This window comes from Callospermophilus lateralis, chromosome 15, assembly GCF_048772815.1.
Source record: "Callospermophilus lateralis isolate mCalLat2 chromosome 15, mCalLat2.hap1, whole genome shotgun sequence".
Taxonomy (NCBI): Eukaryota; Metazoa; Chordata; class Mammalia; order Rodentia; family Sciuridae; genus Callospermophilus; species Callospermophilus lateralis.
In genome coordinates, this window is record NC_135319.1 from 45684686 (window position 1) to 46838118 (window position 1153433).

At 37.2% G+C, this 1153433-nt stretch overlaps 10 protein-coding genes, 1 long non-coding RNA gene, 8 other non-coding genes and 4 pseudogenes across 35 annotated transcripts; 7 read left to right on the top strand and 16 right to left on the bottom strand.

Moving 5' to 3' along the window:
* Positions 1–52874: 52874 nt before the first annotated feature.
* Vcl (vinculin) lies at positions 52875–164140 on the top strand. 4 transcript variants are annotated; one of them, XM_076835287.1, is made up of 22 exons: positions 52875–53140; positions 93872–93942; positions 115277–115427; positions 115588–115696; positions 118262–118384; positions 120548–120708; positions 128668–128758; positions 129576–129723; positions 133744–133897; positions 134834–135009; positions 138444–138634; positions 140262–140461; positions 142089–142217; positions 146160–146309; positions 148564–148672; positions 149762–150064; positions 151201–151325; positions 152764–152949; positions 155777–155980; positions 157945–158148; positions 158522–158626; positions 161982–164140. In XM_076835287.1, exons 1-22 carry the CDS (start codon positions 52973–52975, stop codon positions 162126–162128), a joined length of 3405 nt encoding a protein of 1134 aa, XP_076691402.1. In that variant the 5' UTR covers positions 52875–52972; the 3' UTR covers positions 162129–164140. The 4 variants fall into 4 exon arrangements, with proteins under 4 accessions (XP_076691402.1, XP_076691401.1, XP_076691404.1 ...); XM_076835286.1 differs by having other exon boundaries at positions 120548–120706; positions 128663–128758; XM_076835289.1 differs by lacking the exon at positions 155777–155980.
* On the bottom strand, positions 91840–92111 carry LOC143381362 (non-histone chromosomal protein HMG-17 pseudogene; annotated as a pseudogene).
* A 1724-nt stretch (positions 164141–165864) lies between the features above and the next one.
* Positions 165865–193069, bottom strand: Ap3m1 (adaptor related protein complex 3 subunit mu 1). 5 transcript variants are annotated; one of them, XM_076834662.1, is made up of 10 exons: positions 192777–192997; positions 181129–181225; positions 180519–180794; positions 179543–179714; positions 175898–176035; positions 173519–173604; positions 172538–172671; positions 170035–170242; positions 168449–168593; positions 165865–167977 (listed from the first exon to the last, which is right to left on the bottom strand). In XM_076834662.1, exons 3-10 carry the CDS (start codon positions 180789–180791, stop codon positions 167877–167879), a joined length of 1257 nt encoding a protein of 418 aa, XP_076690777.1. In that variant the 5' UTR covers positions 180792–180794; positions 181129–181225; positions 192777–192997; the 3' UTR covers positions 165865–167876. The 5 variants fall into 5 exon arrangements, with proteins under 5 accessions (XP_076690777.1, XP_076690778.1, XP_076690776.1 ...); XM_076834663.1 differs by lacking the exon at positions 192777–192997 and adding an exon at positions 192343–192482; XM_076834661.1 differs by lacking the exon at positions 181129–181225 and having other exon boundaries at positions 192777–193069.
* Positions 193070–193257: 188 nt separating this feature from the next.
* Adk (adenosine kinase) lies at positions 193258–672942 on the top strand. Of its 2 annotated transcripts, none has more exons than XM_076834150.1 (11): positions 193258–193359; positions 237522–237596; positions 258502–258555; positions 343348–343426; positions 398268–398440; positions 401378–401486; positions 502329–502499; positions 571457–571492; positions 582353–582467; positions 637974–638060; positions 672643–672942. In XM_076834150.1, exons 1-11 carry the CDS (start codon positions 193295–193297, stop codon positions 672765–672767), a joined length of 1089 nt encoding a protein of 362 aa, XP_076690265.1. In that variant the 5' UTR covers positions 193258–193294; the 3' UTR covers positions 672768–672942. The 2 variants fall into 2 exon arrangements, with proteins under 2 accessions (XP_076690265.1, XP_076690267.1); XM_076834152.1 differs by lacking the exon at positions 193258–193359 and adding an exon at positions 218578–218665.
* LOC143381675 (U5 spliceosomal RNA) lies at positions 242960–243074 on the bottom strand. Its single transcript, XR_013088849.1, has one exon. It is a non-coding gene; the product is annotated as a U5 spliceosomal RNA (small nuclear RNA).
* LOC143381283 (S-phase kinase-associated protein 1 pseudogene) lies at positions 589227–589890 on the bottom strand (annotated as a pseudogene).
* On the bottom strand, positions 649885–649991 carry LOC143381681 (U6 spliceosomal RNA). The gene has a single exon (XR_013088854.1). It is a non-coding gene; the product is annotated as a U6 spliceosomal RNA (small nuclear RNA).
* A 58304-nt stretch (positions 672943–731246) lies between the features above and the next one.
* LOC143381679 (U6 spliceosomal RNA) lies at positions 731247–731353 on the bottom strand. Its single transcript, XR_013088852.1, has one exon. It is a non-coding gene; the product is annotated as a U6 spliceosomal RNA (small nuclear RNA).
* Positions 731354–734300: 2947 nt separating this feature from the next.
* On the top strand, positions 734301–922520 carry Kat6b (lysine acetyltransferase 6B). 4 transcript variants are annotated; one of them, XM_076835259.1, is made up of 18 exons: positions 734301–734379; positions 747589–747658; positions 751073–751944; positions 854357–854465; positions 864682–864797; positions 865073–865154; positions 867563–867695; positions 870390–871321; positions 872325–872446; positions 874128–874243; positions 877438–877579; positions 880945–881106; positions 884509–884602; positions 911300–911531; positions 912003–912162; positions 912754–913098; positions 915229–915520; positions 918713–922520. In XM_076835259.1, the coding sequence occupies exons 3-18, from the start codon at positions 751324–751326 to the stop codon at positions 921265–921267; spliced, it is 6213 nt and encodes a 2070-aa protein (XP_076691374.1). In that variant the 5' UTR covers positions 734301–734379; positions 747589–747658; positions 751073–751323; the 3' UTR covers positions 921268–922520. The 4 variants fall into 4 exon arrangements, with proteins under 4 accessions (XP_076691374.1, XP_076691373.1, XP_076691375.1 ...); XM_076835258.1 differs by lacking the exon at positions 734301–734379 and adding an exon at positions 735307–735499; XM_076835260.1 differs by lacking the exon at positions 734301–734379 and adding an exon at positions 735307–735499 and having other exon boundaries at positions 870390–870772.
* LOC143381691 (U6 spliceosomal RNA) lies at positions 743081–743172 on the bottom strand (annotated as a pseudogene).
* Positions 745031–745153, bottom strand: LOC143381673 (small Cajal body-specific RNA 21). Its single transcript, XR_013088847.1, has one exon.
* LOC143381701 (U6 spliceosomal RNA) lies at positions 747030–747136 on the top strand. Its single transcript, XR_013088871.1, has one exon. It is a non-coding gene; the product is annotated as a U6 spliceosomal RNA (small nuclear RNA).
* LOC143381704 (U6 spliceosomal RNA) lies at positions 758365–758469 on the bottom strand. The gene has a single exon (XR_013088874.1). It is a non-coding gene; the product is annotated as a U6 spliceosomal RNA (small nuclear RNA).
* A 4564-nt stretch (positions 922521–927084) lies between the features above and the next one.
* On the bottom strand, positions 927085–965027 carry Dusp29 (dual specificity phosphatase 29). Its single transcript, XM_076834490.1, has 4 exons — positions 964967–965027; positions 952421–952654; positions 937620–937840; positions 927085–927989 (listed from the first exon to the last, which is right to left on the bottom strand). The coding sequence occupies exons 2-4, from the start codon at positions 952618–952620 to the stop codon at positions 927760–927762; spliced, it is 651 nt and encodes a 216-aa protein (XP_076690605.1). The 5' UTR covers positions 952621–952654; positions 964967–965027; the 3' UTR covers positions 927085–927759.
* Positions 965028–987227: 22200 nt separating this feature from the next.
* Dusp13b (dual specificity phosphatase 13B) lies at positions 987228–996242 on the bottom strand. 2 transcript variants are annotated; one of them, XM_076834562.1, is made up of 5 exons: positions 996053–996242; positions 994941–995035; positions 991591–991764; positions 988353–988573; positions 987228–987682 (listed from the first exon to the last, which is right to left on the bottom strand). In XM_076834562.1, exons 1-5 carry the CDS (start codon positions 996152–996154, stop codon positions 987474–987476), a joined length of 801 nt encoding a protein of 266 aa, XP_076690677.1. In that variant the 5' UTR covers positions 996155–996242; the 3' UTR covers positions 987228–987473. The 2 variants fall into 2 exon arrangements, with proteins under 2 accessions (XP_076690677.1, XP_076690678.1); XM_076834563.1 differs by having other exon boundaries at positions 994937–995035; positions 996053–996220.
* On the bottom strand, positions 996171–999895 carry Dusp13a (dual specificity phosphatase 13A). The gene is made up of 4 exons (XM_076834564.1): positions 999717–999895; positions 998734–998951; positions 997214–997421; positions 996171–996256 (listed from the first exon to the last, which is right to left on the bottom strand). Exons 1-3 carry the CDS (start codon positions 999863–999865, stop codon positions 997222–997224), a joined length of 567 nt encoding a protein of 188 aa, XP_076690679.1. The 5' UTR covers positions 999866–999895; the 3' UTR covers positions 996171–996256; positions 997214–997221.
* Positions 999896–1002681: 2786 nt separating this feature from the next.
* Positions 1002682–1060807, top strand: Samd8 (sterile alpha motif domain containing 8). 3 transcript variants are annotated; one of them, XM_076834699.1, is made up of 6 exons: positions 1002682–1002880; positions 1032429–1033021; positions 1042588–1042683; positions 1044712–1044829; positions 1057386–1057536; positions 1057709–1060807. In XM_076834699.1, the coding sequence occupies exons 1-6, from the start codon at positions 1002707–1002709 to the stop codon at positions 1058011–1058013; spliced, it is 1437 nt and encodes a 478-aa protein (XP_076690814.1). In that variant the 5' UTR covers positions 1002682–1002706; the 3' UTR covers positions 1058014–1060807. The 3 variants fall into 3 exon arrangements, with proteins under 3 accessions (XP_076690814.1, XP_076690815.1, XP_076690816.1); XM_076834701.1 differs by having other exon boundaries at positions 1002803–1002936; XM_076834700.1 differs by lacking the exon at positions 1057386–1057536.
* LOC143381716 (U6 spliceosomal RNA) lies at positions 1019427–1019529 on the bottom strand. The gene has a single exon (XR_013088882.1). It is a non-coding gene; the product is annotated as a U6 spliceosomal RNA (small nuclear RNA).
* On the bottom strand, positions 1054742–1055143 carry LOC143381376 (large ribosomal subunit protein eL27 pseudogene; annotated as a pseudogene).
* Positions 1060808–1091991: 31184 nt separating the features above from the next.
* On the top strand, positions 1091992–1106162 carry Vdac2 (voltage dependent anion channel 2). The gene is made up of 10 exons (XM_076834799.1): positions 1091992–1092143; positions 1092341–1092395; positions 1093461–1093529; positions 1094693–1094742; positions 1098365–1098517; positions 1098613–1098665; positions 1099105–1099332; positions 1100870–1101020; positions 1103793–1103850; positions 1105781–1106162. The coding sequence occupies exons 2-10, from the start codon at positions 1092365–1092367 to the stop codon at positions 1105870–1105872; spliced, it is 885 nt and encodes a 294-aa protein (XP_076690914.1). The 5' UTR covers positions 1091992–1092143; positions 1092341–1092364; the 3' UTR covers positions 1105873–1106162.
* Comtd1 (catechol-O-methyltransferase domain containing 1) lies at positions 1102817–1111167 on the bottom strand. 3 transcript variants are annotated; one of them, XM_076834802.1, is made up of 8 exons: positions 1110977–1111167; positions 1110664–1110791; positions 1110344–1110449; positions 1110136–1110254; positions 1110004–1110058; positions 1109604–1109737; positions 1108784–1108880; positions 1102817–1103094 (listed from the first exon to the last, which is right to left on the bottom strand). In XM_076834802.1, the coding sequence occupies exons 1-7, from the start codon at positions 1111068–1111070 to the stop codon at positions 1108815–1108817; spliced, it is 702 nt and encodes a 233-aa protein (XP_076690917.1). In that variant the 5' UTR covers positions 1111071–1111167; the 3' UTR covers positions 1102817–1103094; positions 1108784–1108814. The 3 variants fall into 3 exon arrangements, with proteins under 3 accessions (XP_076690917.1, XP_076690916.1, XP_076690915.1); XM_076834801.1 differs by lacking the exon at positions 1102817–1103094 and having other exon boundaries at positions 1105152–1108880; XM_076834800.1 differs by lacking the exons at positions 1102817–1103094; positions 1108784–1108880 and adding an exon at positions 1109124–1109365.
* A 918-nt stretch (positions 1111168–1112085) lies between these two features.
* Positions 1112086–1116083, top strand: LOC143381298 (uncharacterized). Its single transcript, XR_013088802.1, has 3 exons — positions 1112086–1112810; positions 1113360–1113510; positions 1115302–1116083. It is a non-coding gene; the product is annotated as an uncharacterized LOC143381298 (long non-coding RNA).
* A 12176-nt stretch (positions 1116084–1128259) lies between these two features.
* Positions 1128260–1128331, bottom strand: Trnaa-agc (transfer RNA alanine (anticodon AGC)). Its single transcript has one exon. It is a non-coding gene; the product is annotated as a tRNA-Ala (tRNA).
* Between the last annotated feature and the right edge of the window lie 25102 nt (positions 1128332–1153433).

Consider the following 1153433-nt stretch of genomic DNA (forward strand, 5'->3'; position numbering starts at 1 on the left):
GAGGAGGGTATTCCAGAGAGAGAACACCTTGTATAAAAACACCTTTTGAGGGCTGGGATTGTGGCTCAGCAGTAGAGTGCTCGCCTAGCACTTGCAAGGCCCTGGGTTCGATCCTCAGCACCACATAAAAATAAATAAATAAGGATATTATGTCCAATTAAAAAAAAATATTAAAAAAACCTCTCTTTGTACAACACGGAGGAGTGAAAGATTAAATAGATCAGTGTGGTGCAAGCGTAGGGAAAGGGAGAAGATGAGCTAGAGAACGATATCCTAGAATCATTATGAAGCCTGTGAGGAACATTGTATGAGACAGAGTACATGCATTCTTGCTCCCATTTAATAGTTGAGGAAACTGAGTGAGGTTCAGTGACTTGCCCAAGATCACGTTAGGGGAGGGGCCCGGCTAGAACATAGTTTTAGGGTTTTTGTGGCCTCCTGTGCCAGGCCTCATCTTTGACACCCTCTGAGTACTGGCTTGAACCACTGCAAGCTGTTAGGAAAGAGCATGACAGGCCCCATAGTAGGCTCTGACCACACTAGCCACACACTTGGCATACCCTTGTCCCAGAAACCACAAGAGAGCTTTTTCCAAAAGAGCTTTTCCTAGAAAATGTCATGTACACACCCAGTCACGAAATTGATGGGTGCCCCTCAGAAATGATGGAGGAGGCAAATTTCATGGCACCTAGCCATTCTGGGGAACCACTTTCCATTCTTGCTGCCAGGATTAAGTGACTTTGATATTTTATTGCTACCTAAAATAAAGAGCCATGGATATAGCAGGAGCTCCAATCCAGTGTTTCAAGATGCCTCAAAAGGTTTGGAATCAGAAAGACCCAATTCTCATACTCACTTTAATGACTAAAATGAAAACACTGACAGTTCCATGTGTTGACAAGAATGTGGTGCAACTAGAAATCCACACTGGGGATATAAAATGGCCCAATCGCTTTGGGAATAGTTTGACAATAAGGTGTTTAGTAAAGTTTAACATATTTCTACCTAAGAGGAATTTATGGCAGTGTTATTCAAATACCCTAAAACTGTCAAAAAATCCAAATATTCATCAACAGGAGAATGAATAAATAAATTGGATGGTATGTTCATAAAATAGAATACTACTCAGCAATAAAAAAGGAACAAACTGCTGATATATGGACAAATCCAGACACATTAATAAAATAAAATAAGTGAGATAAAAGAATATGATTCCATTCATGTGAAGTTCAAGAATATTTAAAACTAATCTACGAGAATAAAAGTCAGGATATTGGTTTCTTTGGGGTTAGGGGGAATGCATAGTTGCTGAAAAGGGGAATGAAAGAACCTCAGGGAGTGATGGAAATAATTTTTTTTTTTGTACCAGAGATTGAACCTAGGTGTGCTTAACCACTGAGCAACATTCCCAACCCTTTTTATTTTGAGACAATATCTTGCTAAGTTGCTAGGGCCTTGCTAAGTTGCTTAGACCCTCACTAAATTGCTGCAGATGGCCTCAAACTTGTGATCCTCCTGCCCCAGCCTCTCCAGTTGCTGGGATTACAGGCACAAGCCATGGCAGAAATATTCTTGATTTGTATAGTAGCAACATGGCTGTATACATGTTAAACATATGCAAGTTATAGGCCAATAAAATATTGTGAGAGGAGAAAGAGGGAGCAGAGATAGGGAAAGAAAGGAAGGAATGAAGGAAGGGAGGGATGGATGGAGGGAGGGAGGGAGGAGGAAAAAGCAAGTCCCCATTCTAGTTCCTAGTTCTACCACTATGACTATTGGGCAATTAACAATCTTTTCTATTTGTTTTTGATACTGGGAATTGAACCCAAAGCACTCAACCATTGAGCCACATTCCCAACCCTTTTGTATCTTATTTAGAGACAGGGTCTTGTTGAGTTGCTCAAAGCCTCGCTAAATTGCTGAGGCTGGCTTTGAATTCAGGATCCTCCTGCCTCAGTCTCCTGAGCCACTGGGATTATAGGCATGCTCCACCATGCCCGGTCTTTATCAATCTTTCTTTTCTTTTCCTTTCCTTTCTTTCCTTTTCCCTTTCCCTTTCTCTTTCCTTCTTTATATCCTTCTTTTGACAGGGTCTTACTGGACTCAAACCCCAGGGCCCATGTGATACTCCCATCTCAGTCTCCCGAGTACAAGCTCACTGTGCCCAACTCAATTTACTTGTCATTTCTGAGCCTCTTTCCTCATCTATAAAATGGGGATAATAATAGTACCTTTCTCATAGAGTGGTTATAAGACACAAGTGAAATAAATGCACAAAAATCTCTTAGCTCAAGAGTCTGAAAAATACTGAAAGTTTAGTAAAAGCAATTCTTGCTGTTGGTCCTTTCCCTACCATCTTCTCCACCAGAAATTAGCCTCTGAAGCCTTACCCTGAAAGAACAGTTCCCACCTTCACATTATGTCAGATCCCCAGGCAGAAACCCCAAGCTCCAATGCTATCATGCTCACAGGATCTGTGAGGCTCCAATGACTAGAAAGAAGTTTCATCGAATTCCGAACAGGAAGCAGCAGTGGCAGTTGATAATCTGTGACCTGAATATAGCTATCCATTATCTCACTGTGGTTTCTTGTTTCTCTGACAGAGGAAACGCCCACGACTTTCTTGAAGTTATTCTAAACACTCAGTTCCTTGTTTGGCTCTGGCAGGATAATGTTACCCCTGGGTGCTCCTGTGCTTTGAGCTGTGGCCTCCCTGCCAGCCTGGGGCTCCAGCTCAAAACTAACCTGTGAAGCAACCGACCCCTCTACACAGGGGGCAATGACAGGAGCAGATCAGGAAAGGGGTCACCAGCATCTGCAGCCGTTGGAAGAGGAAAGAAAATAAAGCGATATACCTCAAACGCAACATCCACTTTTTGTTCCTCTTCAAGAAACCAGCCAGGCAGAACTGACATGCTGCGAGGGAGTTTATCACCAGCTTTTATCATGTCATAAGTTTCTAAATTACAGTCCATTCCTGTTGTCCCTCACTGGTTCTGTTTTCTGGGAAGCAAGTCTGCCCTCCTAATATATTCCCTCCTCCAAGTGAAGAGAAGAGCCCAGGCCAGGACTCAGGTTTGAGCAGAAAAGCCCTGTTAACTGTTGTTCTTGTAAAACTCAAGTCTTTACAGCTGGGTGCAATGGCATATGTCTGTAATTCCAGTGACTTGGGAGGCTGGGGCAGGAATATCACAAGTTCGAGGCTAGCCTGGGTAATTTAGCAAGACCCTGTGTCAAAACTGGGAATGTGGCTCAGTAGTAAAGTAACTCTGGGTTCAATACCCAATACTGCAAAAAAACAGACAAAAACAAAATGAAAACAAAACACCCTTCAGTGTCCAGGAGGTGAGCCAAATTGAAGAGTAGGCAAAGTGTGTCTTTATTTGTTCTTCCCACTGGCCATTCCCTGCCTCTATTCTCTGCCACAGCTTTATGACACATATCACTTGCCACTGTATCTGGGGAATCATTCTTTCTGAAGAATTAAGGAATTCATAAGCTCTTTCTGTCAGAGGGAGTTATATTTTAAAAAGAGAAAGCTTAAGATAGTAATGCTGAAATCAAGGACTATAACATCTCTGGTGTCTGGGGAGGAATGTTTGGTGGAGAGGGGGAGGGCCTTGAGCTCGCTCTGGCCCTCTGGTGGCCACCACTTTTCAGTTAGTGCTCCGGATGTAGATGACACAGCATGTGTCTAGTTTAAATTTTTTTTTTTTTTTTTCTCTTCTCTGAAGAGGAACAGGAAGGTGAAACTCCTGCAATTTGGTTAGAATAAAATAGGGAAGTTGTACAGCAGGTGCTGTAAAGCCCAGGAAAACTTGTGTAGAAGAGCTGTTTTCACAAGCCCCAGGACTCAAGTAAGAAGGCCTTCCAGGAAGGACAGAGGAGTGAAGGGGCCGCTCAGGGATTCTGGGGTACAGTGGAAGCAACACTCAATTAGCAGGGATGAAACCAGCTTTCTGGAGGTCTAGCTCTGCCACCAACTAGTTAGGTCCTGAGCAGTCACTTAACCTGTCTGAGGCTCATGCTCTTCAATTAAAGTATTTCAGGCAGAAAGAATACATGTTAAGATGCTGATAGTAAACCGGGTGCGGTCGCCTGTAATCCCAGTGGTTCGGGAGGCTAAGGCAAGAGAATTGCGAGTTCAAAGCCAGACTCAGCAACTTTGTGAGGCCCTCAGCAACTCAGGGAGACCCTATCTCTAAATAAAATATTAAAAAGGGCTGGGGATGTGGTTCACTGGTTAATTGCCCCTGAGTTCAATCCTCAGTATCAAAAAAAAAAAAAAAAAAAAAAAAATGATGTTGATAGGATAGTAGTCCTCAGTGGTTGTGGGATTATAAGTGAATTTTTTTTTTTTTTCTCCTTCCCCTCCTTCAGGAACCCTGGCATGGTCCTCGCTAGGCAAGCACTCTGCCACTGAGTTACATCTCTAATCCCTGGTTTTCTTCTTAATGGCCTGTTATCAGTCAGGGTTATCAGAGAAGCAGAACTACTAGGAAAGGCACAGAAGTTTCATTCTAGAAATTTGATGTCATTGCAGGAGCTGGTTAAACAGTTTGTGTAGAACTTTTGCTTCTGCTTTTAAGTGTTGGGCTTGAAGTCAAGAAGAACACATAGTCAGGAAGTGTGGAGAGCAAGAACCTGAAAGAACAAGGAGATACTCACATGGATGAACTAGAACCTGCAGCAGTCTCCTACTGCCTCTAAAACCTCTTATTTTGATGATGTGGATGAGCATCAATAGTTGCTTGTTCCTTTGTTACAGAGCTAAACACATAGTTGGCTCTGGAACTGAAAAAGCTAAAGGGGAAATATGGTGGGAGCCGAAGGAGCCATAGACCTTTGGTGACATGATAGCCAGCCAGCTGATCTGAGACACTGTGAATGAGTTGCAACATGCCTGACCTACATCACTTCCGCCCTCCAAATCTTGTGCAGATATTCCTCTGGCCAAACCTAGCCCAGACACATATAGGGAAAGAACTTCTGAAAAACAATTAGCACGTATTACTTTTTTTTTTTTTTTTTAAGGTGGTCTATGTTGCATGGGCTGGTCTTGAACCCCGGCTCAAATGATTCTACTGTCGTGGCCTTCCAAGGAGCTGGGACTACAGGTATGCATCACTGCACCTGGTTTAATCCATAGCACTACCTCAAACATTAAAAAAAAAAAATTAAAATTTCTAGAATATCCAAATGATTAATAACTATACAAAAGGGTCCTCAATTCACCAGTCAGCAAGAAAATGCAAATTAAATTCACAATAATATATCCTGTACACCCATCAGAGAGTCTATATGAAAAAGACAGATAACATTATTAACTGTTGTTGAGAATGTGGCGCAAGGGGCATTCTCACACATTACTAACAGGAATATAAACTGGCACAACCAGTTTGAAAAACTGGCAATATCCATTAAAGCTGAATATATACATTCAATATGATAAGCAATTACATTTATAGAAATATGTATATTCATGTACATAAAGACATATGTAAGAATGTTTATAATAACAACACTGTTTTAATGCTAAAAGCTAGAAATAATTAAAATACATACAAGCAACAGCATGGATAAATGAATCATGGAGAATTCACATAATGAAGTAATATACGGCATTGAGAATAAGTCATTTATAATTACACACAACATTGATGAATATCATAAACATAATCCTAATTGGAAGAAGGCATAGAAAAGAGTACCTACTCAAGGTTCCATTTATGTTGAAGTCAAAAATTAGTCTATTCTGTTCATCTCTGGATAGGGATTACCCTTGAGAGATAAGTGATCAGAAGCAGTCAAAAGGGGGCTTTTGGGGATGTTTTTGACTTTCAGAGTATTTTGCTTCTTCATTTAGGTGTTACTTACATGGAAGTGCTTGCCTTCTGAAAATTTATAAATATTTTTGCGATTTATAATTAATGCATTTTCTTATATATATTGTTATGCTTCAACAAAAAGTTGGCAAAAAGAAAAAATAGTAATCTGTTTTAGAAAACTAATAATAATTACTCATTATAAATAAGTTGAAGGGATTGAATACAATAATATATATTGTAGTGTTTGGGGAAAAAACTGAGGAATATATATATTTAAGAATAGAGATAGAGACGGAGCAGTGGTGAACTCCTGCAAACCAAGCCTCAATAACTTAGTGAGGCCCTAAGCAACTCAGCAAGACCCTGTCTCTAAAAAATATTTAAAAAGGGCTGGGGATGTGGCTCAATGGTTAAGCCCTTCTAGGTTCAATTCCTGGTACCTAAAAAAAAAAAAAAAAAAAAAAAGAGTAGGAATAGAGAATATTTAACCAGATTTGGGATCTTTTCAGAAAATTGTAGTTAAATATACATAATAAAATTTATCATTTTGCAATATCTTTTTTCTTTTAAAGAGGAAGTGTGGGGGCCAAGGGTGTAGCTCAGTGGTAGGGCACTTGCCTAACATACAAAAAGCCCTGGGTTTATCCCCAGCACCACACACACACACACACACACTCTCACACACAAAGGAAGTGTGTGGTCAGAGGGTGGGGCACATGGTAGGTGTTGGTTAGAGGGAAGTGGGAAGGAAGCACAGGTTTCGCCAATCCCTGATGAGCTATTGTCATGTCCTGCCTTGATGTGACAATTATTTACTGCTTGCTCAGAAATGTCACTGCTTTTGAAATCAATCCCTTAATTGACTGTAGGTGATTCTCCAGTCCCCTGAAGCCAGGCTGCTCCAGATGACAGGAACTTTTGTGAACTCCAGAAGTGCCAATGAATTACTTGAGGTGGTATGCAGTAACTCCACTCCTCCAGCTCACACACATAAATCCCCCAGAACTCACTTATACCACCTGGCCTGTAACTATCTGTCCCCAAAGTTTCTCTCATCAGCAGCCATGAGAAAGACAAATACAAATGTAGTAAGGACTTTAAATGTCAGTTCTGGGCCAGCAATAGTAGTATCAATTTTGCCCTCCAGAGTGATGACAAGCCATGACTGCATTTTCTAGGCTCACCAAGGCAGATAGTTCTTTATTTGGCTCCAACACAGAAAGAGCACCATTTGGAGAGGGGAAAGAGCCTATACCTCTTAAATATCTACATGGGAGCAGAGGCTATGGATAATGGAACCTGTCCCTGCAACATCAATGGAGATAATTTACTGTGTATGTACTATACGTTTGGCATGACATGTCCAGCAAGACACCTGGGCATCTGGGTATCAGGAGAGTGCCAAGACTCAACCAAGTGCAGGTTTCCTGAGTTAGAGCCTTTTAAGGAGAAATCTGGATACATTACATTAAGTGACTTGTTCCCTGTTCCCCCACAAGCCCAACCAACCCTAGATTTTATTCTGCTATTCTTCATACACATATCACACATGTGTATGAAGAGAGGTCTGGAAGCACATAATAATAGTAGTTATCTTTCTTTATTATTATTATTTTTTGTACTTGGATTGAAACTAGGGATGTTCTACATCTTTTTTTTTTTTTTTTTTTTTTTTTTTGAGCTACATCTCCAGTTGAAAAACCAGCCTCTATCTCAGAGCAAAGCCTGTCCAAGGAAGGGACATGACCTTAGTCCTTGGAAAGACCCACAGAGCACTCCTAAGCACATTTTCACCCTGCTGAGTTGTTTATCTACAAATAACAGGAGAGATCTGCTGCGCCAGGTGTCCCTGACTCAGTCAGGCTAGGTGGGGATCCATAGCAGCCCCCTAGCAGCCACCAATCAGCATGAGACAGGGAAATACCTGGGATGCCAGATGACCCTCCCAGCAGTTTATGGTGGTTGATAACAAGTTGGGAAACCATGTAGTTCAGCATGAACACCCCTCTTGGCTTTAACCAATCAGTTCAAATGAATACCCCTTTTGTACTGACCAATCACCCCTACCCAACTTGTTCCCGCCAGTGAATGTGCTAATCATGTTTTAGAGTTGTTATTTGATTTTCCTGCAGTGTGTGATGATTTGCTATGATGTATGTGAAGTCCCTGCCCTCTCCAAAAAATGTATAAAACTGTTGCAAACCCTGGGCTCAGGGCCTCTCAGCGTCACCAGTTGCTGTGTGTGTGCGCGGAGGACCAAGCTAGCTCGCAATAAACACCTCTTTGCTGCTTACATCGATCTTGGGTCTCTGGTGGTCTTTGGGGGTCCTGAATTCAAGCATAACACAGTCCTTTTTATTTTTTATTTTCAGACAGGGTCTCACTAAGTTGCTGAGGCTGGCCTCAAACTCACAATCCTTCTGCTTCAGCCTCCCAAATTGCTGGGATTATAGGTATGCACCACTATGCCCTGAAATAGTGGTTATCTTTGAGTCCTGGATTGAGGTTGATATTTCTCTCTTGTGCTTTTTCAGGAAGCATCTGTAAGGCTGACCACTTGGGTTTAAATCTCAGTTTCACCATGTACTAACTAGGTGACTTTGGGCAAGTTACTTTGCCTGTATGAACTTTATTTATGAATTTATTTTTGAGATAAGTTCTCAGTAAGATATTGAAGTTCTCCTCCAACTCACAATCCTCCCGCCTCAGCCTCCTGAGAAGCTGATTTTACATGTTTGTGCCACCATGTCTAGCTTACATGTATGAGCTTTAATTTTCTTACCTTAATTAGCTTACCTGTATGAATTTTAATTTCTTGGAGATGGATAGTAACATACCTACCTTCACAAGGATATTAACAAGTTTGAATAAACTAATGTACATTAAGTGCTTTAGTACAGAGTCTTACTTAAAGAAAATTGAACAAATTGGAGGTATTATTATTATGTTTGTATATTGTTTATTTTTCAATGAAAAGATATTATTTTAAAATAAAAACAATGTTTTTTTTTTAAAGAAGAAGCCTAAGTCATGCATGGTGGCACATGCCTGTTGTCCTAGTGACTTGGGAGGTTGATGCAGGAGGATCACAAGTTCAAGGTCAGCCTCAGCAACTTAGGGAGACTTGTCTCAAAATAAAAAATTAAAAGGGCTGGGGATGTAGTTCAGTGGTAAAGTGCCCCTAGGTTCAATCTTCACTAAAAACAAAAAATACAAGGACAGTAATGAAAGAAAGTTAATAAGAGGGTATGTGGAGTTTATGGAGTTCGGCCAGAAAGAGCAGGTTTGAAGTGGTACATGAGCAAGGACCCATCTCCTGCTCTGGGACACTAACCATTCCACTTGCCTCATAGACACAAGAGCAATTACCTTAATTTTTCTCTCCTGGGGACAGTTCTGTTTTTCAGCGAATCCTGGGACACACTGGCTACCGAAGAGTTTCTCACTATGACCTGGGATCAGGGTGACCCAACCCACTCAGCACAAGGCTCATATCCTTTTCTCTCCTGTTCCATCATGCTTTGAGGGCCTGCTCTAAGAGTCTCTGAAATGTTGGCCTCTCTTTGGTCCCTAATGCTGGGGATGCAGTTTATTTTCAGTAAGACAATCACTTCCACAAATCATCAAGATAACTCTAGAAAAGGGACACAGTCCATAGAGAGTATTAGCCTCTGTCCTCTTTTTTGTGTTTGTTCCTTCTCCTTTAAGTGGCTGCTGGCCCTGGGCCTCCCTGCCTGGCACTCAGCATGTACTGTGGGTTTTGCCTTTTGTCACACTGAGCATGCCTCCTGCAACTGTGGCTGGGGCACACATTCTCCCATATTTGGGAGTAAGCGGGAGACTCAGCAGCATGTGGGTTTCTGTTTAAAATTCCAGAGCCAGCGGGGCGTATATTATCCATTTCCTCAAATCCAACATGCTGTAAAGCATGAGTCAGAGTCGGATAAGCTTCTTCCCAAGGGAAGTTGTGTCAGTTGGTTAGTGAATGTAATTAAACAAGGATAATGTTCACAGGCATTAGCGGCAGATTAATGCTGAGGAAAACAAAATCTCCATCTTGATTGTACAACATTCCTGCCAAGATAACACAACTTCCCTTGGTCTCCCTGATCAGAGAAGGCAGCTCAACCTTTGTGCAATTTGAGGGGCATCAGACACCCATTCAATCAACACCATCCTTTCACATAAATGAAGAATACAGACATTAGGACCTTTGAATGGGAAGTATGCTTATTCTGATTATTTTTAAAGTGTTTATGTGAAGATGTTTACATGTTAGCAAATACCATGAGGGTTATTTTATCTGATTTAATCTATCACCACCCAGGGGTAGGTGATTGAGGCAAGACTCAGGGGGAATGAAACATGGTTCAGGTAAGATTTGATAAGCACACCGGAAGGTATTTGACTTTATAAAAAGCTTTGTGTACTAATGTGATCTTTAGGAAGTCACTCCAGGAAGTCAGGAAGTAACACTAAGACCTGGGCTCCAAAGGGTTGCAGGACTGGGGTGAACCAAGAGGGAAGTTAGGAAATGGGGGGTGAACCTAGAGGGCACTGGAAATCCATGACCTCTATTGAAGGCATTAATCTAGACCAGCCCTTTATAAAATCATGGAAATAGAATGCCAATTCTGGAAAGGCCTGTGGACATTGTTTAGTCAACCCCATCCACAAGGAGTAAACTAATCAGGCAAAATATTGCACTGTAATTCCAGCAACTTGGGAGACTGAGGCAGGGGGTTGCAAATTCAAGGCCAGCCTCAGCGACTTAGAGAGATCTTGTCTCAAAAAAAAAAAAAAAAAAAGAGGGGGGAGGGGCTGGGAATGTAGCTCAGTGGTAAAATGGCTCTGGGTTCAATCCCCAGTACAAAAAGAAAAGAAAACACTGAGTCCCAGAGAGGTTAAGATATTTGCTCAAATAACCCAGTAAGTTAGTGGTAGAGTTGAGACTTGACTTAAGTCTCCTCTTTTCATCTTTTTACCAATATGTTCCTGGACATAGTTTCCAGCAGTGACAGGAGCAGACACTCAGGTTGACTACAGTACTTTCTTCATTCTATCTTATCAAAAACAGGTACAACTTCTGCTCAGGATATTAGAAGCAATACTAAATTATATCTAAGAATGTATATTGTGGGCTGGGGATGTGGCTCAAGCGGTAGTGCGCTTGCCCAGGTTTGATCCTCAGCACCACATACAGACAAAGATGTTGTGTCTGCTGAAAACTAAAAAAAATAAATAAATATTAAAACTCTCTCTCTTAAAAAAAAAAAAAAAAGAATGTATATTGTCCTTACACTGAGGTCTCTCTCAGCTTTGATGAAAAAAACACTTTAAAAATGTTTCTTAACTTCAGCAAAAAGTTGCTAAATTTCACATAACTGAGATTCAGAACTTTTTTGTTCACTAAAACAGCTTCTGGGGTTCAAGAAAACTGGATTCACGAATGCTCTTCAACTCTCTGATGAAACATTCCTCCACCTCCTTCCTTTTTGAAGTAAAAAAGTTAGAAATATACATGATCTTTTTGGCATTTCTCAGTGTTTTTGTGTTTTTAAGTCCCCCTTCCGATGTAGGTCAAGGCATTTTGTTTTTCTAAAATGTGAGATTGTAGTCTTTCTGCCCAAATAGGATGGAAAAGACTTGTCCAAATAAGGAAGTTTTACTGGGATGTGTGTGGCCCAGGCAGCAGCAGTTGCTGGAGTCCTAACTTAGTCAAATACAGTAGCTCCTCTAAGCCAGGAAACATTTAGGGACTCATTAGCACTTCTTCACTGCTGAACTACAGGGGGGCCGGGGTGCTGCCAGTAAGTGGTTGTGACAACCAAGAAAATGAAAAAAAAAAGTAAAGAAGTCAAAATCAAAGCTCTAACACACACCCCTACTACTCTATATTTCATCCTTCCTAGTCACAGAGTCTCACTAATATCTGCCTTCTGTTCAGAACAGGAAAAAAAAAAATGCTCATTCTATGGAATCAAATAGTTTGGGTTAAAATCCCAGCCCTCTACATACAATGTGTTAAATGACCTTCAGTAAGTTTCTTAACTTTTTGAACCTTTTTCCTTTCTTTTAAAGTAAAAATAATAGTGCCTATCTCATGGTGTTGCTATGAAACTAAATGACCTAATAAATGTAATGAATGTAGTGTGTTCTAAATCACCCTTCTAGGACTCCCTGTCTATCCTTTTTTAGTATCTTCTCTACTTTCAGGACACCTTTGTTTGAGCTAACTATATATACTTTATTAAGGGATAGAAGGGAAGCATGTTTATTATTTTGTGCTAATATGTGAACGACTATAACAAAATTTATTCTAACTGCTATAACAAAGGATGTTGTTGTAAGTGAAATGAAGAGTTTCCTTGTGACATGAAGGTATCTCGGATTGAATGCTTGTACCTGGAAAGTTCTAACCCCCAATGTGACTGTATTTGGAACTGGAGCCTTTGGATAGTAACTGGGTTTAGATGAGATTATGAAGGTGGGGCTCTCATGATGGAAGTAGTGTCCTTAAAAGAAGAAGAGAAACTAGAGCTTGCTGTTCAACACTTCTGCCCCACTTGAGGCATTAGAGAAGGCAGCCATATGCAAGCCAGAAAGAGATCTGAGGAAACAAATGTTGGTCTTCTCAGCCTTTAGAACTATGAAAATGCATTCCTGTGTTTAAGTCACCCAGTATATGGTATTTTGCTATGGCAATCCAAGTTGGTGAAAAAAGGGGGACATCTTGCAATACAACTTCAATTTATACAACTATGCCTTCCTCTATCTACCCCAAGGTCTATCCAGACTCAGGGTAAGAAAAGCTGGTCCTCCATAAGAACCCATAGAATTTTGGAAATTTGCTAAACGAACCAATTTCTTTCTTTTTGGACAGAAGAATTCTAACCATTTTATTTTAAAAACTTGAAGCTGGGCTCAGTGGTGCATGTCTGTAATCTTAGCAGCTCACCAGACTGAGGCAGGAGGATTGCGAATTCAAAGCCAGCCTCTGCAATTTAGCGAGGCCCTGTCTCTAAATAAAATACAAAAAAAAAAAAAAAAAAAAAAAAAAATTAAAAGGGCTGGGGATGTGGCTCAGTGGTTAAGTGCCCTTGGGTTCAATCCCAGGTACAAAAAAAAGAGCTGGGCCTGGTAGTGCACACCTGTAATCCAGCAACTTGGGAGGCAAAAGGATCAACAGTTTGAGGTCAGCCTCCACAATTTAGCAAGATCCTGTCTCAAAATAAAAAAAATTAAAAAAGGGCTGGTGATTAACTTGGTAATAGAATACCCTTGACTTCCATCCTCAGTACCTCAAAAACAAAACAAAACCTTGTGAAACACAGACTATTTTGTTATGCTCGAATTCGGGACCCCCAAAGACCACCAGAGACCCAAGATCGATGTAAGCAGCAAAGAGGTGTTTATTGCGAGCTAGCTCGGTCCTCCGCGCAACACAACAGCAACTGGTGATGCTGAGAGGCCCCAAACCAGGGTTTGCAGCACTTTTATACATTCTTTGGAGAGGGCAGGGACTTCACATACATCATAGCCTCTTTTAGCAAATCATCATACACCACGGGAAAATCAAATAACAACTCTAAAACATGATTAGCACATTCACTGGTGGGAACAAGTTGTCTAGGGGTGATTGGTCAGTACAAAGCGGGTATTCGTTTGAACTGATTGGTTAAAGCCAAGAGGGGTGTTCATGCTGAACTACATGGTTTCCCAACACCATAAACTGCTGGGAGGGTCATCTGGCATCCCAGGTATTTCCCTGTCTCATGCTGATTGGTGGCTGCTAGGGGGCTGCTATGGATCCCCTCCTAGCCTGACTGAGTCAGGGACACCTGGCACAGCAGATCTCTCCTGTAGATAAACAACTTAGCAGGGTGGGAATGTGCCTAGGAGTGCTCTATGGGTTTTTCCAAGGACAAAGGTCATGTCCCTTCCTTGGACAGGCTTTGCTCTGAGATAGAGGCTGGTTTTTCAATTTGAGATTGCCAAATTCAGAGCATAATATGGAAAGAACATTTGACAGAAGTTTCTTAGCTGAATAGTGAAAGCCTGTTCCTAATATCTAACCAAATAAAATATCAATTAACCCCAGATAAAGTAGATCTTTAAAATACTCTTGGTATAAAATGGTACAAACACTTTGGAAAACAGTCTGCACTTCCTCAAAACATTAAATATGCTGGGGCTGGGGACTATGGCTCACTGCTAGAGAGCTTGCCAACTATGCACAAGACCCTGGATTCTATCCCACACTGCCACCCTCTTCCCCTCAAAAAAGTTACTATGTAACTCAGTAATTCCAGTTCTAGGTATATACCCATGAGAACTGAAAACATGTCCACATGGCAACTTTCACGTGGAAGTTCTTTTCAGCATTATTCACAATAGCCCAAACTGAAATGGCCAAATGTTCACCAACTGATAAACAGATAAATAAATGTGATACACTCATAGGATGGAGCATTATTCAGCTATAAAAAGGAATGAAGTATTGGTTACATGCTACGATATGAATGAATGATGAAAATGTATGCTAAGTGAAAGAAGCTTGTCACAAAAGGTAACATATCTTATGATGCCATTTATAGAAGTGTTCAGAATAGGCAAATTCATACTGACAGAAAATAGATTAGTGGTTGTCAGGTGTTGGGGAGAAAAAGGGAGTGATGCTAACAGAAATGGGGTTTCTTCTTAGGGTGCTGAAAATATTTTAAAATTGTGGTGATGGTTGAACAACTTTGTGAATATACTATAAACCATTGAATTGTAGTCTTTTTTTTTTTTTTTTTTTTTTGGTGTTGGGGATTGAATCCAGGGTTTCATATATCCTAGACAAACACTAAACTGCATCCCCAGCCCTTTTTATTTTGAAACAGGGTCTCGCTAAGTTACCCAGGTTGTCCTGAAACTTGTGATGATTCCCTGCCTCAGAGTAGCTGGGATTTCATTGCATTACCATATTCAGAGAACTATGTACTTTAAATGGGTGAATTGTGTAGTATACAAACTATAATTCATTAAGTCTATTAAGCACTCACTCATGTACACACACACACACATACACACACACACACACACACACGCAAGGATTGCCTTGAGCACAGTACTTATTATTTACAGATGACTATATGTCTCCTGAGGTCTGAAAAATTGTCGTGGTATCCTATTTGGAGCTTCTCATTGGCCATTTGAGTCTAGAAATGAGTGGGAGGGGCCAGGGCAAGGGCATCACAAGCTTAGCATTCTGTCTACCTCCTGCTTCTCTGACCAGAAATACGAATACAGAAAGAGAACACAGACCAGAAAATGGCTTCTAGAATGAGTAAATTTTAACAATTCTAGTATTTCCACTGTTTCTTCTTAAAAATCTAATTTATCTTTAAGTCCTATAAATAGAATAAGTTATTAGAAGGATATCATTATTTAAGATTCGAGTCACTAGAGAAATCATAATTACTAATTCCACAGGCAATGAATTAAAATGGAATGCCAAATCAGCTATAGGGAGGTGGGACAAGATCTTTGGCAATATGCTGGATTATTAACAGTTTTTTTTTTTTCTTCCCACTAAAACAAAAACACTTAGAGGCCCCAAGGAAATTTAGTTAGAATTTCTTTGTTTCAAAGGTCCAAACTTTCAATGGAAAAATAAAGTAACTTTTTGTAGCTGGGTATGGTGGCATACACCTATAATCCTAGCTACTTGGGAGGCAGAGGCAGGAAGAATGCAAATTACAGGCCAACTTGGGCAATTTAGCAAGACCCTGTATTAAAATAAAATTAATAAGTGTCAGGGGCTAGAAGGAAATTCTCCTTCAAAGAATAGCCTGACAGCCCCCTGGGAGACATCCTGCAGCTACCTATCTCCCTGGAACATCCTAGGGTTATCAGGATCATCAGACATCTTGCAGCTGGCAGTTTTACCACCCACATCCAGCAATTGCTGATTAGAGAGCTTCCCCATCCCCAACATATAAATACCCCTGTGTGAACAATAAAAGTTTGCAGCTTGATCAGAACTCCTATCTTACTGTCATCTCTCGTGTCTCTTGTCTCTTCATTCCTCCCCACCTAGGTTCACTGCCCACATTGATGTGTCCTGCCGGACGGGACAAATAAGGGTTGGTGATGTAGCTCATTGTTAAAGTACTTCTGAGTCGAATCTCCAATACCAAAAAAAGTAACTTTTTGTAGACTACAAAACTCAGTAGTACAGAGTTCCTTGATGTACCATGGTGTTACAGTCTGACAAAGTCATAGTAAATTGAAAATATTGTAAGTCAAAAATGCATTTGAGGGGCTGGGGTTGTGGCTCAGTGGTAGAGCATTTGCCTAGCACGTGCAAGGCACTGAGTTCGATCCTCAGCACAACATAAAAATAAATTAAAAAAATAAAGGTATTATGTCTAACTTACAACTAAAAAAAATGCATTTAATACACTTAACCTATTGAACATAATAGCTTAGCAGCAAAATACACTGTAGAGTATTAGCTGTTTTTTCTCATGATTGAGTGATGAATGGGAGTTGTGGCTCACTGCTACTAGTCCAGCAACACAAAAGAGCATCATACTGAAAATATTTAGCCCAGGAAAAGATTCGGATTCAGAGTATAGTTTCTACTGAACATGTATCACTGTTATACCATTGTAAAGTCAAAAACTTGTAAATCAAACATCATAAACAAGGTAACATCTGCATTTGCCTCAGAATCAATTGTTAGAAATGGTACAACTACTTCAAGAATTTTTTGGCTTAGGAAATTCTCTCTCCTGATTTGTAAAAGGGAAACTTACAGTTCAGACCTTAAATCAGCAATCTCCAATTCCTCAGTTAATCTAAAACACAGACAGCAAGGAAGCAGTGTAAAGCATGGCTTGATAATGTAAGAATGCATTTTCATGTGGTGGCTCATGCCTGCAATTCCAGTTACTAGGGAGGCTGAGGCTGGAGGAATGAAAGTTTTTATTTTTTGGGGTACTGGGGATTGAACTCAGGGGGACTCAATCACTGAGCCACATCCCCAGCCCTATTTTGTATTTTATTTATTTATTTTTTAAAATATTTTAATATTTATTTTTTAGCTTTTGGCGGACACAACATCTTTGTTTGTATGTGGTGCTGAGCATCGAACCCGGGCCGCACGCATGCCAGGAGAGTGCTCTACCGCTTGTGCCACATCCCCAGCCCCCCTATTTCGTATTTTATTTCAAGACAGGGTCTCACTGAGTTGCTCAGTACCTTGCTGATGCTGGCTTTGAACTTGTGATCCTCCTGCCTCAGCTTCCCAAACTGCTGGGATTATAGGCATGCACTACCAGGGCTGTTTGAGCCCAGTCTGAGCAACACAGTGAGTCCCCATTTAAAAAAAAAAAACAAAACAAGATGTAAAGAATGCATTTACAGGGCTGGGGGTGTGGCTCAGTGGTAGAGTGCTTGCCTAGCATGTGTGAGACACTGGGTTTGATTCTGAGCATCACATGTAAATAAATAAAAATAATAGTAAAAAGGTACATCAATAACTAAAAAAATTTTTTTAAAGAATACATTTACATTAGTAAAAATGCAAAATTAAGGGTGACTCCACACATTTTAAACTTGTTTTAAAATGGCAAAACAATGCATGAATATTATAAAAATGCAGAAATATGTAAATTACTACTAATAATTATTGACTGTGAGCACTTACAATGTACTCAACAGAGTTTAGAGTTATCTGATTCAATCCTTACAAAAATTTAATGATTTTATTTTTCTACATTTTATAGACAAGGAAACTGAACCTTAGTGAGTTAAATAAATTACCATAAGTGATAGAATCATTATTTTAAACCAAACAATTACACTTCCAAGCCTAAGCTCTTAAATTCCTTTACACTTTGAGTGTAATCTCCACTAACCTCGCTAACTCCCTTTCAGCAAATTAGTATTTACAGTTCACTAGATATCAGAAAGATAAAGTTTACCAATTGGAAAATAATAATTGACTTTTTTCCTAAAAACATCAATTCAGCATGTATATATTCATAGCAACATTATTCTTACTAGTTAAAATGTAGAAACTATTCAAATGTCCATGAACAGATGACTGATATACACAATATGATATATTCATATAAAGGAATATTATTGACCACAATAATATTCCAAGGGTATTATTGTAAAGTACAAAAGTACAGACATAGGCAAAAACATGGATAAACCTTGAAAACATCTGGAAAATGAAAGAAACTGGTCACAAATAACCATGTTATATACCTCCATTGATAAGAATTGTCCAGAATAAGCAAATATATACAAAAAGAAAATAGAATAATTAAACCTATGGAGAAAAAAAAAGAAAGATTATTAGGTGGTGTCTAAGACTGGGTGTGGTGGTGGAAGAATGAGAAGTGACTGCAAATGCGTAGGAGTTCTTTTTGGAGTGATGAAAGTATTCCAGAATTGAGTGTGATACTGGGTGGGATGGTGCATGACTATAATCCCAGTGGCTTGGGAGGCTGAGGCAGGAGTATTGCAAGTTCAGGGACAGCCTCAACAACTTAGTGAGGTCCTTAGCAAGACCCTGTCTCAAAATAAAAATTAAAAATGGGTGGGGATGTGGCTCAGCAGTAAATAACACCTGGATTAAATCTCCAATACCCCTCCCCACCAAAAAAAGAGTGTAGTGATAGTTGCAAAACTTGTAAACATAACAAAAACTACTCAACAGTATATATATATATATATATATATATATATATATATATATATATATATATATTTTTTTTTTTTTTTTTTTTTTTATTTTTTTTAGTTGTAGGTGGGCACAATACTTTTGTTTTATTTATGTGGTGCTGAGGATCGAACCCAGGGCCCCACACGTGAGGCGAGCACTCTACTGATGAGCCACATCCCCAGCCCCTCAACAGTATACTTTAAATGTATGAATTTTATAGAATATAAATTATATCTCAATGGATATATTAAAATTCCAATTCATAATATGAAAGAATATGATCAAAATCCATTTGATTATTTCAATCAATCCTTCAAGACTAAAAAATTAAAAATGTATAATCAAAATCACCTTCATAGATCAGGGTAGGTAGTTTGTCAATCATATATTACAAGGTTATAATGAGGAGAGAAAGCAGATTTTTAAAAAAACCACAAGAAACAGCTACAAAGTTATAGTACTGGTTAGAAAGATGGAAGGAGAGAGAATGTATAGAATGACTCTTGAAAAAGAAAAAAAAATTCATTTATTTATTTTGCTTTTGCCCATGTTTGTTTTAATTTTTCTTTCTTTTTTTTGGGGGGGGAGGGGTTGGGGGCTGTGTTGGGGAATGAGCTCAGGGCCTTGTACGTGCTAAGTAAGTATTCTACCACTGAGTTATTATTATATTCCAGCCCCAAACTGATTAGATTTAGAATGTTATACAAAAATGTGAAGTTAGATAATAGGTACCTGAGAGCTTGTATATTTCATTTTTAAAGACTGCTTATTTAAAATATAACTTATAGATGGATATGGGGCACACTCCTGTAATTCCAGCTACTTAGGATGCTGAGGTTAAAGAGTCCCCAGTAAGAACAGCCTTGGCAATTTAATAAGAGCTTGTCTCAAAATGCAAAAAAATAAAAGGTCTGCCAGTGACTTAGAAGGCTGAGGCAGAAGGAGCTATAAGTTCAAGGCCAGCTTCAGCAACTTAGTGAAGCCTTAAGGAACTTAGTGAGACCCTTTCTTAAAATAAAAACATAAAAAGGGCTGGGGAATGTGGCTCAGTGGTAAAACAGCCCTGGATTCAATCCCCAGTACCAAAATTAAAAAGGGCTGGGTGTTAAACCAGGATGCAAAGAAAAACCACTGACTCCAATTTTGAATCAAATTAAAGCAAGCTTGTAATTCAGACTAGCCGGGACTGTCCCTCTTCCGAAATCCGTGGGATAGAAGACAGTACTCTAGCTCTCTAGGAGCACAGCTTTATTGCACAGAAAGTTGCAAAGAGGGAGTGGGGTGTCTTGAGAACTTACAGATAACAGAATTTTGACAAGCATAATACAAAGGCAGGTAGTAGGTTAATGGTCTAAACGGTTCAGTACTTAGGGAGTAAATTTAGATCCCAACATCAGAATTTATGAGGCACCACTAAGGTTTCAGAGAGGGTTTTTATCTGGTCAGAGAAAACCAGGCATGGGTGAATGCAAGGCATGGGCAGGCATTCCAAGTAAGTTTAAAATATCAAAATACGGGCTGGGGATGTAGCTCAAGCAGTAGCGTGCTCACCTGGCATGCGTGTGGCCTGGGTTCGATCCTCAGCACCACATACAAAGATGTTGTGTCCGCTGAAAAATAAAAAATAAATATTTAAAAAAATTCTCTCTCTCTCTTAAAAAAAAATCAAAATATGGCCAGGCCAAATAGAAGTCCTGATATTTTACAGAACACAGAAATGAATCTTTTATAACTTTTGACAAGATGGCTCCTGATCTTAAGGGGGAATTAGGCTGGGTTTATCACTGGACTGGGGATATAAACATAGAACTAGAATGCTGAGTTGAATCCACTCCCATGCAGGCGATGGCAATAGGGTACCCCTCAGTGGAATAGGCTGATCAAGAAATAAAAGCTAAGAAAAATAGAATGACAAAAAAATCCACAGGACACAGAAAGTAGTTTCAAAAGTGGGGGCAGGAAAGGAAGCCGATCAGACAGATTGAGCTTCTATGCTCTGGCAAAATGGAACCCGTGTTTGCTTTATTTATATTAGGGGACATCAAAGGAAGGGATAAAGTTTCAAGGGGGGAGTCTTGCTTTGTGGTATCTTGTTGTCTGCAAGTTGATTGACATTTTGGCAGGTCACACCCACTCAGGTGTTGTGTGGGCTCTCTGGCAGAGCTTAAGGGGAAAGTTCACCTGCATCAGGAGATCAGTCCCTGTGGGGGTGCCATGGGAGGTTCCCAATGCCAAACTTAGCCCCTCGTTATCCTACTGTGTGCAACATAGTCCACACACAGTCCACGGATGGCTTGTATATACACACTATATTATACACACACATACATATATAGACATAAATACACACACCTATATATATATATATGTGTGTATATATATTACCTGTCTCATCAGAAATATAAGTATATATAGGTATATATACACACGTACATACATGTATACATATATAGACACACACATGTAGATATATACACAAAAATAGACACACATATACATATATGTATATATATTTGTATATATGTATATATATACATATATATTTATATTTCTTTTTAAAAAATTTTTTTTAAAAGAGAGAGTGAGAGAGAGAGGGAGAGAGAAAGAGAGAGAATTTTTAATATTTATTTTTTAGTTTTCAGCGGACACAACATCTTTGTTTGTATGTGGTGCTGAGGATCGAACCTGGGCCGAACGCATGCCAGGCGAGCGCGCTACCGCTTGAGCCACATCCCCAGCCCCATAGATTTATATTTCTGATCAGACAGATAAATTAGCTGTAATGGTGTGGTAGCTAATCTTCAAAAATGGCCCCAAAAGTTGATGTACCTCCTGTTATTCACACTTTTGTCTAATGCCCTCCCATATAAGATTCTGAATTGATCCTGTGACTTTTTAAAAATTATTATTATTATTATTATTATATTATTAGTGCTGGGAATGAAACTCAGGCTCTAGTGTGTTCTAGGCAAGTTCCCTTTCCCTACTGCTGAGTTACACTCTAGCCCCAGATAACTAATAATCCTAATTAGGTTTAAAATGTCATACAAAAATTTAAAGCTAGATGATAAATACGTGAGAGCTTGTATAGTTGAGTATGTTTGAATGTTTTCATATGCTTTTGTTTTATTTTAACCAATAGAATATAGTGAAAGTGAAATTGTATAGGTTCTAGACCTCAACTTTATGACTACCTGACAATATTGACTTTTGTACTTTTAAATTGAACTGCCATGTAAGAAGTCTGACTATTGTGGTGGAGAGATCACATGAAGTCACTTAGAGAAGCCATAGAACAAGAGAGGATGGAGACTGCATGGAGAAAGGGGCCCAGTCATGCCAACAGCCAGAGCTGAGCCCTGCCTTCCAGCCATGCTCACTAGATTACCATCCATGTGAACATGCCACCTGGCATTTACTCCAATGACTGCGGCCCCATCTGATATCAAGTTGGAGCAGAAGAACTGCCCAGCAGAGCCCAATCAATCTACAGAATCATGAGACAAAATACAATAGTGTTGTTTTAAGCCACTGGATTTTGGAATGGTTTGTTATACAGTCATAAATAACTGAAATCAGGGGCTGGGGATGTGGCTCAAGCCGTGGTGCGCTCGCCTGGCATGCGTTTGGCCTGGGTTCGATCCTCAGCACCACATACAAACAAAGATGTTGTGTCCGCCAAGAACTGAAGAATAAATATTAAAAAAAAAATTCTCTCTCTCTCTCTCTCTTTAAAAAAAAATAACTGAAATCAGGCTGGAGTTTTGGCTCAGTGGTAGAGCGCTTGCCTAGCATTTGCGAGGCCCTGGGTTTGATCCTCAGCATCACATAAACATAAATAAATAATTTTAAAAATAACTGAAATCAATATTTTTGTTTTATTTTCTCTAAACCTCCTAATATCCCACAGATGTTTGTAAAGTTTGCTATTCTTAGAGCTTTCCAGGGAAGGTTCTGTTATAGTTTTTTTTTTTTTGTTTGTTTGTTTGTTTGTTTATACACCACAATAAAACTTTTATGAATTTAAAAAATGATTATGAAATGGGTATGGCTTTTTAAATTTTATTTTTTATTCAAATTTGTTATATATGATAGCAGAATACATTACAATTCATATTACACATAAACAGCACATTGTTTCATATCTCTGGTTGTATACAAATGGTGTACATTCACACCACTCATGTCTTCATATATATATACTTAGGGAAATGATGTCCATCTCATTCCAACATCTATTTTACACCTCTTGCCCCCTCCCACTCCCTCCCTCCCCTTTGCCCTATCTAGAATTCATCTAATCTTCACAGGTTTCCCCTCCCAACCCCACTATGAATCAGCCTCCTTATATCAGAGAAAACATTCAGCATTTGGTGTTTTGGGGATTGGCTAATTTCACTTAGCATTATGTTCTCCAACTCCATCCATTTATCTGCAAATGTCATGATTTTATTCTCTTTTATTGCTGAGTAATATTCCATTGTGTATAAATACCACATTTTCTTTATCCATTCATCTGCTGATGGGCATCTAGGTTGGTTCCACAGTTTAGCTATTGTGAACTGTGCTGCTATAAATATTGATGTGACTGTGTCCCTATAGTAAGCTGTTTTTAAGTCCTTTGGGAATAGACCAAGGAGTGGATAGCTGGGTCAAATGGTGGTTCCATTCTAAGTGTTCCAAGGAATCTCCATACTACTTTCCATATTGGCTGAACCATTTGCAGTTCCACCAGCAATGTATGAGTGTACCTTTTCCCCCACATCCTTGTCAACACTTATTGTTGTTTGTATTCTTTTTTTTTTTTCACTTTACTTCAAATTTATTTCCCTTGATTACAGTGTTAATTCCATTTTTGCTTGTCTTTTGTGATGGATGTTTACATATAACTATTTTTTAATTGATTTTAAAAAATAAATGATAGCAGAATGCATTACAATTTTATTTGTATTCTTCTTTTTTTTTAATATATTTTTTTTTAGTTTTCTGTGGACACAACATCTTTGTTTATATGTGGTGCTGAGGATCGAACCCAGGCCGCATGCATGCCAGGCGAGCGCGCTACCGCTTGAGCCACATCCCCAGCCCCTTATTTGTATTCTTAATAGCTGCCATTCTGACTGGAGAGAGATGAAATCTTAAGAGTAGTTTTGATTTGCACTTATCTAATAGCTAGAGATGTTGAATATTTTTTCATACATTTGTCGATTGATTGTATATAACCTCCTGAGAAGTGTCTGTTCAGTTCCTTGGCCCATTTATTGATTGGGTTGTTATTTTGATGTTTAGCTTTTTGAGTTCTTCATATACCCCAGAGATTAGTGCTGTATCTGATGTGCAAGTGGAAAAAATTTGCTCCCAAGCTGCAGGTTCTCTAGAAGATAGCCTCTTGAACAAATGGTGCTGGGAGAACTGAAAATCCATATGCAATAAAATGAAATTAAACCCCTATCTCTCACCATGCACAAAATTCAACTCAAAGTGGATCAAGGACCTAGGAATTAAACCAGAGACCCTGCAACTAATAGAAGAAAAAGTAGGTCCTAATCTCCATCATATCGAATTAGGCCCTTACTTCCTTAATAAGACTCCTATAGTGCAAGAATTAAAATCAAGAATTAATAAATGGGGGGCTGGGGATGTGGCTCAAGCGGTAGCGAGCTCACCTGGCATGCGTGCGGCCCGGGTTCGATCCTCAGCACCACATACAGACAAAGATGTTGTGTCCGCCAAATACTAAAAAATAAATATTAAAAATTCTCTTTCTCTCTCCCAATCTCTCACTCTCTCTCACTCTTTAAAAAAAAAAAAGAATTAATAAATGGGATGGGTTGTTTATTTATTTTTATGTGGTGCTGAGGATTGAATCCAGTGCCTCACACATGGGAGGCAAGTGCTCTACTGCTGAGCCACAACTCTAGCCCGGGCCATAGTTTTTTATTCTCAAAATTTTTGTTTGGAAATAATTTCAAACTTACCAAAAAAGTTGCAAAACAGAACAGAAAACTTCCATATGTTCCTTTATCTTGGACACTCCATTTATGTTATCTTGCACATGCCAGACCCTGGATTTGGTCCTCAGTACCACATAAAAATAAATAAGTGAAATAAAGGTATTGTGTCCAATTACAACTAAAAAATAAATATAAAAAAAATTAAAAAAATGGGACATTAACATTGATCCAATAATATCATTTTATTTACAGACTCAATTCAAATCTTAGCTTTGTCCCAATTTTATCCCCCTTAAAAGGTCCAGGATCCAATCTGGGATCACATGTGGCATGTAGTTGTTATGTCTCTTTAGTCTTCTTCAATCTGGAACAGTTTCTTAGTTATTTTTCATGAACTTCACAGTTTTGAAGAGCCCAGACCAATTAATTTGAAGAATGTCCCTCAGTTGGTTGAGGAGTATCTTATGTTCATAATTTATGTATGTTGGCAGAAATATCACAGAAATGATGCTGTGCTAGTCTTAGAGCAGCATATGAGGAGTTATGTCAATCTGTTCCATTGGTGGTGATGTTAATTTTTATCATTTAGTTAAGATGGTGTTTGCCATATTGTCCATTCTAAAGTAATTAAAAATTATTTTGTGGCAATAATCTGAGTGAAGTCATGTAAATATCTTGTTTCTCGTCAAACATTCACCAGTTTGACCATTCATTAGAGATTTTTTTTTCAGAGTAGAAATTAGAAGTTTATTAAAGGACAGCAGAAAGACTTCTCCCAGAGGAAGAAGGGGACCCAAGAGGTGGAATCCGTGGAAGTGTGGTTGTCTCCCCTTTTTATAGTTTTGGTGATGGAATGTAGGTTGAAAGGCCCGAGGGGTGGGACACAGGCAATCTGGGCAGGAAGGACTTCATTATCACCTCTTGGGATGGGCTATCTCCAAATCTGTTGGGGGCTGTTTCCTGGGTTCCATTAACATTTCTTTGGGGTGGACTTTGGCCTAGGGCCTTTTCGGGACTTCATTAACATTCCATGAGTTGTCCTGCATTTTCCGGAATCATTCTCAGCACGGCCTCCATTTTAGATTTCACTGATGTTAGACCCGATTTACCTAACTACACTGACTACCTAACTTTAAATCTGGCTTCATTCCCCCCTCTAATTTGGGGAACTCCTTACTGCTGTAAGAAAAGGGGGCAAAGATCCTTCTGGCTTCTTCAGGCTGAAAAGGGACAGTGTGGGGCAAGCAGTTTGGAGTCCCCTTTAAAAATCGGGTCTATCGAGTGGTCCATGATAGAAGTCCGATTGAGAAGTAATAGGTTGGAGGGCCATTTGAGTGATGGGTGGTCTCGGTGTAGGTGTAGAATCTCGGTCTGGGACCTCCAATATGTTGCCGCTGTTGACCGGTGACGAGTCCTTGCTTCCCCAATGTTGAAGAATAACACCAGAGAGCACGTGGAGGCAAGTTCAGAGTAGAAATTAGAAGTTTATTAAAGGACAGCAGAAAAGACTTCTCCCGGTGGAAGAAGGGGACCCAAGAGGTGGAATCCCCATTAGAGATTTTTAACCTGAATAAATTAATCATCTGATGATTACCAAGTGAAACTTTTCTATTGTATCATTCCTTCTAAATTTATTAGGGGGGGATAGAATAGAGTTTTTTCTCCTATTAATTAATATCAGTATGGACTCAGAATTCTTCTTTAACCTACAGGGTTACAATTTGTTATTATTATTTATCTTGCTACTCAAATTGTCCCAGATTTGGCCAGTGGAAGATTTTTGAGATGGTTATTGTGTCTCACAGATATGTTCGTATCATTGTTCAAGCACTTCTTTGCTTTCTGGTGTCATAAAACACATCCAAACACATCTTCCTCACTCCAGTTCCAAATCAGTCATTTATTTGAGAAACCCTGGTTCCTTTTAGTGGAAAATGGTATTTAGAAACCAAGATTTTAAATATGTTGTATTATCAGAATGCCCATCAATTCTAGGCTCTTTCATTGGACAAAGCTAGAAAACTATATACACACCTCCTATTGTAAGGGTAAAATTTCCAAGCTGCTTCTAAGCTGCAAAGCCTGAATTAAAGTATAAAAGATTGGGCATTATATTGTTAAGTTCCTCTGCTACACCCAGAACCTGAAATTCCTGAGGCAGTTAAGACAAGGCCCTACTGGCCATTAAGCTGATTAATAGCCTAGGGCCCTGTGCAGCTTGTCACGTAAGCATTTAGGCCCTAAAATCAATCAGTTTGAATGTGTACCCCGCTTAGGAGTGACCAATCACCCCTGCCCAATCTGTTCCCGCCAATGAATGCACTAATCATGTCTCAGAGTTGTTGTTCAATTTTCCCACGCCTCATGCTGAATTGTTCTGATGTATGCAAAGCCCCCCCCCCCAAAGAAGTGTACTTAAGCATTGCTTGACCTCTGCTCTGGGCTCTTGGCTGCTCGCCCTTCTTGAGTGGGCCGGGAGCCCCAGTGCATTGGAATGGATCCCCAATAAACCCCCTTCTGCAATTGTATGAGTCAGTCTCTTGGTGGTCTCTTCCTCCGACGTTTCACCGCCGGACCCTATTTGTTGATCTAATATTGACGCCTCCAATTCCTGTGCAACACTACAGGATATATCCTAGAATTCCCAGTTTCCATATTTGTAACTCTTTCTCAGACAGTTAGAGGCTTGCATTTATTTATTTATTAACCCCATATACGATGACCTCTGAAGCCAGATTTAAAGTTAGGTAGTCAGAGTGTAGTTAGGTAAATCGGGTCTAATACGGAGTGAAATCTAAAATGGAGGCCATGCTGAGAATGATTCCAGGAAACGTAGGACAACTCATGGAATGTTAATGAAGTCCTGAAAAGACCCTAGGCCAAAGTCCATCCCAAAGAAGTGTTAATGAAGTCCTTCCTGCTCAGGCTACTTCTTTGGCCCACCTATGTCCCACCCCTGGGGCCTTCCCACCTACAGTCCATCACTGAAAGAAACTATAAAATGGAGAGACAACCGCACTTCCACGGATTCTACCTTTTGGGTCCCCTTCTTCCTCCGGGAGAAATCTATTCTGCTGTCCTTTAATAAACTTCTAATTTCTACTCTGACCTTGCCTCGGAGTGCTTCTTTGGTGTTATTCTTCAACATTGGGGAAGCAAGGACTCGTCACCGGTCAACAGCGGTAACACCTCCCCCATCCCCAATTGCAACAATGGAAAGTTCAGGCCTTTGAATGAAGGGGAAAGGAAGAAGAAAGGCTTTTTCTGTTTTTCTTTTTTTGCAATGTGTCACAAACTTAATATATGTTGGCAAACATTCATGTATATTCAAGTGTGTCACAGACCAAAATCCCTTTGTCCCCCACTGAATCTAGGACCTCAATCATGCCAGGAAAGTACTCTTCTACACCTCCAGCCCTATTCATTTTTTTCTTGGTTGTAGAAGGACACAATATCTTTAGTTTTTTTTTTTTCTTTTTTGAGAGAGAGAGAGAATTTTTTAATATTTATTTTTAGTTTTTGGTGGACACAACATCTTTATTTTATTTTTATGTGGTGCTGAGGATCGAACCCAGTGCCCCGCGCATGCCAGGCAAGTGCGCTACCGCTTGAGCCACATCCCTAGCTCCAATATCTTTAGTTTTTATGTGGTGCTGAGAATTGAACTTAGTGCCTTACATGTGGTAGGCAAGCACGCTACCACTGAGCCACAACCCATTCATTCACAGCTCTCTTTCATTCTTAAGTAACAAAAAAGTACAAGCAAGTTTGCTTAAATGCTCCATATATTATCATTAACTAAAATCTTAGCAAACTAGATTTGCAACAGCATTTCTAAAAGCAGTGGAAAGATGAGATTGTGAGCGTTATAGTTTGAATATGAGGTGTCCCCCAAACACTCTGGTGTTAATGCAGGAATATTCAGAAGTGAAATGATTGAATCCTGAAAGCTGTAACCTAATTGGTACATCCTGGTTTGAATGGACTATAGAGTGGTAACTATAGGCAAGTGGGGCATGCCCTGGAAGGGTTCATCTTCCCTGTGGCCCCTTTACCTGGTGCGTTCTCTCTCTCTCTCTCTCTTTCTGTGTGTGTGTGTGTGTGTGTGTGTGTGCCACCATGAGCAAAGCAGCAGTCCTCTATTACCGCCTTCTCCCATGATACTCTGCCTCACCTTGGGCCTACAGCAATGGGTTCAGCCAACTATATACTGAACCTCTGAAATCATGAGCAAAAAAAAGTAAAACTTTAAAAAGTAAACTTATCCTTTAAGTTGTTCTTATCATGTATTTTGATCACAGTGATGAAAAACTGATTAAAAGTGAACTAGAATGAGTTTGGGTTTAATTTCTTTGTTTTAAAGTTAGTGAAGCAACTTTCTGTAAATTTCCCTCAAGTGCAGTTTCTCCTATATAAAATGGGGACTACTAAAAGACATTATTATTTTTAGGATTAAGTGACACAATGTCTAAGTAATGGATTGTTTTGATAGAGACTGGACCTTGAGATTTTTAAAGTGGAATACACCCCTGTATTGCTACTTAAAAGTTACAAGCAGTTCCTGACTGTTAAGAAGTAAACTTTTGGAGAAAAACTGGGGTTGACTGCCTCTAAGATGGGAGAGCCATTGCTTTTGTCTAAATCATGCAAACTTATAGGACATATTCATTCATTGCTCTTGGGAGAAAAATTAAATATAGTAAACTAGCTCAAATATAGGTGGATATTTTTTATTGTTGTTGGTACTTGGAATTGAACCAAGAGGCCCTCTACCACTAAGTTGATCCCCAGGCCCTTTTTAAAGTTTTATTTTGAGATAGGGTCTCACTAATTACCAAAGCTAGCCTTATTCGTGTGATCCTCCTGACTGAACTTCCCAAGTTTCTGGGTTTATAAGCATGTGCCATTGCACCTGGCCCACATGGTACATTTTAAGACTGAATTATCCAAAATGTATTGATGTTGGTTATGTTCGTTGGTGTTCCCTGGAAAGCAGAATCAAGATGGTATTAAATGTATTATTAGGGAGCATGCCTGTGTGAGAAAATGAAGAGGGAACCAAGGGAGGCTGGGATAATTATTTTCCAGGGTATGGATGAAAAAGCAAAGAAAACCAGATTACAGAGGGAAAAGAATGGTGCAGGTGCCCACAAGACTAAGAGGCCCCAGAAGAAGATACAGAAATAGAAGGTGTCTGCCTTAGTATTGACCACTTCCTAATTCTTTTTATTCTCTCTTTTGTAAGACTGGGCTACAACTCCTATCCCTGAGACATTCTCTGTGAAATACATAATTTTTTGTTCAGATTAATTTAATTTCTAAGACTGCCACACATGGGATAGAATAGCTAAGGGAAGAGCAACACATTCCTTGACACTAGAGTACAGGTAACATTGGAAAGAACAGGGGAGATGACATTGTCCTCTGCATTAGTGATCTTATGAGTGTCCTTGAGAGAGTTTACAAAATGAAGAGATTGAAACAGAAGTTTCCTTACTATTTCTGAACGGTGAATAGACAGTCCTTTCCAGTCAGGTCACATGGAAAGGTGATTTTTGGCAATCAGAGGAATGAATGTTAAGTATCTGCTTTAGTGTTAGTGAAAATATGGCTGAAATTTCTAGTGCTAGGCTCACAAGGTCCAGGTATTTGAGTTACCCAGGTAAAATGGTCACTTCACAACAGGCCTACAGTTATATTAATTCTCATCTTCTTCCAAGATTTTCTATCATTCTATAAAATACCCTGCCCCAGGTTCACTTATAAGTCCACTCTAATTTCTGAAGCAATCACTCTTGAGTACACTACCGAGTATGTAAAGATTAAAAATCCCCCTTGCTTAGAAAAATAAATTTTATTTTAGGAATTTTGCTATGTGGCTTACATTCTTTCATCAACTTCCATAAGAATCACTAGGTCAGGAATTCTAAAATACTCAAATCATAGTATCTCTAGAAAATGTAATAAAAAATTTAAAAACATCTCTTTTTTTTAAAGCAGGGTTTGTTTAAATAGATCACATACTGAAGGGAAAATGAGAACTCCCTTGAAAAATATAGTATATAATTATCCATAATACCCCAAATTATAGTACTATGCTATTCTTAAAAATGGGTCCCTAAATAAAAATTCTAGATACGGATTGGGGGCAAAGCTCAGCAGCAGAGTGATTGCCCTGCATGTATGAAGCAATGGGTTTAATCTCCAGCACTATCACAAAACAAACAAAACTGGATGTGTACCTAATGCTGGAGGGTGTATGTTGGGGACTGTGAATAAAACCATGCAGTGCTCCTCTTCTTTGGGTGATTTTAATACCTTTATCTTCTTCTTAATCGGGTACAAACCATTTCATATACTCTGTATTTCCTTTTCTAAGGCTAGGAACATAGAAAAGACTGGGAATAGCAGTCTCCATTAACCTGAGATCTTTCAACTGCAGATGAGAAAATACTAATTTAATTTGGCTAAATCCAAAGGGAATTTATTGGTTCCTGTATTTGAGTGGCTTAGGAAGACTATGGCTTTAAGCATACCTGAATTATAGTCTCAATAAATCAAATATTTCTTTCTTTCTTTCCATGTCTCTGCACCTTCCTTTTCTCAGTGGTTTGGCCTCATTTTTCTATGCCAGATAGACTTCTCTAACTCTAATTTTACATCTTTCAAGCATAGTACCTCCAAGAGAGAATTAATCTCTATCAATACCCACATATTAATTTTAGGGAAGGATTTTTATTGGCTTTGTGAAGATTATATGTCTAATATTTAATGACTGACCGTATCAGGGAAGCAGGATACAGTGATTGGCTAGTTCTGGGTCATATTCATTCCACTTTGGTAAAGGAGAGGGGAGATGATTAGAGAAAAGAGATCAGTATAATGAAAAGCTCCACAACGTCATATCATGGTTAGTATTAAGTGATAACTGGAGGGTAAGACAGAGCTCAATCTAAAATTTTCTACCTTTGATTTTCTCCATGTTTTAGTTTCCTGTAACAACTATAATTTGCTTAAGCTGATATTTTTTGTTAGCACAAATCACATTACATCTTCTTTCTTTTTTCTTCTCACACCATTTGAACTCAGTGCTCTCTTTCTGAACCCCTTTTGCTTAATAATATTTAAAGAAATATTATATTTATATATACAACTCACTGGTACCTGAATAGAAACATTTTGAGATGAGGCCTCTCATTTTGTGTTACTATAACAAAATATTTGAGGCTGGGTACTTTATAAAGACGTAGCCTAGTGCACTGGTACATGCCTATGATTCCAGTTACTAAGGAGGGTGAGGCAGCACAATTGCAAGTTTGAGGACAATCTCTGCCAATTTAGTGAGACCCTATTTTAAAAAACAAACAAATGAATAAATAAATAAAAATGAGCTGAGATGTAGCTCAGTGATAGAGTACTAGCATGGAAGCATGCACAAGGCCCTGGGTTCAATCTCTAGTACCTTAGGGGAAACAATAAATGGTTTGTTTGTCTCACAGTTTTGGGGACTGAAAATCCAAGATTGAATGGCTCTGTCTCCTTAGTTTCTTATGAGGTCCTTTGGGCTACATCATAATGTGGTGGATAGCATCCCATGGTGGGAGTGCATGGGAGAGAGACCACAATTCAAGAGAGGAGCCAGAGAGCATGTATACGTATCCTTGTATAAGAAACCCACTCTCACAGGAACAAATCCACTCCTATGAGACCAAACCTATTCCTCAAGACTAGCATTAATCCCTTCATGAGGGAGGTCAGGACCCAATCACCTCCTAGTAGGTCCCACCTCTTAAATGTCACTTTTTAATGCCATTACAGGCTTCAACATAAATTTTGTTGGAGAGAAATCACATCAAAATATAGCAGCTTCTCTGAGGCAACAATTACGAAGATAAAAAACCCAGTTTGAATCTAAAATGCATTTTTTAAACCAAGAGCTTGAGGCTTGCACTAAGGGACCCCATCTCTATCAGGGGCATCCCCTTAACATGGTAAAGAGAATGCTGGCTGAAGATGAGTATTTCTTTTTTTTGGGTGGTGGTGGTGGTAGTACCAGGGATTGAACTCAGGGGCACTTGACCACTGAGCCACATCCCCATCTCTATTTTGTATTTTATTTAGCAACTCAGTGAGGGTCTCACTTTTTGCTGAGGCTGGTTTTGAACTTGCAATTCTCCTGCATCAGCCTCCTGAGCCACTGGGATTACAGGCATGTACCACTGTGCCAGGTGAAGATGAGTATTTCTGATTTAAAAAAAAAAAAAAAATCTCAGGGCTGGGGTTATGGCTCAGTGGTAGAGTGCTTGCCTTGCACATGCAAGACCCTGGGTTCAATCCTCAGCACCACATAAAAATAAATAAAATAAAATAAAAATCTCAAGCCTGGGATTGTGGCTTAGCGGTAGAACACTTGCTAGCATGTGTGAGGCCCTGGGTTCGATCCTAAGCACCACATATAAATAAAGGTATTGTGTCCACCTACAACTAAAAAAACAAAAATAAAATGTTTTAAAAAATTCAATTTGGGGGAGCCTGCAAGGTAGGCAGACCTGCGACTAACCAGCAGATCAGGCCCAGCGACCCGCAGAGAGGCAGAGCCACCCCCCATGCCTGCAAGGTAGGCGCACCTGACACCCACCAGCAGGTCAGGCCCAGCAACCTGCGGAGGGGCACAGCTGCCCCACGCGCCTGCTAGGTAGGCGGAATCGTGACCACCAACAGAACAGGCCCAGTGGCCGGCCAGGCACATCGCCCAGGTTGGGGGAGGGGCAGAGCCGCCGGGCGCCTGCAAGGTTGGCGGACCCGCGACCCACCAGCAGAACAGGCACAGCAATCCGCAGAGCAGCAGAGCCACCCCCGCGCCTGCAAGGTAGGTGCACTTGCCACCCACCGGCAGGTCAGGCCCAGCAACTCTCGGAGGGACACAGCTGCTCCATGCGCGTGCAAGGTAGGCGGAACCGTGACCAAAAACAAAACATGCCCAGTGGCCCGCCAGACACCTCGCCCCGGTTGGGGGAGAGGCAGAGCCGCTGGGCACCTGCAAGGTAGGCAGACCCGCGACCCACCAGCAGAACAGGCACAGCAATCCGCAGAGCGGCAGAGCCACCCCCAAGCCTGCAAGGTAGGCAGATTTGCGACCCACCGGCAGGTCAGGCCCAGAAACCTGCGGAGGGGCACAGCTGCCCCACGCGCCTGCAAGGTAGGCGGAACCGTGACCACTGACAAAACAGGCCCAGTAGCCCGCCAGACAAATCGCCCTGGTTGGGGGAGGGGCAGAGCCACCACCAGAGCCTGCTAGGTAGACAGACCTGCAACCGACAGACAGAACAGGCCTAGCGGCCAGCGGAGGGGCAGAGCCGCTGCTCACGCCTGCAAGGTAGGCGGACCTGTGACCACCGAAAGAACAGGCCCACCGAAAGTACAGGCCCAGCGGCCTGCCGGCGTGGTAGGCACATTGCCCCAATTGGAGGAGGGGCAGTACCACCGCCAAAGCTTGCGAGGGAGACTTTGCAACTATACAAGAGCAATATAAATATATAGGGGGAAAAATAAATAACACAACAGTTTCACCAAGCAGAAAGAAACGCGATCAGTATGAAAAGACAAGGAAAGAAAGGACCACAAGCAATGCAGGTCAACTCAACTTTAGAAGAGGCAATATCTGCAGCAGATGGAATGTCAGATAAAGAATTCAGGATATACATGCTTCAGATGATCTGGAGTCTCAAGGAAGACATTAGACAGCAAAATAAGACAATGAAAGACCACTTCAACCACTTCGACAATGAATTACATAAACAAATCCAAGAAGCAAAAGATCAATTATACAGGGAGATAGAGGTTATAAAAAACAAACAAACAGAAATCCTGGAAATGCAGGAAGCAATAAACCAACTTAAAAACTCAATTGAGAATACTACCAGCAGAGTAGAACACTTAGAAGATAGAACATCAGACAATGAAGACAAAGTATTTCAACTGGAGAAGAACATAGACAGCTCAGCAAAGCTGTTAAGAAACCATGAGCAGAACATTCAAGAAATATGGGATAACATAAAGAGATCAAACTTAAGAGTCATTGGGATACAGGAAGGTATAGAGGTCCAAACCAAAGGAATGAGCAATCTATTCAATGAAATAATACGAGAAAACTTCCCAGACTTGAAGAATGAGACAGAATCCCAAATCCTAGAAGCCTACAGGACGCCGAATGTGCAAAATCATAAGAGATCCACACCTAGACACATTATAATGAAGATGCCCAACATACAGAATAAGGAGAGAATTTTAAAAGCTACAAGAGAAAGGAAGCAGATTACATTTAGGGGTAAACCAATCAGGATAACAGCTGATCTTTCAACACAGACTCTGAAAGCTAGAAGATCCTGGAATAACATATTTCAAACACTGAAAGAAAATGGGTTCCAACCAAGAATTGTGTATCCAGCAAAAATAAGCTTCAGGATGGAAGATGAAATTAAAACCTTCCATGATAAACAAAAGTTAAAAGAATTTGCAGCTAGAAAACCATCTCTTCAAAACATCCTCGGCAAAATATTACAGGAAGAGGAAATGGAAAATATCAATGAAAACCAACAGCGGGAGGTAGTACAGTAAAGGGGGGGGGGAAGAATCAAAGAGGAAAACAAACCATGTTTAGTAACATAAATAAACAAATATGGCTGGAAGAACAACCCATATCTCAATAATAACCCTAAATGTTAATGGCTTAAACTCACCAATTAAGAGACACAGGCTAGTAGAATGGATCACAAAACAAGACCCAACAATATGCTGCCTTCAGGAGACGCATTTGATAGGAAAAGACATACATAGACTGAAGGTGAAAGGTTGGGAAAAATCATATCACTCATATGGACTTCGGAAACAAGCAGGAGTGTCCATACTCATATCAAATAAAATAGATTTCAAGCCAAAGTTAATCAAAAGGGATAAAGAGGGACACTACATACTGCTCAAGGGAACCATACACCAACAAGACATAACAATCATAAATATATATGCCCCAAACAATGGTGCAGCTATGTTCATCAAACAAACTCTTCTCAAGTTCAAAAGTCTAATAGACCACCATACAATAATCATGGGAGACTTCAACACACCTCTCTCACCACTGGACAGATCTTCCAAACAAAAGTTGAATAAGGAAACTATAGAACTCAATAACATAATTAATAACCTAGATTTAATTGACATATATAGAATATACCACCCAAGATCAAGCAGTTACACTTTTTTCTCAGCAGCACATGGATCCTTCTCAAAAATAGATCATATATTATGTCACAGGGCAACTCTTAGACAATATAAAGGAGTAGAGATAATACCATGCATCTTATCTGATCATAATGGAATGAAATTGAAAATCAACGATAAAAGAAGTAAGGAAAAATCATGCATCACTTGGAGAATGAACAATAGGTTACTGAATGATCGATGGGTTATAGAAGACATCAAGGAGAAAATTAAAAAATTCTTAGAGATAAATGAAAACACAGACACAACATATCGGAATCTATGGGACACATTGAAAGCAGTTCTAAGAGGAAAATTTATTGCTTGGAGTTCATTCCTTAAAAAAAGAAAAAACAAAAAAATAAATGATCTAATACTTCAACTCAAAATCCTAGAAAAAGAAGAGCAAAACAACAGCAAAAGAAGTAGAAGACAAGAAATAATTAAAATCAGAGCTGAAATTAATGAAATCGAAACAAAAGAAACAATTGAAAAAATTGACAAAACTAAAAGTTGGTTCTTTGAAAAAATAAATAAAATCGACAGACCCTTAGCCACGCTAACGAAGAGAAGAAGAGAGAGAACTCAAATTACTAGCATACGAGATGAAAAAGGCAATATCACAACAGACACTTCAGAAATACAGAAGATTATCAGAAATTATTTTGAATCCTTATACTCCAATAAAATAGAAGATAGTGAAGGCATCGATAAATTTCTTAAGTCATATGATCTGCCCAGATTGAGTCAGGAGGATATTGACAACCTAAACAGACCAATATCAATTGAGGAAATAGAAGAAACCCTCAAAAGACTACCAACTAAGAAAAGCCCAGGACCGGATGGGTATACAGCAGAGTTTTACAAAACCTTTAAAGAGGAACTAATACCAATACTTTTCAAGCTATTTCAGGAAATAGAAAAAGAGGGAGAACTTCCAAATTCATTCTATGAGGCCAACATCACCCTGATTCCTAAACCAGACAAAGACACTTCAAAGAAAGAAAACTACAGACCAATATCTCTAATAAACCTAGATGCAAAAATCCTCAATAAACTTCTGGCGAACCGGATACAAAAACATATCAAAAAATTGTGCACCATGATCAGGTAGGATTTATCCCTGGGATGCAAGGTTGGTTCAATATATGGAAATCAATAAATGTTATTCACCACATCAATAGGCTTAAAAATAAGAACCATATGATCATCTCGATAGATGCGGAAAAAGCATTCGACAAAGTACAGCATCCCTTTATGTTCAAAACTCTAGAAAAACTAGGGATAACAGGAACATACCTCATTATTGTAAAAGCAATCTATGCTAAGCCTCAGGCTAGCATCATTCTGAATGGAGAAAAACTGAAGGCATTCCCTCTAAAATCTGGAACAAGACAAGGATGCCCTCTCTCACCACTTCTGTTCAACATAGTTCTCGAATCACTGGCCAGAGCAATTAGACAGAGGAAAGAAATTAAAGGCATAAAAATAGGAAAAGAAGAACTCAAATTATTACTATTTGCAGATGACATGATTCTATACCTAGCAGACCCAAAAGGGTCTACAAAGAAACTATTAGAGCTAATAAATAAATTCAGCAAAGTGACAGGATATAAAATCAACACGCATAAATCAAAGGCATTCCTGTATATCAGCGACAAATCCTCTGAAATGGAAATGAGGACAACCACCCCATTCACAATATCCTCAAAAAAAATAAAATACTTGGGAATCAACCTAACAAAAGAGGTGAAAGATTTATACAATGAAAACTACAGAACCCTAAAGAGAGAAATAGAAGAAGATCTTAGAAGATGGAAAAACATACCCTGTTCATGGATAGGTAGAACTAACATCATCAAAATGGCGATATTACCAAAAGTTCTCTATAGGTTTAATGCAATGCCAATCAAAATCCCAACGGCATTTCTTGTAGAAATAGAGAAAGCAATCATGAAATTCATATGGAAAAATAAAAGACCCAGAATAGCAAAAACAAAGCTAAGCAGGAAGTGTGAATCAGGCGGTATAGGTATACCAGACTTCAAACTATATTACAGAGCAATAGTAACAAAAACAGCATGGTACTGGTACCAAAACAGGCAGGTGGACCAATGGTACAGAATAGAGGACACAGAAACCAATCCACAAAATTACAACTATCTTATATCTGATAAAGGGGCTAAAAGCATGCAATGGAGGAAGGATAGCATCTTCAACAAATGGTGTTGGGAAACCTGGAAATCCATATGCAACAAAATGAAACTGAATCCCTTTCTCTCGCCATGCACAAAAGTTAACTCAAAGTGGATCAAGGAACTTGATATCAAATCAGAGACATGGCATCTGATAGAAGAAAAAGTTGGCTATGATCTACATACTGTGGGGTCGGGCTCCAAATTCCTCAATAGGACACCCATAGCACAAGTGTTAATAACTAGAATCAACAAATGGGACTTACTCAAACTAAAAAGTTTTTTCTCAGCAAAAGAAACAATAAGAGAGGTAAATAGGGAGCCTACGTCCTGGGAACAAATCTTTACTCCTCACACTTCAGACAGAGCCCTAATATCCAGAGTATACAAAGAACTCAAAAAATTAGACAATAAGATAACAAATAACCCAATCAACAAATGGGCCAAGGACCTGAACAGACATTTCTCAGAGGAGGACATACAATCAATCAACAAGTACATGAAAAAATGCTCACCATCTCTAGCAGTCAGAGAAATGCAAATCAAAACCACCCTAAGATACCATCTCACTCCAGTAAGATTGGCAGCCATTATGAAGTCGAACAATAACAAGTGCTGGCGAGGATGTGGGGAAAAGGGTACTCTTGTACATTGCTAGTGGGACTGCAAATTGGTGCGGCCAATTTGGAAAGCAGTATGGAGATTTCTTGGAAAGCTCGGAATGGAACCACCATTTGATCCAGCTATTCCCCTACTCGGTCTATTCCCTAAAGACCTAAAAAGAGCACACTATAGGGACACTGCTACATCCATGTTCATAGCAGCACAATTCACAATAGCAAGACTGTGGAACCAACCTAGATGCCCTTCAATAGACGAATGGATAAAAAAAATGTGGCATTTATACACAATGGAGTATTACTCTGCATTAAAAAATGACAAAATCATAGAATTTGGAGGGAAATGGATGGCATTAGAGCAGATTATGCTAAGTGAAGCTAGCCAATCCCTTAAAAACAAATGCCAAATGTCTTCTTTGATATAAGGAGAGTAACTAAGAACAGAGTAGGGAGGAAGAGCATGAGAAGAAGATGAACATTAAACAGGGATGAGAGGTGGGAGGGAAAGGGAGAGAGAAGGGAAATTGCATGGAAATGGAAGGAGACCCTCAGGGGTATACAAAATTACATACAAGAGGAAGTGAGGGGAAAGGGGGAAAAATATAAGGGGGAGAAATGAATTACAGTAGAGGGGGTAGAGAGAGAAGAGGGGAGGGGAGGGGGGAGGGAGGATAGTAGACGATAGGAAAGGCAGCAGAATACAACAGACACCAGAATGGCAATATGTAAATCAATGGTTGTGCAACTGATGTGATTCTGCAATCTGTATACGGGGTAAAATGGGAGTTCATATCCCACTTGAATCAAAGTGTGAAATATGATATATCAAGAACTATGTAATGTTTTGAACAACCAACAATAAAAATTAATTAAAAAAAAAACTCAATTTGGCAGAGTTAAGAATAAAAATATAATCTTTGAAGACTGATCAACTGAATTAAAGTTACCTACTGTTAATTTCAACCTTTTGATTCTGTAAGGAAAATAAGTACTTATCTGTTCATACTTCTTCACATATTTACCATTTATGGTATTCTTCATTTCTCTGTCTGAAAGAATAATTCTTATGATACAGGTGTACTAGTGGCAAAGTTTTTCAAGTTTCTTTCTTTTTTTAAAAAAATACCTTTATTTAATTTATTTATTTTTATGTGGTACTGAGGATGGAACCCAATGCCTCACATGTGCTAGGCAAGTGCTCTACCACTGAGCACAACCACAGCCCAGTTTTTTTAACTTTCTGTTGTAAAGAAAATTTTATTTTGCTTTCATTTAAAAAGTGTTTTCCCTAGGCATAGAATTCTAAGTTGACAGTTTTTTCTCCCCTTTCAGTATATTAAAGATTTACTCCACTGACTTCTGTCTTTCATTCTTTCTAAGGAGAATTCTGCTGTTATTCCTATCTTCTCAGCTTCTGTAATCATATCAGCCAATTTCCAAAATATCTTCCTCTCTCTGTGTCTCTCTCCATATCTATATAGTTATGATATGTAATATAGAATTATAGGATATATCACATGCAATGTGTATAATATACATAATATATTATTATATATCATATAAGGTATATGTAATATATAATATATTACATATGTAATATACATTATACACATTACATATGATATACCTCATGTGATAATACATAAATATATATGACAATATCTTATATATTTTAATATAATATATAACATGCATTATAGCATATAGCATATAATTATATATTTCATATGAGTATTTCATAAATATACATATATAAATATAAATATGTACATATCCCATTGGTTCTGTTTCTCTGGAGAACTCTAATACAAGTACACATTTCCATTCTGGCCCATCTGATTTTTATGAGATCAAAGGTGAGCTGAATTGTTCCACCTTACCTTTCAGATGGGTACCCTTCAGCCTTGGGTATTTTTCTCAAATGCATGTTCTGAACAGTAGTCAAAGACCTAAAGGTAATCCTCTGAAAATCTTCAGAGTACTCTTCCCAGGCAGATCTCTTTTCTGGTATTTTTTTTTTTTTTTTTGGTACAGAGATTGAACTCAGGGGCACTTAGCCACTGAGCCACATCCCCACTCCTATTTTGTATTTTATTTACAGACTGAGTTGCTTAGTGCCTGGCTTTGAACTAATGAGCCTCCTGCCTCAGCCTGCAGAGCTGCTGTGATTACGGCATCCGCCATTATGCCTGGCTCTTTTCTGGTATTTTTATTGCAGATTATAGCCTTATTGATCTCCTAGTAATTCCAGTAACACCTCAACTCAGGGAGTCTGTGGACTCTTTGAGTTCTTCCTCCCTGCAAAGGCAGTAAGAACAAATTTTAAACTCATTTCACTTTTAGGGATCACTGTCAAGTGCTACTGCTATGAACTGCTACTGTGGTCCAATGTTTGAACATAACTGTTTCATATAGTTGCTTGTTTTATTATAATTGTTGTTGTTTTTTCATTGTTGGTGATCGAACCAAAGACAAACACTCTATCACCCCAGATCCTGGTTTTTTAAAGTTTTAGGCAAGAGAGTTGTTATGGTTTGAATATGAGGTGTCTCTCCAATAGCTCCTATGCTAATAGAAGAATATTCAGAGGTGAAATTATTGGACTGTGAGAGCTATAACCTAATTAGTTAATCATGGTTTTAAATGGACTAATTGGGTGTTAACTGTAGGCAGGTGGGGCATGGCTGGAAGAGGTGGGTCACGAGGGCATGTCCTAGAGGGATTTATCTTCCCTATGGCTTCTTTTTTTCTTTTTATTTTTTTTGCAGTTGTAAATGGACAGAATACCTTTATTTATTTTTATGTGATTTTGAGGATCGAACCCAGTGCCTCACACATGCTAGGCAAGCATTCTGCCACTGAACTACAGCCCCAACTCTTTCTTGTGCCTTCTTAACCTGGCATGTGCTCCCTCTCCCTCGCTCTCCCTTTCTCCCCTATCTCTCCCTCCTTCCTGGCCACCATGAGTGGAGTGGTACTCCCACACCATGCCCTTCCACCATAATGTTCTGCCTTACCTTGGGCTCAGAGCAATGGACCATGCACTAAACTTCTGAAACTGTGAGCCAAAATAAACTTTCCATCCTTTAAGTTGTTCTTGTCAGGTATTTTGTCAGTGATGAAAATCTGACTACAACAAGGGTAAAGCTAGTCTCTGTTTTCTGACCTTCTTCAACAAAATTGGAAGTCAAATTCCCATTTGTTTATCCCATTCTTAGTTAGGTTTTCTGTCACTCACAGCTAAAAGCATTCTTAAAGGATGTATGCTGTCTTTAATAATTTAGGTGACTCATATTTATTTTGGCTAAAACATAATCTTTACTGTTGATCAAAACAAAGAATAAGGGCTGGGGCTGGGGCTCAGTGTCAGAGCGCTTGCCTTGCACATGTGAGGCACTGGGTTCAATCCTCAGCACCACATAAAGATACACAAAATAAAAAAATATTTTAAAAAAACTAAGTATAAAATGGCAACATTACTAAAATCATCATTATAAAAGGAGATTATTATCATTAGTATATTGGACATACTGAAGAATGTAGCTACTGCAATAAGAAAACAACACATGGGGATAAATATTGGAAATAAAGAGGCAAAAAAGTCTTATTTTTTTCAAATGATGTAATTGCATAATAAGAAAACTCAAGAGATTCTACCAAAAGTAAACCTTATTTATAATTAATAAGAGGCTTTATATTATGATAACAATAAAAATAGCTTTTCTTTAAATAAGAAATAAGTTCCTGGAAAAAAAGTCATTTCAGTTATCAACAAACTACAGATTCCTAGAAATAAGAGAGAGCTATTTCTAATGGAAAAATAATACATTTGACTGACAGAGCGCACACACAAAAAATCTTTGTAATCATTATATATAAGATCCATATTTGGGGGCTGGAGTTGTGGCCCAGCAGTAGAGCGCTCGCCTCGCACGTACAAGACTCTGGGTTCGATCCTCAGCACCACATAAAAATAAATGAATAAAATAAAGGTTAAAAAAAGATACATATTTAGGAACCCCATTTCCAAATATTTCTGAAGGAGACATCTTGAAGATTTTCTCTCAAAATCCACCCAACCACCTGGTGCAATGGTACGCGCCTGTAATTTCTGCAGGTTGGGAGGCTAAGGCAGGAGGATCGTGAGTTCAAAGCTCAGCCTCAGCAAAAGTGAGGTGCTAAGCAACTCTGTCTCTAAATAAAATACAAAATAGGGCTGGGGATGTGGCTCAGTGGTCGAATGCCCCTGAGTTCAATCTCTGGTAACAAAAGAAAAAAAATCCACCCAACTACAAAATTGATCAGCTAAAGCCCGACAGTAATCAATTAATTAAAAAGTTGTGACTGGGTTTCCTGTGTTTTTCTTTGGTTCTCAGCATAGTGGGGTTCAATTTGATGTTCTCACCAGTAGCTATTAGCACATTTGAATGAAGTCTATTGCAGTTGGCAAAATGCTGAGTTACCAGATGCTGTGTAGAGTCACATCATGTGACCCAGACAATTAACAATTTAGTTGGCAAAGCTGTGGACAAGAATAAAGTTAAAGATGATTATCTAGGATCTCCTGAATAATATAGGCTGAAATGGGACAAGAGGTAAGTGGGTGGTGGGCCTTATGGGACTGTTTTGCTAAATTTAATTATTTATGTATTTCTTTTGAGTGAATTTCTGAAAGTACTGGCATTCCTATTTCAGCCAACCAAGTTTTCTGTATAGAGACCCAGAAATTCACACTGTAGCAAAAAACTGTTCTTATGGATGGAATTGGCAACCTGCTAGGTTAGTGTTTACTGAAAGCCAATTCTTGAATTAACTGCATTAGAATCAACAAGGAGGGGCTGGGATTATGGCTCAGCATATTGTGTACAACTACAACTAAAAAATAAATACTTATTAAAAAAGAATCACCAAGGAAACTTACTAATTAATACAAATTCTTTGGCCCTACCATAGACTTTCTGAATCAGATCATCCTGAGAAGTACCTAGATATTTGTATTTTAAAAGCACTCCCTTAACTGATTTTAACGTGCAGTCAGGTTTTAGAACTATTGATTTAGATGTCTGGAAGATTCTATACTCTTAAATGTTTTTCCTGTTCTCTTGCAACAATACCTGAAATTTTATATTACTCTTAGTATTGAAGGTTATGGTTGATGTTCTAATGTTAGTGATGTGTAGTAATCTAGCCTCCTTCAATAGAGAGTGACAGGAACCCAATTTAAGAAAACTAGCTAACCTAACTGAGAAAAGGGAGGCAAGATTTTTCAGTTATAAGTCTTCCTATTTTTTTTTTTCTTTTCTTTTCCTTTTTGTAGTACTGGGGATCAAATCCAGAGCCTTACACATGTTAGGCAAGCATCTACCATTGAGTTATATCCCCATCCCTGAGTCTTTCCTTTACTTAGAAGGTCACTCTTTGTTTATGTATTTATCTCTCTATATACCTATTGGATATCTATATCTATCTATATAGAGTTATAAATATATATTTATATATAGACACATCTATATATAGTGTCTATAAATATATAAATATGGATTTTATATATATATATATATACACACACACACACACACACACACATACATACATAGATATGGACATCAGTTGGCATACACACACACACACATACACACATCACTCATTGGTTCTGTTTCTCTTGAGAACTCTAATATATTCAGAAACTGAAAAATTCTAAGATCAGTCTGGCCTCTGTCTGTCTCCTGGTCCCTTTCTCCCTCCATAGTATTGCCTTCCAGTTGAAGCTCCTTATGGTGTTTCACAGAGCTCTAGGCATTCCATCATGAAATCTAAGTGACCGTGGATACTCCCCATTGTCACATATGTGGGAAAAGAAAGCATGACTTTGGTAACTTTCATATTAGGGAGTCACTCTTTCTTGCACTGACTCAAACTGGTCATTCCTGAACCAATCACTGTGACTTGGTGAACAAACATTATTGTTTGGCTCATGCTTTTCTAGGACCACCCCAGAAGCTATATTCCTGTGTCAGAAAGGTACAAGCCCTTATATCAGGAAATTAGGAAAGGAAAAGTTTTCTTTGATCTCTTAGCTTAGTTGTTTTTTTTTTTTTTTTTTTTTTTTTACCAAGGATTGAGCCCAGGGGCTACATCCCCAGCCCTTTTTAAAAAATATTTTACTGAGAGACAGGGTTTTGCTGAGTTGCTCAGGGCTTTGCTAAGTTGCTGAGGTTGGCTCTGAACTTGCAATCCTTCTGCCTCAGCCTCCTGAGTTGCTGAGTTGCTGACTACACGTTAAAATCAGTTAGGGGAGTGCTTTTAAAAATACAAGTGCACCACTATGCCCAGCTTTAGCTTAGTTCTTTGGGCAGAATTTGTCACTTGGCTACCATACTTTCAAGGGAGGCTGGGTAGTTTAGTTATTTAACCAGGTTCTGATAGGAGGAAGGAGATATAAATTTGGGGTGGAAAACTAGTTAGACAAATTATTCCTTAGGGTTTGGTAGGGGCCTACCTTGTCTAGCATATTTGCCTCCTGTGGCAGATTGTGTTTTCCAAATATTCTCTTTATGATATGACACTGATACTTCTCCATCAAGGAGTGGGGTCTATGTTTCCTCCTCAGAATCTCAGTTAAATCTATGTACAACTAGGCAGAAGTGATCTGTGACTTGCAAGTCTTTGATAGAAAAAGGTAAAGCAGCTTCTACCTAGCTCTTGATTTTTTGGAAGATGTACCTTCAAAATTCTGAGCCCCACCATATAAAATCCAGCTACCAAGAAGCTACCATGCTTGGGACACCACGTAGAGGACCACATAGAAATAAAGATTCTTACACCAGGTACAGTGGCGCATGCCTATAATTCTAGTGGCTCAGGAGGCTGAGGCAGGAGTATTGAGAGTTCAAAGGGAAGCCCTAAGCAACTTAGTTAGGCCCTGTCTCTAAATAAAATGTATAAAAGGGCTGGCGATGTTGCTCAGTGGTTAAGCACCCCTGGGTTCAAAAAGCATTCCTAGGACCAAAAAGAAAGAAAGAAATAGAGATTCTTGAAAGGCTCCATCTGTTCAAGACTCCCAGCTTTTCAACTCATCCCTGTCCAGGTATCAGACATGTGAGTAAAAAATCACTGGAGATGTCTCCAGCTGTAGATATCATCTCACTACAACCTCATGAGAGGACATACTAGCTAAGTATGGAACATACTAGCTAAATCACTTCCAAATTCCTGAGCTACAGAAAACTTGAAAACTATAAAAGATTATTATTTTGGAGTGATATATATGTAGCAACAGATAACTAATACAACTCTATACACTACTGGATAGGGTAAAGAAGAAAATGAATACTGGGTAGGTAACCAATGGTGTTTGCAGTTCTCATAATAATAAATGTTTTAAAACAACAATTTGATGTCTATATCAAAGATATCTTTGAATTTTTTTGAGTTTTTATACTTATAGGCATTGAATATATATTTTAATTTATATATGTGTGTGTACATATGTATCTATACATACATACATATACACACACGTGTGTGTGTGTGTTTGCGCGTGCACATGTACTGAGGATTAAATCCAGCTGTATCCACAGTCCCTTCTTATTTTTTATTCTGAGATATGGTCTCTCTAAGTTGTTGAGGGTCTTGCTAAATTGCTGAGGCTGGCCTTAAATTTATGATTCTCCTACCTCAGCCTCGTCAGTTGCTGGAATTACAGGTGTGTGCCATTGTGCTTGTAGTAAATCTCAAAGACATTTTAAAGAATTACTTACACTAATAAAAGATTAGATACACCTAAATGTCAAATAATAGGGAGATAAGTCAAACAAATTATGGTCTTGTACAGTTTGAATGTTATAAATCTACATATATTTTGGTACTGGGGATTGAACCCCCCAACACTTTATCACTGAGATATGGTCCCAGCCCTTTTTAATGTTTCATTTTGAGGCAGGGTTTTGCTAAGTTGCTGAGGCTGGCTTCAAATTTGTGATTCTGCTGTCTCAGCCTCCTGACTGCAGGCATACACTACCATATCTGGAAAGAAAAATCAAATTTTTGAAGAATATTCAATGTCAAAGACATATTCTTTTTTAAAAAAAATATTTTTAGTTGTAGGTGGATACAATACCTTTATTTATTTATTTTTATGTGGTACTAAGGATTGAACCCGGTGCTCACCTGTGTGAGGCAAGTACTCCACCACTGATCTATAACCCTAGCCCAAGGATATATGTTCTTTTTTTTTTTTTTTTTTTTTAAATATTTATTTTTTTTAGTTATTGGCGGACACAACATCTTTGTTTGTATGTGGTGCTGAGGATCGAACCCGGGCCGCATGCAATCCAGGCAAGCGCGCTACCGCTTGAGCCACATCCCCAGCCCCAATATGTTCTTAATATAATAATGGTAAGGCGAAAATAGCAGGAATAAAAATTGAACATTTATAAAAGGGGTGAGTTTTATGGTATATAAATGATCTCAGTAAAAATTTTGTATGAGAAAAAAATCAAACACACACATAAAAATATATATGAATAGAGTAAGGCTAAAAGAATATATTAAAATGTTAATAACAGTTATCTTTAACAACTGGAATTTTTCATAATTTAATATCCTTCTTTGTAGTTTTCTCACACAATATCGAAGAATGAAGTACAATTAAAAAATGTGAAAATTGGAAAATATGCAAAATTGAAAATGCCATCAATCCACATTGAATTTTTAAAAATTGGTCAAGAAAAGAAAATAATGACAGTATGCTAAGTGATGGGGGAGTGGTTGTGGTTTGGGGTGGGGTGGAAGTGGGGTGTGGTGTACGTGTCAGCATTTGCAGAAGGGAAGGAAGAGTCACTAACTAAGCCACTATGTGGTTCTCATGTGGGGATGTGTGGGGAAGGGGCTGGTGAGGTGGTCTAGAGAGAAAAGATACATTTGAGGTAAGCTGGGGAATGCAGTGTGTATGTGTGTTTGTGTGTGTGTGTGTAAGTTGTATGTGTGTGTTTTTCTATGTGTAAGTTGTAAGTTCACTCACGTGGACACAAACTGAATTGGAGTATATTGGGAAGAGCTATCTATACCGAGCTATACTCAGTATAGCTCTGTAAATCCTTAGATACATAACTGATACACAGAAGTCCAAAAGTTAATCAGGAGAAATGCACAAAAACCTGGAGATAAAATGAGCATCCCAATTAAATATAGAAGACTCAGGGTTTATATTCTACTCTATTCTTGACTTAGATTTCCACAAATTGTACTCACAACTGGCAGTTACTATGTCTCAATTTCCCAGTCTCTATACAAAGAGAGCTATACTTATTTCCAACTACCTCAGAATTCCTATGAACCTCAAAGAATCAGAAGTTTCCATACCATAGAATAGTGTGTAATATAATTGCCACCATCAAAAATCCTTCCATGGGCTGGTGCTGTACCTCAATGGCAGAGCACTTTCATCCAGTGTGTAAGGCACTGGATGGAATCCTTAATACCACATAAAAATGAACAAATAAAATAAAGGCATTCTGTCCATCTTCAACTACAAATTTTTTTTAAATCCTTCCATAATTATTTATAACAGAATGCTAAATTTTTATGTATTTAAAATGTTCCTTATTACTACTAGTCTTCAAACTAATTATATGGCCAAGAGTAACGTTTAGCTAGTCACAACAAGAGTAAATGCCACATAGTCCTTAACCACTATAGTTCTTTTTTTGCACATTATTTATTTATTTATTTTTTAATGTGGTGCTGAGGATCAAACCCAGGGCCTTGAACGTGCTAGGGAAATGCTCTACCACTGAGCCACTACCCAAGCCCCCTGCCCTCCATAGGTTTTAATCTTGTGGAAATTTACTTTTTCATCTTTATCTTTGAGTTGCATGAACATTCACTTCAGTCTGGCCAGTTTATTCCATCGAACTGGAATATGCACCCACCTCCAGGCTTGCTCATTCTGGAATGTCTGCCCTCTTGCCTGCCTAACCAAACATTATTCTTCCTTTGAGGGCAGATTTAGTTCCACTGCCCTGTAGACTCTTTCTTATCCTCAGGCCCATGGTGATCTCCTCCTGCTTGGAATTTGAGCACTACACAATCTTTGGGTGATCTTCTCAAGCTAGGAATTTGAACAGTGCATACTCTCTGTAACCAGCTAGAGAGAACTCTGTTTTAAAAGGCTCACGTGAGGGACTGGACTTGTAGCTCAGTGGTAGAGCACTTGCCTACCACATGTAAGGCACTGGGTTTGATCCTTAGCACCACATTAATTAAAAAAAAAAAAAAAAAAAAAGGCTCATGTGATTAGGTCAAGCCTATCTGGGTAATTTTCCTATTTTAAGGCCAACTGTGCTACTAATCACAGTAGTAAAATGTATTATATTCATAGTGTATATACACCAGGGCTGAGAAATCTTCAAGGACATCTTAGAATTTTTACTAACCACAATGGGTAAAACTTCTAGAAGCTTAGAAAGCTGTCTGGGTAAGAAAGGACAAAAACTCAAAAGTGAAACTTCACCAGGGGCTTTTGGAGACTGTGAATATGTCATTTGTGATTGTGTCAATAACAACAATGGCTCCTTTTACTGAAGGTCTCCTGAGTGCTTTACATAAATTCATTCACTGATCCTTAAGATCATCTCTATTATGGACTGGGGTGGGTAGAGCTCAGTTGTCTAATGTTTGCCTAGAATGTGCAAGGCCTTGGGTTCAATCTCCAGCACCACTAAACAAACAAAGAAAACAAAAACAAAACAAAAAAAGGTGGTATTATCCTACTTTTACAAAGAAAGAAATTTAATTAGAGTGAAGAAAAGCTACTTGCCAGATTTAAATCTCAATCTAATTATAAAGCTGGGATTACAGTTTGAATACTGGCTGACTCTGAGTTTGTGCACATTATGTTGTTTAACTCACCTATCTGTGGGTCTGGGTGGTGAAGCAGAATGTAATAAGGTTGGTCTGGGCCCAGATTGTGGAGGGCATTTGCATTAACATGTGTTAACAGGTATCAAGAAAGATTTTAGAGTGTGTGTGAATGTGGGGGAAAGAGAGAAATAGAAATGGATATAGATGGAGAAGAGCACAAGAGGATTGTGAAGAATGGTATCTTTGGTAGGTTAATATGGCCAGTAATGAGCAGCCTGGATTACAGGACTGGAGTCAAGGATGATACAGTTAAAAGACTAGTACTAGTACTGAATCTTGCTGACAATTTTTAGGAAATACATCAGATGGAAGAACATGCTTAAAAGCTCACAACCATACGACTAACAAAGTGGGAACAGAGTGGAAATTACAGAAAAACAATCACACATGGTTCTATCACCAAGATATTACTATTAGCAATACAAAACAATGGGCAGATAAAATAGCTTTGCTAGCTATGGTAGGGACTAAACAAAAGTTTTATTAGTTTTCATAAGAATTTCCATAGGGAAAGGAAGTTCAAAAAGAGCTGTTTATTTAAAGTCAGTCATGATCAGACCTAGGTTACCAGCATAGCCTGGCTCATGGGCATGCAATCAGTGTTGATGGAAGGGCTCTTCACTCAGAAGGACTTCACATTGTGGTTGCTGTCCTAATTCTAATTAATTTTATTTTTCAGTTTGCATTATAGGAAGAAAGTCTAATGGGACAATGGAGCATACCCTGGGACTTGAAGCCTCAGTTTATGCATGGACCTACTTTCTGTCACCTGCTTTGGATGGGATTTCAGATGCTTGCTCCCACATCCTCTGTCCATCTGACCCTGCCCAACCTCCCTCTCCCTATTCTTACCCAGTGATTACAGTTTCCTGCTCCACCTTGGTCAGGGTTCAATGTGTGCTCCCTACAGTGTCTAGAGATGAGATACTATGGTAGCCATTCTCAATTGGAGCTACAATGCAACAGCATTCCGATGGCTGACTCAGTGGGAGAAAATTATTCAGTCTCGGGAAAGGCTATAATATCAGCCTTTCTGCTATAGTTGGAGATGCAGGTCTATGGGAAGGGAAGATGCCTGGTTTGGCTTCCTTTCCCCTAACTGGGGAAGAGAGAATCAGTCCATCAGTTAGCAAGAGGAAGATCCTGGGACCCAGTGGGCTGCATAGGCCCAAGTTCCTGTGAGGGTCTCTACTTATCCCAAAGGTTTCCCTTGCCCAGGGAGTGCAACATTAAATAGCACATAAAAAATAGAAGTATAAGTTGAGAAACCACCAAAGGAAGGAAAAAGCTTTCACACTGCAGTATCCCACATTTTCATTTTGTAATGGGCCCCACAAATTTAGTAGCTGTCCCTATGTGTAATGCAAGACAAATTCCAAAACTTTTTTCTCATCTATAAAATGGGGGAATAAAATGATAAATGCTGCATACATCTGAATTTAAGTAAGGACTTATGCCCACTTTGAATGTACCAAATAATTATTATCTTAAAATTGATACAGAAGTTCACTGACTATAAAGATTGGGAAACAGTAATAACAATGTGAAGATATCAGCAGGGTGTGGTGGTGCACACCTGTAATCTCAGCCACTTGGGAGGCTGAGGCAGAAGGATTGTAAATTCAAGGTCAGCCTGGGCAATTTAGCCAGACCCTGTCTCAAATTAAAACAAAAATGGCTGGGGATATAGCTTAGTAGTAAAGTGCTTTCTTAGGGTGCCCAAGACTCTAAATTCAATTCCCAGCGCAGTCCCCACCTTCCCTCAAAAAAACATATAAGAAGGAAGAGTTTAGGCTAGGTGTGGTGGACATACCTGTAGTCCCAGCCACTAGGGAGGCTGACTCAAGAGGATTCCAAGTTTAAGGTCAGCATCAGCAACTTAGTGAGGTCAGAAGCAACTTAATAGGACCCTGTCTCAAAAATAATAAAAAAAAAAAAAGGTGGTGGGGGAGGAGGTTGCCGCTGGAGATGTAGCTCTGTGGTAAAGCACCCCAGGGTTTTACCTCCAGTAAATACCCACCTCCAAAAAGAAACTGTTCAGGATTTGACAATAAGCACATTAGAAACAGAGAGCATTATACTACTAGACAAAAATAGCTTTAAAAATTGGGTAGGACAAGGTATAGTTCAGCCTCTTGTGAAATGTGGTCCCTTGAGAAACTATTTTCATTTGATTTGAGCCTCTTTTATGTGGAGGTTTTTATGAAAGCGTTTCCCCTCAGAATGGGGAAGCTTGGGCAAAGGAGAATTTGAAGTTAGGAAGACACACAAAAGATGTCATAAACAAAACAGGCTGTGAGGGGATTGGGTAATGTGTTCTTACCTATCAACAAGTAAAATGTACACTCTTTTGTATTTTCCCTTTACTTTGAAGGCATCTGTCCTCAATAAGTACACAGGTGAACAATACAGAGGCAAAGCACAATGACGTTCAAACAGATCATTTTTCAACTGGTTCTCTCACCTCGGCCTCACATGTGCTGGGACCGTAGGTGCGTGCCACCACTCCTGGTCTCAGGTTTGTTTTTTAACGGTGAAAACTAGAACCTGAGTCCATCACTAGGAAATTTGTTACATAAATCGTTTTATTTTATACAACGGAAAGCAGTCCTTCAAAAGAATGAGGTAGACTTCTAATAACTGTAAAAGATAACCCGGGAATTTTAATTAAGGCGGGAAAAATAGCTCGTTCTATGAAACTGTTTAATCTCGTGTACTTAGAAAATACAGACACGCGCGTAAATGCACAGACAAAGGTGTCGAAGGTTACACACCAAATTGTTAACAGGGAATTTCTCGAGGCCAGTGGGTGGAGTGTGTATAAATCAACGGGACACTCACGTTTCTCGGTGCATTTTCTGTTGTTTGAATCTTTTACGTTTCTGTGTATTACTGAGAGGGAATAGAGGCTATTCTGACGGTCTCTGGTTAAAAGTTGAGGAGGGGGCGGGGAGACCTACGGCCCCGAGTTCAATCAGACTCTAGCGCCGCCCGAGGTGAGAAGACCCCGCCCCGCTGAGGTGATTCTGCAGAGGGGCGGAGCTCTGCAGATCCGAGGCGGGAGGCGTCCCGGGAGGGCGGGACCATCAGACTCCAGCCGCACGCTCCGCTCCCACCATGCCCTTATAAGGAGCGCCCCGCGTTAGGGCTCGGGAATCCGGTCGCAGTCCCTGAAGCGCAGCCCCATTCCCAGGCCCCTCCCTTGGGAATGGGGGCGGGGCGGGAGTTTGGCGGCGCGGTGGTGAGGGTGGAGTATCTTGAAGAGGGGCCAATAGGACTAATGGCCTGGGCCCGAGCTGCTCAGCTATTGGGTGCGGCGACGTGAGGGGGCGGGGCGCCCGTGAGGCTGGTTACGCCAAGGGAAGCCCGGACTCCAGTCGCTGCTCCTACTCAGTCTCTCCGCCGGCTCCCGGCCCCGCTGATCCCAGTTCCCTGTGGCCCGCGGTTCGCCGCCCCGCAAGCCGCCACGATGCCGGTGTTTCATACACGCACGATTGAGAGCATTCTGGAGCCCGTGGCGCAGCAGATCTCGCACCTGGTGATTATGCACGAGGAGGGCGAGGTGGACGGCAAAGCCATCCCTGACCTCACCGCGCCCGTGGCCGCCGTGCAAGCGGCCGTCAGCAACCTCGTCCGGGTGAGCTTGCTGGGCCAGGGACGGGAGTCGGGGCGGGAGATGTCCCTGGAGTCCTGGTCCGCTTCGCGGCTTCGTTTCTCGGGTGGGCTGCCTGTGGCTTTGCGCGTGGACTCTTATGCCAGATACCGTGGGTTCTAATGCTGATTTCCCCACTCTGTGACCTTGAGCAAGCTCCTGAGCCTCCGGGGCCTCAGTTTCCTCATCCATAAAATGGGGACAGTCACAATAAAGCTTGTCTTGCGGGTATGGTAAGATTCAACGAGGTATTATTTGTAAAGTGCCTAGAGTGGCATATGTCAATAGTAAATGATAGTTGTGAGTCTATCTGGTGGCCACTTCCCTTGTACAGGCGGTCGTTCCTCACGTTGACTACCTTGCTCCCAGTTCCTTTTTAGGCCTCCCCAATCTGGCTTGTGGGTGGTGGTGGGGGGCGGGTTCTCTTACTGATTCCCTGCCTTTCCTTCCAGGGATTCATATTTGAGCCACACTGCTCTCCTTTCTAACGAATTTTTCCGCCGCTCACTCTGAGACTTGCTTCAGTCACCCACCCCTCAACAGGGCTCCCTGTATCTGACCCTGTTTTCCACTCGTCTAAACTGACCCTTCATCTTCCTGCGGTGGCCTCCTTCACCCCGGGGCTTTGTACTTCTCACACCTCAGGCATTCTAACACAGTAATTATGCAGTAATTCATGACCAGGAGCCCATTTTGCCTCTTCCTCACCCCTGCAGCCTTTTATTTTGTTCCCGCCTGTGGAGATGTCCACCTGGCTTTACCTGCTGTCAAACGGCTTCCTCCCGATGGGGCCTTTCCAGACTCTTGGGCCCTCCTCCTCGGCCCCTCCTTCTGCCAGGAAGCAAGATGGAGCTGCTGGGTGAGGCCTGTGGAATCCGGCATCCGCGGGCCCCTACCCCGGAGAAGGCTGGGGCATCCCTTCCCAGGTCAACACTTTTCTCGAGGCTAGTGGCTCAGCAGACCCCTGTAACCTACAGAGTCTAATAACAGGTGATTGATAACAGAGGTGATTCCTGGAGGAGATGAAGTTTGCTTCTGAAATGGGACAAAAGGTCCTGAGCCCAGAATCTTAACACTCCCCTGACTAATGTCACACTTTGTGCCCCACTCTGGTTGGGTGACTCAGACTGCTCCCGTCTGTGAGGAATAACTCTGGAAAAAGTTTTTACTGCTCCCTCACTGAGCTGGTAAATAGCGAGTGTCAGGGTAGACTGAAGGTTGGGAGGTAACTGTGTCTGGGTGGGGCTTGGGTTATCTGATTAGCTACTTTACTGCACTTAAAGGCATTCTAGCAGCTGAAAGTTTTCCTCCATCTTCAGTGGCCTTGGACTGCCTCCAGCAGTTCAGAAGACTGGTAGCTAGGAAGACAGGGACATATCATAGACCAAAATTCTGATCTTTTGTCTATAAAGATTTATTAAGGTGGGAGTAGGGGGGGTTGTGGCTCCCTGCTAGAGAGGTGGCCTCCCATGTGTGAAGTCCTGAGTTCTAACCTCAGCACCACATATAAATAAATAAAATGAAGGTATTGTGTCTACCTACAACTAAAAAACAAATTCAAAAAAATTTAGTAAGAATCTTTTAAAGAAGAATACTGTATTTATTCAAAATGTCTAGTTCTACATTGTTCTCTTTGTAACTAATTTTAATCTATGGCTCCAGAGTGCATTCTTATGTAGTGTTGTCTAATATGGCTGCATTCCAGACCTCCATTTTTCAACAAATGGGAAACAATGTAAAGAGACAAGGTAATAGTGTCCTTCCATGTAGTACTTCAGGAAATGAAATCTTAAAACCACATGTTGCACTTGGAACAGAGTTAGTGTAGTCAAGGGGTTGATATCTGGTTAGGCTATTTAGAGAAAAGTTATTTATGAGCTTCCATGCCATGAATTAATAAGCATTAATGCCTGTAGTATAAAGAGCATTGTAATAAATCAGTGGTTCTCAGCTTAGAGTATGCATGAGAATCACCACTGGGGCTTTTTAGATGTAAAGATGTTCAGTTTCCATCCCAGACTTGCTGAAGAATTCTCCAGGGGGAGGGTCAAGGGCTTTGTCTTTTTAAGAAGTTCCATAGATGACTGTGATATACAACCTTTGGTTAGGAAAGATTGTAAATAAGCACTGAGAATGCAAAGAAATAAGCTTCGTCATAAGATGAAAAAAAATTATATAAAGTTACATACTTCCCACACATACAAAAGAAGCAATTTGAGATTGGTGTATAGGCAGAGAGAAAGTAGAAAGGATTGTGCTGATAAATAATCATGAACAAACATACTTGTGAGTAAGTTGCTTCCAGATTTCAGTAAGTAGACTGTCTTGATTGCAGCTCAGGAGGCAAATTGGAGAGAAATTGGAGATGAAGTCAGTGCATGACATATGGTCAGTTTAACAGAAGGCCTTATCCAACAAAATGAACAAACAGAGTAGGAGGGGGAGGATGAGAATGGTGTGTGCAGAAGACTGTATGGGTTGTGTTCTGGGGAGTCCATAGGACCTACCTATTGTTTTAAAAATCACAGTGCCAATTATGGCTCTTAAATATATGAATCCTCTACATGCTTCAAGTTCCCAAGTAGATTGTGTATAGAGAATTGGTCTTAGTTAATATATATTTTTTTATGCTTCCCAGGTCCTTTTCTCAACATTGGCACACAGATGGCTCAGTAAATATTGCTGAAGGAAAAGGAACTATGGGGAGGGAGATAAATTAGAAGCCTTTAAAAATTGTTTGATCATGAAAAAAATGAAGGTTTAAACCTTGGATGTTGCAAGGAAAATGAAAAAGGAATTAAGTAGAAATATATTAGAAGAAGAAATAACAGAACTTAATAATAGAACCTTGAGTTTGAAAGAACCATACGGTATAATAAAAATAACAAAACTGATTTTTGAGTGAATATTCTGGAATTTATATAATCTGAGTGAGTGTTTCTTAGGAGTTACTTGGGAGGTTTTATCCTTATTCTGATATTCCTCTTTGGGAATTTCTTTCAGATATTTATATCTGTATGCTAAATTAGTCTTATTTTGGTCAATAAAATATACATTTTGACTGAAGTAAGCATTCCTGAGCCCACTACTTTATTTATCATTCTTGGTCTAAATGAAATTTAGATACTTCCAAAATTAAAGTTTACTAGATGAAGATGAAATTTTTGATTGTTGAAATAGGTATTTATTTATTTGGTGCTGAGAATCAAACCCAGGGCTTCAGGCATGGCTAGACAAATGCTCTACCATTAAGCTATATGCCCTACCTCTAAAGGAGGTATTTATTGAGATCCCTTTGAATGTCAAAGCAGTAAGTATGGTACTGGGCAGAATAAGTGTGATACTAGATTGAAAAGTTCCAAGTGTCACTGAGGAATTAAAGTACTTTGGAAGTTCAGAGAAAGATGAGATGACTTTTTTTTTTTTTTTTCCTTTTGGTGGCAGAGGGCAGGGAGGCTTTGTAGAGAATATAACATTTGAGCTGGGCATATAAGGCACATGGGACTTGAACAGTTAAAAAAGAAGGCCTCACAAGTGGAAGAAACTTTATCCAGGCAAAGGTGCAGGATTTTCAAGAATCTGAGGAGCAGGTTTTGAATTGGAACATCATTAAGATAACTGCTTTTTTTTTTTTAACATTTATTTTTTAGTTATAGTTGGACACAATACTTTTATTATTTTTTTTATGTGGTGCTGAGGGTCGAACCCAGGGCCTCATGCATGCTAGGTGAGCGCTAGCATGTGTGAGGCCCTAGGTTGGATCCTCAGCACCATATAAAAATAAACAAATAAAGGCATTGTGTCCAACTACAACTAAAAAAATAAATATTAAAAAAAAAATCTTATATCATCTCATCTATGTATATCTATATATTACAACTAAGTCATCACTTTTACTTCATACTTGTGCAGGGTAAAATGGGAATATTTATTTTCATGTCTTTTTTTCCTACTCAGAATCCTGAATGAGACCATTTTTGGACCAGTTTTATTGAAATAAAATTCACATACCATATAATTAGCCTAATTAAAATATACAATATAATTCAATGGTTTTTGGTAAATTTAGTGTTGTGCAACCATCACTGCAACCTAATTTTCTTTTCTTTTTTTATATATTTAAAATTCTAATTTGTTATTACAGTAGAATGTGTTTTGACACATCATATATAAATAGAGTATAATTTCTTATTTGTCTGGTTATACATGATGTAGAGTTACCCAGGTTATGTAATCATATATGCACATAGGGTAATAATTCATTCCATCATTATTCCTATCCTCATGCCCCCTCCTCTCCCTTCACTCCCCTCTGTCTAGTCCAAAATACCTCTGTTCTTCCCTGTCCTCCTTATTGTGAATTTGCAATCTAATTTTAGAACATTTTTGGCCACTCAAAAAGAAACCCCACATTCCTTAGCCATTACTCAATATCTCCCCAATACCTTCACCTCCCTTGTCCCTAGTAACCACCAATCTTCCTTCTCTCTCTCTGTGGATCTGCCTGTTTTGGACATTTCTTATAAGTTATATAACATGTTGCCTTTGTGTTTGATTTCTTTCATGTAACCTAATGTTTTCAAGGTTCAACAAGGTTTATTTAATGTGGTATAGCATGTATGAAAACTTCATTCCTTTTTATTGTTGCATAATTGTTCATTGTATTGAATAAGACCCTTCTAAACACAACAAGTTCAATGCAATACTAAAGCAAGAGTGAGGTAGGAAAGGGAAGTGTAAAAAAACAAAGTAGAAGAGAGAAGTTCTAAGAAGGGTGGGATTCAGTAAGCAGTGTGAGAAAGTAAGTCTTAGACTGCCCATATTATACCATGCTTTATAATTTTTTTTCTGTCCCATTAAAGTGACCTATAGAAAACTGTCAGTCTTTCATGTGCAGATTATAGTCAAGTCAGTTTTATTAATGGGGCTTCAGATACTTTGCTTTCCTCATTGCATCTGAGGGCATGGGTTGTAACTATTCCTTGGGCTCATGAAATACTTATTTTGGGAGTTTTTGTGGCCTTGACTTTTATGGGTTTTACCCATATATCATATGCTATTGGGACTAGTTTTGGTACAAATAGTAACATTGTTTTTGCTTTAAACTGATAGATGGGAAAGGTTGTGTGATTTCCCCCCAACCCACCAATCTTGGAAGCCTAGGCTTCGTACATGCTAGGCAAGTGCTGGATCACTGAGCTATATACCCATCGCTTTTTATTTTTTGAGACAGTTCTTGCTCAGTTGCCCAGGCTGACTTCAGCCTCCGAATTAGCTGGGATTATGGGCATGGGCCACATGTTCTGCTCTTAAAAAGAGATCAACAATTAATTATGTCACTTTTATTTTTTTTTTATTTTATTATTTTTTTTAATATTTTATTTTTTAGTTTTCAGCGGACACAACATCTTTGTTTGTATGTGGTGCTGAGGATCGAACCCGGGCCGCACGCATGCCAGGCGAGCGCGCTACCGCATGAACCACATCCCCATCCCCTAATTATGTCATTTTTAATTATCAATATTAACATCTGAAATTATTTTACTTTTTTTTTTGGTTGGGGGTCAAACTTATTTCAGTTAAAATAAGTAATAATCTTTGAGTGATAGGCCTGTGGGTAATTTTTTTCTTATTAATATTTTTCTGTATTTCCAAACTTTTAAAATGTACATATACTTACTATATTAAGCAAAAATTAATAAAGCATTTGTTTAACGCTTTAGAATTCATGAAATATCTTCTTATTGACAATCTCATTGCAATCTTGTGGGTAGATATTGTGTGCTCACCATTTTATAGATGAGGGAACTGTAGTTCAGAGAAATGAAGTAGTCTGCCCATAGCTGGTCAGCCTAGACTCAAGCTCTGACTCTTATTCCAGGTCCTCTGCTTTTTTTACTCCACCATTCTGTATCCACTTGGAGCAAAATTCTTTCGGTTGAGGTTTTCCACCTAAAATCAGAAGCAACAAGAATGCTATTAGTCATAGAGTTTCCATTTGTCCTGGGCCTGACAACTGTCTTGCCTGCTTGAAGGGTCTACATGAGAATGATGTGAAGATAGACTTCTGTTTCATCATAGCCTCACTCAATTTCAAAGTTTTTTTTTTTTTCTTCTTTTTTTTTTTAGAAATAAGAATCCATATGCTGGGTGCAATGGTGCATGCTTAGCCCAGCCACTTGGGAGGCTGAGACAGGAGGGATTGCAGGTTCCAGCCCAGACTGGGTGATTTAGGGGGACCCTGTCTCAAAAATAAAATTAAATAGAAGAACTGGAGATGTAGTTAATGGAATAGAGTGCTTACCTAATTTGTCCAAGGGCCTGAGTATCATACCTTTCAAAAAAAAAAAAGCGAGAATGGAATACATAGACATTATATTTCAAAACAATAAGAGAGGTAAATAGGGAGCCTACATCATGGGAACAAATTTTTACTCCTCACACTTCATATAGAGCCCTAATATCCAGAGTATACAAAGAACTCAAAAAATTAAACAATAAGAAAACAAATAACCCAATCAACAAATGGGCCAAAGACCTGAACAGACACTTCTCAGAGGAGGACATACAATCAATCAACAAGTACATGAAAAAATGCTCACCATCTCTAGCAGTCAGAGAAATGCAAATCAAAACCACCCTAAGATACCATCTCACTCCAGTAAGATTGGCAGCCATTATGAAGTCAAACAATAACAAGTGCTGGCGAGGATGTGGGGAAAAGGGTACTCTTGTACATTGCTGGTGGGACTGCAAATTGGTGAGGCCAATATGGAAAGCAGTATGGAGATTCCTGGGAAAGCTGGGAATGGAACCACCATTTGACCCAGCTATTGCCCTTCTCGGACTATTCCCTGAAGACCTCAAAAGAGCGTACTACAGGGATACTGCCACATCGATGTTCATAGCAGCACAATTCACAATAGCTAGACTGTGGAACCAGCCCCGATGCCCCTCAATAGATGAATGGATAAAAAAAATGTGGCATTTATACACAATGGAGTACTACACAGCACTAAGAAATGACAAAACAATTTAATATTTACTCTTGTAAGAGAACAAAAGATTTTTGGAAATTGTGTATGTTCCTTTCTTTCTCTTTTGCTGTACCAGGGATTGAACCCAGGGCCTTGTGCATGATAGGTGAGTACTCCACCACTGAGCTATATCGCCATCCTGAAAATTGTGTCATTTTCTACAACTATGTATATAATTTTAATAGAGCTCCAATTTGTTTGTTTATATCCATACAATGGAAATTTAGTCTTTTCTAAAGTTGTTTTTTAAATATTCATATAACTTTAAAATTTTATTTATTTATTTATTGGTATTGGGGCTTGAACCCAGGGGTATTTAACCACTAAACCACATCCCCATCCCCTTTTTAATATTTTATTTTGAGACAGGGTCTTACTGAGTTTCTTTGGGCCTCACTAGGTTGCTAAGGCTGTTTTTGAACTCATATTCCTCCTGCCTCAGCTTCCCAAGCTACTGGGAGTACAGGTGTGCACCACTATCCCTGACTTCCTTGGTATAATTTTAAATGGGCAAAATAGGAATCAACAACAGTATCTTAGATTTGATGCCTCAGTTATAGTCATAGAGTAAGGAGAGCATTAGGGAAACTATTTGGAGCCAGGACTCATTTGGGTTTTAATATTTATTATATATTTGTTTAAAAACAAAGTATTCTGATCATTTAGCATACTTATTTAATAACTAATCACTTATATCATTATAAAATGTTTACTTCTTTTTATATCAGAACTGAGGGTTATCATTTTAGAAGTCTTCTGGCAACCTTCTAGTCTTTCAGTGCTGCCCAGGAAAGGGGTAGATGAGAATATTCTCATTATCCACAGCCTGTACTCCAGTAGAGCATGTGTGTGCTTCAGTGTGATGCTCATTATGCTGTTCAGTGTTTGTCTTCTCCTGTAGGTTGTTGGTTCCTTGGTGATAGAGACCAGATCTGTTCTGGTCATAGATGTGCAATATAAATTTTAAACTTAAATGAACATATGAATAGCATTTTTGCTATTATTGTGCAACCAATAGGAATTATTGTGCAACCAATATTTCCCATCCCCAAATTTTGAAGCCAAATTTGGAGAGTACCATCAAATTTATAAGGTTTTGACTGAAAAAGTAGAATATATACTAAGAAAGAGGAATGAATAGCCAACTGCCCATTGTTTGAGATAACAAAAGTGTTCAGGTTATTTTGGGTTGTGGTTTCTCTGTTTCAGAGTCATTTCAACTATGCAGGCCACTTACTAAATTCATAATGTGCAGCTATATTGCCTCCTCTTTGGAAGTGGCATTTGGATTTTGCATTCTGTCTCTGGGAGTGCCTTTTTAAAATTTAATGATTTAGACCAGGTGTTGATATATTATTTGGAACCTGCTGGTTATGCAGCCTCATACTATGAGTCATAAATTCCTCATTATTTCCTTGAACCATATGGCAAGAGACAAGGATATCATAAAGTTGTTCTGCTGGATTTTTGCTTTTTGGCTGATTTGGACCCAGCCTTTTTATTAAACCTTATGCAATGGTCTTGAAAGTGGCATATATTTTTTACTTAATAAACCAGAGTTAGGGAAATCTTAAAAGAAGCAGCAATCCTTTAATGAACAACTATCAGAGATTAGCTGGTTTCTTTTTGTGCACATGTGTACTGAAGATTGAACCCACTGGGCTACATCCCTAGTCCTTGTTTTATTTTTTATTTTTGAGATAGGGTCTCACTGAGTTTCCAAGGCTGGCCTCCAACTTGCAGTTCCTCCTGCTTCAGCCTCCCATGTAACTGGGATTACAGGTGTATACCATCTCTCTCAGCTGGTTTCTGTCTAGAGATTTTCTAGAATAATGGTCTGTGCTCAGGTTCAGTCAGGTCATCTAGCTTTCAGGCAGGTCTGACCTTAAACCATTCTGTATGAATGGGACTAAAAAGACCACAAACTTCTGCCTTAGCTTTTTTTTTTTTTTTTAAGCTTCAGCAACCTTTAGTACTATAGAGCATAAATTCTTCAGAGTGAGCTTTTAGGAGGAAAGTCTAAGCCTGGGATACCAAGGAAGATGTTGATACATTAGAGGAAGGACTTCATATTAGAGGCTTTAACTTGTGTTTCTATTCCTTGTACAATGGACTTAGAGAATTTCTGCAATGTGTTTGAATCTCTTGGAGCACATTAATTCAGATAAGATGAATTTTGAGTTCTCTACTGGCTGATTCTTTATTTTTTCAATCATTTTTAATACTAACTTGGTTTCCATTTGGGAATCTGGAAAGAAAGATGTCTCTTGCCTTTTCCTTCTCAAGAAGTTACAAAAAGGGTCTGGGACTATAGCTTAGTGGTAGATTGCCTAGCATATGTGAGGCACTGGGTTTGATCTTTTGCACCACATTAAGATAAATAAAGAAATAAAATAAAGGCAGTGCTGTTCAGCTGTGTAGCCTATTTATTGAGTGGGTTTTTTGTTTTTCTGGTGTTAAGTTTTTTGAGTTCTTTATATATCCTGGAGATTAGTGCTCTATCTGACGTGTGTGTGGCAAAAATTTGCTCCCAAAATGTAGGCTCTCTGTTCACCTCATTGATTGTTTCTTTTGCTGAGAAGCAGCTTTTTAGTTTGAGTCCATTCCACTTATTAATTCTTGATTTTATTTCTTGTGCTTAAGGAATTTTGTTAAGGAAGTTGGAGCCTAATTTGATGTGATGAAGATTTGGGCCTACTTTTTCTTCTATTAGGTGCAGAGTCTCTGGACTAATTCCTATGTCCTTGATCCACTTTGAGTTAAGTTTTGTGCATGGTGAGAGATAGGGGCTTATTTTCATTTTGCTACATATGGATTTTCAGTTCTCCATTTGTTGAAGAGGTTATCTTTTCTCCAATGTATGTTTTTGGTGCCTTTGTCTAGAATGGGATAGCTGTATTTATGTGGGTTTGTCTCTGTGTCTTCTATTCTGTACCATTGGTCTACATGTCTATTTTGGTGCCAATATCCAGGATATATAAAGAACTCAAAAAACTTAACACAAAAAAGACAAATAACCCAGTCAATAAATGGGCTAAGGAGCTGAAGAGACAGACTTCTCAGAAGAAGATAAAACATTTGATCAACAAATATATGAAAAAATCTTCAACATCTCTAGTAATTAGAGAAATGCAAATCAAAACTACTCTTTAGATTTCACCTCACACCAGTCAGAGTGGCAGCTATCCGAATACAAACAATAGGTGTTATCGAGGATGTGGGGGGGAAAGGCCCACTGATACATTGCTGGTGAGACTGCAAATTGGTGCAACCACTCTGGAAAGCAGTATGGAGATTTCTTAGAAAATCTGGAATGGAACCACCATTTGACCCAGCTATCCCACTCCTCAGTCTATACCTAAAGGACTTAACATCAGCATGCTACATTAGCACAGCCACATCAATGTTTATAGCAGCTCAATTCACAATAGCTAAACTGTGGAAGCAACCTAGATGCCCTTTAATAGATGAATGGATAAAGAAACTGTGGCATATATACACAATGGAATATTACTCAGCATTAAAAGATAATAAAATTATTGCATTTGCAGGTAAATGGATGAAGTTGGAGAATATCATGCTAAGCGAATTAAGCCAATTCCAAAAAACCAAAGGCCGAATGTTCTCTCTGATAAGTGGATGCTAATTCATAACGGGAGTGGCATGTGAAAAATGGAGGAATTTTGATTGGGCAAAGGGGAGGGAGGGTTGGGGAGGGTGCATGGGGGCAGGAAAGATGGTGGAATAAGATGGACATCATTACCCTAGGTACATGTATGACTGCACACATGGTGCAACACTACATTGTGTAAAAACCAGAGAAATGAAAAGTTGTGCTGAAGTTGTGTACAATGAATCAAAATGCATTCGGCTGTCACATAATACCTAATTAAAATGAATAAATTAATAAAAAATTTAAAAAGGCATGCTGTCCATCTACAACTACAAAAATAAAAATAAAAAGAAGTTACAAAAAGATTTGTTAGTGCCTGTAATCCCAGTGGCTTGAGAGGCAGAGGCAGGAGGATCACAAGTTCAAAGCCAGCCTCAGCAACTTAACAAGACCCTGTCTTAAAATAAAAGATACAAAGGGTTGGGAATGTGGCTCAGTGGTTAAGCAAGGTTTAGATTAATATATATGGGAATTTTGTTCATTTGTAGTATACTATTAGTAACAAGTTTTTTATCATGCTTAGTCTTTAGATAGTCTTTGAAAAATAACATTTTTTTCTTGTTAAAATTAATTTTTCGGGGGTTGGGGTTGTGGTTCAGTGGTAGAGCGCTTGCCTGGCACGTGCAAGGTCCTGGGTTTGATCCTCAGCACCAAATACAAATAATAAATAAATAAATAATAAAGTTAATTTTTTTAAAATTAATTTTTCATTGTTGAAATAGAATTTTATTAAGACACAGACTCAAGTAACCATTGGTTAAATTTGTTAAATTTGTTGCATTTTTGTTGGCACTATGTGTAGAGGTATAGTATGATAGAGTATTGAATAAAAGATGACTTTTATAATTAAACAGGAAATTGGGGGTTTGTTGTTTTTTTCCCTTGGCAAAAACTTTGTAGATTTTGTATACTCATATGCTGGATCATCAGTCCTTGGATGATTGATTTACGTGCAATGTTTCTTTTCCCTTCCTCCCCAGACTCCTAGAGTATCTCCCTTTAGATTGTTGGTTTCTTTTTTTGGGGAGGGGGGCGTGTACCTGGGATTGAACTCAGTACTCAACCACTGAGCCACATCCCTAACCCTATTTTGTATTTTATTTAGAGATAGAGTCTCACAGAGTTAGTGCCTCACTTTTGCTGAGATTAGCTTTGAACTTTCGATCCTCCTGCCTCAGCCTCCCAAGCCACTGGGATTACAGGCGAACGCCACTGTGCCTTCCAATTCTATCATTTTTATTAGTAGTCAGCTCATTGGATTGGTGTGAATGTGGGTGGAGTGTAGGTGTATGCTAGAAGAGAGAATTGGTGAATCTTAGAACTAAAAATGTTTCACAGATGATGTTAAGTTGCAGAAAATGGAGTCTTTGGCCCTTAGAGAATTTCCCACTGATAAAATTTCCACTTGAATTACTTTTCAGGGGAAAGTGGCTGAATTTCATTGCAATTCTTACCACAGTGGGCCAAAATCCAAGTTAAAGTCATTCTTTCTTTTGAAAAAAATCTTTGGTTATTCCCATGAGTAAGCTTTTTGTGAAGAAAGAGAAATGGCACATTTGTTCTTAAAGTTGAAAGTTGAGGGACCTCTATTATCTAATTTCCCAATGTTTCTAGTTTTCTCTCCATCTTCACCACATCTCTGGGGAACTGGCTCATTTTTTATAATCTATCAGGTAAACAACATGTTTTTATTCATGCAGTTAAAAATAGATGAAGATACATGAAACTTTACATAGAAAAATATATCAGTAACACTTAAATTTCTCGTCCTATTCTTCATCCCAAATAGTAAAATTATTTATTGGACTCTAGCTATGTATATTGTTCAGTGTCATGAATGATCCTAGACTTTATAAGATATGATTTCTAGCTTCAATTTGCTTAAAATATAGATGAGATTAAAATTTTATAAAGGGCCGAGAGTGGTTGCACATGCCTGTAATCCCAGTGGCTTGGGAGGCTGAGGTAGGAAGATCGCAGGTTCAAGGTCAGCCTCAGTAATTTAGTAAAGCTGTAGGCGACCTAGTGAGATCCTGTCTCAAAATAAAAAATAAAAAGGGTGGGGATAGTAGAGGATAGGAAAGGTAGCAGAATACAATAGTCACTATTATGGCAAAATGTAAAAACGTGGATGTGTAACCAATATGATTCTGCAATCTGTATACGGGGTAAAAATGGGAGTTCATAACCCACTGAATCAAATGTATGAAATATGATATGTCAAGAGCTTTGTAATGTTTTGAACAACCAATAATAAAAATAAAATAAAATAAAAAGGGCTGGGGATGTGGCTCAGTGGTTAAGCTCCCTTGGGTTCAATCCCTGGTGTGTGTGTGTGTGTGTGTGTGTGTGTGTGTGTGTGTGTGTGTGTATAACTTATAAAGGATTTTCTTACTTATTCTCCACTAATGAAATTGTTGGATTTAAGTTATTCTTCTCAAAGGGTTATGTGTTAGTACTATGAATACAGTAGTTTTTATTCTTTGGAATCATGGAGAAAATGTGAAGTGGGCCAGCAGCAAATGGAAAGAAGTGAACAGTTGGTGGGCCCCATAGTTAGGAAAAGATCTTTTAAGTACTGGGCTCAACTACTCTCTGCCTATGATACCCCTGGCTCATTGAATTTTTATTTCTTCCAAAGCATAGTGCTTCTTGTGGACTTTTTATGTGGGCTGTTCCTTCTGCCTAAACGTCTTTGGATAATTTCTACCAATCCTCCAATTCTGTATTGAATGTCTATTTTTTAGGGGTGCATTCTTGGACTACCTCTAATCTAGATCAGGCCCTTCTATATCATATGCTTTCTATATTTTTCCTTATTATACTTATTACAATTATAATTAATTATATGATTTTTTACTTGTTTAACATCTTTCTCCCTACCAGAGCTCTGCTTTTTGCCTCTGAATTTTTAGCACCCATCCTGGTGCCTGGCTCATAGTAGGGTCTTGAGTAATATTTGTTAAGTGAAAAATGGGAGGATAAGCCATACTGTAATCTCAGCTATTGTGAGGCTAAGGAGGATTCCAAGTTTGAGGCTAATCTGGGCAATTTAGCAAGACCCTGTGTCAAAATAAAAAATAAATCAGATGTGGTAGCGCATCATACCTGTAATCCCAGCAATTTGGGAGGCTAAGTCAGGAGGATTGCAAGTTTGAGGACAGTCTCAGCAACTTAGTGAAGCTGTCTTAGAATAAAAAAATAAAATGGACTGGGGATTTAGCTCAGTGGTAAAGCACCTCTGGGTTCAATCCCTGGTATCCAAATAAATAAATAAATAAGTAAAATGGGGATGTAGCCCAGTGGTAGAACACTTGCCCAGCATGAGGCACTGGGTTTGATTCCCAACACACACACATAAACCCCAAAAACAAAGAAACATTTTCTGGAGAAATACAGTGTATATCATTGCTATCAGTGAATTTTGAAGAAATTTAACTGCCAATTAGGAAAGTAGGTGCAAATCATTGCATGCAATAAGACCATTCAACTCATGATGAATAAATTCTAGGCACAGCCCTCAGGTGCATATGAAGATGATTCTGCTCAGCCCAACACAAGATTATGGGGGATATGTAAGAAGATAAAAACAAAAAGTGGATTTGAAATTCACTGTTAGTTTTGATCCTTTGCAAATGAACAGAATAACCCACTTTGGCAAAATGCATCTAGTATGAGTTAGCACATATCAAAAAGTCATACTTTTTAGACAGATCAGGTAAATCAGTATAGAAACATAACAAGAATTTGGGGAAGTATTAGAGTTTAACAATTAATAGTTTAACTCCTTACATTCAAATCTCACTATTGACACCTTTGAGAAAGATGCCATTGGAAAAATTATTTAATCCCTAATTCTTATGGTCCTCCTCTGTAAAATAGTAAAACTGAACTAAAGATAGTACATGACTCATGATGTTATTGTATTGAATGAGTTCATTAAAATGTTTAGAACTATTTCTGTCACATAGTTAAGAGCGCAGTGTTAGATATTATCACTAATATTCTTTCCCATGATTTTAAAGTCATATTTTAAATGTTAATCTAATGAAAAGGCAGAGTTTTTTTTTCTTTTTTCTTTTTTAATGTCTAAGCATAGATTCTAACTTATACTCAACAAGGCAAAGTGCCAATGAAAGCTTTCAGTAGAATTCCATATGTTGTGGAATACACAGTTCTACCAACTGTGGGGAAAATATCACTCACAGTTTTAGATTCATGAACCTTTGATTGCCAGTTTCCCATGATTAAGGACAACTATCTGATTTTTTTTCTCTGCTGAGGATGGAACCCGGAGTCTCAGGCATGCTGGACAAATATTCAGCCACTGAGCTATAATTCCCAGCCCAACCATCTAATTTTCCTTTGTATATGGGTTCTTGATACATTACCAAGGTTGGCCTTGAACTCCTGGACTCAAACATTTCTTCTGCCTCAGCTTCCCAGATATCTGGGACTATAGACATGCACTAGTTTAATTTTTTGTGTGTATGTGTGCTACTGGGGATTGAGTGCAGTGGCATTCCACCATTGAGCTACATCCACAGCCCTTTTTATTTTTTATTTTGAGACAGGATCTTACTAAATTGATGAGGTTGGCTTTGAACTTACAATTCTCCTGCCTCAGCTTCCCAAATCCCTAGGGCAATTTTACCATTGTAAAGCATATAGTTCTGTGGCATCAAGTACTTCTACAATCATTACTACCACATATTTCCAGAAATCTTTTTTTATTTTTTCTCAACTGAAACTATGCATTTCTCCTTCTCCCCATGCCCTGACAACCACCATTACTTTTTGTCTCTATGAATTTGACTATTCTATGTCACTTTGGAATTATACAGTATTTGCCCTTGACTGCTTGGCTTATTTCACTTAGTCTAATGTCTTAAGTTTCGTCCATTTTGTAGCATATTTCAAAATGTCCTTTGTTTTGAAGATTGAATTATATATGTGTGTACCACATGTTACTTATCCAGCATCTGTTTTTGGGTTTCTTCTACCTTTTGGCTATTGTGAATAATGCTGCAGTTTCATTGTACTTTTAATGCCTGAGGCCTGGACTCTGTCCCTGAGAACATAAGCTTCTGATGTGGTTGGGCCAGGACGATGTACCCAGCCTCTGATGCTAGGAAGAAACATATAATCAAATCAGGCTTAAGGCCCCTTTTCAGGATATGGTGGGAAGACAAGAAGGGACATTCATTCTTTCTTAGAGGGGCAGCGTTTGAAGCATGAGAAAGTTTTCTAGCCAAAGAAAATGGAAAGACTTTTTATACAGAGTGAATAGAAATATAAAAGGGTTAAAATGTGCAGTTAGGGAATGGGAGCTTTAGTAACAAGGTAGGTTGTGTGCCTGCTTATGAAGGTACTTACTTGCCATATAAATCAGTTTTTTGTTGTTGTTGTGGGGGCTGGGGTGGGGTGGGGAGGCACTTAAGCCACATCCCCAGCCCTTTTTGTGTTCTATTTTGAGACAGGGTCTCATTGAGTTGCTTAGGGCCTCACCAAGTTGCTGAGGCTGTCTTTGAACTTATAATCTTCTTGCCGAAGCCTCCTGAGCCACTGGGATTCCAGGCGTGTGCTACTGTGCCAGGCTATAAATCAGTTTTGAAAAAGAAAACACTAATTTTAATGTTTGAATATGTTAAAAAAAAATCATAGTTTAAAATGTAAAAGGTAAAAATAAATAAATAAAATGTAAAAGGTAAGAGGTATACAGGGAAAAGTGTCCTTTTCTCTTTTGAATTCGAGCTAACTGGTTTTCCTTTTCATTGGAAAACAGTGACATAAGAAACTCAATGTCTTGGGGCTAGGGTTATGTGGCTCAGTGGTAAAGTGCTTGCCTAACAAATGTGAGGCACTGGGTTCAATCCTCAGCACCACATAGAAAACATAAATAAATAAATAAGATAAAGGTATTGTGTCTATTTACAACTTAAAAAAAGAAAGAAGGAAAAAGAAACCCAATGTCTTAGGTATGCTTCTAGAGATAGTTTATACATATCTAGGCAATATATATTCATTCCCTTTTTAAACAAATGGTAACTTCTTGTTCTGTCCTATTCCTGATCCCCACCCCCATATGTTTTGGTGAATATTTCTTATCAGTACATACAGAGCTTTCTCTTCTTTAAATAGTTAAATAATACAATAGTCCCCCTCCGTCCCCATCCATGAGAGACATGGAGATATGTTCTAAGACCCATAGTGGATGCCTGAAATCACAGAAAGTAATGAACTGTGCATGTACTATGTTTTCCTATAAAACACATACACATCTGTCATAAAGTTTGATTTATAAATTAGGTACAGAAAGAGATTAACAATAATAAAATAGAATAATAACAATGTACTATAATAAAAGTTATATAATTATGATCTTTCTCTTAAAATATCTTATTGTACTATATTCACTCTCTTGGGATAAGTGGTTCATGAATTAGAGTGAGTTAACCACAGGTAACAGAAACCTCAGAAAGTGAAACTGTGGATAGGGAGGAGTACTTGACATCCCTTGATGATTATAACATATTTTATTGAACTAGATTTAATAGAGTAATTGTAGGCTATTTGTGATCTTTTGTTGTTTCAGACAGTATGGTAAAGACTAATGCAGATGTCGTTTTATGCATGTAAGCAATTGTATTTATTTATAGGATGTTTCCTAGAAGTGGAGCATGCTGAGCGCTGGATATTCTGCAATAGATTTTTAAACTGAGGTATAAGGTTTTGAGAAGGTAAGCCTGGTAGTGGTGAAGAAGAATGATTGTAGCATTGGTAAGACAGTGGAATTGGAACAGCCATCCATCTAAGCAAGAGATAGGATAATAAAGGTTGCCTTCAAACAGTGAAAGGAGTACAAAAAGAGGGGACAAATTTTAAAGACAGCCTCTTCCTAACTTAACTTACATATAAATATATAGTATTCTCAATTTAAAAAATGAATCAGCTGGGCACAGTGGTGCATACCTGTAATCCTCAGGAGGCTGAGGCAGAAGGATCTTGAGTTCAAAGCCAGCCTCAGCAAAAGTGAGACACTAAGCAACTCAATGAGATCCTATCTTGAAATAAAATGCAAAATAGGGACTGTGGCTCAGCTGTAGAGTGCCTGCCTAGCACGTTCGAGGCCCTGAGTTCGATCCTCAGCACCATATAAAAATAAACAAATAAAACTATTGTGTCCAGCTAAAAAATAAATATTAAAAAAATACAAAATAGGGCTGGGTATGTGGCTTAGTGATTAAGTGCTCCTGAGTTCAATCCCTGGTTACCCCCACCCCTCCAAAAAAGAATCAAATGAGGTTTTTTTTTTTTTTTTTAAGTTGTAGATGAATACAATCTTTATTTATTTATTTATTTTTAATGTGGTGCTGAGGATCGAACCAGGGCCTCATATGTGTGAGGCAGGCATTCTACCACTGAGTTACAACCCCAGCTCCTCAAATGATTTTTAAAATTAGTAATTTATTTATCCTAAGGACAATACTGTGTAGTTATTATCCCCATTTTATGGTGAGGAAACAAAGACTCATAGCATTTGAGTAATTCATCCACAGTCCAGAGCTAGTAAGTGGCAGTGCCTAAGTTTAAGAATTTTAATTGTATAAATGAGCTTACTTAGAAATGCAAGGCAGAAAACCAGGAATCCTTATCAAATATAAAAGATCTCAACAATGATTTTTTGAAATTGTATATGAAATAAGTCATGCTCATACCTTTTTGATCACATGTGAAAGACAGAAAAACTGAGTACAGTTGTAACGTAGATCCATTTATAGAGATGCTGGAAAAAACACAGAAAAGATCAAGTTGAAGCAAGAATTCAAAGGAAGGTCAATAAGGGAATAGCTACTTGACCTTGAACTGAAGTATGCCGCGATTTTTGATCAATCACTCTAGTATGTATTTCAAGCAAGTATGGACAGATATCTTTGCTGGTAAGATTTTTTTTGTTGTTTTACAGTGCTATAGATGGAGCCCAGGGCCTTATATGTGCTAGTATGATGTTAAGGAAGCAGAGGGTGGTGGCGCATGCCTGTAATCCCAACGGCTCTGGAGGCTGAGGCAGGAGGACTTCGATTCAAAGCCAGCCTCAGCAATTTATCGAGACTCTGGCTCTAAGTAAAATATAAAAAAATGACTAGGGATGTGGCCCTGGGTTCAACCCCCAGTACAAAAAAAAAAAAAAAAAAAAAACATTAAGCAAAAACAGTAGGGTGATATGTTTAGAATAGTCTGATTTTATATTATAAGAAAGGTAAACCTATAATTTTCCCCATCTTTTTGTTATTACTGTTTTTACTTTTCCCACTGTGTAGAATTACCTTTCCTCTCTTATTAGAGTGGGTCCAGTGCAGTTGCCATTTCCTGTGAAGCTCTTAGGCTGCTTAGTTGAAATTACCTTTTCCCTTTGCTATATTCATTTAAGACTTGACTGTGGTTCTTATCAAACCATTTATTTATTTATTTAGAAAAAAATTTTTAGGTTGTAGATGGATATAATAATACCTTTATTCTATCTATTTATCTATTTATTTATTTTTATGTGGTGCTGAGGATTAAAGCCAGTGCCTCACACATACTAGGCAAGCACTCTACCACTGAGCTACAACCACAGCCCCTCAAACCATTTATGAATTATAACTACCTGTGTTCATGTCTGTTTCCACTCCTCTTTTTTTGATCCCCATCGAGCTTCCAAATTTGAGTTTTAGAAGGCAGCTAGTATTCCCTTGCAGGGGGATTACTTGCACAATACTTACTTTAATGTTGAACTGGTTGCATTTGTAGTATTGCAGGTTTTTTTTTTTTATTTCCTGTCAGAATTAAAAAAAAGAGATAAAAATTCTGAGTCATAGTCAGAAGAGTGATTTTTAAAATTTTTGGGCAATGATACAGCTTTGTATACCAGATAAATATTCTTTCCTAATTTGGGACATCTCTAGAGTGAAAGGAGCTATAAATAAGTAAGCATCATCTCTAAAACTGCCATATCTATCTCATCTCTAAAACCAAAACTTGAATGTTACATTTTCCCTGATATATACTAGAAGATTCTTTGAACTGGAAGCTCCAACTCAGACTATTCGAAAGCTTCTATGAAAGGCAGATTCCTCAGTTCATCTACTACAGTCAGGCTATTCTGATGACACTGGGGAATGAAAATTCAAAATCTCCTCTCCACCACTTTTTGTCTTGAAATTGATTTTTTCTATGTATGATTAAGAGGTAAATAAACCTGTTCCTCTTTTTTTCAAAGTCATGTTCTATTGATTTTTCCTTCCATAAATAACTTTTTTCTTCTTTTCCTTCCTCAAAGCTACCAGACTCTATTAGGCTGATTATATTCTAATCCTTCCCTCTCATCCGTTACTGCCAAGTAAATCTTCCTTTAGTACAGCTCTGTTCTTAACACCTTCTTGCTCAGAAACCTTCTAAGCCTCCTCTACTTTGTCTTCTAGATTAATATTATTATAGCTCTCAAGGGCTATCATACTCCTAACTCCTTCTGATCTTATTTCTCTGTGGAGAGCAGGATTCAGCAAAATTTTGGCTTCTGTGGCAAATTTTTCTTGCCCAGGGGCTAAGAATAGTGTTTACATTTTTTAATGTTTGGGAATAAAATCAAAGGAATTACTTCATGACACATGAAATTATGCAAAATTAAAATTCCATTGTCTGTAAATAAAGTTTTTTTATTGGAACACAGATGTGTTCATTCCTTCATGTATTGTGTGTGTCTGTTTTCACACTTGCAATGACAGAGTTGAGAAGTTTAATATGCCACAGTCCAGCTGGGCAAAATAACCGGGAGGTGACAGGCAACTTCAAGTTTGAAGCGGGAACTGCTTTATTGTGGGGAAACTCAGCAGGAACTGAGCGGGAACTCAAGGTAGCGGGCACCCAAGGTAGCAGGAGCCGCTTTATTGCGGGATAGCAGAGGTATATATACCTAACTGATTACACACAGCTTGATTCAATTAACATCATCTAGATACAGCAGTCAGCCAATAAGGAATCCTCACTATCTTAATGGATCAGATGGATTGGTGGCGTTGCCTAACAAACCACTCCTCCTGGCAAACTGCCAGGCGCCATCTTGACTTGTTTTGCGGTCCCCAACAGTAATAGAAACCATATTGTCCCAAATATTACTCAAATATTAAAGTCTAAAATTTATAGGAAAAAATTGCCAAAAAAACCCCAAAGAAATTGCCAGCTGCAACCTTGAGTCATGGGTTTGGAAATAGAGTTGGAAATAGAGACCTCAGAGATATTCTGATCATGCTCATTTAAAAAATAAGAAAACATATTCCCAGACATAACCAACCAGACATAACCAATGTATCTAAAGAACATTCTTTGGGCACTGGAGAAGCCAAAATCAGAATCCAGTGGTAATCCTGCCCCACCATATGCCCCTACCATGAAATTTGGACTAGCTCATTGAGACTGCTGGGGTTTTATTAATAAACTCCTGTATTCTTCTTTGTACACTTTACACTTTCTTGCATCTAAGATGCCTTTGTTCTTTTCCAGAAATTATACCAGTGTAAGGCTCAGTTTAAACAATGACTCTTCTTAACCCAATACCTGTATAAATTCTCTAACCACTGACTCTAGTAGTGCTGAGTTATACCTCTCTTTTGTATTTACAAACTATAGACATTGACATAGTCCTATTATTAGTAGTAGTTGTAAATGGACGGAATGCCTTTATTTGGTCATTTTTATGTGTGCTGTGGATCGAACCCAGTGCCTCACACTTGCTAGGGAAGCACTCTGCCACTGAGCTACAGCCCCAAAACTTATTGTATTTTTTATATCTTTATTTGATTTATTTTTATGTGGTGCTGAGGTTCGAACCTAGTGCCTCACAAATGCTAGGCAAGTGCTCTACCACTGAGCTACTACTGTAGTCCCTGACTTGTTCTTGATGTACAGAGGTTCTGTTGTTATATATCTTTTTAACCTCAGTTTGAGATGGTTCTGTTTATGAACCAAATATAGACTTAATGTTGTTCTTTGATGAACAATTAGGAATGAATTTGATATTTTATAAAGACTGAAGATACATTGTAGTTTAATGCATAATGTATAGGTGCTTTGCCAGCACTATCTAACACTTTTCTTAAAACCACAAACTAGCTGGGTCTGGTGGTGCACGTTTGTAATGCCATCATCTTGGGAGGATAAAGCAGGAGGATTGCAAGTGAATTCAAATTCAGCCTCAGCAATTTAGGGAGGCCCTAAGCAACTCAGTGAGACCCCCCACAAAAAAAAAGGGCTGGGGATATGGCTCAGTGGTAAAGCGCCCCTGGGTTCAGTCCCTGGTATGAAAACAAAAGCAAAAACAAAAATCTAAAACCAAAAAAACCTAACAACACCAATAAAAACAACAAATTAGCTGGGTGTAGTGGTGTGTGCCTGTAATCCCAGCAGCTCAGGAGATGGAGGCAGGAGGAAGACAGGTTAAAAGCCAGCCTAAGAAATTTAGCAAGGCTGTTAAGCAACCTGGTGGGACCCTGTCTCAAAATAAAATATAAAAAGGGCTGGGACTGTGGTTTAGTGGTTAAACTCCCTTGGGTTCAATCCCTGGTACCAAACAAACAAACAAACAAAACAACAAAAACCAAAACTAAATAGATTAATGGACTCTCATTACAGTGTAATTCTCTCAGTTCTGATTAATTCTGTCCTTTTTATTTGCCCAGCCTGGAATATGTTACCTGAAATGGTAGGGCTGATATTTCCTAACGAGTCTGTGACACCTATTCAACATCTAGGCTGTAGTATTGGTAAGCAAGTGAAACAAAAGGAAATTTAGTATTACTATAAAATCTTTCTCTTGTTTTAGACCAGGGCTCTATATAATCTATTAATGTAACATGAAGAACAGTGATGAAATAACATCTGCAAAAGGCACAAACACAAATAGTATTACTGGAGATGGTTTACAGCTTATTTCTATCAGTGCATCTTGGCCAGAGTGTCCTGAAGTGCAGCAGCTATTCTCTTATTTCACTTTTGGGCAAGTTTAGAATTGAGTCTGTGCACAGCCCATATGTAGTCATAGCGAATTGTGTTTGCAGGTTGTCAAAAAGAAAAGATAAAAATCTCTAGAAGAAAAGCTGAAAGGTACACCTCTGGAAGTATATTTAGTAGAGGCATCATAAAAGTTTTTTTTCTATGAACATTTTAATCAGTAGCTTTGCCGTTTGACACATGGGTATTATAGAACAGAATTTCCAGTTCTGGCTGCCTGTGAGAAGTTGTAGTTTGAATGCTGCATTTTTTTTTTTTTTTTTTTTTTTTAAACAGAGAAATAGTGCAGTGTTGCTTGTGGCTCTAATTTAATGGGTCAGGGTGTTTATGATGGCCTGGAGCCAAATTCAATTATTATATTGTAAAAGAGGCTCTGAATAATCTCCAATTAGCAAGCAGGATGGCTCCCAACATTAATAAAGACATTTAAAGACTATTGCCACCGGGTTAGTATTTCAAATTTTGACAATGCCTGTAATTAAAAATTTTTAAAAATAAAAAATGAAGGCTACATTGTTAGTTAATCCTGGTTTAATTTTAAGAGCTTGTTGATACCAGGAGGATTCAGTTATTCTTTCCTAAGGGAATAATGATTAAGAATGATTAAGAAAACTGATTTGTGGAAACTCTGGGAGTGAAAACCAGGACAGTTGTTTATCTGTTGGTCAGGCTGCATTCTGATTCTGCATCCTTTTTGTCCAATGAGAACTTGAAGTTTTCTTGTCCTTCTTGCCATCTGATAGCTTTGTAGTATTACAGGATAATGCAAAATAACAGCAAAAAACATTAGACGGGTTGGGGTTGCGGCTCAGTGGTAGAGCGCTTGCCCAGCATGTGTAAGACACTGGATTCGATTCTCAACACTGCATATAAATAAATGAATAAAATAAAGATCCATCAACAACTAAAAATATATTTATTTATATAATTTTTTTTAATATATATATTTTTAACACAGAGCCTTTATTTTTAAGTGGTGCTGAGGATCGAACCCGGGTCCTACCTGTGCTAGGCCAGCACTCTACTGCTGAGCCACAATCCCAGCCCCTAAAAAATATATTAAAAAAATTAGACATCAGGGGCTGGGATTGTGGTTCAGTGGTAGCATCCTTGCCTCGAATGTGTGAGGCACAGGGTTCGATTCTCAGCACTGCATATAAACAAATAAATAAATAAAGGTCCGTCAATATCTAATAAAATATATTTTTTTAAAAATTAGACATCGTTGAATCTCATTCCCTTGTTTAAAAAGATAGTTTAGTGAAAAGGTTTAATTTACTGGGGCTTCTCTCAGTTTAGGATTAAACATGGGTTTGCTGTGGCAAACCTCTGAGTGATTTTTAAGCAAATTAGTTAACTTCCTGTGCCTGGTCTGTAAAATGGAATAGCAAATGGTAGCTGTCTCCTCAAGTTGTTATAAGAATTGAATGAGATAATAAAGAGTACCTGACTTGTAGCATGTACTCAATTAAAATTAAAAAAAAAATTTAAGGAGAAAACTGAATGAAATCAAATGACTACTGCAAAGGCAGAAGAAAGAAAAAGGGACTTATGTTTATTTGGCACCTGTCATCCACCAGGCTCTGTTCCAGGCAATTTACATGTGTATTACATCCTTTAGCCCTAAGCAATATAACTTTTTCCACTTTACTGGTAAGGAGACTGAGGCTCAAAGAGATTGTTGCTTAGCTAAGGACATAGAGCCTAGTAATAACAGGGTGAGGTGAGATTGAGACTGCCTTATTCCAAAGCCTCAATTGTTTTTCCATTACTGTTACCTTCCAGAATGGGGAAAAGGAGTTTTCCTAAAATGAAAATGGGTTGCTATTCAAAAGTTCATTTACAAATTAGTTGTTTGGAGTTATTTTCCCATAGAAACAATGTTATAAATGGTGGGTACATGTCTGGATTTATCTATAAAAGCTACAATGTAATTGCATTTTTGACATTTGGGAACTAAAACTTTTTTAAAAACATTTTTGCGATCTATCTATTAAAACGAGAAAAAAACCACAAAAAATCAATTACATTTAACATTTTTATGGAATAATACTTTGAAAAAAACAGATTTGCTTTGAGGGCAGTGAAAAAGGTTTATACTGTTTTGGTTCTGGTGGGATTTCCAGGATACTTTACTGGTCTAGGCCTTTGTAGCATATTCACAGCTATTATTTCCTTTTATTTATAATCACACATGAGATAGGGCCAGTGGTAGGGTCATTGTGATTGCTCTCAGCAATATTTAGCTTTCCTTTTTTGTTGTTGTTTTCATCAATTTTTTTAATGACATATGGGAGTCTAGCTGGTCATCTTAATATAGTCATGAGAGTAGTATTAGAATTCGTAGGTATATTGAAAATATAATGAAAATAAAATAATGATGGTTTTCCTGAGTTAATTGTTCAGCAATTAGAAGGAATGGAGAAGTTAAAGAAAGTGTGTGGGCAGATATGTAGTTAAATGTTAACTTACTTTGCTACTTGTCTATATCATTTTTCTTATTTCAGTGGGCACTTATTTTCTGAGCATTTGTTATGTATAGAAATCCATCTGTTTTGCCTCAGATCCATACTGCTAGATGGGAAAACATATGAACAACATGAAAAAACAAGGGAATAAAGTACCCCAAACAAATCAAGATGCTCCAATAACCGAATCCACTGAAAACACAGTAGAAGTAATGTCAGAGAAGGAGTTTAGAATGTGTGTAAACTGATCTGTGAAGTAAAGGATAGTGTAAGGAATAAGATCAAAGAGAAAACACAGGAAGTGAAAGATCACTTCAATAAAGAGTTAGAGATTGTGAAAAACAAAAACAACAACAAAAAAAAACAATCTGGAATTTCATATTGATGGATCACTAAACCAGATGATGGTGTTAATTTGAACTTAAAAATTATTTTCAAACTGAATGTTTTCTAAACATTAACAATTTGAAGCATTTACTAAGATTATATTCAGCTCATCCAATGATCTTTTTCTCCTTACCAGTATTTATAAATATGCAATGGTTATTTAGTTATAACTAGTGAGAATAATACTGAATTCTCATTTAAGTAATTATTCCAATAACTAAATAAGTTGGAAATAACTAAAGGAGATTGGGAATGAAAAACACTACTTTTATGTTCCCATGAAAACTGCTTAATTTCCTATCAGTAAAAGCGGGAGTAAAGGGTGGCAGTTGAGGAATATTTATGTTATGTAGCATTTGCTTAAGTGTGTTTGAAACTGAAATGGAAATTGGTTTAAGTTTAAGTCACTTTAAATAGGATTCGATACATTACTCTTAAGTATGGGAATGTTAGTCACTTAAATATCATGCTTGCAAGTTAGTAGTGTGCTTGAAGCACAGGAAATGTAACCAAGGAGCCCAGATTCAAATTCAAATTCTGTAACTCTTAGAGAAATAATATCTCTAAGTTTCATTTCTAAAATGAAGACTTTGGAGTGGATTGCCACATTCTTTTTCATTCAATAGTTTTCAGTCTGAAATGGAAGGAACTCATCTTGTGTTTCTTTGAGGGAATTTGGGAGAAAGTGAGTAGTGAGGGGACATTCTCTGTGCTGAGGACCTGCTTTCCTGTTATTTGTTGGTTCTCCAGAAGACAATTGTAAAGTGGTTGTAAAGTCTACAGAAAAATCTTGAGTTGAGGAAGAGAGTATTTGTAGCACTGGAAGCCTTTCACGGTACCTTCCTAAATAGGGATCTGGTAAGCAAGACTGCTCTGCTAACATTTATCTAGCCATAATTGATACACTCAATCTCAGAGGTCAGTTAGAACAAACAGCTGCTGCAAAGTCAGCTCAACTTTAGTTCTAGGGAAATGATGTGGCATCAAATCCAAATCAGCTTGTTGACATTAGAACTTGTCACCAACATGGTTCATTTGTTGAACCCATGTGATTTTGTTCTCATTGATGTACACAGAGATTAATTTTTTGGAATTGGTCAAAATTTGAATCTTCAGGCACTGGTGGTTTCTCATCGCCTTATAAATTGTTATTTACCAAAAATATTATTGATACATTTTAGAATCTTTCCTGTATTTTTCTGATTATGAAGGCAATGTATACTTATTTTTTTTTTTAATTTGGAAAGTACATAGAAGGATTAAAAAGAAGACAAAAATTATATGCATGATTTTTTCCCATGTTTCAGTCATTGTTTTTTGTGAATGTATATTTGGAGAATACTAGGATATTTTGTCATTAGTGAAATAACTGAGGGTTAAGTAAAATTTCAATTAACATTTATGATATTGGGGAGCTTGGCTAATGCACTGTGTTAATTAAGATTGAATCTTGTTGGGCTGGGATATTGCTCAGTGGTAGACAGCTTGCTTAACATGTGAGATGTGAGACCTGGGTTTAATCCCCAGTAAAACACACACACACACACACACACAAATAAATAAATAAACAAACAAATAAACAAGTAAATCTTTTTTATTCAGAAGGTTGAGGCAGGAGGAGGATGGTGAATTTGAGGCCAGCTCTGGCAACTTAGTGAGATCCTCTCTCAAAGTTGGAGGGAAAAAAAAAACAAGGTGGGGGTGGGGGTGCTGCTGGGGATGCAGCTCTGTGGTAGAGTGCCCCTGAGTTCAGTCTCTGGTACCTGTTGCAGAGGGGTGAAAAGAGAAAGATTGAATTTTTAAATTTTTAAAAATTTTTTTTTTAGTTGTAGATGGATAGAATGCCTTTATTTTATTTGTTTATTTTTATGTGGTGCTTTTTTGTAGTTGTAGATGGACAGAATGCCTTTATTTTATTTGTTTATTTTTATGTGGTGCTAAGAATCAAACCCAGTGCCTCACATGCGCTAGGCAAGTGCTCTACCACTGAACCACAGCCCCGCCCCAGCCCCAGAAAGATTGAATTTTGCTTGTTGAATCAGAGGGCACAAACTTGGATGCCTGCAGGAGCCAAATAGGCAATGAGTGAATTAAGACTCTGGGAAGACTGTGGTAAGTTAAAACTGAGGCTTTAGCTGGAAAAGTTACTATTTCTAGCTAATTGCTTTCATTTGGAGATACTTGAGCCTAATGTTATCAGATCTTCCTAATTTTTAAGGAAGTCCAGTAATTTTGATTTCCTTTTAAATACGAAACTTCTCATTTAAGAAAATACTACAGGTCAAACAAAATAGGTCTGGGTGTTACACTTGGCCTTTGTACTCCATTTTGTCACTCCTGACATAAATACTTCTCAGTTTCTCATAGAAACTTTTATTAAATAAAATATTTTAGAGAAGAGTTGGAGAAGGAGTTTCTGAACTGAACATTTTCACTCTGTAGAGACACTGAGAGAGTTGCTTAGTATGGAAATGGTAAACCCAGATAAAGGGATCAGATGATGAGATAGCTGAGTGAAATGGGCTGGATGTTAAGAGAGTGAGTCATACAGGAATTATATTCCCCATAAGGAATATTTAAATTCCAACGATTATTTTTTCCTGCTGCAATGCAGATCCAGTGTGGCCTGATCTTCTGATATTTCAAGAAATATCAGGAATTCGGGCTGGGGATGTGGCTCAAGCGGTAGCGTGCTCCCCTGGCACACGTGCGGCCCGGGTTTGATCCTCAGCACCACATACAAACAAAGATGTTGTGTCCGCAGAAAAAACTTAAAAAAAAAAATAAATATTTAAAAAATTCTCTATCTATCTTTAAAAAAAAAAAAAAAGAAATATCAGGAATTTGGATCCGTGTGAAACAGCTTGGTTTTAAAAAACAGTCTGGATCAAACAAAAATCACCCCTGTCCCATTCTATTCAATGGACATATAATTTGCAGCTTTTGGCCTTGATTACTGTTTCCTAAGTAAGCCCTACAAATTCTAATTTCATTATAAATTAATATGTAATAATAAAGAATTTGGAAATGGTAGATTAAACAAAATGAAGCAGATTTCCTGACTAATGTTTATCTTAGATCCTTAAATATGCTAATGTGCCCTATAAATTCCGCAGTAGATATGGCCATCACCCAGAGTTATATTTCTGTCTCCACTCATTTCTCCCATTACCTCTTTTACTTTGAGGTGGAGGTGAACTTCTTCCTGTGAAGGTTAGTCTCTTCAGATTTTGTTCCTATCTCTCCATGGTCCTTGCTTCAGAACCAATTTCTGGTTTCTTGCTTCTTTTCCTTTAGTCTATCAACATGCTTGGTTTTGTCCTAATAAAGTAAACACGCTTTACTTTAATGCTTGGTTTTCTCTATTAAAGTAAATATAATTTCTTATGCCAGACATAAAAATTAACCCCACATGGAACATAGATCTAAATGTAAGAGCTAAAACAAGAAACTTCTTAGAATCAAACCTAGGTGTAAGTCTTTATGACTTTGGGTCAGGCAAAACCTTCTTAGATCCTACACCAAAAACATAAGCAACAAAATAAAAAAAAACACAGAATTTGACTTCATAAAAATTAAGAACTTTGGTGCTACAGAGGCCATCATCAAGAAAACATAATGTATATCTGAAAATAACAACTAAAAAATTAAAAAAAAAAAAGGAAAAGAAAATGTAAAGACAACTTACAACTTGGGAAAATTTTTGCAGAAACAGATAAATCATTTAAAATGTAGGAAAAGAATTCAATTAGACATTTTCCCAAAGAAGATGTACAATTGATCAATAAGCACATATAACAATGCCCAATACTGTTAGCCATCAGGAATATGTAAATAAAGAAAATAGTGAGACACCATCCACTAGATGGCTATAATAAAAAAGACAGATAATAACAAGTGTTGCTGACTATGTAGAAAAATTAGAACCCGCATACATTTACTGGTGGGAATGTTAAATAGTGCAGCCTTTTTGGAAAATAGTCTAGCATTTCTTTGTTAAACATAGAACTATCACATCCATATGCATTAGTTTTTTGTTGCTATAATGAAATATGTGAGGCAGATTATTTATGAAGAAAAAGAGGCTTATTTAGTTAACAGTTTTAGAGACTCAGTCCAAGATTGGAAGGTCTCATTTGTTCAGGTTCTGGTGAGGTGAGGCAGAACAAGGTGAGCATGTCAGGGAGCAAAAGATCCCATTTCAGTATGGAAAGGCAGGGAGAGAGAGACCTTAGTCAGGCTCAGGTTTTTATAACATGCTCTGGAGAGAACTCGTGCTTAGACTAATCTCTTCTGAGGGCAGTGCCTCCAATGATCCAAGAATCTTCCAGGAGGTCCCACCTCTTATACACCACTGAGGCTGGGGGTGTAGCTGAGTGATAGAGTCCCTGCTCAGTATGCTTAAAGCCTTAGGTTCAATCACCAGCACCAAAAACCAGATTCTGTGCCATCTTTCATAATCATAATGGGGAGCAAGCTTTGAACACATGAAACCTACCGGGGCAAACCACATCCAAACAATAGCATCATATGACCCACCAATTCAATACCTGGGTATATTGACCAAGGCAAATGGAAACATGTCTATACAAAATCTTGTACACTAATAGCAGCATATTCATAAGAGCCAATACATGAAAACACTTTAGATGTCTATGAACTGATGACTGGATAGACAAAATATGGTATAACCTTACAATGGCATGTTATTTGGCAATAAAAATAAATGAAATACTGATAGATGCTACAGCATGAAAGAAGCCTGTCACTAAAGAGCAGATATTGTGTGATTCCATTTATATCAAGTGTCCAGAATAGGCAAATCTATAGTGACAGTGGATTAATGATTGCCTTATATTGGGTGGAGGTGGAGAAAGGTTTAGGTTGAGGGGCAGTAATGATGACGGTTACTGGGTTTCTCTGGGGGTGGTGAAAATGTTCAAAATTGATTGTGGTGATGGTTGCATAACTGGGCATATGCATATACTAAAACCCGTTAACCTCTCTCTAGCAGTTAATATTATTGACTGTTCTTGAAACTCTATTCCTTGGCTTCGCCCCCCACCCCCCATCAGGGATTGAACTCAGGGGCACTTAACCACTGAGCCATATCCTCAGCCTATTGCTTAGTGCCTTACTTTTACTGAGGCTGGCTTTGAACTCAAAATCCTCCTGCCTCTACCTCCCAAGCCGCTGGGATTACAGGCATATGCCACTGCACCTGGCCTATTCCTTGGCTTTTGTGACAACTCCACTATTCCTTCCTCCTACCCCCATCTCAGACATTTCCTTCTTGACTCTTATCACCAGCTTTTTTTTTTTTTTTTTCTTTTCCCTAAAACTGGGAATTGAACCCTGAACCCAGTACTCTTCCACTGAGCTGTCCTCCGAGCATTTTTTTTTTTTTTTTTTTTTTTTTGAGACAGACTCTTGCTGAGTTGTCTGGATAGCCTTTGATTTAACAATACTCCTGCTTTAGGCTTCTGAGTGGCCAGCATTACAAGGGTGCTGCCACCATGCCTGGCTACCAGCTGGTTCTTTAACCAGTTACTCATCTATTTTTTTTCTTTGTTTGTTGGTTGGTTTTGCTTTTTTGTTGTTGTTGGGTTTTGACCTCATTTATTGTCCATGGATTTTAGAACCATCTGATTTTTACTTTCAAATCCATTTTTCCAGTCAGGAGTGAACTGAGGAACCATCAACTTAGTTATTTATTGAACATCTTCATTGGAACATCTTGGTGTTAATTCCTTTCCTCCCTTGTATGACCTACTGACCAAATCACTTGAGTCAGGAGCCAGGGAGTCAACCTAGATTTCTCTTTACCCTCCATATGGTGTGCGTATCATGTAGATGCATCTCTTTCTCTGTCCTCTTAATCTCCATCCACATTGCTGCTGCTTAGTTCATCTTTATCTTTCATTAAGACTCCAAACTCCATGAGATCAGGGGCCATATGTGTTTTATTCATCACTGACTATAATTATTATGTTATATAAATTCTTTGTTGGTTGAGTAAATAAACTAGATTAACTTGTGTTTCTAGTTTTCTTCACTCTGGTCTATTTTTTTTTTCAACATTTTTTTATGCCTTTATTTTTTACATGGATCGAGGATCGAACCCAGTGCCTCTCAAGTGGTAGGCAAGGCTCTACCAATGAGCGACAACCACAGCCCCTGATCCTTTCTTGCTTTTGCATTTTTCTGTTTGAAATTCAAACTTAATAGTGTCTTTTGCTGATACACATTAAATAATTTCTCATTGCTTAGCAGATAAAGTCTAAGCCCATTGCATTGTATGAAAAGCTCTCTATGATGTGACCCCTTTCTGCTTGTCCAACTTCATTTTCTCTCTATACCTCCTCTCTCTGTGTTCTTACCATGTGGATCTATGTTCCTTAAACTGGTCATGCTTTCACATATGCTGTTGCATTAATTAGAAAGCCCTCCTTTTAACCTCAAATCCCTTTTCTCCTGGAGAATTCTCATTCAGCTTTATTGGAGTTTCTTCTGTGAAACCTCCTGTACCTCATTGATAAATGTTTGAAACTTGGGAATAACTCGTTTTGAGTATACATTACAATTATTTTTTAAACATTGTCAACAAAGGGCAAGAACAGTATCATTCACTTTTTATGTGTATCCCATAGTGAAGATACAATGCCTACCATATAGGAAAGTACTCAGCAAATACTTGATTAAATGAATAAGTTGGAAATCAGAGTGGATTAGAGTCCCAGATTTTCTTGATATTTGGCCTCTTAAACACTTGACTCTGGCTGGCCATTTGCAAATCATATAAAAAGGATATCAGCAAAGGAGCAGATGAATTATAAATCTATTATTCCTGTAGGAAAACAATTTGATGGTAGGACTTACCCACTATTATCTTTGAATGGCTTGTGCCTAGTAATGGACACATCTGTGTGTGAAAATGACCTTTAGTGTAATGGATTGATCAGCCTAAGACTAATGCCATAAGATGATGATTTGAACCCAAAGTAAATACAGGCATATAGGTACACATTTCCATGTCTGATCACAACCAACTGGTCATAATTAATAGGCCTTGTAGATTGTCACATTGTAAAGGCTTACATTTTTATTACATGTATTCTCTTACTTAAATTTGCTAATAACCTTTTGTTTAAATACATTATGAAATTGCCCTGCTGCCTTTTAATGTAATTTCTAATAGTTACCACTTATACTGTACAGAATAGTAACAGAAGTCCTCCTTGCTGTGTTTTGTCTTAATGTTTTCTTAAATTTAGTCTAGCTGAGAAAGACATCTACATTAACATATTTTTAGTCCAGGTAGTAACTTGAGCTGGAGTGGTGCTATTCTTTTTTTTCCTGGAAAGAAACCAAATTTCTGTACATTTCTGAATCAAACTGAGCAGATTGTGATGAAAGGAGTAAAAATAAAAACAGCAGAAGACAAAAGCCCTTCTACTTAAGAGTTTTGAACTGAAGTCACACATTGAACAAAAGATATTTAAATTAACTGTTGAACAAAGTAAGAACTCTTCAAAAGTAACAGGGTTCCCTGCCAAGTCCTCTGAAAATGCCCCTAGGCCTCTTTCTCATTCTCTACTATTATTTCAGTTTATGTGTCTAAGATATTTTATTTCTTATCTCATTTTCTTCCTACCACCTAGTGGGCACATAGTTGGCACTTAGTACTGTTATTGGATTGAATGGAATTGGGTCTCTGGAGTTAGTTTATTCTCTGAAGAAGAAACTAAAAGAGAAATAATTTTGTCCAGGAATAGAAACAACAAATCTGAATTCTCTGCAGTGGAATGAGATTTAAAAGTAATTAGATTATTCTGAAAGGATTAGTTTTAAATGGAAAACTTGGTCAGAACTTAGATTATAACTCAGACTTATTTGTTGTTTCTCTGCATTTTTTTTAACCCTTTACCATATAGGTCTTTTTCAGAGGGATAAGATTTAAGGATAAAAAATTCAAGCATTAACTTTAGTGGAATCCATAATGAAAAATATAATATAAAACATAAGAATCAAGAACTTTCAAATTTTATATTTATTAATTTTTTAAAAATTTTGTGGTGCAGGGGATCAGAACCCAGGACCTTTTCATGCTATGCAAGTATTCTACCACTAGTCCCCGCATTAATCATTTTTTACATTGCTTGTTCTAAAAAGAACTTGAGGTAGTAAATGGGAACTTAAAGTAGAGGAGACAAGTTTAAAGGTATATTTCCTTTACCACAGAGCTAAAGGGTGGTTTGGTCAACCCATTATAGGTAAGTAAGGAGACACCTAGCGAGATCACATAGTAGTAGGAGAAATATTTGAGTAATTACGTGACTTATTTGAGATCACATGGTTATTTATTAGCTAAACTAGAATAAGAAACCAAAATACCAAATTCTGGCATGTATGAACATTTGGCTTAATAGGCCAGGTATTTTTGCTACACAGGTTTGAGACAGATTAGTTAAGATTATTACTGATCTGTTTGCAAAGTTGTAGCCTTTATTAGGAATCATACTTCACCATACTAAGTTGACCTGCAGGAATAATGTTTTCCCAGTTAGCAGAGCATTTTGTGAATTAACCCTTTATTAATCTGTTCTACTCTATTTTTATTTGGAAAATATGGGTGCTATAGAAACTTTCTGTTTTGAGGATGTGAGGAGAGAGGTGGAAAATGTATTTCCTGTCATCTCCTGATTGATGGCTTTGAAACTGGAAGCTTTGCCTGGTTTTCCTAGGCAGGCTTTGCTACTTGTTCAGAAATTAGGAGACATATTTCTTGTATATCTTTAGAAGCTTTTTTTTTTTGTGTGTGTGTGTGTGTGTTGGGGGGGGGTGCTGGGGATTGAACCCAGGGCCTTGTGCATGCAAGGACTTTAGAAGCTCTTGATGTGATATTTCAGTGATAGAACACTGAATTGGCAAGATCAAGAACAGAATATGACAATCCTTCAATAAATGGGTAGGTCAATCAAATATAATTCTTAGTATACATTCACTTCGTATACAGAGCCTTTCCCAGGCACACTGGACTTTTCTTTCTAACCTCATTTCCTTTGCTGAAGCTACTCCAGCCTGTTCAGTAAACCATGTACTCAAACACATCTGACTTAACCCTTGCCATTTTTTTCTGATAGGAGGTAGTCCTGTGATGAGACCATAAGAAAAGCATAATAGAAAGTTGATAAAGCAACTGTGAAGAATGAATTAGAATAACGAAGATTGTGGAGACAAGAATACTAATTTTGGAGATAGTGAAGTTTCCATGGATCGGAGTTGTCCAATATAATAGTTACATGTATCAGTTTGGATAAAATTGAAAATTCAGTTCATTGTTTGCACTAGCCACATATGGCTAATGGCCATTGTGTTGGGCAATAGAGATTAAATAGAACCATTTCCATCCTAACAGAAAGTTCTATTGAACATTACTGCCAAAAATCAACTCCCTAAGTGAAAATCACATTCGTTCTTCATAGTTATATTTTATGTGTTATACCTTAAAAACTGGGCCGCTTGTCATACCTAACCCAATTCTAGGCTGGGTGTTTTCAGAGTTAGATTGTGGATACTATCACTACAAGTATAAATGCAGCTTAGAATAACAAAGTAAAATTTAGTGTCCATCACTTAAATACTTAAGAGTAGCTTCTAAATAAGTAACACTTGAGCATACTGTTATTATTCTCTTCTCTTTCCCCACCTACTCCTCTCCTTGCAAAAGAGGCACAAACTAATTAAATATAGTTCCTTTCTACTTACTTCTACTGGGGGCAGAGTATTTTCTATTTGCAAAATTGTTTTAATGATTTTGCCTGGTGTGATCATGATTGTTTTATCTTATGATAAATCTTTCCTATATATCAACCTTCCAGTATTGCTGCTATTTTTTTTTTTTTTGTACCAGAGATTGAACCCAGGGGCGCTTAACCACTGAGCCCCATCCCCAACCCTCTTTTATATTTTATTTAGAGACAGGGTCTTGCTAAGTTCCTTAGGGCCTCACTAAGTTGCTGAGGCTGGTATTGAACTTGCAATCCTCCTACCTCAGCCTCCCCAGCCACTGGGATTACAAGTGTGCACTAACACACTTAGCTCAGTTTTGCTGCTTTTAAAAACATTTCATTTAATTGACCTAGAAGTCATTTCTAATTTTTTTTCATCTTAGTCTACTCCATAGTCTACTCCATATCCTCCATCCTACCCAGTCCAAGAACAAGTTCTAATAATGGTTCTTTCCCCCAAAAGATATAATAATTCTGTTCTTTTTTTTCCATTTCCATTTTCACGTCTTGTTTTAAGTTACTCTTTCTCTCCTAGATGATTGCAGTAGCCTGTTAATTGCCCCCTAAGTTCTCCACATAAAAGGCAAAGCCATCTTTTACAAACAAAATCACATCATACCAATTTCTTGTTTAGGACTTCTCTTGCTGTTGTCCTTAAAAAGGATTCCAACACCTCATCCTGGCCTGAAAGGCTCCTTGTGACCTGGCCCTGGCCTCCTTACCTGATCTCATCACCACATGGCGCTTCCCTTTTTTCCTAAGCTTCTTTGGCCTCCTTTAGATTTTCTAAGTACACCCCATCTTTCCTGCCTCAGGGCCTTTTTCTTGCTACTTCCTCTGAACTGCTCTTGCCCAGCTCTTGCATGAATGCTTTCTTCTTAGCTTCAAAGTCTCAACTCTGAGGTTATTTCTTGAGGAAAGATTGCTTTGTCTATTCTTCTAAAGTAGACTCCCACTACTTCCACCCCTTACTCTATAGCATCACTCTGATCATTATCTGGAGTTCTATCATTTGTTTAGAGAACACCTTAATATTACTCTTAAAATTAAAAAATTATATTGCTACAATTTTCTTCCTCCCCAGGTATTCTGACTACCCCTACTAGAATATAAGCTCCATGAGGGCAGGAAACCTTTTTTTATTTTCTGCTCTATTCCCAGTATCTAGAACAGTGCCTGGCACTTGTAGTTTTCTCAATAAAAGTTTCATAATACTGAAAAACTAACAACTTTCCAACTAACAACTTTCCCCTCCTTGTTCTCTGTATCTCTGTCTCCCTGCCTGCACATGAAAGGAAGCTCCATGTGTCTTACATGTGAACATCCTTCTAGGCTGTTCATACTTAATATGAACCAGTGACTTCTAGACTGAACATCATCTTTTTACTTCATGAAGTTGTGATCCACAGTTTTTTTTTGAATGGTTAGTTTCATCTGGAAAACATAGTGAACAATACATCTGGAAATATTCTGTCATGCTTGATCTGAGAAACTGTAGAGAACCAGCTGCTGATTTGAAAGGCTTTTATTACGATACAGATAGTCTATTGTCTACAGAAATATTGGCTATTGCACAGTACTGTGTGTGTGTCTTTTTCTTAGCTATTAGCTTGAGAGAAAAAACTTGTATTCACTAATTTATGCATGACTTGTATTCTCTAAGAATGGTTTATTGTGCTGTTCTATTTAGCTGATTTACTGTGCATTTAGGAATTTTTCTTACTCCATTTTTTTCTTCTTTGGACTCAAAAATTAAGTGGCAAATAGGATTGAGATACTTTCCAATCTTCATTTAAAATATTTCACAGGAGTAACCAATTTTCCTCCTCTACGGGTTTCTGCACTCAAATGTTGTTTAAATTTATAACTCAGTATTTCTAGGTAGCTGTATATTCATAAAAATTGGTAAATTTCATCATTTACTATGTTAAAGTTTACTTTTTATAGAGTACTTTATAATCATGATAGAATGGGAGAGAGATTGGTATCTAAGCCCTACACAGGAGGTGAAGAAAGTGAGGAGGCGTTTCATTTGTGGTATAATGCATTCACATATATAATTTGATTAGTGTGACTTTTAATATTTTGACAATTTTTAACTTCATGTTTCTGGTGCTGAGTGTGAATATTTAAAAATTTTTTTTACTATTACTATTTAGAAGATTTATGTAAAATGACAGATAATTTCTTAACTTTCAAGTAGGAAATAATTACACCTAAATAGCTTAGAGAACACCTTAATATTACTCTTAAAATTAAAAAATTATATTGCTACATTTTTAAAAATTTAGAAACAAACAGTGCAAATCCAAATTTACTCAAAACTTCCTAAGCATTAATACAACTACTGTTAACATTTTATTTTCTATTCTTTCAGTGTTGTATATATATGAATTTTGTTGTTTTTGTAATGATAGTATATTCGTTTTTATATGTCTTCTTTTATTTTTTTCAAACTGTATCCAACTTTATTAAAGATACTTTTCGTAAACAATCATGGTATTTCAGGCAGGACATGGGCAGACAATCGTTAATAGTATACAACAACTTTCAAACTCCCTTCTTGAATGGACTACCAAAATCAGAAAGTCATTATAAAACCCAATGAAGTCTTCATTTGATGCTCTGAATAGGGAAAATTTAGAGTGAGGGTTGACATTTCACATTTAGCATGTTGTTTAACAACTTTTCACAAGCCGACCCTGACTTTCAGGAAATGAAAGGAAAATGGCAAAAATTATTAATTTGAAGATCCACAATCTAGAAAAGGAACTGCTGCTCTTCTGAGGGACACTATTCTCAATGATGTCACTGGAAAGTCCAGATTGCCCCACACACTGGTAAAACCAATTGTTGGGAATCAGGTCCCAACAGGTCTGAGTTTAGGGGAGATAAGTCTATGCCAATGGCAGAGAGGGACAGGAGGACATACAGATGAGTTTGAGTTTTTCCATTCCACAAGGCATTTGTGCCAACGTGGCTATGTGTGCCAACATCAGGGAGTCCCTTCCTCTTGGGAACAAAGAGGAAGTCTCTCAAAATTAGAAGGGAAAGGTGTTTTCCCCCCACAGCAATCCAGCTTTGGAGACATTCTACTAGTGACATATGCTCCTTCCCCTCCCCAAACAACAATGAAGTGTTCTGTGTGCTAACAACATAGCTTAAAAAAAAAAAAAAAAAAAGTAAAACAAAATTCTGCATTTATATAAAACTTGATAAAAAATAGTATTTCAAACTGTACAGTTACCAGAAGTACACAGTTATCAAAAACGCACACACTTCACTTGGCATCTCCAGTACCTTCAGCTTTCTGTGCCTGGTCTGTTTTGGCATCTCCATTTTCTGCAGGGTTATTCCCATCCTTGCCAGTGTCAGCTTTTCCCTTTTTCCCTTGGGTACCTTCTCTCCCTTCTTTGCAGGGGCCTTTTTAGGCTTGGGCTCTGACTTTAGAGGAGCAGGTTTGGCAGACAACCTTGCAGATCTTCTCTGTGGTTCGTCTTTCACCTTCGCTTTATCTCCTTTAGCATCCCCTTCAGCCTTTCTCTTGGGCATGGTGGCAACGGCGCTGGACGGCGCTGGACGCGGGGATGCGGCTGCGCGCTTTGGTCGGTGGGGGGTCGTTCTCGCCTCTTCTTCTTCCTGTATGTCTTCTTTTGAATGAAATATGTCATAAAGATTTTTCTCATAGAGCTGAGTCTTTGACCATTGCTTTAATGGTCCCCATGATACTCAATCGGAAATTGTATCTTAATTTTTTAACTTTTCCTTTTTGTTGGATAGGTTATTAAAAAACTGTTTTAGCTATTATAATTAATATCATTGTGAATACTTTTGTGAATATTGTTATTACCACATTTTTTATATTCTTGCTTATAGGGTATATTCTCATAAGTGGAATTCCTAAATGTGACTTTTTTTTTGCCTTTTCTAATATACACTAGCAAATAATTTTCTAAAGAGAATATATTAGTTGATATTGCCCCTCACAGGGTTTAAAACTACTTGTTCTGTTGTTGCATTCAGATTATGTATTTTACTTTTTAAGTTGACCTATAGTTAGGGAACAACATTTTAATTTCACTTTTTAAAATTACTGTGAAGGGGGCTAGGGTTGTCACTCAGTGGTAGAGCACTTGCCTAGCATGTGTGAGGCACTGGGTTTGATTCTCAGCACCACATAAAAAAATAAATAAATAAAATAAAGGTATTGTGTTCAACTTTAACTAAAAAAAAAATTAGTATGAAGGTGCATATTTTTATGTTTGATTTCTAATGTCAGAGTCATTTTAAATATTTTTTCCTCAGTTCCAATAACTTCTATTTTTTTTTCTGTATAGGCACTTTAAACTACCACACTTTAATTTATATATTTCCTGTAATCTTTTAGAGATATAGCATTTTTCCAATTAAACATATGTATAAATCAGGCCATGGTGGTATATATCCTAGTAACCTGGGAGACTGAGGCAGGAGGATTGCAAGTTTGAGATCAGCGTCAGCAATATAGCAAGACCCTGTCTCAAAATAAAAAATAAAAACATGTTGGGATGAACCCAAGTACCATGTATAGTCATAAAGCTCTAATTTAAAAAACAATAAAAAATAAATATAAAAATGGCTGGGGATGTGGCTTAGTAGTAGAGTGATACTGGGTTCAGTCTCAAGCATGAGGGGATGACAAAAACATATACATATATATTCTTATTTTTTTAAGTTGTAGATGAACATAATACCTTTATCTATCTATCTATCGGTCTATATTTATTTTTATGTGGTGCTGAGGATCAAACCCAGTGCCTTACACGTGCCAGGAAAGTGCTCTACCACACAGCCCCAGACCCTGTATATATATATATATACTTTTTTTTTTTTTAAATTTTTTGAGAGAGAGAGAGAATTTTTTAATATTTATTTTTTAGTTTTTGGTGGACACACATCTTTGTTTGTACGTGGTGCTGGAGATCGAACCCGGGCCGCATGCATGCCAGGCGAGCGCGCTACCGCATGAGCCACATCCCCAGCCCCATATATATTCTTGATGATGAATTTCTCTTTTATTCTCACTATGCTCAGTGGTGTCTTCAAATTAGTTACTCTGTAGAAGGAATAATTCCATTTATGTTATCTAAGTATGTTGTGGAAGCATATTATGGGAGCAATCTTAATAATTCAAAAAACACGGAAATTGTCTTTGGATTCAGAAATTTCAATGATTGATTATGTCTTAAAATATAAGTTTCAAATATATTTAAATAATAGTTTGTAAAAGTTTGAAAATTTGTATTTGAATTATGAATCATTCTTTCTTGTAGGTTGGAAAAGAGACTGTTCAAACTACAGAAGATCAGATATTGAAGAGAGATATGCCACCCGCATTTATTAAGTGAGTAATTAAAATATTTTGTTGCTTGACAGAAAAATCTTGTTAAGAAAAGTAACTGATTACAGGAATAACTTTTTTTAAAAAAAAATATAAAACTTATGTTTACAATTGAAATGTCAAGTTTTTTCCACCCTTCTTTTCCTACTATGTTGATTTTAGTCATTGGTGTCAGGCACTTTAGTCAAGTCCTAAGTAAAAGTGAAGACTGATGAAAGAGACACTTCCCCTATCCCCTAAAAAGAGTAGAACTTCTTGAAGACAAGACTATTAAACAAAATTAATAAAGCAATGCACCCCCCATGATTAGAAAAAACACTTAAAAAGAGAGTAAATTCAAATGGCCCAAAACATAAAAAGGTTATCCATCTAAGTAGCTATTGAGGAAGTGCAAATTATTTAAATCCCTGAGTTAGAAAGTCTGATAACATCAGTTATTGATAAGGTTGTGGAACAGTCAACTGGATCTCTGTTGGTTGGAAATATAAATTGGTATGGAAACTTTGGAAAACAGTTTGGTGTTAGTAAAGTAGAAGACAGGCAGCTTGAAAGTGTGTTCTCTGGAGATACTTAGGCATATATGCACAATAGAATTCACATAAAAATATTTATGTCATTTGTCAAGATGACCTCAGTGATCTGTCTAAAGGAGAATGGATTAAAACAATCATGGTATTGTCATAAATTGGAATATTAATGGTATTAACAATAAGGAATGAGAATTTTTTACTTTAAAATATCTAAAGAATTAAAATGTTTTGTTTTTAAAGAGCAGTGAATGAATCTTAAAATTTTTTGAAGGACATTCTATTGTCATATATAACTAATTAGAACAAATAAAAAGTTTTAAAAAAATTTTGAAGGAGGTTAGTGATAGACAAATAGTTCATTTATTTAAAGTTTAAAAACATGCAGGAAAAAAAAAAACTGCTGTTAGGGAATGCCTATTTATATGGTCAAAAAACAAAGGTGAGTAAGGAATTAATTGTCAATAAAGTCAGGGTAGTGGTACCTCTGAGGGATGAAGAGGTTTATATTTAGGGAGAGGCATACAGAAGCTTCTAAAGTGGTAATAATATTCTATTTCTTGACTTAAGTGATGCGCTTACAATGATAGTTGTTTTATAATTATTTGTCATTATAGTTTTATGTAATTTTCTGTATTTAGGTTATATATCACAATTTTGAGTAAAAATAAGATGTTTCTATTTTTAATCTTCCTTGTGTTTTATTATTTTCATTGAATAGATGCAAAAGTTTTAATCATTGATGTCTTATTTCTAACTTGAGTGGGTGTTTCTATGGAACTATATTTCTTCCAATTCACGTGTCAGGGAATAAGGTACTGGCAGCATCTATTTTTTGTAAATTTTATTCTGTGCATCTTTTTCTTCCTTCATTGGACTTGATGATCTCCAGTGTTTCTTCCAGCTATACCCTGTATGAGCCTACTTTGTTTATCTGCCATTCCATCACCATGATAATATTAAGATGAATAGTATGCTGTTAAACATATAATTAAACTTGCATTTGCCTTACATTAAAAATAACTGTAGCTTATACCAAGTTGCTATTAACCCACTGGAAGATAAAGAACGTTGTTGAGAGCCACAGACAAGTCAAGATGGCGGCTGGCACTTTGCCAAGAGGAGTGGTTTGAGAAGTAACGCCAGCGAGCCATTAAGATGATAGAGATTCCTTAATGATTGGCTGCTGTGTCTAGATTATGTCAATTAAGTTAAGCTGTGTGTAATCATTAAGATGATGAGGATTCCTTATTGGTTGACTGCTGTCTGTAGTTTATGTTAATTAAGAACAAGCTGTGTATTCAGTTATGTATATATACACCTACTGTCCTACAATAAAGGGGCTCCCACTGTATCAACCTTCACAAGTTGCTTTTCACTCTCCCCCCCCCCCCCCCCCCGCCCCCGGCTATTTTGCCCAGCCAGACTGCGGCAGAGCCTGAGACTCTGAACAGAGTTTCAATATCAAGTAGGTGGTTGCATTAGATAACCTTCCAAAAGTTTCTTTTAATAAGACACCTACCTGTTATTAAAAAGATTTTGGATGCTGGAAGAAAAAAACTTACTGTTTTCCCCTTTTTGTGGTATTGGGAATTGAGTTCAGGGGCACTTTATCACTGAGCTACATCCCTGGCCCTTAATTTTTATTTTGAGATAGAATCTTGATAAATGCTCAGGCTGGCTCGAACTTGCAATCCTCCTTCCTCAGACTTCCTAGTAGCTGGAATTACAGATGCAGGCTACTATGCCTGGTCTTACTTTGCTATTACAAAGATTTCAGATGCTGCAAGAAAAAAAAAAAAAAGGAAAAAATCTTACTCTTTCATTAATATTGACATCCAAGTTTATAAATATAATTTGGCAGATGGATTTTTGTCAGGAAACTCATTTCTGCTCATTCTCAAAGATATATCCTTGAAATATGCTATGTATTCTCATAGGTTTCCTTTGGAGACTTAGAAAAATTAAAGAAGTATGCTGTAGTTGTGATAAAATCTTCAAAGGAATAGGTAGCTATAAAACAAAATTTTCTTAGATCACCCTTGGTGGCAACTGGGACACCAACCCCTTTCTCTGTTAATTGGTAATTTAAAGAAAAGAATTATGCATTTATTCTCCCTTTCCTATATAAACTTTATTTCAGAGTAGCCCAATAGCCCTAGTTGATGAGGAGAATTCCATTCAATAAATATGGAAGGAAGTCAGGATTAGAAAGTCATCATTGTATAACTTTTCTTGATAGAGTTGGTTTAGGTAGAGATATTTAGTGGATAAAACCATTCAGAGGTTTGAACCTCTGTTGTGCCATGGGGGAAAATCTTTGGCCCCATGGGCAATCTGGGAAAAATAGGGTATTATAAACAACTAAAAAATTTACTAGGCTGTTTACTTAAAAAAATATATAACTTAATATGCCACATTCTGAAATGTTACTTGAAAAATAGCCTAGAGTACAAACAATATAGTTGTGGTAATCAAACAGACTTAGAGGCAAATAAACATTGTACAGTTTAAAACGTGATGGTTCTTTATGTTTTTCTTGCTTTTCTTAGAATGCAAATGAAGCAGAGCACAGTAGATGACTAGACTTGCAGTGGGGAGGGGACATAGAGGGAAACAGATGGAAACAATTAATGACATCTTTGGAACTGTTGAGTAGGACATTCTTTTGGACTGTTTGCTTGATGTTTAGATGTTTCCAGGGCAGAGCTGACCTAAGCTTCCTCTGTAGTTTTTTTTTTTTTTTTACAAGGATTTCTAAATAGTGACTGCTTAAGGCAGCAGTAACAAAGAAAATGTTTTACAAATTTATTGTTTTAAATCAGTCTTTTCCTAGAATATTAGGATGTCAGGGTTAGTGAAAACAGAAGATTCTTGGCCTGTAGATAGATTTATACCTAAACCAACTGATACATATTTAAAGATTTTTCAGAAAGGATATGAAATTTTCAAGAATAAGGTTTTCAAAATCAAAGAACAGTCATATTTGTATGACTGGCAATTAAGGGCGTTTTGGAAAATGTGTTAATATCAGTTAAAAATGATTGAGCATCCCTAATCCACAAATCCAAAATCTAAAGCACTCTGAAATGTGAAGCATATCTGATCCTGAACATTTTGGGGTATAGGATATTCAACCTGTATTTGAATGGTAATTTTCCGTGAGGGACTTATAATGCTCAAAAGATGCCTTATTGTAAAAGAGAACCATTTTAATATAGAACAAGATTTACACTGTCACCGGAAAGCTTTTTCTTGGGTGGAGCAGAAGTTATTTTATCTCTGACTTCACAGGCAGATAAAATACACAGTTTACTAACTTTACCAAGATTGCCATGATAGCTACAGTGCTGCACAAGAGGTATACTGTTGCATGATGATTGCCATAGAAACTTCTGTGATGGTCATAAACTTCAGGAGTGCAATAGCCATGCTGTACTATTAAAATATTAGTTAGTCTCATCCCATGAGAAGTCATTTGTTCCCTTAGAGACTGTCAGCAGGAGAGTTAGCCCCTGTACTCCATGTTTGCACCTGAATCATCATTGTCAGTTGTCAGTGTCATCATCATCATCAACTACAGCATTAATTAATATTTATATATATTGATTGATCAATGGGCTAGACACACTTATTGTTTAATTTTTATTGATTGTTTTCTATTTGTCTAGCTTGGTAAATGCTATGTAGAATAGCAGTTCTTACCTATATATAATGAATGATCACTTATGAGATCTATACAAGTAATTTATTAACAGTAATAAAGAACCAAAGTTTACTAGTGCTTCATTTTAAAAAGTAAATTGAGCATGTTCAAAAGTCACATGTTTACTAATATCCCTCTCATTCCTACCTACTTTTTTTTTCTTTTAAAACTCTCATTGAAGTATAATATATTCTCTTGCTTTTTATTATGCTTTCTTTAGTGGGAGAGAAATTAGTGAAATTACACTTACTATGGCTGGGAATTATACACAGTTCCAGATACATACATGGGAGTATATGGGTCATGTCATACATATGAATTTTATTTTTCTATGTATTATGGAGAAATAAAGGTGGAAATTGTGGCTGCAGAGGAATTTTTTTAAAAGAAATACTTTTAAGTTTCAAATCAAAAACTGTAATACAGACTGACTTTGTAATAGGAATACAGAGAAAAAGACCAACATTAGAGGTAGGAATAATAGAAAAAGTCTCATGTAGGAAATGGGATTCAGGAGGACAGAGAAGGTAGAAAGGATGGCATGAGCAAGTCATGGGGGCCTGTGAATCGAGAACTAGTCATGATGGGGTGCTAGGAAATAAGCTTTGAAGGTAGGTTGGGCCAACTGATGAAGGTCCTTGAAAGCTTGGTAAAGCTCTTTAGAATTGAGCAGCAGAGAAGCTTTGTAGATTGTGAGCTGTTGAATGACAACATGTAAGTGATTTTTCAGGAAGATTCATAGCCAAATACAGAATGAATAATTGGTGCTAGTGCTGTAATGAAGGAAAATAAGTTATATGTCAAACCTACCAGAATCATTTCTGTCAAAGTGGATTTGCTTTTAATTGATTCTGTGGGAAATATTTATGGCAATTTTATTTGTCTTTGAAAAATTGCCTACGCTGTCTTCAATGAATTTCATCCTTATTTCTGCAATAGAGCAGGAATGAATAAAGAAGGCAATTCTTGGATCCTGGCCAAGATTATTCAGTATCTAAACATATCAAAGGACGGTGGTCTTGTGATAAAAACTCCTTGAAAAGGGCATAGTATGTGTTGTCTGTTGGCAGGCAAATGACAGTTTTATTTAGAACTCTAAAGTGTTGTCACATTCTGCCTCAGTGCTGTTTTGAACAGTCTGCTTGAAATCATCAAAACTTGGATTGATTCACTAGCTTGGATTATTTTAAAAACATATTGAAATGTCTAGGCCTAGTGAATAAAATAATGTTCCAAAAATAGTATATGAAAAGGTACACTATTGCTACATGATTGCCTTTAATCATGTTTCCTGCATAATTACCTTATTTTAATCCTTAAACTTTAGTTAAGCACAATAATAGTATATGCTTGTAAAATTTTACAATGATTTATATTATTGTACAAAGAAAAAAACCTTTAAGATGATCAAAATATGCTTATACTTAATTTTGATTTCTTAGACCTGAAGTAATATTGTCATATTTTTAGATCACCAGCACTTACATTTAGCTTTTTCTTTGGTTTTGATCTTGAGCACTCAAACTAATTGTGATGTAATTCTATTTTTAAACACTTGTAGGTGGAAGTGCCCAGAATATCTTTATTTTGAATTGATTTTTTGATCATATCATTCATTGGTTTCTGTTTATCAGGGGCTAATGCATGCTTCTAATGTTTTGGTTAACTTGAGTTTTTTGTGATCCTTTCCATTGTCATTATACAAGAAGATTTTTGTCTATCAATGTGGATGACCAAGTGTCTGCGAGGTAATCATTCACATCTGCCAGTTGTCTTGCTGCATTTTTGACCTAGGGCAAGCACTCAAACTTTAAATAGTTCACCTTTGGACTTGCCACAATTAAGTGTAGTTGGGTACTACTGTTTTGCACAGACTTTCTCAAACAAAATGATTTGTGAAGTTTTGAATCTTTTTAAAAAGAACCAAGTCGTTTTATAAGTTTGTAGGCAAGTTTTGAATAGCTTGACAGAGATTGAATCTTTGGTTTACTTTGTATACTATTCATGATTAAGAAATAAGCATATAACAGGCTGGAGTTGTAGCTCAGTGGTAGAGAGCTTGCCTAGCATGTGCGAGGCTCTGGGTTTGAGTCTCAGCACTGTATATAAATAGATAGATAGATAAAAAAAATAAAGATCCATCAAAAACTAAAAATATATTTAAAAATTTTTTAAAAGAAATAAGCATATAAAACTATAAACATGTAATACTTCAATTTCCATTTTCTGCAGAGTAAACAAAATCATATGAGTGAAAAGAACTCAAGGTGCCAAGGGAACTCATATTTATTGTACTATAGAGCAAGGTAGATATGTTTGTATTTTCTTATGTAATTCTAAGAATACCAGTTTCAAGATAATAATAAACTCCTTTTCCAGATAAGAAGACTGAAGTTCGACAAACTTATTTAACCTATTCATTAGTCAACTACATAATGGCAAGACAAGTGTCTTTATTGGTAGTCTCATGGCTTCCAAGTTTATATTCTTTCTGCCATCTAATCTTCAGAGAATTGTATAGTCCATCCCTAGCCATCCAGGCAGAACTTTGTATCAGTTTTAGATGAGATAACAATTTACACTTTCACTCACTATTTCCAAAGAAGGAGTAGTACAAATAAAATTTGCCATGTATCACATTGTTTTACAAACTAGAAAGAGGTTGAAGTAATAAAATTTTAAAGATTTAAAGAATCGTGGAGATTATTTAACCAATTGCTTTATTTTTAGATGAACTGAGCATCAGCTATACCTTATAGACGGACTTATTTTTGCCATGATTGCTTATTTTTGTTAAATGCCCTTTCTGTATCTATTGATAAATGCAATTTTTATCCTTTTTTTCTGTTAAGATGGTCTGTGGTCTTATACATAAGTGGATTTTCTGATAGTGGATTATTCTTGTATTTCTAGTGTAACCCTATGTGGTTTTGATTTTTTAAAAACTACAGTGCTGAATTAATTTTGCTTACATTTTAAAAGGATTTTTGCTTCTTTGTCCATGAGAGACCCTGATCTATAATTTCCTTTTCTTGTATTTTTTGTGTTTAGTTTTGCTACCAAGGTTATTTTAGCTTCATAAAATAAGGCCTTTTCCTGGTCTCTGAAACAGTTTATTTATATACAATAAAGATTATCTGCTCTCAAAAGTTTGGCATGACTTGTACTTAAAACTCCATGAGTCTTTTTCCAACCTTGCACATGACTGAGTCACACTCCCCGGCTGGGTGCTGAGGTGCTCAGTCACAGAAATGTGGCAGAGCTTTCCCCACCCTTCTTGGGTTCAAGGATAGGTGTTTCCTGCATGGGTGTGTCTTGCTATAGTCCCATGGGGGAAGCTATGCTCACCTGTTCCTTTGTAATATAACCCCTTGCCCTGTTTAGGATAGAATCTTCCATGGAAGTGCCTTGTGTGTATCCCGTTCTCTTACTGTGCCCTTGGGTGTGGCCTACCCAGGTGTCAGTCAATCTGCTGACAGTGGACATCATGAAGATAGACTCAGCCCCCTGAAACCTGACCCCGTGCCTCATTTGAATAGCTTCTCCTTAATAAAAGGGGTCAGTGTGGCATACTCTTGTTCTCTCTCTTCCTGCGGAACCTTAAGGTCAGAGGAGCCTTCACAGTGAACCCAAAGAAAAAGGTTAAAAAAAAAAACTCCATGAGTCTTTTGGAAGGAGAGACTTGATTCTTCATTCAGTTTCTTTTTATTATCTAATTCAGATTTTAAGAGTGTTATAAGTTACTTTTAATAATATGATACTTTTCTAAGAAATTATCCATTTCATCTAAACCCCCAAATTTATTAGTAAAACATTCATAGTTATCTGTTATTATCATTTTCATCTCTCTTTATCTCTAGTTTTTTTAAAAAAAATTTAGTTGTAGATGGACACAATATCTTTATTTTATTTATTTTATGTGGTGCTGAGAATTGAACCCAGGCCTCACATATGCTAGGCAAGTGCTCTATGGTTAGCCCCAAATCTCTAGTTTTATCACATTTTTTTAAATCTTTTATTTAATTTATTTATTTTTATGCAGTGCTGAAGATCTTACCTAGGGCCTCACAGGTGCTAGACGAGCGCTCTACCACTGAGCCACAACCCCAACCCCTGTCTACCTTTGTTTTAAAGTGATGTTGGGAATTGAACCAAAGGACTTGTACTTTCCAAAGTTTCTTATTTTAATAGTTTGTCAATACTTTAGTCTTTGTTTAATCTTTCATATACATGTGATTTATAATGTATATGTATATATATTATTTTTTATTTTTGTGTTACCAGGGGTTGAACCTAGTGGTCCTATACCACTGAGCTACATTCCCAGCCCTTTTTATTTTTTATTTTGAGACAAGCGTCTCACTAAGTTGCCCAGGCTGACCTCAAATGTGGGATTACATGCATGTGCCACCATATCTAGCTCTTTTTAAATGAACATATTTAAGTTTTTTTTAAATTTTGCTTAAGTACTGCTACAAGTTAGGCTATAGCTGCAGATACTTAAGTATTTTGTAATTTTAATTATGAATTGCTCTTTAACCAGGAGTGCATTTTAAGGTTTCAAAACTCTTTTCACTATCTTTTTGTTATATTTCAAATTCAATTGCACATGCCTACAAGATAGGGTTGGTAGGATATCGATTATTGGAAATTCTTTTTTTTTAAATGACACAATATCTTTATTTATTTTATTTATTTTTTATGTGGTGCTGAGGATAGAACCCAGTACCTCACAAGAGTGAGGCAAGCGCTCTACCACTGAACTATAACCCCAGCCCCCAATTATTGGAAATTCTTTTGTGACATGATTAATGGTCAGTTTTGGTAAGTGTACTATGAACTCTTCAAAAGAAAGTATATTCTCTTTTTGGGTATGGGGTCCTATTTATATTGATTAGGTCAATATATCAATATTACTGGTCACAATTTTTATAGGCTTAACACTTGTCAATGAACTATCAGTTTATGATTAAGATATGTTGTGGGCTGGGGTTGTAGCAGTGGTAGAGCACTTGCTTGGCGTGTGTGAGGCACTGGGTTCTATTCTCAGCACTGCATAAAAATAAATAAATAAATAAACAAATAAATAAATAAATAAATGTTCACCGACAACTAAAAAATATTTTAAAAAATAAGATGTTAAGGACTGGGATTATGGCTCAATTGCAGAGTATTTGTCTAGCACACAGCAAGCACTGGATTCAATCCTCAGCACCACATACAAAAATAAATAAAATAAAGTTATTATAAAAAATAAGATGTTAAAATTTCCTATGCTAATTTTAGATTTGTTAATTTTTCTCTTAATTGTTGATGTTAGCTTCATAATTTAAAGTAATGTTATTAGCTAGTTATAAATTGGTAATTCTCCTGGGTTTCAAATTCTCTTAATGATTTGTTTATTACCCTTTGGTTTTTAAGAACAACTATTGATTGTTGTTACCCTGTTGTTGGCTTGCATGTCCAGACTTTGTTCTTTTTTTTTTTTAAATCCACAGGCTCGTTTTTGGCAATTTCCTTCATAAGTGAAAATATGCTCTTGTTTCTATTCCATTTCATTTTGTATTTAGATATCCAAATCTCTAATTCACTGATTACATTCTGCTATAGAATAGTGATTTTTTTCAGCATAAGGGCCTTTGATAATAGCAGATAGATTTTTTTTTTTTTAAAGAGAGAGTGAGAGAGAGGGAGAAAGAAAGAGAATTTTAATATATATTTTTTTAGTTTCTGGCGGACACAACATCTTTGTTTGTATGTGGTGCTGAGGATCGAACCCGGGCCACACGCATGCCAGGCAAGCGTGCTACCGCTTGAGCCACATCCCCAGCCCTAGCAGATAGATTTTTAATTATTAGTTGAGAACAGGAAGATAACATGAGTTTAGTAATATTTAAAATTTTAAATTTACAATAGCATCAATAACATCAACATATGTTTGAAAACTACTAGTATCTGTACAACACATTGGCTCTGTGCTTGATCTGTTTCTTCCATAACCCTGGCATTATATGGAGAAGAACCACAAGAGCCCACAGACCTGTAAGCAGCAGTCTCATCAGAATCTCTTCTCCTTGACCTGATGCCAGATTTGAAAAAGCAGGTGAAGAAAGGAGGGAGAAAGAACAGGAGTAGTATTTCAAGACTTTAAGGATTCTAAGGTTATGACTCATATTCTTGTCTTTCAAATTATCTGCTTACCAAAACTGGACGTGCATTCAACTTGAGCTTCTGGAACACTTGAAACACTCCAACTCCAACATACTGCTTCAATTTAGTTATCTTTTTTTGGGGAGTGAGGGTATGGAGGCACTGGGAATTGAACCCAGGGGTGATTAACCATAGAGACATATCCTCAGCCCTATTTATTTTTTATTTTGAAACAGAGTCTCCCTAAGTTGCTTAGGGCCTTACCAAGTTGCTGAGGCTGGCTTTGAACCTAATGATCCTTATCTCTTGACTTGGGCAGAATCCTGTTATGTTTGAAGATGAAGTCAAAACTGACTTCAAGCCCTCTTAATCTCATCTGAAATAAGTTAGTGAGCCTGTGTGAGTGTGTGTGTGTGTGTGTGTGTGTGTGTGTATTTGTGTTTTAGTTTTGTTATCTCAATATAAATGCTCTAGCAAAGTAGGGTTTGGTGTTGCCCTTTAAGAGTTTTGATTATTTTCAGTGGGTCACTGTGGTTTTTAAAAAATTTATTTTCCTCTCAGCTTTACTGAGGTACAGTTGACAAATGAAAACTGTATATATTTAAGGCATATTATTGTTTTTCTAATTTTCATTTTAAGTATATACACATGCAGTGTCTGTAATATGACTGTTTGATAAGAATGAGAAGGCCACTTTGCACTGTGTTGTAATTTAAGAGAGTAGGGACAGGGAAAGGAATACTTTGTGGATAAGGTCTGTGGGATCTTAAAGTCTAGGAGCACAAGGTTGGAACAGCTTGTTTTGGTATATCATGCAGTGGGTGAGTTGGTCCTGTGCACTTGCTACTTGAACTAGATTAAAATATGTCATTGTACTCTGTGTTCCCGACTGCCTCCTAAAAACTATGCCTGTGGCCTTCACTCAGGTTTCTAGATGACTAATGGCTGAGGATCCTTGACCTTTCTCAAAATATCAATGCCATGAGCAAAGCATATTAGCTATTACTGTGATGTCACAGAACAAGTCTATATCTGCTGTTTTATAGTTAAATTTGTGCCAAATGGCCAGTATGTAACATAAAACTTTTATTTTTATGCATTTCTCGGAGTCTTTTGAAATCTTCAGTATTTTTTAAAATCATGTGCATATACACAAAAAGGTTTGAGGAGTGAGTGAATTGATTATAAAGGCAGAACTTTCTATTTAAGGGATACTAGAATGGCCAAACCAATTTATGATGCCTGAAATCTCACTGGAGCTCATTCCTCAGATTACCAAGTAAATCTTAAATACCTAGTGAAGGGAGAATTCCTTCAGCCTTAACAGTTATTTTTTCTTATCTGATAGGTAGGAAAGCAGAGGGAGTGTGAGTGCCTGCCCTGCTTCTCCCAAGCCTGCCTCAGTTCTCGCTCAATCCTTATACTATGAAGGATTTTAATATTATCTTCAATTGAGGCCATGTATGTAATCACAGAGAAAAAAAAAGGAATCTTAAAAGGTTACCATGCATAATAAGATTGTTTATCATGTAATAAAAATTGTTAAATGTAAGAATTAAATATTCCACCACTTTTATGACTCTCTCAGCATTTCTTCACTCTTAAATATGATGGGTTACTCAAACTTAGAAATGATCAGGGCCTTTTGTAATCTCTGACTAGATGGAAAGAGAAGGAAAGTTTCAAAAGGGTTCACAAGAGAGCAAGAATAATAGTCAGTTTTGCTGGCTGAATAATTATGCAAGGGCCTGACTGGTTGGAAATGGCAGCAAGGGAGGTGCTGGGTGTGGTAGCCACAGTGGAGAAGACCTTACTTATCAGCTGATTGCATTTCCAACTTCCTTCTACCTGTTTCCTTCTCCTCTCCTTGGTGCTGTTAGTGCTTTGTATGTCAAACGTTTGTGGTCTTTGAGTACTTTGATGTCCATGAAATCACATTTTCAGGGCCTGCTCCATAGCACTTCAGTCTTTAGCGACCAATACATTTTTTTGTGACAATATTTATAACCTAAGTATCTGTACTGTCTAAGGTCAGTTTGTGTTTTTATTAAAACAGTGAATTTGATACAGGATGAGTTGCATCTATCCTTCCCTGGAATGTTTTGTTTTTCTGGAGGAGTAGGTGGAAAGCTTAACTTGTTGAATGCTTTAGAGAGCCTTTTAGTTTTAAATTATGGACCAGTATATGTCTAAATAGACCTATTATACTATCTCCTTTATGTTATTTTCTCTAATGCTTTCTCTCTCATTTCCATGGCTAAACCAGTGAGCTGAGATATGATGATTGATTTTTACAGAATCAAATTGAGATTGTGTGGCTTCCCGGTGAGTGTGCTACCTGCTCTTTATGATGGTAGACTGTCCTCTGTAGTCAGTTGAACCAGGCTCATTGTATGTTATTTTTTTCACAAAAAAGACAGTGTGTGTGTGTGTGTGGGGGGGAAGGGTGTTAGAGGAGATATACCTACTAGAAAAAGAACTCAAAGAGATATGGTGATAACTATCATTTTTATAAGTAGTGGCAAGTTTGTGAAACAAGAGCAGTGTCTTTACTTTCTCCATTACTTTTGTAACAGCTCAAATAAAAATGACCACTCCTGCTTTTATGCCCTCTCAATTTTTGCTGGACATACTTATAAATACTAATATGTACTTGTTTGTATATCTATCTCATCCTACCAAGGTGGTTGCTCCTTAAAGGTAGGTTTTTTTTTTTTTTTTTAAATCTTCTTATTTCTAGGAATCATAGTATGTAGTAGGTCCTCAGTAAATTAGATGAATCAATAGAATGTATATGAAAGAATTCAATAAAAGGAATTTAAGATTAGTACTTCACTTTTTCTGAGCATAGTCTGAAAGAAAAAAGTCTTTAAAAAAGACTAGTGGGTTATTTTATTCTAGTGGGGGTGAGGACACTGTCTAATCTTGCTTGCTCTATGTTCGAGGTTTCTGCCTTTGGATATGGTCACTGTGGGGATGAATGGTTTACAACCAGACACTGTATGTATAGGATGAAATTATTCCATATGACACTAAGAAATGAATATGCTGATTTGCATGCTCAGAAACAATATAAAAGTATCGGTAGCTTCCCAACATCCAACTTAAATAATCTTGGAAAGCATACACTTTGCCTCATTTTCGATTCTATGAACTTGTCCTAAGGGAAAATTTTCAAAAAGAGAGAGAATATACATATATATGTATGTACCTGTATATATACATAAATATGTTCAAACACACAGCGAGTAAGGGGGAGTTTAGGTTATCATTTGTTTTCCTTGGGGGAGAGACTTGTGGCAATCTTTTTATAATCTCTGAATCTGTTTTTTATTTTTTAATAAAAAACTTAGGGCTGTGGTATATAGCTCAGTGGTAGAGCACTTGACTAGATACATGGTTTAATTTCCAGCACTGCATAAAACAAAAACAAAAACTGAGCTCAAGTTTGAACTTCTTTTTTTTTAATTTTTAATATTTATTTTTCAGCTTTTCGGTGGACACAACATCTTTGTTTGTATGTGGTGCTGAGGATCAAACCCAGGCCGCACACATGCCAGGCGAGCGTGCTACCGCTTGAGCCACATCCCCAGCCCTCAAGTTTGAACTTCTTAATTGGTGATAATTAAAATCACATGGGGCTGCAGTTGTGGCTCAGTGGTATAGAGTGCTTGCTGGCATGTGTGAGGTACTGGATTCGATCCTCAGTACCATATTTAAATAAATAAATAAAATAAAGGTATTGTGCCCATCTACAACCAATAATAAACAAACAAATAAATAATAAATCACATGGAACTGTGAAATTTGGAAGCTTCTCAAATTGGTTCACACAATGTCAGAGACTAATTCTGGGAAGCAAGTCATGAGTGAGTATGCTTAGGGATTCTATGAGGCTGTCATTTTGTATAAAGCATAAGAATTTTCTGGTACTTTTAGGTTGAAAATGGAAAGGCAGAGAGAAGCCTTAATCTAGTTGTTTGATTTTTTTTTTTGTGTGTGTGTACATGTACATGCATATATGTGGTTGCTGGGGATTAAATCCAAGGTTTGAAACATTCTAGGCAAGTTCTCTACCACTGAGCTATATCTCTGGCCCCAGGTGATTGATTTTAAGTCTCTAAATCAATATTATTAGCATATAGTCAAGATACAAATTATTTAGTAATTTGACCACATCCCTAGTTATTCTCTAAAAATTTAGATTTCTATTTTAAAGATCACTTTAAGAAGCCAGCAGCTTGAATGTTTAAATAAAATCACATTTTCCACAGACAAGACAGACTCCTTTCTGTATCTGATTGCTGGTTAGTCATAGTGGGATTTTTTTGGCTTTTATGAATGCCATTAAATTTTAATGTACAGTTCAGATGTCTTATTGTACGAAAAATGGTGCAGTGTCTGTTCTGGCCTTATCATTTTACCACACAAGGGAACCATTAGTGTAGAATCAATTTGATTCCTGCAAACCTTTTCCATTTCACTCCTCTTTTTCCAGTTTCCTTTTTCTCTAATGATTATTCCTAATGTTTTAAACTTTTTTTTTTTTTCAAATTTGAAAAGCTTATATAGTAGCTGGATCCTTGTGAATAGATGTAGTACAGGAGTTGCATTCTGTGATGCTTATGTTTATTTGCTATAATTTCATCTATGTTTAAGTTTCTTAGAAATAAAATCAAGTTTGGGACTCTATAGTTAAAAATTTCTATGGAATAAATTATTTCATTTGAAATAGACATTGAGCATTAATTATGTGTTAGGCTGTGAACTCTATGAATATATTAATTAAAAAGACAGGATCATTGGCTTTGTTGAACTTTCAATCTTGTGAGAGAGACAGCTAAACTGAGAAACTGTGATAAATTCTTTAGGAACACATAGGTATCCATAGATTGGGGAGACGAGTTATAACTTCCTAAAGGAAGAGGCATTTAAAAATGGAGTCTAAGAATAGGAAGGGAAACTAATCAAACAAAAGAGGAGTAGAGGACAGGTTTTTAGATGGAGGAAATGACTCTAGAAAGCCTGAAGCATGGTATCAATGGTCTTCACAGCTAGTGGTTTTCAACTGAGTGAATGTCTATCCCTACAGGACTAATAAAAAATTCCTCTTGAACATTTTTTTCATTGAAACATTTTAGATTAAGTTTAACAAGTTGCTAAATGTGTGTTTTCTGCCATATTGTATATTATATACATATCTAAAATATATTTTCATATAAATTTAACTTATTTAATATTTGGAAAATATCTGCCATAATTATTGGGAAAGCCAGTCTTTGATTGTCCAATGTCAGCCAAGTCAGGTTACTTTTTAAAATGTTTTTTTTTCCCCCTAATCTGTTAGTTATATTTTATTTATTTATTTATTTAGCAGTACTTGGGATTGAACCCAGGGGCACTTTACCACTGGACTATTTCCCCAGCCTTTTAATTTTTTTGTTTTGAAACAGAGTTTTGCTAAGTTGCCCAGGCTAGCCTCAAACTTATGATCCTCCCACCTCCAGCTCCTGAGTCAGGCATGTGCCACCATGCATGACTATTGATTGTATTTTAAAGATATTTAAATAGAAAAAAATAGTCTTTTATATTTTACCTATGTATTTACAGAGCTTTCATCCTTTTGTGTAATTCTAGAGTTTCACCTGGCATTATTCCTTTTTTCCTGAGGGACTTCGTTTAAAGTCTCTTATATAGTTCTGCTGGTGAAGAATTCTTTCAGCATTTATGTATCTGAAAAAGTGAAGTATATTTTCACTGGATATAGATCTTTAGGTTGATATATATTAGGGTGTTTTTTTGCGGGGGTTGGGGGATAGGGGACAGTCAGTGCTGAGAATTGAACCCAGGAACCTAGCACAATGGTAGGCAAGCACTTTACCAATGAGTTATACCTCCACCCTTCCCTGCCTCCCCACATTTTTCAGAAGTTTAAAAATATTGCTTCATTGTCTCCTGGCTTGCACTCTTTCCAGTGAGAAGTCTGCTGTTCTTTGTTTCTTTAAGAGTTTTATTTATTTTTTTTTTTAGTTTTTTCGGCGGACACAACATCTTTGTGTTTGTATGTGGTGCTGAGGATCGAACCCAGGCTGCATGCATGCCAGGAGAGCATGCTACCGCTTGAGCCACATCCCCAGCCCTTATTATGGGTTTTAATGAACTTCATTATGATTTGCCTTAGTGTAGTTAGTTCTTGATATTTTTATATTTAGGATTTATTGAGACTTTTGGACCTAGGACTTTATAGTTTTCTTCAAATTTGGAAATATTTTAGCCTTTATTTCTTGAAGTAATTCCCTTTACCCCCTGCCACCTTCTTTCCTTTGAGGCTTCATTTGTACAGATATGAGGTTCTTTGGAGTTGTTTTATAGCTTACTGATGGTTTAATTAAAAAAATTATGTTTTGACCCCATTTCATGTTGGATAGTTTCTATTGTTATGACTTCAACTTCAGTAATGTTTTTTTTTTGTGTGTGTGTTATCTAATCTGCTACTAATTCACATTGTATTTTTGTATCTCAGTTTATTTTTACATCTACTTGTTCTGTTTGGGTCTTTTATGCATTTAATTTATCTATCTAAGGTACTCAATCTTTTTTTTTTTTTTTTTTTTGTACCAGGGATTGAACTCAGGGCACTAACCACTGAGCCACATCCCTAGCCCTCTTTTGTATTTTATGTAGAGACAAGGTCTCACTGAGTTGCTTAGTGCCTCGCCATTGCTGAGAGTGGCTTTGAACTCAAGATGCTCCTGTCTCAGCCTCCTGAGCTGCTGGGATTACGGGCGTCCGCCACCATGCCCGGCCTCAATCTTAAATATAGACTACAGCTGTAATAACTTTTAAATATTCTTGTCTAGTGATTCTGTCATCTTTGAATTTCTGAGTTGGTTTTGAATGATTGTTTTATTTTTCATTACAGGTGTTATTTTCACGTCTTTTGGAATACCTGGTATACCTTCCTAGGACAGAAGCTTCATTGTGAAAAGATATAAATATATTTGGATTATGTTAACAACAGGGCTTGTTCATAAAAGTAGTCAAATCAGACAGAAGTGTAGGTACTTTAGGCACCCAATACTTGTGATTAGTGTCTGAAGTGAATGTTGTCTTGGGCCTGAGCCCTTAAACTATGGAGTCAACACTAACTTTGGATTGTTAATGTTATAACAAGGACTTAAAGGTTGCTTTTTCTAGAACCACTGACTCTTCATTTGGCCTGAAAATGTAAAAAACTTGGTATCTGTTTGCATTTTGAAATCTGTCTCCTTTGCTTTCTGAGTCAGTTACCTTGTATTCCAGAAAAAAAAAAGGGTCTGATCCATAAATATCTTATGATAAGTCAAAACTACCCACCAGGCATAGCAACTTTCTTATGGATTCCAACAAGGTCGTGCCTGACCAATCCTGAGAAAATGATACCAAGACTGCTTGACTGTGCATATTTCTGGCTCCCCCTTGTCTCCCTAATCTGGGAGCTCATGTCAGTACCGATGAAGTCAGAGTTGGAAACATGGGTCTCTGTTGTCTTTCTAGTATAGTTATACTGATTAAAGTTCCTTTCCTGCTTTTCACCATTACTTTTTTCTGTTTGGTTTTTGGGATGAGTTGTTGTACCTGATAATTGACACTTCCAGAGTTGGGCCTCTGTTCTAGGACTCTGATAACAGTGTCTGAGTTGTACCTCAGCCTCCTGGATAACTGGGATCACAGGCATGTGCTATTCACAAAGCTTTTATAATTTTAAAAATATGAAAATCTCTTCAGCCTGATTCATAATAAGAGGAATGGAAGTTAAAACTATGTTGAATAAAAAGACAACCAACAAAATAGGAAAAGGTATTTGCAAATTGTATATCTGATGAGGGTTTAATATCTAACATATATTAAGACAACCAAATTGAAAAAATAGGCAAAGGACTTGAATAGACATTTCTTTGAAAAGATGTCAAAATGGTCAAGCATATCAAAAGATGTCCACCATCATTTGTCATTAAAGAAATGCAAATACAAACCATGAGATACCGTTTGGCTGGCATTTTTTTTTTTTTTTTTTAATTTTTATGTGGTAGTGAGGATTGAACCCAGTGTCTCACATGTGTTAGGCAAGCACTCTATCACTGAGCCACAACCCCAGCCCTTGGCTGGCTTTAATAAAAACAAAATGAAAAATAACGAGTGTCAGTGAGGATGTACAGGATTAGGAACTCCTTTGTTACTGGTGAGAATGTAAAATGGTGCAGAGCTGGTAAACAGTTTTACAATTTCTCAAAAAAGTTGAACATAGAGTTAATATATTACCTAGAATTCCCTTAATAGATGTAATATCCAAGAAAAATGAAAACATATATCCATACAGAAACTTTTACAGCATTATTTTTGATTGCCAAGAGGTAGAAATAAACCAGATGTCCATCAGTGCATGAATGGATAAAGCAAATTGTGACATATATATGCAAAATAGAAAAGAGTATATAGCAGAAAGATCAGTAGAGTACAGGGAAGGGAAATAGAGGGAAAGGAGGGAAGAGAAAAGACAAATATTGGAGACTGAATTAGAGTAAATTGTATCCTATGCTTTATAATTGTGTCAAAATCCTAATGTATTGGGCTGGGGATGTGGCTCAAGCGGTAACACGCTTGCCTGGCATGCGCGGGGCACTGGGTTCGATCCTCAGCACCACATAAAAATAAAATAAAGATGTTGTGTCCACCGAAAACTAAAAAATAAATGTTAAAAAATTCTCTCTCTCTCTCTCTCAAAAAACAACCCTAATGTATGTATAACTAAAAAGAACCAATAAAAAAAAAAGAAATGAGGTACTGATAAAAGCTACAACTTGGATGAAGCTTGAAAACATTAGGCTATATAAGAGAAAATAGACAATAAAGGTTACATGGTATATGAATTCTTTTATAAATGTATAAGCAAATCCACAGAGATGGAAAGCAGATTAGTGATTATCAAGGGATGGGGAAAGGGGGAAATGGGGAATGATTACTTAATGAGTGCTTGGTATTTACTGAGATGATAAAGCATTTTGGTGCCAGAGAGAGGTGGTAATTGAACAACATTGTGAGTACTAAATGCTATTGAGTTGTACCATTAAGATGATTATTTGAATGGTTTTATGTTATGCGATTTTCCCTTTAATTGAAACAAATACACAAACTATATTGGGATCCAATCTTTGTGTATCACTAGTGAAGATCTAAAAGTTTGATTATACACTTAATTGGTGAGACAGTACCTTTGACTTAGCAATTCCATTTCTAGAATGTACCCTACAGATAATATAGGGTAAAATGATGAGTATCCAAGATGATTCATTGAGGCAGGCTAATAAATTATGAACTATTATGTAGCTGTATAAAAGAATGAAGCAACTCTTTATGTACTTTTAATAGAACATTTCCAAGTAAAAAAAAACAGAAAGCAGAGTGTGCTTAGTGTGATCCTATTTGTGTAAAAAGGGAAAATGTTTTCATATACCAAAAATGTCTTATGAAGACATACAGAGGAAATGCAGCATTGAAGGAAACTCAACATTGGTTGCAAGTGGAATTGACTTTGAGTGTTTAGAAGATAGATAAAGGAGGGAAGATTTTTCACCGTATGCCCTTTTAGTTTTAAATTTGTATATGTTTGTGTAATATATCTGAATATACATATTGCACAATTTAAAATTAAACCAAAATTTTAATTTAAAAATTAAAAATAATATTAGCTGGGGGTGTAGCTCAGTGGTAGAGCACTTGTCTCGCATGTGTGGTACACTGTGTTTGATCCTCAGCACTACATAAATAAATAAAATAAAGGTATTTTGCCCATCTGCAACTAAAAAAAATAATAATAACAAAGTACTCAGTCCCTTGAGACTGACCAAAAGCCATATCAAATAAATCTTGTTCTTCACTGATATTTGTTAGTTACTATCTTATGGCACCAATATTTGTGCCATCAAAATAACCTCAAAATTACCTTGTGTGGTAGTATTTTTTTTTTTTTTTTTTTTGCATGTGACATTTATTGTGTTTTCAAATGAGAATGTGTAATTTTGGCTAAGGATTTTAACTTTAAGCAATTTGTTCCTTATCTTTATAAGTTACTCAGTGATAACTGTGGGTACATTGAATATGAGATTAGAGGATCTGTTAGGCTCTCTGTATGGATGGTTAATTGAATGAATGAGTACATTTCAGTAGTGCAGGAGGATCCAGGAGAAATACTTTTTTTTTGCATTTTGGATTCTTCTTTTAAATTAATTTACCCCACCCTAACCCACCATTCAAACCCTTGGCTGATCTTGTGGTCTGTATTAAACTATATTGCTATTAATAACTGGTTTACTGATCTTTTTAACAACGTAGTTTATTTATTTATTTATTTTTATTTTTTTAGTTTTCGGCGGACACAACATCTTTATTTGTATGTGGTGCTGAGGATCGAATACCAGGCGAGCGCGCTACCGCTTGAGCCACATCCCCAGCCCCAACAATGTAGTTTTATAGGCTGTTTGTAAGTGGGCCAATGGATTTGTCAAGTTTGTTTAGCTCATGAGTGAAAAATTTGTATCCTGTTAAATCTGAAAATACTATCAAGGATTTCAGTTCTTTATGCAGTGCCTTTTGATGGCAGTATGTATAGAATGGAGAGGAAGGAGTAAATAAACAAGGAGTTACAGAGAGATAACAACATAATGTAAAAGGTCCTACATGTGTTCTCAACATTTTTTTGTTGCCAAGAAAAAACAAAGATTTGGTGCACTGAATGAAAGAATGAATGAACGAGTGTTCTCCCATTAACTGCAAATAATCTAGAAACCTAGTCAGATTATCAGTTGGTTTTGGGATATTTTTCATGTAGAAAAAAAATGTGAATTTACATATATTTAAATTCTTCATGATAGTCTTCTGCTTGGTTCTGCCAGTTAACCCATCTTCTTTCTCCCAGGGTTGAGAATGCTTGCACCAAGCTTGTCCAAGCAGCCCAGATGCTTCAGTCCGACCCTTACTCAGTGCCTGCTCGAGATTATCTAATTGATGGGTCAAGGGGCATCCTCTCTGGCACATCAGATCTACTCCTTACCTTCGATGAGGCTGAGGTAGGCAATCTGAGGCCATGCTGATTCTCCCAGAAAAATAAATTAGTTTTACAGATAATAATGGAACACTGATAATTGTTTAGTGGCTACACATTCGCATTACCATGTTTTCTATGTATAATTCTCTCACTTGACTGAATACTCTGAAATATGTTTTCAGGTTCGTAAAATTATCCGAGTTTGCAAAGGAATTTTGGAATATCTTACAGTGGCAGAGGTCGTGGAGACTATGGAAGATTTGGTCACTTATACAAAGAATCTTGGGCCAGGTTAGTCATATTGAGTTTTTATAATAATTTTTTTTGTGTGTTTGTGGGTTGTCCATGTTGGATCATGAGGAAAGGATACTTGTCTTTTTGCAGAAGATAGGTGATCATGCACTGGGCTTTCAGGTGTGTCTGTTCTGTTGATGGAGCTTCTGCTGAGGAGATGTCTTTGTCTGTGAAATCTGAATCTGCTTTCTACAAATTCTGGCCCTGTGGAATAAATTAAACCAACATTGCAAATGTTGCTGGAGAACGTAGAAAATACTTTTTTATTACTGTAATGCTGAGGGTCACCCTGTATCCTGACCTCTTCATTTCACATTACACAGCATTCCTTCACTGTCAGCCAGCTGGCTTTTAGCTTTTTCTGACCTCTTAACTTGCTAATTAGCCTGCCTACTATTGTGGATTAATGCCCTAGCCCAAGGCTGCCTAAATATAATCAGATCTAGGAGAGAAGAGTTGTGTGGTTAAATCTCATTTTGAAATGATTGTTTAAGCATCTGAGTATTTAATATTCAAAATACACAAATAGATACCAGCTTTTGATGTTACAGACAGGTAACATGACCTTGAGAATCATTAAAGAAGAAATGATAAACTTGATATTTATCACCTTATAAAATTCTTCTGTTTTATGTAAAATGTTGGATTTTGCAAACAGTATTTTTTCCTTCTGTACTAGGGATTGAACCAAGAACTGGAATATGCTATACCACAGAGCTATTTCTGTAGTCCTATTATTAAATGTTAATGATTGATGTACTGGGGATTGAATCCACAGATGTTCTACCACTGGGCAACATCCCCAGATCTTTATTTTTTATTTGAGAAAGGTTGTCAATGAGTTGCTTAGGGCCAGCTTTAAACTTGCGATCTTCCTGACTCCTGAGTCACTGGGATTACAGGCCTATGCCACCACACTAAGTTTTTTTTTGGTTGTTGTTGTTTGAAACTGATCTTGTTATGTTGTGGAGGCTGGTCTTGAATTTGTGATTCTCCTGCCTTTACCTCCAAAGTCACCTGGATTATAGGGATGTGCCACTATGCCTGACTCTTTTAATTTTTTTATTTTGAGACAAGAGTCTCGATAAGTTGCTCAAGCTGGCTTTGAATTTATGATCCTCCTGCCTTAGCCTCCTGATTATAGGCATGTGCCACCATGCCCTGATACTTACAGTATTTTAGGTTCCAGTATAATCATTTTTTGGGGGGGTGGGGGTTCCAGGGATCGAACTCAGGGGCAATATTCTCCAGCCCTATTTTATATTTTATTTTATTTAGGGTCTCACTGAGTTGTTCAGTGCCTCGCTTTTACTGAGGCTGGCTTTGAAATCACAATCCTCCTGCCTCAGCCTCCCGAGCCACTGGGATTATAGGCATGAGCCACCATGCTGGCCATTATAGTCACGTAGTCACTTTAATGAAATATAAGAAGATCATCTGGAAATGTGTTTTTTTTTTTGCTTCAGAGCTGTATTCTAAACTTTCTTATACTGTAAAATTTTTCTATTTCCTCAAGTGGAATTTTATGCATAACAGACAAAAGGAAACTATTATGGAAGAAAAAGAGGCAGCCCCACCTTCCTGCTTCTTTTTGGATGGTCTGTGAGACAATTTAAGAAATCCTCGGAGTAGCCTGGCATAATCCCAGTCATTTGGGAGACTGAGACAGGAGGACTGAAAGTTCAAGGCCAGCCTCAGCACCTTACTAGACCCTATCTCAAAATAAAAATAAAAAGGACTGGAGATGTAGCTCAGAAGTAAAGCACCCCTGAAGTCCTAGGAGCAATTTGAAAATCAAAGCTTTAGAAACTCACATAGCACCTTTGAATAATAACCAAAAGTTCTAGCAGACTGATTGCAAAACACCAGATGCTTTCAAGCACTGTCATAACTGTGATTATTTTTATAATATTTCTATTTGTTTCTAATTATAAAAGTGGTATATGCTGGGGTTGTGGCTCAGTGGTAGAGTGCTTGCCTAGTATGTGTGAGGCAATGGTTTCGATCCTTAGCACCACATAAAAATGAACAAATAAAATAAAGTTTCCATCTACAACTAAAAACTTATTAAAAAATAAAAAAGTAGTATATGCTTATTTTGGACAAATTGGAAAGTAAAAAAATATATATATGAAGATGAAGACAAAACACACCACTGAAATTCTTAGAACTTTTTTAGTCACTGTATTCAGCACTAGGCTCACATGGGATTCTTACATAGCACATCATGGTGGCCAGATATATGGTGTGATACCTGTATGTGTAGTAATCTGGTAAAATATTTTTATCCCACTTGTCCATTTTTTTTTTCAAATAGGTATTAATTTGTTTCTGTTTCTAATATTTGTGAGTATATTTTTGTCAAACATGAAAATTATATTGTATTTAGAGTTTTCATATAATAAATTACTTTCATTAAAAGGAATAAACTTGCATAAATGCTAGGGTTCAGTGATTAGTGGTTTGGACTTTGATAGTAATTCATAATGGATTTAGGCTTAGAGAGCCAAATCCATGCTTGTTTTACTACTCATCCTGCAAAATTTCTTCCTTGTGCCCCAGGAATGACTAAGATGGCCAAGATGATTGATGAGAGACAGCAGGAGTTGACTCACCAGGAGCACCGAGTAATGTTGGTGAACTCAATGAACACTGTGAAAGAGTTGCTTCCAGTTCTTATTTCAGGTATTTCCTGCTTGCACTTTAGTTTGTAAGGAAAATAAATGTTAGTATGTTCTGAACTCTGAAGTTCATTTTTTTTCCCCCTGCTTCCTTTGATGTCCTTTAGCTTGGGTAAAAGTGAGATCTGATTGATTGGGTGTTACATGATGGTGCATGATGCTAAAAAAGAGAATTCATCTCAAATGCTCTCCTTCTCCTGTACTTTGTTTGAACTTGACCTTTCTGTGGCCTAGTCTGTTCTCCTAAAACTCCTAAAACAGGACCTTTTCCTTGAGAGGTGGAATCTCCTGTAATCATGGACATTGATTTTTTCACACCTTTACTTGTGTTATAGAAAAATAATTAGAAACTAGAATGGCTGTATAGAGCACTGTATAATAAAGAAATGAACTCAGAGCCCTTTTCAGTGTTAGCACAATTTTCCTAAAAAGATATTTAACTGTTTTCTGTACTGTGAATAGATCAGCTCTTTGGCCACCAGCTGGGACCAGTTTCACTTTGAGCATAGCCCCAAAATGCAAACATATGATGGCTGCTTTATCACCTAGCAAAAGGGATTTGTACTTACTGAGTGTTTAGTATGTGCCAGTCCTTCTTTTATTTATTTATTTTTTGGTATCGGGGATTGAACCCAGAGCGCTTAACCACTGAACCACAACCCCAGCCCACCCACTCCCCTCCCCCCTTTTTTTAAAATTTAGAGACAGGGTCTCACTGAGTTGCTTAGGGCCTTGCTAAGTTGCTGAGGCTGGCTTTGAACTCATGATTCTCCTGCTTCAGGCTCCAGAGTGACTGGGATTACATGGGTGTACCACTGTGTCCAGCCATGCTTGGTTTACATAATCATCTTAATCTGATTGTTAGTTAATTAGTTTAGTTCTCAGAGGTCAGCTTCATTTTTAAAATGTTATGAGGCAGGGCTGGGGATGTGGCTCAAGCGGTAGCACGCTCGCCTGGCATGCGTGTGGCCCGGGTTCGATCCTCAGCACCACATACAGACAAAGATGTTGTGTCCGCCAAATACTAAAAAAAATAAATAAATATTAAAACTCTCTCTCTCTCTCTCTCTCTCCAAATCTGTCACTCTCTCTCACTCTTTCTTTAAAAAAAAAAAATGTTATGAGGCATATCACTGTGACCCTAGTTACCTGCTCTGATGTTTTAGATAGAAGCTAAAAAAGGAGATATGAATACTAGAGTTCAACATGCTCTTACGTGCACTACAAAACAAAAATTTGTAGATAGGATCCTATGTGGAAAGTATTTGTGGGGTGGTGGTGGTGGTGGTTTGTGTTGTGTGAGCATGCATATTTTGTTAGGGATTGAATCCAGGAGGGTTGGGGATGCAGCTCAGTGGGTAGAGTATGTGCTTTGTATGAACAAGGTCCTGGGTTCAAACCCCAGTACCACACACACACACACACACAAAAGGAGGGGACTTGGGGAAAGATTGAATCCAGGGCCTTGCCTCTGCGACGCAAGTACTCTACCACTGAGTGATCGCCCTAGCTCTAGGAATATGTTTTGAGGCCATGTGTTCTATGTGCATTGGAAGATGGTTTCTTTCTAATCTGTGTAACTCAATAAAGTGTTAATTGATCTTTGCTTATGAAATTTTTAATAATTTGATGGGAAGATATTCTTTCTCTAATACTCCTTATTATCATTCTTAATTTTTTCTATTTTACTTCTGGGAGTTAGAAAGTCCCTGCTCCATAGTGAGAGAAGTCCCAGAAGATAAATTGATTCTTTGGGGTCTTCTGTTGAGATTGGAGGCAGCAGGATACTCCATAGTATTATTGATGATTTTCATCCTGTCCTATTAGGTTTGCCGTGGGTGGAACCAGTTTTAGGGTGCAGGATAATAGCTTATTTAGAAGGATATTAAGAATATTAGATATTTTATGATTCTAACTCATCAGTATATGCATGTTAATTAGTTCCCTAATCATGTAGTGGTAATGTTTTGTACCTTTAGATTTCTTTGCAATGAAAGTTGTAACATTGGAACTTTATTGGCAGATTTGTAGTGTTTGTTTTTGTATATTTCTAAGACTTTAGAAATTCAAAATATGTGTTCAAAGTGTAGAACATCTTGTATGAATATTGTCACATAACAAGATTTAATTCCAACTTCAGTTGCTGATCTTTTGTTTATTTTTATAGCTATGAAGATTTTTGTAACAACTAAAAATTCAAAAAACCAAGGAATAGAAGAAGCTTTGAAAAATCGCAATTTTACTGTAGAAAAGATGAGTGCTGAAATTAATGAGATCATCCGTGTATTACAACTCACTTCTTGGGATGAAGATGCCTGGGCCAGCAAAGTAAGTGTTATTGGAGGAGAAATAAGCAAAATCCTGAATTCTCCCTTCCTAGGTGATTTTGATTGTTACCTGTTGCAGATTTTATCTTGTAATTGTGTATAGCATAAGAGTACTTCGGTATTGTGAATGTAATTTCTTCTTTACTATTGTTTCATGTGTTACTTGCTACCTTTGCAAATTTCTTTGTTCCAAGGTAGAATAAATAAACAGTCATATGGAATGAATATTGGTTGAAGGCTGAGGTGGGTAGCCTTTCTTTCAGGTTGGCTGATGAGGAATGTATAGTCCCCTGGGTGGGATCTCTACCTTGTATGTGGGTGATTGTAGCCAGGTGACTAAGAAAGACACAGAATATGCCTATAATTTTAAACTTTATGGAAAAATTTCCTTTACCCAACCTTTGATTCAGAGGAATATACAGAGGAACATCTTAGCATTTGTACATGTGTCTCTTCATTATTCCCTTTTCTCTAAGGAAATTTTATTTAAAATATTTGTCTTTACATTTGTCAGTTAGTTTGTGAAGTCCCTTTCACCCTGTCTAGAACCTCTTCTTGGGTTTAAGGGGATTGGTGGATTTCTTTTAGAGTCTGTCAGTGGTGGTTTTGTGTTACTGCCACTCTGTTCCACTTTTTCCTATGTAGTGACTATGAACAAAGCTTCCACGTCTGGAAGAGCAGAGACATTTGTGTTTATACTTAGGAGCCCAAGATGCAGGCAATTTGGGGAATATACTGCTTGCTCTAGGATCTAGACCCAAATGTCTCCAGGGTCACCCAGCAGGCTGGTAGCTGACTAAAGAGGGGATTTTATAGTTTGATATTTGTTGGTTGTTTAGTAGAGATATATATGTTTTTCCTCCAGGACACATAAAAGGTTAGGGTCAAAGCAGGGACCTAAAAACCACCAGCCCTTTCTCTTTTACCCAGAAAGGTAATTTAACAATGGATATTAAATTAGTTTACTTCAATTATGTATTTGTTTAACAGGCATTTTCTCATTGATGTGCAGTTCTTCAACTGGTTCTAAGATTATATTTTAAATTTACATGGTAAAATCATTTTAAATCTTTGATATTGATTTAATTTTGCTTTTGCATACTTGACTTTTACTTCCCTGTTGTGACTTCTTTATGCATCTTTTTTGTTGTTGTTCTCTTGTTTGTTTTATTCTTTTTCTCACGTTTAGAAGGTAAGCTTTCTCTTGCCCTTTAGTTTCTTTTTTGCTTAAAAACAGAAAAAGCATGTCTGTGGGGTTTTCTTGTGCTGTGTGCTGTGCCTGTATTCTGTATGCCGGTGTGTAACACTGTGCTTGACTATGCGTTAGAATGTGATTTAATATGGGACTCTGGCTGTGCTGCACATACTGTTTGACTCTGCTCATATTGAGCTATTTCTTTGGGGAGAAACAAAAGGAAACACATTGCTATGGGCCATCAGGATTTCTATATTTGGTAGGTGCTTTTTAAAATTTGTTTTCAGCAGGATCCTTAGGACTTGTTTTGCCTGGTCATTCCCACTGACTTCACGTGAAGCAGTTTTTCCCAGGTAGCTGGGTAACCTTTGAGTTACCTGTATGTAGACCCTGCTCTAAGGAAAGGATACTTCCAGCTGATGCCATCTCTGTATGTGCCTCTCCCAAAAGTCTTCTTGATGGGCTCTGAAATTTTGCTTTTGGAGTTGTGTAATTGGAACTTTTAAGTCAAAATGAAAATGAGTAGGATAGATAGCTTAGATGAGGCACCTGTCCTGCATAATAATCCTTTGATTTGTCAAAATCCAAAGGACAAAAGAAGCAAACTATGTATACTTAGTGGTTTTCCTAACTTCAGTCCATGGCTTACTATGTGAACTGTCTAAGTTGTGAATCAGCCATAATTTTCTGACTTCATGTTCCCCTAAACTAATCTCTTTCCTTTGCTTTTAGTGGATGAGAAAGTAGTAAGGAGGAACAGGCATTTAATTTTAATGTTTCTCTATTTTTGAGAGGAAAGTCATTCATCATTTAGTGAATAAGTGCTAAATATGAGTAAGTGAATAAGTGCTCAGCTTTATTTTGTACTGTGATCCAGTGCTACATCTTTAACAAAACAAAACAAAACAACTTCCATTGAGTTTTTCAGGACTTGGGAGGATATATAAGGAATAGACCTGTTCCTCACGATGTGTGGTCTTAAAGCTGTCCCAGTTTTATGTTCATCTAGGAGAAAGTAAGTTGGCTAGGATGCTGCAAAACTAACTTTATCAGGAGTGAAAGAAAGTAAAATCAGTGAGTTCAAGCAAAAAGAAGCTCAAATACATGACATCAGAATGAACAAGAAATTTTTAAACCTGTTTACTTTTGTTATACATTTAACTGGTTCAAAAAAATAAAAATACTGTAAAAAGAGATACAAGACAACTCTTCCTCCCAAACCTGTCCCCATCCACTCTTACCTCTGCTCATTCCCTAAAAAATAATTTTTATTAGTTACAAGAATATTTAGGAAAAAAAAATTACCTTAAAACTGACATTGGTAACTAGGATTTGGGCTGTTTTTCTGTTTATTAGGGTTATGCATCTTTCATTGCTCAACTGTAAGCAGTGAATTAATCAGACCTGTGTCTGTTATCACTGAGTTCCCATTCTGTTCAATGCATACAGTGTCTTTCGCCTCCTCTTGGCCCTACTAATATATAATTAACTTTGTCTTACCATACTTGTTTCATGCTTCCCCATTGGTGCAGTATTCTTCTGGAAAGTGATGGTTCCTCTAGAAAAATGGGGGAAGAAAGTAAGTGGAATGAATTCTTGATAAAAAGTGCGTCTTGCCAATTAAGTTCAGGTTTTGAAGAGGCAATGCAATGGCTATTTGACATTTTATACCTATATTCAAATTGCAGATTTACAAATTTAAAAGGATCTTTGACTTTAAACACTATTTCTGTTAAAAATAAAAAGTGTCCCTTTCTTAAATCAACAATCATAGTGATCATTGAAAGTCAAGTTAATATTTTTTCTTAGGAATACATTATGAGCCAAAAGAATTTAAGTTAAACATAATTCTAATACTACTCTTTATAAATTTAATACTCAATTTTTTTTGTATTAATAGTACTTGTATTTTGTTGCATGTTGGAAATTAAGAAAAAATGAGACAAAACTTTGAAAAGCATTTCACTGCTAAGATAACTTGAGTCATTAAATATGGTTATTCAAAATGAGTTGTGGGGAGTTTCCTCCCACTATGGTCCTAAACTGGTGATGAGTAAAAGTAGTGATTGACTCAGAGGTCCTGCATATACTTTACCAAAGAAGGAAATATTGGTTAGAACATGCCATCCTGTAATACTATCCCTTACTGCAAACCGTTGAGATTTAAGGATTTTATTTTTTTTTTAATTTTATTTTTCCTTTTCTTTAAACAGATACAACTTTTTAAAAATGCCTTTATTTTATTTATTTTTATGTGGTACTGAGGATTGAACCCAGTGCCTCACACATGCTAGGCAAATGCTGTACCACTGAGCTACAGCCCCTGCCCCTATTTGATTATTTTTAAAAAGAGGTTGTATATGAACTTTTAAAGAGTGTTTTAGTGTTTTGTTTTAGCAGCTAATAGAATGAAAGATTTTTCTGTTCAGGATAAATAGTTAATTCAGGTATTTATGATGTGTTATTCTTTCCCCTCACCCAATAAGGAGAAAATCCCCCAAAATGTCAAAGGAGTTTATGTTTCCTTTCTGATCTGTTATCTTCAGCTAGCTGATTCATCTGGTTGTGTACTCATAGGTGGCCTAGATTTTTAGAGCTGGGAAGGTATTCGTAGAGATGAGAAACGAGGAACTGAGGTCCTGAGAAGATAACTTGCCTGAAGTCTCAGGACTAGATAAGTTATGATAGTGAAAATGTTATCAGAAATGGAATGTGGTGGGAAGGGAGGTGTTAGTGAAAGAAGGGAAAAGCAGCTTGGGGAGTGATATAGAGAGGTCCTTATTCCCCATATTTAAAATTTCCATGGGGCTGGGGATGTGGCTCAAGCGGTAGCGCGCTTGCCTGGCATGCGTGTGGCCCGGGTTCGATCCTCAGCACCACATACAAACAAAGATGTTGTGCCTGCCGAAAAACTAAAAAAAATAAATATTAAAAAAATTCTCTCTCTCTCCACTCTCTCTTTAAAAAAAAAAAATAAATAAAAATAAAATTTCCAATTTTAAATTCCTGGGATTGCAGGACATCACTTTCCTAATGATAGCTCTTCTTGATCCTGTATAGGGGATCTCAGTATTATTCATAGGTATTTTTGAGGCCTAAACATATATTGAATTTTAGGAGTGTTTCAGTTCCTGGAAAATCATGTAAATCAGCATTCTCTTAGGATGACCTTCCATCTTTTGGTTTGTGGGGGCAGTGCCAAGGCTGCATTTTTTCATTTAGAACTTGATCTGATAAGATTTTTATAATAAAAGGGGTTATGGAGGAGGGCAGAATACTACCTGCCAGCTGTCCCAAAGCTGCATGACTAGATCTGGTCTTTTTTTACTCTCACTCTTTGAAAAAAACAATAAACAAAACAAATAAAAAACAGATAGAAGATTGGTGGAGACTTTTTTCCTAAATTTGAATTTTTATAGAGAAGAGTTCTCAAAAGATTGTTGTATTTTTTTCCTTCTATTTCATACTTAGATTGTACTCTGGGTACTTAGACTTATGTGACAGAGTTTAACAACGTGCTCAGGGCACATAGCATGGTTGACTACAAGATTATAATTATTTTATCTTTTATAAATATATCTGCAAATTGAGTTCTAATGCTTAGTGTTTGGTGAATTTGTTTATATTATATCCTAAAGTTAGTATACTTATATTTCTTATGACAGAATTTTATCCGTTTCATCTGTCCTGCAAAAGAAATATGAGATTCTTAGGAGACCAAAATATTTGTTCCCATAAACACTTGTTTTTAATAGATGCGACATTGCACTGCATTGTGTTTAAATTATTGTTTATAACCTTCCAGAAAGAATTTAATGTGGCCTTTTCAATGATAAGTTTTAAACCTCCAAAATGGTCTAAAATTCATTATTAAAAACTGGTAACTGTCAGGTGCAGAGGCTACTGAGGAGATCGAGGCAGGAAGATTGTAAATTCAAGGGCAATTTAATAAGACTCTCAGCAATTTACTGAGACCCTGTCTCAAAAGTAAAAAATAAAAAAAGGCTTGGGATATTTAATCCCCAGCACAGAAGGAAAACAAAAACAAGAGCAAAGGAAAACCTGCTAACTAGTTGAAATTCCCAGTTGTAAAATGTGGCTTAATTTCAAAACTTCCCTTGTTTTTATTTAGGGAAAAAGAGTATCTCTTAATTTTAACTTCTTGGTGGTGTGAGATCTACTATTCAGGAGTAAATTACTCAATTCCTGAGAATCATATTCTTTTTTTTTTTTTTTTTCTGGTAGTATAGAAGCCTTTTGAGCTTTATTGGGGAGAAAAAAGAAATGATTTTTGAGGATGCTGAATACAGCAAAGCTTATTTTTCCATTGTGTTTCAAAACATTTTGGAGCATTGGAGGATAAAAGCAGCTATTTATGTTAGTGAGGATTATGAATTTGATGTCTACATTTTATTTTCTGGGCAGTATTAACCAAAGCCAAAGTTGAAAAAAGAGATTTGCGACTGTTGTAGAAGCTTAATGACATCATTGGCAACTCTCTTTGGTAAAAGAAAAAAATTCTCAAGTTTTATCTGAAATAAAAGAATTGAAATCTGGAGTGAACAAGCCAGAGATGGCTGGGTATGGTGGGATACATCTGTAATCCCTGCTGTTTGGGAGGATAAGGCAAGAGGATGGTGGGTTCAAGGCTGGCCCGGGCAACTTAGTGACACCTTGTTGCAAAATAAAACAAGGATTGGGGCTGTAGTTTAGTGGTAGAGTGTTTGCCTAGCATGCTTAAGGCTCTGGCTTTGATCCCCAGGACTATAGCAAAACAAGACAAAGCCCAACAAACCCGAGTGATTCCCTGTTTCTTAATTTGTAAAATCAAATTATATTTAAATTTGAGATTCATTGAAATAATTGAGGGGAAAAGTGACAAAAACAACATCTAACATGTAGGGCTTTCCCTCCCTTTTGAATTTAGGTTTTGAAATGTAATACTTGGTATCTATTGGTTTTCTCACTGAAAATGAAAATGTGTTAAGGAAATGCTATTAACAGGTTTTAAATTAAATATTTTTACATTGACACAATTTCTCCTCTCCAGAGTGTTCACATACTTTCTAAGTAAGAGCTTGTGTACGTGTGTGTTTGTGTTTTAATCTGTACCTAAATAATTTGTGTATTATACCTAAAAATTTGTGTTAAACCCTGAAGGCTATCTGTCTCCCTGAGGTTAGGCGTTACCTGAGATTTTCTTTTAAGAAGATATTGTTTTGGGTCTTGCTAATTTGGAATTAAGTGTTGCATTACTTTTGGAGGCAAGGTTTGGTGTACAAATTAATATGAAACAAAGTGAAAGAGAAGAACAGATATTTAAACCACTTAAAATAAAAGCACTCAGAAATACAACTGTCTATTTGTACTAGTTACAAATGGATTTTCAAATCTCACAATGCTACATTTTATGGATAGCTACCATAATCCCATGTAACTTGATAATAAAAATATTTTATGTCCTTTTTTTAGTAATTTAGTTAACCTCTTTTTTGGTGCTGTGGCTGAGAAATAAGGTTAGAACAGAACAGTCTATCTGTTTAGATGGGGAAGGAGGGAATCCTAACGTTATGAGCCTCATCATTTGAATAGGGACTGTGAAAAACCTGGGGTCAGGCTGCTAACTTTAAGTCTGATTATGAATGCAGCCAGTGCTTTTTATTTGTGCTAGGGCTGGTCTCCTTTACATTGAAAGTGGGAATGCTCCTCGTGCCCCCTTGTGGAAAATTGGTGGTATAACACCACTAAGAACCTCAGTTCTTTAGGATTGGAAATAGAGGAAAGTTAGGATAATAGGACATTGGCTAGAATTTTAGAGGTTAACTCTGTGCTTTGATGGATTGACTCCATAGGAGTCAATTCCTTGGAGCAAGAATGAGATAGACTTTCTTTTGAGATGTTAAATAGATCCTGAAGAGGTGGCCAGCCTATCAATTCTGAGAATGTGTACATGGGTATTTATTGTGCTGTTCTCTGCATTTTTCTCTGTTCAAACAAATTTTATGAATACTCACATTTTTAGAGGAATTAATATGTTGTCTCCCAGTTGTATCCTGGGAGATTTTATGCTTATCATCATGAATCCTGTTTGTAAACAATCAAGACTCATTTATTATATGTTGCCTCTTTTTCCAGATTAGGGATTTTAAAGAAACTAAGGATGAGATGTAGTAAGGAAGAGCTGCAAAAAATTTTTTTCTTGTATAACTTTAAATGTTTTTTTTTTTTTTTTTTTGAGAATTAAAACAAAACTGCTACATTAACTTTTTAAATATCTTTTTCCAACCAGTAATTCCAAGTTTTTCAGATTAATTAAAGTGAAACATCATCCAGTTTGGGTGTATATTTCAAAACAAGATGTAAAAGAATTGTGATTTGTGGCACCACATACTAATGAGGCTTCCCTGAAGCGGGGAGGGCTCTGGCAAGGCTGCAGTAGTGAATGTTGACTAGTAGAAAGGCTGATAATGAGGCATGTGACAACAGAGCTTTTTTCTGTTGAAGACATTAAACATCTTTTGGCTTGAGCAATTTTACCAGTTTTCACAGTTTTAGCAATAGACACAAGGAAACAGAATAGAATTAACTGAAGATTTGCATGCAAGATGCTGCATTTTGATAGCAATAAGAATTGTGTTGTGATGAGATTATTAAGACCATTGTAGGACTACCTTAGCTTTTGTATGTTAGTGCTGTAACTACTCCTTTGTTTTATGGTACCTCAGTGATTGCAAAGAAAATAATTGTGGGATTTCTCTTCAAAAGGACACTGAAGCCATGAAGAGAGCATTGGCCTCTATAGACTCCAAACTGAACCAGGCCAAAGGTTGGCTCCGTGACCCCAGTGCCTCCCCAGGTAACCCTTTAGTTTTATGCTTTTCTGATACATAGAATAAAAATCTAAAATTGAAGCAAATAAAAGAATAGAATAAGTCCTTCAGAATTTTGCAATCTTGAGATTACTACTATAACATTTGGAACATAGCTCATCTTCTGATAGTTTTAACTAGTGGAAGCGTTATTGGACCTTAAAAGAATGAAGGGCATAAGCCATATCACCTCCTACTGTGGAGGAATAAACAAAGCAAAACTAGGCATTCTTTGCAAAATTATTTTTTCACCCATTCCCCAAATTGGAAAGGTAATTATTTTGAATAAAAGCTCTTCTCTGCTAATTCCCATTGGGTAAACTTCCATTTATGTCAACAGAGTACTTTAATTAAGTAGATTAAATAGTAATGTCAATAAAAATTGGAAAGTGAAGTTGACTATATAAAGATAAGATCCAAGTATGTTATTGAGTTTGGCTTTGTGTACTCTCTAATATTTATTCAGTTTTAGATTAACATTTGAATGAGCGAAAAGCTTAATGGAGTTTGGAGGTGCTAAGTACTATTAAATTAGGACGGCCTATTTTCATCATCCACATTATTGCCACAAGCTGCTTAGTATCTCCAAATGGATATGGTTCCAAGTATCTATTTTAGCAGTATCTGTGGTTGAAACCTCAGCTGTAAGGGCATCGCTTGGCTATTAGCTATCAGATGGATTGTCTTCTGTTCACTTGTCATTTAAAATCATCTATTCCTTCAGGAATGAAATGATGTGTAAAGTATCCTCTCTAAGTGTTTAATGGGTCTACAATGCAAATATTAACTATCTTTTTATTTTAGGGGATGCTGGTGAACAGGCCATCAGGCAGATCTTAGATGAAGCTGGAAAAGTTGGTGAACTTTGTGCAGGCAAGGAACGCAGGGAGATCCTGGGAACCTGCAAAATGCTAGGGCAGATGACTGATCAAGTGGCTGACCTCCGAGCTAGGTAAAGTTTTTCTGCTCTTAACAGACTTGTAGTAAGTAATTCACACAGAAAGCAAGTCTGTGCCAGTTTTACTGAGTTATCTTTGGCTAGTAGATAAAACAGGTATTTCATTATATTAGTTTTTCTGAAATTGAGGTGAACTTTCCTTTTTCTAAACTTTTAATATATGCAAGTGTATACCTAATAAAGTTGTAACTTATTCTATAATTGAAATAGAAATAGAAATTGGATTTTTAGTTTGTAGCCACAGATTTTTGAAAAATAAGGGGCATTGTTGAAGTCTGGCTTGTTTAGGTATATATTAAGAAAGATGGGTAGAAAGAAATATAAAGAGTGAAAACATTGAAATTATTTCACATCATTTTAGAAATCAAATAGATCATCCTTTAAGCTGGTAATTTCTGGGCTCTTTTTTTCTTTTTGGCAGAGTGGGTTCTAGGAATTGAACCCAGGAGTGCATTACCACTGAGCTACATCCCCAGCCCTATTTGTTTATTTATTTATTTTTAAAATTTTTTAAATTTTTACTTATAAATGGACACAATAACTTTATTTTATTTACTTACTTTTATGTAGTGCTGAGGGTCAAACCCAGTGCCTCACACATGCTAGGCAAGCACTCTACTACTAATCCACAACCCTAGTCCCCCATTTTATTTTTCATTTTGAGACAGGATCTTGCTGAACTGCTTAGGGCCTTGCTAAGTTGAGGCTGGTCTCACACTTGCAATCCTCCTGCCAGAGCCTCCCAAATCCCTAGGATTACTGGTGTGCATGTGTCACCATGCCCAGCTATTTCTGGGTTCTTTATGAGTTTGTATTTCCACACTAGTTTTTGGTTTTTAATTCTTTTAACTACCTTTAACCCTCAGTAAGTCTTGACTTTTGGAACTTTCCCCCTCATAACTCAAATAAATGTATAATTTATTGTTGAGACAAATCAGTATGATATGGATTTATTTGGAATTCTTCCACGTAATTACTAAAGTTCAAAAAGTTCCTCATTTTTATGGAATTTTATGCTATGGGCTTTTAGAAAGTAGAAGTGTTCCAAGACACTAATGTACATGAAAATTAATTTTGCTTTGAGAATGTTGTGAAACCTCTTAAGATCATTCACATACAAAGGGGCTCCATTATACTTGATTTCAAAGTAGTCACCCTGAAGAATACACATCTAAAAAGGAGTGATTCTTTTTTTAAAATATTTATTTATTTTTTAGTTGGACACAACAATATCTTTATTATTTTTATGTAGTGCTGAGGATCAAACCCAGGGCCTCGCACATGCTAGGCCAGCGCTCTACCACTGAGCCACAACCCCAGCCCCTTAAAGGAGTAGTTCTTAATCTTTTTGGGACCAAGATCCCTTTTTATAATCCAATGAAAGCATTTATCCCTACCTAAAAAGATGCTAATGAACATTCCCATTCAATTTTTCCTATGGTTTCCAGGGATTTGTGGATTCACCATCATCCTGGAAGCTTGGGGCCTTCAGATTGTGTCCCTATCTTGACAAGGAGAAGAAACAGCTTAAATAAATGTGATCTCATTGAGTTCAGGGAGCCTTTCTCCTGCTGAGAAGCAGTCTCCCTTGTCATGAGCATGGCACTAACTTTGCTGAAGGGACAAAAAGAAGTTTTGTTCCCATTCAGAGAAATGCCAATGCAATTTGACAAGATTCTTGGCTCTTTTAATTTCTCATTTCTGGCTCTTTGGTTTACAGCCTTTTCACAGTGTGGTAGACAGTTTTCACTTGGAATTCTCAAATACACAATTGTATGTGTTGAGAGAGATGAATATGAGCAAGAGAATGAGGTAATTGTATGGGATCAACTATTAGTCTTTATAGCAAAAAGGCTAGAACAGTGATGAGTGGCTTTGGGCCTGTTTCACAGTGGAGCCTACAATATCCTTTCATGAGGAAAGCTTGGAAAGCTATCTTCCTGTTGTTCTTTCTTAAACATAACTACTCAACTATTTATCATTTTAATGACTGAAACACAGTGACCTTTTTTTTTTTTCCTCCATTGATATTCTTCTGGTCATGAAGAGTTTCTAGATTATAAGAATATAATTTTATCCTCATGGGACTTAATGAGTTGTTTTTTTTTTTTTTTTTAAACCAGGAACAAGAGTGCTTTTCCATGAGCTATATTCTCAGCCCTTTTTAATTTTTTAATTTGAAATAGGACCTTGCTAAGTTGCTGAGGCTGGCCTCGAATGTCTTCCTTAATTAACTTTTTTTTTTTTTGGCACTGGAATCCAGGGGCATTTTAACCACGGAGCCACATCCCCAGACTTTTTCATTTTTATTTTGTGACAGAGTCTTGCTAAGTTGCTTAGAACCTTGCTAAATTGCTGAGGCCGTCCTCGAATTTGGAATCCTTCTGTTTCAGCCTCCCAAGTCAGTGAAATTACAAGTGTGAGCCACCACACTTGGCAAACTTTTTATTTTTAATGTAGCCTATACTTATTTTTACTTTTTTTGCAGTTGTATTCACATGCCAAAGATTCCTCATCATGAATTACTAAATTTGAAGGGGGAAATAGCAAATTAAATCATAAATATTATGTTTCCTAAGTCTTCATTCTTCTGGAAAGTAAAAGAAGTCTTCAAGTCCACGAAAATGGAGAGAGAATGTGTGTGTGTATACCTTTTATATACGTGGCAATGAATTTATGGAGTTTATTACTTCAAGTTTATTACTTTTTTATACTTGAAGTATAAAAAAAACAGATGTTTTTTTTAAAAGAGGGTAGATAATTCAATGATAGGTGCATATTTTTATTAAGGGAAGCAAAGATGTTTTAGAGTTCATTCTAAAGTTAGAAGCTCAGATTAGGATGAACCATGCCATTCTACTGAATGATAAAGTTGCCACTCCTATGACTGAGCTAACCAAACTGGGTTAATTAAAAAAAATCTGAACTTGTAAAAAGATGGCAAATCTTCCTTTATGACTGGGAAAGTCTGTTAAGGAAAATAAATTTCAGGGCTGGGGATGTAGCTCAGTGGTAGAGCGCTTAGATTGTGGTACTAGGGATTGAACCCACAAAAAAAAAAAAAAAAGAAGAAGAAGAAGAAAGAAAGACATGTACAAAGGAGAACAAGTTTCTGCAAACACATTATTTTTTGTAGTAATACCATACCATTTCTGAGAGAGGAAAATAGTGAAAATGGTTCTTTAGGAACTTTATAGGAAAATTATATACTTCTTGTCACCATGTACTTCCCTGCTCAGTTCTAACAATTTTTTTCTACAAATGGATTAAGGTAATTCAGATCATCAATAGGTCATTAGGTTTGTTACACAAATGATAATTCAGTCATAATAGTAGATTGTGATATTTATATTGCTTTGTTGTCAAAGTGTTTTCAAGTATATTATCTTGATGCTTGATACTCTATTAAGTAAGCAGGGCAAGTACTGTATTATTGCTTTCTTTCATTTTACATTAGTTTTATTTTATAAGAAAAAAAACTGAAGCCAATTGAGGTTAAACATCATTAAGTCCCTGAGGCATCAAAATTTAGGATTCAAACAGATTAAATTTGTCATTGTGATGCGTTTTCAATTACTTTGTATGTATTGCCTTCTCAGTGTATTCTTGCCCATAAATAAGACAATTCAATGGCTACTTATTTCTAAAGCACACATTACTATGGTAACAAAGTCCTCCATAGCAATGAGATCCCCAGTACATTTTCCCACTGAAGTTTAGATTTGGTTATATAATCACTACCTAGAGGCGAATAATGATTATCAAAATTTGCTGGCCTGACTTCAAAGTGGTTATGCAGTTCCATAAAGCTCATGTGTATTTTTAAAAGCAAAAGAGAAAGATGGTTTGGGTATCTTGCTTTGTTTAGCTCTGTTTTCTTGTGTTATCCTAGATTACTGGGGAAAATGAAAAAAGACAAGCATGCTAACAAAAATGGCATGTACTGTGGTGTTAAGGAATATTTTGTTATTAAGTATTTGAGAAGGTGCAATGACAGTATCTTTGTCTGAATAGAGGTCAAGGAGCTTCACCAGTGGCCATGCAGAAAGCCCAGCAGGTATCTCAAGGTCTAGATGTGCTCACAGCAAAGGTGGAGAATGCAGCTCGAAAGTTGGAAGCCATGACAAACTCAAAGCAGAGCATAGCAAAGAAGATTGATGCTGCTCAGGTAAATGTAATGATTTTCAGGAGGGGTGGGAAATAAAAGAGAAAGAGAAGCATTCCACAAATATCCCCAAGCTCTTTCCCCTTCTTCCTTTTCTTTCTCTCTACGCCTCTCATCATTTAGTGTGGGTAGATAATGGGTGTTCCTAAGTGATGACTGACTGACTTGTTCCCAGCAGTTACCAATGTTAACACATCCCCTACCATCACAGTTTACACTAATGTTTATCTATAGTTTGAAATGAAGGTCTTCATTTTGAATATTTTGACTAGTTAAAAGTGAGCACTCCGACTACCAAGAGAATCCTAATTCTTGTTATAGATTATAGTACATTGAAACTGTTCCTTTTCTCAGAATTCTCAACTATATTTCGTCACAGAAGTGTAAAGAGTCAAAGTTTTCTGATTCTACCATTTTTTAAGTTATCAATGCACCTTTATTTACTTATTTGTTTGTTTGTTTATTTATTTATATGTTGTGCTGAGAATTGAATCCAGTACTTTACACATGCTAGATCTACTCTTATATAAAATCATTTTCAAGTATTTCACAAACAAATGTTTGATAAACTTAAAGGTTTCTGATTAAGGATGAGATAAAGGTTTATGAAGATATTTTATGCTAATCGATAGGAACAAAGTTGTTTTTAGAAAGATGAAGGAGGGGTTGGGGATATAGCTCAGGGGTAAAGCACATACTTAGCATGCACAAGGCCTTGGGTTTGAGTTCCAGCTCCCAAAGGGGGGAAAAAAAAAGATGAGAGATTGATTCGATCTTAGAATGAAGCCAAACACCTCTATAAAACAATAATAATTATCACTCTAGAAAACAATTACTGGTGTGCTATGGGATTTAGATTTTTTTTTTCTGATGGCTTTGTTAAGGTTAATTAAATGTGGTTCATGAGTAGACTGCAGTATTCTCTCTTTCTGTCTGTAGAATTGGCTTGCAGATCCAAATGGTGGACCTGAAGGAGAAGAACAGATCCGAGGGGCTTTGGCTGAAGCTCGGAAAATAGCAGAATTGTGTGATGATCCTAAAGAGAGAGATGACATTCTGCGTTCCCTTGGAGAAATATCTGCTCTGACTTCTAAATTAGCAGATTTACGAAGGCAGTATGTATTCAGTCCTTTTAATTGTCCTTTAATATCTTTCTCTCTTTCCTATTCCTTTTCCCCTATGAACATGTAAGTTGAATCCCCATAGGTTAAATGCATGTATGATACTCCTCCACTGTAGTATTGGCCAGATCAGATATTACCTTTATTGTATCTGTGACATGAGGCTTATTAATTTATTACCGATCACATAGTTTTTAAAGTAATACTTTTAATGTGCCAACAACTCCTTAAAAAAATATTTATTAATGTGGTGCTGAGAATTGAACCCAGTTCAATTCGCTAGGCAAGTGCTCTACCACTGAGCCACAACCCCAGCCCAAGAACTCCTTTTTAAAGTTAAGTTTTTCTAATTTCTAAGCTAGGATATTCCTGCTACATTATGTTTATGACATGTCTGTTTCTCAGATATATGAGGAAAATAATTCATATTCTTTCTATGAATAAAACCCCCATGTGTTTATGTGTGTATGTGGAGAAGGGGAGAATCATAAGATTCCTTTCTCCACAGTGTTATTTCTTAGGTAGCAATTATTAAAGATCCTTTTCTGGGTGATTGTTCCTTTAACACCGTCTTATCATAGATTCCTTTCTTAAATAGGCTTTTGTGTACTTACTTTGATTATACGGAAAAGAGGCTTTCCTTTGTTCTGATAAATATGTTCCTGTTTGCAACACATGCTAATGAAGGGTATAATGCATAGAATAATTCTATTCTACCTAAGTCCTCCATCCCTAGTCTCTGAGGATATTTTGCTTTTCATTTAACCTGCATGTTTAATTTTCTGTCCTTCCATGAGATAATGCCTAATATTTTTCCCCTAGTGAGAGATACTTTAGAGTTCTTTGAAGTTTTATGTTGACTGAAAGGATAGTTGTTGGCTAAGAAAACAAACTCCTGCCTGGTGCTACAAAATAAGTTTGTAGACATACTTTAGGCAGGAGGTTGTGTTGACAGAGATCAACTTGAATAACAGCTCAAATTTGATTATATATCAAGGTCAGTCATTTGAACACCATTGTCTTATGCCCCAAATCTTGATTGTGTGTCAGGAAAAATGGCAATTTACCAATTTTAAAATATAATGTTCACAAAGGTCTTTTGTTCAATGTTAATTCATTAAAATAATGTGTTACTTTGTTTTGTTTTGTTTTTTTTTTTTTGTACTGGAGATTGAACTCGGGGGCGTTCTCTATCTTTAGTCCTTTTTATATTATTTAAAATTTTTTTTTGTAATTGTAGATGGACACGATGCTTTTATTTTATTTTGTTTATTTTTATATGGTACTGAGGATTGAACCCAGTGCCTCACGCATGCCAAGCAAGTTCTCTGCCACTGAGCTATAGCCCCAGCCCAGTCCTTTTTAGTTTTTAAGTTGATATTGAGTCTTGCTAAATTAGAAGTCTCACTAAGTCTGGCCTCAATCTTGCTCTCTTGCCTCAGCCCAACCTCCCAATCTGAGTCACTGGAATTATAGGTGCATATCACTGTGCCCACTGTTTATAATTTATTAGATTTTAAAATACTCAAATGGAGAAACTGTATTTTGGGAGCTAATACAAGTCTATATACATAGTAGGCACTCATTAATGTTTCTGAGTGATGAAGAGATAATTAATGGTAGAGTGGTAACAGTAGACCTTCATGTGTGGTCACTTGTGCCATTATTATACTTATTATAACATACATATACATAACCTCCAGGCATAGGAGTAGCCATGATCAGAACATGGCAAATAACTTCTTTGTCTAGTTTTGTCATGGGGAAGGCTATAAAATCTTAAAATTATAAAGGAACTCTTAAAAAGTATCTTTTAAGCAGATGGGTTAATATTTTTACAGGTGAGATTAGTCTTAAGGTTACTTTTCTATGCTTGAGTAGTCTGATATGTAAAAAATGTTGGGTTTTTGTTGCTGGGAATTGAATTCAAGGCCTCACACATGTTAGGCAGATAGTACTTTTAATAGTGAGCACTCTATTATTGAGCTATATATCCAGCCCTTGATATGTAAAATTAATCAAATTCTTTATATTTTCTTGGTAAGAATCTGAAATCTTTGGAATAGGTTTTAATAGGTAGTTATTGCTCATTGTGACATAATTTTGTGGTTGTCTTTTAATTTTTGTGTTGATACTCTGTTGAGGTTCCTTGGTTGCAAAGAACTAGCTCAAGTAAAAAAGTGGATGATTATTGAAAATATATAAAGGTATCTAATAGAATCTAACAGCTTGAACTGTGGCTATACCTTATTAGATTTTTTTAGATAACTAAAAGCCCCTCCTTCTACCTCTTAGTATCCTGGAAGCTCTATCGTGTCTTCTAAGTCTGCTGAACTCTGGGTGCTGTCTTTATTTATTTGGAGGTTCTTTTTCTGGCTTTGACCTATCATGGCCCAGACTTAAAATAAATTTTTAGCTCCAGATCCTACCACAAGTTGGCCATGTGATGTTTTTGCAGCATGGACCAAGGATTATCTGAGGTTGTTTAAAAATGTGGACTCCATCACCAGACATACTTAATCAGAATCTCTTTTGATGGTGGTCATTATCTGTATTTAAAGTTAGATCCCAGATGACTCTTTTTTGGGGGGTGCTGGGGATTGAACCCAGGGCCTTAGTGCATACAAGGTAAGCACTCTACCAATGAGCTAATATCCCCAGCCCTCCAGATGACTTTTAATTATACTATACTTTGAGAACCAATTAAGTCAATGGTTTACTGACAATGGTTAGTTGTCTTTGAGTTAAATAACCACTCAGTTCAATCATTGGGTATTATTAGTAATGACATAAGGTAATACAGATAGTAATTTTAATAGTGAGCACTCTAAAGTCAGAGAGCCATGTTTGAACCCTGACTGACTCCATCAAAGTAAGTAGGACAAGTTTTTTAACTTTGTGTCTCTTTTTTTAAAAAATAATATTGGTATTTATCTTATAGAGTTGTGGTGAGGATAAGATAATAAAAGAAATGTGATTGCAACAGTAACCTTGCAGGATTAGGACTCAAAAGATAGTACTGCTGGTTCTACTATAACTACTTGAACTACTATTACTACTGCTACTACTACAACATCAGCAAATATGGCTATCTAAGCACTTCTAGTTCCACGAGTAACTAGTGTTTTCAGGATTGGCAGACTGAGTATGCAGGTAACCTACTGGTTTTTGATTGAGCTCAGGTAACCAAATGATTGAACTTGGTTGGGTTAGATTGACTCAAACTCACAATTAATGCCTTAACCAGGACAAAAATTTTGAATTTAAATTAATAATTTCTTATTTAAGATCCAAATAAGCCACTATTTTCAACCAAAGTTAATAATAATCATTAGCAATTTGTCGTCTCATTACCATTTTCATTAGCATCGAAGTCATCTCAATGTAAACAGTCTGTTTTAACAGAATGGCTGTTCTTTTCTCTGTAGGGGGAAAGGAGATTCCCCGGAGGCTCGAGCATTGGCCAAACAGGTGGCCACGGCCCTTCAGAACCTGCAGACCAAAACCAACAGGGCTGTGGCAAACAGCAGACCTGCCAAAGCAGCTGTCCACCTTGAGGGCAAAATCGAGCAAGCACAGCGATGGATTGATAATCCTACAGTGGATGACCGGGGAGTCGGTAAGGGCCTTAGCACAAATAAGCAGGTTGTTGATAGGGGTCTTGTAACATTTGTAATAAGGTGCTGAAAGGGTTCTTTAGTCATTGGTGAGTCAGGCATTTTTCAGTGTGATTCCATTTCCAAATATAGCCAATATAATCCCTATCATTTAGCAAAGAAGCATTAAAGAAAGAATGATTTTGATATATGATATATAATAGAAGAATACTCATGGCAGCAAGGAATGGTGGTGCCCACCTGTAATCCCAGCATCTTGGGAGGCTGAGGTAGGAGGATTACAAATTCAAGGCCAGCCTCAGTAACTTAGTGAGACCCTGTCTCAAAACCCAAACAAAACAAAACAAAAAAGTGCTCACTGGTAGAGTGTTACATAGTGTAACATATAAGAGGCCCCCAAACCCCAATATAACCCCCCTTCTTTCCCCCAAAATGGACACATGCATTTGTGCACATGTGCATGTGCACACACACACAGGAGAGATATTCATATCAAAAGTGGAACTTTGAATTAATATCAGTTCTATGTATACTCCTATTTTATAGTATTTCTGTGTTTACAGTCCTTGCCAAGTATCCAGATAAATATAATTTTTGAAAATAGTGAAAGGCACTTAACATTATTTTAGTTTGAAGTCTCTTTCATCACACAATCAACCTGAAAAATTTTTAACTTAAAATTTTGACTTTGGGGATATTTTCAGAATGGTTTTGTAAAAATTTATTTTGTGATAGCAAGTCTGCTAAAGCTGAAAGATCTATTTACTCCATTTGCCATATTTGTTGGATCAACAGATAAATTTTTAAATTGGTGATGTCTAGTGTCAATAAGGGGCTAAGGAATTGGGCAGGCACATATCTTACAAATATAGGAATAAATTAGTATAGACTTTCTAGGTTTGGTATTATGTCAAAAACTTTTAAGAAGTTCGTATTTATTGACTCAGCAATTCAATTTGTAGGAATTTTTCCTAAGAAGTAATTTTTTTCTAAGGAGTTAAAATAAGAATATTTGTTAATAGTTTGAATGTTTAATACTAAGTATGTCAATATGATAAAATGCTACATAGATTTTTAGAGTATGTTTGTTACTGTTTGCAGTGCTGGGATTCAGACCCAGGGCCTTGCACATGCTAGGCAAGGGCTCTACCAGTGAACTACATCTGCTATTACTAGGTCATGTTTTTAAAAGATATTTAGTTAAGTGGGAAAACACTTGGGTTAAAGAAAAGAATCAGGGAATAAAAGTTGGGCTTGGGGTGTAGCTCAGTGATAAAGCCCTTATGTAGCATGTATAAGGCCCCAAGTTGGATCTTGAAGACCACAAAAAGAAAGAAAGAAAGAAAAAAAAAAGAATAAAAGTTAACATATAGGGGCTGGTGATGTGGTTTAGTGGCATACAGCCTGCACTTAGCATGTTTGAAGGCCTGGCTTCAATCCTCTGCAAACCCCCACCTTTGGAAAAAAGCATAATTTATCTGTTCTTATGCTTTTTTGTATTTCCAAAATGTTTTCTTTTGTCTGGAAATGATCACTCTACAAATATTTTTTAAAAAACAAACAACTGGAATGCCATTGTGTTACCTTTTTTAGGTCTATGTGAGTTTTAGTGTTTTCTTCTTGGTCCAGGTCAGGCTGCCATTCGGGGGCTTGTGGCTGAAGGACATCGTCTGGCTAATGTCATGATGGGGCCTTATCGTCAAGATCTTCTTGCCAAGTGTGACCGTGTGGACCAGTTGACAGCTCAGCTGGCTGACCTGGCTGCCAGAGGGGAAGGGGAAAGTCCTCAGGCCAGAGCACTTGCATCACAGCTCCAAGACTCCTTAAAGGTAGAATCTAGGAGCACCTGTCATTAGATGTTTTATGCTTATCATTACTAAAAAAATGATTGATGGGAGAGAAAATAATTAAAAATACATAATTTCTGGAGTGTAGGAAAACAAAGAGTATGACCAAAGATATAAGGAAATCTAGAGCTAATTATTAGGAAAAAGCTCACCAGTGTGTGGTAATGACTTAGGTTGTTTTCCAAATTTCACTCAATGAACTCTTTTATGAATTTTGCTCTGTTCATGTTTCACTTGTACTTTTATTTATTTAACTTTTTTTTTTTAAAGAGAGAGTGAGAGAGGGAGAGAGAGAGATAGAGAGAGAAGTTTAATATTTATTTTTTAGTTATTGGCGGACACAACATCTTTGTTTGTATGTGGTGCTGAGGATCGAACCCAGGCCGCACGCATGCCAGGCGAGCGCGCTACCACTTGAGCCACATCCCCAGCCCTAACATTTTTCTTAAAATGGACTTCTTTTTAAAACTTAAATTAAAAAAAAAAAAAACCTTGTAATAATTCTGAAATCTTATGCTTGATGAGCTGGTTGTATTTTTTTTCCTACTATTTTAAAAAGAAATACATAATTAAAATAATTTGTCTACATAACACCTAAAATCATCTCCAGTATCACCAGTCAGGATTTGTCACCTACCTTGAAAAATGGGGTGATGGGGATTTCTTTGTATAAATTGAGAAAACTTAACTTGGACTAAGTGAAATAACTATGAAAAAGAGCATGTGACTTCTAAGAATGCTCTTTTTTAGACTCATGTTAAGAAATCTATACATATATACTTTGTTTTTGAGATTTCTTAATTTCCCATTCTTGATTTAGTACTTCCTAAGATAATAAATTGCTTAGAAATTTAACATTGAATCCATAGTTACCATGGTCATCATCAGGCCTCTCCAGCAGTGGGAACAGTGAGGAATTCTGTCTTCGAGAACTCAAGACCTTTTTGGGCTCAACCCCATGATTTTCAGTGTCATTTCATGAAGACCACCAAGAAAAGAAGCAAAAGTGCTGGGTGCAGTGGCACATGCCTGTAACCCCAGCTATAGGAGACTGAGGCAGAGAATGGCAAGTTTGGGACTAGCCTCAGCAATTTAGTGAGACCCTGTCTCAAAATTAAAAAGAACTGGGCTAGGGTTGTGGCTCAGTTGTAGAGCGCTTGCCTGGCATGTGTGAGGCACTAGGTTTCATCCTCAGCACCACATTAAATAAGTAAGTAAGTAAACAAATAAATAAGGAAGAGTGTTATGTCCATCTACAACCAAATACATAAAACAAAAAAATTAAAAAGAACTGAGGATGGAGCTCAGTTAAAGCACCCCTTAATTTTAATCCTCAGTAAGTCCTCCTCTCCCACCAATAGAAGAAGTAAAATTCCTTGGGGGTCCTATCTTTTTTCACTAAACATTAATCTCTTAGAGGATAAGATTCATAATTTTGACCTGTGCTAGCTCAGTGTTTTGTACACAGATATTAATAAATATTTATTGAATTAAACTCAGAGAATAAATATTTTAGTGAAATAAGGACATTAACATATATACTTTGGGGATGTTGCTGGAAATTTTCATTTTTAAACAATAAAAAATAAAATAAATTTTTATTTTTAAGGATCTGAAAGCCAGGATGCAGGAGGCTATGACTCAGGAGGTGTCAGATGTTTTCAGTGATACCACAACTCCCATCAAGCTATTGGCAGTGGCGGCTACTGCCCCTCCTGATGCACCCAATAGGGAAGAGGTAGGTATCTAAGAGCTTCCATTTCTTCTGTTGGGCAGCTCTTTGTAAAGGTAAAATGTTGTTACAGGGTACACAAGCAGCAGTGGCTGGGAAATTGTAGGTGGAAGAGTAGAAGGGGGATCTTTTAATCCACCAAGTATATTAGTTATGAAGGTTTTTAATTGCAAACAGTAGAAGACTTGACCATCAGAGAGTTTAGTGACATCACAAGAAACATGGAAGTAGGTAGCTCTGGCCTTGCTTGATTCAGAAGCTAAAAATCATGAAAACTGGCATCTCTTATGGTTTTCTTGGTCTTTTCCTTAGGGTATGTGATGACTTTTACTGCCCCAGGTGTCATGTTCAAGGCAGGAAGATATAAGGAATTGGGGTACTCCAGTTTCAACTGTTTATTAGGACATTTTGTTCTCAACACAGAAATCAGGACAGGCATTTTAAATCATTTGATGTCATTATTCTACTCTAAACCTTCCAGTAGTTTCTCCCTGTCCCAAAGTGAAATCAGAGTCCTTACAGTGAACAGTAAGGCCAGTGATGTGCTGGTAAACCAACTCTCCAGTAAAACGAAAAACAAAAAAAATCTGACTTGTAATGTTTGTAGAATTCATGATGTAAATACTCCCAGCATGGCTGTTTTAACATGAAGTCATTGAAAGCATAGAGACAGGCATATTTTACATATTTGGTAAAAATGGCTTCATCATACCACTGAATCTGGTTCCTTGTCTACTTTTCTGACTTCATGTTGGTATTATTATTCTCCCCCTGCATATTCCTCTCTATGAGAACAGAGCTTCTTTTGTATATGTTCTAATCTTGAGGACTTTGCACTTGTTTTCCCCACAGATTTTATTATTCACTCACTTTCTTCAGTTTTCTATTGAAATATCATTTTTGGATTGCTACCTAAAATAGCAACTCCAATCCCAGGGATTTCTTTATCTCCTTATCTTACTTTTCTCTATTGCATTTATCAACATTTGATATAGTTTATTTTTATTGTCTGTGTCACTCAAATTAGCACGAAAGCTCCACGTGGGCAGAGACTTCATTTTGTCATTGCTTTATTGCCAGTTCCTAGTGTAATACCTGACACACAGTTAATGCTGAATGAAAGAAAGTAAAGGCTTTCCCAGAAATCCTCCAGGAGACCTTCGCTTATGTCTCCTTGTTTACAACTCTGTTGCATGGTTACCTCAGCTGCAAAAGAATCTGGAAAAGCAAGTATTTGGTTTTTCAGCCTTTATAGTACTGGCAGCAAAGAAGAGATTTTTGGGTCAGGCAAACTAATCCAAAGGTGAAAGTTTGTGTTATTCTTATTTGCTACTGACCCCTATTTTCTTTCTCTGGCCTCAATTACTAGGCAGTTTAATTCATGGTCTCCTCAGGCTAGGATGATTTGCTACTCTTTTGTTCCAGCCTTCTTTGATTTTTGGACTAGTAGATCCAACTATTTGCTCATCCTTTCCAGCTAGATGCTTCATTAGTTTCTCAGCATATGTTGACCTTCTGTTATCCCTTGGTAATTTGCATGTCACCATGGACTTTCCTTCTCCCCATCTTCTCATATCAATAAATAACTCAGGCATCTTAAGTTGATCTCACAAATATTTCTTAAATCCTTTCTATTTTCCATTGGTGGTGTCACAGCTCTGATTCTGATGCTTATTCCTCACTTCCTGCATGTCTGCATAACTCTGACTGGTCTTCTTTGAATCTGTCACTAGACCACCAATTAAAAACAAAACCAAATCTGATCCTGCTGTTCTGGTTAAATGTATCAGTGAGACTTATCTTCAACACAGGATAAAAACGGAGCTCTCTGATCTGGCTTTTAATATCCTTTCTATGTCAATTTCCTACAAACCCTTGGTTCTCAGTTTATGCCCCAGAAATACATAGTTGCTTGTAGTTTCTTGAATATTTTGCCCTTCCTATGTCTTTGTTTTGTCTACTGTTTCTTTTTTTCTACCTTTTTCCTCTTTATTATGCTTTACTTCCTGGAGAGTTAATTACCTTTTCCTTTACTCCCATAATATCAGTGTTATAATATCTATTGTCATAATATCTATTGGCTCTTTTCCCCCCACTAGGCTGTGATCTCCTTAAGATGCAGATATTGTTTCATTTACTTTGGTATCTTCAGCACCTATCCCAAAATTTGTTATGTAGTAGATGGTCAGTAAACTTTGGTTGAGTGCCAAGAAAATTATACTAAGCAGTCAGTTAAATCAGAGGGAGCATGATATATGGTTTGTGAGGAGATGCCAAAAGACCAGTTATTTATTTCAATAAAATGGCTCAGGCCGGCTAGGAAAAACTTCTCCTTTAAAAAGTAAATATAGCAACTTCTCTAATGAAGATGTTAAGAGATGACATCAAACTACTGCTGAAAATCTAGTCAAATGTATAATCTTGGCCACAATATACCTCCTCAGAAGTTTAGCCTTAGCTATACACAAACAAGGGTTGAGCCAGTTGCAGTGGCTCATGCCTGTATTCCCAGCTGCAGTTCAGTGATAGAGCACTTGCCTAGCATAGGATGTGCAAGGCTTTGGGTTCAATACCCAGTACCACCACCACCAAAAAATAAAACAATAATAATAATAATAATAATAATAATAATAATAATAATAAAAGAAAGAAAGAAAAAGAAACAAGGAGTGAGACCAGGAAAAGGGGATTAGGAGATCAGAGATTTCAGGCAGAAGTTTTGAGCATGAAATGGCAGGAATTTAGAAAACTAATTCTAACCAAGAGACCAGGATAGGAAAGAGACTCAAGAGGATAGACACAGGCTGGGTATGGTGGTATAGGCCTGTAGTCCCAGCAAAACAGGAAGCTAAGGCAGGAGGATTTCAAGTTCAAGGCCTACCTGGTCAAGTTCAAGATCAATTTAGCAAGACTGTCTCAAAAATTTAACAAAAACAAGAACAACCCTCCCGCCCCCTGCAAAAAAACCACATAAATCCCATAACATTAGCAATGAGATCGGAACTTGTTTGAGCCAAGAAACTTTTAGAGATTATCTGCCTTGAGTCTGAACTGGGTGGGCAGACCCTCAGGAGGAGATAAATAAAGAGGATGTATTCTGTAGGGAGTTCCTGACATCCTCTGTGTGTAATGTAAGCCTGACCCAGTGCTATTTGGTATGCCTTGCATTTTCAAGTGTCACTTCGAAAAATGTTATCCAAATAAATGATGGAAGAACTTGTCATTTCAAGTAGGTTAAATAGCCCTATTTGTGGTATATAACCTTGCATGGTATTCACATTGAAGGAAAAGTTACTTTTTATAATTTGAGAGCTGAATAACAAATAAGTAGATAATTTTGCATTTGGGATTAATAAAAGTCAACTATCCTTACCCTGTGTCAGGTCCAGAGTATGAGCACCAGGTATCATTTTTTCAATGAAGGTCAAGGGAAGAGTTTTTACAACATTAATGGTAATGGAATATATGAAGGATACTTTTTTTTGGAAGCTAGAACTCAGTTTAGGACTTTTAGTCCTAAGCTTGTGATGCTTTCAACTACCTATAGTAGCTGAGTAGGTTTGTATGTCTTCTTCAGATTAGAGGATAAACCTTTTGGAAACTGGCCTTAGTCTTTAGGGATGCACGTGTGCGTGCGTGCATGTGTGTTTGTGTGTGTAAGTGTGTATACAGGATGCTTGTGGCTAAGGCTAAACCTCTGAGGAGGTATATTGTGGTCATGATTTTGCTTTTGATCATAGTTTCAGCAGTAGTTTGATGTCATCTCTTAACATCTTCATTAGAGAAGGTGCTGCATTTGGTTTAAAGAAGGAGTTTTTCTTAGGTGGCCTGAGCCATTTTATTGAAATAAATCTTCTTTTTATTTTAATTAGTTATACATGACAGCAGAACTTGGAGCACAACTTACCATGAAATAAATATTCTTAATGTCTTTGTATTTTCCTCAAGGTATTTGATGAGAGGGCAGCAAACTTTGAAAACCATTCAGGAAGGCTTGGAGCTACAGCAGAGAAGGCGGCTGCTGTTGGTACCGCTAATAAATCAACAGTGGAAGGTATTCAGGCATCAGTGAAGACTGCTCGAGAACTCACACCCCAGGTTGAGTTTTGCTTGCTCTTTATTTCAATACTCATTATACAGTGTTCAGTAAAGAAAGTTAATTACAGAACACTTTCTATACAATTGTGAATACCAACTGTATGATCACATTACAAAATATTCATAGTGTGAAACTTAGTGATTTCTAGAATTAGTATTTTATGGGACTTTTAACTTTATACATTTGTGTATTGTTTGAATTTTTAAATAATGGCCATATATTAGTTTTGAAAGTAAAAATAAAGCTGGGTGTGGTGAAACATAGCTGTAATTCCAGCAACTGGGGAGACTGAGGCAGGAGAATTGCAAATTTGAGGCCAGCCTTAGCAACTTAGTGAGACCCTAGGCAACTTAGTGAGACCTTGTCTCAAAATAAAAAGTAAAAAGGGCTGGGGAAGTCAAAAGCTCAGTGGTAAATCCTCTTGGCTTAAAGCCAAGTGCTTCCCTGCCCACTCCCCCAAAATAGAAGTAGAAAAAACTAGTAAAGCAGCTCTTCTAATGAACACACATATATAGTTAGGAAAATTCTTAGATGATCTTGAGAGGTTAGTTTGCTTATATTTTAGAGTTTATATCTTTACCCTGACATCTTTTTGAGGGAATTAAAAACGAAAAGAAAAAAAAGCCCAGTTGTTTCCATAGTGTGTTTTCTTTTTTTTACTTAATTGTATAACCATGGTGTACAATGAATTATATAATCAAAGTATAGCTAGTACATTTGGGAGCAAAGAAAATTGAGAAAAAAAGAAAACAAATTGCACAGGAATTAAAGTCGTAACAGGTAATAGATTTTCTTTAAAAATCAGTTCAATGTGATTTAGCTTGATGTTTGTGCAACTTCTATTCAGATTATAGAAAATTTATTTATTTTTATTCATTTATTCAGCAGATATTTATTAAGGGCTTGAAATACACAGGGAACCATATTAGGCTTTATAAATCTATAATACTGACTTTCATAGGAACTTGTGGGAAGAGAGCATATCTTATTAATTATTCAACTTTTGCCTATGTCACATGTTAGCAAATTAAATTCATACATTCTGTCTCCTTCTCTCCATATTTGTGGTGCTGGAGATCAAACCCAGAGCTTTGCATGTGCTAGGCAAGTATTCTACCACTGAACTACATGCCCACCACAAATTAGACCTTCCTGAAAGGTTACATTCATCCAATTAAAAAAATCATAAAATACATATATGTCTAACTTTCTTGAAAAACTCCATAAAAATGGAACATAAAACAAACTTTGAGTATAGAACAGATTTCTAAAAAAGAGAAAAAGAAAACTAGGCTTTAAGTTACTAACTTTAGGGACTGGGGTTGTGGCTCAGTGGTACAGCGTTTGCCTTGCATGTGTGAGGCACTGGGTTCAATCCTCAGCATCACATAAAAATAAATAAATAAAATGAAGGTATTGTGTAAAAGTTACTAACTTTGGAAAAAATGAGAACTGAACTTGAATCCTCTAAGACCTTGAAGCTTGGTTTTCTCATCTTAGAAAAGTGAAACTAACAAATCTAATGGATTGCTCTTAGGAGTAAACAAATGCATGTATAGCCTATATTTTACCAGATACTTATAAATGTTATTTCCTTCTATCCCCAAAACTGTCACTGACTAGTCAGGACCTCTTGAGCAACCCACTTAAATTTTCTTTTCTTTTCTAAACAATTTTTTTTCCCTAATACTTATTTTTTAGTAGTAACCAGACACAATATCTTTATTTTATTTATTTTTATGTGGTGTTGAGGATCGAACCTGGGCCCTCGCATGTGCTAGGTGAGTGCTCTACCTCTGAGCCACAGCCTCAGCCCCAACCCACTTAAATTTTCTGAGTGTTGGTTTTTGTATCTGCAAAGTAAGATATTGCACAGGTTGTTGTTGTCAGGATTAAGTAAGAAATGGATGTGAAAGCACTTTGTAATTTTCTTATCTCCTTAAAATCAGACTATAGGAGCTGTGGCTGTGGCCTGTAGTAGAGTGTTTACCTGGCATGCATAAGGTCCTGGGTTTCATTACACACACACACACACACACACACACACACACACACGGCCATTGACATTTTTCCCCCTTCTGCAAAGAGACTACTCTGGGGAGCCAAACCTAGTGTGTTCACCCTAAAGAGACCTGCCAGTTTTTGGCTTTATGGTGCCATCTCTTGGTGAAGAGGAGAAGGCTTCATTGCAGATTTGTAATGTGAGTATCAGGGTACTCTGCTGGTGTTGAAAAGTTGTTTTGTCATTGTCAGGTCATCTCAGCTGCTCGCATCTTACTGAGGAACCCTGGAAATCAAGCCGCTTATGAACATTTTGAAACCATGAAGAACCAGTGGATTGATAATGTTGAAAAAATGACAGGTATAGTTTTTGTAAAGTTCTTGTCTGATCCATGAGGAATGAGTTCTGAGAGCCCCAAGCGGGACTGGTTCTGTTACTCAGCTATAATTGGATAAAGGGACAGTCATGTGCTCAACAGTGTTCTTGGCCCTGATTAAGGCTGCTGAGCAGTAGCGGCTTCTCATTCAAGCCTTGCAACTTTGTCTGAAGAGAGACTGTTTGAGTCTCTTTTATTTCAGTGCCACCCTCCCAGTGTGATGTTTATTGTTACAGCTCCTATCTTCTCTTTGAATAGTGTCTTTGCCCAGTCTGAGGCAGAGTTCAGTTTCAGAGGCTAGGAGGCGGTGTTCGTGGATACAGTGGGTGTCCCTGTCATTTTCAGTGGGTTCACATTTCAAGGAACCACAATAGCTACTATTTAATAGAACTTGTCTCAGAGTTTCCTCCAACTTATCAACTACGTAGTTTAAAAAAAGAACAGAAGAAACCAACCACCAACAAACCTGTGTCTGTACGACTGAAGTAGCAAGTAGCACTTCTGAATCTTCTTCATTCTCTGTGGAGGGAGAGATAGGAGAGAAGGGAAGAAATGAAGAGTGTAGGATCTTCGTTGTCCCTGCAGAACCCGCTGACAGGGGTCTATAGCAGCCAGAGATGAAAGTGGAGCTCCCGCATTGTCTGAAGAGAGGTAACAGAAACAAGAAACAGGCTTTTAGGGTTATTATCCTCTGCGTGTCTCATCTTGGGCACTGCATGCTGCCAACAACCAACAGATGGCTTGGGAGTGAGACGGGAAGAGAGAAAATGTTATTAACAGATAACGTGGTGATGTGGTGAAGGTTTCAGACATGATCTTGGTTTCCTCCTGATGTCTTTGCATTTCTGGTTGTCTGTGGTGGATACAAGACGAGCGATCACGGTTGGTATAAATATTGCAAATCCATATAGCCTACCTGACTGTGTCTTCACTTTTTTCTTCAGTGGTGTTTACCTGGAAGCTTACGATTGTGTAGGGATAACTTTTAGCTGAAAGAGAGAATATTTTGAATATTTTGGAGTCTCTTATTCTTCTAAAACAGAAATTAAATTCCATTTTTGGTCTCCTGACAGGGCTGGTGGACGAAGCCATTGATACCAAATCTCTGTTGGATGCTTCTGAAGAAGCAATTAAAAAAGATCTGGACAAGTGTAAGGTAGCCATGGCCAACATTCAGCCTCAGATGCTGGTTGCTGGGGCAACAAGCATTGCTCGTCGGGCCAACCGAATCCTGCTGGTGGCGAAGAGGGAGGTGGAGAACTCTGAGGATCCCAAGTTCCGTGAGGCTGTGAAAGCTGCCTCTGATGAACTGAGCAAAACAATCTCCCCTATGGTGATGGATGCAAAGGCTGTGGCTGGAAACATTTCTGACCCTGGTAAGCAACACAGCATGGTGGTGAGATAAGGTGCACCTCACAACCGCCACATACAAAGTCTACACACACTTAGTCTGAGAATACTAGGCTAATCATTTTCTGTCCACACCTCTGCAGTATTGGCAGGTGTGTAGATATACTGGTTCAGCTTCACTATGCTTTCTTTATGTTGTCTGGCTAAACAGTTTTAACCCTGTTCAGTCATTATTTTGAAAATTTCTCAAAAGATGACTAATCAGTTTGCCATATATATAATATATAAGCTTATGTTTATAAGCTTATATAATACTGGTGTAACTTCTTGTGTATTTTTCTCTATAAAGCATTTTATTTTTCTGTCAAATATGGAGGGCTAAAGTTAACCTCTCGTCTCTTAGGCCCTAAAGAATCTGGGTTTTTTTCAGCTGAATTTTGATCATATTTTCAGTATCACTGAAGGAGAGTGTAATTGGAGCCACTCCTTTGGTTGGAATCATCTAAATTCCTTCCTGTTTTGAACACCCAATATTTCTATTCTCATTTGTGAGTAGAATCCAGTGAGAGAGTGGAAAGGAAGCGCTGGTTTATCCACCCCTGACTCAGGCAGAATCTTTCTGATGTTCTTAACCCACCATCATAAAGGACATAGTTGGTTCACTAATTGGAGTTTCTCATATTTTGAAGATTCCTGAATTCCAGCTCAGCATAAATGGCTAACATGCTGAATACCAAATAGAGCAAAGGAGTAGGGAGAAAGGTGGGAAGTACTCTGGGGAATGTATGCCCAATCTGAAACTGACATGTCCCACATTCTGCATTGAGCAGATAACTCTTGACTGTGTCATCATCAGAGAGGTGATGGGTACCACCTGAGGCCAGAGTGTTCATGCCCAAGAATCTCTTGATTACTTGTTTGTTGTCCAGTGAGCAGGCACGCTGAACACTATAGGAACAGCTGGTTTGTGAGACTTCCTACTCTTTTCAGGCCTCAGGGCATCTGACTTACCCTACCTCCCTTCCCCTTTAGCCACTGCCTATGATGCTTACTGGCAGCTTCACATTCAGCTTTTGTTGATAGAAACCAGTTCTTCTGCTGGACAGACCGTGCTTTGGGGCATTGACCTACCCAGCTGAAAATGAGAGTATCTTGTGTTTAGGCCTGCAAAAGAGCTTCCTGGACTCTGGATATCGGATCCTGGGAGCTGTGGCCAAGGTCAGAGAAGCCTTCCAACCTCAGGAACCTGACTTCCCACCTCCTCCACCTGACCTTGAACAGCTCCGAGTAAGTAAATTCAGAGAGATGGGGAGTGTTGAGCAGCAGGGTGTTGAGAATGTAGTGAGAGAGAAGTAAACTGTATTTTAGATTTTAAGAATCAAGTGGCTTGGTTTAGCTTTTACTTGAACTTAAGTCAGAGGCTGATCTTGATTTTTATTCCCAAATTTTGTAGAGTCAAAATCCAGTGCTTATATATGGGTTGGTAGGTATCTGTGCTATTGGCTTCCTATGATGGGGTGTGGCTGGAAAAGAGAAGCTGGCTTTGGTAAGTGTGGATGTAATGAATGATGAGGTAGTGAGCTGTGGTAAAATCCTTGCACAGCTTATGAGGAGGAAATTTCATGTGTTCCCAATTGCTAATGGTGTTTAGAATCTTGTATAGGTTCTTTCCTTTACTTGACTGTTATTTTTTTCTTGTTAGAAAAAAAGTAATATATGCTTTTCTAAAAAAGTTTTATCAAACCTTAGTTTAAAATTATTTGATACTGGCGAGGAGTATCAAAATACCTTGAATCCATGATTTAGCAGCAAGTTCAATGGGCAATATCTTGCAAATACAAATCCAAGAAATAGAAATAGTGATTATATTTAGATACTTACTCCAACTAACATTATTGGGAATACCTTGATATAGGGAATAATTTATCAAAGCAGTAATTTATTTATTTATTTGACTTATTTTCCTGTATTTAATATCAGTAGAATATGTTAAGTTGGTCAAAGACAGAATTGGATCATTGTGCTCATAACTGAGAAGTAAATATTGCTTCCCCAATCTCCAACAGTTCTTTGATTTTTTTTTTCCATCCCCCACACCTGAGCTCTTGGTGAGTGGTTGGGGCAGACAGAGGGAGATATTCATGACATTAGGTAGTCATGACATTAAGAATCAGGATCTTGGACTGGGGCTGTGGCTCAGTAGTAGAATGCTTTCCTAGCATGCACAAGGCCTAGGGTTCAATCTCCAGCACCACAAAATAAATTAATAAAAGTTCTGCTAATTTAAAAAACAAAACAACAAGTAGTTTCACTAAAAAGGTTAAAAAAAAGGAATCAGGATCTTAAAGGTAATTTGAGAGATGAAGAACCTAAGGCCTAAGTAAGAAGTTATTTGCCTTTCAGCTGCCCCTTCATAGAACTTGACCTAGAACCCAGAACTTCTATCTTGTGTGGGGATCATCTTTGAGAATCCTTGATCCCGTAGTGTTGTGTATGCCCCTCTGGGATATGATCAACACAGTAACTGTTAGCTATTTGTAGAGGGGAAAAAAAAATGCTTCTGTTGAGATTGCAGCAGGTGGTCCCTGTGGCTCAGTGTGGGTGGTCTTATTTGAAGTCAATGTGGGTGGCTTTTCTAGAGATGCTTTTTAGAGGAAAGGAAAAAATCTTAAGGGGGAGTAGTTCCTAGGGTTTTACTTACAAACCTGTTTATTCTCTTTCTTAGCTAACAGATGAGCTTGCTCCTCCCAAACCACCTCTGCCTGAGGGTGAGGTTCCTCCACCCAGGCCCCCACCACCAGAGGAAAAGGATGAAGAGTTTCCTGAGCAGAAAGCCGGGGAGGTGATTAATCAGCCAATGATGATGGCTGCCAGGCAGCTCCATGATGAAGCTCGCAAATGGTCCAGCAAGGTAAGTAATGAAGCTTTTCTTGTCAAGAAAGGATGTCTTTTGAGGAAAGATGAAGAACTATGCACAAAGCCCAGGAAGAAGAGTCCAGATGGAGTTACTCTCTCCCTCTGCTTTGGTTCCTGTGTTGCCAATAGCATGTTCCTGCCATTACCTGTGATTTAGTGAGATATTTCTGGTGCTTGATAGTTTCTCCTTCTTGCAGCTCGAATGAAATTTGGGATGCCTGTGGTTTGAGAAGGTTCCTTTCTTCTTTGTCCATTAGAATGTCAGCTGCACTGACCCTGGATATTTAGGGTCTTTTAGAATTTGCTTATCTTTCTTTTAAAATGTTTTTAGATGTTCCATTGTTAATTGTTGGATCTCCAAATACCAAACTGTCTTTTGTGGGCTGTGCTACAACTAGATGAAATGTTTACATTCACATTAGAAGCGGATAGATTGGTGTTAGAAGCCGTGTGCTTTGTCTTTTCTCAGAATCATTCTACCTCTCAACTCTAGACAGCTCCAGGCTCGTTCCAGCTCAGTATAAATGTTAATGTGGAGGATGAAAACTTGGATGCCACAGCAGTTATGCCCCATGAATAACTTACCTGTTTCCTCCTATATGATAATGAGTGGTAGCTTTTCTAGATAAGAGCAATGAAATATAGTTCTTAGTTCTAAACTGTTTCTAGTTTAATCCTAGATCTTTATTTTCACCATCCATTTACCTTTATTCTTTTCATATCCTTCTGTCTTTTAACTTTTACATTGAATGTAGTCCCTGGGACTGCCTACACCTGTAGCTGACCTTGGATTATTATTTTTTTTTTTTCAGGCTGGGAAATTAATCTTGGTTTTTGTTTTGTTTTGTTTTTGTGGTGCTGGGGATTGAACTCAGGGCTTTGTGCATGCTAGGCAAGCACTTTAGCATTGAGCTACACCTAGCCCTTAACCTTGGTTTTTAACTGTGTTTTTCAAAATGCTTATCTGTGCACTCAGGTTCTAAGAAGGAATGAAGACTTTGTAACTGTTGGACTTGATCTGTGCAATTATTTATAATGATAGCCTTCCAGCTGGGGCACACATACCCTGTTGACCGTATGGTAGATTCCCTTGTGTATAAAGAGAGTGAGGAATGTGACAGTGAGGGTTGATTTTACTCAAAGGAAATGGAAATTTCATTAAATTTAGATACATTGTACAGTGAAACAAGATATTAATAAATTATGAAGGTAAAACATAAAAAGGGGCAGACATTACTGACCTACATATTTTCCCCACTCTGCCATTTGTGGCCAGAAAACTTGAGGTCTGAGTGTCTCCTGAGGTCTAAGCATTAGGGGTTTGCCAACTTTGAGTTATGTGAAGTCAGGAACAACTTGAACAGTGTGTGTGTTGGGGGAGGAATATGTATTTATGTGTGTGTCAATCTGTTTGTCTTTTATACTTTGTCACTCATCCCTAGCCGCAGTGAGCTAGCCTTTCTGCTCACTACAGAATGGGGATGAGTCTTGTTGAGACAGAGTTTAGGTGAAAGGATTTAGATGGTACCTGAACCCCTTTTTGGCCCTGAATCCTCCAACTTAATTTTCACCTTTTGGTGAAACAGATTTTATGTATAGGTTGATTGGTACTTTATGTATAAAGATTGATAGCAATCTCAAATATAATTCCATACAAACTCTGGTTACAGATGTTTGATGTATAGGACCTGTGGTCACTGTCCTTCATGTGAATGGTTTGACTTCATTGAAGCAATTTTCTTTTCCCCTCAGCCTGTTTTTCAGCATCTGATCCCTCTGTCTCTTCCCTTGATCTCTTACAGTACCCACCTCTGTTACTAAATTCATGTTCTTCCTCTCATGGTCCCTATTCTTTTCATAGGCACCCATTTTGGGCTCCTGTGAGGGTCTTCTGTGCAGAGCCTCATTCATTGGTCAAGTCCATGTGTTGTCCAATCTGTGAATTAGATAAGTCAAGTTTGGGATGAAAGAATCTATTTTGCAATAGGAGAGAGATTTAGGTTGTATTCAAGGAGCAGCTTTTGAGGTTGGTATTAGAAACAGATGTAATAAGATATTGTGGAAGCTTTCTCTCTAAAGACTTTGGGGGGTGGGAGAGAGAGAGAGAGTGAGAGTGAGTGTGCGTGTGTGTGCCCGCGCGCACATGGTTTTCCCTGAATGGGTTTTCCCTGCAATCCAGATAGGGTATTTTCTTGAGGTTCCTATAGCCGGACCATTGAGGGGTACTTAATGAATCCTCTTCACCCATCATTGATTTCCTACCTCTTTCCTGGTTTGGTGTTTCTTACTTTTGACATATCGTTTTAAATTTTGGATCTTTTAGCTACAGAGCTGACCTGTCACTTCTTGTGTCCCAGAACAATGTTGTGAGCATACAATCCAGAAAAGTGTTCATTTTCTTCTGTTCAAAGCAACTTGTGTGGCTGTATTTACTTTTCCCTCTAATTCCTTTTAAAGGTAATAAACTACAATTGGGTTTTGCTCCTCAAAATTGTCTGACATGAGAATCACGTGTGTCAAGTTTAATTTTAGTAGTTAAGTGTATAAAAAATGTAACTTGCTTTCTTAATATAAATATCTCTGGAAACCTTTTGCTAGTAGAGCAAGACCCTTTTCTTCCTTCACCACAGGGTGTCTTGGGCTGAGTGCTGCTGGAGTTCCCCCTTCTGTGGACCCTGGTTCCTCTAGCTCCTGGAGTATGCCATTTTCTTTCCCATCCTAGGCAAGCTTTGGTTACTAAACTAGCTGAAACTCAGTTTCCCAAGTCCTACTGCTCGTACTAACACTATCCCTGTTTCTCATCCTTCCCGCCATCGACAAAGCCGGGTATCCCAGCTGCTGAGGTGGGTATAGGAGTTGTAGCTGAGGCAGATGCGGTTGATGCTGTTGGGTTCTCTGTCCCCTCTGACATGGAAGACGATTACGAACCTGAGCTACTGTTAATGCCATCCAATCAGCCTGTCAACCAGCCCATTCTGGCCGCGGCTCAGTCCTTGCATCGGGAAGCTACCAAGTGGTCTAGTAAGGTACTGATTAGCACTCCCAGTTGGGGACTGCTCCAAATGCATCCGGCCATGTGCAGCCTTGACACATTGCATCACTCATGATCTGTGCGGGTCCTGTGAGTCTGAGCAGGGTGGGTATCTGTTTGTCTGCACCTTGTTGTTAGGACTGGCTTCACAAGTTTGGTAGGTCTGCTAATGCCAGATTAATTGGATTGCACTTACGTTTGGGAGATGAAGAGAAATGGGGTCACTTTTTGAAAGGATTCTTTTTCTTACCAACTTTGTGGCCCTTGCTCAACTTTAAATCTCTTGAGAAGCTGTAGATGCATCTCTCAATGACTTCTAGGTCAGGAACCATTCTCCACCATTAAGAGGTCCCCTGGCCTGACCATTGAGCTTTGGCCCCTACCTCCTGCCCCCGACTGCTCACTGATCGATGGTTCAGGCATATTGATCAGGGTGAGAAGCAGCTTTATATTGCAGGGTCTGTGGGGAGGACTACTTGCTCCCTTGCACTTTCCTGTGTTGCAGATGTTTGCCTTGATGGGAGCCCACAGGGAAGGGACGTCACTGACTGCTTGTTCAGGTTTCTCAGTGGGAGGAGGGATAGATAGCAACAGAGGGGATTTAGTGAACCAAATGCCAAATCTAAAATAGATTGCTATTAATTAGAATGGGGTTTCTGTTTCCTTCTCCAGCATCCTCTTAGCTGAGGTTTTGGGACTGAACCAAAGCTAGTTTGGGGGAAAAAGGGGTTGGTACTGGTCACGTTATTTCCTTTGAAGGTGGCATGTTGCAACAAGAAAGGTTTGAAGAGTGATGGATAACAGCTAACCCTGGCGCTACACTATTTCCTAACCAAAGTCTTGAAATTTGGAATGATTCTAGGTCTGTGCTGGAAGAGGTGGTCCAGAGGGCCTCATCTAATATACCCTCACCTCCTGGCTTTTTCCTGTACATGTTCTCTTCAACCTCAGTTTACTGCCTGAGACATCACACACCTACCAGCATAAACAATTAGCCATTTCATGGTGTCTGTGGAAGTCTCTCACAGAGCACCCTGTAGTGGCATGATTTGCATATGCCTCACTGCATTGTTTATAAATTGAAAAGCAAGAGGGGAGAAATGAGTGGGGCCTGGCCCTTTGAAAATAATGTAGTTGCTGTGATTTTAGGTTGTTTTATGGGCGTAAAATAAATTACTTGTATATATCTTTATTATGACCCATGAAGGTTTTAGTGAACTAAATGCCAAATCTAAAATAAACTGCGGTTAAATAGAATGGGGTTCTGATTCCTTCTCCAGCATCCTCTTAGCTGAAGATTCCATTAATTGGAGGCTTCACTTTAACTGAGGGGCTGAAGAATTGATTCTTGATGTTTTTACATGTGAAAGATTAAAATGATGAGGAAAGGCAAGAGCAGATTGGATCAGAAAATTATGCTCCCCTTTCACCAGCTGTGAATAGTTACTTTAGGTTTTACATTCTAGTGAAGTAGTGAGAATCTTGGCTGCTATTTGCAGCCAGGGTAAGGATGAAGAGGATGATTTCAGCATCTGGAAAGGCTCCTCTGTATTTTTCCTCTCTGGCCAGTTCTACTGCTTTTTCTCCTATTACAGAATGAAAATGCCTGTTTCACCAACTCCTTGGCCATGGCCCCATTTTATTGACACTATTAACCTGGAGATGCTTAAGTGCTTGTTCAGTGCTACGCCTGCAGTGCACATGTTGCCCTTTCCAACTTACATCCAGGTCTTCCTTTTTCAGTCAGGAGATTCTCTGTCTCTGATCAAGTGCCCTGCCTCATCCTTCTCTGTTTCTCCAGTGCTATCCATATCATTCATGAACCGTCCTTTTAATCTTCTTCTCATCCTTCCAGAGGGCTGCTAGAGCAGCAGGCTCTCTCCTCTCCTGTTTTTCGGCTCCTTCCTTAACTTGGCAGAGTGTGGGCAGAGCTCACACTGTATCTTTGCTTCTCTCTAGGGCAATGATATCATTGCAGCAGCCAAGCGCATGGCTCTGCTGATGGCTGAGATGTCTCGGCTGGTAAGAGGGGGCAGTGGTACCAAGCGGGCACTCATTCAGTGTGCCAAGGACATTGCCAAGGCCTCAGATGAAGTGACTCGGTTGGCCAAGGAAGTTGCCAAGCAGTGCACAGATAAGCGGATTAGAACCAACCTCTTACAGGTACCTGGGAAAAGAGGGTGTGTGTTTGGCAGGTTGGGTGGGGAGAGTTGGGAGGAATATGAGGATAATGAGGGAGAGAAGCAGCAGAGAAAACTGGGTGAGTAGGGGAAATGGAAGAAAGGGGAAATATTCATGTGAGTTTGGGAAAGACAGACTCAAGAAAGTTTATTTCTTAGTCAAAGGAAAGAATGTAAATGTGTTGGCTTCTGTATAAAGGGACTGGACTAACCCCAGGAAGAAAAAAAGTGTTTTGTTGTAATTTGAGTGCCTTCTGCATGCTAGCCACTGGAAGTAAAGAAGTGGAAGTCCTCCCCTTGAGGAACGTGTGGGCAAGACAAATATGGACACATACCAAATTAAACTTTCTCTTTAGGTATGTGAGCGAATCCCAACTATAAGCACCCAGCTCAAAATCCTGTCTACCGTAAAGGCTACCATGCTGGGCCGGACCAACATCAGTGACGAGGAATCTGAGCAGGTATGTATTTGCGGCTTTTGGTTTCTTGCTAGCAGCTTCTGTGCTATTCACTTTAATTCCGTTTTAAAGACATTTTAGCTCTGAATGAAATATTCAGCATGGGGGATGGAGTCTTATGACTCACTTTCTCAGGAGGAGAGTCTTTTGTTACAGAGCTGCATCAGAAATTTGGGGCTGGGGGTTGGGATTGTGGCTCAGTGGTACAGTGCTTGCCTGGCACCAGTGAGGCACCGAGTTCGATCCTCAGCACCACATACAAAGTAAATAAATCAAATAAAGGTATTGTGTCCATCTACAACTAAAAAATACATTAAAAAAAAAAGAAATTTGGGATTGACAGTAAAGCACTTGGGCAACTTGTGTTACTTTGCAGATGGGAAAATGAGGCATAGGGAGGTTAAACGGTTGAGGTAGCACCACGAATCAGTGCCAGTTAGGCTTCTACTCAGTTCTTTTCCCTCTTACAAAAGGCTTGGCTCTCTTAAGGCTTCTGCTGCCTGTCCACTCCCACGCACTCTGTCTTTTTTGGCTGGAGAGAAGACTGTCTGCCTTCCCTTCTCCGGTGATTTTACAGCCTTGGGGGAATGAATCATGCAGAGTGTGCAGGAGTATGAGGTGGTTAGGCCTGTTCTGAGACTCAAGTGACAGCTCAAGGTGGTGCTTCTTTTGCATTTTCTTTAGTCTTCTCACAGAGAAAGAACAACGATGGGGGGAGGGTTCTTCTTAACAGTTTGTCCTGTTTCTCTCCCTTGTGAAACTGTGGCCCAGATCTTTCAGAAAACTCTCATTTGCTGGGATTGGTGGTGGGTGCCTGTAATCCCAGAAGCTCAGGAGGCTGAGGCAGAAGGATAGCAAGATTTAAGACCAACCTCAGCAATTTATTAAGACCCTGTCTCAAAATAAAAAGGGCTGGGGGTATGGCTCTGATAGAGTGCCCCAGTACCTAAAACAAAACAAAACAATCCATCCTCATTTGAGCACCCCTTCTTCTTATTTCCCCTGTAGAAGATCCTGCTGTGAGCCACATTCCCCATTTCTTCTTTTGATAAGGAATACATCTTTGTTGGACCGCCCAGACAGGGCTCATACATGGAGTATGAGGCAATATATATCAGATGGTTTGGGAGTTAAGAAAATAAGAGACACCATGTTGCCAGGCATGGTGGCGCATGCCTGTAATCCCAGCAGTTTGGGAGGCTGTGGTAGGAGGATTATAAGTTTGGGGCCAGCCTCAGCAACTCAGCAAGGCCCACAGCAACTCAGTGAGACTCTGTGTCAAAATAAAAAATAAAAAGGGATAGGGATGTAGCTCAGTGGTAGAGTATCCCTGGGTCTAATCCCCAGTACCAAAAGCAAAACAGAACAAAAAGACACAATCCTTCCTCTTGGAGAACTCACAAATAATTTAGGTCTCTAGGCCAGAAAACAGAGGGTAGGAGCACTGTAGAAGATACAAGAAGGCTACTTTTCTTGGTTTCATTATTGCTGCTTCCACTACCATATTCTAATCCAACAGCTCTCACCTAACCTTCTCTTCTCCCAAAACAAGGGAACTGGATCTTCACCCCTACTCTCATGTATTCTAGGTAGCATTTGGGCATTGGGCTGTTTTCCTGTCATGTGATCTCTTCTGCCTAAAGGTGGGAAAAATTGGAGAAATAAGGATAAGTTTTGAGAGATTCAGGTCTTATTCATTTAACCAACAAAAATTTGTCTTGGGAATATCTACTCTGTTCCATTAAACTGTCTAGTAGTCCAGGTGTGGTGGCATATGCCTATAATCCCAGCTACGTGAGAGGCTGAGGCAGGAGGATCATGAGTTCCAGGCCAGCCCAACAACTTAGTGAGACCTGTTACAAGACAAAAAAAAAAAAAAAAAAAAAAAAGGGCCAGGGTTGTAGCTCAGTGGTAGAGCACATCTGAATTCAGTTCCCAGTTGAACCCACGCACCCCCCCTGCCAAAAAAAAAATCCGGGGAAAAAAGGTAGAAAATGACAGTGTGGTAGAATGGAATAAATACACGACTATAAGTAAGAAGTCATGAGTTTTCATCCTGACTCTGTCAGGATGAAAGTTTGGATGGCAATCTCTAGACCTCTCTGCTCCTAAGTCCTTTTGTTGATAAGTGCAAAGATTTACTAATCAGAAATTCAAGCCCATAGTTATTTCTCCCAGAACTGTGATCCCTCTGAAGTTTCATGCATAAATTTAATACACATGAACATTTTTCTTGGGAGAACCCACAATCTCCATTTAAATAGTTAAGAATAACTCAGCTAAACAATCATTAAGGTTTCTGACTTTATGTGAGCAGAGTACCAACATTCCATTCCTATATTGTTGTGTTTGGAAGATAAACTTTGGATTTCCATAGATTGATCAGGTGGTTGGTTCATTCATTAACTGAATATTTATGAAATGCCTCCTAATGTGCCAAGAACTGGAGAACAACTGAGAACAAAAACTGACAAAAGGGGCTGGGGATGTAGCTCAGTGCTTGCTTAGCATGTGCAAGGCCTTGGGTTCAATCCTTGGTGCCACCCACACACACACACAAACACACACAACCAGGGCTGGGTGTGATGGGGCACACCTGTAATCCCAGTGACTTGGGAGACTGAGGCAGGAGGACTGCAAGTTCAAAGCCAGCCCCAGCAACTTAGTGAGGCCCTAAGCAACTCAGTGAGACCCTGTGTCTCTAAATAAAATATGAAAAAGGGCTGGGGATGTGGCTCAGTGGTTAAGCACCCCTGGGTTCAATCCCTGTTACAAAAGCAAAACAAAAAAACTCAACAAAACAAACAAAAAACATGATAAAAATCTGTCCTCCATTATGGAACTTAGATTTTGTATGGACAAACAACCTCTCTCAGATCACAATAATCTAGATAAAACTTAAAATGTTTCAACGAGTGATGATGGATTCTATGGAAAAAAATGAAAGAATTGGAGGTGAGGACTATTGAAAGTTGGGAGGTGGTTTGTGATGTAAAATAATGGGAGAAAGGAAGGCCTCACCGTGGTGACAATTGAGCTAAAAGATCTGAAGGACATGGGAGGGGAAACCAATGTTTACCTAGGGGAAGATTACTCCAGGTAGAGGGGATAAATATCAAGAGTCTGGAGGGGGAGGAATGCACTTGAAGATCTAGAGGTACAGACTATACGCCATCTGAAGGCACAGTACAAGATCATGGATGGTCTAGTTTGGGGTCCTTTTTGGTTAATACAGCTAATCCATCAGTGATGAAAGTGAGTACAGGGAATGGTTGCAGTCCATTCTTGGCTTAACCCTATTTTGGAGACGGGATTGCATCAGGGACTACTGTAATGGAGAGTTCTTCTTTCTTGACAGGCCACAGAGATGCTAGTTCACAATGCCCAGAACCTCATGCAGTCCGTGAAGGAGACTGTAAGAGAAGCAGAAGCTGCTTCAATCAAAATTCGAACAGATGCTGGATTTACACTGCGCTGGGTCAGAAAGACTCCCTGGTACCAGTAGGTACCCAGCCAAACCTGGCTGGTACGGAAACCCCTACTGAAAAGAAGAATAATCCGAGTTCCAGAAGCCATCTGGAGTTGCTGGGGGTTGAAAGCCACATCCCAGCCTGACATATCAGAAAGGAATGGGGTCTCTTCACATTATGAAACATTTATACTCTTTGTCATGGACACTTTGAAATGTGTCTCCATATAAATTCTGTATTCTCAAACACAGTTAAACTCATGTATACTCTGTCTCAATAGGTGGACTGGGTTTCTAGCCCATGGACTTCACATAAGCTCAGAATTTAAGAGTGAAAACACTAGCCAGACACCCTAGGGGACATTTCCCTCTTGTTTTCTTTTCACCAGCCAGTCAGTTAAGAAAATCTCTCTGCTTCCAAAAAATTGTTTGGGCTTTCCATGTTGCTGCTGACCCCGCCTGCCCTGGGTTGAGCTACCTGGGTCCTTTTCAGAAGTGAGCTTTGCTGCTGCAGGAAAAGGTAGCCTTTGGGAGCCCCAACATATAGGCCTGGATTCATTTCCTGCCTCTCCCCAACTAATTCAAGTTTCCACACAGTAGCAAACTTCACTGTCAGGAGGAAATCACAGAATCATGATTCTGTCTTTACTATGCCCCTGAGCAATGTCTGTGCTAGGGAAACTTCTGGTCCCATGGCAGTCCTCTGCCTGCCAGGTAACCATCCCATGAATACACTGTATGCCCTGGTGCTCTCTGTCACTAGAGGGGCAGAGTAGCCAGGGTGTGGCCCTGCCCATCCTCCCAGGGGGGTCATGCCCAGGCGTTCCATGCTTTGTCACTGCCTGCAAAGGTCTGTGCTGAGGACTTATCATTCATTCTTAGCTCTTTATTGTTCTTTTTTAAGCTGAAATGCTGCATTTAATTTTTAACCAAATCATGTTCTAGCTTTTGTAGTCTTCCCCTAAACCCTTCCTAAATAAGATTTTTAAATATATGTAGGTGTTCTTTCTTTTCTTTTTTGGGAAATTGGAGTCTCACTATGTTGCCAAGCCTGGTCTCAAACTCCTGGGTTCAAGGGATACTACTGTCTTGACTTCCCGAATAGATGGGACTACAGGCATATGTCACTATACTTTGGTTTATATGTAATTTCGAAAGATCCTTTTTATCCTTTTGAAATTCAGTTCATAAGAATTAGTACTAGACCTCTGAGATGGTCTAATGAAAAGGCAATCCTGTTAAAGGACACTTCTATCTAAGGGAGAGTGGTATTTGCAGACTAGAATTTGAATGCTTCTGGTACTAAATCAATGGTAAATACTCCTGGAATTCCTACTTCCCTTCAACCAACTAAACCAAGCCCCTTTATACTCTACTAAATATAATTGAAAATAATGAGCATAATATTTAATCATCACCATAGTAAATTTCCTATTACGCAAAGTTAAAAGGCAATCCCCCCCCCCACTTATCACTACTGCCTAAGCATTCTCCAGCACGTAAACCATTTCTTTCCAAACCCAAAATGAAAAAAGTAAAGGAGACCCTTTGTCTAAATATGCTTTCCTTTCACCCCCAATGTGTGTTAGATCCCATCATCAAATGTATAGCACTTGTCTTAAGGTGGTCCTGCACACTCAGGCTACCTCTATTTCCTTTTAACTGATAAAAGATTATTTTAAGGCCCTCAGCATATTTGTATAATTGCTTACCTGATATAAATGCAATATTAATGCCTTTAAAGTATGAATCTATGCCAAAGATCACCTTTTGTTTTACTGAAGATTACTTAGAAGAAATAAGAAAAATCTTTGTTCTTCGAGTTCTTCCGGTGTTGAGACACTGGTTTTACACTTTATGCCAGATGTGCTTTTCTCTAACAGTGCTCAAAACACAGTGAAGCAAACAAAACAAAACAAATCCCTGAATGGTAGAGGTGTCACCACTTTAAAAAAAAATACATTTGTAAGCTAGGATTTGTTATATGCAAATATTTTCTGCTTCCTCTTTTTTCTGTTTAAAACAATAAAATGCATTTGTATAAATAATGCTCTAAAGTTGGATGTTATTTTAGTAAGAACTTTTAGGTCAAGTTTTTCCTTTTTTTTTGAAGAATAGCCAATTAAACTAATCCTTAAGACCTGGAAACTAAAGATGTAGAAATCGACAATAGTATTTTAACTTAACAAGGATCTGTGTGATAAAGGACAACTTTGGGGATTATACACTTAGAAGTAGCAGTGACAAAGGTTAACAGAAGGCAGAAAGCAGCCAGATACAGATCATCCACTGGTTGAAGAAGTCTTTCATCTTAGAAGATTTTATTTAATAGGAATGACCATCACTATCCCTTAAAAAGCCGAAGTTATTAAATGTGCAGGAGAACCACAAATCCATTTTTTTATATTCTAAAATTTCAGCATAGGTAGGTTCTCAAGGACCTACCAGGGCTGTGGGGCAGAACTAGCTTTTGGAGACATATTCCTCTTCTTAAGCCCCGGCTAGAACAGTACTAGGAGATTTTTTAAAAATATTTTTAATTGTAGATGGACACAACATCTTTATTTTTTTAATATGGTACTGAGAATTGAACTCAGTGCCTCACACATGCTAGGCAAGTGCTCTACCACTGAGCCATAATCTCAGCCCACACTAGGAGATTCTTGGACAGAGCTGGGACATAACAGTTTTTGCCCGATTTTTCTAGATCTGCAAAGGTTAAATATCATTAAAGGTTGAAACGTGGGCTGGGGATGTGGCTCAAGCGGTAGCTCGCTCGCCTGGCATGCGTGCGGCCCGGGTTTGATCCTCAGCACCACATACAAACAAAGATGTTATGTACGCCGAGACTAAAAAATAAATATTAAAAAAAATTCTCTCTCTCTCTCTCTCTCTTAAAAAAAAAAAAATTCTTTCTCTCTCTCTCTTTCTAAAAAAAAAAAAAAGGTTGAAACGTGGGCTGAGGCTGTAGCTCACTGATAGACTGCTTGCCTAGCACGTGTGAGGCACTGGGTTCGATCCTTGGCACCATATATAGAAATATAAAGTCATGCTGTCCATCTACAACTACTAAAAAAAAAAAAAAAAAGTGATACTTAAAAGTGTTGCTAACTGCATTTATCACTGCTTTTATCACCTACCTACAAAAGCTTCCAACCATACAGGCGGATTCTAGCCTGCTTGAATTAAAGAGAAATGTCCAAGGCTATTAATTAGGGCAGCAATCTCTAACATTGCCCCATTTCTGCTATTTACCGTATGTTCACTGCTGCATTGTAGTTAGTTGTTTTCACAAATCAGTTGCCTCTAAGGACAATAAGATCAGCACATTCCAAGGGTTCTTCTATAACACTATTTAAGGAATGTACTTACCAGATGAATGCCCTCTGAATACAATGATGGGGACTTCATCACGCAGAAACTAAACATCTACTTTCATTTGCTCTTAGGATATACTCCCTTCACAACTTGGAAAAAGGGAATATTATAGGATTAGCTGGACCTCTGTGCTTAGTAAGTATTCTAATATTACTGAATATTCATGTATATATTAGTAAATGATAGTGATAAAGAAGGAAATTTTGAATGGCTGTGAACATACTAAGTTAAGGAAAAGAGCATTTCAAAGTGTTTTGCAGCAAACTTTACATCACATATGATGATACAGAAGAAATTCTGATCATGTTCAGCCTGTTGACATTGAACAGCTTAATTGAATCTGGGAACATTCAATTAATAGTTAAGCTTAACAACAACAAAAAAAATCAACCTGTTGCTTTCATTTTTTTTTATTGACAGTATAGCCAGAGCTATTGAAAGAATTTATTGGACTCTTATCAAATTAATAAATACAATAATTTAATTGTAGAAGGAAAAAGTCTACTTGGACATTTTAGCAGAAATTGATAGAGGCAAGGGACTCTTGGCATACATTCTACTTGAATATAAGACAGCACAGGAAGAAAATTGTACAGTGCAGGTATGGATTAGGGATTAGGGATTCTGAAGAAAGAAAAGGAAATGTTCTGATTGCTCTTTTGAGGAAAGAACTCTAAGATAATAAAAATAGGACAAGCAATTGCATAAAGCAATATTAGATAAAGGGAATAAATATTTGGCAACATTTTGACTCTAGCTGCCAATCTGAGATTGGTTACTCTACAAATTTGTAAGTTGTAAAAAGTGCCATTGTTACTATGTGAAAGGCAGACTGGATGCCCTAGGCAAGCAAAGGTAAGAATGCTACTGTACAATGGGTGCACCAACCACCAGCGCTTGACAAAATAAATGAGATGACTGTAAGATAACCCTAAAGTGGCAGGGAAAAGAGAGTTATAAGCTGAAACAATAAAAGAAAAAAGAATGGAGCCACAAGGAGAAGAAAACTTAATAGCACAAGTAACAACAAAGAAACAGGAAGAGTACTTAAGAACTTAAGTTTTAACTTCTAGCCTCCCTTCATTTTTTCATGTCTAACGAGGCAAAATAATTGGGCAAGAACTACTAAACCAATGAAGTTGATGAAATGGTAACAACTATAGACTGACTTTCTAATCATGATGATCAATACGGTATCATAAATGTTACTAAGAATTTTGTTTCTGCCTCAATAGGTTCTTCCATGTACTGTTGTCAGTATAGCAGAGATATTAAATTACTGCACTGACCATTGCGCAACAGTTTTAGGAGGGAGTCATCATAATAGCCTTGACATGCACATGGTATGAAATGGAGTTCCCTCTAAAGAAAAGGGATGCACGCATATTCAACAAAAGATAAAAGATTTAAAAAGAAAAAAAAAATGATAATGAGGCAGATACATTTTCCTCCTCTTGCTGAACTAGGGCATGAGGCATTTAGGTTAACTGGGATAAGTGATGTTGGATAAAGCTGTATAAAGCATGACGATGGCTAAAATTTCACTTAAGTTTCTCTTTTCTACCTTAATTTGCTTAAAAGCACAAACACTTATGCTTGTAATAACGTCCTGAAAGCAAAAGTATGTTCCCTTTTATTACCATAATAAAGCATTTGCCCCTTTGATACAAATGATTTTTACTGTGCTAACAGCTGAACCGGTGGCACAGAGTCGAGATGGTATTTACTGCAGCAAGGTCCTTGTAAATCAAAATCTTGAGCTTTACATAAAAATCTTATTATAAAAAATACAATACCAAGTACAGTGTGAATGGAGCATGGAGCAGTAGTGCTCCCTGCCAGGGCCATGTGGAAGTGGCTTTTGCTACAGTGCTTGCTTAATGGCACAAGTGAAAAGCTGAATAAGGCAAACACTTGAAGAGGCAGTTTTTGTAAACTTCTTGGGTGGGGGGAATTTCCTCTGTTAGGACAGATAGGACTGGGATGGCTAAGATCAGGAGGTGTGACATTTGGCTGCACCTGACATGTCACATCACTGATTGAGACAGTTCCTGCTGAATAAGACCAATTCACTGGCTTTAGGAGAGCAAGTGAGGTTATCAAAGTAGCCTTCTGCCTTCCCTGTTACAGTGTGCAGCATCCAGCTGGTACCCACCTATGGAAGAAATCACCTCCATAATCTTCCTAAGTGAAAAGATACAAAATAAGCTAAGTCATTAGAAAAGATTCCTTAGCTTAAAGCTCCTTAAGAACTCTACATCAATTACTAAATAACTTTGTTAGTGGTGTATAGCTCAACACAAATGCTTTAACTAGAATATGTATTCCCACCCATTTGGTACCTAATAGTAAATTGTAATGACACTTGAAAACAAATTGATCTTCTTGAGGAATTTTGGCCTCTTCTCATGTCCTCACTTGAAACTTTCCAGCTTTCGTGACATATTTGACTCCTTTAAATGGCTTATACTTCTCCCCATACATGTCCAAGCGGTTTACTTTTAAGCCTGTGTCATAAAGAATGAAACAAAAAATTGTTATAATTCCAACAATAATATAGTACAATGTTTGTTGAGCAACAGGTATTATACTGTAAATCTGACACTAACAAATATCCCTTTCACTATTTAGAAGCAATGTCTCTTCTACAATACGTGAATTACTATACTTTGAAGGTATGGATTTAGTTAAGATAACCATGTAGGAGGGAATGTTTTTTTAAGGCTAATTCTGCTTCTGTGAATATGAATGCCTCTGTTGATGCTTAAGTGAGGGTGGGGGGTGAAGGGATTCTGTGTGAAATAGGAGCTCTCCAAAGTCCTTGATTCCTGGAGGCTGGCCCTCTAGTACTGTATAAAAGGTAAACTGACATTTCTGTTCTTTCTATAGTGGGAAATGTTTGTTACTTTTCTAAGTGCCTAATAACTGAGCTCAGCAAAACTTAATTACACTTAAACACAAGTAAAACTTATTCTTACCTGAAATAGCAAGCTGCTGGATCTTGAACTGTATGTTGAGGCTAGGATTCTCTTCTGGCTTGGGTGCTCCAGACTGTAAATTTACCAGTCCTTTAAGACTTGGAAGCTTTTGTGGAGTGATTTTCCCCACATCCCATGTTAATACCTTAAAAGGACATTGAAAAAACCAAAAAGACAAAAAAATAAACCCTCAACCATTTATTAAAGACAAATGTTCAAGGATAAGGTTAAAAGACAGGTCACACAGGTATTTGAACATAAGGCTATCTGATTTCAAGTGTTCTTTCCATTATACTGCTTTCATGGCTTTTCTCTAGGCCAGTTTCTTTTACTATAAAATGCAAAAACTTATCTTGGTGTTAAAACTTGTAGCCATAGTATCCTTTGTTAAAAAGCAACTGTTTCTGTGGAAGCTCAATAACAAATGAGAAAATGAAGCTCTTAGAGTTGAAGCTGTAGGGTGGAGAGCCAGGGATGTGGAACTTCCCTGCCCAGTCTTAAATGGTTTCTGGGAAGGTTCTCTGAATCCTTAGAACACAGGGTTAGATGATCTTTAACATTCTTTGACTTTATTAAAAAATAAGCCTTTTAATTTATCAGGCAGCTGATTGACTCTGCTGTTAAAAACAATCATTTTCTACCAAAGTAGGAAGATGACAGAAAAAGTCATCTTTTGGAATTCCGCTAGAGGAATGTGTAAGTAGGTTAGGAAGCAGCCTTCTTAGCCAATATCCCCTGTGGAATAATATATGATGCTTTTAAGTTAGAAAAGCAGAAACAGGTCTTAATGATCAATTTCTATAGAAAAATGTAACAATTACTAACTATATTATCATGCTCTTTTTAAATTTTTTAAAAGTTGTAGTTGGACATGATACCTTTTAATTAATTAATTAATTAGTTTGTTTATTTGTGGTGCTGAGGATTGAACCCAGCACCTTGCAGGTGGCTAGGCGAGCACTCTACTGCTGAGCCACAACCCCAGCCCTTATCTTCCTCCTTTATATATGTATTTTTTTGTTGTAGATGAACACAATACCTTTATTTATTTATTTTTATGTAGTGCTAAGGAACACATGCTAGGCACGTGTTCTACCACTGAGCTACAATTCCATCTTCTTATATCCACATAATGTTTTTCTCTCTAAAAAGCTTTTCTTTTTCATTAGATAGTGGGGTGAGACTCTGAATTATCAATGGATGAGTAAGTGTACACTGTGAAAGTGTGCACAGAAGTGACGAACTCTTCTGTTCATCTACTCAGTGGTAGATGCACGATTTTTTCCACAGTTAGCAGCAGAAGCACAGCACAATATTATCTCCAGTTTTTTTTCTTTTTAATATATATTTTTTAGTTATAGATAGACACAATACCTTTATTTTATTTTTATGTGGTGCGGAGGACTGAACCTAGTGCCTTCCATAAGAAAAGCAAGCACTCTATCACTGAGTAACAACCCCAGCAGTATCTCCAGGTTTTATAGGAACTTTCTTTTAAATAAGACATTAAACACTTCCCCCATAATCCCCAATCACAAAATAGATTGCAGAAACACTTGCTCACTCTTGATTTGAAGTGGCTGTACCTTGGTGACTGGATCAAATGTATAGCTGCCTTGTGTTGGTGTCAGGTTCATATTCAGCACAACCTTTGGCATGTGAACTGTCACTGTAATTCCTTCAATAGTTTTTCCCATATTTTGCTTTGGTCCAATTGTTATATCAAATCTGCCACAAGAACTGTTCTCCTTAAAGCTGATACTGTGTTTCACATACACTGGTATTGCCACTAGACTAAAAAGAGAAAAAGACAGGAAAGCACAATACACACAATTAATGGTGTGGGGCAGCTCCAGAAATGGACTGAAAAAAAGTTCAGTCCAGAGTATTCTACCCTGCCTCCAACTCCACAATAGGGCTTTATACCTCTAGAACTGCAGATGCTATATCTGCACAAAGGAGAGTTGGATACAACATGTTTTCATACCAGTGTGCTAGAAACTGAGTTCTCATCTGTAAGTATACAAACCAAGACAGAAACCTGAAATTTAATTATTGTATAAATAATTTAGGCAAATGGTTCTAGTTTAAAAAAAATAAATTAAGAGTCCACTGAAAAATAATTTGAAGTTATACATACCAAAACAGTTCCTAAGTGACAAGAGTTAAGAAACAATTCCTCTGCCTTTGAGTCTTACATTACCCAAATGCTTCTAACTATATATACATATACATGTATACATACATATTACATATGTGTACGTGCGTGTGTGTATCCCCCAGACCTGGGGATTGAACCCAGTGCCTCACACAGGATAGGCCAGTTCTCCACTACTGAACACTAATCCCTAGCCCCTGCTATGCTTTTTCTTTTTTTGCTTCAATGGGGACCAAACTCAAGGGTGCTCTACCACTGAGCTGTATCCCCAGCCCTTTTCATTTTTAAATTTTGAGATAGGGTCTCACTAAGTTACCCAAGCTTGCCTTGAACTTGGAATCTTCCTGCCTCAGCCTCCCAAGTTACTGGGATTTTACAGAGATGTACCATTAGGCTTGGCTTCAGCTCCTCCTTCTCATATTTTCAAAGCACAAACTAACTACAACCTATAATGTTAAATTAAAGTTAATGTTAATTTAAAATTCAGTTCAGACAGCAAAGGAATCAACAATGTGAAGAGAGAGCCTATAGAATGAGAGAAAATTTTTGCCACCTGCACCTCAGAGCCTTAATCTCTAGGATACAAAAAGAACTTAAAAAACTCAACACCAAAGAAACAAATAACCCAATCAACAAATGGTCAAAGGAACTGAACAGACACTTTACACAAGAAATACAAATGTTCAACATCTTTAGCAATTAGAGAAATGCAAATTAAAACTACACTGAGATTCTCATTCCAGTCAGAATGACAATTATCAAGAACACAAGTAACAGTAAATGTTGGCAAGGATTTTGGGGAAAAGTTACACTCACATTGCTAGTGGGACTGCAAGTTGGTGCAACCACTCTGGAAAGCAGTATGGAGATTACTCAGAAAACTTGGAATGGAACCACCATTTGACCCAGTTATTCCACTCCTCAGTCTATACCCAAAGTACTTAAAATCAGCATACTGCAGTAATGAAGCCACATCAATGTTTACAACAGGCAATTCACAATAGCTAAGCTATGTAACTAACCTAGGGCCCTTCAACAGATAAACGGATAAAGAAAATGTGGTATATATACACAATAGAATATTACTCAGCCATAAAAAAGAATAATTTCATGACTTTTGCTGGAAAATGGATGGATCTGGAGACTATCATGCTAAATGAAATAACCCAATCCCCCCAAACCAAAGGCTGAATGTTCTCTCTGATAACACACACTTTTATTGTGTGTTAGCAATTCTCTAATATGCAGTTGCTAACACACAATAAAAGTGGGGGGAGGAAAGAATGGACGTTCAGTGAGTAGACAAAGGAGAATGAAGGGAAGAAAGAGGGGACGGAAATAGGAAAGAGAGTACAATAAATCAGACATAAATTTCCTATGTTCATATATGAATACAGCACCAGTGAAAGTCTACATCATGTACAACCACAAGACTGGGATCCTAATTAAAATAAGTTATATTCCATGTATGTATGTCAAACTATACTCGTCAGGTATATCTGACAGAGATAAAAAAATAAAGAACAAGTGAAAAAAAAATAAAATTCAGTGCACAGAAGGATGACTTGAAGTTGGTAAGTTGGGGAGTAGCTTGAGAAGGGCCTGTCTCCTCTTAGTCACTAAGTCACGGTAAAATTATGGCACTAGTTCATGATTTTTCCCAGGTTACACATGATCCAAAATGCCTGCTCTTGGCTACAGATTTTACTATAGTCTCATTTATTTTTTACACTCTTATATTCAAAGTACTCTGGTTATTTTTTTTTTAGGCACATATTTTCACCAGTTCTCATTGGGTCTCCTGGTGAGCCATAGTCAAAGTGAGCAAGAATAAACTCAAACATCAAACTGTCAGAATAAAACAGGGAAAGCAGAGTTCTATTCAGTACACTGATATGTGATGGCAGATTTTGGTTGATGTATCAACATACTTTTGTGAGCTGACACGATATGATATGAGTCGGAAATTTCCATCTGGAGGGATAAATGACAAAACTCGTTCAGATTCCCAACGCTTGAATCGGATGCAGGGGTGGAAACTGACATCATCTAGAAGCCTTGGGTTCTGCCAAGAAAATAGAAGAACCAGACACACAGAATATAATGAGTATGGCCATGCTACTTAGATATTATGAGAAATTAGTATGCTCCTTAAAAAAAAAAGCAGTCAGTATTATAACAGTTTATTATAACCACATCAACACAATTTTATAGCTTTACAGTTTACAATTTTATATATATTACTTGAAATCTAATAACTATGAGGGAGAAAAAGCAATTATTATTTCCTTCCCATAGCTGAAAAAAACGGAGTTTCAAAGAATTTAAGGTCATCCAGGCACAGTGCTATCTATACACCTATAATCCCAGATACTTGGGAGGCTGACACAGGAGGATTACAAATTCAATGACAGCCTTAGAACTTAATGAGATCCTGTCTCAAAAAGTGAAAAGAGCCAAGGATGTAGCTCAGTAGTAGATCACCCTAGGTTTAATACCCAGTACTGCTCCTCCTCCCCAAAAAACTCATGGAGAAATTGGTGACAAAACAGTACCAGAACTCAATTGTCTTAATTGTTAGCAGTGTGTCATGCTGAATCTAAAGTGATACAAAAGACCAGTGCCTGTTCATATCAGCAAAACAAATAATTATTCAGTAAAAGTAACACTGGAAATTTGCAGAAGCCATCAGCTAATTTTAAGCCATTTCTAGCACACTTAGGTAAAAACCTCTCTTCTTCAGCCTTTCCATAAAGGCTATACTCATCATCTACTGTATTAGGACATTGTGCTAGGAATATTTGAGATAATCTTCTACAACCTAAAATACAAACTTATCTCAGTATTTATTACTTAGTACTTCATATGAATTAGGCACACAAGAGGCTACAGAACAGGACAACAAAACTTACCATGAAAGAGAGAGAAAGATCGGGCATTCCAGATAGCTTAATGCAAGCATCAATGACTCCTTGAATTTCTGCAAACACTGTAGATCCTGAAGAAAGAAAGAAAAAGGGTGATAATATCAATGGACTCTGGGTCTTTACTGGAGCTGTCACTATATCTAGAGTAATGGGAATACACCCTGGGTGTCAGACTTAACCAAAGCTTTGCATCCTTATAAACACGTCAGAGGTTCCATTACATCAATCCAGACAGCTTTTTCAGTGAGTGCTTTGTCTGTACCTAACTGGGTGGAATATAATTCTAAGGAATTCTATGGAAGAATCAAACCTGTCTCCTTTATAGAGTAAAAAAAAATTTGTAGATCAGAATTCATGATGCCTTACTTTAAGCCAGTTACCCTCTATTCCTCTCCCTCATGCTATGTATTCATTTTAATATTTATTGTACACTTGCTGTATTCCATACTTTTTTTTCTTTTGTTACCAAGGGGCACTTAACCATTGAGCTACATCCCCAACCCTCCCCCCCCACCCCTTTTGTAGTTGTAGATGGATAGAATACCTGTATTTTATTTATTTTAAATTTTTATGTGGTGCTGAGGATGGAACTAATGCCTCATGCATGCTTGGCAAGCACTCTTCCACTGAGCTATAGCCCCAGCCCGACATTCCCAACCCTTTTTATTTTATATTTTGAGATAGGGCCTTGCTAAATTGCTTAGGCTTTGCTACTTTGCTGAGGTTGGCAATAAACTTGTGATCCTCCTGCCTCAGCCTCCCTACTTGCTGGGATTAGGTGTGTGCCACTATACCCAGCTACAGTCAATCTTTTTTTTTTTTTTTTTTTTTTTTAGTTGCAGATGGACACAATATCTTTCTTTTATTTACTTATTTTTATGTGGTGCTAAGGACTGAACCCCAGTGCCTCACATATGCCAGGCAAGTACTCTACCACTGAGCTACAACCATAGCCCTATAGTCAATCTTTTAAGGCTCCTAGATATAAGTTTAAAATATTTTAAATATAATTTAAAAATTAGGCAGGTTTCTTATGAAATGGACTAAACTACCTGTTAACTTTTAAGAAATCGGGCATGATCCATTATTCTGTAAAATGAACTATTGTAATGAATTCTCCCCGGCTCAAACCCCTGCTGGGATCAAATCCAGGGCTTTGTGTATGCCAGGCAAGTACTCTACCCCAAAGCCATATCCCCAGCCCAATACCTACAGAAATTTCTGTGTATCTTTTATTCTTAACCCATTATGTCCACTGTGCTATATATATGTAGAAAAATTTTATAGGACACCTATAACACTGATCAATTAAAGTTTTTATAGGTGTCCTATATATAGTACAATGGAACATATTAATGTTATAATGGAAGGGAATTCATGAAGAAAAGATATTGGCTATAATTCACAATGAGTCATTATCACAATATCAACTAGGTGTGCCACCTTGAATAGGTCGTCTAAGTCTTGTGAGCCTCAGTTTCCTTATGTATAAATTGTGAGGATAGGAGGTATTTTTAATAAAAAAATTTTATGATTCTAACACAGTACCACTGTTTTATCTTGCTAAAAAATAATCAGAGCTGGGCGTGGTAGCACATGCCTATAATTACAGTGACTTGAGAGGCTGAGCAAGGACAATTCTAAGTTTGAGGCTGGCCTGAGCAACTTGGTAAGACCCAAAACAACACAGTGAGATTGTGTCTCAAATAAAAAAATTAAAAGGGCTGGCAATGTACCTTAGTGGTAAAGTGCCCTTGGGTTCAATCCTTAGTACAATCAATCAATCAATGATCAGAAAAGGGGTTTTACATAGGAGGATTACAAGTTCAAGGCTGGTCTGGGCGACTTAATGAGACCCTGTCTCAAAATACAATAATAATAATGACTGGAGATGTACCTCAGTGGTAGAATGGTTGCTTAGCATGTGTGAGGCTCTGAGTTCAATTCCTAGTTCAATTCTTATTATTGTAAACAATAACAAGAAAAAAACCCAAATAAAAATGGGGGTGGGGGGGATGGATCCTTTACCAGATATACTGCACAGAAATTAAGAGCAAATGTACACAATACAGTCGGTATACAATAAATGTTACAATGAATACATAGCATGAGGGAGAGGTGAGGTATACAGGATAACTGGCTTAAAGTAAGGCATCATGAATTCTGATTTACAAATGTTTGGCAGATCTAAACTAGTGGTTATGATAATTATATGTAACCTCTGGGCAAAATAAACAGATTTATAAATCATTAGAAAACAAATGCTTTTCTGCTGAAACCACACTGCCAAGGGACTTCAATTTTCTATTAAGCTTGTGTCAGCTAAACTGTTTTTTCCCTATAAGGCCATGTGCACACAATTACCTGATTTATCTATAATTGCATCTATTTCTTCAACGACATCAAAATAGGCTTCATTGTTTGTGTATTTTACTCCTGCCCGGCGCCATGGAATGTTGGACAGCTGCCCAGTGGGGAGTGTGTCCCCAACATTACTACTGCCTAGAAATGGAAAAAGGAGAATACAAAGTGGATGTGTAAAATGGTCATCAGAAAAGTTATTATTTGAAAGAAGAAAATGAATGCTTTCGCTGCTTTTTTAATGCTGGATTTTTCTTCATGGTCTCCAGGATTGTCAAACACATATCCTTACCAACATTATCAAATTTCCAGAAGACAGAAATAGGCCATGTGGTCCTTCGTCTACATGCCAAACAAGGATAAATGCATTCACTTATCTTTCGCATCCTGTGTGTTAGCAGTAACCTAGCTAATTCCAGTAGTCCAACAATGATCTCACCCTGCTGCTACAGAGCAAACAAGAGGAAAACCTTCAGATGAAAAATGTCTCCACTGAGAATACAGTGATAACTCAGTTCTTTTGTATTCAGCTGAATTCTATATGAGACAACGCCAAGCAGGACTCAGCGGAGTACATGGATGAATATACTCTAGTATTTCCCATTCAGCTACAATATGGGTAATGCTCAATATTTGGCTAATTTCCTGGTAAATTATGTTGAAAACAAAATTATCAAAAACACATATCCTTGAACTGTGACTTATTTAACTTTTGGTTAATACTTCTAATTTAAAAGTAGTATATGCTTTATTAAAAAAAAAGTTCAGAAAAGTGAATTTTAAATAAATCAGTCTATCTTCTTACTGCCAAAATACAACTATATTAACATTTCTTTAGACATTTCCCCCACAAATAGGTTGCAGTATTATGTTTCTATTTTGATTTTTTTGGCTTTGATTTTAAAATACAGTTGCAATCATACTGTATTTACAGATGTATAGTCAATTTATGATTGATATTTCTGCAGCCAACATGTTGCCTTCAGAAGATTTTCTGAAAAACAGTGCTCCAATCATGTTATTTTTCTGCTTGAAACTCCTCAATTTTCCCTCACTTGCTTTATGAGAAAAGCAAACTATTTAGCACTATAGGTGAAGCTCAGTGGTAGAACACTTGCCTAGACAAGGCCTTGGGTTCAGTCTCTAGTATCACAAACTAAAAAGACAAAACAAAACAAAACAGAGCTAAATATTTAACCCAGAATTCAAGGACTTTCCAAACTTATTTCTCACTCAACTAAAAATATAGCTCTGCTTCTGTTAAAAGAGCAGCTACAACTCAAAGTTTTTCACTTATTTTGTTTTTCCTCATATAGTACCATCTATGAAGAATGATCTTATTCTCCTTTCTCTTTCTCTCTTTTTGGTACTGAGAATTGAACCACTGAGCCACATCCCCAACCCTTTTTATTTTTTTTATATTGAGACAGGGTCTCACTGAATTGCTTAGGGCCTTTTTAAGTTAATTAAGGCTGGTCTTGAACTCATGGTCCTCCCTGCTCAGCCTTCCAAGTCACCTGTGCCATCTCTTTTTATACTTCACTGATTCTCTAGGGGTACCAACTACAGTTCTTAAAGGATTCTCTCATCCACTGAACCATTATTTTAAACTTTATAATATATACTGCCTTATGAATCTGTATTTTTACATTTTGTCTTTTAATGTTTTTCTGACGATAAAATGCATGTTCATTTTGGAAAGTTAAAAAGTACAAATCACCAGGCATAATGTTGCATGCCTGTTAATATCAGCAACTTGGAAGGCTGACGCAGAAGGACCCCAAGTTCAAGGTCAGTCTTGCCAACTTAGAGAGAACCTGTCTCAAAACATAAAAAGTACCATTCTGACAGGAGATGAAATTAGACTAGTTTTAATTTGCATTCTTCTAATTGCTAGAGATGATAAACATTTTTTCATATATTTGTTGATTGATGGTACATTGTTTTCTGAGAAGTGTCTATTCAGGTCCTTGGCTCATTTATTGACAGGATTATTTGTTTTTTTTGATTCTTAGCTTTTTGAGTTCTTTATATACTCTAGAGATTAGTGCTCTATCTGATGTGTGAGAGGTCAAGATCTGCTCCCAAGATGTAGATCTCTCTATTCGCCTCACAGATTGTTTCTTTTGCTAAGAAACTTTTTAGTTTGAATCCATCCCATTTATTGATTCTTGATTTTACTTCTTGCACTACAGGAACCTTATTAAGGAAATTGAGGCCTAATACGACATGATGAAGATGGGGCCTACTTTTTCTTCTATTAGATGCAGGGTCTCTGGCTTAATTCCTAAGTCCTTGATCCACTTTGAGTTGAATTTTGTGCATGGTGAGAGACAGAAGTTTAATTTCATTTTGTTGCATATGGATTTCCAGTTATTATGAAAACAAAAAACAATAAGTGTTGGCGAGGATATGGGGAAAAAGGTACACTCAAATATTGCTGGTCAGACTGCAAATTGATGCAGCCAATATGGAAAGCAGTATGGAGATTCCTTGGAAAGCTGGGAATGGAACCATCATTTGACAGCTATCCCTCTCCTTGTTCTATACCCAAAGGACTTAAAAACAGCATACTACAGGGACACAGCCACATCAATGTTTATAGCAACACAATTCACAATAGCTAAACTATAGAACCAATCTAGATGCCCTTCAGTAGATGAATGGATTAAAAAAAAGTAGCATATATACACAATGGAATATTACTCAGCAATAAAAGGGAATAAAATCATGGCATTTGCAGGTAAATGGACAGAGTTGGAGAAGATAATACTAAGTGAAGTCAGCCAATACCCAAAAAACAAATGTTGAATGTTTTCTCTGATATAAGGAAACTGATTCATAGTGGAGTAGGGAGGGGGAGCATGGAAGGAATAGATGAACTCTAGAAAGGACAGAGGGATGGGAGGGGGAAAGGAAGGGGAAGGGGGTTAGAAATGATGGTGGAATGTGATGAACATCATTATCCAAAGTACATGTATGAAGACACAAATTGGTATGAATATACTTTATATAAACCAGAGATATGAAAAATTGTGCTGTATATGTATAATATGAATTGTAAAGCATTCTGCTGTCATATACATATAAAAAATTAATTAAAAAACCGATTTCAATACAAAATGTGATACAAGTACAAAACAAATCAAAACAAAACAACAACAACAAAAAAACATAAAAAAACCTGGGCATGTATTTCAGAGGTATTCTTTATACTTTCATTTATTTTGGTAGTGCTGGGATTGAACCCAGGCCTCCACCACTAAGTTATATTCCTGGCCCCTATAATGCTATTCTAAATATTAAAATGCCAGTCAATAAATAGGCTAAATTTTCTTTTAAGTGGCCATATATACTGGCTTTTTTTTAAGGACTAACTAGGATAATTTATTCAATCTTATTTACTGCTAAATAATATTATTGTGGTTTTGCAGAAAACCCTACATAACAAGAGAATAAAACCAGAAGTTCTTTATCATTTAAGACCTAGACTCTTTTAATAAAGAGAAATATATATCCATTTTAACATTACAGTCATTTTAATTTTGGACATACTGGACTATCTTAGTCTGTCAGATCATAAGCAACAATGAGTTGTTCATAACATTTTAATTGCTCAGTTCCTAATAGAGTATGTTTTTATCTTACCTGTAATAGAGTTGACAACAGAACGTAGAATTGTTGGTGGTTTAATCAGTTCTTTCAAAATGTTAGACTCTGTTGCCAGTGGAAATCCGTTGTCTAACATTTCTTCCAAGAGCTCATATACTATGACCACATTATCCTTAATTGCAGCCTCCGAACACTCACCAAAGTAGTCCTAGCAAAATATTCATAATATTCCACAACAGAAGGCATGAAGGCTTGTTAAATACTTTTATGTTCTGAAAAATAAACTTACAGTACCATAACTCATTGTTTAAGAAGTCAGAAATAAAGAGAATAGGAAAAAAAAAAAAACAAAAACCCTCTCCATAATCCAAACAATAGTCCTCAGTATTTTCTTTTTTTTAAAATATTTATTTTTTAGTTGTAGTTGGATACAATACCTTCATTTTGTTTATTTATTTTTATGTGGTGCTAAGGATGGAACTCAGGGCCTCGCATGTGCTAGGTGAGCGCTCTACCACTGAGCCACAACACCAGCCCCTCTCAGTATTTTCTTAATATTTTTAGATTGAATTCCATTCCATGTTACTCCCCAAAATACTGAAATGTTAAACTGGAAGGTCAATTATGAACTTCATTATCCATGATTAACCTACTCCAAAGCACACAGGTAAGTTTTAAATTATATGGTATATTCAGCCAGATGAGTAAAATCAATGAAATGTGAATATGGAAGAGTACATAACAATAAAAACTTGGAGACCATCCAGAGAATGGTATGTGGAAGACATTATTGTTTCCTGATGATATATTTTGTAAAACATATAAAAACAGAGAACAGAGGAGCTGTGTGTGCCACTTTATACTCTATAGAAAAGGGTTTATGAATGTATGCTTAGTTTAAAAGAGGAAACATACCAGCCATTAAAAGCTGGGTAATTAAAAAATATAATCATGTGTTCTCCTCTAACTACCTTGTGTAATTTAAGTTAGAAAGGTTTGATGGAGAGCCAACCTGAAAAGTGTCAGCAACTCGATGTAGGAACTCAATAACAAAGAGAGGTGGCACTTCAGTCTGTATGACAGACACAAAGAAGAGCTTATCCCGGTAGATACTGATGAGGTAGTGGTGAGGTGTTGAAATGACAGGTGGTACATTTTCAACATCAGCAGCTTTCTCCTGAGCTTCAAAGAAATAATCACAGACAGATTGGCTCACAACACTCTTCCAGTGCTTCTCTAGAAATATGTCACCGGAACAGTTTATGAGAAACAGACTGTGGATCATTTTCTGTGGGGAAAAAAAGGGTTTAAATTTATTATATCAAAAAATATCCTTGTAGTGCCCCAGCATAAAAAACAGACAAAGGTAATACAAGAAACTATAGACCAATACACTTCAGAATACAGATGTAAAAGTCCTTGACAAGACATTAGTAAACTGAATTCAGCAATATATGTAAATAAAACGGGATTGATTCTAAGAACACAAGGTTGGTTTAACATAGGAAAGCCAAGAAATGTAAAATATTAATAAAAGATTAAAACAAGTAATTTGAAAAGGTACAGAAAAAGCATGTGACAAGACCCAACACCCTTTTATGAAAAAAAAAAAAAATGCTTACGGTAGGAATAGAAGGAAACTTTCTCAATCCAATAATGTCATCAATTATAACTTCACAGTTAACATCATATTTAATGGTCAAAGATCAAAAGATTCTCCTTTAAAACCAAGAACAAACAAGGATGTCCATTCTCACTACTTTTATTCAGTTTGGTACCAGAGATTCTAGCCAGGAAAAATTTTTTTTTTTTTTTTCACTTTATTTTTTTTATTTTTTTTTTTTAATTAATTTTTATTGTAGGTTGTTCAAAACATTACATAGTTCTTGATATATCATATTTCACACTTTGATTCAAGTGGGATATGTAGCCAGGAAAATTAAGAAAGAAAATTTAAACAAAAGCATTCACTGGATTGTGTATTATGGTGGTTGTGCAGGGTGGTACCAAGGGTTGAACCCAACGGTGTTTAATCACTAAGTCACTCCCCAACCCTTTTTATTTTGAGTCAGGGTCTCACTAAATTGCTTAGGGCCTTGCTAAGTTGGTGAGGTTGATCTCAAATTTGTGATCCTTCTGCTTCAACTTCCCTAGTTACTGGGATTACAGGCGTGTGCCACCACATCTGGTTCACTGGAAAGGAAGAAGTAAAACTATCTCTATTTGCTGAAGACATCATATGTAGAAAACCCTAAGGAATCCACAAATAAAACAAAACTAACAGAGTTAACAAGTGAGTTTAGCAAGGTTACAAATATTAAAAAAAATCAATACACTTACAATAAATAATCTGAAAATAATTTCATTTACAATAGCCTTGAAAAAATTCAAATACTGAGGAAATAAATTTCACAAAAAAGTATAAGTCTTGTATACTAAATGCTCCAAAACTTCACTGAAAGAAATCAAGAAATCTAAAATGTGGTAAAACATTAAGACAGTACTGTAAAGATGGCAATACTTCCCAAATTGACAATGTATTCAATATAGTCCCTATTAAAATCCTTGCTGTCATTTAAAAAAAATTTTTTGGAGGTGAAAATTAGTAAGCTAACCCCAAAATTCATATGGAAATGAAAGAGATCAAAGCAGCCAGAACTTTGGGTGTAGTAGTGCTCATGACTGTAATCCCAGAGGTTCTGGAAGCTGAGACAGGAGGATTGCAAGTTTGAGGCTATTTTCAGCAACTTAGCAGTTTAGTGAGACCCTGTATAAAAATAGAAAATAAAAAAAGGGTTGGGGATGTGACTCAGTGGTTAAGTGCCCTGGGTTCAATCCCTGGTGCCAAACAAAACAAAAATATACAAACAAAAAAACCCCCCAACAATACTGAAGAAAAAGTTGAAGAACTCATGCTACCAATTTCAAAACTTACTATAAAATTAATGCATGATATTGATACAAGGATAGATTTATATATCAATGGAACAGAAGTGAGAACTCCAAAATTAACCCTTACATTCATGGACAATTGATTTTCAACAAGGTGCTAAGGCTGTTCAGTTGGAGAGAGAATAGTCTTTTTATTAAATGGTGCTGGGAAATTTGAATTTACACACAGAAAAAGAACAAAATTGTATCTCTACCTTACAATGTACACAAAAAGCAACAAAAAATGTATTGAAGCTCTAAATATAAGTGTTAAACCTACAAAACAATTAGGAAACACATGTATCCATCTTTAAACTGTAGAATTAAACAATGCTTTTTTTTTTTTTTTTAAGAGATGACACTAAAGTATAAAAGAAAGAAAAAAGTAGATAATCTGGACTTCATCAAAATTAAACTTCTGTGCTTCTAAAGGACATTATCAAGAATGTGAAAAGGCAACCCAGAGAATGAAAAGGAATATTTTAAACCATATATCTCATAAGCGACTACTCTGCAGGATATATAATAACTCTTATAATGTAATATTAAAGAGAGAATCCAATTTTTTAAAAATGGATAAATGATAGACATTTCTCCGAAGAAAATAAATACACAATTGGCCACATGAAGAGATGTGTAATAGCATAAGTCATTAGGGAAATGCAAGTCAAAAATCACAATAAGATAATATTTCATATCCATTTAAGCTAGCTTTAATAGTAATAATAAAGAAGACAGATAATGGGCTGGGGTTATGGCTCAGTGGCAAAGCGCTCACCTAGCACATGCAAGGCCTTGGGTTTGATCCTCAGCACCACATAAAAATAAATAAATGTATTGTGCCCAACTACAAGTAAAAAATAAATATTAAAAAAAGATAATAACAATTGTTGACAAGATGGAGAAAAACTGGAACCCTTAAAACATTTCTGGTAGGAATGTAAAATGTTGCAGATGTTGTGGAAAGCAGTTTGGATTCTTCAAAATACTCACTGCATGAATCAGAAATTCTATTTCTATATAAATATATCTAAGAGAATTGAAAGGACATGTCCACACAAAAATTTGGACATGAATGTTCAAAGAAACATTATTCACAATAACCAAAAAGGGGAAATGATCCAAAAGTGCATCAACTAGTGAATGGATAAACTAAAAGTGGAATATTTACACAATGGAATATTATTCAGCTATAAAAAGGAATTAAGTACTTACACATACTACAACATGGATAACCTGTGAAAGAATCCAGACACGAAAAGTCACATATTGTATGATTCCATTTGCAGGAAAAGTTCAGAATAGGTAAATACATTCAGACATAAAGTAAGTTGATGGTTTCTAGGATGGGTAGAGGGGAAGGTATGGGGAGTTATGATAATGGATTTGGCATTTCTTTTTTTGGTGATAAAAACATTCTGGAATTAGGATGTTGGAAAAACTTTGTGACTATGCTAAGAACTACAAAATTGTATACTTTAAAATAATGAGTTTTACAGTTTATTAATTATATCTTGATTCTTAAAAAAATAGTCTTAATTACTTATGGCACAAATGCACACGAAAATATGTGTAAAAACATATTTGTAATAGTGAAAATCTGCTACTCAAATATTAATAAAAATAAATTGAAAAATATTTATAAAATATTATATAGCAATAAAACTGAATAAATGATTGCTACCTGAAATATAGAAGAATTTTACAAACACAATGTTGAAGAAAACCAGATATAAAAGAATATAAATGTCATAGTTCCATATATATGTTGTCTTATAACAGGAAAAACTAATCAATAGCATAAGAAATCAAATGGTTTCCTTTTTGAAAAACAATCAGGTGACTGATAGGGGGACAAGGCTAATTTTCTAAAGTACTGGTAATGTTTTAACTCTTGACCTGGATGATGTTTACAAGTTATTTTCATTTTGTGATAATTTGTTGTGCTTTACATTATGATTTGTATAATTTTCTGATTTATTTATGCTTCCAGTAAAAGTGTATTGCCCATGTATTATGGAAAATATGGGAATCGTCTATTTGCCGAAAATTTTTCTTTTCTGTTTACTTCTATCTTTTGTAGGATAAGCATCAGAATCAGGTGTTTAGCCCAGTGGTCAATCATTCAAAGTAATAGTATTGTATGATAAATGCTACCAAATAAGAAAAAATTTTAAATCTATAAAAACAGTTCTTATGCATGAAGATAAATTCAGAAGAGGAAAGGAAATTCAGAATCGATGAATTTAATTCTGTAGATATAGAAAACAGTGACATCAACCTGACCAATTCTTTTCAGAGGAAATCATTTATTTTATGAAAGCAGGTGACATTTAAAGACTATCTGGTTATGATTTCCCCTTTGTATTTGACACGTTCAACAGTTGCCAAGTAAATAATATTGATATATTTTAGCAATTACTGTACTAATAAACTAAAAATGCTAGTAATAGTTTAGTGTTCCTGTATATCAGAAACAACAACAAATATGTACCTTTGTTCAAAGCCATTTCTGTTGGGAGTCTCCCTGAGAACTCCTGGGCCTTTCAAACATGGCGGTGGGCAAATTGCCAGTGGGCGGCTAGAACTTCTGGGGCCTTTCAGATAAGGAGCCCCTAATGCAACATGGTGGCGGGCAAGTTGCCAGTGGGCGGATAACAAGTTGTTTTGAAAACCTTCAAATCGGCCCTCCTGTCTTCCGAACTCGTGGACAGTTCGTGCCCCCCATGAATCTTATGCAGGGCGGATGTGCGTGCACTGTAGGTAATGACCTGACCTTTACTATGATTGGCCCTGGGAGCTTCCTAGTTTAAGATAACTGACTCTCACTTTCTATATAAGCTAGCAGCAGTTTGCAATAAAGTGCTTCATCTTTGTCTCTGCTGTCTGTATGTGTGCATTTTAATCTCCAAGGACGAACCTTGGCCTTTCAATTTCTATTTAGTCAAGCAATTAACTTGAGTTGGCAGCAATAAATTCTAACTTCAGGGTTGGGAACTGGGAAATTTGTCTATTTTATCTAGTCAACTGTTTTGCTTAGCATGTTTGCTTTGTGTCAGTCTTACATTTCTGTTTGAATGTTAATATTATAAGTTCTATTGGAATATATAGACTTGCTATATAAAACCTGGTGACTTATAACCTTAGCTGATAAAACTTTTTTTGATACTGGTGATTGAACCCAAAGGCACTTAACCACATTCCCAGCCCCTTTTTGAGACAGAGTCTTGCTAGGTTGAGTTGCTGAGACTGGCTTAGAACTTGCGATTGTCCTACTTCCGCTTTGCAAGCTCCTGGGATAGCATATAGGCACCACCATGCCTGGTTTGGCTGATAAACTTAATTTTTAAAATGCAGCAGGAATATCCAGTGACAAAATATGTAACCAAAACTTATATTATTTCACCTTTTTCTTGTAACAAAATCTTACAAAATGTGGACCCAGATTTGAGTACCTCAGGTATATCAACTATAGAATATGACATCCTTTAATCCAAAAATTAATCTTTCAACTCTGAAGTATTTTATTCATTAAGGATCATGGAGTTAGTAATATCTAAAATGTCAGTATGCACTGCAGGCCACACACTATGCTAGTCATTTCAACTACATAATCTTATTTAATCTTCACAATGCCATGTTATAAATACTGCTTTCATCTCTATTTTACAGATAAGATAATAAAATCTCATAAAAGTCAATTACTTAAGATTATATGGTCAGATTTAAGACTAGATATAGTTGAAGCATTATCTCCTACTCTCAACATTGCAGACTAATTATTAAAAATATATTCTGGGGCTGGGGTTGTGGCTCACTGCTAGAGCACTTGCCTGGCACATGTGAGGCACTTGGTTCAATTCTCAGAACCACATAAAAATAAATAAATAAAATAAAGGTATTATATCCATTTATAACTAAAAAATTATTAAAAAACATTCTAATGCATATTGATTAAGATTTTTTGCAGTGAAGAAAATACCCTTTGTGCTATCCAATATGGTAGCCATCAAACACATGTGGCTACTGAACACCTCAAATATGATTAACGCAACTAATATACTGAAGTTTTAATTTTAATTAATTTAAATAACCACATGAGTTTATTACATTGGACAGAGTAGTGAACACTGTTTCAGCTTATGATTTTAAGAGCAAGGGTTAAAATATGTTTTTTGTGGGCTGGGGTTGTGGTTCAGTGGTAGAGCGCTTGCCTAGCATGTGTGAGGCACTAGGTTTGATTCTCAGTACCATATATAAATAAATGAACAAAATAAAAGTTCATCAACATCTAAAAAAATTTAAAAAATTTTTTTTTTGTGTAATTAGAAGTTCTACTTTTTATGCTAAGACAGTTTAAAGAATTAGAGTAGAAAGTACATTTAATAGTGCTGACACTGGTTATCTTAAGCATTGATTCTATGGCAAGGACAGTTTACACGGACCTATGCTATTCCCTTATCAAAATACACTCTAAAAGACCTGCTTGTTCTTAAAGCAAGTGACTTTGTAGTTTCCTTGTTTTTAGGGCCTGATACCTATTCATTCTCTTAAGCTGGTAAAAAATTCTTTTCAGGAAAGTTTCCACCAGTTGTTTTTACTGGCAGTAGTTCAGGTTTCAAAAGAATACAGTAAGTTAAACCAGACCATTGGATTTATTGTCGTTATCCTTAGTGCTTAGACGAAAGCATAATATTTGCAGCTCTCCACAGTGCTTAGCTTCCCCCGCCCCCCGCTCCCCACCCCTGACAGTGCTTAGCTTTAAAACACATCTTAACCTTCTATAATAGGTAAAGAGAGCTTATTTCTTTTATTCATATTATGACCAATTACCTAATGCATATAACAATTAAATTAAATAATGCCACACAGAGCAGTATAAATTAGTCTGTCTTTGCTTTTGTAGCTGTAGTTACTTTTATTATTTTAACTCATTAAGTCCCAAGTGTTCAATTCATTGAATATTTTCAATGAAACCGATACAAGTGCATTAAAAAAGGTGGGGAAATTTGGAGCTTATATATGCCACTATATTAACTAATATTATTATATCATAATTATTATCACTATGTTCTTATTATGTAATTATTTATAAACATTATTTAATAGGTGTTCCATATTTGGGTCGAAGGGATAAAACTGGGTTAATAAACTTTATGGGAAAGCTGTACACCACCACAACCATCCCTGTGTTCTTACTGATCTTTTTTTTGTTATGTCGTCTTCTTCTTTTTTTTTAAGATATTTATTTTTTGTGGTAGTTGGACACAATACCTTTATTTTATTTATTTATTTTTATGTGGTGCTGAGGATTGAACCCAGGGCCTTGCATGTGCTAGGTGAGTACTCTACATCTGAGCCACAACCCCAGCCCTGGGTGTGTCTCTTCTTGGTATAGCTTCCCCCACCCCCCCCAAAATTTTTTTTCTACAAACTGGTACATAATAATTATACAGAATAGTGGATTTCAATTGTGGCACATTTATACTGTACATAACATACTTAGATCAATCTGATTCCCTAGTATCTCCCTTTATCATCCTTTCCTCCCTCTCCCGTTTTCTTTCTTTCCCTACCTGTCTCCCTTCTATTTTCATGAGATTCCTTTTTCTTCCTTCTTTTTTATTGAGATAGGCTGGTCTTGAACTCCTGGGCTCAACTGATCCTCCTGCCTCACCCTCCCAAGTAGCTTGGACTAAGGCAGGTGTTAACAACCAGCTAAATGTATTCCTTCTATATAAAAGAGAATGGCGGCACAGATGGGCCTATATCCAAAGTGAGCAAAATGTAAGACCAGAAACAAATCTATCTCCTCTGATTATTAGCCAGAATCTTGACCATTTATTCACTCAACAGTTTTGAATGTTTTATATACTAAGCACTTGGGGCTACAAGGGTGAACAAAATAGAATGTCTATAGTTACAGAATTCAGACTTCAGCAAAGAATACAAGTAAGATATAATTCCTACTATGATAGAGGAAATGCAATGTACTATAGGAATCTGTAAGGCTTGAAAATACAAGAGAACATGAGAGAGATATTCAGTATGAATTCACCAACTTTCGAAGGTGGAGGGAAGTTGTACGATGAGAGTGAAGGAGGTAAACAGAGTGGTTTATGGAGCAATGCTAGCCTTGATCAGAGTTTGAACTTTATTTTCAGTACACAGTAAGGTAATTTTTTTTTTTTTGAGAGGAGTCATGCAATCCAATTTACATATTTAGAAAGATTACACTAATTATATTGTGGAAACTGGATAACAGGACACTAGATACTGTGACACTGGTTGAGAGGAGTGAAGGTAGTGGCCTGAACTAGGGTTTTGGCGATAGGGATGGAGTAAAATGACAAAAGATGACACTTAGTAAGGCTTTGAATAAAAATATACTTAGGTGTGTGTGTGAGTGTATGTAGAAGAGATGCAAGATGAGGCATTTAGCCCTGATTCTATATAATTTAATCCAAAGCTGAATTTCTAACTCAAATGAATATATTCAAACAACTACTGCACATAGAAGTCTGGTACTTCAAAGAGACAATTTTTTTTTTCTTTTTTTTTGGTTAATGGGAACTGTAATTAGAAACTGAAACCAAAGAAAGAAAGTGCATAGTAAGAAGAGATTCTAGAGATAGATGGAACTCCAATATTTGAGTAGCAGGTGGGTCAAAAAAGTGGGCTTAAAAAAGACTAAGATACTGCTTAAGATAAAAAAGAAGAGGGAGATGATAATTTTAGTAACTACAGTATGTTTCTAGAAGTACGTTTCTAGAAGAATAGAGTAGTAAATACTATTAAATGGCACAAAGAGGTTAGGATACAAGAACGTAAAATGTCCAAAGGTTTAATAGTGTATTGCAATTTTCTTTTCCTTACTTTCTGCTGAAAAGCCTTTTTAGAATCTACTCTCAAATCCTTACACCATAAATTTAAAAATAATTTTCATTTTTAAATTGTAAATTGACAAATTATAGTTGTATATATTGATAAAGTGATAGTATGATTTATGAATAAAAGGTAGAATTATTAGATTAAGCTTATCAATATACCCAGAAAAATTTATGGAGCAGAATATTGTATATCTGTTTACCTACTCTAAATGTCAGTGCTTTATACATAAAAAAAGTATAGTTGAGGTGAATTCCAAGTTTGATGCCATCCTCAGCAACTTGGTGAGACAATTAACAACATAATGAGAACTTGTCTCAAAACAATAAATAAAAAAAGGTCTGGGAATGTAGGTCAGTGGTAAAGTACCCCTGAGTTCAATCCCTAAAACAAACAAACAAACAAAAAAAGAGAACAATTTTCTTTGCCTTACATGATACAGTATCTATCCACATTGAGAATGCATGACTTTTTTGGAAAAAAAATTTTTCACAATACCTTTATTCTTTTTATTTATTTTTATATGGTACCAAGGATTGAACCCAGGGCCTCAAATGTGCTAGGCAAGTACTCTACTGATGAGCTATAGCCCCAGCCCAAGAATGCATGACTTTCAAAAAAAAATTTTTTTTTAAATTGCAGATGAACACAATACCTTTATTTATTTATTTTTATGTGGTTTTGAGGTTTGAACCTAGTGCCTCACACATTCTAGACAAGCACTCTACCACTCAGTCACAATCCCAGCCCTGAGAATGAATGACTTAACACACAGAGAACATTCAATTTCTTGATGAAAATAGTTTCAGTGGTAGTTTAGTGAAATGCTGGAAAAAAGTCATTTTAGTAGGCTGAGAAATAAATAGCAAGTAGGAAAAATATGGATAAGTAGTTCTGAGAAGAAAAGAAAGCAAATGGTTAATTTTGGAACGCATTGTGATAGACTGCTTTTCTAGGGTACTATGAGGCCCTAGGTTTGATCCCCAACACTAAAAATACACACACACACACACACACACACACACACAAAGTCAAGCTGGGAAGGGAATGAAAACATTAAAGTAATAAAGCAACACATATACACATATTTTTTTTTCTTCTGTGGCACTGGGGATTGAACCCAGGGCCTCATGCATGATTAGACATGCATTCTACCACTGAGCTATGTCCACAGTCCTTTTTATTTATTTTTAATCTTTAAAAAAATATTTATTTTTTAGTTATAGATGAACACAATATTTTATTTTTATGTGGTGCTGAGGATCGAACCCAGTGCCCCATGCATGGTAAGCAAGCACTCTACCTCTGAGCTACAACTCCAGTCCCTTTATTTTTAATTTTGAGACAGAATCTCACTAAGTTATCCAGGATGACCTTGAACCTGAGATCCTTCTGTCTCATCCTACTTAGTAGCTGAGATCACAGGTAGGTGCCAATATTTTTAGGTGTAGATGAACAAAACACAATGCCTTTATTTTTATGTGGTGCTGAGGATTGAACCTGCTGGTGCTAGGCGAGTGCTCTACTGCTGAGCCACAATCCCAGCCCCCCATCAGAATATTTTTAAATGAAGAAGGGAAAGTGTAATAAGGAAGAAAATGCTGAGGAAATCACTCAAAGAAAGAGGACTCTGAGATTCAAAAGAGGATGGCATTGAGAGACTAGGTGAAAGGATCTGCCTTCTCTAAGGTAACAAATACCTTTTCCCCTTTAAATAGAAGGAAAAAATTAAAATTGGCCCAGTGGCACATGCCCTTAATCCCTGTGGCTCGGGAGGCTGAGGTAGGAGGATCGAAGATTCAAAGCCAGGTCCAGCAACTTAGCCAGTCCCTAAGCAGCTCAGCGACCCTGTCTCTAAATAAAATACAAAAAAGGGGTGGGGATGTGGCTCAGTAGTTGAGCACCCCTGGATTCAATCTCCAGTACCCCGCTCCCACCAAAAAAAGAAGGGAAGAGGGGCTGGAGTTGTGGCTCAGTGAAAGAGCGCTAGCCTTGTATAGGTGAGGAACTGGGTTTGATTCTCAGCACCACATATAAATAAATAAAATAAAGGTCCAACAACTAAAAAACATTAAAAAAAAAAAAAAAAGGGAAGAATGTATGTTTGGCTGCAGGAAAATAAGGGTTTTTATTTTCTCTGTGTAATGGGAAAGACTGTCATTTAAACAGGAGAGAGTTCCTCTTCTCTGTACATGCCCTTTTGCTACTCATGAATTAAGATCTGAACTACTTATGAATATCAAATCTACAAGAAACACCAATAGCATATTAGGTTGGATTGTTAGAAACATTGTAAAAATATCAAGATTCTGTAAGAAAAATTAATCCTGTTTTAAGAGAGCAAATTATTTTTAAATAACGAATTATTTAAGATATCTACATATGAATTTCAGGTAATTCTTCCTTCACCTCACTGGCTTCACTCTTCCTATGGTCTCAACTTAAAATCCGGACTCCCCCCAAGTTAATCCTTCCACTCCCTTCTATCTCTTCCAGGATCTTATCTCCTCTTTCCTGAATTTTTACTTTATACATTGATTACTTGCTTTTTGCTCCTAAGCATGTCTTGTAATTTTTACAATGAATAATTCCCAAACCTTTCCTCCATGCCAGCAATATTGCTTCATGCCTCAAAACATGCAGAGTTTAATCTACATTTCCTGTCTTTCCTCAGTCACTGATTGTTAAACGAGTTCTCTAAAACTAACCAATGACTTTCTAGTCATCAGATCAACTCAACTATCTATTCTGATTTCAATGTTCTTCTTTGACTCCCTGATAACTTTCACCAAAACAAAACAGATGTTTCTTACCCTATTATACATTTTTTTGTCTCTTTTCTCATCCTGAAAGTTGCCGACTTAATTTTCAAGACTTTTTAAAAAATTAATTCTTTCTATTTCCACCTAAGCCATTTTTTCAAATTCGAAAAATTCAAACATCTAACCATCACATCTAACCAGGCCCATCACTCTTCACTTTTCCGTATTCACTCCCACTTCCTCAGTTTATATCACCTCTCTTCAGAAGAAATGCAAGTCCCTCCACCCGGAGCTCATCTAGGAGCCATTCTCAGAACGTCCGCTCAGACCCATAGGGGTTTTGTTCCTTAAAACGGAAGCCTTGAGTCTGAAATTAAAATCGTTGGAATTTCAGCTCACTGTGGTTGCACGATCTTTTATCCGCGCCGGAGCACGGAGAGGGACCCCAGTGAGCTTGACCTACTGGGGCCAGGTGTTTGAGAATACTGGGTTGTAGGTGTACCTCTCCCTTTGGGCCCAGCTGACAAGAAAGCCCGGAAGGCCGAGCGTCGGGGAAGGCGCGGCCCTGACCCACAACAGCAAAGACGCTCCCGAAGCCCAGGAAGAAGTCTCGAGCTCCAGCTCTTCAGTGGACTCCCTCGTTTTTTGAGCAGTCCCCAGTTTGCACACTCCCCGCCCCTCACACTCACCCCGACACCTGGGAAAGTCAATGATTCGGCGCCGGGTCCTCTCCGGACCGAAGCTGAGGCAGCAGAGAAGGCCGCGAGGACCCCGTACTTAGAGTGCCCCGTAGACTGCCTGATTAACAGCTCCAAAGACACAAATTCCGTTTACAGAATTAGAATAAATCAGCAGAAAGACTTAAATGAGCGGAAACACGTCTCTTGAGGTTGAGGATCCAAATCTTCTAAATTACCCAGGATCTAGAAGAATGAGGAGTTTCGGACCATCTGGATGCAGGCGCTCATCCGCAGCCTAAGGCGCTCTGGGGTCCCTTACAGTAGGCCAAATGGGGTCACAAGGGGCGGGGCATTTGCTGTGGGGCTGAGAAGGTAGAGCCAATGGTTTTGAACCCGAGAGTCCCCCAAATAGGTGGAGTCGGGGGCGGGGTTTAGGGGAGAGGAGGCGGTGATGCGACGAGGGGGCGGAGCTAGATAGCTGAGGGGCGGGGCGTGCGGTGGAGTCTAAGTAAGGTGGGAGTACGAACATGGCAGCAGCTGAGGAAGAACCGAAGCCTAAAAAGCTGAAGGTGGAGGCTCCGCAAGCGCTGAGGTGAGCGCTGCCTGACGTGGGGAGGAGGGTGACGGCGCTTGCAGCAGGCCAGGACCCACGTGGGGTTGCGCCAGCACCCACGCTGGCTTCTGTAGTTCTCCCAGCATGGGGCCAATAAGCAGGACCTGCTCCTCTAGGAGTTGCTCTTTTGGCCACGACCTCTCGCCTGGCGTCTTCTCAGTTTGGCTCAGTCGCCTCTTACTCAGGTGCGGCTCTGCTCTGGCAGCCCTTGACCAATCGAAAGCGGCCGGCCAAGGGGCCTATCCTCCTGCCGGCGCCACGTGCGAGTCCGCCCGGACTAGGCTGGTGCGCCCCCAGAGTACCAGTCTGGAGCACTATCCGCCGCTGCTATCTTCTCTTGGTAAGGAGAAAGCGGCGACACGGCCAGCGCCTTCCCTACCTAAGGGCAAAGATAGTATTTTTGGGGACTTTTCGAAAAGTGTTGGGATATTTTTTTTCCGCAGTTACACACTCTGAAAGTCGGCGCCTTTGCAGACCCTTTACCAGGGATTCAGACCCAGAACCCAGCTCCCAGGCCTTGCGGGGGCGGCATTTGGCTGAATGTATAGGAAAGGTTGATTTTTCTTTTTTATTTGCATTCTTTTGGCTGCATCGGAGACAGTTCTGCCCGTTATACCTGCCTCTTACGTGATTGATGTTGCAACTTTTACTCATAAAAAATTCTTTGTTAAAACATTTCTTCCTAATAAGAATAAAACGCAGCACGCAAATCTTTGATTTTGAAATGTTCATTGGAAGGCTGTGATTTTGTTTTTTGTTTTTTTTTGATCCAAAAATAGACATCAAACATTTAAAACCTTGGGGACACTGCTGATTATCCATTTCTTCCAGCATCACTCTTCTTCATCTCAGAATGAATTATTCACAATTGAAAAGAAAAGGTCACTTAGGGGTTTGGTTGTGTGTTCATGTTGTTTTGAATGGAGAATGGCCAAATCCCTATCAGTGCTTTTAATGTATTCCTACCTTATATCAAGACCATAAAACTTTTAAAATAATTTAGGATGTTCTATTTCTGTTTTAAGCTTCCAAACCATTTTAAGGTAGAATAAAGCAGGGGCATTAGAATCAGATCTACCTGAGTTTAAGGCGAGCACTTTCTCCATTCAGTGCTTTATTAGAATGCTTGCTTAAAAGGCGCCTGCTTCACCAAGCTTCCAAATTGGAAGACAGATGCATCTTTTCCCTACGGTTCTACTAATTATACAGCCTTTCGATTTTGTCTTAATAAAAACAATACTTTATATATAATGTTGAGCCACTTCAAAGTGTTTTTCTATTTATTATCTTGTTGGACAGCACTATAATTTAAGACAAGAATTACTCCCATTTTACATATGAGAATAGTGAAGCCCAGATGAAATATTGAAGAACACAAATATGAAGTCAGGGCATCTTTGTTATTTGACTCTACTGTGCCTACTTTTATATAAATATACAAGATAGTATTTGCTTGTGCATCTTTTAAAATAATGATAATAATAATGTTTAATACTTAAATATGTATATACCAGATACTGTTTTGGCATTTTCACATATTTTAGCTTAATTCCATGACAGCCTTTATAAGGTAGACACTATAATCGTCTCCTTTTATCAATAAGAAAACAAGCACAGATATATCTTTAGTGTCTATATAACCCTCATAAAATTATTTAGACAACTAAATTATTCACTTTATACAATATTAACCTAGTGATTAGACATTTTGAGTACTGGGATAAATTTGAATTTGGTATTGGCTGTTCTTTTTTACTGTATTGGTTTGGCTTCAGGTTTGCAGTGTAATAGTGCATTGAGTTATACTGAATAACTCTATGACAAGTTGCTTAACAGATAAGGGATAGCTACCAGTTTTGACTGTTAAGGAGAATGACTTACACATTCTAAACATTATATTTATTTTTGGTATAGGGGATGAACCCAGGGGTGCTTTACCACTGAGCTTTATCCCCAGTCCTTTCAAATTTTTTATTTTGAGGCACAAGGTCATCAAGTTGCTGAGGCAGGTGTAGAATTTGTGATCTTCCTGCCACAGCCTCCCAAATCTCAGATTACAGGCATCCACCACTATCCTCTAGGTGTAATTTAATGTGGAGACTCAGTCAGTCAGTGTAGAATCTTTTTTGTTTTGTGGTATTGGGGAATTAATCCAAGGCTTTATACATGCTAAGCAACTGCTCTACCTCTGAGTTATATTCCTAGCCCTTTTTTATTTCATTTTGAGGCATGGTCTTGCTAAATTGCCCAGGCTGGCCTCCAAATGTAATTATCCTGCCCCAGCTTCTCACGTAGCTATGATTAAAAGTGTTTGCCACCATGCCCAGCTGGGAACAAGTAAATCAGTGAGATTTATTTGTGTCAGATAAAGAATTTAGGTATTCTGAGAATTTCAGTTAGCTCCAGGCAATAGTTCTCAACCATGGGAAATTTTGTCTCCAAGGGGAAATTTGGCAAAGACTGAAGACACTTTTCTAAATTAATTAATTAATTAGTTAATTTTTATGTGGTGCTGAGGATTGGAGCCAGTGCCTCACATGTGTTAGGCAAGCGTTCTACCACTGAGCTATATCCTCAGCCCCTGAAGACATTTTTGGTGGTGAGTGTTACTAGTGTTTTTTTTTTGTTTGTTTTTTTTACTAGAGATTGAAACCAGGGATGCTTTACCACTGAGCTATAATCCCAGCCCTTTTTCTTTTTATTTTGAGACAGGGTCTTGCTAAATTGCTCAGGCTGCCCTTGAAAATGCAATCTTCCTGCTTCAGCCTCCTGAGTTGATAGGACTATAAGTGTGTGCCTCTGTGCCTTGTTAGTGGGTAGATTTTAAGGATGCTGGTAGCCATCTACAATGCACAGGACATCCCCTTACAATAGAGAATTGTTTGACCAAGATTGTTAAGATTGTTGAGGTTAGAAAACTCTGAGGGAGAGCATCAGATAAGAGTAGCCTCTCTTTTTCATATATATTTTGTTTTAGAAAGGCTGAGTTGCTTTTCAGGGTATAGCAGTTGTTAAAATTGCAAAGAAAGACTTTAATATTTTTGGCTGGATTTGGGGAGAGGGGTTCAGTAATGGAGTGCCAGACATACTAGGTGTCTTATGTAGGTTATTTCATTTAATTTTCCCAACAGTTATGAGAAAGGAGTAATGGTTCTTGTGTTACAGGTGAAGTAGATAAGGCTGAAAAAAGGAAAAATTCATTTTTGGGAAATACTCCCTAAGTGATGATTACCTATATTTAGGACTACTTAGATTTCTTTTTTTTTCCCTTGGAAATCTTATCTAAGTTCATTTCTTCTGCTGTCACCTCTACAAGGATACAGCACCTTCCAGGGCTTATTGAGCACATGCCAATTCTGTTCTTTCACTCTGTCTTTCAAGTACATGCTATTTTAGGCATGGTACTAAAAACTGGGTTGAAAGAGTAAGACCAGGTTCCACCCTTCTATTTGGAATTAAGTGGGGTTTGGGAAATTGATTCCTGGAGCATTTTTTTTTTTTTTTTTAACACAATACCTTTATTTTTTATTTATTTTTTTATGTGGTACTGATGATTGGACCCAGTGCCTCATGCATGCCAGGTGAGTGTTCTATAACTGAGCCTCCTGGAGCATTATTAAAGATGACTGGAAGTTAGAACTAAGTGTGAAGTAGGGTATCTGCCTTTATAGGAAAGTTAGTTTGGAGACAGAACTGGTAGAAAGTTTCCTCTTTGGGGGAACTGCAGATGTTTTGGCCTGACTGGAGCAGAAAAGGTAGAGGGCTTAGGCTTCATATTGGGCATTTTGATATGTGATCTTTCTATCTCTGTGTCTCTTAGTTTGAACAGCCTAATTTTAACTGCTCTTCTGAGTATCTTGCTGACCTTCAAAGTCAAAACCAACTAAATCCAACTATTAGCTTAAATCTGCACCTTTTCCCCTGATTTCAGCATTTGTCAGTGGCACCATTAGCCTCCTTTTCTCCATAGTTTAGACTTTATATTTTGCTTAGATTTTGTACTGTCTTTCTAACTAGTCTCTTCACCTCCAGTTTCAAGTTCTGTCTTCTTTTTCTCTTCTTCTTCCTCCTCCTCCTCCTTTTCCTTTTAATTTTTTTGGTGGTACTGGGGATTAAACCCAGGGTTGCTCTACCAGAGCTACATCCCCAGCCCTTTTTTATTTATTATTTTGAGATAGGGCCTCACTAATTTGCCCAGACCTGCCTTGAACTTGTGATCCTCCTGTCTCAGCCTCTCAAGTAGCTGGGATTATAGGTGTGTGCCACCATGCTCAACCTACCTTATCTTCTTTTTTAAAAAAAATTTTTAAATATTTTTTTAGTTATCAATAGACTTTATTTATTTATATTTGGTCCTGAGAATTGAACCAGTGTCTCACACATGCTAGGCAAGTGCTCTACCACTGAGTCACACCCCCAGCCCTGCCTTATTTTCGTTAGGCACAGTTCTACTTATTCATCATAGCAAATATTTTTGATCTGTGAAGTTGATATTAGGAAAGATTGAATCCTAAGAGCCTACTTCCTTACTACCTCTGACATTAGCAATTAATGATGTTCAAGAGTCATATCTCTTTAATAATACTAAAAAGAAACAGGCTACAATTTTCAATCAGCAAATACTGAGTTTTTTTCCCCCAACACAGCTTCCTACGTGTTTCACTTCTGTGTCTCTCTTTTATTAATTTCCTTCATCCCTCACCTCACTCTGGACCCTGTGTTTTAAAATTCTAAGGACGGTCTGTTATTAAGTGATCTAGCAACAATTTCAGTAATCCCTTCTTCTCATCCAAGTACTAACCTAGGCCCAAGTGGTGAGGATTAAAAGAGGAAACTAAGGGCTGACTAGTAAAGAGAAAGTATGATGGTTTTGTCCCTAGTGTGTTGTACAGTGCCTGATCCTTAAGAGCTTAATATTTGTTGCATGAAATGGAAATGATAATGTTCACTTTTATAAGCCCTATATTTTTATTACTGAAGCTTCAAATTGATGGCTGTTTTTGGATGGTATTGCATGCCTTATATTCACAAATTACATTAAGGTTTTGGGCTGTGAAGGAATTAAAAAGCCACCTGAGTTACTTTGTATGAATGTCTTAATAAGTTCCTTTTCTGGCTATTATGTATTAGGGCAGAGTGAGGGTAGTGGAGACAAAGCCAGAGGAAAGCTTGCATGGATGGTTTGGGCCTCCCATGGACTGGCATGGAAGTGCTTGGTGCTCAGGAAAGGTGGGAAGGGCTTTAGGAAGAAGTTATGGATTGAAGATATTATTCTGGTTTTAGGTGTAGGCCTAGACTGCGTAACACTAAATAAAACATCAAGCTGAAATGTTTTTTTTCAACCTGGAATGTGGCTCCACTTTTCTTCTGTCAATTAAAATTCTGCTTGTGTGCAAAAATGTTCACAGTTAAGTGGGAGAGAAAAGAAAGAAAGAAAGAAAAAAGTTATAAAGAGCTTTCTAGTCAGGATGGAAGCCAGTGTTTAAGAACAGTCTTTGGAATTAGACCTGTGGTTTGACTCTTGGTCCTTATTAGCTGGAGATCTTGGGAAGTTTGTCTGCTTGCCTCATGTCTCTGATTTTTCACCTATAAAATGGGTATGATAAGAGTATCTACCTCATAAGATAATTGAGAGGGATTTATGAAGAAAATGAATGTAAAATTGGCAAGTAGTAAGTGTTCAATAAGTGTTATCTATTATTGTTATGGTATTGTTTATCCTGCTTGGCTGTTTACTCTGCTCCAAATGTAGAAATAATGAAGTTAAAAAGAAAAGGAAAAGATATATATTCAACAAGATAAACATCTCCAGGAACTAACATGGAAAAAGAAATATGCAGTTAAGATTCTGGGTTCAGTAGCTGGTGGAAATAACTCTGTGCAGGGAACTGGAGCCAGATATCCTGGATGAAACTTGGAGCTGCAGTGGCTTGGGTTGAAAGAAGCTGAACTCATTTGCTTCAGGCTATTGCTTTAAAAAGCTATGGAAGACACAGAAATGGCCTAGCTGCCAAGTGGCTTAGAGTCAGGAACTGAAATTTCCCCACTATCACTTAATGCAAGAGCACTGATCATGGGCACTACAATAGGAGTGGCCTACCCTAAATTACTGGGGAAGTCTGAGCCTGTGAAAACCTGAGGAAGACCTTTATTTAGAAAATAAATGCACCAGAAGATAAAGTAACTCAAAAATGTAATAGAAATAGTAGAACCATTTCTAAATGACTGTAAATATTTTAAGGATCTTTCAAAAAAGATTAAAGAAGTAGTGCCCAGCTGAGTGGGGTGGCACATAGGTCTGTAGTTCCAGCCACTCAGGAGGCTGAGGCAGTAGGATTGCTTGGGCCCGTCCGTGAGTTCAAGACTAACCTGGGCAACATGGTGAGCCCCTGTCTCGAGGGAAAAAAAGTCATCAAAAAAAATTTTATGAATCAAAAAATAGGTAGATTTGAAATAGATAGCTCTATAAAAGAAAAAATGGGACTTAATGAAATTGAAACAAAAAATATTTAACTCTAGACCAGATGTATTTGAAAGGAAAATTAATGAATTGGAAGAAAGTAGTTTATTTAGATATGACGCAGAGAAATTAAAGGATATAATTTTTTGTTGAGAAGTACCAACTTATGTAAAACTGGGAGTTCTGAAAAGGAAATAATGTGAATGGTGGAGAAACCATATTGAAAGAGATAATGAGTGAGAATTTATCAGAATTATGGAAAAACTAAATTCCTCAGGTTGAAAGAATATGCCATTTAGATTTGAATAGGATAAACATTCACATTAAAATTTAGAGATTTTAATCCTAATTATATTAATGTATATAGAAAGAGTGAAAATTTGGATACCAGAAATTACATAGTGATAGTTGGATATGGTGATATGTGCTTGTAGCCCCAGCTACTTGGGAATATGGAATGGGACCACTTGATCCCTGAATTTGGGCCTAAGGGCTCTATAAATAGGAGTGGCATACCCCAAACTACTGGGGAAAGAGCGGGAAAGTCTGAGCCTGTGAAAACTTGAGGAAGACCTTTATTTAGAAAATAAATACACCACCAAGACATAAATTTACTCAAAATATAATGGAAATGTTAGAACCATTTCAAAATGACTATAAGTATTTTGGTAACAAAGCAAGACCCCACCTCTTAAAAAATTAATATTGGTTATATGTAGTTGGAGGTTTGTGGATTTTTTTTTTGTGTGTGTGTTTGTGTTTTCTAACTTTTCTGTGTTAAACATGTATATTAGGACTTCATTTTAAGCTACAGAAATGCAGTATGCACTGAATACATATTTGGCTATGAACTGAGTGGCTAAATATCATTATAGAAAGGACCTATGGGATACCAAGTACATCAGAAACTTTGTAAAATAATTATTATAACTTTATTATAGATTGTAATCTTTTGATCCATATTTCTGAAATCCCAAAGCTCTGGAAACTGGAAATTTAAAAAAATAACTTTTAAAATGAATTAATTTGGCAATAAAACTTGAGCTGATATGAAGCTCTCTGTAGTATTTGTTTGACATAAATATGTATGCTTTGCTATAGAAATATCAGTGTTTGTTAAGTGGCATGTTGTATGAATCCCTGTTGGAAAATATGTTTTTTAAAAATATGTAGTGTATATAGTCTGTCAGCCTTCCTGAAGTCTTTAACAGTCTGAATTCCAAAATACTTGGCCTCAAGGATTCAAGAAAGGGATTGTGGACCTTTATTAAATATTTAGTCAGCTTTTAAAAATTTTATATTGTGCGGGAACAATAATTTCTCATCAATTGCTAGATGTTAATTCTAGTCACCATTCTGCACTTCTGTGTGAGATTGATTTCAAATATCTCTTTTTTGGTGGACTCTACCATAATACTGGTTCTTTTGATGTCATTGATTTATTAGGATTTTCTTTGTCTCCAAGGTAAAGACTTGTCTTCAACTTCTGAACTTGAAGATTTGGAAAGCTATCACAGAAGTGGTATCACAAATTGAAGTTTACGTGATGCTTGAAGAAGAAACTCTGAATACTTTTAAAAGTGGATTTGGAGTTGTTGCTCTCACTTATGTGTATTACTTTTCACATTTATGTTTGTACTTGTGGCTTTATCCAGTTTCTTTAAAAAATTGGTCAACTAGGTGAGGAAGTGTATGCCTATATCCTACCTTCTTTGGAGGCTGAGGCAAGAGGATTGCCAAGTTTGATACCAGCCTGGGTAAATTAGCAACACCCTGTCTCAAAATAAAGTTTAAAACCAGGGTTGGGATGTAGCTTGGTGGTACAGTGCTTGCCTAGCATATGCAAGTCCCTGGGGTTTAATCCCCTGTACAACACCCACCTGCCAAAAAGTTGGTTCATAAACTTCAGATCTTGAAAATAGTGAATTACTTTTCAACATAAGAACATGTGAGTTTTCTTTTGCATTTTGGCTCTCATTGCATGCATGCTGACTTCCATACTTTCTCTAGAATTAAGATGATATATATAGCATTTACTATGTAAGAAATTCTTCTCAAGACACATTAGTTTGGGTACCGTTATTAATGGGGCCTCACTATTTTAACAGCAAACCATATTTAGTTACTAGTACACCCTGCTATTTTACTACCTGCAGGCATAGGTAGCTTTTGTAATAATTAATCACTCACCAAATTAGGGAAATCATCAGAAATTATATTGCAGTGGTCATTTAGCTACTTGCCTTCTAGAGGGTGGGACTAGTCTTTGGTGCATCCCTAGTGGTATAATTTTGAAGTTTCTGAGACATTCAGTTGACCTGCCTAAATGGAAGTTCATTCAGGTATGACTCCATACAAACAAGAGTGCATCTCTTGTTTGTATTTTCCTCTGGTATTAGATTTATTTCTCAAAGGGGCCATCTCAATGTAAGAAGAAAGATGGCAATTCTCAACTCCAGGCCAAACTCTGGTGAGCCCACAGGAAGAGATTATTTTTACATCTGTTTTGGGAACATTCTGATTGGTTCTATCTGGGTTACATATTGCATTAAATCAATTACTGCATCAAATGTGGGATTTTGGCCAGCCCTGGATGGCCAAATACTTCTCCTCCCCATCCCCAGCCTGGGGTGTTTGGTATATAGGTGGTGCTAGAACATGTGGGAACCAGGGAGTGTAAGTGGTGTTCCTATATGTGGGGAAGTGGATCCATGTTGAGAGGGACACTATAATTAGCACCTCCACTAGGATCTTGTACATTGAGAAAGGAGGCAGAGTCTTTCCCCTATCAAGAGAAAAAGCTATTGTAACATATAGAAAATATTCATTAAAACAACTTTCCTCCTCTCCCCCAATTTCCTCACCCCCCAAAACAAAACAAAACCAACTTCATTCTTAAAGGTTCAGTTGAAATCTTATCATTTTGGGAGTGGTGCGGGGATTGAACTCGGGCACTTGGCCACTGAGCCATATCCCCAGACCTATTTTGTATTTTGTTGGAGACAGGGCCTCACTGAGTTGCTTAGTGCCTCTCTGTTGCTGAGGTTGGCTTTGAACTTGTGATTCTCCTGCCTCAGCCTCCTAAACTTCTGGGATTACAGGTGTGCGTCACTGTGTGAGGTAAAATCTATCATCTTTATAAAACTTTTCTACTGATCCAGTTTGGAAATGGCTCTTCTGGTTATTTATATTTTGCATTACTGCAGTGTACAGTATACATGCATCTTTTTTTTTAATCTGACGTATTACTATTTGAATTAGAAAACTATTGAATAATCCTCAGTGCCTTATGACTTATGATTTCATTGCAACATAACAGGCTCTAAAGTTTTGTTGAATTAATGAATTCTTAACTCAATATGTGTGTCTGTATGTGTCTGTGTTGCTGGTGATCGAACTCAGAGCCTTGTGAATGCTAGGCAAGTGCTCTACTGATACTTTACATTCCCAGCCCCGAATTCTCTCTCTCTCTTTTTTTTTTTTTTTTGGTATTTAGAGGTAAGGTCTCACTGAGTTGCTTAGCACCTCAATTTTGCTGAGGCTGGCTTTGAATTAGTGATCCTCCTGTCTCAGCCTCCCAAGCTGCTGGGATTACAAGGTGTGCGCCACCATGCCTGGCTTCCCAGCCCTGAATTCTTGACCCTTTAAAGATGGTGTAAAATGGAATTGTGTATAAGTTCTTACATATTTATGACAGTTGATAGAACCTTACTTTAAAATAGTCTTGGTCCTTTGAAATATGTTAAAATATTTGTCATATGGAGTAAGTTTGTATGCAATATCATTCTGACACTGGAGGATAGCAGAGACAGTAGAAGCAAGAAATCGATTTCTCACCTGCATCTCTGTTCTTTCTAGTGACTGTAGTGAGCTTTGACCATAGTGATGATTTTTTTTTTTTTTTGTATTTGTCCATGGGGAAAATTTCCTCAGAACAATTCTGCTTCTCTTACAAACAGTTATATTTTATTAAAGGTCTATAGTCAGCATTGACTTTTCTTTTTTGGGTATGAGGGATCCAACCCAGGGCCTCCTTGCATATGGTAAGCAAGCATTGTACTTTTGAGCTACATTCTGAGCCCCCATTAAAAATTTTATTTTGAAACAGGGTCTTGCTACATTGCCCAGGCTGGGCTTGAACTTGCTTTCTTTCTGCCTCAGCCTCTCTAGTAGCTGGGATTATAGGCTTATACCACCACATCTTGTGCTCACCCAGGCACTCTTACCTGTCTCCTTTGTGTCCTTTCTCTTGTAGTAGAATTGCTTATTTGGTGGAGGAGTGAATTTACAAAAAAGATGATCTCAATCAGAATGATGAATCTCTTTCCCCAGGGTTAGCAAGTCCTTAATTAGTAAGGCTATTTGCAGTGTAATTAGAACTTCCAAACCAATGAAAGTTAAGAATACTTTTCTGAATTTCATAGTAAACTGTGTAATGTAAGGTACTTTGTAACCTGTGGCTAATACCACAAATGGTCTTTTTTTAGAAGTTTGTCTCTATTGACTGATCCAAGAGGGGTCAGTTGAAAACAAAATGTAGCAAAGGAATCAAATACAGATGTCTGAGATATTTTTGAATTCCTTTAAGCTTGATACATCAAAATAAACTGTGTTTTACTCTCTGAACCCTAGAGCTCTTGAAAAACCATCTACGTTTTCAAGTAAACAAATTGAAATATGAAAAAATTATCTCCTTTGCAAGTGAACAGTTCACTGTGCTGTCTTTGAAGTTAACCACATTAGGGATTTTAACATTTGCTTGTTTTATGGCCACGATTGAGGAAGTCTTAAGTTCCCCCTAAAGTAGTTTTTGAAATTGTTTTTCCTTTACAGAACTTAGGCCTTAGTTTGGTTGAACACTTAATCCATTAAGCTATAGAAATGATGCAGACCTACATTTGTTGTATGCAGACCTACGTTTGTCATTCTCACACACTCAGAATGAACTGATTTTATTACATTATTTAGCATGGGATAACATGACAGGGCAGATTAAAGCATATGTTAAAAATACGCTGACAAAATTCTACTTTGTCTTGTCTGTTTTATGTAAGTATTTATCTAAATGTATGGAATTGCATAGATTATTTGAATTTGAGATATTATAATCAAATATGGCTACATTATTAAATTCAGTAAGTAATACTAAATGTTTGGTACTAAAAATATTGTTTTAGTAAAATAATTCAAAAAAAGATCTTGGTGTATGCGTGAGTGTAGATTCTTTACATGGTAAGTTTGACTTCTTTGAATGTATTCATTCTTATGTTTGAGTACAAGGATATTCTGTAGAAAAATATATAAGTTCTCTGTAACATTCCTTCCCTAGATTCAGTACAAATAAGTACATTTTTCCACTAGAGAAAAACCACTACATCAGAGATCTTTGACCTCAGTTCCCTGTGAAGCTTGATCATATTTTTGAGAAGACTCATTAATAACCCTTAGATATCAAGTCAGTTGTAGAGGTCTTTAAATGTTTTGTTTGTGTAGATATTACTTTAACTCATAAAACAGGTTAGGGCAGGCTCTCTCAGCCTTTCCCATTGAGAAAACTACTTTGATATTTCCAAAGACTGCTTGGGAATGCTAATGGGAATGGGGGAAGGAGTAGCCGGTAGGAGATGGCTAAGAGGCATCTAGGCATGGTGGGAAAGGTTCTAGAGTTTCTTGCAAAACATGGAATTGAGTGTGAAAGCATCAGCAGACCTCATAATCATCCAGATATGGCTTTGAAATGGTGGTTCATAGTTTCATGTGATTGTTGGGAACTCCTTTAACATATTTTAGACTTTAGATTGTTATTGTTGATGAAGTACTTAACCATAAAGTTGAGAGAATTCAAGCCCATAGAGATTAAGTCTCATTAGTATAGTAACACAGCTAGTTACTTACAGCTGTGTTATTTGAGGTGAGACTTGATCTCACTAGTTTTACAACTGTAACTTGTCATTATACTAGAACCTGGAACAAGAAACAAAGTATTTTCTTTGGAGCTTCCCCCCCCCCCCCTTTTTAGATGAGAAATGACAAGTACTTTCACTTACATTTTCTAATGATTCTCACAAGGTCATCAGATAACATGTCTTTAGCTGAGGAAATAGATGCAGAGTGGTTAAGTAGTGCTCATTTCACACTCAGGACCTTTGACTCACCCTTTCTTGCTGTTTATATTACCTTATGAAAAAAATATATATACAATAAACACAACAGAGGAAGAGGGAGAAAATTCTGTATATGCTAGATAAGCACACTACTTAAAGAAATCTTGTAGCATTGTGTTTTATAATCTGGTTTAGACTTTTGTCTTTAAAGTTTTCTCATTCACACAAATGTAGCTTTTTCTAACCCAAGAATAAATGTTTAGAACCCAAGAATAAATTTGTGAGGATATACTTAATGGCGTGCTTTGCAAATGGTTTAACTTGTTGAGTTTGAATTTTGAGCAGATTGTGTTTTCTAATGAAACAAATTTGGCTTGTGTTTTATAATTAAAATATTCCAGTTAAGAGAAGTTTTAATATTCTAGTTAACATTTATTAATAATAATAAAGTTGCTATTATTAAAACAAAGTAGGATAACCCATACTCTTTTGCAGATGAAAAAACTAAGGGTTAGACAGTTTAAATGATGTGACTGTGATGACAGTTTTAAGTGGCCAAGATAGGATCAGACCTGGATCTGTCTTATTTTAATATTGTTAGTAATTACTTGCAATTTTCTGGTCTTGTATGAATAACAATCAGCAGTGATTTGTAGTGCATGTACAAATATGTAACAACAAATCCCACCATTATGTACAACGTTACTGCACCAAATAAAGATCTGGGGAAAAATTTTTTAAAAATATGTAACTTATAGGATGAAAAAAATCAAACAGGCTCTTTGCTTCAAGAAGTATTCCTATATAATACGTGGAACAATTACTAGTAATCTTCTAAAAAGCTGTTAATCTTTTAATACTATTCATCATTTAAAATCCTATAAAAACATTTACCACATCTGAGATGGCAGCAGTGAAGTCTTTTCCATTAGAAATGACTCATGGTAACAATTAGCCTTGGACCTCATATAGTTTATAAAAAGTAACCTTTATACAGAAGCAAAATGTTAAGGCCAGCTTAGTGGTACACTCCTGTAACTCCAATGGCTCTGGAAGCTGAAGCAGAAGGATGGCAAGTTCCAGGCCAGCCTCAGCAATTTATAGACTGTCTCTCAAAATAAAAAAATAAAAAGGCACTGGGGTACTGTGCTCAGTGGTAGAGCACTCCTGGGTTCAATTTAGGTGGGGAGGAAATGAAATGTACAGTTAGCTTATTTGAAGAATAGGATTAGTAAATACAACTGATAATACTTAAAAACCTCAATTTCATTATGCTTGATAAGCTTAGGAAAAAAAGTGTGGGAGGAGGAGGACATACATCAATTATGGGATATTTTATGAGTTTGTGAGAGACTTCTGGTATGGACTGTAATACCTATTGCCTGTTAGATGGTATAAGGAAAAGGATTTTAGATTAGTAATCAGGACACCTGGGTCTTATTAAGGTTTCTGTCTAGGTTTGTGTATTCATCTGTGAAGTGAGTAATACAGACTACAATGTCTTTCAAAACTAGCCCATAAATCAATTTGTGTTGTGCAATCAGTATATAAGAGAAATAAGGAAATATGAATGCATTGGAGTATTTAAGAGTAATTATTGTTTTATTAAATGTTACTTTAGTTATGAATATGTAGGGAAAATTGAGCTGTAAAATGTATTTTTCACAGTTTGGTATTCTAGTGAGGATGACTGGAAGGCTTGGCTCAGCGGGGTGTCTCTCCCTCTTGTAGTTTGGGAGCCTTTTTTCTGTGCAGTTTCTTCTGTCAGGTTGTTGAACTTCTTTTTTTTTTTTTTTTTGTAAACATTTATTTTTTAGTTGTAGGTAGACACAATACCTTTATTTTATTTTCACGTGGTGCTCAGGATCAAACCCAGTGCTTAACACATGCTAGGTGAGTGCTCTACCTCTGAGCCACAACCTTAGCCTTTTGGTTGTTGGACTTACATGACAGTTGGAGGCCTCCAGAGACCAAGGCAGGAGTTTGTAGTCCTCTTAAAGGCTACCTGGTATCTGGCATAGCATCACTTCCAACATACTAATAGTATAGGTCAAAGGAGCCCCAGGCTGGTCCAGATTTAAGTGGAGAGGACATAGACTCGTCTTAAAGAAATTGTGGCTATTCAAAATCTGTCACATTTATGGTAAAATAATTTTGAAAAACATGCCGAGCCACATCTCCAGCCCTTTTTAATATTTTATTTTGAGATAGGGTCTCCCTGAGTTGCTTAGAGTCTTGCTAAGTTGCTAAGACTGGGTTTGAATTCATGATCCTCCTGCCTCAGCCTCCCAAATTGCTGGGATTACGGCATGCAGCACCGTGCCTGGCATCATTCTACTTTTATATATACTTATGACTGCTAGCAGATGCCAAGGTAAAACTTTCTCTCTTAGGATATTATTCAGATGAAACTGCATGTAAAATTCTAGACATTTGTTTTTAGTCTATCAATAGAAAACAGTAGGCACTTAGGAGTAAGAAAGAAAGACTAAAAAGAAAAACCTGTTTTCCAAATCTCTTTTCTTTATTCCTCTCTTTTCCCAGAACTCCAGTCTTGTAAGCTTTTCCCGTCTTCTCTATTTATCTAGAAAAAACTGCAGCACCATTCACCCAATTTCTCAAGTCTCAAATATAGAAGTTACTCTCAATTCCTTTCTTCCCTTGATACCTCATATTTAGTCCACCAGCAAGTCCTGTCAGTCTACTTCCAAAATGTCTCCTGGAACCATCTACTTCTCTTCATGGCCATCACTATCTGTATGGTTATCTGTTACCAGAACTGCTCTAATAGGCTTCTAATTTGGTCTTTCTGCTTTCTTGCTCCTCTATTCTATTCTCCATACTATGCTCAGAATGATCTTTTACACACAATGAGATCATGTTATTCCTCTGTTTAAAACTTGATTACAGTGATGGCTTCCTGCCATGCTTATAACAAAATCAATACTTCGTAGGCTCAAGCAGTCCAATCCCATCTGCTGCTTGCACTGGCCACATACAGCTCCTTTCTCTCTCACTTGCTTTTTTTGCACTGGCAGTCTAGTTCTCCTTTTGGGGCTGTTCTAATTGCCCTTCCCCCACTTGGCTTTGCTTCACTTCTCTCCTTGTAGAGAGAGAACCTGACTACCTAATGTAAAAGAGATTTTTTTCTACATTGATCCGCTGGTTTTAATTCTCTGTATAGCAATTAAAAAAATTTTTTTTTCTTAGTTGTTGATAGACCTTTATTTTATTTATTTACATGTGGGGCCAAAAATTGAACCCAGTGCCTCACACATGCCAGGCAAGTGTGCTACTGTTGAGCCCCAGCCCCAGCCCTGCATAGCACTTTTGATCCCTTGATGTTCTTGTCTGTTGCTTGATTATTCATCTGTATTCCTTTAGAATGTTATTTCTATAATGGCAGAACGTGGGTTTTTGTTTGTTTTTGGTACTGGGGATTGAACTGGTCGATATCCCCAGCCCTTTTGGTTTTTTATTTTGAGACAGGGTTCCCTAGGTTGTTTAGGGTCTTGTTAATCCTACTGAGACTGGTTTTGAACTTGTAATCCTCCTGAATTGTGGGAATTATAGGTGTGTGCCACCATCCCAGAGCTTGTTCTTGATCTTTGCTGAATTTCTAGTTTTGAGTGTACAGAGTAGATGCTAAATCAACATTTGATCAGTGACTGAATGAATAATTCCTGAAAGCTTGTTCGTGAAATAAAATAGATTGATCTATGGTGTTACAATAAATTAAGGAAAACCTTTAATATAACACATATATAAGGTTACAAACAATTCTCTGGGAAGGACTGTCTTTAATCTGTAATGTCCTTTCTATATTTTTATATTAAAATGTCCTTTTCAGGGCTGGGGATGTGGCTCAAGCTGTAGTGCGCTTGCCGGTTATGCGTGCGGCCCAGGTTCGATCCTCAGCACCACATACAAACAAAGATTGTGTCCGGCGAAAACTAAAAAAAAAAATATTAAAAAATTCTCTCTCTCTCTCTCTCTTAAAAAAAAAAAAACTGTTTTAAAATAAAATGTCCTTTTCATTATTAAATGATAGTGATATTTAGTTTTATAGTTTAAAAATATGTTCTTTGCAGCAGGAATAATTGGAAAGCACAATTGTACTGTACTTTTAGGTTGGAGGTTTTCTTCGAGTTTCAGAAATTTATATAGTTCACTGAAAATAAAGAAGCACTGTGTGGGTGTGCCTGGGAAGGGAGTTTTGCTAAAAACTCCTACTAAATAAAGTTCGATCTATCAAATGTGATTGTAGTCTTCAAATTCTTCTGGGAAGTAAATTGCCAGGTTACCTTTAAAAATTGTATTCTATTCAAATGTGTGATGTTAAAGTGAAATATGACATAAGAATATACAGGTAATAAAAGAAAATAATAAAGTTTTATGATTCCTTTTGGAGAAGAGAACTAATATGTTTAGCAACATTTCTTTGAATAACCTTGTCCATTCTGAAACTAATTAAAATTGATCAGCTCTTAAAAAAGCAATATGTATTGAGACACAAATAGACAGTTTTTCCTTTACTGTCTAATAAGAATTGACAAGGTCTTGAGATGTCACCAATAACACACTCCTTTGTGTTGAAGATTAGGAAACTGATGGTAAAACAGGTAATGATTTGTGAAAAATAGTACTGTTATTGATAGGTGCCGGATCAGAATTCCCATCTTTGGGCTGGGGCTGTAGCTAATTTGCAGAGCACTTGCCTAGAATGTGTGAGGTACTGGGTTTCAACCTTAGTACCACGTAAAAATAAATAAATAAATAAATAAATAAAATAAAAGTATTTAAAATATATTAAAAAAAAAAGAATTCCCATCTTTATATTCACAGGCTTCTGAACTATGTACTGTGGAACAATACTAATTTCAGGGAGACAAGTTTTAAGAAGTTTCTCTTTTTGAAGTATGATATAGATTGCTTAAAAAAGATTATTTTCATCAATTATTAAATGAGGGTATATATTTTAAGTAACATACAGGGAAAACACTCCACATTCATGTGATGGCAACTGAGCTTTTATGCACAATTCGAAACTGGTATTTATACTTTTAACTTTTGTGAAGTTGCAATTTAAAATTAACCAAGAAAATCAGAGTAACATTTTATTTTTGTTATTCCTGTCTTAAAAATCTTTAAACATGAAAAGATAAAGCATTTGTAAAGTAAATCAAATTCCTGTAAAGATAAGTGTAGTTTTGATGGTTGTTATTTTAAAAATACAAGGTTTTAGGCCTGGGAATGTAGCTCAGTTGGTAGAGCTCTTCCCTAGCATGTATAAAATCCTGGGTTCAATTCCTAGTACTACAAAAACAAAAACAAAACAACAACAACAGCAAAATCCCCCAAGTTTTAAAAAGAGTAGGAATGCTTGCATTTTAAAGTCATTTATAAAACACAAAATTTGCTGGGTAATGTGGTTGGTGCATGCCTGTAATCCCAATGAATTAGGAGGCTGAGGCCGGAGGTTCATAAGTTTGAAACCCGTCTCTACAATTTAGTAGGCCCTCAGCAGTTTAGTGAGAACTGTCTCACTAAATTAAAAATAAAAGCTGGGGTGGGGGGGGCGGCTAGGGTTGTGGCTCAATGGTAGAGTGGTTGCCTCACATGTGTGAGCCACTGGGTTCAATTCTCAGCACCGCATATTAATAAATGAATAAAATAAAGGTCTGTCAACACTAAAAAATATAAAATAAAAAGGGCTGGAAATGTGGCTTGGTAATTAAGCATCCCTGAGTTCAGTTCCCTATACAAACAAAAACCCTGCAAAATTTAATATTACAAAACTTTATGACTATAAAATTAATGCATAATAGGAAATTTGTAAGGTAGATCACTGGAAATAAAGTAAAAAGTTCATATAATTCTGCTTCCCAGAGATGACAACAACATCTAAATGTGTTTCTTTTCATATATATATGGCATGTATTTTTTAAAAATATGGTCAAGATCACATTCTGCATTTTTTTTCTTTGCTTGTTTTGTTTTTTTCATTTAACATTATATCATGAGCATTTTCCTATGTCCTGAAAAAAAAAAAACCCGTGGAAACATTTTATAATAGCTCCATAACATTCCCCTATAATTTAATTAATATAGGATATAATAAAAATTTGAGGGCTGGAGATATAGCTCATTGGTAGAGCGCTTGCCTTGCATGTGTGAGGCACTGGGTTCGATCCTCAGCACCACATAAAAATAAATAAAGATATTTTGTCCAACTACAACTAAAAAATATTAAAAATATTTGAGATGCTGGGGTTTTGGCTCAGTGGTAGAGGGCTCACCTAGCACATGCAAGGCCCTGGGTTCATCCTCAGTACCACATAAAAATAAATAAGTAAAATAAAGATATTGTGTCCAACTACAACTAAAAACTAAATTTTTTTTAAAAATTTGATATTGTTAATGCTGAAAAAAGTAACTGGATATACAAATCTTTTTTTCATATTAGCTTTTAAAAAAATTTTATTTTGCAGTATTGGGTATTGAACCCAGGGCCTTGCACATGTAGTGCAAGTGCTGTACCACTGAGCTACATCCCAGTCCTTTTTAAAAAAATTTATGTTGAGATAGGATCTCACTAAGTTGCTCAGGCTGTTCTCAAACCTGTCTCAGCCTCCTGAGTAACTGGGATTACATGCTTGCGTTAGCACACCCTGCATGTTAGTCTCTCTCTCTTTTTTTTTAAACCATAGTTGCCTGAAAAAATGTAGTTTTCTGATACACATTGCCAAAAAGCTTTCTAGAAATGTACTAATTTATACTCCCACCAATAATGTATGAGAGTTCTTTATTTATTGTACCCTTATGACAAATTGGTTATGTTTGAAAAGAACATTTCTATTATTTTGGGACCTGAAGCATCTGTTGAAAAGATTAGTAAGGGTGGATTCACATCTTTGTTCCGGAATATAGAGGCACTTAGCTATTTGGGCTTATCTCTTGGTTTGCTTTTATAGTGGCATATTAACCCAAGATTAGATATAATAGATAGAATATGTGCTTATTAATCTTACCAAGAGCAAACTATAACCCATTTTCCTTGATTCAGCTGTTCAAATTGAGAAGGTTAATGAAATTACAGATTTCAATTGACTACTTTTCCTTAAAGGGGAATAAGCTAGGCCTTTAGGAAAAGAATACATTTGAAATAAATTGCTTAGAAAATTGATCAAAAGTAGTAGTTACTCAGCAAGTGTGTGTGTGTGTGTGTGTGTGTGTGTGTGTGTAGATGAAATGCCAGATTCATGGGACCCCAATAGACCTCCAGGAGCCTAATTTGATGCAGTCACACAATGGGTCTTTATTGCAAGCTTGAGCCTGGACTCACAACCTTTTCCGAAGCAGCAGTCCCAGGGAGTGAGTCCCAACCGACCCTTAGTTCAGTGAGGATTTATAGGTTTTTTTGGGATACTCTGTGTCACAACATCACACAGCAAATCATTTCACATCGCAGGAAAGTCCAACAACAAATCTTACCATTGATTAGCACATTCACTGGCAGGAACAAGTTGGGTAAGGGTGATTGGTTGGTTCAAGAGGTGGATACATTTGATCTGATTGGTTAAACTTGGAGGGTTGCCTAATCATGTTAACAATCACCGAAACTACTAGGTGGGTCACCTGGCATTTCAGATATTTTCATGCTGATTGGTGGTTGCTAGGGGGTTGCTATGGTTCCTCACCCATGGTAACTGAGTCCAGGACACCTGGCGCACAGATCTCTCCTGTTATTTACAGACAAATAACTCAGCAGGGTGGATATGTGCCTAGGAGTGGTCTGTGGGTCTTTCCAAGGACAAGGGTCACTTCCCCTCCCTCTGGACAGGCCTTGAGGTAGAAACTGGTTTCTCAAAAGTGGAGTCACATCAGTTTCTCATGCTGAGAAAGACTAAGTGAAAGAAGGAATACATAAAACCTAGAAAAAGAGTAAGAATTACTGTGAAGCCTCTGTGAATCAAAAGAACTGCCTTTACCTGGAAAAATGTATCTTTACTTTGGGTCCCTACATCATTGACTCTGAAAGAACAATCACACAAGTCCTGTTTGTTGAAATATTTTTGTGTTTATATTTGCAGAAATGACTTGTATCTAAATGCATTTTTAAAAGAATAAGCTTTTTGAATGTTGTGATTTTAATTTAAAAAAAGTTTTGATTAAGTTAAATGCAAAAGGTCACTTATCAAAAATGAATTTGTAAAAAAAATCTTTGATTTGACTTCAGTTTGATTAAATATTTGAATGTTGCAGACCTACATGTTAGAATTTAGTATATTTGTTAAAAAAAAAAAAAACCCACTAAATTAAAATCAGCTGTTTGGTAGCAAAATTAAGGTTTTAAATTTATTTATTTATTTTTCCCCCAATGCTGGCTCAAACCCAGGGCATTGAGGTACTAGGCAAGTGCTCTACCACTGAGCTACATTCCCAGCCCCAATTTTTTTCAATCTTAATGCTAAAAATAAAAAGTATGAATTACCATTGTATGTTAAGCATGAACAAAAGCACATTTGATTTTACAGAAGACCAAGTTCATGTTAGCTTTAGTATCATGGTTCCCAGAGATGTAATTTTAACTAGTGTGATAATAATTTTGTTATTTTCTATGGACTCCATTAGACAGACACTTTACTCAGTTAATTAAATTTGAATCTTTGCTATGGCCTAAAAAATATATAACGGTTAAACTGGTTAAACTTAGGGTCAGACAGGTTAAGAACCAGATCAAGGTCACAGACCTAATAGGTTTCTACTCATTCTGACCCACAGATCAGAAGCAATTGGCCAGACTTTGGAACATAAAGAAACGCAAAACTTGGTGGATATGGTGGTGCTGGAGGCAGGCTGCCACATACCTGTAATCTCATTGATTTAGGAGGCGAGGCTGGAAGTTTGTAGTTCAAATACAGCTGCAGTGATCTTAGCAAAACCCTCAGCAATTTAGAGGGACCATGTCTCAAAATAAATAAAAAAAGGACTTTGGATGTAGCTTAGTGGTCAGAGTCCCCCATGGCTTAAATTGCAGTACAAAACAAACAACAACAAAACAAGCAAAAGTTTAGCCACTAACTCCTACTGAATCAAACCTGCATTTTAACAAGATTCCCCAAATGATTTGTGTGCATATTAAAGTTTGAGAAGCACTGCTTTACATTATACTGTGCCCCATATTAAAATTTAACTTAGATTTTATACAACTAAGGATTATTCCTGGCTTGATTTTAGTCCATGTGGATTAACTATTAATGTTTTCTGCAAGAGGAGGAGGGAATCTCTTGAATTGGTGTCTCCACCACTTAAAATTGCTATACAGCTGCATCTGTGCTTTGGATTCAGTTTAATCCAGAGGAACCATTCTGCTTCTGTACATTTGGTCAAAGTCTCATGATTGCAAGTATAGCCCAGTGTTTTAATGGACTTTACTTGTGGACTGAATACATCATGAATCACTCTAGATAGACGTTTCCCAAATTAAAGAGAATAAGTCTTAAGCCTAAAAACAGTGCTTTCTAAAGAAACTTGCAACTTTGGATTGGGCAAAGGGGAGGGAGGAAAATGGAGCAGGCATGGGGATAGGAAAAATGGTGGAATGAGAAGGACATCATTACCCTAGGTACATATATAATTGCACAAATGGTGTGACTACAATCAGAGAAATGAAAAGTTGTGCTCCATTTGTGTACAATGAAACGAAATGCATTCTGCTGTCATGTATAACTAATTGAGATGAATAAAAAAAGAAACTTGCAATCTTTTGGAATATTTGATGTTTTTAGATGGCTACCAGGAAAAGCAGATTTGTATAAATTGTCCATTTTACTAATTTCATTATGTGAATGTAATTATTCTGTTACAGGAGCAATGACAGGTTAAAAACTGAATGATAATTTAAGACTACAGAACAGTACTATTCTGGAATAAATATAATGCAAGACATGATTTAAAATTGTTAGTAGTCACATTAAAAAAGAAACAGTTTAATCTTAATATATTTTTCTAATCCAGTATATTCAAAATATTATTTCAACATAAATCAATAGAAAACTTATTATAGAGATGTTTTATGTTCTTTTTTTTTGGATCTAAGTCTTGAAAATATTGGTAAATGTTTATACTTACATTATTCTAGTTTGGATGTTAAAATTTCAATGGTTAAAAAACAAAATATAGCTGGTGAGGTGGTGCATGCCTTCCCAATCACTGACTCCAGAAGCTGGGGCAGGAGAATTGTAAGTTTGAGGACAGCTTGGGCAATTTAGCAAGATCCTGCCTCAAAATAAAAATAAATAAATAAATAAAAGGGCTGGGGATGTGGCTCAGTGGTAGAGCACTCCTAGTTTTAATCCCTAGTAGTGGGTGGGGGGGAAACAGTCCAATCAAAACAATAAAATTGTATTTAATGGAATGTAGGGAAGGAAAATGTGTTGATCCTTTTCTTGCACAACAGTTAAGAGAGGAGCATAACAATTTTTTTTTTTTATATTTTTGATAGTAGTTTTAGGTGACATGGAAACTGTAAGAATGAAGACCCAAAGACCTAGAGTGAACTATCCATTTAATGCTTATGTCTAATTACTGTGTAGAAATACAAGTGGACAAAAAGGATATGATTTAATGCTAATAGACTTAAGTGGGAAAACTTAGCAAGATCTGACCAGATTCTTCTTGTCCTCTCCCTGTAGCCTGCCTTCCTCCTGGGGATGGGGCAGGACCCTTTCTTAAATGGTGGTCTTTTTATCTACTATCAGACAAGGTAGCTCAGAGAATTTCTTTGTGGCCAACTCCAAGACAGAAAGGCAGGGGAAGATTTATTTTTAGGCTTTGTAGCTTGTTTGGGGAAAGTGATTCTATGACCTGCCTGAGAATTTCTAGTTTCTGCTTCCTGCCTTAAGTGGGATTGTGGGTGGGTATAGATGAAGAAAATAGGAGGTCAGAGGGAAACTTTGCTTCTGAGGCCTTCACATTTGGGTATGTTTTATGAACCCCAGCAGAAAAGCACATAGCTTCAGTTTTAACATTAAATATATTATAATTCATTTTTTAAGTTCCAGCAGCAACAATTTTATTTTTGGGGGAGTACTCTGGATTGAATCCAGAGGTGCTTTAACTGAGCCACAACCCCAACCCTTATTTTGTATTTTGAGACAGGATGTTGCTAACTTGCTTAGGGCCTACCTAAATTGATGAGGCAGCCTTAAACTTGTGATTCTCCTGCCTCAGCATCACAAATTGGTGGTGGGATTTCAGGCATGCTGCCAATGCATCTGGACCCATCAGCAACATTTTACTATATCATGGTGTTTGGTTTATTTTTGATGTATTTCAGAGATATGAAATAAATCATTATCCTCTATGATCAGTAAATGAGTGTTACTGCTAATAATATAAATGTTTAAATTTAGAGAACAAAGAAGAAATAAAGAAAAGCTATTTGGGACATAAAGCATTTACTAATTTTTCCCTCTCCTAATATTCCCAAAGTTAGAATTAATTTTCCTATTTAAAAAATATTTTTATTAGTGGTTCACAATTTCTTAATCCTGGACTGGGGTTGTAGCTCAGTGGTAGAGCGCTTGCTTAGCACGCATGAGGCACCACATAAAAAAATAAATAAGTAAACAAATAAAATAAAGGTATTTTGTTCATCTGCAACTAAAAAAAAAATAAATAAATAAAAATAAAAATTAAAAAAAAACAATTTCTTAATCCTTTAGCCGCATTGAATTTTAAGGTTAGAGTTAGGAGTTAGGGTACCTCCCGATCTGATCTTTTTCCTATGGCTTGTTTTTATAACCTGCGTACTTTTGAGGAAAGTGAGGTAATCTGTCAAGTGTGGCAAACAGGGTACAGTGGTGTTACTTTGACCAGACAGTGTAAAACTTTATGTGCATACGTGGATCACCTGGGAACACGCTGAGAATACCGGGTGTTCGGGTCTCATCCATCTAGGTTCTCATTCAGTTTAGAACCCTAGGTACCTCCATATTAACTAAAATGCTTTAAGTGTTTAAGTTCGAGAACATACAGGACCATCAGACCAGCAATTGACCGCTAAACCCTGAAAATTGGAATTTAGTACGTCCTGCTGCTATTGTTATGAGTTCGATTTCCCCCAGGGTTGAGGTTTCCCAGGCGGTTACGTTACTTCTGCAGACGGATTTTTCAGGTGGTTAAACCATATCGCGATTTGCCCTGACAGCCTCCCTTACCCCCGTACAGTTAAAGAGACCTGAGCTTGCCGAGGTAGACCATGGCCATGTGACTGCGAAGCCAGTTGCCAGCGGCGCGGCCATTTTTGAGGCGGGCACCCAACCTCGTGCCCTGTGGGGCGGCCGATGCTGTTACCCGGACTCAAGATGGCCACCACGCCGGCTAGCCAGCCCGCTGGCCAGCCAGCTAGTCCGCGCGCCTGGGAGCCGGCACGAGCCGCTCGGGCTGTCTGCCGTGGCCCGCGGCGCCCAGGGACAGACTCCAGCGGTCGGCCGGGGGCGGAGCATACGCCCTCCCTCCGCCCGCCGCCAATCAACGCACGAGGCCAGCTCGCCTGGGGCCGCCCGCGCGCGGGGTGTGTGAGGACGCGCTCTGGGTCGCGGAGTGCCTGAGCAGAGGAGCAGTTGCTGTGGTACCTGCAGCTGCCCCAGAGGACGCAGAGCATCGGAGCGAGCGCGGTGGTGTGGGGGCAGGAAGACGAAGTCATGTCGGTCAGGTAATGAGCGGGCGCCTGCTTAAACTGCGTCCTGGCTGGGCTTTAGCATCCCGACCTCCCGAGAACAGTTGCCCCTTCTCCTGGGCGGTCTGGAGGTTTTCTTTGCCGCCCACCCCCCTCTTGTTGGCGCTTTCTCCGCACTTTTTATTAGTGCATTTCTGTTTTCCCCAGAAGTTTTTGGGTCTCTGGCACACGGTGGTGTCCTGAAAGTCGCCGCTTGGTTGAGGTGACCCTCGCTCAGATTCCAGGGTTTGAAGCCTGCTTATATGTACAGTGGATTTCTCATGACAAATGTAGTTTGCCCCTCCTCCCCCGTAACCCAGGGCCTGAGGGAACCTGACATACACAATGTGTTACCATGCCTGTGTGTCATGCCTTCTGACAGAACTTATTGGTTGGTCATGAGCAGACCCTCAAATTTGACCTCTCTCTGCATGTTGGTTGCATCCAAGTTGCGAAATTGAGTGCCCCCAAAATGTTTTCTTGTGTCCGGAATTAGTACCGGATGGTTCTCGAAGGTACCATCTGTTTACCTACTTTTATTGGAGAGTCACAAGTGAAATGAGTTTTGTGAGATAATAGGCACATAACGCAAGCAATCGTACTTTTAAATTTTTGAGGATTTTTTTATGGTTAATGGTATTGTAACGGGCTTGTCCACTTTTTGCATGTAGCCCTGACTGAATGTTTAACTGTTGCAAATTCAACTGTTCACTAAAAGAGATAAATTGCTTTACCTACCCAGTGTTTGACCTGCCTCTTAATGAAAGACCTTGGTCTTTCATTGCTCCAAAGAAAGGGAGGCCCAGCATAAATAAGAGAAATAAGTTCATTTGAGGGTTTTGAGCATCCAGGGGCGTAAGTTGTGGTAATTAATTCAATAGCTTCTCAGTGGTAATTTTGATTACACTGATATTAAAGAGATGGCTGAAAACTTAATCCTCAGGTTAGATAAAGCAACATCTAATGGCATTGAAGTTAGACACTATTTCTTCAGTTGCATAGTTCTGTACTAACATAGACAAGGAATACTTATCTTTTTATGCAGAAGGGGAAACTCAGGTGCTGTAATTTGGAAACCCATATGAGAAGGTTTCACAGTAAGTTACATTGGGGCATGTAAATCTAGCTTTTAAATCTACCAGTGTTTTAGGATGAATTAGGATATTACTGTTATACTGAGTTAAAACCCCCTCTCTCTGCTCCTTCTTGCATTTCCATCAACACAGACTGCTGCTAATTAGGTGTGCTGGTCAAATGCTTTCTCTTTTAAGAATCAGTTCTTATGTGGATTCATTTTTTTTTTTTTTCCCTCCTTGGTATTGGGAGTTAAACCCAGGGGCTCTCTACTACTGAACTACAATCCCCAGTATTTTTTATTTTGTGACAGGATCTCTCTAAGTTGCCCAGGCTGGCCTAAAATCAGCAATTTCCTATCTCAGCCTCCTTAGTAGCTAAGATTATGTGTGTGCCAATATGCCTTGTTAGCAGTATGTATCTTTTAATGTAGGGGTTGAATGGTGGTTCTTTTCACCACTAATCTAAAAGTTAACAGTTATTTTGAAAAGCTAGGTAACTGATAATACAGTTCATTTATGCTTACTTCTTCTGATGTTAATCTGCATTTTATGAAGTCTTGAGCTATAATGATGTGCCTTGAAAAAAAGCTTTTTCAGTAGTTACCTAAACCATCTACTACATTTTTCACCAAAGAATTGAGACCAAGAGAAGTTTGAGTCCTGTGTGCAAATTAGTTAGTGGTAAAGTTAAGAATTAAATCCAGATCTCTGTAATCTAGTGCTCTGCATGATACCTTTATAAAAACAATATATTACTTAAATTTCCTGAAAAAGATGCTTCTATTAAGAACAAAATTATAACATGTATTGTGAGAGATCAATAGTGATTCTCTTGCTTTCCTTTCTTTGGTCCTACAAGGAACTTGGTAACTTAGGTTTAGGAGTAGGAAGGAAGACTATGCAACGTGAAGTGACTATATAGTGACAGTTTTGAAAGTTCCCAGTATGGACTGTATTTAATGAAGTTTTGTCTTATCTTTAGTTTTATCAATCATAATGTTAGGTATGTTCCCATTTTGTGCTCAGTCTAATAGTAGCCCACAAGTTAGATATTACCAACCCTTTTACAGGTGAGAATAGTAATTACAAGTTATCAGAATCTGACTTCATGTCCAGTGTTCTTGCTTTTATACCACTCTTAAAATGTAGCTAAATATAGTAATGTTTGACTCTTTGCAATGACTATGAACAAATATAGGATGGGAAATCACACCAATTGTCAACAGGTTAGGATCATAATTGAGGGCCTTTTTTAGTGTTATTGATTCCATTTCTTTTCTTCTCTGGAGATTGTAATGAGATAACTTAGTGTGATACTCATGTATCCTACAGTGTTTTTGGGTAAGTTTAAAATTGTAATGAAATAACTTAGTGTGATACTTATTTATCCTACTTGGTAAGTTTAAAAATGCTTTTAAGTTTTAAGGCATTTTACAAATGGAATATAGTCAGTCTTATTAAAAACACTTTCATGCATAAATCTTTTCTAATGTCATGTATAACTAATTAAAACAACAACAACAACAAAAAGATGCTAACAGAAAAAAGGATCAAAGCAAATAGGTCAAAATATTAAGTGATTGATTTTGAAAAGTGAGAACTTGGGTGATTGCCATTTTTCTTTTTGTACTTTACATAAGAATAAATGTCCTACCCCACCCCCCAAAGCACTTTGATTCTTTCTACTTCCTGACTGCCTTGAGGTGATTGGCTATGCTCTGCTGTGCCCTTCCACCATGACATTCTACTTCACCAGAAGCCCAAAGCAGTGGAGCTAGCCTACCTTAGACTGAAACTATGAACTAAAATAAATCTTTCTCCCCCCCCCCAAAAAAAAAACACCCACTTTGAAAATGGGCAAATATGAAAAAAAAATGTTAAGTTTTTAAACGGGAAACAAACTTACCTAATTCCCTTGCTTTACAGTTGAAGATGCTAAAGCCCAGATATATTGTGCTTTGTTCAAGTTCACATAAATAGTTGGAAATCTTAACTAGAAATAGATCTCTAGGTACCTCATTCAGTATCCTTTCTTGTGTAGCATTTAACTATCAAAACTTTTTTTTTTTTTTTTTTTGGTGCTGGGAATGAATTCATGGGTGTTTAACCACTGAGCCACAACCCTAGCTCTTTTTTATTTTTTTATTAGAAACAGGGTCTTGCTCATTTGCTTAGGCCCTTGCTAAGTTGCTTAGGTCCTTGCTAAGTTGCTGAGGCTGGCTTTGAACTCTCAATCCTTCTGCTTTAGCCTCCCAAGCTGCTGGGGATTACAGGCGTGTGCCTCTGCACTGGGCTAAGACTTCTTGATGATTTTGGACAAGAACTGTTTTCTTCCTTCCTTCCTTCCTTTTTCTTTTTCTTTTTTAGAGAAAGAGAATTTTTAATATTTATTTTTTATTTTTTTTTCGGCGAACACAACATCTTTATTTGTATGTGGTGCTGAGGATCGAACCCAGTGCCACTTGCATGCCAGACGAGCGCGCTACCGCTTGAGCTACATCCCCAGCCTTTCTTTTTCTTTTTTTTAACTGAAGATCTTTGAATAATTTTGCTGGAGATAATCTTTATCATTTGTATTTTACACTACTACATTATTATTGATGGACAAGTCTAAATTTCCAGACTGTAAAACCAATTATTCTTGGTAAACAACTTTTTTTAACACATATTTTTTAATTGTAGATGGACACAGTACCTTTATTTTATTTATTTTTATTTGGTGCTGATGATTGAACTCAGTGCCTCACATATGGTAGGAGTGCTAAGCAAGCACTCTACCACTGAGCCCTGGCCCTAATGAACAACTTTTGCCCTTTGTTATGTAAAGCAGATTCCAACTAGTCTTCATTCCGGAGATTATAGAATATGCTTGATAAATTGATGCTATTTTTTCTTTTCTCTTCTTTCCTTTTTTTTTTTTTTTTTTTTTTGATGCCAGAGTTTGAACCTAGGGCCTCCCAAATACTAAATAAACCCTTTATCACTGAACTACATTCACAGCCCACTTTTGTCATTTTTAATTGACCCAGTAACAAAGTTGAAACTTGAGTTAAATTCATAGACATAGGAAAATAAAGAATATCAGACTGGAAGAGGATCTAACAGTGTTTTAATTTTTTCTTTATACTGTACCTATGTCCAAATCGAAGTAACATAGTATAAGATAGAATTTACATCTTCCCAACTTGGGAGGCTGAGGCAGGAGAACTGCAAGTTTGAAGGCAGCCTAAGCAAGTTAGCAAGTCCCTGTCTCAAAAATATAAAAATGGGCTGGGGCTGTGGCTCAGCGGTTGTGGCCTAGTCCGTGCAAGGGCCTGGGTTCAATCCTCAGCACCACATAAAAATAAATAAATAAAGGTATTGTGTCTAACTACAACTAAAAAATAAATATTAAAAAAAAATATAAAGGGGCTGGGGATGTGGCTCCAGCGGTAGCACGCTCGCCTGGCATCCACAGGGCACTGGTTCGATCCTCAGCACCACATTAAAAAAAAAATAGATGTTGTGTCCACCAAAAACTAAAAAATAAATATTAAAAAATTCTCTCTCTCTCCTTAAAAAAATATAAAAAGAAATGGGGATGTATCTTAGTGGTAAAGCACCCCTGGGTTTAATCCCCACTACAAAAAAAAAAAAAAAAAAAAAGATCTTGGGCTCCTACTTTGAGCAGTTTTGAATAAGCAACACTATTTTAAAATCTTCCTCTGAATATTACCTTGTTTCCTTAACATCAGTGTCTAGACTGGTTTTGTACATTGCTTACAGCTCAGGTTGTGACAGGGAAGATTGGACAAATGCTTTTAGGAAAAGGAGTGTTTGCTATAGAGCTAAAGAGCCCTACTCTTTGGCCTGCCCAGACTGGTTGGGTTTGGTCTAAGACTATTCTGGGACTCTGCATATGACTGTGCCCTACATGATGATTCTGGAACCACTTCTGTGTGGTTTTTTTAAAGGTCCCTTTAAAAAGGCCTACACTGGAAAATTTATGTGGTCCATGGGTGGGGTCTTGGGGTATTTTTCCTCTAACAGTCAAAGACTTTGAGGTGTGTCCAATAGACTCTGCCAAGCCACTCAGATGGAGAACATTTATATGAAGACTAAAATCTGGCTGTTTGAAACTGTCTTTCTTTGTTGTTTCCTTGGGAGCATTTAAACAAAATTTTTAAACTCATTTCAGGACCTGTGGTTTGTTTTTTTTTTTTTTTTGAGAATTGTAAATTTCAGATTATTGCACAAACTTTTTTTTTTTTTTTTTTTTTTTTAAAGAGAGAGTGAGAGAGGGAGAGAGAGAGAATTTTTTTAATATTTATTTTTTAGTTTTTGAACACAACATCTTTGTATGTGGTGCTGAGGATTGAACCCGGGCCGCACGCATGCCAGGCGAGCGCACTACCACTTGAGCCACATCCCCAGCCCCTGCACAAACTTTTTTATGTTTTGAAATTCTTAGTTGAGCTTCTAAAATAAATGAAATTATTTCATTTGTGAAATATTTTGAAGAACTAAAACGGGAATCCTTATGTGCAGTGTTGTCAGCTGTTAATGTTCATATTTATAAATAGGTCATCTTTGTTTGAAAACACATACAAGATTCTCTAACTCCAAATCTTTCCATCCACAGTATTGCTACATTTAAACTGAACTGTTAAAAAGATAAAACTGGAAGCAAAATGACTGTTTGAATGTTAACACTTTCTTGCAACATTTGTTAGTAGTCATGCCTCTTTATCTCTTTATGGCATCTTAGTTTTAAATTGTTATTTTTGAGAATATAGTAATAAAACATAAGTATGGATTTTTAAATAGAAAAGCCAGCTTTTAAATGGGATGACCATCTGTCTCAGTTTGCCCCAGATAGTCTTGGTCATGCCTGATATCCAGACATGATATTAATAACTTCATTTATTCTCAAAAGTGTCCTATTCAGATAATAAATTAGCTAGCCACCTACTTACATAGCATATTGTTATAATAGGTTTTAGTTGTTGAACTGTTATGTGAAATAGGGACCTTAAAAAAAGGAAACTATCTATTTTGGCTAGATTTGGATTTTTTTCATTGGTCAGACATTTTTGTATTAAGAGGGAGTTTTAAGTGTCTAGTATATTGTACAAGGAGGTACAGTATTCTGAAGTTTGAAATAATTTATTTGCTATCTTGCTTTTAGAAGGTTATATAACTTTGCTGTTACTGTTGTTTTTCTTGTCTGTTAACAGAGATAACAACAATACCTACCCTACTCAGTTGTTGGGAGGATTTAAAAGAGAACACATAAAAATGCTGAAAATAGCTGTGTTAGTCTTCATGTCATTCATTTGCTCCTGAATGTTGAATTTTAAGTGAATAAGTTTAGGGGAAATTGCTATTTAAGTGGGCATTTGTAACTTTTTGGATGTATTGCTTTAAAGGAGAGCAGGGAAATAATGGTAGTTGGAACTATATGTTGGGTTGAAATTTTGGGGGCAAGAGGGGCTGAAATTTAAACATTTTATTTTTCAGTACTGGGGATTGAACCCAAGGGCACTTTACCACTGAGCTATATCTCCAGTCCTTTTATTTCTTTATGTTTTATTTTGAGAGAAGGTCACACTGAGTTTCCCAGGCTGGCCTCTAACTTGTGATCCTCCTGCCTCAGTCTCCTGAGTAGCTGGTATTATAGCTGCATCTGGCTAAACCTAGTTTGTATGCTAAAAATAATGACCTAATAAAATGTGGAAAGATAATACTGAACCAGAGGGAGAAGATAAAATATATTTGAATATGCAAGAAGTGATAGGGGTTAGAATGCAGAGGGAAATAGGATTGGCTTTATCCAGTTAAGGGACTTCATACACTTTATTCTTATCTATTCACTTTTCACTTTTTAATTTTTTAATGCCCAAAGTGTGTGTGTGTATATGTATATGTGTGTGTATACACACACACACACTATATATATATATATATATATGATAAAACCATAGATATTTATCTCACTGATTTTTTTTTCTTTTCTTTTTGGTTGTCCTGGGGATTTAACCCAGGGCTCAGACATGATAAGGAGTACCTACTTACAAGCTATGTCCTCAGCCCATCTCACTGAATTTTGGTAATAAACTTACTTGTGGGGGCTGGGGATGTGGCACAAGCGGTAGCGCGCTCGCCTGGCATGCGTGCAGCCCGGGTTCGATCCTCAGCACCACATACAAACAAAGATGTTGTGTCCGCCAAAAACTAAAAAATAAATAATAAAAAAATTCTCTCTCTCTCTCTCTCTCTCTCTTTAAAAAAAAAAAATAAACTTACTTGTGTAAACCACACTCAGCTCTGGATATAAAGTGTGTTTATTTCCCTACAAAGTTCCTTCCTGTCTTATTGTAGTTAGTCATGTTCCCTCCCCACCTAAGCAACCATTTTCTGACTTGTTATCATTAATTAGTTTTACCTGTTCTAGCACTTCATATAAATGATGGAATCATATGGTAAGGACTATTTGTGTTTGATTACTTTTGTTCAGCATGATAATTTTGAGGTTTAGGCATTTTGATGTGTGTCAGAGTGTGTCTTTTTTCATTGCCGAGTAGTATTCCAGTATATGTGTATAACATCAATTTTGTTGATGGACATCGGTTATTTCTGGTTTTTGTCTACTATGAACATACTTATATGTCTTTGTGTGGATTTGAGTAAGTATTAGCATTTGGATTTAGCTTAATTTGACCTTTTTAGTTTTCTTGAGTTAGAAGTTTACTGATTTTAAACTTTTCTTATTTTGTGATATGTGTTCAGATAAAAATGTTTCTCTCTAAGCAGGGGGTGTGTGGCACACACCTGTAATTCCAGCAATTTAGGAGGGTGAGGCAGGAGGATCACAAGTTCAAAGCCAGCCTTCGCAATTTAGACTGTGTCTTTAAATAATACAAAATACAAAGCGCTGGGGATGCAGTTCAGTGGCAAAGTACTCCAAGTTAATCTCCAGTACCACAAATAACAAACAATACAAAAAACAAAACACGTTTTAATGTATTCACTTCAAATTACTTTATGATTTCCATTGTGGTTTTTCTGATACACAGGTCCTTTAAATGTTCATTGTTTAATTTTGTAATATTTGGAGTTTTTCTATTAGTTTTGAAAATTGTTATTCAATTTAATTTCATGGTCATCAGGGAGTGTATAGTATATACCATTTTAAACTGGAGAGTTTGGTAGTTTGTGTTATACTCACAATGTTGTAGGATAACCAGTACCTTTAATTTCAGAACATTTTCATCACTCCAAAACAAAACTTCATACCTGTTAGCAGTCACTCTACCTATCTGGTCACCCCCAGTTCTCTGGCAGCCACTATTCTGCTTTTTTGCCTCCATCCATTTGCCTTTTCTTGTCATTTCATGAATAGAATCATGTAGCTGGGTATGGAGGTACTTACCTGTAGTTCTAGCAACTCAAGATAAGGCAGAAAGATGACAAGTTCAAGGCCGGCTTCCTTACCTTAGCAAGACCCTGTCTCAAAATGAAAAATAAAAAAAGGGCTGGGGGGCTAGGAGTGAGGCAGGGCTGGGGGGGTTAGGGGTAGGGCAGGGCTGGGGGGCTAAGGTTGGGGTAGGGATGGGATTGTGGCTCAGTGTTAGAGCACTTGCCTTGAAAGTGTGTGAGGCTCTGGGTTCGATTCTCAGCACTGCATATAAATAAATGAATAAAATAAAGGTCCATCAACAACTGGAAAAAAGGAGTGGGGATGTATGTAGTTTAGTTGTAAAGCTTCCCTGGGTTCAATCCCTTGTTCTGTCCTGCCAAAATAGAGTAAAATTAGGTAATATTTGATCATTTGTGCTTGGCATTTTTCACTGAGTGTAATTTTTTCAGTGTTCCTCAGTGTTGCATTGCTTATTATGGTTAACTAGTATTTCGTTTTACAGATATTCCATATTTTATGCATTTATCAGCTAATAGATATTTGGGTTATTATCACTTTTTGGTTATTATGAATATGGTAGTGTAAACACTCATACAAGTTTTTGTATTGTTATGTTTTTATTTTTACTAGGAGTGGGATTGTCATATGGTACTTTTATGTTTACTCTTTTGAAAAACTATCCAACCATTTCCCAAAGTGGGTACTTCATTTTACATTACCTGCAGCAATATATGAGGATTCCAGTTTCTTCACTATCTTGTTAATACTTGTTATTGTCTCCCAGTCTTTGCTGAGAGGCTGTATGTATTTGTTGGGGCACATCTTAAACCCTCAGCCAGGCTTATAACTCTTGCCATAAACTTTTCTTCTGCTTATGCAAAGCCTGGTTTTCAGTCAGAGGTGATTATTTTAGGCCTTCCAAGGTTGTTCCTGAGCATGCCTGCCGTTTTGGGCACAGGCATGTGGCCTTCAGTATTCTCAGGAATATTCAGAACTTTTAAAAACCTCTTGTGTATATTTTATTCCTCCAGTTTTCCTTTTATGTTTTTAGTTAGCTTGTTGTTTGCTCCCATAGTTTCAGGCAGCTGGGATGTTAAACCGTTGCAGCTGATTGTTTTTGACAAAAACCTTGGAGAAAAGGCTGTTCGCATTGGGTAAAGTCTGAATCAGCTCAAATAATGGGAAACCTTGGGAGTGGAGATTTTCAGGGAACTGCCAGTCAGCTGAAATAATGAAAATTCCCTGAAAATGGGGCTTTAAAAGAGTTGCAACCCTTTTCTCATCCCTTCAGTTGTGATTAGGCATCTCTGTTCCACTATTTGAAGGCTGTTGCTTTTCAAGTCTGCCATGGAGCTGAGGAGAGGAGGGTGGGAGTGGGGCAGTTAGGATGCTACAAAGCTTGGCTGGGCTCAGTGGCTCAGGCCTGCAATCCCAGCAACTGGGGAGGCTGAGGCAAGAGGATTGCACGTTCAAAGGCAGCCTCAGCAATTTGGCTGGGGATGTGGTTCAGTGGACAAGCACCTCTGGGGTCAATCCCTGGTACCAAAAAAAACCAAAAAAGGAATCCTACAAAGTTTGCTATTCTTACCAAGATTCAGCTATCTTTACACAGTCTTTCATTTTCTTCAGATTTAGAATTTTTGTGATTTAATTCTATAAAGCTGTCAGTTTTGCAACCTAAACATACTTGCTTATTAAAACTTTATTAATACTGTAATAAACTCTACCAAAAGAGAGACAAACATGTGCATTTGTAGGACTGCGTGTCAGGCTAGATCCTTGCAGAGGGAATTCCCAGCATGACTTGATTTATTTTCGAGAAAACAGAGCAGTTCTTCTTTAGATGCACATATTAATCTATGTGCCTGGCAATGGTGAGCTCTCCATATCTTGGTGGTTCTCTTCCATTGTCTCATATCTGAAATAAGATGCATTTCCATAGCCTCTTCTTTTCCCCCACATCTAACTGAAGCAAAATTTGGAAAAACAAAAACAACAAAATTGATTCCCTCTAAAGAAATCTATTATCATAGATAATCTCTTTAGAGACTGACTTCAGCTAGTCTGCACATGTACGTTTAAAATGAAAACCATCTTCCCTTCTGTTGGCCTCTTCTGAGTAGCTCTCACCATCTTGTGTGTGTGTGTGTGTGTGTGCGCGCGCGCGCATAGTGTGTATTGAATTGAAGGGTGCTCTGATACACTGAGCCACATCCACAATCCCCCTTCCCCCTTTTTAAGACAGCTAAGTTATTGCAGCTGGCCTTGAACTTGGAATCATCTTGCCTTGGCCTCCTCAGTTGCTGGGATGGGTTTGTGCCACCATGCCCACTCAGTCGTGTTTTTGATTTAGTGCTCCTCAAATTGTTTGTTTGAAGCCTTTGATTAAGAGAGTCCTAGAAAAGAACATTATCATTATTATTAGCCACTGTTTTTATTGCTTTTAAAGAGAGGATTCTTGGGAGTCCTCACAGGGCCTTTCCCAGTGATGTCGTCCTATTTTTTTTTTTTTTATTTTGGGGATTGAATACAGGGGCACTCTACTACTGAGTTGTATCTCCAGTCCCCCCCCCCCCCCCCCTTTTAATTTTGGGACAGGTTTTTACTCAGTTGCCAAAGCTGGCCTCCAATTTGAGATTCTCCTGCTTCAGCTTCCCAAATCTCTAGGATTACAGGCATGTACCATTGGGCCTGCCACGCTCTTTGCTGCTTTTTTTTTTTTTTTTTTTTTTTTTTTTGTGTGTGTGTGTGTGTGTGTTGGGGGGTGCTGGGGATTGAACTCGGGGCCTCATGCATGCTAGGCAAGCACTTTACAGCTGGGCTACATACCCAGGCCACCCTAATTGTTTTTTAAACGTTTTTCTCCTGTGGTTCTGGGGATGAAGCACAGGGCCTTATGCCTATTAAACAAATGCTCTACCACTGAGCTGTGTCCTTAGACCCTAAACATTTTTTTATATCTGTTTTCATGTCCTTTCCCCAGCCTTTTCTTTTGAAATACTTTGACTCACTAGAAATTGCAAAAATAGTACAGAAGTTCCTGTGTACTCTTTATACAACTTCCCAAGGATATATCTTACATAACCGTAATATGTTACCCAAACCAGGAAATTACTGTTGGTATAATACTAATAATTTGAATATATTCCTTATTAGAATTTAACCAATTTTTGTAAACTCTTATCTAGGTATCTAGGTGTAGTGGTAGTTATGTATGGTTCTACAAAATTTTATCATGTCCAGGTTTCTCTAATTATTATCACAATCAGGGTGCACAATCAGTCCAAAAGGAAATTCTTCCATGTTTTCCCTTTATGGTTATGTTTTCCCCCAAACCTTGAGTCTTGGCATCTACTGGTCTATTTTCCATGTCTGTGATTTTCTTACTTTGAAATTATTTAGTGGAATCATAAAATATGTAACCCATAGATGCTACATTTTTGTTACTCAGTACAATGCCTTTAAGATTCATCTAAGATGTATTGTAATTTATTCCTTTTTATTGTCAAGTTGTAGTGTATCATAGTTTGTTACCAATTCACTTCACTTAGGTTGTTTGAAGTTTTTTGATGTTAATAATAAATCTGTTATGAACATGTATATGTAGGTTTCCATGTGAAGTTTTTATTTAGGATTAATACACAGTGGTATAGTTTCTTAACTATATTTGAATCTGCCTGTTTTATCAACTACTGAGAGGAGTGTTAAAACCAACTAAAATTATGCAATTAGGGGTGGAGATACAACTTAAAGGTAGAGCCCATGCTTAGCATGTGCCAAGTTCTGTCTGCAGCACCAAAAACAAACAAACAAACAAAAAGCTACTTCTTTTCAAGATGCCCCCCACCCCATGTGTTTTGAAGCCATTTTATTTGGTGCATACACCCTTTGTTTTGCAGTACTGAGCTTGAACCAGGGTGGCTCTACTACTGAGCAACATTCTCAGCCCTTTTTAGATATAATTTTGAGTCAGGGTTTCTCTAAGTTGCCTAGTATGGCCTTGATTTTGTGGTTCTCCTGAATTGCTGGGATTACTGGCATGTGCCACCATGCTCTTAAATTTCTTCATATCTGATGATACTCCATATTATAAAGTCTATCTCATCTGATATTAATTAGTTGCAACTAATTTTTTTTTTCTTCATATAATGAGGAAACTATATTCATCTGAAACTGGGGAAAGGCAGGCTTAGGGTGCCTCACTTCAATATGCTGTCTGTCATCTTAGACTTCTGTCAATTATCTCTCCATGGTAGTCCTCCTGTCTTCCTCTGCCTGGGGTTTTAAGGGACTTCAGCACTGGGCTCTGTAGACTATGGCAAGGACCTAATCTATTGCTGCAGAGTAGGGTACAAATTGATGAGTGGAGAGACCTGCACCTGCCATTTGATCTTGTCTCTCCAGTGCAGCTTTCCTAGGATTAGTTTTCATGTTGTATCTTTTTTTCCTAATTTGTTATTTTCAAACTCACCATGTCCTTCTATTTAAAGTGTATCTTTACTAAATAGTATCTGAGTCCCCTCCCCATACTCTGTAGCTTTGTCTTTTAATTGGAATGATTAATCCTTTATAGTTGATGTAATTATTATTTTGATTGAGTTTAATTATACCATCTTTTTGTATTCTGTTTGTCCCATGCTTTGTTTACTCTTTCCTACGTTTTCAAAAATTAATTGAATGCATTTAGTTATTTCATTTGACATCTTCTGTTGGGTTTTTAGCTATATCTCTTTGTGTTATCATTTAGAGATTACTTGAGGGAGTGCAGTATTCATCTTTAACTTATTCCAGCCTATCTTAAATTAGTGTCATGTTACTTCATCTTCCATATAGGAACCTTTAAAATGTAATTTTACCCTAGATCCAGCCCTGACCTATGAGAGCCTGAGAGAAGTAGTAGTCTGTTGATAAAAAAGGTTAGAACTCTCATTGGGAACAGCACCCTATGGAGTTGTGCAGGGGCAGCTTGTACAGCTTTATGTGGTAGCTCTTGGGAAGGAATTGGTCAGAAATTATTTACAAAGTGAGGTGTCTTTTGAGACATTTTAAAAAAGATCATTGTGCCAGGTATAACGAAACACTTTGGTAATCCTAGCTTCTGGGTAGAGAGAGGCAAGAGGATCACACATTCAAGGCCAGCCTGGGCAACTTTAGGGAGATTTGCCTCAGATAAAATAAGGGTTGAGGATATAGCTCAGTGATAGATTGCCCCTGAGTTCAAACTCAAGTAGCTCAAAGAAGAAAACAAACAAACAAAAAAAGATTGGGAATTTTCCAGGCTAAGTAGGGGAAGGACTTTGCAGGCAAAGTCACATTCAGGGAATATGATTAAAATAGGTTATATGTATTAGAATGATAGAGAGATAAGGGAAAATAGATACTATGTTTCAGAATCTTAAGTAGCATGCATGCTTCTTCCCATTTTAACATCTCTGTAATTGGTGTACCTTTTACAACTGATAGTCTTAGATCATCATCAGAAATTGGAATTATTTAGGATTAATGGTAGATGTGATGAAATATGATAGATTTGAAGCCTGGCATGACTGCGCATGCCTGTTATCTCTGTGACTAGAGAGACTGAGTTAGGAGTATCAAAAATTTGAGGCCAGCCTCAGTAATTTAGCAATAACTTAGCAAGGCTCTAAGCAATTTAGCAATGCCCTAAGCAACTTAGTGAAACCTTGTCTCAAAATAAAAAAGGGCTGGGGACAAATGTCTTCTCTGATATAAGGAGAGCAACTAAGAACAGAGCAGGGAGGAAGAGCATGAGAAGAAGATTAACATTAAACAGGGACGAGAGGTGGGAGAGAAAGGGAGAGAGAAGGGAAATTGCATGGAAATGGAAGGAGACCCTCATTGTTATACAGAATTACATATAAGAGGAAGTGAGGGGAAAGGGAAAAAAAACAAGGGAGAGAAATGAATGACAGTAGATGGGGTAGAGAGAGAAGATGGGAGGGGAGGGGAGGGGGGATAGTAGAGGATAGGAAAGGCAACAGAATACAACAGACACTAGTATGGCAATATGTAAATCAGTGGATGTGTAACCGATGTGATTCTGCAATCTGTATACAGGGTAAAAATGGGAGTTCATAACCCACTTGAATCAAAGTGTGAAATATAATATGTCAAGAACTATGTAATGTTTTGAACAACTAATAATAATAAAAAAAGGATTGGGGATATAGCTCAGTGGTAAAATGCCCTGGGTTCAACCCCCAGTTTAATTAAAAAAAAAAAAAAAAGAAGAAAAAAGAAAGAAATAGGTTTGAGCTAGACTCAGTGTCTGTATTTATTTTTAATTTTTTTATGGGATTGAACTAAGGGCTTATGTATTCTAGGAAGACAAATTTGCTCAGAAAACATTTCATGTTCATGAACTGGAAAATTTAAAGTTGTTAAAATGATAATACTTAAAAAATGGACCTACAGATTCAATGCAATTTCTGTTAAAATCCCAACATCCTTTTTTGCAGAAATAGACAATCTGATCTTAAAATTTGTATGGAATTGCAACAGACCTAAAATAGAAAAAAAAAAAATCTAGAAAACCAACAATGTTGGATACTGTCCTTTGCTGCAGAAAAGTCCAGCTTATATTTTCTTTTCTTGCATATGGTTTTACTGTTGTATTTAAGATACTTAAGAGAAGTATCTAAGAATTTATAATTAATCCAAGATCATAGATGGGCATAGTGGTCTACACCTGTAATCAGTCAGTTACTTGGGAGGCTGAGGCAGGAGGATCACAAATTTGAGTCAAGCCTGGGACACTTTAGTAAGACCCTTTCTCAAAATAAAAATAAAATGGACTTGAGGATATTATAAAGTGGGTTTAGTTCTCAGAACCAACCTGTGGGTTTAGTTCTCAGAACCAAAAAGTTGCAGGGCTCACTCGTGCGACTTAATGAGTGTGGTAGTGGCATACAGATAGACATTAAGATCAATATAAGAGAATTGAGAATCCAGAAATATATACTGTCAAGAAATTCAAAACCAACTCACAGAATAGGAGAAATATTTGCAATTTTATATCAGGTATATCTAGCATGTAGAATATGAAAAGAACTTTAATAAACAAACATTAAAGAAATAATCAGCCCAATTAAAAAATGGGCAAAGAAAAACAGGCATTTCCCCCAAAGATGTACACATGGCCTATAAACATGTTAAAAGATGATAACATTATTTTTCATTAGAAAGGTTCAAATCAAAACCACAAGTGAAAAAAATGACTAAATTTTGGCAAGGATGTAGAGAAATTAGAACACTCATACATTCTTGATAGGAATGTTAAAATGGTATAGCTACTGTGGAAAACAGTTTTGGTGTTTCCTCAAAAATTTAAAAACAAAATTGATCCAACAATCTTACTCCTCTGTGTATACCAAAGACAAATGAAAACATTTCCATACAAAAGCACAAGTACATGAATGTTCATAAACTGCATTATTTATAACATTAGACAAAAATGGAAACATTCCAAATGTTCTTCAACTAACGAATGTTTAAACGATATGTGGCTTATATCCATAAATGGAATGTCGTTATACTGTAAAATGGAATAAAAACCTGATACCTGCTACAACATAGATGAAACTTGAAAACATTATGCTAAGTGAAATAAATCAAGATAAACACAAAGTTATTAATATGATTCCTTTTATATGATATATGCAGAATAGGCAAATACATAAAAACAAAGGATATTGGTGGTTCCCAGGAGACTGGGCCAGGGGGGAAAAGTGAATGACTGCTTAGTGGGTATGGGGTTTCTTTTTAAGGTGATGAAATTGTCTTCAATACAGTGTTTGGGGACTGGGAATGTAGCTCATTGGTAGACTACTTGCCTAGCATGTGCCAGTCCTAGGTTTAATCCCTAGCACCATACAGATGCCCACAAATAATGGTGACGATAATTGTACAAGATTTTGAAACATTTTGAATATATGGCAGTTACTGAATTGTATTCTGTGTTCTTTAAAATTATTAAAATGATTGATTTTATGTACATAAACTTTACTTCAATTAAAAAGAAATAATTGTTTTTTAACTTAGAATTTGTGGTGTTCAAAGAAAGAGGGATCTTGCTTCCTCATCATTAATTCTCTTCTACATTTTTTCTTGTACCAAATGATCTCAAACAATTTGGCAAATAAACAAACTCATTCTCAGATAAATTAGCAACATTGAAAGTTACTTTTAAGAGAGAAATACTGGAGATTCGTGGCCTTTGAATTGTATTCTGTATGCTTTTCTTAACTACTCTTAACATCTTTATTCTCCCATTTATACTATGGTTCCATTTCAGAGGTGTTCATTGACAATAATGTAAAAATTTAGGAATTTTTTATTGTATATACTTCTTCCAAATAAACAGTAAATTTTAAGTGAAGAACAGCAATAGGAATGAAAAAAAATACATGTTTTTTCCACAGAACTTTACTCAATACTCAATAAATGATAGTGTACTTGCTAATAACAGATTTAAATTTCCTGAATTTCCCTCCAATTGAAGGTATTAAATGGTATTTCAAATATAATATAGTAAGTCATTTTGGGATGCAGGAAATACTTAAAGGATGGACTTCCTAAAAAGAAATATCATAGTTATGTTCCTTAAAACCAAGGCTACCAGTCAGAGGTGATGGGATTGATGTATGGGCAGCAGGATACTATTTTATTCGTGATGGGAATGCCCCATAGTTTGATTCTGCTGGTTACCTGACTGTCCATTTAACCAAACACTTAAAAAGAGCAAATTAATTGAATTGCATTCCTGTCATATATAACAAATTAGAATAAATAAAATAAAAAAAATTAGAAAGGGCAAATGAGAATGAAAAGACAGCCCCCAGAAACACTTTCCCCATTATCATCATTATAATTTTTTTAAAATAACAGGTTCTAGGAGTTTTTATTGTTTTTAAAACAGTGCTCAAATCAGAGTAGTCCTTGAGAAAGTAGTGGTAAAGTTTATAGTGTTTGCCTATTGATACTTTATCTTCTAAGTGCTTATTTTCTTATCTGACATTAGACTTATTTTGATCACAGATGTGACTTGATGTGTAAATAAATGAATATGTTCTCTTTTAGTCCTTCCTCCCTACTTTCTTTTGTTTTTAATTTTTTTTTAAGTTGTAGATGGACACAGTACCTTTATTTTATTTGTTTATTTTTATGTGGTGCTGAGGATTGAACCCAGTGCCTCATATATGCTAGGCAAGCATTTGACCACTGAGCTACAACACCAGTCCTTCACCACCTTCTTTAAATAGAAAAGGGACAAACATCTTCTTGTATGTTAAGTCATAGTTACCTAATCTATTGTGTCAATGAAATACTAATTCAATCTTTTCCACTTATTATGGACTATTAATTGTAGGATAAACATCATTCTAATAAGAAAACACTGAGGCACTCTTCTTATTGATATTACCTATTGATGATATTGATAATCACCAAATGGTAAGGTTGGTAACTGGTTTGGAGGCAACTGCAGGGGATTTTCAGCAAACTGGAGACCACTGAAAAAGTAAATGAGGCAAATCTTACTGAGTAAAGTAAATTAGTCTCCCAATGAAACGGATGCATATGTGGACACTGGTCCATTTCTGGCGGCTTATGTGTTTCTGTTTAACGCATCACTTGTAGTGGAGTCCTTTCTTTCTTTGGCATTGAGTTCTACTGCGGTTACTTATGAAAGACAGATTTCTTCAAAGAAGAAATTGAGAATTATATCATCTCTGATGTCCATCATGGAGGCCCCAGTCACAATCATTCATAGTTAAGGGTAGGGCTCTTGCTTGGACTGTCAGAGGACTTGCTGCTTATTCCCTAATAACCATCAGTAGCTAAGGACCTTATTTATTAGTGAGAGAGAGAGTGTTAATTGTCAGTCATGTTTATTGAATATAGAACTTTGTTATGGTAGACCTTTAAAAAAAAACAGTGAAATGAATTAGCTTTAGTCATTAGTGTTGAATATTATTTTTAAAAATCACATGATTTGCTTTCTACTTTTGTTACATTTTATTTCGTCCAGTTAAAAAAATATTTTTGTGTGTGTGCTAGGTATGGTGGTACGTGCTTGTAATCCCAGTAACTTAATTTGGGAGGCTGAGAACAGGAGGATTATGACTTTTAAGGCCAGCCTGGGCTAGTTAGCAAGAATCGTGTTTCAAAATTAAAAAAAAAAAAATCCTTTTTTCAAAATTACTTTGCACTACCTCTAAAATGTTCTACATGTAATAGGTAAGCAAAGGTTTAACAAACTACTGTGTTAGATTTATTTTCAGGTGAAGTAAAGATTTTATATATTTGGTGTATTTTACATATTTATAACTTGTTCTTGTATTTTGTTTATGGTTTTTAGAGAAAATATTCTCTTTGGAATGGGAAATCCTCTTCTTGACATCTCTGCTGTAGTGGACAAAGATTTCCTTGATAAGTAAGTATTAAAATCTTTAAAAATATGGATATATAGTGAGAAATATATTTGAAGAAAATCTTTTGAAAACTGTAGAATCAATAAAGTCTTCACAACTTTGAATGCAAACTGATAGTGAGAATTGGAAATGACTTATCTACATTTTTACTACTATAACTTTATATATAATTTATTACAGAATCAAATCGTATAACAGGAATGTAGGACAGATTTAACGTTTACAATGTAAATAGAGTAATTGACTATATTGACAGATTAAAAATTAACTCTGTGTGTGTGTGTGTGTGTGTGTGTATATATGTATGTATGTATAATCATCTCAGTAGATATAGAAAAACCATTTGACAAAATTCAGTATCTATTTGTGACAAAAAATAGCATATAGCAATTAGAAGGGAATTCTAATTAGAAGCAATTAGAAGGGAACTTCCTTAACCTCATAAAGGTTACATTAGGGAAAAACCTACTAAAATCTTTTTGCTTTTTCATTTTGATTCTGGAGATTGAACACAGTAGTGCTCTACCATCAAGCTACATCCTCAGTCCTTTGTACTTTTCGAGACAGGATCTCGCTGAATTGCTGATGCTCGCCTTAGATTTGTGACCCTTCTGCCTCAACCTCCCGAGTCTCTGGGATTGAATGTGTGTGCTACCATGCCTGGCTTAAAAATCATTCTTTATGATAAAAGACTGAGTATTCTTCTCCAAGATCAATTCAGGAACAATTCAAAGATATTACCTCTCATTACTTACGTTCAAGATGTTTACAGTAGTATTTGAGGTTCTAGGCAGTGTAATTAGGCAAGGAGAAATAAGATAATCCAGATTGTAAAGGAAGAAATAAACTTGGTATTTCTAGAAGATGTGATCATCTCTGTAGGTTATCTAAGGAATCTACAAAAAACTATTGTCTAATTTCAAGAATTACTATAAAGCTCACATAATCAAAACAGTAGTATCAGTGTAAAGATTGACAGGTAGATTGTTCATGTAGTAAAAAAGTCCAGAAATGGGCCTACACATAAACAGACAACTGATTTTTAAATTTTTTTTTAGTTATACATGGACACAATGTCTTTATTTTGTTTATTTATTTTTATGTGGTGCTGAGGCTCAAACCCAGTGGGTCACATGTACGAGGCCAGTGCTCTGCCACTGAGCCATAACCCCAGACCAAGACAACTGATTGTTGACAGAAGGGCAGGATATTCATTGGAGAAAGGATCTTCTTTTAAATAAGTGGTTCTGCAACAATTGGATAGTCATGCACAAAACAAATGATCTATATTTTGCTACAGAATTAGCTAGAAGAACTAAATGTGAAATCTAAAATGATAAAATTTCTAGATAATAACATAGGAGAAACCGATTTTAATTATTTGTTTATTGATACTGGGGATTGAACCTAGGGGTGTTTAACCTCCAAGCCATATCCCCAGTCCTTTTTATTTTTTATTTTAAGACAGGATCTCACTAAGTTGCTTAGGGCCTCACTAATTTGCTGAGGCTAACTTTGAGCTTGATGCTCCTGCCTCAGACTCCTTTGTCTCTGGGATTATAGACTTGTGCTACTCTCTGGCAACAAACTGATTTTAAAAATGCGCAGAAGATTCAAACATTTGCTGAGCATGGTGGCACACACCTGTAATCCCAGTGCTCTGAAGGCTGAGGAAGGAGGATCGCAAGTTCAAAGATAGCCTTACCAACTTGATCCCTGAACAACCTAATGAGATCCTGTCACAAAAATAAAGCACAAAAAGAGCTGGTGCTTAGAGGTTAAGTACCCCTGGGTTAAATCCCTGGTATCAAAAAAAAAAAAAAAAAAAGGGAAAAAAAAAGTTTCAAATGTTTACCAAAGATGTTTAGTTAGTAAATAACTAAAGGTGCTCAACATCCTTAGTCATTGGGTAAATGTAAATAAAAGGCATAATGAAATACCACTACATTATCTATTAGAATGTCCAAAATTTAAAATATGAGCATACCAGATGTGGGGCAGGATGTATAGGAATTGGAACATTCTGTTCATAGGAATGTAAAATGGTACACCTGATTTGACAGTATCTTAAGAAGTAGCATACATTTTCTGTTGGCCCTAACCATTCCATTCTTCTTCTTCTTCTTCATTTTTTTTTTTTTTTTTTTGTAGTTGTAGATGGATACAATACCTTTATTTTACTTATCTTTATGTGGTGCTGAGGATCGAATCCAGGGCTTCACATGTGCTAGGCAAACACTCTACCACCAAGCTACAACCCCAGCCCACCATTCCATTCTTTAGGTATTTTGCCCAAGAGAAATGAAAGTACATGTTCCTAGTTGCTTACCCATGTTCATGGTAACTTTGTTTTTAATAACTAAAACCTAGAAGTGTCCTAAATATCTACCGGCAGGTGAATCCTTGAACCGAGTGTTTACCCATACACTGAAATACTAGTGAGTAATAAAAAAAGAGATACAGTATTGCTTGGATGAAATTCTAAATAATTATATTGACTAAAAGAAGCGAATTAAAAAAAGAATATATATTGTATAATTCCATTTATATAACATTATAGATAATTCAATTTAATCTTTTTTATATTTATTTTTTAGTTATAGGTAGACACAGTATCTTTTTTTTTAATTTTAATTTTTTTTTAATGTGGTTCTGAGGATCAAACCCAGTGCCTCACACATGGTAGGCAAGCGCTCTGCCTCTGAGCCACAACCCATCACCCTCCCCCTCACCTCCTTTTTTTTTTTTTTTTTTCCCTGATACAAGGAATTGAACCCAGGGGCAATTAACCACTGAGCCACATCTTAGCCCTTTTTAAAATTTTTTGAGATAGGGTCTCACTAATTGCTTAAGGCCTTGCGACGTTGGCCCATACTGTCCTCAAACTTGTGATTCTTTTGCCCTCCTGCCTCAGCCTCCTGAGTCACTGGGATTACAAGTATGAGCCACAATGCCCAGCTCAATTGAATCTTTAATTACAGAAAACAGATCAATGGTTAAATGTGGTGGGTCCAGGGTGCAATGGAGGGTGGAAAGAGGACTTTTTAAAAAGGACAAAAGGGAGTTTTAGGGTTAAATTCATTTTCTTGATCTTTTGTTGATTTCATGTGTATACACCTGCACCAAATTGTATACTTAAATATATATAGCTTCTTTTATGCCATTTACACATCTGTAAAGCTGTAATATATAAAACAAAATCATTTAAACATGAATTCATGGATTTGAAATTAGATCTCCTTTGTTTGCATAGTATGAGATGTTTTGTCTAAAAAGCTAACTAATTCATGTTCAATATTTAAAAAAATTCAGGGCTAGAGTGTAGGTCAGAAGTACTTGCCTAGCACGTACAAGGCCTTGGGTTGAATTTCAGAATAACACACACACACACACACACACACACACACACACACACAAATGATGAATAAAAATTCCAAGAAAGGTTGAGTGTGGTGGCACATTACTATAATCCAAGTGACTTGGCAGTGACTGCGGCAGAAGGATTTCAAGTTTGAGTTCAGCTTGGGCAAGACCCTTTCTCAAAAAATTAAAAGCGCTGGGGATGTAGGTCTGGTAGAGTGCTCTTGGATTTAGTCCCCAGTAACACGGAGGGGTTTGAGGGTAGAATACAAGGAAAGTTAAAACTTTTATTACTATTTTTGTGAACAACTCCAGATATCTCTTAGTCATATATACCTAGAGATACATGTTTATGTTATTAGGAGCTCAAAGAGAAAGGAGGAAGGTTTTAGGGTTATATTCATTATATTGATTGTTATATTAAATATCTTGGCTATATTCATTACTTGAAGCTCACGTAACTTTGTTTTATTAGCAGCTGATTCTAAATGGCCAGTTGAAATTTTATTTTATTTCAGGAATTTTTTTTTTTTGGGTGGTGTTGGGAATTGAACTTTGGGCCTCATATATACCAGGCAAGCACTCTATATCTCTAGCCCTACTTTGGTAATTTTCTGCAACATTGAATTTGAAATCAGTACTCAGAGATAAAAAGCAAGTTTTTGGATCCTAGCCATTAAAGGTAAAGATCTACTTATTACATCCCCACCAGACCCATTTCTTACAAAATATATGTGAAAACATGCCTTATGATTTTAGCTGGATGAAAGTTTTTTTGTTTGTTTGTTTGTGGTGCTGGGGATTAAACCCAGGGCCTTGGGCATGTGGGGCAAGCACTCTACCAACTGAGCTGTATCCCCAGCATGCCTTATGATTTCAATAGACTATATTTAACTTAACATTTCAGACCATGTTTAGGTAAATATTTTACCTTTTAATTATGCAAATACATTATCCAGGGATAGTTTACTGTGTACTATATTGCTGTGGTTTGAATGATGGTGTTTACTGCACAATTCTTACTGAATTTTAATCTCCAGTGCAATACTATTAAGAGGTGTGGCCTTTGAGAAGGGTGGAGCCCTTTATGAAAGGACTTGTTCAACTCCAGGGCTGCAAAGGCCTCAGTGTACTGTTTTGACCCTAAAGGAAGAATTTGGAGGACTCAATGAGAGGGTTCAGACATTTTATTACTCACAGGCTCCTTGAAAGCGCCAGGCTGTCGCACCACACCCGTAAGTAGAGGAGTATATATACAGGATAGATTTTTATGCCAGCTGCTCATGTGGGTCTATTCAGATGTTTTATGAGTACATGACTTGACTTTATAATTCAGTTCCTTCTGCTTTGATCTCCACCTAGGGATTGGAGATAAGGGAAATGGCCAGTTTCCCCCCTCCTTGCCCCCTTAACACATTCTTAGGAGTCTTGATAACCTTCAGAAACATCAAGTCTTCTAGGCACTCACTTGTATTTACCCCAACAGGGCTTAGGGTTGATTCCAGGTGTAGTGGCACATAACCTGTAAGCCCTGTGACTCCAGAGGCAGAGACAGGAGAATCACAAGTTTGATACCAGCCTTAGCATATTAACAAGACCCTGCCTGAAAATTTAAAACATAAGGACTGGAGATGTAGTTCATTGATTAAGTGGCCCCGAGTTAATTCCTGATACCAAAAAAGAAAGAAAAAAAAAAGTTGAATAGAGAGCCTGTACTTCCACTCATTTTTAATTTTTTTTTTTTTTTTTTTTTAGTTGTAGCTGGACACAGTACCTTTATTTTATTATTTTATTTATTTATTTTTATGTGGTGCTGAGGAACAAACCCAGCATCTCGTACATGCTAGGTGAATGCTCTACCGCTGAGCCACAACCCCAACCCCTCCATTCCGTTTTTTTTTTTTTTTTAATAGTTTTTAATCATGGTGAACACAACGTTATACAAGGATACAAGGAGACGTTATTCAGCCAACAACAAAGAAATCTATCTTTACAGACAATTATTAGCCCTGCAAGTGCAAGGCCTCAAAAAATTGGGTTAAGACTCAGAATTGTTTCTCTCCACGAAATCTTTAGTAAAAGACGAAAGATTTATACGATCTGAAGAGAAACCAGAGTATTATTCCTTTTTTAAAAAAAAAAAAATTTTTTTTTAGTTGTCGATGTATCTCTGTCTATTTATTTATTTATACGCTGTGCTGAGAATTGAACCTAGTGCCTCACACACGATAGGCAGGCGGTCTGTCAAAGAACTATAACCCCAGCCCTGCACTTCCATTCTTTAAGTTATGTGAGGACACAGCATTCCTTTCCTCCTGAGGATGTAGCAACAGAGTACCTCTCAGAAGCAGAGAGCAGCCCCTGTTAGATACAAATCCTGACATTGCCTTAATCTTAGACTTCCCATTATCCAGAAATGTGAGAAGTAAATTTCTGTTGTTTATCAATTACCCAGTCTATGGTATTTTGTTATATGAGCATAAATATATTAGTACATATACCATATGAACTGAGTGTATTTTTATTAGTACTTTACACTATGAAAGTGAGTTAAATATCAGAAATCTTTTGCTATAGTTCCCCCCCCCCCCAATTTTGAACCTGCTTTCCACAAGTAGGCTTTACACTGAACTAAATCCTCAGGCCCCTCCCCTCCCTTCATTTTTTTTTTTTGAGACAAGGCCTTGGTAAGTTTCTGAGGCTGGCCTAATACTTGCTGTTTTCCTGCCTCAGCTTCCCCAGTTGCCTCACTGCACCTGGCCTGATTCTGAATTTTTATGAAGAGTATTTGGCCTTTTTAAAATTTTTTGTTTTTTGATATCTGGAATTGAATCCAGGGGTGCTTAAATACTGAGCCACATCCCCAGCCTCTTTTTTTTTTTTTTTTTTTTTTTAAATTTTGAGACAAGGTCTTGCTAATTTGTTGAGGTTGGCTATGAATTTGTAATTCTCCTGACTCAGCTTCTCTAGCCACTGAGATTATAGGCCTGTACCACCATGCCCAATAGCATTTGCCTTTTCAAATGAGCATATTTATCAATTTAAAACTGATGCTAATTAAAAATATGAACTTGTATTGAAGCTTTTTGAGGAAAAAAAAATAAGACTGGAGGATATCACCCTAGACCAAGGGGTTAATGTCTCACCTAAGATGGCTTGCTTTCTTCCTTGAATGTATATTCCTTGCTTCACCTCCAAAGCCTTCATCTCTCTGAGTCTGTTCAATTTCTTCATAGAAAAGCATTCTGGTCTTCTTACTGGAGGTCTAAATCTGGTTGCTTTATTCTTTTTTAAAAAGTGGTACTGGGGATTGAACCCAGAGCCTTGTATGTACATCTCCAGCTCTTTTTAAAATTTTTATTTTGAGGAAAGGTTTTGCTAAGTTGTCCAGGATGGCCTCAAACTTTCCATCATCTTTCCTCAGCCTCTTTAAGTAGCTGGATTATAGGTATGTGCCAACTTGCCTGGCCTGGTTGCTTTATTCTTAAAGTTGGCTGGAGAAAAATGCTAGAGGTACCATAATATAGTGTTCCATCTGATACTTCCCCTTTTGTTTCTTACTTCAGTACTGCTTCCCTTTAATTTCTTCTGAGAGTAAACCTCTAATGTACTGTAGGAATTTTACATTGTGTAGGTGAGATGGTAGTTAGTTCCCTGACTTTTAACTCTGGACCTTATCTGTGTCCTCAGTTGTTCTTGGCACCTTTATGAGCTGAAACTTAGGGCTTATTAATACAGATGGACTAACCTTGCTTATCATTTTAAAGCTTCTTCATGTTGCACTTGAGATTTTAGTTTCTTCAGCTTTTCTATGTTACTGTTCACCAAATGGTTCTCTTTTTCTACCTAATTTATGGAAACCTGTTGACTTTCAGTTTTTGAGACATGGTCTTGCTATATTGCCCAGTCAATCTACTAACTCCTGGCTCAACTCCTCTTGCCTCAACCTCCAGAGTAGCTGGGATTACAGGTGCATACTGTTGTGCTCAGCTATTATTGTGTCTCATCATCCTGTATATGGGGGACACTATAAAAAAACAAATTGAATAACAACTATACTACTTAATGGTCATTTTGAAGTAAATATTAGATTTTTGGAGTTTTATTCTTTTGAGGAAAGTAATAGGTGAATGATTAGATCTTTTAAAAAAGTATATAAATAAAAAATATAAATATAAATATAAATATATATATATAAAAGATATATAAACTATGATTTTCAACCTATTTTAATGCACCCGGATCAATGTCTTTAAAATATTCATAAAATTGAATGTTTAATATTTAATGGATTAATGCTTACATTAATAATCTTTTGATCCGATGTTCACCAAATTTTTGGTACTTTTGTTATCATTTTAACAATGTTAAATGGAAAGTAGAGTAGATGGGCTTTCTGCCATATTTAAGTAGAAGTCCAAGGGTGTATGTGTATATTTTACTATTATATGTATATATTTAGTGTTATTATATATATAGTAGCAGGAAATATGTAACTACAGACTTAAAACTTGAGGTAATTTGGATCTTGGAATTAATTTAATTATCATTTGTACTCATTTTACAACAGAGAAAATAGGTTCAGAGAAGTTAAATGTTTTCCCTATGATTAGTTAGCATTTCAAAACTCAGATGGAAACTATATCTCTTGACTCCCTGCCTTTCTTTTTAACTACATTAGTAAATCATTGCTACTTAAACAGTATTGTACAATTATTATTATTATTGTTATTATCATCTACATACTAGATTTTGGAATTCAAAACGAGTAAGTTTGTTAGAGCAGTTACTGGATAAATAAATTTTTATCTTACCTTTCTTTAGTTTAAATCTTCTGAAGATTGCTGGTCTCATCCTTTAAGGATTCTTTAACAATTTATATGATTTATGTGATGATCTTTTCTGTTAAATGTTTAAAGTTAATCTTAAAATTTTAAAGAGCAGTTTTTAAAAACAGTAGCTGTCACATAGAAATGACCTTTGCAGATTAAATTAGTGAACCACAGAGGATTGAAAGTAAAGAAAGCCCATGGAGAATACATCTGAGAACATTTTAAGAGTAAAGTAAAATATAAGAATGTAATAATTTTCAGATAATACCTACCATTTATTGAATATGGTTTTCTTATGTTTGTTTTTGGCAGTACTGGGGAGCTCTTCCACTGAGATACATCCCTAGTACTTTTTATTTACTTTTTGAGACAATCTTAGTAAATTTCTGAGATTGGCCTTGAACTTTGGTCTGATATTTGGGAATACAGAAAAAGAAAGAAAGAATAGGTATCAAAAAAGAAGTGCCCAGAACCCTTGGAATGCAAGAAAAACTCATTCACCTTTGAAATGCAAAGCAGCCAACATGGACAGTGGAGCACCTATCATTAGCCATGTCTTTGGCCTGCATGCTTGCCTGCTTTAGAAGTAACATGATGCATGATACAAGGGCAGTATGTAAGAGTGGAGAAAACTAGCGTGAGATTATGTAACTCCACCCTGACTCCACTGTGGTTCAGCCTGTAGCTACTGTCTCTCATTAAATATTAATACCTCAGACCAAGAGGTGCCATCTGTCTCTTCTGAGATGGCCCACATTCTTCCTTGAATGTATATTATTTGCTTTATTCCCAAAGCTTCTCACTGTTAAGAAGGCTGATTTTCTTCCCTTGAATGTGTACCCGCACATTATCTCTCGTCAGGTACCCTCCATTCTCCTTTGAGTGTATATCTGCTTTCCTATATATGTATCTGCTTTATCTAGTTTGTGTTCTATGTCTCTGGTGCATGCTGAAATTCTTTTTCATCACATACTCCAAGGACTTCACTTGTCCTCCTCTTCTGGAACTCCTTCAGTGACATAATGTAGGTGAGAAAAACTAGTGTAATTTGCTCCAAAAAATTGTTAATTTTTTGAAAATTAGCGTATTGGATTAGATAAATTTTTGGTGAGAGATTGAAGATGCACTTCTCTTTTTGATTGTTTTCAAAACATTGCAGTTCTTGTTTGGGAAGTGGATGGGTTGCCTACAGTTTACCTGTTTGTGGATAGAGCAAGCATTGTATGGTTTGTTGAGACATTTACATGTTTAGTATACAGAAATTAAATTCTTCTGAGATATTCTGTTATTGTATATTTGAAGATTGTAAAGCTAATTTTTCCCTGAATAAGAAAAATTAAGCATCTTAACTGAAAGAAATGCAGAACTAAGTCAATTAGCAATTTGGCAAAATCTAAGATCTGAAAATTAGTAGAAACAGTTGTGGCAGGAAGTAGGTTATTGAAAAGAATCTTTTCTAACATATTGAAGAGACACAGTGAGTGTGAGGGATAGGAAATGTGGAACATATAAATACTTACAGATGAGTAGTGGTCTCATTATGGAGAGTAAAGGAAGACAACTATTAATAGAAATGGAAATGGGAGGGAATGTATAAGACAGGATTGCCTTTTTTTTGGGAGTGTAGTAAATATCACAGAAGTAAGAGGAATGAGGGAATTAATGAAATGATAATTGAGAAAGAAAAAACATCATTAGGAGTGAAAATACCAAGTAGTTGAGGAACTATGTTATTTTTCTCAGATCTAAATCTTAATATAAGCGTACAAATCTTAGGTGAATCTTAATAAATATACACACATGAAACATAGTATTCAAGTAATCAGTAAAGATGAATTATTGCTATTAATGGATGCATGTTAGGTTTGAAGGTGAGAAAAATACTTAGAATGTTAAATGAGACTCCTTAATATAAGGTTAAATGCTATAATTGTTTTACTTTAAAACTAATTATGGCTGTATTGTAGAGCAGACCCACAAAGCCAAAGTGAAATCAGGAGTCTGCAGCGACTAGCCTTATTTTTTCATATTCCTCCTTAGTGAGTGATATGTGTGGGTTGTGATGATCTGGTCACAAGAGATTCATAAGGGGTTGTAATTGGCTTTGGCTGGGAAGATTTGGCATACTAGTTCCTGTTTGCTTTGATAAAGTTTCTTGTGCTTCCAGTACTGTAACTTAGGACTTGCTTTGATACATATGTTGGATATCCTCTTTGTAATTTATCTCCGTTTATTGACCCTGCCCACCTGCTCATGGCTGACTAATCTACCTAACAGGTGAGGATGTAGCTCAATGATAGAATGCTTGCCTATGATGTGTGAGGCCCTGTGTTCAATTTCTAGCACTGTAAAAACCGATAAATTAACTATGAAGTTCTCTGATGCTTTTTAGTTAATTCTTTTTTTTTTAGTTGTTGATGGACCTTTATTTTGTTTGCTTATTTATATGTGGTGCTGGGAATTGAACGCAGTGCTTCACAGGTATGAAGCAAGTGCTTTACCACTGAGCTACAACCCCAGCCCCTACAGATAATGCTTTTTATGTATGTATGTTTGTGCTGCTTGGAATGGAACTCAGGGTGACAGGTTCTCACTAACTTGCCAAGGCTGACCTTGAATTTGCAATCCTACATCTGCCTCCCTGTGTTGTTTGTATTACAGGTGTGCACCACCACATCTGGATTATAGTTAATTCTTTATTAAGCTAGTTTGCCTTATTTTCTTTTACAGCTTTTAACATTATGCTTTAGAGTTTTAGAAATGGTGTTGATATTTGTATAGGCTGTGATGTGTAGAGATCTGGTTAAAAATTTTTTTTTAACATTTTTAAATGTTAAAATGGAAAATCAACTATTATATTACAGTATTTTGAATTTTGAGTAGTCCACCTTTTGGTCTTTTTGTCCCTGAATTAATGTAGTCCTATCTTTATTACTATTTGTTTACAGTAAGGCTTGATGTTTATTAGGGCATATATCTACACTTTATTCTTAATTTTTTTCTTATTCTGGCTCTTTAGCACATGAATTTTATTTTTTTATTTTAAAAAATATTTATGGTACCTGGGATTGAGTCCAGGGGAATCTATCACTGAACTGTATCCCTACATTTGCCTGAAGGCAATGAAGTTACTGATAGATTCAAAAATAATTATGTACAGTGGAGCTAAGAAGACACAGTAGTGTTGCTGTTTGATCACTAGTATTGTTTCCACCAAATTCATGGTTCTGTGTATGAGTATATGCAGAATGGATATTTGTGTACATAAAAGAAATAATATGGAAGCATGGCATCAAAGATGCAAAAATTTAAAAGGAAATGTTGATGTTTGTGTATATTGAATTCCAAAGAATTTCAAAATGAGTATTGCGATGCAGAAAACGAATGTGAATATTTTCTGTAAGGAGAGCCATGCCCCTAAAGAAAAAAAACCTATTTGTCTCCATGTGTGACTTTAAAATATGATTAATGATTGTGAAAGTTGGCCAAGCTCTTAGGGACTACTTCTATAAAATGCCCATATCTATTCCTGTAATACACTTTTTTATATGTTGATTTTTCTGTATAGCCCTTTTTTTGTTTTTTCCCCTATCATTTTATTTTTTCCCTATGTAGAAATATTATGAATCATTTGTTTGATACATTGTACAAGAACAGAGCTAAGTCATTCAATTCTGTTGCACCATTATTTAATTTAAATCTCTTAATCACAGGATAAATTTTAAATTCAAGGTTTCTAGATGAAGCTCATTGGCAGAGTAACCTGCTATTATATAAAACATAGTAAGACCACTTGCTGCTCTGCCAGGTACATCTAGTCCTTACCCAAGTTCTGTTGAAATATTGGTGATCTCAGTAGTTTCATTGGATTTTTTTTTTTAAAAAAATCAAACATTTAAAAAGATAAATCTGGTGTTGTGGCTCAGTGGTAGAACGCTTGTCTGGCATATCTAAGGTAGTGGGTTTGATGCTTAGCACTACATAAAAGTAAATAAATAAAGTTATTGCGTCCATCTACTACTAAAAAAATATATTTAAAAAAAGACAAATCAGAATGCCTCAGGAAAAATATATCCAATTCAGACTTTTTCAAATTTAAATTAGTTATATTTTCCTCTCACTGTAAACCTTTATTTCATTCAAATTAGAGTAATAACTCTTTCATATTTAAGCTTCTTCTTCGCCTAGTAATTCAAAGAAAAAAATATAAAATGATTTGTAAAGAAAAGTGTAGGGGGCCTGGCGTTGTGGCTTAGTGGTAGAGTGCTTGCCTAGCATGTGCAAGGCCCTGGGTTCTATCCTTGGCATCACATAAGCATAAATAAATGAAATAGACCTATTGTGTCCAATTACAACTAAAAAATAAATATTAAAAAAAGTGTAGGGATTTACACACTCTTTCAATTTGTTTTAAATATTTATAAGGTTTAAAAAGTGTTTAAGGTTTGTAATTCTTAGTAGAAAAACGTTATCTGAATGAATACCTAATGGCAAATCACTGCTTCAAATGTACTGGGAACAGAAAGATAGTTTAAAGCATCCCAGCTCTCTTGATCAGACCCTAAGAGGTATACTGGTTGTTATTAACTGCACCATGTGTTAAGTGATATAGGTTGCCTTTCCTTTAGCAAGGGGTTTGTCTAGAAGGTGTTATGCTTTATGTTCAAATTTGGTTGTCACTTTACTAATGAAATTCTTAATCTTTGGGCTACTCTAACATTTCGACTTATTTGTCAAGTTCTGAATCACAGTTTGGAAGGCCACTGTAACTTCTGGATCCTGCACAGCCTGAGGAACCTCTGGATTACTAAGAATTTTGTTAAGTACAGGCATTCCTGCCTTTCCAGACATGTTCCCTCCCATTCCATGCTTTCCTTTGAGAAAATTGTCAGGTCTTCCCTAGGAAAGTCATCTGGAAAAGAGCCATACTGGGCTCCTAATGATCCTTTGGCTTCTTCCTTCAGGTTCTCTATTGTTCTTCTCAACCCTTTCTGTTCTGTTCATTGATCTATTACTCTGCACTTTTTTGCTCATACTTTCTCTATTTTTTTTTTCCCCCAATTTTCTGGGCCCTCAGTTGAACTTTTTCAGAATTTCTCTAGCATCTTCATCATAGTCCAGATTACAGGCAAGGCCAAAATAATTGGCTTCTTCCCAGTGGCCCAGAAGTTTCTTTGCCTTCCCTTGTTGCTTTTAAGACTAAACTGCATCAGGATTTATTTCTGTGTCTCTGTCACAGTCTCAAGATGGCAGTATTTGGTTTCTGTAATTTGATGAGGACACTGGCTCTCTTGGCCTACAAAATGGCTGGTGGCATCTGTGAAACAACTAATGATTTTCTATTGTTTACCATCCTTTAGGGCTTCGGTGGGTAGCCACTTTATCATTTGACGAACCCATCCTCTCTTTATATCATCATCTCCTGTTTCTTGAGGAGTTATCAGTGTCTGATTTAATCATACCTTTATTGTCATTTTCTAGATCACTTTCCTTCACTTGATGGTTTCTATTTTCCTCCACTTTTTTTATCTGTTTTTTTCTTCCTTGACAGTTTCTTTTTATTTAATTTTATGAATATGAGGTATTACTTTATCCCCATGCTGTTCACCTAATCCCTCAGAAAGCACCTTTCCATTGTGTGCAGAACTATTCGGAATGTACAGATCCTGCTTATACATATCTGACAACTTGTAGCACATTCATTTTGCAAGGGAATGGGGGAAAAGAGAGTGGGATCTATGGATCTGAGTCCAGCACAAGCCTGAAGAGATTGCAGTTTCTGTCCAGTGTCAGGTGTTGGTTCAGCTAACTGTAGAAGATTCTCTATTATTTTAATTTATCAGCATTGTGTTTTACAATTCTTTGTGGTATGTATTCCATCTTTATATTATTTTTAATACTGGAGGTATTAATTGTGTAAAGATATTTAGAGAGTTCTAATTCATTTTCTGTATCTTTTGCAAATTTGATTCCACAGAAGTACACTATCACAACATTTACTTTGTAAGCACTGTATGTCTACGTAAAAACATTAAGACTTCCTCAGTAGAGGAAGAGTTGCTCTTTTTGTACATCTGCTTTTGTGAAAAATAAAATTTCTCGAGATTTGGGCTCTTTGGGAGATTTTATACATGGTGGTAACCCATCAGGACTATTTATTTATTTATTAGCTTTCGGTGGACACGACATCTTTATTTTATTTTTATATGGTGCTAAGGATCGAACCCAGCGCCCAGCGCATGCCAGGGGAGCGCGCTACCACTTGAGCCACATCCCCAGCCCGACCCATCAAGATTTTTAAAAATATATTTATTTTTTAGTTGTAGTTGGACACAGTACCTTTGTTTTATTTATTTATTTTTGTGTAGTGCTGAATATCGACCCAGGGCATTGCACATGCTAGGCAAGTGCTCTACCGCCAAGCCACAACCCCAGCCCCTCCCATCAAGATTTTGATCAGTCTTGTTTAAGGACATAAGTTGTCTGTCGTGGTATTTCAGATAACTGCATTTATAGAGCTGGGTGCACACAATTATCAACCACAGTGATAGAAATTTATACATTTGCCTTTTGATTTATTTGTGAATATAGTTTTTCTGCCCATGATATTATACCTATGTGACTCTCATTAGTATACATAAGTGTTTAGGCTTGCAAAGATACTTATATTATTATTGCCAGACACAGTGGCACACAACTGTCATCCCAACAACTCTGGAGGATCCTCCCTCCTCAGTAGCTATGTCTACAGGTGTTCATCACCATGACCTGCTTAGTACCACATTTAAAATTTTTCTTATTGGGCTGGGGATGTGGCTCAAGCGGTAGTGCGCTCGCCTGGCATGCATGCGGCCCGGGTTCGATCCTCAGCACCACATACAAACAAAGATGATGTGTCCGCTGAAAACTAAAAAAATAAATATTAAAAAATTCTCTCTCTCTCTTTAAAAAAAATTAAAAAAAAATTTTCTTACAATGAAAAAATGTGATTAGTCTTTTTGAATAATTATCATTTTTTTAAAAAAATTAAAGTATAAACAAAAATGTATGAATACAGTGTAATTCTGTTTATATATTTAGGCTTAAATCTAGTTTAACTCCTTTTTCTTTAGCTTTCACTGAGTTTTAATCCCAATCTGTTGGGTTAATGAGAATTTAAATATTATTTTCATAAACCTTGTAACTTTTTGCTATTATTTTCATTCTAACCCTGTTATTTACTCTTAATCTGTTTCTTTATAAGCCTCTTAAACTTCATTTCAGCTTTGGTCTGAACATTGTTGTTGTGATTAACACTTTTGGTCCCTATTTTCTTCTTTTGTAATATTTTCAAAATTATTTATTTATTATTTTTAGTACAGGGGATTGAACCCAGGGGTGCTTAACCTCTGAGCTACATTCCCAGTCCCTTCCCCGCACCCCCTCCCCCCACTTTTTTTGGGAAACTTAGCAAAAATCCCTTTGCTAAATTGCAGGTACCGGCCTGGAACTTGGTGATCCTCCTGCCTTGCTTGGCCTCTCAAGTCAGTAGGATTACAGGTTTGCACTAGCACTCCTGGCCTTTTTTTTTTTTTTTTAATTTTTTTTTTTTTTTTTGGTTGTTGTTGTAGATGGACACAATATCTTTATTTATTTTTGTGTGGTGCTGAGGATTGAATCCTGTGCCTCACATATGCAAGGCAAGCACTCTACCACTGAACTTCAACCCCACCCGCTTTGTATTTTAATCAAGCTTTACTTTTAGTGGGGAATACTAAATTGACCATATAAGTTGTTTAAAATTATGCCCAACTTATGACCAGGTGCAGTGGTGCATGCCTTTAATCCTAGTGGTTTGGGAGGATGAGACAGGAGGATTGAGAGTTCAAAGCCAGCCTCAGCAACCGCAAGGCGTTAAGCGTTAAGCAACTCAGTGAGACTCTGTCTCTAAATATAAAATAGGGCTAAGAATGTGACTCAGTGGTTGAGTACCCCTGATTTCAATTTCTGGTTGTCCCTGCCTCCAAAAATCATTCCTCACATGCCTCTACTTTCTACTTGATTGGTTCTGAACACACAGGAGCGTTTCTTTGGTACTGCAGTTTGAACCCAGGGGTATTTTGTCCCTGAACTACATCTCCAGCCCTTTTTATTTATTATTTTGAGATGGATTCTCACTAAGTTGATGAAGGTCTCCCTGGTTGCTGAGGCTGGTTTCAAACTTGCAATCCTCCTGCCTTAGTTACCCCCTATCCATTCCTTGTGATCAAAGACTTGTATCACTACTTTTTAAATTTTTCTTCAGTTCTACTTTTTCTGGATAAATAATACTCATTGTACATAAGATAGTCTTCACTATCAGTTTTATATCTATTTTACAGGTGTAATTGTTGAAATCTCTTCACATTACTAATTAGATTGTAATAGTTTTCATCATTGTCATTCAGTTATTTAAACTATATCATTAAATGATCTGCCATCAAAAATTATCTCTCAGATGATTATTTGACTAGGTTCTTCTGTTTTATTGGAAGAAACAATTAGAAACCTCCTGCCGTGCTGGTTATTAGAATCATTAGAGACACACAGTCTGAGACATGTACCATATTGTTATTTTTCGCACTACTGAGGATTGAACCCAGGGACCCTCTACCACCGCTTTATACCCCTACTCCTTTTTATCTTTTTTTTTAAGACAGCATCTGGCTAAGTTGCCCAGGCTGTCTTTGCATTTGGAATTCTCCTGCCTGAGCTTCCTGAGCCCCTGGCATTACAGGCGTTTGCTACCATTCCTGGCTGAATAAATTGTTTTTAATCAAATGTCCTAAACATGTCAAAAGTATCCATTCAACTTTTCACTATTGTCTGCTGTATTACCTATGTGGCAAAACTTCATAATTAAACCTATCAAATGTACTTTCAGAATAGATAATGTCTGATTTCACTTTTCATTTCAAATGCATGGTTGGTATGAGTTCCTGTGACAATTGATTTTTATTTTTGTAGAACTGGGAATTGAATGCTGGAGTGCTTTACCACCAAGCTACACCCCGAGTCCCATTCCTTTTTTAAAGGTATTTTTGAGACAGAGTTTCATTAACTTGCCCAGGCTGGCCTCAAATTTGTGATGATCTTCCTTCAGCCTTCCAAGTCACTGTTGATTATAGGCATGTACCATCACATCTAGCATTTTTTTTTTTTTTTTTTTTTTTTAAAGATAGGGTTCATGCTGTATTCCCCTTGGTTTTCTAAAGTTCTGGGTTAAAGAGATCCTCTCACCTGGATAGCTGGAACTATAGGTATGTGCAACTGCACCCAGTTTTGTTTTATATTCTGTTGGAGTACTAGGGATAATATCCAGGGCCTTGTGCATTTTAGGCAAATACTCTATCTCACTGAACCACACCCTCAGCTCTATCTTCTGATATTTAATCCCAGGCCAGAAGGGCAAGGAGTCTTATTGGCCTGAATAACTTGACCTTGTTTTTGGTGTCCCCTACCCCCTACCCCCTACCCCCAACCCCCAACCCCCAACCCCCATGAAACTCTCTTAGCTTTGTTTCATAGGACTTTTCTTGAAAAATAATGTATTCTTTGGTAAAATGTAGGATAGAAGAGATAAACTTTGGTTCAGGGTGTTGGTATACACCTGTAATTTTAGTGACTTGCAAGACTGAAGAAGGAGGGTTACAAATTTAGGGCCAACTTGGGCACTTTAGTGAGACCATGTCTCAAAATAAAAAATACAAAATGCTAAAGATATAACTCAGTGATAGATTACCCCTGGGTTCAATCCCAAGTACTTTTTATAAAAAAAGAGGGAGCTGGGCATGCTGGTGCACACCTAGCAGTTTGGGAGGCTGAGGCAGGAGGATTACAAGTTCAAAGCCAGTCTTGGCAATTTAGTGAGGCCCTAAACAACTTATCGAGACCCGTTCTCTCACTAAGAAATAGAAAGGATTGGGGCTGTGACTCAGTGGTTAAGTGCCCCTTGGTTCAATCTCTGGTACAAAAAAGAAATGAAAACATATTTCTAAAAAAACATATATATATAAAATTATTATTATTATTATTATTATTTTTTGGTAACAGGGCTTGAACTCAGGGGCACTCAATCACTGAGCCACTTCCCCAACCCTACTTTGTATTTTATTTACAGACAGGATCTCACTGAGTTGCTCAGTGCTTCACTTTTGCAGAGGCTGGCTTTCAACTCTCGATCTTCCTATATTAGTCTCCCAAGCTGCTCTGGGATAACAGACATATGCCACTGTGTCTGGCTAACAGATATATTTCTTTTTTTTTTCTATTTTTTTTATTGTTGGTTGTTTAAAACATTACATAGTTCTTGACATATCATGTTTCACACTTTGATTCAAGTGCGTTATGAACTCCCATTTTACCCCGTATACAGATTGCAGAATCGCATCGGTTACACATCCACTGATTTACATATTGCCATACTAGTGTCTGTTGTATTTTGCTGCCTTTCCTATCCTCTACTTCCCCACTTCCCTCCCCTCCCCTCCCTTCTTCTCTCTCTAACCTATCTACTTAATTCATTTCTCCCCCTTGTTTTTTATTTTTTTCCCTTTCCCCTCACTTCCTCTTGTATGCAATTTTGTATAACCCTGAGGGTCTCCTTCCATTTCCATGCAATTTCCCTTCTCTCTCCCTTTCCCTCTCACCTCTCATCCCTGTTTAATGTTAATCTTCTTCTCATGCTCTTCCTCCCTACTCTGTTCTTAGTTACTCTCCTTATATATACATTTGGCATTATTTTTTAGGGATTGGCTAGCTTCACTTAGCATAATCTGCTCTAATGCCATCCATTTCCCTGCAAATTCTATGATTTTGTCATTTTTTAATGTAGAGTAATACTCCATTGTGTATAAATGCCACATTTTTTTTATCCATTCGTCTATTGAAGGGCATCTAGGTTGGTTCCACAGTCTTGCTATTGTGAATTGTGCTGCTATGAACATCGATGTAGCAGTGTCCCTGTAGTATGCTCTTTTTAGGTCTTTAGGGAATAGACCAAGAAGGGGAATAGCTGGGTCAAATGGTGGTTCCATTCCCAGCTTTCCAAGAAATCTCCATACTGCTTTCCAAATTGGCCGCACCAATTTGCAGTCCCACGAGCAATGTACAAGTGTACCCTTTTCCCCACATCCTCGCCAGCACTTCTTGTTGTTTGACTTCATAATGGCTGCCAATCTTACTGGAGTGAGATGGTATTTTAGGGTGGTTTTGATTTACATTTCTCTAACAGATATATTTCTAAAACGAAAATTGTGATCGACTTCTGCTCCACTCTACTATGTATCTGAAAATAGAACATACTGTCACAATTCCTTGTTACTAATTTCTAGCTTAATTCTTTATAGAAATACTATATAAAACAGGAAGCTCCAGGAGCTGGGATTGTGGCTTGGTGGTAGAGCACTTGCCTAGCATGTATGAGGCTCTGAGTTTGATTCTCAGCACCACATATCAATAAAAATGAATAAAAAAATAAAGCTCCATCAACATCTTTAAAAAATATTAAAAAAACCCCAAAACCTGGCTCCACTTTAAATATCTCCCCCCAACCCCCCTGCTCCGTGTGCACATGCGTGCATCTGTGTACTATACTGGGGATTTAACGTAAGGCCTCCAGCATGCTATGTCCTATAACTGGGGATTACTCTTTTTTTTTTTTTTTAATTGTTGTTGTTTGGTGCTGGGGATTGAAGTGAGGATCTCGTACACGCTAGGCAGGTGCTCTAGCACTGGGCTGCACTCCTAATTAAAGAATACTCTGCAGACAAAATACTATGGATCGTTTCTTTTTCTTTCTTTCTTTTTTAACACCTCAGAGCTTTTTATACCCCAGGCAGTGCAGTACAGTTTGATTCAGGAGTTTGATGGATTAGGTATGCCATTCTTTAATCTGGATAAAGATATTTATGAAATGGGAGGCAGGAAAGGAAAATTAATATGACCTTTCTACTTGGAGCCCAGATATACTGTCATGAAGATTAGCAGTAAAAACAAACAAACAAACAAACAAAAAAGGCCTGAGTACAAATAGAAACTGAGGACCTGGGTTCCTTGTTGTTTATTTCTGAGTGCTTTTCAGGAAATGTTTAGCTATAGCGGTACAAAGATTATGCTACTGTGGCAGATCCTAATCTAATAGTTTTTATGACAACCTCTATTTTTTGGACAGGGAAACTGAGAGGTGAGGTACTTGTCAGCATTAGGAAGCTAGTAAATGGTTTAGTAAAAAACTACCCCCATTTTTTTTTGTCCTCTATTATATTATTTGCTACATAGCCTGGTACACAGTAGATGCGTACTGTATATTTAATGAATGGATAGCTGTATAGATTGTTTTGTGAACTCTTTAAGTGGTTAACAATGTAATAGTTAAATTTTGAACATGAGAGTAATATTTCATATGATTCATTGTAGAGGAATACTGAAGATATTTTGTGTTTCAAAGCTTGGTCATGTTGATCTCCCTTCAGTTCCTGAGGTGATGCCAGAGGAAGTGACAAATAGAACAGTAAAGAGCCATCTGCTTGGGCATTCTTGGTGTTTTATTCATTGGCTTGGAGAACTATAACAGTATGGTAATGATTATTTGATGTAGTGGTCAACTGATGGTTGTGTTGATACTATAATCATATGTCTACTGAGTCAAATGTAATTCTGTTTATATGACCAGTATACTTCTGTTTCTGTGTTATAGGTATTCTCTGAAAGCGAATGACCAAATCTTGGCTGAAGAAAAGCACAAGGAACTGTAAGTTTATTAAACCCTAGGTACATATACTTCACCCTGTGAAGCAGATGTGTGTAAATGGTCAGATTGATTGATTTTTTAATTTATTTGCTGTATTGGGGATTGAAGCCAGGTGCAAAGTTCTACCATTGATATACCCCAGGCCTTTTTATATTTTATTTTGAGATAGAGTCAAAGTTACTTAGACTGGCGTCTAATTTGCCATATTCCTGTCTCAGCTTCCTGAATAGCTGGAATCACCATGCCTGGCACTTTTACTTTTGAAAAATAGCTGCCTATAGGATTCTGGGATATTTTTTTTCTTTGCCCTAAGATTATATTTAAAAGATTATCATCTCACAGTAAGTATGAGGATTTTAGTTAAAAATAAACCTGGTTTGGGTTGAGTATGGAGATGAATGCCTGTAAATCCCAGTGACATGGAAGGCTAAGGTAGGAGGATTGCAAATTTGAGGCCAGGCTTAGCAATTTAACAAGGCACTAATCAATGTTTTTTTTTTTCAAACTGAGAGTTGAATCCAGGCATACTTTCCACTGACCTATATCCCCAGCCATTTTTATTTGTTATTTAGAGACAGGGACTCTTTGAATTGCTGAAGCTGATTTTGAACTTGGGACCCTCCTGCCTCAGACTCCTGAGTAACTGAGATTACAGGTGTGCATGCCCAGCCAGTTGGTTATTTTTTGTATAGGTCTACTAGTAGAGTTCTTTTAGTTTGGGAATTTTGTTGTTAGTTTCCTTTGGTTCTTGTAAATGATGACCAATATTAAAAGTTCAGAAATCTGCTTTTTAAGAATATGTATTACTTAATTTATACTCCATTTCATGTGTTAATTTATTTAATGTTTTTTAGTAGTGTAAGATATAGTTCATCACTATGGTTAGAACTTAGCCAACTGTTTTTTTCTTCTTGCATTTGATTATAAAAAAGATTTTTTAAATTTAAATTTATTTTTTAACTGATATATAAAACATTATGAAAATTTAAACATACAGTATTCACCCATATGCTCCCCACCTAAATTTTTTTTCTGCTTTATACACAGAAATGATTTCTTTTACTTGTTAGTCACTTGCAACATTAACCTGAAAATAACATTTCTTACACCACCTAGATTTTATCATTAACATTTTATTATACTTTATCACTTGCATGTTCATTCTCCTAACCATGCATTAATTCATCCATTTTTTGGGGGATGCATTTTATTATAAGATACCAGTGTGCTTTCCCCTAAATATCCCCCCCACCCGAAATCTTCCAACACATATCATTAACTAGAGTTTAATATATATTTTTAGTGGTAATGGGGATCCAGTCTAGGGACACTCATTACTGAGCTTCATCCTGAACCATTTTTTTTTTTTTTTTTTTTGAAACAATCTCACTGAGTCACTGAGTTGCTGAGGCTGACTTAAACTTGCCATCCTCCTGCCTCAGCCTCCTGAGTCATGTGCCACTCTAGCTGGTCTTTTTAAGTTTTGCCTGTTGTAGGATTTCTTCGTTATTTAACGGGGTGCTGAGGATTGAACCCTACCACTATTGAGCCACAACTCCAACCCCTAGAATTTCTTATAAGTGAAATCATATACGTCCTGTTTGGTAAGGCCTCTTTCATTGTAATTTTGAGATTCATCAGTGTTATTGCATATATTAGTTAATTCCATTTTTAATCAGCGATTAATGTTTTATTGTTCATTCTTTTATTGACTATTATTGTCACTTGATTTATTTTGCATTAGTTGATAATGTTAGTTCTTTTGGCTGCTAGTTCTCTGTCTTGTAGTTTCTGACCTCTGTACTAAAATTACTTAAGAGTTAAACATGCTATTGTAAGAATAGAATACTACTTAAAATAAATTTACCAGCTGCTTTTTATGAAAGCTGTTCTTAAATAAGCTCATTTGTGACTTTATAATTAAAATAACCAAAATCTCACAGAGAAATGTTTGAGAAGATGAAAATGCTAAATAAGCCTGATTCAGTCATTAGATATCATATACATGTATCAGATTATCAAATTGTGCCATGTAAATGTGTGCAAATGTTATATGTTAGTGAATAGCCAATACTCTTTGTGCTCAAGATAGTCTTTTAAAAGTACAAGAGATATAGATATAAAACAAAATTTAATTATAAAATCGGTAATTTCATGCACTATTTTTATAAAACATTGTTTCTTCTAATCTGTTTAAGGCAGTCTTAATTCATCATATTTTATCACATTGACCCAGTTCCTAAAATATGTCTTCTAAATCCCAATGATTTAAGTTGCCAGCCTCAGCAACTTAGGTAGACCCTGTCTCAAAATAAAAATAAGAAGGGCTGGGGATCTTGCTCAGTGGTAGAGCACTTCTGGATTTAACCTCCAGTACCACAATAAAATAAAATAAAAACAAAAACAAAAAAAACCCTATCACCACCTCTGACCAGAAAACTACAATAAATTGATTGTTTAATTATCTTGATATTTCTTTACATGCAGTAACTATGATTTCACTAAAAACATCCTTTGTTGAGGCTAGGGTTATAGCTCAGTGGTACAGCACTTGCCTAGTACATGTAAGGCCCTGGGTTTGATCCTTAGCACCATACAAAGATAAATAAATAAATAAAATAAAGTCATTGTATCCCATCTACAGCTACCAAAAAAAAAAATATTAAGAAAAAATTCTTAGTTCCCGAAATCTGATGATTCAGATTCCCTATATGCTTAGTCACTCAGGCTTCACAGATATACATTTCCTCTGGGGAAGACTGACTGGCATCAAAGAGGATTGATATTTGTTTCTCAAAGAAAAATGTTTTTTCTCACTTTTCTATTTTTCATTCTTCATGTGGAAGACTCTTGAGGATGATTTTAAGAAGGAAAAATGGAGCAACTGAAGTGGTGATGTGATTAAAACTGGGTATTATACTTTGCTCCATGCATGATTGTATACTGAACTGGTTAATTGGTCTTCTATAGATTTTTTTTTTTTAAGCTATCAGAGTTTTAGTTTTATAAATGGAGTAGATTAAACTAAATTGGAGAAAATCATTGTTTTGTTCAATAAATATTTTTCCCTTGTCAGCCAGTGTATCACACAGTATTTAAATAAAAGGTACTGTATAGTTTTTTATTTGTTAATCATACCTCAATAAAGTGGTTTTAAAAAGATACTTTAGGACTGGGGTTGTAGCTTAGTGATAGTGGTTTTAAAAAGATACTTTAGGTCTGGGGTTGTAGCTTAGTGATTGCACTTTTGTGGCACTGGGTTTGATCCTTAACACCACATAAAAATAAATAATATAAAGGAACAAAAAAAGAATTAAAACTTCTTAAAAAAAGATACTTTATTTTAAATGAAGACTTAGTTTTCTTGTTGCTGAACATGTGCAGTTATAGAAGGTAGAACCATTTTTTTTTTCTCATGAATATCTGTATATACTTCTATATTACCTTATATATTGAGATCTGATCGTGAGGATTCAGATAAGTTAAAAGTTGATTGGGGCTGGGTGTGGTGGCACTTGCTTTTAATCTGGAGGCTGAGGCAGGAGGATCACACAACAGTTTAAGGCCAACCTCAGCAACTTAGTCAGACCCTGTCTCAAAAAAGGGTGCTAAAACACTACTGGATTCAATTCCCAGCACCCGCTTTCCCCCAAAAAATGTTGGTTGGAGTTAGGGGTGAATTTCAAATACAAATATAAATAAATAAATTCACAAATATCCATAAATTTTGTCAGAACCACCCCTTAAATTTTTTAAAATTAGTTCTTTTTAAAAGTAGGTTTTGTCAATGTAGAATTATGATAAAATGGAAGAAAATAAATTTTGCAAAAAGCATAAAACAGGTTGTTGGAAGAGATACTGGTAGACTTTAATCCTTGGTACAGTGTAAAAATACTATTATTTTTTAGTGAATAGTGCCCATTTCTAAACCAGTAGGAGAGATTTGTAAGTATTTATGTGGCATGTTTAAGATATGTTCATGGCAATTAAAGATAATCACTGACATCTGGTATGCTCTGAAATCCATTGTTATTAACACTGTGTGCTGTAGCCTTTCTTTGAAAACATCAAGATTGTTTTGGTAAGAATGATCCAAGAACTGCTTATAAAGCTGGTAGATTTTGTTCATGGCAAAATGTAGTTGCTTAAGGTAAAAGAGAAAAAACCCTGGTATGCAAGAAGTCAAAGTTGAAATGTAGTTAGAATCAATGAAATCAACTTGTTTTTAAAATATAGGGATTTCAAATTGTTTTTAAAAGATACTAATAATGGGGGTGTAGGATGTAGCTCAGTGGGAGATTGTCTGCCTACCATGTGGGAGGCTCTGGGTTTGATTCTCAGCACTGTAAGGACAAAATATTAAAGATAACTTATTTTCAATGTTTATAAATAAGATATAGTTTTTAAGCTGTCATGAACATTTTAATGATCCCACTCTCAGGGACCTCTTCTTTCAGACCTTTTAAATTGTAACTTTAACCTGGAAATAAACCTTAGAACTAACATCCATATTTTACTAAGAATAGGGTGAGAGATTGACACGAATAAAGTGACTTGTTACAAGTTAATAGTGCTGTTTAGCGACAGTGTTGGACTAGAAACCAAATCTCCTGCTTCTCATTTAAGTGCCTTTTTTTTTTTTTTTTTAAGTCACAGGAAGCAGCTCCCTCGGTATACAGTAATTTTTAAAAGGGGTTAATAGTGGTTGTGCTGGTTTGTAATCCCAGCGATTTGGAGATTTCCAGTTTTGAGTCCAGCCTTGGCAATTTAATGAGACTCTGACTCTTGATAAAGAATTTTAAGAAAGGACTAGGGTTGTAAATCAGTGGTAAAATGTTCAATCCCCAGTAGCAAAAAAGCAAACAAATACAAGGGATTAATATTCACAGAAAGGTTCAGTAACTGATTATAATGAACTCAATAGCTGGTTAAATTAATTTCAGAGTATTTTATTGTGATTTAAGAAATCACCTCAGACCTGTAGCCAATTTTGAGTGAGTTTAGAAAAATCATACAAGTATTATATATGCCTGACTTCCAAATACAAAATACTTAAAATTATTTCTACAAGAGGATATAATGCAAAGCTTTTTGGCTATCTTGATACAAAAGGCTTTAATTCTTATGAAACAAGTCAAATTTATACTTATTACATGAATTAATTACATCATATATTTTATGACCACATATAATGTGAAATAATCTTGAACTTTTTTTCCTTTGTGATTTCTTTGAATAGTCATGTTCAGAATCCTCATTATTGGCATCTTTGTCACTACTGGAGCAATCAGCCTTTCATCTTAGTTTTTTATTCTGTGTATGACACTTTGGCAGATTTTTTCCTAAGCTAAAAATGCTTCTTATATAAGAAGTTATCTAGGGCTGAGGCTGTGGCTCAGCGGTAGAGCACTTTCCTAGCACGTGCAGGGCCCTGGGTTTAATCCTCAGCACCACATAAAAATAAATAAACAAAATAAAGGTATTTGTTCATCTACAAATAAAAAAATTTAAAAAAGAAGTTATCTATTTATTGTGCTAGAGACTCTCACAATTTAGCCAAATGCTCTAAAGACTCTCAATTTAGCCAAATGCTCCATCCCCTGAAACATTTTTTAGTTTTTTTTTTATACAATCATATTTTTGGTAAGACAACTGTTTAGTATATTGCTTTTTAAATTTAACTTTAAAAAGCTTTTTGTGGTAAATTCATTGTTTGTGCTTAGGAAGGTGCTCTTCTAGGAATAAGTACTAAATCTATTTTAGGTTTCTTTCTTTTTGATGTTTTTGTAGGGGCTATTGGGGATTGAAATTAGAGGTACTCGACTACTGAGCCACATCCCCAGCCCTATTTTGTATTTTATTTAGAGACAGGGTCTCATTGAGTTGCTTAGTGCCTCACTTTGGCTGAGGCTGGCTTTGGACTTGGGATCTTCCTGTCTCAGTCTCCTGAGTGTGGTTGGGATTACAGGCTTGTGCCATCTTGCCCTACTCCTTTTTTTTTTTTTTAAATGGCTACCATCAGTTGACTTCTAAGTATGTCAAACAACGTTGAATGAAGTAATTTCATCTTGATACATATTCTACCAATGATTCTTAACAAGTGGGGACCAAAAAGAATTGTATTCTAGAAACAGAGAAGCTATTCCCAGAAGGATTACTGAATAAACTAAAAGTATCTAATTAAAGAAATCATTTGCTTAATGGACAATAGCAAAGCACTAATCTAAACAAATCCAAAATGATACTTGAGAGACAGCTTCTTCAACTACAAGCCAGTTTAAGAGGCTACATGGATTTATATCTTTATGTTTTCTTTCCATTATGTGCCTAGTACATGCTGATAACAGTGTGTTTTTAAGCCCAGGATTATTTGGAAGATATAGTTATTATGTTTAGATAAATTAGAAGTACATCTGGGAAATATTTTATCTTTCTCTTTGTTTTTTTTTGAACTTTGTACAATAAAATTATTTGTACTTTGATTCTGCTCTATTTTTTTCACCTTTGAAAGCTTGATATAGAACTTAACAAACTAAATAACACTGCCTTATTTCTGATTTTGTTTTCAGTCTGTTTACATGCCTTTCCATTACATGTATTACATCACATTGCATTGTCACTGAGAGTGATTAACCTGTTAAGTATTTTTGTTGTTGTTTTTTGCTTTTCTTTTCTTTCTTTCTTTCTTTTTTTTTTTTGATTAGAGGTAGTGAAAGATAGATACAGAGGTTCGGGCAGAATCCCAATTTGTCCTTACTTATTTCCACTTCATCTCACCGTTCTCACTACTAGAACAAAGGCTCTTACCACTGAAAACTTAGAGGTGGTAGCTGTCCATTGCTGATAACATACTGACCCCTTCATAGTTCCTCTATAACCAGTTATACATGCCTGTCTGGTTCTGGAAAGGTCCAATTCATTAACCCATTATGGGATTACTTAGTGACTTTCTGTTTGTTTTTGGACCATTAACTTCCTTATTTTTCCTCAGAATTGAATAAGGCTTAATTTCTATAATAAATTCCTTATTTCTCAATACTCATTGAGTCCTGATTCACCAAGGTTTTAGCCTGTGGTAAAATCGTCTCGATGGAGTACATACTCAATCCATAAAAAATTTTTCATACTGCCCCAATTATAAGGTACCTACAGGTACCAGCTGTGTAGAATTAATTTTGCATGAGCATTTTGCTAATATTTGTAATTTGCATTTCCCTTTGAATAGCATGCTATCTGGAAAAAGGAATCTTTTCCTGAGGGATGAAATATAGTACTCATCAGTAACATCAATGAGAAAATGGTGAAACAGTCTTTCTTCACCCTCTCCCCACCACAAAAAAATGACTTTTTTAAAAAAAAAACTCAGCTTCTAATGATACTCAAAATGGACAAGTGCTATAAATATTCAAGTGAAGCTTAATTGAAACCTATCTGTTCAATACTAAAGTATCTAAAGAAGCCCTTATTGCTCATGACCTAATAGGAACTTTGCTTATGTTTCTCTCAAAAGAAATTAAAAGATTTTTGAACTCTGTATTTTTGACACTGAAGCTAAGTTTATGGGCTAGTTTTATTCTTCAAAGGATCGAGAGATTATTTCATCTAAAAGGACATCTTAGTAAGAAATCTAAGAAAAACCCTACAACTTATCAAAGTAATAAATGAATTTATATGATGTACTGTTTTGAAATAGAAATACTACCACATACCATTTTGTTTTGTATTTTGAGTTTGTTAATCATTAGGGTAAATCCTTAGAGAATATTCTGAGCTTATTGTTGATGAGTGGAAATTTGATATTTTCAAAAGACTAGGTCTTTTCTTCAAGTTTGATCCATTATGACTTTATTCTTTGTTATGCTAGCTCCCTCTGTAGAACTTAATTAAGATTGCAACTTGATTTTTCAATAATTTACCAATGTGACTGAAACAGTATCAAGAATAGATTATAAAACTTACTTGTAAAATTTTACTTTATATCTGAATCATTTCCAATTGCTCTTTTTATTCTAAAAAGTGTTACCTTTATAAAAATCTCATTTTATATGTAGTAAGTTTTAATAGCATGTACAAAATGAAACCTTCCTCAAACATTCCTGCTACTTTAATGCTTTTTTGTCTGGGAAAGCCTGAGAGTGTTTCAAATTTCTAAGTCTGTAGGTCTATTGGGTTAGACTAGAGGAAGTAGAATAACGAAACAAATCTTAAAAAAAAAATTTTTTTTTTTTAGTTGTTGATAGACTTTTATTCATTTATTTATATGCAGTGCTGATGTTTAACAAGTGCTGTACCACTGAGCCACAACCCCAGCCCTCAAAACAAATCTTAAGGGTAGATCTGAGAGAAGAAAAATATTTGGAAGTTTTATTGGCTCCTGTATTATCAAATTTGAATTTATCATTCTTTTGATATTTTTCAGATTTTTCCCATTGTTGACTTGGGTGGGAAAACGTTCAGTAACATATTTTTTTTTCTTTCTTCAATCTGGGTGTGAAGGAGAAAACAAACTTTTTGCGTGGTAGAAAGAGCAAAGGGGAAAAGAAGTACCAGGATACTCAAATGTAACAAAGAAACTTGGAAAAAAATGCTTCACATATACATTTGTAGGAAAATCCTCTGTTATAAAATCCTAACCACCAATTTCCCTGCATGGAAGTATGGATAATTCTTTCATCACCGCTTTTTCTCCTTTTCCACCTAAGGCATTTTATTTATTTATTTATTTTTAAAATATTTATTTTTTAGTTATAGTTGATTTTGTTTTTATGTGGTGCTGAGGATTGAACCCAGGACCTCACATGTGCTAGGCAAGTGCTCTACCGCTGAGCCATAACCCCAGCCCCAACAATTTTATATTAAGTAATAAATGGTATAATTAGCTGTTCAAAAATAATTTCCCTACTGTAATGTAAGTATGAAGGCAGAGAATATGATTGACTTACAATATGGATTTTAGAAAAATTAAAAAACCGTAGAAATATGTCAACTGTAGAAATATAACAGGATAGGAAAGAACTAAAGTATGTTATTTTTATTTTGTACAAATGTAATTATATTATCTTATAAGTAGTTTGAAGGATGTTGTTAGGATTATGCATTAGCAGGCATTTATCTATCTATCTATTTATTTATTTATTTTTTGCATTGCTGGGGATCCAGCCCAGGGCTTGGTGCATGCTAGGTAAGCACTCTACCACTGAGCTATATCCCCATCCCTTGAGTAGGCTTTTACTTATTTTTATTTGTTTGCAGTGATAGGGATTGAACCCAGGGATACTCTGCGACTGAATTTCGTCTCTAGTCCTTCTGTTTTTATTTTGAGACAGGGTCTTGCCAAGTTACTGAAGGTGCCCTCAAACTTGAAATCCTCCTGTCTCAGCCTCCCAAGTTGCTGGGATAATAGGCATGCACCACTGTGCCTGAGTAGGCTTTTAAACAATATTGTAGGATACTTACCTTTGAACCCTTTGTTAATACTAAACATGTTTATTATTCTGTTAAATTATAACACAGTTTATATAAACACAGATCTTCATATACAGTGGCACAAAAAAATTCAAGGATTCAAGAATGGTAGAGTGTGCTTGCTTGGGCAACTCACTGTCACCAGCTTTTTTCTACTTAGCCAGTAAAATCTAATTGCTTGTGGTTGTCTCTGTGTCTTTGCATGTGCTGTTCTACCCTTCCCCAATCTCATCTGCTTGATAACTTCAAAATTCAGCTGCTTCCTTCAGAAAACTTCCTCTTCAACCCTAGTAAGTTTGCTTCTCTGTACTCTAATTTATTTGTCTGTCTTCCTTATTAGATTGAGCATCTTGAGACTTGTGATTGTTTTATATTCAGTTCTGCTGTGTGTACTACATAAGTCTGCATTAAATGTGTTCAGTGTCTATGAGTTATTTAGAATAAGTATTACTTAAATATCAAATTAAAATTTACATGATGCTTTATCATCATTTGATGGAATTTTAGGAAAATGAAATTATTTTTCAAAGCATAATACAAGAGAGTATTTTATTTCCTATATATCTGTATATATGTGTAGATGGATTTTGAGACAATTTAAATGATTTTGATTTCTTTGTGTTGAATGTTCTAGAAAATATAAAGATTTTGATGCATAATTGAATTCTTTTTTCCATATTTTTATTGGTGCATTGTATCATGGTAGGATTTGTTGTTATATATTTGTGCATGCATATAAAATAATAATATAATTTGGTCAGTATAATTCCCTAGTATTTCTGCCTTCACCCATCCACTTCCTGTACTATACTCATCTCTGTTTGATTTTAATGAGACTCCCCCATCACATCTTTCTTTTCCTTTTTCCTCTCTAACTTCCACAGATAAGACAAAATATATGACCTTTGACCTTCTGAGTTTGGCTTATTTTGCTTAATGTAATATTCTCAAGTTTCATTCATTTTCCTGTAAATGACATAATTTCACTTTTCCTTATGGCTGAATAAAACTCCATTGTGTATATACACATTTTTTTTAATCCATTCATCTGTAGTTGGATACATAGGCTTGTTCCATAGTTTGTTGTGAATTGTGCTGCTGCTATAAATATGGGTATGCACGTATTGTTCTATTATGATGACTTTAATTCCTCAGGACAAATACTGAGGCATGATATAGCCAGGTCATATGATGGTTCCATTTTCCATTCTAGTTTTTTGAGGAAACTCCATACTGATTTCCTTAGTGGTTATATTAATTTACAGTCCTACTAGCAGTGTAAAAGTGTTCCTTTTGTTCCATATCCTCTCTAGCATTTATTATGCATAATTTAATAATTGAAAAGTAAATTTATAGACCATAATTTTACTCCCTTTCTTCTTCTTCTTCTACTGTCTTTCTTTTTTTTTTGGTGGGGGGCCAGTGCTGGGGCTGGAACCCAGGCAAGTGCTCTACTAATGAGCCACATCCCTCCCTCTATTCTTCTTCTTCTTTTTTTAATGTAACCATGCTTTCTAATTATATATATACATATATGTTTTTTAAAATTCTTTTTAGATATACATGACAGTAGAGTGTATTTTGACTTATTATACATACATGAAATATAATTTACTCTAATTAGGACTCCATTTTTGTGGTTGAACATGATACAGAGTTTCACTGTTGATGTATTCATATATATGAACATAGGAAAGTTATGGTCCTCCCTTTATTCTAAGGCTAACCTCACTTCTTTTTCTTATTTGTTGTTACTTGGATGTTTTATGTGGACGGAGCTGGATGTTGGTTAAGGTTGTAAAAACAAATTTATTTAGGAACTACTGCAATAAGGGAAAAGATAATTAGCACAAAACTGGGTTCAGTTCTGAATATAGTAGGGACGAGTAGGAACTTACAGCCAAGGAGTGGGGTGGCAGTTGAAAATTACTAAGAGAAAGTATTAGGAGTACATTGGGATTTGGGCCAAATGGACTTGACAAACTTCCTACAGAAGGTAGGCTAGTATGATCAGTATTACCTAGGGAGGGTTGGGTATGAGAAAATGGGATCAGATAATGAGGTGGGAGATTCTCTCCACAGTGACTTATCAGCTACAAGTGGGCTTTTGAGGATAGGCTGAAGGATGAGTTCTAGTTGAAGAAGGGCCCAGACGATCCTATCTAGAGTTCTAAGTAGTTCTAAATAAAGCACAGAGCAGAGGTTCTCAGTGTGGTCCTTGGACTGACAGTATCAACATTAACTGGAACTTGTTAGAAATGTATGCAAATTATTCAGCCCTTAAACCTCTTCTGAAACTCTGTGTGGGGATCTAGTAATCTGCTTTTCTGCAATGACTCTGATGCATGCTAAAGTTTGAGAATTCATAGATGGCAAAATGAGAACATTAATATAATGATCATGTACTGTATTCCAAAGTCAAATTTAAAAAATTTAAACTATCCCATACATAATATTCATTTGGGTAACCTTCTCAACAAAGTAACATCTATACCTTGTTAAGAATATTTTGCATACTTTTGCAATGTGAGCTCTTTTTGAGTAGTACCTCAAAGTTGTGATTTTTATATAAACTTTGCAAGTTCACAAAGTTTTAGATAGTAAAGATGGAAACCATATGTGTGTGTGTGTGTGTGTGTGTCTGTGTGTGTGTGTGTGTGTGTATTTATTTATTTATTTTTTTGGTACCAGAGATTGATCCCAGGGGTGCTTAACCACTGAGCCACATCCCCAGCTCTTTTTACTTTTTGTTTTGAAACAGAGGTTTTACCAAGTTGCTAAGAGTCTCACTAAGTTGCTGAGACTGGCCTTGAATTTGGGTCCCTCTGCCTCAGCCTCTGAGTTGCTGGGTTTATGGGTGTGTGCCACCATGTCTGGAAGAAACAACAATTTAGATGGTAGAATCTAATTAAATTTTCTTATTTGATGGTTGAAAAAACCGGAACCTGGTGTATTACTAAAATGCTCAGGGTCATACTGCTGGATAGTGGTAATATATGGACTAGACAAATCTAGGTCTCCTGCTTCATAGACTGGAATGCTATTTCTGCCTCGGTGTATGTTTGATCTCAATATACCTTATGTATCTGTTAGTGAGTTCTCTGAAAGCCTCCCCTCTCCAGAACATAGACGAGAACATCCAGAATGGATAATAAAAAGTTTTCTCTCAAAGGCTTGTTTTTTTGAATTGTGAATTTCAGGTTCTCAAAAAGGCACAGAAAATAAAAAACAGTTCTTACCACCAATGTTAAATAAAGCATAGAAATATAATTAAAGCGCTGTTTCTGTTTCATTCTATGCTGACCACAAGAAACAACTACCTAAATGAATATTTTCATTCCCATTTCCATCCTTATTTATTAATTGCATGTTTAAATCTATAAACACTATGGAATATTGTTTTTCATTAAAAATGATTTAAATGGTATTCTATAAATGACTTTCAACATTTTTTTATTAATTTTTGATGTTTATGCATATTTATATATATATAGTTCTAGTCCATTTGTACACACTTCTGTATAAAATTTTGTTGCGTGATTATGTCATAGTGTATTCATTCTCTTATTGATAGCTTATTTCTTTTTTAAAAAAATATTTATTTTTTAGTTGTAGTTGGACACAGTACCTTTATTTTACTTATGTATTTTTTATATGGTGCTGAGGATCGAACCCAGGGTCTCACAAGTGCCAGGCAAGCGCTCAACCGCTGAGCCACAACCCTAGTCCCCAATAGCTTATTTATAATGTTACTTCATTATTATCGTTACTTTTAATAGTATTAAAAAAACTTTTTGTATTCCTTGTCTTGCTGTTGTTCCTTCTGGGTTCTTTTATTATTGTTTGCGTATTGTTATTTTGTTGTTTGTTTCAGTCTCTAGCTTACGCATTAGAGTATTGTCTCAAATGTCAAATGATTCTTGGCATTTCCTTCTGATTCTAGAATGAGGCAACAAGAGGCTCTGTTATGGGCAAGACTTGTCATTGGAAGGGCCTCACTCACTGTAGAGTGATTTAGTTCAGATTGGTCTTTTCCTTGCCTCTATGTCAGTATCTACAGGTCTTGTTTTTCTTGGCTTAGAATTCTCTAGTATTACCCCTGCCCAACCCCTAAAACCCCCATCCCCAGTGGCTAATCCTTGGTTATAAGCATACTGAGGGCTGAGTTGGATGACTAGTGTATGAGAGAGAGAATGTGTACATTTACGGAGGTTTATCATTTATTCAGATTTTTAATTAATTTGTTTTTTAATATAGATACAGAGCTCCTCTCAGGTTTTTTTGAGGTGATTCTGATTTGCCTCTTATTTGTGCTTTCCTTCCTCATCAGGTGTTTTTAGATTTTCTCTAATATACTGGTTCTGTTAGAATTGTTTCTATTGCTTTAAAACCTTTAACATATTATGGACATTTTTTTGTGAGAAGTATTGTTCTTGTGAATTTATTGTCATTTTAGTTCCAGGAGATGAATTTTGCTTTAAATCTTTTGTGTTAAGGTAAAAGCTTAATGGTTAGAATTTTAAAAAATTTTAAAAATACACATTTGTTACTTAAATTGAGATGTTTAATTCCTTCCCATTAGGAGAAAGCAATATAACTAAAAGGGAAAATTGTTTTGTCTGGAAGGTACTCAAGACAGTGGGAAAAAACAACGGCTGCATGGGTTTATATCTTTATGTTTTCTTTCCATTGTGTGCCTAGTACATGCTGATACAGTGTGTGTTTAAGCCCAGGATTATTTGGAAGATATAGTTATTATTTTTAGATAAATTAGAAGTACATCTGGGAAACATGCTATTTTTTTCTTTTTTCATTTTTTGTACTTTGATTCTGCTCTATTTTTTTCACCTCTGAAAGCTTGATATAGAATTTAACAAACTAAATAACACTGCCTTATTTCTGATTTTGTTTTCAGTCTGTTTTTATGTCTTTCCATTACATGCTTAGAAAGCTTTTATTATTAATAAACCTTGAGATCACTCTTAATAATTTCTGTTGCATATTTAGATTGAAAAAAAAATCTACCCCAATATAAATAAATAACAGGGAACACTGTATTTTGAGAAGATTATTTGTCATTATTATTATATTCACATCTAATTCTCTATTGATCTATTTTATATAGATCTATTATGTATAATGTAATTTTCTATATTAATAATTGGTATTTTTTAATTTAAAGCTAAGAACACAGTTAAATTCTGAGGTGGCTTTAACCTAATGACATTACAATAATGGTTAATTTCTCAATAATTAAAAAACAGGGGGCTGGGTTGTGGCTTAGTGATAGAGTGCTTGCCTTGGATGTGTGAGGCACTGGGTTCAATCCTCAGCACCACATAAAAATAAATAAATAAAGGTTCATTGACAGCTAAAAAAATATTTTAAAAAATAATTAAAAAACGGACTGATTTTATAGTTCATCGGTAGAGCGCTTGCCTCACACATATGAGGCACTGTGTTCAATCCTCAGCGCTACATAAAAATAAATAAATATTTTGTGTCCACCTTAAAAAAAAACTTTAAAAAGATATAAAAAAACAATGCTGTAAACTTGGTTCCATTTTCAAGTACATTTTTGCTTATTAATAGAATATTTTTAAATTATTCATTTCTATATTGTTTTTCCCGCAGGGCTGGGGATTGAACCCAGGGTGTGGTACATGCAAGGCAAGTGCTCTACCACCGAGCTACACACCTAGCCCTCATTTGTAGTTCTTTGTAAATGGTTTTTTAATACTGTGCAGTTTTTTTCAAAGAAGTAATAATAAGGTAAATGTGGAAAATTATTTAAAATTAAGATGATACCCACCAGATGGTGCTGTTTCCCCTATTTTATCTATGACACCAAGTATGGTAAATGAATATAGAAATTTTAAAAAATTTGAGATGTCTTAGAATTACTTAAGTACAGTAATTTTGGGGTAGATGAGCTCTGTGGAGGGAAGTATTCAAATGTAAATTTGCATTTAGTACTGTTTGTAAGAACTACTTGCCGAAATTAACATGGCAGAGAGCCTTCTTAATTTAAAAATATTAAATAGGTATTATTTATTTATTAATTTTGGTACCAGGATTGAACCTAGGAGTGCTTAACCACTGAGCCACATCCCCAGCACTTTTTATTTTTTATTTTAAGACAGGGTCTTGCTAAATTGCTTAGGCCCTTGCTAAGTTGCCAAGGCTGGCTTTGAACTTATGATCCTCCTGCCTCAGCCTCCTGAGCTGTTGGGATTACAGGCTTAAATAGGTATTTTTAAGGTTGATATTATGAATCCTAATAAGTACATAACTGTATGCATGAAAAATGAACTTATTTCTAAAGTAGATATGTTATCAAAATTTTTCTTTATTTATTTCTTTATTTTTATGTGGTGCTGAGGATTGAACCTGGTGCCTCACATGTTCGAGGCAAGCGCTCTGCTACTGAGCCCCAGCCCCAGCCCCAGCCCTGTTATCAAAATTTTTATTTTCACTCTTCTTTACATTTTCAAGTAAACATTGTTACTGTCTTACCTGGGTTACTTAGTTATTTGCAAATTAAGAGAAGCGTTTTAATTAGTTTTGTGTTCTTGATTATTTCTTAAACAAGGAAGAGAAAACTGGGCTTGAATTCTTTATTTTAATAAAGAAAAAATATGATTGTTTAAATTTATTTATATATTAGGAAGAAAGCAGCTATGTGATAAAACATTTATTGAGATGCAACATTTAAATGACTAACCATTCATTGTAGTCACAATGGCTAGCTAATAAAGTAATACTTTTCAGTGAAGTTTGAAAGATTTAGCCAGGCTTTAAGAATGTTTCTAGGCTTTTAAGGTAGTATTCTTCCCCATGATATTATTATCACTTTGTTTTTATGTTTGACTGTGAGATTGAAGCATTAAAGGCAGGTAGGTGCTATTATAAATATTTGCTGAAATCATAAACAATGACAAAGTGTATGAGAGAGAGAATCACAAAGTCATTGTGATTTCAGTGCCATGTGTGAAATTAGAGATTAAACTTTTGTCTGGTGGGGTGGCACACACCTATAATCCTCACAGTTTGGCAGACTGAAGCAGGAGGATCACAGTTCAAAGCCAGCCTCAGCAACTTATCAAGGCCCTAAGCAACCTGGAGAGATCCTGTCTCAAAATAAAAATGGCTCAGTGGGGGCTGGGGATGTGGCTCAAGTGGCTGCGCGCTCGCCTGACATGCGTGCAGCCCGGTTAGATCCTCAGCACCACTTACAAACAAGGATGTTGTGTCCACCGAAAACTAAAAAATAAATAAATAATAAAAAATTCTCTCTCTCTCTCTCTCTCTCTCTCTCTCTCTCTCTCTCCCTCCCTCCCTCCCTCTCCCCTCTCTCTCCCCCATCTCTCCCCCCTCTCTCCCCCCTCTCTCCCCCCTCTCTCCCCCCTCTCTCCCCCCTCTCTCCCCCCTCTCTCTCCCCTCTCTCTCCCCTCTCTCTCTTTGGCTCAGTGGTTAAGTGTCCCTGTGTTCACTCCCTGGTACCCCCTGCCCCGGAACTCCTGTTCCCCCCGCAAGATTGAATTATTTTAAGTCTTGCATTTTAATTTTTCCTCTGGAAAAGTGTATGTATAACTTTGAATTCAGTATTCATTTTCTTTTTTTACTTCTGTTTTTTATTTTTGCAGCATTGGAGATTGAACCCAGCGAAACCCTACCACTGAGCTGTAGCCTCAGTCTTTTTTATTTTTTATTTTGAGATAGAGTCTTGCTATATTGGCTAGGCTAATCTTGAGCTTGTGATCCTCCTGCCTTAGCCTCCTGAGTCAGTGTTCTGTTATTCAAAACAGAATGAAACATGTCTCTTTAAGCCAATAAATTTTCTGATATTCCTTCACTTGTTTTCCAATAAATATTTTAATCTTAAGTATATGAACACAATCCTTGTAAGTATCTTTAAGATGAGGAATTACCATATGCTTTTTCTGAACTTGTTTCATTGTGTTGTCATTCCCCCCCCCCCCCCTTTGTATCATGGTTTTGGAGTAGACATTATATCCTTTCTGTGAGAATATAAAGCTTTTAATGTTTTATTTTTCTTATTACACTTAGCACCATATTGTACATACAATAGATGACCTATATATATTCATTATGAATGAACAATTTTGACAAGTATTGTTACTAATATTATAGTACAAAGGAAATTATTTAGGTAGCTTTCCCTCTTGCTCAGGTTGTTGGCCTCGAACTTGACGTTTCTCTTGTCTCAGCCTTCAAAGTAGCTGAGATTACAGGCATATGCTTTTGTGCCTGGCTGTTTTATTTATAATATGATAACTATGGAGGGTATTCTGAGGCTCAGAGACATTAAATAATTTAATCAAACACCCTACAATCAGTTTTTGACTTAGCTGATGCTTAGAAAACTGGTTTCTGACAATGATTTATATTATTAACTTTTTAATTTTCTTTTGTTTGGTGGGGGGTGCTGGGGATTGAACTCAGGGGCACTCAACCACTGAGCCATATCCCCAGCCCTTTTTTGTATGTACGTATGTACTTATATTTAGAGACAGGGTCTCATGAGTTGCTTAGAGCCTTGTTTTTGCTGAGGCTGGCTTTGAACTCTTGATTCTTCTGTCTCAGCTTCCCGAGTCACTGGGATTACAGGCATGTGCCACTATACCTGGCTTTGTTTTTTTTCTTTTGTAGCTGTTTTGATGTTTAGTTATTCAACCTGATACCAATCCTGAGTTTCTCATACAGATTTTTTGTTTTGATATATTTTTTAAAATATTTTTTTAGTTGTTGATGGACCTTTATTTTACTTATTTATATACGGTATTGAGAATCGAACCTACTACCTCACACTTGGTAGGCGAGCATTCTACCACTGAGCCACAACTCCAGCCCTAGTTTGATTTTTTAATTAACTTTATTAAGTACATGAGTAAATTGGGAATATTAATCTAGTTTTCAGCAACAATATTTTTTTTATGTTCTTTTTTTTTTCTTTGCTAGTACCAGGGATTAAACCCATGATCTGTGCATGCTAGGGAAATAGTTTTTTTTTTTTTTTTAAGAATTTTAATGTTTATTTATTTATTTTTTAGTTATCGGCGGACATAACATCTTTGTTTATATGTGGTGCTGAGGATCGAACCCGGGCCGCATGCATGCCAGACAAGCGCGCTACCGCTTGAGCCACATCCCCAGCCCTAGTTTTTTTTTTTTTAAACTCATAAAATATCTAGTTTAACCTTGCTATTAAGCATGAACTTTCTAGTAGGAAAAGGGATTGGACGGATGAAATAGTGTAGTCTTAGTGTCAATAAATAAATAAATGTGAAGCAAGAGTAGCTTCTTTATAGGCTCTAACTATCTCTTTTTTTCTCCCCCGCCCTCAACAATAAAATATTGGTTTCATACTTCCCTGGACATTTATGGCACTCCATCCATGGAATAACAAGTATTCTATTTTAGTTTCAAGAACTAAGTCAAGAGTATAATAATTATGTATTACTTTTTGTTGGTTACGCAATATTTCTCATGTTAGGGTTGAAAGATTTTAAATCATCTGTTTTTAATAGTTGAAGGAATTTAAAACCATGTCATGAAGAGACTGGATAATTTTAACTTGAAGAGAATTAGAATATGTATGGTTGCTGTTTTCATTCAAGGCACTTTCTTCATGTGGAAGTGAGATTAATTGACTTATTTGTGAAATCTCAAGATTGAAAGAACCAATGGGTGGAAGACATGGGCTGAATGAAATTTAGCTCATAAAGGATAACTTTCTAGTAGTAACAAAATGCAAAAATAGACTTAGCTTGTTTTAGAGATAATGAATTCCCTTTCTTAGGATACTAAAGTATAGATCAAGATTATTGACTCTTGGGCTGGCGTTGTGGCTCAATGTAGAGCACTCACATACCACATGTGAGGAACAAGGTTCGATCCTTAGTGTCACATAAAAATAAATAAATTTTAAAGAAGGTATTTTGTCCATCTACAACTAAAAATATTAAAAAATGATTATAGGTTCTTGGTAGGAATGTTGACAAATGAATCAAGGATTTATGACTAATTAGATGAATTTAAGATTCTGTTATTATGTGCTTGGGTAAACTCACTGAAATAACTTTTTTGTAACTACAAGTTTAAAAGGTAGTTTGATTTTTTTTTTTTTTTAATCTTAGATGTCTTCCATATTTTTAATCAGCTTTTCAGTAAACCTGAAGATTTTATGGTTCTGTGGTCTTGTCATGATCAGTGTTATTTATTCTCCTGGAAGGAGTGTTTTGTTTGTTCATTTTATTGCATATTATTTGAAGAGACATATATTGGTAGCAGAAATTTGGAAGAGGAAGGGATGATAAACTTTAGAAAAAGAAAAGAAAATCCATTTTGAAGATGTAAATTTAATTAGTGGTATTTTTGGATGTATTGGATTTTTAATATATATATATATATATATATACATACATATATATATACATATATATATATATATATATATATATATATACACATTTTTAAATTAAAAAAATTTATCTTGGTACTGGTGTTTGAACTCAAGGGTGTTCTTATAACTGAACAATACCATCAGCCCTTTTTAAAATGTTTAAATTTTGAGACAGGCTTCTAGCTAAGTTGCTCAGACTGATTCCTCCTGTCTCAACCTCTTAACTCACTGGGACTACTGTGTGCACCATCACACTTGACTTATGATCACGAATATTTTCTGCTTTTTGTTACAATTCTTTTCCTACCTGCTTATTTTTTCAGTCTTTCAACAAAATTAACTATGCCACAGTCAATATTTGTTTGAAATTTTGTAGTGAGGTCCCTTGTAATATGATGATTAAAATGACAACTGCATTAAAACATACTATGTTACTTCTTAATTCAACAGATTATTTTACAGGGCCAGTGAAGAATTTAGCGTGCTTGTTTATTTGTTTGTTGATTGATTGATTACATACTAGAAGAAAATACATGTCTTTACTATTAGCTTTATACATTTTTTAAATGAATACTGAATAGAAAGCATAAAACACTAGAAATAAATGGGATTATAGAAAAATATTTTGCTTTATGCTTATTTATGGATGGGCATTCATGTGTCACTGTTTACGATTATATTTTTGTCTTTTATACTTTATACATACCAGATACAGAGTGATGGGACAATAATGTTATTTATATCTTTAAGACTTCCAAAAAGAACTTGAGATTTTATAATATTGTGTGCACACACATACACAGTTTTATTTGTTCATCACTTGTTGAAGGCCTGACAAAGGAGTCATAAAGTTAAATTACTATAGAGTTCAAGTAGGAAACAAATGAGTGAAATGAGCCAAATCAGAGCAATATATTTTAACTAATTGATAGATTATTACTTTTTTTCAAAACAAAAATTGTGGCATTGTAGAGTCTTATTCTCAAATACATAGTATAGATGAGGTTACTATATATAATTTTTACATAATTAATTTAATCAATGCTGAATGAATGAGCTTTCTGGTTATGTTGTTATTATAAAAATTAACATATTGCTTTATTTTCAGTTTAACTAATTTATAATTTTTCCTTTATAATTTAATAATCTTTTACTGTAAATAAAACTATACTTTATACATGCCAGATACAGAGTGATGGGACAATAATTTTCCTTCACTCATAATGCTTGAACTTTAAAATTCCTGTTCAGTAAATATTTGAAATGTAAAGTTAAAAAGATTTGGATTTGTAGTTTTATGACTTAGTTCTTATTGTGCCACTATCTACTTATTCAATTGTTGAATGTTTATTATATTTACCAGAAATGAGAGGTATGTCAAATGCAGCAATGCCCTGACAAATTTCAATCTATCTTGAATTGTAGACAAGTAATAACTAGCCACCAAATAGTGTGATAACTGTGGTGATAGAATTATGTATAATCTGTATGAGAAGTAAATTTTCTTTTACTTGTGAGGGATGCAAGAAGCTTTCTCAAAGAGCTGGTATTTTAGGTGGGCCAGGTGGTTCACACCTGTAATTTCAGTGATTTGAGAGGCTGAAGCAGAAGGATTACAAGGTTGAGGCCAGCTTCAGCAACTTACAGATCCTGTCTCAAAATTAAATAAACAAGTAAATAGATAAATAAATAAATAGGTCCGGGGAGTATAGCTCAATGGTAAGGTGCCCCTGGGTTCAATCCTCAGTATTGCCCCCATGCTCCAAAAATGAATTGCTGTGTGAGGTACTTCTTGAAGAATGAGTAGATATAGAAATAGTTGAGTACAAGGGAATTAACATGAACTCCCTTATACCTTAAATAGAAGTACATGAACATACAGAGGTATGAATGGGCAAGATATTTTAGAGAACAGTGAGATGTTGTATAGTTGGATATGTCATGTAGAAAGGAGTAAGAGATGAAGTGCACATGTAGATGTGGGGTCAGATTGTGAGAGATTTTATATATAGGCTAAAATTGTTGGTTTATTTATTTTATGAGACGTAGTTGGAACCTGTGGAAGGTTTTTAAGCAGGTAAACATATTTAGGCTGTGTTTAAGATACAGGATGAAGTGGAGAGAAGTTGAGGCTAGAGACAAATATGGTAAGTCTGAAAATTTTTTGTAGTAGGTGGGAATGGGGGTCTTTATAGGGTTTAGTGGTGACCGGAAGGGAAGGAGTCACAGGTAGAACTGATAAGATTTAGTGACTGATTTATAAGAAGAGGGCAGCCGGGGAGATTTTGAGGTTTTTGTATTTACCATCTATATAGGTACGTAGTGGTACTATAACTTCAAAAGTAACATGATTTGAGGAAAGTAATGAACTTGTTTTGCAATATTTAGTTTGCAGGAATAAACGTCAGAATGTTAGAGGCATTAAATTATAAGTAGAGGAAATACCTTTGAGGGAGAAAGGAGAATTAGGAGAGAGATAGCAGTTATGTTATTAAATCTCTCATCCTCAGTTTGTTATTTATAAAATATGGGAGATGAAATCAGTAATTTTTCTGGGTTTGGAAATAATCAGGGTATAATTATTACAAATTCTGAGACCAATAACAATATTTATTAAGTACTTTCTATGAACTGTAGGTAAAATGCTAAGCATTTTGCATTTATCATTTCATTCAATACTCATAGCAGCATGAGTTAAGTAATAATACTACCTGGATTTCCAGAAGAGAGAAGGTATATTGGCTAAGATTGTACAACAAAGAAGTAGTGGATGGATGATGTTCAAATCCAGGTCAATCTAGCTTCAAAACCCAGTCTTTTTACCACTGTGCTATTTGTCTAGTAGAACATAAGAACTGTAATAAATCTAAATACCTCATCTAGCCTTACCCTACAGTCAAAATTTGCCATAGCTAAAATTTGCAATTAATGTCAATTACTAGCTATCCATTTCTCTTCCTAAAAAGGTTACTCAACTACTAAAAAGGTTACTCAACTACGATTCATTATTATTCTTGTCCTTGTAACACATCCTTTTTTGTTTGTTTTTGGTGGATTTACCCCACTATCATGTGAGTTGAATAAATCCTGCTGGTCTAGATCAATGATGATTATCTCATTTATTTTTCCTTGTATGCGCATTAGTATAGACTTGAGCATATGACTCATATCTGCCCTATAATTCATATATGACCAAAAAGACAGGAGAGGTTTTATGATGGGCTTCCCCACCCCTCCCACCATTCTGGATGTTTCCATCAAAACAGATGAGCTATCATCTTGTAATCTTATGGGGAATAATAGTTCAGGATTGAACCAAAATACTAAATGATGGAGTGAGAATGAAAAGATGGTGAGAACTTGAATGCTCAATGATATTATTGAGCTCCTAAATTACTAAACCCTAAAGCTATTCTGCTTCAAGACCAGGTCTTATGTGAAATTAGAGGAAATAGGCTGGGGATATATTTCAATGAGTGCTTGCCTAGTACATGTATGACCCTGAGTTCTATACCTAGTATGGGGGAAGGGACTTTAATGTATTAAATATATTATTGATGCCTAACTCTGATAACAATAGCACAAAATGAACATTTCAGAGCAACATCATTTATGGATACTAAATTAAATCTTTAATAGAATATTAACAAAAGACTGATACCATGAGCAAGAGGGGATTATGCCAGGAATTCAAGAATGGCTCAGTATTCAAAAATATCTTTATATACCATATTTATAGGTCCAAGGAGAAAACAGATGCTTCTCTCCACGGCTACAGAAAATGCCTCTGACAAAATTCAATACCTATTTTCTACTAAAAACAATTTTTGAGGAAATAGTAATAATTGGAAACTTCCTTAACATGTTAAAATATATTTACCTCAATTCTAAAACTGTTGATACACAGATACATTCTTCGGCGATACTTCTTTACTAATGTCAGGAATAAGTAAAAGATATTTGCTTATTTTACTATTATTATTATTTAACATTTATATATTATTTAACATTATGCTGGAAGTTGAAAGCATGATTGACCAGAAAAATCAGGCATAAGAACTTGAAACTTCAGATGACTTGATAGCATACATGAAAACTTTTAGAGAATCAAAATAAAGATAGCTCACTACAAAAATTCAGCATAGTATTAGGATGTAAAAGTTAACAAAAAAAAAATCAGGAACATTTATATAACAATATTTGGAAACCTTATTTACAAAATGAGTGAGAAGAAAAAATAGTTAGGTATAAACTTACCAACAGTTTTTAAAACCTGTGTTGGGGAAACTGTACAATACTTACAAATGAGATTTGAACAAATGGTTAGATATGGTTAATTATATTCTGTTTTAGAAATTTAACTATTTTAGTGAGTTTCCTTCATTATAGTAATATTTAGTTAGAGTTTGTTCATGAGCTTTGCAGAATTTTTTTTGCTAAAGCTTTAGTGCATAAAGAGTAGAATTTCAACCATTTTTTTTTTTTTTTTTTAAGTAGCGGGCTAATTTCTTTTTTCCCCCATTACCAGAGAGTTGACTGAAGCTAGGAACACTTTACTGCTAATCTCTCCCCTAACATTTTTTAATTTTTTAGTTTGAGACATGGTGTTGCTATATTGCTGAAGCTGACCTCCAGTTTGCCAAGATTGGCTTTGAACTTGTGATCTTTTTGCCTCAGCTTTCCAAGTAGCTGAGATCATAGGTGTATACCACTACACATGGAGGCAGCCTTCTAATTTTTAAGAAAAATTCTGCTCTTTTTTTTCCAGTCATATTTGCTGCTCCACCATTTACAATTATTGTACATTTTTAGCTTAATTTATATTCATCAGCAATTTACTTTGTAATTGTGTAAATATATTTAAACCAGTTATATGGGAGGTTAAAATTTGTACAATTATAAAACTCTTACATTAAATGGTTTTCCCACCTTTTTTTTTTTTTTTTTTTTGTACTAGGGATTGAACCCAGGGACACTTTGCCACTGAGCTACATCCCCATCCCTTTTTATTTTTTATTTTGAGATAATGTCTTGCTGAGTTGCTTTGGGCCTAGCTAAATTGGTGAGGCTGGCTTCAAACTTTCAGTCCTCCTGTCTCAGCTTCCTGAGTCACTGGGATTACAGGCCTGCACCACAGCATCTGGCTGTATAGATTTTATGCAATGATGTATCATTGTCAAAAGATACACCTGTGTATTTCTGAGCTATTTGATTAGTAAAAAAATTTTAATTAGTAAAAAATATATTGTCAAAATACATTTAATTCTCTCTGTGCACATGTTAAAGGTAAAAAGCCAGCTCGGTGGTATGTGAGTCATTTTGTTTTGCTATGGTTTAGGCAACTAAAGTATGATGTCAAGAATGACTAAGAAATATACTGATAACTTTATATTATTTATTTTCTGAAAATATTTCAGGAATGTAAACATGCTGTTTAACCCAGTGTCTTTTACTTTTGCATGTTTTAATCTCTGATTTATAAAATATTATTACATAGGGGGTTTGTCATTTTCATTATTTTTTTGCGTGTTTTCTCAATGTTGTTAATAGTTATTCTTCCAGATGAAACAGTAGAGTCCGATATCTTTTTTAATTTTCTCATTTATTTCTTCTGAAAATAAAATCTTCTATTTTAACATCAGTTTACTTTTGTTTAATTAGAGTATTTCATTTAAAAACTTTTGAGCTTGAAAACATTATTCTGTAGCATGCTTTGTAAAATCCTTTGTATCTTTGTATTGAAAATGTAGGTGACAGGTTTATAGCCAATGCATAATAATTATTTCAAACTTTTTCATAACTATAGCAAATTATTTTAATGTAAAATCGAGTATAAACTCTCATAATATAAAGTGAACATCAGACATCAAAAAGTGAGATGAGTGAGCTGGGCACAATAATGTGTGCCTGCAGTGCTATCTTGTTGGGAGGCGGAGGCAGAGGCAGAAAGATCTTTGGAGCCCTAGAGTTGGAGGTGAGCCTGGGCAACATAGTAAGACCTCCATCTCAAGGGGAAAAAAATTAGTTGGACAAAATATGAAACAGCTTGTTTTTATCTAATATGAGAACACCTCCACTAATATTTATGTAATGCCATGCCTAGAACCTCTTATAACTCTTGACATTAAGTAAATCTGAATTATAAATAAAAATCTGGATGATGAATGAGAAAATAAAATAAGTGTCATGTAACTTTATAAGAACTGACACCAACAAATTGACTCTAGTATTTAGATATTGAAAGGAACTCATTGAGCAAACTAATTTTTGCAAATATATCTTCAAGGACAGTCAGGACAGTTGGTCTTCATTTGTCAAACATACTCCTTTTCTGTAAGAACATTCATTTGGCACTATGGAGCATTAGTCTTTTTTTAGATGTTTATTGACCACTAAATGCACTTACCTTTGAAATAAATTAAGTGTACTTACCTTTGAATTGTGTTTATTTTTGAGAAATTCATAAACTAGTAGAGAGTCAGCTACAATGGAGATGTGGAAAATCAATGTTGAGGCAGTGCAAAAACTCTCTGGCACTCAGACGAAGGTGGTAGAGAAAGTTCTGCCATGGGTAGAATGTGAAAAGGTAGGAAAGCCTGAGTATAGCAAATTTATTAGTTTTTGTCACTCTAGAGCATTTTGTTGATTGTATTGAATATTTAGCTGCCTTTAGAAAGGTGTCTAGGAATCATTACATGGAGGGCCATGCTGACATTAGAGGATTTTAAGCAGGTAATGTGTTCAAATTTGCAATTTTGAAATCCTAATGTTATTCTGGTTGTAGAAGTTTTTCCAGGAACTAGCTGCTGTGATATAGTTATTTAATACAAAAAGGAATTTGGAAGACACTTAATCTTCTAAGACCTTCATGAACATTATCTCATCTATATTCATAGGCTACTGCTGAGAAAAATTTTTCTTCTGGAATTTTAAAGATTTAAACTTTTTGAAGCCTTAACTTTTCATAAAATTGTCCTCAATTATGAGCAGAAGTAAAATATGTTTTTCTGAACCACAGTTTTTAATTACCAGTGCAAGTCTGTCCAGAGTACTCTTTTAATCTGCCACGATGATTTGCAGAATTTGAGATGGTAATTACCCATTATATTGAGTATTGAAATGAAAAGACATAGAGTAGAACCCTCCGATGACCCATGATGAACAGCTAGTAGAAAGGATAAAAAGACCTTATGATTTTAAAGCTACTGAGATTTTTGAAGTTCTTACTTGATTTTACCTGATCCCTACTTAATCTGTTATTGATGCAACTGATACATTTCATCAAGCAGTTTTAGCTTAAAAACAACTATTTTAGAAGGAATCATTTTAGAAGTACAAAACATTATAGAAAAATTTTATCTGATTTAGATAAATTTAAATCACTACAGTTCAGGTACATAGTAATGTAAAAGTTTTTATAATGTATAAACTATGAAATGAGTTATTTTAACTAATAAGGTCATTTTGAAAGATTAAAATTATTTTTGTTAACATAAATACGACAAATCTAATCTTCATTGCATTACAGAATTGGGTAAAAAATAAAAACAATTATTATTTTTATATGTCATATTAAGAAATGTAAGTGGTTTATTTGTACTTTGTTCCAAAATGTTTCCAAAATAGTCTATATGTACATTTTAAAATTAGGCATGTAATGATATTAGCATTTATTTGAGCAATGTGAGTTACTAAAACAGTTTAATTTATTGACATTAATTCAGATTATAATTTTTGAAATTTAATTTCAAATAATCATTTATAAGCTACTGTAATCTTAGTACAAGACATTTGTATAGTAGTTATCATAACTAATTATAAGTGATGAGTAAAAATTATATAAATATACAAACCAATATATGCTTAAGATTTTATCATTTACTGATTATAAATTAGATTTCCACACTAAATTATTCCTGTTTAACTAGGCAATAAAATTAAAATATACAAATGCAGTGTAACTTGTACCGTAAATAAACTATTAGCAGTGAGCATCACCAGGAGAGGTAGTATATGAATTATTCACTGCAAACTTATTATCTCTGTGTCATTAGCATGTAAGATAATGAACCTAATTACCATGGCTTTAAACTCAGGGGAGTTAGCAATTTACATGTGGAACTTTCTGGGCTGTACTTACCACCCACAAGGGTATTGAGAAAACCATAGATACTGCTGTGTTCTGCTGTTAGAGAGATTTTTTTTCTCCTTGCTTGCTCTTTGTTGATATTTATTTCTGGGATAGAGTTATGAGATTTTCTCTTGCTTGAATAACTTTTTAAATGAATTATGAGAATATTTAAGTTTTTTAATTTGTTTTCGGTATAATTTAGTGTTCTAGGTAGACAATATTATTGGTATGTGTTCTCTTTATCCACACATAAGTTAGCATTACTTATTACAGTAGATTACATAAATAGTGTAATTACTTGAAAATTCTAAGCTAAAAGGTTAATAATCAGTTTTTTCCTCTAAAAGGATTTTGACTTAAATGATTTACTTTCAAAGAACTTTGAATTAGCATATAGCCCTTTCTAATCTTTAATATTGTCTCTGATCTTAATTTGAGGTTTTGATGAACTTCTTGTTTCTATTTTTTCTTATAGTGTAAATTATCTGTAATAAGTTATCCTAATTAAAGTTGATAAATCTACAACTGCTTCAATTACATACTAATCAATTATACACTAATTTAATTCTACTTAGCAGGATACAGTACATCATTAATCGGTTTCAGATTTAATACAACAGATTTAGAAGTAATCAAAATTTGAAGCATATTATTAGCTGGGGGAAAAAATGAAGAATCATAATGTCTAGCAATTCACATATCAGCTTTTATACAACAAAAGATTCATTGTTAAAACTTGAAGGTGTGCAGATACCTTTTATGTATTGTCAAGTGCCTTGGGCTAAAGTAACAATTATATGATATCTTCAGATAAAAAATTTTTTATTCTAACTTTTCCCTTTTATTTATTTATCATTTTATCATGTTACCAAGTGGTTTTCTGTAACTTGGTTGTTTAACATGTATAATATTGTATAAACATATCTTAATTCATTTTTTATGGTAAAGAATTCTTTATGTAATTTGCAAATGGTTTCATAAGAAATTTTAAAAGTAAAGTTGTAACTATTCTCAATACTTTATCCATTGCTTTTAAACCTCTTTGTTATAGTGTGCATAGAATATTAGTAGTTTGTTTTGAAGATGTAAAAATGGATACCAATATATTTTATTTCAGAATTATAATAGAGAAATAAGATGATTATAATTAACTTTCTTCAGCAAAGTTATCTTTGTTATGAGTTTTGCTTTGTCTTTTTGAGGTGGTAAGTTTGCCTCAGAATACTTATTAAAATAATAAGTTGCAAACTATTATTTTTATTAATTATCTCTTCGTTGAATTGAGTGATTCAGATTGAATTTCATTATTTATTATTTCTTTACACATTTATATTATTAGGGATACTCCTTGTCCTGCCCAGCTTTATTCTCAATAAGTGTTTCTTTGTGTACTTATTGTATTGCATAATTAGTATAGATTTTAAAGGTTTTGAAGACTATGTTAAGTGCATTTTACCTTTTTGTGAAAATTATTTTTGGTAACAGGTTTCAGGGGACTCCCTGGGTCTTTGATTCATTGTATCTCAGGGTGACCTTTTAAAAACTTAAAGGTAATTATCAAGTAGAACAGATGGTCTTTTAATGAAAAATGAGAAATCCTTTTCCATTTCTCTATCCCTACTTTCCTAAAGGTAGCTGCTTTTAACTAATTCTGTTTTGAGTGCTAATTATGGTTGTCTCAACCTATAGTAATTATTTATTATTTCTTGATATTTTTGCTCTTCTGTGTTTTGTGATTAGATGAGTCTATCTTATACCACCTCCACCTCTTGTACCTTTTCTCCACTCTTCCAAGTTTAATCACTGTTTTAGTGCCTCACTTGATTACTATGTAATTTCAGATAATAAAGGGAAAGTTATATCTCATGGTTTGTAAGTTTTATATCCTTTGATTTCTATTGATTTTAATATCCTCCATTGATAATGTTAAGAACTTTTTGTGTTAAAGTAATTCTGTACATGAGTCAAAATCTGACTAGTGCTAGGAGGTTTACAATAAAATAAGTGCCTTTCCCTCCCCTTGGGTCTCCAGAAGCAGCCACTTAAAATAGTATTAGCTTTTTCCTTCTAATACTTTCCTTTTGTAAAGAATGTGTTTCTTTAAATTTTCATTTAGCAATTTAAAATGTTACCTATTAACCCTTTTTATGGGGACATAGGATTCAGATCATATCATAAATCCACTTTCCCAGTTCTGAAAAGTTACGTAATAATTTTTGTTAAATATATAAGCAGTCTGTAATTGATAATTATATTACAATGAATATATAAGTGTTGATGGGCTAGTAGTATATTGCATTCATTTGCTTAAATAAATTTTTTATTTCTCCCCACCCATCACTGTGTTTTTTATTGTCTTGTTTATTCATTTGCTTAGTTTCCAATGGACTAATTGGCTAATCCCCACCCCCCTCAATGTCTTAACAAGTCTATAACCTCTCATTAATTTTTTCAACAGTCATAAGTCCAAAAGCATAATAATGTTTTTTTCCTGGAGATACCCCTCCTCCATTCCTCCTTCTTCATTATTTGCTTTAGTCAGAGTTTGCTTATAGTTTTACCATATAATTCTGATCCTGGGACTTCCCTGTGTTGTCCTTTTGTTGGATAATTTGTGTTTGGTTGTTTTCTTTTTTATTGTTTATTACTTCATTTTACTGAAGTGTATCCTCCTCCTGAAAAAATAATGGTGAAAATGAGATTTTTGAGTACTTGCCAATCTAAAATGTCTCTATTTTGTCTTTATATTAGATTGTTATTTTATTTGGGCATGGAATTGTAGATGAACATAGTTTTTCCTCAAAATTTTGAGGGTCATGCTCTAGTAGTAATCAATATTACCTATGAGAAGTTTAATGCCAGATGGATTTCCATCCCATTATGTGACTTTTTCTCTGTGGACACTCTTAAAATTTTCTTTCCCTCTGGTATTCTAAAGTTTCTTGATGTGATTTTTTTTTTTTTTTTTAGTGTGACTCTCCTTTTTTTCCATTGTGCTGAGCACATGGGCCCTTTTGACAGAGATGCAAATGTTCTTCCTCCCATTTTTTTATATAATTTTGGTAACTTCCTCTCTACAGTTTTTTAAAATTTTTTTTTTTCAGTACAGTAGTACTTGTTTTTATAAATCAATTACATATTAAAGGACACTTTGTATTTTTCTAGTGTTTTACTACTAGAACACTTGCATTTATCATTTTTGCATGTACTTATACAAAATTGTGCCAGTTTTTCTACAAAATATAACCCAAAACACTGCTCATTTAAATTTCAAGAGATACCAAATTGTCTTCCATAAAAATTGTATTGTTTAATTGTGGTACATGAGTATATAGCAGTATTTGAATATAATACCAATATGATGCTTTGTAGAATGACTAAATCTAGCTAATTAACACATGAATTACTTCACATAATTATCATTTGTGATGCAAACCCTTGACATCTACTCTTAGTATTTTTCAAGAATACAATATTTTGTTATTAGTAAATATCCTTTGACTAACATCTCCCTAGCCTTACTGCACCCATCCTTTGGTAACCACCATTCTAATCTCTGCTTCTGTGAGAGCATCTTTTTAAGATTCTGAATGCAAAATTATATAGTATTTGTTTTTCTATGACTGTTTGATTTCACTTAATATAATGTCCTCCAGATTTCATAGTTTTCCATTGTAATATATACCACTTTTTCTTGATCTAATCAGCCACTGATGAACATTTAGGTTCGCTGTCTTATCTTGGCTATTGTGAATAATAATGTTGCAAAGTACATCAGAATGCCAGTATCTCATATACGTAGTGATTTTATTTCTTGCTCTCATGAAACTTATAGTTTTAGGGATTAATAGAAGTCTAATTGATAACACATCTATTTGTGTTTCTGAACAATAAAAAGATTGATTAATCTAAGAAAACATGAATTTTGGAGATAGACTTTCTTTACGTGAAATACAATGTCTGCTTGTTTCTATTTTTGTAAGTATATTTATTAGCTTTTGATTTTAGAAACCAGGTGAGCAGAGTGTCTTATTTGGCAAAAAGACCTAATATGTGATCCATGAGTTTTTCAATTGTTGCAAAATATAATTGTTTAATAAGGAGTTAGCAAAGTAGATTAAATGTTATTTAAAACATATGTTATAGTTAGCCACATGCCTATATGGCTCATTCAGGAATCCATGAATTATCCCAGGGGTAATAGCAATGTTTTTCTCTTTTTCTCATCAGAAATACTTGATTTCCACAAATATTGGACAAGGGAGTTGAATAAGACACCAAATAATCATAAGAAAAAGAGAAATCCTGTTTTTGGTCCCCCCGCCCCCCATTTTTAGTAAGAAATAGGAAACGCTTTTAGTGCCACGCTATGATTCATTGTAAAAATATGATTGGTATTTTGAGGCTTTCAAAAATTTGATTTCAGCGTTTTTAGGGATGAAACTTATCTTTGTAAAATGGGAAGAAATTAAAGAAAAAGCAGAAATTCTTAAGATGTATCAGTGACTGTATGTCTACAGTTTGTAGTGCGGGTTTTCTTCTGTTTTTTTTCCACCACGGAGGCAGTGTCACTATATTGACTGGGCTGCCCTCAAATTCTGAGGCTCAAGCAGTTCTCCTGCCTCAGACTTCTTAGTAGCCAGGACTAGAGGCATGTGACAACACACTTGGCTTTATTTTTACTTATGAAAATTTTTAAACATAGACAAAAATTTTAAGATACTAACACAAATGCCTATGTACTCAATATCTCAAACTGGTGTGTACTTGTTGAAGATTTGGATGGTTGGAATATTCCACTAAGTGAAAAAAGGTAAATAAAACATTAGAGGCCTGGCTGTGGCTCTTTATATACTCTTTACAGTCCATTCTCCCTGTTATTACAAAGATCACTGGTATTCCAATAGCGTTTTTAGCTGTAATACATATGTTAACATATGTAACTCTAACATCTATGCTTTATATTCTCCTACATAGTATTAAGAACACTGTTGCAAAAGTCAGGGGGAAAGCTCAGTAACAGAGCATGTGCTTTAGGCCTTGGGTTCAAAGCCTAGCTTACAACATCAACAAAACCAAACCAAACAAAACCACTGCTGCAATTAAGGTTCTTGTATTTTTATGTTTATCCGTATGAGAACAATTCTCTAGGGCTCTACTAAAACGGTAGCCACTAGCCATCTGTTAATTTTTACATTTCAGTTAGAATTAAATAGAATTATTTCATTTTCTCATTTGCACTGGCAACATTTTAGGTGCTTAGTAGCCACATATAACTACTGACTAATGTATTAGATTTTGCAGATACAGAATAACTTCATTATGTTACAGGGGTTCCATAGGATAGTGCCTGTATTTTATATCTATGTATGGAGTTGTTGGGTCATAGGGTATGTACAATTTGCACTTTACTAGGTATTGTTGAATTGTTCTTGCCAGCAATACCTAAGAGTTCATTTTCTCAACTGTCTTTCTAAAGAACTGATATCAATAGACATTTTGATTTTGATTCTGATAGTTACTGAAATGTATCTCATTTGAGATTTTAATTTGCACTTTAAAAATTTCTAATGAGGGGCTGGAGTTGTGGCTCAGCAGTAGAGCATTCACCTAGCATGTGCAAGGCCCTGGGCTCTCTCCTCAGCACCATATAACAATAAATAAATAAAGGTATTGTGTCCAACTACAACTAAAAAATAAATATTAAAAAAATGTCTAATGAGGTTGAACATATTTCCTTACAGATTTTGTTTGCCTTTTCGGGTTTCTGTTTTGTGATTGCTTAATAGTGTTCTTCATTCATGTTTTTATTCTATAGAAATACTTTAAATAGTAATTTTTAAAAAGATTTTTTATACTAACTCTTCTATTGTTTTTGTTACACATATCTTTGCCCAGTGTTTGACTTGTCTTTAACATCGTGGGTGTCTTTTGCTTTTCATAAGTTTTAAAATTCATTGTAATCAAGTTGATCAGTGCTTTTCTTTTGAGCTTTATGCTCTTATGCCTGAAGAAATTCCTTAGCTAGGTGCTATGGCACACACCTGTAATCCCAGGTTCAGGAGGCAGGATTATCACAAATTTGAGGCCAACCTGGCAATTTAGTTAGACAGGGGTGGGGGACATAGCTCAGTGGTAAAGCACCCTTGGGTTCAGTTCCCAGTACTAAAAAGAAAACTTTTTTCTTTGTATTCCAAAGTCAAGAAGATTTTTTCTATGTGTTCTACAAAGTTTTATCTTTCATCCAGTTGAATATAATCTTTGTGTATAAGAGTTTGAGATTGAGTTTTCTTTTTTTGCATGTGGAAAATCAGTTATCCTAGCATAGTGTTCCCAACAATTTTTCATGTATCAAGTTTTCTATATATTTGGGAATCAGATTCTGGCTTCTCTTTCGGTTTTATTGGTCTCTTTATCCCTATACCAATATGGCATTTTAAATTTTCTTGAAAAGAACAGTGGTATTATTGGGTCCAAACCCTTCTCTTAAAATTGGTTTAACTGATGAGAAGCAAAAAGACTATAATTTATAATATAAAATATTAGAAAGCAACATTTGTACAACTAGCATTGTTTTTGTAATGGTATTCGAGGAAAACTCAGCTTAATTACTACCAAAGAGTGCACAAAACCAATAACTTCTAGAAAATCAACTTTTAGACACTTTCAGGTGGTAGGCAGAGCCTAATTTTTTAAAAATCAAATTTTACTTTTTAGTGTTATGTCTTTCAAAGATGTGATTCATTTGTCACCAATTTTATAATTTAGATTTGTGGTTTGGCCATGGTATGAAAATATTTTTTTTTTCTTTTAAAAGCAACATGGTCCTATGGGTAGTAATTAAGTAAATGAGTTTTGAAGTCATACTGTTTATTCAGTGATCTGTGATCTAGGGCAGGTGAATTAGTTGTACAAATTGCTTGCAGTAATATAGGTTAAGCACAAAGTACCTGGCAAAGATCAAGAGCATTTAAATAGTTGTTCATAAAATAACTGGACAATTGGTGAGAAAGGGATGAGAGAAGGAAACTTAGGAAGAGGTATATATAAAAGTGAAATAAATGGCTACTGGAAGAATTATTCAAGACAGAACAACTATGCCAGAAGAGACTGACCAGTGTCCGTCAGCATTAAAAGTCAAAAGACAATGAGTCATATAGGTAGTGATCAAAATAGGACACTAGGTGGCGCCATTAGCTTAGACTGTTATTTAAAGTCTTTGGAGGCTGAGTAGCCTTAGGGTAAGAAGATAGAAAGGCAGTCACAAATTAAGAGGTTAGTTAAGAGTGTGTTATATATTAAACATGTAAATTGTTTTGAGTATATTTCAAAGTAATATTGTAGTTCTCAATATTTTCTCCAGTGATCATTTAAAAAATTTGCACTGAGATTTGTTTTAAAGCAGTTTGTTCACCAAATAAACAATATTGTAAAAGTAATTATTTCTTTTTAATTTTAAATTGAAGACTATATATAAAAATACGTTTCCACTTAGAACTTATATTAAAACAAGATTACTGAAATTTCTATGTTGAAGTTATTGAATCAGAAGAAACTTGATGTTTTGTTAAGCTGTAGTGATCTTATTTTAGGACAGTGAATAATTCCATTTAAGTTTTTGAAATATTGCAAATGCCCCCCCCCCTTTTTTTTTTTACTGACTAAATGTATTGTTTAGTTTCTGGAGAAGATTTACACCATTACATTTTTATTGATACAGGTATTGTACAAGTGATAGAAACCTCAACTCAGACTGGCTTAAACAAATGGAAATTTGTTTGGTCACATAACTAAAACAATCCTGGTATGTTAATTTCAGGAGAAGCTTGGCACAGTGATTCCAATAATGTTATTTGACTGGACATGTTGGCATATGCCTGTAATCCCAGTGGCTTGGGAGGTTGAGGAAGGAGGATTATAAATTTGATGCCAACTTGAACAACTTAGTGAGGCCCTAAGCAACTTAGGGGGACCATGTCTCAAACTTAAAAACAGTAACAACAAAAACACCAACCAAACAAACAAAAAAGTATACGTATGTGTGTGTGTCTGTGTATGTATATGTATACACAAACATGTGTCTATACATATATATATACACACATACACACATATATTATTTGGACACTCTTTAACTGTTAGCTCTATTTTCCTAGGTATTGGTTCCTAGGTATTGGTAGCTGTCATCAGCTAATAAGCTTTTATGTCCTTACTACTTTTTTGCACCTGTTCTAGAGGCATCCTGAACAGTTGTGGTTTTATGCGGTTTGTTTGGCTTGGGTTCTATACTATTCCCACAGTTGAAGTTATAGTTGGCACTACTGGAAACTTAAAGAAGTTTGGCATGATAGGTTACCCCAAACAAATTTTGATCCTGTTATGGGAACAAAGAATGATTGGAAGTGGCAGTCATTTTAGAGTCAGATGCAGTGGTGCACAATCTGTAATCCCAGCACTCAGGAGGCTGAGCAGGAGGATCAAGAGTTCAAAGCCAGCCTCAGCAACTTAGAGAGGCCCTAAGCAGCTCAGCAAGAACCTGTCTCCAAATAAAATATTAAAAGGACTAGGAATGTGGCCCAGTGGTTAAGTACTCTGGGTCCAATCCCTGGTACTAAAAAAAAAAAAAAAGTAATCTTTAAACGTTTTCATTTCTTCAATTTTATTTCACTAGAATTTGTTTTTATTTTAGTCTTAGCTCTGCTACTCATTAGTTGTGTGACATCTCAGATTTTGTTTTCCTCATTGGCAAAATTGAGGATATGACACCTGTTGTTGTCATAATTGTGATGATAAAGCAAGAGAATGTACATGAAATATCTGGTCTACTGCCTAGCATTATGAGAGATTCCAGAAATGTTAGTTCACTTAAAAGTGTGTTTATTAGTCAGACACTTGGATTTTATTACTCTTGCTGTATGGTTTAAATTAGTTTACAATTTGTGAATGTTGCAAATATAAATTTATAGTGGTCAACTTAAAAATTATCAATTTGATTTATTAATGTCTACTTTGGGTTAAAATGACAGTTGGTAGATATTTGTTACTTATCTATGTTTTATAGTTGTATTTAAATGTGTAGATTTTCATTCTGCAAAATCGTAATTAATCTATGTTGGGAAATATAAATTATCTTTAAAGACTAGCAATAAATATAGTGAAATTATGATAAATGGTTTTATCATTTGGAAAAATAATATAAACTGCTTCATGTGTTTGAAGACTATAAGGGTGTTGTCAGTAAGGGAGAAAGATGAATGATTAAGTATGGTTTAAACTTGTTTTTTAATTAAAGTGCTTTATTGCTTTGTATAGTATTCAGAAATGTATTTTAAAAGTAACATTAATTTTTCAATTATCATTTATCTTTATTAGAAAATATTGCTTGTATTTATCATAATTTTTTTTCTCCCCACCATAAGGCTTTTATAATTTATTTAGGTTAACTGGTGTGTAATCTCCAGAAAAAATCTTCCATAATGGCTTTTAAACTGTTTGAATATTATAGAGTTAGTAATCCACATTTCTAATAACTAACAATACAGTGAAACTCTTGATAGTGATTGTGTTAAGTTTTTGTTGCTGTGATTAAAACATTCCACAGGAACAATTTAGAGGAGGAAAAGTTTATTTTGGCTCACAGTCTCAAGAGTTTCATGAATATCCATGGTAGGCTGGCTGAATTGCTCTGAGCCCTAAGCAAGGTAGAAGGTGGAAGGCTGTGGCAAAGGAAATCTGCTCCATTCATGCAACTGGGAAACAGAGAGAGAGCATGAGGATCCAGACACTAAATATATAATCCTCAAGGCATGCTGCCCTTGACCCATATCCTCCAGTCATGCCCTACCTGCCTGTAATTACCACCCGGTCCATTCAGATTATTAATCCATTAAATAGATTAATCTACAGATTAGGTTATAACTCTCATAATCTAATTATTTAACCTCCTGCATTAACACAGGAGCTTTTGGGGGCACCTCATACCCCAACCATAACAGTAATAAAACTATTTTCATTTAAACAGTATAATAGTTCATCATTTGATATTTCACCATATGACATTTTTTATAGACATAAAACCACATAAGTCCAAAAGATGGTATATATTAAAGTGACCACTCATTTTATTCTTGGTTTTTATGTTCATCATTTTGTACTTTTATTTGCTTTCTTTGTATCCTAGTTGTATTTTATTTTTAAGAAAGTTGTCTTATGTAGTTGGGAAAGCAGTAAGAATGTGAAATGCTAATAACACAATTTGATAGTACAAAGTAGAGAATGTTTTTTAAAAAATTAAAAGATGAAAAGTTATTTTCTTTTCAATAATAGGAGATGTTTTGAAGGACAAAACAAATGATTAAACATGTGAAAAGTAGTGGACCTATGCTCTTATGAGCTACTGATACTTACATATTACAAGTTAACATGGAGATAGTTGAAAGACATTTAAAGATAACTATAATAAACTCAATACATGTTTACATAAGCATATTCTTTGTAAAACAACAACAATACTAACTGTATTTTTCAGTACCAAATTTGTTACATAAACACATTCTTTGTAAAAAATAACTGTTTTCCAAAACCAATTTTACAGAAAGAGTGGCATCCTTGTATACTTTTGTAAATCTGACTTAATAGAAGGTCAATGGATTCTTGCCTCCTTCAATATTCAGTGTTTTGTGATTCTTTTTTTAAAATATTTTTTAGTTGTAGATGTACATAATACCCCTATTTATTTTTCTTTATGCGGTGCTGAGAATCAAACCCAGTGCCCCATCCATGCTTGGCGAATGTTCTACCACTGAGCTACAAATCCAGCTCCAGATTCTTTTTTGTTGTAAGAATGTGAATGAAATATGTCTTCACAGCAATTCATAGATTAAGCAGGTATTGCTAGTAAGAGCATATCTGGTAGGTATACTGAGAACAAACTGAGTTAATCTGTGAAAAGAAATACAGTGATGCTCTAGATCTGTTACCTTAAAAAATTCTAAAACAAAAACAAAACCCCTTGAAAAACCAAGAACCCACAAACATTTATTCCATTAGCCACCAGAGTGATGTCATCACATGTTATTTAGTCTTTGAAAAGCTTCACTCTACAGTTGTTTAAAGAGTAAGATTGTAAAAGGCAAATCTTTTTAACTTTGTAGATTGCCTGAAAAGGTTTTGGGAATCCTTATGGTACCAGAATCCTACTTTGAGAACTGGTGACCTATGCAATTGAACATAATAAATAAGAGACATTGGTAGAAATTTGAATTTATTGCAGAATCTGGGCATCATTAGATGTCTATGATATTAAGTTAAAAGACCACAAGTCAGAAATTATAGGCTAATGCAGAATGTTGATGTTGCTAATCAAACACGTCACAGCCAGACGTGGTTCTGTGGGATTAAGTCACCTTAATAAATGTACGTGGTGAAGCAGCAATTGTGGATACTGAAGCTGCTAAAAAGTTTCTTGTGGCACTTGTACAAATACATCTAGAAGAGTAGAATGATTTCTTATGGCCAATTTTTAGTGGAGACAAAATTAGAATACTTTGGAGGAAAAAGCTGAGTGGAGTACTTGAAACCATAAGAGCAGAGGATTACAATTCAGTCTTGTAAGTGGCAGGAATATATATACTGACTGGTCACTTTGATAAAGAAACAAATTAAATTGCATCTATTTATACATAGGTTCTCCTATACTGGGAGTTTTTCTTAGTGTAACATATATTTATTGAAATATCAAGTTGTAGGGGTTTTGATGCTTCCAAATTGGCAGTTGTTCAACTGAGCCTTAGAGACGGAACAAATCCTGGTTAGTATTTGGCAGTAATTAAGTGTCAATTCTCATGTTAGAAATTTTAGTTCTAACAGTATTGATGAAGTACTTAAACCGTTTGTGTTTTCATGCTTAGGAATTACAAGTATATTTATTCTGCATTTTTACTTTCTACATTTTTTAGGTGTATTTTTAAGACATTTCTTGTTTTAAATAAATCGTTTGTCTTTCTAATAGCATTTATTATAATGATTTATTAGCCTTGAAACTTCTATTGATAAGTTAAGCAAATAAATACTTGTTTTTTTCTCAGTAGAAATCAACTGCACTCCAAATTCATTGATACTAAATTATTTGCAGGGATTTACATGTAGGGAAACCTTAATTATTCTGAATATACTTCTGTTATGATGTGTAGATGATTTGTTTACTGACTTTAATATGACTCAGTCAAAATATATGTAGTTATTTGCATAAGGGGAAGTGTTGCTAATATCTTTTGCTTTACTGAATGTTACATATTAAAATTAATCTTCCATGTAAGGGAGATAAGACATTTTTTTTTTTACTTATTCCTTCTCATCAATTTTTTTGAAAATGTAGATTTAACCTTTTTATAATTGAAGGGCAGTGATGAAACAAATGATAGGAAGCAGAGCATTGGTTGCTGGTGAGATCCAAAAGTGTTTGGTTTTTAGCTTTCAGTCCCAGTCATTTGCATGACACTGCACATAAGCAACAGCTCTAAGATAATTGATCATGACTGTGCACATTTTGATCCCATGTAAGAGCATCCTTACACTTAGTGCTTCTGTGACACTGTCTTTTGGTTTTGTTGTTGTTGTTATTGAACAGATGCTTATCCAAGGTAGGAACTTTTGCATTTGTTGTTTCCTCTTTCTGGAATGTTCTTCCTCATGGTTCTTTTTAAGATGTACTTCTTTTGGTTCTTAGTTAACATGATACCTTCTCATTGCACTTACAACTGTCTAATATAACTTTGTTTCCTTGTTTACTGTGTTTCCTTTAACTAGAATGTAATTTCCTTGAAGGCTGGAGCTGTGTCCTGTTCTTTCTTGTACCTATAACCCCTGTGAATTGCTGGCACACAGAAAGAACTTAAATATATATAAATAGTATCTTTAAATTCTGCTTAATGAAAACATCATAAATGTTTTCTTATTTGAACTAAAATTTGAAAATTGTATTATAATTACTTAGTTAACCCCCACATAATGTTTTTTTTTATTGGTTGTTCGAAATATTACAAAGCTCTTGACATCTCATATTACATATAATAGATTCAAGTGGATTATGAACTTCCATTTTTACCCCAAATACAGATTGCAGAATCATATCGGTTACACATCCACATTTTTACCTAATGCCCTATTAGTAACTGTTGTATTCTGCTACCTTTCCTATCCTCTACTATCCTCCCTCCCCTCCCCTCCCCTCCCATCTTCTCTCTCTACCCCATCTACTGTAATTCATTTCCCTCCTTGTTTATTTTCCCCTTCCCCTCACAACTTCTTACATGTAATTTTGTATAGCATTGAGGGTCTCCCTCCATTTCCATGCAATTTCCCTTTTCTCTCCCTTTCCCTCCCACCTCATGTCTCTGATTAATGTTAATCTTTTCTTCCTGTTCTTCCTCCCTGCTCTGTTCTTAGTTGCTCTCATTATATCAAAGAAGACATTTGGTATTTGTTTTTTAGGGATTGGCTAACTTCACTAAGCATAATCTGCTCTAATGCCATCCATTTCCCTGCAAATTCTATGATTTTGTCATTTTTTAGCGCTGCGTAATACTCCATGGTGTATAAATGCCACATTTTTTTCATCCATTCATCTATTGAAGGGCATCTGGGTTGGTTCCACAGTCTAACTATTGTGAATTGTGCTGCTATGAACATCGATGTGGCAGTATCTCTGTAGTATGCTCCTTTAAGGTCTTCAGGGAATAGACCTAGAAGGGCAATGGCTGGGTCAAATGGTGGTTCCATTCCCAGCTTTCCCAGGAATCTCCATACTGCTTTCCAAATTGGCCGCACCAGTTTGCAGTCCCACCAGCAATGTACCAGAGTACCCTTTTCCCCACATCCTCGCCAGCACTTGTTGTTGTTTGACTTCTTAATGGCTGCCAATGTTACTGGAGTGAGATGGTATCTTAGGGTGGTTTTGATTTGCATTTCTCTGACTGCTAAAGATGGTGAGCATTTTTTCATGTTGATTGATTGTATGTCCTCCTCTGAGAAGTGTCTGTTCAGGTCCTTGGCCCATTTATTGATTGGGTTATTTGTTATATTATTGTCTAATTTTTTGACAATAATATAACAAATATACTCTGGATATTATATATGTATACTCTGGATATTAGAGCTCTATCTGAAGTGTGAGGAGTAAAGATTTGTTCCCAGGATGTAGGCTCCCTATTTACCTCTCTTATTGTTTCTCTTGCTGAGAAAAAACTTTTCAGTTTAAGTAAGTCCCATTTGTTGATTCTTGTTATTAACTCTTGTGCTATGGGTGTCCTATTAAGGAATTTGGAGCCCGATCCCACAATATGTAGATCGGAGCCAACTTTTTCTTCTATCAGACGCAGAGTCTCTGATTTGATATCTAATTCCTTGATCCACTTTGAGTTAACTTTTGTGCATGGCGAGAGAAAGTGATTCAGTTTCATTTTGTTGCATATGGATTTCCAATTTTCCCAGCACCATTTGTTGAAGATGCTATCCTTCCTCCATTGCATGCTTTTAGCTCCTTTATCAAATATAAGATAATTGTAGCTTTGTGGATTAGTCTCTGTGTCCTCTATTCTGTACCATTGGTCAACCCGCCTGTTTTGGTACCAGTACCATGCTGTTTTTGTTACTATTGCTCTGTAATATAGTTTGAAATCTGGTATCGCTATACCTCCTGATTCACACTTCCTGCTTAGAATTGCTTTTGCTATTCTGGGTCTTTCATTTTTCCATATGAATTTCATGATTGCTTTCTCTATTTCTACAAGAAATGCCATTGGGATTTTGATTGGCATTGCATTAAATCTATAGAGAACTTTTGGTAATATCGCCATTTTGATGATGTTAGTTCTGCCTATCCATGAACAGGGTATGTTTTTCCATCTTCTAAGATCTTCTTCTATTTCTCTCTTTAGGGTTCTGTAGTTTTCATTGTATAGGTCTTTCACCTCTTTTGTTAGGTTGATTCCCAAGTATTTTATTTTTTTTGAGGATATTGTGAATGTAGTGTTTTTCCTCATTTCCAATTCAGAAGTTTTGTCGCTGATATACAGAAATGCCTTTGATTTATGCGTGTTGATTTTATATCCTGCCACTTTGCTGAATTCATTTATTAACTCTAGCAGTTTCTTTGTAGACCCTTTTGGGTCTTCTAGGTATAGAATCATGTCATCCGCAAACAGTGATAATTTAATTTCTTCTTTTCCTATTTTTATGCCTTTAATTTCTTTCGTCTGTCTAATTGCTCTGGCCAGTGTTTCGAGAACTATATTGAATAGAAGTGGTGATAGAGGGCACCCCTGTCTTGTTCCAGATTTTAGAGGGAATGCCTTCAATTTTTCTCCATTCAGAATGATGCTAGTCTGAGGCTTAGCATAGATAGCTTTTACAATGTCGAGGAAAGTTCCTGTTATCCCTCGTTTTTCTAATGTTTTGAACATAAAGGGATGCTGTACTTTGTCGAATGCTTTTTCTGCGTCTATCGAGATGATCATATGGTTCTTATCTTTAAGTCTATTTATGTGGTGAATAACATTTATTGATTTCCGTATATTGAACCAGCCTTGCATCCCAGGGATGAATCCTACTTGATCATGGTCCACAATTTTTTTGATGTGCCTTTGTATCCGATTCGCCAGAATTTTATTGAGGATTTTTGCATCTAGGTTCATCAGAGATATTGGTCTGTAGTTTTCTTTCTTTGAAGTGTCTTTGTCTGGTTTCGGAATCAGGGTGATGTTGGCCTCATAGAATGAATTTGGCAAAGCTCCCTCTTTTTCTATTTCCTGAAATAACTTGAAAAGTATTGGTATTAATTCTTCTTTTAAGGTTTTGTAAAACTCCGCTGTATACCCATCCGGTCCTGGACTTTTTTTGGTTGGTAGTCTTTTGATTGCTTCTTCAATCTCATCCATTGATATCGGTCTGTTCAAACTGTGTGTATCCTCCTGACTCAGTCTGGGCAAATCATAGGATTTAAGAAATTTATCTATGTCTTCATTCTCTTCTATTTTATTGGAATATAGATTTTCAAAATAATTTCTAATTGTCTTCTGTATTTCTGTAGCATCTGTTGTGATCTTGCCTTTTTCATCCCGTATGTTAGTAATTTGAGTTCTCTCTCTCCTTCTCTTCGTTAACATGGTTAAGGGTCTGTCGATCTTATTTATTTTTTCAAAGAACCAACTTTTAGTTTTGTTAATTTTTTCAATAGTTTCTTTTGTTTCAATTTCGTTGATTTCCGCTCTGATTTTAATTATTTCTTGCCTTCTGCTACATTTGCTGTTGTTTTGCTCTTCCTTTTCTAGGGCTTTGAGATGAAGCGTGAGCTCATTTATTTGTTGGTTTTTCCTTTTTTTTGAGGAATGACCTCCAGGCGATGAATTTCCCTCTTAAAACTGCTTTCATTGTGTCCCATATATTCCTATATGTTGTATCTGTATTTTCATTTATCTCTAAGAATTTTTTGATTTCCTCCTTTATGTCTTCTATAACCCATTGATCATTCAGTAACATATTGTTCATTTTCCATGTGATGTAGGATTTTTCCTTCCTTCTTTTATCATTGATTTCCAGTTTCATTCCATTATGATCAGATAAAATACATGGTATTATCTCCACCCCTTTATATTTACTGAGTGTTGCCCTGTGGCATAATATATGGTCTATTTTTGAGAAGGATCCATGTGCTGCTGAGAAAAAAGTATATCCACTTGATGATGGTTGATATATTCTATATATGTCAGTTAAGTCTAGGTCATTGATTGTGATATTGAGCTCTATAGTCTCTTTATTCAACTTTTGTTTGGAGGATTTGTCTAATGGTGAGAGAGGTGTGTTGAAGTCACCCATAATTATTGTGTTGTGGTCTATTTGGTTCTTGAACTTGAGGAGAATTTGTTTTATGAACGTTGCAGCCCCATTATTTGGTGCATATATATTGATAATTGTTATGTCTTGTTGGTGAATGGTTCCTTTTAACAGTATATAATGTCCTTCCTTATCCCTTTGTATTAACTTAGTCTTGAAGTTGATTTTATTCGATATGAGGATGGCCACCCCTGTTTGCTTCCAAGGACCGTGTGCGTGATATATTTTTTCCCACCCTTTCATCTTCAGCCTGTGTATGTCTTTTCTGATCAGATGTGTCTCCTGGAGGCAACATATTGTTGGATTTGTTTTTTTAATCCATGTTACCAGCCTATGTCGCTTTATTGGTGAGTTTAAGCCATTAACGTTTAGAGTTACTATTGATATATGGTTTGTACTGCCAGCCATGTTTGATTATTTATCTCTTTTTTTTTTTTTTTAATTTAGTTTGTTTCTCCATGATTAGCTTTCCCCGCTGCCCTCTGTCCTTACCGAGGCTCTTCCCACTGTTGTTTTTGGTTGTTGTTTTTCATTTCTTCCTCGTGTAGTGTTTTGCTCAATATGCTTTGCAATGCTGGTTTTCTGTCTGCAAATTCTTTTAGCTTTTGTTTATCATGAAAGATTTTTATTTCGTTATCATACCTGAAGCTTAATTTTGCTGGATACAGAATTCTTGGTTGGCATCCATTGTCTTTCAGTGTTTGAAATATGTTATTCCAGGATCTTCTCGCTTTCAGCGTCTGTGATGAAAAATCCGTTGTTAACCTTATTGGTTTACCCCTGAATGTAATCTGCCTCCTTTCTCTTGCAGCTTTTAATATTTTCTCTTTGTTCTGTATATTGGCTATCTTCATAACAATGTGTCTTGGCGTTGGTCTACTGTGATTTTGTGTGCTCGGAGTTCTGTATGCATCTACAATTTGTATATCCGTTTCCTTTTTTATTTCTGGAAAGTTTTCTGTTATTATTTCATTCAGAAGGTTATTCATTCCCTTGGTTCGATTCTCTGTTCCTTCCTCTATCCCAATGACTCGTATGTTTGGTTTTTTAATGTTATCCCATATCTCTTGGATGTTTTTCTCGTGATTTTCTACCAGCCTTTCTGAGTTGGCTAGACTCTTTTCAAGATGATATATTTTGTCTTCATTATCTGACGTTCTGGCTTCTACTTGCTCCACTCTGTTAGTAATACTCTCAATTGAATTTCTTATTTGATTTATCGTTTTCTTCATTTCTAAAATTATTGTTTGATTTTTTTTTAATAATTTCTATCTCCTGGTAAAGATGCTTTACTTCTTCTTTTATCTGTTTATGTAGCTCATTTTCAATGTGTTCTTTCACTGTTTGAATTTGCTGTCTTGTATCCTCTTTAAGGTTCCATTCCATCTGTCTAAGGTGTTCCTTGAGTTCTTTATATGACCATTTTTCTGGTGACTCTAGGTCCTCCTGGATATTTAGGCTGTCCTTCATTGTTTGTACTCCCTTTCTTCCTTGCTTTTTTATATTGCTCATATTACTTCTTGTTCTGTTTGATTGCTGAGTTAGTTACTGTTGACTCTTATAGATTTATTTGATGCTTGGGAGGAAAGATATTAGAAGGGAAGGGAAGAAGTCACTAAAGAGCATGAGGGTAGGCAAGTAGAACTCAAGAAAGGGGGGAATAAGAAAATTGTAAAGAGATGAAAAGACAAAAAAAAATAGAAAATAGGGGAAGAAAGAAATTTTTTTTAAAGATAATAATGATAATAAAAAAATGAAAGTTAAAATTTAAAAAAAATATTCATAACAATAAAAATTTTAAGAGGTTAAAAAAAATTAAAAACATAAAAAAATTAAAGAACAACAACCACAAAAAAGAAAATGCAAATGAAAGAAAAGAGAGAAAAAAACCCGAATTTAAAAACAACAACAACAACAACAATAATAATAATAATAAATGCAGTCATAGAGTTCGATTAACTTCTCTTCCAGTAGGTGGTGCTGTGTCCACTGGGTCAAGCTTCTCCTCTCAATAGGAGGGAACCAGTCACTGTGCAGCAGCCCTTCCTCCCATACTGGGCGGGTCTCCAATCCTGAGTGTCTAGGGCCTTCTGTTGTGTTTTCTCGAACCAGGCCCCGCTCACCTGTGACGCTCACCAGAATCCTGGCTACACAACAGGTCTGCTGCTCCTGGGAGCCTTGTTTTCATTAGCGCCTGGGCACACTCTCCGTGCCTGCCTCCCTCAGACCCTAAGTTTGTAGAGCTTGGGGCTTAGAACCCCCAGGGAATTTGCTTACCTTCTGGTAGCCACGCCCCCGATTTCTGGTGCAAGAGACCTCAGTTGTCAGCACTGGTGGGAGCGGTAGCCGGGAGTCCCGCGACGCGGTTCCCGCGCTGGCACCAGCGCCCGCTCCCGCGCCACCACTCCCGCGCCGCCACTCCCGCACCGCGGCTCCCGCGCCACTTCTGATTCCCTCGGTCTGGCTATCGCACTCACAGGAGAGCTGGGATGGGTCCTTAAGTTTTCCCCGCTGTTGTATAGCTGAAAGAGCTGAGATCAGTCAAAAACAGAGATGATGACGTCAGCTCTCCAAGATGGTGGCCGCTGGCTTCCTCTGTGGTCTGACGATGTGGAGAATCGAATTGGATGGCTTCCTTCCCCGTCTCACGCCCAGAATTCAGCTCTGAGTACAGTATTTGCACAGCTGGCGGGAGCCTGCAGGATCCGTAGTTCTGTATCTTTGCGTTGTTATCTCGCCGTAGTTTCCCAGCGAGTACCGCAGACTCTGGCCGCGGGGCAGTTTGCTGAATAGAGCAGCGTGACCCTCCGTATGGACAAATCTCTCGCGTTTGCGCCCCAGTAGCTGATCCTTATGCGATGGAAATCCTTCCTCTAGGTTTCAGAGCACCCCAATTTTGCTGGAAATTCCTAACAAGCTAGCTTTTAGCCATTCTACCTTGTCATTTTCCTGCTTAGTGACGCAGTACACGGGGTGCTGCACTCCCTTCGACGCCATCTTCGGGTTCCCCACATAATATTAATTAATTACTCCTTGTTGTGTCATGTAAGTTATCAGTCATGTATGTTTAATTTTAATGGATTTGATGGAAGGTCTTCTACCTACAGAAGTATGCAGTTTAAATAGTTTTTCTAGCTCTTCTCATACAATTACTTATTTCAGTTACAACTCTGGCCAGCAGTTTAAAGAGAACGCTTGGTCAGTAGGACTGCTTGTGGTTCTGAGTGGGGCTTCTTGTACCCCTGTTGAACTCTAGTCTGTTCATGATCTATGAAATATCTCTTTAAAGGTCTTTAATATGCATATCCTTCCTACTGCGAATGCTTGGGCTGTTGCCTTAAAACATATTGGTATGATTAGAAGAAATAGAAGAGAAGAGAAGGGGTTGGGGAATGTAACTCAGTGGTATAATGTTTGCGTATCATGTATAAGGCCCTGGGTTTGATCTCCAGCACTGCGAAAGAAAAAAAAAAGTTAAAAAATGGAAGAAAGGGGTTAAAGTAGAAGATAAATTTTAAACGAATGAAACAGGATTTCTTTTCTGTTTTCTTTTTCTGGCAATAATTGAACCCAGGGACTCACACATACTAAACAAATACTCTACCACTCCAGCCCTTTTTATTTTGAGACAGGATCTTACTAAATTGTCCAGGCTGCCCTTGGACATGGAATTCTTCTGCCTCAGCCTCCCATACCACTGGAATTACAGGTGTGTGCCACGGAGCCTGGCTCATCTCATTCAACTTAAAGACTACAGATCTTTAGGGCTGGGGATGTGGCTCAAATGGTATTGCATACACCTGGCATGCGCGGTGCACTGGGTTCCATCCTCAGCACCACATAAAAATAAAATAAAGATGTTGTGTCCACCGAAAACTAAAAAATAAACATTGAAAACTTCTCTCTCTTAAAAAAAAAAAAAAAAAAAAGAACACAGGTCTTTTTTGTATAAGGACTTTGATTTTTTTTTTTTTCCCATGCGGGGGCAGGGGTGCGTTCAGGGTCAAACTAAATTAAGTTTGTGCTATGTAACTACATTTTAGTCAAGCACAGACCACATGTATGATAACAGGGACCCATGAGTTCTATAATGGAGCTGAAAAATTCCTGTTGCCTAGTGAACACGTAGTTGAAGAGAAAGCTGCAAGAAAAGTAAAAGAAGAATATTCAAGAAAATTTAGTGAAGCATTTAGCAGAAGGCTCTGCATACTTCAACAAGGCTCTTAAAAAGTTAAAAGTTGGGGCTGGGATGGTGGCTCAGTGGTAGAGCACTTGCCTAGCAATGTATGAGGCACTGGGTTTGATTCTCAGCAACACATAAAAATAAAGAAACAACATAAAGGTATTGTTTCCATCTACAACTAAAAAACAATATTAAACAAAAAAAAATAAAAAAGAAAAATCATTAAGAATTTTTTTAAAATAGGTTAAAAGTCATGGAAACCAATAATGAAGAGTTTCTGTTGACAGAAATTCGTGATGCATTTCTCTGCTTATAAGCAGATGTATGATGAATTAGAGAAATAAATTAAGTAAACCTTCACGGACATACTTCAGAGAAGATTTGACATTTCCTTCAGAAAAGCCTTAGGCAAGTCCTTTAGGAGCTATTCCAGAAGGAGGCTTACTATCATAGGAGGTGACAGCTTCATGCACCTTGTTGCCTCTCAGGATCTTCCAATAGGACAAGATGTGTAGGTAGGGGCTAGGGCTGTAGCTTAGTGACAGAGTGCCTGCCTAGCATGCGTGGGGCAGCCCTGCAAAGCCTGCTGGAGCCAGTTCTAATATTACTACTGCAGTGACTCTTGGAAGCTTGGAAAAAGTGATGGTCAGTATTAAATCCCTTAGAGATGTCACCTGCAAGGCATTAAAGGGCTGTGCTGCATGGATTAAAGGCTGGAAAAGTGAACAGCACATATATGGAAGCATAATAGTGGTGATTCACTACAAATAGGAGCTGATGGTACATGCTTTGAAAAAACTGGGCTGTCTAGTAGGAAGGGGCATGATAGGATCCTGGCAGACTAAAAACTAGGTTCCTGTTTGCTTAATTGTCTGTTGGCTGAGGGCCTTTCACTTGTTTAATTGCTGTGTGTATGTATGTGTGTGTTTTAAATGGATCTTTGTTGTACTTTTCATTGATTTTTTGTTTATTCTTCATGTCCTTTTCCTTTCTTTGAGTGTATGTATTGTTCCTTTTTTAAATATTTATTTTTTAGTTGTGGTTAGACACAATACCTTTATTTTATTTATTCACTTTTTTTATGTAGTGCTGAGGATCGAACCCAGGGTCTCCCACATGGGCGGCAAGCACTCTACTGCTGTGCCACAACCCCAGCCCGCTATTGTTCTTTTATTAGTCTAATATGAACACTTGGTTCACTCATTTATACCCTTTTTGGTTTTCTAAAATGAACACTTAAAAGCTATACAATTTTTTGGAAACACATTTTGTGTTGTGTCATCTGGATTTTGTGAGATGTTTTTGTTATTCATTTCTGTTTTAAGTTTCCTTATAATTTATATTGACCCATTAATTGTTTAGGAATAGTTTTGAAATATGAACTTTTTAAAAGGTACCCATTTGTTTCTTTCAATTTAATTTCACATTGTGTTTAGAGAACAAGTTCAGTTTGACATCTGTGCTTAGAAATTTTTATTGTTACACTATGATTACTTTTTGTAATGTCTTAGGCTCATTTGATAAAAATATGTGTTCTCCAATTGTTGGATGCAGAAATCCATCTATTCAGTATGTTACATGATCCATAGCTGCTTAAGCTTGTAAATTATTATTTCCTGCCCTATTTGACGGTCAATACTGAAAAAAAGTGTGTAAAAATCTATGATGCTTGGTTTTTCAGTTTCTTTTTCAGATTTTTTTCCTTTGTTTAATTCACTTTAAGACCATTTTCTTACGTTCACATCCTTTTATAATTATATCTTATTGGCAGTCTGAACTCCAAAAAACCATTGTGTAATAATCCCCTTTTCCTTCTTTTGATATCTTTCATTTTATAGTTTAATGATTATAGTTGAGCTACTTTGTTTTGGTTAATATGTGACTATTATATCCTTCCATTCACTTTTGTTTATTTATTTATTTTTAGAACCAGGATTTGAACCAAGGGTTGCTTAGCCACATTCCCAGCCCTTTTTATCTTTAGACAGGGCCTTACTAAGTTGCTGAGGCTGGCTTTGAACTCGGATTCTCCTGCCTCTGCCTTCCTAGCTGCTAGGGTTACAGGCATGTGCAACTGTGTCCAGCCTCCATTCACTTTTTAAAATAATATATTTATTTTTTAGTTGTAGATGGACACAATACTTTTATTTTTTTATATGGTGCTGAGGATCGAACCTAGGGCTCGCAGGTGTCAGGCAAGTGCTCTATCACTGAGCCACAACCCCAGCCCTCCACTCACTTTTAAACAGTAGGTGTAGTTATGCTCTAAAATGTTATTGATTGATTGATTATTTTTTTCTGTGCTGGGGATTGAACTCGGGTCTTGCTGTGTGTTAAGCATGTACTCTACCACTGAGCTATATTCCCAGCCCATCTTTATGCTTTTGATAGGTCTTTTAGAATAGCCATTAGTTGTAATTTTTTTATTAAATTTTTAATTTTTAAAATTTTTTTATTTAACATAATTTTGATTTTTGAATTTTGTTTGTCCCTTTTTATTCCTTTATTTTGTCAGCTTTATCACTAAAAAATGGTTTTTTTAGCTTACCTTTAATTTCTACTTGTTTAAAATGAGTACAGTTGAAGATCTTGCTTTAAAACCACTTGCTTTTCTCTTTTCTGCTAAATGTCTATCCATATCATGCACATTACACTTTTTTTGGGGGGGGATTATCTTTTAGTGATTTCTGAAAATTTTTATACATTAAGAATATAAGCCATTTGTCTGTGATATGAGTTGCAAACATTTCTGCAAGAGTATAATTTAGATATTTTTTATTTTTCAGTGCTGGGACTCTAATACAGGGCCTCAAACATGCTAGACAAGAGTTCAGCTACATCTTTATCCCTGGATGTTCATTTTACTAATTTGGCTATGAATGATTTTTATTGTTATATAATTGTATTTATTCTTTTAAGAGTTCTAAATTCAGGTTTTTATTTTTAAATTTTTATTTGATCAATTTAGAGTTTGTCCTCAAACACAATAAGGGAAGCAGATTGTACTTTATTTTTTATAGCTGTGTGTTCATTGTGTTGTTCTATACTGTTTATAGACCACTCCATCTTTTCCATGGTATTTTGAGATAACACTTCTAACAGATGTTAAATATCAAAGTTTCCATGCTTATTTTGGTTTATTTATGACATTTATTTTCTCTTCCATTGGTATGACTTTTTCATGTGAAAGTTTAATTATTAGAGAATTAGTTATATTCTGTATTGGGATGTTCCCTTCTCATTTCTTTAATTTTTTAGTTTCCCACTTTATCCCTGTTTGTTTATTTTCCAGACTTACTTCATGTTGCCTAGCATGAGTGAAGTCCTGGGTTAGATCCCTGGCAACACAAACATAAAAAGAAAAAAACATAAGTTAAACTGACATCTTGATGGTAGATTTTCCTAACCTCAGGCATGGTGTACTCCTTCATTACTTCTTTACAGGTTTTTTGTTGGTAACTTCACTTCTTATAGGTCTTAGACATTTTAAAAGTTTTCTTTTGGGGGGAGGTTCTTAAAAATCAAGATTTTTTTTTAAAAACTTACTTTAGTTTTTATAAATGAAAGTAATTGACTTTTGTATATATACCTACCTTTCTGTATTCTCTTATGTGTAGTAAGCTTTCAGTTAATTGTTTTTGGAATTCCTTTTTTTTTTTAGCAATACATTAATATGGGCTTCCAGCAGTAATGAATTTACTTCTTGATTTCCTGTAGGTAGAGCTCTAATTTCTTTCATTTTTGTTTAATGGTGATGGCTTGTATTCCAGTATAATTTTAGGCATTAATGGTGATAGTAGGCTTTCTTATTGTTAACTTGACAGATTAGTAGTATACACTTCATAATGAATCCTCAAAAAGTACATTTTCAAAGCCCCTTTTAAGTGAATTTCAATCACTGGATACTCCTCCTTCATTGTATGATTTTTTTAAAAAACATTTTTTTAGTTGTGGGTGGACACAGTATCTTTATTTATTTCCATGTGGTGCAGAGGATCAAATCCAGTGCCTCACATGAGCTCTACCACTGAGCTACAGACAGCCCCAGCCCCATTTTATGCTTTTATTCTTACTTCAAGGTAGCTGCTTTTGACAAAGCATGTAGAGTACATTTGTTGTTCCATAGCCCAAATGAGTACTTCATCTTTCCTTTATTAATTTGAAATGCCGGCCAACTGTATTTGTTTCCTAATTTTATTGAAAATAAGGTGCTATTTTGTTACCCTTGATTTTGTGCATAATTTCTAGTAGGAAGAAGAAAGTGTTCCATGAACATCATACATTCCAGTTAATAGTTTCACAATGAGATTTGGGAGCATCCTGAATTAAAAGACAATTCCATATTTCTTATTACTTGTATGGAATTGAAGTACTTAAGTGTTGCATAGATTGAGTGACCTTATTCCCTTTTTGGGGTATTGGTCATTGTAAAACCAGTGTACTCAAAATGGACATTTTTGGTGTAAGGCTATTCTTAATAGTGTGTTTCAATTTTGGTTTTTGTCAAAATTGCCTTTGCCTTTTTAAGGTAGTGCTCCATTATCTTCTAGCTTTCAGTGTTGCTGTGGTAAACTCTGCTGCCAGTATCTCATTCTTGACAGTCTTTTGAAAAACATAAACAAAACAAAACTACTGGCCTGGATAGATATTTTTAAAAGAAAAAAAAGTTAAACAAAATGTTTAGGATTCTTTTTTTGTCCTAATAATGTAATGGTATGTGTCTCTTCATTTTGCTGGATACTTTGGTGATGGATTCTTTTTTCTTTTTTTAAAATATTTTTTAGATATAGATGGACACAATACCTTTATTTGTTTATTTATATGTGGTGCTGAGGATTGTGTGGCGCCCTGGATTCGATCCTCAGCCCCACACATGGGAGGCATGCACTCTATCACTGAACCACAACCCCAGTCTGTGGTGGTAGATTCTTTTTATATGGAGTACTATATCTTTTGGTTCTGAGAAATTTTCTTGAATAATTTATTTATTCCTATTTTCCAATTTTAGCATTCAGTTATTTCTATATTAGACACCATGGATTTTTTAATAAATTTTTTTCTAGGTTTGTACTTTTTACAAAATTTTTACTATTGCTATCATACTTTTAATATTTAGAGTGTTCTCATAAAAATGGAGATGCTGGGTATGTAGCTCAGTGGTAGAGTTCTTGATTAGCATCCATGTGACCCTGGATTTGATCCCTATCACCACAAAAATAAATAAGTCAACAAAAAAACCTTAAAGGGTTCTTATATATTCTCTGATACTTTTTAAAGATATCTTTGGTTCTTGTCTTGGTGAATGCAGTATTATTTCTCATTCCTCTGAGATCCTATATTTTTCCTCATTTTTTTTTTCCTTACTGCAAGTCTTTTTCTCCAAGTTGCTGTTAAAATTTTTTTTTGTGTATTTGCACCTCAGACTTTTATAGTAGTTTTCTCAAATGTGTGGTAATCTTTGCTCTTTGCTTATCTGAAGAGTGAGAAATTAAATAACAATTACTACATGGCAGGACTATCAACTGTTTGAGTTGCCTGTCAAGAATCTGACCAGACTGTTTTATAGTAGTGTTCCATGATATGATGTTAGATTATTTCTTAGACCAAGTTAATTATAGGAAGATATAACCTTTTCCAATTTCCTACCTTCTAAAAGTAAAGGAGAACAGAACTGGATTTGTCAACTTTCTGTTGGTTTTTATACTGTCAGTATTCTCCAGAAAATAGCCCTCTAGTCTTTGTCTGCCTCAGTGTGCAGTTTATAAGAGGGGATCTCAAAGTCTAACTGCTTCATAAATTTTTATACTCTACCTTTATTCCCATTCCTAGAGATCCTTAATGCCACAGCATGGTATCTTTTGTGGGGAACTTTGTAAATTTGTTTGCTTCCCAACTTCCTTCTGGCTTTTTATCCTTTTGTTCAGGGTTAAATTTTCTTGAATCTCTTGAGTTAATCACTACTCCCCACTGTGTTCTTCACTATCCAGGGTTTCCATTTCTGGGGTTTTTGTTGTTGTTGTTGTTGTTTGTTTGTTTGTTTTAGAGTAGCTTTATTGAGGATTCAGGAGGAATCAAATTCATGGGAGTAGTAAATCCTTTGGTTTTAATGGAAGTTGGGTATATATCTTGGATTCTCTAGTTAGAGAGGTATTCAGATAATAAGTTGAGATACTAAGGGTTACAAAAAGGTCTGCCACATTCATTGGTGTATATATAATAGTTATTTGAAGCATATAAAGGAAATAATAACCATGGTATTTGCAATATTTGAAGATAGTATTGGTTTGATGCTTTGCTTTTCATGCTGTTGATTTTTTTTTTTACCTTAGTTTTGATCACTTAATCAGACCCCCATTTGCTTCATGGGATGCTGGATTGTTCTTTACCTTCAGGGACTAAAATCTGAATTATTCCATACCTATTATAGTTATTTTATTCCTTTGTCAGTGATTTAATAATCAGTGGCCAATAAGATTTGAGAGGAAATTCACTGGGGAACTGTGCTAGTCATCTTTTTGTAACTGTGACAAAAATACTTAACAAGAACAACTAAAAGATTTAAAGATTTATTCAGGCTTATGATCTCAGAGGTTTTCTTCCATGGTTGACTAGTTCCAAGGCAGAAATATCATAGTATAAGGGGATGGCAGAAGAAAGCTGCTGAGCTTATGGCAGCTGCAAAGGAGGGAGAGAGGGAAGGTGGGGTTGTATGAGCTGGAGGAAAGAAAGGAGAGAGATGCTGGGAGAGAGAGTTAGCGTTGGGGGTGTTGGCAGCACCAGGGAAAGATATAGTCTCTAAGGGCATGCTCCCAGTGACTACTTCCTCCAATCATGCCACACCTGCCTACAGTTTCTACAACCTCAGCTCTGGTAGATTAATTCACTGATGTGGTCAGAGTCCCTCTGATCCATTTATTTCCCCCAAACTCCACCTCTGAACATCTTAGCATTGGGGACCAAGTTTTAACATTTGAGTCTCTGGGGGGACACTTCATATGCAAATAATAATGGAAACTTTTCCCCATTTTGGTAAAGAAACAAAGAAGGGGAAGGCAATATCCCTCCCTCTCCCTCTTCCTCCCTCTCCCTCCCTCTGTTTATTCTTCTTTTCCCCTCTCTCTCTCCTTCCCTCTCTCCCTTTCTCTCTCTCTCTTTTATGTGGTGCTGAGGATTGAACCCAGTGCCTCACAAGTGCTAGGCGAATACTCTACCACTGAGCCACAACCCAGCCCCAGCAATCTCTCTTCTGATCTTTAACATGTAGTGAAGTCATATTTGTAACTAGTATAGGTATTTTGAAACCTTCAGGGGACAAAAGTCATCATAGTAGGATGGCACAGGAAAAATGTGGAAGGACCCTAGGTCTTTGATAATGATGTTTATCCACAAAGAACTAACTGGAACTGCTCTAGCTCTGGATTTTTTTGTTAGTGAGATAACAATTCCTCTTATTGGCTTACAAATCTACCAAAATAGCTGTTGCTATTCATAGCTACCTTAAAAAAATTGAGTAAATAAGTATTAAAGGTTCAAATTATATAAATATGAAGATTGAAAATGCAGTTTCAGAGAATTAAACAATGACTGTTTTTCACTAAATTAAGCTGAATTGGAAATTTATGTCATGTTCTTTCATTATTGCTGTGTCCATAATATGTGTGGACATAACATTTTTATCGTTTGATAACTTGACAATTTAAATCTTTTGTTTTGATATTATTCAGGTTGACCTGACGTTTTAATGAATCTCCCTTTGATTAAAGAAACATTTTGTTTGTTGGAATGTGCACATTTTCTTCATGAAAATTGGTTTTCTTTTTTTAATCTTTTATTTGTCTTGCCAAATATTAAAAATCATATGTTTTTGATACTGGTGTTATATTTTTAATTAATATTTCAGATTCAAAAGGTGACAGTTTAAAAGATTGTTTTGTTAGTGGGTTATTCTTTAAAGCAAGTGGCATTTGGTTTTATTTTATAATAGAATTTAATCTTACATGTTTTTTGTTAAAGTAATGTTACCAAAAAAACTCCTATTGAACTATTTGTGGTGAGCTTTTTAAGGACGTTTAAGATTTCACATGCAGTTTAACTGATCACAGATGAAGTTGTAAATTAATACCTCATGAGTGTATTTGACTGCAGGGCATTGTTTGTGAATCAAAACTGCTTTGTTCCTATAAACTGTGAAAGGGCTTAAGCATATGGATTAAAATCGCATGGTGATACTAAAGTACTTATGAAAAGACACTGTAGTTGGATCATTTAAGATGTACTAAAATATTATGAATGACCATAAAATGTAATAATTCCCTTAAGCTTTTAAGAGTTATAAGATTTAGTTTTATTCCTTTGTTGGATTTAACCACCTTAATAAAGAAATTATTTTGTTACTTTTAAAGCTGTGCATAGTAATAAGAAAAAAACCACTGATATAGAGTGATAGTGAGAATAACTGAAATTTCCCAAGTAACATGTATTTTTGTGGAAGTATTCATTGTTGTGTTAGGAAAAAAATTATGAAAAAAATATATACTCACACAATGTGTATCAAGTTTTGTTTTCTTTGCATTTGAATCATTCTCTTACCAGAACCTGTAGAATGAAAAAACTGTTTGCTGGTATTCTAGTATAAAATTATTAAATGATCATTACTTAATGTAAAATCATATTTTTGTTGGTATTTTAATTTACAATATACAAAAACCACCTGATACAGATTGTGTTATTCTGTAAGTACTTATTGAAAGAAGTATCAGACAATAGTCAGGGACATGTTTTGGAAGATAGAAGTAAGTTCTGACTTACTGAAGCAGAAGCCTTCAGTTAACTTTTAATTATTCAATAAGGCAGAGGAAGGGTTGCTGGGAAACTTTGGAGTTCTGATCTATGTCACCTTTTTGGGCCCCTCTAAAGATCTTAGAAAACTTTGGTGCCAGTTTTCATCTATCTTTTTAATTGTTCTCATGTAGATGATATTTGTTGTAGAAGCTATCCCACTTCCTTGAACTTTGTGAACCCTTGTAATGGAGATAAAAGTATAACTACCTTTATCTTCACTCTATTTGAGCAAACCTCTTTTGTGACCACATTATGAAACTAGGCCCTACCCAGAAATGCTTTATAAAAATAATCCATGTTTGCTTCCTGTTTAGCTCCTTCCTAGCTTCACTTCACTTTCATTATCCAGCCTAAGTGTCGGGATCAGTTATCTCAGCTACATCCTACCGTTGCTCTCAATTTTATTTATTTTGCTGACAGTTGTGTGTCTTGCTTCTTGATTTATTAATACAGTTAACTTTGTCATATTAGACAGTATGAGCTCTTTTTGATCACTGCTCCTTAACCCTTCACATTCAGGTTGTTTACCAGTTCTTATTACCATTTGAAATGTCTTAGGTTTTACCCCCTTTCCTACTTTCATCTTTGGTGTCTTTATTTCCATGTCTTACATTAAGTGCTATAGGATTTTCTTCTCTATTTCCATTTCTCTTGTGGCTCTTTTTTGTTAATTTTCTACCTCAGTAATATATGAAAGAATGGTCTTTACCCACCTCTCCATGATTGTTACTCCTACCACATAAATTAACATAAGCTCTCTTCAGTAGTAATTCTCAACCCTTAAGGTGCCAAATCTTCTGGGTCTAAGTGTAATGTGTATTTGGTTTTAAAAGCACCTAAAATTATTCCCTTTTAATTTTTTAATTAATTAATTAATTTTGTGCAGCACTGGGGATTGAACCCAGGACCTACCACACTGAGTTACATTCCCAGCCCTTATTATTTTTTATTTTGAAATAGGTCTCACTAAGTTGCTGAGGCTGACCTCAAATTTGCCATCCTCCTGCCTCAGCCTCCTGAATAGCTGGGATTATAAGCATGCACCACTACACCTGACTCTCCATGGTCTTTTGTAGGACTTTCTCAAATCCATCTTATAGTGCTACAGGAGTCATCTTTTGGAAACATGGTTTTATTAATGTTACAAATGTATAATTTATTTTTTGCCAAATACGGGACTAGCTACTGGAGTTAGGAAGATGAATGTTAAGGTACTTGTCTCTGAGAAAAGTATGATACAGTACAGCTATCTTTTACTAGAACTTCCTTGAATTGTTAGGCACTCCATGCATTTGTCCTTATAATAGTTCTCCAGTATAGATATTAGCCACTGTGTGGATAAGCCTGAGAGGACTCAGAGAATTCTGAGTAGTCATATAGTAATTTTATAAGAAAGTTGAAAGGGACTTTTGACAGCATAGAGGGGGAATATCTACTTCAAGTTTGGAAGATAGATAGTAGGATTTACCGAGAAGAGCCTTAAAATGAGTATGGAAAGACAATTGGGAACTAATATAAAAATAATAGGAAGGTCTGTGTGTGGCATGATTATACTTGTAAACTGTATTTACAATAGTATGGAGACATGAGAGAGTATTTTATAAGAACATCTCAGTATGACTGAAGCAAAGTGCAAGAGTTGGGGAATTGAGAATATGAGTAGATATAAAGGCACTAAACCAGGTGGTGTTATATATTTACTGCTAAGAAGTTTAGAATTACTTTCAGTATGTGGTGAGAATGATTTTAAGTGGGAGAGTTAATTGATTATACAGTTTGAAGAATGGATTGGAAGAGGCTTTTGTGCAATCAGAAAGATCTATTAGATTTATGTAACAACCCAAATAAGCTATAGGAAAGCTGTTGCTTGAACCATGGTCGTGAAACTGAAGAGAAGAGATTGAATTGAAGGCTATCTGGGAGGTAGATTCAGTGGATTTAATAATGATGAAGTTACTGAGAGGAATGAATTCTCAGGTTATAGTGTCACTAGAATTATATCAACTGGAGATAAAGTATATTAATGATAATATATAGCACATATTATAGGATATCCTCAAGCTCTAAATAAATATTTGTGTAAACTGCTTCCTTAAGTGGCCTCCAAGTTTTTATTGAAAAATGTTCTTCAAACAGCTTAGCCAACTGTGGGCATTGACACTTTTTAACTTAACAAGGCATTAATAAATGCCCAAGGGCCCAGGCATGTTCTCGGTCCTGCAAGAGGAAACAGAGTAGAATCACAAAGGACTTCCCTACCTAGTTAAATCTCTTGACTTTAAACAACTTCTGAACTTCCTGTTTTCATATCTGCAGTGTTGAAAACAAACTGATAATCTAGCTAGAACAAATAGACTCTGAAGTAAGGAATTATTCATTCTGGTTTATAGACAATGATATTTGCAGTTAAACATGCCTAAGGGCAAGAGTTTGGTTCATAGTGTAGATAGATAAGGCCCAGTCAAGACTAGACCTCAGTTATGCCAATATACATTGGGGAAAATTATTTGTTTGTTATGATATTTAACGATAACAATACCAACATCAAGTACTTATTATCTTTATTTTACACATGAGAAAACTGAGGCACAAAAGTCTGCTCATGATCACATAGTTAGGAATTAAAGACAAGATTCAAATGCAGGTGTCTCTATTCTGAAAAATCAAGATTCAGATACCAGTTAGAATTATATATTTATGAATTATCAACATATACATGAGATTGAGTGGATATGATCATTGGAGATAAATCTCTTGGATGAGAAGATTCAAGCTGCAGTTTAAGAAAATTTTCATTAATGAGTTAGCCAGAAGAAAAGTAATAAAGAAAAATTGAGATGTAATGATAACATAGGAAGACTGTGTCATTTTAGCTAAGGTAGGTGTGTAAACTGAGCATATATCAGCATTGTTGATTGAATAGAAAAATTATATTTATATGCTGAATAAATACATTTTGCATTAAACTTAAGTATAAAATTATTTGCATTGACAAGGTATTTGATCTAGAAATATATTCTGTGAGTACTTTTTTATTTAGGATCTTTCAAATATGATACTATGCATGCTATTTACTATTTATGTACAGAAATCCTGAACAAAAACAGTAAGTCTGTTTTCAGAATTATTTGACATGAGCCAGGCCATAGTGTCCATGCCTGTAATCCCAGGACTTGGAGGCTGAGGCAGAAGAATTCAAGTTTAAAGCCAGCCTCAGCAACTTAGCAAGAACCTGTCTCAAAGTAAAACATAAAAAGATCTAGGGATGTGGCTCAATGGTAAAGCACACCTGGGTTTAATCCTCAGTACATAGTAAATTTATTAGGCTTAAATGTAAATTACATTTGAGTTATTTTTTTAGATTATTGAGGAGTAAAATTTAATGTGGAAAGATTTGATTTAGATTATTTGGGGGAGCCAATTATATAAAATAAAATTCAGTATTGAAATTGTTGAATCAACCTGTGATACAGTGAAACATGACTGGGAGGAAATTTATGGGTATGGTTGTGCATGCATGTAATTTCAGCAATTCGAGAGACTGAGCTACGAGGATCGGAAGTTTGAGGCCAGCCTCAGTGACTTAGTGAGACCCTGTTTCAGTATAAAAAATAAAAAGGGCTGGGCATATAGCTCAGTGATAAAGAGCCTCTTGGTTTAATCACCAGCACTTCCTCCCCAAGAGAAATTATGAGGATGAGATGAGATGACTGCTTATTGAAATCTTACATGATGATTTTAGAATAGATGATTTAAGTTTGTGTTGTGTTAAGAAAACTGGCCATAATGTACAGAAATAAATTTTAAAACCTTACTACAGAGTCATTTATCTGACATTTCACTTTTTTTGGCCAAGATTTATAAACTGAAAATATTTCAGTCCAGTTAAGCTATCTTAAAGGTATCTGTTTACATATCTCTAGAATAGAGATCTAATATAGTGGAAAAATGACATCTAAAATGGGGCACGCCATTCTTTTCTAAATATTCATGAAAATATACTATCTGAAATTATTTTCAGAAATCATTTATATGAAAAGTAAGCAATGTTTTGTAAGCTTATATTGCAACTGATTGGGAGTAATGATTGATAGTTTTATTTTGTTTCTGATATAATTTTCAAAATATCAGGATGCAGCAGCTCACATCCTTCAAAGTTTATTCTCAATATTGTTGAATTGAACCATAATGTTGTGGCATAAAGCCTGAATTAAGGTTAATTCAAACACTATATAAAGAAAAAAAAAAGACTCCCTCCCTCAAATTATATAAGCAAGCATATTCATATGGCTTCTTCCATGAACTACATTTTTGGACATAATCTTCTGCTTTAAAATTAGTGGGTACTTGATAAGTATTTGTTGAATTGGTCTAAATATTTCAACTCAAAACAATTAGGCCTAAAATATGATATCTTTTCAATCAGTGATGAAAGTTAGAATTACTTCATTTTATACCCTTATTTTTTAAAATAATTTTTTAATTATAGTTGTATACAATACCTTTATTTTATTTATTTTTATTTTTTGTGGTGCTGAGGATGGAACCCTGGGCTTCACACGTGCTAGGTGAGCGTTCTACCGCTGAGCCACAACCCCCGCCCAATTTTTAAGATAATATGTTTCTTTTTGATGTGAGTGGTATTTTTGTTGAGAATTTGGAAAATACATAAAAATAAATTGAAGAATTACAGATACCACCAGTAATTATATCACAAATGTTATACTCCTATTATCATTTTGTATTCCTTTCCAACTAATTTTTCCTTTAAAAACAGTACTGCAGTTTTGAAAGAGATGACTGAAAGGAAAGTTGTCATCAATTTTCTTTCATAAATGGTGCTTAAAAAAAAAAAAGTTGGCTCAGAAGTGAATTTGGTGAATCGTATTTTGATTTTTTTAGGGGGCAAAAGGTGGTGGTGTAAAAATTCTTTGTGGAAAATGGAATGTCTGATGTCATCGTACACTCAGACATTCATATCTTTCAATAGCTGTATGGACAATTAATTTTTATTCTTTCCTAAAATAATTTTTTATACTGCTTTAGGTTTCTTGATTCTAAGGGATAGGAAAGCTAGCTAGAGTTATTGTAGGCTAAAAAGGGAATTTAGTAACTTTTGTCTCCAGACTACACACATACAACACACAGCGGGGTTCAGCTGGGCATTAAGGATGAATAACTTTAAGGACTCACATTGTCAGATTTTTTTTTCTTCACTTCTCTTTCCTATCTGTACTATAGGTTGACTTTTGTGAGACTGCCTTTTATTATTCTCCTCTCTTGTTTAACTTTGAATTATTGTGTTTGTAATGGTCTCATGCTAGCTTTTCTTATTTTTATTTGAAAAGCTTTCAATACTGCCAATTACCTAGCAATTTTAGGTATTGTTTTATATATAAAACGAACATCTGGAAAAAAATTGATTTAATGTTTGTAAGATTTGCAAACTATTTGTTGTTCTTCCTCTAAAGGGTAATTTCAAAGTAACTATGACTCCATACTCATTTCATTTGTTTAATGACTGCAAAAGTCTTCTAGTTTACACCAAGGACGGTGGATGAATTTTGGTATATGTCACTGGCATTTATATAGTAAGTTGTTAAATGTGTTTATGAAAGAGACAAGTATTTTACCTCAAGAATGAGAAAAATTACATTTTTATGACTTGTGAAGATTTCTCCTTTTGCTGAATGCTTTAAAAATAACTGTATATTCTTCTAGGTTTACCTTCTTGTTTTTTATCTCATGTGTTAAATTGATCCTTTAAGATGGCTTGTAGACTAAAGAGAAGCACTAGATTTTCTAATGTCGTGGAAGAGGTTATATTTAGCTGTTGGTATTTCAAGTTGGAACACTTCATTCTACTGTGCCTTTAGTTAATGAGTCATCTGGAGAAAATGGGCTGCTTCTTGCTTTTAGGAAGAGTCTGTAGCAAATAATAATAATAAGCTAAGCACAGTGGGAGATTTTCTGCCAAATAACAAACTTAAAATGGAAAATGTTTTGTAATACATTTTATTGCCCATATGTAAAATATATGCTAAAGAATATAGAAGCATTTTGCTCATTATTGTCTTCAGCTGATAAAAACAAAAACTATAGCCTTGATGTCGGTACAGCAGAAAGAAAGCTCTGTGTGGATTATTCTGAGTTATAGACAAATGGGAAGCCAGCTAAAGTTCTATGAAATTGTTTTATATACAGGGTATACAGCAACAGTCACATCTTGATGATAACTGTTAGTAACTGCAGAAAGTAATGTGATTATTGACATATTGATGTTTTTCAAATATTTTTATATATTGTATGTGGAAATTTAAAATAATTTTATTATCTCATCTACTTTAGTATGATAGCTTCAACTATTATAGACTAATTAAGAGTAGATAGTTGGCAAAGGATGTGAGATACTGATTCTGATTTTGGCTGCCTTTATATTATGTATGTCATGCTGATGGCATGCTTTTCTCATCTGCACAAGATTTTGTGCCTCATGACTTTTATTGCAGAAATGAAAGAGGTAGCATGGAACAAAGAAAAGTATATTATGTTGGGAAACAGGGAAACTTAAGATCCTATAGTTCAAATTTTAAATCCATAATGTATTTTTTGAAATCAACTTGCCAGGCCTCCTTTAGGTACAGAATGACTACATCATTAGATCCATAAACTGTGAAGTTGTTTTTTCTTTTTCTCAAACTTAAGTATTTGGCATGATCTGTCCCTCCTACCTACCTACTACCTTCCTACTTATTATCTTATTACTTTTCTTCTACTTGCCTACCTATTTTCCTGTCATATACCTACCTGCTTATCATGAAACTATTGTAAACTGAGTATCTTCTGCAATGCCAAAAATACCAGTACTTTGTTTACTTTATGCATTTTTTACAAAGATCATAAGAAACATACTGGAGAGGAATTTGGGTCTTTTGGTGCTGCCTTACAAGATACTGCATTTCTTTTCTCCCTGCACCTGGCAATCATGGTATAGTTCAGTTTTTGCTATGTTAAGATGGCACCTGTTTTCAAGTCTCTATCTTTTCTGTGTGTCAAAGAATCATTTCTTCGTGGTAGTGTGAAGTATGCCTTATGGTACAGCATTCTGTGTTCTTAATCAGCAATATTGGTAAGTTAGTCATGTTTGAGAGGTTAATTTGTTCTTTTAACATTTATTTAAGGAATATGCTTATATATTTGATATTCTAAATTCATGTGTCCCAAACTAAACTCCTCATCATTCCCCCAAAATAGATGTTTCACTTGATGGTGAAGCTGCTTTATCCTTCCATTTGTTTAAGATAAAAACCTTAGAGTTGTTTTTTATTCCTTTCTTTCTCTGATACCCCATATCCAGTTCTTCAAGAAATCCTACTGGCATCACTTTGTGGAATACATCCTGGAATCTAATCACAACTTCTGGTCATTTTCCCCACCCTACCTCTTTTGTGCTACCATAATTATTTGTCTGAATTATTGCAGTAGCCTCTTATTTAGTTTCTTTCTTTTCATGCTTGGCACCTTCTTTATATTCTCAGCAAGGCAGACATGTTGGCTTTTTTTAAAAAAGATACAAGTTAAATAACACTCTTAGATTAAAAATTAGTAAATATAAAAATGGTAAAAAAGGAAATATTATTTGCAAGAGAAGTGATAGTTTTTTGTAAAGCAAATGAAACAGCATTCGAAATTAGAAACAACTTTTGCCTAGTGGGTACAGAATTAATACATAAAAAATATAAATACTTTTCTATATACAAAAGCCACAAATTATAAATTAAGAGTAATATAAACAGAATACAGTCTTATATCAAGTAACTACTACAAGTGGGATTTATTCCAAAATGAAAGAATTGTTTAAAAAAATTAGGGTATCCATTAATATAATTTACTAGGCTTCTTCACCTGCTTCCCAGGGGGTTTCTATTGTTTGCTTAGCAACTCAATGCCAACTAAACCAACGCACTTCTTTGCTGTCTGGTAGCTGAACCGCAGCTTCTCCTATGAAAAATGACCCTCTTCAAGTGTTTTCCTTCATTGGGTATTCTTCAGTTGCCCTTGGGCACCATATGGAGCTTTCTTTTAGTTACTTGTAGCATAGTTAATAAGTCTTTGTTAAACTTATTGTATGGTTTATCTCTTCTGATTGTACATGAATGTACTATATTAATGCATTTTTAGATAAAATTTTATGTTATTTCATAGATGCTAGAAAGCATTTGACAAAATTCAGTACTCTTTTTTATTAACTTTTTGTGAATTGAAGCATAACACACATACTAAAATGTACAAATCACAAGTGTATAGCTGAATTACCTCAAAGTAAACATACTTTTGTTTAACTACCATTTAGTTCTAGAAATAGAACTTGGCCAGCAGCCCAGAAGTACCCCTGCATATCCCTCTTCTTCCCCAAAGTTGTCATCTGTCCTAATTTCTAACAGCAGAGATTAGCTTTGCTATTTTTGAATTTTAAAATAATGGAATTATATAGTGTGTGTGTGTTTTTGTCTCTGACTTCTTTGGCTCATCATTGTGATATTTGTCTGCATTGTTGCATGTAGAAGTGCTTTGTTTTTTTCTGGTTCAAGTTCACTGTATGACTTTATCTCAATTTATTGTTATATTCTACTGTTGATGGATATTTGTTTTGTTTCTAGTTTGGCTATGTTACAAATAATGCTGGTATGTGAACTTCTTTACGTGTTTTCTTGAATGATGCTCATGTGTATACATTTCTGTTTTAAATTATTTTTAGGAGTTGATATACTGGATAACTAGGTATGCTTGTCCTAAACTACTAAATGTTTTCCAATGCTACTAAAATGTTTTCCAATGAGAGTATTCCCATCAGTATAACCTACAATTTTAGTTATTCCATAGCTATTTTCAGTCTTCTTTAAAAACAAAACACTTTTTAGCCATGTGAGTGGGAGAATTATAACTTTAATTATATTTCCCTGACAGTGATCACCAAGTTAAGTATTTTCTCATTTTTTAAGATAATTTTTTTAGCTGTCTATTTAGATAAATTTTTTAGCTGTCAATAGACCTTTATTTTATTTATTTATATGTGGTGCTGAGAATCGAACCCAGTACCTTACACATGCTAGGCAAGTGCTCTACCACTGAGTTATGACCCTGGCCTTTCTCATTGGTTTTTATTGGATGTTTGATGCATGTCTTTGCGAATTGCTCTTATAATTTCTTTTATCCAGTTTTCTATTGGATGTTTAATACTTTTTAAAAAAATCAATTTATAGGAAATCTCTACTTGACCCTTTTTGGTTGTACCAGCCACCTCTGATTTACTTTTTCATTCTCTTAATGGTATCTTTGAGAGCTTATTGTTCTTCATCTTATCGTGTGCCCTCTTTTTGATGGTCTGAGGTTTTACTCTATGGAAGATTTTCCTTATGGTTGGTGTTATTTCTTTCTTAAATGCTCAATGGAATTCACTGATATTTTCATCTAGATGTGGATTGCTACTTTAAAAATGAAGAACATTCTAATTTTTTTCATTTCTTAAATAAACTTTGTATTTGTTTGAATGTTGAAATGTGCTGGCATAATTTTGTTCAGAATATCTTTCTGTGATCTTTTAATATGTATGTGACCAATGAAGATGTACCCTTTTTCATTTCTGCTAATGATTATATATGCCTTCTTTGTAAGGTTTCATGAGTTTTACAAGCCTTTCAGGGAACCAAGCTTGACTTTGTTGTTCTTCTGAGGAGTAAATTTGTCTTCCATTTCTGTGTATTCATTTAAGTTTCATCAGTTTTACAAGCCTTTTCAGGGAACCAAACTTGACTTTGTTATTCCTCTGAAGAGTGTATTTGTTTTTCATTTCTGTGTATTCATCTCTTTATTTTCTTTTTTCTACTTCCTTTGAATTTAATTTGCAGAATTCTTTTTTATGTTCTTGAGATAGAGACTTGACCAGATAACAATATCTTTTTTTTTTTTCGTGTCAAAAAGTTTGTGTAGCATTAGAAGACAAATTACAAGCTGGCAAAATAATTGCCAATTATTATCACAGTCAAAAACGTATTTCTTTAATATATAAAAAGCTTCTAAATGAAGACTTAAATCTGTTGCTGTATTGACAAATATTTAAACATTAAGTAATTTGCAGTGTTGGCAAGGATTCAGAGAATGGAAACTTTCTTCAACAAAGTGTGAGAATATAAATTGTGGTATCCTCTTTGAAGGTCAAGCTTGTATTATTTATAAAACTTTTAAGTACCCTTGTTCTGTGAATTGTATGTCTATATAATCATGTTTATTTCTGCAATATCATTAAAAGCAAAAATAAAACAAATAATCTATGCATAATCGAAATGTTTATTTTAGAGGTTAGGTTGTAGCCATACAATAGTAAATCCTGAAGCCACTAAAAGAAGGAAAACTGTAGGTACTGGTCTTTATAAAGCAAGCCCCAGGAAAAGCTAGTTGCAGAAGTACTTTATTAAGTTTTTTTGGTCAAGTGTTTTAGTTTTTTTGCATACATAGTGAATTTCTGAAGTATGTATTGCACTAGGTAAAAAACCTTAGTAAGTGGTTGTTGTATTATATTTATGGGGTTTGATTGACATTAACCAGTTAAGTATGTGTATTTAGAACTAACTATTCAGTATTACTTTTGGTTATTTTCATTTTCTCTCTTTTTATAATCTCAGAAAATATGATAAGGACTGGATTGTATTGTTCTGTAAATGAAAGATGTGGAATGTGTTGTATATTATTTGCTCCATGATGACTAGTGTAGGATCTGCTATATTTTGTGAATGTAAAACACAACTGTTTTTTTAAAAATCAATTTAAAAATGAACTTAAAACATTATTTGTACATTTTCTGAATCTGTTCACGTGTTATTTTTGATAAGCTCTAACATAGCCCTTTGTAATAGATAGGCCCAATAGTAATCGTCTTATTCACATGTTACAGAAGAGTGAACCCAGCCAAAATGAATAAGCAACTTACATAAAGTAGGAGTTGTCAAAGTATAACCTGTGAACCAAATCTGTTCTCCCACTTGATTTTTTTGGGGGGGTGGGGGACAGGTGCCTAGAAGTCAAGAAAGGTTGATTTTTTGTTGTTGTTTTTGGTGGTAGGGATTGAACCCAGGGGATTGTCTACCAACTGATCTATATCTCCAGCCCCCCAAGAAAGGTTTTTGTATTTATGAGAGGGGGGAAAAAGAATACTAGTTTGACATGTCAATATTATATGAAATTCAAATTTCATTGCCTGTAATTGAAGTTCTTTAGAGACAAGCTTAATCCTTTATGTATTGTCTATGGCTGGTTTTCCACCACAATGAGAGAGAAGAGTAGTTGGAACAGAGATTGTAAGTGGCATTCTCATCATTGTCTCTGCTTGTGATATACTACATATATGAAATTACAATTCAGTATTTTTTCAAATTCTATGTGTATTACTATGCTATGACAATTTATTACTATTCTATACCTATCGTGTCAAAACAGGAAAAGGAGAGAATCTCTTATTTTTACGGGACAGTGGGTAATTTAATCAAATCAGTTGGTTTTATTATGTTGTACTAAAAGAATACTTTATATATTGCCTTTTATCAGACTAAGTACCTACAGTATTCCAGATTCACAACAAAACAACTATCTCTCAGATTTGAAGCCGCCCAGTATCTCATCACAGTAGATTTTTTCATGTAAAGATAGGGTCATTGTACACACATAAAGTGAGAGTGAGGCCAAATACAAAGTCAGATTTTTGAATGGCCCATTTGTTTGCTAAGCAAGGAGAACCATTTACTAATAGTAAATTAAACTGTTGTATTTTAACAACCAAAGAAAAGTGTTCAGAAAAATTAATTTTGTATAATAACAATAGCTTTTTGGTGACAATAGTTACTTTAAGAATGTAATCCCAGTTAATTGGGAAGCTGAGGAAGATTGCAAGTTCAGGGTCAACATGTGTAATTTAGCAAGATCCTGTCTCAAAATAAAAAATACAATAAAAAGGACTGGAGAAGTAATTCAATGGTACAGCACCCCTGGGTTCAACTTCAGTACCACAAAAAAGAAAAAAAAAATTGAGGACATTGTGCTTAATTCTGTAAAGTCAATTAAAGAAGATGATAATGATTCCTAGTGTATTTTCTTGGCTCTTGATGAATTATCAGATGTTATTGACATTAATTGGTTGTTTATTCAAGGAGTCAGTGTTGAGTCTCAAGTGACTGAAGAATTAACCTTTGTGAAAATGTCTGCAGACAAGAATATTTTCAAAGAAGCTACACTTATTCAATGTAAACTGAAGTGGAATCTATTAATGAGTTAGAACTAGCAGTGGTAAAAATATGTGTGGAGTAGAAAAGGTATTCACTTGTAGAAATCACAAAAATTGTGAAAATGTGAAGATTTTTAAAGACTATGATTGTTCATTGTGTTATTTTTCAGCAGTTGTAGTGAGGAAAAAACTGAATGTCATTTATTATTAAACTAGGAGTATCAAGGTGAATTTCATGAAGTTTTTATGTATTTATTATTATTATTTTAGTTGTAGATGGACATAATGACTTTATTTATTATTATGTGGTGCTGAGGACTGAACCCAGTGCCTCACATTTGCTAGGCAAGCACTCTACCACTGAGCCACAACCCCAGCCCACGTTTTTTTTTTTTTTTTTTTTTTTTTGGTCAGAAATTTAAACAATCTGCCTTATCCTACACATAAGTGTGATTGCTGTATTTTTTGCCTGTGATTACTATTTAAAATTTTCTGAACAAGGAGAAGCTCCTTGAATTACAGTTGTAGAACACTGAATGGCTTTTGCTATAAACTTTATATTGTTTCTCAGTGAAAACTGATGGGGTTTTTTTTTGTTGTTGTTTTGGTTTGGTTTTGGGGATTGAACTCAGGGGCACTCAACCACCAATCCACATCCCTAGCCCTATTTTGTGTTTTATTTAGAGACAGGGTCTCACTGAGTTGTTTAGTGCATCACTTTTGCTGAGGCTGGCTTTGAACTCACGATCCTCCTGTCTCAGCCGCCCGTGATGCTGGGATAATGATGTTATTTCTTAATTGTAGTGTAAAATGGTGCTTATGTGCAAAATTTGAATGCCTGTGGTAAAGTAATTTGACAGCAAATAATATAGTTTGAATCATAAGTAATGTCATGCTCCTTAATATCATCCTTTTCTATCAGAAAGGAAAACAAATGATATCTTTATTCTCACACACATTTTAGCAGATAAATTGTCTAAAAAATCATACTTTCAGCAGTATTTTCCAGATGTTGATGAATTCTTATTTCAGAATTCATCTAGCAATGTAGTCAGGTAGTTTTCACCTAATCTTAACTTTAAAGATTAATCTACAATGCATTGATGTTCTAAAAGGCAAATATCTAGAGAATAATAGAATTCTACAAATACCTTCTCAGTGATGAAAATGCTCAATTAAAATGATATTTTCATGCATGAATACCAATGTTTGGCAGTATCTATTTTTTGAGAAGACCTTTCGAAATTGAAATGTAAATATTAACAAAATAATATTTGCAATTAATTTTGATAATGGGAAACAGTAATTTTGAATACCAATTAAGTAAAATTTTATTCTCCCCAAAGAGTTAATTTTTTAGTGGATCCAAATAATAAAGAAAACTTTTACTTACTATTTTAATATTCTAAATATCATCATTAAACATATTTTTTGAAAAACAATTTTTTTCCCCTCACTTTGTAGGTACCTAAATTGTGTGATAATGTCTTCTTTCATTTCTTTCTTTCTGCTCCTGTTGCTGCTGCTGCTGCTGGTCCTCCTTCACTTCCCCCCAACCCCCATTGAAAATTTAAATATTTACTACCTGGCTTTTTAACATTTATTTTTTTTAGTACTTGGCGGACACAACATCTTTGTTTGTACGTGGTGCTGAGGATCGAACCCGGGCCGCACGCATGCCAGGCGAGCGCTCTACCACTTGAGCCACATCCCCAACCCAACCTGGCTTTTTATAGAGAAAGATTTCTGAATCTTTCCCTTCTTAAAAAGTTAGGCATTGGAGCGATTGTTCTTTTTTTAGAGTTTTTGCATTTAGTTCATAAGAAAAATGTTCAAATTTGGATAAGTTTATTATTTCGCTAATGTAATTTAATTCATTGAAATGCTAGGAAAAAGATTCACCTGCAACTTACATGCCAGTGCAGTGTATTCCATGGGGTGCCCTGCAACACTTTCCTTCTGTGGTAACTGAATAACTTTGGAATTCAAAGCTTTGTACATTTCACCTTTGTTTCTGTTTCCATGTGGGTGGTGATGATTTACTCTAAGTGTTTTACTTCTGAAATCTAATTTGTATTGTAAAGAATTTATATTTCACATTGTAGTGAATCCATTGTAGAATTTTGTTTCAAAAAAATGTTCTCTTTAAATCAAGAAGCTCAAGTTTTATTTTAAATTCTGTAGGATCTCATGTATATCTTGCCTTGATTCATTTCTACATTGTTTTGGTAAATAGTATTTTTATAAAACAAACTTTTGCCTTAATATTAATTTGATACCCAAGAAAGATTACATCTTCAGGTTTTTTCTCCACTTAACAGAATTAACTTATTTCTTCTAACAGCCTTCTGAGAGTTTATTGTTATTCTGTAAGAATTTAGAGCTGGGACATCTCTCACCAGAATATTTGTGATCTATTCTGAAGTCAGAAAGCATAATAATGAAATAATCACCTGTGAAACTGTCACCCAGTTTTCTTCAGTTAGTAGTTACCAAAGAAATATTGACATTTACCTTCTGAATGCAGATATGTCAGTAAAAACATATTTTCATGCTTGTCTTATATTAAGCTTTAATCTTAATTTTTAAAGTTTTCTTTTATGGCGTACTTTTGTCTTTTGGTACTTTGCTTCCTAATTATAGTCCCTCCCCTCCTTTAAGAAAAAAAATCCTGTTTATATTAAATGGAATTAAAAACATACTTCCAGTTTCAGAGCAGATTTATCATTTACCCTTCAGGCTGTTCTTTAATATAGAGCTCTTAAGAATGAATATCTTAAGACATTCTCCAGATGTTTTAAACTTTAGCAAACTTTGTGGTTTTCTTTATTGGAATCTTTGTTTGTAGTATTTGGAAGATGAAAGAAAATATCTTCTCATTATCTAAACACTTTTCATATTGGTTTTTAAATGTCTTGCTGCAAATGCATGAAAAAATAAAACTTCTACATTTGTTTTAAAAGGTAATATCAAAATGAGAATTGTATTAAATAACAGTAATACAAAAAGAATGTGTGTTGTATATGGTTTTGAATTTACATTGCTGTGTGGTTAGTAGTTGTTTTGTATAGCTGCAACATTTTAATTGTTTGATAGTTTATTTAGTAGATTTTTGTTCTTCATTCCTTAGTACACTGGAGATTGAGAATGCTTTGTATCACACATCTTCCAAACTATTGAGAAGTTTAGACTTAGAATTTAAAATGTCAATCTTAAGTTGTTTTTTTTTAAAGACGATAGCCTAATTAATACTTCTCTTCAAATCAACAACTCAGTTATTCTTCTTCAATGATAAAAATAGTTGGTAGCATTTATTGAGTGCTTACTGTGTATAAAGTAAATGTCATGAAAAGGTGAAATAGTGCCCTCCATACACACATCATGCTGAGAGAAAGCAAGTTGCAGCACCTTGTTTGATCTCATTTGTTTAGATTTGATTTTGTTTTCTCTTACTGGGCAACATTGTATCTATGTGTCAACCTAAAATTTATGTCTTATAGTTAAATTTCTATCTATAAATGAAATTCTAAATTATTGTTCATCTGAATTCTTTTGCTTTAATTTTCTTTATATTGTAATGTTTTACATAGGTGCAGTGGTCATAGGCAAAAATCAAATCAGTGTTAAATTATTTTAAAAATATTTAATAGAAACCTATATTTGTTAAAATTTGTGAAGGTCTGTAGTTCACTTTCTCTTAAACGTCTGACAGCAGGGGATGGGGATATAGCTCAGTTGGTAGAGTGCTTGCCTAGCATGTACAAGGTCCTGGGTTCAATCCCCTCACTCCCCTGCGCCCCCCCCCCCCAAAAAAAAATCTAACAGCAGCAACCGGAAGGCTGTTGGAGGAAGGTTCACCAGCAAAATGCAGATATCACAGTTTAGAGTCTATATGATTTGTCCATCCAATCCAACCATATTCATATCTGTCAGGCAATGTGCTTAAGTACAGCAGAATACAAAATGAGAAAGTCTTTTATGTGATGTTTAAATTATTTGCCCCATCATATAATTAGATGATTATGAGATTAAAATCAGGCCCGACACCAGAACCTTTACTTTTTTTTTTTTAAAGAGAGAGAGAGAGAGAATTTTTAAAATATATATATATATATATATATATTTAAAACTATATATATATAGTTTTTGGTGGACACAACATCTTTATTATTATTATTATTTTTGTATTTTTATGTGGTGCTGAGGATTGAACCCAGCGCCCCGCGCATGCCAGGCGAGCTTGCTACCGCTTGAGCCATATCCCCAGCCCCAAAACCTTTACTTTTAACCTTTAAGGAATGCTGCCTACCCTGACATTTTGTGATGTCAAATCATAAACCAGTATCAACTTGGTATCCTATGGCCTTAATAATGAATTTGGGTATGTTGAAACTTCTTTTCTTCCTTCTTCCCCTCTCTTCTTTTCCATCTTTCTTCTTGAAATTCTGTGCTCTCTTTGTTCTTTTTTCTGGCAGGCAACTGTTTGCCATCCCTCTTTGTTGGTACCTTTTCCTCTTAAGTATCATCATTCTTCCGTTCCATTCTCTGGGTTCCTCTGGTGTGTCTGGAGGTGGGTTTTTGTTGTTGTTGTTGTTGTCTGTTTGTTTATTTGTCTATCCTGGGTTGTTGTTTTTTTTTTCCCCCTGACTTTATTGAATCTGTAACAATGGGTATAGTGAAATTCAGAAACCAGCCTGCCTTCATTCCTCTGTTTCTTCCCTTCTTTTCCTTTTCTCCTTTCCCTCCCTCCCTTCCTTTTTTCCTTCCTTTGCACAGGATTTAACACAGGACACTGTCCAGGCTAGGCAAATGCTCTATTACTGAGCACACTCCCTGCCCAAATGTAGGAATTTTGAGCCATTATTTAAAATTTCTTTTTTTCTGCATTGCACTTTTTCTCTTCTTGGATTAAAATGACACAATTGTTAGTTCTTTTGGTATTTCCTCAGGTCTCTTGAGTAATTGTTCAGTACTTTTAAATCTTTTTTCTGTATATTGTTCAGATTGGAAAATTTTAATTGTTTTATCTTTTAGGTATATTAATTTAGTTCTTTTTTATTTTGCTTTTTGTCAGTCTGTTGAATTTTTAAGTTTCAGTCCCTGAATTTTTAAGTTCCAAATTTTCATTTGGTCTTTTTAACATCTTTTTTTTTTTTTTTTTTTTTTTTTTGCTGAGCCTTCATTTTTACCCTCAATATTTCAGGAGCACTAGTACTTTGAGATTTCATGGAGCTCTCCTTTTGGTCCTCTAGCTGGAGAACTGGGGATTTATTTTTCAACTATTACTGGATACTTCTATTACTTTGCCGGTATCTGGGGCTAAGGAGTAGAGAGATACAGAGGGAATAATCTAATTTTAGATGTAGCCAATGAATTCTTACTTTCAAAACTATTAAGTTTTAGATGATTATTCTTTCCTTAATTATATGTTTATTTTACCCACAGTTTTCAACTCTCTGAAGAAATTCTCCATTCATTTATCTAGTTTTTTGTCATCCTTTCATTTGTTCTCTTAAAAATATTATAGTTATTTTGAAGTACCCTTCTTGAATTTCAGTGTCTGAATTATTTTTGAATCTTTTTATTTTTTGTTAAAGTCATTCTTTTACCTCTTGATAGAACTTTCAATTGTTTGTTTACTAGAAACTGTTCTGTAGGTCCTTCAGATTATATCATCCACCAGTGTTCATCCTTTTGTCTGTAAAACTGATACAGAGTGAGGGAAATGTTGATCCCTTAATAATATGAAGGATTAAGCTTAGGTCAAAGGTGATTTTTCATTGTTGATGGTTTAGTCTTCCCTGTTTGCCTCTGTACTGTAGCCTGAACCTCTAGGATTTTGAAATGAGACCAGTGAGATTTTTTCCCCATCATCTTTGAAGTAGTCTACCAGAACATGGGCACCAAACTGCCCTTTGAGGTTTCCAGATAAATTGTTTATTCTTCTGCTTCATACACCTTCAGAATTTGGAAGCCTTCTCAAGGAAGAAACCAATGTTTTGTTCTAGAACTTTAGTTTCCCCCTTTATCACTTTAGTTTTATGTAACTTTTAAAGTCCCTATTGTTTTTAATTCCCTTACCCTCTATCCCATCCCTATCTTCTAGTAAACACAAAATCTGAATTTTCAACTTCTAGATTTAACCAGTGTAGACATATGGTTTCCCTAATACCAAGAATTCCTATGGGTCCTTAGTTTTTATTCTCCACTCCTTCTAGCAGTTTCATTGTTTTTGGTTTCTCTTTTTCTGGCCTGTTTTTTATTTTGTAAACAACTGCCAGACTGGGAGAACTGTTTTTTTAAGGTGATTTTGGCTAATTTCTTTAGCTTACCATTCAGTTTCAGAATTCAGCAGGTGTGATATGGGACAAACTAGCTGTGTGTTTGCGGTTGGGAAATGTAAAATTTTGTCTATCTAACTTTGTTTCCCTGGCTGCAAAAGTGGGCAGGTAGGATAGAAAACTGCTAGGTCTGGTCTATCCTGTGAACAGTTCTCACTTTTCTGGAAAGTTATCCACTTTGTTGTTGTTGTGTCCATAGCTCTTTGTCTTTTAACAATATGAGTTATGGTTTTTTGGACTTTCTAGTTGTTGTTAGTAAAATTTTGGCTGTGATGCTCCTGAGGATCAGAGGTTTAATGTTATATTTTGGTAGGAATTTTACTTGTTTGTTTCTAATGGGTGATATTTTTTATAGTTTGGTAGAGAGAAATGATTAGTTATTACTTGGCTACTTTCCATATCTGTTACATATGTTTCTCTAACTTTTCTATGTTCAGAGAGACTCAGGCCCCATTTAACCACAAACTTTATGATAGAAGTAACAGAAAGCAAACCAGTAAAGGGTGGGAGGAGAGAATAACTTGTATTTTGGAATGGCCTGTGGACATGTGGGTAACATTCTAGGTTTTACCAAAAAATTACATATGTCATTTTGAGAACTACTATTTTGTATTATTTTTTTCCTTTCATCTGGTTTTTCCTTGTATGGTTTAAAACTAAATGTCAAACAATTAACTGTTTAATGAAAATTATAAATTGGCTTAGTGAATTCTGTTGTGTTTTTATAATGAGTAAAAATCTAAGGCACATATCATTTAGGAATTACCATTTTATTTTAATCATCTATACTTATATACAAAGTACATTTTGACAATATATTTGATTATCTCACATACAGAGAACTTCATTCATCTTCAAAGTTATAAATGGAACTAAGTAAACTTTTAAACATTTTAGAATTGAATAAGGGCTTATCTAAGTAACACATGCTTAAAACCACTTTCTTATCAAAGAAAATACAATTAGAGGTTAGTGAAATACTTTTAAATTACAATCCTTATGAACTAATGGCTTAACCCTAGTTTTGAATGATTGTTACTTTCTCCATCTTTTTAAAATATGCTTAAATATAAACAGATGTGGGAAATATTCTTTTGGCTTTTATCAAACTGACATTTAAGTGAAGTTTTTTCAACCTCACTAAACATTTGTGGTCAACGATTTCAGAGCTTTGAATATTAAATTTTGCCTATGGAACCCCCTTCTCCATGTTATTCTATTAGCATTTGGTCTTAATAAGTATAACCTGTTTAGAATTACTTATGCTTTAAATTTATTATTTGTTTAGATGTCTAGGAAAGAACTTCATAAAAATTCCCACTTGGCAGTTATGAATGTTTTCTTAAGGAAGTTACGTTTTCAGAATTTGAAAGATTTTGTCTTATCCCTCATATCCATCTTCATGAAATGTTTAACATTGTTGATGTTTATTTCTATGCTGTAGTGATATTAGCACAATCTATGTCTTTTTTATTCAGATAAGATGGACAGTCTGTCTTTCTCAGTTTCCCTTATTCTTCCTGAATTTGGGATAATACAGTGGCTTTAGTTTCTGTGAAAATGGAAAGCAGTTTCTTTAGCTAGAAGTGAATAATAAAGTGTTGAGTTTTGCCCATTTTTCAGGTCATAATTTTTATATTTTCCCAAAATACATTTTTTTCCATAGAAGAATAATTGTTGCTACATTTAGGGTACAATCATGAGAAAAAAAACACAATTTTTTAGGTGGACACAATCTTTATTTTATTGTTATTTTTTTTAATGTGGTGCTGAGTATCAAACCCAGTGCCTCATGCATGCTAGGAGAGCGCTCTAACTCTGAGCCACAACCCTAGTCCTAATGTGACATTTTTTTTTTTCAAGAAACATTTCCTTCTTGTCTGCTAAGTGGAAAAATCACACATTAAAAATTAAACTGGGGGTTGGGGATATAGCTCAGTTGGTAGAGTGCTTGTCTCACATGCACAAGGCACTGGGTTCAATCCCCAGCACACCCCCTACCCCCCAAAAAAGCCTTTTTTGTTTTTTCTGTGCTTTTAATTTCTTTTCTACCTTTATCTTACTTATCGTTCTTTTATTTTTTCTAGCCTTTAAGGTTGCATTTTTTCTGGGTGTGTCCTAAAAATAATTAAGGTAACTTTTATTAAAAAGTAATTCATTTAATTTCAGGCCACAACATTTTTTCTAGATATTCTTAGTTTTTACAGTTTTAATGTTTCTCTCATTATTAGATGGATCTTCTTCCTGAGTCTGCTTCACAGCTTACTTATTAGTTGTGAAGAATCCATCAAAAGTCATTTAAAGCTTAGAGGGTAATGAATCTGAATTCTCTCATTCTTTTCAATACAAAGGACACAAATATACATATACCCCATCCTTCGAATTGCTAGAAGACAGAACATACTAATAATTTAAAATTCTTAAAAGAAGAGGAACAAACATCTTATTTCAGTAATCTCATTGTTTCTGTAAGTCTAAACATTTAGAGAGCCTAGGGGTAGGGAGGTTTATGAACTTTTAAGAAAGAGGAGTAGAGTATTGAAAATGTAGATCAAGAACAAACTGTACCACTTCTGGAAAGGAAAACATCAACACAAGTTTCAGATATGTGGTTTGGACAGTGGGAAGCATCAGGCAGGTCGTCTTTCCACAATACAATCCCAAGTTCATTCTAGTTAGGAACTTGTTCAGTAGTTATGAACATAGTTCATATTGAGCTATGACCTGGACCTCAGAGCTGAGCATCTAACTGTGGAAGAAGGGAGATACACAGTGGGAAGATAAGGAATGAGAGAAGGAAATGGCACTGGATTGGAATTGGGTACTCTCTGTATGAGCCTTATGCATTCTGATGATTTTAGAGGTACAAACTACATTTTAGGAAGTTCCTACTGAGATATTATAATTTAAAGAAGTACGTGATATACAGCCTACTACTAGATTTTTTTATGACTAATGATAATGAGATCTATACTTAGGGTTGGGGACATAGCTCAGTTTTTTTTTTTTTTTTTAAAGTTTTAGTCAGCTTTTCCATACTATGACCAAAAGACCTGTCAAAAAACACTTGCATGCAAAAAAATATTTGGGGCTTTGGTTTCAGAGGTCATTTGCTCTGGGCCCCAGCTGAGGGAGAACATCATGAAAGAAGAGTGTGGTGGAGAAAAGGAGCTTAGGACATGGCACCAGGAAATAGAAAGAGTTCTATTCATTGGAGACAAAATGTAAACCCCAGTGACCTACCTCCTCCAGCCACAATCTGCCTGCTGACAGTTACAACTCAGTTCATTCAAGTGGATTCTTGCACTGATTAGGTTAAGTCTTTCACAGTCCCGTTGTTTCACCTGTAAACATTCTAGCATTGCTTCACACATGAGCTTTTCGGGGACACCTCATCCCTAAACCACCACAATCCTCTAGCACCTGACTACTGTTGGAATAACTTTTGGTTCACAGCCAGCAGCTATGAGCAACTCCAAGTGCTTGAAAAAGCTATGCTGGTTCAGGCCTGACAGGAATACCTGCAGGACAGGTTGCTCTGCTCTAGTGAGCCTTTAGTGAAACCAATCCTCAGCACTTGTGGTTAGTGTTGCCAGACTACCAGGCCAGGAAACTGATAATCAGGAGCTTCAGCGCATGAAACCCCTGACTCAGAAGACCCCCTCCCCTAAGGACAAAAACCCTTCCATACTGCTTTCCACCATGACAGCAATATTTAGAGCTTCCTCATAGTGTGGTTACATTAGGCATAAGATGATTGTCTTATGGATATTATCTTGCTTATGTATGATTCACGGGCATGCCCCACCCGAACCCTATAACAGTTGTATGCATTCCAAAAATAAACAGACTGCTGGACATCGACTGCAGTTGTCACCAGCCAGCTTCTCATCAGCCCCTGGTGTCTGTGTGTTGACTCCATGTCTCTACCCTCAGCAACTGAGGTAGCCTAGTGACCAATTGACCACACCAGTAACCAGAACGACTACAGACTACCATATCGATGGCCCGGGATTTGATCTCTTGCACTTCCCCCAAATGCTTATTTGCCATCTGTATTTTTTCTTTGGTAAAATTTTAGTTACTCTTCTAACCTATTCTTTTTTAGATTATTTTTTCATTGAGTTTTCAGAGTTGTTTCTATGTTCTGCATGAATATACCCTTTTAGAAATTAATATTTTTAACAAATACAAAAATCTTTCTATAATAGAAATTTTTGAAATAATTGATCAATTAAGTCACAAATTAGAAGCAATGGTTTTATACCAAAATTTGTGACTAGTCTTACTATGACATATAAAGGATGAGCTTAGTTTGTCAGACTTGCTCGGAATTAATTTTTTGTAATGTGAAAAATATTAACTTTGTCATTTGTGGTTTTTAAAGGAATTTCAGAAAAGAAAAAGTTTGTATTTTTAAAATACAATATGTAACTTTGCCATTTGTGTAGACAACTAACATCATTGTTCTGGTGATTTAGGGTTAAAAATGAAGCATATTAGTGGATTTTTATATTAATTTCCAGTGAATAATAATTACTCAAAATAAAAAATAATAATAATTAGTCAAAATGCTCCCAATTTCAACCTAATTTCTTTTAATTTTATAAATTCTACTAGACCATACTTAATCCTCAAATTACAGGTAAGATGTACTTTTTCATTCATGGATCCCAGTCAATGGAGTAAAGGATCTTGTGTTTTTCTTTATTTATAGTGCATTTATATAGTCATATTAACATCTCCCCCCAAAATGTTTTTTGTTCTTACTTTTACCCTCCTGGTTTTCTTTATTTTTCTGTGCTAGACATTTCTTCATTCTTGAGTGCTAACTTTTCTAAGTTGAATATGCATTCCACAGTGAATATGTTGTTTTATTCTGTGCTTGTGTGTGTTATCCAACTTCTTAAAACAATTTGAAAACCCTTTACTGCTTGTTCTGGATTATAATTTTATAAAATCTTACAAAATGACCAGTATATTTAATTAATTTATTTATTTGCAGTACTGGAGATTGAACCCAGGGTGCTTTATTTTCAGTCCATTTTCTTTTTTGAGACAGGATCTCAGTTGCTTAGGGATTCGCTAAGTTGCTGAGGCTGGCCTTGAACTTGAGATCCTCTTGCCTCAGCCTCTTGAGTTGCTGGGATTAACAGTGATGTACCACCTTGTGTGATATGACTAGTGTATTTTAATCACAACTAAAACAAGTTGCATTTTTTTCACTGTGACATCATATTTCTTCCATTAAATTGTTCAGTCGCCTTCCTCTCATCTGCTGTGTTATAGTTAGTATAATAATTATTGCTTTTGAAAAAGTGAATGTTTTGTCATGTACCACCATGCATTTATTTCTATTAATACTTATTCCTTGATTTCAGTGCCAAAGGACTTTCTTATAAGTGATGGATTATATTAGGTTGCCTGTGTTTACTTTGGTCATTTCATCATTGTCCAGGTATTCTACAAGTAGCATACCAATGACCCAGCAATATTATTATTTTTACAGTGCTGAGGATTAAACCCAGGACCTAATGTATGCTTATCAAGCTGTGTACTATTGAGCTACATCCTCAGCATGAGCAAACTTTTTTTACTTTTTTACCAGAAGTCAGTGCTGTCTTTGTTAAGCAGATTTTAAATCTCCACATTGGATCATTTCATTTGATACCTTTTCTTGTATATGAAATAACTCTAAAATGGTAGAGTATCTCAAGAGATTTAATACTAAAGTAGTATTGTTTATACCTTTGACTACCAAGTTAGTCACTGGTCATTTATCTTGAGAGTTTCTCTACTTCCTTCTACTGTTCTTAAAAGAAAAGCAGATCTTTAGATAGCTGTTATATTGTTCAGAAATGCGTGCATATGAAGTATATGGTGATATTTTATATGATATTGGAAAGCATTACTTAGAATTTAAATTCTCTTATATAATGTCATAATAAGTATTAAAATTCATTTAGAAAGGTAAGGTTTTATTTATTTGTTTACTTATTTATTTATTTAAGTTCAGTCCTTAAAAATTCTGAATTATTTTTCAGTAGCATTAAATTTTATTTAAAAGTGCTCTGTAGTTAAAATATTTTCATTAAAATATGAATATAAGCATTATCGAATTATAGAAAGCACAAAAGGGAAAAGGCTTATAATAAAAATGCTATATGCTTGTTAATATTATATCCTTTCTTATAATTTCAATGAATTTTAAAGAAAAAATACTAATCACATTAAATACATTTTTACATTCTGATAATGTCATTGAACAGTAAATACAAGGGCCTTGTATTATATTTTACTTTTCGTAAATTACAGATGTTTACATTTTGTGTTATTTTGACTTTATCTTTATTTGCTTCTTTAGTACATTTTTAATATATTCATTCACTCTATACTATTCGTATCTTTGTAATATGTTTTAATTCTTTCCTTTAAGAGTGAAACATGTAAACAATAATATTACATTTATATTGATTTTGGTCTTTATTACATATTATGATAAGAAGAGTAACTTTAGCATACTTTTGTATAGTATCTTTTATGATTTGGATTACTTTCATGAGGTAGAGTCTCCCAACCAATAGAATTTTACAGTAATATGAAATAGACATTTTCTTTTTTGGCTCTTGATACGTAGTGCCAAATTGTTTTCCAAAAGAGTTCGGTCACTTCTATTGTATGAGTATGTCAGCTTTTTTACATCCCCACGAGTGCTGAGTATTATAATTTATATACTCAGCTAATTTGTTGTGTAGACATGTGTATGCCTTCAGTTGCTAGCAAGAGGGGTTCATTAGTTTTCAACATTAGTGTATCATTTTTTTCTTTTGTTTATTGTTCATTTTTCCATTTATATGAGACTTAATATTTTTATTTCTCTTTTGTCTGAGTACTTAACTTTTTGTAAAATAACCTTTTTGTTTTTAAACATTCTCTTTTTATTACAGTTAAATTTTTGTTTGGTTTTGCTTTTATATAGAAAAGCTTTATGTTTTGTTCTAAAGTTGGTTGTGGTACCAGGTGCTTTGGTGCACACCTATAATCCCAGCAGCTGGGGAGGTTGAGGCAGGAGGATAGCAATTTCAAAGCCAACCTTAGCAACTTAGCTAGGCCCTAAGCAATGTAGCAAGATCTTGTCTCAAAATGAAACAGGGATGGGGATGTGACTCACGGGTTAAGCACCCCTAGATTCAGTCCCTGGTACCAAGTAAATAAGTAGAAATAAAGTTGGCTGTAGTAATGTTGGATTGCACACTTTAGGTGGATGAATTGTTTGGTGTGTGAATATATTTTTTAAAGACTGTGGAACGAAAAGAAAGAGGGAAGGAGGGAGACAAATGAAGAGCAAAGAGGTTGATAGTCTTGGAATTTATATACTTGTCAAAATAGGGAGGTCTTTACCAAGACATTGATATGCTTAAATTTTAGTCCTCTGAGTAAGGTGGAAGTAATTGGGCAACCACCCTAGTTTTCTAAATAGAGTGTTTATTTAAAGTATTTTGTCTTGCTTTGTTGTGTCTCCTAGCAGTACTTCCTCAATTTTATTGTATTTGGTTTTGGGGTTGTTGTTTGTTTGTTTTTAACTAGAATATGTTATTTTTCAAATTTGCAGTCTGTTTGTGGCATCTTTCCTTACTTTGCAAGGCTGATATGCTTTGGTTAATTTTGTGTGTGTATTTTTTAAAATCAAATTGTGGGGTGTGTGTGTGTGTGTGTGTGTGTGTCATACACACACACACACACACATTTTCTTACTGTTAGTAAAATGTATAGAAGAGGAAGCAAAATGTTTCATCATCTCTTGAAGTATAAGGTTTTAATTTTTATGCCTCTTACACTGATTCCAGGGGTTGCATTAATTACTGAAATTTTGGTTTGTATAGAAAGCTCTCATAGTAATGTGGAATGAGGAAAGAGATTTCTGTATGTTTATAAGTATTTCTGAGAGTGGAATCTGATTTTGACTCATTTTGTTTGGCAGTTTATGAATTTTATTTTTACTTTCTGTTTCATATAATGGTTAATTGCAGTACTCTATATATTTAAATTCTTGTAGTTGTATATTTATAGGAATATTTCTTAAATATGGAAATTTAGCTTGTTTGCCATATGAGACTTTAGTTCATTTCTTTAATATATAATTCATAATTTCACTTTAATGTACTTTTAGTCAGAAAATTTCACATTGTGACATTGAAATATGCTAACATTTTTTTTTTTCATACTGTGTTTTCCTCATAGGTTTGATGAACTGGTAAAAAAATTCAAAGTCGAATATCATGCTGGTGGCTCTACCCAGAATTCAATTAGAGTGGCTCAGGTTGGTTAATTATTGTTATTATTTAAAAAAAAAATTTTTTTAGTTGTAAATGAACACAATACCTTCATTTCTTTTATCTCTATCTTTTTATATGTGGTGCTGAGTATCAAACCTAGTGCCTCACATGTGCTAGGCAGATGCTCTACCACTGAACTATAGCTCCAGTCCTGGGTTGGTTAATTATTTTAAAAATTAAAGAAAAGATGCAAAATGATTCTGAACTTCTGATAAATTTGTTCCAGTCTATATTTTACTGCCGTAGAATAGTTTCATTCATCTGAATTAGGAAGTTAATAATCATTGCCATCAAACAAGCAAAAATTATTTTAATTTCTATTTCTTGGGTTATTGGTAAAGTTGAATATCTTTTATTGTTTATTGTTCATTTACATTTTTCTTAGGTATTTATAACCCTTCACTATTTATTTTATAATTTTTTACATGTTAATGATTTGTAGACATACTTCATACTTTATGGATAACATTCATTTTTTCAAATAAAGTATTCCTTGTTTATTACTTGTAGATTAACTTTGCATATGTTTTTTATTGTGCCAGATTTCTTAATGTAACATTCAATGTTTGTTTGTTTGTTTTGGGCAGGAGGTACCAGGGGCACTAGGCCACTGAGCCACATCCTCAGCCCTATTTTGTATTTTATTTAGAGACAGGTTCTCACTGACTTGCTTAGTGCCTTGCTTTTGCTGAGGCAGGCTTTGAACTCACAATTCTCCTGAGGTGCTGAGATTATAGGCATGTACTACCACACTTGGCTCAGTGTTTTTAATGTAATTAAACTTTATGGCTTCTGAAGCTGGATGTAATGGGACATACCACAAACCCAGCATTGGGAGGTTGAGGCATGAGGATGGAACTAGTGTAGGTGTCTGTCAGTGGATGAATGGATAAAGAGAATGTGGTTTATATATACAATGCAGTTTAATTCAGCCATAAAGAAAAATGAAATTATATCATTTGCAGGAAAATGTATGGAACTTATATTAAGTGAAATAAGCCGCACGCAGAAAGTCAGTCATCATATGTTTTCTCCCATGTGGAAGCTAGAGAGGAAAAAGTAAAAGAAAGGTAGGGGGAATCTTAAGAAAATCAAAGGGAGATCACTAGAGCAGAGGAAAAGAACCAGAAAGAAGGAATAGTAGAGGGAAAGGGGAAACACTGAGGAATGATATTGACCAAATTATATTCTTATATTGTTTGCATGTATGAATATACAGTAAGAAATCCCACCATGTTTTACTATAGTTTACCAATAAAAAATATGAAAAAACAACCCAAAACTTTATGGCTTCTGCGTTTTATATGGTGTTTAGAAAGAATATTTTTACAAGATATGAAAAATTCTGCTTTATATATAGGTACAAATATATGCATGTAGATGTATATGTATCTATGCATCTGTTGAAACATATATATCTGGATATATCTTGAATATACATATATGCTCATATGTTTATGTGTATGTATTATATGAATCTATATACTTACACCCATACCATCTAGTGGGTAATTGAATAAACACATTTTGAGATATATACTCTTTTGAGTTAGCAGTCTAAGCTACTATGGAGTTAATGAATTTGTGTTCTTTTTAAACTTCCAGCTTTGAAGGATATGAAAAATCTTTATGTACCTCTGGTTCTTATCTCTGAAATTTGAAAGCTAGGTCAGAATCCTGCTTACTTCTCATGGATGGATTAATTGTGATTTTTGTTGATAAATGCTTTCCCTTTAAATTCTAATTAACTTCAAGAACCAGAAAAGTGGAAAATTGAGAAATAAAGATGATTGGTTGATTGATTTCTATTTTGAAATGACTCTTCTGTATTAAACATATACAATCAAATTCAGGTGTAGTATAATATTTTAGGTTGTAAAAAATGAATCTTTAAAAAAATTTCTTTTAGTTGTAGAGGGACACAATACCTTTATTTATTTATTTATTTTTATGTTTTGCTGAGGATCAAACCCAGTGCCTCACATATGGTAGGCAAGTGCTCTATTACTGAGCCACAGCCTCAGTCATATAAAAACTTAATGTTTGATCATTTTTATGAAGAATACTGTGGAGGACATCTTTGTATTGTCAATCAATTTTTATTGTTTTTGTAAAACATCCTGTTAGTAGTCACTTTTTGAGCCCAGGTTAAATAGGGAATAAAAGGTGATTTTCTTTTTTGTTCTTAGATATTATTATTAATCTGGTCTGGCCATGATGACCAAAGACCATAGAGTAGGTAAATAAAACAACAGAAATTTATTTCCTCACAGTTCTGGATGCTGGAAGTATAAGAACAGGGCTGTTTTCTTATGAGGCCTCTCTTCATTGCTTCATAGATTTCTGCCTGTTTTCCAATGTATCCCAGACTATGTATGCACCTCTGTTACTCTCTGATGTTGGAATGGTGACCAGCTCTCTCTCTTTGCCAGGATTTCCCCAGTTTTAGCAAAGTCCTATATCCTAGGAAACCCCTCCTCAGGATACAAAAGACTTTTTTGGGGGGTGGGGGAGTAATAGACATAGAATTGAGGAAATAAGATAGCCCCTAAAGTAGGGATTTGATAGCAACAGTAATTTTTTTTTTTTTTTTTTTTCATATGGAGGATTGAACCTACAGGTCCTTTACTGAGTATATCCCAAGTCCTTTTTTTGGTTGGGGGAGTAGTGGGGATTGAACCCTGGGATGCTTTTCCAATGAACAACATGCCCACTACATTTGTATTTTTATTTTAAGACATGGCCTGGCTAAGTTGCTGAAGGTTTTCCTGAATTGCTGATGTTTGTCTCAAACATACAATCCTCCTTCCTCAGCCTCTTGAACACTGGATTATACATAAGTGTCACTATGCTCAATGTGAAAGTAATACTTATTTGATAGTATATGAATTATCCAACTTCTTTTTTTCCCCTCTGAGAACAGATGATTGGGAGCCATGATTTTTGGTTCATGGTTATGATTATTCATTATTATACCAATATGTGTTTGTGGTAGGTAAAATAACAACCTCCCTTAAAGATTCCTGTGTCCTAAATCCCTGGACAATTACTTCTCAGTCAGCAGTTACTTAGTCTTCTGAAAATATAGTCATTGAAAATAGTGACCTCTTGGGGGCTGGGAATGTGGCTCAGTGGTAGAGTGCTTTCCTAGCATGCATAAGGCCCTGGATTCAATCTGTAGTACTGCATCCGTGGGGACAGGGAATGGACCCTAATTTTGCTTAGGCATGCCACACAAATGAATATATATTATCAGGTTGTGTTTGAATAAAGTTACATTTCAGAAATAAGAAGTTTTGACTCTGAAAAGAACTTTCTTGGTTCCTTTACTAAAACTTTGCTAACTTATTTGGAATTTGTTTTTGCAACTATACTTCAGTTACCTTTGTCATTAAAAAAAAATACAATTATGTGGTCGATAAACAGAATAGAAAAACAAACATTTGACACAAAGTAGATATTTTTGTAAAACTAAAAACTAATTCCTAAAATGTGAATTCCTACTGCTGCTGTTAGGTACAGTATTGCTTAAGTATATACTTTTGTTGAGAAATTATTTAGTTTGATGTCATTACAATGGACTAAGAATGTGGGCTTGATACATCACAGATACAAGTCGAAGTGGATCTTACTTTTGACTGTGTCGTTTACCACACACCAAAGAATAATCTAATTGCTCTAGTCAGTTTGGAGAATTACTATTGGAAAGGAAACACAGTATCTTATTTTATTGGCTAGAAAGAAGTATTTCATTGTTAATATCCTATAAAGATGTACAGTATAATCTGAATTTTAAAAATAAATATTAAAAAATAAGAATTTTAAATAAAAGGTGAGTAAATAATGGATTTTTTTGATTGTGTAGATTCTTTTAATCAAATTTGCAAGTATTTGACCATGATGATTTTAAATATTTTTTACTATTCTCTTTTTTCTCATTTCTTCTCATAATGAACATACACGTTGGTTTGCTTGATGGTTGTTTCCTTGATATTTTTTTGAAGATGTCTACTCCACAAATATGCTCCCTTGGTATTTATTATATACTATTATCATGTATTTTTTTGGAGGGGGTCTGGTATGGCTATTCATAAAAATTTTCTGTACTATTTGAAATATTTTCACCACAAGCTGAAGCTATACATTTTCTTAACTCAGATCTACTTCAGTTACTTAAAATATCACTTCTTTACTACCCTCTTTTATACTACAGTATACTCCCAATCATTAGAGCCCAGAGGTCAAAAAAGAAGATGTGGTCTTCATTCCCCACCTGTGATCCTTCTTCCTCAGTCTTCTGAGTTGCTGGGATCAGGGGTGTGTACCATCACAGCCTGCTTTGTCTTCATTTTGATGGTCAGCATTCTGATTTAATAAGATAGAATGTCATGTTGGGTAATTAAGTGAAGCAGAATTAAAATCTTTGTGTTCAGCCTCATCTTGCTTTCCTTATTGAGGATAGTTCTCTCACCCTTAGACAATTTTAATTTTGACATCTTTACATGTTGGAGATTTTAAGTATCGCTTTTCAACCACTTTTAGTTGTCTTCAATTTGGGAAGAATTGGAGATTGTCAGAGTTAACTATTCATCATTTAAAATGCAATTTCAGTGAATGTCCTGTTTCTTTTATGCTTTCTGGAGACAACAGTTTTCTTTAGTGCTTAGATACCTTTTGGTTTCTTGAAAATTTATGTTATTATGTGATAGTGAATTTTTCAAAAGCCCAATGTCCAACTTATATGAGGTATTTCTATATTGTTTTAAGTTATATGGACTCAATTGTTTTTAAGCTTCTTGCAAAATTGATTTCACTTTCATTTTTAAAATATCATTTTTGTGTTCTGTTTTGGACATCTGATCAAATATTTTGGCTGTCTTCTTTGTTAACTATAATATAAACAAATAGTCATGAAAATCAATAATTTTTTTCTCCCTGTCCTCTTACAAAATTGAGGCTGTATTATTTATATGACTATTCAAAAATAGAAAATAAGCATTTTTTTTTTTTTTTAGTAACTGCCATCTAATACAGTAAAATTTTCTTTCTCATTTAAGTAAAGATTTTTGGATAAAATAAAATTTTAACTTTTCTGTGATAGAAATTCCTGGAAACTCCTAAATTTGTTCATGTTTCTTGCAAATCGCCTTCATTCCAATAAATTTTTCTATATTCTTAATTACAGATTTTCTTTCTTAATCACATATTTAAAATCTTTAGTAATGAGTATGAATTTTTCTTCACATATACATTAAATATTTTAGCTTAGTTTCTTTGAAATATCAGATTCTTATTTTTATCATATAATTCCTAACCTGTGTTCCAGTCTTTGACATTTTAATCTTCCAATTTCTTTCTGTTTTCCCTGTTAGATATCCATATTTATATTTAACTTATAGTAAAAATTTAACCATGTTTTTGTTTTGTCTTTAATTAAATTATGAGAAAACTGCCCAAGTGCCAGTGTGTTTGTGTTTTCATACAGTCTACATCTCAGAGGGATGCTTTTAATTGTTGTTTTGATGTAAAATATAATGCAATGAACCAGTTTTCAGAATTAATTTAACACTTTCCGAAACCCTATGTGTGATGAATTTCTAAAAACATTAAGCAGAACATAAGTTTAAGGAGTTATATTTGAGTAAAATACAAACATATTGAATCAAAACTTATGAAGTTGTTATTTCACGAACCATTTAGCATTTCTGAGTTAATACTATTTAGAAGCTAAAATGATTTAAATAAAAAAGCTAATTTTGTTTTTCTGTTCATAGAACCTTTCTTTTTGAGAAGGGTTAATCTGTATGGTTTGTATTTAAAAAAATATTTCTTCCGATCATCTCTTTTGCAACCTATTTCACCTAGAGAAACTATTTGGAGGTTAAAAGACTTTTTATGAGACATACCTCTGGGAATGTGGGAGTAGTCTAGACTACTTAGAGTATAAAAGAAATGACACTGGAGTGATCAAAGAGAATTCTCTGTTCTAATGCCTTACACCTGGAGCAGTTGTAGAAATGTCAATAGCACAACTGTATTTATAAATATCAGAGCAGGATGTGGCAGATGGTGATGCAACACAGAGTCTTGTCAAAACCTTTTTGTCATTAAAAAATAGAGGTGCCTGTTAAAGCCAAATTTCAGATTAATTATTTTAATTAACATGGGTCCTACTAAGTAAAGTTGACTGTTCAAATTGCCTGTAGAGAAGAACTATTGCTATTAATAATGAACAATTTGGGCTGGGTTTGTAGTTCAGTGGTAGAGCACTTGCCTTGCATGTGTGAGGCACTGGGTTTGATCCTCAGCACCACATCTCCAACTTTAAAAAAAATTTAAAAAAATAATGAACAATTTATCAGCTCAGAATATAGCTCAATGATTTATCAAAGCCATATACACTTCAAAGAATCAGATAATCCAGAAGACTGTGTTACAAACAATGCTTACGCATCCAATGATGACACTAGCAATCATTTTGGTTCATTTCAAATTTGTGTTTTTTTAACAGTACTTAACTAAATATGGTATGTTCTTCATATAATGTCATAATTATGAACAGTATACCTAACCCCCTACTTACACATAATAATACCTCAATAAGTTTTAGGTGCTCTTATTACATCATGAAAAATATATATGACTAATATTTTTCATTAATTGAATTTTATAATTCCAGCAATTTGAGGATAATGTATATAAAGCAATAAAACATACTAAACATTCCTTTCTTTGCAACTATCTCAAAACCTATCATCTCAAAAATAGAAAGTAAAGGACTAGGACCTAAAACCTTCCAGCAAAATAGTTCCTTAGATATTAAAAAAAAAAAGTTGAATAAAATTTTAATTCTCTTCTCCTAAATATTTCATGTGGTTAACTAGTGTTTTTTGTGCTTTTGTTGTTATTGTTGATTGTTTTTTGTTTTATTTTTGATAGTGACTTCGAAAAACTGGTGTCCATTGTTGTTCAACTATTTATTGGTTGATTGGAATGTGTGTATGTGTGTGTATGTGATTTGTTTGTTTGTTTGTTTGTTTTGTTTTGTTTTTTAACAGAGCTGGGGATTTAATCTAGGATCTTGTATATGCTAGGCAAATGCTCTACCATTGAGTTGTACCCCAAACCCAGAAATTTACTTTTATTCTGTAAAATTAGTAATCTCAGTGTTACCCCCACCAGTGTCATATGTATTGTTGGAACTTATCATAGAATTGTTAGACTCAAATGTAATAGGTGCAACATAATAATAATTTTATTATCAAAGTATTGGATGTGGTAAAGTAAAATACAGTTGCTGATGAATTATTCCCTTTTACAAGTGGATATTCAAGAGGTTTACACTTTTTTAATATATTTTTTCATAAGATATTTATACCTACAAAAATAAAAGATTCGGTTTATTACTTAGTAGACTAGCTCATGACTTTACAGGGTTAAATTAAGCTTTGAATTTACTTAATGAAGTATTACGTGTTATATAAATTAGAAATTGTAAATCACTTCTAAGATATAATAGTTTGGAGTACTTCATTAAACCACATTATGATAGTATCCAGGCCAAGAAAGTTTTATAATACTACTCAATAATTTTAGAGTTTTAAACTTCCTTATGATTCCGTTGGCGAAGAAAATTCCTAGTTTGGAAAAAAAGTTCTGAAAGCAAGATTTTTATTGTAATAGAACTTTATTTTTAGGTTTTTGAATGTAATAGCTTAATGGTAAAAATCTTATGTTAGTAAATGAATTGTGCATCTATTAAAATGTTCTGTTTGTCTTAAATGTTAGAAAATTGTTCTTTATTTTTTATAGCTGTAGTCTGGGTACTATAGTACTACACTATCAGATTTTACAATCTAGAATTATGGATTGTCTGATTGAATGTGATACTGCTTTGCAGATTCTACAACTTGGCCTCCCACTTGGCCTTTTATTATGAGAACGTTAGCCAAAATGTTGACTTCCTTGTGCATTTGTATTTACATATGGCCAAATGCTCAGAACACTCACCCCCTCCCCATTTCTTGTTCCCATTTCTTGCCTCTTCAGAGGCATGATTCCCATCCACTCCATTTAGAGCCATTGACTTTTTGTTTTCTCATTATTTACTCCTCTAGCAATCAGGAGTCTCATTTATTATTGGCATTTTCTGGAAAAAGTATTTTCCAGATTTATGATTGATAAGATTTTAAAAATATGTTCCTATTTAGAACTGGAGGCATACCTCAGTAATGGAGTGTTTCCTATCATGTGCAAAGTCCTGATTTCTGATTTAATCCTTCTATTTTTATGAAATAAAAGGCCTGATTTTTTGTTTAGAATTTAAAATGATTGAAGAGGTGAAATAGGCAGAGCTAGGCTGAGGTACCTTTTCTCTGATCTTGAAATTAAATTTTGGGTATGTTTAGCCCTAAAGATTTAAGTGCGTTTATACAGAGATGTTGATGAGATAAAATGGAGAATTGGCCTGAGGTGCTCTCCCATATAACTATTTACAACCCACCATATAGTGGTATGTAAGCCTTGTCATGGTTTTCATAGGCTTTTCTTGGTAATCATCACTGTCCATGCCATAATGAACCAGAATTTTCATATGTCTCAAAAATCTCTAGTCATAGTAGTAAGTTTTTAGCAGCCATGCAGCAGTCATTTCAAATATGGAAGAAATATGGTTGGGTGGGTAGATACTTAGTTGACCACTGAGAAACTTCTTGGTAGGAATAGCAGGTAGGTTGCAGGAGAAGGGTAGGTAAATTAAAGAACTTTCTCATTTTCTATTTGTGTCTTTAGAGGTGATCTAACAACATGTAACAAAAACCTATTAAAATGTATGAGAACTTTAGAAATTGGAGATTTGCCGAAATAAATTTAGATTTAACTATATAAGATAATAATATAGTTCTTTATTAAGATGGTACATCTTTTACACAAATATTATCAGTGATATCATATATCATTAAATAGATTGGATTACCTTCCAGTTCTGTTAAGAATATTTTTTCATATTTATTGAGTGCTATGGTTTTGTGCTTTTATTTAACATTTGTCATCTACTCATATTCAAAATCAAATTATATTTTTCAAGTAGGCTAACATAAAGACTAATATTTGAAATATGTGAGGTAATAAAAATTGTTGAGAAAATGAAAAGTAGTATCTCTGAAGCATTTATATAAATATGTCATATGCCTTAAATAATGGAAAGTATGTAGAATAATTGAGTTATTTTTCTAAAGTCCATTTTTCCTTCCCAGAATTTATAGATTCAATCCTGTCTTCAGGGAAGTTGTATTAAATGTAGAAGATAATAGTCAATAATAGCATAGTCATAGTTGTAAGTTTTTAAAGGAACTGTCAATTTTTTTTTTTTTTTTTTTTTTTTTTTTTTGTAGTGGGGCAGATACTGGGGATTAAACTCAGGGGCACTCAACCACTGAGCCACATCCCCAGCCTTGTTTTGTATTTTGCTTAGAGAAGAGGTCTCAGTCAGTTGCTTAGCGCCTTACCTTTGCTGAGGCCACCTTTGAACTCCAGATCCTCCTGCCTCAGCCCCCTGGGCCTCTGGTATTACAGGCACCTGGTGGGAACTGCTAATTCTTATCCATCTCATTTACATTCTTAAGGGCTGAAATTTTAAATTTTATAGTAGCAATGGTTTGGGATATGTACAAAGCCTCTGATTTGAAAAGGCCTGACTTTTAGAAAGGCTGTATACTAGGTAAAGAAGCAAACTTTGTTTTTGAATTCTTCTATAGATAATCAAGCATGATATTCAAAAAGTTGTTGCACATTTATACTTTACTCTCACATCCCCCTGTCTGTGGGATTCCTTAAAATTTTATACATGTTTTTAATTACTATATTATAAACATTTACAGTACATCTGTGTCATATACTTTTTATAGAACCACCAAATAGAATCTTAAGAAAATGTAAAGGTCATGTTCCAAATCAAGAAAAATGGACTAAGTATAATATACTTCCTGTGTGTTTGCTTAATTTTTGTAACCTTATGTGTTAGTCAGTTTTCCTTTGCTGTGACAAGTACACTCGACAAGAACAAATTAGAGGAAATGTGTACTTTGGCTCAGGGTTTCAGAGGTTTAGTCCTTGGTCAATTGATGCCATAGCTCTGGGCCCAAGGTGAAGCAGAACATTATGTTTGGAAGGCCATCATGGAAGAAATCTGCTCAGTTCTTGAGAAACAGCAGAGAGAGCTTAAGTACAATAAACCCCAAGGCATGCCCCCAATGACCTACTTTCTCTAGCCATACCCTGCCATTAATCCATTCAGATTATTAATCCATCAAATGGAGTAATCCACTAAAAGAATCACAGTGTTCTAGAAATCCCAATATTACGGGTTGGATTTTCAAAATCACAGACTATGGTTTGGATTTAGATGTCAATAAATTTTCATCTTGGATTGAGGTGTGTGTTATTTTATAAAGTAAAAATTTTAAATACTTTTATAAAGTAAAATCCTTTTGATTATTAATAAAAGTTTCTCTTTCACATAATTATGAATTCACAGAATCTTTTGATTCAATATTATAAAACTATTCTATTTATATTTTCTAAAAAGTAATATATATACTTGGTTATTTGCAAACACATCTATAGGTGTTTTTTTTTTTTCCTTTTAGTTGTAGATGGACACAATCTTTTATTTATGTATATGTGGTGCAGAGGATTAAACCCAGGGCCTCATACATGCTAGGCAAGCACTCTCCACTGAGCCACAACCCCAGCTCCAATAGCTTTTTTGATATGCCTCTATTTTAAAAAGTGGAGAATATTAAATATTGCTCAGACTTAGTGACTTCATTTTAATAAGGAGAATGTGTGGAAATGATGGTTTTCTGTTTCTGAGGCTAGATCATTTAAGACATCATTGCTTCCACAATATTTTGTTTTGAAACCCTCATGATGATGAAGTCAACTGCTATGTCATGAGGACATTCAGTCTGCCTAATGAAAAGGTCTATATGGGGAGGAACTAAAGCCTTTTACAACAGGCAGCACCAACATGCTAGCTGTGTTAATGAGACAGCCCAAGTCAAATCTTCAGATGATTGGAGCCCTGACCAGCTTATTGACTGAAGCCTAATGAGATATGCCAAGCCACAACTGGTCCACTAAGCTGCTCCCAAATCCCTGCCCCACAAAAACCATGTGACAGATTTCTTTTCTTTAGCCACTGTGTTTTACAATGACAGATGACTGATAATATGTAAAGTCCAAAACTCAAAATGTATAAAAGGGTGTATGATTTATAAGTAGAGTTTTCTACCCTGTGGCTGTACTCTATTCATATTCAGTGCATTTTATTAGATTTGACCACTTTCATGAGTTTCTTGCACATCATTCCAGAAATCTATTCTCTTTTTTTTTTTCAATATTTTTTTAGTTGTTGATAGACCTTTATTTTATTTATTTGTATGTGGTGCTGAGGATCGAACTCAGTGCCTCACACATGCCACGTAAATGCACAACCGTTGAGCTACAGCCCAGCCCTCAGAAATCTAATCTGTTACAACCATGTGCATGTCTATTATGTATTTTTTATGTATTAGCACACTTTACCATTAATCCATGTACGATTTTGTAATCCAACAACCCCCTCCCCCCAAAAAAGTGTCTTGGAGCTTGCACCTTATCAATACAAAATAGGTATGACTAATTCTTTTCAATGGCCATACTAGTTCATTCAGTGACTGTATTATAATTTGCTTAATGACTCTTTTATTTTTGCACATTTAAGTGGTTTATATAGATGCTTCAGGGAGTACCTTAGTATACAAGTCATTTTTCATCTGTGTAAATATATTGTTAAAATATATTCATGTAACTAAAATTGCTGACTCAAAGGGGCATAGGCATTGTAAATTTTATCGAAGTTGCCAAATTTCTCCATATAAACATTTGCCAATTTTATTTCTACTAGAATTAAATGAGCATGTTTGTTTTAATACATCCTCAACAATTCAGAGAATATTCATTGTGCTCTTTTACCAGTGTGATCTAAAAAAAAAAAAATACCCCATTGAAAGTCTGCATTCACAATTTTCTGCTGAAATCAAGTTCTTGGATGAAATAAACTATTTTCCAAGTCAGTTGCTGAAATTCACTTTAAAAAAAGAAAATCTGAATGGACTAATATCCAAATAAGAAATGGAACAGGGTATTGAAGAATTTTCTCTCCATAAGAGAGCTGTGAGTCCTGGAAAAATAATAAAAAAAAAAAAAAAACTTTAAGGAGCAGACAGTTCTAAGATACTTCTAATTCATTCTGAAGCTTCTGGGACAAAGTATCTAGATTGCATTTTATAAGTTGGTCTCACATTGATACCATAACCCAAGGAAGAAAAAGAAAAGGAGACAAGAAAGCATAAAGCTAAAAGGAAACTACAGATTAAGGTTACTGTTGTTGTAAAAGTATTTGAAAGCAGAATCTAGTACCGCATTAATAATGGACAATGAAAGCTGAGAATGTAGCCTAGTGGTAGAGAAGTTGCTGACCATGTGTGAGGCCCTAGGCTGGATCCTCAGTGTCAAAATATTGTAATAATAAGGATGAACAATAACCAAGTTGGGAAGCAGGGTTAATAGTTGGAATGCAAGAATGACTCATTATTAGAAAATCTGTTATTTTACACATATATTACTGAAGCAAAAAGAGAAAATACAATTTTCTGTATAGATGCTAAATAAATAAAAATGAATGAATAAATAAAAGGAATCCACTTAGTAGCTGGGAATGTAGCTCAGTGGTAGAACCTTAGCCTATCATTTGTAAGAAGTCTCTGGGTTCAATTGCCAGTATCACATTTAAAAAAAAAAGCATTCGTTCATAATAGGTGCAAGTTTCTTTCATATGATAGAGTGTTTCTCTGAAATTTAATGCCAGTGTCACATCCTACAGATAATGTATTTAAATATTCTAATTAAAGTTAAGATTAAGATGAGAATTTCCATATTGCTGCTATGATTTAACAATATACTGAAATTATTAGTCAACTCGGAGAAGGTAAGTAATAAGACTAAAAATAGGTACATAAAATTAACACTATCATTGTTAATTCTGGCCTGGAAAACCCAATAAGTTATATGAAAAAAAACTACTAAAAATAGATTCAATTAATTCACTGGGTTTAAAGTTAAATATTTGAAGCACTTAAATTGAAGCATATAAATTAAAGCACTTAATATGCTACATAGATAAATTATAAATGAAATTTATAATAATAGCAAACAAAAAGATAATAACTTTCAGACTTTGTTTTTATCTCTAATTTCTTCAGTCTCTGTTCCCTTCCATTCCTAATTTATATTTTCTATTTCTTCATTTTCTCTTGTTTTTAGTTTTATTCTTTATACCTACTCGTTTTGAGCTATCAGATTTAATACCAGAAGTCAGACAACTAATATTTTATGCCAGTATTGTAGTTTAAGTTTAAAATTATAAAAATAAGGCACTCTTTTGCTATAACTTGCTTTTCAGACACAAGAAATTTTATATACCAAAACGTGTTTTGGAAGTTTTGAGTAATGCTTCTAATTTTGAAAACCCTTTTTGACTTTTCATACAAACGAGATACTTTTAAATAAATGCAGTGTTTAATATAATGATCAATATAAGTAATAATGATGGTATCGTTCATTTTAGTTCAATTGAAATAGCAAAACCAGAATAATTCAATTATATTTTCTAGAAGAATAACGAGAAATAAAGCAGTGACGATCCTATAACAGCCTGTATTTTCATATCTTTAACTCAAATAATTTCTTGCCATATTTCTTGAATTTTACATTTACTAGTAATATTTTAGTTAAAGTAAAATTAACCATATGATTTGATTACTGATCATAGTCTGTCAAATTCATGCTGTCTTAAAAATTATTGATGATAGCAACATCATATAAGAGGGGTATGCAGTTATGAAAGACCCTAGCATGAGTGTATAGCTTTTAAATAAAAGTTTATTCATATTGTTTCTATCACCAGTAATTTTTAGTAGCATAGCACAAAAAACTGTATGTAGTGTGATGGTGAGACATGAAAAGGTGAATTTAGGAGTAGCCTTCCAGCTCTAGAGTTTATTACCATCTGGGGTCTCTTTGCAGGCTATTATAATTATCCATGGAAATGTTTTCAACACAAAAAAGCATGGTTTGTACATTGGCAGAAAGTAAAAAATACCAGTGGTTTATAGCATATGTAGTTTTCGTTGAGTTAGGCAAGGGAAATGAACTGAAGAGCTAATAGAGAGTCATTGGTGGTAATGTGGCTTGTTTCAATTTTGTCAGAATCTGTTCATAATGAATAAAATATTGCACAATAAAAGCTGAAAGTACTAAAAATGCAGTTATTCCATCTGAAGTATCATTTTATCTTTATTTTAACCTGCAAAATGTAAGATTGTCTCAGATAAACTTTGATGTAAATCTCAGGAACAAAATAAAGAATACATATCAAAGTTGGGGGACTTTTAAAAATGAAAACGTTCATGTAAAAATAATTCTGTTTTTCATCATTGATAGAAGGTTAAATGTATTTGTCTTAATGTAATACAAACCTGTTATTTTAAATAATTTCAAATATATGGTGGACTTATTACTTTCCCTATTAAGAAGTAGAAATAGTTCACAATGCTAAAAACCAAGTATTTTTTTATTTCTGCATCCTGAGTTGGAGAGAGGTCTATAAAAAAATGAGATGAAAAATCAAAAAATTGAAATCATTACTTTTTTCAGCTGTTTTAAAGAAAAATGCCTAGTGGGCTGGGAATATACAGGAAATTTAAATTTGTGATTGAGAATAAGAAATGCATTTGTGGTTTTAAAAAGAAATACCAGCATGTCACATTAAAATTATGGTGTCTACAGTATTGTACAGTAAACAGGAAAATGTATTACATCAGGGGGTATGTTGCACTTTAGAGAGCTAGTGTGGGGATACGCATGAAGAATATAATGCCATAGAAGGCATGAGCATTAATAATCTAGTCAGAGAGGAAGAATTTTGCTGTCTCCCATGTAACATAAAACAGATGTTCCATTGTATGAAAATCCTTCATACTAAAATGAGTGTTTAGATCACTGGTCAATAGGAGAAACATGAACAATGGCAATTTAATACTTTTGTGGATTTCTCCTGTTTTTGACTTAATATTGGTGGTGGGAAAAGTGAAAGGATGTCTGCCAAATGTTATTGTTTTTTTGACATTTTAATTTAGAGAACTGAAAACTTACAGTAAACTATACTAAGTTTTTATTTATTGTGTTTTATTGTGTTTTGCAAATTTAATCCTATTTTCTTTCTCAAAAGCAGTGGTATAAAAACTAAAATGTTTAGAAATTGTGGGTTCTGATTTAGTGAGTTTGAATAAATAGTTAAGTATATCTAAAAGTATTGTTAATTAACTTTAAATGAATTACCTAAACATTAAGGAGATGGCAACTCAAAATAGAAATATGCAGAAAGGGACATTAGGGATGTTACCACAGGATCCAAAGTATGTTTTCTTTCTTTTTAATTGTTTTTCTTCGGTTTTTTTTTTTTTTTCATCTTTCTAGTTTTAAAATTCAGCTTTTATTGCTTAATAGTATGTAAAAGAGAACACTAAAGCAGAGTTAAACTAAGTAAACTTGCCTTATACACAGCAAGTAAGTATGTCATGTACCCCTGAATATAGAGTGCTATGGTTTGTTAATAAACTGTCTCCTGAAAGCTCACTTATGAGACAAGGAAGGAATGTTCAGAGTTGAAATAATTAGATTATGACAGCTGTGACCTAATTAGATGATTACTACATTTGATGGATTAATAATCTGATTGGATTAATGGCAGGGTGTGGCTAGAGGAAGCAGGTCATTGGAGGCATGTCTTTGGAGTTTATATTATTCTTGATTCCTTGTACTTAAGCTCTCTCTGCTTTTTTTTGTTTCTCAAGAACTGAGCAGATTTCTTCCATGATGGGCTTCCAAATGTGATGTTCTGCTTCACCTTGGGCCCAGACTTATGATCAAGAACAGCTGATCAAGAACTATTCTTATGTTTGTCTCCACTTTTTGTTCACACAGCTAGCTTTGTTAGCTTTTTATGTATCTGTGCCTGTTGTCTTACTATTTGATTACCTACAAAAACTTTATAATAGCACATGTTGAGACATTGTACTTTCCTCTTCAGATCTCTTACTTTAAAATGTTAAATGATAAAAAGATGCATAAGATGGCTAATAAGCTGTAGAAAATATTTAAAATATCATTAACTAATAGAAAAATGTAAATTAAAACTATGTGGAGATGCCATCCATACATAATTTTTTTTAGAATTTTTTATTTGTTTTAATTAAGTGTACATGTTGCAGAGTCATATTGGTCGTGTAGTCATATATGTACATAAAGTAATAATATCTGTTTTATTGTACTATCTTTCCTATTCCCACATCCCATCCCATCCCCTCCCCTACCCTCCCATCACCTCACTCTACCTATTCTAAGGGAATGATATTCTTCCTTAGTGCCTTCTGTCTTATTGTGAATTAGCATCCGAATATTAGAGAAAACATTTGACCTTTGGTTTTGTGGGATTGGCTTATTTCACTTAGCATGATATTTTCCAACTTCCACCATTAACTGGTCAATGCCACAATTTCACTCTTCTTTAAAGCTGAGTAATCCATAATTACATGTGCTGGCGAGAAGGCAGAATGACTATCTTTCATACATTGTTTGTGGGAATGTAAAATGACAAAGGTATTCTAGAGAACAGCTTGACATTTTGTCTAAAATTAAACATATATTTTCCATATTACCAATCACATTCCTGGGTTTTTTTTCCATATAGAAATGGAAATTTATGTTCACGCAAAGACTTGTGATACAAATATTTATAGCAACTTTATTTGTAAAGTCTTTAACTGAAACATTCCAAATAACCTTCAATATGAATAAACAAACTGATGCATCTGTACAATGCAGTGCTACTCAGCTTTATAAAGGAATTAAGTACCAATACAACAATTACCATGAACCTCAAGGGCATTATACTGAGTGGATAAAAAGCCAATCTCAAAAGGATTATAGACTAAAAGAGTCCAATTATATAATGATATTAAAATTGTTTACAAAGGAGGTCTTGGAAAATAGACCAGTTGTTGCCAGGGGTTAAGGATAATGGGGGTGTGACTAGAAGTTGCGTGAAAGGGCTTCTTGTGGTGATGCGGTTGTCCCATATCTTATTGTGGAAGAGATTACATATTGGTTACTCCAGCTGATAAAATTTCATAGAACAATACACAGACACAAATTAAGAGTATGTGTGAAAACTAGTGAATTTTGAGTAGGGTCTGTAATTTGGGATTGACCATTGTAAGTTTCCTGAATTTTATAATGAACTATAGTTGTATAATGTATTAACTGTAGTAGAGGTGGGTAAATGCTACACTGGAGCCTTCTGTACTATTTTTGCAAGTTCTTATAAATCTAAAATTAATATTTGATGATTCAAAAAGTCTTATTTATTACTATCTTTGTCTCGTATATGAACTTATTTGATCTTTATTTCAGAATAATCCCATGAAATGTACTTTTAAAGAGTCCTTTTAGACTTTTAAAAGCCTTAAAGGCCATGAAACTATTTGCTTGACAAATAAATTCCATGAACTATTTTTCCTTTACTATTCCTTTCTTTAACCTCTTCATGGAATTCTAGGATTATGAAAGAATCAAAATAGATTTTATTTTCAAAATGATACATCTTATAGACCAGTGGATACCTGGTAATTGTTTCAGAACTTTCTCCTATAAATGGAAAATTTTGGTGATCACCAAACTCATTGACTTAAACATAGTCTCCTCTATATTGTTTTGTGCCTTGACCTTGTATCTATTTCATGTATCAGTTAAAACATCCCCTCTTCTGGAGGTCGGCCTCCAACATATGTATTTGCTTCAACTCTGTTTGGTGCTATTCCTGTATTGTTCCCATAGCAAGCTGGACTGATTTTATATAGTCAAAAAGTGGCCAAATAAAGGGCAAGGTATTTGCTAAACTGAAACTGTTGCTCTGGGTATACAACTTCAGAATAAATCCTGAATCCTAAATGTACAAATAAATTATTCAAAAAGTGAGACCACACAACCTATCTTATAATATTTAACAGAGATATATTTGTAACTGGTAGAAGAAGAATCACTCCCTAGGTGCAAGATCAATTGCTGTTCATTTTATTCACCTGCAGATAAATCACTTTCACAGATTTTGCAGACTTCTCCTTTTCCTGAAAAAAAAAAAATGACTTATTAAAATGGAGGCTTCTTTACTATATCAACACTGACTTACTCTTCCCTTTATAATATTTCTATATTGAAGGAAGCCAGAGGCCAAAAGTAGTCTTGTCTGTGCTGGCTCAGTATTTCATTCTTATTTTTAAAGGAGTTGATGAAATTCCCTTCTATTCTGAAGGGCCATTTTTCACCTATGTATGAAGGAGTTTAAACTATTTGCGTTGATATTAATGCATTATACCTATAAATTGTTTTTAGTTTGGATATAAAAAAGATGGCATTGATTTATATTCATTTAATATAATTTTAGAGCTCAACTCTGTTGATCCGAAAAATAGATCTTTTTTTTTTTTTTTTTTGTGAGTGAAGGGGAAAGAAAACGTGGTGTAAAAAAAGCAGTTAAAATATTAGGAACTGTTTTCAACATTTCATGTGTCTGCATTTTGTACTATTTATGTTATATGAGGAAAACAGTTGTTTCCCTGAATTACTACGTAAGTTTTGATAGGTTGAATAATATGACAGTCTTTGTTTATATGCCTGGTGACTTCATTTTAAAAAATAGTTTCTGAACATTATCTCTAAAATGCTTTTCTTTAAACCCAACAAAATTCTTTCTTAAAAATATTTCTTGATGATTGTTAACATTAACTCCATTCATTAGATATTTATATATGTCAGAAATTTAAAGTTTTCACAGTAAAATTTTTTATGAGTAACTTGATGAAGAGCATTTGCTCTCCCTTTATTGTATTATAGTGACATCTAAAATTATAGTTTTTTGCCCAATTAATTTCCTTCTCCTTCATACTGTACTGTGACATGTATATTCAAAGTGATGTCCTAGATTTTTTTCTATCACTTTTGGATTTGCATTTTTACAATGATTATTCCAAAATTTCTCATACTTGCCCTACTATATTGTATATATTGAAATGATTTTTGCAGTCATCATCCTTATTTCTTGCTGTTTTTCTTTTCTTTTGTTCACCTTGACTTCTTCAAAGTTTTTAAATACGATTAGATTTCCTTAATCCAAATTCTGTTGTGCATTGACTGTCGTATTTTTTATATTATATAGTTTCTTATGTAATACAAATAATTGTTTTTTGATATTTTGTGTGTTTATTTATTTGGCACTATTGTATTAAAAGTTATTTCGACTAGGTGCACTTACATGACTCTGAGCCCAACTACTCTGGAGAGTAAGGCATGAGGAACGCAGGTTGAGGACAGCCTGGGCAACTTAGTGTGATCTTTTCTCAAAATAAAAAATAAAAAGGGCTGAGGATGTGGCTCAGTGGTAGAGCATTTCTGGTTTCCGTCCCCTGTGCTGAAAAAAATTAAAACCATTTGTTTTGACAGTTGTTCATATGTAAACTTCATTAGTACAGAAATATGGAATGCAAGACAGCCATGCTCAGGTTTGCACAATTCTGGTTAATTGTTACTATATGTGATTTTTCAAATTTTTAAACATTTAGAGAATACTAAAACATACCCTGAGTGCTAATGACATCATTCTTTATATCTTTCTATGACCTCTTCATTTCCTAAAGGGAATTAAATTGTTCTATAATTTTGTTTTCATGCTTTTTAAGAAATAAATTTATTGATATATGTGTATATCAATACATATTGATATACATATGTTGGGACTGTGGCTCAGTGGAAGAGCACTTGTCTTGCACATGTGAGGCACTGGGTTTGATCCTTAACACCGCAAAAAGATAAACAAAATGAAGGTATTTTGTCCATCTACAACTAAAAAAAGAATATATACACACACATATTTTTTTTTTTTTTTGAAAAGTAACATACCTTAAAATTCTCCCATTTAAAAGTTACAGTTCCGTGGCTTTTGCTGTAGTTATAGATATATGCAACCGCCACCATAGTCAATTCTGGAGTATTTTTGTCACTCAAAAAAGAAACTGCATACCCTGTAATGCACCCAGCCCCCTCATTGTGCTCCTTCTTGACTATTCTAGGTCCTTTGCAATTCCAAATTAATCTTAGAATCAGCTCTTTATCTTATACAATGAAGATAGCTGAAATTCTGATAGGAATTGCATTGCATCTGTAGATGAATGTGGGTAATAGTGCCCTCTGTTTTTTTATTTAAAAAAATTTTTATAGTTGTAGATGGACAGAATGCCTTTATTTTATTTATTTTTAAAATAATATTTATTTTTTAGTTGTATTTGGTCACAAAACGTTTATTTTATTTATATGTGGCACTGAGGATTGAACCCAGGACCTCACGTGTGCTAGGTGAGCGCTCTACTGCTAAGCCACAATGCCAGACCTTATTTGTTTATTTTTATGTGGTGCTGAGGATTGAACCCAGTGCCTCACACCTACTAGGCAGGTGCTCTGCAGCTGAGCTACAGCCCCAACCCAATAGAACCCTCTTAACAAAGTATTTGAACCATGAATGTAGGATAGTTTTCCTCTGTTATCATTTTCAACAATGGTTTTGCAGTGTTCAGAGTATAAGTTAGGTATTTTAAAGAAAATTTATTCCTAGATATTTTTTCCTTTTTGATGCTATTGTTAAGTTGAATTGTCTTAATTTCATGTTCAGATTGTTCATGGCACGTGATAACAATTTTTTTAATATTGATCTGTATCCTGAATCCTTCCTGAATTTGTTCATTAGTTTTCCTATTTTTGCTAGATTTTTGCTCTTTTATGAGTTTTTATATCCAAATCATGTCATCTGTGATCAGAGTTATTTATTTCCTTCTTTCTGATTTGAAAACCATTAATTTAAGTGACAGGAGCAGACATCCATATCTTGTTCCTTGCAGACAGAAAGAATCTAAAACTATTTACCATTAAGTATATTGTTTGTTCTATAATTATTTTATATGCCCTTTGTCAGTTTGAAGGTTTCCTTCTCTTCCTAGGTTTTTCAACATTATAATCTTGAAACAGTATTGGAGATATATATAATTTTTAGTTTCTGATAGACATTTACTTTATTATTATTATTATTATTTTTTGTATTGCTAAAGATCAAGCCCAGTACTTCACACATTCTAGGCAAGCACACTACCACTGAGCCACAACCCCAGTCAAGTATTGGATTTTTGAAAGATGCTTTTTCTTTGTCTGTTGATGATAATTTGATTTTGTTATTGTTTTCCATTGATATGATATATTGCATTAATTGATTTTCCAGATGTGAAACCAAGCTTGCATTTCTGGAATAGATTCCACTTCATCACATCATCATCATTTTTATGTTGTTGGATTTGCTTTAGTAGTATTCAGGATTTTTCTTTCATATACATAAAATATTTTGGTGTATAGTGTCTTTTCCTTGTGATTTCTTTATCTTGTTCTGGTATCATGGTAACACTACCTCACAGGATAAATTGAGATGTGTTCTGTTTTCTAATTTTGGGAAGAATTTGTGGGAATTGGTATTAATTCTTTAAATGTTTATTAGAATTTGGGCCTGGGCTTTTTTAAAAAAATTGGGTAATTTTTTGATTATTAATTCAGTCTCTTATTTTATTATATAGGTCTATTGAGAGTACCTAATTGAATCCGTTTCAAAAGCTTGTGTCCTTCCAAGTATTTGTTTATTTAATCTAATGACTAACTTATTTTAATGGGTGTTATTTATAATATTAATATAACCACTTTATACTTTTGTGGCTGTGTGCATAATACATCTTTTCCACCCTTTAATTTTTTATCTAATGGTAATTTTAAATCTAAAGTGTGTCTTTGTTGGTTGGTTGGTTGGTTGGTACTGGGCATTGAACTCAGGGGCACTTGACCCCTGAGTCAAATCTCCAGCCCTATTTTGTATTTTATTTAGAGACAAGTTCTCACTGAGTTGCTTAGCACCTCACTTTTTGTGGGAGCTTGGCTTTGAACTCACAGTCCTCCTACCTCTACCTCCCAAGGCGCTGGGATTACACATATGTGCCACTGTACCCGGCACTAAAGTGTATCTCTTATAGAGACACACAAATGTCTTTTATGTGTAATTATCAGACTGTTGATATGAAAGTGTGAAATTTGTCTCATCATGTTATTATAGTTGTTATTGTTATCTTGTTTGTGTGGCTTCATAAGATATTTCATAAAATTTATGTTTTTATTTAAAATCCAACTTGCTTTTCCTAAGCTTTTAATAAAAACATTATCAGGTTAAGTTTCATTGCATTTAAAATTTCTATGATCTGATAAATCAGAAATTCACGTTTATTTCACTTATTTTCACACCCTGGTACATATCTCAAAATCATTTAGGATAGTGTTTTGTGCTTAGTAAACAGTGTAGGTTTTAATCTTATGGACATAATGGCTATAATAGTTATATTGTTCAATGTTATCATGTGGGGAAATATGTATTACATATAATCATAATCTTTTACTTCCATCTATGTGCCTCAGACTTTTCTTTTTTAGGTAGATTAATATTTTTGTATTGGTGCGTTACTGCCATTTAAAAGTTTATACCACTTTGGATATTGATTAGGACTTTTCAATAATAATATATTAGAGTTAAATTATACAATAGATAGGCTTCAGCCAGTTTAATTATTTAGCTTATATTTAATGCAGGCAAGTCTGAATTATTAGTCATTTCTAGTTTTTAATCAGTTTTGAATTATATTTCTTATGTTTTAGCTTTTCTATGAAAAAATCTCTTAAAAATTGGAAAGACAATTTAAAATTAAATGCAAGATTAAAAAGGGTTTGCAATGTGAGGATAGCAGTCTTATCTTTTAAGTGTCCAAATATTTGATTTAGTGTAGTTCTTTATAGATTTAAAGAATGCTTTTCAGAATGAAAAAAAAAGTCCTAAAACAGAAATATACTTTTTAAAATGCTCTGAATCCTCTTGCATTAAGAAACAGAGTTGTAATTTAAAGTCAAGTAAAGGAAAAAGGGTTTCAAGGTCTTCATAAAGGCATCAATTTAAAATAGTATTTAAAATATGTATTCAACAAATTTGTGTGTGAATTATAATATAAGCAATTAAACTGATGGCTGGACCTCTCTACTGAAGACCGCTGTTGAGTTGCATATGAGTATAGAAGAAAGTTAACATATTCTCTGTGAGCATCTGGAATATGTTCCTGCCAGAGGCAAGACGGTAATTTTTATCTTCTTATCAGTATAGTAAATCCTCTGCTGACCCTGATATGAGTCATATTTACAACATCACTGACTTTCAGGGGAATAGTCCATTGCTATGTGAATTTTTTTTTTTTTTTGCCAGAAACATTGCATCTGTTGCCCCTACATGTTTCCTTGATAAATTACAATAAATTTTCTCATGAAACAAATGTTTTCTTCATCTCTAATATTCTTTGATAATTATGTATAATATCCTCTTATAAGTATTAAAACAATTATTTTTGAATGGCTATTTAGTCTGGAATACTGCTTAAGGCAAAAAAACATGGTAAACTTCAACTCTTATGGCTATTTGGGTGAATCCATTTATTGATATAGTATTAAGGAAAACTTTATGAACACCTTAGATGATGGAAACATCCACAAAATGAGAACACATTTTATATAAGATCAGTTCCATGTTCCTCCATCCAATAACTGAGTGATTTGGGGTAAGTGATTTGACTTCCTTATGAGTTATATGAGTTTTTTAGTCTGATTCTTAAGGTCTGTCATATCATCTCTATGTTTTTAGTTACAACGTTTTAGTTACAACATAATAATGTGTTGGAAAGAAATCTTTATCCGATTCAAAGAGAAAAATCAGTTAGCACTTAAATTAGAGTTTCTGAAAGAAAGGAATTACAGCAATATGAACAGGAAGAGTTCAGTCTATCCCTCTATGCCGAAGATATGGTTCTATGTTTAGAAGACCCAATAAATTCCACCACAAAACTTCTAAAACTCATTAGTGAATTGAACAAAATAGCAGGATACAAAATTAACACCTGAGAAATCAATTGTATTTCTGCACTGCAGTGATGAATCAGCTGAAAGAGAAATTAGGAAAACCATACCATTCACAATAGCCTAAAACAATAAAAACTATAGAAATTAAAGAAAGAAATTGAGGAAGACCTTAGAAGATGGAAAGACCTCCCATGATCTTGGATAGGCAGAATTAATTTTGTCCTATTGTCCATACTACCAAAAGCACTATACAGATTCAGTGCAATTCCCATGAAACTCATTTGGAATAATATGAGCCCCAGAAGAGCCACAGAAATCCTTAGTGAGAAAAGAGAACTTAGGAGTTACCATAATACCAGACCTAAATTATACTACAGACGTATAGTAACAAAAACAGCATGATATTGACACCAAACAGGCTAGCAACCAATTTTGGAACAGAATTGAAGACATAGAGGCAAACTCACAAAAATGCTTTGTATTAGACAAAGGTGCCAAAAACGTACATTGGAGAAAAGATAGCCTCTTCAACAAATGGTGTTGGGAAAACTGGAAATCCACATGTAGTAGAAGAAAATTTAACCCCTGTATTTCACTCTGTACAAAACTCAAAGTGGATCAAAGACCTAGAAATTAGATTAGAAACCCTGAGCGTACTAGAAGGAAATATACACCCAGCAGTACAACATACCAGCTCAGGAAGTGACTTCCTTAACTAACTCCTAAAGCACAAGAATTAAAATCAATAATCAATAAATGGGAAGGCATCAAACTAAAAAGCTTCTTCACAGCAAAGAAAACAGTCAAGAGCATGAAGAGATAGGCTGGGGTTATGGCTTAGTGGTATTATGCTTGCCTTTCATATGTGGGGCACTGGGTTTGATCCCCAGCACCACATTAAAAAAAAAAAAAAAAAGGTATTGTGTCTACCTACAATTTAAAAAGAGAGAGCGCCTACACGATAGGAGAAAAATCTTTGCCACTTAAACATCAGGGAGTTCAAGATATATAAAGAACTCAAAAACTTAACACCGAAAAAACGAATAACCCCATTAATAAGTGGGCAAGGGAGAAGAAATACAAATGATCAAGAAGTACATGAAAAACTGTTTAACATCTCTGGAAATCAGAGTAATGCAAATTAAAACTACATTGAGATTTCATATCATTTCAGTCATAATGGCAATTATCAAGAATACAAATAACAATAAATGTTGGCAAGGATGTGTGGGAAAAGGTACACTCGTGCATAGCTGGTGGTACTTCAAATTGGTAAAACCACTATAGGAAGCAGTATTAAGATTCCTCCAAAGACTAGGAATGGAACCATCGTTTGACCCAGCTATCCCATTCCTCAGTATATACCCAAAGGGTTTAAAATCGGCATATTACATTGACACAGCCATATCAATGTTTATAGCATCTCAATTCACAGTTGCTAAGCTATGATGCCAACCTAGGTGTCCTTCAACAGATGAATGGATAAAGAAATTATGGTATATATACAAAATGGAGTATTACTCGGCCATAAAGAAGAATAACTTCATGACATTTGCCAGTAAGTTAATGGATAGACAGACTATCATGCTAAGTGAAATAAGCTTGTCCCCAAAAGCCAAAGGTCAGATGATTTTGCTTATATGTGGAAGCTAACTCACAATTGGGAGGTGGTTGAGGGGAAGAATTGAAATTCAGTAAGTTAGACAAAGGGAAATGAAGCGAAGGGGAGATAGGGAAAGGAAAGACGATGCAATGCATCTGACATAATTTTCTTACGTACATGTATGAAAAAAACATAATAGAATCCTATCAATGTGTATATCCACAAAGGTCCTAATTAGAATAAGATATATTCCGTGTTTGTGTAATTATATCAAAATGGATTCTACTGTCATGTATAATTTTTAAAACAGATGCTAGTATATTTAAATGTATAAATTAAAGACTAGTTTTTTAATTTAAGGAAAAGTACAGTTGCTAGATATCTTTATGTCACTTTCATTTAGTTCTTCCAGTGTTTGAAATTATGATTGTTGGAGCCGTATGCATTATAATGCTTTAAATCCAAGAAGAAAAGTCATGGATTAGTATACTGGGTCAGTGTTCTAAAATTTTTGAATGCATATTTGTAGACTTATTACTTAGCCAAGTTTATATAGCTATATATTGTGGGAAAGCTAAGTATACAAACCCATCTTTCCTAATTAAATTTATTCTTTTTGGGGAGGGTACCAGGGATTGAACTCAGGGGCACTCTACCACTGAGCTGCATCCCCAGCCCAATTTTGTATTAGAGACAGAGTCTCACTGAGTGGCTTAGAGCCTCACTTTTGCTGAAGCTGGCTTTGAACTCATGATCCTCCTACCTTAACCTCCAGAGCTGCTTAGATTACAGGTGTGTGCCATTGCACATGGCTTAAATTTTATTCTTATAAATTACTGATAGTAAAATTATTTTCTTTCTCATCACATCAATTCTTTGAAGTGTTAGCAGAATATATATAGGTTGACTTTTAATGAAATGACCCAAAGGGATAGAAGAAAAGCATACTAGATAACATAAAAAGTGTACACTTAGCTTATGCAACTAAGAGTTAAGGATATAATGTGTACGGTCTAGGTTTCAATTTTATTTTGTTAAAAGCCCTTTGCTATAGTGCTTTTTCATGTATCTTTTATATTCTTTAATGTTTCATGTTTCTAGAAATATGGACTATGACGGCACAATTGTTGGGAAAGGTCAACAGATAGAACGTTTAGAAACTAAAAACAAAAACAAAAACATTTAATTGTAAAGATTTTTAAGTGTTTAACTTCCTTACTAAGATACTTTGCAACACAGGTGTGGTGGTGCAAGCCTGTAATCCTAGCAACTCAGTAGTCTTGAGACAGGAGGATCACAAGTTCAGAGCCAACCACAGCAACTTAACAATACTCAAAATAAAAAAATAAAAAGGTCTGGGGATGTGACTTGGTGTTAATGTGCTCTGGGTTAGATCCCCAGTACCAAAAAACAAATATAGTAAGAAAAAATTTTATAGGCCTGGCACAGTGGCACACTCCTGTAATCCAGTGACTCAGACACTGCAAAAGGAAAATTTCATGTTTGAGGCTAGCCTCAGCAACTTGGTGAGACTGTATGTCAGAATAAAAAATAAAAAGGGCTGTCTGTTCTGTGACTCAGTGGTAGAGTTCCCCTGAGATCAATCCCTGTTAACTGCCCTCCTTCCGAAGATATGTAGCAATCTGTTGTGATGGTGCATTTCTGTAGTTCCATCTATTTGGGAGGTTGAGGCAAAAGAATTGCTTGAGGTCACCAGTTTTGAGTTTGGGACCATCCTGGACATCATTGCAAGACCTTAGACAAAGAACAAAACAGAAGAAGATGGGCAGGGTGTAGGGGAGAGGAAGAAAGATATTTACCTTTCCTCACTTTGAACCATTTACATTTTTTTTCTTTTTTTCCTGTTATCATTTAGTCTATTCCTTTTATCATGTGTTCAGATGACAATTGTAATGTCCTATTGTTTTTCTAATTTTCATCATACTTAAAACTCAGGATTTCCTTCATTTTTTTTTTTTTATTTTTAGGAATTACTTTGTTGGTAAACACTAGGTACTATTTTTAAGTTCCGAATATTTGGATATAGTGCTACTTATCTATGTTATTTAACCAAATGAGTATGCTATTGAATCCATGTTAGATTGGTATCAAGGGTGACTGTGAATATGTAGGTAACTGAAATGCTTCACCAAATACTTCATGTTAATATCTGCTGTGCACTTTGAGATTTTATTCTATTCTATTAGATTTTAAAATGATGGTTGTGACCAGATATGGTTAACATCTTTTACTAGTGGCTTACACTCTATAGCTTAAAAATCACTGTGAAAGTGGTTAATTAGTATATATAGAGGAATCTTCATCCAATTTGTATATTAAATATTATTGAATTATTTTATAAGATACCCATTTCATAGGATGGTTAGTGTATTGTTATAAATGGGTTATAAGATTTTTCTTTTTGTTTTTTCACTCTTGGTAGGTATATCTCTACCAAGTCTGTTCCATCTACTACAGTATCACATAGTTAATTATTCTGTATGTTAGTCACACCTTACATCTAAAACTTACAATACACCAGTATAACTTCAGTAAGTTCATTCTTATCCCTATTTACAGTAGGGAAACTGATGATTAGGAGACAGTTCATGGATTGGTTATGTTTCTGTTCACTCTGGGTTCTTTAAACAAAGGCATATACAGTGTCAATGTATAAAAAGAAATTCTAAGATGCTAAAGCGAGTGACATTCCAGGGTAATAAAAATGAAAAACCTCTTCCCCTTTCTACAGAAGATTTGCTTACATTCTATAGTAATGAGTAATCTTTTTTCCTCTGGAGCAGAACAGAGTAGCAATCCAATAAAAGATCAAGAGTTTTTTAATTTGGGGATGTTCTCTCTTTTTGCTGTCCACTAGTAACATCTAGCCCTTGCTGCATTGCCCCGTTGGGATTGGAGCTTGGGGAATCATCCTCAGGGTAATTGTTTTGGCTGCTGCTTGTGCCATGAGTAATGAATTGTCTTTGTCTGTGATCCAGAGTTCATGTGCTTGTGTTAGTGGGTGTTGGGGAAATGAACTATCTGATAGGCATACACTGTGGATGACTAATTTCTTAGCTTGTAAGCAGGATTAACTATCAAACCCTTCATGGTTTCTGACTTAACACTGCAATATGAAACTTAGGTTTGTACATTTATCTCTCTTTCTATGCTTTATTCCATATATAAAATTGATAAAATAGCTAAAGATATGGTGGCAATCACTAGTATTTGGTATCAGCAGATGTAAGTATTTTATATTACATTTGCAGGTTTATGACCTTTGACCCATAAGTGTTTGAATATTTTCTCCCCATCTTTGTGTGTTTAAGTAAAAGAGTGATAGATTCAGCCCAGGATATCTAGTGATGACATTCTATTTTTGTGAACAAAGTTTTGTTTGTACACACACACATATAATTAATGATGACCTTGATTAAAAAAAATTATTCATTAAAGAATCCACTTAAGAATGCCCACAGGGGCTGGAGTTGTGGCTCAGTGGTAGAGCACTCGTCTAGCATGCGTGAGGCACTGGGTTTGATCCTCAGCACCACATAAATGTAAAATAAAGATATTGTGTCGGGGCTGGGGATGTGGCTCAAGCGGTAGCGCGCTCGCCTGGCATGCGTGCGGCCCGGGTTGGATCCTCAGCACCACATACAAACAAAGATGTTGTATCCGCCGAAAACTAAAAAATAAATATTAAAAAATTCTCTCTCTCTCTCTCTCCCCCCTCTCTCACTCTCTCTTTAAAAAAAAAAAAAAAAAAAAAAAAAAAGATATTGTGTCCACCTAAAACTTAGAAATAAATATTTTTAAAAAAGAATGCCCAACATTGGATATTTTTTCTACATTTTTTAACATTGTTCTCAATATTTAGGATTGAAATATAGCTGAAAGATGGACTTCACAATATATTTGCAATCAAAAAGATTACAACCTCCTTCTAGATTTATTTCCTAATTGTAACAGGTACAGAGCATGTCTTTATAATTGTTAAGGAATTACCTCATATCCATCAATATTTATTTCAAGTGACAGTGCTTATTCCAACTATTATTTATCTTATGTTTTGAAGGATATTTTATATTGTAAGTTAACCCTGTGAAACATTTAAGGCAAATGCCTTAATTTTTGCAAAATACGCTTCTAGAACTTAATGTGATGCAAAGCAGTTCAACAGTTTTTTATGTCTCACAAAAATGTGGCCTATTTAGTTCAAATTTTGTCAGAGATAATGTATAGAAGATGTGTGAGGACATTTATGAACAGAACACCATAGCTTATGCTGTTTTGAAAATCAAGAAAGTAGTTTATGCAAAACCATGGATTGTTTCTTTATGAATCTAAGTTTATAACTAATCCATCAGTACCCACAAAATAAATATTTTCTCATAGTAGGAGATAGGAAACTTGACTAAATGTGCTATCCTCAAAGCTAGAGTTCTTTAATCATACTGACTATGGGAGAAAAACAAGGTATTTTATATAGGTACATTTTTGAAAAGATGAAACTTTCTAATATGATTGAGAAAAATATTTACCAACATGTGTCATTTTGAGCTGTGGCTGTGGCTCAGTGATAGAGCTCTCGTCTCACTTGTGGGAGGCACTGGGTTTGATCCTCAGCACCACATTACAAAAATAAATAAAATAAAGGTATTGTGTCTATCTCCAACTAAAAAAAAATATTTTAAAAATACATCATTTATGAATATTGACTAGTTTCTTAAGATACTCTAAATCATAGTCATTTCAAAATGTATATAATGCCAGAAGAAACTAGGTTTGTAGTAGAATATATGATGAGTAGAAACTATTACTTGCATAAAATTATCCTGATTGGTACAGAGGTGATGTAATGTTTTCCAGACTAAGGTGGGCCTTCAACATTTTTTTCAATTCTTTTATTTACTTTTGTTCAGTTATATTAGTAAGCTTTCTATTACTATGACAAAATATCTGAGATAATCAACTTTAAAAGAGGAAAGTTTTATTTTGTCTTTTATCAGAGATTTAGTCCATGGTCTCTTAATCCTAGTACTCTGGGCTTGGGGCAGCACATTACATCCTGTGGGATCTTGTGGCCTAGAAGCAAAGAGAGAGAGGGAGAAAAGCGGCCTAGGACCCAGTGTTCTCCTTCTAGGGCATGCCCCTAATGACTTAATTTCCTTTCACTAGCCTAGGCCCCTATGACGATTTTACCACCCTTCAGTAGTGTCACAAGCTGGGGTCCAAACCTTTAACAAGTAGGCCTTTGGTGGTCAGTTATCTAAGTATCAGTTTTCTTTCTTACATTCTTTAGAATTTAATAAATTATTCATACCTTTAAATTCTATCCAGCCTTATATCCCATTCTCAGGAGAGACAACTTTTCAAAATCTCTTGGTAAGCAGTCATTTGAGTCATTAAGAAATATTTTCAAGGGACTTAGAGTATAGCTCAGTGATAGAGCATTTGCCTATCATATATAAACCACTGGGTTTGATTCTCAGAACCACTAAATTAAAAAAAAAAAAAGAAATTCTCAGTGTCGTACACAGTCACACTTAATTAGAGTCACACTAGTACTTTGTTTTCACTATACAACATTTGAGGAATAGGTATTTCTCTTCTTTTTTCCATATCACAAACCTCTCATCTATGAATTCTTGCCATGCCTTAACCCTACTCTCAAATCTTTTCCCCTCCCTGAACTTACTTTGTTGTTAATATATTCTTATACCAGTATAAAATTTTAAAAAACACACATAACTCTACAACATCTATCTTTCTAGCTGAATTTCTTGAAAATATATTCCACTTTTTTTAAATATACACTTTTAAAAATACCTTTATTTCATTTGTTTTATTTTTACGTGGTGCTGGGGATTGAACACATGCTAGGCAAGCAGTCTACCACTGAGCCACAACCCCAGACCATGTATCCACTCTTATCTCTTGTCTAATCAACTGCTCTTAAACTCCTCTTTGAAACCCAGCTGGCAGTAATCACCCATTACCTTTTAGTTGCCAAATCTCTCTTCCATTCTTTCCCCTTTGACTTAACCTATAGCATTTATCAGTGTTGACCCTCCTACTACTTCCAGCTATGTGATGACTTTCTCTTCAGATTTTCCTCTTTCCTTAACTCCTCTTCCTTCTTTTCCATAGCTGGCAATTTCTACTCTTAACAGCTCTTCAAGTGTTTCTTTTCTTCTCCTTTAAATCTTTACCCATGTTTTATTTTATTTTTAATTCTTTAGCCTCTTAGCAAATGAATTCCAGCTCTCTTCCCAATAACTTCTTTCACTGAGATAGAATGTCACAGGCACTATTTGTGATTGCCTCTTCGTTATCTTTCTGAGAGTCTTACAAAATTTACCCCAGGTATCACCTTTTCCAACAAACTTTCTCTGACATTATTTCTGCCTTACTCCTATTTATTCCTTTCTGTTACAGAATTATTTTCTTTTGTTGTCCTAACAAGCCAATCTGGTTCTTCTACAATCTGCTTTTCATAAACCTGCAAAACACCCTACTAAAAGAGAATTTTTTTACATTTCTGCTTAGGATTCTCCAATGGCTAACAATAACATTTAGGATAAAAAAATCTCCATTACCTTTAATTTTTTTACATTCTAAAATTTGGGTAAAATTCATATCACATGAAATTAATCACTTTAAACTATACAACTCAGTGGCATTTACTGCATTCATAGTGGTGTGCAAACATAAACCCTATTCAACACTCTCAATAGAAACCCTATACCTAATTAAGGAGTCATTTACCATTTTCCCCTCGTAGGTCCCTGGAAACTAGTAATCAGTTTTCTGTCTGGCATTTTCACTTAAGATAATGTTACTGAGTTTAATCCATGTTGTTGCATGTGTTAGCACTTTATGTCTTTATATGGTTGAATAATATTCCATTGTGTGGATATACCATATGTTATCCATTCATCAAATGATGAATGTTTGAGTTGCTTTCTCTTATTAACTCCTTTGGATATATGCCCAGAAAGTAATTGCTGGTTTATAAGCTAATTCTATGTTAAACCTTTTAAGGAACTCCCAAACTGTTTCCCACAGTGGTTGCAACAATTTATACTTTTTCCATGAACATATGAATTTTCTAATTTGTGCTTATCTTTACCAACACAAGTTATTTTAATAATTATGTCCAACTCTCTGGGTATGAAGTTATATCTTGTTTTACTTTTGATTTGCATTTCCCTGATGACTAATGACATTGTACATTTTTCATGTTCTTGTTGATCATTTGCATATTTTCTTTGGAGAAATATATGGTCAGCTTGTTTGCCAGAAATATCTTTTAAATGATCATATCTAGAACCTTGACAGATTTAATGATGATCAGAGCGGAGCCACATTTTGACCTTTGAGGTTCTCTATCATTATAGTCTTGTTTTTCATAATTGCTTGAGTATTATCAGTATCTGAACTGTCTGTGCTTTTAACATAGTGATTTTTTTTATCTTTATAGAAAACCTTCCATTGCCTTTTAAAATTTTCTATCTACAATATCCCATTTAGTACTTTTTTATACACTAATAAACAATTTTTAAAAGAATGTAGCCAGGCACAGTGGCACTAGCCTGTAATCTCTCCGACTCAGAAGGCTGATGCAGGAGGATTGCTAGTTTGAGCACAGCCTCAGCAACTTAGCAAGCCCCAAGCAACTTAGGAAGACTCTGTCTCAAAATAAAATATAAAAAGTGCTGGCCTAGTGCTTAAGCACCCCTGGGTTCGATCCCCAGTACAAAAAAAAAAAAAAAAAAAAAAAAGAGTTAAAACAATGTAATTTCCTTTACCAGTTAACTTGTTATTAATCAGTTAACATTAAACAATTTGATGATATTTGTTTTATTTTGTAGTTGAAAAAAACAAAATGAAATTCTTGCTTTCTTCTTAATATTTTTCAAACATTTTCCAGATTAATTTGTCAGTTGGCATTCTGAGGCAGTCTTTCAAAGAAGTTTTTTCTTTGACACTGAAGACATACTGGATTATACTTAACACTTTTTATATTTAATATATAGAAAACCAAATAAAAGTATAAAACAATATAAATATCAATGTCCCACAATAGCCCTCATTTTATTTGTTTATAAACCCATAAATGAACACATTTTATGTGTTCATTTTAAGAAGCAGAAACGACTTTATAAATGATTGTGTATCTTTTCTATTTATGTTTTGTAAATTTCTAAAATAATACTCTGTAAGAAAGTTTTGCTCTAGATAGCATGAAAACTGAATATGTTTTGTCCTCCATGAGCCTATACCTTCACGCATGTTGGTAAGCCTTAGTTACTGGTACAGTATGCTTTCAGAAGATGTAAAATTAATGATAGGAGTGGCAGTAATTATTTTGTAAGTTTGAAATGTTTGGCAGTGGCTTACATTTAAGATGATTATCAAGAAATGTTTAAAATTCTTTTGCCTAGAACCTTTAAAGCTGGCAGTTTTCAACTATGGCTCATAGATTGTCAGTTGGAATGGAATTTTTTTCAGTGTTTTTTATTTTTTTAGATGTTGATGGACCTTTATTTTATTCATTTATTTATATATGATGCTTAGAATCAAATCCAGTGCCTCACATGTGTTAGGCAAGTGCTCTTCTACTGATCCACTACCCCAGCCCTGGCATAGATTTTTGAAAGGCTATAAATCCGCTGAAATTATAATTTTTGATGTGTGCGTTCTTTTCTGAGAACACATAACCTTAATCAGATAATTCTCAAAAGATATTTTGATTCAAGATACAGGGAAGAGCTACTGATTGATAATGTTGATAAAGGCCATGATAGATCCGGTTCTATATAATTGATCTATATAATTTTTTTCTGGTTTTACAGTTGTGAGTACACCTACTCACTAAAATTTGTTTGTAAACCCAAACCAATATTTAGTATGCTCCTGCAGTCATTCACAAACATGCAGAGCAGCAAAATTTAAAAAAATATATTGTTGCCTAATATGCATATTTCTAAGTTCAAACAAGGTAATGCTCTGTTTTCTTGTTTCAGCTGTCATGTTCTAAACAAATGTCTTTTTTGTTATGTTCAGTGTCAGTGTCATGATTTTTGCATTTTTCTGTTTTTTCTTGGTGTTTTTTTTTTCTTTTTCTGTTAAATAAGGCCACCAAGTATAGTATTTATATGCTCTATACTATTCCTACTTAGGAATAGTAAGCTGTGATGTGCTTTATACAGCAAATAGGTGTTATAGACAGATTTTCATTCAGGTATGAGTTTGAGTGCTATTGACTATGAGTTCAGTGTTAATCAAATATAGATTTAACTGTAAGCATATATACAGTTAAATATAGATAAATGTTAAATAAACAGTATCTCTAAACAGAAACATAAATAGAAATGGTTATGTATTGATATTGATTGGTTGATAAAAATGTTATAATTTGAGGACTGCATAAACTCTTTAAACCTGTATTTTCTCTAGGAGTTGTAGTTCAGTATTCACTATTCCTTATTTGTGATAGCTTTGAAGAATGTAAGTAATGTGAATAATGAGAATCTTCTTTAGCTAAGTAGAGCCAGTGAGACTCTCCTGGCTAACCTTTTGAAGTCTTTTTTTTTTTAATCTGATATTTTTGAATTTCTTTTTGTGTGAACATGTTACTAACATTGAATGAGTGTGTGCTCGTTTTTAACATAACGAAGACAAATGTTGTAGGTTTAGTGAGTTTCATATTTAAACCTTCCATCTCTACCTGAATTTGTCGATTTACAGTGCATCTGAAATATTACACTACTCATAAAATAGATTATTAGATTTTACTACCTTTTTTTGCTGTAATACGGTATTGATATTTCAGACTGAATTTAGCCATTTTACCTGAGATTCTGCTAAATCATTAATAATGTTGAAGCGTTCTTTAACAAATATGAGCTGTATGTTTGAATAGTTGTTTGCATTTACTAAATCAAAATCTGTTTTCCATTTATTAAAAGTAATGAAGGACGGCTGGGGTTGTAACTAATTGGTGGAACACTTGCCTTCCACATATGAAGCACTGGGTTCATTCCTCAGCACCACATAAAAATAATTAAATAAAATTAAAAAGGTATCAATCTACAACTAAAAATATTAAAAAAAAAAAAAAAAAAGTAACTGAGGGGGCCAAGCGCAGTAGCACATGCCTGTAATCCCAGCAGCTCAGGAGACTGAGACAGGAGGATCACAAGTTCAAAGCCAGCCTCATCAAAAGCTAGGTCAAGGTACTAAGCAACTCAATGAGGCCCTGTCTCTAAATAAAATACAAAATATGGCTGGGAATGTGGCTTAGTGGTCGAGTGCCCCTGAGTTCAATCTCTGGTACCCCCCAACCCCCAAAAGTAATAATAATAAAGGCAGGCTAGCGATGTAGCTCCGTGGCAGAGCACTTGCCTAGCATGTGGAAGGCCCTGGATTTAATCTCTAGTACCGCCAAAAAAAACTAATGGAATTTGAGCTTCCCCTTTTTTTGTCAAATGAAATAAGTGCTATATTTACCCTTCTTCTGAAATAATAACTAAAGAAAAATCATATATTCATCTCTGTAGAATAAAAAGCATTTGACAGAATCTAAAATTCTTCATACAGTTGCTCTGCAAACTAGGAAAAATGGGGAGTCTCATCAACTGGATAATTAGTATCTATAAAAAACATGTATTACCTGTGAAAAGTTGAATTCTTTGCCACTTAGATCAAAATTAAGACAAGAATGTCTGCTTTCACAACTTCTGTTTGACACTGTCCTTGAGATTCTAACCAGTGCCATCAGTAATGAAAAGGAAAGCATCCAGATTAGAAAAGCAATTGCAAAAAAAAAAAAAAAAAAAATCATCATTTTTCAACGATATGATGGTCTCTGTACATTATCCCATAGAATCCACACACACAAAAAAATCCTGCTAATACTAGTAAGTTTAGTATTCTTGTAGAATATAAAATCAATGAAATTGAACATTATAAAGTTGTTTTAAATATTTTTAGTTGTAGATGGGCACAATAAATTTCATTTATTTTTTAATGTGGTGCTGAGGATCAAATCCAGTGCCTCAGTTGCTAGGCAAGTGCTGTACCACTGAGCCACAACCTCAGCCCAGTTTTTTTCTTTTTGATGGTGGTGGGATTTGAATGCAGAGTCTCACTCATACTAGGTAATTACTCTACCACTGAACCCTGAAATTAAAATTTCTTAAAAGTTGTGTTTGCCATAACTTTAATAATATAAATACCTGAGGGTAAATCAAATGATGTGCAAGATAATTACTTTGAAAATTATATTACTGAATGAAATTAAATGGACAGTTTTCTTCAATGTGACTGATACTGAAAGAATGACACAAAAAATTATTAATTGTACATTAGCAGTATACATAGGTTTAAAATGAAAAAAAAAATAACCTAAAGGTGTTTGTGTTCACAATTTGAACACATTTGAGTTTTTAGCCACAAAATAAATCAATCTCTAAAAATGACTGCACATCTCTGAACAAATTGACTGGTATAGACTGTTAATTTTCTTCCTTAACTGCATAGATAACAATTCTTATTATTTCTAAGGAAATAATAACTACATTGAATAGTCATAACTTTGTCCAAATTGCTTCCTTGTTAAATACATTTGCCTGACTTAATATTTTGATTTAGCACTCCAATTTTGAACAGGAAACATCCTTTGGGACTTTTTACCCGATTTCTATAATTTCTTCTGGTGTACAGTAGGCCCAATAGATTATGGTTGGAACTGAGATTGAGCTATGTGTGGTTAGGATAGAGATGTTAATTATTATTTGGACTCTTTAACCAACTTTTTACAGGATCACAATAATTTGAGGTGATTTCAAGGTAGTCTTTTGTAATTTTTATTATGAAGATATATTAAGTTATTATATTTAGGATTGTTTTATTGTTTACTGGCTTTTGATCATGATGTTTCCCTTCAGACAGCAGGCTATGATAAAAGCCCAATTTACAATGGATTCACTTGTAAATATATGTTATTACAGCTTTGGGATTTGGAGAGGAAAAGTTAACATCAGTCATGTTTATATGTTGGAAAGATTGCAGGTGGGAATATTGAGGAGTATTTGCTAATGGACCCAAGATTTCTTTGTAGGATGAGAAAATTTTATAAAGTTGATTGTGGTTATGGTTGCACAACTATGATTATAACAAAAATTGTTTAATTATACACCATAAATGGATAAGATGATCCATGTAAGTATCCAGATTGGAAAGAGGTAAAACTGCGTCTACTTACAGGTGAAATAATCTTGTGTATAAGTGAATTATAAAGATTCCACTAAAAAAAAAAGAAAAAAAAAAGAAAGAAACAATTCCATTAGAATAAGCAAGTTCATCAAAGTTCCTAGACCTAGACACAGTATTTCATTTCTCTGCTGTATCAATAAACAAACCACAAATGAAATCATGAAACAACTCCCTCTAAGTAATTTCAAATTGAATAAACTGCTTAAAAATAAATTTATCAAATGATGTGTAAAACTTACATTTTCTTAACAACTTACATAACATTTTTGAAAGAAATTCAGAAGCCTAAGTAAATAGAAAGGCTACCACTTGTGTTCTTTTGAAAGATTTAGTAGGGTTTATTATTTTTATTTATTTATTCTTTAAATGGCAATTCTTTCTCAAATGGATCTACAGTCAATTTTCTATTCAAGTACCAAGAGACTTTTTTGTGGAAATTCATATGGAAATTCAGTAGACCTGGGACAACCAAAACAATCTAGAAAAAGAACAAACTTGTATGACTCACACTTCCCAGTTCAAAAATGTATTAAATATCTACAAAGTACATTGTCATACTATCATAATAATAAACATTCAGTAGACCAGTGGTATAGAATTGCAAGTCCAGAAGCAAATCTTCATATTTGTGGTGAACTTTTGGTAAAGGTGTCATGGAAGAAAGAATCATCTTTTCAACACCTGGTGCCAGGAGAACTACCTGTCCCCTTGCAAAACAATGAAACTGGACCCTTACCTCTCATACACAGATTAACTCAAAAGTGGATTAAAGACTTAAATTTAAGAACTAAATCAGTTACTCTGAGAAGAAAAAGGGATAAGATTGCAAATTCAAGATGTACTTGAATTTGGCAAAAGATTCTTAGATATGACACCAAAAGCATGAACAATAAAAGCAAAAGTGGACTTCATCAAAACTAAAAATTTGGGACTGGGATTATAGCTTAGTTGGTAGAGCGCTCGCTCACCTTGCATGTATGAGGCACTGGTTCGATCCTCAGCACCACATAAAAATAAAATAAAGGTATTGTATCCATCTACTATAAAAAATATTTTAAAATAAACCAACACTAAAAATTTTTGTGCTCCAAAAGATGTCATATGGGACTGAGGATGTAGCTCTGTGGACCACTGCATGGTATACATGAGGTCCTGAGTACTGCAAAAAAGAATGTGAAAAGACATCTCACAAAGTGATTTTTTTTTTTGTAATCATAGATATTTTTATCTCAAATATACATAAAGTATTATTATAACTCAGTAAAAATTAAAAGCCCAACTTTTTTTTGGACAAAGGGTTTGTATAGATATTTCTCTAAAAGAAGATTATACAAATGACCAAGGAGCTCATGGAAAGGTTTAACACTATTAGCTATCAGGGAATTTGAAATCAGAACCAAAATCAGATACCTTTTTATATGCAGTGGAATGGTTGTCATCAAAATAACAGTAGTTTTTGTAAGCATGGAGGAAATGAAACCCTCATATATTACTAGTGAGAATGTTGTAAATTCTGCTGGGTGTGATAGAGCACACCTATAATCCCAGCAGCTCAGGAGGCTGAGATAGGAGGATCAAGAGTTCAAAGCCAGCCTCAGCAAAAGCTAAGGCGAGGTGCTAAGCGAGACCCTGTCTCTAAATAAAATATAAAATAGAGCTGGGGATGTGGCTTAATGGTCAAGTGCCCCTGAGTTCAATCCCCAGTAGCTAGGAAAAAAAGTGTTGCAGATTCTTTGGCAAGTAGTCTGGCAATATCTCACATGGTTGAACACAAGTTGTCATGTTATCCAGCAGTTTTTTTCTTAAGCGTATACCCAGGAGAAATGACAATAAATGTTTATAGCTGCAATATGCATAATAACCTAAAAGTGGAAACAACCAAAGAGTCTGCTCAGCTGATGAATGACTAAAAAAATTTGATGTACTCATATAGTAGAATTTTACTTGGCCCTAAAGGAGGAATGAATTACTGATACATGCTACAATATGGATGTTTCTTTTGTCTTTTTCTTTTTCTGAGGTACTGACACTAGAGATTGAACTTGAGGCCTCACACATGGTAGGCCAGCACTGAGCTACACCCTCAGCCATTTTTATTTGTCATTTTGAAACACTGTCACTAAGTTGCCCAAGCTACCCTTGAATTTACAGTTCTGCTCCAGCCTCCCAAATAGCTGGGATTAGAGGCAAGCACAGTCATACCTGTACAACATAGATGAACTTTGAAAACATTATGCCAAGTGAAAGAAGTCAGTGACAGAAGCACACATATTTTATGATCCATGTTTGTGAAATGTCATGAATATGCATATGTATAGAGACACAAAATAGATCAGTGTTTGCCTAGGACTTGCAGGAATCAAGATTTGGGATGTTGTGACTAATAACCAAGGAGTTTCTATTTGGACTACTGAAAAATATTCTAAAATTGTGGGAAGTCTTGCACAATTCTGAATATATCAAACACTATCAAATTGTATACTTAAAATGAGTAATTGTATGGTATTTAACAAAGCTATTAAATTTTAAAAATGCATCTATTGGTCTATTTAACTCTTTGAATGGACATTTAGCCTGTATTTGAGATTTTACATGATAAAAAAGTTTTTGTTCATTAGATGACACAAATCTTGTGGGTGTTGTAAAATATCTCTTTGTCAATATCACTATCAATCTCAAGAAAATGGTCTTTAAGTATTGAGAATCTCACTGTGGTGAATGTATTACATGATTATAATATTCAGTTGAAAGCTCAAATTTTATTATTAGCACTAAATCCTGTCAGGTGTTTTTTTTGGGGGGGGGTGGTAAGTGACAGGCTTACTTTTTTCATTTTCAAGAAAATGTCTGCCACATGTCTAAGTCTGAATAACTATCATTTGTCTGTCAGTTATTATTTCAAATAAAAATAGTTTTCCATGAAAAAAAAAGCTAGCTCATATAGAAAATACTGCACAAGTGCTTTTCCTTATGCAACTATTGTACTTAGATGTAATTATTTTTAAAATGTGTTTTATGATTGGTTTATTTGAATCAGAAACTAAAAAATTAAAATATATTATTTGTATCCTGGGTCTTTTAGAAGTAATTAGCCTACTTTCATATATGTTATAGATGGACACAATACCTTTATTTTGTTTGTTTATTTTTATGTGGTGCTGAGAATCAAACCTAGTACCTCACACATGCAAGGCAAACTTTTTAAAAGTTTTAAATTTTTTAACCTGTCATTAAAAATTTTTTTAAAGAAAAACTGAGTTATTTGTCCAGTGGAATTATCTCATAGGGTTATTATTTCCATAATACATAGTGTGGGTTTTTTTGTTTGTTTTCTTTTTAATTGTTCCATTAAGTACTCTTTTAGTAGCAGTGATGGCTATGAAATTTTATTGACCTGTTAGTAAGATACAATGCATCAAATACTCATGTATCAAGTGCTGGAATACATTAATCAGCAAAACAGACAAAAGTTCTTGCCTTTATGGAGATCATATTTTATTTTGGGAGGAAGAAATATAATGAATGTAATTCATAAGTAGATTAGAAGATGATAAGTAATAGAGATAATAAGTAGAAGAATATGGCACTGGAAATGGAATAGAAAGGGCATTTTACATTTCACATTATTAAACAGTTTCATTGAGAAGATAAGATTTGAGTAAGGACTTTCAGGAAGGAAGGGAACCATGTGGGTATTCAGGAGAAATTCAGCCTAGTAGAGGGATTGGTGCCTGCTGAGGGACAGCATGCTTAGCATGTTCTAAAATCTTACAAAGGGTTCCATATGGTTGGAGCAGAATAATGAAGATAAGGTTAGAGAGGCCATAGGAGTGGCTTGAAGTTGTAGGGCTTCAAATTATTAGAAAGATTTTACTTGTTAATGATATAGGGAACATTACAGAGTTTTGAGCAAAAGGGTAATAAGGGTTAGTTCTGTGTGCCTGGAGTTGAAGATGAAAGTAAGATTAGGAAATATTGCAGTAGTCTAGGTAAATTATGTTTTTTTGATGGGTGATAGCTTTGGAATTAATGAAAAGAGGTTGAAATCTGGAAATAGTTTGAGAATAGAGCTAGTGTGAGTCTTTTCCAGTGGACTAGATATGGAATGTGAATAACACTGTCCTAACTGATCTTGTTGCCACTCTTCTGATTCTGTACACATAGTGGCAAAAGCGATCCCTACTTACATTTAATAATTTCATTTTCTTCTTTAAAATCATTCAGTGTCATCCTATTGCACTCTAAATAAAATTTATTTTCCTCACCATAGGCAGCAAGGGCTGCATAATCTCGAACCTGTATATTTAACAATTTTTTCCAGTCTCCCTTACTGAGCTCCAGCTATGCTGGTGTTCAATTATTTCAACATGCCAAAGTCTTTCCTGCTGCAGTAGCATTACCCTGCTCTACCTTTGGTTTGGAAAGTTTCCCAAGCCCCAATCTGTCTGATTACCTCATTTGTATACTTTATGTCTCAGTTTAAATGGCCAGTATTTCCTTCCTTGTCCTGCCCGACTCAGTGTCCTCTCTTTATCTTTTCCTGAACAGTCTTAAAATTATTTTCTCTAATGCTTTTGTTTTGTTTGCTTTGTGTGTGTGTGTGTGTGTGTGTGTGTGTGTGTGTGTGTGTGTGTGTGTGTTTTCTTGCTTTATTTGGAATCTCTGATATAAGAACCATGCCTAAATAGTCAATATAATTAATGATATTTTTATTGAAATGGTTCTATCGTCCGGGCATTGTTTGTTACAGGAACACAAATTTAAACAAAATAAGTAAACAAATGAATTAACAAAACATTTAAATTACATGCTAGAGTAGCAGTCTCTGGGACATTTTATGTAACTTGGGCTTCAGATCAGTCTTATTATTTTGATGTTCACTTTCCTTAATCAACCATTATACTCTGCTTATTGTCAGGTGGTCATAAGTGATTCTTTATTACAAAAAAGAATATTTCCTTATTGATATCCACTTAGTTATTAATGCTCAGACAAATCCTTAAATTTTAGGAGATAACTCTACTCATACAGTTATACTATCAGGGAGATGTGTCAAAGGAACTTTAAGGATGTCCCCACTCTCAACCTGCTTGTCCCTTGAAACCAATATCCTAAGGGTGGGGTAAGAAAGAGAATCTATGATGTGAGTTCAGGTTTACTACTGTAGTATTTTTAAGAAAGAGTCCTGTTACCATGACAACAAATGCATGAATTTTAAGTGGAAAATTTTTTAGCATATGGGACTGATAAAATTGTAGCATCCTGTTCTCTCTAAAATGGAATTTTTTCTTATCAAGTTTAAAAAAATTCTAAAATCTTATTAGAATTAATTTTAAAATATTTCCATGATACTGTTTTCAAGTTGTTTATTTTACCTTTAACTTATAACCAAAAGCATATACTTTAATACATCTTTGAGGCAGATGGTTAAATATTTGATTCGACATTAAAATTACTTTTCTAATTTGTACTAGATCTTTGCTAAATGATAAATAAAATGCTAAATAGTTTAATGTATTGGGAGTTCTTGACAATAGAAAATGAGCTGCCACTTTATAGATTCCTGTGCCTTAAATGCTTCCTAACTCCAGTAAAGGAAAGCTGTTAAGCTTTAAGTGCTCTGTCATATTTGCAGGCTTTTATAGTGGAAGAGAACAGCAGTCAGCAATGATGATGGAAAACGATGGCAGGTAGACTTAAAAACACCATAAAGCACGGACGATTGTGTGTAATGCCTTGAATTGAATCCTTTTTGAATGAAATGATCAGCCATATGTGCCACTCTTATGGACCCTGTAAGAAGAGGAGAAGAAATGTGCCCTAATGCTAACTGTGCATGAAATTGCAGTGTTAGGAGATATTGACCAGATGTTTCAATCTCAACAAATAGCTTGTTATGTGACTGAGTGAAAATATCTTTGCTGCTTTGATCACATACACCTTGAAGGAAGGGGTAATTTAATAGAAGCTGTCATAGTTCATCATTGTCAATAAACTTTGACTTGACCTTTGCCTCATGTTTTTGATGTTGCTGCTGATAGGTGTTGATGGGCAGCTGTTTACTGCCTTGAGGGATTTTTGCTTTTTATAAACCATATGCTAGAAACAGTAAAGAAATAGGATTTTTGTCCATTCTTTTCTTTGCTCTTTGGTTATTAGTTGGCATACTTCTCTGTGGATTTTATAGAATTTCTGGGCAGAAGCATCTGAGTGACATTCTAACTTCAAAAGACCACTGGTTTTTCTGTAGAGTTTTTTTTTTTGTTTCCTCACTTTTCAGTCCCATTTTTAGTTTGCCACAACTTCTAAGATGCTTTTTTTTTTTCTTGTTTCAAATACAAAACATTCTTCTGGATTTTCTTGTAGCTAAAAGTATTAGATCTTTTAGAACATCACTGTAATTTCCTGACATGGACAATTAAGGACATTAATAGCTAGAGAGATTAAGTTACTTACATAGTTTCACACAATTACTCCTTTCTAGACTAGCTCTGTAGCCCAGTTCTGACCACACTCCTGTGCTTTTCATTCTTAATATCTAGAGTAATAAGTGGATACTATTTAAAATCAGACAGAACTTGGTCTGCTGCCAACCTACCCTCTCTGATTTTTCACTTGTAAATTGTGGTAAGATAAATACCTACTTTATGTTTGGTCGTTTGGATTAAATAACATGGTAGGTAAAGCACTAGCCTCATACTCAACATATATTAAGTACGTAGTAAGTAATTTAACTCTTAACTGTTAATTGTTTCTAACTCATCTTTGGCTAATCATAGTGTTTTGTAGGTGGATCTTTAGCTTATACTTGGTTTTAGCAGTTTTTCTTAAGTTTACATAAGAAAGTATTTGAAATATATAGGGAAAATGATAATGTGATTTTAAAAACTATTTTAATATAATTTTGATAAAGGTGGAGATAAATAGTTCTTTAAAGAAAATGGCAATATTAACATGCTTTGGAATTTAAAGAACTATTTATCTATTTATCTACTGCCATCTTCTTTAATTTCTATATGGTAGTTGTAGTAGTTTTTTAACTCTTGGGAGAACATAGAAATAGATTCCAAACTGGCCATTTGATAGAAATCTTGGTCCTTCGGTGCTCCTGGTGATAATAAAAATGTGAAGCTTATTATAACACCACACCATTTGCTCTATTGTTAGGATCCAGTGTAAGTCTTTTATGTTTATCTTCAGATGAAACTGTTTTCTTGGTTAACTTGATACAATCCTATAACTTTGTTACTCTTTTGATTAAAACAAAAAAGGCTTTCTCCTGAATATATCTTTGTTGTGTCTACAATCCACCCCCCCACACACACACACTCCCTGGTCTGGATGGCCTAGACTCTTTCAGTAATCTGATAAAATCCGTAATCCTCTTGTGAAAACTACAGCAAAGTTCTCTTACAATTTAAGGAAGTTTTTTGCTCCCCACCCCCACCTTTCTTCCACTTATACCTTGCCATGTAAGGGTTCAGGGGCTTCAGGCAGGCTTAGAAAATAAAATTCAAACTCCCTTTTAAGGCTAAGGGTATAGCTTGGGCAGAGCGCTTGTCTAGCTAGAATGTGTGAGGCACTGGGTTTCATCCTTAGCACTACATTAAAAAAAATAATAATAAAATAAAATAAAGGCATGCTGTCCAACTACAAAAAAAAAAAAAAATTAAAGAATGATTTTAAGTATTTTACGGTTTTCCTAAGAAATAATAACAATGTTAATAATGCTGGTACAATATTTACAACAGTAGTTTTTTTCCCCATTGGTGCGTTATAATTATTCGTAATAGTGGAATTCATTATGCCATCGTCATACGTGCATACAACATATTTTGCTCAATTTTCTCTCCCCCACTGTAACTTCCTTTACTCTGTCCTCCACCCTCCCCATGATCCACATGTTCTACTGCACTGATCTCACTTCTATTATTATTTTAATTAGTGCATTATCATCATATGTATAAGTGCAGTTCATTATGGTTTATTTGTACACAAACAGCATAATTTGGTAGGTTTCATTATCTAGTACTTCCTCATGACTTTCCCTCTGGATCCCCTCCTTTTACTTTGTTGGCCTCCTTTATGGTTTTGTGAGATTCCCAGCCCTCTTTTTTTAATTTATTTTCTCTCTTCTCCACTCTCTCCGTGCCTCTCTCCCCAGCATATGAGAGAAAACATTTGATCCTTTACTTTCTGAGTCTGCTTATTTCACTTAGCATTATGTTCTCCAGTTCTATCCACTTACTAGTAAATGACATAATTTCATTTTTCTTTATGGCTGAGTAAAACTTTATTATGTATATATTCCTTTTTTTTTTTTTTAACTTTAGGTGGACACAATATCTCTATTTTACACTTATGTGGTGCTGAGGATCGAACCCAGTAACTCGTGCATGCTAGGCAAGTGCTCTACCACTGAGCTACAACCCCAGCCCATATTCCATATTTTCTCTATCCTTTCGTCTGTTGGGTATTTAGACTGGTTGCATAATTTGTCTATACAATAGCTGTTTTCATAGTAATAATTAAAACTTATTCTGTGCAAAACTCATGCCAGGTTATATGCCGAATCTTTAACCTATATTAGTGGTTATTTTATTAGTGATATCCAAATAGAATAGAATAAGCTTAATATTTTTTTTTAATAAGTACTTTAGAAAATACTGTAGTTTTAGAATGCAATTTTAAAGAAGAGGTTAAATATTTTGATACTAAGACCCTTTCTTGTTTATCTTTGTATTTAAAAGTACCCAAATCCTTTTTGAAATACTGAATTTACTTTTAGTTTCCTAATTCTTTAAGTTTGTCTGTCTGTCTCTCTTTTTCTTCCTCCTCCTCCTCCTCCTCCTCCTCCTCCTCCTCCCCCCACAACTGAAGCCAGACTTGGTGGTGCAAGCCTGTAATCCCAGGAATTTAGGAAGTTGAAGCATGAGGATCACAAGTTCAAAGCCAGTTTAGCAACTTAATGAGATCCTCAGCAACTTAGTGAGATCCTGTCTCAAAATAAAAAATAAAAGCACTGAAGATGTAGCTGGGTTCAATGCCTAGTACAAAAAAAAAAAAAAAAAAAAGAATTATCTCACCCAAGACCTGTATATCTCCTACTTCCTACTTACAGTTGTAGGGGAAAAAATATCTTTTTTTTTTCCTGTCTTCTAAATTATGAATTAGGGCCAATGTAGCAAAAAAAGACAGGTTTACAAAAAATACGGATTTATTTAATGTAGGTTTTACATGATGTGGAGGCTTCTTAAATGAAATGAAAGACAGATTTTGATACTAAGTTTGATGAAAAGTAGAGAGTTGTGGGAATATATGATGGTACAAAACAGGTATAAGCTAGGAGAAGTAAATTGGGAAAGTCAGCAAGGCTTTGTCTTCAAAAGCATCTCAGTGTCCTTCCTTCTTCTAAGATAAGGGTGTTCCCTTCTTCCAGGTAATAGAATACCTCTCACATGAGGGAGGGATCAGAAAGTCCTTTCTGCACTTCTGTTCTTTAGGTTCCTTTAGCTTAAAATATTCAGTATGCCAAGTGCCATGATGTGTAGTATGGTGTCCTAAACCCCTCATAGCTAAATATCCACTGAGAGAAGTTTCCTCATATTTCTCTTAGAAAGTTTTCTTTGGCTATTTCCAGAGTCTGAGTAGGTCCTTCTACTATGTGCTCGACAGCTTCTGTGTATGTACGTCCCAATGAATAAATGGTAACATACTTTAGTCTGTAATATTGATTGGAATGTAGCAGACACTTTTTAGATTTAGGAATGTACCCTACAACTGTTAAAGAACTAAGAAAGTAGTCTGTGGAACAGAAAATTATAGTTAAATGAAAATAATTTTATAATAGGAATGATACAATTTGCTGTGGCAACATATAACTTGGACATCTAGACTAGAGTTCAGGAAATTATTGCTCATGAAAATGAGACCTAAAACCGGGCTGGGGATGTGGCTCAAGTGGTAGCGCGCTCGCCTGGCATGCGTTCAATCCTCAGCACCACATACAAACAAAGATGTTGTGTCCACCAAGTACTAAAAAAAAAAATAAATCTTAAAAAATTCTCTCTCTCTCTCCCCCTCTCTCTCTCACACACTCTTAAAAAAAAAAAAAAAAAAAAAAAAAAAAAATGAGACCTAAAACCTAAATAGGAAGCTAGAGAGAACAGGAGACAGAATAAGTACTGGAACATTGAAGAGTGTTAATATCTTATAATGAACTCAGAAGCAGTTGATGGTTCATTCATTAAGTTATTTACATTTGAATGTTGCTTAAGAAATTTGGGTAACTATTGAAGGATGCTTTAGGAAAACCATTCAAATTGCAGTGGATTGGAAGAAAACTAAATAGAAGGTAGGGAGATGAGTTAAGCTTTTGCAAATGGTTATGGGAGCAGAGAGAGAAGGGGAGGTACTGTTTATGGATAAACATTTCTTTTTGAAATAATGAAAATGTCCTGGACTTTGATAATGGTGATGGTTGCACAACCTTATGAATATACAGAAACCAACTGAATTGTACATTTTAAGGTAGTAAACTTTATGGAACATGAAGATGTTTTAGTTTTTAAAAATTTAAAAGGAACTTTGCAGTAGTCTTAATTCAGAAGTTGGGAGCTTTGGTGAAAGTGATGATAGAAATAGAAATAGATCAATTTAATAGGCAAAAACAGGACTCAGTAGGTATTAAGGTATTCAGGTCGGACATCTAAAGACTGGTCTAAAGTTAAAATAGAGATGAAGAGTCAATATTGATAGAATGAATTAGGTAATATATAGACTAAGAATTCTTTTCATATTTCAACAGTTTCCTTTTATCATTATCATTAGTACTCTATAACAAACACTGCCTTGCATTACTTACAGTCTTCCCAATAATTGCTCAACAAATGACCTGTGATAGAGTAGGTTGTTTGCCAACAAATGGATAAATAAACTTGGATCTACCTGAGTCTCAAGTTTATGGGGGTTTTTGTTTGTTTGTTTGTTTGTTTTCCCTACTAGGCTAAAGTTTCCCAAAGTCTGTTCAGAGAAAAAGATGTTAACAGATGCTGGGTACAGTGCCACACGCCTGTAATCCCAATAGCTCTTGAGGCTGAGCAGGAGGATCATGAGTTCAAAGACAGCCTCAGCAATTTAGCGAGACTCTATGCAACTCAGTGAGACCCTGTCTCTAAATTTAAAAAAAAAAAAAAAAAAGTTAAGGGGGCTGGATACGTGACTCACAGGTTGAGTGCCCTTTAGTTCAATCCCAGGTACCAAGAAGAAAAAAAGTGTTAATAGGTATTTATGAAGAACAACAAACAAACAGTTATTGGGGATAATATTGTTAGCAATTAACTTTTATTAATAGAACACTTCCCAATGGGAAAAACGGAGCAGTTGTATTAGGAAGGGGACATAACATAGAAGGTATTGAGCAAGAAAGAGTTCTTAATATTTATGAAAATCTTGTATTCCACCTTGTTTCTCATGGTTGTATCAGAGCCCTCTATGAATAATCAGTTCTTCCATAAAACAGTGTGATAGATGGTATTTTCCTAATCAGTCTCCTTCAGTTTTGATTTCCTCATCACCCTTTGCAATGTGCTTGTTGCTCTTTCCCAGTTTTGACATTTAATTTCTTGTATTTGTGCTTTTCAGTTTTCCTGAAATGCCTTTGGTATAAAATTTCTTTGACTTATCTTGCAACTATTTTAGTATCTAGGTGTCATTCTTCATCATTCACTTATGAATTGAATTAAAAGTATAAGGCATTTTCTTAGAAATTACTGACTTTTAGGTATCATTGGCAGTTACATTGTCCTAAATGCTGTATCTAGGTGATGAAGAAGAAATTCATCTGGAAGGTGAAGTTAATAGAATCCTTCCATGTGTTGTTAAAAGACTTTTAATGTGAAATTTCATGTGTCATTTATTCAGTACCTATTTAAATTCAATTGTAAATTTTCTCCTCCTTGTTCCTTACCTTAGTGAGTCACCATGCCTTATAATCTCAATTCTTTGCTCAAAACCCTTTTTGAGCTCTCTTCTACCTACAGAATGCAGTTTAAACTTTTTAAAGTGTCATTTAATTATCTGGTCTAGGCCTACCTTCCCCCTTAGGCAGTAACCTCCTACCTAGTTGCTTTGTCATTCTACTCCTAATTTTCTTTTATTTCTCTTTTTCATTGTTTTTGTTAGCAGTATACTCTTGTTTCCCAAACTGTGTGCTCCTAAGTTCCCTAGGTGCTATAACAAACCCACATAGTCTGCAGGATATATAAATTTTCAAGGGAAACCCAGTGACATCTTTCAAATATGGCATGTACAACTAGCTCTAGATATTTCAGTTTTTCCATTAGATTGCTACTTTCCTTTCAGTGGCATCATACGTACATTGCAAAACCTTTTCCTTTTTTCGTGGGGTGACTATAATAAAAAGTAAATTCTGCACAAAAATCAAGGTGAAACAGGAAATGAGAGAGGTGATATCCAGTCTGATTCTAAGCTTTGAAAGTTTTGTAGTGCCCAAGAGGCACTAAATTTTAGGAAATAAATATAATAAATACTTTTGGTTGGAACTAATTGGTTAACAAATGGTATTTTTCCCCAGGGGCACCATGGTAATATTATTAAAACAGGAAAGGAGGTAAGTGCTATGGTGTGTGCCTCTACTTCCTTTCTAGTTCATAATTGCTTCTGTAAAATTAAACCTTCCCTTAAGTACTGGGGATTGAACCCAGGGCCTCATGCGTGTTAAATAATTGCTCTACCACTGAGCTGTATTCCCAGCCTTTTTTTTTTTTTTAATATTTTTTTAGTTGTAGTTGGACACAATATCTTTATTTATTTTTATGTGGTGCTGAGCATTGAACCCAGTGCCTCACAAGTATGAAGCGGGCGGTCTACACTGAGCTACAGCTCCAGACCCCAGCCTTTTTATTTTTTACTTTGAGACAGCATCTCACTAAGTTGCCAGAGCTGGCCTTAAACTTGCCATCCTCTCGCTTCAACATCCTGAGTACCTGGCGCGTGCCACCGCGTCTTATTAGATAGACCAATTTTTGAGTGTAAATCACGTGATCAAAAGTTAAGGTCCCATTCTGTCAGTGTCTTGCTACCAAAAATAGCTAAAATATCAGCTAGTTTCCTGTGCTGAAATATTTAATGGTGAACTTATAACAAAACCTGCTGAATATTTCTTCTGTTTATCAATTTTTGTGATTATTTATTGATACTTTGTGTTTATTGGTTTGTAATGTAGGCATTTTAATTCATTTAAATTCTGATTGCAGAGTAACTAATAAATCAGTTTAAAAACAGCATAGAGTTCATATAGCTCTTTGTCCAGACTGTAGTTTGAACCTATAAACTCTCTGATTACAGATATGCTAGATTACTTACAATGGCTCCACTTTCATTTCACAGGAAGTTTACTATTATTTTAATGGCAAGTAAATGTAGTGTAACCATGGTATAAGTTGCTTTTAGGTTTTTGGTTTGGGGATTTTTTTTTTAAGTATAGTAGACCTTCTTATCAATGGGGGATATGTTTCAAGCTGCCCCCTGGATGCCTCAATTTACAAATAGTAATGAACCCTAGGTATACTACATTTTGTCTATGTATACATACCTATGATAAAACTTAATTTATAAATTTGGCACAGCATTAGAGTAACAATAATAACTAATAATAGAAAAGTTATAGCAATATACTGTAAGAAAATGGCCAGTGTCACTACTCTTACATTTGGGGCTGTCATTAAGTAAAATAGAGGTACTTGAACACAAGCACTGCAATACCAAAACAGTTGATAAGTAACTCAGAAGAGGTAATATAGATAATGTGGATATGGTAAACAAAAGTGTGATTCATGCCCTGATTGGAACAAAAAGTATAGAGGGTGATGGCAAAGGATCATGCTACTCATAAGAGTTTGTCTTTTAAAATTTGTGAATTGTTTATTTCTGGAATAAATAATTATATTAGTCAACTTTTAAATGTACAGTTCAATAGTGTACAGTTTCTTTGGGTTACTGTAGACCAAGTCTCTAAAACTTTTTGACTTGCATCATTGAAACTCGATACCTACCAAACATTTAATTCCCCTCCTCCTTAGCCCTTGGCCTTGCAAACTTCTTTGCTCCTTTCTGACTATGAGTATAATCATAAAATATTTTCCTTTAGTGACCTTATTTCACTTAGCAGAATGTTCTTGAGGTTCATCCTTTTTATTGCATATGACAGGATGGCCTTATTTTCTAAGATTGCATAATATTCTGTTATCTCCATTCATCTCTTTTTCTATTGATGAATATTTGGATTACTTTCACCAGTTGGCTATTGCAAGTAATCCTATAATGAACTTGGCTGGGCAGACATCTCTTTTTTAGATTCTGCTTTCAATTATCATTGCTTGATTATATGTTAATATCTTTCTTCTTATTTTTTGTTAAGGAACTTCTTTCACTATTTCAGAGTGACTGCACCACTTCACATTTCCGCCCTTACTGCATAAAGGTTCCAATATCTCCACTTCCTTACTAATATTTATTTTCTACTCTTTTCATAGTGGACATTCTGGTCAGTGTGAAATGAGGTCTCACTGAGGTTTTGGTTTGCATTTCCCACATCATTCATTAGTGATGTTAAACTTCTTTGCATGTGCTTATTGGCCCATTGTGTGTATGTGTACAATACATACATATAATACATACTTGAGACCTGTCTATTAAAGTCCTTTGCCCATTTTTTTAATCAGGTTATTTGTTTTGTTGTTTTTGAGTTACAGGAGTTCCTTATCTATTCTGGATATTAACTTCTCATCAGATGTATAGTTTGGAAATAAGGTGCCTTTTCACTTAGTTGGATTGTCCTTTTCTGTTCAAAAGTACTTGAATTTGTTTTACCCACATTTGTCTATTTTCCTTTTTGTTCCCTGTGCCTTTGTTATTATGTATAAGAAATCATTGCCAAATCCAGTGTCCTGAAGCTTTCTCCGTATGTTTTTAAATAATATATGTTCTTGATTTTTATTCTTTCTTTAAATCATTTATTTACTTTTAAAAATCTTGTTTTTTAGTTGTAGGTGAACACAATACCTTTGGTTTATTTATTTATTTTTATGTCGTGCCAAGGATCAAACCTAGCACCTTACATGTTCCAGGCAAGCACTCTGCCACTGAACTACAACTCCAACCGTATATTTATTATTAAACCTTACTTTTTAGAAATCTTTTTTTGATTTCACAAAATATCCTAGAAATTGTTTCATTTAGATGGATTGTTTTATAGAGTGTTCTCTTGTTTTATTTTATTTGGGTTTTGTTTTTATCTACTTTTTGTTTTTCATGACTATGTGGTATTCTACTGAATGGATTTATCCTAGTTTATTTAGGCAGTCTTCTACAGATAGAATTTTAGGTTGTTGTAACTTTTTGCAATGACAAATAGTATCTCAAGGAATACTATATTATTTTATACTGTATTATTTTATATTTGTGTGTGTCTCTTCAAGGTAAATCCCTAAAGATGAGATTGCTGGTCTTCATGCAGTTACTCTCTCACTCCTGTAGATTTTTTTTTTTTTAATCTTACTTCTCTCATCATTGCTTTACCTCTCAAATATACATGCATTATATTCTTTTTTTAAAAAAGAAATGAATGTCATTTATTGGATATGCAAACTTTTTTTTTTTTTTTTTGTACCAGGGATTGAGCTCAAGGACATTCAACCACACCTTATTTTGTATTTTACTTAGAGACAGGGTCTCTCTGAGTTGCTAAGCGCCTTGCCACTGCTGAGGCTGGCTTTTGAATTCGAGGTCCTCTATCTCAGACTCCTGAGCTGCTGGGATTACAAGCATGCACCATCAAGCCTGAATATTTGATAATATGTTTCAATGTTGATACTTTTTACATGCATTTTCCATATATAAAGTAGTACATTACTTGTATACAGAGTGTTTTGCTGACTATATTTAAAACAAACAATGGTGACTTTAGAATCACAAAAGCATGAGAGCTCTCAGGGAGGTGAGCTAATTATGCAAGAGAGTTCAAATCACTGAAAAAGCATGCATCATAAAAGAATTCCATCATCATTCTTTTATAGTAAAAAAAATTTGAGATTTTAAAAGCATTTAGTAGATATGAGCATATTTTACAATAATTTATATTTGAAGGATCATTATAAGAAGTACTACAGTAGTGACAACCACAGCTAATGTATGTTGTTTACTCTGTGGTTGATATTCTGCTCAGCAATGAATACGCTCTGGCTTACATTATTTCAATTAATCTTTGACAACTTTATAAAATGTATTTATAAAATATCTCCATTTTATAGGTGAGAAAAGTGAGGCATAGACATGTTAAGTGACACATATTCTTGCTTATACAACTCATGACAGAAGAGGATTAAACCCAGGAAGTCTTCAGAGAAGTTTCTGGGCTTTTTATGACGGTGCTATGCTACTTAACTTACTGTTATTTTTTTATACCAAGCCAGCATTTGACTATATGACTTTTACCTCTAAGTCCTTAAACCACTATATTTTATTATACTCCCCTAAAGTAGTAAGATTTTGCATTGCTGATGTGTCAAGTTTGTTATCATAAGCAGTAGTACAGAATTGAAATTCCATTCATAACAGCCAATTTCTCACAAAGCATCCCTTTTATGCCACTAACCATGGTGGAATACTGAACTATGTGTACCATTTTTATGACCCATTAAATTATTTATGTTCCTATTTTTCAGTGGATGATTCAGCAGCCGCACAAAGCAGCAACATTTTTTGGATGCATTGGGATAGATAAATTTGGAGAAATCCTGAAGAGAAAAGCTGCTGAAGCCCATGTGGATGCTTATTACTATGAGCAGAATGAGCAGCCAACAGGAACTTGTGCTGCATGCATCACTGGTAGCAACAGGTCGGTTGGTGTAATTTCAGTGGAAACTGATAATAATTGGCTGTGTAAACACTGGTGACATCTGAATTCCAATCTGAATTTGGAATTTAGACTTCATCTTTATAATTTCTTTAAATGTTCAGTAAACCCTTCTTCCTTATATTATTTTTGCCTTCTGCATTTTTCAGTTTACTTTTATTAACCCTGCTGTTGAATGCATGAGGCATAATGGAGTTTGGTCTTTTATAATTAGGCTCAGGAAAGAAAAATATTTTGCTCAACTTCTCATAGCTAGATTAGATAAGTAGGATGATCTTTTTACCATAACCTGAGATTAGAATCTGAAAATCCATGCATACATGTGTTGTGTATATATGTGTGTTTGTATTTGTGCATTTTACATATATAAAGTACTACATTATATCCAGTTTCAAATGAACTGGGTCATATAAAACATTGTTGAAAAATAGTCAACTGTCCATATTAAACAATTTTACTTATGGGTACTTTGCCACTCCAAGTATATTTTTATACAGGTTTATTTACTAGAATATTCTCCAGGTGAACTTGTAATACATTTCTCAGGGCCTTCCCTTATTTGATTTGTTCTTTTGTAGCTACATGGCGATATTCCTTCAGTATATGCATGTATTGCTAAAATAATTCCCATATTAGCATAGGTATTTTTCCCCCTTGCAAGGGAAACCTACAATAACTTTCCTAACTGTGATATTGTTAGAATTGTCTCTTTTTAAATAGTGATTTGCTAGAAATTTTGCATTCTTGGCAGTTGGAAATATTTAGTCTCTCCTCCTCCATTCCTTTTTTTCTTCCCACTCTCTTCTTTCCCTCCATTTTTAATCGCCCCATGAACATACTTTCTTCAATCCCCTTTATTACTGCCTTTATTTTGGCTTGCTGCCTGACCTCCAGCAGATATTTATTAAGAACCTGATGCTGTTCTGTATACTAAGGATCAGTATGGATAGTAGTTACAAAATAAATAAAATATGACTTTCAAAAAATATTAGAGCGCCAATGCTGTTTTCAGAGCTTCTCTTTAACTTTCATTTTGTGTGCAAAACTTGATGGTGTTAAAGTTTCAATATATTGAGCAATCCAGTATTCACACATTGAAATATACTTGTTTACACTTTTGCCCTTTTCACTTTTCCTAGAAGAAATATTAATCTGCAGAATACAACAAAGTTTCCCCATTCATTAGAAATGGGTTAAGTTTTGCCTCTGACACCACTCAAGCAAGAGTTAAAATTGCTAAATTGTTTTTGTTTGCAAAATTTCTATTTTAAAGAACAGTTATGATAATATTAGGTCTCCAGATGTTGAATGCTTAAATTATATATTAATTTTATGGTTATGGAGATCACTATTATTCAGCTGATATGGGTAGTCAGAAACAGGTGCAAGTGGATCTCTATCCAATTGATTATTCAAATTCTGAAACCCAATAGTGTCGATAAATTATTTTAGATCAAGCTGGTAACCTTACTGCCACTATATAAAACTCAAAATTCAAAAAGTAATTTTATTATCAAACAAAGTTTAGTACTTGATACCAGAAGTGCTTAAGCATTTGCTTTTCTTTCCCCCTCCTTTTTGGTACTCAGCATTGAACTCAGAGGTGTTTAACCACTGAGCCACATCTCCAGTCCTTTTTTGTATTTTGCTTAGAGACAAGGTCTCACTAAGTTACTTAGGCCTTACTAAATTGTTGATGCTGCAATTGATCTGGCAATCCTCCTGCCTCAGCCTCCAGAGCCATTTACAGCACTCAGTGAAATGTCTATTGTTATTTGACATCCATTTTTACCAAAACTTTTCTTAAGTCATAGTTATTAATATATTTTTATATATTAAGAGTGTGTTTAATCCCCAGCACCAAAAATACAACTATTTTTATAAGTTTGCAGTATACTTACTTTGCATGAGTATATTGATTCATATTTCTTTCTCATTTTTTTTCATTTAATTGAACATAAAGAGATGCATATGGATGAATGGAAATATGTTTTGGAAGAGAATATTTTTCCTACTTTCAAATAATGAGGTGATTGTTTTATATACCATACCGTTATTATTTTAGTAAGAGAAAAATTGGCAAGGAATTTTCTGAGTTCCAGGTCACACTGAGGAAGAAAACTATTTATTTTTATTTATATGAAATGTATATAATTTTTTTATTTCATTAAGTTTGTTTATTGGGCTATAAATAAACGATCTAGGTGGCACTTGTAGCAGTATTTTAAATACAGAATCCTGCTTAGATTTTCCAGCTATAAAGTGGACCCAGCTCAGAGAGTTTTTAAGTATAGAAACTAATTTTAATTGATTCCAGTCCTTAAAATGTACTGGTTTGCAAATTAATTCCTTTTAGTAAATATGGTCTACATTAATATGTGAGTTTTATGAAATTAATCTCATGCTTGTTTTTTAAAGTATTAGATAAAATTGTCAATTATAGTATGTTGGTCTTATTTTTATGAAGATATTTTCCATTATAAAAAGTGAAATTTGAGGGCCTGGAGGCATAGTTTGGTGGTAAAGTGCTTGTCTAACAAGCCCGAGGCCCTGGGTTTGACCCCCAGCACTGCTAAATAAATAGTTTTTGGTTATAGGGATTTCTTTTTGCAGAATGACTTTGTAGGTTTTTTTCTTAACTGCATTTTGAACGATGTTATTTTAGTATTGAGGAAATTTAAATTCCATTTTCTCAAAATACCAAGTGATGTTTTGAAGGGTTATCATATCTCTTTTTATCTCAAAGAAAACATAGAAGTTTCCAAGTTTTCAAAACAAAATTAATAGTGTTTGCATTCATAAAAATATCTAATGGAAGTATTTAAGAATTAAAATTTTGCAGGAAATATTAATATTTAACTATTCCAAAATACCTGACCAGTTTGAATATGATATATGCTTTTTCTTTTGTTGTTTTAGGTCCCTTGTAGCTAATCTTGCAGCTGCCAATTGTTACAAAAAGGAAGAACATCTTGATCTGGAGAAAAACTGGATGTTGGTAGAAAAAGCAAGAGTTTGTTATATAGCCGTAAGTATTTATTTAATGCAAATTGTGGGGTTGGACTATCATGATAGATTATAGTTGTTGGCTGATATGCATTTTTAAATAATTATCTTTTACTTGTCCTATAAATTATTTACCCATCTCAAAGTATACATTTGGTTCACCATTATAAATATGGAGCATAAATACTATCTTTCTCTGTAAGTAGCCTAATTTGTATTATTTACCTGAAATTCTACCTGTTTATTGATACATTATACATAGATACTTAAAAACCAAGCACAGAATTTTGTACTATTAAGTCAGTTTCTTTAGCTCTTTTGAAGTAATTCTACAACTTACATTTTACATTTTTAAGGCAACTTGTAACAAGTGACTCATGTATTGTGTGGGAAAATGTTAGTAACATAAATATTCATTGCAAACAGTTTGAGTTTATTTGCCTAAAAAATCTTAATTGCTATTTATTCCATAGTAATTACCATGACATGTTTTAATTTAATATTTCAGAAACATTGATCGTGACAAATCTCTTAAATCCAGGAATAAGGGCAGCATGTAATTTGAATTATTAAGTTCTCTGACATAAAAATAATTGGTTAAGAATTAATTTCTAAAATAGAACTATACTAAAAATGCTCCTGAATTAATCACCCCATGATTACCTTGTTTTTATTTAATATGAGTTAAATGGGTTGCTCACAAATAAGTAGATACCTATGAAAAATTAAAATCACCTCATATGCATATAATATATGGTTTTGGTTAAACAGCTGCTGCCATTCCTCTACCTGAGCTGTGTGAAACAGCTGGTAAGACGTGTAGAAAATTGATTATCCAGTAAGAACATGTTTATTGAAAATATAATTATTTTTTTCAGTCTAGTGTTAATGTCTCCTACACCATGTTTATGTGCACTGCTGTAGGCTTTACAGTATTGTTATTGATTCCTCTGCACGGCAAATCCTACCCCTTCATAACTGTTATATAAATGCTTACATTGAGAAGATTGTATAATAGAAAGTCATGTTATTTCTTCTGCCTTTATGTGAGAAAAGTATTTAAAGAATTAAAGATTTTTCCCCTTTTTATTATTTGCCTTTTATTTCATTTCTTAAAGTGATCTGATTTTCCTTTGAGGTTTTGGTAAGTGTGTTTTTCTGGTGTGATTCTTCAAGAGGGATTCATATAATATTTTAAGCATCTTAAATTTGAGTATCTGATTTTCAGTGAGCACATGGTTTAAAGTTTGGTGTGATACATTTGTATTATTTAAGTTGACTACGAAAATGACAATGTATTCTGATGTTACTTTACTTTTAAAAGGTTTCCATTTTTTATTTCAAATAGAATAAAAATCATAGATACAACATACGCAAACCAAAGCACATTGAGGGCCTTCATAGATTTTAAGAAAGCAAAGGGATCCTGACATGAAAAAGACTAAGAATTAAAGTTTCTTTTGCATCTTTTTTTGTTGTTGTTTTGTTATTTTTTTTTTTAGACTTACATGACAGTAGAAGGTATTTTGACATATCATACATACATGGAGTATAACTTCTCATCTGTGGTTGTACACGATGTGGGGTTACACTGTTCATGTATTTATGCATGAACAGAGGAAAGTTATGTCTGATTAATTCTAATTTCTTTCCCATTCCCAACCCCTCTCTCTTCCTCCTATTCCCTCCTATTTAATCCAGTGAACCTCAACTTCTCCCCGCCAACCCCATGTAACCTATTGTTAGTTAGCATCCACATATCAGGAAGAATATTTGGCCTTTGGTTTGGGGGGATTGGCTTATTTCGCTTACTTAGCATGATAGCCTCCAGTTCATCCATTTACCAGCAAATGCCGTAACTTTATTTTTTCTTTATGGCTGAGTAATAGTCCATTGTGTATATGTACTCCAATTTCTTTATTCATTCATCTATTGAAGGGTATCTAGGTTGGTACCATAGCTCAGGTAGAATTGAGCTGCTATGAACATTGATGTGGCCATGTCACTATAGTACACTGATTTTAAGTCCTTTGGTATATGCCAAAGAATGAAATAACTGGGTCAAATGGTGATTCCATTCCACATTTTCTAAGGAATCTCCATACTGCTTTCTAGAGTGGTTGCACCCGTTTGCAGTCCCACCAGCAATGTGTGACTGTACATTATCCTCCACTTACTCACCAACATTTATTGTTACTTGTATTCTTGATAATTGCACTTCTGTCTGGAGTGAGATAGATTCTCAGTGTAGTTTTAATTTGCATTTATCTAATTGCTAGAGATGTTGAACATTTTTTCACATATTTGTTGACCCATGCCATTTCTTCTGTGAAGTGTTTGTTCAGTTCCTTTGCTCATTTATTTATTGGGTTATTTGGTTTGTGGGTGTTAATTTGTCTTAGTTCTTTATATATCCTGGAGATTAATGCTGTATCTGAGGTGCAGGTGGCAAGGATTTTCTCCCATCCTCTTCAGGTTCTTGATCATTTCTAGTGTTGTTGAAGAATTTTGCCATAAACCAGTATGATGGAGATTTGGGCCTACTTTTTCTTTCAATAGACTCAGGGTCTCCAATCTAATGTACCTTATCCTCAATCTAATGCCTGGGTCCTTGATCCACTTAGAGTTTTGTTTAAAGTGAGAGATAGGGGTCTAATTTCATTTTATTACATATGGATTTCCAGTTTTCTCAGCACCATGTATCAAAGAGTCTATGTTTTATCCAGTGTATGTTTTTGGTCCCTTTTTTTCAAAAAATGGTGTATATTATTCCAAAACTTCTTAGCTTTGAGGTCTGGGTTGAGAGATCAGCTGAGATCTAGATTGGTTTCCCACTAAATGTTAATTGTTGTTTTTCTCTGACTACCTTAAAAATTCTATCCTTATTCTGTATAGTAGGCACTCTCATAATAATGTCCCTTGATGTGGATCTGTTGTCATTTTTTATATTTGGGGTCATATAGACCTCCTGTATTTGATACTTGATATTCTGTTTCATTCTTTAGATTTGGAAAATTTTCTGATATTATTGTATTGAAACGATTGTGCATCCCTTTTGTTTATATCTCTGAGCCCTCATCTATCCCAATAAATCTTAAATTTTTTCCTCTTGAGCGTATCTCATTTTTTGTAAGTTCTGTTCATGGTCTCTTAACATCTTTTATGTTTTGTTTTCAAGACTACGTATTTTGTCTTCTTTGCCTGAAACTCTGTATTCCAAGTGATCTAGTCTGTTGGTGATGCTTTCATTTTAATTTTTAACTTGGTTTTTCCGATTCCTTCATTTCAAGGATATCTGCTTTGTTTTGTTTTGTGAGAATCTCTGTCTCTTTTTTGAAGTTATCTTTCAGTTTCTGTATTTTCTGTCTAATTTCACTCCTCATACTGTCCTTTACTTCACAGATCAGTTAAACTATGTACATTCTGAACTCTTTCTCTGACATTTCTTCTTTGGTAGTGTTGATTGTTTCTGTTATTGAAGTTATCTTGTTTTGTTTGGAACAGTTTGTTCCCTTGCTTTTTCATGTTGTTTGTCTACCCATCTAACAGTATGGATCTGAGGCAGTAGAGTTTCTTCGCTGTAGACTATAGTGTCCCTGAAGGTTTCTACTACTTCACTTGCTAAGAAGCTACCTGTCAAAATAAAAAGAAGCTACGTGTCTGCTTTCATGCTATGGAGCAGCCAGGAAAGCTACCTCCTCTATTCTACCATCTTGAGACACCCCTCCTGCCCCCCCCCCCCAAAAAAGTACTTTTAACTTGACAATTATAATTCCATGTATTTCAATATATAGTAGTTGAATCCTAAAATATATGCAAACTTGCAAATAACTAAGTTTTAATATTTATTCATTATAATGCATCTAGTCTACTTGGGGTCAATGTATTTTTTGGCAGGGGGGGTCGTGGTGCTGGGGATTGAACCCAAGGCCTTGTGTATGCAAGGCAAGCACACTATCAACTGAGCTGTATCCCCAGCCCTGTCAGTGGAATTTTGATAGACATATAGACCCAATCTGAAAACTGCTTATAGCTTTAATGAGAATATATTGATAAGACATCTTGGTAAGTGGAGGTGAATGGGACTTTTATGGTAGTATTACCTGTTTATACAAAAATGCAGATTTTTATAGGCATAGTATGATTAATTTTGATCAAATAAATAAGAAAGATTGTAGTTTTGATATTTGTGTGGTATATTCAACAGAAAGGAATATCAAAATAACTATTAGCTCTTAGCCTCTTTTTCAGCACTTGGATGAAAAGAACACCTTTCCATGTGCCAGGTAAATGTGTACTCTTCTCACAGCTTGATAATTTCAAAATAGTTCCAGCAAGAGGAGACTTATATTAAATAACTAGGATGCCACATATTCTTGATGGATATTCAACAAATAAAGTGTCAAATTGAGTGTTATTATGAAATATTTGTCCTCAGTAATGTACTTTTCCCTGCAATATGCTGTCTAATATAAATATAGCCAACTTGGTTTTCTTTTGATTATTGATTTCATGGTATATCTTTTTCTTCTCTTCCACTTTTAATGTACTTTTGTCTTTATTTTTAAAATGCAATTCTTATAGACAGCATATACTTTAGTCTTATTTTTTGCTCAAGCTGACAATGTCTACCTTTGAATTGGAATGGTTATACCATTTCTGTTTAGATTTGAGTTCTTCATCTTGGTATTTGTATTTGGTATTTCTCCTCTTTATTCTATTTTTCACTTTCCTGCCCTCTTTTAGGTTATTCCAGTATTTTTCAAAATACTTTTTTAGTTGTCAGTGAACCTTTATTTTATCTATCTATCTATCTATCTGTCCATCCATCCATCCATCCATCCATCCATTTATGGTACTGGGGATTAAACCTAGAGCCTCACATTTACCAGGCAAGTACTCTAATACTGAGCCATATCCCAGTCTCTATTCCAATACTTTTATCTCCTTTGTTGGCTTAGTATTTTTTATTATTTTAGGGTTTATAATGTACATATTCTATTCATCACAGTTTTCCTTCAACTAATACTATATGACCTCACATATAGTATAAGTATCTTACAATAGTATCCTTCCATTTTACTCTTCCTAGCCTTTCTGCTATCATCATTATATTTACATTTTTAAAATTTTTAATAATTATGTTTTATTCAATTTATTAAATGGCTTTTGGGTGCTGAGAGTACAACTACGGGATAGAATACTTACCTAGCAGGCCCAAAGCTGTGGGTTCAATTCCCAGCACTGCAAAAACAAAACAAAACAACCTTTGTTAATCTATAACTCACCTAACATGCAGCACACATTTTACTTGTACATATTTATAAGCACCATAACTCATTATTATGATTTTTGTTTTGTCACATATCTTTTTAAGAGATTTAAATTAAAGGAACAAAAACATATATTTCTTCATATAATTAACATTTACAATACCTATCATTTCTTTTAGTTAGGATCAGGTTTCCACCTGATATCTTTTTCCTTCTGCCTAAAAGGCATTCCTTATCATTTCTTGTTTTTCTATCTGTTGGTTATAATTTCTTTTGGCTTTCATATGTTTGAAAATGTCTATTTCATCTGTTTGTTTGTTTTTGGTTCTGGGGATTGAATTTAGGACCTTGTGCATGCAAGGTAAGCATTCTACTAGCTGAACTATATCCTCAGCCTTTTACCTTCATTTCTGACAGATGTTTTCTGCCAGATATGTACTTCTGATTTGATAGGTTTTGTTTTTGTTTTTGTTTTCTCTTTCATTCCATAAAAGATATTTTCCCACCGTCTTTTGTTTTTGTTGTGTCATGGCATGTCACCTCACTGAGGATTGAACTCAAGCGTACTCTTCTCTACCACTCAGCCACATCCCTAGCCCTTCTTTTTTTAATTTTTTCAATTTTAATTTGTTATACATGACAACAGAATGCATTAAAATTCATAGTACAAATATAGAGCACAATTTTTCATATCTCTGGTTATACACAAAGTAGAGTCACATGCTTCGTGTCTTCATACATGTACTAGGGTAATGATGATCATTGCATTCCACCGTCTTACCTGTCCCTGTGTCCCCTCCCTTCCCCTCTATCTCCTTTCTCCTTTGCCCTATCTAGAGTTCATTTAATCCTCCCACTCCCACCCCCATGGCATATTTTGAATTAGAATTCTTAAATCAGAGAAATCATTTGGCATTTGGTTTTGGGGGGATTGACTAACTTCACTTAGCATTGTATTCTCCAGCTCCATCCATTTACCTGCAAATGCCATGATTTTATTCTCTTTTAAAGTTGAGTAATATTGCATTGTGTATATATGCCACATTTTTAAAATCCATTCATCTACTGAAGGGCATCTAGGTTGGTTCCACAGTTTATCTATTGTGAATTGTGCTGCTATAAATATTGATGTGGCTGTGTCCCTGTAGTATGTTGTTTACAAGTCCTTTAGGTATAGACCCCCAAGTAGGATAGCTTGTTCAAATGGTGGTTCCATTCCAAGTTTTCCAAGGAATCTCGATACTGCTTTCCATATTGGCTGCAAAAATTTGCAGTCCCACCAGCAATGTGTGAGTGTACCTTTTCCCCCACATCTCCACCAACACTTATTTTTGTTTGTATTCTTAATAGCTGCCATTCTGACTGGCATGAGATGAAATCTTAGAGTAGTTTTGATTTGCATTTCTTTAATTGCTAAAGATGTTGAACATTTTTTCATATATTTGTTGATTGATTATATATCTTTCTGTGAAGTGTCTGTTCAGTTCCTTGACCCATTTATTGATTGGGTTATTTGGTTTTTTTGAGGTTAAACTTTTTGAGTTCTTTATATATTCTAGAGATTAGTGCTCTGTCTGTGCGTGTGGTAAGAATTTGTTCCCAATTAGTAGGCTCTCCATTCACCTCACTGATTTGTTGCTTTTGCTGAGAAGAAGCTTTTTAGTTTGAATCCATCCCATTTACTGACTCTTGACATTAATTCTTGTGCTATTGGAGTCTTAGTAAGGAAGTTGGGGCCTAATCTGACATGATGGAGGTTTGGGCCTACTTTTTCTTCAATTAGGTGCAAGGTCTCTAGTTTAATTCCTAGATCCTTGATCCACTTTGATTTGAGTTTTGTGCATGGTGAGAGATAGAAGTTTAATTTCATGTTGTTAGATATGGATTTCCAGTTTTCCCAGCACCATTTGTTGAAGAGGCTATCTTTTTTACTCCAATGTATGTTTTTAGCATCTTTGTCTAATATGAGATAACTGTAGTTCTGTGGATTAGTCTGTGTCCTCGATTCTGTACCATTGGTCTACACGTCTATTTTGGTGCCAATACCATGCTGTTTTTGTTAGTGTTGCTCTGTAGTATAGTTTAAGGTCTAGAATAGTAATGCCAACAGGTGCACTCTTCTTGCTAAGGATTGCTTTGACTATTTTGGGTCTCTTATTTTTCCAGATGAATTTTGTGATTGCCTTGTCTGTTTCTATGAGTAATGTCATTGGGATTTTGATTGGGATTGCATTGAATTTGTATAGTGCATTTGGTAGTATGGTCATTTTGACAATATTCATTCTGCCTGTCCAAGAACAAGGTAGATCTTTCCGTCTTCTAAGGTCTTTTTTAATTTCTTTCTTTAGTGTTCTGTAATTTTTGTTGTAGAGGCCTTTCACCTCTTTTGTTTATTCCCATGTATTTTATTTTACTTTTTTTGATGCTGTTGTAAATGGGGTAGTTTTCCTCATTTCCCTTTCATAGGATTTGTCACTGATATCCAGAAATGCTTTTGATTTATGGGTGTTAATTTTGTATCCTGCTATTTTGCTGAATTTACTTACTAGTTTTAGAAGTTTTCTGGTGGAATTTTTTGGGTCTTTTAGGTATAGATTCATATTGTCAGCAAATATTGCTAATTTGAGTTCTTCTTTACCTATCTCTATCCCTTTAATTTCTTTTATCTAATTGGTCTGACTAGTGTTTCAAGAACTCTGTTAAATAGAAGTGCTGAAAGAGGGCATCCCTGTCTTTTTCTAGTTTTTAGAGGGAATGCTTTCAATTTTTCTCCATTTAGAATTCTGTAATAGCTTGTATGATGTTGAGATTTGTTCTTGTTACCCCTAGTTTTTCTGGTGTTTTGAACATGAAGGGGTGCTGTATTTTGTCAAATGCTTTTTCTCCATTTATTGAGATGATCATATGGTTCTTGTCTTTAAGTCTATTGATATGATGAATTACATTTATTGATTTCTGAATGTTGCATCCCTGGAACGAACTCCACTTGATCGCGGTGTACTGTCTTTTTGATATGTTTTTGTATTTGATTTGCCAGAATTTTATTGAGAATTTTTGCATCTATGTTCATTAGAGATATTGGTCTGAAGTTTTCTTTTTTTGAAGTTTCTTTGCCTGATTTTGAGTCAGGGTGATATTGGCCTCATAGAATGAGTTTGGAAGTGCTCCCTCTTTTTCTATTTCCTGGAATAAATTGAAGAGTGTTGTTATTAGTTCTTTTTTAACAGTCTTGTAGAACTTGGCTGTGTATCCATCAGGTCCTGGGTTTTTCTTGGTTGGTAGGCTTCTGATGACATCTTTAATTTCATCACTTGAAATTGTTCTGTTTAAATTGTGTATATCATCCTGATTCAATTTGGGCAAATCATATATGGCTCTAGAAATTTATCACTGCCTTCAATATTTTCTATTTTATTGGAGTACAAGTTTTCAAAATAATTTTTAATTATCTTCTGTATTTCTATACTGTCTGTTATGATATTTCCTTTTTCATTACATATATTAGTGATTTGAGTTTTCTCTCTCCTTCCCTTAGTTACCATGGCTAAGGGTCTATCAATTTTATAAATTTTCTCAAAGAATCTAATTTTTGTTTTGTCCATTTTTTCAATTTTATTGATTTTAGCTCTGATTTTAATTGTTTCCTGTTTTCTATTTTTTGTGGTGTTGACTTGTTCTTGTTTTTCTAAGGCTTTGAGATGTAATGTTAAGTCATTTATTTGTTGACTTTTTTTCTTTTAAGAAATGAACTTCATGCAATGAATTTTCCTCTTAGTGCCTTCATAGTGTCCCAGAGATTTCAATACATTGGTTTTCGTTCACCTCTAAAAATTTTTTGATCTCCTCCTTAATGTCTCTGTTTCTCCTTGTTCATTCAGTAGCAAATTATTTAGTCTATCGTTGATTTCTAATTTCATTCCATTATGATCTGATAGAATGCAGGGTAGTATATCTACTTTTTTATATTTGCTAAGAGTTTTTTGTGGCATAATATATGGTCTATTTTAGAGAAGGCTGCATGTGCTGCTGAGAAAAATGTATTTGCTCATTGAAGGTTGAAATATTCTATATATGTCAGTTAAGTTTAAGTTATTGATTGTATTATTGAGTTCTGTAGTTTCTTTGTTCAGCTTTTGTTTGGAAGATCTATCCAGTAAATGGAAAGAAGTGTGTTGAAGTCCTCCAAAATCATTGTTTTATGGTCTATTTGACTCTTGAACTTGAGAAGAGTTTGTTTGATGTTTGGGGTATATATATTTATAATTGTTAAGTCTTATTGGTATACAGTTTCCTTGAGCAGTATGTAGTGTCCTTCTTTATCCCTTTTTATTAACTTTAGCTTGAAGTCTACTTTATTTGACATAAGGATAGAAACCTCAGCTTGCTTCCACAGTCCATGTGAGTAGTATGATTTTTGCCAACCTTTCACCTTTAGTCTGTGGTTATCTTTTCCTATGAGATGAATCTCTTAGAGGCACATATTCTTGGTTCTTTTTTCTTTTTTCTTTTTTGATTCAATCTGCTAGTCTGTGTCTTTTGATTGGTAAGTTTAGGCCATTAACCTTCAGGGTTATTATGGATACATGATTTGTACTCCCAGACATTTTTGTTTATTTTTGGTATTTAACTTGACTTGGTTTCTCTTCTGATTAGATTTTCCTTTAGTGTAATACCTCCCTCTGCTGATTTTCATCATTGTTTTTTATTTCCTCTTCATGGAACATTTTGCCGAGGATGTTCTATTGTGCAGGCTTTCTAGTTGTAAATTCGTTTAACTTTTTGTTTATCGTGGAAGGTTTTTATTTCATCATTAAATCTAAAGCTTAATTTTGCTGGATATAAGATTCTTGGTTGACATCCATTTTCTTTCAGAGCTTGATATATGTTGTTCCATAATCTCCTGGCTCTGAGGATCTGGGTTGAAAAATCTCCTGAGATACGAATTGGTCTCCCCCTATATGTGATCTGATTCCTCTCTCTTTCGGCTTTTAAGATTCTATCCTTATTCTGTATGCTAGGCATTTTCATTATAATGTGCCTTGGTGTAGATCTGTTGTAATTTTGTACATTTGGTGTTCTGTAAGCCTCTTGTATTGGGTTTTCCAATTCATTCTTCATGCTTGGGAAATTTTCTAATATTATCTCATTGAAGAGATTGTGCATTCCTTTGGTTTGAAACTCTGTACCTTCTTCTATCCCAATAACTCTTAAATTATGTCCCATAATTCTTGGATGTTCTGTTCATGGTTTCTAAGTTTCTTCAATGTGTGATCAACTTTATTTTTCAGATTGTATACTTTGTCTTCATTATCTGACGTTCTTTCTTCTAAGTGATCTAGTCTGTTGGTTATCCTTTCTATTGAGTTTTTTATTTGATTTATTATATCCTTCATTTCAAGGATTTCTGACTGTTTGTTTTTTTTTCCAGGGTCTCTATCTCTCTCGAAGTAATCTTTTGCTACCTGTATTTGTTCTCTTATCTCATTGTTGGAGTTATCAATTTTTGCCTGTGTTTGCTCATTTAGGGTAGTCTTTAATTCACAGATCATTTTAATTATGAACCTTCTGAACTCCTTCTCTGGCATTTCATCCACCTCCCTGTCCATGGATTCTGTTATTATAGTGTCCTGGTTTGTCTGGGGGCACTTTTCTCCCTTGTTTTTCCCTGTTCTTTGTGTCTTCCTTTCTTGAAGTGTGGATCTGAGATATTCCAGTTTCTACCCTATATTCTTTTTTTTTATATTTTTATGTTTTTTAGTTGTAGTTGGACACAATACCTTTATTTTATATATCTGTATTTGTGTGGTGCTGAGCATCAAACCCAGGGCTCTGCAGGTGCCCAGCAAGCGCTCTACTGTTGAGCCACAACCCCAGCCCCTACCCTATATTCTTGTAGTACCCATGCAGACTGTCTGTACCTCACCTTGATGTTAGGCTTCCAGACCCTGCTGGTGTTCCTCAACTGCAACTAAAGGAGGTGTCGGCAATAGCCAAGGTAAATCAAGATAATAGTGAAGGTGCCCCAAGATGGATGCAATGTCTGGGACTGAAAGGGTGGGTCTTACACTGTATTTGGTATGCCTGCCCTAAGATGCAGCTGCTTTTAGGCCCTATCTGTTGTCAAATGGTAGGGGCTGCTATGTGGGGAAGGCTAAAGTGATGACTGTAGTTTCCCAAGATGGAAGTGGGTTAGGCTTGGGCTCCCAGCTGGTACTGGGTGGTGGCTTACTCAGACCTACACTTGGTCTTGATCCTACGTATGTTGGTGTAGGTGGATTGGTGCCAGGCCTGGCCTCCAGTGGTGGTCTGCTGTCAGAAGAGGCGGTCCTGTGCTGGAGCCTGACCTCTGGTGGGTGTCTGCCAGTGGAGGGATGGACCTAGGCCTACTCTGAGCCTGGGTCCCACACAGGTTGGTGTGGGCGGATCTGGGCCAGGCCTGAACTCCCTTGGTGGGATTGACCTGCCCTTTGTTGTTGTTGTTTTCCCCAGACAGGTTTTGTCTTAATTGATGAGTCTGTCTTCAAACTTGAGATAATCATGCCTTAACTTCCTGAGTCACTGGGATTATAAGAATTTGCCATTGTGCCTGGCTTCCATTATCCATGATAAGAAATCTGTCATCCTTCATTTTATACTTAACACCTCCCAATTGCCACTTTTAATTTTTCCTATTTATTACTAGGTTTGATCAATTTTATTATGATGTGCCTTAGTTTTTCTTCATTTTTCTTGTTTGTGGAGTTAATTTAATTTCTTAGTGATGTGGGTTTATATTTTTTTATTACTTGAGATGTTTTTATGTCATAGTTCTACAATTTTTTGGCCTCTGTAGACTTGAAATTGTCTCATGGCTTACTGATATCTTTTTCTTTCTTTAAATTCTTTTTTCTGAGTATGTTTCATTTTGGATAATGTATTTTGCTGTGCCTTCTATGTTACTAATCTTTTTTTCTATAATATATGAATGTAATATATGTCATTAATCCAATCCAGTGTACTTTTAATTTTTAATAGTTGTTGCTTTTATATCTGGAAAATTATACTTTTAATTTTTAATAGTTGTTGCTTTTATATCTGTTTCTTATTTACTTTTGGAATATATAAAATACAATTAAAGGGGGCTGGCATTGTGGCTCAGTTGCAGAGTGCTTGCCTAGCATGTGTGAGGCACTGGGTTCAATTCTCAGCACTGCATATAAATCAATAAAACAAAGGTCCATTGACAACTAAAAAATAAATAAAAATTTAAAAAGTTTTAAAAATACGATTTAAATGATGGCTGTCCATTATTGTGAATTTTACCCTTTTGGTTACTGGGGAATTTTATGTTACTGGAAATCTTCTTGATTTATTCTGGGATGCACTTATTTATAACAAATATAGTGCTCTGGAATATAGTTCCCCTCCCTCCCTTGTAAATATTTTGGGGGTGGGTCCAAAGTAGGGCTTATTCTATTACAGTGGGTAACTAGCAGCAGTTTTGCCCTTTAAGGAAATTTGGTAGGTCCAAAAATGTTTTGAGTTGATTGGAGGGTTTTGCTATTGTAGATACAGAATAGGGGATGTTGATGAGCTAAGAAGCTCATCAAAGCATTGGACAGCATCCTACAACAGAATTTTCCATCTCCAAATACCAGTAGAGCCAAGATTAATAACCCATGGCCTAAAGCTAAATTTTTTCACTACTGATTCAATACTTTCCTGAATAGTCTATGCAGTTCCCCCATATACAGTGAGTTTTTCTACTCTAGATAGTGAAAAAAGGCTCTAACCATGCCTAATGTATGCATGCCTCATGTACTGTTCCCTCTAATCATGTTCACTTTTCACATTTTGGGATGTTTACTTCCTAATCACCAACCTTGTGAATCCTCCAGATTTCTCTTTGAAACTGACTTTTTATGATATTCTGACCTCTGACCTTTTAACTTCTCTGATATCCCCAGACTGTCAGCTGTTTTTTCTTAATTCTCTGGACTACACTCCAACTCTTTCTCCTTGTGTCACAACATGGAAACTCTTGAAGCAATAAACTACTGTAATCATAGGGCTTGTTTCTAAGAGACTTGCAGGGAAATCTTAGAAATCTCCAAATTTCTCATTTTATCTCTCTCTCTTCTCCTAGCAGCTGTCTCTCCTCCAGTACTGTCTCTGCATGTGCAGACTGCTTGACTCTTTGGTTTAGGCTCTCCTTTACTACACTGCTACCTGGTAGTCTCTCTTCAGGGAGCAAGTTTGATTAATTGCAGTGCTTACCTTATTTTATTGCTTCTTTGATTATCATCCACTATATGAAAATTGTTTTATATATCTTATCCATTGTTTTAGCTATTTAAGAAGTGAATGGAAATCCCTGGATTAGTTTTGATTTTTTTTAGGTGAAACAATTTTCTTACAAGATGGCCTACATAATATTTTCTTTGAATTTGAACCTGTTAATAATGTAACCATGATTTATCTCTATGTCTATTCTAAACTAACTTTCCCTGAAACATAGTATACATTTTAGACTATAGATATGCTACATTTGTCTGAAGTTAATTCAACCTTGAAAACTTCCCCAAAATATTATTCTAGGGTCTATAAAATTCTTTAGTTTCCACTTTATCATTGAAAAACAAAATTGAAAACTCTCAGTTAATATTTAGTTGTTTATGTATAATTACTACTATAATAGTTTTTGCAATATTTTCAATTGTCTCTGTGTAGTGTTTTGATTGCACTGTAATTACATGGGATTTTGCATAGAAATCTATTCATTGGACTAAGACTATAGCTCAGTGGCAGAGCACTTGCCTAGCATGTGTTAGGCATTGGGTTCAATCCTTAGCACCACATAAAAATAAATTAATGCATACTGTCCATCTATAACTACAAAAAAATTAAAAAGAAGTCTGTACATTATTTTTAATAACTTCTGGTAGAAAACAGTCTCCAAGTTTCAAATACAGTATAAAAGTAATTCATTTCCAAATTTAGGCTTATCATCAGGAGAATTTTATACTTAGAGATTATAAAGGTATTTAAGAAATAGGTATAACAAAACTTACAATTCTTAATGACTTATTTTTCATTAACAAAATCAGATAGATGTGTATTCTTTACTGATCAAAAAATCAGACATATATATAATAATAAATCATATTTTGTCAGTAATTGTGTGAGAATATGAGACTTGTAGTTTGAATTTTTCTTTAGGATCTAAACCTATTTTTTTCTTTTTATGATTTTTTCAGTTCCTATGGCATATTAAAGGTGTCCCCCTGCCCCTAACCCCATCAGCTTTTATTTTTATAACTCCATCTTGATTACTTTTATCCATTTTTATCCTAGAAGGTTAATATTTGGGGGAATATGGTGTTTGTGACTCTAGAATTTTGAAGTGTCACTAATGTTTGCTTCTAGATTAAGGTGAGTATGATTATAGGCCAGTAGAGAAAACATGATTTGGGGGAGTGTACTGCAACCACAGAGTGAAAGAATAGAATTCATACTTCAAATACAAGTATTTGTATATAAAGGACAAGTAGTAATAATTAAAAAATGATTAGGTTTTAATTCTTCCACTTTGGTTGTCTTAGTTAGATTTTCTACCAAGATTCCATGAGTAATAATTTATCTTAGTAGAACACTTATTTAGACTTTTTTCCTTTCTCTGTGCTGAGTTGTCAGACTTGGGCCTCCTGCATCTTATGCAGCACTCTACCACTAAGTACAATTAAATATCTTTGTCAGTTATCTGGAAGCAATAACTAAAGCCTTCAAAATGAATTGGTGTGATAAACTTTAAGATTCTAATTTAGAAATCACACATTTCAAAATTTTTACATTATTAAGGTGATCTATCGACATTGAATAACAAATTAGAAGGACTATTATGAAATACGTAATTGCTACTTTTGGCAGTGTTTAGTGTTTTAGTATAAGATGTGTAGACTAAAACATCACTATACATTTTAAGATATTTTGATCATGTTCAAATTTAGAATGTGTTATCTGGTACTCTTTCTATCATGAAAGATTTGAGAACGAGTCTAGTAAAGGTGGATGGATTTATCTTGTAATGGTAACCTCAGAGAAATTGAAATAATGTTTTTTTATGACTTTAATATATGTTTGAGATTTGTTATTCTCTCCCCCTCCCCCAAAGATCTGGGCAGTTGAAGATAGGAAAGTTTTACTAATTTATAGATAATTTGAGCTCATTGCCTTAAACCTTATTAGACCATAGAAAAAGCCTTTGTAATATCATCTTTTGAAAGCTATACTATTATAATAAATAGATTTTGGCAGAGAAAGTGAACTAATGGGTCCTGTTTTTTTTTTTAACTTAAGCTATCCTGTGAATGACAATTGATTAAATAGTAAATCACACTTCTTTATGAAACATTTAAATAGAGTTCAAAGCACTTTTTAGAATTTAGTAATTAATCTTTATCATATTTTGCTGAGATTATTAAAGAGGAGGGATGGTTGAACTATGCCTGGCCTTTCATTTTATCATTATTTCACATGTAGTTTTTGAACTTTCATGTATAAAAACTCATTATATTGATCAAGTCAGGTATCACCATATGGCTTTATTACTGAATTTTTAGGTGGAGTTTTTCAAATAGAACTTCTGCACTGCTTCATTGACTTCATTAGGGATTAACTATGTATTGTTAAGCCTTTATTTGAAAATGTCCTTGCAGGTGACCTGGAGGTATATTACATTTAAAAATTCAAAGAATAAAATTAATTATGTGGGACGTTTGTTCCATATGGAGCTTTTGGTGTTGGTATATAATTCTCGACACTTAATACTTATGAATCTGTTATATTGGAGTTTCAAATTTTATGTGCCAATTTGAGATCCCTTCAAATAAAGCCCCAAACTGCATGGTACAGCATTCGGAGAAACAAGAAAAGGGGTGCTAATTGTTTTGTTTCTTAAGCATTAGCATTGGAGTTCAATTTTTATTTTTTCATTTTTCCGTATGTTTGATGGTGAATAAGTTAACAAGTGATTTTTTTTAGTTAATACTTCTTCCTTACTAGGAACAATCTTTAATTTTTGCTAGAAAAATTTTCATACAGTTGTTATTATAGAAATCCTATTTGTATTCATTTCTAATTTATCTAGACTTTCTTTTCTACAAGTTTAATCCTAACAGTATCATTTTCTTAGAGTAACACTATCTGATTTTTATGAAGATTTTCTTCAAGTTCTGTGATTTACTAAACTACAGAACCCTAAAGAAAGAAATCAAAAAAGACCTTAGAAGATGGAAAGATCTACCTTGCTCTTGGAAAGGCAGAGTTAATATTATCAAACGACTATACTACCAAAAGCACTATACAGATTTAATGTAATTCCGATCAAAATCCCAAAGGCATTCCTCATAGAAATAGAAAAAGCAATCATGAAATTCATCTGGAAAAATAAGAGACCCAAAATAGTTAGAGCATGTGGCATCACTATATCAGACCTTAAAATATACTACAGAGCAATAGTAACAAAAACAGCATGGTATTGGCACCAAAACAGACTGGTAGACCAATGGTACAGAACAGAGGACATAGAGACTAGCCCACAAAACTACAATTATCTTACGTGACAAAGATGCCAGAAACATGCACAGGAGAAAAGATGCATCTTCAACAAATGGTGCTGGGAAAATTGTACTTAATTTTGACCGCAATCAAAAGTTACTGTGAAGAGGATGGTGAAATTTTTAGGTTATTAGAAACAGTCTTCATTAAGCAGAATAATCTTTCTACTTAAAAGAAGTAAAATAGTCAGCCATGGTAGTGCAGGCCTGTAATCCCAGCTGCTCAAGAGGCTAAGGCAGGAGGATTGCAAATTAAAAGCTAGCCTCAGGGGCTGGGGATATGGCTCATGGGTAGACTGCTCACCTTGCCCATGCCAGGCCCTAGGTTCGATCCTCAGTACCACATAAAAATAAATAAATAGAATTTTTTTAAAGTTATATATATTTTAAAAAAATTTTAAAAAGCTAGCCTCAGCAAAAGTGAGTCACTAAGCACCTCAGTGACACCCTGTCTCTAAAATACAAAATAGAGCTGGAGAATGTAGCTTAGTGGTTGAGTGCTAGTTGCTCCTGAGTTCAATCCATGATAGAAAACAAAAAAAGAAGTAAATTGTTATTGTTTCTAGATACATAGATCTGAAAGATAGATTGGAATGCCCTAGGGAGTGGCACAATCCTGTAATCCCAGAAATTTAGGAAGCCAAGGCAGGATAATAGGAAATTCGAGGCCAGCCTCAGCAACTTAGTGAAACCCTGTCTCAAAAACAAAACAAAACAAAACACACACACACACATACACACATAAAGAACTAGAGATGTAAAGGGCCTCTGGAGTCAATCCTCATTACCGAAAGAAGAAGAAAAGGAAAGAAAGATTGGAAACTTTTGTGTTGTAGACTTGTGGCATTGTAATGAAGTCTGAAATTTTATGTGAGATTGGAGATTTGTAAGAAAATAAGCATATGTATAGCACTTTGTTAAAACAGTAAACCCCTACACAGAGCCCTAAATTAATTAATTAATGGTTTACTGAAAAATTTTTACCCCCACTTTATATATTTTAGTTCAATCAGCAGTTGCTTGACAAAATGAAATGTTGTCTAAATCTCTTTAATAAACATGACTCTGAGATGGAAAATTTAAAAACATTATCATACAAGTATACATTTTTATGTGCTAGTTGTCATATCTTTGAAATTATGTATAAACTGGTCATAAACGATCAAATATCTACAGAAGTGTATCTATATTCCAACATATTTACTGAATATATTATAGAAGCTTTTTAGTTTAATGATTTAGCCCATATGTTCTGTTGTCTCCTTCCAAATAAATAAAATCAGATTTAATCTTTTTTAACAGTTTTATTGAGGTATCTGTGTACCATTGAGTCAATCTATTTAAAGTATACAATTCAACGGTTGTTAGTATATTTACAGTCCTGCAATAATCAACGATAATCTAATTGTAGAACATTTACATTGCCACAAGAAGAAATGTTGTACCCATTAACAGTATTTCTCCATGTGCCCTTGATTTAATCTTATGTTCACATGTTTTATAATAGTTTTAATAATATCCAGGTATTATGGCTATAAGCAATTCAGTTGTACCTGGTTAGACAAATAATGTGTGTCTGCTAGAAGTTCTAAGTCTATTTTGATCTCTTGCTCATACCTTCTCATCTATTGCAGTTGTTCAAAGAGGTTTTTATTCTCATTTATTACTTCTGTATATAATGATACTATGTTTGGGGGTTATTTCTTCTTTGAAATTCCCAGGGTTTTGTTCTGATTTGGGTAAAAATATGGTAGATGGAATTTTAAAAATTATATTTGGTAAAGTATGATTGAGAAATGAACACAGTCTTTTTCCTTTCCAGTATTTACCTATGAAAGCAAGTTTTCACATAAATTCATCTATAATGTTATTCATTTTCAGAAAAAATATTGGTTTCTTACCTTATAAGTAAGGATCTTTTTATTCTAACCTATTGAATGAAATCATGTGTTTTCTTTACAGTCTTTAGTAATAGCTTCTTGAAGCTCTAGACTTCTAGAATATGTTCATATTATCTCTTTTAATAATATTGTTGGCATATATCTAGGGATATTAGCAAATCCTAAATAGTTTAACATGTTCTAAAAGATAAATTGCATTGTTCTTGTCCTCTGAACAGATTGCTGGCAAGTGTTTCTTTAAATCTTTATAAGTCCTTAGATACTCTTCTCTGTAAGTCACTCCCATCCACCCCATAAACACCCAAACATTTAATATCTGTCCAATTTCCCAACCCCTTTCAGCTCTGCTGTCCCAGATATTCATTTTGCATGTTCATCTTTCAAAATATTTATTTATTTCTATCTTCATTCTATGAAGAATGTAAGACTACCTGAATTATTTTATTATTAAATTTAAGGGGCGTGACAAACAGTAACAAAATATTACATATAGAATAACCCATCAAAATTTTATTAGTTCATCTTTTTTAGAATGACATACATATAATAAATAAGCACTATCTAATCTATTATTTATCCATCAAAAATAATTTTTTCATAAAAATGTAGCTTCTAATTTTAACACTTAGTTAATTTGAAAGTTAGGATATAACTAAATTGAATTTTAAAGCATTTCACCTACTAATGTCATGTAACATTTCTCAAATAGATTGATATGCTTTATGTGGTAGTTTTTAATGTTTTCTGCATTTTGAATCCTATTTCTTAAACTTTTTTGATTGTGAATATGTGTTTGATTTCTTTCATCAACAAGAATTGGTCTTTATAAAAATGTATTAAATTGTGGAATCAGACTCAGTGGTGAAATGATGTGGCTCAGTGCCGGCTAGTAATAAGCAGAATTTTTAAAAAATCATTCAAATAGCTTTAATTTATTTGTTATTTTTTTTTAAAAAAAATATATTCAAAGACTTTTTAGTTCTTAGTGCTCCTCTGGAAATGTACCCTAATTTTCATTTTCTTCTCAGTCACAGAAGTGATGATGTTCCAGAGTAGACTACAGTGTTTTCACATTCTCACATGAACTGAATTTAGATCACACTTTGTAGGAAGTTTGTTATCCAGTATGTAGACATTAGTGAGAATCACAGTGTCCACTGGTTTATTATTTTCACAGATGCTTCACTAATACTCAGTGTACTCCTGGGCATATTAAATTATCATATCCTGACAGCAACCCTGAAACATGCCAGTCTTATAAAACCATATTTCTGAGAACTAAAGCAAGTATCAGTGAACCATATCAGACATGCCATGTTAATTTCCATAACTATCATTACCAGGAGTGGTAGTATTTCTAAGGCATGGAAAATCTTAATAAATCTACCCAGTTTTTTAAAAAATAGCAAAATATCTTACGTTATTACTGGGTTTCCAAACATGAGGCCCATTTTCCTTCAATCCCACTTGAGTTTTATCAAAAATAATAAGCATCTTTTTTATCTTATTATGAATTATTATTTACTTAAATGTATAATATGTCCAAACACATTTTAATTATTTTGTGTTCTTAGTGTATAGTGTTTATATAGGAAAACCTCTTTCTACCAATAGCATACTTACATATACAAATTATTTTTTACCTTAAGTAGAAAAGACGCAGCTGACAGATAAATAGATTTACTTGCTTTCTTAAATTGCAGCAAACTATTCTGTAATTCTTTTGTGTGTGCTTGGAGCTATTTTGTAGAACAAGAGTTTAGTCAAGCAACATTTTAGGGACATTGGCCTTTTGTACCCTTTCCCTAAATAAACTTAAACAGAAACTTGTATGACCAAAAATAAATTTTTTATTTGCAAATTCTTGCCTTCAAATTATTAATAATAGAAGGAACACCTTTTTAAATCCTATATCCCCCTTCCCCCCAACACAGCTTTTAGATTATAGATAAACTTCCCAGCTCAGTAATTAACTGAGCTCAGTCATTGCATCCTGTATCATGTGATTTTTTTTTTTTTTTTTCCAGTGGAATACATTATTAGAGCACTTACACAGCCAGTCTAGCTGCAGCAGCCCAGGCGGCAACAGCAGTGCCATTTTTCACAAAGAAAATGTTGAACAGGAGCCAAATGTTTGGTGGCAGTCTGTTGCTAGGAAATCAAGGTCCTGAGGCGATTAATGACAAAGCAAGCAATAACAAGAAGGCAGAATTACAGATTTAAAAGAGAAAAAAGTGGTTGGTGTTATAATTACCCAAAGAAATCCGCACTCATTAAATTGGCTGTTTTTATGATTGACTTTAATTGGAGGTTAGCTCAGATATTTAGCTCCTTTCCCACCCCTTTAAACACACACAGGCACATAATCTGTAGAACTGCAGACTTGTTTTTCTAAGCATTGAGAGGAGCTTGCCCTGTAATTTGATCCCCACTGACAGATGCATTTTCTATGCTGCCATTTTGAATTAACCTATTGTAGAACAATTTTCTTCAGCCCTGTTGAATAAAACATCCAGTCTGATTACCTCCGATGGATTTGATAGAGTAAAAGAATGTACTTCTCATTGAAGTAGATTGTTTGCATGGACTCTACTTATTTTGAACTCTGCCAATAAGCACGACATTTATAATAATTTTTCAAAGACATTTTTGGGGAAAAGTAATGAGTATCACCCTGTTATAGTTTAATATTTGGGTCCCTGCATCAAAATAATATTCTAATAAGACAGGTATATTTCCAATAAGATTTTCATATGAGTTTAAGAAAAAATAAATCTTTATTTAGACTTGATATTTTTAGGAATGGAATCTTGTATTTGTACACGCTAAAATGACCATTCTTCTTCCACCATCAACAGTATTTCAATTACAGGACTTATAATTCAAAGCACATAATTATAGAAATGTTTGTGATATATCAAATACTTAATTAGAAAGATTTTAACATTGACCTGTTTTAGTTTTCGTATATTTAAAAATCCTTTATTTAAATTTTCTACGATTTGATAAAGCATTTTACTAGAAGAGCATCAGTCATTTTTTTAGGCACAATACCAGAGGAAGCATCACAGCTTATTTACCTTTCAGAAGCTTTAAGAATAAAGTTACTTGATGCCACTGCTCTCCAGATTTCTAATCAAACCCTAGAACAAAAGAGCCAAGCACATTCTATCTGACAATACACACACTGCTAATCAGATGCCAATGCCAAGCTGTCTGCTTTGTTAAATACTTAGCTTCCTAGAGGCAGAAAGACAGCTGCTATGAGTATGATGAAATTTGGTAGTTCAATCTATTTTTGCTACCCTTGGGCTACCAAGATATCAGTTAATTTAGACCACCCCAATTGGTACACTTTAGGGAGTTTTTTAAATAGTTTGTAATTAAAATGATAAAACAACATTATTACATTGAAGACCTTTTGTAAGTTTTACATTTGGCAGATACCTACTGAGATAACCCCAGCATGTAATTTACAATGATGTAATGCTTATAATTGCATTTTGGAAAAATGAGAGAGAGAGAGAGAGAGAGAGAGAGAGAGAGAACGAATGAACTATAGGAGGCAAGTGCTTTCATTAGAGAGTTTTGAAATCTGCTTCTATTTCCTTAAATCTACTCTATCCTCAAATTGCCTACCTGTAATTGACTGTAGTAGCCATGAACCTTAAGAAGCTATCAGGTGTTTTATAAACTTACCAATCCAGACCTTACCACCAGGGGGAGAAAGCTAAAAGCTTAAAGTCCTTAACTGATAATGATACTGCCAGCAAGTAGATTGTACTGCTTAAACCTATACAGTTAATCACCTCCCCCAGACAATACTGCTTTTTGGGACATGATTCTGAAATTGTATGTGAAACATATACAACACATTATTCAATGAAAATTAAATAGAAATTTTCATACTCAGGTCAATTTAATGAGGTGTTGGGTGTAGAGCAAATAAGCAACCTGAAGATTTTTATTATTTTTTTCTTTCTTTTTGAGGATCTGTCCTTCTGCTTTCAGTCTGTAAAATTGGCAACTGTTATAGCACATCTAAGATCTAATTATTGGGTTGGGGATACTTAGTGGTGGAGTACTTGCCTAGCATGCAGTAGTATGTGACTCTGGGTTTGATCCCCAGAACCACTGGAGGGGCGGAGGATGGGGATATAAGACTTAATGATCACATAACTGATAGAGGACATGGCGAGGGGTACTGGAGATTGAACTCAGGGGCGTGAAACACTGAGCCCACATCCCCAATACTATTATTTAGAGCCAAGGTTTCACTGAGTTGCTTAGCACCTCACCATTGCTGAGGCTGACTTTGAACTGGTGATCCTCCAGTCTCAGCCTCCTAAGTTGATGGGATCACATGCGTGTGCCACTACACACAGCAACAGAGCAAATTTTATAGCCTCTAAGGAGGTTTTCCAGGTTTGTTTTTTCCCTTTTTTCTTACAGTATATTTTTGCTTTTAATATTTCTGTAGTAAACAGTTAAAAATTCAATCCTAGGCATTTTTGTAAGCAATATTTGAAGGTTTCTACTTGAAAGATACTTATAAAAGCAAAAAGTAGGTGCTTGGAGCTAGAGTCCAACTCTGTTGACCAAGAAACATCAAAGTTGCTCTCATAATCTTTTGTGTTGTGGAATAACACCATGGAAAAGCTAATTTAGGAATACAGGTGCTTTTTCTCTAGTCTAGAACTATAAATTAATAGGTTTAAGCCACCAATGCCAATAATTTTTAAACAGTAATTATCCTGCAATTTAAAGATTAAGCATATCTCTTCTTAAAATTTTAGGTTTTATTCTGTGAAGAATCATGATTTTCAATAATAACACTCTGATATTTTAATAATTTTATATAGAATTACAACTTATGGAAAGGAAAGTTATTGACTACAAAGAATACACAAACAATAATTGTTAGTGTGAGGATACTGTCATGGTGAATACATGATTCTCTGCATTTGTTAAAACCCATACAACTATAAATAATAAAGAGTTTACTTTAATATGTGCACGGTTTTTAATATTGAGAATCCCAGTGTGGAGTGTAGACTATGAAAATTAATCTAATTATATTGTAGATGTATAACATAACCTCACTAAAGGGGTGGGGGGTACTTTTTAAATTTTTTTTATTCTAATTTGTTATATAAGACAGTAGAATGCAATTCAATTCATATTGCACATATAGAGCACAATTTTTCATGTCTCTGGTTGTACATAAAGTAGAGTCACACCATTCATGTCTTCATACATGTACTTAGGGTAATGATGTCCATCTCATTCCACCATCTTTCCTACCCCCATGGTCCCTCCCTTCCCATTTCTCCCCTTTGCCCTATCTAGAGTTCGTCTATTCCTCCCATGCTCCACCACCCTCCAGTCCCCATTATGAATCAGCATCCTTATATCAGAGAAAACATTCAGCATTTGTTTTTTTGCGATTGACTTACCTCATTTAGCATTATATACTCCACTTCCACCCATTTACCTTCAAATGCCATGATTTTATTCTCTTTTAATGTATAATAATATTCCATTGTGTATATAGATATACCACATTTTTTTTATCCTTTCATCTACTGAAGGGCATCTGGGTTGGTTCCACAGTTTAACTGTTGTGAATTGTGCTACTATAAACATTGATGTGGCTGTGTCCCTGTAGTATGCTATTTTTAAGTCTTTTGTGTATAGACTAAGGAGAGGGATAGCTGGGTCACATGGTGGTTCCATTCCCAGTTTTCCAGGGAATCTCCATACTGCTTTCCATATTGCCTACACCAATTTGCAGTCCCACCAGCAATGTCTAAGTGTGCCTTTTTTCCCACATCCTTTCCAACACTTATTATTGTTTGTGGAAAGTGGTATTTTGACTGGAAAATGTAAGTTAAAGATATTAGATCACTATAAAAATACTATATCCTAGTTGGTAAAATTGTTTCTCATAGAGATATGAGTTAAAAAGCCTGAACCTGCTTTGCATGTATTCTGGGATTGTACAAATGAGTATATGGATGGTGGAAGCCAAGTTTCTTACTGTCAAAAAGGGATATTTTAGGTAAAATAAGCCAGAGGATAGAGCTAAAATGAACCTTGTGGAATGGAACCCATGTTTACTTTAATATATATTTTCCACTCTAGAAGGTAGATCTTCTTTCCGTTTTTCTCAAGAATGTGAGCCTGATCTAGTGATTTCCATCTAAAGAACTGAGCTTAGAAGTGGGAAAAAAATACTAACTTTACAATTTTCAGTGGAGAAACCTGCCAAACCAGGTTAACCATGAGAAGTCATGTCAAATAAAGAGGAGGAAACATGTAGCCTTAATGTAATCATGTGGAAAATATCAAGAATACTTAAGAATACTGCTCAAAACTCTGAATGTCATGAAAAAAAAGACTAAAATCTTGTCACTGAGGAGACTACAGAGATAGGACAAGTAAATGTGATGTGACTTCCTAGATTTGATCTTGACTAGAAAAAGAATATTAGTTTAAAAACTGGTGAAATCTGAGTGTGTAAAGTCTTAGCTTTAATTAATAGGAATACACCAATGTTGGTTTCTTAAACAAGTATACCGTAAATGTTAACCTTAGGGAACACTAAGTGAGGAGTACATGGTAACTCTTCATATATTTGCAATTTTCCTGTTTATCTAAAATTATTTCCAAATGAAAATTTTACTTACAAAGTTTAAAGAATATCTGTATATTACCATTCACATAAAAAAATAATTCCAGAATCTTTGAATCTCTGTGCCCCTCATGATCACATGCATCTCTCTACCCCCAAAGTAATTATTATCCTGAACTTCATAATTATTAATTCCATGCTTTTCTTTATAGCTTAACCACATATGTATCCCTAATAGCTCTTTTACATTTCTTTTATTTTTAAATATTTTATTTTTTAGTTGTAGATGGACACAATAGTTTTATTTTTATGTGGTGCCAAGAATCGAACCCGGGCCTCACGTGCTATGTGAGCGATCTACCGTTGAGCCATATCCCCATCCCTCTTTTACATTTCTTAACCTCTTACGTAATTTCCATTTCTTTGTCAGCTTTGTTATGTTCTAGATAATTTTTTTGTGTCTTCTGTTGTTTCTGTTTGTCTTTCACAGTATCTTTTATTCTGTTTATTTGTTCTGTCCATTAAATTTTAATATCCTTTACCTCATTTTTTCAAATTGGTTTCTTGTTTTATCAGTTTGATAAACTCTCACTCCTTTCTCACTTACATTCCTCTCAATTTTTGTTTCTTTAAACAGATTAAACCCACTCTGTGTTTGAGCCTAGGTAATAGTGAAACGTTGCAGTTCTGGTTTTGCTGTCTGTTGTTTCCACTGGCTCTTATTCAAACTGCCTTTGTTTTCCTACATTTTAGCTCATATTCATTATTTGTGGGTAATTTCTGAGGCTGAAATGAAGATATATTTTCAACCAGAGTATTTGTATTTGAATCTGCCAAAAGCCTGGGGATACTGTCAATTTGGGAACACATTCAAATAAATTTTGGGCTTAAAGTTTTGTGGGCTGTATAGGTAACATGAGTTTCAGATTCATAATCTTTCATGAGGATAGGCTTGTGGTTAAATTTTCAGGGAAGACATTTTTACTTCTACCCAGGATCAAGTAGGAAACTGGCTAATTTCCTTGCTCATTCTTTCTGTGAGGTAGGCACAATTCAACTTTACGCTAAAACTGAGTTTATAGCTCTTTAGTGTCTCAGTTTTATGTGGGGGTGTCTAGTTGGACAATATACACTAGGGTTTTACTTCCTAAACCTTGGGCTCAGTGGTCAATATTTTAGAACTGGTTCTCCAGAAAGAAGTCTTGGTTTGTCATATTTTCCAATTTCATACTATGACTGATTTCCAGGTTACTAATATGAATGTGACATTGGGAAAAGCTATGTACAGTGAGCTTTCGAGCTCTCTCCAGCACACCACTGCCAGTTTTATACATAGCTGTGAAAACTGAAGCTCAATTCACAGGGCTTGGCATAACCCCCAGAATGAAAGACATTTTAATGTTTGCTTACCTCCCAGAATTTTTATTTTTACTTGTTTTACACTTCTGAATATTGTGTGTCTCCCCATCAATATATTTAAAAAAAAAAAAAGAAAGAAAAAAGAATCTGGTTTTCTTTTTATTTTAACCCTGCAGTTGTTGTTTTTAGCAATAGAGCCATGTTAGAGTACCTTAACTGGTATTATTGGCAGAAATAGAAGTCCCTCTTCTTATTTGCAAATGTAACTTATTGTTTTTACTTTTTGAGAAATAAAGTACAGAAAATATTGAAGTTACCAGTAATCTCCATCTCACACTCATTTATTTCTTGTGCTTATCTCTGAGTTATCATATAATTCTCATCATAAATACTATTTCATAATATGATTGCTTCTTATATTTAAGGAATATTTGCTTCTATCATTAAATATTTCTCTACAACACCCTTTCCCACTTACCTAGGATAGGACAGATAGGAATTAGTATCATCAAGAAGCCAATCCTTATGGCTCTTGAAAGTAATTTTCCTGAAAGTATTTACTGCAACATTTTTAATAGCTGTAAAATATTTGGGACTATATAACCAGTCATAGAAGAATAAACTGACACATATGCATAATACAATACCATGTTTATGAAAACTGTATTTTAAAAGCTGAAAGAGTAATAGTGCTACCTGTTATGTAAGAAAAGAGAAGAATAAAACGTGTGTATGCAGGAAGGATAAAATGGAAAACAATAAAATGACTTACAGGAGGTAGAAAGGAAAGCAAGATAGAAGGGATAAAGGTGTTAGTAACACTTCTTAGAGTATATAGTCCTTTGGTATATATAGTTTCAAATTTTAAAGGATGTTAATGTCCTGTGTTAAGACAGTTAAATAAAAATAGGATGGGAGACTGAAAAAGGCAAGCAAACTTAAACAATTGAACACTGTGTAGATGAATTAGATTGGTGTTATCTGTGAAAAGGTTTTGCTGTAGTTTGGATGTTAATATCTCTCAAAGGTCCCTGTGTTAAAGGCTTAGACCCCAAGGTGATATATTGGAAAATGCTTTGGACCTTTAAGATTTAGAAGGTGGGGGCTTAAGGGAGGTCCTTAGGTCTTTAGGGGTGTTTCCTTGAAGGAAATTGTGGAACTCCAGTCTTCTTTTTGCTTACTGCCTACTAAAGTGAGTGGTTTACTCTACTACATGCTTCCTTGCCATTGCCATCCACCACCGCCCCCAGACCCCAAAAATAATGGGTCTATCTATCTTGGGCTAGAAACTCCAAAACCATGAGCTAAGTAAACTTTTTCTCTTATAAGTTAATTTATCTCAGTTATTTCATTACAGTGACAGAAAGTTGTCCGACACATATATAATTTATGTGTTATATGCATGTTGGTGTGCACGTACATCTACATCTACATTCATATATTTCTTACCTCTACTTCCGAAAGTACAAAGGAGCAAAGTCACACGATTAGTAATGATAAGCCCAGCACCATTTCCCTCTACATTAGTTTCCCAGGACTGCCATAAAATAGAAAGAGAAACAAGAGAGACTTATTCTCTCATAGTTGAAGTCCAGAAATCCAAATTCAAGGAGTTGACAAGGTTAGCTCCTTGTGGAGAGGAGGAGGGATAGAGAGAATCTGTTCATGTCTTTCTCTTAGATTTGAGTGATTGCTTATAGTACCTGGAGTTTGTGGCTTTGTGGCAGTGTAACTCTGATCTCTGCTTCCATTTTCACTTGGCATTTTCCTTGTGTACTTCCAAAATTTTATTCTTATTGGGACACCGTCATTGGATTAGGGATCATCCTAATCCATTCTGACCTCATCTTAACTTAATTACATCCACAAAGAGCCTATTTCCAAACAAGCTCAGATTCACAGATACCAGGGGTTATGAAATTGAATGTATTTCTTGGAGTACACATTTCAACCCCTAATACTTAGTGAAACCAAGGCTCCTCATTGAAATAGCTGGCTTCAGGTATGGGGCAGGGTAGTACAAGATGAACCTGGAAGATTTTGTAATGTCAGAAAGTAAGGGAGTACTCAAAAATAAGATAGATAGTTTATCATAAGTTTATAGAAATTAGCTTGAAGGGTTTCCCAGTGGTCAAATTTGGAACAATCTGAGCATCAAAATAATTAAATATAAAAATGAATTATAGACTATTCAAAATAAAGGAACTGGGCTGGGGATATAGCTCAGTTGGTAGACTGCTTGCCTTGCATGTACAAGGCCCTGGGTTCAATTCCCAGCACCACCACCACACACACACACACAAAAAAAGGAATTTATGAGAATACCATTCATTCATGGATGAATGATGGAAAAGAAGATATTTTTCTTATGATAGAATACCAATGACTGGAAGTTGTGGAGTTTGTGCTATTGTTGAGGGGGCAAAAACAAAACCACACACATTATTTTGCAGCCATTATGGTAAGAATAATCAATGGATGGCAGCATCTAAGAAGACATGTTGATGAAGATCGGGTTATTTGCATAGTCTTGGGATTGAAAACAATGGCAGTGTGATACAGTGATGTTATAGCTTGCAGCAGACTATTCCAGTTCTTTCATTTGATTCTGAACAATTTCATGCATGCATGAAAAAAGATGGTTAGAATTATTTGTAGGTAGTTGAAGAATCTTTAGTCAAGTGGTCTTGTTACCATCATTCGTGTCTGTAGTAGAAATAGGGAAGGAAATGATTAAAAATGTATTCACTAATTAACAAATATCTATCAACTGCCTATTATGTGCACCTTAGTGATTAAAAAGAGCTATGACTGAGCATGGTGTTGCACACCTGTAATCCCAGATGCTTTAGAGATTGAGGCAAAAGGGTCACAAGTTAAAGGCTAGCCTGGGCAATTGAGCAAGACCCTGTCTCAAAGTAAAATAGAGGTGAGGTGAAACTCCTTGGTAGAGCACTTGGCATATAGCATGTTCTAGGCCTGGGTTCAGTCCTGAGCACTAGGGTGAGAAAGAAAAAATTAGCTGTGAATAAAAAGCTTAAATTGTTGATTACAATCATCGCTGAACAATTGATATTATTTAGGTAGCATTTACTCAGTGACATGTACCAGTCTAAGATTTTAACATATATTAATTCACTTACTTCAAAGAACTGTATGAAAAAGGTATGATTATTACCTCTATTTTATTAATGAGCTAACAGAGGCATAGAGATGTTAGCTTTCCTAGGTTTTATAGCTAATATGTGACAAATCAAAAATTTGATCCAAGCATTGTTTTTAATTAAATCTTTAGAGACAATTTGTAGTTTTGCATGCAGTTGAAAGAAATGATAACAGATCCAAGGTATCCTTTACCCAGTTTCCCCCAATATTGTTTGGATGTGAGATTCTCACCCGCCCCCCGCAACCCAGCTCATGTGTAAGACAGTACAGAAGGGTTCAGAGATGAAAATGTTTAGATTATGAGAGTGGTAACCTAATCAGTGGGTTAATTCACTGAATAATCCTAATGAATAAATAATTCATAAATTTGTAGTAAGTATATAGAAAGTAGCTTGAAGAGTTTTCCCTTTGTTAAATTTAATATTTATCAAGATAAATTTAAATAATTAAGTTTAATTGAATAATGGGTGGTAACTGAAGGCAGATAGTATGTGGCTAGAGGAATTAGATCACTGGGGGCATGCCCTTGGCAATTATATTGTTTTTGGCTCCTTGTTTTATATTGTTTGTGGCTCCTTTTGGCCACATCCCCAGCCCTATTTTGTATTTTATTTAGAGACAGGGTCTCAGTTGCTTAGCTCCTCGCTAAGGCTGGCTTTGAACTTGTGGTCCTTCTGCCTCTGTCTCCCGAGCCTTTGGGATTATAGTCTCTCAGTCTCTCTGCTTCATGAGTATCATGAGCTAAGCTGTTTTCTTCTACCCTGCCCTTGTGCCATGATGTTCTGCCTCACCTTAGGTGTAGAGTTATAGAGTTGGCCAACTATGGACTGAATCTCTGAAACCATGAGCCAAAATATGCATATGGTACGGAGAGTGAAAGGAGATGAACTCTGAAAGGGAGCTGTGAACCAGATTTATAAGACATGTAAGACATGGGAAAAGTTTTACATTTTCCCAGTATGAGAGGCAACCATTTGAGTAAAGGACTAATATATTCTGAACTGCAGTCTAAAACCATTGTGGCTAAGCAGAGAAACAAGTAGGAAGCTTTTTAGTAGTCCTTATGAGAGGTGAGGTGGCTTAGATTACTGGTGGGAGTGTTATAGACGGGTCAAGTTCTATGTATGTTTTGAAGGAGGTCTACAAAAGTTTTTTTTTTTTTTTTTTTTTTTTTAATGGATTGATGGTTGGATTGATATCCATTTGAGAAGAGGAGGCAAGAATGACTCATTTACTAAAGTTCAGGAGAATGGCACAAGGAAATCAATAGATTGCCTTATTCATTTATAGTAGAAATTAAATTGTCACATGGATCTACATGTTTATGTGTACTTAATCTGAATATTCTCCACTTAAAAACAGAATGGCATTGGAATGTAAATGTTATCTCTTTGGTGAACACAAAATCATTATAAGGGCGCTTGAATAAACAATAATAGAATCAGAATACAATACATTTATCCTTTTTAGAATAGGCCTACCAAAGTAAAGTCCATAGACAAAAGACTTTCTGAGCTCTTTAATAGGTAGTGTTAACATTTGTTTTTGTCCCTAAAGCATATCAATAGGAATACTACCTCTACTCCTAGCATAATCTTTATCTACTTTTGTTAATATATTCAAACAGACCATATTACATATCTGTTTCTATTTTTCAGTTTTAGGATTGACTTAGAGGCCATATTAATATCTTCATATCCATGTTATTAAGGGATGTCTTGTATGGCATGAATAATGATGAGTGATTATAGACTTTTTTTAGGGGGGTACCGGGAATTGAACTCAGGGACATGCAACCACTGAGCCACATCCCCAGCCCTATTTTGTATTTTATTTAGAGACAGGGTCTCAGTTGTGCTCCTCGCTTTTGCTAAGGCTGGCTTTGAACTTGTGGTCCTTCTGCCTCTGTCTCCCGAGCCTTTGGGATTATAGGCTTGAGCCACTGTGCCTGGCTAGACTTTTTTTTTTTTTTTTTTTTTTTCATTTGGATAATTTTAGTATTGCTATTAATATTTTTAGACTCAGTTTGGTGATATGTCATTTACCCAGAAAGTTTGAGCACAGAAAAAAAAACTTTAACTTTTATTTATTGTATATAAATGTAATGACTGAGGGTCATCGTTTATAATATCTGAAATGTATTGAGTTATCCTGTAGATCTTTTCAAGTATATACACATTTGCTTTTATTTTATTCTACACTGCTTCATTCATATATATATATATATATATATATAGAGAGAGAGAGAGAGAGAGAGAGAGAGAGAGTGTGTGTGTGTGTGTGTGTGTGTGTGTTTATATAAACTTTGTGTGTGGTGCATGTTGGGCAAGTGCTTTAGTACTAAGCTTCCAGCCCCTATGTGTGCTCTTTAATAAGTGTATCACTTCCTGAGCTAGAAATATATCAACCTTAAACAACCTCCTCCTTTTTTATTATTTCTGATTTCTTAAGATGTGAAAAATCAAAACAAGGTAGGTAGAATTTTTAAAAGAGTAAACTAAGGGCTAAATATTTGACTTTTCTGATACCATGATTTTTATTTTCCTGATTCTCTTTTGTACTCTGCATTCCTGGGGTTTCCTTTCATTAAGTATAATGCTTTACTTCACAAGGTAACTAATCAATAGCTCTGTGTATCTTGTAGTTGGAAATTCCTTGGACTCGGCAAGCAAACACTGTCCATTAATTAGCATCCCAAAACAAAATCATCTGTTGATGACAAAATTACCAAAATGGATCATCCATAAGTGTTTATACTACAAACAGTGTATCAGAAATGTTATAATCTCATTTCATTAAGAAATTTACATACACACCAGATTTTAGAGTGCTCATTCATGATGAACATCTACTTCCACACTGTTTGTGTTTGGAAACATTCAATAGCCAGTCTTGAATTTAAAAATTTAATTGAATGCTTAAAGAATTACAAGTGTTTCTTTCCTTAGCTCTAATGCTAACCAAAGTGCTTTTCTAAACTGCTCAGAATGGACTGAAGATTCTGCTGAGGGTTGTAGATACTTATCTGCCTAATTGAGCCATCATTTGTTGACATGAAGAAAACCATGTGACCTGCTTTAATGCATTTCTTAGTAACAGCAGGAGGCTAGAATGTAGCTCATCCAAGAATAAAACCAGCAACAATATTCTCAGACATGGGAAAATTGTATTGGTTATGTAATAATTTTAGTAAAGGAAGAACCGTAATATAAAAGAATGTAATAATGATATAGACAGTCTAATTTTTATAAATTATTTAAATCAAATGTTTTAATCTCTTAAGTCATTCATTCAGTAACTATTTACTGATGCTTACAATTGCTAGCTATGTTAAGGGAACTGCTTCCTTGTCAAAATTGATTGATACAAGCATAGCAGATGATGGTAAAATGTGAAATTCATATAGATTACTAAAGCAAAGGTACTATTGAAAGTTTTTGAATAGGCAAGAGAGTAGTATGATTAAACTATTCTGTACATTAACCTGACTGGGTTCTCTTGAATTGTAGGTGGGAGAGGTTAGAGACGTTAATTAGGAAGGAGTTACTTTAGTCTGGGTTGAGGCAAGGAATTCATACAAACAATAAAATAGGAGTGGATGCAAGGGCCCTTAGAAAGAAATAGTTGTATGTAAGAGAATTAAAAAAAAAAAAAAATTAGTTGCTTCCTTCTTGAATGACTTGAGAGAAACATGGCTCTTTTAGTAAATCCAGAGGCTAGAATGATTGTATGTATACATAGTTGACTTTGAGTACAGGAATAAGAAAGTTAATCACAACTTCTTGTGGAGTGGTTTGTAAATGGTGAAGGAAGAAACTGAAGCCAACAGAAGAGAGATAGAAGCATGATTCTGAAACATAGGAGTTTACCCCTGAGTGAAATGACTTATAGACTTTGATTGCATAGCTCATGATAGCTTAAAAAAAAAAATTCTCTAGAGCAAATTGGTTTATGAGAACTAATTGATCCCAGTTTGCAGTAAGTTAAATACAGATGCTCCTTGACTTAACAGTAGAATTATATCCTGATAAAAAGCCTCATAAGTTGAAAATAATATAAGTTCAAAAATGCAGTTAATATACCTATCATACTGGGTATCATAGCTTGGCAACACAGTACACTGTGAAGGACTGGTTGTTTATTCTTGCCCAACCTTATGTAAGAGCACATTGCCTGGCATTAACCTGGAAAAAGATCAAAATTTAAAACTTAGAACATGGTTCCTACAGTTTCTTTCATATTAACACAAAGTCAAGAAATTTTAAGTCAAACCATCATAAGTTAGGGCTCATCTGTATATTGAGACTAAGTATTTAAAAACTTTTAGCAAGTTTGCATTGCCAGTAACTTCACAGTGGGTGACCCTCAGAGTTTTTATTGCATGGGAAGTGGACGTTGTCAAATGTTGGGAAACACCTGTGGTGAGTTGGTTGTAGTATCCATGAACTAGTAATGCATGGTACCACCTACCTATGGATAGGTACCATTGAGGGGAATATCAATTTGTTCTTTACCACATAGAGTTTGACAGTTACTATTTACAGAGTTGGGGGCAGTGAGCCAATTGAATAGAGTTAGAGCATTGGAAGAGAGGAAAGGTTTGCTTGAGAGATTTTAGTTTGTATATAAAGAAGTTATGACAGCACTGTATTGAAGAGGGCTGAAGAATGGATGAAATGGGATCAAAGACTTATAGATGAAGTTTTCTGCTTTGAAAAATAAAATTACATTTAGTCAATTTGTTGTGAATTTTTAAAATTAGATACCATGTAATTTGATCCTCAAAGGAATTCACTAAGTTAAATGGAATATGGTTGTTATAATTACATGTAAAGAAATTGAGACATTTAAAAAAATTTGTCTTATGGAATCCACGTTTAGAGAATGGAGATAACTTTTATGGTTCATTCTGTTTGTTTTTGTTTTCGTTTTGTTTTTGTTTTTTAAGAACTTAAAGTTTATTTTTTTCATATATTTTTATGTGGTGCTGAGGATTGAACCTAGTGCCTCACCTGTGCTAGGCAAGTGGTCTACACTTGCTCCAACCACAGAGCTACAACACCAGCCCTTATGCTTTATTCTATATTGTAACTATTACCATGTCTGAAAATAAGGGCACAAAAATAGTTGAAGAAATAATGATGTGAGGACAGCCCAAATTTATTGAAAAACATTAATCTACTATCCAAGAAACTTACTGAATGTCAAATAAGATAAATAATGTGTTATACACCTAGACACATAATAGTCCAAATGCTAAAAGATACAGAGAAAATCTTGAAAGCAGCAAGAAAAAAAAATTATCACATGCAAAGGAACACAAGATTAACAGCTGATTTTTCATGTATCAGTGGAGACCACAAGGCAGTGGTATAACTAATATCTAAAGTGTAGAAGAAAAACAGATACTTCTCAGAAGAGGATATTCAATCAATCAACAAATATATGAAAAAATGTTCATCATCTCTAGCAATTAGAGAAATGCAAATCAAAGCTACTCTAAGATACCATCTCACTCCAGTCAGAATGGCAGCTATTATGAAGACAAATAATAATAAGTGTTGGCAAGGATGTGGGGGAAAAGACATACATTCCTGGTGGGACTGCAAATTGGTGTAGGCAATATGGAAAGCAGTATGGAGATTCCTTGGGAAACTGGGAATGGAACCACCATTTGACCCAGCTATCCCTCTCCTTCGTCTATACCCAAAGGACTTAAAAACAGCATACTACAGGGACACAGCCACATCAATGTTTATAGCAGCACAATTCACAATAGCTAAACTGTGGAACCAACCCAGATGCCCTTCAGTAGATGAATGCATTAAAATTATGTGCATATATACACAATGGAATATTACTCGGCAATAAAAGAGAATAAAATTATGGCATTTGCAGATAAATGGATGCAGTTAGAGAAAATAATGCTAAGTGAAGTTAGCCAATCCCCAAAAAAACAAATGTGAATGTTTTATCTGATAAAAGGTGACTGACTCATAGTGGAGTAGGGATTGGGAGCATAGGAGGAATAGATGAATTCTAGATAGGGCAGAGGGGTTGGGGAGGGGGCAGGGGATTAGCAGTGATGGTGGAAAGTTCATCATTGCTAACCCTTTGCTCCCTCTCCCACATGTATGAAGACATAAATTGGTGTGAACATACTTTATATACAAACAGAGATATGAAAAATTCTATATGTGTGATTAGAATTGTGATGCATTCCATTGTCATGTATTTAAAAAATAAAAATTAAAAGCAATTAAAAAAAGAAAAACAGATAATCTTATATCCAGCAAAAACATCAAAAATGAAGTTTATGTGTTTTCCTACATAAGCAAATCTGACAGAATTCATTGTTAGCAGATCTACCTTATACAGAATAGTAAAGAGAGTTTTTCAAGCTGAAATTAAATGACAACAAACGTAATTCATTCTACACACACACACGCACACACACAAATACAGAGCATCATAAAAGATAATGAGGTAAGTAATTATGAAAAGTAGTATAATTACATATTTCTTCTTTCATCTCAACTCACTTAATAGCAAATGCATATAGTGTGTGTGTGTGTGTGTGTGTGTGTGTGTGTGAATAGTTGCATTGTTGGCCCTAATACTGTTATAAATATTATGACAAGGAGGTGCAAAGGAAGTGGATAAAAACAAAGCTCTATTGGGATAAGAAAATAATATCAAATGGTAACCTAAATCCACAAGAAGAAACAAAGATGTGATCCAGAGTGATAAATATAAGAAAGTTGATGTAACAAACCCTGTAAATATGTACTTCCTTTTATTTCTTCTATAAAAAAATATAGTAATAATTATTAATATTGCTAGTTTGTAACTAATAGCACAATACGGGAGGCAATAGTATTATATAATAATAAAATTTGTATAGTTCAATGGAATTAAATTTATATGACTCTGAAGTAAATTATGTTTATTGGCAATCCTTAGGGCAATAAATGAGAAAATACATTATAGTTTTAATGGCAGAAGGATAGCATTTTCAAATTTGCTCCAGCAATTGTATATCTACAGGCCAAAGAAAATGAACCTTTCACCTAAAACTTTCACCTGATACAAAAATCAAGTCTAACTGACTTGACTTAGGTGCAAAATGCAAAATTATCAGTTTCAGGAAAAAACTTGAGGAAAATCTTTCAAAACCAGAGCTAATCACGCTTCCATTTAAAATTGTATTCGATATGTATAGCAAATTATAAATAAGCAATAAAGATATAAATCCTCTAGATTAGAAAAGAAGTAGAAAACTATTTCTATTTACAGATAACATGATTTTGCATATAGAATATTTTAAGTAACCCACTAAGGAAAAAGTAAAAGGATGGGAAAGTGACAAATATAAAAACAGCAATGGAATGGAAAATAAGACAATAGAATGAAATATATAGCCTGTTTTTTTAAGATTAATAAAATAGACAAAGTGTGGGTAAAATAATCAAGTGAAAAAGAAAGCAAAAGCAGTATTAGAAATTTTTAAAAAATGTTTAATTAGTAAACAATTATAGTAAAAATTTGGACCAATAAATTAGAATTTGACAAAGTCTGAAGTTTTTTAATTTGATTTTTTTATAAAAAATGTGCTTATTGATGTACATATTGATATTTTCATAGTTGTGTTGAGTCACATATATAGATATCATTCACAAGGTGATGGTTTCTAAATATATTACTCTTAATTCATTTCTCTTTTTTGGTCTCCAAACTTAATGTTCTGGTTATTTGATTATGCATAATATAATACTGTCAGTCCTATTTCTCCAGTATGTAGAATATATGTCCCTCTGTATCTTAGCACCGTAGGATTTGACTCCAGTGCTTTAATCAAATCCTAGGTGTTATCCTTAATTGTTCCTTTTCCTTTGAAGTTTTTCTGGAATCTATTTAATTGTCTTTTATCAAGTTTTCATTCTACTATAGTTCATTATTACTTCTATCTTACTGCTGTAACCCTTTAACTGGTCTCCTTACTTGTACTGTTTAACCTCTTCCAAACAGTTCTCTACAGAATAGCTACAGTGATCTCTTAAAAATCAGAGTAAAAGGGGCTGGGGTTGGGGCCCAGTGGCAGAGCGCTTGCTGAGCATGCATGAGACACTGGGTTTGATCCTATCACCTCATTAAAATAAACAAAATAAAGGTATTGTGTCCATCTACAACAAAAAAATTGTTTTAAAAAATCAGAGTAAGACATTTTGCTTGTTTTTTAATTTTTTATTTGTTCTTTTTAGTAATGTGTAACAATAGAATGTATTTGGACATATCATACATACATGGAGTGTAACTTCACATTCTTGAGGTTATACATCATGTGGCATTAGACTGGTTATATATTCATATATGAACATAGGAAATTTATATCCAATTTATTCTGCTGTTTTTCCCATTCTCATCCCTTGTCCCTCTCCTTCATTCCCCTGTTCCTCTCCTCCACTCCCCTGTCCAATGTGGTAACATAAGGCATTTTGATATTTAAGTCCCTTCCATGGCCACCAATTATTGCTCATAGAATAAACTCCAAACTTTCTGCCATGTCCCAAATGTCTTACATGGCTTTCTCCTGCATATTTAATGTCTTATTTTACCTCCTCTTTCACTGATTAATTCTTGAACACTCATGCTCTTTTCCTTAAGTCCTTCACTATTATTCCTTCTTTGTAAATGCTCTTGACCAGGTTTTCTAAGCGCCTACTCATTCATAACCTTCAGCTTTCAACTCACAGGTCATCCTCTTAGTCTTTTCTAAACAGCTCTCTAAAATAGCCTCCCCTGCTCCTCCATGAGCTATTGTGATCATACTCCTCCAATACCTCTTATGTAACTATGTTTATCTCTTTATTGCTGTTATTTCACTTGGTAACTAACTTGCTTAATCTTTCATAGTATGCCAGCTAATGAGAAGGTAAGTTGCCTGTCTTAATAACCATATTACCTCCAGCAGCTAGCATAGTATCTTGATATTTAAGATATGCTCAGTGGACACTTATTGAATCTATCATTTCTGTTCCACAGTGAGGAGCACATTTTAAGTAACCCAGTGTATTAACTTAATAAATGTCACATTTCTCTTGATTTTCTTTACTTTTTCCTTGACAGACACATTTCTTTCATTACCCTCTTTTTCTGGGTTTTGTAGCAATTTGTTTTACTGTACTTGTCTTCAATTTAAATGGGCATCTTCAAATGCATGCAGATAACCAATATTCTTCTGTTTCTTCTGTATTTCATCTTAAATATCATTTTCACCTTTTAAAAGAACTTTTATATGTTCCAAATAATAACATATTTCTTTGTCATATTAGATGCCTAATAAGGCGTTGGTTGAATTTGCTGCCTTTGATTCACATTCTACACCAAATTTAATTCTAGAGCTTGTCGTCAGCATTTTTTTCATATGTGTTTAACTGCAATCCTGTATAAAATGTCATATGTAAAATAGTGAGTAATTTTGTATATACTAAAAACTGAGAAGGTTATTTCTTTAGCTTTAACCAAGAAGACTTAAAAAGTTTATCAAAAAGGATTTTAGAAGGAACAGATTTATAGTAACTGTCTGATATATAACCGGAATCCCCATGTTCAACTAAACAGACGTGCCCTAGGCTTTCTAGAGCATAATGCCCTCAGCAAGTAGCTTTCAACAGCTTTTTCGGGAAGCAATATTTTCCTTCAGTAAAAGGGTCACTGTACTGTTTTTCTTTTTCCTTCTCCTGTCTTATCTTTTGAGTTCAGGAAGTACTTTTTAAATTTACAGGCAGCTTTGAAGGCATGCAGCAAGTTCAGCCCCAGAAGTATTTCCTGTTATGGCATTAATCTAATTCCATGAAAGTAGAACTGATTTTTCATCTGTAAAGTAGATAAAGTGCCTAGAGCAGCGGACCATTATTCTGGGTTATCATGATAAAGAGGCTTAGTTTTGACACGAAAGACTTTATCAGCCTAACCAGTGGAAGATTTCATCCTTTTTGTTGAAAGATATATTAATGGATTATAATCTGTCTTGACTTCCAAAAGAAAGTTCACCTTCATATTCAAAATGTTTACTTAAATTAGCAAATATGTTTTCATGTTTATAAAAATAGTTAGGTATAATAAATCAAGTAACATAATGAGATACCACATAAAATTAAATCTCTAACGTTAGCCATTTAAAATTCATTTTAATGTTCAAATTATTGTCCATTTTGAAATAATCACAGATATGATTTATAATTAATTTAATTTCAGTACACAGACGTGCATAATTTCCTATAAACATATATGTTTGCTATATAACTCATGTTATTAGGTCATATAATTTCTGCTAAGAATTTGTAATACAGAAATAATTTTCTTGTAACCAGGTGCTGCTTTTAATAGTGGTTAAAGTTATTTGATTTTGTTATCTTATTTTGAATATGTAGTATGTACAAATAGTATTTAATTCAAAAGGTATAAGTTTACAAGTTCATCTTTTTCCACCACACTAAGACATTTAGATTAATTCTTGTGGCTTGATATTGTTTAATGGATTTTTAATTTGAAAATTAATTTCACATTGTACGTATTTACAATGTTTGCTTAAATAATAATAACTTACTTCCATAATGCTTACTATATGCTAGTACATTGCATATTTAATTCATTGCATTACCTTTCAGTAGGCTTTTGAGCTAAATTGTTATTCATTTGAAATATGTGGAAACTGAAGCTCAGCAAGGTTAAATAAGTGACTCAAGTCTACCTGACTCACAAGTAAGTTTGGACTAGACTTCAAGACCCTCTTAATTCCAAAGTCTGTATTCATAGCTTATACTATAGATTCATGGAAATAAAGTCATGTACCAATTTTGACTCCAACACTTGAAGAACGAAAGGCTTCACTGAATGTTTACTTCACAATTAATGATTAGTTTAGATTTTACCATATTGTAATGAGACGATATCTAGTTATTTTACTTAAAATAATTGAACTATACCTGTCAAAACTATACATAACCATATATCATAAGCCAAAATGAAGTTAATATTTTACTATAGATATTAATTTTTTAAAAGATCATCTGAACATGAAAAATTTCTGTTCTGGTCAAACGCACACTGAGTACTAAAGTCAAGATTAGTAAATTTGGAGTTTTGTAATTGCCTCTCCTTAATTCAGGGTATAATGTGTTTGTGATCATCCTTTTTCAGAAAAGGGTAGAATAGTAACAGTTTATTCTGTCTTAGGTATTGTGAAAGTAAGATGAGATTGGGTATTACATTTATTTATTTACCCATCATTGAGTGTGCTTACTGTGTGTAACCTGTGAAGTATGGTGACAGGTACAAAGATGAAGAAAACACAGGTATTGCCTTTATTAAATTACTAGTCTTCCAGGAAGATTCACTGTACTATGTATTAGAGTCATGAGTGTTTACCTAGTATATGAGAGGATCTCTTCAGCTAAGCTGTCAAAGGCAACAAGTTAACTGTTGTTTCCTTACCTTCATAATAGTCTTAACTTTTTAAACTCAAGACCTTACCTCTGCCTCATGAAATATATATATATAAATAAATAAAACGGGGGGTTTGGTGCTGGGTGTGTGGTTTAGTGGTACAGCACTTGCCTAGCATCATGAAACCTTAGTTCTGTCCCCAGCACTGAAAAAAGAAATTTTCTTTTTAAATAAAAGTTTTGAGGGGTGAGAGCATAGATCACAAATGGAACATTTGCAAGTTCCTGGATTGCAGGAACTTATTAAAATAGGTAAATAGATAAGGTTTTTAATAAGCACCTGAAAGAATGTTAAACATCATGAGCATGATACAAATCAAAACCATACGTTTGAACTTAATACCCACCAAGAGAGATAATAACAAGTGTTGGTGAGGATGTGGAGAAATTTGTACCCTTTGCACTGCTGATGGGAATATAGTCAGTTTCTCAAAAAGCTGAAACAAAATTATCATCTGACCCAGCAATTCTAATTCTTGAGTGTATATCAAAGAAATGCTATGCTTCCACAAAAATTTGTTAATGGATGTTTATACTAGCATTGCTCAGAATAAGTATAATAATTAAAACGTCCATTAACTGAGATATGAATAAACTATAATATATCCAAACTGGGTATGCACATGCAAAAAAAATTAAGCTGAATCCTTATTTTTCATCATACACAAAAAAACAACTTAAATTGGATTATAGATTTAAGTAATAAGACCTGAAACCACAAAACTCCTACAAGAAAAAAGGGTAAATTCTCAGGACATTGGTCTTGACAATAATTTTTTTGTTATGTCAACAAAAAGGCAACAAATGCAAAATTAAACAAGTAAAAGCATATTAAATGAAAAAGATTTTTGCATAGTAAAATAGCAAAATGTAAAGAACACAACAAATGAGAAAATATTTACAAAATATATCTCTGATAAAAAAGGTTAATTATCCAAAATCTGCAAGGAACTCAAATACAATAGCAAAAAATAAAATCCAATTAAAAGTAAGCCAAGAACCTAAATAGACATTTCTCCAAGGAAGACATACAAATACTCAAGAATTATATGAAAGGTACTCAGGGAAATGTAAATCTCAGCTGCAGTGAGATACCAGTTTATACTTGTTAAGATGACTATTATTAAAAAGTCAAAGTCATATGGAGAAAGGGAATTCTTATACATTATTAGTAAGAATTTAAATTGTTATAGGCATTATGGAAGCTCCTCAAAGGGGTAAAAATAGAACTACCATATGACCTAGCAGTTCCATTTCTGGATATAGAGCCAAAGGAAATAAAATCATTATGTTGAACAGATATTTGGAGTCTCATGTTCATTGCAGCATTATTCACAATAGCCAAGGTATGAGACCAACTAAAGTGTCTGTCCATAGATGAATGGATAAAGAATATATATTGTATATATGTGATATACACATAAACACATAATGGAATAAATCAACATTTAAAAGAAGGAAATCTTGCCATTTGCAATAACATTGATGAAACTGGAGGATTTTTATGAAGGGAAATACATCATATATAGAAAAACAAATGTTGCATGATCTCATAGAAACCAAGAGTGGAAGGATCGTTAATAGGGTGGGGTGAGGAGAATGGGAAGATACAGGTCAGAAGGTATACACTTTCAGTTATATGATGAATAAGTTCTGGAGGCATAATGTAAAACATGGTGACTATTGTTAATAATTTGTATTGCATACCTGAAGTTTGCTGAGAAAGGAACTCTTAAGTATTTTTTTATTGGTTGTTCAAAACATTACAAAGCTCTTGACATATTATATTTCATACATTTGATTCAAGTGGGTTATGAACTCCCATTTTTACCCCGTACACAGATTGCAGAATCACATCAGTTACACATCCACGTTTTTACGTATTGCCATACTAGTGACTGTTGTATTCTGCTACCTTTCCTATCCTCTACTATCCCCCCTCCCCTCCCCTCTCATCTCTCTCTACCCTATCTACTATAATTCATTTCTCTCCCTTGATTTTTTTTCCCTTTCCCCTCACATCCTCTTATATGTAATTTTGTATAACGATGAAGGTCTCCTTCCATTTCCATGCAATTTCCCTTCTCTCCCCCTTTCCCTCCCACCTCTTGTCCCTGTTTAATGTTAATCTTCTTCTCATGCTCTTCCTCCCTGCTCTGTTTTTAGTTGCTCTTCTTATATCAAAGAAGACATTTGGCATTTGTTTTTTAGGGATTGGCTAACTTCACTTAGCATAATCTGCTCTAATGCCATCCATTTCCCTGCAAATTCCATGATTTTGTCCTTTTTTAGTACTGAGTAATACTCCATTGTGTATAAATGCCACATTTTTTTAATCCATTCATTTATTGAAGGGCATCTAAGTTGGTTCCACAGTCTAGCTATTGTGAATTGTGCTGCTATGAACATCGATGTAGCAGTATCCCTATAGTATGCTCTTTTAAGGTCTTCAGGGAATAGTCCGAGAAGGGCAATAGCTGTGTCAAATGGTGGTTCCATTCCCAGCTTTCCCAGGAATCTCCATCCTGCTTTCCAAATTGGCTGCACCAATTTGCAGTCCCACCAGCAAGGTACAAGTGTACCCTTTTCCTCACATCCTCGCCAGCACTTGTTGTTTGACTTCATAATGGCTGCCAATCTTACTGGAGTGAGATGGTATCTTAGGGTGGTTTTGATTTGCTAGAGATGGTGGGCATTTTTTCATGTACTTGTTGATTGATTGTATATCCTCCTCTGAGAAGTGTCTGTTCAGGTCCTTGGCCCATTTGTTGATTGGGTTATTTGTTTTCTTATTGCTTAATTTTTTGAGTTCTTTGTATACTCTGGATATTAGGGCTCTATCTGAAGTGTGAGGAGTAAAGATTTGTTCCCAGGATGTAGGCTCCCTATTTACCTCTCTTATTGTTTCTCTTGCTGAGAAAAAACTTTTTAGTTTGAGTAAGTCCCATTTGTTGATTCTTGTTATTAACTCTTGTGCTATGGGTGTCCTATTAAGGAATTTGGAGCCCAACCCCACAATATGTAGATCGGAGCCAACTTTTTCTTCTATCAGACGCAGAGTCTCTGATTTGATATCAAGCTCCTTGATCCATTTTGAGTTAACTTTTGTGCATGGTGAGAGAAAGGGATTCAGTTTCATTTTGTTGCATATGGATTTCCAGTTTTCCCAGCACCATTTGTTGAAGATGCTATCCTTCCTCCATTGCATGCTTTTAGCCCCTTTATCGAATATAAGATAGTTGTAATTTTGTGGATTGGTTTCTGTGTCCTCTATTCTGTACCATTGGTCCACCCGCCTGTTTTGGTACCAGTACCATGCTGTTTTTGTTACTATTGCTCTGTAGTACAGTTTGAAATCTGGTTTCGCTATACCTCCTGATTCACACTTCCTGCTTAGAATTGCTTTTGGTATTCTGGGTCTTTTATTTTTCCATATGAATTTCATGATTGCTTTATCTATTTCTACAAGAAATGCCATTGGGATTTTGATTGGCATTGCATTGAACCTATAGAGAACTTTTGGTAATATCGCCATTTTGATGATGTTAGTTCTGCCTATCCGTGAACAGGGTATATTTTTCCATCTTCTAAGATCTTCTTCTGTTTCTCTCTTTAGGGTTCTGTAGTTTTCATTGTATAAATCTTTCACCTCTTTTGTTAGGTTGATTCCTAAGTATTTTTTTTTTTTTTTTTGAGGATATTGTGAATGGGATGATTTTCCTCATTTCCAGTTCACAAGGTTTGTTGCTGATAGACAGGAATGCCTTTGATTTATGCGTGTTCATTTTATATCCTGCCACTTTGCTGAATTCATTTATTAGCTCTAGTAGTTTCTTTGTAGACCCTTTTGTGTCTTCTAGGTATAGGATCATATCATCCGCAAATAGTGATAATTTAAGTTCTTCTTTTCCTATCTTAATGCCTTTAATTTCTTTTGTCTAATTGCTCTGGCCAGTATTTTGAGAACTATATTGAATAGAAGTGGTGAGAGAGGGCGTCCCTGTCTTGTTCCAGATTTTAGAGGGAATGCCTTCAATTTTTCTCCATTTAGAATGATGCTAGCCTGAGGCTTAGCATATATGGCTTTTACAGTGTTGAGGTAAGTTCCTGTTATCCCTAGTTTTTCTAGTGTTTTGAACATAAAGGGATGCTGTACTTTGTCGAATGCTTTTTCTGCATCTATCAAGATGATCATATGGTTCTTATCTTTAAGTCTATTGATGTGGTGAATAACTTATTGATTTCCATATGTTGAACCAGCCTTGCATCCCAGGGATGAATCCTACTTGATCATGGAGCATGATCTTTTTGATATTTTTTAGTATCCGATTTGCCAGAATTTTATTGAGGATTTTTGCATCTAAATTCATTAGGGATATTGGTATGTAGTTTTCTTTCTTTGAGGTGTCTGGTTTGGGAATCAGGGTGATATTGGCCTCATAGAATGAATTTGGAAGTTCTCCCTCTTTTTCTATCTCCTGAAATAGATTGTAGAGTATTGGTATTAGTTCTTCTTTAAAGTTCTTGTAAAACATCTGGTCCTGGGCTTTTCTTGGTTGGTAGTCTTTTGATGGCTTCTTCTGTTTCCTCACTTGATATTGGTCTGTTTAGGTTGTTTATATCAGACTCAATCTGGGTAGTTCATATGTCTTCAGGAATTTATCGATGCCTTCACTATCTTCTATTTTATTCGAGTATAGGGTTTCAAAATAATTTCTAATTATCGTCTGTATTTCTGAATTGTCTATTGTGATGTTGCCTTTTTCATCCCGTAAGCTAGTAATTTGGGTTCTCTCTCTTCTTATCTTTGTTAGCGTGGCTAGTGGTCTATCAATCTTACTTATTTTTTCAAAGAACCAACTTTTAGTTTTGTCAATTTTTTCAGTTGTTTCCTTTGTTTCGATTTCATTGATTTCAGCTCTAATTTTAATTATTTCTTGCCTTCTACTGTATTTGCTGCTGATTTGTTCTTCTTTTTCTAAGGCTTCGAGGGGTAGTGTGAGGTCATTTATTTGTTGGCTTTTCCTTCTTTTAAGGAATGAACTCCATGAAATGAATTTTCCTCTTAGTACTGCTTTCATAGTGTCCCAGAGATTTCGATATATTGTGTCTGAGTTTTCATTTACCCCTAAGAATTTTTTAATTTCCTCTTTGATGTCTTCTGTAACCCTTTGTTCATTCAGTAGCATATTGTTTAATCTCCATGTGATGTGGGATTTTTCCTTTCTCATTTTATTATTGATTTCCAATTTCATTCCATTATGATCAGATAAAATGCATGGTAGTATCTCTACTCCTTTGTAATTGCTAAGATTTGCCCTGTGACATAATGTATGGTCTATTTTTGAGAAGGATCCATGTGCTGCTGAGAAGAAAGTGTATCCACTTGATGTTGGGTGGTATATTCTGTATATATCAATTAAGTCTAAATTATTAATTGTATTATTGAGTTCTATGGTTTCTTTATTCAACTTTTGTTTGGAAGATCTGTCCAGTGGTGAGAGAGGTGTGTTAAAATCTCCCATGATTATTGTGTTGTGGTCTATTTGACTCTTGAACTTGAGAAGAGTTTGTTTGATGAACGTAGCTGCACCATTGTTTGGGGCATACATATTAATGATTATCAAGTCTTGTTGGTGTAGGTTCCCTTGAGCAGTATGTAGTGTCCTTGTTTATCCCTTTTGATTAACTTTGGCTTGAAGTCTATTTTATTTGATACAAGTATGGACACCCCTGCTTGCTTCCAGGGTCCGTATGAGTGATATGATTTTTCCCAACCTTTCACCTTCAGTCTGTGTACGTCTTTTCCTATCAGATGAGTCTCCTGTAGACAGCATATTGTTGGACCTTTTTTTTTTAATCCATTCTACTAGCCTATGTCTTTTGATTGGTGCATTTAAGCCATTAACATTAGGGTTACTATTGAGATATGGTTTGTATTTCCAGCCATATTTGATTATGTATGTTACTTAACATGATTTGTTTTTCCTCTACAATTAGTTTTTCCTTTACTGTACTACCTCCCGCTGTTGGTTTTCATTGTTATTTTTCATTTCCTCTTCCTGTAATGTTTTGCCAAGGATGTTTTGAAGAGCTGGTTTTCTAGCTGCAAATTCTTTTAACTTTTGTTTACCATGGAAGATTTTTATTTCATCTTCAATCCTGAAGCTTAATTTCGCTGGTTGGAACCCTTTTTCTTTCAGCATTTGAAATATGTTGTTCCAGGATCTTCTAGCTTTCAGAATCTGTGTTGAAAGATCAGCAGTTATCCTGATTGGTTTATCCCTAAATGTAATCTGCTTCCTCTCTCTTGTGGCTTTTAAGATTCTCTCCTTATTCTGTATGTTGGGCATCTTCATTATTATGTGTCTTGGTGTGGATCTCTTATGATTTTGTACATTCGGTGTCCTGTAGGCTTCTAGTATTTGGATTTCTTTTTCATTCTTTAAGTCTGGGAAGTTTTCTAGTATTATTTCATTGAATAGATTGCTTATTCCCTTGGTTTAGACCTCTATACCCTCTTGTATCCCAATAACTCTTAGGTTTGGTTTCTTTATGTTTTCCTACAATTCTTGGATGTTCTGCTCATGATTTCTTAACATTCTCGCTGAGCTGTCTATGTTCTTTTCAAGTTAAAAAACTTTGTCTTCGTTGTCTGAAGTTCTATCTTCTAAGTGTTCTACTTTGCTGGTAATACTCTCATTTGAGTTTTTAATTTGGTTTATTGTTTCCTGCATTTCCAGGATTTCTGTTTGTTTGTTTTTTATATCCTCTATCTCCCTATAGAGTTCATCTTTTGCTTCTTGGATTTGTTTATGTAATTCATTGTCAGAGTGATCTTTCATTGTCTGAATTTGCTGTATAATGTCTTCCTTGAGACTCCAGATTATCTGAAGCATGTATATCCTGAACTTCCATCAGCTGCAGATATTACCTCATCTAATGTTGAATTGACCTGTATTGTTTGTGGTTCTTTCTTTCCTTGTCTTTTCATACTGTTCATGATTCTTTCTAGCTTTGTGAAACTGTTGTGTTAATGTTTTTCCCCTTATATATTTGTATTGTTCTTGTATAGCTCCAAGATTCCTCTTTTGCAGAGAAAGACAATGTTAACAGTTCCCAATATCAACAGTACATCATCTAAGCACAAGTTTTCATTATTAATACATTTATAGTTAGATTCTAAGTCTATAGATATTGGTTTTAATTATTACTTAAGAATATATTCATTAGTTTCATAAAAGGCATACCATATCTGGTGGCATATAGAAAACTTAATTTCAGACGAAGGATGTTATACTTAGAGGGAAAGGAGTGAGGGTATGAGGTTAAACTAACTTAGCACCTTTGGAGAACTCTAACCAATAGACTGGTAATTTATGGAAGAATGTATAGACTCAACCTCCGATCTGTATTCAGATAGTTACCCTTTGTATAGATAGCAAAAGTTAGGAGATTGAAAGTGGGATAGAGAGAATACGAATGATAAAAAAAAAAATAACAAGGAAGAAAAGAGAAATAAGAGAGAAGGAAAAGGAAAGTAAGAGAAATAAAGAAAAAAATGGGGGGAAGGTGGGGTATATGCAATTCCTCTATATTATATTACTTTGGTAATTCGGTTGTTCATGCACAGTTCTTGGTTTCACATATGTTGAAGTTGTGGAAGAGAGAGAAGAAAAGAGAAAGAGAAAAAAAAAGTCTTTTAGAACACTGTTTTCCTTGCTTCCAGTAGGTGGCGTTGTCTATTCCTAGTTTGAGCCTCTGTATTCAGGGTGGTGGGTATAGCCAGTGTGAAAGGAAATGAGCTTCCACCTGTATCTTCCCTACTCTAGTCTCTGAGGTAGAAACCAGGTGCCTGTACAGTTGTTGTTTTGCGATGATAGCTTCAACCCCCAAAAGCTTGTGGGAAATATTTTGAGTTATCGCAGCTAAGGGTGGGGGAGTTGGAAACCGTGTACCTGGATCAGCCTCAGAACCGTTCTGGTAGCCACACCCCCTTTGATGGGTTTTAAGGGTTGATGGGCTTCCTCCGGACTAGCACACGGGGTGGGGCTGGGCTTCCTCCTCCTGTCTGGCTTGGCTGGCGCCGGGCGGCTTCCTCCTCCCCTCTTAAGTATTCTCACAGCACATCTGAGGTCATGACTGTGTTAATTTTCTTTATTGTGATCATCATTTCGCACGTATACATATCAAAACATTACATTTTTATACCACAAGTATATGTAACTTTTGTCAAATAGACCTCAGAAAAGATGCAAGAAAAATATATCCACATGTGGAATATTATTTCATAATTTAAAGGATGAAATTGATTATTTATGTATGCTATAACATGTATAAATAAACCTTAAAAACTTATAGTTAAGTTAAAGAAGCTATTGATAAAGGGCTATATAATCTCATTCAGGAGAAGAGTCCAGAATAGGTAACACCAATAAAAACAGAAGGTTCACTGGTGATGGTCTTAGGCTAGAAGTTTTGTAGAATGGGGATTGACTATTAATCGACACAAAATTCCTGGGTAGGTTTGAAAGTATTTTAAAATTGATGATGTTCGTGATTGTACATCTCTGTGAGTACACTAAAAACCACTGAATTTTACATTTTAAATGGATATATTTAAAGAATTTATTCTCCGTGAAATGTTATTTTTAAAAAATGATGGCATTGGGGCTCAGGTTGTAGCTCAGTGGTATAGCCCTTGCCTGGCACGTGTGAGGCCCTGGGTTCGATCCTCAGCACCACATAAAAATAAATAAAAGTAAAACAAAGGTATTGTGTCCGTTTACAAATGAATAAGTAAATCCGACTTAACCAAACCTTAAAAAAAAAAAAAAAAAAAGATGGTGTTAATAGAAATTTTAATCTACTTAGAACACATCCTATTCTTAAGAACAAAGCATTAAAAGAGATTAATGTTTAGATGGAAGTTTATTTGTAGTATTAAAAGCATAAATTTAGAAAGGGAATGACATGTAACACTGAAGAAATATAAAATGTAAAATTGATATTTTTGCTGGTTTGTTTATTTTTATCAAACACCATGGTGGGATTGACTTACTTTCCTGTATTCTCCACTGGATAAATATATTGTGGTATTTATAATGACAGTTTCATGTTGGTAAGCCAGTGAGGAAGAATCAGTAATGATAACTTTTAAGGTCACCAGTTCTATCACTTACCTCTCCATTTCACATATATGCAAGTTATAATGATTAACTCTGTGGTTCTTCATCTGTCCTTTCCAGACCATTCATGTGTCCACAAATGAACAGTATACTAAAAGCCTATTAGTAATTTAGTTGTGTGAGCTTAAAATACATTTTGCTGCAGAAATTATCCCCCTATACAAATGCTCCTTAATTTTCCACATTATTCTATAAGTGCTTAACACTTAATGAAGCTAACTGGAAACATTAATTATGTGAATGAGGAGGAAGAAAGGTCCCATTTCCTAAGGACAAATCCTGGCCCCAAGTTTGGAATTCTGAATGGATTGGAATTGTCTTTTTTTTTTTTTTTTTAATGATGAACGAGTACTCAGGAAATAGTAGATTTGTGCATCTCTTGTTTTATTCTGATCAGGTAACCAATTTAAACCTTTTTGTTTAAATAGTAGATATCTTCACATTGTTCTCTAGCCTTCCCTGTTAAAAATGAAGTTATCCTTACTTTCTAGAGTATTTTGAAGTGTTTATTATAGGTGGACAAAGATGGCCACTATTTTGTAGTGAGAGGTTGAGGGCTTTACTCTAAAGAGTTTCTCCCTCCGCTAACATCTCTTTACCATGGCTGTGGTATAAATATATAATTTATAATGTGGAAAAAGAGAACTTGGTCTTTTAGAGAACCCACTCCTTTTTATTTCAGAGTTAAGGAGTTCAAGTTATTTTTCTTCAGCACCCAGCAGTGAGTTCAGGAGTGATGTCATTAATATCTTCATTCATTACTTTTCAGAAAAGATAAGACTTTTTCCCGTAATAGCTCATTTGTCTGGACTGCTTTATTTCCTGCCAGAAATCAAAAATCCATTTCCTGTGACATTATAATAATCTTCACAACATCTGATTACAGTGGCACATATAGAAGATTAAAGATATACATTAGAAAAGAAGTACTAAGACAAAATAAACATCATAGTAGAATTTATTAATTTTAAAGAGTTCATTACATTCACCTTTGCTTACCTACTTGCCCAGATGTTTTAAAACATATTTTTTTTCTCTCCACATTCTGAAGTGAAATGTACAAATGAATGTGTAGTCTTGTTGAAATCAGCTGCCCTTAGCTTGACATACTCTTGAGTTTTTAGTGATTATCATGTCAGTAACAAATGTGAATTTCATTAAATGTATCTGTAATTAATTTCAATGTTAACACTTTAAATGAACAGTTTTCAGATTTATAACCAAGTGGCAATTATTATATAATTTTTATTTCATGAAATTGTTGCTGATGTCATTGACATAATTCCTACATTTGTTAATAACGTACTTTTATACTCATTCTTTATATATTTCTTTACTGTTATATAATATTTTAAATGCCTTTCAATAAAGGAAAGTGGTTGAAATGTGAAAAGAACTTCTTGGAATGTCTATAATATCATGTCTCAGTATCTTTACACCTGCCTGAAGGAAACTAAATTCTTTCCCGAGAACCCCACAGTTATACAGCTAGTTCCCTCTCTGATCTGCTTTGAGACAGTTAACCTTTCTTAACCTTAGTTTCCTTACTTAACAGTCACTTCTTACTTAGAGGAAGTGACTGTTACGGCTTACCTAAATCATAAAGTGAGTGCAAGTAATTGTTTACTGAAAATTCTAAGAAAGGATAATGGAAAATGTCAAGTATAAATCAAAGAGTTAAAACTACTCCTCTCTTAGAGGAATTGGAGTTCACACATTGAACTTCTATCATGAAACTACCTTTTAAAAAAGAGCCATTTAAATATAAATACACAGATGAAAATATATATACATATAGATATGATTTTGATTTGGGTTGCTTCAGTAGGGATTTAGAATTGATTGATGTATACAGCTTAAACATATTTTATTGCATTTAAATAATTAGGGAAAAAATAGATGTTTAGCCAAAACCTAATAAATCAGTTAGAAGTAATTTCTCCCAGGTGAATGCTGAAATGGATGGTATGTACTTAAAGGACTTTAACCTTTTAAAAAAATACTGATTTAAGACTGATAATTTATCTTCTTACTCATTCTAATTGTTTGATCTTTTTTCTAAGGGGAGGGACAACCTGTCACTTATTGTGTGGCCCTTGTTTAATTTACTCACTTTCTCAGGAATTCACCCAACCCAACTTCCCTATATCATAATATACTTATGTTCATTTTGAACTTCCAAGAGGAAGATATGTTATGCAGCTTTTAAAAATCTACTTGCCAGTCAAGCCATTTTCAAAAAAGAGTTTATTAACCTCTCCTGTGGATCAAATTGTTTGGAAGAATGTTGGGAGATAAAGGTGGGAAAGTTGATAGGTGTCAGAAGGACCTTATATTAGGAGGGTAAGCTTTGTACTATAAACAGTTAGGAACCATAAAATCCTCTTAAGAGATAATATGGTATACAGCTATAATTTGGAAGAATACTTCTAAGAGGTGTATACTTATATATTTGCACATATTTCTTTATGCTCATGGTTTCCAGGTACAATGAAAGAAATATCATAGACAAATGTTTTCAACTATTCTTTATCTATTCTTCAGTTTCTTGTTAATTTTAGAACTTGGAAATATGTTGAAAGACATGTAAACCAGCTTCATCAATTGTAGTTGCTCTAGTATATATAGTACAATGAGTTTAGCAAATTTGTATATTGATTTTATAGGAAAAAGTATATATGATTGGTCTTTAAAGCATCTTATGTTCCTCACTCATAGATTTTCATTTAGAAAACTTTGGGTTTGTTTGTTTGTTTGTTTGTCCCCCTCCCACACCATCATCTTTTTTAATACCTAAAGGCAAGTCACATCGTCTCTTACTTCAGTAATAATTTCTACTAAGGGCTTGGGGTGTAGCTCAGCAGTAGAGTACGAGTTTCACAAGTATGAGGCCCTGGGTTCAGATGCCAACATTAAGTACAATAATAATAACAATTTCTGTTAAATACTTTCTTTGGGCGTTGGGCATGTAACTCAGTAGTAGAGTATGTGCTTAATACTCGTGAACTCCTGGGTTCAATCCCAGTACCAGAATATGATTTTATATATTTTACACACACACACACACACACACGCTGATTATTAAATAATTAACTGTGCTGGTTGCTGCATTCAGTTAAATATTCCTCCACCTCCCCATCACCTATACAAGGGGTGAATTTACTACTCTAGGGGAAAAAACCTTTTTGTCTACCCTCTTATGTTCAACAGTGGAGGCCTGCTAATTAAACTAAGAAAAAATTAACTGGAGAAAAGTTTTATTTCACATGCACACAGAAGGCGTCAAAAGAGAAGAAGTTTAAAAAAGAAAAAAAAAGCCAGAGGCAGTTAGACCCAGGGATTTATATACTGTTTAAACAAAGAGTAATGAAGTATGGGAAGAAGACAAGATAAATTAAGTATGGAAAAAGGGTAGATGAAATAAGGGAATTGGGGTTTCTGGTGGTGTGAGGGTGGTGGGCTGTGGGAATGCATGGTGAATAAGGGTTACCCCATGGTAAATAAAGGGTCCAAAGGGTTATTTGGTAAGGTTTGTTATGTAGATTCAAGTGAGAAGAGTCTTTTCCTTCCCTTTCTGGTACTGGAAAAGAGAATGTCTTTACAGATGTAAATTTCTTCTAGGAAAGGCAAATTTATACCCTGCTTTTAGACAGGAAATAAGAAGTCAGAGAGCTCCTCTTATATTTGCTGTTTTCTTGGTTGCCTTCACCTCAGAATAGCTCTTATGCCAATGTGGCAATTTCTGATCCCCTTTTCTATGGACTCCTGGTTCTGAAATCTTGGTCAATACCCTACCACTATGTTTCCCACTTTATTTTTCTCATCTGCAAAATAGATAGCACTTACCTCAAAAGTTTATTTAAAAGTCGATAAAAAATATACTTAACATGCTTAATAAAGTGGCCTAGCACATAGTAAATGTTTAATAATAATTTGTATACTGTTAGAGAGTTAACTACCTTCTAAGAGTCTATAGTACAGAAGAAAAGTTAGTGCTTTAGACTTAGGCTTATATTCAAATTTAGATTATGCTACCTGTTAGCTGTGTGATTGTTACAGATTCCAGTCTGGCTGTTTGCCACTCAAAAACCAGCAATTAGGAGAGATCATGGGAAGGAAATCTTTTTTTTTTTTTTTTTTGGATACCAGGGATTGAACCCAGGGGTACTTTACCACTGAGCCATATTTCCAACCTGTTTTGTGTTTTATTTTCAGACAGGATCTCACCAAGTTGCTTAGGGCCTTGCTAAGTTGCTGAGGCTGGCTTTGAACTTTTGATCCTCCTGCTTCGAACTTTTTTTTTTTTTTTTTTTAAGAGAGAGGTGAGAGAGAGACAGACAGACAGAATTTTTAATATTTATTTTTTAGTTTTTGGCGGACACAACATTTTTGTTTGTATGTGGTGCTGAGGAACAAACCCGGGCCGCACGCATGCCAGGCGAGCGCGCTACCGCTTGAGCCACATCCCCAGCCCCTGCTTCGAACTTTTGATCCTCCTGCTTCAGCCTCCCAAGCCACTGGGATTACAGGGATGCACCACCATTTTTTATTCAAGAGTCACCATTCTAAGATGATTGGCACAGGGAGCTATCACCTCAGAGCCCCATCTTCAGGATCTCAGAAGTACAAAGGGCTTTTTTAGGGATGGAAAGGAGGAACAGAGAACAGTGGGAAGGAAGGATACCTAATGAGCATGTTCTTTATCATCCAGAGTATGTGCCTCCTCCTGCAACCCAATCCCCGCCCCCCTGCCAGAACATTGCAATGGATCCTTACCTCCTGGAGCTAGTTTCTGCAGTTCTTTAGACAGACCTATTACTTTTCTGCAAGATAAACTTAGCACCATTTTACATGCTTTGTGTTAGTTGATACTCAGAACTAAAAAATAGAAGGGGTATTATATATTTTGATGTAACCTGAAAAGACACCAGATCACAAGTTTGAGGCCAGCCTCACTACCTTAGTGAGACCTTGCCTCAAAACTTGAAAAAGTAGGTACAGGGGCTGGGAATGTAGCTCAGTGGTAGAGCACCCTGGGTTCAATCTCCAATACTAGAAAGAAAAGGGGGAGGGCAGCAAATGAAAGAATTGATAGAAGGCATGGAACTTAAATATGGTTTAGATTGATGAAATTAGCATGATCTGTTCCTGGGTGTAATCAAGCATAGATGGAGCAGAAATGTGCATGGTAACAATAAAAAGATGATGATATCAAGAACACAACTAAACTGTGAGCTTTTTAAAAACTGGTGTTATGTGTTATTTTTCCTTGTTTTCCCCTTGGCCTGAAAAATTGTTCAACAATTTTTTGTTGTTCAGTGAACAAAAGCGTAGCTTAAAATTTATCTCTGTTGAAGTGTGATCCATTATATGCATTTGATCTGATGGTGCATGGAGTCAGCATATCTAAGTTAATATTAATAATCAGTAAAGTCCTAATTTCTAAATTGAAAAACAGTCATTTTCTACCACTTCCTCCACCTTTCCCCTAGAAAATGTAAACAGTTTGAAGGTAGGATTATGCAATTTTTTGTGCTCATCAGTTCTTTGTTGTTTTGCATTGAAGTGACACTTAATAAATAACTGTATGGTGAATTAAGTAAGAAACAACATTACAGAAGAAATCCAAACTTCATTTTTTAATCTCCTCTGAGAATAAGCTAAACCAAAAAATATTTGAAATATATCACGTAAATTAATAAAGAAAAGTAAATGTTTTTCAATGTTTCTTCTTTTATTATTTGAAGTTAATGTTTTGTTATTTTGTTGTAAAACTTTGTAAAGTTTTTGTGCATTGGTATCTTACAATGTGCAAGACATCTTAATAGCTTTTCTATGGAACAAGGCAAAATAATTAAAAATAAAGGACAGCAGCTATAGTTTTATCCTACTAAATACAAATATTTGGGAATTAAAGTTTTATTAGAAAAATTGTTTTAAGATTAATTAACTGTCCTGTCTTTTTACCCTTCTTTCTTACCTGTTAGGTCAATGCTTTAATAGAAGGAGCTCTATTTCCCACTGTCTTTCCACTTCTAATTAAATATTAGAAAAATGTCAAAAGGAATAACAACTGGACTTCCTTCCTTCTTTTCACTCATTTTAAATTTGTAAGAATCATGGCTCTACTGCTTATTTCTTTTTTGTAGTTAAACGAATTTCACCTGGGATTTTATGAAAAAAAGTAAAATAAGAGTTCTACTTATTTTGTGATTTTCTTTTCAGTGTCACCTGATTTTATAGCATCTAGTCAACCAATGTCATGCAGAGACTTCTTTGAATAGAGAGGGAAGGAGCAAAGAGTATTCTCCCTTCATGACTTTTTAAGTGATTTTTATTACTCAAAAAATAAACATTGCCTTATTATTTTAGCCACTAAAATTGTCTGCAAACTAGGTAACAAAATGCAAAGCAATGTATTTACTTTTCCACTTTTTCCCTTGGAGACAATAAAAGCAGGGTTCCAGTGGAACAATTTGCTAATTAAAAGTCTTTCCTGGGGAGCACTGGTGGCTTTTATCAGATGATTATAGATATAGTGAAAAATGCTATCAATGAAAGATGAATGTAATTTCTACTCTTCGAAATATGACTAAAAAGTTAGAATGAAACCTATTTTTCTGAAGTTACATCCAGATTTGCAGTTCATTTTCATCAGATGACGTGATCTACTTTCGCCAGCAATTCAGATAGTAAGGTGGGGGTGGGAAGACTAATATATAGCAAAGCTGCTAAGGGGGCTGTTTGAGTGTTTTTTTCCATCTGTCAAAAATTCATTAGTATTAGAAATTTGGCACAAATGAATGTAATTCATTCTGTTTTTTATAAAGAAGTAAATGATAGAATAGTAACATAACAGCATAAAAATAATTATTAATAAAAATTATTTGCTTGCGTTTTTCTTGTATTTTGCAATTTTAGGGAAGGGGCTTAAAAGAACATGACCCTATCTTAATTAACTTTCTCTTGACTGTTGTGCTTCCTCATAGTGGATCAGGGTGTAGATATGATATGATATACAAAAATTCAGCTGCATATAGTAATACATGATTAAAAGAAAGATAAAACCCACCTGGAACAAATAATAGTTATTTTAGTGAATTTGCAACAAAGAAAATGAACTTAGTTAACAAGAAAACATGAAAGATATATTTTGGATACATGAATTTAAAATATTCAGTTTTTATCAGAATTCAGATCATGTCGTTAACAGAACATGCAAATAGGCACATTCCATAAATACTATTAAATTCTATTAAACTGATGGGATAAAGCTTTGTAGTGCTGCCTTCAGAGTTCTCAATGATTTGCAATTTCTTATACAGTTTTTAAAGTCAATCTCTAATCGGCACACATGAAGATAGAGGGGATAAATGAGATTAGGTGTACAAGCTTTTTTATTTACAATTATAAAACCATGAATTTATAAATTAATACAGAAACACAATTCTTCAAATATGTTAGGAAATCTATAAGTGGAGCTTTGGGAGCTTTATTTTGTACAGAAACAGTACTAATAAGAATTCAGGCATCTTCAAAAAGAATCTTTCATGGCAAGTTGTTCTGGGTGAACATTTCCATAGTGTACTATCTTATGAACTTAGTGATTATAAATATGATAGCTCTTAAAGGATTCATTGTGAGCAAGTAATGGACAGATTTCTAATTTGCTTCCTGCATTAGGCTACTAAGACTTTTCCTACCATAATGTTACTATAATCTGTTTTTTCGATGATTGCTGGTAATAATCTTCAAAAACAAAAAAGGAAATGTATAACTTTACAATAATTAAGACTAGAACAATTTCTGTAACCTTCATACTTGATAGCTGATTATAGTTACTTAATCAGACATATTAAGTTCTTAATTGTTCTCAATTTTCAGTAATTTTACTTTTAACTTATTTGAGCAAACCATGGCTTAATATATGGGCATATAATTAATCTCAGGGTGATAAGAGATATGTTTAACTAATATTCAAGCAATTCCTTAAAATTTTATGAAATTCTCACAAATAAGATTATTTCTTAAAGGGTCAAGAAGTTATTAGATTTTAAAAGTATAAACACCTGGTACATCTACATGTTTTATTTAAAAATTTTAACACAAGTTCAACTAGTGAGTAGCTAATGTGCTCACATTTAAGACAGGGATGCATTTCTATAAGACCAAGAACATGAATTCCATCTCCTTGACAATGGCTGTAATTACCTCAGCTTGGACTGATCAATATTTGATCTTTTTCCCACCATGCAAACATGTTACTTTGACTTTGTCTCTTTCTCTTCCTTTTGGATAATTTGCAGCCATGTGAGAATGGTTCATTCTGTTTGTTCTCCTTGGCTCCAGGCCAGGGGTCTCTTATTAGTATAATGCAGTGCATTGATGTGAATTTGTTCATCTCCTGGGTAGTTTTTCACAAATTTAAGGCAATTAAAAGCTTTTATATGGCATTTCACTTGAAGTTATTCGTGGTCTTTCAGTGATTTCCCTTTTAAAAATTACTTCATCGTTTTATGATTATTTCCTTTCCCTCTCTTTTCTCTCCCCTTCCAACCTGTAAAATTCTACAAAAAAAGGATTGAAACAACCATTTCATTGATTGATTTCAGACAACGTAACAATTTATAAACTTGTAATTCAATAACTCTTAATATTGTAATTAACACAGTTTTTAAAGGACTAACTAAATTTTTTCTTTTGTTTTAGAAATTAATTTAAGCTTATCGATATTTTATGGTAGAAGCCGTACCAAATTTGTAGATTAATAACAATTTGGAGAATTAAATCTAAAAATTATTTAGAAGTTGCTAAAGGACAGAACAAAACACAAAAGGCACATATTTTAAGATTTTTGAAAAATTTCTATTGAAATAGAACTCACCCTAAATAGGAACTTTATAAACTTCAGGTTTTCTTAGAACAAGCAGATGTCTGTTACATTTTTGGTTCTTTAATTTTTGCAGTGAATGAACCTTTCTCTAGCACATCTGAAGAATGTCTGGTAAAGGCCACCCAGATCTTTAGGAATGCTATAAGATTGATAAGATAAAAAATCTTTTTACTGCCATTTATGTGTATTAGAAATTATTATTCTCTCCCTGTCTTAAAAATTCAGTTGAATTTTTTTTTCAATTGTTTTACTAGTATTTGTCACTGGCATAGTTCAGTTACACTACTTGATTGAGGTCACCCCCCTCCATTGGAGTGATTGATTATTTTGAAGAAAGCATCAATATGAGTGATTTTGATGTGATTAGCATCATTTATCCAAACATCATTAGTGTTTTTATATTTTTATTTTAAAATATGTATAATAGGGGCTGGGGTTGTGGCTCAGTGGTAGAGCGCTGATCTAGCATGCACGAGGCACTGGGTTCAAACCTCAGCACCTTATAAATGTAAAAAAAGATATTGTGTCCACCTAAAACTTAAGAATAAATATTTTAAAAATATATGTATATAATAACAACAAAATATACATTAGGACTTTGGGCTATATTAAAGGCAAAAATAGTGTATTGATTAAGAGACTATGTTCTGGAGTGATGCTATCAGTGTGTAATCCATGTGTCATTACTTACTAGTTCTGCAATCTTGGGCAGAAGAACTCTGAATCTCATTTTATCTGTGAAATGGTGTAAGGAATGAAAAATATCAGGGCTGGGACTGCTATAGCAAAAGACAGATTAGCAAGAGAAAGCATACAAAAGTATTTAAAATGTAAGTTTTACATGACAGGAAACTTTATAAGAAAATGAAGAATAAAAGAAACAGTTAAACCTGAGTGCTTGTTTTAATAACTTTGATGACGAGCTGCAGTCATACAGAAGTGTTCTAGGGTAAAAAATATGAGGTAAGTATAGCAAACTTGGGGAAACGTAATAAGGTCCATATGTTTTGCTTCTTCTCTGTGTCTCTCCATCTTCCATGGTAAGGATGTTCCTTAGTAGGGAAGACACATATATAAGGGTCTTGTGACTTGCTTCACGAGAAAGTCAGAATACACTTCCCAGGTTTTATGACTTCCTTCAATGCAAAAAGGACAAGGAAAGAACAAAGACCTTTCTGCTTCTGCTATTTTTTTCAAATTCCTTCAGCTTAAACTATTCAGTAATACAGGGAACCATATTTCAGGACAGTGTGTCCTAAACCCCACCAGTAGGGATAATGATAATAATACCTGCCTCATAAGGATAAAAATGGGATAGTATATATAAATGGTGTAAAACAGTGTGTGGCCCATAAGGAACACTCCTTAAATGTTTGCTATAAAGATATTTTTATTATTTTTAATATTGCCGGGCTCTATATCAAATCATATATATTCATATGTAATATATTTATTCTGAAGTTTGTTTATGTGCCCTTCAGTAAGTTTTTTGTTGTTGTTGTTGTTTATTCCAAATTAAGGAGACATCAAGAAAAAAAGTTGTTTCCCAATAAAACAAAAACCTATGCATTAAAAAACTGAATAGTTTATTTGATGTAAGGATGAAGACAGTCTTTGTATTTCCTTGGAATAGAACTGCGTACAAAGCAACATCATGGTTTAGAGAAGGCACTTACCCTTGCATTTATGGTAAAGTAACATTGAGTGAATTGTATCTACCTATTCTGTAGCTGTTCAGAAATACTTTAGAGAGCTGATATTCTTACTTATATAAGAAATGAAGTTATTTATTAATTCAGTGGTCAGATCAGAAATTTCAGGCTTTATTTCCTGACTCATAAGTTATTTTCATTCATGTAAAATAGAAAATACTTAACTTTCTTTTTGAAAAATATTTCCTCATCTAAATTAAATAAGTATTTCTGAGTTTGTTGTTGTTGTTGTTATTTAATAGGAAACTATTCTTTGCCTCTTTTTCTAAGCATATCATTGAGGGATAATTTAAGTGAAATATGTTTTTTACTTCTGGTGGGGTTTCGACCTACCTTTCTTACTTTTCTTTACAGAGTATTCTCTTAGCTTCAGCCACACTGGTCTTCTTTCAGTGTGTAGTCTCTTCTGCTAGGACAACTCTATTAGACCATCCCAAGCCCTTAATATCTACTGTGCCTCCCCTCCACCAATCAGTAACATATTAAGTGAGCCCTTATTTTATGCTAGACGCCACAAGAACAAAAGTCCCTAATACCAGGAATCTGTCATTTTGGATTGACGGAAGGTGTGGGGTATAATAAACAAATGTATATTATGTCAGGCAGCAGTAAGTAAGTAAGCTGTAAGCAGTAAGTAAGCCTTTGGGATGAGAGGGGAGATAATGAGTATGTGTAAAGGAGAGAAAGTTTGTAGCCCTAGAACCAGTGGTTAACACATAACGTGACCAGGAAGCCTTTGTAGAATGACTGAATAATTGAAACATTGGCCTAGATGATTATACTACTTTCTTGGCAAAGCAAAAGCTTGATCTAATTCCTGCCTTTCAAACCAACTTGAAAAATATCTGTGGTATTTCACATCTTCTTGGTTGTAAATTTGAGGGTAAATAATGTTTTGAGTCTTGTATTAAACATTTTAGTGCAATATTTATGTGATCTTTTTAAATGGATGACAAAGTAAATTAACTTCAGGTTTTTCCCTTTAGTTTTCTTATGTTTACCACCACCACCGTCTAGTTTAAAGTTATTTCTTCTTTCTTTCATTCAGGAACAGGCACTCTAAGATTTATTCCAAAGAAAAATTGTATATTATTATTCAATTTGGATTTAAAATTGTTATTACTCAATTGTTCTAGTAGAATGGCACACATCCAATTTGATACAGAAAAACCATTTTATACACTATACCTATACTGCCAGCTTTCACTTGTCTCAGCCTCAAAAAGCAAAAGTAAATAGCTCTCTTTTCCATATCATTTCTTTCTGAAATACTCTTCTGCCTTACCTGTAGGCCTAGCCCACAGACTCACCTAGTGGTTTGTCTCTGATCTAGAATTCTTTTGATCGGTTAAGGTTTAATATGAGAAAGAACAAGAAATAATTAACTAAAACTTGATTAAAATATTTTATTTAAACATACATATCCTCATCTTATTTTAACATATGGTGAAAAATGATTTTTTTCTGTAGATTCCTTGAAAAAGAATTTCATTTCCAAATAAGTTAGAGAATGTAAAGATAGGCCAAAAAATGAGCAGATTTCTTTATTGTAAGACAAAACCTGTTTTTTAGAAAATGTCTCTTTTTTTACATTTCAAAGGACACAACTTCAGCAAAAAAAAAAAAAAAAAAAAACAGTTTGAGAAATCTTGGACAAAATTAAAAAAAAAAAAAAAACCCAGCTCTCTGTAGTCAAGAGTTAAACATTTTCACTGCAGTATGCTTTTTTCCCTCTTTGCTTAATTGTCGTATCATCCTTTATTGTTACTTTTTTCTCTCCATGACTTAAAAAAGGAAAAAAATACCCAAGTATGTTCCTACTGCAACCCCACCTGTGATCAAAACTTGTGTTTTTAGCTTCCCTCTAAGAGTATTTTCCCCTAATTAAACTCATATCTTCAGAAACAGAAGCCACTCTTTTATTTTCAAATTTCAAATTAGAAAGAGATTTGGGTTTAGAATCTTGTTTCTGTTCCTGGCCATCTGACTGTTGCTCTAGCCCAAGGGGAAAATGCTGTGCAAGAACACCTGCTATTGAACAGAATGCTCTTGAAACTTTATTCTCCCAAGCTTAACCCAGATAAAGATTTTTTTAAACTTTTTTGTATTTGTAGATGGACACAATGCCTTTATTTTATTTTTTTATAATTTTTTTGTAGTGCTGAGGATCAAACCCCGTGCCTCATGCAAGCACTCTGCCACTGAGCTACAGCCCTAGCCCAAGATTTTTTTTTTCTAGAAATAAAACAACAAAAAAACCACCCTTGTTGTGATACCTCTTTGTACCAAAAAGTTCTCTTAACATAAACTATGTGATACTAATCCACACGTACAGACATATATTAACTTATTTTGGTTTGGGGGAATTGGAACTGTTTGCATTTATGAGTTTACTCTTTTGCAACTCTGAAATTCCAGATAGTATATCCAGTTTGTGGATTTGATTTTATTTGTTACTTTCACACACAAACATGCATGATATTGTTGCTTTAAAAAGTTGCATGAATATAAAAGGATTGTAGTTTTTCAGATGTTCATTAACTTCCTTAGATTTTTTTATAATGCAAATCATGTGGAGATTCCTGTTGAAGAATATTGTTGTTGTTTTCTTTTTTCTGAAAATTTAGTTTTAATTCCATTTTCAGTGTAAATGTTTCATTTCCCTGAATGCCAGATCATCCTATTTACCTTGTCTTTCTCATATACAATTTAAACACTGCTACAGATAACTGTAGGTTAAGCAGATTTGTCCCTTATAAATGTGAAGTCTGCAGAGTTTTTGTTTTTTTCTTTTCTCCAGTTAAGCTGTCCCTTTAGAATGGTAGGATATGATGTGAATATGTGGGTAAAATGTTCCTTTTATTCCATGAATTACAAACAGCTTAAGAAAATATTTAAAGTTAAACTATAATGATTAGTCTTGGTAGTCTCCCTTTTACTGAAAATGTCTGTCAGAAATTATGTCATCACAATGGACTGTTAGCCAGGAAGTTCTGTCTAGCAGATGAATGAATAAGGAGTAGTGAGTTTCTAATAAAAGACCCTATTGTAATATTGAAATACTGCTTGTGGGAGTTGCCAGTTTTTTGTCTTTAAATTTATAGGACATCTTCTGTGATTAAAGTATGGAGTACTCACAGTAAATCCTTAGAGTAAAACTATAAACTTGAAAAATCAGAAACAGAAAATGATATTTCCTTTAATAATGCCATTAAGTTTCCAAATTCTCACAGTTCATCTTCTAGATACTTATTACTTTGTCTCAAAAATAGTTAACAAAAAAACAGTAAATATACTTATTGCTTTATGCAGCTGACACCTGATTTTATCTGTACATTGTTTTAACACTTTCTCATCTATCTAGTTTGAATGGCTTATGTAGCTCTATGATATTGTAATTTTCAGAACAAAAGTTTTGATTATTTTGGCATGGGAAAAAATGCTAATGATATTATTTGCATTTCAATAATTGTTTCTTTCAGACTTAAAATTTTAGATGTCGTTCAGATCTCTGACCCTTTCCTATCTTAATACTAATACAATTTTATTTCCCAGGCTTAGTAGAATAATGTTTTCCAAACATATATTCCCTTTTTAACTGACAATAGACCTTTACACATAGTAGGTATTAATATAATCAATTATTTAGAACTCATACATTTTGTAGACTAAATATAATCTTCCCACTGTCTCATCTACTTCCTTAATTAGATTCATCTTAACAGGTACTAGAGTTAATAGAATTAATGGTAAAATCAGTATGTATAACTTTCTAAGAAGTAAGAACACGGAAAACATTTTTGCAATATTGTTCCCCACATCTTTGTTTTCTAACTAATAGTGAAATATATGTACTAGGGTTTTATTGTACAATGACAGCATTTTCATGTGTTATATTATAGCCTGTTAACCAAAAATAAATGGGTATTTAAAATGGAAAATGAAATTATCCGGTTGCCTGAAATATCTTAACTGAGATTTTATTACAGGTTGCATATGGTATCTGTTAGAACTTTGAATCTGTGTTGGTTGTTGAATTATTATGTGGATTAACTGTTGCATTCGAAAGTTCTTGACTTTAAAAGCATATGTCTGTTTTAAATCTTACACAAATTCCTTACAGGTTTTCTGAACAGTCTAATCCCTTTTTTGTACTCCTTTTTGTTTGTTGTTTTGTTTTTTATACCAGAGCACCAAGTCCTAAGCAGCAGCAAATTTAGAACATTGCTTTGAATAGTTTTATAATACAAGTAATAGATTTTTTCAATTAGAAAAAATCTCTAAATTATTGACTTACTATAGGTAACATGGACAAACTTGGTAATTTGGAAGAATTAGAAATTATATAGAGAGTATTGAGGGAAAAAAAATGGTGTATTTTGATTCTCCCAGGAAAACTAACCCTCTTCTTAACAGTATATTCTAAGAGCTTTTCTAAAATTCTATAGATCTGTCTACAGAAAAAAAAAATGTTTAGAAAATATAAAGAAAAATTTTTTTAAATACATAGACCACATTTTCTCTTAGAATGCACTACTAACATTTCTGAAAGTAATACAATAAGTAATATAATTCATGTCTGATTTTTAAAACCCAGGTAATTTTTGTATCAGAGTCTTATAGTTTAGTCATAGTAGAATCAAAATAAAAAGATCAAGATAGCCTCTTGGCATTTACAAATTTCCTATTCATAGTTTGACTGGTACTTGTTGTGGTCTTAGGAAGTAAATAAGTAGTCAGCTGTCTGACATAAATTATGGTAAGGATAGAATATGGAGTAAATTTAGAGATGCACATAAAAGAAAGATGACTCTCACATAAAATTCATAATAAAAACAAAGTTTTAGCACTCTTTTATTCAGGGATTTAAGAATTTGTGAAGCTCTCAAAGCTGTCATCTGGAATTCCAGAAGAGCAATGACTCAAATTTCATCAGTAAACTTGGAAAACTAAATCTAAAAGTCTTGAGAAATTTCAGTCTAATAAGTTATTATTTTATCTTTATGTGTAGCTTTTTAAATAGAGATTCATTGGTCTTTTGTAAAATTCAGTTGCATTACAATATTTCCTTCTTTCCACAGGTTGTTAGAAGGCTAAAACCAAATTTGTGTTGTGCAGTTTATGGCATGCATTTATATTTATTCTGTTTTCTCCTTTACCACCAAATATTTGTCATGATTTCTCATCTTTTTTTTTACATCCTTCTAAACTACCTTAATCCTTGTCAGGAACTAGGCAGTATATAAATAAAATGATTAATAAGACTCAAGGGAATGTTCTTAGAAAATTAAATTGTTATTTGAAAATATATAGAACCTAAGATTAGAGTATAAGAAAATTTCACATGTAAAGCTTTTCTTTTATTTTAAGGCAGGGTTTTGCTAAATTGCTGACCTCTTGCCTCAGCCCCCTGAGTAGCTCAAATTAGAGGCACATGTCACCATGCAGAGCCAAAAGTAAAACTTCTTAATGGGAAGTTTTACTGAATTAAAAAGTACTTTGGTTTTTGTGATTAATCTGAATTGGTATTTTTAATTTTTTATTCTAATTAGTTATACATGACAGTAGAGTGCATTTTGACACATTGTACACAAATGAAGAATAATTTCTCATTCCTCTGGCTGTGCATGGTGTGTGCTGAGTCATACCAGTAGTGTAATCATACATGCACATAGGTTGTTACATTAAAGGTGCTTATTTTGTAATGGTAATGTTTTAAACAAAGTATATACTATGTCAGATGGTTATAAAAAAAAAAAAATAAAAGTGGAGGAAAGTGTACTCAGGCTCAGAGAGAAAGATTATGATTTCAAACAGAATCACTAGAGAAAGTTTTACCCAAGAAGGTGATGTCTAAGTAAAATTTCATGGAGCAAGTCATGTACAGATTAGGGAGAAAAACAATGTAAGCACAGGTAATAAAGAGCAGTACAAAGTGTCTGTGCTAGATACATGACATGTTTAAAAGACAAGAGGGAGGATGGCTAGAGCAGAGCGAGCAATGGGAAAAGTAGGAGTAGGTGTAGTTAGAGATGGAAAAGAGTTGAGGAGCATATTATGTTGAAGTGGATACAATAGAAATTTTTGTTGGATTGCAAGTAACTTACAAGAACAAAGACATGAGACCATTAACTCAGATGCAACAAGTGATTGTAATTTGGTCTAGTTTTGTATAAATCTGGGCGCTGGGGCTATAGCTTAGTGGCAGAGCACTTGCCTAGCATATGTGAGGCATGGGGTTTGATCCTTAGAATTAATTAATTAAAATATTTTTAAATAAATAAATAAATCATGAAAACTTAATCTTTTTTCTCAGTCTTCATTTATACCTAGATTTTGATAACTCATATTTGTAATTCTTTTCAAGGTTGTTGATTTCATTATTCATATTTTATAATGGATTATATAGAAAACATTCATGGAAACAGTTGTTTTTTGCCTTACGTACAAACATTAAAATATATATATATATATATATATATATTTTTTTTTTTTTTTTTTTTTTTTTTGTCTCACTAACATCTTTGTACCCCCTTCCCCCTTTCTTGGCAAACTTGTTTGAAAGTGTAGCGTTACATGTTATGTCATGGGTATACTGGAGCACATGTGTTCAATACAGTTCATAAATGGAAGCAGCTGGTTTCCTGTGCAGTTAAGAGAAGGTGTGCACACAGCTGAGATCCTCAAACTTCAAAACTCTTGGATTCAGTTTCTATCCTGTGTAAGCATGCTGTGATTTCAATTAGTGCAAATGTGTAACAAGCTACCTTAATGGCTTAAAAAATTATTTTGTTTCAATGGTTAAACTGCTAAATGTGGTTCATTTTTTAAATCCCTTCCCTCAGTCCCTAACTCACTCATTCTACCTCTTGAAAAAGAACATTACACCTATAGTCTTAGTTAAATCTGAAAAGCCCTTGGCAAGGGGGGGGAAGAGTTATCATCTCAAAGGGAAAAGCTGAATTCTTACACAGGAACTGCAGGATTACTTTGGCGTTTTACTAGTCCCTTGTAACACTAGCAAGTCCCATAAATACCTAATGGAAAAACAGCAGAAAATGAGATCTGCAGCAGCCTTTTGAGATCAAATTTATGTTGCTGAACATTTTTTTGAGGTTGAGTGTAAAGGTCAAAAGAAAGTGGATAGATTAAAGTTGCTGATTTTTGCAAACTTAAGGCCACTTTTAAAGGTTTCTCTTTCTGTAGCAAGAAAATTTCAAAATAAATGGCTTTGCTTCATTAGCTGAAATGTCATGTCTTCATTTAATATCTGTTACCTGAGACATTTGGTGATATAGTAGAATTTACGTTCAATAAACTAAATCCTTTTTCCATTTAGCAAATCTAAATAAATAAATATATGAAATTGCAAATCTTCCTAAAAAACAGCAAGATAGGCAAAAAATATGTGTGTGTTTGTATTACTGTGAATGTATATTTTTAAATGATTAATTTTTACATATTTTTTATAATATAGAAAAAATCAATAAAAACCTAAGCTGTCCTTTTATCAGCATAGGTTATTGATATAGCAGTATAATTACAGCCTTTTTTCTGATTTTTTTAAATCTATTATACTATTACAGTGAAGATAAATGACCTGAATGAAAGAACAGTGACATCTTTTAGCATTGCAACAAAATTAATGAATACTTTTACTGGCCTCTTTACCTTTTGAACAACCCTTTAACACTATATTACTGTTGTAAACCTGTATCAAAGAAACTGAGTTACTAGGTACTTGTTACAGAGGAAAACAATGAACCACAATATCTGGAAAACTATATCTTGAGTTAATAGTACAAAAAGCCACAATGTGTTAACCTAACATTATAAATTATATCTTTGGGTGTTCCTTCTGTCTTTGATTTTCACAGCTAGATTGCCCATAATTAGACTCTAAAAGAATGAGTTAAAACTTTGTGATAAAATTTTTTACATCCATTACTGCATTACAATAAAAAATTTTCGTGAAAATTTTCAGATAATTTTATAGTAGAACAATAACATATTAAAACTATTCCTTTTTGTGGTGCTTGGTAATATTAAAATTATCCATTTTGTCTCTAGAAAGTAGGATTATGGGAATTTGTCTTCATCTTTTTCCCTGCTTGAATTTTTCATAAGGAAAAATTAATTTTCAGTATTCATTTTTGTTTAAAACTATATATTAAATGATCATCTTGGAATCGTAATGAATATGAAGTTTTTGTATTATAGTTGGATTTTGTGGTTTCAATTCATTTCTATTAAATATGGTAACTGTCATCTCTATGAAACTCATTAGAGTGAGATCACTTGTACCATTAGTTACTGACAGACCATTATCATACCCAGGTACCCTGTCTTTTTCTTTTTATTCTATATTTCCTCATTAGTTCTCACTGTACTATAAGAGAAGCAATTTCCTCCTCTTAACTTTTTGTATTTTATTACACTGTTTAAGTACAACTACACTTCTCTTTTCAAGTGCCCTTTTGCATTCAGTAGTGTTTCTATGCAAGAGTCTCAGATGGGCAATGATACTGATTGGGGAGGAGGGAGAAATTTGTATTGTAGCTAGTAGTAAAAACCCATAGGAAAGAATATAGAGGTGTACTGTATGTCTCTTAAAAAGAGTCTGCCTACCCTCTCCTTCCTCTTTAACAAAGGTTGTGCCTTTACTTGCTTTACTGCCATTCTTACTTTTAGAAGGAGCCCATTAGGAGTGTCTTTTGGTTGCTTTTTTGTTATCAATGTGAGGAACTCAAATAAAAATAACCCAAAAGCTTCTTTATATTTTCTTTAAATTTATGTTCTGTAAACCTCCATCAGTGATGTTTGATAATGCTTTCAGGTATGACTTGCTGTCATGTTAGTTTTTAGTAATTGATAATGGAATTAATTGTAACAGATACAGCTAGTAGAATTTATTATATATGCTCTATGTTCACTAATATAGAGCTTTTATGAAGAAGTTAATACTATGTACTAGAGAGAACATTAGATGGCAAATTAGGTTTCAGGTATTATTAGGCATGATTTTGCCACTCACTTGTAATATGCTAGTTTAATAATCTATGTGGACTATGTGTAATATGCTAGTTTAATAATCTATATTCCTCTTTTAAAATTGAAAGATGAATAAGATCATCTTTAACATCTATTCCAGCTCTAAAATTTTGTGACTATAATTTTTGAACACTATAACCATTTTAATGTTTTGAAAATTTTTCATCAAACACAAAAACAGAATAAAAATAAATAGCATCATGAAGTCCTGTATACCTGTTACCCATCTTCATATGTTCTCAACATTAACAGTAATTACTTTATATCTGATAATATCTAGTCCATATTAGAACTTCCTCATCACCTCAATAATAATTGTTTACATTTGTTTTGTTATTTTTTTTTCAAATAATGAAGAGACTACCAAAGGGGCTATATGCTTGTTTTGTAACATTGTAGTAAAAAATATGTAACAGTCTCACCTGCACTCACCTCCTGGAGAAAGATTATTATATGTAGATGTGTCAAAACTGGCACAATAATTAATAAATATTTGAAGAAAAGTACTCAAACTATGCAGATGTCTTGTTCACTTTTTTCTTAACGAGAGAGAGAGAGAATTTTTTTTTTAATATTTATTTTTTAGTTTTCCGCGGACACAACATCATTGTTTATATGTGGTGCTAAGGATCGAACAGGGCCGCACGCATGTCAGGCGACCGCAATATCGCTTGAGCCACATGTCCAGCCTTGTTCACTAGGGTTCATCTTTTGTTCTTAATGGTTTTTTCAGAAAGTCATATGGAAACTTTTGTCTTGCAGGTACTTTTATGTTCAGTTTTTTTGTCTTTTCATTTATACTTACTTGGTAGTTTAGTCAGATATAAAAATTCTTTAAAAAAATATTTAGTTGTAGATGGATATAATTCCTTTATATTTGTTTGTTTGTTTTGTTGTTTGTTTATTTTAGTGTGGTTCTGAGGATTGAACCCAGCACCTTGTATGTGCTAGGCCAGTGCTCTACCACTGAGCCACAACCCGAGCCCCCGGATATAAAATTCTTAGCGAGAGTTCTTGAGAAGAAAGTCAGCATTGCTCTTACCACTTTAAATGATGTTTTGAAGAGTCTGAGGGGTCACATATATTTCTTCCCCACACTTGTGTTAATGTTGCGCTTTTTCCAATTACAGATTTAGGTGTTACTTCTAGAAAGTTTTCTCACATATATCTTTATATCAAGATAGCAATTTCTGGGGGCTGGGATTGTGGCTCAGCAGTAGAGCGCTCGCCTAGCATGGGCGGGACCCAAGTAAGATCCACAGCACCACATAAAAATAAAGGCATTATGTTGGGGGAAAAAAAAAATAAAAGCAATTTCTGTTTCTTACCATTCCCACTGGCCTATTTTATCTTTATTCTTTTAGCCACTTCAAATCATTCTGTTTAATATGTCTTACAACAGATAATTTATCTTTTTTATTAGGGCAATTTGAATATCATAATTAGCTGCTGATATGTTTGACCTCAAATCTGTCATGTTATTATGTGACATACTTTATATATTTTTCATTTTATTATTTTGGAAAATTTGTATTTCGTTGGTAGTAGTTAGCATTTTATATATCTTTATAGTTACCTTTTAATATTCCTTTATAATGGTCTTAATCCTTATTTTCTGTATAACATTTTCCTACCTGTGCTATTGGTTATAAATTATAACCTTCAGTCCCCTTCTATTACTTAAAACAGTGATTTTATTCTACTTTTTATCACTGTTCTCTCAGTTTTTAGATTGTATTCTAAATTGTCAATTTATTTTTACAATCTATTTTTTCCATCTTTTTATAGCTATAATTATAGTTCTGTCACTAAATATAATTAGTACCTATAAAAGTCATTGAATTCTTCCCCCAATCACCTCATGTTTTTATGAGGCTGTCTTCTAATATATCAGAAAAAGCATATAATATACAGTATTCCCTACGTTCTCTTTTTGCCTATAGCTTTGATATTTGAAAGATACCTGGGCTGGGTATAAAACTTTTGACTGTTTTTTGAAATTTTTCTATATTATTGCCTTGATTTGTATATTGGTCTTGAGAAGTCCAATGTCAGCCTAATTTTTTTATCCTTAATAATCCTTAATAATGATTTTACCTTTTTGCCTAGAGGCCCTGAGAATATTTTGTCATTAAAGTCTAATTTTTTATCAGGATATATCTTACATTTCATTGTATGGAGTCAAATTTCCTGAAATATTCAGTAAGTTCTTTATAAAGATTTAAATTTTCTTCTGAGAATTTTTTTTAAGTTTTATATATATATATATATATATATATATATATATATAAATTAACATTCATTGTTTTAGTTTTCGGTGGACACAACATCTTTGTTTGTATGTGGTGCTGAGGATCAAACCCAGCGCCACGAGCATGCCAGGCAAGCGCGCTACCACTTGAGCCACATCTCCAACCCTTAAGTTATATTTTAAATATTACTTTTATTTCAGAGTTTTAGTTTTTTTCAAGGATTCTGATTGTGTATTTGTTAGATTTTTTTTGCTTAACCATATTTTACGCTCTAATCTCACTTTAATGCTCTTGATTGTTTGCCTTTATTTCTTCACTATCCCAGGTTTGGATATTCATTTAATATATTTGTTTTAGAGTACTTTGTAATTTCATCCTGGGGTGATTTTATCTTTTTGTTGCATTTCTTCCCTGAATTCTGTGCTGGTAATACTGCAGACATGGTCACATGTTTTCTTTGAACTTTGTATTCATCTTCTGGCTCATTAGGAGAGTATGAATAGAAATTTGGTGGGCTGAAGTTGTAGATCAGTGGTAGAGTACTTGCCTACCAAGTTTGAGGCACAGGGTTTGATCCTCAGCACCACATAAAAATAAATAAATCAGGGCTGAGGTTGTGGCTCAGTGGTAGAGCACTTCCCTAGCATGTATGGGACACTGAGTTTGATTCTCAGCACCATATATAAACAAATAAATAATTAAAAGTCCATCAATAACTAAAAAATAAAATAAAATAAAGGTATTGTGTCCATCTACAACTAAAGTTAAAAGAAAAAAATTTAAAGAAATTTCACTGCAGGTGATTGCTGTTATCCTCAAATAGAATTTTCAAAAATAGCCATATTTTTTCCTCTGGTGACAGTTTTATCCAGGGCCTCATATATGCTATATCAAAAAGATGGTCTGGGAATATAGCTCAGTTGATAGAGTGCTTCCCTCACATGCACAAGGCCCTGGGTTCAATCCCCAGCACCAAATAAATAAATAAAATTAACTGTTTTCTATGTGACCACTGTATTTACTATAATTTAGAAATATCAATTATAGTATCTTGGATATACATTTTTGGTTTTTTCTCACAAACATGTTTTATTTCATTAGTTCCCATTTCATTTTTCTACTTCCACATCTGACCTCCATTTCATTTAGTATATTTTATCAATGTCTCTTCTTCATTCCTTCGATGGTTTTATTTTTATTTTATAATCTCTTGAATCCAGTTTATATTTTCAGTTTATATTTTCACTCTTGAATCATAAGTTTTCCATGCTTTGGTGTCTCAGATTAATAGGGATTATTGCCTCATGAAATTGGTCCACTAATTTGTTTTTAATTTTTGTGTGTTTTATTGCTACCTACTTCTGTTCAGTGTCTTATGTGTCATTTATTTTTCCAGGCTTTTCTTTCTTCTATTCTTGTATACAGTTGAGGCTGATTCAGTATGAGTACTCATCTTTGAATAGGCGTTTTTCTGTGCAAGCAGGTTAAAATAAGGAAGGGGCTGTAGATGTATTTCATAATAGCAAGAAATTTTCTTACAAAGGACTGGGGATGCACCTCAGCAGTACAGCACTTGCCTAGCATATATGAAGCCCTGGATTCAATCCTTAGCATTATAAAAAAAATTGTTTTCTTTATGATACATATATACCAATTTATTTAATCATCTGAACTTAATGGTATTCAAATAGGAAGAAAATTCTCACTATCTCTCAAGCACTTTATATCAGATTTCCTTGCCCTTAATCTTTGGTGTCATTTAGGGAAGCGTCACCATGGATTTAGTCACTTCCAGTTTTTAAGGAAATAGTCTTTTTTTTAATTAAAATTTGAGTCTAACATTAAAAATGTCAGTCTTACGTTCATAAATTGTAAATTTTAATGTCATTAAAAATGTCAGTTCTTCCTTTAGTGAGCCATAGAATAATGTCATTTCAGTCAGAATGTAAACAATGTTATTGTTATATATTATCATTAAGTTTCAGTGCAACAGCATAAAAAACAAGAACAATCAAGATATTCCTGAGTGACATCAAAGGGAAGTGTGAAGCATCCTAACATATGCAAGCATTACAATTTTGTGATTAAAGACAGTGTGCTGTTGGCACAGTGGTAGAATAGGACAGAGAGGACAAAGACAGGATCCTCATTCATAGTAATTTCATTAATGAAAGAGCTAGTATTGCAGCTCAGTGAGGATGTGGTCAATTATTCAATAAACAGGGATAATTTTTTTTTTCCATAAGGAAAAAAATGAAGCCAAATTCCTATTCTAGATTGTATTAGTCTGTTTTTCATTACTATAATGAAATACCTCATGCAGGCTAACTTTACAAAGAGATTTATTTAGCTCATAGTTCTGTGAATTCAAGGGAATATCTCAGTTCTGGTGAGGACCTCTTGACAGATGACATGCATTGGTAGGAACACACGTAGGAATAAGAGATCCTGTTGTCATACAGGAAGTCAAAGAGAGATTCAGGAGTTGGGCTTGCTTTTATAAAACTAATTTGGAATTCTGGGAGAACTACCCTAATTCCTCTGGGGCTATGCCCTCAAGGACCTAACCACCTTCCTCCTGGCCCCACCTCTTAAATATCCATACCACTCTCTAACATCCCCACATTAAAAACCAAGCCTCTAACACATGAAAAACTATGGGAAACGAAGTATGTCCAAACTATAGCTACACTATACAGAAAAATGAATTTCAGGTGGATTATATATTTAAATGTGAGAATTAAAATAACAACACTTAAGAATTATTTATAATATATAAAGAATTCCTAGAAATCAATATGAAAAAGACAATATCAGAAAAAAAATCTGAAGACAGCATTAGAAAATTTATTAGAAGGAAATCGCATCTATTAAAGTAATGAAAAATTACCCTACCTCATTATTAATCAGGAAAATTTAAATGAAATCTGCAATTTTACAATAATCAATTGACATTTTACAATAAACAGTTGGCAGAAATTTTATATGTTGCCCAAGATTTGGATTAATGGCTCATACACACTGGAAAACACTTTTGCATTATTTATTAAAGTATAAGTTTCCTATTATTCAGAAAATGTTGTTGCTTTTAGGCACTTATTATGTCTGACATCTAGAATTTAATAAATTATGAACAAGGCCTTTACATGGGAAATTATGAACATAATTGAGAGAACTGAAAGCTGAAATAAATGGAGATGAATTTTAAAGATATCTTAGATTAGAAGATTCAATATTGTAATGACTCAATTTTTTCAGTTTTCAAATTAATCTGTGGATACAGTGCTACTCTAATTAAATTTTTAATAAGTAGTATAAATTGAGAAAACAGTTTCTAAGTGTTTTTAGAATTCAAAAGATCAATGATAGCCAAGACCCTTTTGAAGATAAACAAGTTGTAATTATTTAACTTAGTGGATATTGAGTCATCTTAAAAAGTTACAGCAATAAAGATATGATACTAGCACAGTGATAAACACTGAAACAGAACAGGGAATCCAAAATTATTCCAACAGATAGAATCTTCATTTTGATTAGTTTATTGCAGCTAATGATAGCTACTTTAAATATGCGTTTTTTTCAGTAAATATTTAAATCTATAAAATGAATATGTATATATTCTTCTAGTTGCAACCTATTTCCTTGAGAAGCATACTGAAGCATATTATGATGTCTGAGGCCAGATGTAAGTCTTGAGTCCTAGTTCTGTCCTGTGCTTACTGTTTGTCTGAGGGTAGTTATTAGAATATTTTTGTTCTTAGTTTTTTTAAATCTATAAATAGAGATAAAAAAACTACCTCTTAGGATTATGGTGAAAGTTAGAAATAACCAGTATAATCCTGCTGGCACATTCTCTTTCCATAATAATGGGAATTGTTATAGTTTTGTTATAGTTTTGTCAGGAACACAAAACTAATTTTTTTAAATTTTCAATAAAAATTCATGTTTCATGGATCTCTATGTATTGTGTATTATATTTAACCTTATCAAATTGTGTCCTTTGTCATGGTTGCCATTAGATATTTTTTGAGTGTGTTCAATTTCTTATTCAGAGTGACTTCCTAACCATGATAGGTTTATTTGGTTTTAGAAGAGTGCTATTGTTGCCCTTACAAACACTGTGATAGCATTATAAAAATTGAAAGTCCCCAGATAATTAGTGTTCTTTAAATATAACACAGTTAAATATAGGGAAGAATTAACTATTAATTTTCATAATAAACCCTGTTGTAGAAATTAAACTGATTAAGATGTAATTTTTGTACCTGCCAATGATAATGTTTATGAATTTTGTTATGTTGATTGGTCCTTCCATTTCAGAATGAATGATTGATAGGGAAAAAAAATAATACAAATAAAATAGGCCATCATAGGCACATATCCACAGATTTAACCAACAAAGGATCAAAAAATATTTTTAAAACTTATGTACTAGGGCTGGAGCTGGAGCTCAGTGACAGAGTGCTTACCTAACATATGTGAGGCACTGGGTTCGATCCTTAACACCATGTAAAAATAAATAAATAAAATAAAGGCATGCCGTCCATCTACACCTGAAAACAAATTAAAAAAAAAAACCTATACAGAAGTTTTTTCCTTGTCATTATTTCCTAAATAATATAGTAGCTCTTTTAAAAACTCTTTAGATAGCATTTACATTGGTAATAATCTAGAAGTGATTTAAAGTGTATGGGAGGATGTGCATAGGTCATATATAAATATTGCTTCATTTTATATAAGGAATATTGGTATCTGTGGAACATTCTATAATCACTCCCTCTAGAGACCAAGGGATAGCTATGTAGCGCTTATTAAATAAGTTGTATATGATTAAAATGAATTAGTGAATGGTCCTCGAATTTTTAGTGTTTCTTTCATTCAATATTCCATTTAGGGGTTTTTTCCTGGGCACTTTAAAGTTGATAAGATGCTTAGACCAGTTTATTATTTGGCTATTTTTTTAACCTCTTATTTTAAAAACTAATGTAGAAATATTTTCCTTAAAATCCTGAAGTTCTTTGACCCTGAGAAAATTTCCACTGTCTTTTTAACCTGAATCTAATTACGAGAAAAATTTCAGATAAATTTTCATATTGGAACATTTTACCATATTAAATATAAAACAAATGCATCACTTATCTTTCTTATCAAAATATATATTGTATCTAGATGCTTTGGGGGAAGACCTCACAATATTATAATGTCCTAAACCATGAAGTAAACAGTAAAAATAAGGGACATGGCAACAAATAACTAGAGTAGTTAAAATGAATGTATTTATATTGCAGACCACATAGATAACTTACCTTTCATACTCAGTGTATTATTTGACATCTAAAAATCATATATTTTCCAGGCAACCAGGAAGTATGATCCACACACACCAAGTGATTCCAGTATAGCTAGTGTCCTAACTAGTAACAACTTAATATAACTGAAAGTGGCATGAAGTAAAAAGTACAGAATGTTGCCTGTGTGCATTCTTGCTTCAGATATTTAATCTAAATCTATTCATAAGGAAAAGATCAGATAAATCTTCATGTTGGAACATTATACAAGACAATGGCTTGTAATCTTTGAAAATTCTACTGAATGAAAGAGTAGATGCAGACTGTTTCAGATTAAGAGAGACTAAAGAGATTTGACAAGAAAATGTAATAGTAGATCCTTGAATGAAACTGAATTCAAAATTTTTTAAACAGAAGAAAGGGCTTAGCTACAAAGAACATTTTTTTTTTTTTGAGATGGTTGAGAAATTTTGGGTATGTACTATAATATAACATTGCATTACTATCATAGTTTGTGTTTATGTAGGAAAATGCCCTTGGTCTTAGGAAATGCAGTCAATGTATCATGATGGGGTCATAATGTCTGTAACTAATTTTCCATTGGTTAAGGGAAGGAATAAGGTATGTGGGTGTAACATATTGCAATTGATTAATATAGGTAGATGGCCCAGCAGTTTTCCTTGCACAAGGCTCCTAGTTTTTTCTGAAGGTTTAGTATTTTTCAAAATGCATAGTTAAAGAAAATTCTATTAAAAAAAAACTACTTTTGTAAAGTATTGTAATAATAATAAATGAATATAGTTTTATAACTTTCATCAGTTAGTGTTTTCAAAGAATCTCATTGTTGGAAGGCAGGGAGTTCTCTCCTATCTTAAAAAATAATTTTCCAGCTAGGCAAAATGGTGCATGACTGTAATTCCAGTGACTCGAGAGGTTGACATTGGAGGATCACAAGTTCAAGGCCAGCCTCAGGAACTTAATGAGACCTGATCTCAAAATTTAAAAAAAAGGTGGGGGGGGGGGCTGGTGTTGTAGCTCAGTGGAAGAGCTCTTGCTTAGCAAGAATGAGGCAATGGGCTCGATCCTTAGCACCACATAAAAAATATAAATAAATAAATAAAGGTTATCAAGTCCATCTACAATTTTAAAAAAATAAAAATAAGTAAATAATTTAATAAAAAGGACTGGGGTTGTGGCTCAGGGATAAAGCACCACTAGGTTCAATTCCCCAGAACCCCAATTTTTTTTTTCCAAATTTAAAGTATTAGAAATAGAGGCATTAAGGAATTTTTTTTTCATTTTGTTTCAAAATACAGTGAAAACATTAGATACATTTAATTGATCAGACTGGGGTTCCATGTTTACTTTTGTTTAGCAGGTAAAGCATTGAAAGTTTAGGGTATTGAAGGTAGAGCATCTAAGTTCTATAGTGAGATTGTCCATATTCAAACCCTGATTATATCACTTATCAGCTGTGTGACCTTGACAAGTTGTTTGACATATCTCTGCCTTGTGTCCCAAAATATCAGATGGAGTAATAATAGCACCTATTTCTTAGGAGTTTAATAATGTAAGTTCACAAGGAACACTTTGTATATATGCTTAACCATCTTTTCAAATATTGAGGTCTGTGATATAAGAGATGTAGAAGTTCTGTTTAAGACTTAGGAGAATATACTCAGCAGAGAGTTTATATGATAAGTATAAAAATAATACTGCCCAGAGAAATTTAGCAGATTTAAATGAATAAAGGAAGTTTATGTTATCTAGATAGATGTAAGAGAAGTGAGGAAAGGAGACCTACTACCAGTTGGGGTAATGGCTTAATGACTTAAATAAGAGTGCAGATACAGGTAGTACATCCAGTGGGCTACAGTGTGTGTGTGTGTGTAAAAGAAAAAAAAAAAAGAATCATTGAAATGTTTAGATTTAACTTAAATTCTGATTTTAAGAATTCATTTTCCCTCCACATTCTGCTTTTGGTTGCATTGTTTCCTAAGGCATTCCTTGAAACAGTGATATACCTTACTCCTGAAAAGCTGCAGTTGTTCCACACACAGAGCAGGGGTAAATTTTTTGTCAGTTCAGTTGTATCCCTGATGATAGCTCATCCTAAGTTCTGAACAAAACTACCAAATGGCAACTCACAGAATGAAGTCAATTTCCATTTACTCTAGTTGAAATGGCATGCACAGATTTTTTAAGTGTAAGACATGTGATTATATCTACTTCACTGAAACCACCAAATATCAGGGGAAAAATGTCCTGTATAAGTAGGCATGATATAGTGGGTTTTGTAATGTTCTCTTAAGAGAGTCTTTAAAATCATGTTAAGATAATTTGAGGGTTTTTTTTTTTTTTTTTTTACTTTTTTAAATCAGAAAGAGTCCCCATCAGTTTTATCCTTAATATTTTAGCCTACCTTTTTGCAAAATTTAATCCAAGATTTCTGAAAATGAATCCTGGTGACAATCATAATCTATATACTTTAAAATTCCTTCTCTTTATTCTTTTATTTTAAGTCTTTAGCATCATAATTTCAGTAAGGAAGAAAATAGGCATGATTTTTAAATATCTCAGAAAAGATTTTCCAAATTAGGTAAAAATGCTTGAGGAAATAAAACCTTTTTTGGCATTTACTTTCTCTACCATAATGTCACCATTTCCTTTTTGTATTAAGTATCTCATGGAAATGTACTTTGAAACTATGTAAATACCCTATTTCTCTTCATGTTCACACACTTGCTTTGACATCCATTGTCAGTTCTTACTGGAAAGTTATTACTACAGAAGTTGCTAAACAGTGATTTTTTTTTTAATCCCCTCATTTTTTTCTGCGTATGCTTGTTTTTACTTCTGTAAGGTAAACCTAATTGATGTAAAAGAATAATAATAATATTTAATTAATGTAGTATATAACATTAAATTTAACACAATTCTTCACATATACAAGCTCTCAAAAATATTAGATAATTTTTGTGGCATTTATACACAATGGAATATTACTAAGCAATAAAAAAGAATAAGGTCATGGCATTTGCAGGGAAATGGATGGCATTAGAGAAGATTATGCTAAGTGAAGTTAGCCAATCCCAAAAAAAAACAAATGCCGAATGTCTTCTCTGATATAAGGGGGGTGACTCAAAATGGGGTTGGGAGGGAGAGCAAAGGAGGAAAATTACATCTAGACAGGGAATATGGTTGGGAGGGAAAGAAAGAGAGAATGTGGGAAAATTTTTAAAATTAAAATCTTACATAAAATAAGAATATTAGATAATTTTTATTAAGAAAGCACATATATTATGGTAAGAAATAGATATTTTTAAGTCCTTTGAAAAATCATAGGAAATGTTAAGATATCAAATATTTTTTATATACCCATCATGAATGTTTCATTTTATCTTCTGTAAGGTCAGAAGTGAGAAGACCACATGTGAATGTTTTTTATTTTGGTTAGTATTTGGTTAGTTAATATAGAAAGTGTATTTACAGTGCATTTCATTTGATATGTAGTGTTTGAAATTCTTATTGTAGTGTAGTCATTAAATAAGAGAAACATAGAAACATATCAAATTAGGTTTTGATTCAGTGCATTGAATTATGAAATGAAATTATTTGTGGTTGTCTTAATTCTTTAAAAATAATTAAATTAATGTTTTAAAATAATATATATACATAGTTAACTGATTTTATACTTACGTGTTTATAGTGAAAAAGTTATATCTCTGTCCCACTTTCTGACAGCCTTTTGCTATTTCTTTGGTTATTTACCTTCATGTTATTTGTTTTATGTATTGTTTAATGACCCATTACTATGATAAGGTGGATCTTTAACTCTTAAAACACATGCATCCGATCCTTTTTTCCTCTTTTTTATTCCCCAAGATAGTTTGGCTAAGTTAATTTAAGTACAAATATATATCAATTTGTATATTCTTCATTTCTGAGACAAATTGTTTTCTGTAATGCTTTACAACTTTTAGTTCCTAGGGTTTAGCATTCCTTCAACTTTTTGATTTCTTAGGTAATTCTTTATGCCCATCATTGCTTCTGTACATATATCTTCCAGTAATTTCTTAAAAATTTTCAAATTGTGTGTAGATAAACCCTCCAGTCATCATTAAAACTCTGACTGGCATTGTTGTCTGTGTGTTAAAGACCTTCCTTCTGGGGTCCTTCATTTTTCTGCTCAAAATTTTGCCTGAACTTTCCTTCATCATTATCCCCAAATTCTTTTCCCTTCAGATTTCTTTTACATCTTCAGTTTCTAGAGTCCCACCCATTCTCATTCAAATTCTTGTTTTGATGGGTTACATTTTCTGAGAACAAACACAGGTAGATAAATATTCTGAGACAAACAAAATATCTGTCTCAAAATATCTCAATTTACACTCACTCTAGACTAATATTGTGGCCACATGTGTAATTCTAGGAAGAAAATCTATTTCCTTTAAATCTTTAAACCATTGCTGTATTATATTTTAACCTCACATGTTTTTCAGAAGGCTGTTTCCCTTTTTTTTAATTTCCTTTTTCTTTTTTCTAAGCCTTTGTAGATGATCTGATTTTCCCCTAGAAATCATTCTTGTTTTCTAAGATTTTGTAATAATAATAATGTAGCTGTCATTAATTATATTAATAAATTAGTCCCTATAAATTTAGACATTGTCTGTTCTGGCATTTTTTTAATGAAATTTCACTGCCTGGATTCGTTGTCTACGTTTCTCATTTCTTCCCCTTTTTCTCTTTTCATTTTGATTTTTTTTACCCACTTTTCTGTTGCATTGGAATTTCTTTTATAAAAAAATATTTTTTTTTTAGTTTTAGGTGGACACAATATCTTTATTTCATTTTTTTAGTAGTGCTGAAGATTGAACCTAGTGCCTCATACATGCTAGGCAAGCATTCTACCACCAAGCCACAACCTCAGTCCTTGATTTCCTTTTTTTGTTGTTGTTGTTGATCATTTATGTTTAAGAGAGACTCACTAAATAAACTATGTTTTTGTTTTAATAATAAACTTGTTCTTATGTTAGTAAAGGACAGCTTTTTCATAACTGTCCATGCCTTCTCCAGGCTGTGTAGTCTTTCCAAGGAAGATTGGATCATCCAGTTTTCCATTTGGGTGCTTATTATGGAAAACATCTGTGGGGCTGTTTGTAAATTTTCATGTAATCACCACAGCCTGTTTTTAGTCAAGCAAATTGTGAACTCTTCCTTTCTTTGTGTTTAAGGTTCTGAGTCTAAAGCCTTTACAGTTCTTCCCTAACCTGCCTTCCCTCTATTAATTCTGCTGCCATAATGAAAAGGGATGTTTGGCTACGTGGGATGGGAATGGGAATTTGAAAGTTCAACTCCTACTCCTCTCCCCTATTTCAGCCCCACTAGATCCATCATTTTCTGAATTTTGCAGAGTTTGGGAGATGAATCAGCTTGTTTCGCATTAGAGTTTTCTTGTTTATACTTTAGGTTTCTTCACTCTGCTTGTCATCACTTTTCCATGTATTTTCTCACTTCAGATATTGTAATTCAGGTTTATCAATATCTTCTAATTGTACTTACAAGGGGACCTAATTGATGTAAAATAATAATAATAATATGTAATTAATGTAGTATATAACATTAAATTTAACACAATGGACCACAGTTTTAATTTTTCATTATTTGTTTTGATGTGATTTTTGAGAGTAAAATGTACAGAAATGTCTTTGACACCAGAAATGCTATCTTAAAATTAACTCCTCATTTTCAATCATCTGTCATTAAAAGCTATCCCTACTTAGATGTATATGGTGGTATATTAACTGGGAAATATTCTCTTTGATCAACAAAATTTTGGATTACTTTTAGCAGCATTTCTAGAATAAATGAATAACACACTATTAACAATAGGCCAAGAATTAAAATGCATCTCATTTCCATAAGCATTTATTAATCATCTATTAATTGCCAGAAACAGTATGTTCATTGTTTGCTAACCTTTAAAATAAGACATTGGTTTTGGTTTTTTGTTTTTTGGGTTTTTTTGTTTTTTGTTTTTTTTTTTTGGCAGTGCTGAGAATTCAACCCAGGGCCTCAGACATGCTAGGCAAGTGCCCTACCACTGAGCTAACCCCAATCCTGAAGAAATGACTTTTTAAATGTTACTACTCAGTTCATTCATCAGTGTTAGCAATAAAAAGCATGATTTTTCTTTTAAATTAAGTTAAAAAAAAGTGTATATTTATTGAAGTTTTTCTAAGTATTTTTCTAAGTCCCCTATTTTTTATTTAACCTTTTAATCTTTTACTCTTTGGGGTGGTAGTCTTTAACATTCACTTAACATTTAATATTTAATATTCATTATATTTCCCAAGTTTGTTCTGTTTCCTTTTTTCCCTCTCTCATGTCCTCATTTTTTTATTTGGAGTGTTTCTACTTTGTCCCAACATACTACAGTAGTACATTACTTTCCACAAGGCCTTATGTTACTGCATGAGTCTAAGAGGTCTTATTCTGGGTTTTGATAATGTTTTTATTTTTTAGTTATTTGGAAGTTTGGGCTTTTTCTTTCTTTTTTCTTAAAGTTATGCTGAAGGAATGATGTTTCTATAAATTTATTTTGCTCTCCTTGTTTTCTGTTGTTTCAGAAAGAGAAGGATTCTGGTGACATTAGTTGTTTCAGCTACCCAAAATTCCTCAGCTTAATTTGTTTTAACTTTATACATTGTCTTTTCTCTTCTCTCTCTCTACTCTGAGCAGACTCATTTATTCAAAAATAATAATTATAATAGCCTATAATGCTAATAACTTTGGAGACTGAGGATCATAAGTTTGAGGCCAGTCTGAGCAACTTAGCAAGACCTTGTCTTGAAATAAAAAATATAAATAAAAAAGAAATGGGGATGTAGCTCATTGACAGAGCACTCCTGAATTTGATTGCCTCTATCACCAAAAAAAAAAAAGAAAGAAAGAAAAAAAAAGATTCAAAAAGAATTGAATGAGTGTTCACCCTATACTAGATATGGTTCAGAGCATACAGTATAAACCACACAGATAGGCTTTCAAAACCTAAGGAATATTACATTCTAGTGGTAGGGACAAAAAATAAGTGAGTGAATATATAATATCTGATATAATTTTAGCTGGTGATACATGTTGTGTTTAAAATAAAGCCAGATAGAAGTAAAGTTGGAAAGGTTATAGCACTACACACAATAATTGAAAAAGAAGTCTTTTAGTTATGTGAACATATTGCATCATAAGACAATAATATACATCTACTTATATTAGCATTTGTGTTGTGTAAATAATAAAGGTTTTGCCACTTATCAAGTATCTATGAGAAATATATTGATTGATTCTGAAATCTCTCTAGTTGAGTGTACAGCATGGTGTTATGGAATGCATACCAAATGAAAGACTCAAACACAGCCTCAAGCAGGTTCCTGCACACCTGTAATCCCAGTGACTTGGGAAGCTGAAGCAGGAGGACAAGTTCAGTGCCAGCCTTGGCAACTTATTGAGGCCCTGACACAAAATAAAAACTTGAAAAGGGATTGGTTTAAAGCTCACTGGTAAAGTGCTGCCACCCCGGGTTCAACCCATCCCCAGAACCAAAAAAAAAAAAAAAAAAAGCCTCAAAATATCTTGTTATTTTATCGTAGATATTATAGAACAGATATTGATAAAAAGATTATTTGAAGAACATGTCTTTTCTTTCACATTTTATGTATAGACCATCAGAAAGCTATTTACTTGGTTTTTATCCCCATCTCCATTGCTTTCACTGAGATGTTTTAATATTGAAGCCTTAATATTTCAGTGATAAATAGTACAATAAAAATGACTGAACTTGCTTTTGAGAAGTTCTTGAGGACAAAATAGTCTTCTTTTAATTGGTGTTTAATATGACAAGTTTACTTGAGAACCAAATGTTTCTTATAAGAAAGTACCATGTTTCATCTCTTTAAAAATGAAAGCCTGGTAACTGAACATATCTTTTTGTTTTGGTTTCCAAGAAACTTAGAACCAAGTTCAAAGCTAATTCAAGATCCCCATGCTATGTTAGTTCTTTTTCCCTGATCTTTTTTTTTTTTTTTTTTTTAGATAGTTGCAAGATTGTGGAATGGTGGCAGCGTGTATGTAAATGAGTGAGCAGATGGACAAGTCAGTGGACTGGAATTTCAGTACCTTCTTGAATCATTAATTGTGTGACCTTGGGCAATTTGGGCAACTTTTCTGAAACTTAATTTCATCTGCAAAATTGTGATTAATAGATCAGATACTGTTACTTACAGAACATTGTTTTCATGGGAAATAACGTGGAAGTACAAAATATAACCAAATAATAGCAGAACTGGGCCAACCACCATAGTTATAGAAACTGTTTGCGGGGTTTTTTTTGTTTTGTTTTTTTTAAGAGAGAGAGACAGTTTTTTAATATTTATTTTGTTTTTAGTTTTCGGCAGACACACATCTTTGTTTGTATGTGGTGCTGAGGATCAAATCCGGGCCGCACGCATGCCAGGCGAGCGCACTACTGCTTGAGCCACATCCCCAGCCCTAAGTTTGCGTTTTTATGCAGATAATGTTGAACTTTCTCCTCTTAGGGGAAAAAAAAAAAAAAAACTTCCACCACACTAATGTGTTTCCTCTACTACAGCCAATTTTTATAGTGAACCTCTTTTTTTGCCTTCTTCATGAATATTGAGTTTTCCTGTAATGGATAAAAGTCTTAATAATAATGAAAAGATTTATCAACATTTTTATGGGTGATTTATAAAATCAGCTTGGAGGGCTTATGAGAACCCACATTGCTGTGAATTGCCCACACAAGTTTCTGCTTCAGTAAGTCTGGGGTGGGACCAAGAATTTGCATTTTTCCAAGTTTTTAGGTGGTTCAGGAATTGCACTTTGAAAACTATTATCCCATATCGTTGTTAAAAATGCATTGTTACTTTTCTTATTTTAAAAATTATATCAATGCTTAGACCTTAGCAATACCCACAAGACAACATCTAGGTAATATATAATATCTGAATAATATTTAATTGACATACAAAGCTTTCAGTGTCATGAAGTAAAGTGAGAAAATGATTTGACAGGTTTCCTATCTAAGGTAAAGGCTATCTATACTTTTTTTTTTTTTTTTTAACATTTTCTACTACTGTTGTCAAGGGATAGATACTAATCCAGCAGCAATCAGGGTTTTCTTCAACAATAAAGAAAGTATTCGTGTCTAAAAGCAATCCTCTCCTTTTGACATACTGGCAGCACCTAAGACTAATATGTCAGGGTCAATATAAGTACATTTACTATCAGCCTCGCTCTGTCCTAGATTATAGAAAATCGTATAAAATCTGACTTTTGTCAAAAACAGAAATACTGCCCACTTAGAATGATAAAACAATAGCTTTCAGCTTAGTCGTTTCCATTTATAAAGTGACCCTTTCGTAAAAATAAACAATGCAAACTTCAGAGAACTAAAACAATTACCCAGAAAAATAGTTGCATTTTTGCTATTTTTGAACTCAGATTTAAAACAACTAGGTCTAATGGTAACTGGGTTAGAAATCACTGTTTTGTGTTCTATTAGGTCAAACTACTTAAGATCACTTCACAATAAAAAATGTCCAAAAGAATAATCATTTCAGTGTAGTTACTTGAAAGATCACTTATGTTTAGTAACTTCTCTTTCAGAACCTGACCCACATATTTCTTAAACACTTTATCACAGATAGAATTTTGTATTTTATAGTTTCTACTAAAACCTCAGTTAATTAGCTTTATGAATCAGACTTATAATTAGTTTTATCTAGCTCACAAAGATTTGTCAATTTCTGGCTTGAAGGAGCTCTCTCTTCAAATCTGTTTTAAAAGTGCACATTTGATGTATATGTTTTATGTTACTTATTGATTCTAAAAGTAATACACAAAAAATACTTATGAAACAACCCAAATGTTTCAGAAAAATTCATTAATACATTGTGATATGTCCATATAATATGTCCATATATTATTTGTTTGTAAAAAAGAATTAAGTACTCTTACACGCTATAATATGAATGAACTTCAAAATCATTAGGTAAGTGAAAGAAGCCCAACACAGAGATCACATTGTATGAGTCCATTTATTGAAATATCCAGAATATCCAGAATAGGTGAATCCATTGAGACAGAAAGCAGATTGGTAGTTGCTGGGAGTTGGGGGATTAGGTTTTTTGTTTTCATTGAAGTGCTGGGGATGGATCCAAAGTGCTAGGCCAGCACTGTCCTCTGAACTAAGCCCCCCAGCCCCTTATGAGTAACTTTTTAATGGACAGATGAGGTTTCTTTTGGGGGTGATAAAATGTTTTAGAACTAGATAGGAGTAATGTTTGGAGAACATTATCAATGTAATTCTGTTATGTGAACTTCACCTCAATTTTTTAAAGAAATGAACTAATTTAAAACTTAACTGCAGTTTTGAATTTTTGAAATGAAAGTGCTTCTCAAGGTCATCCAACCCAATCTTCTGTCTATTTTTTACAAATGAAAAAACTGAAGCTTATCAAAATTAAATCTCTCTCTCATGTTACATAGTAGTTAGTCAAAAACCCACACCAGAATTTGAGTACCTAGATTTCTAGCCCAGTGACTTCTTTTTTTTAAAAGCTTCTGTATCATATTGCTGGTTTAATGTCTGTTGCTCTGTGTGTGTGATGTTACTGTATTAATTTTAAATAAAGGTAAAAAGTAGCTTTATTTATGCTCCTTATTTTTTTTAAAGGGAGCATATAAAGGGTATTTATTGCAACAATTTGCCAAAAAGCAAGCCAGAGCTTAAATTAAAAGAAGCTAATTCCCTGCAACATATTGGCAATCAAAGGAAGCAATGTATGTACTCATGTGCACATGTGCATGTGCGTGCGTGTACACACACACACACACACATACACACATACACACATCTTTTTGTGCTAGGAATTGAACCCAAGGCCTTGTGCATACTAAGTATATGCTGTACCACTGAGCTACACCTGGCATAGTGTATTATAAATATACCCACATTTATCTGGTTTGTGAATCCCTAACTTCTACCATGATCCTGATTCATTTTTAAAAAATTAAAATATTATTTTAAGTGGGGCACAGTGGCACTTGCCTGTAATCCCAGCGGCTCAGGAGGCTGAGACAGATGAGACAGGATCACAAATTCAAAACCAGCCCCAGCCAAAGGAAGGCAATAAGCAACTCAGTGGTCGAGTGCCCCGGAGTTCAATCCCCGGTACCCACCCCCCCAAATTATTTTTATTTCAAAGAAAATGGGTTAACAAATTCTACCACTTAAGTTTTTGTTTCTTCCAATAAAAAGGAATTCTCAGAGTGTATAAAAATTACATAAATGATTCCGACTTGTTGTGGAAACTAGGTCTGTTTTCAACAAAATTAAGCCTTGAGTCAGGTTCAGGGTTGGAAATGGAGTTCAGCAATGACGAAAGATGGGGGCTGGAAATGTAGCTCAACAGGCTATGAGTTTGATCTTCAGTACCACAAAAGGAAAAAAACGAAGCAAGACACTTTTGTACCCTCTAGAAATAGGCTATTATAGTCAAATGTAAGGGACTGTGTTGATTTAGTGCTAACAAGAATTAGTCATTCTTTCTTTAAAAATATTTTTATGTATATTTTTTCATTGTAGATGAACACAGTATATTTATTTATTTTTATGTGGTGCTGAGGATCAAACTCAGTGCCTCACACATGCGAGACGAGCGCTTTACCACTGAGCTACAGCCTCAGCCCCAGTCATTCTTGTTTTAAAAAAGAAATGTAACTATATCATTGCTTTCTCTCCCTAAATCCACTTTAACTTTCAAATTCTTTGTGCTCTTTATTATAAAGAGGAAGATGTACTCTCATTACTACCCTACATGAATTTCCTGTTGAAATTTCTCTCCAACATTCTTTCATCTTACTTGTTTTCATTTCTACTTAGTATGTTTTCCCTTCTTTTCTTTTAGTTTAGAGACCAGCAAAAGTATGATGCAATGCCTGTTTTTGTGAATAAAGTTTTATTGGAACCCATGCATGCTTATTCTTTTTCATATTGTCCATAACTTCTTTCATGCTACAGTAGATGAACTGAGTAATTGCAGTGGCAGTCATGTTACCTACAAACCGAAAATATTTATTAGACCTTTTACAAAAAGTATTTGCCAACTTCCAGCCCTTGCTTTCTTTCCTTATTATTTTTTTAATACAGTGAAAGATATAAAACAGATCCTGTAGAGTAAATACATACCAATACCAAGGAAGGGATATAAGAAAGCGTAGGATTTGTACATAGGCTAACAAGAAGCCCTGTGTGATTACAATAAGAGTTTCGTGAATGTGAATCATTGGAGATAATGTAGAAAAGATAGAAAATGGGCCATTTAAGATTTTTTGAACAAAGGAACTTTGTCAAATCAGGAAAGTGATGTAGTACTAGTGTTTATACAGTAATAACAGTTATTAGCTAAAGTTGTGTTAATGGGGGAAATGGCATAGTTGCAAGAATACAATTATACAGTTAAAATTGATGGGAAATCAGACATTGAATTTGAGGACAAGCCAATAAGAAGTCTTAGATTCAAACTTCATTGAGCAGAAAAATGAAAAATTATTATTTATACATATTGGCGAAGTAAAGAGCTAATTTTTGTTTTAAGTTAATGAAGAATTATAACACAATAGAAAACAAAACTGATTAGGTATAAGCATTATTAACCCTGTTATATCATCCCAGCCACAGACAGTTTTTCATTGGCTGTACTTGACCTTCTGGGTACCTGGCTGCTATCCTCTTGTCAGGATTCATCTCGTTATGAAATCCACTTATATTGCTCTTCAAAATGCCACCCTGATATATAGATTTATTTATGCTGTTTAATGTACAGAAAATTGCTTCCTTTTCCTAAACATTCTGAGCCATAATCAAAAAGGGTTTTTACTTCCCAAATAAGACATATCTCAAAGAATTGTCTTCAAATAGAATCACAGTTCCCAAACTGTGCAGAGGTACCCCCAGGGTACTGCAGCAAACTCACAAGAGTACTACAGGACATTTTACATCATTTTCATTTTGTGCTACATTCCTCTACAATGATATCATATTTGGGAAATGGTTGCTACAATAAAAAAGCAGTACCTCCTGAAAACTACTGTAACAGGAATAAAGATGGCAGTGTTCAGTTCACAGCTGGATGAGTTGTGCAGTGCTCCATAAACACACACATTCCATTTTTGAATGAGAGTTATCAGCTGAAGTTGCATTAATGGGCAAAATGGCATACCGCAGTATGTGTAAATAATAATTTTTCATTTTCCTGTTCAATGAAATTTGAATCTAAGAATTATTATTGGCTTGTCCCCAAATTCAATGTCTAATTTCCCATCATTTTTAACTGTATAATTTTTGAATGAATCAAATATAAACTTTTTACAATTTATATGTATTTTCCAAACTATTGAGTTGTAAAGATGGTTCTTATTAAGTTGTTTTAATCTACCTGTTAAAAAACAGAACTATTAGGCCTTTGCCTTAACATCATGAAAAAGATAACAGAAATAAGAAAGGTTCTGTGACCTGAGAATGTTTCAGATCCTTTGAGCTAGAGATAATTGTCCAAATCTAACATGAATATACTCTTCATTGAGTATGTGAAAATGCAGCAGTTTTTCTTTTTCCATTTTTTCAAAGTAGCATATCAGTGACTTGGGAATTTATGTAGAATCTTAATAAAATTTAATGGATCAAATATTGTTAAATTAGCACTGTGCTTTGTGTCATAGCCCAAAAAAAGTCCTCTTCCCCTTAAGATTACAGTCAAGTAAGGGAAGTAAGAAAAATGCAGATTACTTATATTATTAAGTAAAATAAAATAAATACATTCAGCTGTTTTGTTTCATAATATTACATACTATGAATTTGAAATTTACATATTCAGAGAGGAATGAATACATCTACTGAATACATCTAATTATAATAAAAGGCTTTGTGGGATACAACCTAGATTTTAAATGGACCTTGAGGTGGTGGTAAAATTCTTGGTAAAATTCTTAGAGATAGGGGACATTTCAGATAGAAGAAACAACATAAAGACTCAGAAGATTTATTTTGGGAGAGGTAAATCATTCTGTATGATTGAAGCAAAGACATATGTTGTGGAGAAATAGAGGTTACAGCTGGTTTACTGTATAAGCTGAAGTACTATTATGAAGAGCTTTGAATGCTAGAGTGTGAAGCATGTGGATTTAATTTACTAGGAAAAGAAGAATGATTAGGGTGATTAATCTGTCAGCAGGATATAGGATGATTAAATCAGGGAGGGAGAAGAGGCAGAGGGAGCTTTTGGAAAGGGAATGATGGATTTTGTTTTATGTATTTGTATTTCAAAGGAATACCAAACCCTAAGACCAAAGTTAAAGAGCATTTTTCTCTTCACCATTGCAACTTACAGCTGTAACAGAATTTACCATTCCTGGGGCAGAAGGACTCTTAAATGTTCTTGATATTTCTATTTTAATAATATTAATACATTGTAAATATGTACAAAATATATACTAGATGCTTGTCAATGTATTAAACACTTAGTCAATCTTCAAACTACATGGCAGTTGTATCATACCCAGCTTATAGATGAGAACAGTAAGGCCTTGGGAAGTTAAATTGCCTGAAGCCATGAAGTTAATAATTAGACAAGTTGGCAAAACAGTTAAGACTTAGTGTAATAGTGGGGCCTGGTGACACATATCTGTAGTCCCAGCTACTCAAGAAGCTGAAGCTAGAGGTTCACTTGAGCCCAGGAGTTCAAGGCTAGTCTGGGAAACAGCCAAACCCCATCATCCCTGGGGGGGGGGCGGGAGACGTTTGTTTATATTTCAGAGAATTAAACTAATCCTTCTGCTAGGGTACTGTTAAAACAGTAATCATTTGGCTTGGGCACAGCTCTTATGTTATTTTTCATATCATTCCTGATCCCTTGTTGTGTTCTATATGTCCTTACATTTGTAAGTATCCTTAAAACTATATTGTGTTGATTTCAATGCATGCAAGTATTTACATTGCACACAATTCTTAAAAGTATGAACTATCCATCTTGTCCATTTTGTTGTATACATTTCTACTTTGTTGCTTTCTCAACACAATAATGCATTCCCCACATTTGCCTTATCTTTTCCTCTAGAAATTGACTTCTATGATATCTCACACTCCCTTTTGCTTTCAGCAAAGCTTTAATAAATATCCCCCTCTGTGTCTCCCTAAAGCTCATCTTCTTTCCACTACACTTTTATGCCTTATATTATATGCTTTTTCTGAGGGTCTTACATGAGATAGGAGAAATCTTGAGTTCTGCATTCATGGTATACTGAAGGTTGCAGATATTTTAATCCTCAAAACGATTTAAATATGTGTGGAATAGGCAATTTCATTTTTTGCTTCCAAAAGGAGCCACACAGGCAGGAAGGTGCAGGTGACTTTTTCTCTTCTGTTCTTTTGATGCATTTCAGCCAGTGGTGACAAACTTTACAGCATTCACTAGTATATTTGTTTTAACTTTCATTTAGTAATTCTGCTGTCATTTGTGTAAATACTGCATATCATGATAATGTAATTGTAAATGATTCATACATTATCTTAGTGATTGTCAAAGCCAGTATTTTCCTTACAAGCAGATAGGAACTATGCTTTGTCATAACTCATTAGATCCTCCCACTCCTGCAAAGAAATCTATTTTACACTCTAGGAGATTCAGAAAACATGTAGGATTCATTAAAAGGAAAAAAATATGCTATATGGTTGTTGTATTTGTTATTTTTTACTTCATATTTATTCATTGTCTCAACCCTGTTCTCTGTATGAAAAAAAAGCATGAACTATCCATTCACGGAAAACAGGCTAATTATGTTCTTTGAAACAGACAACAGTGTACATCTTGAGACACAGGCATCTGGTACTCTCAGCCCTTCCTTCGTCAGTGCTCATCTAGGCTCGATGGGACTCTCCGGCTGTCCAATTTTTTTCCCCACACATCTTTATTCTCCCTTTTGCTTCTATAAACAGTGTTCTATCCTTACTAAAGTCTAATTTTATATTTAGTTTGTTCCTTTTTGAGCCTTCTGTCTACTAAAAGATGTAGACTTACTCCCAGTTGTTTATCTACTCTCACTCTTTGTTTATTGAACTTTGCTTCTCGCTGTTTATAAATATCTCCTGCTTGTGTAGAGATTTACTTCACATAAACAAAATACTTTTTATCCTTTAAACAGCTTTATGGGAAGAGTAATTAACCACATCACCAAATTTTAGGAATAAATTTATTAGAAGTATCTATAATTTTCCAACCCAAATTTAATCATTTTTACTATTAATGTATTCCCCTGTACTCTTTTTTTAACCATTGATTTAATGTAGGTTCTAATTGTACTTTGTATACAAAATTTTAAATGACACTGAATGTTTATGTACCATAAACATTTTCTACTTTGCTACTTAGTTTTCTTCATCATCATTTATAATATCTTCAAAGTATTCTTTAGAACAACAGTGTTCGATAGAGAGATATATCCCCCTATGTAATTTAAATTTTCTGGCCTTCACAATATTAAAAAGAGGGAAAAGTTTAATATATTTAACCCAACATACCTACAGTATTTTTTCCATGTGGAAAAAATGATATATACGTGTGTGTGTGCGTGTGTGTGTGTGTGTATAAATTGTTAGATTTTTAACATTTTTCAAACTAACTCTTCAAAAATGTGTCCATTTTACACCTTTAGTAAATTGTCATTAAATTTTCAAGGGCCAAAATGAAAGGTAGTTCTAACAAAACAGTAACATTTTAACAAAAAATATTTAACACTGCCTCCATTTTTAAAATTAATGAAATTAAATTAAAAATTGATTTCTACTCATATTAGCCACATTACATGTGTCTATCATCTACATGTAATTTCTTCATTTAAATTAAATAAAATTTAAAATCCAAGTCCTTAGTTGCACTAGTCACACTTTAAATGATTAATAACCAACTTTGAAGTATATAGGTCAATTCTTATTTATCTATTTATTCTAATAAAATGTTTACATTCCTTACAGGTTTCCAGTTAAATAAATAGCATACACAGATACATTCATGAATGTATACTTTTCTTTTTAAAATTTTTGGTCAAAGAGTATGCTTCTGTTTCCTCATGTGTATTTTCCCATCATTTCCTGAAAGATTGTCCACTGCCTTCCCTTCAGCAGTAGTAATATATTTGTTTTGCACCAGGGAGTACTTGCCTGGCATGCATGAAGCCCTGGGTTCAATCCACAGCACCACAAATAAATAAATAAATAAAAGTAACCATAAGAAAAAAAAATATACACACACATACATGCATATATACATTTCACCAACCATTCTTCGTCATTGACTATCACTTCTTTTTCTTTGTTTGCTAAAGAAGAATATTTGCTTATATACTGATTTACTGTGAATTTCTTTCAGTGGGATGCTTTCTTGTATTCTTGGCTAACTTCTCTATTGGTAATGTTTGTCTAACTTTTAATCTTTTTTTAAAGTTCTTAATGGATTAAATATATTAACCCCTTGTCACATTTTTTTCTGGTTTCTGGTTTGCATTTTTTTTCCCCTACTGGAATTGGAAGAAACCAACTAGCAAATTATAAATTAAAATTATAGCAAATCTTTGTATAATCTTTCTCAGTTTGGAAGTCATTTCCATTCCAAAAGTTTGGTATTTATTTCTCTTTTATTATAGACTTTATACCTATGTTTTGAAATTATACTCACAGTGGAATTTATATGGATATGTAATTGTGAGAAAAGAAACTAAATTACAATTTCTTAAAGTTCTGTCAAATTCAGTGCCTGCTTGTTATTTATAAAGGAGCTTTTGTAGGTTGCTGACCCACTCTGCCAGCACTTCATGTTCAAGTACACACACAAAACCGATTCTTCAGATAATTGTTAGTGGAAATAATAAAGAGTTTGAACTCTTTTTTTTAATATTTTTGGTTTTTAGTTGTAGTTGGACACAATACCTTTATTTTATTTTTATGTGATGCTGAGGATTAAGCCCAGCACCCCACACATGCTAGGCAAGCGCTCTACTGCTGAGCCACAACCCCAGCCCTGAGTTTGAGCTCTTATATAAAAACAGTTAAAAGGAACTCTAAATGATCATCCTAAATTAAAGTAAACACTGGTAAAGAGCAATTTCATTCCTTTTCTTTTAGTACATTGAACAGTTTTGTTTCTAACATTCATTTGTGTTTAAACTACCCTGACAAGTCCTTAGAGCGGTTGAGATTTCTAAATATTACATCTAGCTCTGCTAAAATGGTCTTTAAGTCTTTCTATCCCTTCTCTCTCTGCCTTTTTTTAAATTTTCCATTATAATGAATAAAAATGTCTCACTTCACTTTTAATTCTAATTACTGTTATGCAAGCTCTACATGTTAAAAATCTATTTTGGTTTTGGTGTTTTTAAGGACAAAGATTAATAATTAACTGTTGTATAGATTGAGACCCCTCATTAGAAAAATCACAATATTTTATTAGTTATATAGAGTATTTTTCTAAACTATAGACATAACTGCTGCCTTGTTTTCGTTACAAACCTGAGATGTAGAAAAAAAAATTTTTTTTTTTTTTTATAATGGCACCAGTTTTATTTTGGGTGATACCATAGTAAGGAACATTTGGCCTAGCAAAGGTCATAAATCTGGCAAGAAAAATTATGGTTGGCATCAGTTTTAACAGTCTTTGCCATCTAATCGGACACAAATCCCAAATTGTTTAAATTCTAAATATTTACTTAAAGAAAAACAAGAGAACATTAAAAATAGAATTAATTTAAATTGTGAATTTACCTCTTATTTTAAAACTAGTGGGTTTTTGTCTGTTCATTATAAAATTAACAACATTGATGTTATACTAGCCATATTACAATACTCTTGTGTTGCATTTTAAAGTAAAACACAAATACAACATACACACATTTGGAATGAGGCCAAATTTAGACTCCAGAGGCATACTGTTCCGTACCTTAAATTACAATCAGATGTATTTTAACAGATCAAATTTTCAGTCTGAAGTTGGTGAGAAGCCTAATTATTTGACCAGGTTACTATTTATGTAGACCATTCTGTGGCTGTCTGTGGTTAATCCACAGCTGGCAGAATGCTAGCTCTGGGAGGTTTCTATTTCATGCTGGAACAGTTTGGAGAGAAATAAGGGGGGGAAAGATTTAAACTCTTCTCATTAAATGAAAGACTAAAAAGCAAGTACATACATATTACTATGGAGACAAGATGCTATATAAACTGTTTCTTTTAATTCTCTAAGTGACAAAAATAGCAAAAGAGGCAGCTTGGATGCTCATAGTTTGCAAGTGAAATGGTATTGCTTTAAAAAAAAAGTGAAAACATTTAAAAAATAATGACACCTAAAAAGTGTTACCTTTTATAACAGTTGATTATTGGTAAAGGATTAATGGTCTGGAATTTTTAAGTGATGAGAAAACATTATGTTATTATGATGAGAAAGCATTTTTATTAGAATTTCATTAGCAAGATTTTAACGTGATAAGAGACAGTTATAAGGGAGAAAAAGTAATGCCTTTCCTCACCTACTGCAAGGATCATGGCTGACATTCCTATAACATATAAAAATTCACAAGAGAAAAGCACAAGAAATATAACAAAATTTTATGTAATATGGAAGCTTTCAGAAATAAAGGCCCTGAGAAAAACAGTATTTTATGTTAAGTCTGATGAAAGAAATGGATAGATGATGGAGAAATATTACTAGATTAAAAAGGGTATGATGTAGGTTTGGGGTTGTGGCTCAGTGATAGAGCACTTGCCTCACATGTGTGAGGTACTAGGTTTAATCCTCAGCACCATATAAAAATAAATAAAGATATTGTATTCATCTACAACTAAAAAATATTTTTTTAAAAAAATTGCATTATCTGATGTCTAATGGTTATAAACTAGGGGCAAAGGACTGGAAACCAGCAAGTGTATGTTCAGATTCTTCCTGGCCTCCAGGAATAGAACAGAATCCTCGGGAATGAGATCTTATGAAGTATTTTCAAGATGAGGTGGGTCAGAGAATTTCTGTGTGGCCAGCTCTCACACAGATATGTAGGGGAAAGTCAGAGTGATCTTCTTTTATCTTCAGTTTTCCCATTTGCCAAGGTGCCATATTTTAGTGTATCTTGTTCTGAGTCCCTTCTAGTTTCCAGACTCCCTATGGTTCTTTGTTCTAATTATCCTCACTCCCTTTTTCATTCTTTTGTTTCTCCACTAGCTCTTTTCTATTTGAAAAGCAGAAGTGCTCAAACTTTGCCTGTCCTTAAAAACAACCCTTGCAATCCCCATCCTCCAAGAATAGAAAGACTGGGTTGTTTTTTTTTCTATTATCTATTCAAATTATAAGGAGTCATATTAGAAATCACTAGAAAAAGTCTGATCTCATATAAGCTGTGTGTCCTGGGGGACATTTTTTTCTCTATTATATGTTTGTTGTTTATAAAATGAGACTAATAACAGTATCTACCTCACAGGTTTGATATAAGGAAAAATAATAATACCCAAGTTATATATAAAATTCTAAGGCAGTACCTGGCACACAAGAATTGCTTAGTGAATTTCAGGTGGTTTTTGTTATCATTGGTAAATGTCCCAAAATAATTTATAATCCTTGTCAGATCAGTCAGGGCAGGCAATGGCCAAAGGAGGCAGATTTAAAAGCGCCACTGAACAGGCTTTATTGAGATATCACTCCTGGGCAGAACTCGAGCAGACCCACAGAGGGGACAGGGGAAGGGTCTGAGGAGAGACCGCTTGGAAGCTCGACTGGACTGCACTTTTATGGGGCTTACAGCAGAAAGGGAAGGGCTTGGGACAGGAAAAGGTGTTTCTAGCGTCCCTTGCCCCCTTGAAGTTGGTCAGGGGAGTTAGCTGAACTCCAGGATTGGCTAGGGGGTCCTACTGATTGACAGGCGTTAGGAGATCTGACTGATTGACAGGCATTTCCGCTGGCATCTGATTGATGTTCTTTTTTGGTGTGGGCTGCTAAGTTGCCACTAAGTTGCCACCAAGTCACCACCACCGACCTAACAATCCTTACCCTCATTTTCTCACCACAACTTCTTTAACTGTCTAGTTTATCTTCGTACTAAGTGCTTTCTCCTAATCATTCTGTGTCTTTTGTTTCAGTTGTTTCATTCTCTTTACTCTTGATGGCATTGAACACTTTTTGGTTGTTTGGGGAAGTGGAGTTCTGGGAGTTGAACCCAGGGCCTTGTGCATGCTAGACAAGTACTGTACAAATGAGCTACATATCCATTCTTTTTCATTTATTATTTTGAGATGGGATCTCAGTAGATTGTCCAGGTGGCCTCAAATTTGGAATCCCCCTGCCTCCCTCTCCCCTCTCCCAAGTTGCTGGGATTACAGACGTGTATCACCAGCTTAGTAGTGAACACTTTTAAGCAATTTCTTTAAACTTACCAGGTTGGATTTCTCTGTCATTACTTCTCATTTTCCTTCCTTTTGTTCTCTCCTTTTTTCATTCCATCTGTTCTCTGGCTTCTTGGTTTTTTGTTCTACCCTTTGTCCTCTTCTACATTCTCGGTAGTGCAATCCTTCTTTTATAACCGCCTTCTTTGATGGCCTTTCTCCTGAGTCCAACGTTCAAATAGATATTTGGAGGTCTCTTAGCACCTCAAGTAGTGTGACCACAATTTAACTCTCTCTTTACCTTGAAAACTAGATCCTGTTCTAGATTTTTCTCTTTATTAACAGAAGAACCACATTCAAAATCTGAGTCATCTTTTAACTCTTTGCCTTTCGCATCTTAAACAATCATCAAGTCCTGTAGGTAGTACCAATATGGTTTCCTTTTTCACATTCAAATGGAGAATTTTATTAACTGTTGCTACATTCTTATCCACATTAACTTTCCATTCATTTTTTCTATAAGCTTTTTATTGCTGTCATTCAAGGAAAACTTCATTATTTATGTTCCATCCCCACTCCATTCCCACATTGCCTACCAAATACACTTACATTCCATTCAAGGCTGTTAGTGTTCTTAACTCAATTGGCCTTTCCAAGTTCATTGTTTGTTATTGTGCTTTGTGTTTTCTTGTACTCATTTCTGCACCATCCAGACCAGTTTCTTACATATATGTTTATGTAAGAATGTATGAGGCAATTTTGTTATGTAATTCTCATAAATTTTGTTATGTAATTCTCAGAAATTGTAATTCTCATGAAAATAGCCTCATAAATTTCTTATATATATATATTTATGTTTTTGATTGTATTTTCATCTATAAAGCATAAAAATATTTTAATAAGATTTTTAATATTAGAGATGTTCATAAATAGCATTTTTAAGTATAGCTTTTGTAACATAAAATTTTAAAAATTCTCATTCAGAATATTCCTCAAAAATTCAGTGTAGATATTTCTTAAGATAATAATATGATTTTAATGAATCACTTAAAGGAATACAAACTTCTTTTACAAGAAGCTAGGATTCAGTCTGCCTTCACTGTTTCTCTTATTCAAAAATATAATTGGGGTTGGGGATGTGGCTCAAGCCGTAGCGCGCTCGCCTGGCATGCGTGCGGCCTGGGTTTAATCCTCAGCACCACATAAGTGTCATGTCCAACTATAACTAAAATAAACAATAACTAAATATTTTTTAAAAATATAATCACTGTCTTGAATGAGACATTTTAAATATTTTTGTCTTTTGTAGATTCGCAGAATTTTTTATAGTATTCAGCCTATAAATCTAATATAAAATAAGTACTAGTTTCTTCTCTGAAGTAGTGACATAGATCAAACATACATGATTAACTTTTTCTAATTAAATGCAACTATTTTCTACCTTGAATTTTGTAATTGCATCTTATATAGGCTTTTGTATTTTTATAGGTTTCTTATATTCTCACTGAGAGTAACTCTGTGGAGATGGTGTTTCTGATATCCCTTCTTTTTTTCTTTTTCTAGGGCTTCTTTCTTACAGCATCCCCAGAGTCCGTATTAAAAGTAGCTCGCCATGCTTCTGAAAACAACAGGATTTTCACTTTGAATTTGTCTGCACCATTTATTAGCCAGTTCTACAAGGAATCATTGATGAAAGTTATGCCTTATGTGGACATACTTTTTGGAAATGAGACGGTGAGTTATTCTCTTTTTGAAAAACACGTACCTAGATTTCCTGTTTCTGTACTTGTGTGTATGTTTTAAAATACGCAAAATAAAACCCTAAATTTTGATAAATATCTTTGAAATTACATAACAAAATTGCCTCAGTATGGACTGCTATAACTCAGTATCTCCTTCAGTATATATTGACTTCTTAGTGAAATATTCATTTTAACACAGACTAGATTTTTGAGATGTAATTTACATATTGTAAAATTCACCCTTTTTATTGTATATTTGTGAGTTTTTTAAAATGTATACCTGACCTGTCAGTAAAACCACAATCAAAATAAATACTTTCTCACTTCTTTTGATCTCTTCAAGGTCTGAGTCTAATTTAGTTTAATAGATTATGAGTGAATATTGATAGACAGTATCATTTTGCTAAAATTGTTGATGGTGATGAAATGGAATGTCATTTGGCTATTCACAATAGCTAAATGTGGAAACAAATTTTAATAAACACAATTTCATATATACATACAATGGAATATTGTTCAACTTTAAAGAAGTGAAATTCTAAATGTGCTATGGCATGAATGAATCTTGAAACATTATGTTAAGTAAGATAAGCTAGACACTTCAGATAAATATTGGCTTTTCCTGTAAGGATTCCACTTTATAGGCTAAGAGTGTAACTGAGTGTTATAGTGCCTGCTTAGCATGCTCACAACCCTGGGTTCAATCCACAGCAAAAAAACAAAAACTAATTTCACTTTTTAAGCTGTGTACAGGATAGGCAACTTCCAAAAGACATACAGTAGAATAATGGTGGCTTGAGGGCAGGTGTGGGTATTGGGTAATTATTATTTAATAAAATGAAACTTGTGTTTGAGATGATCAAAAAGTTCAGGAAATGGATGGTGGAGACAGTTGCCCAACACTAAATTTTTTTTATTTTCATTTATTTATTTTTTTTTTACCAGGGATTGAACTCAGAGGGGCTTAACTACTGAGCCACATCTCCAGCCTTTATTTTTTATATTTTATTTAGAGATAGGGTCTTACTGAGTTGCGTTAGAGCCTTGCTAAGTTATTGAGGCTGGCTTTGAACTCATGATTCTCCTGCCTCAGCCTCCCAAACTGCTGGGATTAGAGGTATGCACAATCACATCAACTTGAAAATGTTCTTAATGACACTGAATTGAATATGATAAATTTAAAATGAAAAATTTTGTCTTCTGTATATTTTACCATGAATTTTTTTAAAAAAGAATAGTCCTACAAACCAGTTAATTTTCTTCTATCTTACCATAAATTATTAAAGAAATTATTTTTCCCCACCTAGAAGAAAAGGTGGTGAAATTAGAAGTTGCTAAGTCATGTCGAAAGAACTTTTTCCTTTTCATATGATTATTGTTCTTTGGATTCATTTCAACAGATACTTATGTAGTACCTGTTATAGCAAACCAATAAATAATAGATGTTTAATATGTTTGAGAAGACCTGTCGTGATATGGTTTATAGAATAATAAAAGTCAGCTACAGGCAATTAGGTGTGTTTGGTATTTTATTGAACCAGTCTCAAAAAGTCCGTTGTTGAATAGATTTCTAGTGGTATGCCTTAATGTTTACTCTGAGCTTTTCTCAAGTAAACTACCAGTGATTTGAGATAAAGCTGTATTTGCATATAATGCAAAGGCAAATAATACAACACCTTAATAAATATCAAGACAGTTGAATGTGAGATTTAGATTTTTCTAAATGTTATTACAGTAGAAATGTCAGTTGAGGTGATAAACATTAACGGGGTTAATAAAAATAGTACCATATTTGATTATAAAAAGCAAGTAGATTAATACTTGCTCTTTAATACTTAATTATTAACACTTAATTATAAGAGATAATAATATCTCTTTAAATACATCGTTCATTGTTTTTCTACTTGACTTCTATATTAATTATAAATTATCTTCATTTCTCCAGGAAAAGAGAGACATTTTGGTTCTAAAATTCAATGAAATGTAAAATAAATTTCTCAGTGAAGATAGATAGATAGATAGATAGATAGATAGAGAGAGAGATGACTTATTTTATCCTTCCTCTTCCTCCCCCGCCCAAAAAAAAGCTTAGATTTACAGAGTTTAGTATTAAATTTTCAAAATGTCAGCACTTAACTAAAATCACACACCCTTGACTCTTACTTTCTAATGGTAAACCTTGCCTTTCTCAGAGGGTTATAAACTAGTAATGATGACTTAAACTTTCCTGATAACACCTTATTTACCAAGACTGTCTTCACAGGCAATAATCAGTGATCGTTATGAAGTAAAAAATAAATGAGGATTGGTATTACCATGTGATCCAGCTGTCCCACTCCTTGATATATATCCAATAAATTTAATATCAGCATTCTATAGTGATGCCGCCACATCAATGTCTATAACAGCAGAATTAACAATAGGCAAGCTATGGAGCCAACCAAGGTGCCCTTCAACAGATGAAAAGATAAAGAAAAGATAGTATATATACATAATGGAGTATTACTCAGCCATAAAGAAAAACAATTTTATGGCTTTCTTCAGTAAATGGACAGAACTGGAGACTATCATGCTATTGAAATAAACCAGTCCCATAAAGTTAAAGATCGGATATTTTCTCTGTATTATTGTCTCTCTTATCAGTATTATTCCAACATATTTAACAACCTTTTTAAAATGGATAAATTCCTTGAAAGACACAAAGTACAAAAGCATGCTAAAGAAAAAACTGTTCATACTTGGAAGCTAATCCAAAGTTGGGGAGGGGCAGATAAAAAGATAGAAGAAGGATCAGTGAAGTAGGCAAAGTGAAATTAAAGGGAATGAAGGAGGAATGGAATAGGGAAAGTTAGTGGAATGAATCTGACCTAACTTTCCTATGTACATGTGTATGAATATACCACAGTGAATTGCAACATCATGTTCATCCACAAGACAGTAATTTTAAAAAAATCTATACGTAAATAACAGAAAGATCGTAGATAACTTAGCTTTTTGCTGGTGTGCCCAAATTACCTGGCAAGAACAATTAGAGGAGGAAATCTTGATTTTGGAACTCGGTTTCAGAGGTCTTAGTTCATAGAAGACCACCTCCGTTCCTTGGGGCTCAAGATAAGGCAGGACATCGTGGTGGAAAAATGTGGAGGACAGTGGCTCAGGACATGACAATCAGAAAGCAGAGAGAGACTAAGCTCAGCTCACAAAATTTATACCACAAAGACACATCAGGACCCATTTCCTCCAGCCACACCCTACCTAACTTCAGGTACCAGTCAATTAATCCCTATCAACACACTGATTGGATTAAGGCTTTTGTAACCTAGTCATTTCACCTCTAAACCTTCTTGCATTGTCTTACACATAAGCTTTTGGAACACACCTAATATCTAAATTGTTTACAGAGCATAGGGAAGGGAAGGAGGGGTAGGGAGGAGTGAAGTATTGGGGAACTAAATGAGAACAAATTATATACCATGCTTTTATAATTATGTCCAAACAATCCTATTATGCTAAGTAAAATGAACCAATTTTATAAAAGGTAAGAAATTAATGGGGCAAACACAAGGATTGCCCCAGCCAACTGCTTGGAGAGAATTTCCAGGCCATAGCAAAAGGAAGCAGAGCCTAGCAATTAAAGGGATGGAGCTGGAAGTTTAGAGTCTTAAGAAGCTAGTGTTTCTAAGTCAGGAGTACCAGAGAAGAAGGTACTACATAGGGAACACAGACTTGTAGGAAGTCCTAACATCCTCAGCTAAGTAGTAATCATCACATATTTATTAGGAAACTTACGAAAAGAACTATTAGAACAGATCAGAGGGAACAGTCCTCCAACTGCAGATGGCGCCTTTAACTATCCTATTTCATTGGACAAGGTAAATAACCTCATAATTCATAGGGCTTCAGATATAATAATTCAGAAGTACTTTGCCCCATTTGTGAGACAAAATTATCTCTAGTCCAGAAGCTATTCTTTTCCCTCTTATCATTATTATTCCAACATATTTAACAACCTTTTGAAATGGACAAATTCCTTGAAAGACACAAAGTACAAAAGCATGCTAAAGAAAAAAGATTATCTTTGGGAGAAGGGGACTTAACAGAAATTTAGGGGTTTTCTTAATTTGCCATTTTTCTTTTTTCTGCATTTTTACTGGTGCTTTATAATTATACATAACAATGGGATTTGTTGTTACATATCACTATTTGTGCACAATATAACAATGTAATTTGGTCAGTATCATTTCCCAGTGTCACCTTTCCCTCATTTCTTCCCTCCCCGCTCCCCTACACCAAGTCCTTTTCCTCTGCTCTACTGGTCTCCCTTCTATTTTCATGAAATTTTTCCCCTCTTTTTTTTTCCTTTTTTCTCTGCAGCTTCCATGTATGAGAGAAAACATCCAACCTTTGACTTTATTGGTTTGACTTATTTTTCTTTACATAATGTTTTTAAGTTCCATCCATTACATAATTTCATTCTTCTTTATGGCTGAATAAACTCCATTGTGTGTGTGTGTGTGTGTGTGTGTGTGTGTATATATATATATCACATTTTCTTTATCCATTTGTTGATTGACAGACACCTAGGCTAGTCCCATAATTTGATTATTGTGAATTGTGCTGCTGTATACATGGGGATGCAAGTATCCAAACCACGGTTGATTTTTTTTTTTTATTCTTTTTAGTTACACATGACAGTAGAATGTATTTTGACATATCATACATACATGGAGCACAACTTCCCATTTTTGTGATCATACATGATGTGGAGTTACACTGCTGATGTATTTATATGAACATAGGAGAGTTATGTCTGAGTCATCTACAATCTTTCCCATTCTCATCTCCCCTCCCTTCTCCCCACTCCCCCAGGTCTATCTGGTAAATCTCCCCTCCTCTACTCTCCATTGTGAGTCAGCATCTGCATATGAGAGAGAACACTGGGCTTTGGTTTTGGGGGATTGGCTATTTCACTTAGCATGATAGTCTCCAGTTCCATCCATTTACTGGCAAATGCCATCATTTCATTCTTTTTTATGGCTGAGTAGTGTTCTATTGTGTATATCCATTTATCCATTCATCTGTTGAAGGACACTTAGGTTGGTTCTATAGTTAGGTATAGTGAATTGAGCTGCTATAAACAGTGATGTGACTGTTTCACTACAGTATGCTGACTTTAAGTCCTTTGGGTATATGCCAAGGAGTGAGTGGGATAACTGGGTCAAATGTTCGTTCCATTCCACGTTTTCAGAGGAAATCTTCATACTGCTTTCCAGAGTAGTTGCACCAGTTTCCAGTCCCACCAGCAATGTTATGAGTGTACCTTTTTCCCCACATCCCCACCAACATTTATTGTTACTTGGTTTCTTGATAATTGCCATTCTGACTGGAGTGAGATGAAATCTTAGTGTAATTTTAATGTGCATTTCTCTAATTGCTATGTTTGTTGACCCATCCAATTTTTTCTGTAAAGTGTCTATTCAGTTCCTTAGCCCATTTATTGATTGGGTTTTTTTGGTGATAAGTTTTTTAAGTTCTTTATATATCCTGGAAATTAATGCTCTGTCTGAGGTGTGGGTGTATGCTGACTAATTCTTAAGGCTAAATACCAAGGAGTCATATAGCTGGGTATGATGATTCTATTTTTTTTTTTTTTTTTTTTGCGGGGACGGGGTTTTGGTGGCAGAGTGGAGATTGAACCCAGAGGTGCTGAGCTATATTACTACCCCTTTTTTCTTTCACATATAGCCTTTAAAAAAAATTGTTCTTTTTAGATATACATGACAGTAGAGTATATTTTAACATATTATACATTCATGGAGTATGACTTATTCTAATTAGGATCCCATTCTTGTGGTTTTACACAATGTGGAGTTTCACTGGGGGGGTCAATACTCCTTTTTTTTTTTTTCCCCCCCGTTGTGTTGGGAATTGAACTCAGGGCCTTATGCATGCAAGGCAATCAATCTACCAACTGAGCTATATCCCCAGCCCAGATATTATTTTATTTTTATGTGGTGCTGAGAATCAAACCCAGTGCCTCACACATGCTAGGCAAGTGCTGTACCACTGAACCACAACCCAGCCCCTTATTTTTTATTTTAAGATAGGGTCTCACTAAGTTGATTGAGGCCTTGCTAAGTTTCTGAGACTGGCCTCTAACTTGTGATCCTCCTGTTGTAGCCTCCTGAACCTCTGGTATTATAGGCATGTACCACTGCACCTGGCTTATTGTTTGTATTCTTGATGGCTGCCATTCTAACTGGAGTAAGATGAAATCTCAGTATGGTTTTAATTTGCATTTTGCAAATTGCTAAAAATGTTTAACATTTTTTTCATTTTTTTTGGCCATTTATATTTCTTCTTTTGAGAAGTGTCTCTTTAATTCATTTGCCAATTTATTAATTGTGTATGGGATTTGGGGGTGTTTTTGTGTTCTTTATATATTTGGAATATTAATCCTTTGTCAGAAAAGTAGCTAGCAGATATTTTTTTTTCCCATTCTGTAGGTTCTCTCTTCGCAGTTTTGTTTCCTTTGCTATGCAGAAGATTTTTTAAATTGATGCCACTCATTTATTAATTCTTAGTATTTCCGGAGCTTTAGCAGTGCTATTGAGGAAGTTGTTGCCTATGCTTATATGTTGGTGTCTTGACCCTGTTTTCTTTTAGCATTTGTAAAGTTTCTGGTTTAACTCCTAGGTCTTTGATTCATTTTGAGTTGATTTATGCAGGTTAAGAGATAGTAGGCTAATCTCCCACGTGAATAACAGTTTTCTCAGCAACATTTGTTGAAAAGGTTGACTTTTTTCCAATGTATGTTTGGGCACCTTTTTCAAGTATCAGATATGTGGGTTTGTCTCTGTGTCTTCTAGAGTGTTCCTTTGATCTGTGTGTCTGTTTTTAAGCCAATATCATGTAGTTTTTGTTTCTGTGACTCTGTAACATAATTTGAAGTCGGGTATTGTGATGCCTCCAGCATTTCTTTTTTTCTTAGAATTGCTTTGGCTATTCTGGGTCTTTTATTTTGCCAAATGATTTTTAAGATTTTTTTTTTCCAGTTCTGTAAAAATATCCTTGGTGTTTTGTTGTGGAATGCATTGAATCTATCACTTTTTTTGATGTGCCCATTTTAACAATATTAATTGTGCCTATTCATGTACATGTGAGGTCTCTCCATCTTCTAGTGTCTTCTTCAGTTTCTTTCTTGGTGTCTATAATTTTCATTAAAGAAGTCTTTTATCTCCTTTGTTACATTTATTCCTAATGGGTTTTGTTCTTATTGTTGTTTTGTTTTTTTGTATTGTTTTATTTTTGAGGGTATTGTGAATAGGATTGTTTTCTTGATTTCTTTTTCAAAAAATTCGTTTTGGATGTATAGGAAAACTGTTGATTTTTGTATCTGCCACTTTGTTGAATTTATTACTACCTCTAGTAATCCCTGGGTGAAGATTTTGGGATCTTCTAAGTATAGGATTGTATCATTTATAAACTATAATAATTTGACTTTCCTTTCCTATTTTTATCTCTTATTTCCTTCTCTTGCCTAATTGCTCTGGATGGAATTTCAAGTACTATTTTGAATAGAAATGGTGAGAGTGAACATTCTTGTCTTGTTCCTAATTTTAGAGGAAATATTTTCAGTCTGTTCACATTCATTATGATGTTGGCTTTGCATTTGCCATATTTAGCTTTTATAATGTTAAGTTTCTTCTGTGCATGGTTTCTTTAGTGGTTTTTTGTTGTTGTTGTTGTTGTTATCACAAATGGGTCTGAATTTTGTCAAAGGCTTTCTCTGCATCTATTGATTTGTGTATGTTGAACCATCTGTGCATCACCACAATGAAACCAACTTGATCATGACATAAAATCTTCTCAATACGTTGTCGAATATGGTTTGCTAATATTATCTGGTTTTGGTATCAGGGCACTATTGGCTTCATAAAATGAATTGGAAAGTGTTCCATCCCTTTCTATTTTGTGGATTTGTTAGAGGTGCATTATTATTAGTTCTTCTTTAAAGGTCTGGTAGAATTCAGCTGAGAATCCATATAGTCCTGGGCTTTTTCTTGTTCAAAAGCTCTTTATTACTGCTTCAATCTTACTGCTTATTGTTGGTCTGTTTAGGTTTTCTGTATTTTCTTGGTCAACTTTGGAAGGTTATATGTGTATATAAATATATCCATTTCTTCTGGACTTTCCAGTTTATTAAAGTATAAGTCTTTCAAAATAGTCCCCAATGATCCTCTGGATTTCTGTGATGTCTGTAGTGATATCTCCATTTTTATCTCTAACATTATTAATTTAGTCTTCTCTTTCTCTTGTGGTTAATTTGGCTAGGGGTTTTTCAGTCTTGTTTATTTTTTCAAAGAAACAGTTCTTTGCTTCATTGATTCTTTGTGTTGTTTTTTATTTTCTATTTCATTGATTTTTTATTTAAATCTTAATTATTGTCTTCCTTCTACTGGTTTGGGAATTGATTTGTTGTTTTTCTAGGCCCTTGAAAGCATCATTAAGTTTTGTCATCATTCAAAAGCATGATCCTGCCTCAGCCTCCCAAGTACTGGGACTTCAGGTGTGTGCCACCATGCCTGGCTCTCCCAAACATTCAGTTACATACAAACTGCTCCAAGAAATTGAAGAAAGGGAAACACTACTCGGTTTATTCCATGAGTTTAGCATTAACTTCATATCAAAACTCAAAGTATTATTAAAAATCTGTAAATTGATATCTTTCTGGGGTTTGGTATGGAACTCAGTGACAGAGCTCTTGCCTAGCACTTAAGAGGTACTGGATTCAATCCTTAGTACTGCATTAAAAAAAAAAGCAAATAAAATAAAAGGCATGCTGTCCATCTACAACTAAAAAAAAAAAAATTTAAATACGTGTTCTCAATGAGCTATGCTGAAATTTCACATGCATTAGAAAGACAGTGAATGAAGTGATGGTTTTTGTGAATATCCTTTGTAACTTTGTTTTTGTGGTACTCGGGATCAAACCCAGCGGAGCCCTATCACTGACCTACATCAGCCCTTTTTATTTTTGGAAAGAGTCTAAGTTGCGAAGGCTGACCTTGAACTTGAGATCCTTGTGTTTTGGGAATATAAGCATGTGTCATATACTTGGTCTATCCTTTGTGACTTTAAAGCATTACTCAATGGCAGAGGTGATGATTTTCACTTGTCTATGACATTTAAAATCCAAAACTATCAAAGTTGCTTGATATTGCTACTTAAATACAAGGCGATCCTTTTATTCTTTATTTTAATACAGGGTCTCATTGTTGCTTTGGCCTTGCTAAATTGCTGAGGCTGGCTTTGACCTGGAGATCCTCCTGTGTCAATCGGCCTCTGAGCCACTGGGATTACAGGTGTGCACCACTGCACCCAGCACATGATTTACATTTAACTGTAATTCAGAAGTGGATAAAAATAAATTTGTTTTCTCAATTAAAAATCTTTGACAACTTCATTACACTCATTTATTACTTTTAAATTAAATATCGGAATTGATGGTTATTCCTGGAAACTTCTCTACTATAAAAACTCAAAAAGTTATGTTGTATTTTTAATGTTTCTGTTATCTTCAAAGTTTAAAGCACTTCCTTCAGTAGCAATCTTTTTTTAGCTAAACTCACACAAGATCAGCTTAATAAACGACATTCTACATGCAGGTAATTATAAATTATATCCATTGATGCCTACTAATGCAAGTTGCTTTGTAGTCATTATCTAGCAGTAATGACTGAAGAACTTATTAGTCTTGTTTTTCATTTTTATTAAATTAAGTCGTTTTTGAATAGTGTTATTTTGGAAATGGTTCTTAAGAATAATACCTTTCAATGCTCCCTAATCACTAGATTATTAACCTTCCAGGATTAAGTACACTCAACTTTGCCTCAGGATGCTTAACTCTAAAATAAGGTCAATTATCTCATGATAATGACTGCTTTGTCAAGAGTTACCACTTAATTCCACAGTGAAATGTCACATCACCCATGCAGTAAGCTTTAAGATAGGTTAAATAATAAAATACAGTTTGAAACTGGGCCGAAGAATTCAGTTGAATTATTTCATATGAATTAAGAATGATACATTTTAGATAAAGTTTCCACTCATATAACTAGTATTTTGAATCTCACTGATTTCAATTTTTAAAGATAATCATGAATCCTTTTGCTGACAATATTCCCACATGGAACATTTCCTTACAGGGAAGAAAATTTTACACCTAGTATTCAGTATACGTAATATTTAATATATTAAAAACTTATAATTTAGACCAGGAGAATTGAAATTACTCTTTCTTAATGATTATTTAACTTTTTAAAAAGAAATACCTAGTTCGTCAATGAATTAATTAGAAAACAATGAAGAAAATTCTACAGCTTGTTTTGGTTGTGGTTTCTGTTGTCAAATCACATTTGGCTTGGCCAAAAAGAGAAATTCTATTTAACAGAAAAGTACATTTTAAAAGAAATATAAAATTGACTTTATATTTGAATATCTGACTTTATATTGTAATGATGGCTCGGTTTCTTTAAAAGTGAACTTTAATCTTTTTATCCAACCAAGTGAAATGTAGGCTTTTTTTTTTTTTTTTTTTTTCCTTTACATGTTTTGCTGTGGTGGGGGTGAGAAGCGATTTTATTGATATTATTTATACTGCTAAATACATTTTAATCTTTAATAGACATTGTTTCTTCTTTAAAAGATAGTATGAACATTGATAAGTTGAAAAGCATTTCTTCAAATTATAAATAACCTTGATGCAGATATTTTATCTGAAATAAGTTTCAGTTCTACATAACTATAAAAAAGAAATCATTCGCTATTTCAATATGAGAGTCTGGATATATTTATAAATCACCTAATTATGAGTACCAAATATGGTAAGTACTATACCTACATATATTTTCATTCAGGTATTCCCTCTTCAATTAGGAGACTTTCTTGTTTTTTATAAAGGTATTATTTTAATTTTTAGAAACTTTCTCTGTCAAATCTATATACATTTATTGCCCCAGGGAATGCCTTTTTTACTTTTACATTTTTTATTAAATCTTTTTAGTTCTTCTTTTGCATATGTCTCTTTCTTCTATGTTTGTGTATATATACATGCACACATAGATGCATAGTAGGGATTTTAATTCAGGGCCTTCTGAACTCTGGAGCTGAACTATACCTACAGCCCCAGGTCTAATTCTTTAAGTTATTTTATTGCCAAGTCTCTCCAGGGACTCAAGACTGTTGTATAGCTCTATATACTGAGAAGGATGGTCTTTCCATTTCTCAGTCCTGCATTTTCCCAGTGTGAATGTAGGGAATAGAGTTGTGTCTCAAAAGGTGATTCAGCCCTTTAAAGGTATACCATAGTGCCTTGTTTTTTCCTATAAGAAATGAAAGTCACCCTTCTGAGACGGTTCATATAGATCTCTCCGTTCCTCTCTTTTTGGTGTAAGCCATGAGAAGATCCTGTGATATAGACAAAAATCTAATGTTATCTTGAGTTCAGGAAAGTGAGAAGAAATGTTTTCAGAGAATATATATAACCCCTTTTAATAAATTAAAAACTTATAATGGTTTTATACATTTTAACATATTTGCCTTTTCTGATAAAGATAATGAAATTTCAGCTACCACAGGGCTGTAGCAACAGTAAAATTGCTGCTTAGCTCCTGGATTTTTATCCTTAGGGTCTTTCTGATATAGCTTACTCATCTGAAAAAGAAAAAAATGAGACTCATTATAGCTCAGGGAGGTTTCTAACATACTAGCCTGTTGTAAAGATGTGTTACAGGAAGGATTCAGAAAGAGCCAAAGCTTGTTCATACTTTGCAACTCCCTTACTTTCTACTTTTTTCCCTCTCTCCTTTTCTCTTCCACCCTCACCAGCATATTCTTCCTTTCTTACTCCATTTGTTTCCTTTGTCACACCAAACACATTGCCACTGTGAAGATATAATGCTTTTATTCACCCACAAGTGTTATGTCCCTCATTGGTAAATGATTTGGAAAGGTATGAATTCCCATGGTGATAATCATATTTTGTGTAGTAATACCTTTTTGTTTTATTCAGTATTTCAGTTAATCTTTTTTTTTTTTTAAAGAGAGAGTGAAAGAGGGGGAGAGAGAGAGAGAGAGAGAATTTTAATATTTATTTTTTAGTTATCGGCGGACACAACATCTTTGTATGTGGTGCTGAGAATCCAACCCGGGCCGCACGCATGCCAGGCGAGCACGCTACCGCTTGAGCCATATCCCCAGCCCCTCAGTTAATCTTTTTATTTGTTTAATTGTTTCAGTTACTTTACTACAAATTTGTTAGTGATAATTTTGTTATTATATGTGTATAGTATGCCATTCTGTCAAAAGAATGAATTAAGGGGCTGCAATTGTGGAGAACTTGCCTAGCATGTGTGAGGCACTGGGGTTGATCCTCAGCACCACATAAAAATAGATAAATAAATTATTGTGTCCATCTACAAAAAAAATTTTAATGTTTGAAAAAAGAATAAATTAATATTTAGAATTTTTATTAAGCATGTTTAAAATTACTTATTGCTAATTGAACTTATTTAATGAAATCGACTTACCCTTATAAACAAAAATGATACTAATATCACAGTAGAAAGCACTAGAACACCATTTAGAAAACCCAGTTGGGGTCAGCTTTTGAATTTTTTTGTGCCTTTTAGAGCACAGAAAATACAAACCAAAAAGCTGAATTCTTGGACATTAGAGAGATAATTGGCACAATCTAAATAGGTTCTATAAATCAGTTAATAATGTTTTATCAACTTAGTTTTGATTATTTTACTACGGTTATATAAAATATTTCCATTTGGAGGGCTGGGTTACAACTCAGTGGTAGAATGCTTACCTCACATATGTGAGGCACTGGGTTCAATCCTCAGCACCACATAAAAATAAATAAATAAAGATATTGTGTCCATCTGCAACTAAAAATATATATTTTTAAATGTTTCCATTTGGAACAATCCTCTTATCCTTTTTCTGATCCATATTCAATTTAGGATCTCATCATACATTTAGTTACCAGACATGTTTCCTTGGTCTCTTTAATCTGGAAAGTTCCTCAGTCTTTCTTTTATGACCATGACAGTTCTGCAGAGTATTGGTTGGTATTTTGTAGAATGCCCTTCAGTACAGAGTTGAGTGATGTTTCTCATGATGAATAATAAATTTTTATAAGGATACCAAAGAAATGCTTTTTTGTCTTTTTGTGCATTATCTCAAGATTTCAATATGTATTCACTTTGATCATCTGGTTAAGGAGATGGTGGAACAGTTTATCCACTTTGAAGTTACTATTTCTGGCTAGGTACAATAGTGTGCATCTGTAGTCCCAGTCTTTTAGGAAGCTGAGATGGGAGGTCTACCTGAGCCCAGGGGTTCTGGGCCAGCCTGTATAACATTATGAGACCCTATCTCAGATGTATGTACATACATACATTTGCACACATACATACACATAACTATATCTGTTTTTCTACTTATCCATCTGTCTATATTTTTATTAAAACCCATGAGGCAGTGATACCTCATTATTATTTGCTTAAACCTAAAATATACATAAAATAGTCTCAGAATTGCGAAACACTTCTGAAAGGGTATGTTTTACATGTAGAAAGCACATGAATCTTATCAGGGATCAAAGGATGAGCTGTGTTAGACAAATAAATGGTCCCCAGTCTTCCAGATACAGTGACACACACCTGTAATTCCAGTGGCTTGAGAGGCTGAGGAAGGGGGATTGCAAGTTCAAAGCCAGCCTCAGCAACTTAGAGAGACCATGACTCAAAATAAAATATAAAAAGGGTTGGGGATGTGGCTCAGTGGTTAAGTGTCCCTGGGTCCAATCCCTAGTATTAAAAAAAAAAAAATGACCCCCTGTTTTTCCTGCCTCCTGTTATTCCTGCTATTCTATAGCCCCCTTCCTTGAGTGTAGGCTAAATTTAGTGACTTCCTTGTAGCAGTATATGACAAAAGTGGTATGATTTCCAAAATTAGATTACAAAAATACTGTGATTTTCATCTTATTTGCCCTCTCTTCTCTCTCTCTGAGCCCTTGCACTGGAAGCGAGCTCCCATCTTTTGAGTAGCCCTCTGGAGAGATCTGATATCACTGTTATCAACCAAGGACCTAGGGGATGCAAAAGTCATGATGTTCTCCCTTAATGACACATGAGATCTGCAACTCTGGCCTGCATCTTAACTATAGCCTTGTGAGAGACCTTGAGTCAGGGGCAGCCAACTAAGCCATATCTGGATTCCTATCTACAGAATTTTAAGAGATTCAAAAGTGTGTGTGTGTGTGTGTGTGTGTGTGTGTGTGTGTAATTTTAAGCAACTACATTTTACAATAATTTGTCATGCAATAATAGATAACTAGTACACGCAATAAAAAACAATGCTTACCAAGTACAGTTCAATATTTCAGCACAGCTGGGTTTTTTTTTTAACATTTTTAAAAAATATTTTTAGTTGTAAATGGACACAGTACCTTTATTTTGTTTATTTAGTTTTTTTTAATGTGGTGCTGGGGATCGAACCCAGTGCCTCACATGTGCTAGACATGAGCCACAACCCCAGCCCCAGAGCTATTTTTAAAAGGTTTCAGCCTTGGAGTACATTGTCAAAATAATGCTTTTTGTTCCTTAAGTTTGTTTTTTTCCCTTTTTTGTGGGGAGTGGCCGGGGTATATGAAACATTTGTATGGTTCTAAACATCATGACTATGCAAAAAAGTTTACTCACAAGTATCATGTCTTTGTCCCTCTTCTTCATTCTCTTATTCTGATTTTTTTTTAATATTTATTTTTCAGTTTTTGGTGGACACAACATCTTTTTTTTTTTTTTTAATGTGGTGCTGAGGATCGAACCCAGTGCCCTGTGCATGCCAGACGAGCACGTTACCGCTTGAGCCACATCCCCAGCCCATTCTCTTATTCTTCATACTCTATTTCTTCCCACCCACCCACTATAGGTTGTCTCATTAATGTATATTTTATGTATCCTCTTTGTTCATGAAAGTCAGTACACTATAGGTCCTCTTTGCACTTAGCCTTTTTTTCAATAAAGTATGTCTTGGAAAGCATTCCGTAACATCTCATAGAGTTCTTCTTCTTTCATAGCTGCATGATTACCCATTGTGTGAATGATCTGTAATTTATTCAGTCATTCTCTTATGTGTGGGTGTTCAGGTTGTTCCCAGAATTTTGCAGTTAAAAACAATCTTTCAATGAACGAACTTGTTCATGAGTAGTTTTATTATTGTTAGAGGTACTTTTTCAGGGTGAATTCCTAGAAATGGGAGTGTTGGATCAAAGGAAAAGCATAAATACAGTTTTATTAGATACTGCCAAATTTTTCTTTAAAAAAAGTTAATAAATGTTTTAAGTTCCCATCAGCAGTATAGATAGAATGATGTCTGTTTCTAAGGGTGTTATTTAAATTTTTGGTTACCAGCTGTTTATAAAGCATCACCATCAAATAGAATTCATTAGAAGGGTTAAGTATTAGCTTTATTTTTAAAACTTGGTTACCTTAGGAATTAAACTGAAGAGTACAGCTTTCAGTCTCTACTAACCAATTCATTTTAGCATAGTAAAAAGGATCAAAGAAATAAAATGTGATGTAAATGTTAAAGACTCAGTCATCTCTTTTTCGTTTGTTTTATTGGAAACATTATATGAGTATGAATGAATCACTATTGGATACTGTTTTATTTTTTTGACCCAACATTTTGATCTTCTTCTCCCCCAGAATGTACCATTTTCATTTTTGCCTTTATGTATTTGCATATGTCAGTCTCTATTCATCTTCTCCAGTTCTCTAGCAAAAATTCTACTTACAATCAAGACTCACTTCAGACATTCCCTACAGCACAACTTTTGCCTTCCTTCTCTTTCCCCCTTTACTCCAATTCAGTTGATCATTTGGTCTATAATATACTATATGTGATTGTAATGATTGCATTGTTTTATAGTTACTTTTTTGAAAGTTACTAGGCATTAAACCCAGGGGTGCTTTTTACTATGGAGCTAAATACCCAATCCTTTTCATTTTTATTTTGAGTCAGGGTCTTCCTAAATTGCTCTGGCTGGCCTCAAACTTACAATCCTCCTGCTTCAGACTCCAGAGTAACTGGGATTCATAGATGTGCATCACAGCACTCAGTTCATAATTACTTTCCAATGTGTTTTTCCCCTACATTAGGATGTGCTTTTCCACAGTAGTGACTGTCATACTTCTATATTCCTGCTTCCTGATAAATAATATGTATTTATTAAATATTTAAGAAATGAATTAATGGGTTTTTCCTTTACTTAGAGATTTTGAACCTTTGCAAACTTTAAAAAATAGTTGTCTTTGATGTTTGTCTTCTTACTCACCACTTTTAACTTTGAAAATACTTAAGATTTGATCTATAATCTGAATCTCCCAAACTAAACTTTATAAGTACTTTAAATTATAATTGAAATGTTTTAAATATTTTATGTAAGAAAGGCAAAATTAAATTTAACCTCTTACTAAATAAACTTTGGACATTGATTATTACTAGTTTTTACCTTCCTCTTCCTTTTATAAAATAGAAAGTTGTGCATTACATGGGCCATTGAATGGGTACTTAAATTTAAATTGCAACCCTTTAGCTTACAACTTTTGAAACAATATGATCCTGTGTACATATGGAGCAAAACTGAAAAATATTCATCTTTGTCATTTTTTAAATTTTATTTAAAATTTTTTTTTAGTTGTAGATGGACACAATACATTTTTTTATTTATTTTTATGTGGTGCTGAGGATCAAACCCAGTGCCTCACATGTGCTAAGCAAGCACTCTACCACTGAGCCACAACCCCAGCCCCTCATCCTTGTCATTTTTGTAACGTACACACAGGACCTTTCCTGTCCTTTAGGTTCTGTCATTGGGTAACACTGTGTAAAATGTATGTTTCTATGCTTTACTTTTTCTTGATTATTACTATTTTTCTTAGTTTTGTTTACCCAGCTGATTGGACTACAATTCAATTCTGAAAATGACTATCTGGAGTTAGCATCAGACTCCACAGGTTTAAAGGCTCAGTCTTTCTCAAGACTGCCTCCACTTTAGATTCTAATCGAACTTTGAGGATCCCCAGGCTGTCAACACTTCTAACCAACTTAACTACAAATACAGGGATTCCCAAGATCCTCTCACTTTTCGTAATTAACTAGAACAACTCCTGTAACTCAAGAAAACACTGTAGTTACCATTACACTTTTGTTATTAAGGATCAAATCAAGAACAGCTAAATAAAGAGATGTAGAGGATAAGATCTGGGAGGGTCAGGGTCATACAGCTATGTCCTCTGCCCGTGGAATCAGGGCACATCCTCCCCACAAATTAAACTGTTTACCAGCCGAGGAAGCTCCACCAAACCTCAGTGTCTCAGAGTTTTGGGGGGATTTCATGATACATAGGTGTAACTGTAAATAGGAATGTGTTCTTTATAATCATTATCATGTGAGTAACATATTCTATGACATTTGGATAACTATGACTATGATAACACAAGGCAATAGAAATCTTTATAATTAATAGAAATCTTTATAATTTCATGGAATCAGTGTCACATAATGCAGTCTGTCACCGACTAAAATACCATTATACAGCATGACTGTATTTATTTAATTCCCATTACCAATTCTATTTTGATGTTTCTTCAATTGATTTGACTTCCTATAGTTTATTGTATGGTGATTTCCTCAGGAAGAGATTACAGGGACAATATTCCTTGAATTCTCTCAGATTGCTTGTATTTTGTAACCTTTATACTTGAAGCTCAGTTTTGCTGGATATAAAATTCTTGCCTCATATTCTTTCCTTGCCTGTTTTTTAAATGTTGCTCCGTTTTCTTTGCTGCCAAAGCCTGATAGTTAACTTTCTTTCTCTCAGAAGACATTTATTTTGCCTAGGTGCACAAAGACACCCCCGCCCCTCCTCCGAACCAGGGATTGAACCCAAGAGTACTTCACCACTCAGCCAAATCTCACAGCCCTTTTTTATTTTTTGAGACAGGGCCTCTCTAAGTTGCTTAGGGCCTTGCTAAGTTGCTAATGCTGACTTTGAACTTGATTGAAATTCTCCTATCTCAGTCTCTCAAATTTTAAAAGAGAGAATCTTTAAATTAAAGGATGTGTAATAGATATGTCCCTCAGTGACTAAGGATAGATTTTTTATCTGGATTCCAATCCCAACTAAAAGATTTTGAAAAAACAAGCGTCCAAGCAGTGGGAAAAGTTTGATTAGTAATTGAATTATTTTTTGTTATTAAAGAAATATTGTTTATTTTTTAGATGGATAATGATATTTTGGTTGTGTTTTGAAAAATAATCCTATCTTTTACACATTTAAAATGTATCAGAAAATAAAAGGAAGTTTGTGTCACTCTACTTTATTAGATTGACTGGGAGAAGGCAGAACTTTTGAATAGATGGCCTAAATATCAGACAGATGTACCTCAGAGAATGTTGGGCCATCATCCTATATTGTGATGAAATTAGATTCAGTGATAATTTTTACTTCGTTAATGACTTTACTTCTGGAAACTCTAAAATTTTTAAGTTTGTAAATATTCTTCTATTCAATAAAATCTGAGTTTCTGTCACATGCTAACAGCTGTTTTAAGTACTTAGTGAAGAGGAAGACAAAATATCTGCCCTTGTGAAACCTGTGCTATCCTAGGAGAAAAAAGATAATAATACAAACAAGTAAATATAAATGAAACAGAGTAAAGAATTAGGGAGCAATGGGCTTAAGGGAGTTATTTCACATTGAATGATAAAAGAATACCTCACTGAAAACTTGGTGTTTGAATGGACACCTGAAGCCAGATATCTAAGAAAAGAACATTCCACGCAGAAAGACAGTGAGTGATTAGCAGTGAAACTAGTGTGACTAGGAAAGGAAACTATTAAAAGGTAATGTCAGGCTGGGGTACCTGATTATTCAGTCTTAGAGACCAGTTTAAGGACTTTGGCTTTGGCTTTTAAAAGTGAGAGGGAATTGGATGGATATGTTTTAAAACAAGATAGTGAAATGACATAATTTGCCTTTTAAAGGAATTATTCTTTTTTTTTCAGTGACTACTATGTACTAGTATTAGATCCTTATTAGTTTTGGGAATACAAAACTCAATAAAAAAAAAACTTGCCTTCTTGAAACTGGTGTTGTGGAAGAAAGAATATACAACAGTAGGCAAAGGTAAAAGTCAAGGAGACTAATATTAGGTAATAGCAATAGTTGAAGCAAAAGATGATAGTGACCTAGATGAAGACAGTAGTGGCAGGACTTATCCTCCTACCTCAGCCTCCCAAGTAGCTATGAACTTACTTTTAAAATATGATTTCAGGGGGCTGAGGATGTGGCTCAAGTGGTAATGCGCTCGCCTGCCATGCGTGGGGCACTGGGTTCAACCCTAAGCACCACATAAAAATAAAATAACAATGTTGTGTCCACCGAAAACTACAAAATAAATATTTTAAAAATTCTCTCTCTCTCTCTCTCTCTCTCTCTCTCTCTCTCTCTCAAAAAAAATATGATTTCAATGCATCTATTACTGTGTTGGAAGGACATGGTCAGAGAAGGCCATTTTCAGAAGTATTCTTATTCTAAACAGTGGGGGGAAAACTTCAAGATATCACTGATTTAATTATCAGATTCTTTTTCTCTGTATCAGTATAGGTAACACAAATACAAAAAATACTTCTGAAAAGTTTGCTCATAAATAGATGAATTTATTCCAGGTTAGATTATTTAAAATTTACTTGTAACATAAGCCTGTAGAATAGCCTATATGATAGAGAAGTTAGACAAACTGATTTGATACTCATTTTAGTACCTCTTATTCTTATGAGAATAATTGGGAGTATATTATATTTGGGAAAAAATGTATAGAAGAATATATTTTATTGTGATTACTTAGTAAAACATTTAAAATACTTTATTCTGGGTGTTATAGAACATCAAAATAAATTGACAGGTTAGAGTCATGGATTAAATATTTCATCAAAGATCTTTTTAAAAATTTTTTATTTGTTCTTTTTAGATCAAAATATCTTTAAGTGATTTTTTTTTTTTTTTTTAATTTTCCAGCTACTGACTCAGGATGCTGAGGCAGGAGGATCTGAGTTTGAGGCCCTAAGCAACTTAGTGAGATCCTGTCTCATAAAAAAATTAAAAGGTTTGAGGATGAGGCTTAGTGGTAAGCACCTCTGGGTTCAAACCCTAGTGTGTCCCAGAAAACTTTCCATCTACAATAAGGCATGTTCATGATAAAAACTGAAAAATACAAAGCATGCAAAGAAAAATTAATATTCATCATATCTCCCAGCAATAACTACTCTGAATTTTTTTTCATGATTCCGTGCAGGGATTTTATCATTCATTCGTTTTCTTGTGTGCATGGTCTCTCATCACCCCCACTATTTCCAAATATATATCTAACCATAGTACATATTCAAGTTTTTCTAATTCTCCTAATAATGTTCTTTCCAGCTATTTTGTCTTCAAGATCCAGTCCAAAATGAGGCACTACCTTTATTCTATTACTTTGGTTTCCTGTAATCTAGAAGAGTTCCTTGTCTTTCTTTTTCATGATATTGGCTTTTTTTTTTTTTTTTTTTTTTTTTTTTTTGGTGCTGGGATTAAACCCAGGGCCTTATACATGCAAGGCAAGGCAAGCAATGTACCAACTGAGCTATATTGCCAGCCTGACATTGGCATTTTTATCTGTTCTGTATATGCAAATTTTAACAAGTTGAAATTATTTTTTATTATAGTTGTATATCCTGTTTCCCACTTAATATTATATTTTCAACATTTTCCAGTGTCTTTAATTGTTCTTTCAATTATCATTTTGCATGGATGCATAATGTCATTTATTTTCATTAGCCTTCTATTGTTGAACATTTTTACTGTTTCTGTTTTTTTCCAGCATTACAAATATAATTGGAAAGAAGATCTTTGTAAATAAATCTTCATTGTAATTTTAATTTCTGTGTCCATCTATCAAGTATCTGTTAAGTGCTTAAAACATGAAGCAACAAAATAAAAATCCTACAGAAGAGGATAATTAAATGTTAATCTCTATGATTCTGAGTATAATTAGAACAGAAACTTTGGAAAGGGAAAATTGCCAGATAATAAGCTGCCAGATTTAGCAAATAAAAATACAATGTGTCCAGATAAATTTGATTTTAGATGGGACACACAGTATTTGGGACATACTTATACTAAGAAATTATTCATTGTATATCCAAAATTCAAATTTAACCAGGCATCCTGCATTTCATCTGGCAACCATACCAGAGGTTTGAGGAAATCTTCATGATAGAGGTGATGGGAAGGAATAAATAAGATATTCTACTCAGAAGGAATGATATGAAATTGCCATGAAAGCAAGAATGAGCATAGTTTGTATAAAGTGTGCTCCATAAGGATAAAGACTTTGTATCTCATTTGTTGCTGTATCTCTGATCCCTTAAACAATGTCTTTTGTATATAGTCACTCCATAGATAGTTATTGAATGAATGAGTGAAGAAATTTGCACTATAAATAAAACCAGGCCTTTTTTTGAAATTTTTTATTTGCTTTAATTAGTTATACATGACAGTAGAATGTGTTTATGCACTTTGATATATCATACATAGATGGGTTATAATTTCTCATTTTTCTGAGTATACTGTGTTGTAGAATCACATTGATCATGCAGTCACATATATATGTAAAGTAATAATGTCTCTTTTGTTCTACTATCCTTCCTATCCCCACATCTCCTCCCCTCCCCTCCCTTCACTTCCCTCTACCTATTCTAAGCCAACTCTATTCTTCTCTTGCATCCCCTCCCGCTTTATTATGAATTAGCATCCACATATTAGAGAAAACATTTGGTGTTTGGTTTTGGGGGATTGGGTATAAACCAAAGAGTGGGATAGCTGGGTCAAATGATGGTTCCATTCCAAGTTTTCTGAGGCATCTCCATACTGCTTTCCATAATGATGGTACCAATTTGTAGTCCTTCCAGCAATATATGAGTGTACCTTTTCCCCACATCCTTACCAACACTTATTGTTGCTTGAATTCTTGATGATTGCCATTCTGACTGGAGTAAGATGAAATCTTAGTGTAGTTTTGATTTGCATTTCTCTTAATTACTAGAGATGTTGAACACTTTTTCATATATTTGTTGATCGATTGTTATTTCTTCTTCTGTGAAGTATCTGTTCAGTTCTTTAGCCCATTTGTTGATTGGGTTATTTGGTTTTTTTGGTGTTAATTTTTTTTTTTTTTTTTAGTTCTTTATATATCCTAAAGATTAATGCTTTATCAGAGGTGCGTGGGGTAAAGATTTTCTCCCAATCTGTAGGCTCTCTCCTCACATTATTGAATGTTTCCTTTGCTGAGAAGAAGCTTTTTTAATTTGAATCCATCCCGTTTATTGATCCTTGATTTTACTTCTTGCACTTTAGGGGTCTTGTTAAGGAAGTCAGATCCTAGGCTGACATGGTGAAGATTTGGGCCTACTTTTTCTTCTATTAGGCACAGGGTCTCTGTTCTAGTGCCTAAGTCCTTGATCCACTTTGAGTTGATAGAGGTTTAACTTAATTTTTCTACGTATGAATTTCCACTCTTGTCAGCACCATTTGTTGAATAGGCTATCTTTTCTCCAGTAAATGTTTTGGCACCTTTGTCTCTATGTACTCTATTCTGTACCACTGGTCTACAAGTCTGTTTTCATGCCAATAATATGCCATTTTTGTTACTATAGCTCTACGGTATAGTTTAAGGTCTGGTATTGTGATGCCTCCTGCTTCACTTTTCTTGCTAAGGATTGCTTTGGCTGTTCTGGGTCTCTTATTTTTCCAAATAAATTTCATGATTGCTTTTTCTATTTCTATGTAGAATGTCATTGGGATTTTAATAGGAATTACATTAAAACTGTATAATGTTTTTGGTCATATGGCCATTTGATAACATTAATTCTGCCTGACCAGAAACATGGGAGATCATTCCATCTTCTGAGGTTTTTTTCAATTTCTTTCTTTAGTGTTCTGTAATTCTTATTGTAGAGGTATTTTACCTCTCTTGTTAGATTCATTCCCAGGTATTTTATTCTATTTGAGGCTACTGTGAATGGGGTAGTTTTCCTAATTTCTCTTTCAGTGAATTCATCATTGATGTAAAGGAATGCATTTGATTTATGGGTGTTGATTTTATGTCCTGCTACTTTGCTGAATTCACTTATTCTAGAATTTTTCTGGTGGAATATTTTGGATCTTCTAGATATAGAATCATGTCATCAGCAAATAGTGATGGTTTGAGTTCTTCTTTACTTACTTGTATTCCTTTAATTTCTTTCTTTTGTCTGATTGCTCTGGCTAGAGTTTCAAGGATGATGTTGAATAGAAGTGGTAAAAGAGGACATCCTTGCCTTGTTCCAGATTTTAGAGGGAATGCTTTCAATTTTTCTCCATTTAGAATGAAGCTTAGCATATATAGCTTTTACAATGTTGAGGTATGTTCCTGCTATTCCTAGTTTTTCTAGTGTTTTGAACATGAAGGTGTGCTGTATTTTGTCAAATGCTTTTTCTGCATCTATTGAGATGATCATATGATTCTTTTTTTAAGTCTGTTAATATGATGAATTACATTTATTGATTTCCATATGTTGAACCAACCCTGCATCCCTGGGATGAACCCTACTTGATCATGCTGCACTATCTTTTTAATTAGTTTTTGTATGTGATTTGCCAGAATTTTATTGAGAATTTTTGCATCTATGTTCATCAGGGATATTGGTCTCATGTTTTCTTTCCTTGATGTGTCTTTGTCTGGTTTTGGTATCAGGGTGATATTAGCCTCATAGAATAAGTTTGGAAGGGTTCCCTCTTTTTCTGTTTCATGGAAAACTTTGAGGAGTATTGATGTTAATTCTTCTTTGAAAGTCTTATAGAACTCTGCTGAGAATCCATTTGGTCCTGGGGTTTTCTTGGTTGGTAGGCTTTTGATTACTTTTTCTATTTTATTACTTGCAATTGATCTTTTTAAATCATGTATGACCTCCTCATTCAATTTGGGTAGGTCATATATCTCTAGAAATTTGTTGATGTCTTTATATTTTCTATTTTATTGAAGTATAAGTTTTCAAAATAGTTTATAATTATCTTCTGTATTTCAGAAACTTCCGTGGTGATATTCCTTTTTCATCTTGTGTTTTAGTAATTTCAGTTTTCTCTCTTCTCTTCGTTAGCATGGCCAGAGGTTGATCTATTTTATTTACTTTTTCAAAGAACCAATTTTTTGTTTTGTCATTTTTTTCAGTTGTTTCTTTTGTTTCAATTTTATTGATTTCAGCTCTGATTTTAATTATTTTCTGTCTTCTGCTTTTGGTGTTGATTTGTTTTTGTTTTTTTTCTAGGGTTTTGAGATGTAGTGTTAGGTCATTTATTTGTTGACTTTTTATTCTTTTAATGAATGCACGCAGGGCAATAAACTTTCCTCTTAGTACTGCCTTCATAGTGTCCCAAAGATTTTGATGTTTTATCAGTGTTCTCATTTACATCTAAGAATTTTTACTTCATCCTTGATTTCTTTTACTATCCATTCATCATTCAACATTGTATTATTTAGTCTTCATTTGTTAGAATGGTTTCTATTTTTTACTTTATCCTTGATTTCCAATTTCATTCCATTGTGATCTTGTAGAATACAGAATATTATCTCTGTTTTTTTGTATTTACTTAAGAGTTGCTTTGCAGCATGAGATGTGGTCTATTTTAGAGAAGGAGCCATGTGCTGCTGAGAAGAAAGGATATTTGATTGTTGATAGATGAAATATTATTGATTGAGGGGTTGGGGAGATAGGAAGGATAGTAGAATAAAACAGACATTATTAAAGAAAGAAATATTATTGATTGTATTATTTAGTTCTATAGTTTATTTAGTTTTTGGTTGTGGTTTTTTTTGGTTTGGGGGTTGTTTCTTTTGGAAGATCTGTCTAATAGTGCGAGGAATGTGTTAAAGTCACCTAGTATTATTGTGTTGTTGTCTGTTTGAAATTGAGAAGGGTTTGTTTGATGTATGTTAGATGCTCCACTGTTTGGGGCATAAATATTTATAATTGTTATGTCCTGCTGATATATACTTTCCTTAAGAAGTATGAAATGTCCTTTTTTGTCTCTTCTGATTAATTTTGGCTTCAAGTCAACTTTATCTGAGATGAGAATGGAAACCCCTGCTTGTTTATACAATCCATATGATTGATATATTTTTTTCCCCATCCTTTCACCTTGATCCTGTGGATGTCTTTGCCCATGAGGTGAGTCTCTTGAAGATAGCATATTATTGTGTCTTGCTTTTTAATCCAATCTGCCAGTCTGTCTTTTGAATGATGAGTTTGGCCATTAACATTCAAGGTTATTATTGATATGATTTGTATTCTCTGTCATTCTGACGTATTTCTAGTTTTTAATTTAACTTACTTTCTCCTCTGTTTGCAGGTTCCTTTAGTGTAGATCCTCCCTTTGCTGGTTTTCACTCTTTTTTTTTTACTTCATCCTCATGAAATATTTTGTTGAGAATGTTCTATGTTCAGGCTTTCTAGTTGTGAATTATTTTAATTTCTGTTTATCATGCAAAGTTTTAATTTCATCTTCAAACCTGGAACTTACCTCTGATGGATATAAAATTCTTGGTTGGCATCCACTTTCTTTCAAAGCTTGAAATATATTATTCCAGGACTTCCTAGCTTTGAGGGTCTGGGTTGAGAAATCCATTGAGATCCAAACTGGTTTCCCCCTATATGTAAATTGATTTTTTTTCTCTTATGGCCTTTAAGATTTTATCTTTATTCTGTGTGTTAGTCATTCTCATTATAATGTGTCTTGGTGATGGTCTGCTGTAATTTTGTGCATTTGGGGTTCTGTAACCCTCTTGTATTTGATTTTCCATTCCATTCTATAGGTTTGGGAAATTTTCTGCTATTATGTCATTGAAAAGGTAGCACATTCCTTTGGTTTATATCTCTGTTCCTTCATCTATTCCAACAACTCTTAAATTTGGTCTGTTTATGTTATCCCATAATTCTTAGATATTCTGTTCTTGGTTTCTTATCTTCTCTGCATGTTCAACTCTACTTTCAAGATTATGTATTTTGTCTTTATTGTCTGAGGTTCTGTCTTCCAAGTGGTCTAGTCTGTTGGTGATGCTTTCTATTGAATTTATAATTTGGTTTATTGATTCCTTCACTTGGAGGATTTCTGCTTGGGTCCCCCCCACCAATCTCTAACTCATCATTGAAGTAATTTTTGACCTCCTGTATTTTTTCTTTGATTTCACTCCTTATACTATCTTAATTCACACAGATCAATTTAACTATGTATATTCTAAGTTCTTTGGACATTTCTTCTGCTGTGTTATCAGTGGCTTCTGCAATTGGAGCATCTTGGTTTGTTGGGAGCATTTTATTCCCTTATTTTTTCATGTTGTTTGTGTGTTTCCCTATCTAGCAGTATGGATCTACGGCAGCACAAATTTTTCCCTATAGACCTATAGTGTCCCTGAAGGTTTTCAGTGCCTTGCCTTTAATAGTGAGACCAATATGAACAGCACCCAGTATAAACGATATATCGCCTTAAACCTAATAGCTCCCACTAAGGCATCTACTGCTTTCTCACATTAAACCAAAATGATGAGTTCAATAACTACCTATAGTAGATAATTTCTATAATTTCTGTAAACAGAAAATTTGCTAAAACAATTTACAATTTCAAGTGGTAAATAAGAGAACAGAAATACCCTAGCATGCAGTGTTCACAAGGGAGGAAGAAAGAAGCTAGAAGCAAAGGTTCATAGGAAGAGTGGAAGAGGAGCTGACAGAGAATGGCTTTTAGTTGGAGAAAAGGTGGAAAGAGAATCCAAGAAAGCAGACAAGTGATAGGCAGAATATAGACAAAGAGAAAAAATTAAAGATATAAAAATACAACAAAAATGCAAAACACCATTCTATATCATTGTCCTCCATACACTGATGAAAAAAAAAATACCCTGATCCAAATATGGTAGAGATGTTAGTGAACAGAAAAAAATGAATAAATCTCCATAGAAAATTTAAAAAAAAAAAAAACTGTCTCTGTCAGTGTTCAAAAGTTTCTGATTTCTCATGAGATCATCAGGCCCAGATCTGCTCTCACAGACCCAGTCACTATCCCACCAATCTGTGCTTCAAATACCTCAGGCTTGGCCATGCTGCAGTCCCAAGATCTCTGTGCTGCTCCTACTTACAGAGAGACTACCAGGGATACACTCATGCAAAGGAGTAACCCTGAGATGCAGCAGTAAGACAGAGGCCACCAGCACTCCCAGCAGGAAGACCTCAGGCGCCTCCAAACCCACAGGCCTCCATCCCCACACTGTAGCTGCAGGTCCCAGCCAGAGTCCCCAAACAGATGCTGTTGTGGTAAACTGGCTGGCACCCTGGCCCCAGGCCCTGTTCAGCGCCCCAAGAAGAGTGCAGCCATATGCTGCCAAACGTAGAGTCTCCCCCTCAGCAGTCCTCTAGGCAGTGGTGGTGGTTGGTGGCAGCAGGCTGCAGGTCAGCATCAGCAGGACTGAAACAAAGTGTCTGCAGCAGCAGCACCCAGAAAGAACACCTCCAGGTGACCTTGGGTTGGCAACATTGGTATCAAAGGCAGTAGCAATGGTGGTCAAAACCAGGCCTTTTTAAACAAAGGCTACCTGTTATAACTAACAACAATTTCCATGAGCCTGGAAAACCTGGCAGAATAATTTGAACTTTCTGCCTTCCTTTAGTCATTAATTTCATAATGATTTAAGTAGCCTCTAAGTTTTAAATGCTAGGAATACTTGGATAAACAAAAATAGACATGATCTCTGTTGTCATGGATTTTACTGTCTATGAGAGAGACAGGCATCTTTCAATTGGACATTCAATGTAATTATAATTACAGATAAGTATTGTGATGGAATCATACTTCTGAAGTCATACAGGATGAAGAAGTATTCTTAAAACAATAAGACCTAGTTTAGGGTGGTGTTGTAGTATGTCTTGGAAGAGATATCCAGTTCTATATATTCTTCATTCCTTCATTAATTTTCCCCAAGTTTATAGAACTTTCTTTGGTATATCACACTTGGTCCTTACATTTTTATAGAAATTTTTTCATATGCTGGGCGTGATAGCACCCACTTGTAATCCCAATAGCTCGGGAGACTGAGACAGGAGGATCATGAGTTCAAAGCTAGCCTCAGCAAAATCGAGGCACTAAGCAACTCCTTGAGACCCTGAGTCTAAATAAAATATTAGAAAGGACTGGGGATGTGGCTCAGTGTTCGAGTGCTCCTGAGTTTAATCCCCAGTACCAAAAAAAAAGAGAAAGTTTTCATATCAAAAATTAATTTACTTACTGGGTTCTAAATTAATTGAAGTGGGGAGATGTTTAGACTAACTTTCATCCCCCATATTTTCATGTATGTAATAGGTGTTAATTATTTACCGTTGGTTCATTGACCTTATAATGGAGCTTTTAATAACTGTAAATAGGCAATGTGTACAAAAGAGACTATTTCTTGATTCTTTGAGCATCTTGAAGAAATTTCTAATGCCTAGTTGTTACTCTTAATTCTCAGACATTGTGTGTGGCAATTTTTGGTCAATAAATATCCAAATAAATTGCTGTTAGAGAGCTTTGATAACCATAGTCACATATTAACTTAAAGCACAACAATCACTTTTGACTATTTTTTATTTTTTCATGGTACTGGATATTAAGCCCAGAGGCACTCTACCCCTGAGCTACATCCCCTACCCTCTTTATTTTTCAGACAGGGTCCTGCTAAGTTGCTGAGGCTGGCCTTGAACTTTCTATATTCCTGCCTTAGCCTTCCAAGTAGCTGGGATCACTGGTATGCACCATTGCTCCTGGCTTTGATTCTACCTAAATTTAATGTACAGTCATGCACTGCTTAACTGTGTTTTGGTCAACAACAGACCACATACACAATGGTGGTCATATAAGATTGCACTGGAGCTAAAAAATATCTATTGCCTAATGACATCACAGCCATCATGTCATAGTAGAATGCATTCCTCATGTTTATGATGATGCTGTTGGAAACAAACATGTTCAGCGAGTCATATAAAAGAACAGCACATATGCTTATGTAGGATACATAATAGTTGATAATGACTATAACACTGTAATGTTTATTGCTTACTCTATTTTCATCATTATTTTAGAGTATAGTCCTACTTATAAAAATTTCTTTTACTGTAAAACACTATTCCATGTTTTGCCTGTAGCAGCTTCGTACATCTTGTGGTTTACTGCTTCTTTTGATTGCATCAAGATTGATTGATCTATACCTTCATGTTTATTTAAGTACCCTCTGTGATCTTTGCATAATGCCATAATCACCTAAGGACACATTACTCAGAACAAAAATTAACTACTTTTTACCACGTCCACTCCTTCTCTCTAGTTCATTATGTCATTTTCACTTGCCCATTTTAATGCAATAACCCATAATTGCTCTTCCTGCCCTTGGTCTTACAATAATAACAGAAGGTAGTAAAAGTTTTTAAGTAGGAGTGGTAACATTTCTAAATCTCTACTTTGACATAGCTACATAGTGTTTAATAGATTAGAATAGGTACATAGTGCACATCTCTGGTTGTACACAAAATTTCTGCTGTTATATATAACAAATTAGAATTAAACACAGGTAATAATAAATGTTAGTGCAGATGTGGGGAAAAGGTACACTTATACATTGTTGATGGGACTGCAAATTGGTGTGACCGTTCTGGAAAGTGGTATGGAGATTCCTCCAAAAAACTAGAAATGGAATCAACATTTGGTAAGTTACCCTATTCTTCAGTTTATACCCAAAGGATTTAAAATTGATATACCTCATTGGTGGATCCACATCAATGTTTATAGCAACCCAATTCACAATAGCTATGCTATGGAGCCAACCTTGGTGCCCTTAACAAATGAATAGATAAAGAAAATGTGATACACACACACACACACACACACACACACACATACACAATGGAGTATTATTCAGCCAATACGAAGAATGACTTTTTTTAACCCCACCTTTTTACATTACACAGCCGAAGGCACATTTTCTGTTAAATGGATGGATCTGGAGACTATCATGCTAGGTACAATAAGCCAGTCTCCAAAACCAAAGGTAAAATGTTTTCTCTGATATATGGAAATTAATCCCAGGTAGTGGATGGGGAAGGATTTTTTAAAAAGAAGAAGAAAAAGTTGAATGGAGTAGACAACTGCAATGAAGGGAAAGTGGTGGGGGTGAGGGAAAGAAAGACAATGGAATGAATCTGACATAACTTTCCTATGTACATATATGAATATGCCACAGTAAATTTCACCATCATGTACATCCACATGAAATTAACAAACAAAAAAAAAAACACGCTATGGGTAATGGCAGAAATATCAATGAATATCAGTAAAGCAGAGGTAAGGGAGCAGGGATGGGGGAGGGGAGATACCTAGGACTGATATATTCCAAGATATATTCCATGCTCTTAAAATTATGCCAAAATGGATTCTACTGTTATGTATAACTTAAAAGAACCAATAAAAAAAATGGGGCTGGGGCCGTGGCTCTGTGGCAGAGTGTTTGCCTAGCACATGTGAGGCACTGTGTTTGATCCTCAGCACCACATAGAAAAATAAGCGCATAAAATAAAGGTATGCTGTCCATCTACAACTTTAAAAAATTTTTTTAAAGAATATGGGCATAGTAAATATAGATTAATTTGGGATAATAGGGAGTCAGGATAATCTAGCAATCAGTTCTTAAAGATTTTTTATTTTCTTGGTAATTAAAAAATGTAGACCTACCAGTTCTAGTATTTTCTAGTGAATTTATATCATTTTATTAACTGGGCATAGTATTGCATGACTATAGTCCCAGCTATTGGGAGGCTGAGGCAGGAAAATTGCTTGAGTCAAGGAATTGGCCAGCCAGGGTGATATAGTGAAATCCTGTCCCACCCCCCCAAAAAAAAAAAATTAGACGTGGGGAAGAAGTCATAGGCTCTGAAGTTTAGGGGAAGAAAACCTCAAACTCCATTTTTCTTACCTTAACTCACAACACAGATAAATGTATGCTTTTAAACTGAATAAAAGAAAGGTGATTTCCCAAGTACTCTCTTATTCTTTCTTGTGGTAAAATGGGAACTGTGATGTTCTACACACATCATACTTACTAAATGTTCATGTCCTTCTTTTGTATTCTCTCTTGCCTTTTTCCTTTATTATGAAACATTTAATATATGTCATAGAATATGTGTAAGATATGTAACAAAGCATATTCTTCTGCCTTCATCATTTGAAGCTCCTGCCATCCTGTTGCAGAGATAATACCTATTCTCACTTTTGTGCTGTTGTTTAACATTACACCTTATAAGTAGTTAAAATATACAATATGCCCATTATATGTATGTATTAGGGTTACATACATAAGGGAGATGTGTATGTGTATAGCCCAAATATATGTGTGCATTTATTTATATACTTGTTTATGTATATATGTTTATGTGTGTATATTCATAGACTTTTATATAAAATATTGTTCAGTTGAGCTTCTTTTGTTACTTTATAGATATGGCACAATGCAATATTTAGTCTTCTGAGTTTTGCTCTTTTCCTTTATTAGTATGTTTCTAATATTCATCCATATTGTTGTATGTAGCTGAAGTTCATTAATTTATATTCCTACATATAAAATTGTTTTTTATCCTTTCTCCCTTGCCCTCTTTCTCATCTTTCCTCTATCTATAGCATAGTTAAATAGGCAGAGTGATTAGTGGCCTCGCATGTATGGAATGATTCTAATAAAGAGTAGAAATATGACTGGGAAAACCAGATACCATTAGAAATCTCTTCTATATCTATAAGCAGAGTAAGCTCTATGATTTGCATTTTTATAGTAGGGTATGAATTATATAGTTATAATGACAGCTGCAGGGTAGAAAGTTTTAACACACTAGAATGAAATGTATCTTGGAGACATTCTTGGTATCTGAAGATCAGCAGGCTCCATATGGTGCCACTGAACCAATGAGTTTGAAGAAAATAGTCCTATTGCAGAAACAGCCCAAAGTATAAATTATTCTTTTGTACACAAAAGATTACATATACAAATTTGTAGTCTTTCTATCTTGCTTTCTACTTGAATTGTTATGCATAAAGTATGATGAATGTAAATATAGCCTGCTTTATTATTTTCCTCAAGGTTCCAATAAAATGGCACTTTTTCTAGATTAGAAAGCTATTACAATAAGAGACTTTCCAGGTCAATTAATTGCAACTTATAACAATAGTAAAGCTTAGAATATTAGCATTTGCTATTAATAGCCATAATTCTGGTGGGTTTTTTTTGTTGTTATTCATTCTGATATTAATATTTGTTGTAAAAAAACAGTGTTTTATTTCCCACGGAATTTATAAAAGAAACTCAAAGTATTTGTTATTTAAAGGTGCAATTTTGTATATATACAGATTTAAGGTATATCTCCATAGTGTGATAGTCATTATCATAAGTATTTTGGTTATATTACCAGAGGTTTAAGTTAATATGAAGTTTGGTATAGATTATAGTTTTTAAAAATAATTTGTGGGCTGAGGTTGTATCTCAGTAGTAGAGCGCTTGCCTACCACATGAGAGGCATTGGGTTCAATCCTCAGCACCACATAAAAATAAATAAGTAAATAAAGGTATACATGGAGTATAACTTATTAAAAATAGTTTGTGTTAAGGGCTGATCTTTATATTTTTAAGTCATTAACTTTTTTTAAGTTCTTGGTGTCAGATCCAGTTAACTGCCACATAAACCAGAATTATGGATGAAAAGGAAGGGAAGGAAAGAGGAAGAATTGTCAGAGAAACTTGCTAAGATTGCTATCCTAAGTGGCATCATACAGAAACTTTAAATTTAAACTATTATAAATCTCATTAAAATGAAGGACAGAGACTAATCTGAAAGTAATTAAGGAGTACTAGATCTTGATAAGACCTTGTTTCTTGGTTGCTCTGGCCAGCAAGTGCTAGACTATAAAGATAATGCTAGTGTCAAATCAGAGAATTCCCTCTGTGTATTCAGCCTCAAAATTTGATTCAGTTGATCCTAACAGTGTCCTCAAACATTTTTCCAATTGACTAAGAGCATTTTTCCAATTGACTAAGGCTGAGACTCCATTTTCATATCACACAGAACATGGCCCATACTTTTTAGTAATAATAGTAGTTGTAGCAAAAATAATAGGAGTTCTCTAAGAAGTAACTGAAACCCTGGAATTAAAAATACTAATCATTTGTTTTCTCAAATGGAGAAGGCATTATGGGGAGTGAAAGCTTATTAACCTCATTTCTAAAAATAGAAGGGATACATTTTATTCCAATAAGTCATGCATCGATGAAATTTAAGTTATTGCAGCTCTAGGGCAGCAATTACTTATATATTGACAACTTATACATGTTTTACATGCCCGTTTGCTCTCCTGTTCACTACTGAAATGTAGTTACCATAGCAATGAACACATCACATGGTTCCTGTGCTAGTTCTAAAATAGAGAACAGCAATATGCCATATGAGCTCTCCTTATTTTCTACATAAGGAGTGCATATACAACTTGAGGCTATTCCATACCCTTCTCAGAGCAGAAAGCTTATCATTCATTTAGGAAGCTTTCAAAGTAAATAGCAATTGGCAGGAATCTATTTCAAGTCTCTGGCCTCTTATACTATATGGTATGGGTTCTTTGCCACTGAGCTAAAAGAACAACTTTACTAGCTTTGACCAGCAGGGACTCCACACTCATATTTAACCAAAGATTTTCTATGGAATATCAACGCCACTTTGAAGATTTGTTGCAAGGGGCATATATAGCATTCATGGAAACATTTTCTCAGTCTTATTGACCTGTCCTTAACCAGTCTTAGCTTTTCTCCAATATATATCCCTATATGTATAAAGTTTTAAAAAAATAAAATATATGCATCCATTTTAGAATTTAAAGAGAGAAAGATGCCAAGCACAGCTGGTGGCATGCTATTACTTTCCTTTTAGGACTGTTACTGTTCTGTAAGACTTAAGTACAGGATATACAGCCACATACCTAGAGAAGAAGATCAGATTTCCATAATCAGTACTGTCAGGACCTCCCCACCTTACACCTCATTCTTTAGAGTATATTGTGGACTGTCAGACTGCAACAAATAAAACACCTCTGAGGATCTTATCAGCTATTAATTTGAAGCAGTTTCTGAGTGCTATAGCATATTAGGGAATGGTGTTACTGTGTAGCTATTTCTGACTATGTGTAAAATAAGCAAAATAAAAGGGAACTTGAGCTTCTGGATACACACCCCTATTGTTTCTGGAGCTATAAATTTAAAAATTTAAATATTCTTCATTGAAACTACTGGGAACAGCTTTGAGATATATATATATAGTGAAGGAACTTAATACTTCAATCTCTCGTTGCTTATGAACACATGACATGATTCCTGTGCTAGTTCTAAAACAGAGAACATGCTCTTGACCAAAGCTTGTAATTCATAGATCCTCAATTCATAGATCCTCATAGTGAATTTATGAAGCTAAATAGGCATATGTATTTGGCTAATACTGACAAAGATATACGTTGATTATATTTATGTCTACTCTTTAATCCCAGTTTTAATTTAAAAACCATGAAACTGCTGGGCATGGTGGCACACACGTGTAATCCCAGTGGCTCAGGAGGCTGAGACAGGAGGATCACAAGTGTAAAGCCAGCCTCATCAAAAGCAAGGCACTAAACAACTCAGTGAGACCCTGTCTCTAAATAAAATAGAAAATAGGGCTGGGGATGTGGCTCAGTGGCCAAGTACCCCTGAGTTCAATCCCCAGTACCCGCCCCCGCCAAAAGTAACTGTATTGTATAAACTATGTAATATTGAATACTTGTATGTCCACACAGCACCAAAGTGGAACAGATAAACACAATTGTTATGTTATACTTGAATTATACTTCTTTTTTCTTAGTCATTTTTGAAATCTGGACATTACAGAAACACATAATCCAGGGGTTGGAAGTGTACATCAGTAGTAGAGTGCTTGCTAGTATGCATGAGGCCCTGGGTTCAATTCCCACACCACCCCCGCAAAAAAAGAAAAAATAAAGAAATACATAAATGCAGGAAGAAAACACTTTCATAATCCCACCGTGTCTCATAATCTGATGCTCTTTATTATTATTTTGAGGTGTTTCCTTCCAGGTTGTATTTTATTGCAAAAAGTACTGGAATTATTCATTTTAATAAAATCGTACTGTAATACTATTTTATAGCTTTTTCTGTAATGAAATAGCTAACTTTATTTTTTTTTATTTTTTTTCTTTTATTTTTATTGGTTGTTCAAAACATTACAAAGCTCTTGACATATTATATTTCATACATTAGATCCAAGTGGGTTATGAACTCCCATTTTTACCCCGTATTCAGATTACAGAATCACATCGGTTACACATCCACATTTTTACATGATGCCATATTAGTGACTCTTGTATTCTGCTACCTTTCCTATCCTCTACTATCCCCCCTCTCCTCCCCTCCCATCTTCTCTCTCCACCCCATCTACTGTAATTCATTTCTCTCCTTGTTTATTTTCCCATTCCCCTCACAACCTCTTATATGTAATTTTGTATAACAATGAGGGTCTCCTTCCATTTCCATGCAATTTCCCTTTTCTCTCCCTTTCCCTCCCACCTCATGTCTCTGCTTAATGTTAATCTTTTTCTCCTGCTCTTCCTCCCTGCTATGTTCTTAGTTGCTCTCATTATATCAAAGAAGACATTTGGCATTTGTTTTTTAGGGATTGGCTAGCTTCACTAAGCATAATCTGCTCTAGTGCCATCCATTTCCCTGCAAATTCCATGATTTTGTCATGTTTTAGTGCTGCGTAATACTCCATGGTGTATAAATGCCACATTTTTTTTATCCATTCATCTATTGAATGGCATCTGGGTTGGTTCCACAGTCTAGCTATTGTGAATTGTGCTGCTATGAACATCAATGTGGCAGTATCCCTGTAGTACGCTCTTTTAAGGTCTTCAGGGAATAGTCCGAGAAGGGCAATGGCTGGGTCAAATGGTGGTTTCATTCCCAGCTTTCCCAGGAATCTCCATACTGCTTTCCAAATTGGCTGCACCAATTTGCAGTCCCACCAGCAATGTACAAGAGTACCCTTTTCCCCACATCCTCGCCAGCTCTTGTTGTTGTTTGACTTCATAATGGCTGCCAATCTTACTGGAGTGAGATGATATCTTAGGGTGGTTTTGATTTGCATTTCTCTGACTGCTAGAGATGGTGAGCATTTTTTCATGTACTTGTTGATTGATTGTATGTCCGCCTCTGAGAAGTATCTGTTCAGGTCCTTGGCCCATTTGTTGATTGGGTTATTTGTTATCTTATTGTCTAATTTTTTTAGTTCTTTGTATACTCTGGATATTAGGACTCTATCTGAAGTGTGAGGAGTAAAGATTTGTTCCCTGGATGTAGGCTCCCTATTTACCTCTCTTATTATTTCTCTTGCTGAGAAAAAACTTTTCAGTTTAAGTAAGTCCCATTTGTTGATTCTTGTTATTAACTCTTGTGCTATGGGTGTCCTATTAAGGAATTTGGAGCCCAACCCCACAATATGTAGATCGGAGCCAACTTTTTCTTCTATCAGACGCAGAGTCTCTGATTTGATATCAAGCTCCTTGATCCACTTTGAGTTAACTTTTGTGCATGGCGAGAGAAGGGGATTCAGTTTCATTTTGTTGCATATGGATTTCCAGTTTTCCCAACACCATTTGTTGAAGATGCTATCCTTCCTCCATTGCATGCTTTTAGCCCCTTTATCAAATATAAGATAGTTGTAACTTCGTGGATTAGTCTCTGTGTCCTCTGTTCTGTACCATTGATCCACCCGCCTGTTTTGGTACCAGTACCATGCTGTTTTTGTTACTATTGCTCTGTAATATAGTTTGAAATCTGGTATCGCTATACCGCCTGATTCACACTTCCTGCTTAGAATTGATTTTGCTATTCTGGGCCTTTTATTTTTCCATATGAATTTCATGATTGCTTTATCAATTTCTACAAGAAATGCTGTTGGGATTTTGATTGGCATTGCATTAAACCTGTAGAGAACTTTGGGTAATATCGCCATTTTGATGATGTTGGTTCTGCCTATCCATGAGCAGGGTATATTTTTCCATCTTCTAAGATCTTCTTCTATCTCTCTCTTTAGGGTTCTGTAGTTTTCATTGTATAAATCTTTCACCTCTTTTGTTAGGTTGATTCCCAAGTATTTTTTTTTTTTTTGAGGATATTGTGAATGGAGTGTTTTTCCTCATTTCCGTTTCAGAAGTTTTGTCACTGATGTACAGAAATGCCTTTGATTTATGCGTGTTGATTTTATATCCTGCCACTTTGCTGAATTCATTTATTCTAGTAATTTTTTTGTAGACCCATTTGGGTCTTCTAGGTATAGAATCATGTCATCCGCAAATAGTGATAATTTAATTTCTTCTTTTCCTATTTTTATGCCTTTAATTTCTTTCGTCTGTCTAATTGCTCTGGCCAGTGTTTCGAGAACTATATTGAATAGAAGTGGTGATAGAGGGCATCCCTGTCTTGTTCCAGATTTTAGAGGGAATGCCTTCAATTTTTCTCCATTCAGAATGATGCTAGCCTGAGGCTTAGCATATATAGCTTTTACAATGTCGAGGTAAGTTCCTGTTATCCCTAGTTTTTCTAATGTTTTGAACATAAAGGGATGCTATACTTTGTCGAATGCTTTTTCTGCGTCTATCGAGATGATCATATGGTTCTTATCTTTAAGTCTATTGATGTGGTGAATAACATTTATTGATTTCCGTATATTGAACCAGCCTTGCATCCCAGGGATGAATCCTACTTGATCATGGTGCACAATTTTTTTGATGTGCCTTTGTATCCGATTCGCCAGAATTTTATTGAGAATTTTTGCATCTAGGTTCATCAGAGATATTGGTCTGTAGTTTTCTTTCTTCAGGTGTCTTTGTCTGGTTTCGGAATCAGGGCAATGTTGGCCTCATAGAATGAATTTGGAAGAGCTCCCTCTTTTTCTATTTCCTGAAATAACTTGAAAAGTATTGGTATTAATTCTTCTTTTAAGGTTTTGTAAAACTCTGCTGTATACCCATCCGGTCCTGGGCTTTTCTTGGTTGGTAGTCTTTTGATTTTTTTCTTCTATTTCATCCATTGATATTGGTCTGTTCAAATTGTGTGTATCCTCCTGACTCAGTCTGGTCGGATCATATGACTTAAGAAATTTATCGATGTCTTCTATTTTATTGGAATATAGGTTTTCAAAAATAATTTCTAATTGTCTTCTGTATTTCTGTAGCATCTGTTGTGATATTGCCTTTTTCATCCCATCTGTTAGTAATTTGAGTTCTCTCTCTTCTTCTCTTCGTTAGCATGGCTAAGGGTCTGTTGACTTTGTTTATTTTTTCGAAGAACCAACTTTTAGTTTTGTTAATTTTTTCAATAGTTTCTTTTGTTTCAGTTTTGTTGATTTCCGCTCTGATTTTAAATATTTCTTGCCTTCTGCTACATTTGCTGTTGTTTTGCTCTTCCTTTTCTAGGGCTTTGACATGAAGTATGAGCTCATTTATTTGTTGGTTTTTCCTTTTTTTGAGGAATGACCTCCAGGCGATGAATTTCCCTCTTAAAACTGCTTTCATTGTGTCCCATAGATTCCGATACGTTGTGTCTGTATTTTCATTTATCTCTAAGAATTTTTTGATTTCCTCCTTTATGTCTTCTGTAACCCATTGATCATTCAGTAACATATTGTTCATTTTCCATGTGATGTAGGATTTTTCCTTCCTTCTTCTATCATTGATTTCCAGTTTCATTCCAGTATGATCAGATAAAATGCATGGTATTATCTCCACCCCTTTATATTTACTGAGGTTTGCCCTATGGCATAATATATGGTCTATTTTTGAGAAGGATCCATGTGCTACTGAGAAAAAAGTATATCCACTTGATGATGGTTGATATATTCTATATATGTCAGTTATGTCTAGTTATTGATTGTGATATTGAGTTCTATAGTTTCTTTATTCAACTTTTGTTTGGAGGATCTGTCCAATGGTGAGAGAGGTGTGTTGAAGTCACCCATAATTATTGTGTTGTAGTCTATTTGATTCTTGAACTTGAGAATTTGTTTTATGAACGTCGCAGCACCATTATTTGGTGCATAAATATTGATAATTGTTATGTCTTGTTGGTGAATGGTTCCTTTTAACAGTATATAATGTCCTTCCTTATCCCTTTTGATTAACTTAGTCTTGAAGTCGATTTTATTCGATATGAGGATAGCCACCCCTGCTTGCTTACGAGGACCGTGTGCATGGTATATTTTTTCCCAACCTTTCACCTTCAGCCTGTGTATGTCTTTTCCAATCAGATTTGTCTCCTGGAGGCAGCATAATGTTGGATTTGTTTTTTTAATCCGTGTTACCAGCCTATGTCACTTTATTGGAGAGTTTAAGCCATTAATGTTTAGAGTTACTATTGATATATGGTTTGTACTTCCAGCCATGTTTGATTATTTATCTTTTTTTTTTTAATTTAGTTTGTTTCTCCATGATTAGCTTTCCCCCCGCCCTTTGTCTTTACCGAGGCACTTCCCACTGATGGTTTTGGTTATTGTTTTTCATTTCTTCCTCGTGTAGTGTTTTGCTCAAGATGCTTTGCAATGCTGGTTTTCTGGCTGCAAATTCTTTTAGCTTTTGTTTATCATGAAAGATTTTTATTTTGTTGTCATACCTTAAGCTTAATTTTGCTGGATACAGAATTCTTGGTTGGCATCCATTGTCTTTCAGTGTTTGAAATACGTTGTTCCAGGATCTTCTCGTTTTCAGCATCTGTGATGAAAAATCAGTTGTTAACCTTACTGGTTTACCCCTGAATGTAATCTGCCTCCTTTCTCTTGTAGCTTTTAATATTTTCTCTTTGTTCTGTATATTGGATATCTTCATAACAATGTGTCTTGGCGTTGGTCTGCTGTGATTTTGTGTGCTCGGTGTCCTGTATGCATCTACAATTTGTATATCCATTTCCTTTTTTATTTCTGGAAAGTTTTCTGTAATTATTTCATTCAGCAGGTTACTCATTCCCTTGGTTTGAATCTCTATACCTTCCTCTATCCCGATGACTTGTAAGTTTGGTTTTTTTACGTGATCCCATATCTCTTGGATGCTTTTCTCGTGATTTTTTACCAGCCTTTCTGTGTTGGCTAGACTTTTCAAGATGATATATTTTGTCTTCATTATCTGACGTTCTGGCTTCTACTTGCTCCACTCTGTTAGTGATACTCTCATTTGAGTTTTTAATTTGGTTTATAGTTTCCTTCATTTCTGGAATTATTGTTTGATTTTTTTTTTATAATCTCTATCTCCTGATAAAGATGCTTAACTTCTTCTTTTATCTGTTTATGTAATTCATTTTCAGTGAGTTCCTTCACTGTTTGAATTTGCTGTCTCGTATCCTCTTTAAGGTTCCATTCCATCTGTCTAAGGTATTCCTTGAGTTCTTTGTATGACCATTTTTCTGATGACTCTAGGTCCTCCTGAATATTTAGGCTGTCCTGCATTGTTTGTACTCCTTTTCTTCCTTGCTTTTTTATGCTGCTCATGTTACTTCTTGTTCTGTTTGACTGCTTAGTTACTGTTTATTCTTATAAATTTATTTGATGCTTGGGAGCAAAGATATTAGGAGGGAAGGGAAGAAGTCACTAAAGAGAATGAGAGTAAGCAGGTAGAATTCAAGGAAGGGGGAATAAGAAAATTGAAAAGAAATGGAAAGACAAAAGAAAAAATAGAAAAGAAAAAAAGAAAAAAATTTTTTTAAAAAATAGTAATAATAATAAAAAATGAAAATTAAAATTTTTAAAAAAAAAATAATAAAATAAAAAAATTTTTAAAAAATTTTTAAAAATTTTTTAAAAAGTTAAAAAACAACAACAAAATGAAAATGAAAAGAAAAAAACCAAATTAAAAAAAAATTAATAAATGCAGTCTTAGAGTTTGATTAACTTCTCTTCCAGTAGGTGGAGCTGTGCCCACTGGGCCAAGCTTCTCTCAGTAGGCGGGAACCAATCCCTGTGCAGCAGCTCTTCCTCCCAGACTGGGCGGGTCTCCAATCCTGAGTGCCTAGGGCCTTCTCTTGTGTCTAGTCACTTCCCCACTGTTCCTCAAGCCAGGCCCCGCTCGCCGGTGATGCTCACCACAATACTGGCTACACGCCAGGTCTGCTGCTCCTGGGAGCCCTGTTTTCATGAACGCCTGGGCACACTCTCCCGGTTTGCCATCCCTCAGACCCTAAGTTTGTAGAGGTTGGGGCTGAGAACCCCCAGCGAATTTGCTTGGCCTCCGGTAGCCACGCCCCCGGTAGCTGGTACAAGAGACCTCAGTTGTCAGCACTGATGGGAGCGGTAGCCGGGAGTTCCGCGCCGCGATTCCCGCGCCACTCCTGATTCCCTTGGTCTGGCTATCACGCTCATGGGAGAGCTGGGAGGGGCCCTTAAGGTTTCTCCGCTGTGTGGAGAGGGAAGGCTAGGGGATTACACACCTGTCGCTGCTGGTTTCAATGAAGTTATCTCCTCCGCCGCGTTTTGGTGGCGTCAGTTCTCTGCCATGGTGGTATCCCATGCAAATGGTGACAGTTCTTTCCCTTTGCCGGGTGACCAATACAACGGGTGGGTTCTGACTGTCTCCCCCAAGCCCCGTTTCAATCCTGTGGCCACTGCCTCTGAAGGCTCTGTTGGCTTTTACCTCTGCAGTTCAGAAGGACCGACCAGTTGTTTCAGCGGAATCGTTAGTGCTGAGTCACAGCAGTATGGCTGTGAGAAGCAGGCGAACTGGAGCTTGAATGCAGCCGATCCAGGCTCGGTGTGTGTTCTGAGAGGCCCAGACTGTTCGCCCCAGATCCACGTCAGCTCAGCGTTGCCTAGTGATCCTGAGCAAACAGCATTTAGACAGTTTACGTCTCCCTATGCCCACGCAGAAATAGCTAACTTTAATAATACAAACTTTTCTGCCTTTTTAAAATAAAAAGTTGTATTATTTTATGAATTAACCATAGCTTGTTCTATTTGATAGGTAACAAACAGACATAAGCAGTGGGAACATGAGGTTAAGGGGATAATTCTATTAACCAGGCCTACTATACTCACCACCACCACCCTCTCCCCCAGCATACTTTCTTTTAAGAAGCAATTTACCTGTGGCCCTTCTTGGTTTAACTCAATAGGATATGCCACATTCCTCAGCGAATACTCTTATTATCTACAGGAGAAACACAGACCTAAAAGGCTCCTCCTTGACAATAAGAAAACAAGTTACAATGAAGAGGGAACTTTTGTAATCTTTACACATATCAGATTCTAGAACTCAGAGAGACAGTATAATTAATAGCAAAGTCCCCTCACCATAAAATCTATAAGAGCACGTTTCATTTAGAGCCAGTCAGCGTAGGCCAAGGTTGCCTTGGATCTTTAGCTTTTTCTCTGTGCAGTAAAATCTCCCTTCCATAGGGTAAAACCACGCACAGTGGGGACTTGTAAGTCTGATCAGTCAAAAATCAAGAGGTGAAACTGGGTGGAACTCTGTGGAATTTCCCTGGGACACTCAATAAAGCTGGAAGGCAAGAGTGGCATGCCATTCCTCTACCCTTCCGGGAGGACCTGCTCTCCCTTGAGAATTTCCCCTTTTTCCCTTTCTTTATCCCTTCTGTTTTAGTCAGCTGTTTCATTGCTGTGATAAAAATTTAGAGGAGGAAATGTTTATTTTGGGGCTCACATTTTCAGAAGTCTCAGGGTGTAAATGGCCAACTCCATTGCTTTGGGCTCAGGGTGAGGCAAAACATTATGACAGAAGGATGTGGGGAAAGAAAGCAGCCAGGACATAGAACTAGGAAGCAGAGAGAGAGAGATTCCCCTCACTTTGGACAAAATACATACACCTCCTCCAGCCACCCAATCCTCAGTTACCACCCAGGTAATCCCTATCAGGGGATTAATTTACTGATTGGGTTAGGGCTCTCATTTTACATCTAAACCTTGCATCATCTCACACATGCACTTTTGGGGAACACCTCAGATCTAAACCATAACACTTCTAATAAATTCATGCCTGGTACTGTAAGTGACCTGTGAAATCTTTCTGGAACCAGTAACAGAATACATCCAAGGTTGCTTAGCCTCTGCAGATGGTGCTGCTCTGTAAAACTATTGAAAACTATTGGGTTGTTTTCCAGTTTTTGTCATTACAAATAATGCTTACGTATGTATGTATATTATATATATTTTGGGGTATTTCTTTAGCCTCAACCTCCAGAATCAAACTGCTAAGTTGTATAAAATGAAAATTTAACTTCTGGGGCTGGGGTTGTGGCTCAGTGGTAGAGTGCTCACCTAGCACACATGAGGCACTAGGTTCAAACCTTAGCACCACATAAAGATAAAATAAAGATCTTAAGTCTACCTACAACCAAAATAAATAAATATTTTTTTAAATTTAACTTCTGATAAATTATGCCAAGCTGCTCTCCAGAAAACGTATTCTTAGTTTAAATGTCTAAGTTTTGCATATGTATCTGTAATCGCAGTAGTTCAGGAGCTGAGATAAGAGGATCACAAAGATTCAGTGCCAGCCTCAACATCCTCAGCAACCCAGTGAGACCCTGTCTCAAAAAGTAAATAAATAATAGAAAGGATTGGGGATATAGCTCAGTGGTAAAGTACCCCAGGGTTCAATGCCCAACGTTCCCAATTCCCCCCCAAAAAAAAGTTTTGCTAAGGTGGTAAGCTTTAAATGACATTACTTCATTTTAATTTGCTTTTCTGGAGTTATTGTTGTAATTCCATACTTTTTAATATGCTTATGGGTCATTTCTATTTACCTCTCCTATCAAGTCCTAACTTTGTTGCCCATCTTTATTTTTCTTTTGGATGGTTTAATTTTTCCTGCTTTCTTTTTTGTTTATTGTTTCCCCTTTGGTTTTTCAGAAAATAAATCCCTAGATGAATTGTAAACATTTCTCCCAATTTGTCTTTAGAGTTTTCTTTTGGTGCTTTATTACATAATGGAAGTTTCTAATTTCTGTTTAGCCATACTTATTAGTCTTGTCCCTTTTCTTACTTAGTAATATTAAGTTGTGGATTTATAGGGGTCTTATATATTCATTCATTCAGTTATTTACAAAACATAATCATTTTATTCCTAGTATACTAGTTATCCTCTGATGGGCCATTAATGCCTGTACATTCTTTTTTTTAATATTTATTTTTTAGTTGTAGTTGGACACAATACCTTTATTTTATTTATTTATTTATTTTCATGTGGTGCTGAGGATCGAACCCAGGGCCTCCCACATGCTAAGCAAGCACTCTACCACTGAGCCACAACCTCAGCCCTGCCTGTACCTTCTTAAGAATATAATAATATTTGTAACAGTGATTTTTTAGCCTACCAATAGACCAAATTCTCTATAATGATTAGCACCTACTTCTGAATATTGCTGAAAGGTAAAAATAATATGTAACATGTAAAGCATTAGTAAAATCTAACATGTAGTTTGTCTTTTGTGAAATTTAACTTAATGATTTATGCATCTTTATATTTATAAATATTAGTTTTGTGGCTAAAATATGTACAACTTTTCAAGTTATTGTTGTAAAAGGCATAGCTACTGGCTTTTCACATAGAGCAGAAAAAATACCTTTACGTAAAAAGCCATACCACAGGCACTGGAGGTATAGCACTTGCCTGGCATACACAAGGCCCTGGTTTAGTTCCTAGTACCACCAAAAAAAAAAAAAAAAATAGCCAAACACAATTGTCCTCATTCTACATACTGCTCTATGAAATGTCAAAAACATTTTTAATGTTTATTAGGTGCCTGTTTTATTGCTACCCTCTGTTTGATGTAAGTACATTAAAATTTAAATAATAAAGCAATTTATAATTATCCAACAAAGATTCCCTCCCCCAAATAAAACAGTACCCAAAATGTATCAATCTCTTCTGTAGATGAACTATCTGTTAAGAAAATGTTACTGATGGGGGAGCTTTGGCTGCAGTCATTTCCAGAATATAAAATGAGTGAATCATCAGAAACACCTGAAAGAATCCAGTATTACAAGTAGTTGAAATACATGGTCATCTGTGAATTTGCCAATTTGAATATGACATATTATAAGTATAATATAAAATAAGTATAAGCATACTTATTTTCTTGCCTATTCCACCATTTGCCAATTACTTCTTTATATTAAAGCTTTCACCCTTTGTTAAGAGAAGTACTTCCTAGAAATTTTACATGCTAAGTATTATCAGATTCTAATACCACAATGTGAATAAGTTTTAGATCCTTTTCTCATCACAGTTTTGGATAGAGAAGGAAGGAGGCAATGAGAAGACAACAGATCTAAAGTAAGAGAAGACAGTGAAGAATATAAATCAAGGGATAGCACATCAAAGATAACCTTTGTATACCTCAGTTTTATCTGAATATATACTTCATGTAATATATATGATTGTAATCCCCAAACTCACTTATTTCATTGAAACTGGCAAGTATTTTTAATGGGAACAGTTAAAAGTATCACAAGATATCATTACATGAGTCAGTGTTAAATGAGAGATACAGAATCAGTTGAAAATATAAGTATAAAGATGTATTACAAGGAATTGGCTTATGTGATTATGAAAGCTTGCTGAGCAAATCCAAAATCCAACCAGGAATGGAAGATCGTAAGCAGGTAGGAACCCAATTCATGGACATAGGCTATTTAGAATCTGAGCTCAGAAAAAGCCTAGGCTATCTTTTAAAGGGCTCATGCAAATAAGTCAGGCCACCTAAGATAATCTCCCTTTTGATAACTTAAAGTCAACTAGTAGGGATTCTTATTACATCTGCAAAAGTTCATCACAGCAGCAACTTTATTAGTACTTGATAGAATAACTGAGGAGAATAATTCAGCCTAAGTTGACACATTTTTTAAAAAGTCATAATAATTTATATATAACTTAAACAAGAATTCTTTTCTTAATTCAAAGTCACCATTAATTTTAAAGTATTAAAAAGTCCCTTGCAAGTGGTAACCTCACAAATAATTTTCAGTTATTTTAATCTTGCTCCAGTAATTTCAGTCATACTCCAAGAACAAATTTAGTGAACTAGAAGGTTCTCTCCTTAAGAGACCATCCAAATCTGTTCTTTGTTTCACAGGTACAGAATCTAAAGCCCAGAAAGATTGTGAAATTTGTTTTTATTTTTATGATACCAAAGAAATAATATAATTTAATTGTCTTAGCCTTTCATCTATGGTCCTATGAAACTTATCTGAAAAAAGTAGTGTCAAACCCTGAAAATACTGCTTTTAATACAGTTAAACTAGTTTCCAGTTTATTTGGGTATTGCATGTGAGTGGTCCTGGTATACAGAAGTATGTTTCTGTATACGCAGAATAAGAATACTTCAGATATACAAAACTGAATATCTGAATGTTGCATGCACTTTTGTAGAGATGGCTTTAGAGGGTCAATTTTGCCCTCTTGGGAAGGTTTCAAAATGTGTTCTAAGAGATCTCATAAGAAGTAATGATGCAATTTTACTATTTCTTGGTTCTATTATTTCCCAACTTTATCTTATAGTTTTTTATAGTGAATTCCTAAAGTTTATCTCTGATATGATATGCTAGTTTAAGAGAAATTTGGTTGTGGGGTTATATTCTGCTTAACTGTATCTCGTAGTCTTAAGTACGTGAACAATCTTATCACTTTCCCTAGGTCCCTAAAACACATTTCTTAATTTAAAAATATTTATATGCCTGCTATTATACCAAGAAGTTCTCTTTATATAGTGATAAGTGGGACAGACTATCTAGTAGGAAAATGGGACAGAGAAATACCAATGTTAATTTTTGAAAGTATTATTACAGGGAAAGTATAAGGACATTTTCATGTTTTTTCTTCAGGCCCACTGCCTGACACATAATAAAGCTTTTCAAATAAATAAGGCCTGTATAACATCATTAAAGGAATAAGGACTTCTTTAAAAAAAAAAAAAAAATCTTAGGGAACTTAGTATAGAACTAGGTCATGATTAGAGCTGGTAGAAAAGCAATGACGTTTCTGATTTAGGGATGGATCCAAGGGCTTGTGTACATCATAATCATTGCAAACATACCATCATTGATTAGCATGTGTGTCATTTCCTTTAAAGATGGGTCTTGCTCTTCTTGCCCTTCATCTTTAAACTTCATTTGAAATTAGTGCATCAATTTGTAGTAATTGTAACTGTCAGTGACCAAGTAAATGTGATTTATTTATAAAAGAAAAGAGAAAAATAAAGGCCTTACTGTATTGCTGCATTACAAATCCAGGCTTCAAACTAAATGCCAGAATATAAATTAGATCCCTTATCAAATCTGGCATATAAAATTTTAGGATCCTTTTTAATGTAGTACATGTGCTTTCAATAAATGCATGCTTTGGCAAGAAATTGAGTCAATGTTTTTTGTGTCAAGTACACTTGCATTATATTTTGTACTCTTAACTTTAAAAATGTCCTTGTGAACCAAGTCAAGGGCAAAGTTAAATTTGGTTTCTGATTCTGACTTTACATTTAACAAATGTTATTTTTTTTTCCTTTGTATTAAGGTTTTATCTTGGCTTTTGTTTGATTTGTTTGTTATTTGTTGTTTGTTTGTTTTTATTTAAAACAATATTCAAAATTCTTAACACTGCCTTTCCTCTATTTTCCAGGCACACTGACCTACTTTGGTTTTTTTGTTTGTTTGTTTGTTTGTTGTTGTTGTTGTTGTTGTTGTTTTGTAGTTATAGATGGACAGCATGCCTTTATTTTATTTATTTTTGTATGCAGTGCTAAGGATTGAATCCAATGCCTCACACATGCCAGGCAAGTGCTCTGCTGCTCAGCCCCAGCCCCAGCCCCAATTGAGCTCTTTCTCCTGTCCCCTCAGACTTTTTGCACAAGCTCTTTATGTCATTAATTTTAGGAGACAAAATAATCTTTTTTTTTTTCCTTGATGGTTGGTACCGAGGATTGAACCCAGGGGCACTTTGCCACTGAGTACATCCCCAGTCCTGTTTATTTGTATTTTGAGACAAGGTCTTCGTAGGTTGCCAAGGTTGGCTTCAAACTTCAATCCTCCTGCCTCTGCTTCCTTGAGCCACTGAGAGTACAGGCATGCACCACTGTGCCCAACAAAATTACCATTTTTTAATGAAATTGAATTAAGAAAATAGGAATGTGCATTATATAAATCTATGTAAGTGAACACTTTATTATGGTTGTTGTCATAGCCTTGAAAGCTACTACTTTTGTGAATACTGTTGTATAATAATTTTCCAACAAGTATATCTAGAAAATAACCTGTTTCAATTATCAGTTTCCCCAAGCATCTCACTGTTGTCTGAATCTTTGGCTTCTAACAACTTTTTGCTTAGAGTCAAAAGCCAGAATCTCAGAAATCTCCCAGAAAGGCTATTTAAATTAAATGAGCCCATCAAGATTTAGAAGAATGACCCTTGAAAAAAAAGAAGAAAGCACTGTATTATATATAATACCACCTTAAATTTTCAAAATCTGAAAACTTTTTCAGGCCCAGGAAAACTAATGGTGTTTCATGTATTCTTTTTTTTGTGGGGGGGGGGGGGCGCGGGAGGTACTAGGGATTGAACTCAGGGGCACTCAACAACTGGGCTACATCCCCAGCATTTTATTAGAGACTGGGTCTCACTGAGTTGCTTGGTGCCTCACTAAATTGCTGAGGCTTCTTTTGAACACTCAATCCTCCTGCCTCCACCTCCCAAACTGCTGGGATTACAGACATTCGCCACTATGCCCGGCTCATGTATTCTTTTTGAAAGCCCACGACTGAAGTCCTGTGATTTTCTTAGCATCCTTCAATACACTTTGCTTTTATGCTTTTACTTTATTTTTCTTCCAAACAGAATTCTTGTTCTCACCAAACCATTTCTGGCTTTTTTAATTGCTTGAAATTTTCTCACTATTTTGGTATGTTTCTCAACATGTATACCTATACTATCATTCACGTGATCATAAGTACATTATTTTGTATTGGAGGTAGCCTTTTTTGTGTTTATTGTGTTCTTTTAATTTCATATATACAAAAAATGTCACTTAATCTTATTTTCCTCATATGAATTCTAATTTCAGTTTTCTTTCTTGGGACATTAAATATAAGTGACTTTGGGGATGCTTTCCTTTACCTCCTCAGAATCTCACACAAGTAGAACACTCAGAAAATTACTGTTCTCCAGGTCCTCCATGTTCTGTCCACACTGGTTATTCTGCAGTGCTTGCTGTTAAATCCTGTGAGCCCTTAATGTTTGATGGCCACTGCTTCCTAGGGCATGGGCATCTTGTCCACAGCTGATAACTTCTCTAGCTTCCTGTGTTGTATATTCTCTCTACCCCTCCAGGTTGACTTATTACTCTTGTCCTTCCCTATTCTATACCCTAGAGCACTGAGAAAATTGCTGTTAGTAACATAGTAAAAAAAGGGATATAAAGCTATGGGACACTAAATTATTTAAAGGATGGTTTTAAAGCCCTGAGAGCCAGAAGGTCAGATGAAAGTTTAAAGGGAAGAAAAGAGGAGATGGAACATGAAGAGTCAAATCGTAAGTCTTAGAATTCAGCCAGTAGTGTTCCTGAAATAGTACTACATCTTTAACATGTGCTTGTTGAGTTGATAAAACGATATTTGCATAACTGGTCTCCTAACAACTAAATAAGGAACTTAAAAGATTTTAACAATTTAGGATTGCTGCCTGTGATACTGGTAATTTTTAATCAAGAGATCATATTATAAAAAGTGTATCAAATATAGGTTTTAATAAGTGGGACAATGTAATAATATTTTTCTCAGATTAATAGACATGATTAAAATGAAGATGGAAGAAAATTTTTAAAAGACAGTTAAATAAAATCCAAATTGTGGAATAAAGCCCAAATTGTTATTTGCAGTCATGTGGTGCATATTTCCATGTGTTGTAAAATTCCTTAAGAACTTGCCACAGAGTTCTGTTGGAATAATTTCTGCCTCTTAAATGACAAGTGCCTCATCTTTTATTGTAACATTAATTCAGAATCCCATCAGATAAGAAAATCCACAATATAAAATACAACTTTGCAAGCATTTGCCTTCTGACTTTACCCACATAATCATTACTACAGTATATTCAGCCTGTTTCTGTGTTCTTCTCCTTCACCTTCTAGCCTCCTTATGTCTATATCACTTATCTATCATATGGTTCTTGTTTCTACTTATGACTACATTTAAATGCTACTTATAAAATAAGAAATTTCTATTGAATTTGTATTTAAACCTAATGGGATTCAGCAGTAAGTTGGAAACTGCATGCAACATGATTGTCAAATGTAGGTTTTAATATTAGTGATGATTCATGTTTTCCAACTTCTATGTTTTACAGTTTGTTTTTCTTGGCAAGAGTTTGTTTTAAGTATCCATGAATTAGGAGAAAGGTTTCTTGAATTTTGGCTTCTAGAAAGAAGTAATGAATCTTCTCTTGTTGTCTTTTAAAATGATACTTTACCTTTTACAGAAAGATACCAACAGTAGAAAATGATAGGTAACCTGCCCACTGACTTGGGCCAGTCATTTCTTAAAATCTTAGGGCCTTTTGCATAAATGGCCATCCCAAATAGTAGTCTAACTTTGGTTGTTAAAGGTCTCCTAAAAAATTGCTTTTATGCTCATTGGATTTTAGAGTTAGATACGACTTTAGAAAGTATAAGCTTTCTCATTATCAAGATGAGAAATCTACTTGCCCAAAGTCACAGTGGGGGAAAGTGAAGCAGAGGAAGAACTGGAATTCAAGTTTCTTGATTCCCAGTCCAGGACTTTTTTCCTTTTATACCATTATTTTATGAAACATGGAAAGTAGCTGCTTGTTCACCTAAAGTTTGTTTATATCATGAAAGTTGTCATTTCTGTGCTTCACTATTTACTTTGTGCTTATCGTGTTTTCTGAACTGCCATCTAAGAATTTTCCCCTTGTCTTTCCTTTTCTATTGAATCTACACACTGCATATCTTCTTCAAGCCAGTGTTTCTGCAGTTTAGTCCTAATATGTCACTTACCTGCTCAAAACCCATAATATCTCTCACCCCCTTCTACGTACCATGTAGTTAATTAATTAAATTTGTTCTCTTACCTCATTACAGATTAAATCTACCTTTTATACATTCATGCTTTCCACTATTCTGTTCATCTTTTGTGACCTAGCCAATTGGGACCACTTACCCTTCTCAGGACATATCTTTCGTACTTCATACTGCTGTCTTTCCTTAATGATACCTTCACCTAAAATTTTAACTATCTTTCTAGACTTAGATCAAAAACCATGCCTGCCAAAAGCTTTTCCTTTTGTTGTTTTGGTGGTGGTTTGCTTTGTTTTGAGGATACTGGGGCTCAAACCCATAGCCTCACACATGCTTAAGCACCCTACCTACCACTGAGCTATACTCCCAGCCCTTTTTTATGTTGTTTTGAGACAGGTTCTCACTAAATTGCCTACGCTGGTCTTGAACTTGTGATCCTCATACATCAGCCTCCATAGTAGGTGGGATTTTAGGCAAGTACTACCAAGCCCAGCTTTGTTTTTTCTTTTATTTTCAGTTACAACATATTGTATCCTGACTTTAATTTTTGTTTTCATCTAAATTTTCCTTTCTTTATTACTGTTTTATGAGATGAGCCTAGCAGAGTACCATATTACTGTAGAAATAATGGTATCTAATGTGTACATTGATTATTAAAATTCTTGAAGCAGATAGTAGAGTTAGCTCCCTCTTTTATGCTATAGCAGATAATAAAAAATCTGTCCAGTTTATCACAATCGAGAGAAATCCTATATAGAATCCCTTGCCTATCTAGTACTAAATAACATCTAACATTGTCACAGTTGTCAATTGAAGACCAGAGTTATTTGTCAAAATATTAAACACCTGCAGTGAATCTAGGACGGTTCCCAAATCTCACAATTTAAATATACATAATTTGCTTTGGGTATACTAATGAAAGTATATATTTCCTTCCCCATTAGCACAGAAAACTATGCTGTTTTCATTGGTGGCTATGTTTTCAGATGCTGTGCCAGTAACAGTGATTTAGGATGCTTCTGAAAACCTTCTGAACAGATCTTGAAACTGTTGGCACATTCTCTCACATACATGGTTTATCATTCTCTTCTCAAGAATAAATCATTGGTGGGCCGGAGGCGGCGGCGCTAGGTGTGTTGTGGGAAGGGGCGCTTGGCGGCCGTGGCGCTGTGAGATGATGGAGCTGCGCTCTGGCGCCGGCGGTGGGACCGTGGACCATTTTAATTTTGGTTGCTGTTACTACTGATATCTGAGCCAACGTGGTGCTGCTAACTGAGGGAATCTCTGCAACTTGTAAGTCAACAATTACATGATTGTGAGCCATGCCTTTAGTGAAGAGGAACATTGAACCCCAGCACTTGAGCCAGGGAGCTCAAGTGAACCTGAATGTGTAACCAACAGTACTCTTGCTGCAATCATATGCCAGCTAAGCAGTCTGATTATGCTATTGCAGATGTAAAGGAAAGAACCCTTCTCGCTTTACATTTTTCAGTGTGCAACTAATTGTTTTGCCCACTGGGCTTGTGATATCTATCACTATACAATGAAGATATAATGCTACAATTACCCCCTCACAAATTATTAGTGGGAGGAGGCCATTGCCACAAAACAAATGGAATTGAAGAAGCAAGAGAATGACCTTAGCTTCCCTAATGAAAGAAATCCACTTCAACACTGTAAATTATTGGAAGGTACTCCTTGCAGCTTCAGTTTGGAGGACTGTGAATGCTCCTTGAAGTCTTCTTTCCTACTCAGATTTCCTAGCTTCAATCTTCTCAGAAAATTGAATTAGAATTAGAAAACTGATTTAGAATGCATCCAATTATTAATGAGTCTGCAAAACTTCTTAAAGATATATGCTTTCCAGATGTTAAAATGAGCATAAATATTGATGGTAAAGATGGTGACAACTCTGAATTGTAAAGGTAACTTTCAATCAAGATAGTCAGCCAAAATTATAAAAATCAATAATGTAGATAATTTAAAGTAATGATATTTATATATATTTAAAGTTATATTTTAAATATACATTTACATATTTAGTATAAGTTCATACTGTGTATATAACCTAAAATAATGTGAAAGTTTAAGATGAAAGTTCAAATTTAGTAAACAACAAACATATTATAAAATTCATACACTTCAAAACTATAAATTTATATTAGCTCTCACCAAAAAAAAGAATAAATCATTGCTTTCCTGAGACTCCTAACTTTCCTTGCCATCCTTTCAAAGTAAGAATAACAGGTTACCATCACCTATTGATTAGTAGAGAATAATGTGAAGTAACAAAGAAGAAATTATTGATTACTCAAAATCTCTACACTAACAAAAACCATGTTAAATGTTGATTCTGTAGGTAAAGTTTAAAATTATAATGACTTATTCAGTTTGAAGTGGAAATGGGAGGCATGAAGCCCTCCACTAAGGCAAACTAGTTCTAAATTCAGGCTGCTTTCCTTCAGCCTGCTCCTGCTAACTTTTAGTGCTGCCTAGTTACCAAGATCTACTGAGTTGGTGAGCCCTTCTCAAACTTTTGTGTGTCTAAGCCATCACTAATCTGTTCTGACTAAACAAAAATTGACTTTGCCTGATTGTGAGGTACAGTCAGGTTAATTAGAGATAAAACTCAGATAATTCCTTTCACAACAAGATTTTTAGAATTGTTACCATAGAAGTTCCTAACTTCTGTTTCCAAGAGGTTTGCTATCTGAATTAGATCTTGTTCTTGGAAAACTTAACATATAAGATCAACTTATTGTATGAAATATCTTTTTTTGAAATAAGATTTAGCAGTGTGTCTTGAGCTACTTGTGTGGTGTTTGTAATCTGTGTACTGGCAGTTAAAATGACATGGATATATCACATTGAACATTTTTTAGCATTTATTTTTTTGATGGGAAAAAGGATACCATTTTAAAGTTGTGAAAGTGTACCTTAGTAGGTTATTACTGATTGTAGGCTCAGTTAAACTTAGGTTCTTATCTCACATGCTATAAATTTTCTATTTATATTGCATGTTAACAAAGTAAAATAGTATACAGAGTGTAATTGTTCCTCATTGATAACTTACTAAGTGTTCATACTGAGTCAGGTCTTATTATTTACCCTTGTTATTTCATCTGTATGATTTCTGGGGTTTGTTATTTTTGCCGTTTCTGTTGCAGTTTTGGCATTTATTCTGTAATTCTTATTATAGTGTACTCTTTGATAATTAGTATCTGGAAAATAATGTCTGGACTGCATATACCTTTAAAAATATAATTGTAATTTAAAAATTTGTAATATGATTTTCTTTTAGGAAAATCAGTTTCTCTGATTTTTCTGTATAATGCTTGGAAATGCAGTAAACACCTTGATCCTTTAAGGTTATTAGACTTTATTAGACTAGCAATTTTCCAAGTTTTTAGCCAAATCTTGGGTACTACCTATGAAAATCTCATTCATATGACCTAAAGATCTTTTCCTTTTTTCAGTAAAGATTCTATTAAATCCACCAGGCGTAGTGGTACTCATCGGTAAACTCAGCTATCTGTGAGGCTGAGACAGGAGGATCTCAAGTTTGAGGCCAGCCTGGTCAACTTAGTGAGACCCTTCTTAGAACAAAAAAGGGCTCTGGAGATATAGCTCAGAGATAAAGTACTCATATGTTCAATCCCCAGTACCACCAAATATATATATATATATCAGTTCTAGGAAGTGATACAAAGCTTTGTTTTCAAGAAGTTGATAAAACTGGGCATGGTCGTGCACACTTGTAATCCCAATAGCTCAGGATGCTGAGGTAGGAGGATTGGAAGTTCAAGACCAGCCTTAGCAACTTAGACAGGCCCTGTCTCTAAATAAAGTTTAAAAAAAAAAAAAAGGATTGAGGAAGTGGCTCAGTGGTTAAGCACCCCTGGGTTCAATACCTCATACCAAAAAAAAAACACAAACTGATATACAGGGTGGAGGAACAATAAATGGAATATATGCAACATAAGGCCTAGCATAGCAGAAGAATATGCAGAGCACTAAAGTCAGTCAACTCTGATTCCAAATACAAATTATGAACCACAAAAAATCAAGTTAGTGTGGATGTAATGCAGAAATATTTGAAGGCATTTTTTTTCTTCTTTGCTAAAGGTGAGTGCTTTATCCTTATCATTTGGCAAATCAATGAGTATTTATCATATGTACTTTGCAAAATAATATACTAGTTGCTTTGAGGATACAAAGTGAAAAAGGAGTTTCAGCACTAACAATTTATAATCTAGTAAGGAAGATAAGATATCCATAGAAATAACAGTCTTCTGTCTGCACATAATTGCCATAAGAGAACCCTTTAAGTTTAAGCAAAATTCTTGTGCAATGCAGAAAGCCACTTGGGGAGGTAGAGAAAGGAGAGACCAAGAACAACTCAAAAAGCTTTTGCATTAAGAGAAAGATGGCTGAACTAACCCTGGAGGGATGGATAGGATTTTGACAAGAGTGGTTGAAGGTATTCTAATTCATTTAGTGCCTACATGTGCAAGGTAGCATAAAGGCAAAAAAGCCTGGGGCATGTTCAGAGAATAGCATATTTTCTGGTTTGAGTGGCATCTGGTACATGGATAAGGGAATAGTGAAAGATCAGGCTAGAAAGGAAAAATGGGGGCACATTGTGGAGGTCCTTTAAAAGTCAGACTGTAAAACTGGGACTTTCATCAGGAAACAGTAGGTAGCTCTTTAAGCAAAGACTAATCAGTTGATGTTTAGGAAGTTGAATCCAATGGTTGTATTCAAGAGTACATTTAAACTAGGTAAAGACTGGTACTAGAGACTGGTTAATAGAATATAGCAGGGGCTGGGGATGCGGCTCAAGTGGTAGCGCGCTCACCTGGCATGTGCGAGGCACTGGGTTCGATCCTCAACACCACATAAAAATAAAAATATTGTGTCCACCTAAAAAACTAAAAAATAAATATTTTTTAAAAAATGGAATATAGTAGTCATGCATGCAAGAGTTATTACAGGCTTAACTTAGTTTTGAGTCAGTAGTATTGGAAACAAGGGTGTATATATTATAGGACTTATGCTTTAAATAATGGAGTTGGCAGAACTAAGAATTGGTAAATGCAAAGATAAAAAGAAGGTGTTGAAAGTCTGGTGCAGTGTTACACACCTGTAATCCTAGGTATGTGGGGAGGCTGAGGCAGGAGAATTATAGCTTGAAGACGGCCTGGACAACTTAGTGAGACTCTGTCTCAAAATAAAATGTGTTGGGGGGCTAGGGTTGTGATTCAGTGGTAAAGCATTTACCTGGCATGTGTGAGGCACTGGGTTCGATTCTCAGCACCATATATAAAGAAACAAAAAATAAAGTTCCATCAACTAAAAAAATATTTTTATAAAAAGGGTTGGGAATGTGGCTCAGTGGCATGGCATCTCTGGATTCAATCCCCAGTACCAAAAGCAAAAAAGGACTAAGGAAGTGAAGCAGGATATCTGCTGATTATGTCAAATGAAAGGAATAAGGAAAATGAACCTCCCCCAAAATGTAAAGAGAGAAAAGCTGAGATAGTTGAGGACTGAATTTCTAGAGAAAAACTACACTTAGGAAAAACTACACTTAGCAAATGAGGAAGAAGAAAAAGGAGAGAGAAGGGGGAAGAAGATAGGCAATAGAAAAGTAGGGAGGAAAAAACTTCTAAAACATCAACAAAGTCTCATCTTTTACCTATTAGATTTTCCAGCAGAGATAGAAGATCCAAATGAAAGGCCTTAAATGTGCAGGAATAATTGGGGGAAACTGACCAAAGATCTGAAGAAGAGAAAATGTTTACCCAGGAAATGAATAGTAATTAAAGGTACAAAGAAATTTGGAAAGGATCTGAAAATAAATCTTGAAAAGAATAGAGGGAAATGCTTATTCATTTCTTAGAATAAATATTTTAAAATGTTACACTGTGTAAAAATCCTTTTTCCCTGGGGTTGGGGATAGAGATGGAGCCCTATTTTAAAAGATCAAGAATAAAGGCTAACATTGGTGACCTTGAGAAAGAGGTCTCCAAGATGGGTGTAGGTGGAAACCATCTGTGTCCAATAAATCAAAATGGCTATCAACAAAAATAATTCCACTGGGTGCAGTGGCACACACCTGTAATCCTAGCAGCTTAGGAGGCTGAGGCAGGAGGATCGTGAGTTCAAAGCCAACTTAAGCAACTTAGCAAGGCCCTAGGCAACTCAGCAAGACCCTGTCTCTAAATAAAATACAAAATAAAAGGGGTGGGGCCAGGCATGGTGGCGCATGCCTGGAATCCCAGCTGAGACAGGAGGATCATGAGTTCAAAGCCAACTTCAGCAAAAAGCAAAGTGCTAAGCAAGCAACTCAGTGAGACCCTGTCTCTAAATAAAATACAAAATAGGGCTGGCAATCCACAGTACCAAAACAAGTAGAGGGGGGCGAGGTCAAACCCCAGTACCAAAAATAATAATAATAATAATTCCATATCTCATTTGCTATCCCACTCGTGTTATAATGTTTATTATAATCAAAATGCCAGTACTTCCTCTGTGCTATACTACTCCTTCATTTCCCACTGTATTGTTCATATACAAACTACTATAATTGGATAATATTATTAATCTTATTAATCTCAGATTCTAATAAGAGGGTATTTCTTTTTTCCATCTGTGGACTAAAATCATCGGCTCTATTTTGGTGTTGAATGCAATATGAGTGTTGCAAAAGTATTCAGTATTTCTTAAAACCTATTTGTTTTTCTTGTATAGCAAGGGTAGGTTAGTCATGCTTCAATTTTAACATTTATTGAGTACCTACTATGTGCTCCATTGCTTCCTTTCATTTTTCTGTGATTTTTTTTCTAACATATTTAGTCAATTTCTTTTTCATGAACATTAAATTTTTTCTCTTGGGCTGGGAATATAGCTCAGTTGGAAGAGTATTTGCCCTGTATGCACAAGGCCCTAGGTTCTAATCCCCAGAACCACCAAAAAAAATATTTTTTTTCTCTTGTTTCTTTGTAGTTGTGGAGTTTCATTTTATTACTTAAAAGACCTGTTTTGATTACTTCTGTGATGTGACTGTCCTTGCTACTTCTTACTGGCCATTGTGAATATTTTGTCTAAATTTTACAGCATTACAATATTCTCTGTACAGAACCTAGGGAAAAATTACCTTTATTTTTCATTAGTCATAGAAGACTACATGCTTCTTTGTTTTTAACGTACTTTGTTATGTTAATAAACTATAATATAGTCTCGTAAGTTTCTTTTTTACTTAATACAGTACTGTTTTAGACTGTAACTGTTACTGGAATTCTTAATTCTATTCCTGCTTCTCCCTCCAAAGAACTAAAAGACTCAAAGAATAATGGAGCTTTTGTGTTAGTTGAGCTAGCTACAAACCATTGCATTTTCTTTAAAGTCCATGTTAATCTGCCACATCTCAAGCCTTACCCTCACTACTTTATTCACAGTAAACTTACACAAAAAAAGGAAGAACACACTGTATCCTGTGTACTTGTTCATTTCTGTGTTTCATATACTGTTTGTTTTAGTTTTGCTTTTATCTTAATTTCTAAGAATTAATTTTGTAAAATTTTTAAACTAGCACAAGTATCCCTGGGTGAGATTTACAGTGGCAGTGATGATTATAGCTTGAAGATGTGGGAAGGTTCATGTAATGTGAAAAGTATAAGGACCTTGGTGCACATTTGAACTAAAAGGAATTATTAGAAAATTGATCTCTCCTCATCCAAAGTCTTCTGTTCTTTTTTTCATCTGATCTTAAGCCCTGATCTGTGAAATCCTTCTAAATTTTCTTACATAAACATATTTCTAAGAGTTGGTTATTTATCCTGTCTTTTACTGCCTTCTTATTCATTTGGTTTTACTTATTTTAGGGCTCACCACATGCTTTCTAGATAGCTTTCCATTCTTCACTGGTAACTCAATAAAGAAGTCTGCTTTGAAACTTATAAATATCCTACAGCATAATGCAGGGGTCAGCAAACTTTTCTTATAAAAGTCCAGATAGCACAGTCTCTGTTAAATACTCAACTTCAACTCTGCTGTTGTAGCATAAAAGCATCCGTAGACAATATGCAATCAAATAGGCATTGCTGTGTTCTAATGAAATTTCATTTCTAAAAACAGGTGGCAGGCTCAATTTGTTCTGCAGGTTGCTGGTAGCTGACATGGCATAATGCATAGGTGATGCATTATGGTGGAGACTTCTATTGATTGGAAGAGAGGAGAAGGAGAAAAAAAAGTGAAAATAGTCTTAGCTCTTCTGACAATAATGTAGAATATGTAAAGTAAAGGAGAGTTCAGACATGAGTAGCATTATTCTTTAGAGGGTTCCCAATGTTGACTACTAGTAAAGTAAAAATGTTTATTATTGAGTAAGACAGCTATAAATGTACAATAAGATATAAGGGAAGTATGACACATTAATATATTTGATCAATCTGTCTTGTCTTTGGCCTGGTAGATAAACTTTTTAAACCAGTAAACAGAGCATTACAGACTTGCCAAATATTCCATGATTCTTTGTGATCTATGTTTAACATGGATTTACACTGAACATCTTCTAGAAGTAATGGAGTAAAAGGGGTCGGATTTATCTTCCCGTCTGAAACAATGCAATATATATACACTTTTTAGATATTGGACTACAGTCAGAACCAGACAGATCTCTAAGAGAAAGGAAAGAATGAATAATCCCTGAAACTGCCAGAGCATTCTGCCTAGATAGTTTCCAGTCTGCTATGTAAGAAGGGGATCCCATGCAGAATGATCTAACTTAATTGAAACAGTGCTAACAGCAGAAGGAGGCCAGGGTGGCTAGAGTTTTCAAGAGAGAATAGCAGAGAAGCAAAGCTGCACAGAGATAGAGTACACACCCTGGATATCAGCAAAGGGTTCCTCTTGACTTTTCAGCTGAGTAGGGATCTGCACATGTATGTGAGAAATTACTCAAGGCCAAGGATAAGACCACTGGAAAGGAACCAACAGCATATTCCCCAAACTCACATAAGGCCAATAATAGTTTATGACCCCAATAACCAGAGTGGAAAACCTCCAATAAATGGTACATCTTGTTTAGTACTCCAAAGGATATTACATCAGTAGGGAACCAGATTAGCTTTTGATTAAAAGCTGCTCTCGTCTCACCTAGCAAAGCTTGGAAATAAGCATGAAAAGAATCGACTGTTTCTAAGTAACCTGACTGAATTTCAGATTAAATCTCAAAAATTTATAATAAAAGACAAAATCTCCAGTACCCAAAAACATAAAATTCATGTCTGGCATCTAATAAAAAATTAACTGTTCATGTAAATAAATAGGAAAATACAATCATAATGAGGAGAAATATTAAGCCATAGAAATGGATTCAGAAATAACAAATGTTATGGTTCGTTGACATGGGCATTAAAATAGTGTTTCTAAATATGTTCTATATTTCAGTAAGGTAAAGAAAATCCTAAGCCTGTTTAGGAGAGACTTATAAAATAGTTTTTTTTTTTTTCTAAAGATAAAACTTGTAGAAATAAAAACTACACTGGATGAGATGGGATGCTGCAGAAGAAAAGATTAGTGATCTTGAAGATATAACAATAGAAGGTATGAGACATGTAAGGAGAAAAAGCTTGAGAAAACAATAAAGTAGTACAGTTGTGATCTGGGGGACTTCAAGTGACCTAATATTACATATTTGGAGGCCTAGGCAGAAACATTAATATAGAAAAAGTACTTGAAAAATTAGAAGCTGAAATTTCCCCAAATTTGGTGAAAACTATAAACCCATCACAAATCCAAGAAGTTCAACAAATCCAAAGGAGAAAAAAACAAGAGAGGAAAAAAAACTACACCAAGGTACTTCACAATCAAATTGCAAAAAATCAGTGACAAAAAAAAATTCATGAGGGCAATCAGGTTTCTTTTTAAAAAACATTATATAGAGAGCAACAAAGAAAAAAATGATGATAATCTTCTTAGAAACAAATTACAAGCTATACCTTGGAGCACAGGAAGAAAGCATACCAACCCAGAATTCTATACTTAGTGCAATATCTTCAAAAAACAAAGACAAAATGAAGACTCTTTCAGATGTAAGACCTGGAGTGTCCTTCAGTAGCGGACCATCACAGACCATTCAGAAAGGTTCAGATCCAGATGTGTGGTCTTGGACATACTTTAATGTCTCTAATCCTTCAGATTTTCATCTGTAAAGTGAATGTAATACCTATTTTTTAGGATTTTTTGTGAGGATCAAATGAAATAATAGAAAAGAGTCGACATTTGTTAAGTAAACAAATTACTTATCCTTTATGCCAAGCACATGTTTCCGTATTAAGAATCAAGTAAAATACCCAATACTACCTGTATAAGAATTTTCCTAGCCTATCCTCTCCTCATTTTTCAAAAACTAAAAACTGTTGTACTAGAAGTAGTTAGTCTAACTATCTAATCAACCTTAAATTGTGATGAAACACTTGCTCTAACTTAATTTTCCTTTAGTTACCACCATTAAATATACTTAAAGGTGGAAATGAACAACTCTTCTTGCTAGAATAAACCAATCCACTAATAAACCACTTTGTGAAAGGGTTAAGTCTTTTGTAAACTAAACCCTATTTTTTGGCCTGTGTTTTGACTGCCTAATGTTTTTTTCAGTGTCATTTATTGAGGTATAATTTATATACTGTCTATCTAATTTTTATTATAAACCTATTGGATAGAGGCCATGACTGTCTTTATAGCTATATATTGTCCCACAGAGTTTTTGGCACTCAATAAATGTTAAATAATATTTCTATTCAGAATTCTGCAGACAGGAAGCATATGGTAATAAATGTCAGAGCACAGGTTGAAAATCTCCAAAAAGCTGTGTGTTATATTCCTTGGAAAAGACAGTATAGATATTTTTGTGAATGAAATGTGTTTTTAAAAGGGATTCCCAGGGCTCATACTTAGCCTAATTTTCTCCAGTCTTCATTTACTTTATTTACAAATTCAAACTTTTCCTCATAAGAAATAGTATAAAATGTAAAAAAGCACTAATGGTCTCATAAGAAAGTATATAAATGATTTTTGTAGATAGCATAAAGAAAGGCAACTCAGTCTAAAGAACAGCATGAGAAAATATTTAGAAGCTTAAGCAACATAAGTCTCTATGTTATGATATATGTGGTATGAAAAGAAAGAAACAGCAGGTATTTCTTTATCATTAAATTTCAGCATGAGTTGGAGGTATATCTCTGTTACAGCTGTTGCAGACATTAGAGTGGTATTAGAATTTTATTTTTCTCACTCAAGGATTCTAACTCTACTTAAAAATCATACTGTGGTCTTAATAACATAATCATTGCTTCAGAATAACAAGACATTGGAAATAAAAAAAAAAAAAGCTTGATGCTCCCTAAGTGAATTCTATGCAAAAGGTAATATTTCCCACTTAATCTTTGTTGAAGAAATGGTTAATCATAGTCAGCTGCATAAAACCATTTAGATAGCATGCATCTAAATTTTCTTTCCAAAATTTGCTCACCCTATGATTGATATGCTTACCACACTTGCTTTGAAGTATTCACTAACACAATTTGAATGAGAAATTTATGTGAATTTTCCTTGTTATTAAACCTCTCTAAAGTTTAGTCCCTCAATATATAAAATGTGGACAGGGGATCCAGGCACAGCTTAGCTCAGTGCCTCTGACCCAGGGTCTCTCATAAGTTTCTAGTCACACTGTAACCCAGGTTGAAGTCATCTTGCTGCTCACCTGGGAGAGGATCCACTTTCAAGCTCACTCAGGTGTCTTTTGGCAAGCCTCACTGGATGGTGGTCATGTACCTCACAATGAGGGTACAAGGCAACTTCTTTTCCCTAAGGTAAGGGCTCGGAGAAAGAAGAAAATAGGATCAAGAGGATGAACAAAGGCTGGGGATGTGGCTCTAGCGGTAGTGCACTCGCCTGGCATGCGTGCGGCCCGGGTTCGATCCTCAGCACCACATACAAACAAAGATGTTGTGTCTGCCGAAAACTAAAGGAAATAAATATTTAAAAAAAAAAAAAAAAAGAGGATGAACAAAATATACTGTCCTTTGTTATATATCTGTTAGAAGCAAGTCTAGCCCATACTCTAGTGAAGGAAATTGTCCAAGGGTTTGAATACCAGAATCAGGGATCTTTGGGATCTACTACACATATGATCCACAAATAGAACAAATTACTGAATGTACTCTGGATATTCTGGAATCATTTGTTTATATTCAGATCATACCAAAAACTTGAATTCAATAGGCAAAAATGATTTTACACTTTAACATAAAACATCATTTTTTTCTAGCAACAACACAATGAAATAGGTATTGCTAACCACAGTTTTATTGATAAAGTGATATACTTAGTGACTTGCTCAAGATTACATGGCGAATATGTTATAAAACCAGGACCCTAGTTTTAAGTCTTTTGACTCTAAGCCCTGTACTCTCCATTTGACTGTTAATTCCATCCTGACTGGGGTGACATTGCCATTAAAGCCATTCAAAGAGAATATTATACCTCTAAATTTATTTCCAAATATATGAATTTTTAATATATATGGAGATTTTTTATACATAGATCTACATATATAGAGGGACAGAGAGATACCATTCTGTCTTTAACTGTCATTTATACCACACCATTTAGAAGTTACAATATTCTTTCAAATACTATGGAGTCAGTTTAATATCATTTTAAGGTCTGCAACAGCTGTAGTATGATATGCCTCTGAGCTAACAGATGCTCTTAGCCTAAAACTATATTTAGAGGGTAAATATTTGTCAGATGGAAAAATGAACAAACAAAATAAAAAAGCAAAACTGATCTATTTGGTTTCTCCCAAAGCTCTGAACTCCTGCAACTTAAGTGAGGATGATGAGGACTTCCAGTGAGAACCAGACCACCAAACTCTAGAATATTCTGCTTACTCCTTGCACTGGAACAACATACTAGTTCTGTTTTTGATGGGTGTGTTACTTTCTGTGGATAGGCTAAGTTATCTTCCTCTGGTTCTAAGTTGTACCTTCTCCCCCTTTGTTTCAGTACATGAAATTTCTGCCTACACCCAGGACTCCTCTGGTCTGAGATCAAAAAGCAGGATGGAAACATAAGCAGACAGATAATAGTTCTAAACTGGGTTTGGTGTCTTGAAGTGCATGAGCAGGAAGTGGGAGGACAGGGTCTTGGGCTGATTGTAGTGGTACTTAGTCATACCCTTCTGATTACCCTGGAGCAAAGAGAATTTTTGTCTTAAAGGCATTTGTTAAATTCTCAAAATATCTTTGTGGTATGGTTAGTAGGAATTTGAAAATTGTTTTCATACAGATTACTCACATAATCATCTATGTAGGAAATCCTAAATAATTTCCAAAAAATTAAATTAAATCCTCCAACAATTAACAAGTGAATTTGACAGTCTCAGGATAAAAGGTCAGTATATAGAAATTGTATTTCTATATAACTAGTTACAAATAGTTGGAATTGAAATTAAAGTCTGAATAGTGATTTTTAACTAATATCAATTACAGTCATAAATTTACTTTATACATAAGAACTTGGATATTATTAGACAAAATAAGAAATAGTTTTCTCCTCATATGACTATAAAAGAAATAGTTCTTTCAAATACACAAGCATGCACTAGAGTTTCTCCATCTTTTCCTGTATAATTTGAGAATTGTGCTTTTTAATAGCAGCTTGCTAATCCCTTTAAATAGCTCTTAATATAAGCATTTCATAGTTTTCATTAATCACGAATTTCAGCCTTTTTTTTTAAATCTCAACTCAAAAACCATATATGATGGTTATTTTATCCACACCCTTTTAGCCTGGTTGGTGAAGCAGCAAGCCCACTGTAAATCTTAAGTGGTGTGGTGTAGATGAATGTCTAAGACTTTAATTATTTGTCATTTTATTCACAACACTCAATTCCAGGAAGGAAAAAATGACTCTGTTGTTGTAAAAGACATATTATGTGAATATCATTCATTGTAAACCAAAATGATAGTGTATTATAGCATAGACAACAATGGGAACTGATTCTGAAAATGTGACCTGTCTGAGAAACTGAATAATAGTGAAAGTTATCAAAATGGAAAGAAGTGTTAATGTGAAATCCAGCCTTCTCAGAAATACTGTTTCCTGGCCGGTTTGGTTTTGCTTTTGTTGCTTGTCATGCATGAATGAAAGTGCTATACTCTCAGGGGAGAAGGAAAGCCTCCGTGTTGGTTGTTTATTTCCTTAATCCCTCCTCCTTTGTGATTTTTGATGTCAGATCTAAAATGGAAAGCCTGTAAATATAATGATTATCACATGGATAATCACCTGCATTAGGAACCGCCCTGCTTCTCTATTCTAACCCTAGCTGTTCTCCACATGTCATATATACTCTGCAGTTGGATTTTAACCTGACTGCTTCATTAGATTTGTGAAACTCAGTACGAGGCGCCCTGGGGCAGCACAGATGGGGACTTGCTTGTTTTCTTTTCTCACTTTTACTGCGATGGCACACTAAAAAGTCCTTTTCAATTTAATGTGATCAGTTCGCTTGGAATTACCCCTGATATTTGGAACCTGCCTTACTCTTCTGCCCACCATCTATGCCCATTCTTTCTTCCTTGTTTTCTAATGTAATGCCTTTTATTTCTGTACCTTCATACAGTGAGAACAAAAATTCTGCTTAAAATGCTTACTGGGTCAAACTGTTCCCCTGTGTTGATTTGTTTGTTTTGCTGAAAGGGAAAAATAAATGTTGTTCCATCATTGTATCTACAAACACCTTCAGATCAGAGGTTAGCTGTGGGAAAGACTGCACTAGTGTGAGCCAGCTGCCTTCTCTAATGGAGTGACTTGGGGCATCAGCCCAAGATAAAAGAAAGGTGGGAGGAAGTCAGAAGATAAGATCATTTCAAGCCACAGAACAAGTGCTTAGCTTTTCTAGTGATAGGGCACAGCTCCACAAACTTGTACAAGGTTGCACTAAGAGAAAATTGAGTTTGCTTTTCTTAAATATGTTCTTCCTCAGTTAGAAATATATTGGTGTTTGGACTTATTTACAGATGTGAAAATGTCCTAGGGCTTAGTTTTCATAAAAAATAATAATTTGACATTTATATTTTTATCTTCTTGCAGCTAGTCAATTCTACTATACCATATCAGATTATAGTTAATTGCTAATTAAAATTATATTAGCAAAACTGAACATTTAAAAAAACTGAATTTTCAGTCTTTATGTCTTAGTACAATTTTAACTCTACAGATTTTTCATTTTAACTTTAGATTATAGTCCTCTGGGATTCTTTCATGGCTCTGATGAACTTCCATATAAACAAGTAGTTCTAGAAGAGCTTTTCAGTTTTCTTTTTCATATAAGAATCAGTTTGGTTAATTATGACAGATTAGAAAACATACATTGATATTTTATCCTTTGCCTTGCTGTCTCAGACAGCAAATATTATTGACTTTGTAATATACAAAGTTCTGTTGAAAGTAAATTGTCAAGAGGCTAGCCTTGCTTGAGCCAGTTGTCAAGATCATTATTTAGTCTTAGGGATGGGGTGGTCTTAATCAGCTGAGGCTAACTTAGTCAGACTTGAGCAACTCCAATGAATTGCCTAAGGAGTTGTACTTGCAGCTTATCACTTTCTGTTAACTTCGTTTTTCAGCTGTAATCACACATTCTGATTATTTCAAACCCTCAAAATGGGTCTCTAAATCTATGTGTTATTAGTATATTGGACCAGTAGTGCATGCATAAGATATTTTTTTTCCTCAGTGTTTTCCTCAACATGTAGGTAGTGCCCAAATTTGTGCTGGAGACACTGACTGTACTTTCTGCCTTACATGGCTTGGTGCAGCAGTCGTTTTAAGTTGAGTTGGATCTGCTCACTACTCAGGCTCAAATCCCATCCTTCTATTAATATCTCTTGGCAGAGATAATTTTGGAGGAATGTAAGTTAAGATGTAGAGGCTCTTGACAGTTGTCTGCAGTATTTTTTTTTTCCTTTCTGCTTTCAAGAGGGAAGTAGAGTTGAAAAGTAATATTGCCTCCATTTTCTATCTGTCCTAAAATTAAAATGTGCACAAATCAAAGGGTAAAAGGGAAAGGATTTGGTTACACAGATGTGTTTTTGTTATTTGATAACCTGCTATAAAGCCATCAGGGTATACATTAATGTGTTCTTAAGATAACTAAAAGCACTTCATATATTAAAATATTTTGACCATGTTTTAAGTGTTTGACTTTGGTTACCCTGTCATCTTATATAAAAGGGAGATTGGCATGTATTATGAGAAATTTCAAAAACACAGATAGCTATCCTGAACCCCCACATGCCATATATATCTAGATTTCACAGTTGTTAATATTTTGCCAATTTTGCTTCACTTAGGGTTTTTATTTTTTACAATGTATTGTAAAGTAAATTGCATATTTCATCACATTTTATCCCTGAATACTTCAGGATAAATCTCTAGAAATTAAGAACATTTTTGTTATCAAACTGATAATTCTTAGTATTATTTAATTCTCATTTTTTATATTAAAATTTTTCTAGTTGTCCCCAAAATACTTTTTACAGCTAGTTTGTTTAAAACAGGGTCCAATTAAGGTCCACATATTGCTCTTGTTCATTTTCCTCTCACCACTTTATTATTGACACAGCTTATTAAAAGGATTAAGCTAGTTTTCCTGTGGATATCCTACCTTATAGATTTGTCTATTGCTTTCTCAGTGTATCCTTTGATTTGTTTCCCTATTTCTGTGTATTTCTCAGAGACTGCAAGTTATTGGACTAAAGTTTTGGTTAATTTGTTTGAAAAATCTTTGGTCACAATATTTTATAGGTGATGCTATGAGCTTCAAACTGCATCATTACAGAAGGCACAAAATATTTGGTGATCCCACTATTAGTGATGATAGGATCAATCACTGGGTTAAAGTGATGACAGCTTAATCCTTCCATTTTAAAGTTATGCCTTGCTCCCTGTGACCACAGAATATAGTCTTTGATACTTTGATTCCATGTAAAGACTCAATTTCCTGTCATCCTTTCACCCAGTGAATTTAACATCCATTAATGATCTTTGTCTATTAAATTTCATCATGGGAATTGCAAAATGGTGATTTTTCTGAATCTATATATTTATTAACAGATAGGCTTCTCTCCAAAAGAGCTTTCTGAGAGGTATTGTTTTAATTAAAAATGTAACCACCAAGTATGTTCCTTAGGTTTCAAATGATTGTCTTTCTTTGCTGAGGTCAGAACACCTGAACTCACTGTAGCAGCTACAGTAAAAACATGCACTACATCTTCTTTATTCCAACTTGTGAAGTGTGTTGACATTATGCTACCTCTCTCTATATATATATGCCAGGAGAAAAAAGAAATCTTTTTTGGTGTAAGAATAAGAATTGAACTATGTGGGTATATTGAGATAATTGTGTAAAAGACTGAATGAGTTTCAAAATGGATTATTTCTTCATTACCTAGCATTTTATAATTAACTGTTCTTTTTTTTTTTTTTCCAGGAAGCTGCCACTTTTGCTAGAGAGCAAGGCTTTGAGGTGAGTTAACCCACAATTGCACACTAAACAGATCCTAAAGGTTTTTTCTAGCTGATAATGAAGTTCTTTTGGACAGTGATTGATGTGCTATTATACTCTCAGAGCCTCGCAGCAGTTGCCATGGAAACTTGGCAGTCGTCATGGTTTCTTTGTTCTGCCAGCACAGTGTTATGACGCACTCTGCTAGGTCTGCACCCAACATCGCCTACAGATGTTATTTATTGAATTTTGAAAAGCCTCTTGGGAAGCCAAGAGGTTGGGCACGGTTTCAAGCTGCCTCTGCAGATATGGGGCCTGTCAGTTTGTTCAGTTAAAAAGCTACCTCATTAGCTGCATTACATTTCATAAGGATTCACTGCTAAAGCAGTGGTGGAACAAGACTAAATAGTGAAATATAATGTCGCTTAAATAATTTCAGCCCTATCACATGTAGATTATCATTATGCAAATTAATTTCCAAAAGGTTGTACTTAACAGTTGTTAGGAACTGATTAATTTAAATCCTGCTCATATGAACTTCCTGTTTGAATCTTTTCTCTCACTTTATCTTAGATAACATAAAATAGATGTAAATTTTCTGAGGCAAAATATTGATAATTGGCTTTAATTTCCTGGTCTTGATTCTGTTTTCCTGTTAGGAGCATTATACTGTCAAGATTTCAAAACTCCATGTGGTTGTTGTTGGCAAAATTAAGAAAACAGTCAAGACCATGTTTTTATCTGTATAATATCCATCGTCCAATTAATTGTTGGAAAACACTGACTTCACTATAAATCCAGGTTAATTGATAGATTAACTGAGGTTATGAATCATTTATGATTATGATATTTATTGAACCAGAACTACCTAGAATGAGATGTTCTATATATAGCAAGTTGAAATATAATAATTTTTTTAAATTTAATAGGAACTCTGTTTGCATACTCAGTATTGTCTACTATCTAGAGAAGCTATGAACATTGACTGGATAACACTAATAAGTTTACTCTGAGTTCTTTAAAGAGTAAACTTTTCCTTAAAGAAAGGTGTAATGAACTTGTGATGGAACTCTTACTTAAATATACTAACGGCATATTCATTATCAAGCAACAAAGTAATATATTTTACTCATGTCCAAACTTGATGAAACCAGAAAGAGCTTCTTCTTCATAAAGTATGTAGTATAAATATTCTCTCAAGATCCCATGAAAGAACTATTTCAGGATAGGAAATCTCAAAATACTTAATTATTGAAAACTGTAGTTCCTTTTTTTTAATATATTTTTAAGTTGTAGATGAACACAATGTCTTTATTTATTTATTTTTATGTGGTGCTGAGGATGGAACCCAGAGCCTCACACTTGTGAGACTAGCACTCTACCACTGAGCCCCAACCCCAATGTAGTTCCTTTTTTTACTATATTCTAGTGAATATAGAGTTGAGTCATGTAGAAAAGTATTTCCAAGTTTTTTGTTTGTCGTCTCAAGTTTCACTTTGTGATTTCCCAAACTGGCAATTGATATATAAGACAAAATGTAATCAGGGGAGAATTCAATTTGAAAAACAAATTGCTTAATGCTTTCAGTCATTGTTAAAATTTTACTGATGTTAAGGGTTTGGGGATTTTTTTTTTTTTTTCTTTTTTGTAGTAGTAGGGATTCACCCCAGAGCCTTATGCATGCTAGATAAGCACTCTACCACTGAGCTACATCTTCAGCCCTGATATTAAGCTTTAATAGTAAAAATGTATATTCTCTTTTGATACATAAAAATTCTCCATAGATCAAAGCTTATAAAACATAAATTTGCATAACATATGAAGTACATGTAGAACATAAATTCATATAACACATAAATGACTGCTATCATAAAAAGTATATTTTGATTCTATAAAATGACCAATTTTGCAGACATTTAGAATATAACATGTTGCATAACAAATTATCTTAGTCCAGTAGTATCTACATAATAATTTTTAAAAATAGTTTAGTTAGCTGAGCACAGCAGTGCATACCTGTAATCCTAGTGACTTTGAACACTGAGGCAGGAAGATTTCAAGTTCATGGCCACCCTTGGCAAGTTAGTGAGACCCTGTCTAAAAAAATAAAAAGAGCCAGATTTGCAAGTAAATGGATGGAATTAGAGAAGATAATGCTAAGTGAAATTAGCCAATCCCCAAAAAAACAAATGCCAAATGTTTTCTTTGATATAAGGAGACTGATTCATAGTGGGATAGGGAGCAGGAGCATGGGAGGAATAGATAAACTCTAGATAGGGCAGAGGGGTTGGAGGGGAAAGGAGGGGGAATGAGGTTATTAATGATGGTGGAATGTGATGATCAAAGTATAGGTATAAAGACACGAATTGGTGTGAATATACTATGTATACAACCAGAGATATGAAAAATTTTGCTCTATATGTGTAATAAGAATTGTAATGCATTCTGCTATCATATATAAATATATATATATGAATGAATAAATAAAAAGGGCCAGGTATGTAGTTCAGTGGTTGGCACCCCTAGGTTCAATCCCCAGTACCACCAAAAAAAATAACAAAAAAAAAAAGTTTAGTAAGTCTGACTAATCATACTTAGGTTTCCTGATGAACTTCTTGCTCTGAATGTGCTGGGTTTACATTCATTCTTAGCAACAAACTAGTTCTTCTGTATTTTATTAAGACAGGATCTCACCAAGTTACTCAGGGCCTCATTAAGTTGCTGAGGATGGGTTTGAACTCCCAATCCTCCTGCCTCAACCTCCCAAGTTGCTGGCATTACAGGCATGTACCACCACACCTGGCTTCCATTATCTTTTATTTACTGATTTTAGGATTGTTTCTTTTTGTCACTAATCTGCCATAATTAATTATAACATAAAAGCAAAGTGATGATGATTATAATCACATACCTTATTACTTCCTGACATAGCAAAACTGCTCTGTCAGTGATGTTGACAGTGATATGTGAGATTGGATAAAGCACATAGAATCTTGATATGTCCTTTTATGGGTTCCCAAAATCCTTACAAGTATGGCACAATATACATGAGCCCTAATTAGATCAGCCTCAAGTAATCATTGTTAATAAAATAGATTATATCTAGAGAAATTCAGTGATTTTATAATGTCATTAAAAATTACTTAGTTCATTAGACATATGACAGCATAAGCTTGGAACTTAGTATTCTTATGGAGTAAAAAAAGAATAAATCATTTTATCTTAACAATTTTCTGTCTATAGAATTGTGTTAAGATTCTCAAGTCTAGTGTGACAAACCAGCAAAAATCTGCATTTTATCTCTCCCAACTTTAATATTGTTTCTAAATTTGGAGCAAGATTGAGAAAAGAGAAATGAAAAGATAAAAGAGAAAGGAAAGGTGAGCATGTTTTTTTCTTCCCACCAGCACTGCTGTCCTACCCTCATTTTCTATTATAAAACCCAATCAGTTCCCAAAGCCACTGAGTGTTGCCACTAGTGATCTGTCTGCTGACAGATCCAAATGCCTCTAAAAATAACCAGTGTATATTCATCAGGAAATAGCCTCAATGGCATTGTTTATGATAGTCTACTTAGCTTTTCTGCAAATTTTAGATCATCTTTATTTAAAAAAATCTTTAATCTTTAAAATGAATTGGGCAATTTTCAGTGAGAAACAGGAGCCTTGGAGGGCACTGGAGAATGAGATAAAAACTGGAGCTGGGCAGAGCACAAAGCAGAAGAATATATATATATATATATATATATATATATATATATATATATATATATATATATATATATGGTGGAAAATTGCATAGTGCCTGATTTAAATGACAGACCTGCTAAGAATTTAAAATGACAATTCTTGGAGTAAAAAGTTTCATAAGGCCTTTCATTATTCTGGAAAATAAGTTTAGACTGCAATGTGTTTTTAAATCTACCTTGTCTTGAGCTGAACAGATTAAAGGTTCATATTTTTAGAACCTAAATAAAAATAAGGTACTTTAAAAAGCACATTTTATTATGAAGCCTCTAAAGTCTATTGGAAATTGATTTAAATTAAATCAACTGAAGAAAATACCTCCAAAACCTAAATATAGATACACTCTGTATCTTCATTGTTTCTGCAACAGAGTACATGCCAAAAGATGAAGGAAATTTATGCCTTCACTATTGGATCATGTGTTCAGTTTACTTCAAACAAGAAGTTTTAATTTTCTTATTTTAGATTTCTAAGATATAATACTCTGTCCACAGAGAAAAAAAACAATCTTTCCTTTATCCTAATTCCTCCATTGCTTCTGATTCTATTCAGAGGATCCCAGGCTTGTGGTCCTTCTCTGACTAACAATGACTCTATGATGCAATTCCATCAAAAAAGAAAAGTGTAGAACTATGCTATCCAATACAGCATCCACTAGCCACATGTTGCTATTTAAATTAAGATTAATTAAAATTAAACAATTTAAAATCTAAAGCCATATATGGTGGTACCAGCATGTAGTCCCAGCTCCTTGGAAAGCTTAAGTAGGAGAATCAATTGATCTTAATAGCTTTGAGACTAGTCTGAGCGATATACCTCCGAAATTTTTTAGTTTTTATTTTTGTTGTTGTTTGTTTGTTTGTTTAATTTGGTCCCTGGGTTGACCGAGGCAGATTTTAAGTATTCTATAACTTCTGTAGCTACATGTTGGCTTTATTGGACAGTGCAGGTATAGAATATATTAATCATCTCAGAAAGTTCCATTGATTAGCACTGGATAGAAAATATAGAGAATATTCAGAAGGTGTTGATTCTCAACAAATTCTCTAAGGTAATTCTAAAGTTCTTGTGTTCTTTACAAAGATGGTATGAACAATCACAGTTTTTTAAATTAAAGCCACTTAGTCAGGCCCAGTTGGCTATGAGAATTCTCTACTACTTTCACAGGTACCTGGATCCCAAAAGAGAATGATTTTAAAACCGTTTAAGGGAAAAGAGATAAAATGGTCTTCTAATTTTCTTCATTTATTACAAATATTTACTGAGCACTTGCTGTGTGCTTGACATTCTCCAATAAACCCTGAAGACAAGGTAGAAATGACCAGAGTGTATGTTGTGAAAGAGAATGTGGGAGGGGTTCCTGTTTTAAATATGACAGTCTTGGAATGACTGTCTGAGAAAGAAAATCTGAAAATAAAAAATGAATATCTAGCAATGGCAGACCAAAAAGCCAAGCAATTAAACAGGGAAACAAATTTCAACAAGAGAAAATAAGAACACAAAGGCCTCCAAACAAGAAAGAGTATAGTACACTATGATCTACAGAAACTGATGGAAGGCCAGTGTGGCTGGATTGGTGTGAGGGAGGAGGAAGGAAGAGCATGAGATCAGACTGGTGACTGACACATCATATAAATACCATAACTATTACAGGAGTTTCTATTTGGAAAACAAATCAGAAAATTAAATGATTAACTGAGGGAATGAGTGAGAACACCACAACTAGAATTCTACAGAAGTAGGCAAATTATGACAAAGCTGTGTAACATTTGTTATTACCAACTTGTTTAAACTGGAATAGGAGGATATATTCTTTAATTTGGAAGATAGGGCTAAAGTTAAGGGGTGTGATTATATATTTTTATCCTAATTAGTTGTTCATGACAACAGAATGCGTTTTGACCCATCATAAACAAATGGAGTATAACTTTCCATTTTTCTGTTTATAAATGATGTAGAGTTACACAGGTCATGTAGTCATATATGCACATAGGGTAATAATGTTCGATTCATCTACTATCATTCCTTCACCCATGCCCCCTTCATTCCCCTTTGTCTACTCCAAATTACCTCTCTTCTCCCCTCTATCCCCATCGTGAATTAGCATCCACATATCAGAGAAAACATTCAGCCTTTGGTTCTTTGGGATTGGCTTATTTCACTTAGCATAATATTCTCCAGTTCCATCCATTTACTGGCAAATGCCATAATTTCATACTTTAAAGCTGAGTAATATTCAATTGTGTATACATGCCACAGTTAAAAGCACAATTTTATATTTATAAAATACTTCAGTTTATAAAACCTTTTCCAACATATCATTAATACATTCAGTACTCATAGAAGCCTTGAGATTTAGATAGAGCATATATTGTCAATTCCACAGATAAAAAACAGGCTATATGACTTGTTCACAGCCACATAATTAATACATATGAGTAGCAGAACTAAAGCTCAGCACTGCTTTTTCTCTCATACTCTAACATATTGGGAAAGGAAACTAGGCTTCAAAATGACCTTGAAAAACGAGAAATGTCTTGAAACTCAAAAACCGAAATTCTTTAGTGTAAAAATACAAGCCAGGATAATTAAGAAAAATAGAAAAATGCACAATCAGGAATGGCTTTTGTGAATTTAGCAGAAAAATGATTTAGGATTGACATTCTGTAGTTATAAGAAAAACGAAAAACCACATTACCAGAATTCATTGAAGCAATATAAACTGGGGATAGCACAGAACACTGGTTAAGAGTTCTATGATCTCAGTTGGGTACGGTGGCACACATCTATAGCCCTGTCTCCTCAGGAAGCTGAGGCAGAAGGATCACAAGTTCAAGGCCAGCCTGGGCAACTTAGCAAGACCCTGTCACAAAATAAAAAACAAAGGGGCTGGTAGTGTAGCTTGGTGGCAGAGTACTCCTGGGTTCAAGCCCCAGTACTGCAATTAAAAAAAAAAAAAACTGAATAGTAGTACTGATTCCTGGTGTCAAGCTGTGGGATATAGTCCTGGCTTTACTACATATACTTATGGACTTAGGCAAATTATTAAACCACTGAGACTCAGTTTCCCCATCTGTAAAATGGGAAATAATAATACCTACTACCAGAGTAGTGAAGATTTAATAAATTCTTTAGAGCTGTATATGTGGCTCTTCATTTTTTCATTTATAGAATAGGGATAATTGCAGTAACTGCTGCCTGCAAAAGGTAAGATTTAATGATCACTCTATAGCTCTGTAATGGCTCATAACTCAATTGTGTGAACTTGGCCTTTTCCCCTTTTCATCTTTCTACTCCCTCTATTGTATACTATAATTGAATTCTCAATATTTAAAACTCTTGAGGCTCTTTCTACAGATTTTGAAGCAACCTAAAGGATTGACAGTTTTAAGGAATAGTAAAATGAGAGACTTTGAGAAGAGTGAAATTAATATTTATTTAACTCACTAAATAAATATTTAATTAATTAATAATTATTTAATTTACTGAATATTAATTTAGCATGCACTGAGTACTACATTAATTCTCTTTCAGCCTCACAGCAACTATTTTTTTTTTTAATATTTATTTATTTATTTTTAGTTTTCGGTGCACACAACATCTTTGTATGTGGTGCTGAGGATCGAACCTGGGCCGCACGCATGCCAGGCGAGCGTGCTACTGCTTGAGCCACATCCCCAGCCCCACAGCAACTATTTTTAACCTTTTGTTTTAGGTGTAGTTGGACGCGATGCCTTTATTTTATTTATTTATATGTGGTGCTGAGGATGGAACCCAAGGTCTTGCACATTCTAGGCGAGCGCTCTACCACCCAGCCCCTTAACCTTTTATTTTAAAGTAACTTTAGTCTTAGAAAAAATGCAAAAATAATCAGAATTCCCATATATCTTTCACCTACCTTCCCCCAATGATAACATCTTACATAACCAATGTACTATGACCAAAACCAGAAAATTAACATTGGTACATTGCCACAATCTAAATTATAGGCTTTATTCTGATTTCACCAGTTTTTCTTCATACTTGCTTTTTCTGTTCTAGAATCTTATCCAGTATCCTACATATTTTCTTAGTCTCTTCTGGTCTGTGACAAATTCTCACTCTTGCCTTGTTCATGACCTTGATACTTTTGATGCGTCATTTTTTTTAATATTTATTCTTAAGTTTTAGGTGGACACAATATCTTTATTTTACATTTATGTGGTGCTGAGGATCAAACCCAGTGCCTTGTCATGCTAGGTGAGCACTCTACCACTGAACCACAACCCCAGCCCCCTGGGCAATCATTTTGATGAGCCCTGAGCCCTTAATTTCAATTTGTCTGATGATTTCTCAAGATTAATCTGAAATTATGTATTGTTGGCAGGAAAACCACAGAATTGTTTGCCTTTTATCTTTATTAAATGAGAACTATATTTAATCATAAGCAAAAATTCTATAGTAGTAAATTATATTTGTGCTAGGGTGGTGCCCTATCTATGTCTTATAGTTTGTATGAGCATCAAATGTATTAATGATAGGTTGAGAAAAGTTTTATAAACTGTGAGGCATTTTATAAATGTAAAGTTGTGCTTTTATTGTCACTGATGATAACTTCTCAGTGTATCAAGTCAGAGGGGTAAACACTGTGACATTATCTTACTGCTGGTGACGTTAACCTTGATCTCTGGACAAAGGTGGTATTTGCTGTTTTGTCCTGTAAAGTTACTACTTTCTCATTGCCATTAATAAGGTGAAGGTGATGTCTGTCATTTTTCTTCACTGTAACATTACTACTTTTCCTTTTGTAATCATTAAGCATATTAAGGGGAGCTTTGGTCCTAGGGATTGAACACAAGGCCATGTGCATGCTGAGCCCATACTTTACCACTGTGCTAGACCAGCAGCCCTAACATCTTATAACTGAATATTTTCTTAGTTTTGTTGACAAGTAAATAGAATCTTAGAGACTTACTAACCTACTCAAAGTCACGTAAATAATATCTAGTTCTGTCAGTCTAAAATGTCTTGTAATTTCACTATTCTGTGAAGATGTGTGAACTTAAATGTGAAGTAGAACCTAAAGAGGGTGGAGAAAGGGAAGATACTATAGAACCAGAAATATGTAGCTTTGGGAAAATAAAATAAGGTTTTGAGAAAAGTTTTTTTTACTTGATGAGAATCAACTCTTGCGAGCAAGCAATGGCTCCTCAAGGCATAATGAGAATTTTAGATTAGATGCTTTCTGACAGTGATCCCAGAGTACGTGACAAAGGGATTGTGCATAAACTGTTGATGTGAATATAAACAGAATGAAGTTTACATAAATCTGAAAAGATATATGTTTTGCATTTGGGAAGTTTATTTCACTCTTGAATTGACATTCTGGTAGATTGAATTCAAGACATAAGAAAAGTTTCTTTGATTAAATTACCAAAGACCCATAACAAACTCTGTCTTCCCACAGGGTTGGCAGAAAGCAACCATGGAATTACATTCTTAATTTATTCCTTATACCACCTTGAAGAAAGACTACCATTTAAAAAAAAAAAAATCTGGGTGCAGTGTTTCTTAATGGGTAGTCCTAGCTACTCAGGATGCTGAGGCAGGAAGATCACTTGAGCCCACTCAAGGCCAGCCTGGGCAACATTAGCCAGTCCCTGTCTTAAAATCAAAAATATCTAGTACATGCATAAGACTCTGTTCCCAAGACGATAAAGTGAACCTTCTTCTTTATTAAATAAGAACTTTATTTAATAAGCAAAAATCTTATAGTAGTAAAATATATTTGTGCTCTCCTGGTAGAATTTATGTGAGTCATATTAATGTGTACACTTATTTAATAGAGTGAAGACATTGTTAATATATGGCATTTTTGTTCCTTTCAACTGGAACAAAATTATTTCTAATAGTCTGTCACCGAAAACTCAGGGATTTTTTTTTTTTTTTCATCTTATCAGAGTTCAGGCTTAGTTCTATTCTAAAATAAGCAACTGAAAGCAAAATAGTCAGCATGTTTGAAAGGTCACCGGCACTGTCCTACTATAAGTGACTTCTTTTCAGAAAACAGCCCTCTGGAGGTCATTCTGCTAGGTGTATTAGAAGTTCAGCTTCATATATTATCTGGACTGTCTTAAGTATTTAATGAGCAAACAAGAAATATTTTACTACAGATTATGACACCTTTAAAAATGTCATACTTTCTGATGTTATTTGTAACCATTATGGCTTCTCTGGTTCCTACTTTTTCTCCCACCTATATCTTGTTCTTTCTGTCCCATGTATACTTCATTTATGCCACTCTCATTTTCCCTCTGGTTTGTTTCTTTCTCTATAACTATTTTAAAGTTTGCACAGCATTAGAGGAAACTACTAACAACACAATCCATGAACAGTTTTGGAGGTCAACTAAAATCAGACATGGATTTTTAAAGTATCTAAAATGGTTGAAAATATGATTTTTAAGATTCTGCTTTTAATTCAAAAGTTAGATTTCAAGTCAGAATGTTTATGATATTGAGATTCATGGTCTATATGGTGTGAAAAATAGCATCAGGGTTTAAGAATTCATTTCTAGTATTTTTAAATTTCTGTCTCAAAGAAAAATCTTTATGGAAAAAGGTTAACATTTCTTTCTCTCATTCAATATTTTGAAAAATTTTGCATCATAACAATCACATTATGTGCAAAGTCACCAAAATTGTGTTCTGTAAGCTTCTAAAATAATTATATATTCCTATGCTTTTTTAAAAAAAATCTCCTCTTAATTGAAATTTGAAAACTGACTGGGCATTTGCCAATATTAAGGAATTATTGTTCATTTTTAAAGTATATTATAGTTTTGTGGTTGTATTTAAGTCATTATTTTTAAGAGACAGATAAAATTATACAGTGCTTGTTAAGTTTGCTTCAGAATATGAAACACAGGTAGCTAAAGATATACATGAAATAAGCTTTATTGCACTTTAAAGTTTTGAAGATTGATGATGGATTCTTCAGAAGTTATTGTGCTCTTCTGTTTACTCTTGTATATGGTTAATTTTTCTAAAATGTCTCCTAATAGATACTCAAGTCCCATCAGAAAGAAAATTTTTCCTCTACTAATAAAGTTTTTATTTCTTGGTTACAAGAATTTTTTTCTCCTTTCTATTAATAGACTAAAGACATTAAAGAAATAGCCAGAAAGACACAAGCTCTGCCAAAAGTGAACTCGAAGAGGCAGCGAATCGTGGTCTTTACTCAAGGGAAAGACGACACTATAATGGCTACAGGTACATTTTGAAACTTTGTGACAAATCAGTATTAAAGTAAAATTTTTTATTCTTTTTATGATAATGTAGTCACAACAATGTATCTTTTAGAATTTTTCATTGTAATAAATATTTCTACTTCTATCTCAATTAAAAAAAATTATTTTCAGGACAATAATTTACTAAAATTCAGTTCGACAAAACCACATTGATCTGGGTGTGGTTGCACATGCCTATAATCCTAGCAACTCAAGCTGAAGCAGGAGGATTGAAATTTCCAGCCTCAGCAATTTAGCGAGGCCCTAAGCAACTTAGCAAGACTCTGTCTCAAAATAAAAATTAAGAAAAATTGGGAATATGGCTCTGTGGTTGTTAAGCACCTTTGGGTTCAATTCCTTGTACCAAAAAATAAAATAAAATAAACCATATTAATATACTGTATTAACTTTGATATATTAGAGATTTCATTAGTCTAGAATTGTCTTTCCTTAAAAATGAATATTTTACTTTAAAAATTTACCCTAAAATAAATAAAATTCAGAAATGTTAGTTTCTCATATTTTCCTTATAGAAGAAAATCTCATATTTGTTTTTATTTAGCCACATATTTCATAGCATTCATAGAAATAAACTAGGAATTTCATCTAGTGTACAAACATTTTATTGGGTAACATGATTAATAGTGTCAATATGATGCTACCTACTGGTAATGCCAAAATTAAAACCTTTTAATTCTGTCTGAACCATTCAGATTAAAACCAGTTAATTAATGATTATTATAAACAGTAATAATTATTACCTTTGTGTTTGTGTAGTACACAGCTGAACATTGAAATATATGATTGTTAAAGATCTAACTTGGGGCTGGAGTTGTGGCTCAAGTGGTGGAGCGCTTGCCTAGCACACATAAGGCTCTAGGTTCGATCCTCAGCACCACATAAAAATAAATAAATAAATAAATAAAAGTATTGTGTCCATCTAATTTATAGATAGATAGATAGATCTAACTGGGAAATGAAGTTAATACACATAAAACACGAGTAAAAAGTATAATCATACTTTTTATTTATGGGGACAAACTATATGAATTGTATTGACTCAGAAAGGAAGGTCAGTAAAACTTGAAGAAAGATATTATAGCACAAAGGAAGTGTATTTTTGATGAATCAAATTACAGAGCCTGAAGAGTCAAAGATGAATTTACTGTTCAATTTTGAAGCAAAGGTACTCTGGAAATAATTAATTCTTTCTTATTATAGAATTGTGAAAAGTAACATTCAGAGATTTGCTTCAAAATAATTCAGTGAGCAGTAGATGGTGAAGTAGAGATACTGATGAAAAGAGGCTGGTCATGAGTTCATTGTTGAAGCTGGACAGTGGACATAAAATCAGTCATTATGCTCTTATCTCTGTATATATGTTTGAAATTTTTCATTATTAAAATGTTTTTTTAAAAAGTAAAAATTCAAGCAAGATTGAACAATGTTAAATGGTTTTCCCAAGATAAATTGATATCTTTACTAAACCTTTAATTGCAAGAGGGATTTAAAGAAAGGTGGGCAATAGCAAGACATGATGGTGGCATGCCTATAATCCCAGCTGCTCTGGAGGCTAAGGCAGGAGGAATACAAGTTTGAGGATAGCCTGGGCAATTTAGCAAGATCCTATCTCAAAATAAAAGAAAGGATTGAGAATGTGACTCCTAGTAGAGTACTTGCTTAGCGTTCTTGAGGTCCTGGGTTTAATCCCCAGTAATGCAAAAAGAAAAAAAAAAAAAAGGCACATTCCAAAGAGGCTTATGTAAGCAAAGGCACCAGGTACTGTGCAAACTTTTATTGTTTTGGCAGGAAAAGCCACAGTTGTTAATTTGTATGAGAGAGAAGACATAAACCTTGATAGGATATCCCTGCCTTGATACAAACTATCTGAATTGCCATTTTCCTATATAGTATGGCCATTTCATGTCTTAGCAATGAACAGTTTAGAAAAGTGAAAAACATGCAGTCTTCTCATAGGAAATATAGTACCACCTTCAGCTTCTTAAAATGCTATTAGGTTGCTCTTTGAGACATTCATTTGAAAGCTTTCTACATTCCAGATATACGTATCATACAAGTTTTTTTCTTCGTTATGAATTTGCACCATTTTACCAGAATGGAAAATTATCCTTCCCATCTTGCGACTGAATTTCCTTCAGAACTTATTGTATTCTTTATTAAATCTATTAAACCATTCTTAAGAATGCTTACAATCAGAAATTTATTTGAGGCAAGACACTGGCTAATCTTTGCTGTTCCTACCATATGAAAATGAACTGAAATTAGAGGATGCACTATATCTGCAATGCATGATAAATACAAGATGGATAGAGAATCTGTTCAGTGGTGTCAGCTACAAAAGCAAACATGATAAATGTTAATGCAGTTTTGAGCCTTGGGATAAGCTATTCAGTGCACAAGCAGAGCTGAATCTCTTTGCTATGTTGTTATTCATGGCAGCCAAATAAATGTCAATAATAAAAGAGAATTAAAGATTTTCATTTCCCAGAGGCAGTCCTCTAATACGGCTTGATCTTTCATTTCATTTGTAATTCGTTCTCATGTCAGGATGCAATCATTCGCCAGGCTCTGGGTGTCATGTTAAGTCATTTAATAATGATTAAGAACATAAAAATGCTTGGCCTGTAGGGCAATTCACAGAAGAGATGCCAATTTGTTATTGTTTTCCCTCCTTTCCTCTTGAATATGGATCAGCTTTTTCCCACCTCCTAGCATTAAAATACTAATGGAAGATAGGGAGGGAAAGTGTCCCTTAATTTTCCATAAGTGACATTCCAGAATGGCACAAGGCAGTGCTAAGACACTTATTAAAACACTAATTAGGAGTATTGTGCCTTGCCTCACACTGTAGAGTATTTTTAAACGATCACACTGTTAAGTTTGTGGCATTTAGCAATAATGTTAATGTTAACAAAATCAGTTTCCTTAGTATTTTATTCTAAAGACCTATCTCATTGAGATATGGTTTTCTGTAAACCACTTTCTTTTATAAATTTAATTACTTAAATTCTTCTTATTTAAATAGTCGGCAAATTTAGAAAGTTTTCCACTCACCCTGTTTTACTGCTCATCTCTCTTTCAGATTGGGTTTCCATCCAGCTCAAAGTTTCTGTTGTATATCAATCTTTGTTTCAGTGCTTACAGGCTAATTGAGTTCCCAAACAAATTTATTTGAGGGAAGGCTAGGCACTGGAGACTAGTGAGAGTAAAAAGGTAGGCAACTGCACTTTGGGTTATACACCTAAAGAAATTGAAAGCAGGAACTTAAACAGGTATATATGCACCCATGTTTGTAGTGGTATTATTCACAGTAGCCAAAAAGTAGAAACAAACCCAAGTATCAATCTACAAATTAACGGATAAACCAAACATGATATGCATGTATGCATTCATTGGCATGTGGACACACACATACACATTTATATTTACAATGAAATATATTTAATCTTAAAAAGGAAATTCTGATAAATGCCATAATGTTGATGAACCTTGAAGACACTATAGTAAGTAAAATAAGCCAGCTTCAAAGGAAAGTATTGTTTGATCCTACTTACATGAGATATTTAGAGTAGTCAAATTTTTAGGGACAGTAGAACAGTGTTAGCCAAAGGCTGGGGTAGGGAAGAATGGAGATTTATCATTTAATGGATATAGTGTTTCAGTTTCTCAAGATGAAAAAAGTTGTAGAGATTAATGGTGATGATCTTTATATAGCAATATGAATATACTCAGTTGCTGTACACTCGTGAATGATTAAAATGATAAATTTTATTAGGTATATTTTACCACAGTTCAAAAGACATTTAACATAGCAAACAGATTAAGAGGTTGGGAATGAAGGCAGAAAATATGACTATTCATTTTGATCCTTTTAATAAATGTTAAATAAGCCTGTTTATTAACATGGGAGCCAAGTCAAACAAATAATTTCTGTGTCTATAAACTTTAGAAAAACTAAGACTAAGCTAATGGGCAGAAACCTAGTAAGATCTTCGTACTTTAATGCCTTATTATATTGCAGACTGTTGTAAAAAAAATGATTTTACATACACAAACATATGTACATATAGACATAAGTATATATACATATATATGTATGTGTGTGTGTGTATAGTACTTTATAGAAAGTTTAAATTTCTCCAAGTTTCTGTAATAAATATATCACTAATAATTGGAAAAAGCAATAGGACTTTTGTTCTAAATAGAAAATAATGCATTTCACACCATGGCTGTTATGAAACAGTAATAGGTCCATTGAAGAATAAATTATAGTCTCTTCTCCTTTGAGTACTTTCATAATTCTTTCTGGGCAATCTGAATTGTAATTTTGCACAAAGGAAGAAAATATGTTAGGTCAGAGTTTTTAAGTGGAAGTAAGTCTATTGCTATCTTATCAAAATTACCTGTGAGTTTTTCATAAATACAGTCCTGCCTTGTTAAATCACTTCTCCTCAATCTGCGCAGCATTAAAATAGACATTCTCAAGGAGATGTATGGAAATGTTGATGGAGGAAGAGAAGTATAGTGCTTTCTGTGTATGTGTTGAAAAAGTTCCCTCATAATGATATAGCAATGTTGTCTAATTGCACCTCTCACTTTGAGAATCATTCAGTTAGGTGATTTGATAATGTTGCCAATCTTTATTGTACTATGGATGATGAAAACTAAATAACTAAATATCTAGTTCTTCAGTAAGTGGGGCCTTGGTACATGTTTCTCTTTCTTATCCTGTCAAAAAGTATCAAGGGCTCATTGACTCTTACAGGTGATCTACAGATTAAAATAGCCCCCAACTTCAAGATAGTTCTGATTTAACATAGTCTTATCACAGTGTACTGTGTCATTATAAGTAAATGATGGTATCAAAGTTACTTGTGTTCATGTTCCTGGTACTTTAAAAACTTGTTATCTCCTCTGCTAGTTAAGTTTTCATGTTCTACAAAAACATTCAATGTTCTCCATTATTCTATAAGAAAAGATCAGTATGATTTGCAATTCTAGTAAGCAGAGAGTATGCAATAGAAAATGCAAACTTTAAAGGAAAACAATCTCAGCAATTGGAAGAATAATGTCAACACACCATCCCACCCTACTCCTACAAATATTAATGTAAATCATTTTGAAAATGCTATCTCTACTGCAGCCAAACCAATTTTAAATGATGATCTTATTGGCATAGGTTGGTGATAGTAAGGATAGAACAAATTAAGTAGCATTCTTTTAGAATGTTTGTATATGGCATTCACACACAAAAAAATATTCTTACTAGGTAAGATTTTAAAGAAAAATGTGTTTGTTACCTATGAATATAAACAACCAAGTATTTCCATTTTTGTATTATTATAACTATAAAAGATAAGAGATCAAAATAATTTAGAACCAAGAGATCAAATGATTTAGAATAACATGTAGAACTATCATCAGTTCTTACAAAATAATACCTTTAAGGCTTTGTTTGTACAATTAGTGATCTCAGGCCTGAAGAAATAAGACTTCTTTTAACTGCCAGCTTTCTATCACATAGGATCCTACTGCAAGGCAGAATGGGAGATAGCCTACACTAGGCAGATAGCATTGATTTCTGGAAAGACCACTAAGTCTGATTTATTGGGATATAGATTACATATATTAAAATTCACATGTTTTCCTAAATAACATGTAACAAACTACCACACTCAAAATGCAGAATACCACATATAGTTTGTATTGAAGTACAACATGCATACAAAATTGATACAACTTTTCATTAAATGGGCACACCTGTTTAACTACAACCAGATCAATAAATAGTACATGTACAGCACTGTAGAAACCCCCTCCTAATCATTAACCCCATCAAAGGCAACCATTATCTTAGTGTCTACTCTTACCACTACTGCCTATTTTTAAAATGGAATCACCCAGTGTGTAGGATTTTTGTCTGGCTCTCTTCCCATCCTTTTTTTGTGAATTCTTTTACTGTTTTTGGACCAGGGGTTGAACCCGGGGGCATTCAACCCCTGAGCCATATCCCCAGGCCTATTTTAGAGACAGGGTCTCACGGAGTTGTTTAGTGGCTCACTTTTGCTGAGGCTGGCTTTGAATTCACAATCCTCATGCCTCAGCCTTCCAAACCTCTGGGATTAGAGGTGTGTACCACTGCATCCAGGTATACTTTTTTACTTTTTTTTTTTTGAATGAAGTGTCTTTTTTAATTGAAAAGCTGTCAAACTGTCTAGTTACATTTCTCCCCTCCAAATCCACAAACTGGGTAATAACTGAGTCTCTAGGCAACATATTCAAAGCTGATTAAAAAAACAAAAAACAAACAAAAAACCCGAGTCCTTCGGTCCAGTTAAGGGAATCCTGCTACATACAGGCAAATCAATCCCAGTGGTACTGCTCGACTCCAGGAGGCTGGAAGAAATCCTAACAACCCCAACTCAGAACATTTACTTCAAGTAGCCTTTTTCCAGTTTCCAACTCATGAATAAAGATAATATTTTGTTAATTCTATTTCAGAAAACTTTTTGCAAGTTGTTTTATTTACAACGCCAACTTTTAAAAGCTCACTAAAGTTAACTGGACCATAAACTAGGCAGAAATCGCTTTACAAAAGGAGGGAAAGCCCAAAATGCCACTTTCTACAGAGAACCCACAGTTCAGTTTTATTCAGAGTAAAGAAAAAAAGAAACTTTCTCTCACACTAAAAGAAATTCAGCCATAGGTTTGGAGTCTGTACTCAAACTAAACATGCAATAAGGACAATATTATGCTAATACAATTGATTTGCTGCTGCATTTGTCTACTGTTTGTCTAATATTAACAATTATAAACAGAGCAGTGCAACTAGTATTTGGAACAATCCTTATAGTGTTACAGTGTCAGGTACAACATTTCACTTCTCTTCACACCACTGGTTCTCTTTGCGTACCTGGGCTTCCTCTTCTTCAGTAAAGTCATTTTTGATATTGAAGGTTTTGCGAATCTCCTCAGGAGTTTTCCCCTTGATCATATTGGCAACAGTCTTGCACGTAACATCAAGCAAACCTTTGATGTCTAAGTAGTTTGCAGCCATAATAAGTTCAAAAAGTGTTCCTTGGTCAACTTTCAGGAATTCTTGGTCCCAAACAGGGATATCGTCTGTTCGCTTTTCTTTGTTCTCATCATCCTCAGGAGGAGGGGGGTCATCCTTGTGGTGTGTGCACCACTGAATGACCTTTTTTAATATTGCTGCATTAACATTTGGTAGAGGAACTGGGTCATCATCTCCTTCATCATCCATTCCCAAATCTTCCAACATGGTCTTGATTGTCACAGATTGTTTGGCAATTTCTACATCAACTTCAAATATCTCCCCATCAGAACTCTGCAACTTAATTGAAGGCATGGTGTTTGGTCTCAAGAAAAACCGCGGTCCGGAGGCTGAAGGGAGCAGGGCGGCGATCACACAAGGAAATAAAAAGGTGCTGGACAAGGCCACTCCCACTTTTTTACTTTTTGACAACAAGAATGTGCCAGACTCATGTTGAATTTTCCCTGCCTCAGTTCTTGAATCAACACTTCTCCAAGGAACCTTGATTCCTTTTATTGAAGAATGGTATTTAGAATTGGTACATGTTTCTCTGGGGTTGTGGCTCAGCGGTAGAGTGCTCGCCTAGCACGTGCAAAGCCCTGGGTTCAATCCTCAGCACCACATAAAAATAAATAAAATAAAGGTATTGTATTCAACTACAACTAAAAAATAAATATTAAAAAAAAGAATCCCAAATCTGAGTAGTATATATGCTTTTTACTCCTTGAATGTCATCCTTCCTAGGCCCTCTTGGTAAACAGAGCTCAGCAATATATGTATTATACTAAGCTATATTTATTTCTGTATCTGTTTATATGCTTTTTTAAGCCATTGTACATCTTATTCCAGTCATACAATACAAGATTCATTCTAGACTTTGCCCTTCCTTATTTACAACTTTCTGACATAGGAAATTCTGACTCTATTTTCTAAAATGTATTTACTTATTTGTTGTATTCTAAGGTAGTTTTGAAATGCCTATCTATATCCTTGTGAGAAACAGATGTACTTACTGTAGTATTCATTTACAGTTCTTTTTGTCTTTTTTATCCAGTGTCCAGTCAGAATACTGTCATCTAAAGTAACTTTTCGTTCTTTTATTCCATCCACTTTAGTGTGATTACATTATTCATTTGTGATATCTGTAGTATTCCATCTTGGTTTCCTTTCATGTCTTTATCAGATTTCAATAAATAAAAATTTCCTCTGTGAAGTATCAGATTCTGTGGATTTTGGTAATTACATAGATCTTGTAACCATGACCATAGTTAGGATACACAAGAGTTTTGTTCTTCGGTCCACGATTTCCTAACAGCCATAGCAGTGTGAACTCCCATCAGCAAGGTGCTCTGATTGTTCCACATCTTTACCAGAATTTGTAACTACCCATCTTTTTAAAATTTTAGCCATTCTCATGAATGTGTAATAATATAGTATCCTGTTATGATTTTTAATTGGAATTTTCCTGGTGTATAATGCAATAAGGCATATTTTCATCCACCTATTTTTTTGATATCTTCTGTTGTGACATTCCTGTTAAAATCCTATTCCCTTGTTGGGTTGTCCTACTGACTTATAATTCTTTTATAATCTGCATGTAAATATTTTTGTTTTATTGCACGTATCTTATCCCATTCTTTGGCTTGCGTCTTCATTCTCTTCATGGTGTCTTTTGCTCTTAATTTTAGTACAGTTCAATTCATGTTTTCCCCTTACGATTAGTGCTTCTCATATTCCTTTAAAGAAAGTCTTAGCATATCCCCAACCCATGAAGATTTTCTTTTATTGTTCACACTTTAGTCCATCTAGAATTAATTTTTACATACAATGTAGAGTAGGAGTATGGTTCATTTCTTATGTCCATATCACTAGCCAGTGGACCCAGCATCATTCATTGAGAGGAAAACCCTTTACCTCACTGTACTATATTGACATCTTTTACATTTCAGAGAACCTTGCATATATTAATCTTTTTCTAGATTCTCTGTTATATTCTATTATTCTCATTTTCTGTTCTTTACCAGTTGCATACTCTCCTAATTAATTAGTTTATAATCATTCTTTTTATCTGGTAATATCAGTCTTCCAACTTTATTCTTCTAGATTGTCCTAGCTTTTCTTTCTTTTTGCATTTTTACATAAATTCTAGAATGAGTTTGTTAATTTCTACCACCCCCAAAATTCTTAATTCCTTACTAGAATGTTTTTCAGATTGTATTGACTCAGCAATTCAACTTAGTGATAATTGACATCCTTACATTATTTTGTCTCCCAATCTATACAGTAATTCCCTCTATTAATTTAGGTGGTCTGTGCTGGTGCAGTGGCACACGCCTGTATCAGGTCACAAGTTTGTGGCCATCCTCGGCAATTTAGTGAGACCTTGTCTCAAAATAAAAAAGGCTGAGCTTTTAGCTTAGTGGTAGGGAGCTTGCCTAGCATGAATTTAATGGGTTTAATCCCCAATACCACATTAAAAAAAAATTTAGGTGATGTATAATATTTATTAAAATGTTTTGTTATTTTCAGTATAGAGATATTGTGTGTTTTGGAATGTGTGTATCTTTTGTAAGATTTTCAGTTACTTTATGCATTCTTTTTCAGCGGGAGGGGGGCATTGTACAGGGGGTTGAACCACCCATGCGTGCTCTACCACTGAGCTACATCATCCCAAAGGTCATCCTTTTAGATTTTTGTTTCTATTTGTTTTAATTTTAAATGTATTTTAAAACCTCGAGGAGAAAAGATACTATTTTTTGTGCAAATTCACTCCTTCCATTGCTTTTCTTCCTGCATTTCTGTGTTTTAATCTGCCTAAACAGCTTTATTTAGTATTTCACTCGGTGCATAAATTATCTCAGTCTTTCAGTTTTTTTGGTCTTTCCCCCTTTCAATGAGTACCATTCTCTAGGTTGGGAGTTATGTTTTTTTGAGCTCTTTATAAATGGTCTTCCATTATTTTTCAGAGCCTCTTGTTTTCGTTGAGAAGTCAGCTGTTAGTCTTACTCTAGATCCTTTGATTGTAATATTTCTATTTTCTCTGGCTGTGTTTAAGAATTTTTCTTCAAATTTAACTTTTGTGCTTGGTTCCTTATATTTATCCTGCTGGAGTTTTGGTGCTTCTTAAATCTGTGATTAGTAACTCATCAGTTTGGGGAAATTGTTAGCCATTATCTCTTTAAATACAGGATCCATCTCTTCCTATCAGGATTCCATTTATTCATATATTCGAAGTTTTTCATTGTACCCCATATGTCTTTTTTACTCTTTTCTAAATTTTCTTTCTTTTCAATCTCAAGCTTTAGCCTGTATATTTTGCACTGACCTATATACTTATAATTTTCTTTTCTGCTTTGTCCATTCTACATTTCAGGGCATCTATTTAGTTCTTTATTTCACTAGTCATATTTTTCATTTTCTAAATTATTTCATTGTTTTTATTGATCCCAGTTCTATACTGTAATCTTTTCCCTTTTCGTCTTTTTTTACATATTAATCACAACAGTAGTAATTCCTTATCTAAAACTGCTGTATTTTAGTTATCTGAACATCTGTTTCTTTTGACTTCTTATCCTTGAGATAATATTTCTTGAATTGCCCAATAATTTTTTGTCAAATGTTAAACATTGTTCATAATAAATTATAGGGTTTTCTGGGACTGGGGTTGTGGCTCAATAGTAGAGTGCTGGCCTAGCACACGTGAGGCACTGGGTTCAATCCTCAGCACCACATAAAAATAAAATAAATGTATTGTTCATCTACAACTTAAAATATTTTTTTTTAATTTCTAAAAATTATAGGGTTTTCTGTTATTGATATCATCTTCCTGTAGAAGGTACATAGAGTAAAGATAGATTAGGGACTAAACAATCTCAAGGGTTGTGTAAGGTTGAGTCTACCTCTGATTTGTTCCCTACTTCTATGCCATAGGCTTTTCTTTTTTTTTTTTTTTTCCTCCTTCTTAAAACTATCAGAAACATCACTCTTTCTTCTAGAAATTTTCTGCTTGATGTCTGGACCTCCTGTTCTGCTCCCTGATAGATCTGGCAAATACCTGAGGAAGAAAACCCCAGATTTTCAGACGTGCTTTATTGTTTTTCAGCGCTTCTCAGGATCAGAACCCCTCAATTCTGACTGCCTTGGCACTTGAATGCTCCAATTTTTGTCTCACTACTCCCATGAGATTGCCAAAAGCTCTATTGGCTTCTCTGCCTCCTAGTAATAGCATGGTGCCCAGATTCTCAGCCTCTCACCCAACATGAGAATTTGAAAATGCCCTGAAGGGGAAAACAACTTTTAAAATGCTAGCTTAGTTTTTGAAGATTTTCTTTTCTCTGGGATCTTATACTGTTAAGTTTGGAAACTTTGGTGGCTTTCTTATACCTTCATTTATTTATTTAAATTTATTAAATTTACTAAATTTATTTAAATTTCTGAAGTTTTTCTGCTTGTTTATGGTGTGAGAGTTGATTTACTACAAGATTTATTTTTACATACTAAACTCAAAGTCGCTGTTCAGTATAAAATTAAAAAATATGGGCTGGGGCTATAGCTCAGTGGCAGAGTGCTTGCCTAGCATGTGTTGAAGCACCAGGTTCATCCTTAGCACCACATTTAAAAATAAATAAATAAAGGCATGTTGTTCATCTACAACTACAAAAAAATTACCAAAAAAATCATAGGCCAAGAAAGTTAAGTATTAATTTGTTAATTTGTTACATGAGGTCCTTAGGTGGATTAGGGCATTTCCTCAAGATCTCAAATTAGAGACAATAGCATCTAGATGAGAATTCACCTATTGAATCCCATTCTAGTCTAACTTAATGTTCTACACCATGTTGTCTCATTTGCTTACAGCCATGTTTTTCAACCAGGAACAATTTTTTCTCTCACTTTTGTTTGTGACAACTGACTAGGGCACAGGAGTCAGGGCTCCACTGGCATCTAGTGTATAGAGGGCAGGATGTATAGAGTGCATCCTTAATGCACAGGATAGCCACCCACAACAAAGAATCATCTGACCCCAAGTATTAATAACATCAAGGTTAGAAAAGCCCTAGTTCATCTTATGTCCCAGAATGCATACTGTATTTAAAGGATGACTATCCGCTTCCACTTTTTAGTTAATCATAAGATCAGTGCCAGGAGACTTTAGAATGACAAAGCTTCTTGTAGAAACATGCCCACATACTCCTTGACCCAAGAAAATGTCCATATATGATCCAGTTCATAATTGATCAATGATGGTTCTCAGAGCTTATGCCAAATAAGCTCTAAGATGTCTCTTTAGATAGAAATTGTTAGAGCTGGAAAACTTTGTGATATGGAGTTGTTGTACATATCTTATACATGCATTTTGTATGTGTGAGTAGACATCTGATGATAACAACATTTAGCTGCATGTTCATGGATATATATGTACATACACATTAACTTGAGTAATTTTTAGAGAATATGTACATTTTCTTTTAAACTCCGCATATCAATTTCTATAATTGAAAGCTCTAAAAAAATATACAAATGAATATTTAAGAGCCATATTACCATATGTTTTTCAGAATAATCATTGTTTGTCCTCAGTAAAGCACAAATTCAATTAGACTCTGAAATTCATTTTTCAGAGCATTACAACTTGGCAAAATTTTCTTTTGGCGGAAACACTGAATGCAAGTTTCTGGCCCAGATAGAAATCTTTGGAGGTGTAGCAGAAAAATCTGATTCAGATAATTGAACAGCTAAAATTTTCCTCAGTTGAAAAGAATAAATTGTTTGCACATGGAATGTTAAAAACTGTACTTAAAGGAAGTTTTAGGGCTGAGGTTGTGGCTCAGTGGTAGAGCACTCGCCTAGCACATGGAAGGCGCTGGGTTCAATCCTCAGCACCACATAAAAATAAATAAATAAAATAAAGGTATTGTCCAACTACAACTAATGTGTGTGTGTGTGTCTGTGTGTATCTATGTATATGTATACACATATATATGTGTGTGTATGTGTATAAATATATATTTTTTAAGGAAGTTTTTAAACTCTTGCCTCATTTCTTATAAACCTTAGACAGTCTTGAGCAAACCAGTCCATAATGTCACACTAATCATTACAAATATTTCTTTTTTTTTTTTTTTTTAGTTGTAGTTGGACACAATACGTTTATTTTATTATTTAAATGTGGTGATGAGGATCGAACCCAGGGCCTCACATGTGCTAGGCGACTGCTCTAGCACTGAGCCACAACCCCATCCCGATTACAAATATTTCATCAAAGGTATTTGTTAAAACAAATGCTTCCACTGGTCAAGGTTTTCAAGTGTGTGATTTCTAACATTTTTTACTGATTCAAAGATTCTTGATAAAGTGCTAAGAATATGACAGTTAATATAGAACTTAAAGAGGCTGCAACTCAGGAGGCTGCAGAAGGATTGCAAGTTCAAGGCCAGACTTGGCAATTTAGTAAAATTTTGTCTCAAAATAAAAAATCAATAGGGCTGTGGGTATAGCTCTGTGGTAGAGTGCCCCCAGTTCAATCCCCAGTAGTGCCTCCCAGAAAAGTCTGAGGCTCTTTAGTTTCAAGCATGACAAGTTGGAGAGGCAAGGTATAAATAAGCAATAAAGAAACAATACAAATTATTTAATTCAGTATGGTTTTGAGTATCTACTCTGTCAGGAATTGTGATTATAAAGGTAATTGACAAAAATCCCTGTTCTTAAAATGTATAAGAGACCTATTCCACTCATACAATATGAGGATTAGTATATTCTTTTTTTTGAGAATTAATATATTCTTATGAGCTAATTTTTATAGAACAAATGGGACAGAAATTTGGGGAAAGCTTCACAAAGAAAGTCATGTTTGAACCAGACTGTGGAAATTTCTTAAAATTTTGTTGAGATTACAAAGGTATTCCAAATTAATGAAATAATAAGAGCAAAAGGCAAAGACTCCTTAACGTGTATAATGTGTTACAAAAAATGACAAATATTAGGGAAGGAGCTGTGAGTTGGATAAACATGAAATGGTAAAATGTGATGGAACTTGAATGCTATGCTGCACAATACATGATTAAGTTCTTAAAGAATATACAGAGAAGGAAGAGATCTTTTGGACTCAAAGCATTTTGTAATTAGTTTACCATAATTCCATAAAGAAAGAAACCATACTCCATACTTATATATTTGCTTTACAAAGCCCTATTTCAGAAGGTTGAACAAATACTAAAGATGAATTTTTTATAATTAAATGCTAAAGAATAAAAGATGCAATAATTCCTTTAAAAAGTATTAGTGATGAACAATTCTGTGAAGCTACAGTGAAGCAAATGTGATAGGAATAGAAAAACTGTAGAGAAAAATTGTGGTAAAAGCACTTGGGAAAATGCCCTAGAAAATTAATAAAGATTGGCTTGGTTTAAAGATGATAAACAAAGACTAATGCAAAAGGCTAATGAATTCAGTCATGCAGAAAGTTTATACCAAAGTGCTTGCTAAAGGAAATGCTACTAGATGAGAGTTTATTAAACATTTTCTCCTTTAAGGAAAAATGTTAAATAACCCATCCATAAAATTTGCATTTAATACTAAATTAGGAGATACAGTAGCTGATAATAAAATTATAAAAATTCTGATAATGCATTCTGGAAGCCAAAAATATAAGGGTTTTTTGTTTTGTTTTTTGTAGTAATGAGGATTGAACCCAGGGCCTTGAGCATGCAAGGCAAGCACTCTACCAACTGAGCTATATCCCCAGCCTCAGAAATAAAAAGTTTAAGGTAGTATTTAAAAGGAAAAAAAAAATAGCCAGGGATGATGCATACCTGTAATCCTGTTATTTGAGAGACTGAACCAGGAGGATCACAACTTCAAGGCTAGCCTATATGATTTAGCAAGACCCTATCTCAAAATAAAAATAAAGGAGGCTAGGGATGTAGCTCTCAGCAGTAGAGTGCCCCTTGTTTCAATCCTTAGTACCTAAAAGTAAATAAATTTATGTATAAACATATATTATATTACCATACAATATAAATGTGTGTATATATATGTATATCCCATTTTAAAATCTACCTACAGCTCTGGGGTTGTAGCCCAGTGGTAGAGTGCTCCTAGTGTAAGGCACTAGGTTTGATCCTCAGCACCACATAAAAATAAATAAGTAAAATAAAGGTATTGTATCCCTCTACAACTTAAAAATTTTTTTTCCATTACAAGCTGCACTTAACATTAGAAAAATTTTCATTTCAAGAAGATATTTCTGATTTAGGATCAGGAAAGGAAAGGAAGAATCACCTTTAATGTAGTGCAGTAGAAATATCTCCCCAAAGAGTCCACACCTGGGGCTGTGGTTGTGGCTCAGCGGCAGGGCGCTCACCTGGCATGCGCAAGGCACTAAGTTCAATCCTCAGCACCACATAAAAATAAATAAATAAAATAAAGGAATTGTATCCAACTATAACTAAAATATATATATATATATACACACACACATACATACATACGTATACATATATTTTTTTTAAATAATTTTTTTTTTAAAAAAAAGAGCCCTGCTGGGCATGGTGGTGCATGCCTGTAATCCCCCTGGCTCAAGAGGCTGAGGCAGGATGATTGAAAATTCAAAGCCAGCCTCAGCAAAAGTGAGGCACTAAGCAACCCAATGAGACCCCTCTGTAAATAAAATATAAAATAGGATTAGGGATATGGCTCAGTGGTCAAGTGCCCTTGAGTCTAATCCCTGGTACCCAAAAAAAGGAAGAAAACAAAAAGAGTTCACACCTATAAGGTGCATAATGTAATTATATTCTAGGATTCAAAATTATTTTTGTGAAAACTTTTAGATAAATTTATGTGGCTGGTTGAATTTTCTGGGGAACAGTGTCCCTTCTTTTTAAGGGGCATTTTAATGAAGAATTATTTTTAAAACGTCTTATTTCCTGTAGGTGTTGTTTAAACTTTTAGAGGATATTTATCTAGGTCTTATGAAAGGTTAGGTGGGTAACAATGTGGGGAGGCCTAGAGAACAAGGACTACTTCCCTGGAAGTCATATGGATCCTTCACAAACTTTAGATTTCTGTCCATATAGTTGGTACATCTAAATATGCCCTTAAATTGCAAAACATAAACCATGGCCTTAACTTTTTGTGTCTTACAGTAGGAGTCAGCATTTTATTTCTCCCATAAATTAGAGATCATTACAAGATTATTGTAAAGGATCAACATTGTTTTGTTATGATCAAATTAATAGTATTTTGGCAGTCAGCTAGTCTGGGATCTTTTAAGTTTTCTTTTGAAATGGCTTCAGGTTTATCAGTTTCTGTCTTAACATTTTCTGTGTATTTAAATTTGTGTTTTTAAGTGGGTTTTTGTTTTTGTTTTGTTTTAAGTACAAAGAGCAGTTTGGGGGGAAGAAATTTTCAATTTCAAGCAATAAAATAAAGAACAAAAATAAAAGTAGCAGAGTAAGGAAGGAGAATGGGAGAGGGAATGAATTTAAGAAGTGAAAAGGGGGGCTTCAAAATGAAATCAAATTCCATGAATACATGATTATGTTGGGATGAGCCCAACTGCTGTATATTACTATAAAACTCTAATAAAAATATTTTTAAAGAAATATTTTTTAAAAATGAACAGTTGGCTGCAGTAAACTTTTAGAAGTCTACTTGTTGGTATTTGAGCAGATGAAGTAGATCATAATGGGGGTCATTAGATTTCTTTGACAGGTGATAGTAAGAACCCAACTGAGCTTGCCACTTGTAAGTTTATCTATAAATATAGGAGCATTCAACATCATTAAAATTTAATGTGGGGTCTGTTTGCAAATCAGGTTTCCATGTGTTCCTGTGTATTCAGTAGTCTTAATTCAACTTCAAAACATAGCCAGATTTTTCCTTCTAATTATTTTGTGTTTTATCTAACAGGAAAATAGAAATAACTATTTACTATTGGGATGATAATTTTTCTTCAAATGAGTCATGCCAAACATGATTTGGGGTGTTGACCTGTTGTGCTATTTTTGTAGTTCACAAGCCAAAGCTGTAATAAATTAAATTATAAAAGATTTGTTCCCCAAGAAGGTGGCATTGTAGTTCAGTTAAATAAGAAAGCATAGCCAGCAGGACCTGGAAAAAAAATTAACCCAGGTGAGGCAAATGTTCAGATGACATATTCTGGATACAAGATATCTGCATGGTTGCTAACTGCACTTACACTGACTTAATGTCAGATTTGCTATCAACCCCTCTATCTACAACATCTTATCTCAAGATCTTCCTCACCTAGGTAAAGTTTCTTACAGGCCCTCCTGGATCCACTGTCCTGACTTTCCTATTTAACCCAACCACTATGCCTCCTTCCTGGACCACTTATCGAACTCCCAAGGGGTACAATAGCTTCATCAATTCTAGTGTGAACACCAGTAAGATATTATGTGACCTAGGAGTAGTGGAAGAAAACTGGAAGAAGCTCTTTTTGAGGAGGCAGTCAGTGTCATTCAGAAAAGTCTATTCTTACATAAGAGGAGCTACATTGATCTCAAAATAAAGGTTGTGAGGAGCTAACAGGCACTAAAATGCCTAACAAATACCATGAAATTAGAGCAGTCTAGTTTTAAAAGCAGGGATGAGAATGTAAAGAATAATGAATTAGAGGTAAGTATTGGAAATCTAGACAGAAGCTCATCTCAGTTCCTGAGATTCATTAGTCAGAAGACTTGCAGTTAGACCATCACAACTCACATCTGAATGTCTGAAGTAATTCCACACCCTGCTTTTGATTTGTAACCTCTCTTGTGGGGACTCTCTTAGAGCTGGCACTCAACTGTGTAAGTGCACCCTGAGCTATGAAGACCTGGGTAAGATATAAGAAGAGCAAAGTGAGGAGCATATACACATAAATCACAACTTGAAATGTTGAATAAGTTATCTGAGTATGTGTATATTGGGCAATTAGTTGCAGTATGTTTAACTACAGCATGCTTGGAGTAATATTGGATACAAAGATGCATGGCCCTTATTTCAACATGCTTATATTTAAGAAAGGCAGGTGAAACATGGCACTAGAAGATCATGTACATTTTACCTAAAATGTACCAGAAAGGATTATTTGAATCTTACTCAAAAATATACTGTAGAAGTAATGCAAGCATGATGAGTTCCCTTCATGACAGTGATCAGAGTAACAACATATTTTAGAAGAATATGTAAACTGGGATATAATGATATTTTGTTGCAAATAAGAACTTTAAGTGACCTTATATATAACCTACTGTATCTCAGAAATTTGGAAAAAGTTGAGATCTGCTGTTACTGGGAGAAATTTTGGTATAGTTTTTCTTGGTAAAAATACATGTCAGAATATGCATATTCTTTAACTTTACCTACAGGAATCAATTCTATAGAATAATTTAGCACAAAGGATTTCGGGGGGGTGGGTACTGGGGATTAAACCCGGGATCTCACACATCCAGGCAAGCCCTCTACCACTGAGCTATACCCCTAGTCCCATACAAAGATATTTATCATGAAATTGGTCTTAAGTTTCCTATTTAAACTTCTCATTGTGAAGCAAAAAGCTGTGAAAATAGTAGATTTTCCATATATCATTCACCTAGCTTTCCTAACCATAAACATTTTATATAACCACAGTACAAAGATGAAAACCAGAAAATTAATATGTATAATTTTGTCATCCTAATAAATAAATAAAAGTAAATATATTTTAAAACCAGGAAATTAATATTGATGTAATTCTATAATGAGGCTATAGACCTTACTCAGATGTTGTCAGTTATCCCAATAATGATCATTTTCTCCAGACACAGTGATCCATGCCTGTAATCCCAGCAGCTCTGGAGGCTGAAGTAGGAGTATCACAAGTTCAAAGCCAGCCTCAGCAATTTAGCCAGGCTCTAAGCTACTTAGTAATACCCTAAAAAAATAAATAAAATCAAAATTAAATATTTTTAAAAGGGCTGGGAATATAAGTCAGTAGTTAAGCACCCCTGGGTTCTGTCCCCAGTCCCCCCCCCAAAAAAAAATGATGTTTTTCTGGCCCAAGATATAATCCATGATTTATGCTACACTAAGTAAATAGTCATGTCCTCTTTTTTTCTTACAATCTGGCATATTTTTCAGTCTTTGTCTTTCATAACTTCGACATTTTAAAAGAGTACTGCCCCGCTATTTTGTAGAAGAATGTCTCTCAATTTATGTTTGACTAATTTTCCCCATGATTAAATTCAAGTTACACTTTTTTAGCAAGGACACCAGAGAAATAATATGCTCTTCTCGGTGTATCATATCCAGAGACATATGATTCAATTAGCCCCATTAGTGGTGATGTTAACTTTGATTCACTTCACTTGGTGAAAGTAGTGCCTGCCAGGCTTCTTTGCAAAGTTAGTATTTTTCTCTTATTAATGAATAAATATTTCGTGAGATACTTATATCTCATATTCATTGATTAATCTTGCCTGTAATAATTGTTACTGTGTAATCATTTTATATTCTGTATACTTTTATTATTTGGAATTCTACTGTCAGAAAAAGCTTTCCCTTCTCCTTTTTGATTTATTCACATTTATATCATATGTACTCATGGATATTCATTTTATTCTATGGATTAACCCATTATGTCTCACCATCCTATGTATAAGATGCCAATAAAGACTTAAATTAAAACTTATAGATGTCCAATGAAACTTTATAGTTTTTACTTTTATGTGATGCTGAGGATCAAACCCAGTGCCTCTACATGCTAGGCAAGCACTCTACCACTGAACCACAACCCCAGCTCCTTTATTTTATTTTAACACAAGGTCTGCTAAATTACCCAGACTGGCCTCTAACTTTTGATCCTCCTGCCTCACCTCCTGACCCATTGGGATTACAGGCATGCCTGATTCAAGTCAATTCTTTTTTTTTTTTTAAGGTGTAGTTGGACATAATGCCTTTATTTTGTTTATTTATTTTTATGTAGTTCTGAGATCAAACCCAGGGCCTCACATGTACTAGGCAAGTGCTCTCCCGCTGAGCTACAACCCCAACCCCTCAAGTTAATTCTTAATGCACTTTCAACATGTTCCCATCATTTTTTCTTTTTTTTTAACTGCCTTACATTCTGGCACCATTAGCTCTCCAGGTTCATCTTCACTACCCCAGCCATGGCATCAGCTATTTCTTCAAAAGGCCCTGATTCCTCATTAAGCATTATGTGTGGTCATTGCTACTGTGTTATCTTCTTTATGAATGGGATTAGGAAATACATGAAGGTATATACACATTTATGTCTATATTCATATATGTATATATTTTATAAACCTGAGTTCATACTGATAGACATCACGTACTCCAATCTTAACACCACAGCATTCCCTCCACATCCTGATTAATTTTAATTATTATTTTTTTTTAAGTACAGGGAAAGTTGCCTTGGGGGGCTGGAGATGTGGCTCAAGCGGTAGCGCGCTCTCCTGGCATGCGTGCGGCCCAGGTTCGATCCTCAGCACCACATACAAACAAAGATGTTGTGTCCTCCGAAAACTGAAAAATAAATATTGAAATTCTCCCTCTGTGTCTGTCTGTCTGTCTCTCTCTCTCTTTCTCTCTTTCTCTCTCTCTCTAAAAGAAAAAAAAAATTGAGAAGCTTTTTTTAAAAAAAAGAAAAGAAAAGAAAGTTGCCTTGGTTCTAAAAAGTCAAGTACTTTTTTTTTTTTTTTTTTTTTTTTTTTGGATGCTTGCTATTGAGCCCAGGACCTTACATATGTTCTACCACTGAGCAATACCTTCAGCACTTCAAGAACTATTCACAAAGACATCCTAACAAAGGAATCATTTCCCTCTTATCCCATTTTTCCCCTTTTGGTTTTCCTGTTTTTCCCATTCTGTTTCCATTTACCTTTTGTGGATAACCTATCTCAATTTCAGGCTTATCCTTCCTTTATTTTTTCTTTTTGCTTGTTTTTTCCCTATTAGCTTCATTGAGACATTATTCACCTACCATGTAATTTACCCAGTTAAGTATACCAATCATTGTCTTTATAGTATATCCACAGGACTTCATAACCATTATCACAATTAATTTTAAAACATTTTCATCATCTCAAAAAGAAACTTTGTCTAGTTTCCTCCAACCCATCCCAGCCATAGGCAACCACTAATCATCTCTATGCATTTGCCTACTCTGGAAGTTTCGTGTAGGTAGAATATTACAATATGTGGTCTTCTTTGTTGGGCTTCTTTTCTTTATCCTGTTGTTTCCAAGGTTTGTCCATGTTATAGCATGTATCATAATTTCATTTCTTTTATTGCCATATAATTTCCCATTGCGTGGCTTATTTGTTTCTTACGGTTCCTGTAACAGATTAGCACAAACTAAGTGACTTAAAACAACAGAAATTTTATTCTTTCTCAGTGCTAGAGGCTAGAAATGAGAAATAAAAGATATCAACAGAGCCACACTCCCTCTGAAGACTCTAAGAAATCCTTTCTTGTCTCTTTCTTGCTTCTGGTGGCTCCAAGCAATCAGTCCTTGGTTGTAGTTGTATCACTGCAATCTCTGCATCTGTATTGCTCTCATCTCTGACTTCTGTCTTCCTGTAGCTGCCTTCCCTATGCATTCCTGTCTGTCCTCTCCTCTTATTATAAGAACACCAGTAACAATACAGAGCCTGCTCTAATCTAGTAGAACCTCATCTTAACCAATTATATTTGTGAAGACCTCATTTCCAAATGAGATCACATTCTGAGATTACGTGTAAATGTGAATTTTGAGGGTACACCATTCAACCCACTGTACATTGAAATGACATTTATTTACCTGTCATAGAAGTTATTTTTAGAAGTGATTTTATATTATTATTATTATTATTAATAATAATATCAGGCATTGAACCCAAGTGTGCTTAACTATTGAGCCACATTTCCAAGAGCTTTTTATTTTATTCTGAGACATGGTCTCACTAAGTTGCTGAGACTAGCCTCAAACTTGTGATCATCCTGCCTCAGCCTTCCAGATTGTTCAGGTGCATTCATATGCCATCATGCCTGGCTAGTCATAGAAGTATTTTTAACATGGAAAAATGTACATAATATATTAGTGGTTTTTTTCTGTGAGTTTTTAAATAAATCTTTTTTAAAACCTTCATTTCATTCATTCATTCATTCATTCATTTATTATGTGGTGCTGAGCATCGAACCCAGTGCTTTACACATGCTAGGCAAGCACTCTACCACTGAGCTACAACCCCAGCTAAATAAATCTGTTTTTTATGGTATCATATTTTTCACAGTACAAGATTCTGCACACTAAGCTTGTTCCCCATCTATTCAGTCCCTTTCTCAGAGTCAACCAATGCTTCCACTGATGTCAGCTTTCTATGCTGTTCCATACTTTGCTTTATTGCTTAATATATTCCAGAAATTATATTTTTATGGCAACAAAATAGCCGATTTTATTCATGCACCATAGTTGCTATTTATTAATTCTCTTCCGATATACATCTTGGCATAACTAGTTTTCTGCTCTAACAAATATGGTGTCATTATTTCAGTGACCAAAGTAACTGGAAACAACCCAAATGTCTATAAACAGACAAATAAATGACATATTTATTAGGTAGAGTACATAATGAAAAGAAAATAAATGAATCACCCCTACACTTGGCAATATATATGAATGTAAAAAAACAAAATATTGAGCAAAGTCTGACCCAAAGAGTATAAACTAACCTAAATAGGGTAGGAATTGCGTTATAAGCCAATCCTTCCTTAGGAAGCAGTTTTAACTCTAGACAAAATATTTCAAATCAAACTACCTAGAGACAATAGAAAACAATGAAAAGCAGGCAGAAACTGAAGAGTAATCTAAAATTGGAGGAAGATAATGGAATCAAGTTTTCCTATGTTTATGGCTTCTTTCTCTAGGACAGGTTCAAGTCAGCATTACGCAGCATGCATAAAACTTGATCGAAAATGTACAGTCTTACTGGCATGAAGAGCCAGAGGAAGAGTTTGGGAGCTGGGCTCGGTGAGCCACCTGTATAATCCCAGCAACTCAGGAAACTGAAGCAGAAGGATCATAAGATTAACACGAGTTAGAGGCCAACCTCAGCAACTTGGCAAGACCCTGTCTCAAATTAAAAAATTAAAAGGGCTGGGGATGTGGCTCAGTGGTTCAGTGCCCCTGGGTTCAATCTCTGCTACCAAAAAAAAAAAAAAAAAAAAAAAGACCTTCTCTAAATCTCTGGACAACCCCTGAATTACACATGTGCACAATAATTTTCAAGCATCCCTTCTAAAGCTAAAAGAACTGAATGGAAATTGTTGTCCATTGGTAGGGTGCAGAATTTCAAATTTAAGTGTAGCTAAGTTTACCTGACTATTTGGAAAAAAAAACAAACAGTAATCCTCTTCATAAAAATACAATTAATTGGTCTCTACAAAAGGGGTCAACAATTTTTCTTAAACAACCAGAAAATAAATATTTTAGGCTCACAGACCTTCTAGTTTCTATTGTAAATACTCAGCAATGCACTGGTAGTGCAAAAGAATACATAGACAGTACATAAATAAGTTAGCATGATTGCATTCCATGAAAACCTTATTTACAGTTTCTGGATGTAGTTTGTCATCTGCCTGCACTACAACATCTTAGTCATAGTATTCAGGATACAACCTAAATTATGATTTTCAGAAAATGCAAATACTTCTGTGTGTCTAGTGTAGTGTTCTCTTAAGGTAAATTAATAGGTAATAAAGCAAGAAAGATAACTTACAGCTGAAGTAATATTTGAGTCTTGGCTAAAGAGTTGGGCCTCAATTAAAAGGATGTAAGAAAGTATTTAAGAGTTTGGAGGACAGAAACAATATGTTCAAAACAGTAGGTCAGGAGATATAATTCTGTGGTAATGTAAATTAGGCTGGAGGAATGAGGATATAATCAGGCAAACTAACTTGAACAACAATGTGAATATGCACCAATAGGAATTGAAATTAGAAATGGTGGCAAGTTGAGCTGGCAGTGTAGCCCAGTGGTAGAGTGCTGGCCTTGCATGCAGAAGGACCTGGGTTCAATCCCCAGTCCCACTAAATAAATAAATAAATAGAATGGTAGCAAACTAATGAAAACAAGCCAAGCGTGGTGGCACACACCTGTAATCACAGCTGAGGCAAGAGTATCACAAGTTTGAGGCCAGTCTCAGCACAACTTAGGCCCCAAGCCAAGACCCTGTCTCAAAATTTTTTTAAATGGGCTGGGGTTGTGGCTCAGTGGTTGAGCACCCCTGTGTTCAATCTCTAGTTAAAAAAAAAAAAAAAAAAAAAAAAAAAAAACTAATGAAAATTAAGTAATAGAATTTGTTCCTTTCTTCTTATGGGGTTGAGAGCCTACTATGTTCCAGGAACTGGGTAAGGTACTAGAATTCATAATATGTAAAATATAGAGAGGTGTAAAGAAATAATCCCATTTGTTGTAATAAGAACTAAAATAACCAAATGCCAAATGTTTTCTCTTATGTAAGGAGGCTGATTCATAGTGGGGTAGAAAAGGGGGGCACTGAAGAAATAGACGAACTCTAGATAAGGCAGAGGGGTGGGAGGGGACAGGAGGGGGTATGGGATTAGTAATGATGGTGGAATGTGATGAACATTATTATCCAAAGTACATATATAAAGACACAAATTGGTATGAATATACTTTGTATACAACCAGAGATATGAAAAATTGTGCTCTATATGTGTAATAAAAATTGTAATACATTCCGCTGTCATATATAAATAAAAAATTAATAATAAAAAATCCAAAAAAAAACCATAACTATAATAGATAAATGTTAAAGGTGTTAAGGATCCCAAAAAGGAGAACAACTAACAGTCCGGAAGAGTCAAAGAAGTGTTTTGTACAACATCTTAAATTAGAAAGTCTGCCAAACAAAGGCAGAGAACAAAATTTCTATTTTTTGTTTTATTTTTTGTGTGTGCCAGGGATCAAACCCAGGGCCTTGTGCATGCAAGGCAAACGCTCTACCAACTGAGCTACATCCCCAGCTTGGCAGAGAACAACATTTTAAGACAAAGAAACAGCGTGTACAGAGGCACAGTCTTAAGAATGAGTGGAGTGTCCTGCACTGGGAGATGTTTCAATATGTCTACATGTGCAAGCTGAGCATAGGTACCAGAATCTAGGATCAAGAATCATATCACTAAAGGCAAGACATCATGAAAGGATTTCAAAGGATTTAGTGACTATATAAAAAGATAAAGATGACCTTAATCTTTTTTGTATTTAAGTGGCTAAAACAATAATAAGTCAAAGAAATGATAACTCAGTGTCAAGTAATATATAGTTTATCGACAGTCACCATCTGAATCAATATGAAATACCTAGGAGGGGGCTGTGGATGTGACTTCAGCAGTAACGCGCTCACCTGGCATGCATGGGGCGCTGGGTTCGATCCTCAGCACCACATAAAATAAAATAAAGATGTTGTGTCCACTGAAACTGAAAAATAAAATATTTTAAAAATTCTCTCCCTCCCTTTCTCCCCCCACCTCTCTCTCTCAAAAAAAAAAAAAAAAAATACCTAGGAGGTCTTTTTTCATGTGTGTGAAAAGAATAATACTAGATGTGTTTCATCAGTAGAATTCTGAATATCATCAAAGGTGTTTTGTGGGGAGGTTGTTGTTATGGGGGTGGTACTGCGAATTGAACCCATGGCTTTGCACATGTGAGGCAAGTGCTTTAACACTGAGCTACATCCCTAGCCCTATCATAGGTTCTTAAAGCAAATCAACACCCTAGAATTGATTATTAACTATTGGTATCGTTTTTTGGGTTTTTTTCCCAAAAAAATAGCTGTTGAAAAAAATCACTGAATGAATGTTTGTCTTAACTCATAAGGAGAAAAAAAAAAAAAACTTTTTTTTTTTTTAAGATTAAGAAAATTTTTTTTTTTTTTTTAAAGAAAGAGAGAGAGAGGAGAGAGAGAATATTTATTTCTTAGTTTTCGGCGGACACAACATCTTTGTTTGTATGTGGTGCTGAGGATTGAACCTGGGCCGCACGCATGCCAGGCGAGCACGCTACCACTTGAGCCACATCCCCAGCCCGGAAAGAAAAATCTTTAAATATGTAAAGCATAACTGAAGAATAAACAGAATTGCTGTGAATTTTCCAAAGGATCAATTCTGAATAATCAAATTTTTAATTCCTTTTTCAATTGTTTTAAAATATTGCTGTTTGGCCACTAATCATTGACTAATGATTAACATCTGTAGTTATACCTTAATATATGACCAGGTTGTCAGTCTACACAGAGACTGGTACTTAGTAAAATGTTTGAAGCTTTTGTTAATCTAGTGAATCTGTAGCCCAAAAATTTTCCTAGAAAGTAACCTCTGTATCAAATTACGTATCCAGGTGTGGGGATAAAAATCTACTGGTTACAGGCAATGTGACCTGTGGATTAGAGATCCAAAACAAAATTTGATGCTATAAGTCTGTGGGGACAGGGGAGGAGAAAAGATGTAGGAACTTACCAAGAAACCCTTGAAAACTTACAGAAGTGATGAATATGTTCATTACTTTAATTGTAGTGGTAGCTTTATGGGCGTATACATATTCAAATTGTACACTTTAAATATGTGCAGTTTATTTTATGTCAATCATGCCTTAATAAAGATATTAATAAATTAATTTCATCTTAGAATGGTCAAATATAATGTTTTATTTCCTGCACCATTATCTATATAAAAAAGAGCCAGGCACAGTGGTCTACACCTGTAATCCAGCTATTCAGGAGACTGAGGTGGAAGGATCTCTGGTACCTAGGCGTTCAAGGCCAGCCTGGAAACATAACAAGACAAACTGTCTTGTAAAAAGAAAAAAATAAGTTGGCCATTTTTAAATATATGTACACAATTTGAAATAATCTAGGCTGCCTGAAATTACAGTGAATTAAGTAGCCTGATTTTAACTACAACCTTAAAGAGTAATATACCTTAGTAAGATATACAGATTTGCATATTTATGAATTTGTGCTATTCTGGATGACTATTTTTCTTGAGTTGCAATCTGTGGGCTGGATATTAAATTTGGTTTTAAGCAAGTTTCATGATATATCAATATATTAATTTGATTTTTTCTTCTTGCAAGAGATGGAGAAAAATCAATGTCTCAGATGCCCCATATCAAAGTAGATATATTTAATAAATTTTAATCATTGAACATATTTGCTTTTATTAATGAATTTTTATTCTTGAATCTATTAATGGCTTCTAACAGTGTCATCCTGGCTATGTTTTAGACCAGTGTGAACTCTAGTTATTGAAGATTGTTTGAAGTTAAAGATAGATATGTTAGAAAATGAAGAGATTTTTATAAGAAGATTCATATTGGAATATGTGAATATTAGTTGTTGTTGTTGTTTTTTATAGTACTGGGGATCAAAACCAGGGCCTTACACATGCCAGCTAACATTCTGCCACTGAGCCATATCCCCTTTAATCTCTTAAAGGAATTGCCATTGATACTTGGGGTATGTTCAATGAAATGCTCCTATAATGTTGTTAGAGTATAAATTGCTAAAACTATGTATACACTTTTATATAGTAATTTGAGGTCTTAGAAGTTAATCTAAGTATCTATTCAAAAATATGGGATATATGGGCATGGTGGTGCATATTTGTAATCCTGGCTACTTGGGAGGCTAAGGTAAGAGGATCTCTTGAGCCCATGAGTTCAAATTCTAGACCAGGTTAGGCAACACAAAAACTAAGGGAGCGTCTACATGTGAAGACATTCATGTCATTTTTATGTGTAAAAGGAAAAATATAAAAGCTATTTAAATAGGTAAAATATTTTTATTTTATGCCATCATTAAAAATAATTAAGCAACTTGAGGCTGTATATATTACATTTAAAAAAACAACAATGGCTTCGTTGGTGAAACTTCATCACTTATGATTTGCAAAGTTTTCATTAAGTATAGACAAATCAGAATATTAAAATAGCCTGTCATTACAAAGTATCAAGAATGATTTTGTGGGAGGATAAGATGATAAATACCATGTACTTTCCATATCTTATATTTATATGTTTAAGAAAAACACCAATTTCTAAAAGAACCTACTCCTTTTAATTAAAATGCACAAATTTAGCTCCACTGAAGTAGCATCGGCTACTACTGGCTGAAGCTCTGGGGTTTCATTATACAGTGATGACTTAATTAAATCCTCTCTGAACAAAACCTTTTTACCCAAGACTGGTCTTGGTGTAGCAGGCATGGGGGAAGGATCAGTTTTCTCTGTGCTAGATTGTTGGCAGCAGGAACTAATGAGGCAGGGCCTTGAAAGTGGCTTGCTCTCAGATCTAACTCCTCAGGGGATGGCTAGAGCTGAAGCTGTGGGCACTCCTTCACTCCTGGGACCTACACAGCCTGGTTACCCAGGTGTTGAAAAAACAATTTTTGTGCCAAGACCATATGTGGCTTTTAAGAGACTCGGCAGGACTCTTGCTTTAGGCAGAGCAGAGCGTTCCTTGTGTGGAATGAGTGTGCTGGAAAATAGCAAAAGGGAATCCCATGTACAAATCTTCCATTTGTCCTGTGTGCTCAGTATACTGCATTTTCAATTCTGTGGATCTTATTTTACTCAATTGTAAGAAAATCTCTCATGTACCTTCCGGTTCTGTATCCTTTCTGTAAAGGTCCAAATAGGAAATATTTTCTGCCTTACAGGGCACAAGATCTGTGTCAGAATTGCTCAACTGTGCATTTGTAGTGTGAAAACAGCCATCCTTAACAAAATGTCAACAAATGGGAAGGACAATGTTCCAGTAAAACTTTATTTACAAAAATAGGTAGCTAGCCAGATTTAACTCACAGGCTATAGTTTTAACAACCCTTGGTGTAGATATTAATGTAATGTAATTCTTTGAAGAAAAGGGCATAAATCTTATGGTCTCTCTTTAGAGGGACCATTGGCTTGGACTTTTTTTTAAGTTAAATATACAATGTAATTTTGCTGTCAGGATTTAACACCATGGGAAATAGGATAAAACACCCTGTCACCAGGGTATGGTAAATTCCCTAACAATGAAGAAACTCTGTGCCTTTCCAACTTAGGAAGAGTGTTATCTTCAACATTTGTGATGGGTTCCTTTAATCCTTCAGAATTTCTGAGCCTAAGGCTGGAGCTGCAGCTCAGTGGTAGCATGTGCAAGGCCCTGGATTCAATTCCTACTGCCACAACATGCAAAAAATTCTGAGCCCTCAGGCAAGAGGCTCAAGACCTATTAATTTTCTTTCTGATAAAAGTGGGCTAAATTGTGTCTTTCATAGTACAGTGTGGGCTTCAGACATCTTTCTCTTTTTATTTCATTGTTATTGCTCCAGAAAGGTGTAACTGCCACGTTTGATACAAGGTCTCAGATCTCCATGCATCAGTAATTTAAAGTGGAGATCAGTCTGTCTTCTCTTTTTTTTTTTTAATATTTATTTTTTAGTTTTCAGTGGACACAACATCTTCATTTTACTTGTATGTGGTGCTGAGGATCGAACCCAGCGCCCTGCGTGTGCCAGGCAAGCACCCTACCGCTTGAGCCACATCCCCCACCCCTTTCTTCACTTTTGAGACCTTCATTAGTTCTCTCACATCAGGCCTCAACTAGTCTAGTTTGTTCAGTACATTTAGATCAAACTTTAATTCTGTTTCCAACAATGGAAAAGCAATTACAGACTGGGGTGTTTAATTCAGACATATATGTAGGGGTCAGCACAGTTGTACTTTATCTACCTAGAAAAGTAAAAAACATTGTTGTTAGCCAGCTTGCTTTCATCTATGCACTGTTGGGTGAAACTTATTTTCTGAGTTGTAGCACATGAATTTCTTCTTCTTTTTTTTTTTTTTAAAGAGAGAGAGAGAATTTTAATATTTATTTTTTAATTTTCGGTGGGCACAACATCTTTGTTTGTATATGGTGCTGAGGATCGAACCCGGGCCACACACATGCCAGGCGAGCATGCTACCGCTTGAGCCACATCCCCAGCCCGCACATGAATTTCTTATTGGCCTATCCCACTAGCCATAGCTGTGAGCACAGCAGAGCCGACACATTCCTAGTAATTACAGCTAGAGTGAGCAGGGTCACCATCCCCCACTCTAATGCAGCAGTTCTCAAAGTGTGAACCCGATTGGAGTCTTTGATAGTCTTTCAGGGAGTTTCTTTTATGAAGTCAAAACTATTTCATAAAAATTCAGAGTTATTATTTGCCTTTTTGACTCTCAGTTGCAGTAGTCTTCCAGAGGCCACATAATGTGTGACATCACAGCAGATTGAATACAGATGAAGATATGAGAATCCAGTTGTCTTCTCTTAAACCAGACATCAAAGAGATTAGCAAAAACATAATTGCCATATTTGTGATTAATATTTTTGTTTGGAATATACAGTTATATTTTAAAAATATGTCAAGGTGTAACAGGTTTATTAATAAATATTTTTAAATCTCTTTCATTATCTAATAAATATTAGAATTATAACTCATATCACCAAAAGCTATTTGAAGTCCTCGACAAATTTTAAAACTATTACAGTAGGCCAGGCGCAGTGGCATGTGCCTGTAATCCCAGAAGTTCCGGAGGCTTAGGCAGGAGAATTTCGAGTTCAAAGCCAGCCTCAGCAACAGCAAGGCACTAAGCAACTCAGTAAGACCCTGTCTCTAAATAAAATACAAAAATAGGGCATGGAATGTGGCTCGGTGGTCCAGTGCCCCTGAGTTCAATCCCTGGTACCAAAAAAATAAATAAATAAAATAAAATAAAAGAATATTATAGGAACCTGAAGCCAACAAAGTCTGAGAACCCCTACTTCATTAGTCCAGTGCTGGTGATCTCATGATTACTGATATCATTTTCAGCAGATTCCCTTATATAAAATATCTACTAAAATTCCCCCAGAGCAAACAAATATTGACAATGTAGTGATTATCCTTCCAGACCTCTATCTACTGAGTTTTGTATGCATGCATACTACATAATTTCACATATTTAGTATCATACTGTGCTTTTGCAAAGTTTTTCTCCTGAGATGGTTCAGTTGATATTTTTTTCTTACAGTTCACTCTTCGAATTCTTATAAAATCCTAATGTCTGAAAGTTGAAAAGGACATAGTGATAAATTTATTTTATTCCCAGCTTATTTCAGGAATCCTCTCTAAACAACTAGTGATCCATTCATTACAATTTTATAAACTCTAAACCCTAAATTGTCAGAAATTCTTTCCTTCTGTTGGGCAGGAATTTACTTTCCTTTTTTTTTTTTTTTTTTTTGGTGTGTGTGTGTGTGTGTGTGTGTGTGGTTTGTTTGTTTTTGGTACTAGGGATTGATTGAACCCAGGGGAGCTCTGCCACTGAGCCATATCCCCAGCCCTTTTTATGTTTTTGAGACAAGGTCTCTCTAAGTTGCTTAGAGCTTCACTCAGTTGCTCAGGCTGGCTTTGAACTTGTGATCCTCCTGCCTCAGTCTCCTGAGTGGCTGGGATTATAGGCATGTGCCACCATACCAGCTGAAACTTCTTTCTTTTTTTTAATATTCATTTTTTAGTTGTAGGTGGACACAATATCTTTATTTCATTTTTATGTGGTGCTGAGGTTTGAACCCAGTGCCTCATTTGTGCTAGGTGAGTACTCTACCACTGAGCTACACCCCAGCCCCTGAATTTTCTTTCTTTATAACATTTATCAATTGGTCCTAGTTCTACATTTATTTTAGTAATACTAGTAGTAGTAGTAGTAGTAGTAGTAGTAGTAGTAGTAGATAGACAGCATGCCTTTATTTTATTTTTTTATGTGGTGCTAAGGATTGAACCCAGTGTCTCACACATGCTAGGCAAGTGCTCTGCTACTGAGCTACATACAGCCCCAGCCCCTACTGTACTTTTAACAAAATATATTTTATCCAACTTCACTATGTTTCATTTTGGGTATTTCTTCTGATCTCTTTTCCACTTCACCAATTTTCTAAGGTGATCCAAATCTTCTGTTAAACCTATCCACTGAATTCTTATTTCATTTAAATCTATATATTAAGTTCTTTGATTTTTGTTTTGTTTTGGTTTTTGTTGTTTTTAGGGGTTTTTTTGTTTGTTTGTTTTTGTACCAAAGATTGAACTCAGGGGCACTTAACCACTGAGCCACACCCCACCCCTTATATTTTGTGTGTGTGTGTGTGTGTGTGTGTGTGTGTGTGTATATATACACATTAGTTTTCGGTGGACACAACATCTTTATTTTACTTTTATGTAGTGCTGAGGATCAAACCCAGCGCCCCATGCATGCCAGGCGAGTGCGCTACCGCTTAAGCCACATCCCCAGCCCCTGTATTTTGTATTTTTGAGACAGGGTCTCACTAAGTTGCTGAGGCTGGCTCTGAACTCACCATCCTCCTGCCTCAGCCTCCCAAATTGCTGGTATTACAGACATGTGCCACCATGCCTGGCAAACCTGTTTATTGAGTTCTTGATTTAAATTCCCATTTTGATCATTTCTAGACTCTTGTTGAAATTGTCTAGTTTGTTCTTAAGTCTTGATCAGTAAGCATAGTGTTTTCAGTTTCTGTTTCATAAATTCAATATCTGCAGCTGCTTTCATCTAGTTTCTATTGTGTAATTTCTGCTGGTTTCAATTTTCTGCTTGCCTCCTCATATTACTCTTTATTTTCTTATTGTGGTAAAATATTGTATTTCCAAAATTGTTTGTAGAAATAATTTGAGGCATAGAATGATTCATGTTTGCTTTTGGCAGGCATTAGAACACTAGTACACTGGAATCATCTTAATCTAAATTTAGGAATTTAGAAGATTTGAAACTAAGCTATAGTCCTTTGGTTAGGCCTTCCTATGCCTTATTCATTCCCCCTAATCCCTTTAGTTCTTATCCTCAAATGAGGAGGGTTAAGCAGGGAGAGTTCTTTTAGAAGGCTCTAGATTTCAAACTCTGTCCTCTTAGCAGTATCAAACACCAGACCTACCTCTCAGTATCCTATTCTAGTAATTCTCCATTCTTTTGTTGGGTATTCAATGCCTTCAAGCAGATTTCTTTCTTTTTTTTTTTTTTTAGAGAGAGAATTTTTTAATATTTATTTTTTAGTTCTCGGTGGACACAACATCTTTGTTTGTATGTGGTTCTGAGGATCGAACCCGGGCCACACACATGCCAGGCGAGCACGCTACCGCTTGAGCCACATCCCGAGCCCCGTGATTTCTTAAAAATATATTTTGACCAGATGTTTGAATGGTTCTTGATGAGACACTTGGTCTGAATTAAACAGACTGCCATTATCCAAAGTTCCTAGAACCAGGTTAAACTTACATAAATATTCCTATCTCTCGTTTTGCTTAGGAATCTGTTGGAGAACAGGAATAACCCTGACCAGACTATCCTGATAGTCCCACTTTATCATATTCCATGTTCATCCCCGTGCTCTTTAAGAACATCTCTTGAAAGCCAGGCATGTTGACACATACCTGTAATCCCCACTACTCAGGAAGATGAGACTAAACCATCCCTGAGTTTAAGCCCAGCCTGGGCAACTTATCGAGGAGACCCTGTTTCAAAATTTTTAAAAAGCCAGGGGTTGGGGTTTCTCATATAATTGAAGGCTTTATCAAATTCAAATACTCTGTGCCCTTCATGTCATAATTTTGAATGTTTGGGATTTAAATACTGGTGCTACCTTTCTTATTCTTTTATTAACCAGATTAGGCTAAGGTATCAGCCCAACAGCCCTCAAAGTCTCAATAATTTATAACAGTAGATTTTTTTTTAATATATTCTTGTCTCTCAAACAGGTTAGCTAAGGCACTTCTCCTTTCTTCATCCTAAGAGCAACACTGAAGGGCAGTGCCTATAAGGAACATGCTATAGTCATATTAGAGTGGGGAAGAGAAGCAGGGTCGCAAGGTCTATCCTTGTATTAATTGGGTGGGAAGTTAAGTACGTCCTTATAAACAGACAATAGTCCTCCTACAAGGAAGAGTCCAGTAAAGAGACAGCAAATGCAATGTACAATGTGCCCCATTTTCCTTCAGATTTATATTCTAGTCTATAATAAAACTAATGCTCAAAATGAAAGGTCTCTCTTTATTTATGTATTTATTTATTTATTAATTAGCCACTGAGCCACAACGCCACCTCTTTTATTTTTTATTTTGAGGCAGGGTCTCACTAAGTTACCTAGGGCCTCACTAATTTGCTGAGGCTGGCTTTGAACTTTTGATCTTCCTGCCTCAGCCTCCCTAGTCACTAGGATTATAGGCATGTGCCACTGAGCCTAGCTCTTTTTTTTTTTTTTTTTTTTTTTTTTTTGGTACCAGGAATTGAACCTCAGGGGCACTCAACCACTGAGCCACATCCCCAGCCCTATTTTGTATTTTATTTAGAGACAGGGTCTCACTGAGTTGCTTAGCGCCTCACTTTTGATGAGGCTGGCTTTGAACTCACAATCCTCCTGCCTTCGCCTTTAGCACCACTGGGATTACAGGCATGTCACCACACCCAGGTCCAATTTAACGTCTAAATCAACTAAAATCAAAAACTCAGAACAAACTATTGTTTTTCAGACCTTGAGTTAAGCTAAAGACTTGAGTTTTGGGGCTTGAGTTGTGGCTTAGAGGAAGAGTGCTCACCTAGTATGAGTGTGTGAGGCACTGGGTTCCATACTCATCACCACATAAATATAAAATAAAGGTGTTTTATCCACCTACAACTAAAAAATAAATGTTTAAAAAAGAAAAGACTTGGGTTTTGTTTAAAGCCCAATCTTGTTGCCCTTTTTTAAAACACCAATTCCAGGGCTGAGGTTATGACTCAGTAGTAGAGTGCTTGCCTGCTTGTGTGAGGCACTGTGTTCGATTCTCAGCACCACATATAAATAAATTAATAAAATAATGGTCCATCAACATCTAAAAAATTTTTTAAAAAATTAATTCCATGTTTCTTTCCTCTGGTGCTTCTCTAAATTTCTTTATCCCAAATCTTAATTTACTCTTTGAGGAGTTAAATATTTAACATTAACCTCTAAGCAGTACAGGGTAGCCCAGTGTGTTTCTTATTTTGTATTATACTTTCATTAAAATTGTTCTCTATTTTAGCTTTTCTAGAATTTTTGTTTCAAAATTGCATACTTTTCATTTATTTGCATTTTCTCTTTTTTGCTAATTGTTTATTTTCACCTCCAAGGTAAATTACAATTTCTTAATATTTTATTTATCATGTACACCCATAAATTCTAAGCTTAGCGATTCTTAATTCTCCTTTACATTTATTATGATTTTCTGGTTCTACTCCTACCAGTGTTCAATATATTTTTGGACATTATTCAGTTTTTTGCAATGTTTGAGATCATCTATTGTGCCATTTTATTTTTATACATCAGAGCAACTCCTACAATTCCTATATGGAGTTTTTTAATGTTTTCTCTCTCTCTCTCTCTCTCTCTCTCTCTCTCTCTCTCTCTCTGAACAAAGTACAGTATTGAATAACACTGAGATTTTATTGTTTCTTAACCAAAGTATAATATTTAATAAGAGATGGAAATACATATTCTGTGAAAAGGAAGAAGGTGTTTCTCTGTTAAACTCTACATCAAAAAGCTGCAAATGGGCTGGGGATGTGGCTCAAGCGGTAGTGGCTCGCCTAGCATGCGTGCGCCCCGGGTTCGATCCTCAGCACCACATAAAAACAAAGATGTTATGTCCGCTGAAAACTAAAAAAGTAAATATTAAAAATTCTCTCTCTCTAAAAAAAAAAAAAAAAAAAAAGCTGCAAATGCTACTACCAGAGTTTCATGACCTCTAATGTCCACCCTCTTTATACTTGCTCTTATAGTAACTGAACCAAAAAAAAGATCACAAAATTTCCACTTGTTAGCCTTATAAATGCAGTGATGAGTGCCTTGCTTGATGGGATAAAAACTTCATCAAGTGATGTTCCCACCTGTGTGGTTAATTTCAAAATATTGTTTGTCTAACACATCGTTGTCGGTGACAACTGAACAAGAACTTTTAGGAGCAGTTGGCTGTCCAATAAAGGCAAATTTCAAGGCTATGCAAATTGTGCCAGTTCAGCCCAGCTCTTTTCTCTATTATCATATCAATTGAGTCAGTTCTTAGTAGACAAAGCAAGGTTATGGGAACCACCTAGAGCATCATGCACCATTTAACATCAATGCAGCATACATGAACATCTGCAACTTCAATCTTATTAGCAGAGGATAGAATGGAAGGCAATAAACAGCTTTCTTCATCATTTAATTGCAAAATAGTATTTCCTAATGTTTGCATTGTTTATCAACAGGAACTTCATCAATAATTGTATAATTATGGTTGCCTAGATTACAGTGCCCTCATGCATCTTGTCATTTATCACAGAGTGGTCTGAATTTAATCTGACTTTGAACACATTATTCAAGGCTAATAATATAAATCCCTTGAAATGTGAGTTGCATAATACAGATATTGTATGTAGCAGGAGAATGACAGTTTATGATTCTTCAGTCACTTTGAGGATTAAGATAACACAGAAGAAAAGGAAGACTGAAAGGCAGTTAGATTCAAACAAACCCATTGAGCATTGAGTAGGTTATGTTCTTTAGACTTAATCACGAGTAATTAGATGTTTGCTTTAGGCTAAAATTGGGCTGAATTAAAACAGAGTTATTATGCTGAGGTCTTCCCCTCAGTCTATATTTAAAGAGAGAGAATGGCAGGAAACTACAAATATAGTAAGAAAAAAAGCTATATTGGTCAAACTTAGAAATGGAAAATGCATAGTAAAGCCTTGACATACCTGCTCAGACTTGACTGCTGTGGTGCTCCTAGACAGCATGTTAGTGTTTACAGTAAGCAAGTGGGGTTCTCGGGCTCTGTAGCAGCAGAGTTTCTTTTGGCACATGGAGCAAAATATTGAAGAAAAATGAAGGGAAACAATATAAACTCATTCAGTTGTTGGTGGGAGTTGTCTTATAAGAGAAGAAAGGAAAGTGTGAGAAACAATGGGTGCCCTTAAAGCATCGAAGGCAAGGGGCTGGTCTGAAGTTTGGGTGTTTTAAGCATGAAAATCCTACATTTTTTTCTTTTTCTTTTTTTTTTTTTTTTAGTTGTTGATGAACACAATACTTTTATTTATTTTTATGTGGTGCTGAGGGTTGAACCCAGGGCCTCACACATGCAAGGCAGGTGCTCTGCCACTGAGCCGCAGCCCCAGCCCCGAAAATCCTACATTTTTTCTTAAATCCACTTTATGGAAAAATCTAATGTCTGTTCATGAGATTGTGCTTTATTTATTTTAATTTGTGGTTGAAGTCCCCTCAACACAAAATTAAAAGGTATTAAATTGTATATTGAGTGAGCCCCATTTGCACTGAATGTTCTTTCCCAACTGACCAACATAGTCATTTCCTTAAAAGAAAACCTCTAGAGTTCAAATGCTTTTTCTCTCTTAGGAGTCTTCATTTATTCCTTTAATAACTCTGTGTTCATTTTTATAACAGTAAATATTTCTTTTCAGATTTTTTAAATTTTATTTTATTTTCAAGAGCCAGGTCTTCCTGTCTCTTTCCTTGCCTCAGCTGTCCTGAAATCCTAGGCTGTTTTTCTAGATTGAGCTAAGGCAGAATGATTTCAAGTTTGAGGCCAGCCTCAGAAACTTAGTCCCAAAATAAAAAATGAAAAGGGTTGAGGATATGGCCCAGCCTGGGTTCAATCCCCAATACAAAACAAAGTGCCCTGGGTTCAGTCCCCAATACAAAAACAAAATGTATGCAAACATCATTCAGAAACCTTTTCTAGGAGATAGTTATCAAGAACTGCTATGATAATAGCTGTCCTAATGAGTCTCAGTCTCTGTTTAGGGAGTAATCGATAAAGTATAAATTAATGTTCCATAATTCACATTACAATGCACATGTAATTATTTTGAGATGAGGCAAACCCTATGCATTTAATTTACAGCTGTAATTAAGTAAACTCATTTGATACTAATTAGGTAAGCCTAAAGGATCATAGGTTTGTGTATTTTAATTATCAAAGTACAATCAGCAACTAATTTCCAAAAAGCTTTCTTATCTTGATCTCAACACTGATCTTTGTCCACACTGCAATTTTATCTTCTTTGACTTTCAATAAATTAAAATGCATTGTGAATTGTGGTAAACCTACTTGGTGAGTTGGTATATATATGTATAAAACTTACCAGCTGAAAAAAATGGATTTAAGAATACAGAAGTTGGAAAAACTGTCCTGGATAAATTAAAGCATTTCCAAATAAACAAAAGCAAAAGGAATTCTTTACTAATAGACCTGTCCTACAAGAAATGCTGAAGGAAGTGCCTCAAGCTAAAATGAAAGAATGCTAGACAGTAACAAAAGTCATGCAAAAAAAAATAATTTCAGCATAGGTAACTACACAGGTAAATAATTACTGTTTTATAACTTCTCTTTTATTTCATACATGACTTAAAATTCAAATATATAAAACAGGGCTGGGGATGTGGCTCGAGTGGTAGTGCGCTCGCCTGGCATGCGTGCGGCCCGGGTTCGATCCTCAGCACCACATACAAACAAAGATGTTGTGTGCGCCGAAAACTAAAAATAAATAAATAAATTTTTAAAAAAATATATATATATATAAAACAATATTTATATGTTAATGGACATGCACATTTTAAGATGTAATTTATAACAACATAAGGGGTTGTATAGGAACAGATTTTTTTATACTGTCCAAGCTAAGTTGGCATCAGTTCAAATTCGATTGGTATAAATTTAGGATGTTAATTATAATCCCCATGGTAAACAGTAAGAAAACACTTAAGAAATACAGAAGTTTTCTTTATTTTGTTAGAATAATATATAAAATTAGATTACTAGAAAATATACTTGATTGCCAGCTTAGAAGCCTTTAAGTTCTACTGTCAGTATTTATTGGAGAGCCTAGTATAACAGACTTCCTGCTAGGTTTCACAATTATCTCATTTCTATCCATTAAATTTTTAAGTGTATAATCAATAAAAAAGAGTTATCTGTTTAGAATGACTGCTGTCTTGGAATATGCTAGGTAAAATGTCCACATTTTCAGCCATAGTTATGCTCTAAAATATGTAAAAGCTTGTGCCCATGACTTTCCTGGAAGGTCTAAAAGATGTCTCCATGCTTTTAAAACCAAGATACCTGATTGTAAGGAATAGAAGACACCTGTACGATGCTACAAATGTTCCTTCACTCTTGGAGTGTGCCCTTAACTTAAAGAGAATGTGGACCTTACCTCAGACATTTGAATTTTAGGTTTTTCAGTTGAGCTAATTAGAACATGAGGATTTTTCCCTTTCTTATGAGCAGTGACTAAAATAGAAAGTAATGGTTAAAGCTTACATTGTGCTTTACAGCTCACATAGAACATTTACTCATCTTATCTACAGTGAGTTATTAAAATAGATGAATAAATTGATATCTGGGCTATGAAGCAGTTATTCCTTTTTTTGTTTGTTTGTTTTATTTTGTTTCTTTAGGATACTACCAGAACAGCTTGTTAGTACATTAAAAATAGAGGCTTTTTTTTTTCTTTTTGGCATTACTTTGGTTTTTCCAAGAATTAACTAGCATGGCACAATTTTTTTCTGTCCAGATGTAACCAATGACAAGACTTCACATACCACACAATTAATGACAGAAGCCTTGCAGTACTGACTGTGATAGCTTGGCCAGTTTGTATATGGTTTCTGAGTCATCTGAGGAAGAAGAAATAGTATTGTGGTATGTGAACAGGCCAAGTCTAGCAGAGCATTTACATAAAGTATAAATAGTATCCTCTGAAGTTGTATGACATAGTGTTCCTAAATTTAATTATCTCCCATCTTCCTCCAGTCTCAGAAACTAAGATACTGCTTGTTTCATCTGAGGAAAAAACTTATTAGTTCAGCATCCTAACAAAGTGTTAAGACTTGACATCTAGCTGGGTGTGGTGGCACGGGTCTGTAATCCCAGCAACTCTGAACCATGGCAACTTAACAATACCCTGTCTTAAAGTGAAATTTTAAGAAAAGACTGGGGATGTAGCTCAGTGATACAGCACTTGCCAACCAGGCACAAGGTCCTGGGTTCAACACCAGTACCACAATCAATCAATGAATAAATAAATAGTAGACATTTAGAATGATACTTGGAGAAGGAAATGGAAGCCCCAGCCAGGAATAATAATCCAGTCCCGAGAGGAATAGCCAGCAATTGGCACAGTAGTCCTGTTTTTTGTGTGTGTGTGTGTGTGTTTTTTTTTTAATAGAATTGTGCCATTCTTCTTAATCAGATAGACATTGGCAAGCCTAAACTATGGAGGATCTGTCTGGTGGCATCCCATACATAAGAGGAGAAATATTTCCCTCTCCCTTAACATTTTTTTTAAAAGACTCTTGAGTGAAATGAAGAAAGCAGATGAAAAATCCCAGAAAGGATATCCTACTCTTGTTTGGAAAATTGCTCCTATCAGCTAGGTTTTAACCCAAAGAGGAAATCTTAGGGGTTTTATTGGACAGCTAGATTTCAGTTTCTCTGCTCTTTTCTGCCTGAATATATCCTCATACTGCAAATCTACTTTTTTTTCTGTTTTTATCATTGTGGATGAAAGGTACTTACCTACAGGATCAATGGTATAATGGTGGTAAATATTTCATGACTAGATCTCAGGAAAAAGAGCCTAGATTGGTAACAGTTGTGTCATGATATAAACACTCCCAGCTCAGCTGATTTCAAGCTGCCAATGTGACATCACTTAGATTTGAGAAGAGCTTTATGTGTGCAAATCTGTTCGTATTAGCCAATATGAGCAGGCTTCTGCACACTACTGGACAAGAAATGGATGCCTAATATTAGGAGCAACATGAATGAAGCTCAGAAACATTATTCCTTTGAAAAATGTATGTAGGTAAACTAAACATAAAGGAGAAAATACTGATTCAAATTAAAAACAGGCAATATTTTTAAAAATATTTTTAGTTGTAGTTGGACACAGTACCTTTTCTATTTATTTATTTTATGTGGTGCTGAGGATCGAACCCAGTGTCTCACATGAGCAAGGTAGGTACTCTGTCGCTGAACTACAGCCCCAGCTCTAAAACAGACAGTATTAATTTAAAGTGATAAAATCAGAATGGCACTTTTTGGGGATTTATTTTGTTTTATGAGGAGTTTGGCTATAAAGGGACATAAAATAATTTTCTGAGTTTATGAAACCGTAACATCATCCAATAGAACTTTCTGCACTGCTGGACGTGTCCTATGTCTTCAGTAACCAACTAACCACATATAACTATTGAACACTTAAATGAGACTAGATCAATCAAGGAACTGGGTTTTTATTTATTTTTTATTAGTTCTAATCAGTTATATATGACAATAGAAATCTCTTTAATTCATTGTACACAAATGGAGCAGAATTTTTCACTTCTCAGGTTGTACATGAAGTAGATTCACACCATTCGTGCAATCATACATGTACTTAGGGTAATGATGTCCATCTTATTCCACCATCTTTCTTACCCCCTTGTTCCCTCCCACCTTGGGTTTTTAAATTTTACTTTATACCAATGAATTTAGATTTAAATAGCCACAGACTTGTGGCTGTTCTATTCGTTTTGTTCTGTAGCTTGATAGACACGTGCACTTGACAAAACTTATCAAACTGTTCACTTAAGATTTGTGCATTTTGTAGTATGTAAATTAAACTCAATAAAAATTAAGATAAATAGGAAGAATTAGTTGTAACCACTTCAAACAATAGCAAGAACTTTAGTAATGAGAACAGGGAAAAAAACAACCATTCCCTCTAGAAAAACAGGCCTGATCTCTAGAGCCATATGACAACAGATTTAAGAACGTCTAGGGGCTGGGGTTGTGGCTCAGTGGTAAAGTGCTCACCTAGCACGTATGAGGCACTGGGTTCGATCCTCAGCACCACATAAAAATAAATATATAAGTAAAGGTATTGTGTCTAACTACAACTAAAAAATACATATTAAAAAAAAAAAAAAAAAAAGAATGTCTAGATGGCAGCCCATGGTGGCTCACGCCTGAATTCCCAGGCAAGAGAATATAGCTCTCTTTTCATCATGGAGTCTTCTATTTCAAAAATTTCCAAATGAACTCATTTGGGAGAATTGAATGGGTGACAAATAAGGAATGGTGATCTATTTTTCAGCAGATATAACAAAGGAATCTAGTTTCTGTTCATTCGTGAGACAGAAATATTAAGCAGCATCAATGTAACAATTATATTTTTAGTCTCTGCTTAGGAAAATTTTTTAAAATAGCAATTTAAAGGTAAAAGAGTCATAAAGATGGAACCCAGTCAGTAGTATGCTGGTATGGATTTAACAGCCAGTTCATAGGAACCAAGCACTGGTTTGTTGTGGTTTTTTTTTTTTTTTTTTTTTTTTTTTTTTTTTTTTTTTATAGTGCAAATAATCCCAACTTGATGTATCATGTCAACCTGTGAAGACAAGGGCACTGAATGATGAACTGGGAACAGAATTGCATGATCAACTCACATAGGTCTATATGAGTCCAGTTGCTAAACTGCTTCCACCAATCTCTGTCATTAAGAGACTGCATTTTCTTGGTTTTAGCTTAGTTCTAGTAATCAGTCTTTTCCAGAACTGAATCTTTGTCCAAAGACTTTATTGAACCTCAGCTATTTCTGGTGAGGCAGTAGCTCAACTGTAGAATCTTTCACAAAGGAAAAATATGAGTAAGACCTTATACTATTTGTGCAACTTTTTAAAAACCTGATGCTAAAGCTTCTGTTTGTAAGAAATGGTGAAGAGTAAGCCAAGTTTTAAAATCATGTAAAATATTGTACTTAAGAGGCTGTTGTGTGCTTGGTTCTTTTTACAGGTAATGAACCATACGTTTACACATTTTAATCTACTTTTAAGTGCAAGAAAGATTGTCACCTGACTCTGTAAAGAAAAGTGTTCTGTTTAAATTGGATAAAAGGATTGTTCTCCAGCATTATAGCTATACTACAAGTAGACAGGAGATCTGAGAATCAGATTTGGTTTATTGGACAATAAATACTACCCATAACTTTTATCAGTTTGATTGTCAAGATTATATCCATTGAATTGACTCCTTACTTTGGGGAATTTGAATTTCATTGTACAGTATAGAATATACAAAATAAGTTTTTTCTTTCAATATAAATCTATGAAATTATCTTGCAGAATTATCATCTCTGCAAACCTGATTGCACTAAACATCAGTAATATTTTAGCAATACTTTCTTGCTATAAGATTTATTCTCACCTGAAAAAAAGGAGCCACTGATCTCCTTGTATCTAAAGCAACTTTTCCTTTGTAAACTTTGTAAATATTTCCCCTGCCATCAGCTGTTCAAACAGGAATCATACAGGTGAAAGTCCATGATTAAAAGTAGTGGCATTAATCGATTTTTTAGGAATATAAAACAACTTTGTGTATATCTATTTTCAAACTCCTGGCTGAAGGAGACACATGATTTTAAGATACATTTTTGGATACCAATAATGTCCTTTATGCTACTATGGTAATAATTAGGACCAGACCACCAGAATATTAAGAAAACCATTGATGTCTAATCTCTCAGGGTTTTTTTTTTTTTTTAATAAGTATAATGCCTTGGTCTGAATTACCTAATAAATGCTTTTTCTTATTCTCCCAGCCCTAAAAGTCCCTGGTTTTTTTATAAGGAAGGATGGCATACATATAGATGTTAGTCATATTTACATGGCATCCTGTGAACCCTACCTATGACACTAGGATTCATTTGATTGTCCTGGTTTGATTCAATCCAAGCATTAATTCAAAGTTCCCACATCAGAGCCTACTTTCTCTGTTGGTGAAGAATACTGGGGATTGAATCCAGGGGGGTTCTACTACCAAGCTACATCCCCTAACCTATTCATTCATTCATTTTTGTGGAAGGTCTCCCTAAGTTGTGAGGCTAGCCTTGAACTTGTGGTCCTCCTGCCTCAGCCCACAAATAACTGGAATTACTGGCACACACCACTATGCCTGACCATAGCTCACTATCTTTAGGACCTAAACACAGATTCATTGAATCATAAACACATACTCATTTCTGAATGATGAAAGTAGCTTATGTGAAGATACTAGTCTAATCATATTTTCAGTATTTCTTAAGATTGTATTCAAAGATCAGGAAAGATTTGAGATCAGGGAAGGTTTCAGGGATCATTTGTACAATATTGAATTTATCCACTATCAAAATAGTACTCTGCCTTCTGAATTTCAAGCAATTGATGATTTTTTTAATGCAAGTATCTGAAATGCAGATCAAATCCTAATAACTCTAAAAGACAGAAGACCTTAGTTCGCTTGCTATACACTAAGTCAGAGAAATGATATAGTGATATACTTCTTATTCAAGATCAGTCAAAAAATTTATTTTGAGTTCATAGTGTATAAGTAATCACTCTGTAACAAATGTAAATTGAGCTCCTACTATGTACTATGTATAGTACCAAGGGCTGGGAATAAGATTAAGTTATGATTTCTATTCACAAGGAACTCGTAATTTAGTCAAGAAGATACTTATAAGTAAGGAACTACAAATATGATATTTCATAAAAATATGTGATTGTATACAAGAAGAAGTAATCAATTCTCCTTGGAGGTCAGGCACTCCACTCCAAGAGGACATGCCTTATCTGGGATTTGAAATTAAGAATGAAAGACAAGCAGAGCAGCAAATTTTTATGTGGGAAATAAAATTTTGGCAAATTAAAATTGCTGCTTCTGAAACCAAGGTTTTGACTGTGTGGATCACTTGACTATGCATCCCTGTTTGCAATAAAGTCTCTTAGTTTCTTTTTATTTTCTTTTAATTTTCTGCACATTAGAGACATTAGGGAAATAAGTCTGATCAAACAGCAACCACAGGTCAGAGGGTGGCAAGAGATGGTGTTTGAACAAGAGGCTGAGTTTATATCCTGGAGTTAGGACTTCATTCAACAGAGAACCACTAAAGGGTTTGTAATAGGGAAATAAAATGATCAAATTTGTATTCATAAAATAACCCTGTTCATTGAACAAATATTTACTAACCATCTGAAATGGCTGGCATAGATCTGGATGCCTGGGATCATCAGACAAAATATTGCCTTTTCTATAGACCCTCTTACCTGGGCAGCCACGTTTTGTGCCATGAGATCTTCTAGCTCCTTCTCTGGACATAGCTGTTTAAATCAGGGTTAGGAACTCACCAGAGTTAGTCCATAAGTAGCCAGTGACCTATGACCTAAGTCAGCAGAGGAAACCAATGCTTAGGGATAAGAGAATAGAGTAGGGACATATAAAGAAACAGAGAATGAATAGGTTAAAATGAACTGCTTTACAGTAAGAGTCAAGTGATATACTTCGTTTAGTGAACCTAGTAAGAATATCAGAAACCTGTTAAAGAAACAAAAGTACACACCAGGGAAATGTAGGGGAGTGATATTAGCCAACTTATATTGTGTGCATATATATGAATATGTAACAAGTCTCATCATTATGTACAACTATAATGCATTAGTAAAAATGTGGAAAGGGAGAGTATACACCAGCAAAGGAAATGAGATTTCAGAATAGTAATTCCACCTATCATTGTTTTCTTAATTATTTTTCTTTGGTGAGATGGTACAATTTTTTTTTTTTTTTTTTTTTTTTTTTTTTTTGATACAGAGGAATGAAACCAGGAGCACCTAACCACCGAGCTACAGCCTCAGCCCTATTTGGTTTTTTGTTTTGTTTTGTATTGAGACAAAGTCTCACTAATTTGTTGAGGCCCACCTCCAACTTCTTATCCTCCTGCGTTAGCCTCTCGAATCTCAGGGATTACAGGCATGCACCTCCAAACCAGGCTTGGAAAACTGTTTTTATACTCAAAATAAACACTCATTTGTTTTCTTTTATGTCTGTGTTTGGCACTACAAAATTTAACTGCATTAGCTTGAAACATTGGTAAAAAAATTAGAAGAAAACATAAATAAATTAAAAGACTTTATTACAAACAATGATGTATATAGTCAGATGGTCCCCACAGTTAAAACCATGCTTTCAGAAGAAGTTATTTTAGCTGGGCACAGTTGTGCACACTTGTAATCTCAGTGGCTCAGGAGGATGAGGCAGGAGGATCAAAGCCAGCCTCAACAACTTAGTTAAGACCCTGTCTCAAAATAAGAAGAGCTAGGGACGTGGCTCAGTGGTTAAGTTCCCCTGGGTTTAATCCCTGGTACTTAAAAAAAGAAGAAGAAGAAGAAGTAGGAATTTTAAATAAGACCTGAATTCCCTATATTTAAAAGCCTCATCTTTAGATGAATATATACTTGTCCATTTACCATAAAAAGGTTTTAGAATGTTTACTGTCAGCTTTTCCTCTAAGTGCTTTGCATGTATTAACTAATTTAATGTTCTCCTAACCCACGAGTGCTATTATTGTTCTTTTTTTAAACCTCAGGAAACTGAGGCATATAGAGTTTAAATTGGTTACCAGAGAGTAAATGGCAAAGCTGGAATATGAACCCACACCGCCTGGCTCACACTTAACCACAATGTAATGCTGCTTCTATTCTCTATGGAGTATTTATCAATTTAATTTTGTTAAATTTAGTTATCAGGACCAGGCTTAAGGGAATTTAAATGTCAGTTAACTGCTGTGTAATGCTTAATCAAAGTCTATTTATATCACAATTACAAAAATGGTAGCAATATTGTTTGAATGGCAGTGTTGAAATCACATTTTCCTATCTCCCTCTCATTCATTTTGTCCCAAAGTCCTGCTTTTGTCCTAAGACTCTAGGCAGACGACAAACCCAATGAGCCTCCTTGTCATCATTTATAAAATCAAGTTAATAATACCAAACTCATGAGATTGCCATGAAAATTGCATGAGGTAAAGTATTAAAGACTTGGTGAAGGACATTTTACTCAAGCAACTAAAGTTGCATTCCATCTCCTGATGCATCAAATTCAAACTTCTCTCTGGCTTTCGAACTCTGCCTAGAAAAGGCTAGAGTCCTCCCACCTTGTTTTATTTCTCATCTTGTTAGACATCTAAATTTCCTCTGTTTCTCCTAGAACATATACAACTTCCTTTTCCTATCTTCACCATTATCCACATTATTAAGAGCTAGCTTAAGCTGAGCATGGTGGCACACACCAGTAATCCTAGCAACTCAGAAGACTGAGGTGGAAGGATCACAAATTTGAGGCCAGACAGAGCAATTTAGTGAGACCTTGGCTCAAAATAAAAAATAAAAGGGCTGGGATGTAGCTCAGTGGTAGAGTACCCCTGGATTCAACCATCTCCAATTAATTAAACTCATTGTTCCCCCCTCCTTTGAATTGATGTTGTAGTTCTAAAAGGTACTACACTGATACTTTACAGATTCTATGGCATATGCCAGATTTGTCTTGATTGTAAGACAGATCATGTCTTAATATTTCTCCTATATTTTATCTTCCCCAGATGACCTAACAGTATAAAGAATTCATGACTGTTGTTCAACAAATACTTATTGCCTAATGAAAGAAAATACATTCCTAAGAATGCCTCATAAAATACTACAAGGTTTTATATTTGACAAGGTATTTTTATAACATTGTTAATAATCCATATAATAGCCACATAAAATAAATACAGCAAGTATTGTCTTTTTTTTTTTTTTTTACAATATTCTGTGTTTATTTATTTTCATGTGGTGCTGAGGATTGAACTCAGGGCATTGCGTGTGCTAGGCGAGCCCTCTACCACTGAGCCACAACCCCAGCCCCATAAGTAATAAAATTGTGTTTAAGTTACATTGTGACTTGCCCAAAGTTTCTTGGTAAATAATATCATTGACTACACCCCCAACCTCTGCCATTCCAATCCATTCTACCAGAATAATAGTTTTTAAAATCAAAGATGGGGCTGTGTCACTCCCTTGTTTAAAACCTTCCCATGGTTTCCATTTTACCTAGAATGAAATCTCACAACACCTCCACATGCACTACACTCTATAGTTTCAATAACCTTCATCTTAAATGGGCTTAGCTCACTAAACTTATTAGTCCATGGCCTCTGGACTTCAGTGTTTTAATCCTGGATCTTCATATGACTTGTTCCTTCTTGCCATTGAAGTCTCAACTCCAACTATCACCTCCTCAGTAAGCAAGTAGCAACTGTGTAAATTTATTCTCTTCCCCTGACACACTTCATCACATCCTCCTGTTTCTTTCTGTGTTATCTATTAATATCTCAAATTAGCTAGGCACAGTGACACATGTCACTCCAGCTACTCTGGAGGCTGAGGGAGGAGGACTACAAGTTGGAGGCCCGCCCCAGCAATTTAGTGTGTCTGTCTCAAAAAAAAGGGGGGGGGGGTAAAGTATCCCTGGGCTCAATCCTTAGTACTGCAAAACAAAATGAAACAAAAACTCAAATTTTTTGTCACTTATATATTGCCTGTCCCCATTAGAATGTAGCATTTATAAAAAGCTGGGGTTGTTTGTTTGTTTGGTTGATTGGTTGGTTTTTTTGCCAAACCTGGTGGTACACACCTATAATCCCGGCGGCTCAAAAGACTGAAGCAGGAGGATCGAAGGTTTGAAGCCAGCCTCATTAATTTAGCAAGGTCCTAAGTAACTTAGTGAGACCCTATCTCAAAATTAAAAGGGGGGAAGCTGGGGGTGTGTCTCAGTGTTTAAGCACTCCTGGGTTCAATCCCTGGTACCAAAAAAAAAAAAAAAAAAAAAGCTGGGGCTTTGTGTGTACTATTCGCATCTGTGTTCCCAATTCCTAATAGAGTACCTACCACAGGATAGACTCTTAATAAATATTTATTGAATAAAGTAGCTAAGCTAAAATCACACTGGAGTCTTGGGCTTTTGGCTCTTAATCCTGTGTACTTCCCATGATTTCAGTTAGCCTGCTTTTCATGAAAACACTTAAACCTTTGGAACTACAATAAGAATTGATATTCAGGATAGGATTCTCTATCATCAAAGAAAATTTTCATTCAGTTCAATAAACTAAGCTAATTAAAGCAAGGATGTCATGGTATATTATTATATTAATACATTTAGAAAGATTTCTAGCTAAAATGACTTTCTGCTTTTTCTTTAGTTAACCAGACAATTAAATTAACCCAGAGCTCTTCATTCCCCAAAAGTCCTTGTTAATTGGGATTGTTCTATAAATGTCTATTATTAGCAGAGTTTGTCATCTGTTTCACTACCCTGTTTATTAGGGCAGTCTGAGCAGGGTGTCTTTGTTCATATCCTGGTATGTGTGTATCCTGGTGAAAAGAAAACACTTCCTGGATTTTTGTTATTCTTTGACACAGGCATATTTCATGCTATTAGTATAACAACTCAGTTTCCTTGTATCATTTCCTTGTGTAAAATAGGAATTATTATTGACTATTAAGTACAATACTTAATTTTAAGGTCTATTTAAAAGCTTTAATACTTTGCAACATCATTTGTGGTAATAGAAAACTAAAATAACTTTAAAGTACATCAGTAAAAGACTGGTTAAGTAAATTGTAGTATAGCCATATAATGAACTATTTTGCAGCCCTAAAACATAATGAGGACATTCTGTATTACCAGTATAGAAAGTTCTGCTCGTGAAAAAAAAAAAAAATATATATATATATATATATATGGTTCAAAGCAGCCTGGATAATATAATATGATACCTTTTTTTAAAACAGCTTTAATGAGATATCATTCAAATATACAATTCATTCATTTAAAGTGTATAATACAGTGGTTTTCAGTATGTTCACAAAGTTGTTCAGTCATCACCTTAATCAACTTTAGAACATTTTCATCACCCAACATAGAAACTCGATAGCCATTAGTAGTCATTCCCAGTTTCTCACACACACACAAACCCTCTTTATTCTTTCCTCTCAACATTCCAGCCACAAGCAATAATTTATCTACATTCTGTCTCTATATATTTGCCTACTCTGAACATTTTTTTCCCATTGCTATTCTGTGCTGTCCTTCTATGACATCAATTTTTTTTAAATTTCTCTTATGAATGAGATCATGTGGTATTTGTCTTGCCTGACTCATTTCACTTAGTACATATGCTTAGTTTCATCCAGATTGTCACAAGTGACTGGATCTTTTTTCTTTTTATGACAGAATAGTATTCTATTATGTATATATACTACATTTTATTTATCCATTCAACCATCAGTGGATACTTAAGTTGATTCCAGGTCTTGCAGTAAACATGGAAGTATAAATATCTCTTCAAAATTCTGATTTCAGGGCTGGGGATGTGGCTCAAGCGGTAGCGCGCTCACCTGGCATGCGTGCGGCCCGGGTTCGATCCTCAGTACTACATACAAACAAAAATGTTGTATCCGCGGATTACTAAAATAAAATAAATATTTTTTAAAAAAAAATTCTGATTTCAGCCAGGTGTGGTGGCGTACGCCTGTAATCCCAGTGACTGGGGAGGCTGAGGCAAGAACATTGTGAGTTCAAAGCCAGCCTTAGCAATGATGAGGCACTAAGCAACTCAGTGAGACCCTGTCTCTAAATAAAATACAAAATAGGGCTGGGGATGTGGGTCAGTTGTCAAATGCCCCTGAGTTTAGTCCCCAGGACCGAAAAACAGGAAATCTGATTTCATTTCCTTTGGAGATATACCTAGTAGGAAGATTATTTGGATCATCACATGGTAGTTCTAGTTTTAATGTTTTGAGAATCTTTCCTACTATTTTACATAATGAGTATACTAATTATATATTAATATAGTTATTATATATATTGTATAATGGTTGAGTTTTCTCCACATTCCAGCAACACTTATTATCTTTGTCTTTTTAATAATAGCCATTCTAACAGGTACGAGGTGATATCTTGTGGTTTATTTTTGTTGTTATTATTGTTGTTGATGTTGTCTTGAGGTTTTGTTTTGTTTGTTTTAAATGGTGGATTGAACCCAGGGGCATGTAACCACTGAACCACATCCCTAGCTCTTCTTATATATTTTTATTTTGAGGCAGGGTCTTGCCTAAATTGTGGTTTTTGATTTGCTATTCCATGCTCATTAGTGGGGTTGAAATTTTTGCTTTTACCTATTGGCCATTTGTATGTCTTCTTTTGAGAGATTGTTTTCTTGCTTATTGCTTAAGTTTCTTATATATTTTGGATATTGACCACTTATCAGATGTATAGTGTGCAAATATTTTCTCCCATTCTATTGGTTATCTTTTGGCTCTGTTAATTGTTCACTTTGCTGTGCAAAAGTTTTTTAGTTGGTTGTAATCCCATGTGTCTATTTTTGTTTTTATTACCTATGCTTTTAAAGTCTTACCAAAAAAATCATTGCCAGGCCAATATTGTGGTCATTTTACTCTGTGCTTTCAGGTGATACCTTTTTTGTTTAAAACAAACCAGGGTGGAGTACAGGGGAATACTAAATTTAAAAAAAAAATGCCTATTAAACTAGGACAATTAGGAAAATTGGAATATGGACTTTAGATTAAATAAAATTAAAATGTTTTCTAAATTTATTAACTATATCCTGGTTACCTCTCACAGAATCTTTGTTCTTAGAAAAATACTGACACATTAAGGAATAAAATGCATAATATATGCAACTTATGCTCAAAATATTTGGAAGAATAACCATATGTGTATATCAGAAGAATGATAAAGCAGTTGTGGAAAAATGTTAAAAACTGGTAAATCTGGGTTCACGTTGTATGAAAATTGCCCATATTTTTCTTAGAATTTTTTCTGTTATTTCCAAATAAGAAGTTAAAAACACACAAGCAAACAAAAACATTAATACCGTGGAAATTTCCTTATTACACAGAATACTCAAGATATAAGAGCTTTTTGCAACAAAGCTAAAGTATTTTGGGTTTTGTCTCATTATACTTTGTACTTTCTGATGAAGCTTTCCCATCACTTTTTTCTTTTCTTTTGTATTGATCCTATTAGAAGCAATAGCAGAGGTAGTGAGTACTATTATACTTTAAGGTTGAAAAACACCTGCCTTTCAAACTGCTGTGGATCTTCTTTAGTTAAAACTTTCCTACAGTTTAGGGGTACATCAACAAAACAGTGACAAACATGGTGTTTTAAAATATCTTGAAAAAAGTTTTTAAGGATATTAATTATCATGAGGATATGTGTATACAATGCTAAAATTATGCAATTAATTTAGTGGAGTTAAGACTACAAAAACATTTGATATAATTGTTTGGCATTGAGTGACTGAATTGTTTTCGGCTAAATATTGTGGCATTTGCACAAAATTAACCTTCTCTGCTATAATTGACTTCTTTATAGATGCATGAAGATGTTTTCATTCTAGTTAGACTAGCCTCATGTGATTAGATGATGAAGTTTGTGTCACAGTAAAGTGAAGAGTAAATTATTTATTTATGTAAACTATAGAGATCATATCTGAAATTGAGCTAAGCTAAGTTTATTGTTTTGGATGAAGGTATCCTCAGAGTCTTATCTAATAATTAATGCCAAACAAGTCTGTTATCAACTGTGTTTCCTGTCTGCTTGGAGAAGCTCATGATTTAGTAGTTTCATGGAAGTCTGGAAAATAGGAATAATAATTATTCCCAATCCTTTTCCTTCTTACTTTACAAAAAGTTTGGGAAGAATTGAGAAATAGTTTGTATAACTTACCTTAAACTCTAAAGTAGAAGTACTTGACTAGAACTAACAGCTTCATTTTTCTATAATTAAGGCAGAAAGCTAGATTTTGCTGCTTGTTCCCACAGCTACCCCAGGCCCATTTCATACTTAAGAAAACTAGACCCCAATGAGAGTTACATGAGTGAAGGTCTTGGGCTTCTTTGATTGAATAATGTACTGGCCTCTAAGTGTGTCTTCACATTTAGTGAACAGTACTTCAGAGGTTAATACAACAAATTGTCTAGAATGACTATGAAATAGGTCATGCTGGTCAATACTGTTCAGTTTTTTAATAGCTCAGTAAATGAGCTTAGGTCACTACATTTGAAAAAATTAGAAAGTACCTAAAATGTAATTGAATTCAGATATCATTAAACATTGTTTAATCCTCCTTCCATGACTCAGAACACATTTCAGGACCTTACAGATTTTCAGGATCATTATTTTAAAAGGAGTTTTTATAGTACTCTAAAAAATAATAATAATAATACGAGGCTGTGTCTGTACTGAATTTATAACATGTCTTTTACATATGTAATATCCTTATATACTTATTTGCACTAAGAAATATAACAGGTACAAAGTAATTCTACCTTGTATTTCAAGAAAATTTAACTTCTTGTGACAACTAATGATAAGTATATCAATAGGCTACCCACATATCCAGAAAATAGGATATTAAAACTGCATTTTTTTAGAATTTTCAGCAGTTTAGAGCAAAAATCATGATTGGTTTTTGGTGGTGCTAGAACCAGAGTCATGGTTTTTTTTGAGGGGAGCACGGTATTGGTTTTTGTTTTCTTCTTTTTTTCTAGTATTGGGTATTAAACCCAAGGCCTCATGCATGGTAGGCAATGGTAGGCAACCTACCTCAGTGGTAGTTCTACCACTGAGTAACATCCCCAGCCCAAAAATCATAATTCTTAAGAACAGAGTACAAAATAATTTCTTTCACTGCAACTTAGGATATTGTTTGTAAATAAAAATGTATTCCATCAAAAATGAATGACTTTCTAACAAGGAACTTTAGGAATTTTATCTAATTATGGTTACAGTTTATATGTAATTGTTTTTAAATCTGTAATCCATTAACTAATTATTATATTAATTAAAATGTTTTATAGACGTGTTATATTATTACATAATGTAACCTTATTATAATAGTAATGGTGTCATTAACTTAGCTCACTTTACTTATTTAGTGCCTATTTGTTCTGGGTTTATAGTTGTTACTTCCCTTTATAGTATGACTTGTACTTGGAGGTAATAAAACCAGATTTCTTTATAAATATTTATGGTACAGACCTTTTCCTAAATCAGACTGCAGCACTTTCCCAATTATTTCTAATAAATCCTGCTTATATCTCTTTTTTCCTTTTCTTATATAGCCCTATGTATTGCATGCTCCCTAGAAAATTTAATCTTGTATATTTATGCCATAACTTCAAATTAATCAGACTCTTATTACTGCCACTTAGGCCCTAGTGTTAACAAAGTGTGAACAGTTCAGTTACTTAAGAGTTTAAGTATATGCTTCTGGCGTAGTTTTCTTAGCATTTCTAGTCATATGGTACAAAGGGATAACTAAGTAAATGAGTCCTCTTCCTGAATATCAGTCTTTCCAGGAGGTCTTTTTTCATTAACGTATCTGCATTTGTCTCTTTTTTAAAGTATTCATTAGTAAGCAGCAAGTAGCAAAAGGCAGACAAAATATGCTTTTTATAATTCTTAAGATGATTATGATGTCTCTTAAGTTCCCCCAGATCTCCTTTTACCTGCTCCTTGCTCTTAGTTGAGATTGGAGTTGGCAAGTCTTTAGCCATGTTTGTCTCCACAAGGGGTGCAAATTTGTGATTTCAGAAGTCCTAGTCCCCAATAAAAAATGCTGTCCAATAATTTGCAGATGTTCTCTGAGCCTGATTCCATTAGAAACAACTTCAAAACTATCATCTATCAAGTTTAAAGTACTGTGTTAGGTTATTCTGTAGCCAAAACTACAAGCACTGTCCCTGACTGTGCTAGGACAAAAGCCCATTGCAGTGTCCCTTTTGTTCTGTCCATGCATTCAGTGGCAGCTTTCCCTTTTGTTAGCTGACTGATAGTGACTCCTTCACAAAAAAATAATCAGATTAGGTTGTTTGTCATAAACCAACTAAAATCAATAATGCTTGACATTGGCTTGAAATATTATAGCAAAATAATAGTAGTGTTTTTATTGTGCCATTGTGATTTTTCTGTAAAGAAGCATCCAAGACTCATTAATATGTTTTGGAAATTTATAGCTCTTTAACCATATCCAAGATTTCACTGTCAGGAGCATAGTCAGGCTTGAAACTTTATTAGAGAGCATGATCCAAGCCATGTAAACACTTTCTTTAGCTCATAATTTCTGTTCAGTCATTTGTATTGTCCAACAAGGTACTACTACCATTTACAATCATTCCCAAAAATGTGAACTACCTGGGTATAATTCTCACAGCATCTGTTTGCTAAAAATTAAAAAGCATTGCTTGTATGCAGATAACTTTGAACCTTGGTACCCAAGTATGCATCGTCCTCTCATTTTCTTTGAATGATGGCTAAGAAAGGAGCGTCAAACTTTATTAGATGAGCTTATATATTGAATATTACAAAAAGAAGTCAGTTTGCCTTTCTTTGGCTCTAATTGCAGAAAATGAAGTCACTGCTTTTGCTGTCTTGGATCAAGACCAGAAAGAAATTATTGACACCATTGGAGCTGGAGATGCATTTGTTGGAGGTACAGACTCATTTATTTTATATTTACTTTTAAGTTAAACATTTTAACCCTTGTCTCTACCACATGGCCAAAATTTATTAATTTGCATAATTTAATTTCTTCTTTTAAATAGTTAATTCCTAATGTTCTTTCCATCTGCTACTATCATCATATTATGAGGAGATTGTATTACAGGAAGAATTTGTGTTTGGCAAAGATAATTTGCTATTATGCTTTACCCCAATCGTTTTCACAAGATTAATTGTATCTGTCAGAATATTGCATAAACAACTGCATCAAGTACAGTATATAGTATATTCATAGCCTTTCAGGCCTAAATGCTAACACATTATTGTTCTTTAAAACAAGTTGTGATGAATATTAAACATTATGCTAATGACTAAGGATGATGTCTTTGGATTATATCTTTTGGTTGTAACATCTGTTTCTAACACAATAGTGGATGTTTATTATACTAGAAAGAGTTAAAGGATTATCTCAGATTGGTAAAAAATTGGTTAAACCAGAAATCTTAGTCCAGAAACTTGTACACTAGTACCCCATGTGTGTATTACTCAAGTACTTTAGATCTTTAACTTAGCAAGTAAATATTCTGTGTCTTTGACATGCAGTAGGACACATAATATCTTAGTGGGCATTATAGATATGATGGTATCCTAATTAGCCACTATCTCTGGCCCAGGGGTTCTGGGCTTTCTAGCCCTATGAACAGCAGATTATTTTATAGATACCTCACTAGTTGTAATGCTGCCAATACTTGGTAGGAATAATGTAGACTTTTTGAAGGAGAGAGAGGCTATCCTTACAATACTGATGTAGGAACAGCCAGCTATCACACATTGTGGTTAGAGTGATAAATGAACTATATCAAAGCAATTGGAATTTTGGTTTTTCAGCCTTTTCATCCCATTTCACTTAACTAGCCTCATTATATTTATTATCAGTGTTCAGTTAGGCAAGTAAAAAGAAAAGAGACTGTGGAGCAGGGGTCGACACCTTTTTTGTAAACAGCTAGTCAGTAAATACATCAGGCTTTGCAAGACTTTGTTGTGTATTCTCATTTTGTTTATTTGCTTGTTTGCTTGTTTTTTTGCATTTGATAACACTTTAAAAATGTAAAAACCTTTCTTAGATCTCCAGCTATACAAAAAAAGCAGGCCATGGCCACATTTGGCCCACAGGCTACTATTTGATGACCCCTGGGTTAGCATTGGTGCCTTCCTTGTTTTATTCATTTCTAACTGATGCAGTCTCCAAACACTGTATTTTACTACATAGTATTGAAATGAGAGTAGAGAAAGCATAAGGCAGGCTGAAACTAGCAAGTATTTCACTTGTAATACCTCAGTTAGTAGACATTTTTCTTGCTTTAAGCCCACTCTGATCAGTTCCCAGGATAATCGGATCCCAGATCCCAGAACACTAGGTCATGCAATGAGATGAACACCCTATTAATTTATTGATGGTATACTTATGTTGGCCTTTCAGTATTCTGAGTCAAGCTATTCAGTAATAGCAATAGATAACCTTTACATTGTACCATACTAGCCAGTCATTTTACATGCATTGACTAATTTAATGTTCAGAAAGCTTCATGTGGTTGTTGGAAGGGGGGGCGTGTTTTATTTTGTGTGGTAGTGGGAATTGAATCCAGATCTCACACTTGTTAGGCAGGTACTCTACTGCTGAGCTACATCCCCATCCCTTCATTTTATTTTGAGTTTAGGTCTCACTGAGTTGCCCAGGCTGGCCTAGAATTTATAGTTCTCTTGATTTAGCCTCCCAAGTGACTGGTATTATGGACATATGCCATTCCACCCAGCAAGGTAGATTATTTTTTAACCCTATTTTACTGGTGAGAAACCGAGGCAGAGAGAGATTAACAAACATGCTTATAGTTTCATAACTAGAGAGTAGCCGAAGCAGGATTCAGACCCAGGCATTCTGGCTCTAGAGTCTGACTCCTGATAAAAGCTGGTTTTACCAAAGAGAATCTTCCTGTTATCTGCATAGATGACTTCATTTATTGAAAGGGGGCCTTTGTTATTTGATAAGATGGTAAGGACTCTAAGGTTAAAGTTTGTTGTGTAAAAGAAAGAAACCAGCTGGGTGCCATAGCCTGTAATCCCAGCAGCTCGGGAGGCTGAGGCAGGAGGATCGCAAGTTCAAAGCCAGCCTCAGCAAAAAGCAAGGCACTAAGTAACTCAGTGAGACCCTGTCTCTCTCTTTTTTTTTTTTTCTTTTTAATATTTTTTTTAGTTGTAGTTGGACACAATACCCTTATTTATTTATTTATTTATTTATTTATTTATTTATTTATATTTTTTGGAGAGAGAATTTGTTTAATATTTATTTTTTAGTTATCGGCGGACACAACATCTTTGTTTGTACGTGGTTCTGAGACTCGAACCCGGGCCACACACATGCCAGGCGAGCGCGCTACCACTTGAGCCACATCCCCAGCCCCTATTTATTTATTTTTAATGTGGTGCTGAGAATCAAACCAAGCGCCTCACATGTTCTAGGCAAGCACTCTACCACTGAGCCACAACCCCAGCCTAAGACCCTGTCTCTAAATAAAACACAAAATAGGGCTAGGGATGTTAGTGGCAGAGTGCCCCTGAATTCAATCCCTGGTACCAAAAAAAAAAAAGAAAGAAAGAAACCGAAAGCGTAGAAATGAAGGACTGTAGTCCCTGGTGAGAGTGAACCAAGAGCTATTTCCTATTCAGGAGAATCAACTGCATTCAGAGATCCAGAAAACCAGATCATAGCTTGGTTAATATGGAATCTGAATAAAGGAAGTTATATAAATCAACTGTTTAATAGCACTAGGCTAAGCTACCTGATGGAATCATCTTAAATAGAAATGGTCTTGTTAGTTGCAAATGCTGAAAATTCCCTTGATTAAAATCCCCCTCTCCCATCTCCACACCAGGGAGAGCCTTTCTACAGGGATTAGAAATTAATCCTGCTGTTAAAACTTACTCCATCCTGGACAGATGGAGAGGCTCTGGCAACTTAAACATTTACTAAGTAGTTTCTTTTTCTTTGCTTCATTGCCTGATTAACATATCTCCTTTCTGATTGACATATTCTATCTTTAGACAGATAATATATTCATCCTGTTACTTTCAAGTTTTGCTGGTCTAAGAGTATTTCTGTCTTTTGTGACTTGGCATATCTATATTCCAGTCTACTTTATGGTGATTTAACTCATCAAAGAACAATAATTTTCTTTTCATAAATTTCAAATTTTTAGATAAACTATCCTCCAGCTACTATGAGCTGATAGCATAATTCAGTTTAAGGGTGCTATGTGTTCCTTTTAGCCAGTTAAGAGATATACAATCCCTGACTTCATCATGGATTTTCATGTATAATTTTTAAATAAGTACACCAAGTGTACATAAATTCGTAGTTCAATTTCAGGGGTTTAGTTACAGTGACAAATCCCTGTAGCCTTAACAAGCATACCTCCTTGTTCTATTAGGAGGTCTTAAGCACTTGGTAACCTTTGCTCTTTATTTGTCGCTGGCCAGCCCTGATGAAACTACTCTTTTCACATTCTTTCTCAAAAGCCCAAGTGCTAGGATTGTACCTTTTGAAATAGAGACAATTCTATAATCTCTAAGTATGATTTCCTAATTTCCCAGGTCAGGAGAAAATTTCTTCTGTTGTCCTGCTGTGCTTTGTCACAGCAGGTCTGCCTTTTCATTTGGAACCTCTTTGTCACTGCCATAGTAACAAATGGAAACATTGAGAACATTTTGTGACAGGCATTGTCATTGTTCCCAGTGAAATCTCTTCCCCTCTATGTCTTCCCAGTAAATGAAACTGAGAAGAAAAATCATAACAAATAACATGAAAGGGTATCTAATCAATATGTTCCCACTGGGCTGTCAATACCAGCCTGTGTTAATTTAATACTATTTAGTCATTTATTTTATGGGAACTATAAGTATCTGAACTAGACCTACACATTATCTTTAGACTGAAAATGAGTATACCTTTGACAGATTATGTCCAGACACAAGTATACTATTCTCAAGTAAAAGACTAGTGACCCCACCTAAGGACCAACATTCTTAGGATAAAACCTTTCATTAAGTATGCTCAAAAAAAAAAAAAGTATGCTCAATGTAACAGATTAAAACTAATAATTTTTTTTAAAGTATGGTCAAGAGCCACCTATAACTTAGAATATTTTATTTTGAGTGATAGTAAGGTAACCAGCTTCCTCTGGGTGCCTTTGTTTTTAAAATTCTCATCACAGCCTTAGCAGGGGAAATGTATTATCCTAAAAAAGATTACCCATGGGGCTGGGGATGTGGCTCAAGCGGTGGCGTGCTCGCCTGGCATGCGTGCAGCCTGGGTTCGATCCTCAGCACCACATACAAACAAAGATGTTGTGTCCGCCGAAAACTAAAAAATAAAATAAATATTAAAATTCTCTCACATCTCTCTTTAAAAAAAAAAAAAAATCTAAAAAAAAAAGCTCACCAATGATATGCAAAGGCCACTTAGCAATCAAAATGTAAATAATTATCCTATTCCCCATATAATAAAATGGAGTATTAAGTTCATTTCCTAGTTCATGTTTAGAAAAGGATTTGGGTTAAAAATTTTTTGTTTGCAGCACAAGGATGCTGCTTCCTCTTCATGTAGCACCTGTCTATACTTCGGAGAGCTGCAGATTCTCTAATTATCTAAGTATATTCTATCCTTGCCATGTTCGTTTATTCCCAAACATTTGTAGCTTCCTCCCCAGTTCTTAATTGCTGCTTCATAGTGGTGGGCAAGGAAATAGTGCAGAATTCTTGTGACTTGTTCTTTTTTCTGTACCCATCCATTCATTTACTTTTCAACTCAGAAGACTAGAAAATAACTTGGTGGGTGTTCAGCCCATTGTTTCTTACGCTTCTTCACTCAAAAATCAAAACCTTCCTAGGTATGACCCACTCTCTCTTAAGGATATACTTGGTGGTGACCAACCTGCCCACTGCTAAATATCCCTATAGCAATAATACCACCTTTCCTTCTTTCTACTTAAGTAGGACATCTTCTGTGTTTTATTGCTTAAACAAAAAATTGCCTTAAAATCAACAAAGGAAGTATGGAATTGACTTGGTTGTTAGGAACATGAAATATTCACCACAGATTAAGAATGCAAGGAAAGAGAAAAGATATTCACACCCTTACAAAACAGAATGCTTTATTACATGCTATATTAGTGTTATAAATCAAGAGACTTAGATAAGCTGAAGTTGAACCAGGACCCAATTCTAAGAACCCTGCTTACAATTATTTAAGCCTTCTGCAGCTGTGAGAGAGGAAGAGAGAAAAAGAGAGAGATCACTTTAGTTCATATGAAATATAAGATAATTTTAGGATAAAATCTGGAATTCCTCAGAAAACACACATATTCCCTCAAAGATCTAATATCCTAGATGGCCTCCATCTAAAAGCAATTGTAAATAGATAAGGGAATTCAAAAGTCTTTATCTTGTAGTTATTTTAGTAAGACAGAGATTGTCTGAATCATGGAGACTATCAGACAATCAGACACTAAAAGTTCAAACATAACCTTAGTTTTCCTGTTTATTTTTCTAAGAAAAAGATGTTAAACATGAAGAGATTGCACTTAGTGGCAGAGACTCACAGGAATGTCATAAGTAAAATTTCTAAAGTTCATTTTCTTACACTTTTGACATGGCAAAATATATATGTGGGGTTTCCTGAATTAGAATATTAGTGAGCCACTTCGAATTATTTTGAATCCTTTAGTGGATCCCAGCTGCTATTACATGGATCTAGTCAGTTTCACCTACTTTATCTGATTCGTACAGTGTGTACTTGTTAGCTTTTTGTTTTGTTTTTTTAAATATTTATTTTTTAGTTGTAGTTGGACACAATACCTTTATTTTATTTGTTTTTATGTGGTGCTGAGGATCAAACCCAGGGCCTCGCACTTGCTAGGCGAGAACTCTACCGCTGAGCCACAACCCTAGCCCATACTTGTTAGCTTTTAATGCATAACTAACCACCTCCAAAACACTGATCTAAAGCAAAAATCCATTTTTTTTTTTGTTTGTTTTGTTTTTTGGTTCTGGCAATTGAACTTAGGGACACATGACCACTGAATCACATCTCCAGCCCTCTTTTGTACTTCATTTAAAGAGAGGGTCTCACTGAGTTGCTTAGCCCCCTGCTTTTGTTGAGGGTGAATTGAACTCCCTCCGATCCTTCTGTCTCAACCTCCTGATTATAGACCTGCACCACTGCCCCTGGCCCATTTTTTTAGTTCTGCAAATCTGTCCCTCTGGTCTTGGAATTTTATAAGAGTAACTACTCAGCCCAAGATCACATTAAAAGCCAAGATTCAAACTCAACATTAACCCAGAAGTTTTACCCATAACCATTTTGCTGTACTACATTCCACAACTTTATCATCTTATCTTGCCCTCTAAGTGAGGAAAACTGGCCAAAGTGATTTTCTAAACACTGGTCTATGGACTGGTACCAGTCTGTTTTTATGAGTCAGTGTCAATATGAATGAAGGTAGAGGTAATTTAGTAAGCTCTCATAAAATTGAATGTATTCATCCTTAAATCTTGTCCTTTCTACTTCAGGGGAGTTAAATTATTCTCATTTGTTAATAATATTAGAAATAATGAAAGTTTTTAAATATTCTTACCTAGCATAATTAAAGTTTGACAAACTTAAGTTTATCCCTAAAATCTTTTGGGGAAAATTTCAGTGTTCTATAAAAAATCCAAAAGGCTAAGACCTATCTATCAACTATATTTAGTTGTTAATTCTACAAAATTATTTGGCCAGGTTTTTGTGGTTCTAAAATAGAATAGTGATGGGGGCTGGGGTTGTGGCTCAGTGGTAGAGTGCTTGCCTCAAATGTGTGAGGCACTAGATTGATTCTAAGCACCACATATAAATAAAACATAAAGGTCTATCAACAACTGAAATAAATAAAAATTTAGGGAAAAAAATTAGAATAGTGATGATATTCAAGTGTTAGATTTTGGGCTTACCTAATATCTAGCCTATTTCTTCACAGAAACCTTCTAGATGATTTTTTCATAAGTGAATGTAAAAAAGTCACAGAATGATAAGTATGATATGATGACATTTATATTTTATTTTAAGTGATCTTATGTGTATAAGTTGTATGTATATTTATAAATGCATATAAAAGTCCCATGGAGAAACATACCACTTAGCTGTGGGTATACTTGGAGGTGGGAGAATGCAATGGTCACTTTTTGACATATGACATCAAAACATATCTCAATGATGTTTAAATATTTTTACAATGCCCTTTGTTGACTTTGTAATTAATGTAATTTAAAGTAAACAAAGTCACATGTGGGTTGCATTGATACAGAACCTAGCCAACCTTAAGACCATGGTTAGTAAATCATTGGACAGAATATTTCAAACTATGTGGTGATTTGCATGAAATATAATCTTTGATATTATAAAACTATGTAATATCAGAAAAAATCTGAATAAAACAAAAAAAATTGCAATATGATTACTAAAGTAACACCTTCTCTCACTTTGGATGTGAGTTCCTCAACCTAGGCTATAAACACAGGTGCTTAATATATTTTTCACTTAATTATCCCGTTAATATTGACATTTTATGGAGTTCAGATATATATGTTTTATTTCTAGCTCATGAAATAAATGGCAAGCTAAAATATTTCCATCATCATTGCGGCTGGGGTTGTAGCTTAGTGGTTGAGTACTTGCCTGGCATGCGTGAGGCAAAAAAAATTTGAATGTTTTCTTCATCAAAAACTTTTAAAATTTTAGAATCATCCTATGAGAAATTGTCAAATACAGGATTTTTAATAATTGAGTCAAATAGTAACAAAATTAGTTTTCTTGCTTATGAGTAAGGGCGTAAGTACAGCCTCACATAAATAGCATAGTATCATCTTATTCCAACAGCAATGACCTCATCCCAATAAGTCTTTGTTCCCATCTCCCAGTACTCTGGATTGAACCCCAGCCTTGGGCAAACATTCCTATCACTGAGCTTTATTCCCAGCCCCAATAAGTATTTTTAAATTGGATGGAAGGATTTTGTTTTAAATTCAAATACAGGGGCTGGGGATGTGGCTCAAGCGGTAGCGTGCTCGCCTGGCATGCGTGTGGCCCGGGTTCCATCCTCAGCACCACATACAAACAAAGATGTTGTGTCCGCCCAAAATTTAAAAAATAAATAAATAAATATTTTTTAAAAATTCTCCCTCCCTTCCTCCCACCCCCCTCTCTCTCCTCTCTCTTAAAAAAAAACAAAAAAAGAAGAAGAAAATAAATTCAAATACAGTGTTCCGAGCTATGTTAGTAGCACTAAACAAGTTTCCAGTTTCAGCCACCACAAAGAGGAAATCAGTTATCCTGACAGATATATCTATAAGACACTAAAGTTTTTCTCATAGCTGCAGCAATGCCCCTGAGCCTATATATTACATACATTGTTTCTTAGTTGTGCACTTTATGTTAGGAGTGTGTGTTGTCCTATTGTGAAGGAACTTTAGCTATGAATTGACTTCCTATACCAGTCAGCCATTGCACCATCTGATACCACTTAAGCTTTGGTTTTCATTATGCAAATACCTGCTAGGACAGACCTTACCCTGGCAGGCACATTAGCTTTTTAAGTTATTTCAAAATTTAATGTTTGCTGATTTTTTTTCCCCTAAAAGATCTGAGTTTTCAAACATGGGTTACAAGTTGTTATGTGAGCTCATGACTAGTTGGTAATGGTAGTCAATTTATGAAGTCAAAACAAAACAAAATTTACTAACTAGACTACATAGAATGTTAAAAAAAAAAAAAAAAGTTTACATGCAAGCACTTTTCAGCAAGGGAAAACCATTACTTTGTCACATCTGGATAGTCTAAGCTAGCCAAATTGAAGTGGGAATTTCCTGCCAGATGTTACTTCTTTGAGCAACCTGTGGACATCTAAATGAGAATGAGTCTTTTTGGTAGAGCTGGGCCCACAATGGAGACTTGCTCCTAATAGATAGCAGATATTTTATACTCACCACTACTACTCAAGAGGTTGTACAGCCTACGTAAATCCAGCACAATCTACTCTTGTTAAATACAAAAACATGGAAGGCCTAATTTTAAAGACATAACATCAGTCTCATAGATAACTAGTACAGGAGTGAACATTCCATTGAAATGACTTCCCAAATGTGAATGACAAAACTTTTGTTTCTTTAATGAAAAGAAGTTAAAGTTGAACCATCACAGATATTCGTGATAACTTGGAAAAGGCTATTTTATAAAGCTAGTGAAGCCCAAAATATGTCTCTTAAATATTAAGGGAAATAAAGAATGTGAAATGGCATGAAAAATGCAAATTATTTATTTTAACTTACTATTTTGGATTCACATGAGAATTAGGAAGTGAAAATTTCATTCAGAAGAGCTGTGCACAAAAAGTAGAAATGCTTTTATCCTATTGAAACAGAAACGTTTTTCAGGGGGGAAAAGGACTTCCCACATTATCTCACTGTTTTTGTCATCCTCTGTAAGGGAAAATATTGACATTTACCAGACTGTTTGCTCCAGCTTTCTGATCTCCTGCAGTTTATTTTTATAACAACCTTATCGATGGGCCTCTTACCCAGCTCTCTAGGTTTAACTGAGTTGAGTCGATTTGTTACCACAGCTTCAAGTAGCTGTTACAGAACAAGCAAGACATCCTAATAAAGCTGTAAACGTGTTTACTCAAACAGAGTATTGATTTTACTTGGAGAGGGAGAAGCTGATGCTTAGCACAGTGTCAGGATGGATGAATTTCACTGCAGTTTTTCATTGTCATCTGTCATGGTTGTGAAACACTAAGTAAAGCCATCAGAGGATAATTAGAAGTACTAGAAATTTAGCCCCTAAAATCAGTTAACCACTTGGGAGTTTTGTAGCTTAATTAGCTTTTATTAAAACTTTGCTCTAGTAATAATAACCAAGCATTTGTCAGTGTTTTCAGGTACAGAAAGATTTCAGGGTTGTGACTTTTTAAACATATGAATAAAATGGCTAAAGTTTTTTAGATTTTTCTCTTTCTAGTAATTAGGCTCTCACTAAAATACAATTAGAGCCAAAACCTGTGTAAAGAGATAGTAATCTGGGCTGGGGATATGGCTCAAGCGGTAGCGCACTCGCCTGGCATGCGTGCGGCCCGGGTTCGATTCTCAGCACCACGTACAAACAAAGATGTTGTGTCCACCCATAGCTAAAAAAAATAAATAAATATTTAAAAAAATTCTCTCTCTCTCTCTCCTCTCTCACTCCTCTCTCACTCCTCTCTCACTCCTCTCTTACTCTCTCTTTAAAAAAAAAAAAAAGAGATCGTAATCTGCACTCATACTAACAAGAGAAATGCATGCATTTTTTTTCTGAAAAAAAAATCACCTTTAATGAATTGGTAAAATAATTATAAAACAACGTAAAATGTGTCCTTGTAGGAAAAAAAATTGTTATCATCTTTAGTACACTGACATGTCTTTGCCCACAGCATGACCTAGAAACATAAAACTATCAATGTCATTTTGGTTTTCTAAATACCTTCATTAAAAGAAGATGGGGGGCTGGGATTATGGCTCAGTGGTAGAGTGCTCACCTAGCATGCATGAGGCACTGGGTTCAATCCTCAGCACCACATAAAAATAAATAAATAAATAAATAAATAAAGGTATTGAGTCCAACTACAACTAAAAAAAAAAGAAAAGGAGATTGGGGTTGTAGCTTGGGGATATAGCTCTTTCCTAACATGTGTGAGACAATGGGTTCCATCCTCAGCATCATAAATAAATAAATAAATAAGGTCCATCAAAACTAAAAAACATTAACCAAAAAAAAAAAAAAAAAAGTAAAATGCATACTGATTGGAAAGGAAAATATAAAAAAAAGAAGATTCTAAAGTATTCTAGCTGGCTTCTAGTTGTCATCTTAATGATAAAAGTTAGTGTATATTGAGCAAGAAATGAATCAAAGTGAAGAGTTGCTTACCCTCTGTAGAAAATGCATTAGCCTTGAGCTTGATGAAAGTCTTCATATAAACACTCTACCTGTCCTCATGTAAATGACTGGAAAAACATCATAGTTGGAAAAAGATCACTCAGGATGATGAACATAAAAAAAATATTAAAAGTAAGTTTAGCTATTATATTTAATGTGTCCTCTCCATTTCTATAATAGATTATTCAGTGCTTCAAGTAAACTTCTCATGCCTTCTTGTACCACTGCCTTAGGCTGCCTACATTACTAATGAAAAATTATGATATTTGAGGGATGACCAATTCTAAAGCCTAGGATAACAGACTGTCAGAAAGACAATAAAAGATGTTGAGGGTTTTCTTTGACTTTTGAAATGCTATATCCTATGTTTATATGCTCATGTAGTTCTAAGCCAGATGCTATCCTGAGTTCAGTCTTTAAGTCATGAAGGTAGCATGTTGTAAAATTTTGTTACATAAAAGAATACCACTAGAGGGGTTAGGGTTGTGGCTCAGAGGTAGAACGCTTGCCTAGCATGCATGAGGCACTGGGTTCAATACTTAGCACCACATAAAATAAAATAAAGATATTATGTCCACCTATAACTAAAAAATAAATATTAAAAAAACTCACAGTCTTATTTAAAAAAAAAAAAAAAAGAATACCACTAGAGCTCTTTTCAAACAGTAGAGGAGAACATTTATTTTTCACAGTTGTATTTAGATCTTTCTTCTATGTTCAAGTATTCAAAGACAGAGGAGAAAGTATATGGATTTCTTTTTTAAATATAGAACACTTCACAAATTTGCGTGTCATCCTTGCACAGGGGCCATGCTAATCTTCTCTGCATCATTCCAATTTTAGTACATGTGCTGCTGAAGTGAGTACAGAGCATATGGATTTAATGTTTATAACATATCATCTTATTTTTAAATGTGCATTTCAAAATCCCCACAATACAGTGATTTATTTATTCAGTTTTCTAGAGAATGACATCTATGTGAGGAGACCTGTGACATGGGAAAGAGGCAAGATACAGTAGGGCAGCCATGCATCAGCTTCAGGGCACTGTTTAATCTGATTCGTTTGGATAAAAGCAACAAACCTATTTCACCTAGTTTGGATCAACAAATTTTTTTTTTATTTCTCTGGTAAGGAATCACACAGCATTATTGAAGACTTTATAGCATAGTATAGTATGGTAATTAAGACAACAGGTCAAAAGATGTGTTTGAGTCTTGGTACCACACTTAACTAATTTGAGGAATGTTAATAGTTTGTGTCCCCTCCAAAATTCATATTCAAGTGATGCCACTAAGAGGCGATTAGGCTCACCCATTAATGGGATTAAGGCTCTTTGGAAAAGAGACTTCATGCAACTTTTAGCTAGTTTGCTCTCTTCTTCTTTTTTTTTTTTATAGAGAGAAAATTTTTTAATATTTATTTTTCAGTTTTTTGGTTGACACAACATCGTTATTTTATTTTTATGTGGTGCTGAGGATCAAACCCAGCACCCCGCACATGCCAGGCGAGCATGTTACTGCTTGAGCCACCTCCCCAGCCCCTAGTTTGCTCTCTTCTCACTCCCTTCCACTTTCTGTCATATGAACAGAAGGCCCTCACCAGACACCTAATGCCAGTGCCTTTATCTTGATTTTTTTCTTTTTTTTTTTTTGTAACAGAGATTGAACCCAGGGGTGCTTAACTACTGAGCCAAATCCCCAGCCCTTTTTTATATTTTATTTAGCGACAAGGTCTCACTGAGTTGCTTAGGGCCTCACTAAGTTGCTAAAGCTATCTTTTAACTCACAATCCTCCTGTTTTAGCTCCCAAGCTGCTGGGATTATAGGTATGCACCACCGCACCTGGCTTAATCTTGAACTTTTTGTTTATTTTATTAAACAAAATAAATGTGTTTGTCATAAATAATTCAGTCTCGGGTACTTGGTTATAGCAGTACAGCAGAGACTGTGAACAAACTACTTAATAGCTCTAAAGCTTAGTTTCCTCATCTATACAAATGAAGATAAAGAGTACCTACCTCATTTGGGTTTTTTTATATATATATTTATTTTTTAGTTGTAGTTGGACACAATACCTTTGTTTTATTTATTTATTTTTATGTGGTGCTGAGGATCAAACTGAGGGCCTCACATGTGCAAGGTGAGTGCTATACTGCTGAGCCACAACCCCAGCCCTCATTTGGGCTTTTATCAAAGTTAAATGAAGTCATGTTTATAAAGCCTAGTGTCTGATTTATAGTAAGAATTCACTGTTATCTGTTATAAGAAGAATCTCAGTGAATCTCAAACAAGAATCAAAACTGGAGGTTTTCACTGAAGGGAGAGCCAAATGGTAATTCCAGATTCAAGTCAGTTCTGCAGACCTGAGCAGCAGGTATCCATGGATCTTTACTCCAGTGCTTCACTTGACCATGTTCCTCAGCTGCCTTGCATGTCTGCTTCTTCCAGCCTCACAGCCACTTTACTGGCCTGCCTTTGTCCTCCATTCTGGTCCCTGAAAGAGAATGCTAGGTTAGCTCAGTTCACCTTTTGTGCATTGTTACAAGTTGGGCACTGGAAGAACCATAAGTTGTTTGCCCTTGGTCCAGTTAGTACTAAAGGTTGATTCAGATTCACAAAAAATCTCAGCTAAGCCCCTCTACAATGCTAGATGTGATGTTATTTGTCTTAAAAGGATAATGGATGGGTGGATTGTATAAAAATATATGTTTGCGTGTCTTGTCTCTGTCCTTCTTCCCTTATTTACAGTTCCGAAAATGTTCCTAACAACAAGATCCATCTGTCACAACAATACATGGAACATCAGATGCTTCACATCTCAAGCTAGACACCTTGGAGTCATTCTTGAATCTTTCCATCCCCTCTGTCTTCAGGGAGTTCTTTAGATTTAGTTGTAAGATTGTATCTTAAGTGTATCCGCATCCACTTCTTGGCCATGACTTTAGCTCAGACCATTTTCTACTTACTGCGGTGGCTTCCTAATCAATCTCTATGCTTTCACTCTTTCTGGCCTTTCATTCCATTTTCTGCAAAGTAGCCAAAATAATCATTAAAAAGAAGTTAAATTATTTAATTCATCCGCTTATAAGCATGCTATGCTTTCTCATTGCAGTAGACTGAAAATCTAAGCTTCTATAGTGGTCTAAAAGGAACTATATGATCTGCTGTTCCAGCATTTTTCCTGAGACTTTTACCTTTGCCTGCATACTCTAGTTATACTGGTCTTCTTTCTGGCCTTAAATGCTTTCCACAGTTTAAGCACAAAACTAGAATCCATAGTAAGTCTGTGGTGGGGCTTAGATGATGCTGAAGCTGCCAGTCCAGCACCATACTTTAAGAACCATTCCTAGAGGATAGGAAAGGTAGCAGAATACAACAGTTACTATTATGGTATTATGTAAAAATGTGGATGTGTAACCGATGTGATTCTGAAATCTTTGTAATGTTTTGAATAAAAAAAAAAATTAAAAAAAAAAAAAAAGAACCATTCCTAGAATATTGAAGGAGACTCCTAGGAAGTCTCTGGTAACAGTCTCTTTCCTAGCAAATTCATACTCCCTACTTGTGCCAGGATTTGCTGCCCAGAAGCAATGTAATCATGGGCTTCCCTTGCTCGAAGATTTTGGCTGACTCTCCATTGGTTGCAATATAAAATTCATTTCATATCCTACAAGATCCTTGACATTCTGTCCCCATCTTGCCTCTTCAGACATGTTTTCAATACAAATACAACTGACTTTTTTTTTTTTTTTTTTTTTTTTAATTTCCCCCTGCAGTATTGGAGATTTAACCCAGGGCATAATATTTGCTAGGCATGCAGTCTACCACTGAACTACATCCTCAGCCCTTTTATTTTATTTTGAGACAGGGTCTCACTAAGTTGTCCAGGCTGACCTTGTGATCCTCCTGCCTTAGCCTCTCGAGTAGCTGGGATTACAGGCATGGCTCCTCCTGCACATAGTTTATAACTGATCTTTTACTATTTTCTAAAACATGCTTTGTCCTGTCTACAGTTACCTGTTTTTTTCTTCTGCTGACAATGTCCATCTCTGCAAAATGATGCTCATTCAAGACCCAGTTCATGTCACCTTCACCAGGAAGCATTTCTTGATATCTCCAAATTGAATTATTATGCCATTTTTAAAAGTGCATACATGGTATTCTCTCAAAGCATAAAATCCTCAAAGAAAAACAGTATATGTTACTCATATTTGAATTATTTTATATCTTTTGTCACTGTTATTTTTACTTAATCAATTCATATAAAAATCAAGCATAGAAGTCATAGTGGCGTAAGTCTACTAAATTAAGGATTCAAATTATTCAGTTTTAATTTATATCTTATGCCCTTTCCTAAAGCAGCAATAGGTACAAAAATACAATCTTAAAAAAAAAAAAATGAAGCCTTTAAGTTAACTACCTCATATTCCATGTAACAGTTTATATCCAGTAACTTTTGATATAGAAGGTAAGTTTTAAACAGGCCAGTTTAGAAGAACTCATAAATCATCTCTAAAGGGCACATATCAAAGAAAGATGGAAAATAAACAAAGAATTGAAAAGCTATTGACCAAGAAATGACTAAGAACAATTTTTTGTGTGTGGAAGGAAAAGCAGGAAAAAGAATTTTGTATTGTTGCTTGCTAAAATATTATATCAAATTTGCTTTAATTACATAGTAATGCCTCTAAAAACAAGGTAATTATGCAAAAACTTTTTATGTTACTGCTCCCACATATCTCTTAATAACTATGTAATTAACTTATCACTACTATACAGTGTGAAGTTTGATATTACTTGTACATAAAGACATTGATGGTTTAAATGAATGAGATGGGTAAAGCAAGTGATAGAGGTAGGGAAATCATAGCATTGTAGTAGTCAGGAATGTCAATGATTATTTAGATCATTGCATTCAGTCCTCAAGGATTAGATAAAGTCGGGGAGAACATGAGATGAATCATTTAATTTTCTTTTATTATTGTTGTTGTGGTAGTGGTGGTGGTACCAGGGATTGAACTCAGGGACAATTAACTATTGACCCACATCCCCAACCCTATTTTTGTATTTTATTTAGTGACAGGGCCTCATTGAGTTGCTTAGCACCTCGCTGTTGCCAAGACTGGCTTTGAACTCTCAATTCTATTTCAGCCTCCTGAGCTGCTAGGGTTATAGGCTTGTGCCACAACACCCACTTGAATGAATCATTTAATTTTCTGAAAACAACAAACATACAATAAAGGAGATGAGTTGACCGACGACTGGAATAGATAAGTGAGTTTGGGATCTAATACATATACTTTTGCAGGCATGGTAGCACATACCTGTAATCCCCACCACTCAGGGGGCCGAGGCAGGAGGATCACAAGTTCACGGCCAACCTGGACAACATAGCAAGACCCTCTGTCAAAATAAAATGAAAATGGCTGGGGATATAGCTCAGTGGTAAAGCAGCCCTGGGTTCAATCCACAGTACCAAAAAATAAATAAATACACACACACACACACACACACACACACACACACACACACTTTTAAACAGTCCATTTTGTTTTGGAAGGTTTTTTTTTTTTAAGTAATTATTAAGATGATTTTTTTAACTGAGAAAACCTTTCTTTTATCTCATTTTACCAACATCTTGAGTTTGTATGTGTGGCTTATGTGGCAAAGATGTACAACACCAGGAACTTCATTGCTGGTGGAAATGCAAAATGGCATAGCTACTTTGGAAGACAGTCTGGCAGTTTTTTACAAAACTAAACATATGGTTACCATATGATCCAGCAATTGTGCTCCTTGGTTGTGCAAATGAGTTGAAAACTTATGTCTACACACAAAAAAACCTGCACACAAATGTTTATAGCAGTTTTATTCATAACTGAACAAGACTTGAAAACAACCAAGATGTCCTTCACTAGGTGCATGGATAAGCAAACTGTGGCACATCCAGACAATGAAATATGACTCTGCTGATAAAAAGACATGGAGGAAACTTAAGCTTGTATTCCTAAATGAAAGAAGCTAATCTGAAAAGCTACGTGCTGTATGATTCCAACTATATGGAATAAAAGGCAAATCTGTAGAGATAGTAAAAAGATCAGTTGTTGCCATGGACGGACAGAAGCTGGGAGTGAGAAGGGAGGGAAGTGAGTGGAGCACTGTTAGCAGTGAAACTGTTCTGGGTGATATTTTAATAGTAGAAATAGGTGGTTTATGCATTGTCAAATCCCATAGAATATTCAACACAAATAATGAACCCAAATATATAGGCATTGGTTAATAATAATATAGATTCATCAGTTATAACAAATGTACCACACTAATGCAAGATTTTAGTAATAGGGGAATTGGGTTGAGGAGAAGAGAGAGAGAGTTTATGGGAGTCTCTGTACTTTCTGCTCAGTTTTTGTGTAAACCTACAACTGCTCCAAAAAATAAAGTCTGTTGGTTTGAAAAAAAAAAAAAAGAAAGAAAGAAAAACAGAAAAGCCCACATAGAAAAATCTTTCTTCCATTTATCTTACTCTGCCAGTATCTTGGTTTTATATGTGTAGTCTGTGTCTCCCAGCTTCATCAGTTACACTCTTCTAAGGTGAGGCTTGTGACCTATGACTAATGACTTCACATTTTTTGCTAAAACATGTTTTCATTAATATTGCATGATAACCACTCTGGCTCTACGAAGTACAGGATCCTTTCTACATAATTCCCTTAGGAATTCTTTCAGCAATCCTGAGGGAAGCATTGGTCCATGAGTTTCTTTTTTGTACAGGGGTTTGAACTCCAGGGCACTCGACCTCTGAGCCACATCCCCAGCCCTATTTTGTATTTTATTTAGAGACAGGTCTCACTGAGTTGTTTAAGGCCTCACCATTGCTGAGGCTGGCTTTGAACTCACAATCCCCCTGTCTCAGCCTCCGGAGCCATTGGGATTATAGGCAAGCGCCACCACACCTGGCCAGTCCTTGAGTTTCTACTTCGGGACAGATTTACTTGACATGAAACTTCTGTAGATCAAGATTTTATTTCGGGGGAAAAAAAGATTGTTCTAAGGTTCCCTCAGGAACTTTCTAAATTGTCTTCTGTAAAACTGCCTGTATTTCCTAAAGCTAAGAGTAGAATACAGAAAATAGTGAAGATCCTTATGTCCTTGAGGAATTGTCTAAGAAGTGACCAATTTTGTTGTACTTATACTGATACTTATACTGATTTACTTTGTGAAAAGCTCTGTCCCAAGTGGTTACAATTATTAATGAACTCCAAAGGCATGAGTGGAAAACTGTTAGAATAGCTCATCATTTAGCTGAATCTGTTGAAGTTGCTCTTAATAGCCATTTTTCTGTATAGTTAAATGTTCCCATGTTATTTTTAAAATGATGTTTATCAGCTTATTATAAAAGTAATATTGCAGGCTGGGGTTTTAGCTCAGTGGTAGAGCACTTGCCTCACATGCATGAGGCCCTGGGTTCTATCCTCAGCACCACATAAAAATAAGTTATTTACTTAAAGATATTATGTCCATCTAAAACTAAAACAAATATATTTTAAAAAAAGTAATATTGCTTATTACATAATATTGAAAAGATAAAAGGAAACAGAAGAAAATAAAATTACCTCAACTCTGGAAATTTATCTTTTGAAACATGGTTTTTAATTTTTACTATTTTGAATAAACATGTTCCTCAAATGTGTTGCATGGATCTGACTAAAGATTAAAAATGGAAGGACAAGGGGCTGGAGTTGAGACTCAGTGGTAGAATACTTGCCTAGCATGTGTAAAGCACTAGATTCAATCCTCAGCACCACATAAAAATAAATAAATAAAATAAAGGTATTGTGTCCACCTACAACTAAAAAAAATTTTTTAAATGGAAGGACAATACATATTATATTTTAATAAAGTCGGGATTTGAAATCAACAAAAGAGCACTCTGTATTCTCTTTGCAGCTCTTCTATAAAATCTAAAATCATTTTTAAAAACTATAGGTATGGAATAGATAAGTAATTGGTCATGAAACAAAAATACAACTCTGGAGGGAAATGAAGTTTGATCATTACCAATCACCATGCCCCCAAATAATTTCCAGATAAAGAGTTAAATTACCATGAATAAACTAAAAGAAAAGACAGGCCAAAATCTACCTGATTTGGTGTTAATGAAAAAAATATTAAAGAAAAGATAAATGTATTTACATAATAAAAAAGGCAAATGGTTTGGGGATGTTGCTTAGTGTGATACTTACCTAGCATGTGTGAGGTCCTGGGTTTCAGCTCCAACACTGCCAAAAAAAAAGAAAGAAAGAAAAACAAATGACAAGTCAACATATACAACATATACAGTGGACAAGCCGGGATTGTCTCTTACAATACTGAAAAAAGAGAAATACCCCAGTAGAACAATAGGTAAAGTTGTTATCAGACATTTCATGAAATGGAGAAATACAAATGATCAGTGAGCATATGAATTAAGCAAAAAGTATTCAACCTCTCTCTAATAAAAAAAAATGACTGTAAATTAAAACACAGTGCTGCCTTTCACCTTTCAAATTATCAAATCAAAAATATTTTTAGGGCTGGGGATGTGGCTCAAGTGGTAATGTGCTCGCCTAGCGTGGGTGAGGCACTGGCACCACATAAAAATAAAATAAAGATATTGTGTTCACCTAAAACTGAAAAATAAATATTAAAAAATATATTTTTAATAGCCAGAGTGCTACTGGGAATATAATTTTTTGAAAAGAAATCCTGAAATTTTTCAGTTACCCTTAAGTAAATGTATCCTAAGGAAATCAAATATATGCCTTATGATTAATGTCATAAGAATGTTCATCAGAGGCTGGGGCCATAGCTCAGTGGGAGAGTGCTTGCCAGGCACATGTAAGGTACTGGGTTTGATCCTTATACCCACGTAAAAATAAGCAACTAAAATAAAAGCATTCTGTCCATCTACAACTGTAAAAAAAATTCAAATAATATTTATCACAATGATATAGCAATAAAAAATTTTGAAATCACCCAAATGTCCAATAATACTATTAAATAAATGATGCTATAGCCACATTTAAAAACAGTCTTTGGGCTGGCATTGTGGCTCAGTGGTTGAGCACATGTGAGGCACTGGGTTTGATCCTCAGCATCACATAAAAAATAACTAGTGGCTGAGGCTGTAGCTCAATGGTAAAGTGCTTGCCTCCCATGTGTGAGGAACTGGGTTCAATCCTCAGCACCACATAAAAATAAGTAAAGATACTGTGTGTTCATCTACAACAAAATAAATATTTAAAAAATAACTAGTTATTGTGTTTGTTTACAACTAAAAATATTTTTAAATAAATAATATAAGTGTGGTCTTCAAGAATATTTAAAAACATAGGAAAATATCCCTAATATACTTCATTTATTTTTTCATTCTTTTAGTTCTAGAGATTGAACCCAGGTACTACAGCTTTTTATTTTTTCATTTTGAGACAGACTCATACTAAGTTGCTGAGGTTGGCCTCAAACTTGAGGTCTTCCTGCTTTAGGTTCCCAAGTACCTGGAATTACAGGCGTGTGCCACTGTGCCAGGCTTAATATTCTTTTTAGTTCATAAATAATGTCTGAAAATTACAGGAAATGCAAAAAAAAGCATATGTGCACATATCTATATATAGATAAAATGAAAAGTTCCCACCCTAATTCTCTATTTCCCATCTCTGAGTTAGCTTTGGTTACTAGATTCTGTTGTATCCATCCAAAAATACTATGTGCCTGTACAAGTTTGTGTATGTGTATATATATATATATATTCCAGTTTTCATGAAATGAGAGTATGCTGTGTTTACTCTTAGAAACTGTTGCTTTTTCACTTGCCCTCATGTTGGAGATTGTTTTATATTAGCACATATTGAGCTACCTCATTCTGGTTATATTATTCCATTGATGGAATTAACTGGTCACTATTAAGGTTATTGGGTTCTTTTTTGTTGTTGTTTTGGTTTCACACAAAGCATATAACTTTTATAAGGAGAAATGTGGCAAGTGATCACACATCACTAAAAGGATAGGACAAAGCAACAACAGATGCCCCCTGATGGGACATCCCTGAGAGAGACACAGCATCATTTATGTAATATTCCCATTAAAAATATTAAACCCAAATCTAATCATGAGAACACAGCAGACAGACCACATAGAGCAACACTGCCAAACAAATTACCTACACTCTTCAAATATTAAAATCTTGGTGGACACGATGGTATACACCTATAATAAAAAACTTTGTTCTTCCCCATTTATGATGCTAGTGTGCTTTTTGCTGTTGAATATAGAGTAAACAGTGTTAGAGTCTACTGGGTTTAGTTCCAGTCACCATGAAAACTGTTAGTGAAAGAGATGTATATGGAAAAGAAAGAACTGAGATTTTGGTTTTTTCCTCTTTTTAAGTGACTCCATTAAAGGTTTCATACCCACTAAAAGTATTTCTCAGTTCTCTATACAAGACACTAAGAAAATTCAAGATGTTGCACCTCATGTACTGTAACTATGTAGAATTTAGACTGCTTACATTAGGAAATCCTATGCAGTTCCATCTCTGTGAGATTTGTAGAAATCAGCTTGGCACTTCCTCTCTTTACACCATTTGATATTTCAGGCTTCATCTCAGCCACTAGGTAGAGCTGAGCAAAAATGGATCACATTCTTCAGCATCAGTAAAGTCTAAATAAAGTCAATCAGTAGACAGTGTGCTGTATCCACTGTTAATGAACAAAGGTTTATTTGGAAAGATTATATCCCAAGATTCAGAGCCTGCCAGTAGTAACCCTAGGAACCAAATTCAGTATCAGCAAGAAGCTCTCACTCACCTTAAGCCTCAACGGCTAGAGAACCTAGCATCCATAACACAGCCTAAAGCTGGAAAAAGCCTGAGAGGCCCTGGGATGAGCCCATCTTTAAAAGGATCAGAGGAGAGAAGGAGCCAAAGTAGACCTATGGGGATAACGTGTTCCTTGTGTAATTCCTCCAATTCCTGGTCCCTTGGCTACGTGAAAAGCATACATTCAGATCCTTGCCCTACATTTTCAAGTGACTTACTGATAAGACACAGGCAATGGCACTAGTAAAAAGAGCTCATAAGAGACTTTCATATTGAACACACATACCAAGTCAGTTATTTGAGATTTTGCTTCTTGGATTTTTGGTAAGTCCAAAATCTTTACTTAAAAAGAGCAAACTGCTTTTTAAAATTTTTAATTCTACTAGTCATGTTTATCTGCTATAATGTTTACCAAGTACACTTTGAGCCTGAGGCAATATTTCAGTGATTCAAACATGAATAAACACTTTGTTTACTTGCTAACACAGTTTTTGTAAAGGTTAATACCCTATTATTGTTGGTATTTTTTCTGAAAAATACATTTTTTGAATAATACCTTAAAATGTAAAGAATTTTTTTAAATAGAGGGAGGGGCAAAATTTAAAAACAATTCCCAGAAAAATTTGTTCTTCAAACATATAAAAAGATGTTCCATCTCACTCATAGTCAGAAACACAAATTAAAATTATATTGAACTATCATTTCTAACCCCTGAGACTGACAAAAGTTCAGAAGCTGGACAATTCATTCTGTTGGTAAGGTTGTAGGGAAATAGGCACTAATGCATTACTAATGGAAATACAAAATGATTCAACCTCTATGAAAGGGAATTTGGCAATATCTAACAAACACATACACAGGTACACGGACACGCGCGCGCACACATACACTTCCACCAAGAACACCCCTAACAACACACAAATATATAATCAAATGGTGATACTACTTATAATTACAAAACATTAGAGACTGTATAAATCTCCACACATAGGAAATTGATTGAATAAACTAGTGTGTCCACATACTGAGATACTATGCAGTTGGGAAAAAGAAAGGAGGAGTCGAGGAGGTAGCTCAGTCCTACAGCATTTAGCCTAGAATATGTGAGGCCCTGAGTTGAATCCCTAGCACAGCTAAATGAAAAAGGAAAAAGATCTCACTGGGCACCGTGGCACCTGCCTATAATCCCAGCAGCTCTGGAGGCTGAGTAGGAGGATCACAAGTTCAAAGCCAGCCTCAGCAACAATGAGGTGCTTAACAACTCAGTGTGACCCTGTCTCTAAATAAAATACAAAACAGGGCCAGTGATGTGGCTCGGTGGATGAGTGCCCCTGAGTTCAATCCCCAGTACCAAAAAAAGAAAGAAAGAAAGAAAAAAAATCTCTATGGATTGATGTGAAATGATTTCCAGGAGATATTTTTAAATGAAAAAAATCAAAGTTCAAAAGAGTCTGTATAGTGTGGTACCTCCTCCTGTGATTGTTGGTAAGCATAAATATTTGTGCTTCCCTTTACCAGAGGACTTCAGGAGACAGTGAAGTTGGTTACTCACTGATAGGAGAGCACAGGGTAAAAGAGTGACATCTCCCCACATATATCTTTTATAGAACTTTTATTTTTAGAAACATGTTAATGTTCTACTTATTTTTAAAAGAACTAAAAACTCAAAAAGGAAAAGATAATACTGAAAACAAACTATTAACAGGTGAGCTTAACTTTTTTTCCAATCTTTTAAGTAGAATAAGCCCCCCAAAAGGGGGTAAAAAAGAGAATTACTTTAAGTAACATACTGAACATAGTATCTGACTGTGTGGGAGAAAAGCAAACCAGTCCTGAATCCTTTTTAGTAGGTTTGAGTTTTTTATAGTTAGGGATGAAATGATTAGGGCAGGAGAGAGGAGCACTACTGGCAATTTAACCCAGGAGAGGTCCACCATTCCACCTGGCCCTTTTTACATTATTTTGAAACAGCATCTCAATAAATTGCCCAGGTGGGCCTTGAACTCATGACCCTCCTGCCTCAGCCTCCCAATAGCTAGGGTTATAGGAATGCAGCAGTGCTCCTGGCCTAGAAACAAAATGATTCTGAAGCTATTTCACATGTATTACAAAATTGATTAAATAAATGTGTTGATATTCTTGGGAGCTAGGGTTCTGACTGTAGAAGAAAGAATATACATGGAATAGGGAAAAGGGTGGGGGAAGAGCCCTGTGGAGATAAGAACTGGTGTCAACTCAATTTGCAAAATTTGTCAGTATACACATATGTATGCACACATATTTATGGGTTTAAGTGTATACCTGTATGCATGCTTCCTAGGTCTGTTTGCTAGCATAGTGTAGCACTAAAAGCCCAGTTGTCACCTAGATCTTATTCTCTAATCCCATTCCTTGCTAAAAGGAAACAGATATCCTTGGAGAAAAGGCGGATTCCAGAGTATACCTGGAGAATAAGGAAATGCCCAAAAATATAAGCAGGACCAAGGGTACAAGAGCCAGCATGAAGGGGCTCCCATTAGCAAAAAGTGGAACATTTTTAGTACTCAGGGGCTGTGAAGAATTACAAACCATTATTTTTTAAAAATCTGTACATGAGGTGCTGGACTGTGGCTCAGCAGTAGAGTACTCACCCAGCACGTGCAAGGCCCTGGTTTCAATCCTCGGCACCACATATAAAATAAATAAAATAAAGGGATTGTGTCCAACTACAACTAAAAAAATAAAATAAAATACTTTAAAAAAATCTGGGGGCTAGGGATGTGGCTCAAGCGGTAGCGCGCTCGCCTGGCATGCGTGCGGCCCGGGTTCAATCCTCAGCACCACATACAAACAAAGATGTTGTGTCCGCGAATAACTAAAAAATAAATATTAAAAAAAATTCTCTCTCTCTCTCTCTCTCTCTCTCTAAAAAAAAATTTTTTTAAAAATCTGTACAACACAGAGGCACATACCTAATTATGTATTTAGCTTGGTCATGATGTTTAGGTTTTAATGCATTTAATATTAATAAAGATATTTTATTATAAATTACTTGTTAAGAAATTGTCCATAATAAACATACTAAAATGAAACTTATTGTAGGAAAAAAAAAACTGTGTGTATTTTTTAAAATATTTATTTATTTTTTAGTTGTAGTTGCACACAGTACCTCTATTATATATGGTGCTGAGGATTGAACCCAGGACCTCGCACATGCTAGGCGAGCGCTCTACCACTGAGCCACAACCCCAGCCCCAACTGTGTGTATTTTTAAAAATATTTTTTTAGTTGTTGGCAGACCTTATTTTATTATTTATTTATTTATGTATTTATTTATACAGTTAGAGAATCGAACCCAGGGCCTCACACATGCCAGGCAAGCGCTCTACCACTGAGCCACAGCCCCAGTCCCTGTGTGTATTTGTTAATGCAGGGCTGGGGATCAAACCCAGGGCCTGGTTCATACTAGGAAAACACTCTACCAATGAGTTTTATCCCCAGCCCTGCATCTTTACTTACAATAAATAGATTCTTAAAATAATAGATGGAAGAAAGGGGTAATTTCTTGCTTACAGTAAAATGCAAAGGGCTAACTTTGGTAAATGCAAATGATGTGCTGGAATGGGAAAATCATCACAATTTGAGTTGCTTCAGTTAAGAATCTTGAATGGAACCAGGAATTGGGCATGGTGGTGCACACCTGTAATTCCAGTTACTCAAGAGGGTGAGGCAGGAGTATCCCAAATTTATCTTGGGCAACTTAAAGAGACCCTGTCTCAAAAAGGGCTGGGGATGTAGCTCAGTGGTAGAGTACTTGCCCAACTTGAACAAGGCCCTGAGTTCTATTCCTGGTATCACCAAAAAATAAAAAAATAAAAAAAATAAAAAAATAAAAAAATAAAATATATATATATATATATATATATATATATATATATATATATATAAAATCTACACTGAGATGAGGACTTGTGTCATGTGTAGTGCTAGGGATTGAGCCTTGCACATGGCATGAGCGCTACCCCAGGAATGGACACTTTATTTATTTATTTGTTTGTTTGTTTATTTTATTTGTTCTAATCAGTTATACATGACAACAAAATGCTTTTTGATTCATTGTACACAAATGGAACACAATTTTTCATTTCTCTGGTTGTAGGGTCAAAGTAGGGTCACACTTACAAAGTAGGGTCACACTTACAAAGTAGGGTCACATCATTTGTGCAATCATACATGTACCTAGGATAATGATGCCCATTTCAGTCCACCAATCTTTCCTATCCCCATGTCCCCTCCCTCTCCTCCATCCCCTTTGGCCAATCCAAAGTTCCTTTACTCATACCATGCCCCTGCCCCATTATGGATTAGCATCCACTCATCAGAGAAAACAGGAATGGACACTTTAGATGAGGAACAGAGTCATAAACTATTTGTTAGATGCAACGGAAAAAAAAAATATATTTACATATAATGGAGAAATAGAACAGCATCTTGATCAGGTGGTCAAATTAATTACACAGTGAACAGCAGATGGAATAATGTGCCTCTCAGTATCATGTCCTGAGAAGGACACAAAATAATGTATGCAGTAATCTAGCCAATAATACATAAATATCAGACAAACTCAAAATTAGAATGACGTTATTAAAAAGGGGGTAGGAAATGACTGTTCTTCAAAAATGTCCATGTCACATAGGTCAAAGAAAGACTGAGGAAATGTTCCACATTAAAGAAGACTAAAAGGACATAGAGTTAAATTTTTAAACCAGGTTTCATTTTTCCAATGAGAAAATACTATAAAGGACATTATTGGGTAATTGACAAAGTTAGAATATGAACAATAGATTACTGAAGTTGATAACTGGACTGTGGCTATATAAGATTATATCCCATTCTCAGAAGAGCACATCAAAGAATTTAGAGATAAAAAGCCATGTTAATGCAGCTCACTCTCAAATAGTTGAGGAAAAATTCATAAGAGAACCCATGCAAATGGAGCAAAACTTAACCACATTTGAGTGAAGGTGCTTTTTATTTTTATTCCATAATATAGTATACATAGTATAATATACTAATTTTATTTTTATTTATTTTGTCTGAATTTAAGATTCTTTATTTGGGGGGTGGGGTACCAGGGATTGAATTCAGGGGTATTCAATCACTGAGCCATATCCCCTGCCGCAGTCTGGCTGGGCACACAATCACGAGCCACTCACAGCTTTGTAGATTCAAACAGCAATTCTTTATTCCCGAACTCACACTGGCCCTCTCCAAACACGTTCTGGGGAAATCCACGCTCTCTGCCCAAAATACTCCTCTGCCTCCCAAATACTCTCTGAATCCCAGGAGAACTCAAGGGGAACTCAGGCAGCAGGATACGCCCTATTCCCAGCAGGAATAATCTTAAACCTGGAACCGCCCTAAACCCGGATCTGCCCTGGTCCTTGAGCAAGGTCACCTTACATGCAATGTCACTGCAAAATGTCTAAGGCAAGTCAATCCCCCAGCCCTATTTTATATTTTATTTAGAGACAGGGGCTTACTGAGTTGCTTAGCACCTCATAGCACCTCACTTTTGCTGAGGCTGTCTTTGAACTCAGGATTTTTCTGCCTCAGCCTCCCAAGCTACTAGAATTACAGGTATGCATCATCGTACCTGGCAAGATTCTTTTTTTTTTTTTTTAAAGAGAGAGTGAGAGAGGGGGAGAGAGAGAGAATCTTAATATTTATTTTTTAGTTATCGGCAGACACAACATCTTTGTTGGTATGTGGTGCTGAGGATCGAACCCGGCCGCACGCATGCTAGGCGAGCGCGCTACCGCTTGAGCCACATCCCCAGCCCCTGGCAAGATTCTTAACAAATAATTTTTTTTTTTTTTTTAAATGCACTTTGGGGCTGGGGTTGTGGCTCAGAGAGAGCACTTGCCTAGCTAGCACGTGTGAGGCCCTGGGTTCAATCCTCAGCACCACATAAAAATTAAAAAAAAAAAAAAAAGGAAAGATATTGTGTCCAACTACAACTAAAAAATAAATACTTTATTAAAAATTTTTAAATGCACTTTGGGCAGGCTAATAATTAAAAATCTAAACTTAAAATTATATTGGAGGACTGGGGTTGTAGCACAGTGGTAGAGCTTTTGTCTAGCATGTTGAGGCACTGGGTTCGATTCTCAGCACCACATATAAATAAATAAAGGTCCATCAACAACTAATAAATTATTTATTAATAAATTATATTGGAAATATTGTGCTAAATGAAAAAAGCTAGACATTAAATGACAGGTATTGTATGATCTCTTATTTGAGTTACCTAGAACAGGCAAATTCTCAGAGACAGAGAGTAAAACAGCAGTTCCCGGAGAGTGAGGTGAAGAGGAAGGGGGAGTTTATTGTGTAAGGGTACTGAATTTCTGTGAAGGTGATGAAAAAGTCCTGAAAATAAGTGCAGGTGATAGTTGCACAGCATTTTAAATGCTCTTAAGACTACTGAGTTGTACTTTTAAAAACTGTTAAAATAGTAAATAGTATGTTGCATATGTTTTACTCAGTGAAGTATCTTGGAGATGTTTGCTTATTCATATTATAAAAGGATTCCCTACAGTTTTTTCATTACAAGTTCCCTTTTCTTTAAATAACTTTAAACAACTTTTTAGATTCATATCAGCTACTTTTTGAAGGTTCTACTTATAGTTGGTCATGTTTTATCTTTAGTTCATCTTAGTTGGTTTTTAAAAATAGATTATTTAAAAGGTGATATTCACCTGGGTCCAAGTCTTAGCTTTCTTCAGTATTCCGGTTTTCCACTTGTTAAAGCAAATGACTCTGTGGAGTACCTCATTTCATTCATCAGCCCGCGCTTCACTTAGAAAGATGATGCTGGTACTTATGCTTCACAAAAATATTCCATAAACATAAGCTTTTCTTTTTCTCACAAAGACCAGAGCAGGAGGAATGAGGAAAACAGATGTTGCTTATAAGGCCTCTAATAGACGTGTTTCCATTGTAAGCTGATCTGACTCTGAATTTGGCGTCAGCTCCATTCACTGTGTGGGCTGAGCATTTTAGTCTCACAGTTTGGCAGAAAGTTAATATTGACCTTTGACTATTACCTGAAAACTCAATGATAAAAATACTCTTGCTAAACCTCTAGAGAGAGTGATCTCACACATAATGTAAGCACATGTCTTCAAAATAAGTCACTCTGTTAACCAAATTAATTTTATTCTTTAATTGGAAATATTTATTTTATCAAATACAGAGCATTCCCCAAATCTAACTGGGAAAAGTCTGTGTGGTCAGAATGGTAGAAGAGGAACAACATAAATCTCTTGCAGTGCTCTCCACAGGTCATTATACCACAGCTTCTCAATTAACCTTCACCCCCCAGGCTGCCCAGGGCCTAAGGGAAGGCTGAGAAGTCTGGCCACAGAACAGTTTCTCATTATCATCTGTTCTTCTGAGTATTTAAGCACTGCTGCAGGAGCTCAAGTTTCCCCTAAGGGGAAAGAAACCCAGATTTTTCTGTTCTTGACCTATCTTATTTGTAACTACACTTTTTAATTTTTTTTAAGTTTCATTACAGCGTAATTGGCATACAATAAACTACTCATATTTAAAATGTACAATTTTATAAATGTTGACATGTATATTCCCATGAAACCATCACTATGGGCATATCTACTACTCCCCTACCCTTTTATAATTCTGCCTTCCGGCCCCTTCTCATCCATTTGAATTGTTTCCATTTGGGGATTATTACAAATAAAAAGCATCTGGGAATATTCATTTACAAGTCTTTTTGTAGATATGTGCTTTCATTTACCTTGGGTAAATACCTAGAAATAGATTTACTGGTCATATGGTAGCTATGATTAACTTTTTAAGAACTGACAAATAGCTTTCCAAACTGGTCTTATCATTTTACATTCCCACAACAAGTGTATGAGAGTTCCAACCCATCCCACACCCTTTCCAGCACTTGGTATGATCAGTCCTTCTTTAGTTTTGTTTTACAGTGCTGGGGATCAAATCCAGGGCCTCAGACATGCTGGGCAAGCACCCTACCACTAAGATACATTTCCAGACTTTTTTTGAGACCACTTCCCAAGTAGCTGGTAAATAGCTGAACCTAGTTAGTCTTTTTAATTTTACCCATTCTAATGGTTATGTGGTGATATCTAATTGTAATTTTAATGTGCATTTTTTAATGAATAATGATGTTGAACATCACATGATTATTTAGCATCTGTTCAGTATTTTGGCCCATTTTTTTTTAATTGAGTTGTTTCTTGTTACTAAGGTGCAAAATTGTTTGCTTTTGAGGAAGTCCAAATTGCTATGTCCTCTATAAAAATTCACACTTTTTATAACTTACTAAGTTATCTTTAGAAAACCCAAGGTACATGCCTATAATCCCAAAGATTCAGGAGACTGAATCAGAAGGATCTGAAGTTTGAGGCCTGGCTCAGCAACTTAATGAAACTCTGTCTCAAAATAAAAAATCAGAAAGGCTGGAGTTATAACTGAGTGGTAAAGTACCCCTGAATTCAATCACTAATACAAAAAAAAAAAAAAGAAAGAAAGAAAGAAAGAAAGAAAACAAGCTAAGCTTTTCTTTGATGTATTTCTCTCAATGTCTCATAGGTTTATCTCTCACAATTTAAGCCTATGATTCATTCCAACAGAATTTTTATAAATGTCATAAGGTAAAAGTTGAAGTGTTTTTTTTTCACATATGACAGTCTTATGTAATTTATTTAAAAGACTATCCTTTCCTCATTAAGTTTCCTTTCCTCATTAAGTTGCTTTGGCACTGTTGTCAAAAAGGAATTGGTTTTGTCACGCACCATAGCACATGCCTGTATTCCCAATGACATGGGAGGCTGAGGCAGGAGGATTCCAAGTTCATAAGCCAGCTTCAGCAACTCAGCAAGACCTTCAGCAATTTAGTAAGACCCTGTCTAAAAATAGAAAATTAAAAGGGTTGGAAATGTTGCTCAGTGATAAAATGCCCGTCAGTACAAAAAGAAAAGAAAGCAATCAGTCTTATAGAAGTAAGTTTATTTCTGTGCTCTGTTCATTCTATTAATCTATATGTCTATCTTTATGGAAGTATTGTAGTATATTGATTATCATAGTTTTGAAAACACATAATGTAAGTCTTCTGATTTTGTTCTTCATTTTCTAAGTTCTGTTTTAACTAATTTAAGTCCTTTGAATTTTCATATAAATTTTATAAGCAGCTTGTTAATTCCTATAAGACAACCTACTAGCTGGGTATGGCAGTACATGGCTATATGGAGACTGAGGCAAGAGGATTGCAGGTTTAAGGGCAGCCATGGCAATTTAGGGAGACCCTGTCTAAAAGTGAAAAATAAAAAGGGCTGGAAATGTAGCACAGTGGAAAGGTGCCCCTGGCTTCAATGCTCAACACCACAAAAAAAGGAAAAGAAAAGAAAAAGCCTGCTAGAATTTTGATTGGTATCACATTGGATCAATAAAAATTTCTTCAGAGCTGATAAAGATATTGAATCTTCTGACCTATGATCACTTTATATCTGTCCATTTATTTAGGTTTTTTGTTTTTTTTTTCAATTATCCTTAGAATTGTTTTGTTATTTTCAGTGTGCAGGTCTTGCATGACTTTATCAGGCAAATTTGATGCTGTGGGAAAACAGTAATTAACATGAATTTCAAATTGTTCATTGCTAGTATATGTAATTACAACACATATATATGCATACATATATAACCAATATAGATATTCAATTGAGTTTTATATACAGATTTTATATCCTGCAATTTTACTAAATTCACGCAGTAGTTCTCAGGTTTTTTTAGGTTTCATAGGATTTTCAAACTAGGGTTTCTCGTCATTGACATTATTGACAATGTAGGATGTTTGGCATTATCCCTGGCCTAGATAGACATAACACCTCCTAATCTAGCTATAACAACTAAAATGTCTCCAGATGTGGCCAAATATCTCCTTAGGGTCAAAATCTCCCACTTTGGAGAACCATAGGCATAAACAATCATGCCATCTGCAAACAGTGACAATTTTACTTCTGTTCTTAATGTTTTGTTTTGTTTTTCTTTCAATGCTAGATATTGATCCCAGAGGCACTCCACCACTGAGCTACATGTTCAGCCCTTTTTAATTTTGAGACAGGGGCTTGTTAAGCTGCTTAGACTGACCTAGAACTTGTGATCCTCCTTCTTCAGCTTTAAGTAGTGTTCTTAAGGGGGAAATATTCCATCATTTACTAAGAAATATATTACCACACAGTGGTACACACCTGTAATCTCAGCAATTCAGCAGACTGAAGCAGGATGTTTGCAAGTTCAAGGGCAGTCTCAGCAATTTAGTGAGACCCTGTCTTAAACTAAAAAATAAAAAGGACTGGCATTGTGGCTCAGTGGTAAAGCATGCCAGGGTTCAATGCCCATAACCACCCCCCTGCCAAAAAAATAAAATAAAAATAAAAGTGAGAGAGAGAGAGATTGTCAATTAAGTTTTCATAAGTGCTTTTTATCAGGATGAGAATATTCCCTTCTGTTTGTGTTTTGCCCAAAGTTTTTATTAGAAATAGATGTTGGAAGTTGTCAAATGCTTTTTCTGCTTCTATTAAGATGACCTTCTAAGGACTTCTTATTTAATCTGATAAATTATGTTGATTTTTAAATATTAAACCAACCTTGCATTCCTAGAATAACCTCTACTTATCATGATTTGCTAAATTTTTAAAATATTGTTATATTTGATTTTCTAAAATTTTCTGTAGAATGTTTGTAACTATATTCATAAGGAGTATTGGTCTACAGTTTTCTGATTTGGGTACTAGAGTAATGCTGGCCTTAAAAAATGAACTGGGTAGTATTTCTTTCCTTCCTCTCCACTCCCAAACACACACACACACACACACACACACACACAGAGAGAGTTTTCTAAAGAGTTTGTGTATCATTGGCATTATTTTTCTTAAATGTTGAGTAGAATTCAGCAATATCCTCTGGACCTGAAATTTTCTTTATAGGATGCTTTTTACTACAAAATGAATATATTTCATAGATACAGGACTATTCAAGTTATATAAATGAGTTTTGATTGTTTGTATCTTTCAAGAAATTTATCCTGTTCACCTGACTTCTCAACTTTTTGGGCTTAAGTTGTTAATTATGTTTCCTATTTATCCTGTTAATAAATATAGACTCTGTATTGTACCTGTGTCATCCCTAAAACTGGTATGTGTGTTTTCCCTCTCCCTCGAGATTTGTCTGTGTGGGCCTAGTTGCACTCCCAGTTCCACCTTCTCAGCTCATTGAGTCTGTCGGAATCTGCCTAGGTCGTCCCTCCTTATGTTTTGGCCTAGTAATTCTAGGCAATTTTGTTACTCATCTTTTGGTTGGTATGACCAAAATACCTGACAAGAAGGACTTAGCGGGCTGTGGACATAGCTCAATTGGTAGAGTGCTTGCCTCACATGTACAAGGCCTTCAGTTCGATCCCCAGCACCACAAAAAAAAAAAAAGAGAGAGAGGGAGGGAGAGAGGAGGAGAGATTTATTTTGACGCGCAGCAGAGGAAAACTTCTCAGTTTATGGCATCTAAGAAGCAGGTATCAAGAGAGAAAAAAGGGACCAGGAAGATAAACCCTTCTAGGGCATAACCCCAGTGACTTACATCCTAGATCCCACCTCCCAGTAGTTCATTCAGCTACTCATTGGAAGAATTTACCTCATCAGTGGTTGAGATCAGAGTCTTCATGATCCAATTATTTCCTAAACAACCACCTCTGAACCTTGCTGCACTGGGGACCAAACATTTTACCTCATTTGTACTCCTCTTTCATGAATCCTCTGTGGCTGATGTCCAGTATTTGAACAACTTTTTTTTTTAATATTTCTTTGTCATTTCTGGAGAAAGAGTAAATCTGGTTCCTTTTATTCCATCTTGATCAGAAGCAGAAGTCCTCAATGCTGTTTTCTACTTTATTGTAATTTAATGTCAAGCTGGTCCTTGGTGCTTGACTACAGAATTTATTTCACTGCTACTTCTGGGAATGAAAGGGAGATATAAGTTACTTCATAACTTTTCATCTCAGAAACGTATTTGGAAAGATATCCAGATAATAGAATTTTCTCCAAATACCAATAGTAGACTAATAATAACAACTATACAGAGGAAAGGGGAGAAAGCTAATCAATTATCAGTGATAAAGACCCCATGTAACACTATTTAGCCACTAATTTAAAAAAAAAAAATTTGTAGTTGTAGATGAACAGAATGCCTTTATTTTATTTGTTTATTTTTATGTGGTGCTGAGAATCGAACCCAGTGCTTCACATGTGCTAGGCAATTGTTCTGCCACTGAGCTACAGCCCCTAGCTACTAATTTTTTTAAACCTTTTAATCCCAAAGTAAAGAAAAGTATGGTAGTTTTAGCTTAGAAAGACCAGATTGATTTGATGGCAAGCTGTCATGCCCCCAACTTGAGTTCTTCAGGAGAAATATTAGGGGAAGATAATATGTTTAGGGAGAGACCTCTAACCCTTGGAGTTCTATGACTTACTTCCAAGGCTGAAGTGAGGTCTAGTGCTCACATTGTACTTTGTTCTGACCCACTGACATTTCTGATGCTGTAATGTAATACTCATATTCCTCCTTTTTGTCTGTGTTCTAGGTTTTCTGTCTCAGCTGGTCTGTGATAAACCTCTGACTGAATGCATCCGTGCCGGCCACTATGCAGCAAATGTCATAATTAGGCGAACCGGCTGCACCTTTCCTGAGAAGCCAGATTTCCACTGATGGTAGAGCAGATAACCTAGGCCCAGGAGTACAGTCACTGCCCTGATTGCTTCCTGAGAATTCCCACATTAATAAAGAAGAAAATTATCTGCTATCTTTCCTACTATAATAACATTCATTCTTAATTTAGAGGGCACAGTAATGCTTGCAGAATATTTAGTCTCTTAACAACCTGAAAAAAAAAAAAAAAACTGTTTATTTCCTTAGTTTGTTAATGCCTCTTAAATGTCAGTTCAATTGGAATATAACATTTCAGTAGAAATTTTTATTTCATGTTCAATTACTTTGTAAATTCATGTGTGTGCAGTAAATTGATCCATTTCTGCTTTGAATGCAGATGCAATTTAATATAATAGATTTTTTAAAAGAAATTAATCCTAACACATCAATCTTTAGCTTTTTATATAAACATATTTAATTTAGGAGTGTGTAAGTGGCACATACACAGATAAATGTACCACATATATACATGATAAATGGTCAGATAAGGTACAGAAATATTTATCTTGCCAAATTATTTAAAATGTCTCTTCAGTGTGTACTCAAACGTATAATGAACTTTGGATAACTGAATAAATTGCCAAATTTTAAGTTGTATTACAATATTCAAAGTATGACCTTATGCTTACTTATGGTACTCTGTAATTTGATACAAATAAAAACTTGTCATATAGGAATTTTTTCTGTCTTTGCCCTATACTCAATAAAATTAAGGAAGAAAAATTATTACTTAGTAGTAGCCCTGAAGTGAGATCTCATTTGTTGATATGGTCAGAAAGAAAGTATATAATATGTAGGAAAATAATGGTATTGAGCCAGACACAGTGGTGCATGCTTATAATCCCAGCTATCTGGGAGGCTGAGACAGAAGGATGAAAGTATGAGGCCAACCTGGGCAACGTAGCGAGACCCTGTCTCAAAATAAAAAGAGCTGGGGATAATGCTAAGCGATACAGCACCCCTGAGTTCAATCCCCAGTACCTCAAAGAAAAATAGAAAGAAAGATAATAGTATTGAATAAGCAGAAGAAAGAACTAGCAAACTTGAAGACATGTTAATTGAAATTATCCAATCTGAAGAACAGATAATAAGAATGGATACAGGGCTGGGGATGTGGCTTAAGCGGTAGCGCGCTCGCCTGGTATGCGTGCGGCCTGGGTTCGATCCTCAGCACCACATACAAACAAAGATGTTGTGTCCGCTGAAAACTAAAAAAAAAAATAAAAAATAATAATAATAAAATAAATAAATAAAAAGAATGGATACAAATGAACAGAGCCTGAAAGACTCAAGGGACTCCATCAAGCATCAATAGCATGCTCATCACAGGAATTTGAAGTACCAGGAAAGAAGAGAAGAAAAAGGAGCAAAAAGAATAGTTGATGAAATAATGGCTGAAACTTCCCAATTTTGTTGATAAACATTAATATACACATCCAATAAGGATCAACAAATTCCAAATTTGATAAACTCAGAGATCCACTTTGAAGCACAGCATGTCAAAAAAACAAAGGAAAAGCCAGATGCAGTGACACACATGTATAACCTCAGCCATTTAGCAAGGCCCTAAGCAATTTAGCGAGATCTTGTCTTAAAATAAAAAAATGTTTAAAAGAGCTGGGGCTGGGGGCTGGGGATGTGGCTCAAGTGGTAGCGCGCTCGCCTGGCATGCATGTGGCCCGGGTTCGATCCTCAGCACCACATACAAACAAAGATGTTGTGTCTGCCGAAAACTAAAAAATAAATAATAAAAAAAAAATTCTCTCTCTCTCTCTCTCTCTCTCTTTAAAAAAAAAAAAAAAGAGCTGGGGCTGTAACTCAGTGGTAAAGCACCCTTGTGTTCAATACCTAGTAACAAAAAATATTAATGATAATTAAATTTAAAAGAACTAGGGGTATGATTCAGTCGTAGAGGGTCTCTCCAGCATCAATCAACAGTACTAAAAAAAAAACGTAAAAAATGTTGAGTAGCAAAAGAGAAGCAACTCATCACATGCAGGGTATCCACAAGAAGATTAACAGCTGACTTCTCAATAGAAATAAGGGAAGCCATGGGCCAGGGCTGTAGCTCAGTGGTAGAACACTTGCCTAGCATGGTCAAGGCCCTGGGTTCCATCTGTGCCGTGGGGAAATAATAAATAAATAAATAAATAAATAAATAGATGATGGAAGCCAAAGAGCAGTGGATCAAGAGAATTTGAAAATGCTAGATAATCAGGCACATGTGTAGCCTGATTGGAGAATCGACATTGTCTTCATTTGCAGACAACACGATTGTATATCTAGAAATCCAATGAACCCTAAAAAAAAGATTACTAGAGCTAATAGGCAAGTTCAGCAAAGTTGAAGGATTAATATACAAGAATTCTTTTTCCATATGCAAATAGTGAAAAACTGGGAATTAAAATTAATAAATTAATAAAATGCCATTTATGATAACATCAAAAATATAAAATACACCGGGTACATGTCTATAATCCCAATGGCTCAGGAGTTTGAAACAAGAGAATTGTGAGTTCAAAGCCAACCTCAGCAAAAAGCAAGGCACTAGCACGAGGCAACTCAGTGAGATCCTACAAAAAAATAGAGCTGGGGATATGGCTCAGGGGTCGAGTCCCCCTGAGTTCAATCCCAGTATCCCCCCCAAAAAAATATGGAATACCAATAAAGATGTGAGTCTACTGCACTGGAGACTACAAAACATTGCTGAGAAATTAAAGAAGACATAAATAGATAAACCTTTACATGGGTCAGAACACTTAACATATTGTTCACCTGTTTCAAATGCACTAGTCAGGTGTTCTTAGTAGATCCACGGAATTGTGCAACCACAATGTATAGAACATTTTTGTCCACCTAAAAAAGTTATTTAGCAATAACTCCCCCTTCCCTTAACTCTCAGCCCTAAGCAACAACTAACCTACTTTATATTACTACAGATTTGCTTATTCCAGATATTTCCGATAAATGGAGGCATTCAGTATCTGGTCTTTTGTGATTGGCTTGTTTCTCTTAGCATAATTTTTTCAAGGTTCATCCATATTGTAGCATGATTCAGTATTTTATTCCTTTCAATTCCCAAACACTGTGCTGTTGTAAAAGCACATCACATTTCATTTATCTATTCAACCTCAACCTCCCAAGTCATTGGGATTACAGGTGTATACCACCATGCCCAGCTCATATGTAAACGTTTCTTTTTTTAATATTTATTTTTTAGTTGTAGTTGGACACAATACCTTTATTTTATTTATTTATTTTTATGTGGTGCTGAGGATCGAACCCAGGGCCTCACACACGCTGAGCGAGCACTCTACCACTGAGCCACAACCCCAGTCCCTCATATGTAAACTTTTTAAAGAACTACAAAACTTTTGGGGCTGGGGTTGTGGCTCAGTGGTAGAGTGTTTGTCTAGCACGTGTGAGGCCCTGGGTTCGATCCTGAGCACCACATAAAAATAAATAAACAAAATTATGCCCACCTACAACTAAAAAAATATTTTTAAAACAAAGAGGGTGCACAGTTGGTAGAATGCTTGCCTCATATGCACAAGACTCTTGGTTCAATCCCCAGCACCATAAAAATACTGTTTTCCGTAATAGCTACAAAATTTTATACTCCCATCAGAATTCTGTTAAGATTCCAATTTGTGGGGCTGGGGATGTGGCTCAAGCGGTAGCGCGCTCGCCTGGCATGCGTGCGGCCTGGGTTTGATCCTCAGCACCACATACAAACAAAGATGTTGTGTCCGCCAAAAAAACTAAAAAATAAATGTTAAAATTTTCAAAAAAAAAAAAAAAAGATTCCAATTTGTTAAAACCTTACAGTACTGATTATTGCCTGCCTTTTGTATTATAGACATTCTAGTATCTTTTTTTTTTTTAAGAGACAGAAAGAGAGAGAGAGAAAATTTTATTATTTATTTTTTAGTTATCAGCGGACACAACATCTTTGTTTGTATGTGGTGCTGAGGATCGAACCCAGGCCACACGCATGCCAGGCGAACGCGCTACCGCTTGAGCCACATCCCCAGCCCCCATTCTAGTACCTTAAGAGTATCTCGTGTTTGTCTTTTTTTTATTGTGACAAAATATATAACATAAAATTTGCCATTTTAGCCATTGTAAGTGTACATGGCACTGATCACATCCACAGTGTTGTGCAATCATCACTGTTTCCACAACTTTTCCAACATCCTGAGCAGAAATTCCATACCCATTAATAGGAACTCCCCACCTTTTCTCCCTTCTGATCCCTGGTAACTTTTAATCTACTTTCTGTTGCTATAATTTGCTTGTTCTAGATGTTTGATATAAGTGGAATCATTTCTTTTATATCTGGTTTATTTTCATTTAATATGTTTTCAAGATTCATCCAGAGAATAATTATATATCAGAACTTCATTCCTTTTTATGGCTGAATACTCTTCCACTGTATGGAAGAGTATTAGCACAATACTCTAGGTATTTACCACAATCTTGTTCACCCATTTATTTGTTGAAGGACATTTGAGTCATTTCTACCTTTTGGCAATTGTGAACAATGCTACAATGATCATTAGCAAAGATCAAAACAAGTATCTTGAGTCTCTGTTTTCAAGTCTTTCAGATAAATACCTAGGAGTGTGTCAGTCTATTCTGTGATACTAAAACAAAATACCTGTGGTTGGATACTTTATACCACATGAAAAGTGAAAGTACATGAGGTTGTAGTGTTTCTTAACATTCCACTCTTAAAAACTAACCCAGTCCCACAACAACTGACCCATTCCCAAGAGAAAGCATTAATCCAATTCATGAGGGTAGATCCTCCATGACAATAACTTCTACTGGACCACTGCTTAAAGATCCCACCACCTCAGAGCACTTGTCTAGCATCTGCAAGGCCCTGGGTTCAATCTCTAGTACTGAAAAAAAAAAAAAAAAAAAGATACTGTTAAACCAGGTACAGTGGTGCATACCTATAATCCCAGCTACTTGAGACGCTAAAGAAGTATTGAAAGTTCAAGGCTAGCCTGAGAAATTTAGCAAGACCCTGTCTCAAACTAATATAATAACAAGTGGCACACTCCTGTAATCCCAGGAATGGGAAGCTGAGAATCACAAGTTTGAGTCTACTCTGGACAATTTAGTGAGACATCTCAAAAAGAATTCTCAGTAATAGAACACTCCTGGGTTGGATCTCCAGTATCACAAAAATAAATCTAATTAATTTAATTTTAAAAGTCCAGAACTGTGGCTCAGTGATAGAGTGCTTGCCTAGCATACACAAAGCCCAGGTTCAATCCCTAGCACATACACACACCAAAAAAGCACACAGTTAAGAAAATGGAAGAATTGGCTGGGGTTGTGGTTCAGTGGTAAAGCACTTGCCTAGTATGTATGAGGCACTGAGTTCGATCCTCAAACCCACATAAAAATAAAAAAGAAAATGGAAGAATGTATTGGCAAAACATTTGGTAAAGGAGTTATATCAAGAATACATGCTGAGGGCTCGGGCTGGGGCTCAGCAGTAGCGCGCTCGCCTGGCATGCGCGGGGCGCTGGATTCAATCCTCAACATCACATAAAAATAAAATAAAGATATTGTGCCTACCTAAAACTAAAAAATAAGTATTTTTTTAAAAAAGAAAAAAGAATACATGCTGAACTCTCAAGACTTAATTTTAAAAGTGGATGAGATTGGGCTGAGGGTATAGCTCAGTTGGTAAAGTGCTTGCCTCACATGCACACACACACACACACACAAAAAAAAAAAAAAAAAAAACATGGGTGAGATTGTGTAGACTTGTAATTCCAGCAATCTGGAGATGTTCAATCCCCAATATCATAAAAAATTAAATTTAAAAAAATACAAACGAAACAGCCTGATTTTATAAATAAGCAGATTTGAACACATACATCATCAGATAAGCACATGAAAAGATCATGAGCATCTAAAAGTACAAATAAAAACCACAAGACACCTCTTCATACCTTTTGGAATCAATAGAATTTAAAAGACCCATTATACCAAGTATATAGAAGAATTGGAACTTTCATACACTGCTCCAGGGAATATATAATGGTATAGCCATTTTGGAAGCTTCTTATGTTTTATACCAATCACATAATCTAAACATTCTACTCAGGTATTTACCCAAGAAAAATAAAAGTGTATATTCAAAGACTCATGCAGATTTATGTCTAGTAGTCTCAAAATTATAAACAACCCCTATGTCCATTAACAGGTAAATGGGTAAACAAATTGTGGTGTGTTCATACAATGGAATCTTACTCATCAATAAAAAGAAATGGATTATTGATCGAATCAGTGTCATAGATGAATCTCAAAATAATTATACTCAGTAGAAAAAGCCAGACAAGGGCCGGGGTTGTGGCTCAGTGGTAGAGTGCTCACCTCGCATGTGTAAGGCCCTGGGTTCGCTCCTCAACACCACATAAAAATAAGTAAGTAAAATAAAGATATTGTGTCCAACTACAACTAAATGTTAGGTCAATTTGAGGTGATTAAGCAACCTGTGCACTGGAAAGAACCACCAATTAGGTGCCCACACAACTACCTGTCAATCAGCAGTCTCCTGACCAATCCTGGATCTTAGCAAGTTCCCCCAACCAATCCTAGTAGGACAAGGGACTCTAAAAACCTCCCTTTCCTGTCCCAAGCCCTCCCTTCCTGTCCTAAGCCCAATAAAAATTCCAGTCTGGTGGAGCCCCTGTGCTTGCTTCTCCTCACACCCTCCTCTTACCTGCTCTGTCTCCCAGAGGGTTCCGCCTGGCAGCAAAGTCTCAATAAAGCATCATTCAACGGCCTTTTTAAATCTGCCTCCTTTGGTCTCTGCTGCCTGTCCATACACTAAAAAATAAATATTTTTTAAAAAAGAAAAAGGCAGGCCAAAAGGAGTATATCCTGTAGGATTTTTTTATGTAAAACTCTAGAAAATGCAAACTAAACCATAGTGACGGACAGCAAATCAATGATGGTTTTGGAACACCAGGGTGAGGGACTGGGGCTGAGTAAGAAGAGTGGATTTCGGTGGGGAAGGAGGAGTACTTCCTGGGCTCCAGGCTACTTGGGAGGCTGAGGCAGGCTGATGGCCAGAACCCAAGAGCTCAAGGGCAACTGGGCAAACTGAAAGGTGAGTGACTCACCCGAGATGGAGATTAAACCAAGAAATTTTATTGGAGGGGCTGCCTCTAGAGGAAGGAGAGTAGAGGCAGAAGGCAGAGAGCATGTGCTTACAAGCTTTGGCTTAAGAAGGCGGGTGCTGATTGGCAGGGTGACTCAGGAACAGTGAGCAGACACTGTGTCCTGCGAGGATTGGTTGAGAAAACTTTTGAATTTGGCGCTCTTGGCGACCTTCAGAGAGGAGGGGAGGGGTAAGGGATTCCCTGATGTTCTCCAAAGACTGAAACTTAACTGCAGCAGGGAGCCTCCCACACACCCAACACAAACAACATGACCCTGTCTCAAAACAGCAGGGGTGGGTAATGTATGAGGAACATTTTAGAGTGATGGATATGTTCATTGTCACAACTGTGGTGTTTGGCGTGTTTGTTCATATGTCATATACTTCATGTTTTTGCATCCCATTGTGTGTCATAGAGCTGTTTTTGAAATCACATGTGGCTGGGCATGGTGGCACATGCCTATAACCCTAGCAATTCAGGAAGCTGAAACAGGAGGATTGTAAGTTTGAAGTCAGCCTGGACAATTTAGCAAGACCCTGTCTCAAAATAAAAAGGATCCAGGATGGGCTGTGGCTAAGTGATAGAGTGCTGGTCTCCCTTGTATGAGGCGTGTCAGGATGTAGCTTGATGTTAGAGTGCCCTTAGTCCAATCTTCAGTACCACGGTGGAGGTGGGGGCAGAGAGTGAGATAGAAATGAAAATGTACACGCACTTACTCAAAAAAAAAACAAAAACAAAAAAACTGGGCATGGTGGTGCATGCTTGTAATCCCAGGGGCTCTGGAGGCTAAGGCAGGAGGATCTTGAGTTCAAAGCCAGCCTCAGGACTGGTGAGGCGCTAAGCAATTCAGTGAGACCCTGTCTCTAAATAAAATACAGAATAGGGATGGGAATGTGCCTTAGTGGTCAAATGCCCCTGAGTTCAATCCCCTGATTTCCCCTACAAGAAAAAAAAAGATTTATTAATCATCATAATATTCTGAATAATAGTTATTTTTAATCACTAAATATTGAAAACAGCTCAAATGTCCATTAACTTATGAGTGTACAAATATGCTGTATCCATTGGATGGAATATTATGTGGCCATAAAAAAAGATTCAAGTACTAATGCATATTGCAGCATGAATAAACCTGAAAAATGTTATGATAAGTTAAAAAGACATCACAGAAGACCACATGTTGTGCAATTTTATTTACATAAAAACTCCAAAATAGGCAAATCTATTAGAGACAGAAAGTAGCTTATTAATGCCTAGAGTTGGGAGCAGGGGAGAATGGGAAGTGACTGATTATAGACACAGGCTTTCTCTTGGGATGATGAAAAAGTTCCAAAATTAGATTATGGTAATAGTTGCCCCACTAAGTAAATATACGAAAAGCTATTGATTCATGCTCTTTAAACTAGTGAACTTTGTCATATAAATTATACCTCAAAAAGCACTGGAAAATTACGTATGTGGCTGTAATTATATTTCTGTTGGACAGTCCTCTCAGAGGGACCCAGTTTGCTGCAAAATCTTGGCCAGTGTTAAGTGGAAGGAATATAATGGTGCTCATTATATGCCTGTCCTGCAGATAATAAGTGTTTAAGAGTATTTTCTTGTTTTTAAAATAGGACAAATGTTGCAGCCAATAAAAAATATATAGGAGATCATTTTGATCCCATTTTTTAAAAAATCTATCACATATAAAAGATTTTAAATATTTATATTTGAGAAGTAATAATTAGATTCTGTAAAGTTAACTTGCACAAACAAACGACTTTCACATCTTGGGTAGTTTTAGCCTTTGGGACTTTCTCATAATCACTGAGGACAGCATTCCCCACTCTCTGCCCAGTTTACATCATCAGAGTTTCCATCTTGTTGGATTGCTGCCTTGGGAAAGTTCAGGCAGAAGACAGCTTTCTAATCAAGTGCCACTTAATGGTGTGTCAAAATGTGTCTGCCTCAAGTCTTAAATCCACTGGATGAATTTAACTGAGTTTGATGCCAGAATCAAACTTTTTGGCCGTAAGCTAAAGCAGGGTATCTGTGTCCATGTGGGACATGACAATATCTGTTATTTATTTTATTCCCCAAAATGGAACTTTCTTCTATTCCCTTTTAAAGGTGATCCTAAAATGTCCTATTCAGAAAATAAGAGCAGGGTGTGGTGATGCACACCTGTGATCCCAGCAACCAGAAGCCAAGGCAGGGAGGATTGCAAGTTTGATACCAGCCTCAGCCACTTAGCAAGAACCTGTCTCAAAAACACAAAAAGGGCTGGAGATGTGGCTCAGTGGTAGAGCACCCCTGGGCTCAATCCCCAGTACCACAATTAAATAAATAAATAAAAGGGAGAGAGACAACTCATAGTAATTCATTATGTGGACAATGGCAGATACGTTAAAGGCTTTTTAGATTCCAAGAAATCATTCCATGATTTCTCATTAAGCCTCAACCCAAGTTTGGATTTGGACAAACTCCCTAGAGTTTAGGAGAGTTCTGGAGATTTCAAAATACAAAATAAAAATAAAAAGTGCTAGGGGTGTAGCTTGGTGGTAGAGTCCCCCCGGGGGTTTAGTCCCCAGGAGAGAGAGAAGGGGGAGAGAGAGACTGATAGAAAGAGGAGAAAGAAGAGGAGAGGGAGGGGGAGGAGGAGGGGAACAGGAGGAGGAAGAAGAAAGGGGAGGAGGAAAAGGAGGAGAGACTAGGAAGGAAGTGGAAAGGCCTAATGGTTCCACCCTAATCCCTCCTGTGACTACATTAACATGGCTAAAAGGACATTTCTTAAGTAATGAAGGCTACAGACTTCTAAATAGACTTTTTTTTTTTTTTTTTTAGTTGTGGGTGGACACAATACCTTTATTGTATTTTTAGGTGGTGCTGAGGATCCCACCACCCAGTGCCCCACACACGTGAAGCAAGTGCTCTACCACTGAGCTACAACCCCAGCCCCTAAACAGACTTTTAAATAAGGAGACTCTTCTGGAAAATATGGGAAGTCCAGTCTAATCACAAGAACCTTTAAAAGCAGAGACCTTTCTCTGACAGGAAGCAAGGGAGATAAGGCAAGCGATATCGAAGGATTGGAAGCTTGAGATGGACCTAATACGCCACTGAAGTAAGGGTGATGTGTGACGAGGCACACAGGAAACCGCAAGAGCACAGACAGGCTCTGGGCCAACAGTCAGAGAGGAAGTGGAACCTCAGCTGTACAACCACAAGGAACTGAATTTGACCAACAACCTGAATAAGCTCGTGGGCAGGTTCTTCCCCAGAGACTTCAGTCAAGAGCAAAACTCAGTCAACAAGTTGATTCCAGAATCTGGAGAGGACAGTAGTAGTTTGCCAAACCCCTCAGACTTCAGAATACAGAGTCATGATAATAAGTGAATGCAGTTTTAAGCTACTAAGTGTGTGGCAATCTATAACCAGCAATAGTAAACTCATAGATGATCTGTTTAAAAGTTAGAGAACTAGGAGCCCCCGTGGGCTTAAAAAGTTCATAGGAAAAGTAGGTGGGATGGTGCTTAAACTTAAAGTTTGGGAAGCACATCCAGGGATAGAAGTAGGAACATTATGAGATGGATTATATTAGATCACAGAGCCAGGGCCTTGGCTCACTTGTACTCTGCTGCAGGCAGGGATTGGCCTGATGGATTTTGCTAGAGTTGTACAAATTGCAAAAGATGTGGCAGATGGAGACACCTGCACTCACCAAGCTCTCATCAAACAGCTCTAGGATGAGGGGTGTTTGTTTTCCTAAGGGAAAAGTCCTTTGAAGAAGTGATCATACAAGGCCACCATTCCCATGTGAGGAGACAGGACCAAAACAAGAAAGGCATTTCTATCTGGGCATGATGGTGCATCCCCTGTGGTCCTAGCTGCTAGGTAGGCTGAGGCAGAAGGATTGCAATTTCAAGGCCAGTCTATGGCAATTTAGGGAGAACCTATCTCAAAGCTAAAATTTTTTAAATGGGCCAGAGGTATGGCTCAATGGCAGAGTGCCTGACTAGCATGTACGAGACCCTGGATTGATCTCTAACACCAGAAAAAAATATATAAAACTTTTTAAATTTAAATGTAAAAAAGGGGTTGTGTTTAAAGCTCAGTGATAAAGAGTCCCTAGATTCAGTCCCCAGGATGAAGGAAGGAAGGAAGGAAGGAAGGAAGGAATATTTCTTACCATCTTATCATCTGGCCTGTTGTATAAATCTCCATTCTAGCCCATTTCCATAAATTCTCCCAAAGATCTGGTTTCAGGGAAGCTGGGACCTTTTCTCAGTTCTAGTTGTCTTCTAGTTGAAGTTTCTAATTTAATATGATTATTAAGAAGTGACAAGGAAACAATTCCAATGCTTCATAAAGTATAGAAATAATGACAAGTTTTTCAAATTATTTTACAAAACTAACACAACCCTTCTGTCAAAACAGACACATAGGACACACACACACACACACACACACACACATACCCACACTAACCAAACAAGACTAGTCTCTCTTACAATGTTTATATGAAATTTATAAACACATCCTCAATGGAATATTAGCAAATCTAATCCACATGTACAATATATTAAAATAATAATATTACTTACCTATTATTCTAGACCCTTTCCCAAGAATGCAAAGATAATTGATATTTTAGAATCTGTCAATACTACATACAGACTATGTGTGTTTTGTTTGCTAGTATAATCCTGTTTCATAGCACCATGCCTGTCACAAAGTAGACAGTAAGTATTTGTTGAATGACTAAAACAAATGTTCACTACAATAATCAATTTGAAAATAAAATGGTAAGGGAAAAAATCTCATTCAATTAGCAATTATAGCAAATGTGTGTGTGTGTGTTTCTGTTACCTGTGAGTAAACAAAATATATATTAAATCTTCATGAGACTGGGGGTGTGGCTCAGTGGTAGAGCATTTGCCTAGCATGCACCAGACCCTGCGTTCCATCCCCAGCAATTGAAAAACAAAATGTATTCTGAAACAGCTGCTGTATGTTGGAATAAATGTACATAGGCTTACAAGGTGATTCTTTGGAAGACAAAACTCATTTACTAGGAGCAGTGGTGAACACCTGTAATCCCAGAGCCTGGGGAAATTAAGGCAGGAGGATTGTGAGTTCAAGACCAGTTTCAGCAACTTAGCAAGACCCTGTCTTAAAATAAAGAATAATTTTTTTTAAAGGGCTGGGGATATAGCTGAGTAGTAAAGTTCAATCTGCAGTATAAAAAATAAAAATAAATTTTAAAAAACTCATTTAGATGTAAATGTTTTCACCTGGCCTGGTGGCACACACCTGTAATCCCAGCATCTCAGGAGGCTGAGGCAGGAGGATTGTGAGTTCAAAGCCAGCCTCAGCAATAGTGAGGCACTAAGCAACTCAGTGAGACCCCGTCTCTAAATACAATACAGAATAAGGCTGGGGATGTGACTCAGTGGTAGCGTGCCCCTGAATTCAATCCTTGGCACCCCAAAAAAGAATGCTTTTTATACTGAAACTCTATAGTCATTTTCTACACATTCTCCGCCTCAAAATACCCAGACTATTTCCTTCACTCAACAAAGACTTTCTGAGTGTCTAGAATGTGCTAAGCTGCGCTGCAGACTCAAGATCTTTGTTCTCCTGGAGCTGATGTTGTGGACTATTGGGTTGTGGTTGGATGACTTATCTGTGGGCACCTGTCCTCATCCTCTGGAGAGGACACTCACAAACACCCTGGCACCCTGGGTTTAGCCTTGGAGACTTGGGAGTTTCTGGGTGCTGCCTGCCACATACACAACTGTGTAACTCAGGACAACTGTATTGACTGTGGACTTCCATCTCCTCATTTACAAAAATAGTATTACAGAAATAATTTTTATCTTTTTATTGGCAGGGGGAGGACTGGGGATTGAACTCAGGGGCACTCAAATACTGAGCCATATCCCCAGCCCTATTTTGTATTTTAATTAGAGGCAGGGTTTCACTGAGTTGGTAAGTGACTTTTTAGTTGCTGAGGGTGGCTTTGATCCTCCTGTCTCAGCTTCCCGAGCCACTGGGATTACAGATGTATGCCACTGCACCCAGCTTCTTTTTTATTTTTTTTCAGTGCTGGGGATTGAACCACAGGATGCTCTACACTAAGCTACATCCCCAGTCCTTTTATTTTCTACTTTAAAGACAGGGTTTTGCCAAATTGCTTAGGGCCTTGCTAAATTGCTGAGGTTACCCTTGAACCTGCAATCCTCCTGAGACTCCTGAGTTGCTTGGATTATAGGTATGTGCCATTGCTCCTGGCCTTTCTTACCTTTTATTTTGGTACAGGGTCTTGCTAAATTGCCCAGGTTGGCCTCAAACTTGAGATCATCCTGCCTCAGCCTCCCGAGTTACTGGGATTACAGGTGTGCACCACTGTACCTGGCTTGTTTTTTCTTTTTTAAAAATATATTTATTTTTTAGTTTTAGGTGGACACAATATCTTTATTTTATTTTTATGTGGTGCTGAGAATCGAACCCAGTGTCTCACGCATACCAGGCGAACGTGCTACCACTTGAGCCACATCCCCAGCCCCTGGCTTGTTTTTTCTACAACCAGAAAGAAATGAGTTGTGACCCACAACAAACAAATGAACACACACACACACACAATTGGAAGGCCTGTTCACAAATACCAAAGCCACTTTCAATTCAGAAACATCTGTTTTTCTAGTGGAAAGCCATCTGGCAAGGAAAAACCCTGGTTGTTGGTAACTGCTGGCCTTAGACAAATGACCTCACCTCTTTAGGCTCTGTAAAATCAGGCTCCTGGCCTCGAAAATCTCTGAAGTCCCTCCATTTCTAAAATTGTAGTTTGTGATCACTCATTTCCACTCAACAACTATACATCGATCACTCTGTGCCAGGCACTTTTCAGGGACCACAAAGGGAAATGACTACTCAGAGATCTGAGGATCCAGCATCCTTCTACACCTGAGTAGGAGACGGAGATGGAAGTGGGCATACGTGTGCTGTTCCAGGGTGCATATGTGACATGCATGAAGATCCTCAGCAGTCAGCTACAACTTCTGCTTGTCTCCTTATCTGGACTATTGCCATTTTTGAAGACCAGTAAATGTGCAATGAATATAGTAGCAGTTGTCAAACATTTTTACCCTGTTTCCACTCCCTGCCTTGGAGGAATGGGGTTTGTTTCAAGTAATGGCCAGACTCTGCTTAGGGTGAGCCCTAATGATAAGAACAAATGCTGTGTGTTATAAAGACTAATGCAGAATACAAAATATAGCTGATCGCTGAGTTGATTATCTTATATAGGCCTAAATGTGGCCGTCTGTCCCTCATTCCTCCACCTTGTTTACTTTTGTCAGATTTTTTTTAAAGAAAGTCAACATCTTGCATAACATTTCTAGTAACCCCCCAAAAAAACGTTGCCTCATGTAAGACTGACAGCCACATCCGTTTGGTCACTTTCCATCAGGAGATACTGTTTGGATTGTCAGCTCAAAAGCTCCCGCTACCCAACAAGGCCAAATGCCAATGCAGGAAAAAACCTCCAAGCCGACCAAGTTTATTTCTAATGCCAAACACAGCTTTGAAATACAGGTTTAGACAGCATGTGAACTGTGGGTGAATAATTGCTTCAACAGGATCAGCCCTTTAAGGGCCAAAGGAGTAAACATGATCTTCCTTGTGAATAAAATGCAAGGGTTGTGCAGAGATGAGACATATTAAGGTTTACCGTCAGCAGCACAGTCAGGAGTAGACTCTTTCCTTGCTCAAGTGTGAAAGCCCATCTATAAACAGCGTTAACAGCTCCGTGGTGCCAGACAATTGCACCATTGAAAGACAAGACTGGTAAGTGCTCCCTATTTCCAGGGATTATTCTGTGCGTCTCAGAAGTAGGGTGCTTTGTCCTGCTTCCCCTTTATGTGAATAAATGTCTTTTTCTTCTAGAAGCCCCCGCTCCTGCTCTCAGTCTCTTGCCATTATTGTTTAGCTGTTTCAGCAGCAGGGAAGCCGAGGTAGAAGGAGCTGGCCACAAAATAGGCCCATTACAGTGCCTAGGAGGGTATATCCTCTCTAGAAATTGCTCTTTGGCCACAGACCCATTACTCCAGGTGAACTCAGGATGATTGGGGGTATGTTTTTTTTTTTTTTTTCTGTGAACCAATAAATTCATCCAGAAAGTCATTGTAAACCACATGATCCAAAAATGTTTATTGAGACCTGTCCAGTGCGAGTATGTGTCAGGCCTGGGAAAGAGCTCTGCTGAAAAGCAAGGCCCTAACTCAAGGAGTCTGCTCTCCACGAGGCAAGACAGAAAATAAAAATATAGAGAGATGCTGGAAGTGTTGCTCAGTGATAGGACACTAACCTAGCACAGGCCAGGCCCCGGGTCGAATCCCCAACACTGCAAAGAAGCAAAACAAAAATGACTACTAGTGAGACCTGGCCATGTGAATAGTGGTTGATGCTGCCTATAACTGGAGCCCAGGGCTTCTTTATCTCCACCAAAACAGTCTTCTTGAGGCATGTTCTTTTCTCCTTCCCTGGGGATTGAGCCCAAGGCCTTTCTTTCAAGTGTAAGGCAAGTGCTCTACCACTGAGCTATACCTGCTACCCTCAGAACACATTCTAATCTAAGGGACTAAACTGCTGAAATCAAAGCTGCCTCACAGGCAAAGTCACACAAGATGAAAAAAAAAAAAAGGAAAATCTAGACTTAGAAATATTCTAAAGCCTCTAATCCCTAATCCCAGCAGCTCAGGAGGGTGGGACTGGAGGATGGCAAATTGAAAGCCAACATCAGCAATTTAGCATGGCCCTAAGTAACTTAGTGAGGCCCTGTCTCTTAAATAAAATATTAAAAAGGGCTAGGATGTGGCTCAGTGGTTAAGTGCCCCTGGGTTCAATCCCTGGTACAAGGAGAAGGAGGGGGAGGGGGGAAAGGAGGGAGAGGGAGAGGAGGAGAGAAATATTTGTTTTGTGAAGAAAAATAGAACTTTGATTATTTTCTGTTGATCACCTACTAAACTATGCTTTATATATATCGTCTTCTATGTAGGTGCAATTATCTTCAATTTATACAAGCATAATCTGAGCTCCAAAGTTACCAAACAAGCTGTTTTAGAGCACACAGTTCTAGGAAACAGAGGATCAGGTTTTGAATCCTAACTATCTGGGGCCCACGACAGTGTTCTATTCCACTATAGAACACATCTCCTGGGTCCCCAGACTGTCTTCAAAACCAGGGAACCAACGCTAATCCAGCAGTTCCAGAGTGAGTCAGGGAGCAGATTTCCAGCTAGGTTTGTAACTGTGCAGGGACTTCCTGTAGCTGACAAGTTATTTGTATGCCCCGGTTGTTACTTAATTCCTCAAACCTAAACCACACATGGCAGCACACACCTGTAATCCCAGCAACTCAGGAGGCTGAGGCAAGAAGATAGAAAGTTCGAGGCCAGTCTCAGCAACTTACTAAGACCTTGTCTCAAAATTTAAAAAAAAACACAGCCAGGTACAGTGGTGCATGCCTGTAATCCCAGAGACTTTGGAGGCTGAGGCAGGAGGATTGCAAATTCAAAGCCAGCCTCAGCAATGGTGAGGCACTAAGCAACTCAGTGAGACCCTGTCTCTAAATAAAATACAAAAAAAGGCTGGGGATGTGGCTCAGTGGCAAAGCTGCCCTGAGTTCAATCCCCACAACCTCCCCACAAAAAAGATTCCTCAAACCCTATACTGCCATGTCTTCATAAATTTGACAATGCCACAAACCTAGGAGGTGGAGCAAAGTGCCAGCTTTAGTGCAGCTCACATCTGAAGTGCCACAGTGGGCCCTCAGGGGAAGTGACAGATGGGAGTTCAATTTTCAGAGACACAGTAAGCCAGTGCTTTCACTAAGGAGGCTCCATTGCTATTCTAGTGCTGTGTGGTGTGTGTGTGTGTGTGTGTGTGTGTAGTTCTCACACCCAGAACAACACAAAAAGGCTAATTCTCATGTCCTTTTATCCAAAGAGACTTCCTGTACATGGAATTTGGAACATGAGGATCCAAATGGTGAGGGTCCAAATGGGCCTGGAATTCTTTGAAAGCAATTGTGTTGTGATGCCTTTTTCATGCCACCTGTCTGCCAAGTGGGCCTCCTGTTCAAGCCTGCACACCTCAGGGTTCAGGGACTGCACCACCTCCCCCAGCAGCCACTCTGTCCAAGCCTGTCTTCCCCTAGTCTCTACCCTGTGAAATCAGTTAATCCATTTCCCAGAAGACTACACAGTACACTTCCAACCCCTTCTACATGAGGGCCAAATAGTTACTGTAAGCTTCTATTTTTTTTAATATTTATTTAATTTTTAGTTGTACACAATACCTTTATTTTGTTTATTTATTTTTATGTGGTGCTGAGGATCGAACCCAGGGCCTCCCACGTACTAGGCAAGTGCTCTATCACTGAGCCACAACCCCAGCCTCTATAAGCTTCTATTAATATTGCTATTAACAGAGCCTATAGCCACAGCTTTGTCTTTTGTTTTTATTTTGCAGTGCTGGGGATGGGGCCCAGGACCTCATGCATGCCAGGCAGTGCTATCCCACTGCGCTATATGCAGCTCACTATTACGATTATTAGAAATTCCATTGTGCTCTCAGACATTGCAGATGGTGGCTGGACAATGGGAACAACTCAGTGGGTATAGAAGTGAAGCTCTGGGAAACACACCTAACCTTCGTTCCTCATCCATGCATCCGTGCTCAGGGCTGCACCTCACTGATGCCCCTCTTGAAGAAAACACCACCCACAGTGAGAGCAGAAGCATCAAGTTTGCCTTCCGATGGCTCAGGCCAGGTCATGCCACACCTATCTTTAGAAACTTTTAATGAGGGCTGGTGGTATAACTCAGTGGTGGAGTGCTTGCTTCAAGTGAGAAGGACCCTTGTTTTAATTTCCCAATACTGAAAAAAAAAAAAAATTAAACAAAATGAAATTTAAAACTTTTTTTTTTTTTTTTTTTTTAACCATGCTGGGGTTTGAACCCAGGGACTCATATATGTGAGGCAAGTGCTCCACTCTTGAGTTATGTTCCCAGCCCTTTTTTTTTTTTAATGTTTTTTTTTTAGTTGTAGATGGGCACAATACCTTTATTTGTTTGTTTGTTTTTATGTGGTGCTGGGGAGCGAACCCAGTGCCTCTCGCATGCTAGGGAAGTACTGTACCACTGATCCATATCCCTTGTCCCTTTCCAGTCCTTTTTATTTATTTTGAGACACGGTCTTGCTAAGTTGCCTAGGTTGGCCTCCAATTTGAAATCCTTCTGCTTCAGCCTCCCAAGCAGTTGGAATTACAGGTGTGTGTTATATGCCTGACTGAAAAAGAAAAACTTTAATGAGGTTCCTTGTTTCCAACAGAAATAAGTTCATACCTCTTCACCTGTCATTTAAGATCCCCCTCCCAGGTGGCCTCTGTTCACACTTCTAGCTCATCTCTCAGGAGACCCTCTCCAGGGACCCCCCACCTTTCCATACATATGACCTGTCACTCCCTGGATTTGCCCTGGCCCCTTCCATGCTCTCCCAGTTGAGGGGACCTTGCCTAACTCTTCACTGACTAATCCTGTTTATCTTTCAAAACCTGTGACATTCAAGGCCATTGTGAGAAGTTCTTCCTTTGAAATTGCTTTTTTCCCCTATGAATATTAGTATTTAAAAAAAATTTATCATGCATTATAATTGCACACAATACTGGGATTCAGTGTTACATATTCATTTACCTTTCTCTCTTTCTACCATTATTCAGCAGTTAGCATATTCCGCTAACATTGCTTAACAGGTAAGTTACAGAAGGAGGTCTGGGTTTTGGTCTTTTCTGTGACTTCCCTTCTAAATACACACACGCGCACACACACACACACACACATACACACACTTCCCCCACCACATAGCACAAGGCTGAGAACACTGAGAATGCTCCATAAAGAAACATTTTTGGCCTGAATGAATGGCCTAAAGGACTGTTCCTTTCAACAATTATGGTCCAATAAATTATACTGGCCTTGCCTCCTGGAGGGAAAGGCCACACCAAGGCTCCCACAGATGGGGAAACTGCTCTGTCTGCCAAAATCCAGATGCAGGGCAGCCTTGGCCCTGTTTGGCTGTCTACCTGAATCTGGGTTTAACAACTTGGCCTGCAGTTTTACAGCCTGAATCACCAAGCTCAGCACAACAGCATGAGTCCACATGCTGGTGCCAGGTGTTGAGGGAACTGACTGTGGTGACTTCCCCAACTGGAGGAGACCTGCAGGTGGGGAAGGGGCGATGATACCCCAGGCTGTGAGGCCAGGGGACTTGTCTGTAAATGAAATAATCATCTGAATCCTGAACAAGAAAAAGTCATAGCAGGAACCTGAAGTCCCAGTAACTCAGGAGGCTGAGGCAGGAGCATTGTGTGAGTCCTGGAGTTTGGAGCCAGCCTGAGCAGCCTAGAAAGACTCTGTCTCTTGAAAAGAAAAGAAAAAGAAAAAAGTGATGAAAGGTTTTGTGACACAAGGACCCTGGCTGGGTGCTGCAGCAAGATTTGTGCTGGGTTGGAGGTTGAGGTGGGAGTCGGGCCTTGAATGGCCTTTGGGGTTATAACTGGATTGGACATAGTTGAGAGAGAAAGCCTAGACTCAGTTAGATTTTATTTCCATAGCTGTAAGCATTGTGTGATTCTAAGAAGAGTGTAAGAATTCATCCAATTTAAGACTTCGGAGTTGGGACTACATATTTTAAGAGCCAAAGAAATACAGTATCCAAACAAGCAATAGGAGGGTTGAAGAGTCCTGTAAGTAGAGGTCAGAAGGGTCTCTGGCTCTGGAAGCTTTCATTCCCTTTTTGGGTTATGAAGTCATTGGTTCAGTACTGTAAATATAGTTCATGGCCATGATGTGCTTGTTATGGTTTAATAACCAGTTTAAAAAAAAATGACTTACAGCATTTGCAGATTTCAGTGGTATAAATACACCTACCATGTATTCAGACTACCCAGAATGTACAGTTGGTAAGTGTTGCCTAACAGGCACATGCGAGCCTGTTCAAGCTGGCTCAGTACACTTCAGGGTTTTGTTGTTCTTCTAGTTGGGGTCTCACTTTGTTGCCCAGGCTGGTCTCAAACTGATGGACATATGACCCTCTCACCTCAGCTTCCTGAGTAGCTGGAACTTAACCCAGCTGGTTCTGTACCCTCTCACTCCCTGTAGCCTGTCGAGGTCACCAACAAGAATCGCATTAGCAGCCCACTTCTCTGGTAGGTTTGCACCTCAAGTAAGTCAATGAGGCAAACTCAAAATTTATACGAGAGCCTGGGTGCAGTGGTACACACCTGTGATCCTGGCTCTCAGGAGGCTGAAGCTGGAGGATCACAAGTTCTAGGCCAGCCTCAGCAATTTGGGGAGACCCTGTCCCAAAATAAATTAGAAGTCTAGGGGCTAGGGTTGTGGCTCAGTGGTAGAGCTCTTGCCTAGCATGCACGAGGCACTGGGTTCGATCCTCAGCACCACATAAATGTAAAATAAAGATATTGTGTTCACCTAAAACTTTAAAAATTAATATTTTTTTTTCAAAAAAGTCTAGAGATGATAGCCGGATGTGGTGGCACACGCCTATAATCCCAGAGTCTCAGGAGGCTAAGGTAAGAGGATCGTGAGTTCAAAGCCAGCCTCAACAATGGCAAGGCACTAAGCATCTGAGTGAAACCCTGTCTCTAAATGAAGTATAAAAAAAGGCTGGGAATATGGCTCAATGGTCTAGTGCCCCTGAGTTCAATCCCAGGTACAAAAAAAATGGCTGGAGATGTAGCTTAGTGGTAGAGTGCCTGCCTAGCATGAGTGAGGCTCTGGGTTCAAGGCTCAGTACTGAAAAAAGAAAGAAAGAAAGAAAGAAAGAACCCCCAAAATGAGGAGAATACAATAATTCCCTAAAATGGTTAAGTATCATTTTTTCTTTATGTTTTTATTTTTTGGAATATTGGAGTTGAACCCAAAGTCAATGATGAGAAAAGTGCTCTATCACACTCCTAAATCTAAATATCTCTTAAACCTGGTACAATGTAGAATTTTTTATAAAAGAGAGAGAGAATTTTAATATTTATTTATTTTTTTTAGTTTATCGGCAGACACAACATCTTTGTTTTGTACGTGGTGCTGAGGATCAAACCCCGGGCCGCACACATGCCAGGCGAGCGCGCTACCACTTGAGCCACATCCCCAGCCCCTGAAATGTAGAATTAATCATGAAAATTTTAAAAGAAGAAAACTCAGAACATTAATATCCTTGTGTTAAGATATGTCTGCATAGAACTGGTGTTGTGGCTCAGGCACTGGATTCTATCCTGAGCACCATATAAAAATAAATAAATAAAGATCTTGTGTCCATCTACAACTAAAAACAAAAAAAGAATTAAAAAGGTATGTCTACATACATACTTGGTATTTTAGGTACATACAGTGTTTCAAAGAATCTGGCCTGTTAGTGTAACAGCTCAGCGTAGAATTTCTGTTTCAAATGTGCTGTCAAGCTCTTCCTCCACCTCTGCTCTTTGCTGCCCTATCAGACTGAAAGCCACTAGCTGAGTGCAGTGGTTTGGAAGTGTCTGCCAAAGGCCCATGTGTTGAGGGCGTGGCATTACTAGGCAATGGGGAACCTTTAAGAGGTGGGGCCTAGTGGAAGAAAGTTAAGTGGCTGGTGTATGATCTTGAAGAAGAACTGAGACCCTGACCCCTTCCCATCTCTCTCTGCTTCCAGGTCACCATGAGGTGAACAAACCTCTGCCACATGCTCCAGCTATGATATATTGTGCTGCTAAAGACCCACAGCAACAGGGCCAAGCAACCATGGACTGAAACAATGAGCCAAGATAAACCTTTTCTCCTTTTAAGCTTATTTATCTCAGGTATTTGTCACAACAATAGAAATCTAACACAGAGGCAAAGCAAAGCAGAAACAGTTGATTCTCATTAATTGTGGATTACATATTTGCGAATTCTCATACTTGCTAAAATTCATTTGTAACCCCAAATCAATGTTAATAACTTGCCTTTTGAGGTCCTTCACCAATAAGAGCATTATAGTAAAAAGAACCTGAGTCAACCGACCCAGCTGAAAGAAATGGTTTCTCACTCTATGAAGACATGTTTTTTGTAATATTTAAAATTTTTTTTAGTTGCAGATGGACCCATACCTATATTTTATTTATTTATTTGTATGTGATGCTGAGAATCTAACCCAGTGCCTCACACGAGCTAGGCGAGTGCTCTGCCACTGAGCCACAGCCCCACCCTCAAAGAGATGTTCTTTCCAGTCTGTTTAGTGCCATATTTTTCATATTTTTGTCCTCTTTCTTGGTTATTTTGGTGTTCAGAATGGCCCTACAGGTAGTACTTGAAGTGCTGTCTACTGTTCCTCAGTGCAAGAGGCTGTGATGTGGTGGCCCAGGACACCCAGCAGCTCAGGAGCCTGAGGCAGGAAGAGTTCAAAGCCAGCTCCAGCTACTTATTGAGGTGCTAAGCAACTTAGTGAGACCCTATCTCTACATAAAATATAAAAAAAGCCTGGGGATGTGGCTCTGTGGTTAAACACCCCTAGGTTCAATCTCTGGTACAAAAAAAAAAAAAAAAGGACTTTGGTCTTTGGTCAGGCATTAGCTGTTGAGCTATCAAATCATGAATCAACAATGTGTATTCAAGGTGCCTTTAAACAAATATGCATAAAAAGGTTATGTTTTAATCAACTGACACAAACATTGTGACTCTAAGGAACCTAACCCTGTATTCACTCATTTAGTGTACCTCAAATAATGAGAATTGACTGTATCTTCATAAAGGGAGAAAAGGGCTTCCATGGCTCAGAGCAGGGTGTCAGCTCTCAAGCAGGATGAGAGGGGATCTAAGAGAGGATGGCTCAGTAGGGAGTCATGGTTCAATCAGGGAATGGAGGATGACAAACCTGGAGGGAGATTAATTACACACATGGATATTGATGAGATTACCAAGTGTAGTAAGAGCAAGAGGGGCCGACATCATGGCTCACATCTATAATCCCAGCAAGTCAGGAGGATGAAGCAGGAGGCTCAAAAAAAAAAAAAGACTGGTGATGTAGCTCAGTGGTAGAGCACTTGCCTAACATGCCCAAAGCCTGAGTTCAATCTCCAGCACCACAAAAAATATAAATAAATAGAAAGGGCTGGGGTTATAGCTACTGAGTGGTGGAGCACCCCTGGTTTCAATTACCAGTACCCCATCACCACTACCACACACACAAAGAGGAAGAGGAAGAAGAAAGCTGGAGTGTAGCTCAAAGGTAAAGCTCATGCTTAGCACATGCAGGACCTGAGTTTGATTCCCAGCACTGGAGGAGGGGGAAACGCGGTGGAGAAACACAGAATTGCTGCTGAAGTATTTCTGCCAAGATGCATAACCTCAACCTAATCATGAGACTCAGACATACCCAAACCAAGGAATATTCTGCAAAATAATTGGCCTGTAACCTTCAAAAATATCAAGGCCATAAGGCTGAGGAACCATTTCAGACTGAAAAAGAATAAAGGGACATTACCCCTGAAGGTGGTTGTGAACTGGATCAATCTGCTATAGTGGAGAGGGTTAGGACTCACTGAGTACTTACTGGGATCAACATATCAGTGTTATCAACTGCTTTCAATGGCCATGTTACATATATAGGAGAATGTCCTTGTTTTTATGGAAACACTAAAACATTCAGAAGTGGTAGAGCATTAGGTTGGCAACTTACTCTCAAACACTTAGGTAAAGAGTTCTTTGTACCATACTTTCAACATATCTGTAAGTTTGTGTTTGTTTCAAAAATCTTGTAGGTAAGTAATTGACACAGATTTGTGGTTTTTAAGCAAAAGCCTTACTAACTTTTTTATACAGCAGTGAAACATTTAAGAGAAATTAGGTTCGCCGTGTCTATATGTTTAATTTATTAGATTTATAAATTTTACTTAGGTACTTTGGAGGGTCTGTCAGACAACTGAAGTACTTTAAAAGGAAATAGATTATATTACATTTATAAATGTACTCTTAAATGGTTGAAGATATTTAACTGAATGTGTAAATGGGACCAAATTTTATTTTAAAACTTTAAAGTAATTGCTGAAATTATCTAGACTTATAAATAGAATAGGGTTTTCAACTGAATTTAAAAGTCTACTGAATAGCTGGGCATGGGGGCACATACCTGTAATCCTAGGAGTTTGAGGCAAGAGGATCACAAATTTGAGGTCAGCCTCAGCAACTTAATGTGAGGCCCAAAGCAATTCAGCAAGACCCTGTCTCAAAATAAATAATAAAAAAGTCTAGGAATGTGACTCAGTGTTTGAGCACCCTGGGTTCAATCCCTGGTACAAAAAAAAAAAAGAGAGCCTACAGAATATTGAACTCAGAATATTTTTTTTCTGGACAATAGAGATTCAACAATTGACTTAACATTGTCTCACACACACACACACACACACACACACACACAACTAACTTTGCACTTAGAACAAAAATGAAACATAAAACAAAATCTCAGATTTGCTAAAGAGATCATAACTAATCAGTACCAAAAGATGAACACAGGGGAAAATAACAAATTATCATGGCAGATGTCCAACACTGAGATTATATGGCATATTTTGTGTATAACACTAAATGCAGTGCTGATCAAGAGAAAATAAAAATTAAATAAAATTAAAAATAAAAACATGGGCTGAGGCTGAGGCTGTAGCTCAGTGGTAAAGTGCTTGCCTCACATGTGTGAGGCACTGGGTTCAATCTCAGCACCACATAAAGATACTGTGTGCACATCTACAAATAAATAATTTTTTTTAAAAAAAGAGGAAAATAAATAAAAGTAATATTTGGTTTTAATAGGATGGGACTAAGTATATTATAAAAACAAAGCTTGAACTTTCAGAGACTTAACACATAAAAGTTTGTGTCATTTTCATTCAAAGTTAAATGCAGATCAAAGCAGATACTTGCCATGGGGTGACTCAGGGATTCAGCATCTTTCATGATTTACCTCCACTGTCTCTGACCATTGCTTCCAGGATTACTGTAACAGGGGGAAAAAAGAGCAGAGAACTCATACCTGAGCTCAAATGCCTCAGACGGTACGTGACACTCAAAGCTCATTGGCAAAACATCATGTTACAGAGGGCAAGTGTAGGCCTCCTGTCTGACTAGGAAAGACAAGAGAACCAAGTCTGTTCTGTATTCCAATCACATATTTGGAAAGATAAGAGTAATTTAAAACATAGGATTTGGATGGCTATATGGAGCACACCTGTAAACCCAGTAACTCCAGAGACTGAAGCAGGAAAATTGCAAGTTCAAGGCCAGCCTCAGCAACTTATCCAGGCACTTAGCAACTCAGGGAGATCCTGTCTCTAAATAAAATACAAAATAGGGCTGGTATGTGGCTTAGTGGCTGAGTGAAAGGATAAAAAATTGAAATGTAAAGGATAAGGTTTGTCCTGAAAAGTTTTTAAGTTGCATTCGGAACCTGAAATTCATGTGGCAGTAAAACAATTCCTGAAACTGCCCATTAGATGTGTGTTGAAATCTCCCCTGACCACCTTGTTGCTCAACAACCCCCTCCCAGAAACCATGCAGTCCAGCACGTATACACCTCAAGGCTTAAACCAATCAGTTTAAATTTTTACCCAACTTAGTGCTGACCAATCACCCCCACCCGACCTGTTCCCACCAGTGAATGTGCTAATCATGTTTTAGAGTTGTTATTTGATTTTCCCTCCATATGTGATGATTTGCTAAAGGATGCTATGATGTATGTAAAGTCCCTGCCCCTTCATAGAATGTATATAAGCTCTGCTCAAGTTGTTCCCGGGGCTCTTTGTTCTCTGCTCCTCTGAAGTGAGCTCTGAGCCCCAGCATGCTGGACCCCCAATAAACCCTTTGCTGTTGCATGAGACAGTCTCTTGGTGGTCTTTTCCTCTGACGTTCACCCGACCTTTACATGAGTACCCCTGAGTTCAATCCCCAGGACAAAAACAAAAACAAAAAAAGATGAGTTTCCTCTTGATTGGAGGTATCCAAAGAGTGGCAGGCCAATAATTTGTCCAGGATCTGTTAGGAAAGATTCAAGCTTCAGAGAGTGGTCAGACTAAATGAAGGATAAGGAAAAATAAGTCTAAGGACATTTCCCCTAAGCTTTTTTTCTTTTTTAAAATATTTTTTTAGTTGTCAATGGACCTTTATTTTACTTATTTATATGCAGTGCTGAGAATGGAACCCAGTGCCTCACAAAAGCTGGGCAAGTGCTCTACCACTGAGCTACAACCTCAGCCCCTACCCTAAGTTTCTGTCATTTAAAATCTCAGGACTCAGCCAGAGCAAAGGAACACAAAAGGAATTTTCACCTGCTGGCACCTGACTCGCCCACCCTAAAGGATCACCTGACCCCAATACAATAAGCCCCAGGAAATTCCCTGTTTACATTCCTGTCCCACCCTAATGGATCAGCAGGACCCCAATACAATGAACCCCAGGAATTGCCCTCCTGTCCCACCCTAAAGGAAGCCTATGTAAACCCAGACCCTGGCTTCAGCCCATCGTTATTTTCTGCCCTCAAAATGAGCCATGCCAGGGTTCCACCAATTGACTCCACCACTAAATCCTGAATAAAGTATTAAACCTGCTGACCCAAGGTTTGCTTCCCATTTCCCACCTTCATCTTGTGTATGTCATTTGTCCTTATACCAGACTGTTAGGAACCTTTCACCAAGATTATGCTGTATTCTAAGTGTACTAGAAAATAAATTGATGTAGAAAGGAATGTGAGCCCTAAAGGAAAGGAAGAGTTGGCCATGGTCACTATCAGAGTTTGCCTGCAGAGTGACTCTTTTTTTTTTTTTAGTTGTAGATGGACACAGTACCTTTATTTTTATGTGGTGCTGAGGATCGAACCCAATACCTCACATGTGCATGGCAAGCATAGCCATAGCCCCCCAGTCCCTGCAGAGTGACTCATGATCTAGTGGCCCCAAAGGAAAATATAAAACTAAAGATCCTATCTGAAGAAGTTCTGTTCTGCTTTTCCCAATGTCTCATTGGTAGTGCCTCTTTCTTCCTTCCTTCCTTTCTTTTGTTCCTTCTATAATGTACTAGAGATTGAATCCAGGGCCTCACACACACTAGGCAAGCACTTTACCACTGAGCTACCATCCCATCCCCAGTAGCTTCTTTGAGAGTCAATTTGCTGCAGAGCAGGGGATGTGGCTGGGTGATAGAGTGCTTCTCTAGCATACACAGAGCCCTGGGTTCCATCCTCTGCACCAGGGCAGGGGCAGGGGTATCCCATATACTGCATTTTAACAAATAGTGCTGGGGTAATTGGATATCTACATACAAAACAATGAAGCTGGATCCCTAGTTCTTAGGCACCATGTGCAAAAATTAACTCAAAAATGAATCAAAGACCTAAATGTGAAAACCAAAACTTGAAAACTTAGAACAAGTGTAAACCTTCATGACCTTATATTTGGCAATTGTTTCTTAAATATAACATCAAAAGCATAAGCAACAAAAGGAAAATTGTCAAGTGAGAATTCAAAATTAAAAACGTTTGTCCTTCAAGGGGCACTCTTAAAAAGTGAAAGACAACTTGGAATGAGAGAAAACATTTGTAAATTAGATATCTGATAAGGGTGTAGTTTCCAGAATATATAAAGAACTCTTACAACTTAACACACACACACACACACACACACAAAGCCACAATTTAAAAAATAGGCTGAAGGGCTGGGGATATAGCTCAGTTGATAAGAGTACTTGCCTTGCATGCACATAGCTCTGAGTTCAATCTCCAACACCACAAAAAAAATTAAAAATAAAAATAAATATAGGCCAAGCTAGGCTTGGTAGCACCGCCTGTAATTCCCAGCAGCTCAGGAGGCTGAGGCAGGAGGATGATCAGTTGTTATGCTCAAATTCGGGACCCCCAAAAGACCACCAGAAACCAAGATCGATGTAAGCAGCAAAGAGGTGTTTATTGTGAGCTAGCTCGGTCCTCCGCACACACACAGCAACTGGTGATGCTGAGAGGCCCAGACCCCTGGGTTTGCAGCAGTTTTATACGCTCTTTGGGAAGGCAGGGACTTCACATACATCTTAGCATCTCTTAGCAAATCATCACACACCATGGGAAAATCATAAAACAATTCTAAAACATGATTAACACATTCACTGGTGGGAACAAGTTGGGTAGGGGTGATTGGTTAGTACAAGAGGGGGATTCGTTTGAACTGATTGGTTTAAGCCACGAGGGGTGTTCATAGTTTCCCAACATGTTATCAACCACCATAAACTACTGGGAGGGTCATCTGGCATCCCCGGTATTTTCTCTGTCTCATGCTGATTGTTGGCTGCTAGGGGGTTGCTATGGGTCCCCACCTAGCCTGACTGAATCAGGGACACCTGGCGCAGCAGATCTCTCCTGTTATTTGTAGATAAACAACTCAGCAGGGTGGGTATGTGCCTAGGAGTGCTCTGTGAGTCTTTCCAAGGACAAGGGTCAAGCCCCCTTCCTTGGACAGGCTTTGCTCTGAGGTAGAGGCTGGTTTTTCACAGTTCAAAGCCAACCTCAGCAACTTAGCAAGGACCTAACCTAAGCAGCTTAGTGAGACCCTGTTTCAAATTAAGAAACCAAGAGTTCTGGGAATGTAGCTCAGTGGTAAAGTGCCCCTGGGTTAACTATCCACAACCAAAATAAATAAATAAATAAAAATAATTTAAGAGCCGGGTACAATAGTACACACCTATGATACCAGCTACTTAGGAAGCTGAGGCAAGAAGATCACAGCACTGGTGTTAACTTGAACAACTTACCAAAACCCTATCTTAAAATAAAAAGAGTTGGGGTGTTATGCTCAAATTCGGGACCCCCAAAGACCACCAGAGACCCAAGATCGATGTAAGCAGCAAAGAGGTGTTTATTGCGAGCTAGCTCGGTCCTCCGCACGCACACACAGCAACTGGTGACGCTGAGAGGCCCCGAACCCAGGGTTTGCAGCATTTTTATACATTCTTTGGAGAGGGCAGGGACTTCACATACATCATAGCCTCTTTTAGCAAATCATCACACACCGCGGGAAAATCAAATAACTACTCTAAAACATGATTAGCACATTCACTGGCGGGAACAAGTTGTCTAGGGGTGATTGGTCAGTACAAAGGGGGTATTCATTTGAACTGATTGGTTTAAGAGGGGTGTACGTGCTGAACTACATGGTTTCCCAACACCATAAACTACTGGGAGGGTCATCTGGCATCCCAGGTATTTCCCTGTCTCATGCTGATTGGTGGCTGCTAGGGGGCTGCTATGGATCCCCACCTAGCCTGACTGAGTCAGGGACACCTGGCGCAGCAGATCTCTCCTGTAGATAAACAATTTAGCAGGGTGGGAATGTGCCTAGGAGTGCTCTGTGGGTCTTTCCAAGGACAAAGGTGATGTCCCTTCCTTGGACAGGTTTTGCTCTGAGGTAGAGGCTGGTTTTTCAGGGGATGTAGCTCAGTGCCTGAGAACCTGGGTTTAATTCCCAGTACCATCAGAAAAAGAGAGAGAGAGAGAGAGAGAGCCAGGCTCAATATTTTGTACCTATAATCCCAGATACTAGGGAGGCTAAGACAGGAGGATCACAAATTGGAGGCCAGCCTGAGAAAGAACCTGTCTCAAAAAAAATAAAAATAAAAATAAAAACAGGCAAAGGCCAGGCACAGTGGGGCACACCTATAATCCTAGCAACTCAGAAAGCTGAGGCAGGAAGATGGCAAATTCAAGGTCTGCTTCAGCAACTTAACTAGATCCTGTCTCAAAATAAGGGCTGGGATGTATAGCTCACTGGTAGAGGGCCTCTAGATTCAATCCCCAGTTCCAAAAAAAAGGGCAAAGCTCTTCTTTAGAGAAGATATATAAATGGTTAATAAGCACATGAAAATATGCTCAACATGGAATCATTAGGGAAATGCTGACCAAAACCACAATGAGGTTCCTCTTCATAACCACTAAGATGACCTTAATCAAAAAGCTGGACAAGGACTGGGTGTAACTCAGTGGTAGAGAGCTTGCCTAGCGGCACAAGGTCCTGGGTTCCATCTCCAGTGCTGGGGGAAAAAAAAAATTGGACAATAAAGAAGTGTTGATGAGAATGTGGAGAAATTTTGGAATCTTCATACAGCTGGTGGTTATGTAAAACTGTCCAGCCATTTTTGGAAACAGTTTGGCAGTTCCTCAAAAAGTTAAACATATTGTTACCATAAATGACCCAGCAATTATCTTCTTAGGTGTATACCCAAGAGAAATGAAAGCATATGTCCATACAAAAACTTATACACAAAAGTCCATAGTAACATTATTCATAATAGCCAAAAAGTGGAAGCAATCCAATGCCCATCTACTGATGAATGGATAAACAAAATATGTATGCTCATAAAACGGAATATTATTTGGACATATAAAGGAACGAAGTACTGATGAAAGCAACATCATGGATGAACCTTGTAAAAATATGGCAAATTAAAGAAGCCAATTACAAAATGTCATATCATATGATTCCATTTATAGGTAATGTCCTAAATGTACAAGTCTACAAAATGTAGAGCTGAAGACTTGGGAGGATATGGGGAGTGACAGCTATGACCATTTTCTTTCTTTTTTTAATTCGTTTATTTTTTGTGGTACTAGGGGTGCTTTACCACTGAGGCACACCCCCACCTTTTTTTATTTTTTATTTTGAGATGGGATCTTCCCAGGTTGTTGAGGCTGGTCTTGAACTTGCAATCCTCCTGCCTTAGCCTCCCAAATTGCTGGGATTATAGGCATTGGCCAGCATACTCAGTGGCTATTTCCTTTTGGGGATTATAAAAGCACTGTAAGATTATTTTTTGTTTCATTTGCACAACCATGAACATACTAATAAAAATTATACTCTTGACTCTGGTGAATTTTATGGTATATAAATAAATTATATATAAAATCTGTTATAATAAAAAAATTACAAAACACATACTTGATAAAAAGACTTACATCCAAAATACATAAAGAATTGTTAAACTGACAATAAAAACAAACAACTCATTGTAAAAATGGGCAAAGATGCATTCCTACAGTGCTTACCAGAACCATTTTAAAATGGTTTGAGGCCTTGCCCTGTCCTATCCAGAGCAAGGTAATAGAAATTTCAGAGAATTGAAAAAAAAAAGGGGGGGGGGTTGGGGGGGAGGCAAAAGACCTAAATAGACATTTCTATCAAAGAAGATATAGAAATATCAAATAAATACATGAAAAGATTCCTGATATCACATATCATTAAGGAATTGCAAATTAAAACAACTACACACCTATCACAATGGATAAACTCCAAAGAATTGACAATATCAAGTGCTAGCAAGGACATAGAGTGGTAAGAACTCTCACACATTGCCAGTAGAAATGTAAAATGGTACAGCCACTTTGAAAGACAGGTTGGCAAATTCTTACAAAGCTAAACATAGTCTTTTACCATATGATCCAACATTGTGCTCCTGGGTATTTACCCAAAAGAGTCCAATACTTATGTCCGCACAAAAACCTGCACATGAATGTTTATTGTAGCTTTATTCATAATTGCTAAAAACTGGAGGCAATAAAGATGTATTTCAAAGTTGAATGGGGTAAACAAACTGATAATCCATACTATGGACTACTATTCAGCTATAAAAAGAAATGAGCTGTCAAGCCACAAAAAGACAGAGAAACTTTAAGTATATATTGCTTAGTAAGAGAAGTCAGTCAAAGGCAGTACAGATTTCAAGTATATGACATTATGGAAAAAAATTACAAGCAGGAAAAAGATCAATGGTTGCAGGAGCTCACGGGAGGAAGGAAGAAGTGAATCCACAGAACACAGGGGAATTTTAGGGAAGCTTAACTGTTCTATGTGACACTATAATGCTGGATACATAACATTTTGTGTTTATCAAGATAACGTATAGAAATTGGCTAGGTGCCATGGAGCACGCCTATAATCCCAGCTGCTTGGGAGGCTGAGACAGGAAGGTCGAAAGTTCAAAGCCAGCCTAAGCAACTCAACAAGACCCTGTCTCTAAATAAGACATAAAAAGGGCTAAGGATGTGGCTTAGTGGTGATGCACTTGCATGGCATGTGCGAGGCACTGGGTTCGATTTTCAGCACTATATACAAATAAAATAAAGGTCTTTCAACAACTGAAAAAAAAAAATTTTTAAAGGTGGGGGAGCTGGGGATGCGGCTTAGTGGTAAAGCACCCCTGGGTTCAATCCCTGGTTTAAAAAAAAATCTGTAGAAACTCTACAACGTAGAGTGAACTCTAATGTAGACTGTGGGTTTTAGTTAATAATAATAATAATAATAAGCCAATGTTAGTTCACCATTTTAAACAAATATACCACACAAGATGTTAATGATAGGGGAACCTGGGGTCTGGGCACAGGCTCACTCACCATATTATCTCCTTGGTTTAAACTTTCCAAAAAAAAAGTCTGTTAATTAAAAAACAAACTAAGGGGCTGGGGTTGTGGCTCAGTGTTAGAGCGCTTGACTGGCACAAGTGAGGCACTGAGTTTGATCCTCAGCACCAATAAAATAAATGTACTTGTCCATCTACAACTAAAAAAAAAAAAATTAAAAACTAACAAAAAGGACACAGCAATAGAAGGTGATTTTTAAAAATACCTAAAATTGGGGTTAGGGGTATAGCTCAGTAGTGTTTACCTAGCAAGCACAAGGCCCTGGGTTCAATCTCCAGCTCTGCATAAAAAAAAAGAAAGGAAAAAAAACTTTAAAAATACGCAAGACAATAACACAAATCACAAATCAGGCAGAAGGATTATGAGCAAATGTTACACTCTTTAAATAAATAATTTTTTAATATTTATTTTTTAGTTTTAGGTGGATACAATATCTTTATTTTTATGTGGTGCTGAGGATCGAACCCACGGTCTTGCACATGCAAGGCGGTAGAGCAGCTCTACCACTGAGCCACAACCCCAGCCCCTTAAATAAATAATTTTAAAAAGTGCTTGCCAACTGTGATGTATCCTCTCCTGCCAAGGACAAACGGTCATGACACTGTCTCCTCATTTCTCCTCCAACATTCAGAACAAGACCAGTGACGCTGTCAATGCCACCACTGCAGACATTGGACATTCTCATGATATCCATTGGAGACCTCTGCTCTCACTGGGGGGAAGTGTCCTCCACTTCCATTCCCAACTATAAGTGTTAATGACACATTGTTGTGTCACCAAGACACGTATTCCTTTTTGGTATGTGTCCACTTAGAAGATGAGCAGTCAGAGATGCAGCGGACATCGTGGGCAAATTCTTTGGGAGAATCAACTCCATTTCCATCTGAGGGAGTCGGGTATCCCTGACTCGCAGGAATAAACCAGAAAATGCTGTTCACATAGATCAAACAGAGAAAAAAGCAATAAGTACACACAGCACAGGTGAACTACGGAATGTAAGTAGCAGTTCTCTGTCCTGCTCTTTTGAAATCATTCAGAAGGGCCCATCCAAATCACTTGGCCCCATCTGGCATCAGGGCATTTCATGGGAAAGGAGGGACACAGCACAGCCCGAGGATAGGGACTTAGCCCAGGCAGGGGGAGCTGTGTTTCAGGCAGAGGGAATGGAGCCTGGTCTATCTTAGGATTTGCAAGGACAGCCCAGTTTCTGTCCTCTGCTGCTGCTAGATGGCCCCCCTAGTTTCCATTTCTCTGTCCTGGGGTTGGAGAGGTGGGCGTGTGACCGCTAGGGGCCCTTCTAACTTGACACTCTGGTGACAGGTTGGCACAGGAATGAGAAAGATAAAAGATTAGACATTGAGTGACGCCAGTGAAAACACCACTTCTGACTTATCAAAGTGAGTGACCATGGAGACAAAGGAGCCCAAGAGGCCATCAGGTTCAGGAGGGAGCAGAATTGAGCAGCTGATCTAGTGCATGTGGCCTCATAGAAGAGGCAGCTTGAGTTCAAAGTGAACATGACAATTTTTTGGTACTGGAGATTGAACTCAGTGGCACTCAACCACTGAGCCACATTCCCCAGCCCTATTTTGTATTTTATTTAGAGACAGGGTCTTACTGAGTTGCTTAGCACCTCACTGTTGCTGAGGCTGGCATTGAACTCAGGAGCCTCCTGTCTCAGCCTCCTGGGGCGTGGGGATTACAGGCTGGCAACATTGTACCTGGCTACATATGGTCCTTTATATAAGCCTAACGTATTGATGCATTAAATATGGACCACATGGCTGGGGGTGTGTCCTGGTGGTAGAGCAGCATTTGCATACCACATAAGGCTCTGGGTTCCACCCCCAGTATAGCAAAAAAAAAAAAAAAAAAAAAAAAGAGGGGAGGGTGGTGGTGGATTTCACGCAGGTTAGGTTTGTGTAAAATATGTGATAACGATGTGCATATATTTTCAACCATTGTGTTAAGAGAAATTTATTGCTTTGGGGCATTTCATTTATAAAGTTCATGGAAATGGATGTCAGCTATTTATTTATAAAAACTCATGCATACTTGAAATGCAAAAGGTGCTAAATAGGACCTCACTCTAGGGGGGTGCTAGGCAGGTTCAGTTACATTACGAACAACCCCAACCGCAGTGGTTTATGACAACAAAGGTTTATTTCTCACTCTGTCTATCAGGAGTTGGCTGGGACCACTATGTCATGTCTCTTCATCCTGGGACCCAGGCTGGGGAAGCAGCTGTCATCTCAAACACTGCCAGTCACTGTGGCAAAGGGAAAGAGACCTCAGAAGGGTCTTGCATATGTGATGAAATGCTTCAGCCCAGGCACATACAGTGTGCTCTTCCCTCAGAATCCATGGGGAATTGGTTGCAGGACTTCTGTGGATACCAAAATTCAGGATGCTCAAATCCCTTATATAAAATGACATAGTATTTACATATAACATACACTTTTCATCATGTATAGTTTAAATCATTTCTAGTTTATTTATAATAGCTAATTCAGCATAAGTGCCATTTAAATAGTTGCTATACTATATTGTTTAGGGAATAATGACAAGAAAATGAGTTCATAAGTGTTCAGTACAAATGCAATTTTTTTTAAAAAAAGAAAGAGTGAGATAGAGAGAGAGAGAGAGAGAGAATTTTTTTTTTTTTAATATTTATTTTTTAGTACTTGGCGAACACAGCATCTTTGTTTGTACGTGGTGCTAGGATCGAACCCTGGCCCCTTGCATGCCAGGCGAGCGCGCTACCGCTTGAGCCACATCCCCAGCCCCAAATGCAATTTTTTGTTATCAAGTATTTCACTTCGAATTGGTTGAATCCACAAATGCAGAACCTATGGATAGGGAGGGCCGACAGAACTTCCGCTCAGACCTCATTGGCCAGAATGAATGACACAGCTCCACCCAACCACAAGGGGACCAAAAATGAACTTCTACCACATACTAGGAAGGCAGAAAGTGATAGTGCCTATGACTACCATAAACTGGTTGTGCCAACTGGTATTCAGACAACTGCCCAAAGATTCCATTAATTAGAGCTCAGCCGGCAGCACCCCCATCTGGTTGTCACTCTGTCCCTGAGAAGTAAGTTACTTTCTGATACAGCGTGGAAGAAACAGTTACCTATGTACAGAGACAAATAATGAAACAGAATGGTTGTGACCAGGCCTTGTGCTGCACATCTGTAATCCCTGCAACTCAGGAGGCTGAGGCGGGAGAGTTGTAAATTGAAGGCCAGCCTCAGCAACTTAGTGAAAATCTGTCTCAAAGTAAAAATATAAGAGAACTGAAGTTATAACTCAGGGATAGAGCCTTCCAGCTTCAATCCTGAGTATCAGAAACAAAAACAAAAATAGTCACACATGTGTGAGACCCCGGGTTTAAACCCTAGCACCGCAAAACAACAACAATACAAAAAACCACTTAGTCACTAACTTTGAGATCTAAAGTTTGAAAATTCCCTCCAAACTCTCTGAAAGAATATTGGAAGTTTCTCTACAGGGCTTCAGTGAAATTGATGGTACACAGTAGCTTTCTTCTTCTCTCTAATGTCTTCTGAAGCAGGCGTGAAGCGGAAGGCAGGCTCCTCTTGTCACCTTTTGTTGGCATTTATCCTTTTGAGCATTTTGTTCCTTGATGGCAACAGCTCAGTGAGCACACAAAGGATGGATGTGAGTCATTCCCAAGTGTTCCCACTTTGGTGTTCACACAGGAGTAAGTTCAGTGAGGAAGAGCTTTATTCCCCTGCTGTCAGCACACTGGTGATCCCTGCCTCCCTGACTCGGGGCCCTGAAGTCCCAGGTGTCATGTGCCTGTGGTTTCCTGGTCTGGTGCCCTTCTTCATTCTCTTTCATCTGCCCAGAAAAATCTGTTCCCGTTTTCAACTGTCCATCTCAAATGGACACTCACATGGCCTCTCTACCTCTCTTTAAATATCCATGGCACTTGGTACATTTCTCACTTGGTGACATGAGAGTTCTGTGTGGCCTGTGGTCTCTGCTTCTGGATTTTGTGCACATTGAACATAGGATCTGTGTCATCCTTCACCCTGGCTCCCTCCAGAGGTGCTGGGTATGTTATTTGTTGAATTCCACTAAGTTGTATCTATCTTTGCTTTCTCTTTCTCCCTCTCCCCCTCCCACTCCCCTGACCTCCTCCTCTTCCTTCTTCTTAAGTTTTCATTTTTTGGTACTGGGGATTGAACCCAGGGGTGCCTACCCCTGAGCCACATCCTTAGCCCTTTTATTTTTCATTTTGAGACAGGGTCTCAATAAGTTGCTTAGGGTCTCACTAAATTACTAAGGATGGCCTTGAACTTGCAATCCTCCTGCCTCAGTCTCCCAAATTGCTGCAACAACAGCTGCATCCAGCTCTTGACTTTCTTCTTGATTCCCCTTTGAAATTTTGGCTTTACTCTTCACTCTTCTGGACTTTACTCTGAGGAGCTGGGATTACAGGGATGCACCAAGGTATCCAGCTGTGACTGTTTTGTTTGCTAGTCACTTGTTGGTTTGGGGCATTGATAAAGTCACCAGCTAAAGTTGGCCAGAGGACCTGAACCTCTCACAAGGGCCCCTAAAGTTCTTCTAACTAAATCATTCAGGAGGCAAAGACCAAAGCTGTGGGTACCTAGAAGGTGTGTAGCCAGGAACCCCAGGTCCCCTGACACTATGGCCAACTGCTGTGACTATCACCAGAGAGCTGGGGGACACACCACAGGCCTTGGTTCACCCCTACACTGCACAGGAAAACAGGTTGTTAGCCCCTGTGGCTGGCCCTGCTAGCCTCAGCAGCACAGAAAAAGAAGTGCCTCGCAGTTTCAGCAGTGCTTATCCCCAGAAGGAAGGCCACCCTCCTAGTTTCTCCTCGTAAAACAACTCTCTACACCTAGGGGAAGTGGCCAGACCAAAAAGTGCCTGTACCCTCTCCAAAAAACAGATCAAAATCCCTCCTCAATCTAAATAAAGTAATTTAACAAGTTTTCACTTAATTTAGAGAGAGGATTTGCATCCAATTCAACAATCTACCTGCCAAAGAGAAGCTTTATGGAAACTAAAGCAGAGTTATGAACCTCTCAGCAAACTTGTTCATAATGGAAATTACAAATCAGCAGTAACACTTTAATTATGAAATATATTTTATAAGAAAGATTTCTCCTTGCAATGTTTAGAGATACTTTGTGTTCCATAACATAAAACACTAATCCTGGGCTAATCTGAAACAAGTATATCATATGGAATAATGGAATGTTACTTTTTCCTGGTGGGTCTAAGTGTTCACCTGGGCCCTTATCCTAATCTTTCTGAGTAACTGGATTTGCAAATCATAAAAATCTAATGCCGGTACTCAGAGGAAGGTCATGGTGGCCTTACCTTGAGGTGAGTACCAAAGGGATGCAACAAAATAGGAATCACCAAGACCCAGACCCCAACCAAGCACAGCAGTGTGGGTACCTGGGCGCTAAAGCTAAGGGCCTGTCCTGAGCCATCCTGAATTGACTTCGATAAATTCATATTAAGAAAAACCCCCAAGGAATTTCATTTTCCATATGGCATACCATTTCAGCCCTTAGGAAAAGAAAGGACAGAGAAAATTAGAAATTCCTGCTTGACAAATAAATGGCAATACATTGGATATTGGATAGGAAAACTGTTGAATGAGAAGGGTTGTTTCTGAGTTTATAATTCCCAAGATTACTTTGAGGGATTCATCAAGGAATCTTATTTTTATTTATTTAAAATATTAATATGTTTATTTGACTGAATATAGGCAAGTGATGATGATTTTTCTATTTATGATATTGATACAAAATTTCCCCTTTTGCTGGATGTAGTGGTGTACACCTGTAATCCCAGCTACTCAAGAGGCTGAGACAAGAGGACCCCAAGATCAAGGCCAGCCTCAGCAACTTAGTGAAACCCTGTCTCAAAATAAAATAAAATAAAATACAAAGGGCTGGGGATGTATGTAACTCAGTGGTAGAGTGTCTCTGGCTTTAATCCCCAGTATACTTCAGAAAAAAAAAAAAAAATTCCTTTGGAGTACATTTAAGTAAAACAGCAAGAAGTTCTTTTTTTTAAAAAAGAGAGAGAGAGGGAGAATTTTAATATTTATTTTTTAGTATTTGGCGGACACAACATCTTTGTATGTGGTGCTGAGGGTCGAACCCAGGCCGCACGCATGCCAGGCGAGCGCACTACCGCTTGAGCCACATCCCCAGCCCAGCAAGAAGTTCTTTTAAATATAATTTTTAAAATTTTAAATTGAAATTTTATTTTTGATTGTATATATTTAATACATACAATGTGAATACATACAAACATTTCTATATGTTGATATGTGTATAGTGAAATGATTATTATGGTCAAACAAAGTAACATACCTGTCTCTTTCCACAGTTACCTTGTGTGTGTGGAAGTACATGGCCTATTCAGTTTTACTTACTCCAACACACCATTTCCCAGCTGTGTATGAGAGTGCTAGTCACTCCATATCCTCACCAGCACCTAGTGGCTTTTATTTTTAATCTTTTAATTTTATTATGTTGCAGTACTGAGGATTGAACCCATATGTGCTTGCTACTGAGCTACAACTCCAGACCTTTTTATTATTATTATTATTATTTATTTTGAGACAGGGCCTCTCGTTGGTAAATCACTGAGGCTGGCCTCAAATTTCCAAATTTCTGGGATTACTGGTGTGTGCCACCATGCCCAGCATGACAAATCTATTTTATCCATTTTCTTCATCCCCCATCTAGAGGTAATTACTATCCTAACTTTGATGTTCACTCTTTTCTGATTTTTTAAAGTTTTTTTTAAATATTTTTAATTGTAGGTGGACACAATACCTTTATTTTATTTATTTATTTTTATGTGATATGCTGAGGATTGAACCCAGTGCCTCACACGTGCTAGGCAAGTGCTCTACCACTGAGCTACAACCCCAGCTCCTTCTCTGATGTTTTTATACTTTAATTGCATATTATGTATATATAGGCAATATATTATTTACATCTTAAAACTTTATATAGATATCATGCCATAAGTATCCTTCTGCAACATGATTTTATTGGTTAACACGATTTTGAAATGTAACCATGTTTGTTCATTCTTGGTGGTTGGCAGATACATCAGTAAACAAAGGTGATAAAGATCCCTGTGAATTATATTTTATGTTTGAAAGGAGATCATGTTAGAAAGAAAACACTGCAGAGCAGGAGATTTAGAAAACTTCAAGGGCCGGAACATTTATGGTTGTAAGTTGCATGTTCTATTAATATCAAAAAAACATTGGGGCGGCTTGTAGTGAGTTAGGGCATGCTAGCCAAAGTTCTTGTAGAACCCTGCGAGGATTTTGCTTTCATGGAAATGAACTGGGAACTATTTAGGGTTTTGAGTATTCTATTATAGGCTGGTACATTAAAGTATCATTCTCCTATTAGTAAACATTTAAGTTGTTTCCATATTCTGTTATACATAATTCTACAAGTTAATGTCTTCCTTCCCTCCCACCTTTCCTTCTTCTTCCAGGGCTGGAGATCAAACCCAATACCTGTGTATGCTAGGTAAGAGCTCTACCGCTAAGCTACACCCCAGTCTCCTGGACATGTTTTTTTTTTTTTTTTTTTTTTTTTTTTTTTTTTTTTTGTGTGTGTGTGTGTGTGTGTTGCTGTGAATCGAACCCAGGGCCTTGTGCATGTGAGGCAAGCACTCTACCAATTGAGCTGTATCCCCAGCCCTCCTGGACATTCTTATATTTGTCCCTTGGAGCACATGTAGGAGAATTTTTCTAGAAGGAGAGTTACTGAAACCAGATTCAATGGTGCATACTTGTAATCCCAGCAACTTGGGAGACTGAGGCAGAAGGGCTGCAAATAAGAAACCAACATGGACAATTTAGCAAGACTCTGTCTCAAAATAAAATTAAAAGGGCTGGGGAGGTAGCTCAGTGGTACAGCATCCATGGGTTCGATTTCTAATACCACCAAAGGAAAATAAAACAAATGAAAAAGCAAAAACAAAAAATATATATTAGAAGAGGAGTTATTGGATCATATGATATTTTCCCATTCAAGGTTATGAGTTACCACCCAGCTGCCCAGCCAAGAAGATGCTGCTCTTTACACTGGCCACAACCCATATAGAAGTTTCATTTGCTGTTCAGCCTCACCAACCCTTGAAGGATTTCTTTGTGGTTTCAATTTGCATTTCCTCATCCCTGCTAAAGTTGAACGCCTTTTCTCATGTTTACTTGTGGTCTGGGTTTTTCTTCTTATTGCAGGTTTATGGCCTTTGATCATTATTCTATGAAGATATTTCTTAGCCAGGCATGGTGGCACACACCTATGATCCCAGCAGCTTGGGAGGCTGAGACAGGAGGATGTAGACTTCAAAGTCAGTCTCAGTAATTTAGCAGGCCCTAAGCAAATCAGTGAGACCCTGTCTCTAAATAAAATATAAATATAAAAAAGGGCTGGGGATGTGGTTCAATGGTTAAGTGCCCCTGAATTCAATCCCCAGTACCAAAAAAAAAAAAAAAAAAAATCCTTTAAAAATTGATTTTTATAAGTTGTTTTGTTTTTGTTTTATCTAGGCCTGGCACAGTGATACACACCTGTCATCTCAGCTCCTCAGAAAGCAGTAGGATCACAAGTTTGAGGCTGTCATGGACAATTTAGGGAGATCCTGTGTCAAAAAGTAAAGAGGGTTGGTACAGTGGTACAGTATCACTGGGAGCAAATCCCAGTATGAACAAACAAAAAAGGTTAAGATGATAACCTTGTATGTGTGTGTGTGTGTGTGTGTGTGTGTGTGTCTATGTGTGTGGTAGTGGGAATTGAATCCAGGGTCACTCTACCACTGAGCTACATTCCCAGTCCTTTTTATTTATTTTGAGGCAGAATCTTGGTAAATTGCCCTGGCTGGCCTCAAAGTTGCGGTTCTACTGTCTCATCTTCCCAGATTGTTGGGATTACAGATATGAGCCACTGCACCTTGCTGTCATGTATATTTTACCACAATGACTAATGAGAATTTTTAAAAAGGAGAAAACAAAAAATAAACTGTGCAATATTGGAAGAATGCACTCTAGGCTTAAGAACTGGGACTTGTATTAGGTGGTATATGCCTGTAATCATATCCATTTGGAAGGCTAAGGAAGAAGGATCACAAGTTTGAGGCCAGCCTCAGCAATTTAGCCAAGACCTAAGTAAAAAAGGCTGGGGATGTGGCTCAGTAGTAAACACCCCTGGGTTCAATCCCTAGAACCAAAAATAAAAAATAATAAAATAAAAGACCTGGAGGGCTGGGGCTGTAGTTCAGCGGCAGAGCACTTGCCTTGCATGTGTGAGGCACTAGGTTCGATCCTCAGCACCACATCAAAATAAATAAAGATATTGTATCCATGTACAATTTAAAATAAAATAAAAGACCTGGAGATGTAGCTCAGTGGTAAAGCACCCATGGAATCAAGCCCCAATACCAAAAACTGTGAACTATTTATGCACACTCAAATAATGCGTGGGCTTGGTGTAGGTACTTTAAAATATTGGATGAATAATTTAAATAAAAATCCTTCTGCCAACATCTACAGCCAAGTAGGGGCCCCTACAAGAAATAGAAAAAAGTGGTTCTGGCAGGAAGAGGCAGGGAACAGTGATATGAGGGTAGAGGCAAGTTGTTCAGGCTCCCCTTGAGCCTGACAAGACTCAGGCTGGGCTGAGAGGCAGTTGCAGGAGAAGATTCCATGAAGGTGGAGCCAGTGGAAGGGGTTCTGGAAATTGGTCTGAGTGTTCTGAGAACCCCACCAGCCTTCTGGGTCCTCTGAAAAAAGACTGAGACGTTACTTGGGACTTCTCTCCCACCTCCCCCCAGCCAGACTGGTCCTGTGACTTTTCTACTCTACTTCTGTCCCTCTTCTCATTGGCCCTTCCCTTCCTGCTTGTTGCTACCAGCCTGGAACTTTTTAGTTGGTCTCCTCCCCTCTAATCTTCTCTAACTGAACTTATGCAAAGTAACCTTTCTAAATATCAGTTTTTATATTTTAAGTATTTGATGATGAACTCCATTTTCTATGTATTAAAACCTAAACTTAGATGTTTGAAGAACTTTGTAGAACTCAGTTCTTTAGCAACTGGTTCTTCCTCTATACATTCCATGGGTATTTGGTCTTTAAACTTTTTGTTTTGTTTTGTAGTGCAGAGGAACCCAACCAGGGCCTTGCACAAATGTGGCAAGTGCTTTACTAAGAGCCACATCCTGCCAAGTACAGTGGCTCACACTTGTGGTCCCAGAGACTTGGGAGGCTGAGGCAGGAGAACTGCAAATTCAAAACCAGCCTCAGCAACTTAGAGAGGCCCTAAGCAACTCAGTGAGATCCTGTCTCAAAATAAAAAATAAAATAGGGCTGGGGCACGGCTGAGTGGCAGAGCATTAGCCTAGCACATGTGAGGCCCTGGGTTCAATCCTCAACTCCACATAACAAATAAAATAAAGGCATTCTGTTCATCTACAACTACAAAAAACAAAAAGTTAAATAAATATAAGGTAAATTGGGGATATGACTCAGTGATTAAGTACGGTGGGTTCAATCCTCAGTACCAAAAAAAGCCACATGCCCAGTTTACCTTTAAAAACTTTTATTATGGAAAAATTAAACATACACAAAAGTAGAGAATACATCAAACCCCTGTGTCCCTTGCATAACTTCAGCTTTTGTCAACATGTGGTTAGCCTTGTTACATCTGTATCCCCTGACAACTGCCTGAACTACCATTCTCTGGACTGATGAGCTTTCTAAAATCTTTGCTTTTTTTTATTTTCAAATAATGTTTCTTATAAAAAATTGAACAATCACAAATGTTTAGAACAAAGAATGTGAAAGCTTCCTTTAAACCCACATTTTCTTTTTTTTTTTTTAGTTGTATATGGACTCAGGTGCCTTTATTTGTTTTTGTGTGGTGCTAGGATTGAACCTAGTGCCTCACATTTGCAAGGCAAGTGTCTACCACTGAGTTATAGCCCCAGCCCTCCACATTCTTGATATAATCATTGTTCATAGTTTGGTATAGGTCCTTTCAGATTTTGTGCTGTTAGCATATAACAATATTAACAACTATTTCATCTGTTTTGCAAATTGCTTTTTCCACTAAACAGTGTATCTTAGACAGGTTCCATAGTAGTTGGAGCAGATCTACCTTGTTTTTCTAACAGCTGGATTACTTACTCTACAGAGAGTAAGACGATAACCTTGTATGTGTGTGTATGTGTGTGTGTGTGTGTGTCTATGTGTGTAGTATTGGGAATTGAATCCAGGGGCACTCTACCACTGATGTATTTAACTAGCTTCCGCTGGAGGACAGAGTGACCAGCTTCCCATCTTTTCACTGCTATGCACAACAGTTACCGTGTATGTGTTTTTACATATACCTGTATTGTACAAGTATTTCTCCAAGAAAGGATCTCAGAAGCACAACTGCTTGGTCCACAGGCAAAGACATATGAACTTTATACAGGTGCTGAGAAATGGATAAACAGCATATTAAAGTACTTCTTCTGCCACATTACTGGGTATAATTAATCTACCCCAGCTTTACCAGTCTGATAAGCTAAAACTAGTATTTAATTATGATATGAATCTCCTTTTTAAAAAAAAAAAATTTTGTTTTAGTTGTAGTTGGACACAATACCTTTATTTTATTTTTATGTGGTGCTGAGGATTGAACCCAGAGCCCGACATATGCTAGGAGAGCACTCTACTGCTGAGCCACAACCAATTCCAAGAATTAAATAATCTTTTTAATTCTCTGTTTTAATTTCTGTTTACCAATCATCAGAAGTCCCAGTAGGGGAGGAAAAAGTGCGGTTACTGGTAGGAGAACAATCCAGAGGGAGTATCTGATCCTGGAAAGGTGGGTGGGGTCTAGATGGCCCAGTGCCCTGGGGGTCAGGCTAGCCTGGATTGATCCTACTGTAAGATAAAAGGAGCAACTGGAGAAATCTGCGCCAGTTCCTCTGGGTTTAGACTTGTCCTTTATTAGAGAGCCTGAAAATCCAGCCCTGCCTTTGGCTTCATATTTGGAAAGAGAATTCCAGAGAAGCTCAGCTTCTGGCCAGCTCTGCAACCCCCACCCCCATTCGCCTTCAAATGTACCAGTGCTCAAATAGGATTCTAGGCAAAGATGGCAGATGTTGGAATCATTGGAAAATTGAGATACAAATTATTCATATAAGAAATTTTTGTGGCTGGGGATATGGCTCAAGTGGTAGCGCGCTCGCCTGGCATGCGTGCGGCCCCGGTTGGATCCTCAGCACCACATACAAACAAAGATGTTGTGTCCGCCAAAAACTAAAAAATAAAGATTAAAAAAAATTAAAAAAAAAAAGAAATTTTTGTAAAAATTGTAATGCCTGAATTTCTGTATCTTTCAGTATTTACAGTAAATAATGTTAACCTAAATTATTCCCTACAAAAGACCTGAATTCAGAAAATTACATGGATTTGGTGGCTACATTAGTTGGATTGGTCAACCAATATTCCCAAATGGTTCCTGAGTTACAAGACATCGTTTTCTCTTCCTTCCTTCCTTCCTTTCTTTCTTCTTTTGTTTCTGTGTGTGTGTGTGTGTGTGTGTGTGTGTGTGTGCGCCAAACCCAGGGCCTCATACATGCTAGGCAATCACTTTACCACTGAGCTACCCCACTAGCTCTTCAAGGATTGTTGATAGACACAGAATGCAAGCAGAATAAGAGAGACCTGGTCTGGAGAGAATATGATTTTATTTCAAAATGAACTGTCAAGCCTGTAGAAGGCTCTGCCTGGATTTCAAGCACCCCACCACCAGCACCAAAAAAAAAAAAAAAAAAAAAAAAATCAAGATCATAAAAACAAGGAAAGGCTAAAGAATTCTTGTACAGGAGATTAAGAAAACAAGACAACTAAATACAACATATAATTCTGGATTGGCTCCTGATATAGGAAAGAAAAAGCCATAAAGACCTTTGTTAGGACAATTAGTAAAATTCAAATGTGAATTTCAGATAACAGCAATTTAACAATATTAAATTTTCTAAATTTAATTGTTGTAGTGTGATTATTTAAGATGTCCTTAGTATTAGCAGGGGAAGATGGAACTATTTAGCAGTGAAAGTCTACAACGTGTTCTCAATTAGATCATTACAAAGACAATAATAGTATATAATGTATATGGAATGATAATGAAAATATCACAAAAACAACTGGTTGAATCTAGGTGAGGAATGTTTAGGAGTTTATTGAAGTGTTTTTGCAACTTTTCTATACATTTGACATGTTTTTCTGGATAGAGTTAAAAAATAAGAATGTCTTTTAAGACATGGAAAGGAATGACTTCAGTGGTTGGTTAGAGCGGCTCCCTGTTACTCTGGGAGGAGAGGGCTGTGCGAGGTGAGCAGCATCCTATGCCTGAAGCCAGCCCTCCTAGTGCCACAATGATGTCTCTTGTTCCTGGGTGTCCCTAGTGTTACATCAATGAATGTGCTCATGGAAGTGCCTCTCAGAAGATGATAACCAATGGCCTAGCCCCCAAATAAAATCAGTTTGGGGAAAAAGGTTTCACTTTCCACCTTTTCCCAAATTTGCCCCTGAAAATCAAGCAATTTACGCAGCCCTGGCAGCAAAACCTAGCCTATACCACCTCTGTTAGAGGGTGGAAGTAACCTGTGCTTTCTCACTTTACATTTTTCTTTTTCTTCCAGGTGAGCTCAGGAATGCTTTGAAGTTTCCATAGATTTGAGTTAATCATTTGCATAACACAACCTGACCACTCCATTCTTTCCTATTAGAAAGAAGCCTGCCTGGCGGGCAAGGTGGCGCATTCTTGTAATTCCAGTGACTCTGGAGGCTGACCTAGGAGGACCGAGAGTTCAAAGCCAGTCTCAGCAACTTAGTGAGGCACTAGCAACTCACTGAGACTCTGCTCTAAATAAAATATAAAAGGGGCTGGGGATGTCGCTCAGTGGTTAAGCACCCCTGAGTTCAATTCCTAGTACCAAAAAAAAAAAAAAAAAAGAGAGAGAGAGAGAGAGAAAGGAGCCTTTCTTTTTCTCCTAAACCTCTAACAAGTTGAGGTTCTTCAGAAGCTGCCCCAGGACCCATAGATGGTGATTTCCCTGTCAGTTCAGCCAGCGGGAACTGGAACACAGTGAGTCCGACCAGGGCTGGGAGAGTATTGGGGTTGTTTGCTGGGAAGTGGGGTTGTGCCAGTGATGGCTGGGGTGAAACTGTCTAAACCCATGTACCCTTGAATGTCGAAGCTGCTGAGTATGATGCTGGGTTATACCTTGAACATTCACTCCATTTTTGTTGCAAAACATGACTGTTTCGTGGCAGAACTTGATAGAATTCGAAAATGTTTTTCTTTGAGTACTATGCAGATTTGCCTAGGAGACTACAAGTTCTGGGTGCTCCTTACAAAGTTGAACTACAGTCAGTGAAGAGTATCTATTGGGTGCCTTTTTAGGGGTTGAGTGGTGAACCAGATAGTGAAGAAGCTCAGAGAAATAAGGGTTGCAACAATGCACTATATCAGTGCAGAAAGTATATCAAAGCAATTACTGGGAGATTGCACAATGAGTTTTTTCCCCCCTTGTACTGGGGATTGGAATCCAGAGATACTTTACCACTGAGCTGTATCCCCATCCCTTTCTATTTTTTATGTTGAAGGCCTTGCTAAGTTGCTTAGGGCCTCACTAAGTTGCTAAGGCTGACCCCGAACTTGTGATCCTCCTGCCACAGTCTCCCCAGCAACTAGGATTACAGTAATGTGCCATCATGCCCAGCAACAATATGTATTTCAAATTAAAAATTTGTTAATGATTTTTAAAAGTTTATTGGCCCAAAAAAAAAAAAAAAAAAAAGTCAGAAGTCAGAAGTGGGGCATGGGTAATCTTGGAGACTCCCAAGGCTGAGGCAGAAAGATCGTAAATTCAAGGCAGCCTGGGCAATTTAGTGAGACCCTGTCTCAAAATAAAACATAAAAAAAGGACCTAGGGGGCTGGGTTGTAGCTCAGTGATAGAGCACTTGCCTAGCACATGTGAGGCACTGGGTTTGATCCTCAGCACCATATGAAAATAAAGCAAAGGTATTGTGTCCATCTACAACTAAAAAAAAAAGGACATAGGATGTAGTTCAGTGGTAAATAAAGCTCCCCTGTGTTTAATCCCCAGTAACAACAACAACAACAAAAATCAGAAATAAGAAAAAACATTTGCATGTATGTCAGTTGGAGGGCTAAATCTAAGTAAATTTAAACAGACCTGTTAGAAACTGAGGCCAAAGACACTTGAGTTGACAGTTAAAGAAAAGGAAATACAAATGGGTCTTAAAAATATGAAAAGGGACACAATTTCACTCCCTACTAAGAAAAAGGCACATTGAAATTTCAATGGAATACCTTTATCACTTTGGCTAAGAACCAAAGGTTGATGACACTGTTGGAGAAGGGCTGGGGAAACATGCTGCTTCCCATCTCAGAGAAGTGTGCTTTGGAACAAACTCCTTGCGGGACAAGTTGGGCAAAACTTTCAAATTAAAAATTCATATTCTGGGTTGGAGGGGAAGGGAGGGACCATGGGGTTATTAATGATGGTGGAATGTGATGATCATTATTATCCAAAGTACAGGTATGAAGACACGAGTTGGTGAATATACTTTGTATACAATCAGAGATATGAAAAATAGTGCTCTATATGTGTAATAAGAATTGTAATGCATTCCACTGTCACATATAAATAAAAAAAAATAAAAAAGGTTGGAGATTTCAAAAAAAAAAAAAAAAAATTCATATTCTGACCAGGCGCAGTGGCACATGCCTGTAATCCCAGCAGTTTAGTAGGTTGAGGCAGGAGGACTTCAAATTCAAAGGCAGCTTCAGCAACACAGTGAGGCCCTAGGCAAGTTAGTCTCAAAAATAAAATATAAAAAGGGCTGGAACCCTTGGGTTCAATCCCCAGTATCATAAATAATTAAATAAATAGATAAATAAATAAATAAAAGGTTATACTGGAAACTGGGAATGTAATTCAGTGTTAAAGCAGGTGCTTAATTGTCCCCTGAGCATCCCTCACCCCCCAATGAAAACCAAATCAAACCAAAAAACAAAATAAACTTTTGAAACCCAGCAATTTCACTGCTTGGAATTTATCCTACACACATACTTAAAAGTTGCAAAATGTCATACTGTTAAGTGAAAAAAGCAAAGTGCAGAACAAGATATCAATGGGTATACACATAAAATCATGTTAACCAACACATGCCTGTAATCCCAGCGACTCAGGGGACTGAAGCAGAAGCATCCAAGTTTGAGGACAGCCTCAGCAATTTAGCAAGAGCCTGCCTTAAAACAAAAAATAAAACAGAGGACTAGAGATGTAGCTCAGTGGTAGAACCCAAGGAGGGTTCAATCCCCAGTTACCTCCAACTCCCACCACCACAGATAAATCAGGTGGTTACTTTTCCCAATTGCTGGGTAGTTTGTTTCCATGTTTTTATGAGGATGTATCAGTTTTTGTAAACTAAGGAGATCAAGAAACAGATTTGTGACACCAGCCATCGTAGCATCATCGTTATTTGTTAAGCAGGCTGTTATTTTTTTTCCCTCATACTCATAATAACCCTGTGAGGTAGGGAGGAAAACTTCCACTTTGTAGCTGAGGAAGGGGGTTTAAAGGAAGTGAAGTGACTTGTCTTTGGGGCACATAGCTGGAATGGTGACACAGACCAAGATTAGCTGGGTTACCAAACCCCTGCTCTAAAGCTCATCTGCTTAGAACATTTTTAAGACTTTTGATAAACATTGCCAAATTACTCTTCAGGCCTGATGGCAGAGCTGAATGGTAATGCAGGCCTATAATCCCAGCTGCTTGGGAGGCTGAGGCAGGAGGATCTCAAGTTCAGATCAGCCTGGGCAATTTAGTGAGACCCTGTCTCAAAATAAAATAACAAGGGCTGGGAATGTGGCTCAATGATAAGAGCGCCCCTAGGTTTAATCCTCAGTATTGTTTAAAAAAAAATTAGCCAATGCAATCAGAGGTTTCCTTACAGCTTCCAGACCTTTGCATTTATACAGCAGACCCAAATCCTAGAGGTCTCGCCTATTCAGAGGCTTATTCAGATTGATAAAGGTGGCAGGAAGAAGTTGGATGTGACATTTAAACAAAAGCAACACTAAACACAAGATCTGTATACTGCTCTTTGTAACAGAGTAACAAAGGTCTGGGGTCACCAACACTGAAATGACCCCTCTGCTTGATTGTTGAGGTGCTGGCTGTTGATGGCCTCAGGGCTTGCCAGCTGGGACCCTGCCCAGGAGAAAGCCTGTCAGTTTGCAGAGCCTTCTGCCCTGCCTGCCCTGCCTCTTTCTCCTGTAGGCCACTGTTTTGCTCTGCTCTGCTCTACTTGGGGTGGGGAGGTGGGGGGTGTCAGGCCACGCCAGCAGGAAGATTCAGTGGTGGGTTCCTGGGAAGGGAGGCTGAGTGCAGGGTACCCTCTGAGCACAGTTGGAGGCCAGCGGCAAAGCCTGCTTTCCTTGGAGTTTTGTATGCCTGACAGCAGCCCCTCAGCAAGGTGAATTCTTTCAGTAAGGGTCTCATTCACACGCTGCCAAGACATCCGCGATCTATTCTTGAATTCACACAAAAATTAAAAGAAAAACAACGGCCTGGCTAATTTGGAAAACTTGTGAGATGCAGCTGGTTCTCTTTGCCCTCCGAAATGCTGGGCCTTCCGGCCCCCGCCTTGGGGAGGTCTCCCAGGAGTTATTTTGTACCCTGTGGCTCCAGGCCTCATTGTGACAGCTGAGTGACTTAGCTGGCACCGTGGGATCCAGAATGACAAAGGCACAGAGCATGGGCGGCCTGGTGGCATTCAGGGGAGGGTGATGGCAAAGGATGGCAAGGGATGGGGGAGCGGAAGGAGGGAGGGTACAAAGCTGGCATGGTGCTTGCGCCTCATGGATCCCCCACTCCAGCTCTGGCCCTGAGGGCCAGCAGTGGTGTCCTTGCTCACTCCACCCTTCTGTGGAAATGAATTCTCTCTCTCTCTCTCTTTTTTTTTTTTTTTTAAATTGGGGATTGAATTCAGGGAGGCTTTACCGCTGAGTTACATCCCAGTCTTTTTATTTGAGTCTGGGTCTCACTAAATTGCTGAGGGTTTGGCTAAATTTCCAGGCTGGCCTCAAACTTGACATCCTCCTTCCTTCAGCCTCCTGCCCCAGCTCTGTAAAAGGATTCTTGTATGAATTAAATGTGAGGCTTTTGCTGGCCAGAAAGTGGTACTTCCAGTGTCCTTGCAGCCTGCAGACCAGGCCTTTCAAAGGCCTAATCTGAGATGGTCCTTTTCTCAGTTACTGCCAATTGTACCTCCTTTCAATCTCATCCATGAATCCAAGAAGCGCCAGGACTCCTTCCCTCTGACTCAGATGCCATTTTGCCCTCCTGGGTCTCTCATCTTTGTGCCTTGCAGTCCTTAGTGGTGCCAGCTTCTTTTTCCTCTGAAGGCCTCCAGTCTTGGTCCTACGGCTGAACATTCCACTGAGGCCACCCTGAGGAATGAGCTACTTCAGGGCTGGACTTTGAGCTCAGACCTCATTAAGGGGCCAATGGAAGGAAATGAAGAGTCTGGCTGGCATTTCTGAGCTCCTGCTAATTGTTCAACACCTCAGGGCCACAGTTTCCTTGTCTGTAAAATAGAGAATAATAGCAGTATTTAAACAGGATTGTTGTCAGGATCAAATGAGCCAATTCAGGGAAATCACTTAGCGTTGTAAGTACTCCATAAGTGTTAGCTATTATTAATAACAATGTTACACCAAACACTCTAGAGCCATGTTCAGCAAACATGTTCCCTACATCCACTTCAGCATCCTGAGTTTCCACACTATTTATCCTTAGAGATTTTGAGTGGAGCCACAGAATTACACAACAACATACCAACGTCATTCCCCCAACTCTTTTAATTGACAAGAATAAAGTGTACTTCCCTTGGCCACCTTGTAAATCAGGCTCTTAGGTCATTAGCTGTTTCTTAGAGCTCCAAAACTAGGCTGAGAAATTGTAAGGAGGGCTCTGCACAGATTGGAGGCAGAATTTCTTTCCCTTAAAATGCAGTCATATTTGCAAGAAACATTCATATTTCCAAAATAACTTACAGCCGTGAGAAGGCCAATTATTGGAAACCAATGCATCAATTTCTGTCGTAGTTTGTTTTGTGCTGCTACAACAAAATACCCGGGCTTGTAATTTATAAGGGTAAAAAATTGTGTTGTATATTTTATGGATGATGAGAAGTCCAAGATTGAGGTGCCTCTTGGCTTTCTATTTCTAAGATGAATGCTATGTCCTCACATGGCAGAAGGCAGAGGGACTTTAAGAAAGGTATTTGTAGGGCTGGGGATGTGGCTCAAGCGGTAGCACGCTCGCCTGGCATGCATGCTGCCCGGGATCGAGCCTCAGCACCACATACAGACAAAGATGTTGTGTCTGCTGAAAACTAAAAAAAAATTAAATAAATATTAAAATTAAAAAAAAGAGAGAGGTATTTGTAAAGTATCGCATTTAGGTGATATATTAATTTAGATTAAGCATCACTATATACTGCAGTACAAAAAAAATCAATATCTTTTGACTTTTTTTTTTATAATTCTCTCAGTCTCAACTTCCCCTTCTTTTTTTTTTTTTTTTTTTAAAGAGAGAGAATTTTTTTTTTTTTTTAATGTTTATTGTTTAGTTTTCGGTGGACACAACATTGTGTCAGGGGAACATAGGAAATATTTGGTCGATGTTAAGTCTTTCTCCCACAAAGAGGTACTACAAACTACAAGTAAACTTGTAGTTGTTATTTCAAGTCATCAGTTGTTGGTTTTTTTTTTTTTTTTTCCTATGCTAGGGTTTGGACCCAGGTGCACTCAATCACTGAGTCACATCCCTAGCCCCTTTAATATTTTGAGACAGGATCTCACTGAATTTCTTGGGGCTGATTTTGAACTCACGAAGTTGCTGAGGCTGGCTTTGAACTCATGGTCCTCCTGCCTCAACCTCTTGTCACTGGGAATATAGACATATGCTATTGTGCCTGGCTCAGGTCATCAGTTTTGTTTCAGGAAATAAATTCTAGCAGTCATTGCCAACTATTTACTAAGGATTATCACTCTAAGTGTGACATTGGGATTGAAAGAAAACAGAAGATATTACTCCCTAGTAAATGTGCCAGGTCATATTAACCACCAAAGTGAGGCACAGAGAGCAGAATAATAGGCAGCAAACTCCTGAAGGGGTCAGCTCAAATAATTGTGGGAATACAGAAAAGCTCTTGAAGATATTCTTGCTGGGTGTGGTGTCACATACCTGTAATCCTAGCAATTTAGGAGGCTGAGATTTTGAGTGGAGGCCAGCCTTAGAGACACCCTGTCTCAAAATAAATAATAAAAAAAGGCTGGGGATGTGTTTCAGTGGTAAACATTTCTGGGTTCAATCTCCAGTATCCAAAAAAAAAAAAAGGGTATAGCATTCTTGATCTCAGAAAGGAAAAAGCTGAGAAGGGAGTAGTTCCAAGTCCATGTGTATACATATATGTATACCAGAGTAGAAAAAATAGCATGTAATGTATATAGTATAAATAGAAGTCACTCATTGGTTAACTGCTAAAATGTTAGCTGTTTAAAGATATTTTCTAATAAATACATGTAGCTTAGAGAAAGTAGTTTCGGATTGGGTATTAGAAGTACTACTTTATAGTGATTAGGAAATATATTCAATGAATACTTACAATGAAGACAGGGTCTTGCTAAGTTGCTCAGAGCCTTGCTAAATTGCTGAGGCTGATTTTGTCTTTTTTTTTTTTTTGTTTGTTTTGTTTTTTTTTTTTTTTAGAAAGAGTGAGAGAGAGAGAGAGAATTTATTTATTTATTTATTTATTTATTTATTTTTAGCGGACACAACATCTTTGTTTGTATGTGGTGCTGAGGATCCAACCCGCGCCGCACGCATGCCAGGCGAGCGCGCTACCACTTGAGCCAAATCCCCAGCCCATCTGAGGCTGATTTTGAACTTGTGATCCTCATGCCTCAGTCATCCTGAGTCACTGGGATTACAGGTATGCACCCCATGCCTGGCTTTACAATGAAATCTTTAAGTTTATGAGGCTTAAAGTCTAATTTGTGAGTTAAAAAAGATTTTAGATAAGCAGAAAGATAACAGATCCCTTATTTTATTCAACATCATTTACATCAAAGTGTAAGGCACTTTGGAGGATATAAAGATGAACCACCCCCAACTCTGCACCTGAAGGAGTTTGTTAAATGAAACTGAACTATGTCCTCCTATAAGCAGTATCTTGTTACTGGGAGACGTTTCAAGCTGATTCCATTGGCTATCCTTGGGATGGAATTTGAAAGACAAACTTCAACTTGAAGTTGAGCAGTGAACTTGCTAACTTGTGTGATGTAATGCTGACTGCATTAGGCACCTTAGAGCTGGAAAAGCAAATTTAGAACCCCTGTCTGCAATTCTGTTGAAAACAATGAAATATTTCCAGACATGAATGATTATGATACTTGCAAACCATCTGAGGAGGCTCCGCATTCTAGTAAGTTATTTTTACTACTCTAGCTTCCTAAGCTGAAAAAATCAACCCAACCTTCAATCACAAAAGGTACTTTTTTTAAAAATTCATTTTGTAGTTGTAGTTGGATACAATACCTTTATTTTATTTATTTATTTTTATGTGGTGCTGAGGATTGAACCCAGGGCCTCACACGTGCTACATGCTCTAATGCTGAGCCGCAACCCAGCCCGCAAAAAGTATTTTGACTCAGGTAAAAAAACTCAAAGAATACCTGCTTAAATATGATCTGTTAGTGCTAGTACCTACAATTATTTTTTCCTTTTTTTTTTAATTGTACACACTTTCTATGCCAGATAGGTAAAAAATTTTATAGTTAAAAAGTGTAGTAGAAAAAAAGAAAGTTATTAAAAAGTTTTATTCTTTTATCATCTTTAGTCATTTAACATACAAGAATACTGACTTTTTGTGAACCACAGGGCAAGTTAATAGAAATTTGTAGAAAGGGTAGTAGGGGCACTCTACCACTGAATGAAGTCCCAGCCCTTTTTATTTTGAGATAGGATCTTGCTAAATTGCCAACACTGGCTTTGAATTCGGAATTTCCCTGCCTCAATTTCTTAAGTAGCTGAGATTACATAGTAACTGGGATTATACAGTAGTAGTGATTATAGACATGTGCCACCATGCCTTGAAGGAGTTACTATTTAAGTAAATTGTAGGTTTTGAGGCTTGGCTAAGACTTTAGAAATGATGTGAAATAACTCCCTTGATTAAATCTATTCATTAATCTAGCAAATATTTATTGAGCATTTATAACATGTCAGGTGCTGTGCTAAACTCAGAGGATATAAACTATCTACATGGGGTTTACTGTTATGTAAACCCAGTGACTTGGGAGGCTGAGGCAGGAGGATCATAAAATAAGTTCAAGGCCAGCCTCAGTAATTTAGTGAGGCCCTAAGCAATTTAGTGAGATGCTGTCTCAAAATAAAAAATAAAAAGGGCTGAGGATGTGGCTCAATGCTAAAAAATGCCCCTGAGTTCAATCCCCAGTACAAAAAAAGGAAAAAAGAAAAGACAAGAAAAAGAAAATCCTAGTGATTGGTCTATGGATACACATTAGTTGCTGGCAGAGATGGATAAAAATAAATCTGGATGCCCTACTTTTTATTATTCATTGCAGGGTATCAAGCCCAGGCTCTCCCACATGCTAGGCACGTACTCTACCACTGAGCTACATCCTTAGCTCCTGTCCTGCTCTTAATTTGGTGTTCTTTGCCATATTCCTTTGATGTGGACCCCTTGTGGGGCATATTTTTTTTTATGTATTGAATATAAAATTAAAACACAACAACTTCCAATTATATAAACACATTGAATTTGTGCATACTAGAGAAAATAGTTAGTGACTAGATTGACATTGACCTATACTTATCCTTGGAAGAATATAAAGTAGTCCTGTAATTTCTTTTTTTTAATTATTATTTTTTAGTTGTCAATGTACCTTTATTCTGCTTATATATGGTGCTGAGAATCGAACCCAGTGCCTCACACATGCCAGGCAAGTGCGCTACCACTGAGTTACAACCTCAGCCTTAGTCCAATAATTTATAAATGTACTCTGGTCAGGTAGCCAATCCAGAGAGTTTCAAGGACTACGTTAAAATGAAAATAAACATGTTGATGTTGATATAAAATTATCTACTCTTGTTACACAGGGAGGGCTATCCTTAATTTGAAGAGCTTATGTAGCTTACTATTTTGTGGGTTAAAATGTCTTTTATTCAGGGTCGGGGTTGTGGCTCAGTGGTAGAGCATTTGCCTAGCATGTGTGAGGCAGTGGGTTTGATCCCCGGCACCACATAAATATAAACAAATAAAATAAAGTTATCATGTCCATCTACAACTAAAAAAAATATTTGAAAAATGCCTTTTATTCCATGAAATCATGCAGATAGTAGATGACCATTAGTCCTTTTAAAAAATGTTCTTGGCTGGGATTGTAGCTCAGTGGTGAGCACTTGCCTCACATGTGTGAGGCACTGGGTTTGATTCTCAGCACCACATAAAGATACATACAGGAAATAAAAGTATTTTATTCATTAAAAGTGTTCTTATTTTAAAAATTAGAAGTTGATGACTGTCAATTTCCTTGAATTGAATTATTTTTGAAGTTTTATTGACTTACAACATTCAAAACTGAATAGTACTAAATCATACATTAGGGTGAGGGCTGGGGATGTGGCTTAAGGGGTAACCCGATCGCCTGGCATGCACGGGGCACTGGGTTTGATCCTCAGCACCACATAAAAATAAAATAAAGATGTTGTGTCCACCGAAAACTGAAAAATAAATATAAAAAAAAATCATACATTAGGGTGAAAGTTTCTTTGGTACAGTCTGAGGGTAAAAAACTGAGGGTTTTTTTTTTTGGTACCAGGGATTGAACCCAGGGGTACTTAACCACTGAGCCACATCCTCAGCCCTTTTTACTTTTTATTTTGGAACTGCGTCTCACTAAGTTGCTTAGCGCCTTACTAAGTTGCTTAGTGCCTTGATAAGTTGCTGAGGCTGACTCTGAACTTTCCTTCCTCCTATCTTAGCCTCCTGAGCCACTGTGATTACAAGCATGTGCCACTGCACTCAGCAAAACTGAGTCTGTATTAGGATTATTTTATAATGATTAGTGAAAGACCCTCTTACTTTTGAGTTTCAAAAACAAAACAATTCTAGATGCATTGATGCACACCTGTAATCACAGTGAATTGGGAGGTTGGTTGAGGCAGCAGGATCATAAGTTTGAGACCAGCCTTGGCAATTTAGGGAGATCCCGTCTCAACATAAAAAATAAGGGGTTAGGGATGGGGTGTGGGCTGTTCATACAGAGAACTTGAGCTTGAATTTTTAAAAAATTATTATTTTTTTAGTTGTCAATGAACCTTTATTTTATTTATTGATATGTGGTGCTGAGAATCGAACCAGTGCCTCACACATACTAGGCAAGTTCTCTGCCACTGAGCCACAATCCCAGCCCTTGAGCTTGAATTTGCTATCTAATTAAATGGTTTGACTGATCATTCTCTGCCTGCTGTGTCTTTGACTAAAGAAACCAGACATTGTGAAATGGTAGGGACAGTTTCTAATCAGTGTTGGGAGAAGATTCCATGTGGCAGTTGGAAAGGGGTATACCTCCTACTAATTTTTTTTTTTTTTTTTATGACTAATTGAATGTAAATAGAATTTACTATGGGCAGGGCCCTGGACAAATAAGCTCAGGGTCCCTGCCTACTGCCTCCTTAGCCAATTTCCTTCATATGGACTTGTTAGGGCATCTGTAAATGTGGTATTTCTTATCAGGCTGTTTGACTGACTTACCTGAGTAAGTAAACAAACCTAAAAGATCAAATCCTCTCTCTTGCACCTGCCCTGCACTTTCTCCTCTTTATTCAGGACTCAAGAACAAATAGGTCACTCTATGGAATCATCTTCAGTCCTGGCCCTTCTGGACAAGAAATATTTCCTTTTTATCTGGGGAAGAAGGATTCAGTTTAGGTCAATGGTTCGGATCCAAGGATTGTAAGATTCAAGACAAGTTGTGGGCTAAAAATGTAGATTTGGGAGCCATCCTGAATCTGAACCTCTGAGGCTGGGCCAAGGGAGCTCTGTGTGAAACACAGATTCCAAGGTCATTCTGATTTCCAGTGATCTGTAGGCCACACTGAGCAGTATAATGAGGGATCACTAGTATTGGCTAGTAGTTGCTGGTGACAGTTATCTTACAATGATGGAGGACAGGACAGATGAGCTTCTATTCATTTTTTTTTTTTTTTTCTTTGTAGTACTTAAGTTTGAACCCAAGGTTTTGCACATGCTAGGCAAGTTCTCTTCCACTGAGATACATTCCCATCCTTTTTTTTTTTTTTTTTTAACTTTTAAGATAATAATTTTTCTTAGTCATACATTTGTTTGAAATGGTTAAAATGTACAGTGATATATAAATGTCACATATCTGCTTTTCATTTCTAATGTGAATTATATATTAATATATCTATAAATAATCTTTGATTTCTTTAATTTCAAAATATTTGCCATTTTTTTCACGAAAATTTTTTATGCACAAACAGGGAAAGTCACACCATATTGGTGTGTTTCAATCAAAAAAATATGGAACGCTTCACAAATTTGCGTGTCATCCTTGCACAGGGGCCATGCTAATCTTCTCTGTATCCTTCCAATTTTAGTATATGTGCTGCCAAAGCGAGCACTCCCATTCCTTTTTGAGACAGAGTCCAAATTGCTGAAACTGGTCTCAAACTTGCTATCCTCCTGCCTTAGCCTCCCCAATAGCTGGGATTACAGGCACACTCCAGCTAAAATGAGCTTCTTGATTTGTAATCCTATAGCCCAGTCATTTGCAAAATTTGCACTGTGCTTGGTTTTCAATTCAAGCTATTTCTAGGTTAACTTCTTAATTGAGCTACTTCACTCAGCAGAGGACCTGAGATACCACAGATATGAGAGAGGTTTAGGAGTAAGCATTAAGTATCACTGGCTGGGTCTCTGTTATCCTTTCCAGTTCCACTTATCTGAAGAGCCAGATTTCTCAAAGGACAAGTAACCCTAGAAGGGAATATCAAGGGGAAAGGTTTCCCCTCTTTACCACACCCGTTAGAGAACTTTTTGTTTATTAAGAATAGAACCTTAAAAAAAAAAAAATCAAGTTGTTGGATAAAGAGATTTTTGTCTCTGTGTTTGCCAGCTCCTGGAGTTACAAGAGTACAAATTTAGGCAAACATGGCCCATTTCTCTTTTTCTGTGGCACTGGGGGATCTAACCCAGGGCCCTGTGCAAGCACTCTGCCACTGAGCTGCACACCAGCCCCATGACCCATTTCTCTCTAAGGTGTCTCTTCATTCTTGATGCATTGGAAATCTTTGTGCATAACTCATTAGTGGTAATGACTGTTAGATGCCCGTAAATCCCCCACCTTGGGATGCAGCCATCTTAAATGTGGACTTAGGGGTTTTTATTGTTCTGAGTTGCTTCTTTTACATACTTTAGTTTGAGTGTACAGATTTGGGGTTTTAAAACTTGTTTTTAATTAAGACATGGTTTATTTTTATTGCTTGAGATAAAATGCAGTCTGAGAGACTCAAATGTAATTTACAAAATAAAGTACATGTGAGCAGACCATAAGGAAAAAAAAAAAAAAAAGAAAAAAAAGAACATTAAGGCTAAAGAGTCTGCCAGGATTCTTAAGTTTACATAGTAATTTCTTGGAGAATAAAAATCTCAGCACCTGCATTATAAAAAGGTACAGCTTATAAATGTCCTTCTCTTTGAAATACCTAAATGAACTAGACTGAATTATAAACTAATGGCTTGTAAAAATTCACCTGAGCAAGCTACTGAATGAAGATTCTAAGTGAAAGAGGTAGGGAGAGATTTAGGAAACCCAACCTGCTGTTTGTTTGTTTTATCTGTAATGTAACTAAAAAGTAGTCAAGCGGATGGTGAAGCTTTCCCTGTGTTTTGTTTCCCTGGGCTGAGCCTGTGAATACCAAGATTTAATCTAAAGAGGGTTGTGTTTTAAAAACTAACAACCAAGTAATAAAACACCTATAAAAGAGGTTTATAATGGAACCAGTGACAATTTTGAGTATAGTATTACAACTCTTCTGCCTCCCCTCTCCCTTTTTCTATCCTTTCATCCAACTCTGTGCCCTTTGTCTTGGCTTCTTTCTCACCTTGCTGCCAAGAAGCAAAAAAGTAGGGACAGCTCACACCCCAAAGTAGCAAACCATCCTTAAAAAATGAGGTGTATATTGTGGTCTGTATTTGATGACAGGGCTGTATTGCTTGCTTTGTTTGTCTAAGATAAGAATTAAGATAAGTTGCTCTAACAAAGTACCTACCTAGTTGTACAGTGTTTTTTAATGGGGAGTTTAAGATGTTGCTGCTGCAAAGTGTCAGTGGCATAAGTCAGTGGCTGGAGTCAACCAGGGCCCAGAGACTGGCCAGTTCTCCCTGCATCATCCCACCAAGGGCCAAGACCGCCTGACTCCAGGGACAGACTTCAGGCAACAGGTGGTTTTCTACCCAGGCCACCATGCCTGAAACTTGGTTCTTCTTCAGAGCCATGATTTTCCTCCCCCTCTCAATGAAATGGCGCCTAGGAAGGGAAACTTCGCGTTCAAACTCTGTAGGAGCCATTTCTCAAGTCTACCTTTCCTATATTCTGAAGCCTCTCCTGCCAGCATCCCACCCATATCCGGGAAGAGCCAGGGGCACTCTCTGTTCAGAGTCCGGAGGGCGCTGGGAGGCATGTGGGCAGCTTCAGAGTGGCCTCCTCTGGACAGCCAGAGGATCCTTCAAACCTCCCTCATGTGGGCCTCAGGAACTCTGGGGGCCCAGGGGAAGCCTGGAAAACCGAACTTCGCCATCAGCCTTCCTTAAAGTGCAGGCTAGGCGAGAGGGGGGAAGGGCCCCCCAGCGATCTCCCCCCAACTCCAGCCCTTCTGCCAGTCGGCTGCACAGCCCGAGAAGCATCCTGAACGTGGCTGAGAGCTCGCTGGCTCCTCGCAGGGCGGGTGAGGGCATCTTGAGGGGCAGCTTCCCCCTCCAGCCCGCGTCTGACATCCCCACTCCCACCCAAGGATGCCGCCGCCGTGCCCTGTCCGCAGTCGCTGAATGTCACTGCTCCCTCTTCCTCCCGATCAGGGTAGACACAGCTCCCAAGGCGTCCCCCACCCCAAAACTGCCGCGAATGCTTGAGGGCACAAGGCCTGGGCGAAGGACGAAGTTTGGGGCCCACCAGGGCGGGAGGGGGGCGCTTTGGTGAGGACCGCACCTCAGTCCCAGCCCTGGAGGGCACATTACCCGCCCCAAACGGCCCTGGCGTCCCCAACCTCCCGTGGACACCGGCATCCCCGCCCTCTCCCGAGGGCGGCGAGCGGAGACCCCCGGGGCGGAGGCAGGTACCCCTGGGGCGGAGACTGGGGCGGGCGGGGTCCGGGCTGCGCCCCCGGCCGGGCCGGGCGGGCTAGCGGGCGGCGCGGGGGGAGCGGGGCTGGGCGGCGCTGCCTCGGGCTCTGTGCGCTGCAGCCCGGAGCCGAGGAGGAGGAGGCGGAGGAGGAGAAGGAGGCGGCGGCGGTGGGTCCCGGGCGGGGGGAGCGCGGCGCTGCGGACCCGGGCGGCTGGCAAAGGACGAGGCGGAGGCTGAGGAAGGCAGCGGGGAGACCCGGGCTGCAGCAACAAAGGGCAGTGAGCGATTGGCCGGGCTGCAGGCGAGGTTAGCCGGGGACCTGGGTGGCCGGAGGCAGCGGCGAACGGTGCACGTGCTTGCAGACACGGGCGAGTGTGGAGCGCGGGGGGGGGGGGGAGGGTGTGCACGCCCGGCGGGTAGGGGCTTGTTCCCCCTCGGCATGGGATGGCGAGGAGGCTGCAGCGACATCGTACTGTCTGCACCCGGCCTGGGGCTTTCAGGGTAGGGGTGTGTGTGGGGGGAGGATGCGAGCCAGGGGGCGGGCGAGTAGTCGCCCGGGACGGGACGGGAGTGAGGGTGGAGGAGGGGGCGGGATGGAACGCTCCAGGCGGCGCGCCCGTCCGCGCGCTCCACCGCGGGAGCTGGCGACTGAGAACCTCGAATTTTAACTTCGCGTGCCCGCCCGCGCGCGCCCGCCCGCGCCCACCCCTAAATCCTGCGGCCGCCGCCAGCGATCAGCTCTCACACAAACTTTAGCTGCGGGCTAGGGGCTTTGGGGTTGAGTGGGGGAGGGGAGAGGGAAAAGGCTCCTGATTGGCGTCGTCCGCAGCCAATGAGGCCTAGCGCCTCTGCCGCTAGTAGACCCAATCCATTTCTAGCGGTAGAGGGGGCGGGTAGGTGGAAGTAGAGGTGGCGCGGTGTCTGGGAGAGAGAAAAAGGGCTGCACCAATAGGTGCCCGGAAGAGGCGGGCCCAGCGGTCTGTTGATTGGTACTGGCAGTGGACCCTCCCCCGGGGTGGTGCCGGAGGGGGGATGATGGGTCGAGAGGTGTGTCTATGTGGAAGCGAGATGACCGGCAGGAACTTGCCCCAATGGGCTGCAGAGTGGTTAGTGAGTGGGTGACGGACAGACCCACAGGCCAACGGGTGGCCGTACGCGTCTGTGGTCTCGTCCAATGGAGCAGCGCCGGGGCGGGGCCGCGGCTCGGGTTTAATGAGACTCCATTGGGCTGTAATCAGTGTCATGTCGGATTCATGTCAACGACAACAACAGGGGGACACAAAATGGCGGCGGCTTAGCTCCTACCCCTGGCGGCGGCGGCAGCGGTGGCGGAGGCGACCGCACCTCCTCCAGGCGGCAGCCGCGGTTTCTTTCACAGGCAGCGACAGCGCCCCCGGCAGGCGCGGTGGCTGTGGCGCGCGGCCAGGTCTGTCACCCACCCCGCGCGTTCCCAGGGGGAGGAGACTGGGCGGGAGGGGGACAGAAAGGGGGGCCGGGGGCTTGCGACGCCCCTCCCACAGGCCTCTGCGCGAGGGTCACCGCGGGGCCGCTCGGGGTCAGGCTGCCCCTGAGCGTGACGGTAGGGGGCGGGGGAAAGGGGAGGAAGGACAGGCCCCGCCCCTCAGCCGGGCCTCCAGGGCAGTGGGCGGGGCCTTAAAGGGGCGGGGCAAAGTCGGGGGGCGGGGCTCGAGTAGTGGGAAGGCGGAGGCTGGGAGGGATTTCTGAGTGGGAATGCTCCTGTAGAAGCGGTGGTGGGGTAGTCGAGGGGGTGGGGAGGATTGGTGAGGGTCGTATGGAATGGGAAGATGAAGGTGTAAATGGAGGTAGAGAATGGAGAGTAGGGAGGGTTGTAATTTTGGAGATATGGAAGGGAGACGGAGGGCTATGGTGAGGGCAGGTGAAATGATGCAGAAGAGCTGGAGTGCAGTCATCTCCGGACAGAGTTAGGATGGTTTTGGGTGTGGTGGATGTGTAGAGTTGAGAATGCATTGCAGAGTAAGTATTGGATTGGGGGTAATATTGACCCCGTGTTGGAAGGTACACTTGCTGTGAAGGAAGAGAGGTATTTGAACCCCCGTGTTGAAATAGGAAGAAGGTTTGCTAACTCAGGAGTATATAAAGCTTTAAAAAACGTGGAAGAGTGGGATAGTTATGTTTGGGAGAGTTTCTGAAAGATGATAAGATTCTCAGCACACTTAAATGTGAAGGAAGAAGAAGGGGGCTGCCATAACTTGTAAAATATTCCCGTAGTAGAAAATATCGTGGACATGGGCTACAGCGGGTGGGAAAAGGCTGCAGTATGAAGAAGGTGGATGGGACTGGGCAATAAGTATAAGTGAAAGTAATTTGGTGAACTGTGCCCGGAATGAGGATGGGACCAGAAAGGTGTTAGTTTGTGAGAAAAAGTTGTTAACTGGAGCCTTGAGGGGCTGGATTTGAGGCTCAGTGGAAGAGCGCTTGCCTAGCATGTGTGAGGCATAGGGTTCGATTCTTAGCATCACATAAAAATAAATAAGTAAAGGTTACCAAAAAAGCTTAAAAAAAAAAAAAAAAGGCAGTCTTGGAGGAGTGCACAGTGTCTCAGGAAGTGGATTTGCTTGTTCCTTCCTTCCTTTTCCTTTTTTTTTTTCTACTGGGGATTGAACCCAGGGGTGCTTAACCACTGAGCCACATCCCCAGCCCTTTCTTATATTTTCTTTGGAGACAAGGACTGAGTTGCTTAGGGCCTCACTAAGTTGCTGAGGCTGGTTTTGAACTCTTGATCCTCCTGCCTCAGCCTCCCAAGGCTTTGGGATTACAGAGGAGCCACTGGGATTAAGTGCACCACCATGCCCAGCAAATTTGCTAGTACTGTTTTATGGGCCGAGTTCAGGGCCGAGTTCAGAGAATGGTGGAAGATGACGGGGTACTTGTTGTGGAGCGACCAAATTATAAATGGTCTTCTGTTCACCATGAAGTTTAAATCTTCCAATTGGGAGAGGATGTCGGAATGTGATAGAATATTAGAAGTTCTGAAGGGGTGGTGGTTAAAGAATTACAAATGTGGGGAAAAAAAGAAGAGAATCCTGAACCAAGTATATTTGGGGTGGAAGTGCCAGGAAATTCAAGGTAAAGAGTGCATAAAGTCCCTTCTTATGTGGCCTGGAGGTGGAAGTAGCAAGTGAGAATTGTTGTATTGGGATTGTGTTCTGTGGTGTTTCAATAAAGTTTTTTTTTTTAAGTACATTCCCTTTGTCTTACTTGTTATACCATATGTTGATTTCATTTTTGAAGATAAAAAAAAAAAACCCTAGGTTATTTTTTGGCATATTCCTGAAATAAAACATTTTAAAAATAGATTTTTTAGTTGTAGTGGACACAATATCTTTGTTTTATTTATTTATTTCTATGTGGTGCGATGATCGAACCTAGGGCCTGGCACATGATAGGCGAGTGCTGAGCCACAACCCCAGCCTAACATTTTGTTCTTATTCATAATTTTTTAAAAGTTTTTTTTAGTTATACATGGGCACAATATCTTTATTTTGTTTATTTATTTTTTATGTGGTGCTGAGGATCGAACCCAGGGTCTCACACATTTGAGGTGAGCGATCTACCGCCGAGCCACAACCCCAGCCCATTATTCATTAAATTTTTACACTTGTATCACAATGAGTTTAAGCACTAATGTTTTTAAGAAGAATTGATAATATTGCATATTTTAGAAAGGGTAAGATTCTTTATTATGTTTTTTTGTACTGATTAGGGTATGCTTGTCTTCGTCTTTACTAGCTCCTGAACTGTTTTTCAAAGTGTTGTACCAGCTTACACTGTATTCAGCAATATGAGTTACCCACTCAGCTACGTTCCCAGACCTTTTTATTTTTTATTTTGAGACTGGATCTCCTTAAGGTGTCCCAACTAGCTTGGAACTTTCCATCCTTCTTCCTCAGTCTCCTGAGTAGCTGGGGTTACAGGCATGTGTCATTGCCCAGAAAAAAGTTTTAATGTTAAAGGAAGAGTTTAGTGAATAACTGGCTGATGGTGATGACATAGCAGAAGTTTTGCCTTTTGGCTGTACCTAGGGCTTCTGAATAGAGTGCATTTTATATTATTGCTGTTATACCATATGTTTATTTCATTTTTGAAGATAATAAGGTGGAGACTGTCAGATGTAAGGCATACTATCAATAAAAAGTAAACAGAGTGAGTAATTCGAGGTAGAGGAAGTATGATAAGTAATTTTAATGTGTTCCAGAAACTTCCTTGGACTTTCACATACCAATTAGAGAAAGATTTTTAAGTAGCTGGGTAAGGTGGTATACTCCTTGATGTTTGGGAGTCGAAACAGGAGAATTCCAGGTTTGAGGTTGGCCTGGGCAACTTAATAAGACCTCTGCCTCAAAAAAGGTGTTGAGATGTAGCTCAGTGGTAAAGTGCCTCCCTACATGTTCAATGCCCCTGGGTCAATATCCAGCCCCCAAAAACCCCCCCAAAACTTAAGTGATCTAGTGCTCAGTTTCTTAGATTGTTCTTTACAATAAACCTTTGGGGGGGCTGGGGATGTGGCTCAAGCCGTAGCATGCTCACCTGGCGTGGGTGCGGCCCAGGTACTATCCTCAGCACCACATGCAAACAAAGATGTTGTGACTGCCGAAAACTAAAAAAAATGTAAATAAAATACATAACAACAACAACAACAAAAACCTTTGGTTTTCCATGTGCATAGGCAGACTTGCATTTGTATTCAGAAAAAAGGAAATTGTTTTATCAAAGTAGAGATGTGATTTGTTATTCCTTGCAGAATGGTAAATGACATGGATGGGAGAAGTGGGATGAAGGGATAGTTCTCTGTAATGCCTTAATTTGCATTTCTAAAGGATCTTTTAAAAAAATAGCTTTATTTATCTATCTATCTATGTATTTATTTATGTATGTGGTGGTGAGGATGGAACTCAGGGCCTCCCATGTGGTAGGCGAGTGCTCTACCGTTGAGCCATAATCCCAGCCCCCTCTAAAGGATCTTTAAACAAATTTTTATTGAACTCCAATAATCTTCTGGTAACTGTCTTATAGTAGACTTGAGAAAGAGAACACACCATAATTTTTATATCATTCATTTTATTTTTTTTTAATTTTTTAATTTTTTTATTTTTTAAAGAGAGAGTGAGAGAGAGAGTGAGAGAGAGAGAGAGAGAGAATTTTAATATTTATTTTTTAGTTTTTGGCAGACACAACATCTTTGTTTGTATGTGGTGCTGAGGATCCAACCCGGACCAAGCGCTTGCCAGAAGGGCGCGCTACCGCTTGAGCCACATCCCCAGCCCTATATCATTCATTTTATTGTTGCTGGATATTTTAGTTGTTTCTGGTTCAGGGCAATAATGCACAAACCTGTTGTAATTATTCCCATACGTGTTATCTAGTATACAAGTTTTTCTAGGGTGTATACCTAGAGGTGAAATTGTTGGTTTATACACAGGTGACCACTTATCCTAGTTTATGCCTATTGTCCCAGTTTAATTACAACAAGTTTAGTTCTCAAAAGTATTTGGATTTGGCTGAGCTGTATGGTCACCCTAGTCATTAGGGTATGCTTATCTTCGTCTTTACTAGCTCCCAAACTGTTTTTCAAAGTGTTGTACCAGCTTACACTGAATTCAGCAATATGAGTTCCCATTATCCTTTCCAACTTTCAGTCTTGTTAGCTTTTAAGTTTTATCCAGTCTGGTAAGTTTTGTATTTACCTTATTAGTAATCAGGTTGAACATCTTTTTGTATAATTATTAGCCATTTAGATTTCCTCATTTGTAAAGTTCTTATTCAAGCCCTGGCCCCCACCTTTTAATTGGTCCACATGTCTTTTATTGCTTTTTAAAAGTTCTTTATTTACTGTGAATTCAAGTCCTTTTTTCATATGTGTATTTGGCAGATACCCTCTTCCATTCTGTGGCTTGTCTTTTCTCTCTTTATGGTGTCTTTTAATGAGCAGAAGTTCTTAATTTTAATGGGGTCAAATTTATTGGTCTTTTCTTTATGGTTAATGCTTTTTGTGACTTAATTTTAAGACTCTTCTTACCCTGAAGTCAAGAAGATACTCTCCTGTACAGTGTTATATCCCAAAAGCTTTATTGACGTTAAAAGATATAACTATCTGAGTAAAATAAACTCTTCTTGACCCCCAACCTCACTGTTGAAATCTGTTTTTTTGCTTTTCTTCTGTTCTGCCTTCTATTCTCTGTCTTGAATTTTTACTTGTCTGCAACTGCAACTAAGAGCCAGGTGCTGACTTCCCCTGTCTCTTAGGAGAAAATGGTCATATAGAAAGAAGGTTCAGCCAGATTAGATTTTACAGGTCTCCAGCTGACTGTATTGCCCTTTTTCTTTTTATGAGCTAGGATTTTATTGTGTTCCTGCTATGTGTCTGCCACTATCCATGCTTCTTTCTATTTGTTATCTCCATGATTTGTCTTAATAGTTTGCAAAACAGGGATATAGTTTCAGTTTTTTTTTTTTTGGTATGGGGCTGGAGATGGAAGCGGTATTCTCATTTTTATAGATGAGAAAACAGACTTGAATTGATTTAGTAACATGTCTAGTGTCCTACAACTTAGTTAGCTGGCAAAATGGGGACTCAGTCCATGAACTCTAAATACATTCCATCATATCGTACTCAGGGCCTCACGTGTGCTAGGCAAATGCTCTATTGCTAAGCTACACCACCAACACTACCTTATTTGTTTATTTTTTATGCTGAGGATTGAACCCAGGGGCACATTACCATGGAGCTGCATCCCTAGCCCTTTAAAAAAAAAAATTATTTATTTATTTAGTTTCAGGTGTACATGATTTTATTTTTATGTGGTGCTGAGGATTGAACCCAGTGCCTCATGCATGCTAGGTGAGCCCTTTACCACTGAGTCACAACCCTAGCTCCCCTTTTTATTTTTTGAGACAGGGTCTCACTAAGTTGCTGAAGCTGGCCTTGAACTTGCAATCCTCTTAGCCACCTGAGTTACTGGGATTATAGGTTTGTGCTGCTGTTCCCAGCCCAACTTCCTTATTTTTATTTTTGCTGTTAACTTGTTCTAATTGAAGCACCTAAAGATAATCTGTTGTGAAACTGGATAAAATACTCCTCTATGTATGTTAAAGTAGCCAGTACACTTTAAGTGGTTTGAATGGGTGATAGAAGGTTTGTAAACTCTTGAAAATGTATGCACCTGTTCATTTTTAAAAGTAGATTTAGCTCGGCTTGGTGGCACATGCTGTAATCCCAGTTTCTTGAGAGCCTGAGGCAGGAAGATCACAAGTCAGAGGCCATCCTGGGGGAACTTAATGAGACCAAGTCTCAAAAAGTAAGAAGGGCTGGGGATGTAGCTCAGTAAGTAGGAAAGCATCCCTGGGTTCAATCCCTAGTATCCAAAAAAAAAAAATAAATAAATAAATAATAATTTTTTTGAGTCTTAAAAAAGGGAACCTTATTCTGGATATCTGATCTGAAGACATCAAACAGCATCCTGAAATGATCTGTCTTTTCAAAATAATCTTTTTATGGGGCTGGGGTTGTGGCTCAAGTGGTAGCGCGCTCGCCTGGCATGCGTGTGGCCCGGGTTCGATCCTCAGCACCACGTACAAACAAAGATGTTGTGTCCGCCAAGTACTAAAAAAAATAAATGTTAAAAAATTCTCTCTCTCTCTCCCTCTCTCTCTTTTTTTTTTTTTTTTTTTAATATTTATTCTTTTATTTTTCGGTGGACACAACATCTTTGTTGGTATGTGGTGCTGAGGATCGAACCCGGGCCAAATGCATGCCAGGCGAGCGCGCTACTGCTTGAGCCACATCCCCAGCCCATCAAAATAATCTTGGAAAAAAAAAAAAACGTCAGATTTCTTCTTATTACACTGTTCTCAGTCTTTGTCATTAAAAACTGACAAATTTATAATTGGGGAGAAGTCTAGGACTGAGCAAAATTTTTAAATGCCATGAAAGAGATACTCTAAATTTAGTTGATTATTTCTTAGGTGGAAGTGCTTAGTTATCATTATTACTAATCAGTGTACCCAGGCTACAAAGGCCTGATGACTTTAAATGACTTTTCATCTTGTCTCTGAAATCCTCTGTTTTACAAGGGATCACATTTCCTGTGAGGTTCCTAACAGTGTGATTAAATTTTAGAGACTGAAACTATTGAGCACTTAAATGTAGGAATGACTATGCAAACCTAATTCATGGGTTTCACCAGGAGGTTTGGGACATGTCTCTACTAATTTATGATGATGATGTTGAAACTAATCTTTGTTAGGGATTATGGAAGCCATAATAGTTTATTGATGGTTCAGTTATTGTTTGTTGAAGCAGATTTACACAATTATAGTTTAATGACTTAACAAGGATATTGTCAACTAGGAGAGCATGACATGAAAAATTAAAATTCCAATTAATATAATGTGTATTAGTTGAAATGATAATTTTCATGGTGATTTAGCCTCTTAGAAATCCTTGGAAAACATTATTAGCTTATGAATTGAAAACTCCCTAAGTTAATGAGTAGTGGGAAAGAACTTAGTATTACACTAAAAAGATTGGGAATTAAATATTTGATCCAGTGAACATTTATTAAGTGGCTACTTTGGGCTTGCTGCTGAATTACTCATAAATATAAGTTGAACAAGATTGATGTTTGGAGAAATGAAATACTATTTGCTTTTATTTCTTCTTTCAATCACCTTCCTCCCAACCTACAGTGGATGAATACTATTGTCAGAGTGATTCAGTCAACAGATTTGTGTACATGCACGTCAATATATATTATTGTGTCCCTTGCTCCTGTAGTGGTTTCCTACTTCTTCACTTGTCACATTCACATACCAGAGCCTGTCCTTAGTCATAACCACTTTTATTTCAACATGTACCTGTCTAGGCAATAGGCACATGGACTTGGTGTCCCTTTTGTATGACAGTTTATTTGTAGCTTCTGTGCCTTTCTCCTTGGTTCCTTTCATTAATTTTTTTTGAGAGTTTTTAAAAAATATAGAATGTGTCATCCTTGTACAGGGGCCATGCTAATCTTCTCTGTATCATTCCACTTTTAGTATATGTGCTGCCGAAGTGAGCACCCCTTCATTCATTATTGATGAATTCATTTGACAAGTAGACATTGAACCCTGCTCTTAGTATTGAGTTCTGGTAAATTTGGGGGCATACAATGATGAATCAATCATGAATCCTGTTATTAACTATTTTCAGTCTAGTAAGGGAGATGAGGTCAGTACCCAAGCAGGCATAATACAAAATGGAAAGATGATGTTAAAAAAAATAAATAGTAAGAGAAGAAAATACTGAGGAAACTAAATGTTTCCTGTAAGTCTTCTGAAAAGGTGTGTGTTACACTGGACCATGAAGGATATGATTTTGAGTGGAGAAGTTGAACAATTATCCAAGTTCTGCATTATTTTTCATGGTTCAGTTTAAGTCCTATCTATCCAAGGGGTGTTCTTTGTTTGAATTTGTGTGTATTGGACAGGGACTTGAACTCAGGGCATTCTACCACTGAGCTACATTCTTGGCCCTTTTTAAAAAATTTGAGACAGTCTTGCTAAGTTGCCTAGCAATCCTCCTTCAGCCTCCCAAATCGCTGAGTTTACAGGTACACATTACCATGCCCAGCCATCCAAGGGATGTTCCTATACCCATCCATATTCCATATGTTTCAGCAAGGAATAGTCCTAGTTGTGCTAGACTTCTTCATTCTGTAATTAGAGGAACCATGATTATAGAATAGGGAAGTCTAATATACAAAATTGTTAAAATGGAGCTGCTTTGTTGGGGGTAAGGGGTTATGATGGCCCTAGCCTTGAATCCACAAGGAGTTAGCTGTAGGTGATAGACACCTACAGAACTGCCTCACAAGGAACAAAAAGAGCCTAGTTTGAAAACCATTGGAGAGACAAAGGAAAGAGTTGGCAACATAGATTGCATTTCAAAAGAACAGCAACATAAAACCAAAACATGAAGTCTTTCACACTTTGGTGGCTCCATTTTCTTTTGTAAATTGGGGGAAAATGATGCTACCTTCAAGGGTTGCTGCTAACCTATCTACCTGACCTAAGAAGGTATTAGAAAGTAATTGGAATTGTTTTATAGTTTAATGCTGTTTTTTAAAACAACAAAATTTATTGAGGTGAAATTTATATAACATAAAATGAACCACTCTAAAATGAACAGTGACAGTACATTCACAGTATTGTTTGACTACTACGTCTATTTGGTTCTGAAACATTCCCATCAATCCAAAATAAAGCCTGTTACCCCTTAAACATATTCTCACCAGGACTTCCTCCTTTTACTCCAAATTTGTGTTTTGTCTGTAATTATGTATTCTGGATGTTTCATAGAAATGGGATTATATGATATGTGGCCTTTTGTGTTTGACTTCTTTTACAACATAATGATTTCAAGGCTCATCAACATTATAGTAACATGTATTAATATTTCATTACTTTTTGTGACTGAATACTATTCCAGTATATGGATATATTCCATTTTTTTTTTTTTTTGGTATCTTTATCTATTAATGGACCTTTGGACTGTTCCTACTTTTTGGCTATTTTGAATAGTGCTATTATGAACATGTGTGTACTTGAACTTAAATATTCAAGTATCTGTTTTCAGTGCTTGTGGTATATACCTAGAAGTGTGTTATTTAAGTGTGTTATGTAAGGTCATATGGTAATTCCACGTTCAGGTTTTTTTTTTTAATAGTTGTAGATGGACAGTATGCTTTTATTTTATTTATTTATTTTTTTAGGTGGTGCTAAGGATTGAACCCAGTGCCTCACACATGCTAGGCAAGCATTCTGCCACTGAGCTACAGCCCCAGCTCTCCATGTTCAGGTTTTTTTTTTTTTTCTTTCCCCATTAGTCAGTTATTCATCCTTTCCACCAGCTCCTCCTGCCAAGTTATCATGGCCAAGTAAATGTGAGGGTAGGACAACCCAGGCGAGGTTCCTTCCTCAAATATCTCTTCCATGAAGGAGAGTGCCTGGCCCCTCTACTTTAGGCTCAACTGAGGGGAGGTGGAGTAGGCAGGCTAGGCCGATGTGTTCAGGTTTTTGAAGAAACACCAAACAGTGCTTTGCTTTATATCTTCCATAATACCTACTACAGGATTTCATGCAGGGGATATTATTTTGCTAAATATTGTTTATCTTTGATAAGTGTTTATAACTCACCTCCCAGTGCATGTGCTTTGGGTCTCAAACGTTAATTTTAAGGGAAATAGATGCATCCAAGGCTTGAAAGTTAACAAATATCACCATACAGATGAGTTTTATGTTGTCAGACAGTAGGTATTTATTAACTGAAGATTCTGTTTTAGGGTGGTGATAGAGGAAAAAGAAGTCAAGGTCCCCACCCTTTACAGTTATGGATGCTCACTCAGTTACACAATGAGCTTTGAAAAAATTCAGGAACTTATAAAAAGCAAGAGAGCTAGAAATAATTGTTAGCAAGTAAAATTCAGGATGGCAAGAGTAAATTCTGTTATTAATCTATACTTTTTTTCTATCACTGTTTTTGGTGTATCTTTAGTCTCATGACTGGAATGTAAGAATGTTATGCCATTTGATTTTGAAATAACACACAGCTTTAGTAAAAACTTAGAGGAGGCCTCACATAATTCCCATTATTCAGGATATTTTGACTCTTCTTATGCTGATATGAATATTTCTGAATAGTGTTGATATTTGTATAATACCAGTGAAGCTAAAAGCTCAATGTTGGACTAAGCATTTCTCTAGATCTGTTTAGAATAGTTCGTAATGAATGATGTAAATAGTGTTAGAAGATTATATGATACAACCATATAATTTGCTGATACTTGTAGCTAAAAATAAAATTCTTCACAACCTTACAAAATAGAATAACTTAATTTGATGTATCATGAATCCCCTGAATTAATTTGGAATGATTTGCTACCTTTTTGATATCCTTTCATTCCAACTTTCAAGTTTTATAGAAAAAAAAATGAAAAGAGAATAATGATTTTAGGATTTTAGCTTGTGATTGAATATCCTATCTACATATGAAACAAGTCCCAATGCTCTGAGAAAGAGAAGTGGTGTGGATAATTCTGAGTCAGGAAAGAAAAATCATTTCTATTTGGCTTTTGAATGAATTATGTATTTTTTTTTTCCTGTAGATTGTCTTTCTAGTTAGATACTGCTTAGACTAAAATGAAATTGGTTTTCAATCTATTCTCTTAGCTTATGCCAATTTACAGTGGGACCAGTGGGATGTCGGAAACAAATCAGCCCAAGATTAAAAAATTTGCAGTGGATAATATACAAAGTGGATAATATACATGTGTTTAGTTGAGAATTGGCTACAGATAAGAGACTTCTGATTTTGTTCCTCTCCTAGCTGTATATTTTCTTTTTCTTTCTTTTTTTTAAAACACTGTGATTCTGCTTGTAGCAAAGAGCTGCTGAGTTACATCTGCTTCTGCGTAATTAACTCTGTTGGTTGGTGTCAGATGAGAGCTAATTTTGAGATTAAATTGAGGAGTGGGATATGTGCTTGTGGCTGGAGGAGGGGAGAAGAATCTAAGGTTGCTTGGTTGTTTTATATGAGAACAAAATATAATTATTCACAGTTTTTTAAAAGATTTATTTATTTACTTTGTTTTTGAAGTAAAAATCTTAAAATGTGACCTGTCTCCATATGTGTTTATTATTGTGGAAACTGGAACATCCTTCTTTTAGTGAAGCTGGTGGTGATATCTTGGTAGGCCAGGTGGCATTTAGAACAAACAGTGAATCTTGCCTAGGAAAATTAAATCTGACCTTAAAACAACTTTTGCTTCCCTCCCCTGTGATAGTTACCTGATTATTTCAGTAATAGTGGAGTTTTTTACTAATAGAATTCTCTCTTAGTAGTCTTATCATGAACCTGATTTTTAAAACTTGGAGGACATGTGCTTGCTTTGGCAGCACATATATTGAAATTGGAATGATATAGAGAATATTAGCATGGCCTCTGAGCAAGGATGTCATGAAAGCTTGTGATACATTTATATTTTTAGGTTGATGATTTGTGAAAAAATAAAATAATAAAATTAGGAGAACAGGTTTGGTTTAGAAAAGAGTCAAATTTACTACTTCTTCTTTTTTTAGTGTAGATTGTCACAATATTATTTATTTATTTATTTATTTGATGCTGAGGATCGAACCCAGTGCCCCACATGCAAGGCAAGCATACTACCACTGAGCCACAACCCCAGCCCCTCAAATTTTGTTTTTTTAGGCACTGTTTTTGGGCTTTAATTCCTGTCCTGAATTCCATGTTTATAAATACCCTTTGGTGGTCTGAAAGAGTTAATGATGTTGCCAAAATTGCAGCTATTTGTTTAGTTGTGGAGTTGTTTGTGGAGTTTTATTTTAGTGGTTCCTAACAATTGTAAGATCTTTAGATAGTTCCTAAATTTAAGGTCTGTCCTTATGCCCAAATGAACATTACTTTTTTTCTTTTGACAGATTTGCCTGAAGACCTGGACAATCTTCATTTTTGTCATGGACTGTTAAAACGTTTGGAGTTCTGATTCTGGTATTTTTTCTTATTTTATTACATTTATAAGATATAAAATGCCAGCCTTACTGAAATGCATTGGTAATGGATATGAATTACTTTTGGTTTTGAATATAGATTGTGGTAAAAGCTTGTCATGAAGATATATTTTTGGTAATTATTAGTTACAAAATATTTTTTTTAAATGTGTGTTCATTTGCCTGTGTAACCAAAATGCCCCAAAGCAACTTTGCAATATTGTACACTTTCTTGTGACCTCTTCTCCTGCTTCCTGCAGTTGTGTTTTGTGCAATCAAATTAAATTCGTTATGATTCATCCTGAATAAATGATGAAAGATGAAATAATTACTTGAACATAGTGAAATGTCTAATGAAATTTTGCCCCAAACCATTTTACTTTGGAAAGATCAGTTTCCTGTTCTAAACTTACTGACACAGAATGATTCCTGTGTTCTATCCTGAAAATGGTTGCATTGCAAAAGCCAGTGATTTCATTTCTAAACACACTGAGTGCCAAGTCTAACATTTTTGTCAATGATTTATATAATTACACAAAAGGGAGTGCTTATTAGATTTGCAGATGACATAGATGACAGAATCAAGATTGAAAACAATCTTTTGCAGATTGGAAGATAGACTCAAACTAACAAGATGAAATTGAACTGTAATAAACTTTAAATCTCAGCATTTAAATTTATGCAAGGAAGAAAGCAGAAATTCAGTTTGACAGCATTTTTGAAAAAAATATCTGGGCAGTTTAGTTGGTCTGCATGCTCTGCATGGCCAGTGTGGAGGGGCTGTTAAGGAAGTTCCTGTAATTTTGGGTTGCATTTATAATTGAATAAGGTCTAGACTGTCATATTTTAAGGTGAACATTAGCCAGAGTAATGAATTTAGAGACAGTGTGACATGTGGAGGGGTCAAGAAACTGGAATGTGATTGTTTTATTGAGGTGGGGCTGGAGGCACAGTAGAGTTTGGCTGTTAGTGTCTTTATTTATTTATTTTAAAGTTGTAGTTGGACACAGCACCCTTATTATTTATTTATTTATTTTTATGTGGTGCTGAGGACTGAACCCAGGGCCTTGCATGTGCACGGCGAGTGCTCTACCACTCTAGCCACAATACCTGTTAGTAGTTTTTAAAAGTTTCTTGTTTTCAAATATTAGAAGGTCTATCATATGAAAGAAATAGTAAAAATATCTTGGGATTATTTTGGGGAACTAGGTCTAGTGTGTAGAAATCATGTGGAGGTGATTTTTGATCATGTGAACAAGAGATACATTATAGCTAAGAGCTTTCCAACAGTGGAGTGAGCTACCTCAGAAAGGGACAAATTTCCAATCAGTGAAAATATTTTAGGTAAAGGCTTGATGGCCCTTTTATTGAGGATATTGGAGAGGGATCTTTTACTGGATACCTGCAGGTTGTATTGGATGCCAGTCCCAAGTTTTGGAATCTTAATGGAAAGCAGTGGAAAGAGAACCTGCAGTTTACTGATCCACAAGGAAGACAGTCGTATTTAAACTGACTCTTTAAGGTGTTTGAAACAGTATAGTTCAATGGCCCCAAGTGTCTTTCAGTGACCCTTCAGGAATTTGGTGTTTTTTTTTTTGGTGGTGGTATTGGGGATTGAGCCCAGGGGCACTCTATCACTGAGCTGCATTCCCAACCCTTTCTATTTTTTAATTTGGAGCAGGGTCTTATCAAGTTGTTAAGTCTGACCTTGAACTTCTGATCCTCCTACCTTAGTCTCCTAAGTCACTGGGATTATAGGTGTACACCACTGGGCCCAGATGTAATTGTTCATTTTATTATTAGTTACTCTTAATTTATTACTATATTAATTTACAAGTTAAACTTTATCATGGTTAAGTGTGTATAGGAAAAAGAGAGAAGGAGAGTGAGAGTATTTGGTATGTCTGTGGTTTCAGGTATCCACTCTGAGGATTTTGGAATATATCTTATATGGGTAGCGGGGCGGGGAGCAACTCTTCTAGCATTACATACAGTAAAGTGAGTGAAGCTTAAGTCACAGTGTCCCCATTATCCATTGGTAGAACTGGGATTCAGAGCCACATTTGTATCTCTGCAGAGACAGAACTAGCTAGAGCAGATAGTCAGGTGATTCAAGTGAGTGCTGGATGTGATTCTAAAATAATGGCATTTGAGTTACCCTGGGTGAGTTCTATCTTCTTCTGAGCCTTTTTACCTTTAGAATGTCCTAAGGATTAAATAACAAGTTACATGTCAGCACACTGTAAACGTTAAACTATAAAAAGTTAAGATGTGGGTGTTAGCATTGGAGATCAAGATTCAAGCCCAGATCTAGCCCAATTCCCGTGCCAGGCTCTTTTCTTTTTGTGCTCTTTGCAGGTGTATTCAATACTAGATTGGAGATCTGGGGCGAATAGTATATACCAGGCATCTCTCAGAGAGTAATATCACTGTCTAGTTGGAATCAGCTTTGTAGGTACCTGTCTTGTATTGAACTGCTTAATGAGATATAACTAGGTATTAAGATAACTAGAATGCTACATTATTTAAAGGTGAAGGGTTATGTTACCATATTACTTTCAGTTTTCCAACCTGTGGGTTAGAGGGTATCACAAAACCTGTGCAAGAAGATCTGATTTCATGAAAGTGGTTAGGTGAAGGCTGGAGATGTACCTTAGTAGTCAGGTGCTTGTCTAGCATGTGTAGAGGCTGTGGGTTCAATCACTAGCACTGCCCCTTTACCAAAAAAAGGTGGTTAGGGTCTGGGGTTGTGACTCAGTGGTAGAGTGCTTGTGGAGCAGGTGTGAGGCACTAGGTTTGATCCCGGCACCATATTAAAAAACAAAAAACAACGAAATAAAGGTATTGTGTCCAACTACAACTAAAAATAAATAAATAAATTAATTAATAAACAAACATAAAATATTTAAAAAAATATTAAAAAATGATGGTTAGGTAGGAAATTTTCTTAATGTATGAAACTTGGGAAATATATGTAGTCAAAATCAGGATTATTTTTTAAGTTTAATGTTTCTTCGAGTAAGTTTAAGGAACTTTCATTAGATTTTTTTTTTGTATCAGATTTTTTTTTTGATGTTGGTTTTATGTTTATGATAGACATATACCTTGGACCTCTTTCATTAGTAAATTAATTTCAATAAAGAAAATGCACTAATGTATGATTTAGATTTGATTTCTTAAATGCTTCATAAATGACTTCATGTAAATAAGTGAAAAATGGTAAAACAAATTCTTTCTTAGACTGTGACCCAGTTTCTGGTTGAAAATATTAGTCACTGTGGCTGTGTTACACAATACCTGTCTATCATTACTTCTGCGGTCTTTTTGCATTTGAAAAGTAATACCAAAGAATCTTTTAATTTATTTTTAGAAATTCCATTGTTGAAAGTTTTTTCTCTCCTTTTTATCCTTTAAGGTCTTGATTTCCTGGTTAAAGATGTTCCTCACTCAGATGCAGTTTTTCCTGTTGGTAAAGTAAGACAAGTATCAGCCTTGCTTGTTAGTCCTCTTTTGTATCTCTTAAGAATGGATGTTTTTGAGATGTTGATTAACAAGGTGTGGAATGCCCTGCCCACGTTTTGAATGACTTTCAAACCTGCAAGTTCTGTTAAATACAAGGAGAACCTCTATGGGTAACTTTTGTGTTGAAGAAGTCATTTGTCAACCATGGTAAAACTTGCAAACCCACTTTATACAGAGTGGATTCTTGAAGCTATACAGAAAATAAAAAAGCAAAAGCAAAGGCCCTCTGAAGAGAGAATCTGCCATGCAGTCAGCACATCCCATGGATTGGATAAGAAAACAGTCTCTGAACAGCTGGAGCTCAGCGTTCAGGATGGCTCAGTTCTCAAAGTCACCAACAAAGGCCTTGCCTCATATAAGGACCCAGACAACCCTGGGCGCTTTTCATCAGTTAAACCGGGCACTTTTCCTAAGTCAACCAAGGGGTCTAGAGGATCATGTAATGATCTTCGTAATGTGGATTGGAATAAACTTTTAAGGAGAGCAATTGAAGGACTGGAGGAACCAAATGGCTCCTCCTTGAAGAACATAGAGAAGTATCTCAGAAGTCAGAGTGACCTCACGAGCACCACCAATAACCCAGCCTTTCAGCAGCGGCTGCGCCTGGGAGCCAAGCGTGCAGTGAACAATGGGAGGTTACTGAAAGATGGACCACAGTACAGGGTCAATTATGGGAGCTTAGATGGCAAAGGGGCACCCCAGTGTCCCAGTGCTTTTCCATCCTCACTCCCACCTGTCAGCCTTCTACCCCACGAGAAAGACCAGGTAAGTGAAAAAGGAATGTTAATACAGTCGAAATATTATACTGCTCTTTTGGCTTATACAGTTATCTTTTAAGTTTAATAAGAACAAAAGTTCTGAGTTTGATAAAATCAGATGTTTTGCCTTAAGCAGACTTTTCTGTTTTAAAATGTACCTATTATTTCACAATATAAATGATTTATATTGTTTTACAATACATTGTGGGCTTTCTCATTGGTTGCTAAGCATTTAATATGATGATTATGTGATTTAAAAAAAATAATTGGTGGGTGCTAGAAGGGACAACCATAGATAACTTTAATTCTTCTTCTTCAAGGCAGAGTCACATATATTTTAGAAACCTTAGGAAGACCATAGTACATTTTTCCTTCATTATTATTTTCAGAGAAGAAGAATCTGCAGACTTCTTATTTTAATACTCATAATCTCTGCATTCCTGAAATTGTTTTAATATATGATCTAAATTCCCCCAATTTGAAGTCATTTATTAATGTTGAGTTCTCAGTGGGTGTCTGTGAATGTTCATTTTTTTCTCCTATAGTATCTTTGCTTATACTCTTTGATTTCTTTGGGACTGTTAATTCTATAGCATTGTATTTGTTTTTTTGTTTTTGTTTCTGGGAATTTAATGCCAGGGATACTTTACCACTGAGCTGCATCCCCAGTCCTTTTATTTATTTATTTATTTTTATTTTTTATTTTTTTTAGAGAGAGAGGTAGAGAGAGAGAGAAAGAGAGAATTTTAATATTTATTTTTTAGTTATCAGCAGGCACAACATCTTTGTTTCTATGTGGTGCTGAGGATCGAACCCGGGCCGCACGCACGCCAGGCGAGCGCGCTACCACTTGAGCCACATCCCCAGCCCTTTATTTTTTATTTTGAGACAGAGTCTCTTTTAAGTTGCTGAGGGTCTTCATAATGTTGCTGAGGCAGGCCTTAAACTTGTGATCCCCCTGCCTCAGCCTCCTGAGTACTGAGATTACAGGTGTGTGCCTCTGTGCCCAGCTCTATAGCATTATAAATACTTGGCAGAGTTTTTCTTTTGTTATGACAATGATTTTGAAATGAATCTGGTTGATAGGATTTTCCTTTGTTTTGTTTCAAAGCTATAGAAATTATTTCTGAAATTATCTCCCCAACTAAATTCATAGTAGAGCAACAGCTATTTGTTTATAATTTAGGCCCTACAGTTTGGGGGCTTGTTGTTTGTCCTTTGGGCAAATGCATACATTGCTATCAGTTAATTTTACATCCTCTAAATCATGTTAATAGAAAAAGTGGTTGCTCTCTAAACCATGTTTTTAGAAAGGATTGAAACACAAGTGTTAGGCAAAGCTGTGTATGGCTTATGTTTTCCTCTTAGAAGTCATAAGATCTTGAAATAGACCCTGTTTCCCTTGGTGCTTTAGCTGATAGGGGCCCAGCTCTAGAAGCTGGGTAGTATTAGGTAGTTTGCCTTTCTACAGACCACTCTAAAGCCTTTAATCTATTTCTTAGCTGTATTTATATCTTATTAGTTTTCCACAACAAATTTATCAGTTGATGGTAGTTGTGTATGTGTGAACAAACTTAAATCTTTATGGGAGATCATGGCATAAAAAAGTAATAAAAGTATGAAATTTTCATACTTTTTAAGGAGAGCAATTGAAGGACTTTTATATAATTATATTTTTCCCTTTTTTATGATACTAGGGATTGGACCCAAGGGCACTTTACTACTGAGCTACATCCCTACCCCTTCTTATTTTTGAAACAGGGTCTTGCTAAGTTGCTAAGGCTGTCCTTGAACTTGCAGTCCTTGCCTAAGCCTCCCCACTTCCTGTATTGCAGGCTTGCACCACTATACCTAGCATATTTTTACTTTTGATAGAGGAGCAACTACAAATTTTCCATAGTGCCTTTCGTATCCTTTTCTAACCTTGCCCATCATTTCTTGCTAACCTTATCATATTTTTTCCAGGCAGCATCTGTACGAAAGTATTTTTAGTCTACAGGAAAATTTGTGTCTGAAAGTGTCTAGTATTGAGAACAGAGTAATTTATTGCTTAGCATGCAATTGTACTGTTCTCTTTATGATGCTGATCTTTAAATTGCCCAGTTAGCATTATCATTTAACAAGGAAAGCTAAGAAAATGTGTCTTAGAATTTTTACTTGATAAAATTTAAAGATTAGTTGTATGAAGTAATTATAATCTAATTCTGAAAAAATACAAATAAAAATATAAAAAGCAGTTCAAGTAATTTTGACATTTTTGTATTATATATAACAGCATTTTTCCTTGAAAATTTTAATTAAACTACATTATAATAAATTGCTTTCTGAGACTAAAAGTGGTAAACATTAAAAGTGGTAAACTTGCTAAGTAAACATAATAAAAATTCTTGACCTGGGATCCATGAATAGGCTTGAATGTAAATTCATGTGTGTATCCCCATGTTTTTCTAGGGTCAGGGCCTATGGTTTTATCAGATTATAACGGGATCCTAAGATGTCAAATAGCCAATGTGAACATTTTTTTGTACTGTTGGAAAAACTTAGGCTAATTGTTGGCCTTTGATTATTCTTGCTTAGGCTCCTGAACTTGGATATGTGTGCATATTGATAGTACTATAGTTTTGTGCATTAGGGACTTTCTGTAATATATTTGAAAGAGATTGTTATTGTTCTTGATATCTAGAAGTTGCAGAGTTTGCATTGTGAAAAAAAATTTATGGTATAAATGGAAACTGTTCAGAGATGGAGCATCTCACAACTAAAATATAGTCAACCAATGTCTTTCAAAGAAGCTGTTATTCTGATTACTTTTGTTGAGCAATTCTATTTAATTGTAAAATAGAATAAAAAGTAAAAATAATAGGCATATTTCATAAGTGTTACATGCTGGCACTGTTCTAAGTGCTTTATTTTTATTATCTCCTTTACTTGGCACGGTAACTTCGAGGGAGGAGGTTATTTTCTTTATCTTAAAGATGAAAAACTGAGGCTCAAAGTTTTAAGCAGTTTGCCCAGGGTCACTTACAGAGTGGGTAAGTGTGAAGCAAGGATCCCAGATCCCAGTCTGGATCCAGACCGGTTTTCAGCTGGGGCAGTAGATTGGTCAACGGTGGTTGCTTTTAATTATTAGTAAAAGTCTCTTTTCCAGTTTCTCCAATGGTCAGAAGTAGTTTTCTCTCAACAAATAAATTTCTAACATTTAAAATTTGATGGTTGTAAAGAGCTTATTACAGTTTTTAAAGCAGGTACAATTTATAATATTAACAATATGGGAATGCAGCGGGGAAGTAGTAAATCTGTGTCTAATTAGATTTAACATCATCATCATTCCTATGCATGACTGCTAGGAGGAATACAATATGAGTTGAAATAGAAGTGCTCCTTCTTTCTGAAATGTAATTGCACATCTTTTGATAGTCTAGAATTCAAATTGGGTATTACCACACTGGCTCCTTAGCATAAATTCTTTGTATTTATTTAAGAAAGCTCTCTCCGTGAGGTGATATGGAAATGAATTAAACCACTGAAGATAAAACTTTATCTTTGACTTGGTGAGGGAACTCCTGAAGGATAGTATTAGTGTTTCTCATTAAAAGTGGTAAAGCTCAATTAGGTCAGATTATGAGGACTTTAGAAAGTCAAATATTCGAAGAGAGACTTCAGTTATTACTATGCACTTTGTAGCAGTAAAATTGCATTTGAGCATTTAACATTTTTATAAAATCAGTTTAGTTCAATTTTAAACAGATTCCTTGGTATTTTACTTTATTGAGAATATCTTCCTAAAATTTATTAAGCATCAATCTTGGTATGTTTCCAGTGCAGTATATAATATGGGAACTCTTCATTCTAAATTCCGCTATTATGTATAATTATAATGTATCAATAAGAAATAACAAAATACCCTGAATTTTGGGATTAGTATGGAGAAAAATTAGTTTTGGAATCACTAAAGTTAGATAGAAGCCTATTATGTGAAAGTCCAGGTGGATCAAATGCTTGCTACTCTTGTTTTGTTGAAAGGTGGGACATTTTTAATATCAAATAGGACTTTTGATGTTTTTCTTTTGAAGAAATGAAAATGCTCTTATTGGGATCTTATAAAAACCTTCAAACATAATTACAAGAATGATAAGATTGTCAATAATAAAAAATGAAAATGATATTGAAATGGAGCACTAATGATCAAAAATGGGGCAGAGACAGAAAAACTATGATGAAAATCACTTATCATGGACTGGTTTGTTCAGTTGTTTATTGTATTTGTCCCCCACCCCTTGTTAGGTATTTTATCAGTTTTGGGCAATGTTATCAATATGAAATAATTTCTATGGATAGAAGATATATATATATACATCCTACATAACTCCTGTGTCATGTAAATGCCATAAATTAGGTAACTTTAGTTTTAGATTTTCCTTTCTTCTACTTTTCTCCCTTATGTCCTCTCCTTTCTAGTCCCATTCTTTCTGCATTAAAGCAGACCCTTCTCATCTGGTTCTGGGACTTTTCCAATAGCCTGTTTTTTGAGAAGGACCACATTGTTTGTGATGTGGCAGGCTTCCAGAAGTCTTAAGCCCCAGGAGAATCATTCATAGTCTTGGACAACTGTGAATCCTTTTGGCATAAGTGTATATATTTTTTATCTGCTAATTATAGAGAGTCCGAATGTCCTCTCTATTGACCTTCTTAGTTTCCTTTTGAATTGATGTCCTTTTATTATAGAAGTCACATTTCTCAAAGGTGCTTTATTTATGTGTAGTCAACTTTATCCTTCAGATCTAAAGGATAGAGCCCTAAATGTTATAAATATTGTAAAATGTAACACTTCAGAATAACCTGAATTGGAAAGGGAAGTTACTAGGGAATGGAAATAATCAAATTTTGTTATGCGTGTATGAATATGACATAATAAATTCCGCTATTATGTATAATTATAATGTATCAATAAGAAATAACAAAAAAAAAATCTTAATTTTGGGATTAGTATGGAGAAAAGTTAGTTTTGGAATCACTAAAGTTAGATAGAAGCTTATTATGTGAAACTCTAGGTGGATCAAATACTTGCTACTCTAGGATCAGAGAAGGATCAAAAATTGTAGTTCATGTTGTTCTTACAATTAAGCTTCAGAAGTGTTTCAGAATAGGGCAGTGTCTGAAGACTGCTTTGTGAGCAAATAGTACCAGTTGTTGAGGTATTATGGAGAGAGCACTCAGACTGTCCCAAACTAGTTAGTGGGGTCAAGGGAAAGATGAAATGAAGAACAATTGTCTTTGTGTTGCACTTGAGGCATGACAACTTGTTCCTCTTTGGAGCTGTTATCAAGATAGGACTTGTCTAGACTTCTAACGAAATTGGCTTTAGTAGACACATCATGTCAGAGGACTTTTGATTGCTCAAGTGAATGTTAAACATTCTTTTTAACTTTTTGGATCTTTGATATATTGAATTTCTGATACCTTCCCCATAACACATGATCCTGTCCTGACTGATCAATAGTTGTAAGAAATTTACTCTTGTACTCCATATACCTATTGGCTTATAATAGCTACACTTGTGATTCTTTTTTTTTTTAGATGTATTTTTTTTATTAGTTACACATGACAGTACAATGATCTTGACAATTCATCCATTTGAATCAAATGGGGTATAATTTCTCATTTTTCTGATTGTACAGGTTGCAGAATCACATTGGTCATACAGTCACCTATATACATACAGCCATAATAATGTCTATTTTATTCTGCTGCCCTTCCTACCCACCTGCCCTTCCCCTACCTTCTCCCCTCCCATTACATCTCTCTACCCAATCTAATGTGACACACTTCTTTTTTTTTTCTCCTCACAACATCATATGTGTATTCTGTATAATGATGAGGGTCTCCTTCCATCTTCCGTGCAATTCCCCTTCTCCCTCCTTTTCCCTCCCATGTCTCTTCCCTGTCTAGAGGTAATCTTATTCTCATGCTCTTCCTCCCTATCCCATTTTGAATCACCCCTCTTATATCAGAGAAGACATTCGGCATTTGTTTTTTAGGGATTGGCTAACTTCACTTAGCATAATCTGCTCTAATGCCATCCATTTCCCTGCAACTTGTGATTCTTAACAGTGCTAAGAAAATCTGTATTGTATAGTGGTTATGTTATTTAGCAATTAAGTGCTGTTTGTTGATTTATTTTGATTGTATTTTACATAGTAAAGATTTTGTTCTTTCCCTTCAGACTTTTAAAATTTTTGTTGTTATTGTTGATGGACCTTTATTTTACTTATTTATTTTTTATATGATGCCTAGAATCAAACCCAGTGCCTCACGAATGCTAGGCAAGCACTCTACCACTGAGCTACAGCTCTGCCCTCCCTTTAAACTTTTACAAATGGTACACTTTAATGTTGTTTTGTTTTTTCCTCACTCAAATGATTTATTTAAAAACATGTAATCCTTCACAAATTATATGTCATCCTTGCATAGGGGCCATGCTAATCTTTTCTGATCATTACAATTTTAGTATCTGTACTGCTGAAGCAAGTACCATTTTAATGTTTCTCAAAATGGAGGCCTTTTCTTTTAAAATATTTTATCTTTGTATTTTATTCATGGCAAATGTGATTATTTCATCATTGCAATAGCAAATTTTGATTGTAAAATTCATAATATTTTGTTTATAAACTTCATTTTCTTGGCACAGTTCATAAAACAACAGTAAATTTGATACAATGGTTCTCTAAGCCATACCAAAATTTAACTGTGACTCTGAATATTCTCAGATACTTTCATCTCGTTGATGTATTAATATTTCTAAGTCCATAAACATCAATTAGCTTACCAAATTAAAGTTAACAAATGAGTCAGCCATGTAATTTGAGTTAGCAGGGCCATGAAGGAAGTGTTTTCATTTGTGTGTAGGTACTCTTATCTCCATGTCTTCAGGTGGTGGATGGAAGTTTGTATATGTAATAAAAGGTGATATTACAGTACATATTGTGAAATACTAAATGCACTTACATTCTTGCTTGGGACTGGGCCACTTGCTTAGAGGTCTCTGGGAGTGGCAAAAGTGCATTTTATTGTTTTTCTTTATTTGAGATAACCTTTTAATTAGCAGAACATAATAGAGAATTATGTGTCTTTTTTTTTTTAATATCTTTTAATTTTATGTGGTGCTGAGAATCGAACCCAGTGCCTCATGCATGCAATGCTACCACTTGAGCCACATCCTCAGCCCCACGTGTCTTTTTTTTAAAAAAAACAAAAAATATTTGGACAAATCTGCAAAATGAACATTAGAGACAGTTCTAGAATAAATGATACTAGATTTAAACTGTGAGGTTGGTCTGTACAAAAATATAAAATAAATACTAATCAGTTGTCTAAGCAAAATCCAGGAAGGATTTGTGTTAATTTGACAAGTGGGTTTAAAATTCTTTAGCCACTATTTTTTAGAAATAAGCTTTGTTCATACATCCTTTCTCTAATTTGCTTCACTTTTGATCTTTGATAAACCAGCTGCAATTTTGTTTCATTAACAAACTTTAACTGGTTAACAGATGTTTGTTTTGGCTTGATTGTGTCCTTTCTATTAGAAACAGCATAGGCATACACAGAAACCATGCTGGGCCTTTTCCTGTCTGTAGCTTGACAGGCAGTTTAGAAGAGCAACTTAATTTTATTTACAAAGTTCAATTTTTTTCTCGGTATTATTGTTGTAGGTATACAAATATGTCAGCTCTTGTCACCCTCATCAAGGGGGTCTTTTGTTGTTAATCCTCCCCACTGTTGGTCCGGTACACTCCCTTCACCTACTTTTTAAATTTTTTTTTTATTTTTAGCATCACAAAATCTTAGCATGCTGTGGGGAAAGGTATTGCAGGAGAGATAATTGAGGTATCAGTGACTCTTCCATAGTTCAAGGGAAGGAATGGGACTAGCCTGGTGAATTTTAGATAATTTCTTCCATCTTCTTTGATGTCAGTAAGCTACCATATGGAGAGCAGTGAGGCCTACAGGAAGGAGGTGAGCCTTGGTCTGGGCTGCCTGTGATGTTCAGAGTGGTGTGGGCTGGGAGCCAGAGGCAGCACTTGATGGTTTCTGTAGTAGTTTCTGATGTGACCAGTCTTGCTTTTTGTCTGTGGTTTCTGACATGCTTGTGACCCTTTGTGATCATAAATAGGAATGATGAAACAGCATAAAAGAAACAGTAGTAAGAGGAGACAAGAATGTAAAACTAAAATCCAGTAATAAGGACATCAAAAGTTGATTTCTATTTGATACTTGATCTGCTTCCAAAGCTAGCATTTTAACATATATATGATTTCTGTCTTGCAACAACACCCTATTCTAACTATTGAGTCTTGAATTGTGAGTAAAACTGCAGAAAATAAGACCTGCTGGTGGAAGACTGTGGTGTGTTTGAAGAACATCAGCTGTTTTGTTAACTCCTGGCAGTATGTTACCTGGGAAAAGAAGGCAGTGGAGGAAAGGGCTGGGTTTGTAGCTCAGTGGTACAGCACTTGCCTAGATGTGTGAGGTACTGGGCTCGATTCTCAGCACTGCATATAAATAAATGAATAAAATAAAGGTTCATCAACATCAAAAAAAGAATTAAAAAAAAAAAGACAGTGGAGGGAGCTAGGATGATCTTTCTCCCTTAACTTTGTAATTTATAAAATTGTAATGTTTCAGAAAAGTTGAAGGAGTGGTGGTATAATAAACACTGTATTTCTTTCATCTAAATTCACCAATTATTAACATTTTGGAATAGTTATTAATCTCTCTCTTCCTGGGTGTATATATGTGTGTGTTTGTATATATACACACACATAGAATGCATCTATTTATAATGTTTGGCTGAACTATTGAAAAATAAATGGCAGGCATTATGATATATTATCCCTAGATATTTAATTAAATATCAAAACATCCTCCAGTATATCACAGTTCTTTATCTTATGCAAAAAATTCAGCAGTGAAATGAGTGTTATTCTAATAGCCCATATTTTCTCATATGACCCCAAAATATCACTTACAACTTTTGACTTTTGATCCAGCATTGGTCTTCCTTCCTTCTCTTTCTCTCCTTCCTTCCTTCTCTCCTTCCTTCCTTCCTTCTTTCCTTCCTTCCTTCCTTCCTTTCTTCCTTCTTTTGCTGGGGATCAAACTCAATTAGGTCTCCTTTATTTTATTTTATTTTATTCTGGTACCAGGGATTGAACCTAGGAGCACTTAATTAACCCTTGAGCCACATCCCCTAGCTCGTTTTTATTTTTTTATTTTGTAACAGGGTATCACTAAGTTGCTTAGGGGCTTGTCAAGTTCCTGAGGCTGGCTTTGAACTTGTGATCTTCCTGCTTCAGTGTTCCGAGCCTCTGGGATACAGGCATGTGCCACCACACCTGGCTTATGGCTCCTTTAATAGAGAACAGTTTTCCCTCTTTTGTGTTTTCAAGACTTTACCTTTTTTTGGAGGGGGGCGGGGTACTGGGGATTGAATTTAGGGACACTCGACCACTAAGGCACATCCCAGCCCTATTTTTTGTATTTTATTTAGAGACAGGGTCTCACTGAGTTGTTTAGTGCCTCTCTTTTTGTTGAGGCTGGCTTTGAACTTGTGATCCTCTTGCCTCAGCTTCCTGAGCCTCTGGGATTACAGGCGTGTGCCACCGTGCCTGGCAAGACATTACCATTACTTGTAGGATGTCCAACAATTAGGTATTTGTTTGATTGTATCCTAAAGATTAGATCCAAGTCAAACATTTTTGGCAAGAACAGTATATGTGTGATCTTGTGTATTTCATTTTGGGTCATATCAGGAGAAAAACAATTCCAGGTTTGTTATTAAAAATGGTGTTTATTTGGAGCTGGGGATGTGGCTCAAGTGGTAGCGTGCATGCCTGGCATGGGTGCGGCCCGGGTTCGATCCTCAGCACCACATACAAACAAAGATGTTGTGTCTGCCAAAAACTAAAATGTAAATAAAGTATTTTTAAAAAAATGGTGTTTATTTAATCAGTTGGCTAAAGTGGCATCTGTCTGATCTGTCTTTATAAAAACACCCTTTTCATCTTTAATTAATAATCAGTACAGACTTAAGACCATATGAATAACTTTTCACCCGGTGTGCATTAATTTTCTGTTGCTCCTGTAACAAATCACATGGACTTGGTGGTTTAAAACAGTCGCACATGCCTCAGCCTCAGCAAAAGTGAGGCGCTAAGCAACTCAGTGAGACCCGGTCTCTAAATAAAATACAAAATAGGGCTGGAGATTGTGGCTTAATGGTTGAGTGCCCCTGAGTTCATTCCCAAAGGAAAACAACAACCGCACATGCTCGTTGGCATCCCTGTGACTCAGGAGGCTGAGACAGAAGGATTGCAACTGATCAAGGCTCTGTTACATAGAAATAAGAACCAAAAAGGACTGGGGACCTGAATCAGTGGTAAAGTATCCTAGTTCAATCCTCAGTACCCAAAACCAAACCAAAACAACAACAAAAACCAACATGCATGTTTTAGTTCTGTTGGTAAGACAGAACAATGACTCTCATTGGGTTAAAAATCAAGGTGATGGTAGGCTCGTATTCTTTTCTGGAAACTTTAGGAGAAGCGTATCTTTGGTTTTCACACTTCTAGAGCTGCCCACATTCTTTGACTCCTGGTCTTCTTTCTCTGTCTTCAAGGCCAGCAGTATTTCCTCTTTGATCATTCCTTTATAGGTCACAGTTCCCTCTGATGTCCATCTGTGGTCAATTTAATCACAGACTGCTGTGATTAAATTGGGCTCACCTGGTTAATTCAGAGTACACTTTCTAGCTTGCAGTCCTTAATTTAATCAAGTCTGCTAGGTTATTTTGCCTCGTAAGATAATATACAAGTTCCAAGCATTAGGAAGTAGATGTTTTGTGGGGGTTATTATTTCACCTGCCACACAGTGGTTTTACTAGCCTTACCTAAGTCAAATAATGCTCTGAGAATTATAAATCTTTGAAAATTTTCAGGTTGTGGTGTACCGTAGTCTAAGTCTACCTAAAAGGAACGATTCAACAGCTTATTGTAGTGATGCTGGCCGAAGGCTGGTGTTGAGACGCTTGAATTCCATGTCTGATGGCACAATGCTGAATCATTTCTGGGACTGAAGCAGGGGCTTGCCTTCTGTCTGCACTTCCTGCCCCTTTACTTACAGCTGAAGAATGGATTTGCCATTAACAGCTTCAAAGTTTTTAACAGTAGGAATTTGGATATTCAAAATATTTTTTGAAAAGTTTATTTAAAGTTGTAGAGAGGGTCTTTCACTTAAATGCTCAGAGTACCTGGGGGCGGGGGGACACCATCACAATAATTTAATAAGATAGGTTCATTAGTGACATTTTAAAGACTAACATCTGAAGAATTTCATTTGTTATTTAAATTATAAATCCTCAACTAGAGAATTCCAAATCGGCTGAAAAAGAAACTGATTTAAAAAAAAAATGGGCAGGGAGGATGTAAATTATATTTTTTTACTTCACAGGAAAAAATCCAGAAAAATAGGCATCAAATTAAGGCAGGGAGCTCCTAGGATTCGTTTTCCTTTGTTTTACAGAGTTTTGCTGCAATTAATTGGAATGCTTTGGAAATAACGATGGTTCCAGTTGTTAAAGAATAACTGTTATCAGCCTATAAATGTGCTTTCTAGACATGATAAAAAAGATGATCTTTTTATCTGATGAGCCTGACCTCTTCTGTAAACCTTCTAACTTATCTCATTTTCCACCAGCTACTGAAATATAACAAGGTGCCAACAATTACATCTTTATAAAGCATTTATATCAACTTACAAAAATCACTTCTTTATTGGAAAATTGTGTAATACCATGATTTCCGTTTAGCATGGCATGTTGGTTAGCAATAAATCTTGCTAGTGTTATGAACAGAAGCCTGCAGGCAGTTTGGAGAACATTGATCAGGTGCAAATTGTATGTATTTTTCTGGTTTCTAAAAATTTTAGAGCAAAATGAAAAATAGTTTACATTGAGAATACTACTTTTTAGTGTATTCCTCCCCCCCTTCCCCTCCCCCCCCACCCCATGTGCATCTTGTGAGGAGTCCGCTGATACTTTTAAAATCCATGATTTGTGTCTGGGACTGTTTAAATTCTGTTTTTTTTTTAAAAGAGAGAGTGAGAGAGAGTGAGGGAGAGAGAGAGAGAATTTTTAATATTTATTTTTTAGTTTTTGGTGGACACAACATCTTTGTATGTGGTGCTGAGGATAGAACCCAGGCGAGCGCACTACCGCTTGAGCCACATCCCCAGCTCCTTAAATTCTGTTTTAATCCACAGTATGCAACAAAAACTAAGCAGACATGGTTGAAATATGTATTTGTGCCTTGTAAAGTACACATGATAAGAAGTTCACATTATATTTGAAGACTGGAAAACATACAAGAGTATATTCATGTCAAACACATATTGCTTACTGTATACTAGGTAATGTTCTAAGGCATTTAGTAGACACTAAATAATTTTACATGAACCCTGAGAGATGATTACTATTATTAGCTAAATTTTACAGATGAAGAAACAGGCCAAAGAAGATGACTTACTCAAGAATACACAGAAAGCTGGACGTGGTGGTGCATTCCTGTAATCCTAGTGGCTTGGGAGGCTGAGGCAGGACAGAGGCTAGCCTTAAGCAACTTAGAGAGGCTGTAAGAAACCTAGTGAGACTCTGTCTCAAAATAAAAAAACAAAAAGGGCTGGGGATGTGGCTCAGTGGTTAAGGTAATTCTTGGTTTCCTCCCACTGCCCCTCTAAAAAAGAATACACAGAAAGTGTTGGAGTCAGTGTTTCAACCCCAGTACAAGCTGCTACTTCATCACCCCCTGCCTGTTTCTTTATTTTATTTGAGTGAAATCAACATGTTTGCTAAATTCTTTTTTTTTTTAATATTTATTTTTTGGTTGTAGATGGACATAATACCTTTATTTATTTATTTTTATGTGGTGTTGAGGATCAAACCCAGGGCCCTGACGTGCCAAACGAACACTCCACTCCTGAGCCACAACCCTTATTAAATTCTCTCTCTCTCTTTTTTTTTTTTTTAAAGAGAGAGGGAGAGAGAAAGAGAGATAAATTTTTAATATTTATTTATCGGCGGACACAACATCTTTGTTTTGTATGTGGTGCTGAGGATTGAACCCGAGCCGCATGCATGCCAGTCGAGCGTGTTACTACTTGAGCCACATCCCCAGCCCCCTTATTAAATTCTTATAATGTAAAGTACTGTACTAGGAACTAAGTTACAAAAAAAATTTTTTTTTCAAATAATAATTAAAATAACCAATTGGCACATGCTAAGACATATAGCTGTGTGATTCCTTCTTAAATAACCAGTGAGTGATCTTCATTTTCACAGTGATGAAACTTTCTTTCCTTTAAGAATGATTAACAATAACCAACATTTATATAATGCTTTTCTATGACTATTTAAGTAGTACTATTTACTATTAAGTGCTTTATATGTAATAACTTGCTTATAAGGTGGTGGTTCTTTTCATTTATAGTTTATAAGAGGCACATAAGGGCTGGGAAAGGTGGTACACACCTGTAATCCCAGTACCTCAGGAGGCTGAGGCAGGAGAATCACAAGTTGGAGGCCATTCTAGATGATTTAGTGAGACCCTATTTCAAATAATAATATAATAATAATAATAATAATAATAATAATAAAAAGGGCAGAGGACATTGCTCAGTGGCAGAGCTCTCCTGAGTTCATTTCCCAGTACTACCAAACAAAACAAAACACCAAGAAGAAGTAGTAGAAGTAGCAGCACCACGTGAGGTTAAAGAACTTGCCCAAGGGCATATAACTATTATGTAATAGAACTAGGATTCAAACCCTGGCATTCAGGTTCCATGGGCTGTACATGTAACCATTATAATACACTACCTCTCCTTTTCCTATTAGGTTCTTATAAACATTGTCCTCTAAATTACTTTGAAGTGTTTGTAATAGGAGTCACTGGAAAGGGAATTAAATGTATGGTATGCCAACATTGACGGTAGCTTTTACCAAATGATGTTTGAGGGGGAAGGAAGGTACTCTTGAAGATTTTGATGATGCTGATGATATTCTGAGATTTAAACTCCCTGAGAAGTTCTGAAGTTCAACCTGTTTAACCCATTGTTTCTCAGGGTGATTTGATGATGGCCCCTCTTCTTTCCCTTCCTCCTCAAACAGCTGTTCACATGTCTGGAAATCTTTGCATTTGTTTAAACACAGTTTGGGTAGTGCACATGTGAGGCTATACTGTGAATTCTTTTCCTCATTTTTCCCAACTATACATCCCACAGGAAATCACTGATGAATAAACTTGTACTTTGTGTCTCAAAGTAGAACTCCCAAATCATCAAATTTGTCTCTTATCTCTTTATGTATTGATTTAGTAAAATTATTTATAATAATTCTTAAGATGTAGAATAAAATTTTAGATTTCCAGGAGATCTTTGTGATAACCAAGTTTAGGGTTTTATTTTTTATTTTATTTATTTATTTACTTATTAATTTTGCATTACTGGAGATTGAACCCAGGACCTCACTCATGCTAGGCAAACAGTCACTGAGCTGCATCCCTAGCACTTAGGGTGTGTTTTTGTACTGGGGTTGAACCTAGGACTGCTTTACTACAAAGCTACATCCCCAGTCCTTTTGGATTTTTATTTTGAGATAGGGTCTATGTTACTAAGGGTCCTGTTAAGTTGCTGAGGCTGGCCTTGAATTTGTATTCCTCCAGGCTCTTTCAGTGTTGCTGGGATTATAGTACTGTGCCATTACACCTGCTAGCCTTAGGGTTTTGTTTTATTTTATTTTATTTTATATTTTTGGTACTGGGGATTGAACATAGGAGCGCTTAACCACTGAACCATATCCCCAGCCCTTTTTTGTTTAAATAGAGAATGGGTCTCACTGAGTTGCTTAGGGTCTTGCTAAATTGCTGAGGCTGGCTTTGAACTCTCAGCCTCCTGCCTCAGCCTCTCGAGACTCTGGGATTACAGCTGTGTGCCACCATGCCTGGCTCCCATGCAAATTAATTCAGAATGTTTGGTGTGGGAGCCAGGCATTAGATTTTTTTGAGGGTCCTGGGGAATGCTAGTAAGCAGCAAAAGTTTGGGTACTACTGTCTGGGGCTATTTTCTTCCTTTTTTTTTTACCCCCCAGTACTGGTGTTGAACCTAAGGCCTGTATGCATGTTAGGCAAGTACTTACTCTACCACTGAACTAAGTCCCCAGCCCTGTCTTCTTTTATAGATGAGCCAACAGGGTCTTTTTGTGAGGTGAGGAAATAATCCAGAGGTATTAATTGGGCAAGGCCCATGTACTTACCAAAAGAGATTTTAGACATCTTCTAAAGTAGTCTTCTGAGAAAGTGGCTCTGGAGCCAGAATGCTTAGGTGCAAATCCCCCAACTTTTCTACTTGGACAGTACAGTCTAGCCTATCTCAGTTTCCTCATCTGACAAATGGACATAATAGAACAATCCCTGTAGAGTTAGTCTGTCACACTGTTTGTACTGAGCTTCTAAGGTAGAGAGCTTTTCCATGGCTTTGGGAGATAGTAGCCCCTAGCATTTCCTTTCTGAACATCCTGTTCTTGAAGGAAGAGCTGTAAACTGATATCCTTATCACCTTCTAATGAAGACCTCCTTTTTTTTTTTTTTTAATATATTTTTAGTTGTAGATGGACACAATAACTTTATTTATTTAATTAGTTAATTAATTAATTTTTATGTGGTATTGAGGATCGAACCCAGAGCCTCACATATACTAGGCGAGCGCTCTACCACTGAGCTACAACCCCAGCCCCCCTCCCCAAGACCTCCTTTTCTTACCCTAGTGACACAGACCTTGAATGTCGAAATATGGGATTCTGTGGTCCCCCCACCCTGCCTTGTTATTTTAATATTCAGAAAAAGAGTATTTTTCAGAATGCAGAACAGATTTTGAAAAATACAGAAAGGTTTGGAGATGATGTATTATTACTACAAATATCACTACTAAAATAACTACTGCTGGAAGTTTGTATTTGCTTCCAGTTTTTTTTTCCTTTACATATGTAATATTTATTGTATTTAAAGAAAACAGTATTAAAATTTTGGATCTCTTTTTCTAAATTTGAATCTGTTGTGAGCCCTTTTGCCACATTTTGACTGGTCTTTGAAGTGTGACCTTAAATAACTGCATAGTATTAGGTCTTCATTATTCAACAGTTTGAATGTTTCTGATTTTCTTTCTGTTATGCATAATACTGCTATAAAATTTTGTAATTGTTTCCTATAGGCTATTAGAGGAGATACTACTGAGGCATGACCATGAATTCTTTTTTTAAGGCTTTTGTAACAAATTGTCTAAAAGTGTTCCAAAAAGGTGGTAGAAATTTATATTGTGTAGAGGATAAGGAGGTGTGGACCTCAATTTGATTCTTTCTAGCCTTTACTTTTTAAAATTTTCCTAATGCTATATATGTAAGAGTGGCTCCTCACTATTTTATTTTGCTTTTCTTTGATTACAATGATATAAACTTTTTTTTAATGAGTGGAGTGTTTCAGAGATGTCCATTAGATCTAATTGGTTGTAGTGTTCAAGACTTTTGCTTCTTGTTGATCTTGACTTGGTTCTATTATTGAAAGTGGAGTATTGAAGACTTTAGTTATTACTGAACTGTTTCTGCTTTCACTATTGTCACTTTCTAATGTATTTTCAGACCCTGTTAGGTATGTATGCATTTATAATTGTTAGGTTTACCTGAAGGGTTGACTCTTTTATCATTATATAGAGTATTGCTAGTGTTTCAGAGCTTTCATGGAAGAGCAATTTTTGGAGGTCTTTACTCCATCATTGTGGAAGGGCTTCTCATTTGATGATTAAATGACATTCTCCTGGGCAAACTTATGATATTTTTGATATCATAAGTTTGATATCTTTTTAAGACCTTTAGTAATAGGATTGTTTATACTAGAATCCTGATATGAATATTTTAATATAGTTTTAAAATTTATCTGGCATGAGAAGGCAGGTTAATTTTTAATAGTTTAGTAAAATGCATTTACAAATGCAAATTATACAATTAGATAATTTACATATTGATATTTTGATAAAAAAATAGGAAACCCCATAAAGAATCTTGTATGTTTCTTATTTTGATATATAGTCCTGAATATATCCAATAATATAAGTACCATGAAATATTGTGTGTAGTTTCTAAAGGTACAGCTTTGATTTGTGTCATAAGATGTATGCTTAATGGGAATGTTTTTTTAACCTAAGCCTAATTAAAAAAAAATTATTTATTCTAATTTTCCTAAGCCTAATTTTTTTTTTTTTTTAAAGAGAAAGTGAGAGAGGGAGAGAGAGAGAGAAAGAGAGAATTTTAATATTTTGTTTATTTATTTTTTTAGTTTTTGGCAAACACAACATCTTTGTTTGTATGTGGTGCTGAGGACCGAACCCGGGCCTCACGCATGCCAGGTGAGCACGCTACCGCTTGAGCCACATCCCCAGCCCCTCTAAGCCTAAATTTTAAGGATGGCAATAAAATATTATTCATAGTACTTACAGAAATCATTGATTTGAGAAAAGGTAGGAAACAATATTAAGTCCATCATAAACTTCACTGGGTTTTCTCAAGGTTACATGGTGAAAGTATTTTATTACTTTTTAAAAAATGTATTTTTTTAAAATTTATTTTTTGTATTAGTTGTCTCTCTGTGTTGCTGAGGGTCTTGCCAAATTATTGAGGCTGGCCTTAAACTTGTTTGTGATCCTCCTGTCTCAGTGTGGGCAAAATTGCTGGGATTATAGGCATGCTTCACTGTGCCCAGCTTCTTCTTCTTCTTATTTTTTAAACAGGTGATTTTTATATACTCAAGATTGTTTAAAAAAATTGTTTTGACTTATTGCTGGATCTTTATTTTATTTAATTACATGTGATGCTGAGGAACGAATCCAGTGCCTTACACATGCTAGCCAAGCACTTTACCACTGAGCCACAACCCCAGCCCCTTGTTCTTATTTAAATTTAATGAGGGCTGGGGATGTGGCTCACGTGGTAGCGCGCTCGCCTGGCATGTGTGCGGCCCAGGTTCGAACCTCAGCACCACGTACAAACAAAGATGTTGTGTCCGCCAAGTACTAAAAAAAAAATAAATGTTATAAAATTCTCTCTCTCTCTCCCTCTCTTTAAAAAAAAAAATTAAAAAAAAATTAAAAAAAATAAATTTAATGAGATGTATGGATCTAATCTTAATGGATTTTGTAATTCAGAAAAGATGATATCTAGAAGTCCTCTTTAGGATTGTTTTGTAGGGATGTGTGTTCTGTAACACAACATGGACTTGTTACATTAGGGCAGATGTAGTGTGGCGGACCCTTGAGTGAAGGTTTAGAGTTTCTAAACATGGTGTCATCTGAGTGTTGCTTTCCTATCTTTAGGAAAGGGAGCTCTTTCTGTAAAGGGAGCCATAGGACTTTCAGGTCTTTATCCTTTAGCTCTGAATTTCTGTGATTGTTAAACACTAGGTTTGTCTTGAGGCACTTGAGTAATATTTGTTAGTTGCATTAAAAACAAACAAGCTGGGCATGGTGTCGCATGCCTATAATCTCAGCGGCTGGGGAGGCTGAGGCAGGAGGATCACAGCCTCAGCAATTTAGCGAGTCCTTAAGTAACTCTGTGAGAACTTGTCTCTAAATAAAATACAAAAAAGTACTGGGGTGTGGCTCAGTGGTTGAGTTCCCCTGGGTTCAATCCCCAGTACCAAAACAAAAACAAGCAAGCAATATTTGGACCTTGTGAGCTGGGCCTTGTTTGGTGCAAAATCCAATTTAAAACATCTGAATTTAGAAAGTTAATAATACAAATGCTCCGATTTAAAAAGGATTCTGTTCTTTACATTTGGAATTCTTAGTAGAGTTTCCCACTCCTTTGCTCATTAATTTTCTTTTTATGAGAATATGAGATTGATGTATAAAAATATTTTGAGGGGGTGAGTGTAGCTCAGTGGTAGAGTGCTTCCCTAGCATGCACAAGGTGCTGGGCTCAATCCCTAGGACCACCCACCACCCCCCAAAATTACGCAATTCAAAAAATTACCAAAGAATAGATGGTACAAAAAAGTAGGCCATCCTTGTTACATAGATAGCTAGTCAGTCCCTCTCCCTGAAGGCAAACAGTATTACCAGTTCCTTGCTTATTTTGCCAAAGATATTCTGTGCATACATATACATTTTTATTATAAAAATGACAAATTGTATTTAGCATTAAAAAAAAATCTGATTTTAGAGATCAGATTTAACACTATATAAGGAAATACTTTCTTTTTATCAACTAATGTATTCCAGTGGGTGAATGTATCTTTTACTGGGGTAAACACTGTTACAAAGAATATCCTTCCATGAACATTAGCTGATACTTGCACATCTGTAGAATACATCCCTATGTTAAATGGCCAGGTTAGAGGGCATATACAATTTAAATTTAGTTTTTTTTTCTCAAGGTTACATGGTTAAATTTTTTGGGGGGGTGTGTGTGCTGAGTATTGAACTCAGGGCCTTACACATTCTAAGTAAGCACTCTAGTAACTGAGCTATATCCCCAGCCCCTGATCACATTTTTTTTTCCCCATGACTTCTGACTTTTGTGGATAGGCCTTCTTTTGTGCAAGAGCTTAAGGAAAATATTTCTACCTAGTTCCTTCTAATGTTTTTATTTTTTATTATTGAATTTTGATCCATCTGGATTTTATTTTGCTCTAAGGAATGAGGTAGGAATCCAATTTTATTTTATTATCTTTTCAGTTGGCAACCCACCTGTCCTATTACCATTCGTTGAAGACTCTATTTTCCTTTGTATGAAATTCTGTCTTTATTATAAGCTAAATTCCTAGGTTTTTTTTTTAATATTTATTTTTTAGTTGTAGATGGACACAATATCTGTATTTTATTTATTTATTTTTATGTGGTGCTGAGGATTGAACCCAGGACCTCGCATGTGCTAGGCAAGTACTCTACCGCTGAGCCACAACCCCAGCCCCAATTCCTAGTTTTGTTTTTTTTTAAAGAGAGAGTGAGAGAGGGGAGAGAGAGAGAGAGAGAGAGAGAGAGAGAGAGAGAGAGAAGAGGAGAGGAGAGGAGAGAGAGAGAGAGAGAATTTTAATATTTATTTTTTAGTTATTGGCAGACACAACATCTTTGTTTGTATGTGGTGCTGAGGATCGAACCCGGGCCGCATGCATGCCAGGCGAGCGCACTACCACTTGAGCCACATCCCCAGCCCCTCCTAGTTTTTTTTTAAATTTATTTTTATATGGTGCTGAGGATCGAACCCAGGGCATCACATGTGTGAGGCAGGCACTCTACCACTGAGCTATAGCCCCAGCCCCTCCTAGTATATATTTTTTTTAAAAATTTAATATTCATTTTTTAGTTGTTGGACACAATACCTTTATTTTATTTATTTTTGTGTGGTGCTGAGGATTGAACCTAGGGTCTCACATGTGCTAGGTGAATGCTTTACTGCTGGGCCACAACCTCAGTCCCTCCTAGTTTATATTTTAGCCTGATTGTTCACTTTACATTTTTTCCAATGAAATTATCTGACTATTCATGTACCACCATCATTGTTCTAGTTATTGTAACTTCACAATGTTTTATTTCTTGGAAGAAATAAAGCTTTATTTTCTTTTTCAGAATCTTCATGGCTAATTGTGCTTGTTTATTTTCCTAATGGACTTGAGAATCAGCTGTTTAATACTCACAAGTTCTTATTTTTTTTTTAAATTTATTTTTTAGTTGTTGTTGGACACAACTCACTCCTTCCTTCCTTCCTTCCTTCCTTCCTTCCTTCCTTCCTTCCTTCCTTCCTTCCCTCCCTCCCTCCCTCCTTCCCTCCCTCCTTCCCTCCCTCCTTCCCTCCCTCCTTCCCTCCCTCCTTCCCTCCCTCCTTCCCTCCCTCCTTCCTTCTCTCCTTCCCTACCTCCCTCCTTCCTTTGCTGAGGCTCAAACCCAGGCCCTGACATGTACGAGGTGGGTGCTCTACTGCTGAGCTGTAACCTCAGATCCTCACACGTTCTTGTTGATTTCTTGTTGATAATTTTATTGGGGTTTTTATGTTTAGAATGGCTTTCTTAAAATATTGAATCTTTTACTGAAGAAAAGGAATACCTTTCCATTTCTATTTAGATTTTTCTTTGGAAAATTTTAAGCATAAGTAAAATCAAGAGTAGGGCTTATTCATTATCAGCTAAAATAATTAGCTGATAACTACTCTTATTTCAGTTATATACCTACCTACTCCCCTAGCCTGTTACTACTGAATAAAAGCAATCTTACACATTATCAGTTTATTCATATATTTCAGTTATATAGCTATTAACATCCTTTTAAGTCTTTACATGTGAAATAGGTATGGTAGTAGTATGTCCTGATGGATTTCAACTTTTTGTTAAATTTTCTAGGTATGATATTTTTTCCTTGCTGTTTTAATGTGATCTTTTTTTTTTTTTTTTTACATTTTCTGATTGACTGTTTTTAGTTCAGAAATGTTATTGATTTTTATAGATTAACTTAACATTAATATGTAATGTATAATTTTGTTATGTTAGGGTATATAATACTATGATCTACAAATAGCAAGTTTTAATTTCCTTCCTTCCTCTGTGTGTGTGTGTGTGTGTGTGTAGGTTGATAGGGGTCAAACTCGGGGCCTTGTGTGTACAAGATAAGTCCTTTACCACTGAACTACTCCCCCAACCCCTTCTCCTTTTGTAGTTCTTAAATCTTTTTTGTTTGTTTATTTGTACCAGGGATTGAACCCAGGAGTGCTTAACCATTGAGCCATTTCCCCAGCCCTTTTAGTTTTTATTTAAAGACAGAGGCTCACTAATTTGCTGAGGGCAGCTAAGTTGCTGAGACTGGCCTCGAATTTGCAATCCTCCTGCCTCAGCCTCCCAAATTGCTGGGATTACAGGCTTATGCACTGTGCCTGGCTAGTTCTTAAATCTTTTATGTAATTTTATTAGGTAGTACTTTCTTAATGATATCAAAGAATACTGCTAATAGTGGATATGTTTTTGTGGAATGTGTCTGTATTTCCCCATTAACCATGATATTGGCTTATATATTTATCCTGTTAAAGAAATTTCATCAGATATGAATTTTGGATTTTATCAAGTGTTTTTCAACATTTGTGGAGGTGACATGATTTTTCTACTTTAATCTTTAACATGATTAATTATAGAAGCTGATTTCCTAGTATTTAACCATTCTTACTTTTTTGTATGAATCCTGTTGTTGTTTAAAGATTAATTTTTTTTAGAATCATAAATTTTCCTGATACATTTAAAAATTTGTCATAAATACATAATTCATCTGTAACATTTGAGAAATACATCTATCCAGTAGGTAGATGTGTTCAGAATCAGCTGGAAAAAAGCATTTTTTTCTTTATTGCATGTGTTTTAGGCAAGTGTTCTAGCACTGAGCTACTTGCCTAACCCAAGAAGTGTTCTTTTTTTCATATGTTTGTTTTATAGTTTTGGGTCGGGAGGCATTGAAGCTATGGTTTCAAGCATGCGAGGCAAGTCCTCTAGCACTGAGCTACATCCTGAGCTCCATTTAAAAAATTTCATTTTGGAATAGGGTTTCACTAAGTTGCCCAGGCTGGCCTTGAACTTTTGATAGTTCTACCTCAGCTTCCCAACTTGCCACGCCCCAAGAAGTAGTTTTATTAATAATTTGTTGCCTGTCCTTTTGTTACATTTATATTCCAGGGTCAGATTGTTCGGGTGTGTGTGTGTGTGTGTGTGTGTGTGTGTGAGAGAGAGAGAGAGAGAGAGAAAGAGAGAAAGAGAAACAGAGAGAGAGAAGGAGGAGGAGGAGAGGTAGATACTGAGAGGTAAACATTGAGAACTGAGAGGTAGACACTGAGCGCTCAGTGGTAGAGCGCTCGTCTTGTGCAAGAAAGATAAAACACATTATCGAGTGTTAGAATTATACATTATAATATAAAGAGTAAAAATTGTACCATATAGGCCCAGTGTAGTGTTCTCCCCAGACAGTTTCCCAAACATAACCATAGTTAGTGGTTGGTATGTATTCTTACAGGCCTTTTAAGAACACTTGTAAATAAATATTATACATACATCTACATGTGTGTGTATATATTTATTCCCTCCCCCCGTACTAGGGATTGAATCAAGGACCTTGTATATATATGCTAGGCAAGCCACTGAACTATATTCCCTACTTTTATATTTATTTTTTAGTTGTAGTTGGACACAATAAGTTTATTTTATTCATCTTTATGTGGTGCTGAAGATCGAATCCAGGTCCTTGCATATGCTAGGCGAACGCTGTACCACTGAGCCAGAACCCCAGCCCATGCCAACCTTTAAAAAAAAAAAAAAAATAATAATTTTTTTTATTTCTGTCTCATTTACGTCAGAAGACCTGCTAACTTCTAAGATAAATCAAATAGAAAATGGGTAAATTTTGGTATATAAATTATTTTAATGTACTATTTTATTTACTATTTCATTCTTCAAAAATCTTTATACTGATAAAATCAAACTTGTAAAAATTATTTATATTTTATTCTTTTTTTTAAAAATTTTTTTTTAGTTGTTGATAGATCTTTTATTTATTTATATGTGGTGCTGAGAATCGAACCCAGTGCCTCATGCATGCCAGGCAAGTGCGCTACCACTGAGCCAAAGCCCCAGCCTATATTTTATTCTTTTTAGATATTATAAAAATTATTTTAAGACAGGGTCTCAATAAGTTGCAGGCTATCCTTGAACTTGAAATCTTGCCTCATACTCCTGAGTAGCTGGAATTACAGGCATGCGCCCCCATGCCTCTCTTGTTTTGTTTATACACACACTTTTTCTGTTTGATCAAAAACTGGGACCATTCTTTTAGTATTTTTTGTTTAGAAAATTCTTTTAGGTATATAAGAAATAGGGGCTGGGGTTGTGGCTCAGTGGTAGAGCGCTCGCCTAGCACAGGCAGGGCCCTGGGTTCTATCCTCAGCACCACATAAAAATAAATAAATTAGTTAAAGATATTGTATCTAACTACAACTAAAAAATAAATATTAAAAAAATAGATACATAAGAAATAAATGAATGCATTCTTGGAACTTTTTTTGGGGGGGAATGGGGATTACAAGGGATTGAACTCAGGGGCACTCAATCGCTGAGCCACATCCCCAGCCCTATTGTGTATTTTATTTAAAGACAGGGTCTCACTGAGTTGCTTAGTGTCTTGCTAAGTTGCTGAGGTTGGCTTGAACTTGTGATCCTCCTGCCTCAGCCTCCTGAGCCACTGGGATCGCAGGCATGTGCCAGTGTGCCTGGCAGAAACTCTTTTATAGTAGTAAGTTCAGTTTAGAAATGGCCTAGTAATCAGGCCCAGTGGCACACGCCTGTAATCCCAGTGGCTCAGGAGGCTGAGGCAGGCTCTTGAAAGTTTTTAATAGCAGAAAGAAAAGAAAAGAACTAAAAGTAAGTCTCACACAAATGCTCTGAGTCTCATCTATAAAATGGGAAAGATAATATATTTTTTCATAGAGCTTGTAATTAGGATTTAATGAGATGATGTATTAAATGGCCTAATACAGTGCCTAGTCAAAAAGAAAACCTAGCTAGTTATTTTGAACATGTTTCAGCTTTTGAATTTTGGGAGGATGGTGGTTTATTGGGGATCAAACTTGAGCCATGTTCCCAGTCCTTTTTATATTTTATTTTGAGACAGGGTCTTACTAATTGAGGGTCTAAATTGCTGAGGCTGGTCTAGAATTTGGATACTGCTGCCTCAGCCTCCCTAGCCACTGAAATTACAGATGTGTACTACCATCACCAGCTCTAGATTTTTTTTTTTTTTTTTTTTGTACTAGGGATTGAACCCAGGGTCGCTTAACCACTGAGGCATATTCCCAGTCCTTTTATATTTTATTTTGGGACAGGGTCTCCCTAAGTTGCTCAGGGACTCAGTAAGTTGTTGAGGATGGCTTTGAACTTACGATCTTCCTGCCTCAGTTCCTCAGTTTACCCTGAGATTATCCACATCTGCCACTGTGCTCAGCTAGAGTTTTAAATGAATAACATTTTGGCATGTGATTATATGGCCTGACAGTGATCTTTTGATTCTTCTAAGTTTTCTTTCAAGGCCCTATTTTAAAAAAAAAAAAATGTGTTAAATGTTTTCATTCATAGTGTTGTGTGCCATAAATATCAGTTTAATAGCAATGTTTTTCTTTAGAATTATTTAAATTGTTTTCTGCCTATTCAATTCTATCCATTACTTAGTTCAGTTTTTTTCTCAGAGTGTGCCTCCATCAGTTTTGAGACCTTCACATACTGTCTGTATTAGTCATTTTCTTAGAATTTTCTTTCATATTGCCTCACTGAAGAGGTCTAACAACTAAGGGCCATAAGTAGGAAAAAAGAACATAAGAAAAGTGTTTTGGGGGATAACTGGCTATGTTTGAATTTGAACTAAATATTAAAGAAAATTAATGGTATTATTGTTTGTTCTTCAGTGTGATAATGAGGTTTGAAGTTATCTGGGGTTCTATCCTTATGAGTTGGGAGATACTTCCTAAAGTATTTTATGGTGATGTGTCATGATGTTTGCTGTGTACTTTTAAATGGCTCAATAGAAACCATAACAAACGTGTGTGAGAATTGAAGATGTAGCTCAGTGGTAGAGCATTTGCCTATTGTGCATGAGGCCTGAGTTCTATCCCAAGCACCTACTCCCATAACGTGTGTATAAACATCTGGGTGTGAGTATAGATAGTTAAGCCGTAGATAAAGATATGATGTAAAAGTGTGACTAATTGGTGAATCTAGCTTAAAGTATACAAGTGTTCGGTATTTCCACAAAATTTTTGTAGAGTTAAATTTTTTTTAAGATGTAAGTTTGGAAAAATAAGTGTAACTAGAATAGTCTTTAAAAAACTCAATTGCCTCTACTTCTTTACCTTAGTAGATTTGTTGAAAAAAGAGTCTATGTCGTTACTCTAAGTGGCATTCTTTGACATAAATAGAAAGTAACTGTGAAAGTTATTATTAAAATGTTTTATTAAAATGTAGTTGGAGGTCTAGGGATGTGGCTCAAGCGGTAGCGTGCTCACCTGGCATGCGTGGGGCTCTGGGTTCGATCCTCAACACCACATAAAAATTAAAAAATAAAGATATTGTGTCCACCTACTTAAAAAAATATATTAAAAATAAAATGTATTTGTAGGGTCTGGGGTTGTGGCTCAGCTGTAAAGTGCTTGCCTGGCATGTGGGAGGCCCTGGGTTCAGTCCTCAGCACCATATTTAAATAAATAAAATAAAGGCATTGTGTCCAACTACAACTTAAAAAAAATGTAGTTGGAGCCAAGTTTGGTAGCACATGCCTGGGATCCCAGAGGCTTAGGAGAAATTGCAAGAGAATCGCAATTTCGAGGCCAGTCCCAGCAACTTAGTGAGGCCCTAAGCAACTTAGTGACACCCTGTCTCAAAAAGAAATAGAAAGGACTGGGGATATGGCTCAGTCGGTAAGTGCCCCAGGTTCAATTTAAAAAAAAAAAAGTAGCTGGATTTTTTAGTCTGCCAAAGCCTTGAGCCTGAGACCTGTGCTCTCCAAAGAAGATTAGCAAGCATTAGGGAGGTATTAAAGATATATTAGCACCAAACTGAGGCTTTCTCCTTGGAGTGTATATAAGAAAATTGAAATAGGAACAGCCTTTTCACTCTGTGATTCAGATCACCTCACATCATCTCAAGTTCCACCTAAAAGTATCTCCAGTACACTAGTGACAGAATTCCACACTTTGGAAAATACCTCATCAGGTGATCTGATTGTAATGGGTTAGAAGGAAAATAAACTTGTATATTGAATTCTGCTTACAGAATTCTGTTTACAGTTTTTTTTTTTTTTTTTTTAAATCCTTCTAGTTCAGTCATCATCATCATCATCATCACTACTTGGTTGATTTGATAACGACAGATAGATGCCTGTTTAACTGAGCAGTGTCCTGGCTTAGAGCAGATGTTAGATATTGTAGTCTAAATTATTACTGGCTTCTCGCTTTGAAGTTGCTCTTGTAGTTGTGTTTTTGCTGTCTATGTGTGTGTGGGGTTCTTTCTTTTTTTCTGCCCCTGCTGCATTGTTCCTGCTGTTCTTTGGAAGGCCCTAGGACGCTTTGCCTGTTGAACAATGAAAGGATCCAGACCGTGTCTGTCTCTCATTTTGTTATCCCGATACAAGACTCAATTGAATAAAACATATTACCCATCTGGCCTGGAAATCTCAGTTGCACTCAAAATAACTTACTAACAAGTTGTTAGATCATGATATCTTGAGATTTTCTGAAAGTTCAGCTTCTTTTTAGCTGTTGCTAAGAGAGAAATTTCATTGACATGAGGGACACGAGGACATGTCTGCACACTGCCAGTTGTTTTCCAGGCATTTGGCTCTGCCGCCTTGCAGATGGTTAGACTCTGGGTGGTGGGTAAATGTGTGCTGATTATCTTATTGAATTAAGGTAACCTTTTGTCGTTCACTGAATTCTGCAGGCCAGTTGGTCAGTGAGCAGCTGCTCTGTGTGGCTTGGTTTGGGTTTTGAAGTACACAAAGACCATCTTAAAGGGTGGTCAATCTAATCCAGGTATTCAACAAAGCAATATTGAAAGCCTTCTTCCTCTTTTGACACTGTTTTCTGTTCTGTTGGAAGTAAATGAACAAAAATGTTTTTTACTTTTTCTCAGTTAACTAAATGATTAAAATAATGGTTTATTGAGTGTTTCACTGAATACTTGTTTTTTTTTTTAAACCGGCTTTAAGTTACAGAAAATATACTTTCATAATTTTGGTGTCAGAAGCATTTTAATTTTATGGCAGAGTTTGTATTTAAATATCATGGTGATTAATGGAGGTTTTTTTTTTGTTGTTGTTGTTAGTTTAGTATCACAGATATTTTAGGAATTATAATCTCTTGACAAATTCTACCTGTACAATTTTTTGTTTGTAGGGTTGCTTTGTTTTAAATTTTTCACTAGTAGAAGAATTCTATCTCAATTTCTGTAAGTGATTTCAGGAGGCCTCTTTTTGAGGGCTGGGTATTGGGGATTGAACCCGGGGCCTTATTTTTAACAACAGGGATCTTAATTGTTTTCAATAAATTGCTAAAATTGTATGGCTCATTTCACCTATAGAATATTTTTTCTTGAATTGATCCTTTGGTTTCCTCAGAGAAAGTGATACAGCTACTAGTTGATATGCTGATTGTCAGAGAGAGATTATTTAACAGTGATTAAAGAGGAACATCTTACTTTCTCTAGTTTGGTTATCTCTTGGGCCCTAGAGACTTTTTATGCACAGCCCACTTTTTCATTTAGATTTATATGGTAGTAACGATCATGTCTACTAAGCATTTTAAAAACATACTCTGTGCTGGGCACTGGACTTGGCCTGTTTTTCTTTCATTTTTTCTTCACAGCAACTTTATGAGGCAGTCTTGTTAGGTCCATCTTAGAGATGTGAAAACAGGGTGGTTTAGTAGCTCATCTAGTACCACACAGCTAAATAGTGGCTGGGCTATAACAGAGGCTAGAGCTCTTAGACTCCAAGGCTCTTGCTGCATTCTGCCCTGCTGCTGTGGTAATGATCGGCCTCATTACCTAACCACAGCTTCCCATTCAAGCTTAAGAGTAAACTAAAGGGCTGGGGTTTAGCTCAGTGGTGGAGTGCTTCCCTAGCACATGTGAGGCATTGGGTTCCATCCTCAGCACCACATAAAAATAAATAAATAAAATAAAGGTATTGTGTCCATTCTTACTTTATTAATGGTGAAATCAATATAGCAACATCAAAGAAAAATGTTGAAGGCTGATACACTGAATTTTACAACTCTTACAAACTATTTTGTTTTTGCTTATTCCCTTTCAACTTGTTTATGTGCATGGTCTTTTATACAATCAAAGCATATACATAGCAATGCATTCAATTTTTAAAAACGTACCATATACATTTTTATATTAATTCTTCTTATTGTCTACACTTAGATTATATTTGTCTGGTTATTTCATAATTTGTCTCCCCTAGATGGAAAAGTATCACGAAGACAGGGATTTTCTCTTTTTGCTCCCCTCTGTTGAATGAATACAAGTAGTTAACGTTATTTGTTAAAATTAAGTTTTTGTTTTTCTGTTAAATGCATTATGAAGAAATAGTTGAGCAGATTTCACCAAACTTGGAAGGGTTTTGGGGGGAGGGTTTGTTTGAGATGAACAGGAGACATGTGTCATATGTTTTCTGATAATGTAGCAGAGGTAATATACAGCAATTTTAAATGTGAGAACTAAATTGTAAGTCCCTAGGATAGATCTTGGTTTGCAGTTTGGAGTTGAATAATTTCTCACTTTGACTTCTCATGTCTTTTTTTTTTTGGTACTGGGGAGTGAATCCAGAGGCACTCAATCACTGAGCCACATCCCCAGCTCTTTGTTGCATTTTATTTAGAGATAGGGTCTCACTGAGTGAGTCAGGGCCTTGCTAAATAAGTTGCTGAGGCTGGCTTTGAACTAGTGATCCTCCTGCCTCTGCCTCTCCAGCCACTGGGATAGCAGGTGTGTGCCATCACGCCCAGCTCCTCATGTCTTAGTGTAGGATGAGTGGTAACAGGACCTCTTTATTTACTGATGCCAGTGAGTATTCTCCCAATCAGATACCAGCTAATTTTAAATAGATCCTTTTGATCTTCTCATTTCCATTTTGTTTGTCTAAACATATATTGTCTGGAAGAGATAAATTTTAACTGCTATTTCTCTTCTGGGAAACAACCTTTTTTTTTTTTTTTAATATACATTGGTTTTTTTTGTTGTTGTTGTTGTTGTAGGTGGACACAATACCTTTACTTTATATGATGCTGAGGCTTGAACCCAGTGCTTCAGGCAAGCGCTCTACCCCTGAGTCCTAGCCTCAGCCCCTGGGAAACAACTTTTGTGAGCTCCTGAAACAAACAAAACAATGGAAATGTTTGAAGCATAGAATAAGTTATTATGCTCCATTGATATCTGATGCTAGAGTTTGAGTAAAAGGAAAGATTGGGCACATCATACATACATACTGTAGATATGTAAGAAAGCTGTCTGGTGTTATAAAAGTATAAGGTAATACGTAAACATGCGCAGATTGAAGAAAATGGAGGGAGTCAAATAAAAAAAAAAAGTCTCACTTTTTTTTGTTTTGGTGGTACTGGGAATTGAACCTAGGGTTCAAGCTGCATTCATAACCCTTGTAGTTTTATTTTGTGGCAGGATCCCAGTCAGTTGTCCAGGCTGGCCTTAAACTTGCAATCCTTCTGTCTTATGCTCCCAGGTCTCTGGAATTACAGGTGTGCTCCACTGCACCCCACTCAATCTCTGACATTTTAAAAACTAGTTTTGAATTTACAGATAGAAGATCCGCTTTTGAGCTTGGAAAACAAATGGAAATTGGAGTTAGATCATCTTCCATTAGTGTCTCTTTTTATTCCTTCATGCTTTTTCCATGTTCATGTTGCTGTTGGAACCTCCTTTGTCCCTCTTGTGGGCACACCTTTTTCTTCTGGACCATGTAAAGGGTTCTTTCCTTAGTCCTACCTCACACTGTTCTCATGTCATCTTGCTCATTGTAGCAGAAAGTTTGCCAAGTAACCACATGCCCTGGAACCTGTGAGGAATGTTAAACCAGCAATTAGATATGTCTTCTTTCCTAGAGGTGCCAGTACATGGTTGTGTATGTTGAGCTGATGCCAGACCCACTGTGCAAAAAGAAAAGTACCATCAGTGCTAATTAGCTGGGGATACGCTCCTCAAGCACCCACATGTCTCATGTCCTTCACGTCCTAGCAAAATTTTCACCCCTTCTTAGAAAGTCTTCTAACCTTACGTAATTTCTGCTTTTGAAATGCTATAGCATTATGTTCTTCATTGTCCATATTACCTATTGTCTACAACTCTTTATGTTCTGTTGCTCTTGACATTCTAGGCACTTATAAGTTTCTTAAGCTCATTTTTATCATCCATACTGCCTATTACTATGCTTTGTGGTTACTTGGGGCATTTAATTCAATTTTAAAAACAATCACAGACTTTTGGGTTTGAAAGGGCTTGACAGGCCATGTACTGAACCTCTGTTTCTGTTGAATCCCCTCAAGTGGTTGTGTGTCCTCTGCTTCAGCTATTGCAAGGATGGGAGCCCATGTGCCTAGAAGCAGTCTTTAGGATTTGTTAGTGTATATTTGCATAGTATGCTCTGTTCACTGTCTGGGCCCACACAGTGCTGAGCAAGAGCGAGAAGGGAACACAATGACAGGCATCTCACTTAGATTATTGTTAGTAGAGGATTATTTACTATCTGTGTGCCATAAATTACCTCCTCCTCATATCTATTGAGGAGTCTATTTTCCTTTCTTTCTTAAAAGGAATGCTACCCACTCTTTCTTGGAGCATCCTGTTCTCTTAGTTGGGCTAAGGAATAGGCAGTACCCTTACTGAACATTTGAGGAAACTGAGTCCCAGAGACAGTTAGGGCCAAACAGGTGGGAATCATATCCTGCCTGACTCCAGAGCCAGGCCTCCTTGTGTAAACTCTGTAGGTCTTCTTTTTCAAGAAGGGTTTGAAGTTGAAGATGTCTGTCTTTCTAGTATGCTAAACTGTGTTGTTGTTACTCCTTTGGGTCCCTTTTGTAGTACTTCTCTCAGGGTGAGTGTTAATGCTGCTGCATTCTAGGTGCAACCACACATTATTGTCCTGTGTAGAAGTAGTTTTACTGATTTGCCCCTATTAGTGTGGATGCTCCACAGTGAAGTCATTGGTAGGGCCACTTTTTTTTCCCCCCTAGCAGGTCATTTATTCATTCACTCATTCCAAAATATTTATTGAGTTTCCACTCTGAGCCAAGTGCTTTCATGGAATTTACATTGTTGGAGGTGGGTGATGACAACTGACATGGTAATTCCAGACTGTGATAAGTGACATGAAGAAATCAAAAGTGAAGCAAGAGAGGAGTGTGGCTGTACAGTCCATAGAAAGCTGGCTTAGTTCTTCAAGCCCTGAGGAACAAGCCAGCCTTCTATGGACTGAGACCTCTGAAAGTGTGGGCCCCAAAATATTTTTCCTTCTCAAATTATTCTTGTCAGGTCTTTTGGTCTCAGCAGCAAAAAAGCTGACTGAAACAGTATACATGTACAGCCACTGTACGGAAGGATATGTTGGAGGAAAGCAGCTGGGAATATGGTACCCAGGAAGGGGAAAGCGGGAGGGAAAGGGAGAGAGGAGTGTGAAGGAGAGAAAATGCCAAAGTGTCAAATTGTTAAGAGCATATGGATGTTGTAATATCCTTGCAACTTTTTTTTTTTATCTGTTTTAAACTTTTTTTTTAAAATAAAACCTTTTTTTTTTTTTTTTAAAACATCTTGAGGGGCTGGGGGTGTTTTCAGTGGTAGAGTATTTGCCTACCATGTGCAAGACCCTGGGTTTTATCTCTAGCACTGCTAAAGAGAGGAGCTATAGAGGGGCAAGAGAGGGAGGACAGGTCTGGAGGTGGCTTTTGGGATAATGAAAATGTGAATGGATGGATGGAACTGTTAGTTGGGATGGAGAGAACAGATCTGAAATATGTTTTGGAGGTGGAACTAATGGAACTTGCTGATGGATTGGATGAGGTGCCTGGGGATAGGAAGTGGTAGATATTACCCTCTTGGTATTCCTAATGGTTGCAGGCTAAATTCAATAGAATCATCTCACCAAGTTGTTCTTATCCTCACTCTCTTCTGCTTCATCCAGCCACTCTATGAATAGTTAAGCAGATATTTATTTCATAGATGAGGTGAGACTCAGGGAATTGACTCCTTCAGAGTTATCAGGTATAAACAGAAATTTCACCCTCTTTGTCTTTTAAAAATTTATGTATGTATGTATGTAGTTATAGATGGACAGAATGGCTTTATTTGTTTATTTTTATGTGGTGCTGAGGATGGAAACCAGTGCCTCACACATGCTAGGCAAGCGCTGTGCCATGGGCTACAACCCCAGCCCAGAAATTTCACTGTTTACCCAGAATCTCCACATGTGGGCATGAAATCTATTCTTCAAACTGACTTGTCTCCCATTAATTGTGAAATCAATATACTAGGTTTTTACCAACATTAAACAGAGAGAGAGAAACAGAATAAAAAATATCAGAGCATGCCTTGTATAAAAAGGATAAGTCATGTTTTCTGTGTGTGTGGTATTGGGATTGAATATCACAGGGCCTTGTGCATGTTAGGCAGGTGCTCTACCGTAGAGCCATGTCTCCAGCCCTTTCCATTTATCTTTTTATTGTTATTGGAGTCTCACTAAATTGCCAAATGAAATTGGTCTTGAACTTGGGATCCTTCTGCTTCACCTTCCCCAATTGCTCCCACACATTTTTCTAAAATACGAATTTTAATTTTTTTTTAAGAATTTAAACTTTATTTTACTTATTTGTTTGTTTGTGGTTCAGAGGTTCTAACCCATTGTCTTACCTATGCTAGGGGAGTGCTCTGCCACTGAGGTATAGCCCCATCCCCCTATTTTAATTTTTTTAAAAGTTTTTGTTTGATAAATTGGGGATGATAGTACTTATTTCACAGAGTGAAATGTTGAATAAATTAAATCAATTAATAAACACAGTGCTTTGAACATTCCTGGTGCAAAATAAGAGCTTGTTATTTGTGATGGTGGTGGCTATCATAAGACATCAATTCAGGTTAAAGTGTGGATTTCAGATTAGTATAAAAGTAAATAATAGCAGTACTAGCTGTCATCTGTATGTGTTATGTGACAATCAGTTTTGTTTAGCTAGTTCTCCTGAGTAGCATATTAAAGCAATCTTGAACAGGGAGGGGACCTTGTTACTAGATTACTGTTAAATGGTGATGTCAAGTGACCCTAAAAATCAGTGTAATGGAAAATTGTCTTCCTTTTTTCAAGCATTTAATTTGCTGTTTCTTGATCACATATCATCCTTCCTTACTTTCAATGTCAAGGGGAGATAATAATTTTTACTATAGTGCTACATCTTCACACAAATTTTCATCTGAAAGACCTTCTTAGATTTAACAAATGAAATCTTTTTTCATTCCCAGGAGGAGCTTGTTAAACCAATAAAGTTCAAAATTCACGTTCTCATTTCTTTCTAGTAGTGTGTACCATTTTATTCATCTTGAATAAACATATAACCTCAAGCATCTGACAAGTCAAATAGATTCCTTTTTAATTAGTGGCTCTATATACAGAATTCTATCATCATGAAATTTATAAATCAAAAAGGGAACAAATATTTATACTTGCAGCTTCATGTTAACATTGCACACTGTTTGAAGAGCTCTGAAAATGTAAATGCCCCCCCCCCCCACCTTTTTTTCCTACCATGGGAAATAGATTTCAACTTTCTTGGAGCACATCTGCTCTTTTACCCAGGGAATATGGAAGATACATGTAAATGTTCTTTCTTTGTGACTAGCATTACTTTTTTTTTAAATACAAAGTTTTGCTTCAAAAGGTAATCTTCACTTTTCTTGTTGCTTTTTGTATTACTGTTTCTAAGGCATCTTCATGTACTAAAGCAAAATTTTATCTGGGGATTTACTCCTTTGGTAATTATCATACAGAATTATTTCTCAATTTAAGTAGATCTTTTATTACAAGGCAAAATCAAGCCAACCACAAGGATTTCAGGGAACAAAATAAGAGCTGAGGTTTTGTGTCAATGTAGGCAGTCTTAGTAATTGACAAAAGAAGACTTAAAATGTTAAAAAATGCGATGATTTAAAAATCCCAATTAATGCTATCAAGTTTTTTAGAATGTAATGAGATAATTTAGAAAGAGGGGCCAACCAATTTTGCCAAAATTTGGAGTTTTACATTTTTTTCAAAACTTTATTGCAGTTTTGATGCTACAGAAAGTACCTCTGCTTAATTTCAGCTTTGTGGATGATTGTTACACTATGCCTGCGTCCAAAAAAAAAAAAAAAAAAAAAAAAAAAAGAAAGATTTTAGGTTACTTAGGTTATTAAAATATGTTTACTAGGCTAATATTTTTTCAAAGCCTCAAAAATAATTAAGATGAAGAACAGATAAATCATATGTCTAGAATGAATAATTTATTGGTAAACATCCTGGAAGCTAAGGTGAAAAGAAAAAAATTGTTGGCTTATAAAATTCTCATTGTCAGATAAGGAAGCCTAGAGGTTAAAGAGAAAATTTTTTTTTTTCTTCTGAATATAAGGATGATTAATTTGGATTCCTGTATAATCATCAGTGAGTAATAATCTTGGCAATCTTTGCTCCTAGTATGCTTCTTCCTCCCCCATAAAGGGAAGTACCAGATTGTAAAAATAATGATACTGGTTGTACAAAAAGAAAAAAATTCAAACAAATCAGAAATACATTTGTTGAAATGAGGTCCTCCTGAATGATACTAAACCCCCATCCAAGTAGAAGTTTCTCTTTTCTCAGCCCTCCCAAAGGGACAACATCAAATCACAGCTCAGTGAAGATATTTTTGTAAGGAGCTATGATAATTGAGTTCAGCAAACATTTATTGGGCACTTGAGATTTTCCATGGTAGTGATACAGCATTGAGTATGATGTTATTCATGCCCTTAAGAAATTCAGAGACCAATGAGGTTCACTCATTCAGTTGGTGACTCATCTAATAATTCATTTGTTAGTACTAGGCCTGGGGTGTAACTTGGTGGTAGAATGTGTGCTTAGCACATGTGAGGCCCTTCATTTAATCCCCAATACCAAAAAATAAGAAAAAAAAAATCAACAGAGTACTTTCTGTGGATTGTGGTACACAGTGGTCAACTGGAGATACTCTAGTGGGTGCCTCTCTAACCACACAACTAATGCTGATATGGTAGGTAAGGGCTTGATATGAACAAAGTGCCTTGGGAACACAGAGAAGGAGAAATTTGTTTTCTGGGAAAGCTTTGAAGAGGAAGGTAACTTTTATGGTGAGATTTAAAGTTAGAGACCAGCTGAGAGTGGGGAAGGCTTTCCATGTAGAGGGAATAGCAAGCTCAGAGGATGGGAGGTTATGATCCAGGATGCATGTTTGGGCAATAATAAGTAATATTTGGCCAAGTGTATATGATTCAGGGCAGAGGAAATTGGATCGAAAATGAAGCTAGTAAAGATGGTAGAATTGTATCCAGTGAGGGAATTTGGCATTATTTGGTAGATGGGCTTTTAAGCTGGGAAGGAAAGTGATTTAGATACCTACCAGGTGGATGTGTGAAATGCTGATTATGGAGGAGGGTCATTAGAGGCCATGTGCTAAGGGAGATGGGAAAGAATTGGGGTCTGAGGTATAGGGCAGTAACTAGGTTGAGAGGACAGACTAATACAGTCTCCAAGTTGTATGGGGTTAAGGATGATGTTTGCAGAAGACAGACCCCTAGGAATACTGTTGCTCTTGGATTCAGCACAGAAAGAGGGCCAGTTCTTCATATGCTAATTAGCTATTCTGAGCAGTTCTACCTCTCATTTTGTTCCCGTTAGTAATAATGGTACTAGTAAATACCTTAAGGGACAATATATTTCTATATACAAGATACCTTACTATCTAATACTAAAAAATCTTAAGTCTTTAAGAGTAGAACCTCTTCACAGCAAAATCAGACTTGTTTAAACCTCTGTTGTTGTTTTTGTATTTTAAAGGAGTCAGGATGAAGTTGTATGTGCTGCTGTGTGAGTTCCCTTTCATCTTCTCCTTAGTTAGGCAAAATGGTGCATTGTGAAGCTACTCAATCCATTCCCCTGAATGTCTATCTAGTAGGTCTGTTTTTTGACTATAGACGACAAACCATTAATTTTGCAGCTTTAAAAAGTTATGTGGTCATGCTCAGCAGACACCTCTGTCTCACACCTGACCCAAATACATACCTTCTATAAACAAGTGAGAACAATGAACTCTTAAAAAAAATTTTTTTTAGTTGTAGATGGATACAATACCTTTATTTTATTTATTTTGTATGTGGTGCTGAGGATCAAAACCAGTGCCTCAATGTTCAAGTGGTAGAGGCAAGCACTCTGAGCACTGAGCTACAACCCCAGCCCTGAGAGCAATGTACTCTTTTTTTTTTTAAAAATTTTTTATTATGGTTTCTTTGTTGATTCATAAGATATTTTTTTAGCGTTTATTTTATTTATTTATTTTATGTGGTGCTGAGGATCAAACCCAGCGCCTCGTGTGTGTTAGGTGAATGCTCTACCCCTGAGCCCCAGCCCCAACCCTAGCCCCAGTAATGCACTCTTTTAAGCATGCTTTCTTTTAAACTGAGTGGCCTGCTGGCTCTTTCTTAGGAGGCCTTACAGGTGTGTAAGTTATGGATATGTTCAACTCAAATTATAGAGACCACTACTGATGGCATATTAAATAGGTAGGGATTCTTTGTCTCTTGTAGCCAGCAGCTGAGGGTACGTGTTTTCCAAGGCTGGTACAGCCAGCTGCCTGTGGTGCCACAACTTTCTGCTTCACCAGACTTAGAATAGAGGCCTCCCTCATACTTGTCTCACCCTCAGAAAATAGCTTCTTCATATGTAGGCTCTGCCTCTTTGTTCCCATGGGTAAAAGGGCAAAAGGGCCAAGGGTAACAGCAAAAGCGGTTTCCTTTTCATTCAGGAAATGAGGCACTCCCAGGGGCTTTGCTTATATTTCTTTAGCTTGTCACATGGCTGTCATTAGCTGCAAGTATTTCAGGAAGCCAGGAATTTAGCTTTCCAGTCTCTTTGGTTAGAAGGAAAATGTGGTGGGAATAGGTTTGCATCAAACCACACATTTGTTACGGCAACATTATCTTGGTATAGTCATCAAATTTGGGATCTTATCCAGGGTGATCAACCCACCCTGTTTGAGGGGCTTCCTGGAAAGCAAGACTTTCAGTGCTGTAACCAAGAAAACCGGAATGGTTGGTCATTCTAGTCTTTCCCCATATCCTTTGTGCTTCAAAAATATGAAAGTGAGTTATCTCTTTTGAGTATGGAGCTACCTTGACTTGGCTTAAGAAATACCGAAGGGGCTAGGGATATGGCTCAGTTGGTAGAGTGCTTGCCTTGCATGCACAAAGCCCTGGGTTCAATCCCCAGCACCAAAAAAGACTGAAAACAGGAGACTGAGGCAGAAGCACTGCAAATTTGAGGCCAGCCTGGGCAACCAAGTGAGATAAAAATTTTTAAACAAAAATTTTTAAAAAGGCCAGGGATGTAGCTCAGTAGGAGAGTGCTTGCCTAGCCTACCTGAGGCCCTGAGTTCTATTTCTAGTATCACCAAAAAAAAAAAAAAAAAAAAAAAAGTGAAAAGTCAGACACAGTGGACAAGTTAGCAAGACTCTGTCTCAAAGGGGGAAAAAAAAAAAAAAGAAAGATTGAGAATGAGAATGTTGGGAATAGAAGGTAGTTCCATGGTAGAGTGCCCCTAGGTCCAATCCCCAGTATAAAAAAAAAGTGAAAAGCAGTTTTAACAATTTATAATGACAGATAAGTGCTGCTGGAGCAGAAGAGCATCTCTAAGGGAGTTACTTAGTGCATGTGAGATTTTGACAAGAGATCCTAGGGGTGCTTTGTTATCTAACTTCAGGGGCTGTATTCACATTGCCAACAGCCCTAGATTAACTCTGTATGCTAATGCTGCTCGGAGCAGCCTTTCCAAGGGGACCCAGCTCATTTTCCTAGTCCTGCTAAGGAAGCTTCTCCACCAGACCTTGCAGCTTTTCCTTCTTACCTTTTTCTAGCCTTTGTTTCTGACCAGGCTTCCTTTCCGATGGAGAGCCTTTGGATGTGTGATCATCTTCAGCCAAGTCCTTTTATTGTTGTTATTGAGGTATAAATCACATTATAAATCACATCGTAAAATTTACCTCTTTTTTTTTTTTTTTTAAAAAGAGAAAGAGAGAGGAGGGGGGAGAGAATGAGAATTTTTTTAATATTTATTTTTTAGTTTTCGGTGGACACAACATCTTTATTTTATTTTTATGTGGTGCTGAGGGTCAAACCCAGCATCCTGCGCATGCCAGGCAAGTGTGCTACCGCTTGAGCCACATCCCCAGCCCATAAAATTTACCTCTTAAAGTGTACATCTTATTGAGTTTTAGTATATCCTCAAAGTCTTGTAACCATCATCATTATCTAATTCCAGAACATTTTTCATTACCACAAAATGAACCCCTGTACTCATTAGTAGTCACTGCCTATTCCCTGCTTTCCTCAGCCCCTGGCAACCACTAATCCACTTTCTGTCTCTTTGATATGCCTATTTTATATATTCCAAGTAAATGGAATCATATATATATGGTCTTGATTGCATAATATATTGCATAATATATTTAAGTTCATCAAAGTTGTAGCAAGTATCAGTACTTAATTCATTTTTCTTTTTAAAAATTTGTCCTTTTTTGGATATTATGTTATTAGCCATCTAACTTCATTCCTTTTCATTGCCAAATAATATTTCTTTGTATGGTTATGCCACATTTTTTTCTTCATTCATGAGTTGATAGATGTTTGCCTTGTTTGTTTCCAGGCTAGTGTACAAGTTTTTGTGTGAACAACTGTTTTCATTTCTCCCGGGTGTGTCTACCTTGGAGTGGAATTTCTGCCCCCGGCCTGCATATCCTTCAGGGATGGCTGTTCTGCTGCTCTGAGTCTCCTGCCTTTGCTTTTGGCCAGCTTCAGACACCCCATGCCTTCTATGCTCTGCCTTCTTTCTGCGTCAAAACACAAAAATCTGATGTTAATCACTGATACTTTTGGCTGATTATACTGAAAATTATTATATGTTATCTTTTGCAGAATTTACTTGTTGAACACTGTTGTGAGCATGCCTCTAGGTTACACACTGATAGGAGTGGAATTCCAGACAGAAGAAACTGTCACACCAGGCTGCTTTCTGAGGTCGACCTTGAAAGCAACCTTAAAATAGATCCTGGGGTGACCTGGGATGAGGGGATCAGATCAGAAGGATACTTCTCTTCCCCCTAAAGCTGAAACTCAGTACTGGCTGTGTCTACTGGGGCTGCAGAACTCCAATCTTTCTTTTCAAATTCTTAGCCACTTCTTCAGGTTTAACCCTGTTCTCCCCATTTCCCTTTTTGAACAGATTCTTCCTACCATTAATATTAATGGAGCTCATTGTCTCTTTTTCTTAATCTCATCCTAAAACTGTCTGATACATATTTTATATTTTTTGCATCTTTAACTTTTAGTTAATATTTAACATTAATTTAATTCTGCAGCCATCTTCTTATCTGATACCCTGGAACTCATCCCTATGCCTATCAATTCTACCCTCTGGTAATTGAGTTTTGTTTAAAAAAAAAAAAAAAAAAGAAGTGTAACATTCAAATATATTCTCTTATTAGGGAAGGTATTACTTTATGTGAGGCTAATGCTGTGCATCTGTAACAAGTTGTTCCACCTTGTGAATACTAATGTAATTTAGAAAGAAGCTTTTCTTTGTTAAAGACTTTTTTTTTTTTTTTTACATATTTTTCACATATTTCCAGAGCTATTTCATAGTAATTTGTGGTTTGTTATATATGTCAATAGAGATGCTGTGTCTAGCATGCCGGGATTCTGTTAGGTAAACATTTTGTGAGATTGCTTACTTTTAAAAATTATCTTTGTTTAAACGTTAATTTCTTCCCTTAGTATCTCAGTAAAGAAATTTTTTAGGATTTAAGAGACCTGACAAATTCTTCTTTATGCCTTTTAGAAAGTTCTTTTCTAAGGCTTGATGTTAATGTTAATGCTTGTTTGGGCCACATACTTTCTTCTGAATTTTGAAAAGTCTATATCAGAGTTAGTAACATGCTTATAATACATTTTTGATGACCATATGGGTTTTCTTTATTAAAAACAGCTAAATAAAAATTTCAGTGATTTGTCAGTGTGCATGAGCATATATTCCTCATCATTTGTAGGTTATTGCAAAAGTGACTCATGCACTGTTTTCTCTTGTGTTCCTGGGAATTTACAAAGAAATTACCAACAATTGGCAATGGAATTAGACTAATGCATGTGTAAAAACTGAAGAGAAAGCATGTTCCTCCTTTGTTTTTTTCTTCCGGTGATGAAATTTTTACCACTTAATTATTTTTGGTAAATTCAGGGTCAGAATCTGAAACCCCATGTTGTATGTTTTCTCTTATATATGGAAGTTAGAGAGAAAAAAGTGTGGGGGATCTAATGAAAATAGAAGGAAGACCAACAGAATAGAGGAAGGGAGAGAGGGGGAAGAAGTGGTGGTACTAGGGAATGAAATGGACCCAATTATATTGTTATATTGTGTGTAGGTAGACTTATATAACAACGAATTCCAGTATTTTGTATAATTATGCTCCAATAAAAAAGAGAGAGAGAGAAAGAGAGAGAGAGAAAGAATCTTGAGTATCTATTATAGTTGTACCTGCCCTTATCTGAGGATTTCCTGTTTTGTCATAGAACATGCATGCTCTAAAAGGAGAAAATACTATTTGGTTTCAGGATGACAAACAACTGTTCAAAGGTAATTGTGTCTAGTGTAAAAGAATTATCATCATTTTAGTATTTTAAGATGGTTTGAAGGGGAGAGGGTGAAATGATAAAGTTAACATTACTGAGGCTGCCCCCAACATCTTCTACTGCCCTTCTGGCAGTGAAATAATAGTGACTTGTTATTTTGTCTTCTGCCCTCAGGCCTGCTCTTCTGCCTATCATTATCTAATTCTGATTTTTAAAAATTATACACTTATTAACCCTCTCATTGTTTTATATTGAGGCACTGAAGTTTTGCTTCCTGGGACTTTGAGTCTCAATGTTCCTAGAAGTCTATAAAAAAAATAGAAAATCTTTTTTTCTAACTTTCTTATGTATATATTTTATTTGTTTAGGAACAGATAAAATGTTGGTATTTAATGAGAGAAAGATATACACCTTACATAGATCTTACTTGTTCTACTTTATATTCTCATTTAACATGTTCATGGCCACCTTCTGCTTAACATCCACTCTGGACTCTTTAGACAATTTAGGTGTATTTGGGCTGGGATTGTGGCTCAGTGGCAGAGCACTTGCCTAGCATATGTGAGACACTGGGTTCAATTCTCAGCACCAAGTAGCAATAAATAAAATAAAGGTCCATTGACAACTAAAAAAAATATTTTAAAAAATGTAGGTGTTTTGGTTTTGTAGGTATACTGTTTGAAATCCTTGGGTTGAAATTTTTCTAGGTGTTTGCATACTCTACTTAGCCTAGGACTTTAAGGGTTATATAAAGATTATTGTGACAATTAGCAAGTGACCATTAACTAGAAATTTTATCTGTCAGGAGGCAAGGATTCATACAGCTCCAACAATCCATTGTCCTCTGCAAAACATATTAATTTTGGCAGCTAGAGATAGATGGACTTAAGCTGCATTCAAATTTTTCATTGCGATGAGACAAATGTATTATTATAAACTCTGTATTCATCCGTGGGCTTGTTTCTTTCTGTTTTTTTTTTTTTTTAAATTGAAAGAGCATTATATCTTTAAATTTAATTATGGCACTTTGATGATCTGATACTTAGTAGTAGTTGGTTACAAGTAAGGATTCTTTACTTGAGATTTATAGTGCATCTAGAACAGTGTTGTCTAAAAGAACTTTACAATGATGATAGAAATCTTCTGTGTCTGCACTGTTCAATAGGGTAACCAACAGCCTTATTGAACTAATGAGACTGAGAAATTAAAATTTTAATTTTCTTTAAAATATGTATTTAAATGGATAATATTGTTATTAGACTTAAGGAAAGACTTCTTTAAAAAGATGCAAGTTTATCAAATGCATGAGAATTGAACTTTGAAGACAAGAATTTATATATATAAAATTTAATGTGTATATGTGTATATATATATATATATTTTTTTTCCCCCTTTTTTTCCTCTGGGGTGTGTGTGTGTGGGGGGTACTGAGAATTGAATTCAACAGTGATCTACCATTGAACCACATCCCCAGCCCTTTTAATTTTTTTATTTTGAAATGGGTCTCACCAAGTTACCCAGGCTGGTCTCAAATCTCTGATCTTCCTACCTCAGCTTCCAGAGTCAGGGGATTACAGTTGTGCGCCACTGTGTCTGACTCTGAGAGAGTGCTTTCTAGAGCTCAGAATGCCAAGGGGGTTCTTACCAGGTCTTGTTAGGATTTGGCTTCAATACTTTGCAGGTTGATGGGAGTATAATAGCTCAAGAAGGAGCTGTTTATATTAGGAGAACACTGAAGTTGCATATCAGCTCTGACATCAAGATGAATTTGGGGTGAAAGGTTGAAGTGGATTCAGGATTTTCCTAGGTGTGCCCTGGTAACATCTCGGCTGAATTCCATATCTGTTTGAACAGGCCTCTCAGGTCGTAACTGTCCTGGGAGTTGGACTTTTCCAAGAAAGACTCTGGGAAGCTGGAGTTAGAGGTACCCAGACATGGAGCCTTAACCCAGCCCAATAGGAGAGGAGAAGTTGTTGAAAATGCTGAGTTTGACTCATCAATCAGGAATATCTAATGTATGTAAAGGTTTCCTTAAATAGAAGTATAGAAATTATTATGTAAGGTAGAGTATTTTAAAGTTGCAACAAGTGGGCTGGGGTTGTGGCTAGAGGTAGAGTGCTTGCGTAGCATGCGTGAGGCATTGGGTTTGATCCTCAGCACCACATAAAAATAAAATAAAGGTATTGTGTCCACCTACAACCAAAAAATAAACATTAAAAAAAAAAAAAGTTGGGCTGGGGTTGTGGCTCAGTGGTTGAGTGCTCGCCTAGCACATGTGAGGCCCTGGGTTCGATCCTCAACACTACATAAAAAAATAAATAAATAAAATAAAAGTATAAAAAGGGTTTAAAAAAATTGATCCTATTTTTTTTTTTTTTTAAGTTACAACAAGTGTAAAGGTCAGGCGAGCGTCAGAGGAAGAGACCACCAAGAGACTATCTCATGTACCTATTTTATTAACCTTTCACAAGTATCCAGCTTTACCCTGCCCCCAAATCTGTCAGGACCCCACCTGAGCTCTGTTATAGTTGGCTCTATTCTCTTAGTTGGAAATCCAGGGGCAAAAGAAAAACCATAGAATAACAGGCTGCATCTCTTCCTAGTCTGTGCTGTCATCTTCCTTGACCATCAAATGCTATGTTCTTGATAGCATGGGTGGGTGTTTCCACCAGTTTCTGACCATCCACAACTTGGTGTCTTCCACTTGTCCAGGAACCAGAGCCCACTTAGCACTTCCTTGAGTCAGAGAACTTGGAACCTAACTGTCCTGGGCCCTCTTTCTGGCAGTTGGGTGAGTCCTGATGGCCTCATGTGGGAAACTCTTAAAACATGGGGAGCATAGGTTATAGTATATTTTGTAAGGGAGGATGTGTGAACAGCATGGAGATGCCATGGTGCAGATTTGGAGGGGGATGAGCCATTTTCTCCATGGTTCCCTGGGGATAGAGGCTGTCTCACATGAACTGCCTTGGCTGTTGAACCTGTCAGGCAAGGATTTGGTCATGAGAGTTCTCCAATGTCCTGAAGTTTGCTTTTGCTAAGTCAGGGATTCAATTCTGCAGAAAGTGTGTTACTTCTGAGTCTGAGGGAAAGGGGATGGGGTGGCATTCTTCCTACCAGGTATCCACACATTCCTGGCTCAGTAACTAAGCCGTAGATAATAATCTTGTCTTTCTCTCTGACTGGTTTTTGGTCTCTGGTCTTGAGTCACCATGTTAGGTTGACCAGGCTGGCACATATAAAGTAGCCTGGAATGGGTTAGGCTTCTGCCTCAGACATTAAGAAAGGGAACTGGGGGCTGGAGTTGTGGCTCAAAGGTACAGCGCACGCCTAGCATGAGCGAGGCCCTGGTTCAATCCTCAGCACCACATAAAAATAAATAAATAAACAAAGGTATTTTGTACAACTAAAAAATAAATATTTTTTTTAAAAAAAAAGAAAGAAAGAAAGGGAACTGGCTAATTCTTTCTAAAGCAGTGACCACACTGGCGGAGCACTGACTAGACCTGCACCTTTGAGAGGTGGAGATCAGGATAGCTGTATGGGTTGTGCATCCTCTATTGCTTCAAGCCCTGCCAGGCCAGAACTGAGAGGAGTTTGCAAAGAATGGGTTTGATGTTCGAAGAAAATGTTGCCTGTATGTAAGTAATACAGGGTACAGATAACAAAGGATGGGAAAATTTGACTGTTTAAGATCTGAAATGTCTATGCCGCCAAAGACAGCACCACAAATTTATAATTAAAGACAAATAACAGACCAGGAGAAAATAGGCATGTATAATAGACAAAGTTAAATAATGTTCTGCAAGCTAATAAAAAAACTATAGAAAAAGTGGGCAAAAGATATCAAAAGACATTTGATCAAAAGGAAACAAATGGCCAATAAATATAAAGAGATGTTAACTTCATTAATAGTTAAGGAATTATGCAATTAAAGCAATCAGATACATTTTTCTTCTATCAGATGGCAGAAATTAAAAAGAATGATATTTCTGTATTAGCAACAGTGAGTGAGGGGAAGATGGGTATACTTTCACACCGGGAGCAAATAAATTGTTCAGACCTTTTTGGAAAAGGCACTTGGGCAGTATGAAAATCAACATACTTTTTTTTTTTTTTTTTTTTTTTAAGGAGAGAGAGAGGGAGGGGGGGAGAGAGAGAGAGAGAGAATTTTAATATTTATTTTTTTTTAGTTTTCGGCAGACACAACATCTTTGTATGTGGTGCTGAGAATTGAACCCGGGCCACACGCATGCCAGGCGAGCACACTACCGTTTGAGCCACATCCCCAGCCCCGAAAATCAACATACTTTTGATAATTTTTCATATAAAGAAATAATAAAGTCAGCATTTATTAATGGTAAAACATTGGAATGATTACATGCACAGTGATATGGCCAGCATACAAAATAAGTATGTGGCCCCTAAAAAGAGGTGGTATAGATCTTTATGCAGCTGAGATTGAAGCTCTCTTAGATACATGAAGTGAAAAAAATCACAAAATTGTCACATTTATGTAAAACAAACTCCTCAAAACTAGATTTAGTTATGTATTGTATTTGATAGGTTCTTTATTATGCATGTGAAATTTATATATGAAATAAGTTCATTTAAATTCTATATGTATTATATTTCATATTCTAAAACATGCTTTTCAGATTAACATTTTTGAAATCACAGTATAACAATTTGTGGCATAGTTTAATAGTTTGAGCTTTTTTGTGTCTTGGTGGATCATAATGTACATTGTAAGTGATAAGCTTTTAGAGTTGATGAAAGGTGATATGTAAATGCTTGATAAAATGAGATTGAGGAGTTGTCAGGGGAGACTTGACTTCATCTGTATCAACTATATTGTTTGAGTTATTTTTTTACAATGAAAATGTGTTCAATTATTGTGTAATGAAAAATTTTTAAAAATGTATTTATGTTCGAGAAGATAGAGTTGCCTGAATGCTTGTGTCATCTGAACCGTTTGTCTGCATTGGCAGGTGTGCTTGTTATTCAGCTGCCTCTGAGAACTTTTAAGGTCTGGATGCCTGAGAGATTGTTCAGCTCCATTAAGAAGTTAAGTAGCTGTGAAAATTCAGTGGGAGAGAATTGAGAACTGAGGTCCAGGGCAAGGGAGGAGCAGAACTCCCCAGCCTAGGGCCAATTGCTCCATGGGAATCTTTTTTTCTGTATAAAGAGGTTGAAATTCTCAAGCTGTAGAATCATCCTGGACTGGGAGTTCCTCTGGGCAAGCCTGGTCTGGTGGCATTCCTTCTACTGTTTTGATAAGGGAATTGTATGGTGAGGCAGAAAATAGGTCAAACCAAGTAGCATTACCCAGTGCCATTGTTTGGGTAGAGAGCTAAGCACTAGTAGGAAAGAGCCAACAGAGACACTGGGATTTATATCTGAGGAGTTTAACAAAGCAGTCAGGAGATGAACTGTTTTGGGTTTGAGGAAGCTCTGCCATACTCTTGCAGGCCTATCTAAGGGGATTCTTAAATGTAAATCGTCATAGTGTGGGTGTATCCTTGTAAGTAAGAGCATATACTTATTGTGAAGATAAACACATGGAAAGTTGGTTTAGGAGTGACATTAGCCTATAATCTCAGCCACTCAGGAGATTGAAGCAGGAGGGTCACAAGTTTCAGACTGGCCTGGGAAACTTAATGAGACTCTATCTCAAAATAAAAAATAAGCAGGGCTTGGTTAAGCATGCTTGTAGTCTCAGTGACTCAGTGACTGAGATAGGAGGATTGCAATTTCAAGAAAGCCTCAGCAACTTAGTTTTTTCCTCAGCAATATAGCAAGACCCTGTCTCAAAATAAAAATTATAAATGACTGGGTATGTGGCTCAGTATAAGTACCTCAGGGTTCAATTCCCGGTACCAAATAAATAAATGAGGCTGGGAGTATAACTCAGTGATACAGCACTCCTGGGATTACTTCCCAGTAGCACCAAAAGAGGAAAAGGAATGAACAAACAAACAAACAAATAAAAAAACAAAGATGAGTATTAAAAAAGATTAAGAGTAGACATAGATCTAGCATGGTGGTGCATGTCTGTAATCTCAGCTACTTGGGAGGCTGAAGCAGGAGGTCCACGAGTTCAAGGTCAGCTTGGGCAACTTCGGAAGACAGTGTTTCAAAACAAAATATGCTTGGGATGTAACTAAGTCAGAGAGCACTTGCCTCGCCTGTGTGAGGTCACTGGCTCAATTCCTGGTACTGCAAAAAAAAAAAAAAAAAAAAAAAAAAAAAAAAGTAGAATGTACCTTGTAGTAGGATTACCAGGGCTGTAGGAGGCAGAGGGAGGAGAGATCACTTCCTGGGAAACCAGGACAGGCTTCTGGGTCAAGGTGTCATTGCGATAGTCACTAGAGAAAAGGCAGAATTTGGATGTGTGATTTTAAAGGAGGGATTCAGAAGGAAAGGAAGGCTGCTCACCACTGTGCACGAAGGAGTAATATGAAGACCTGTGAGTAGTACAGTTATTTTGGAGAACAGGTTTATAAAAGGGAAGCAATAGAAAGATTGAAAAGGTAGGTTAGGGCCAGACTATGAATGAAGAGCTGAGAATGCTAGGTTAGGAGTTTGGCCTTGGTTCAGTAGGCTTGTGTTTTATATTTAATTTTTTGGTTAGTAAGTATTTTTATACTATCATAGTTTGGATTTTTTAAAAATACAAATCACTTCAAATTTATTTTCTAAGGATTTTATGATATATGTTTGAACTTTGTATTAAAGTACATAGAGCACAGTTAGGGTTTACTTTTCCATATAAATGGTTGAATTTCAAAATTACAATTGTGGCATAAATTTTCTTTGTTTTCACTCTCTGCCTTCCGGTGTTTGCAAATAACCACTTCTTTATATGAAGAGGTAAAGTTGAACATGAAAGGTTTACTGAGCAAGATTGATGGAGAATGAAAATGAGTGAACATGGTTTAGGGAATGCTGTGATCCTTGTTACCTTTGCTGTAGTGTGATTTGGAATGACTTCTCTTTCCTTGGCAATTCTTCATGGGCTTTCTTTTTAATTTAACCTGGAGGCCTTTCCATTGCCAGCTCAACCCTAGTCTTAGCTGGCGCTGCTGCTTCAAGAGATGCCATTGGCAAGAAGCCTCCAGTCAACTTCCTGGATTCTGGTTTTGGCTCTGCAGGTGCCTTGCTGAGCTGAGCTGACCATAGGAATTTGGAATGTGGGGAGTCAGTTGAGGTAGGATAATGTGGTGGCAGCTCCTACTTTTTCTGCCACAATATAATTTATCAGATTCTCTTGTTTTTCCCTAAATGGGACAAGGGGTTGCCCTGAAATGGTGAACTCATTTATGCTGTGATGCTTTAAAAAGACAATTTCACAAAAGTATCACCATATGTATTATTTATTATTTTAGTAAGTGGATATTTTAATAAGCAGCAATTTGCAAGTTTAAACATGACAATTAACATGATCAGACATTAAAAAATTAAATAATCTCCTGCCATCTTTGTCATTAGCCGTGCATTAATGATTTTAGCCCTTCTGGGAGCTTTCATTTTTTTGTTGATGTTGACTGATGATGGCAGATTGGTAGTGATCAGAGCTCTGCTTTTATAAATTGTTGGAACAATATTGGCATGTAATGTGAACTGCAGAAATAACATTATCATTACTAGTGTTGTTTTGACATATATTTGGAGTGGTTTGTTTTTTTTTTTTTGAGGGGGTGCTGGGGATTAAACTCAGGGACACTTGACAATTGAACCCATCCTTAGCCCTATTTTATTTATATATATATATTTAATATTTTTTTTAGTTGAAGATGGACAGAATACCTTTACTTATTTATTTTTATATGGTACTAAGGATTGAACACAGTGCCTCACATGTGCAAGGCAAGTGCTCTACCACTGAGCTACAATCCCCCTATTTTATATTTTATTTAGAGACTGAGTTCCTTAGCGCCTGGCTTTTTGCTGAGGCTGGCTTTGAACTCTTGATCTCCTGTACCAGCTTCCCAAGCTACTGGAATTAACAGGCGTGCACCACTGCACTTAGCTATCCAGAGTTTTTTAAGGGTGAAGATAGGGAATATTTGTAACAGACACTTGCTGTTCACTTTAGGTTGCCCACTGGTGAGCCATAGTAGAGTCTGCCTTCTGCTTTGGAAGCTAGTACAGTGCAAATGGGCAGTTTCCTATTCTTGCCTCCAAGGTGTAATGGAGGTAGGCTAACTAGTTAGGCTTAGTCTAGTAATAGCTTCCACCTTGAAGTTTAAATCTGGACAGAATGTTAGAAAATACAAGGACAGGTTGGTAGTAGTGTCAGAAGAATTACTAACAATTACCAGTATTTCTTCCTGCTTGCACACATCAATGTTAATGCAAGTGGGTTTGTCCTTGTAATTTGTGTACATTTTGCACCACTACCTCTAGCTACGATTTGTGCATATTATCAGAACTTTGAGCATTGGTTGACAGTTCACAGTATTGTATGGTGAATGGTTTGGGTTCAGCATCTATCTTTTCTGTGCAAGAGTGTTTATTTTTGTAATTATTCAAATATTTAGTAGAGTCGAATTTCAAACTGTCCTCTAAGAAATCTTAGAACTTCGTGGAGCTTTCTTTGGTATCTGACAACAGAATACCTTAGTTTGGTCCTTAATATGGTAGAGTTCTTGTCATTTTTCTACCTGAGCACTCTAGAAATATATGTGACAAAGTATTAAAGGGGAGTTTTCCTGTTGTTTCAAATTCTGGTTATGGTCCTAGAGCTGTAGGTAGGTGCTAAACACATGATTTTTAAAAAAATATTTACTTTTTAGTTGTAGTTGGACATAATACCTTTATTTTATTTATCTTTATGTGAAGCTAAGGATCGAACCCGGGGCCTTACACTTGCTAGACAGGGGCTTTACCGCTGAGCCACAACTCCATCCCACACAATTTCAAAAGAGATTTTAGAAGCATCCTTTGTGGACTTTGACAGAATGTAGCCAGATGGGTCTAGTGTCTACTGCATGCAGCCCCCATCCCATCACCCACCTTGTTTAAGAGAACACTAGAAATGGATTCCATGCAAGGAACACCTAGAAAGTGCTGTTCCCTGGGGGAATGTCCCTCTCTCTGCCCTTTGTACAGTCATTTTAGAGAGGCCTCAAGATAATAACCCAGAGGTTGGAGTTCAATGCAGAAGGGTAGATTGACATGTTATTGAGCTGCAGGGTTATTTACCAGCCAGGTGCTACTGTGGGATTAGAATGCAATCCCAGGAAGAGTTCTTGAGAGTGTGGTTTGTTTCTACTGGTGTCTGGGGATGTCAACTCTGAGTCTTCCTGTCATCTGAAAGCAGTCATGTGACCAGAGCTGCCCCAGGAGGCATTGTATGGAGATAGGGTAGCAATAATGCTTGACATTTCCTGTGGGCCAGGTGGTCTGCATGGAGGGCAGCTGGCTGCCTGCCAGGTGCAGGACTCCAGCAGGAAGAGGCGGTGGGAACTACAGGGACAGGAGCTGAGTGAGAGGAGACTGAGCACTGAGCCAAAAGTGTACTGTTGCCTGTGTCAGGCAGTGTGAAGGACCCAGTGGAGGGCTCTCACTAAACAAACTGGCCCGTGGACTCCACCAAGAGGCTGAAGATACTACAGCCTAGAGGATGGACCATAGACAAGGAGATAGACTTTCCCTTTTTTTTTGTACTTGCCTTTCACTCCTTGACCTCACTGCTGGTTTCAGGGGAAAAACCTCACACTAGATAAAGTTAAAATTAACTTTGATTTAGACTAGATTGAACTTTTTTTTAAATACCTTTATTTTATTATATGGTGCTGAGGATTGAACCCAGGGCCTCACACATGCTAGACGAGGACTCTGCTGCTGAGCCACAATCCCAGCCAAGATTGAACTTTTTATACCTTAAAGTTTAGATTTATTTATTTAAGATAATATATATAATATATATATATATATATATATATATATATATATATATATATATATATATATATTTTAATTCTGGTTAGAAATCAGTGGTTGTGATAAATTACTGAACCCTGCAATAATCTTGGTGATGGTACAGTCAACCATCTCAGCACCAATAGACTAGAGCTGGGTTTTATAATTTAGTGCACTTTCACTTATTTTATACCCTGCAGACTTCAAGCATAGAATTTGGCAGCAATTATTGTTTGGCTGAGAAATTTGAAATTTCACTACAACCTTAACACGGTAAATTTGCTAGCTTTGAAGACTTCTAATAATGAAGATCATGTTCCCAGATTGGCATTAGGAACGGACCCTTATTAATTAACCTGAAACTTGGCACCCTTAAATTGTATTTCTTTTGACTTTTTTGGGTTGGTTTGTAGTAAAAAACACAAAATAAAATTTACTGGGTTAGGGATGTAGCTCAGTGATAGACTGCTTGCCTATTATGACCAAGGTCATGGGTTTGATCTCTGGCACCATGACAAAAAAAGAAACAAAAATGTACCATCTTAACCATTTTTTAAAAATATTATTTTTTAGGTGTAGATGGACACAACACAATGCCTTTATTTTTATGTGGTTCTGAGGATCGAACCTGGGTCCCACCTGGGCTAGGCGAGCTCTCTACCACTTAGCCACAATCCCAGCCCCCATCTTAACCATTTTTATATGTACAGTACAGTGGTGTTAACTATATACACAATGTACTGTAGATCTTCTGAATTCCTACCTTGCAAAACTGAATATCTATTCCCATTAAACATTCTCCCCACCAGCCTTTACCAACTATCATTGTATTTTCAATTTCTAAGAGTTTGATTACTTCAGATACCTCTTGTGAGTGAAATCATGAAATGTTTAGTGGTATTTTTTTGTTCTAGAGATTGAACCCAGGGATGCTTAATCACTTAGCTACATTTCTATCCCTTTTTATTTAGAGACAGGGTCTAAATAAGTTGCCTAGGGCCTAGTTGCGAGGCTGGCCTGGAACTTGCAATCTTCCTGCCTCAGCCTTCTGAGCCTCTGGAATTACAGCGTGTGCCACCACACCTGGCAATGTGTGGGTGTTTCTTTTTTTCTTTTTCTTTTTTGGTAACTGGCTTATTTAACTTGGCTTAATATCCTCAAAGTTCATCTGTGTGGTATCACATGACAGGATTTCTTTCCTTTTTAAGGCTGATTCTTGTTCCATTGTATGTATGCATCATATTTTCCTTATTCTGATGGTTGCTTCCTCCTTTAGGCATAACCCACAAAGCTTGGATTAATTCTGTAGCTTAAACAAAATGTTTTTATTCTACAATCTTGTTCCTATCAGCTTTTCCAGTTTTACGTCCTCCAATATCATTCCCCCTTATCTTCTCCACTTTCTTCTTTGTCCAAAGATTCCCTCACAGCTCATCCTCTGGTACCCTTTCACGTAGTTTCTTGCTTGGAGTATGGAATGTCTTCCTTTCCCTCTTGCCTGACCTTGCTTCTAGGCTCTTTCTCCTCCTCCTCTAAGACTCATTCCAGATGTGAAGATTTTCCAGTCATCCAGCCAGCTGCTTTTTTTCTCCCATAGCTTCTTACAAACAGCCTGATAGAACCCTTGTCTGCAGTATTGTGAGGCTTTTTTTTTTTTAAAGAGAGAGTGAGAGAGGGAGAGAGAGAGAGAGAGAATTTTTTAATATTTATTTTTTAGTTATCGGCGGACACAGCATCTTTGTTTGTATGTGGTGCTGAGAATCGAACCCGGGTCGCATGCATGCCAGGCGAGCGTGCTACCGCTTGAGCCACATCCCCAGCCCCTGTGAGGCTTTTTATAGCCCTCCATTTCTCCATCCCAGGACTGTAAGCCCCAAAGCACCCATCTTAGTTTTGCCTTTTTATTCCTTTATTCTAATGGATCTACCACAATATCTAGCCCATAATGTTTGTATACTTTACATGATTATAAGAGGGGCTGGGGATGTGGCTCCAGCAGGGGCGCGCTCGCCTGGCATGCGTGCGGCCCGGGTTCCATCCTCAGCACCACATACAAACAAAGATGTTGTGTCTGCCAATAACTAAAAAAAAATTAAATAAATATTAAAATTCATTCTCTCTCTCCCTCTCAAAAAAAAATGATTATGAGAAAATGCCTTTTAGAATTAAGATAACACAACTTTTTACCAGTTGTGCTTCCAAATATGCTTCCTTTTCTAATTTTATCTGGTAAGATTTTGGCAGCAAATTGTAGATTTTATGGACTTATATTGGGTTGCCTTTGTCTTGTGTTATAAAAGCAATAATTAGAGGAAATGATCCTTTTGAGAAGTTGTTTAATGAATTCTGCTTCTTTTGAATGTGCTTCTTTAAATCTTAATTCAAGTGAACTGTTGTAATGCCCAAATTATTTCACTGTAGATCAGTATTAAACCAAAGTATTAAGATGATTAATTTCTTTCTGTTAAATTCCTCTTAGTCTTTTCTTTGGTGTTTATGTGGGGTGTCAACAATCAAAGAAGAATTTATTGACTTTACATTTAGTATGGTTTATTCTACTTGATTATATCATTCAAGTATGAATTTATGTATGGTAAAGACTGTGCTATATGGGAATTCTATTTTCTGTTAAACAAATTGCTTGTATTGTATTAACTACTGCTGTTTAAGATTTCAGTACTCAAAAGTACTCAAAAGGCTTTATTATAATCCTAAGCCTGACCTTCTAGTTTCACCACAACCTTCATCCCTGAAACAAGCACAGATACACACACGGACCCTGAATGGTGCTCTTGTGAGCCTGTACCCATCTACCTGCTACCTTAACACAATAAGAAAAATATCTGTCCCAGAAGCAGTCTGATTGTGTCCCTAGAGAAGTGCTGTTTTCTGCCTGGGGGGAATGTGCTGATGTACCTGAAGCAGTGGCCCAGGTCTAGTGGCCCTGCCCTTCCCCACTATAGTAGGCACAACCCTTAGCTCTCAGTCCTCAAGTCTCTTGGTTACTTTTACCAGCATTAAACTTTGTGGACAGGGAAATTCCAGTAATCTCTGCTATGAGGAAACATTAGTTTTTCTGCTGCCTCATAGTAAGGCATGTTGTTTGCATCCTACAGAATACAAAAGATGGGGGCAGCATCAATTTTGTGTCTCAGCAGTGAACTGCATCCAAGATGGACTTGCTTTTTAAATGCTTTCAAATTGTATCTCAATTTAATTCTCTAGTCAGGAAGTTTCAGCTTTTCTTTAGATTAAAAAAAAAGACTTCTTATTAAAAACTTAAGTATGCTCATCACAGTTTACATTTATTAAATGAATACTAGGAAGCTATAAGCAGGAATCTACATTGCTTTTTTGACCCCAAAATTGAAAATTTGGGTGCTATTTGTTTCCTAGATCTTGAAAACTCCATAGGAAACTATAGTTGCAGCTATTTTTGTCATTTTAAATTAAGAGTTTTAACCATACCAAGGATAATAGACACATTACCATGTTCAACCCAGCACTACAGGCCCATATATGTATTTGCTGTACTTCTTCGTTAATTATAAATCTGTTTGTTTAGTTAAAAAAAAAAGGAAACAACAGAGTGCTTATTGTAGAACTATTATCTTTTTAAAAAATTTGTGATGCATTGGTAAAAATAAGGGCAAAACCACTTAGAATTTGGATCCTCAATAAGCTGAAGTATGAAGCTTTCTTGTTCTGAAGTCAGTTGGCAGCAGCATTGCAATGGGAAGGACTTGGGCTTTCCTGCTGTGATTCTTTACCTATGCTGTGATTTTGCATGAGGTAGGATTAACCTCTTTGTATTTTTTTTTCTCATTTGTAAAATTGGAACAGGATTAAGTAATATCATATTTGCATATTGCATATGAAAATAGCTGATTTATTTTCTCCAGGTAGTAGACAGCAATTTACATTTGTTTATGTTTTTCAGATGATGTGCTTTTTCTTTCTTTCTTTTTTAACATCATTTCATTTAGTCTTCACTGCCCTCTTCTATGATTGATAAGGTGGGCATTACTCTCATTGTACAGTTAAGAAAACGGGTTCCAGACAAAAATTGTGCTTTGTCTGTCTTGTCCTCAGAGCCAGTTGGTGATGGCAGGAGCTCTAGCGTGGGTCTCCTGGCTGTGTACCCTATGGTTTTCTCTCTGAAATGATGTTTAGTACTGAGCTGTGGCAGGAAAAGAAAGAAAAAAAAAAGCATAAAATATTTTTCTGCTCACAGTTACCTTCATTTTCAAACATAATCATCCCTTGAAGAAAAGAAAAAGAACTTTTATTTCCCAAAGTCAATGAATTTAAAGAAAGAAAATGTTTTTCATGCATTTATGGAAGCAGCTGCTTTTAGTATGAAAAACTGGATGATATATCAGTATCTTAAATGAATTTTTAAAACTCCATTATCCAACAAATACTTGTTGAATAATTTTTCCTTAGCCCAAAGTGATTAACTTGGGGTGTAAAAGGTTTTATCACCCAGGGCCTAGACCCTGTAATCAACCCTTCTTTGTAAAGTTTGGTCTGTACTCCTGAATAAAGAAGTAACCTTTTGAATCCATATTTTTTATTGAAAACAATATGAAATAGAGTAGTATTAGAATGGAACAGATTTCACAAATATCATCAACACTAGTATCATTATTTTTGGTCAGGTATTAAATAGCTAGAATTTGTTGTCCTTGTCCTAGTCTATATTGAACTAATTTAGAATATCTTACACTTAAGTAGTCTTTATTTTTAATATATAGCAACAAGATTATTAAAACTTCAAAAAAAACATGAAACAGTAAGAAAGTGGTACAAGATAAAATCTCTATGTAGTGTTATGTAAGTTCTGAAGAACTTCAGAAAAGAGAGCCAGTAGAATTCTTAGAGGAAGTGTGAATTAAGTATGTCTTGGGTCAGAATAGATATTTTTCTCATTACCTTGTTGCTAATATCTGAATACATATAATGTTAACATTAATTAATGTCAGACTTATTTAGAGACATATAATATTCAAAACAGAAGCTAGAGATGGGTTAGGCTCATTTGGCTCTACTTGCTCAGGGGATATGGTCTGGGATGTTTGTCTGCCAGCCTGTTTTGCATATTGGCTTTCTGAGTGGGGATGAGAAAATGGCTGCATATACACCCTGCCAGGTGAGCAGCCTCCAAGACTTTTCTCTCTCAACATGCATATATAAATAATCTCCTTGAGGTATGTGCCCACCCTTGCCAGGGGCAAAGGGATTATAGTTTGAAGGATTTGCCTACCTGAGTGGCTAGGGCAGGAAGGCACTGTGCTTGACACCTGTCAAAGATCAGTGAGGTTCCCCAGGTGAAAAGGGGTGGTGCATCAGAAAAACAGTGTAGGATAGAAAAGAACACAGCAAATCCAAATGATAGCTATTATAGTCAGTGTTGTAGTGCTGCAAAGCAGTTTCATGGTTGTTCCCTGAATGCAGGTTCTGAGGATGGAGGGGAGTGTAAATACAGAGAAATATTCTAAGTAGTTCTAGATGGTTGTCCAGTTGCCACTTCTTGTTATAGGAGTTTTTAAAAGCAGCACATCTTGAACTGTTCTTTCATTTAATAAAGCCATAAAAAGCATATTCTCTCGAGTGTCCCAAGTGTTTGTGCTTTCAAATGTTTACATGTTCCTTTTATATGTTATACCTATGCTTTTGTAAGTCAAAAAAATGAAGTCACCATGGCTGTCTATTTGAGTGTGACAACCCTCCATTTTATAAAATAATTACTGTTGAATCAAAATTTTTGCCTAACGTGTACTATCAAGTTACCTATCAAAGCCAAGTGAATGAATGATTAAAAGGTTCAGATCAAAAGTAACTGGCTTATCTTCATGGAGGTTTTCATCCTTTAATTTAAAATGTGTCTATGTCTAACTGATTATCTCTCACATTCTATAAAGAAATATTGACATCCTATAAAGTATGCAGTGACCTCACTTCTGGCTGTGTGGGCAGGTTTCACTGCAGGCCTCTGAAGCATTGATATTCCTGTAACCTTTGAGGCAAGATGTGTGTGTAGTGTATTAATGAGCTGGTTGAAGTGATGTACAGTAATTTCATCCTTGGGTAAAAACAGATGTGAAAGATTCTGTTTTAATATTTAATCAGGCTCCAAGCCTCTGTTGGCTTGTTTAAGTTGACCTGACAGCATTATACCTGGAAACACTTTGAATTAAACTCTGAGTGCTTGACCTTGTTCAAACAGTTGTAATTTAATAAGGCTGCTGTCTTGGTGGTGATAGCGTAGCTAATAGGCAAATCCTTTTCTGGCTGGATTGTTCTGTTTGTGAGTGCTGGGGGTGGGAATTTCAGAGATTTCCAACAGGGCAGGAACCAGGATTTGAAGAATCTTAAAAAAAAAAAAGTAAGAATTAAAAAAAAAAAATCCAAATTAAGAAATAATCTTTTAGAAGACCTTTAAAAACTTGTCTTTTGTTTTAATTTTTAGCCTTATAGAAATAATGTTTTTAGCGTTACTTTAGTTAGGCTTATTTTAGTTGAAAACAATAGAAAATCATTTGTTAAAAAGCACACTAGAAACTTCTCAGAAATCAAAACTTCTGGAGGAGTGAATGCTGCCTTTGTCCTTCTGTCTGTTCATCCGCATGCCTACACGTCCATACCCTGTGCTTCCCTTCTGGTATGGTCTTGCCTTCCCCTGCACAGAACTTGCTTTGCTGTGATCTTATTATTAGGCTTTTATTAGTTTCAACTCTCTTATATCCTTTCAACGTTAGTTCCTGCTCTTAGCAAATGTGTTTCCTTGTTTAGATTCCCGGTAGCAGGTTTGAATGGCTCTAATCTTTTTTTTTTTTTTTTGTATGTGTGCTATGTCAAAACCATCAGTACTTTCTGGTGTAGGAGGCTATGGATTAGACAGTTTTGGGTTTGAAGAAAGTTGGGGCAAATACCATAATTTGCTCAAACTTACTGGGAAAAAATTAGAAGTTAAAAAAACTAGTAAACATCATTAAAGTCTTCTGTAATTCCATTATTCAGATAGCTAATGGCTTGGATATATATCTAATATGTCTTTCTGGTTTTCACATAAAAATTATATGTACACTAAACCTCCAAAAATTTTAAAATCATAGCATTATTTTAGAGATCTTCATATCTACTAGTTACAGGTGGCATGCTGTAGGAAAACTCTGGCCATGTGACTTCTATTTAAAAACTGTACAATTTGATGTGAATATTTCATTAATTCTTTGCCTTTTAACTAATATAAAGTATGGCACCATTAATCATTTTGTATTATCTTCTCTTTGCCTTGCATTATTTATCAGCCCCTTTGAGAGGAGTTAATATTATTTCCATCTTTCACAGTACTTAATGTAGTGGCTTTTACTAAGTAGATATTCACAGTAAATACTTGGCCTATGATGTTTGCTTCATTTTTATGAAACTTGATTTCTGTGAATGTGCAGTGTACATTGATAAGGTTACAACTTAGAAGAAATCAAAAGTAGCAATGTATAGCCCTAAGGGTATGGGAAAGGAATAGGAAAATATCCTAATTTCTTTAAAACGAATAGAATTAATAATGTGTGTGGTGCAAATAATGTTTTTTTCCATCTCTCTTTTAGAAGCCTTCCTAGAGTGGAATTCATTACCTTGTTAGATTTGCTCTGCTTCATTGTGGTTGACAGAGTTCTCAGATTGACTCTCAGTGACTCTTCCTTTTGTATAATATCTTTTTCTTTGACTATGGGTGGAACCTGTGAATCTGTTAAAATATCCCTCCTATGATTATATTACCTTGCTTGGTAAGGGGGAGATTATTCTGCTTGGCTATTCAAACCACATTAACCCATTAAAAACAGAGTTTTCTCTGACTGGTAGGAAGAAAGATCAGAGATGAGCAGGATTTACCTCAATATGTTGTTACTGTCTGTGAACATGGACAGGAATAAGGGGCAGCTTGAGTGTGGCTCCAGCAGACAGCCAGCAGAAAAATGGAGACTTGAGTCCTGCAACCACTAGGAATGAATTATGCCAACAACCTAATTGAACTTGAACGGCCTTCTTCCAGGAGTCTCCAGTCCAGCCCTCATCTTGATTTTTGGCTCTGTGAGATTTTAAGCAGAAACCCCAACTAAGCTTGCCTAGGTTTCTGACCTATAGAACTGCAAGCTAATAAATAGGTGTTGTTTTAGGCTACTGTTTGTGTCAATAGAAAACTCAATACAGTCTAGGGTCTGGCTAAATTTTAGCTTCCTCATATTTCAGTCTGATTTTCTTTGGATATAAAGGGCAGAACTCTGTCTCCCAGGGTGATTCATATTAGCCTAGCTAAAGACAGTGGTGTTTAGAGTCAAGAGGCAAGTATACATATTTTTAATTTCCCTGAAAGTAATTGTTCCAGGGACTAGGTACTCAGTTTGAGTGATCAGTACTTTCTCCCCTGAAGGCAGACCTTTGTGAGAAGCCGAGTATATATCATGAGAGTTAGAGGAGTACAATGAGCTTCCCATTTACAAGGTGAAGCTAGTGTTGTATTAAATCATACCTATCCTCTTGTTTGAACTTTTGTGGGTCAGAGGATTTTAGATTATTAGAGAAATTCTATCCTCACTAGAATTTTGAAGATTGTGACTTAAAATTCTGCTTACAAATGGAGAAAATGGGGAGAAGAAATGTTATTTGCTTCATTCAAGTTTGGCCAATGAAGAAACCTATTTATTTTTTACTTATTTATATTTTTCATTCTCTCAGTCTGATAGTTTCCTGTGAAAAGTATAGATAGTCTAAAATTAAAACACTTAAGAAAAATTAATGTTCTATTGTGGGAATTATATAAAAACAAAGATGTCTTTTCCCATTAAAATGAACAACAAGGAATCCAAAATGTTTTCATGAGATAGATTTTTTTTTTTTTTTAAATGGTTCCCTGTCCATTGTGAGAGATCGTTGCCTCAGGCCACAGTGACTGTGTGGCAAAGTTAACCTGTCTGCACTTGAGGGAAACTGTCAAAAAATGGGCAATAAATTAATAAGTAAAAAGTATTCTCTGAGCTATAGGATGTCAGTTGTTGATTGACTGATGGAAAAGGTAGGAGGTAGGGTAATGGAAGGTGGCATCCAAATTCAGCTGTTGACTCTCTGTTGAGCTAAACCAGGGTTTCTGCCGTCTTTTGCTCATTTTCCTTGAGTAGGGATAGCTTGTAGGTTAAATATGCAGACTTGGAAATTAGGCTGTCCAGGATAAATCCTCAATCTTCCATTTAACTTAATCTGAGCTTCTGTTTTCCCATTGAAATGAGAGTAAAAGAGACTCTCTGTAAAGCATTTAATATGATGTTGAGCAGCAGTGGTGAACCAGGGAGAAATGGTCTCTTTCATGGGAGCTGTCAGCCCCAGCAAGTAGGAGTTAGAATTGTTTAGAATAGCTGGTGCAGGATAATAATAAAAAGCGACTAACTCTTAGTTGGTTTATTACTATTATTAAATCTGCAGACAAGGTATTCACATATAGCTTGCACCCTGGGTGGGATCACTTCTTTCTTCCACGCCTTGAACTGTCACAGTCCCACATGTACACACTCAAAAATCTATAAATGTATGCTATAATTACTCTTCACATTTGACCCAAGGTGTATATTTTCATGACAGGGAAGGCTAGGGAGACATGGGACATGGTTTTAACCACATTGGGATAGATGATTATGCAAAAAAAAAAAAAAAAAAAAAAAAATGGTTTAATAAAAATGAGACTTTTTTGTATGGCTTGTAAACAAACCATTAAGAGTGAAGTGTAGCAAAATCTGTGAGAAATAGAAAAAATGATGCACCAACAGATGAATCAAAATGAGTGGGATTTTAATTTATTTTGTCTGAAACTTAAATATTGTGATATTTCAAACATGTGTCCGTTAGTCTAAGCCAGTTCTGGTGATCTGGTGAGTTCTGTCTTTGGTGAGAGTAGAGAGGAGAGGTGAAAGGTGAAAGGAATGTGTCCTGAAAAGAGAACGGGACAAGAGAAGTTCAGAAAGCCAAGAAAATTACCATCTTCATCCCTTTACCTATGTTGAAATCCTCCCTCTTCCTACTTTGGCCTTCCATTTGTCTGCCAACTATACTTGAAAGGCCAGTATGAACAAACTACTATTACTCCTCCTCCTCCTTTTTTTTTTTTTTTTGGTACTGGGGATTGAATGCAGGGGCACTGAGCCACATCCCTAGCCCTGTTTTGTATTTTATTTAGAGACAGGGTCTCACCAAGTTGCTTAGCGCCTGAATTTAGCTGAGGCTGACTTTGAACTCATGATCCTCCTGTCTCAGCCTCCCAAACCAGCCGTGAACAAACATGGTGTCCACCATCTGAATTGGAAGATGATTCAGTCCATTTTTCCCTGACTCATCACCCCCAACTCTGTTCCATCTGTTTCTTATCTCTAGTTCCTGCTGGGTTTGTCTGGAGCTTCCATCTCTGATGTGCCTTCCACTCTGCTGACCCACATGTGACCAGGTGGATGTGGATGTGGATGTGGATATTCATTCATATCCACATCCACCTGGTCACAGTTTGCAATTTAGACCCCTTGAACTCAGTGAAAGTTTCCTTTCCAGTAACTCCTTCCTTCAGTTTTAGAGTATTTGATCATTGTTTCATCCTGCAGATGTCAGTTGGGATTCCACCATGATCGAGGCAGGATGTCTCTGGGTTCTGTAGTGGGTGGATTGAAAGTGGCAGAGATGATAATTTTCTTGATTTCCTGAATTTCTCTCATTCTCTTGGTCTTTTTGGTATGCATTCCTTTTCACATCTGTCCTCTTTACCTTTACTACAGAAAAATCAGACCCACCAGAATTTGCTTAGACTTAATGTGCAAGAATAGAAACCTTTTGGAAAGGCACCGCCTACCCCAGTAAAGAAATCTCTTGGGGATTATTCTTTCTCTTTTCACACCTTCGCTTCCCAGTTTGGCTGTCTTGTTTGTCACAGGTGGGTCTTTCAAATGGGGCCTAAAACATATATTCATTCCAGTGCTTTCTGGAGCACTGAACACTGTCAGTCATTTGTTTTATGTCGACTTTTCTGGTGCAGAACATTGTAATAATCATTTGTTTTACCTTTGTAAAATTACTGATATTTGACTGTTTTTTACCTATAAAAAATGGCAATTTTATATGGATCAACATATTCCTCCTGAGTCTCTACTTTATGTGTTTATATATTCTTGTAGTTTCAGTAACCTCCTCTCAGTTAAATTCTAGCTAAGTTCTTAGTTCTATTTTCCCTTCATCTATTTTTTTGTTTTATGGATTTTTTTTTTTTTTTTTTCTGGTAGACCCCAGGGTACTTGACCTGTAGCAGCTGAAATTTTGCCTTTGCTCCTTTTTCTCAAATCAAGTCAACTGTGAATCATTCCCCAAATTCTCTTTCTTTGGTCTTTGAAGTAAGATTTCTTTCTTTCTTTAAAAAATAAAATTATTTATGTATTTATTTAATATGTGGCACGGAGAATAGAACCCAGGGCCTTGCACATGTGAGGTGAGTGCTCTACTGCTGAACCACAACCCCAGCCTCTGAACTGAGGTTTCTTACTCAGAATATACGTCGTCTATATATGTGAAGAGGGTGGAGGGAAAGCAAGCAATGGAGATATGAGACATCTGGAAAGTTATGATATAAAATGGTCCTCTTGGCCTTATTAATATAAGTATGACCAGGTCTATTTCCTACAAGTTTTAGAGTTTACCCCCTTGGTTGTATAGCTGATTTGATCCCTGTGCAGCCCCTTATGGGCTTGATAGCACACAGAACAGCAGATTTGGTTTAGCATTGTGCTAATCGACTCCTGCATCTTGCTGAATGCATCTTCTCACTTTGTACATAAGCTCCCCACTCACCTCCTCTGCCTTTGGGCTGTGTCCTGCTTTCTGTTAGCTGTCTTAAGTTCTGCATGGACACTGGCCTACTAGGTGAGTAGGAGATTCTATGGCTTAAGATGTTTTGGCTTAATTTGGTCCTGCTTAGGTTTCTACAACAGACCATAATTTTCTCTCTCAAATTATTTATGCACATTAAATGGCCTGATCAGTGCTCTTTATCTTTGTTTATAGAAAATTCTGTGGAGCATTTGTAGCATTTATGAATAAGCATGGAGCACACCTTCCAGGTTCTATACCAAATGACTTAGGTCCGAAACCATTTGAAGGGAGGACCTGAGTATACTTTTGTAGCCAGCTGATTCCTTCCCCTGATATTCTCACTATTTCACTTCCTGCTTTATTGAGGTCAGACATCACTGAATAGGATGGGACACTGGGAAAGACCTCTCACTGTCACTGCTTTGATATGCTGTAGTTTTCCAATCAATTAATGAATTCACTTGTTTTAAACTATTTTTTCTCTCTTCTCCAAAATAAAAAGATTTAGTGTACCTGCCTTTTTGAAATCCTAGTACCCCCTTTTAAAAATATTTATTTTTTTAGTTATAGGTGGACACGATATCTTTATATTTGTGTGGTGCTTAGGATTGAATCCAGTGCCTCATGCATGCTAGGCGAGTACTCTACCTCTGAGCCACAATCCCAGCCCCTTAGTACCCTTTTGCGGTGATATTTCTTGTGTTTAAGCATCCAACAAACTTATCAAGGAAAAAGTGAACTTAATTTAAAAAAATGAACTTAATTTTTGAGGTTTAGTGCTTAGAAACTCCATTTTAGCTTATGGGTACTGAGAGAGAATTGTTTAATTATTTCTAAAGTTTTTTTTTTTTTTTTCCCTGAGAGTAAATGTTGTATTTTCTATGATTTTAATTTACAGAATTTTCTCCCTTTACTTTTTTCCTCCTTTTTTGGGAGGTGGTGTTTTCCCCTGTTTAGTTGCCCAGCATCTCACACTCTTCCTACCTTTTCAGTCGTAATGGTTGACAGATCGGTAGCCTCCTTCAAAAGTCCTCCTGTGTTTAAGAGGATGTTTGTTTAGGACTAGAAACTTGAATTTGTATACAGCGGATATGGAAGAAGGCATGGAGTAAATGTACATACTCACAAATACTGTACTCTTACCTTTCTTTCCTGATCTTGAACTTGGAATGTTTAGCCTAGGTCGGACGCCCTTGCCATTTTCAGGATCTCATTGCCTCATATTTAAAAAATATATATTTTGAGATCGAGCATTTTATTTTGCGAAGTATCTTCCCTCTAAAATCCTCACAGTAACTTACTTTATTTGATTTCTGTGCATAGCCTAGCAGAGTATGATATGAGTGAGGATATTTGATCAACATTGTTTGAATTCCTCTGGAATTTTTGCTGTTAAATGATAGCATGTATGTGTATATAACCCTGTGTGTGTGTGTGCGTGCATATGTGTGTGTATGTGTACATACTTAAAAGAAAAACTTGATGTATGTAATTTTTGCCTGTAAGTTCTTCACTTACTTTGGACTTCAGTCTCCTTGCCATTTTAACAGTTCCATTAAATTCCTATAGAAAGCATGTTGTTAATTTCTCTTGAGGTCTTTCTTCTCATCAAGATTTTAAAAATTGTTATTTTATAATATTGGAGATTCTTTTATCAAGTTATCTTTCCTTTAAATATTTTGGTATATTTTCTAGAATGGCAGTGAGTCATGTTTATAATAGGCAAAAGGCAATAAAGATGTGTGATTTTTTAAAAAAAATACATTCTATACTTACAAACTATACAAACTATTATACCTTATTCCCTTTATATTTCATATAACTTCTAGAGTAGCTTCATTCTAAGCATTCCTTTAGTCTGTATTTTAAAAAGATTAATATTGTGAGCATTTTTCCTCCTCCTATTTCCCACTCTTCCTATAACTTCAGTTGTAACAGCCATATTCCAGTTTTTAGGCAATCAGCAGTAGAAAGGAGGTTCTGATACACAGTCATGTATTTTATACACACATCGGGACACTTTCTTTTATTTCTTACTCTGGGGGTGCTACCTAATTATAGTCCAGTTCAGTTAATGACCCATGTAGATTTAATGTTGTACTCAATGTCTCTAATGGAACACGAGTGATCATGCTGGCCTGGTAAATGTTCTCTAATCTGGTTTACCAATGTCACCCTCATCACCCTCAAGGGTGCCCACAGGTAGAGCAGCCATGAACTTCTGAAAGCAGAGTGTCCTTGATGCTATTGATTGGGTTGTTCAGTTAATTATGGGGAAAAATGAATTTAACTGTAAATGATTGTTGTTTAATAATCCTGATGATAAATAAGTAAGTGAAGTATTACTTCAATTTGGAACTTGAAGAGAGGGAAAAGAAGGGGTAGGAATTGTTAAAGGGAGAGGTTTAGTGTAACAATCTATTCAATATAGTTATTTTGTATATGGGGGAAGTTTGGTGTAAAAAATTATTCAATATGGTTACTTTGTGTGTATGCCAACTCTGTAGATATCTTTTGTTAGAGAAATCCTAAATTAAGCATTCCCCCTGGTAAACTTTGAAATGAATTTTAAGTGTTTTCTAATAATGTTAATTGCTTCTGTGATTCATGATGATTGAATTAGATTTGTCTGACCCACAGGGAGAAAAAGCACAAAGGTTTTTTAAAAAAATGTATGTCCAAGGCTCCTGTATTAGTCCATTGTCTATTACTGTAACAAAATACCTGTGGCTAGATAATTTATAAAGAAAATAGATTTATTTAGCTCACTGTTTTGGAGGCTAAAAGTAAAAGATCAGGTAGCCTTATGTTCTTGACCTCTGGTGAGGGCCTAATAGTGGAGGGTATCATGGTGGGAGCTTGTTCAGAGGGAGCCAAAACATGGGTGAGACAGGAAATCAGAGGCAACGGGGATACCAGGAGAACAATGTTAATCCCTTCCAAGGGCAACACCCCCAATGACTTCCCAGTAGGCTTCACCTCTTAAAGGTTTCAGTACCTCTTAACATCACTATACTGGGGAGCAAGCTTCTAACATGTGAGCCTCTGGAGGACATGTGTAAGCTGTATCCAAACCATAGCAGCTCACTAATAGATATGCTTCTGGAAAAATTGTACCACATGACCTATAGGGGATGTCACCCAGGGCTTCCCCAACAGAGAGCTATGCCCAGTGCTTGTGTTCCTGCTTATTCCATTTTCTTGATTAGTACAGTAATTCTGTCTGTCCTTATGTCTAGCATGAGCTGTGTTATTTATTTAGCAAGTCTATAGCATTTGTCCACATAGTATATATCTATGCTTAATTACTGTTTCAAAGTGTAATTAGTTAATGCAGAAAACAGATGCTATTCTCACAAAATAAGAGAAATAAAGTTGTCTTATTTATTTAAGTGGATTTCTTTTAAATTGAAAAAATGTTATATGGGTAGCTTTTAACAGGTTTTCCAGTCTTAGATACTTGGGACTCATTTGAAAATAGTTAACTCGGTATCACATTCAGTTCTTATTTACTACAAGGTTACAAGTATTTATTTCTTCTGGAAAATTTTAGGATCTTTTGAGTAAGGGACCTCAGCCAAAATTGGCAACTTTTTCAAGCAGCTAGCTCAAGAATTTAAGAATTTCTCTAGTAATGAGCCTTCTCTCTCTTTTTAAAATTAAATAATTTGAAAGGCCTGCATGGTTAGGATGTGATTCCAGTATACATCCAGTGTAAGTTGATTTCTTCTTCTTTTGACACATTTTACTTTGTTTTCTAAGGCTATTTTGTAAGGTTTTCTTAAAAGCAAAGAAAACGTCTTTAAATATTAAGTTTTCATTAAAACATGCTCTTCCTTTGGCAGAAGGCTAGGTTTACTAATATTGGTGATCATCATGATAGCTTGAGGTAGCTTAAGAGAATCAGTTATTTAAAGCATCCAGGTAAGTTCCTGTTTATTTATTTATTTTTTAATATTTATTTATTTGTTTTAGTTTTCGGCAGACGCATCTTTGTATGTGGTCCTGAGGATCGAACCCGGGCCGCACGCATGCCAGGCAAGCGCGCTACCGCTTGAGCCACATCTCCAGCCCCATGTTTATTTTTGAGAATCATAGTATACATGTGGATGAATGCATACACTGCCCATCCCACTCCACATTCTACATTCTGGATTTTCCTCACTGCCTTGAACATGCCATGTTCTGCTTACTTGCAGATCTTCCATCACCAAAGCTGCCTCTATCGAGAACCCCTGCTTCTGTCTAGCTAATGCTCAGCTTTCCTTTCCATCTCAGAGTTAGTATAATTTGAATCTAGGAGGCTTTCTGAATGTCTGTTGCCTCCTGTTTTTCACTAACATAATATCATCACATTTATAAGTATTGTTTTTTGTAAACTCCAATAAGGCAGGAACTGTATCTTTTTGTGTCCCTAATAGTACCACAGTGCCTGGCACATATTAAGTTACAATGAATATCTGTAGGATAATTGTTTCCTTCCTTCGTCATCCTCTTTATGAAAAAAAAAATTATCTAGATTCCTTCATTTTGAACTGAAACAATTTCTAAAGGTTACATGTCCTGATGGATCCATGTCTCCAGTATTGCTGCCCATTGCCACTGTTACTGATATTCTGAAGATGATCTAAAAATGAACTTATTTGGCTTGTGACAGTGGTATTTAAAATCTATAATTTTTGTACTCATTACCATTTTAGTGACCCTGAAACATCATAATGTTTTAATGATGCTTGTCTTGTAGCTTGGCTTTTGTACTTTCACTTCTATCTATAGTCCTAAATGTTTTATTAAATGGTGTTTTATTTGATAATTTATATTTCTAAACCAGTCTTCCTCCACATTTGTATTTTCACAATCTCAACAATTTTATCAGGAACACCTTTTTCTATCTTATTGTATGGCATTGTACAGTGCTTTATATAGAGCCTAGTTCATGTGTAATGATGTGTCAAAATGAAATATCTGTGTGGTTGTATTGAATTTCATGTATTGTGATTTACATATTCTTCTGTGTATCGTTGAGTACTATATTATCCAGAGAGTGCTTAAAGTGGTGTCAGGGAGTCCTGTTTCTTTATTGACTGCATTGGCCATAGATATGTTTGTAGGTATATTAAATATGCTTTGTACTTCTCACACAATTTGTTTGTTTGGCTTTGTTTTTAATTGTACTTGATGCATATGTGTATGAATTCATTCTTGGTAAAAAAATTCAAAGGTATAGATTTTGCAATGGTTCCTTTGGGCTCTCTCATTATTAATTTTATGTGATATATCTGAGAACTTTGTAGTAAAACCGAATATTTTATTATGATGTTTCCGCAGTTTAACAAAATGATTCATGCTTGCAAATGTTTTTTAAACTATTTGGAAATAATTTTAGATTTATAGAAAAATTACAAAAATAGTATAAATTTATATGTACCCTCATTCAGGTTACCCTAATGTTGACTACTTATGTAACCATAGGGTTATGGATTAAAAAATGTAAGCGAGAAATTCATTGGTACAACATTGTTAACTAAACTATAGCTCTTGTCTTTCTTCCTACTCTCTTTTTTCTGTCCCATGATCCCACCATTGCCTTTAATTGTTTTTCCTTGGTCTCTTGTTATTTGTTAGAACTCCTTATTTTTTATCTTTTTAACCATTTTTTAGTTATACAAAAAATGATATATCTTTTTTTTGACACAATATCTTTATTTTATTTATTTTTATGTGGTGCTGAGGATTGAACCCAGTGCTTCCTATGTGCGAGGCAAGCACACTGCCACTGAGCCACAACCCCAGCCCATTCTTTATCTTTTTTTAAAAAAAATACTTTTTAGTTGTAGATGGACACATACTTATACTATTTATTTTTATGTAGTTTGTAACCTTTCTAGTTTCGTGTCTTCCTATGTTCTCCACTTACCCCATACTCCATTCCTATTAATCAATTGCCAGTCTGCAAACACACAGGTTCTTTTTAGGCCGCACTGCTGCTTCTGTCCATAATGTCTTTCTTCCCAGTTTTCCAAAAGGAAAAGTTCAGTAGTTCTTTAAAGGCCCAGATCAAACATCATTTCTTTTGAAAAGGCTACCTCAACACTGTGATCAGTGAATTAGTAACCTTCTCCTCTCTATTCAGCTAGTACAAAAGCCTTTTCTACAGAAGGTACTACATTGTGTTGACGTGACTTGTCTACACTTTGGTCTGCCTCATTAGGTGAGGGCCATTTCTCTTCTTTTATCTCCCTACCTTCAAGTGCCAATCTTAGTGGCTACCACATAGTAAGTATCCAAAACTGTTTGCTGATTCTCTCCTCAACTGTGTCTTATCTGCCGTTAAGCCTATTGATTGGGTTCCTAGTTTCAATTATTGTGAATTTCAGTTATAGAATTTGTATTTAGTTATTTTTAAGGTTTTTTTTTGTATTTTATTGTTTATAGTTTTCCTGCCCAAACCTTTAAACTTAGTGTTTATCTCTGTTAATATAGTAAATGTGATTGTTTTAAATCTTTGTTTCTTTTTAATATCTTGACCTTTATATGGATTTGATTCTGTAGCTTGTTGTTTCTGCTAGTACTGAATCAGTGTTTTATTTCTTTCTATCCTTGGTTATTTGCTAGATGTTGTTTTTGAAACCAAGTGTTAAAAGAATTAATTTGATGTCTAAAATTTTTGTGTGCTTCTGAGTTCTGCTTAAATTTCAGTTTAAGACCTCCTAGATTCATGTTTACGTGTTGTGAGTTGGGTGGGCTAGTTATTTACAGTTCCCTTACCCAAGGTAGTCCAGTATAGTGTGGGAACTGGCCTATTAGAGACCCACCTTTTTAGGCCCTAGAGGCCTGCAAAGTTTTACATCAGCTTCTTCTCAAAGATTGATGTAAATAATTTCACGACCCAAATGGCTCTGAGTGTTGGACTTAGTATCATCTGCCTCTTTTCTCACCAGTCTTTGATAATTCAGTCGCATCTAATTGGTGCTTTTATGAAGATACATTTAATATATTGTTAGCTTTAAAAACCATCTTTAGCAGGAGCGATGATGTGAATCATCTGTTTTGCCATCAGAGTGCTCTGGCATTTCCTGCCTAAACCAAACAATTGAGTGTTTTTGTTGGAGTATTTAACATTTCTTAATCTTATGGTTTTAAACAGATTATAAACTCTGTGGTTTAGGTTTGATAGTCTTATCCATTGCTTATAACAATTTAATACAATGGTAAATGGATAATGGGTTCTCTGGAGCTATCTGTTGGTCAACTGACTAATCAAAGAGACAATTCTGCAAATTCTGGTGATTTCTCCTATTTGTAAGGCTGCTTTTGTCTCCCACAGAGAGATTTAGTATAATGTTTTAAATTGCTATGTCAATTTTCCTTCTCTTTCTTGTTACCCTAAAGAAGAGCGGGGGAAATTGGTAGGATAAACCCAATTAAACTAACCACTGAAACCCTGTGCATAAAATGAAACCCAGGGAGCTTTTCTTACTATTAATTCTCCTTTTACTCTAAAAGGACAGATTATTTGGATGGTTTGAGCATCTAAAATTCTGGTTGTGAAAATATGATTTCTTTTGAGATGGATTTACTGTGGATTTATTTTTATTTTCCTTTCTTTTGTCTTTTAGATCAACTGGTTTCATAATGGATATGGGTCACTGTAATCTAAATAGTATTAGACTGTAGATTTTGTTCCTGAGTGTAAACTGTTCCTTGTGCGAGTGTGTGTGTGTGTGTGTGTGTGTGTGTGTGCCTGCATCTATCAAATTTGTTCTAACCATTGAGTAAGAAGGACATATAGGGAGTGCATGTGTGTTTTTTTTTTTTTGGTTTGTTTATTTAATGTATTCATTTATTTGTCTTTGAAGAACATGCACTGAATACCTGATGTATTAGAAATGGACTTGCCTGTTACATTTTCACTTTCCGTAATCATTCTTGCTTTGATTTGGGTACCATACAAACCAAACTGCAAGCCGTTTATAACTTCTTCATCATTGGTTCTTGGTACTTTTGGCATTTCTCTAGTGGTTGCTTGAACTATTGGTTGTCAGACTGACCTGATTTGTTTCACTTGTAAACAAAATGCTTAAGCCACTGTTGATTTTTGTGGCAGCTCAGTTGCTTAGAGCAAGGTGCTAATGAGACTCGGGTCATAGGTCTGGGCTCTGAGTGGGTTGGTAAGCTTTCCTCTGGCCTGTGGCCACAAACCCTGACTCCCCCTTGCCAGCTGTCTTGCACATGTATGCTGTGGCTCATTATGGGGACGGAGCAGGGGGTGTAGATAAGACCAGGCAAATCTATCATCTCTGCCAGAAAAGACAACTCCTACTGATAGGTCAGTAACCTTTTCATTGGAAGAACAGCACATTAGTGTTAGCTTCTGTAGATGTGTCCAACTGAGTCTTTTTCTTAAAATAACTTATGTGATTGTAAGGGTTGTCTGAAGCAAGTATAGAATAGTACCTACATTTGAAAGCATGTTTGAATATAGGGATGGCTTTTTATGTGTAGAAAACTAAACTGCTCATCTTCCAGTTTTCCTAGCTTTTATTAGTGGTCCCAGAGGTTTTCTTTTTCTTCTTTGTTTTCTCTCTTTTATTTTGAGACAGGGTGTCACTAAGTTGTCTAGGCTGGCCTTGAACTTGCAATTCTGCCTCAGGCTCTTGAGTAGCTGGGATTATAGGTGTGTACCACTGTAACTGGCTTTAATATAATTCTCTAAAATTGAACTGTTAGCTATATAAGTCAAGTTTGATAAAGGACTAGGGAAAACTTGCTGTTAAAGGAAACCTCTTCAGTTTAAGAAATGGTTTCCCAGCCTCTTCATCCCAACCAAGTTTCTCTCTCGCTGTCTCTCTTTTTTAAATATATATTTTTTAGTTGTTGATAGACCTTTATTTTACTTATTTATTTTTATGTGGTGCTGAGGATCAAACCCAGTGCCTCACACATGCCAGGCAAATGCACTACTGCTGAGCCCCACCCCCACACCCCAACCAAGTTTCCCTTAAAAGAAAGGAGGATAGATACATATGAGAGATAGAGAAAGAGGAATGAGAAATATAGTACTCAAAAAAAAAAAAAAAACTTTGCTTAAAAAAAAGCATACAAGCATGTTATTTTTTATGAATAATTTTTATTGGTGCATTATAATTACACATTATGGTAGGATTCATTATGGTATATTCATACTTATATATAACAAGCACTTTTTTTTTAACCAAAGAATTTTAGCAAGTAGTATTTTACAAAGGACCCAACAGGCGATTGTATAAATTTTTCCCTTTAAGATCTCAATTTTTTAAAAAAAATTTTAGTTATACATGGACAATATCTATATTTTGTTTATTCATTTTTATGTGGTGCTGAGGATCGAACCCAGTTCCTCACATGTGCGAGGCAAGCGCTCTGCCACTGAGCTACAACTCCAGCCCATAAGGTCTCAATTTTGATGGCCTCAGTTAATCTGACCAGGAATTTAGATATCTAAATTCATGATATATTTCAAGTCTGTAGATGATCTGATTTTGCTGTCACTAATTTACATTGTGTAAAGCAAAGGGGAAAGTGTATGTGTGTATTTTACTTCCTCAAACTATTTCAGGCCTGAGGGTAAGCTTTTAGGATTATAGTGAATTCCAGAATATGATACATGCAGCATTGACGGTGAAAAATGGACAAATACTTTTAATTGGAGGTAGGGGCGGGGGGTAACCTTCTGTTTCAAATCTATCATTTCAAAAATATTATTTCTTTTTTGGGGTGGCAGAGTGGGGGGTACCAGGGATTGAACTCAGAGACACTCGACCACCAAGCCCCATTCCCAGCCCCATATATATATATTTAGTTGTAGATGGACACAAAAATATTTATTTTTTTATGTGGTGCTGAGGCTCGAACCCAGGTACTCGCCTGTGCAAGGCAGAAGCTGTACCATTGAGCTATAAATCCCAGACCCCCAGCCCTATTTTTTATTTTATTTAGAGTCAGGGTCTCACTGAGTTGCTTAGCACCTCACTCAATTGCGAAGTCTTTGAACTCATGATCTTCCTGCGGCAGCCTTCAGAGCCGCTGGAATTACAGGCATGCGCCCCGGCCAGAAATATTGTTTCTTAAAATGAGTTTCTTTTTAGATAAATGTTAAAATATTATTAAAATGATAGCACAGGTGACAATACAGATGAAACAAAATCACTGGGATATTCTGGAAAAGACTTAAGATTAGGAAACCCTGGCTGAGTTTTACAATGAGCCGGGCAGAAGAAACTTGTAGGCCCCAAGAAAGAGGGGGATGGTAATTGGAAAGATTCAAGTGCCTAGGGTTTTTGTGGTGCTGGGGATTGAACCCCAGGCCACATTGTACCTCTTCCATAAGCCCTTTACCACTGAGCTACACTGAGCCCTGAAAGTTGGTATCTTAAGTTTTTGTTTACTGATTGAGTGTAGACTCAGATAGTATATACCAAGAGTATTGTATAAAACAGGTATTTGGGGAATAAATGCAAGACAGATTTATAAGTGACTCATGGGCTAACAATTCTGTTGCTAGAAGTAGTATGGAAATGGAGTTGGAGAAGCAGAAGGGAGAAAGCCTGTTGTTCAGTCATTTATTTATTCATGAATTCAACTACTATTTCCTGAGTGCCTGTTGTATGTCAGGTACTGTTCTGGGCATGTGGCACAAAACAAGGAGCAAACCAGACAAAGTCTCTGCCCTTATGAAATTCACTTACTTTTGAATAGGAAGAGACAGATCATAAGCAAATATATAGCATGTCAGCTGGTGGTAAATGCTATGGAGAAAAAATAAAACATAGTAAGAGAGATAGGGAACATGTGGGTTGGGAGAGAAGATTCCTTTGTTAAGTAGTTTGAATAGGAAAAACCTTCCTGGAAAAATGGTATTTAACCTGACCTCTGCAGAAGTGAGGGAGCATGTCACATATGAAGAAGACATCTCCTGGATGGCAGAACTGAAAGTGCAAGGAGCCTGATGGTGAGAGAGACCAGAGGCTCCCAGGGAGGTTGGAGGCAGTGAGAGTGGCAAGTAGTAGACAGGGCAGAGACTCCAGCCTCCACAGCCATATCTGATTTTGCGGAGAGTGTGATGGGAAGCTTCTGCAGGGTTTTGAGCAGAGGAGGTGATCTGACTGACTGACTTAACATTTTATTAAGATGTTTCCCACTGCTGTGCTCAGAATAAGCTCCAAGGAAGCAACCTGGAGAGTACTGCTATAAATCAAATAGGAGATATGATGGCTTAGACCAGAGGTGATGGTGTAGAGACTGTGAACAGATTCTGGTTATATTTTGAAGTAGAGCCAACAGAATTTGTTGATGGACTTGAAGCAAAGTGTTAGAAAAAGAGAATATTTTAATGGATATTTGCCTGAAGAACTGAAAGAATGAAGCTATTTATAAGACGAAGGGAAATAAATAGTAGGAGAGCAAAGTGGAAAGATGGCTCGTAGAAGGTGGACTGTACCTGTTCATTGTAAAAACTTTTATTTAAAATAGTCTTTCTGGCCCAGTACACACACAGAACCTGATGGTTGCTTTTACTTTGAATTATTACTGTAGATTTCCTGGAATACTTTGAAAACTATAAATAAGATGGTTGTAATACAGTTCATTTTGTTTGGATTTTATTTTAAAAAAAATCTTACTTCACAAGCAATTGGCTTCTAGACAGCAATGTAATGCTGCCAGTTTGGTGACTAATCAGGTTAGAGGTTAATAGCAAGACATTCTTATAAACATCAATGGGTGGTGTATCCAAACGAAAGCTTATATTAGGCAAAGAGTCAAAGAATGAAATGACTAAAAACTATGTTATTACAAGCCAAATGAATATTAGAAGTTTTAATTTTGAGAGGATGGGTGGGACATTACCCTTGGAAACAACTTAGTTGGATGTTTTCTACTTTAATACTCATGGTTGGGTTTTAAAAATGAAAAGCTTACCATTAAAACATCACTTCTTAAATATGAAACGGACTTTTAAATTTTATATGGGATCTATGGTTTAGTTGCTACTATACTGATTGGACATTCTTTCTTTTGCAACCCTCCTCCCCTGCCCCCCAGAAAAAAAAAACCCAGAAAATAAAAAAGTTGGATTTTGTACCTTGCAGCCAAGAGAACCATACTTTTATCTCTCTGTAGGCCAGTTAAGTGCTTCCTAGTGCTCTGTGATGAAATCAGATGATGGAATCCGTTGGTTTGCTCTATTGAATTTTTTTTCCTAATTGAGCCTTTGGGGCATAAACTATTTCTTAACATCTGAAAGCTTAAGGTCTAATATTGAAATTTATGGGATGGTTGAAGAGATCTTTTAGCCTCTGTATCCAAACCAAAACATAGCAGTCTTTTTTATTGTGGAATAATCATTCCACATATCCCTCTCCCTATTAAGCCCTCTTCCCCCCTTTCAATGAAGAGGATTTCCTAAGCAGGTTAGGGTTAGTCTTGTTACAGTCTTTCTTTATAACAACATTTCTTTTCCATAATCCTCACAAAGGCACTGTAATCACAGTGGTTGGTAGAGAATAAAGCATTTTATGAAACCTATACCTGGAAATTGAATTACTTTTATTGCTTAAATTTCCTTCACAGAAAAACAGGCTCTGCTGGATGAGTATTTATTGTAGAAGCAAATTATTAAAGGGTAGCAACTGTTTATATAGGTTGATGTCTAGAAGCATATCTGAGCTGTATTGTTTCTTTTTCTATACTTTCGAAGCACTTTATCAATAACTTTTATAACACTCATTACACAGAGTATTATCATTAATTTTTTTTCCCCTGGTACTGGGGAATCGAGCCCAGGGGTGGTGTACCACTGAGCTATGTACCCAGTCTTTTTTTATTTGTTTGTTTGGAGACAAAGTCTTGCTAAGTTGGTAAGTGTCTTGCTAAGCTCCTAAGACTAGCCTGAAACTAGTTTGTAATCTTCCTATCTCAGCCTTCCAAGTTACTGGGATTACGGTGTGCACTACACCTGGCCTCATCATTAATTTTAGGGTGTCATTTTCTTCTGCTACACTTTGAATTCTTTTTAACAAAGTATCTTATATACATCATTCATTCTTTGAAAGAATGTATTGCATGGTCTTTACTTGCTGGAGGTAGAGTGTGCAAGTGCCATATAGTAGGCAGAACAGGTACAGCTTGTACCAACCACATGCTCTTCTAACCCTGGCAGGGTGGAGGGCAGGGAGCTATTGAACAGGTAAGCACAAAGATAATCACAATTGTACATGTGATATGTGTAGGGTATATATGCACAGAAGTAGATCTAATATGTATATAAGTGTATTGTGAATACTTAATAATTGATGAATTTAACTTTGAAATTAGACATTTGAGGTTTTAGACTAGTATAAAATGAGGTGATTATTATTACTTCTCAACCTATAGTATCTATATTGTCCACAGGAGAAAATATAAACTGTTTTATGTATCTATTTATTTTGTGGTGCTGGAGAATGAACCCAGGGATTTTTATCATTGCTAGGAAAGTACTTTACCACTGAGCTATCCCCCACACCTACCTATTCACTGATTTTTTTAATACTCTTACCAAGGCTTGTTTTTGGTAAGGGTATTTTGTACACTTTCTAGATCATTTTGTTTAGCAATGCACACTGCCCTTCACAATCTAGTCTAAAAGCCACTTTGTTCCCTGCACATACTCTCATAACTCCTTGAGGACAAGTACCATGTTATATCTGTGAAATCCCAGAGCTTGATCTTTTACTTCTCATCAAGGCACAGAATAGAGTTTTGTTGAATGAATGAGTAAATGAATGAACAAATGAATGAATGAATGAATGAACAAACAAACCTTTTACCTTCCTTCCTCAGTGCACATTCAAGGCTCCCAGGAAATGGCTGAAGTGACCTCTAGTCAAGTCAACTCTGTCCCATTTACTGTACTTTTTCTCTTGTTACTCAGAATTGGATTAAATGTAATTATGAAGCAGCAGTTAAATATATCCAATAAATGGAAGGCAGTAGAATCATGACAATCAACATTATTCTTACTGCACTCCTTTTACTCCTTAGAATACTCAGTCCAGAAATATAATTACAGAATCTTACTGAGGATTCTGGGTTTGACTAGATGTTGATATAAAGAAGAATTCTCTGACAATTAATGTGTTGGCCCAGGTCAGGTTTTTGAAAAAATCTCTTTCAGGCTTCTCTACATTGCCTTTTCCTCTCTCTTCCTCATAATAAAGACTGCTAATGAATTAGGAGTCATATCTGTCCAGCAAGGGACTGCCTTGAGCAGACCCCTGTGGAGTGAGACTTTGCTGTTTCTGTGGGTATAAAGAAACCTCTCAGGAGGGGCTGAATGTTTCAGGAAACCTAAACTGGAGGAGCCAGTGGCTCAGCAGGAGGTGCGTCTGCTTAGCCAGCTAGAGCCCATCATTAAAAAATCAACAACAAACTTTTGATTCTGACAGACTTGTTAGGGAAATGAAAATATCCTTTTTACAAAACGATAACTTAAAATTATTTTCAGATTCATAATCTCAGTAAGTAGTGATGGTTGAATTATTGACTGGGGAGAAGGAAGCCTCAGGGTCTCTGAATTATCTCACTAGCCCTTTTGTGCAGCCCCTCACCTTGACTTCCTCCTTCCTCATGTTTCTTCCTCTTGTTTGCTTGGAGTGGATGGTGTTTTTCCTATGTAGTTGCCTTTGTTGATATCCTTTGACATTTGCTGGCATCACCACCAACAGTGGTCTTTGCCCTTGGACCTGAAGTCTAGAAATGTTCAGACTAAGTGGTCATGTGCCACTTTCTCATGTTTCTAAGTCAGGGGGATCCCTGAGCTGCTCTAACTCGTGAGAGTCCTTTATGGATTTATGTACACCAATACATGAGTCAGCCATCTGAATTCATCAGCAAAGAAAAAGAAATATCTCCCTGGCATTTTATTACACAGTAATTCTACTTTTTAAAAATATTTATTTATTTTTCAGTTTTCGGTGGATACAATATCTTTATTTTATTTTTATGTGGTGTTGAGGATTGAACCCAGCGCCCCACGCATTCCAGGCAAGCATGCTACCGCTTGAGCCACATCCCCAGCCCACAGTAATTCTTTTATCTGGCAGTCCTCCATTTTATCAAGGGTAATAATAATCAATATATAATACATAGTGTAAATCACATTTTATAGAACTAATAATAATCAATATATAATACATAATGTAAATCATAATTTATAGAACTGTACTTTCAAATTTTTTATTCTGCCCCTAAATTTTGAAATTGCAAATTTAACCTGTACAACAGGATCATTCATTCATTCATTCATTCAGCAACTTTAGGCATTGAACCAGGACCAGGTGCATGTTAGGCAGGCACTCTACTACTGAGCTACACCCCACCCCTTTTTATTTTATTTTATTTTTGAGACAGGGTCTCACTAAGTTGTTCAGGCTAGCCTTGAACTTGTGATCTTCCTATCTCAGACTTTCTGTGTTTACTTGCACCACCATGCCCAGCTTAGATAAATTATCATTTATATAACAAATAGGTCAGTTTTTCAAAGTCTTTTACATCCTGATGGTGCATTAGATCCCAAAGAAGAGTCCTTTCAGCTAGTGGTGTTATTGAATGGGTCAGAGCTATTGCATGTATAACAGATAATGCTGGATATTTGGGGTGGTAATTAAATGGTAATGATATATGATTTCAGTTTTATTTATTTTTTTAAAAAGAGAGAGAGAGAGAGAGAGAGAGAGAGAGAGAATGAATTTTAATATTTATTTTTTTAGTTTTCCTCGGACACAACATTTTTGTTTGTATGTGGTGCTGAGGATCGAACCCGGGCTGCACGCATGCCAGGCTAGCGTGCTACCGCTTGAGCCACATCCCAGCCCCTGATTTCAGTTTTAAATATGATGAATATAGGAAGGTAGGGAGATGGAAAATAATTTATCAAAATCTACTACTATAGTAGAAATAAATATTTATAATAATCTCTGTTCTCCTGCCATGAAGAACAATTTCAATGCCTAGTCTAATAGCTGGTAGACAAACTGGTTTTTAATTTGTACCTTAAAACTTTTAGCTCTTTTTCCGCCATTTGTCCTACAAACCTAATTTTACAGGAGAGAGAGATCTTTGGTTTTCTTACATAGTTGTTAAAATCTTAAAGGCAAGTATTTTTCTTGAAAAATTAAGATATCACGTCAGCAAGTATTTATTAAGCCCTGGCATTAGATCATTGCATGTACATTTTTTAGTTTTTAGACAGTAGTAAAACGGCTCTGAATAATGGCTCTTCAGATGACTTTGATAAAGATAAGACGATGACTTGAGCTTTGAGCCAAGAACCTTTGTTTTCCCTTGCTGAATATTTGTTTTGTGATAGAACTTAGGCCTTGAAATACTCAAGAATATTACTGTTCAAGTAGCTTTCTCACTATTGTCAGGATTTATTTTGTGATTTCTAACTAATCACATAAAAATTCAAAGCCTTTTGGGCTTTCTATTGGGAAATGTTATGTAGTGCAGGGTGGTAGTGCTTTGGACCTCATATTTTTCACAATTTTAAGGGTGTCTTTTTAGAGATTCTTTTCTTAATTTATCTTTAATTATATTAATTTATTCTACCTATTGCTGGGACATTGTTTTTTAACCAGAATGTCTGATGTATTTTGTGTGTCTGCCAGAAATATCCTGAAATACTGGCTTGCTTGAGTTCTGGATAATGTTTCTATGCACTGTTTTGAAAACATTCTGTTTCTATCCTTTGTTACAGATGCTCTTGCATACAGTGAAATCCTGTGATAAATATTTTTTTTCAATGAGTATGAAGTATTTTAACAATAAGTGAGTGGCAGTATTATCATTAGTCATATGTTGACTGAGTACCACCAGTGTATTCATCATCAGGTACATGAACAGTCCAAGACACAATTCCTATTTATTGGTTTCATAGTCTAATTATCTGTGAAATGGTCATGTCAAAATAACCAAGAAACCATCAGTTAGGCAAATTGTTTGAAACTGTGATTAATAACCTGCTATGGGTAATTAATGGGAAAATATTTACGGTTTGGAGAGACCTGCTGGATTCAGATATATAAGCAATAAGTGTATATCCAAAAAAATTCACATTAAATAAAATAATCCTTAATACTAATACATCCTAGACTTAATTCTTTTTTTTTTTTTTTGGTAAATTTATTTATTTTAATTAGGTATATATGACAACAGAATGCATTTTAATTCATTGTACATAGTTGCAGCACAAATTTGCATTTCTCTGGTTGTACATGATGTAGTGTCATACCATATGTGCAGTCATACATGTATCTAGGGTAATGGTATCCATCTCATTCTACCATCTTTCCTGTCCCCATGCACTCTCCCCACTCTCCCTCCTCTTTGCCCAAAGTTCCTCCATTTTTCTCATGCCTCCCCCCTTCCTGTTATGGTCAGCATCCATTTATCAGAGAACATGTCTTAAGCACTTTCTGTATATCATCTCATGCAGTTTCTACCACAGCAATTATTATTCCTTTTTAAAAATGTAGAAACCCAAACTTTGAGGAGTCAAATACTTGGCAAATATCATACAACTAGAAAGTGGTAGAGCTAGGAACCAAGCCCTGTGAACCTGATTCCAGATTCTATTACCTTAATTTCTTTACTACTTTTATGGATTTCCAGAAATGTTTCATAACAAGTTGTGAAAACTTAGAAGAAATGTGAATTTTTGCCTTAACTAAATGGAAAATTAAATAATCTACTCCATAGATGGTCTAGATTTATGCTAAATGGAGAGCTTTGGGAAGGCCTCATCAGAAAGTGAGAGGGAGTGGTGTGGGGGGTGGCAGCAAGCATGGTATTGCCTCATAGCCAGCGAGAAAAATATCTCCTCACGCTCCTTACCCTTTTATTTCATACATGTAACACCTGAATGAGGATGGTCTTTTTTTCGAGCTCTCACATCTCATTGCTGGGCAACATCAGGGAGCTCTTTTTTAGGATGGCCGTCCATCTGTTCTCCTCCAGGAACTCCTGGATCTGTGCCATTGCCACTTGGCTGCTGGCTTCAAAAGAGCTTGAATCAGTGAGTTGCTCACACCAGAGAGAACAGACAGACTCTTCTCTTTAAAGTGTCTGTAATTATATGACCATAATTAGAAATAAAACCTTCTTTATATAGTGTGAGGAAAGCTTATGAGGAAAGACTATTTGCTTACCCACCATTTTTTCCTGTGTTGTCTCACATGCTAATCAGAAACAGGTCACTTGACCTCATCATCCACCATCATATACAGTGGAGAGAGCCAGATTCCCCACACCTACTAAATTTTTTTTTTTTTTTGTGACCTTTGGTTCAGCCCCTTTCCTTTCTAAACTTTTGGTTTTAGGCATTACATGATACAATGAGTACAGCCACATAGGAAGTGTTGGCTATAAGCACCTTAGTGCCAACTCTTATTTTCTTGAAAAATCGAGATAGCCTGGGGCTTGGGTTGTGACTTAATGATAGAGCCCTTTCCTAGCACATGTGGGAGACCCTGGGTTCCATCCTCAGCATTATGTAAAAATAAATAAATAAAATAAAGGCATTGTGTCCAACTACAACCAAAAAGTAAATTTTTTTTTTTTTTTTAAAAAGGAGATAGCCTGGAAATAAATAACTGATGAATAGAGGCTTAGAGTTTTGGTGCTTGTGGTTAGGATTTGAGTTTGTTGTCTTTATAAATGATAACATAATTTGGGTGGTTTTACAGTGTTCAAAGAGATATAGGTCACTGTTGCTTTTTGCTTGATGGTTTTGAGTTTGAGCAGATGTTGATTAATTCATGAGCCCAAACTGCAAGGTAGATGTTCAGTATTGATTAGACACATGCCTCTGGTTGTATGCTTTTAAAAAGGACTCAGTTGTGAAATACTCCTAAAGCTAAATCAATAAGGTACTAACATTTGTTTTTCCTCCATAAATGTTTGTATTTTATCCCTTTAACTAAATGAGAAAGGCTGTTGATCTAGCATGTTAACAAAACTCGCTGTATCTTTGGTTCAAATGCCTGTATGTTAACTATTCCAGGTGAGTATGAATTATTCATGTGTACATCTTAGCTGAGGATAAGTCTGTCTTAATGGAGGAGAGAATAACAGTTTCCTTTGGACAGTTATCATCTTTATTCTGATGACATGAATAGAAAACTTTGCTCAGAGTCTTGCTAAATACTAATAAAAATTTCAAGGGCCTGGAGACATAGATCCTCAATAGTGCAGAATTTTTAAATGTCTACAATCTCTGTGACGATCATGGCCAGTAATTTCTAAGCAATTAACTATACTTAGCATAGTGAGTCACTAGGAAGATTTCTGCCTTGGCAATTTTTCCTGAATTTAGAAAAATTTCTGACTGATATTCCCCCCCACCAACTTCCCCATACCGACTTGTCCAGGACAATACCAGACTTTATGAAATCATCAAGAAATTCACTAAGCTTGGTAGCTTCTAGGCCTTTCTTTCACTTTTCCTTGCTTTCTCTTCTAAGTTCCTGGAATGGATTGTGTGAATTCTAGACCATTCCAACCTTTCTGAATCTTTGCATTTCCTTTTGCATCAGCTTTGTTTACCCTGTGCATTAGTCAGTCACCAGCAGAATTGGATTATCTCACTTCCCTCATCTGGTGCCCAGCCATTCCTCAATATCTCTCCGTTTTCTTTGCAGTTCCTCTGAGTAGCACCTTCTCAGTTGACTTAACTACTTTAGTCTTTTTTGTTTTTTAATAATTTTTTTTGTTAATGGACCTTTATTTTATATGCAGTGGTGAGAATCAACCTCAATGCCTCACACATGCTAGGCAAGTGCTCTCTACCACTGAACTACAACGCCAGCCCCTACTTTATAGTCTTTTGAACCTTCTTCCACATGCCATTTTCCTCTTTTTGTTTTTTTCCTTCTTCTTGAGATCTAAGTAACTCCTGAAAGCCCATTTTCCTAAAATTTTTTTTTTAATTTTTTAATATTTATTTTTTAGTTTTCAGCGGACACAACATCTTTGTTTGTATGTGGTGCTGAGGATCGAGCCTGGGCCGCACGCATGCCAGGCGAGCGCGCCACCGCTTGAGCCACATCCCCATCCCCTAAAAATCTTTTTGAAATTAAGTAGGGAATTGATGGTGGTCTCCTTACCATCCACTCTGATGATAATAGACCTCCTTTAGCTTCTTCCTCTAATATCCACACAAAGTATAAACTTTCCTCTGCTTCCCACTCCCAGAATAACCCTTGCTTTTGACTTAGGTGAAATGACAGTATCCTGTCTGTATTCTGTCTATCTTTCCTAATTTAGAGATTCTCTCAGGGGTGAAGTTTGAGTTGGGATCTGAGCTCTGTCACTTTCAACTGTGGTCTTTGGGTTCATTATTTAGTTTTTCTGTGCTGCAGTTTTCTCCTCAGTAAAATTGGGACAATAACAACATCTGTTTCATAGTTTTACTGAAATAATTTAAGTACTTAATGTAGTACCTGGCATAGAGTAAGCATGCAATGAACATTAGCTGTTATTGTTATTTATTAATTGGAGAATGATGAGTACTCCCCATATTATACATATATATATATACGTGCATTTGTATGTATTTAACATCTCCATAGTTATGTAGTTTAGGTATAACATTCAAAATTATATATAATACCTCTTTTAGAAAATGAAAAAAACCATATTTTTAAATGCAAAAACACACGAAATAAAGTTGAGTATAATTCTGCCTGATAAGGCCAGTGTTTAAACAAAAGTTCAGAAGCACTGTACCATTTCTTTTTACATACTATTGCAGACCTTGCATACTTAGTGGTCTAGTCTTTGTTTAAAAGTACCAGAACACTACATGTATGCATGGGCACTTTCATGCTTTTGAATGATGATGAGTGTGATATATTTTCCTTGGGAAAGTTTCAAAACCAGGTACCTGTCCATCTAATTTTAAGTAAGTAGAAGAGAAACTAATTTTTGTTTTTAAAAGGATTGTGTTAAGGAGAACACTCTAAAAATATTTATAGAAGGAGACTTTTCAGATAAATCTGGCATGAGTTTAGGCATGCCCCCTTTCAAGTTTAATATATCTTCAGTATATTATTTAGCATGAGAATGATCTATTGCTTTTGTTCTCCTGGTATGGCTGCTTAAAAACATTCTGTTGAAATTTTATAAACATGCTGAGGGTAATCCTGGGCTGACTGGTTCATTATTAAGATAACATACTAACAGACTTTATGTTGATTATTTGTATTTGAAAATATTAACTATAGATATTGGTGGACCATTTTCAAATTAATCACTACTTCTGATACACCAGGGATAAATCTGTGAAACATTAAAAAACCAATGATTTTTGGTTCTGGGGTTGTAGCTTAGTGGTAGAGGGCCTGCCTAACATGTGTGAGGCACTGGGTTCAATTCTCAGCACTGCACATAAACAAATAAAATAAATGTCCATTGACAAGTAAAAAAAAATATTAAAAAAGAAAACCAATGATTTTAGGTAGAAAAATTGAATTTTTAAATAAATATTAATAAGTGGATTATATAACAGCAGAGTGTGTGTTTAATATTGGAGGACTCAAGTGCGCAGTGGAAGTATGCATATTCATATCTTAGAGGTTGCCACTCTTGGGGATATAAAAAGTACGTGGATTTCCGTATTTTTATTTTATTTATTTATGTGCTTTAACAGTTTATGTCACTCTAGTTTGTTTTATTAGTGCCAGTTTTATAAAATAAAATTATGAGGGAGGGTGGCATAAAAGAAGTGACTAGAATTTCACTGTTTCATGTTTGTAACTTTCATTTCTCTTCAAGCATAGATTTATTCCTAGTGATAGAAATTGCTGTTTTTTTTGGCAGGCATTAGAAGCAAGTCTATGTAAAATTATGTAATGTCTGAAAAGTTATATTCATGATTAATTGGCCTATCCTAGAATGGTATTTGTGTGTGTGTGGAATAAGGCAATCATGCTTTTTATTTGGCAGTGAGTTAAAGCACCCCTCTCAGATCAAGTTACTCTATGGGGCTTTTTGACTGAGAAATGTGTGTTTAGCTTTATCTCTAAAAAGCATAAAATGTAGCTTCCAAGCCAAATATTCTGGAATTCATATTGTAACCAAAGTTAGTCTTAGAATAACTTCAAAAGCAATCTGTTCCACTCTGTCACACCTTAGTTAACAAATAAAGCCAAAAGGTCTAAAACAACATCATCATCATTTGAATAGCCTGTGAAAGTACAGCCAATCTGGATTACCCAAGGGTAGATGATTTGTGTTGTCAAATAGTAGTTTAAAATTCCTTGTGACCTTGACCTAAACCCATCAGTTACAGTGATCTATTTGTTTATCTAAGCTGAACTTTGCAGGAGCTAGCAAAGAAGGCCTTTAAACAATTGTCTCCTCCAGCGGATCAGCTTGAGAAATGATGACATCTGTTACTAACTGTACAGTTGGCCCTTTGGATCTGTGGTTTCTGTCCCCACAATCCAACCAAATGTAGATAGAAAACATTTCGGGGGTGGGAATTACTTCTGGACTGAAAACAGACTTTTCCCCCGTGTCATGATTCCCTAAATAATGCAGTATAACAACCATATTAAATATGTAAGTGATCTATAGATGACTTGCGTATATGGGATTATGTACATAGGTTATATGTATATACTGTACCATTTTATCTAAGAGATTTGAGCATCTGCAGATTTTGGTATTTGCAAGGGTGTCTTGGAACCAATTTTTCACAGATATCAAGGGACAATTGTATAGTGATGGTTAACTTGATTGATAACTGGAAACTGTAATTTCGTTCTGGAGCCTGAATGTCTTGGAAATAACTTCAGTTTTCTCATCTATGAAGTGGAGATACTAGTACCTAACTTCTGACATTTTAATAGTAGTTTAAATGCCTACTTTACTATTCATCGATAGCAAGCTCTCTTTAAATGTTTGTTGCTGCTGGTTGCCACTGCTATTACTTTTACTACTATTACTATAATAACTACTAGTACCTATTGTAACTTCTGTTACCACCAACTACTACTGTTAGTATTATTCCATTTCCTCTGGCAGGGCCTTAACTTATCTACTTGGCACCTTTGTCTAATATAAGATAATTATAGTTTTGTGAGTTATTCTCTTATTACTCTTTGGTGAATCCTTATATTGAAATAGCAAAATATACCTCAGAGCTGAGTGTGAGTTATTTTGGGATTATACCTCTAAAGTATCTATATTTATACTGCCCAAAAATGTGGATAACAGATCATTTGTTAGAAATGCAGAATTTCAAGCACTGTCTCCAAATAACTGAATCAGCACCTGCAGTTTTACATTATCTCTGGGTGTTTTGTTTACACATTATAAAGTTTTAGAAGCACTGATGTACATTGTTTCCTTCAGCTACCCCCAGATCATCTTAATCAGTTAGAGATGACTGCCAACTGTGGACTACCAACAATATTGTGTGAGCCAGGTCTCAAAACAGACATATGGCAGGTATTTGAAAAGAAGGAAAATGGAAAGAAGTAGGGTAGGAAGGAAGAAGGAAAAAAACATGCCTTTACAGTACCAGTATCATTCTTCTCTGCATAGGTCTATGCTCACTTATTAGTCTTTAAATAATTCTTTGCTTCGACATTGAATGTGGAAAGATAATACTGTAATTTTATGAGCCAGTAAAAAAGAAAAAATTCCATGTCCTTGTAAGTTTTAGTGATCCTTCTGATTACTATTTTCTCATATCTCTCTCTCTCTTTCTCTCTCTCTCTCTCATATGCATATACGCTGAATTCCCATTGTAATTGTGCTGCTTCATGCTTTAATTATCTTTTTAGCATAAAGGTGATGTGCTTAATGTGTCAATCCTAAAAGATTGAATAGGACAATTTATTTGACCACTCACTCTCTCTCCTTTGGCTAATTCTTCTTCTGGTATATGATTGATTTCCTCCAATGTAAAAGTTGTTGAGGATGTCTGAGAACACAGGTCTTTGATTAACCATAAGTTGTTGATGGTTATGGAGACACTACTTTAGGGAAATTGCTTTTTGAGCTCTATCTTCCCCAGCCATGAATTCATTTAAAAAAAAATTGATTTGAAAAACAAGTTTAAATGAAATATGATAGTACAATTTTAAACAAATTGGCAGAGAAAAAGTACTTGATAAAATATGTTGAGTATACTGTGGTACAATCTCTTTCAGTTAAAAATGCCCTTGTTTCTGTGACCCAGTTTTTTCACCTCTTGGAATTTATCCTTCAGGTATATTTGCAAATGCTCTTATGTATATCCCTGTCCATCTCCTGATACTGGGGAATGAACCCAAGAACTTTCCCATTGAACTTTTTATTGTTTGGATTTGGAGTCTTGCTAAGTTGCCCAGGTTGGCCTGGAACTTGAAATCCTCCTGCCTCAACAGCCCGAATCACTGGGATTACAGATGTGCACCACTAAACCCAACTATATACCCTCCTTCCCTCCCTCCCTCCCTCCCTCCCTCCCTTCCATTTTTTAGTTGTAGATGGAATGTATTTATAAGTACATTATCACTTAAATTTCCTCAATACAAAGGGTAATTATTTTTGCTGATTTTGAAGAAATATGTGTGTGTGTATGTGTGTGTTTGTGAAAGTGTACAAACAGTACAAGAAGGTAGAGAATGGGAATTAAGTTTTCCTCCCTTATCTAATCCTGACTCCCTCAAATCCCCTCTCCAAATACAATAAAGAGGTTTGTTTGAGATGCTTTCATTATAAGTTCTAACATACACAAGCATGTAATGCCTTTTAAAAGAGAGGAGCATACTATAACCACTCTCATTTTAACAGATATTATAGTTACTATTACTGTTTTGCTTCTACAAAAAAATGTACATAGCTAAGGCTGGGGCTGGGACTGTAGCTCAGTGGCAGAGCGCTTGCCTAGCATGTGGGCGGCACTGGTTTGATCCTCAGCACCACATAAACAATAATTATCATCAAGGAAGTTGGGGCCTAATCCCACATGATGGCGATTAGGGCCTACTTTTTCTTCTATTAGTATGCAGGGTCTCTGGTTGTATTCCTAAGTCCTTTATCCATTTTGAGTTGAGTTTTGTGCATGGTGAGAGATAGGGGTTTAATTTCATTTTGTTGTATATGGATTTCCAGTTTTGCCAGCACTATTTGTTGAAGAGGCTATCTTTTCTCCAATGCATGTTCTTGGCACCTTTGTCTAATATAAGATAATTATAGTTTTGTGAGTTATTCTCTGTGTCCTCTATTCTGTACCGTTGGTCTACCAGTCTGTTTTGGTGCCAATACCATGTTGTTTTGGTTACTATTGCTCTGTAGTATTATTTAAGGTCTGGTATAGTGAGGCCTCCTTCTTCACTTTCCCTGCTAAGGATTGCTTTAGCTATTCTGGGTCTTTTTTTTTTCCCCAGATGAATTTCATGATTGCTTTTTCTATTTCTGTGAGATATGTCATTGGAATTTTGATCAGGACTGCATTTAATCTGTGCTTTTAGAGTATGGTCATTTTCATAATATTAATCCTGCCTATCCAAGAGCAAGGTAGATCTTCCCAACTTCTAAGGTCTTCTTTGATTTCTTTCTTTAGGGTTCTGCAATTTTCATTATATAGATCTTTCACCTCTTTTGTGAAGTTAATTCCCAAGTATTTTATTTTTTTGAGGCTATTGAAAATGGGATAGTTTTCCTCGTTTCCCTTTGTGAGGGTTTGTCTGATACAGAAATGCCTTTGATTTATGGGTGTTGATTTTATATTCTGCTACTTTGCTGAATTCATTTACTAATTCGAGAAGTTTTATGGTGGAACTTTTAGGGTCTTTTCAGTATAGAATCAAATCATCAGCAAATGGTGCCAATATGAGTTCCTTTTCCTATGTGTATTTCTTTAATTTCTTTTTTTTTTAAGAGAGAGAGAGAGAGAGAGAGAGAGAGAGAGAGAGAGAGAGAGAGAGAATTTTTTTAATATTTATTTTTTAGTTTTGGTGGACACAACATCTTTATTTTATTTTTATGTGGTGCTGAGATTTGAACCCAGTGCTCTGCATGCCAGGCGAGCGCCTTATCGCTTGAGCCACATCCCCAGCCCTATTCCTTTAATTTCTTTTGTGTGTCTAATTGCTCTGGCCAGTGTTTCGAGAACTATGTTAAATAGAAGTGGTGAAAGAGGGCATCCCTGTCTTGTTCCAGTTTTTAGAGGGAATGCCTTCAATTTTTCTCCATTTAGAATGATGTTGTCCTGGGGTTTAGCCTAGGTAGCTTTTATGATGTTGAGATATGTTCCTGTTATCCCTAGTTTTTCTAGTGTTTTGAACATAAAGGGGTGCTGTATTCTGTTGAATGCTTTCTCTATTTGTCTATTTTTCTCTATTTGTCTATTGAGATGATCTTATGATTCTTATCTTTAAGTCTATTGATATGATAAATTACATTTATTGATTTTCTTATGTTGAACCAACCTTGCATCCCTGCAATGAATCCCACTTGATCATGGTGCATGATCTTTTTCATATGTTTTTGGTTTCGGTATGCCAGAATTTTATTTAGAATTTTTGCATCTATGTTCATTAGAGATATTGGTCTGAAGTGTTCTTTTTTTGATGTGTCTTTGCGTGGTTTTGGAATCAGAGTGATAATGGCCTCATAGAATGAATTTGGACGTGCTGCCTCTTTTTCTATTTCCTGAAATATACTGGAGAGTATTAGTATTAGTTCTTCTTTAAAGGTCTTGTAGAACTCAGCTGTGTATCTGTTCGGTCCTAGGTTTTTCTTGGTTGGTAGACTTTTGATGGCTTCTCTTAATTTGTCACTTGAAATTGATCCGTTTAAATTGTCTGTATCATCCTGATTCAATTTGGGCAAATTATATGACTCTAGAAATTTGTCGATGCCTTTGATATTTTCTATTTTATTGGAGTACAAGTTTTCAAAATAATTTCTAATTATCTTCTGTATTTCTATAGTTTCTATTGTGTTATTTTCTTTTCCATCACGTATGTTAGTGATTTGAGTTTCCTCTCTCCTTCTCTTCGTTAGCATGGCTAAGAGTTTGTGAATTTTATTTATTTTTTCAAAGAACCAACTTTTTGTTCTGTCAGTTTTTTCAGTTGTTTTTTTTGTTTCAATTTCATTGGTTTCAGCTCTGATTTTAATTATTTCCTGTCTTCTGCTGCTTTTGGTATTGATTTGTTTTTCTTTTTCTAGGGCTTTGAGATGTAGTGTTAAGTCATTTATTTGCTGACTTTTTCTTCTTTTAAGGAATGAACTCATAACATTTTAAAACATAGCTCATAGTATTTCTAATTATTTTAATGGTTTCAAGTCTGTAGTAATATCTTCTCCTTATTTCCTGTAGGCCATTTGCATTTTTGTATTTTCTTGATCAGCCTAGCTAGGCATTTCTGATATGGTTAAACATATATTATCTACTTTATAACTTAGCAGTTTCTCTTCTTGGTATTCAACTGAGAGAAATGAAAACACATATACACAGAAATTCTTGTGCACTTCTTTTTATATACCGTTAGTGGACTTTTGTACACTTAGAAACTTCTAGGAAATTTAACTGAAAAGTTCTTGTCCTAGAGGTAAGGCCCATCATGTCTGGTGGGTGTTTCTTTTCCTGGCCCTACTGTAGGTTGGTGATGGAGAGGGTCTTAGGATTGTGCAGCTCCCACCAGCTGGAGGTGATGCTTTGGCTCCAGGGGGCATAGTCTTTGAGATAATGTTCAATCAAGGGCCCAAGATGGTGCCTGGCCTAAAGCTCCAGTGGATCTGGAACTTTTATCTCCAGAAGGGTCTTAAAGGACAAATATTCTGCAATACAGAACTAACTCCAAAAAACAACATCACAGTTCTTGACACTAGGTTAGTAATTCTCCAAGCAATCCTCTTGTCTTCCTGCTTATGAATACTGTAATTTTGAATTGAAAGAGTTGGAGGAACTGAAGAAAACAAAAGCCAAATAGGGCATGGAAATTCTGTATACCAGATGGTTTGTATATCACAGGGCAATTGAGAATTAAGTGTACTAATGGAATTATATTTCTTTCATTGGTTCTATGAAGGTGAACCCTTGGAGTACTGGTGTACTTTGGGTGCTGAGTAAATATTAGTATTGCACTGAGTGGCACGTAGCATCTCAGTTGCCATGAAAATATCTGTGAATGTGCAGTATTGTCAGAGCTGGGGTGGTGGTGGTGATGGTGACAATAATATTATTGAGAAAGTGACTAACATGGCTTTTCTAGCTTGTTAATATCTACCTACCTATGTCTTATATTTGCATTCGACTTCTTTTTTTTGGAATCTAATTAAATTCAGTTCAGTTGAGCTCTGTCTGTGAGCAGTTAATGTAGGTTTCTCTTGGTGGGATTTGTGAAGAGAATGACTATATTCAGTTCACATTGTGCCTGGGCAGAGTTGTAGGCATGTATCTAGACTCACATGGTTGCCTTGGTGCCCTTACCTCTAGCTGATATGCAGCTCTCCTGAGCAGCAGCCCGCATTTGCCTTTCTTACATGTTGGTGATATGCCTGTCGTTTAATCTCTCCATCACTGCTTGCTCTTCTAGCCTTACCTGGGACAAATCCCCAAGTCATGTAGATGAATTACAATACAGAATTTCTAAATTCCCAGTGAATTTTCAAAATTCAGTGCTGGAGTTTTTGTCTTTCTTTCTTACTTTTCTTTTTTTTTAAATTTTAATATTTAATATTTTTAGTTTTCGGCGGACACAACATCTTTGTTTGTATGTGGTGCTGAGGATCGAACCTGGGCCGCACGCATGCCAGGCGAGTGCGCTTCCACTTGATCCACATCCCCAGCCCCTCCCTCCCTCCCTCCCTTCCTTCCTTCCTTCCTTCCTTCCTTTCTTTCTTTCTTTCTTTCTTTCTTTTTGCCATCTTTAAGATAGAATATTTATGTTCCTGTCAGTTTTTTTCTTATCCTTAAAGAAATAATGATCTCAAAGTTTGGACCTGCTTTAATAAAGGTCTTTAAACACTATAACTGCAAATCACAAGAAAGATACTAAATGAATTTTTTTACAAAAGGAACTGCTGAAGCTTTGTGACACTTATGCAAGTTGATTTTAAAATTCTATTTTTCTGAATCTAAAGTATATCACTAATATAAATGTAGGGCTTATATTTCAGATACTGTGACATGCTTGCCAAAGAGAATAGTTTGTGAATTCTAAACAGACTTTCTGTACCATGTGTTGAGTTTCCAGCTGTGTTGAGTCAGAGTTGATCTCTCTTATGAAGATAAATGCAATATCTGCAGTTTCTAATGGCAAGGGTAGAGGAGAGACTTAACAGATGTAATCTTAAAAGCTAAGTCCCTGTCCAGATAAGAAATTGAAGGCTCTAGGAAGCATAATTGTTTCATTTTCCCTTTTCAAAATTCACAGGAAAATCTACCAAAACAACAACAGCAACCAAAACAAAAAACAAATGAGATGCTATTGTTAAACACAGTGTGCAGGATTTAATTTGTTTCCTTCCAATAGAATCACTTTCCTTAATCAGCACTCTTATAATGGTACACCTGCCTAATTAGAACAAGTTCTAGACTACAGGATACAGTGTGAGCATTTCAATTAAATTCATACATTGATAGCTGTTGTGGCTGATGTTCTTGGAAAGCCTGCTTCTTCTCTTCTTCAGTCCTTTCTGACCAATCCTTTATTTCATATTTCTGAATACAACTTTGATGATGGGAATTTCTCAGTAGTAAGTGGTTATTGGTATATATATATTTTTTTGTTTCTAAGTGATTTTTTTAAATGAAAAAAGACAGGATATATTTTTCTGAATGTTTATAGGAAGTCTTTTAAATATTTTTTTAAATTTTATTTACTTATTGTTACTCTTAAAATACAGAGAACCCTCATCACTATGACAAGGAGGTAAAATATAGCCATCACATTCAAGATCTCCATACATTAACAATAATAAATCCTTTTGCCCAGAATAATACAGAAACTCAATCCGCAGAGCCAGTGGGGATGGTTTAGTGTTCCTTCACAGAACCAATTACCCAGAGAGAAGTATAATGAGCAGGGGAGGTGATACAATGAAAATATATATAGCCAGAGGAAAAATTATGGTAGAATTGTTGCCGGTGTAACATATTAAGTATATTCCTAGTTACCTTCTGGAAAAAAATTATTTAATGTCTATTCAGGTTCAAATTCATGATGAAACTGCAAGAATTGGCTTAGAGTAAAGCAAAGGGTACATGAGTGCAGAAAAAAAAGGCAGTAGGCATATCATAAACAGAGTTCTGTTCTGCCCTGAAGGGTCTGAAGTAGACCTGTGCTGCTCCAAGGGTGTGCTGGGCACTGAACTTCCGTGCTATGGAGGGGCTCTGCCACAGTTATTGCAAATTCACCCGGGAGCAAGATAGGGTTTGAAAAAAATAAGATGCTTTATAGCATCACAGGCTGTTCCTACTTCTAGAATTAGTGAATTTCTGAAGACTGCATATTAAATGGATTGCTATAAAGGAAAGTCCTGAGTGTGCATGATCTGTATCCTAATTAGGAATGGGCTGGATCTGATCCTACAGACATCAGTTGAATAAGTGGGTTGAGTGGCAAGAAATGAAGTCTAGATTTTATTAGGTAAGTGTCAAATAGTATGTTGAAATGGCAAAAAAAGGATGTTAGTTACTCTAAAAACAACAGGAACAGTTTTCAACCTCTGTTTGTTGTAATGCTATCAATTATGAAGTTGTAGACAATAATTTATTAACCGATAACGAAACACAAAAGTTTGTATTTTCTCTTAAAAATAGAAAAATCTGTATTCACAGAATTGTGTTACTTTCAATGTAGTGTAATCATTTTACTTGATGTTTTTCTTCTTTTTTTTTTTTTGTTTTACTTATATTCTTTCTTGAGAGGGAAAGAAGGAGATAGGGTGAAGGTGTCACCACAACTTGAAGCTGGCAACTGGTCATGATCCAAAATTCATCTTCAAGACAACCTATAATGATTATTCTAGAGCAAGCCCTAATAGTTCCAGATCATTTTTTAAAATATATATATATTTTTAGTTGTAGATGGACACAATACCTTGATTCTGTTTATTTATTTATGTGGTGCTCAGGATCGAACCCAGTGTCTCACACGTGTTAGTGGGCAAGTGCCCTACCACTCAGCCACAACCCCAGCCCCCAGATCATTTTTTCTTTTCTTTTTCTCATTGCTTATGGTGCTGGGATAGAACCGTGGGCCTTGTGCATGCTAGGCAAAAATCTTACCCTTCCTAACTGATTTTTAAAATTTGGCCCTTACTTGTCAGATAACAAACATAAATGTTATTCATTATGTTTGCCAGAGTAAAAATAAATAAATCAGTCTAGAGAGTGATAGAACTTTACCTGGCTATTGATAGTTGCCCTCCTTGCCATGTTTATAGTCATTAAGGATATACATGAAAATAAATGGTAGTAGTCAATATCTTAGGACCTGTTAAATTGAGGAAACCACTTCCCAGCCTCAAAACATTTTGTTCATTTGATCAACAAATGCTAGGCCTCAGCAATGGATAGTCTCTACCTTGTTTAAGTATACCCTTTAGTAAGAGAAAATAAATAAATAAGTGATACATACTATGCCAAAGAGTGACCAATGGTATGAAGAAAAATAAGGTAGCAGGGGTAAGGAACGATATTGTTATATTGTGTATATGTGTGAAGATGTAACAAAAAGTCCCCACCATTATGTCCAACTAAAATGCACCAATTAAAAAAAAAAAAAGTGAAAGAAAAAGGAAGCAAAGTTTGGAGGATCTAGTTGTGCCAGTGGAATACATTTTCGTGGAGGATGGTCAGGGGCAGCCTCCATGATAAGGGGATACCTGAACCAAGATCCAAAAGAAATGTGGGACATACCTTGGGAAAAGCAAAAGAGAGAGGGTCTTGGAGTCATCAAACTTAGTAGCAATGTGACCCTAGGGGATGTTTAACTTACCTATAAAATGGAGATAGAAAGTACCACCAGGTCTTGTCCCATAGGGTATGTGTTCAGCACCAATGAAACACCTAGGAATAGCATTGTGGTAAGCAGCAAGGAATCACCTAGACTTCAGATTTCAGGACAATATAAGAAAGAGGCACAAATTGAAGAGCTGTAAAAGAGTCTTAAATCAGCCCTTCCACATAAGTAGATTTGGAGTAAATGAATTGAGTTGTCTGAGCTCAAGTATAGTTCTCCAATGATGAACTGTTTGATACTTGGGGATTATAGATTTATATTCATCTTTGCTTTTGTAGTATTATTCACTTAAGGTTTATTTGTTTATTCTTTCCTTCTTTTAATATCTGTTCTTTTGAGTTTTCCTTTTACTAATAGCTACAGGCTTCTTTGCTCTCAGTTGAGGTATTTTCTGCACTGTTCCTTGTACTCCCTAATTAAAGAATTAATTCATTCTTTAATAAAAACAAGGCGTTAGATTTATGTTCATCATGGAGGCTGGGGATGTGGCTCAAGCGGTAGTGCGCTCGCCTGGCGTGTGTGCGGCCCGGGTTTGATCCTCAGCACCACATACAAACAAAGATGTTGTGTCCGCCGAAAACTAAAAAATATTAAAAAAAATTCTCTCTCTCTCTCTCAAAAAAAAAAAGATTAATATTCATCATAGGAGTTTGGAGAATCAGTCTTTTATAGAGTAATTGTGAACTCCAGAACAATTAATTTGTGTCAGTATTTATTAAGGACTTGAATCAAATAATTTACAAGTACTTTCCAGTCACTCACATTTGAACTTTTAGAAACCCCAGAGCCGGACAACTGTTAGGCACTTTTATGATGAGGAAACCCGAGGCTCAGAAAGCAGAATTTAAATCCAGGTTTTCCATGTTGCAAGTATGAATGAAAAAAATGATGTATTGTTTCATTCTTAACACTTGGGATTACTAAAACGGTTTGTTATGTAATAATTTCAAGAAAGCTGCAGAGATCTCAACCATATCCATAAGAGATTAAGGAAAAAGAGGGTTAATGTCCCTGATTATTGTGAACACACAACATGGAAATGGCCTTCAAAATCCCTTTTTGTCATTGTCAGGAAGAGGATGTGAGCCTGAATACTTCAGGTTCTGCTCTCCTATATGAGCTTTTATTTACTTATGTCCAGTTACTTAGACTAAGAAGACTAACAATTTGTTGTTTCCTTCTGGGCAGAAATAAAAGTAACCACTAACAAAAATAAAGCTGCTTTGGATTCTTCAGGAAAGGCTGTTTTACTTTGGATCAGAAGTCTCAAAGGTTCTTGAAATGTGTTTGTAAGACAGTAACAAATGAGAGCTAGAAAAGGATTTAGAGATTATTCAACCTTACAACCATTAAAATACTGGGTCTGGAAAGGACCCAGATCTCCTTTTTGAACATGATGATTTTGTGCACTGTCACATCCTCACCATGCCAGGGCTCATCCAACCTCTCTATGATCTTTTGATTACAGGGCCTACTGCGCCTCAAGAGTAATCCAGTCTACAGATATCATATTGACTTTATTTATATGAGATACCAACAACACAGAAACACACAAAGACAGAAAGAGGAATGGTGATTGCCAGGGGTGGGAAAGGTAGAGTGGAGAGTTAGTTCTTAACAGGTGCACTGTCAGTTGGGAAGATGGAAACTGTTCTGGAAGTGGCTGGTGGTGATATTTCTACAGCATTGTGATCAACTGTACCCTTAAAGTTAAATGGTAAATTTTGTTATGAATTTTTTGGCTAAGATCAAATGAAATTTTATATTGTATATGTTTACCATAATTTTAAAAATAAAAATAAATTAAGGAGGATAAAAAAGGAATCATCCACCTGGGACAGCAACACATGCCTATAATCCTAGTGACTTGGGAGACTGAGGCAGGAGGATTACAAGTTTAAAGCTAGCCTCAGTAATTTATCGATGCCCTAATCAATTTAGCTAGACCTTGTCTCTAAATAAAAAATAAAAATGGCTGTGGATGTGGTTAAGTGTCCCTGGGTTTAATCTCTGGCACCAAAATAAATAAATTAATTAATTAAATAAAATTTTAAAAAATCATCCATTCTATTCTATTTCCAACTCCGTTGGAAAGTCTCTGTATGATACCCTAGTTAGTTCAAGTTTCAGACTCTGAAGCCATGGAGAACAAATCTGTCCCTTTTACCTTGATGAAGATACCCATATTTCCCCTCCCAACAGTTTCTTTTTTTTTTCTTTTTTTCTTTTTTCTTTTTTCTTTTTTATTGGTTATTCAAAACATTACAAAGATTGCAGAATCACATCGGTTACACATCCACATTTTTACATAATACCATATTAGTAACTGTTGTATTCTGCTACCTTTCCTATCCTCTACTATCCCTCCTTCCCTCCCCTCCCCTCCCATCTTCTCTCTCTACCCCATCTACTGTAATTCATTTCTCTCTTTATTTTTTTCCCATTTCCCTCACAACCTCTTATGTAATTTTGTATAACAATGAGGGTCTCCTTCCAACAGTTTCTTTAACTAGATAACCCTGTTTCCTTCACTAGATCATAATCTTTTATTTTTATTTTGTCACACACTGTTTTAATCATGATCTTAAGGTAAACCCCGTGTTTGATTGGCTCATATGCCTTTTAAGTCTCTCTTAGCCTGCTCATTCTTCTTCCATGTCTAGATCTTATATTCTTGCTTTTCCTTCTGTTTTATTTTTGAAGAAACTGGGTCATTTATCCTCTAGAGTCTTGGTACTAATATCTCCCTGCTCTATAGATTAATATGTTGTACTGTCCTCTGCATTTCCTGTGCCTTGGTAATTGGATTGAGATACTTTAGTTTATTAATGCTTAAAATCTAACTATTTGGTAATTTATTCTAGACCTCTTTTGAGAGCAGAGGTGTACTTTTTTGTTCAACTTTCCATGTTTTTGTTTGGTAAAGTGTAAACATGCAAAAAAGTTGAAGGAATAAAATATACCCATATACCCATTACATAGATTTCACCAAACATTAACATTTTGCCATATTTGCTTTCTCTCTCCTACTCTGCATACTTATATACACATGTAGGTTTTTCTTTTTCCCTCTAAATTATTTGAGAGTTAGACATCATGACACTTCTAAATATTTCATCATATATCTCCTAAGAACAAAGACATTATCCTACATAATCACAATGTTTACTTGAGATTTATTATATTTGATTTATGTATTATCTCATATTTAGTGTATGTTCTTCTAATTATCCTAGTAATATTCTTTAACATCCAGTGTCTATTTTTAAAATATCCAGAATCCAGTCAAGGATCCTATATTGTTTTTAGTTTTCACATCACTAGTTTCCTAGATTGGTTCTGGGTCTGCCCTTCTTTGGGTCTTGCATGATATTGACATTTTAAAAATGTGTAGGTAAGTTGTTGTACAGAATATGTCTCCACTTGAATTTACCTGATTGTTTCCTTATAATTAGATTCACCAAGAAACTATGTAGGCCATGCTAAGGCAGCGCTTGGAGGCACATGATGTCAGTTTGTTCTATGTTGGTGCAGAAAGTGTCCACCAATTTTCTTCATTGTGGAAGTACCTTTCCTCCATTGCAATTAATAATCTAATGAATATGATTATAGTAGTGATTGTTTTTTTAGTAGTTTTTAAAACATTTGTAATTTTTCATGGGAGAAATTGACTGGAAGAGATTATGTATACTTTCATAATAGCTGTTGACACTGATAGGTAAGAAATGGACAGAGTGAGGGCAGTTTCAGCTTTATATTTGAAACTGTGCAACATTTAGAAAAGTTACTTAACATCTTCAACCCTTAATTTTCTCTAAAATGAGAATAATACACATAACCTAGTTACAGAGATTAAATGAGATATTGTAGAATGGGCCTCTAGCCTTGAAGCTGACCCAGGGCCATTGCCTGAAAGGGGAGCAGGTGATGCTCCCTGAGCAGAATATGCTTACTTTCATCTTTAGATCTGTCCATGAGTGTTCCTTTTTAAAATTAGTTTAGAACAATCAGACATGTTGATGAGAAAATGTAATCAACAGGTTAGGTGCCTTCATGAGATTTCAAAGAAAGGATTTAATTTAGAGATTTGGAGTTCCATTTTCAAACCTCTTAAGTATCACTTGTCTATAGTGATTTGTATGGAATCAAATTGCCATTTACTCGGACCTTTTTCTGACTGCAGTCTATTTTACTTTATTACAAGGGGTTATTTTTTAAAGTAGTTTATATGTAGTCTGATTGAGAATAGTGAATCATAATAATTCTGTGGCCCATTTACATGCATTACTGTAAAAGTTTCATTTCATGCAAGTGACAATTTTTTAAAGTTAATTAGACTCGGCTACACTGAGGTTAGCAAAAAGTGCTTTGAATTATCAATAATTCAGCAGGGCAGACATTTCTGTATAATGCAGTGGTTTTATGGAGTATTGTAAGATAGTTATCCTTAAATAAATGGTTGTGAGCATCCACCAGGATGGTGGGGTTCCCTTGAATGTAGCATGAAGTGATAGCATCTATGCTTTCTGTGATTGGGCAGAGTGCAGGACATCAGTCTTTCTGGCCATGAACTACTAGCAACCTTTGTCCTTTGTGTTACCTTTAGTTAAAAACAAAAAATGAGCATGAATGCTGGCTGATGGCCATGTCTCTCTCACAGCAAAAAAAATTCATCTGGGAAAGAAAAATGGCATTGCAGATTTGGATTTGTTTCATTGCATGAATGATATGTGACATTTCGTAAATTATTTATCACTGCAAGAATGGCGGCAATGGCTTGAACATTGTTCTATCAAATGAAAGCAGGAATCCCATTAGTAGGAGGACTGTGTTTTAGCTAGAATCTATCAGGGGATTGTTGTCACTTTAAAACCAGATTGTTCTTTTAATTGCTATTTAAAGGAACAAAAGTGTTCCCAAGGTACTGCAGTTGAGCAGTTGCAAGTAATAACTATGGATCCATAATTATGCAGTGCTGATTATCTGGCATTTAAAAAACCTTGGCTAGAGTCAGTGACCAATTTGTCGTAGCTTGTCTTTTTTGGTTTTTCTAATGCAGGATGTTTCATACTCTGCTTTTTAACAGAGGCTACATTTTCATTGCGTTTTTTTTTTTTTTTTTAAGAGACAGTGAGAGAGGGAGAGAGAGAGAGAGAGAATTTTTAATATTTATTTTTTAGTTATCGGCGGACACAACATCTTTGTCTGTATGTGGTGCTGAGGATCGAACCCGGGCCGCACGCATGCCAGGCGAGCACGCCACCGCTTGAGCCACACCCCCAGCCCTTCATTGCGTTTTAACAGAGGCTACATTTTCATAGATACCTCAGAAAGCCTTTGCATAATAAAAGAACAAATAAGCTTAAAGTAAGGGCAAAATAATGAACACCAATATTGTAAGATATAATTAAAAGTCAATATTAAAAGTTCTGTAAAGGCTTGGTCATAAGATAAATTCTTGATTTTGATGACATGTCACGATGAACCAAGACATTTGTTGGAATCATTATAACCATTTGAAGTATTATTTTAGAGATGAGTTTGTTTTTTGTTTTATGATTTTTTTTTTTTTAAGTAGCATATACTGTTTTATTCAATCAGCACATATATTTTGAGTGCCGACTGTGAACCAGGAGCAGTGTCATAGACATTTGGGACTGAATGGCTGAATAGATAAGCTTTGTTCTATGCTGATGTATAGCTACAGGATTAAGTCTTGTTTTTGATTTATATTTAAAAACATTTGTGATAATGTTGGTTTTCTTGCCCTGAATTTTTGATTCATGAGATTCAAATATAAAGACATCATAGTAACATTCAGATGGCTAGCAGGCAACATGTGTGAATGCTTGAAATATGCAATAAAATTTTAGTTTTTATATAGTTTTGGCTGTTTGAAATAATGTGACCAGCTCTGTAGGCACAGCTAGCCATATTCATATGGATGGGAATACTAGCATTGCTAGTAGTAGTCAGTAACAATGGAGATACTAAAATGTATGTAGATTTATACATTGTTAAAAAGCAATTTCCATAGTGAGATTTAAGGGGTGCTAGGGGGTTAGACACATGTTTCGTTGTTTCTTTTATAAAGTAGGAATGTCCAAGATCCAGAATTTATCTCTTGTGTGTGCTCTACTGTGCTATGATTTCCTTTAGAAAATCTTGGTGCCCAAAATGGTCTTTGATCTCTTCTGAAGCGATTCAGAGAATTTTAGTTTGTGCTAAATTCTTTCTTCTCCATTAACATGTCACCTAAAAACATACCAACATTTTTTTTTTTTTGGATGAACACACAGTATCTTTGTTTATTTTTGTGAACACACAGTATCTTTGTTTATTTTTATGTGGTACTAAGGATAGAACCCAGTACCTCACACATTCGAGGCAAGTACTTTACCACTGAGCTACAGCCCTAGCCCCAAAACATACCAACATTTTATGTTCAGTATTTAATAGGTGAATAATAGTAACCTGCATTACAACATTTGATAAAGTTTAATTAAATAACTAGGTAATATTCATGGACTCTAATACTGATTTAGCTAAATAATTTGACCTAACTAGATGATATTCATGGATTATAACACTGAATAGGTGAACCAGTTTATTATAGGCATATAGACTTGGGAATGATTGAGATTTTAAATGAATCTTGAATAATGTTCATTTCAGAAGGTTATATAGTACATAAAGGTCTTAGGTTCCACTGGTTTAATAAAAATGACTTCTGGGTCTTATATATTGCTATACCTACGAGTATTATTCGATTAATAATTTTGTATCAAATACTTTTAAGATATTTTTGTTAGAAAATATTGATTCAAATACCTAATTTAGCTGGTTCTTTTTGTTCATAAAATATCTAAGAAGCTTTTGATTTTAATGTTTTAAATTTTGAAATGAAAAGTAACCTGTGTTTTCATTTTAATTTTATCATAGCCCCGTGCCGATCCCATTCCAATATGTAGCTTCTGTTTGGGAACTAAAGAATCAAATCGCGAAAAGAAGCCAGAAGAACTCCTGTCTTGTGCAGATTGTGGCAGTAGTGGTAAGTTATACTTTTTGTGGGTGTTCTTGGTGTATGTTTTTGTTTGTTTTTATTTTGTGGTACTGGGGATTAAACCTAGGGCTCTACCCTGAGCTATATTCTGACCCTGTATTGTTTTTTTATTTTGAGGCGGGATCTCGCCAAGGTGCTGGGACTGACCTCAAACTTAAGATCCTTCATCCTAGCCTCCAAAATCACTGAGATTATAGGTGTAACACTTGCACCTGGAGCTTTTTATATATTTTGTAAGTGATTTCCCAGTTTTGAAGCTGAATGCAACTGGAAGCACTTTTGTTTTATGTAATCTGAAGTCTCAAGTGACATGTGATTTGAAGTTTATGCTATTTCACATCATGACACCAGCTGGTAAAATGTAATATTACAACCCAGTTTTGACCAACTCCAAAAAAAGGGGACAGAATTCTGGAAACTATAACATTTGATTCAGTAAATCATCAAGCATGTAACCAGGCATGATTTCACCCACCTACATTCCTTGAAACTTGGGAGGCTGAGGCAGGAGGACCAGGCTTTACACTTTGATGAGACCCGGTCTCAGCATAAAAATTATGGATTTGGCTCAGTGTTAGAGTGTTTGCCTAGCATTCTTGAGGCCCAAGGTCAAACCATGTATACTGCCAGTAAACAACAAAAAACAAAAACAAGCAAACCCCAAAACATTAGGCGAGAAAGAAATTTAGATTGCCTTGAATAAGACAGGAAAAGGGTACTGTGTACAGAAGATGATGCTAAAATCAAGGAATTGCTGGATAGAAACACTGGGTTGTTGGCAAAGTATAGAACCCCAGGTGCTGTCATGGTAGGTTTTACCTCTGTCTTTTTCTTTCTATCAGATTTTAAGTTTTGCCTCTAGTTTTGTAATGAAAATTTAAATCATGCTTACATTTTAAAAAAATTGTTTTATTAGCCATTCTTCCTTTTGAGGGGGAGGGGATGCTGGGGATTGAACCCAGGGCTTTGTGCATCTGAAGCAAGCACTTTACCAACTGAGCTATATCCACAGTCCTCATTCTTCCTTCTTATAAGCAGGTAATAGTTACGTTGCCTAGGTGAAAAACACACTCATACTAAGTGCTAGTTATTAGGGTTTTTTTTTTTTTTTCCTTTGTTGGTTTTTTGGTTTTGATGCTAGGGATTGAACTCTGGGCCTTGTACATGCTAAGCATGCATTGTGTCCCTGGACTACACCCTGAGCCCAAGAGTTTAGAATATTAATCTTTTCATGTTAATCTTTAAGACTTTTCCCCTAGAGCTTACTGAAACTTCCTTCTCAAATGTTATTTTAAAATTCACGGCCAAAGGCCATGGGTGGGGCGTTACTCAGTGGTGAAGCACTTGCTTAAGTGTGCTCAAGGCCCTGGGTTGAATCACAGCACCAAAACATGTATATAAATTGATGACCAAGTATTTCTCTAGTTATAGCCATCTTAAGAAACAATAAACCTTCATGGGAGTATAGCTCAATGGAGCTATAAGTAAAATTTTAGTTTTTATACAGTTTTATTATTAATAAAAATCCAAGCCCCAGTGTCATGATATCTGTTTGTGCAGAACAGAGTATGCCTCAGAGTGCTGGGCTCTGGGTCTGCAATGGGATCCAGTTCAACACCCAGCACCATTAAAAGCAAAAACAAACACAAAACTAACCTTCAAAACACTGTACTATACTGTCACTCTTATTTAGGAAGTCTTATAATGCAGTGGCTAAGAGGACATTGAAGAACAAACCACAGTCCAGTTCCTACACCTTGAGGTAGTTACTTAACCATTCTAAGCCTCAGTTCCTCGTGAAAAAATAGGGGATGATAGTAGCAACTACCTCTTGGATTTCATGTGAATTAAATGAGAGAACATGAGTAAATAATCTAGCACAGGGTGTATAAGAACTGTGGTAAGTGTACTATAAATGTCAGCCATTGTTATGATTTGGCATGTTTGATATTGTTGTCCTTGATTACTGTAAGTAATTTAAAATTTTATCATCATTTATGACAGCTGCTTGATTGTTGGGTAGAGGAAATATTCCACACTGAGAAAGGAATGATTCTTATTCCTCATATGAAGTTTTAACTTGATAGGTCCTTTGCCGTTCAGCAGCTTCTTGGACCTGATGTGGAGTGGAGAGCCTTCGGAATAAGACATTTCAAACCCTGCTTGAAAAATGCATTCCGACAGTCTTTTTGATGGACTTTACAGATTCATTAAAATTCTTTTACCTGGCCATGGTATCATGGATAGTGACAAAAGGGCATGGAAACATTATCTGTGTGTTCAGTTTAATAAATTTCAATCCTACAATCTCCCTATTCTGTGCTGGTGAGGTAGTGCCTCACTCATCAGTTCTGACTCTGTAGTTATCTTTTGGGTTTTCTCATGAGGCTTTCTGAATGAATTATTCTTTTTTGTAACTGCCTGATCAATTCTTTGGCATTCACTTGTCAAGGGGTTTACCTGTTGTGATTTTTAAGGTGGTATTTTAAAAATACATTTCATTGTCTTATTTTCTTGGTGTGTTTTTCTGAGTACCTAGACAGATGTACTTACAGATGTACCTACAGATGTACTTAAATGTAGGAAGAAAAGTTCCCTTCATATATTTCCTTACTTCTGGTGATATGCTTACTTGCAGGTAAGGCATCTGAGATCATTATCTTCTCGATTATAACTTCAGGGCCTCCTTTACAGGGTATCAAGGTGTAATTCTAAACACTAGACCCCCGACTTTCTGATGTAATCAATCTCCTTTTGTCTTTCTGGGCTGAAGACTTGCCAAGGGGAGGTCTGATCTCTTTTACACTTTGAGGTCACTGAAAATTCCTTTCCTCTGAGGCTTCTTTTTTTTTTTTTTTTTTTAATTTTAAATATTTATTTATTTAGTTTTCGGCGGACACAACATCTTTGTATGTGGTGCTGAGGATCGAACCGGGCCACATGCATGCCAGGCGAGCGCGCTACCGCTTGAGCCACATCCCCAGCCCCCCTCTGAGGCTTCTTACTTTTTCAGGATCAGCTAGGGGTCTGTCAGTAATGCAACATTATTTTCTGAAAAATTGCTCCTGTTTTCCTTTCAACAAATGGAGATGAGTGGTTGAGGATACTGTCTAGAAGGTTTCTGTATCCAGAATCATCTTGTTAGACTCTTCCTCTGCCTTCAGGTAGAGAAAGCCAGTGGCTATGGAGTCAAGGTGTGGGTCATGGCAGAAATCCACGCCCCAGTGTCATGATATCTGTTTGTGCAGGACAGAGTATGCCTCAGAGTGCTGGGCTCTGGGTCTGCAATGGGATCCAGCTCTCACATGGAGATTCACTTCATCTTCCTGCATGTTCTCTGCCAGCCTGGATTTGGCTCCATTAGTGAGAAAAAACTTTTGTTCCTTACTCAGTGAAATGCTTTGTAGGCATTTACTTCATATGGTATATCAGATGCATGAACTTTGTTGTTTATTCCTCTTTAAATTGAAGGGTCAAAATAAAATATGGTTAATTTTAGGGAGTTGGGGATTCTTGTAGTTTTATTGTTTTGTTGTAAACAAAGAGAAAAGAATATGATATACCACTTGCCTCAGCAGTGTCCTCTGATAACAATGGAAGCTCCTTCATCACAGTCCAATCCAGCATCTCAAGTGGGATTTACAGATTGGTTGGCCTCCCTGAGTTGGCCTTGTGAAGATGGCTGCTTTCTCACACTCAGAACAATCCATTGGTTCTAGGATTAAATTGAGACTGTTGGTAATGATCAAAGGGATCCCTAACATAAGATGTTTATGTGAAAAAAATAGTCACAGCGGTATAAAACCAGAAAATATGGATGCGATCCAAATGGAAGATCATTCTGAAATGTGTTTTCCATATGTGCCCAGCCCTTTTTAGTCATCTCTGTCTGAAGTACCATTTGTATGATGTCACATTTAGACTCTGCTTAGATTTCAGAGATGTAAGTAATAAATGTTTCCTTCTGCTTACATCATAAAAAAAAAAAAAAAAAGCCAATTTGACATTTCTTTATTTTTAAGGTGACTCCGTGCTACAAATGGTCAGAATTTATTGTTTTTCCTGATGGAAGTTTTTTTTTAAAAAAAATTATTTAAGTTTATGTGTAGTGAAAATGTGAGGGTGATTACACATAGTTCAGGGAGCTCCAAATGTGGTGTCCCCAGCCAGACATTTGTCCATTTGTCTTCTGCTGTTTGCTGGCTGTGTAACTGCAGTTTTCCTGATCTGTACAATGGGAAGTGTTGTGTCTGCACCCTGCATCCACAGAGCTGTTGTGAGGATCCAATGAAATAATGATATGAAGATTTTATTATATATTATATTACATTATATCAGTTAGTGTAAAACATTAGACAAATGTGAAGGATTATTCTAGCCACTAATAAGAATGTGGGAACCATCAGATAGTTTTCAGGTCTGTGGAAATGTTGAGACTAGGAAGTGATTTTACTTGACTTTCATGGATCAGCCTACTTTGAAATTAACACTGTTATATTCTCTTTGCCTCATTAAGACCAAATTATCTTTAATTAGGTTCACATAAGTATTAGATATTATACCAAATGAAATTTTGTGTCTGCTGCTCAGATTGCTGGGTGGTTAAATCTTACTTACAGATGAGTTGTGTGCATGTGTGTTTTCAAATTAGCAAATCTAAGATAAGTGTACAGTTCAAAATTACAGCATCATACTAAGTGGAAGCTCATTGAAGCGGGAGGCAGAGAAAAGGCTGCTGTGATGCAGCTGGGAAAGGGAGAAAAATTCCTTTTGTGTAGTAAGGGAGGACCAGCCAAGTGTAGGATGAGTCCATCTCTGGAGAGCTGGAGTCTTTCCTGGGGTTGTCTTTTGTGTGTGTGTTAATCCTGGGAAAGGAAAACAGCAACAACAGCAACAAACTTCCATGCATTCTGCTCCTAGAAGGAGCTGGTAGGTACCATCTCTGAGTACATGGATATGTTAAAAAAGGGGGAGGGCTGGGGATGTGGCTCAAGTGGTAACGCCCTCGCCTGGCATGCGCGGGACGCTGGGTTCCATCCTCAGCACCACATAAAAATAAAGATGTTGTGTCCACCGAAAACTGAAAAATAAATATTAAAAAATTCTCTCTCTCTCTCTTTAAAAAAAAAAAAAAAAAAAAGGACACTGATTTCTTAAGGTCATTGTGTGAAAGTTCCCAGGGTTTGGTTGGTTAATCATCCATTTCACAAGGAGTAGATACAGACTGAATCATTAGGTTGGAAAAGAGTCACTTTACTAGAGAGAATTCCAAAGAGGAATAAGTATGGAGGCAGGGAAGAAAGTGAGCCCCATTCCCATCCTATCCTGAAAAGCTCAAAGCAGGATCGACTGTCACCTAAAGGGAGAAACAGAGAGTAGTAATCTGCTTCTAGCCTATTATTTCATTAAAATAGTGCTTGTCGGAGTTAACAGTGACCTCTAAGCAGGAAAATCTAATTAATGGGCACTTTTCTGGTCTTTATCAAAATCTAATTGATGTCTTTCAGTCCTCACCAGATACTCCCCTTAGTCACAGTTGACCTTGTTGAGAATCTTTTCTTTTCTTGAAATGCTTTCATAGGGGACTGGGGGTATAGCTCAGTGTCAGAGCACTAGGTAGTTAAATCTTACAGATGAGTTTTGTGCATGTGTGTTTTCAAATTAGCAAATCTAAGATAAGTGTATAGTTCAAAATTGCAACATCATACTAAGTGGAAGCTCACTGAAGGCCCTGGGTTGGATCCCTAGCACCACCAAAAAGAAAAAAAGAGGAAAAAAAGGTGGGGTGGGGAGAAAGGAAGAAAAAATGAATTAAATGTTCTCTTTGGCTTTTGTGTTACCACATTTTCTGTTTTCTCTACCGCTTCCTTCCATGACTTTTGTTAGCTCCTTGTCTTCTCTTTGTCCCCTACATGTTTCTTCAGAATTCTGCCTGTGGCTGTTTCTTAGTTTACCTTATAGCCTATCCTGAGCTCTGAACCCTTAATTTCATGCCTTCAGAATGTATCCACTTGTCCATTCATAGCTGCCTCAAGGTTAATATCTAAAACAGCTCATCAACCTTGAGTTGCTCCTTCCTCCCCCAAACAACTACAACAGTAACAGAAATCTCAGCCTAGAAACAATGTCTTGCTTCTCCAGTAAATGGGACACCATTAGCCACTCATTCAGTGACACAAAACTGGAAGTTTCTAGTCACCCTGTTTTCTATTCTCTCATACCAAGGAATCATCAAAAGTCCTTTGAATCTGCATCCTAATGTGTATCCTGTATCTTAAATATATCCATGCATCCATCTCCACTAGCCCCACTCAAGATCGCTATTACTATAACCTAAATCTAATATTGATTTTCTTTCTTCTCATTCATTTTTCATACTGCAAGCTAAGTTACCTTTTTAAATTATACATCTGATCACAGAATTTTTCCATGGCTACCAATTACTCTTAGGAAAAAAATCCATGTTTTTCATATAGCCCCCCAAAACTCTTCTCCATTGGATTCCTGTTAACTGTATCCTACAACACTATCCTCTTCATATTCTGCATATTAATTATATTGATAACTTTTCTCTCCTCCTTTGTACCATGTTCCTTGCTCCTCCTGTGTATGCCATCTTACCCCAGCCCTGTCCCTCCTCTGCAGAATCCCACCCACTTGCACTTATCCTTTGATTAGGGAGGACTTCCTCTACCCTCCTGCTAGCTTCTCCCATATCTGTAAACCTCGCCATAGCCAGGCATTGGCCCTAATTTTTGTTCAGTGTCTGTCTTTGCTGCTAGACCATATGATCCAAAGGAGTGGGAATCGTGTATCCTTTTCCTCCCTGTGTCTCCAGTTCTCATTAAATATTAAGTGGAAGGAAGGATAGTTGGACACATAGATGGTCAGATAGTCTGTTCAAGGGGCTCAGTGTCTTTGTCTTTATTAGTTTTCCATTGCTGCTGTTAGCAAATTACCATGTGTATATTGGTTTAAAACAACATGTTTATCATCTTACATGTGTAGGGCAAAAATCCAAGAAGGGATTCACCAGATTACCATCAAAGCACCGGGAGGACAGTGCTCCTCTCTAAACAGTCTTCAGGAAGGGCTGGGATGTGGCTCAGTGGTAGAGCACTTGCCTCACATGTATGAGGCACTGGATTCGATTCTCAGCACCACGTAAAAATAAATAAATAAAATAAAAGTACTGTGCCCATCAAAACTAAAATAAATAAATAAATAAATGGTCTATGGGAAGACCCAGGTCCTTGCTAATTTGGGTTGTTGGCAGGGTTAAGCTCCTTGTGTTTGTAGATAGAGATCCCCATCTTGTCAGATGAAGGCCCTTCCCAGCTTTTAGAGGCTACCCCACCCCCACCCCCACCCCGTCCTTGGCTTGTGGACCTTTTCCTTTGTCTGCACAATCTGCCATGACAGGTGGAGTCCCTCTCATGCTTTGAACCTCTCCTCCTCCTTTTTTATCTTGTCTGTCTAACCCAGCCAGTAAAGGTTCTCTGCTTGTGTTTTTGTGATTGGTTAGACCTTAGATATTCTGGGATAGTTTCCCCATGTCACATTCTGTACCCTTAGTCACATCTGTAGTCACACCCTTTTGCCATGAAAGGTAATGTATTTACATGTTATGGGCATAAATATCTTTCACACCTCTTATTCTATCTACTACAGAGCATGTGTTTTTTTTCTTCCACAGTACTTTCTCCAAAAATCATTCCTACTGGTTTATGGTTCCATTGGTACTTGTTTAATTTTAAACAGTAGTTCTTTGGTTTTGCTAGATAAAACTATTGTTGAGCTCTGAATGTGTTTGTATAAGAATGAATGAATGAATGAATACTTATTGTGATTGTCAATTTGATAAATTGCAAACCACAGAGTAAAACTAACTTCAGAAAGACAAACTACCATGAATTGTGTCATTAGAGAGAATAAGAATTTTTGAGAAAATTGTCAAGTTTATGGAATGGCTAAATAGGAAGTAAGGAATTACAGTATCGACAGTATCATTTCCCTTTATCCTACTACTATAGATTATATAATATATCAAACTCAGTTATAGTCTTTTGTGTTATTTTGAAGTTGACTGTGAGAAAATCAAATGGAAGTGTTTCTTCATCCCTCAGCATCTTTTACAAAATCATAGAAATTTAGAGCTGGAAGGGATCTATGGCTAATTCTCTTGAGCTAAATAAGACTGTAGCCTAAAGGAAAGATAAGCTGAAGATTTTAGAATTTGATATGGTAGCTTAACTAGTAGTAGCTTGAGACATAATATCACTTGAAGTGAGAGAAAGCATTAAGAAGGAGAATATTTCTTTCTCTTGATTGAAAATGAAATCCAGGAATTTTCAAAATGTATAATTATTAAAAAGACTGTTTCATAGGATATCTGGTAATAAATAGTAAGCTATAATATGATGTGAATTACCTTAGTTACTGAATATTAAGCTACAAAGTACAAAAGCAGACTTTAATGTAGAGAAAAATTCAGTGCATGAAATTGAGGTCATATGTGCTAGTGATGTATGACTTACAGGAAGTAATAAAAAATGGGGGAAAAGAATAAATGTTATATGTTTAAGCTGATGGGACCCATATTAAGGGTGGAATTTAAATTGCTGTTTTTTAAAAGTGGAATTTTCAGTCCCCTTTCTATGTAAGGGGGAGGAGAGATTCTGATCAAAGTAGACCTCTTCCCTTCCCCCTCTTAAACTTGAGAAGCAGGCTGTCTTTGTTTGCCATTCTTAAGCAAAGAGAGAAGATTGATAACATTTTTATATATTTAAACCTTTAAACATTTTTCTTCCATTCATTTGAATTAGAGAAGCCCTTGTAAAAGAATGTCAGAGGTTAAATACATCTGCCTAGGTGTCTCTCCTGCCTGAGGTCCTAATCCTCTGACAGTATTTTCTCAACATCTGAAATACAGATGTTTGAACTTTTTTTTTTTTAATTTGGGAATTGTGTGCTTTTATTAGCAGTATTGATGATTGATTTTGAATGTTTTTACTTCAAAAAGCCAAATCTCCTGGTGGGTAGAATTTTATGAAGCACCTGTTAAGTTTTAAGGAGGAGGACCTTTTTGGAAGCGACCCAAACTACATATTTAAACATTGAGGCTGCCAAAGTCAGGAAATTATAAAACAGTTTTTAAATTACAGAATCTGCTTTTTTTTTTTTTAATATTACCCTCTCAGATTTCTTTTTCAACTTGGTTGTGAGTTCTTTCACATGGGATTTACTAATGTTCTTACCATTTAAAGACCAGATTCAAAAGCTTAACATTAACCTTGGAGATCTCCTTTGGGTTATGTGATAAAAGACCCTCTGATTTTAACCTAGGCTCACACTCCCTGTACCACGGGCAGTTGTCTCTCATGGGAGCCAGGCTAGTTCCTTTGCTTGTTGGATTCTCTGGTTGCCCTTTAGCAGTAAGACTTGGTGTGTGTGGTGCTGCTAAGAAAAAAGTTCTCAGAATGGGGTGGAAAAGCTCAGTGCTCAGAAAAATGGTAGACATCTCCTGAGGATATCCTTCTTGACTTGTTTCTTTTGACCTGAATCTGTCATTTTTTTGACTCTCAAATTCACCCTGTCTGCTCCTCCTTTCAGAATTCAAACTGCGTGATCCAGGGGCAACATGGCTTTAGCATATTCTTGGTCTGGCCCAGCAATGGATGTTCTTTGTACACTTTTGTATGGCATTTTAAAATTTTAATTATATTTCATTGAGCATTCCCAGCTTTTTTTTTTTTAAGTTTAAATCTGTTATTTTAAGTTGTATGATCCCATCACACAGAGAGAGCAGTTGTTTGAACTTAATTACCCTCTCCCAGTGCAACAATCCAGGAGCTATGGGTAGGTGGTACTTGATGAAGGTGGTGTTCAAGAGATTTTACAGAAAAACAGAACACTGGCTGAGTTCTTCTTGTCCTCAAGTTCTCAAAAGCTTTGTGGTTGGAATTGGTAAAATTTCCAAATTTCTCTTAGGGGAAGCAATTGTATGGTCATTCTGTTATATTCTGTTATGTATTGTGAAAGAAGGCAAAGAAAATCTATAATTTGAATTCTCTGATCTTTTTAAATTTTAAATTCCTAAGGTTCATTTGTTGGCCAGCAACTGTCTATTAAATACAAGGAATGGGAGTTTAAAAAAATTCTAAGGCACCATTCCCATAAAGCAATTTGCTTTTTATTCTTATAGGACACCCATCCTGTTTGAAATTTTGTCCTGAATTAACAACAAATGTAAAGGCCTTAAGGTGGCAATGCATCGAATGCAAGACATGCAGTGCATGTAGAATCCAAGGCAAAAATGCAGTAAGTATGATTCTCAGTAGTCCATCTCCAGGTAAATTAATTTTTAGTGTTAAGGTTTCTCTCTCTCTCTCTTTCTCTCCTCTCTTCTCTGTCTCTCTTAAAAATACAATGTTGCTATCTTTTTAAAATTTTTAAAAATATTTGTGAGTCAAACCACAAGTGGGAAGTTGGTGCTACTTCATTATATTTTATTATTATTAATCTGGCAACATAAGAATTTTTGGCATTTTACAGTTGGTTTCAGTCTCAATTAGCTCTAATATGTTATATTACAGGATAATATGCTTTTTTGTGACTCCTGTGATAGAGGATTCCATATGGAGTGCTGTGACCCACCACTTTCCAGAATGCCAAAAGGTGAACTTTTAAACAATGTTAAAAATGTATTTTATTATATACTTGTCCTGATGTCTGGCACTTTAGAAGTATACAGGTTCCTTAAGTATTTTTCTATCCCCCCACCCCATCCTCCAGATGCTTATAGATTGCAAATAGAAACAAATAAAAGCATTTTATTTGGGGGTAATTTATATTAAAAAAAAAAGATTCCTGTTCAGATCTAGGAATGAATAAAAGGCCACCTCTTTCCCCAAACCACTTCTCCATTAGAATGAATTTGGATTGTGTAGGTCAAAAGTTCAGGACACGCTCTATATTATTCAGTATAATATTTACAGGTAAGAAATTTTGTGTTTTCAAAATTCCTGATGATAATGATGACTTCAGTGTCTCACAACAGGAAGCCATCATCATTTTCATGTCCAGTTGTTGATATTTTTAATGTGAGCATTTGAATGATCTTGTGTCTGACAAAATGTGGGTTTTCTTCTTTGTTTATTGTGTAAGTCAACCTAGCTGAGCTTCCCCCCACTCTGTGTTGCAGTATATTAAACATTTAAAATTGCCTTTGCCTTTTTATTACAAAATGTATACATTTACATCACAGATGATATAGAAAACACAGAAAAGAAGTAGAAAGAAAAATCAACTGTAAATTCCTTCTCTGATTCCATACACCCTTTAAAAAGAAATAGAGCATTCTATGTGTGTTTTGGTACCTTATTTTTCCCTCTCTCAGTAATAGATTATAAGCATTCCCACATCATTAAATGTTCTCCTAAAATATTTGATGAATTATATGAACTGCGTAGTATAGAGCAGGGATTACAGACCTGGTGACTGTGGACCACAGATATGCTTTGTTGACGCAATATTTTAAAATTTGTGAATTTGAGTTTTATAGGTGGGATATGCATTGCATTATTTTGCCACAATCTCATTACTCCCTATTGTCTTATGTTCTCGATTTCTTCAGTTTGTATACAACTGAGAGACTTCCTTGAAAGTATTTGATTTTGGGTCCTCTTGTATAAATGAGGCATAATTTATTATTTAGACAATCCTCTATGATAGATATTTTAAATGTTGCCAGTTTTTTCCTAAACTAAATTCCTAGGGTAGTAATTGTATACAAAGGCTACATACATAAAAGGCTATATCATTTTTCACACTAATCACCATTATATGAGAATCCCTGCTTCCCTGTATTATGACCAACACTCACCACTACAGCATTGAGTGTAAAAACACTTAAAAAAAATTTAACATTTCTATTTTTTAACCTATTTTATAATAAAATAATGATGTATGATATTTTTTTTTGGTACTTAAAGGGCTTTTTTATGTTTGATTATTGGTTGGTTGTATATCTTCATTTGTAAAGTACTTATTTTTATCCTTTAATATTTTTCTATCGTGTCTCTTACCTTTTCTTTCAGATTTACAGAAGCTTTTTTTTTAAATGTAGTCAAATTCATGAGACTTTTTATTTATGGCTTCAGTTTTAAATGTCAGTCATGTTTGGAATATATAAAATATTCACATATTTTTCCAAGTACTTATAACATTTTTTTACATTATAATATTCATCTGTCTAGAATTTATTTTTATAAGGGATTAGAAATAATTATTTTCCTTCCAGATAATTTATTGAATCATTTCATCCTTTCCCTACTGTATGAAATGTGACCTTTCTTATATGCTAAACATATCTATAGGAGTCAGTTGTTCTGGTCCTTTTAGTTCCTATATTCATTGACCTATATCCTTATGCTAAATGTATAATTTTAATTATTTTTTTTAATATTTTATTTTTTAGTTGTACACCAAAGCTTTGTTTTATTTATTTATTTTTATATGGTGCCTGAGGAACCCAGGGCCTCGCACATGCTAGGCAAGCGCTCTACTGCTGAACCACAACCCCAGCCCATATAATTTTAATTATTATTAGCTTCATTGTACTTAAAATTTTAAGCACTTAATTTTTTTTTAATTTAAAAATTCTATATTATACTGGTCATCATTTTTAGTTTTAGAAATATCCAGAAAGAGATGATAAAAAAATTTTTTTCTAGTCATTTTCAAAAACTGGTTGACTTGAAAATGTCTATCTTCAAATGAAAAGAAATATAATAACTGAAATGGGTTAGTTTTCATGAGTGTTTATGTGGTGGTGAGAAGCTTAGTGACATGTTCCGAACAGCTTTAGGGAAGGGTTCTGGGATAGGGCAGCCTCTGCTCTTAGCACCTTGACTCCTGGGAAGCTGACCTTCATTGATAGCTGCCTGAGGAGAATGACCCACTTTCTGGAGTAATGTTCTACATGCAGGCCTCCTTGGGCAGCTTATTACAGCTGCAGTTTATATTTAATATCTTCTTCTAAGATGAAACATTAAAATATTTTTCTCATATATATATTAATTCAGGGATGTGGATTTGCCAAGTCTGCAGACCAAAGAAAAAGGGAAGAAAACTACTTCATGAGAAAGCTGCACAAATAAAACGACGATATGCAAAACCCATTGGACGACCGAAAAATAAATTAAAGCAACGATTGTTGTAGGTTGAGATCTTATCAAAAGAAATCTTTTATGTTGTGCTTTTAAATGTAGGTGATCGTATCCCCCTTAAATTCACTAGACTTTTTTAGCATCATTTTTCCAAACTTAAAGGATAAGGAATATTTCTCCTTTACATCAGCTTTGGAAATTTTTTGAAATAACATTTTTTAATTACAATTGGCATTTTGGGGTCTTCTGTTGGTAGTAACCTTGATATTAAGTGACATTTTTCAAGTAGTAGAATGAAAGCAGAATATAAGATTTGGAAATAGTCATTCAGCCTTCTTTATTACTGGCTGAGTACTAAAAGAGTTTAATTATATAAATATTTTCATAATTTTAAAACAAAAAAGAAATTTGTTCATGCCTATGGTAAATCTCTTTTGTCACTCCAGATAACATTTTGGAAAAATGCCTTGCTCTTCTGATGCTAATTTATAGTGTTATAACTTTTGAATATCCATTTTCCAAAATGGGAACTTCTGAGAAATGCGCAATGACTGTTTGTCACCAAAGGGTTAGACAAGGGCATTTAGTAAGGGCACATGTGTGAGGACATACAGATAATACATTTGTAGCAGCAGATCTACTGATATCCTACTTCTACCATCCTGTTGCCATGTAATTTCCATTAAAGCCCAGTAGAACATTTAGCAAGTGTTAGTTGGAAAAATTAAGACAGGAAGTGAAAGGAATATATTTCTAACCTGTATGAAGTACAGATTTGACTTTCAGTATTAAATATTTACAAATGAAATCAGTAAACTTGTGTATTTAGCAGTTCTGCTAATAGACTGTCACCATACCATCTCTTTAGGCTTAGTGAAAGGGTCATTGCCATTTAGAATGCTACTTGCTTATTTAATATTTTTCCCCTAACTTTACCTAAAGTAGTTCACTATATTACCTACACTGAAAAGAGTAGTATCTTTTTTCACTTTATCTCACAAAAGAAATATATGAAAAAAATGCAAGGTTGTTCCAAGAGTTTTCTATGAAACTTAATAAAACCATTTTACTGCTAGACATTTTTAAATGGAGGGGTTTTTCTTGTTGTTGTTGTTGTTGTTGACTTCTAAAGGCAAACATTAAAACATATTTGTGAATAAAATCTTTTATAGTAGTATTATTTGAAGTAGAAATTATGTTTTTGCATTCATCCTGGGTAAGCATTGTTCTTGAAATGGGACTGTATCCTCAGGGCCCAATTTTAAAAACCAAATTAGGATATAAACTTTCTAAACAAAAGACACAGCTGAAAATTGCATCTGGCACCAATCCTAACTTTTTGTTTGTCCAAAATTGTCCTTTGAGCTTAGGAATTTTTAAGACAGTCTAGGGAGTTTTCCTTTTTACATGCTTTATAAGCATATTATCCTTTTTGGACAATCGATTCCAGATACAGTCCAAATACTGCATTCTGATGTGAAACATTTTAGACTAGATGAGTTGTTTGTTGGTAATCCTTGCTGTGTTAGAGATTTTCAGTGTTCACTGGATTTGGCTAAGCTAATGACATCAGGCAAAGTTCCTGGCAGTTGAACCACCTCAGATGAGCCTGGTAGATATTGGTTCATTCAATATTTGTGTGTAAGACGACCTATTTATAATAACTTAAAAGATATGCAATTTAATATCATATCATTTTTCAGGCTTCCATTTCTCCATTATTAGCCTTCAGCCAAATTAATACTTTTGAAAGTGCATTCCTGCGTCCTGGCATTGTCATAATACACATGCAAGTGTTTCTATTCTATAAAACTCTGCTAGTTTCCCAACCCTGGCCTGAGATGAAGGCAGTCAGCTGCTGTTCACATTGGTGGCTGTGCTAGTGGAATGGCCTCCCATGGCAGTACAGACAGAGCCCAGCATCACCTGAAATGAGATATCAGTCAGAACCAGGGGGCAAAGATTCTGATGCCAAGTGTCTGATAATGACCATGGTAAATGTGCTGCTTCTCCACCAGACTTTCCATGTCATGTCTGACCCGCTGTAGCTTTTCTTTAATCATTTCTTCAGTTTTTTGCTATTGTTGTCCTTTTTTCAGCAATATTTTATGCTGTAATTAGTTGTCTTCTCTCCTATGAGAGTATTATTGGCTATTTTATCATCCTAAGCATAAACTGCTGAGAGGAAGAGGATATCTTTTTCTGTGTTTTTTTTTTCCATAGTATAAACTTACAGACATACACAAATTCTACTTATACAAATTTCCAATTGAATTAAAATTGCTTTTAACTAGAGATGATAAGCTTATTCTTTTGCTTCTAGGTAACACATATGACTTGCTTCCTCTAATACTTTAAAAAAAAAACATTTCAGGAAATCATAATTACTTGTGACAACACAAGGGATAACTTGTTTTTATTTAATTATAATGAAAGCATTGAGTGTTCCTTAGTCTCTCCAAAATTTTCCTTCTTTATATTGCCTTTGGGTCCACCTGGATTTTTCCAGTACCTGTTAGATGGGCCCTGGGAGAATCATGATATGCAAATGTAGTTGCTGTTAGTTTTTTTAGCAAGAGAAACATCTAGGTGGTGGCACACACACAAAAACAGTTCTCAGGGTTGCAATTCAGTTTCTTAAGATTAAGCGCATTGAATATGCATTCGAGTTGCTATAAATTTGTTTTTAGATACCTTTATAATTCTATTAAATGCTGATACTATTCTCTAAATTTTTGCCTAGGTCTGTAACCAGTGATGAAGGATCCATGAATGCATTCACAGGAAGGGGGTCACCTGGTAGGGGTCAAAAGACTAAAGTCTGTACCACACCTTCATCTGGTCATGCTGCATCTGGGAAGGACTCAAGCAGCAGATTGGCTGTTACAGACCCCACTCGGCCTGGTGCCACCACCAAAATCACCACCACCTCCACCTACATTTCTGCCTCTACACTTAAAGTTAACAAGAAAACCAAAGGGCTCATTGATGGCCTTACTAAGTTTTTTACACCATCACCTGATGGTCGCAGATCACGAGGTGAAATAATAGACTTTTCAAAGCACTACCGTCCAAGGAAAAAGGTCTCTCAGAAACAGTCATGCACTTCTCATGTGTTGGCTACAGGTACCACACAAAAGCTAAAACCTCCACCTTCTTCACTTCCACCCCCAACCCCCATCTCTGGTCAGAGCCCCAGTTCACAAAAGTCCAGCACTTCCACTTCTTCTACCTCTCCCCAGAGTTCTTCCAGCCAGTCCAGTGTGCCCTCCTTTAGCAGTCTTACTAATAACAGCCAGCTGAAGGCACTCTTTGATGGACTTTCTCATATCTATACCACTCAGGGACAGTCTCGAAAAAAGGGACACCCAAGTTATACACCACCCAAACGTATGCGTCGTAAAACTGAATTATCTTCCACAGCAAAATCTAAAGCCCATTTCTTTGGAAAAAGAGATATTAGAAGTAGGTTTATTTCTCACTCCTCCTCCTCTAGCTGGGGGATGGCTAGAGGACGTATTTTTAAAGCAATTGCTCACTTCAAGCGAACAACTTTTCTTAAAAAGCACAGGATGCTAGGCAGATTAAAATATAAAGTGACCCCTCAGATGGGGACCCCCTCACCAGGGAAGGGGAGCTTGGCAGACGGAAGGATTAAACCTGATCAGGATGATGGTAAGCAAAAGGTCAAAGCTCCAACCAAACCTGCGCCCCGTCCCTTTCTCCCCAACCCCCCAAGAAATAAATAAATAAATTCCTATTTGTCACATAGGTCTTAGCTATTTCTCTTGTTCTCACTTCACTTTCATACAGAAGCAGTTAAACTTTGACCTTTTTCTAATGCTGACTAAACCTCCAAAATGTTGTTTTTCCAACTAATACTCTCCCACCTTTTATTATTTATTTCCATTCGTAGTGACACTAGGACCCCCAGATGCCTTCATAGCGTGCTTATGGCTTTGTAGTCCCGCATGAGTAGCCACTGTCATGCTTCTGCCATGTTCTCTCCCATGCCGCCTCTTCAGCCACAGTGCCATTTGGTCGTGTGCTGTCGGTGCTTCCAACGGGGTATTTTAGCTCTTCATTTCCCTTTGCTCCATTGCTCTCTCATGACAAAGTTCATCCTGCTTCCGTCTCAGCAAAGCCTGATCTGTGATTCTGTGAAGTGTGCATTTGGATTTGAGTGTGTCTGTGTGTGTATCCACCTTAGGAAGGAACCTGATTTCATAATTTCATTGGACAAATTGGCCCATTACATTTGCTACCCTTTATACAACAAAAAAGCAAAGATATGTCATTTGGACAAAGTGGTAGATTTTATGATCTCAAAACTGATATGGGAATGCTGTAACTAGACATTGATATGACTTCTAATCTTGGTTGAAAAATATGATTTTGCTTTGTATTGCTCTTACTTTCCCTCATGTTTATTAAAGTTCTAAAAAGAAGACAGTGATTTTTTTTTTTTTTTAAATTGGGTTTAGGAGGGAAAGGATACTGCGGGATCTGTGAGCAGTGCTTAGATGTAGCAGCTTAAAATGCTATAAAAAGAAAGAAAGAAAAAAAAAGGAAAGATCCCTATTTGCCCACTATGCTAATTTGATACCATTTGGTAATATGTGGCGGTTTCTTGTGATTCAAGTCAGTGAATACACTTTCTGCTGGTTTTAAACAACAGATACTGAAATAAAAATAAGCATCAAGCAAGAAAGTACAGACGTAAATGTGATTGGAAACAAGGATGTCGTTACTGAAGAGGATTTGGATGTTTTTAAGCAGGCCCAGGAACTTTCTTGGGAGGTAAGGCCAGGATACCAAATTAGAGTGATAAAAGTAACATGCAGCATGCGGCTGCTAACTATTATTATGAGATGACTGTGTTGATTTTACAGAGCACCCACATCAGTATCCTTTGTGGTCTATAACTGTTAAACCCATTTTTTTGACTGTACATATAAAAGCAATGTTTTTTTTGTTTTTATTTTTTAGAATTTTCTACACACTTAACGTAAAAAAAGACTCAACTTGTCTCACAAAATAGATAAGGCAAATTTTGGAAAAGTTTTTCTAGATGTGAATAGATTTCTAATTATTTTTGCCTGAACTTAGAAAACAACAATTTAAAATTGTTACTGAAAAGAACATTACATTTCAGTTTACCGATGCTTTTTCCGACACAGATGGCCAGCCATATGAAAAATGTCTCATATTTTTAACTCTTTGGCATCAATGAAAGCAATATTATGTTTCATGATCAGTTCAAGTCATTTTTATTTTTACTAACATTTCTACTTAAAATGTTAACTATTTAAGTTGTCAAACATTGAAAGGTAAGACTATTGCACTTCTCAAAGCCAAATTTGTTAAGAGTTGTGAATTTTTTGTCAGCAGACTACATTCAGTTTCTATAGACATTTTAGGGTAGAATCCCCCCCCCCCAACACACACACACATTTCTCTTTTTTGTGAGGATAGTATCTTCTGTAGGCTTTTAAACTTTATTTTTAGTAGTTACTGATGGGGCTAAAATTTTCTGATAGCCTTTACCTGAGGAGCTATTGGCTATTTGCATTCCTCATTCTGCTGCTAACTGGATGTATTGGTTGTCTTTTGGCTAAAATAATACCAAATTTCCCTCACACGGGTTTTGATTTAATGATAAAACCATTTGAAGTCCTTAAATATTACCCCTCCCCTTTTTTCTTAAAACTGCCTTATGGCATTAATGTATAAACGAACCAAGAACAGGCCATTATCTGAAAGATACCGCTAAATCTAAAGCTCTTTCATTACAACATGGTAAGACTGGCTTTTTTGTTGAAGAAATATTTCTTGTTCTCTGGTAGGCACTGTACAAGAACCTGGAACTACCACAGGGAATCAAGCCAGCAACATTATTAACCTTGTGTAGCTTACTACACGAGCATAAGGGAAATAAGAAGGGATACACTCCGCTGCACATGTCACCATTGATTATTTAATTGTAGTAGAGGAACAGGGAACTGTATAAGTGTATAAGAATAGCTGCATAATCTTGTAATGTAGTTTTAATGCATCGCAACAGATTGTTAATCCAGTTCTATAGACATTTTGTATATTTACATCATACTTATTTCCTAGCTTTGTCATATTGTAATCCTTAGAATACTACACAGTTTATCTTTGAATCTTATACAAAGGTGATTCTTATATCATGAGGGCCTAAAGAGTGTTTTTTAACAACGTGAATTACCATTCTGGTCTCAATAGGTTTATTTATTTTTTAAAATATTTTTAGTTGCAGATGGACACATTACTTTTGTTTATTTAATTTTTTTATGTGTTGCTGGGGATCTTCCATGCAGGGCAAGCGATCTACCATTGAGCCACAACCTAGCCCTTAATAGGTTTTGATAGGTTCTAATGATAAAACCAAAATATAAGTGAAGTATTTTCTTAGTATTTTTATTTTTATCATTTTTTTATTCTTTCTTTCTGTCAGAAAATAGAGTGTGAAAGTGGGGTGGAAGACTGTGGCCGGTACCCTTCCGTAATAGAATTTGGGAAATATGAAATCCAAACCTGGTACTCTTCGCCTTACCCACAGGAATATGCAAGGTAATGGAATAAGCCTAGCAGTCTGTTTATGTGAGAAAGGAAAACTCTCAGTGCTAAAGCAGGAATGAAGGGATTTCATGAACTACTTCTTAAATGATTTCATTTGCCAATACCTTTTTGTAGTTTCTTATTGTATGTAAATACCTTAAACTCTTTAATTATCAAGCATTAAAATTTGGCCTAATTAGCCATTTTAAAGTATTTGATAGAGTTTCTTCTCTACTTCCCTTTTTCATTTTTCTATTTAGGGCTATGATTTTTGATTTATTTATTTATTTTTGCGGCGCTAGGGATTGAACCAAGGACCTTGTGCCTGTGAGGAAAGTACTCTGCTGACTGAGTTACATCCCCGCCCCTATTTTTTTTAAACATTTTAGATGGACACAATACCTTTATTTTATTTATTTATAAGTGGTGCTGAGGATCGAACCAGTGCCTCATATGTGTGAGGCAAGTCTTTACCACTGAGTCACAACTCCATCCCTAGGGCTATGATTTTTATTTCTGATTTCTGACTTCTTTTTTTTTTTTTTAAGCTGTACTGAGGATTGAACTCAGGGCCTTGCACATTCTAGGCAAACTCTCTATCCGTAAACTATCACCAGCCCTTTTTGAAAATTTTTTTATTTTGAGACAGGATCTTACTAATTTCCCAGAGTCGCCTTGAACTTGCAATTCTCTTGATTCAGCCTTCCACGTTGCTGGGATTACAGGCATGCACCACTGCACCCAGCTTGGTTTCTGTCGTTTTATTTTCAAGTATTTTATCGAAATTTAACAAAAGAATTAAAGACGTGGGAAAGTATGGGATTGGGTAGCCTTAAGAGACCCTTCCCCACATCTTTTCTTTGAGAACTGTTTGTGAGTTAATTATTAAAAATGAAGAGAAAATGATGATATGAAAGTTTTCATTTGTATTTAGCTAAGATTAAGATATGAAATTGTCTTGGGTTGATGTACCTCAAGTGGGTATGATATGTATAGAATTCTTAAGATGTGCATCAGGGTACACTTTATTAGTACATTCTCAAATGTTTTAGCTTGTAAGTTTTGGATAGCCTGCTTTTCTTCTAGAATAGAATGTTACTATTTTCTTAATGAATCATGAAGTCTGGCCAATCCTGAAGATGGGAAGGGAGTTCTAGTGGCAAACTGAAGTGTCACGAGTTTTGTTTGTCTTCCCATCTTTACCACTTGTCTGTGTGTTTTGTATTTTTTTTTCTTCCTTTAGTGCGGGGGGACAAACACAGAGACTCATGCATACTAGCAAGTTCTCTACCACTAAGCTATATCCCCCAATTCTTGAACTTTTTTTTTAAAAAATTATTTGTTTATTTTTATGTGGTGCTGAGGATCAAACCCAGAGCCTTGCCCATGCTAGGTAAGCACTCTACTGCTGAGTCACAACCCCAGTCCCTCTTGAATATTTTTTATGTACCCGTTTTAATTTGTGTGGGTACATAAGCTATCTGACAGCTTTCAATAAAATATGAAAATTCATGCAAGATTTGAAATTATCTGTATCTGTATATCTCTTCTCAAAACATTTCTCCCCATTCATAAATTCCAAAGACCTTGCATGTTCTTCTGAACATTTTCTTGTAAATTCTAGCAATAGTCTATAAGCATGGAAAAGGTACAAATAAAAAGTGTTCTTAATTTTTAAGGTGGAAAAAACAGTAGGGCCAAGAAAACTGTTACTCAAAGAGATAGTGGAATTGGTTGAAAACAGATCATGTCTTTTGACTTTCAGTCCTATATTTACTGCTTTAGACCTCAAATGTGATTTTAACTTTAATTACCTCATTCAGAAGTGGAAATGAAAACAACTAATTTCTAGTTCTCCTCTGTCTCATAAGGATACAAATCATTTTTAAAAATTGTAAATTCACTTCTAAGTAAATGGTTATTACTTAGAGCACTAACAATAGATACTTGGAATTATGACATTGCATTCTTCTTCTTCTTCTTTTTTTGTACCAGGGATTGAACTCAGGGGCACTCAACTACTGAGCCACATCCTCAGCTCTATTTTATATTTTATTTAGAGACAAGGTCTTCAGTTGCTTAGTGCCTTACTTTTGCTGAGGCTGTCTTTGAACTCATGATTGTCCTGCCTCAGCCTACTGAGCCGCTGGGATTACAGGCATGTGCCACCACACCAAATTTTGTAAAATATGCATGGCCACCTTACGGGATGGCATCTTCGGTATTGATTTGCAGTCTGGGAGAGACTGAGAATTTAACCAGCAAAAGGGGCGCTTTACCACTGAACTACACCCCAGTCCCTTTTAAAATTTTTTCTTAAATTTTGAGACACCATCCCACTAAGTTGTTTGCAGGGCACTACTAAATGGCCCTTGCAGGCTTTTTTTTTTTTTTTTTTTTTTTAGTTGATGGACATAATGCCTTTAATTAATTTATTTATTTATTTATTTGCTTATTTACTTATTTATTTTGGGGTAGCAGGGATTGAACTCAGGGGCATTCCACCACTGAGCCAGATCACCAGCCCAATTTTGTATTTTATTAGAGAAAGGGTCTCACTGAGTTGCTTAGTACCTCACCATTGCTGAGCTTGGCTTTGAACTCATGATCCTCCTGTCTCAGGCTCCTGAGCTGCTGGGATTACAGGCATGCTTCACTGTGCCCAGCTATTTATTTTTATATGGTACTGAGGATTGAACACAGTGCCTAACATGTGCTAGCCAAGTGCTCTGTAACTGAACTACAACCCAGGCCCCCCCAAGCTTGGCTTTGAACTAGCAATCCTCCTGCCTCAGCCTTCCAAGTTTTTATGATTACTAGGCATGCACTACCACACCGAGCTCAGTGTTGATTTTAGAGTGGTGGTCCCAGGTTTGAAAGTTTTCTTTCAGTGGAATGTTGAATCCAGGGGCACTTAATTACTGACTCATATCCCCAGCCTTCCCTGGCATGTTTTTAAGGAAACAAATGATTTATTCCCAAAGTAAAGACAGCATGTATTATGAATTATATTGAAAGGTTGAATGTGTTGTGTATTATATTGTATGGTTGTTTTTACATTCTCTTTATGATTGCCTTTCTTTTTTCTTGACTATTTCAAATAATTCTATGACCTTTTTAGGACAGAGAAAACCAAACAATATTTACTCTCCTTTCTTGAACTATATAATCAATTTGATAGATTCTTTCATTTTTAAAATTTACAGATTACCAAAGCTTTACCTGTGTGAATTCTGTCTTAAATATATGAAAAGTAAAAATATTTTGCTAAGACACTCCAAGAAATGTGGATGGTTTCATCCTCCAGCAAATGAAATTTACCGAAGGAAAGACCTTTCAGTATTTGAGGTAAGCATGTGTAAATATAAAGCCACAGCCCTTTGAAACCTAGTATTACTAATTGTTGATTATGTATTTGTGATCAGTGTCTGGAAGGGACAAAGTATATTTAATTTTGGCACTGAAATCAGACTGCTCTTTTAAGTATCCCCATGTTTTAGAATGTTTAAGTAACCATATTAAGCAGCCTTTTAGATGGTTGAAGAATCCATACTTACCACATTAACTTTTTTTGTCTTCCCTGAACCACGTCTACACCAGATATATTCGAAGTGAAGTTATGATTTTCTCAGCTCTTTGTAAATTCCATTTTCTTTGTTGGAGAAATTAGCTTTGTTCAGCAGCTCCAGCCAATGTCTGGCAGGTGCTCACTCTTCCAGGGAATTGAGCAGCTGTATATATCTCCTCAATACACACCCACCTGTGTTTCCATCCAGTTCTTGGCAGGATGGATAATCCTTTTGGTGAGACCCTAGCAGATGTTGGGACTCACCCCCATCTGGGTGGATGACCACCCCTGGAGAACTCTACTGTTCACAGGAACCCTTTGTGGCCATATGTCTGTCATGGTGGGTTTTTTAGAAGACATTTGTGTTTTTTCAAAATTGATTTAGTGGGCTGGGGTTGTGGCTCATTGGTAGAGCGCTTCCCTAGCACACATGAGGCACTGGGTTCAATCCCTGGCACCATATAAAATGAAATGAAATAAAATAAAAGTATTGTGTCCATCTACAACTAAAAAAAAATTAAAAATTGAATTAGTAGCAGGTCTTTGCCTCTATATAGTTTCATTGTTTAATTGTATTTTTATTTTCAGTTTCAAGGCTCCAGTTTTGCTGAGATATTTGTTCCCTGAAGGCCTTATGTCTATCTTTTATATTTTTGTCTATGTCTGTGTTATTGTCTGTTATTGGCTTCTGCTTTCTCCTTTCTCTCTACTCCAGTTGCATACTTTTTTAAAATTTTCTTCTCCATTAACCATCTTGTTGTGCTGTTTTTCTTCCTGAGTACTCAGAACAAGCTTTCCTTATACAACAGACAGTTTTACTTTGAGTATAACATGTAGAAATACAGTTTTTACTTTGGAATTGTTCAGGCTGAAGTGTACTGTTTTGCCCCACAGTTCTTTTTTCTCTGCCCTATAGTACTGCCATCATGGTTAGTAAGAGAAGATCATGGATTTCTCACATGCAGGCTCTTTCTCTCAAGGTTTGGGCCCACTAGTTTTTACCAAGAATGATCAGAGAACACAGGATCCTCCATCTGTGGCTGATTTTTTTTTTTTAAACCTCTTTCTTGTAGTTCTATCAGGCTGTTTTGGCAAAATTGAAGAATGAAGGTTATTGTTGCTGAGTAGTTTTGATGATACATTAGTTCTTATTAAAGGGTAGGCACTATTAACATTTCAAGCTGGATAGGTTTGTTTTTGTTTTTGTTTTTGTTTTTTTTGGTGCTGGGTGTTAAACCTAGGACCTTGTGCATGCAACATGCAAGCAAGCAGTCTACCAACTGAGATACATCCCCAGCCCTGGATAGTTCATTTTTTTAGGGGTGTGCTATATATTATGTGGGACCTTTGGCAACATTGCTGTCCTCTACCCACTAGGTGCCAGTGGTACTACTCCTCCCACTCTTGTGACAACCAAAAATGTTTCCAGACATAGCCAAATGTCCCATGGGAGTATAGCATTTCCCCCGGTGAGAACCAGTGGCTAAAGAGAAGCTAAGTACATATTGTGTGACCTTCTTGTTGTTAATGTTAGGATGCTACCCAGCCACCCCAACCATGGAGCTGTTTTCAATTATGGGCTTAACTAGTGTGAACTTAGCTATTGGCTCTATCCTGGATGCTTTGGGTCCTTTCTTCTAACCAAAATAAAATGAAAATCACTGGTTTGTTGTTTCCCAAAGGACAAAACACATTGTTGGCCTTAAGTAATTATTAAATAAACCAGCATGAGTCAGCCTGTGGGGTTTAAGTTCTCAAAAATCCAACGAGTCTTCTCAACGGCAAGATAATTGGTCTTGTTAGGCAGGTGAGAATGATGTGCTCTTCCAGGACACACACTTTGAACCATATAGAGGTGAACGGGAAATATCAGAGGCAAGTTTGTAAAATTTATTCATACAAATATATAGTTGGAATTGATAAGTACTAAGGTTCCTATTCTAAAACCTGAGTTATTATTTCAAGTATAACATTTAGAAACCATTTAGCCATTTTCTAAGTAACTTGTAAAATAAATGAAGAATAATCACAGATTACTGTTTTCCTGTCTCTCTGTCCCTTTTTCACATCTGATCAGAATTTTCAGCATTGTCATTTCTATTTCTGGTTCACAGATATACATACATCTCCATCTTTCCATTTTGTGGTATGCTATATTTCTGAAGGATTATACTCCCAAATACATAAAAATTTCCTTTAATTAAAGAAAGAATTGTTTCCTCTGTATCTGTTGCCGGTATTTGATTATGTTGCTATGTGTGGGACCTAGGTTTTATCATGGGAAATAGTTATATGAAGTCTAAAAATAATTTTTGCAATATGAGAACCTGTATGGTTCACAGGAGACTTGAGAACGGTCAAGTTCATTGTTAAAGAGCTCTGGTTAGCAAATATCCATTTCCCCTAAGAAAAGTGCTAGGAAATCTGCTGTGCTTTCTGTTTTCAACGAGTAACTACATTTGATCAAAGAAATTGGCATCTGTGCCTAGCTTCTTGTCTATAGCCATCAGTATCACAGCTTGATTCTTTTATTTTGAAGAGAAGTAGACTGTAATCATGGTACTTATTGTAGGTTGAAATTCATCTCACTTTCTCTGTAAGTATTCCCAGCATAGAAATTTTATCTTTTCCAATTATATTTAAAATGATACTTGGGATAAAACCAAAAGGGACCTGTTTCTGATTCTTCTTAAGAATCAGAAGAATACCGTTCATTTATTTTATTTTTATTTGAAGTCTTTTTAAAAACAACATAAAGTTTAATGTATTTGAAGTATTTTCATTTATTTATATTTCTTTAATTCAGATTTATTTGGTTCAAAAAAGAAAAAAAGACATTCTTAATAATTTTTAAGTTGCAAGTAAAAATTATTCCATTGCTAGTGGTTTGTCCTTTCTTAAGAAAGCTTAAAGAGAAATTTGAGCTTCCTTAAATTTACCCTAATTAAGAGAAAAGGTGAAATTCCAATTTTCCATGTGACAGCTGTTTTCTGGTTTGCTCTCAGTTTGTTTAATGAAATGTTTAATCTTTCCATTTTAGATATGGAAATAAAATTTATACTTTCTGAGATACCATGTAGAAGAAACAATTTTATATTGGGTGATATTTCTATGTTAAATAATGGTGTCTGTTTCTTTTTGCTAGGTTGATGGGAATATGAGCAAAATTTATTGCCAAAACCTTTGCTTGTTAGCCAAGCTCTTCCTGGACCACAAAACCTTGTATTATGATGTCGAGCCATTCCTTTTTTATGTCCTTACAAAAAATGATGAAAAAGGCTGTCATCTGGTTGGATACTTCTCTAAGGTAAAACAAGAGCCAGCATGACCTTCATTTTCTTCTTTGAAATGTTTTTAGTAGAACCCAATTCTTTGAACAGAGCTTTCTTATGACTATAATTTGAATAAGTGGCACATGTTTCTGAAAAGCTCAGGTTCTTGTTTAGAACTTATTTAAAAAAAAAAAAAAGAGCATGGTGCCTAGGAAGTGTGTAAGGATCCCAGCCCTGTGTGCTGTGTTGACTGTGAGCATCTTTGTGATGTTATAATTGCTGTCTTGCAGACCACCTGTCATCCTTGATTTTCGAAATGTTAACCTTATTTTTCATCTCCCCCTAAGTGGTGTCAACGTGAAGGTTTTAATGTAATGTAACATTTAAGAGCCCACTCTCCTTTCTTCTTGTTGCCTTCCCTCTGTGGTCAATAATGATCTCAGTGAGTTAGAACATTGACATTTGGACAGTCAGGCTGATACACTTGGCTCTCTTATTTTCTGTGCTATTGTTTTAAATTCTGAAGCAGACTCACCTTGCTGTTAACTTGAGGAAGACCTGGACATATTGAGGGGCAATAGCTTGTCTTTGTCATTGGAGCAGTTTTCTCTTATTCTTCTGCTATAAGGCTACTGAGAAACAATAATTCATACATAGTAAAGAAGAACTGGGTTTTAAGGTGGTTACCAGGTAGTGATCTTAGTTTTTTTTAGGTACCTAAGGAAATGGTCACATAAACAGACATGGTAATTTTGAGACTTATAGGCAGAAGGTAAACCATGTAAACCCTGTAATTTTTCTGATATATTTTTTCATGTTTGGTGATAAGATAAATGAAATTTAATGAATCTACTTTTCTATAATGTAAATGGCATACTTTATAGAAGTGATGTTTTTATGGGGAATCAAAAGATAGAGTATATATGAAAATTCTTACAAACTATATTTATTCTAAATTTGAGAATCAACCATGAGACCATAACCAAAAGTAAGAATGAGAGCCAGCATTCATGGAAAACTGCCTCAATATTTTAATCCACTTATTTGGTCAAACTTTTAAATGAATATGAAAAAAGTTAATTTGCACATTACAGTTCAAAAATAGTCAGAATTAACACAAAATAAAACAATAAATAGGAAACAGATTTATATAATTTATAGGACACCTTACCTTTTATATAGGTATTTTAAGGTCTTTTTCTTTGAGTTTAAAATAATAGTGATCTTAATTGTTCTTCCTATTGGAAAATGCTGTTTCTTTAAATTGATCTGAGTTTTGGGGCTGGAGATGTGGCTCAAGCTGTAGCGCGCTCGCCTGGCATGCGTGCGGCCCGGGTTCAATCCTCAGCACCACATACAAACAAAGATGTTGTGTCTGCCAAATATTAAAAAATAAATAAATAAAGTCAATTGTTTTAAAAAAAAATTGATATGAGTTTAAACAGGGCTTAATGGTGCCTGCCTTCCTTGTTATGCATTGAGTATTACATTGATTTGTGGATAGTAACAGTGCATACAATTGGTGGTGACTCTTTTAAATAAAAAAATATATATATACACATACATACAATATGTATGTGTATATATATATATATATACACATACATACAATATATATATATATATATTTTTAATATCTTTGTTTTATTTATTTATCATTTTATGTGGTGCAGAGGATTGAACCCAGTACCTCACGCAAGCAAGGCAAGCGGTCAGCCACTGAGCTACAACCCCAGCCCCTGGTGGTGATTCGTAGTGTTTCATTTTCTGCCTGTCTTCTCCCTGGGTGCTCAACAGCTTACTAAGAATAAGCTGAACTTTATCCTGTTTTGTTACTGATTATTCCATGTGTTAATATTTCAGAATACTAATACATTTGGCAGGATAGTGAAACAAAAATTAATCTAAAAAGTAACTGTGTTTGGGGCTGAGGTTGTGGCTCAGAGGTAGAATGCTTGCTTGGCATGCATGGCCACTGGATTCAAGCATTAGCACCACATAAAAATAAAATAAAGGTATTGTGTCCACCTACAACTAAAAAATAAAATGTTAAAAAAAAAGTAACCGTGTTAAAAGACTGGATTCCATTTCAGTTGGAATTGTGGAGGAGTTTGGCCCTTGGGGTTATATTAAATCAAATTCTAGAGGTTATCAAAAAGATGTGTTAAGGAGGGGGAAAGGATCGCTGTTGGTTTGGATTTCAAAACTCCCAATCTGGAAATAGTTCTGGACAAAGAAAGGAATAGCATCAAGGATAAATCCTTTTAACCTAGAGCATATCTCTTTTTCCTTAGAGTGAACCATTATCTAACTTTGCAAAGTAAAATTAATTATTTGAACCTTTGTCATTGATGTGCACATCCAGTGATGGACATTTCATCTTCCAAAGAAAATGGACTCACATTATTGCTTCCTTCTCATTTTTTAGAGGTTCCACAGACAGCTACAAATGTGCAAAATTTGGGAGCTCATCTTTTTTACAAAGAAATCTTTAATTCTACCCTGTAGGGTTTTTTCCACAATCATTTCCTAAGATCTTTCAAATAGGTTCATTAAAGATCTGGGTGTTCTGAAGCAATTCTTTGATGTGGTTGATTCCATTTGTGGTCAGTCTCATTTGTGGTTTGTATTTGGCCAGAGCTTTCACAAACTCAGCAGCATTTTCCAGATCTTCTCTGTGTAGGTTTTGGCAGCTTCTGTGTACTCTGAATAAAATGTTGCTGCCCTGATGCCACATCCCATGATAATTGCAAAAAGTTTTTCAAGTAGTTTCTCACCATATTCTACCTAGTCTTCCTCTTGGTTTCAGACTGTTGGTGGTATTTTGCTCTCTTTTTTTGTCTGGAGGCTTTGGGGTTTCTTGTTGTTTTCCTTTTTGTTCTTTACTGTTTTCCTGGTTTGAAATTTAGTTATTTCTATACCTTTTGGCCTTGACTTTTAACTTACAGTAGATTGTATTTGTGCATATCTCCTCGCATGTCTACTATTTTAATTTCACTGAGGCTTTTTCTCAAAGGCAAAAGATTGTTGTTGCAGAGGAGTAAATTATTATTTAGCAAAGTTACCAACTATACTCTAACTTACTGCACTGGGTAACTCTCTGGATATTATTTTCTCAATTTCCCAAATTGTATGAACAAGGAAGGAAAGCATTTCTTACATGCTGTTTGTATTCTGTTTCATTTGGTTTATATTTCCTTGAATTCATTATTCATATTTTATGGTTTCAACTTTCAAGAATAAAGATTTGTGAGGCATGCCCAGAATTGATGGTTTGTTGTTAGTTAGTTTGGTTAACGCAATAGTATTATTTTGCTTGATGCTGACCTAACCCACTGCTCACCTGAGTATACTGTTTTACAAGGACAGTGGCAGGTGCAGGAATTGCCCACTTCAGCAGAGCTCTGACATACTTGATCTGTTTCTCCTTCCCTCAGGAAAAGCTTTGCCAGCAGAAGTATAATGTCTCCTGCATAATGATCATGCCCCAGCACCAAAGGCAAGGATTTGGACGGTTTCTCATTGATTTTAGTAAGTGAAGTGCTTTATTTACTTTCATGATTCAGGGAGCAGGATACAGTAACACATAAAACTTTATTTAACCTACTTTGGTGTTTTCATCAATAGATAATGGGATTTCTATTTATATTTACATAGGTTAGAAAATCTTCCTCAAGCGAAAAATTTACTGCTGCTCAGTTATTGTACTCTAGGAAATTGAGACTAGATCTCTTGCAGTGTCACTGGCTCACAAAGCCATTATGCTGAAGGAACTGGCGGAATTACATTCCATTCTATGGTGCTCATGCTCATTAGCACCAAAAGAGGCAATTATTTGCAATTAAATCTAAAGGAAGTATTATTTAAAAGGATTTTCAGCTTTCTAAAATTTTGCCTGTAATCTTATAGGGTATAGAGTGGGAAAGGAATTTTTCCATTTACAAACACAATTCTTTAGGTAGCCTATCCTTAGCCTCACTAGTAGAAATAATTCTTATATTGGTTTGTTTTAATTTCCCTTTTCTATTATGGAAGCTATTATAGTGTTTGTGTCTAGAGGTTTCCCAAGATACATTTATTTTATATACACTTTAATCTTTTGAGCCTCAATTAAAAATCAGTAGCACAAGATGTTTTTTTAAAAAATGGTCATTTGTTTTTTCCTTGTTTATATTATATTAGATGCATATAATGTTAAGATGGTGTTTAGAGAAATGATTCAAATTATGCAAGTAACATGAAGGCTTGGAATCCCATGATACTAGTCATTTCTGGCTGTGTTAAAATCTGTCTCTTGGAACTGTGTGCTTCTTGGTTATCACATTGCAGTTTGTCTGTTGACTGAAAGGAGGAAAATTTAGAATTTTTGCACAATCTTCATAAGGCATATCAAATGTAAAAACCCCAATGTAGATATAGTCACAAATCCATGAGAAAATATGTTATATCCAAATCTATATTATTAGTTTTTTTTGGGGACAAAATAACTGCATACTAGTTTTGGACTGATTTGTACAATATATTGGCATTGAAAGATACAATTAAAATAAGTAATTTTGGTTGACTACTTTAACATTTTTAGGTAACATTTTCCATTTGTAATTTATTACCCTAGTCTTATAGATTCTTTTCTGACCTAGTTTTCCCTAGGAGGGCCACCTTATTGGTATACCATTTTTATTTTATAGTCTGAGCTGTTAAAGTATTTCTAAGGGCAAAATCATTGTTCTAGAGTTTTTTGTGGCCATCATTCATAAGTTGTTCATACATATTGTTTCCAGTATGCGTAGCCTCCATTTGAGTTAAACTTTCAATAGTATTTGTGTGCTTATAGAATAAGGCAAACTCTTTAGCTCGATATTCAAGATTTTTAAACACCTAGTTCCAATCCATCTTTAGCCTTTTTTTTTTTTTTTTTTTTTTTTTTTTTTTAGTTCACTGATCTCTTTTTTTCTTAAATACTCTGAACATACCCCCGTACCTCCATTCTTTGTCTATGCAGTCCCTTCCCTGACATGACTGCTTGCTCCTTTCCAGTCTCTGTCTATTCAGTTCTGAACATTGATAAGAGCTGGCTCAAGAGCTGCTGCCTTTTGATTCCATCTCCTGGAATTTCATCTCATATCCTTCTTGACTCCATATTCTATACTATTGCACTTAACCACCCTTTTTGCTTCTTTGTAGTAATCATCAATGTGTCATGCATCCAACTTAACCTCTTTAGATGCCTTCTTATTTGTATCTAGTAGGACAGTTTCCTCAGTAATCTGCATGAGATATATTTTTGTTGATAATAATGAAATCTTCAAAGTGATGTGGTTGCTGCCCACAATAATTTTCTACATAAAATTCAAAAAGAACTGTTACTTACCAGGTAAGAATTCAGGCTCTAATTATAGTAGGATCTCAGTTGTACAACATGATCTGGTACTAAGGCCTTCCCCATGACACAAATGCCCAGGTAACAGAGACTTTCCTTCAAAGGCTGAAGCTTCATATTTTTATGTATTTTAGTGGTTCAGATTTTTTTTTTTTTCTTTAAATCAGGTATCATTTACTAACTGTTTTTAAAAGAAGCAGGAGATTGGAGGATAGACTTGGGTTTACAGCCCACTCTACCATCCCCTGCCATTTCTCAGACCTGTGCCCGGGTAAGTTGCCTGGCCCAAATGAGAATCCCTGAAATGCCTCCTCTCAGAGACCTTGGGAGGACAGAGAAACCTGGTATGGTGGTGACACTTAAACCCTGTCAGAATGGCACTTGTATGGAGGTGTCCTTGTCATCTGGGAGCTTTTAGTTCCAGAGAACTCAGTAAGGTCTGACTCTTACAAGAACACTTCTCAGGAGGGTCCTTTGAATCTCACTGGAGATTTGACAACCCCTTCCATGGGGAGCATTTTCAGAGCTGACAAGAAACCATCCTCTTCCTGCCAGGATAAGTAGAGGGGCACTTCACTTATACGTGAGAACAACCAAAGCTTGATGAGACTTGGAACAAGCCCTTTTGCATTGGAGACACCCAAAGCAGGGAGGCTGACTGTTCCTGACTCTTTCAGGGCTTGTTCCTCCTAGAACCTGTAGGTTTTGGCTCCTAGATATCTGCTTCCTTCCCATCCCCCAAGGCTTTTCTCCAGAACAGACTCAGGCAAGGGCCTCTAGGAGACTCTCCAGTTCTAGTTTCCACATGCCTACCCTACTGTGTCAAAAGAAAATTGGAGGAAATGATTCTCAAGGTCCCTTTCTGAACCAGTGGTCCACCTGTCTGTGAAGGGCTAAGACTTCCTCTGATCTGAGAAAGGATTTTAGATTCCCAAGAGGGGTACTATAAAGGCTAAGGCTAACAGTTTATTTTATTTTGATTGTTTCAGTGAAAAATGTATTTGAGTCTACCTTGTGTTTTCAAACATGAACTACAAAATGCAGACAAACCTTTTCTGAATGACAATGTTGTGATCATTTCCACTCCCAGGATGTGAACAGGCAAGGTGGTGCTGAGGGTCAGATTCTCGATTTTCTTTCCTGTACCTGTTGCATTGTGCCTACACTGGAGTGGATTAAGGAGTGTAATGAAAGATTTGAATAAAGTTGAAAGGGAATTGGTATTGTTCCCTTAAAGAAGAGGCTGGGGGAACAGTGGTTCTGTTTTTTTGTTGTTGTTGTTGTTGTTGTTGTTGTTTTTCAGTGCTAAGGATGGAACTTCTATCCTTACATATGCTACCACTGCCTATCCCTACCCCTGGGGGAAAAGTTTTATAACACTCAGGGACCATAGGAACTGATGTAAACTCAATAGAAATTCAGTTTAAAACCAAAAGAATTTCTTAGCCATAGAAGTTTTTTAAAGAAGATAGAGCAGGCTGCTGAAAAAATTGAAAGTATCTCCTGGGAAATTATTTAAAATAATAGTAGATAAACATCTTCCCTGAACTATTTAGATCCCCTCTTTGCTAAGGGAGGGCATGGATCACTTATAATCATTTTTGACCTCTTTATTGAATGGTCAAGGCAATAAAGGAAAACTAGGATTGGAGGTTTTCTTTTTTAATTTTTTTAATATGTATTTTTAGTTGTAGTTGGACACAACACCTTTATTTCACTTGTTTATTTTTGTATATGGTGCTGAGGATCGCCCAGGTTCTCACACGTGTAAGGCGAGCACTCTATTGCTGAGCCACAAACCCCAGCCCCAGGATTGGAGGTTTTCTAAAATCTGTTCTGGTTTGTAAGGAACCTTTTAATGGTTTAATTTATTTCTTCTCTGTACTTGAGTCTGGGGTCTTTTGATCAAGGTAGCGTTTTCAGTAAGTATAAATAAAGTTGTAAAACAAGAAAATCTTTGTTTTGTTTATGATTGCTAGTTTAGCAAGCTGAAACAAGACGCAGACAAAAAACTATCATAGCCCCCTTGCACCCTGAACCATAAGCACGATTAAATATAATAAGGAACTACAAATACAGGGCTTTGGTCACTGTTCTCCAGAATAATGGAAAAGGTGGAAGGGTCATTTGAAGGGCCAAATGCTGCCCTTGGAATAAGTTGTTTGTCTCTAGCTTCCTATGACAGGTTGTCTGGGATTTGTCAGAGCAAGGCTCCCCAGGAGGCAATTGCAGAGCTTGACCGACATGACTGAAGACCACTAACTCCCAGCCCACTCATAAACTACCTCATGGGTTTTGTGGTTTTGCTCAAAATCTACCTTGGTGGGCAAAAGGGTGACTGTCGTGGCTGAAACTGATTCCACATTCTTTTCTCCTGGACTCTGATATTCCCTCTATTCCTTAGGAATTTTAAAGTCCCCCCATCTCTTGTCTCCATCCACACACTCACGCCTGCATATGTATACACATAAATGACCACAAGTCTGTATCCCCAGGAGACATCTGGACTTTAGAGAAGTCCCCTTTCCACAAGACTTCTACAATTCTTGTTATAAGCCCTCCCACGGGCAAGGCCAAGGGCTGCTCTTCCCACAGGACACTGCCAGGTACTAGGGTACCAGAGTGTTTGCTGGTGGACTCCTGTTTCCAGAGCCACTGAGCAGTGAATGCTTGACTCATCTCACTATTTTTCTTTTTCATTTTGAAATTATTTCAGACTTAGAAGAAAGTTATCAAAATATCACCAAAAATGTCCATAATTCCCCACCTAGATCCTCCACATTAACATTTTATCACATCAGCATTATTATTCTCAACATCTCCCTCCCATGTATATGATACATTTATCATTTTGAGAGTAAATGGCAGACATGTTCTACCTTTACCCCTAAACATTGCAGTGTTTTATGCTTTTATACATACCCACACTACAAATGATCAAAACCAAGAAATTAATGTTAATTTAGCAGTATCATCTAATTCTATATATTTCATTCAGCTTTCTTTTTTTTTTTTTTTTTTTTTGTTATCACAGATTGAACTTAGGGGCACTTAACCACTGAGCCATATCCCCAGCCCTATTTTGTATCTTATTTAGAGATAGGGTCTCACTGAGTTGGTTAGTACTTCGCTTAGTTGCTGAGGTTGGTTTTGAACTCACAATCATCCTGCCTCAGCCTCTGGAGCCACTGGGATTATAGGCGTGCACCACTGCACCCGGCTTCTTCATTCATCTTTCAGTATTTGCCAGTTTTCACTTACGTCCCTTCGGTGGGGTTTAAAAACAAAACTCTGTCCAAGATCACAAGTCATTTTACTTATTATGTTTCTTGTCATGTTTAGTTATTATGTCTCTCAAATTTATTTTAACCTGGTATAGTACCTAGTCATTTTTCACTTTGTTTTTCATTATTTCAACATTTTTGAAGTGTACGTGTCTCTTATTTTACAGTGTCTCTCTTTTGGGCTTCTGTGATGTTTCATCATGATTAGATGTAGGTTATATACTTTTTGGCAAAAAATACCAGAAAAGTAATGTTGTGTCCTCCTTGATGCCTTTCACTAGTATCACATAATAATATATTTGTCCCATTATTGGGTTAAGGTGGTTTCTGCTGGTTTTCTTCACTGTGAAATTACTGTTTTCCTCTTTGTAATCAGTAAGTACATGGTAAGAAGATACTTGAGGATTATATAAAAATCCTATTTCTCTTCCAATTTTTACCTGCTAGTTTTAGCATTCATTTATTCTGTTTTTAATTTTTAATTTTTAAATTTATTTTAATTAGTTATACATGACAATAGAATGCATTTATGCACTTTGATATACATAGATGGAATATAATTTCTCATTTTTCTGAGTGTACATGTTGTAGAATCACATTGGTCATGCAGTCACATATATACATGAAGTAATACCGTCTGTTTTTTCTATTATCCTTCCTATCCCCACATCCCCACCCCTCCCCTCCCTTCACTTCCCTCCACCTAATCTAAGGTAAGGCTATTCTTCTCTAGTTTCCTTCCCCCTTTATTGTGAACTAGCATATGCACCAATATTCGGCCTTTGGTTTTTTGGGATTGGCTTATTTTGCTTAGCAAGATATTCTCCAACTCCATCTATTTACTGGCAAATACCAAAATTTCATTCTTTTTTAAAGATGAGTAATATTCCATTGTGTGTGTGTTTATCACATCTTCTTTATCTGTTTATCTACTGAAAGACACCTAGGCTGGTTCCATGGTTTAGCTATTGTGAATTGAGCTGCTATAAACATTGACGTGGCTATATCACTGTAGTATGCTGATTTTATGTCCTTTGGGTATAGACTGAGGAGTGGGATTGCTGGGTCAAATGGTGGTTTCATTCCAAGTTTTCTGAGGAATCTCCATACTGCTTTCCATGGTAGTTGTACCAATTTGTAATCCCATCAGCAATGTATGAGTGTACCTTTTCCCCCATGTCCTTGTCAACATTCATTGTTGCCTATATTCTTGAATATTGCCATTCTGACTGGAGTAAGATGTAATCTTAGTGTAGTTTTGATTTACATTTCTCTTAATTGCTAGAAATGTTGAACACTTTTTCATATATTTGTTGATCGATTGTTATTTCTTCTTCTGTGAAGTGTCTATTCAGTTCCTTAACCCATTTGTTGATTGGGTTATTAGTTTTTTGGGGTTTTTTTGGTGTTAAGTTTTTGGAGTTCTTTATATATCCTAGAGATTAATGCTTTATCAGAGGTGCATGGAGTAAAGATTTTCTCCCAATCCGTAGGCTCTCTCCTCGCATTATTGAATGTTTCCTTTTCTGAAAGGAGCTTTTTAATTTGAATCTATCCAATTTATTGATCCTTGATTTTACTTATTGTACTTTAGGGATCTTGTTAAGGAAGTCAGATTCTAGGCTGATAATGGTGAAGATTTGGGCCACTTTTTCTTCTATTAGGCACGGGGTCTCTATTCTAGTGCCAAAGTCTTTGATCCACTTTGAGTTGATTTTTGTTCAGGGTGAGAGCTACAGTTGGATTTCCAGTTTTACCAGCACCATTTAGTTGAATAGGCTTTTTTTTTTAATGCTTATTTTTAAGTTATTGATAGACTTTATTTTATTTATTTATTTATTTATTTATTTATTTATTTATTTATTTACATGCGGTGCTGAGAATCTAACCCAGTGCTTCAAACATGCTAGACCAGCACTCTGCCACTGAACCACTGCCACAGCCCCTCCTCCTTTTAATTGGTATTCTGTAAGGAAGAATTTTTCCTTTTTCCCAATTTATTGAATTATTCATCTACTTATTCATGTAATTGTAAACTCATGGGTTTTTAATTCTATAAAATAGAATAAAATTACTACCTATTGATTTTGGTGTTTCTAAAACATCAGATTGTCTCAAACATAAATTGTTTCAAACTGCTTCAAGCTATCTTTTGAGCCCTTTGGACATGTTCTCATTCTTTGAATATTTCCTTGCTTTCTGATACAATATGTTGTTCCAGATTCATCTTATTCTTATCCTTTCCTTTAGCTAGCCAAGGACTCACCCATTTCTCCTAAAGGCCCTAGTTCCTTAGAGTAGATAACATTGCTTTTAGAAAGCACTGTCTGGGCTGGTTGCAGTGGTACATGTCAGTAATCCAAGTGACTTGGGAGGCTGAGGCAGAAAAATTGCAAGTTCATGACTAGTTTCTGCAACTTAGTGGGGCCCTAACCAACTTATGAGACCCTATCTCAAAATAAAAAATACATTAAAAAAAAAAACAAAACAAAACACCTGGGGATGTTGCTCAATGTGGAAGGAAGGAAGGAAACATCTGGTCACTCGGGCATACTTATTGCTACTGGAGCATCACTGTTTTTAGGCCCTCTCATATATAGAGATAGGAAAGGATATTTATATGTGTTTGCAACTCAGACTTTGACTATCCAAAATGTATTTTATTTATGTGCTTTATCTTAGACTGAATATTTAAGTAATTTCAGAATTGCTAACACATACCAATGAGAAAACTAACCTCTTAACTAGAGGTCAGTGTTCATGTACAGTTCCTTTTGACTTTATCCTTAGTATTTCTTAGTATATTTAGTCACAAGACATTACTTGGATTAGTTCCTTTAAAATTTTTTTCTTCTTTGTGGTTATATTAATCATTGAAATACAGTTAGGCTTATTTGTTTTCAGTTTTACTATTTTCCCCCCTCCATCCTCTGTCTTTAAAAAAAATTTAAAGTCATGGCCGGTACAGTGGCACACACCTGTAACCCCAGTGACTCCAGAGGCTGAGATCAAAGGATCACAAGTTCGAGGCCGGCCTCAGCAAGACCCTGTCCAAAAAAAAAAAAAAAATAAAAATCAACAATGAAAAGGGTTGGGGATGTAGCTCATTGTTAAGGTGCCCTTGGAATCAACTCCTGGTACCAAGAAAAATTAAAAGTTAGAATATAAAACATGAGCATGATTTCAAAATGGAAACCATAATAAAGGTACACTTAAATGTCTCACACTTCCCTTGTCTCCTTTACATTCTCATTCCCTGATTCTTACTGTTTCTTTTAGTACAAATGAGCAGCTAACTGTTTTTTCTCATTTCTCCTCCTTTATTACATAAAAGGTAACATGCCATAATCTTCTGTGTTTTGCTTCTTTTCATTAATAATATATCCTGGATATCACTTTATAGAGATTTTTTATTAACAGCTTTTTTTAAATTCTCTTAACCATTGTGTGGAGGTATATAATTGATTGATTCACCCCCTTCCCTATGTATGGGGCTATAGATAATTTCCAGTATTTTTGCTATTTTAAAGGTGCTTTAGTGAGCTATCTTGGTCATGTTTTTATTGATATAATTTATTTTTATAGTAGTTATAGTATATAATATGTACTCCAGTGGTTCCATTCTGATTGGCTGGATGATAGCTGAGCAAACAGTTCTTTTTTTCTTGGGCCCATAGAACCAGGACCCTGCCTGATAGCGAAGATCCAGGGAAACCAGCTGACTCAGCTTCTGCTGAATGGGAGAATAGCATTGTAGCTGGTGTTGAGAGAGGATGGCATCCTCACTCACCATGAGTTTATGCATTTATCAGATTCTAAATTGGGGGACGAAGGAGGATGAGAATTCACTTTCTTGATTTTTTTTTTACCTCTCTGATTCAGCCTTTATTGATTGAGGGACTCTAGTCTACACTCTGCTAAATACCAGTGACAAAATGGAGATGACAGTTCTTGCTGGGTGGTCAGGTTCATTGATGAGTCAACAGTTGCTGTACAGTATGTTTGTACTGGATGCTTTGAGAGCTCACAGGAAGTTGAAGTGAAAACATTCCAGGCTGAATGGTGGAATGTAGGCTGAGAGAACTATCATACTCAACAGCATGACCACATGAGGAAGCATATTAGATGTTTAAGTGACTACAAAAGAGACTATAGGTAGATTAAAGAATCATATGATTAACCCAAAACAGACACACAAGAACATTAAAAAGTTAAAAGAATATACAGTTAGTTATCTGATCTTTGGATGGTCAAAGAAATTCTGGGCATCAAAGCAATGAAAGAAGTAATGAAAAAAAATATGCAGATGAACTTGATTATAAAAATCTGAAACTTCGGTGTGGTAAAAAGTATTGATATTGGACTGGGGTTGTGGCTCAGTGGCAGAGCACTTGCCTCTCACATGTGAGGCACTGGGTTCGATCCTCAGCCCCACATAAAAAAAATAATAATAAACAAAGATATTGTGTCCATGTATAACTAAAAAAATACTGAAGGGAAGAAAAAGTATTGACATTTAGCTAGACAGTGTATTCCTGAAATTCTAGTAACATAGGAGGCTGAGGCAGGAGGATTATAAGTTTGACGCCAGTCTGGGTGACTTAGGGAGACCCTGTCTCAATTAAAAAATAAAATGGATACAGAGGATGTATCCAGGGTAGAACATTCTTGGGTTCAATCCCTAGTATTGAGGGTGTATTAAAAGCAAGCATAATGGGAAAGGTGTTTGCATCAAATATGCCAGGGTATAAGTTTGGGTATCCATGTGCTGCTTTCCATGAATGCCAGAGCTCAGCAAGGGGCCTGTATTCAAGGAATCTGCTGGAAGTTGTTGGCGTGATATGGTTGCTGAAGCTATAGATGTAAGTGAAGACAGCCAGTGAGGAGAGTGTAAGGAAAAAGAGCTGAGGATAGAGTGTTTAAAGTTGCAACATCTCAAAAGCTAATCAAGAATGTGGAGCTTATTGAGGAAATTGGAAAACGTCCAGAAATTGGAAGAAAATCAGGAGAAAATGTCAGGAAAAGCAGAAGATGTCAGCCTTTCAATTGCAGCAGTAACAATAATCATAATCACAGCTGACATTTCTAGAGCACTTGCTGTGTGTCAGGCACTATCACCTGAATTACACACATTAACTTAATTCTCAGAGAAAGCTATGAGGTAAGTTACTGTTATCATCTGTCTTTGGGGGTCATAGAGACACTAAGAAACTCAGGTTTAAGGTCTTTCCCCAGCCGGTATTCAGTGTCCCAGAGAAAATGGGGTAAGATGTATATTTTGGAGAACTATGATTTAGGTGGAATTAAACGAAGCAAACTGAAAAAGTTTGACCGTCAAGGGCGGGGGCACAAAAACCTGGTTGTTTTAAGCTGGGAAGACTGGAACACTGGGCTGGGGATGTGGCTCAAGCGGTAGCTCGCTCGCCTGGCATGCGTGCGGCCTGGGTTCAATCCTCAGCACCACATACAAACAAAGATGTTGTGTCTGCCAAAAGCTAAAAAATAAATATTAAAAAATTCTCATATTCTCTCTCTCTCTCTCTCTCTCTCTCTCTCAAAAAAAAAATAAAAATAAAGAAAATTTTTTAAAAAAGAAAAGACTGGAACATTGGGAGATGTGTGTGTGTGTGTGTGTGTGTGTGTGTGTGTGTGTATGTATTCCTACCCCCTAGCTAACTATACATTCAGGCATTTTTAAAATTAGTATCTGATTACTTGGGAATGATCATAAAAATTTGTCAGCAGGTTCAGTCCTTGGCTTTCTTTATTCAGTCTTAAAGTACACAGTGTCAGGGTTGTGTTCATGGAACAAGTCTGTAACCACAGGAAATGAGAGTGAATGAATTAGGCGTTCACTTCAGGAAATTCACTTTGCTGGCATTTTCTGTGATATGTTGAGGGTTTCACCTTGGCTTTTATGAGGTTGTATACTATTTAAAACTGAGTCCCTAATTAGTGTGTGCTGCTGGAAGATGGGTGCAGTTGACCTGCTATAATGCCTCCAAGTTATGAAACTTATGTCTTAAGCATGATGGGCCATGTGCTTCCACTTATTCTCTTAAAAATGATGCCCAACTCACAGCACATGGTCTAAGAAACATTTAAGGAAAGATGTTTTGGAGGAACAATTTAGTACCTTATCTCTTCTCACTTGTGCACTAAAAGCATTAGCTGGTGTGATTTTCATACCTCATTCTCCCCTCTTCTGATTCTAATAGCAGAGATCTCTTGCTTAGGTGAAACTACTACCTGCATCCCTGGGGATTCATCCTCTTCACAGCTCCTAGCTGATTTCTTGAGGAAGTGCTTCTTAAGCTGAGAAAGGCATTTTCTTCCTAGTTTCCTGCTTCCTGCGTCTTTGCCTTTCTAATCCATGAAGCAGACTTCAGAAACAAAGTCCTGTGTTTCATGTCTGCCTAGAGGATATGATTCCAGGAAGCTAAGCATGGCCTCTCAAAGAGAAAAATTTCTCCCTTGTGTGCTGGCCACAGGCTTAAATGTTGTATTATATGATATCTGAATATAGGAATGTCTTTCATAGTAGTTTTGGCTGCTGGCTATTAACTTCCAGTTTTAACATTTCCAGTAGACCTTTTAAAAGAAAAAACACTTTCGACTTTTTCAAAACAAAAGATGCCTCAAAACAATTTACATAAAACAAGAGTGATTTTTAAGCAGTGATTTAGAGTGATTTCATCCTACATGGAAATTGATTCTTGGAATAAGGTTTTGATACTAACTGGCCTGCCTCCTGTGGTAAGTAGGATTTGGGTTCCATTAAGTGGTTTTATCTGACAGTTGGCAAGACCTAAGGAATCCATGAGTGTAGAGGAGTCAACAGCTTTTCTCATAGGGCAAGTTGAGGATGACATTTTTTAGAGACACTGACCATAAAATAATAATAAAAAAAAAAACCTAGGCTGAGCAGGTAGAAAGTCATTTAGAAAGTTGCTTAGGTTTTTTATATATGTTTTGTTCATGTCCTTCACCAGAAGGAACTTCCATGAGGCAGGTCTTAGTTCTCTGCTAGATTTCCTGGAAGAGCCTGATGCTTAGTATGTTCTTATTATTTGTAGAACAAATGTTAAATGAATTACCAGGGAACGAGTTGTTTCCTAATGTGCTTTCTCTTGTCATGTGTGATTCTCAGGAAAAATCTGTCTTACTAGAAAGTATCAGTCAGCACTGGTGTACTTCCTGGTGTTGTCAGGTGTGTCTGCCCTCTTATGAAGCCTGGAGCTTTTGTTGGGGTTCAACCTCTGTCAAGATCACTTAAAATTTCAGCAGTGAGAATATTGGTCAGAGGAAAGGGGAGCTGTGACACAAGTCATATTTACACAAAGTTGGTCCGAGGCATACTTCTCTTCCTACCTTTTCCTATCAGATAATTAATTTGTAATGCACTTATTTTAGAAGGAAAATTCCAACAGTAGTCATGAGAAGATGTAAATAAAGCTTCCTTTTTGCTCAGCTTTTCCAGCAGCCCTCCCTGGTGAACAGTCAAGGCAACCATTAAAGAATAAGAAGTTGTGCATTATAATTGGTGCTCAGGTCTTTCCTAGCCTTATTAAAGAATGGGACTCTCTACCCTAGACACTTGTTGAAAGACACTGGGCCAGCAGCTGTGTCCTCTGGGTGTTTGCTGAGTTTTGGAAGACTCATTTTGACCTGTGTAATCAAGGATAATGATGACATATATTTTAATAGGATTCTAGTCTGTAATATAATAAGGAAAATGGCTATTTTTCCTTATTTGCTCATTATAATACTTTGCACTAAAAGCCTTTGCCATTAGTGTTTTATTACATTGAGCTGAAGCACGATATATTTTAATATGCTAAAGATAACATCAAGGTTGAAAATTGAGCTCTGGGTGATTTATTCAGAGGTAGACTGTTACAGAATGCATTGAAATGAGGCAGTGCAGCCAACAATTTATTTATGTATCTTTTTTTAAACTAAGCTTGTCATAAATAAGAGCAAATAAATAGTTCTTATAGAATAATTTGTATTCATTGCTTCAATGAAAACATTGTAAATATGAAACATACGGTCTGCAGACTCTCATTTTTCCTGAAAGATACTGTTTTTGCCTTATGTAGCTTTTTCAAGTTTTGTCATGCAGGTGAATTTTTTTTTTTTTTCTGTCTGGGTTTCTAACATTGATTGGCATTTGTGTTGAAAATCATGTTGAAGCCCACTACAAATTCCATTCAAATAATTAGCAAATAACCTAATCTTTAGCAGTGAATGGAACCTTAGCCTCAGCATCAGGAGGACAGGACTTGTTCACTAATGAACTTGATGCCACAAGCATAGTGCATAGTACACGGTAGGTGCACATTAATGGTTTGTTAAGGGAATAAATGAATAAACGAATGCCTGATCAGTTCATCCTCTTTATATCCATTTCAGCACTTATCAGATATATTTAGCTAGCTTCTGATAGAACTCGATTTCAGATCTTCTCAGTCTTTTGTTTTTTTCCCATTACCTATCCCTTCATACCTCCCTTCTACAGACATGCTTTACAGACTATGCCAAGGATGGCCTAAGTGATGCACATATAAGAATAAATGAGGGCCTCGTACAACCCTACCTCAATGGTGGAGTGCTTACCTAGCATGTGTGAGGCACTGGGTTTGATCCTCAGCACCACAATAAAAATAAGTAAATAAAATAAAGGTATTGTATCCACCTACAACTTAAAAAAAAAAAAAGAATAAATGATCTAGTCCTTGCCTATAGGATAGTGGGAGTCATAAACAAAAGGGATTCATCTCATTTAACCTCTGTGATGTGAGATACACACAAGGCCCTGGTAGTCCAGGAATGAAGGAAAGTGCTTTCAATTCTTTATTCCATTTTCCTAGTTAAGATATATGTAAGGGAAGCATTTTTCATTGTTAAAACAAGATCAAGAAAGATTTTGTTCTGATTGGTTAAAATTAAGGCAATACCTGGTTTGACTTCAAGGGAACTATACCCCTTGAACATATTTCCCAGCTTATAGTAGAGATATTGTGTTTGATGTAGAATATTCTAAGATAAATGTATGCTAACCCCTCCCATAATTTTATAATTTCAGGGGTTAGCATACATTTATCTTAGAACTGTTAGGTAATATTTTGTTTTGTTTGCTTGCTTTTTAAAAAAAAATCAATTTGTTTGGGGTAAAACAAAAGTTTTCTCTTGGGCTGGAGCTGTGGCTCAGTGGTAGAGCGCTTGCCTGGCATGCGTGAGTCATTGGTTTCGATCCTCAGCACCACATAAAAATAAAATAAAGGTATCATGTCCACTTACAACTAAAAAAATACATAGTAAAAAAAAAAAAAAGATTTCCCTTAACTTATTTAGTATTTATGTTAGAAAAATACTATATAGAAAGGTAATTTTTTTATCCTCTACAGATTTGTGATTAATATTCATGCTACCTTTTCATGTTTACAGACTTAAAAACCTTTGTATTGTAATTATTTATATTGAGTCCTGATTTGGATTAACACCACAGAGGAACTTTTTTCAACAAAAATGTTTTAATATTTTAAAATGCATAAAAATAATTGAGTGGGTTAAAAGCGATTTTGTTATGCATGTAACTATTTGTCCATGTTGAAGAAAACCTTTAGTATTATTATATGGCAGAAGGTATTGGGGGGAAAGTGTTGCTGAAATCATGAGGGAATGTGATACAGGTGGCCCTCACTCTAATTATAATTTTGAATATGACTCCAGGGTATTGAGTCACCCTTTCTTTGGGGTAGGGGTGCTGGGGATTGAACCCAGGGCCTTGTGCATGTGAGACAGGCACTCTACCAACTAAGCTATATCCCCAGCCCACCATTTTTTATTTATTTTTTTAGTTGTAGATAGACACAATACCTTTATTTTATTTGTTTATTTTTATATGGTGCCGGGGATCAAACCTAGTGCCTCACGCATGCTAGGCAAGCGCTCTACCACTGAGCCACAACTCCAGCCATTTAACAGAAGTAGAATAGTTGTAAAAAAGAATTTTCCATGTCACACTAGGCAGCAAAGAAGCAAAAATTGTTAGGGTCATGTTATGACTCAGGAGTCAACTTGAAGGATTCCCACTGGGCAATATATATATTAATAGATGATTGTAACTTATTGAAAAACAAACTAATTTGAGGATGAGAGAAATCCCTTTATTGTCCTGAAAATTGGGGAGCAGAACATGTATTACCATGTGCAGTCTCCCATGGTGAATTAATCAGTCTACACATTGAACATCAACAGCTGCAAATCTTGAAAAAAGAGGGCCAACCAGAAATAAAGTACCTTCTTATCAAGCTACTGCTGACATTTTGTGGAAAATACAGAATGAAGAACATTGAACTATGTTGTGAATATGCAGTCAGCAAAATAAGTCTCTGAAAACATCAGAAGACTCCAGTTAATGAACAGTTAAATTGGAAAGAAAAGATCGGAGTGGAGGAGGGAACCCATAGATAAAAAGAAACTTAAAATACATTTGAAAAAAATTTTAATGAACAATATGCTACCTATCTAGTATATTTTGCTGATGAAAATATTTTAAAAACACAAAGGATTACGGTAAGTGTGCAGTTAGTAGTTACTTATGAGAAGGGAAGGGTGATTGTCTGGGACAAATGGAAAGTTTTCTGGGGAAGTTGGCAAAATGTTATTTCCTGATCCCAGCTAATAGTTACAAGGACAGTTGCCTGTGTTTGTCTTGTGTTGTATTCAGTATCTGTGTTTTATTTTTTGTTTTGTTTTGATTTTGTTTTTTGTCTTTTTGTTTTTTGTTGTCGTTGTTTTGTTTTGTTTTGTTTTAAGTGACCCTCTTAAAATGGAGGTTGTACCCTATGGTGTCTTAGTGCTTGGGTTTTTGTAACTTGAAACTGGACAATTTTTTTTTTTTCATTTATTGGTGGCATTATATTAGTGATGCTTTGAAGAGAGGTTTTCACCTTTATTGTTTTTAGATGAAAATGTGATTATTCAAGTATTTGGTATATTGGCACCAATACCATGTCAGTCTTTGACTTTTTATGTGAAGGTAATGTACAGAAATTTGCTAGAATCATGTCCTCAAGTGTTGAGTCTACTCTTCTTTAAATTTTTTTTTTCTTTTACAGGTGGAAAGAATACCTTTATTTTATTTATTTATTTGTATGTGGTGATGAGGATCAAACCCAGTGCCTCACACATGTTAAGCAAGTGCTCTACCACTGAGCTACAACCCCAGCCTCTGCTTGTACTCTTAACTTAGAGAAACATAACTGAAGAGTTGTATGTTAACAAATGAAATGGAAGATTCAGACAAGATATGGTAGTGCAGAATAGGGGTGGAAAAAAGGGAAAATATCTGAGGACAGAGAGACAAAGAAAGACATCCCAGCATTAGAACTTTCTTTGTTTGTTTTCTGTTTTTTAAATGAAGAAAAATCCTGATAGACACTATAAGTGTGGAGAGGAAATTGCCCCCCAATCCCCATCCTAGAATGCTGGTTCCTAGGCAGTTTTATAATTAGGAGCAGATATTTAGGCACCACCAACAATGCTTATAAAAGAGAAAATACGTTAAAACATACATTCTAAGAACAGGAAAGGAAAATGCTGAAATGAGGCTCTGCTGATTATTTATTTTAAAAAGCAGGGTTCCTTCTTACAAAGAAGATGGTTTCTGTTCATAGAGTTGAAGTCCTGCCCTGTGGTTGGCCCAGTGCTGGAACTCTTCCCATGAATTTAAAGAAGTTAATAAGATTTTTCCCTGCTAAAGCAGAAGCTGTGTCTGAGGACTCTGACAGCCTCCCACCCCTGCAGCTTTTCAGTTACATCCAGTTAAAAACTTGCAGAGCGTAACAAATGTTTTTAGAAAGGAAATAAAATGAATGGTGCTCGTGAATTTGCTTTAAACATTGTTTATTTTGCCAAATAATTTAGATAAATCTTTTTGAAGAGAAAATTAAATCATGATTTCATTAATAATTTAGAGCTTTTCAGAGGATTTTCTTTGAAATAACTCCCTGACAACTTTTTATAAATTAAGCATAAACTTTCTTTGACCTCATCACACGTAATTAAATAGCTGTTGAAGGGTTAAAACCAACTAAAAAGTGATTCTGTATCTCAATCTCCATTCTCCCGCAAAATTACACAGGAAGTTTGTTTCTGTACTTGAGCAGGATAATTACAAGAGACAGTTACATAATTTACAGTTTGCATCTACTCCAGTCTACTCATCCATAATCACACACTTCCACCTAGTTGTATGTACCCCCATGAGTGATTATCAGTGTTGTCCTTTGATTTGTAAATGATGATTGCAGTGTGATTGATTGCTTGCTATGCAGCATATTGAATTGATTTTATTAAAAAAATGAACTTTAGCTATTAGCATGTCTATTTGAGTTCCTGTTATTTACGTAGTTTGTGGTTCTTGTGTTCGGCAGTTGCATGCTAGTTAACAAATTAAACTCCCAGAGCCTTTTGCCTCGTTAAATATGGAAAATGTCTCTCTACAATCTAATTAGAACATTGCCTGGCATATAGTAGATGCTCAACTGCTGAACACACTACAAAGTCACTCCAAACCTTTGAAAATTAAAGGGAGATTCTTTAATAGTGACGACACACTATAAAGGCTCACAGGGATAATATTGGGATAGTATGTCTGATGCTATGCTAATACTATTATTATTATTATTATTACTGAAGCCTTAACTCTAGCTGTTGCTAGAATTATAGAATGGATATAAACAGAATAGAAAATAGCAGATCATTCAAGAGGCTTACAGAAGTATACTGTCTGCAAACTGAGGAGGAGTAATGTCTTTTAATACTTTCAGTGATGATATTGCATGTTTTTGCTTTTCTAACAAGCTAACACCTATCACAGTCAATTTGGACCTGTATTCCTCTGATTATATTAAGGGTTTGCTGACTACTTGACTCAAATCCACTGACAAACCAGTTGGTAACTTCACTGAATGTCCCATCCCACTCCAGCTCCCATTCCCAGCATGTGTTTGTGCTGTAGGGCTCGGAAATGGGCTCAGCAGCAGCCCTGTGGGGACACAGACATTTATTGCCAGAGGCCTCAAGTCATGTTTGAAAGCATTTGGGAGATAAATAAAAAAATAAACAGAAGGAGTAGTAGACTAGTGGAGTAGGATTGTTTGTCTAGATAACCTGAGGACAACTTAGAGATGTTTCTCAGCCTTACATTTGCAACTGTAGTTGCTTAGTAAGATCAGGGCTGTATTTTGATTTTAGAAAGTTGTTTCAAAGACTGACAACTCCCTTTTGAAATGTACTTTGTTCAAAACAAAGAAAAATTTTAAAGAGATTTATATATCCACTTTTTTCTTTCTTCTATCTTGCTGTATGTTTGTGTTTCCTGTGTGAAAAAGCTCATCTTCCAAAATTGGAATTACAACATGCTTTGTCCTATTTTTGAAAATTACAGCTGGTACACACACACACACACACACACACACACACACACACAGAGTATTTTAAGGGGCTTGTGGGAAAATTACTCTTCCAGCCATCCTGTCTTCCAGGACCTGGCTCTGAAATCAGTGACAGCATTCTCAATGGTATAAATGTACCCCTGTCCCCAACAACCCTAGTCTTTTGGTAGGATTAGACCCAGACAACTAGATAATAAAATTAACTATCTCAGTTGCTCTGCAGAACCCCAGACTTATAAAAATGGACAAAATAAATTCCAGCTTTGCTTTTAGAAATTTGCTGAAGGATAAATCCAGTTGCGGAGTTTAGCTATAGGAAATGGTCTTACAGGTGAAGTGCTGTAAGTATATGTAATCTTTTGCTTAGAACAGATACTTTATTCATAAAGTATGTATAAATTTAATGAAGAATTTGAAATCCACTAACTTTTCAATGGTAATTGCTTGTTATCAGATTTTGTAAATTAACGTGAAACTTTTATCCATATCTCAATAGGGTTGTAAAGTCAAGGGGCAGCTTTTTTAAGATGCTTTTTTTTTCACAGGTATGAAGTAAATAATCAGATTATTTTCTGAAGTAGTTTTTCAGGTGGAATCTCTAATGTGGACTTATGCCTATCTGTAAGAGAAGAAAAAATTTTTAATTGCCAAATTACTTCTAATTTCTGTTGTATTGAAAATGATGGTACTGGTGCTTCACCATCGCCTCATGGAAATGCCTCTGAATCACAAATCAAAGCTTTATTAGATTTATGATAGGGAATTGGCTTCATAAGCAATTTAGTTACTTCCCAAATATATTTAAGTAAACATTTTTTACAAACTGCCTGCTTTCCCAGTGATTTTAGTTTGGACATGAGTGGTATTGACAAGAGTGTAGCATCTCTTGTTCCATCACCATTTTGTCCTGTGTTGTGGATACCTCAATCTTCCTAACAAGGAAATTGGTGGATCAGATCTGTTTCATAACAGATCATCTTCTTTAAAAAAAATATATTATTTTAATAGACTAGACCTGTGATGACATACTATACATAAACACCTGCTTCTCAGCTGAAGGTTTTGCTGAATGAAACTATGAAGCATATCACAGAGCTGTCTTTATTGATGATCACCCTTCTCCCATTACTCAACTCCAAGAGTCCATTTTCCCAAGCTTCATCTTCTGCTTTGGTCTCTCATTAGACACCACTGCTGTCATCACATGCCTTTGGGATGACAGAAATGGAGAAGGATTGGTGCTCTACCCACTTTAATATTCTGGCCTTTAAGTATACTCCCCAATGTCCTTTCTTTAAAGTAACCCATAATGTATCTGAAACCCAACTGGCCTGATATAGGCAAGAGTTTGAGGTTCAGCGTGACACACATCTCTAGTTTTTTTAAAGCCCCCAAGTGATTCTATTGAGAACCATGGGCTAAACTAGAGGATTAAAATAGAAGCAATGAAGGGACACATTCCCACTGAATTATATTATCAGCTATAAAAATACCATTGACTCATCTTTGGCATGTGGCTGTGTTGCAGGGTTTTGTCTCTGGTCCTCAGCCTGCTCCCATGTGGCAGGTGTTACCCTGGCTACCCAACTCAGGAGCATATTTGTGGATGTTCAACCCTTCAACATACAGGCACCACAGAGGGAAGTGAGTCCCCTTTCTTGCCACCTGATGCCCTGTTTTCTATCTGAACATTTACCTTTTCCCTCTGTGACTGACATGCAGATTGACCACCCTCTCTCTTCAAGGGAGTCTACAGCTACCCACAGAACTGTGGAAACCATCTGGTAAACCCTAGCATAGTCTATAAGCTCAACACATATACGCATCACATGCCCCTACCACACACTTCCCTCTGAGGTAGTTAAAGGAATGCCATCCCTACCTAGAGTGGCTTGGAGGGATGGGGAAGGCGGAGTAAGAAAGACCTGCAGCCCCCTCCACATAATTGAAGCGGAACTCAACATTACAGTGGTCAGTGCACTCAGTGTGAGGGAACATGAGGGGTCTTTGAGAAGAGACATCTTAGAGAGAGAGAGGCTTAGAGAAGAAGCCAGGGATGTGACCCAGGGTGGATAGCTGTCCTTCCCTGAAGATCCTCTGACTCCCTGCATTTCACTGGCTTATGCCATTTTCCTAGGGTCACACTTGAGTCTTTTATAATAGTTGGGCCTTTGTTACATATGTCTTGGCCTATCTCTGGGTTCTGCAGAAACCCTAAGCAGTCATTATTATTGTAATTTGAAGTGATTGCTATTTCCTAAGGATAGTCCTGGAAATCAAGGACTTAAAAGCTAACTGGCCTAAGCTAATTTCTTGAGAATATTATTCCTAAAGCAGGGTTGTTTTTTTTGTTTGTTTTTTTTTTTTTTTTTTTTCATGGCCTCTTCCTTCCATTAATTTAATTTATATTTGGTTGGTTAACTGGAAATGGGGAAGAAGAGAAAGGCATGGTAGAGGAACTTCTGACCAAGGGAGTAGGATGGGTTTCAGATAGCCTCATGTAAAAGTAGGACAAGGAGGGTAACTCCTCTCAATCTGACTGTATAAAACAACTTGCCTCCTTTCTTCCATCCAAATTTGCTTTCTTTCCCCTATATTAAGGATATTTGGTTGCCCAGGTGATCACCTTGAGATTTCATTCATTGAATTTGCTAAATACTAATAAAAGCCAATGTTAACACAGGGCTACCATAATAGGCCAAACACTGTTTAACTTATTTCATCCTTATAACTGTAAGAAATAAGTGTGATTATTATCTGCACGTCACAGAGGAGGATCCTGACCACCACCGAGAGACTCAATAAATTACCCAAAGTCACATGGCTGGTGCATGGTGGGCCCTGGATTCCATTCAGGTCTCAAACCAGACATTGAAGAGGTTTTAAAAAATGTAAATCATTGCCTGTCTTCTCATTATTTTCCTTAACAAGTATTTGTCATTTCTCAGTAAAATCAGTAGTTATAGCCAATATAAACAAAGGTCCTTCAGAGTCATAAAGAACTTTAAAATGTGATGTAGTCCTAGATCAAGATTTCCAAGAACCAATTGGTTCTTGTCCTAGAACCCTTGCTGTTCAAGTATGGCTCGTGATATGGGAACTTGTTGGAATTACATACATACTTTTGGGATATTCCCCAAAACCTACTGAATCAGGATTCATGTGTTAGCAAGAATGATTTGTTTGCACAATGTAGGTTAGAAGCACAAGCATAGTACATAGGATGGGCAATTTAGCCACTCAGCGGCCTCTACTAACTTTCAGTCTGTTGTTGGAGAGTCTATTCTCCAGTTCTCTACCAGCATGGAGCCAGGTGAGATCTTACCCACTTCAGTCTCCCCATCTAGTCTAAAAATTAATAGTTCTAGAAGATTTCCAGGTGATGCTAATGCTATGGGTCTGAAAGAACACACTTTGGGATCTTGAGAAGCATATTTATTCAGGTTGTAACATAATTATACCAGGCCCATTCGATTATAGGAAAGATGTCTTAAACTTCCAGTTTTAAAACCAATAACTTAAATTAAAAAATACTTTTTTCAAAATGTCCATTTTTACCAGGGAGGCATCTGTATGTATCCTCTAATAAATAGAAAGCATAAGATTTTAGGCAGGTCACAGATCATTTAGAGCACGCTCTTCTCTTAAAACACTGAGAGCTAGGGCTCAGCTTCATTCTGCACTAATTGCAAAATCACCACAAAATTTAAACAAGGAGACATAGATAGCCTGTCAAGAATTTGAACTGCTAAAATGCCGTTCATTCATCCACTTGGTCACAGTGCTGCTCACCCCTGGAAACCAGTAACAGATGAGCATAGACCAGCGAATCACCATCTCTCCAAGCATAAACTACATGGTTAGAGTCGTCAGATTTCCTCTGCTCAAGAGTTGCCGTAAATCCTTGGTCTGGTGTCGGTTCCCCGGCTTGCAAACCCAGTGCTGTCTACTGATGGGGCCTTTCACCAGGGTTTGCTGAGCTAAACAGGTGTCTGATGAAAGGTGTGTAATCCTCAAAGATTATCTTCTCCTAAAAGCAGCTGGCGACCCTGAACTCACATAATCCAGACAGATGGGAGTTGGGAGTGAGTAGCTTGCCAAAGTTTACACTTTGGGGTTTAAGGAAGTTCATATGGTTTCAGGTAGTAGAAGATGGAGGCATGCAAGGATGAAGGGTGGCCACCATTGTAAGGTGTACCCTTCTCCATATCCACAGTCTTATGTAAGAACAGTGTTCTATTCTTGGTCCACTCTACAATCTTGACTATCATTCTTTTAAAAGCAAGGAATTTTCATATAAATAAGGATTAACTTTTCAGTTATTATGCTGGGAGTTAAGTTAATTTGAGGATTTGGGCCTTCAAAAATAAATCTTGACCTTGACTGTATTGTTTCTTTCTTATCATAATCTATCTGGCTACATGAAATCAACTCTCTGCCACTTTAAAAAAAATAATAATTTTTTTTTTCCTCTCTCTCTTTCTCCCCCTGGGAGGAAGTTAACCATTTCAAACCCAGGGGCTCAGGGCTGGTAACATGAGAATTGGCAAGTAGGTCAGCCTCAACAGAAGTGAGGTACACCTGGGTCCCATGCAGTACAGCTTAAAATGCTTCCTCCTTGTAGAGATCACATTGTTCTTCTGTCTCTTCAAACAGACACCTTGTTAATTTTTTTTTTTTAATTAAGTGTATGGTTCCGAAACCAACACTCAGACCACACTTTCCCCTGGTTAAGTAGTTCCTGTGAAGCAAATAAGGAAGCCAGCTTCAAAATAGTTGATGTGGGTGAGGGGTTTATGGGCCACTTGGTTTTCAATTACAAGCTCCTACTCACGAGTAAGTGCTGTTCTCCAGCACCCCTGGCTCACAGGCAAGTTCAAGGGAATAATTTCACCAGCGATTAATTATACTGCAGCTACTGGGATTTGTCCTCTACATATCACTTTGTTTTCCATCTGAATTAGCTAGGTTTCCCCAGGAGTAGCTGAGGCTTTCTGATTGAAAGTATCCTGAGTTAAGGAGAGGTGTTAGCGCGCCATGGGAATCTATTCACCAGGGGTGTATTGTACTTGTTTCAGATGCTTCAGGATAATACACCGGCTTCCAAGATAAGTGCTTTTTATTTCCCTGCATCTTAGATCAATTATTTGGAATCTTTTTGGTAAGTTAAATTTAAGAGCTGTAACTTAAACCACCACACCTCTATAATTACTCAATAAGTAAAATGTTCTTACCAAAAATTATTCTGTCAATAGGCTATATCATAATTTTTCTTTGAAGAGCCTAGAAAAAGTAGGAAGAAACAAAATTATTTAAAATCCCATGTTATGAATGTCAGTAGTGAAGTGCCAGCAGCTGCAGCCTCTGTGAAGGCAGGTGCCTGCTGCAGGTAACATTTGGATTCTAACTTCCATCAATCTAGTGCACAACAGAGTAGATCCAACACCCTTGTCTTCTACACTATGTAGATTAACAAATTACAAGTGATTTCCCTTAACTAGTAAGGAATAAGGAATATATCTGTGGTCATTTTGATTGTTCTGGTGGAATTTATTTAAACCCAAAGCTTCCTCCTTCAGGAGGAGACTTTGACTTCAAGATGACTCTTGTCAGAAGTGTCCTTTCTTCCCACCAGTTTTTAATTCCTTGATGGTCTCTCGAATCCAAGAGGAGCCTTCAGACAGTCCTTGTGTAGTCTACAGTGTTGGTGCACATCATTCCTGAAAACCCGCCTGATGTGTTCTGATTTTTGGAGTTTGGGTTTCCAGTTGTTTTTCTCCGGCACCTAGGAAAGTGTCCCCTCGGCATGTGTTGGTAGTTTCCCCACTTCATCCCTATCCTTGCTTGCAAACTAGGAGGGTGTTTGCTGGGAAAGACCAGTGGACTCAGTGTGCCCATGATCATTGGGGCTGGTCACCTGGACTCCCGTGGCAGTGTCAGCCACAGGCTACAGTTGTTGTCTAAAGAATGTCTCAGGAGACAGCCATTTAATGTGCTAGAAGCAGCAGGTGCTGAAAGGTTTGTACCTAAATGTTCCCTAAGACCCCAGGTGCCTGTCAGCTTCAGTGGTCTCACCCATTTAGCCCAGGCCCTGATAACCTTCAGGTGAAAAACAGGAACCGCTAGGTAAAATGGGGGAGGGACGGTGGGAAGGGTAGACAGAACAAAGAACACAGGCTTCCTGGGTAAGGTAGCCCTTTGTATCGGGGAGTGTAAGTTAGGGAAGGCTCAGGACCACCTTCTGAATCTCTTGGTTGTACAGATATCTTTCTGCCAAGCTTAAAGGGAGGCTTTCTGTGGGGTTCAGATAAGAACCTGTGAGGGTCTAAGGACTTCCATAGCCACTGCAGGGGGACTTTTAATTGTGGGGTCTCATGGACGGACAGCAGTTCCTTATCCATGGTTCTATGGTTCCCCGCACCAGGAGTAGAGAGCTGGGACTTCCAGCTGACTGAGTACATTTCTCAGCATGGGCCAAGCACTTAGGAGGCAGGTGACGGATGTGCCAATTATCTGTGTTCTGAGATTTGGGCTCCCTTAGTACTCTGACCACAGAGAAAGTGCTCTTTCCTGTGTTGATAGGACATGATATGGGCTGGCTTCGGCACAGCAGCCATTGATGTTAGCATTCCTGATACTGCTGTTGAAAGCCTCAGTCTGGAGCCGGGTGACGTCGACAGTGGTTTGGCTGTGAAATGTTGTGGTGCTTGTTTGCATTCAATAAAATACTTTGCACTTAAACATGAATTAAAGAGACAAATAAGTCAAAAGACATCAGAAAAACCTAATGTTGAATTTATGACTGTTCTTTTTAATGGCATTCAGATTAAAGCTATCAAGATGCAAAATGCTATGATTATACCCCTATGGGGTCCAGGTTGAATTTCTTGTTCTATATTTCTGCATTATTTACAGTGATTTTTGAGAGGCAGCAATATGCATCAGAGCCATTGCTTTCTCCTTGTAACAAAAAACTAAAATTGAGAAAATTCTTGAGAATGCAGCCATTTTGAAAATGTAGATAAAGAAGAAAAAATGCTGAAGATTTGGGTGGTTTACAGAGCAGCATGATTTTGTAATTGCTGCCACCTACTGTATGTGGTTGATGTTTGTTTAAATTTAGGAAGTTCATGAAGGTGAGGCTGTTGAAATAGATAATTAGAGCAAGGTAGACATCATTAGTTTACCGCATTTCTTCTCCATTCCATAAGTGGCTCTTAATTACCACGACAGCCGCCAGCTTTCATTCATTACCTTCAAGTGGATTTAAAGTTTTTCTCATTTCAAAGTTGCTTTGCCAAGGAACCTTCACAGTAAAGCTGTAGAATGCCTTCAAAAGCTTAACAGGCTCAGGGATTTTCAGAGTATGGTGAAAAAGTTCAAGGAGTTATTTTTGTTTGTTTTTCTTTGTGTGTTTGTGTGTGTGTTTTTTAATTTGTTAGGACAAAATTCTGAGTTTGGATTAAATTAATTTCCATGAAAGAGGTGAAAATAGAGCTAGTGGAGCCAATGTCAGTTGCAGGGTTGACTTGAAAGGCATTCTTTTATTAGTCCTAAAACAGAGCTTCAGATCACCCGGCTAGTTAAACGCTAGTTAAATGTAACAGGCAATATAGACTCTAAGTCAACGGAGGCCCTTCTTGTTTATTAAGACCCAGCTGTCAAAGGGTCATTAGGTCCTTCCTGTGGAAAACAACTTGCCCATTAATGTTTGGGGTGGTCCCTCAACAGGATTTCTGAGTAAGCGCCTGACATTGGGTTTTGAAAGAATTTAATGGTTGCAGGAGACTTAGATGTTGAAACTTACCAGAAGTAATGTCTTCAGTCCTAACTTTCAGTCTTTGTTAAATATGTCACGATGTGTTTGGAATGCTATTGCAGGCTTCATGAATTGACTTATGGTGCCACTACATAAGATTCAGAAGCATAAACTTCCTAGGGATCATATCACTGTAACTGGGAAGAGGCTGCACACATAAAAAGATGAACTTCAGTGATGTGATGTTTTTACCTTGTTGCTACTTGTATTATTTCTGGTGGCTCCTGTTCCTAGCTCTGGAAACACCACAGTGAGTGGCCCTTTGCTTTTTTTGCCTAGGCTATTTGCTTTCTAGAAGAGAAGGCCAAGCAGGGTCTCCTGAAAAACCACTCTCTGATCTGGGCCGACTCTCCTACCTGGCCTATTGGAAGAGCGTCATCTTAGAATACCTCTACCACCACCATGAGAGGCACATCAGCATCAAGGCGATTAGCAGAGCCACGGGCATGTGCCCACATGACATCGCCACCACTCTGCAGCACCTCCACATGATTGACAAGAGAGATGGCAGGTCAGTCCCCAGGCCCTGGACATTACACTATCTCTCAAACACCTCATACTGGAGAGGTTCCCTGGCACATGTATTCCAGTTAAAAATCAGAGGTTCTGGGGCTAGAGTTGTAGCTCAGTGGTTGAGCGCTTGCCTCGCGCGCATGAGGCACTGGGTTCAATTCTCAGCACCACATAAAATAAATAAATAAATAAATAAATAGAACAAAGATATCATGTGTCCAACTAAAAAATGTAAAAAAAAAAAAAAATCAGTGGTTCCTTGGTGATATTATCAGAAGTTTTTTCATAAAGAAATCATGAAATGATCTTTTTGCTGTTTGTATTTCAATTTATTCTACCCTTTCATTGATGTGTTTTCTGATTTTTTTCCCCCTAACCCATACAGTGTTAGCATTAGTATATCAGTGTGTGAAGATGAAGTGAAATTTTAGTTTTTGATTGTGCTTTGTTCTGCCTTATCACATTATAGATTTGTCATCATTAGAAGGGAAAAGTTGATATTGGGCCACATGGAAAAGCTGAAAACCTGTTCCCGAACCAATGAACTTGATCCAGAGAGTCTGAGGTGGACCCCAATTTTAATTTCTAATGCTGCAGTTTCGGAAGAAGAGCGAGAAGCCGAAAAAGAGGTAATGATTGACTTCATCATCCTAAGTTGTGTAACTTCAATCTTAGAGCTCTCTTAAACCAAGAAAACTATTAACATCATTGTCAAAGGCTTGGAAATATAGAGAGCTTGTGAAATGATATGGCACTAATTTATCCTAACTGAGGTTGCATGGTAAGACATGATAATTTTATTGAATTGAGTATGAAAAATGAAACATTTATCATTGATCACAAAGCAGCATTTTTCACTACTGACAGCATGTAATCAGATCAGATTTGGTGCTGAGCTCCAAGGCTGCAATGTCAATCGATTCTTTGTGTTTATGAACTTGCTTAAAGTGCTCCATGCCAGTGAGCATGTAATGTAGTGATAAAGGACTCAAATCAATTCGCTGCATCATTAATACTGCTAAATATCCCATGAAACCCAATCTTCTTTGATTTGTTATCCTAACTGATGCTAAGGGTCCTGAGATGATGCAGCTGGAATTTGCTTGGCTGGCTAACTGTCCTGATCAGAACCCACTTAGAGACCCTTTGCCGTTGATCCTTAGAGGCTCTGGCTACATAACAGCCCTCTCACCTGCTGCCATTTTTACCCTTCCCCTTAGGCTGAGCGGCTAATGGAACAAGCTAGCTGCTGGGAAAAGGAGGAGCAAGAAATCCTGTCATCTAGAGCTAACAGTAGGCAATCACCTGCAAAAGTACAATCAAAAAATAAATATTTGCATTCCCCGGAGAGCCGGCCAGTGGCAGGCGAACGAGGGCAATTGATGGAGCTATCTAAAGAGAGCAGTGAGGAGGAAGAGGAGGAAGAAGAGGAGGAGGAGGAAGAGGAAGAAGAGGAAGAAGAGGAGGAGGAAGAGGAGGAGGAAGATGAGGAAGAGGAAGAAGAAAATATTCAAAGCTCTCCCCCACGACTGACTAAACCACAGTCAGTTGCCATAAAGAGAAAGGTATGTGCTGTTTAGATTTCAGTCTGAGCAGCTTTCAGTCAAATCTTTGTCATTGCCAACAATTTGCTATTTGTTTCACTCTCTACTTTAGATGTAGTTTCAGTGTACCCGGTCTCACTGATTGGATATCATAATTATCCAATTATCTTACAGTCATGATTGTGTCTACTGGTGCTAAGGCCAGGAACAGGCCAGCTTCCTAGTCTAGTAGTCACTGCCACCTGCTGGTCTGCAAGAGTAGAATCCAGTTATGAAAAAGAAAAGGGGCCCCAGAGAGCACTTCAACCACCTTTCAAAGCCTAAGGAGTCCAAGAGCTCATTCAAAGCCCAGTGCTCTTGTTGCTGCTTCTCTCTTGTTCTCAGCATAGAATTGTTAGAAGGTATTTGGGGCCCTTTGGGCTGATGTTTTGCATCTGTGGTCTATGGCACATTAATGAAATTCCTCATATCTTAGTAGCCTAATGGTTTTTCTAAATTATACCATCTCATCTCCAGTAGTATAGAAAGAAAACAATTGATTTTTTAGGTAATTGCTTTCCAAGATCTGATATCTTTGTAAGCAGTATCTGTCTGGTTTTGTTAGTAAAGCCAAAACAAATAGAGATAACAAGATACAAGGTAAGTCTCTGCTCCAAGGCCACTGCTATGTAGTGTCTGTCAAGCAGCTTGCCACTCTAACTCCCAGATCAGTGCTTTCTTCTAACCCTGGCAACTAGTGGGAGGGTAGCTGTGGAGAGGTGATAATAAGGAACATCCATGAAGTGGACTTCAGGCTTCTGAATAATGTTTTAATTTCCTACAAGGAGAATGCATTCATTCTCATTATGTATATAACAAGAGAAACTTGTCCTAAAAATATCAAAACCCAGAATCATCCAAGGCATGATGTGGACTACCATATAAATGGACTCAACCTTAAGGAAATCAGTTATTTTATATTTTCTACACTTCTGTTTGGGAAAATTCAAGTGGTTTGGGAGGGCAGGCAGACAGGAGGGTGATTAATAACCACAAATGTTAAATTACAGAATACGATTAACAGGCCTATGTGTGTTTGTGAAGAACATTCAAAGCATTAAAAATTTAAGACAATAATTTTTGGATACAATTTACATGAAGGTTGGCTTTTTCATTTTTTTTTTAAATACTGGGGACTGAACCCAGGTCCTTGCGCATGATAGGCAAGAGCTCTACCATTGAGCTATACTCCCAGATCTAGAGGTTGGCTTTTAACCAGATTTGTTGAACCTTTCTTTGCAGTTTATTTCCAACAATTTGGGGACTCATTATTGACAGATTACATTTTAACAGCAAATCTACCTGTTATTCCTTTATTTAAATTTTGTATTATTAAATACTTTTTCACTTTGGAAAACATTTTTATTACGATTTTGGAGTCATTTGTGCCAAACTTTAGTACAAATAGAAGAAATATTTTTATATCTTACATGGAGAATAGAAATCTGTCTTTTTTAGCTGCCTTTCATATTAAAATATTTAGCAGAATTATCAATTGTTTAGCAGCTACCAGTACACAACCTTGTGGGATTTTTAAGCAGGAGAATAATACTTTCTTGGAGTACCCTTGTCTTCCTCCCCTTTCATAGTTCTTGAAGTCCTATGAAATGGGACAAGTAAGCCAGTGTTGTACACCATCATGTTTTCCCTAGTGTTTTGCATGTAATAGTTGTCCCTTGAACATTTACCAAGTATTAAATGAGTGACTCAGTGGCTAGTTAATTATTGCAACATTATAGAAACATTGGGGTTCATGGTGCCCTAAAAAAGATCTATGATGTTTAGGATATTGAAGCCAACAAGTACCACTTGGAAAATACATGCTAGAATAACAAAGCTTAGCTTTTAAAATATACAGTCAAGCTGCTAGGATGTGCCCTCTCGAAGCATCTGCTTGAGTAAACAACTGTTTTATTTGGAAAACACTTGCCTCTGTAGTTGTAGCCCGAGAGGGATGTTAAACATCAAATGGAAGGTTAAGTACAAAGGCATTTACAGAAGTCTTTACGTGCAAGATTCTCAGGCGCATTTTCAATACATGTTTGCTGCATATCGACCCAACCATTTAATTTCTCATGAGCTCTTATGTATTATGTTTGGAATTAATTTCAGAGGCCTTTTGTACTAAAGAAGAAAAGGGGTCGTAAACGCAGGAGGATCAACAGCAGTGTAACAACTGAGACCATTTCTGAGACTACAGAAGTACTGAATGAGCCCTTTGACAACTCAGATGAAGAGAGGCCAATGCCGCAGCTGGAGCCTACCTGTGAGATCGAAGTGGAGGAAGATGGCAGGAAGCCAGTTCTGAGAAAAGCATTCCAACATCAGCCTGGGAAGAAAAGACAAACAGAGGAAGAGGAAGGAAAAGACAATCATTGCTTTAAGAATGCTGACCCTTGTAGAAGTAAGTAGAGGGTTATAAAAAACCTTACCCTACGACTGTTAGTCTGACTTGCTTCTGGAGTGATACTAAAGGCATCTGGGAGGTCATATCATCACACCTGAAATAAGTGCTCATCTGTCCTTTCTCCCTGCAGTGGGATTTTATGTTAACAACTACTAAGACCAGAATGTTCCTGTGGGTGGGTTTGTCTTTCCAGAAACTGGCTTAGCTTCAAAAAATTTGAAGTCTGTCAATAAGAAACACACTGCATTTCCTTGATTCTAACAGGTACTTTTCATCATTTAATGTTTTAGAAATCAAGGTATATAATTATCATCAGTGTGGGAATTGAATGAGAATAGTTCCTTTCCTAGAAAAAGGTTATTAGTAAACTAGAGGTACATCTTACTCATCAGTAGTATCTGAGGATATTATGATCAAGAATTATATGAACTTACCCACATCATCAATATTAGCTTTGATAATATTAGATAATATAGAAATCAGGAAATAGTTTTTCCTCTGAAGTTGACATGGATACCCCTTCCTCATCCTCTAAAAAACCTACCATTGAATTGTCTTTGTGCTGTTTAAAAGCACTCAGTTTGGGCACTTGTACTCCCAGCTGAATCGTGAGGCTTTATAAGTCTCGTTTCTCTTTAGCTGAAATGACTCCATCTAAAATTTGTTCCATTCTGGGAACAAACCATCTCATTTGCCTGGGAACCACAGGTTGCACTCTAGCATTTGAAAAGTTAGTTTTAAGAACCCAAGTTAGCACCTTCTTGACTTCCTTACTTCAACAGGAACACTATAATTGGCATACAATATTTGCTGAGGGAAAGAAATCTTAACCCTGGGTAGAGAGAGACCAAGCCCTTTTCTCTGGTTTCTTTAAACAAATGAACACATAAACAGCATCAGACTGCAGACTGAGAGCTCCTTTGTGTGTGTGGAGATTGAGATTTACTTCCACTTCTTGGCTATCTTCTCAGGAGTCAGTAGGTGAATTATCATTGCCTTTCTTCTCCACTTTGTGCTACTGACTTTTAGGAATCCTTTGTGGCTATATTATACCTTTCTGGATCTTATTCCCTCTAAAAATAATTATCTGAAAATTTATCTTCTGATTTAGGGAGGTATTCCTACAAAAGCTAGTAGGACTACCAGGTGTGTGGCACATACCTATAATCTCAGCAACTCAAGAGACTAAAGCAGGAGGATAGCAGGTTGAGGCCAATCTCAGCAATTTAACAAGGCCCTCAACAACTTGGGGAAACCCTGTTCCAAAATGGAAAATAAAAAGGACTGGGGATGTAGCTCAGTGGTAAAGCTCTCCTGGGTTAAATCCCCAGTAACTCCCCCCACTGCCCCCCACCAAAAAAAAAAAAAAAAAAAAAATTACTGGTAGGATCAGTAGCATGTAGAGTAAGAATGTGGATTCTGTGGTCATTGGTATGGCCATATCTGCCATTATGAATATAAAGAAAATAATCTGAACATCTCAACTTGACAACTCAGGCCCAGTACTTGGCACTTCCAGCCAAGATCATTCTACATCTCATATGTTTTTTTTCAATTAGTCAATTTCAACGTAACATGCTGGCAGGTAAGTTTATATGTAGTCCTTTTATTATGTAAACGAGCTAAAGCTGACCCTGCCCGGCACTGACTGGATTAGAAATCACTCCATTCTGGCACGAAGGATCTCTCTTCCTCAGTTGTTAGATTTTATTTTTGTTCTCCAAAATAGTGTTTGATGCTTTTGTTTTTTGTTATCGTTATTGGTAATTTTTTTGTTTTGTTTTGTTTTTGCCAGGGGTTGGGAGCAGAGGAACTCAGGGATGCTCTGTTACTGAGCTACCTTCCCGGCTCTTCCTTTTTTTATTTTTTGAGACAAGGTCTTGCTGTGTTGCCAATGCTGCCCTCAAACTTTTTATCCTCCTGCCTCAGCCTCCTAAGTGGCTGGAGAGTGTGCCACTGTATCTAGCCAAAAAGAGAATTTCTAGTAAGACTATTGCTCTTTATAGAGCTTTCCCTTTAAATTGGCCATTTACTTTAGGGGATTAGTGTGGTCTTCAATCTTCTAAAGAAGTTAAGACGTGGGTATTTTATATGTTTATTTATTATTTTGTGTGTGTGTAAATATATTTTCATGTATTTATTTGTTTGCGCATATTTATATAAACATATTTATTTATAATCACATGTGCATATGGACACAGAAAAATAAGGTTACCTGAACTAAAATGAACTTTGCAATCACAGTGTGTTTCTAATTGTTTTTGTATTTCAAATCTTCCAGTTGAGACATAAACTGATCCCAAATATAATGTGGACAGAGAGATGAAAAGAATACCTGTATTTTCAGTATTCAGTAATTTCATGGTAATTGTATTGTAGGTTGTTATATCATGCAAAAATGATGATCCTAAGCCACGCATGGTGACACATGTCTGTAATCCCAGCTACTTGGGAAGCAGAGGCCAGAGGATCATAAGTTCCAGGGCAGCCTGGACAACTTAGTGAGACCTTGTCTCAAAATACAACTTCAAAAAGGCTGTGGATTTAGCTCATAGCATGTGTAAAAAGCCTCTGGGTTCAATCCCTTGTACTGCCAAAGGGAAAAAGAAAAAAAGATAATCCTAAAAATGATGATTCACAGATACATTTGTGTTTTGTGTATCTAGTTATTTATTCATTGTTTCAAAGGTACACAGTTTATTTTTATGCCAGAGAAAACATTCAAAGAAAATTAAATAATGTCATCTTGAGATCATTTAAATCGAGTAAATATCCACAAAAGTTGATTTCCTCAGGATAGATATAGGAATTATTGTTCTAGTTATTTTTCTAGTGCAGTGATGATTTGCATATAAGCTAGCATTAATTCCATTCCCCTGTATTTCTTACTTTCTAAATGTTCAAGTTCATTTCATTTTTTTTTTTTTAATGTTGTAGAACTCAGGGCTTTCACATCATAGAATGTCTTGTTTGTTAAACTCGGATGTTTTCCCAGGCCTAAGTTATTTATTTGATTTATGCAACAATATTATTCTACATTAGTCTTGATTATCTTGACCATCAGCTTTTAAAATGCTAAATTGAAAGCAGTGCTGGCTAATTAAGTTAGAGGAAGGAATTCAAGTTGTCCATGGCTATGCTTTCTAAAACTTTGCTTGTCTTCCTTCCCCTTTCTGTCTCTCCACTAAGACAAAATAGATGATGATGCAAGTAACTTGAAAGAAGGGAGCAAAGACAATCCTGAACCTCTAAAGTGCAAACAAGTATGGCCAAAAGGAACAAAGCGTGGTCTTTCTAAGTGGAGGCAAAACAAAGAGAGGAAGACCGGATTTAAACTGAATCTGTATACTCCACCAGAAACGCCCATGGAACCTGATGACCAGGTCACAGTGGAAGAGCAGAAGGAGATTTCAGAAAACAAAACTAGTCCCACACCCATCAGGATTGGGGAGGAGGTGAGGGAGACTGTGGAAGCCCTGCTGCCTCGGGATGGAAACAGAAAGGAAGAAGCGTGTGTACCTGTAAGTCCAAATAAATCACCAGGCGAAAAACCAGACGAGGATCTCATCAAACCTGAGGAAGAAGAAGAGGAGGAGGAGGAGGAAGAGGAGGAGGAGGAGGAGGAAGAGGAGGAGGAGGAGGAGGAGGAGGAAGAAACTATAGAAAAAAACCAGGATAGTGCTAAAAGTCAGGAAAAAGAGGAACCAGGAATTGCCATGGATAAAGAAGACACCGTGCACTTGGATGATCATGAAGAGGAAGAAGAGGAGGATGAAGAGCCATCTCACAACGAGGATCACGATGCGGATGATGAAGATGACAGTCACATGGAGTCTGCCGAAGTAGAGAAGGAAGAACTCCCAAGGGAAACCTTCAAAGAAGTCCTAGAAAATCAGGAGGCTTTTTTAGACCTTAGTGTCCAGCCTAGTCATTCGAATCCAGAGGTCCTGATGGAATGTGGGGTTGACCTTGCAGCTTCATGTAACAGTGAGCCTAAGGAGCTTGCTGGAGATACTGAAAATGCACCTGAGTCTGATGAGGAGCCCCCAGAAGAACAGACACAGAAGCAGGACCAAAAGAACAGCGAAGTGGATTCTGAGTTCAAAGAGGGAAACACAACCACCATGGAAATCGACTCAGAGACTGTTCAGGCAGTTCAGTCCTTGACCCAGGAGAACAGGGAACAGGATGACACCTTTCAGGATTGTGCCGAGACTCAAGAGGCCTGTAGAAGCCTACAAAACTACACCCACGCAGACCAAAGTCCACAAATCGCTGCCACACTGGACGATTGCCAACAGTCAGATCACAGTAGCCCAGTTTCATCCGTTCATTCCCATCCTGGCCAGTCAGTTCGTTCTGTCAATAGTCCCAGTGTTCCTGCCCTAGAGAGCAGCTATGCCCAAATCAGCCCAGATCAGAGCGCCATCTCAGTGCCATCTCTGCAGAACATGGAAACCAGTCCAATGATGGATGTCCCATCAGTTTCAGATCACTCACAGCAAGTTGTAGATAGTGGATTTAGCGACCTGGGCAGTATTGAGAGCACAACGGAGAACTACGAAAATCCAAGCAGCTATGATTCTACCATGGGTGGCAGCATTTGTGGAAATGGCTCTTCACAGAACAGCTGCTCCTATAGCAACCTCACCTCTAGCAATCTGACACAGAGCAGCTGTGCCGTCACCCAGCAGATGTCCAACATCAGCGGGAGCTGCAGCATGCTGCAGCAAACCAGCATCAGCTCTCCCCCAACCTGCAGCGTCAAGTCTCCCCAAGGCTGTGTGGTGGAGAGGCCTCCGAGCAGCAGCCAGCAGCTGGCTCAGTGTAGCATGGCTGCTAACTTCACCCCACCGATGCAGCTGGCTGACATCCCCGAGACAGGCAACGCCAACATTGGCTTATATGAGCGAATGGGTCAAAGTGATTTTGGGGCTGGGCACTACCCACAGCCATCTGCCACCTTCAGCCTTGCCAAACTGCAGCAGTTAACTAATACACTTATTGATCATTCATTGCCTTACAGCCATTCCGCTGCTGTGACTTCCTATGCAAACAGTGCCTCTTTGTCCACACCATTAAGTAACACAGGGCTTGTTCAGCTTTCTCAGTCTCCACACTCCGTCCCTGGGGGACCCCAAGCACAAGCTACCATGACCCCACCCCCCAACCTGACTCCTCCTCCAATGAATCTGCCGCCACCTCTTTTGCAACGGAACATGGCTGCATCAAATATTGGCATCTCCCACAGCCAAAGACTGCAAACTCAGATTGCCAGCAAGGGCCATGTCTCCATGAGAACCAAGTCGGCATCTCTGTCACCAGCCGCTGCCACCCATCAGTCACAAATCTATGGGCGCTCCCAGACGGTAGCCATGCAGGGTCCTGCACGGACTTTAACAATGCAAAGAGGCATGAACATGAGTGTGAACCTGATGCCAGCCCCAGCCTACAATGTCAATTCTGTGAATATGAACATGAACACTCTCAATGCCATGAATGGGTACAGCATGTCCCAGCCAATGATGAACAGTGGCTATCACAGCAATCATGGCTATATGAATCAAACTCCCCAGTACCCTATGCAGATGCAGATGGGCATGATGGGAACCCAGCCATATGCCCAGCAACCAATGCAGACCCCGCCTCACAGTAATATGATGTACACAGCTCCTGGACACCACGGCTACATGAACACAGGCATGTCCAAACAATCTCTCAATGGGTCCTACATGAGAAGGTAGACACCTTGGGCAGTCCACAAGGCCCACTGGGCGTCATTATTGGATTGATCTGCACAAATACCTTTGAAGAGTACGATTTCAAAACCAGCAATTGGTGTGAATGCAAAAACATTTGTTGGCACCATTTATTAAAAAAAAAAAAAAAAAAAAAAGCTGTATGCAGCAGAAAGCCTTATACAAGTTGTTTTTCTTTTTTTCCTCTTTCTTTTTTGGTACCTTTGTTTCTGTTACTTTTATATGACATTCTCTGCGAAGGAAGGCCTCTCTGGACTACAGTTTGGAGGCAGCCACTGGTTGTGCCTGCTTCCATTAAACAATGTGGATATCAAGCCCCCAGATTATCTGTTTTAATATTGAACCTAGAGCTTTTTTTTTCCTTCCCTGTCCACTCCATGTAAATGCCTTTAGCATTTCAGTTATTGTATATTTTGTTTAAGGTGACACTTCAGCATGCCGCTAATGTCTTTGTTAGTGACAGTGCATTTTGTAGTACTGTACAAGTGTTGTGCTAACAGTAAGCCATTTCTTAAGTTTTTTGCCTTGATTAGGGTGCCCTAATTTGAGGGTTTAAAAAAAAAACTATATTTTTGTTAATTATAAAACTGTAAAGAGCTATAAAGGCTATTCCCATTTGGTTAGTCAAAAGGGTTTTATTGCTAAATGTTTGGTGTAAAGTTGAGACCCTTTTCCATTTTGGTGACAGATTTCTTTGGGGAAAAAGGCAGCTTTCTGTTTTATAAATGCAGACTTCTGTTTATTGAATGAAGCATATCTCAGTGTTTATCTGTCAGGTTTTGAAACATTTCATATATGTCCAAATACTTGGCAGAATTTAAAAAAATAGTGAATTTGGTGTAAAGTTGCTATTTTATGGAAATGCCTCTAACTTTACATTTTCATTCCATCTGTAGATTTTTCTATCTTTATAAAATATTGGAGTTATTTTTTAAGGAAAAATAGAGAAGTAGCTTGTGAATAGCTCAAACTAAGCTTACAAATCGCATGTAAAAAAGCAAAAAAAGTTATTTGTGTCTGTTTATATTGCTTCCTTTTTTGTAGCCTTTGTACCTGTACAGGGTGACAGTAAGGGCCAAGCAGGAGAGGCGTAATCCTTGTATAAAATAGGAGCCAGCGACACTCTTGTATTTATCTGTTATCTTTTTAGTCAGTTACTTCAAAAAAAACAAAAAACAAAAACAAACAAAAAAAGCTGTACATTTTAACATAAAATAAATTATGATGAGCCATTTTTAGCCTCTTGTGTCCTGTCATATTATGATTGATAGAGAATGACCAATTGAACTGTATCATGTGTCACATCTCAGAACACATACACATTTTGGGAAAATAAATTATTTAGTGTAAATTGGAGTTATGAGATTTTCTGATTTGCTTTGACTTTGGGGGAGGGGTTGGCAATAAATAAAAGTAATATCTAATAAAACCATCACATATACCAAATACCTATTTAATAAATTAATTTATAATGGATTTTAATGCTTTTCATGAAAGTTTATTTTATGCTAGTGCATACCTTCTGTATGCCAATCATTGTCTTTAAAATAAAGTGAATTTGTTTTTTTCTTTTTGACTTTGATCTTCATTTGCAAAGAGATCCTACACAAATATCCCAAATATCTAGTTGCTTAGTTTGTACAGTCTGTATAAACACCCTCAGAGCCTAGTACCATGATAGCAAGCTTCATTTTTATAAAGATTAATTCCAAAACACCCAGTTTGGTATAGTGTGTTTGAAAATTTATTTAAGTGTGAAAGTTTTGCTCTGTTGTGAATGATTGATTGTATGTTTTATTTAGTCTAAATGTTTAGACCAAGGAGGAAAAGTAAATATTCACAAACATTATTCAATGGCATTCAGAAAACGTTTTGCATGAAAGTTTAAACACTGGATTATTCAAGCAATGAGTCTAGAAGTGGGTGTTCACAGCTCTCTGCTAAGCAAGTCACTACTATTGTTTCAACACATAATAGTTAGGTGTTAACACAGATGATAGATACAAACCTTAAAACGATCCCAAAACACTGAACAGTAGGATAGAGCGCGCACCAGGGTAAAAGGCCCCTCATGGAGGAGGATGCCTGGCGGAGCCTGGCCTTGTGTTCTCACCTGTGTCATTCTCTTTCAGTTTCTGCATGTGTAGTGGGTTTAATATCCAGATTCTACCCTTAAATCCCTCCCTCCCACACCTGCAAAGTTGGCAACATCAGTAGTGAAGCCTGAGGGCTCCGAGGGCTGCTGTGGCGAAGGGAGACAGAGTTGCTGGGCTCCCCATTCTTCTGACGGGGAAATGCCCGGCTTGTGTGAATCCATGGTTGCAGCAGGTCAGAAGTGGCCAAGCATCAGGCAAGAGGCTGCCTAAGCGTGGGAGGCAGGATGAGGTCCGTGACACACAGCTCCCCACAAGACCCACTTTGAAACTTTCATGATTCAGTTTTTTTCCTGCTGCTTTAAGTTTGGGGGAAGGCTGGAGGACCCCCCCCCCGCCCCCATTCCCTTTGGCAGTGGCCTGCTGATCACACCTTTGAGTTTGTGGGATGCTAGGGCTCCAGTGTCCCCACTCATGCCTGCCCTCTAGCCCTCTTGGGAGGTCAGGGACAAATCCCAGTCACTGTCCCAGACCTGCCACACCAGAATCAGACCAACACGGGACATCTTGTGTCTCCCACAGACTGGCGTAGTCACTGGGAGCTATCTTTGGGCCCCAAGTCCCAGCATTCCTTGAGGGATCAGAAAGGTTTAGCATAGGAGAGAAATTGCACAGCTGGGATGGCCAGGGAGCACCCTGCTGTCTCCTGACCTGCCCACTCAATGGGAAATTCAGACCTGAATGTGACACCACAGGTCCTGGAAAACGGGAACTTGGATTTATTGACTGAATACACTCACCATTAGGTTGGGATTCATTCACGATTAGGCCATTAATTAAATGATTAAAAACCAGGAATGTGTTCTTGTTCATTTTCTTCAAGAGTCTAACATGGATTGTCTGTTGCCAGCCTACTTTCATAGCTCAAATGGTGCCAGCCCTTGGACTCGGGCCTCAGACTTTGGCCTTCCTCACCAATGTGCTGTTTCAGAAATAACGACTCACAACACTGTCACAAAGAGCTTTCACCAACAGCGCTTCCACCTGATCCACACTCACCCTGTGTGGGAAATGGGGTGGTCGTTTTCATTTACAGATCAGGAAATGGAGGCTCAAAGAAGCTAACCTAATTGCCTGAACTCACCCAGCTAAAATTTGTAAGCTGAAACAAACCCGGTGTTCCCAAATCACAGCTCTTTCTCCTAAAACACTGTATCCTGTGAAAAGGCTCCTAAAACATTGAACTCTGAAAAGGCTGTAACTCGTCACCTCTCTGGTTTAAAGGCTTAGCTAATGAATACATGATGCTGTAAAAACTGTTAAGTGCTCCATAAATATAGGTTCCTTTGTTGTTGCAAGCAAGGCTTGCTCTGCAGACAGCCTTAGATACTGAAAGTGCAAGGACTGTCGCTTACCCAGCAGTGACTTCAGGGTCTGTGCCCAGGCCTCCCTGACTCCTGCTGCTTCTTTGTTCCTTTTCCCAGATTCCTCCTCCACCTAGGTCTGGCTGGACAAGTTCACGTTCTGCAACACTCCAACACTCCGGCCTGGAGCATCCTCTCTTTTTTTCTCCTTATCTATCTCCTATGATGACTTCAAGTTCTACCTCTTCACAGTATTTGTATCTCCAGTTGTGAACCTTCCTCTGAGCTCTAGATTGCAGATCAAATTACTTGGGACACCTTTTCTGTGTCTTCTGGACATGCCATAATGCAGTGATACCCAGTTCGTTAACCTTCATTTCTCTCCCCTCTCAGCAAGTCCACTCCTTTTCCCGCATAATTCCAAAATGATCCTGAATGCAAATTCCCTGGCACTATCTGTACAGGCCACCTTCCTCTCTTATAATAGCCCCCTAACTGATCTTCTGGTCTCCTTTCTCAGTTCCCTATAGCCTATTCTCCATACTTTGGCCAAATGATTTTTTTCTTTCTGGAGTGATCTTGAAAAAGCTCACACCATTTCCCTGCTTAAAACACTTGAGTGGTTTTTCTTTGCACTGGGAATAAAATCCAACCTCTCCACCCCTTTTCTTGCACTCTCCCCTCACCTGACAGGCAGTTCCTCAGACTAGAATGCTCGCTCCTCCTTGGCAAGATGTACAACCTCAAGCCTACGCTTACTCTCCCTGAGAGGTTGCCCTTCTAAAGTGGGTTGCTCCCCCAACACTCCCTGTTGCTGTCCACCTAAGCACCCTTTTCCCTCATTGCATTTTATTACAACCCACACTTTTGTTTTTATTTTTGACCTCTTATAATGCAACCGTTGTCATGTGTGGTACATTCTCAACAAATACTCATTGATTGAATATTTTACTTGTGAAGATGTGAAATACTATTAGAAAAACTGTTCCTCCTTTCTCCTGTCTGGCTCTCAGGAGTCACCAGAAGAGTCCAGACCCTCCAGTGTTAAGTTCTCTCTTGCTTCTGCCCTCAGCAGGGCTCTGCCCCACAAAGAGATGGTGGCATAGGGAAGTGGTAGGTGCTCAAGAAAACACATCCTCCCTACATGTGAATTCACTTAAATGTAAATAGTTTATTAAAATAGAAATATTGATTTGTATCTGGGCACAGAATATCAGACCTAAGAGAAAACAGTTCAGAGGGCAGTCATCGGGATGCCATGCTAGGGAAGACTAGTAGAGATCACTCTGAGCCCAGTCCCTTTTGGTCTGCATCTCTTTCCCAAGAGCCCATACATGGCTCCAATTATACCCCAATCTGAGTCATTAAGCAATTCCATCACCCTTGGTCATTATGCCCCTACCATTCTGTTCTCTCTCTCACAATCACATGAGTTTTGGCTGATCCAGCCCGACCTCTCTCTAGTTCAGACCTGTCACAATTTCAGAGGGAACATCTCTCCTTTTTGATCTTATCACCAAGATAGACCAATTTACATTCATATTTCCATTTCAGCTTTGCCTTTTTTCTTTGCAACTCCTTTACAACGTTTCAGGATTTTAATTTACTAGAAGCCCAATATCTTTAACACAGGCAGAGAGTGGGGGCTCTCAGGGGAATCCCCTCCCTGTGCATGTTCATCAGAGGACCAAGTCTTCTCCTGGGCCAAGGTGACCCTCCCAGAGCAGAACCCGGACAGTCCCAGGGAATCAGGTCCAGGCACAAGGACCCAGGACACAGCAAGCAGAACAGCTTCCCTGAGGTCACAGGGAGACTCTTGGGTGACTTTATCCAGCTGCTGAATCCCTGGACTCTTACCTCCCTCCCACAAGAACTTCCTCTTTCATTCTGTTGAGAACCACAACCAAACTGGAGACCCAGCACCTTTCCATTGTTTCCCAGTAGGCCTTTAGCACACTCTCTTGGCTTTTCCAGGTGGTTTCCCTTTCTGGTCATTGGCTGCTAGGACCCCCACCCCACCCCACCCCTGCCCCGACCCCTCTCTCTCTTTGGGTTCAGTCTGGTTCAGGTTCCTGGCTCTAGAAGCCACCACGACCCACTTGGTGCTGCTACTATTTTCTCAAGAATGAAGAGCACACATGCTCACAGTGAGTGGCTTAGCTCACCCCTGAGCCCCCCTGACTGCCCCATCCTCCCATTCCACAGCAAACCCCTTTACAAATACTTCCTGGTGTGACTGAAAACAAACCAGCCCCAGCTGCTCTGGCTAGAGGCACAGTCCTGGTCTGCTGAAGGGTGTCTCCTTCTTTCCCTCTTTGTGCAAAATTATAAAGCCAAACTCTTGCTTGTCCAAATTTGCCACAATTTATTGAATTTGTCTGAGTAGTGGCAGCTCTGGCCACCATTCAGAAGAGCCCTGGCTCCCTGAGGCAGGCAGGAAGCCAAGGGCAGAGACTTCTAAGGGGCTCAGGACCCTACTCCCCACCCCTGCCAGGCCAGCAGCATCTGTGAATGGTGACCTGGGGATTCCATGGGTAAAGAATGCGGGGTGGTCTCCAGGGGCCCTGATACCTGTGAAAGCTCTCCTGTAACAGCTGCACAGGAATTTTCTGTGTTTATAGTAAATCAAGTTCTATTTTTAAATTATTTTTTATAAGAATGTGACTTTCAGACAAAGCCAAACATTTAATCACAACACAATTCCCACACATTTTTAAATCCTTTTCTGTTTCCATCTTTAAAAAAAAAAGAAGAGGGAGAAAAAATTACAGGAGACTGCAGAACGGTGCTCTCATCTGTAACCAATTGAGCCGGGCGCCAGTCTCCCCCCACGGGGCTGAGGCCTGGACTCCGCCTGGAGGCGGCTCTAAAGCCTCCCCGCTCCCAGCACACACTGGGAACTTTAATAAGATTATTAGGAAGAAGTCAAGCTTTTGTTTTGCTGTCCCTTCTCTGTGACCAAAGTCATGGGGCAGTGCCATTTCAGCTTTTCTTTCTCCATCCCAAGAGTGAAGAGGGTCCTATGGCTCCCCCTGGCAGTCCCCACGCTGGGTCTGTCGCCTCTGCTGAACCAGCTGCTTGTCCAGTTCTCGAAGTTGCTTCAGAAAGCCCCGGTTGGGTAGGACGCAGCGATTCTTGGCCACTTGTTGGATAGCATCCACCAGAGTCATGTTCCTGTGGATCATAAGGTAGGCCAGGACCAAGGTCGCCGACCTGCTCCGGCCCATGGCGCAGTGAACCAGGATCTTATCTGCAAATGGAATTGGGAGAAGAAAATCCACACTGAAGGGGTGGTATGGCTTGTGGAGAAGGCCTTGCCTGAGGCCCAGGGAGGCCTGCTCAGTTCTGATTGGCTCACTCAGCTCTCACCCACAGCCTGGCTACCCCCATGTGCATGAGGGAAACTCTCGTGGTTTCTTTGTCTTTGTGGAGGTAATTTGTACATAACATACTTTGTATGCTGCTTGGCACCCATTACAAACTCAATAAATGGCATTAGTTGCTGGGCACAGTGGTGCAGGAGGCTGAGGCAGGAGAATTGCAAGTTCAAAGCCAGCTTCAGCAACTTAGTGAGATCCTGTCTCAAAAAATAAAATGGGTGGGGGGGATGGGGGGGTGGCTGGGATTGTGGCTCAGCGGTAGAGTGCTCGCCTATCACAGGCGGAACCAGGTTCCATCCTCAGCACCACATAAAAATAAAGGCATTGTGTTGTGTCCATCTACACCAAGAAATAAATATTTAAAAAATAAATAAATAAAAAATAAAAAGGGCTAGGGACTTAGGACTTAAGTCAGTGGTAAAGCACCTCTAGGTTCAGTCCCCAGCACTAGATAGATAGATAGATAGATAGATAGATAGAAAGGAGATGTTACTGTTGCCTTGGTAAGGAAGGGGAAGAGGGAAATGAAGTTAAGGCTCTCACTTGCCTGAGTACCTCTAAGTGAGAACTCCCAAGTTAGTGTGCTGAAGAAATGATTTTATGGGTTTGTGTGTGTGTGTGTGTGTGTGTGTGTGTGTGTGTTTAATGCTCATTTATTATGTTGAATAGGGTAGTCACTAGGGTTCAAATTTCAAAAGTTACTAAAGGATGCCCTGAAAAGACTCCAGTGCCTCAGCTCCCAGGAGCAACAGACGTTATCAATTTTTTCTTCCAGAGAGGAATCAGTGCATATGCATAATGAAATAGATTTATTTTTCTTCTTTTTTTTTCCCCTCAAAGGCAAAGTTCTACATCCTTTTCCGTACCTTGCTTTTCCATTTAACAATATATCTTGGACATTTTTATCAATCTGTATATGAAGGATTCGTTTAATTTTGTGTGTGTGTGTGTTTAAAACGAAATTCCTCTGTAGAGATAAACAACTATAGACAGAATGCATTCCCTGGGAGACCCTGGAATGACCATCCCATGCAGGGCTACATGTGGAGTGGAGAGATATGGATGCTTTTTACGTTATCCGCAGTGCTGCTAGATTTGACCCTGGATAAGGAGAGCTGCCTCATCCCCGATGGCCCTTTCTGCAGCCCAGAGGGCATGGTCTGCTTGCTTGGCATCCTTGAGCATCCATGTAGCCAGTGGGGCCCATATTACCCTGGCCTGATCTCTTGCAGACCTGGGTTCCAGACTGGATTCTGCCACTAATTGCCAGTTGGCTAACAAATAGGTAAGTCACTCAGCCTCTGGAGCTCTAATTTCCTCAACTGTCAAGGAGGGAAGCAAAATCAGATCAGCAGTGAGCAAATCTAATTCTATAAAATTACATGGTTGAGTTTTTAAAAAAATGAAAGTAGTTTTACTGTCATGTGCCAAAGGAAAGGGATGAATATTCTTCAAATTTAAATTAGCTACATTATTGTCTATTCTAGCTGTTCTCTAAGTGTGTTCCAAGATCCCTGGGAGTTCCCAGGAAACTTTCAGGAGATGCATGGAGTCAATACGATTTCCATCATCGTACTGTGGTGATATTTGTCTGACTGTGTTGACATGCATGCTGACATTGCCTTTGTGACCATCACAAAGGCAATGGTGTGCAGAACTTCTGCTGTCTTAGCAGGGATCATGGCACAGGCACCAGTTAGACTAGTAAGCAAATTGCTTTGCCTGCTCCCACACACTCTCAAGGGGCAAACAGCAATTTCCCTTAAGAATAACTTCGATGAAGCAGTAAAAATTAGTTTTATCAAATCCCAGCCCCTGGGTGTACTTTTTAATATTCCATGTGATGAAATGGGATGTATACATAAAGCACTTTGGCCACATACTGAAGTACAATGGTTGTCTCAAGGAAAAGCACATGTGAGCTGATTGAGATGTGAGCTGAATAGCTGCTGTTTTCAGGAAACACATTTTTCCTTGAATGAACAAATGACAGAAAAACCATGGGTCTTCAAACTTGGGAATTTAGCAGCCCTCTTCTCAAAAGTGAACCAAGTGAGCCTGTCATTTCAAAGAAAACAACTGATGTATTTGTTACTGGTGATAAAATGCAGAATTTCAAGCAAAAATTAGAATTTTAGAAAACTTGTATCCATCACTGTGAGATTGACAGTTTCCTAATACATTATGATTTTTTTTCCTTTAAGATAGATGGTGATATTAACAAGTGTGGCTTTTTGGATAATCTGCAATGAAAAATGTCAGCTTTGAAAGAAACATATAACTTAGTGAACTAGTATTTTCAAATGAACAGTGTAGGACATTTTAATGTTATATCAAAAGATCCACTTAAGACAGACCAGTGGAGTTTAATGTGAGAGTATATGAAGTTCATTGATACGGTTTCTGATTCCACATCACAAGTGACCTTAAAATATTTTGTTTGTGGAGATTTGGTGCAGTTTCAAAGAAGACTATCCACAATTATCTGAAAAGCCTATTAAAATATTCCTCCCTTGTCCAACTACATATATAAATAAGACTGTATTTTCTTTAAATATTTCAACTGAAAGAGCTTATAACAATAATCTGAATGCAGAAGCAGATATAAGAATACAACTGAATTATGTTAAACCTAACATTGAAGAGATTTGTGAAAAATGTAAAATAATATCACTCTTCTCCCTAACTTATTTTTGAACTCATAACTTTTCATAAAACTATGTCATTATGTTGCTATACAATAGATCTGTTTAAATGAACAAATATCTTAAATTTTTTCAGTTTTTACTTTGAATAGGGTAAATATTGATAGGTATAGTCTACATAGACAAAAGGTCTTTGGTATTCACTAATTTTTAAGAGTGTAAAAGAATTCTGAATCCAAAAGGTTGGGAACCAAAGATCTGGAAGAAAAGCTCTTTGGCCTCTTCCAAGCCCACAGCTGGGTCTCTCTGAGAAGCCAGGAGCTTCAGAAGCTTCCCATCCCTCAGGCCTCCATTTGTGGTGCTCTAGAGCTCACCTAGCTCATATCTCCTTTTATGCTCAGCCAACCTTCAAGGATTCATTATCATCATCCTTCCTTTGCAGATGGGGAAACAAGCTGATGGGGGTGTGATGATTTTGCTAGAGGTTGCCCAGAAAGCTTTTGCTTGGAATAGCTCAATGCAACATATATCTGAGGCCCTACTGTGTGCCAGCCAATAGCTACTAGAATCTCATGCTTTATCTGTGCTCAGAGCAACAAGATTCAACTGATTGTCCCACCACTGCCAGTGGGTACCCTCTCCTGTCGCTATGAGATCACTCTGCTGGTGTCACAGTCGTTGGGACTGCTTGAGCTGTGTGACCCCAGTGCTGGCCCTGTTCCTGAGTCATAGGCCTGAAGTCTGAAGAGTTGTCCAAGAAGACACTCATGGACATTGGTGGGTTTATGGAGCATCACAGGATACAAGGACAGCTAGCTTCTGCATAGATGTGGCTCTGCATGTTCCTCTCACTGCCACCACCTCACTTTCCTCATCGGACCAATGCCCAGTAGAGTGATGATGGTCAGAAACCAAGGCAGCATGAGAAACCCATGCGGTGCTAAACACCAAGCACTTGGGCTCTTCTCTCCAGCCCTACATGGCTGGAGAAGTCTGCGCACTCCAATCAACAGTGAGGACAACAATGGCCTCTCCACAGGCAAAGCCTGGCACAGGGAGGTGCTCTGTAAATAGTTCTTTATTTTATCGTAATTTAACTGATCTCCACAAGCTCACCAGGCCCGCTCATCCTACGTCTCCATGTTGCTGGGCCTTTCCCTTCTTCACCTTGGCCAGAAAGGGAGGCAGGAAGCAGATCCCCCTTCTTTATTGCTACTTAGGGCTTAGGGGATGGGGGCCCCACATTTTTGCCCAGCATAACTGTGCTTATGGGGTGTGGATGCATCCAGGCCAGCACATGTCTACCTCTGGCATTCTAATCCCCACGGGCTGCTCCAGAGGCTGCCTGGCCCCTGGCCAGCTCTGCTGATAACTAAAGCGTTTCTTCCTCTCCTGGCAAAAAGAGTAATTCTTCCTGTCATGACTAAATACTAAAACAGACGAAAGCTGTAGTTCATTAAGCCTTTGGGGAGCCTGAAGTCTGTTAAGTGAGGGGGGGAGGGGAGAGGAAGGGGAAGGTGGGGGAGATGGGGGAGGCAGGCACAAGGGAGCTGGAGGGGGTGGAAGGGAAAGCGGGAAAAGAGGGAGGAGGGACATTCAGTTGTGGCAAGAGTTCCTGGAGTTGAATTTGGTTTTCAAGACCTCCGCATTCATGCTGTCAGCCATGAGAACTAGATGGACCTTCCTAGGGTAAAGAGCCTGCTGTTCTCTTTCCTCTCTGGGACTGCACCCAGAATCTCAGGCCTCTGCTCCCTCTTTGCTCAGTGGCCCTGCCAAGCACCATCCTTTGGAGCCCAGGGTTGGGTGGCAGGAATCAGTAGAGTTGGAAGGCCTGTTCCCAGCACTGGCCTCACGAGAAAGCAGGAGACTGTGAGTTGGATGCCAGTCACGGGTAGGGTCCTCGGCAAAGGCAGCCTTGACAGAGCTGACATTTTCTATATCATTGGCTTCTAAACTTTTCTGCGCAAACCCAGGAAATAACAGAGCAGGATGAAATTTGCAGCTGACACCTGTATTCTCTTCTAAGCACTTTATGTTGTCAATGTCACCCAATGACATTGATGAAGTTATTTTCTCCAGTTTACAGATGAGGTAACTGAAGTACAGAGAAGGGACTTTTCCAAGTCACACAGTTAGGGAGTGGCAGACCCAGGATCTGAGCCCAAGCAGACGGCCAGTGTGCCTGTCAGTCAAAAGTAATCTATACCTGCACTGCCTGCAAGGCAAGCTGATATTTTCTATTTATTTCTAATTTATTCAATGTTTCAAAAAGAAACACCCATCAAATTGATTTTTGATCCACTGATAAGTCACAATCTATATCTGGAAAATGCTAGTTTCCATCAAATGTTTCCCCTATGTCCCCTTACCAACAGGGTGTGTGACGGACTGCCAGGGTGTGTGTGCCATAGGAAGACAGGAGACACTTGGTGATCTGGTTCTGATTAAGGCTTAGGGAATCAACCAGAGCCAGAGAATCAACCTCTTGCTAGAAGAAGACTTCATTTATTTATTCATACCTACTGGGTCCATAATAGGTTTTAAGAGAGCTTCAACAGTAGGCTAAAGACTGTTTATTTAAGAAAGAAGGAACCAGTTTGGAGATGTGGCTTAGTGGTAGAGTGCTTGCCTAGCATGCATGAAGACCTGGGTTTCCTCCCCAGTACCATGAGTTAAAAAAGAAAAAAAGAATGAACCAAGGGTCAGTGCTGATTCTGAAATTTGATCTTCAGGCCCTGATAATCACATGGGAACAGTGAAGGCACTCCAGATGTATTCTGTCACAGGTTCTTTTTCTGATGAAGAAGGATGAGTTCACTTGTTTCAGGTCCCATAACCAGCTGACATGCCTTGCCTTCCATGATAATTGGTACCCCTCATACAGCACAGTCACCAGATGCTCAAAATAAGGGCCAAAGACGCTTCCAGGAGGCCTCAGTGATGGAAGGAACCCCTTTCCTTGGCAAGGGCATGTCCTGACTGCTGCTTCTGATTAGCTCTGTGGCCCTGGGCAGGTCACTTGACTTCTCTAGGCTTTGGTTTTCCGAGATCTCAGGCCTGGATGGCAAACTAGCTTATTTCTTAAGATTTTTTGAGCATGATTGAGGCTTTCTGGAGAGTTCATTCAGAAGGTCAAATCAGCATAGAATGGGGGTAGGAGTGGGCCTCTGGGCATGATAATTGGCCAGGAGTACAGTTCCCCGACACACATCAGGGATAGTTTTTAAAAAGAATGAATATACTGAGCACTATGGCACATGCCTATAATCCCAGTGATTCAGGAGGCTGAGGTAGGAAGATCGCCAGTTTGAGTTGGAAATTTAGTGAGACCCTCTCAAAATAGAAAATAAAAAGAGCTGCGGTTCACTGGGAACAGTGGCACACACCTATAATCCCAGGCTAAGGAAGGAGGCTCGCAAGTTCAAGGCCAGCCTCAGCAACTTAGTGAGACCCTCAACAGCTTAGTGAGATCCTGTGTCATAATTAAAAAACAAGGGCTGGGGATATAGCTCGGTAGGTAGAGTGGTGCAAGGTGCTGGGTTCAATCCCCAGTACCAAATATATAAATATTTAAAACAGGACTAGGGATATGGTTCAATGGTTAAGTGCCCTGGGTTCAATCCCCAGTACCAAAAGAAGCAGGGAGGACTAGGGATGTAGCTCAGTGTTGGAGTGGTCCCAGGTTCAATCAACAGTACCAAAAAAAGAACACATAGCATGTGCAAGGCACTCAGTTCAATCCCATCACAAAAAAATTAAAAATTAAATTAAAAAAAAGAAAGTGAACATGACTGGCTGTAAGGGACAGGGAGAGGGAACAGTGTACCCTTGGCTGAAACGAGTCAATGGAGGGCAGGAAAGACAGGAAGGAGGGTGGAAAGAGAGAGGCCTGCCTTTGGGCCAGACTGCCCATCAACACCTCTTACATCAGGAGTATAATAAGAAACACACGACTGGATCTGCCTCTGAAATGCCACAAAAGTGTCCCTTGGTTTTCCATTGCATGACTAGACAAAACCAGGCTACCCACTGCACGCGTGGCAGGGAGGCCAAGCACCTGTCATCTGCTTTCTCTTGAGTCTATGGCAGTGCTGTTGCTAAGCTAACAAGCATTTTGTTTTGTTACTCTGCACCATTCAGGGCACAGGTGACGAGCTGATGGCCATTGGGTTGCTTTGGTTTTGCCCTCTCAAGCATTTTAATAAATATCAATTTGCTGTCAACAAATGTGAGTGATTTTGCAGTAAAATCCAGATGGGAGACTTTTCCTGAAAAGTCAGAAATTCTACCATGTTTTCATTGATCCTCACAAGAAACACTGGCTGGAATAAAGCAGCAGCTGCTGGCTTTGAAGGGGGCACAGGACTTTCTTCAGCCCTGTCCCTACATCCCACTGCCTTACACGCGGACACCTTCATTTGTTTCTGCTCTGCATGGTTCTGAAGGATTGATATTTGATGCTTTAGGTTAAGGAAGTCTGTAGACATTCAGGGGCAAAGGGCACTGAGAATGGAGCCCAGCCTTACAATGCAGTCACATCCTGCTCCCTGATTCTGCCCAGCTGATCTAGGCCTCACACCCTTCCAATAAATCTGGTTGCTTGCACATCCTCTAACCTCTCTATATATCCTCTTCCCTCTTTTTCTTTTTTGGGGTACCAAGGATTAAACTCAGAGGCACTTGGCCACTGAGCTATATCCCTAGCCCTATTTTGTATTGTATTTAGAGACAGAGTCTCACTGAGTTACTTAGGGCCTCGCCATTGCTGAGTCTGGCTTTGAACTTGCCATCCTCCTGTCTCAGCCTCCTGAGTCACTGGAATTACAGATGTGTGCCATGGCACCCGGCTCTCTTCCCTCTTGACCCTTCCATTGCTGGGTACTTTCGCCCACCTGGTTTAAGGGTCATAAACCACACCATCCTGAAACATCCTCATTGGTGCTCTGTGATCTCTCTGGGTCTAAACATGTGACTCTAGATCTTGATTCTTTCCTGATCTGGCAGTGGGGGCAGCCTCTCAAATGCTGTGCCAGGAACCTAAAACAAGCTTTCATGTGAGTATATCATACAAGTTCAAAGTTGGAATGTCTTTTTTCCTTCTTTTCTTTCTTTCTTTCTTTTTTTTTTTTTTTTTAGGATTGGAAACTTTATTATGATGATATGCATATGCTGGCGAAGTTATATGCTTCACAGTACACGACCTCTTTTTATCAAATGCATCCGAAAGCCTGCTGTGCACCAGGTTCTATGCCAAATGCTTTATGTGTGTTACTGCTGATCTTCATTATAACCTCACAAGGTAAATATTTTCATCACCAGATGGAGACACAAAGGCTCAGAGAAATCACATCATTAGTAAGTTTTGCAACAGGAATTTGAACCCAGTCCTGTCTTCTCCAAAGTCTGCCAGGTCTCTTCCATTAAGGGGGAGCTCTAAGGCATAGAAATGGCAAGCAAGCACATAAAACAGAAACTGAAAGATTGAACTGTTATAGGCTTTTGTTTTTTCATGTCAAATGTGTTTTCAGTTAACTTCAAACACCACAAGGCAAATTTTACCTTATGGTGATGAGTCAGAGTTCAGTTACTTTTTTCATCCTGCTTGGAAATCCAGAATGTGCAGAACACAAAAGATAATCCATAAGTAGACTTGTAAAAAAAAAATGACTTAGAATTGAGACATCTTTTAACACAAGCACTTCAGTTCCAAGGTTTTTTTCCCATAGTGACATTGCTTTCTGAACCATTGATAATGACAAATTGTTAGTAGCTCTGGCTGGCTGTGGAGCTAGGGCCACTGTGGGATGACTGTCCAGCAGAACTGGCCTAGGCCCAACCCCAGGTTGCAAATTCCTGAAGCAGGTCAGTCGGTCAGTCAGTGAGCCTTGTGATTCCAATCTTTACACCAAGAAAGGCTTTCAGTAACTGAATACCCTGAATTATGTGATGTCCCCAGAAAGGAGTGTGACACATGGGGCTGAAGTCAGAGCCCAGATTAGGGAGTTAAAGTCCTTCTGGCCTCTGTGGAATGCAATAATGCAATATGCAGCAATAATTGCATATTGTTTTCCCTGGTACATGCCTAGGCTGTGCCCTTTTCTCCAGAATAGCCTGTAGCCTTTCCTAAATTAGGGCAGCTAAAACTGTATTTTTGAGCAAAAGGACTAGTACTATGATTTAGAAGATGGATAATCAACGCTGGGAAACTTGAACATTGCAGGTATAAAACTCAAATTCTCAGATACAATTTAGCCAAGGTTGTCAACTTGCTATAGGAGGTCTTGCTACACGGAGTGTTAGAGGGTAAGAGGATGTGCGTTTGGAAATTTAGTGAGACTAGAAGAATTTAAAGTCTCTCCATAGATACCCACCCTGAACCTGGCTAGGATCTTGGCTCCTTTTTTGGGGGTAGGGGTGGGGGGGGCTGGGGACTGAACCCAGAGGCTCCAGTAGGCAAGCATTCTATCACTGAGCTATACCCCCAGACCCCGCCTTTTCCTTTTGAAGGATGGCTGATACTCCTCAGGGAACACTTACTCAGACCTAATGATAGCCCTTCGCTCTAAACTCTCACGATTCCGATTCCTCAGCGGTCATCAAAGTCGGAACCCCACCAGTAGCATGCTTGGTGAGGCTGGTCCTCAACCATGACAACCTCAGAGGTCTCCTCATCAATCACATGCAACCTTAGAGCCTTGGATAGGAAAATCACGTTTTCAAGGCGCAGATCCCTCGTGGGGCGGGGCCTCTCGTGGGGCGGGGCCTCTCGTGGGGCGGGGCCTCTCGTGGGGCGGGGCCTCTCGTGGGGCGGGGCCTCTCGTGGGGCGGGGGCGGGGCTGGGGGCGGGCCTCTTACTGCGGTCGTCTTGGAGAGCGGAGTCGACGAAGGCAGCCGCGGAGTAGAAGAAGACGCTGAGGTCGAAGGTGGGCACGTCGTCGGCCTCGACGCCATGGTACTCGATGGGCATGTCGCGGTAGTAGTCGGGCCCGGTGTCCACGTTCCAGCGGCCATGGGCCGCGTTCAGCACGTGCGTGAAGCCCGCCTTCTGCAGCCCGTAGCGGTCCAGCGCTGTCGCCCTGGGCGCAAGGGAGAGAGGATGGTCTGCCATGAGGGGCTTGGCGCAGACGGGGGCGAGTGGTGTGGACTTTGGGGTGGATAGAGGAGGGGACTTTGGAGGACCATCCAAGGCTCTCTTCACTCAATTCCGGTTCCTAAAATAAGGTGATTTCAAATGAAGCCCCAAAGCCCTGTTTAGACTGACCCGGGGGCCATTCACGCCATTTGGTCTTTTCATCCCTCTGTTTCGGCAGGATTGGAGGATGGTGTGACTGAGCTATTTATTCATCCATTTTTTCATCATTTATCAAGTCCAGCTAAACCGGGCACTGAACACTGCTGCTGGACTGGGCCAGCCAGATCCCCCAAAAGGCTTCCAGGATAACCCATTCATCTGGGCCGATTTCATAGAGCCCCAGTAGACCCCTTAAAGAGGCCTCTTCTCCGAATCTTCCGGATATTTATGGGTTTTTTCGGGTCAGGACTAGAAAGAATGGCTAAAGGCTGGTCTTTGTGAGATTTTGATTGAGATTGGGCAAAATTTTCACAGGGTGGGTGGGCACAATGTGAAACAGTTACTTTGGTGAGTCCTTGGCCTAGTTGAGTAAAGCATTGTTCTGAGGTCAGCTTTTGAGTATCCCATTGTTTGAGTTACTTGGGGGAAGTTCCTGAAGCTGGCAGAGAAGTCATTTAGTTTTCTTTCTTTTTTTATTTTAATATTTATTTTTTAGGTGTAATTGAACAGAACACCTTTATTTCACTTGTTTATTTTTGAATGTGGTTCTGAGGATCGAACCCAGGGTCTTGCATGTGCCAGGAGAGTGCTCTACCACTGAGCCACAACCCCAGCCCAGTCATTTAGTTTTCTAGACAAGAATTTCCAAGAAAGAAGAGCAAGATCCTGTGGCCTTGGAACATGACTAGATGGAAAGGCAACATGGTAGACTATCAGAGGAAGCAGGAGTTGTTGCTGGGAGGGCAGGTTGGTTGGGGAGCTTTTGGGGAGGGGGGTCCTCCTTGAGACTGACCCACCACAAGGGTCAGCGCTTGGTGATGGAGGGGAAGAGAGAGGCAAGAGCAGACCACACCAAGGAACTCACAACCTGAGATATAGAGGCTGGAGATAATGCAGGCCTTTCAGGAAATGTTTATTACTTTCTGCAGTCAAACATTTATCCCCAAATAGTGACTTAGAATCCATTGGGTATCACGCACTGTTCTGGTGCTGATGTTACAGCAGGGAAGAGGTTAGTCATGGTCCCCTGGGAAACTCAGATTCTACTAGACATAGCAAATAACAAACAAGATCTCAGAAGTAAGAGCTGTGAAGGAACTAGAGCCATGTCACAGGATGCAGAATGACCATGGTCCTGCTTTTGGTAGGGATGGTCAGTGTAGGCCTCTGCCAGGAGGTGGCATTGAAGTAAGGGAGGAGGAGAGTGTTTCATTCAGGCTGAAGGAACAAGTGCTGAGAAAGGAGACCGGTGTGGCTGTAGCAGAGGGCAGAGGTGGGATCCTGGTGTGCTCTGCAGGCCACAGGAAAGAGTTTGGATCTTATTTTAAGTCTTAGAGGGCTTTAAGAGAAGGGTGAGCACGGTTGGCCTTTTATAAAGATCAGTCTGGCTGATGTGTGGAGTGGGATTAAAGAGGGACCAAAAGCAGAAGCAGGGAGGTCTGCTGGAGGCTTCTGCAGTTGTATGGGCAAAAGAGGAAGGAGGCTTGGACTACAGTGATGTCACAGAGGGACAACCAGGTCTGGCTTTAAGAAGACATCTCCCTCAATAGCACAGAGACCAGCCTGCAGCTCAGGGAAGAGGTGACATGGGTCTGGAACCCTAATAATAAGAGGACAGGAGTGGCACTGTGCTTCAGCTGAAACCTCATCTCAGGACCACTGGGAAAAGGATGTGAACTGAAGTGCCATACTGAATGGCAATAGGGACCAACACCCTGGGCTGAGAGGAGTCCTGCATCAGAAGCACATGCCGTGGCCCCTCTCCAGTGGTGCTGCTGTCTCTACTAGTTTCTTGGAGCTTTTTGTTTGCCGTGAGAAGAACCATGATGGTGTCTAGGGTTTGGGAAGGAGAGACCTGAGCACAGGCGTTGAGCCTTTAGAAACGTTTGTAAACAGCCTGTCGAGCTGTGGTGTGGGGCAGTGGGGAGTTCCACCAAGGCCTCCAGCTGCCTTGGCGCTGGCATCCTGACAGTGGAACACATTCTGCTTTCAATTTTTCCTCAGAAAGGTCTGCTTTTCATTTTTCTTTTTGTCCCAAAGTATGTATACAACAAACATTATGCTTTTGGAACCCAGATCTGCACTCAATTATAAGCTTCCCCTAATGCAGTCCATCATTGCTGAGTAGCAATCAACCCCACTTTGAGGTTGAGCTCAGTGGAAAAATTAAAATTAACTGTTTTTGACAGGAAGCTTGTACCCATCAGAAAGACGGTTCTCTCTGAGTTCAGGAACTGGGTTTTAACATAATCAAATGGCAGTTTGAATAAACAACAGTTTGCACTTTGCTGCTTTTAAGGTCAAGGATCAGGATAGATATGCAACAAGATTCATTGCATGACACCCCCTTATTCACTCTATTGAGCTGGCTTTGGCTGTGTCTGAGAGGAAGGGACTCATGAGGAGCGTCAGTCCTGGTCAGTGTCTGAGACCCACTGCAGATTTTCAGGGCTCTTTGGCTACCTGGGCCAGGAAGGGGAGATGATGTCCTCACACTCCACTCTGGGGACTACCCCCAGCTTAGTTACTCAGAGTCCAGTTGAGGACTTGGAAGAGCATCCACAGCAGAATGGGGAATTTGCAAATACAACAGTGCCTCATAGATCTCAGACACACAGCAGCTGGTCCCCAGTTGGGCCAGACGCCCAGCTCAATAATTACTGGACGTGGGGTGGGGATTGAGGGTGGTTGTCTGGTACGTAGTGTTTTGCTTTTAAAATCTCAGGGCCAGATACATTCTCTGTCTTGATATGTTATGTGGGAAAGAAACTAAGAAATGCAGAGGCATTTTGAGGTGGAGGCAAAGAGAAAAGGGCCACATGGCCCTGTCCTGGGCCCATTTATGTGTATCTGTTGAAGGAGAAGAGACTTCAGAGGGAAAAATAGATTTAGGAATTTATTTTTAGAATCTGGATGATGCAGGGGCTGTAGTGTCTGATTGTTTCAGAAAAATCCTACATTCGATCAATTTGTTCATTTTTTTAAAATAATGTCATTTAATTACAGAAATAACATATGCTGATTGTAGAATGTGGGAAACATAACCCCCCCCAAGGGAAAAAAAAAACTATTTCTAATCTGCTAGAGATATAAGATTTTATAATTAGCCTTTTGTTTGTTTGTTTGTTTTGGTACTGGGGATTGAATCCAGGATGCTTAACCACTGAGCCACTCCCCAGCCTGTTTTGTATTTTATTAGAGACAGGGTCTCACTAAGTTGCTGAGGCTGACTTTGAACTCACCACCCTCATGCCTCAGCTTCCCAAGCTGTTGCCACGGTGATCGATGTTTATCATTAGCCTTTTGATATAAGATCCTCCAGTTTTCTTTCCATGGATAGATTTGTGTATTTTATAGAAAGGTGTTTTTAATACAATACTATACAGTCATATTTCATTTCATTGTGCTGCACAAATACTTTTTGTGTGTGTGTGATGCTAGAGATGGAATCCAGGGTCACATACATGCTAAGCTATATGCCCAGCCTCAATATGGCATTCTTTACCAATCAAAGGTTTGTGGCAAGCCAAATCTATTGGCATCATTTTTCCAATAGCTCTGATGATTATTAGCATTTTTTAGCAATGAACATTTTGAACTGAAGTATTTACATTGTTTTATAGTCATGATGGTATTGCACACTTTAGCTATACTATTATGTAAACACAACTTTTATATGCCCTGGGAAATCAAAGAATTTGAGTGACTTGCTTTGTTTTGATTTTTTTCTTTATTGTGGTGGCCTGGAACTGAACCCATGATGTCTCCAAAGTATACTTATGTGTACAGTTTCAAAAACTTTGGCATGGTGCTATATCATAAATGTCTTCCTTTGTCAACATATGTCCTTTTTTAATATTTATTTTTTAGATGTAGATGGACACAACACAATGACTTTATTTTTATGTGGTGCTGAGGATCAAACCCAGGTCCCGCCCATACTAGGAGGGCGATCTATCGCTGAGCCACAATCCCAGCCCCTAACATATGTCCTTTGATAGCGCTATGGTAGTCTCACATATATCTCCCAAACTTTATCTCACCCATCACTTTGCTGTATTTCTTTGGGAGCATCTGATTATGTTCTTACGGGTGATTTCTTGAAGTGGAATTGCTGGGTCCATGGTATGGACATTTTTTAAATATATTTTATACTTGTTACTAAGTGGCCCTCTAGAAAACTGGTTCAGATTTATATTTTAATTTTTTTTTCAAACTTAATAGGCAAAAAATAAAAATGTGTTAATGTTTCCTTTTTTTGGTACTGGAAATTGAGCTCAGGAGCATTCTACCACTAAGCTACATCCCTAACTCCTTTTATTTTTTATTTTGAGACAGGATCTCTTGAAGTTGCCCAGGCTGGCCTAGAACTCTGCAATCCTCCTGCCCCAGCTTCCCAAATTGTTGGGATTATAGGTGTGCACCATGTGCCAGCTAATATTTCATTTTTATCCACCTGTCTGAACTATAAGGTTGGACATTTGACACTCATGTGATGGACTCATGCAGTTCACTTTTGAAGAACATATCCCTGTTTTGACTCAGTTCTCTTTAGCTGTTCCTTCCTCCTACAAACCTCTGGCCTTTCTGTGGATTCTGACTTGAGATTGGAGGACTGAGGAAGTGGGCATCTTTCTCACATGGCCCAGTTTCTTCAGTCAGACACTTCCCTCCCTTCCTCCTTCTCTGGCCTGGCCCAGCCTCCTGCCAGCCCTCTGGAGTTGCCCTAGAAAACTTGCTTGACACCCCACCTTAGAGGAATGATGGAGAATAGCACTCCCTATGTGAAAGTTGCTTGGGCAGTGTTCTTGTAGTTTTGCTTGTTAAGGCCCTAAATTCCTCAGCCTCTGCAGACAAGACAATTTTCCCAGGTGTATGCCCTTACACAGAGAGGAGGAGGCACAAACTCTTCCTATATATGTTTGTGCAGACCTTATGCCAGCTACCTTCAGGTGGAAAGCAAGATGGTCCCATGTTTCAGAATTCTGCACTGGGCATTGAAGAAAGGCCACTCACGACTGGGCCAGTTCTCCCTATCCTGACTTCAGGAAGACCCATTGCTTTCCCACACTCCTCATGGATTCTGGTTTGCGGGTGGTCTGTGTCCTATAATCTGGCACCTTTTTATCTTGGGGCATGTCACACTGTGGTGGTCACATGTCATTTTATGGGTGTGACCTTGATGATGTCCTTCATCTCCAGTGGAGTCTTGATTGTGACTGCTCCTTGCAGGTGGACTTGAAAACAGTAGGCACCTTCTGAGCTTCTGATCTTGGTTAATTCACCTAATATGAAGGTGAAGTTCACTGGTCTTTTAGTTTCTTAGGGTATTGTCACTCATTGATGGTGAAGCTTGTAGCTGATGTGGCTGCTTAGGGTGACAGCTTAAACTCCTGCTTGAGCTAACACAGTGAAACCTTTGAGAGCCTCAGTTTGCCTTGCTTGCAGAATAGAACCAATTACACTGGCAGTACTTTCCTTATGAGTTTTTGGTGAAGTTGAATGATCCAATATTCAAGCTTCTTTGACATGTTAAAATAAAAATTCAGGGGAAAAAGGCAGTGGAAAAATGTACATCAAATATGTTTATCTCTGGGTAATAGGATTATAGGGAATTTTAATTTTCTTTTCGTCTGTGTTTTGTAGATTTTTAGTAATGAACATGTTATGTATTCATTTACTATTTAATGTGTACCATGATTTTATTGATGTTACTTCCTTAGTACTCAGGAGAGACTTGACTATTGCAAAGACATGGGGTAGCCTTGGGATATTAAACTCCTGTTAAAATTTCTTCCTGTCTGCCCCACTCCCCCAAACTCCAGTCCTCTAAGGATAGATGTGAAGGGAGCAGAGAAATTATCCACTGGGGGCCTGGTTTTTGAGCAATGATGTCACATTAATGATTTTCTTTGCTAACTGTGCAAGGAGTCTCTTTTTTAAAAAAATATTATTTTAGTTGTCAATGGACCTTTACTTAATTTATTTATATACCATGCTGAGATTGAACCCAGTGCCTCACACATGCTAGACAAGCATTCTTCCACTGAGCTAGAACCCCACCCTATGTGCAAGGAATCTTACTGTTCTTTGAGGCATTGACTAAGAAAGCTTCATTAAGCATGAGACCTAGCCAGGCCATGGTCTCATGCATCTCCAATCTGGCCATCTTGCATCTCCAACTGGACTGGTGTCCAGTTGCACTTGAGTCAGCTTCAGTAGTTGAAAGTTCCGAGTCTAGGTGTCCTGATTCCTTTAGGTGACATCCAGCATTTTAAATTATCAGCCATGGAGTGCTTTTGCCGCATCCTAAACTTGCCATGCCATACCTTGGAGGAGCAGGTCAAGTTTTAGTTCAGCTTGGTGCTGAGAGGCCAAGTGTTTTTGGGGGAAAGGGATCACAGGTACACCAAGGGCAAGTCCTCTCTCATCTGAGGACTCTTCTTTTTTTTTTTTTCCTGCAGATTGATCTGTCTCCACCTCCTTTTCTAGTTTCTCCAGCTGGAAACCCTGGAGATACCTCTGGCTTTTGAGGCTGTTGGCCTGGTTGGGAGCATAAAGTCAGAACCTGTAAGACAGAGCTGAGTGCTCCCAGGAAAGCAAGCTCAGCTGTAGGCAGCTGGCCATAGGCTGGGAAGGATCAGGCTCTGTGGGGAGGGCAGCTGGCTGTTAAGGATCCTAAAAACCAGACCTTGGAGGCAACTATAGCTTTAATAAAAAATGGGGAACTGCTTAGGACCTCTGCTATTCAAACAGCAGAACAGCTAAACAGCACCCTGGTGTTGGTTCACAGGGACGCCCACATTGTGGCAGGGGAGATTTCTCAATTATCCTGTTTCAGCCCAGCCTTATCATTGCAGGCTGCCCTGCCTAGGAATTTGCAATCACTTTGAGAGTAGCTAGGATATTTCCCCTCCTGCTGACTGTAGGGGGAAAAAAAAAAAGAAAAAGAAAAAGAAAAAAGATTTTGCTAAGCAAATGAAAGATCTGAACAAGATTAAAGTGAGAATATTTAAATTACAGAAACTTAGTGCTTTCAAGCATACTCAAGCATTTTTGAAGCACCCATTTAGGGACTGCTGATTGATAAGAGGCGAGATGAATTATTCTTATCTCTGAGTCCTTGGCTCTCTGGAGGGCAACACTTGGTTAACCTAATTTGAATCTAATTTGAATGACTTAAAAGTAATAAAACAAGTATGTGCTTGAACCTAATGAAGCCTAATTTATTTAATAGGACATTTCTTAAAGAATTTTATTTTAGAGCTGGAAGGGACCTTTGAAATCATCCTTTATTTAACAAATAAAGAAACCAAGTCCCAGAACAATAAAATGCTTTGCCAAAGGCCACACAAGGCTACTGACCACACACAATGGGGACTTGAACTCTTGAGTCCTGCGGGACAGCTTTTACAGAGCCCATGGTTCCCAGTGTGGCCAACTCAGATGCCTACCAAGTTATGGGATGAGTGGAGAGGGGCTGGACCATGAATGAGGAAGACTTTCCTCTGGGAATATCTGCCACGTGGCCTGTTGGTTAGATCCTACCCCCTCCACAGACCCAGTAGACCCTCCTGCCTGTGGCCTCTTCTCATCAGGCTGCAGTGATGGAACTGCCTCTCCCCTCCCCTGAGAGCCGGTGAGCAGTGGGGACTTGGAGTTTCCAGGCACTGTGTTGGGTGAATCCCCCTGGGAAAACCTGGGTTTGAGAGGAAGGCCCAGGAAAGGGTCCTTCCTTCCAGCACTTGGCCTTGCCTTCATGCTAGGATCTTATGGGAGAAATTTGACTCCGGTGTTTTGTGTCCCAAGGCTGCCCTTGAGGTAGAAGGACCTTTAGTGGTAAAGTCTAGCGTCTGCTCTTTACTTTTCCCACACACTGAGTCAAATTTCTAGAATCTGCCTCACCTGTAATCCCATCTAACATTTCATACTCAATGAGTGTTCCACGCAGTGCACTGAGCATCTGAAATGTGTTAACACATTGAATCACATTTTTTTTTGGTGGGGGATGCGGTGGGAGGGTATTGGGGATTGACCCAAAGGTGCTTTACCACTGAGGCACATCCCCAGCCCTTTTTATTTTTTATTTTGAGGTAGGGTCTTGCTAAATTGTTGAGGCTGGCTTTGAACTTGCAATTTTTCTACCTTGGTCTGGGATTACAGGCCTGTATACCAGGCCTGGCTTGAATCCATGTTTTATGGATGAAGCAATTGAAGCTCAGAGAGCTTGAGTAACCTGCCTAACACCACACAGAAATCACATTTGGGCTGGGCATAGTAGCGCATACCTGTAATCCAAGTGGTGTGGGAGGCTGAGGCAGGAAGATTGCACGTTTGAAGCCAGCTTCAGCAATGGTAAGGTGCTAAGCTACTCAGTGACACCCTCTCCCCAAATAAAATACAAAATAGGGCCTGGGATGTTGAGTCTGTTGAGTGCTCCTGAGTTCAATTTCCAGTACCAAAAAGAAAAAAAAAAAAGAAAAGAAGTCCATATTTGGCCTCAACTTGGTGGCTCTGGAGTAGACAGATGCCCAACCGTTTTTGCCTGTTTCCATAAAGAGGGCCAAATGCTCCATCTTGGGGGAGGTCTGGCTTCCTTTAGGTCCCAAAAGTCAATGGCCTAGGCCTCAGGAACAGATAGGTAGGGGTCCTGGCTGCTTCAGACATCCACCCTTATTCCTGGGTCTGAACTGCCTTTACTTCCGGAGCCTTGGCATTTGACTTTCTGAGATGCTTTAGGGGAAAAGAAAACCTCAAATGTAAATATCAAATTAAAACTGTGGCTTTGTGTGTGAGGAGCCAGCTTTGAGCTTTTTGTTGCTCTGGAACACAGGTGACCTCGCCTGCTCACCGCCCAGGTTATAACCCCGTGTGGTCGCATTGGCAGTGGAATTCATTGCACTTCCAATTAGCCTCTGGGAGTATTGTTAACCTTGTTAAGTGGCTGTCACAGGAGGGAGCCCTGAGCCGAGAAGGGGCCTGAAGCAGGCCATGCTGTCTTGGACTCTGTCCCCCAGCTGGTCATGTAGGTCCCACACACCTGACCATGGAGCCTGGACTGAGTGTCTGTGTTTGTCTTGGGGCTTGATTAGGCAGGACTGGATTGAATTGAAAGGGAAGTGACAGGAGCAGGGTTATAGTCAGCACATCTCCTGGTCTGGAACTCTCTTCAGCGAAAGAGTCAATTCAGCTTCCGTGGCCTCGTGAAGGAAGTGCTCTCCCTGCATTCAGCCTTCTACAAGCTACTCCTTACCTGCCTTTCTGGATTTCTTTTTCACTAGCAATAGTAGCAAAAACATTTGCATTGATGTGTTGCTTTATGAGTGACAAAATGCTTTCACATATCTTAGTTCTTTGAAGCTTCTCTGTAACTGAGATGAACTCAGACCCAGAAAGGTAAAAGGCCCTACCCAGAGCCACTACTGCTCTCCAGGTGACTGGGGTAGGTTGTTATCATTTAGAATATTGCTGTCCCTCCTAAGGGAGTTTATGCAGTTTATGCTTTCCTGTCCCCTTGATGTGAGATGTTGGCATGGACTTGCTTTGTCCAATGAACTATAGGCAAAAAATGGTCCATGTCACTCTTAAGTCAGGTTATGGTTTGCCATGTCTCTGTTTTCTCTCTTCTCCAAGGGAGAAAAATATCCCAACAATATGCCAGATAGGGTCTGCTCCTTCAGCGTAGGCCCTGAGTGTAGTCACAACGGACCCATTGTGGACTGTAACGTGTGAGAAATAAACCATTGTTGAGGAAGGCCACTGAGATGCCAGGGTGGCCTGTTGGATTAGCACAGCTAGTTGAAACTAACCACACAGTGGTAGAGTTTGGATAGATAACTAACCACACAGTGGTAGAGTCTATCTGGATATCCTACCCATCTTCCAAAACCAGGCTTAGAATTTATCTGCTGTGATCTTTCTTAGATTCATGATGATATCAAACACTTAATGGAACACTCACTATGTGCCGAGTACTACTCTAGCACTTATTTTAATGCATTCAATCTTCCCCCATGAGATAAGTCCCATAAGGTTGCCTTGTAAAGTGAAGAGGTAAAATAACTTGTCCAAGGTCACAAAACTGGTAATTGGCAGATCCAAGACTCAGATCCCATTTTTCTTCCACTTCACTTCCCTATTACATTTCTTTATGTGTCTTCTTTCCTCATCTATAAATAAAACTGTGTCTTTCTCATAATGGTGACTTTTTTTTGATCTGAGTGTTTTGAGCATAAATTCTGCCACTTACTAGTAGTATGACCTTGGGCTGATCACTTAAGCCCAGCGGAGTCTCAGTTTCCTCTTTTTATTTCCCACAGTTCCCAGCAAGTTGCTCAGTAAATGCTTACTGACTGAAAAGATGAACTCTCTGAGCCTTGGTTTTCCAATTTGTAAAATGGGAGTAATAATAGTATCTCCTTCATAGGGTGGTTGTGGCATTTAAATGATGCCCAGCACAGAGCATTACACATGGGTTAGAATTCAATACAATGTAGCTGTTATTATTGTTGTTGTTTCTATTATAAACTATAGGTAAGATACATATAATATATAAAATGTAGAGGGAAAAACATACTTCTGCAGAGGATCTGGTCACTGAGATGAGGTGAAGGGCAGGGAATAGCATGGTTGAAGACGCAGAGGTAGTATAAGTCTTAACACCTTATTCCTTAATTCCTCACCACCCCCCCCTTACCCTCCCTTGAAAATTTTTGTTTGGATCTAGTGAAATAATTCTACATATGGAAAAAATAGTTATGCATAGAGATGTCCACTGCAGCACTGTTTATGAAAGTGAGAACATGGAAATAAGCAATGTGTTCAACAGTAGGGAACCGGTTCAATGAACAATCTCCTGTCCATCTGGTACATTATATCTATTATAATTAAATGTATGAGGTGCATGCAATAAGGACGAATGCTTATGAATGAAGCCATGTGAAAAAGATAAAATGAATAATGGATACAGTTACAACTATATAAAAATGAATCACTCAACCAAAAACAATACTCTAAAAGTCTAAGAAGAAATATACTAAAGTATTAATAGGAGTAGCTTTGCAATATGGACTTGGGAGATTGAAAAATTTTCTTCCTTATAGTACCCATTGTTTTTATTACTAGAGCTAATCTTTAGGGAGTGCTCACCATATACTAGAGACTGCACTATTTTATATATATATTCTCACATAACCATGGAACCCTATGAGGAAGTTCTTTTACTACCCTTTTATAAGTAGGGAATTAATACTTTTCTGTTCATATAATGAACATATTTTACTTTTACAGTAAGAAAACAGATTTACTACATTTCTTTAATATTTCATCATTAAAGCTGAGAAATTTAGGTCCCTTTTCCTTTTCTTTTTGTCAATGTTATAATAGACATTATTGTGTATATTTCCTTATGTATTGGTACTGTTATTCTGTGAATTATATTTCATACACACACACACACACACACACATATATTCACACACATAAAGTGTGTGTGTATTTAGTTGTCAGTGGACCTTTATTGTATTGTATGTGGTGCTGAGAATCTAACCCAGTGCTTCACACATGCTAGGCAAACATGCTAAAACCCCAGCCCAATTACATTTCTTAAAGTGATATTTTTGGGTCAAAGTGAATGTTTACCTTTAAAAGAAACATTTTTTTTTTTACAAATTTTAGACTTACAGAAAATTTTCCAAAATAATAGAGTGAGCTGGGCATGATAATGCACACCTGTAATCCCAGGAACTTAGAACTCAAGAGACTGAGGCAGGAGGATTGCAAGTTTGAGGATAGTCTGAGCAATTTAATGAGACCATATCTCAAAATAAAATTTTAAAAAGGACTGGGCATGTAAATCTGTGGCAGAGTGCTTACCTGACATGCATGAGCCCCTGGGTTCAATCCCCAGTACCAAAGGAAAAAAAAAATAGTGCAGAGACTGTTTGACAATAAAAGGAATAAAATATTAATACATGCTACAAGGAACAACCTTGAAGAATATGCAAAGTGAAAGAAAGCCAATCACAAAAGGCCACACATTGAATGATTCCATTTATATGAAACTTCCAGGATGGGTTAACATATAAAAACAGAAAGTAGATTGGTGATTGCTGGGGGGCTGGGGCAAGGTAGGGAATGAGGAGTGACTGCTTACGGATTCCTGATTTCCTCTTGAGGTAATAAAAAAAATGTTCTGAAATTAGATAGTGACGATGGTTGCACAACTCTGATTATAATAAAACCACTGAATTGTACGCTTTAAAAGGATAAATTTTACGGTACATGAATTATATCCCAATAAAACTGAATTCAAAAGAGAAAACAGTACAGAGAGTCCATGTACCCCTCACCTACATTACCCTAATGTTCTCAACTGGGAAATGATTAGTATAATCATAGTGCCGTTATACTGTGGAGTATGAAAAGTGCAGAACAGTAAGTATAGTATGATTCCTTTAAAAAAAAATGTTTAAAAGATATGCAAGTCATTTATATGCATGTATATGTTTCCTAATATTTGCAGGAACACACATTGAATGTGTGTTAGAATGTGTGTAGAAGCATGCATGTGAACTTAATATTGGTCAGTGGTAGAATTAAGAGGGGAAGGGCTGGGGATGTGGCTCAAGCGGTAGCGCGCTCGCCTGGCGTGCGTGCGGCCCGGGTTCGATCCTCAGCACCACATACAAACAAAGATGTTGTGCCTGCCGATAACTAAAAAATAAATATTAAAATTCTCTCTTTCTCTCTCTCTCTCTCTCTACCTCTCTCTCTCTTTAAAAAAAAAAAAAAGAAGAGGGGAAAAAGATTATGCAGTTCTCTTTATAACCCCCTATTTTGTTTAATTTGGTATAAAAAGGCATGCAATTTTTATAATTTCTCACATTTCAAAATATTAATGCAAAAAAGAGGACAAGGAAGGGAGGCTGTCTGTTGGTCAGCTTTCTGTTGCTGTGACCAGACCACCCGACAAGAACACCTCAGAGAGGGAAAAGTTTATTTTGGCTCATGGTTTCCGAGGTCTCAGTCCAATGTTGTCTGACTCCATTGCTTTGGGACCAAGGAAGGCGGAATGCTGTGGCAGAGGAAGACCACTCAGCTCAAGATGGATGCAAAGCGTGGGATAGAAGGAGGAGCCAGGGGACAAGATAATCCCCAAGGGCATGCCCCCAGAGACCTGCGCTGTAGCTACACCTACCTACCTACAGTGACCACCCAGTACAGTAGTCCTTTGGAATGATTAATCCACCAAGTGGATTAATCCACCGAGTAGGTTACAGCTCTTGTAATCCAATTATTTCACTTCCTGCAATGACACAGGAGCTTTTGGGAGACACCTCATATCCACACCATAACACTACCCTTGGGTGATTCTCATGGCTAGCAATTTATCTCTAGATTTTAAGCAGGAAGAGTGCATTAATATCACACACAGGGGTCCTGCCCCATCTGCCCCAAAGTTTTGGATGATGGAGTGGGAGGGCTTGGAGTGGTAGTTATGACGAAGGTTTCTGGTTTGGAAAGAACTGCACTTGAACTGTAGCTCTCCACTATCATATTATGGGCATAACTCAACTGTTCAGTTTCCTTACCTTTAAAATGGGAGTAATTAGATAATCTTTTTTTGTCGGGTTGACATGAGGCTAAAATGAGATCATGCATGCAGCGTGCTTAGTAAAGTGCCCAGCATACAGGGTTTCCTAAATAATAGCCATTAGTAGTAGAAAGTAGTATTGACAGTAGGCATTTTTCAGAAAGGGGGATGGTGACAGGCTTACCATCCTTTCAGACACATAGGTTGGGTGTTCCTATGCTCTCAACCTGAGGATTGATTTCAGTCTTGTTGCTATTATACCCAGCTTAAAAAAACATGGCACTTGTACTTCCCAGCCTCCCTGGTAGCCAGGGGCAGGGGGAAGTCCTGGGTGGGACTTCTCCTTGGAAAACTGCCCTTTTGGTTTTCCTTTCCCTCCACTTTCTTTCTTTCTGGATTCTACAGTTGATGACCAGAGGCATATAAGCATCTGGGACCCTGCAGCAACCTTGAGGAGGGAAGCCAGGCCCTCAAGATGGCAGAACAGAAGAGCACATGAGCTTGTGTCCCTGCTGATCATGTAGTCACCATGCCAGCCCCAGCTTGCCTTCCCCTGGACTTATATGCAAGAGAGAAATAAACTTCTATCTTGCTTATGCCCCTTTTCTGCATTTTCTGTAAAATGAAGATGAACCCAGCCCTAACTAATAGAATTTTCAGAGAACAACTCTGAAGGCCAAGGTGCTTGCCTGGGAGGTGTGCGGTGACCTGGGGAGGAACTGCTGCCTTCTCCCGGGCAAGGGCAAAGTGAAGGAGAACCTGGGTACTTACTCGTCGCCAATGTAGAGCCTGGGCCAGACCTCGTTGACATGGGTGTACTGGGGGCTGCCCTTCCAGAAGAGCCGCTCCAGCTCGAAGGCTCCAGGGGTGCAGTAGTCCTCTGTCTCCCTCTCCTCCTCCGCCTTCAGGGACAGCTTCTTGGCAGATGGGTAGACATTCTTGAGGCTTGTCTTCGCTTCTCCAGATGTCATTTTGAAGTGAAAGGATTTTCTTTCCTTTCTGCAGCTGGTCATGAGAGAGAGTCAGGATGGGGATTAGCAGGGAACGCTAAGGTCAGGAACAGGCATTACAGAAAGAGGTGGGAAGAAGCTGACCTTAAAACATGGCTGAAGAGTCCCTGGCTTGCTCCCTCCTACTTGATTATCCCAGGCCACACAGGTGAGCAAGGCCAGCCATGATGGCAGTTAAACAACACTCCTCAACATTCCAATGTTTCCAGAGAGTACTGGGGGCTGAGGTTAATTTGCTGCTGACCCAGAATAGGCTTTGGGCTCACAAAATCCTCCCAGACAGCCAGTCCCTTTCCACCATGCTTCTAGACTTTACTCCCTCTTTGGTGCCTACTTTTTCTGTCATCTGATTGGAATCTGCTAGTTTGAGCCATTTTTATCTCAAATAGGAAAGTTCAGAAGCCCCTGGTGTTGCAGGACTGTAGCATGCTTGATAGCTGCAGGGAGCACTTGGCCAGCAGAAAGGGCACATGGCCAAGCCCAGAGCAGGTCTGTCCAGGTTCTGCACAGCCAAGGGCAGAAGCAGGGCTTCAGAAGCCTTGGGGTGGGAGGCAAGCTGCTACAGGACGGATAGCCAGCTTGTTAGGACAGTTGGGGTCATGTTCACAGCTCACACCAGGAGGCTGGCCATTGCTGCATTAGTATATCACGGAGTCAAAAGAGATATGCTAGGAGCTGTTCTGTCTGCAGATTGAAACATGTCTGGAGAGCTTGTCAGGCTCTGCTAGTGGAATGCAGAAGAAGAGTTTCCATTGTCCCTGAGGAAATGAATTCACAGTGGAATAGGGCAGTGTGTGTTCTATGAGCCAAGTTAATGGCACATGTATGGCCAGACAGCCAGGGAAGGGAAGTTGTACTCATGCTGTGAGACTAGAGAGAAGGAGAAAAGGGTGAAATGACTGAGGAGTATAGAGATAGGCCTGTGACAGTGAGGGAATGTTATTTATTTGACAAATACAATCAGTTGTCCATATCCTCATGTTCCAAATTCATGATTCAACCAACAGCATTGAAAATATTCAGAAAAGAAAAATTGATCTGGTGCAGTGGTGCACACCTGTAATCCCATTGACTCAGGAGACTGAGGCAGGAGGACTGCAAGTTCAAGGCCAGCCTGGGAAATTTAAGAGAGGCCCTAAGCAACTTAGTAAAACACTGTCTCAAAATGAAAATTGAAAAGGCTGGGGATGAGGCTGAGTGGTAAAGTACCCTTGGGTTCAATCCCTAGTACAGGGGCTGGGGATGTGGCTCAAGGGGTAGCGTGCTCGCCTGGCATGCATGCGGCCCAGGTTCGATCCCAGCACCACGTACAAAGATGTTGTGTCCGCCGAGAACTAAAAAATAAATATTAAAAAAATTCTCTCTCTCTCTCTCTCTCTCCCTCTCTCTCTCCCTCTCCCTCTCTCACTCTCTCTTTAAAAAAAAAATCCCTAGTACAAAAAAGGAAAAGGAAAATTGCATCTGTTCTGAACATGTACAGACTTTTTTTTTACTTTATTCCCTAAACAATAACAACTATTCATGAAGTATACAGAAGAATGTGCATAGGTTAAATGCAAATACTACACTATTTTATATAAGGGATTTGAGTATTGTGTACCCCCAGATTTTGCTGTTCTCAAGAGGTCATGAGGGAGGACTGTCCTTAAACTTATTTTGTCCCAGACACTATTCCAAGTTCTTGCAGTTATAAATTCATTCAATCTGAATAACTGTTATAAGGAAAGCACTATTATTGTCCTCATTTTACAGATGAGGAAAATTATAAATTGAGGGTGTTTGTAGCACATGGCCTTACTCTGTTAGAGGGAAAGTAATGGAGAATATAATGTGAGGAAGGTCAGGCAGGGATTTGAAGAATGTAAAAAAAAAAAAGGGGCTAGTGATTCCATAGACCAGTAGGATCAAAGACCACTCAGTAAAATTTGCAAAGGCTTCCATTTATTCAGGAACAGGACAATCTGAACATGAGTAATAAAATTAACTCCTGGGCTGGGGCTAAAGCTCAGCGGCAGAGTGCTTGCCTAGCATGTGTGAGGCACTGAGTTCGATCCTCAGCACCACATAAAAAATAAAATAAAATAAAATAAAATAAAATAAAAGGCATTCTGCCCATCTACAACTACAAAAAAATAAAAATAAAAAACCTCCAGCAGCCAGGCACATGCCTAGAATCCCAGCAACTCAGGAGGCTGAGGCAGGAGGATCACAAGTTTGAGGCCAGCCTGGACAATTTAGGGAGACCCTGTCTTGAAATTAAAAATAAAAATGGCTGGAGATATTGCTCAGTGAAAAGCGTCCTTGAGTTTAATGCCCAACACCAAACTAACAACAACTCCAGCAGACAGAAACACATGAAACACTTAAATGGTAAAGATACTTAAAACTATTATTTGCTGTTGGAAGGTGCTGGAAATTAGCTCATTATTTTGAGATGAATAAATGAAGGAAAACAACCTAACATTTATTCTTCCTTTCTAATAAAAACTGTACTGAGCAGATATAGGAACTTTTTTCTCTTTGAAAAGGTGTTCCAGATAATAAAGAAGAAAGGAAGCACTATTTTTACAATTTCCAATAAACTACTGGGCCAGGCTCTGAACATTGACTGCTAATAATATAAGAATAAGAAGAAACAACAGACATTATTTGCTTTTCTTTTTTTTTTTTTTTTTTTTTTTTTTTTTGGTACCAGGGATTGAACTCATGGGTGCTTAACCACTGAACCACATCCCCAGACTATTTTTGTATTTTATGTAGAGACAAGAGTCTTGCTGAGTTGCTTAGGGCCTCAATGAGTTGCTGAGGCTGGCTTTGAACTCACAATTGATCCTCCTGCCTCAGCCTCAGGATTACAGGCATATGCCACTGCGCCCAGCCATAATGTGCTTTCTGATATAAGAACACACTGGTGAATCATAGCAAAGTCTTCAGGGTCTAGTTCTGATGGGACATTTGCCAGAGATTCAGAGGACCACAGGGCCTTATCTTTTAGGAATACATACTTAAATGTTCACAGATGAAATGATACATTAAAAACAATATAGTTGAAAATGCAGTCACATCATACTGGAGGGTGGGGTCTTGATGGAGGTGTGTGAGGCAGGATTGGCTGTGGGTGGTGACAGTTGAGCTTGGATGGTGATTTCAAGGGTGGTACTATTTTTATGTGGGTTGGAAGGATATGTAATAAAAATTTTAAAAGAGGCACTGGCCATGAGGTGGCACATCCCTATAGTACCAGCTACCTAGGAAGCTGAGAAAGAAGGATTGCTTAAGCCCAGGAGTTCAGAGACCTCATCTCTTAAGAAAAAGAATGGGTGCGGGGAGGAAAGGGATGAAACCACTGCTTTCAGGTTTGATTCTCTCAAGTCCATAGTTGATGCCTTTAAGGATCGTGAGCTAACTGTGTGTGTCTGTGGGGATCTTGGAAGCCAAGATTTGTGAGTGCCTCCTGCAACACACTGATTCCTGGGATGGGGTGGTGAGGGCAACGTGGAGCAGAGGAGAACCTCTCAGTGTGATGTAAAGACCACCCCTGTTGGGGTCATCTGCATGGCCTAAAAACAGACTCCTGGGCTGTACACTGGGGCCTCAAAGTCTGTATTTTAACAAACTCCCAGGAGAGTCTGACAGTCACTCAAGGTTGATAATAATTGAGATGTGACTCAAGAGTCAAGGAGCTGCCAGGCATGGTGGCACACACCTGTAATCCCAGCTACTCGGGGGTTGGAGGCAGGAAGATCCAAAGTTCGAGGGCAGCCTGGACAAATTAATAAGACCCCTTCTGGGAAAAAAAAAGAGCTAGGGGTGGAACTCTGTGGTAGTGCACTCCTGGGTTCAATCCCTAATACTGAAATATGTATGTATAATATACATATATTTATATATATACACACACACGTACATACATATATGCACAGAGAAAGCAAATGTGCATGCGTGTGTGTGTGTGTGTGTAGGAACACTCGAGAAGGATAGTTAAGAGTGCTCAGTCTAAATGCTTTCCATTCTTCTCATTGAGGTAGTTCTGGCTTTCCCAAATTCAGGTGCAGGCCCTAAAGAAGAAAGGCTGGGCCACCTTGGTCTGAGCCTCCTTAATGTTTATCCTTGTAGCCTCAGTGTCTGAAGTGTAGAAAGTGCTTGGGAAATGTGTGTTGAACAAAGGAATGATTTTGTGAGGGGTAAATGAAGGACAAAGGCCTGTGAGGCCTTGCTAGGGAACCCAGCCAGAGCTGCTGAAGCAGGACTGAGGCTCTGGCTGATCCAGAGGCAGGTGCAGGGGTGAAAAGCACAGAATAGGATGAACCCTGCTTCTTCCAGCCAGTGGTTGGTCAGGCTTGAACTTGACTCTGAGACCTGTCTGCTGGTGTTTCCAGGTGGGAAGGGAGAAATTATCTCGAGGGGTGGCTGAAGCTTCTATTGCAGGAACCAACACAGACCCCGCCCCCCAGTCCCAGCTCCTAAGTTCATGGTCACAGCTTTCACTGCTGCAGGCCCATGGGGGCCTTAATTCCAAGAGGCCTGAGACTTAGCCCCTCCATGGTACCCACTCTTCTCGTAGTGAAGTGAGTAGAAGCTGGGCACTGTGTACCTCAATGTGGTGAACCCTGCCTGCCACTAAAGGAGGATTGGGAAGAGGCAATTTTAGGGAGATGCTGAAGTCACTTCCATTCTGAAACCTCCGCCTGTCTCTTTTGATCACTGAAGTTGACCTCACCCTGGGTGAGGCCAGTCCTCCTTCATTATACTGCGGAGAGAGCCATACCCAGCCCCACCTCTGTGCTGAAAGCCTCGGCTGGATTTCCAGACAGAGGAGGAAGTGGTGCGGTCTACCCAGAGCAACTTGGCACGCAGAGGGAGCTCTGGGATCTATTATCCTCCGTCGTGCCGATTTGATGGGGGAAGAGAACAAAGCATGGAGCCGTCCAGAAACCACAGACCTGTAATCTTTCCAAATCCTAAAGGCGGCTTGTGTGCATCCCTCTCTGCATGGCTCCCAAATCTCTAATTCTCAGAGAGGCCAAGAGAGTCTGTTTTCCAGATCACAGCCAGAATGGAAGGGGAAGACAAATCTGTTCTGTTTGGTTTCCATAGATTCGACCCAGAGATTAACTGCCAAGGTCTCTGTGACACATACAATATCAATCACAGGCTAAAATGTCATAATGAGAGCTGGGCAAGATGTCAAGAGAGGCCTCCGGGTTCCTGTTGCAGCTTCATGTTTAAAGATTTGGTCCTGGGAAATCAAATGCTAACTCTGAGGTCTGCTTGACCTATGTGAGCATCTTCCTTGAGGGTAGGCAACTTGTCCCCTTCATGGAGTGGGCAGGCAGATAACATAGCTGAGGGAAGTGTTTAGATGTTAAAAAAACACAAGCAATAACTTGACTATTGACCCTACGCTAGAGACGTTAGGGAGTGGTAGAGACTGTGGTACAATAAAGAGTAAATGTCCCCTCTGATGGTGGCAGCAGCTTGTCCTTCCATGTAGGAATACAAGCCCAGATTTTCTGATTTTATGCAAAGCCAGAAAGTCAGATTTTTGCAAGAAATCTATTAATTTCTAAGCGTAGGCAGCCATAGCAGATGCTCTTCTTGCTGTGTCAGGTCACTGCAGCATTAGTGGACAGTTTCCTTATACACAAGTGGCTTTCTACCTCAAGCAGCTGTGTTTCCCCGCTGGAAGGTATTTTTTGGTCTTTATGTTGGTCAGGAGGAGCAGAGTTAACACTCCAGAAGTTATCATGAACAAGGGGCAGGAGTTGGTAGATAAATGCTCCAGCTTCCCCAACCCTGAGTGGACCAGTTTTAAAGTTTTCCCCACGCATTCTCCCCAGAGGCCTTTCTGTGTGCTAGAGTCCGTAGTTACCCAGAGAGGTGACCTGCTCACTCACATCCTTCCTCCTCTTGGGATCCCCACGCCCCACCCACACTTCCTGGAGCACCCTGCAGATAAACAGTTTGCACCCAGATCCTGATCTTGGGGTCTCCTTTTGAGGGAATCTAAACTAAGATAGGGCTAATTTTAAAAAAATGTAAGGATATGGTGTGTGCCTATATGAAAACTTTATGTTAGATCCTATAAATATACACAATTCTTACTTGTTGACTAAGGGTAAAAATTTAAAGAAGAAAAAAGGAAATATATTATGATAGCAGAGAATGCAAGAGGCTGAACAGTACTCAGACCACTAAAGCCTGAGTGCTGTTTCCTTCCGTGAAGCAGCAGCCTTGCTTTGGAGAGCTATTTCCAGGAATTTTTGATGGCACAGCTTGTATTTAGTTAAAGGTTTCCTTTGCCCAAGGAGGAAATATTTTGATTTGCATTCAAAACAATAATTTTGATACCAAACATAAACCCCAAACCAAAATTTTATATCATTTTCTTGTTTCTTAAACTAGAAAAACAAATAAACAAAGCATCAAAATGTTAATATTGTGGATGAGTGGTGGGTTTTTTTTTTCCTGTTTTCTATTTTGGGTTTCTTTCAGAAAATAATCATATTTTACAATAAACAACCATGTCTGTATTTCTTAACTGTGCTAGCCCAACAGAATAGTCTGGGTTCCCCCTTTATTTCTTGCTGCAGTGACAGGGCCTGCTCCATTCTCTTGACTCCTGTAATCACCGAGGACACTTGGATTTACCCATGTCATTCCCCCTGAGTATCGGTTTCTTTGATAAAATGGAGCTATAACTGGAAGGGTAAAGATGCCTTTTAAAACAAAACACAAAAAAATCCCAACCTGTACTATTCTGTTTTCTAAGGTGGAAGATGGGAGAAGTACGGTGGAGAGATGCATAATTCATTTCAGTGGGAAAATTAAATTTCTGAGTGGAGCCCTTGAGTCTGCAGAGACTGGACAGGAAGCCGTGCTTAGGAAAGAGCTTGTAAAGAAAGTCTGTCATTTTTAAGACCCACAGTACAGGCCTCTTACTTAACAAAAACACCTTTTGAGGGTCCCTCTGACAGGAGACCTAGGAAATAGTACAGAGAACAAATTGCTCTATGTAGTAAAACAAGAGTTTTTGAGTTTTCTAGAATATTCCAGAAGGGATATGAGAGGGCCCTTTGGTGGGGGAGGTTTTGGGACCAGAGACCTCATAAAGAGATTCCAGGAGAGAAACATCCAGCAGCTAGTGTAACACGGAATCCCAAAGTTAACTTGGTGATGCCCTCTGGCTGCATCAGCCCTCTTGCTGTTACCCTAAATCTTCTGCAAAACTGTTATACACAGCAGCCATGTTTGTGGTGGTTCTGAGAAATAAAAGAAAAAGTCTTGTACCAGTGAAGAGACCAGAAGTTTATGAAACAACATATATAGTATGTTCCCATTATTATACAAAAATACATGTCCAAAATGTTAACACTGGCTATATGCTTGTTTGAGGCCAATAAAATTGTGATTATTGTTTTCTTGTGTTTTTTTAAACACATTTTTTTTAGTTGTAGATGGACAATATCCCCGTTTTGTTTAGTCATTTTTTTTATGTGGTGCTCAGGATGGAACCCAGTGCCTCACACATGCAAGTCAAGCGCTCATCCACTCAGCTACAACCCCACCCCTTGTTTTCTTCTTTTTAAGTAACCATCTTTTCTAAATTTTCTGTGGTAAACATGTATTAGTTGAGCACATGGAGGGATAAAAACAAAAGTTCTATTTTAGAATTAATCTGTATGTACAAGATGCTCACCCTAAACCTGTGGGCCAAGGCCCAAGAAGGCAGCCCTCAGGACGGACCTGGACAGTGTTCCTCACTCCTCTCTTGAGGCTCCAGTTGCCTTCCTGTGAAGTGGAAACTCAGAAGGCAGGTCTTGTCCTAGAGGTCTCTGAGGACAGGAGTCAGGCCTCAGTTGTGTTAGGAGGACAGTCTAGGCCCTCGTATTTCCTGGGACTCCAGGGGAAGTCCAGGCTGTGTGGGTCTTGAAGCTCATATGATTTCTTTAAGAAAAAGAAAACAGGTATAGGGCCTCAGAAGAGACTGTTGCAAGTGTGGGGTTCTGAGGCTAAATCCCTCTGGAAACTTCTTTCCTTTTGATTTCAGATGCAGAGGGCCGTCCCCTCTCCACCCCCACCCTTTGGTGACAGAGCCAGGGACTTGGACTTCCCCTTAGCCTAGTGTATGTTTAGATTTAATCAGCCAGCATCTGGGGAACTCTGGGGTCATGGTGGGGGTGGGAAGCACCATCAGTTCCTCCTTGACTTGATTTTACAAGTTAGACCCTGACCTTCCTCCAAATCTTTGCTCACGTGTCCCTGTGCCCGGGGTGGACCAGGCCAGTGTGAGAAGGGATTCAGGCAGAGGTGAGACAGGCTGGACCAGGGAGGTCTTTTCCTTCTAGAGACTTTTGGCCTAGTAGACCAGTCTATAATCTAATTTTTGGGGAAAAAAAAAATTGCCTTCCCTCCTAAGGTATTCTGTTATCTGTTCACATCTATGTTGCTAATGCATTGGGGTTGTGGGGAAACAGTTTGCGTTGAAACGTGTGTACACCACATATCTTCCAGGACACCACCCAAGTCGGGCTTGGAATGTGCTTTTAAAGAAGCGGGAGAGTAAAAGCGTTATTGTGGTTGGGTAAATGACTGTTAGTAGAGTATTACCTACTGCTGGGGTGTGGGGGGATGGAATTTGGCAGCAGTATCCATATATAAACATATACATATTTTTAATTTGCTACAAGTCAGTACTTGTCTTTATTCATTTAAAATCTACCCAAATGATCCCAACTAGAAAATAAAAGTTGGTGGATTTTTTAAAAATTAAAACTTGGATATGAAAACCCAGGAATTTTTTGTTGCCTATAATTTAATTCTTAATGTATCAGACATAATCCAAGTTTAACAGATTTTTTTTTCCCCTTTTGGATTCTGGCAAGTATGTTAACAGGAGGCAATTATGTGAATTAATATAAAATCCTTTTATTAAAAAAACAGAAAAGCCTTCTTTTAAAAGGAAATTTAATATTCTTTCTACGATGGCGTTGATGTCATGAACTTGTTTGATTAACTCTTCAAATGGTTTCAAAGCGCTTGGGGGTGGTAATTTATGAACTCCTAATTGATTTACCCAATCTTGGTTTGGCAGAGATGGGCCTCCCGGAAATGTGAGGAGGCCAGAGCCTTACACTCGGCTTCCTTCTCAGACAGGGGAGCAGACTGGGATGGACATGTGGGCTATGAAGAAGGAGCTCCCGTGAGGGAAACAAGGGCCTTGATGTCTGACCAGGCCAGTTGTGGTTCCTGACTCCTGAGGAGCTGGGCCTTGGCTTCCTCTGGAGATTCTGGAAACACTGCCGGCCGCTCACAGCACAGGGACTCTTTAAGAACCATTTCCCACTGAGTGTCATCTCAGAACAAGCCTTCTTTGGGGAAGGGCATGGGGTTTCTACAGTGTGAGAGTGTGGCCTTCACCATGGGCCTCTCTGCCTCCTGTTCTAGGTCTCTCTTCCTCACTAGGCCTGTCTTTGGGTGCCATGAAGTTCAGGCTGCTTCTTTTTTGTTTGTTTTAATATATATTTTTTTAAACTGTAGATGGACACAATACCTTTATTTTATATGGTGCTGAAGATTCAACCCAGTGCCTTAGACGTGCGAGGCCAGTGCTCTACCGCTGAGCTACAGCCCAGCCTCTCAGGCTGCTGCTTCTTGCTGCTATAGAAGCTTGTAGAGAAATTGAAGCTCTGGCCAGACACAGGGAAATGATCACACAGGTGGTTATTTCTGTTGTGTGCCAGTGATGATCTACTCTCTAAACCTCCTTGATGGGGAATTACGATCCCCACATTACAAATGAGAAAATGAATGAGGGTCAGAGAGGCTAAGAAGCACTAGACCAAGCTAGTAAGAGGGTGCAATGAATTCTCAGTCCAAGCAGCCTAGCACCCAACCTGGGTCAACAGGTCATTCACTATTCCTGATCACAGGGCGTGAGTTCCAGAGAGTGAGCCTGGGCCTTTCAATTTTGCATGCTCCCCTCCCCCATGCAGAATGCAGAGTGGCATGAAGTCATGAAAAGAGCTCTCACTGGCCCTGTATCTCACATACTGGGCTTTAGCTTCCTCGGGTGTTCAAGGGAGATACAATCCATCTCACTGGTTGTTGGAGTAAATGAGAAAATCTAACTCTTGAAGCATCAACATGGGCTCAGAATGTTTCATGGAACAGGGTCATAGAGGCAGCGAGGAGGTCAGTAGAGCTGTGTTTTGAATCCAATAAAGGGAAGGATGAATGGAGCCATTTGGCCAGGGCAGGGGGTCTCTGCACGGAAGTTGTGGCAGAGCAGGTGGGACATAAATGAGCCTGAACATCCTCCTGTGGGTGATGGGTCTTATTCACTCCTGTGTGAAGTGCAAGGAAGGGTTTTAGGAGTAAGGGAAAGGACTCTCTCCGGCTAGTTAACATCCAATGGCCATATTAGGCTGCTATGAGTCATTATTTCCTCTTTACTGTGGAAGAGGAGAGCCCAGAACCATCAAGGGTCACCAGAAGCAGAAATTCAAATACCGTCAACTCTGTAGTCAGGCTGAGGAGGACAAACAGAGCTTTGATCCCTGGCCCCGGCCCTCAGTGCAGCTGTTCCCAAGCCCAGGCCTCCCTGGGAGAGGGGCCAGGTTGGAGCAGCAAAGTGAGATGCCCCTAATGCCTCTCACCCTGTCAAGGGGCTCCAGGCCTCAGTGTTGACACCGTCAGACTCTGAGACACACTGGGTTCCAGGCCCTTACACCATCCAGGCTGTATGACCTAGAGCAAACCACTTAATTCTTTGTGCCTCCATTTTCTGATCTGAAAATGAGGTCAGGGACGACCATCTGTCATAGAAGAAAGGAATTAATACTTAACAGGGAGAACCCTTAGAGCCATGCTGGGCACATGGGTAGCACCAGGAAACATTGCCAGTTCACAAGCACGGCAGTGTCTGGGAAGGCCAGCCCTGGCTCCGTGGCTGGAGGAGGGCAGCTTGCCCCCTTCCCAACTGGACCCTTCTGGGCCTCAGTAGGGTTACCAGGAAATGCTAATAGCCCAGCCTCCAACTTCCAGCCCCCCTTATGCTTCTTATCTAACCTGGAATTGACAGCAGGCACAGGAAAATCACCTTCAGTCAGGATCCCAATTCCTCTCCAACCCAGATGTTGCCCTAGGGCTGAAATGTCCCCATTCAAGACTTCCAACTTATCAGTGGCTGAGGACCCATGCCTTCCCATCATACTCAGCACAGATCGCTTTCGCCTCTGAAGAGGCTTCAGGACTAACTGACCTTCTCCTAACTCTCCCCCTTCCCACCCCAAGTCCAAGGCTCTTGCCTTGTAAAGGATTCAGCTGAGAAGCCCTTTAAGTGTTGCTTATAAATGTCAGAGTCCTCTGATTTATTGGTGGGGCCAAAATGATTATCTCATGATGAAAACAAGGAGGAACCATAAAGAAAATGTCAGGGCAACAGAAAGAGCAAGAGCATCCATATTAGGGACCCGCAGGGGCTGGTGGCCTCTCCAGACATGCTCCTCACATCCCCTCCCTTCATTCTTGGGAGTTTTCCCCCTTCAAATATTTGAGCTTTCCTGAACAGTCAGAGCCCTGTAGTCTCAACAGTTTGGGGTTCCAGGCCAGTGAGCGACATTTGGGGCCACAGGAGAAGGATACCAGAGTCTAATTGGAAAGCCCTGAGACACAGGGCTCTTCATACCCACACACAGTGCTGTCTTGGTCCTGTGGCTCAGTCCCTCCATGTCCCAACCCCGCCATCTCTACCAGGGCAGCATCACCCCCAGCCCCATCCTCCCACCGAGACTGGGAAAATATTCATTAAGAGTCTGTCCAAATGATGCTTAGCATTACCCAGAACAGACGGAGAATTCTCATCCTGAGGATTTATGTACTTCTTTGTCATTTGTGCTGCCCTACACACAGTCCAAGTCACTCCAGTACCTCTATTTGTCCTGCCACACACCCTCTCGAGATTTTTACCTCTCCACAGGCTAAACAGACACATGTTGGAATGTGAAATACAATACAATGACATCCAATACTTCAGAAAGAGCCTCATGAGCTTTGACCCATCCCGTTATCCTTTAGAAATGGCCATCGAACTGAAAATAGATTTAAAAGGAAGAAGATGGAGAAAATTCCATTGTGTCTCTGGAAAATGCTGGGGTAGCAAGAAGCCTTTCATACTGAAAGGATGTCAGCTGTTCTCCACAGCTCCAGAGCAGAGGAAAGGGGGCTTCCAGTCCTCACTCCCAAGCCTCCAAAGAACACTTGGATGAACCCAAGAGGTGCCAGCCTCCCCACCCAAGGGCCTTACCTGTGTGCGCTGGGCCTGGCTGGGTCAAGAGGTACTGAGGCGCATGGCAGCCACACACCCGGCCACCCTGACTGGAATCAGAGGGCCTATTTTTAGGGTCAGATCTGCTGACGCTGACCTTGTGTGCTGTCCAATCTGAGAGGAGACCTGCGGCATTTGCTTGCAAAATGATTCGCTGGTGTGACCTGAAACCTTTGACTTAGGAAGTCCTGTACCTGGAGCTCATATGCTGTTCCCAGTATAGTCACAGATATAGGACATATGGCCACCAGGGCAGAGACAGGAATTTCCCAGCTTTGTTTTCTTGGGATGGACAAGGCCAGGTGTCTGGAGGCCAGAATGTCCTAGAATGGCTAGTACAGGGGAGGTTTGTCTGCTGGCACATAATCTCATGGCACAGCTGGGAGCATCCAGCATGGAGAAGAACTCTCTGTTCGAGTCTTTTCTGAGAGTATGTAGAGCCATTGCTGAGGGATTGATGGAATGGACACCATATCATGCAGAGTGATATGACATTCTGAGAAATGTCATATCACTTGACATTGGTAGTAGTTTGCATTATGCCACTTCCTGTGAGTCTCCCCACCAGGTTCCCAACCCTTCTAGGCTTCAGTGAGGATAAGGATCATAATGCCATCCTCTTTTGTTGTTATGAGAATTAAATGAAAGAGGTCTGGGGATATAGCTCAGTTGGAAGAGAGCTTGCCTCAAATGCACAAGGCCCTGGGTTCAATCCTCAGCACCACAAAACAAAACAAAACCCAATAATAATAATAATAGAATGAGATAAAGGTTGGAAAGTACTTAGAACAGTGCCTGATACATGGTAAGCATTTAAAAAATGCTACATGGTATTAGTATGCTGAAAATATTCCCAATTTAACATTCCTAAGTCATTTGCAAATCTCTTTTGTTTTCTCCTCTTCCTCTTTTGGGGAGGGTGGGTACTGGGGATTGAATCTAGTAGTACTCTACCACTGAGCCTATATCCTATATCCCCAACCCTCTTAAACATTATTTTCTTTTGACAAGGTCTTGCTAAGTTGCCTAAGCTGGACTTGAACTTGTGGTCCTCCTGCCTTAGCATTTTAAGTAGCTGGACTTACACATGTGGCAAGTTTCTCTTCTTGGCTGTTCCTTTTTCACCCTCCAGCCTCATTGACTCCTCATGGACTCTTTTTATTTTATTTTTATTATTTTTATTTTTTTGCTCCAGGGTCTACCCCCAACCCCCATCAAACTCTCCTTAAAAAAAAAAAAAAAAAAAAAAAAAAAACTTTTTAAAGAAAAGATTTATTTAGCTTACACTTTTAGAGCTTCAAGGTTATGGCACTGGCATTGGCTCAGTACTGGTGATGGTGATTCTTACTAGTAGAATCCCAAAACAGCACATAGCAGCATACAGCAAGAGACAGGGAGCATGTGTGTCCATGTCTGTGTCCCAAGACCTTCTTCTTCTTTTTTAAAAATATTTTTAGTTGTAGGGCTGGGGGTATAGCTCAGTTGGTAGAGCACTTGCCTAGCACTTGTGAGGCACTGGGTTCAATCCTTAGCACCACATAAAATAAAATAAAAATAAAGGTATTGGTAGGGAGGAGGAGCATGGGAGGAATAGACGAACTCTAGATAGGGCAGGGAGTGGGAGGGGGTTAGCAATGATGGTGGAATGTGATGGATATCATTATCCAAAGTACATGTATGAAGACACGAATGGTGTGAATATACTTTGTATACAACTAGAGATATGAAAAATTGTGCTCTATATGTGTAATAAGAATTGTACTGCATTCTCCTGTCATATATAAATTAAAAATTAATTTAAAAAAAGTATTGCGTCCATCTACTATAAAAATATTTTTTATTTTATTTATTTTTCTTAATATTTATTTTTTGGGTGTAGATGGACACAACACAATGCCTTTATTTTTATGTGGTGCTGAGAATTGAACCTGGGTCCCACCCATGCTAGGTGAGCACTCTACTGCTAAGCCACAATCCCAGCCCTAAAAATATTTTTTATATTTATTTTTTAGTTGTAGTTGGACACAATACCTTTATTTTATTTATTTATTTATATGTAATGCTGAGGATCAAACCAGGGCCTCACATGTGCTAGGCAAGTCCTCTACCGCTGAGCCACAACCCCAGCCCCAAAAATATTTAAAAAAATATTTTTAGTTGTAGATAGACAACTATTTTTATGTGGTGCTAAAGATCAAACCCAGTGCTTCACCTGTGCTGGGCAAGCACTACCACTGAGCTACACCCCCAGCCCCTCAAGCCCTGCTTTTTAATACTGAGGGACAGAATCCCACACATTCCACTTTAATTTTCTAGTAAAATTAGGGCTTGCTATAGTTCCTTATAATGAATGACATGGTTTCTATTCTTACCCATCTCCTTGTCACCTGCTTTGGGGGCATACCTTAATGTGTGAGAGATTTGGGGGTCTGTGAGGGGCACACCATTCTCCTACATCCTTCAGTTAACATGGTTTTTTATGTTGAAGTCATTGTATTATCCTTTGCAGTTTTATTCAGCAAACCAAGACCCTCCTCACAACTTGCAGGGTTATTTCTGCTATTTTTATTTATGTGATTATTTATATTACTGTTATTCATTGTGAAACTTCTGGATTGCTTAGCTTTTGTTAATTTCTTGGTACAAAGAATATTTACAAGGAAAAGACACAGAATCTGAGTTTGCAATGAGGTCAAAATATCAGGATCCAAACATCTCTGTGTATCTCTGCTTCAAGTGCTGGAGTCAGAACAGAAGGGTCAAAAGACTCTTCTGCAATCATCCTAATAACTAAGGGAGTCAGACAGAGATGCTGGAATTGACAGAGACTAGAGAAAGATTTCTTTCTAGCAAGGAGTCTGAAGGGACGTCTCAGCCCAAGTCAAGGGCTGAAGAGCCCAGAGAAGCCTTTGAAGATTTGATGTGCCAGTGGCAGAAAATGAAACATCTAAAGACATATGAGCTAGCTAGCTAGGTGATGGACAGATGGATAGACAGACAGACAGATGAAAGATAGTATTTCACACTATCAGGAGGATCTTTAAGTAAATAAAGTCAAGAAAAGAATTTGGGAGGTTGCTGGATTATAGCCTCCTTTAGAATAAACCCTAAATATGATTGACCAGAAAAATGATGAACCCTCTTCCTACGCCCCTCCCAAGCCTTCACACATTATGCTAAAGAGAGAATAACAAAGATGGAGAAGAACGGAAAAGCCACATCACAGATTACAAAGAACTTCAGGAAGTCCTAGGAAGATTTTATCAGAATACAGTGGGGGTGTGTATAGGGGACATCTGGTGTGTCTTCTAATAGCCAGAGGAGTGGCCTATAAGAAACAGCAGTATTCTCTGTATAAGTCTAAGGGCAGAGCTAGGGGATGGGTAGATACCCCAAAGCTGCCTCATGGGGAAACACAGCATGCCATCCTGCTGGAATGGGAGCGAGCCAGGCAACCATCAGCTGGAATCAGAGATGTGTCCAGCTGTTCCCAACTCCAAGGACATTCCCCCAGAATGTGTGCAACAGCAAGCTCCACTAGTGCAGGAAAATATGGTCCACTGTGACTTTCATGTAGCTTTTTAGGAACTTAACCTACAGCATTGTTTGACATGGTACCACCACCCCTTCTTTGATCCATGTGATTTTCCTCCGCAAACTCCTTTTCTCTAGAGTTGGCTTTTCACCCTCTTCTTTCTCCACTTTCAGAGACTGGCAGACACTCTTCTTTGTTCAACTTCTCTGGATCAGAATCCGATTTAGCCTCAATGTCAAGGTGAGAGAAGCAGAATGTTCCATCTCCAAAGATGCTCACATCCTAATCCCTGGGACTTGTGAGTGTATTATATTACATGGCAAAGGGGAATTAGGTTGCAGATGGAATTAAGGCTACTAATCATCCAACCTCAAAATAGGGAGATTATACTGATTATCCAGATGGCCCACGTAATCAGAAAGCTGCTTAAAAGTGGAAGAGGGAGGCAAAAGAGAAGGATCATCTGATAAGAGAAGAACACAACTCCCTGTTGCTGGCTTTGAAGACAGAAAAAAGGATCTCATACCAAAGGACAGCTTCTCTTCCTGGAAGAGGCCAGGAAATGGATTCTTCTCTGGAACCTTCAGAAGGAAGATTCTACCAGCACCTTGATTTTAGGCTCATGCATAATTAATCAGCTCAGGTTGCTGTACTGACCTACCACAGACTGAGTGAAAATCTATTTCTCACAGTTCTGGAGGCTGGAAAGTTCAAAACCAAAGTTCCAGTAGGGTTCACTTACGATGAGGACTCTTTCCTGGCTTACAAATGGCCACCTTCTCCCTGTCCTCAGTGTGCAAGGAAAGCTAGTGATCCAGGTCTCTGGAGTATTTTTCTCTTCTTACAAAGTCACCAATCCTGGGCTGGGGATGTGGCTCAAGTGGTAGCGTGCTCGCCTGGCATGCGTGCGGCCCAGGTTCGACCCTCAGCACCACGTACAAAGATGTTGTATCCGCCGATAACTAAAAAATAAATATTAAAAATTCTCTCTCTCTCTCTCTCTCTCTCTCTCCTCTCTCTCTCTCTCTCACTCTCTCTTTAAAAAAACAAACAAAAAAAACAAACAAACAAAAAAAAAAACAAAGTCACCAATCCTATCAGATTAGGACCCTAGTCTTAAAACCACACTTGAACTTAATACTGTCCTAACACCCCTATCTCTAAACACAATCATGTTGGGAATTAGGGCTTTCACAGATGATTTTGGAAGGACACATTCGCCTTATAGTACCCAGTGAGATCTGTACAAGACTTCTGACCTATAGAACTATAATATAATAGACTTGGGTTATTTTAAACCACTAGGTTTGTGATAATTTGTTATAACAGCAGTAGGAGGCTAATACCTGAAGTTTACCATTCTCCACTCAAACTTTTCTGAATCCAAAAGATCTAGAGCCTTTAGGGCCATATGTATATCTGAATGTGTGTGGTGGCTGAGTCCTGTGAGAGCCCTGAGCAGAGAGACCCCTGCCAACACAGCCCAGGGTCCAATGGCTGGAAGTCCTCTGCTGTCCTAGAGGTCACACTTTTCTCTCAAATCAAAACAAAACAAAACAAAAACAGAGCCTGGCATTGTAGCCCATGCCTATAATCCTAGCTATCCAGAGACTGAGATAGCAGAAGTACACGTTCAGGGCCAACCTGGGCAATTATAAAGATCCCCGCCTCAAAAAACAAAGACAAACAAAAAACAAAGCAAAACAAACAAACTGAGGCCATGCTTGGCAGGCTGCCCAGAGGCCGTCCATCTCAAAGGACTTTTCACCCCAGCCAAGGTCTGGGTCATTACACCCAAGTCCATTCTGCTGTGGCCTTCATGCTCTTCTCCCTCACTGGCACCCTCTGGCCTCACTCCCACTCACAAGGCCATTGTGTGGGATGGAGGGGAACAGGACAGAAGGGACCACAGCACAGAGAAGGAGGCAGCTCCACAGTCAATATACAACCTCCTGTTTTTCAAAACTTGTCAGCTGAGCCCCATCCCCAGAGAATTTCCCTTCCTCTCTATCCCTGTGCCTGCTATGTTTGTGAGGCTCCTCTCTGGATGTGCTATTGCCATAGCCGCCTTTTTCAGCATCCATGGTCTCTCACCTGCCTCTCTAGTGATGATGTCAAGAGCCTCTGGATTCATCTTCCCTTAACACAAAGCAGAGGGGTCCAGCGTCCTCTGTCTCTACCTCTAGGTAGACTAAGCCCAGGGACTTCTCTTTCTCATTAAAAAAGGCCTCCAAGTCATTTTCCTATAATTTATCCAAGAGGAGAATTTTCTGACACTCCTAAAGAGGATCATCCATTGATCCTGGAAGCAGAAGGCCCTATTCTGAGTTTGCATTTTTAGAGGGCCATTAGGATCTGGCTGTCGTCACTGGCAAAGCATGACTTGTATCTATGAGGTTTTGTGACAGACACCATCCAAGCCACAGAGAAGTCATATCCTTTCTCTTGTTCAATGGAGGTAGATGCTGCTTTGGAATATGAGGAGGACCTGAGCCATGGAAGCACCTTCATGCAAGACAGCTAATTCTGCTTGTCAAATCTGGACTGTAAGCCATGAGTGGTGGTGCATACCTGTAATCCCAATGGCCTGAGGCTGAGGCAGGAGGATTTCAAGGCCTCAGCAACTCAGTGAGTAAAATACAAAACGGGCTGGGGAGGATGTGGCTCAATGGTTGAGCACCTCTGGGTTCGCTACCTGGCATAAAAAGATAGAAAAAAATAAAGCCTGAGCACTAAGCAGAATCTGGAGTGAGAGGCGGCCATTTTGTCTCATACCTCTTGGCTCTAAGATGCTCTAGAATTAGCTTGGCATTCCAACACATGTGAAATAGCTGAGAAGTCTTCTGGTATATCCAAAAGTTCATAATATTCTTTCATTCCTATATATATATGTCTAGGTGTAGCAAGTATAACTCACAGTGCCTTTCCTTTAAATTGGCTAGTGGGTTTGTAAGTTGCTTTACTTTTATAACAATATTTTATAGGATTTAACAAAATTTTCCAAAAAGTGAGATTTTCAAGTTTATTTTGATGATTTTGATTAAAACTTTGATATCTAATATGATGTATTCCCTGTTATTTTTAATGGAAACTGAATATTTTAGAAGAAAAAAAACTTCTGAAAATATACAGGGAAATTTTAGTGTTTAATTGTTTTTATTTACTTGTATTTTAATAAAAATTCATATTTTTTTTAAATATTTTTTTTTTTGGTGTAGATGGATACAACACAATGCCTTTTTTTTTTTTTATGTGGTGCTGAGGATCGAACCGGGTCCTGCCTGTGTTAGGCGAGCGCTCTATCGCTGAGCTACCTCCCAGCCCCCCAAAATTCATATTTTTAAACTTTGAATTTCAGTGAATCATTTTATTTTTGATCCTACAGAGCAGTGCTGATCAATAGAAATATAATGCAAACCATATGTGTAATTTTAAATTTTTTACTAGCTCTATTTAAAAGTGTAAAAATAAGCAGGTGAAATTAATTTTAATAACATATTTAACTGAATACCCCCAAAATATTACCATTTCAATATGTAATCAATATGAAAGATAATTAACACAGTATTTGGCATTTTTTTGTTTTGTTTTTGTGGTACTGGGGGTGAACCCACAGCCTTATTCATGCAAGGCAAGCACTCTATCAACTGAGCTATATCCTCAGCCCAGCATTATTCTTTTTTCGTACTAAATCATTGGATGAGTATCTTTTTTAAAAATACTTTTTTAGATGTTGATGGATCTTTATTTTATTCATTCATCTATATGCAGTGCTGAGAATCGAACCCAGTGCCTGACACATGCTAGGCAAGTGCTCCACCACTGAAGCCACAATGCCAGCCCCTCTATGAGTATTTTAAACTTACAGCCATCTCAGTTTGGACCAGCCACATCTCAAGGGCTCAGTAGCCCCTCGGGGCTGGTAGCCCTCATCCTGGACAGCTCAGGTCTCAATCAGTGAAAATGGGACTTGTCAGTGTGGTGAGAGGAATATGGGCTGAGGGCTTCCATTTGTCTCCCTACCCAGGCCTGACACACCTTCCTCCCACCGGGAGGATGATCACATCCCTTCCCTTGAACTCAGTCCCTAGCACCAGAAAGTCTTGGTGTGGGTGCTTCTGGAGGTTTCTGTGGCTTGCCTGGGAGTTTGCTGGCAACTGTCCAGGCTATGTCTGTGGTAGAGCTGTCACTCTTGACTTTGATGTCTGAGTTATATAAGGACGTGGTGTTTGGACAGAAGGCCTAAGGACCCAGGATGTTTCTCTGAAATCGATACCTCTGTTTATTCCTGTCTGTCAAAACACTGGGAATGCCTGCTGCTGGTCTTTTGCTGGAGGGCTGTGAGCCCTTAGGGCCCTGTGCGTGTGCTGTGGGCAGGGGTCCCCCTCAGACTCCCTATCTCCCAGGGGACCAATGCCTTTCCAGTCCTGCTCCAGCCTGTCAGTGATCTCAGCAAATCAGTCAATTGTGTCTCCATTAGCACCTCTGACTACATACCGAGCTTGTTTATTTTACAGATAGACAGCTGTTTCCCCTTCACGGCCTGTTAGCACATCACAGTGACATTGATGAGGGTTGACAGGGTGATTGCCTGCATGGGGGTGGCAGGAGAGCACAGGAGTGAAGAATATGCACTCTAAGAACTCAAGGAATTGGGTTCAAATCCTGCCTTTGCTACTTAGCTCTATGTTGAAAGTGCATGAACTTCTCTGAGCTACCCCCCAACCTGTATGTTGGGAATAATAACAGGATCCAGCTGCAGGTTATCACAAGGATTAAATAAAATAATGTATGTAAAGCTCTTGGCTTGCAATAAACTGTGACATGCTAGTCATCACCGTTCTTTTCCCTCTGTCCCTCAACTTGGGTACTTGTCTTAGCTCCACTAGATAGATTAGCAAATCACCAAGGAGAATTAAATTAGCAGTCCACTGAGAGTTGGAATCTACTAGTGGATCCAGCAGACATTTACGAGGTGAGGCCCTACTCGGTGTCCAGGCTGTGCTCTAGAGGCAGCAGGACAGGGAGGCAGGAAAGCAAGGCTTGCCTTAGGTGAACTCACTGTCTAGTGGGGAGACAGATCTCTGAGCCCATGCCAACCCTTCTGTGAGTGAGGGCTGGGATGGGAATATATAAAGGGGTGAGGGCTGCTCAGAAAAGCCAATAGGCACAGAAAAGATTTTTAGAAGGAAGTGGGTTTTGGCACTGGACAAAGAATGCTAAATGAAGGTTATCATGTAATAATGTGCTGGTCACTTATGAACCTGATAGGTTCTCAGCAAACACCTGTTGTACTGAGAGAGCTATTCCAAACTGCTGTGGACATGTTAGTTCCAGGATAGGCATTAGCCAATGCAAGACAGTTTCATCATGACAGGGGCTTTGAGCCTATCCCAATTAAATTTCAGAGGTTTTGGGCTTGAGATATATCTCAGTGGTAGAGCACTTGCCTAGCATGTGCAAGGCCCTGGATTCTATCCCATGTGCTGCAAAAAATAAAAACTAAAAAATTCTGGGGCTTTGTCTGCTAGGGAGAGAAATGATAACACACAGACTAGACTAAGCTCAATTTTAGGAAGGGATTGACTCTGATACATGGATCCTGTACTGGTCAGGAACCAACACTGAACAGAAGTCACCAGGGATGGTTTAAACCTAAGGGTTTTACAGAGGGTAAGGGGGCTTAAGGGATAGAGAAGGGAGGCAGAAGCACCCAGGAAGTGTCAACAGTAGGAAACCATGGAGTACAGGTGTGGCTGTGACAGAGCAATGTGGTGGAAGGAAAGTGGGCCCCTGCATGACCTTGTGGGGTTAAGTTTCCCAGCCTGTCCAAACTGCCTGCCTACCTCTGTGCAGTCACACAAGAAAAATGAGCAGCTGTCTGTTTAAGTCCCTGTATTCTGGTGTCTCTGTGAGAGCAGCCTAGCCTGAGCTCTAAGGCATTCAAAGGTCAGTGCGGCTGGAATCCGGGGAGAGAGAGAGCTAGCAGATGGGAGAGTCCATTGGGCTTTGTAGGCTACCATAAGGAATTTGGATTTTATTCTAGGGAGGAGGGTTATACAATTTGATTTGCATTTTAAAAAGCACAGTCTGACTGGTAGGTGGAGAATGGAATACAGTGAACAAAAGTAGAGGCCTGGGAGGCCCCTGAGGAGACTATTCTGGATATGCAGGCAAGAGATGCCGGCTGCCTTGGTCTAGGGTGGGAGCAGAAGGGGTCGTGAGAAGTGGGTCAGATTGTAAAAGATTGTAAAGATAATAGATTATAAAGGATCAGCTGATGAATTTGACTCTGAGGGTTTGTCTCTTCAGGAATAAATGAAATAAGACAAAGTACTTACCAGACCTTATTAGAATGTCACTATTGACATTCTGATTCTGAGCATATGTCTGACCTTCACAAGATGCTGGTCGATTGGGTGAGGAAAGCTATCACTACTTGGGTGTCTTTGGTCGTGGTCTCATGTTGTCCCCAAGGCCAGTCTTGAGAGAGAGGGGTGTCAGTAAGCATGACTTCAGACCCTGAGAGACCCTCACTGCTACAATCAGTCAGGCTCAGATCAGGTCAAAAATCCACTCATTCTACCCATTTCCATACATCAAATAATGATTGAGCACCTAGTGCGTTCTGGGAAGTATTCTAGAAACAGAGGGGGAAGTACCAGCAAGACATGTAATGCCAGCGTACTCATCTTCTGTTTTTCTTTGCACTAGGATGTATGAAGAAAAAGAGGTATTTATTTTTATCTCTTGTAACCTTTTGTGCATGCCCCTTGTCACTCTGCTGGGAATTGAGGACACTTAATGGCTAAACAACAGGACCACAGTCTCTTCACAGTTAAAACTCAGGCTCTCTGAATCCTCTCTCTTGCTCAAGATGGATTATGATGTACCTGGGGGCTGACTGCAGGAGGCAAGGTGGGGGCCCCTTCAAGCACCGCTGCTGCTCACCTGTGTGAGTGCACCATAATCTCCTTCCAGAAACTTTTAAATAGGTAAAGAGCAAAACCTCACCCCTGACTCTCCTGTTCAGTTTTCCCTGGGTCTATAGAGCAGCCCACCTCTGTCTGGGACATTGTCTTAGAGAATGGCATCCCTACCCATAGACCTTTTTGCCAGCTGCTGCCTCCTCTAGTCCCATCTTCTTCAACCATCCTCTACTGGTGTTTGGATCTGAAATGTCCCCCAAAGGCCCTTGGGTTAAAGACGTGGTCCCTAGCCCATAGCACTGTAGGGAGGTTGTTGAACCTTTAAATAATGAGGCCTAGCTGAGGAAGCTGCGTTCTTAGGGCTGTGTCCTTGAACAGGATATTGGTACCTGCCCCTTTCTCACTCTTTGCTTCCTGAGAGGATCAGCTTCCTCTGCCATGTGCCGCTGCCATGATATCCTGCTTCATCACTGGCCCCCAAAGAGTTGACGGCCTGGCTGACCATGGCCGGAAACCTCCCAAATTGTGAGCCAACACAAACTTTTCCTCCTCTTAAGTTATCTCAGGTATTTGTTACAATAGTGAGAAGCTGACTGACACATCCACTTTCTTTTCCTCTCTTACCAGAATATCTTCTTGGCCTCCTCCTACTGGATTTGACCTCCTTTTCCCATTTCTCTGGGAATCATAATGGTGAAGTGACTTCCAGGTAGGGTGGACTGATGTGTAAATATGTATTTTTAGTGTGTCTCATGCAATATTCAGGCCATATTTATGTTAAAAAGTATTTGTTGTGCCAGAAGTGGTAGTGTAATGCCAGCAACTTGAGAGGCAGAGGCAGGAGGATCACAAGTTCAAGGCCAGACTCAGCAACTTAGGAGGACCTTCGGCAGCTTAGCAAGATCTTGCCTCAAAAAAAATCAATCAATCAATTAATCAAAAATACTTTTTTGCTTTTGTGAAATTGAAATCGAACTGGTTGTCTTGTATTTTGTTTGCCAATCCTACTACTAGGGAACTTGCCTATAGGGGAGAGGGATGAAATAACATAGCCATTAAGTATTTTCAAAATATTTTGCCTGCTAGAGAGCCTACCCACTTCTGGCCTCTTGGCTAGACAGACTTGTAGGCTTCAGAAAGAAGGAACTCCTGGATCGGCTGTGCTCAGGTCTTTAGAGGAGCTCATTGTGTGGTGTATGTGAAGAGGGGAGGGAGGCAGGGGCCAGGGGGATGGTGAAGGAACCAACTTTGGCTTTCTGCCCTTCCTCCCCTAATCACACCAAGCAGGCTTCGCTGGGATGTGGGTAGCCTCATCCTGCTGGCAAAGCAATTGCTTACCTAGGACTTTTATGAGGACATTTTTACTGAGCTGTAATTGAAAAGAAAAAAAGAAAGAAAAAGCTCCAAGACATTCCAGATTTTTCTCATAAGCCTGACTTAGGCATGTGTGTGTGTTTGTGTGTGTGTGTGTGTGTGTGTGTGTGTGTGTGTGTGTGTTTGAAAGCTTGTATACTTTGGCCGGACCACACCAGGGTTTTCGTGGAAAAAGTGAGGAGGTTTTTGTGTAAGGACCAGGATAAAGATCAGCTGGGCGTCTGGAGTGCCTGTAAGACCCTTTTCATTAAAGCAAATATTCTAGTAGTTGGAGAATCAGGGTTTTATGGAAGAGGGCTGCATTTGTCATTATAGCCTAATATCCTAATTTAAGTTTACAACCATATTTAAGAAATCTGTGACAGAATACAGAGTCGGTTCTGTATGTAAAACTGCTTGGCAAAAGTTTATAAATCATGTACATATATTTAAAAGAATGTGAAAGTAAATCCAGATGATGACCTTTTGGAAAAAGGCTGATTGCAATTGCCCTGTTGTGCCCTACTGCTGTTCTGAGAAGTGGCAGGGAAAGCTTGTGCCTGTTTTGGGGCCTGTGTGACCAGCTTTTCTTCCCCTGACTCAGGACAGATGGAGATACAGATTCTCCTTCCAAGTCCTTGTTGTCTTGGCAGGAAGAAAAACACTCAAGCTTTTATTAAGCATCTACTATGTGCCGTGCACTGGGCTGCTCCCTCATTGCTATTCTCACAGCAGACCTGAATGATGCCGTTAATCCTTTCTGTTTTGACCCTTGAGAAACCTGAGTTTCAGGAGAGTTAAAAAATCTGTGCAGGTTCCTGCATCTGGTTAAAGGGTGGAGTTGGGACAAAAAACCTGCATCCCTGTGTGTAGGGCTCCTTCTCTTGTGCTGCTTCTTTCCCATCCCAGGGAGCAGCTCAACTCTGTGGTGCTGATGGTGGTGGTGGTATCCTGGTGATCAATACATAAGCATCTCTTTGGCTAGAGACATTGCTACTTCTCTGGAGGGACAAAGTTGGATCAAGAATGAGAAAGGCCATGCCGTGTATCCTTGTGTGGTGGCCATCTCTAGGACTAGATTGAATCTCCTGACCCATTGTCCTCCCAGAAGTACTCACTCTTGTGACATGGTGACTGTGGTCTGATCTGAAGTTCAAGGCGAGAATGGATGAGGTTCTTTCAGGTGCTGAAAGATAGACTCCCACTCATGGACTTGAGAGATTCATTGTAAGAACCTCATTTGAGGAAAACAAATACTGTCCAGAAAATGGGAATGTCTTTGGGAGATTTGGTGACTGTGGTGACCAGGTTAATGTAGGTTCTCAGTTGCAGGGGACTGCACATTCTGGGGCTCTGGCTTTGGGGACACTCAGCTCCTCTTTGCTTTGCTTCTGATATTGCTATTTTCACGCCCACAACTCCCTCTGGTTGTCCACTTGTGACTTCTGCTGCCCTGTGGCCCCTGCTTCCCCACTCAACTCTGGGTACCTTCCTCCATCCTGCTTCCTCTGACTCTGTATTCACATTCTCCAAGGCCCTCACTGGGCCAGGATTCCCTACCATGAAAGAGCCCCCACCCCACGGCAGCCCATGCACCAGATGACCTCACTGGCCTCTGCTTTCAGTGGGTCTGGAGACAGAACAGTGAAGACCATACTTGGTGACAAGTAACTGAGACTTGGAAAATAGCAACTTAAATGAGATAGCTTTTTTTCCTGTCATGTAAAAATGTGGCTTCCTAGGCTGTCCAGGACAAACAATCTCATTCAGGCTCCAGGTAGCACCAGGGAGTCAGGGTCCAAAGGACACGTGGCTCCCTTGTAGAGAAGCTTCTCAAGTTCCACACAGGAATTCCACTTCCATCTTCATATTCAAAAGGTAGTCACTTGGCCACATTTACTTTAAATGGGGGTCAGCTGGGTGGCAATGTACCCAGCTAACAGTTGAGGTTCTTCACCAGAGTCAAAGGGGAGGATAGATATTGGGAGGAAAGTAGCTGCTGACAAAGATTTTCTGCTTAAAACCAAATCCTAGCCAACTCTACACTTTCTCCTAGGCCCATCTGTGCACTTGTTGGTAAAATCCAGTTTTAGCAAGGACTCTGCTATATCACTTTGGCAAGATCTCCTCCCCACACATGATATCTGATCACACTCAATATCCCATCAGGCTCCTCATCCTCCACCATCTCCAAGGCGATGTCTGATCACCTTGACCTGTCTTCAGCAAGGATCCTGTCAGGTCAGCTTAGCCAGAATCCCCCTTACCGCTGATGCATCTTTCTTAAGAACTTTTCATCTACTCACCCCTACCCTGCCCCTTGGGTATAAATTCCCACTGCCCATTCTATATTCAGAGTTGAGCTCAGTCTCTCTCTCCTGCTACAAAATCCTATTGCAGTGGTCCTGAATAAAATCTTCTTTACAGTCTTTTAACAAGTGGGGCATGTGTTAAAGGCTTGGTCCCCAGGGTGGCAATAAGGGGAGATGATGGAACCCTTAGAAGGTGGGACCTAGTGAGGCACTGTGGCGCATGCCTGTAATCCCAGTAGCTCAGGAAGCTGAGTCAGGAGGATTGTGAGTTCAAAGCCAGCTTCAGCAACTAAGAGAGGCCCTAACAACTCAGGGAGACCCTGTCTCAAAATAAAATACAAAAAAGGGCTGGAGATATGGCTCAATGGTTAAGTGCCCCTGGGTTCAATTCTCGGTTAAAAAAAAAAAAAATGCGTAGGGAGATTCTGGCGCCTTCTTCCCTCTTTTGCTTTCTAGCCATGAAATATGCAATTTTGCTCTGCCACAAGCTCCCCACCATTGCCTTCCAGCGCTCTCCCCAGAGGCCAAAAAGCAATAGGTTCACCTGATTGTGGGCTGGACCCTCTAAAACTGTGAACCAAAATAAATCTTTTCTCTTTCTAAGTTGATTATCTCAGGTATTTGTTATAGTAACAGAAAATGGAATAACACAGTGCCCATCCTGATGCAGCCATCTTTGATTAGGACAACAGGTCCAAATGGTAGAGAATTGGTGACACTAAGAATCCCTCAGAAATGGGTGCTGGTGTCAGGGGTGCTTTGTGTGGACTGTACAGACAGCTTATTTATATCTATGTGGCATGGTTCAAAAGGAACCAGAAGAGCCTCTCGGTAGTCCTACCTGCAAATCCACCATCCAAGTGACACAGGGCCTTTCCCAGCACTTTTTTTACACTCTACACCTGATCCTGGAAAAATTAATTGTTGTACTTGTATTTTCTCATTTCTGCTTTATCAGCAACCCTCCTCCCCAGTTACTCCCAAAGTCAATGTCACTAAACAGGAGCCCCAGAAAGCTGGTCTGACAGGCAGGGTTGCAGTTGTGGGTCACAGGAGCCCCGTCATACTCTCAGAAGCTACAAGGGCAGGGCCAAAATACTGCCACAGGTCTGTGAAAGAATGGGGTTTGCAGGAGAGAGGCAGGGGGAGGGCTGACGGAAGGCTCAGTAGCAGCTGGGTGCAGGGAATCCCAGGGGACGGGTAATGCTAGTAGCTCCCAGGAAGAGGGGACCAGCTGACCAGGCCTCAGATGGCTGAGGAAGCCTGGATGAGCACAGCAATGCGGAAACCAGGAGGAATGATCCGAACAGAGCAAGGAGGTTAGGATATGGGTAGCTGGGTCTGCTTGCCTGGTCAGTCCCCTGGGTAGGTAGGGAGGAGGTGGGATATTTCTCCCCAAGGAGTCTTCAAAGCAAGGTTTCCCAGGTCCTGGCTGTGGAATCCATTCTGTAGAGGAGACAGCTGTCAAAGCAAGCTGTGAGCTGTGGCCAGCAGACCCCCAGGAGTCCTTACCATGCTGGGCAGTCTGGGATCCCTGAGCAAGGGTCTACAGGCCTGGAGGAAGGTAGGTGGCTGGGGTTAGGACAGAGCCAGGGGTGGGGCTGAGAGCGGGTAGAGGTTCCCATCTGGGCAGTCTCTCTACCAGTCTTAGTCTGTTTTCTGTTGCCAATAACACAACACCATAGACTGAGTATGTGAAAAAGAAAAGAGGTTTGTTTGGGCTCACAGTCCTGGTCCAAGGTCAAGAGACTACATCTAGTCATGGCCTTCTTGCTAGCAGAGTCCTGAGGTGGCACAGGACATCAAACGCAGAGACACAGGAAGCACACATGTCCTGTTCTTTTCCTCATCTTATAAAGCCACCAGTATTGAATTATGAGGCACCACCTGATGACTTACCTGATCCTAATCACCTCCCAAAGCCCCAGCTCTAGACACCATTGTCAGATTTAATTTCTAGTCTCTTAATACCTCGTAACGGGGATTATACTCCAATGTGAGTTTTGGAGGGGACAAACCATAATTAAGTCAGAGTGCCACCTTGCCCACCTCAAGGCCTTTGTCACCTACACTGCTTGGGTTCCTATCTCTATATTTTTTTAAATTTTAGTTGTCAATGGACCTTTATTTTTACTTATTTACTTATATGTGCTGCTGAAAATTGAACCCAGAACCTCACATGTGCTAGGCAAGCGCTCTATCACTGAGCCACAACCCCAGCCCCCTCAATCTCTTCTGGTCCCCCATAGGACTCTGAGTAGATACAGGACCCTGTTGCCACCTGTATCACTCTGTAGATGTGAGACCTCATCTTCATGTACTTGGCATGGGAGTGGATGGATGTGACTTCTCTGTCCTTCCATGGTTCACACATTTCTTCAGAGGTTAACACTGGTCAGAAGCCAGTGTTGCTGGTCCTACTGGGCTCTGCCCTGTGCTGGTTATCTACTGATACATAACAAACTACCCCAAGATATAGTGACTCAGACATGGGCATTTTCTTATCTCATTTGTGGGTCGTAATTCAGGCAGGCAGAGATGCATGATTCATCTCTTCCACATGGCATGACAGAGGTCACTCTGTGGTATTAGCTGGCAGATGTGTTCTGGAAGGTCCATGAAGGTACAACTCAAATTGTCTGAGCTCAGCTGGGGTAGTTGACTAATGTGTCTTCTTGTAACTGCTGCAGCATGTGATCTTGGGGTGATCAAACTTCTTGCATAGTGGCTTGGGGTTCCCAGAGAGAGTATCCCAAGTGACCCAGGCAGAAGTTGCAAATTATCTCATAATCCAGCCTCTGAAGCCACAGCATGTCATTTCTGCATTTTCTTAGCATGTATATCACCAAGACCAACTCAGAGTGAAGACTCAAGACATTCTTAAGAACAGGCTTGCTGGCCTAGTTGGTGAGCTGTGAGCTGTGAGTTAAGAGGTCTGGAGAGAGTTTACTTTGGCTGATTGAATCTGAGTTTTCTTAATGTATAAAATGGGGATAACAACAGTATTTACCTCTTATAGCTTATAAGAGTTAAAACACATGATATTTTATTTGTATATATTTCAGTGGCTTTTGTGAAAAGCTTGTTCATGGTCACTAGCATCTAGAGTTTCCTTTTCTTTCTGGGGGTCATCCTAGACCATTTCCCATCCTCTCCTAAAATTAGTTGTGACCATGTGACTGCGTTATGCCCCTTGGAACTTGAGAGGGAAGTGATATAGCTGCTCTCTACATCCTCCATGTTTATTCTCCTGTCCCTCCATCCACGTGTGTTGTGAATGAAAAATAAAACTTTGTTGAGTTTAGGCCACTGAGGCTTTTTTTGCCAGAGCCATTAGCTTAGCCCTGGCATATAATAAGCTCTCAATTAATATTAGCAGCTAAACAGGCCTAATCTCTCTGCACCTGTGTTCTTGTCGCTAGAACAGTGATAATAGGACCTAACCACAGGGTTGTAAGGGGTAAAAGAAATGATGGATTATTTAACTTACTGGCTTAACTTCTCTTCAACCACAGTTATTTCATCTAAATACTATAAACTGGGTCTTCATTACCTTTTTTCTTAAAGCAAGATTATCCATAATAAAGCCTCTTGCAGGTTTTAAAAGGATAACTTATAAATTTGAAGTATTTTAGGCCTGAAGCCAGTAATAATTATAGTTTTAATTCAGAATACTTCCAAATATCCATTTGACTTAATGGGTTTCAAGACCTAAATATGTAGAGAGGGATGTTTCTAATTTGGAAGTTAGTTGATTTGTTTATTTTTAATTTTTAAAATTATGGAAAACTTTAAGAATATAAAAAAGAAACTAGGCATGGTGGCACACACCTGTGTAATTCCCAGCTACTTGGGAGACTGAGGCAGAAAGATTGCAAGTTCAAGGCCAGCCTGGGAAACTCAGTGAGACCCTGTCTCAAAATAAAAATAAAAAGGACTAGGGATATGTAGCTCAGTAGAATAACATCCCTGGGTTCAATTTCCCAGTAGTACCAAAGGAAAAAAAATACAAAAAATATTTCAACAGATATCTGTATTCCCCCAACTCAGTATGATCAAATCTTAACACTTTGTTATATTTGATCCATGTTTTTTTTCCTGAAGAAATAAATATAGAAAAGAAAATGTGCCTTTAAAGCATTTAGTGCAGTATCTCACTATATAAAGTGTCAGCAAGTCATTTCATTTTTTAAATTTTAAATAAAAATTTTAAAATAATTTTAGATTTACAGCAAATTTGTAAAGATAGCAGAGACATTTCTTGTGTATCATCCCCCATCTTCTTACATATCTATGTTGTATTTCTCAAAGAAATTAACATTGGTATAATGCTATAAAAGTACAAACTTCATTTGATTTCAGCAGTTTTTCCACTTATTTTTTTTTTTTTTTGCAGGATTCAATCCAGGATATTATGTTGCATTTAGGCCAGCAAATGTTTAGCTATTCATCCCTTCATTCACCATATTGAGAACACAGCCAACTTTTTGTCTCAGACTGGGTGGTTCTGGGTAACAGATGATGCCAGGAGCCTCTGTACTATGTGCTATGATTATCATCAAAGCTATCATTTTTTAATATGTTTTTTTTTCTTTCTTTTTGTGGTGCTGGAGATGGAACCTAGGGTCTCTCACATGTTAAACACATGCTGTACCACTGAGTTAACCCCCAGCTATCATATTTGAGAACTTATCAAGATATTGTGCAAAGCACTTTCTATAAGCCCTGTTCATTGCTAACAGCAATCCTATATAGTGATTGGGTTTTTGTTTTTTTTTAAGATTTTTTTAAAGATGGACACAATGTCTTGACTTTATTTTATTTATTTTTATGTGGTGCGGAGGAACGAACCAAGTGCTTCACCCATGCGAGGCAAGCAATCTACCGCTGATCTCTGACTGCAGCCCCTATATAGTAATTATTAATCCCATGTTATGGTTAGGGAATTGACCTATGGAGAGATTAACTGAGGTCACATATCTGTTGAGGGGCAGAAATAGGATTTGAACCTAGGGAATCCAACTCCAAAGTCATTCTTTTATATACCACTTCTATCACCAGGTGCTCTAGAGAAGAGGGAGAGTGGCCATTGTCAGACTTTTCCAGTGAGTGTGGCAGGCAGGAAGACATCCATGGGAGGTGCTCTCCTGGGAAATGTTTGACTTTGCCGCCACCTGCCTCCTTCCTCATGGCTTTCCTCCCTTCTCCCCTGCAGCCCCAGACTCCAAGCCCAACCCACAGATCCTCAAGGAGGTGATATGCTGAAACCCAGGCCCAGGGCCCAAAATGAGGCTCTGTCCTCGCCTCTAGACACCCCACCCCAGGCAGCAGAACAGGATGATGATTTAGAGACTGCCTTCTGGAGCCACTATTTTGGGTCCTGCTGACGGTGCATGAGCAAGAAATAGCAACAGGACTGAGTTGTCAGGCAAGGGAATCGGGGCTGGGTGGGTTGGGCTGTTGAGCTGGGACTAGTTTTGTTTTTTTTCTGGAGAATTATAGGCCCCACCAACCTAAGGACATATTAAGGATCATTTCCCATCCCTAGAGTGGAGAAGAGCCCTGTCTGGTTGGGGCTGGACCCTGTGACTCTGCTCGGCACAATGACACCAGCCCTTCTGCTGTCCTCCAGCTGGACACGTATACCCTCTTGAAAAGGAGCAGAGAGCACCTGAGGCAGCCCACAGCCAGCTGGTATTGGGACTAAGTACCACGGAGAAGTGAGCAAAATAGCTGGATGGGCAGTACTTGCCCTGAGCCAGGGTCCAGAGGTCCTGGAGCCAGGAAGAAGCATTCCAGCCCTGCCTCATTCCCCTGAGCCTCAGTTTGTTGGTCTGTAAAATGGAGGTATACATGATATACATCTCTCCCAACCAAGGTAGTACACATTTATGTATGTAGATTAAGTATTTAAAAGGGATGAATAAAAGCTAAAACTCAGCCAGAGGTTGATTCACTCAGTTGGGCACCCTGACTTGGGGCTCTGTCTTATTGGGAGAAGGAAACACATTTTTCTTCACCAAGCTGGTTGCTCAGAAGTACTTCTGCCTGAGTTTGGTTTATTCAGAGAGGACATCTTTTCTAAATTTGCACAAAGGAAAAGTACTTGCCCTCCAGTAGATGTCAGAAAAGGGAGAAAGCCCCTTAGTCCCCTAGGAGAGGACAGAGTTGGCCTCAGAGAGCCTTGGTGGGGAGTGAGGGGGAGGATCAAAGGGGCCACAAGAGTGATAAAATATGCTGGGAACAGGGTGTCCTGGTGAGATGCTGAATGCAGGAAGAACTGGGAGCAGAGGCGGTACCTTCCTAACAGTCCTAGGGCCTGTTATAATCCACTTCCCTTCATGGCCTCTGGAGAGATGGACAAGTGGCTACGACTACTCATTCAGGGATCCACAGAGCCATACTTGAATCATAGCCAGAGGGTGTGGGAACCATAGGACCATGGAGCTTAGGGAAGACACCAGGCAATTTTCATTTGGAGTGACAGGTGATGTGATAAGGGATAGATGGGCATTTTGGTAACCCACAGAGGGGCTACCAAACTTGAGGGTGCTGGGAGGGATTCCCAGAAGTGACATCCAAAGTGTGACCTCAAGGAGAAACTGGAGTTAAAGTAAAACAGGGCAAGGGTGGTGCACTGAGGTGGTGCGACCAAGGTAAGAGAGGGAGGTGGATTCTAGGAATTTTACTGTTTCTGATTTGCGTAGTATGTATAGGAACAGAGTTTCAACATGGTGGAGATATAAGAAGGTCTCAGGTGATGAAGCGCCTTTATAATCTGGCAAGTGTTTGTACTTTGGGAATTTTAAGTGGAAGGGTCATGTGATCAGGTTTTTATTTCAGTAAGATGTCTGCCTTGGAGGGGCAGGGCTGGAGCCAGAGAGACCCCTGCAGGGTGCAGCTGGAACTCTGGTGGTCACCAGGAAGAGGAGCTAAGTGGCAAATCCAGGGAGCATTTAGAAGTCCAGGATGACACTTGTCACCTATTTGGCTATAAGAACCTTTCACTGAATTAGGAACCTAGGAAGAGGTGTGGGTCTGGGTGCATGGTGATGGAAAGCCAGTTGAGTTGAAAGTTCAGTTGTAATATTGAGATGTGGGTGGTCATTGGGATGCAGAGGTTTTGAGCTCAGGAAAGAGAATTGGGCCATATATGTCTGGGATCAGTAGTCTAGAGATGCTCACTGAGATCATAAGAGCAGAGGATCCCCCAGGAGAGTGGAAACACCAAGGGAGACAAGAGGCAGAGAATAGCACCCTGAGAAACCTTGACATTCGAGGGTCAGCCAGAACAGGCAAGGGATAAATAGGAGCAACCAGAGAGGAAGAAGCAAAGCCAGCCTATTTAAACCTCCTAAGTACCTGAGCATGTATCATTTGTAAGTGGGAGGTGGAGAAGGGCTTTCTATAGTGCTTTATTTTATTGTAGCATGAGAACTAATAAACTCAGAGCTAAATGTTTTGTTCCATCATACAGCTGTTCTTCACCTAGAATTTCTGGAGTGTCTCCTCCCTAACTCCATCTTCTTTCTCTTGTATATTGTCTTCATTTTGAGATATCTGTAATGCTAAGCAGTCCTTTTTAAAGTGGAGTGTAATTGACTTGGTTCCAAAAGATGCTGTTTGTGCTCAGCAAGTGTTGGGGGATTTTTTGTTGTTGTTATTTTTTGTTTTGTTTGGTGCCGGTGATCTAACCCAGGGCCTTGCACGTGCTAGACAAATGCTGTACCACTGAGCTATATTACCAGCCCTAACAGCACATTTCTATTATTGGCTTTGGGTAGAGTGGGCCAACAGGACACATGGAACATGTGAACACATAGAACTTTGGTCTTGATCAGACAACGCAACCCTAGGGTGAGGGTATGAGAAGGACAATATAGGAAGAAGTTATCTAAGCCTCAGCACTTGTACCCTGACTCCTCTGTATTGCACCCAGGGCCAACATCACCAACCAGTCCTTACCTTCCTCATTAAGCCTTGGCACGACTCTCACTCTTTTCTTCTCCAGGCTGCCATCATGCTGAATCACAGTTGGCAAGCTCTCTGGAACCTCCTGGCCCTTGCAGAGTAAGCCATTTTCTCACAAATCACCAGAAGGTCTCTTATCATTATTATGATGAACCTTTTATTATAGAGACAGACTGAATTCTCTTTTGCATAAAGAATCTCTGATTGGGTTGGGGAATCCACCTGCTAAAGGTCACCACCCAGCTCTCCCTGCCCCTGCCTCAGCTAAGCCCCCACTTGCTGTTTACATCTCAGGGTCTCTGGAAACAGCAGAGGCTGCCGTCCCCAGGTCTAGGCTAGTCAGGTTGGGCTATGCTGGATGGAGAGCCAGGGCTCTGGGCTGCTTGTCAGGTCATTAGCCGCCCCGTCTCCCGCCCTAGCCGGTTGTCCAGAACCTGGAGCTGCCGGAGGAAGCCTGAATTGGGGCAAATATCTCGGTGGGCCTGCACCGTCTGGATGGCCTCTACCAGTGTCATGTTCTCGTAGATCATGAGGAAGGCCAGGACAAGTGTGGCAGAGCGGCTTACCCCCATGGCACAGTGTACCAGCACGCGGCCTGTGGGGAGACCCAACCCAGGTGTCAGATGCCTAACCCTGAATCGCCCACCCCTTTAGAAAGAAGACACCCCTCGCCATCCTTTCAGCCCACCATCACAGCAGCCGGGACCCCTGTATAATGGGACAACTGAGGTCCTACAAGGGAAGAAGGCTGGCTCAAAGTCAAATAGCAAGTCCTGGCAGAGTTAAGGTTGGCAGCCGGGACTCCCTTCTGACCCAGAGTGCTTCCTCTGACATCTTTGCAACTCATCTGGAGGTGGAGGTTCCTGGACTCCTGGGGTCCCCTGAATTTGTGTCAGATTACAGGGGATGTCTACTTCCCCTCCCCCACATGCACCACAGTTCTGCCCTCTCACCTGCCCCTGCAGCTCTGTGCCAAAGCCTCATCTTAGAGAGGCCTGCTCAAGAACCTTTACAGGTCTTGTGCCTTCTGCCTAATGTCTGGTCTCTTCCTGAGGCATGTGGTTATGCTGATGACCACAGCAGATTTTAGTTATGTCTGACACTGTTCCAGGGTGTCTCTGAAGGGGACACTAAATGGTAGGAGATATTTGCTTCATAGTGTAGGAGGATTGGTGATGGGGTTTGTGCTCCCCACCCATCAGTGCTATTGGAGAAATGGATAGCCTAACCCCCAACCCCAACCAAGTCCTTCCCCAGAAGCTCACCTCGGGGAGTATTGAGGGCAGTTCGGATATATTGAGCAACAGGCAGAAAGTAGACACTGAGGTCAAAGAAGGGGTTATCATCAGCCTCGATGCCATAGTACTCCAAGGGCATTCCATGGTAGAACTTGGCACCTGTGTCCACTTGAAACTTGCCTGCAGCAACATTCACAACATGGGTAATACCCATCTGGATCAGCTGGCTCTTGTCCCGGGCAGCATACCTGGAGGGGGTATAAGCGGGTAGATCTCACTGGGTTAACTCTATCTGGGTTGGAACTTGCCCTTCACTTGCTGTTTTCCTCCAAGGATAGAGATGGGAACTGGTGAACTGCCCTAGTAGAGGGACATCTATAGTTGAAATTGAAGACTCTCTTTCATTCAGGGTAACTTTTTTAAAAAAATATTTGTAGTTAAGATGGATATAATACATTTATTTATTTATTTATATGAGGCACTGAGGATCAAATCCAGTGCCTCACATGCGCTAGGCAAGCGCTCTACCACTGAGCCATAATCCCAGCCCCCAGGGTAACTTTTCTGAAGGGCAATGGGCTATACACAACAAAAGCCTTAGAAATGTGCTGGGCATAGTGGCACATCCCTGTAATCCCAGCTGCTTGGGAGGCTGAGGCAGGAGGATCACAAATTTAAAGTCAGCCTCAGCAAAAGCGAGGCAGGTGCTAAGCAACTCAGTGAGACCCTGTCTCTAAATAAAATACAAAATAGAGCTGGGGAGGTGACTCAGTGGTCTAGTACCCCTGAGTTCAATCCCCACCCAACCCCCAAAAAAGCTTTAGAAATGTACATATACTTGTCCCTAGCAATTCTCCTTCTAGGCACTTAATAAAAGGAAGAATTCAGAAAGTGCCCACAAATATATGTAAACTGAATCTAGGGATATTTAAGATAGTGAAAAATTAAGGAAAAAAAAAAACTACTGAGAATCCTACAATAGGATATTAAGTTCTCTCTTATCTGAAGTTTTGTTTCACACAGTTTCATTTGCCCACAGTCAACCATTGTCCAAAAACATTAAATGGTCAATTCCAGAAATAAACAATTCATAAATTTTAAATTTTGCACTGTTATGAGGACTGAATGAAATCTTGCACTATCCTGCCCAGGATGTGAATCATTCTTTTGTCCAGTGTATCCACAGTGTATATGCTATCCACCCCTTGTCACCACATAGTTATCTGGGCAATTCGATTGACTGTCATTCTATTGTACTTGTATTCATAAACCTTTACTTTAGTTAATATAGTAACTCTCCTATTTTGTTTTAGTTGTTACTCTCTTACTGTTCCTAATTTATAAATGAAACTTTCCATAGATATATATGAATAGGTAAAAAAAAAAACAGAAGATACATGGGTTTGGTACTATCTTCAGTTTCAGGTATCCACTGGGGGTCTTGGTACATATCCCCCACCACAGAAAAGGGGGACTACTGTGTATCTAAATCATGAAATGCTATACAACCACTAAACTGTGGTAGATGCTATATCAAGAACCTGTGGGGTTGTGTTGTGGCTCAGTGGTAGAGTGTGTGCCTAGCATGTGTGAGGCCCTGGGTATTGTGTACAACTACAACTAAAAAAATAATAAATATATTAAAAAAAGAGCCTGTGAAAGTACAGAGTACAAAGCAGAATGTTAACATTTTTTAAAAATATGTACTATCATTTCATTTTAAAAGCTTTATGGGGGCTGGGGATGTGGCTCAAGCGGTAGCACGCTCGCCTGGCATGCATGCGGCCCGGGTTCAATCCTCAGCACCACATACAAACAAAGATGTTGTGTCCGCCAAAATCTAAAAAATAAATATTAAAAAAATTCTCTCTCTCTCTCTCTTTCACTCTCTCTTTAAAAAAAAAATAAAAGCTTTATGTATAAAGCAGATCACAGAGCTGTATAATAAAGCAATAGCCATTTTTATAAAAAAGAACTATGAAAAAGAATGTATATGTGTTTGCATTTTTTTAAAGGTTCTTTTTTTGTGTGTATGTGTGTTTTCATTTTTAAAGCCTATAAAGATTATATCTGTGTGGGAGAAGGAATACCATATTTGCCATATTGTTAACAAGATATTAATCTGTATTTTCCAAATATTAAGGAAAATTTCTAAATATAAATATTTGGTCCATATTTTTGAAAAAAACATTTTGTTTTGGTACTGGAGATTGAACCCTGGAGTACTTAATCTCTGAGTCACATCCCCAGCCCTTTTTAATATTTTATTTGGAGACAAGTTCTCACTGAGTTGCTAAGTGCTTTGCTAATATGCTGAGACTGGCTTGAACTTCCAGTCCTCCTGTCTCGGCTTCCTGAGCTGCTGAGATTACAGGTGTACATCACTGCACCTGGCCATATTTTCAAATATTTCAGAAAACTTTTAGGAAAAATAGCTCTCAGTTCTATTCTCTTATATACAACTTAGAGAAAGTTATGTGTTTTTCTAGGATTCATGTTACTTAAATATTCCTAGGATCATTGTTCATAATTGCCAAAAAGTGGAAATAATTCAAATGTCCACATGCAATATAATGGATAAATTGTTTTATAATCATACAGTGGAATACTGCACAGCAATAAAAAATAAATGAACTGCAGCTACCCATAAAACATGAGTGTCTCTCACAATTTTAAGCAAATCATTGCCAACCACAAAATACACACAATATGATTTGTGTAACTTTAAAAGACAGGCAAGGGGCTGGGGTTGTGGCTCAGTGGTGGAGCGCTTGCCTAGCACAAGGGAGGCCCTGGGTTCAATCCTCAGCACCACATAAAATGAATAAGTAAAATAAAAGTATTTTGTCCAACTACAACTAAAAAATAATTTAAAAAAAAGACAGGCAAAAGACAAACCCATGTTGTTTAGGTGCATAGGTGGTAAAACTTAAAAGAAAAACAAGGACATGATGATTTTGACACTTAGAGAGTGGTTATCCCTGGGAAAGAGAAAAGTTAGAAGGATTCAGTAGAGGCATCTGGGGCACAAGAAATGTCCAATTTCTTGGACATGTGTGTTCTGAGCACTTTTCTTATGTGAGTTCTATTTCCACAGTTAAGAGTTATAATAATTTAAGAGGAAAGAAAAACATGTAAAGAGATATGGTGGGAAGCAGAGGGTGCCACCTCTGTCTGGGAGCACTCTGGGAGAGGCTTGTTTTCCATTCCTAGGTGGACTTCACACCCTTCTGCCACCTCCACCAGCCTTGTAGGTCTTACTCACGCATCTCCCAAGAAGAGGTTGGGCCAGACCTCATTGATATGGTTCAACATGGTGGCCCGACGGACCCACAGCAAGCGCTGCAGCGAGGCCAGCGTGGGTGGCGAATAGGGAGATGCCCGGACTGCTCCGTGGATCTTGGGCCTCCGGAGATCCTGTTTCTGCAGTGAGTTCATCCTGAAATAGAGTAGACACCCCAGTGCTGGAGACAGGCTCCCCAAGGTGGGTCCTGCGGACAGGGAGTTCTGTGGTGCAGGCCAGGTGCCTTTGGGATGCTGTGGGAAGGGCCTCCGCTATTTGGAATGAGCTTATTAACCAGCTCAGCTGGGCTGGGACCTAGACCCTTCTCCCCCAGGAACAAGGGGAACTAGAACTTCCTGAGCATTGCTGGGCAGACCTCACCCCTGCCCTTTTCTGAGGCTGTTGCTTGTTAGAGCTTCGGCCTTTGGGCCTTCAGGTTCCCTTTTTATGACACTAGCCAGTGTCAATCCCACCCCTTAAATGTCTTGTCAATTTGTACCTTTAGGAATGGGAACTCCAGAAGGCTACAGTTTTCAGAGGGCACCCAACCTGGATGGCTCATCTCAAGCCCCCACCCCTGAACTTCCAGGGCTGGTCCCACTTGGAGGTCCTTGAGATCAGAGTCTCCCTCCAGTATGAGAGTCAGGGGCTGTGGACTGATATTTATGGGCATTTCCATATTGAGTGAGCTGATGCCTCTTCTAAGTCTAATGCCTCCCTTAGGGTAGGTCCCTATTTCACCTAGAAGGATGCAGAAGCTCAGAGTGTTTTTCTAAGTGGCACCCAACCCTGTGTGGCTGATGAGCAGCTGGGCAGGGGTTTCAGTCCAGTTCTGTGCACCTTCAGTTCCACCCCAAGCCTTTCAATTGCCGTCTCGGGGGATTCCAGAGTGATCACTAACCCAGTGGTCTCCTCAGAGGAGCCTGGGTGTTGCTGAGCTACACATCTGCCTCCAGGCACCGGGCTTTTCCTCCTTACCCCCATGACTCAGGCCAGTGCAGCTCGGCAGGCCTCACCCGAGTGGGGTGGGTTGTGTCAGGAGTCAGCTGGCTCCGGGTGTCTGGGACCCTGCAGATCTGGGGCATCAGTGGCACCAGAACCTGAGCCTGGTGCTGTGATGGGAAGGAGGGCCTTTCTTGGCCAAGTGTCCCTGATCCCCTCAACCAGTAACTAGGGAAGGTGCAAACTGGGAGGAACACCTTTTCCCTGTTGTAAGTGGTGGCATGACTAGAGAGAGAAATGGGCACCCAGGAGGCCACCGGCTTGACCAGGCTCACCCAGCGGGTGACTGGAGGACAAGGCGGAAGTGAAGACCCAGTTTTTCCCCTCATCTCCCACTGTGACCTCTCAAGGCAGGCTGAGTGGCCTGCCACCTACCTAGGGCATGGTCTGGGACCGGGAATGGGGGACTGGGTGCAGGGGCAGGACTCAGCATGTGAACGGAATAGGGCAAATGTAGATTCCGTCCAGAACACAAGCGCTGTGAAGCGGCTAGGATTCCAGACCTGGCCTTGGAGCCCATGGGGGTGGGGCTGAGAGGAGGAGTAGGCATTGGGGACTGAAGCAGCAGCCTTTCCAAACCCCAGGGCCCCTACCTCCTTGGCATCTCTGGGAGCGAAAGCTCTTAGCCCTGTGTGGTTCTGAAGATGGGAGGCCACCTGAGAATGGTGGCAAGAGAACTTTAGAGGGAGGGAGAGACTGGCTTCCCTTACAAATCTGCCATGACTCAGTCTGTGATCCTGTGTAGGAACAGTTCTTCCCTAGTGTCTGGGACACTATTTCTCTTTATCATACCAAAGATCCTGGCATTGCCTGATTTCTCAGAATTCTCTGGGGTTCTATCCCGAGCAAGAGAGAGAGGTCTGTGTATGAAGTAAGCACAGGGCAGAGGGTAGTGTACTATGTTGGGGTGGAGGAGGACCTAGATTCTGGAGGCATCCGACAGCAGCACTAGTCTGTAGCCACCAGGTGGGGCTGCTCTAGCGCCTGGCAGGACGAGATGGAGCTTTGAGAACCTAGCAAGAGCCAACCCAGGCCTGCTGAATTTGGCGTGGGGTAAGACTGCCCCCCAGTGGCCAGTGGGTGCTGTGCAGCCCAGCTGTGCTTTGGCTGTGAAGAACTGGATCTGGTTCCTCTTGGAGTCTCCAGAAGGATCATGGATCAGAGGCTCTGCTACAGCCCAGCCTAGGTCTCAGATACCTAAGAGACCCCAGCCCAGTTCTCTGGAGAATGGAGCCTTTCTTTGGCCTTAAGGCCCCTCCTAGAGCCTCACTCCTGATACTCAGGATATACCCCCACCCATCCACTGTCCTCCTGGGGTGAACAGTCCACCTTGTCAGTCAGAGTCAGGCCCAGCTGCCCATATGGTGACCTCAGGCTCCCAAAGGAAGGGCAGTCTGTGGCTTCAGCTCCCCTGGTTTCTGCTGCCTTCAGCCCTGGATGGCAGAGGGTCCTGCCTGGTAGTACCATGTTTCCTCAACCACAGCAGAGTGTAGCTCTTGTACCTCCCTGCTGCCCACCCTCTCTGCCTCCTCCTTTTCCCAAGGGGGGCACAGGCTGGGTGGGACTGGAGATCACAAGACAGGACAGTAAGGGGCTAGGGAATGAAGCCCCCAGGAGGGAGGGAGGCAGCTGCCAGAGGTGGGCTGCTGTGGGTTCTGGGCCCATCATGCAGCTTGGAGGAGGACAGACCTGGGTAGAATTCTCTGGTCTTCCACTTGTGTCTATGTGGCCTTCTCTGAGCCATTATCTTTCATGAGACTGTTGTAAGAATCCCGTGAAATCATAAATGTAAAGCATCTCCCACAGGGTCTGCCTTGTGAGAGATGCCCAATAAATGGTGCATTTTATTATAATTATCATTACTCTAGTTACTCTTACCCATTCAGGCCTGAGCTGTATCCTAGGCAGAGGACCACTTCCCTTTGGGGGTTGAGGTTGGTCTTTATCTCTTTGTGTTTATTTATTCAGGATTAATTACCATATTTATCACTTACTAATAAAGGGCATACTATGTACCAAACACAGAGCTAAGAGCTCGTATTTTCTCACTAAATCTTCATAGTACCCTTATAAAGCCAGTAATATTATCACTCCCATTTTACAGATGAGAAAACTGAGGCTTTGAAGTTAAGCAAGATCATATAGCCAATTGATGAGGGAGTCAGAATTCAAGCCTGGGTCTTTCTGACTGTCTTGTGGTCTATCTCTGCCTTTATCCCAGACCTGCTTGGTCCCTCAATCCAGCCTCCATTCTTGCTTGACACCCCTGTGCCCCAAACCCTGTTACCCAGCATGCTCAGGGCCCCCCTGAATTAGGAGCACTCACCCACCTGAGGGGGTGTCCAATGCAGGCTGTGGTCTTTTCTGACAGGCGATTTGTGCTGCCAGCTTCCAGCCGTCTGTCTCTGCACATTTGATGCTGTTTCTATTTTTTGATTTGAGTTTAATTATAAAGCATGCGGTCTGCTCCCCCCCCTTCTAACCTCCCCCTGCCACTCCCAACTGGTCCACTAGTCTCACAGCAGGTCAGTGCCAAGCCCAACCAGGCACCTCCCCCAAGCCTAGGCCTAGGCCCCAGCCCTGGCCCTGCTGGGAGCAGAGGCAGCTCAGCTGAGGTCTGCCTGTGTGAATGTGTATCAGGATGACAGAGCAGGAAGCGGGAAGATCAAACCAACCATCTTAGATGCTCCCCCTGGGGACTGGGGTTGTGATCTCTGGAAGAGCACTTGCTTAGCACATATGAGGCCCTGGGCTTGATCCCCAGCACCACCAAAAAAAAAAAGGGAAAAAAAAAAAAAAGAAAGAAAGCTCTCTTGGCCTTCATGGTTAGTGTGGAGCAAGGGCCCATAGCGGGAGCTGGTAGGACGTACAGAGGAGGACAGAGACTAGTCAAAAGCATGCGTCAGCTGGAGGCATTGCCAGCACCAGCAACCCTTAGGTGGGGGCTGGTGAGGATGGAACTGATTCAGGAGGCAGATCTGGCAGACTTGGGCTGAGGGTGGCAGCACTGGCAGACAGACAGTGTAAGTGGGCTACAGAGCAGGTCTGTACACCAACCCTGTTCTGCTTTATCCAGAAACTGCTCCCACCCTTTGCCATCCTCTCCCTCCCTTGAAAGACTATCCCTGGACAGCCTCGCTGTCCCATAAGGTCTGTGAGATGGTCTTTCAGGTCCCTCCCAAGACTGGTCAGTTAGAGACCTTGGATTTGGGCCTATTAGGAACTTTCCTTGTTATCCAGAGACCCTCATCATACACCCATACCTTGAAACTCATCCCCACTCCTGCTCCCAGATCCCCCCAACCCACACACGGATCCCTAAGCACGGGGAGAGATGGGGGAGGGGTGGCGGTGGCCATCTTCCACTGCCTTCTCTCCAGGGAACTTGGGATCCCTGGCCAAGCAATCTCAGGGCTTGGCTAACAAGGCAGCCTACTCCCACCTGTGGGGACTGAAGCCAGTGACGGAGATGGGGTGAGGGACACAGGAGGAAGTAGATGGAGTGGCAGACTCGAGGATGGATCCCATGCTGCGCTCTCAGCATCTTCTTGGCATCCACATGGGCCACAGCCTCCAAAAGCACCAGCAGGGTCAGTGCCAGAGCCGCAAAGTGGCAGAGCCCTGCGGCAGGCAGTAAGGACAGGCTCTGCAGAGAGACATGCTTCATATTACAGGCAGATAAACCAAGGTCCAGGCTGGCTGGGACTTGTTAGGACAGTGGCAAGAGCTGTCACCTAAACTGCTTCTGTCTTGAGACCTATGTGCAAGATCAAGTGGGTGTAGGTGAGAAGGGATGAGGTAGCCTTGGCATTCAAGGTTTATGGAGAGAGAGGACCTCCCTCTGCAGCCCCCGTACCCTCAGGGGCCCAAACCCCAGAGCTGCTGGTTACAGCTGCCTGGGCTGTGCACTTCACAACTCCTAGGGGTTCCACTGACACATTTTTATAAATGGTACCTCTATAAGTTGTGCAGTGCTACAGCCCTGCTCAAACAGCTCCCCCAAACCAGCTGCCTGATGGGCAGGATGCTGAATTAGCGGTCAGGGTTTCTAAGAATCCTGAGAAAGTGGGGTGATTGGGCATGATCAGAGATCTGCTGATCTTCCAGGTTCTTAAATCCCGTCTGAGGAGAGAGCAGGCAGGGAACATGCCATTCCCAAGGGCTCATATCCCCTTTTTGGCTTCCCAGTCCACAGGATGTCATGGGGGAGGTGAAGGACCCATCAGCTTGGTTGTGCATCTGCTTTGGTGGGATTTGATGAGTCACCATTTAAGGCAGGACAAGACAGGCTGGAGCAGGTAGGAAGGCCTCAACTCTTCCATGTAATGCTTACTACCACCTTCTTTTCTTGTCTTTCTCCACTTTCTGGGGTCTGAAGAATTGGGGTGAACTGAGGATGACAGGGCAGGGGTCCTATAGGAGGACTACCTGCCTGGCTCCAGTGAGACCTTGAATGGGCAAGAGGAGCCCTGAGGCGTGGGGAGCATGGAATTCCCCCTGCCACCATTTCCAGCCACACATAGCCCTGTATTCTTTGCCCAGGCCCTTACGTGACTTCTCATTGCCAATGGCACCTGTGTCTTCATGACTGTATCCTCCATACCTGGCTTCTTAGCTCCGGCTTGTACCCCGCAGTTTCTTGTCCAGCTGGCAGAGCTGGTGGAGGAAGCCGCGGTTGGGGAAGATCCACCGGTGTTCCCTCACAGTGATCACTGCCTGACGCAAGGACAGCTGCTGGTGCAGCATGAGGTAGGCCAGGACCAGTGTGGCAGAGCGGCTCACACCCACCACACAGTGCACGAGGACTTTGGCTGAGGGAGACATCCTGGTAAAAGACCATTTCCCACCAGCCATCCCATCCAGGCCTGGGGTGGAGACCCTCGTTCCGTTCCCTACCCTGCCTTGGGTGCACTCTGGAACCCCAGGCAAGTCACTCAGCCATCATGGATCTCAGTTTCCTGATTTTTCAAATGGGTAACACCACCTATTTGGCCTATCCTTGGGATGCAGTCCAAATCCTTAACATGACTTGCAAGATCATCTGAGAGCTGGCCCTTCCTGACAACTGCAGCCTTATCTCAAGATGAACCTATCCCAATCCTCATCTCTAGGAACACAGTTCCTTGAAACTGTCATGGTCTCTGACCTCCAGCCTTAAGCATGTGTTGTTCCTACTATTTTGAAAAATGTTCCTGTTGATCTCGGTCTGACTAACTTCTACAATTCATTCATCAAGTTTCAGCTGATACATGGTTTCCTTCCAAGGGCTTTCCTGATCACTCAAGGTATTGCTTGAATCATAGAGCAGCTCATCATTTCTGCATGTGGCCCAATGAATGTCCTTGTAAAGGGAAGTCCCCCACCTCCCTGGTCCTCTGGGCTGGCCACCCCTGCCCTGTGTTCCCATAGCACTTCACATTTGCCCTCCCACATCAGTAGCACTCACAATACTTCACAATTTGACTGGCAGGTTTCATGAGGGGAGGGACCCTGCCTTGTTCAAGTCTGAATTCCCTGAATTTAGTTTAGTGTCTGGCACATAGAAGATATTCAATAAATAGCCGATGAATGAATAACAAAAGAATGTCAAAGTGCCTTGGGCATTTAAAAAAGAGTGATATGAGCTGTCATTTTGTCATTCCCATCGCACAGATGAAGAAACTGAAGTCTAGAGAGGGACACTGGCTTGCCCAGTGTCATATAGCAGGAGGCACAGTTGTCTTTAAGGATGAACACAAAGCAGGAGCTCCTGCCTCTCCAGTCTTCTTTATTGTAACCTATGCCTGTCCCACCCCGACCCCAAATACACACATTTGAAAGTACTTTAGGGCAGACACATAAGGTACCAAATTTTCCCAAGGCTAAGTGTTGCAGAGAAAGAATCATTCTGCTGTTTGTGAGACCTGGATTCCGGCCCGAGAGCTCCTTTGAACTCAAGGCATGGCCTTCAATTTCAGCCTCAGTTTCCCCATATGTGAAGCAATGGTTTTAGGTAAAATGTTGGAGCACTAAATGGAAGATTTCTAAAAACCAGGAATGGGAGCATATTGATGATTGAGGGGAAATGGGCATCCTTCCCTTGAATGAGCAGGGTGGGATATGGGTTCTGGCCCCAAGTCCTACCCCCAGGTGTGCTGAGGGCACGGTGGATGAAGTCAGCTGCAGAGGAGAAGTAGGTGCTGATGTCAAAATCAGGGAGGTCGTGGGCTGGCACCCCCAGGTAGCTCACACTGCTGCCGTAGAAATCAGGGCTGCCCTGACAGTAGAGGCCCCCATGGGCGGCGTTCAGCACGTGGGTGATGCCCAACTTCCACAGCTCAAAGCGGTTATTTGCCGTGGCCCTGAAGGGGGGGGAGCAGGAAGGGGGCTGGATGCTGGCTGAGCTGTGGGGTCCAAGAAGGAGGCTTTGCATGGCTCCCTGTTTCAAAGGATGAAACCCTAAGTGTTCAAAGGGAGCTAGAGCCCAGCCAGCCCCAGCTAAGGTCTGCTGCCCCATGCCCCACCCCCAGAGCTTTCTGGTGGGAGAGTTGGTAGTGTAGGGTTATCTTTAGAACCTCTTGGCTTCCTCAGGCAATCTGCCCTTGGGCAGGGTAGGAAAGAAGGGATTGCTTTATCCCCTCCTCTCCCTTCTTGCCCCACATCCTCCCACATACATCCGGTTTCTCTTGGTCATCGGCTTATACCTGCCTCTAATCTGCAAATGTCTAGAGGTGACACCTTCCCTGATTCACCCTCAGTCAGATTTCTCCACCCACTCTATGTCCAGAAGAAAGAGGCTGGAATCAGAAAGGGGGATCTCTGACTACCCCATGTTATACCCCATATACTTTCCCCCAGTCCTCTGGCCAATTGTCCTGGATGTGCCAGAAGACTCCAGGACTTCTGGGAAGTACCCGTTTTTTTGCAGGTAGGAAAAAAAATATATGCTCCCCCTGGTGGCCATATCTGGTCACTGCATTGTCCCAGCAGGTGGGAGTCCTGGAGAAATTCCCTGGCTTCGGGGTGCTAAGAACAGAACTTTCCCCCTTATTTCCACACACACCCATGTAAGGTAAACTGCTTCTCCTTGTCGCCACCCTCACACCCCTCTACCAGTGACCACTCACGCATCTCCTATGAAAAGATTGGGCCAAACTTCATCCACACGGCTGCAAGAGGCCTTCCCTGCCCTCAGGAGCTCCTCTAGCTCCAGGACACTGGGGCAAGGCCTGGCTTCGGCATCTCCCTCCAGCTCTGGGAGCAAGGCCTCAGCCATGGGCCAGCCTGCCTACCCCTCTGCCTCTATGGTCACTCCTCTGCTTCTCCAGTGTCATTTCTCCTTCCCAGAGATTGGCAGGGACAGGTGGGATGGGAGTAAGTGACTCAGCAAGTCCCAGAGGCCTGTTTCTCCCAAGCCAGGCCCCACCCCCACACTCTTGAGAACATGGAATCAGATAGACCCCTGCAAATCACTATCTCCCTTAACCTCAGTTTCTTCATCTGTAAAATAAGGATAATCACATCTTTTATTGTTCCAAAGGTTACATGAATCAAAGGTTGTGCTATTTCTAACACATTGTAGATGCTTAGAAACAGTTTTTTAATTGATAGGTTTAGAGCCCTGCATAAGGATTATTATTATTATTATTATTATTATTATTATTTGGTATGGGGGATTGAACTCAGGAACACTAGACTACTGAGCCACATCCCCAGCTCTGTTTTATATTCTATATAGAGACAGGGTCTCACTGAGTTGCTTTTTAATGGGCTGGGTTTGAACTCACCATCCTCCTGCCTCAGCCTCCTGAGCCGCTGGGATTATAGGTATGCATCACTGTGCCTGGTCAATAAGCCTAATTTGGTTCTGAGGACTAAGTTAAAACAGGTTGGAGAGAAGGTGGTTGGTTCTAAGGATGAATGATAGAAGAAACTTTGTAGGTCTGGGAGGGCCACAAACTGGGTGGGACTTGAATGTTGGATGGGCCTCTGGATTGTGGAGCTCAGGGCAGTTTTCTGAGTTGTAGTGTCAAGAGAAATGTGGGGAGGAGACATGGAGTACAGCATCGAAAGGGTACCCACAAGGTTTACAGGAGGTTTGAACAACAGTCCTGTAATGAAAATGGCCAGTTTTCTTCAAAAAAAGGTTGAAGGGGCCTTGTATATCAAAGAAAGAGAAGTGAACATTGCTCTAGACAATGTTCTGAAACATTTTGAGGGTAGGAGGGAGAGTCTTCTGCCTATCAGGGCTTTCAGCCCCAGGATAGAAACTGATAAAAGGTTGAGCTGGTTATCTGCAAAAACTGTGTAAGGATGGCCTTAGCCCTGAGTCTAAGCAACTCCATTTTAAAACTCCTTTGGAAACCTGCAGTCTCACCAGGTACACTTGCGGAGCCTTCCAGTATGGCCCTCAAGCACAAACAAGTCACTTCTCCCCACCCTGATAAGCTCATAGTGAAGTCTCTGTCATGTTGTCCTCACCCCAATAAGGAGGAAAGGCAAGAAAATCAGGGTGGGGACCACCAGACCAGATGCTTTAACCCCAGGGCAAATGACATCACTGAGAAATCTGGTGGCAGCTGATAGGGATTGAAAGGGTGGTCACAAGCCCCAAAATTTAGTATGGAGCAAATGAACAGACATTCAGCTAGCTGACATTGAGCCCTCACGCTGGAGAGCCTGATGAGGATCTGGACTGACATCCCAACTCTTCTTATCATTTGCCTGATCCTCTGCAACTTCCTCACCTTTCAAACTCTACAGCCACATCTTGAACCTGGTGAGAGCCACTTCTCCCTACCACACTCTCCTCAACCGGCCATCAGCTCCACCCCAGGAGAAGCCTGCCTTGGTTCCTGATCTGATAACCATGTCTGAGTGAGTGTGCATCTGCTGGACTTAGAGCTCAAGGCTTGAAACTTTTGATCTGACACCTGAGCTTAGCATGCAGAGGGAATATCTGTCATGAGCCCATCATGATTAAGTGTGTTTGCAGTGCTTAGAATTAAATTAGAATTGTTTGCTGTGAATTGATTATGTCTATTGCAGTGCCTAGCATTAAGGATTGTCATTTTCTTGATTAAGAACCTATAGAGTGAAATTGTATTGAGTGATTTGAGTGAATAAAGCATTGAAAAGGGCAGAAGCGTGTGGACATTCTTTATTTCTCCCCCTCGACTGCATAAGTCATACCTTTTGCCCATCTTGACAGGCTGCCAGAGCTGGTTGTTGGCAAAAGAGAGGAGATGTCTTGCCCTCCCTCGTGTGACTTCATAGGGACCCTGATGGGCCTGGGAGAGATATGAGCTCTGTTGGGCATGTTCCCAGCTGCTCCTGGTCTTGAGTCCGACTTGAGGGTAAAGACAATTCCAGGGAATACCCTGGAAACAGTCTGCACTCCTGTCCACCCGGAGCATGCTCCCATCCCATTCAGTGTCAGAAAAACTGGTCTAGTACTGTATGGGGAGGCAAGGCCAAGAAGGGTCTCGAACCCAGGCAGCTGGCTTTAGATTTGGTTTCTGCCAATGATAGGGCTAGGTTGGGGGTGGGGGAGGGCTTCTCTTAGTGTGGGGTAGCATTGTAGAATGAGAATTTTGGTTGGTATGTAGATTTAGATAAAATACCAGTTTGGGCACAGATTTACTGTGATATTCAAGCAATGATGTTTTTGGCCTTTCTGTGTTGTATGATCTACTTTGTAGAGGTGGAGCGAGGATTGAGATATTTATATGGCATTTGGCATAGACATTGTCAGTGAATAAAAGGGGTCTACGATAGCCATGATCATGGGGGTTGGCTCTTGAAAAGGAGCTGGTCTTCTGCAAAGGAATCAGGATAACTTCCTCCGGATCCCCAACTCCATTTACCAATCCCATGGGTTCCTCCCTTAATCTACACCAGCCCTCTTTGGCGGCGGGCCTGACGCATGCGCTCTCAGGCTCCCCTGCAGCGTTTTCCCTTCTTCTCTCCGGTGGGCTGGAATCTCGCGTCCCTTCCGGTCTTGGCCACGCCCCTTCTCCGGTAATGCTCCGCCTCCTGCCGGTAGTGCTCCGCCTCCCGAAGCAGTTCCGGTTCGGCACGGAGCAGCTGCCGGAGCGGCGGTGACGGAGCCTGAGCGATGCCTGCGCGCAGTCGCCACCGCTCCCGCCTCCACTCCGGCTCTCCGCCCCGGGTTCCGCCCCCGCCGCTTGAAGTGCTCCACTCCGGCGAGGCGCGAAGGGCCCGGGACTCCGACGGCGCCTCGGACGCCGACTCGGAGGCGGGTCGGGGAAGCCCGACTCCCATCGCGGAGGTGAGCGGGCGCTGAGGCTGAGGAGAGGGGAGACTGGGGGGCGCCTGCAGCCAAGGGTGAGTGAGGAGTCAGGGGTGGAGCCGGGGGCGTCGAGGGGCAGGGAGCCCGAGGGACCGCGGGGAGACGGTTGAGGGGGCCAAGAGAGTCCGCTCTAGAATGGAATCTGGAGGGAATGGAGGTTGTTGAGCCGACGGCCTGAAGGGGTGACGACGCCAGTGGCCGAGGGGCCGGTAGAGGCTGAGGCGCGAGAAGGACTGGAGGACACGGAGAGGCTAGGGCTTGGAGCTGTTGAGAGCAGAGCACTGATGGAAGGAGTCCCCAGGAATGTGCACCCAGAGGAGGAGATGCTCAGGGCTCTGGTAGTGGGGAGAAGGGATCTCAGAAGCAGGCCTGGCACGGGATTAACCCCAGGGCGAGGAAGAGGGAACCGTGTTGGAGTGATAGCCGACTGACCGGGGTGGGGACGGAGGTATTGGAGGGCAGGAGTTAGGTTTGAGTGGAAGAGGCTATTGGATGGAAAGTCGTCTGGCCCAAAGGGTTGAGAGAAGGATTGAAAAGGAGAAGTGTGGTCAAGAAAGAAAAGGAGCCCTTGGGGATCTAATTTAGGACTTTGGCATTTTTACAAGTAGGTGTCTTTCAAGGCATCAAAGATCACTCGGGCAGTGTACTTGGATCATAGTGCTTTCTTTGTGGACAGTGGATCCTTTTAACAATCTGGAGTGGTAGGGGTGGTATTCACTGATTTGTCTGCAGGGCTGGGGGAAATAGTGCAAAGGAAGTGATGTTTTAAGAAGACTGAAAGGAGTGATTCTGAAATTAAAGGTATCATTTGGACTTCTTTTAACTGTAATGATGTACTTCTCTTTTTCTTTGTATTTCTTAAATAAGTTTAAATACCAGACAAGTTTAAATCCTAAAAAAAGAGATTTAATACATTAACTTTAAATTTTGAAAATTTAAACGTGAAAGAGGAATTTGGGTGTTTTGATTTTACAGTCCCTCAGTGTGAGTTGGTAACATTTTCCCAGCTTGGGATGACGTATGCCTTTGCTACAGGGTAAAAGTATGGTCAATTTAAGTATCTGGGTTAAGAAGGCACATAAAACTAGAAGTGAAATCATCACAGCCCCGAGCCTACCAGATTTTCCTCTTGAAGATTACTTTTGACAGATTTGAAGGATTAATATTCTAGTACCATTTTGCAGATATTGTATGAATAATATTTCAATAGAGTAATCTAGGAAAATTAAAAAGCAAATTCTTGTAGTTGGCAGCTAATATAACTGGGATAGGTAGCATATATGCTTTTTATAGAAGATGTAGTATCAAAACCATAATTTAAAAGATCAGAAAATTCTTGTAAAATTTATATTCACTCTAGAAGAAATAAATTAATTTCCTTTTCTAATTATTAAATTATAATGTGACTCCATGGGATCTTAGTTGGATTTTAGCTACATGTCTCATGTAATGTTTTAAAACTTTTTATCTGATTAAAGATTTTGCAAGTTGTTGGCCAGTTTGAACTTTTTAAAAATTATTTTCTGCTCTAAACAAGTATTTGCTGTCTAATCATCATAGGATGACAATTTACCTATTGCAACAAGCCTTTGAATTAGCTTTGTATAGACTGTATGTCTTACCTTCAAATGCTCAGTGGAACAATAATTATTTCTTCAAAGGAGAAGCAAATTCTTAGGTTTGCTTTTAACTAAGGTTGTCAAAAGATTAACTACATATAATATTGTTAGTGAATGTTGCATTCATTTTTTAAATTTAAAGTTTTCTGTAGCTTTGATTCTTTTTGGACATCAAACTGACTTATATGAGAAAGAAATACAATTTCATATTCTGTTAAGTTACCTGTGAAAGCTCTTTTGAAAGATTGTGGTGTTAAATAAATGGATTTAGATTATTAAAGGCAACTATATTCTTTCATATCCAAATTAAATGTCTTACCTTTTTTGCAGAGATTTGGGGAAGGAACATCTGTTTGTTTGTTTTTTTTAAACTTTCTTATGTGTTTTATTGGTTTACAAATAAGGTATTACTTGTTTTACATATACTGTTATCCTTTATTTTTTGCTTGCATGTGTTTTGGGAACCCTTTTGGAACCTGGCATTTGTTTTTTGTTTTTCTCTAAAGATCTGATGTAACACAGTGGAAGGGTGTAATAGTAGGAAAAGAACAGAAAGAACTACTTGATTATGAGTATCATGACAGTGATTCTTAACTTTAGGGCTTGTGGTTCTTGAAAAATCAAGAACTTAACTAAAAACAGGGGAGCATGGACAGGGCACACGTGGAGAAGATCCTTTACTTCCTCTTGACTATTCATCACCTATTTTTTTTTTTTTTTCCTTTTGCTGTGTTAGGGATTGAATCTTGGGTCTTGAGCCATCACCAAATTTTAAGCTGAAACGTCTAGCTGTTTCGAGATTTTATGCTTCCATATTGAAATGATATGTGGCTTCACTATACACTGAGCCTTTCCAGCAATATAATCACTTCAATACTGAATGTAATATAATGTGAAAAAACTTGGTTATAATAATTCTACCACAGTGTTTGATAATAAAATAGTGTTTTATGTGTATCTCAAAAGAATGATGTTGTGGGAGTGGTGAGTTATATTGTATTTGTCTTAAATTTTTATTGTGGGTTGTGGGTTTAGCTAAGCTTTTGACTTGTGGCAGAGGACAAGAGACACATAGAAACATAAGTATTATCTTGATACTTTTTCTGTTCTTTTGAAATTCTTTTGTTTTTGGGGGGGATACTGGAGATTGAACTCAGGGGCACTTGACCACTGAAACACATCCCCAGCCCTTTTTTGTATTTGATTTTTAAAAACAGGGTCTCACTGAGTTGCAAAACACCTTGCCCTTTCTGAGGCTGGCTTTGAACTCTCAATCTTTCTATCTCTGCCTTCCTAGCCATTGAGATTACAATACAAACGTGAGCCACTGCTGCTGAAATTCTTGAAGAAATTCTCATAGGTGAGAACCATGGATTCTCCTAAGAATCTTCTTCTGAGTTAAACTGTGTTACTGAGTTAATGGAAATAACTGCAAATCATTTTAGCTTTGGACTTTGAGACTAAATTAAATTGATGTTAGTTTCATCAATGTAATAATGGCATGAAGCAGAGATTGCCAAAACTGTACATTAAAATTTGAGTCCAAATTCAATAAGTTTTCATAGTATGTAATAGACTATGAAATCTTGAGCCAGTATCTCATTTTCCATTATGCTGATTAGATTTGGGATGAAGCATATTTATTTATTTTTGGAGGTGCTGGGGATGAAACCCAGAACTTTGTGCATGCTAGGCAAATGCTTTATCACTGAGCTTCACTCTCAGCTCCTGTGTAGCATATTTTTAAAAAATTAATTTTTACCTATTTAATACTTTTTTGTTGTTGTAGATGACACACTACCTTTATTTTATGTATTTTATGTAGTGCTGAGGATTGAACCCAGTGCCCCAGACATGTGAGGCAAGTGCTCCACCACTGAACCACAACCCCAGCCCAGTGTAGCATATTTTAAAAGTAAAAATTTTATTGGTTAATATGTCCAAATATTTTTATACTGTTTAGAGTAAGATTTAGAATGTTATATACTTAGCTTCTTTACTAGTATGCTATGTGCCAGGTCAGGAACCCTTCACTAAATTTACCATTAAATTGGATTGTAGGGTAAAAAATTTTTGTATGATCAATGAAATAAAGTGGACAGTGATATCTATTAGATTCTTATTTACTAAGCTCAGACAGTTCTGGATGTGATATAGAAATAGGTGCAACCTGATAGGTAAAGTCTTGGTTTAAAAGTTGGAGCCAGGAAAAAAAAAGTGTGTTCTTTGATATGCCCAACAATTTTTGAGTGTAGTATATAAAAAGTGCATGGTCAGGGAAGTAAAAAAAAAAATGTCTCTGAGCCAGGCATGGTGCTGCAGGCCTGTAATCCCAGTGGCTTGGGAGGCTGAGGCAGGAGGATCAGAAGTTCAAAGCCTGCTTCAGTAACTAAGCAAGGCCCTAACAACTTAGTGAGACCCCATCTCAAAATAAAAAAGGGCTGGGGCTTAAGCACCCCTGGTTCAATCACTGGTACCAAAAAAAAAAAAAAAAAAAAAAAAGACATCAGTATTTCATGTCTTTTATTTAGTATGTATAGGAATATGTGAGTTAATAATTGGTATAATTCGTATCTATTTAAAGTGATCTGTTTGGAACAGTGAGAAATAATATTGTTTTCATTTTCTCCCTTCCCCACCGCCTCTCTGGGCAGTACTGGGGATTGAACCCAGGGGCACTCTGTCACTGAGCTACATGTCTAGCTCCTTTTTAAATTTTGAGACAGAATCTTACTGAATTACTAAGACTGGCCTTGAATTTGTGACTTTTCTGTTTTAGCCTCTTGAGTAGCAGGGATTACAGGCATGTGTCACTGTGCCTGTCTTGTTTTTATTTTCTTAAAAGTTATTTTTTGGGCTGGGTTGTGACTCAGTGGTAGAGTGTTTGCCTAGCATGGGTGAGGCACTGGGTTTGATCCTCAGCACCACATAAGAAAATGAATAAATAAAATTAAAGTTATTTTATTTATTTATTATTTTAAAAAGTTATTTTTCTTCTGATTACCAAGTATACCATGCTTATTGTATAAAATATAGAAATTCTAGAAATAATTAACGTAGAAGGAGCCCACCTAAGGAATAATAGTTTAATAGTTTTGTATTTTTAATACAAAACTTTGTATTAAAAACTTTTTGTTATTTGTAATAATGGTTAATAGTTTTGTATTTTCTTTATTTAAAAAATATACATATGCTACATGTGCTATTTTTAAGGAGCATTCTCCTTTTCAATAAAAGTTTTTAAACTTTTTATTTTTGAAATGTAGATTTACAGGAAGTTGCAAAGATGGTACAGAGATCTCATGTACTTTCACCCAGTTTCCTGCAATGGTTACATCTTACATAATTATATAACAGTATCAAAACCAGGAAATTGACATTGGTACAATGTGCTTATTACATAGTTTTTTGTTGTTGTTGTTTCATCATGCATAGATTTGTGTAATCATTTCCCCAATTAAGATATTGAACTTACATTCCATCACTACAAAGATCTGCCTGTGTTATTCTATTATAGTTTTCCCCTAGCCTCAACGCACACCATTTCTAGTTCCTGGCAACCACTAATCTGTATTCCATTATATAGTTTTATCAGTTTGAGAGTGTTACATAAATGGAATCATACAATATGTGACATTTTGAGGTTAGCTTTTTCCCCTTCAGCCTAATCCCGTTGAGACTCGTCCAAGTTATTGTGTATATCAATAGTTTCTTTGTTTTCATTTTTATTGCTAATACTCCATGGTCAGAGAGCCACAGTTTGGCTATTCATATATTATAGGACTTTTTTTGTTTTCAACTACTACAAGTAATACTGCTGTGAACCTATATGCTTATGTGCATAGGTTTTAATGTACACATACGTTTCATTTTTCTGGAGTAAATACCCAGGATTATAATTGCTGGGTTGAATAGTAACTCTGTTCAATTTTGTGGGGGAGTGGGTATTGGGAGATTGAACCCAGGGCGCTTAACCACTGAGCCACACTCCCTAGCCCTTTTTGTATTTTATTTAAAGACAGGGTCTCACCGAGTTGCTTAGAGCCTTGCTAAATTGCTGAGGCTTGCTTTGAACTTGATCCTCCTGTCTCAGCCTCCTGAGCTGCTGGGATTACAGGTGTGCACCAATACCTAACTAACTGTGTAATTTTTATAAGAAACTGTCAAAACTGTTTCTCCAGCATGGCTGTATAATTTTACATTTCTGTGCACAGTGTATAAGAGGCCCAGTTTCTCTGCATCCTTAACAGCATTTTGTAGTGTCAGTTTATTTTAGCTGCTTTAATATGTGTGGTACCTCATCATAGTCTTTATTTGCATTTCTCTTATAGCTAGTGATGTTAAACATCTGTGCTTACTTGCCATTTGCATATATCTTTTTTGACATGCCTTTTTATGACTTTCTCCCATTTTCTAACTGTATTTTTTTATTGTGTAACTTTTAGAGATATTTATATATTCTAAACATGAGTCCTTTCTTACAAATATGGAAGATATTTTTTCAAGTCTGTAGCTTGTCTTTGCATTCTATTCACAGGGTCTTTGATATGGTAAAAACTTTTAGTTTTGTAAAGTCCATCTTATTAATTATTATTTTATTGTGCTTTTAGGTGTCATGTCTAGGAAGTCATTGCCCTGTGTCCTTAAAGGTTTTCTTTTATATTATTGTCTGAAAGTTTTTCGATTAATTCTTTATACTTAAATGATAATTTATTTTGAATTAAATTTTACTGAAGATGTGAGGCTTGATAAAGGTTTTTTGTTGTTGTTATTATTTGTTTGTTTTTCTTGGACTATGGATGTCCCGTTGCTTTAGCAGTATTTTTTAGCTAGCCACCATTAAGTTGCTTTTCATCTTTGTCAAAAATCTGTTGGCCAAGCCAGGTGTGGTGGTGCAGGCCTGTAATCCTAGTGGCTCTGGAGGCAGAGGCAAGAGGATCGAGAGCAAAGCCAGCCTCAGCTAAAGCAAAATGCAACTCAGTGAGACCCTGGCTGTAAATCAAATACAAAATAGGGCTGGGGATGTGGCTTGGTGGTCGAGTGCACCTGAGTTCAATCCCTCATAACGCTCCCCCCCCAAAAAAAAAATCAGTTGGCCATACTGGTGTGGGGCTATTTCTGGGTTCTTTATTTTATTCCATTGATCTGTATGTCTGTATCTATATTTCTGTCTACCAGCAACGCATAGTCTTGATTGCCATAGCTATGTATCTTGAAATTCAGTAGAAGGATTTTCCCTCTGTTCAGAGTTGTTTTAGCTATTTTAGTTCAAACTTCCATGTAAATTTTAAGATGCTCTTATCTGTATCTATAAAATACTTTGCTGGTATTTTCATAGGAATTGTGTTTAACCTTTGTATTGCTTTGAGAATTGATTTCTTTATTGTATTGTATCTGCCACCTTATGAGCATGGAATATCTGTAATTTAGATTTTTTTATTTTATAATTTTTATTTATACAGAGCCTATGTTGTGTTGTTAGATTTATATAGACATTTCACCTTTTTTAAAAAACATTTTTTTTAGCCGTTGTAGATGGACGTTTATTGTTATTTACTTATATGTGGTGCTGAAAATCAAACCCAGTGCCTTACGCATGCTATGTAAGCGCTCTACCACTGAGCCACAATGCCAGCCCATCACCTTTTTAAAAAAAAAGTGATTGTAAATGATTTTATATGTCCATGTGTTCATTGCCAGTACATAAAAATACCGTTGATTTTTTATTTATTTATTTATTTTTTAATGTTTGCAGTGCTGGAGATTGAACTTGGGGCCTTATACATGCTAGGCAAGTGCTTTACCATTGAGCTATACCTCCAACTCCTACATTGATTTTTTTTGGGGGGTGTATGTGTGCTGGGGATGGTACTAGGGATTGAACTCAGGGCTTCTCTATAGTTAGCTACATACCCAGCCCCCCCCCCCTTTTTTTTTTTTTTTTTTTTTTTTTTTTTTTGAGACAGAGTCTCATTAAATTTCCCAGGTTGGCCTCAAACTTGCACTCCTCTCAGTCTCAGCTTCCTGAGTCTCTGGGATTACAGGTATATACCACCACACCCAGCTCCTACGATTGATTTTTTTTTTTTTTTTTTTTTTTTGAGGTATTGGGTATTGAACCTGATGTATTCTGCCATTGGGCTACATGTCCAGCCCTTTTTACTTTTATTTTTTTGAGACATGGTCTCACTAAATTGCCCAGGCTGGCCTTGAACTTGCAATCTTGCTAACTCAGCCTCCCTGAGTCACTGAGATTACAGGCAAATGGGGTCAAGCCCTGCTATATTTGATTTTTATATATTGATTTTATGTCCTTTCAACCTTTGTGAACCCACCTTTTAGTTGAGTCTCTTTTTTGTTTTTTTGGTAGATGCTTTGAGATTTTCTATGTAGACTATCATCATCTGCAGACAGAAATATTTTTATTTCTTTCCAAAATATTCATTTTTAATTTCCTTTTCTTGCCTATTGTGCTGGCTAGAACTTCTAGTGTTATGCTGAACACAGTGTTAAGAATAAACATCTTTGACATATTCTTGATCTTAGGAGGAAAACATTCAGTTTTTTAGCTTTAAATAAATGTTAACTGTAGGTTTTTTAAAGAAAGGATGTTCTTTATCATATTAGGAATTTCTTCTCTATTCCTAGTTTTCTGATAGTTTTTATCACAGTTGGGTGTTTATTATTTTGTCAGATGTGTTTCTGTATCTATTTGTATGTTTTGTGTTTTTTTTCTTTAGCTGGTAGATAACAATATAATAGATAACATTGTTTGATTTGATTTTCAAAGACTGAACTAGCCTTGCATCCCAGAAATAAACCCTATTTGGACTTGGTGTATAGTTCATTTTATACATTGTTGAATTCTGTTTGTTAATATTTTGTTAAGGGGTTTTATAACTATATTCATGAAAGATATTGGTCCCTTGAAATATGGAGTGAGGTTACCTCAAAGATTTCTTAAATTTCTATAGACATTACCTTTGTAGTGTCAGGTAGAGAGGTTTAGGTTTTCTACTTTGCTGGTTGGAAAGGAGAGGTGAACTTCATTGTTTACCTAGTGGGGGGTCGGATGAGAGATTGTTATTTCTGAGCAGTGATAGTAGCCCTGATTGTCCACCAGGCCTCCTCTGACAGCACTTCAGTGAGGAGGGGATGGGATATGCCTCATCAGTGGTAAGTGGGCAGAAAGTCCAGGTTCCCTGTGTCATTTCCTCTGATACTATGTTAGGGGTGGGAGAGGCAGTAACAACAGTCTCAGGTCCCTTCTTGGCCTTTTCTGATAACATCCTGGTGTAGGGGGAAAAATACAGACTGGTTACATTAGCTGACAAGGTTAAACATCTAGGTTCTCACAGGGTTTGATGGCACATGCCTATAATCCTAGATGACTCAGAAGGCTGGGTGGGGCAGGAGGATCACAGGTTCAAAGCCAGCCTAGGCAATTTAGTGAGGCCCCTAAGCAACTTAGTGAGACCCTGTCTCAAAATAAAAAAATAAAAATGGCTGGGGATGTGGTTCAGTGGTTAAGCACTCTGGGTTCAATCCCTAGTACCTTTTTTCTCCACCCTCTCCCATTACCTGCCTCCCCCAATTTAGGATGTCCTCTTGGCCTTTGCTGAGAGGATAGAAAGGGAGCCTGTTTTTTTTTTTTTTTTTTTTCCTGAGGTTTGAGCTGGAATAGGATGGTTATTGTCTAAAAAGTTTTTGTCTTGCCAGGCTGCCTCATTTCTGGTTGTTTGGCTGGAGAAAAGTGGCTTTTCTTGAGGTCCTTTTTGTATGTATCCGGTGGACTTTTATAGGTTGCTGGCTTCTCTCATATCCAGTTGGATAAATGTGGCAAAACAACCAGCCAATCACAAATACCCAGAGTATTCAGTACTCTTGTTTTTCTTCAGGTTCCATTGTGCTTAGCCATTCTACTTTCCTCTCTACCTTTCAGACATATCTTAGGTTTGTTTTATGTAGAATATCCATGGAGTAATAGGGGAAAGTTTGTGTACTTCATCTTCCTGGAAGCAGAAGTCCGCACATGTTTTTTATTTTTAATGAATCCATCAGAAAGTTAAAAGTGCAAAACATGTTTCTAGTGAGGGTATCTCAAAGATAACTTTCCCTCCTTCTGTGCCTCTACTTTTTAGAAGCAGTTTCCAACAGATTGAGCCCATCACTGTTTTTTATTGTGGCTTCAACCCTTATAATTTGTATTATGCTCCTGATGATTATTCTTTCTAAAGCACAATTACTATGTCATTCTCTTGCTTAGAGATTTCCTGTGATTCCCATGGTCCTTAATTTAAGAATTAATGGTTTCTATGATGTGGCCTCAATTTGTAGTTTGTTTATCCTAATACTTCCATGTGCCTTTTGAATACTAATGGTTCTTCATTATTTGCTACCTTCACTCATAATTTCTAATGTACTTTTATTTCTCCATCTTCCTCTAGTGTTTTGTCCCTTCTTTGAGGCTGAACTCAAATGTCATTTCTGAGAACTCTTTGCCAGTTTTCCCAACTGGAAATAATCTTTCTTTTCCAACTTCCTTGACTTTCCAAATTTTTAACAAGTTACCTAAGAAACCACTTTTTAAGTGTTGTTTTAAGGTTTGAGTGAGCCAATTATGTAAAGAACGAGCAATTAGAATTCCTTTTTCCTTTTTTAATAACTCTTTAATATCCCTTTCTAGACCATCAAATTGATGAAGGTAGAATCTAGATACATGTCTCATTGCCCAGCATAGTGCTCTTCACATGCTGTGTGCATAGTGAATATTTAATAGATAAATAAATGTGACATCTTAAGATTGTATCCCCAGTACCTTAATGTCTAGCACTAGTATAAAGGAAGCACTTTGGACTGGGGATGTAGCTCAGTGATAGAGCACAAGCACTTGCCTAGCATATGTCAGTCCCTGAATTCAATTTCTGCTATAGGAAAAGAGCAGGAGGGGCAAAATGGAGACAGTGGAGAAGAGAAGAAAAAAGGCATTTATTGAATGCAAAATTGTGACTGAAGAGTACAAAACTTGTGGTTTAAAAAGCCTTCGTTATTAGGCAGTCTTGTTGTTATTGTATTTATCTAGTGTAACTGAACATCTTTGATGAATTCCTCTGCTGACAACTAGAAAATATTTAATATGTATGAGATCTATTTCTTACAGTAGTGCAAAAACCCTCAGTTCCCATATGTTCTGTAGTAGGTAAGAACATAAACTTTGAAATGATATTGCCTGGATTGAAAACTTATCTGTAATATTTACTAGTATAAGCTGATCTTGGGCAAGTTGCTTAGCCCCTTTATATCAGTTATCACATCTGTAAAGTGGGGAAATTAATAGCACCTACTTTATATGGTCATTATAAGGATTATTTGACCATAAAAGTAAAACACTCAGAAGCCTGTTTAGTATATTGTAAATCTACAAGATAAGACTTGAACCTGTGAGGTTGATTACCAGATTGTGTTCCTGGCAAATTTACCAAATTTGTGATGTGTTATCTCTTGGCATTTAGACATTCCAAATGTATTGGTATAAAACTGTCTGAAATGGGTAGGGGATGTAGCTCAGTGGTAGAGCTCTTGCCTAGCATGTGTAAGACCTAAGGCCCTGGATTTAATTCCCAGCACTAACAAAATAAAACGTTGTCTGAAAAATACTGAACAATTACCATAAAGTTTTATAGTAAAAATATAAATAAAGGAAATTTTATGATGAAAATTGTCCAGTTATACTCATAGAAATGAAATAACCAGCTATCTAAAAGTAAGTTTTTTCTTGTTTTTTTTTTTTGTTTGTTTGTTTGTTTGTGTGTTTGCCTTATTTTTGCTTTTTGTTGTTTTTGGTACCAGAGATTGAAACTGGGAGAGCTTAACTATAGAATTACATTCCCGGCCCCTTTTTTTTTTTTTTTAATTTTTTTTAATATTTATTTTTTAGTTATCGGCAGACACAACATCTTTGTTTTGTATGTGATGCTGAGGATCGAACCCGGGCCGCACGCATGCCAGGCAAGCGTGCTACCGCTTGAGCCACATCAGCCCTCCCCAGCCCTTTTTAATTTTTATTTTGGGACAGGGTCTCTCTAAGGTCTTAGGGCCTCAGCCTCCAGAGTCCTTGGGACTACAGGCCTCCTCCCCCACTGCCTGCTCTTGTTTTTTTTTGTTTGTTTGTTTGTTTGTTGTTTTAGTGATTCTTTTTGGAAAGGCATTGGGAAATTTAGTGGTTAAAAAAATTATTTTGAAATTATGGCATTTACAGGTAAATGGATGGAGTTGGAGAATATCATGCTAAGGAAGAAGCCAATCCCCAAAAAACAAAGGCCAAATGTTCTCTTTGATAAGTGGATGCTGATCCATAATGGGGTGGGGGGCATAGAAAAAAATGGAGGAAATTTGATTTGGCAAAGGAGGGAAGAGTAGGGAGGGGGCATGGGGGCCGGAAAGATGGTGGAATGAGATGGATTACCCTAGGTATATGTATTACATGACTGTTCATGTGATGCAGTGCTACATTGTGTACAACCAGAGAAATGAAAAGTTGTGCTGCAATGTGTACAGTGAATCAAAATGCATTCTGCTGTCATATGTACCTAATTAAAATAAATAAATTAATTAATTTTAAGACAGGGTCTTGCTAATGTTGCTGAGGACTTTACTAAGTTGCTGATTCTGGCCTGGAACTTGGGATCTTCCTGAGTAGTGGAATTACAGGGGTGTGCTTCCATGCCTGACAGCTAGATGCATTCTTGTTTTGCATTTTTTCCTTTTCTTTAATTTGTAGTGGCATATTTATCTACATTTTTCTTGATATTATTGAATCTACTTACTGGCTACTATATGAAGTAGCAAGATGAGAGCTTTTGTTTATTATTAATGGAACTTTTTTTTTTTTCACTCAAGTCTTTCCACAGACACTAAGTGCTTAGTTGAAAAAAAAAGTTTGTATAGTTAACTGAAACAAAATGTAATGCATTCCAAAGAATGCTATAGTGTGTGTGTGTGTGTGTGTGTGTGTGTGTGTGTGTATTTATATATTTAATGAGCATGGAGGAGAAAACCATATCCTGCTTAGTTTCCCCGGTAGTTAAGGGAAACAATGTGAACTTACTTATCTAGATTTGAACCTGAATGTGGACCCTAACCTGAGAGCTTGAGCCTTTAATTTTGGGTACTTCACTTGCTCTGAAAGATTACAAAGGACTGAGGATTTACATGTTATGTCCCAAAAGGGTTCATTTGCAAGAGACAAAAACTTCTCTAGGCTCTGGTCTGAGCTGCTAGGAATGACTTGTAGAACATGATTTGAACTGGCCTATAGAGGAGTACCACCTTTGCCACAGTCAGAAAGTTGGAGACCAGCATGAAACTATTGAGTTTAAAGAACACACCAGAAAAACAACAACACCAGAAAAACAAACAACCTGATTGAAAAATGGACAAAGGATTTGAATTAGGCATTTCTCAAAAAAACAAAAAAACAAAAAAAAACCCAACCCCAATATGCGTATCAAAAGATGTTTAGCTTTACTAATTGTTAGGGGAATCAAATCAAAATAATGTAATATGGTTTGGATGTGAGGCATCCCCCAAAAGCTCATGGGTGAGACAATAAAAAAAGGTTCAGAGGAAAAATTATTGGATTATAAGAGTCTTAACCCAATCAGTTAATTAATTCCCTGGTAGGGATTAACTGAGTGGTAACTGAAGTGGTAGAGTAAGGCTGGAGGAGGTGGGCATTGGAGGCATGGCTTTGGGGTGTATATTTGTGTCAGACTAGTAGAGACCTCTCTGCTTTCTGATCATCATGTGAGCGGCTTGCCTCTGCAACACTCTTCTGCCATAATGTTCTGCCTTACCTTAAGCCCTGAGGAATGGAGCCTGCTATCTGTAGATTGAGACCTCTGAAACCGTGAGCCCTGAAGTAAACTTTTCCTCCTAAAATTGTTATGGTCAGATCTTACAGTCACAGCAACAAAAGACTGACTAAAACACCATGATAACAACTTTAAACTCATTAGAATAGCTGTTATTAGGGGGCTGGGGATATGGCTCAAGCGGTAGCGCCTGGCATGCGTGCGGCCCAGGTTCGATCCTCAGCACCACATACAAACAAAGATGTTGTGTCCGCCGAGAACTAAAAAATAAATATTAAAATTCTCTCTCTCTCTCTCTCTCTCTCTCTCTCTCTCTCTCTCTCTCTCCCCCCCCCCCCACTCTCTCTTTAAAAAAAAAAAAAAAAAGAAAAAAGAATAGCTGTTATTAAAGCCAGCCACCCAGGGCTGGGGTTGTAGCCCAGTGGTGCTCCAGTGGAGCACTTGCCTGACATGTGGGTGAGACCCTGGATTTTATTCTCAGTACCACATAAAAAATAATTAAATAAAATAAAGGTATATGTCTATTTACAACTAAAAAACAAAAACCAACCAACCAACAAACAAAAACTCCAAGCCAGAAATAATTGTTGATGAGAATATGGAGAAATTAGAACTTATTGTACACATTGCTGGTAGAATGGAAAATGGTGTGGTGACTCCTCAAAAAATTAAGGAGAATTATTGTTGAAGTCAGCAGTTTCACTTTTGGGTATATACCCGAAAGAAATTAGAGATTTGAACAGGTATTTGTACTCCAGGTTCAGAGCAGCCTTTTTTACAGTACCCAAAAGGTGAAAGCAACCCAAGTGTCTGTTGATAAGTGAATGGATAAACAAATGTGAAATATACATATAATGGAATTTTTTTTAGCCTTTAATAGGAAGGAAATCTAACGTTACAACATGGATGAGGCTTAAAGGCATTATCCTAAGTGAAACAAGCCAGACATAAAAGGACAAATATTGTATGATTTTACTTAAATGAAATATCTAGAAAATGTAAATTCATAACAACAGGAAGTAGATTAGTGGTTACTAGGTGCTCGGAGTGAGAGAAGATGGGAAGATACTGCTTAATGGGTGTAGAATTTCTGTTTGAGATGATGAAAAAGTTCCAGTGATAGATGGTGATGGTTGCACAACAGTGTGAGTATACTTAATGGGCAGAACTGTACATTCTAAATGGCTGAAATGATAAACTGTATATATAGTTTACTACACACACACACACACACACACACACACACACATACACACACACTGCAGCCTGTTCTGCTGTCCCTCAACTGCAGCTAGCTCCTGACTCTTAAGTTAGTGATTAAAATTGGAAATTATGCATACACACACACACACACAAAAAAAATATAATAATAACATTTCCACTGTTCTCAGTCTGGTCTCTATTTCACTTTTGCTTTCCACATCCCATGTCAGAGCTTTTGTTGGTTGGACCTAATTCACATTTAGAACCCTATCTACAAGAAAAATGTTTAGCTTTTCAGGCTCAACTTAAAGGAAACAACTAGAGAGAGAGTGTGTGGAAAGGATACTGAGTGCCAGTTCATCATATCTACCACAGACCCTGAGTTATAGATGGTAATGATCCTTTTATTTAAGTCTGCTTTTCCATTAGTGACCAGATTGTCCCGCAGCTAGACAGTCACAGAGATAAGGTGGGGCAAAACAACAGGGCAGAAGAGGGAATGGGTTTGTTGTGAGTCATTATCTTCTTTTGTAGTTATAGACTGTGCTTAGTTTGTTAAGCACAATATTTGCAGTTTTAATGTGGTAAAACGCAATTGAGATATTTATATTGTTGTGAAAAGATTTGGATCACTTAATGGGATTCAAAACTGATTGAAGAATAGCTACACTGATATTAAGGAATAACAGATTTAAAGTTATGCTTATTTTGAGTTTTTTCCATTTTATCAAGTGTGTAGGTAAGAACATGATAGAAAAAATAATTCTTTTGCTCTTAGGCTGCTGAAATTTCTGAATAGGAGAAACTAAATTTGGTTAGAGAGAAAAGAAATTTAAAATAGTTGACATACTGATAATTGATTTTTTTTTTCTTTTTACAGTTTTCAAAAAATTTTAACCAGATAAGGTATCTTTTGTCCAACTCTGCAAAACAGTTGAATGCTTTTGTTTTAATCTGTTATCTACAACTTGGAATGAAGTTTAACTAATGCCTACTGATAGATTCTGCAGAATTGGACTATTTTTCCCATGTCTTGATAATATAGTATGGACCTTTGATCCTTAAGTACTTTTTTAATCACTCGTGATTTTAGAATATACTTCTTTTTGATTGTCATCTCAAATGAAATACAGACCAACTATCAATTTAGGACAGGGATGTAACTGAGTGATTAAAGCACTTGCCTAACACTCATGAGACCCAATATTCTAACCCCAGCCCCACTCCACCCCACCCAATCCTGCTGCAAAAAAAAAGAAAAAAGAAAAAAGAAAGAATAATTTTGGACTATTATTCTTTATTATTGTATTAATCAGCTTTTTGTCACTGTGACTAAAATGCCTGACATAAACATCTTTGAAAGGAAGAAAGATTTATTTTGGCTCATGATTTCAGAGGTTTCAGTCCATGGTTGGCTGGCTCCATTGCTATGGGCCTGTGGTGAAGTAGAACATAATGGTGGAAGGGCAGAGCAAAGGAAAGCAATTCATTTTTGGCAGTAAAGAAGCTGAGAAGGGCCAGGGCTGTAGCTCAGTGGTAGAGCGCTTGCCTAGCATGCGTGAGGCACTGGGTTCAATCCTCAGCACCACATAAAGTAAAATAAAGACATTGTGTCCACCTATAACTAAAAAATAAATATTAAAATAAAAAAGATGGGCTGGGATTGTGGCTCAGTGGTAGAGCACTTGCCTTCATGTTCCTCCACTTTTTTTTTTTTTTTTTTTTTTTGATGGATCATGTTGAAGTTTTTTGGTTCTGGGCATTGGAGCGAGGGCTTCCTGCATGCTAACCATGCACTCTACTGCTGAGTTACACCCCCTGACCAAAGCAGTATGGAATAAGTATTTGGTGAATTTGCATGTCATCTTGCATAGGTGCCATGCTGATCTTCTGTGTATTGTTTCAATTTTGGTATATGTATTCCAAAGCAAGCATTGTTTGTTGCCAAAGCAAGCATCGTTGGATTTTCTACATAAATGATCAAGCTGTGAGTTTTATTTTTTCCTTTTCAATCTGTATACCTTTTATTTCTTCTTGCCTTATTGAACTTGAAGAACTTATAATCTTTTATAAAAATGAGAACAATCTTGCCTTGTTCTTGATATTAGAAGGAAAGCATTCAGTCTTTCACCATTAAAAATTATATTCGTGGGCTGGGGCTGTAGCTCAGTGGCAGAGCGCTTGCGTGAGGCACTGGGTTCAATCCTCAGCACCACATAAAAATTGACAAAAAATTTTTTTTAAAAATGAGGTTAGTTGGGGGCTAGGGCTGTAGCTCAGTGGCAGAGCGCTTGCCTAGCATGCATGAGGCACTGGGTTCGATCCTTAACTTCATATGCAAATAAAATAAAGGCATTCTGTCCATCTACAACTACAAAAAAAAAATGATGTTAGTTGGGGCTGGAGTTGTGGTTCAGTGGCAGAGTGCTTGCCTAGCATGTGCAAGTCACTGGGTTCAATCCTCAGCACCACTTTTAAATAAATAAACAAACAAACAAATAGATGTACTAAAAATATTTTTAGCAAAATGATGTTAGTTATAGTTTTTATCAAAGATGCCCCTTATGAAAGTGATGAAATTTCCATGTAAGTTTGCTGAGAATTTTTAACAAGAATGGATGCTACTTTTTGTCAAATGCTTTTCTTCATCTTTTGGATGATCCTGTTATTTCTCTGATTTAGCTTGTTAATATGATTAATTATTTTGATTTTCAAGTGTTAAATTATCTTTGAATAATTCTTGGGATAAATGCCACTTGCTTATAATATATTATTCTTTTGTATATGTTGGATTTGATTTGTTTTGATTTGTTTTGAATTTTTGCATCTCTGTTCATTAAAGATATCAGTTTGTAGTTTTGTAATTTCTTATCTGGCTTTGGTATCAGAGTAACACTGGCCTCAGAATGAATTCAGAAATATTCCTTCTTTTTCTGGAAGGGTTTGTAGAGAATTTGATATTCTTCTTTGAATGCTTGTTGTCACTTAGCAGTGAAGCCCTCTAGGTCTGAAATTTGTTTTGTCAGAATATTTTTAGCTGCATCAGAAATTTCTTTAGTAGATACAGAATTATTCTTCTTGAGTGACATTTGGTAGTTTCTGTCTTTCCAGGAATTTGTCCATTTCATCTAAATTAGCAAACTTATTTGTGTAAATTCCCTTTTATCCTTTAAATATCTGAAGGATATGTGGTGATGTCACCATTTTTATTTCTGACATTGGTAGTTTTTAGATTTCTCACTGTCTTTTTTGATTATTCTGGCCAAAAGTTTTATCAGTTTATTGACCTCAAAGAATCAACTTTTGGTTTTACTGATTTTTCTTTATTGCTTTTTCTGGATCATTTGTTTGTTTGTTTGTTTGTTTATTTATATGTAGTACTGAGGATTGAACTCAGGGCCTCACACATGCCCGGCAAGCACTCTACCACTGAGCCACAACTCCAGCCCTGATTTTTCTTTATTGTTTATCTGTTATCTTTGTTACTGATTTCTGCTGTTATCTATTATTTTCCTTCTACTTTGGGTTTAATTTTATCTTTATCTAGATCCTGTGTTTTGTAAATGCCAAGGCTACTGATCTGAGACCTTCCATCATTTTTTAATGTAGGTATTTAGTTCTACCAAAATTTTCCAAATACTGGTTTAGCAGCATCCTGTAAGTTCTATGGTGTTGTGGTGTTTTCATTGGTGTTCAGATCAAATGTTTTTCCATTTGAATTCTTTGACCTACGTGTATTATTTAGTTCCCAAATTTTTTTTAACATTTATTTTTTAGTTGTAGGTGGACAAAATACCTTTATTTTATTTTTTTATGTTGTGCTTAGGATCGAACCCAGTGCCTCACGCATGCCAGGTGAGCGCTCTACCTCTGAGCCAAGTCTGAGGCTGACCTTAGACTTGCAATCCTCTTGCCTCAGCCCCTAGTTCCCAAATATTTGTGAAACTTTGTAGAGATCTTTCTGTTACTGATTTCTAATTTTTTATTATTTTTAAAACATTTATTTATTTATTTAGGAACCAGCAATTAAACCCAGCGGCGCTTAATCACTCTACCACATCCCCAGCCCCCCCCCCTTTTTTTTTTTTTTTTTTTTTTGAGATAGGGCCTTGCTAAGTTACTGAGGCGGGCTTTGAACTTGTAATCCTCTGCCTTAGCCTCCTGAGCTGCTAGGATTATAGATGTACACCACTGTGCCCAGCTTCCAATTTAATTGTGTCATGGTCACAGAACATATTTAGTATGACTTAAACCTTTTTAGGTCTACCCCAACTGGCTTTATGGCCTATAATATGGTCTATCTTGGTCAGTGCTTATTGATCAATAATTATAGAAAGAAGATAATTGATTACTAAAATTGTGGAGTTATTTCTCCTTGCCGTTCTACCAGCTTTACTTCACAAGTTATTTAGTACATATACCCTTAGAATTTCTTTGTCATCATTATAAAATGACCTTTAAAAATATTCCTGGGCTAGGGCTGGGATTGTGACTCAGTGGTAGGGCGCTTGCCTAGCACGTGCGAGGCCCTTGGTTCCATCCTAAGCACCACATAAAAATAAATAAATAAAGGTATTGTGTCCAACTACAATTTAAAAATATTTTTTAAAAAATTCCTAGGCTAGGGTTGTAGCTCAGTGGTAGAGTGCTTGCCTAACATGTGTGAAGCACTGGGTTCTATCCTCAACACCTCAAAAAAGTCAATAAACAAAATAAAGGTGTTTTGTCCATCTACAACTAAAAAAATTTTTTTTTAATTTTAATTATAATCTTTGCTCTGAAATCTGTTTCTAATAACAATGTAAGTACCCAGCTGATTTAATTAGTGTTAACATGGTATTATTTTTCCCATTCTTTTAACCTCTCTCTATTTTTAAATTATATTTCTCACAGACAACATTCAGTTGCATATTTTCAGATAATCTAACAATCTCTGCCCTGACCCTTTTTGTTTTGTTTTGAAATAAGGTCTTGCTAAATTTCTGAGGCTGACATTGAATTTAGGATCTTTCTACCTTGGTCTCCCAAGCAGCTAGGATTATAGGTGTATGCCACTGCAGCCCCACAGCCAAATTCTCAGCCCTTCAGTTGGGGTACCTAAGGCATTTACTTTTTCTTTCTTCCTCTCCTCCCTGCCCCCACTTCTAGGAATTAAACCCAGGGCCTCCTACATGCTAGGCAAGCTGAACTATTTCCTCAGTCCAAGACTTTTACATTTAATATGATTATGTAACATCTTCTTTGTAACATCTTCTTTGTCTTTTCTGTTTTTCTCCCATTTTGTTCTGCTTACCCCTTCTTTTGAATTCAGTGGGGTTTTTTTGTTTTTGTTTTTGTGTACTGGAGATTGAGCTTAGGGTCACTCAGCCATTGAGCCATATCCCCACCCCTATTTTAATCTCCCTTATTGGCTTATTAACAATAATTCCATTTTTTTTTTAATTTTAGTAGCTGGTATTTTTTCACTTCTTCCAATTTTTGTGCTTTGGTTGACATGTGTTTTACTCTGTAATATTGTAATATAATTCCATATTGCATTGCCTTTTTGTTTTCCTTTTTTGTGTGTGTGGTGTTGGGACTTGAACCTGGGGCCTCATAGATATTAGGCAGGTGCTTTACTCCTGAATACACCCCCAGCTCAGTAAATTATCTTTTAAAGAAATATAAATAATAAGAAAAAAATACGTGTTTATCTATGTAGTAACCATTTCTAGTGTTCTTCTTCTGTGTAGAATCATATTTTCATATGGTAACATTTTTTCCCTTGCCTGAAGAACTTTCTTTTTTAACATTTCTTGTAGTGTAAGCCTGTTGCTGATGAAATGGGTTAGCTTCTGTGTGTCTGACAAAGGTGTTTCACCTTTATTTTTGAAAGACATTCACTGGTTGACTTTTATTATTATTATTATTATTTTAATTTTTAATATTTATTTTCAGTTTTCGGTGGACACAACATCTTTGTAAGTGGTGCTGAGGATCAAACCCGGGCTGCACGCATGCCAGACGAGCATGCTACCGCTTGAGCCACATCCCCAGCCCCACTAGTTGACTTTTTATTTTTCCTTATAGTATTTTAAATATATTATTTTATGCTTGGCACAGAGGCTCATGCCTATAATCCAAGCAACTGGGGAGCTAATGAAGGAGGATTGAAAATTCAAGGCCAGTCTCAGCAACCTAGGGAGATCCTGTCTCAAAAAGCAAACAACCAAATAAACAACTGAGGATGTAGCTCAGCAGTAAAGTGCCCTGGATTGAACCCCTGGTACAAAAAAATTAAAAAAAAAAAAAGACAGTTTGAGCTCAGCCTTGCAGTTTAGCAAGACTCCCAGCAACTTAGCAAGATCATATGTCAAAATAAAAAAAGGGTTGGGAAGGTAGCTCAGTGATAGAACATCCCAGGTTTCATTCCTAGTAATAAACAAATGGACAACAACAACAACATATATATATATATATATATATATATATATATATATATATATATATATATATATATATATATATAGTTTCATTGTAATCTAGTTTGTTTTGTTCCCAGTGAAAATTTTTTAGAAATTAAAAAAAAACCCAAAACCTGTCACAGAGCCACGTACCTGTAATTTCAACAGCTCAGGAGCTGAGGCAGGAGAACCACAAGTGTTTAAAGCCAACCTCAGCAATTTAGGGAGCCCCTAAGCAATTTAGCTCAGTGGTTGAGTGCCTCTGGATTCAATCCCTTGTACCCTACTCTCAAATCTTCATTGTTGGAGGATGTTGGGTTTCTAACCCAGAGCCTCAGGTATGTTGGGCAAGCACTCTACCACTGAACTACATCCTTAGCCCAAATCTGTTATCATTCTTAGCTTTGTTCCCATATTTCTAATCTAATTTTTTTCTTTTGCTTTTAAGATTTTCTCATTGTCACTGGTTTTAAACAGTATGATTATGTTAGTTTCTTTTTTATTGTAGTGCTGAGGTTGAACCTAGGGTCTAAGCTAGTTAAGCACTCTACTACTGAACTACATCCTTAGACCTCTTATTTCTTAGGTTTGGAGTTTATTTAGCTTTTATGTTTTATAGTATATTTATAGTTTTCACTGGATTTGGAAAAATTGGTACTATTATTATTTCAACTATTATTTTTTATATTCTTTCTCTTTTGCAAGATGTTCATCTCATTTGGAGATATCCAGTTAAAAACACATTAAGTTGTGCTGGGGTAGTGTCACACACCTGTAATCTCAGTGGTTCAGGAGGCTGAGGCAGGAGGATCACAAGTTCAAAGCCAGCCGCAGCAATTTAGCAAGGTACTAAGCTCAATGAGACCTTGTCTCTAATAATTAATTAAGAGAGAGAGAGAGAGAGAGAGAAAGAAAGGCTGAGGATGTGGCTCAGTGGTTGAGCGCCCCTGGGTTCAATCCTTAGTACCAAAAAAAAGGAATTTATATATATTAGGTTGTTTGAAGTTGTCCCTCCTCTCACTGTTTTATCTTCATTCTTTTTTCTTTCTTTTATTTACTTATATTTTGGTAAAATATATATAGCAGCCAGCATGGTGGCACACATCTATAATCTCAAGGATTTAGAATTTGGGAGGCTGAGGCAGGAAGATTGCAAGTTTTAGGCCAGCCTGGGCAATTAGTGAGGCCTCTCTCAATACAAAAAATTAAAAAGTGGGGCTGGGGTTGTGTCTCAGCTGTAGAGTATTTGTCTAGCACGTGCGAGACGCTGGGTTCGATCTTCAGCACCACATAAAAATAAATAAATAAAATACAGGTTTTGTGTCCAGCTACAACTAAAAAAAAAAATTTTTTTAAGATATTAAAAAAAATAAAAATAAAAAGGACTGAGGTCGTGGCCCAGTGATAGAGCACCCTGGAGTTCAGTCATGTCATGAATGAGCTTTGTGGTTAACATAGACCAAAACATGTTTATGTCTTGGGTTACCTGGTAGTCATTAGACAAGAAAACACAAGTTCTTTTATTCCAATTTTAATTTCATATATGTTTCAGAAAGGCTAGGAAAAGATTAAGACAGCTGGGGGTTGGGGGTGTAGATATGGCGGGGGATGAAGAGCTCAAACAAGCAAGGCAAGAACACATGCAAATGCAGTCACTAAAGATGGGCAGATAAGATTATGAACCAGCTAGCTGAAGAAATTGTTCAGAGTACAGAGATATCAAAACTCTGGAACATACTATTCTAAGCCCAGGTTCAGACAGATGGCAGTTTCCTAGTGTTATCTAGGAGTGTTAGCTTCAGATGTCAACTTGGAGTGGTCATCACAAGCAGTAGAAACCAAACTCTGCTAATGCCCCACTTTGGCGATTTTCCTGTGCAAAGCTCCTGACCAGGTAATAGGTTAGAATGTCTCCATGTTTAGTCTCAGGGGATTTCACCTTTTATGGCCCTTGAATTAGGCAGTTGCTTCATTTGGTGGTCTGGTGTATTAAAGTAAAGCTCATGAGTAATGCCCATGCATCCATGTGCTTCTGATTAATTCTGATAAGTTCACAGGTGGTTATTTTCATTGGCACGATTGATTTATTATGGATTTATGCCTTATGGCCAGGCAGATAGTGGTTGTTTTCTTGTATAAACAAAGTATAGTCCCATTTCACCTTAGCACTTAAAATCAAAATTGATTAGCTTTTGGTAATTTACTGCTTTACAAAATGAAGAAACACAGGTTTAGGCATAGCCTGAAAACTTCTGTTCTATATACATCATGCAGTAACTCAGAGCAGAGCACAGCCTGCTCTCCATGCCCCCTTCACGATATATATTTACACCAAAATTTACCATAGTAACCATTTTTAAAGTGTATAGTTCATTGACATTAAGTACATTAACATTGTATGCAGCTGTTACCACCACCTATCTCTAGAACTGTTTTTATCTTCCGAAACTGGAACTGTACTCATTAGACAATAACTCTTCCTTCTCCCTTATCCCAGTTTCTGGCAACCAGGAGAGCCCAATCAGAGAGACAGGTGGTGGTAAAGTAAAAAAAAGACTATTTTCCATACTGGGAAGGAACAGTACCTACTACAGTACACGGTGTCCTAATAAGACCTGTCCTCAGGTACTAAAAGAACTGGTTGATCATTATCTCAGGACAGGTTCTGTGGGGTCCTGATGCGTGCCAGAGAAGTCATCATTGCTTGAGGGGAGCAATTTGATTCCCTTTATGAGGTGATTTTTCCTGCCTGGGGGGTGGGAGGAGCATTGGTGCCTGTCATAGGGTGTAGACCCACAGGACTCACTTGAATTGAGATAAGCTGGAAAGAACTGAGAGAGAACATGTCACAGGAGCAAAAGGCAATTACTGGGGTCCTCCTTTAAATCCCCAATTTTAAAGAGTCCCTATTACAAGATTAGCTCTTTTTACCTTTTTTTTTTTTTTTTTCCCAGTCTCCTGAGTCACTGGGAGCATAGGAATGCTGCACCTGGCCTGGCAACACAGTCAGCTCTTAATCTCATCCAATGTATTTTCCATCAATGATAATATAATTTCATCTGTAAAAATTCAAATTTAGTCTTTTTTTTAATGTGTCCATGTCTCTTAACTTTAAAAAACATAATACAGTTATTATACCTATTGATTTTCTTATCTACGTGCTAATTCTTTTATCCTTTATTAGGTATGAATCAATTTCTGTCTTAATGTATTTTTCTGAGTTTCCTGCTTTGCATGCCTGATAAGCTATGGCTGGGTGCCAGGTATTATGAATTTTACCTATTGAATTCTGAATACTTTTATATTTCTCCTATTAATATTCCTGAACTGGTTGTGAAATACAGTTAAATTGCTTGAAAACAATTTGATCCTTTTGATTCTTTTAAGATCTGTTAGGCTGGACTGTTGTAGGATTCTTGCAGAGACACCAGGGCTTTCAGCAGGAAGCAGCATTTATTAATGTCAGCGCTGGCTCAGCAGATTGGTTTCCAAAGTCTGAGCCCCAAGCATAGTGGGGGTATTGATAGTCCAGTCTCTCGCCCTTGCATGGTAGTCCCTTTGTCTCCCCAATATGGTAACATACATTCTGATTGGGTTTTTTGTACTCTACAACTGCAACAGTTGCAACTCCTCATATGCACATAGATACTGACTGTGCCAAGTTGCCTAACAGTCATGCATGCATACCTGGTTACTGAGTGTGCCATGTCTGCTTCTCTTTGTTCCTGGAGAGCCCTTACCACAGGACCAGAGATAGATTTAGTGTAGTCATCCTTTCTCAAGAGATAGTGTCCTACCCACCCTCCAGTACTGGAGATTGAAGGAGGGGCACTTAGTACTGAACACCTACATCCCTACCCCTTTTATTTTTTATTTTAAGACAGAGCCTCACTAAGTTGCTCATGTTGCAATCCTCTTGCCTCAGCCTCTTAAGTAGCTGGGATTACAAGCATGTGTCACAGTGGCCAGCTCTGCACCAATATTTTGAGCCAAATGATTCATTTTTGGGAAGGGAAAGGAGTCCTGTGCATTATAGAATTTTTTCCCCACTTTTCTAAAATACATTTTTTAGTTGTGTATGGACTCAATGACTTTATTTTTATGGGGTGCTAGGATCCAACCCAGTGCCTCACATTTGTGAGGTAAGTGCTCTACCACTGAGCTACAACTCCAGCTCCTTTTTCCACATTTATAATTGGGCACAATACCTTTATTGTGTTCGTTTATTTTTATGTGGTGCTGAGGATTGAACCCAGGGCCTCGTACTTGCTAGGCGAGCGATCTACCGCTGAGCCACAACCCCAGCCCTTTCCACATTTTTTTAAATTGGTGCATTATAGTTGTACACACTGAGATTTGTTGTTATATATTTGTACATGCATGCAATACACAACATAACAATATAATTTGGTCAGTATCACTCCCCAGCATTATAGAATTTTATCAGCATCCTTGATCTTTTTTTTTTTTTTTTTTTCCCCAGTCTGGCTATTTGGGATAGGCATTTTTCTTGGCCTTTGTGAGTGCCAAGAATTTTTTTGGGTGGTGTTTCTCTGTCTTAGTTTCCTTCTATGCACACATTGATCAGCATTCAACTCAGTATTCAAGGGAGACCGTCTGCAAATCTCTGGAGTTCTCCCTCTGTGTGTATTTATCTTCTCTAGTATTCATCCTGCGAACACTAGCCACCATGATCACCCCAGACTTTTAATTTTATTTTCTCAAGTGAGCTAGTCCCTTAGGCCTCATCTGGGTTTCTCATTCTATGCCTTTATGGCTTGAAAGCCTTCAAAAGAAGTAAGCTAGGGTGATAGAGCCCACCTTAGTGGTTTCCTATCCCTAATGGATTTACCTGATGTCCGCTATCTTGACCCCCACCTCCCATATATTTTGTCTGGTTTTTGGTTGTTTCAGGTCTGAGAGTAAATAAATTTAGTCCTTGTTACTACATCTTGGCCAGAAGCAGGAGTCCTTTAAATGATAATTGATTCAAACCAGTATTAGTTAAAACTGAAAGCATTCACTAACCTAATTTCTTCATTTTATTAATTTGTATGAAACCTGTATCTCTTTTTTGTTCAAAGTCTTCTGTTCCCTGTAATTCCTGTGGCACAACATAAATATTAAATGGACCCTAAACCTTTTTATCATCTTTTAATATATCTCTTTAATGCAGGGCTCCACAACATAGTTAAATAGTGATTTAGTGTCTCTAACTATTATGTAGTACCATATAATTAAAGGACATGCACTGACCTGATGAAGCAGAACAGTGAAATGTGTCATGCTTTTAGGGCCTTCCCACACCAGACTCAAAGACTTCTATGAGGCTTCTGTGTATGATAACTCCTATTTTCTAGCAGCTAAAACATCAGCTTCAAAGCTCTTAAGCTCATTTGCTTGGTGGAGGTTGTAAAGAACTATGAGCTAAGACAGGGAAAAACAGGAAAGAAAAAAAATTGAAAGAAGAATCATTTTGAGTAGAATATGAGATGAAACTGTACTGAAGAGTAATGCTACAAGCATGGGAGTGACTTGGAACCCATTGGTGGTAAGCTGTTAAAGGGGAAAAGCAGCAGAATAGAAATGTAATGAATATAATGAAGAAATCTGGCCTTGTTGTTATGAGTGCACTTCTTTCTCAGGTTGCTGCATCATAACTGTTTTTTGTTGATTTTGTAGCATATGCTTGCTGGCTATCTAAGGGTCAAGTAATTTAGTCAGAGTATACCTAGAAGAAAAGGAGATATGTAAGTAGGTGGAATAAGTAGATAGAATAAACTACCTAGCTGTGTATATGAATTTACAATGTGTAAATTCCACAAATCATAGTTCCTTGACATTTGGGGTGGAGAATGATATACTGTAGCTTAAAAGAATTGAGTGAGAATGAGGATGCGTCTCTACACTGTGTACAACCAGAGAATTGAAATATTGTACTATTTGTATTCTGCTGTCATGTACAAATAAGTTAGAACAAATAAAAAATTTAAAAAAAGAGTTGAGTCAGAGTTTTTTTGTAATGTTGTAGTAACTTTAAAAAAATATGAACTCCTTTAGATGGATTTGATTTTAATTTTTAAGACTAAAAATCTATAGGGTTGATAAAACCAAAAGTTCTATTTGGAAACAAAATATGGTTTAAGCCTTCTAAAAACTTGGATTAAGTAATTAAGAAATAAATACTTATGATTAGCTGACATTTTCTTCTCACTCATCTGTGGGTGGAATTTTATCAAGTGTGTTTCTTGTTGAAATAATATGATGATACAAGTGGTACTTATTAAAGTATCTGTTTTGCTGAATTATTTTAAGTCTTCATGGCAAGAAGTTTGTGTGGATAGGAGGAGAATGCATGTACCATCTGCTTTTCACTGTCCTCAGCCTAAGGAACTATAGAAGGTTTTCATAGCACAAAATGCAAAAAGCAATGATAAACACCAAAGTTAGGAGATATTACATCTGGGAGGAGAGGAGGAGAATGTTATCCATTTCATTGTGAAGGACATTGATTTATCTTTCAGGATAAATTTGTATATAATTTTTAGTCTTGCTTTTTAAAATGCTCTTTTAAAATAAATGTTAGCATATATACAGAAAAGTATAGATCATAAATATGTAGCATGATGATTTTTCATAGAAGGAGCATACCTGTATAACTAGTATCCATCCAGATTAAGAAATAAAACATTTGTATTGGAACTTTTTTGACCCCCCAAACTGTGTTGTGGGCGCATGGATGTTCATTGTATCATTTTTTTTTCATATTTTTAAAAAATACTTTCAAGTTTCCCCGTCACATTTTGAAAATCATCTCAGAAGGAAATAGACTCAGTGTTTAGAAATTTAGAAAAATGTCAGAAAACACACAGGCTTTAGTAGTTGAGGAGGTACATTTGAGACATAATGTTTTGTTTTTCCTTTCTTTTTTTAACCCCTATGTAGGACTTTGTCTCCCATTTATCTGATATATACTTTATAAACCTGACACAGTCCAGGGTAACTGAAAGTTTTACAATAGGAAAATGACATAAACATCTTAATAGGATAAAAATAGTAAAATTAATAAGTGCTTTTTAAAACATAGCATAATATTGGCCTTTTATAACTGTAATGTAAAGTATGGGTCATCAAACTTATATGTTAATTGAAAAGACCATTTAAAAAAATTATCACTAAAATCCCAAAAGTGTCTTATTCCATTCTATAATGAGATATTCACAATATAGAAGTAACTGAGTTCTTATTAAGACCTAAATTTATAACTAGTTTAAAGGCTCAATATCTGTTAGAGAAATCATTTTATGTATAATAGTAGATAGAAATATTTTAACTCTAAAGAGTTTCCTGGAATTACAGTTATCTATTTGCTTTTTTTTTTTTTTTTTTTTAAGGACTCTGATAGGGCATTTGTTTATTACTGTTGTTCAAATAACACATTGATCAACCTGACAAGACAGACATGCCTGGGTCCCACCAATGTAGAAATTTACAATGAACAATTGTTTTTTTTTTTTTTTTGAGAGTTTTTTTAATATTTATTTTTTAGTTTTCGGCGGACACAACATTGTTTGTATGTGGTGCTGAGGATCGAACCCAGGCCGTACACATGCCAGGCAAGCGCGCTACCGCTTGAGCCACATCCCCAGCCCAAACAATTGTTTTTGATTATGATATTGATAATGATGACAAAAGTAATGAAACAAAAAAGTTTTTTCCTAGACGTAAAATATTGTAATTTGTCTAAGTGGGAAGTGCAGGGTTTTTTCTTTTAATTTTAATTTGTTATATATGACAACAGGATGCATTACAATTATCTATTTGCTTTTGTGGGGGATTTTTTTCTGCCTCAAATTGGAAAGATACTTTTTCTAAGAATATGGTGATTTCAGAGATTTGATTTTTTTAACATACAGTAAAGCTTTTTATAGCTATCATTTAATGAAAAGTATTAAAATGAGATATTTTTCCCCCATTGTTGTCAACAGAAGTCTTTTAAAGTAAGTTATGGCTGATATGGTAGAAAAGCTGTTTGTGAAATAACTTTCTCTAAAATGTTAGATCATGGAGCTTAGGATATAACTCAGTGATAAAACACTTGCTCAGCATGCATGAGATGTATCTCCAGCACCGCCAGAAAACAAATAACAAACAAAAATGTTAGTTCATTAGCCTTTCTTCTGCTTTGGGGTTAAATGTATATAGTGTATATAATGTTGATCTATTGAAAAGTCACTTATTATTTAATAATTTTTATTTCTTTGACTCTAGAATCCAGTAGGGAATGTGGGTAAATGACTGTTTCTGCTATGTTTTTGTGTATTTGGTCTTTGAAGGAGTTGTTAACACACTAAAATTTTTGTTTTGTTTACTTATTTTCCCTTGGCAGACAGTGGAGGAAGAAATGGCAGGTCCCAATCAACTCTGTATTCGACGTTGGACTACCAAGCATGTAGCTGTGTGGCTGAAGGATGAAGGCTTTTTTGAATATGTGGACATTTTATGCAATAAGCACCGACTTGATGGAATCACATTGTTAACATTGACTGAATATGATCTCCGGTCTCCTCCTCTGGAAATCAAAGTCCTAGGGGACATTAAAAGGTTAATGCTTTCTGTCCGAAAATTGCAGAAAATACATATTGATGTTTTAGAAGAAATGGGCTACAATAGTGACAGTCCCATGAGTTCCATGACCCCATTCATCAGTGCTCTTCAAAGTGCAGACTGGCTCTGTAATGGTGAACTTTCACATGACTGTGATGGACCCATCACTGACTTGAATTCTGATGAGTACCAGTACATGAATGGCAAAAACAAACATCCTGTTCGAAGATTGGACCCAGAGTACTGGAAGACCATACTAAGTTGTATATATGTTTTTATAGTATTCGGATTTACATCTTTCATTATGGTTATAGTCCATGAACGAGTGCCTGACATGCAGACCTATCCACCACTCCCAGATATATTCTTAGACAGGTAAGTATTTTTCCTACATGCTAAGTTTGTAGAAGGTTGCTGTAGTAACAGCAGTGATACTATGTTGTTGTGGTTGTGGTTGACATATACTTTACATTTGCTTTATCTGGTGGTATTAAAAAGATATTTTGAAATCATTTAAAGTAAAAACCTTACCTAAACTTAAAAGTTCAAACCTAGGTGACCACCACTGCTTAACTTATTTTTCATATATGTATGTATGTATGTATGTATATGTATATGTATATATATATGTGTATATATATATATATATATTTATTTATTTATTTATTTTAGTTTTCTATGGACCTTTATTTTATTTATTTTTATGTGTTGCTGAGAATTGAACCCAATGCCTCACACATGGTAGGCAAACGCTCTACCACAAAGCTACAACCCCAGCCCTAATTTATTTTTGTATAGATTTAATCCTTACGCATTTCAGATTTTGAAAGGGTGTCCTGGAAGTACGTTTGATCGATTGATTTTTTTTTTTACTTTTATGTGGTGCTGAGGATTGAACCCATGCCTCATATGTACTAGGCAAGTGCTCTACCACTGAGCTAGCTATATCCCTAGCCCCCATTTTTTTCCCTTAATTATGAGCAGGGTTCTGCTTTTCTGAAAATGTGGGCAGTCTCTTATCACCAAATAAATTGGAATTATCACAACTAGTACAAATGGATTTAATTGTAGTATTATTTTTTATTAAATACTGGATTTAGAAAAAGAATATAGTATATGTATTGTATGAAAAATAAGAATAGAACAATAAACAGAACTGTTTTATATTTGTGATTTGAAAGAACTCTTGAAAAAATTTGTAGTGCCTTATTTTTAGAAAATATTTTGCTCTTGACCTTCCGAAAGTAACTTATAGTATATGTATTTTAAGAATTTTTTATTTTATTTTATTTTGAGATAGAGTCTTACTAAATTGCCCAGGCTGACCTATGGGAGGCCATCCTCACACGGGATTTGAGTCACCTCCTGGCTGGTGGAGAAGTGCTTAGGCACGTCTTTTGTCCAGAGCTTTCCCCACCCTTCTGAGGTCCAAGGGCTTGTCCGTGTGGAGGCGTGTCTGGCCACTACCCCAAAGACCCAATCGTCATACCTGACCTTGGGACACTGCCCCCTTAATCTTCATTGGATGGGATTTTCCCCAGAATTTTCTGTTCCCCATTAAAAGTCCACTCCCTCGCGTGTTCTCTCTCCTCTATCTCTCCCCCTCCCTCCCTCCCTCCCTCCGTGTGTGTCTCTCTCTCTCTCTCTCTCTCTCTCTCTCTCTCTCTCTCTCTCTCTCTCTCTCTCTCTCTCTCGCGCCTCTTCAGTAAACCTCACTACCATAATAGGTGACTGGAGACAGGAGAAGCTGTCCTGGAGCTGGTTTAAAAGTAATTAGAGTCTGTCTCTTTAATTCAAAACTTCCTAGAGATTTTTCATGTTCTGAACCTTCATTTATGAAGCCTTGTCCGCCTCCACACGGACAAGCCCTCGGACCTCAGAAGGGTGGGGAAAGCTCTGAATACAAGATGTGCCTAAGCACCTCTCGCCCAGCCAGGGAGGTGACTCAAATTACATGCGAAGATGGCCTCCCACAGGTCAGCCTGGGCAATTAGTAAGACTCAAAATAAAATAAAATAAAAAATTCTTAAAATACATACTATGTTACTTTCGGAAGGTCAAGGGCAAAATATTTTATAAAAATAAGGCACTATAAATTTTTTCAAGGCTAAACTGACCTCAAACTTGGGATCCTCCTGTCTAAGCCTCCTGAGTTGCTAGGATTACCAGAGTGTACTACAACTGGCAAGATGAAATAATTTTAGAATATTCACATTACAATGGTGGAATAGGGTCTGGGAATTGAGCTCTGTGTTAGAGTGCTTCCCTGGCATGTGTGAGGCCCTGGGATTGATCCCACCACTGGAAAAAAAAAAAAAAGACAGTAGTATTTGGGAGGCTGAGGCAGGAGAATTGTAAGTTGTAGGCCAGCCTGGGCAACATAGTAAGATGCTATCTTAAAATTTAAAAAGGGGTTGGGGGGGCTGGGGATGTGGCTCAAGTGGTAGCGCACTGGCCTGGCATGCGTGCGGCCCGGGTTCGATCCTCAGCACCACATACAAACAACAAAGATGTTGTGTCTGCCGAAAACTAAAAAATAAATATTAAAAAATTCTCTCTCTCTCTCTCTCTCTCTCTCTCTCTCTCAAAGTAAATAAATAAATACATAAAAATTTTAAAAATAAATAAATAAAATAAAAAGGGGTGGGTATGTAGTTTAGTGGGTACTTTCCTAGCATAAATGAACCCCTGCCTTTAATTCCCAGTAACACACACACAGTCACATAAACATACACAGAAAGAATAGCATACACATGACATTTTTGCTCCCTGTGAAATCCCAACTAAAAAAATTTTTTTTTGCTTTTGTTTTTTAAGTACTAAAGCCTACAGGATGGGTTGGATAAAACAGCTATACATTTTTGGAAGTGTGAAGGCAGAATAAATGAATAGCAACTAGCAAAAAATATCCTAATTCTAAAATAGCAATGGAGAAAACTGAAAATCAACCTAATTTATACTGCAAATTTCTCAAAGCTGTGGACATTGGAGGTGAAGGAGTTATGCTAAAATAAACAGAACTGGTTGAAAGTTGTTTAAGAAATTATTAGAATATTCTATCTCCTATTCTATATAGTTTTCCCACCTGTAAACAAAAATTCCTAAGGAAGAAAGTGTGTGGATATCTGATATGTTGGGGGAAATAGCAGAGGAAACAGCTAGGCACAAAAAATTCTAAATTGGGAGTATTCTGGCATGTTTAAGGTACAAGAAGTAAAAAATAGGAAGAGCATTGAAATCAAATAAATAAGGAGTAACTATTAAAGAAGATCGAGAGAAAGAGAAACCATTCAGAAGACTGAAGAGAAAGATACTTCCACAAATATCCTAGAAGTCAGGCAAAAAAAGTATTTTAAGAAGGCTGGGGGGCTGGGGATGTGGCTCAAGTGGTAGCGCGCTCGCCTGGCATGCGTGCGGCCTGGGTTCGATCCTCAGCACCACATACAAACAAAGATGTTGTGTCCTCCGAAAACTAAAAAATAAATATCAAAAAATTCTCTCTCTCTCTCTCTCAAAAAAAAAAAAAAAAAAAAAAGTCAAGATTTAAAAACAAACTAGTCAATTTAAAAAAAAAAAAAAGAAGGCTGGGTAACTGGCTATGTCAAATGCTCGGAGAGGTCATGCAATTCAGTAATTAATTGGCCTTTGGATTTAGCAACATATTGGTCATCAGTGACTATGGCAAGAGTTAATAATGGCAAAAATCCAATTATAATGGATTCAAGTGAGAATGTGATTTACCTGAAGGTAATTCCTCACAAATATGAAAAAACATTACATTGTGACATTATTTATAATAATTATAAATATTGGCAATAATTTAAACGTTTATCCATGGAAAACTATTGAATATACTATGGTTACATCTACACAGTGAATTACTATTTAATCATAAAAAAGAATGCAGATAATTTCTATGAAATTATATGAAGTGATTTGCAACAAAAACTCAGCAATGGGGGCTGGGATTTTGTGGTTCAGTGGTAGAACACTTGCCTTGCATGTGTGAGGCACTGGGTTCGATCCTCAGCACCACATATAAATAAATAAAGGTATTGTGTTCATCTACAACTAAAAAAAAAAAAAAAATTAAAACAGAGCAAAAAAACCCTGAAACTTGGCAGTGAACACTGTGAGCTTATAGATGGTCATGTATAACCACCATTCCCTGGTGAAAAGAAACTAGACCAGGGCTTCTCAGAGAAGTGACCAATTTTAAGTCTGTGGTAAGGAAAGTATAACATAAGTGAGAAGCAGATCTTGTGCCATAAATCAGGGAAAGTGCACAAACCAATGGCAACACATCAAAAAAACATAGGAATTGGTTTAAAGGGGCTCCTGCTGAACAAATTAGTATAATTGGAACATTAAAAAGAATAATGTTGGTAATGGACTATAATATATTGAGTAAGAAAAATAATCTTTAAATCTACGGTAATAAACAAAAAATAATGGGTAAGACAGGAAGCCCTTTAAGAACACTATCCAGCAAATAAATGTGGTCGCACGACTGTTTTACATCCTCCAATAAGGTGAAAGGCCATTTGGTAGCAGCATAGTGTCGAGATCTGAAAGTATCATCTTACATATTACTTAATTACATAAAGAATAAAGTACCTTTACAATATAGCAAGACCTGGGATGTGTCTGCTTAACCAAATGACCAAATGTAGCATCTCCATAGAACAAACCAACATTCTGTGCATTGAAAGTGTGTGATGTTCACAATATCACCTATAATCTTGCTCCCCACCCTAATTTTTAAAAAATGTAACTCTATGAGAACATAATCAGAAAGATGTGAAACATGGAATATTCTACACAATAAGTAATCTGAAATCCCCAGAAATATCAGTGTCGTCACAAAAACCAGGGGGAATTGTAAGAGAAATTGAAGAGATATAAACAGGAACAGTACTTTAATTGGATCCTATATTAAGAAAAAAATATTTCTATAAAGAACATTTTGAGGTAATTAGGAAATTTTGAAGACCTGTATATTAAATGATGATAACTAAATCAATGTTATAATTTCCTGGATGTAATAGTATATTGCGTTATGAAAAGGATATGCTTGTTCTTAGAAATGCCAAAATATTTAGAGTATCATAATGTCTGTAATTTACTTTGGGAGACTTCAGTTTCCCCCAAAAGAGTTGTGTGTGTGTGTGTTTGTGTGTGTGTATAATGAAGTAAATGTGGCAGAGCATTAATTATTACAAACAATGAGGGACTTAGATGAGAAACAAAGTGCTTATTATTCTTGTAACTTTTTTCAGTAGAATCAGATTTTTTTCAAAATAAAACAATTAGTCAAAGAAATGATGAGAGAAATAGGATGGGAACACAGAAATTAGAGATAATCAAATCTTTCTTATAAGGGCAAACTTTTCTATAAGCACTAAGTGGAGCTATAGTATGGGAATGAATGGGGGGGAGAAATGGGGTCAAAAGGTATTGTTTGTTTTGTTTTGAATAGGCTAAACTGTGGAGTTTAAAATGGGAATGAGGGGCTGGGATTGTGGCTCAGCGGTAGAGTGCTCACCTCGCACGTGTGAGACTCTGGGTTCCATCCTCAGCACCACATAAAAATAAATAAACAAAATAAATATAATAACAGCAAAGGTAGAAAATGTGGAAACAGGCAGAAGACTGCTGTATGTGCTGATGGAACATAGGAAGTGCTCTTCTGATGGCTTTTATTTTCTCTGTGTACAGAAAGTGAGAACAGAGAAAAGAAATGGAGGTTTGGAAAGAAAAGCTGGAATATAAAATGTTCCTCTACAGAACAAAAGAGTGAGCAGATTCATGTAATGTCATAGCAGCACTAGGGGCCTGTTCGAGGTGATTACTATGGTACAGCATGTATATAGCATGACTAGTGCCCTGAGTTTGATTCCCAGAACCACCCCTGCCAAAAAAAAAACCCAAAAAAACTTACATACCCTTGGCATAGGGGTATTAGACAATACAATTCATGAAATTGAGATTATGAGGAATAATCTTAAATGACAAGGTTTCAGTTACAACATGAGTTGAAATTGCTGTGGTGTAGGGTAAAGGACAAGATCATAGGAAGAGAAGTGAAAGTAGAAGTGAGCAAGAACACAAATTATTGTTAGAATTAGAGTGACAATTATCCTGAACTTCTGTAAATAGCCATCACAAGGAATAAAGAAAGAAAGGGAAAATAGTTTGGTAGAGCAATGAGGATTTTGTTTTGAGTTGTACAGCCATCACCACTAAATCCAAAACATTCAACCTCAAAAGAAATTCATACCATTAGCAATCATACTCTTTTCCCTCCTTTCTTCAGACCCTGCCAACCATTGTTTCTATGAATATGTCTATTCTGTCCATTTCATATAAATGACACCATATGTGGCTTTTTTGTATCTGGCTTCTTAACATGCTTTCAGGATTCATACATATTATAGTATGCATCAATACTATGTTTCTTTTTTATTACCAAATGATTTTCTATTGTGTAGATATACCATATTTTATTTACCCACTTATTAATTGATGGGCATTGGGGTTGTTTCCTTCTTTTGGCTACTATTAATAATGAGGCTTGAACATTCATGTACAAATAGACATTTTCTCAATTCATAACAGGAATTTGAAACCAAATTTTTTTTGCTTTACTATCTACAGTGTCATTCACTAACAAAGCTTCATGCTCTTAAACATTTAAAGCTTTTTTCATCAGAGAACAGTCGCAGATGCTGTTAGTGTTCCTTCAGTATCCTCTCAGATCTCTTTTCCATTTTCCTGAACACTAATGCTCTCAAGACCTGGTAGTTATGCCTGTTTGTTGGAGGGCTGCTCTTGAGCTGCCAGAATACACTGCCTACTTGAAAAGAGAGTAAAAAATGCTTAGAAATTTACATTCCTTTAGTAGCAGTCCATAGCCAATGACTTAAGAGATGGGGTATAGATACTTCATTTCTCTTTGCCCTAACTGGGACAGTATTTAGCTGGAACCTACACTGGACCAAATTCCCCATAGGATTGAGCTGAAGTTAGCCATTCCTGACTTCCTACAGAGTTTTGCTTTATGTCTCACCCTTGCTTTGCTTCTCTGTCTTATTGATTTCATGTTCTACCACCCTATAGATTTTCTTTGGAACTCTTCCTCAAAAATCTCTTTCACACTGTATTTGTTCCAGGGTTTGCTTCTGAAGCCTATTTTACACAATAGGCCATATGAATGGTCATTCAAGAATATCCAAACATTCAAGGAAAACATACCAATACAAACAGGAAAAAGGGAAATTTGGAAACAAAATAGGGAGCAGAAGAATACTTTAAAAAAAAAAAAAATGATGAATGCTTACTTAGCATGTGTGAGGCCCTGGATTCAATCCCTAGTACCTAGAAAGAAAGGAAGGAGCAAGGGAAAAATGAAATAAATTTAAAAAATACAAACCTTTTTGGGGATACTAGGGATTGGATCCAGGAGTGCTCTACCCTTGAGCTACAACCCTTTTTTTTTTTTTTTTTTTTTTTTTTTTTTTTTGAGGCAGGGTCTCACTAAGTTGCTAATGCACCTCAGCCTCTAAGTAACTGGGATTATAGGCCATACCCTATACTACCAAGCAGAACTTAGATTTTTTTTTTTAATTTGTTCTACTTAGTTGTACATGACAGTAGAATGTATTTCAATTCATCTTACACAAATAGAATGCAACATTTCAATCCTCTGACTGTACACGAAGTAGAGATTCACCATTCATGCAATTATACATACCCTGAGTCATACATCATCACCTAGGGTAATGATGTCCATCTCATTCCACCATCCTACCCCTATGATCCCTCCCCACCCTTCCTTTATCCCATTCCAAAGTTGGTTCTCCGAAACCACCCTCTCCTGTCATGGACTCATGGACTTAGATTTTTTGGGACTGATTTACTTAGCTTAGCATGATATTTTCCAACTCCATTTATTTACCTGCAAATGTCATAATTTTATTTTCTTTTAATGATGAATAATATTCCATTGTGTGTGTATATACACCACAGTTTATTTTTCCATTTATCTATTGATGGGCTTCTAGATGGTTCCACAGTTTGGCTATTATGAATTCAGCTGCTATAAACATTGATGTGGCTGTGTCACTATAGTATGCTGATTTTAAGTCCTTTGGATATAGACCGTGTAGTAGGATAGCTGGGTCAAATGGTGGTTCCATTCCAAGTTTTCTGAGGAATCTCCACACAGCTATCCAAAGTGGTTGCACCAGTGTGCAGTCCTACCAGCAATGTATGAGTGTACTTTTTCCCCCACATCCTCATCAACACTTATTATTGCTTGTATTCTTGATAACTGTTATTAAATTTTTAAAAACCGAAAATTTGATATAGAAAGAGGAATTCACAAGATGAATTTTATTCTAATAATAACTTTATTCTAATAAATAACCGTGCAGGAGGAGTAAAAAATGCAGCCATTCTAAATTGGGATAAGAGCAAGAAGAACTCTTGGAGACATTTCCCTTGAGGGAAAAGAGAAATTAATAAAATAGCTGTATGCTCTGGATCAGGTCTGTAATCCCAGCATCTGAGGAGGCCAAGGCAGGACATATCACAAGTTGAAGGCCAGTCTCAGCAATTTAGAGATACCCTGTCTCAAAAAATAAAAAGGAATGAGAGTGTAACTCAGAGGTAATGTGCCCCTGGAATCAATCCCGAGTATTGCAAATAAAAAAAGTATTTATTAGCTTTGGAGAATTATAAGAAGTTGTTCAAGGAATGAACTTACAATAAGTAGATCTTTCTGGAAAAGGCAATCCTTTCAGGGACACCAATCCACGTCAGTTGTTGCCCTTGGGCTGGGGTGGGGGCACAGGGGAATTTTCTGGAGTGATTAAGATGTACTTATTCTTTTGTTTTTTTAATATTTATTTTTTAGTTGTAGTTGGACACAATACCTTTGTTTTATTTATTTATTTTTTATGTGGTGCTGAGGATCGAACCCAAGCCTCATCCATGCTAGGCAAGCACACTACTGCTGAGCCACAACCCCAACCCAATTTGCACTTAATCTTAATTAAGATTTACACAAATCTTTTAAACAAAATTATGAAATATTAAGAGCATGAGAGAGACTGTGTGTGTGTTAGGAAAGTTTGTGACTAAAAGATTTAATGCTAGATGAAGTAGCTAGAAGAGTGACAGTGATTGCCTCTCAGGTACAAGAATTAAGTTAAATAAGCACTATATAAATTTTGTTTTGTTTTGTTTTATTTTTGCAATACTGGGGATTGAACCCAGGGCCTTGTGCATGCTAGGCAAGTACTCTACACCACTGAGCTACATCCCCAGCCCAAACAATTTTTTAGAAGAAATATTTTTTCAGATGTTAATGAACCTTAATTTTATTCATTTATTTGTATGCAGTGCTGAGAATCGAACCCAGTGCCTCACACATGCTAGGCAAGTGCTCTACCACTGAGCCACAACCCCAACCCCAAATAAACACTTTTAAACACTTAAAAAAAAATTGTATATATACATATTTATATGTATTACGTATTTAAATATTTTTTCATGATAATAATGGATATAATTATTAAAGAAAAGAACAATTTCAAGTCCTGATTGTCTGGATTCTGAAATTAACATATAAGAAAAGGTCTTTTTTTCCGTTCTTTGTGGGTAGTTCTGTATCCAGGTTTGCCATGCGATAAGGTGGGAGAAAATGGTCATTGCTTTTTCATAGAGAGCCAGAACTTGGAATCACAGAAAACAAGCATGTTCTAAGAAGTGGTTCACTTTATAAAATTGATTTTTATTCCCAGACTCTCCAAATACCATTTCTTGAGAGAGGTAAAGTTATTTAAACTTTTAATGTCATTTTTAGAAAAGTGAATATCTATTGAAAAGGGTGATATTTACTTCTCTTCAGTTCAAAAAAAATTTTTTTTCTGTTCCAGTGTTCCTAGAATCCCATGGGCCTTTGCCATGACAGAAGTATGTGGCATGATTCTATGTTATATTTGGCTCCTGGTTCTTCTTCTTCACAAGCACAGGTACCTTCCTTACTCTCTTGTGTTTGGTCATCAAGTCTTGTCCCTCCCTTTGCATTTTTCTGGTTAATTTCCTTCTCTGGTAAGTGTGACATTATAGTTATTAACAAAAAAAAAAAAAGGTCTCAGATTTAATCAACAGAAGTGTCATCCTACATAGTACCTACATAGTAAGTAATATTGTGAATGTATTTTGCAGGAAAAGAACAGAATTGTGGGTGATCAGCTGTGAGCTAATCCTTACCAGTTTAGCCTTATCTTTTTTTTTTTTTTTTTTTGAAAGAAACAAATCGGAAATGTCACATTCTATAGAAGAATAGAAACTCTTCCAAGGACAGTGTTTGGTTCAAATGTTTAAATGAAAGAAAGTGTTCTCTGTTTGGAGAAGGTCCGTTTAAAAAATGAGACCATTTTACATACTCTATATATCTGTCTATGCAGTGTGATTTACTTGAGATGGTATAGGAAATTGCTTAATAGGAGAAGTGCTTCTTTGGCATATTCACCAAGAAATATAAAGGGAAGAATTTTTTTGGTTAAAAAAGGAAAGCATAAGGGCCCTAGGAGAGGCTCTTTTCCTACTCTAATGAGGAAAATTACTTGATTCAAGTAAAAAAGGGAAAAATTTAAAGAAGAATAAAATTTGTAGTGATCTGCTGTCCATCTTTGGAATGCAGGAGAGGAATAAGGACACTTTCTTGTCATTTTCTATCCTTTCTCCTCAACAGGATGTGCTTGAGATAACCACAATGATGAGCTTTGTGTCCTAAGCCATACTTATTTCAGGCTTTGAAGGTGAAAAGTAAGGTTGATGATTGCTATTCTTGTCGCACTTTGAGGCCATATTGAACCTTTCTGTCCCATTTTTTTTTTTTTTTTTTTTCAGTTTTGCAGCAATATTTTTAATTCTGGTTTGCTTTTGAACCTGAGGTGTTTAGAAACATGCACCACTGCTTTCTGGTTACCTTTGCCTCATAGAACTCCATGGATTTGAATTTATCCAAGTTTTCAAAGCAAAAGAGAGTTTTACCTTATAAACTGTTGGTTTAGCAAAGCATAGTAGCGGTCAGTTCAATGCAAATTTACTTAGTTTAAAAAGACATTTCTTGAAGCATCACTTTTATTAGAATCATTTGGATGTTTGTTAAAATGCAGATTCCTATTCCCAGGTATGTACACTGAGACTTGAAATATACCTAGTCTTGTGTTCAAAGCTCTTTTTGAGGGAGAAAGGAGCATTTTGATTTCTTTCTTTCTATATTATTTATATGTTTTTTTGTTGCTGGGGATTGAACCCAGGACATCATTCATGGCTAGGCAAACACTGTACCACTCAGCCACATCCCCAGCCCAAGAGGAGTATTTATATAAATGTATAAAACAAAAGTTCTCTCTAAGCATCTTAGTTTATTTTAATTTAGGACATTTAAAGAAATAATATAACAGTAAAAATGATGTCACAGTGCAGTTCATGATTACCCAAATTGTAGTTTTTCAAAACTTATATTTCAGATATACTTAATATCAAACTTTGTATCTAAAAAAAATTATAGCTTAAGTTAGGAAAAGTTAGAATGAATATCAGCTAATATTATTAGCCAATTTTTTAAATACTTTATTTTATTTATTTGTTTTTTTGTGGTGCTGAGGATCAAACCCAGTACCTCACACATGCAAGGCAAACACTCTTCCAACTGAGCCACAACTCCAGCCCTCATTAGCCAATTTATTAAATCAATTAAAATGAAATAAAATTTAAAATTAAGTTCTGTGGCTATACTAGCCTCATTTCAAGTGCTCAAGAACCACATGTAAATAGCATATTGGACAAAGTATTTATAGAACATTTCTATCATTGCAGAGACTTCTATTGGATAGTGATGCTTTAGATGTACTCTAAGATTCCTGTCTTCTTAAAAAAAAATCTAGTGGTTTTTCTGCTTGCTTTCCCTTTAGGTAAACATTTGATGCTAGGGTTTTTTGGTTTGTTTTTTTCTGATCTTTTTCCCTCTTTGCTTGCTCTGTTCACAGGTCAATCCTTCTGCGAAGGCTCTGTAGTCTGATGGGCACTGTATTCTTGCTTCGCTGCTTTACCATGTTTGTGACCTCCCTCTCCGTGCCAGGACAGCACCTGCAATGCACTGGAAAGGTAGCCTGCTACCTTCTTTATCATTCTTTCCTTTTTGTTCTTACTGGGTTAATGGCACAGCATATGTAGTAGGGACAAAATTTTGCTCTTACTATTAAAATGTGCCTTTTGGTATTCACAAGACCTAATTAACTCCTAAAAAATAATTTGGTAAAAATTCTAAGCTAGACTCTGTCTCCCTTTGTTTCTATCCATTGATACTAGTTCCATGCTGTAGAGCTATAGGAAAAAAGTTTTCTCTGAATTATCTTTTCAAACCCCAACATATTCCCTTTTCTAACTCCTTAGCAGTTTATACTCTGGTCACTTCATTATCTTCATCACTCCTTTTTAAAAAAATTTTGCAGTTTTAGCATATCCCATTTAAAATATAGTACTTAGTACTCTAAATTCTTTCTGAGATATACAAATAATGGTGGATTTGTTATTTTTTGTTTGCACTTTGTAGCATATTGGTGTACTGTTGACACATCATCTCTTTTGTTTAAACAGAGAGGAGAAATTATGCTGATAGGAATAAGAAAGAGGATTGTGAATATGCTGAAAAATTTTTAAAAGAACTTGAAAATCACCTATCCTTTTTTTTTTAAGAGAGAGAGAGAGAGAGAATTTTTTTTTTTTTTTTAATATTTATTTTTTAGTTCTTGGCAGACACAACATCTTTGTTTGTATGTGGTGCTGAGGATTGATCCCGGGCCACACGCATACCAGGCAAGCGCGCTACCACTTGAGCCACATCCCCAGCCCAAAAAATCACCTGTCCTTGATACACAAAATTGATTGTTGTAATTGGTTAAATTTGGACAAAAGAAGTTATTATTCTACTTTTCCAAGCCTTCATGCCTTAGTTTTGTATTCCCAAATATTCATTAACACCTTTGTTGTTATTTTAGTGTTGTTTGTAAACCAAAATTAGGTGTTAGTTCCTGTACTGTAATAAAAATAGCTGACTTACCAACTAGGGAAGATTAAGCAGCCAAAGGAGATCCAGATATAAAAATAATGCCCTTGAGGCAAAGGGTAACAAACTTTCTCTAGGTATTAGGAATGTTTTCAATGAGCAATAAGAAAGTGGAGGCGTGCCGGGGATGTTGCTCAATTGGTAGAGTGCTTGCCTCAATTGCACAAGGCTCTGGGTTCAATCCCTGGCACCACAAAAAAAAAAAGAAAGAAAGTAAGTGGGCAAGGAGGAGTGGTTAATATGACTTAAGAGTTGACATAAAGAAACTCTTTTGTTTATTTTTAAGGTAAAAGTTGGGAGATTTTGGATTTTTCAAAAAGGAAAAGTAATTTTTTCCTAATCATAAAGTTATATAAGCTTATTGTAAAACTACAAATTATATAGAGATGTATGCATTAAAAAGTGAAAGCTCACATAAATCCTTTTTTTTTTTAACCCATCCTGCAAGTAATACTTTTAACAGTAGTATATATAGCTGCACAGACCATTTGTAAGCAGATTTCTTACACGCTCACATAAGTTTATATAGATGGATACTTTTTAAATAAAGATTGGATTATATCTCAGGCATTATTATTTAGTTTTTTTTTTGTTTCTGTTTTGTAGGTTTGTTTTTATTTTTATTTATTTATTTATTTTTGTACCAGAGATTGAATCCATAGGTGCTTCATTACTGAGCCACCATCCCCAGCCCTTTTTATTTTTTATTTCTTTGGTACTGGGAATTGAACTAAGGATGCTTTACCACTGAGCTACATTACCCAGTCCTTTTATTTTATTATTAATTTTTTTTGAGACAGGATCTTGCTGCATTGCCAAGGCTGAGTTTGAATTTGTGATCCTTTTGCCTCAGCCTCTCAAGCCACTGGGTTTACAGGTGTGTGCCACTACACCTGGTTTTAGCTTATTTTTAATTTAATGGTATGTTTACTTTTTCTGAAAAAATATATATGGTTATTCACCTTTATAACAGCTTCATGGTATTCCATTATATGAATCTCCTTAAGCAGAATTGTGAAATTAAAGAACTTACACATTAAAAATTGTGATAATTTGTTTTTCTTTCTAAAGGAAAACATTAAGGATTCACTTATTTACTTTTGGTTTTCATACACATTATCAATATGTTCAGGAGGCTGAGGCAGGAGGATGACATGTTCAAAGCCAGTGTGGGTGATTTAGCAAGACTGTTTCAAAATAAAAAAGGCTGGGAATGTAGCTAATTGACTCATTTTTTAGGTGGATTACTAGTTTTTTGTTAAGCGTTTTATTTCTTTAATTGTAGATCAGTGGCTGGCAAATATTTCCTCCCATTCTCTAGATTGTTTCTTTACTCTGTAGACTTGTTAACTTTTGCTGAACAGAAGCTTGTTTGATGTAGCCTTGATATTTTTTGCCTTTGTTTCCTGTACTTTTGGAGCCATTGCAAGTATCTTAAAGTGTTTCCCCCTTTTCCTCTAGTAGTTTAAGAATTTCAGGTCTTATATTAAGTGTTTAGTTGACTTTTTACATGATGCAAGATAGGGATCAAGTTTCTATATCTTTTTTGAGAATTAATTCCCTGTAGATATATGGATTTATTTCTGAGTTCTCTATTCTGTTCCAGTGGCCTCTGTCTTTTTTTTTTTTTAATGCTAATACTGTGCTATTTTTGTTATTAAGGCTCTGTAGTAATATTTTTGGACTCAGTTGTTATGATGTTTCCACTTTGCTTCTTCTGCTCAAGATTGCTTTGGCTTTTGGGGGTCTCTTGTACTTCCATATAAATTTTAGGATTATTTTCATTCTGTGAAAAATGTCATTAGTATTTTGGTGGGAATTGCATTGAATATGTACATCTCTTTGGGTAGAATGGATACCTTAACAATATTCTTCCAATTCATGAACATGAGAGGACTTTCCACCTTCTTTTTTTCTCCAGTTGTAGATGGACACAGTACCTTTATTTTATTTATTATTTTTATGTGGTGCTGAGGATCAAAAAAACCCAGTGCCTCACATGTGCTAGTCAATTGCTCTACCATTGAGCCACAACTGCAGTCCAACTTTCTACCTTTTAATGTCTTAATTTTCTTTTTTCTTTTTTTTAATATTTATTTTTTAATACCTTTGTTTTTATTTATTTATTATTATGTGGTGCTGAGGTCGAGCGCTGTACCACTAAGCCACAACCCCAGCCCCTTCATTTTCTTTGTTTAGTATTTTGTGATTTTCATTGTAGAGGTTATTCACATTCTTAGGTTAAGTTTAATCCTAAGTATATTATTTGTTTATTAATTGTGGCTATTGTTAACAGGATTGCTTTCATGATTTTTCTGAACCAATTCATTATTGTTGTATACAAAAGCCACTGATCCCCCCTTCCCCACCAATCAGGGATTGAACTCAGGTCACTTGACCACTGAGCCACATCCCCAGCCCTATTTTGTGTTTTTATTCAGAGACAGGGTCTCATTGAGTTGCTTACCATCTCACTTTTGCCTGAGGCTGGCTTTGAACTCACGGTTTACAGGCATGCACTACACCATGCCCAGCTAAGCCTCCGATTTTTTTTTTTTTAACATTTACTTTTTAGTTGTAGTTGGACACATACTTTTATTTTTATTTATTATGTGGTGCTGAGGATCAAATCCAGGGCCTTGCACATGCTAGGCTAGCACTCTATCGCTGAGCCACAACCCCAGCCCAGCCACTGATTTTTTTATGTTAGTTTTGTATCCTGATACTTTTCCTGGATTTGTTTATCAGTTTTAATAGTCTTTTGCAGAATCTTTAGGATTTTCTATGTATAGCGTCATATCTGCTAAATAGGGATAATTAGACTTGCTCCTGTTTATTTGCTTTTTATTTCTTTCTTAATTGCTCTAAAACTTCTAGTACTATGCTGAACAAGAGCAGTGAGAATGGACACTGAAATGCTTGCAGTTTTTTCCCATTTAGTTATGTTTGCTGTGTGGATTTGTCTATAGCTTTTATTGTGTTGAGGTATGACCCTCTTATGCCTAATTTTTTTCATCCCTTATCATGAAAGGATGTTGAACTTTATCAAATGTGGTTTCTGCATCTATTGGAATGATCATCTGACCTTTATCCTTCATTTTATTTATGTAATGTGTTACTTTTGTTGATTTGCAAATATTGAACCATCCATCCTTGTATCCCTAGAATAAAACTAAAATAGTCTTGGTTATTGTGTGATCTTTTTGATGTGCTGTTAAATTCAATTTGCAAATATTTTGTTAAGGATTTCTGCATCTATATTCATGAGGAACATTGGTGTGTGTGTGTGTGTCCTTGTTAGGTTTTAGTACCTCAAAAGCATTTATTCCCTTTCAATTCTATGGAATAGTTAGCATTAGTGTCAGCTCCTTTTAAAAGATTTCATAAAATTCACATGTGAAGCCATTCAGTTCTGAACTTTTCTTTGGAGACTTTTTTTTTTTAATTGATTCAGTTTCATTATTTGTTATTGATTTATTCAGGTTTTTTTCTATCCTCTTGGTTCAATTTTGATAGATCATGTAAGTCCAGAAACTCGTCCATTTCTTCTAGATTTTCCAGTCTGTTAACATCTAGTTTCTCAGGCTGGGGATGTGGCTCAAGCGGTAGCGCGCTCGCCTGGCATGTGTGCAGCCTGGGTTCAATCCTCAGCACCACATACAAACAAAGATGTTATGTGCGCCGAGAACTAAAAAAAATAAATAAATATTAAAAATTCTCTCTCTCTCTAAAAAAAAAAAAAGAATGTGTATTTTAAAAAAACCATCTAGTTTCTCAAAAATAATTCTTTATGGTCTTTGAATTTCTATAGTCATGGTGTCTCTTTTTTAATCTCTCATTTTATTTTTTGGGTCTTCTTTCTCTCTCAGGCTATTCAAAGATTTGCCAATTTTATCTATATTTTCCAAGAACCAATTCTGTTTATTTTTAATGCTCTTTTAGTTGTAGATGTACAAAATACCTTTATTTTATTGTTTTTATGTGTTGCTGGGGATCGAACCCAGTGCCTCACACATGCTAGGCAAGCGCTCTACCACTGAGCCACAACCCTGACCCTCTATTTTTTTTTAAAATGTGGGCATTCGTTGCTATAATCATTCTTATAATACTGTTTTATTGCTATGAACATTCTCATAATACTGTTTTTTCTGTATTCCAGAGGTTTTGGTATGTTGTGTTTCCATTTTCATTTGTTTTAAGGAATTTTTCCATCTCTCTTTTTTTTTTTAAAAAAAAAAAAAGGATGATCTATTCATTGGGGACAAGGGGGTATTGAAATATCTAACTTTTATTGTATTGGAACCTATCTCTTCCTAATAGTGTTTGTTTTATAAAATCAGGTATTTCAATATTAGATAGATAGATGTATAGATAAATTGCTTATTTTGGCACTGGTGATTAAACCCAGGGACATTTTATCACTGAGCTACATCCCCAGATCTTTTTATTTTTATTTTGAGAAAGGGTCTCTATAAGTTGTTGAAGGTTTCACTAAATTGCTGAGGCTGTCCTTGAACTTGCAATCATCCTGCCTCAGCTTCCCCAGTTGCTGGGATTATAGACATAAATCCTTCGTAGATTTATAATTTTTAATCTTCTTGATGAATTGCTCTCTCAATCATTATATAGCAACCTTCTTTGTCTTTTCTTACTGTTTCTTCTTTTGAAGTCCATTTTTTAAAATATAACTGTAGCTTCTCCTGCTTGCTTTAGGATTCTATTTGCTTGAAAGATCCTTTTTTATTCTTTCATTTTCAGACTGTGTATCCTTACCAGAGAGCTAACTTTCTGGTAGGCAGCTTATTGTTGGTTTTGTTTTTTAATCCATTCAGCCAGTCTGTGTCTTCTAACTGGAAAATTAAGACTGCTTATCCTCAGAATTAATAACAGGTTTGTGCCTGTTATTTTGTTGAGTTTGTTTTGGATATTCTTTAGTTCTTTTATTCATCTTTGTGGTATGATAGTTTACTTTTTCATAATGTTTGATTCTTTTCTATTTCTGATCTGTGTATCTGCTCCTCTAGTGGGATTTATATTTTCACATGCTATCATGAAAGAAATTTCCATTTCTGGATATCAGGTTCCCTTAATCTTTCATAAGTCTGGTTTGATGGTCACGTATTCCCTTAGTTTTTGCTTATTTTGGAAGGTCTTTATTTCCGTTTTGGTTCTGAGGGATAATCTTGCTGGGTATAGTAATTTTAGTTGATAGTAAAGTTATTTTCTTTCAGGACTTCATATACATTATTCCATGCCCTCTTGGCAATTAGAGTTTCTGCTGAGAAATCTGTTAGTCTAATGGAATTTTCCTTAAAAGTGACTTCATATTTTTTCGTCGCAGGTTTTAAAATTCTTTGTCCTTTGACAAAGAATTGGACTATAATATGTCATGGTAAAGATCTTTTCTGGTCATGTCTATTTGGGGTTCTCTAGGCTTCCTATACCTACATGACCAAGTCTATCCCAAGATTAGGAAGTTTCTGCTATGCTGATGATGCAGACATTTGATGTTTTAAAGATCTTGTATCTTTCTATTCTTTCATATATTTTTAAATTTCTTTCTGAATGTGGTACTTCAAAAGACCTGTCATCAAGCTTCAATATTCTTTTTCCGCTTAATCTAGTCCATTATTGAGGTTTTCAGCTGACCGATAGAGCTTTTAATTCTTTTGAAATTTATCAGGCATTTCATTCACTTTGATATCTTTGGAATCTATTATTAGACAGATGAACATCAGGAGGTGTCACTTTACCTTGTTTTTTTAACATTTCTTGGGTTCCCATATTGACTTTTGTACATCTGATGAAATGTGTGTATTCTCTGCTTTTTATGGAATAGCCTTGTTTAGTAAGCAGATTTTTCCTAAAGGTGTGTCTTGGAGTATTAGTTTGTTATGCAGTTTTGAGTTTCTTTCTAGGTCATAGTGTAATCTCCCTGTAGTTTTATTTTTATTATAGTTTTGGACTATGCTTAGTACATTTGGGCACAACACTTACATATCGGAGTTGAGAGAACCACTGTCTCTGCAAGTCATGCAGGAGTGAAGACACTAGCATTTAGACAGGTGTGGTGTAGATAGCAGAGTATGTGAGGTGCACCCTGTATAATTTCTTCAGTGGGAGTAGTAACCTCTTTCAGATGATAGGGATTTCCTCAGGCACCTCTGAAGTTGTTTCTGCTACTCAGAAGGGTGTCTGGTTGCCGGAGTCTGGCTGGGCACAAAATCACGAGCCACTCAAGCAGGAACAAACTTTATTTTTGAAACTGCCGCCAATGCCCCTTACGCTCCCGGGAAGATTGCCGACTGACTCACGAGGCGTTCTCCCGGACCCCAACAGGAAGTCCCTCCTCCGGAATTCCCTCCTACCGCACTTCCCCAACCAATGGGAACTCTCCAGGAGTCCCGTAGCAGGCCGAGGTGGACAACAGGAGTCCAATATCCATATGAATGCAGATCTTAACATAATCATATCATCTTGATGGCTTGCTGGTGTCAACTTTCAACCAAAAATGCCTTGCATCATATTACTTGGCTGTGGCTCTTAGCATCTGGTATTGGCTGCTCCAGTAGAAATGCGGGACATTGAGCATTTTTCCTCTGATCAGGCCCTGGTGCAGGTCCAGGTGCTTTACATAGAGAGGTGGGGACAAGAATTACAGCACCCCACCACCAGAGGCACTACTCAGTCAGCAGTTCATGAGTAGACAAAGTGTGGGGGTGACCAGTGCAGGGAATCTGCACAGGGCAGATGCAGAAAGAAAACTTGGATTAGTCCTCTCTGCTACTACTCTGGCCATGCCAGTCCAGGAACTGGACCTCAGAGACTCCCTGTAGGGAAGTTTTAAATTGTTTCTTTTACCTCTGAAGTTTTGATAATTTCAGTTTCTGAAATAAACAATAAATTAACAGGAGAAAAAGAACACATTTACTGTTATGCAGAAGTTTAGAAACATACATAAAATATGACCAGGTGATTGAAGCTTGCAGTACACAAAGGATTAGGGATTTAGGGTTCCCAGAACAGGTTGGATGGCAGTACAACCCATAAGAGGTTCAGGAGAAGAACTGCATGGCCATCAAAAACTGTCTTATGATGTAGACAAAGTTTCCAAGAATAGCCCTCAAAAACTGCCTGTGGCCACGTGTCAGACCCCCCAGTCTCCTTTCTATGAAAAGATCTTTCCTAAGCAGATGTGGATATCTTAGAGAAAGCCTCTTTTTTAGTTTTTCCGCGGACACAACATCTTTGTTTGTATGTGGTGCTGAGGATCGAACCCGGGCCGCACGCATGCCAGGCGAGAGCGCTACCGCTTGAGCCACATCCCCAGCCCCATAGGACAGATTTTCAGAACTATTTCTGCCTGCAGTTCTCTGAATAACACAAAAGAAGTATATTTGGGGTGAGCTATTTTACTCTCCCATAAAGCTTGTTACATGGATGAGAGAGGTAGCCGAGGAATTTAACTGTGGGACAGCCACTGAAGAGAACCTTAGATCTGTGCATAGGGCTGCTACATGTGCTACAGAAATAAGGTAGATGCCATTTCTCCAAGTATGGACAGCCTATTTTCTGTCTCTAATGGTTGTTTTCCATTGCCAGTTAGTTATATATGGATATATTTATTCAAATCTGCCCTAAATACTGTTAATTGCTTTGAATTATGATATAACCTACTTATTAACCTGAATTATTTCCAGTAATCATTAAAAATAGAAAAAAGAGGATAATAATTAGCAATCAGATCCCTTACAGTGACTTCTATAAGGCATTTTTTAAAAAGTTTTTTTTCTTAAGTTATACATGGATGCAGTATCTTTATTTTGTTTATTTACTTTTATGTGGTGCTGAGGATCGAATCCAGTGCCTTACAAGTAGGAGGCAAGTGCTCTACCCCAGCTGCCAACCCATAAGGCTTTTTTTTTTTTTTTTTTTTTTGCGGGGGGGCGGGGGGGGGGGTACTGGGAATTGAACTTAGGGACACTCGACCATTAAGCCACATCCCTAGCCCTATTTTTTATTTTATTTAGAGATAGGGTCTCACTGAGTTGTTTAGCACCTCACTTTTTTTTTTTTTTTAAAGAGAGAGAGAGGGGGGCTGGGGATGTGGCTCAAGCGGTAGCGCGCCCGCTTGCCATGCGTGTGGCCCGGGTTCGATCCTCAGCACCACATACAAACAAAGATGTTGTGTCCGCTGAAAACTAAAAAATAAATATTCATATTTAAAAAAAAAAGAGAGAGAGAGAGAATTTTTAATATTTATTTTTTAGTTTTCGGCGGACACAACATCTTTGTTTGTATGTGGTGCTGAGGATCGAACCCAGGCTGCACGCATGCCAGGGGAGCGCACTACCACTTGAGCCACATCCCCAGCCCCTTTTGCTGAGGCTGGGTTTGAACTCGAGATCCTCCTGCCTCAGCCTCCCAAGCTGCTGGGATTACAGGCATGTGCTACCTTGCCCCGCTGCCCATAAGGCATTTTTAAAATATTTTAATTTGTTCCATAAGGCATTTTCATTGTAATAAATTAATTGACTGAAATCATATTCCCAGAAATAGGGTGTTTATTTTTGAAATTTAGGATCTTCAATGCCAATTTCTAGTCAGAGCATCCTGTTCATTTTGCTCCGAAGTGTTTTAGTTTTGACATTTTGGAAAGAATGTATGAAACATTTAAGCTGGAAAATGATGAGGAGACTGGAGTAATTGGTAATTTCCTTCTTTTGACTGGCATCACTTGTTCTCTGTCTTTGGTTGAGACATTTTCCCAGAGGTCTCCCCCTCCTCTCCTCTCTCCCCCACCCCACCTTCCTTACCTCCTTGTGTGTGGGGGGTGGGGGGTGGTATTGGATTAAAACCAGGATTGTTCTACCACTGAACCTCATTCCCAGCCCCCTTTTTCTCTTTCTAAATTTTGTTTTTAATTATGGGAACAATAACAACAAAAACATCTAAAACCGAAGTTTCTAAAAGAACCATTTGTTCTTGCTGTCTTAAACATCTCTTCAAACTTAACCTTGGCCTTCTGATGGGCCTTACATTTAAGAGCAGGATCTCTGAAGACATCCTAGTCAACAACAGTTGTGTCCAAGGGGATATCCACAGAGTACCTTGTGGGCATGATATGATTGTAATTATAAAACTTTCACAAAAGACTTGATCTTTGACCTTTTGGAAGTTTTCTTTTTGCCCATGGCAGGTGTCACTTTGTGGGGATATCGATTAATTCTAGCTACCAAAGCATGGCTTTAGGGACACTCTGATGTGCCATCATCAATGACGACAGCTTTGTGTTTGGAGTAGCGTCCAGCCAGGACCAACACCATCTTCCAAGGTTCCATGAACTTGCCCATTTCAACAGCAAGCAGCCAGGCCTACAGCAGAAAGGAAGAAAGAGCATTCTATTCTCCCTTTTTATTCTTTAAGACAGGGTCTCTCCCTTTTTATTCTTTAAGAGAGCTCTCATCTCTTTCCTTTATAAATACCTCTCCCAGCAATCTTTTACACTTTACCTGTTTGTTTGTTTTTTGTTTTTTTTTTTTTTTTTTTCAGAGGCTGGTTTCAAACTTGTGATTCTTCTGCCTCAGCCTCTCAAATTGCAGTGATTACAGTCATATATCATTGTACCTGGAAATCTCTTCTCTCCTTTTATGAGGTTTTTACCTTCTCAAAAATAACATCTCTATTCATCAGAGGTCATAGAAGAACCAAATTATGTGTATTTGTTGAGTATCTTGCTCTTTTCCAGTAATAAATTTCTCTCTTTTCTCTCAACTGCGGCAGAAAGGAAAAGTGTATAAGCAGTAGGTGAACTTTCTAGTGAGATTAGGACATCTAATGAAATTGTTTTGTTTTGGTTTGGTTTGTTTTTTTTGGTCATTAGCCATATTAGAATCTATCACTCAAGGTAATTTGCTTTTTAAAGTTTAGGTGTGGGCGTTGGAGTTGGTTTTGGCTGCTGACAACAGGAAATTCAAAATGACTATGATGTAGTAAGCACACATGATATATTATCTCTCAGAAGTCTGAAAGTAGATACTCCAAGCCTGGAATAATAACTTTATAGAGTCATCCAAAATTTGTGATTCTTCTGTCTTTTTGCTTAACTGTTCTAACCCTTGGCTTACATTTTCAAAGCTACTTTGTAGTCCAGGATGGCTGCTAGATCTTCAAGTAGGCTACAAGAAGAAAGGTAAAATGGTAGAAAAGATTCTCTGAGCTCTCATCTCTTTCCTTTATAAATACCTCTCCCAGCAATCTTTTACACTTTACCTGTTTGTTTTTTGTTTTTTTTTTTTTTTTTTTTTAGAGAATTTTTTAATATTTATTTTTTAGTTCTCGGCGGACATAACATCTTTGTTTCATATGTGGGGCTGAGGATCGAACCCGGGCCGCACGCATGCCAGGCGAGCGTGCTACCGCTTGAGCCACATCCCCAGCCCTTTACCTGTTTCTTATTGTATAGAACTTACATGTCGAATACCTATCTTCAAGGAAGACTGGGAAATAAATTGTTCTGGAACTTCGTGGCCGAATCAATATATTTGAATTTCTGTTGCTGGTGAAGAAGGGGAGAATGGATATTGAATGGTAGCCCTTGATCTCTGCTGAAGACTATTTCTTTTTCTTTTTTTTTTTTTTTTTTTTTTCATGGTAGGGGGCGATACTGGGGATTGAACATAGGGTGCCTCACATGCTAGCCATTTGCCGTACTACTGAGCTACATGCCCAGCCCTGTAACCTACTTCTTTTTTTTTTTTTTTTTTAAGATATATTTTTTAGTTGTAGGTGGACACAATACCTTTACTTTGTTTATTTTTACGTGGTGCTGGGGAATGAACCTTTGTAAGGCATGCGCTGTACTGCTGAGCCACAACCCCGGCCCTGTAACCTACTTCTTAAAGCAAGAATAACCAAGCAAATACTATTGTGATATCATATTAAAAGTTTTAAGGTTGAGCTTGGTGCAACATGGTGGCTCTCAGCTGTAATTCTACCTACTTGAGAGGTTGAAGCAGGAGGATTGCAAGTTTAAGGTCACCATTAGCCACTTAGCAAGACCCTGTCTCAAAATAAAAGGCTGGAGATGTAGTTTAGGGATAGAATAACCCTGGTTTTAATCTCCTGTATTACCAAAAAACAAAAATAAATAAATTAATAAAAGGGAGGGCACTGGGAGGAATGACAAGCCAATGTGGTAATACATGGCTGTAATTCCAGCTATTCAGGAAACTGAGGCTGAAATATGAGCCCATCCTGAGCAATATACCAAGACCCCCATCTCAAAATGAATAAAGAAAAAAACCTTGGAGATGTTTTTGTGTTATAGCGACCTTTTCTTTGTAGAGGAAGTACTGTAAAGGAGTTTGAATTACAATGATTTCACTTAATTACCAAAATTTTTCTACATACAGTCAAGCTTTGACCAACCATTCTTGAGGTCTACCGGGAATTAATTAGACTGGGTCCCTGTTGATTTTGCTTAGTTCTTCTTATTTCAGAGTTATTCCTTATTTGAATTTCAGTGAGAATGGATGTTGGGAAGTTCTTCCCTTCTTAAGCATTTGAAGTACTAATTCATAGTTTTCATTGTAGATATATGGCAGTGTATGGGAAAAATTACACCGGGCTTTTGCCATTTGGAGTGGATTTGGTATGACCCTGACTGGCGTTCACACTTGTGGCGATTACATGTTCAGTGGCCACACAGTCGTCCTAACTATGCTGAATTTCTTTGTCACTGAATGTAAGTATTTGTTTAGTGCTTCTGTGCATGTTAGATAACTAGCTACACAAGGGGCTGTAGAAAGTGTGTAAAGTCCTTTTAAGAAGGAGTAAAACAGCATCACCTAAGAAATGTGTGACTATAAGCACTGGAGGGAATGCTTTTTAAAATGATCTTTCTGTCCTTTTCCTAGATACACCAAGAAGCTGGAATTTCTTGCACACTTTATCCTGGGTTCTCAACCTCTTTGGAATCTTCTTCATCTTGGCTGCCCATGAACATTATTCCATTGATGTGTTTATTGCCTTTTATATCACAACAAGACTCTTTTTGTACTATCATACTCTGGCCAATACCAGAGCATATCAGCAGAGTAGGAGAGCAAGAATTTGGTTTCCCATGTTTTCTTTTTTTGAATGCAACGTTAATGGCACAGTACCTAATGAATATTGTTGGCCATTTTCAAAACCAGCAATAATGAAAAGACTAATTGGATGAAGACTGTATCTTTGTAATGAGTTTGTGATTAAATATACAGTAGTTGTTGAAATGAATAACTTTGCTTTCTTCCTCTAGGTTGTTCCTGGATGTGTTGCATTTTGGCTTATATGTTGGTAGAGTTTCCTGTTCTGAGCAAGGCTATGATTATAAATAACAAGAAAAAACAATCAAGAGTTCTTACTTACCTGTTTGAACAGAAAGATTAAATAGAATTTTCTGCCCCTCCACTTTAGGGGGAGACCCACTGTTTAACTGGAGTCAGGCTGTTACCCTTACCTGTTGAGTATTTGCCTTATTGAACATAAGCAAATCAACTTAGGTAGTTACCTGGTTGAAAGATTTTTATTGATTTTCAGTAGGACTCTAGTCGAGAAATAATATTTTTAAGCTCCTTATTACCTTCTAAAGAAAAACACTACCAAGTAAGCAATATTTGTTCTTTGAACTAATTCGTTTGTTAGTCTGGAAAGTGATTTGTTTTACTGATAAATCACTTTTTGCCTTCTGAACTATAATTAAGAAAAGTACACTGAGTTATACCAGCATGCCTGAAACGAGGAGAATGAAAGGGGCCATATAAGAGGTGACAGAGAACTGATGTGGATGTCATTGGCCTTCTTTTTAATGCAGAAATAGGGCTCTATTTTTCACCAAAGATTAAACAAAAGATGCAGTTCCTATTTTGTTCTGAGGGTTTAATATGAACATCAGTGAGTATTGATGAGGAGAAAATGGCTGCATTTATAAATGTAAATGTGGCAGAATTTTAATGATATGGGTATCTGGAATAACTTTGTGCTATAAATGTTAGTGGATGACAGCCCAATTTAATGCTTTTTAAATGATATATTTAATAAGCGAAATAGGAGTGTTTTATCAGATGTTAAAGTTCTTACGTCAGTAAATAGGGAAGTATGCATGCAAAGATTTTTTTTCTTTGAAAAGAAATTTATAACAGATTGTAGATATAATGTTAACCTTAATTTCTCATTCTTGGCCATCAGAAAGTAAATAGTCTGAAACATATTTGCATACAAAAAAACTCTGTTGGTTTTTATTTTTTAAAATAATTGTGTATATACATTCTTTCTATATAGTCTTAATTTGGCAGTGAGGAAATTATATACTTAGCTGCTGTTTACAACACTAAAAATTTAGTACTTAAGTAATTTCGCCTCTGTGATAACATTTGTCACTTTATTTTTAATGATTTTATATAGTAGTTATGACAGTAGCATGGTGTAGAAGTGGAAATTGACCCCTAACTGATTAACTTAGTTACTTAGAATATTAATTGTATAGTTTTTACATTCCATTAAAAAAAAAAAAAGAGTTAGAAAAGGTGCTAACATACTAAAGTCTAAAATTAGGCCATAGCAAAAGCCTGCCACTTCCTTATCTAAGTGAAATATTTTATTTTTGCACTTTGAGTCACAGTCCCACCCCTGTATAAGCTACAGAAGAGTCTGGATGAATTGTATAGGGAAAAACTACATGTGTAAGTTTCCATCAGTGCTGAATAACCCCAATTTGAGTCTTTTGTACATTGTTTATTTCTCATTTGAGAAATGACATGTCAACTCATTTTCTTATGCTTTTAAATCTTGCACTTCAGAATCTTACAATATCTTCAATTATTGATTCTGTTACATGCTAGGAACAAAAATGCCAAGGTAGTAGAGCACTTGCCTGGCGTGTATGGGGGGCCCGGGGTTTGATCCCCAGTACAGTGTCGGGGAAATGTCTTACCTAAAGAATTATTGCATAAGCTAATGAAGGAAAGATACTTATTAAAACTCTTTGACCTTTGACATCAAAAGATATGTAACTGCCATTTTTTTCTAAATGACAGAACAGGACTAAATTTAACAAGGAAGGAACTTATGTTGACTTTGGGAAAATATTTTTTTTAATGTGGCACACCTAATTTTAAAATGTTAAATAGCTTATTAATGACAAATACCCTAATATCAATCTTCTTTCCTTCATATGGATTTTATTGTAGAACAAAGTAGAAATATAGCTGCCACTAACTTTGCAGAGCTATTGACCTTGAGTGTACCTAACAACAGGCTGCCATGAGTATTGTAAAATAACATTTCAGCCTTGTGATTACTCATATCTGTTTTGAGAAGAAGGTAAGCTAGATTTATAATTTATTGTTTTAACTGTTACAAGGCAGTGTTTACATAAATTAATCACTTCCAAGTCTCTGTTTGGAAAACTTTGAGACAAAATTATTTTTAGTTTTTAGGAAACACAAAAGTACATATTTTAGTTGTTTTTTGTTTTGTCCAGAAATTTCCATGTTTTTGTCTTTATAATTTTTTTTCTTGTTAAAATCTTAACTAGTGAAGATGGAATTTATGTTTACAATTTGGGTATGTATATGGCTGGATGGAGAAGCCACATACATGCCTTAGGTTTACCTTTTATTTTGACTTTGTACTTGGTTCCACAGTTGCAGACTTGTGAAAAGCTTGCATCCTTGAGAGCATAGTAAAGAAGGAACCAAAAAGGTTTTGGCTTTGGGGGATGCAAATGGAGGTTATGTTGAAAGTCCTTGATGCATTTTCTACATTCTTGGGTACAATGTTGCCCTTTTCTCTTTTCTCCCTTCCCTTCCCTACCCTTACTTTCCTTTCTCTCCATTATTTCCTTTCTTTCTTTTTTTAAAGACCACAGTAGGGTAGTGTACTGAAAGATAACTGAAGATGATAGGGAGTCAGAGGTTTTGAAAGAAGGCAAGTTTATGGTTAATCAGGTAATTTCGGGCGGGGGGGGGAGGGGGGAGCCTTTTTGGGCTGTGCTTCTGGCTTCTCAACATGACTGTCCTTCCATAGTTCTCTCAGACCAGAATTGCCAGAGCAAAAATTCAACTTATACATGCTGACTTGTTTATTGCTATCCTTCTAAATCTGAAAGCAGTAAGCTAAGCCTTAGAACCAGTAAGTTAAATAAATGTGGGCTGTTCCCCACAAAAGAAAACCCCATGGCCCAGAGAGCTACTGGATAGCATTACCCTTGACTCTGTGAGTGGTAATCTGCCCTACTGTATACCTATCTAAGTATTAGAACTAAGAATTTCAAAAATCCTATAATTTGTACAGAGGGAACAGAGGAGCCAAATCCTATTATAGCTAATAAGAGACAATCTATGCTGGGAATATCTGTTTAGAAAGTGTTACTTATACTTCACCAACTTATACAACTCTACCCTACTTTGACTGTGTTCAGCAGAAGGCATTTTTATCATTAATTTTAAGGCTCCTAGATCCAAAATGCTTATGAATGTTAACCATATTTTTTTTTAAGTTCTCTGATTTAGTAAGTTTATTTTTTGAGAGTCTTTTTGCAGATTGACATCATCCCATACTGTAAGTAATTTATACTGTAGTCATTTCTCAGTTAAGGTATTCAGGCATTTGAGACAAAGAAAACTCTATTTTAGAATAGTCCATGCTTTCTAAGCAATATTGGTTGTTTTAAACAGTTTCAAAGCCAACAAAGCAAGATAGTTTTAATGCAGCTTTACTTGGCAGTTTAAAGAGTTCATATTTGTAAAAAGTTTAGCCTGAATACACCATACCTCCGTAGCTGTAAAATAACATCAATGGTCAGGATGCTTCAGGGGACCAGTGAAAATGGAAAGTGGTAGAGGTGATTTGTTGTTTGTTCCCTCTCTGTCTTTGAGTGGCTTTGAATGACTAAAATTAGTGTGGAAGTAGGTTTTGGTTCCCATCTCACCTTAACCGGATAAATGCCTCTAATTTCAAATAACTAATATATGATATTACTTTGTCAAGTTCAATGCAAATATCTGTGAAATCTATAAGCCATTATTTCAGTTACTAATAAGTTAGTTTTTAGAATACATTCTACTCTGAATTAACCAAAGGACTTTTTATTCACTATACTTCATGTCTCAAAGTAAGGAAGTTTTTGCTTGATAAGAGAGTAGAAAGAACACTGTCAGTTTCATTGTTATTTCAAGTCTGTTTCAGTCTGAACTACTGGGTTGTGGCAAGAACTGAACATAGCCAAGTGATAGTACCAGGTAGTAATGTCATCTTAAAATGACTAATTTTGATAATTTTTCATTCAGAGAATCTGAATTATTAGGACAATGAGTATTTCTGATATGGATCAAAAGAAGTGAACTCAGTGGGTGAAGCAATGTTAGCCTGGACTAAAGTGGGTATGTTTAGTTTTGAGAATTCTACCTAAGTCTCCCTGTCCACAGAGAAATTAGTATTACTTGAAGATGTGAAAGTTCCTGTGGTAGCCATACCTTGAAGCACAGTATTGTATATAAGTAAATATCTTGATTCTAAATTAAATCCAGATTTAACTAATATATATTATTTTATATCTTTGTTGTATTAAAATGTTTGAAAATACTAAAAATAAAACATTTGAAAGTTGAATTGCAGTTTCTTATTTAAAGGTCTTTGCATTATTAATGCAACATGTCTTATTTATACAGTGAATTTTAAGTTTCACAATAATTGAGCTCTAAAATCTGTAGTATCTAATCCTTGGCATTTACTTATTCTTGGTTATCCATTAGATAAGTAATTTTTCCTTTTCTTTTCTGTAAATTGGTAAAGAAAAGTGATCTTTCTACAAGTATTAGAATAAATTATAGGTTAAGAAATTGAAGGCTAGGGATATAGCTTAGTGGTAGAGTATTTGCCAAACATTTGCCTAGCATTTGTGAGGGCCTCCCAGCACCGCAAATGGAGGGGTGGTGGGCTTGGGATGTGGCTCAAGTGGTAGCACGCTCGCCTGGCATGAATGAGGCACTGGGTTTGATCCTCAGCACTACATAAAAATAAAATAAAGATATTGTGTCCACCTAAAACTAAAAAATAAACATTTTTTAAAAAAAGGAGGGGTGGTGGCAAACACATTTAAGTTGTTTTTATTCCCAAACACATTTAAGTTGTTTTTTGTTTGTTTTTGCAAACAAACAAACAAAACAAACTGGTTTTGCAGTGCTGAGAGTGGATCCCAGGACCTTGTACATACTAAGCAAGTGCTTTACCACTGAGATTCATTTCCAGCCCCTAGAGTTGTTTGTTTAGATTTTTTTTTTTAATGTATACATGTTTTAGTTGTAGCTGGACACAATACCTTTATTTTATGTATTTATTTTTATGCGGTGCTGATGATGGAACCCAGGGCCTTGCACATACTAAGCAAGCGTTCTACCTCTGAGCCACAACCCCAGCCCTGAACCTGTCTTCTTGATTACCTCAGTAGCACTAGCCCCAGCTGGTCTTTCTTGGGAATTCAGGAAAGAATAGTCCAGAACAGATGGAGAGTCACCTTGGTAGAATGGAAAATGCACTGTCTTTAGATTCTGAGGACCTGGATAGGAGTTATACTCTGCTGCTAATTAAGTCAGGTTTTTCCAGTTCTTAGTTGCTTGTGTTAAGCAGAGAATAGGGAAGCCTAACTAAAAGGTTATATTAAGGGCAAGATTGTTGGGCTGGGGATGTGGCTCAAGCGGTAGCACGCTCGCCTGGCATGCGTGCGGCCCGGGTTCGATTCTCAGCACCACATACAAACAAAGATGTTGTGTCTGCTGATAACTAAAAAAAAAAAAAAAAAGAAATCAAAAATTCTCTCTATCTTCTCTCTTTAAAAAAAGGGGTGGGGGGGCAAGATTGCTAATGTACTGTAGTTTTGCTAGCCCAGTACATAATACATAACTGTTGAAATATTATTTGAATTTAGGTCAATAAAATGAAGCCATGCCCCAGAGAGTTAGTAAACTAGCTGGAAGATGTCAGAAAAAGATAAAGAATAATATTCTTTAGTGGGACAGATCAGTAGTTTTATGGGTTTTTAAATATTGTTTTTGTTTTTAAAAAAGATTTAAATTTTTTTCTTATTTATTTATTTTTTTAGATCAGTAGCTTTAAGACTCTGTGACAGAGTAGGGTTAGGGGAAGTGAGGTGGAGCTTTTGATTCACTTGTACTGTTTTCATCCATAGATGGTGATTTACATAATCTAGCTTTCCTAGACCTTCTTCTCTTTGAAAAAAGATTGATATAGGAGAAGGAAATGTTTGAAACCATTGAGGCAATAGGTACATTTACTGTCTTCTCCTGGCAGCTTGGGGGAGGGAGTAAGGACACCTTGAAAACTGGGGGCACTAAGGATGTGAAACTTTAGCTGAACCTTCCTTAAAGAATAAGTCAAGAATGGAATCAAAGCCTTAGAGGGCTCTCATTACAATGGAAAAAAAAAAGTGTGTATTATAGAGTATTGATAGGGTTTGTGTGTTTTGAGTCACTGGGTTTACTAAGCATGTACCACCATGCCTGAGCCTGCATTAGTATTTTAAAAATAGTAATATAATAAGCAAATGGTAGAATGGTGACAATGTTATTGGTATGCAAATCTTTCTGGAGGACTATCTAAACTGCAGACTATCATTTATTTTCTTAAAAGCCCTGTAGGGGCTTTTTTAGCTCTTCTAATCATTGTATACTTCCTGTAGGGAAGTTTTTTGTTTGTTCTGATTTGATTCTGGGGATAGAATCCAAGGGCACTATGGATTACTACTATGCTACATTCTCCTTTTTTTATATTTTTAATTTTGAGATAAGATCTTGCTAAGTTGTTTTTGTTTAGGGCCAAAGTTGTTGAGTCTGGCCTCGAACTTGCAATCCTCTGTCTCAGCCTTCTAACTCACTGGGATTCAAGAGGCTATACCGCCCAGTTGTGGGGAAATTTTAAACTTATACTATTTTCCATCTGAAGTTTCAATATTTAGTCTGTGAAATAAACGGACAATATACAGATTAACAGAGAAATAGCATGCAAATTTATTAATGTGCATAAACACAGCATGAGACTCAAAGAAGAGACTAAACAAAGGGATGAAGGCTTGGGCTTCTTGGGGGAAGAGAGGTAGTTGGGCAGTGGAAGGTTGTGAGAGGAGAAGAGGGTACACAGCAAGCAAGGGTTATCTTGTTAGGCATTTCTTAGGAGATTTCTTAGGTTAACTTCTACCTGTGGTAAACTGTTTTTTCCCTGAGAAGAACCTGTCCTAGGCTCCTGCCCTAGGCTGGGAGAAAATCCACTGCTGCATTGGCTGTTTACTGATATTAGATACATGTTTCTTTTTATAGAAATGATAGGGGACAGACAGGGAATGTTGAGGTGAAAGGGATAGTTCTATAAACTGGGCCCACTGTGCTGACCCCCACATGCTTTCACCTTTGAAAAGCAGTTTACCTGCAGCCCCATGTGGCTTTAGTGGACAGGGATGTTACATTCTTCAGCAACTACTTGTTGTCTGTAGGAGAAATGCAAGCCTGAAATAATGCAGATAAGAGGAACACAGGTTGCCCAAAAGGGGGGACTTGTGTGACCCTTAAACAGACCAAATCCCTGACCTAAGGGAGATAAGGATAATTTCTCCTTACCATAAAATCTATAAGAGCAGGTTCCAATTAGAACTGGTCAGCATGGGCCAAAGTGACCTAGAGTGGTCATGGTAACTGGGACTTAAAAGTTTGATATGATTCTGCTGTTAGTAAAAAGTCAAGAGGTGGACCTGAAGGAGGACTTTCTGGAAACTTCCTTGGGACCCCAATAAAACTAGAAAGCAGGAGAGGTATGCTATCCCTCTCCTGAGAGGACCCCACTCCCTTGAGGGTGCCCCCTTTCCCATCACTTCTAATAAATTCAATCCTGTTAACTCTGAAATCTTTCTGACTTGATCACAAAAATCAGGGTTTGAGAGGGGGACCTTTTGCTGCCTCAGTTTCGTGGAAGGCCCTAGCCCTGTAACAAAAGGATAGATTTCAGAGCCATTCCTGTGTCTGTGGAGGTCTGTGGTTTCTCTGGATAACCAATTCAAAATGTGCCAAAGACACAGGGTGGAATAGTATACAATGTGAAGAACTAGGAAATGAAGATGATTTAACAAGTAGAGGAGGGTGTCTCCCATTTTGTTAGTAGCATATATTTTTTTTTAATTTGGTGATTTCTTACTTTTGGAAAGTAGCTCTTCTAATCATTGTATTCCCCCAAGCACCTGTACAAGGCTAAGTCCTGTCTAGTCCAGGGGACATTAGAGGGATTTAGTTACTTTGTTTTTTAAGTTCTGTGAAGGCTGGGCATGATGGCATACTCCTGTAAGCAACTGTAAGAGGCTGAGGCAGGAGGATTGTGAGTGCAAAGCCAGCCTCAGCAATTTAGTGAGATCCTGTCTTAAAAAAATAAAAAGGGCTGGGAACATAGCTCAGTGGTTAAGTGCACCTGGATTCAATCCCCAGTACCCTCCACCCCCACCACAAAATAAATAAAAAATAAAGTTCTATGAAGGGTAATATTAATACTGACTGCCTACAGGCAGCTATTATTGGCTCTGCCATCATCCAAGAGACACAGGGACCCAAATTTACCTGTCCTGAAGGGAAGGCTCCAGTGTAGATGTGTAGGACCTGAGAGATGGAAGATGTTTCAAAGCAATATTTATTCAACGTTATTAAGTGCCTGTTTTATGCTGGCTGATGTAAGTGATAAACAAAACCAGGTCCCTGCTTTCAGAAATCTTAATTTCTAGACCCCCCCCCACCCCCCAAAAAAAGTATGAGAAAGAGCAAAGTAGGATAGCTTAAAACTGTAATGCCAGTGACTCGGGAGACTGAGGCAACATAATTGCAAATTTAAGGGCAGCCTCAGCAACTCAGTGAGATCCTATCTCAAAAAAATAAAAAGGGCTGGAGATGGGCTGGGGCTATAGCTCAGTGGCAGAGCACTTGTCTAGCATGTGTGAGGCCCTGGGTTCTATCCTCAGCACCACATAAAAAAATAAATAAATAAAGTAAAGGTATTCTGTTCATCTACAACTACCAAAAAAGAAAAAAAAAAATTTTAAAAAGGTGGTGGGGGGGCGGCTAGAGATGTGGCCCAGTTGTAGAGTACCCCTATGTTCAGTCCCTAGTACTGTTAAAAAAAAAAGCATCCTTAATAGTAAATTCATATAAGTAAAACAAACTAAAACCCAAGAGAAAAAAAATCAAATATCATTGCTAAGTGACCCAACAACAAGACAAGAATCAAGGATTCTTGGTTAGGATTTCACATTAGATTGTATACACCCTAGTAAGTCAAGAGAGAAAGGAATAAATCTTAGCAAATGCCAAAATGGGCAACAAGATAGAGCTGAAAAGAATTTAAAAGATGGTTAAAAAAAAAAAAAAAAGGAGAAAAATAAATAATGATTGTGAGGCTTCCTGTTATAACCATTAAAATAGTACCACACAAAGAGGTCACAGACACAGCACCAAAAAGAAAAAAAAAAAAAAGCATCCCTGACAGCTGTCAACTAGTAACTGACCTAGGTGGTAGTACCCTCCTACTGGAAGTAAGCAAGTTTATAGGTTATCAGCATCAGCTGAGGGCTCAGCATGATTGTGATGATTCATCCTCACTCATGAATATGCTTCAACAGCAATAGATACCAAGCAATAACAAAAATAACCAAATGTTCCCCCCTTTAATATGAATAAGTATTATTTTGCTCTTTCATGCAAATTAAGATACTTAATTGCCCTAGCTTTCTGAAAGCATCCAAACCAGGATAGCACCCCTTTGCCTTTCTTTCTTGAACCCTCCTTGAGATCACCTAACATAAACCCAAATCTATGCTAGTACCTCCTGATGCTTCTTCCAGTTGCTGAAGTTTCCCCCTCTTGCTTTTGCTGCAAGTCTAATTTAAAAACTATCTTTGTTTGGACAAAGGTGTGCCCTGATAATCTTTGCCTGGTGAGTGTTGACTTTTTAGGTAGTCATTAGAGCTGTGACCAAAACATAAATGCTTAAGTAGGTGAAAACATAGAAAGTAAGAGGGAGCACCTGCCACCTGGTATAACACAAAAGAAAGTCCTGTTACAGAGGTGACTTTTAAGCAGAGGCCTGGAGTGGTGGCAGGTAGATGTGGGTTTAGATAGAGCAAGTATGTGAGACTCTGGAGCAGCTGAAATGGCTAAGGCCTGGACACACATCAACATAAATTCCTTAAATAACAAAGCCTAAGTTTTCAGGAAGTTCCTCCAAAATCTACTCAAGGGCAGTTTGAAAACAGCTTCTCAAGAATGGACATGTGCAAAGAAGCCAGCTTTACCTGGTTGATGATTTCTAACATCATAAACTCAAAATCTTGGCACAAAATATATTATCCCCCACCAGCCCCAAAAAGAAATATGTGAATTGCAAAGAGAGATGATGGCAAAAGTACCCTCAAAACTCCCCCTTGACATCCAGTGAACCAGCAGCAGTTTTTAGCTTCTCTCCCCATTCCTATAAATTCTCTTCCTGCCAGATGATTGAGGAGGTAGAATTGAGCATTTGCATCATCTTCCTTGCTGTTTGGTTTTGTAGTAAAGCTCTGAAAAACAAGTGGAAGAGTGGTTGGAAATGAACTTAGAGAAGTAGCTAGGGCTGCAATCATACAGGCCTTGAAGATTGGTAAAGATAAATTTTGCTTCAAGTTCCATGGGAATCCATTAGAGGATTTGTGAAAGGGAGTGACTCATATCCTCATCCCACATCTCATTGTAACCCAGAGTGACACTACACTTTGCTGAGGCAGAGAAAGCCTCTCCTACCCAGCTGCTTCTGGGTAGGGTAAAGCCTGGTCCTGGAGCCTGTTATCCATGATTGGACCTTCAGGCTTTTCTGTGTCCTTTGTTAGAAGCCTGAAAGTGAAGGATGCACAAGGAAATAGCAGCTACAACAGAGGTGAAAGAAAATATAACATTGGGCTGGGATTGTGGCTCAGCAGTAGAGCGCCCGCCTAGCACAGGCAGGACCCAGGTTCCATCCTCAGCACCACATAAAAAAAAGAAAAGGCATTGTGGTGTGTCCACACCTAAAAAATAAATATATATATATATAAAAAAAGAAAATGCAACATTAACTGAGCAATACTGCAGTGAAAAGAGGAAGCAGGTTTTTAGCTTCTCAAAAACATTTCACAGGTTGGGCACCATGGCACACACCTGTAATCCCAGCAACACAGTAGGCAGGAGGATTGTGGGTTCAAAGCCATCCTCAGCAACAGTGAGGCACTAAGCAACTCAGCGAGACCCTATCTCTAAGTAAAATACAAAAAAAAAAAAAAAAAAGGGCTGGGGATGTGGCTCAGTAGTGGTTGAGTGCCCCTGAGTTCAATCCCTGGTACAAAAAAAAAAAAAGGGCTGGGAATGTGGCTCAAGCGGTAACGCGTTTGCCTGGCATGCATGGGGCCTGGGTTCGATCCTCAGCACCACATACAAACAAAGATGTTGTGTCCGCTGATAACTAAAAAATAAATATTAAAATTCTCTCTCTTTAAAAAAAAAAAAAAATTCATAGGCTGCTGAACTAGAGAAACTTGTTTTTGAATTAGAGGTCAGCCTTTGCAGGTGGACACCAGCAGAGGGTGCTACAAACCCCCACCAGCCAATGTACCTTTCATTTAGGCACAGAATGAACTTACTGTTTCCAACAAGCATAACATGAGCATCAAATGACCTGGCTTGTTAAAACATATGAAAGATCCTACCTCAATAGTTTGATTCAATAGTGGGAGAAATTTTTCATTTATAGGTTCTCAGGTGATGCTGAAGCACCCAGTCAGATTGGTTCTCCATCTTGAGGTGATAAGGATCACCTGAAGTGCCTTTCAACACACTGACCCCCTAGAGCATTTCAGAAATGTGTGGACTGAGAATGCAGGTTTTTCTCAAAGCTTCCTCTAATTTCATTCTTCTTCTTCCTAGGCAGTTGTGAAAGTACTCTTAAATTGTACAAATGATTACTGCAAGTATCTTGCTTAGTTTTTCAGGCTCCCATCTCTTGCTTTTGGTTCCCAATTGTATAATTTTGGTATATAAAAATACATTTGAGCCAGGCACTGTGGCGCACATCTGTAATCTTAGCAACTTGGGAGGCTGAGGCAGGAGGATTGCAAATTTGAGGCCAGCTTCAACAGTTTAGGGAGGCCCTAAGCAACTGTCTCAAAATAAAAAATTAAAAGGGCTAGGGATTATATAGCTCAGTGATACAAGTGCCCTGGAGTTTAATCCCCAGTACCAAAAAATTAAAAATACATTTGATTTCTGGATCCTAACCTTTTATCCCATGGCATTGCCAAATTCTTGTATATTAGTTTTAGTTTTTTTGTAGTGTAAGAGTAAAAGAAATTGAAGTTAAAAAGTGAAGGACCAGGTATTGTTAAATTCCTCTGCTACACCCTGAGGCAGTTAAGACAATCGCCCTACTAGGCTATTTTGCTGATTCATAGCCTAGAGCATACAGGGCCCGAACCAATCAGTTTGAATGTGTACCCCGCTTAGGAATAACCCATCACCCCTGCCCAATCTGTTCCCGCCAATGAATGTACTAATCATGTCTCAGAGTTGTTGTTCAATTTTCCCGCACATCATGATGATTTGTTCTGATGTATGCAAAGCCCCCGCCCTCCCCAAGAAGTGTACTTAAGTGCTGCTCAACCCCTGCTTGGGGCTCTTGGCTGCTCGCCCTTCTTGAGTGGGCCGGGAGCCCCAGCGCGTTGGAATGGATCCCCAATAAACCCCCTTCTGCAATTGCATGAGTCAGTCTCTTGGTGGTCTCTTCCTCCGACGTTTCGCCAGACCCTTACAGTAGATCCTTCAGGATCCTTTTCATAGTTATAGACAACCGTCTCATTTATGAATAGGGATTGTTTTGTCCTTCCCCCATTCCATCTTGAACTCCTGTTTCTTTGGTGGCCAGAACTAGAGTAACTGATGCTATTCTATCACAATATTCAGGAGAAAACAATACACCAATTCACAGAGCAATTAGACAGTATTCTGAATCCAGCAAAAAGACTGCTAAGAACACTTATAAGAAAAACATTAGGATATAGACATTAGCCCTGAGAGCAGAGAGACCTAGACTTGATGAGATGATTTGTTCTTTTTGTCCAGAGCTTGGGAGGAGACTCATTACCCTCCCACAGTGGAGATGTTAGGCTCTAGCCTTTAGCCTTCCATTGTGAGGACAGTCCTGCACTGTGAGCCAGGAGCTACGGGAGCGCGTCAAACATCTGTCTTGTGGCATCCAGGGGGATGAGTCTCCTATTTACACAGCTTTATCTTTCCTCTGCTACATTCATGGTCTGTTATGGTGTGGATGTGAGATGTCCCCCAGAAGCTCACATGTGAGACAATACAAGAAGGTTCAGAGAAGAAATGATTGGGTTACAAAGGCCTTAACCCAATCAGTGAAATAATCACCTGATGGGATGAAGTGAATGGTAACTAAAGGCAGGTGGGGTGTGGCTGGAGGAGGTGGGACACTGGGATATGACTTTGGGGTATATATTGTTTATCTGACCAGTGGAGTCTCTCTCTCTCTCTCTCTCTCTCTCTCTCTCTCTCTCTCTCTCTCTCTCCTTCCTGATCATCCTATGAGATGCTTTCCTCTGCCACACTATCTGCCATGATGTTCTGCCTCACCTTGAATCAAGGAATGGACCCAGTCTTCTGTGTATTAAGAGCTCTGAAACCGTGAGCCCTCAAGTAAACTTTCCTTCCTCTACAATAGTCCTGGTCAGATCTTTTAATCACAGCAACGAGAAAGCTGACTAAAACATAGTCCTTTTTATTTTTAGATGAAGTTTCACTAAATTGCCCAGGCTGGCCTCAAATTTATGATCCTCCTGCCTCAGCCTCTCAAATTGCTGGGATTACAGCAAATTAAACATCAGGCTGGCCTTAAACCACACCCTCTGTCGAGAAGATGAAGACCATTTCTTCAACCTTTGGATGGGCTATCCCTCTGGTTTGCTCTAAGAAAATTTGTCAGAAGCTATCTTATATGACTCATAATGTCAAGAGCTCTTGCTTTCATTTTCACCCTCTTGGAGTTTCTTGGATGAAACATTGTGTGAGGGGAGAGAGGCCCAGACAAGCCTAGTCCTAATGCAGACTCAGGAGTAAGCCCAGTAGGGGTCAGGAGAACCCCGGTTGATGCTCAGCACCACAGTCATTGTACACTGTCTTTTTAAGCCATTTAATTTTGGTGTGGTTAAGTGGCATCAGATAAAGTTTAAACCTTTTTATTCCTAAAACTGCTTGTCATTGGTTTCCTGTACCTTGCAAGACGAGGTTCCACTTCATTAACAAGTCACTGTGTTTTCCAGCTTTCTTAGCTGCTTTCCAGCTCCACACTGTCCTGAACTCTTATTTGTTTGTTTTTTCCTGCCCTTCATCCACACTCGATTTTATTTGGTCTCCTTGTTTGGAACAAAAGGTAAAGAATTCACAAATGCCATTATCTCTAAGCACCTATTTCTAATTAAACATCAGAATGTCAGCCTTCAGCTTGTGACATAATTTGTCTTTTTTTTGGGGGGTGGGGTGGGGTATACTGGGGATTAAATCCAGAGGTGCTCTACTACTGAGCTACATCCTCAGTCCTTTTTATTTTGAGACAAAGTTGCACTAAATTGTCCAGGCTGGCCTCAAATATACCCTCCTCCTGCCTCAACCTCCTGAGTTGCTGGGATTATAGGCATTCACCACCACACTCATCCCTAGGCACTTTATATCCTTCTTTTTTTTTTAACACAGGGACACAGGGGCACATACCACTAAGCCACAACAATGGTCCTTTTATTTTGAGGAAAGTCTTGTCAAGTTGCTTAGGTTGCTGAAGCTGTTACCACTGTTTACCGGTGACGAGTCCTTGCTTCCCCAAATGCTGAAGTATAACACCAGAGAGGCACACTGAGGCAAGTGTGGAGTTGAAAGCAGAAGGCTTTATTAAAAGGCAGTAGAAAAGACTTCCTCCAGAAGAAGGGGATTCGAAAGGTGGAATCCGTGGAAGGGGGGAGGTCTTCCCTTTTTGATATCTTAGGACTTCTTTTAGTCCTCCCACATTCCTGTCCTTTGTCTCCCTCTATCCTGCAGTAATAGAATGCAGGTGGGAAGGCCAGAAGGTGGGAGATGGGTGGACTGGAGGAGTAATCTGGGCAGGAAGGGCCTGGGGTGGTTTGCTTAGCACCTCCCTGTTGGCTGGGAGCTACTTCATTAATAATTCCTTAGGATGGGTTCTGGGCCTGGCGGACATTAACATTTCAGTTTCCCCAGGTGCTGTTCTGGTTTCCTGGACTCCATTCTTGATAATGATCTCCATTATCTTACTCTTTATTAAAACCGATTTACCTACCTACACTCTACCTATCTTTAAATCTGGCTTCAAAGCTAGCCTCCAATTTGGGACCCTCCTGTCTTAACATCTTTAATTGCTGGGATTATAGGCATGTGCCACTCCACCCAAGGATGTTCTTTCTTTTGAGAGGAAAACAACATTCTGAACTCAGAACTTGATTTAGCCACAGAGGCCCCTCGAATATAGTTATCCTGCTAACTTCTTCAGGAAGAAAGAAGCAACTGAAATGGGTCTTTACTGCAATTTGCTTAATTATAAAGCTATTTTGAAGAGGGATGTGGTGGTACACTGTGTAACCCCAGAAACTGGTATGGCTGAGGCAGGAGGATCACAAATGTAAGACCAGCCTAGGCAATTTAGCAAGACTGTCTCAAAATTAAAAAAATTAAAAAGGGTTGGGGATGTAGCTCAATGGTAGAATGCCTTTGGGTTCAATCCCCTGTTGTAGGGGGCAACTAAGGGCCAGGGCTGTAATTCAATGGTAGGAGTTATCATGCAGGAGGCTCTGGATTTGATCCCCAGCACTACAAGTAAATAAGTGAATTTACAAGGCACGTAGATAGAGGTCAAGGAAAAATTCTTCATGTTAGGAAATCTTTGCTTTATGTAGATGTCCACTCCTCTTGAATGGTCTAGCAGATGCTCGACCTTGGCCCTTCTGGGGTTTTGCCCACCCCCAGCCCAGAGTCCAGCCAGCCTCAGTGTTTTCCACTTAGCTGTCTTTTGTTCCTTATTTCTGAAGTCCATTTTCTCAAAACTGGACCTGGCTCTGAGACTATTGGATTTCAAATGCAGTCTCACTGTGCTTTCTTACCTGGCTTTACCTGGTATTAAGTGGATCAGTTCATACGCTTTGTAAAATGTGTGATTCTTTTTTTTTTTTTTCTTTTTGTAGTTGGACACAATACCTTTATTTTACTTATTTTTATGTGGTGCTGAGGATCAAACCCAGGGCCTTGCACGTACTGTAAGGGTCCAGCGAACCTCGGAGGAAGAGACCACCAAGAGACCATCTCATGCAATAGCAAAAGGGGTTTATTGAAGAACCAGCTAGCTGGGGCCCTGTGCTCACTCAACAAGGGAGAGCGGCCAAGAGCCCCGAGCAGGGGTTAAGCAGTGCTTAAGTACACTTTTTGGGGAGGGCGGGAGCAGGGGTTAAGTAGTGCTTAAGTACACTTTTTGGGGAGGGCGGGAGCTTTGCATACATCAGAGCAAATCATCATGAGGCACGGGAAAGTCAAACAACAACTCTCAAACTTGATTAGCACATTCGTTGGCAGGAACAGGTTGGGCAGGGGTGATAGGTCAGTCATAAAGTGGGGTGCACATTCAAACTGATTGGTTTAGGCCCTGAGATGCCTACGTGCTAAGCTACACAGGGTCCCAGGTTGTTAAACAACTAGGTGGTCAGGGGAGATTATCTAATGGGCAGTCCTGGGAATTGTCTTAACAGCTATAGGAATTTCAGGCTTTGGGTGTAGCATAGGAACTTAACAATACCTGGTCCTTTACATTTTAACTCAGGCTTTGCAGCTTAGAAATTTTACCCTTTCAGTACTAGGTGAGCACTCTACCACTGAGCTACAACCCCAGCCCCTAAAATTTGTGATTCTTAATTGAATTCTTATGCCTGTAACAAAGATGGAATAACAGAGACTAAATTATTTTTCTACCTCATTTAGAATTACCTCCCCTAGTTGGTCACCCTGTAAGGGTCCAGCGAAACGTCGGAGGAAGAGACCACCAAGTGACCAACTCATGCAATAGCAAAAGGGGTTTATTGAGGATCCAATCCAACGCGCTGGGGCTCCGTGCTCACTCAAGAAGGGAGAGCAGCCCAGAGCCCCGGACAGGGGTCGAGCGGTGCTTAAGTACACTTTTTGAGGAGGGCGGGGGCTTTGCATACATCAGAACAAATCATCATGATGCGCGGGAAAATTGAACAACAATTCTTAGACTTGATTAGTACATTCATTGGTGGGAACAGATTGGGCGGGGGTGATTGGTCACTCCTAAGCGGGGTACACATTCAAACTGATTAGTTTTGGGGCCTGAATGCCTACGTGACAAGCTACACAGGGTCCCAGGTTATTAAACAACCAGAGGGTCAGTGGGAATATTTACTGGGCAGTTCGGGTATTGTCCTAACAGCTACAGGAATTTCAGGTTTTTGGGGGTAGCAGAGGAACATAACAATACCTGGTCCTTTACTTTTTAACTCAGGCCTTGCAGCTTAGAAACTTTACAATGCCCGGTCTTTTTACACTTTAACTTTTACACTTTAACTTCAATTTCTTTTACCCTTACAACCCGGGTCCTAAATATGATACTCCATATGCAATGGAGCCCTGAATTGAAGACACCAACCCATGTGTCTTTTGATGACTGGGCACACGGTCCTTGACATGGCTGGGTATATAGGCTGAGCCACAGCTGGGCACATATGTCAGATTCATGCGTATAATTTCATGAAAACTGTAGAACTTGAGCAGGTACATTCTTCAGTAGATTCTAACCTGGCCTTAGCTGACCTCTCTTGCCTAGTCTTGCCAAGTAACCCATCTTCCTGCTACTTCTTGCCCTAACAGCCCTTCCATTTTTTTTTTTTTTTCTTTGCGGTACTGGGGATTGAACCTAGGGATGCTCTGCATTCGCAGCCCTAGATGATTCTTGATGTCATGCCAACAGAGCCATTGAACATTAAGGACTTTACCTATTTAGAGAGAATGACAAAGAGTTTATACCACTTATGAACACAGTTGTTAAACTAAAATACTGTTGAGCCAGGCACCTATAATTCCAGTGGCTCAGGAGGCTTAAGGCAGGAGGATCACAAATTCAAAGCTAGCCTCAGCAACTTAGTGAGGCCCTAAGCAAATTATTGAGAACCTGTTTCAAAAAATAAAAATAAGGACTGGGGATCTGGCTCAGTGATTAGTGCCCTTCATTTCAATCCCTGGTGTCGGAAGCCATTCTCACACGTGACTGGGTGACTCCCGGTTAGGGTCTGAGGCGCTCTGGCTGTGTCGGAGCTTTCCCGGCCCTCTCCTGATGAGAGAACCTGTCCGTGTGGGGGTGTAACTGACCACTGACCCCGGAGGCCCAATCACTGACCCTGACCTTGGAGTGCGGCTCCCCCTTCAACCTTCATTGGATGGAATTATCCCCTGAATTTCTTGCTCCCCAATAAAAGGCTACTCCCTGGCGTGCTCTCTCTCTCTCTCTCCTGCTAGCCCTGAGTAATCCTTGCTGCCCTGCCGGGCGGTTAGAGGAGGGAACCAGAGAGGGGAGCCGTCTCGGACCTGGTCATAGAAAAAGGTAACTGAGTCTGTGTGTTTATTTCGATCTCGCTAGCTAACTTTTATGCCAAGAACCTCATTAATGAAACCATTGCGCTGGCCGCGTGGTAGACCCTGGTACCAAAATGCATAATTAAATAAAACTAAAATACTGTGATATAAACAAGAGTAAGCATTTCAGAAAATAACCTTAATTAAATATCTGAAGAGTAACCTTTTTACATAAACAACGGATGGACTAAATTAGAAAATATTTTCATCTGTTCATTAAAACAGATTTCTCTTAAGACATACTGAAGAGCAAGTTATTAGCATGGTTCCCCTAGATTCCTGAAGATAATAAACTGAATTTCTCATAATATACTTTATGATTCAGTCAAACCAGCTAGACCTAGTCATTCTGAATTAACCACACTTCAAGTTCTTTGGCGTTGAAGAGAGCAGTGATTCATTCAAAAGGTGTGTCTTTGTAGCTTGTCTCATAAAATTGCTGGAAACTAAGAGAAAACTGATGCTGTGTTGAAGGCAGTGAGGGAGGTGTCCCTGGTACACTTTGGTGTTCACATGGAAGCCGCATGAGCTTGGTGGATTTCTATTTGTAGGGAACTGTAGCAGCAGCCCTGACTCCACAGGCACCACTGTTCCCAACCTTCCCCACAGAAAACAAGCAAAAACAACAACAAAAGCCCACATCTGTAAACTTATGCATAGAACTTTCCTGTAGCATACAGGCCTTAAATGAAGAAAAGCAAAAACTTGTTCCCTTGGAACAGAAGGTAGTTAACCTTTTGTGAAAAGGTGGGGGCGAGGGTGGGGTGGGGAGACCTGGCTTCACAGGAACTGGTTTGCCTACCCTGGGAGCAGAGAGCCCCTTAGTGGTAGACTGTGCCCCCTACTGGGCCTTAGGCATTTCTTCCAGCTGTGGCTTTTCTCCTTTTGTGTGTGTGTGTGTGTGTGTGTGTGTGTGTTTTTGTGGGGGTGGTATTCTAGGGATTGAATCCAGGGCCTCTGAGCTACACCCACAGTCCCACTTTTCTACTCTCTGGTAACATTTTCTGGAGCTGTGGTTTTGAGGAGTAATGAGACTATGGGATTAAACTTCCCTCCCATCAGAGAGCCATGTTGGGCCACTGGGACAGATCGAAACCCTTCCCTGAGCTTCACTAGAGGCCAAAACACAGCTGGGAACACAGAAAACAGTAATTTCAATAGCTTCATCCCAGAAAGACCCACTTTGGGGGCAACCACTGTTGGAGCTGTGGTTTCCCCTACCAAGTCAGACTCGGTAGGGAAACCCTAAAATGGTGGATTGACATCCTGAACCAAACAAGAAGGCAATACTCTGAGCTAGGCAAGACAGCCCAGGTTCTGGATGTCCTAATTTTGTCCCATTGTTGACACATTTTTTCACCAACCTTTGTAATTTCCTTCCTTTGGTTTCCTGCCATTTTTTCCTAGCTGTGTTGAGGCATGGCTTTCACTGCTATAACAGTCCTTCTGTAAGGGTCCGGTGAAGCGTCGGAGGAAGAGACCACCAAGAGACTGACTTTATGCAATAAGCAAGAGGGAGTTTATTGAGGATCCGATTTCAGCACGCTGAGGCTCCAGCCAGGCTCGCTCAAAAAGGGAGAGCAGCCCAGAGCCCAGAGCAGAGGTCAAGCAGTGCTTAAGTACACTTTTTGGGGAGGGTGGAGGCTTGGCATACATCAGAACAAATCATCATGATGCGCGGGAAAATTGAACAACAATTCTTAGAATTGATTAGTACATTCATTGGCGGGAACAGATTGGGCAGGGGTGATTGGTCACCCCTAAGCGGGGTACACATTCAAACTGATTGATTTTAGGGCCTAAATGCCTACGTGACATACTACACAGAGTCCCAAGTTATTAGGCAACCCCGGGAGTCAGTGGAAATATTTACTGGGCAGTTCGGGTATTGTCCTAACAGCTACAGGGATTACAGGTTTTGGGGGTAGCAGGGGGTCTTTTACTCTTTAACCCAAGCCTCGAAGCTTTACAATGTCCCGTCTTTTACACTTTAACTCAGGCTTTGCAGTTTAGAATCAGCTTAGAAATTTTACCCTTACACTTCCAGGTGGTATTTACTGTTTAAATAAACCCACCTCTGCAAAGGGTCTTGGAACACATCTGTGGTCTTCCTAGTCCAGTATTAAGCAGATATGTCTCAAATATGGTTCTTTCATACATGTGTATGTTAAAGACTTAATATATACATATAAAATATATTTTAGATAAATTTTATATATATATTGTATGTAGTAGTCCCTCAGTATCTCTAGGGGCTTGGATGGTTCTGTTACTGTTGTATACCGGTGAGGAGTTCTTGCTTCCCTGAATGCTGAAGTAATAACACCAGAGAAGATGCCAAGGCAAGTTTAGAGTGGAAAGTAGAAGCTTTATTAAAGGACAGCAGAAAAGACTTCTCCCCTTCCCTGAGCCTCACTAGAGGCCAAAACACAGCTGGGAACACAGAAAATAGGAATTTCAACAGCTTCATCCCAGAAAGGCCCACAGGATAGATTACTTTGGGGGCAACCACTGTTGGAGCTATGGTTTCCCCCTACCAAGTCAGACTCAGTAGGGAAACCCTAAAACAGAGGAAGAAGGGGACCCAAAAGGCGGAATCTGTGGAAGGGGGAGGTCTTCCCTTTTTTATAGCTAAGGTCTTCTTTCAGTTTGCTACACTCATGTATTTTGTTTCCCTTATCTTTCAGTGATAAAATGCAGGTGACAAGGCCCAAAAGTGGGAGATAGGTGGACTGAAGGAGTAATCTGGACAGGAAGGGCCTGGGGCAGCTTTTGATCAGCATTTCCCTGTTTGCTGGGAGCTGTTTCATTAACATTTCTTTAGGATGGGCCCAGGGCCTTGGGGACATTAACATTTCAATTTCCCCAAGTGTTGCTCTGCTTTCCTGGACTCCATTCTCAATAATGGCCTCCATTTTATTTATCTAATTTATTTACCTAACTACACTAACTACCTATCTGTAAATCTGGCTTCAGTTCCAGGACAGCTCCTTATACCAAAATCTGCAGATACTCAAGTCTCTTATATATGGCATAGTACTTGTATATAAACTATGCACATCCTTTAAATGATCTCTAGATTACTTACAACATAATGTAAATTATTACCTGAATCCATGGATGCAGGACTGGCAGATTCAAAGAGCCAACTGTGTTTACATATCCTTGAGTCATTGGCTAACTTGACCTGCTTCTGATTGGCTCTTCTGGCCCGCTTCTCTGAGATGCCCCTTTCCTTCTACAAATGGCCATTGTGTTCCCCCACATAACTTAACAGCTGTGAATAAGACCTAGATCTATGGGGCTGGGGATGTGGCTCAAGTGGTAGTGTGCTCGCCTGGCATGCATGCGGATGTGTGGATGTGCAAAAGATGTGTGGAGGGATATACTTGCAAAGGAGAAGAGGGAGAAACTTCAGATTGTGATCCAGGACTGAAGAAAGAAATAGGGGGCTGGGGATGTAGCTCAAGCGGTAGCGCGCTCGTCTGGCATGCGTGCGGCCCGGGTTCGATCCTCAGCACCACATACAGACAAAGATGTTGTGTCCGCCAAATACTAAAAAATAAATATTAAAATTCTCTCTCTCTCTCCTCTCTCACTCTTTCTTTAAAAAAAAAAAAAAAAAAAGAAAAGAAATAGTAGGAAGAGTCTCAAATGGGAGCACAATTCTAAGAAAAGTGTACTTGAACACTGGGACATCTTTAAGCCAAAGCTGCCTGTTAAAAAACTCCATAGTTTATGAGAATGAGTGTCTCTGTCATACTCAGTCCTCAGTTTGGAGCAGCTCATGTGGCTTCAGTGGGTCCAGAGGGGCAGCAGTTGGAGCAGGGCTCACTGTGCCTGTGCATGGCAGATCTGAACAGTATTTTTATGGTTGTCATCACAGACCTGGTCACATTTCATGGGTGATTATGTTGAGAATGATATTAAAGATAGCATACTTTCTATGAAATGCTCGCCTCTCAAGATCCTTTTTGAAAAATCTGGAGCCATACTGCATTCTCTCAGCCCCACAATAGTGGGGCTCTGAGAAGTTCCACTTAAAGAAATCTTGGTTTAATCTGACAGTTCCCCAGTCTGATTACAAAGTTCCTTCTGTATACATAATTATATTAATATCTTTGTATTTGCTATTCAACCAACTTATGCTGGCTTAGAAAGTTAGGTTTAGGCTGAGCACGTAACCTGTAATCTCAGCAGCTCTAGATGCTGAGGCAGGAGAATCGTGAGTTCAAAACCAGTCTCAGCAAGGCACTTAGCAACTCAGTGAGACCCTGTTTCTAAATAAAATATAAACAAAGGCTGGGAATGTGGCACTGGGGTTAAGCACCAAAGAAAGGTGGGCCATGGAATGGAGAATTTGTAATCTGATGCATGGACTATTCATGAAGAGGTTCAGAAGAGGAGAGTCATGCACTCACCTGGCAGTGGTGTTTAGTAGGGATTGGAGAAAAGGTGACCCTCAACTCAGTCACTTATTACCAGTTCTTATAGCCATAACCAACCCTCAGATTGCCTCCAGTCTCCAGACATAAGGGTGTGTGAACCATTTGAGCTGTAAATTATTTCTCCAGCCAGAACTCCAGGAGAACTCAAATTGGTGAGAGGCATGGAGGGTCATTTCAGTATCATAGACTATCCTCCCACAGCCAAAATTAATGGCCCATTGTTCCTCTGGCTTCCTCATCTGCTTCCCTCTGAACTGAGTGTCCAAGTGGCTCATAGCCAAATTGTCCTTGTGACTTCTCAGGCCTTAGAACTCTCCCTCACCCTCCTTCTCCTGCCTCCCACACCAGCCCCAGAGATATAGGGCAGCCACACAGTAGATACAGGCAGTGTGGGATGTGAGTCACAAGATGGTCCCAGCATTGACCCCAGTGATGGGTTTGAGGGAGAAGCCAGCTCCTCTATTCCTCATTGTGGAGGCTTTGGACCCACCACAAATTTAATAGGAAAAATTTTTGAAGATATGCTCATTCAAAAATGCAAAACATGATAGGGATGGTCCAAAGCAGTCAACTCTGTTCTTTAAATATTAGTTGGCCTCAGTGTTAATGTTACCGCTGTTGACCGGTGACGAGTCCTTGCTTCCCCAATGTTGAAGAATAACACCAGAGAGCACGCCGAGGCAAGGTCAGAGTAGAAGTTAGAAGTTTATTAAAGGACAGCAGAAAAGACTTCTCCCGGAGGAAGAAGGGGACCCAAGAGGTGGAATCCGTGGAAGTGCGGTTGTCTCCCCTTTTTATAGTTTTGGTGATGGAATGTAAGGGGGAAGGGTTAGTTCACAGGTAATCTGGGCAGGAAGGACTTCATTATCACCTCTTGGGATGGGCTATCTCCAAATCTGTTGGTGCTGTTCCCAGGGTTCCATTAACATTTCTTTGGGGTGGACTTTGGCCTAGGGCCTTTCTGGGACTTCATTAACATTCCATGAGTTGTCCTGCATTTCCCAGAATCATTACCAGCATGGCCTCCATTTTAGATTTCCTCGATATGATATTAGACCCGATTTACCTAACTACACTGACTACCTAATTTTAAATCTGGCTTCAGTAAGGCCTTGACAATAGGAGGCAGCGTGAATGGTGGTTAAAAGCATGTACCCCGGATTCAGAGCTGAGCTCTTTCCACCACCTAAAGAACTAACTTCTGGACATAGTGGCACATGCCTGTAATCCCAGCAGCTGAAGAGGCTAAGGCAGGAGGATTGTTAAATTCAAAGCCAGCCTTAGTAGTTTAGTGAAATCCTAAGCAGCTTAGCAAGACCCTGTCTCAAAATATAAAAAGGGCTGGGAATGTGGCTCAGAGGTTAAGCACACCTGGATTCAATCCCTAGTATCCCCTAAAAAAAAAAAAAAGAAAAGAAAAGCTATGCACCCTGGGCCAGGTGTGTTTTTCATAGATCTCAGAGAGTTTTTATAAGAATTAAATGAAATACAATGAAGTATTTGGAGCAATGACTGGAACAGAAGAAATGCCTTGTGTGTATTAGCCATGATTTTTTTTTACATATTTATTTTTTAGTTGTGGTCGGACACAATTTTATTTATTTTATGTGGCTCTGAGGATTGAACCCAGGACCTCGAATGTGCTAGGTGAGTGCTCTACCGCTGACCTGTAAGGGTCTGGCGAAACGTCGGAGGAAGAGACCACCAAGAGACTGACTCATGCAATTGCAGAAGGGGGTTTATTGGGGATCCATTCCAACGCGCTGGGGCTCCCGGCCCACTCAAGAAGGGTGAGCAGCCAAGAGCCCCAAGCAGGGGTTGAGCAGAGCTTAAGTACACTTCTTGGGGAGGGCGGGGGCTTTGCATACACCAGAACAAATCAGCATGAGGCGCGGGAAAATTGAACAACAAATCTGAGACATGATTAGTACATTCATTAGCGGGAACAGATTGGGCAGGGGTGATTGGTTATTCCTAAGCGGGTACACATTCAAACTGATTGGTTCAGGCCCTGTATGCTCTAGGCTATGAATCAGCAAAATAGCCTAGTAGGGCGTTGTCTTAACTGCCTCAGGGTGTAGCAGAGGAATTTAACAATACCTGGTCCTTCACTTTTTAACTTCAATTTCTTTTACTCTTACAGACCCACAACCCCAGCCCATAGCCATGATTATTTTTGTTATTTACTACCAGTATCATCATTGTTAGATGTTAGAGGGTGTGTGGGTAGGATATAGTTGTTAAAGAAACCATCCAATTAAGTGCAGTGGAACATGCTCTCATTCCAGCTACTCCAGAAGCTGAGGGAAGAAAATTGCAACTTTGAGGCCAGACTTAGTGATTTAATAAGACTCAATCTCAAAATAAAAAAAAATAAAGGGCTGGGAATGTAGTTCAATGGTAGGGTACTCCTGGGTTCAATCCCCAGTATTGCAAAAGACAAAAACAAAACCCCTGTAATAGATTGATAATTGGATAGATGAATAGATATGGAATAAAGAAAGGAAACAGAGCAAAATGATAATTGTAAAATCTAGGTAGTAGACATATGGATGGATATTCAGTATAGTCATCCCTAATGTTCCTGGGAGATTGGCCCCAGGACCACTTGAGGATAAAAAAATCTGCAGATGCTCAAGTTGTTTATATAAAATGGCATAGTATTTTCATATCCCCCTATAAGCTTTTAAGCCATTTCTAGATTACTTAAAATACCTAAAACAATAAACATGCTATGAAAATAGTTGTTACACTGCATTGTGCAGGGAATAATGTAAAAAAAAAATCTGCACATGTTCAAGACAGATGCAGTTTTTTCCACATTTTCAATCTGTGGATGATGAAATCCATGGAAACAGAACCTATGCATTTGAAAGGACCATGTGTATATGTTTTTTTCAATTTCTTTACATGTTTGAACATTTTCATATCCAACATTATGAAAATATGTAACAAATTTCGTAAAGTTCAGAGGAAGTAAAATGAACTTGGAGCTAATAAGTAAAAAAAAAAAATGTGCTGATGGTGGGGGGTGTAGCTCAGTGGTAGAGCATGTGCTTAATATGCTCAAGGTCCTGGGTTCAGAGGGTTTAACTCCAAACATGGGGATGGGGAGACATTCTAGGTGAAGAGAGCAGCATAATCAGTGTCAGTAACATAAAAAACACAAACAGAAGAAAACAAAACCCCAAACCTGTGATTTGGGACTAATCTGTGACCTGAATTGGCACAGGCAGCAGGTGGAAAACATGACTGATGTAGGGTGGATCATGGCCCATTTTCATATCAGGGACTCTATCCCATCGATAAGTAGGAGTCATTGAAGATTCTTGAGCTGGAGTCTTTCTGCATCTCTCCCACCACTTAGAACCAAGCTTTCCCACAGAAAGTGCTGATCTTTTCTAAGGAACAAAACAATGTTTCACAGGTGTTCTACATGGAACTCTGAGTGAGACCACAGGTTGCTGACTAGAGGGTGAGTAGCAAAGTTCTCTTACTTCAGGTTCTCCATTGACCCAGAACTGTTGTCAGTTGGGAGGAGCCATGTGAAGCTTGTACTTAATTTGTGTCCTGACTATTAAGCTATAACTCCACTATCTGCTTTAATCCTCACATTTTATATTAAATACTAATCAGAGTGGAATTTACCCTGTGTGTGATCTGGAAAGTTGAAAAATGCTCCTCTTTTTCTCCAGTCACTGCTGGAATTTGATAGTCTAGATCAGTAATTTCATGCTTTAATGTGCCTAAGATTGGCAGCCTCAGGTTGTATGCCCAGAACAACCCAGGCACACTGCTTTTTTATGCCATATAAACATGTATATATGCTTATAACTTTTATGTATATTTATAGAAATAAATTGTGTGTGTGTGTGTGTGTGTGTGTGTGTGTGTGTGTGTGTATTGCTGGGGGTCAAAAACAGGGCTTTGCTATGTAAGGGTCCGGCGAAGCATCGGAGGGAGAGACCACAAGAGACCGGCTCCATGCAATTGGCAGAAGGGGTTTTATTGATTCAGCATGCTGAGGCTCCAGGCTCACTCAGGAAGATAGAGCATCCCAGAGCCCAGAGCAGAGGTCAGGCAGAGCTTAAGTACACTTTTTGGAGAGGGCGGGGGGCTTTGCATACATCAGAACAAATCATCATGAGGTGCGGGAAAATTGAACAACTCTGAGACCTGATTAGTACATTCATTGGCGGGAACAGATTGGACAGGGGTGATTGGTCACCCCTAAGCAGGATACACATTTAAACTGATTGGTTTTAGGTCCTGCGATGCCTGCCTGCCATTCTACACAGAGTCCCATGTTAATAGACAACCAGAGGAGTCAGTGAGAATATTTACTGGGCAGTTCGGGTATTGTCCTAACAGCTACAGGAATTACAGGTTTTGGGGGTAGCAGGGGAACTTTAACAATACTTGGTCTTTTACTTTTTAACCCAAGCCCTGCAGTTTAGAAACTTCACAATGTCCCATCTTTTACACTTTAACTCAAGCTCTGCGGCTTAGAAACAGCTTAGAAATTTTACCTTTACAGCTCATGGTAGGCATGCTCTACTACTGAGCTACATCTCCCCTATCCCCATTTATGCATAATTTAAAGGCTTTTTACAGATACTGGTTTGACTTTTGAACTCAGTAAATCCTAGAATACTCCTAATCCCTGGCAGGATCCTAACTCCCCTAAATGCAAACCCCTTGCTCATCTATGCTCTCCCCATCTTTCACCTGTGTCCTGTTTCTGCTCCCTTTTTTCTGGTTTGAACCAATGCTGCCCTCCCCTCCCTGCTGCCTCAGTCCTCTGTGCTCTAGAGCCCTGTTCTATTACAAGCAAACCACACCAAGTCCTCAGCTTTGCAACTGAAAGCTCTCACTCTGCTCACATTTTCCCAGAACTGGACTCCAGAGAAGACTGCTCATTTTTTCCATCCTGTCCATGTACTAGGGCTGGGCCTGGGGATGGGGAAGGGCGGTGCTTTCTGCATGCTTCCACCCTCCTAGTAGATCACCTCCTTTATCATTTATGCCATCAATTCTATCATCCTTTATGTGTTCTAATCCTTTTTTTTTTTTTAACAAGGGAAGATAAATCATTTTATTTCCTTTCTTCTGTTCCTAGTTCCTGAGGAAGCTGTAGCAGTATCCCAGAAAACTCAGCATAAGATTGCTTGTGAACTATGGCTCCAGTAGCACTAGCAGCAGCAGAAAACTACTACAATCCTTTTTAATAAAAAAAAAAAAAAAAAATATGGTTCAAGGGATCAAACCTAGGGCTTCATACATCAAATGCTCTACTACTCAGTTACGCGCCCCCAGGCCTATTGTTCAACTTTATGACCAACTTCCTGGCCGCTCCTCTGTTTCCCTGAGGACTTTGACACCTGACTGGGAGTTGTCCTCTTCACTTCTTGCCTAGCAACATCCTGGTGACTTTGGCATCTCTATCAACAACCTTGCCAGGGCTGGGGATGTGGCTCAACCGGTAGCGGGCTCACCTGGCATGTGTGCGGCCCGGGTTCGATCCTCAGCACCACATACAAAGATGTTGTGTCCGCTGAAAACTAAAAAATAAATATTAAAATTCTCTCTCTCTCTCTCTCTCTCTCTCTCTTAAAAAAAGAAAAAAAACGAAAAAAAAACCTTGCCTATCCCATCACGTTGAATGTGCATGGGGCAGACAGCACCAACATCCTAGCCTTTCCCTGGTCCTGACCAGCTCGACTTCAATGAACTTCACTTCTACCCCACACTTCTGTGTTTATTTGCCTCATAAAATATCCCACTGATAAGTCATATATCCCTACTTCCCATATTCTAAACATTACCTGAGCTTGTTTTCTCTCTCATCTCAACACATTTCAATCACAGGAATATTTTCAAGTCCCCAGCTCTTGGCCTTGAACCTAAGCAAAATGGACCCACCAGGTGGGCATGGTAGCACACACTTGTAATTCCAGCAGCTTGGGAGGCTGAGGTAGGGAGATTGTCAGTTCAAAACCAGCCTCAAAAAATAAAAATAAAAAAATACACGCCCCCCATACTTTAGTGGACACCACTCTAATCCTTCTCTGGTTGTGCTTATTCCTAGGGAGGCTTTAGGCCAAGGGAACATGCTCACAGGGGCCCATGCCTACCTTCTCCACATCTAAACCAAATTCTATATACAAGAGACATCAGAATTCCCAGATGAACAGTTCAAAGCCTACTTCAGGGGTTTGCATGGATTTTCCTCTCAGGATGGACATAGTTACCCCTAAACCCATGGGGTGGTCAAGGAGTCGAATATGTTCTGGGTGTGGAGTTGCATGCCTATAATCCCAGTGACTGAGGAGGCTGAGGCAGCATCACAAGTTCAAGGCCAGTCTAGGCAATATAGTGAGACTTTATCTCAAAAAATAAAAAGGCTGGGATCTTAGCTCAGTGGTAGTGTGCCCCTGAGTTCCATCATTGGTAACACAAAAGGAATATGAGTTGTGAGGGGGATGGAGCTTGGACATGTGGGCTAGAGTGGCCCCTCCCAGTGTGAAACAGAGCAGGAAGAGAAGGAATGTGTGCTTAGGGGTGGTCTTCCCAGGTGGCTCCTCTGGCACAGGCAGCAATGAGACTGAGTTCTAATTAAGGAGCCTCCAAATTTTGCCTGGCTGGATTTCAGAATTTGAACAGGCGTGTCTTTATTTATTTATTAACGTTTATTTTTTTAGTTGTAGTTGGACACAATACCTTTATTTATTTATTTTTATGTGGTGCTTAGGATTGAACCCAGGGCCTTGCATGTGCTAGGTGAGTGCTCTACCACTGAGCCACAACCCCAGCCCTCTTTATTTTTGACACTAGGGATTGAACCAAGGAGGGCTCTACAATGAACTACCGCCCTAGTCCTTTTTTATTTTTATTTATTTATTTTTTGAGAGAGAGAGAGAGAGAGAGAGAGAGAGAGAGAGAGAGAGATTTTTTTTTTTTAAAATATTTATTCTTTAGTTATCGGTGGACACATCTTTGTTTGTATGTGGTGCTGAGGATCGAACCCGGGCCGCACGCATGCTAGGCGAGTGCGCTACCGCTTGAGCCACATCCCCAGCCCCGAGAGAGAATTTTTAACATTTATTTTTTAGTTTTCAGGGACACGACATCTTTGTCATGTGGTGCTGAGGATCGAACCCGGGCCACACACATGCCAGGCGAGCGTGCTACTGCTTGAGCCACATCCCCAGCCCCCTTTTTTATTTTTAGACAGGGTCTCCCTAAGTTGGTGAGACTAGTCTGGAACTTGGGATCCTCCTGTATTAGCCTCTGGTGTTGCTGGGATTATAGGAATGCACCACCTCTCCTGGGCACGTGTCTTTAGCAGCTATTCTGTGCCTCACCATTGTGTCAGATACCTGTGTGTGTAGGGGTAGGGCAGAAAGTTTTTCTCCTTAATTTGAAGGAACTATACTGTAGAAACTTACTTAGGGAAATATACCCGATTAGGCTCATTCTGATGTTAGAGGTTTGGGGGAGTTGAGGAAAGGTATGAAGTGTATTGTGCATATAAGAATGGAAATAAATGCAATTATGACCTGAGCATGGACTGTGGGGATTTAAAATATACTCCCAAATTCTTTTAACATCCCTTTCAAAAGATGGAGTTGCATTTCCCTCCTCTCTTTTTTGGGGGGGCAGTAATGAGGATTCAATCCAGAAATGCTTTAGCACTGAGCTATATTGCTAGCCCTTTTAACTTCTGTTTATTATTATTATTATTATTATTATTATTATTTTGCATCACTGGGGATTGAACTCAGAGCATGCTACCATCCTTAATAGGGTCTTGCTAAATTGCCAAGGTTGGCCTTGAACTTGTTAATCTCCTGCCTCAGTCTCCCAAGCTGCAGGTCTTATAGGAGTATATCAACATGCCCAGCTGGGGATAATTCTCCATGGTGTTTCTACATGTCTCATGACAACTTTCATCTCAGACTATCTTCCCAAATATGTTTGAATAGCAACCAGCCTTGGAAAAAAGGTAGTGGCTCCCTCTGGGACAGAAGGCAGATTCTTTTTCCTGAGCATCATAATTATGTCTCTTTCTGGGGAAATGTTGTGCAGGTTTGTTAGTAACTTCTTAAAAGATGGGGTTTCTGAAGCTTAGTATTCCTCAATATTACACAAATGCATGGTATTCAAAGCATCTACCTTAGCTTCTCTGCATCACCCTGTGGGACATAGAGGACAAAAGGAACTGATGCAAACATGAAGTTTATGTCTGCTGTGCCACAAGCAATATAGTCTTTTGTCTTTGACCCATGAGTCTCATGCCCTGACAGCATCCAAGAATCTCTGAGCCAGGGCTGGGGATGTGGCTCAAGAGGTAATGTGCTCGCCTGACATGCGTGGGGTGCTGGGTTCTATCCTCAGCACCACATAAAATAAAAATAAAAGATACTGTGTCCACTGAAAACTGAAAAAAAAAAAAAAAAAAAGAAAAAAAAAAAAAAGAATCTCTATGCCAGACATAGTGGCACATGCCTATAATCCCAGCAGCTCCAGAGGGTGAAGCAAGAAGATCACAAGTTTAAGACCAGCTTGGGCAATTTAGTGAGACCCTGTCTCAAAATAAAAAATAAAAAGGGCTGGGGATATAACTCTGTGGCAAATTGCCCCTGGATTCAATCCCTTCTATGTGTGTGTGTGGGGCATTCTCTGACCTTGTCTGATAGATCAAAAGAACTCCATTTCAGAAGGGGTCCTGTCCCTGTGCCTGGAGGAAGGAATGCTGCACAGGGATGCCAAGAAGAATGTGAACAAGTAAACTTTGCTCAATTTCCCCAGTCTATTATCTATTAGTATTAGATTATACCCTTTTTGTTCAATCATATTTCCTCACAGATGTCCATGCATTGAACCTAAGCGTAAAAATGAATAATTCATCCTAGGTCTTTGGGTGTTCTTCAATCTGAATACTCTGTGTCATATAAAACCACGATCAAATAATTTTGTTATATTTTTTCTTGTTAGCCTGTCTTGTATATAGTGGTGGTTTCAGCTATAAGATTTTTTTGTTGTTGTTGTTGTTTGTTTTGGTACTGGGGATTAAACCCTGGGACCCTTTACCACTGAGCTACATACCCCTCAGCCTGCCAACCGCAGGCTTTGAGACAGGGCCTCAACTAAGCCTTGTCATGAGCCTTTATTCTGAGCAGGAAAGGGATCACCATATTTTCTGTCCCTACAATTACTTTTTGAGCCACACATCTATTTCTCAAACATTACATACTGTCCTCATATCTTTAGGTTTGGAGAGGCAAAGCCTCAGACCTGTGTCAAAGAAAGTGAAGTTTTCCAGCATTAAAAATTGCCATTGAAAATTCACATTGTGAGGGCTGGGGTTGTGGCTTAGTGGTAGAGCGCTCTCCCAGCATGCCCAAGGTCCTCGATCCTCAACCACATAAAAATAAACAAAATAAAGGTATTGTGTCTAACCAAAAAATAAATATTAAGAAAAAAGAAAATTCACATTGTGAATGGTAAGGATGCGACTAATTTGGCAGAGATTGGGTTTTTCTGGTAGGTGGCGGTGGTATGGAGTAGTTGGGATGGAGATGGCAGTCCTGGTCATTAGCATCAAACATAGGTAAAGCATATTAGTTTTCTTTGAAGCCAAACTGATTGCACACCGACTTGTCTGAGCTTGAATAAGGAATGAATTCGGGATTCTGTAGCCTAATCACTTAGAAGCAAAGAATTTTCCCTTATAACTTTTTACAACATAAGTAAACCCAGCCTTGACTAGGCAAGATTGCTGGCTGGGTTTGCCTGTGGAAGGCAAATCAGTAGGCTGCAGGTTTAATTTGGGTTTTTGGATTGTGCAAGTCCATGTAACCATCCTTCCTGGTTTTGAAGCAGAGTAGAACCTTGACAGCATTTGAGCAGAGGCTTTCAGAGATAAAGGAAATGGGCAGGGTGGGGGTACTTTGCTCACAGTCTGCTGCTGTACAGCTGAATGGCTATTGAACATCACTTCATCTTTAACCTTGTCGTTTTGTAGATGAGGAAACTGAGGTACACGGGTTAAATTGGTGAGGTAGGCGACTGATTCAAATTTCCAATTTACCCCATTTCTATTTCATATAGATTGCTCATTTCCTTTTCTTCTTGCATACCCAGAGAACTTGGGTGCAGCATCCTAATGCCCGGTCAGCATGATTCCTTCAGTTTTCTCCACCTTTCTCTCCCACAGAAAGCTGAAGCAGGCTTGTCTCCCATCTTCGGTTCTGTGCGTGTGAGCAGTAGTCCCACACCCTAGTGGGGAGGAGGCCACAGAAGAGCAATCCCCGAGGCGAGAGCAGGGGATCGGGGCGGGGCAGCTTGAGACGTGCTCCAGTGTGTTCAGGGAGTGGCAGCCCCAGAAAGCCCATCAGGTTAGTCCAGCCTCATGTCTCAATGACACGCTGGGCGGTGGGAGGCAGACGAGAGCAGGAAGGGCGCAGGGGCTGGGGATGGCGCTCCTGAGTCCCGCTCACTCCGCTCTCGTACTAAAAAGATTGGTGGTAACGCCCTGCCGATTCCTTCCAGGAGCCCCCTTCGTGGGACTGCTCCTGTGGAGGACCAGTACCAACCCTGGGAGGGCGTTGGACACAAGTACGTGACCCCGCGGTGCGAGCCGACGACCCGCCCTGCCCGTGACGTGCTCGCGTGGGGCCTCCGCCCCATCCCCCGCCAGCGCGTTCCCCGCTGCGCTGCCTCCGCCGTTCCCCGCCCCTTGGGCTCTGGGGTTGCCCTGGTCGCTGCCTGACTCAAGGCCCGGCAGCTTCCGCTCTCCCGGCCCCTGCCAACGGACGGAGGCAGCCCATCTTGGAGGCAGGGGTGCCCGTGGTCCACGTGGCTGCTCCAGAGCAGGTTGGAATGGGCAGAGGGTGGCGCTGCGGAGACAGGCGCTGCGGACAGCCTGCGGGGCAGCGGCGGGGTCCTGGCTGGGGGAGGACTGGGTTGCGGCGGGCGGAACGGTGTCTCCTTCACTTCGCCCTCCAGCAGCAGCAGCTGCAGCCTGATCCTAGCGAGCCGAGTGGCCTGTGCTGCGAGCCGAGCGGCGGCGGCGGCGCCCCTCAGGAGACCACCAGGTACCGCCGCTCCCGCCTCACGCCAGCCTTGAGGCCTAGACGGCCAAGCAGGGCCCTGAGCCGGACTTAGGGTCGGCCCTGGCTCTCTAAGATGGCCGCGCTACCCCGCGGCCCCTCGTCCCCCTCTCTGAGACCCCCTTTGAGCTCTTTGACCCGCCTCTGATCCCTGCTGACCGCACTTCTTGCCCCTTCCGCAGATCACCTCTTCCCGCGGCCTCACCATGGCGACCTACGGACAGAGCTGCGTGCGGCGTAAGTGGAGCAGGGACCTCTGTGGGATGGGGCGGGGGGTGTCCCGGAGTCGAAACTTGTGGTCAGAAAGTCGCATCTTGTTCTCTATCCTACCCTCATCTCTCCAAGAATTTGGATAGCCGGTCCCTTTCAGTGGCCACTGGGTCGTCTGACCACTTCCTCTGCGGAGAAGGGGCTGGGCTGCTGGATCTCGGATAGTGGGCCCGGGGCGTTAGCCTGGCTGCATTCAACTTCAGTTATTGGGCATGCCTTCGGCAAATTCGAAAGCAAAAAGTTATTTATTGTTGTATTCCATCTTAGATTAGATCAGTCACTTTTCCAGAGGAAATAGTTATCTGCCTTGTAAGAGCGCAAGGTCATTACATGTGCTCCTAAGGGTGTGGACGTGCCTTGTAGAATGAATGAGCTGGTATAAGAGCTCAGATTGCTTGCCCTTAAGCTTCACTGCATTGGCGGAAGACTTGAGAGTCATGTTAATATGTTTTGAGTGCCATTTGATATTTAGTTGATGTAGATATTGGAGTAGCTGTATTTTTTCTAAGTCCCAATAGTTAATTTCCCAGAGTGTTAAGTTGCTTTTATTTCCACTTCCAAGTGTTGGTTTTGACCTTAGGGAGGTTACCAAAGGGAAGAAGGCCTAGCGTTAAGTTTTGACTTTATGTAATTTACTTAAATCAGCCCATCCCAGTGAATTTTCGCAGTGTTGTGTGTATGTGTGTGTGTGTGTGTGTGTGTGTATGTATGTATGTGTACACACACTTGATTCGTTAGCCTCATGACATGAGGCTCTAAACAGTGTAAATTTAAGAATAAAAGATGTATTTTTCTGTTGGACTTTACCAAGTTTGTATAACCACATGGTTATCCATTTTAGAAATAGGGTTTTGTTAATCCTATTTCTTTTATGGATCATCAGAGCATAGTTTTATTGTAGTCACTCGTGGTACAGAACAATTTCAACAAATTGAACTGCTTGAATTTAAAGATCAACATCAGGTCATAGTCTACTTTTTGGTCAGAGGTGAGAACAGGAACATTTAACACTGGAATGTTTCTTCTTACCAGCAATGTGTATTCCTCCATCGTATGCTGACCTTGGCAAAGCTGCTAGAGATATCTTCAACAAAGGATTTGGTAAGAACTATTTTTTTCTTTGATTTCAGATCAAAAGTGAAAAACGTATGCTTAGTTTTCTTAGAGAAGTTAAATTAATAATTTCTTTCAAACAGTAAATATCTTACTGCATTAGTTATTCTATTAGTTATGTTTTATATTAAACTTCTGTTGAAATAGATGTTAGAGCCAGGCACATGCCTGTAATATCAGCTACTCTGGAGGCTGAGGCAAAAGGATGGCATTTTGAGGCAGTATGGGCAGCGTAGCAAGATCCTATTTCAAAATCAGATAAAAGGGACTAGGGATGTAGCTCAATGCTCTGGGATCTGAGTTCAATGTCTAGTACTGCCTTTAAAAAGAAAGAAAAAGTAGCTTGTGCTTCATTTCCCGCCCCCCCCCCCACCCCTCAGCTTAGGCCTTTGATGATTAGAGTTGTGATATGTTGCTTTTTCACTTTTGTGGTTATGTTTTGAAACATACTTTTCAAAGGGTTCTGAGCTTTTTTCAAGTGAATTTGAATTTTCTTGAAGATTTTGTCCCACATACTCCATTCTCTTTAGATTATTGGAGATACTCTTTCAAGATAAATGTCCTGAATGTCTGTGTAATGATATACTATAAGCTATTCTGTGATATAAGTTGAACTGATTTTCTAATCTCAAATTTAGGTTTAAAATGGTTTTGAAACTTTTTTGGGATTGGCAGACCACATAAAAGCAGTACATCAGGCAAAGCAACATAAAGATGTTCTGTCCTTTACCAAGTTAGTTTATGTAGAAGTAATTTTTAAATTTTGTTTAAATATTGTATATTAATACATTAAAACAATTTTTTTTAGTTGTTGATAGACATTTATTTTTATGTAGTGCTGAGGATTGAACCCAGTGCCTCTACCACTGAGCCACAACCCCAGCCCCTATTAATACATTTTTATTCCCCCGTCCCATATGTGAAACTTTTTTTTTTTTTTTTTTAAGTGTTGTCATGGGGCTGGGGTTATAGCTCAGTGCTAGAGAGCTTGCCTAGCAGGTGTGAGGCCCTGGATTCCATCCTTAGCACCACATAAAGATAAATAAAATAAAGGTATTGTATCCATTAAAAAAAAAAGTGTTGTTAACATAAGGTGTGCATCTTCTATACAAAAGAATCATTTGGTATCTTTTGCTTTCTGCTTTTTGAAGGCTTTGGGTTGGTGAAACTGGATGTGAAAACAAAGTCATGCAGTGGCGTGGTGAGTGTGAACTATGTAATAAGTTCTTACAAACCTTTGTAATTTTTCAAGCCATAAAATAGTGAAAGATATCTGTTTTATGGAAGAAGCAGAAGTTAATTTTATTTTAAGCAATTTGCATTTGACTTGATTTATTTTGGTTTCTGATTTTCATATTGTTTTTTGGCATCTGATTATGTATGCACAAGGAACTGGGGAAAGACTGGTCATATGGGACTGTTTTTCAGGCAGGAAACCTGTTAGACTTTTTTGTAATCTTTTCTCTTAATGCCTATCAGAATTTTTTTTTTTTTTTTAAAGGGGGGAGAGAGAGAGAGAGAGAGGGAATTTTTTAATATTTATTTTTTAGTTCTTGGTGGACACAACGTCTTTGTTTGTATGTGGTGCTGAGGATCGAACCCGGGCCGCACTCATGCCAGGCGAGCACGCTACCACTTGAGCCACATCCCCAGCCCAGCCTATCAGAATTTTGGGTATAAAAATACTCAATGACTTAATTTGAGTACACTGATCATTTATTTTTATGTATGTGTGTATATATATATATATATATATATATATATATATATATATATATACATATATATATACATACATACTTATATTTATATTTGGTCATATTCTAGTATTCCTGCATGAACACTTCCACATGTATTTTGTGAACTTATTGAGTTCTAATTTGAGTATCTTTTTCTTTTATTGTGGTACTGGCAATCAAACCCAGCACCTTGCTAGTACTAGGCAAGTGCTCTATCACTGAGCTGCAGTCCTAGCCCTGATTTGATTTTTTTTTTTTTTTTTTTTGTGGTGCTGGGGATTGAACCCAAGGCCTTGTGCATGCGAGGCAAGCACTCTACTGACTGAGCTATATAACCCCAGCCCTGATTTGAATATTTTTAAAAGAGATTAATATTTTGGTATTTGAATGGTGATCCTTCCTAATAAACTTATGCAAAAGGGTAAATTTTAATTTTGTGTAATTTTTTTTCTTACTCTAAAAATGATTGTTTGGAAATTGTTTTGGAGGTAAATGTAATGTATACATGTTAGAATATTTAGGTCATTTTGATAATATATATATCTTAAGTGGTATTTATTAAAGGTAATATTGTGTTTTGTTTTTTTTTTTAATGCCCAGACTTGTTGATTTTCTGGGGTTTGTCATATCTGTCATTTGGTTTCTTTGATCTTCAAGGAAGCCTGGTTATTTAATTGGGTGTCTTACTTGGTTTGGTCAAGTTAGCAGGTTACAGAGCAGTGATTTGGTGGTTTCGATTTTGTTGTTGTTTACTACTGGTGTACACACTACAGCCTGGTGTTTTGTTTTGCTTTGTTTTTGGTGGCTGTGTGTTCCCATTCATAAACTATTGAGGCCCTTTAAAAACACTTGCTGTATATTTGTTGAAACACAAAAGACAAGGTTAATAAAGTAGAAATTCAGTCCTTGTGTTTTAAAAGCTCATTTTCTATTCAGGGAGCTAAGCTATAAACAGGGAATAATATCAAGTAGTCAGATTAACGAAGATCATTGTTGGAAAGGACTTACTGTGAATAGAGTTAGGAAGTAGGTTTAAGATCACGAAAGATGTATAGGGACTAAATTAGAGTGTGATTTTATTTACACTTAATGTATATAATTTAACAATCTTGGTAGTGTATGTTGTAATATGTACCTTGCCCGAATCGGTTCCAGTAAGGCCTGCTTTCTCATTTCAGCAGTAGAGGTGTTCAGGTCATTCCACAATGTAGAAGCAAAAATGTGTAAGGATGGAGTGAAGGGTATAAGCTCCACTATTGGTGTCATCTGGCTCAGTTCTTTTCCCATGAGGTGATGTTGATATTATGTCTTGAGGATTCCTTAGCATGTTTATAGGCTGGCGCTTCATCTTTGCACTGATGTATGGCAGTGGGTGGGGCCTTGAGTCATTAATCATTGTCCTTCAGATTTAAAAATTGCTATTCATAACCACTCCCCATTCAAACTATTGGATGAATATGCTTCACATACATTGTTTTAATAGTGTTTTCCTTTTGTGTAGAGTATGTAAAAATGTGTAAAGCCTTCAGTATCAGTTCAGTTTAATCCTCCAGAGGTAGACTTTATTATTTATGTTTGAGGAAGCAGACCCAAAAAAGTAAACTGTTTCTCAAGAGTTATATATTTAATTAATAACATCCAGAACTGGATACCAGGACTCCTCTAACTTTATATCAAATATTTTTTCCTAATAAGCTAGTGCATTTTAGTATGAGATTGAGTACCAAGCTTTGATTTGAAATTCCTGTTAATGGAACCATCTAATTTCAGGAGATTGTATATAAGACCTAGGGATTTGGATCTGTTTAACTGCAGAGCAATAGTTACATAAATGTTCTGTTTTCTAAGTGAAGGATGACTGGTATTCCCCCATTGATATTGTAGATATTTCTTAAATTGCTGCTGTCACCATTTCTGATCAGTTTATTATTATTATTTCAGATCAGGCTTCTTTAAACTTGGTTTTCTAGTGACCAGAGTGTAGAGCCATTATTAGTAGGTAAAATTGTGAATCAAACCCTCACAGGGCATTTTAATATTTTATCTTGGAAGATTTCATTTGCTTGCTTTTATACTGGACTCTTTTATTAGATAACTTCGATCATCTATAGCAGATTTTAAGTTTCAGATAAGTCCTTTATATCATCCTGTTGTTTTCATTTGGTGGGTACTTGGGGATTGGCAAATTACCTATGTTTGTTACAAACACTAGATTAAATGCACTTCAAGTTGACCCCTGTTAGATAATTTCTTTGGTATCTATTATACATAATGTAGTATGTATTCTGTATAATATAAGCCAGCTGTAGAGTAAATCTGTAAACCACTGCCCCCCACCCCCTTTTTAATGAGAATATGTAAAGTGGTTGGCAAGGAATGAAACCTGGTGAAGACTCTTATCTCAGAAAGAATGATGATCAAAGAATTTTTAAAAATATCTTGTTCATGACATGGACTTTGCTGTGGAGTGTTTTTAGTTTTAAGAATTTTCAGGAAGGGGTGGGGATGTGGCTCAAGCTGTAGCGTGCTCGCCTGGCATGCGTGCGGCCCGGGTTCGATCCTCAGCACCACATACAAAACAAAAGATGTTGTGTCTGCCAAAAACTAAAAAATAAATATTAAAAATTCTCTCTCTCTCTCTCTCTCAACTCTCTCTTAAAAAAAAAAAGAATTTTCAGGAAGCATTTCATAATAAATAGAATCTCAGTTGTTATAAACTCTGATTTCAGTGATGAGATCTGTGATGAGCCCTACTGACAGTGTTTTATTCAGTAGCAGGTAGATTGGAGACAATGCCAAAACAGATATTTTTTCCCCCATCAATTTTTGAATCTCAAAATTGCAGTGGCTGAAGTTTCTTTAAAAGGTGAACATTTTGTTGTTCCCATGACAATTAGCCACAGGTTAACTTGTGATTGGTTGCGAATATAAGTTGTAATTAGGTTAAGGTGGCAATCAGTTACTTAAAGGCTAATTTGTCACTTTTAGTGGATGCTTAGGGAGTTATAAGTGTTGTCTAAGGTTGGTAGTGAATTCTTCCAGGCTTGTGAGAAGGATTCATAAAGTTATTTATTGTCTTGTTAGGAATTCTCAACATCTGGTTCATCTAATACAGACACTGGTAAAGTTACTGGGACCTTGGAGACCAAATATAAATGGTGTGAGTATGGTCTGACTTTCACAGAAAAATGGAACACCGATAACACTCTGGGAACAGAAATCGCTATTGAAGACCAGGTAACATGTTGGAAATGTGCTTTAGTATTAATTTTTGTTTTTGTATCACAAAAAATAAATAAAGCTGAATGTAAGTTCTGTTTCTTCCAAAATAGATATGTCAAGGTTTAAAGCTGACATTTGATACTACCTTCTCACCAAACACAGGGTAAGCATGGACATTTTTATATGCATTAAATTTAAAAAGCATTATTTTTGTCAGTTTAGGAAAGTTGTGCATTTGTTGACATTTAGCTAAACTGTCTGGCAATGGCTAACCTCTGTTTCTGTTTTTTGGATTACTGTGGTTGTTATTGGCTTACTTTCAAACATTTGCCTCTTGATTGTGGCATGAACTTGGGTAATTCACTTGTTTCTAAGAGGCTTTCATGATTGTCAGTTCTGCAAAGCAGTCTTCTTTGGGAGTCCAGCTACTCCATGTGCCCTTGTCTTTAGTTCATTGAACTGTTTTTAATCCTGCGATTGTATTGTTACTTCCTTCCCAGTCATACTGCATTTTAACTCTATTTTGTGCTCTTTCCGCAGAAGTTGTGTGTAAATTTTTGTTATTGGCATCAGTTTTAAGTCAGTTTTTCCCTCTTTTCCAGAAAGAAAAGTGGTAAAATCAAGTCCTCTTACAAGAGGGAGTGTATAAACCTTGGTTGTGATGTTGACTTTGATTTTGCTGGACCTGCAGTCCATGGTTCAGCTGTCTTTGGTTATGAGGGCTGGCTTGCTGGGTACCAGATGACCTTTGACAGTGCCAAATCAAAGCTGACTAGGAATAACTTTGCAGTGGGCTACAGGACTGGGGACTTTCAGCTACACACTAATGTGTAAGTACTTCTTTTGTAGGATATTGTAATTTAGATCCTCACAGGATGGTATTTGATGTCATTTCTAGTCATCTTTATTAATCTAGTTTCAACCTAAAGATGTTTCTTTTCTTTTCTTTTTTCTTTTGTACTGAGCCACATCCCCAGCCTTTTTTTGTATTTTATTTAGAGACAAGGTCTCACTGAATTACTTAGGGCCTCACTAAGTTGATGAGGCTGGCTTTGAACTCAAAAAACCTGCCTCAGCTTGCCAGGCCACTGGGATTACAGGTATGTGCCACTGTGCCTGGCAAGGGTTTTTCTTAACAAAATTGTCCTGGCTATTTCTAGGGTGACTGCCAGAAGCACAGAGTAAAAAATGTACCTTGGATGTTGAGAGAATAAATGTTCATTTCACAAGAAGTTTGATGTGCTATCTGTCTATATATCAATATTTTTTGGTACTGGGGATTAAACCCAGGGGTGCTTTGCTATATCCTCCCCTACCCCCAGCCCCCTTAAAATTTTTTTGGGGGCGCTGGGGATGTGGCTCAAGTGGTAGCGCGCTCGCCTGGCATGCGTGCGGCCTGGGTTCGATCCTCAGCACCACATACAAACAACGATGTTGTGCCCACCGATAACTAAAAAAAATAAATATTGAAATTCTCTCTCTCTCTACCTCTCTCTCTTTAAAAAAAATTTTTTTTTGGTGGGGGATAGGGTATTGCTAAATTGCTGAGGCTGACCTTGAATTTGTGATCGTTCTACCTCAGCTTCCCAAGTTACTGGGATTATAGACATGAGCCACCACAGTGGGGTGATATGTTTATATTTTGAGAAGAATCATCAGACATTGGTAGACTGTTGCAATGCATTCATTTGATAGAATCACAAATGATGTGGAGAGTACTTATTTGTTAAGATTGCCTAAAATGTATGGATAGATATGTGGAAAGATATATCTATGGATAGATATATGGGAAGAACTTAACTTTTTTCCATTATAGAAACAGTTTATTGGTAAACAACAAAAGCATAAAGAAGAAAATTTTTCCGTAATGTTACAAGCTAGATATAAAATGTTTATTAATGTTTTGGTATTTCGCCTTTTTATATGTTTATATATATAAATAAATAAAATATATTCATAAGGCTGTTCCCCTTATTTAGTACATTTAGATAATTTTTCCCATAACTATGCATTTGAAAACATGATTGTTCATGGTGGTGTGATAATTCCACTGGGTAAATGAACCATGATTTATTGTACCCATCGCTGAACTGGAGATATGGGCTAGGAAAAGACTTTCTATTTACTTTTCTATCTATCTATCTATTTACTTTTCTTTCTATCTATCTATCTATCTATCTATCTATCTATCTATTTATTTGCGGTTCTGGGACCTTGCACTTGCTAGGCAATTGCTCCACCTCTGAGCTGTATCACTAATCCTAGTAATGGTTTTTGTTTAAATGTAGTCCTACAATATCAGCCTGTGCCTTAGAAATGATTGCATTGTCTGTTATTACAGATTTACTAATTTAAGATATCTTATAGCAATGATGGGACAGAATTTGGAGGATCCATCTATCAGAAAGTATGTGAAGATCTTGACACTTCAGTAAACCTTGCTTGGACATCAGGTACCAACAGCACTCGTTTTGGCATTGCAGCTAAATATCAGTTGGATCCCACTGCTTCCATTTCTGTGAGTACTTCTGTGGTCTTAATGGGGTTTTGGGTTGTAGGAATCAGTCTTTGAGTATATTGAATTGTGTTGAAAAGAATTACAATGCAAACAATCCCCAGTTTACGTATTGATTAGGATTAGAATTTGGAATGCTGATCTTTCTATGGTAACAGTGTTAGGAGGTTTGATTTCCAGACCAAGCCATACAAGTTTGTTTAACCTCAAAAGCTGCTGAATTCATGTTAATAATAACCCTGAGCCCCAGGCTTGTCTAAGCCTAATGGTAATCAGTATTTTGGGCCATGAGTAGTTCTTATTTGTGTTGGGGAATAATAATACTTTTTGGTTTTGGCAGTATTAGGAATTGAACTTAGGGGTGCTCTGCACAAAGATATACCCCAACGCTTTTATTTTAAGACAAGGGTTCAGTAAGTTACTGAGGCTAGTCTCAAACTTGCAATCCTCCTGTTTTAGCTTCCTGAGTTGCTGAAATTACAGGAGTGCAACCCTGTGCCCAGCCAGAATAATAGCATTATTTCTTCAACTTTATCTTTTTATGGTTTATGAAGTATCTTCAGATTAGATCTGAAAGGTCATTGGTACACATACTGTTTTGCAGGTTAAGAAACCAAAGCTTGACAGGGAAAAGGACATAATGCTATTGTTATGGGGGAGGTGGAGTGGAAAGGGGAGAGGAGCCAGGACTTGGACCCACATGACTTTTAATTTCAGTCCTGTCTAGTGTGTGCAGCATATCTTGCTTTGCCCAAGACCTTTCCTAAAAGCCCTGCATCTTGAGAACTTCCTTACTCTTGCCAAACGGGATGATTGATCCCTATCCCTGTCCTTTTCTGCTGTTTATGCCTTCAGTCCACAGTGGTTTAAGGTAGGAGAAAGTGCACTATGAGAGTGTAGAGGGTTGGCTTCAATTTCAGGCAGGTTAGCAGCTGTTCCTCTGTGTCAAGTTGCTTATAGGTCAGGAACTGCCTGTACTGTATGTACTGGGAATGAAAGAAAGTTAAGCCATCCATGAAAGTTATTTTTGTTATGTAAAGTGCTCTTCATTCCTAAGGACAGTATGTTTTAATAATTTAGGTAGTTAAGTTTTAGTCCCATTCTTGTTTTATCTTAGTCCAGGTGTGATCAGAGAGAATGAGAAACACTCAGAATGTTTTTCCCATTGGTAAAACTGTGATTCAGATATTTTTCCCTTTCTTTCCCCTCCCTCCCTCCCTCCCTCCGTGCCTTTCTTCCTACCTTCCTTCTTTTTTAAAGTTGTTTATGGTTATACATAGTAGTTGGGCTTATGACAAACTCAGACCTGCATGGAAATCAATTGCAGTTCATGATTGCCCCCTTTTCTTCCCCCTTCACTGTTTCTAATTGCCCCGTAGCAATAAAAACTTCATAGTGCACTATTCTCTGAGAGTTGCATTACTGTTCTCTTCAATTGTATGACTGTGGCACAGTCATAGATTGAATGCCAGCCAACAGAAGCTCCTAGTGGTTCATGGTATAAAATGGGAAGAAAGCTGGGACCTGTGTGTCATTGAGTGACTGCTGGGAATTCGTTTGGAAACATCTAGCATTTTACACTTAAGTAGAGCCACTGTCACTCCAGTCCAGAAGCACCTAGAAAGCATTGCTTAACCCTCTTGTCATAGTTGGATGGTTGATTCCTACTTTTAAATAATAGGAACTTATATCAACAGTCTGAGACTCTTAATTTATTGGGTAAAAGCAAGTCATTAGTGAGGGTATGTCTTCCTTAGACAAATAACTCACGTGGTCAGCAGTGGCCCTTGAAGACTTGGTTATAGTGTTGTGATTATAAGTGCTATGTGGTAAATTTTACTTGTACACTTAAGTCATTTCATTCTGGGATTGTGTGTTGTTTCAGTGTTACACATTATAAGCATGTAGTCAGCAAATTATTCCAAATCTGTTTTGCTCACAGGTTGTTTAATCACCTTTATAATACCATATTCAGAATACTAAAGAGCACAGTTACCTGGCTAGGCTCAGCTTAGGACCTGGAGATCAAGGCAGGGTGCTTCCATTTTAGCCATAGGCCTCTGGGTATGGCTTGATACTGTTAATGGAAATAGAGAATAGAGCTGGAAGGAGCTTCTCTTTACCTTATCTTGCTCTCCAGCTTTCCTGCCAGTCCTTGAAAGTCTGTGACTAAATCCTAGAATGTTAAGATTCTACAAGGAAGGCAGGGCCCTGAATTGATAAAAGATGCCCTTTGGAACCTCCTCTCAGGCACAAGACTAGTTAACACAGCTAGAACCCAGTGATTTAAAGAGAAGTGTGAGAATGTGAAGTAATAGGCTATTATTTGGTCTGATTCAGGGAGGGAGAATTTCTATTTGAAGGTTTTAGGAAGAGTCCTGAAAGTAGTGATGTGTGTGTGTAAGTCACAGAATTAAACTTTACATCCTACATGTCAGAGCTGGTGTATGTCACCTCTTGTGAGCCTGGTGGGCTTCATTGGCCACATGGTTTATGTGAGAGTAGTTAGGTTCTTACACTGTATGGACAATTCGTGGTCTGTGGACACATCCTAATAGATGTCAAGATGTTGGGCCCAACTCACAATTCGATTTTGAGTCGAATGCACAAGAATTAAGTGGATCTGGATTTTATTTGGCTTAGTACACAATGTTAAATTTTCTCACATGAATTAACAAGTTGAACTCTTCATACCTACATGATAGGGAAACATACAGGAGCTTTGTCTTTGCATGTAAAGTTTTTTCTTATAGTTATTTTTGAATTTTATTTTAGGCAAAGGTCAACAACTCTAGTTTAATTGGAGTGGGCTACACTCAGACTCTGAGGCCTGGTAAGTATTGTTCATAAAGTAGGATTGTTTCATCAATATTTTATTTTTTTATAGTTATTTTTGGTATAGGGGGTTGAACCTACATGTCAGGTGCTTTACCACTGAGCTACATCCCCAGCACCCCCCCGTCCTCCCCACCTACCTTTTTTTCTGAAATAAGTCTTGTTAAGTTACTAAGGGTCTTACTAAATTGCTAAAACTGGCCTTAAACCTCATGACTTTTTGCCTTCATCTCCTGAGTTGCTGAAATTATAGCTGTGTGCCACCACACTCAGCTTGATAGTATTTTTTTAAATATATTTTTTTAGATGTGTGGACCTTTATTTTATTCATTTATTTGTATGTGGTGCTGAGAATCTAACTTAGTGCCTCACACATGCTAGGCAATCACTCTACCACTGAGCCACAGCCTCAGCCCCGAGCCTGATGTATTTTAAAAGTTAATTTTCATTTCTAATTTTGCAGATCTTTAAAGCCTATAGAAGATTGATTATTCCTTTCTTTTGCTCCTTAGAATAACATTCTCCTGCTTTAAACCACAATACTTTTGTCACATTTAAGACAACAATGACTCCTTATTATTTAATATCCATTCCCTGTTCAGTTTCATCACGTATCTGAGATGTCTTACATTTATTTTTATTTTGTCAAAGTTCAATCATTGTTTTGGCTCTGTCCCTGTAGACTCTTTTATGTAGGATTTTGTACCTTGCTGTTTTTTATAGCAGGACTTCTCCAACTTGAGCATGCACTTAATTGACCTGGGAAGGCTTCTTTAAATGCAGAGTCTGATCCAATAAGTCTGAGATGGGGAGTTCTGTATTTTCAGCCTGCTCCTCAGATTCCCTTAGTCCTAGAAAATTTCACTATCAAGGATCTAAAGCTTTTATCCCCCTCCCAATAAGGATTTTCTCCCCAAATTTATTTTGACTAGTTTATAGAAAAGTCAGAAGAATGATACAATGAATACCCATCTACCTTTTCATTGCATTCACTAGTTACTGCCATATATCACTTTCATGGTACATGTAATCCCCCCCCCCCCCCCCCGCTTTTGGCACATGCTTTTTTTTTTTTTTTTTTTTTTTTTTTTTTTTTTTTTTTATTTTTTTATTTTTTATTTTTTTTTAAAGAGAGAGTGAGAGAGGAGAGAGAGAGAGAGAATTTTTTAATATTTATTTTTTTTTAGTTATCGGCGGACACAACATATCTGTCTGTATGTGGTGCTGAGAATCGAACCCGGGCCGCACGCATGCCAGGCGAGCGCGCTACCACTTGAGCCACATCCCCAGCCCTGCTTTTTTTTTTTTTAAAAGAGAATTTTAATATTTATTTTTTAGTTTTCGGCGGACACAACATCTTTGTATGTGGTGCTGAGGATCAAACCCGGGCCGCACGCATGCCAGGCAAGCGCGCTACGGCTTGAGCCACATCCCCAGCCCTGGCACATGCTTTTAAATAGTGTTTTGCAGACATGTAGATTCACAACCCTAACATATATAGCCTAAGAGTAAGATATTTTTCTTCATAACTATAATACTATCATCATATCTAAGACTATAATTTACCTAAGATGTAAACTATGTTCAGGCTCCCCACTTGTCCCCAAAAATCTCTATTGTTTTTCCTTTCTAGGGTCCAATTATGATTTGGTCTCCCCAGTATATTTTGGTCCAGATAGTATGAGCATTATTGTATTTTCTAGAACACTTTTGAACTAATGTTCTGTAACTTGCTAACCTTATGACCTGAAGGTAAGATGCATTATAGTAACCTAACCCAGCTCTCACAGTACCTGGATACTTCCAGGCGCCCTCTGGTGGCTGGTACTAGTAGTTCAGCTGCAGGCTGAGGAAGTTACAGCCAGGCTTTGTGTGGTTATTAAAGTGAACTGTTGCAGGCCCCTCATAGTGGTTTGCTTTGTTTACAGGTGTGAAGCTTACACTGTCGGCTCTGGTAGATGGGAAGAGCATTAATGCTGGAGGCCACAAACTTGGGCTTGCCCTGGAATTGGAGGCTTAATCCAGCTAAAAGAAACCTCTGGGAATGGATATCAGATTTGGCCTTAATATATTTCCATTGTGACCAGCAGGCATTTTTCCCCCCAAGAAGGTGATCAAAACAAGGATGATCTGAACAAGAGCTGTATTTTAAATATTTAGACAGTTACTTGTTAGCTGGTTTCTAGTTGAATTGGTTATCTAGTTACCAATGCTGCAGTCATGCAGTCACCTATACATTATTTAAATGTATTTAACTGTTAAATGCGCTACCCACCAATAATGAAATAGACCTTTATGAAAACTGTGCAATTGTGTGCATGTTTGTTTTTATGTTCCCTTTAACATTGAATATTGCCATAGAATAAGATGGATCAGTGGATGTTTTAAGATGAGGGTAAAGATTTTTTTGTTAAATTCAACCATCATTAGAATTACTTTTGGTATCCCAGAACATTACAAATTATGAATAAAACAAGTATACATAATTAATGGCTCCAAGTATTTGCAGTTAAAAATTTGCCAGCTAGGGTCAAATCTCCCTGATATTTAGCTGATTCTTTATTTTTCTGGTGAGCATTTTGCTCTTAATTCTGTGCTACAAGTCCTGTATCTCTAGAATTCCAGTAGCTTTTTGAGACTACAATAAAATAAGAGGATATACACAGTTATACTCTTCAGTTTCTAAGTTTGTACAGAATTACACTGATTTATTGTTAACCTCAGGAATGGTGGGAGAAAGTGACGAGGATAGGACAATGTAGGGATCGTGCTGGAAGATTATATATGCACACCAGTGCCCCTGTGAGCTATTGTTTGGGCTTGCCCCGGAATTGGAAGCTTAATTCACCTGAAAGAAACCCCTGGGAATCAGAAGATTTGACCTCAGTATATTTCTGTTGTGTCCTGCAGGCTTTTTCCCCCACAAGAAGGTGATCAAGGATGATCTAAACAAGAATTGTGTTTAAAATCTTCAGACAGTTACTTGTTAGTTGGTTTCTAGTGAAACTGGTTATCTGGTGACCAGTGCTGTACCCCTAAATCAGTGGGATGGGAGGTAAAGTGTAGACAGCATTGATAACCATAGGGTCTGAGAGGGGAAATATGGGTCCTAGTGGGAAGTCATACATTACTCTTTTCCACCCAGGCCGACATTGACTGGAAAGCTGTGTTAACCTGTGAGATCAATGGCAATCCTCTTGGCCTTCATCTGGGCATGAATGATTGATGTTAATGGGTGATTCTGGTTGGAAAAGTCTAAAGAACAAGTTTTGTGATAGGAGGTGCTAGTTTGAAGGATAAAGCCAAAGAGAAGGGGAAATTTGTTGAACACATCTGAAGTACAAAACCTAAAGCTCAGTTTGCAGCTTGAAAGAACAGATTAAGACAATGGAGTACTTTGGGACTCATCATTCAAGAAATGGTAACGTGCTAAAAACTTCCAGGGTGAACAGAATCTGATGAGAATAGAATTAAAGCAAGCTCTCCATACAGAGACTAAGAGGGACAAGAGGCCTTTTTTGGTCTGTTATGGTTTAGATATGAGGTGTCCCCCAAAAGCTCGTATGTGAGACAATGCAGGAAAGTTTAGAGGTGAAATGATTGGGTTATGAAAGGTTTAACCACTTCAGTGAATCCCGTGCTAGGCATTGACTAGTAACTTGATAGCCAGTAGGGTATAGCTGGAGAAGGTGGGGCATGCCTTTGGGGCTTATATTTTGTTGTGGTGAGGAGTGCTGTCTCTGCTTCCTAGTGTGATGTTCCCAGATGTTTTCCTTTCCTAACACTTCGGCCATGATGTTTTGCCTCACTTCAGACCCCAAAGAATGGAGTCAGCCATCTATGACTTAAGACCTCTGAAACTGTGAACCCCCAAATAAACTTTTTCTCCTCTAATTGTTCTTGTCAGGTCTTTTGGTCACAACAGTGAAAAAGCTGATAAAATAGGTTGCACTTGTTTTTCCTAAGGAATTCACCAGAGTGGCCCATGTAAATAGGGATGGATTTTCCAAAAGGCTGTCTCCCCAGAGACATGCTGTCTCTTATGGGCATGGGAGCAGGTTGGAGGTTGCAATTTGAGTTAGACCTATTGCTAGATAAGAAAATGAAAAGGTGTCCCTACATGCTAGGTATGAAAACAACACTTGTACTTGGGGTGCAGGCTAGACCTGCAGGGAGGAAATCTGGTCTTCTAGATGAACTTTTGCTCCTCAGCTAATCATTGTGCTTTCTGCTGCAGTTGAAGTTCATCTGGTTCAGTAATCTGGACTGTAGTGCACACAGGTTTGAGTTACTCGGTCACCTGTGTGCACCCTAATAAGCTTTTATGAGTTAGAATAGGGTAGTTGTAATATCTAGGACCCTGAGGATTGTGGAGAATGCCAGGTAAATCCTTGGAGCAGCAAGATTATGAAAATCTGCAGTTACAGGTTCATGCAGCTCCTATAACTTCTTGTAGTAGTCTTCAGGTGCAGTTCCGCCACCAGGTCTTAACAGGTGGCAGCAAAGCCTATTGTAAGTGCCCTTTTGCCCGAGGCCTTAAAGTTATTGGAAAGAACCTGACTTTCATTTGTGTCTTAGAGACAAGATCTTCCTGTGGGTTGGGGATATTTGAATGAAGCAAAGAATCTGGCTTGAAGGTCCCTAAAGCCTAACTGCCTTTTCCTCTCCTTTAAACCAGCATGTTGGAAAACCTAAAGTTCTCTTTGTCTAGGAAATGTGTTTAAAATTGTCATACTGAAGGTCTGCTACCGTCAGGCTTGTTGCTTCACATCTTCTTGGATAGCAGTCCCCTCATCTTCAGGACATAAGGGGAACATTAGGGTATATATTCAAGCCAAACTTGAGGTTCTCAGAGGTAAGGCAGGGGAGCTGATATTTCTCTGAAAATGTGGACAAATGGCCGACAGAACTAGCATAACTTATAGAAATACCTGTGGCAGTGCTGGTCCCCTGCAAGTCCTTTCACACTGACAGATCCCAGATGAGGTCTCCCCACCAGTCCCAGTTGCACTGTGCCAGGAATTTCACCTGGATGGAGACATAGAAATGGGACCAAGAGGGGATGCACTTTGAATCCAGCCCTCAGACCCTGTTAGGGGGAGGCAACCTTAAGTTGTTGGGGCCTCTGGCCACTACATGTAGCCAATTAAAACTATACTGCAAGAAGTGAAGGGCAGAGACATCAAGGAGCCCTTTCACTGAAGAGGCTACTTGTGCTGAAACTCTTCCCCACCCCCATTCAGTGCCAGATAGGGAGGAAACTCAGGAGGATTTAATTCCCAGCCCCACTTTATTACAGGATTTAAAACTGAAGTCTGGTTCCAGGTTCCTTCTCTGAGCTCACAGGCTAAAGGCCAGGCTTAGATCTTGAAGGCCAAGGTGAGGCCATCGCCTAAGGGCAGGAGGCTGATGTAAACCCTGGCATCCCGCCAGATGCGCTCATTTAGGTTTCGAACACTCTCAGCAGCGGTGTCCCCTGGTTGAGGCTGTAGTACCTCTCCGTTCCAAAGTACCTGTGGGGGGGGCGGAGCCAACCAGGCCGTGGAGGCGGGACCTCAGAGGTGCTGAGCAGCGGGCAGGGCAAGAGCTGGAGACTCAGAACTCCAGTAGGGGAATGCCTATGGACCCGGCTGAGGGGAGAGAGGGGAGGAACCTGCAGTGTACTTTGAAGGTGCTTTGGGCACAGGCAGGAGTCATGGAAAGTGGCAGCCTGGAGAGGGGATTTGCTTTTCACCCAGGTCTAGCCCTTACTCTAGGGATGGCGAGCATGCCTCCGGGGCGCAGCAGCTGCAGACATCGCTCATAGTAGGCTGTGCAGTTCTCTTTGTCCGCGTCCACCACGGCCACGTCGAAGGTGCTGGCCTCTCCTGCCGCCAGGAGCTCATCTTGCAGGAAAGAGGAGCAGATGGCACCTGAGTCTCAGGTCCAGGTGGCCGGAAGTCCCTGCCCAAATCAGGCCAGGTGTTGTGATAGGCTGGGCCTGGCCACGCAGGGACACTGACCCTGTCCACTGCATGTGGCAAAATACCATGAGGCCTGGCGAAGGGAGGGGACGTCAGTGCCCTCAGCCCGCTGGGCAGACCTGGCCACTAGCTTTCACTCGGTGGCTCCATTTCCTAAATGGAAAGGCCTTTCCTGCTCCGGGACTCACCCAAGGTCTCCAGGGCTGGCTTCAACCGAAGGTCGATTTTGTGATCCATCTCAGCCTGCGGAAGAAGCGAGGTCAGAGCCAGCATGCTCCCTCGCCCGTAACTGACCGGCTTCAGGTGTATGGGACACTCACCTTCCTCCACAGGGGCCGCCCCAGCTCCGGGGGCCCTGCGTCCACCTCGCAGGTCACCACACGCCCGGCGGGGGGCAGCGCCAGGGCCAGTGCCAGGGCAGAGTAGCCAGTGAAAGTGCCTGGGGATGTGGATATGAACAAGCTCAGCCCAGGGTAGGGGACAGCCCAGTGACGTCGGCCCCCAGTTATCTGGGCCTCGCACCCCTACCCAGGTCCAGCGCCTTCTTGGCCTTGATGAGTCGTGCCAGGTTGGCCAGAAGCTGCGCCTGTTCACAGGTCATCATGTAATCTCCATGCGGCTGCTCCAGAGTCAGCTGTGTTTGGGGGAAGAGTGACACCATGCCTGCCAGTCACCTGCCCTCGCCTCAGTTCCCAGGGCCGCGGGCGCAGCAGTGGGCGTGGGCCAGAGGGAAGGGGTGGAGTGTACCCGGAAGCCCAGAGAGCCACCGCCCAGCCCAAGGTCACAGAGCCACGTGGGACCCACCAAGCCCGGGATGGATGCCCTTTCTCCTCCCCGGCCCTACTGACCAGCCGCAGGCTCCGTAGTGCTGGGTGCTCCCGAATTGAGCGGCTCAGCAGATACTGCCACAGGGGACTGTCTTCTGGGGGAAGCAGGTGCCGCTGTCGCCGGAATCGCCACGAGGGCCACCGTCTCCCTGCCAGAGAGAGGGAGGATCAGGGCTTGTTGGGCTCTGGGACACCGGTGGTCAACCTGAGCCACGGCCTTCTGCGCGGAATCGCGGGCTTTGCTCCTCGCTTTCGCTCCGGGTGCGTCCGTCCGCTCGCCCGCCCGCGCGCCCGTTGGGCTCTGCAGGGGCTGCAGCAGCCTGACCCAGCTCACCCAGGAAGAGGCCAGTGGCGAAAGCGGCGCCCAGCGCGGCCGAGCCCAGGGCCAGCGTGGCGGGCAAAGAGAGCCGGGGTACAGGCTGGGTCATGGCGCGGGTGGGAGACAGCGGCAGATCACGTGCGCTAGAGCCACCAAGGCCAGACTCTGACGCGGGGGCCGACTGGGCTCCACCTTGTCCCTGCCTTGTCCGCGGAGCGTGGCCTCGGGCACCACCTGGCGGCCACATAGCTTAACTACAAGCTCCGCTCAAGACGGGCAGGCACCATCTGGTGGCCTCATGTGGAACTGCGCCGGGGCCGAGAGTAGGACTCGCATCTAGGGTCTGAAGTACCAGATTTGGTGGTCCAGACGCCTTGCTTCCGGAGCACAGATCTAACGTCTAATGCCCCTACTCATTCAGCTTTTTTCTCGCCATCGCTTCTGTCTAGGCCGTAGGGCATATGTTGGTGTGTGTGTGTGAGTGTGTGTGTGTGGAGTGCAACTGTAACTAGAATGTAACAAATACAAGTGATACAAATAAAGAAGCCCCAGAAAGAAACTGGGCCTCCTGGTGGAGGTGTCCAAAGGAAGAAGTTAAAGGAAAGAAGGATCTGGTTAGGAAATACGGTGGCGGTGGCGGTGGGGGTGGGTGCCAATGGAGTGCTGAGACAATACCCTTAGTGGTTGGAATCCTGTCCTTGGGTGCCACACATGAGCGTGTGATCTTTGGCCTGTTAATCTCTGAGTCTGTTTCTGTAAAATGACAAACCACAATCTTACTGTAAAAGTCACCAGATTCCAAAGCTTGACACACAGTACGTGCTCAATAAATAGCAGTAGCTGTTATGATCACTGGAGTAAAGATATTTTGGGGAGACAGTGACTGAATGGTAAGTGAGGTCCCTTGCTGGGTTGTTCTGCTGGAACGATATTCACTGACCATTGATTGATGAATTGAAAACCTACTATAGGCCAAACTCTGGGGAAGGTGAAAGGCACAGTACTGGCTTGTATTTTCTTTCTTTCTTTTTTTCTTTTCTTTTCTTTCTTTCTTTCCATTTCTTTCTTTCTTTCTTTCTTTCTTTCTTTCTTTCTTTCTTTCTTTCTTTCTTTCTTTCTTCCTTTCCTTTCCTTTCCTTTCCTTTCCTTTCCTTTCCTTTCTTTCTTTTTTTTTGGTATCTGGGATTGAACTCAGGGGCACTCGACAAGTGAGCCACATCCCCAGCCCTATTTTGTATTTTATTAGAGACAGGGTCTCACTGACTCGCTTAGAGCCTCACCATAGTTGAGGCTGGCTTTGAACTTGTGATTCTCCTGTCTGACCTTCCCGAATGCTGGGATTACTGGTGTGAGCCATGGCACCCGGCTGTATTTTTCTTTTTGTGTGCTGGAGAATGAATCCAGTGCCCTCCTCTCACACGTTAGGCAAGAGCTCTACCACTGAACTAAATGCCCAGAATTTTTTAGTCTTTCTCTTTTTTTCCTGGAGACAGTTGCTTAGTTGCCTCACTGGCCTCAAACTTTGTGATCCTCCTGCCGCAGCCTCCCCAGTAGCTGGGATTGCAAGCATGCACCACCACGCATGGTTTATATTCTTTGTGGCGCTGGTGTTGAGACAACAAGACTGGCAGAACGCTTCACTATTTCCTTCTGTAGTCCCGACCTCTCAGGGAGTTCAACCAATGAGAAAACCCAACTGAAGGACTTACACAGGCCCTGGCACTTAGCTTTAGATGTTATATTTAAAAGCCGTCAAAGCCGCAAGGGAAGAGGGCCGTCCTGGAGCTGCTCTGCAGAAGTTCCTGGGGTGATTGTTTTTGGAGCCCACTGAAGAACAACACCTGACCAGGTATTGAGTTCCACCGGGGGCTAACGGATGGGTTGGGTGGTGGGGTCCGCGAGAGGGCAGCTTGGCTGGGGCTGAAGGTCAGAAACTTGCGCCCCAGTGTGATCCGAATCTGATCCTGAGCCTGCAGAGACTGGCTCCACCCGCTGAAGGTTTGGGGTGGAGCCCTGGGCGCTGAGAGCCTGGCGTCCAATGAGAAACAGGGTGGGGCTGACTCTGACCAATCAACAGCTGCCCCCGGACTCGGCTGCGGGCCAGGGAAGGAGCTTGTTCTCCCCAGGGGCTGGTGGGCTTGCAGCAGCCCCAGACGCCTTCCCCAGCACCTCCAGCGACCAGCCTCCAGGCCTGTGGATCTGCTCCAGAAACAAACTCCTGTTCTCTGCTTATTGGCCCTGGTTGACCCTGCCAATTAAAAAAATATATTATTATTATTATTATTATTATTATTATTATTATTATTATTTTGGTACAGGAATTGAACCCAGAGTCCCTTTACTACTGAGCTCATCCCCCAGGACCTTTTTACTTTTATATATTTATTTTTTTATACAGGGTCTCTCTAAATTGCCCAGGGATTCACTAAATTGCCTAGTCTGGCCTCCAATTAGGATTCTCCTGCCTCAGCCTCCAGAATCGCTGAGATTACAAGCGATTCTCCTGCCCAGCTGGTTCCTTTGACCTTGCTGCAAATCCCATTTCCCAGGTGAGGACTGCGGCTTCCGTTCTCTGTTTGCCTCAGGCCTGAGCAAAGGGAAGGTGCTAAATAGATGCTGTCTGAACAGCAACCTGATGGTGCTCTCTGCTCCATGTTGCCAGAGCTGACAGCAATTAAAATAGCAGTAGGGACTCCTTGCTGGGTGCCTGCTGGATACTAGACACAATTCACCCGTCATCTTGTGGGGCAGGGATATCATTCCCATTTTCTGGAGAAGGAATGGAGAGCTTAAAGCTCGGCCCCTCTGTAAGTCATGCCCAGATTCTCTCTTGCTTTCTAAACTCGGGCCCAATGCATATCCAGCTCCTCTGGCCCTGGGACCCAGTGGGAATAGGCTTCTCTGGCACCTCTGGGGCTCTTCCACCTGGCGAGCTGGCACGGGGTCTGGGCTCAGCTGGGTCCCTCTCTGCCCTGTCTGGGGGTCTGGGTGGCTTGCAGGCTCCCAGCTCACACCAGAACCTTCCTCCCCCAGCCTGGCTTCAGGCCGGAGCTGTGGAGGTGGGGGGAGCAGGAGGGGAGGGGAGGCATGTCACCATATATCCCCGTCAGATTAAAAAACTAATTTGAAAAGATTAATGTATTCCATTCTTGTTACGCTGGCTCTGATACCTCTGGGCCTGCGGCCGCTCTGCCTCCTGATTATTGAATTTTTATGGCCTGGTAATTAATTGCAGATTCCCTGTTTTGTTCTATTTCTTTTTCTCTGACATTTTAATTTCAACAAAAAGCAGTGGTCTCCATGCAGGTTCTCTCTGGAGATCCTAATGGTCTATAAAACAGAATGACTTATAGACGTGGCACCCACTTCAGTTGGCGAGCGATTGTTTGAAACCTTGCTGATCACGCAAAATTTAATTTTTCCACCTCCCTCCCCCCTTTCCTCCTCATTTCTTGTCTTCTCCGTTGCTGCGCCAGCCTCTCGGCTCACGATGGAGTCAAAGTGTCGCCTCTGGATCTGTTACAGGGCCTTTTCCTAGGAGGCTGGGGCAGAGGATAAAGTGGGGTTTGGCGCTTACCCCGGCAGGCAGTGATCCTGGTGGTGTGGAGGGGGGTGGGCTTTCCCACAGGGCCATGTGGAGAGGGAGCAGCCTGGCCACATGTCTCACTTGCCCTTTTGGCTAAAGGCTGCTGCCCCATGAGGCACCTAGGAACTGGCAGGCTCCCCAGGGCAGAGAAAATGGGTTTTGATACACGCCCATATGCCCCCACCAGACAGTGGAGAAGACCCAGGAGGCTGAAGCAGATAGATTCAGAGAGACATTCAGATATTCTTAGCCAAACTAGGTCAAAGGGAACAGTTGTCCACAAAGACAGGTCTGAAGGAGACCCCTGTATTTCTAGCCTAATGCCCCCAAGTTCTTCCACCTTGCTAACATCAGGCTGGGTCCCCTTTAGGGACTTGCAGGACTGGGCAGGGCAGAGGCAGAAGGGAAATGTCACAGAATCAAATTGGGACTCTGGGATTGGAACTCGGATGTCCCCAGAGCCAGGCAGGTGAGGCAAGTGAGGGCCAGGTGAATGGGGCTGTGGGGACCGCTGCTCCGGAGCTCGGGTACCATCAGAAGGTGCTACAGCCACTTAACTCCACCCCCTGGCCGTCAAGTGGGAAGATGGGCCACGTGTGGCCAGAGCATCTGGTTCTTCAAGAGGGGTTAGAAGTGTGGTGTTTGGTGTAAAACTTCACACTTTTCGAACACTGGGAGACTTTCAGATTTTTTAAAACACCATGACAGTCAAATAGGATCCCACTTTGAGAGATGTGTCTGTCCTGGCTCATAGGGCACCAGTTTCCTCTCAGCGGAGTATGGAGCAGAGAAGTTGGAATGAAGAGGAGGCCCTCCAGGGCTCGGTGGCTTTAGGTCTCATCACAGAGAAGCATTCAGCCTAAAGTCTCACCACATCTGGGTGACTTCTGCCACGCTCCACAGAGATAATGGCACCTTTTAACCTAAGACTTTAAGGGATCCAGGGGTTCCTGGGACCAAATTGCCAGTTCAAGCAAGAGGGCTGAGGAGATAGACTATGGTTCAGAGGCTTCCCGGGTTCCCCGGATGAGCTGGGGAGGATGAGAGCCCACAGCCTGGTCCCACCTCTCTGTGCTTAGATACTGAGGAGTGGACACTGACAATTCCTCTTGTGCCTCAGTTTCCTCATTTGGAGAATCCAAAGGGGAAAACAAGACTGTGGACTGTGGAGGCAGGTGAACTTGGGTTTAAACATTGGATTCTCTGTTCACTTTGTTCTGAGTGAGCTCAGAGTATCTCAATTAAATAATTAATGGGGATTGTTAGGGTGTGGATCTTAAGTGTCTCCAAAGGCCCATGTGTTGAAGACTTGGGTACCTGATCTGTGGTGCTTTTGGGAGATGGTGGCACTTTAAGAGGTGGGGCTTAATGGAAGGCTGTTAGGTCATTGGGGAGTGGCCTTGAGGATATGGGGAATTCAGCCTTTTCTCTCTTTGCTTCCCAGCTCTGCCAACATGCTTCTGTTGCCATGATGTACTTTACCACTACAGGTGCAAAGTAACTGGGCCAAGTGACCATGGACTGAAACCTCTGAAACTATGACCCAAAAATAAATAAATAAATCCTAACTCTCACTTTTTTTTTTTTTTTTTTGAGACCAGGTCTTGGAAAGTAGCCCAAGTCTTGGAAAGTTGCTGCTGATCCTCCCAAGAGGAGGAAACCCAAACTCCTGCTCTTCCTATCTTAGCGTCCTGAGTAGCTGGGATTAGAGGTGTGTGCCACCTGGCCCAGTTCCTCCTTTTCAGTGAATTTTTCTCAGGTATTTTGTCATGGTGATGGAAATCTCACTAACCCAGGGGTAGTACTTCTGACTCAGTGGTTTAATTGTTTTTATTTTGTGGTGCTGGGGGTTGAACCCAGGGCCTTGCCCATGCTTGGCAAGTGCTGTACCACTAAGCCACACCCCGGCCCTGCATAATGAATCACCACAAACCTAATACTTTAAAACAACACCCATGTGTTCTCTCACACTGGTGAAGGCCAGAATTGCGGCCAGGCTGGATTCTCTGCTTAGGCTTCTCCAGGTTCAAGTCAAGGCATGGCTGGGGCTGCAGTTCTCAAGTCTTCCAAGCTCACCGGCTCTGGACAGAGTTCTGGGCCTTCTCATGAAACCCCTCCATCTTCAAGACCAGCAAAGACACCTTGAATTTTTTGGGTGCCTCAAATTACTCTGCTTTCCTCTTTGGCTTTTAAGGGTTCATGTGGTTACCTTGGGCCCAGCAGGATAACCTCTCTATTTGCAGGTGATTGTTTAGTAACCTTAGTTACATCTGCAAAGTGCCCTTGGCATGTAAGTTAACAACCAAGGAGTAATGCCGATGTCGGAGAGCATGGGGCCAGACTGTTGCTGGCAGAGCCTCCTGGAAGGTTACAAGGTTTAAAATGCCCCTACCTGGTCCCCCTCCCCCATCCTGAGACCACGGCATTGGATACTTAAACACCTGATTCCAGGCTTCTGCACTCAGGGGCTTGGTGGGGATGATCCTCACAGCAGTTCTTTCAAGGAGCTTCTATCGTGTTCCTTTTCCAGATGTGCAAACTGGAATTTCACATACCAGAAAATACCAGCAACAGAGCTAAGGTGTGATCATTTTTTATTTTGAGACAAGGACTTGCTAAGTTACTTAGGCCTCCCTGAGTTGCTGAGGCTGGCCTTCAACTCAGTGATCTTCCTGCCTCAGCCTCATGGGTCACCGGGATTACAGGTGTGTGCCTCCACATCTAGTAATTTCTTTCTCTTGGGAGGACCACCAGGTACCAGAATTTTACATGGGATGCAATTTTGCTGACTGAATTTCAGGCCTGGTGCTCAGGTATTCTGGGGAGTCCCCACCAGGTGAGTATGTGGTCTTTCCTGTTTCTCTTTTTTGGACTGGGTATGGTGGCCAGGACTGCCGTGTCACAGCCACTCCTGTGTCTCATTGCTTCTGCTGGATGCTTTGACTGATCCATTAGTTGAGACCTCATGGAATTCTTTTAAGAATTGGTGAGGTTTCCCTGTAGCGCTTCTCTCTCCACGTTGAGCTCCTGGTCTAGGCAATGAGTCTCCCCTTCCCCCAGAGAAGATGAACGCTACCCAGACTCCCTTGCAGGCACATGACTTGACTTCTGCCAATCAGATGCATGAGGGAGATTGATGCTCTGGCACCCGTGTGGCGTGGCGTGGCGGGCCTCCACCCAGGGCTGGTGGTGGTTGCTGTGTATTAGAACAGTCCTGTGGTGTCCCTGGGTGGGGTTCCTCCCAGAGCCTGCTGTTTGCAGCAGAGTAGAATTAGCCATTTGCCACACAGTGAATTCCGGGGTTTGCCATAAAGTGGAATCTGCTATTTGCCACAAGGTGGCTTCTGTGGTTTATAATGAAGAGCCCTGTCTGGCGCACCGTCCTCTGTGTGACTTGGATTCCTGGACTTCTAGCCAACAACATTAAAGTCTACCTTAGAGCCTGCCCTTCTTCTGCCTTAACAACAACGGAAGCCTCGTATTGTTCAGGCAACAACATGCCCAAATCTGGGGGATAAACTGTGATTAGTTGCAGGCTGTCATACCATCCCTGTCTTTTTCCCAAGATATCTGCATTCTTACTGTCCCATGCTGTTAGGTTGGCCATGTGGCTCATTTCTGGCCATAGATAAATGGGTGCTTTCCAGGACACTTTCCTTTCTGATAACAAAACTCTTTTCCCCTCTTTATTCCCTTCTTACCTTGAATGAGGTTGTGTAAAAATGAAATGTTTAGAGCCACAGCAGCCATTTTGTGGCCATGAGGCAACAAGACTAAGGATAAAAAAACCAAAAAGTGAGGGTGGTGAGAAGAAGGATGGAGTGTTGGTTCTTGTAGATATCGTTGAGCCCTGAATCAACGTTATTGCCCTCCAGCTCCTTGTTATATGAGAAGATGGAGACCTTTGTGTTTAAGCAGCAATTAACTATTATTATTATTTTCTATTTTTTGGTTGAAGCTCAAAACTGTATGAACTGATACAGACTGCCAAACACAGGAGCAATTTGGTGTGGGTGTAGGGTAACCCTGTTCACCTTTCCTTTAGGCTAGAGTGACAGGTTCCCCTCTGCACTTGGAGCTGTGGCCTCTGGGGAGCGGGGGTGGGGGTGGCTCCTTCCCTTCAGGTGTGAGGATTTTTCATTGAAGACGCCCCATCCCACATGCCCAGACTCATGCGAGCTCAGTCCTTCCCTCACCTAAGGAGTCCAAATGCCAGTGCTGGGCACCCCGCCCTCACCCTGCTGCAGACCAGACCCTTTCCCATCCCCTGTGAGCTGGGTGCCCCCCCCCCCCACGTCCTCCAGGTGAGGATCAGGGACACGCCCAAGTCTCACAGCCAGGATGGGTGACCGGCTGCCGCTCTCTGGGACCTGGAGTGGGGGATCCCCATTTCAGGGAGGATCCCTCTATCTGTCTCGGGGCCAGGGGCACAGGAGCTTCTGGGACAGTGGGTGACCAGACGGGGTGGGCGCTTCTGTGCAGTGAGCTGGGCGGAGACCTCTCAGCTCTTGTTCACATCTGGCAGCCCCCTAGCGGGCCTGGGGACATGTGCTGTTTGCCTTGCTCCATGTTTTGTTTTAATGGAGCCAGCTCTAAACTAGCAGAAGATGGCACAAAGACTTCAGATGGACTGCCATTCTGCAAAAGTAGAAGATTTGCCCGTGGGGAGCCTGCTTTGCTGTACGGCAGGTTGGCTGGGGCTGCGTGGTACCAGGGGGCTCGGATGGGTCAGGTTCCCTGGCCCTGGTCCCCACCATCCCCTCTTGCCCAGAACCAACAAACTTCATTTGCCTCACTGGCCTCTTGGCTGCTGGAATCTCCATTTGATTCGCTTCCCAGAGGCTCAGAGAGGAGCAATAGCTGCTCAGGATGCACAGCAAGTCAGGAGCCTTCATTTCTCTTGCTCTCTTCCTAACACCCGCACCTGGATCCCAGAGAACAATTCCTTGTTTAGGCTCTGACCTGGGAGCCCAGTCTCTGCCTCCCACCGGCTCGGGGTGTGGGGATCTCTTCCCCAGAGGAAGCTGTTCACATTCTGTTGAAGCTCAGAATGCTCCCGACCTTTCTGCCCAAGAGCAGTCACCCCAAGGGAAAATCCAGACTAAGGGGAAACTATGGGAGACCCAGGGGTTGGTCAGGTTCCTGAGTTCCACAGGGAATCCGCCAGGTATGTGGAAAGGAGATAATAGCAGCTAAGTTTATATAACACTTATCTGTGTCAGTCACTTCTTATGGCTTCATATTAACTCAGTTAATCCTCACACCAACCCTGTACAAGGAGAGGTACCATTTTTATCTCCATCTTCTAAATGGGAAAGCTGAAGTATCTTCAGGGTTACTTAGAGATTCAGCAACCCATCTCAAATTGCACAGCCTACAGATGACAGAGTAGGGATTTGAACCTAGGTCTTCTGGTTTCAGGGCTTGAAGTACTAAACCCTGCACTATCCTCATGTGACTTCTCCTCATTGAGCAAGATAGCTGCTTGAGCTCCAACCATTATAACCTTACTCTTGTTTTCAGGGGAAAGGACAGGACAAAACAGGACTCACTCGCTCCCTTCCTTTCAGGAAACTGAAGATTTTCCTTAGAGTCTCCACAGATAGGCCTCCTTGTATTCTTTTGACCAGCACCTCGTCACCTGGTCACACTTTAGCCAACAGTCTTTATTCTAGTAATTATGTGCTCCATGAAAAATCAGTACTATCATTAACATTAAAAGGGAGCGTGGTTACTGGGAGCGTTTGGCATCATGGCTGCATTTTACACATGAAGAAGCAGGCACAGAGAGGTGAACCCCCGACTGGAGCTCACAGAGCCAGGAGGAGGCAGAGATTACATCTTCTGTTTCTGGGCCCTGTTGAGCAGGTGGGGCCCCAAAGCACACTCTGCCACGTCCCCAGGGGATCAGGAGGACTGTGCCTCTGTAGAGAACCCCATGCCTACCCCTGGGAATACCCTGGGCCCAGGCCCTGCTATGAGATTCCCCTTATGCCTTCCAGACCCGGCAGCCTCTCTGGACCCAGATCTGTCACCCTGGCACCAACCGTGCCCGGGGCCTGACTCCATCCATCCCACTAATGCCCGCATCGACTGTGCTCAGGCACGTTCCTGAGGCGGCCTCAGAGCGCTGAATAATTCAGGCCTGTGTAATGGGATAATGAATTTACTGACAACCCAGTGTGGTCTGGGTACTTACATTTCAAGAAATACTGACTCCCTAGGCCCGCTCGGCAGGCAGTGGGGACGTAGGCAGCCAAACAACTGTTGCCTCGGCCCTCCCCGTGGGCCTGAGGCTGCCTGAGTGGAGTCCACACTCCAGTCTCCCTGGGGAAGCGGGGCTCTGGGGCAGGGGGTGGTGTCGTGGGAGCTTGGGGGTGAGGTGGAAGTGGTCCCAGGAGCTTGGAAAGGCAGGTTTGGAAGGGAACCTATGCACCCCACCCCCATGGTCTGCAGGCCCATTTTGTGAACATGGAAACTGAGGCAGCAGAGGACAGTCCTCTGTCCCTAGACACTGGATTCTGTGCTGCAAATGCCAGGGGTGACTTCGAGGCTTTGGGGAGGAGAGAAGCTTATTGTCCTTCTCTCCTGCAGGCTCACTGGCCCCCAGCTGCAGGGGGTTGCTGCTAATGGCTCACAGCGGTCCCTTCCCTGGAGCTCTGTGGTCAGTCAAATAAAAGCTCCCTCCACCTGGGCAGAACTTGGCTGATGACAGACTCACAGGGTGGTACAAAAGGCGACCCTAAGCCTCAGGTGGGACTAACTGTGATTCTATTCATGTTCCAGAACTCCCCTCCCCCATGCCATCAGGTTGGGGCTCACTCTAGTGGAGACCACATCTCCATTAGCTCCCTGCTTCAACTGCCTCCTTCCCGAGCCTCTCCAGTTAAACCACCTGAATAGAGGCCCTGCCTCTGGGGAGTCCATCTGCATTTCCTGATCTGAGTGGGACCCCAGAACCCTAAGAAGGGCGCAGAGCATGAGGTCCTTGGCCATGGCCTGCCTTTCTGTTAGTGAGGAAATCATGTCTTTGTCTTGGACTCGGTTTCCTCATCTGTGTGGCTGGGGTGAGGAGAGGCTCTCTTCGGTTCCCTTCCAGCTCCAAATGTGACCCGAGGTGCCAGAAATCCTCCTTTCCTGTGTAGACATTGGGGCATCCATCACTTTTTTTCTGAATCACCTAGGAATACCCAACCTGGGGCACAGGACCTCTGCCACCTTGTCCTTATCAGTAGAGTAAGGCAGGGTGGGGACAGGGAGAAGCTTTCAAAGGACAATTCAGAGGGCACAACTTAGGTCGGTAGGGGGAGAGTGACTACTCCAGATCCTGAGACCAAACCTCTGGCAAAGTAGCTCTGCGGACACCTTGATTTTGGACTCTGGCTTCTCTCAGAGGGGCCTCCGGTCAGCCAGCCCCAGAGGAGTGGGAAAAGCAGGGTCAGAAATGGTCTTACACTAAGGATAAAAGGAAGGGCCTCCTCAGGCACAGAAGACCCCTGAGCTTCCCCTCCACCACCTTTGGGTGGTGGATGGAGCCCGGGTGGAGCCCCCAGCTTGCAGCATCTGGGCAGAGCCTGGATTATCTGACTCCAGGGCCTGGCACACAGCCGGCGCCCTCAGCTGAATTCCTGAGCCCTGGGCTCCATCAGGCCTGGTGCTGGTGGTGAAGAACAGAAGAAGCTGTTTTCCACCATCAGCTGGGAGGCTGGGGCCAGGGCAGCGCCTGTCCCTGGAACTCCTCAAGCATTGCTGTCTCAGGGCACCTTCCTCAGTTCCCCAAGTCAGATGTCCCCTGAGCTATTGTTGACATGACTCTACGGCTGCCAAGCTGCGCAGCCGGCCTTCCTGTTAAGAAGAGGCAGGGGAGTAGCCGAGTTGGAGCGGGGCTGGTGGAGCCCGCCATACAGACGCTGCGGGCCTGAGCCTGGGGCCAGTGCCGTGGTGGGCCGGAGCCAGCGGATCTGTCACTCCACGGTGCCCGGCTTGCACACCATGGGCCGCCTGCTGTGGGAGGCCACAAGGAGGCAGAGATTTCATCTTCGGTTTCTGGGCCCTGTTGAGCAGGTGAGGCCCCAAAGCATACTCTGCCACGTCCCCAGGGGATCAGGAGGACCGTGCCTCTGTGTAGAACCCGGTTCCCACCCCTGGGAATACCCTGGGCCCGGGCCCTGCTAGCGCCACACACCCCACTGAGCATGCGCAATTGATGACTCCAACCTCCCGCTTTTCCAAGCTGGGAGAAAAGGGAGGGCAAACCCGAATGGGACTCACAAACTGACCAATAGCGATAGTAAGGTTCCAAACCCTAATTAGCATAAACTTGGACCAATAGCAGCAAACCAAGTGCTATATAAACTCCTAGAGTGGCGCGCTGGGGCGGTGCTCCAAGTGCTCTCCTTGCTGAGTGCGTCCTAGCCAGGGGTTCACTCACCAAAGAACTTGAAAGAAGAAATTGAAAAGGCGCGGCTGGGGTCTGCTGCAAGCTGGAGGGCATGGTCCACCATTAAGAGCTGCAACGCCATGGGCTGCCGAAGCCCCGGTGTGTGCAGACCTCAGCTGCCAGCAGAAGTAAGTGGAGAACTGAGTTTCATCCCGCAACTCGGTTTCATTGTGGTTTTAAAAGTGTCAAGGGATTCTTACCTGCTCCTCTAAGGAATAACGTCTGTGTTCCCTGCCGTGAGCCGAGGCAGTCCTCTTTGACGGCCTTTGTGGCTAGAACTTAGCAGCAGTGATGCGATGTGACTTCCAGGGCTGGGTTAAGAAGGCTGGGTAGCTTCTCCCACATTCTCTGGGGTAACTGTCAGTTGTTCTCTAAGAAGTGCATCTGGGTAGGGGGCGACTGGGGTTGTGGCTCAGCGGTAGAGCGCAGGCCTAGCACTTGTGAAGCGCTGGGTTCCATCCTCAGCACCACATAAAAATAAACAAATACCTGGGTCGCCATGGGAAGAGACCATATGGAGTGAGAGATACCCTTGGGCCCCAACTTTTGCAGCTCCAGATGCTTGGATCTTCTCAGCCCAGACCTCAGACATGTGCATGAGGAAGCTTTGAGATGTCCCCAGCCTCCAGCACCAAAATGGCTGCAGTGTACTGACATACAGAGTGAGAATTGCTTATCAGAGTCCCCGCAACCTGTGGATTTGTCAGCTAAGTAAGTGCTAGTGCATTAGTTTCCAAGGGCTTCCTAGGTAACAGTGACCACAAACTGGGTGAAACAACAGAAATGCATTGTCTTATTATGGTTCCGAAAGTCAGAGTCCAAAATCAAGGCCTCTGTAAGGCTGCTTCCTTCCCAGGTGGTTATAGGCCATGCTTACCATCCCTTGGCTTAGGGAAATGTCAATCAGCATCTGCCTCTCTCTTCAAATTATGTTCTCCACTGTCACTGTGTCCAAATTTCCCTTCTCTTACGGAATAGCAGTCATCTTGGATTAGGGGTCCATTCTACCCCAGTTTGCCTCATCTTAACTAGTTACATCTACAATGACCCTATTTATACACAGGGTCACATTCTGAAATGCTGGGTTTCAAGAATTCAAGATATCTCTTGGGGGACACAATTCACCCCATAGCAGAGAGTGATCGTTTGGAGTGATTGGTATGTGGCAGTAGTTACCAGAACATTAGAATTAAGGGATATTGGGGACAGCAACTATAAAACACCAGTGTAAATGTGATGAGATGGAAACTGTTTACCACAACATACTTCCAGGAGGCTGCTATATGTGGTTGAAATAACCAATTTTCTAAGTGGCTCAGAGTTGGGGTGGGAAGTGAGTCTTCCCCCAAAAGATGTATGTTCCAGTAAGAAGACATACTTGCACAACAGCAGGCAGCTTCCCTAATGCCTTCTAGGGGAGGAAAAGAACTTGGGTTTTGCTTTGTGGGATTTTCCTTTCCCTTAAATAAATATTGAATATTTATTTTAAAATAATCAATTCAAATATGAGTGTTTTGGCCTCTGTATATCTCAGCATGGCCCACTTTACTCCAAGGGTGATTAACTATGGGGGCACAGTTACCTGTTAAATGTCTGTCTCTGGAGACTGGACAATTCCTGAGAGCAGGGACAGGCTCTGTCTTGTTTCTCTCTGTTTTTTCAGCTCAGTTCTTGGCACACTGTAGGTGCTTAATTATTATTTGCTGAAAATATGAACATTAGAAAAGAAACAAAGAAATTATATATATGTGTGTATATATGAATATATACCCACATGTACACAATGACTTAAGATTTATAGACTTATCAGCTATAAAACGTTTAAAGATACTAGAAAAATATTTTTGAAACCCCCTTTAGTGTTTGGAAGAGTCCATAAGGACTACCCTTCCATTGTTCTTTATCCCAGTTAATTGCACCTTCACCTCCCTGGTTATCCAAACCAGAAGTCTGAATCTGCCCTTCTTTCTTCACAGTCCATATTCATTCTGCTTGACAATTACTAGAGGCCAAGAGCACACTAAAAGTACCACCCCAGGGAAATAAATGGCTCCTGAAACTGTGGCACAGGCCAAGGATGCCTGTGTCATTGGGCAGTCTGCAACTTTCTTACCTTCAGCTACTGTGGGAGAAGAAAGAAGCAAGATTATAAAAATTATCAGGAAGATTAGAAATTTAAATATATTACATACAAAATAAAAATTTAATGAAACATTTAAATAGAATAGATACAACTTGAGATAGAATTTGTAAACTGGAAGATAGATCTGAAAAAATTACACGTATGCATCATGACAAAATGGAAAACATGAATGAGGTTAAGAGACATGAAAGATGGAATGAAAAGCTCTAATGTATGTCTAATCAGATTTTTTTGCAAATATAGGAATAATGAGAAAGAGACAGTATTTAAAGAGATAGTCACTGATAATTTTCCATAACTATTAAAAACATAAATCCTCAGATTCAAGAATTTTAATGATCTTAAACATGAAAATAAAAAGAAATTCATACATAGATACATCACCATCAAATCAAAGAATACTGAAGACTATGAGAAGATCTTAGAAGAACCAGAAAAAGTCTTTTTTTTAAGTGTTCAGAACTTCTATAATTAGAAAAAAAATATATATTAATAGCTGACTGGTAATAACAGTATCAACAATACTAACAATGAAAGACAACTATTGTTATGATTTGGGTATGAGGTGCCCCCCAAAAGTTCACATGTGAGACAATGCCAAGAAGGTTAAGAGGGGAAATGATTAGGTTATAGCAAAAACCTAATCAGTGAAATAATCTGTGATGTGATTAACTGAGTGGTAACTGGTGGCAAGTGGGGTGTGGCTGGAGGAAGTGGTTCATGGCCGGGGGGCGAGACTATGGGGTATATATTTTGTATCTGGAGAGTAGAGGTCTCTCTCTCTCTCTTTCTCTCTCTCTCTCTCTCTCTCTCTCTCTCTCTCTCTCTCTCTCTCTTTTTCTCTCTTTCTCTCTCTTTCCCTCTCTTTCCATCCCCCCTTCCCCCTCCCCCCTCCCCTTCTGGATCATCTTGTGAACTGCTTCCTTCTGCCATACTCTTCTGCCTTGATTCTCTGCCTTACCTTACCCCAGGAATGGATATGAACTAAGACCTCTGAAACTGTGAACCCTCAAATAAACTTTTCTTCCTCTACAATTGTTCTGGTCAGATATTTTAGTCACAGCAGAAAAAAAAAAAAAAGCTGACTAAAACAACTATTAACTTCCAAGAGCTTTTAAAAAGTTAACACCAGGGGCTGGGGCTGTAGCTCAGTGGTTGAGCACTTGTCTTGCATGTGTGAGGCACTGGGTTTGATACTCAGCACCACATAAAAAATAAATAAGTAAATAAATATTGTGTCTACCAAAAAAAAAAAAAAAAAAGTTAACACTATAGGCTGAGGATATAGCTCAGTTGGTAGAGTGCTTGCATGCATAAGGCCCTGGGCTCAATCCCCTGAACTGCCAGGAAAAAAAAAAAGTGACTTCAATTCAACAACAAAATAATCAAATAATCCAAATAAAATCGGCAAATGATCTGAATAGATATTTTTCAAAAGAAGATATACAAATGCCAACAAGTATATGAAAAAATGTTCAATATCACTGACCATCAGTAGAATGAAAATAAGAACCATAATGAGCTCTCATCTCATCCTAGCTAGAATGACTATTATAGAGAAGACAAAAAATAACGATACCAGTGCAAATGTGGAGAAGGGGCAACTCATATACTCTTGGTAGGAATGTAAATTAGTATAGTGATTACCGAAAACAGTATGAAGTTTTCTCAAAAACAAAAAACAAACAAACAAAAAAATAAATAAAAATGGCCAGGGGGTTGGTGGCACATCTCTGTAATCTCAGCTGCTTAGGAGGCTGAGGTAGGAGGATCACAAGTTCAAGGCCAGCATCAGCAACTTAGCGGGGCACTAGGTAACTTAGTGAGACCCTGTTTCAAAATAAAAAAAAAGGGCTAGAGATGTAGCTCAGTGGTAAAGCACACCTGGGTTAAATCCCCAGGACCAAAAAAGAAAAAAAAAAAAAAAAAAAGAGGAGTCAGGGTACTTAGCATGTCTATCTTCTCAAATATTATCACTTTTATATGTAGAGACCTTACAAATTCTTTTTTTTTTTTAATATTTTTTTAGTTGTAGTTGGACACAAAACCTTTAAATCTATCTATCTATCTATCTATCTATCTATTTATTTATATGTGGTGCTGAGGATCAAACCCAGGGCCTCATATGTGCTAGGTGAGAGCTCTACTACTGAGCCACAACCCCAGCCCATCAAATTCTTATCTAGTCATTTTAAAAAGCATAATTGTTATAGGCTATAGTTGCCTTATTATGCTACATAACATTAGAACTATTTCCCCTCTATATTTTGGTTTGAATTTCCACTCCCTCACACCTATTTTCCCTTCCTCACCTCTAGTGCCTCCAGTTCTACTCTCTACCTCTATGTGATCAACTTTTGTAACTTCCTCAAATATGATATTTGTCTTTCTGTTTGGCTTATATTTAAGATTTTGTTCTCTTGTTCCATGTTGATACAAATGAAAAGATTTTACCCTTTTATATCTAATATTCCATTGTGTGTGTGTGTATGTTTATATCTGTATATACACATATATATCTCATACATTTTTATCAACATATATTTTTGAGACAGGGTCTCACTATGTTGTTGAGAGTCTTGCTGAGTTGCTGAAGCCTGCCTCAAATTTGTGACCTTCCTACTTCAGCTTCCTTAGTCACTGCTCTGATTTGACTATTACAAATGGTACACAAGTATTGAATTACGACACTGCACTCCATACATAAGTATAAATATATTAATTTTAAGAAAGTCACACCAACTAAGGACTGTGTATCCCAGTAAAACTATATTTTAAGCATAAGTATAGTTCCTAGTTATATAATCAGGAGAATTGAAAACATATCCACCAAAAAGTGTACATGAATTTTTTTAATACCAGGAATTGAACCCAGGGGTTCTTAACCATTGAGCCACATCCCAAGCCTTTTTTGTTTTTTATTTTGATATAGGGTCTAAGTTTCATAGGGCCTCCCTAAATTGCTGAGGCTGGCTTTGAATTTGTGATCCTCCTTCCTCAGCCTCTGAGCCACTGGGATTACAGATGTGTGCCACTATGCCTGACTTTACATATATGTTCTTTTTTTTTTCAATTTTTATTTTTAGTTGTAAATGGACACAATACCTTTATTTTGTTTATTTAGTTTCTTAATGTGGCTGGGGATTGAACCCAGTGCCTCTTGCATGCTAGGCAAGTGTTCTACCGCTGAACTACAACCCCAGCCCTACATGAATGTTCTTAGCAACATTATTCATACTAGCCCCAAATTGGAACCACCCAATGTCCACTGACTGATGAATGAATAAATAAAATGTGGTATGACCACATAATAGATTATTACTTGCCATGGAGATGAATGAAGTTCTGATCCATGCAACGTCATGGATGAACCTTGAAAACATTGTGCTAATGATAGAAGTTGGACATAAAGGCCATATATTATATGATTCCATTAATATAAAATGTCTAGAATAGGCAAATCCATAGAGACAGAAAGTACAGGAGTGACTTCCAGGGGGTAGAAGTGTGGGAGGGGAGTGTGGAGTGGCTGCTGATGGGTGTGGGGTTTCTTTTTTGGGTAATGAAATGTTCTGGAATTAGATAGTGGTGATGTTTGCAAGACTTTATAAATATACTAAAACCATTGAATAGTATGCTTTCACAGTGTGAATTTTATGGCATAGGAATCATATCTCAATATCAAATGTAAAAGTAAGAATAAGGGTAAAGGGGCTGGGGTTGTAGCTCAGCAGTAGAGCACTTGCCTAGCAAGTGCAAGGCCCTGGGTTTGATCCTCAGCACCACATAAAAATAAGTAAATAAAATAAAGGCATTGTGTCCAACTACAACTAAAAAAAAAAAGAGAGAGAATAGGGTACAGGGTAGAGCCAAGTGTAGTGGCACACGCCTGTAATCTCAGTGGCTTGGGAGGCTGAGGCAGGAGGATCGTGAGTTCAAAGCCAGCCTCAGCAATGGCGAGGTGCTAAGCAACTCAGTGAGATTGTGTCTCTAATAAAATACAAAATAGAGCTGGGGATGTGGCTCAGTGGTCAAGTACCCCTGAGTTCAATCCTGGGCACCAAAAAAAAAAAAAAAAAAAAAAAAAAAAAGCGTAGAAATAAATACATCTTCATTTATACTGAAAATGAATTTATAAACAGACTCCCCCAAAGGAATTTTTGAAGAATGAACTTGAAGAGAAGAAAATTGATATTGTGAAGAGAGTACAAAATATAAGAAGCAATGATGAATAAATAAAGTGATAAAAAAAGTGGATAAATCTGAATAAACCCGTGTATAGTCCAGGTCAATACCTATTCCATAGGCTTAAACAAAAGATGAAGCTAAAAGACCTTACATAAATGGAATTAAAGCTTTCAGGGTGCCTTGCATTGTTCAGGAGAAGGGTAAGACATTGATTAATGTTAGATAGATTACGTTAAGTTATATGATCATTTCAAAATGCCAAGTTACTAATGAAAAAATAAGAGCTAGAATGCCTATTTTCCAAACTAGTAGATGGGGGAAATGTGGAACAAGAGAACTCCGCAATCGATTCTAAAGCATGCAACAAAGAAGAAAAGAAATCCTGGGCTCACCCAAAGAGTAGACTCTAAGATATAAAGAGTTGACTCTAAGATAAAAAGGCATCATTTAGAGATAAGAAGGTGAATATAATAAAATTTAAATTCACCAGGAGAAAATTATGATTCTAAACCCATAGATACCTAATAATATAGCTTCAACATATATAAATCCCTTATTAGACAGATGATTTGCAAATATATTCTCTCATCCCATTGTATTTCCACTTGATAGTATCCTTAGAAGCACAAAAGTTGTGTTTTTGTTTTTCTGTGTTTTTGTGGATTGAACCTAGGACCACAGCAGGCTAGCGCTCCACCACTGAGCTACATCCTCAGCCCAGAAAAGATTTTATGTCCAATTTCTTTTTTCTTTTTTTTGCTTATGATTTTGGGGCCATGTCTAAGAACCCTTTGCCAAATTCAAGGTGATGAAGATTTATGTCCATCTTTGCTCCTGAGTTTCATAGTTTTAGCTCTCACATTTTGAGTTTGCTTTTGCCGTCCATTGCTCTGTGGGGTCTCTCTGGTGCCAGAACCACACTGTCTTAATTACTGTGGCTTTACCCCAAGTTTTGAAATCGGGAATTGGGAGTCCTCCTGCTTGGTTCCTTTTCAGGATCGTCTTGCCTGTGCCATTTCCCTGCAAGTTCGTACACATGTTGGAATCAGTTTGTCAATTGTTAATGGCTGCAGAGAAGTCAGCCGGGTTCCGACAGGGTCATGTTGGGTCTGTGCTCCAGTCTGACATCACTCTGTGGAGCAAGCACAGCTCCAGTTGGCTGGTCCATTCAAGTAGGACCAAAGGGCCTGCTGCCCACGTGTGTGTCCCATGTATGTCCTCCAGTGGCCCCATCATTGAGGATGTCACTGGGACTGAATGTGTGTGGTAGGAGTCTAAATGATTGAAATGAAGCACGAGTCCCAAGACCCTTCTGAGGTTCTCATGCTGACTGCAGTTATGGGCGATCTTACATTGGTGTCCCAAAAAGCAGATCCTAAGAAGAGGATCTGAGTGAAAGCAGGTATATGGAGGTGACCCCACATCGCTGTCAGGGAAGCAGGGAAGCCAGGGAGGCGGAGAAGTCAGGAGATCATGTCTAAATGAGCAGGACATGGCGTGGTCATCCGGGGGCTCCATCCTGCTGGTGGCCTGACCTCTAGGAAAGGCTTTAGGACAGTGTTGCTCAATTGTGGCACTATTTATTGGCTGTTGAGTCTTGGTTGTGGGGAGCTGTCCTGGGCATTGCAGGATGATTGGCAGCATCCCGGCTTCTACATACTAGATGCCAATAGCAATCATCCATCCCAAATGGCTCCAGGCTTTGTTGGATATTCCTATGGGGCAAAATTATCAATGGTTGAGAACCACTGTGGAGTACATGTCTCAGAATCATCCCATCCAAGAGGCGAGAGTGCTGGGGTATTTACCCCCCAGTTACCACTCATTGTGGTTTTAGGGTTGCTCTTGGGGTCATAAAGTCCTTGGCACTTCTTGCCTGTCTGGAGTGTCAACTAAACATGATTCCAGGCTGGAGAAAGCTCTTGGGTGGTATTGCAGAGGTCTATAGTAAGAAGCCACCCGTACATGTGGCAATAACCAGGGCCAAGGAGAGTTGGGCATCCATATTGCAGCCGCCTGGATCCTGCCCTGTGTGACTTTGGGGACTCCAGGTCTCCCTAGATCTGCAGCTCTGCCTGGAAGCCTACATTCCTGGGGCTTTTCAAAGGACCTTCTCAGGGGCCAGATGGATACAGTATAGGAATGGACGTACCCTGGGGCACAGCTTTGACCTCTCAGTTCTGTTCTCAGTTCTTTGCTCTGTCACAGGCTCAGTCCAACTCCTGCAGGATAAGAAGAAATGGCCACATAGAATTTGAGACTGAAAATTTCCTAATATGATCTGATTTGCCCTGGTAGAAGGCATTAGAGGAAGGATATGCCCTACATCAGCTCAGCTGCCTATACCCACCTGTGACCTCAATGGATGTTCTCTTTTTCCTGTGTGCTGTGTGACTTTGGGTAAGGCACATCTCTTCTCTGGTCCTCAGTCTCCCTTCTGTAAAAACGGGATGGGGGTAGGTAGACCAGATGACCTTGAAATGTCCTTGCAACTTGAGTGGCTGCTGAAGCCTAGGGAGGTAGCAGGGAGCCTCCAGGCAGCCAAAGCCCAAGGCCTAGCCAGAAAATGGGACTTTGTGACAGCTTGGCCCCCGGTGGTGCTGCTGGCCTCTGATCTCTGAGCATTTCCACCATGCGCCCGACACTGGGCCTGGTCACAGCCCAGCGCGGCCCCTCGCCCACTCAGGAACATCTGCTACAGCATTTACCACGTTAATAGATTAGCTTTGAGAATCGGGCAGGTGTTTTCCACCCAAGCCAGAAAACATCAAAATCACATTGCTCTCCAAGCCTTTCTGTACAGGCAATCGAGTTAGAATGACTCATACGGTCTAGCAGATAATAAAACACACATAACATTTGCTTTAGGGTACAGGTGGGGGTATTTTGTCCTGCGCATAGGAGAAACAAAAACTCACTCTATTTGGGAATAGGGTAATTGAATACAGATGGGAGGAGGTAAATGAAAGAATTTAGCAAATATCTCAGTGGAATAGCTAATGGGAATGAGACAGAATAGGAAATTAAAAATTATTCGAAGCAGATGGACCATTCTTTGAGTTTTTAAAAATTTATTAGGGCCGCGAAAAAATGTGTCTGTTTATTTTCTACGGCCATGAAATTAATGACTTGGTGAGTTTTGCTTGTGCAATTTTATGACTGCCATGTCATCTGTCATAATTTGGGGGCTGTTTGATATGGATTTATGAATGTCCCCACCTCTTACCCCTCCCTGATTTATGGGTGTGGGTCATATATGAATTAGGCTGTCCCCTTTTAAGGGTACAATGCCAATGGCCCTGGGCAGGGACCCCAGGGAATTCTCCATTCAATGGTGAGTGGAAAAGCTGTGGAGGGTCACTCCCGGGCTGTGGGAAAGGGACAGGCCTGACCTGGCTGAACTTCCTCTGTGAGGATGACCCCCGGCTGCCTGGGCAGGGAGAGGAGGTGTTGGGGCTGGGGAAGCCAGCCCAGGCCACTTGTGTGTGGCTGGGAGTAGGGTGGGACCCCCTGCTGCAGCCTCAATCCTGGTAACAGCCACCTGGCTCCCTGCCCTTTCAGGCTCCGTAGCCACCCCCATCTACCCCAAGAAGTAAAACTTAGGGGAAGAGAAAAAATAAAATCACATTCATTGGGCATCTGTTTGTGCCTGGCCAGGTACTAGGGCTTTAAGAGCATTCTCTAGATGGTGGTTAAAACTGGGCTTTGCAACCAGCACACTTGAATTCAGTTTCCCTCCGATCCTTACTAGCTGTGTGACTTTGGGCCAGTCACTACTCTCTTTGAACCTTGGATTCCTGCTCTGTAGAGTTGGACTAGAAATACCTAATGTTATGAAGGTTTTGAGGATCAAATGAGATAATATAACACCCCCTGCCCTCAACACACACATCAAACAGTGCTGGTAGATGGTAACAATTATAATTCTTAATGATCATCCCGTCAGCCTACTATTATTATTACTATTTCCTCCTGATAGATGGGAAAATTGAGGATCAGAGAAGGCAAGTGATTTTCCACAGGTCACATAATTAAAGGGATGGTACTGGGTATTCCTCCCTAACTCTGGGGTCCGCCTTTTCTGAATTGGAAACTCCCCTGGTGGTGCAGTTCAGGGCTGCACACTTACCTGTCTATCCTTTGGTTCCTCTGGCTGGGGCCTGGCTCATTCTCTACCTGGCCCGGAGGTTCACTGCAAACTCTGTCCTGTGTTGGCTCTTTCTGCTGCTTGGAGTCCCTTTGGGAACAGAGAGTCTCTTTTCAATACCGCGGCAGGGCAAGCTGGGCACCCTGCCCAGGTGTGGGTGGAAATTCTGTCCAGTTTTGGGCCAGATCCCTGAGAATCCCCTACCTGGGTCAACTGAAGTCCCAGAGGACACTGGGGAGCAGGGCTTGCAATCAGGGCTTGCGGGGCCAAGGTCTCTAAAAGCTGGGAGTTCTCTGAAGGCAAATGCCTGCCCTTGGCCTATGCCATGGCCTGTGGGTCCTTTTGAGTCTCATTTGAGTTCTTCTCTTCAGCCCACCCATTTACAGAAGCCCAGACCCCAGCCCCTCTGGGCCTCTCAACACCTCCAAATTAGAAACAATAATAATTCCTATTGACTGAGTACCTGCGAGGGTGCTGTGCAAGGTGACAGGTTCATGCAATCAGCCATTGATTCCTCCATTCATTAAACATTTGTTGTGGGTCCACTATGTGCCCAGCACTGTCTCAGCACCAGGGATATAGCAGGAGCAACACAGATGTGGTCCCTGTCCTCTCTGCACTTCTGCTCCCATGGGGAACATAGGCAGTCAGTGAACTCGGTACTTTCTAGTGTTAGGCAATATTAGGGCTTTTAGAAAATTAAACCAGGGTGAGAGGCAGAGAGGGATGAGGGAGGTGGGCCTCATCTTAGATAGCCTCTCTAAGGAGGGAACATTTGAGCTGTGGATATGCAGGGAAACAATCCAGGCGTAGGGAACATCAAGAGCAAAGGCCCCGAGGTGGGAGGAGGTTGGTGAGTTGAAGGAACAAGGCCACTGTGGCTGGAGCGGAATGAACAAGGAAAAGAATCATTTTAAAGTACATGATCTCATTTTATCCCCCTCCTTACTACTGTTCACCAAGGTGCATTTTAACAGCCCTAGTTTTACTGACTGGGACCGGGAGGCTCAGAGAGGTCAAGTCTGTTGGCCAAGGTCATACAGCAGAGCCAGGATCCAGCCCTTGGTCTTTGTGAATTCTTCTCACTCTACCATATGACTTCTCTGGATATCACAATTGGGGGACCCCAGAAGAACAGGACCATAGGACTAGAGGTAGGGTGAGGGCTGGAGAAGGTGGCAAGGTGCTTTGTAGTCCTCGAGACCATCCGTGGAGCACACACCTGGAGCTCAGGCAGGCCTTGCTCCTGTGGCTGAGACCCCCATGGCAGCCCCAGCTACAAGGATTCTTGAAGTCCATAGCAGTGGCCTCTGACGGGGCAAGAAGGATGGGAGATATGGACTTGCCTGGCGGAGTTTCCTGAGTGGTTTTCTGGGAAGACAAGTCTAAAAAGCTTGATTCCCAGGGAAGGGCGGATGGGAAGGAGAAAGGGCTCCTGGCTGGCCTGCCTGCAGTGGGCGTCCCGCCTACGGATAAAGGCCGGACTGCTGCTTTGAAATGTGCTGTGGGCTGAGCCGGGCCTGCATGCTTTTCATGCAGGCTTCAGGAGTGGGCTAGGGGACAGGAAAGGGGAGCTTGTGGCACAGGCTTTCCCTCTGGGTGAGATGGCAGTAGGGAGTGGCTCCGTCCCCCTAGGAGGGGCACCTGCAGCATCCACAGTGTCAGAGGCCCACTCAGGCCCTCGGCCCAGCTGGGGCTTCTCCATCTCCTGTTCCCTTCCTCTTTCACTTCTGAATGATTAAGGACTCTTGTGGGTCCCACCCTCACAGCTTCATGCCTCAGGCCTTTCCTCATGCTGAGTGGCCATTATTATTCTGCAGTGGGGTGACCAGTGAGGTGGCATTTACTTGTCTGTGAGTGAATGGTGCCTGGCACTTGTCTCACTGTAGGAAACCTGGCATCAAAGGTGCAGAGGCCTCCTGAGAGAGAAAGGGTCAAGACTCTGACTTGTTTTGTGGAAGATTTTGACGGTATCAGGAACTTTTGGGGTCTGTGTCTTACAAAGAGCCTGGGGCAATGCTACAAAATAGATGGTGGTGGTTGGTGCCCGTATCTGTTACTGTGCAAACGTCATTGCATTGTATGCTTCAAATGGGTGACTTGTGTGCTATGTGAATATGTCTCACAAAGCAGATAATGACATAAAGACCCAGTGGCAGGGAAGGCTGTGGAGGTCCCTGAGGTAAAATTGACATGGGACAGGGACAGCCAGTGGCTTGGCTGGTGGAAGGGGAGGTGGTGGTGGGTGGGGTGGGAAGGCCGAAAAAAGCAACATCTACCTTGGTCCAGACGTCTTGGTTTGTGCCCTGGATTTTGAATGTGGTGAATTATATTTTTAAAAATCTGTTTTAAAACATTTTAAATAGTCACAGATGGCAAAGGATTCAGATTTCAAGATAGAAAGAGGATGGGGTAAGAAACTCCTGTGTACTCATTGCTGGGCTTCAACAGTTACCAATTCGGGCTGGTCTTGTTTTCATTCATACCTCCCGTTGCTTTTCCCCTATTATGTTGAACAAATTCCACACATCACATCATTTCATCTGAAAATACCATTGATACATCTAAAACAACCAATAGTAATCCTTTAGATCACCAAGTGTTGTCATTATCCAAATTTCCCAATGTTTCATAATTGTTAAACTTTTCAAAAAAAATTAATCTGAATCAAGATCTAAGATTCACATGTTGTTAGTTAATAAATCTCTGAGTCTTTTTAAAATTTGTCGTTTTTAGACATATATGACAATAGAGCTTATTTTGACGTACATATGTGGAATATAACTTATTCTAATTAGGATCAGTTTTTGCGGTTGTACATGACATGGAATTTCACTGGATGTATATTCATATATGTCTGAGTCTTTTTTAATCCACAGGTTTTTCTTTTTGTTTTCATTTTTCTTCTTGGACTTGATTTGTTGAAAAACTAGATGGTTTGTTCAAAAGAGTTTTGCACTGTCTGAATTTTCTAATTGTATATTTAATAATATCCTCTGTACTCTGATTTTCCTGTAAATAAGAAGTTGGATCTAGAGGTTTGATGAGATTTGAGGCTCCCCATCCCCGGTTTTTGACAAGGCCGCCATGGTGGTATCTTTCTCCCAGGAGAACATATGTGTCTCTTTTTGTGATATTAGAGACCATTGATGTCCAATGCCTAGGTCCACAAATTCACAAGGGGCCACAAAAGCCCCCATTCTGTCTCAACTTATGAGCGAAAAGAAACTTCTTTTTATCCACTCTTTGGTTACCCTGTGGTACAGTCATATAGAAAAGGCAGGAAAAAGCTGCATTCATCCTTCTGTTTACCAGTCTTCCAAAGAACAATGTATTTTCCTGTCAAACTTCTAGGTTGTCTGTTTGCCTTTAGTGACAGTATGAACTACAGATTTAAACACACTTGGTTCACTTCAATTCATTGCAGTTAGTTATTTTATTGATGCCCAATTTGTCCCATCTTTGCCCAGTGGGAGCCTCTTTAGGTTCATTCCCGAGTCCTTATAACATGTTCCTTTGACACTATCCTGGTCTTTGAAGACTCCTTGCTAACTGGTACGACACTGTTCATCTTGTATATTTCCTGCCTCAGAATTGGGATTAGCCATTTCCAGTGGATAAATAAATTTGTGGGGAGGAGTACCCCTTCTCACTTTTCATGTACCACTTTGGGCCAGACATTGTAGCTCGACCTACATGCAGACCAAGAAGTGGCTGCTGGAACTCAGTCCAGTCCATTGCTTTAGACAGAGCAGCACAGTCTCAGCATAAGCAGCACTTGCTATGGAAAGTCCTCCCTGCTCCCCTAGACAGGATCAGCAACCTTTCTTTTACTTTCAATTTACCCATTTTTCTAATAATCAGAATTCTTGGCTGGAAGCAACAGAAACTGCTTCTGGTAACTTTAAATGGAAAAGAGGTTGATTTTTTTCATATATTTTTTGTTATGGTTAAAATACAAATAACAGGCTGGGCATGGTGGTGCATGCCTGTAATCCCAGTGGCTTGGGAGGCTGAGGCAGGAGGATTGGGAGTTCAAAGCCAGTCTCAGCAATGGTGAGGGGCTAAGCAACTCAGTGAGACCCTGTCTCTAAATAAAATGCATAACAGGGTTAGGGATGTGGCTCAGTGGTCTAGTGCCCCTGAGTTCAACCCCCAATACAAAAGAAAAAACAAACAAACCCCCAAACCAAAAAACAAAACCATACAACATAGAATGTATTATCTTATTTTTAACTAAACACTTCAGTGGCATTAAGTACATTCATTTTGTGCAATCATCATTACCATCCATTTCCAGAATTTTCTTTGTCTTACAAAACCCTTTAAACAATAACTCCACATTCTCTGCAACCAACTACCATTCTACTTTCTGTCTCCATGAATTTAGTATTCTAGTGCCTCATAAAAGGCATAGGTGACTTTTTGTAACTGGCTTGTTTCACTTAGCTTAATTTTCTCAGGGTTCATCCACGTTGTTGCATATTGCAAACTTCATTTCCTTTTAAAGGTGTATAACATTTCAGTATACATAAACACTACATTTTGTTTATCCAATCATCTGCAGGGGGCACCTGGGTTGTTTCTCCTTTTTTGACTCTCTTGAATAACGCTGTTGTAAACTTGAGTGTGCAAATGTCTCTTTGAGTCCCTGCTTTCAATTCATTTGAGTATATCCCAGAATTGGAATTGCGGGATCACATGGAAATTCTGTTTTGAGATGTGGTCTTGCTAATTTGCTTGAGGCTACCCTCCAACTTGCAATCCTCCTGCCTTAGCCTCCTGAGTCATTGAGATCACAAACACCTGCCACTGCATCCAGCTCTATATAATTCTATTTCTAATTTTTGTTTTTGGTGGTGCTGTGGATGGAACCTAGAGGTCTTGCATGTGCTAGGCATGTCCTTAAATTACACTCCCAGTCCTATTTAAAAAAATTTAAAGAATCTTAAAGGAATTGATTTTTTTTAATTTAAAGTATGAACCGATAAAGTAGAAGGTTTATTTTTCTTTTGTAAAATATAAAGTGGTAGACAGTTAAGGTACTGGGGGCTGTAAGGATGGCTTCCAAGGACCCAGATTCCTTTTGTCTTGCTGTTCATATTCTCTAGCACAGAGCTGTCCAGTAGAACTTTTCTAGGATGATGGAAACGTTCTCAATCTGCACCATCCAATACAGGAGCCAATACTGAGGACTTGGAATGTGGAGTATGAGGAACTAAGTTTTGACTTTATTTTTTTAAATTAATTTAAGTAGCTAAACATGGCTAATGGCTGCAGGTTACCGGAGCCCTAGGGCATTATCCTTACATGTGAAGCTAAAAGAGACTGCACCCACTTCACAGCCACTTCACAGAATGCACCCACTTCACAGAAAGGGGAGGAGGAAGTGAGGGCAAGTCAAGTCCTTTGGGGATTACGTCATTTCCTCTCACACCCATTGGCCGGGACTTATGTGGAGGGCCATGCCCAGCTGCAAGGGAGTCTGGGAAATGAGGTCTCATTAGTTGGCTTATTCAGCTGGCGCTTAGCTGTGGTTGCTAGTGAAAGGAGACAGTGGGGAATGGGTGTTGGTGTCTCTGTAAGAAGACGGGGCTACAAGGCAGAGGATCGGGTTTGGGGTCCTCAAAGGCAGACAAACCAGAAGCTCAAAACTCTGGCGCTGAACCCGAGTCCCGCTTGCCAGGCATCCCCAGCCTGGAGCCCTGTGGGACACGCCCTAGGAGTTGACATTCCCACTCGAATCTTGAAGTGGGACCCCAAGTTCCACGGCTAACTTTACATTCATTTCATTATGTAATCCCAAGGGAGAAAATCTGGGAGGAAGGCGTTTCCACTGTGGTCAGGTTTTGAGAAGTTCTGGAATTTGCCTGTGTTAAGTTTCCTGTGGCTGTTGTAACAAAAATTGGGTGACTTCCAACAGAAATGTATTCTTTCACAGTTCTGGAGGCTGGAAGTCCTAAATCAAGGTGCCAGTCAGATGGACTCTCTCCCAGAGAATCTAGAAGGAGAATCCCTTTCTAACATCTGTGTCTGCATCACTCAGTCTCTGTCTTCTCTTCTCTGTGTCTGTATCTTCTCTTGTCTGCCTCAAATCTCCCTTTGCCTTCTCTTAAAAGGACACTTGTCATTGGATTTAGGGCCCACAAAGACAAACCAGGATAAGCTCCTCCTGTTATGGGGAGTCACTCCAGAAAGCACTCTAAGTCTGAATTTCAAATCAAAAGAAAGCTTTATTTACCTGGCCAGGGACTGTCACCCACCACAGAGCCTCAAGAAGAGACTATAAGCAGAAAAACCACAACTTAGTGACTTGCTTATCGTCATATAAGCTGGCCAATCATAGAAATTAAAACATTAATAAGTGGGACCTGTAGACTCTAGGCAGGACTGGAATATTCCACTCAGCAAGCAAGTGATAAACAGAAGCAAAAAAAGCATTAGTTTTGCGGTTCAGTTGACCACAGTCCTGGGTTCAAGCAGGTGCTACACAGTTGCATCCTGAATTTTGGGCAGGGGTCACTGGGGAGAGGATTTACTTCAAAGTCATGTAGACCCACAAGGGCATTCAAACCCAGGATGTAGCTCACCACAACCACCGCTGCATCCTAAGTAGGGTACAATTTGTGGGGTACAAAGTACAGATAGACAATCTTTTTATAAGAAAACAGCTTTCATTTCAGTTTCTCAGAAACAGCTCTTATAACAGTTTTTTATAGAAGGCAGCAAAATGGAGTCTTAGGCCATTTTGCTTTATAATTGTCTTATCTCATTTATCAAAATCTTATATCTATAATCTATATTTTTTACTAATCTATAACCTATAACTTACACTCTTATTTATTGTATTTATCAGTTCACACCACAACACTCCTCTTAAGAAACTAAACTTACATCTTTTGCCACAGAAGGTAATATTGATTGATTCTGGGATTAGGACAGAGACAAAGGTATTTTGGGAGGTGGTACCTGGTACTCAGCCCCCACAGAGAACAATTCCAGGGATCTGGTGTTTAATGAAGTGCCCCCCCCCCCCCCACTGGTGATGACAGGGTTGGAACTCCAATCTCACTCTGAATCTTGGAACTTGGATCTGAGTTCAAACCTTACTGTGTTTCTTTCTATAATTGCACTTCTAAAACTTTGCAAATTAGAGCAGTTCAACTACTAAGAGCCATGATTGTCCATTTATCCGTATTGAAGCCTGGATCTCAAGGTCATATCCTCATAAACCACCACTCGGCTTCATACTTATAGGTTTTATTTTAGTTTCTCTTTCCCCCTTTACAGAGTCCTCCCTTACACTGGCTGGGTGCTTTTCCTCTAAAAGGAGAAGAATTCCTCACATCTGTAAAGTGCTTTACCTTTTATAAAGCAATTTTACATAATATGGGACTCTTTTTTTTTTCTTTTCCTTTTGGCATTGGCGCCACTTACTGTTCTTGATTTAAAAAGCAGAGGAGTTGGGTTCCTTTGTTATTCTTCAAGGAGCAACAGATTAAGTTGATTTTTGTATATGACCCTGGCTTGATTTCTTTTGGGGGTCAGCAGTCTTTGATGGAAAAAAAGATCCACACTCCTAAACCCCAGGAAATGGAAAGACAATAAAAGATTCCAGCAACCCAAGGCAGGAAGAAATCAGCCCAGCACCTGGGGCCCTGTTCCACACAGCAGAGGCTGAGGGCAGGACACAGGCCTGCCTCTCCTCTGTGGGGAGGGTGAGCCTGGCATCTTGGGACTGGCACCTCCTGGTTATGGTGGCTCTTTCCAGAATCCCAGCACAAATGCCCTAAAGACACTCTTACTTGTTCACTACCAAGGTGCCTACATTGCCACATTCACAACACACACACTAATTCATATGCACGTGTGTACGCATATGAATAACATCTAACATTTATTAGCTGCTTTCTATGTACCAGCACTATTTGATCTAGTGCCTTCTATTTATGAATCATTTCATTACAAAAACCCTGTGAGATCAGTAATATTATTTTCCCCATTGACAGATGAAGAAACGGATGTCCAGAGAGTTGTAGGAACTTTCCTTGTTTGGATTTGAACCTGGTCCATCTGTGCCCGACGTTGATACTGCTTCACTCAAAATTTCACCTACCCTATGTGGGTCTCTGTGTGCATGTGTTGCCTGAGCACAGAGACCCACATGCCCAGTACATGTGGACAGACACACTGGCACACGAATGTTCTGCCACTCACACTTAATGCCAGTGCACTCTGACACACACATTCACCCGCTGACCCTGTTTGCACTCTGCTTTTTCCTCTCCTGCCAGTCTTCCCCACCCCAGGAACCAGTTTTCTTCTGAAGTGAGTGACTGAGGCCAGGTTGGACCGGGTGTCAGGGTCAGGCTAGGGGCAGGGTGACCGCTGACAGGGTGATAGAAAGCAGGAAAGTCACAAATAAGCAAACAGCCCCGCCTGAACACAGCCTCAGCCAAGTGTTTCCTGAATGTCCAGGGACATGTTTATTTTTTGATGACTATCCAGAGCCAGCCCCAAGTCTTTCCCTTCCAGAACGGTTGTCTTGATGGAGCCGTGGTGCTGTGGGTCTGGTTCACTCAGAGCTGATGTTTACAAATGGCCCTCTCCCCCAACAGAGGCTGGGAGGCCCTAGAGGGTAGGCCCAGACTACTTTTCAATCTCATCCCTCCAACCACTGGTCCTCTGATGCCTGCTCTCAGACCCCACCCTCTAGCCCACTCCAGTTCCTTGCCCAAGCTGTCCCCTGCATGGAATGCCCAATTCCTGTTATCTGGGTAAATCTTATCATCCTTCCTAGACCCTACCCAAGTGATACCTTCTCCAAGAATCTGCCTGGGATTCTTTCAAGGTGTGAGGCATAAGGTGCAATGAATCTCTTCCTTCCTCTGGTAGTTCAAAAAATCTTGTAAAAGCATTTTTAATTATGGTAAAATGTACATAACACAAAATTTGGTTTGTCTGTGTTGTGGTATATGTTAGAATATCCTTCTATTTTTTTTTTCCAGTATTGGGGATTGAACCCAGGGCCCTGTGAACACTAGGTAAGTACTACTACTGAGTTACATCCCTATCCCTGATTTTCATTCCTTTTAAAACGAAATAACATTCCATTATATGTGTACACCACATTTAGCTTATCCATTCACCTGTCAGTGGATACTGACACCTTTTGGCTGTTATGAACAGTGTTGCTGTGAACACAGGTGCATAAATACCTCTTTGATGAATTGTTCTTTTTAATATACTTGTTTATTAACTCATCTATTGATGGAAATTGGGTTGTTTCTAAAGTTTTTGTCTATTACAGATAAAGCTGCTATTACATGTCTTTGTAAGGATATGTGCTTCATTTCTCTTAGCAAATGTCTAAGGGTGGGCTGGAATGAATGCTAGATCTATATTTAACTTTCTAAAGAGACTGTTAAACTGTTCCAAAGTGGTTGTACTGTATTACATTTGTAGCAGCAGTGTATGAGTTCAATACTTGATTCATCTTTACCAATACTTGGTGTGATGGGTCTTTTTAATTTTAACTATTTTAATAGGCACATAATGGTATATAATTTTGTTTTTAATTTACATTTCTCTAATGACTACTAATTGCCCTTTGTATTTTATTCTTTGGTACATTATTTATTCAAGTCTTTTTCCGATTATGTTTATATTGAGTTCTTTGCTTTTTTTCTTTTTGTGTGGTGCAGTGGATCAAACTCAGGGCCTTGTGAATGCTAGGCAAGTGCTCTGCCACTATATTATATCCTCAACATTTATTGTTTAGGTTTCACATTTAAACTCTAGGGTCCATTTTGATCTAACGTTTTGCATATGGTATGAGGTATGGAACTTCATTCATTATTTATGTACATATAGTCATTTATTTCAGCATCTCTTGTAGATAAGAGTCCTTTCTACACTGAATTGCCTGTGCATATTTGTTGAAAATTTATTATCTATATATATATATGGGATTGAGCCCAGGACCTTGTGCATACTAATCTAGTACTCTACCATGGAGCTATACCTCAGCCCTATTTAATTTTTTTTTCTAGACAAGATCTCACAAATTTGTTAAGGCTGGCTTTGAATTTGGGATCTTCTTGCCTCAGGCTCTTGAGTAGCTGGTTTTACAGGTGTCTCCTACCATACTGGTGATTTGCAAAAATTTTGTTTAGAATTTTGCATCAAGGTTTATTTATGAAAAATGTTATTTAATGCTTTTTTAAAAAATTATATCAGAGTAATGCTGGTGCCAGAATAAGTTTGGAAGTGCTCTCTCCTCTATTTTTCTGGAAAGGAAAAATGAGATTTTCCAGTTTGGCTAGTAGACAAAGACTCCATTCTCGGTCCTTTAATCCTTTCTGGTAGTTCTTTCCTTAGCCTGTGCTAGCATCCTCACACACGCCATGCACATACTTTGCTGAAAACTTGAGGGGAACTGAACTTGTCTGTTTTTTGTTTTTGTTTTTTTTTTTCCTCTGTGCAACTCTCTCCTCTCCAGGAGTTTATCCTGCAAATACTTGATGCCTTGGTCTCCTCAGACTCTTATCTCCATCTCCTTAACACAGCTCCTTTACTTAAGAAGCTCTGCCTGGGATTCTTCTTCTTTTTACATTCTGGAAACTCTCAAGGCCATAATTTGGGAAATTCCTTGATTTTCCTTTTTTTGGGAAAGTGGTGCTAAAGATTGAACCCAGGGCCTCTCACACGCTAAGCACATGCTCTACCACTGAATTACATCCCCAGCCCCTGATATCCCATTTTTGTTACTTGATGTTCATTGTCTTGAAAATTATTTCATGTATTTCTTATGACGTTTTAATTTTCTCAGGAGGGAGGGAATTTGGTCTGTTATTCTTTTTTTTAAAAAAATATTTATTTTTTAGTATTTGGCGGACACAACATCTTTATCTGTATGTGGTGCTGAGGATCAAAGCCGGGCCGCACGCATGCCAAGCGAGCACTCTACCGCTTGAGCCACATCCCCAGCCCCTGGTCTGTTATTCTTCCTTGGCAGAAATAGAAGGTTCTTGATGCTGTTTTTGCTTTCAGCTGTAGCTATCAGGTCTAGAGGAGACTGAAGTAGCTTATGGGACTGGCTGGAAGAGGAGGAGTCAGTTTATATGAGAGAATGTGCATCTTTGTGTCCATAGCTATGCATCTGTCATCCTCAATTGCATGTCTGTCTACATGTCTATCTGCAAATCTGTGTGTCTGAATGCATTCCACTGGAGTCTGGGAAGCTGTCTGTGGCTGCCCTCTCAGGGGCCTTCCTTTTTCCTGCTCAGTGAAACTCCATGCTGCTTACATAGTCATCCTGCCAAATTCTATATGTCCACACCCAAGTCCATCAGGCACGGGCTGGTTTGTGGACAGGCTAACAATGAGCCAAGCAGACACTTTGCCATTGGAGTTCTGGTTGGGAAGAGAGGGTGGGAGCAGAGTGGATTTTTCATTTGAGTCTGCTGTGCTGATCTGGGGCCCTGCTTCCCTTTCTCCTTCCCCAGCAACCCCGTAGGCTTTATGACCCTTTCGTGTCTTCTGGATTGGGTGAGGTCTCTCTTAGCATTGGGAGGGAGACCTGGTTACTGCTCTAAGCCCAGCTCTGGTCTTGGAGGACCACAACCTGTTCTACAGAGTGGATTTTCCATGGGCCTCCAGGAAAGCCATCAGATCATCCAGGAGATCCAGTTTGTACCAAAACTCTCTCCTTTTTCTCTCTGGCACTTCTCATCAATTCCCAATGCCAGGGAATGGGTAAGTGTTGCTGTTGCCCAGGCTACCTCCATAATGCTCATAGTTCTCTCTGAGGCACCATGTCTAAGGGTGGGCAGTAGCACATAGAAGATGCAGGTATAACAGCTGGTAAATTTCTCAAGATGCTGGGATCTGTCGGTCCATTCAAGCTATAAAGAAACACTATAGACTTCTTAGCTTATACATAATAGAAATTTTACTTCTCATAATCCTCGCCAGGAAGTTCAGGATCAAGGTGCTGACAGATTTGGTATCTGATGAAGGCCTGCTCTTTTGTAGATAGCCATCTTTTCTTTGTAACCTCACAAGGACAAAAGGGTGAGGTATCATCCTCAAGAGATCCTGGGGTCTCTTTTATAAAGACTCTAATCCTATTCATAAACGTCCTTCTTCCTAATATCATCACCTTGGGGTTTGGATTTCAACATATGAATTTTGTGAGGATGCATGCCATGAGTCTATTGCAGGACAGAAGAAAGGTATATTTTTAAAACTCAAATTTAATTCAAGGCTCCATTTGTCAAGATAGAAAATTACTCCAAGAATTCTAGAACTTGCGCAGATTAAAAGAAAGAGGAAGGAGGATTAATCCAATTAAGAAGTACATACATGCCTAATGACCCATTCATTCAGCTACCTGGGAATTCTTCCTACAAGTCCATAGGGAGAGATAGAAGGGTGTTCATTGTGACATTGTATGTGCTGGTGCGGAGTTCGAGGCAATGTGACTGGTCTCCTGACTATGGTAGGACAAGAATCAGGCCTATAGCGACCTCACAGTGTCATGTCCCTTATTCCATGATGCATCTCCTTGCGTGGCCTCTGAACTCCTCCTCTGATGGGAAGCTCAAATGAACCTATGATGCTGCTGGGAAGCTCAGATTGTGCTAGAACACAATTACACCTCTCTGGAGATGACTGTGGTGAATCTGGTACTCTGGAGTAGCATGTGTGTGGACATGTGCCTTTGTGAAAGACACCCTATATTCATTAATTCATAAAACACATAGTTATGGGACAGAACTGCATGCTAGGTCCTGGAGACAGCCTCCACCTTAATGGTACTTACAGTCTTATGGGAGAATATTAGACAAATAAACATGTTCTCATAATTAATGGCCCTGGTAATTAAGTACATCTCAGCATTTGCTCAATTTAGGGTTTGTGGAGGTCTGATGAAGGAAGACCCCTCTGAAAATGGAACATTTAAATGAGACCAAAGAGCTGAATAGAAATAAGACAGGGGGGGAATGGTGCAGTGTGTTCTAGGTGTACAGGAGTGGCGTGAGAGTGGAAAGGGCTTGTTTCTTCAAGGAACTGCTCTGCCTGACTGGGGTGAGCTAGAGCGAAGTGGAGGCAAGGAGGCTGGGGTCATGCAGACCCTACTGCTTGATAAAGCGACCAGGTAATTTACCATCCAGACTAGCAACACTTCAAAGGGTACTCTACTACTCATTACATTGGAGTAACAATTCACCCTACTTGTAGGCCAAGGTAAAGAATTGAATTTTAAGGCCGGGTAATCCTACAATCCCAGCAGCTCAGGAGGCTGAGGCAGGAGGATCATGAGTTCAAAGCCAGTCTCAGAAAATTAGGCCCTAAACAACTCAGTGAGACTATGTCTCTAAATCAAATATAAAAAAGGGCTAGAGATGAGGTTTGGTGGTTAAGCGATCCTGGGTTCCATCCCCAGTAAAAACAACAACAACAAATAAATAAAATTAAATTAAAAAAATAAAATTTATTCTTAGGGATATTAGAAGCCATTGGGATCTTTAGGAAAGTGAGATGTGATCCACTGTAAACCTGGAGAACCTGAGGGGGGAGGATCATAGCACTCAGAACCCCCGTATCCTTCCCATCTGCATGGAGGAGTTTCTTGAAAGAGGGTTGAGAAATATCAGAAATCCTGGGTTGAGAGAGGCAGTTAGGAGCTTAGAGATGGCCTTTGTAGTCCTTAGGGATGATTGATGAGCTGGTTACTGATTAGCGTGCCACCTGTTTCCTGCCTGTTCCAGACAGATGCCTCTTCCAGGAAGTGCATCTGCCCCTGGCTGGATAGGAAGGAGATAGAGAGGAGGACTTCCCCAGGACTGCCACAGACTAGGAGGGACAGATGCTCTGTTCTGCCCCAGCTGTAGTTGGAGATAGGAAGCAGAAGAGTCTGAATCAGCCAGGCACTGTGGCATACGCCTGTAATCCCAGTAACCTGGGAGACTGAGGCAGGAGGATGATAAGTTTTGAGGCCAGCCTGGGCAACTTAGTGATACCCTGTCTCAAAAGAAAATAAGAAAAAGAAGAGAACTGGGGGTGCAGCTCTGTGGGACAGTGCCCCTGAGTTCACTCTCCAGTACTGCAAAGCACTAAAGCAAAACAACAACCAAAACCAAAGAAGAGCCTAAGTCAATTCAGTGGACAGTGATTTTACAAGGCAAGGGTGTAAACTGTCTGTGGGTAAGGAGACAAGTCTGTTTTGGTGTCTGTGGTCTCCAGCACCCTGTTCTTCATCTTCCTGTGGGAGTTACCCCCTCATTGGATTACATGCCCAATCAGGGGCCACGACTGGCTCTGGAACTCATGCATGGGGCGTGGTCATGGTATCACCCTTGTCTGTGCTCACACAGATCCTCAGACTCAGGTCCTGGGACAAAATACAAACTCCCACTATCTTGCATTTGGGGGTGAACAAAACCCAGGAAAGATGGTGGCTTGGGAGGGAACCAAATGTATACCCAAAGCTGTCTATCACATACCCAGAAAATTAGCCTTTCTCTGGTAGGGACTCAGGTCTATTCTATCATACAAGAGGTAACTGAGGGAAAGGACTGGGTGTGGCAGGCCCATTGCACACTCCTCTTCATCCTTGTGCAATTAGAAAATGAAAATTCTTTGATGTTAGGGCAGCTAGAACTCTGGGCCCTCCCCCAGCCTCAGAAGATGAACCATGATTGGTCTAAGTGAGTTGTGGCAATTCAATCCCTTCCAATGACTGGGAGGTGGAGAAGGTTGGACACAATGACTTGCCAATGGGAAATCTCCTGGAGAAGACTTCTCTCCCCAAATAAAGACAAAACCTTGACTGGAGAGTTCCTTTTCCCTCCTCTCCTTATCTCTTTTCCCCCTCTCTGGACTGAAGACATGATGCTTGCTGGTGGAGCAGCTAATTTGTGACCAAAATGCAAAAAGTTAGAAAGCAAGAAAGATGGATCAGGGAGATAGAAAAAATCTGAATTATTGAAGTCCAGGCCCTTGTGACCTGCTTTTGTCTTTCTTGTTATGTGAGAGAAATGACACACACTGGTTGAAGCTGCTGTCTGTAGCAAGGCATTTTGTGATGTGCAGTCAGAGTTGATTCTGACTCCCACCCCCAAAGAGCAATTATGGCTTCTACTTTGTAGATCTCTGACACCATCCTTAAAAGAGAAATGATATTGCATAAAGAACGTGGGGGCTTGCAAGATCGTGAATCCCAGCCTGGCCTCTTCCCTAATAGGATGACTTTGGATGAATTAACCTTGTGGTTGTTGGTTTCCCTGTCTGCACAGTGGAGGCAGTAATGGCACTTGCCTCACAGGGTTCTTGGGAAGGAAATGAGATAATATGTGGAAGTCCCTGGATGTAAAGTAGGTGTTCAGTAAAAGCTCTCTTCCTTCTCCGGGAGTAACACAGAACCACCCCTTCAACCCTGGCTGTCAAGTTGCATACATCCTCAATGTGCCTGTCATCCTTCTTGCTAGGAGACAATTTGTATTATGGAACCTTGAGTTTTAAATTAAGTGTCAAATATAATTTGGCAATACTAAGAATTAATTATGTGACTTCCCTCAGAAAAGCTAGGGAGCTCAGCTCCAAGTGTGAAATCGGTCTGCCCACTGGGAGAGAGCCTCCCCCACTCCTCGGGGAATTGGATGGAAGGGGACAGGATGGTGCTTTGCATGTTCAGTGTGACCCACCTGCGAACTTCAGAACCAAGCAGCCCGTGTAAGGGGTGGAGGAAAAAAAATGTTTTCAGGAGGTGTCCCCTTGCCACAGCTGGCCCCACCCTCCATGGCTTGTGCACATCTGTCAGCAGCAGACACACTTGTGGCTGGTGTCAGTCCTTCTCCTTGAGGGGAAGTGAAGCTTTCCTGCAGGGGAGGTGGGGGAAGAGGTAGACATGCAGGCCAGAGGGAGGCCACATTTGTCTCAATGACACACCAAGGACAAAAGCTCAGCCTGAAGTATTCCAGAAGGGGCCTGCATCCTCCTGAGGATAGAGAGGCCTGTTGTCCCTTGGCTTTGAGGGCCAGGGCATGCTTTGAGAAGGAGACATGGGCAGGGGGTGAGCAGCTGGACATGGGCATTGGGAACCCAACCCCAGTCAACTGTCCCCACCTCACCCTGGGCTCTGAGGGGTATGGGTTTAATTTTCTGGTCAGTGTGAAGAGGAGAAGGAAGAGGCTGAGAAGAAGGAGAAGAAAGGAGGCAGTTGAAGCTCTAATGCAGTCGGCTGGGATCTGTCACTCAACGTCCAGCCCGCTGACGACTGAAGGCAGCTTCGGCTGTAAGCAGCCTGTGATTTATGGACACCGAGTGAACTCCTGCGCAGAAACCGGCCTGGCGATCAGAGCAGCAATAGGGCCCTTTTTTGGCAGGAGACAGGGCCTGCATTTTTCTCATTCATGCCAAACTGCTTTGCACGGCAATTAGCTCTGTCCTCATTTAGTCTCCAGTCCCAAAGGGTAATGAAAGTCATATATCATCTTCAAGACTGCTAATTATTGAGCTCGCTTACAGGTAGGCTTTGTAACTGGGAGCAGGGCCTGTCGGCCCAATATTTATTACTCTTCCAATAAGTAAGCAAAAAGGGGGGTGGGGGCCTGGGGGAGAGGTAGAGGAGGGAGGGCAGGAAGGGAGAAGAAACAACTTTCTTGAAAGACTGCCCACCCCAGCCCTGGGATCTTTGACATACCTTCTGCAAATGTGCTCATCAGCGGGGAGACATCTTTATTCCACGGAGCCATTTTTCATGCCATAACCAACCAGTCTGCGAGAGCCGGGAGTGGTGAGGAGAAGCCTGTGGAGGGAGGATGCTGGGGTTTGCTCTGGAGGTGTGGGGAAGGGGACTGAGTGGGGACACAGGAAGGAAGGACAAGAAGAGAGCAGAGCAGAAATGGAAGAAAGAATCCCCTCCATCCACCTACCTGCAGGACTTCCTCCAGCGGTTCTGGGCCCGCTGGGTGGGTAAGGTGGAGTGGGGTCGGGACTGGGGCTGGGATTAGCTGTGTCTGCAGTTCCTAGTGGGGGTGTGTAAGGCCAATACTGAAAAGGTTTTTGTCTGGGACTTTCACCTTCAATTTGGTCATCTTGCCAACAAGTGGATGTGGTGTCTGGATTAGAGTCAGCACCAGATTTCCATGGACAAGGGGAAGGTCGGTTCTTATTTCCATTCAAATGAACTTTAAAAATATAATTACTATTAGCCAGGGTAACTGATGTTATTTTAAAACAGAATACTATTAAATCAGGAGCTCAAGAAATACAAATATTTAAGTATCATTAGATGCCATACTCATGATACTCAACATGGAACCAATATTTTATTGAGTGTGCACTCTATCAGTATGCCTATTAGGCACCATTCTAGGTGTGGGGTGACAGCAGTGGTCAAAATGGACAAGGTCCTTGCTGTCATGGCATTTTACGTCCAATGATCAATCACTGGTCCTTGATCATGTTTTATTTTCCACTTCAACTTAAATAATAACTGCGGACAACTCTGACTTAAGTTATAAACCTAGATAACATTTGGTTAGTGTTGATTATGTGCCAGGCACTGTGTCAGGTGCTTCATGCTCCTGTTTCTCATTGAATCCTCAGGAGGATATGGTGCTGATACTGTCTCTATTTTATGGGTAAGTTAAGTTACATGTCCAAACTCACGCAGCTAGTTAGTTTTGGATTGTACTACCTGGCTCCAAAGTCCATTCTCTAAACCCTTACACCATATCTTCCTCAACTCATTACAAGTCATTCAAACTTCTAGTTAAGGACATTGGTACCTTGGTCTGTTTGGCAGCAAATGCCCAAGGGACAGATGTTTCTCTTTTGCCATCAACGTCCTTCCTGCTCTCAGCCTCCTTGAATGATGGACTCATTGATCTCCAACTAAATCGTAGGGAGGCTGTTAGGTGGGCTTGTGGTCCTTGCAGCGAGCCTCACCTGCTCTGGAATCCTCCCTTGACCATGGGAGGAGCAGTGATGCACGCAAGTCCTCCCTTTAAGGAATGATGTGGGAACCTCAAAATTGACCATGGTAGGAATATGTCTACTATGAGAAATGACAGATGTGTGTGTTTCCTGAAGAATTGATTATTAAACATTTCTCAATCAGCACACCGCTGGGAAAGACCCAAGGGAAAGAGGAAGACAGTAGAAAATAGTATACTGTAGCTCAGGGTAGCCTCCTGGTGATCTCTGCATGAGAGGCATGTGAGGGAGCACAGCAGAGGGAGGTAGAGAATAGAGTTCTAGGCCTGGCTTTATGGCCAAAGGATTGGAATCTGAGTTCTTTGTCCTCATTTGCATCATGTGGCCTCTTTAGTGCCACCACAACCATAGGACTAGGTACAATATTACTTTAGGAAGAGCTTGGAGCTGAAAAAATGAAGCTTAACTGAATTCAATTATGTTTTTGCTCAAATATAAGGTGGTTCCATTATGCATCTATCTCCTGGGCTAGCGGTGCCGTCTGTGTGCGATAGGCCACCCTTACCGCATAGACTCCACAGGGTGTGGAAGGTGTTCCCTCTGCTTCCTTCTGCTTTCTTCACCACCTTTGAAGACAGTTACTATCTGGCTCCAAAGTCCATTCTCTAAACCTCACACCAAGGCCAGGAAGCTGCCTCTTCCACCTTTGCAACTTTACACAATTTGCTTAGCTTCTCTGGGCCTGATATCCTGTAAAAGGAGGATAATGGGTGGTACTTATTCATGGGGTGCAGTGAAGACAATGTGATGAAGCCCATCAGATGGTGGGCACTGACTAGCGCACAGGAAGAGCCCAATTCCTGGTCAGTGTTGCCGACCTCCCTGTATTGCCTCTTTCTTGGGGTGGTGGTGGGAGGGAGGGAAGGTATCCCACATCCTTTCTTATCTGCTGGGGCTCCTGTCCAGGGAGCCGGACTGAGACAGAGGCACTGGCCCACCTTTCCTACTCTGCCGACTCTGTTGAAACCTCTCAGGCTCATTATTGTGGGTGAACCAAGTCTTTCTAATTCAGGTCTTTTTGACTTAGAGTGTTCCCAGCAGCTACTGAGAACCTTTTTGTGTTTCTTAAGCTCCCAGCACTGGGCATGAACTGCCAGCCTGGTGTCTCAGGACCCCTCATGTGGAGGTTCTAGCTGAAGGGGTATGACCCTGGAATCTTCCAGCAGCTCAGCTGGAAGGATGACAAACAGGTATGCTGAACTCCTCAGCCTGAGCTCACCTCGAGCCAATCTGCCTCTGCCCACAGGGAGTCAGAAATGCCTTTCTGCACAGCTGACTCTGGTCCTTGCAGGAGCGGTGGTACTTCTGGTGGTGACCATCTGTGGGGTGGTCTGCTACCTTTTGTACTGGGGCTTCTTGATCCTGGGAGGGTTGGGTGCTCTACCATCGCCTCTCTCCACTCCAGGGTGTCTCCTTCCAATCTCCTCCCAAGATCTTTTCCATCTCTCAGCTGCCTCTGCCTCCTGATCCTGGGGGACAGATCCATCTACCAGCTGGGCTGCATGGCCTAACCCCTGTTCTTTATCCTAACCCTCTTTCTGGCCTGCTCTCCATCCCACCCTGCATCCCACCTCCTCCCCTCCCCTTCCTGGACTTCTGCTTCCTCAGTCACCCATTCCTGTTGTCTACCCTCCCATCCCTACTTACCAGGGTCTAGGCTTTGTGATAATTTTGGACCTTTGACTTAAGGTCCTGGGAGTAGGTTGGACAAATGGACAAACTGAGCCTTAAGCAGGGTGGGGCCGTGTGGCAGTCCTTCCCCCAGTCAGCACTCAGTTTCCCTCTTGCCATTCTACTGCTCTGTGTTGATGTCACTCTGCTTTCCCAGCTCCTCCTCACAGTAAGGGCACTGATGCCAAAGCTGTGGCCTCACATCTTACATCCATGCTGGGGTCCAGTTAAGAATTTCTAGTGAAGAGCTCTAGTTGTCTAAGCTGGGGACATGTTCTTAACCCTGGGCCA

Bases quoted from the DNA above. Each gene is read 5' to 3' on its own strand.
- Vcl (XM_076835286.1), top strand. From the start codon at position 52,973: ATGCCGGTGTTTCATACACGCACGATTGAGAGCATTCTGGAGCCCGTG. The intron at 118,385-120,547 runs GTATTTCCTGCT...TTATTTTTATAG, and splicing joins GCTTCCAGTTCTTATTTCAG to CTATGAAGATTTTTGTAACA. The intron at 151,326-152,763 runs GTAAGTAAATTC...TCTCTTTCTTAG, and splicing joins CTGACCTTGAACAGCTCCGA to CTAACAGATGAGCTTGCTCC.
- Ap3m1 (XM_076834661.1), bottom strand. From the start codon at position 180,791: ATGATCCACAGTCTGTTTCTCATAAACTGTTCCGGTGACATATTTCTA. The intron at 168,594-170,034 runs GTACAGCCACTT...TGTCCTTTTAAG, and splicing joins CATTTGATCCAGTCACCAAG to GTATTAACATGGGATGTGGG. The intron at 167,978-168,448 runs GTAAGAATAAGT...TTTATGACACAG, and splicing joins CCAGCAGCTTGCTATTTCAG to GCTTAAAAGTAAACCGCTTG.
- Adk (XM_076834150.1), top strand. From the start codon at position 193,295: ATGGCAGCAGCTGAGGAAGAACCGAAGCCTAAAAAGCTGAAGGTGGAG. The intron at 258,556-343,347 runs GTAAGTTTATTA...TTTTCCTCATAG, and splicing joins GAAGAAAAGCACAAGGAACT to GTTTGATGAACTGGTAAAAA. The intron at 502,500-571,456 runs GTGAGTTATTCT...TTTTTTTTCCAG, and splicing joins TACTTTTTGGAAATGAGACG to GAAGCTGCCACTTTTGCTAG.
- Kat6b (XM_076835259.1), top strand. From the start codon at position 751,324: ATGGTAAAACTTGCAAACCCACTTTATACAGAGTGGATTCTTGAAGCT. The intron at 864,798-865,072 runs GTAAGTATGATT...GTTATATTACAG, and splicing joins GAATCCAAGGCAAAAATGCA to GATAATATGCTTTTTTGTGA. The intron at 872,447-874,127 runs GTAAGGCCAGGA...TCTTTCTGTCAG, and splicing joins CCCAGGAACTTTCTTGGGAG to AAAATAGAGTGTGAAAGTGG.
- Dusp29 (XM_076834490.1), bottom strand. From the start codon at position 952,620: ATGACATCTGGAGAAGCGAAGACAAGCCTCAAGAATGTCTACCCATCT. The intron at 937,841-952,420 runs GTAAGTACCCAG...CCTTGCGCCCAG, and splicing joins AGGCTCTACATTGGCGACGA to GGCGACAGCGCTGGACCGCT. The intron at 927,990-937,619 runs GTAAGAGGCCCG...TTCCATTTGCAG, and splicing joins CGCTCTCCAAGACGACCGCA to ATAAGATCCTGGTTCACTGC.
- Dusp13b (XM_076834562.1), bottom strand. From the start codon at position 996,154: ATGCTGAGAGCGCAGCATGGGATCCATCCTCGAGTCTGCCACTCCATC. The intron at 988,574-991,590 runs GTGAGTAAGACC...TACCCCCTCCAG, and splicing joins AACCTCTTCTTGGGAGATGC to GTATGCTGCCCGGGACAAGA. The intron at 987,683-988,352 runs GTGAGCTTCTGG...GTCTCCCCACAG, and splicing joins TGCCCTCAATACTCCCCGAG to GCCGCGTGCTGGTACACTGT.
- Dusp13a (XM_076834564.1), bottom strand. From the start codon at position 999,865: ATGGCTGAGGCCTTGCTCCCAGAGCTGGAGGGAGATGCCGAAGCCAGG. The intron at 998,952-999,716 runs GTGAGTGGTCAC...CCCCCCCTTCAG, and splicing joins AATCTTTTCATAGGAGATGC to GGCCACGGCAAATAACCGCT. The intron at 997,422-998,733 runs GTAGGACTTGGG...TGTCTCCCTCAG, and splicing joins TGCCCTCAGCACACCTGGGG to CCAAAGTCCTCGTGCACTGT.
- Samd8 (XM_076834699.1), top strand. From the start codon at position 1,002,707: ATGCCTGCGCGCAGTCGCCACCGCTCCCGCCTCCACTCCGGCTCTCCG. The intron at 1,042,684-1,044,711 runs GTACCTTCCTTA...CTCTGTTCACAG, and splicing joins CTTCTTCTTCACAAGCACAG to GTCAATCCTTCTGCGAAGGC. The intron at 1,057,537-1,057,708 runs GTAAGTATTTGT...TCCTTTTCCTAG, and splicing joins GAATTTCTTTGTCACTGAAT to ATACACCAAGAAGCTGGAAT.
- Vdac2 (XM_076834799.1), top strand. From the start codon at position 1,092,365: ATGGCGACCTACGGACAGAGCTGCGTGCGGC. The intron at 1,098,666-1,099,104 runs GTAAGCATGGAC...CCTCTTTTCCAG, and splicing joins ACCTTCTCACCAAACACAGG to AAAGAAAAGTGGTAAAATCA. The intron at 1,099,333-1,100,869 runs GTAAGTACTTCT...GATATCTTATAG, and splicing joins TTTCAGCTACACACTAATGT to CAATGATGGGACAGAATTTG.
- Comtd1 (XM_076834800.1), bottom strand. From the start codon at position 1,111,070: ATGACCCAGCCTGTACCCCGGCTCTCTTTGCCCGCCACGCTGGCCCTG. The intron at 1,110,255-1,110,343 runs GTAGGGGTGCGA...CCACATCCCCAG, and splicing joins CAAGAAGGCGCTGGACCTGG to GCACTTTCACTGGCTACTCT. The intron at 1,110,059-1,110,135 runs GTGAGTGTCCCA...CTTCTTCCGCAG, and splicing joins GGCGGCCCCTGTGGAGGAAG to GCTGAGATGGATCACAAAAT.